This window comes from Leucopleurus acutus (genome assembly GCF_964270905.1).
Source record: "Leucopleurus acutus genome assembly, chromosome: 18".
Classification (NCBI taxonomy): domain Eukaryota; kingdom Metazoa; phylum Chordata; class Mammalia; order Artiodactyla; family Delphinidae; genus Leucopleurus; species Leucopleurus acutus.
The window spans coordinates 10,611,265-11,744,886 of NC_139160.1; the positions used below are offsets into that span (position 1 = coordinate 10,611,265).

At 37.6% G+C, this 1,133,622-nt stretch overlaps 3 protein-coding genes and 2 pseudogenes across 14 annotated transcripts in view; 2 read left to right on the plus strand and 3 right to left on the minus strand.

Moving 5' to 3' along the window:
• Positions 1–346,996: 346,996 nt before the first annotated feature.
• NBEA (neurobeachin) lies at positions 346,997–974,377 on the plus strand (the record flags this gene model as incomplete). 3 transcript variants are annotated; one of them, XM_082859302.1, is made up of 59 exons in its annotated part: positions 346,997–347,308; positions 401,234–401,465; positions 404,994–405,094; positions 405,336–405,431; positions 413,164–413,285; positions 415,292–415,418; positions 422,709–422,828; positions 424,714–424,860; positions 464,114–464,311; positions 464,927–465,060; positions 482,419–482,527; positions 491,207–491,359; positions 493,293–493,461; positions 507,139–507,218; positions 507,926–507,988; positions 508,085–508,182; positions 511,821–511,913; positions 532,382–532,490; positions 537,247–537,328; positions 537,583–537,706; positions 538,553–538,745; positions 540,759–541,775; positions 543,693–543,910; positions 546,281–546,434; positions 560,257–560,280; positions 562,587–562,767; positions 564,863–564,993; positions 568,189–568,296; positions 572,163–572,331; positions 573,852–573,947; positions 585,824–586,262; positions 596,619–596,773; positions 599,023–599,149; positions 612,743–612,870; positions 641,676–641,737; positions 660,292–660,356; positions 675,446–675,554; positions 679,406–679,572; positions 737,764–737,888; positions 754,817–754,960; positions 775,643–775,779; positions 855,655–855,772; positions 856,095–856,197; positions 862,617–862,732; positions 874,878–874,990; positions 896,046–896,186; positions 905,017–905,136; positions 919,067–919,219; positions 935,306–935,473; positions 952,261–952,323; positions 952,646–952,735; positions 955,375–955,567; positions 957,145–957,216; positions 959,114–959,269; positions 959,793–959,963; positions 968,653–968,754; positions 971,234–971,430; positions 972,218–972,369; positions 974,274–974,377. In XM_082859302.1, the coding sequence occupies 59 exons, from the start codon at positions 346,997–346,999 to the stop codon at positions 974,362–974,364; spliced, it is 8,937 nt and encodes a 2,978-aa protein (XP_082715428.1). In that variant the 3' UTR covers positions 974,365–974,377. The 3 variants fall into 3 exon arrangements, with proteins under 3 accessions (XP_082715428.1, XP_082715427.1, XP_082715429.1); XM_082859301.1 differs by lacking the exon at positions 560,257–560,280; XM_082859303.1 differs by lacking the exons at positions 560,257–560,280; positions 952,261–952,323.
• LOC309974919 (Y-box-binding protein 1-like) lies at positions 436,363–437,180 on the plus strand (annotated as a pseudogene). The gene has a single exon. The product of its transcript is annotated as a Y-box-binding protein 1-like (transcript).
• On the minus strand, positions 778,361–779,551 carry MAB21L1 (mab-21 like 1). Its single transcript, XM_082859384.1, has one exon. The coding sequence runs from the start codon at positions 779,473–779,475 to the stop codon at positions 778,396–778,398; it is 1,080 nt and encodes a 359-aa protein (XP_082715510.1). The 5' UTR covers positions 779,476–779,551; the 3' UTR covers positions 778,361–778,395.
• Positions 974,378–991,226: 16,849 nt separating the features above from the next.
• Positions 991,227–992,645, minus strand: LOC309974537 (TOM1-like protein 1; annotated as a pseudogene). The gene has a single exon. The product of its transcript is annotated as a TOM1-like protein 1 (transcript).
• Positions 992,646–1,056,201: 63,556 nt separating this feature from the next.
• The window catches only part of DCLK1 (doublecortin like kinase 1), a gene marked incomplete at both ends in the record, with an annotated part of 324,629 nt that continues 247,208 nt past the window's right edge, over positions 1,056,202–1,133,622 (minus strand). The window contains 14 exons of one of the 8 annotated variants that reach the window (XM_082859405.1): positions 1,056,202–1,056,368; positions 1,068,922–1,068,995; positions 1,074,036–1,074,149; positions 1,084,254–1,084,334; positions 1,086,548–1,086,644; positions 1,087,006–1,087,083; positions 1,088,996–1,089,129; positions 1,100,680–1,100,826; positions 1,104,256–1,104,375; positions 1,104,877–1,104,934; positions 1,112,056–1,112,161; positions 1,115,040–1,115,124; positions 1,130,246–1,130,340; positions 1,131,269–1,131,287. In XM_082859405.1, the coding sequence (XP_082715531.1) occupies positions 1,056,311–1,056,368; positions 1,068,922–1,068,995; positions 1,074,036–1,074,149; positions 1,084,254–1,084,334; positions 1,086,548–1,086,644; positions 1,087,006–1,087,083; positions 1,088,996–1,089,129; positions 1,100,680–1,100,826; positions 1,104,256–1,104,375; positions 1,104,877–1,104,934; positions 1,112,056–1,112,161; positions 1,115,040–1,115,124; positions 1,130,246–1,130,340; positions 1,131,269–1,131,287 (1,266 nt within the window). Of the gene's footprint in view, positions 1,056,369–1,068,921; positions 1,068,996–1,074,035; positions 1,074,150–1,084,253; positions 1,084,335–1,086,547; positions 1,086,645–1,087,005; positions 1,087,084–1,088,995; positions 1,089,130–1,100,679; positions 1,100,827–1,104,255; positions 1,104,376–1,104,876; positions 1,104,935–1,112,055; positions 1,112,165–1,114,973; positions 1,115,125–1,126,086; positions 1,126,144–1,130,245; positions 1,130,341–1,131,268; positions 1,131,288–1,133,622 lie in introns of those variants that run through there. The other 7 variants (XM_082859404.1, XM_082859402.1, XM_082859401.1 and 4 more) reach the window with 7 other exon arrangements.

Here is a 1,133,622-nt window from a genome sequence, read left to right on the forward strand (position 1 = left end):
CGCGTACCGCAAAAAAAAAAAAAAAATATATATATATATATATACATGAAGCACCATCAAGAGAAGGGTAAAGCTCACGAGCTCAGATAAAGCTTACGAGGAAAGATGAATGGAAAAAGTAATGAAAAGAATTGTTGGTAAATTGAGCACTGTCTCATTCTTAATTCACACCATAAAAGTGACTGCATTTGGAAAGCTAATACTAGGGAAAATTCTAATCCATGGGCTTAGGAGAGAAATTGGGATAAAAAAATAACCAGCGTAAGGGAATGGGCTAATCAGAAATCTAGAATAGACAAAGAAATATAGGGCAGATTCTCCTTCTTCTCTGAATTTCTTTGTAGTTAATCCTTGATGGAAGCTATACTGGGGAGAATCCCATGTGTGTTTATGTGCCAGGAAGATTCTTGTGTTCTATTTAGTTCATTTGTATCTGTTCCAGAAACAATGGAAGGTAATGATTAAAGGGAGGGCCTCACAGGTAATTAGGGAAGGACCTAATAAAAACATGTAGAGATCACAATGATATGTGTGTGTGATTTAAATTCCTAGTATATTGATTAAAAGGAAAGTTGACCAGTAACAATTTACGGGTACATAAGGCCCTTACAACGTACATTTCTCAATGAATATCCTCCACAAGTCTCAGAGATCAGAAGAACAGATGTTCCCCTTCCTACTTATTGATGAGGCTTAGTGTAGTTAAGTGATTTATACAAGGTCATCCACTAGGAAGTTCTGACACCAAATCCAAAGCTTATATATTTTAGAGAACGATCATGTTTTTCCTCTCCATTACTTTTGTGGGGCCCCTTCTAGACTATGTCAGTGCCTGAAGATTGCTTCATGAAGACTGGGCAGATGTGAAAAACGGAGATAAAATAGCTGTTTCATAATCAGTCAACAGGTGTGGGAAAGAGATCATACCTGACTAGTTAGAACTTGTACAAAGAAGACTGGAATAAAGGAGAAATGACTGTTACATCTAAGCCAAACAGCTTTAGTAGCCATTTTAATACTAATTTTACAAGAGCAGTGGCCTCATCTACAAAGCGTGGGAGATTTTAGGTAGTGGGCAGAAAGCTTAGGATTCAGTGGGGTTTCCTGGGTGGGGTTGGCAGGCTCAGAGTTTGAATCTGGAGAAAGGAGTTTTAATTAGGTCTAATCAGTGTAATCAGAAGACAAATCCTCTTCATGTATTCGTCCCTTCTCCAGGGCTGACCTTGAAGTTGACAGTGCAGAGAACACTGGGTGCCTGTCCCTTTTGCAGGTTCACCTTTCTCTACTTATGTGAAGTGTCAGATGCTCCAAACTTTGGACTGTCCTTCTTATCACTCTATGTTCTCCCTCCCGGAAATCTGACCCATACCCTGTCAGCAGTTATACATATATAAACAGGTAACTCCCAAATTTATACTTATAGGCTACATCCCTCCTCACAAAGTCAAGACCCATGAAACAAACTGCCTGCTTGAACTTTCCACATACATGCCTCAAAGGAATCTCACTCACATTATGTCCAAAATCAGTTGTGTGGTCTTCACCATAAGGCCTGATCCTCTTCCAGCGTTCCCTGTCTCAATGAATGGCACCCTCCTCCTTCCACATGTACAAACCAGAGACCCAGAAGTCACCCTTGATGCCTCGTTTTTCCTCACTCCTACATCTGATTCATCACTGAGACCATTCCTCCTCAATCTGCACCACAACCCTTCCGGTCCAAGTCCATCTCTCACCTGGACTCCCAGCTTTTCACAGTTCTACCTACATCAATTCTCAAAGCCAAATCAGGTCATATGATACCACAGCTCAAAGTCCTCCTTTCACTGCCCAATGCTCTCTGGAAAAGTGTTTATTTACACTGTTAAACGTGGCTGAAAGAGCCTGCATATTCCCCAACCTTCACATACACGATACCTTCAGCCTCATCTGCTCCATGGTCCACCCTTGCTCTCTCTTCTCAAATGTCCTCCACCTCAGGGACTTTGCACACACTGTTTCCTATACCTGGAAAGTATTCTCTCCCTTCCTTGTCTACTCAACACCTAGTCATCCTTCAGATCTCGATGAAGCCCTCCCTGACCGCCCAAGCTAGATCAAACCCATTTATTACAGGCTCTCTTAACATTATGTAGCTATTTTTCAACTGCAATTACATATTTATTTGCATTTTCATTACGTCAATACCTGTCTCCCCATCTAGCTGATAAGCTACATGACAGCAGAGCTTATGTCTTTTTTGCTCACCATTCTCTGTTTAGCACCAGTGTCCAGTAGTGCTCAATAAATATTCTTTTTAATACCTAACTGACTGCCTGATCAACCAACCAACTGAATGAATGTATGAATGAATAAATGAATGTCATGGATGTATTCGGTTTCTGTAACTTGCTAGATTCCTAAAATATTAGAATCTTTATACGGAAGCAAGTCTTGACTCAGGGTTTGCCTTAAATCTTACCTTCTCCATGAGACCTACCCAATCATAGTACTTAACGCTGTGATCTGTTAGCATGCCACCCGCCAGCACGTCCTAAGTCCTGTGCCTAGCTCTATTTTTTCTCTTCTCGGTAGCATTTATCACCTTATAACACACTACTCAGTTCTGCTTATTTATAATTGTTCTGTGTTTTCTTAGATTCTGTATTTGTCTATTTGGCATCCATTCACCATAGGGCCAATTATATTAATTATATTTTCTTATTTTCCGTATTCTTGTTGACCTGGCATTTGTGGCCTCACTGACTGGAGAGAGATTGCCAGGTTTAGCTAATTCTCAGAGATAATCAAGTCCTCGCCCAGGAGCGTGTCTTCCATAGGCAAACTAATCAACCCAGGGTTGGGTACCAGACAATGAGGGAAAGGCCCAAACCCCAAAGCCTGCTGGAATTATTGGAACTAGCCAATTCTAAACTGCTTACCTTGCCCTGCATTGCCTTTCCCACAGTAAAGGCTCTGTCTGGGCTCTCCCCTCACTCCGTTTCTGTCTTGTCTCCTGAATGACACTAGTGCTCCCCATGCGGCCCTGTGTGGCATGGTGTGGCCCCTCCGCTCAGGAAATGTGAGTTACCAAAATCTTCTTTCAATGGCATTAGTTTCTCCATGTCATCACTCAGTCACCTCCATAAATTACAATTGCACAGTTACAATGTGACAATTATGTTATTATATATCATCTGGTACCCACCCTCCCCGATGGAAAGCAGACTTAATAACGTCACGGACCTATGTATGTTTTGTTCCTGTTTTTGGTGCCTAGAGCAGTGTCTGGCACATGGTAGGACTTCAATAAATATATGTTGAGTGAATGAATGAGCGACTGAATGGATGCTTCTGGTCCCACTTATAACACAAGATTATTCCAGGCTTTGAGCTTCCCTGGCACAAAAATTGCATCTTACTCCCTTTTATATCACTAGGCTCTCTCTCAGTATTTGGTTAAAAGCTCAATGACTGGTGTGATTCATGTAAGCTAGCCCACTGCATTGTGCCTAAGTTTTGCTGATCCCCAGAGCTCTCAAGTTCTGAGGCCACCAATGGTTCCTCTGCTCAGTGGCAAGGCATCCTCTTTCTTATATCTTTTAAGGGGCTTCCTTCCCAACCACAAAGTGTATGATCTGTGACTGAGAGAGGTGAGGATGTGGGTCCAGCACCCTGCCCTGCCCCTAACCCTGGGTGCCCTTAAACAAGGGAATTAATCATCATGGAAGGCATCCGATACTATCTTGCTGAGTACGCAAGTGTAGGAAAGGCAAATACAGAATTTAATGCCTTCAATACAGACTACTTTAGTACCCAACTAGTTGACTGCTCAAGATCTCTATGAGTTTTATGAGTTCACAGTCCCTCTTATGATTGCCAAACATGACTGCAATTTTTTCAGTCTCACTGCACTTCCCAGCTCTCCTTCTAAACAATAAGGCACAATTCAGCGCTTAACCTTTACCTTTGAGGTTTGTTGACATATATCGAGCTGTGCAACACTTAACTGTTTAGATTTCATTGATTCGAATTCTTTTACAGTTGCTATATTCTTAAAACATGTTTGAAGCCCAGCTCTTGTAAGCTCACTGCACAAATGTAGTGGAATTCTGGCATTCTCTCCGCGTCTAGGAAGATTTTGCTCTGATGAAAATAGCTGATATTATTGAGCACTACGTGCCTTATCTTATTTAATCCTTATAATAGGCAAGTCTAATTTTACAAATGAGGAAAAAAGGTCCAGAGCAGTTAAGTCATTTATCCTAGGCCACACAGCCAGTAACCCCTTACCCACATTACCCCTGTGGGTTGACTGAACTCAACTTAATTCTTACTCAAATCCATTCTCTTTCCTAATTGTATATTTCACAAACACATTAGGTTTATGACACACACTAAACTCTCTTGAGCCACATATTGTTGGTTAGTGAGTATAATCATCCTTATTAAAGATCAGAAGACAGATGCAGATAGAGGCTACAATGACATTGGGGAAGCTGATGGCAAGAGGAGGGTTAAAACTCATGGCCTTAGTATCCTGTCATTTTTATAAGTCCGTCGAGACTTCTTATGTTCTATTTAATTTTTTAATTTCATGGAGGTGTTCAGGGCTGAAGGCAGACTCAGATTTCGCTCCTGGATAAAGGCAGTAGCTTAGATAGCAAATTACTTTATAGACATTTTAGAGCAGGTAGCAGCAGGCATGCTTGAGGATTCTAAATTTTGCCCATTAGTATGCCGAAATACCGTCAGCTGCCTAAGTCATTTTCTAATAAACCAGGTCTTCATTACAGCCCAATTGCCCAAAGTGTGTTTGCCTTGTCAGACACCGATTTTTAAAAGCAGTGCAGTCTTGAGCCACTTTAGCTAACATGGATTTCTCCCTCCCTATTCATTTGCAGTCCTACTCTCTGGTGCTCTACCTCTTTTTTCAATATATTTGAAAAAGCTTTTATTCCCTTTAATCCCTTCAGCTTTTTTTGGCACAGTCAGCAATTCTGCCGACCTTATTTCTTTCCTCTTGGCTCCAACAGTTTTTTGTTTGCACTTCCACAGTTTACTGGCAGCATGTTTTTTGACAAGCCATCTTGAAATCTAACTGAATGTTTCTTCTTGTTTTAAAATTTCTTTTTCAGAGGAACACTAGCTGGCTGGATCTCCACCACGGTCCTTTTCATTAACCTTCTACCTGCACTCATACTATAATATAAAATAAACATTCAAAATGTGCAAATTAATATATGTTGAATTAAATTAATTACAAGAAAATATTTTGAGAATATAGTAACACGTGGGGGAAAATGTTCTGCCACCAGAAGGTAATTCCTTAGACGTCAGTTCAAAGAAAGTATCATCACAATTTTCTAATAACTTTCCCGGGGCACACATATATTACTTTAAGTTCTAGTAAATTTCCTAAGTGTACAGGAATAAAAACATTATCAAAAAGTCAAAAATAAAAGAGAGAAAATATTTTTATATTCTGATATATCATCCTGATTCAAGCAAAGCAGAAAAGAAATAATTTTCTATTTGAATATCAAATTGAGTATAAATGTAAACAATCAGTGTTTCCAAAAGTGATGGTCATTAATAAAGATAATATTATCTTTAAGAAATGCATTAGAGTTCTATTTTTTCATTCTTTGACTTAATTGTGATGCACCCCAGATTTTAAGAGCCTTTTTAAAAAATAACTGAACGCAAGCCCCTATGTTTGCTACCATAACCATTTATTTAGCTTAAATACGTTTTGTTATCTCCCAGGATAGTCTGACTACATTATAGATAAGATGTGAAGGACTAAAAAAATGGGAGAATCAAACTTCATCATTCTTGTTTTGGTGTTTACTACTTACTCTATTAATAAATATTTGGAACCATTTTAAATATCAGTGCACTTGTTGCTGGTTAATCCAGAATAAAGGTACATAAAAATGAACCTGGAAAATCAGAATTTCCCTTTATTTTAATATGTTTATTTAATAAACCTACTATATGGAAAATACGCTTCATCCAGTGGAGATATAAACATTGCTTAGCTATTGCCAGAGGAACCTTTTAGAGCTAAATCGGGTTTTATTCCTCTGCTCAAATATCCCTATGGTTTTACATCTCATGAGAGGGGGAAATCAAAGATGAAGAATCTAAGGCTCGTAGAAATTGACCTTAGAGTTAACGTTAAAGCTAGAAATGAAAACCTGCAATGGTTCCCTTCCACCCAGATGTTCTTCCCATGCTCTACAAGGCCTGCATGATTCGGCTCCGTCCTGGACTTCCACTTCGACTCTCCCAGCCCTGATGCTCTTTCAGCCACAGTGGGCCACTCTGTCCTTCCTTGAAAACACCAGGCAGGCTCCTGCCTCAGGACTTCTATAATTCTTTCTGTCTTTGTTGGATGCTCTTTCCCCAGATTCCACATGTTCCACACCACATGGCTCAATCTTCTCTCTCTCTCTCTCTCTCAAATATCAGGAAGATCCTCCCTGAAAATCCAACATAAAATTATGTTCCCCACCCCACTGCTCCCTAGCCACCCTATCCACGTTAGCTTACTTTATTTTCCCACGTAGCATTTATCATCACCTCATATAGTATATCTATCTATCTATCTATCTATCTATCTATCTATCTATCTATCTATCTATCTATCTATATGCGTGTGTTGACTTGTTCCCTGTCTATAACTTAAAGGTAAGCTCAGTGAGAACTTGACTACCATGTTTGCCATTGTATCCTCAGAACCTAGAAGGGCCCCAGGCATATAACAGGCATCCAAGAAACACTTACTGAACTAGTGAATGACGTTGTCCTCCCTGATCTCTGGAGCCAAATAAATTGTGAAGACATAGACATACAAGTAAAACAAGCATTTGACCAAATGAAGGGGAATGACAGAGACAAGTGTTGAACTTGTTGTACTCAGCGTGAAATTAGATAACTTTAAAGGTTGAAATTGAAATGCTGCAAGTGTCAGGAGTGTGGCTTATAGTACATTCCTACCTGAAAAATGGGGTCAGGAAAGGAGGCCAGATGCACGAGCCATCTAAAAATCTCTTGCCATCGAATGGTAAAGATGCTTTCAGCGGCACTCACTGCCGTCTGAGACAACCATAATTTCAAGCATGTTAGACATCTGCACTGGGAAATCCAGAAGGGCCTGAATGGATTTATGCCAATCAGAAGACATCCATCTTTAAGATATTATAACTGAAGCAGAATTTTCTAGGCATCCTGCTAAGACAAATTTTCACAGCAGCCTTTATAGACCCCTAAAAAGTCTATGTGTGGGAAGGACTAGGACTTGGCTATGCCTCTGGTGCTTGGGTTCCCAGGGCTAAAAGAAGAGCCAGAAATGCCACTGGCCCATTCAGCCTCTTTGTGCGGAATTAGGCATCCCTTCCTCCTGGGGTTGATGAAGGCCTGTGCCCAGGTACTGTGTCCCTTGCCCAGTCCTCCTTACACAGGGGGCCATTGTTTGTGGTGACTGTGAGGATAGCAGGATGCTTTGAGACAAACTGAGTTGCCTGCTGGCACTCAAGATTTTTACCCCAGGAGCCTTCCATGGCCTCCAGGGCTCCAGCTTTCTGAGTTCCCCAGCTGAAGTAAAGGACTCTAAAAGCAGCAAGGTCCTTCTCTCTCAGGTCCTTCAACTTCCAGGTGAACATTCTGTCACGGCACCTGGTGTGTGGGAGCTTCACGTCCACTCTGGGCTGCCCCCACATGTCTCCTGGCTGTTCACACATCTATCAGGAGGTCTCTGTGCAAACCAAGGCCACAGAGCATCGTGGCTAAACACACTATCATGCAGTCAGACAGGCACAGATTCGAGTGCCAGGTTGGCTCATATCATTGGGAAAACCTCTTAATTTCCATAAAGCTCCATTTCTTCATCTCTAAAATGGGAGTTAGTAAGAATAACTATCTCAGGGGACTGTTTCATCTTTCAGTTGTGAAATGTACTTATATAGTGGCTGGTAGATAATGCTTGTTATTACCATTGTCTGTTGGCTATTGTTCTTAGCACTATGTATGTTCGACCATAATTCATACTCAGAGTTGAAATCAAGAAAAAGTCTAAGATTTCTGCTCTAAAAAATGTAATTCCTCACCAGTGCAATATATCCTTAAATGCCAAATATAACATACAACTCTTACAATTATAATTGACTTCATAGCATATTATATTCATTTAAGTCTTTGCATTTAAAAAATATGTTAATATAGATATAGCAATTTCCTTTTGATTTAGTATTTTCCTGGTACATCTATTTTCCTCCTTTTTTCTAACTTTTCTGAGCCCTTTTGTTATAAGTGTGTGTCTTTAAAGAGCATATCCTAGATTTTTCAAATCCAACTGTAAAATCTCTATTTTTTTAAGCCTCTATTTTTAATTGCAGATTTAAGCATTAGCACTTACTTTATTTAAAACTTGTGATTGGGCTTAATTTCTACTATTTTATTTAGTGCTTCCAATTTACCATATTTTTTTCCTTCTTTTCTGCCTTCTATCAATTACTGTTTGCTTTACTTTTTTTTTTTACTCTCTACTAGCTTGAAATTTACATAAGCTATTTGTTAAAGGTTACCTTTAAATTTTTAGTTTACGTGCTTGACCTAAAAAAATCTAAATTTGATCATTATCTCTCTTCCTCTAGAAAAGGAGATATCTTTTCCTCCACCTCACATGCTATTTGTGTCAATATTTTAAGTCACCTTTGCCTATCTGTCCCCCAGGTTAATCATCACAGACCAATATTTTAAACAGTCAGTGCTTATTTACATTTGCCCGTCTTTACCAAGTTCTTGGCTCACGGTTGTTTCTTATCTAGCAATCATTCCTCTGGATTCAATTTTCTCCTTTATGAAGTCCATTCTTTAGTAGTCCTCTCCTGTGCCTCTTGGCATTAAAGCCTAAATCCCTTGTTGCCGAGACCAGCACCATCACTCAGAGTAGCTGCAGCATCAACTCGAGTTTTCAGCTCTGGTTTCCCAATCCATCTTTAGTCTTGGCAACTGAGGAATTTCACTTCTCTCTTTAAAAGAATGTCTGTTATATCACATTCTGTATTTCAAAGTATTTATAGCTGGAGTCCATTTTTATGTGATCAGATGTCACCATTCCTATACTGGGTGTACATTAGGTAGCAGGCTGTATTGTAGTGTCGGAAATGAAACAGTTTTGCCCTCTAGGAGCTTACAGTCTAACGGGGACAGTTATGAAACAAATATGTGTAATAAAGTATTTTAGGTCTTATAGATGACATAATTATCAGATCCCACACCATACTGAGCCACTTAAGAATAAATACATTGTCTTAGTTGTCTTTCCAACCCTAGTATCTAGGGAAGTACTAGCAGATAGAAGTTGCTTAATAAATGCTTGTTGCCTGAATATATGAATGAACTATAGAGATCAACAAATATTTTCACTGTTGCTTATTCATGAAAAGTAAGATGTTTATTCTTTTTTAATTACAAGTAGAATTTTTACAAAGATTTAATCTTAAAGATGTTTAATTTTTATTGTACTACTAAAAATAGTTCGTAATTAGGTCCTAATTCTGTGTCAGGCGTTGTTCTCAGAACTCTCCAAGCATTCCCTTATTTGAACCTCAAGATAACCCTAAAAGGTGGGAGTTCTGTGGCAAAGCCTGGGTTGCACATTTGAAGCTCTATTAAGGCCTAATTTAAATTAGTCTGACTCTAGCTTCTGTGCTTTGGTACCATGTATGCGTGCATTTGTCAGACTATGGGTTCAGTAGTAATTTCCAATTAGAGATTATCCTTTGTTTTTACAGCTACAGTCTCTGTTTGCAGAGCTTAGACCATTTACAACGTGATTACTGTCTTACTGATTGGTTAATTATCACTGGATTAGAAGACCCCCTTCATTTCCAACGACTCCACACCATGCTGGTTTTACTGTTGCTATGTTGCTCAGAAAGTGTACTGGTAGGACACACTTTTAATCTGTGACCCGTCTCTCATCCATAGTTCCTTTCTCCTACCACCTTCTAGCTAGGAGTCGCACAGTTACTACTACCATCAGCAACCCCAAATACTTACAAATAAACCACTTAATAATAATCTAGAATTTAGCCAGGAACCAAAATTTAGTATATTGCTTGGTAGCATTTGCCCTTAAGAATTGGGCCAGTATTAGCCCCAATTTTTTTCCTGTCACCTTTGCTATTCTCCGTGAGTTCTCAAAAAATTATTGATAGTAGTTGTGGGATTATATCCAAAATTATTTCAGCACCCTAATATATCATTTTACAGTAGTCCCAAATATTGAAATTATTGTAAGCTTCTAGATGCTTTTTCTGTCTTGGCCTCATATGCCCTTTACTGATAATGTTCTACCTTTTCCAGTTTGAATTTTGTCTCACTGGCAGAGGAAATGTGAACAAATGAGAGTTGAACAGTTTCACAAAGGCATGACTTACATTTCCACCCTTGGACTAACAGTATTTCAGAGTCCCTCGACACACATTTACCCAGCACACACTATTTTCCAGGCACTCTTCTAGGGGCCGTGGATAGAGCTGTAGACAAAATGGACAAAAGTTCCAGATTTCATAGTACTTGCAGTGGGGTGTTACGTGACACGAGTGATCTTTTTCTACCGTGAACTCTCTGGTGGCTGTCTTTAGGGCCCCCAGAAAACCTTTCCAGCCTGTTCCCACCTGCTTCATCACTACCACCAGCAGATGGACATGTACAGACATATATGACCCTAAAGACACACCAGACTGCTCAGTATTTCAGGGCCCAATCCTGCATTTTCCTGCCTCTGTGCCTTTGCTTTGGGCATCACCTCTACCAAGAAAGGTCTTCAACCTCCAAATCCTACCAATAATTCAAAACTGCTCATAATCTTACTGCCGGGCCATCTTTATTCGTCGTGATACAAATACAGGTCTTTGTTTCATGCTATCTCAGTATACTTTGGATTACAGTGATAGTACCTTTTATAATCTGTTTTGGATTGGGGTTACTTGCGTATATAGATAGACCCTTCTCACGTTGTGAGAAATAGTCAGAACCTGGAGTTAACAGATTCTTTTCCCTTTTACGTCTTCGAAATTCACACGGTGCCTAAACAGCACTATGCACAGAGTAAGTTTTCAGTAATACTTGTCAACTAGAACAATTATGTCACCTTCTCTGCTGTATAACTTAGTTTTTATATATTTATTCAGCTTTTTAATTCATTTACTCTGAAGGGATTTAGTTAGTGCCTACTAGATGCCAGTCACTTTCTTAAGAAATTGGGGCTGCACAGGTGGGTGGAGCAGACAATAACCTTCTTCCCTAGTTTTGGAATGATTTATGTCAGGGCTCCTGAAAAAGCACCTGTCTGTAAGGACTGATAAGACACTGGGGCGTATTATTAAAGGAAGTGGCAGAGTTTCTTATGGACATTGTTAACTGCAGTCGACTTGATGTCTTGAGGTATCTGAATGAATTCTTCCCCGGAGGCCGGGGATGGAGGCTTTTATCTCAGAATGTTCCCTTCAGATCTTCAGTTTTATGAATTAATATGCATGAGAGCAAACAACCAAGTGAGGCCATTCTCTCTTAGTTATTCATTCAAACAATGAAGCCAATGAAAGGTTTCTATAAAAATCATCAGCTGTGGGAATTATAGTAGATTTAACACGTTCATCAGCCCTTTAGACCTCATCTAATCTATTTTTCCAGGAGCTGAAAGAGTTTAACAACCTAGAAAGGTCAGTTCTCTGAAAAGGATCTCAACAATATCTGGATTGTTTGCATTTTGTGAGAAGGGAAGATACAAGGTAATTTTGTAAGGAAAAAAAAAATTCCTTGAATAGCAGGAAGAAATTAGCCTTTTATCTCCCACAGAATAGTACTTTGAGAATGTCAGAAGGCTTGACCAAAATGTAAGTGTATGAAACAGACCATAGGAAAGCCTGGGATTACAAAGGGGCCACCCCTAAAACGGATAGGAAAATATGAAGATAGCCTTCATCCATCAACAGTCAAGTTCATAACCCTCTGCTGTCTCTCCTCCCCTCCCCACCACCTCCACTCACTTGCCACCTCCAAACCCCATGCAGGGTACCCAGGACACAGCCCCCAGAGAGACCCTTTCTTAAACTGACCTGACCACTTGCAGAAATTTCACCATTCATACTTCTGTACTCTCTCGAGAACCCTAACACTATTTTTCCAACTGGATGACTTCTAATGGCCTTTATTTCAGCTGTGCTGAAGTCAGAGGAATTAGCTGCTTCTGACCACTGCTTTATGCTAGGGAGATGCCTACGTGAAAGGCTGAAGAAAATTATCTTTCTGTCACTGTTACTCAGAGGCTCCTGGAAGTCAGTCCTGTCCGGGAAAAGAGATTCAAGCGTGAGTAATAAAACTGTGTTTATCACTGAGCAGCTGAAGGGTGAACAGCATAACTGGGGATGCTTTGACGTTCCCAGAATTGCAGGAAGACTGGCTTCTCCCCAGAATGCTTCAGGATCTGTCCCTGGTCCATCTCAGACATGCTGTAAGATGTAGAAATACCTCTCCACCTCCGCATCGAGCACAGACTGCCCTCCTCCCGGAAGATGAAGCAGCTGGAAGGTGAATACTACCCTAGAACAAAATATTCCACTTGAGTCTCTGCCTTTATCTGGGCCGTTGGCAGTCAGCCCAGCCATGAAAGAAATGTCACTGGCCTGGGCTGAAGCAAGGAATTCCGTCAAAAAGGATTACAGGTGGAAGGAGCTATGGGGGAGAGATTGCACTGAGGGCTTTTGGCTGGAGGAGGGACTAGGCCTCTTCTGAAATGAGAGCAGCTGCCACCCACAGAGGCCCTCAGGCATTCGTCTATTTTAATAGGACTTCAGTGGAGGCTTGTCCTGGTGTGGGGCTGGTTTATCGTTTATGATAACTCATTCTTCACCATAAATTCAAACATTTCCTTTCAGATCCACTGACATGTGGGGAGCGTGATTTTACACTCCCTTCACTAAACAAACACATACTGAAGGCTTACAGTGTAACAAGCACTAACTACTGCATGCTTTGAGCTTCAGCCCTGGAACCAGAAAGACAGGGCCTGTCACACGTGGGCTTTGCATTCTGTTGTGTGGGCTTCTGGGGAAGGGGACATATAGCAATAGAATAAACAAAGATATTAATAAGTCATTTCTTATACCTTTATTGGATAAGAAACTAAGACAGTGCTTTGTGATCGGGTAACTGGAATAAAGACAGATTTTGTTTTTTAGGATGAAGGGTCAGGACTGGTCCTGCTGAAGACATGACCTTTGAACTTGGATGTCAACTATAAGAGCAGCCACCAGAGATGTGTGGGCAGGAGACTGTAATGGAGGGTGCAAGGAGCAGAATATTTTAAATGGAACTAAAACTTGGAGTTTAAATATCATAAAAAATACAGACTTATGAAGATGGATAGAAAAGAAAAGCTTGACATTTTATAAAAGTAGCCAGTCAAAGGAGGTAAGATATACGAGAAATAGGATATTACAAATCTAAAAGTTTACAGATATTTTCTATATAATATATATAATCACATATATAGCTCATATTATATATATCTCAAAGTACAATACATTTTACCAAACAGTATTTGTATAATTTTTAGAACTAAAATAGACTTTGGTTCACAGTTCACTTCCTTTAACATTTTCAAATTAAAGATGTCATAACAATGAAGAGAGACTAGTCACCAAATTAAAAGACCTGAGATGATCCTGCCTATGCCAGGATACTGCGTGTAAGAGCTAACTCCCAGAAGTCAGCAGATATTTACCAAGCCACAAGAACAAATACCATTGTCCTTAAGGAGTTCAAATTCTGTTGAAATGTCTGTTATATCATAAAAAGGTATCATTAAAGTCAAGACATAACGGCTACAAGTGAGATATAAACAAAGTATCTGGAAAGCATCAGGATATAGTGATTTATTCCAAAGGAACTGACAAAGGCAAACAGAAAAATATTTAATTTTTAATTCAAAGTCCATGGCAAATGATCTCTGAGAACTGCCAAACTTTTGTTACGGTAAGACATTAGGAGAGCTGAAAATAGTATCAGTAGGAATGAGCTGAAGTCCAATTCCTCCAGGTTTTACTTGTGGAGAAAAGAATATCTGAACTGAAAGAGATGCTGTTAAATCATGAAGGACACAAGAAAGGTAGGCTGGGTGTTTTGAAGACAGTTTCTTGAACTCGACTCTGAGGTGTGGTGCCAATCTGCTTTACACCCAGCTGTGGACAGCAGGCACCCTGGATTTGGGCATCGGGCAGTGCTTATTTAACCTAAGGCACGCCTAGACCAAGACAGATATCTTTGGGGAAAAACATCGTTTCTTTTGCCCACCTTAAGATACCACAGTCAAAACACTGTGCAGGAACACCTGATCCTCACACAGAGTGAGCAAAGGAAGAGAGCGAGAGAGCGAGAAAGAGAGAAGACACAGCACCTCCCAAGAGTGCTCTGCAGAGCTGTGGTCCCTGCATGAGAAAGATTTATACGAGTAAAGGAGAGACAGATGGCCTGCAATATCTTTATTCTGGTCATTCACAACATCAGCAGAGAAAAGGTACCGAGGAGATCTGCAGAATATTTTGGTCAACCTGGTGTTTTCCAAACTTATCTGGACTCAGTCCTGTTTTTGCAATGGCTGTGGTGGACATTGCTCTTGATCACCAGTACCCAGTTCTCCTCTTCTTCCCAGGCACACAGGAAGATCACACTTCCTGTCTGGCCTTGCAGTCAGGCAGAGTCACAGTCCTGGCCAATGGGGCTGCGAGCAGAAGTGGCACAGGAGTAGGTCTGAGTTCTCTGTGAGCTAAACTTCCCCCTCCATGCAGAGAGCGGAGTCCATAAAACGGAGCCAGGAGATCAAAGTACCCTGTATTACTGAGTCACCAGGACAAGCACCTGGAGAGAGCCCCCGTCTGCAGTGAACTTTACATGAGCCAGAAGTAAACTTCATGGTTAAGCCACAGAAACGAGAAGTGAACTTTGTTATGAGCCCCGCAAAACGGGGAGCTGTTTGTTGTTACAAGTATAGCTTAGCTTCTCCTGATTAATACAGGCACTAGAAGACTCAGTGATAATACATTTTTGAGAATAATTTATTAAGGAAAATAATACAATTTTGAAGACTATTATATGTCCTCAGTGCAAAAATCTCTGATTCCATGAGAAATGAACAGAAAATCATAAAGAGAAATACTACATATAACAGGATAAGGAAAATATGTATATATAATATATATACCAAGATAAGAAATAAGAAAGGATTCTAATATAATTTAAGTTTGGATGCTAGAAAAACAATCCAAGATATTCTCCCATAAAGTAAGAGAAAAGGCAAATAAATGAATGGAATGGGAGAGAATATGGTAAATGTAGAAATCAAAGAAGATAGAAAAAATAAACAGTAATCAGAGACATAACTGAAGAAAATATTTCTCAGTTGAAATTTTTAAAATTAGATGGGCAGATTGAAAGAATTTGCCAATTGATGATGCATTTAGATTTATCTTGTGACGTTTTAAATGAAAGGATAAAAGAAAAATACCACAAGATGTTGACCTGTCTCCAAATCGTGCTTCGGCTAGTGATGAGGCATCATGAAGTTTACTACTGAAAGGGCTGAAAATTTACCGGAAAGAGCACTTTTCAGTTAACTCATATGTGGTGCTCCCTCTAGCCTGACAACTAGCAGAACAGCTTCCACCCAAAATCTCTTGCCTCTCAACTGATTTGCCAGAGACTCAATGATGAGGCAGAAAATCTGACATATGTACCAACAGAAATACAGTTCCTTCTTCCCCTACCCCATTTCCACCGCCAACTCCCTCCCTGGAACTTCCCCCTTCTACCTAAATGTCCCTCTCTTCTTTGTTATAAGATACCTGTCCTTAGTTTTATAATTACTTTATTGTGTATCATTATTTCTCATCATGTAACATCTCTTTCTCATTATAATCAATAGGATCATCTGGCAGATTTATTGCAAGAGCTGTTCTAGGTGCTCAGCTTCCTTCTTGGGACACTTGGCTAGTCTATCATTGTACAGCTTAGTACAGGGGCTTCTTCTACCTGGTTATTATGTGTGACCCTCAGTCTCCATCAGTTCTTCCTTTTCCTAGTATGTTTCTACACTTTTCTGTAACCCTGGTTTATTCCCAATGCCTTATAGCCATCCTCCGTTATTTGTGCTAGAAGAGAAAATAGTTATCTACACCGTATAGTAACGTTTATACTTAAGAGAGAAAACAGAACCACCATACGCATTGACAAAAGTATGCAAACAGTAAACAGTTAGATGGGCCTCAGAGGTCTCATCTGCTACATGAAAGGATGGATGAAGACACAGCAATACGTATAAAACCATCGTGAGGATAACGTCCGGAGCCCAGAATCTCGTGCTCAGCCAAATCGCTGTTCGTGTATAAAAACAGTCTCTGTCACACAACTTCCTAAGGAAAACTTCTTAATGTAATTCATTTGACCAAAAAGCAAACAAAAATTTAAGAATCTCCAAATGGGGAATGTCATGTAACCTATGAACTAGTTAAACAGAGTTAAATCTCAATAACTTTGGAAATGTGGTTACATGTTGTAAAGCAAAATGTAAACATAAAAAATTCTTCCCAAGGAAGAAACACGGTACAAAATGTAATCTTTGGTCCCACACCCGAGATGAGGTTAGCAGAGATTGGGAGTTCCTGGGGTGCAGATGCAATGACAGGCCATAAATTCCTCACTTTATCCATGGGGAGCCAAGAGACACCATTTCACTCTTGAACTTTCATAACCAGAAAAACTTAGGGGTGCATTCTTGGATCTTGTCTATTTCTTTTGCTCATTAGTAATAAGATCTGACACACTGACTTGTGTATCTCGAGTTATTTTACAAGGAATAAAAATGGTACGTAAAGGAATTTCGATTTAAAGCCAAATTCTTCTGACTTCTGGGTATTTTCAGTCTCATCCAAATCTTCTTGGTGACCCCATCCCTGTCTTAGAACTAATTCTCCATCCAGAGTCGTCCAGCTTCAAGTATGTGCCCACAGAATCAGCCTCCCTCTGCACTTTTTTTCTTCATTAACCTGAGAAAATAACTTTTCTGCCTACACAGCCCTACCGTTGCCCCAAGCTTCTCAGTTGACCATCTTCCCCATATAGTTTGCATTAACAGGTTGTCTACCAGTCCGTCTAGAATACAAGGCACACAGCACCCAGCAGAACTGCCCATTTCTCCCAGGCTCTTAGTCCAGAGCAGTAATAAGCAATATTCCACTCACCTGTTTTCCATTTCTCCCCAGTTGCTCTGATAGCTAGTTCCCGATGTAAGGCATCCATCAAAGAGATCCTTCCAACAGTTAATGCTCCCCACTCCGTCTCCTCACACTAATAAAAGCAAAAACCAGCATAAAGTTAACAGTGAGCAACAGCTGCCAAAAGAAACCCAAAGCAGCGCGCTGGCCACATCTTCCGATGGACTATAGTGTCTATCTGCCTAGACCATTGCTTCTATCAGGCCTGACACCTGAGTCATGTTCTGATCTGCCAAGCTGCCTTAGTATTCAGTGAGGAGCCACAGCCGACCAATAATTTTTAATAGCTTGTCTTCTACCGATTTCAACCCACACACTAAAGCGCCTAATAAAAATTTTAAAAGGACAGGTGAAGGGACATAAGGACAACAGCAAGTTAATCGTCTTGTCCACCTCCACTTGAAGAGACAGAGAGGATTATTGCAACTTATAGGCAGAGTTTGTATAATAAGACAATTGCTGACTGCACCGTCTTTCAGCAATGGTTTTTTCTTTTGATGAGCTTAAAAATATATAAAATATAATCACGGGAAAAAAAAATCAGCCAGCTCATATAAGTAATTTCTGATGAGGTGTAGATGGGTGGGTTGGTTTACAAATCTGAAACCCCTGTGGACATAGTAATGAAACTGAAAAAGAAGAAAAAGTTCCCAACAAGTTAATGGCACTTCTAATGCTGACCAACACACATCCCTCCCACACTTCGCTGCACTGCTGCAACAGGCAGAGCAACGATGGGGCCTAAAGAAGGAGGCATAAACTGCAGTTCCAAGGTTGGGGGTGAGGAATAAATGAGGAGGTTGGGATTAACATGTACACACTACTATGTATAAAACAGATGATCAACAAGGGCCTACTGCATAGCACAGGGACCTCTACTGAATATTCTGTAATAACTTATACGGGAAAAAATCTGAAAAAGTATAGATACATGCGTATGTATAACTGAATCACTTTGCTGTACACCTGAAATTAACATAACATTGTAAATCAACTATGCTCCAATCTAAAATAAAAATTAAAAACAAAAAAAGAAAGGTCAGAAAGAACTGCAGTTCCAGAACCAGACCAGAGAAACTCCCCTCAGCTTGAGGCTTTATGAAAGACAGCAACTATGCTTGTCCCTGGATTTGACTTAAGGGAGAAAGGAGGTAGCTGAGATGTATCATTTTAGAAGGAAGGGATTCATTCTAAAGCAGCCCTCAACATAGAAAACAAATACCATCGAAGGAGGCTTACCAAAAAAAAAAAGGAAATAAATTAAGTCCTCCTTTGGGTTAGAAATTCTTCATAAATTCTCCAATTTAAGCCTGTGCAGTAATTCACTATCTCTTTCCATTCTCACGAGTGTTGAGGTTAGGAGGATACCTAAAGGGTGATTTCTCATGGGCTGAACACCAGGAAGCTAAGGGGAACAGAATTGTTACAGGCATTTAAACAAGAGGACAGGAAAGGGGCGATACTCAAAGGTACTTCTGTGTCCTTGGTAGCTATGTCAAGTGGCAGTGCCCTATTTGTGCTGAAAGATGTTTCTGGAGAGATTAAAAGTGTTCCAGGGAAAGGACTGTTCATAACACTGAAGCAGGATTTAACAGGTTGCCGTTTAAACCTATATGTTCAGAAAAAGAGGCCATCAAGCTTTCCTACTCAGCAAGCAAGCATGCGTTGATCCCTTGCAGGCCAAGCACAGAGCTGGCAGCACAGGGACACGAAGCAAAAAAGACAAAATTTCTTTCTCAAAGATAATTATAATGTCATTGTAAAAGCCAAATACACTCATCAACCAATGCAGGGGAGAAAGCAACGTGACATTTCAGTAGAGAACTGTGCTCGGCTTGGAAGAAGACACGGAGGAAGGGCCTCGAACTCTGAAATCAAGGGCTTATTTCTAAGACAGCTGGGGAGTCACGATAGGAATGTCTCTTGTATATTCAAGGCGGCTGAGGTCTTGAAAATGTAGTGGTAGGAAGAACAACTACCCCATTTGCCAGGGATCAAGGGGTTTCCCGGAATGTGGGATTTTTTCAGTCCTAAAACTGGGACAGTCCAGGGAAAGCCAGGATGAGCCGGCAACTCTGTATAGTCGATCAAGCACAAGTGTAAATCAAAGATCGTCTAGTACTGTCTCTGAGACCACAGGCAAGTCATGGAAAACTGCTCTATGTTTTTTTCTTATCTGAAAAATAGATTTAATCGATTACAGATTAAAGATAGTATATTAAAGCCTCTAGCATACCGCAGCCGCATTATTATTATGGTGTGTTCTATGTGCTAAAGCAGGGCTTTAGTCAGAAAAGTCCCAATGGATTTCAGAGGAGGAAAATAATCACTGTAGTTGGGATAGGAAAGGAAAGATTCATAAGGAGAGTGACCATCTCATTTCTCTTCCAAGCTGGTACACTTCTGAATGACAAAGAGGGTATTCTTACTAAGTATGCTGAGGCAATGGGCATAAACTATGTACGTTCCAGACCAACCGGAAAGAGTGGTCAGCAAACATTTAAGGTTTGAAGGAAGAATGGAAATTAACTGGCAGAAATGTCATGAGATGCAAAGGCCAGGCGCCATGTAGTGTTTTTATGAACTGTGGTGAGAGAAGACTGATCAGTCCTTGTTAAAGGGTTCTTCTGAATGCACAGTGTGTGATAAGAATAGGGATAGAAAGAAAGGGGTCAGGCTGGGGAATATTTTAAATAAAAATTAACAAGTTTGGTTTTATCTCTTACACCGTAAGGAGCCGTTGAAAGTATCTGAGTAGAAGAGCAAAATGCCAAAGTAGTATATTAAGATCAATTTGGCAAACTGGAATGGAGAGAGATAAAAAAATCAAATGGGTAAACACTAAAAGCAATATTCAGATATAAGGCTAGGTGGCAATGGTCAGGGACAGAAAAGAAATGTCTAAAGAAATATTTGGAAGAAAATTTGAGAGGGCTTGGTCAGAACTAATTAGAGAGAAATAAGAGAGAACTGAACATGATTTAATGCATTGAAAGCTATTTGTCTAGAAAGAAAAAACTGATACTGGTGACAAAAAGTGATAACATATTACATGTCACATAATTTTCAGAAGTATCTCAACATGAAAAATAAAATACTAGATAGATTTCTTTTTTGTTAGTTTCCTTTCACTGAGAAGCTCTCATCAGGTGATAATATCATCATAGATGAACATGCTTTGACAAGATGCATCCCCGGGACCTCAACTTTGTAATCTACACTGAATGACAGTTGGAGAAGCGGGCGGGTGCAGTGTCAGGCCTAGGAGTCCGGTTGATCAGGCGTGGTCTGAGACTACACATTAAGCCCAGCAAAGCCAGTTAAGGAAGAGAAAGTCAAGTTTATCTGTGGATACAAGTAGAGTAAGAAGGGTAGGATTCAATGTCAGGAAAATCAGATCACAGAAATGAGGAACCAAGACAAGGACATTGGGGAAAAGCTATCTGAGCCAAGAATGAAAAGATGTGGGGAGGAGAAGTGAATGGAGCAGTGAAGATGAAGATTGAATGAGAAGGAATTTGACATCTATTGAAGAGTCACCTACAATTATTCTCATGATAGGGATCGAATATGTCCCCCCCAAAATATGCCACTTTGGCATAAGGATTATTTTGAGCTGAAGGCAACTGAGAATCAACAGATGCAGGAAGTGTTCTCTGCCCTCCTCTCACCTGCCTAAAAGCAGGGCATAATTTCCCTTTAGGAAGGTACCTCCCACTTCAGGCCCCCTCCCCTCACACCCACCCTCCCCAATAAGAGTAGAGCAAAACCATTATCGTTGAAGAAGGGGCAGTTGTCATCAAAATGAGTTTGCATCAACACACCTCACTAAAATAAGCCCTGTTTTCCCTTAACTCCCCCATATATTTCCCAGTCACTTCCCCACAATTCATCCACCCTTTAAGCCCAAACCCCCTTTCTTTTGTTAAAAGGATATATAAGCCCCTGAGTCTAACCATTTCTTTGAGTTTCACTTTTTTTTTCTGTGAGCTTCTGTGACTGTAAAAATAAAGTTTTGTGCTTTTTCTCCTGTTTATCTGTCTTTTGTTTGTTTAATTTGCAGTCCCCAAGTACCAAACTAAGAGGGTAGTGGAAACATTTTTCCTCCTGGACACTCATTTTAACCACAAGAAAATCAAGGAAATTCCAACTTATCTAACTGCAAATCTCTTGCCCTTTCCAACATAATATACTGGAACTCCCTCCATATCATATTTCCTGGCAGAGGCAGAAAATGATTTCAGAGAATGGATGCCCTTGAGGTCACAGGAGACCAGGGCTCATCAGACTGGCTGAGAGGGAAGGGAGTGGAGACAAGGCAGTTTCTGACTCTGGCAGGACGATTCTAAAGCAATTTGCCGCATAATTCCTCCACAGGTAAAATGCCTGAGGGCCAATGAACTGGCTGAAAAACAGCTAAATGACACTAATTTTTTTTTTTTTTAATTATCTTAATGAGCCATTTCCTTGAGCTAGTACATTGGAGTGATACACACCCAAAAAGACAGAAATATCACGTCTTCAACTCTTGTTATCAGCGGGATATAAAGTAATATTGAAGTAAGGATTCATTGTAACATATTTTAAAATGTTATCCTGTCCTGTTCATCTCCCCTTGAAAATTGCAAAAATATTTTTTTTTTTAAATTAAACTCTAGAGAAATTGATGACCAGTGACAGTCTCTACAGAATAATGTGGAAATCAATTAAACAGAAGCTGAAAAATGCCTCCTGGTATAATTGATAACATGAGGAGACAGGAAAAAAATTACAAGTATGAAGTTAAATCCAAAACTTCTTACTTAGAGAAAGTGCAGAGGCTTCTCATATCCCACAGGACCAATCTGCAGAACTATTAGTGTTTGAGGAGACGAGAACCAGAGAATAACTGTTGTTTGTTTATTCTTGACAGTTTTAAAGGACAATTTCTCTTGGGGGGAACTTTCCGTTTTCCTCCTTAGAAGTTCCTTCTAAACCCAAGACTGTTCTAGGAAAGTTTTCTGGCTCTTTCTTAAACTTTGGAAATGGATTTTGCATAAACTTGCATAATCTGTTTACTTAATTGCTTCAGTAGATTATCATTTCTCAAATTCAGAGGTTTAAAAACATCACTGAACATGAAACACCTTCAGGAAAAGAAACAAACAAACAAAAAATCAATGTTACAAAGATTAGATGCCAGACCAGTGAATGAAAGGCCAGGATTTTGTCCATGGTGGTCTCTGAATTGGACAAGTGCCGTTTTCAGCATTAAAGTCTATTCACTGTTGATGTGATTTTTCATAAAATGTTAAAATGGTCCAAATGCTTTCTTGAATCATAGCCCAGGCACTTTAGGCACTTAGATCTGGTTAAGCCCTGGTTGCCAGACTTTCTTAGTGCATTATCCACTAAGCCACATGCACTGCAAAGAAAACCTTAATTCCTATTAAAATTTTAAAAGTTGATAAAAAGAATTTGGTTTTGCATAAGAACAAAATTATCTGTTGTTTCACTTGCAGTACTAAAGCTTTAATAATCTCTAACATGAGAATTAAAATATAAAAGCATTTGGTACCAACGCTATAAGAACTTTTCTGAATCATGAGGATATTTCAGGGAAAATAACTCAGGAAGAACAGATACCTGGAATGCATTGCTATAATTAAGGTAAAATTATTGTACCCCATTAAAATTTGTTATCTCCTGTTAACGAAGTTTTAAAAGACAGCACATTTATCGCAGGGGATCTTAGGGAAAGGAAGTAGTAATTATCAAAATATATGCCCCAAATCATTATTCTACCTCATTCCTTATGCATTTAAACTGTCTCTCTCTGCTACACAAGTCTTTTGTAATAAAAGCGGAAGATTTTGATAGCCTACTTAATGTAAATCTAGATGCAATCCACAGCAAGTATTAAAAGAAGAAGAAAATCTTAAATTTTATTAGCAGAGCTTCCAGATTAACTCATGGCAGAAGGGTTAAAACTCCAAATACGTGTTAGTCTTGTTAACACATAATTGATTCTGATTCCTCAAAGACAGTTCTTCCTTTTTATGCCAGGCATCTAGGTTGTAAGATTAGGTAATGTTCTTGAGGAATACAGTGTAGCAAGAAGTGTCTATGCAGGTTTCATTTATTTATCCCTTTCTAAAGTTATTTTTAATCATAACAACAAACTTTTGTGTGCCTACTATGAACTAAGCACTTTATAAGCACTATCTTGTTTAAGCCTGACCACAATCCTATGTGGTGTAAATTAATATTTTCCTTATTATACAAATGAAAAATTTGGGACTCAAAGAAGTTAAGTAACTTGTTCAAGGTAATTCGGCTGGTAAATTCTGTAGCTTGGATTTGAATCCGGGTTCAGTTGACACTTGAGTCTGTGGTTTATTACTGAGCAAAACTGCAGACATCAAATCATCTGATAAATTTCTTCTGCAGTCAGAAGACTTTTCAAATTGAACAAGCTATCTCACTAACATTTTTCTTTCTTCACTGCCTATAAATTAGGAACCTGCCAGCAAAAACAGGCATAAGCTTATCAGCTGTTCCACTTTTAGCAGAATGATACTCTCACAACATGTGTATATATTTAGAGTCCTGTATCACTTCTTCAGCATGCCTGTAACAGTTTTATGATCTATACGAGAAAAAATGTCCCACTCGCCCCTCTGGCTGATTTGTCAACCCACAGTGCCCTCCCCCAGTAACATCCCTATCTGAAAAAGTAAAAAGACCCAAAGACATTTCAAATACCACTTCCGTGAAGCTTTCCTTAGCTCTCCCAGACAAAATGAGGCATTTTGGCCTCTATGCCGCCAGAGAACAAACCACAGAGCGTTCTCAATTATTTGCTGGTGAATCGTCTTCTACCCTAGACCATACTGCAGAACTGTCTTAGTTTTCAATGAATCTGTTGGTGGACACAGTAAATCCATTTCTCAATTAATCTTTCATTTCTCTAAAGCATGTAAACAGCTGACTACTACTACAATTTTCTCCTCATGAACTTGCCCAAATTATTATTTTAAAAAATAAATAAAAACAATGCTCTTCACTTTATAAATGGGAAAACCAAAGAATAGTTCCAAGTTCTTTAGCACAAAGTCACAAAGTATCTGAAGCTTCTACTTGAGGAAAGACCCTTGAATAATAGAGAATGCATCATACTGTGTTTCATTTCTTGCTACTTTATACCATGAACATTCAGAGAACTCTAAAAATTGAGAAAGGGAAAAATTAATATTTAGTCTTTTGGAAACTAGTTTTGGAATTAATTTTATGCTAATACCCTAATATAATGGTTTTGAATGAGGAACCCCTTTATAAATTAATAGTTTTGTTGCTGAAACAAAAATGTGATTAACTCTATATCATCAATTAAAATATATGGTACCACTATATCACTTCCATGCATGCAGAAAAAATAATAAATATCTTGAAATCTGTAAACTATATAAATCTGGTATAATCTAAAATAAAAAGAAAATTAAATACTACTTAGCAAAAGCAAACTCAGTGTTCCCTTAAGGGAAAACATAAAAATCTTTTAGAAGATTAAAGATTCGTATTTGTGCTTTTTTCTGATAATTCCTATGACTCATTCAGTCTTACTGAAATGCACAATTACATAGACAGAACACTCTCATATATATGTATGTGTATGTGCTGATTTTTATATTTTTGTGTCATCAGTATAACTAGAACTGTAAAATTTGTTTATATTAAAAAAAATATTTGAGATTTTAGCCAGCTTCTATTCTGCCTAGAGCTGTGAAACAAAACGAGTGGAGATATAGACAAGATTTATATATTCCAGGAATGGAAGACTCACTATAATACAATATAGTCAGGAAATTCCAGAAACTCTAACCTAACCAGATAGTGTTCTCAGGATGACCCTAAGGATGAAAGGCAACTATGTCCAACCTAAAAAAGTTCCAAGACTGGAGAACTCCCAAGCTGGATGAGCACTCGGCTACTACACATGCTACCAGCAAAGTGCTTCAGAAGGGAGTTCACTTTTCTTTCAAATGGTGAAGGCAAGTACAGCATTTATTGCAAGCAAGGAAAACAGGCAGGTAATGCTCAAAAGACCCGAAGTCCAAAAGGGCTTTTAGGGAAGTGTTTTGAAAAGCAATATTTGGGGTCAGGGTTGCAGCTCATGGACTTTCTTCTGATTTGTTGGTGGTGATGTCTTGGAAATCTTAATCATCAACCTCTGGTTCTAACCAGTCTGCGGTCTACGTACTTGTGGTCAGCATGTACTCACTATCCTCCATCTGGTGGGGGTGTCTTTATTTCTGCAGAACAGCTCAAAGACATGCATCAAACCGTTATGTATATAGAAGAGAGTTCACTTTTGCCCCTGTAATGATGTCTTGTTAGGGCTTGTGCATTCACAGTGGACATGTGCACAGTATAGTGCTTGATTATTGTTCATAGCTAAGGAAAGAGAGAAAGATAAGCAAGTGCACAAATAAAATGTCAATATATCATCAGCAGCTGAAGATGTTGGACAAGAGGTGACAAGATGAAGAGCGGGAAGCAGGGTGAAATGACTGAGCGATTTACTAATGATCTTCATTCTGTCTTTTGGGAATGCACAAGGTCATATTTCTTATCTACCCAAATAAAATTTTTATTCAACACCAGAAGTAATAGTATCCATGGTGGATAGAAAAAATGACCCCCTAAAGACATCCATGTCCTAATCCCCAGAACCTATATAAATATGTCACCATATAGTGGCAAAAGGGATTTTGCAGATGTAGTTAAATTAAAGATCTTCAGATAGAGAGATTATTTTAACTTATCTGGGTGATCCAAATGGAATCACAAGGAAAGCAGGAGGGGTAGAGATAGAGAAGGAGATGTGATGATGATGATGATAGAAGTACAGGTCAAAGGGATATAGCCATGAGCCGAGGAATGTGGTCTGCCTCTTGAAGCTAGGAAAGGCAAGGAATGGATTGTCTCATAGAGCCTTCAGAAGGAATGTAGCTCTAGCAGTAACTTGAAATAGGACCCATAAGTTCTATTTAAGAATTCTAATCTTCAGAACTGTAAAACAATAAATTTCTGTTGTTTTAAGTCACTAAATTTGTGATAATTTGTTATAGCAGCCATTGGAAACTGATACAATATCTTTGTTGAATTTTTTTGTTTCCATTGATGTCTTTGATCTAAATATGTATTTTCTTTCTCCAGGGAGTGATCTTTGCTAGGGCCCTATTTTGTACCATAATGTACAAAATATTTATAAGTTAGTGTCAGGATATGCTTTTATACATCAGGGAGTTACCTTCAACTTAAAAGTCTAGAAATATTAAAAAGTCTTGGAAATTCTCATTCAGGAAATACTATTTGCTAATTTCTGGGTTTTGTAATGCATTCTTCATCCCAGTTCAGCCCTCATTCTCTTCCACGCACAGAGTAGGCAAAGAATTTAGACACTGTGACAGACACGATATGGGGCAGTGCAAACAGAGTGGCATGATACCTCTGTAGAGGACTGGGGTTGTGCATGGTTATGTGGCAGCCTGTGCCAGAGAAACCAACTGATAGGCAAAGATTTCCATCAGCCTTACAAAGCCAGTCAGGACACTGTCATGAAGTTCTGCTGCCTAAGCAACATAAAATGCAATGATAATGAAATAAAAAACTAAACTACGAATTTCAGCATGTCCTGTAGCAAAGTGGCTGAAAAACCATTGCACCAATGTGATCTGCAGCCCAATGGATCTAATTCCAATGAGAAATCAATTGGGTGCTATCTCTTTATCTTGGAATACTTTCACACCATAGTAGACCAGTTGACTGCTCTACCCAGGTGGGTCCACCCAAGCCTTGAAGTATTCCGTGCAAGTGTCCTCAGTAACTCTGGTAAGAGCAGGTAGATTTGGGAATCCTTTAGGGTACGAACAGTTTGTATAACAACTTGTTCCTCAGGATTCTGGTGCTTTTATTCATCTTGGACTCAGCCCCACCAGCCTCTCCACTCATTATCAGATCAGGAGCCCTGACAGCAAAGTCTATACCAGAGAACATTCCCTATTCATGTGCTCTCCCAGCAATGTGTCAGGGATTATTCTTGGCATGATGGTGATTGGTTATCATCCCAATGGGGAAAGGAGATTTAAAAAAAAGGTAAATGAATGATTTGAAAGGCCAAGTGGAACTCAGGTGCCAGATAAATAGTTGCATTTTCCCCGGCCCCCTTCTCCCAAAGGAGGTCTCTCCACTGAAATTTCCAACTCTAGGGAAAAAGAAGAGAGGGATCCCATTACAGCTTGGAAGGGTACTTCCTGACAGTCAATAGTAGTCCTTATGTATCAGGAGTTAGAACAAGGGACAGAGGATATTGCTGGATTGTCTGTGTGGGATATAGCTTTACTCAGACAGGAAACCCTGTTTAGTTTACAGTCAATTACATTCCTTGATGTGGATGAGTCTATTATAGTGGCCACTCAATTACTGGAGAGCTGAAAACTATCTGTTATCAGTTCATTATGGGTTAGGTGCTCTCTCATCAATGGAGATACAGACATGGTTAGGGCAGAGCCCTTCACAGACAGGGATAAGGAGAGTTACGCTGTCCTGAGTTTAAATCCTGGCTCCATCTCTGAGGAGCTATGAGACTCTGGGCAAGTTGGAGTGTTTCCTTCTCATCTACAAAGTGAGGATATTAAAATTCCTATTACCTAATTACGGAAGTTGGATGCTGCTTCCATTGAGTACTTTATAATCCAGTAGGGAGATAAACAGGCACACAGATGCCTAAATGTTGCAAGAGAGGTGTATGCAGGTATGTGGAAGCACAGGATACCTAGCTGGAAAGGGACGTGAAAAAGAATTTGTAGGTGGTGAAAGGGCCTGCAATCCAGACAGAACACTGATTTACCAGATTTAGGGACTAAGGCTCCTCTATGCTCTTTCAGCCAGTCAGGTTCTAACAGTACATCCTACCTGTACAGCCTAAAAATGCAGGCTGACCTTTCATGGTGCTCTTTCTTATTTGAGAATTAAATTGGTACTAGTAAAACAATGTACACTCATTCATTTATTCATCTATTCATTCAGCTACTGTCTGGACAGAGAAGTAGCAGGCATCAGTCAAGGCTAAGAATTTTACTGAAATGCTAACTCCAAGGCAGGAATTCAGCTGCCCCTGACTCTTCAGGCATTAATTGAGTCTGATTGAATTGATCAGCATGGATTCCTTTCTCCTTTCTCCACATAAACCTGCTAGTGTAGATTCAATGTTAATCAAAATATACTTCAAACAATGAAACTGGGCCAATTTGAATTAAGTAGGGAAACTAGGAAATAATTTCTGTAATTATAATACAATTACAGTCTATTTAAGAAATGTAAATTACACTGGGAGTCCCTAACTGGATGCCCTTTTTTGGCCATTTTATTAAATGGCATAATTCAATCTGTGGTAGTAGGCCTACAGATATCCAATGAGAAGCTACTGGGAGATTATCTGTTTATATTGTATTAATGGAGCAGCATTCCTTACTAAATTGTCTTGGTCTTTTGTACAATTAGAGTGATATTCAGAACATATGACTTATTGGAATAGAATAATTGTTGTGGTTTTTCAGAATCCTAAATTCTTATTTCCATGTAACAATTACTTTGAGGGTCAGTTTCTCCTCTCTACCCAACCCTACTTTTCTCATTTTCTAAGACTGTATTTCCCAAAAGTATTCCCCAGTATACATTCTGAAAGCAACTTTTCATCTCAGAAGTCTGTTTCCAGGTAACCCATCCTAACATGGGGTTGTCAATCAAAATGGTCCCTTTGGGAAGATTTACACAAATTTTAATCATTCTGCCCTTGCTCAGGACCTACTGAAAATTCCATTTGAGGGTCTGTTTTTAGAACCAGAAGCACATTTGAGGGGAGATCTACCCTAAAGTGCCAAATCTTTACCATCTGGGAGGTGTGTATGCATATGTTTTGGAAACAGGCAAAAGTTACTCTAGGCTGAGTCTTAAGAATAATGTTTACGATTGAACTAGGGTCTACTATTTAGGGTACAAAATTAGGTGCAGCTAAAATGTGTTGGGCGTAATTTGCCTACATGGTGATCATATTGGTTTGGAAACAATAAAAAGATGCTAAAAGTGTTTTTAACAACAGCAACATCAATGAAATAAATGTGTAGCATCCCAAGAGAATTACTTAGAATGATAAATCTCATGTCCATGTACAGCTTCTACTATTCTTATTAAAGTACCAGTCTCATCATTTTCTAGTTATGTTGAAGTTGCAACTGTAGGATTCTAGTTAGAGCCTATTGTTCCCCCTCTAATTATACTTTCAGGACTAAAGAGCTTCATGGAAAAATAGGACTTTAAGACCTAGGTTGGAGATTCTGAAGAAATGAGGGGGTTTAAGGAGCATCTGGGTATTTTTCCAATACAAGGACTTGAGCATATTTATAGGTTAATGGCAGGAACTGTTTCTTATTCATGTTGTTTTCTTATTCATCCCTAGCTCCTAGTCCAGTGCCTGATACATAGTAAACCATTGTGGAAGTAACTAAATTATTCAATTATAAAAGAAATGCTAGAGATGAGCTGGAATTCTGGGCCCCAGCTAGCAAAAAATACCAGAAATGATAAATAAGATGTTATAAGTATAGTAATTATATCTTGTATTTTGTAGCTTATTTCCTGGATCCATGTGCATACCTTTGTATTTTCCCCCAACTTCATATTTCCTTTAGTTATTAGCTGGATCCTAAAAGTTTAAAGGATCTGTATGCTTGTTTGCACTGATACCAGGGGCTGACTCCTCAGCAAGTAGTAGGAGAACCCAAGACATAAAGTGGGTGGGGGTGATTGCAAAGAGAAGAGAAAGGCTGAGGGATCCCCAGGACCTGAGAGTGGAAGGGGGAACCTAAGGAACCACTCCAGCCTGAGAACAGGACACAGGATTCTCAAAGCAGGAAATGCTCATGGCTCACCAAACAAGAAGCACTGATGTAGCAATAATCAACAGGATACGGTTACATCGGAAAAACAGTTGACAATTTGTGCCATGCGACATAAGGGCAGAGATCATTATACACTGGAAACATCTTCATGAGAAAGAAAAAGAGAAAGAGAGCTGTGGTTTGAAAGAAAGATCATCAGATCCTCAAGGACTGTACAGGAAGTACTAGAGGAAGAAAGCATTTTCAGCAGCAAGAGTGTAAGTGAAGGCTCAGAGGCAGAGGGCCCTGACTTCGGTGGCCGCCCCGTGGCAGCCACATCCTATTCACAAGCCATTGATAGAAGTTACCATGGGCCTGCTGAGCCAGATCTGGGCCAGACACTGGGACAGCGATAGCTGTGCATAGATGAGCATTCCCTCCAGAGTCTTCACAGCAGGGCTGCAGAGGGAAAACCAACACACACAAAACCATTAACCCTAATCATTGTACCAATTATCTGGGAACAGAAGTTCAGAGGTGTGAGCGAGAAATCTGAGAAAGACTCATGGAGGAGAGATCTCAAGCTAAGGCTTGAAAAGTGGTCAGGATTTTGACAGGTTGCTGGGAGTGGAAGAAAGGGTACCACGGGGGTCAAACACAAGCATGATACGTGTTCTGCAGGACATAAAGGGCATGTTGGACAGTATGAGGAACTACCACCAAACATGTGCATACTGGGGCTGAATTACAGAGGGCTTTGAAAGAACAAGAGGACTTGGATTTGATGTGGTAGTTGAGGAAGAATCACTTCACGGATGGGCTGCAGTGGAGCGAGACTAAAGCCAGAACCACCCCCGATAGGCAGCTACATTCACCCAGACCAAAACTGAGGAGGGCCTAGACTAGCAGAGAGGGCAACAGAAAAGGGGAGATGCTAACAGACATTTCAAAAAGCCCAAAAGAATGATAAATTAGCTCAGAGGACAGAAATAGAGAAGGATCCAAAGTGATGTTGCCCGCAGAGATTAGATTACTGGGAAGAAGGCTCCAGCCAGAGAATATACAGTAAGCCTGGTTTAACATACGCGCGATGTGGCAAGGGCACAGGCTCTGGAGTAGAAAGGTTTGTGTGTTTTGTCCAGCCTCAGAGCTCAGTCACCTCACAGCCTCTGGAGGTCAGAGTCTTCAGCATTTTTCCACTGCGACTTGACTAGTCTCTTATGCTATCAGCTGCTCCTCACAAAGCTTATGCGCAATTGTTTTTGGTCCAGACGATATATATAGTAAACACTCAGGAAACCCTATCAACTGTTGGATTCATTACAGGACATCCACTCTAGTATGTTCTAAGTACTGACCTGGGCTCCTCTCTCTTATCTTACTTCATTTTTAAACACTAACCCAATGTCAAAGATATTGTTCAGCCACTTTTACGGAAAAGGAAACAAACAAGCTCAAAGAGGTTGAATTTCAAATTCACAAAATCATAGAAATGGAGCGAGAATTCTAACCCAGCTCTTTTTTGAATCCAAAGCCTATGGTCTTCCACTAAGATGCACACACAGAGAGTGTAGGTGAAAACACAATAGGAATAACTGCACGTGTGATTTAAAATATATTCTGAGAACACAGACAAGGGAGAAGTGATAATTTGATCAAAATTATCAACAGTTCATGAATTGTTCTACAATTCCATTCCTCAGAATTACAAAGACCTAAATGGCTCCTATCCGTTTATTATTAATAAGTTATTGACATCTAATTTTGTAGATTCAGAACATCTGTAATATTTATCATTAACTATTTTAATAGCACTGATCTGTGTTTCAGAAGATAGTTTAAAAGTTAAACCTCTTTACATCTTCATCAGTAAAATCAAAATATATATCCCAATACAAACGGGCAAAGGACAATTTATAAATAAATAAATAAAATGGTCAAATTGAGTAAGTTTACAACATCATTAATAACAAAAACCATTGAAATTAAATGAGATACCATTTTTCATCCTGCAAATAGCACAGAATTTTTTTTAGAATCCAACTGATGAGAGTAAGTAAAAATTATCATTCCTATATCTTGTTGATTAAAGACAAACTGACATCATCTTTCTAGAGGACAAGTTGGTGGTACAAATCAAAATTATCAGAATAAACAAACTCTGACACAGGAATTCTTATGTAAAAGAATATTCATCACAATGTTATTTAAAGTAGTAAAAAATTTTAAACAGCCTAATGTTCAATAGTAATGACTAAACAAAGTGAAAGGTAGCATACAATAGAATGCATGCAGTTATTAAAAACTCGAATTGTGTAAGAATATAAAATGACTTGGACAAATGATTATAGTACGTCATTAAATAAAGAAAAGCATATCTCAAAATATCATCATACTATAATTCAATTTCGTTGAGTCTGACCGAGAGCTTCACCTTAAACCTTAACAAAGATTCTTTTTGAGAAATGGGATTATATTTCCTTCCCTGTGCTTTTCCATGACCTCCAAATTTTCTACAATGAACATGTACAGTTTTTATCATCAGGAAAAATGTCATGTAAAAATCTAATTCTGTTTAATTATCTGTTATATATTAGCAGGGAAGCCAGGAATCAATCTAGCTCCTGCAGAAGGACATTTGTTCCCTCTCTTCTTTCTCCAGAACATCCCAAACCCTCCCTAATTCCTCTCCTTACATTCCAGAAGGGGGCAGCTTTCTGAGACGTGCACAGCTGGTTTCAGTACTGTCCTGATCACAAACCTTTCTACATGAATGCCGTCACGCCTTGTTCCCTCGGGTCAGATTTTCATCTTCTCCAATCTGATCCATTAACTCATTTGTGAATTCAGCAGTTACTGAACATCTAATTTGTGCTAGGCAATATCAAGATGCCCAGAACACAAAGTCAAGTAGGACATAGTTTTGACTATTACAGAGTCAGATGTAAATAAATGGTGTATGTACTATGACTGGGTTTAACGGACACACAGAGGAGGAAATTCAAAATCAGATACAGAAGGGGAAGGAAAGCAAGGAAGAATGCTCAGAGGCAGTGACACTCAACCTGGAAAAATAGGAGCTATTTAGATCAGTAACTCAGGGAAAGACACTCCAGGCAAAGGGAAGGCCTGGATAAGGCACATAAGTGAGGAAGAGCATCCTATGTTCTGAGACCCTCAAGGATCTCCATTTGGCTAGAGTACAGTGTGCAAGGGCAAGTGTCAGGAAATAAGGTTGGAAGAAGATGTTCCAAAATGTTACATGGACTATCAGAACTCTGATGTTATCCTTGGGAAAAAGAAGATTCCTTAATCAAACAACTTTGAGAAACACTGTATGGTATATCCACCTTTGGTAGACTGACAGGTAAGAGAGCTCTTCTCTCCCTTTCCCCCAGTATTCCTAGAATCACATTTCAGGAAACATTAAACAGAAAAATGAGAAGAGTCCAGAACATAAAGGCTTGTGAATTAAACTAAGGAACTGGCTCTTTACCCTGAAAGCTCTGGGGAACAGTGACTGCTTTCAAACAAAGGAGTCTCAGGAGCAGCTTTGTGATTTAGAAGGTACCACTACAGCATCAGTAAAGAGCACTGCAGTAAAGGGATTAAGAGGAAAGACAGACACCAGTTCTCAGGAGGCTGGTACAGTGGTCAAGAGGGGAAGGAATACGGTCTGAAACTAAAGCTAAATGATAAAGAAGAAATTGCGGATTAGAGAGAATGTGACCTAAGGCAGAATATAAAACTTAGTAAAACACAGAAACATGGTGGAATCAAGATAAAGTCTGTGACAGAAAAATGACTAAGATATTTTAAGCTGTTTCTCAGTTTCTTTCTAGAGTCACTGGGGGAGTCAAAAGCAGGTCTGGAGCAAAATGCAATAAAGCTTGGACTTGTCTCACTGTGACAGGGAAATAGGAGTCTGGAGGTCAGCAGAAAGGTCTAAATAGACAATATGTATTAGGGGGTCATTAGAATATCAGTCAGAGATGAAACCACGGGCTTTGGTGGGCAATACTTACAATGAGGAGAGTGCAGGTTCAAAGACATAACCCTCAGTAACACCAAAGTTTGGCCACCAATAGTAAATCTATAAAAATGGTAAAGAGAGGCGAGAGAGGAAGGACGAAAACCTCAAGAGAGAAATGCCAAAGGAGCCAACGCAGGAGAGTTTGAAATGGAGGTCACGGCCACTTGGATCAAATGCCAGAGAGATCTAGTGAGATATGAACTGGGACGTGTCTATCGGCTCTGATGAAATGTAGGGTAATCAAGACCCCATCAGAGTCTTTTCAGAGTAGGTAGGATTGGAAGTCAGATCATAGAGTGAGAATGAAATAAAAGAGACAGAGAGCAAGGTGGACCTGTCCTTTACAGAGCTGACAGGGAGGGTGTTTCAGGCTCAATAGCGGGAGGGAGACGCAAGAGGGAGGGGATATGGGGATATATGTATACGTATAGCTGGTTCACTTTGTTATACACCAGAAACTAACACACCAATGTAAAGCAATTATACTCCAATAAAGATGTTAAAAATAAATAAATAAATAAAATAAAAATAAAAAATACAAAGACAGGATCGCTTGGGAAAAAAATGTTGATGTTTTGAGTTTGGATGTTTTTGCTCTCACCTGGGAGATAAGTGACTGGACGTTTCTATGTTAAGAGTGAGTGTGAGGCACAGGAGGGGGGATGTCAGTAGAAGAGGGAGGTTAAAGAAAAAAAAGAGGAGTGGTTGCTAGAGGGGTCTCTGGGGGAGTGGAGGGCATGGCACTCGCAGTACAGATGCTGGAGAACAAGAGAGAGCCCCTAGCTCCTCAGAATTTGGAGGACGGGGGAGCTGATAGGTAGCAGGGAAGGAATTCTTAAAGAATGTGCTCACCTAATGACTTCAATTTACCCAAAGCAAAGTTTTGTGAAAGGTGCTTGGAAGGCATGAAAGGGTTTAATGGAAGAAGGCTGGGTTGCAGAGAAGAATCAGTTCATCACCCAGAATCACAAGAAAAGAAAGACACCAGGAATGTCAAATCTGCCTTTAAGAAGCTTCTCAAATCAGAATCAACTCCATAGTTTTTAAAATGTTGATATTAGTATTAAGATATATGAGCACAATTATCAAGGTAAACTTCTCCAAACATAAAAATGTGCCTATTTATGTCAGGTGCATGCATTTTTCACACATTTTTTTAACAAGGACTTTTTCTTAGGCATGTAGACTTGGAGAAATGTAATCTGAGCTTAGTGACCTTCCCCTTTACTCCCCCCACCCCCAAACCGGGATCATTTAAAGTTTAAGAAAACCACAAATCATATCGAGACTATACTTTTCATCTACTACTCTTGTACATTCTACTTTCAAATTCCCATGTAATAAAGTGAAGTGTTAACAGTTATTAGGGTAATAATGTTCCTTCATTTTCACCATCGATTTCCTTTTAAAAGTCTCTCTCTGAGATAATTTAAAAATTAAGCTATCGGCTATGTGGGTGCAGGTACAGGATGCATACCATCTGACATTATAGCAAAATCTAATCAACCAGGTGGATTCTTACACAATGGCCTGAAGACAGAAGAAAACATAAACAACAAAAAATCCACACCTGGAGTAAAAATGCTAAGCCTATTTACAAGTTATTTTTGGTTCTTTGATTACAGTGAAATATCATAAGTACATATGTTTCAAAGAGAAACAAAATGCACATGGTATGAAGGCAAGTCACGTAACGTGGTGCTTCTAGAATTGGCCGTAAACACCACTACCACCACTTCCAACCTATCCTTAGATAACTCAATGCTTCCTTCTAAGGGCAAAATGGTCTTATCAGCTGAACTGGAGAGGTTCAGACCTAGAACACAAGCATAAGAGGAAAGACCTAAGGAGCAGTCAGTCTGGGGAGACCAGGGGCTCCAGAAAAGCTTCAAGGCTCCACAATTCAGATCTTCTCATCCTCCCTACAAACTCAGATTCTGATATAACCCAAAACAGCCATTGCAATCCACATATTTTTTTAACTGAATGTGTCCTCTTGTGGTCTATTTTCATAGCCATATTTACTTAATTTATTATCTATCGCTTACTTTATTCAGAATCCACAGGGGAAGTTAACAATTTATAGAAAACCTTTAAGATAAAAGAAATAATCACCACTTAATTTATTAGGTATGTAAACTTATATTTTCATATACTTTATTAGAGTTGTTTCAAGAGAAGCTTATCTGTAATTGTAAGTGTGTAGGAGCTGGGTACCACATTGTCATATTTGATTTGCACTAACACTTTCTGGAAGACTATCTTCCTCTAGTATCAATGAGAAGGCTATAGAACCAGGTTTGAAAAAGTCATGAAAAACCATGAAAGTCCAGGCAGCCAGAAATATAGCCCAATCATGCCTGATTAGAAGTCTGGCCAGGAAGCTGCTGTCATTGCTGCTGGTCACAGCCCATCATTATCACAGTCATGGACACCATGACCAATACTGAATTCAGAATGCTGCTACCATGGAACCCTGTAACATAATCCAGGGTACCATGGCCACCGGCACAGCAAGACATCCCAGTTATTCCCACCTATTTACCTTACAGGCTCTGGATTCAATACCCTGGTGAGGACATGGGATGGACCAGGCTTATTCATTTGTTCACTTTATAGCAGCCAAGGAGCTGGGAAAGGGAACATCTGCCTCCCTCCAGCTTGCAGGGGATTCTCTCCAAGTAGGAAAGCTATGTGGATGCCAGGTGGCTAATCACAGCAATATCCACTATGGGCTACTTACTTTGCATCCTGTGTGTCTAAAAACCATTCCTGGGGATGATGTAGAAGTGTCTTTTTACATTTAAAACAATAGGTAGGGATTCTGTTGCAGAAAAGGAATGAGAAAGAATACTAGGTCTCTTTGCTTTTTAATGCCTCAAATGTAGTTCCAAACAACATTGCAAAGAGGTGTTGAGTGTATGGAAACTTTTTGGAAGAGAAATAAAGGCCAATTTTCACATTCTAAGCAGTCTTCGTAATTTGCACATTAAGGAGAAAATAAAGGTATAGTAACTGCATTAGAATAAAGGCTTAATGAGCTAATGTATAATAAATTAGCCCCTGTGGAGCCTGAAGAGAGAAGATGGAGCAGCTATGACACTCCCAGCTCTACCCCTACTCTTAGGAAGCTTTAAGTCCTGATGCAGACTTCTACACAGAGGATACTCAGGAGATGTGCTCCATCTGGCCTGCCTCAGTGAAGGATAGAAAGGGAAGAATCACGTTCTCACATTCAATGAGAGAGTCAGATCTTCTCTATGTTCCCTGGATTCATCTGTTCATTCACTCATTCATTTATTCAATGACACACATTAAATGTGTTCTCCATTTGCGCATCACGCCGTGCACTGGTGAGTAAGGGGGACAGAATCCTTCTTTTCCTTTCGGCTGGCTTCTTTTCCAGTGTGCCTGGCCCCCTCCTACGGACACTGATGTATATTTCTTTGGAAGAGCACACAATGCATCCTTCCAGAGTGAGTACAGATGAAGCAGAAGGACTGTACATTGATAGATTTGGATCAAGAGGATGCTCAGTTCACCCCTGAAGAACTATCTCACCTGGCATAGTCTTAAACAGGTCTTCTTTTACCTGGTAAGATGATAATCTCACACATCAGATTAGGAAGATGGAAGCTACTTTTGAAATTCAAGTTGCTTACATGAACTATCCTTTTACCTCTAAGAGTTTGCACAGGTTAAGAGGACAAGTAGTCCAATCAAGTCAGAACACTTTCAGTCCCATCTACCAGTAGATACCTTCCTAATAAACTGTCCCTTCTCCAGTCGCCATATGTTGATGACCCTGATTTAAGATGACAATTAAAGCATGTGATGAAGGTGGCATGAGCCATCAACAGTTTCTTTCTTCTTTGGAATCTTTCTTATTAAAGAATTATCATATTTGAATAATATTTTATAAATCTCCCTAAGGGCTTTGTCCTGTGCCAGCCACTAATCAAAACACTGGTGACTGAATTGCAGGAATCACATTCAAAAGTAGTCTACCCTGACATGGACTTGCTACAGAAAAGGACAATTAGACAAAGTTGAAAAAACTGACCTGCAAATACAACTGATCTGTAATGCAAGAAGGAACTAATCTATAATGCAAAACTAAGCCAATAACAATAACAATGGCTGCTAATGTTTACTGAGTGCTTCCTACATTCTCGCATTATTGTAAACTATTATGTCATGTCATTCCATCTTCATTGTCACGCTATGAGGTGTAGAGTGAAAGTATTCACTGCCTTATATTTCATTTAGGGAGAAAGTGGTATTTTAGCCAGTGTTCATGGGCTTAGAGTATGGTATGCCAAATCCGGAGACGTGGAAGGCAGGAGAGCCAGAAAATGTGACCCATGAATTGCTGTGGCTGAAAAGAAAGAGAAATACTGTGAGATAAGAAAACCTAGGCAATACAGGGAACTCAACTATGCATTGAAATAGAGGTAAGAAAGAAGGGCCCATGGAGAAAGTGATACGGATTCATCATTTCAACTGAACCAGAAAAGAGACCAGCAAGGCCATAAGCAAAGAGAGAAATGTGGCTGGTGTGGTTCCTGGGGAGGGGTGAGCACTGGAGATGGGAAGTTTAGGTTTCCATGGGCCAGGTGAGGGGAGTCAGAGCTAAGCATAGATATAACCAAGATCAGAAAAAAAAAAAGAAAGAATAGACACAGGGATATATAGAAACAGAACCAGCAGGCTAACAGGCCAGATTGGATGTGGGTACAGAGAAACAACAAAAGAAGATGGCTCCAAGGCAAAACTGGCAAGAGGCACTTTGGCATCTGCAGAAATATGTCCACAGAGCTGCCCTTTCTCTGTCCACTACTCTTGTTATCTGGTCCTGTACCAACGGCAACCAACTGAATTTTCAAACTGTCCTACCAAGCACCTTCTTCTATATATGCTGATTTTTTATTGCTAGCATTTCTCAGCTGTCAGAGCTGCATCAGCAGCCATTTCCTGCCCAATGTTATTTACTTTGAACCCTAACATCCAAAAGTCGTTCAGCCAGATTCTCCCCTCCACAGAAGGGATGCAGACCTCAAGGCAAAGAGTGCCTCAGATAGCTTCAGAGTTCACCGTAAGAGAAATCTGCAGCCCAAGAGTCCAAACATATCTCAGAAGTGTCTGGGAAATCAAACAATCCATCTGGGAAGGACCAGAGAACCTGGAGGCCACGATGTTTATGGTAGAGGCTAAATAACTGTGCCGAAGATATCCATGTCCTGATCCTTGGAATCTGTGATTATTAGCTTATATGGCAAAATGGACTTTGCAAATGTGAATAGATTAAGGATCTAGAGTTGGGGAGATTATCCCGGATTATCTTGATCAACTAAATGTAATCACAAGTGTATTTACAGAGAACAAGAGGGAGATTTGAGTACAAAAGAGGAGGCAATGTGATGGCAGAGCAGAAACTGAAGTGATGCCACCACAAGCCAAGGAATGTTGGCACCATCAGAAGCTGAAAGAAGCAAGGACTGGATTCTTCCCTGGAGCCTCCAGAAGGAATCAGCCCTGCCACTACCTTGATTTTAGACCCGCTAAGACTCATTTTAGACTTCTGGCCTCCATACTGCAAGAGAATAAAGTTCTGCTGTTTCAGGAATTTGTTAGTGAGCCATAAGAAACTGATAGTAGGCTCTTTCCTCAATTGGCTAAGGGAGAGAGTTAAGCCCAATTATTAAAGAAAACAAGTACTCCTCCAGCCATGCCAGCTTTCCAATATTGATTCAAAGCAAAGACCACTTTTATGTTTTTCTCGAGAACCTAAAGTAATACATGTATGGATCTATCTCCTCCATGCTTTCCTTCCCTTCATTCCTATCCTCCAACCCCAAGTACTTAACTATCTAACTACACCCCAGTTTGCTCTTCCCAATGCACTGCCTGCTCTTCTGCAACTCTCTGCCTCTGCTCATGCAAGATTTCCTACCAGACCCAGAACTGTCCTGTTCTTTGCTCTCCATTCTTAAAATGCCCATCCATCCTTTCAGACAGCAGAAAACTGACTTCCTTTCCAATCCGTTCCTTTATCTACAAAATGAGTTGTTCTCTCCGTTACATTCGCATGGCTTGAAATCAGCACAAATCGCATCCTATTTTTTCTTTTTTTTATATCTTTCTTGGAGTATAATTGCTTTACAATGTTGTGTTAGTTTCTGCTATACAACAAAGTGAATCAGCTGTACGTATACCTATATCCCCACATCCGCTCCCTCCCACCCTCCCTAACCCATCCCTCTAGGTTGTCACAAAGCACCCAGCTGATCTCCTTGTGCTATGCAGCAGCTTCCCACTAGCTATCTATTTTACATTTGGTAGTGTATATATGTCAGTGCTACTTTCTAACTTCGTCCCAGCTTCCCCTTCCCCCCCTGTGTCCTCAAGTCCGTTCTCTACATCTGCATCTTTATTCCTGCCTTGCCACTAGGTTCATCAGTACTGTTTTATTAGATTCCATATATGTGTGTTAGCACCCAGTATTTGTTTCTCTCTTTCTGACTTACTTCACTGTGTATGACAGACTCTAGGTCCATCCACCTCATTACAAGTAACTCAATTTCATTCCTTTTTATGGCTACTATTCCATTGTATATATGTGCCACATTTTCTTTATCCATTCATCTGTCGATGGACATTTAGGTTGCTTCCATGTCCTGGCTATTGTAAATAGTGCTGCAATGAACATCGTGGTACATGACTCTTTTTGAATTATGGTTTTCTCAGGGTATATGCCCACTAGTGGGATTGCTGGGTCATATGGTAGTTCTATTTGTAGTTTTTTAAGGAACCTCCATACTGTTCTCCATAGTGGCTGTATCAATTTACATTTCCACCAACAGTGCAGGAGGGTTCTCTCTTCTCCACACCCTCTCCAGCATTTATTGTTTGTAGATGTTTTGATGATGGCCATTCTGACCAGTGAGAGGTGATATCTCATTATGGTTTTGGTCTGCATTTCTCTAATGATCAGTGCCTATTCATTGTTGACTCGCCAGAGGCTGAGCTCCCTGAGGATGGAGACTTTGTATCCTCCTTCCCAACTGATACGCGAGTGAATGAAGGCATGAGCCTTTCTTCTCTCCCACTGTGCTCACATTCCACACTCTGCTTTGATTTCTTACTCTTCCCCACTCTAAAAATCAAGTTCATCTCCCCCATTTTTTTTACCATTTAACATCTTTTAAGTTAAGTGGGAAACTCTTTCCTTAAATTTAGTTATAGAATTCACACTACATGAGAACATGAGTAACTGCAGTGACAGCATGTTAGGTTAAATGAAAAGGTTGACAATTCTTTTTGAAAACTTCTTCTAAGTCCAAGTTTTGTTCCAGATGAAATTTCATCCTTCTGGTCACAACAATCCCAACCCACCACCTCTTTCTATTCCCTAGTAGTTCCATTTCAGTCTGACATAGAGATCCAGATATAAATCAGTAAATATATAAATGTGCAGCTATAGATTCTGCATATTAGATGTGTCCTATGTCTAGTACACGTAGTCACATGAGACATATATGCTGGGTATGGGTAGATGTATTTGTGCATCAATATTAAATGGTGAAGGAAGCATAGCTTTAATTTAATGTTCTTTTATTCTTTGCACAACCTTAGATAAATTCTTCAAAATGAGGTTTAGTTTCTACAACTGTAAAATAGGGATAATTGGGGATAAATAGCTACATTTTAAAGTTATTATGAGAACTATCAAGCATAGGTAATAGAGCCTAGCATATACTGAGTGTTCACTATATGGTATCTATCATTAATATCCCCCCGTTAAATGTTCCCTATTCTTCAGAAGGATGTGTCTATACAATACTACCTTACACATGTCCTCAATACAAATGTGACATTGTGAAAAGATCACTAAGAAGTTGAGTGATTTTCCAGTATCTTCAATCCCTCTAGTACCCCTGACTCTCCTGGACATCTATCCAATGAGATAGTCATTTCTCTAAGTCATTTTAGATCTATTCTTCTTCACCATCATTCTGATTATTAATAGCTTATTTGCATCACACTATAAGTAATTCAAAAGTGCCTAATATTTTAGACCTTATCCTCCAGAAATTTAAATTTGGAAAGGTCACAGTGATGGGACAGACTATCAGACTATTTTACAGGGGTCAGAAAAGCAGGGCTCATTAAAAACTAGAAAATCGATGTGGGTGGACATAAAAGAGAAAAACCTGAGACAGAACCAAGACTTACTAATGAGCCATTGTCTGCGGCCTTCTGTCCCAGCCTCCGGCCCGCTAACAAGGCTGGGCTGGTCCAGGTCCTAGATCTTTCTGATGTAGAATCTGGAGAATGGGTGGAGAGGGGCTGAACAGGAGATTGAGAAGAAACCTGTAAGAACAAGTGCAAGGCTGCACACACAATATATAATAAAGGGCTCAGGCAGGGTAGGGCAGAGGGAAGAAAACCCTCTTAGGCTGAGCAGTGAGAGAAGGTTTGCAGTTTGTTATGGGAAAGGTTGGGGGTGGGAGAAAGGAAAAGAAGGGGCCAAGGTGGAATTGGATCCCCTTGAAAATTCTTTCAAAAATGCTGGTAAAAATCGATTTCTTTTTATTTCTATTTAGACACTAATTAAGCCTCTCCAACTTGACCTCCTTAAAAAACAGAAGGCCTTGGTTTCATCCGGGTTATATAAGAAAACAGAGAATGCATTAATTAGTACTGCGTGTGAGCTGAGCCATTCAAGGACCCTACAAGGCTCCAACTCTCTGATTCCACAAGTTGAGGCCAGCAACCAGCAAGCGTGGACCCTGTGGAGTTCACCTCTTTCAAGTTCAGTGTTCTGACCTGGTCCTCTTAAACAGCATTAAACTTAAGTTCCTGATTTAACCACGCCATTTCAAGTTCTCGGTCCCAGCCTTGAAATTGCAGTGAAGTCTGACTGCTGATTTTCAAAACGACCTCTGGCTTCCTCGCCTCTTTGACTGGCTCTCATCCTTCTGGTCTCAGCTGCTCGGGATTGGCCTAGATGTGGCCCCAGAATTCTTCCTCAGATACCCTTTACCCTGGCCCTGAGGATCTCAGATAATGTGGATGTTTTAATTAATCCAGGAAGGCCTCATGGAAGAAAGAGAATCTCATAAACTATTTGAATGAAGGCTTGAAAATTTTAAGGAGCGATTAGGACACAACTCAAAATAATGTCTTTAATCTGAGTTTGAACATCGGTGCTTAGAGGTTAGAATGGATTGAGAATGGGGCTCTGTGCAAAGCTGCCTTAAAATGAAAGTGAAAGCCAGTGAGGAGGAACACTAAGAATTCACATTCTGGTGCCTTGGGAACTGGTTCTTTTCCTCGATCGATATGCATTCCACTCCTTTTTGGGAACTTTGCTCCTTGGCTAAGAGAGCAGCAGGTGAGTGAGCCCCATTTTCCTCCACCATCAAAAACAGCAAGTGATTAAGTAAGCCAAGAGCTGGATCGTCTTTGGATCTGGTGGAAAGAGATAGCAGGCTGGAGAAAAATGCAACAGCCGTCTTCCGTTTCTCTACAGAACTCTTGCTGGAACGATTTTTTTGCCTTGTTTTTCATTTAAAATTTTTTCCCAAAACGCTGCTGCTCTGCTACCCATCCTTTAGCCAGGCGTTTTGTGCGGGAGTGACTGAAGTGGGCAATTCGATCCTCCTCTTAGTCCCTCTTCATTTCCCTTTGGTAGACATTTATTTCTTCACTGTGCAATAAAAAGGATTTTTGAACAGGAGGGGAAAATAATCTCATTTTATTTTATCCTGTTTGGATTCAGGATAGATCTTGGAAACGTGTGTTTCCTGATACACTGATGATTTTGGAGAGGAAAACAGAAGCAGCATTTTGATTACGGGGCATGAGAGACAAAATAAGAATATTCCCTTAGTCTTCTGTCCACCTTGTGGGGTTGCCGGCATCCTTAATCGTTCTTCCCCACGCACTTTACAAGTGAAAGAGAAAAACGTTCAAAACCGCATGTTTCCAAATATCCTAATTACAGGCGTTCTACACTGAACTCTCAGCTGAATGTAAACAGCACATCAAAGTGTATTCATCCCTAACTTTGTCAATAATTATGCCAAAGTGTAACTACATCTCTCCCCAACCACAGGTGCACAAGTGCTCAATGTTTTCCCCTCAAACTCCACATTTTATCACTTCCCCTCTTGCTCTGTCCACCAAGAACACACTCCTCTTAATTGCTAGGACATTTAATGAGAAAGGAATGCTCCTGAGTAGATACTTTCAAATGCTGCTCAGGTTTACTAAGGAGAGAATTGGGACTTGGTCATTCCAGCCCCTAAAGCGCTCTGACATCTGAAGCCACACTTCACAGAGTTCAAATGCTTTCCTGTTGAGACCAAAACGTATGTTACAAATTTGCTATGGTTTTGTTGCCCTTCATTTCCCAAATCTGCTTGGGGCACCAGCAAATGAGACCTAAATTTAAATCCAACAGAGAGATATTTCCATCTTAAATTACCAGGGCCAATTTAAAGAAATCGTAGAGGAGATGCATTGCTGCTTATTGGTTGGTGTTCTCTTTGCAGAGTTGGCTGGTCATGCCAGGCTCCATTTCAGAAGAGAATCATGTGAAGCAGGGGGTGATCTGGCCAAGTCTGCATATGTCGTTTTAGCACCTGATGCTCCCTGTACACTCACACTGTGTACCTGTCTGTTTCCTTGTGCTCAGTACTCTCTCCATGGCCCACTGGAGGCACCTGACTAAAGGTCATCACTGCAGCCTACAAAAAAGGGCAGTGCTCAGTCACATGGACACGTCCTTCAGGTTCTCTGAGGCTGAAAGGACTGCTCTTGAAGAGCTAAAATATATATATTAATACGAAACTTACCTTCCTTCCTGGGAAGTCATCATTCTACAGGTGAAATTACATACAGAGTATTGATGGAGTGAATTTTTTAAAAAATTTTATTTACTTATTTTTATACAGTGGGTTATTATTATCTATTTTATACGTATTAGTGTATATATGTCAATCCCAATCTCCCAATTCATCCCACTACCACCACCACCTCCTCCCCACTTTCCCCATTTGGTGTCCATACGTTTGTTCTCTACACCTCTGTCTCTATTTCTGCCTTGCAAACCGGTTCATCTGTACCGTTTTTTTAGATTCCACACATATGTGTTAATAAACGATATTTGTTTTTCTCTTTCTGACTTACTTCACTCTGTATGACAGACTCTAGGTCTATCCACATCTCTACAAATGACCCAATTTCGTTCCTTTTTATGGCTGAGTAATATTCCATTGTATATATGTACCACAACTTCTTTATCCATCTGTCTGTCGATGGGCATTTAGGCTGCTTCCATGACCTGGCTGTTGTAAACAGTGCTGCAATGAACACCGGGGTGCGTGTGTCTTTTTGAATTATGGTTTTCTCTGGTTATACGCCCAGTAGGGAGATTGCTGGGCCATATGATGGAGTGAATTTCTAACCTCAGCCTGACTCCCTCCTGTTACCACTCTACCCTAGGCTACCTCATCTTCTAACATCAGTCACTCTGTGTTTAGGGAATGTAAATCAATTCAAATTTAAGCCCAAACTAAACAATTGCTAGGGTAAACCTGCTGCCAAAATTATTCTGGAACAAATAGCACCCAACACAATTCTTTGCCTGAAGATTTTTGATAAACATGGTTTGAATCAGGAAACATTTTTAAATAAATGAATATTAATAATTTTTGCATCCATCTGTGGTTTGGGTTATCTGTCATATGATACATTACTTTCACCGTTTATCCCTTCTATTGGTTAGGTAACTGAAAATGCACTATAATCTGAGTTGCCCTAAGAGCACACAGAATGGGAATGAGAGTGTGGGCAAGGAAAATGGATTATCTGCGTCACACAGTCTGTGCGTTAGCTTATACGGCTCTCTGCCCTACGTTCATATGCAAGGTTAGATAACTCTAGAGGGCAGTCACAATGTCCCGGACTATTGAGTCATTCTAATTTTTTAAAGAAGGGATGAAGGAAACAGCATTATTAAACGCCTACAATGTGCCTTTGCTTTTACGCATATTATCTCACTTAACACTCAACACATCCTTGGGAAGTATACTATTATTTGCATTTTAAAAAGAAAGGACCTGAGACACAGAAAAGTTAAGTAAGTGGAGGAACCAATTTCAAAATAGCCCCCAAACTGGAAAAGCTGGCTACACTCAGCGTTTGTGGAGACTGTTTGTACAGACCACACATGCCTGTAGAGTTCCTAGTCATACTGTTTATTGGGGGTTTTGTATGGCGAGACACCATTCTCAGTGGTTTATATGGATTTACTCATGAGGTAGGGACTGTATCGTCCCCACTTTACATGGGAGGAAGTGCAGGGGCAGAGAGGTTATAAGCTTGTCCCAAATCTCACAGCTAGTGAGTATTAGGTCCAGGATTTAAACCCTGGAAACCTAGCTCCAGAGCTTGTGTTCTCTTAAACACTGTGTTATTGAGCTACTCAGAAGGGACACAACAGATAGATGACTCTCTGTACAGGTGGTACTTGCAGCAAACCCACCAGAAATAAGGGTAAGCATTATAATCATCCCCACTGTACAGATTCAGCAAACTTATTTTACATAGTGTTATTGGCTTGCCCCATCCCATGCAGCATGTAAACTGGCAGGAATAGAAATTAAGGGTCGGAAAAATTGATCTAAGAAAAAAAAGCAAAGACTCTTTGTCTATGAAAGTAATTTTAAAGGGCTGAGGCACATCTGGTTTTGCTAAACATTTTTTCCCAGGGTCTGGCTCTTAGTAGTAGATGCTCAATAAAAACTTGTTGAATGAAAGAGTGAATAAATACAGAGTTATAATCTTGATCTATTATGCAAAGAATTGTAGCCAATTGTCATTTATCTTTGCTAAGAACAGCCTGGAAGGTTTAGATAAGATGAAAAAACTTCCTGACACTAAAATGTGTTTCTGGAGGATCTTAAAATTTATATTCTGAAAGTATGTAAATATAAGATTTCTTCTGTTCAAAATGCAATGAATTTGATACGCTCCCACCTACAGAATAAAGGATTGATTAAGTTCATCCTTCATCCCTCTGAGATAGCCATTCATTGTTAAATGTAAGAGACCCTATCCTAGCATATAAAGAAATGACAAGCATTTCCTGAAGAAAAGCAATTTCTGAAGAGAAATTCTTGCCAAACATATTTCACTTGGGGAGTGAGTCACAAAGATGGCACATTTAGTCACTAATTACATGTCTGTTGATTAAGAAGGTTACAGCAAATCACTTTTGAGTTATTCAAAACTGTATAAATTTTACACCTCTTTTACTTTCATTTATAAAGCTCTTTGGACTAAAAACATCCGTGGTCTCCATCTAGTTTTAATGAGCGCTTTCCGCATGCTTTGTGATCCTTAAACGATTACATGGTCATTTACTGATTTGGAAAATGTAATGGATGCTTTGAAGGAAATATAACTATTTAGGCACTGCTGTAGAAACCAGCATCTTCTAAGTGACTGTGTTGCAGATACCTTTCATCCCCCTGGTCTGTGATGCTCTGGGGCAGGGCTCACAGCTGTCCTGATCGTGATGATTGTCCTCATGGCTGGTATGGCACCTCCACGGAGCAGAGTGTCAACAAAATTTGTTAGATGAGCGAGTGAATGAATTCCAACATGGCCAAATACATCACATTTTTCTGTTTTTTTTAGGTGAGAAATCTGAGTCTGTGAAGAAAATTAAAATTAAATTAAAATTTTAAAATTAATTAATTTTAAAATTGAATTAAAATTTTAAAATTAATTAATTTTAAAATTAAATTAAAAATTTTCTTCACAGCCACCAAAAAAGACAATAATAGAATACTAAGTATGAAAGGGAATGAAATCTCTAGAAACAGCCCCATTCCACTAGCTTTTAAATATGCCCTTCCTTGAGAAGCTTCTGAATCAGCCAAGGTTGAGTTGGGAAACAGCACCTGAGGTGTTTCAATGACTTTATTGTTGGGCATGGATTTCACAGGTAATGGAAAAGCCAAGGAGCGTACGGGGAATTGTGGGGCGGGGAGGGGTGGCAGCCAAGAGACTAGAAAAGGCAAGAACCTTACAGGAAGAAGTCAGTGTTTCCAGGGCCAAGGAGTAGGCCACCTGGAGGAAGCTGGAACAGTGGGCTTACCCAGCAGGACTGACAGCCATGCAGGAGACCCAGCAGTGACTGCTGCAAACGCTACTCCAAGCAGACAGATGATGGAGAAAGACCATGATTTATCTCCTCATCTGGCCCTTCAGTTCTCCATCTTGTCTCCCCACTGGCCTCTTTGGAAGCCAGGAGACAAAGGAACCTGGGAAATATTGCTCCCTGAGTTACAGTGCAGGGAAGAGAAGGGCAGAAAATGCATGTAGAGAAAACAGGCAGACAACCCATACATCTGCACTTACGCCTTCTGACAGAGTTAGCTTCTCCCTCTCGTGTACCCGTACAGCACACTAGGCAGAGAATTATTGTAACACTCATCATATTACATAGTTATGCTTTGCTTACATATCTGCCCTGACTTATATCTTTTGATTTCTCCAGCACTAGTACTGGAACACTGCAATTCTTGAATAAAAGATTTTTGAATGAATGGATAAATAAATGATTGATTTCATTCAATTTCAACAAAGGTTTATTGAACATTTACACTGGGCCACAATGTTCTGGTGGATTCCACCTAGGTGATTTCATTCACAGAATGTTCCGAAAGGCCTAAATGCCTATCACATGTTCCTTGTCCCAAACTGTCCACTGTCACCAACAAACTAACCGTTGGCAGTGAGTGTGATGACCCATCAGCACAGATAGTGAGCTTATTTCCATGGTTATGGATATTAAAATCCAAAATCTATTAAGCTGACATTATACATGATGCTCAGTATCGTGTGGTTACAAGGGTGAAAACTCATGCCCCTGTCTTCAAGGAGTTTGAATTCTGCCAGGGACACAGAAGGACCATCCAGAGATCATTTGGATGCCGTTGCTGAGTTAGAGTTATACACAGGATGCTGTGGAGTCAGAGTCGGCACTTCACCCAGCCTGGGAATTCAGGGAGGTTTCTGGAATCTTGCAAGTGGAGTAAGAGTGAATCAGTAAAGACAGAAAGGGACCAGCATGAGCACAGGCAGAGTTGTAAAATCGACTTCTGCAGGTTGTTCGCTCTGACTAGAGATGCGGCTAGAGGGTAGAATGAGTCATGAAAAGTATTGTAAACACTTAGTTTGCAGGCAGTGGGGAGACACTGGTGTCTTGTGGCCCACTCTGGCTGCAGCATGGAAGAGAGATTTAAAGTGAGTAAGACTGGATGCAGTGAAAAGGTAATACAGGTCCTACAGAAACAGGCTGACAAATATCAAAGCCCATATGTAAAAATGTATCCACATCAGCACTGCTTCTAATAATGCAAACCTGAAAACTAACTAAATCGCCACTTTTTAAAGTTTTTGTATGTCAAAAACTGATTTTAACTCCCAAAATCTTATGTCAGAATGGAATTTTGTACTTATGTCTGTGTGTGTGTGTTTGTGTTCTATACTATTTTTGTAAGAGATCCACAATTATAATTATTCAGGAGGATGGATTCAGGCTCTACAATGTTCCAGGTGCTGGATGTGAAAGCCAATCCCAGGGTTGTGAGGGAGACAGACAACCTGTTGGGCACCTCACCAAGCCCAGAGCATAATGGGATGATTCTGTCAGCACAGAGACGTCTAACATCCTATGGTTCTCTCTGCTCATAGAACTATAATTATTTTCTCCTTGAACTTTATAACATCTGCTTCCTTAAAGTGTGAGGCTGTGTCTGATTACACCTAACATTCCTTCTCTCATTAAAAAATCTCTCAATGATGTGGTCACCTTCTTCTAAGTATTCACTAATTTCCCATCTGATCAGAAGTAAGTTCTTTCCTTATTTCCAGGTAATAGGAATAAATTCCAGTCACAGTTGCACTATTCTTATGTACTGAGCACCCCCTCTCCCCAAAATAAGAATGTATTAGATATTCTGGAGATGGTGACTTCTTATCAATTTTGTATCTCTGGCATCTGGCCCATAATCATGGCCAGTAAATGCTTAGTCCAATTTAATAAATTAAGTTGTATTTTAAAAATTCAATTCTTTCACTGAATAGGCAGACCTCCTTCTGTCCAATCATTTTATTTCTCACCTTTGTGCCAATTTTGTATTTTAAAACAGTTTTCAAAATCTATTTTTACTATCCTCCACCAAGCTGGACATCTGTTCCACATGCCACAATGACTCCAATGTTCTCATGGCCTATTATAGGTTGAATTTTATCACCCGAAAAGAATATTGAAGTCTTAACCCATGAATGGGACCTTATTTGGAAATAGGTTCTTTGTAGATCATTAAGTAAGGCTGAGGACATTAGAACGGGCCCTAATCCAATACAAGTGGTAACCTTATAAAATGGTGACATTTGGACACAGACACATTCAACAGGAAGAATGTATGTGAAAATGAAGGCAGAGATCACAGTGACACTTCTATAAGCCAAGGAATGACAGAGATTGCCAACAAACCACCAGAATCTAGGAGAGAGGCTGGAACACATTCTCCCTCACAGACCCCAGAAAGAACCAACCTGTCCACACGCCTCGATCTCAGACTTCCACCCTCCAGGACTGTGAGCCAATACATTTCTGTTGTTTAAGCCACCCAGTGTGCGGTACTATGTTACAGCAGCTCCAGGAAATGAATGCAGAGCCCTTCAGGCATATCATTACAGTTCTTATCACTTCTTACTTTAGTGAAATATTTACATATCCATCCCCACTTGTGATTGTGGACTCTTTGATATCAGATATTAAGTCTTAGACATCTCCATATCTTGATATCCCCTGTACAGACATACTATTGATTTAATTGTGTTCTTGATTTGCCCTGCTATACCCCCAGTCTGTATCAAATGTATTTTCTTGGAACAGTGTGTAGTCTTCTACTATTTCAGTTCACTGAGACATAGTGATAGCTATGAGATAATCTCTGCTGCCCTGTATTAACATTTCAAGCTCATTTTGCTTGAATTGCTCATTGTTCTGCTCTTACATGTAAACAAGTTCAGCCGTAAGTTATTACTCTTGACCAGTTTCCCTGCCATTTTTCTCATGAGAGTAACTGGACACTTCTTGCACTTTAGCTTGTCTTGTTATTTTTTGTTTTTGTTCTAACCTATTATCATTTATAGAATTGTGATTTGTGGTTTCTTTTGCCTAACACTTTCTTCTTTCTACCTCTTAAATTAAAGCCTCAAAATCAAGCTCCTGCTATTTCTAGAGCACTGTACTAGATGCTAAAGATGCGACATGAATAAAATATGGCCCTTGTTCTCAAGAGATTCATTCAGCTCCTTTCCTGAACAATATTTTCTTCTCAGTCTTCATGGAATGCTACCTGCTCTTTAGCATTTTGCTATCATAAACCACACACCAGAGGACCAAATTCGTTTATTTTCCCACTTATATCCTACCATCCAATTACTTCCTATAACTTCCTATCTTCTTTTCAAAGTAATGACTTTAGAAGAAGAAATAATATGCTCTATGGCTCTAAGTTCACCCGCTTCCTATTCAGATCCTCCAAATCACTAGAAATATACCCTAAGTTCATTTTTTAAAAATTAATTAATTTTTGTCTGCGTTGGGTCTTCGTTGCTGTGCGCGGGCTTTCTCTACTCTTCATCATGGTGAGAGGGGGCTACTCTTTGTCGCGGTGCATGGGCTTCTCACTGTGGTGGCTTCTCTTGCTGCGGAGCACAGGCTCTAGGTGGGTAGGCTTCAGGAGCTGTGGCACACGGGCTCAGTAGTTGTGGCTCGTGGGCTCTAGAGCGCAGGTTCGGTAGTTGTGGCACATGGGCTTAGTTGCTCCGAGGCATGTGGGATCTTCCCGGGCCAGGGCTCAAACCCGTGCCCCCTGCATTGGCAGGGATTCTTAACCACTGCGCCACCAGGGAAGTCCACCCTAAGTTCATTTTTGCAGAAACATGCATTCGCAAGTGGGTACAGAGAAAGCAAACGCGTCGGGTAGATGAAAATAGGAGGGCCACTGGGTTTTGTCAGGGTCCCTTTCATTCTTATATTATGGCTTACATATTTCTCGGTATGGATTTATCCACCATCATCCATCACTGTGCATATATGTTTTAGAAGGGCAGGGGAGGGTCACTTCCTCCTGAGGTTATAGCAGGATGCTGCTCATTCACTAAGAGCACTTAGAAATCCTTCTTATTCCCAGAAAAAAAAAAGCACACTGTTTCCTCTTCAAGCAGACTTTTATGTCACGTTGTACCGGTGATAATGTTTCTCCTTGTCTTTTACCCCAGTGTCACATTCATTCACTCCTGTGCTGCTTAACACTGGTATTGATTTTTCCAGTACTCACTCTTACATCTTTAGAATATATTTTCATTTTTAGCATGCTTCCTGAATTACTTTCTTTTCGTCATCTCTAGGGACTTTTCATTCTCCTTAATAAGCTGGAGCACAGAGGTATGCTCTTGACACCCTTTAACCTTTTCTAAAGGAAAGATTAGTATGCTTTTAGAGCACACATGATTGATGACTATCTCAGCAGAGAAGACAAACATAGCATATATTCTACAGGTCACTGGAACAGGACTCTTAGTTCCCATACACCCTGGATTCATAATAATAATCGGAGGAGGCCAACTTTCAAGGCTCTCACACAAAGAGATCTCAGGATGCCCATGTTGAAACAAAACATAAATACATCTGCTTAGCACAATACACCGGGAGGGGAATTTTCAGATAGATACTGGCATGCTCTATCAAGCTGAATGACCCTACCTGAGAAAGATATTTTAAAATAATGACATCTCAAAGTCAGGATTTGATTAGATAAATGGATTTATAACCCTGAAAGTTTACCTGCAGAACTATAGCATTTTTACCATTGCAACAGTCTTTTCTTGGAAAAAAAAGAGATATTTACTGAATATTTATAATTCCCTTTGCACTAAAGATAATGTACAGATTCCTTTCCTTGTCTCCAAATACTTCTCCCTCATTGCCCTAGATTACTTCTTTTGGCCACAGTTGCATTCTAGCCCTCCTTCAATACTGGCAACCCAGTTCTCACCTCCTCACTCAGACACTGCCCACTTGTATCTCCCCAAAGCATCCTCTTGCTCAGAGAGCTCCTGAGGCTCCGCTAGTCCACAGTGCTTTCTGTATTGGTCAGCATGCACAAAGCAATTTTACTTTTTGTACTGAGTAATTAGTCAAGGTTGGACTCAAAGTATCTGAGCTTCCTCTACTCTTCACTCTTTATTGACTTTAACATTGTGAAGCCATTGGTAGACTTATTTCCAATGCTTTTTCTTTGTTTATTTTGTGTCCTTTTATGTTTAGTATGGAAAAGTGCATATTATACTGTAAGTTCTTTACGAATAGGGATAATACTTTTCAAATCCTCGCTACTAATATTTGACATTACCCATATAAAATAAATTGTTGGAAGTAATGGTGCCTCCTGTGTGTGGGAATGAGATGGTCACCCATGGCCATAGTCTTTCTTAAATGGACAACTATATTTTGAAGAACTTTTTTAAAAGATTGCATTACACTGTCTCAACTGAACAGTTTTAAATCATTCTACATGACTGTGCATCAGGTGTTCTTTAAGCTAAATCTAATCAGTGTACAAATTGTGTATTATTTATTTAGTGTTCATAGGGTCCCCAACAGTATAGTTGGAAAATTTTACATATATATATATATACACATATATATATATATACACACACACACGTATATATATATATATATACACGTGTGTATATATGCGTGTGTGTGCATATATATATTATAGATATAATATATATAATATAATATATATTATAATATATAATATATATATATATATGAATTGAAGATTAGGCAACGAGCTAACATTAAAAGACTTTATCTTGAGCACCAAACCCACTGGGAAGCTCCCCTTCCTGTCTCCTGAATACCTCAAATTGAACACGGTCATGAAGTAATATTCAGACAGCATCTCCTCTGTGAATCTTTTCCTGACATCCCCTCCTTCCTGAACACATAGAAACTGATCCATCACTGGTGCACTGTAACTTTTTATGAATTCCTCTGTTGGTTCAGTTCTCTGTCCTCCTTTGTCTGTGTTATTTTCGAATGCAGGGGTCTCCTCTACTTGGCCCACCCACACATTCAATAGGTTACTATTTCTTTAGTGTTTAACCATATTCAGACACTACCCCCTACAGGAGGAATTCAACAGTGAGCAGGAAAGTGGGTCCTCCTAAAGGAGTGGGGAGGGCAAATAATAAACAAGAAGCAATGTCAAAGTGTATGACGTCCTCTAGACCTGGCAAATATGGGCTCTCAAAAATGTTATTTTTTCTAAAATAAATAAACACTCAAACTTAGAACAAAAGGTAACTACATAAAGTCGATAGACACATAAAGAAAATATTTATTACAGGGCCTGACTGGTATGAAGTTATGAGAAGGTGATTGTGGTTTCTTGGCACATCTCCTATTTGGTATCAGGCAGAAAGTTAAATAATCAATTGTCAAAAACTTCATTCATATTTTTTTGCTGTTGCCCAACCGATGGTATTTTCCACATCAAAATTTGGAAATGGAAATAGGTAGCACTGGCTCCACCTGAAGAAGACAGAACTCCAGCCAGAGAAAAAGAAAGACTCCTAGCCAAAAATAAAATCACTCTAGTTAGTTGTTTCATTTCAAGATGTTGAAACAACTCCAACCCAAGGAAATCAAGGCCTTCAGAGTCAGAACAGCTCATAGAAGAGAAAAAAGATGCTTCATTTATTTAGGAGTTTGATCTGAATCCAATTTGGAATGAAAAACCTAAAACCTATTAGAATAATAAACCTGGATAGAATGTTGTTTTCCTTAATATGAAAAGACCTAGGCTTTGCACGAAATCTGTTTTAAGATCTTCAATTTTTTATAATCGGGCAGGTGTTTAAATGGTTGTATTAAATGGTTTAGTTAGTACTCAGCTTTGTTTTCTGTGAAATATTCTGTTTAAGCTGTTTGCATGCCCTTTATTAAAAGCTCAATTTTAGAAATCTTGCGGACAAATGACCTTCTACTGGCAGATAGTTATGAAGTAGAGAATATATCTGAGATAATTTGGAATCAGGTATAATTTTTAAAAATAGTTAAGAAATATGATGAGGGGGAAACTTTTAATTCTTAGGTTATAAGAATGAATTGACATTAATCTAACTAGATGGAAACTTACAAAGAATGGTTTTGTTTTGTTTTGTTTTTAAACATGATCTCTTCCCAGCTGTGAAACCCAAGAGTCTTAACTTTAAAACAAAAAGGCTGGTAAATATTGATCTTTATTATGTTTGAACTTGAAGAAGAAAGGGAAAAAAAGAGGAGAAAGAATAAAATAGACCGGCTTACAGAGAACGTTTCAGGCTACTCAAAAATGTGAAAGCAGTTTATCAAGAGATTCAGATCCTTGTAACTATTTCATCTGCAACCCAGCAGGTATTTTCTAAATTAACTATAAAAAGTCCAAATACATTGTACTATTGTCTATACTATTCATTACCTATTTAATTTAAATTAAAGGAAATTATATCAAATACTTTATTCACAGCATCTCTCCTTACACAGCCAACACAATTTTCCATGCCAAAATGCACTCTGGGGAATGAAAAAGTCTTCTGATATGAGATTTTCATCTTTCTCAACTCACTCATGACCATCACCCAAATTCTTGCAATTCTCCAAATATGCTGTATTTTTTAATGCCTGCCTACTTTGGGCACACAGCATTTTAACTGTCTGGTCAACCCCAGCTCTTCCTTCGAACCTTCATTGGCCCTTCCTCTGGAAAACGTTCCTGATATTTCTTCTTCCTCTTCTGTGCTGTCATAACAGCTTATGGAAACTTTCCTCAGTAAATAATCTGGTTGGGTTAGTTTCCACGTCCATCTCTTCTAGTAAACTCTAAAGATCAAAGACTGTGTTCCTTTCACATTTATATTTCCAGAACCTTGTGGGGTCCTATAACTGAATTAAGCATTTAATAATATGACAAGAGAAATAAAAGTGAAGTTGGAAATCTCAGATCTTGAGCAATGTTTTCACCTTGTAAGCTTGTCTATCAAACTTGTCAACCACAAACACTTTCTATACAGATGACCTCTGGGTCTTTTTCAACACAAAAGAGAAAGGCATATTTAGGCAGTATCTAATTAATTTCTTACATATCAATTCAAGGTACAGAATAGATGGGAAAACAAAATTGCATCAAAATAATGCCAATTTATACTCCTCTGAGGTAGAAATTACCTCAAGTACAGATCCATTAATTCTCAGATTTTAAAGACTGAATTATTTTTATCCTTTCATCAAACAATTAGGAAAGCACTTTTTAGAGCATCAAATGCCTTTAAAAATTTTTATTGATATGAAGAAAAATATCCAAAAACTAGAACGTAATTTATACCTTCTGAACATATCACCACATAAAACGGTGCCATGACATTAAGTAAAATATAAAATCAGTATTTTCAGTTTCAGTCACATAATAATTCATAATGGCCAGTAAATTTTATAAAGATACGTTTGGTTATCTGTATTTGTTTTGTAAAATACAGGGGGGGGAAAAAGCCATGTTAGCACAGCCCTGTATATTTTTTCTAAGCACATTCCCAAAAGCAGAAAAACCACTTTACTCAAAGAAAGCAATTCTAGAGGGGAATTGCATGCAAATGTGGCAACTGAGCTTTGAAGCTCCACATCTCACATTTATGCACACGTCTCACAAATCTCCACACGTTCAGGGCAGGGGCGCATCACATACTGTCATCCTTTTATGCACACTCGCATGGCGGGTATCTGATGGGTCATGGTTAGTCTCTTGCACCTGCTGTCATTCAATATCAGTCAGTCGGCTGGAAGTAGCAGCGACGCTGCCTCCTCCACAGTTAATAACACGCCCACTCCTCTGTCCTCCCCACACCAGTGCACCTCACATCACCGCCGTCTCAGGCACGACTTCTACGAGAGCTGGCTTCCCGGGCTCCTCATCTTCCCCAATCTGTTCTCCCCTCTGCAGCAAGAGTGATAATTTTAAAACACAGTTCTGGGGCTTTCCTGGTGGCACAGTGGTTATGAATCCGCCTGCCAATGCAGGGGACACGGGTTCGAGGCCTGGTCCGGGAAGATCCCACATGCTGCAGAGCAACTAAACCCGTGCGCCACAACTACTGAGCCTGCGTGACACAACTACTGAAGTCTGTGCACCTACAGCCTGTGCTCTGCAACAAGAGAAGCCACCGCAATAAGAAGCCCGTGCACCTCAACGAAGAGTAGCCCCCGCTGGCCGCAACTAGAGAAAGCCCGTGCACAGCAACGAAGATACAACGCAGCCAAAAATAAAATAAATAAAATAAATTTATTTAAAAAAACAAAAACACAGCTCTGACCATGTCTTTGCTTAAAACCTTTTAATGACTTACACAGGACGTTAAGCTAAAAACCAGCGTCTCTGACGATCTTGCAAGCTTCCATATGTCTGTTCCCTGCCCACCTCCGAGCCCTAGCCTGCTCCAAGCCCTCCTCATTTTCCACGCTCCAGCCACTCAGGTGCTTTCAGCCCCCTGGAGGTGCCACGGGCCTTCCCTCCACGGAGTCTGTGCTACCTCTTCTGCCTGGGAATCTCGTCCACTCCCATCCACCACCCTAACTGCTTTGTCTCCCTCAGGCCTCAGCTTGAACTTCACACCCTAAACCTGCCAGGTGATGACAGGTCTCTCTGATACTCTGTTCCCTTCAGGTCTTCCGCTTTGCCTTTAGATCATTATCACATTTTGTAATTCTACACTGACCTGTCCATTTATATCCTGTCTTCCCCTCTAGCCTGTGAGACAGGGACTGTGGCTGTTCTCACTCCCCAGTTTTATCATCAATACCCACAGGGCCTGGCATATAGGATGCACCTAGCACAAAATGTGTTGAGTAAGTAAGTACACCAAACCCAGCAGGAAGAGGGCATGACATACCTAAGTGAACACATCAATCAAGAATCGATACAGTTGATTCTTATTATTTGTATTAATTTTGTTCTATAAAGTCGCTGTAAACAGTGAATTAGTGATACTGAACCACTGCTCCTAAGAGAAATACAGTTAGGTTTCTAGGAGCCTGTAGTCACACGTTTTCATCAACCAATCAACACATGACCTTGTTTTATGTGTGTTTAAAACACCTTGTTTAATATCTATTGTTTATTCATTAACGTTGATCTCACAACACTATAACTCATGCCTGAACGAAGCTTATCTAACACACATCCTTTCTCCACAAGGCACATTCCATCCTTCTTGGGCTTAGGACACTTAGCTCCTTGGTACTACATTTGGGGACCTTTTAGACACTGAAATCACCAATAAAAATTACATAAGTGCAAAAACAGGACACTGATTAGACAGTGAAAAGGACACTTGTCCACAGTGAACAGAAACGAGCAGAGGGTTGTAGTGTCTGGCCTCAGCTGGGAATATGTTCCTCCAGCAACTCAAATTTTTCACTGCTCTGCACATGTCCACAAATGACTGCAAAATGATGCAAATATTGATTGGGGGGTTACAAATAAATCTTAGTGAGTAGGGGAATTTGCAAATACAGGATCCACAAATGGTGAGAATCAACTATAAGGTTTATTAAAAGCTTTATTGCCTCTGTGGAGCGTATATGTACAGGTGCGTATGTACATACATATGTACTGGACATGGACAGTAGACTCTGCCGGTTTATTCTATGCAGTTCACAACCCTCTATAGGAGTGTAACAAATATTTAATTACCATATCCAATTGGAGAGGATTAAGCCTTCTAAGACTCTCATTCAACTGACTTAACCACTTAATAAGATCCTAGCACCTCCAGTTAGGAGAAAACACTACAATATTCGATTCTTAAAAAGAATAAGTAAGATGTAAAAGTATGCCAACAGATCATTAATTATATACTTATTCTTTGTAAGAACCTCAATGCTTTCTGATCATAAACTGTCTTAGAAATAAATGAATGTGTGATTCTTGGACAGTTTCAAAACAACAAAACCAACTCTGAATTTATTTGGTACGTAAATAACCATGCCAACGGATCATATGCAAATACATCTCAAGCCCAAAGGACATTTTAATACCCTAGTTACTCTTTAAGTAAATCCACGTGAGAATTTTAGTACCTAAAGTGAAAATGGCGAGTTCTGGGCTTCCCGCCAATTTCATTTTGGGTGTGACATTTCTGACTTGCAAGATGTAATTCTTGGAATCTTATAAGCAAATTTTTATTTTTGCAGTTGAGAATGGTTTTTCCACTCACAAAATTACCTACTTCCCTTTACTTAACAGTTATGGAGGAGCAAAATTTACAGGCATGAGGAGGACCTTCTGAGAGTCAGGACCTCAGCCCATCTCCAGCCTCACACCCCCCTCCTCAATGCTGGAGGCTCCTTCGGAGCACGAGCACCCCACAGCCTAAGGAAGGTCACAGTACATAGTAAGGCAGGAAGCCAGTGCCACCAAATCCCCATGCCAGGTTACCTGAGGCAAAGGAAGGAATGAGTATTGGGAGGAGGTGACAGAACCCACTCCCTGCTCCCTCCTCCAGCTTCTCCAAGAGTCCTCCCTCTGGGGTCATCCCAGCCCCTTCTTCCAGAAGCTCCCTGACCTCCCTCAAACTTGCTGCCTAAGCAAACTCCTTATGCTGCTTTTATTTCTTACTTAGGATATGTTTACCCATGTTTGTGAGGAACAGAGAAGAAACAGGTAGTAGAAGATCGTTCTTTTATCAAAGACTCACCTTCCTCCTCAATGCGGGGAGAGGAAGAGTACTTCCTCAGGGGCACACAGCTCTCTCTCGCCCCGGAGAGCTTGGCCGGCATCCCCTGAAATTTCACAGTGCAGGAACTGACTTCCCATTCTCATTTGAAGAAGCTGAAGACGACTATTGATGGGGCCCGACTCCTGCACAGGAAATCCAGCAAGGGGGATGGGGGAGGGCCAACACACTGCCCTGTGACTGGGCCCCCCGGCCCGTACTCCTAGGCCAGGCCGGACACAGGATGCTGGTGTGAGTACTCGGGCCCTGCTCTGGCCAGTAGAGCTGTCTGGAGGGGCAGAGATGCCTCTGCAGAAAGAGGCTTTGGGGGATGGGGTAGGGATCCTACCAATGCCTCAACCTGAGGAAGGAAGCACAAATGACCATACAGAATAGAGACTCATTCTTTCTTCAGGCAACTTCAGGTGAGAGGGCCCAGCGTGAAACCTACAGAGGGTAAGCTCCCTAAAGAGGCTCAAACACAGCCATCTACAAGGCTCAGCGTACGAACCCACCCAGCACAGTAAGAACTTCCCTACCCCTTACCTCTCCCCTCCCCCTCTTCCCAATGTGCAGGGAACAGAAGCTAGTGGAGAGTGGGGGCCTGCTCCTGACTGACCCAGGTCTGTGCCAGGAAAAGCCTGATGCTTTGATGTTAAACCAAGGGAGACATCTTGAATAATACTCTGCACTGGACATTAAATGTTGAAATTGAGACTATGTCTGCAACCCAAAATCAATATAAGGTTGTGCTCTTTCTAAAAATAAACAGAAAATTCTGGGATCTGCCAACATCTCCATCCAGCATCTGAGGAAAAAAACCTCCATCAAATAAAGTTTAAAGGAAGAGTGAAAGGCAAAGTAAAGTTATGATTGTTCTAAACGCAATTCTTGTTTTGTTACATTCACTCACCGAGTTAGAAACAACAAGAAGGAAAAGGTAAGGTAGGAAACCAACTCACGGATTACCAGTCAGAGGTTTAGGAAACAAATTTTAGAGTAGAAGAGCATGTTCAGAAACTCTCAAATCTGTCTCCAGCCAGACTTCTCTGACCTAAAGCCTTGTATCTTTCACGCAAAATGCCCCCCAGTCATCTCTGAAGGAACGTGCTCAAAGGGGGAACCTCCCCCAACTCAAATCACTCTCCCCCACAAGGATCCATACTCAGGTTCTCGCAGAAGCTTTTTTGTTCATACTTTCAGTAACAAATAAATGTGAAGAGGCATAGAGAGCAGTTAGTAGTTTGCTGAAGACAAAACATAGCTATCATTATTACGAGCTGGTCAAGGAAAAGCAGGAAGGAAGGAAGGGAGGGAGGGAAGGAGGAAGCAAGGAAGCAAGGAAGGAGGGAAAGAAGAAGGAACAAAGAGAAAGAAAGGGGACTTCCCTGGTGGTCCAGTGGGTAAGACTCTGGTGCTCCCAATGCTCGGGGCCCGGATTTGATCTCTGGTCGGGGAACTAGATCCCGCATGCATGCCACAACTAAGAGTTTGCATGCTGCAACTAAGAAGTCCACATGCCGCAACTAAGAAGTCTGCATGCTGCAACTAAGAGTCCGTGTGCCGCAACTAAGTTCGCATGCTGCAACTAAAAGATCCCGAGTGCTGCAAGAAAGACCTGGCACAGCCAAAATCAATCAATCAATCAATCAATCAAATGAAAGAAAGAAGGAAAGAAAGGGAGAAAAGAAGGGAGGAAGGGAGAGAGGAGGGAGAGAGGAGGAACCGAAGAGGAGGCAAGGTGCCCAGCCCATCACACATACAGGTGTGTGCCAGGCCACGCCCATGCTCATGGCCAAAGATCTTCCAGGTTGACCACACATAAGGACATGGAGTTTAATCACAGCAGCTCACTCTAAGAGCAGGCAATTCAGCACTGCAGGTGGAAACTGGCCTTCAACTTAGTAAGGAGGTCGTAGGTGGTAGGTGGATTATGTGATAGATGAAGGAGTGTTGGCAGGACGTGGCATCGGAAGACCTGTTTAAGACTTAGAGGCATCATTTGCAATCTTGAGAATTTGAGTAAGCTTTTCAATCTTTTTAAGCTTCAGTTTTCTTATCTGTGAGATGGGAAAAACAACCATAACGCTGGTTACCTCACTGGAAGGTGTACAAATAGACATAGTGGGTGTCCAGATGCCTGCTAGAGGACCAAGCCACTCATTCCCCCAGCTCCCAGAGAGTTGACTGCTGGCGTTCCTCTCTGAGACTTGCCATTAGCCTTTCCCAAGGTCTGGCTCTGGGGCCTGCCTACTCCAACAATTCCTTGATCCAGGTTCAAAATATCTTCAGAATCCAAGTCCATCTCTCCACCTTCACTGCTTCCACCATGAGTCATGCCTCCATCATCTCTCATCCAGATTCTTGCAATAATTTTATAATTTGTCTCTCTCATTCTGCCCTTGACCCCCTACAGCCTGAATGATTCCTTTAAAACATGACTTAAGTCATGTCCTCCATTACCTCTCACCCCCTTACATAAAAGCCAAAGTCCTTGTGGATGGCTACCAAGCCCTACACGATATCCCACCACTGGCTCACTCGTCCTGGGGAACCTTCTGATCTCATCTTGAAGTTTACTGCTCTCCCTCTTATTCATGTCACCCCAACCATGCTGGGCTCCTTGCTCTTGTTCAAACGTGCCAGGTGGGCTCCAGGCTCAGTCCACACCTTTGCACCTGTGACTCCTTCTGTCTGGAATGCTCTTCCTCTACGTGACTTACTCCCTCACTTCCCTCAAATCTTTGTACAAATGACTCCTGATCTGTGAGGTCTTCTCTTGCCACCCTAATTAAAAGTGCAACACCCCGTCCTTTTTTTCTGCTTTATTTTCCTCCTTAATACTTATTATTTATCAACATACTATATATTTTACTTATAATATTTGTTTATATTTGCCTCCTTGCACTAGAATATAAGTTCTGTGATGGTAGGAATTTTGGTCCTATTTTGTTCACTGCTATATCCTCAGCACCTAATACAGAGCTGGGCACATAGTAAGTGCCCAATAAATATTTACTGATAGAACAAATAAATTAATAAAGGGTGAGGAATTTCCCTAACAAATGGTAATTAACAATTTTGTAAGTATCCAACAAAATTCAGATACGCCTGATCTAAATATATGTGAATACATATCCACACATGTAACATTTTGAACACAGTGACATTATACATCAAAAGGCACATGAAAAATCTGTAGAGTTGGTTAGGTGGCGACAGCAATGCATTCTGAGAATTGACATTATCAACATGTAACTCCTACTACTCCATCTCATTTCTGTGAGACAGAGCCAAGGAATGACACGTTTTCATTATTGTGACGTTGTTTCTTCTTTGTCAAAGGAACTGGTGAGAAGTCTGTGAAATTCTAAGGGCAGATGTTAGCATACAGTCTCTGTGTTTTTCTTTCCCTACCATTCCTCAAAGCACTAGTGCTCTAAGCATCCAATCACATCATTGTCTTCCATAAAGGGTACTAAACCTGGGTGTCCTTTCCAAATGACAAACGGTTCTTGATGGTAGAAACAAATCCTCTGTCTTCTGAAATTTGCCTGGACTCCGTTCCCACTCCAGGTCCAGCTTCTCAGAATTTAGAGTAGACTTCTCACCAAGCTGACAAAAGGCTTTGCTGGATCCATTAACAGAGCCATCTCCAGTTTTTGCTATTAGCCAACAATTTGTTGTATTGTACTTGCCAACGATTTCTTTGCTCTACCAAATTGCTGGAGTTATCATAGTTGGCAGTGGTTTAAAGGGAATGGGTCTCCCAGCAACATCTGACAGGAAAACAAATTTGAACCAGAAACTCTTTGGTTTCGGTGGCACTCAGCCTTTCCCGCTTTGCCAAATCTTTCTGTTTGCTAGCCAGTCACTCTTTGGAAAGGGATAGAGAGCATGAGACACAGAACGAGTCACACTCACTACCTCCCAGGCATTGTGAGAAATGTGACTGGTCCATCACAAGCCCTACTGAAGCTTTTGCATAAACTCCCAGGATCAATCTCCCTCTCGGCTCCCAAGACAGCTCTGATTCAGACACTGTGAATAGAAGACACCCACTGACTGTCCTCACGGATCCTCTCTCAGACCCCATGAGGTCTTTGTTGCTGTAGGTCACTAGAAAAAGGAACTCAAGGATTTGAATAATGAGAAACTTCAGGTCTGAACATTTTGGTGGTGAAGGGGGCTAGGAAAAAAGGAAAAATTCTAATGCTGATACAGAAGAAGGCAAAGCAATGGAAAAGCATATTCAGTTGCCTCCAAAGCAGGTACAACACCGCAGAGTAGTACTTTTGAAGTTGTGGGAAGCCCTTTAGAGACTTCTTTCTAGAATAGTAAAGGGTGTGTATGAAAGACTGAGAGCAGAAGCAGAAATTCTCATGCTGGGAGTCCCTCTGCAATTTCAGAGAGCTCGCTAAGGAGATGGTCATTCTAAACTTGGCAGATCTTCAATGGGAAAGCAGCCCTGCGTTTCCCCCAGCCTCTGGACATGCAGGTTACTTGGGTGCTATTTATGTTTTGATTGACAAGTGTACACTCTGTCTAGATAAGTAGCGAAGCATCTCTTGCAATGATGCTTCAAAGGAGCAGCTGTCTGGAAAGATGAATCAATGCCAGGATAATTCAAGAGCCGATCCAAACACCAGTAACCACGGTAAACATTAACAGATGAGGCAAACACTTGAAAGAGGCGACTTACTCTGAATCCACAGTGCACTAAAGGTAAGACAGAGTGATACATATCTCTTCTCATTTATTTTTCATTAAGAGGTTCTCCAACCAAGAATTATCATCTTTAAGGGATTATCTTGGTTTCTATTATTTGTGACTGTCATATTACTTTCAAAACTAGGAAGAGACACAGTACCTTATTTCCCATTCTCGTAAATTCTTTAGCATGGCATTCAATGTCCCTAATGATTCTCTGCCATATGCTTTCACATTCCATCTACTGCCACCATCCATACATTCTATCTAGTAAAATCTGAGGGCCCATCAGTCCTTAAATGTGCATAAACCTTTGCTTATTCTCTTCCTTCTGTCTGGAATTGCTTCCCCACAACCCCATTGAATCAAACCCTAATCATTGTCCAAAGCCCAACCCAACTGACATCTTCTTTGGGGAAACCCTCCCAAATGTCTTCCTAATTTAATTTGTTCCTGAATGTGTGATCCTCTAGTATAGTAATGACCCTACTACAGCATTTGTCATACTATGTGCGTGTCCATTGGTCATGGGCCTCTTTCTTCTACTCTACAATGAAGTTTTTTGATGGATTGGTCTGTATCTTACTGATACACCTCCTGCTCCTTCATTAAATGTTTTATGAAAGAATGTATGAAGGAGAAAAAGTCAGAATCTCTTTTGCTCTCTCACTTTTCACTCTTTTGTTTACTGAACAGAAAACTACAGTAGTCTAGAGAGATTGAGTCTTGCCCTAGATAACATTATCAAAGCTGAAAACACAGAATAAAATCTAAAGTTCCTTGTTGGAGCCATGAACATGTTTTAATGTTAGGGCAACTATAGTGTGTTTTTCCCAATAACAAGAAGCAAGTATGTAATGGGGAAAGATCATAGGTGATATAAAGAAGAAAGCAATATTTCTTAATAAAGTTCTGAAACTTTAGATTAAAACTCCAGTGTAATCACCTGCATGGTCTGCAACAGGTATCAGTCTCTAGCAAAAAGGAGTGTTCCTTCTGGATCTGACCTCTTCTTTCCCCAAACTCTCAACACACACTGAAACCCACAGACACTACCAAACTCAAATGTTGACCATGCTTGAGTGGTACTGATACTGATGTCAGCAGAGAGAAGTCAAGGAGTCAGTTTTCAAGAGCTGGGAGCATCATCTCAGTGGAGGTTCCAGGGCATGGGAGATAGAGGCAGGGATTTTGACTCTACTTTCCTTTATTCCTACATTATAATTCTTTAAGTCCATGTGACTGATCAACACGCAATCTGTAGCAAGTGGGAATCTTCATCCAAGAGAAAAGGAATTTTCTGATGTCAATAATTTATGTAAATTCACTGAGTGTAAATATCTTGGAGGGTTCTAGTAATACTATTCTTATGTTTTTCATTGAATTAGCAGAGTCAAAGATCAAGGCAAAGGTTACCATCTCTTGGGCTTCAATCCCTCCAGCTCCCAGGGTTCCAGACATTGCAGGGACTGGTGGGCAAGGAGCTTTACCCGGAGGCATCCCCATATAAGTGGCTCTCTGGAAGCTACTGAAAGGGAGAAAGTGTAATTTCATCATTATCACATCAACATGCCCATTGATGTGTTTATAATGTACAGGGGCATTCCTAAAGCATTTGGCCATAACTGCTGGGTCAGTTCGCCGGCAGTCAAGATTCTCCAAGAGTGCTATGGAACAGGATGCTAATGGCATGCAGCAGTAACAGAATGTCAAAGTGATGACAGTTTAAGATACATGAGATATCAGTAAGGGTGACAGCAAAAAGAGATGCAGAACCTTATCTCTGTAGGAAAAGAGAATGGCTTAGTTAAGCTAAAACGGCATTTTATTCCATAATCATCACCATTATTCTATCACTAATCATTATCAGTCACTGGGTCAGAGTTAATTCACACACATACACACACACAAGCCAATGGATATAATCTCAGACTCTGATCTGCTCAGCTCCCACTTGGTTTTCAGTAGGTGAATTTAGAAGCAGCTGGAAATATATATCTATTTAGTATATATATATAATACATATAATATATATTTAGTATATATATATTAATATATATATTTAGTCATGGAATTAGGGATTACAGCAAGAGTGATAAGGGTACTCAAAGGTAAAATGATTTGTGTACACGAGAGTTAAGGGAATCTTGGAAGAACAAGGGTTCTTCACCAAATATAAAGTCTTAGGACCGTCATCTCACTTTCATTTGTGTTTTATATACTCTGGCTTCCACTGTCTTTTCATTCTACTTGCTTTACCTGAGTGTCGCAGCCATTTCTATGACTTCTATATATTGATGATATCCTAATATCTGAGGTCTAGACTCATAATTTTAAAAGCTTATTGGTATTGAATATTGGTGTTTTCCAGACACCTCAAATTCAACACATCAAAAAATATATGACTACAGTGGGTCAAAGATGGGTAGTTTTGATTCTTAGCAGGTGGATTATATGACTGTGTTCAATGACAAAAAATTTAGGGCAGTGTTTCTCAAATTTTTAGAACCCATGGGTTAACTACTTCTTTGGTACACATGGACCAATAATGTTTACATTTTTTAGGGATTCATCACAATTTTAAACAATTAAAAATTAAACATTTCATAACTGATTCACTTTGCTGTACACCTGAAACTAACACAATATTGTACATCAACTATACTCTGATAAAATTTTTTTTAAAAAAATTAAACATTTCAAATAAATACTAACAATACTTTTATATCTGCAAGAAGGATAATATTTTAAAAATTCTAACAGGTTATTGAAAAGGAATTTTCTGTTTGTTTCAACTGAGGCCACAAAACAATAGATGTTAGTACTCTCCCACTTCAAAACGAGGTATAAACTATTCATAAAGGAGTTTATCAAGGCCAAGAAGGAAATCTGAGATGGAAAAGAAAATATCATTGGAAAACATTGTTGGGGTGTTGTGACATTTTCCTTCTCTATCCACAAGGGGAAATGGAGAGATGGTCCACCTACCTCATCTCAAAGATAAAGAGACAAGTTCAAGAAGGTAACTCCCGGAGCTTGATATGCGACTTTGCTTGTGGGACAAAGTAAACTTGTGTCTGACTCACAACAGAAAATATAAAGGGAAGAAAGCTAAGTGAAGCAGAGTGAAGATTGTCATAACACACTTAAAGTCCATTTATGATGGATCAAATGTATATGTTCCCAGTAGATGAGAATTTTATTTAAAAAAAAATCCCCAGGCATGCAAGAAAATCAAGCAAAAACCATGAAAAAAAATGAAACCAATGAAACTTAAGTTTTTGCACAGCAAAGGAAACTACAAACAAGATGAAAAGGCAACCCTCAGACTGGGAGAAAATATTTCCAAATGAATCAACGGACAAAGGATTAATCTCCAAAATACATAAACAGCTCATGCAGCTCAACATTAAAAAAACAAACAACCCAATCCAAAAATGGGCAGAAGACCTAAATAGATATTTCTCCAAAGACGACGTACAGATGGCCAAGAAGCACATGGAAAGCTGCTCAACATCACTAATTATTAGAGAAATGCAGATCAAAACTACAATGAGGGCTTCCCTGGTGGTGCAGTGGTTGAGAGTCCACCTGCCGATGCAGGGGACACGGGTTTGTGCCTCGGTCCGGGAAGATCCCACATGCTGCGGAGCGGCTGGGCCCATGAGCCATGGCCGCTGAGCCTGCACGTCCAGAGCCTGTGCTCCTCAGCAGGAGAGGCCACAACAGTGAGAGGCCTGCATACCGCAAAAACACACACACAAAAAAAAACCCCAAACAACAACAACAAAAAACTACAATGAGGTATCACCTCACACCAGTTAGAATGGGCATCATCAAAAAATGTATAAACAGTAAATGCTGGAGAGGGTGTGGAGAAAAGGGAACCCTCTTGCACTGTTGGTAGGAATGTAAATTGATACAGCCACTATGGAGAACAGTATGGATGTTCCTTAAAAAACTAAAAATAGAACTACCATACGGCCCAGCAATCCCACTACTGGGCATATACCCTGAGAAAACCATAATTCAAAAAGATACATGCACCCCAATGTTCACTGCAGCACTATTTACAATAGCCAGGTCATGGAAGCAACCTAAATGCCCATCGACAGATGAATGGATAAAGAAGATGTGGTACATATATACAATGGAATATTACTCAGCCATAAAAAGGAACAAAATTGGGTCATTTGTAGAGACGTGGATGGACATAGAGACTGTCATACGGAGTGAAGTCAGAAAGAGAAAAACAAATATCGTATACTAACGCATATATGTGGAACCTAGAAAAATGGTACAGATGAACCGGTTTGCAGGGCAGAAATTGAGACACAGAAGTAGAGAACAAACATATGGACACAAAGTGGGGAAAGTGGCAGTGATGGGGGGGTGCTGGTGTGATGAACTGGGAGATTGGGATTGACATATATACACTAATATGTATTAAATGGATAACTAATAAGAACCTGCTGTTTTAAAAAATAAATAAAATTCAAAAAAAAACGAGAAAAATGTCCAAATATGCAACATCAAATGACCGAATATCAAGAGAAGTTTAAAAAAAAAAACAAACTGTTAAGTGATCAGAAATTTAGAATATCAATGATTATTATTCAAGTAAATAGGTGGCAAAATGGTGAGTTTCACCAGATAACATAATCTATAAAAAGAATCAAATGGGAATTATGGAAATAAAAAATATAATAACCTAAATTAAAAATGTGATGAATGGGTTAAATGATAAATTTAAAATGCTACAAGGAAGAATTAGCAAACTGGAGATGAACCAATTGAAAGTACATAGACTGAAATCATGAAGAGAAATAAGGAACAGCAAGTACAGAAAAGATCCCAAGAAAAAAGACCACAAGAAATATACAAGACACTGTAAAAAACAAAAACAAAAAATCTGATGATTATTAGCTTCAGAAGAAGAGGGGAGAGACAATGGGTCAGAAGTAATATGTGAAGACAGACTGGCTGTGAATTTTGCAAAACTGACAAATGACGTAAAATGATAGAGACATAAAGATTCTAGAGCCTCTACCACTGTCAAGCAGTACAAATACAAGGAAAACCATGTCTAGATACCTCATAGTAAAACTGCTGAAAACTAAATTCTGTAAGACAAGGTTCATTACCTTCAAAGAGCAATAATGAGACTAATAGCTGACTTTTCAACTGAAACTGTGCATTGTCCATAAGACAATGAAATGGCATTTTTAAAGTGCTGAAGGAAAAAAACTGCCAACCTAGACTCTTATAACTAGAGAAAACAGACTTCAAAAACGAAAGTGAAAACATAAATTTATTGTTCCTATTTCATGCTATACATAAAAATCAATCCTAAATGGATTGCAAACCTAAATGGAAATAAAAAAGAAATGAAAGAAGGAAGAATGGAAGGGAAGAAGGAAGGAAACTTCTAGAAGTGAATTTAAGAGAATATCGTCATGACATTAAGGGTGGGCATATTTTCTTACACAGGACACAAAAGTTACTAACCATAAAGAAAAAGACTAAAAAGTAAGATTTCATAGAACTGGGAACTTCTGTTCATCAAAGAACACCGTTAAGAAAGGGAAAAGAGAAGCCCCAGACAAGAAAATATTTGCTATCCACATGTGTGACAAAAGGCTCATATTTATAACCTACAAAGAACTTCTACAAAACAGTGAGAAAAAGACCAAGAGTCCCAATTTTTAAATAATGGTCAGAAGATTTATTCAAGCATTTCACAAAAGATGATATCCAAATGGTCAGTAAGCATTTGAAAAAGTACTCAACAATCACTAGTTATCAAGGAAATTATAATTAAGACAGTAATAAGGTATAAACACTAGAATAGTAAAAATGAAGAAGATAGAAAATATCAAGTGTCGCTAGGATAGGGAACCATTGGAATTGTCATCAGTGCATTTAAATGGGTACCATGTTGGAAAACTGGCTGGATCTTCTAGAGCTCAATGCACACATACTCTGTTGCCCAGATGTTTTACTTCTAGGTGTAAACTCAACAGAAATACGTACGAAAAGACATGTAAGGAATGAATATAGCAACATTACTTGTAACAGGGAAAAACAGAAAAGTTCAAATGCAGTTGTTTATGTATCTGTCCCCACCCTGCTCCATCCATACCCCTATTGATCTCCAGTTAGTCAGAGACTCCACACTGAACAAGGTCAAAATTAAAATGTCCTTTAAACACACATATTCTAAGTGACCAGCTATCTGGCTCTGTGGTAATCTAGATGTGGGGATATTCTGGTGAAACTGGAAGAGAGAGAGGGGTTCTACATCTCTAACAAATTGATGTATAGCTTCGAAAATTTTGTCCAGAAAACTTGGCTTTCTAATGATAACTACACAGTAAATAGCAGATATATTTACCAAGCATTTCTGCAATAAGCATACAAATTATAGGAGATGCATTGTCCGTTACTCAGTTTAAAAAGAGTAATAAAAGTTAATAAAAATAATTTAAAAATAAAAATATTATAATATGTAAAGAAGTAGAGTTTTTTCTTTTAACTCCATTTAGACTATAGCACACCCTATAGTCTTTTGGAAATAAGGTTTAAGGCACAGATACATTATTAAGCATTGACATGATTTTCCAAATGTCTTATTTCTTATTTTATTTATTTATTTATTTTTTTTGTGGTACGCGGGCCTCTCACTGTTGTGGCCTCTCCTGTTGCGGAGCACAGGCTCCGGACGCGCAGGCTCAGCGGCCATGGCTCACGGGTCCAGCCGCTCTGCGGCATGTGGGATCTTCCCGGACCGGGGCACGAACCCGTGTTCCCTGCATCGGCAGGCGGACTCTCAACCACTGCGCCACCAGGGAAGCCCTAAATGTACTATTTTTTAAATACAACTGAATAACATTCCTCAAATGCAACCTTCTCCCACCTTACCTTTGCTAAACACCTATTGGGTGCAGAGCCTACAAAGAGGGTGGACTCCACACCTCTTCTACCTATACAAGGGAGCTACCTATACAAGTCCGCTCAGAAGCACAGAAAGGATCACAAATCACAAGGACTTCTAAAGCCCACAGTGGCTGAACTTAGAATTCAGACAAATTCCTCATACGCCCCCTGGAATTCTCAAAAACATTTTTCAAAGTGCACATGGATGACCACCCATAAGGTGATTCCTGATTCTCTTCAAGGAAAAGATGTCGTAAGTTGAGGGTGTCTTTCATCAGTCTCCAAGGGGAAGGACCTTTGCACATAAAGACTGAGGATAAAGCTCCAACAGAGGCTTAGATCAGAGGTCAGCCAAGGATTTGGTGTAATTACAGTGAATTTCACCTCCTTCAAACCCTCCTTCCACTGTTTCCAGTTGTGGAAGCTTAGGCAAGACAACTGACCTTCCTAAATTTCAGAAGTTCTCATCTGTCCAAAGGGACAAAAATGCTTGCCTTGAGAGGCTTCTGTGGAAATGAAATGAGATAACACATAAGAAATACAGTACTTAGCCTGTTATGGCCTGGTACAGAGTAAGCAGCGAATGACTATTAGATTTATTATTTTTATTGTTGTTGTTATTACCACAATAAGAATTATTATCATTCTATTATCTCAGACACCTAAAGGTAATTTCCATATTAAAGTACAGCAGCACTATCATTTGGGAAAGAAGCATCCCTCCTCTTATGCTACAGCTGTAAATTTGTTTTGTCCCTCTTATTACAATATCCATTGGATCAGAAATCTTCTTAAATGAATCACAATAACAACAGCAATAATAATTAATACATACCAAGTGTTTATAGTGAGCCAGACATGCATCTAGGGTTTCACGTGCGTTATCTCACAACCACCTGATGATGCAGGTACTTCTGTTATCCTCACATGATAAATTCACTAAAAGAATACATGTTATTTTTTCCTTCTATTGCCCAGACCAAGGTTTGTTGTTTGGCCTCCAGGAAAACAAAATCCCGTTTATATTGCTCTGATGGTGATGTGCACAAGGTACACAGCTGATATGAAGGAGAGGGTGCCCAGCAACGACTCTGGAGGCCAGCAAAGGAGTCACACAGAAGAAAAGCGCAAGCTTGGCCTTAAAGGATGATAAAGACTCACCAGGCAGAGCAAAATTAGAGAAGTCCAGAGCATAGAGTCCCTCTGGGGACTGGAAATACTGCAGGGGCTAAAGCTGAGGGAATGACACAGGGCAGAAAGGCAGGCTCGGAGCTAAAGTGACGGCCAGGGCCAGAGTGTAAAAGACCAGCACATCAAATTACAGTGTCTGCATTTAATGCTGTAGGGATTGTGGCAATGGGGAGCTCTGAAAGGATTTAAGCTGGGGTTTTACATGATTCTTTCCCATACAATTCCTCTTACAAAGACCTCTCACTGGCAGCATGGAGGTTTTTAATTCTAGACACCAGGAATTACTGAATACAGAATGTATGAAAATGAGAAGGACCTGCAGGAAGTCAGTGGTAGTAGAGCTGGGAAAGAGGGACAGATTCCAGAGAGAGGAAGTAGAATGGGAAGGGTTTGGTGGTGACGGGACACGCCTGGTGAACTGGAAGAGAGAGGCCAACAAGACTCCCAGTCTCAACGACTGAATGGATGGTGGTGACGATAAACAAAACAAGAACATGGGACAGAAAAGAGGTTTTTGTTTTTTGTTCTTGTTTTGGGGGTTATTTTTGTTTGTTTATTAAGGAAAATAATGACTTCAGTATTGAGCATGTTGGAGAGGAGTGATAAGGATTTGCAAAATTTCTAATTACCAGATTGGCAAATACTTAAAGATTAAAAAAAAAAAAAAGATTTTGGAGGGGCTCCCAACAGACTACAGGAGGCTTTTAGTGGTTGGAATCTTGCCTTGGGTCAGCTGGCCTTGGATTTGAGTCCTGCTGCTACAAGCCACACAGGGCTATGTAGAATTGTGGGTAAAATGTTAAATGCCTACACATTTTGACTACAAAGTCCTACTTCTGGGAATTTATCAAAGGGAAATAATCAGGAGGGCTCAGGATGTGTGACCAAGGCAGCTTCCTGTGGCATCCTTTATAGTAGCAGGTAGTGGGATGAAGTGTTCAAAAATAAGAGAAGGAAGTCATGGCACAGCTATAAAGTTGAATTCTATGCAGCCAGTGAAATGATGCATAACCATGTTTCTTACATGAAGAGATGCCCACCCCTCTAAGGAAAAGTCAGAGCACAGGTCCGCATGTCCAGAGCAACCCCATCTCATCCATCCTTCCCCTCCATCACTCTCTCCAAATGCTGCCTCTTTTACAAGACTTCTCTGACTCGACCTCCCAAGTCACTATCATTTCACCCAGTTTATATCCTTATGATTCATCAAGCTTCTTAATCATCATGGGTATCTGTTTCTGTATCAAATGGAAACCATGTGAGAATTATGGTGACATTTAACTAATTTGTGTTAAATGAGTAATAGATAAATACATAAATATGCCTGGTACAATATAAGTGCTGAATACTTTTCAACTGTAATTATTATTATCCTCTCCCCCTAATAACTCTGTGCTAAGTATTTGCTTTTATCTTACCAACATCACTTTGAGATCTCTCAAAAGTCCCTTGTATATAGTAGGTAAATATGTGGGGTTGAAAATGATGAAATACACACCAATATTTAGGGAACACCAGATTATTTCTTAATGTAACAAGGAAATGGGCTATTAATTCTCTTTCTATGTGAAGGTATTACTTATCATATATACAAACATATATAATAGATTAGAAGTTATTAAAAATAGGATAAGGGGGCTTCCCTGGTGGTGCAGTGGTTGAGAGTCCGCCTGCCGATGCAGGGGACATGGGCTCGTGCCCCGGTCCGGGAGGATCCCACATGCCGCGGAGCGGCTGGGCCTGTGAGCCATAGCCGCTGAGCCTGCGCGTCCGGAGCTTGTGCTCCGCAGCGGGAGAGGCCACAACAGTGAGAGGCCCAAGTACAGCAAAAAAAAGAAAAAAAAAAAAAATAGGATAAGTGATAGAGTTTTTCCCTATTTAAATATTTATAAGTTTGCAAATTCTTAAAGGAGGATTTGGATAACGCTAATGTGTGCTTTAAAATTAATCTGTAAAATACTGCCTGTCAACTACCATATGATCTAGCTAGTGGAATCACTTCTGGGTATATATATAAAAAATATGAAAACACTAGTTCAAAAAGATATATGCACCCCTATGTTCATTGCAGCATTATTTACAATAGCTAAGATATCAAAACAACCTAAGTATCCATCGATGGATGAATGGATAAAGAAGATGTGGCACATATATACAATGGAATATTACTCAGCCATAAAAAGAAACGAAATTGAGTTACTTGTAGTGAGGTGGATGGACCTAGAGTCTGTCGTACAGAGTGAAGTAAGTCAGAAAGAGAAAAATAAATACCATACGCTAACACATATATATGGAATCTAAAAAAAAAAAAATGGTCTGAAGAACCTAGGGGCAGGACAGGAATAAAGACACAGATGTAGAGAATGGACTTGAGGACACAGGGAGGGGAAAGGGTAAGCTGGGACGAAGTGAGAGAGTGGCATGGACATATATACACTACCAAATGTAAAACCGATAGCTAGTGGGAAGCAGCTGCATGGCACAGGAAGATCAGCTTGGTGTTTTGTGACCAACTAGAGAGGTGGGATGGGGAGGGTGGGAGGGAGAGGCAAGAGGGAGGAAATACGGGGATATATGTATATGTATAGATGATTCACTTTGTTATAAAGCAGAAGCTAACACACCATTGTATGTTAAAAAAAAAGCCAAAAAATTAAAAAATAAATGAAAAGGTAAAATTAAGTAGGCTCCTGAACAATGTTGGTCCAGAAAAGAAAAAGTGCTAAGAAATGAAATAATGAGAAGTAAAACTACCTTAAAGCAGTATCAATCGATGCCATGAAAGAAACACACATACACTGATGTTAATAAAGTGACAAATGCCGCTACCTTACATTCTACCTGCCACTCTCCAAATAAAGAGGATTTGCCCTTCGATACTTATTACTCCTTTGCAAATTTCTTTCGCAAATTCATTTTGCATTGCCTTCTCTTCTTTTTTTGAAGTGTTAGTTATATAAAGACTAATATTATTTGAATGCAGTGATTTTGAATAATACAGAAACATTCTTTTTCCTGCATTTTCCTCTCTCATCTCCTTTGTGACTCTCATATTTTTGTGTATCTCTTCTGTTGTATAAGATGAATGCCTAATGTTCTCCCATAAAAGAAATGACATGTTAATGAGAGTATGCTAAATATAAAAGTATATGCATGAAAAAATGGTATTTCTAGGGAATCTGGGGAGTCAGGAGGGCAGTCCCTGTTAGGTACAGGGGAGAAATTCTGGTTCTGGTTTCAGAAGAGAGAAACTTGCAATTTCAATTCCTTGAAATCTATCAGAAGCCATTTTTTCATGGCCATAGGAAGGCCACCTGATAAGGCTGCAATTGCAAATGTATTCCTTGCGCAGAATTTCTGACACACTATGACAATGGAGTAGTCTGCACACTTAATAGCGTGAAATTTGGGGAAGAATTGGCAGCCAAGTGTGTACCTAAGAAAGTCCATCCTAATTTGAGGACAGGTTTTGTTAATAAACCGGGATATAAAGGTTTATCTTCCCCTTCCAAAAAAATAACTAAATAAATAACTGCAATGGCAATAAAATGCCTTAGGTTAAGCTCTGCTTGCATTAAAGTATTGCCCACAGCACCATATCTTTTATGCTGGTGGGCAGCTCTGCTTCAGTTCCTCAAGATCTTCAGCAACATACATTTAACAGTGTGACACATTACAGGGAGAGCAAATTTCTTTTCTTCACGCCAGATGGGAATAAGAAACGTGAGTATTGTGCAAAATGAAATAATATCTATAAATCTAGCATTTTATCATCCCATTTCAGACTATAAAATTAGAAGATTCATCAGTTACACCTCTACTCATGAAATATAACTGCTGAGGTATGAGATCCCTGTGGGAAGACTGATACAGATAACACATTCCAAGAGTGAAGCCATACGTCAGTGAGCATCACGGGATTAGCAAGAGCTGTGACCCTCATATCTAGCTGCATTTGCGTTATGCTATAGGATGCCAGGAGTGTACCAGGAAACAAAGAATTATTAGGAATCCACTTATTACCAACTCTGCAACTCTGGGCCTTCTGGAGATCTGACTTCATAGTTTCTCTGCATACAAAGATATTCCCAAATGATATTAAGGTAATATTCAAAATTGCCTAAAAGATAGTTTCCTATTATTAGGACGCTACTTCCTTAAGGGGAAAAATAGGCAAGTTTTCACCTATTTCTTCTCTCTCTCCTTTTTCCCAGTTTCTAATTCTAACCCACATCCACGCTCTTTGTCCTCATGATTGTGACAATGACACGTGATATCTGCAAGGTGATGAAAACGTTTAGAGCTCTTCCACCTTCATTATCTCATGTGATCCTCCAGCCACCCAGGGAGGTTGGAGCAGAAATGGCTCAATGACTTGACCAAGAGCTGGGATGAAAACGCAGAGATTCTGAATACTTTTCCAGTGGTTCCTTTCTCTTCCTCTCTCTCTCAATATGCTGTGCGACATTTCCTTTCCCAATGTTCCAGTGATGTTAGCAAACTAGGAAAAATACATGTCAGAAATTCTTTGTTTCCTGCATTTTTTTTTTTTTTTTCTTTTTGAAAGACTAGCTGTAGAACCCAAGGAAAATAACATAGGATTCTGTGGCCATTTCCTCCCTATTTGAGTCATGTTAGATGGGCATTATGCCTACTTCAGGCCTGGAAGGTTCACCCTGACTTACCTTGTTTGGAAACGTACACAAATTAGTTAATCATACATAATAAACTACTCCAAAACCCAGTGGCTTAAAAACAGTAAGTATTTATCACCTTTGCCATTTTTTCATGGTCAAGAATTTGAGAACAACTTAGCTGGGCAGTTGACCTGGAGGAGTCCTTCATGAAATTGCAGTCAGGGCTGCAATTATCTGAAGACGCGAGGATCAACTTACAAGCTGACCACTCATGTGACTGGCAAGTTGGTGCTGCCTAATGGTAGGAGGCCTCAGCTCCTCTCCACATAGTCCTCTCCCAGGACTGCGTTAGTGTCCTCACAACCAGACCAAGCAACCCGTGAGAGCAAGTGCAAGTCACAGCGCTATTTATGACCCAGCCTGGAAAGCCATATGCCATCCACTCACTGTGTTCTGTTTATCACACATGCCAACCTGGATTCAACATGGGGTAAAACCACATGTGTGAAGAATCACTGGGTCTATTTTGGAGGTTGGTATGATTACTGTGGACTTCCCTGAGGGAGTCACCAAATATACCATTGCCCCCAAGAACAAGAATGTCCTGGGGTGTATACATCATGGCAGAGGCTTGATGTCATGTTGGTGGATAGTTGGCGCTTTTTTTCACCATCACCCTCAATCTTCCTTCTCCTGGGAACTATCCCTCCAGTGCATGGCCACCATGGGAACCACTCTGGACTTATGTGTCCCTGACTCCTTAACCACAGTTTGTTGGTTCAACATCAGGCAACTCACCCAAGAGGGAGGAGGGGCATTGAAAATAGCATCCCCCAGACTATACAATTGACTGGTCCACGTGGGACACCCAACTCATAAGCTAATACAGTCATTCCCTGGGATTTTGAACTTGAGATCCAAACAACCTTGAGGGAAATTTCCCTTCCTCTAATGGTATAGAATATCAAAGTATAGAATATCAAACTTCTCCATGTGGAGGACCTGGTCAGTAGTGAGAAAGTAGGTCAGTAGTGAACAAAGCAGAGATTAGAAGAAGAGAAAATCTGGGGCTTCCCTGGCGGCACAGTGGTTAAGAATCCGCCTGCCAAAGCAGGGGACACGGGTTTGAGCCCTTATCCGGGAAGATCCCACATGCCACAGAGCAACTAAGCCCGTGTACCACAACTACTGAGCCTGTGCTCTGAGAAGGCCACACACCACAATGAAGGGTAGCCCCCACTCTCCACAACTAGAGAGAGCCTGTGCACAGCAGTGAAGACCCAACGCAACCAACAGATAAATCAATAAATAATTAAAAAAATAAAAACACTTGGAGTTTTTCAAAAAAGAAAATCTGAGCTCCTGCCCCCACCCCGGTTAGACTGTACCCTTCTCACAGCTTAGTCTGTGTCCTTTACAACCATTCGGATTCTGTGAACCAATAAATTTCCCCTCACGGATAAACTAATCTAAAGAGTTGCAAAATTGTTCACAGTTCCACTCAGATGCAGAGAAAATATAAATTTTGTCTGGTCTTCGTGGAGAGAAAATGTACTTGACTTTCTCTAATCTGGGATAATTACTCTCTCCTGTATCTGCGAGCTCCCTCCTGATGGTATTGGGTTGAATAAAGGGAACAGAGCTCACACGGCCCTGGGGCTCTGGAGCACAGAGGTTCTTAGAGCTCCGTGGTTCCTCTGGCCTCAGGTCAGGTGTCTCTTGTCCACCTGACCACTGCTTACACCTTGACAAAATTCACAGCTGCAACCCCTGGAGTGTGTAACTCACGATCTAGCCTCTCTCCGCTTGCACTCCAGTAGCACCTCCTCCAGTGCCCCTCAACCCTCACTGGCTACAGGGCACACTGAGCCTCAGCTGCATTCTCCTCTGAGACTTTCTGCACCAGGGTGCCTCTCTGGCCCAGCCCCTGAAGCTTCCTGGGGTATCAGACAGAAAACCATTGTCCTCTGTGCTTCCCTCAATTTACCTAACACACCTGCCCCTCTTGGGCACATGTCCAGCTTGGGCTTTTCTCTCCTTTCCATTATCAACCTGCAACAGGGAGTGGTTTCTCCATCTGTCATCCACTTAAGGCTTCCCTCATAAAGAACTCTACGATCTCTTCCCCAAGCCTGACTTTCCAGTCCGCTGTGCCACTAAAATGGTGACAAGTTGTCTTCCTCTAGCCTGGGACAATAAAGGAAGACTTTAGGGGATCAAGGACTTGAGAGGAAAGTTTAAACTGAGAAGCTTAATATTTGTTTTTGTTAATATGTTAATATTTTTATTTTATTTTAAATAGCCTCCTTAAGCAAGTCTGAGTTCTATAACTTAAACCCAGAGTCCTACCAAATGAGTAGTAAACCAGTCAAGTGGAAATAATTCAGTCACTCAATCAGTCAACCATCTTTTCAGCATCATTGAGTTCCTGAATCCAGGAACTGTGAGTATAACTCATCAAATTACTCACGATCTAGAAAAAAAAGACATACACTTGTATAAAAAGAAAAAAAAAAATGCAATGAATTCATCGTATGCCCTAAAAGGCGGCTGATCAAAAGGTCCCCACAGATGGGTGGGTGACTCATTCTGTCAGGGAGGAGCGCAGCTGAGAGCAGACGGCTCGGCTCAGCAACCTGAGAAACTATTCCCTCCCCAGGCTGCCGATTCTGTTTATTAAACTTAAATCTTTGAACAAGGTGCTTCGTAAGACTGAATCCTAAGTGAGACAGGGATCATGAAAGATTACACCACTCCTTACGTCTGGACTGTACAGATGTACAAATGCACAGCAGTGTTCTGCGCATGATCCTTGTTTCTGTGTACTTCAATGTACAACACAAGTGAAATGATATTAGAATATACTGGCCAGGCCTCAGGGGCACAGGAGCACCCGCACACTACTGGGAGCTCTTTGTGGTTCTGCTTGAAGCCCCAGTAGCCCCAGGGTCTCCCCCATGTGACATCCAACACTGCTGTTTACATCTTTAGTGGTTGTCTCTGTGAGGACAGGGTTTATGTTGCTTTGTTCACTGCTTACGTCCCCATCTCAGAGCACAATCCTGACCATAGACTGAGTGCTCAGTTAGTAAACATGTGTTCAATGCATGATGAACGCACACACATTTTTAGGATGGCAATTTGGTTATATGTATCAGAAGTTCTTGATTCTCCTTAGAGACTCATCCCAAGGAAATAGTAATGGATGCATGCACGTAATTATCTACGGAAATGTTCAGGACAATGTGGTTTATGCTAAGAGAAATTCAGAAACAATTGAAATGTCAAACAATAGAGTCTTGTCTAAATAAATTATGGTATCATCTTTGAATGGCTATTATGTAACCATTAAAAACAATGGTTATAATAAAATTATCACATTTTGGTAACTCTACATTTGCAGTGTGTATATGTATAAATGTATATGCAAAGAAAAGAGATCAGAAAAATGGGCACTTGTATGTTAATTGTGGTTCTCTTCAGGTGGAAAGTTTCAGTCCATCCTTATTATCTTATTTCTGTTTCTTTTATTTTCTCAGTGTTCCAAAATGATGTATTTTTCTTTCCTTGTAAGAGTACAGCAATAATAACAAAAAACGTATTAACAGTTTCTGAGCATGTGCCCTAGAAAGTTGGCTAACAGAATTCAGACTCATCAGTATATACCCACTTCCAGCCAGGGTCCCCCCAGTCTCCAAGGGAAAGTTATATCCAAGTGCTTACCCAGGGTACTTATGCAAGGATTTATAGCATCTACTGTCCTTCCAACCTGCTCACCAAAAGATGTGTTGGGTGGCAGTATATTAGGCCAGGTACAAGCAAGTCTTTGCTAAAGCATTCCTCTACTGATGCTCATACTGACCTGGGCTAAGCCAACCCTACTGTCCCTTGTGCACACAACTACCAAAACTCAGACAGCCCTCACTGCTAACAGGAATTCAAAGGAAATAAAAACACCAACACTGGCCCATCCCACCTCTTAACAGCTATACCCGCTGGCGTGCCACTGTTCGGCAGGTCTGTTGCTCTAGACCTGCATCTCACTCGTCCTAAGTCATTTCAAGGTGGGTTGGCACGCATAGCCTCTACAAACTCCCCGAAGATTTGTAATGGGTCCAGGCATTTGGTACATGGGCTGAGACTACAGTATGTCTTCTAAAGCCACGAAAATCAACTACCAGACCATTCTTCCTGACTCTGTAGGGAGATATTTAAGAGGAAGGAGAAGGGGAAGATGATCATGATATTTCCTCAGCAGAAGGAATAACTGCCTCAGGTACTGTCACAGGTAAGAGAAGTGCCACGTCCAGCTTGAATCTCTCCTAAGACTCTACCATTGCTGCCTCCTCCCCAGCCCAATTTATCTATGTATTCACCTTGCCCCGACCTCAAGGAGTTCTAACTTGGTAACTCATTTTTTAAATTTTTTTAAGTCTGTGTCTTCTGTGAAAGTGCTTTTAACTCATCCTTTTTTTCTAAAGGATTCATTTTTAGAAAATGAAATTAGTGATAAAATTCCTAATGAAATGATTGCTTCTGTAAGTGATAGAAATGAAATGCCCTGACAAATCCTACAGGGTAATTGTTCCTTTGCTAATGTTTACCATCATTACCTATCCTGAATTTCACCCCCAAAACAGAGCAACACAGTCTGATTAAGAAGGAACCATTTATTGGGCTTCCCTGGTGGCGCAGTGGTTGAGAGTCCGCCTGCCGATGCAGGGGACACGGGTTCGTGCCCCGGTCCGGGAAGATCCCACATGCCGCGGAGTGGCTGGGCCCGTGAGCCATGGCCGCTGAGCCTGTGCGTCCGGAGCCTGTGCTCCGCAATGGGAAAGGCCACAACAGTGAGAGGCCCGCGTACCGCCAAAAAAAGAAGGAACCATTTATAGTGACAAATTTCCTTCATCTTAGGTTGATCAAAGCACTCCACTGATGATAACTTGTTCTGATTCACTATAATTTTTGTGTAGCTCATTGTTATCAAACTGAGTGCTTTAATCCTCATAGTTTTGTTCTTTAAAAACTGAATTACAGGGCTTCCCTGGTGGCACAGTGGTTGAGAGCCCGCCTGCCAATGCAGGGGACATGGGTTCGTGCCCCGGTCCGGGAAGATCCCACATGCCGCGGAGCGGCTGGGCCCGTGAGCCATGGCCGCTGAGCCTGCACGTCTGGGGCCTGTGCTCCGCAAGGGGGGAGGCCACAATAGTGAGAGGCCCGCGTACCGCAAAATAAACAAACAAACAAAACTGAATTACAAGGGACTTCCCTGGTGGTCCAGTGGTTAAGATGCCACACTTCCAATGAGAGGGGTGCAGGTTCAAACCCTGGTCAGGGAACTAAAATCCCACATGCCACAAGGCCAAAAAAAGAAGAAGAAAAAAAAGAAGTAATCATTTAAGGGAGGGAGACGCAAGAGGGAAGAGATATGGGAACATATGTATATGTATAACTGATTCACTTTGTTATAAAGCAGAAAGTAGTTGTAAAGCAATTATACTCCAATAAAGATGTTTAAAAAAACCCTGAATTACAAATTGGGGTATCATGCAGAAGTTGCTGAAGAATCTATTCCTTTCATACTCAGCTTCCAAGTTGATAATCCTTTTTGCCGGGATTCTCATTACAATTCTCTTGACGGGGTCAGAGCTCCTGAAGACTTGCCCAAGGAAAGTATAACATAACATGGTTTAAGAAGGTAGAGGAGAGGAGAAGGAAGAGGAGGATACTAAATTAAAATCTGCTCTGAATGCCCTAAATATGGATTCCAAGTATTTTTAATAGAAAACGACTGACTCCTCTATGCAGACTCTAAAAAGATGTCTTCTCAGAATAAAAGACGAAAGTACAGAAATTTTCCCCCAACTTAACGTTACATACGTGTTTTCCTTGCAAACGCGATACGTGACTGCCTGGCTGCTGTCAGCCTGCTGCACACAAATTATGTTGTATCAGCTTCAAAGAAAGGGCTCATGATTTCTGTGTATTCAATCTACCCCACAATGCTCTCAGGGCAGTGTCCAGTACTCCAGGAGCTTGACTAAATAAACATTGAGTTGAAAAGTATAGACTAGAAAAATTACTTCTACCAACACAAATAAAAATAAGCATCTGGACTTCAGTGCATGTATTCTGCCCCTTACAAATCACCTGAGGTGATTCCATTTTCCTAAATAATAAGCACACTTTCATCCCATGGCTCCAACTCTTTCTTAGAAATTGGCTGCCAGTGCAGCTACACTTGGGAATTCTGAGTGATAAGCAGGGAACTAGATTCTCCTTCTGGGCTGAAAGACAGTCATTAACTAATGTAGGACCACAGAACAACAAAGAGCTTCCTTATTGTCTTTCTGGGTTTCCTGACATAGCCTGGCCAGAGCTAGGAAATGCCTCAGTTTCCATCACATTTTGCTATTAAATGAGCCCAGACCAAGAACCACCCTTTGACACACTGCTTACTAGTGTTCTAGAGAAATCTCCACAGCTGGGCACTTTGTGAAACTGCCCAATTCCCCAATTCTCAAACTCCTTCAGTCTCAGAAGATTTGGGGCAGCAGCTACTAATATTGTTTTACTAATAATTTTATATTTATACAGTGATTTAAATATTTAAAAACCTTTCCAAAAGCACTGCCTAAGTTTGCTGGGTCTGCCATAACAAAGTAACACAGACTAGGCAACTTGAACAACAGAAATTTATTTTCTCACAATTCTGGCTGGTAGAGGTCCAAGATCAAAGTGTTGGCATGACTGGTTTCTTCTAAGACCCCTTGGCTTATAGATGGCCATTCTCATTGGGTGTCCTCACAAGGTCTTCCCACTGTGTGCATCTGTGTTCTAATCTCCTTTTCTTATAAGGACAGCAGTCATATTGCATTAGGCCGCACCCATATGACCTCATTTTAAGTTAATTACCTTTTTAAAGACATATTTCCAAATACAGTCACATTCTGAGGGATTGAAGGTTAGAACTTCAAAATATGAATTTGGGGAGAAGGGGACACAATTCAGCCCATGATAGGCATGATTTAATTTACAGACTGTGAACCTAAAATTAAAAAAAAAACAAAAAAAAACTGTATTACCAAGCTCACCAGCCGTTAGGTAGTGTAGCTAAAATTGGATCCCTGGGTCTCTGATTCCAAATGCCATACTTTCTCCCTTACAATCTGCTGCCACTGTGATGACTAACTTGTGTCTAACTGTTTAACATTTATAGACAACACATTATCTCATTGAATCACCTAAGGAAAGAAAATCAGATATTGCCCAAGGAACCATCTGGCCAAATCTGATACATCTCTACTTTGAAAAGCCTGGGGCAGGACAGGAAGTTCTTTCAGAATTCTCAGCAGCTTACTCTCTACCGACAGCCCTTCCCCACTAGCTAGACCTTAACATTGAGGATGCAGGAAGGGGTCACTGGACAAAAGCTTGAGTCTCAATTTTTTTTTCTAATTTTGGCTGCAGCTCAGAACCATTTTGTCCAAGGGATAAGGATGAAGATACATCACCAATGTTGCTCCCAATTCACCTGAGTCAGACCTCAGGTACTAGCTAAATCTGAGAGTAGATGGACAGATTAAAAGATGTGCAGGTGTTCCTGAGCCCCCTGTAGAGTCAGCCCAAGAGAAGAGAACCTGTTCCCATCATTCAAAGCACCTAAATAGCTCTTGTGTTTTAAATTCTGAGAGTACTATTTTTTGGAAGGTTAAAAAGTAAACAAGAGTATTTAAATGACTATTGACAGTTCCTTCTAAAAACAAACAAAGCAAGATTAAAGGTATGTTAGAAGACATACAGATGGCTAACAGGCACATGAGAAGATGCTCAACATTGCTAATTATTAGAGAAATGCAAATGAAAACCACAATGTGATGTTACCTCATACCTGTCAGAATGGACATCATTAAAAAGTCTACACTGATGTCGGGAACGTAAATTGCAGCCACTATAGAAAACAGTATGAAGGTTCCTCAAAAACCTAAAAGTAGAACTACCATATGATCCAGCAATTCCACTCCTGGGTATATATCTGGAAAAAAACTAAACTCTCATTGGAAAAGATACATGCACCCCAATGTTCATAGCAACATTATTTGTAAGAGCCAAGACATGGAAGCAACCCAAATGCCCATCAACAGACAAGTGGATAAAGAAGATGTGGCATGTATATCCAATGGACTATTATTCAGCCATAAAAAGAATGAAATTCTGCCATTTGCAGCAACATGGATGGACCTGGAGAATATTATGCTTAGTGAAATAAGTCAGACAGAGAAAGGCAAATCCTGTATGATATCATTTATATGTGGACCATAAAAGATAATACAAACAAATATATATAGAAAAATAAAAACAGAGTCATGGACATAGAAAACAAACCAGTGGTTACCAAAGGGGAGAGGGAAGGGGGGAGGGGCAAGTTAGGGGTATGGGATTAAGAGATACAAACTACTATGTATAAAATAAATAAGCAACGAGAATATATTGTATAGAACAGGGAATTATAGCCATTGTCTTGTAATAACTTTTAATGGAGTATAATCTGCAAAAATGCTGAATCACTATGCTGTACACCTAAAACTATTATAGTATTATAAATCAACTCTATTTCAATTTTTAAAAAAAGATTAACAAGTGGGTTGCTAGTGACTCTGTTTGGTACACAGAAAACTTTTGTTCTATGTGTGTCTACATGAAGTCAGGAAACCTGAATTCAAGTACCTTGTACTAACATTAGTGAGGAAATCAGGAGATCTCTCCGGGCCTCAATTCTCTCACCTGTAAAATGCAGGCTGGACTTTTTGTAGCCCTAACTTTTTATGTACAAACTCAGCTTTTGTCTTGTTTTTCAGCTTTGTCTTCACCAACTCCTCAAAGACGAGGTTGGTGCAAAATGCAAAAGCTAAAATGTCTTTCCCTAGTCCTGACTGAGCCAATATTATCCTGCTACTTCACCTGAATCTCCCATGTCACTCACTGGGGCAACGGGGACTGAGCTAGCAATGTGGGAGAAGGGATGAAGTCCTTTGGGGACAAGGACTAAGGTAGAAAGTGCTCATGCAAAATGCTCAGAGAAAGCAGAACACTTACAGGGAGGGGATACCCAATTTCTGAAGGACACAAACCCAGGAGGAGCCAGGAGCAACAACTTCCAGGTGTGGATCCACAAATTCATAACAAGGAAAATACAAACAAGCTAAAGCACGTTGGGATTAAAAGGAGAAGGCCAGAAGAGGTGTAGCATGGAGGGCGTGCCCAACTGAGTGGAGAGGGTGTGGCACGCAGAGGGCACACCACTGTTTTCTTTGCTAGAGCATCTCCCGTTCCTAAGCTTTTCTAGAAATGTGACACTCCCTCATCAAGAGGTCGATTTTCCTTCCTCTCCCCTTGAATCGGGGCAGGTTTGTGACTTCCTGGTGACCAGCACAACACAGTAGAAATGACACTGAATGATGTCTGAGACTATGTCATAAACACTGATGCACCTTGCTCGCCGGAGCTCTGACAGTAGCCTGAGCCTCCAGGTAAGCTGTCCAACTGCCTTGAAACTGCTATGCGGTGAAGAAGCCCAAACTGGCCCATGTGGAAAGACTGCATGAAGAAGCACTGGAGCCGCATCATGAAGAGAGATTGCCCAGCCACTGCTCAGCTGCTCCTGGCCTCCTGTTACAGCTCCAACCACGGTCTGGATGCAGTAGCATGAGAGCTTCCAAACCAGCCGCACCCACTTGAGTGACTCCTGAATTCGCAACTCATCGAAGTTATGAGAGATGATAAAAGGATTGTTGTTTAAGTCACTCAGTTTTGGAGTGATTTATTATGTAGCAATGGAAAACCTGTAACATCATTCTTTATTCCCCACCTCCACTCCCCAATTCTGCTTCCAATCTGAGTTCTTAAAGTTAGGTCTACAAATTCAGTTCTTTTCCTTCAATGTAAACATTTATATAAACGCAGGCATCCAGAGAAGCTGATCACAAGGTCTTAATGTTGTTTCTGCTCTCTTCATCAAGAAATAAATAACCCTAGTATGACCATTTTTTCCTCCTATTTATATGCAAATTGTTTAAGAGCTGAACTGCCCCAGTTGTTTACAATTGCTTCCATATTATCCCAAAACAATTCAAAATTCAAAACATGCAATAAAATCTGTGATTTACTGGTCTCACACTTGTTTCCTATCAGAATCCATCTAACCAACCACGTTTCTTTGAATTTCTCATTTGGAGGAGGGGATGGCTTGCCCTTTTTTTTTAAGTCTCTTCTTTTGTTCTTATCTTGGCTATTAAACAGGTTTATTTGCCAATTTGATAACTGACATCTAAAGGCATTCTTCATTCATTAATAAAATAAAATAATAATGGCTCATCGGTCTAGGAAAAATGCTGAGGAGAAGGGATCACATTTTATAACATTAGGGTCGATGTAGGTAGTTGAGCTAAGACTGTTTATCAAATCTCTGAAGACAGAAAGATGCTCTTAGTAGCTAATTTTAAGATGAAGAAGTTGTTGCTTATTCTAATTGCTCTCTAGAAAGTGACTGCATGTGATTAATAAGGGAAGCGGAGGTGGGTTTTCAGTGTGACTCCTCCCTATGACACACCCAATCTCATTTTCAGTAAAGTCAACTGAAATTATAAGAAGAAAAAAAATCACACCATTTAAACCGGTCCACATTAGCTCTTTATAACTCAGAGAAGCATGATCATTTAATGCAGTATTTTCAGCGTCAAAAAAATCCCCACCTTCCAAAAATGTTCATTTACCCTTGAAATTGTTTTTGCTGTCACCACATGACGAATTCTGAAGCAAGGCTTGAATATATTGTTGAGTCAGTGTTGATTTAAACATAGATTGACCTCCCACATAGCCACCGTCTCTGAGTTGTTGCCAGAACTGTAAGAAACTTGAGGGAAGTGATCACAATTCCCCTCAAAGAACTAATCTTCCCTCTGCCCAAATTGCCCTAATGTGGAAAAACTCAGTCCCTCCTCCACAGAATGTGAAATAATGTGGCTTACAATGACACATCAAAGGTATTGCTAAGGGAACATTTTCTAATTTTTAGAACTCGTTTTACTTCTATCAAATGCATCGTTCTACTATAAGGAAAGGCCTAAGTTATGTCTTACTCTGCTTGGGATCTTCTCCCTTGGCCTCAGCATTTGGGGCTGGAGATACTATTTGTGGAATGAGGCTGAGGAAATGAGCCAAAATGAATTTCAGGCTTGCCAGAGCTTACAATCTTAATGCAAATTCAACAATTAGCAATGCCTCAGCTGTGAGAGCTGGAAAAAAGTCCGCATATCAGATGGTGAGAGAGGCTGGTGGGGAGAAGCACTTCCATTTTACTCTTGTCATCCTGTCATCTCCTAATTCAACGCATAGCCCTGAAAGCAGACCTGGGCCCTATGGGTTATAAACTCACTCAGATAGTTCCAGAAAGGTAACAACCTTACTAATCCAAACTAGAACTGTAAATCTGTAAAAAGGCTAAGTAGGGAAAGAATTTAAAAAAATAAGAAACACTGTATCATCAGCTTCAAAAAAAACCCCTAGGTTAACGGGTATCACTGAAGGCTAAGAGGATCCAACTACATGATGATTCTTAAAAGAATAAACAGTTCTAATGTATCCTTGTCAACCTGAACCATTTAGCAAGTGTCCTGTAATAAGGCATTTTTTGTTCGTTTGTTTGTTTCTTGAGATGTTTGAGGCAGGCAGAAAAAAACACACACACATTACACACTCTGGGGTCATTTAGAAACCCAAGAACATTGGGTTTCCTTTCCGTCATTTCCTCGCATCAGTCTTTTTCTAAAGAGAAGAAAAAATTGGAGCTGTGGATGTGCATGCGAATGTTTCCACCAGTCCCACTGGAAAGGATACAATAATACAGCCAGGTGAAGGAAAAGACCTGAAATTCTAAGGACTTCACATGCTAAACACACAATTATTCATTCCTTGTGGGGTTTCCCTCCAACTCTTTTCTTCCTATTTCCATTGCCAATCATTACTGATGATGCAAACTTTGTGACCATGCCCAAAGCTAAGAACCGCATTCCACTGCAACCTGTCAATCAATTACAATGCAACCACCCTGGGAAGAAATCTTGCTATTTCCCTCAAATATTTCCCTTCATGAATTCTCCTAACTCCTATCCATCAACATAGGCCCAGCTCCTATTAAACTCTGTTCTTCTGAATGTCAGTCAAGCAAGGTCAGTATTTTTTAATAAAAATGCCCCCCAATTTTTCTCTATCAAACATGTATTCAGCATGTATCTTACTTTGGATTCCTTCCAAAGCAAAGCCTGGGAAAAAATCTGAGTACAAGTAGTTTATTTGGGAAGTGATCCCAGGAAGCAGGGTGTAGCTCAGGGGATGCAAGCCAAGGAAGGGAGGAAAACAAATGAAGGGTGTACCAGTAAATGAGTTACCACCGTGGGCAGCTATGCCTCAGTCCTGCTGGAAGCTTCTGAAATACTGCATCTCACATCCCAGAACTGTCCCCCCAAGGACCATTTAGCCATGAACTCATATCCCTCATTGTTTGAAGGTGACTCTGAGACTTTCCTCAACTCTCCAGAGCTTCTGGCCTGCACGGTGCATAGGCAGGACACACTTCGGTGGTCAGAGAACATCCTCTGGCAGCAAGAGCCAGATGCTTGAGGGAGAAAGTCCTCAGTGAGGTCAGGAGCCACCCACCAAAGATGCAGGTGACCTTCGAGAGGGTGAGAGATGTTGATGCGGCTCCAGCTATGGTGCCCGCTGCAGCAGGTGCCTGAATTCCACCAAATGCTCAGCTATGCACACAGTAGGGAGTTGTGTTTCCCAAATGAGTATTCAAATATCCTCTCCTTTTATGCTCTAACTTCATTATGATCCTTACTTGTATCCTTTCCCAGATACAGCCTTTAACCCAGTCATTCATTTACACATATTTTCATGTGTACATAAAGCTTCCTATCTCCACTCTGCAAACACTTGTTTTGAACCCAATTATCTCAGTGCTCGGCTCTCTCCTATGCACTGTCAAGGCAATTTACTTCAAATGAGCAAAGAGCTCCAGCTCATGGCCCTTGCTTTTGAATCTTGAAAAAGAAACTAGGATATCTTTTTCAACCAGAGGGATACATCTAGGGGTCTTTTCAGGAGTTTAAAAAATGTTTATTTCAGATTCACATTATTTTCTGTATCTTCTATTTACATAAGTAAAAATGAAACGTGTCCCTTTGTATATTACCTCTTATTCATCAGCAAATCTGAGGGCAAGAAATTTTATCACAGCAAATTCTGTTGGTTTTATATTTAAAACACAATTGGCACTTTGTGAAAGAGCTTATAGTAAGGGCCACACAGAATTAGAGAAAAAATTAAGCATTCCCCCAAAATGTGAACTATTATCTTAAAACTCATTTTATCTTCCACATTAGATATTATCTATTGAATTTTCTTTTTTCTACCACATCATCCTCTTCTTATAACCCAGGATGGTTTACTAACCCCAGTTTTTGGCAACATACCACTGCATTGATCCCCAAAAGAGTTTTCCACCCAATGGTGACTTTTTCAATGTTACTATCATTACCAAGAATTTTGAGGTGTAGACGTGTGTCAGGGATTTGGACACATCATTTCTCACTTTCTGTCATGCCCAAAGTACCACATATTCTTAAAGGTAGGAGAAATATCCTTAAGGCTTTTGATGGGAGCATACTGTGGTGTCTCCTGTCTGATTCATGTTTGTAATGAACCTGCTTTGGGGATTGCTGGCAATAAAAGGCACATAATCCTTAAGGAGGTCTCTCAGAGAAGCTCTACTAATTTACGTGGCAGGACTCAATCTCATGTAAAGGTTTAATGAGAACCTCATGAAAGTATAAGTGTGGCTGGCATGTGTTACAGAAGGTAGCTCAGGAAAAGCAGAGGAAAACCTTATGTGCAGAACCTATATCCAGACTTTTTTAACTGACAAGGATGTCCCTAATAGAGAATGAGGGAAAAGAGCAACAACAACAAAAAAGACGAGTGCAGCAAATATTGATCCATTATGTACTTCCTGGTTATTGTAATAGCCTCTGAATGTTCCCCAAAAGGAAAGCACGACATGGATAATTTATGTGCCTATTGAAGGTAATCTTCCAAGCATGAATGGCTGAAGGATTATAATTTCTTTCCCCCAATCATCATAGGTCTCCCAGAGGTCATACAAATAACCAGCATCCTTTCATCCTAAACAGTACCAAGCCAAGGTTGAGATACGAGCCTATTAAAATCCTGTTTAAAAAAGAATTTTATTTTGCCCATGATCTCATTCATTAATTGCTGACTGCCTTTTAAAACCTTCTGTGGAAGACAAAGAGACCTTCAAATCCTTTCTCTGAGAATTAAAGCTTTCATTTAAGGATTCCAGATGGGCTGTATTTTAAGTATTAAAGTTCAAATACTTTAACCACCAACAGATGTAAGGAATTTTACCCAGTTATGTTGCACAATTGCCACCCAGTAGTTCTTCAATCCTGGCCAAATTGAGCATCAATTTAAACTAGATTTAATCATGGGACCCTTGACAATCACAACACAAGATATTAGGGAGTTTAGGAAATGGGTCTATTAAATGACAATTAAAGCTGTCAGCCTTCCAGAGCTTATTTTCAGTTCATTTGATCCCTAGTAGACGGTGGCATTTGACTGCTGTAAACAAAGAGGTCTGCTTGAAAGTGCACGCTGAGATGGGGGGGCTGGTGGTTAGAGCCCTGGTGATGGTGTGTGTTCAACTTTCAGGCTAACTCCAGCTGTTCCTCAGACCAAGTGACTTCAAAATCACTTCCTATGCAGCCATTTAAGTCCTCCTGAAAGTCCGAAGAGAGCCTGAGGAGTGACTGGCTTTTCCTTTTTGTGTAAAGTCTCATGGAAATTCTTCAGGGTCAGGTGCTCTCAATCTGGCTCATATTAAATAGTGCTTTTCACCTAGAATGTGCGTGAAATTGACTATTGAAAGTCTTAGATTATCCACACCCTTTGATACAGTATTTTTACTTTCAGGGATTTATCCTAAAGAAACAGATATCTGCACAAAGATTTATGAACAAGTGTGCTTGCTGCAGAATGATACGCGGCTAAAACATAAAGCAAGTTTGGTTTTTGCTGTTCTTCCCATCCCATTCTCCTTAACCTTCCTCATATGCCAGACCACCTTTTTCTACCTTGAAAACCTCTTCAGTGCCACTTCCTCCCAGGCACTTGCTTAAAGAGCTGTGACCTCCACCAGCCAAAAGTTTCCAAGACCTGGGTCTTTCTCCATCAAGACAGGAATAAAGACACAGACCTACTAGAGAATGGACTTGAGGATATGGGGAGGGGGAAGGGTAAGCTGGGACAAAGCGAGAGAGAGGCATGGACATATATACACTACCAAACGTAAGGTAGATAGCTAGTGGGAAGCAGCCTCATAGCACAGGGAGATCAACTTGGTGCTTTGTGACCACCTAGAGGGGTGGGATAGGGAGGGTGGGAGGGAGGGAGATGCAAGAGGGAAGAGATATGGGAACATATGAATATGTGTAACTGATTCACTTTGTTATAAAGCAGAAACTAACACACCACTGTAAAGCAATTATACTCTAATAAAGATGTAAAAACAAAAACAAAAAAAACCACCTATACATCTCCCATGCCCTGCAGTCGGCCAGGCTAGAAAATCAGATATGTTTTTCCTTCTGAGGTGTTAATGGATTAACATTACCCTCTATTATGCAGTACTTTATATTTTAAAATGAGATCCCGAAGACAATGCTATCAACTCAAAATGGGATTATAATGGGAATTTCAGAATCCAAGTAAACCCAGTAGTTCGTATGATTTAAAATTCTGTTTCCAATATATTTTCAGCACATGTACATGTGTGTGTATGTGTCTTAGTTTATCCATTTTGTTTTATTATGAAAAGATACTCATGCTTATTATAGAAAGTGTAGGAAACAAGAAAAAGTAAAAGGAAGACGAAATTCATCCATATTCCCTATCATGCTGAAATGACATTTTTAACATTCTATTGTGTTTCTTCCCAATCATAGTAATATGCACTAATTTATTTTCTGGAGTCATGATAACTGTGTGTGTACAATTTTTGCATTCTTTTTTCACTTTGCTATTTATTTGAAAAATGTCAAAATAGCTTTCCCAAGAAGGCCGTCAATGGGGCCATACTTTACAGTAGTTCACCCTTTTCTTCACTCATTATTTTTCCTGCTAAGAGTACTTTAAAAACTTGGTTATTCTTCCTGGGTTTCTTATTTACTACAACCTCTACATTAAATTGGAAGCCTTTACCATATCTAGCTGGTAAGTAAATTTCCCAAGATGAAAGCACTCAAACTCAGTTCTGGAACAGGGAAAAGGACTGGTATGTATTAAAACCAAGTGAGTGCAGCCTTGGCAGGAAGTCAGGGTCACAGTCTGCAGTCAGTTGGGGTGCGAGGCTCCACGGCCCCAGCTCCCCTCCTGTGGCTGTTCAGGGGAGTGGGCAGCTGCCCTCACAAGACCCGGCCTCTGCTCCCCAGCTGCTATAAGGCATTTCTGGAGGTACCTATGGTAACATCCAAGAGGGACAAACACTGTTCTCACGTGCCCTGAGGAAAGCTCATTCCTACGACCAAAAAATACCTTCCTCTGCTCCCTCCGCCCCCCTCTCCTCACTCAACTCAGCCGCACATACTTCCTTGGCTCACAGACAGAATGTGTAGGGAGACTTGGGGACTCATAGTCGTTTATGATCTGGGTAGCACATTCACATCACTACTTGGGCTATTTTTGTCTAGTGTTGCCACTCACCAAGTGGCAAATGCTATATAATCCTACTTGGTAAACGACAATCACTCTTATTACAGCTTCAGATTAAATAGGAAAACTACAGCCAAATTTCTTTAAGGAAATAAGGTGGGGAGATCTAACATTGTTAGAGTCAGACCAATTAGTCATACTTTTTGAATAAGGTTCAAAGAGAACATTAAAAGGAGGAAGTGATGAGAAGGGGTGGGGAGAATTATGTAGACCACAGTTGGTTTGAGTATTTCATTTGTAAATAGCATGTCATTTTACTAATGCAGTTGAATTACTTAACCACTCTATAAATGTTGGTTTATATTCAATTTAAACATGTTATAAAGAGCTTTTAGCTCTTTTCCAGCAAGTAAGACAGCCCTGTCTATTAATAAACACTTAGGTGGAGTATCAGATTTCCAGGAACTAAAAATATGATTATCTACCCAGAGACTTGGAAGGAACTAAATTCACAATGTCTGATGATTGGCATGTTTGCTGTCTTTGACATGGGATACTGAGCACATGGCATGGTGGAACGCTAGGGGAAAAGGGATCCTTTTCTCCACCAGCAACTGCTAACCTGCTTAGCAGCAAGCAGGGTGCCCTGAGCTGGCTTGTGAAAGAGAACCTGCTTCTCAAAGGGGATGCAGGGAGATGGGGGCATGAGATTCACAGGAAGTCAGAGCTTTTCTCTGAAGCCTTGGCAGTGACAGTTATGTGAGTCATTGAACTGGCCACCATTATTCTTATTAATTGCCAAACCAGGTCTATTCAGCCTTCTAATAAAAACCAGATAAAGCGGGAGACCAAATCAGAATAAAAAGGAAGAGGGAGCTGAAATGGCTGAGAATATGCATTATTATCCTCATAAATGAGCTGACAGATACATGTTAGCAGAGTAGAGCGAATGGTATATTTCTTTTTCCCGTTGTCTTACATCAGAAAAAGTTCAAAATGGTATATCACAGACTACAGCATTGATATTGGTGGAACAAAGGCCAATAGTAAAAAAATGACAGTGGGCTTTAGATCCTAAATCTCTTTATTCTCACTTCTATATTCTTAATTTTTCTTGGCATATCTTTAAAATAAGATTACACGGTCCCACTAACACTTTTCTTTTTAATTAAGACTTTATTTTTTAGAGCTGTTTTATGTTCACAGCAAAATTGAGGGGAAGGTCTGGAGATTTCCCATATACCCCCTGGCCCTACACATGCACAGCCTCCCCTATTTATCAACATTCCCCACCAGAGTGGTACATTTGTTATAAATGATGAACCTACACTGACATATCATAATTATCCAAAGTCCACAGTTTACATCATGACTCACTCTTGCTGTTATATATTCTGTGGCTTTAGACAAATGTATAATGACATGTAACCATCATTATAGTATCATACAGAGTATTTTCACTGCCCTAAAAATTCTCTGTGCTCTGCCTATTCAGCCCTCTCCATCCCCCATCCCCTGGCAAACAAAGAACTTTTTATTATCTCCATAGTTTTGCCTTTTCCAGAATATTATATAGTTGGAATCATACAGTATGTAACCTTTTGATTGTCTTCTTTCACTTAATAATATGCAATTAAGGTTCCTCCATGTCTTTTCATGGCTTGATAGCTCATTTCTTTTTAGTGCTGAATAATATTCCATTGTCTGGATATACCACAGTTTATCCATTCACCTATTGAAGGACATCTTGGTTGCTTTTAAGTTTTAATAATTATGAATAAAGCTTCTATAAACAGGTTTTTGTTAGACGCTAAGTTTTCAACTCCTTCGGTAAAAGGAGAACCAATATCGGATCACACGGTAAAGTATGTTTCATTTTCTAAGAAACCGCCAGACTGCCTTCTCATGTGGCTGTACCATTTTGCATTCCCACCAGCAATAAGTAAGAGTTCCTGTTGCCCCACATCCTTGTCAGCTTTTCGTCTTATCAGTGTTCTGGATTTTGGCCATTCTAATAGGTGTATAGTGTTATCTCATTTTTGTTAAATTCAAATTTCCCTGATGACACATGGTGTGGAGCATCTTTTTATATCCTTATTTATCAACTACAGATAACAGGTGTCTGCTAAGGTCCTTGGCTCATTTTTTAATTGTTTGTTGCTGTTGTTGTTTTTGTTATTGTTGTTGAGCTTTAAGAGTTCTTTGTATATTTTGGATAAGATCCTTTATCAGATGTGTCTTTTGCAAGTATTTTCTCTCAGTTTGGCCTTGTCTTCCCATTCTCTTGACACTGTCGTTTGCAAAGCAGAAATTTTTAATTTTAATGAAATCTAGTTTATCAATTATTTCTTCATGGATTGTGCCTTAGTGTTGTATCTAAAAAGTCACTGCCATATTCAGGGTTATTTAGGTTTTCTCCTATGCTATCTTCTAGGAGTTTATAGTTATGGGTTTTACATTTAGGGCTCTCATATATTTGGAGTTAATTTTGGGAATGGGTGTAATGTCTATGTCTAGATTCACTGTTTTGCAAGTGGATGTCCAGTTTTTCCAGCACCATTTATTGAAAAGACTATCTCTGCTCCATTGTATTACTTCTGCTCCTTTGTCAAAGGTCTCCTGACTATATTTCTGTGGGTCTATTTCTGGGTTTTCTCTTCTGTTCCATTGATCGATTTGTCAGTTCTTTCTCCAAAACCACACTGTCTTGATTACTTAAGCATTATAGTAGATTTGAAGTCAGATAGCGTAAGTCCTCCAACTTTGATCTTCTTCAATATCATGTTGGTTATTCTGAGTCTTTTGCCTCTCTACATATCTTTAGAACCAGTTTGTCAACATTCACCAAATAACTTGCTGGGATTTTGGCTGGGGTTACATTGAATCTATAGATCAAATTGAGAAGAAATGACGTTATAACAGTATTGAATCTTCCTATCCATGGTCATGGAGTATCACTGCACTTATTTAGTTCTTCTTTGATTCTATTCATCCACTAACACTTTTTGGTTGCAAAAACCCAAAGGTGTAAGTAAATATGATGAGAAACAATATGTTTATATAATCTTGAAGTATCTCTCCACAGCATACTTTTTAATTTCAAAGGGCAAAATAGTCCCTTTAAAGTGGCAGACACTATCTTAAGTGATCAAAGTTAGCATCGCCGGTAGTGAGACATATCAACATTGTGATGCACTGAGAAGGACACAGTATCACTATTGTGATAGTCTTACTAAAATGCATAATCTGAATTTGATATGAGGAAAACACAGACAACCACAAATTGAGGGACTTTTTACAAAATAACTGACTAGTATTCTTCAAAAGTCAGGAAAGATAAAGACTGAGAAATTGTCCCAGATTGGAGGAGACTAAGAAATCAGGACATCTAAACGTAATGTGTGATCCTGGACTGGCTCCTAGGTCAGAAAAAGGATACTAGTGGCGCAATTGGAAAAATTTTAGTAAGGTCTGTAGATTAGTTAAGAGTATCCTATGTTACTTTCCTGGTTCCAATCATTACACTAAGATTACATAAGATGTTAACATTTGAGGAAGCCAGGTAAAGGGTATATTGAAATTCTTTGTACTGTTTTACTTTTAAGTCTAGAACTCTTTCAAAGGAACAGTTAAATTTTTTAATTTAAAAAAAAAATCTGAAAATCTAGATATTGGATATCAGTGAAATCTGTGAGCATTGATGCATTTCTGAGAAAAAGAAAATGGAGATTTCAAAGTTGCCTGCATTTACATAAGATCAGTGGATAACCTGAGCATCTTGGCATTTTAATTAAAGACAGAATGAGATCCACAGAGGCAGAAAGACAGACAGTGAAAGACATCCTACGTTGGTATGTCTGCATTGACAAAGCATTTCAAAGAGAACCAGGGCTTCCACTTGGAGTCACACCAAGGAGGTGATGACTGTCCTTGTCACAGCCATGTCTGTGCTAGAGAATCAAAGGCAGGCTTTTCTCCGATTGGTTGGGTCAGGCTGCTAATGAGGCAAAGGTCATGGATTGGATCCGCTCTCAGGGCCTGTGAGTGTCACTCTGTCTCTTGACACTTCTCTGATCACAGGGAGTCAGGTGTGACAGCTCGACTGCACCAGCACGAGGCTGGCTCTACTGTGGGGAAATGATGAAAACACACACCCTCCCTAAGGTCACCTTTAAACATAATGGACATACTTGAATAGAACCCCTGTTATCTAAATATGCTTCTAAAAATATCTGCACCAGGAAAGGGGTCCCTTATTAGATTCTCTTTCCCATATTAAACCTATAATTGGGAGACCTGCAAGGGTGAAGCTGATTGGCCTCTGATGCAATCTGCAGACACACAAGTTCTTGTTACCTCTTTAGCAGAAGTATGTGCTGGCTTTAAAGGCATGTACTCTGATTTGATATCACTTAGGCAGCCACCAAAGCACATAAAGAACGAGGCTGCTCACCTCGCTCCTCAAAGTTAGACATCTTTCGGTTTTCATGTTCCAAAAATTATTGAGAAGGGGCTTCTAACAGCATGACTTTTCCTGAGTCTCCTGTGTTTATTAGGAGAGCTTTCCTGATGTACTTAGGATTCCAAACTGGAAGGTAAGCATGAAGGTGGAAAATTCTCAGTTCCAAGTATAAGTATGTCTTATAAAAGCAGCTAAGGAATTAGAATAGATTTAAACATACGATTAAAATTTGAAATCATAAACCCAGCAATTTGAAAGTAAATTTACTTGTGTGGTAAAAGTTTAAAAAAAGTTTAAAAAAATCAAAGTTAGTGGGCTTCAGTCTCTTCCACCTACAGTTAGAAGAATTAAAACTATACTATGTGAAAAGTTATCCCCTTGAGATTCTTTAAATGTGAGAGTTTGTACACATACAATGGCCTGGTAACAAGGAAGTGCATTTGAATGGCAGCGCTTCCCCACTCCAGCCCTTTCTCCACTGAGCTATGGATCTTCAGGTCCTCCCAGCACTTACTGGACAAGGTGAGGTTTGGAAATAAGCAAACAAACAAACAAACAAACAAAAACCAAAAACAATTCTTTTAAATCCCTTTTGCTTCTCCTAATACCAGTGTACTCAGTAGATGGCAGGAAAATGAGCTGTTTCACTAGGTTGAGACTTGTCCAAAGTGCCTTGTGATAACAGAAATAAAATAAAAACTAGAAACACATTCTCCATCTAAAATTTGTGAAACCACAGTCCACCTGTACTGGGTAGAGCTGAGGACAGCTACAGAAATCCATGTTAGAAAAAACAACAACTGTGGAACGGAAGGAGTAAAATCCCTCAAGACTCTAGAACCACTGGGTTGTAAATATTCTTAAAGCCAGGCTTATAAGACAAAGATGCCAGCCCATACTATGCTAAAATGGTCGTGTCATCTTTAGATGAAGCAATTCCCATTTGGCCACTCCATCGTGATCTATGTTTTCCCACAGGCAGACCTGAATAGACATCCCTGTGTTCCTTTTTATAGACTTTTGCTGTTCAAAGAATAATTTTACATTTCTATTGCCTGGTTCCTTTACCAGTATACCAAACATAAGGAACAAATAGTTCGAATTATAGTTCTCTCTGTAAATATTTATAGAAGTTTATCTCACCATACATATACATTTTGCAAGGAAAGGTGGGAGAAAAAAAAAATTACCTACAACAAACTGGTCCATGAAATAAGATACAACACTACTGCCTCTGAGAAAAGCACAGAATATGTTAAAGAAAAAAATTTTCATGACACTGTTAAAAAAAACGGTGGGGTAGATTTTACTTACGACCTTTTCAGTAGGTGTAAGGATCACTGCAGTGAGATTCGGCAGTAGGAGAGAGTGTCTGGCTCAAGTCAGAACAGAACAAGGAAAAGTAGGGATTTTACAGCCAAGGAGTGGAGTGTGGGTGAGGGTCAGTAAATGGAAAATTACTAAGAGGGTAGTAAGCTTATTGCTAAACTGACCTAACAGGATTCTTGCTAAAGGAAGGCCAGGGTGATCAGATATTACCTGGGGGAAGGGGGTGGGGAGTGAGGAACCCAATCAGATATAAAGGATGATCGGATAGTGAGGATGGGGGATTCTGGCTAAACCAACTTAGCAGGATTCTTGCTAAAACTGGGCGATGCAAAGGCAAACACAGCATCCCCAAAGTTGAGGCCTGGCTGGGAAGAAGATTCAGAGGAGCCTGACTAAAGTCTGGTCAAGGAGAGACACTTTGTCGATAATGGGAAGTTACCTCCTAGTGAGGACCTGGGCTCCCGGCACTGCAGGCTGAGCCATGAGGACACATGTGGAGGCCCAACTACTGCTTGAAAGACAGAAAAGCAGTGAGGAGCCTCATTCAGGGACTGCACGAACCCCTCCGAATAACTCACTTGACCTCTTTTTTGTACACGCTTGTACTGGGAAATCGTGAAGAATTTCTTTTCACAGTTTATTCAGCACATTTGCACACATTGTGTCATTTAAAGTAAAGAGTATGGTTACCGTTTTACAAGTGAGAAAGCTGACACTCAGAAGCTGAGGTGGAGACACGGCCCGACCTGCAGAACCGTCCCTCCACTCCCCCTCTCCCGGAGGAGAGTCTGTTTCCAGTCAGCGTCCTCCTAACCACAGGCACACACACCATCTGCTCAGTATTTTCGCCTTCTGTGTGTGCAGGCACCTTCGATCACCTCTCTTTTTCTCTCAAAATCCACAAAACGGACATTTGCCCAAAGGGGCCCTATCAATCTTGCCAAAATATCACCTCAAACTGAATGCAAAGCATCCACTGCTTCCTAAGTGATCATCTTAATAATTATAATGGCCCTGCTGGAGATAGAAGTGATTTTACAACTTTACTTTTAACCACGGGGACCAACCAGCTAAGAGCTCACATACAGACACAAGTACATATATTATGTTCAAGCTCTGAGAAAACTCGAGAAGCATCAGGACTCCCTGATCAATTTGCAGTCTGAGTGTAACAACTCCATAATGTTCAAAACTCAGGGAACCACTACAGTCCATCCGAGGTTGGTTAAATCTGTGGATGCAAAACCTGTGGATACAGAGGGACGGCTATACTCCAAAATGAAAACACCTGAACAAACAGCAGCTGAGAAAGAAAATTTCTCTAAACTCCCCTTGTTTTAACGGAGCTTTCTGAGAATTCAGCCTCCAGTGGGAGGGAGACAGAAGACTTACCCTCAGCACATGGAGAATGTGAGAATTCCGCTGCCACAAACCCCCCTCCAGGGAGCTTCCAGCCAGGAAGGAGAATGACCATTAGCACCAGCACCTGGATGAGAGACGTGAAAATGTGTAACAAACCTTGTCAGAGCCTCCCACACTTTAACCACCAACACCCCCTTACTATGCTGATAGTATATCAACCTTTACCCCTGGCTGTTCAGAGAGCTTCTCCTTAGAGAATGCTGCTGCATGCATGTGTAATAACATTTTCTCCTGTTAATCTGAAGAAAATTCCCGACTGTCAATTAATTTGCAGGCCCTGACCACTACCACTGAGACTTCAGTTAGTTGAGGAAAAGTTCTCCTGTCAGACCTCCAGCATCACCAAGCCACAGACCTGACCCTGCTTCCCCTCACCTCCAAGATTCCTGTTATGAGAGAAAAATAAACCCCAGTTCGTTTACGCCACTATTGGTTGGGTTTTCTGCACCTTAAAGCAGAAAGGAGAGCTAGTAATTCACCCTGTTCATTCTTTTGAGTTAAGACACAAGGTAACTGCCTACCCCCTGCTCCCCAGTATGATGGGAGAAGTCATAGTTCTGACTTGGGCCCCCAAAGAAGCGCAAAAGAAAGTATAGCAACATCTGATCAGATCTATGTTCCAACTCCTACACATCCCTAATGCAGATCAGCTTATCATCTTCTTTCCTTGAACAACCCATAGCAGCTCTGGATTAATCTGGTAAAATGAACAAGAGATTTTTAAAACACTGCCATGGCTTTCAAAAACTCCTTCACCTATTGTTCAGAAAATGTTCAGATTCAGGGAAAACAAAAACGGTGTGTTTTCATAATTAAATGACACTCTCTTTCCGAGTCCTCAGTTTGCTGGGGGATGTTTGAAGCGGTGATGGTAAAGGGTGGATGGAGAAATTAGAGGGAGTCCTTGGGCTGAATGTGTCCATGGGAGAGGAGGCGGCAGAGGTGGGAGAAAGCTGAGTCCTAGGAAAGTGGGCTGAAAGAAGCAGGATGAAAGGATGGCAGCAGTGAGCACCACGCCCAGACCTGTATCCCAGTGGGAAGGGTTCGTGAACTTTGAGAAATTAAATAGGAACTTGAACTACAAAGCCAAAAACTTTAAATTAACCTGGCAGTTGGCAAGACTCTAATAGAATATTTCCACATTTTAAAAGCTCTGTGAAAACGATTTAAATCTCAGTATCTTCATCCACAAAATAAAAGGATGGGAATAAGTGGGTCCTAAGATTCTCTCGGCTCTGAGATCTTCTAATTCTATAATGTGTCTTCACAAGAGGATTCTGGCCATAGCTTTTTAAGTTAAACCCACACCTCTTTCTTCAGCCTGAAAAAGAAAGCCCATGAGTTTGAACAAGAAATTCTCATATTATCCCCCCATGGAATAGCTAGTGCCTTCACTTCTAGCCCCAAAATTGAGCCTCGTACATCAGCAGGTTCAGTAATTCATTCTGTAAAATTTTTAAACACCCACCATGTGTCAGAGACAGGGGTTGCATTCAGGATTCAAAGAGAGAGAAGATACAGCATCTGCTTTCAAGTTACTCAGTTTAGCTTAAGCCAACAATTTTTCCAAAGTCTATTCCAAATATTATTGAATAAATGAATGAATAATTATTATGACTCTGCAATAATTATTCTAAGGAGAAGACGCTTCCTTCTTCTTAGTACCCTCTGAGGCTGGTAACATAAAAGAGAATATTCTTATTTCTCTGGCTGGGTGTTTGTGTCCTGGCACCGAATAGCCCATAACAAGGGTGTGGACCGATGTTTAATGAACATCAGAGCAGGGCACCCCTACCCATTCCAAATGCTTTCTTGCACAAACATGACTTGACGATTATGAAGCGTTAAGTATTTCTTTGTTGAAGGGTTCATATAATTTTTCCAAAAGCTGACAGAGTAGGGGAGTGAGGATGATGGATGGAACCAATTACTATGCCAATGGGCACCTCACTCTCTGGAACCTCAAAAGGAAGAGGCTCTTCTTTCAAAGGCGCCCCACATGGATGATTCGTTTTCTCCTCTCACTCCACTTTTCTTGCTGTCTTTCCCCTTTAAGTTTCATCCCCAGCTATGACCTAACGTCACAGTCCACCCTTATGCCAGGATATCTCATACCCTCTAACAAATAATTAAGTCCCAGTACTCTGGTCAACTTCTGTTTCTTGAAAATTTCACAACCTCAGGCGCCCAGTGGAGAGCAAAACTTTCTCCCAGACACAGTTTCTGCTGGTGTATAAAGTGAAGAGAGGGTTTTCTAGCTCCACTTAGGAAATGATGAGCTCATGACCTTTGGATTTAGGTTGATGGTGAAGGGAGAGAAATAGCTTTCTCTCTGGGTTGTAATGACTTTTATCCTAAAGTATCCAAATACAACGGCAACAGCTACCCCCAACAAGAAATATAAGTGGGTTAACTTCCTTCCACTGGCTGTGTGTCCTTGTCCTGGTAATATGACTTTTAGAGTTAGTGTTTACATTCATCTGCCACACTGAGAACAAGGAGATATGCAAGCAGATACTGATCAACAGCCAGGAAAAGGAGTGACTCCATTTGATGAGAGCAAGAAAGCCTTCACAGACAATGTGGCCTATTCCACTTGACATCTGAAGAAGTCCACCAGGAACAGAGGTGGTGTAAGAGCGCAAAACTGGAGGTCATATTTCAGGCAAGGGGAAAATATGAGCGAGGCACAGAGGCATGAATCTGCCTGGTGTGTTAAAGACATTAATAAAAGTTAATCATTCTGAAAGTATTTTGGGAATCTCAGACCTCTAGCTTCCTCTCCAGTTGCTGTTCTATGGAAAGACTTCTGAAGGCCCACAGAACTTTTGAGAAATAACAATGGGAGACTCTGAGATGGTCCCCAGCTAACTTTATAAACATCCTCCCAGTGTTAAATGAAGCTGTCTAGAGGATAACAGAGGCAGAGTCAGAAAGGGAAGAACAAAGCCATTTGCAACAGTATTTGTACATTCTATGTCCCAAACAAAAAACAAACCCCAATTCTGTCATTCCATGGCTTCTTAAAGTGAGTAATTCAATCTGATCTTTATTTTCCCCAAACCACATTTAAGCCAAAAAAATAAGTTATCATGGGGCTACTCCACAGGAGGCATGAGATACATACTGCGAGGATAAAGTAATTACTAAGGTCACGGAGTCTACAGTATAGCAGGATAGCAGGATGAGAGAGATCACTGAACTAGAGGACTGGTAAGTGCCACAAGAAAGGTATAATCTCAGAAATGAGAGGTGATGTCTAAACCGAGGCGTCAGGGAAGGCTTCCTGACGGAAACAGTAAGCAAGGTCATGAAGGCTGGGTAGGAGCCTGGCAGGTAAAAATGTAGAAAGAAGGCAGTTCAAGCAGAAGAAGTAGCATCTAGGTGGGAAAACCACAGACATGTACAGTGTCCAATAAAACTTTTGGAGATGATGGAAATGTTCCATGTCTACACTGTCCAGTATAGTAGCTGCAAGCTACATGAAGCTACTGAGCACTTTAAATTAGCTAGTGCAACTGAAGAACTGAACTTTTTATTTTATATAATTTTAATTAATTTAAATTTAACTAGCCACTGTGGAAATAAACAAAGACCAACCAAATGAAAACAGGCTAAGGCTCTTTACTCAGAGTTTGCTCTAACAAGGGAGTCAGCCACTGTCAATTTGCACTCAGCATTTTGCAGGAACTCAAAGACAGGTAGAGGAGCAGAAAAGCTTTATAGTGGAAAAAAAGGGAAGGCTTCAGGTGTGCCCTGATTGGAGGCTGTTGGCATGAGGAAGGCATAACTATTTAGCAGTGGGGCAACCTATGAGGTTGGTTAGGGGTACATCGTTGGCTTTCTCTGATTGGTCCTAAGTAGGAAATAAAGACAAAAATTAGAGAATCTGTCAGTTATGAGTCAAATCCTGGCTTGGGGGGACTGTTGTTGCAGGGGTTATTGTTTTGCTGCCTGCAGGGTTGCTAGGGATAGCATTCTGACTTCCTATAAGTGTGACATATACATAGCAGGCTGGCTACTGTAGATCATGGGTTGGTGTTCTGGGCTGTCTGCGGCAGACTGTGCATCAGAGTTCTATTTTCATATGAGGTCTCTCATCTGTATATTGATTTGTTCTCTCACCACTAATGGCTAGTGGCTACAGCATTGGACAGTGCAGTCCTGTAGCAACAAGAAATCCACTTTGGTGGAATACAGGATGTGTTTCCAGAAACAGTAGGAAATAAGGCTGAGAAGAGAGATAAGACCAGAATGTGGAAACCAGGGTGCCAGTCTAAAGAATTTGTATTTGTCCGGATATAGAGATAAAGTATCATGGAAAAATTGAGGGCAGGAAGATACATGATCACAGCTTTGCTTTATAAGGATTAATCTAATTTTAATATGTAAAAAGGAACTGAGAAAGAAGTTACTGGAAACAGGTCAACATACTATAATAGTCCAAACAATAGGAGGTGAACCTGCAGGATGCTGGGAACATGGATGGAAGGAGTGAGCAGGGGCAAAGATAATTTGGATGTACTACATGGAGTTCTTTTAAGGACTAAGAAAGTTAGGAAATAGCAAGGTTGGAGACTAGGGCAAAGAGGGGGAAAATGATGAGTTTGGGTTTCAACATATTGAAAACAAAAAGTAGGGAAAACAAATTGGAAGAAACCAAAAGAAAATATGCCTTCAAACAAGAGAAAGAACCCCCCCCAATTAATAAATAGATATGCCAATCAGAAATTACATTATTTTATTCAATAAACAATTATGTATTCTATGTCAATCCACAGGTTATGCTTGAGACACAGTTTTCAGGTGGTCTCAGTTAAAAGAGCTCTGTTCAACATTAACAGTAATATCAGGAGTCTTTTTTGTTTTTAGAAAAAAGACCTGATTTGGTTCTGTTCTGCCTGAGCTTTATTAGTTAATTAAAATAAACAAATACAAACAAGCATTCTTAGTAACATGCTCTGTTATTAATTAAAACAATCTTTATAAGAAGAAGACCCCCCACTCTTTTCAAGAGATTGTAATCAAGGGAATATTGGCTTCACAGGAGAGACTGAGTGCTCATCAAGGCTTTGGGGTCAACTAGCATCTCCTCTTCCTGGTTAATCAGTCTGACTTGGTTCACAGAAAATTTCTTTTCTCATCTCATTGTATTAGTATTATTTTTCCTTGGTGCTTTTGTGTGAAAGGATATTCAAATTCAAATGCACCAGCTCCCTGAATAGGTGACACCTAAGCAAGCAGGACCCTTCCTACTACCCACTCCCCCATAGCTGTCATCCTTCCAACATCTCACGTGGAAACTGATCGGTGTGGGGTCAGCTAGTTCAAAGACAAGTGACAAGATTGACAAAGAGCCTCCTCCCAAGTGGCCACCACTGTGTGAGACCTCAGAAGCCAGAGACTCTTGTTTGGTTCAATGCCAGCTATGAGGTCCCTCATACAAAGGGGACCCTCAAACCACTTTTGCTGAATGAATCACTAAAACAAAAAAGGGAAAAAAAGGCTGGAAAACAAGGTGAAAAACCTGACATATGCTACATCCTTGAGGATCATTACATCACTCATTCATCATTCATTACTCATCATTTAAGCATTTGCCGAGTGCAAACTACTGGTCAGATAGTATACTAGCTGGGTGCCTGAAAAACAGAGATAAATACTATACAGGCCCTGTCGTCCAAAAATACATTAAATTAAAATCTTTCTTATCTATGTTTTCATGTAAAGTTGACAACATATCATACTTAATTCCTATGCTGTTTAATGCACAGCACTGCACTTATACTCAAAAATCTTTATTGGAAAAAAACAGTGTTGAAGGATATCACTGTCATTTCCCAGGAATGTCAGGCCCATTCTGTTTGTCAGCCCTCTCACTTCAGTGGTTTTTAACAAGAAGATTGGATTGAAAAGGTAAAAATACAACTCAGCTCTTTTATACCCAGAAAGTAAAGGTGCCGGTTTAAAGAACATGTCTTCCAGTCTCATATCAAAATCCAAACAAGCTAAAAATCAAATATAAGTCCTTTATCTCAATAGTTCTCCCCAAAAGTAAATCTTTAGAGACCAGATTATATAAGTTCACTAACATGAAACTTTCCAGTGTAATTTCTTCTAATTTCATTTTACCTTAAACCAAGATCTTCAAAATCAAAACAAAACGAAAAACTCGATGTTTAATCAGCTGGTATCAAAAATACATACTTTAAGGAAAGTAATAAAGATAGGATGAAAACAAATGCAAAATAATAAAACTGGGGTCATTTATCTTCAGTTGCCTTTTCTTTCCACATTCTGAGTATTTCACAGATAGCAAAGCATTCATAAACAGCATTTGGTTTGAATCTGTCACTACACATTTTTAGAGCAATTTCAGCTATCACTCTTGTAATATATGCTAATCTGGCGTTGAATATGGCATCACGTGTTATAAATTCTTGCTCCCAGCCTGAAGGAAGGTATTAATGAACTGCAATTCTGATTCCCAAAGCCAAAGTAAACTATCTCACTGCTGTAGCGATCTAGAAACCAGTAGTTCTATTTGAGCATTTTCAAAATTCCAGAGGAGTCTCTAAAAGTGGGTATCATTATGAAGGCAGTGAACCAGTGCCATCCTCAGTGGCAAACTTCTGTCCCTGGGATTTTCGCCAACCTGGCAAAAAGATCACTACAACATTCAGATAGATTTATTTCCAAAAGACAAATAACTCATGTTACGGGAAAGTCACTTAATGCTCCACTGAGCTCTCAGACTCCTCCTCACCGCTCTGCTCCCTCAGACTGCATTTCTTGGAAGCAGAACAGGCCTTAAGGGAAGTCTCCGAAGCCCTTGGATACTCCTTCTGCGCCCTGCTCTACCCTTCACGGTGCTCTGCTTCCACTCCCTTGCAATCCCATCGTATGAATAAATGCTTATCTAGCCTCCTAAGGAATGAGGTCAGCACTTTCAGGAAGTGGCATGCCTGATGAGGCCAAGAGAAGTGGACGTTGGGTTCCTTCTCATTTCAAAGAGACTATCTTTCTGAAGGTTTTTGGCAAGTGAAACAACCCAAATTAGGCTAATGTAGTCAGAAAGGAGATTTAATCCAAACATAGCTCACAGAATCAGGAAGACCATAAAACCAGCCTGGAGGATATACACATGGAAAAGATGCCCTCTTGCATAGGAATGAACCATCATGAAAACAGCAACAAAGGGATTGGAGAAACAGCCCACCACTCCCACCCCCTTAGACTAAGACTGGCCAGCTAATGTGGACCCTGATTCCTTTTGGCTGCATTCACTGTGACCCCAAGTCAGGGTGGCTCTGATATCCATACCAATCCCAGAAGAGAAGTACAGCAACAGTATATATGTCCAAGATAAGGCCCATGAGGGTTGTTCTACGGATCTAAAATGGAAACTGACATACTGACGAGGCTCAGAATTGAAGCTGTTCAAGGCACAAGGACGTCCGAAGCAAAATTAACAAAGGCTGATAATTCATAAACTCGAAGCAAGGGAACCCAGCTCTGCCCTTATTCTTGATCCAGCAGGGGTTCGGGGTATAAGTTTTATGCAGTAAAAAGAACAAATACTGAGAGTATGTCTGATTGGCAAGCGTTCTGTTGAGGTGGGATTTTGGGAATTGGGGAGATTTTCTAACTGGTCTTTAGGTACATGTAACAGTCCCTGGTTGGCTGCAAGGGGGCAAAGTTTCAATTTAGAGGACATTTCCATAGAGAAAGGATTGTTCAATGTCAGAGGCTGAGGGTTTTCTGTTCTGGTCATTTTGTGGAACAAGACGGGGCAGAGGAAGTCGAGGGGTGCTTTTTACAGCAATGGCCCTTGTGGCAAGCTGAATCCCAGGACAGACATTTTCTCAAAGTCTAAGAGAAAAACTGGGTCAGGAACCAAGGGAGGCCCCGTGTGGCACAGATACAAACTAGAGAAAGCAGGTGCAGGGTGGAAGTGACAACTGTTTTCCAGCAGCTTTCCACCATCTCAGCTGAGTTTTACTAGTCCTGCCGCAGAAAGAGCAGCCATCCATAGGGGAGTCTGGGTTTTCAGATATCCTGAATGCAATATTTCCATCACTTCTGGTCATCAGAACTGCAGATTGCCTTTGCATTGTGTTTTCCTCTATAGAATCAGACTTTAAGAACTCCTTGACACGAAAATAAGGATGCTACACAAAACATGTACTATGGACTAAACCTGTGTGTCCCTGCCCAAATTCATGTTGGAACCCTAACGCCCAATGGGATGGTATTAAAAGGTGGGGCTTCAGGAGGTAATTAGGATTAAATGAGGTCATGTGGGTGAAACCCTCATGAATGGGATTAATGCTCTTAAAAGAGTCATGAGAGAGACTGCTTCCTCTCTCTGCTTTCTGTGACATGAGGACACAGCTAGAAGTCTGCAACCTAGAAGAGGGCTCTGACCAGACCTCGACCATGCTGGCACCCTTATCTTGGACTTCCAGGCTCCAGAACTGTGAGAAATAGCTTTCTATTGTTTAAAAACTACCCAGTCTGTGGTACTTCTGTTACAGCAGCCATAACAATGTCACAAATATAACAACATGTTTAGACTAACACATCAGTAAGGCTACCATTAAAAGGATTAAAGATATTGGGCAGCCCCTGAACCTGATCCAACAATGCAAAATTATAGGATTCTTGTCCAAATTGGCCCTACAGCACTGTCTTTCAAGTTAATAGCTTACCCTCTATCATTTCCTCCTATACCTATACTGCTGCATGTGTGTATATGTGTATCGTGTGTATGGGTGCACACGAATTGAGGATCGAGGTTGGAATGAATAGAAAGAAAAGAAAAAGAAGAACTAAGAGCTTTAGAAAGTAGCTGGAAAAAAGTCTGTGTTTTCTACATAGTCTGATGTAAATTTTATGTAAATACACATACTTGGCTCCTATTTAGTTTTCAGTAAAAACCAAGTGATGACCGTCACCTTTAACACCCCATTAGCTTTCTACCATAGTCCTTACGAAATTACCCAGTCAACGTTCTCATGCAAAACTTATCTTAAATGCTTAGTACCAATCTCTTTAATTGCCTCCTACAAATGCAAAGAAGGGAAAAATAAAAGTTGTTCAATCTGTCCACCTGTTTAAATTAAAATTCGAACTCTGGAGGAAAGAAGTAACTAAATAAAATACTTATCACACTGAGAGCTTTAACTATTAAATATCACTGTATATGAAACGCCCACATCTTTGAGAGAAAGGACCAAAAAAACCCCATATGACTTCATCAGGATTTAATACATAGTTTGAATGGCATTTGTATATTTTCTCTGATATTTTCTGAAAATGTAGAAGGGAATGTTAATTTTTCCAAATACATTTTCTTTTGCTGGTAAGCAAAAGTTAGTTTAAACAAAGCAGCGCTTCATCTTTATTAAATTCACATCTGTACACAAATTGTCCTTCTCATTTGGGGTTCTGGTGTTCCAGTTATTGCCGCTTTTTCCTTGTTGTTTTGCAGTTCCATAATGTGATGGTTGCCCTGGTAATAGAAAACTCGGTTCAAAGCTTTCCATATGATAACCATCTCTATTCTACATTATGTATTGGATTTCATTCAGGTGTATTCTCCTTTCTATTTTTTCCCTTTGTGAAAGTGAAAGTTACTCCTTCCTTTGTCATCCGGATTTTCATTTTCTAAATACTTCTCTAACTGCCAGTAAGTCTTACGTATTCTATTCAAATGGAAAATTGAGTCCATGATTTTGTATGCAATTGAAAACTACACACTTGCATTTGCTTTTTAACCGTGACTGGGCACCATATTCCACCTGCACAGACAGCCACTCACACCTACTGTGCCTGGGAGCTGCCCTGGTGCAGAGATTCCAGAAGGACTATGGTCTGGGGTGCAGGGCACTCAGGAACCATGGGGTTGGGGAGCACCTGGTGAGGAGACTCCATGGAGCCCTTAGGCAGCTCTATTCATTAGGCAGGCAAAGAGTTTCTGGAAGCAGGTAGCCTCTGCTTTTAGCTTCTGTGTGGCTGGAAGTAAGGCTGCTGCAGCAGCTGGTCCAATCTCTCCCTTTTCCATAGGTGATTGTGGAAGGAGGCTGTACCTTAAGTGTAAAGTCTCATAAACGTAAAGAGACACCAGGTGCTGATCTGTAGCCCAGGACTGAGTATTTAGAGTAGATACTGTCCAGAATCAGCTGTATAAATGACTCAGATTATCAGCATACTAGAATGTTGGAGTTATAGAATTTTAATGAAGGAATCTGGGGTAATTTTGCCTAGGAGTTCTTTCTTAATCTAGGAGATCCCTACATTTCCACAGATAAACTGAAGTGGGTTCATGGACCGCCCAAATTATATGTAAAATTTAGGGTGCAAGTGTGCGTGTGTTTCTCTAAAAAGAAAATCTAGGGCTTTTTTTTCACATTCTTATTAAGGCCTATGACAAGCAGAGACCGTCACAGTTTGCATGGGACAGTCACATGTAGGCCCACGTGCTGGCACAATTACTAACAGTGCCCCATTTCACTCTTAAAAGCTTAGTTTAGGTGATAAAATTATACGGTCTCCCTACTTTCGACCAACCAAAGGGTAAGAACCACTGATTTGGTCCAACGCTCTACTTCCATACAAAAACTATTATACTATTATTTTAAGGAAGAGGAGGTCAAGGCATAAACATTTATGAGACAAATTTATTTGAAAAAGTAAGGTGTGGTTAATAACACAAAGATTTGAAAACCAAGCAAAATTCTTTAGGCTCCCCTAAGATAAATATTTTAACTATCGGCATCAGCATTGTTGCAAAGTTAGAAGGTATTTTTAATCATAAGCAACAACTTGCTTGTGGCAGTATTCTGGGATTAATTCAAAAATGAGGGAAGTCCACTTTGCTAGTGCAGTTCAGAAATTTTATTCTTTCAAATGTCTTTTTATTCCTATTCATACAGTTTGAAGAAGTAGTAAATTCTATGATCAGCAATAAACAGATTTAGTTCAAGTTAACAGATACCTGTTGAGCTTTGACTATATGCCAGACACTGTGCTAGGTCCTTATGGGAAGATAAGGACGAATAAGACCATAGGTAAGCCTGCAAAGACCTAAGGGTCTAGGAGGGAAGAAAAAAGATGTAAATTATGATCAGAATGCAATCATTTAAAATATAATTATTTACAAAGGATTAGGTTCAAGTGAAATGGGAAGAAAATCCACAATAACGGTGGCTTAACAAGATTAAATGTTTTTTAATTTCTTAAATTTTTGTCTCTTTATAAAAATTAGGCAGTCCAGGGCTGGAGTGGTTTTCTGCAGAGTCAAGGGTCCAGGCTCCTTTTACATTGTTGCTCTCTCATTTACGGCCTCTAATGCCAATGTTATCATAGACCTGGATGGCTGCTCCAGCTCCAGTCATCCCATCTATATTCATGCCAACAGACAGAAAGGAAAAGAAGGAGAAACATACACATCCCCCCTTAAGGATTATTCTCAGAAGTTACACATCTCACCTTCTCTTATATCCTATTGGCTAGACCTAGCTCACATGGCCATACCTAGCTACCAGAAGGGTGGAAATGCAGCCTTTATTCCTGACATGCATGTGCCCTGCTAAGACTCATGGATTCTATGACTATAGAAGGAAAAATAAAGCTACTGGAGGACAATGTCATCTCTGCAACATCTACAATGAAGCAGTTGGAAAGAAGATGGCAAATCTCTCTATGCTGACAAGAAAGGTGTCCAATAAATATTTCCAAGTGAAAAGGCAAGTTATGGAATCATATGTTTGTTATCACCCATTTAACGTTTTGTTTAAAAGATATACATTTATCTATGTCTGGAAAAAGTTCTGGAAGTAACACTTGCCATTGGTTTTCCCTAGGGAATAAATGGGATTGAGGAAGGAAGAGAAGAGGAAATATGTTTACTTATTCAATATAATTCTGAATTCTTTAATTGTTAGAATGCCTTGAGAACTTGTATTCTGCCATTTTAAAAACTGATTCACTTTCCTGTACACCTGAAACTAACACAACATTGTAAATCAACTATACTCCAATAAAAATTAAAAAGAAACAAAAAAACCAGGGGTTAAAAATACAGGATACAAGGAAGAATGCAATAAGAGTTTTCATATCAAAATAGCAAATAACAGATGAAAACCAACTGGGAATGGTTTTGGGGGGGGAGTGGTTTTGAGTTATCCCTTTAAAATAATAAGCTTTTAACTGGTACACATTTGAGGAGGAGATAATCCTGTCATAGAGTAAAGCAAGAGTTAATTCAAACAGTAAGGGATCTTAAGGTGTGTCCACTGCAGCTGAATGCAGTTGCAATGGATTATCATGGACTAGAAGACTGGAAAATGTACTGAGACCAGATTACACAGAACCTTGAAGGATTTGCCAAGGACTTTAGTTTATACCCTGAAGCTGAGGGAACTTCAAAGATTCCAAGCAAGGGAGTATCAACAACTATATTTGAAAAGATGATCTAGGTACTAATTGGAAGAATACTATGATCAGGGGAAATATTGGATTTGGAAAGGTCTGTTAGAAGGCCTGACACCTGAGGTCATGGATAGTGAGGTTTCATATTAGGGTAGAAGCCCTGGGAATTGGAAGGACTGGACAAATTCAAAGTACATTTGGAAGACAGAGCAATAGTCTTGTTAACCAGTTTGTTTTAGGAGGTGAAAGAGGACGGTTGAGAATGACACTCTGAGTATCTCAGAAAAATGTTGACATTATTAATACAAAAGAAGAAACAGATTTATTTGAAGGAAAAAAACAATTCCACTTTGCATCTGTTGGGAACACAGGTTTGTGTTCAGCATGGAAGTGAGAACTAGAAACGTAGCATATGGAGACATTGATAATAGGTACAGTCACAGGTGAGAACAGTGGGAGGGAAGGCGACCCAGAATCATGAGAAGGAGGAGGAGAAGAGAAGGAAAATGAGAACCTAAGAGCACAAATTTAGTCAGAAAAAGAAAATATCTCATCGTGCTCATGAATACATTGATTCTACTAATTCTCACCTTTCTATGAACTGGGAAAAGCTATGCTACTTATTTTACAGGGAAGAAAAAAAACGTCCAAGCATTCATTCATTTAATAAACATCTATTAAGCTCTTACTAGATATGAGTACTAAGCTAGGCTCTGAGGATTCAGTGTGAGCAAGTGGGTCCAAGACTCTGCTCTCAGAGTACTTACATTCTTGGGGGGTAAACAGTCAACAAATAAGAAATAATGAGTTAGATAATCACAGTTTGAGTACAATAAAAGAAATAAGCAGAGTGATGCAATAGAGTACCTGGGGGAAGCTACTTTAGAGAGAGGACTAAGAGAAGTCCTCCCTGCAAAGGTGACCTTTGCCTTGAGATTTGAAAAATAAGAATGAAGAGAAGTGGCAAAAATCATTCCAGCACCAAGTTGAAAATGAGAGCTCAAAGCACAAAAGGACCTGGTGTGTTTAAGGAACATGAAGAACACAGTGTGCAGTTGCTTAGTGAATACATAGGAGAGTAGAATGAGATGAGGTTGGAAAGATGAGAAGATGAGCAGAACCTTGTAAACCACAGTAAATAGCAAGGGCTTCATTATCTGAAGGAAGAAGGAGCCAAGTGAAGGGTCTTAAGCAGGGAAGGGACATAATCCAATTCACAGATTAGAAAAGGTTAAGACTGGAAGATCAAGATGTAAGATATAATGGCAGCCTGATCCAAGGTAGTGTACTAGATATGTAGAGAAAAAAAGAACTTTAGATACACTGAAGATGAAACCCATAGGACTTGCTGTTGGAGACGAGAAGAGAGGGAAGAGAAAGAATCAAGAGTAATTCCTACTTCTGAGGCTTTACCAACTAAGTGGGTGATGGTACCATATATGGAGAAGGGAAAGACTGAGAGGGGGCTATTTTGGCACAGGGATAGTGGGGGTGTAGGAATGAGTTGAGGAGATAGCTATCAAAATCTCCATTTTGCAAATCTTCAATATTAACATTGAAAGGAACATTAAGACATCCAAACAAAATTGTCAAGTTGGCAATTGACTATATCTACAACTACAGATTTGAAATCTGTTGTAATTGTTGGATTTAAAGTCTTGGGACTGGATAAGTTTATAGATCAGGAAGAGAGAACTGACAGAAAAGAAAATCTGACCAAGAACTGAGTTCCAAGGCCAGAGGACTCACTTATTCTGGCCCCTTCCAAGAACCAGGGTCGACCTTAGCAAATTTTTTACCTAGTCAAGTAGTAATGGTATGGCCAGGGTCATTTCTGGAACTTGGCTAATGGGACGTAGAGTTATGAATATATTTAGTAGGTTCAATAAGCCATATTTCTGTGGTTCACATCCTCTTCCTTGTACGAAGTTACTGCTTGCCACCTCTGTATACGAACAACTTGCAGGAACACGCTAACCACCATCTTACTGATGGATTCTACACCAGTTGTGACAAGCACAGGTCAGTTGGCAATTATTGTGCCCTACTTTTATAAGGGAAAAACTCTAGGGCAATTTTTAACTTTTTCACCATCAGAAGATACCTGAAACATAAACTGCTTCTAAGAGTCCACAAAGTGAAACAAGTTCTGGGTAGTTGTGACCTGCCATTGAAGTACAGTTCATGGATAGTCATATGGCAATACAACTATACAAAAAGTAAGGACAAAGGGCTGCAAACACACTTTAAGAACTTTAGTAAGTATTTATAATATGTGCTTTGCATAGCTTATTCCCTTAATTGCTCTAGAGAAGAAGCTGCTGCCACAGCACCTAAAACCGTTGACTACTCAGTAGGTTGAAACAGTTATGAATATGTCATTTTGATTGCTTTTTAAGAATTTAAGTGTAATAAGATGGTGTCTCCATTACAAAGCTGTTCAAGCCCTACAACCTAGATAAAACGACCTTTTTAGGACCCTAAAATATATTGTCGAAGAGTTGAAAGAGGATCTTGAACATCAACAAGAAGCAAAAATGTTTATTCAGAAAGTTACTAATTGGGCTTCCCTGGTGGCACAGTGGTTGAGAGTCGTTCGTGCCCCGTTCCAGGAAGATCCCACATGCCGCGGAGCGGCTGGGCCCGTGAGCCATGGCCACTGAGCCTGAGCGTCCGGAGCCTGTGCTCCCCAACGGGAGAGGCCACAACAGCGAGAGGCCCGCGTACCGCAAAAAAAAAAAAAAAAAAAAAAAAAAGTTACTAATTTTCCAACACAATTTTAACTACAATTTTGAATGAAAGACATTTGTAACATCTTACTAAAATAAGTGAGAAACTACACATTGAATTGAGCTTAATATGAAGAGTCTCTTCTTTTGTTATCTTTAAATTTATTATAGAATTGAAAGGTAAATCCAGGTAAAATTATTAATGGACTCTGAAGCAAAAACAATAATGATGAGTGATGAAATCAGTAGAAATTATTCTAATCTCAAAAAGCAAATGGTAACAAAAATAATTTCATACCATCCTAAGAGCAGTTATTCATTAAGAGGAAAACATAAATTTAGAATAGAAGAATAATAAGCTTTAGATTGTTTGATAATCCTATTAATGACAAGAAGTGAATCTTAGAAGCACACTGGAAAGGAATTAAAGCTCTTGCTGATTTGAGGCAAAATACTGAGAATGTACAAGATAATATAAATCTCATGCTACGCCAGTGCAAGGACATTGATGACAAATGGTTAATGAGTGCTGTCGTTCCAGAGTAATTATAATTAATCACTGTACAAGAAGACTTGAAGTGTCATAAAATCTTACAGCTTAAATATGAAAGAAACTTGATAGAAGTTGCCCAAGTTAACCATCCTAAAACTTTATATGGCATTACCAATAATGTTATAAAGATGGGAAAAAAGTCACTAAGCGAAACATAATATAAAACAATTTCTGTTCAACCAAAAGAAATACTGAATTATTTCTCTAGTCTCTCTATAGAAAATATTACAAAATCACTGTCATATAAAGAGGTGACCAAAAAATATCCCGACCAAATTGTAGGGGAAAAAAGTACTATGAAGGCATGTCCTATAGTTAATTAATAAAAAATGTTTAAAAAAATTCATAATGTTTTTGGTATTTATAAACATTTAAAAAATGATTATACTTTCTCTTTCTGAATATTTACCTTCATACTTAATTTTGTATTTATAATTTTATATCCATTTTACTTAAAGAATGCCCCACCCCTACATTGGATAAGCGTCAGACCCGAAAACACGGACCCACTTCTGTCTGAAGCCTTTGAGCATTCAGATATTGGATAGAGAGAGAGGAACCATGCAAGAAGGCTGGCAACTGTGGTAAATTCTCCTGAGAGTCAAGATGAAGGTAGAGACATGTTCTTTGGAATCAGCAACTTGACCATGTTGGTGACCTTGACAAGAGCTGATTCCCAAGCATGGGGTAGATGAAGCCATACTGGAGCCGGTCGAAGAGCAGATTGGCCGTGTATAATATTCAATTATACTGTGCTGGTTATTTTCTGGTTTCCTCTTTAGATCAATTTTCCACCCTTCCCTGCCCTGTCTGGCCTTGGGAGGCTGACTTCTACCAACCACTTCACTAGCCCTGCCTGCTGGCTTCCCCTTGGGTTGATCAACTGAAGGCCATGGCAAAAAACTGGGCCATGGTTTGAGGCTGGACTCCTCGGCCTTTGATCACACAATCTGTGGGCGGCCCTTCCCGGGGCTACAACTCTCAGCTGGGCCAACAACACCTTCGCTCTTCAGGCCTAGGGGAAGGAACTGCTTTCTGCTCTGGCTAGAACCTAGGTGCTTCACCAGGCCATACTGCTTCCTGTAACTTTACCCACTCTTCTATAAATAATTCCTTGTTAAATGGTCTTAAATTACACCTTTTAATCAGCATTAATTTGGTCAACACACCCTGCCAGGGCCTGAGTGATTCACCCAGTGACATTTCTACTAATAAACCTAACTTGTGTAGCACCAGTTGGGGGCAGGCATTGAAGATCTTTACACACTCAGCTCTTGGAACAAGAATAACCAGGTGTGACAGCATAAGAGCTCCATCAGGGACAAGGGTTGGGATGTAGTCCTAAAAGCCTAAGGCAGTACAAATTTGATATTTCTAGGTGCTGCCACGATTCCTGAGACTTTCTTCTCACCCCAATCCAAAATGTTGGCTGGACCTCATGGCCAGGGTCTCTGCTGGTTTTGTGAAGAAACTCTAGTTCTCGTGCTTGAACCCCTATCCAAGCCAAGCACCTATGCTCCTTGGACTCCTCCTCAAGAGGGTGCACAGTGCACTGCAAACCCCTGGCCAATGGCAGGGGTCCTTCATGTCTGCAGCCAGACCTTCATTTGGAATCACAAAATTTCCACCAGTGCAGCTATAACTCAGATCAAACACAGCTCCCACACAGAGATGAGGCTCTCTTATAGACTGAACTAAACTGGATCAAGTCAGGGTGATTACAATAAAATTTTGATTTTGGCTACTATGAAAAGCCAGACCCACAGTCAGGTTAATCCCCCAGGCCTGGCTTTCTACATTCCCAGGTGACTCCCTTCTCCCCATCAGACTTGCTGGCCCTCACAGGTACCTGATAAAAGTGATCAATTCTTATCTACATGCAAAAGAATGAAACTGAACTCCTATTTTAAACCATACACAAAAATTAACTTGAAATGGACTAAAGACTTAAATGTAAGACCTGAAACTATAAAATTCATGGAAGAAAATATAGAAAGTTCCTTGACAGTGGTCTTGGCAATGACGTTTTGGATATTAACACCAAAAGCACAAACAATAAAAGCAAAATTAATAGGTGGGATTACACCAAACTAAAAAGTTTCTGCACAGCAAAAGAGATGGTGAACAAAATGAAAGATAACCTACTGAATGGGAGAAAATATTTGCAAATCATGTATCTGATAAGGGTTTAATATCCCAAATATATAAAGAACTCATAAAACTCGAGAGCAAAAAAACAAATACTGGGCAAAGGATCTGAACAGACATTTTTCCAGAAAAGATATATATGAATGGCCAACAGGTACACGAAAAAGGTGCTCAACATCACTAATCATCAAGGAAATACAAATCAAAACCACAACAAGATATTATATCACACCTGTCAAAAAGGCTGTTATCAAAAAGAGAGGACATAACAAGTGTTAAAGAGGATGTGAAAAAAAGAAAAGCCTTGTACACTGTTGGTGGGAATGTAAAGTGGTGCAGCCATTATGGAAAACAGTAACAGAGGTTCCTCAAAAAATTAAAAATAGAACTACAATATAATCCAGCATACTTCTGGGTATATATACTTCTATGTATATATACTTCTGTGTATATATCTAAAGGAAATGAAATCACTATGTCAAAGAGATATCTGTACCCGATGTTCATTAAAGCATTATTCACAATAGCCAAGACATGGAAACATGTGTCCATCAACAAATGAATGGGCAGAGAAAATGTGGCATATATATATATATGTATATACCCCACAATGGAATATTATTTAGCCATAAAAAGAAGGAAATCCTGCCATTTGTGACCAAATGGACAAACCTGAGGGCATTATGCTAAGTGAGATAAGTCAGACAAAGACAAACACTGTAAGATCTCACTTGTATATGGACTCTAAAAGGAAAAAAAAAACTCATAGAAACAGAGTATTTGTGGTTGACAGGGGTAGAGGGAGTAGGGGAAATAGGTGAAGGTAGTCAAAGGATACTAAATTCCAGTTATAAAAATGAATAAGTTCTGGTGATCTAATGAACAGCATGGTGATTATATTTAATGATACTGTATTGTATACCTGAAAGTTGTCAAAAGAACGGATCTTAAAGTTCTTCCCCCACACACAGGATAATAATGTGAGGTGAAGTATGGGTTAACTAACATTATTATGGCAATCATTTTGCAATCATTTTGCATACATCAAATTATTATATTGTATACCTTAAATCTACACAATGTTGTATGTCAATTATATCTCACTAAAGCTCGGAAAAATTGATTAATTCTGAGAAATAATGATTTCCACACAGAGCGTATACTCTGAATGAAATTTCCCTGCTGAGGTCAGGAACTGGCTTTGGCATGGTTATTAAAACAGAAAAGGAAAATCTCATTTATACAGCATCTTTGATGTTTCCTAGCACTTTCTCTCTCAAGAAGATTATTAGAAAATGGCTATCTGATCATGTCACTCCCATGCTTTAAATCTTTCACTGTTCTCCAGAGTGTTGGAAGTCAGGTTTAAATTTGCTAGTTGAATACACAGGCCTTTTGTTACCTGAACTCAGCCTACCTCTTCAGCTTCACTTCTTGCCATGCCTGACCCAAGCTCTTGGGGGCAGCCATGGCCAACTACGTGTGTATTTCCCGAGCACTGTGTTCTGAATGCCTCTTTTGCTTACATGTGCACGCGTGATATCCCTGCTATTCAGAATCCCCTTCCTCTTCTTCTCCCTTCAAGATTCATCTCAAGCATCCCCTCCTTTGGGGAAACTTTTTTTACTCTCCAATCAATGAAGTAGTACTTCCTTTTGATATTTGTATAGTACCTCTCACATGAAATCATCATGCTTAATATTATAACAATCAGTTACTTGTTTGTCTTAATTATTAGCTTATAAATTTCTGGAGGAATTGTTCACTTTGATAGTCCCAGCATCTAAGACAGTGCCTGACATGTAGTAGCACTTAAATGTGTTCACATTTTGACTAAACAGATTAGAGGAATGAGGGGAAATTGTGGTGAGGAGAAGGGGAAGCCACAAAGCTAGGAGAAAAGACATGGATTTGTGAAAACATGAATATTTGTGCTGAGAAAGACAGGATACAAGATAGCCTATTTCCACATATGTAACACATTATCACAATTGTAAGTAGGCATATTTAAGGAAATGTGCTAGAATTGTGTCAAGAGTATATTTAAACAAGAAGAAACACTTCTGCCATAACTGGGGCTATATAAATAGACTTCCTTTATGAACTTTTTAAAATGCTATCCCTAGATTGGGATTGACATGTACACACCACTATATTTAAAATAGATAACCAACGAGGACCTACTGTATAGCATAGTGAACTCTGCTCAATATTCTGTAATAACCTAAATGGGAAAAGAATTTGAAAAAGAATAGATAATGCATATGTATAACTGAATCACTTTGCTGTACATCTGAAACTAACAACATTGTTAACCAACTATGCCCCAATATAAAATAATTTTTTAAAAAAGATGCTATCCCTAGAAATATTAAAAAATAAGATGAAAAACAATCTTGCTTAGTGGTTTGGGTAGGCATTTGTCTGGAGGAAAAATGGAAATATGGGTCATATATCATTTTGGAGCTGCAAATATCAGTTAGTCTACCCGAGGCAGGATAGCACAGTGGTGGAATACAGACTTGCGATCTAACAGCTGTTCTCATCCTCGTTTCATGGCTTACTATTAACTTCTTACTTACAACCTTACTACTTTGCTAGCTATGTCACTTTTGTTATCACCAACATTATTGTTTCACATATAAGGAAGCTAAGGTCCAGGGGAGGTGCAGTGATATATCCAAGGTCCGATAACCAATCTAGGCCTGGAACCAGGTATTCAGATATGCCTCCCACTATGCTTTCCATGACAGGAGGGCTAGGAACTGAATGAACTGAATGCTGCTTGGCTCTTATACAGTACTGTAGACACAGTGAAAAACTGCATTAGGAATTCAAAACTGGAGTCATGTAACCTATAACCTTTATTTACAAAAAGGATTAAAGCTCCATTTTTATTAGGCTTCATTTTTTAATTACAAAAAGCAAAATACTTTTCTGTTGGTGGGTTATTTGAAGCCTTCCTTTCAAAGCCAAAAGCTTTAACATTATTTCCTTCTTTAAAGCTAGAATTGTTTTAAGGTAAATTGAAAGTTAAGTTGACATTATGACCTCCACAAGAGAACTAAAAAATTTTGGCCTTCTAAAGTCTGTTACCTACAAGAAGCTTCATATCTATTATTTAGAAAAAGCTGAGTGGTGGAGTGTTTCAGTTTCCACCTGGATGTCTGAGGTCAAGTAGATTGCAGAAAAACCACGTGACTACAGTTCATACCCTCTGCTTAGATATGCGTGCTTTGTTAGGCAGCCGGAGCCCCAGAGCTAGGAGGTTTAAGGTTTAACATTTTTCTTTTGCTGAATACATTTGGAAATTGGTCCTTAGCCATCTTTTTAAATATCACTTTTACTTTTAAATGTTTTCTTCCAGGACAAAATGTAGCTAGAAGTTAGCTAGAAGATGAAAGCTTAAAAGATTATAAATAAAAATTACAAAGATTCATGAAATCATCAGTCCATTCATATTTATAGAGTTTGTTTGCCTCTCGTAGTTTTAAGATGATTTTTTCACATTAAGGGTGCTGGTTTCCTCTCAGTAATCTCTGCCCTCTAAAATTCAATTCACAGTAATATTTTTTCTTCCTACATTGCATAAATTAAGTCTTCTCCTCCAGTGTGATAGATTTTTTTAAAAACCTAATGACTAGGTGATTGCAAATCTTTTTGCTGCTGTTATAAACAACAATGCCTCATTTCTGGCTGAATATTCAGAATTTGCACTGTGCTTGCTGTTTAAAATATCTTTTAAATGTCCACAATTGAATTAAAGCCTTATGTTCAATCATGAACCATGAAATTAGTTGGTATAACCAATGTTCTGCAACTCAGCCCTTGAAAAAATAAAAAGATTGCAATTCAAAATTACTAAGAGTCTCAACTAAAACTGGGTCTCTGTACTTTCTAAATGTCTTGATTGCATCACTATCAAAGGATAAGACAAAAAAACAAAAGAACCTCACCCGCATACATAATTCTTTATTTTTAAAAAAATTAATCCAGGTAAAGTAGATTTTAGTGACAGAGAATATCACAAGCTTGTTTCTTTGTTTCAGTTTTGTAATGAGAGTTAAGATTGTGTTTACACGTAAGTGTCTGTTTATACTTTGGGTGAATTTCTGGCCCATTCAATCAAGAACTCATCATTTCACCCAAACCACAGGATATTATATAGAGATCAATATAACAGTCAAATAGTCAAACAGAGTACTCTAAGATCTGATCTGACCTGAAAGCCAGCCCATTCCTGCAGCATCAAGTCCTTACCCAATGTTGACTTAAAACAATAAAACAGCCACTTATTTTACCAGCAAAATGGATTAGGGAACAGCAAAGTCTAGCAATTTAGGAAATGCAATCTATGGCAAATCACAGACAAGTCTGGAGAAAGGAGGGGAGCCTTCTTTTATAGAGGATAAGTGGAGTTGGGAGGGTCTATTATAAACAAGAAGTCCATTGGAGGAAACTGGGAGTTCAAAGTGTAGTGGCTTTTCATTGGCTGAGTTGTGACAGTCTCTCATTGGCTGGGCTCTTGCTAGGCAAGGAGGAATTTTTCATTCCTCCTGCTGAGTAGTAAAGTGCTGCTGAGTAAACCTCCTTCCTGTTGGAGATGCAAAGGTAGCTCTCTTCCTGTTGGGTCTTCTGTTGACCCCTAGTGGTAGTTCATGAGAGCTTCCCCTTATGGCTTCCCGACTCCGACTCCATTTTAAATAGGGCTTCTGTTTATTAATTTTTACACCAAGGACACTATCACTGTGTCACAAAAGCAGTTACTATGATTTGGCTCTTTGCTATTCAACAGAGGTCTGCAGAATGCAGTGTTGACATTGCCTGGGATTGTGTTAGAAATGCAGTATCTCAGGCCCTTCCTCAGACCTCCTGAAGCACAATCTACATTTTAACAAGATCCCAGGTAAATAAAATGCATGCTAAGGTTTGAGAAACACTGGTTAATCTGATTAGCCTAAAAGTGTAAATTTTCCCCCTAATTGCCTGAAATAATACCTAGGACGAAAATTGATCAATAGTTTGGGGAGAGAAAATTTTATGGCACCTACCATCTCCAGCTTTAGACTTTACCTCATTTAATCTTCTTTAAAAACCTTCCAAGGCAGGTTTATTTCCATTTCTACAGTGAAGGATCTAAGTACCTTGTCAAAGATTACACAGCTAGTAAGTGTCGGAGGCAAGATCCAAATCAAGGTTAGTCTGCCTCCAACACACGCCATGTCTTTTCCATTAGAAAGCACACTTGCTCATTTTTTAATACTACTTAGAACCATTAAATATTTTCAATATAGGCCTCAGATTGAACTTTATCATCAAAATCCATTTATTCAACTTACTTGGTTTGTCACTTATGTTTTTGCATTCTGTGTCCAAGCCAGCCCTGTATGGGTCACATCCTCAATATAGTAAGCTGAGCTGTTCATCATATTGCCTAAGGTCCATTAATGGCACATAACTTTCCCCTTGACCTCAGAATTTATCTTCTTTGTAATTTATGGATGCAAATATTTTCAAGGTTTACTGCAGATAAAATGGTCTCCAAATCTTATTGTCAAACACAGTGGTTAAAAATTACACAGGAATCCTGCAAATGGTGTCTCACTAGCTACATCAGTAAGAATTACCATTTTCGTTTCCTTTGGAAGGGACGTGTATGCCATATAAAATTGTTTATGCTGGTCACCAGTCATGACATTGCCCCTCACCACCTACAGGTAAATTGTAATTTTGTCACCCACTGAATTAGTCTCTGGATCTGTTTTTCAGAAATCAGTGACATATAAGATAAGGATTTCTTTTAGGGAAATCAGAATATTTCTGGTGACTAGTCTTCATCTTCAATTTAAATCTCTGGGCTCATAATTTTCGTTCTGAAAAAGTGTCAAATTCACTAGTGAGTGAACATAGAATCAACCAGTCAAACCTAGTAAACTCTTTATTCATAATAAAATACTCTGTGACGACAAATACATTGTCACTCAAAATTTTACTTTCTTTCTGTAAGCATTTGCTTACAAGAGGGAGTAATTTAAGTAACTGTTTTGCCCTACATGCCATACCTGTGTCCCCTCCCCTTACCAATGGAAATAAGGTCATTATTGCTTTTAAATCTAATCAATTTTAGATAACCCAGAACCGTTATAGAGACCTCCCCACACTTTCTAAGGTTCTGTTCCTCTAGAACCACTTCTAGTACTAATTTCTATATAATTTCAGCTTTAACTAGAGAAGGAGAACGGCTCTGAACGATATTAAACTAAAAGATTTATTGTAGGTGAGTGGATTTTCAACAAAGGTGCCAAGGGGGATGAATAATCTTTTCAATAAGTAATGGGATAACTAGATATTTACGTTAAAAAAAGAACACCAATGCTTACTCACAACATAAAAATTATTTCCAAAAGGTTCTAAACTTAAACCCCCAAACTATAAAACTTCTACAAGAAAATACAGGAGAAAATTCATGCAACTTTTGCATCACAAAACTTCTTAGGACACAAAAATATAAAGCACAAAAAATTTTGGTAAATTGGATCTTATCAAAATTAAAAACTTCTGATCTTCAAAAGACATTGTTAATAAAATGACAAGGAGGCCCAAGACCAGGAGAAGATATTCTCAATACATATTTCCAACAGAGGACTTACATCCAGACTATTTAACAAACTTCATGATACAAAGGCCAAAAATCCAGTAAGATAATAGGCAAAAGATCTGAACAATTACTTCACAAAAAAGATATATGAATGGCCGATAAGAACATGAAAAGATATTCAACATCATCGTCATCAGAGTTGCAAATTAAACCACGAAATATCACTAGGCTGACTAATACTGAAAATGTCTGACAACTGTAAGTGTTGATGAGGATATGGAGCAGCTGGAACTCTCATGCATTGAGGATGAGAATATGAAATAGTTTAACAACTTTAGAAAAGATTTTATAGTTCTTTATAAGCCTAAAATTACACTTAACCATACAACTCAAAATTCCACATCAGAAAAATGAAAACATATTGTCAAAATGAAAAATTTTACATGAATGATTACAGTAGTTTTACTCATAACAGCCAAATTGGAAGTAGTTCAAATGTCCATCAAAAGGTGACTGGATAAACAAACTGGAGTGTAGCTTTCAATAGGGGACTAGGGTGAGGCATAGATGAAACAGGAATAGTAGAAAGTTGATAGTTGTTGATGTTGAATGATAGATACATAGGGGCTCATTATCCAGTTCCATTTACTTTGCATATATTTTCCATAATAAGTATTTTTTAAAGTAACATGGCAACCATTTTCAAAAATTATAAAAATTATCTATTCATTGATCTAGTTACTCCCTTTCTGAAAAAGTTATTCTAGAAAACAACCAGAAGGAGGAAATAAGCTATATGCTTGAAAATAATCATCTAGTCTGCTTTACAATGTTGGAAAAATTGGGAAGACCCCAAATATACAAAAACAAAGAAATGTTCAAGAAATCATACTTTATAGAATATTGTGCAGAATTATAATTCATTATGATGAATAATTTATTATGTTCTAGGCCCTATTCTGAGCAATTTAATTGCCTTAACTCATTTATTATGAATAATATGTAGGAACACCAGTTCATTTAACAAATATTATCCACTATAAGAGCCAGGATTGTGCTAGGCCCTGCGAAAATAAGTGAGCAAGAAAATGTTGTTTTTTAGTCTCATGGAGCTTTGAAAGTCTGTTGGAGGAAATGGATATGTAAAGCAATAACTACAGTAGAATGCAATTAGTTTACTGATAAGGAAAATAAAATGCTTTTCTTTTGATGTAAGCAGCAAAGTGAACACATAACTGTAGTTCCTATATGATATCTACATAAGGGCAGCAGGAGTAAAGAAGAAGGCTTGACTTCTTCAGGTGATATAATTATAAAACAATTTAAATTTTTATGTTGAATTCCTTTAATTTTGCTACAATCTTTTAAGTATAAAAAAATCAAATACTTATACAGCAGATAATCAATTTAGTAGCGAAAAGGGCTTATTACATAACAATTTTATTGGAATTTTAAAAATTCTAATTAGTTTAGCAAATCTTCCTCAGGCTTCTCCTACTAATCAGTGTAACGGAAAATGTATTTATTGGCCCTAATCCTCTGTATACTGGAAGTCCGATCTGCTTACTCTGCTAAAGTAGCTCTCAACCTGGCTCTGCATCAGAATCCCCATGGGAGTTTTAAAAACCTAATGATGGCTGACCCTCACCCCAAGCCAATTAAATTCAAATCTCTGAGGGAAGGATCCACTGATCTACTGGAAGAGCTGTGGATCATTTCAGAAATGTTTACTTAGGTCATTACATAGCTCTTTCCATTCAGGATGTTTGCTACCCATAATTACTATATTTGGGGCTGGGAAGATAATTAAATTTACCGATGTAAACACTTCAAAAAGTAATTAAACAAAATATAGGCCTGTCATTCTTTTTCCGTATTCTAAACGTGTTTGCTCTGAGGAGTGTGAATTTCAGATGACTAACCACATACAAGGCAACAACAGGCACCACGCACAATGTAAACAGCCAAGTTAGTTATTCTCTCTGACCAGTATTTTCATCATTCCTCAATACACAGAAAAGACACCACAAAGAAAGAGAAGAGAGGATGCATGCTACCTGAAATAAACATCAGAGCTCAGACAGGAGCCCAGAGATGACAGGCTGAAATGTGGATGATCTTGCTGCAGATGAAATGACAGCAGTGACAATTCTCTCGGTCCACCTCCTTCCAAACAGCTAGTGTACCAACTTATGCTTCCACACAAAGATGAGATGACTCAAAGGGGAGATGACTCAAAGAGATGAATAGTGTCAATATTTCCTCAAGCTTGTGAGCTACGTTCTCTTCACACCTTGACTCTTCCTCCACAGGCTACATGGAAATGGGTTGTACGGCTACTTACACTCTCCTACGCTTTGGCAGGCTGTCCTGGTAAATTTTCAGAAGGGACTGGGTGGAAGGCAGGGATAATAGCTGTTTAACTTGCCTGATACAGTACTTAGCACAGTAACACATGCATGTGGATGACTAATAAGCATGGAGTAAAATTAGCCTAATTCTGCTCAGATTTCTTGTTTCATCAGCCTTTGGGGAGACAATGATAATTAGCTGAAATAGCTGGAGAATAACACTTAATCATAGAAAACCAATGCAGAAAAATTACCAAAAACAAGTTGTCGTTGCCTAAGGTACATTTCTATCTGAGAAAAAGAGCAAAATTAAGCAACCTTGAAGTCCTCCAAGCCTTACATCCTAAAATGTTGGGATTTTTTTTTTTTCTTCTCTTTTTAGTATAATCACTCTGGGCAGACATTTGACTCAAATTCTCAGATGGGTCAAGCTTTCCTCGACCTTATCAAATAATTAATGTGAGATTTGTATAGAAACCTTCACAGTTTATTTTACTCATTAATGTAAAATATAATTAAATGCACAGCAATGACTCTCAATTAATTGCTCAATTCCTTCAAGTTTAGAGATAATCACTTTTTCTTATACACATACAGACCAATACTGTTTTAGATACACTAACTTGCATAATGTTCAACGAGGTAATTAAAAACAAAAGGAAAGAGAGCAAGCTTTATCTAAAATAAACTGTTTCAGCTGCTTGAGTTCAAATTAAGCACCTTTCTGAAAATGAAAAGTGTGATTAAATAAGGGTATGGTTATAAAGTGTGGGTAGTTAGATAATCCGAATTGCAGAATAGTTACAAGCTGTGCTTTCCACATCCTGGACAGCCCTTTAAGGCTTGTTAAATACTATTAAGGTGTCAATTAAAAGATAATTAACTTCATAGCAAAACTGACACTCAAGATAGGGAAACTCTTCCATGCACTTCAGCAGTATAACAATACTAAAACAAAAACCCAAAGAACATTAGCTGCAATACATTTTTAAATGGTTTTTCTTTTTCATTTCCATGCTATCATTCTGTAACAATGATAACTTCCAAGGGCTGCAGCTCACAATCCCACACAGCCTAGGTGTGACAAGGTGTGAGACATCAGGGCTGTTTCCGACTGCAGGCTCCCTCCATCACCAGGCCTGCCGCTCCCTCCTAAAGAGAATGAGGTCTGGTGGGTTTGAATTGTTCTCATATTTCCTTTTACTTTTGGAAAATATTTAACCAAGATTCATGACTGCTTTAATATAATGGCTATGCCAAATTATGACTTTCATTCTGCCTCCCTACTGCCTTTTTATATGATATTTAATAAAGTCACATATTGCAAAGACTAAGCTAAGAAAGAAAAACAGTTTGGGAGCACCTGCTACTGCACACCTCTAGGCTGAGAAAAGCAGAAGTAGGAGGCACACCCACAGACTGCTAATGCTAGTGCGCAGAGATGGTGAAGGCGAAATACATTCCAGCGAGCCATCTGCCTTCTGACAGAGAATCTGCAACAGCGTCAGCAGTGAAAATCATCTCAGAGACACAGGCTGAAAATCAGCTGTGACCTCTTCAAGAGCAAAGATCAGCACCGCTTCTTCTACTACAGCTGGTTTAACATACCCCCCTCCTCCCGCCCAGGTAATGTTTTCACAGCTCTCTCCTCTTTTTATTTGGCTTCACACATCCTTTTGCCTTTGACTTATGAAATAGGCTGGACTATCTGAAGCCTGACTTTCAAAGGAATGGATCTGAAGCTCTCTCTTGCTCTCTCTCTCTACTGTGACTTGAAATTCTAAAGCACACACACTAGGCTGCTGGGGGATGGCTATGGGATGTTATATTTGGTATATAAGGTATTGATTGTATGAATGAGCAATGCCTTGAACTAGGCTTGACAGATGTTAGCCAGCGTGGAGCTAAAACCTAAAACCTGAAACAGTGGGACTGGTTCTGCAGAGCTTGCACAGTATCTGACCAACTAGCCAAATAAGGCAATCACCACCACTTACCATTCCTGCCTGCCTTCGGATTCAGCTTCTATATACCTGTTTCTGCCCAGCTTTTCTTTTCCCTCTATATCTTCATAATACACCCCCAGACCCTCCTGTTTTTTAGGCTCATGGTTTCTCCCAGACTTTTCCTAAAAATCTCCTATTCACCCACTCCCCCTCGTACTTCTCCAGGGCCTTGTGCCCCAGTCCACCCCACATACTGCCTCCAAAGAGACTGTATAAATTGTTGATAAACCCCTGGTTTATCTGACTCAAATCACCTAAAATTATGAGGCCAAATCATAAATCACAGTCCCTGTCAGTGTCAATTTTCATCCTAACAATTAATTTCCTCTCATATTACCCCATTTTAAACTATTCTAGGTTGCTTTATGAAATAATTCATTATTTTAGTATTTAATATACCGTGGCCTTTATCTTCGTAATCTATTTCTATGTGGTCACTATTACTATTTTTAAAATGCTATTGTCCATCTGTTTCCTGTGGGATGATTTTAGTTCAGAGGGTCCTATCGTGCCTACATGTGGGGCTCCACAAAGTGTTCAGAAAACAGAATCGCTGGAGTATTCAGTGGTGGGGACAGACACATGGCAAGACAATTCCAAAAAGATGCACCTCAACTGTCTTGTAAGTAATGCATTGAGCAGCACACTTTACCTTGATTGAACAACTGCTTTGAGAAAGAGATTTTTTTTTTAATGTCAAGCATCAAACTCTTCAAACAATTCCATACTTCCCTGGTTCTCATTCTAATTTTCATCAGAAATCAAACAGAAGAGTCTACTTCAAGGCAATACCTTTTGCCTCAAACAAATGTGATCAAAAAATGATATCCAACAATGGTATTATTTATGTTTTGGGGTTAGTTATGATTACTCAGAAGTGAGCTAAAGATGAGAAAAAAAGGAACCAGCCTCCTAGCTTGAGAACGTACATTGCTTGTTCAGTCAACTAAGAATGTTCTATCCTAAGCTTAGCTTTTACCTTGACCTCTGGTTTTCTAGTTGCTTCTGGTGTTGATAGCAGGAAATGTCCCAGCCCAAGCACAAATGTGATTCAGCCATGTACCAGCAAGCCTGGAGTTAGAGGGAAGCCTCCAGGAGACTCGGGCTGGAAATGAGAGTTAACGACAATTAATTTTTAGGGGAAATGGAAAGGAAGTGGGAGGGGCCAAAATTTGACTCAAAGATAAGAGGCCAGTCATTGGACTGAAGGGAAGTACAGTGTCCATCATTCTTATAGTCCACAGGCCCCACTCCCCAAGGACTCAGTCAAAGGACTATGACGGGGTAAAGTAGAAGCAAAAATTCTGGTTTTTTGTGTTTTGATTTTTTGGTTTTTTTTTTTAACTACAATTGGCATGGAGAGGGTGAGATTGTCCTCCATATTTGTACCAGAAGGTACCATTTGCATTTCTGGGCCAGAAATTGATCCAGAATCTTCTATAAAATAGGAATGACAAGAAAAATATTATTTTTTGTGTGCTTATTTGGCTCTAGGCAGTGTGCTGAGTGCTTTATATCCGTTGTGTTGTCTAAGAGATATCAGCAGTCTCAACTTCAGGAATTCTCAGCTTTAGCCCAGGTACCAAGAGCAGCACCTACGTACAGTTCTGGTCAATACAGGAAGTCTCAGTGGCAAGACATCTTCAGGGAACATCTGTGGCATAGGTGCTGAATTTGGTATCTGTAATAGTCATCCTCCAAGATACCTCCCACTAAGCTCTCTGCCTCCTGGTATCCGTGCCCATGTACAATCCCCTCCCATGTTGACTGAAATTAATCTGTGAAACCAGTAAAACATTGTGGAAATGTCAGTGTTTGACTTCTCAGGATAGGTCATAAAAGACACTGCAGCTCTAATTTTTTTTTCTTCTCTCTTGGATCATTTGCTCTGTAAGAACAAATGAACACTTAAACCACGAACACTCAAACAGCCCTATGGATAGGATATGTGATGAGGAACTAAGAGCTCCTGCCAAAAAGCCAGTGACAGATTGAGGCTTCCTGCCAACAATCTTGTAAGTGAGCCATCTTGGAAGCAGATCTTCCAGCCCCAGTCAAGCCCTCAGTTGACTTCATCCCAAGCCAAAAATTTAACTTCAGCCTCATTAGTGACCTCAAGCCAGAAGTACCCAGCCTAGCTGCTCTGAATTCCTGACCCACAAAAATGGTGACATGATGTTTATTAATTTAAGCTACTAAGTTTTGGAGTAATTTATTACATAGCAATAGACAGTATTATTGATTTTGTTACTTTGGTACTTGGAAGTGGAGCATCAGAGTAACAAATAACTAAAAGTATGGAAATGGCTTTGGAAAAGGCAGTGTGCAGAAGCGCCAAAGACTCTGGGGAGAGTATTGGAGGGAGCCTCATGTGCAGTGAACAGACAGCAGAAGCCAGAATGCCTTTGAGGAAGGTATGAGTCGGGGCTGAAAGGAGATGTGCGAAAGAGTCACTGGAAATTGGAGGAAAACAGATGCTGCTATCCTGCAGTTATGTGGAAAGCAGAAAAATGTACCATGTAAAATGGGATGACCTAGTTAAGAAGATTTCAATGCAGGTGTTTAAGGTGCTGCTTAGATGCTCCCTGCTGCTTATAGTAAAATGCAAGCAGAGAGAGATAAGCTAAAGGAAAGACTTAAAAAGGAACAAGGACCTTCTGGTTTTAAAAATCCCCAGCCCCTCCAGATGACTAACAAACATGTTATAATTAAGAAATGGCTTTCAGGCGACGATGAAGTCCAAGACGTTTCCAGGAAAATATGGTCTCATACAGATTTGATATGGTGCCTCAGAGAACCGTTCAGTCACACAATAGGGCTTCTAAGAAACTTTAGGGAGAATTTCCTCAGCAATCTCAGCAGAAGCCCAAGTTAGAGAAGGACTTATCTCAAAAAGATTTGCAGATATGGTTTCTGTCTAATGAGGAGCACACAAAGTTTTTAAGACAATTATTTGGACAGAAATACCACCAGCTTGGACTGAATGAGACAGAAACAGCACAAAATGAAAAAGAAGGTTTTGGTCTCTCAAAATTCAACTTGCTGGGAATAGGCTTGAAAGCTACACAGCTGCAACCCTGGGTTACCTTTCATGGAAAAGGATGAGTGAGTCAGAGAGTAGAAACTAGAGCCTAAAGGGCAGATCCATGAACCACAGAGAAGTACAACTACATCCTAATCTAGCAGCTTCCAAAATATGCCCAGTTAGATTTCAGACCGCTGGTACTTGTGTGCCTCCTGTTTTCCACATTTTTACATAGAAGTGTTTATAGCAGTTATCATATGCTTATCCCACCATTGTCTGTTAGGTGTGTTAGAGGGAAATAATGTGTCTCTCTAGGTTCACAATTGTTCAGATTAAGTGCAAGTGTACTCAAGGAGTTATACTTAAAAAACTATACCTGAGGAGGTGCATCTGTATCTGGGCCTGATTTAGATGATGGGATTTTGGACTTCAATCTGAAGTTGTACTGGGTTGAGATTTGGGGGGATCTTGTGAGGGGTGTGAGTGCATTTTGCATAAGGAAGAGATATGAATCATCAGTAGCTAAAAGGCAGACTAGTTGTCAGCCTCCAAAGTGGTCCCCAATGTTCCCTGACTCCTGTATTTTATATATATATATGTATGCATATTATATATATATATAATTTTACCATTATAAAGGATGTGTAGGACACCATTTATACTTTCTAAACAATCAATAATACAATAAATCAAGTTCTGATTTGTAGTGTTTGCTAATATCCATAATATAAATGTTCCCATCATGGCTGATTTCAAGCTATCAACATAATGTCACTGAATTCAGAGACAGAATGAGATTGAGATGTGCAATAGGACACACCTATATAGTATTCTCTCCATACAGATGCAAAAGACATAAAGAACCACGAGAGTATCAATAAAAGAAAAATGGAGGAAGTGAGGAGTTTTGAGGATTTATTACCTTAACTTTTAATATAATTTTTAAAATAAGGTTTATATAGTTTAATTTTTAATAATGGCTGTGTTTTACAATTGGCTTGCAAAATTCTTAAATGCTAACAATTAGCTCTCAAAAGTAGGTATGAGCCAGCTTCAGCCTACCTTGAACTGAGCCTCCTGTCAACAGCGCTGCACATGAACCATCCTGGAAGCAGACCATTCCATCCCCACTCAAGCCTTCAGATGACTGCAGCCCCACCTAGCATCTTTTTTTTTTAAATTTATTTATTTTACTTATTTACTTTTGGCTGTGTTGGGTCTTTGTTGCTGCACGTGGGCTTTCTCTAGTTGCGGCGAGCAGGAGCTACTCTTTCTTACGGTGTGTGGGTTTCTCATTGTGGTGGCTTCTCTTCTAGTGGAGCACAGGCTCTAGGCACGTGGGCTTCGGTAGTTGTGGCTCACGGGCTCTAGAGCACAGGCTTAGTAGCTGTGGCTCTCGGACTCAGTAGTTGTGGCGCATGGGTTTAGTTGCTCTGTGGCATGTGGGATCTTCCTGGACCAGGGCTTGAACCTGTGTCCCCTGCACTGGCAGGCAGATTCTTAACCACTGCGCCACCAGGGAAGCACCCCCACCTAACATCTTGACTGCAACCTCATGAAAGACAGAAGCATCCAGCTGAGCCATCTCTGAATGCCTGACCCATAGACTCTGTGAGATACTAAATGTTTGTTGTTTAATCCACAAAATGTCAAGGTAGTTTTCACTCAGTAACAGATAATAATATATCAGCAACAGCTGCAGCCATGGGAGAAGTTGCCTCCTTAGGCAGAGAAGTGCAGGAGGAAAATGGGGAGTCCTAGATAAGTAAGAGCAACGTTTCACGGCGGTACACTTGGCATCTCTGTAAGCACCCCAAAACTATTCGAGAGAAATTTAAGAGGGAATTGGAGTTTTACCAGGGTTGTTTTTTATTCTCATATTACCAGTGAAGTAGCTGAGGCTCAGAAGGATTAAGTAGCACATCTAAAATCACACAGCCAATAAGCCAGTCAAAGGTAAAACCAGGGTTTAAACCCAAATCTAAGCCTATGCTCTCCCAGGGAGACCTTAAGAAGGTTATTGGTTTTTAGAACATGTTATTGTTTATGAATAATTTGATGCCCACCCAATCTGATGAGGGAAAGGGATTATTTATACTTTAATTTTTTTTAATTGATATTTGTATAGCTAGTAACCAGAGCTGAAACTAGAAAATCTTCAAACTTCTAGTCTAATGTTCAAAAAAGACTACAAAATAAGTTTATTTGAGTATAAAATATGATCATGTGTATAATTAAATATTAAATGTTGTATACAGAAAAACTTGAATTCAGAATTCAAGTAAAATTCAGAATTCAGTAGCCTTGTTATATTTTACTAGTCTTTCTAATTTACAGTTAGAGGCAAGAAAACATGTAACAAAAGTAAGCTTCTATGGTCAATAAATGTAGATATTTTTAAGATTTATTAAAATTTTTACTTGTTCAAAATCAGATTTCTTTTGGGCCTTATCCAGTTTGACCCAGGACCTATGGGCCCCTACTAATTTGCATGATTCCCACATACAGTATTAAAATATTTCCAAGCTCTTCAAATTATTCACCTTAACAGCTTTTCATAGGCACTTCAAATAAATAGTAACACGGCTTTGTTTTCCAGATGACATTTCATGTGTCTAAATAATTCTACCAGACTTTAATGATTACATCAACTCAGGATAGCAGAGAACAAATACCAGATTTAACTTGGAACAATTTTAACGAATTCCACATTTGCTTTTCCTCTTAAGCATTTACTATTTATGACTTGGTACAGTAGGTACAGTCGTGGAAGCTCCATTAAAAAGGCCTAGAACTCTAAAGACTGGGATGCTCTCTGGGACTATGTTTGAGCAACATAAACCAAATGCCCACCCCCCACCCCCGAGAGGTGGATTGTAAGTGTGATGATTAGAGAAACAGGATGTATCCAAAATCCAATCAGGAATACCAGAATATGGCTGCAGTCCAATCAAACCGACTAGGGTAGAATCTCAGGAAGGCATAAAATGATTGTGGTCAAAGGAAATGACATCTAATTAATTGTACTGTAATTTGTTGAAGAATGTGTCAACAGAACTGGGATGGTCTTCATAAGAATCTGGGGAAAGGGAAGCAAAGATTCAGGGAAGCAGGTAAGTATTCTAGGCAGTTTCTAGCATCAAATACCTCCAGACATAAGCTAGAGAATGGTCCCATTCCAGAAATAAAATGGTCCCATTCTCCTGGATTAAACATTCTCAAACAGTTTGGTCTCAGGACCCTCTTACATCTTTAAAAATTATTGAGGACCCCAAAGAGCTTTTTTATATGAGTTGTATCTATTGATATCTACCATAATAGAAATTAAAGCTGAGAAAATGTTTAAATGCAAAATACTTAATTGTACATTCCTATTAGCTGTCAGAATGATGACATCATCACAGATTCCACTGTAGACTCATGATGGAGAGTGAAAAAGGCAAATAACCTCTTAATATTATTATAAAAATGTTTTGACTTCAGAGATGCCTAAAAGGGTCTCAAGGACTTGGAGCACACCCTGTGGAGCCCTGTCCTCGATGATTCCAGTTGAACAACTGTCTAAGGGTGCGTTGACTTTCCATGTGAAACTTCCTATGGGAGAGAAAGGAATTTACCTTCTCTGCAGTCTACTCGCCTGCCTCGTTCTCAACAGCATTCTGATTTATATGCCAGACTGGGGAGACTGGCTTGTGGGAAGGGGTTTTTCTCTGAGTCTCCTCAACTGCAGTAAAACCATATCTTGGTTTCTCAAAGTTGATGCAGAACATTTCCCTCTGTAAAGCTGAAATTCAATCTCACTCTCAAACCTCACTGATCAGCACTCTCAGAAGTACTGTAAGCCACATGTTCATAGTTAGGGAGCCACAGAAAAAGGTAGAGGTATGAGTATATACACTCACTGAGCACTTACATATTCCGAGTTCTACATTCTCTGCTCAGTACTTTCCATAATAAGCCATTAATTCCCACCCTGTGAGTTGGGTCTTTATAATTCTCATTTTAGAGAGGGACGAACTGAAGGGTTAAGACATTACACAAGATCATACTGGGATGTGATAAAGCTGGAATGTGAAACTTTCAATAATAACAATTGCAAAAATAAACAGCAATTGATTACATTCTAAGTGTGTAGAAACATTGCTCTAAATACTTTATGTGGGTTTTTCATTTCTCACAGCAATTCCATAAGATAAATACTATGATTAATTTCCCATTTATATTTGAGGAAACTAAGACACAAACCGATTAAGTGAAACATGCAAGATCACACGGCACGTAACTGGTGGAGCTTGAATTTGGCTGAGCCCAGGCAGTCTGACTCCAGGCTCCAGGCTCTTAAACCCTTAGCAATCTTGTTTAATCCCAAACCTATGCTCTTAGCCTCTTATGCACTGCCTCTCAGCAAGTCTTCCAAAGAGACGCTTCGCAAAGAGGCACCATCTCCTGGCTGCAGAGTATGTACTGAGGCTAATCAGTTACAATAAGATCATCTTCATAACACACATTTGTATACAAATGTATATAAACAATGCAGCTGTAAATAGGAGTAAATACACTAAATATCTGTATGTTCTAAGGAACAAACTTGATAGAAAAACCTTTAACTTTATGGAAGTATTAAAGAATAAAAACTAAGTACAGAATGAGAGAGTCCTAGAATCTCAGAATTGTAAAGGGTCATAGTTACTATACAAGCAGAAAGGGCAGGTTGACTATGAATGGAGAGAATATTTGAATCTACGTAGAGCTTCAGACTCCACATTACTAAGCATGAATAATCTAAGGACTTTGGCAAATAAGGATAATTTCAGGCACTCTTACCCTACCTGTCTCAGGAGTACAAGTGAGGCCACTGGCCAGTTTTAAACATCCATTTATTTCTTGTGTACTCTAATTCTGAATTAGAGTAATAAGCTGCTTAACATCTTTTTTTTTTTAAAGTATATCACTGTTAAGACAGAATTAAAAACTGGTTCTTCAGTAATGAATTTTATGAATGCAGAATTTTTTTAAGAGTATGACTGAAATTATGTTTTAAAGATATACCTATCACACCTTGGTTTCATCTATATGGTTATTTATTATCCCTGTTGGCAACTCTGATGATGATTTAGCACTCTGAAATCTTGCTGACTAAAATTCCGTTTCCATTGGTAACAGTTCCATTTAAGTTCTTTTACAGAATTTGGATATAAAGATGAACTTAGGAGTAATTCCTTTGATATTCTTTGATAACTTGAAAAAGGAAGAAATTTGGAATCTGCTTTTCAACTGAAAAATAAGTGCCAGTCATAACTGGTTCAACCCTTCCTGACCTTCTGTGGCATTTAAATACTCTTCTTCCAGCCTAATTCACTTTGTCCTAACCAGACAGACACTGGACTTCAGAGCTGATAAGGAGAGTTCATGCTCCACTGTACTGACTGTAGTACTATTCACATGTAGTCACAAAACAATCTCTCTCTCACTACCCTTCCTTCCTTCACTCCTTCCCTCCCTCCCTTGAAATTCTGGACAGCTCAGGTCTTCTGTTCCAATGCTCAACTTGCTTACTGGTTATAAAAATGTTCTACTCCTATTTAGAGAGAGAAGCTAGGAGTAGAATACTATCTTGGATTTAACCAAGCCTAACTGATTCAAGACTTTTCTCACTATAAGCCACATTATCAAAAACTGTTTAATAATGATTTTAAGCTACTTATACTAAAACACTTAAAAACGTGTATGACATTCTAGGCCCACATTTTTTTAAATTGGTTCTGTTTTAGGTTGAAACAGGTATGGCCAGGGGTATGGGAAGATTAAAAAAAAAAAAGATTTTAAAAAAGAGAAGAACTACAGTGAAAGGAAAACTTACATGAAGTTTTCAAAACTAATCGACACGTTACGTGTTTTTGTGTGTGTGGGTGTGTGTGTCTTAGACAATGAGTGGCATATAAAACACTGGACAGCATGAACAAGAGAATTCAATATGCAGATCATATAGAGAACATACATTTCAAAATTTTGAACTGAATTTGGTTGTGTAATTAATTATCCAGACAGCAGCAGCTGATAGACTCAAGATAGAAGAGTTCAAAAGAACTAGGATAAACATCTAAGAGTTAATAACTAACATCCATCTGTTATTAGTTATATCTCGTAGATGCAGGACATCAATGTGTTCCTCATATCAGTTACTGTTTGTCCCCAAGTATCTCTTGCCAAAGCCCCTTGGTGCACAATGATGGAAGATAAACAGCGAGAGGGAGTACTCTTCAATTTTTAGTTTTCAACATTTCTACGGGATGGTGTGTTTTCTTTTCTTCCTCCTTTTGTAACAGGCTTGATGTATTATCTTTATCTGAGACCACAGTGCCAACACCAAAGAATGAACTGATAGAAGTAATGGGTCAGAGTCAGGCACTGTTCAATCTGTGATGTGATACTGTTGACAGCAACAGGGCTGCAGAACCCAGAGCACTCAGAGGCAGGTTAATGACAGCAGTGCCTACAAAAGAACCAGCAGCAGAAGAGGCCATCATGGGACCTCCAGAGACATCAGGGTCTGAAAAGATTTGAAAAACACTGATTTCATAGATTCTTTTCTAAATCAGGGTTTCGCCATCAGCTTCTGCTAAGTTCTGGGCCCACGTCAAACGATTATATTCAATTTGTCCCATCAGTATTGAGACAGGATTAGTGGTGCCAGTCTTCTGCTCCCTACCTCACAGAACACTGTTCAGAATAGTTGGTACCTGTAAAAAAGATTAAGCAGGTAGATAAAAACGCTTTTCTATCTACCTTTCTATCTTGAATTAAGCAGATAAGTGTGAGCACCATGAAGAATCAGAAAGCTAGGAATCTTTCTTCAAGGAGCTTGCAGTCCAGCTGGGGAGACAAAATACTATTATCTGTCATCTAATGCTATCTGAGAAGGTTACAGGGACGACATCCATTGGGGCTGCTGCAGATTTATCCACTAAGGCAGGAAGCACTTGCAACCTCAATCACATAGTTGTTGTCAGGCCTCAGTTTTTTCCAGGGTGGTTTACCAGAGACTTCAGTTCTTCACCACACAGTCGTCTCCATAGGTTGTCTGAGTGCTCTCAGGACCAGGACGTGGTAGTTGGCTTCCCTCGGGGAGAATGATCTTAGAGAGAGAATGCACCCAAGGTGGAAGCTACAGTCTTTGTACAACCTAATATCAGAAGTGACATACCATCACTCCTGCCATAGACTGTGGTCACACAGGCCAACCCTGATAAAATGTGGAAGGGGACCACACAAGTGTGTGAAAACCAGGAGGTGGGGATCACTGGGGGCCATCTTGGAAGCTGGCTAACACAGAGACATCCTTACAGAAGCACATGTGCAAGTTCATGAATGATAATTCTGAGTGAGTGATTCAGAAACTGCATGCCGTACAAGAACATCACAGGAGGGTTAGGCTAATCAGGAAGCGGTCATGGTGCTGACAGGGCTTCCAATAAGCCTTAAAGGATCATTTAGCATTTAAACAAGCAAACAAGAAGCTGGGAAAACATTCCTGTCATGGGAAGTAGCAGGACGAAAGTAAGGAGACAATTATCTACAAGACATGCTAGAGAAGCTAGGAAGGCCAGCTAAGTGTTGCTCTGACAGCCTTCCACTCTGGGGGCCAAACTAGTTTTTCAAGAGACGGTAACACTGAGTTTTCCTGCCAAAACTTCTGATTTGTTTCTCTTTGACTCTAGAAACTGTGATACACTGAATCTTTTGAAAAATAACATTAGAGCCAGAAGTGCAGGAGGAACCTCCAAGATCATGGCATCAACACCTGGAGTACCTGGAACACCAAACAGGGAAAACTCTACACAGTCTAATGCTCCCCGTGCATTTTGTGCAGCACAGCGTGTGTTACCAGACGCTGAAAGAGACCATGATTTTTCAAATCAAAAATATCGTGCCGAAAAATGGGATGAATAAAACATTAATGAATTCTGATGAGCTGTTTTCATGGTGTGTATTATCTAATGATTAATACTCTTATCAATGAAATATTTCTAATCTCATTTAGCCTAATTTATGTAGATGTGAAATCAACAAAGGAAAATGATATATCTATGTTGGAATGTTTTTCTTCTTTGAGGCTGATGTTTCATGGTGAGACGAGCGCTCAGAAGCCGCTGCATTGATCCCTCTCTTTTAGGGTGTGTGGGGCACGTCTGTAATTGGCATCTGAATGCAACAGAGGATGGAAAATATAAGTCTCCCCTGCAATCTCACAGCCTGCACGCTGGTGACTGAGGGGAAGTGACTTGTTCCAACTCCTCGGTATTCAGTACATTCCGAATTTCATTAGTTTTGCCCTTTGCTGTCTTTTTGTGTGTGGGTAAAAGTTACATAACATAAAATTTACCACTTGAACCATTTTTAAGTATATAGTTCAGTGTTGTATAATAATTAACACACCAATTCCAGAACTTTTTTCGTCAATTGAAAGTGAAAGTCTATTAAACAATAACTCTCCAGTTCCCCACTTTCAAGCCCCTGGCAAACACTTTTCTACTTTCTGTCTGTACGAATTTGACTATTACAGGTGCTTCATGTAAGCAGAATCATGCAGCTGTTGTCTTTTTGTATCTGGCTTAATCACATAGCCAAATGTCTTCAAGGTTTGTCACATGTCTTAAATATACTTTGGCCATGAAGAAAGCCAGGTTCCTTCTTAAGCATGTGGAATTTGATTATATCTTTATGTGAGACTATATGTAGTTTCACCTCCTATTAATATGCAGCATACAAGGATGTCATAGGAGGGGTAAGGGCTATACACTTTTGCCCCTGAAATAGGAACAGAGAGAGAAAAATAGTTCAGTTGACATTGCCTCTTGAGGATGTAGGCAAGAACCTATTACTGGGATCAGAAGTAGTGAGAAGCAGGAGTTGGAGGTGAGGGGTTAGGGGTGTTTCCCCTGACCCATCTGGCTCGTACCTTTTTCACATGCTCCTGAATGATCCATTTTCTGCTTAAGTGTCTCTGTTATTACAACCATATGGCATGAACCTCTTCTAGTCTTATGCATTTCCCTTCACTGATACAAAGTAAGAGAAAAGATTTAAACCTTCACTACACTTCACTGCTTGTGAAGATCTATGGATTTTGTTGCTATTAAATGGAACCAGAAATTGTTTTAAATCTAAGTGTGTCCCAGGCAGCAGTGTTACTGAATCATTTCATGACCTGAATATCACAATATTACAATATCAAACACATATAGATAGATAGATAGATCACATCACACCAAGATCATTAATTAATTCATGTATGTCTGTGTGGGTATGGGTGTATGTACGTGTATACAGTGACATAAATAAGAACAATGGGGTTTCTAGATGAATATGAAGGACAGCGAGGATAGTAAATGTCTAAGTGAATATCTGATGAGCTACAATTGGCAAATTGACCAGTCTGATACTGTTCCTGTCTTAGACATCAGAGGAGCAAGGAGGTGTGATCTTTGCAGTGGATGCCACCTCATAGTCCACAGCTGTGAAATACATAAGAATTTAAGCAGAGAGGAAAGAGGCTTTTTAGACCTGTTTGAAGAGATAACCTGAATTCCTTCAATGATCTTTAAGAGATTCAAGTAACGTATAAAACCTCCTTTTAAAATTATTTTGGCTGTTAGACTATATTTTACATGCAGTTCTATGCAGAGATGAGACCATGTGCAGCCCTATCTTTTACTACGGTTACGAGTTACACTTTCACTTTTTTCTCTCCATCAACATTAGAAGCATCACTATATGGTCTTAATTGAGCACATTCTCAGTGCACCTTTGTTTTTGTTATTCTGAGTAACTGATACCAACTGCTATAATATACAATCTCAAAACCTTAGCGACAACGTGAGTATTTCTCATGTTCAGGAATTCCTATGTGGATTTGCTGAGCTCTCTATTCAGGGATCCAGGAAAGAGGAAGATGGAGGAGGCACACACTCCTTGACTGCCTTGGCCAGGAAGTGACGACCGTCATTTCTGCTCACGGTCCATTGCCTCAAACTACGTGTGAAGGAGGATGAAAAATTCAGGGAAGCACATGGACGTTCACTGGGCACCAAGTATCTCTGTCATAACCATGATATAATCCTTGCGCTATACAGAAAGAAGAGAGACTGTACTTATGATCTATACATGTAAGGCTCTTGTGTTTGAATACACACAGGATAACAGCAAAACCATGGAAAATACAAAATACTGTACATGCCTCTAGTCCTTACCTGCAATTCCAAATTCCAAAATGCTCTGGAAACCAAAAGATTTTCCAGTAACTAGTTTGATGGAAAAAAACTGACCTGAACTGAAGTGAGGCTATTTATAAGGATATCTGGACCTATGGTTCTCATTTAAGGAGCTGAGAACCTGAATAAAATATATATAAATAAGGAGTAAAAATAGGGACGAAATTGGAGTTGCAGGTTAGATATATTTGATTTGTCCCTAAGCTTTTAGTCATCTGTCATGTAAACCTATTAGCCAACATTTATTGAGTATTTCCTGTGTAACAGGTATTGTTCTAAGTGCTTTGCTTATTTAATGCTCTCAACAAAACGTTGGTGTAAGTATTATTATCATCCCCATTTAACAGACACAGAAACAAAGCCCCAGTAGGTTTAGATAAGGTCTCCCATCTAAAAAGAAGGGAAGTTAGGGAGAAAATTCAGGCAAATTTATTCCAGATGCCCTTCTCTCAACTACTATATGACACTGCTCCCACAAAGTATTTAAAATCACATTAAGGAAATCCTTTCCTAGAGTCGCATCACCCAGGTGGCAGTATAGGAGCACTCTACTGTCTATCCACCCAAAGAACACCAGACTTGACAATCGTCAACAGACAAGAGTGCCTTTGTGGAAGTCCAGTGGAAAAGTTCCAGCACATCACTGGAGGAAAAAAAAAAAAATTCCAATATTGGACACACCGAAGAGGGTAAGAGGAACAGTTTCACTTTATTTATGAAAAGGTGCCCCAAGGCGGCAGAACTTCAGTGACAAGAAAGAGCTTCTCTGCCCCAGGAGTTTTCTTCTATAGGGGAAAGTGAGAGTATATGAGTGCCAGGCTTCCTCAGCTGTGCAGGATGCTGCCAAAGAGGCTCATTTCTCTGTGGCCCAATCCAGAACACTGAGCTGTAAACTGCATGACTGGAATGGGGGGTGGGGCCAATGAGCCCCTGTGAGAGGAGCAGCCAGGGCTTGGAATGGAATTTATCAAAGGGACAAAGATCCTACTAACTGCTTCATGGGCTCCATCAGGAAGCTCGCCTATGAGCAACTGGGGACATCTCACCTGTGGATCCCTCCAGCGGGCTCCTGGGTACCCCCAACACTCTTAGAACCACACCCACATACACACCACACCCCATGGTTGACTCCTTGTGAATGTTTCTGAGGGCAAAGGAGGGAAGAGAGAATCTTTGCAGACAGCTAGTGAGCACATGCAGAAAGTTGGCCCAACTCTGCCCTACTGGTAGAAAACACACAAACTTAAGCATTCAGCACTACCCTAGGGAGAAAGAGAAACTTTACAGCACCCAGCCTGGATTTGCAGGATCAGGAGAAGGCATACAATTTTAAGAATTCCCCTTCAAGAAGGAAGAAATATGGAGCAAGTATCTTATAGAAAAAGTCTGATAAAGCCTCAGAAATCCTAACAGGGCTGATGGAAGGTATTTCTCTTCCAAAGCCAGTCAGTAAAGACTGGAAGAAGTGACTGCTTTTACAAATGCAAAAATAGCAACATAAGGCCCCAAGAAGCATGAAAAATCAAGGAACCATGACACCACCAAAAGAGCATAATAATTTTCTAATAAGCAACCCCAAAGAAATGAAGATCTGCAATTTGCTTGACAAATAATTCTAAATAGTTCTTTTAAGGAAGCTCAGGATAAATTCCTAGAAACAGACAACCTACCAAGACTGAATCATGAAGCAACAGAAAATCTGAACAGACTAATTACTAGTAAGAAGATTGAATCACTAATCAAAAACCTTCCAAAAAATAAAGTCCAGTACCAGATGGCTTCACTAGTGAATTCTACCAAACATTTAAAGAAGAACTAATACCAATCCTTCTCACACTAAAAAAAAAAAAAAAAAAAAAGAAGAGTAGGGAATACTTCCAAACTCACTTTATGAAGCCAGCCATACTCAGATACCAAAGCCAGACAAGGACACTAAAAGAAAAAAATTGCAGGCCAATATCACAGATGAACATAGATGCAAAATTCTCAATAAAATATCAGCAAACTGAGTTCAACAAAGCATTAAGAGGATTGTACCATGATTAAGTGAGATTTATTCCAGGGATGCAAGGATGGTTCAACAACCACAAATCAATTAATGTGATACACCACATTAACAAAACAAAGGATAAAAATTATATGACCATCTCAATAGATGTAGAAAAGCTCATGGCAAAACTCTATATTCTTCCATGATAAAAACTCTCAAGAGACTGGGTATAAAGGGACCATACCTCAATATAATAAAGGCCATATATGACAAGCCCACAGCTAACATCACACTCAACAGTGAAACACTGAAAGCTAAAGGAATCATACTCCTTGATTTTAAAATATATTACAAGCTACAGTAATTGAAAGTATAGTATGGTGTTGGTATGAAAACAGAAATACAGACCAATGGAACAGAATAAAGAGTCCAGAAATAAAGCCATGCATTATGGTCAACTAATTTTTGACAAAGCAGCAAGAATGCACAATGAGGACAGAACAGTCTCATCAAAAAATGGTGCTAGTAAAACTGGGTATCTACATGTAAAAGAATAAAACTGGACTCAATTTACACAATACACAAAAACAACCCAAAATGTGTTAAATACTTAAATATAAAATCTGAAACTGTAAAACTCTTGAGAGAAAACAGAGGGAATAAGCTCCTTGACATTGATCTCAACAGTGATTTTTTGGATTTGACACTAAAGTAAAGGTAATAAAAGCAAAATTCAACAAATGGGACACATCAAACTAAAAGGCTTCTGCACAGCAAAGAAAACAATTAAAATAAAAACGCTATCTATGGAATGGGAGAAAATATTTGTAAATCATATATCTGATAAGGGGTTAATATCCAAAATGTATAAGGAACTCTAACAACTCAACAGCAAAAAATAAAAACCCAACTTAAAAAATGGGAAAAGGACCTGAATAGACATTTTTCCAAACAAGATACACAAATGGTCAAGAGGTATATGAAAAGATGCTCAACATCACCAATCTTCAACAAAATGCAAAGCAAAACCACAATGAGATACTACCTCAAACCTGGTAGGATGGGTATCATCAAAAAGACAAAAGATAAGAGATGTTGGTGAGGATGGAGAGAAAAGGAAAGACTTGTGCACTGTTGGTGGGAATGTAAATTGGTACAGCTAGTATGAAAAACAGTATAAAGGTTTCCTAAAAAAGTTAAAAATATAACTGTCATATGATCCAGCAGCACACTTCTGGGTATATATCCAAAGGAAATGAAATCAATATCTCAAAAAGATATATGTACTTCCATGTTCATTGCAGCGTTATTTAAAATAGCCAAGATGTGGAACAACCAAGTGTCTATCAATGGATGAATGGATAAAGAAAATGTGGTATAAATATATTCAATGAAATATTATTCACCCTTAAAAAAGAAGGAAATCTTGCCATTTGTGACAACATGGATGAACCTTGAGGGCATTATGCTAATCGAAATAAGCCAAACAGAGAAAGACAAATACCATATGGATACTAATACCTACATCTGAAAAAGAAAATGTGTATATATATATATATATATATATATTCAAATGGATAGAAACAGAGAGTAGAATGATGATTGCCAGGGGTTTGGGGGTGGGGGAAATGGGGAGATGTTAGTCAAAGGGCACAAGCTTTAAGTTATAAGATGCATAAGTTCTGAGGCTTTAATGTACAACATGGTTATTCTAGTTAATAACACTATATTTTTTACTTGAAATTTGCTAAGAAAGTAGATATTTAAGGTTCTCACCAAAAACAAAGGTAACTATTCGAGGTGACAGATGTGTTAACTTGATTGTGGGAATCATGTCACTATATATATATATATATATATATATATATATATATATATATAAACCCATCACAGTGTATACTTTAAATATATTACAATGTATTTGTCAGTTATACCTCAATAAAGCTGGGGTTGGGAGAGACTTCTCTGACCCCATGGCACACTTCCCTTCCCCATCATAACATTTACCTCACAGATACCCTTCATTCAATAAATATCTCCTGAGCACCAATTATACATCAGTCAGTATTGAAAGTATGGAGGTAGAGCATTAAACAAAACAGACTAAATTGTTAACACTGCCTAAAACTTGTCTGCGATTTTCCATAGGACCTGAAGTTCCAGGTTTCCAGAAATACATTCTTTCCTGCCAGCATCTCAATCTCCAATGCTTAGCACTGGATTTGGCACATAATAAGCTCTTAAAATTAGCTTCTGTTTAATGAATATTACTGAATGACAAAAGCATGACACTTTAGCATATAACAAAAACCTCCCGTACTCAACTGAAAATGCTGTCTTTAGTTAAATTCTGCTATTGTTATAAATAAGCCAGTGACCACCAAAAACACCTAAGTGTTCCTTTAAAAGAAAAATTCAAACACCCTTGGTGTTCAATGGACTTGGGTGCTACATAAAAGGGGAAAAAAGAATGAGGAATATTGTTAGAGAAAATGTACTTTGTATTGATATCTTCCATTCTTCCTCACTTCTGAGGAATAAGTCTTGCAGCAGCCAGCACACAGATACAAAAGGACACCAAAACAAAACAAAAATAAAGCCCAAAAAACTTTCTTTCCACACAAATTGCATGGTACCACATGGCAATACGTTTCCATACCCAAGTCCACATAACACCAAAGGCAAGTGTTAACATAGAAAATATGTTTTGGGGCTTGGGTGATTCATCCATCAGGTAGATTTTAGGTCCCAATTTTCCTGAAGTTGCTCCTCCCAGGGATGAAGATGGAAACTCCCCAAAGTGACCCAGCCAGAGCCCTGCAATGGAGAGAGCCAAACAGCACCCTTTCCTGGTAACAAGCATTCTACTTAACACTCACCACTTAAGGTCTTTCCTTCTGGGAGCCTAGTTTCAAATGCCACATGACAAAGATGGCACAGAAATCATGCTACATCCATGTCAGGTGGGCACACACAATGGCTTCCCTGCACCCTTCTCATTTTTCACTTTAGCTTTCCCTTTCTTATTTTTACCTACTTCTCTTCTACCATCCTTGTTTAATGGACCCCCTGTGAGCTATTCATGAAAATTCTTTAAACTAGGAAGAAAACTGATTACTAAGATTTATGAGGTTATAATGATTTATTTACCTCTTAAGGAAAGAGGCAATCCATCACATTTTGAAAGACTAGACAATCAAGTTCTGCCTGTATTTATATGATATTGTAAAGCTGTTTTCTTGAAGAACAGCTAAGCCACCAACTTAAAGATGATGCTGACTCGCTGTGGGCAGATATTTTGGACAAGAATATTTTAGAGGCCAGTGTATTTGCCACTGAGGACATTTTCAATGGAAAATAAACTCAATAGTGTAATTATTTTGACTGAATATTGCATGGCATTTAAATAAATTCATTTGAACAAATGTATGCTAAACATCTATCAATACTATGGACTAAGTGCTATGCTAGATGTGATGGGTTTCCTACCAACCAGGGGCTCATGGGAACTCACAGTATAATAGGGAGACAGATAACTAAATAAAAAATTATAACACAATGCTAATTGCTAAAAACAAAGTCGAAACTTGTTCACATTGGAAAGGTCAAAATCTGTCTGCATGAAACCAAAACCATGAATCATGTCCATTTTTGACTGTTGGCATTAAAGGATTTTCAATCTTTTACAGAAGAAAAAAGGATGTTATAGGACAAACCAAATATGAATAAAAGATCTTTTTTCAGTACATAAAAAGAAAAAAGAGGGTAAAGATAAGTACAAAATGTGAGTCTACTGGTCAACCTTTTCCCTTATTTTATTTTATTTTTTTACAGTAGGTCCTTGTTGGTTATCTATTTTAAATATAGCAGTGTGTACATGTCAATCCCAAACTCCCTAACTATCCCTTCCCACGACCCTTCCCCCGCTGGTAACCATAAGGTCATTCTCTAAATCTGTTTCTATTTTGTAAATAAGTTCATCTGTACTCTTTTCAAAACTTTCCAGTTGTATGTACTATTCCATCTCAGACAACTCTTATGTTGGAAAACAATCTGATAAGTGAATTTTAACTGAGATGCTAATGGCTTGTAGTCTAAGACATGATCATACTGGAAAATTTTACACTAACAGGCCACGCTTAGAAATAAAAGCCTTAACTCACTATTATGAATCACTAGAGTATCTAGCATTACATGAGTTTTATCTCCAAATCTGAATGCCCTGCCCTGATCTGTTCAAATCAAAATACTTGGGCATTCATCAACTCCATCCAGATGAAACACTGGTCTAAGCCACATGTATTCAGAAACAAATTACTTAGTAGACTACAGTTTTAAATCAAAACATCTGTGATATAAAATTCACAGTAACAAAAACAAAATGATAAGTCTATATAAAACTATTACTGTCAGAAAATATGGTAATCATGGGAAAATGACTCGAGCTATATTTTTTTAATGGCCTGGGCCATATATTTGCTTTCTGTTTTTCCTTTTTTTTTTTTTTGCCATACGCAGGCCTCTCACTGTTGTGGCCTCTCGCATTGCGGAGCACAGGCTCTGACGCGCAGGCTCAGCGGCCATGGCTCACGGGCCCAGCCGCTCCGCGGCATGTGGGATCTTCCCGGACCGGGGCACGAACCCATGTCCCCTGCATCGGCAGGCGGATTCTCAACCACTGCGCCACCAGGAAAGCCCTGTTTTTCCCTTTTATAAGAAAACTCAGGACTATGATAAAGCAACTTTTAAAGGAATAATTTAATATATTCACATCCTTAACTAGGCATATATTCAAACACCTCAACTGGGTATAACCATTGCATGTGGTAAGATTTCAACCTTGAAGCAGCAACATCCCAGATCAGCAGCAAGCAGGTAGTCTGTAATTCATGCAACTGCTGCTAAGAAAAAAAATTAATAAATAAACTCAAGAAGAAACTAATGGAGGAAAAAGCATCTTTTGATTTACAGAGCAGTCTTCCAAGTACCACTCAGATTAGAATTTGTACTAGCAGGGATTTTATAAATCACCCAAGATCAAGGGTTATCTGGAAATCCCATTCTAGAATAAGGCAAAGAGAAGCTCTCTAATTCTACCGCTGGAATATACAATGCCTGGCCATCATACCTGGGCCAGGATTCTGGGAGGTGAGCCCAAGGGTGATGTAGGTAGGTCATAGTCGTAAGCCATAGTCCTCAAAACAGCAACTTGTAGATCAAGATAACTTCCTAGCAAAGTCAGAATTTTAAAAGTCTATATCAAGCATCAGATCAAAGGCGTGGTCACAGAGGTGAAAACCTTGTACAAGGTGGCCCTCCAAGCATCAAGAAGGGAACGGGGAAGCTACGCTGGAGAAAAACTGAGATTCCCTGACTTGCCTCTTCATAGTGTCCATTACTTCACTGTATGGGGTGAAGAAAGCAAAGACAGAGCAGATTTAAACAGAGAAGCCCTTCCAAACAGAAGTTGTACAGCATGCACTTGAAGAAAAAAATGCTTCCAAATTAAGATATGGGGTATGCACTAGTGGGTGAAGATTAGGAAGCCCCAAGAGATAGAGTGAATGCTGAATTCCTAAATTCCTCTCAACTTTATTCAACAGATTTCCTTTCCCGAAGTGCCAAATTATTTTGGTTTCACTAAACTTAATCCCAAACACAAAGCTTCAGTTCATTAAAATAGCAACACCGAATGCTCTCTGTGGCTAATTCAGTTGGTTTCAAAACTTCAACAAAGGGCTTTCCTGGTGGCGCAGTGGTTAAGAATCCACCTGCCAATGCAGGGGACACGGGTTTGAGCCCTGCTCGCGGAAGATCCCACATGCCGCGGAGCAACTAAGTCCATGCACCACAACTACAGAGCCTGCGCTCTAGAACCCGTGTGCCACAACTACTGAGCCCACGTGCCACAACTACTGAAGTCCACAAACCTAGAGCCCGTGCTCCGCAACAAGAGAAGCCACCGCAATGAGAAGCCCGCGCACCCCAAGAGTAGCCTGCACTCGAGGCAACTAAAGAAAGCCTGCGTGCAGCAACAAAGACCCAACGCAGCCAAAAATAAACAAATGAGTTAATTAAATTTAAAAAAAAACCCACTTTAGCAAAGCCCTTTTAATAGTTTCAAGCAAATTACACATCAAAACTGCTATTGGGGGCTTCCCTGGTGGCGCAGTGGTTGAGAGTCCGCCTGCTGATGCAGGGGACGCGGGTTCGTGCCCTGGTCCGGGAAGATCCCACATGCCGCGGGGTGGCTGGGCCCGTGAGCCATGGCTGCTAAGCCTGCGTGTCCAGAGCTTGTGCTCCGCAATGGGAGAGGCCACAACAGTGAGAGGCCCGCGTACGGCCAAAAAAAAACCCCAAAAAACCAAAAAACTGCTATTGGGGCTGCCTAGCAACAAAGCTAACTACATAACATAAACTTACTGCAAACTGTTAGTAAAACAGATCTTTACTCAAATATAAAAGTTTTTCCCCACAAAAATATTTTCTAAATGTATGATGTGGAAATACCATAGAGAATATTCTACTAGACTATCATATATATGAAAAGTATGAAAAACTCAATATATATGCAAAATCAGTTTACCTCTGGAAATTAATGCTTTAATAAATCTCTTGGTTTACTTTCTCCCCCATGTCCTGTATGTCATAATATGTTCCCTGACTTATGAACTAGAGGTGATTTCTTCTGAAACCATGAATATCTTTATGGCATCATCCACTGAAGTAACTGTCCTGCTGGTTAGCACTACCATCCTATTCATGGTGCTGAGTTTGATGGAAAGCCTTTAAATTAGCCATGTGAGAATTTACTGTCTGACTTGTTCTTATACGGATGAAGAACATAGTCTTTATTTATTCCAGAAAAAATATTTGTTTACATGCTAACAAATCTACAATAAAAATCAAGAAGAGTATGCATAGCCTATGTCACTGGACTATTTTCACACAAGAACTAGATAAATCCTACAATCTCATCAACCTTACGATCACTAATATTAATAGATTATCCTGTGGTAGTAGTGATTGTGCCTTCATAAATATCAAATACTTTTTTTTTTTTTTTTTTTTTTTTTTTTTTGCGGTACGCGGGCCTCTTACTGTTGTGGCCTCTCCTGTTGCGGAGCACAGGCTCCGGACGCGCAGGCTCAGCAGCCATGGCTCACGGGCCCAGCCACTCCGCGGCACGTGGGATCTTCCCGGACCGGGGCACGAACCCGTGTCCCCTGCATCGGCAGGCGGACTCTCAACCACTGCGCCACCAGGGAAGCCCTCAAATACATTTTAATGGCATGTTCTCCATCATGAAAACACTAAAGTAAAAAACAAAATTTTATTATAGCTTTATATAGGAATAGTTCAACTGTAACTAGTTCTTGTATGGAAATTCTGAGGATTAGGCATTTTTTCCTCTAACCTACAAATTTTCCTTCCAATCTATAAGCTTTTGAAATTTGATGATCAATGACTAATGCCCTATCAAGTTACTGTGCTGAGCATTCACTAGCGTTCAATAAATACTAATTGATTATAGTTCTTTTCCTCCTCAGTATATATCAACATCTAATATTTTTCATTTATTCCTTATCATTTACCTGAAAAAGAATGATTATAAATCAATTTATGTTATTCCTCGGAGCTTCAAATACATAAAAATCACTTTAGTAGAAAACCTGATTTCTTTAAAAAAAAAGTAAGGTTTAGAATTTAATGTATTGGTTTTTCTGTATCCTTCATGTTGACCTGTGGAATTGTTCATTCTGCTTATAATCATTTAATTATTTGTTTAAGCCAGTGTGGAAGCTGCTCACTTCCAGAAAATCACCGGTGATGTTTTAATTTATTGCCTCAATCTGTACTAAAGATTTACATGATAATCTCACCCTCTAAATCTGTCATGACTGATAAAAACTTTAAATAATCTATTAGGGAAAGGCAACACCAGACACCTGAGTAGTGCTTCACATTTTAGAGCCAATTTTGATATGCAGAACTCGGAAGACAAGATGTTCATCATCCCTATGACATTTCAGAAATCCCCAATAACTTGCAATATTTTCTGCCTGGTAAATTGAACGAGGACCTTCTGAGACAATCGCCAAAAAACTGGCTCGACTGTGAAGGGCCAATCTGACCAAGAATAGACAGACCACTTCTGGTGAAAACTCTAAGCAACTGTTTTCAACCGTAATAGTGGGGGAAATAACGAGGCTTAGTGAGCAAATTGGACTTGGCTTAATATTTCAGAGTCATACCATTCAGTAGTGCTTAGATGAACACAGCCAGAGCATTAAAAAGTTACAGAATTAGAAACTGAAAAGCCAAAAAGTTATCTCTACCATTCTCTAAAGTTGTAACTATTGATAAAATCTGAAACAGAAAGTCAAAATAAATATAAGCCTGCACAAGAACAGTGAGAAAGGAGATTTTTGTAATCAAGAGAGAATTATTTTGCTTTTCTTTTGGTCACTGCTGTGTTTCTTCCTGTTGTGTTTCTTCCTGGATGCATGTGATTTAAGGACAGTAAAGTCAGAGGAAGTAGGGTATTATAATAGTTAACAGAGAGGGCTCTAGAGCAAGATGGTTTGGCTTGAAATCTTGGTTTCATCATTTCTTTCTAAAAGATTTTGGGCAAGTGTACACTCAAGATCCTCTTCTGTAGAATAAGAATAAATAACAGCCAATACCATAAGTCTGTTGTAAAAATTGAGAGAAAGCACATAAAATTTTTGGTATAGTGGCTACTACATGGTTGATGCTCAAAAAAATTGTAGCTATTATTACTGCTAATAGCACTTTGAATATGTAGGTGCTCAACAGATGCTGATTGGATGGGTAGGTGGATGCATTGTTGAAATAAAAGAGTTGGTGACAGTAGGCAAACAGCTCAGTAGGCATAGACAAAAACAACCTGTTCACCATCATTTAACTGTCTGGAAAGGCTAGGAATACCAGAAATGTTGAACCAGAAAATCACAGGTCTCGCAGACCAATGCAGGAGAATTGTGTTAACCAAGCAGGTCAATCGTTTCAGTTCTGGGTCTAATTTTCAATTCACACAATGTTTTGAAATGTCATTCCATAGAAATCCCTCCACACCTAGTAGTTTCCTCTTAGCCTCTTAATGTTGGAGACTTTAAATCATCTAAAAATCTATCAGACTGATAAAAATAATACATGTCTCATGTTCATCACAAAACATTGACAGGTAGGTATTATTATCTCTATTTCTTAAGAAACTGAGAGTCAGAAACTTGTGATAACTTGTCCCAATCCCACATCTAGCAAATGGTAGAGCCAGGACTCAAACGCAGGTCTTAGAGTGCACTTTTGGTGTGATTTAAACATTACTTCAACCAAAAATTACATTCAGCACCTACTGTGTTGAGGCACTGTTTAGGTACTATGGATACAAATGTAAATAATATGCCACAACTCCCCTTAAACAGTTTATGATTTAACATAAGAGACAGAGAACACTCAAAACCATTCTACCATGTTCTAAGCAGCTTATGAAAAATGCGGATTTTTGGTCCCACCCAGAGCTCTGATTCAGTAAGTCTGGGATACAGGCCAGGAATCTGTACTTTTAGGTCTTCCTGGGCTAATTCTCTCAGACCACACCTGGAGAAAGGTTATACTAGAGGCAAGTCTAGGAACAGAAAGGGAGACTTCCTGGGAAGATGATTTCTGAATTGAGGGTTGAAGGACCAGTGGAAGTTACCTAAGCAGAGAGAGTAGGAAAGAAGAGAGAAGCATTTAGACAGAAAAACAGAACTGATCAAGGTTCTGAGAGATGAAACTCATTTGGGAAAACATGGCAGTTAAGTATTAACTGTGTAACTAAACTAAAAGGAGGTAGAGGGAAAAGGATTTAGAGGAAATAAACATAAAGGTACATGGGACCTTGATCCCTAGAGGCCATGGGAGCAAGGCCCAGAGTGAGAGAACATGCAGAAGGCCAGGCAGACCCAGGTGGACTTTAAGCAAAAGAGCAAGTGACGTGACCGTGGGCTGCTTCCTCCTGAACTCCTCAGAATCTCAGTTTGTACTATAGAGAGAATTGTGCACGTTATTCCTGAATAATTAGATTTCCCTTGGAATGGCCTGTTTCAGCTAGAATGTGTCTCTAAGGAGGATCTGAGCCAAGCCAGTAGCAGGCTTCTACATACAAAACACATATTTTAAGATGAAATGGTGAATCTTCAAATGACATTTAACTCAATACAAGTTACAAAGTTAGTGAAAGTGCAGCAAAGGCAAGATCCAACTAGTAGCTCTTAATCTTCTGTGCTTTGCTTTACCAAATCTGAATTTCCTTCCCCTCAGGTATGCTGAGCAGATGTAAAATCATTATGCCAGACCTTGTCCTGCTTATAGGCCTCCTTTACCTAAACTACTATCGATATTCCCTGGGATCTGCGTACTAAGAGCTGGCCTCTTAGACTGTCTTCTCCATTTCAGCCATGGGGAATGACAGCTGTGCTCCACAGTCTTTGGTTTGAAGAAAGTGGATATAAAGGGGTGAATATAACCAGATGGATAGGAAAAATGACACAAAAACATGCAAACTTGTAATGGAGCACAGTTATTGATCATTGGAGAGACAGCAGGCTGACCCTTCAAGTCAAGGAGATGGAGTGGCTCAATTCCAGCAATCTGTGAGGCAAAGAAGCAGCACGTTTCACATGTAACCAAGGTTAGCCTGCTCTGTCAGCCACAGAGGGGGCTGCCATCATGTCCCATCCCCACAGGAAAGGGCTAGGATAGGAGATGCCAGGAAGCAGAAGAAATCACCCCCTGGCTGGCTCTTCCCGTGTCTCATGGTGTTTCCCAGAGGGACACCACTGGCTTTTACTTGGCTCTGGACAACCCTTTCATTTGCAAGCCTTTCCCATTTTCTCTAATGTATTTGTCTTCCCTAGCCCCTGCATAGTAAATTCCAAAAGTGACCCCAAAACTCTCCCTAATGGGGATGGTATCCCCCTGTGGAGAACCACTAAGTAGAACTTTAAACCCTTGAAGGGACCTTCAAGGTCATCAAGGTTCCTTCCACATTTCTATTTTGTAGATAAAGAAAGTGAACTCCATTCCAGACTTTATTAAGTAGGGACAGTCCCAGAACCTGGCTTTCATGACTCTCAGGCAAACACTTATTCCCTGTATCTTGGTGCTGCCAGATTCTAAAAAAGTTCCCTACCTTCCCGCTGACATTTCTGATTTATGCCACGTAAAACCACTCTCTTGACCACAAGGCAAATGCAAATCTCTCTTCGGCAATATGTGCTGGCCTACTTTTTTCCTGAACTTTAAGTACTGGCTGGCACTAAAGCCAATAGGCAAAAACTAGGCTTAGAGCTAAGCGAAAATGCCAGGCATCTTCAGATGGAAAGTGTGGGCAAGATTAATGGAGCTTATCCTCATGGAATTTCAGAGCAAGGATACAACAAGAACTTAAAAGCTTCCAGAAAGGTGAAAAAACAAATTTCTTCAAAGAAATAATAATCAGGTTGACACTTTAATTCTCATCAGAAACACTGGATTCTAGTACCAACCAATAGTACCAGTAAGCATTGCTATCTAGTAGGTAAAGAAACAAAATCTTCAAGTTGGGGGGAGGGGGACGGGGGGGCAGGGTTTAATTTTTGAAACTAGAATTCTATATCACTCAAATGAGGAGATAAAATGCATACAGTATATGAATATATAGAGGTATTCATGCATAAATGCAATAAAAAAGTTTATCTGTCATACAAAAAAAAAATTACTTCATTTTTTCCACCAAAAAAGTGAAAAGTCCAAGAAAGGCACTGTTTTCCTAATGTAATAGAACTAACCCCATTTAAAATATGCTAAATACTGGCTTGCCAGCTGCAGTGCACAAGGAATCCACTGGCCATAGTGCATCAAGAATGTTAGAGGGCTGAGTGTGGGGGAGGCCACACCTGGGTAGAGGAGGAAGGGTGACCTCTGGGTTTGGCCTCTCATTCACGAAGGGCCTCCCATGCCACCTCTAAAACAGGTTATGTGCACAGTCACAGAGATGTAAGGGTGAGGCTGAATTCTTGAAATTTTTGATGGTTTGAACTTCCTTCACAGAAATCTTAAATAACAGTGAACTAAATAATCCAGGGATTCATTTTTTCCTCATAAAATAAAAAACTCAACATGAATGAACCTTAAGGGCATTGTATTAAGTGAAATAAATCAGAGAAAGATGAATACTGGATGACCTCACTTACATGTGGAATCTAAAAAAGCCAAACTCATAGACACAGATACTAGAATGGTGGTTGCCAGGGCCTGAGAGTTGGGGGAAATGGGGAGATGTTGGTCAAAAGGTACAAATTTCCAGTTATAAGATGAATAATTTCTGGGGATCTAGTGTGCAGCATCGTGAGTGTAGTTAACAATACTGTTTTAGGGACTTCCCTGGTGGCGCAGTGGCTAAGAATCCACCTACCAATGCAGGGGCCATGGGTTCGAGCCCTGGTCCGGGAAGATCCCACATGCCGCGGAGTAACTAAGCTTGTGCGCCACAACTACTGAGCCTGCGCTCTAGAGACCCTGAGCCATAACTACTGAGCCTGCACGCCGCAACTACTGAAGCCCGCGTGCCTAGAGCCCGTGCTCTGCAACAAGAGAAGCCACCGCAATGAGAAGCCCACACACCGCAAATAGTAGGTCCCACTTACCGCAACTAGAGAAAGCCCGCGCGCAGGAACGAAGACCCAACGCAGCCAAAAATAAATAAATAAATTTATTTTAAAACATACTCTTGTATATGCTTGAAAGTTGCTACGAGAGTAGATCTTAAATGTTCTCACTACCAAAAAAAAAAAGTCATTATGTGATTTGATTGAAGTGTTAACTAATGGTACTGTGGCAACCATTTCACAAGGTATAAATGTATCAAAGCAACACATTGTACACCTTAAGCTTACACAATTTTATATGTCCATCATATCTCAGTAAAGCTGGGGCTGGGGGGAAAGAACATTCAAGCCCAAGGAATGACATAAACAGCAGGAGGCAGGTAAGCAGTCTCAACAGAGGAAGAGTAGAAAATCAGAACAGCAGTTCTCAGTCTGTGTGCCTGGGACCTGGGGCTAAACAACCTCTGCAAGAGGTCTGTAAATCTAGGTGAGTATCACGCTCCTGGCAGACATACAAAATAGTACCCCTACACATAAATAATACTACTGTCTTCCAAATGTGTTAGGTTCCACTGTAATTAGGTAAATTCTTAGGTATTTAAAAGAATTATTAAATTAATTTCCAGTATCTTATACTTTCTCAATAAGTATTAAAATACAAATTCTCCGTATCAAGAAGTGCACAGCTTTTTTTGTTTTGTTTTTTAATTGTTAAAGTGAGATTCTCATACTTGAAAAGTTTGGAATTCTTGTGTTAATAAATACCAGAGGCTCCATTCTCTAACCACAGAATTTTAAACAAAAGGATGAGAGAGGCAGGGTATATGGAGCAGCCCAGCCACACCACAGAAAGTTGAAAACAGTCTTCTAACTAGTATTTGAATTAAAGAGGAAGTCAAATACAACATTTTTTTAAAATGTATAAAAAAGTTACACATTAAAACCTCTAAACTTACAGGACACTTCGTAGCCTCTTCCAGGAAATACAAATTATCAAAGTTGATTTTAAAAGAAGAAGAAAAACTAAATGGTCTTTAAATGTAGACAATACTGAAAAAGTTGATAAGTAGCTATATTCCAGAGGGACTCTCTCTTCAAAGAATAGATAATCCTTGTCATATTTAAACTGTTGCAGAGAACTGAAAAAGGTTTTTTCAAGACTAGCATAACCCAGATGCCCAAACTGTACAAGAAAATAAAAAAGAAAAGCACAGGCTAATATGAAAAGAATACAGAACAAATATATAGTATTTTAAGCATTAACATATTACATTCAGCCTTCTATTAAATAATAATACACAATGACTAAGTAGGGTTTATTTCAGGATGTTTTGGTATTAGAAAAATTTAAATGAACAGATTAAAGGAGGAAAACCCATAGATCATTTTGAAGGATGACAAAAAACATTTAGTAAATTTCACCTCACTTTCATGATGGAGGGATTATAGCTTAATTCTAATTGACTGGAAAAATACAGGATAAGACACCATAAATGAATTCAATAACTTTCAGGTGAATTTGACTTTCCTTAATTATAGCAGCTAATTTGATAATGGATGACTGGCAGAAGCCTTCGGCAAACTACATAGTGAAACATTAGAAAGGTTGCTATTACTTTCTAGAGTAAAATAAGATGTTGTGTGTACCCAAGGTTGTGCTGGAGTAAAAAAGAAAATACCCCCAAATCTCTACTTACAACAATGTAGGTTTATTTTTCACACTTCATGACAATCCCTTTTCAATTCTGGCTTTGTCCCACATCATATATTTGACCTCAAAACTCCACTTCTTTGTTATTCATCATAGAGATAGCTCACAAAGATATCTGTATGAATATGTTCATTGAAAACTTAAAATCTATCACTAGGAGAAGAGTTTTCAAAATTATAGTAAATCCCTACTAAGCATCAAGGAAGCTTATCTTCACAAATTGATGAGATCTATGAATGCATAAGGAAAAGTTCTAGAAGGATACATAAAAAAAAGTGGTGGTCATCTCTGGGCAGGTTGTAGAATTGAGGGATTGTGATGTCCTCTTTTCTTACTTCACACTTCAATACTGTTTGAATATTGTGTACAATAATCATATATTACATTTTACTTGAAGTTTTTAAAACATTGAAATATTCTACATCCTTGTATTTTCTTTTCTTTGTAATTTGAGGTTTACTTCTGTATACTCACTATGATTGCTTTATCAAGTTGTTCTGTTTCCAGGACATTTCATTTTGTGGTTTTTTGTTTGTTTGTTTGGGTTTTTCTTTTTTTTTTTTTTTGCTTTATTATTTGGCACACACAAGTTTAAAATGATAACATCTTTGTAGGTTATATTCTTTACCGTTACATTATAACCCTCTATATCCCACTTAATTCTTTGCGATTTGAGTTCCACATTCTAGAAAATTGTAGTATCACTCCTGTTTTCATTTTGTTTGCATTTGCTGAGTGCGCTTTCCCTCTCATTTCCTTTGTACTCTTTTTTAGTTACTTTGGTGTGTTTTTCTTAGATCTTACAGAACCTTGGTTTTAAAAGTATAACTGAAGCCAAAAATTTCATGGATTTAATGAAACCTTGAAACAATGAAATATGGTTCAAACAAGCTCAGAAGGTACATGCTTAGCTAGCCATTATGTCTTATTAGACAGATAAGGAAAACTTTAGAATTTTACATACTTGTCCTAAAATTAAAAATAAATGTATACGCATTCTTTAACTTGCTATTTTAAAGTTGAATTTCTGTGTCAGCCTGTTTGCTAACAAGGGAAAAGATCTTTCCTAATATGTAAGGGTTTGTTTTAAGAGTTCCAAGAACGGTTGATTTATAACCTTGGCACAAGACTGTTTTCTATAGGAAACTATTTATTTAAACTGTTTATGGTAGAAAATTGTGTGTATTCTATCATGTGGTAAACCACAGTTCTCATAGGAGATTACTCTTAACTACCAATTTATATCTCACTGTGATCTCACCAACTAGGGCTAATTAACTCTATTTCTTTAAGGGACTGTGCAGGTTTTCTGAACACAAAACATAGTTAAAGATATTTCCTTTGAATATAAATTACTTTAAAATAAAATACAAGTGGGCTTCCCTGGTGGCGCAGTGGTTGAGAGTCTGCCTGCCGCTGCAGGAGACACGGGTTCGTGCCCCGGTCCAGGAAGATCCCACATGCCGCGGAGCGGCTGGGCCCGTGAGCCATGGCCACTGAGTCTGCGCGTCCGGAGCCTGTGCTCCACAACGGGAGAGGCCACGACAGTGAGAGGCCCGTGTACCACAAAAAATAAAATAAAATAAATAAAATAAAATACAAGTGACTCTAACAGATTGAAAAACAAGGAAAAATCTCAATTTGCCATGTCAGTAGACTAGTATGATTAAACAAAAATTTAATAAGTTTATCTTGTGGGTTATTTTCAAAGAAACTGCAAAAAATAAAGGATGAAAGTCAGAAAAAAAAAATCCACAGATAGAGCTAAACCTCTTTCACCTTGAGACTCACATCTGCTGCCAGTATAACTGACTGGAAGAAGTTCAATGACTATCTACCATACTTACCAAAAATCTTTGCTCCCCACCATATTGAGGACTTGTTACCATGTCTGGGTGTGTCTCTAAGAGCATGATAAAATGGTGAACTAATTCTCCCTCATGGTCCAGGCACCATGAAAGACACTGGAATATAGCAGTGACACATGTGTAAACCCTGCCCTCCTGAACTTACAGTTTAATATATTTGCCTGCTATCCAGCTCTGTGCTGCCCAATGTGTTACCATTAGCCACATGTAGCTATTTAAAGTTAAACATAACAAATTTAGAATTGAGTCTATCAGACATGCTAGCCATATTTCAAGTGCTAAATAGCCAAATGTGGCTGGTGGCTACCTTACTAAACAATGCAGACAGAGAACATCTCCATCATTTTAAAAGTTCTCCTGGGCAACACTGCTCTAGACATCTGGTACTTACAACTTGGACTGGTTTTGAAAAGGACAGGTTGTTATATATGGTAGCAAAAGAAGTTACATGATGAAAGAAACCTCGTTCCTGAATGATGTCTTTATGAAATGGAGTAGCCCATAAACCTGGACATCCACCTTGGACTCTTTATGTGAAAGAAACCTCTCTATTCCTTGAGCCACTGTATTTTGTGGTCTCTTTGTTGCAACAAGTTTAAAATTAAGTTTTATCTCAGTTCTCATCAGCCCTCTTCTTCATATGCCTTTTAGTCCTCTTACCTCACTTCAGGCTGTCTTTGCCATCATATCTGTTCATCTACCATCCTGGAGGACAGTCATCCGTGAAAGTAATTCACACTGTGGTGTTAATGACTGAATTCCAATGGGTAGCATGTACTGTATTAACACAATATCTCTCTTAGAATAATTTGATTATAAAAGAGATCCCAGAAACCGGGGTGGGAAGGAATCTCTGACGGAGAAATTTCAAGCATTTAGCAACACACCAGTGGGAGCGACATGTTGAGATCTGAAACTTTCTTCTCATTTCTCCACACTCACGGATGATTCCTCTATATATAAGGGCAGCCTCCAAATTCAGGATTTAGAATAAACATTTTTCCAAAGAAGATATACAAATAGCCAACAGGTACAAGGAAGCGTGCTCAAAATCACTAAGCATAAGGAAAATGAAAATCAAATCCACAATGAGATATCACCTCACACATGTCAGAATGGCTACCATCAAGAAGGCAAGGGGTAACAAATGTTGATGAGGGTGTGGAGAAAATGGAACCTAGGTGCACTGTTGGTGGGAATGTAAACTGGTGCAGCCACTATAGAAAACAGCACGGAGATTCCTCAAAAAATTAAAAACAAAACATACACACGATCTAGCAATTCCACTTCTGGGAATACATCTGAAGGAAACACAAACACTATGTTAAAGAGTCATCTGCAGTCTCCTGTTCATAGCAGCATTATTTACAATAGGCAAGACATAGAAACAACCCAAGTGTCCATCGATAGATGAACAGATAAAGAAGTTGACAGATAGAGAGGTAATAGAATATTATTCAGGCATAAAAAGAAGGAAATTATGCCAATTGCAACAACATGGATGGACCATGAGGGCATTATGCTAAGTGAAATATGTCAGACAGAGAAAGAAAAATACTCTATGATCTTACTTATATATGGACTCTTAAAAAAAAAAAGAAAAACTCATAGAAAAAAGAGACCAGATTTGTGGTTACCAGAGGCAGGGGGTCGGGGGAGAGGGAACTGGATGAAGGTGGTACTAACTTCCAGTTATAAGATAAATAAGTACTAAGGATATAATGTACAACATGATGACCATAGTTAACACTGATGTATGGTATATTTGAAAGATGTTAAGAGAGTAGATCCTAAAAGTTCTTATCACAAGGGCAAGAAATATTTTTTTTCTTTTCTATTCTTTTTCTGTATCTATACAAGATGACGGATGTTAACTAAACTTATGGGGGTAAACATGTCACAATATATGTAAGTCAATCATTATGATGCATACCTTAAACTTAAACAGTACTGTATGCCAATTACATCTCAATTAAACCGGAAGAAAACAAATTCATGATTTAATTGCAAAATCTATCTATTAGGTAAAAGAAAGGAAAGGAAAAATCCATTTCTTTGCTGTTTCTTTGTAAATTCTGAGAGATGTAATACTGAAAGGGGTAATCCAACTCCTGTTAAGCATCATCATTCCATGGCTATAGAGGAGGCCACATTACATTTCTACCTTTGTTAGAGCCATGCAGAAATTTGGCTCATGCAGGAATTTCAATACTTTAAAAAGCACAATACCTTCTATACAAGAATTGCTTAATAAATATTGGGACAGTCCCCAAGAAGTGCATGCATCATGCATCTTTGAATTAGTCCAGGCTGCCAGTAATCTCTTTCTTCCTGAGTCAAGGTGTTCTCAGTAACCAGCACTTTTCTCTACAAGCATCTGCCAATCTAAGACCATAGCTGCACTTCATCTTCTATTACCACACCAGCCCATGTAAAATGAGGACAAGCCTTCTCTCCTCTGTGTTATACTTAGGTAAGGTGGAGGGATCAACACAGCAGGGTTACTGGGTCCTCTTTCCTTACCCATATGCCTGTCACTGAGTCTGAGTCTGATTATACAGCTAGAACCCATAGGACAGCTCCCCCAACAGGGACTTTGCCATTGCTTCCTGCAATGTGACTTCTACAGCTCAACTCCCATCCTCACGCCCCAGGTCCCATTTTTAGACCCACCCAATCTGACTGTCTTGGATGTGGGTCAGGTTTTATTCCCCATGAGGCTCCTCAGCCCCAATGTAAGTCTGACATTGACTGTATCCTGTAATAACTGTTGGCCAGTCGTGATGGAGCTGCGCTTATACAAACTAGGTCAGAACTGTTCAGACTGTGATCTCTCTGGTTAGTGATATGCATCACGCTATAAACACATGAGTTGCATTGTCTTTTAAAATGTCTTCAGGAAGATTATACTACAATTTAGCATTCATACGAAAAGCTACTATATATAAAAAAGGAATGGAAACAGCAATGGAACATAAACTTGATCTTAGTAAAGCAAAAATTAGTCATTGGAAGAATAACCGCAATTCCAGATTTTCTTTTTTTTTGAATTTTATTTTATTTATTTTCTTATACAGCAGGTCCTTATTAGTCATCAATTTTATACACATCAGTGTATACATGTCAATCCCAATCGCCCAATTCATCACACACACCTCCATCCCCCCACCGATTTCCCCCCTTGGTGTCCATACGTTTGTTCTCTACATCTGTGTCTCAATTTTTGCCCTGCAAACCGGTTCATCTGTACCATTTTTTTAGGTCCCACATATATGCGTTAATATACGATATTTGTTTTTCTCTTTCTGACTTACTTCATTCTGTATGACAGTCTCTAGATCCATCCATGTCTCAACAAATGACCCAATTTTGTTCCTTTTTATGGCTGAGTAATAGTCCATTGTATATATGTACCACAACTTCTTTATCCATTCGTCTGTTGATGGGCATTTAGACTGCTTCCATGACCTGGCTATTGTAAACAGTGCTGCAATGAACATTGGGGTGCATGTGTCTCTTTGAATTATGGTTGTCTCTGGGTATATGCCCAGTAGTGGGATTCCTGGATAATACGGTAATTCTATTTTTAGTTTTTTAAGGAACCTCCATACTGTTCTCCATAGTGGCTATATCAATTTACATTCCCACCAACAGTGCAAGAGGGTCCCCTTTTCTCCATACCCTCTCCAGCAGTTGTTGTTTGTAGATTTTCTGATGATGCCCATTCTAGCTGGTGTGAGGTGATACCTCATTGTAGTTTTGATTTGAATTTCTCTGATAATTAGTGATGTTGAGCAGCTTTTCATGTGCTTCTTGGCCATCTGTACGTCTTCTTTGGAGAAATGTCTATTTAGGTCTTCTGCTCATTTTTGGATTGGGTTGTTTTTTTAATATTGAGCTGCGTGAGCTGTTTATATATTTTGGAGATTAATTCTTTGTCCGTTGATTCATTTGCAATTTGTCTTTTCGTCTTGTTTATGGTTTCCTTTGCAGTGCAAAAGCTTTGAAGTTTCATTAGGTCCCATTTGTTTATTTTTGTTTTTATTTCCATTACTCTAGGAGGTGGATCAAAAACGATTTTGCTGTGATTTATGTCAAAGAGTGTTCTTCCTATGTTTTCCTCTAAGAGTTTTACAGTGTCTGATCTTATATTTAGGTCTTTAATCGATTTTGAGTTTATTTTTGTGTATGGTATTAGGGAGTGTTCTAATTGCATTCTTTTACATGTAGCTGTCCAGTCTTCCCAGCACCACTTATTGAAGAGACTGTCTTTTATCCATTGTATATCCTTGCCTCCTTTGTCATAGATTAGTTGACCATATGTGCGTGGGTTTATCTCTGGGCTTTCTATCTTGTTCCATTGATCTATGTTTCTGTTTTTGTGCCAGTACCATATTGTCTTGATTACTTTAGCTTTGTAGTATTGTCTGAAGTCAGGGAGTCTGACTCCTCCAGCTCTGTTTTCTTCCCGCAAGACTACTTTGGCTATTTGGGGTCTTTTGTGTCTCCATACAAATTTTAAGAATTTTTGTTCTAGTTCCATAAAAAATGCCATTGGTAATTTGATAGGGATTGCATTGAATCTGCAGATTGCTTTGGGTAGTATAGTCATTTTCACAATATTGATTCTTCCAATCCAAGAACATGGTATATCTCTCCATCTGTTGGTATCATCTTTCATTTCTTTCATCAGTGCCTTATAGTTTTCTGTGTACAGGTCTTTTGTCTCCATAGGTAGGTTTATTCCTAGGTATTTTATTCTTTTTGTTGCAATGTTAAATGGGAGTGTTTCCTTAATTCCTCTTTCAGATTTTTCATCATTAGTGTATAGGAATGAAAGAAATTCCTGTGCATTAATTTTGTACCCTGCAACTTTACCAGATTCAGGGATTAGCTCTAGGAGTTTTCTGGTGGCATGTTTAGGATTTTCTATGTATAGTATCATGTCATCTGCAAACAGGGACAGTTTTACTTCTTCTTTTCCAATTTGCATTCCTTTTATTTATTTTTCTTCTCTGACTGCCGTGGCTAGGACTTCCAAAACTATGTTGAATAATAGCGGTGAGAGAGGACATCCTTGTCTTGTTCCTGATCGGACAGGAAATGCTTTCAGTTTTTCACCATTGAGAATGATGTTTCCTGTGGGTTTGTCGTATATAGTCTTTCTTATGTTGAGGTAGGTTCCCTCTATGCCCACTTTCTGGAGAGTTTTTACCATAAATGGGTGTTGAATTTTGTCAAAAGCTTTTTCTGCATCTATTGAGATGATCATATAGTTTTCATTCTTCAATTTGTTAATATGGTGTATCACATTGATTGATTTATGTATATTGAAGAATCCTTGCATCCCTGGGATAAATCCCACTTGATCACAGTGTATGATCCCTTTAATGTGTTGTTGGATTCTGTTTGATAGTATTTTGTTGAGGATTTTTCCATCTATATTCATCAGTGATATTGGTCTGTAATTTTCTTTTTTTGTAGTATCTTTGTCTGGTTTTGGTATCAGAGTGATGGTGGCCTCATAGAGTGAGTTTGGGAGTGTTCCTTCCTCTGCAATTTTTTGGAAGAGTTTGAGAAGGATGGGTGTTAGCTCTTCTCTAAATGTTTGATAGAATTCACCTGTGAAGCCATGTAGTCCTGGACTTTTGTTTGTTGGAAGATTTTTAATCACAGTTTCAATTTCCTTACTTGTGATTGGTCTGTTCATATTTTCTGTTTCTTCCTGGTTCAGTCTTAAAGGTTATACCTTTCTAAGAATTCATCCATTTCTTCCAGGTTGTCCATTTTATTGGCATGGAGTTGCTTGTAGTAGTCTCTTAGGATGCTTTGTATTTCTGCGGTGTCTATTGTAACTTCTCCTTTTTCATTTCTAATTTTATTGATTTGAGTCCTCTCCCTCTTTTTCTTGATGAGTCTGGCTAACGGTTTATCAATTTTGTTTATCTTCTCAAAGAATCAGCTTTTAGTTTTATTGATCTTTGCTACTGTTTTCTTTGTTTATATTTCATTTATTTCTGCTCTAATCTTTATGATTTCTTTCCTTCTGCTAACTTTGGGTTTTGTTTGTTCTTCTTTCTCTAGTTCCTTTAGGTGTAAGGTTAGATTGTTTATTTGAGATTTTTCTTGTTTCTTGAGGTAAGCTTGTATAGCTATAAACTTCCCTCTTAAAACTGCTTTTGCTGCATCCCATAGGTTTTGGATCATTGTGTTTTCATTGTCATTTGTCTGTAGGTATTTTTTGATTTCCTCTTTCGTTTCTTCAGTGATCTCTTGGTTATTTAGTAACATATCGTTTAGCCTCCATGTGTTTGTGTTTTTTACGTTTTTTTCCCTGTAATTCATTTCTAATCTCACAGCATTGTGGTCAGAAAAGATGCTTGATATGATTTCAATTTTCTTAAATTTACTGAGGCTTGATTTGTGACCCACGATATGATCTATCCTGGACAATGTTCCATGAGCACTTGAGAAGAAAGTGTAATCTGCTGTTTCTGGGTGGAATGTCCTATAAATATCAATTAAATCTATCTGGTCTATTGTGTCATTTAAAGCTTCTGTTTCCTTATTTATTTTCATTTTTGATGGTCTGTCCATTGGTGTAAGTGAGGTGTTAAAGTCCCCCACTATTATTGTGTTCCTGTTGATTTCCTCTTTTATAGCTGTTAGCAGTTGCCTTATGTATTGAGGTGCTCCTATGTTGGGTGCATACATATTTATAATTGTTATATCTTCTTCTTGGACTGATCCCTTGATTATTATGTAGTGTCGTTCCTTGTCTCTTGTAATAGTCTTTATTTTAAAGTCTATTTTAACTGATATGAGTATTGCTACTTCAGCTTTGATTTCCATTTGTATGGAATATCTTTTTCCATTCCCTCACTTTCAGTCTGTATGTGTCCCTAGGTCTGAAGTGGGTCTCTTGTAGACAGCATATAGATGGGTCTTGTTTTTGTATCCATTCAGCAAGCCTGTGTCTTTTGGTTGGAGCATTTAATCCATTCACGTTTAAGGTAATTATCAACATGTATGTTCCTATGACCATTTCCTTAATTGTTCTGTCTTTGTTTTTCTAGGTCCTTTTCTTCTCCTGTGTTTCCCACTTAGAGAAGTTCCTTTAGCATTTGTTGTAGAGCTGGTTTGGTGGTGCTGAATTCTCTTAGCTTTTGCTTGTCTGTAAAGTTTTTGATTTCTCCATCGAATCTGAATGAGATCCTTGCCTGGTAGAGTAATCTTGGTTGTATGTTCTTCCCTTTCACCACTTTAAGTATATCATGCCACTCCCTTATGGCTTGTAGAGTTTCTGCTGAGAAATCAGCTGTTAACCTTATGGGAGTTCCCCTGTATGTTATTTGTCATTTTTCCCTTGTTGCTTTCAATAATTTTTCTTTGTCTTTAATTTTTGCAAATTTGATTACTATGTGTCTTGGTGTGTTTCTCCTTGGGTTTATCCTGTATGGGACTCTCTGCGCTTCCTGGACTTGGGTGGCTATTTCCTTTCCCATGTTAGGGAAGTTTTCGACTATAATCTCTTCAAATATTTTCTCGGGTCCTTTCTCTCTCTCTTCTCCTTCTGGGACCCGTATTATGCGAATATTGTTGAGTTTAATGTTGTCCCAGAGGTCTCTTAGGCTGTCTTCATTTCTTTTCATTCTTTTTTCTTTATTCTGTTCTGCAGCAGTGAATTCCACCATTCTGTCTTCCAGGTCACTTATCTGTTCTTCTGCCTCAGTTATTCTGCTATTGATTCCTTCTAGTGTAGTATTCATTTCAGTTACTGTACTGTTCATCTCTGTTTGTTTGTTCTTTAATTCTTCTAGGTCTTTGTTAAACATTTCTTGCATCTTCTCAAGCTTTGCTTCCATTCCTTTTCTGAGGTCCTGGATCATCTTCACTATCATTATTCTGAATTCTTTTTCTGGAAGGTTGCCTATCTCCACTTCATTTAGTTGTTTTTCTTGGGTTTATCTTGTTCCTTCATCTGGTACATAGCCCTCTGCCTTTTCATCTTGTCTCTCTTTCTGTGAATGTGGTTTTTGTTCCACAGGCTGCAGGATTGTAGTTCTTCTTGCTTCTGCTGTCTGCCCTCTGGTGGATGAGGTTATCTAAGAGGCTTGTGCAAGTTTCCTGATGGGAGGGACTGATGGTGGGTAGAGCTGACTGTTGCTCTGGTGGGTAGAGCTCAGTAAAAGTTTAATCTGCTTGACTGCTGATGGGTGGAACTGGGTTCCCTCCCTGTTGGTTGTGTGGCCTAAGGCAGCCCAACACTGGAGCCTACCTGGGCTCTTTGGTGGGGCTAATGGCAGACTCTGGGAGGGCTCACGCCAAGGAGGACTTCCCAGAACTTCTGCTGCCAGTGTCCTCGTCCGAACGGTGAGCCACAGCCACCCCTGCCTCTGCAGGAGACCCTCCAACACTAGCAGGTTCACTGCTCCTTCCCCTGGGTCCCGATGCACACACTGCTTTGTGTGTGCCCTCCAAGAGTGGAGTCTCTGTTTCCTGCAGTCCTGTCGAAGTCTTGCAATCAAATGCCACTAGCCTTCAAAGTCTGATTCTCTAGGAATTCCTCCTCCCATTGCCAGACCCCCAGGTTGGGCAGCCTGACATGGGGCTCAGAACCTTCAGTCCAGTGGGTGGACTTCTGTGGTATAAGTGTTCTCCAGTCTGTGAGTCACCCACCCACCAGTTATGGGATTTAATTTTACTGTGATTGTTCCCCTCCTCCGGTCTCATTGTGGCTTCTCCTTTGTCTTTGGATGTGGGGTATCTTTTCTGATGAGTTCCAGTGTCTTCCTGTCGATGACTGTCAAGCAGCTAGTCATGATTCTGGTGTTCTCACGAGAGGGAGTGAGAGCATATCCTTCTACTCTGCCATCTTGATTCCTAATCTCATATTTTCTTATAAGAACAATAACCAAGTGCTTTGTAGGAACAAAGAAAGAAAGACACCCACAACTAAATGAATCTGTGTTACATTTAGTTACTAAGGTAATGGAAAAGAATTGACAATCACACCTAAGCAACACATGCGAAAGGAGGATAAACTGCTTAGACCATCAGAATAGATGAATGAAAATTCTGGTGGTCTGAGCAATTTCTCCTCCCTTCACATGTGTTCATGTATTCAGTGGGACTAGCATTAAGGCATCAAACACTATTTTGTCAGACACTACCTTCTGACTTTGAACAAGAACCACTTAATTTCCAATACAAGTGATTAAATTGATAAGAACGTGAACCTGGATTTAGACAAATAGAAAACCCTAATGAAACTCCAGCATTCTCTGACATGCTTTGAAATTATATTATCAATGCTATGAAATCAAAAAATCAAAATCATGAGTCTGGGTAACAAAAAGTGGTTTATCACTGTGATACTATGCAAAATTGCCACTGGCTAAGTTTGGTTCCATACTTAAGTGTAAGGCAAAAAAGTCTAAGAATAAGAAATCCTCCCCCCCCAACAAATAAACATTGCTTCCCCTGAAAAAACATGACAGCTGAGTGGCTAAATTCCATCAAAGAGGCCCAGAAGCACCCAAGTAACCCATCAAGTATGTTAGTTCTTGATGCTTTTGAGATGTGTTTAAACAGTTGTAGCAAGAACACCAAAACGATAGCACTAAACTTATTGGTGGATTGGAGAAAAATTCCAGAGAAAACAGTAGAGCATTCTTTCAAGAAATGTTGCATCATCAAGACTCTTGACAGCATGGAGAATGATACTGTAAAGAAAAACACAGGCATTGATGGATGTGAGTCAGAAGTCATTTAGAGGGCTTCCCTGGTGGCACAGTGGTTAAGAATCCGCCTGCCAATGCAGGGGACACGGGTTCGAGCCCTGGTCCGGGAAGATCCCACATGCTGCATAGCAACTAAGCCCGTGTGCCACAACTACTGAGCCTGCGCTCTAGAACCCACGAGCCACAACTACTGAGCCTGCATGCCACAGCTACTGAAGCCCACACAGCTAGAGCCCGTGCTCTGCTACAAGAGAAGCCACCACAATGAGAAGCCCGTGCACCGCAATGAAGAGTAGCCCCTGCCTGCCGCAACTAGAGAAAGCCCGCGTGCAGCAACAAGACAAAACACAGGCAAAACTTAATTAATTAAGAAAAAAAATGTCACTTAGAAGAGTCAGACCATGAATGGAAAGCATTTTAGGTGCTTTAGATGGTATATGAAATGCTTTAATTAATCCATTTCATTTACGTTTTCCTTCTAAAAAGAAAGAGTGATACATGATTTTTTAAACTAAGTTAAACAAGTCTAAAGAGGTCTTTACTATCTTTAGGTACAAAATATGTTTTTTTTTACTCAGAAACAAGCATTGTGCCGTGGTTTAATTTGGCATGTTTTATCTTTCTAAGTAGTGTGTAAGAAAATCGTGCGTTTTACAACTGGTGGCACCTTCAATTCAATGAAATTCTATATACTTGTTGGCTCATTGCTTTTCTGGTTAGCTGTAACAGTTTAGACATAGGTATGTACAACAAAGATAGCCATTTTCAGCGGTGAAAATTCAACTCCAAACTCTTAATCCCGACTTTGTTGAGACCATCCAGCTTCTCCAGCAATCTCCAGTGCACACTCTAAAGGAGGGTCATTCTCCTTCACATCAAACCATGATGTTTCTATCGAGCTCTCCTTAGGAATCAAGAAGAATTGGAATCTTTGGTGACAAAGTAATGTAACAGCCCTTTACATTTGCCACAAACACACCCAAATGGGTGACATTTTTCCTACATTCAGCAAGTATTTTGGAGGATATTTACTATGTTCTAGATATTACAGTAGCCAGATCTCATTTGAAGGAAACTTACTTTGGGTATGGTCTTGCTGTTTTTGCCCTAACTGACCACTAGTCAAAACATTAAACCCCAAGATGTTTAATTACAGAAGCATGTTTTCATAGTTTTGTAATCTGTGTAAGAAATATAATCATGTGAAGGCGTAACAAAATGTAGTCGTTCTTTCATTGAACGTCACAGTAGTCACAGAAGCAGCCTGCTGACAAGCTTGATAAGGCTATTTTTAGCACATCACCTTTTTAGAACATTTGTGATTGTTAATTATGACCATTTGGAGCTCACAGATGGTATATGAAATTGTAGTGTTCTGTTTTAGATAATGAGGGTGGTGGTATAACAAATAAATCACTGTGAAACCAAAGGACAAAGTTGGTGCACAGCATGGTGTATTGGTTATTTATTACACACAGTACCTTGGCTGTTAACAGTGCTTTCTATCTGATTTCTAGTTACTGTTCCATCTGCCATTCCGGTCTCCTGTTTACACAGCTTCTATCATGTTAACTCTCTACTTACAACCTCTGGTGTCTCCTTTTTGCTATCGCATCCACACTGAGTTCCTCAGCTTGGATTTCAATGCTCCATAATCAGACAGAATCTTGCCAATTGAAATTATTTTCCACAGCATCCAATAGGCAATTTCCTCCAGTCAGTGCATTCTTCATCCCGGTTCTCTATGCTTTCTGCTCATTGCTAGTTATGCTCCCACCAATGATCTCCCACATATAGTGACTATTTTCCTTCCTTCTGCCTATCAAAACTCTGCCAGTCCTTCAAGATACAGCTTAGATCCAAGACTCTCCACAGTGTGTTGACTTCACCAATTGTCATCATTTTCTGCCTTGAATTCCAAGTGCAAACACCTAACTTTATATTAATTGTTCCCTGATTATGTCACCATGTAGGTCTTAGCTCAACAAGATGACAAGGTTACAAACAACAGAAAGCCTGAATGCTCCGCTGTGGCTTCCCCCACCACACCAAATGAAGATTCAGTTGAGTGTCTGACTAATACAGAAATAATTTCCAGCTAAATATCCGGAAGATAACACTTGCAGGTCCATATTCTTAAAGCAGAAGAAGCTGAATCTAGCATCTGGTGTAGAATGTTGACTCTGATCTTGTGATAATCTCAGAAATTTATGATTCTATAAACTGTCAAGGACCTCTCCAAGGTGTGTGTCGCAGGATCCTGCAGTTCCAGGGCTCAAATCATTAATTTAATAGTTGGAGCTTTACAAGACTGAGGAGACTGTGCAACAGAAGGAAGGAATCTATCCGGGGGGAATCATTAGCTTTTTGTTACAATACTCAGTGCCCTGTTTTGTATTGATTCAGGCATTTGGCATACTGTTTCAGTTATATATTATTCACTTAGCATTTTGATACTTCTACTACTGAGATAAATAAAAAAACTCAGGAAAATGGTATACCAATTTGTATAATGAGATATAAAAAGTTACTTGATAGAAAATTATTAGAAGGTTTGATCAGTACAAAATGATTTGCATTTGGAACACTTAAATTTAGAAAACAAAAGTTTGCTATGAACTAATATAAATTTTAAAGGGAGGGAGAGAGAGAAGATAAAGGATCCAACCTAAAGGAGACAGGAAATCCTATCAGTGAGAAGGAAAGTAACTTACAAATTAAGTATTGCATCCATTTGTCACACTCAGTCTTGACAGGTTATCTGTCTCAATGGCCCTGATTTTGTTGCTATAGGAGAGACCTGGAGCCTCATACTCTTCTTTGGGTGTGTGTACCCCTTTTAGGACAGTCTCTTATTTTGAACCTGAAATTTGACTGTGTACAAAATACTATGATGATGAAGGAGATGAAACTTCACTGGACAGTTTAAATTTGATAGCCGAAGTGGCAAGTAAAGTCAGCATGGCTTCTGATCTAACAACTCTACTGTCTTAAAGATTTCTAATACTTCAAATTAGATCAGTACTGCCAGGGACCTGACTTTCTAGAAAAGCCATTAGTAAGAGACAGTAGGGCTATCCAAAAGTGCCCTTCTCCATTGTATACTTTCTTTTCCTTCTCGTTATCTACTTTTACCCGTTTTGCTCCTGTTTTTCCAAGTAGGGTGGGTATCTCAAAATAGAAACTGTGTTTTCTATGTCTGTGGACACGTCCTACCATGTCCATACCGTGCAAACTGAAAGTGTAAAATGCATACTTGGTGGTTGATTACTTGCGTGAGAGAAGTTAATAAATTATGTGTGTAAGGAAAAGAAGAGAAAATAATCTATTGAAAATCTAATTACTTATAAACAATCCCCACCCAGAAGTCACCCTAAGACACCCATTTGAGAACTTTGAGATTTTTCCACCTCAGGGGCTTCAGATAATGATGGAGATACATTAGATTTTAAGGTTGGAAGAATTTAGTTTATTTTATTTTTATTTTATCTTATTTTATTTTGTTAATCCCCTGCCTTTTCTTTTTTTCTTCATGTTAATTCTCTAACTATTCGTATGAATTTTGGTTGACTCCTTTTCAACATTCATGCTTTTATTCAGTTTTCAAGAGATATAAGATGAGCACCTAAGTTCTGGACACTCTGCATGGCACTGAGGATGCAAACTAACGTAAGATTGCTTAGTATATGAAGCAGCACATAAGAGAGTTTTTGTGCAGTTGAATAAGGTTAGAACTGCTGTTATAGGAAACTGACTTTGTGCAGAAGCATTTGATAAGTCAGGCAAACTTGAATGCTATTATTTTCCACTATATTCTGTCTGAATACATATATATATATATATATGTTGTTGTTTTGTTTGTTTGTTTTGTTTTGTTTTATTCCAATCAATCTTTAGAGGACAAAGGATTCTATAAATGGAGCAGGTGTGTGAGTGTCATGTGTAATTATGTCCTATTAATAGAGGTTTACTTTTCTATAAGGTTTCTGATGATTGAGTGCTTGGCATGTGGTTTGTTTTCTAATTACAATCAATCATTTCTTACTTGAAGTCATTCTGGTAATATGTCTCTGCCACTATTTTTAGACCTATGACAAATCATATATTCTGTACTAACTCAGAAATGTTTTTCATTGACTAGCTCTCACAAAATACTGCTTGAGAGAAGACAGAAATGGTCTCGTGTGATCCCAAGGGTTGGCTTCACTTCAAACAGAAGGAAAATTAAGCTCATTTTACCAATTAACCCATCGATGAGTACTGTGGGGAGGGCAATCTTATGCCTATGTAAATAAGTCATTTACTGTTGTCTGGAATGGACCCTCATGCCCAAAATGCCTCCCGCATACAGTCATTTATTCTTGAATTTCCTTCAATAAAAGATGATCTTTTATTTCTGAACTCCTGTTAAAATGTAAACAGTTCTGAGAGATCTAAATTCATACCAAAGTAAAAATAACTAATATCAACTGATATTAACTCTTTCCTGAGAAAAATTGTTCTGTTATTCAGCTGACTGTAAGAACCTGGAAGAATTCATCCTGAAAGGAGGAAAGGACAAACATTTGGGAGGTGCTGAGGACACATTTCTCTTCATTTGCAATTTGCCAAGGATTGACTTTGCCTAGAAAATTGGCAGAATTTTTCCCCAACGCTTTCAGTCTTAAACCCAATCCTTCTACCTGCCAATTTCTTGACTTCCAATGAGAAAGGATTGCAGTTGACATCCAAGCCACATGTATAATCAAATCTTTATAGAAATCGTAGTTCGCTCTATGTCTACTTATGTTTAAATTAAGTGTTCAGTGAAGTTTCTAAAGTTCAATCTATGATGTAAACTCAATTGTTCTCAACCCAGTTATCTTTCTGATAAGCTGGGAAAGAGAAACCAAGCCTCCTCAGATGGTCTTGAATTCCACTAACACAGTCTGGGCCCTTCAACCTATGGAAGCACTAGAATATTTATTAATTGAATGAATAAGTGAAAGAACAAAGAAACAAAAGAACATAAAACACAGTGGAAGCAACCTGGTAAGCAAACAATCTGTTAAGCAGACAATCTGATTACAGTATAATCATTCTCCGTGACTGATCAACAGCTATAAGCTTTAAATATAACTAAAGATTCTTCCTCTGTCAGATCCCTTCACTTGGTAGGACATACCAAGACACTGGGAATGCCTAGGAGTGATGATGACAGTTGCATTAAAAAGTGGCACTTCTGGGCTTCCCTGGTGGCACAGTGGTTGAGAGTCTGCCTGCCAATGCAGGGGACACAGGTTAGTGCCCCGGTCCGGGAAGATCCCACATGTCGCGGAGTGGCTGGGCCCATAAGCCATGGCTGCTGAGCCTGCGCTCCGCAACGGGAGAGGCCACAACAGTGGGAAAAAAAAAAAAAAAAAGGGGGCACTTCTCACTCTATCTTTGCTAATGGTGTGGGTACAACTGTAGCATACTGCCTGGTGGTTCTTAGCCTTCCTGTTCATCACATTGAGAAGATCTGAGAATGATGGGGAAGGATTCTGTAGTGGTGTAAGACATTATCTGTAAAGCACCTGTGCTTCACTGTGTTTGCTTTTACCAGCTTGTGAAAAGTGAAAGCATTGCCATCATGCAGTACTCTGTGGAAAAACCTCTCATTTCACAGAATACAGGTGTGTGGGTTTTGAACAAAGTAGTTTCTGTTGCACAAGTGATAACTACTCTATATGTCTTACCCTTGGATTTATCACACAAGGAATCAAGGTCACACTCTCTATAAAATACAAAGCAGGGGCTTCCCTGGTGGCGCAGTGGTTGAGAGTCCGCCTGCCGACGCAGGGGACGCGGGTTCGTGCCCCGGTCCGGGAAGATCCCACATGCCGCGGAGCGGCTGGGCCCGTGAGCCGTGGCCGCTGAGCCTGCGCGTCCGGAGCCTGTGCTCCGCAACGGGACAGGCCACAACAGTGAGAGGCCCGCGTACCGCAAAAAAAAAAAAAAAAAAAAAAAATACAAGGTTTTGCCAGCTAAAGCTTATTCTACACAGGAAGAATAAGAGGTAATTTGATAGAATCATAGCCAGAACATTCAAGCAAAACAATTACTCTTGTCTGAATTATTCAGGATAAGGGATTTCTCCCCTTAAATAATGGCTTTTCCAGGGTTATTTAAATAGCCCTATCAGTATCTCTAAGTGAGACCTTATTTTAAGAATAGAGATAAAAGATTTAAGAAAAGAAGTTTAATTTTTAAATTACTAAGGAAACATGTAGTCGACTGAAAATAATTAAATAAGCTGTTGAAGTTGACTTGTACAGCAGAAAAAATTACTAACTGAATATATGGCTCTTTCAGTACCAAGCAATATAGAATTCTTTTTGGTCCTAATTTACCTGAAGAATCTTTTTGCCATCACTTAAAAGACTTTGATGTAGTCAGAATCAATCCCTCACACTCCCTTGGACTATTTTGTACATTTCTGACATCCCATATATGCAAAATCATTTACTCAAAGTGACTGGAGAAGTGGAAAAATTAGAGTTTCATGGTTTATGAATTAGAATTTATACAGATTTTACAGCTTTGCTTTTAAACAGAGGAAAATGTTTTTTGCAGTTAAGAAATCACTCCAACAGATGGGCCTATCTCCTCTATTTTTATTTCTAGTTGGCTTACGGGTGAATTACCCTGGACATAGTTATAAATTTGAAATTATAGGAACTGCTGAGGGGTGATTTTTTTTTTCTGGCTATAAAATACAAAGAGGACACAGCTGCAGCATCTAGAAAGTGAGGGAAGCTAAAGCCATAAAAATAATACTGCTTCCTCTTCCTTATTTTGGATGCAACAGTAAGCTTATCTGGTTTCCCATTATTTATAATGATTAATCTAAGGCCACATTCCCAGAAGAGTAATTAGCCTGTCAATTACTTCAGTGCGAATCCAGCATTTCTAATTAGGTGTAACTTTACAATTAGAAGTGGCCAAACATTCAATAAAGCATAGTACAGTGTATCTTACTATATTGAGGGCAGGCAGAAATACTACAGGAATAACTGGTTGATGTAACTCTACTGAAAAGAGAACTTGGGACAACTGTGAATCACCTATTGACTATGTGAGCACTGAAATTCTATCTACTACAATTCTTTTTATATATGTGTTTATAGGGTTTTTACATGTGTTTGGCCTACTACATGCTCCATCTGTAACTATCTACTTCATTCTTTATCATTAGCAAGTTTTTCACTAAGAGCTGACTCTTCTGACATTTGATATATTTCAGGCTACCCACCCTTCCTCACTGTCTCCCAATCACCTCCCATATATTGGTGTCAGTAGTAATGTTCTGAATATTAATCCTCTGATAAAATCCTTTAAGAACACATTCCCCAGAAACCACAAGATCAAGCTGAAGCTCTTTCATATGAGGCTCTTCTTGGCCTGGATTTTGCCTACCCTTCCATGTTAATCTTGCTCCCTTCTTATGCTGTGTGTTCCGGCAATACTAAGAGAAATGGTAGTAGTAGAATATTTGTAGCAATAATATTTGACCATTTATTGAGCATCAATCACATGAGAGATAAAATATTAAATATTCTATCTCATTTAATGTTCATTATAATACCACAGGGCAGGTATTATTCTTCCCATTTTACAGTTAGAAGAAATGGGGCTCTGAGATATTAAGTAACTTGTTCAAGTCTCCACAGTTAATAAGTAGCAGACCTAAATTTCTTCTCTTAATCTCTGTTATACCTTGAATAGGCCATGTTCTTTCATTCCCTTAGGCTTTTTCACATTTTCTTTCATCTTACTTTAGTACCATTCACTGCCTTGCTCACCTTGTTCACTTTACAAACTCCTGTCCATTCTTTAAGACTTTCTCTATGAAGTCTTTTCTGACCTGCCTCCCAGGAAAAGGTAATTAGTCTTTCTCCCTGTCTTCGACACTTCTGTCCCAGATGCATGCATGCACACCCGCTATTATACTCTTCATTATGCTTTATAATAATTTCTCTATATATGAAAATATCTGTCTCCTTATTAAGCTGTGACAACCCTCCATTAATCTTGAAACAACAAAAATTGTACCCAATAAATGTTCACTAAATTAATAGAGAAATGAATGTATTTCAGAGCAATAGAGGCACAGCCTTTGTAGTGGGGCTGTGGTCCCTCAAAAGAGTTTGAAAAGCAGAATACCACTCAAGCAGCTTTGCAGGCACTCTCATATGTGATTTCTGGTATCTCTTGCTCTCTCTCTTCACCAGTTCCTACCAAGTTTGATTGCAAATTTTTTCTTAGCCCTCGGTTCTTGCATTTTCTCACGCTTTTATTTAAAACTCCTTTCTATCACCAGATACCTGAAAAGCGTGCAACTGTTCACTTTCCTCTCATTTCACCGTACCTGGTTCAGGTGATCTCAATTCCAAGAATCTTCTGTAATCTCTATCAGTGAACAAATATTTATTTTTCAACTAATATTAGCTAGGGATTTCTGGGATAAAAAGAAAACAAAACCTGTGGTTTTATGACGCATATGTTCTAGTAATGAAAACAAGGAAAATATAGAAAGAAACAAAAAAATAAAAACAAATTCCAGGTACACTTTCCTACTTCTATACAATACATCCCTTTCTAGGAAGAGATATGACTGTGCTTGGAAAACACAAAGCAATTTAACTATTGGCGAACTCTACACAAATGTATCTACACCCATGCTTTATTTTATACCACTATCAGCTTCCTGGAAAAAAAAGGAAAGAACAAATAGATGGGGAAATAAAAAGCAAATAGTAAGGTAACAGATCTAAACCTAACTGTATCAATAATCAAACTAAATGTAAAATGCCCAAACTCCCCCAGTTAAAAGGCAGAGATAATGTATGTTGTCAAAAAGAAATGTACTTTAAACATTAAGATACAAATAGGTGGGAAAAGAAAAAACAGAAAAAGACATAGCGTGCTATTTCTAATCAAAAAGAAAGCTGGAGTGACTATGATAATATCAGTTACTACTCTCTTTTCCAGAGAAGAGTTGTATCAGGGATAAATAAGGTCATTTTACAATGTTAAAGCAATAAATCTACAGGAGGACAGAATAATGCAAACAAAACTTCAAGATACATGTAGAAAAACTGATAAAAATGAAAGGAGAAATTCACAAATTCACAATTATTATCAGAGATTTCAATACCCTTCTGTCAACAACTGGGAATAGGGAGATGGAAAATTATCAACCAACTGGCCTAACTGATATATTTAGAATACATCACTCAAAAACAATAGAATACACATTCTTTTCAAGTGCATATGGAAATTTTACCAAGATAGACCATATTCTGGCTGTCAAAACAAGTCTCAGTAAATGCAAATTACCCAAGTCACACAAAGTATGTTCTCTAAAATGGAATAAAATTAGAAATCAATAATAGAAATATCTCTAGAATATCCCAAATATTTGTGAACTAAATAACACATTTCTAAATAACCAAATGGTCAAAGAAGAAATCAAAAGGGAAAACTGAAAAGTATTTTTCTGAGCTGAATGGAAAGGAAAACACATGATATGAAAATCTGTGGGTTGCCAATAAAAGAAAAATGCACAGTATTAGAACTGTATATTAGAAATGTAGAAAGATCTTAAATCAATGACCTCAAGTTCTACCTTAAGAAACTAAAGGAATAAAGGAGAAACTGAAGCCAAAGTAAGCAGAAGAATGGAAATAATAAAAATCAGAGTGGAAATCAATGAAATAGAAAACAAAGAAAAATCTGTTTTTGAGATCAATGAAATTAATAAACCTCTAGACAGACTAATTAGGAAAAAAACAGTGAGAAGACAAAAATTACCATCGTCGAGAATAAGAGAGGTGATATCACTATTGATTTCACAATGTTAAAAGGAAAATAAGGAAATATTATAAATTCAACAACTTAGATAAAATGGACAAAGTATTTGAAAGACAAAGAATACCAAAGCACACTCCAGAAGAAATAGACAATCTGAATATTCCTAGGGTTTTTTTCAAATTTTTATTGTGGTAAAATACACATTAATATAAAATTTACTACCTTAATCATTTTTAAATGTACAGCTGAGTGGATTAAACTCTTTCATAACACTGTGCAATCACCACCATTCTTCTCCAGAACACTTTCATCTTGCAAAACTGAACTCTGTACCCATTAAATAATAACTGCCCATTTCTCCCTTCCCTATTCCCTGGCAACCACCATTCTACTTTCCATCTCTATGATTTTGACTAAATGGAATCACACAGTATTTGCCTTTTTGTGACTGGCTTATTTCACCTAGCATAATGTCTCTAAGTTTCATCCATGTTGTAGTAATGTATGTCAGAGTTTTGTTCCTTTTTAAGGCTACATTTGTTGTATATACCACATTTTCTTTATCCATTTATCCATGGATGAACATTTAGGTTGCTTCCATATTTTACCTATTGTGAACAATGTTTCTTATGAACATGGGTGTGCAAATATCTCTTCAAGATCCTGCTTTCAATTTTGGGGAGTATATACTCAGAAGTGGAATTACTAGGTCATACGGTAATTCTATTTTTAATTTTTTGAGGAACCACCATACTGTTTTCAACAACAGCTGCACCATTTTCGATTCCCATCCATAGTGAGCAAACGTTTCAATTTCTCCACAGCCTCAACAATACTTGTTATTTTCTGTTTTGTTCTGTTTTTTAACAGTAGCCATACTAATGGGTGTTGAGTTTTATCTATTGTATATATTAATCCTGTATCAGAAATACAACTTGCAAATATTTTCTCCCTTTATGTAAGGCTTTTTGCTCTGCTGATAAGGCCTTTTGATGTGTGATTGTTTTTAATTTTCACAAAGTCCAATTTGTCTTTTGTTGTTTGTGGCTTTGGTGTTATGTCTCAAAAATCATTGCCAAATCCAATGTCATGAAGCTTCTGCCCTGTTTTCTTCCAAGAGTTTTATATTTTTAGGTCTTACATTTAGGTCTTTGATCCATTTGGCACTAATTCTTACATCTTGTATATGGTATTAGGTAACTATCCAATTTCATTCCTTTGCATGTGGATGTCCAGTTTTCCCAGCACCATTTATTGAAAAGACTCTCCTTTTCTTATCGAACAGTCTTGGCATCCCTGTCAAAAATTATTTGACCATATATGTGAGGGCTTATATCTGGGGTCTCTCCTCTATTCCACTGGCCTATATGTCTCTCTTTATTCCAGTACCACACTGTTTTGATTATTGTAGCTTTGTAGTACATTTTGAAATCAGGAATTGTGACTCGTCCAGTTTTGTTCTTCCTTTTTCAAGACTGTTTTGGCTATTTCACAGGTGCCCCAGACACTTGACAGTTTGCCTTCCTTTCTCCTTCAGAGACTTGCACAAATGTCACCAAGCTCCACTGCCTACCCTATTCTCTGGCTTGTTTTTCAACATAACATTTGACATTATCTGACATGCTATGCATTTTACCTATTTAGAGTACTACATTGATTATACTGATGACCCAAATTATTGGCCTTTAAGTATCTACAAATTTTACAAAGTGACTTAGCAAGACCTCCCATCAAGAGGAGGGATCTATCTCCTTACCTCTTCAACCTAGGCTTCTCTTGTCTTTTGCTTTGGCCAAAAAAGGAAATGACAGTGAGTCGGTTTCAAGTCTTCAAGAAGCACTGTGCACTTCTGCTCCCTTTTGCTTCTCTCCTCTGCCTTCACAATAAGTACAAGCTTGGCCCAGATCAGATCCAGACACAGAAGCAAGCCCAGATGAAATCAGCCAAGCTCAACACTCCCAACCCTTAGGCACATGAGAAATAATGATAAATAGTGGTAGTTTTAAGCTGTTAGGCTTTGGGGTAATTTGTTATGCAGCATTATTATAGCAACAGACAGCATGTGTTTTTCTATCATCTTTCTCCCCCAGTTAGAATATAAACTACATGGGGTGCTTCCCTGGTGGTGCAGTGGTTGAGAGTCCGCCTGCCGATGCAGGGGACACGGGTTCGTGCCCCAGCCTCGGAAGATCCCACATGCTGCGGAGCGGCTGGGCCCATGAGCCATGGCCGCTGAGCCTGCGCGTCCAGAGCCACAACAGTGAGAGGCTCGTGTACCGCCAAAAAAAAAAAAAAAAAAAAAAAAAAGAATAAACTACACGGAGGCAGTAATATCTCTGTTTTATCCCTCCTGTATCCTTGGGGTCTAGAAGAGTGCCTGGCTCAGAACACTACTTAATAAATATTCATTGAATGAATTAATGAATTCACTACAACTCAATAGTCAAAGCTACTACAGCTGCTCAGATGAGGATAAACCAACTGAAGGATGAATTAATGAGCTCTGCTTATCTGTTTTCCCCCAAATGCTGGGCATGCTCTATACTAGTTACATGTTGCTGCATAATCCAAAAGTTAGCAGCTAAAAACAATAAATATCTCTTATCTCATGGTTTCTGTGGGTCAAGGATCTGGGAATGGCCTAAGTGTGTCGTTCAGACTCAGGTTCTCTTATGAGGCTGCAGCCACGCTGTTGACCAAATATTTTGCCATCTCAAGGCTCAAAAGCGGGAGGACCCACTCGCAAACTCAATCATGTGGGCCCGTTTACAGGGCTACTTCAAGACATGGTAGCCAGCTGGCCTCCTCCAGAGTGAGCGATGCAAGAAAGAGCTATAGAGAATCCAAGACATAAGCCACAGTCTTTCTGTAAACTAATCTCAGAAGTGTATTTTATTCACAATATATTCTATTTATTAGAAGTGAATCAAAAAGTCCAATCCATATTCAAGGGGAAATGATTACCCAAGTTCATGAATATTAGAAGCTGAGAATCACTGGAGTCTATCTTAGAGGCTGCCTGCCATACACACATAGAGGCCCTCAAATTCCACTCTTTCAAAAGGTCAAGATTTAAATAATAACTTCTATGCTTGATTTTTTAAAGTAAAATTGCATCAGATGCCATTATTGCATTTAATACTCTGAATCCCCAAAATAGTTTTTCAAATTTCTGGGCATCGGAAAAATCTGGACACCAGATTTCCTAGCATGCCCAAGATTTTAGAGCAAGTATTTAATTTAGGGGTGATCAGAGCAAACAATGGGATTTAAAGGCATTGAGTAGATCCTCTTGACAAAAAGTTTGTGTCTCTTAACGATAACTAAACTTTAAATATTAGACCTTCATTTTATTTGATCTGGAAGCACTGTTTTCAAGTCAATTTGTAATCCTGTTTCATCAATTTGTAATCCTTAAGTATCTAATAGTAGCTAAGTTTAAAGCATTATGAGAGTTTAAAGTGTTATCACATTTGCCTTTAAAAACTTAGAATTTAGCTGTACTAGAACATAAGTAACACCAAGAGGGGAGGAGGGCCTCCTAAATGATCTTAGGCAGAGCAGTCCTTTTCTGCTTAAGAAAGTAAATGACTAGAAGTTATTAAACACATCTTAAATAATTGAAAAGTAACTCTACCATATCTTTACTCTTCCTAGAGTCACACTTAATTGGATCATGAAAACAGAAAAAAAAAAAAAAAATTCTCCTAAAATAGCATTCCCATCTCCACTGACCCTTTTGGCAGGAGCAGGAGGCTCCCCATCACCACCAGGTTCATGAGCTCACGTGAGTTAACTCATGACTGTTCTTCCACTGAGATGATCAGTTACACAGAATGCCAGGAGAGTCAGCAACATCACTAGGATCAACAAGCAAAACAAAGTCTAAATTAATGCTTGTCAGTGTAAAAACCAAAAGGGATGCACATTGCATTTCTTACGGATAAATGTGAGTCTGCGCATACATTGGTATGAAAACTTTTTCTTCTGATCAAATAAGCTAGTCATGATGGAAACATCGTGTGGATATGTGTCAACATCCTCTAAAAAACAGAGCCAGTACATAGTTGCTACTAGAAAAGATCCTGCAGCAACTGAGAGTTATGATCCCTAATGCAAGTTCCACATCAACGGAATGTAGAGTCCTGGGCTGAAAGGACAGGGGCACAGCAGACAGGAAGAGAGTAAGGCAAGAGAGATGGAAGTTACCATCACTAAAAGTGACTTGTTTTACACACACACACACACACACACACACACACACTTCTGAAAATCAAAGAAAGGAAAGAAGAATAATCAAATATATTGCCCTGAATATAAAGGACTTCATTTCTCATAACATGATAAATTTAAGGGGACCCAGCGATGCCCTCAGAAGGACTACTCTACTTATCCCTATTTATTAAAGAGGTGGAGAATCATTAAAATCCTGATCGACAAAGCAGTTATTGAGAGCTATTCTCACTTTCATACAACTTTCTAATACAAGATTGACCAACCCAACTAAGCACCTATTTCATAATACAGTTACACAAGTATGTCCTCTTTAACTGAACACAGCATTCTCACTTCAATAGAGTATAGTATCTATGAGATTTTCTCCTTACATTTTTAAAAAATTTATCTTACATTTCCAGACAGAATGAACCCTTTTCTTGAGAGACAGTAAAATAGAGAAGAAACTTGTTATCTTTGTAATGAAAGCAAAATTAAAACAACTTTACATCAATTAACTGACCAGGATAATAACCTTCATTCTCTACTTCTCCTCACATGTGTAGTGTGTCTATTTTCAAAGTTGTAAAATTAAAAAAATAATAACATATTTAAAATGCCTATCTCATAGGAGTTTATGAAAATTAATGGAATTTAAGATAGAAAGAATGTAATTAGCTTGCCTGGAATTTGGCTAGTGCAGCTAAATTAAACACCATAGCTTTTTCAAAATGTGTCACGAGACCCATAAGCTTAGGGAACACAATAGCTACCCATGACCTCAAGTACAAATCGCCTCAAGAAAAGGTCCTCTCAAGTCAGACGCAATCCCTTGTCTAATGCACATGATCAGTTACCAGTTATAGGCCAGTGGAAAGAACAGTCTTTACCTCATTTGCCAAAAATTCCTTCTATAATAAATCAGCAAAAATGTACCAATTGCTTCATGTGAAGAAACCCTGATCAACTGAGCCCAAGGGTCTGTTCACATGGGATTGTTAAACTCGGTGTTACTACAAATCCTGCTTTAACAGCCTAACCTTAAACAACATGTGCAGAAACTCTGTAACCCTTAATATTTAGATCAATCAGAATTCCTAAAAACCTCTGCTCCCTCCAACAGTTTGTCCTACAAACTAGCGCTTTTTATAAACCTACATACAACTGCATAAAAACTAGTAATATTTTTGGCATTATCCTTAGTGGATTAGTAAAAGCATTTCTAAGACTCTCTGAATGCTGTCTTTGGACCTCAAGCTTGGAAATCATTTCATGCACCTGTAAGTTTAAGGCTGAATTGGGTACTGGCCTCAATTCTGCATTTGAAAAGTCTGTCTTTGACTCCATAACCAGGGATTTTTTACCCTGGGGTTTTCCAGGTATCCATTAACCCTTTACATTTTAAGCAAAACTTGGGATGTTTTCTGTGAAGAGGGTTGTTTTACAATAAAGAATTCGTCTGGTCTTTGTCCTGGGTTCCAGGCATGGAGCTTCTAAAACTCAGAATTTCCTGAGTGGTGGCAGTGTCTTTGTTCTTTATGAGCCCCTAGATCACCCCTGAGTTTATACTAATGAGATGGCTCAGGATGGGAGCTGTTCACCAGGAAGACGAGCCATGTGATTGGAGGGCTGGGGCTTTGACCCAGCCTGACCTCTGAAGATGGGAGGAGGGCTAGAGAGCAAATTCAGCCTGGTGACCAGTGGTTCAATCAATCAAGCCCACATCATGAAGCACCAGTAAAAACTCTGTACACCGAGACCTAGGTGAGTTTCCTGGTTGTTGAACACATTGATACACCAACATCCAGGAAGTGATGCATACTGACTTCATGGGGAAAGGACAATGGAAACTGTGTTTAAAACCCTCTCAGACCTAGTCCTATGAGTCTTTTCATTTGGCTGGTCCTCATTTGTATCCTTTATAATAAACTGGTGGTTGTAAGTGTAACACTTCCCTGAATTCTGTGAGTTGTTCTAGTAAGTTGTGAAAATCCCTGAATTTGTGGCCAGTTGGTTAGAAAGTACAGGTTGCCTGGGGCCCCCAAATTTGCAATGGACATCTGAAGTGAGGACAGCCTTGTGTGTGGGGGCGGGGGGGTGTCCTTAAACCTGTGGGGTCTGACACTAACTCTGGACAGTTAACATCCGAATTGCCTGGCAGCACACTAAGGGTCCATATCTGTTGCCAAATTCTCAAAGGGCTCTTTGATCCAAATACTAACATTATAAACCACTTCTCTACAGAGTCCTAAGCAAGGAGTTCCCCAAATGAAAGTAAAGTTCTTAAAGAGAGAACTAAGAAAGCTACTTTAGCTATGAAGAACAGTCAGATGACTTCCACAAACTTGCAAAAGATCAAAAATGCTTCAGATACTTAAAAGTCAGAATACATCTTAAATCCTTTCCACTCTAAACTTTCAAAACCAAAAATTAAATATTAAAAAAATAAAAGTGGAGCTCAAGTCTTCCCAAGACAGAAAGTTCAATACCTAACTCCTAATCTCTACCCAGCCCAAACTTTCCACCCCTATTCCCTCATCACCACCCCATCACCTGCTCCCTTCCCAGTCTTCCCCATCTCAGCAAATAAGAACACCAGCTACTCAGGCAATCAATCTTGGAGTCATCCTTGCCTCCTCTATTTTTCTCATACTGCACATCTAAAACACCATCAAATCCTCCAAAATGTATTCAAATAACACATTGTGAAGCAATTATACTCCAATAAAGATGTTTTTAAAAAAAAGTATTCAAGTAGCAGATAATATCTCACTTGCCACTACATTCCCCAAGACCCTTACACGGTGTCCACAAGATGATCACTAAAGGGACCGTCCAACAAAGTGAGCCTGTCACTTCAGGGGAAAAATTACCTAATACTCAAATATTAATTGACTTCTTCACTGCATTGATGTTTGCAGAGATGGTACAAGAACAATGGCCAATAAAACTGTGTCTTAACACAAATCCAAGCAATGGCACCAAATTGCACAACTGATCTGTATTTCTCACTGCCACACACTCATGGTGGGAGAGAGTAAGGGAGAGGGAGCTCATTTTCACTTAAGAATGTCCTTAATGAAACAGTACCAATTTTTAATTTTAATGTTATAAAATATCAACCTTTGAGTTCATGCTTTTATAATACTCGATAAAATAGAAAACATACATAAAGTACTTTGTTACATGTTGAAATACACTTGTGCAATTGTTTGTGTTGTAAGCTCAACTAACCACTTTTTTCATGGAACACCCATTTTTACTTAAAAGAATAACTGATAGGCAAACTATCATCATTGACATTGGTTATTTGCAGATATTTTCTTGGAAAATGAACAATGAGCCTGTCACTTTTCAAGGAAAAGGAACCACAGAAAATTGGTGCCAATGATAAAATTGAAAATTTTATAAGGAAATTAGAATTTTTGAAAACTTGTATCTGTCACTGTGGGCTTGAGAGCTGCTCAATAGTTGAAAACTTTTTTGATTAGATTGGTGGTAATATGAGTGAATGTGATTTTTTTATATTACACAATAAAATGCATCACCATTTGGGAAATCTGCGTAACTCAATATTCAGTATTTTCCAAATGACCACTTCATGATGTCATCAAATTAGGCATGAGTAAAGATGTATTCACAGTATGAGACAGACCAATGGGTATTAATGAAACACAGTACAAAAAGTTTATTGATGTATTTTTAATGAAACTATATTACACCTTGCAAATAACCTTGAAGAACTATAACTTATAAATATTGGTAGAATATCAAAGAAGAATATCCACTATTATCTGAAAATTCTTCCATTTTCCAAGTACATATCCCTGTAAAAATAGATTTCCTTCATATACTCGACCAAAATAACATATCACAACAGACTGAATGCAGTTGTAAATATGAGAATCCAATTGTCTTCTATGAAGCCAGGTATTAAGGAGATTTGTAAAACTTTAGCTAAAGCAATGCCAATATTCTCACTAATATTTTTCTTTTGGAGAATGTGTTTATTTTTCATAATAATATGTTAATATATTATAGATTTATTATTGTCATTTTTAGGTGAATCAATAAATGCATTTTTAAAGGTCTCAGTTATAATTTCACATGTAGTAAATGTTGATAGATATAATTAACATAAACAAAAACTTTTTGAGGTCTTTAATAATTTGTAGAAGTATGAACAGGTTCTAAGACCAAAATGTTTGAGAAATACTGCTTTATTGTTATTACTCTGTTCCAAGCCATTATCATTACTCTCTGAATTTTTGCATTAACCTCTAATAGATCTCCCTGCTCTCATCTTGTTTCTTTGCATAATATTCCCAAACCACAACTAGAGTGATTTTTTTTTAAATGTAAATCAAGTCACGTTATTTCTCTGATCGAAATCCTCCAAAGACTTTCTTCCAAAATCATTTGGGGAAAAAGGTGAAGTTCTTATTGGCCTACTAACATTAGGCATGATCTTTACTGATATCCTGCCATCATGCCCTCACCTCACTCTGTTCCAGCCAGCCTCTTGCTGTTCCCTGAACAAGCTGAGTATGCTTTGAGCCAGCTCTTCCCTCAGCTTAGAGTTCATTTCCCTCATGTATCTACGTGACTGTCTCGTTCTTGTTTTAGGTCTTTGTCCACATCTCTCCTCATTGAAGTCTTCCAGGACCACTGTGCTCAATATTTAAATCCTAAGTATTCCCAGCTCCCTGCCCTGCTCTATTTTTCCCCCTCAACATTTATTACCATCTGTATACTATATACTCTACCGATGTTTTTTCAGTTTATTGTCTGTTTCCCTTTACTAAAGGAGAAGCTCTCTGAAGACAGGAATTTTGCTCACTTTCTGCTGTATCCCCTGGCACATAGCAGGCCCTCAATGTATACTTGTTGAATGAATGAATGAATGAGATAGCATGACATAGAGAAAGAAAAATGCCTCCAAAAATTCTGAAGAATTGTAGTCTAATAAAACATTATTTGATGACTAAATTTTAAATTTAATTTTAATTCATTTAAATTTCAATAGCCACATTTGGCTAGTGGCTACTGTACTGGACAGTGTAGCACTAAGAATTATAGACTAGCCTCACTCTTAGGGTCCTTCAGAATTTCTAGTCCAGGATCACTGAGGTCTTCCTCTATCTGCCTAAGTGTGTTCTAAGTGTGCCTAAGGTGTTCATTTAGGCTTAAAATGCAAAAGCCATCTGCATTTTGATAGTGGCCTCTTAAACACATTAACTGATTTGGAAGAGTGGTAATAATTCATTCATTAAACATCAATATTAGAGAGAAAGGATCAGTTGTTTAAAAAAAAAAAGGCAACAGTGATTTAGAAGGAGTAATGAGCCAAATACTTTTTCTGGTTCATTTCTCTTTGTCCACCAGTCACTATTTTTTCATTGAGCACTCTTATGGAAAAAAGAGCTTTACCTCCTAATGTCTTTTGATCCTCACAAACCCAAGGAGGTAGTAATGGTTATTCCATTTTACAGAAAGATATGGAGTCTAAAACCATGGCTGAAGCCCTCAAGCTAGTAAATGGTAAAGTTAGTTCACAGAGCAAGTCAGTGACCTAGAAACTTATTTCCTCATCTATGCAGATTATCTCACCACGTAGATAATGTGCATAAAAGGTCATTAGAGGTCATCTAAATATTGTGCTTCATTTCCTCCTGCCTCATAGTCTGCCTAAGTGAAGAGAAGGAACAGCTGGGTTAATTCTTGGACTGCAACACCCAGGAGAGCTTTCAACAGAAGTCTAATTTTATATGAAAATGCTACAGGATCACTTACAGCAGAGATATCTCCCAAATGAATCCATCTTAAAGTGAACAGATCAGCAAATTATATTCATACTTAAGGAAAGAGGTCTTGTAAAGACACGCCCTAAAATATGCCATTGCTTTTCTTTGGAATGTGTTCAGGAGGTGAAAATAACTAAAGAAATCAACCAGCTTTCCTTATCACACAATATTCCCAACCATCTGCTGCATGTGCTTATGAAGACAGAGCTCGGTGCTTAAAATTGTCATCAGAGAAAATGTGAATAACCAGTTTACAACCTGTGAGAAAAAGGGAAAAGAATGCCTTCTTCCCATTGCCACAAGTTCAGATTCACAGTTAACACGTGTAGTTGTGGGCAGCTGTGCTTGTTTCTTAAAAGAGGATAACTGCACACACCACCAAAAAACAAAACAAAAGGGGAAAATGTGTGTGGGAGGTGGGAGTGAGATGTTGGAATAATTTAATTACTGTCAGGTGGTTTTTCAAGCTGCACTAGGGGAAAAAAGCCTAAACAAGATCTATTACCCAGAAAACAAGTTTAGCTACCATCTCTGCTCATTTTTATCAAATGATCTCAGAAGTTTTTAAGAATTTGACAAACTTCAGGTTGATATATGAGCCAGTTGGTATTTGCTCTGAGTGCAAAGATAGGTTCAATTAAGGCCTTAAAAGCCAATAACTTTCACTCTATCTACGACTAATAATTGTGTATTACTCACTGGTGAACACTGGAAACATTTTTGATAAAAACAACTCTCTGGTCTCATCTGAACAGTATGTGCGGCCCAGGGTTCAGACAGAGACTTTGGAAATTCATCACCTATTTGTGTGAGGCCCCAAGCTTTGGAGAGCAGAGCAACTCACTTTATAGGGGTAATAAGGAAAGCGGAAGTGGCCATGACAGAAGGAAAGAGAGGCTTTAAAAAAAAGAGAGAAAAGACATGTCTCCTTGCAGTCTAGCTAGGACCCATGGCCTCTGCCCTACTTTAGTGGCCTTGAGCTTTGAGGATGGCACTGAATTGTACCACGGGTAAAACATGAGGCAGGTGGTCTGTTTCCTGCACTGAAGAGGTACAACAGGGAACATGGTACCTGGGGTACCTCAGGAGGCCCATCACGCTTCCAAAGCTCAGAGGCCAGAAGAGGAGGAACACCGGAAAGAGAGGTCCCCACGCACTGGAGGCACCCGCAGCTATGAGCCCCTGTAACAACAGTATTCCACGCGCTGGCAGTGGCCTGGAGCAGGTATCAGCGTGGACATAAGAGTTCCACGACAGTGACGAAAACTGCAACAATGCTCTGGAGAATTCAGAAATTGAAAGTCCTGGAATAGAAAGGACCTGACATGGAGAGTGGTGACTGGATCATTCAGGACAGGCTTCATGTAAGAAAACATGGTAGGTTGGTTCAAATCATCTTGGTCATGACAGCTATACAGGCGAGATCAAAGTCCTGAATCTGGGGGTACTGGCTTGATGGACTGACTACCCATCTCTCCCCTTGCCTCCTCCACTGTCATCTCCAACCCCACACTTCAGCTTTGCCTCTGAACTTGAAACTTGTTGAGGATTAAATAAACAAAAAATACTCTGTGAAACATAATAAGTACACTTATCACTGTTAGCTGCCAACATGATCACAAATGTTGACATTAACCATCAGAGTACTGAAAAGATATAATATAACTGGTTAGAATATTGAGGTCTGTGAGCATCTCTGAATGAACAAAAAATTGCTACTGTCATCTTGACACACTACAGGGTTAATCACACACTAATAAAAGTCAACAATTGTTGTACCATTACAGTTACTGAAATCTAAACGGCATCATTTTGTTTGTGAATCACTGGATTAAAGATATTAGGGCCAGTGAATTCATCTTTGCATTCTTTCCCTTAGACATAGCACAGCCAAGTGCTTCTTTACTGGGCATGCTTCTTGTTACTCAGAGGGAAGCACCTGGGCTGAACCGAGTCCCTTGGTTACAAGTACGTCACCAGCCGCACTTAAAGCAGGAAATACAGGACTCTCAGGAAGTGCACTTGATAATGAAACACCATGAACCAAAATTAGCCAATAGTCGGCATTACTCTTCATCCTGAAATGATGCAATTATATTTCACAAGGTGGTCAAGCAGTGGAGATCAGTCTGGTGGACATATAAGATCCCTTTCCTAGGCTTGTCACCAGTTCATGTGATTTTAAACAACCAGGTTTTAATGACTTCACAGTGTTTCAGCTTCTCTTTTTCAAAATTTCAGAAACAGCCATCAGTGACCCGATTTATAGTTCACATGGGTAGCGAATTTACTAGACTGTAAGCTCTTTAATGCTAGGGACAATGTTTTTATCCTTTCTTGTATCTACTGAGTACAGTGCTTGGTGCAGAAGATATTTAATTTTTGCTAAATTACTAGCAGTGAGAAAACTAAATGAGCTCATTTAGAAAACTAAATGAGCCCTATTAGTTAGTCACGAGCTGATTGGACAGGTTTTCTTATTATCTACTGGCACTATTAAGCACAGGGATGGGAAAGACTAGCCAAGATCGCTTATGGAATCACTGGAAAAGCCTGTATGGCTTCCTAGCTCATGGAGCTACGAGCCTGCCTAAACAGGACTAACTCAGTAACACACATACTCCTTGTACCCACACAGAGAAAAACAGCTTTGTTAGATTCTAGGATTCTAAGGCCCACTTATTCCAGGTTACTTGCTTTCAGCAGGCACTGCGTAAATACCAAAGAAACAGTGCAGAAAGTAAAGAGATTTTTAAAACTTTCATTCCTGGAAAATTCATAATAATTCATAGGAATTATTATGTCCTATGGTGGATGAACACTGCTGGAATTCTCTTTATCCTGAAAAGCACACAGCAGACAAAAGCACGGAGGCATCATTCCCAGAGAATGACAGAATCCTGTTTTATTCCCCAGTGATTTACAGTGTAACACCTGAGTGACTTTTTAAAGAAAAAGCACCCATGCTTAGCATTAACAAACTGTTAATTAGCGTGCAGGGTTGCACAGACTCTGGAGTGAAAAGAACTGGGTTTGAGATCTGGCACTTATTAGCTGTGTGACCTAGGGCAAATCACTTGACCTCTCTGAGCCTCGGTTACTGCGACTATTCCCATCTCTCAGCCTTCTTTCAAGACCCAGATGAGGCCAGGTATGTTCCAAGAGGCTCTATAAACCATAAATCAAATTATATATGTTATTCATTATTGTTTTATAGATGCTTCTTTCTGTATATCTAGAAGCTAAAGATCTAAATTGCAGGAAAATGCCCAATTTAAAAGCAGTAATTCAGAGAGATATAACTGCAAATTGGGAGTGAATTTCACTGTGACAGAATGACTAAAAATCAAATCGTGGATTTAGCCAGATGTCCAGGGACATCAGTGCACACCAGGAAGGTAATAATGTCTTTCTGCACAAGTCTGTTTAGAAGACAAAAGAATTTGGCTTTCAGTTATGGTGCCTCCAATATCACAGTGATCTTGGTACCCTAAAATTATAAGTAGCGTTTGCTCAATGTCTACCACATTTATTTAATTTTTTTAATTTAAACTTTAATACTATTATCTATCACATAGGCAATTAAAGCTTTTTATTCATGTCTAAAAATCTAATTTTAGAACTTTCCAGACATACTTGTGTGAGAAATATTACTGTTGGTAGAAACAAATAAAACAGCTGGAATGTCCAAAGTGTAAGACACTGCCCAACAACAGAACTTCAATGATTTTATGCTCTCCTAGAAAACTATGTGCGTCCTCTGTAAAATAAGCAATTTTTCTGACATTTTTAATGGCCCAGTTCCTCTAGTCATCAAGGGACACATTTTTATGGATTTTAGTACTTTTCTATTCGCAACAACTGTGTATTATGGAGGAATATATACACAGTTACCATATTTTTCTCGAGTTTCTAGTTAACCTTTCCCCGGCACAGTTGAATTGCTGATGTAAATTTGTTAGAGAACTCTTAATTTTCTTATCTCTTTTATCTTCTGTCCCTCTCTCTTTCTCCCCTTTGGGTCTTCCCAAAACAATTGTCATGGCTCTCCTGACACTGAAGCAGGGGAAACAGATGGCGCCCCCGCTCTCCTCTCAGGGTTTCATCGAGCTGCATCTGCAGAACCCACACAGAGGGAGGAATTTAGAGTCCCAAACACATTTATGCTCCTCTAAAGATGAGGTAACTTCTCTCCTCTCTGCGCCGCGATCAAACCGAGGCTGATTCACCGTGGGTCCAGTGAGGTGAGCGGCTGCATGCTGTGCTGGGCTTCTCCCTGTGGGCAGTCGGTCTCCATGGAGACAGACGCTCAACAGAAGAATCACGACTGGGGCCAGGTGGGAACCAGAGCAGCAGGGGAGACGCCAAGAGTCAACAGATGGGGAAAAACAAGAAACTAAAATGGGATACTCAGTCGTTTGGGTGGGAGAATTTACCTTCTAGCTGATTTTTAAAATATTTCATCTCAAAAAAAATAAAATAAATAGTAGATTATTTAGGTGAGTAAAACTAAAATTTTAGTTGTTAACTACACATAATTTTCTCAGGGTCAGAATGTTCTATAATCATTTCAGTGTTTATCACTGTAGATCTGCTCGACTTTCATTAAGCAGAATTAGTAAGAAAGTAGTTGACCATGAAAACTGTTGCTTTCACTTGGCAAATAATCACATCCCCCTTTAAGCCCTGATCAAGTTGCACACACGATATGATCTATTAAGCTCTTGGCTTTCTCTAGCACCTCATAAATTTCAGAGAATGATTTCTAATGATCATATTTCAAAAATTGTCAGAAACGTTTTTCTACTTTTGTTGCTTGTCGCCAAGCGAAAACAATCTTGTAATGACACCACATGTTTCAACATGCCTTTTCATAATAAGTCTTTGGGGGAAATTCAACTTATGAAAATTAAGAAAACAGTCTGCTATTTCCCATAACATCAAAACCATAGGCACACAGTTTTGTATGCATAATACCACACGACTATAAAGCCAGCAATGGGGATGGTTGTATTCTACACAGATTATGAGACATCACTGCTAATCAATTTTAAGTGTAGTATTACTTGCACTTGCCAATATACACACTTTCAAGTCACTGATACCATATAATTTGTTTCTATTTCTGAGAACTAGGGAATAAAAGAGAAATGTGAGAGGTCAAAACAAAGTCTCAGCTTTGCCTATCAACAGTTATGCCACACATCACAAAAAGCTAATGTCCTCAATATTACAACTTCTAAAAAGCAGGAATATGTTCATTTTGTTACTTTCCACCACCACTCAGGATTAAACTTAGTCATTAGTATTGTTTTCAAAATAAAACAGTGAATAATAATCATCGCAGGAAAAAAAGACTAGTAAATGAGGTGCATTTATCTAAAATCCTAGAGACCAAGAGTGACTCGAGACTTGGGACTTGAAGAGCAGGTGTGACAGCCAATGTCACAGTAGCCAAAAGTGAAGTGAGAGCAATGGTCTCAACCACGTTCCCTAGGGGATGCTTTTTAAAGAAATGTTCTTTGAGTTTATGCCAGTAACACAATACATTTTTATGATATTGCAATGTTGTTCTGCTACATTGTCAAGAATCCTTAAATATAGAACAAAGCTGTGATATTTCAAAGATATTTCAAAAGGCCTAATAATTCATTTTACTTATGAAGTACTTGAACAACCAGGGCAAGAAAATAATTTTTGTGCTCAATGTTATAGTTTAGCTTAATTCATGATTATCAAAGTCAGTTCTTCTGTATGATTTGAGTCAAGTGAAAAAAATCTGCATGCCCCAAATAAAATTCTTTTGCCCAGCTGAAGTCTTATTTGAGTCAACTGTAGATTCTGACATTATTTCCAGAAGAACCCTATTAAACTTAAACTTCTATCATGAAGAATTAAATTAGTAAAAGTGCTTCGCTGAATGAAAATCCTTGAGGAAATATGATGAGAAGAGATAAAATAGGTTAAGAGATATTGAGATTGAGGTTAAGGGAGAGAGAAATATCAATTTGGCATTTTTTGGAAACATATTATGTGCATGGAACCGAGCACTTTCCATGCATTCTATCTTTTAATCCTCACAATAAATTATTATTGTTCCCATATTATACAGTCAATCACACAGCCAATGAGGAACAGAGCCTGAATTCTAATGACACTGATGAGCGAATAGAGATGGTGGGTGGGTGTAGAGGAAAGTCTGGAGAAGATCCACTGCACGAGGAGGTCCTGGGACAGTCAGGACAGTAGTAGGCTAGGTGTCAGAGGACAAAGCTCCAAAGGGAAAGTTCACTGAAGAGATGGCTCAAATGGCCATAACAGAATCCTAGCATTGGCTCTACTTTATTTCATGATCATGCTTAAAACACTTGAATAACAGTGGGGAGAATGATTCACATAGAGGAAACCATAAGTACCCTTTAATCTTCACATTTCAAAAACAGTAAAATGCTGTTGGGGGTTTGTTGTAAAAATTAAGCGGGCTAGTGCTTGAGTGTGGTGAGGGTGTGTATATAAGTGTGATACATGTGAGTGTGTGTATGCATGCACGTGGCATGTAGTATGCATGTGAATAAGTGTGGTGTGTGTGAGTGTGTGTCTGTGTCTGTGTCTGTGTCTATATATGTGTGGTAAAGCACATTTACCCCATTATTACTTTATGATCCTTTAGTCACTCATGTGGGAAAACAGCAACTCTACTTGAACTATCCACCTCCTGGGAGCCTGCCCTTCAGAAAATGAGCATAGCGTTGCTGACTGGGCTCTTCTTAAAATCAAAACAGGTACCAAAACGTGCCCAGTAAGTCTAATGTGTCCTAGAAGCAAATTTTCCCCATTCTCCAAGAGGCCCATTTAACACTTTCTCATCTGTTTTCTGACCTCCAATATTCCCTCTAACCCACTCTAATTTTTAACTGTTGAGCTCATCTCATATTTCACTGAGAAGCTAGATACAATCATATAGGAATTCTCCCATCTTCCCAGCATCACCTCTACCTGTGTCTGTACCCAAATGGTGTGCCTTTCTTCCTGTTACAATGGAAGAAGTGTTTCTCCTGCCATCAAAGACTAACATATTTGTGCTCTGGATCCCACCCTCTCTATGCTTCTCAAGGATTCCCGCAACTCTCTTCTGAATTATTAGTGTCTTTCCCCCTCATTTCCATCAACATACAAACATGCTCTGGGATCCCCCATCTTATAAGTGTTCCTGTATCCTGCATCCCTCCCCAAGAACTGCTCACATTTATCTGCTCCACAACACAGCAAAACTTATTAAAGTAGTCGTCTAATATTCACTGTCTCTATGTTTTCACTTTCAATCATCTCTTTGACCCCTTCGGTAGAGCTTCTGTCTCCCCCTCCAACCCACACAACTGTTCATAACCATCAGTGACTTCCCTAATACCAAGAAAATCTTCACTTCTACGACCGCATAGAGAAAATCCTAACAAATTCTGTAAAGTACTATTAGAACCAATAAATTATTATAGCAAGGTTGCAGGATACTTGATCAGTATACAAAAAAGCAGTTATTTCTATATAAGAACAGTGAACAGTATGAAAATGAACTTCAACCATTCCATTTACAATACCACAAAAAAGAATAAAATCCTTAGGAATAAATTTAAGAAATTCAAGACTTCTTCACTGAAAACTATAAAACATTATTGAAAGAAATTAGAGAAGATTTAAAAAAATGGAAAGACATCCCATATTCATGGACTGTAAGACTTAATATTGTTAAAATATCAGTAATCCCAAAATTGGTCATCAGATTCATTGCAATCCTGAACAAAATTCCAACTGTCCTCAGAGACTATCAAGCTGACCTTAACATTCATATGGAAATCCAAGGGACTCAGAACAAACAATCTTAAAAAAGAGCAACAAAGATGGAAGATTGATACTTCCAAGTTTCAAAACTTACCACTAAGCTACAGTAATCAAAGCAATATGGTATGGCATATGACTAGATATCTACATTAACAGCACAGAATTGAGAGTCCATAAACGAACTCATGCTTTCATGGGCAACAGTATTTCAGAAAGGGTGCCAAGATATTTCAAAGGGGAAGGGACAGTCTTTCAATGGTGCTAGGACAACTGGATATCCACACACAAATAATGAAGTTGAACTATCTCACCTCATATACAAAATCACTCAAAATAGATCAAAATTCTAAATATAAGAGCTAAAACCATAAAACTCTTAAAAGAAACACAGGAGTAAATCTTCATGTCCTTAAATTAAGCAATGGTTTCTAAAATACAACACCAGAAACACAGATGAGAAAAGAGTAAAACAGATAAATTAAACTATATCAATATTAAACTCTTTGTACTGCAAGTGACACTGGAAAAAGTAAGTGAAAATACAACCCACAGACTGGGAAGAAATATTGGCAAATCGTATATCTATTAAGATGCTTATATCCAGACTATATAAAGAACTCTTACAACTCAACAATAGAAATATAAATAACAGTATTTAAATAGGCAAAGGATTTGAATAGACATTTTCCAATGAAAATATAAAAATAGCCAGTAAGCATATAAAAAGATGTTCAAGATTATTAGGAAAATGCAAATCAAAACCACAACGAGATGCCACTTCACACTCACTGGGATGGTGATAATAATTTTTTTAAAAAACAGACAATATTGAGCATTGGTGAGGATATGGAGAAACTGAAACCCTTATTCTTTGCCGGTAGAGCTGTAAAATAGTAGGGTCACTTTGGAAAACAGTTTGGCATTCCTCAAATTGTTACAAAGGAATATTTGACAGTTAAAAGGAATGATGTACTGATACATACTATACAGCATAGATGAACCTTAAAAACATTATACTAAGTGAAAGAAGTCAGTCACATAACATATGTTACGGTTTCCTTTATATTAAATGCCTAGAATCAGCAAATCTATAGACAGAAAGTATATTACTGTTTGCCTAGGGCTAGGGAAGGGGCAACGGGTAGTGACTGCTAACCTGTATGAGATTTGGCGGGGAGTGGTAAAGTATTCTGACGTATTATGGTGATGGTTGCACAACTCCGTGAATATACTAAAAACCACTGAATTGTGTATTTTAAATAAGTAGATTTTCTGGTATGTGAATTATATCTTAATAAAGATATTAAAAAATAATCTGAGGGGCCTCCCTGGTGGCGCAGTGGTTGAGAGTCCGCCTGCCGATGCAGGGGGCGCAGGTTCGTGCCCCAGTCCGGGAGGATCCCACATGCTGCGGAGTGGCTGGGCCCGTGAGCCATGGACGCTGGGCCTGCACGTCTGGAGCCTGTGCTCCACAATGGGAGTGACCACAACAGTGAGAGGCCTGCGTACCTCAAAAAAATTAATTAATTAAATAAAAAATCTGAGAGCCAAATGCCTCATACTTAAAGAGGGGGAGAGATACAAGATTCCAGGATAAGATGCAAAAGGAGAAACATATGTCACTTAAAAATATTTCCTCTGTTGGCAGCAAGGACTTTAAGAGAATATTAGTCTTAATTTGAATCATACTGGTAATTTTTATATAGAAAATAATTCATAAATTATGTGAGAGAACTATGTATTCAGGGACGCCCTTCTTAAAGGATTTGTAGTTAGAATGAAAATGAATTCGAGTTACGGCAGCACTCAAACTTTTCTCCTAGGGCTATTCATTGCTTCCTCAAGAGGCATAAAGGTAACATCATAATGAAGATGATTGTAACAGTTGAGGGAATGTCTGGTTGAGAATTACATCTGACTAGGTTTCCTCAAAACAGTGCTTCCAGCTTCCTGCCAAAAATATCTATGAAGATACAGTACTCCAGGCAAAGTATAGATTTCCTAGTAGGACGTTTTTACTTAAGAGAATTTTGTTTATTTTTTAAATAGACTTTATTTTTAGAGCAGGTTTAGGTTCACAGCAAAATTGAGCAAAAGACATAGAGATTTTCCATATACCGCCTACCCTACATAGGCACAGCCATCCAGCACCACATGGTACACTTGTTACAATCCATGAATCTACATTAACACATCATTATTATCCTAAGTTCATAGTTAAAATTTGGGTTCACTCTTGGCGTTGTATACTCTATGCGTTTGGACAAATGTATAATGGCACGTACAGTATCATACAGAACAGTTTCACTGCCCTAAAAACCCTTTGTGCTCTGCCTATTCATTCCCCCCCTTCCCCTTAACCCCTGGCAACCACTGATCCTTTTATTATCTTCACAGTTTTGCCTTTCCCAGAATGTCATATAATTGGAATCCTACAGTATGTAGCCTTTTCAGACTAGGTTCTTTCACTTAGTAATATACCTTTAAGGTCCCTCCATGTCTTTTCATGACTTGACAGTTCATTTCTTTTTAGTACTGAATAATATTCCATCGTCTGGATGTATCACAGTTCATTTACCATTCACCTAGTGAAGGACATTTGGGTTGCTTCCAAGTTTTGGCAATTATGAATAAAGTTGCTATAAACATTGGTGTGCAGGCTTTGTGTGGACACAAGTTTTCAGTTCATTTGGATAAATATCAAAGACTGTGATTGCCAGATCATATGCTAAGAGTATGTTTAGTTTTTTAAGAAACTGCTATAATTGTTTCAGTACTAAAAAGAACAACTGTAAGATTCAGACAAAAATAAGGCTGCTTTAGGACACATCAGGAAGGCCTAATATATCAATTCTAAATCACATTGTCAAATGACAAAGACCCAAACTCTAGAGGGTTTTAAGAGAAGGGGGAGCTGTAACTTTAGACTTTCTACAATGTTGTTGGTCATTTATGAAAGCAGAAGACAAATATCCTTAGAGATGCAAGGGCTCTGAAAATCTGTTACTCAGGTAACCTTCTTTCAAAACTTACTTGAAATGACCTCCAGGCTGGATAAAGCAAATTAAGAGTTCAAGCACGGAGACATGATTGTGTAAGAGGACTCGTGGTAAATACAATTTTCCCTGCACTCCCTAGTCAGAACATAATCCTGCATTGTAGGTTCTCTATGACTCTGTACCTTCTAGATGACACTTGTCACAGTTGCTGGTGTACCTGTGATGCTGTAACTTCTCCATCAGCATCTGTCCCCCCATTAGACCATGTGGTCCTCTCGAGCAGGCAGTGTATGCTGCTGCTCACCTTTGCAGGTATCCCTTTCAACAGCATTATACCTGTGAGGAAAAAACACCTAGACACACTTACCACACCCCCACCCAAATATAATTTATTTGTACCACGCATCTCTTTTGTTAATTCTTCAAGGTCCAGGAATAAGCCGCATTTATCTCTGCACCCTAAGAGTCCCTTCACAGTGTCCAGGTGAAAGAGTTGCTCAATATTTGCTAAATTATTGAAATTCCCTGCCACGCCCTCTCCCTCACCTTACACCCCTGGCACACCAAACAACCAAAAGGCTATAGTGCACCCCCATGACACTTTTGCCTCGTATTCTTTCCCCACCTTCTCTACTTCCTGAACCCCCAAAGCCTCACAGCCAACTCCAACTATCTCCTCTGTCAACACTCAGGCAGAGCTCACTGCTTCCACAGCAATTGGCCATGCAGTCCGGAAATTATTTGTTCATTTGTTTATCTTGCACATTAGATGGTGGGTTTCTGAGGGCCATGACTTTGACTTTTCCAACTGTAGGTTCCATGTTACCTAACTCATAGCAAATGTTCATTAAATATTTGCTAGGGCTTCCCTGGTGGCACAGTGGTTGAGAGTCCACCTGCCGATGCAGGGGACGCGGGTTCGTGCCCCGGTCCGGGAAGATCCCACATGCCACGGAGCGGCTGGGCCCGTGAGCTATGGCTGCTGAGCCTGTGCGTCCGGAGCCTGTGCTCCGCAACGGGAGAGGCCACAGCAGTGAGAGGCCCACATACCACAAAAAAAAAAAAAAAAAATTTGCTAAATAAATGAACCCACTAAAAGAGCCACCTGGGCTTGTAAGTCGTTGCTTATCAGAAGTGTTTTTTGTTGGGCCAGCTTGGAAGCAGCAAAATAAAAGTGGATACCATGCATCCAGGGAAGGTGTCCAAATGATGAACAGACATTCCCTAATTCATGTGAGCTTGGTTTCAGTATGCAGGAGAATTTTGTCCTCTCTGTGTCTGAGTATATTGTGCTCCCAGGGTTTGGGAAATGAGCTCAGCTCAAGGGTTAGCTCCATCATACTGAAATTATGTCCTGTCTTTTGGTTATAGTCATGAAGTTTTGCTGCCTTTAAGTGCTTCTTCAAAATTCTTTTTGGTATATTTTGATCCATGAGTCTATCAAAATTTCCTTCGGTCTACTGTATTAGACTAATTTTCTCTGTAATGGGAAAGGGCCATAATTTTTGGTACTTAGAGGACTCCAAGTTTTAATGGGAAGATTTAATCTTTTAAAATTTGCTTTTTAAAGTATACTTTCTTAGATGCAGACACTATAGTTAGATTTGCTTGCTCTCTATTGTGAACTTATTTTTGCTGAGGGGTTTTTTTTTTTTCTGTTCTTGAAAGAATAAGATAATCTAACTCCACTTGCCTATTAATGAGGGTTTTCAGGTACAGCAGTTATAAGCAGCACACCTGCTGAGAAACTGTTTGCACCTAAGGCAAAGTGAAGTGGACAGCCTTGCCTGAGAGAGTACAAGCAATTCTGGATGGACAAAAAGATATGAATAAAACAAGAAGCAATATAACCTGACAGACCCATGGGTCAAAATATACTAAGACAAATTTTAAATCACTATTATAAATTACTCTGGAAAATATTCTACAAAAATCAATACTTTCAATCTCACATAAAGACATCTCACTGACACAGGAAATGCCCAGGTATTACAAGAACAACTGAATCATTCTTTATAGGCTAACATGAATGAGGATGTCCTAGAAAGCAGTCTTCAAATCCTATTTTTCACAATGTCAAATCCATTTTGCAAAATTTAAAAAGTTCTAGAAGCAGTCAAGCATTAGAGCAAGGATTGCTCAGGATACCATTACTTTTACATAAAAGATGTTGGTGCCTACAGATGCAAGAAATACAAACTTGAGAAATTAAAGTTCTGATATTAATCAGTCTTACCCAATTAATCATAATTATTCCTGATTTTTAAATTCTCTTGTATTTAAGGCATAGGGGGGCATTGATTTGATCTCAGCAAAAAGAGAGTACTAGAGTAGGAATCAGGGATTCAGAAGTCTAGTTTCACTATCTAGCTGTGTTCCCATGGGTAACTCCTTTCATCTTTTTGAGTTTCAGTTTCTCTATTTATAAACTTAAGAGGTTGGATAAAATTATTCCAGTTTTGGTTTTGTGACTAAAATTAGTTATAGAAAAATGAAATATAAAACATGGTCTTGGGCTTCCCTGGTGGCGCAGTGGTTGAGAATCTGCCTGCTAATGCAGGGGACACGGGTTCGAGCCCTGGTCTGGGAGGATCCCACATGCCGCGGAGCAACTAGGCCCGTGAGCCACAACTACTGAGCCTGTGCGTCTGGAGCTTGTGCTCCGCAACAAGAGAGGCCACGACAGTGAGAGGCACGCGCACCGCGATGAAGAGTGACCCCCACTCGCCGCAACTAGAGAAAGCCCTTGCACAGAAACGAAGACCCAACACAGCAAAAATAAATTAATTAATTAATAAACTCCTACCCCCAACATCTTCTTTAAAAAAAAAAAAAACATGGTCTGGAAATAAAAACAAGATAAAAATTTGACAAAATTTAAGGGACGGAGGAGATTTGACTTAAAAGACATAAAACAACATTCCATTTATATACTGCCACGTCATCGTTTATAGATAAGATTGGTGTCAAAGATACGAAAAGAAGAATGGTAAAACTTTAAGCAAGAAGAACAAATAAATTGCTGATGGAATGCCATCTCTACCTGATTGGTAGAGGCTGTCTATAGCAGGATATAGAAGGTCTAAGGCCAAGTCTGAGTTCAGTGGGTAAGAATGCTGTGATTTATTAGTAATGTCCATCGTGGACTCAGGAAGAGTACTAGCACATGCAAGATAGTTGCTACATAAATTGTAAAATGATATTTTAACCAAGTGTGTGAAGAAATGCCTGAAGACTTTAGGACAGTCTCTATTCTCAAATAACACAACAGCATATAATCCATCACATGAATTACAGTAAACTATAACTTTAAAAAGTAAGTAACTCCTTTCACACCCTTAACTGTCCTACAAATACAAGGGTAAAGCAAAAAGCTGGCTGCAGCTACATGTTCCCCACTGCTATTCATCTTTTCAGTAGTAGTAAGAGCTCTGGAAATTTATCTGGGCACATGGCTGCAAGAATAAGTGGTCTATTTCTCAGCCTCTCTTGCAGATAGATGGGGCTATTTGGCTAAGTGCTGACCAACGAGATAGAGCAGAGGTGATGTGACCAACTTCCGGGTTGTGCCCTTATCCCCTTCCTGCCGGTTCTGAGGCAGACTGGGTGATGGTGAGCCATGAAGGGGATGAAGATGAGGTGACACCTCAAATCACTATATCAACTATACACTTCTTAGGGCAAGTTAGGTATGACAGAAATAATCCTCTACCTTGCTTGAGCCACTGTAATTTCAGGTCTCTCTTAGAGCAACGAAACCCATAACCTAATAAAGTAGTTACTTTGGGATATAAGAATGCGCACAAGAAATGTGTTTCATTGTGGCAAATGTGATTCAGGAGAAAGTCATTTCCATTATGTGGATATTTCCAAGAACTATCTAAGAAGGTGAAGGTAGCAGTGCAGCTACCCAACAGACTCTTACACTGGGGTTACATGGGTCAAATCCAGCCAAGCACCTGTTTGTAAATAAAGTTTTATTGGAACACAACCATGTTCATTTGCATATTGCCTATGGCTGCACTCTGAGCTACAGTAGCAGTTGAGTCATTCTGAGAGACACCATATGGTCCACGAAACGTAAAGTACTTACTATCTGGACCTTTACAGAAAAAGTTTGCCGGCCCCTATCTTGAAAGATGGCAGCCTTTGCACCCACTAGAACGCTAAGTGAACTGATTTCAGATATCACTTTTTCTTATTTCCATATGGCAGCTTGTCACATCTATGTATTAATATTCAACATCCTACTTTCAGTTTATCCAAATACAGTATTTTCTGTATTAAAGAACTATTTAAAACTTTCTATTGATAATTTGTCCTCATTTCTCTCCCTAGTAACTGTATTTGAGTGCCACTTAACCCCAGGGCCATTTTTCACAGAAAGATGTTATCTCTTCGCAAGAATTCGTGCATCACAAAGGTGAGTAGAGAAAACCAGTGGAATAAGGCACAATCTCCTAGTTGTTAGCTGCACTCACTACCAAATTCGTGACTGATTCCCACATTCTGGTCTCACAACCAGTGACATTCAAGTTCACTCCCTGACCTCAAAGTCACTTAGAAGCAGTGTCTTTCTTTCACTTTTGTTAAAGCAAATGTATATAAAATACTTAAAGAAAGCAAGACTGCTTACATTAAATCAAAAATGGTGCAGGTCCATTTTAGCAGAAGTTTTAGGAGATTAGCCAGTGTGAGTCCTCAAAGGTGAATTTGACTTAAAGAGAATTTCAGATGGAAAGAAAAAGTGATGGAAAGAAGAAGTGAAGAATATTCTGCATTTATCTCAATAGCAGTTGAATAATCAAAAAGAAAAGCTAATGATTGCATTTCTAAATGCAAATTAAAAACCACTCCTGTCAAAGCAGGCATCCAACCAACAGTGAGAAGTTTGTAATGTTGGCTCTAAAAATGCTGGGCTCTTGAATTCATTCTTTCAATATATTTTTAACAAGAAAAATTAAGAGAAGAATCTTAGGCCATTAAGAAATAATGAAGACCTTGTAAAAAAAAAAAATAGCTATAGACAAAAATTAAGAAAAGACAGGGCTTCCCTGGTGGCGCAGTGGTTGAGAGTCCGCCTGCCGATGCAGGGGACACGGGTTTGTGCCCCGGTCTGGGAAGATCCCACATGCCGCAGAGCGGCTGTGCCCGTGAGCCATGGCCACTGAGCCTGCGCGTCAGGAGCCTGTGCTCTGCAACGGGAGAGGCCACAACAGTGAGAGGTCCACGTAACGCAAAAAAAAAGAAGACAAGACAGACAACTCAATTGGTGTATGTGCATAAATCCACTTATGAAAAATAAGTTGTGGCCGTATTTTTTAAATGTATTTTTAAATTAAATTCGTTTTATATATCCATCATCTATAACATACCTGTCTTAGTACCTGTGAGATTTCAGAATCTAATTTTTAAAAATTTATGTTAAGAAAACCCAACCTTGTGGAAAATATAAAATGTTTTAAAATTATAGTTATGCATATATTTAGAACATGTACTAATTTTATTACTCTTATTATGTCCTAGAGCTGTGCTGTCTAATATGGTAGCCACTAACCACATGTGGTTTCAAGTGTTACTGAGCACTTGAAATGTGGCTAGCTCAGATTCAGATGGTATAAAATACACACTGAATATTGAAGACTTGGTACAATAAAAAATAATGGAAAATATCTACATTTTTAACATTTTATTTACATATTGAAATAATATTTTAGATACACTGTATTAAATTAAATATACTATTAAAATTAATATATTCTTCTTTAGCTTTTTTAATGTAACTACTAGAAGATGTTAAACTATGTATGATGTTTGCATTGTATCTCTATGGGTCTTGAGTATCTCAGAGTACTTTCTTCCTCAGAGACAATTATCAGCTTTGGGTTTCTGAGAAACCTACCAACTTAACACTGGCAATCAGTAAATGTAAACTGTGTACTGGATATTTCAATGAGATTAAAGCATCATTTTGCGTAAACCCAAAATATGGATTTTACAGTAAATAATTTAATATGAAATACATAAATAAAATGTCCAAATTCTATTGTTCTCCTTGTTTTTTTTCATTTTAATCTCATTGATTCCAAAAAGAAGACTATATATGTATACATAGCAAGATATGGTGTTATAGTTACAAGTTGGGAGGGAAATAGATGACTAAAAAATAGAATCAACAAGAGAATGATGCCAAGGTGAGATACAATAAATAAACTTGAGATGAAATTTGACCAAAATAACCTTTTGTTAAAGAACAAAAATTTAGCACCTTACATTCTTCATTTTTCTAGTGTTGCACTTTCACATTCAGTCTAGGATACTAGCTTGGCATAGATGGAAAAAAGGCTTCTATAGGAAAACACATCACTTCCTAAGATTCTTCACTGATATGCCCTCCACAGATAATCAAGATAATATTATTTAGGATGTGAATTTTAAAACACCATATTACAAAGTACTTTTTTACTGTAACAGTTCTAAAAGGCTGACTTAATTTCCTGACCATCTAATTTTATCTTAATGAACTATTTTATTCGATGAATCACTGTTCTTGTAAGGTCTTCTGCATAACAGAACAGAATGTGACAGCTAACATGTGCGACTGACAGTACCCACTGCCCCCAGCCCTGTTGTTTTGAATGATTTACTCAGGATAGAGATGCTTGACCCTGCAGAAACGCAGTCCTTTGGATTTTCTTCTAAGGCCCACTTGAAAGCTATCTCCCACTGCTCTTTTGATGTCAAGCCGTGCCAAGAATAAAAGTGCTGTGTCACTCACTTCATCAGTTCTTTGCCCCTAAACAGATGAAAAGTCCTTGTTTTCCCTTCTAAGATGTCAGGGAATGAAAAGAGAGAAAAGTAATTTCAGTGCCCACAAGTAGAAATACCTGTGTGATCATTTCCGAACAACACCACTTGCTACTGAGGTCAACAGGAGAACATGACATCTGATTGCTCTGTTTTTAATTCACAGGTAAATTAAAATACTTCACATGTCCCCCCTCCCCCCAAAAACTCCATACTTTATTTTTTAAATTTAGTGAGAGAACAAAGGCAAAAAGAAGCTATGTTAAGTGTTCAGAACATGCATGTTCATTAATAGGGATCACGATCATGGGAATAACAACCTTGCCTCCTGCCTCTGACTTAACCAACCTGCAGCAGAATCTCCCTGCTATGTTTAACGTACAATTGCATGGGGGCTTTTCATATTTGCACGTTCGGAGGTGAGAAGGGCTTGTGCAGGAGCCCTGGGGAAAAATAAAGTTAGAAAAGATACCCAAAAATAATAGAGAGGACAAGATGGCCTATATCCCAATCAGCCTCTGGGACTAGGTCTAACCTTCTTCAGAAAGGGATGGAAATGCCATTTTGATAAGGAAACTTAGTGAGACTCTGCATGTTATAAACTTGAGAGTCTAAGGGACAGAATATGGCTCCTCCAAAATACAGAGGTATGACTATGCGCTAAGACGTGGTGAAGCCAGCCAGGGGCGGCTGGTGTGGTGCTGGGTCCTATATCAGTGGTAGCTGAGGAAGTGAGCAAACATATGAAAAGTACCACATTTACCTATTTCCTCTATCCGTATCATGGTCTTGTCTTCAATTTCTTCCTCATTTTCCTGCCATCACAGTCTTAAGAACTGCAATGTCAACATAATGCCTTTTTTAAAGCTGTTCATAAAAACACTTTTGGTGAGTGTGATGGGTGGGCATCACTGTTTTTGTCACAAACTCTGTGCAGCAGTGCAAGCTATAGCATAAGGATAGACACCAGCCACCCCAGCATACCGAAGTCTTCACAGTGGGTGCCAGGTGCAGCCACTATAGTCGGCTGCCTCCCTCAGCTGAATTGCTGGGGTAGCTAGAAAAGGGAGAAGATTAGAAGTCTCGATCAAGGGCAAAAGTGAGACAAAGCGTAGGAGACTTTGAGGAGGGGCTGAGGTCGCCAGCATATTCTTGTGGCCTCCTCATTCATACACAGAGCCTGGAGAGGTCTACATTCATTCAGATCACATGCTACTTTTCTCCCAGAGAATGAGACAGGAGTCAACAGAGCATGAAGTCAGAATCCCCAATCCCAGGAGTGATGTTATTACTGCATATTTGGAACAAGAAGGACAGAGAATAAAACTGGTCCCAAATCTTAGATTGGAATTTTTTATTTGCATATTTGTTTCAATATTTACCTCCTATTACTCAGTAGATGTGCTCACGAACATAATAGTAATATTTTGAAAATTGAATTATATTTTAAATTCTCCAGGAAATATCATATTGAAAGAAATCTGCGAATAACACCCCTTGTTAAAACATCACCCACTAAATGCATCTATTTTTTACTTATTTATTTATTTATTTGGTTACACTGGGTCTTGGTTGCAGCAGGCAGGCTCCTTAGTTGCAGCTCACCAGCTCCTTACTTGTGGCATGTGAACTCTTGGTTGTGGCATGCATGTGGGATCTAGTTCCCCGACCAGTGATCTAACCAGTGCCCCCTGCATTGAGGGTACAGAGTCTTAACCACTGCACCACCAGGGAAGTCACAATGCCTCTATTTTGTACAATTGGATTTCTACATCCTGTTTTCTTAAAAAGAAATATAATTTCTATTAAATTCATTTTCTTTTTATTGGACACTTAATATGTGCCATGCTTTGAGCTAGGTCCTAGGAATTCCAAGATGAATAAAACACAGTCCTTGTCCTCAAAGAGGTTATGGATTGTCAGAGAAGATAGTTATGATGCCATGTGGGAAAAAATCAGCACTAAGAAAGAAGTGATTGATTCAGCAATGGTGGGGAAAAGTCTGGAAAACTTTACGACTTTGAAGCTGAATATTAAAGGATGATTAAAATTATGTCAAGTAATTAAGGGAGGGAGTGATATTCGAAACATAAAAAGAACATGCACCTGGGGGGAAATGGATGAAGTATACACAAGACCTCTCCATGTCATTTACACAACTTCCTGTGAATTTATAATTATTTCAAAATTTTTAAATGTTTAATATGCTAATACTCATATGAATGGATATGCATGGTATTTAGGAAAAATTGCAAGTAATACTGGGGAGGAATTGAGATGGGAAGATGCTGGACAGGAAGTCAGAACTCAGCTTGTACTGTAGAAAAACAAAGCTGGCAGCAAGTGGAAGAGTCTTTTGCAACAGTGGAAATGGAGAGAAGATAAAAGACTGAAGAGGTATTTTTGAGGCAAAAGCAAAATTCTCTGGTGATTCTGGTAAAGAGAATTTTAAGACTGAGGTGGAAATTCATGCCAACAATCATTATAGAATAACCAAGGAAGTGTTTATAGAGAAAGATGATGAGTTCAATTTGGAACTATTGAAATTGAGTCTCAACACCCATGTACAACATGGAATTGAAATTCAAGAACAAACTCTTACAATGTGCATTTCCTCTATTATTTGAGAATATTCAATTCTGCTATAGAAGACAAGAAAAAAATAGGATGGACTGAATTCATAAGAAGTGTTAAACATAGTTCTTATAACATAAGATATAGGCAAAACTCATAAGACATGTTAGATATAAGATATGTGTACATATAAGATATGTGTATATAAGATATGTGTACATAATGAGTAAGCACGTAACTTGTGAGAGAGAGGTAGAAGTCATGTGATATGTTAATATAGATGGTAAGTTAGCAACCTGTAAGACATGCTAACAACTGATTAATAGAATAAAAAGCATGACAGAATAAACAAGACTTTTTTTGGAGGTAGAAAGGAATGAAAAGACCATATCATGCCATCTCTAGGATGAATACTATGTCACCCTCAAATTCAATCACCTATTGGTGACATCCAATATGGTCTCATCTGGCCCCATCTGTACCCAAGAGGACCCAGGTACTCTACACCCATTTGTACTCTACACATAAGACCCATGGCTATTTAGCAGGCTAACTGACAATTCACAGTGATGTCCAAATGTCCTTGGCCCTGAGTATCTCCAATAGAACAAGTATATATCATTGGCCCAGGACTCCTACCTGTGAACTCTGCCTTAAACTCTGGTCCTCATAACCGCACCATTAGCAGGGAGAACAACAGTGGCAAAGAGAGACAAGAGAGGAAAAGAGAGGATACGTGAGCCTTGCGAACCCCAGGTCTTAGGTACTGTGGTCCTTCTATCTGCTCGTACCCTAATCCAGGAATGTTTATTCACCCCGACTCTTTACCCTTGATTATTGTTGTATGTTTTAAGTTGATTTAATAAACTGCGTGGTCTGTGAGCTTTTCCGCTCTGTGACTTCTAAGATAGCATGCTTCATAGTGTACTTGGAACAGTCAAGATAATTCCCCATACCACAGGTCTGAACTAGAGGATTGCAATCATTGAGGTGGTTGAAATAATCCAACTAGACCCCCATTGCCTTGGTGTGACAGAGGTTTTTGATGTATGCAAGCTTTCAATACATGTAAAAACCCCATAAGACAAAATCAAGGCTCCACCTTTGAAAAAACAGACATTACTTCTTTTTGTCCACTTCCAAAACCTTAATGTAAGCCCTTTGAGGGCAAAAACCATGCTCTATTTTTCTTTCTATCTCCACACCTAGCCTATTACCAGTAACAGTGCAGATATTTAATGTGTTTTTGCTGAAGTGAAGAATAAGTTACAGTGCATTTTCGTAACCTGAACATTTACTTACTGATATTTATATGTTGACTCTGACAAAGCTCATCAGTACAACCAATAAGCAATTTTATTAAAAATTGTGTGGATTAGATCATTTATCCAGACAGAGACTGTCATGGGAAAATACTGAATTCTTCCTGGGCAGGACTGACGGAATGAAAATGACTCAATCACACAGTGGTTCAAGACTCCTGGACCAATAATCTCAACGTGGTTTTCAACAGATTATGACAAAGATCCCCAATCCTCTATTCATTGTCAAAGCAAGTTAGCAAACAGAATTTGAGATTGTGGGAATGTGGAAAAGTAAACACGTGTCATATAGATTTATTTGCTGAGGCACAGTAGAGCAGAGGAGTGATGCAAATGTCAGGACAAGCCAAACCTCAACACATGAAAAAATGAGGAAGAGAGAGAAAAAAATGTAAGTCTTTTTGTTTATTTATCTGGGGTGATGGTTAAATTGAAGACACGTTACAGAAATTATGGTTCATTCATATAAGAGAATATTTTGTAGCTGTTTAAAAAGAGGTAAGCAATTTATAAGCCAATATGGAACAATCTATCAGATATATGGTTAAGCAAAAGGATCAAGGTGAGGGGCAGTCTGTATAACATGTTAATATTTTGTGTTAAAAAAAAAAAGATGTGGCCAGACACTGGTATGTACATAAAATTTTGTGGAAGGATACACAGCACATTGATTAGAGTGGTTGATTCGAGGATGGGGAACTGGGAATTGTGAGATGTAGCACAAAGCAGACTTGTTTTTTGTTTTTGTGTATTTTTACATTTTTATAATTTTACATGCACTACATTTTCAAAAAAATAAAAATGGAGTTAAATGATTAAAAATAATGTTCTTAATTTAATGTCAGATATTTTTAAAAAATGCTTTTCCATCAAAAATACCTGGAGGGTACTGTGCTTAGTGAAATAAGTAAAACAGAGAAAGACAAATACTCTATGTTATCACTTACATGAGGAATCTAAAAAACTAAAACGAATGAATATAACCAAACAGAAACAGACTCATACAGAGAACAAGCTAGCGGTAGGGAATTAAGAGGTATAAACTACTGTGTAAATATAAATAAGCTACAAGGATAAACTGCACAGCACAGGGACTATACCTTATAATAGCTATAAGTGGAGTATAATCTTTAAAAATGTTGAATCACTACGTTGTACACCTGAAACTAATATAATATTGTAAATCAACTATACTGAAATTAAATAAAGCCTTAAAAATATGTGAAACTCAATACAGTAAGCAAATACATTTCTACCCATATTTATATCTACAGTGTACAGTGTTCCACTGTGCGGTGGAAGGTTTTTCATTTAGGATTTGCTAAACCTCCCAAAACAGGATAAAAGACTATAATTTCTAATTATGCTGTACATAAGGTTATACATTTAGAGTACTTTTCTTTCAAGTTAATATGTCACAAGACGCTATTAACTCACTAAGCCCTATTCAACTCTTGAGGTTCCAGTTTAACTGATTTCACAAATTTCACAGATTTTAATTTATGAATTTAATTCTTTAAAATTAATTTAATTCTTTAGAAAACGTTTCTTCACAGTAGGAGTTATCACAGTTCTTCACAGTTTGGACTTATCCCCATTAAGTCCAAACTGTGAATCTGACTCTTCAGAAGCAAGATAGAGAAAAAAATGAAAGATACGCACCTTGGTTTCTCCTCTATAAAATGGGAATAATAAGAGTAACTAGCCTGAAAATACCTATAAAGCCCACAATAAATGGTAGTTGTGACTAACACATTTTAAGGTCAAATGAAGATACGCTGGTTCTGTCTAAATATTTATTTATGTCCAGAAAATGTAAGTTTACTGTCTTATTTAAGTAAAACAGTAAATGCCTAATGATGGTTGGTGATGGGTACTATCCTTGTATCACAGCTTGGCAAATGTCCCTCCGAAATATCTGTGATTACCTGTTTGAATCAGGAATGGCTCATCTCCTAGTGTATTCACAATTAACTGTTTCCAATGGCTTTGGTAAACAAAATAACCAAATATTGTTCAAATTACTTACATTGTTGTAAAATGTACTTCATTTAAAATGGCTTTTTAAAATGTAGGTTAAAAAAAGAAAAAGATATATTTACCTTTGAGTGATGAAGAACTGGAATTGGGATTATAAAGATAATAAGAATCAACATTTGGGAGAGGAAAAATTAAATCCATCTTCCCAAGGACTGATATAAAACTAATTTTAAAACAGTTCATCCTGATGTGGTTAAATGGACCAGGTAATCACCTGCAGTTCATTTTTACTGCCTTTGTAAACACAGGCGGGACATCATTTATTTGGAGCTTTAGTGAAGAATCATGTTGGTGTCTTAAACATTCTAAAAAGGTCTATATTCAAATGACTAGTCCTTGAAAATAAAGACAAACCAACAGATGGCCAAGAGGCACATGAAAAGATGCTCAACATCACTAATTATTAGAGAAATTCAAATCAAAACTACAATGAGGTATCACCTCACACCAGTCAGAATGGCCATTACCAAAAAATCTACAAACAACAAATGCTGGAGAGGGTGTGGAGAAAAGGGAATCCTCTTGCACTGCTGGTGGGAATGTAAATTGATACAACCACTATGGAGAACAGTATGGAGGTTCCTTAAAAAACTACAAATAGAATTACCATATGACCCAGCAATCCCACCACTGGGCATATACCTAGAGAAAAACATAATTCAAAAAGACACATGCACCCCAATGTTCATTGCAGCACTATTTACAATAGCCAGGTCATGGAAGTAACCTAAAGGCCCATCGACAGATGAATGGATAAAGAAGATGTGGTACATATATACAATGGAATATTACTCAGCCATAAGAAGAACAAAACTGGTCATTTGTAGAGATGTGGATGGACCTAGAGACTGTCATACAGAGTGAAGTAAGTCAGAAAGAGAAAAACAAATATCGTATATTAATGCATATATGTGGAATCTAGAAAAATGGTATAGATGAACCAGTTTGCAAGGCAGAAACAGAGACACAGATGTAGAGAACAAATGTATGGACACCAAGGGGGGAAGTTGGCGGGGGGATGATTCAACAGACTGGGATTGACACATATACACTAATATGTATAAAACAGATAACTAGTAAGTACCTGCTGTATAAAAATTAAATAATTTTTTTTTTTTTAAAAAAAAGGCACCTTGAGGAGCCTGGGTGAAGGACCACACCTGGCAGGAGACCTTTATTCCATGACTCAGGGGAAGAATCAGGATAATTTTCAAATGCAATTATTTCTGATGCCTAGCTTATTTTTAGTTGCCTGAAATCCACAGGTGGAGCCAGCCAACAGTGACATCCATTCAGGTTAACAATGAAATCGTATCAAAAACACATGCTTTAAAAAAAAAGAAACACACAAAAACAACAACAACAACAAAACCCAGAAATCTCATCAAGTCTTCTGGAGTCTAAAAGGAATAAGAGAACAGGTATGTTTGGAATGAGGAAAATTATATACAACCATTCTTGTTTCAAATATACTCCCCCAAATGGTTATGTTTTATTCCATTTATTTACTCGATCTTTCACTTAATTAATGTTTATCATAGAAGGTGTATATTTAACATGATACAAGCACTGTTCCAAGCTGGGGATAGAATAATAAACAGTTAAGGCTGCAATAAAAGGAGAGAAGGCAGGCCACCATTTTCAGTGAGAGAATGAGATTCAAGACACCAGCTCACAGAGCATGGGGAACTTCACCCCATCTCACTAAGCAGCTTAGTCACGCCTTGCTGTAAGGAGAGTGACAGTTCAAGTTTAAGCTACTTAAACTTGAGAAGGTGGATGTGCTGGTGAAAGTCCCTATTTTACAAACTGAACATAAGGGGAGGAAGAAAAGTGTTTCCCCTCATGAGCCCTAATTCTAATTACTATGGGTTCCTCATGGCTCACATCAATCTCCCACAAACCTGCAGCCCATTCCCTAAAACATGCCAGGCACTTTCACACCTTAGAGTCTACATTCTGTTCCCTGTCCCTGAATTCATTCCCCCCATTCCCATCCATCTTATCTTCCCCAATTGTTGAAATCCTATGCATCTTTGAGGTCATCTAGAATATTCTCTCCTTTTAGAATCCTTCCCCAACTCTCCATCCCCAAAGGAAAGTAAATTCCTGGCACTATTACTTGTTTTGTGAACTATAAAGCAGGAATAATACTACCTAATTCCTCAGGGCTAGAGTGAGGATTAAACCATATTACCCGGTTGATGTTTAATAAATGTTATTTTCCTTCTCCACTCTAAGACTGAAATTGAATTAATTTCCTGTCTCTGTCAAATAATCCTGGGACCAAGCATATTTTCCCTTGCCTGTGTTTCCTTTCCCTGTGTTTTTGTTTGCCTTTGAGATAAGCAAAAATAACTTAGCTGTTTGTTCCAGGAAATATTTGTTCCTGTAAGATACCACTGCAAGCCAACTAAAGTAGTTTACATAACAAGACAGAGTTTGCTCATCAAGACTCATTCAATACTCTCACTCCACTGTGTGCTTACTAACCTGAAACTACCATGTCAAAAACTCTGCACGCTGGGAGTTTAATAAACTTAACTTTGCTTAGTCAACAGATCTTTTCAGAGAATTGACCACTGACACGTCTTTGCCTTAACTGTGATTCAACTGCACTTTGCTTAAACTTCTACTATATCACTATGCTATAACTTTGTTAATTGCCTGATTATCTGCCTTCCTTTATAAAATAGTAAGCTTCAAGAAAGTAAGGTCGTGTCTTTTCATCTTTGTAATTCTAGTGCTCATTATAGCAGTTTGCCAAAAGCTGAGCTGAAAAACAAAAGAAAAGAAAACACACTTTTCCTTGAATGAATGGATGAATGAATGAACAGCTATCCTTGAGGTCACAAATCCACTTTGAATCCACTAACCTAGTGGTTTCACTCCAGGCTTCAATCTGGCTTCTAGTCAGGCTCAGCCAATGGGAAGCACCAGCAAGGGATCAGAGCGTGGCAGGAGAACAGGGACCAGGTACTTACTTCCCCAGCTCCCTGCCTGCCAGGCCATAGTTGGCAGGGGCTGCTCTATCGTGGGTTCCTCTACTAAAGCCACAGCTCCCCAGGGACTTTTCCTACAGCTCTATCTCTCTCCAGGTTCTAACAGTCACTCCCTTCCCTTTGCCCCACAGGCCTTGAAGCAGTAAATGCCCCTCCTATTGCTTGCCTTCACCATCTTTCATTAGTTTCCTAACCCTGCTTATACCCTGGTCCCTCATTAAACCTGGTCCCTCATTAAACCTCTCTCAATTATCCTATTTGGGTGTGCTGTCAGTATCACAAGGAGCCCTGACTGATGCATCTTCTAGGGATAGGCCCCACGTAGAAAGAGGTACCACCATCGAGCTGGTACCTCTCATAACATAAGGGGTAGCAAGTCTGAGTCTAACTAGGTAGCAATGCCAGGACCCCTTAGAAGGGAGATTCGTGCCTCTGAAAAAGCTGTTTTCATTTATATCTTCTGGGAACCAAACTGGCCCCTAACCACTGAAACCAAAGGGTGCATTTTAAAGTTGTTTCTGAGGGGGAAAAAAAAAGCTTCCCTTCTGAGCCTTAGTGAAGTGGTTTTAGGGCAGTAAAGGCCATTATACTTTAGCAAAAACAACTGCATCAAGTTATAACATTTGTGCTGAGTGGTGAAAAACATTCCAGTAGCCTCTATAGCATATCTGAATTACAGAGAGAAAAAGCTAAGAAATAAGATGTTTAGTATCCTCCCCTCAATTCAGAAATTACTGAAATTTGTAACCATATGAGGAGAAAATCAACAGAATAAGCAAATTTCTCTCACAAGCAGAAAGGGCCTAAGATTTACTCTGATTTTTAATTCAATTTGATATGTATTATAGTACTTGTTAAGGCCCTTCTGTAAACTAATATTCAGGAAAAGAGAAGGTATTTGGAATTGGAAAGAACATCGTATGTGGTATATGGAACTACAAGTCCAGGTATAAATCTTTTCAGTATTGTCAGGCCTAGAAAGGGGAAAATTATATAATGGAATATGCAAGAGAGGGCTGGAGGTCCTTACACAGATGCAAGTTGATTAAAATTAGCACTTCATGAAATTGCTTTCTTTTTTTTTCTATTAGATGAAAAGTGATTCTAAGTGGGACACAGCTATAAAAGTAAAAAGTCCTCATTTTTCAATCTACACTAAAGGTTCTTTCCATGTGTGACCTTATTTGGTGCTTTAACCTAAGATTATAATATGCGAAGAACTTTAAACATGTTTTTCCTTTTGCTAGTTTTGGTTCTTATGAAAAACTGCCAAGATTATCTGAGGGCAGAATAACTAGCATAGTAGAGAATTCAAACCCCAAGCTTAGGACTTACCAAATCCACATAGCTTTGGACAAACTACTTAATTTTCTGAGTCACAGATTTATCTTTAAGGTTTTGTCCTAAGTTTCTGAGAGGATTAGGTAAGCACACACCTATGTAGCACCTTTTACAGTGTCTGCCACTGTGCACATGGCAACTCAGTAGCAGTTACTGTCACGATCAGTGTCCATGAGTGACATTAGATTCAGTGGCAGTGCTGTTATTCAACTCTGCAAACTTTGGCTGTACACCGATGAGACGCTAGGTGCCCGCAGGAGTTTCTAATTGTGTAAGTACACAAATAACTTGAGTCAATTTGATTTGAAAACAGTAGAGGTTACAGCCAAGCAGGAATTTTAATTGAAGTTGAAATTCCCCTTGGATTGCTGATTCAGATCTATTACTACCATAATACTGCAGAGCCTGTGACCTGGTACTGCTGAAAAAATCATCCTGAAAGATGTAAAGGGCCTGTTTTAAGACTACTTTGTTCCATTAGTATTTCCACGATAATATACTCTTCTGAGTACCTTCTTCATATTAAGCTAATTGGTGCACCATCCTACCAACTTTGCCAATTACACCCAAGTACCTTCTATCATGTGCTTAGGTTGTTTCTATTTAAGCCACATCTGTTCTGCTGACTCACCATCATCAGAAGTACATGCTGCCTATCACTGACATTTCTTAGAGACACACAAATTGGACTGAAGCACTGGCAATTAATATTTCTACTCTTCTCTGCATGACATATATACAATATTAAAGTGGTACTTTTCTTGTGTAGAAATGAAATTAAACTATGGGAAAAAAGCAGGATTTTTGAGACCAAAATCAATGACAGGTGCACTTTCCAGATAGGCTTGTAAAGGAGAAGAAAAGACTAAGGCATAATGTAGTACTTTTTAAAAATCACCCTTTTTTCTCTCCCAAAAGAGCTTAAGGCAGGAGGTAGAATAGGATCTATGACATTATATCATTGTAAAAATCCTTAAAAGAATATAATGATTATTTTATCACTTAAATGTTTTTATCATTTAAAATTAACCAAATATAATTTATGATTGAAAAATCATGGTACTAGGAGCCCCAAATTCATCAGCCTCAGTAAAGCCCAAACCTTAGCAAACCTCTTTAGAACCATACAATAGTTATTATGCATGGTTACGGCATGGTATGTAACCACACAATGGTTATCATGGCAATATAATACCGAAGTTCCTAAATGGCATCTAAGCCCATACCTGACTGTTAGAAGTTTCCCTCTTCACACCCTTCTCTCCTAAGAAGCACAATATGGACTCCATCCTCTCCCTGTGCCCCACCTTGGCACCCTTCCTCCTCACCTCCTTCAGATCTTTACTCAGGCATCACTTTTTTTTCCATGAGTGTTTCCTTGGTCACCTTTCCTAAAAATGCTAACACTCCCCATCCCCCCTTCCTGCTTGATTCTTCTTAGCACTTTCCATCATTGAACACACTATCACACATCTCAACAGCCCTTGTCTCCATCTAATATGTAAACACCTCTTGCTTATAATCTACCTCCTCCTACCAGAATGTAAGGGTAATCAGAGATTTTTATGTTTTGTTCATTGCTATACTTCCAGGCCTAGTGCAGTGCCTGGTACATAATAAATGTCAAATATTTTTGTTGAATGAGTGAAAGAGAACTTCTCTTCCTGAATGTGGAAATCTACATTTCCTTGTAAGTTCCCTGGGGCCAATTACAGGAGAATATTGTACTCAGAAAATTAACAAAAAATTAAGGAAAAAGGAGGGCTGCTCGTCCTGATTCAATGTCATATTGAATCACTGTCTGATAGACCCGTGCAGGGATTATTTAATTCTCCATGGGACTGTATCTTTGTCATATCATTTACTGTTGATTAGGGTTCAGATGCTGTGAAGTTACAGTGTAACTGTCAGATTTTTGTCTGATAGAGATTAAATGATTTCTGTGAAGAAGAAAAAGTAACCCCAAAGGTTATACTTTAATTGCACTTTTGGACATAAAACAACTTTGTATCTACCTGGCAATCTTTTCTTTTTCACTGTCTTTAAATGCACTGTACCTCAAATGAATTTTGAACCAGCTTTACCACTTCGCTGGTTCCCTCATCAATGAGTTAAGTAAATCTTTAACATGTGTTTATGTTTATTCCATATTTGTATGAGTCATATTTTAACATTTTAAAGATAATATTTTGGCAGTTTGGGGGGCCATACCACAAAGAGCCTCAAATGGACGATGGATATCAGGTGAAAAGCAGAAAATCTGGTTTGTTTGTATTTTTGTTTCTTTTTCGGGTTGTCTGCAAGCTCAAGTCAGTTTTTTAAAGTGCCCACTGTAAAGCGGAATAACTCTTTACAATCTGGGCCACTTGCTTTTTGTGATTTTGAGTTTACTTCTGACCTATGGCTGATGTTATAGAACTGAATAGTCAAGCTGTTTGTCCAGCTGTTTGTCATTGAAAATACCTTTCCCTCTTGTTGCCAGAGACTGAAATACATAACTACACTGGGCAAGTATTAATAAAATAGATATAAAGCCTCATAAAGGAGCTCTGTTTTCATTGTGTTGTAAATAATGATAAGCCCTTACATAAATCTAATATTACCAGAATTCCTGAAAAGTAAACTAAACTTCTGATACTTTAAATATGCTATCACCCATACCCCAAATCCACAAACCAACCACTAGCTAGCATAAAAACTGCTAGCTCAGAAGCATTTTTATAAAATAACCCAACTTTATGTAATCAAAGTAAATCTTTGGACATATTAGACTTGTTTGATCACTTTGGTTTAAAAGCAGCTATATGTCTTCTCCCTGAATTAATCTATGTAGAGTATAATGCAAGAAAACATTTCACAGTAGATCTTTTTTCTCATGAGTAAACAATTTCATCTGAATTCCTCAAAACTCATATATGGGTTTACTGATCAGACAAGCCAACACATTTCATAAAAATTTGGGGTTATGAAAAACATAATTATTATTGAATAGTGATTGTGTTCTATAGTACATCAGCTTATACATAATTTTCAAGATCTTAAGATAATATTGAGTTAATAAAAAATCTTTGGATATCTGGATAATTTTTTTAAATTTTATTGAATTATTGTAGATTTACAATGTTGTATTAATTTCTGCTGTACAGCAAAGTGATTCAGTTATACAAAGATAATTTCTAATAAGATAAATACTGTAACATTGGTCTGAAAGCATAGTTTTTATATATATATATAAAATATGAAAAACCCTGCTTAATATAAACTCAAGATAAAGCCACATTGCAACATAAGAGGCAAAGATTATAAATATATATATATCTATCTCGTCTCAAGTTTGAGACATATATATGTATATTTTCATATCTATATCTCATATAATAGGTTGCAATGTGGCTATACCTTGAGGTTATGTTAAGCAGGGGTTCTCAACAGAGGTACTGTTGGCATTTTGGACAAGATAATTCTTTGCTGTGAAGGACTATCCTGTGCATTGTAGAATATCCACATCCCTGGCCTCTATCCACTAGATGCCATTAGCACTACCCCTCCCCTCCAAGTCATAACAATCAAAAATGTCACCAAACATTAACAAACATCTCCTGGAGAAAAAAATTAGAACCACCGTGTTAATGAAGGTGTTTGTTTTTGCCATTTTAACAATGTGATAAAATGATCCACATGACTATTGGAAGGCATATTAGGTTTACTCTTCTGACTTTCTAAAATGCTTAAATTTGAAAGATCGGCTCCTCATTCCCCCACCTCGTTCTGTCTGTAAGCAGAAGTTAGCTCCTTCAGCTAAAAGTTGAAACTAATATGGGTGATTAAGAGTCTGGTAGGAAAAGGGTGGCAGAGAAATATCACTGTGTATAAAAGGTAATGGAGTGTTTATTAAGAAAAAAGGAGAGGAATTTGTCCTAAAACTAAGCATATTATTCCAAAATGGGAATGCAGATAGTGAAGGTTCAAACTTGAATGGATATATAAAATTGAAGAAGAAATGCAGAAAATGATTTTGCCGCCTTGGTTTGTAATAAACACAAATAAGAAACCTAAAAATAAGCAAGGATACATGTTCAAAATTTGGCAAAGTTGGCTTCGTTTTGATGAAGTAATTCATGTTTTAAATAAAGAAATAATTATTTTAATCCTTTATGGCCCAATATTATGTTAATACAAAATTAGAATCTGGTCTTCTTTCCATTAAAATTGATCTTGGAGTATTTGGTCTGCTCTTAACAAGGAGCAGGAAAGGTTATTATTTATCATCTATGTAATCTTCTCTTGATATCAGAGATTCCATATCTCACTAAAATAATTTTCTGTACTTTGGCTGATTTAGTAATGTTCTTTATTATTAAAAGAAATTCTCACTGAAAGAGCCAAAGTCATGATATTTAATATATTCCACTGTCACTATGATTAAAAAGTAGTTCAGCTAAAACTATTCATGTACTCGAGCATCTACGATACTCTCTTAGTAAACGACCAAATTTCCCCAAACTTTCGATTTTTTTCTTTCAAGAGCAGATTCTAAAATTGGGGGAAAAAAATTCAAGGTGTCTTTTATACCTAAACTATATTTGGGGTTTTCCAGAGGGCTCCTGAAAATCACAAAGATTTGTTTTTTTTTTTTTAACTTACATGTCAATTTCCTATTGCTCCTATAAAAAATCATCACAGACTTGGCTTAAAACAACACAAATATATCCCCTTTCAGTTCTGAGGTCAGAAGTCCAAAACAAGCTTGAATAGACTAAAATCAGGATGTTGGCAGGAATGGTTCCTGCTGGAGGTTCTGGGGGGAGAATACACTTCCTTACCTTTTTCAGCTTCTAGTGCCCACCCATATCCCTTGGCTTATGGCCCCTTGGTCCGTCAGCAAAGCAAACCACTCCAACCTCTGGCTCCATCATCACACCACGTTCTCTTCTCTTTTATGTAACCCTTATGGTTATACTGGGCTCACTCAGATAACTCAGAGCAATCTTCCATCTCAAAACCCTTAATTTGTCTTTTAAGGTAATGTATTTTATGTCCTGGGGATTAGGACATGAAGATCTTTGGGAGCCCATTATCCAGCCTACCACACCTTACAAAAAGGAGTACCAGAAATAATTAGGTCATCTATTTGTTGACCATGAGCATGTAGCCCCCAGATCTAGTGGAGCCTGAGGATTGACAATGTTAACTCATTTTTTTTTTTTTTTTTTTTTTGCAGTACGCGGGCCTCTCACTGCTGGGGCCTCTCCCGATGCGGAGCACAGGCTCCGGACGCGCAGGCTCAGCGGCCATGGCTCACGGGCCCAGCCGCTCCGCGGCATGTGGGATCTTCCCGGACTGGGGTCAGGAACCCATGTCGCCTGCATCTGCAGGCGGACTCTCAACCACTGCGCCACCAGGGAAGCCCAGATAATGTTAACACTTGGGACACTGCCCTGTTACCTCACCATCAATCAATCAGAGAACTGTTCACGAGCTGATCACACACCCTGTGACTCGACTCCCTCATCTTTAAAAAGGGGAGCTCACGTCTTTTGAGCATGCGCCACCCGCTTCTCCATGTGTGGCCCTTGCAATAAACCTTTCTCCGCTCCAAACTCTGACTTTTGGTTTGTTTGGCCTCACTGCGAATCGGGCACATGGACTTGGGTTCACAACACCCGGAAGGACAACCCTTAACTGTCTGCCATATCTCTGCCCTAAGACACTTCCTTTTGTTCTCTGTGAGCTATTTTATTTTTTAGGCTCTGAAAGCAAGGCTTTTAGTCAGCTGAAGTCATCTTAATTAGATCCCTTAAAGCCATCACAGAGACATATGCAAATATATGCAAATACGGTACACAACGGAGTAATTAAAATAAAATCTAGTAGCCTTAAATAGACACCAAATAACAGTCCTAGGAGAGGCAATTAATTCTATTGTTTACAACCACTCCCTTTGTTAGCTGATTTTTTTTCCCGAGACAAATCATTTTTTTTGCTTCTCTGATAGAAAGACAAAAAACATTGCATTTATTATCTGCTTCATTTTGTCTGGAAAAGCACAGCCAAACAACGCCTATTAACAAGAGGAAAAATAAGTCAGAAGTGGGCCACAGCTTGGAAGGCTTTCAGAGTCTGGCCGCTGCTCACACTTCAGCCTCTTCTCATCCCCCGACCCCCTGTCTCAACTCTCAGCTCCTTCTACATGGAATTCCTGGCGGTTCCACAATCCTACCAGCAACCAGTCCCCCACCAGGGGTAATTCCTACGCCAGAAGACAGTCCTCGCCTTCTGACGGAGCACAGAACCCAGTCAGGGAAAGAGACAAATATGCAGGTAATTATATCACCCAGGATGCTGAGCGCAATGCTGGAGATGTGAACAGAGCATGGTGGGGGCGTGAACAGGAGCACCTGTGGGAGTAGGTGGGCGGGTGGGCGGTCAGAGAAGAGCCTGAAAAATGTTACAGGTGAGCTGAGGACTGAAGGAGGTATAGGAAGCAAGCCCTGGTAGAGCGAAGACCTAAAATACATGATTTTATCATCTCTATTTGGAAGAACTACTGGGGGGTTATGGGTGTGAAACACCAAGTGTAAGGCCAGGAGGTACAAGAGAATGAGGCTCCGGAGGCAGAGTGGCCAGAGCCTGGGGCGCTGGGTTCGCCACTGTTAAAAGTTGAACTCAGGTATGCCAAAAGTTTAAGAGTTTATCTGAGCAAAAATCACTTCCAATCCGGCAGCACCAAACCAGAAGTGGTTAGGAATGCTCCGCCAACAGGGGCTGGGCAGAGATTTTTATAGAGAAAAGGCAGAGTAAGGAAATTGACTGTCTATAGCTTGGGATAAACTTTTCTTCTAGGGTGGAGACCACCCGTCTGCACTTTCACAGATGGAAAGAGGGTCCAAGACTAAAGGAGCAGATCCTCAATTCAGAGGCTGTTTCGGTAATACCTGGGCGGCACTGTGGTGGCTTTAGTGGAGGCAGCAGCAGTGCATGAGAGAGGGGGGACACATTTAAAAGATACTAAGGATGGAGGGAATTAACTGGACTGATGATTTAGAGAAAGTGCTGGGATGAGAAAGGAGTCAATTCCCAATTGTCACCGGTAAAGCCCATTAACAATTCCCAGGAAATAAAAATAGAATCTGGGTAATAAAATAAAGTCTAACCTTTTTTTTTTCTTCTTGTCCTTTGTGCTCAGTCTAGTTTCACTGGCTCGTAGGGTGCTGCATGCAGGGGCCGCGTTCCCAGATGGCCTCTTCAGACCCGAGCTCCCAGGCGTGAAACGACTGCGCCAGCACCCCAACTTAAGCTGTGCGCAGAAGAGCCTAGAACGACCCTCAACCCAAGATGGCGGCGGACGCCGGGCTCTGCGATCTGGAGCTTAAGAGGCACACCCGGGCCCGCCCAGCGAGGGGCCCGCCCAGCGAGAACCCCGCCCCCTGCCCGCTGACGGGATCCCTGGAGAGCAGCCCCGCCCACAGCCTATCCGGGACAGCGTTTAAGCTCACACCTCTCCGTTCTTTGATAGAAGAATAAAACTTTCCTTTCCTTCTGAAGCGAACTCGGTCTCACTCTGTTGGCTCGAGTGACACCAGGCAGGAGGACCCTTGTTGGGGCCTGACTTGAAAGGGTTGATAACAGAATTTTCATGCTTGGCAACTCTATAGGTACTGGTGTCTGCACTTAGAGAGGAGCACAGGGGCTTCCCTGGTGGCGCAGTGGTTGGGAGTCCGCCTGCCAATACAGGGGACACAGGTTCGTGCCCCGGTCCGGGAAGATCCCACATGCCGCGGAGCAGCTGGGCCCGTGAGCCAGGGCCGCTGAGCCTGCGCGTCCGGAGCCTGTGCTCCGCAACGGGAGAGGCCACTGCAGTGAGAGGCCCGCGTACCGCCAAAAAAAAAAAAAAAAAAAAAAGAGGAGCACAGGAACAGGATTTGGGTTTGGAGAGCTGTTGAGTAGCATATTAAATGTATTTAGAAATATGTGCTTAAGGAGCAGAAGGCAGATGGATAGCTAGGTTCTGGCACTTGGATGGTCACGTGGAATATGTGTAAGGGGACATAGCAGTAGGGGCAAAGAGACCCCATAAGGGGCTAGTCAGCAGTTCAGGGGGAAAAAAAAAATAGTGATGGCTGAAGTAGGGCAGTGACAGCAGGGATTTAGAAGTGACAGATTCAAGACATATTTAGGAAGTAAGTTGTTTTTGTCCCTCTTCATTCTTTAACAGTTCAAACATTATTCATAAGCCCAAGACAATGTTAATTGCTTTTATGGAATGAGTAATCACAAACTAGAAAAAATTTGGATGGTGAAGTCTTTGGCTTGTGTTGTTAATGTCTTTTTTCCATTATGATGTCTAGAACCTTCTTAAAGTTCATGAAAGAAATATGCTAAAGGAGTATTCCGGCTACCTTATTTTCTGGGAGTAATAGGCGTGATTTACCCAAGTCACTTAGCTAATTGGTAGCAGAGCTAGAGCTAAAATCCTTCTGGTTTCTAATATGGTACTGATTTCTCAACTTGGTGTATACTTGTAAATATTTAAAACGGCCTTCTAAAGATTTGCAGAACGTCAGAGAAGCTACACTTTAAACAATCCATCCTTATCCCCAAAGGTACATTAGAGCTAAAATCACGAAATTAATGGTTACTTACTTACCCAGAATCAATACATTCCTTGGCTAAGATGAGTAACTGTTTTTGGACGTAACATAAAAGAGATCTGGAGAAGCCAATGCACCTGAGTGCTGTTGATAGATGGAAAGAGGAGGCTGGGGAGGCTGCAGCAGGACACAAGGGCTGAGGCCAGCTTCAGCCAAGCCAGGTCTTAAAACTGGTGGCCTGGCCAGCCCCAGGCAGGGGTGGAGATATGAAATTAGTAACTGAGCCATGAGCTTAAGAACCTAGAGTTTGGAAACCTTCAGGACACCCAGTTTCCTAGTCTGGGTCCCCATATTCTAGGTTTCCTCTAAATTCGGACCAACCTCTTCATCAAACATTTTAAAATTGATTAGCCATATGTGAATGTCACAAGCTAGGAGTAGAAATCCACCCAAGAACCTGATATTCTAAAGAAAAACCTATAATCAAAAGGATGTTATGGCCCTAGTTTGGAAGGAAAAATATGTAATGTATATAGGTTATAAAAATCCCCAAAATAGGTCAGGTTTATTCAAATTATTTTATCATGAAATGAGAAAATCATACAGACGTACTGATACAATGAATCTAAATTGAAATGCCACATTCTTTATGAGCCACTGCCACTTACAAACGATGTCAAGAACAAGTGTTCACTAAATGCTTTCCTTTTAGAAGCTGTCTTAATGTGAAAGTGAAATACCATATACACTCACTGTTCCCATGGTAACTATTTTCTTACTAAATGGAACTGGCATAATCAGCATTTAAGACCTTTTATTTCCTGAAATGTTCATCTTATGTGAATGTCTTTTATATACAAGTTACATGTAGTGTCTTCCCCTTTTATTTTCTTCTTTTAATTAAAACTAATTTTGTTAAATTTGGTGGCTCTCTATAGGAAAAGTAATGTGGTGTATTTGTTGCTCTATTGTTTATAAGATAGATTCCTTTAATATTTTACTGTTTTCTAATAAAAACTGGCATACTTCTTTTCCCATACTGTTGAGAATTCAGAGCTTCTTTAAACATAATTCAGTTAATATATGTCCTAGATGTGCTTGGTAAATACTACAAGAAATGCTTTGTCTGTGTTAAAAGATAAGTTTCAGAAAAAGTAGAACGATGTCTCTCATAAATAAATGAAAATGCATACGTGTTTAAAATTTTTATTTTACTCATTATGTGAGAGTCTCTCTCCATGACATCTGAGCCCTTTTCTCAACTAGATCTCAACCTCTGGCCCTAGTCCTTGATAGGATGGCACAGACCAATTTTAGCAAGAATCTTGTTATGTCCATTTAGAGAGAATCTCCATCCTTGATATCTGATAACCCTGGCCTGTCTTCAAGAAGAATCCTGTTAAGTCAGTTTAGCAAGAATCCCTCTACCCTTGATGTCCCTGCTTATTAACTTTTCATCTGCTCATCCGCTCACTCGGCTAGTTGGCTATAAATCCCCAGCTGTCTTTGCTGTATTTGGAGTTGAGCTCAGTATCTCTCCCCTATTGCAATAGTCTTGACACCTATCATAATAGTCCTGAATAGACTCTTCCTTACCATGTTAACGTGTCAGAATATTTTTTTTTCTTTAACATAGGCAAATGTTAAAACCAGTTCAAAGGAAAAATCAAAAAGCACAAACTTAAGGGAGTAAAGGAATCAAATTGTAAATGGGGGCAAAACTGGTTTTTCTCAAGGGGCAGGGAAGTCTACTGGACAAGACAGAGTTTGCATACCTGTCAATTACCTACAGTTTGCAAACCCTGCAAAATAGCTCAAAGATGATGATCTAGAATTTGTTGTAGGGCTAGAGGAAGAAAACTGGGAAGATGGATAATACTTCATTTTCCACTGAAGTATAATTTTTGTTTCTGGAGTTGAGCATAGTGACGATAGAACAAGTCACACTGTAAATTCCTATTAGCAACAGCTCTGCAATCATACTCTCCCAGAACCCAAAGCAGGACTTCTCATAATTCAGGCTCAGAAACAATTAACTGTGAAAAAGTTGGGAAAAAGTAGATATTTAACTCCAACAGGTCCTCTATGCAGTACAATCTATACACTTTTGAGGAGAGTCCAGTCCCGTGACAATCCTTACTTACAAGGCTGATGTAGTAAAGACCATATAGGATCACTCAATATGACCAATAAAGATACAAAATAGGTTAATATTCTCATTAGTAAACATATTTTTGAATTTTAAGAAAAACACATTAGAAGGAAAATGGAATCTAGCTAGATAGAAAAGAAAGTGCTGGGGAGATTAACTTGAGTTCTTAATATTAATTCACTTAAGTAATTATATCATTGCACTTATTCATACTGTCTTATATAAACTTTTTAAAAAATATATTTTGACCCTACTTCATACAGCACAGAGACTGTCTATATCACCATGGTCTCCTCCACAGAACCCAGTGCTTTGCACGTACTATATGTTGGCTGAGTGCCTGAGTTGAATGAAACTCAACGAAGGCTTCTCTGTATGTAAAGTGCCATTTCCCAGACATGTTGCTTTCTATGGCCCTAATTTAATTTAAAATGTCATTTTTAGATAATATTACTGGCTATCATTTTTTGAGCACTGATTATGTGCCAGGCTCTGTGCTAAGCGTTTTACATTTATTATTTCATTTAATCTCTGTAACAACCCTATGAGGTTATTATTCTCCTTTTACCAGAGATATAATGGGATTAAGTTTTACTATTGTGCAGACCTACTGAATATACACACGCATTTTGTCTTCTGCACTATCATCATTTTTCTGGGATTAAACCCAGTCCCCCCACCCCCATTTCTAACCTCTACGTTTTGGGCCATTAAAGGAGGGCAGGTGTCCACTTAAGGCAGTTTGAATGGGGCTCCACAAAGTCTTGGGGTGTACCTTCTGCTAAGTGATCCACAGGCAATTATAGCCATCTGTGGAAGGAGACCCTCACACCCAAGTGAGAGACAGCTCACCTGACCCCTCAGCTCAGACACTGTCAAGTGATTATTCCAAATGCAGGTGGCCTGCAGGTGCTAGCCCATCTTCCTGAGAGTAAAGGTCACTAGGTCCTCCTCCTTTTAGGCCCACTGACCTCCTCTAAGGACAGGCCACACACCCCACCCAAGCACAAGCCAACATTTTATTGATCTCCCTGGGCCAGGGTAGAATGAGTCTCATCTCTTCTTTTTCTAATAAATTGTTATGATACCAACATCTCTCAATTTTTAAGAAGCATTTTTTTTTTCACTCTCAAACAAACTAAGCTCTTGAGAAGGAAAAGCCTTGATTTTAGAAACTACTGTTTCTGATATGGGCTTCAGGTATTGCTTTAGAATTCAAAAATTGAATATCCTTCTTGTGCCTTCTTAAGAGAAGAATCCAAATTCTCCTGAGACTGTTTGGAGGCCTCTGACTGAATTGCAGGGGTGTGTAAACATTTTCTGTTAAAGGCCAGATAGTAATATTTTAAAATTTGTGGGCCACAGAAACTCTGTGTCACATAATCATCAATTTTTTTTTACAACATTTTAAAAGTATAAAAACAATTCTTAGCTACAGTGCTTTCGTAATTTCAAGGGCTTCACTTTGCTAATCTGAATTGTAAGAAGAGACGTGTTCAAGACATTCGTTTGGTTATTTGTCTATTTTGAGCTCAAATCAGTTAAGAATGTCATGGCCATTGAGAAGTGCGTATCCGGACTTGTGAATTTTGTATTTCTGCATGTTTGACCCATGGCTGAAATTTTAAAATTCAAATAATAATAATTCAATAATAAGCTCTTTTTCAAACATATAAATATGTTTATATATCTTTTCTGAATCTTTGTATGTCTATAATTTAGAAGAACCTTTACTTCTTGAGTGAGTGTGTAATATTAATAAATTAGATTATAAAGTCTCTTCAATTAAAGGAGCTCTATTCTGATTGGCTTATAGAGATAAATAGTACTTACATGAGTTGAATATTCCTAAAATTCCCAGAAATTAAGGAAACTTCACTAATAATTTCAGTGTGCTAAAAATAGATATTCTTAATGAAACTAACTCAAATATTTTAAGAATTAAAGTTCACATAATTTAGATAAATTTTTTCAAATGAGACTAATTTAATATTGTTGGTTTAGTAAAAACAGTTAAATCTTCTCTGTGATACCAGCATTAAGTATCATACAAGATTACATTTTGATTTTACTTTGGTATGTTCTTCCTAAATTTATATAGGTTTACTTACGGAAAAAGCTAACATTACCTCTACTAAATGTTTAAGATTATGAATAATGCAAACTTGTGTTTAACTAAATTAAATCATTATTCTAAAAACTTTATTTCAATATTAATTATATCTTATAATATGTCAGCTTAATGATAGTTTTGGACTGATACTAAATTGAGTAAATTAATGGATATTCATTAAATACCAGATCATTTCTAAATAAGATGGGATACTGAAGCATTAATTACTAAGCATAATTATGAGTTTATATTCTTTTTATCTCATTTTTTGAGGGTATGGAGAATCTATATATTTGGGGTGCTTTAATGAAAGTGTTCATTTTTCTCCATTTCAAAACCTGTACTATAAAGAATATGTAGGTAATAGGAAGTTATAGAGGTTCAATAAAAAGGAAATTTATTCACTCTGGTCAGAGCTAGCTATGGTTTGATGGTTTTATTTGTAAGATTTTCACAAAGAGCTTTAGTATCAAATATTATACTGATGTAAAACTAGAATTTAGTTTTCCCTCTGTTAAAATGACAAAATTTTTCTTGGATTATTGGCTACATCTTGGTTAACAGTTAGTTATCAAAGTTTATTCTTGACAGAGGACCTTCAAGATGGCAGCGGAGTAAGACGTGGAGATCACCTTCCTCCCCACAAATACATCAGAAATACATCTACATATGGAACAGCTCCTACAGAACACCTACTGAATGCTGGCAGAAGACCTCAGACCTCCCAAAAGACAAGAAAATCCCCACATACTTGGGTAGGGAAAAAGACAAAAGAAAAAACAGAGACAAAAGAATAGAGATGGGACCTGCACCTCTGGGAGGGAGGTGTGAAGGAGGACAGGTTTCCACACACTAGGAAGCCCCTTCACGGGCGGAGACTGCGGGTGGCGGAGGCGGGGGAGCTTCAGAGCCGCAGAGGAGAGCACAGCCACAAGGGTGCGGAGGGCAAAGCGGAGAGATTCCCGCACAGACGATCAGTGCCAACCAGCACTCACCAGCCTGAGAGGCTTGTCTGTTCACCCACCGGGGCAGGTGGGGGCTGGGAGCTGAGGCTCGGGCTTCGGAGGTCAGATCCTAGGGAGAGGACTGGGGTTGGCTGTGTGAATACAGCCTGAAGGGGGCTAGTGCGCCACAGCTAGCCGGGAGGGAGTCCAGGAAAAAGCCTGGACCTGCCTAAGACGCAAGAGACCATTGTTTCACGGTGCGCGAGGAGAGGGGATGCAGACAGAGCACCGCCTAAACGAGCTCCAGAGACGGGCGCGAGCTGTGGCTATCTGTGGGGACACCAGAGACGGGCATGAGACGCTAAGGCTGCTGCTGCCGCCACCAAGAATCCTGTGTGCAAGCACAGGTCACTGTCCACACCTCCCCTCCTGGAAGCCTGTGCAGCGGGCCCCTGTCAGAGTCCCGTGATCCAGGGATAACTTCCCTGGGAGAACACAGAGTGTGCCTCAGGCTGTTGCAACGTACACTTTGCCCTCTGCCACCGCAGGCTCACCCCACATTCCGTACCCCTCCCTCCCCCTGGCCTGAGTGAGCCAGAGCCCCCTAATCAGCTGCTCCTTTAACCCCCTCCTGCCTGGGCAAACAACAGATGCCAGAGGGTGATCTACATGCAGAGGCAGGGCAAATGCAAAGCTGAACCCCAGGAGCTGTGAGAACAGAGAAGAGAAAGGGAAATCTCTCCCAGCAGCCTCAGGAGCAGTGGATTAAATCTCCACAATCAACTTGATGTACCCTGCATCTGTGGAATACCTGAAGAGACAACGAATCATCCCAAAATATAGGCCGTGGACTTTGGTAGCAACTGTAGACTTGGGGTTTGCTGTCTGCGACAGACTAGTTTCTAATTTTTATGTTTATCTTAGTATAGTTTTTAGTGCTTGGTATCATTGGTGGATGTGTTTATTGGTTTGGGTGCTCTCTTTTTTTTTATAACTTTTTTTTCATTTTAATAATTTTTTTTTTATTTTAATAACTTTATTTTATTTTATTTTTCTTTCTTTTTTTCCTCCCTTTTCTTCTGAGCAGTGTGGCTGACAGGGTATTGGTGCTCCGGCCGGGCATCAGGCCTGAGCCTCTGAGGTGGGAGAGCCGAGTTAAGGACATTGGACCACCAGAGACCTCCCAGCCCCACATAATATCAATCAGCGAGAGCTCTCCCAGAGATCTCCATCTCAACGCTAAGACCCGGCTCCACTCAGTGACCAGCAAGCTACAGTGCTGGACACGCTATGCCAAACAACTAGCAAGACAGGAACACAAACCCACCCATTAGCAGAGAGGCTGTCTAAAATCATAATAAATTCACAGACCCCAAAACACACCACTGGACATGGTCCTACACACCAGAAAGACAAGATCCAGTCTCATCCACCAGCAAACAGGCACCAGTCCACTCCACCAGGAAGCCTACGCAACCCACTGAACGACCTTACCCACTGGGGGCAGACACCAAAAACAACAGGAACTATGAACCTGCAGCCTGTGAAAAGGAGACCCCAAGCACAGTAAGCTAAGCAAAATGAGAAGACAGAGAAATACACAGCAGATGAAGGAGCAAGGTAAAATCCCACCAGACCAAACAAATGAAGAGGAAATAGGCAGTCTACCTGAAAAAGAATTCAGAGTAATGATAGTAAAGATAATCCAAAATCTTGGAAATAGAATGGAGAAACTACAAGAAATGTTTAACAAGGACCTAGAAGAACTAAAGAGCAAACAAAAAATGATGATCAACACAATAAATGAAATTAAAAATTCTCTAGAAGGGATCAATAGCAGAATAACTGAGGCAGAAGAATGGATAAGTGACCTGGAAGATAAAATAGTGGAAATAACTACCACAGAGCAGAATAAAGAAAAAAGAATGAAAAGCATTAAGGACAGTCTCAGAGACCGCTGAGACAACATTAAATGCACCTACATTCGCATTATAGGGGTCCCAGAAGAAGAAGAGAAAAAGAAAGGATCTGAGAAAATATTTGAAGAGATTATATTTGAAAACTTCCCTAATAGGGGAAAGGAAATAGTTAATCAAGTCCAGTAAGCACACAGAGTCTCATACAGGATAAATCCAAGGAGAAACACGCCAAGACACATATTAATCAAACTATCAAGAATTAAATACAAAGAAAAAATGTTAAAAGCAGCAAGGGAAAAGCAACAAATAACATACAATGGAATCCCCATAAGGTTAACAGCCGATCTTTCAGCAGAAACTCTGCAAGCCAGAAGGGACTGGCAGGACATATTTAAAGTGATGAAAGGGAAAAACCTACAACCAAGGTTACTCTACCCAGCAAGGATCTCGTTCAGATTCAACGAAAAATTAAAACCTTTACAGACAAGCAAAAGCTAAGAGAATTCAATACCACCAAACCAGCTTTACAACAAATGCTAAAGGAACTTCTCTAGGCAGGAAACACAAGAGAAGGAAAAGACCTACAATAACAAACCCAAAACAATTAAGAAAATGCTAACAGGAACGTACATATCGATAATTACCTTAAATGAAAATGGATTAAATGCTCTAAACAAAAGACACAGACCAGCTGAATGGATACAAAAACAAGACCCATATATATGCTGTCTACAAGAGACCCACTTCAGACCTAGGGACACATACAGACTGAAAGTGAGGGGATGGAGAAAGATATTCCATGCAAATGGAAATCCAAAGAAAGCTGGAGTAACAATTCTCATATCAGATAAAATAGACTTTAAAACAAAGATTATTACAAGAGACAAAGAAGGACACTACATAATTATCAAGGGATCAATCCAAGAATAAGATATAACAATTGTAAATATTTATGCACCCAACATAGGAGCATATCAATACATAAGGCAAATGCTAACAGCCATAAAAGGGGAAATCAACAGTAACAGAATCATAGTAGGGGAGTTTAACACAGTACTTTCACCAATGGACAGATCATCCAAAATGAAAATAAATAAGGAAACACAAGCTTTAAATGACACATTAAACAAGGTGGACTTAATTGATATTTATAGGACATTCCATCCAAAAACAACAGAATACACTTTCTTCTCAAGTGCTCATGGAACATTCTCCAGGATAGATCATATCTGGGGTCACAAATCAAGCCTTGGTAATTTAAGAAAACTGAAATCATATCAAGTATCTTTTCTGAGCAGAATGCTATGAGACTAGATATCAGTTACAGGAAAAAAATCTGTAAAAAATAAAAACACATGGAGCCTAAACGATACACTACTTAATAACCAAGAGATCACTGAAGAAATCAAAGAGGAAATCAAAAAAATACCTAGAAACAAATGACAGTGAAAACACGACGACCCAAAACCCATGTGATGCAGCAAAAGCAGTTCTAAGAGGGAAGTGTATAGCAATACAATCCTACCTCAGGAAACAAGACACGTCTCAAATAAACAACCTAACCTCACACCTAAAGCAATTACAAAAAGAAGAACAAAACAAACCCCCAAAGTTAGCAGAAGGAAAGAAATCATAAACATTAGATCAGAAAGAAATGAAAAAGAAGGAAACAATAGCAAAGATCAATAAAACTAAAAGCTGGTTCTTTCAGAAGATAAGCAAAATTGAGAAACCTTTAGCTAGAATCATCAAAAAAAAAAGGGAGAAGACTCAAATCAATAGAATTAGAAATGAAAAAGGAGAAGTAACAACTGACACTGCAGAAATACAAAGGATCATGAGAGATTACTACAAGCAACTGTATGCCAATAAAATGGACAACCTCGAAGAAATGGACAAATTCTTGAAAAGCACAACCTTCCGAGACTGAACCAGGAAAAATTAGAAGATATGAACAGACCAATCACAAGCACTGAAATTGAAACTGTGATAAAAAACCTTCCAACAAACAAAAGCCCAGGACCAAATGGCTTCACAGGCAAATTCTATCAAACATTTAGAGAAGAGATAATACCTATCCTTCTCAAACTCTTCCAAAATATAGCAGAGGGAGGGACACTCCCAAACTCATTCTACAAGGCCACCATCACCCTGATACCAAAACCAGACAAAGATACTACAAATAAAGAAAACTACAGATCAATATCACTGATGAACATAGATGCAAAAATCCTCAACAAAATACTAGCAAACAGAATCCAACAGCACATTAAAAGGATCATACACCATGATCAACTGGGGTTTATCCCAGGAATGCAAGGATTCTTCAATATATGCAAATTAATCAATGATACACCATATTAACAAATTGAAGGATAAAAACCATATGATCATCTCAATAGATGCAGAAAAAGCTTTCAACAAAATTCAACACCCACTTATGATAAAAACTCTCCAAAAGTAGTCGTCGAGGGAACTTACCTCAACATAATAAAGGCCTTAGATGACAAACCCACAGCCAAAATCATTGTTCTCAATGGTGAAAAACTGAAACCATAGAAGGTTAAATTTGCATGGGTAAAAGGTAATGAATATAACTGTTTCACTAATTGTGTGCTGTATGGGGAGTTCCTAAAGAACTGCCAATGCCCCTGCTATCTGTGACATGTCTTTATTTATTAGAATCCTGGTGCTGCTTTGCCTGTTATTAGACAATAACAGTACAGTGTGATTAGTCATACTTTTAGTTATTTTTAAAATGTTAACTTAGGCACAATTTCTTTCATTTGAATCTGGCATCTTCTAAGCCAGTGGTTTTCAATTGGAGATTTGCATTATTCACCTATGGTGTTATATTCACATACAGATGTTTAGGACCTACTTCAGCTCACTAAATCTCTTTACCTGATATTCTTGATATATTCTAGGTACACTCTTACTTTATTCTTGGTATATTGCGTCAGGATTATTATATATCACAAGATTTTTCTCTGAAATGATTATGTTTATTCATTTTATAAATTAGATTGTCATGTTCACTGTGTTCTTTGAAAATAGGTCTATTGGGTTTATAGATATTTTGTCTAAAGTAGTTTTTGACTGAATTTATGATCTTGTTCTGCAGGCCACAGAAACAACCAAATATTTTTGTCAGTTTCATTATTTTTAAAGTGGACTCTCATCAGATCTTTCACCTTGAAACTTACCAGTAATAGGTTAACCACAGCAATTTTAAGTCTCTTGTCTTCTACAGAGAGTTTTCTGTTTTACACTTATGCTTTCCTGAAAGCACCTGCAATAAGCTACAGGCCAGAGTGCTTCATCTTCAACGAAGTAGGAACATCTCAGAGCCTGTGAAAAGGATTATACCAGGTACTTCAGGGAACAGGCTTCTGATAGCACCATTTGAACAACTTTGATCACGAATCATCAGGGAAATACTAGTCAAAACCACAATGAGATATCACCTCACACCTGTCAGAATGGCTATCATTAAAAAGATAAGAAATAACAAGTATTAGCAAAGATATAGAGACAATGGAACCCTTGTGCACTCTTGAGGGGAATGTAAATTGGTACAGCCACTATGGAAAACAGTATGGAGGTTCCTAAAAAAATTAAAAACAGAACTACAATATAACACAGAAATTCCACTCTTGGGTATTTATCTGAAGAAAACAAAAACACTAATTTGAAAAGATATATGCACCCCTATGTTCACTGCAGCATTATTTACAATAGTCAAGATATGGAAGCAACCTAAGTGACCATCAACAGATAAGTGGATAAAGAAGATGCAGTGTACACACACACACACACACACACATACACACACACACACACACACACAAAATGGAATATTACTCAGCTATAAAAAAGAATGAAATCTTGCCACTTGCTACAACATGGATGGACTTAGAGCATATTATGCTAAGTGAAATAATTCAGACAGAGGAAGACAAACACTGTTTGACACTACTTATATATGGGATCTAAAAAATAAAACAAATGAATAAATATATCAAAACAGAAACAGACTCATAGATACAGAGAACAAACTAGTGGTTGCCAGAGGGGAGGGGGTTGGGCAAAATAGGTGAAAGGGATTTAAATGTATGAACTACTAGCTATAAAATGGAATAAGTCATAGGGATGTAATGTACGGCATAGGGAATATAGTCAATAATATAATAACTTTGTATGGTGCATAATCTATAAAAATATCAAATCACTATGTTGTATACTTGAAACAAATGTAATACTGTAAGTCAACTATAGTTAAAAAAAAAAAGAAACAACTTTGAGAACCTACCAGTGTGATGAATCAGGATTCCCAGAACTGCAGTCCAGAAGCAGTTGGAGTCAGAAGTCTGCTAAGTGAAGATAAAACAGAACAAGAACTAATGACCCAGACTGAATGAACTGATGAGAGATAACTGTGATTTTTTGCTGGAATATTGTTGCTGTTTTAATTTCCTATTTTTGTATATACAAGGAAGCACTTTTGCTTTCTTCTTAAGTGATGACTCATAACAGTTGAGTAGACTCTGTCTTTATAAAATGAAATAAAACACTTGTAAATGATATCTTACTCTCCCTAAGCCCTCAAGAATTTGGAATCACATATTGAGAACATTTTTAATGTAGCCAGTCCTATCAATTTTCTTCATAGTCATAGTTTGAAAAGCCTTCTCCATGCTAGAGTCAGATAAACATTTACCTAGAGTGATTTCTTGTTCACTTAAAAGTTGATTGGTTTGTTTTTAACTTAACAAGTGTTATGTTTGGGTGAGTTATTTCAGGATGATTATTTAGTTTGTTCAACTTGCAATGTACTAAATTTTTAAGTAGCTAGATACTACATTTTTATATTTATAAATCACTTTCAACTCAAAAAACAGCACTCCCCACAACATGGAACAATTTCCAGGAACTGTAGGCTGAAGAAATTGTGATGCTCTCACCCTTGTTCTGCCCCTACACTCATATGTCAAAGCCAAACTATAGCTAAGTATATAAAGTTACAATAAGGTTCTAATTTTTTTTGTGATGAATACATTATTTTGTCTTTTTTTAACATGTGAAGTTGCCAAGTAAAGAGTCTCGATGGCCTCAAAGGTCACTTTCAGTTCAAAGAGAAAAACTAAGACCCAGATGTATTATCCTTTATAAGCCTTTATCAGTGGATGGGCAGTTCACAGTTGCCAGAAACAATTCTGACCCTATTTTTTTTTTAGAAAGAAGTACCAAAAGAATATATAGAGTACGTAATTAAATATTTGTTAGATAATGATGTCCCCCCAATAGCCGATAGGGTGTAAAGGAAAATTTTGGTTTTCTCTACTCACAACACCTTTTACATCAAATATGTGAGTTTTTCTCTCACTTTAAGCGATTTCCCAACTCTCTGGATACCATGGGGTTACCCTACAACTCAGTTCTGACACTATCTAGAGTTAATGCAGGCCCCACAGGTTAAGGGCTCAGCTCCAAAAGATTACCCTCCACTTCAGACGTCAATCCCAAATCCAGATTGTCACCTGTACTACTAACCAACTGGCTGTAAATCATAGATTCCTACAGCCTCCTCCTCAAGTTTGCTAATTATCCACAACTGCTCACAGAATTCAGGAAAACACTTGCTTATGTTTCCCTGTTTATTATTAAGGATATTGTAAACGATACAGATGAAGAGCTGTATAGAGATACCTAATTAGGCATCCAAGAGGAGCTTCTGTCCCACAGAGATTGGGTGCATCACCTTCCTGACACATGGCTGCTTTCACCAACCTGAAGTCTCTATAAACCCTGTTGTTTAGAGTTTTTTTGGAAGCTTCCTTTCCTACATAGGCACGATTGATCAAACCATTGACCTCTGGTGATTAAGTCAATTTCCAAAAGTCCTTATCTTCTTCTGGGAGGTTAGAAGGTGGGGCTAAAAGATCCAACCATCTAATTACAGGCCCTCCTCCTCTAAGAGTCACCTTATTAGCATAAACTCAGGGGCTTATTGTGAATAACAAAACATGTTCCTCTCAGCCTTATCACTCAGGAAATTACAAGGGTTTTAGAAGCTCTGTGCCAGGAACCAAGGACAAAATCAAATATATATCTCTTTTATATAACAATATCACAGGGTGTGAAACAAACATTTAGTTGAAACAATTATAAAAGGTATAATGAGAACATATGCCAGAGATCACTTCAAGCAAGGACAGCTGATATACTTAATTACTCATACATGAATCAACAGCTTTTCAAATCTTTTCTAGAAGAATAATAAGTAAAAATAACAAATACTACTAGGACCAGGAGCAATCTTCAATTAGTCCCTCATTTTTAATGATATAACTGAGGACTATTCAATCATTGGCGATATAGCAAGAAGTATGTTTCACATCCATTTGAAGTAATCCAGAGCTATGCATTGTTTGGGGAACAAAACTTACCATGACAAAATATGTCTCTGTGGCTTGATGATTATGTGGGGCTGGTTGTTTTTAAGAAACAAAAGGGTCTCCTCCCCTTAACTGCCTAAAAGAATTTATATAAAAGGCCTGTTCCAAGAAGACCTATCACCATAGATTACTAAAGTGTAATATGAACCAGGTGTGGTAGACTAGGGGAAACTTAGTAGTCTGATCAAAGTGTTATATGCGCTCCATTGTCTCTGTGTGGCCCGGAAAACATTTGTTTGCCAAACCTTTGCTTTTTTTCATTGCCAGCTAAAAAGTGTCACTCGTCATCGGGCTCTACAAGAATGGAGTCACTAGCCACTGCAGCCGCTGACCTTCAACACACCCTGAAAGGTGTTCAGGGAGGAGATCAGAACGAGGGACTCTGTCCGCTGGGAAAAGCTGGCATTCTGCCAGCCTTCAGCTAGATCTTTTCAGGAGAAGATTTATGAGTCCGATATCTTGGATCGTCTCATATCTAGAAAAGCACTAAAATCATTAATGGAGACCTCTGCTCCTCGTGACTAGCAGCACCCTTCTGCCAACATGTGTGCTTGATTACATGTATACTCCCTTCTCTAAAATCACATATATACAGACCTCCTCCTATACCTCCTCCTATACCTCCTCCTATACCTCCTCCTATACCTCCTCCTATACCTCCTCCTATACCTCCTCCTATACTTCCTCCTATACCTCCTCCTATACCTCCTCCTATACCTCCTCCTATACCTCTTTGGAGCGGTTCCTCAGAGCCATCTGAGAGGCTGTCTCCCTGGCTATTGTCCTCATTTTACCCCAAACAAAACTTAACTCACAACTCTTACATTGTGCATGCTTTTTCGCAATCGACATCATCTGCCTGTAAATTGCCTCCCTTCCCTTTGAAGTCCCAAACCCATAGCTGCTTCTCCTTCTCTCCGACGGTATATAAGCTTCAATTGCCTGACTTGTCTTTGGGCTCATATTCTTATGGAGCCTCTGTACATACCTAATTAAATTTGATTTTCTCCTGTTATCTCTCTCATTTCAATTTAATTCTTAGACCAGCCAGAAGAACCTAGAAGGGTAGAGGAAAGTATTTTTCCTCCCCCAAAGCATGCACTTTGAAAATCTGATGGACAGGAAAATAAAGGGGAGGAAACACTAGTACAGCAGAATAGTTTTCCCAAGACTCCTGAAAGGCTTTGGTGCTTATAAGGAAGTACACCTACCATAGAGTAAAAAGGTAATGGGGCGAATTACTGAAAGGTAATGAAGAGACACCAATGCTATGACAATGCCCTTCAAAGTCACCAATTCACTCCTTGAACTAAAACCTAGCAAGTGAAATAACAGCGAACAGGAGGACCCCAGGAATTGACAGGCAAATAAGCACTTGCAGGCAACACACAATGAATTCTGCACCGGGAGGAATGTTTGGGGTACTCATTTGCATGTTGGTTACCAGGAAGTTCTTTCAGTTCACGGTCATTTTAAAGCACTCCTTGTCAGAGCCTGGGAATGCGCTGAAGGGTCTGACCAAAGGTGAACTGGCAATGAGTTAGTTCTCTTCTGTAACCCATAGGAGACAACGTGCCTTCTATTGGGAACTTATATATTCTTTTTACATGTTTATCATGCAAACAGAGCAGAGCCTCTGACTACTGGACTACTGTCTCTCTTGTTAAAGACAAGTCCTCTGACCACGTTGACCCCATTTCTGCCTTAATCTCTGGATTCTGATGTTGTAGAGCCTCCAACCGAGCTCCCCACCTCGGAGAGAGTGATATCTCACTCTTCTGTTACTGCATCTGCTTCCTATTTATAAAGGGTGAGCCTTCAGAAAAGCAACGTTTCTTCCTTTAATCCACAGCAATATTTATTGCTTCAGGGTAATTCCAGTCTTGTCCTCTGGCAAGCTCCATTTAAACAGGCAAAGCAAATGCATTTTCTCTCCTTCATGTGAAAAAGGTTGTGGCTAACAGGATTCTGTTGCTGACAAGTGTAGCCATTTTAATTATTTTGAGACAAAAATAAACAAAAAAGATAATCTTAAAGTCAAGAGTCCCCTCTAGAAATTTCTTTCTCATGGCATCTTTGCAATCAGCACAATTTAGCTTCCATCCTCACTGTTTTTTTAAGTGCCTACTAAGTGCTAGTTGTGGTTAGAGTGCCCACCTCTGCCCTTTAGTCACCAACTCTTACCAGAATAAAGACACAAAGCAGGTCTGTACAATAATTACATTCAGCACTTGCTAAATCTCATAAGTGGATACAGTATTCTCCTTAAGTACAGAGTACCAGGAAGGCTATAGGTTGTATGATGGAGAATAGAGATGCAAACCAGGATGATGTGCTTATAAATAGGATGGAACAGAGGCAGTGATAACATCTCTTTTCTTTGGACTAAGGGAATGCTTTATAATGATGGCCAGATTTTTGCAATGAATACCAATGAAATAGGAGAGCCCCCAACAATTTGTCTCTTTGGTATATACAAGGCTAGTTCTTCCAAAATGTGGTCTTAACAGTGGAATAACTATTTTAGGTATGCTCGTATAATGGACTTCATCAGTCTCATTTCAACATGGATCTATTACCAACTATACTCAGAGGATCCTCTGCAGTTAAATTCTGGCTACTTTTACTAGTGACACTCAAAAGGCAACAATGATGTGGTCTCTCAACCTCACAATCAAGGACTGTGCAGAGAAAATACATAAAAGTAGCTCAGTAGATCACATGATGATTTTTTATGCACAATAAACTGCAAATAGCCACCTCCTTAGGGAATGCCTAGCTGTGTATCTATTGCTTTTAATCCCACCCAGCTCCTTTGAGTATATTAGTTCTGCTTCACACAGGAGAAATGCAAACATTTTTTTTAGCATGCAAACAACAGTAAATCACAGCTTCTTTCACTTTTATAGCTCAATGCAAATATTTAACATTTATCTCATGTTTCTTATTATCAAAGCACCTGCTATCATGTGAGAAACACAGATTTTAGTTTTACTCACGATATAGAGGAATAAATCAAAATACAAAGAGAACATTTTGGTACATGACTCTTTTTGAATTATGGTTTTCTCAGGGTATATGCCCAGTAGTGGGATTGCTGGGTCATATGGTAGTTCTATTTGTAGCTTTTTAAGGAACCTCCATACTGTTCTCCACAGTGGCTGTCATACAGAGTGAAGTAAGTCAGAAAGAGAGAGACAAATACCGTATGCTAACACATATATATGGAATTTAAGAAAAAAAAATGTCATGAAAAACCTAGGGGTGAAACAGGAATAAAGACACAGACTTACTAGAGAATGGACTTGAGGCTATGGGGAGGGGGAAGTGTAAACGGTGACAAAGCGATAAAGAGGCATGGACATATATACACTACCAAACGTAAGGTAGATAGCTAGTGGGAAGCAGCCGCATAGCACAGGGAGATCAGCTCGGTGCTTTGTGACCGCCTGGAGGAGTGGGATAGGGAGGGTGGGAGGGAGGGAGACGCAAGTGGGAAGAGATATGGGAACATATGTATATATATAACTGATTCATTTTGTTGTGAAGCTGAAACTAACATACCATTGTAAAGCAATTATACTCCAATAAAGATGTTAAAAAAAATACAAAGAGAAAAATAACTTTGTACATACAGTACAGTGTACGACACAGTTGAAATTTGAATTCAGAATTTGTAAGGTACATTCTTCTCATAAATGCAGGTATAGCACATAGAACTCTTAGCCAATGAAAACCATAGAATGAGTACTCACTACTTAGTGAAAAGTGTGAACCTTGTAAATGTCTTATCAGTATCTTTTCCTAGAAAACATTTGCTTCTATATTCTTCACAAAATGGCCTGAACAGAAAACTGATGACATAATTATTTAAGATCTTTGAAACAGTTGAAGAGAATCTGATGAATGGATTAAAAATTCTGTCATCTTTACGAGTATCACTACTGTAATTTGGTTATATGTGGAGTTTTTATTGAGCATTATTAATCATTCTTAAATGCAAAGACAGAAGATTCAGATATTTTTAAAAGTTATCTCTTAATGTTTGCCAGGCCACAAAAACTACTAAAATATCAGGGTTTTTAAAATATTGATGGTAATTAGAACGAGTATACATGTAGATCAAAAGAAACAAAATTTCCATAAAGCTAATATCTTTAAATACTTCACTAAATATCAAAATACTGAGTTATTTGAAATCATATTTCTTGGAAGCTAGTTGTTTACTGAGGAGAAAATCTAATCTAAGACACTGACCATTTAATTTTGGTATCAAATCAACTCCTTTTTTAAGGCAAAGTCCAGTCCAAAGTCACTGTGATTTCAAACTCTAGAGAGAAATCAATCCCAATTGAAAACTGCAGTGTTTTACACTACCTTATTTTGTAGAAAATACATCTTAAATTTTATGGGTTGATAGGAAAGCAATGTGTTTGCGAAAGACCTGGAATAAATACTAGAGCAGATAGAAACAAAGAAATGGGGTTTACTATCATACATTGAATAAGTGATGGGCTTTGACTGCCTTTTTTTTTTTTCTGATTCAAAATTTTAAACACATTTCAGTTCAACTTTGACTAAAATAACATAATCAGTTTCTCTGCTTTTATTTTGGTTCCCTATCATTGCCAGTATTTCTAGGTGTGATGAGAAATAGAACTTTACAGACAAATTACAACATGACAGTGTACAGAAGAAATAAGATGGTTGTGGATCCCAGAGGAAGGGTCCGAGTTGAATAACATGAAGGGATTGGGTTGGGAGAGAAACAAAGAAAACTGAACAAAGGGACATGTCTTAATCAGAGCACATTTAGAAATGTGAATTTACTCAAGGTAGCATAAATAAAGAGGAATCTCACAGGTTCCAAGAAAATGAAATCCAAGTTCACGCAGGGCTGGGAGTTGGAATGGAAGAAGAGGATCAAGATTGCTCTGCATCCCTCAAAGCCGCATGGCTTCCCTCCATTCTTCTTCTCTATTCTGGCCTCTAGTTTTCTAGCTTTGTCTTCAAAACTATTATTTACTCTTTCCTGAATCATTTTTTTTTAACTGTTGAATGCTTCATTTACTTCATGTATTTTTTTATATCTTTATTGGAGTATAATTGCTTTACAATGGTGTGTTAGTTTCTGCTGTACAACAAAGTGAATCAGCTATACATACACATATATCCCCATATCCCCTCTCTCTTGAGCCTCCCTCCCACCTCCCTATCCCACCCCTCTAGGTGGACACACAGCACCGAGCTGATCTCCCTGTGCTATGCAGCTGCTTCCCACTAGCTATCTATTTTACATTTGGTAGTGTGTATATGTTCATGCTACTCTCTCACTTCATCCCAGCTTCCCCTTCCCCACCTGTGTCCTCAAGTCTGTTCTCTACGTCTGCGTCTTTATTCCTGCCCTGCTACTAGGTTCATCAGTACCATTTTTTTAGATTCCATATATGTGCCTTAGCATATGGTATTTGTTTTTCTCCTTCTGATTTCCTGAATCATTGACAGGCAGGTGGTTCTGGTTCTCCATGGTACAGATTCCTACCCTGGCTCTGTAACACTAATTATTTCAATACCCAACGTTACCTCCATTCTGAGGGACCTGATTTCCAAGCCTCCACCCTTTTCAGTTAGCTTGAGTCAGGGGGCAGAATCAAATGGTAATAAGGTTGCCCCTTCTGGACAGTGTGTGAATCAAGATTTATAAATGGGAGTGTAGGAAGGCATGAAATGGACAGCATCTGTATACTATGGAATAGAAAAAAATCCTGGGCTTTCATATAGAAATAGCCACTTCTTTATGAGGCTTAATTGTTGTCTTGGAAGGCTGAATTTGAGACCCAGCAGTGAAGAGTGAAAATGATGAGACTGATGTTACAAAGTAATGAAATAAATTTCTGTACGAAATCAAAAGCAGGAGTCTTTGGAGAATGGCCGTAGTGGTATAGAATAGAACGTTATCCATAGCTTTATTATTTCTACATAGTGTAGAAATGGAAAAGAATGCCAACAATTATGCCTTGAAAACTGTAATCCCAATATGCTATATTAAAAAAAATTACTATTTACAAAATACTATAACTAAATAATAGTATTTCTATTTATAAATGATTAAATGTGGGTCAGAAAGAAGGCATTCATGATGAATATTCATAGATCACAAACCAATCTGTGTCAGGTATAAAAAAATAACTTAAAGTCTGAATCTCTAATATCTCCAGGTTACTATATTTAACGTACTTAGGAAAATGAGTCACTCTCTCACATATTTGATACAGAATTCCTTAAATTCTAAATAACAAAATTAGTAAACCTTGAAAGTTTAGAACACCTAAATGAAATATGTATCTATTTACCAAAGCAAGAGTACCTTTACTTCCCTGTTTTACCCAGCATTCATTCAGAGCTAACATGTATTAATAATTCTGCATCCCAGTAGTTTCAATGGTTTTCAATGTGCTTTAAGCAATAAGAAAGTAATTTGGGATAGGTATATTAATGGAAGATCTGACTGAAGAGAACTCTAGAACTCTTTTTCCAGATCTATGGCTTTGAAACTTCTTTGATGTTTTATGTATTCACCTAGTATATACACACATAAATAAGTTTACATATATACATATTGCATGTTACATACATATATACAATATAACGTACAATCAGCCCTCCATATCCACGGATTCTGCATCCACAAATACAGAAACCAACAGTGAGAGACTTAAGCATCTGCGTATTTTGGTATCCAAAGGGGTCCTGTAGCCAATCCCCTGCAAATACCAAAGGACAACTGTATATAACATATGTAGATACATATGAAATGGAAGTTTTACAAACCATTACTTACTCTGTCTATATGCAGTATTCTCTGCTATTTTCACTACTTTTCCAATTCTATTTCCTCTTTTTTAAAAATGCTGGTCACAACACACTAAGCTGATTTCACAAGCCACTAATGAGTTCCAATCTGTAGTTTGGAAAACACTGCTTTAGACCAATTAAACATTGTACTTTATTTCAACTTTCTTCAATTAATTTGATATACCTAGAGACAGACTGTGTCATTTGTGAAGTGATAGCCAAGACCAATATATGACTTCTATTGGTCTACCAACCCATATATGTTCTTCCTAGTATCCATGCAGCCTTCCTCTATAAATTAACGTGGCTGGTTTCACTGTAAATTGCACAGGCATTTCCTTTATTTGCAGAAAATATCTGTTTTCAAATGGAGAAAAGAATCCCCCCCAAAAGACAAACTAAATCGCACAGTGAATCTAACAGAAAGTGATTAATGGGATCGATTGTTGGCATAGTCCAGCTTACTTCCCTCAAGAAGGGTGAATACGACCGCAAATTCATCTTCATTAATACGTTACCACTTAGTGCGGTGCTCTAGAGATACATTTGCTAGTTAATAATTAATCAGAAAATTTCTCTAGTGATAGTAGCAGAGGAGAGAATGAATGGGTAGATTTGCTCTGCATAGAGAAAGCTTTCCAACAATGACACCATAGCCTTAAAGACGTAAGAACAACAGCATTTCTGAAATCTGGATGGAATGATAAATTTTTAAAGATGCAATCCTTTTTGGAAAAACAGGTTTAGTCTCACTACACGGGTAATGCTCACTATTCCACAGCACCTCCCCTGTGGCTCATATATCCCTAAACCTTCCCTATCACATAATACCCTAGTTTATCCTTCAGAACGTTCCTCCTGACTGTAATTAATTATTCTATCATTATTTGCTCTATGTCTGCCATCCCCCTTAGACTGGCTAACTCAATATGGAATCCACAATGCCTAGCTCGGTGTGTACCACATCAACAGAACTCAACAAATATTTATTGAATGAATGAGTGAGTGGATGGATGGAAAAAAGTGAGTGAATATTTTATAATATTGATTATCACACTTTTTCTCCTTTCAAATAAGGTAGAGACTAACAGTACCAACGGCAAACTCTCTGGGCATTTACTGAAAAGCCTGTTCCCTTCCTCTTATTCACCCAAGCCAAGAACTTTTTAGTTCTGTTCAATTTTTCCACCTTGTATCCCACTCAACTAATGTTTATTGGGTTCCTGCTGCAGGTCAGCAACTACACTATCTCTCTAATCCATCTGTTCCTCTCCTTTCCGTGTGCCACAGTCTCACCATTTCTTCCCTACGTTATTGCAGTAGCATCTTAAATCTTCCCTGTATACTGTCTCTAATAGTGACCGCCCCCCACCCAATATATTCTACACACGGATGCCCAAGTAACCTTCCTGAAATATATGCTATCCCCTTGCTCAAAATCCTCAAAGCCAAACTCCTAAGTCCGGCATACAAGGCCCCACCTTTTTTCCTAGGTTCATCTCCCTGACATCAATTATATACTCTCCTTACATAACAAAATTTCTATAATACTTTGCTGAATGCCCCATGCTGTTTCATCACTCCATAACTTTGAACATCCTGTTCCTTCTTCTTGAAATATCCTTCCCATTTTCTTCACCTGATGTGAAGAAAAATTCATTCTTAAAGATCTAATGATAACTTTTCTATGAAACCTTCCTTGGTCCAATGACCCTTCTCAGCCAATTACTCTTCTAAGCCACTGTCCTTTTCTTGTGCTCCTCATTCTGTATTTCAAGCCTACAGCAACATTTATTAAATTTTACTGTTATTTCATCACTAATCATCAGAAGAATGCAAATCAAAACCACATGAGATATCATCTCACACCTGTCAGAATGGCTATCATCAAAAGAACACAAATAACGAATGTTGGCGAGGCTGCGGAGAAAAGGGGACGCTGGCGCATTACTGGTGGGGGTGTAAACTGGTGCAGCCTCTGTGGAGAACAGGATGGAGGTTCCTCAAAAAACTAAAGATACAACTACCATATGACCCAGCAATTCCACTCCTGGGTATATATCCGAAAAACACAAAACAAAACATTAATTCAAAAAGATACACACACCCCAACGTTCACGGCAGCATTATTTACAATGGCCGAGATACGGAAGCAACCTAAGTGTCCATTAACAGATGAATGGATAAAGAAGTTTTGGCATATATACATATGTATATATGTATGTATATATATATATATATATATATATATATATATGTATACACACACACACACACACACACACACACACACAATGGACCACTACTCAGCCATTAAAAAGAACAAAATTTTGCCATTTGCAGCAACATGGATGGACTTGAAGGGCATTATGCTAAGTGAAGTAAGTCAGACAAAGAAAGAAAATACTGTATGATATCACTTATATGTGGAATCTAAAAAATACAACAAACTAGTGAGTACAACAAAAAAGAAGCAGACTCATAGATGTAGAGAACAAACTAGCGGTTACAGTGGAGAAGGGCAATATAGGGATGGGGAGTGGGAGGTACAAGCTATTGGGTGTAAGATAGGCTCAAGGATGTATAGTACTATACTGAAAATGTAGCCAATATTTTGTAATAACTGTAAATAGAAAGTAACTTTTAACATTGCATTTTTTAAAGTTTTTTTAAAATAATAAATTAATACATAAATACATTTTACTGTTATTTACATGCCTATTTTCACCCCCTCCATAAGACTTCAAAGCCCTTCAGGATGAATATCAGTGAGCATGAATGAAGATTTGGGCATAAATCCATTTTTCTATCTACAGTACCTATCACAGACGTTGTCTATCAGATTCCATAGTTTCTGGACACATAATCCAATTTAGCTGGTTTATGCAAAAAGGGAGTTATTAAGAGGTGTAAGACAGCTAACAAAATTTCTAGGAGAGGCAGGTTGTGCAGCTTGGCCGTTATTCAACCAACAACTCTCAGGCACTAGAACACTCAGTCCCTGTAAGGGACTCTCCTAGCTGAAATCTCACTCTCACCAATGATAAGACCACTAGTCCCTTTATCAAAGCTTCTGCAGTAGAATCAAACATTGCACCACCCTACCTGCCAGAAGATTCTATCTCCCTGCATATTTACACCAACCACTCATTACTCTTCCTTCCAAGTCTCACTTACAAAAGCATGATACTCTGCACAACTCCAGAAGTCGCCAACACATCAGGCAGAGCCTGTAAGCCATATGCTGAGACACTCTTCACACAGGTTATATATGCTTGAGGAGACACAGCTCACAGGTGGAATCCTAGCTGCAGAGGGGTCTGGGAAATGCAATTTCAACGTCCCTGCTTCAATAGTTCAGGCAGTCATGCTAAAAAGGAGATGGAGTGGGCGGTGAGCGAACCACTTTGCAGTTCCTCTTCCATTAATGCCTAATAAATGATGGGGGGAATGAACAGATAGAAGGAAGAAATGTAAGGATCATAATTATCATCTTAATTCCTCCATATTCTGCTGTTTAAGTAATTCAAATTTCACTTTTTTTTTTTCTTTGCGGTACGCGGGCCTCCCACTGCTGTGGCCTCTCCCGCTGTGAAGCACAGGCTCTGGACGCGCAGGCCCAGCGGCCATGGCTCACGGACCCAGCCGCTCCACGGCATGTGGGATCCTCCCAGACCGGGGCACGAACCCGTGTCCCCTGCATCGGCAGGCGGACTCTCAACCACTGCGCCACCAGGGAAGCCCCAGGGTACATGTTTATCAAACACAGCAACCCGTACCCTACCAACCAGACATCTGATCTTTTCCATCTGCTTTCACGATTCTCTCCAGAATCAATGCCATGAATGGTCAGAGGACATTTTAATGCTTTACTTACCCACATTCATTCTGTACCCAGCTTTGCTGCTGGTATTCCTCTTTGCTGTTTAAAAGAGATTTTCTACGAGTAGAAGATAAAATAGTATTGATTCTACAAAGAAATGTCATATTCCCCTATAGCTTAGTTTTAAAATAAACAACCTTTGTTCAGTTCAAAAAAATTTGCATATGACCTGAGTAAGTAACATTTGACAAAATAGAGAAGCGTTCTGTTGAACAATAAGAACACTTCCTTCTAACCCTTCCTTTCATTCAAGGTCATGTGCAGCTTACATAAATATTACATGAAACCTGTTTTTCAAGGAATCACTGTCTATGATGATTTATAGAGACATAAGTCCATTGGCAAAGTCTACCTTTTCAAATATCACAAGCTTTTATTTTCCAGCAAGAAGAAGAAAGTGACTCTCTTAGGTAAATGGAGCTATTCTTTCATGCAGGATTAAGATTTTAATGCAGTTTATGTGTGCAATTAAGATTTATCAAAGGTTTTTTTTTGTGTGTGTCAGGTGACAAGATGTGTTGCAACTCAGTTTAAAGTCCAAACCTCACTGGTTGGAAGAGCAAAAATAAGTTATGACACAAAGTTTGCATCAGGAAAAGATAGAGAATATTTTCTTTTTTATTCTCATTTAATCTTTTGCTGCAATGTGAGCTATTATAGAATTAAATAGTGAATAGATATTCTTAGCCTTAAAACTGTTTTATAAAAAGAGGTCAATTTTGCGGAATATATTTGCTCTGTCAACAAACAGGTGCTGAACAATTATTATGTGTAAAGCACTTTAATAGGTGCTATTGAAATTGTCATATGTCATTGTGAAGCAAAACATTTTCCTACATATATTAGCTGATTGGTCTGGTAAAATAAAAAAAAATACGCTGCATGAAAAGATTTAACATGCTTTAGAGAAGTTTTACTTTATTATTAAAAATCCCATAATTACTGTCAGGGGACCTCTTATTTTTATCATTTAGAATTGACCTCAGATAAAGTACTCTGTAAATACGTTACTTAATATAATACTACAAGAAGTAAAAACGACTTTTCATTGCCTTGCTTTTCACAGAATCTCCTTCTACCTCTCTGATAAACTCTTTAGCTTCCTTTTTGCTTATTCATTATTCAACACATTTTTATTAAGTGTCAGGCACTATGCTTGACATTGAGGATACAAAGGTGAAGAAGAAAGGAAACAGTTGTTCTTTTGTGAAGCTGATGGTCTGGTTGGGGAGACAAAAAAAATAACAGGACAGGTCAAATAGAGGTTACCATTGGGACACACGGTAGGGGCATCAAGACCAACATACGCAGGAGAGACAGAAAAGGGGAAATGATGGGGAAAATATCCCAGAGGAAGAGACATTTATCTCACCCATAAAGCAATTCTCTACAGTGTCATCACTACCAGAGGAAGAACACAATTTTTCAATGTAGGTTTCGAACCCAGTTTTAGGTGACTCCTTTAAATCATTCAGCTAGGTACCCATTATCCCCAACTGGTTCATTCTTGAATTGAGCCTGAGGAGGCCCTAGCAATTATGCCTCCCAAGCTGTAATGTTACCTCCACCACTATTCTTTTTTTTTTTGTTGCCTTGGTTTTAGGAGTTTCATTTTCTAGCGAGACTGAAGCACTCTCCTAGATTCCAAACAGTCTGTCCAGGACCTTGATCCCCTGCTTAGCTCTTGCCAAATTCTCCCGCACTCATTCCCACTCTTCCCAAAGATCAAAGTGCCTGTTTCTAGGTTACTTCCCTTACCGGATGGGTCCATCTTCCAACTCAGACAGAATTCATAAAAATTGCGTCCAGTTTCACCTCTCAAATTGGACTCCAGAAAACAAACACCATCTGAGGAGGAAGGTAGCCAGCCACACCCCCACAAACATTGTGATACAGGAGGCACTGCTAGTTGTCTCCTCACTTGGGGTGAGGACACGTATCAGTAAGTGTTCTTTTGTTGCAAGCAACAGAAATCATTTTGAGCGTCTTTAATGGAAGAAAAAAGAAAACGCATTGGAAAGAAGTTGAGGTCACAGAGTTAAAGGAAAATCTAAAGAGTCAAAGTTCAGAAAGACCAGAAACCAGAGCCGTTCTGGGCACTGAGGCAACAGGAATGAATGGACACGCTCTCCAGGAGGCCACCACTGGAATGAATCTACTTTGAACACATTCTGCAAGACTTCAGTTCCAGAGAAAAGGCATCAGGTCGGCCAAGCTTGGGGCATGTGCCCACCCATTGGCCAGAGGAAGACAGGTACCACTATTGACTACATCTCATGGAAGAGGAGTGATTCTCCAAAGCATAGTTGGGATGCTGTTACCACCAGAAGGGAGAAGAGACCCTGAGCTGCAAAAATAAAAATGTCCACTATAGGAGTCAGTCGGGCTACTAGGTGAGTTCTCAGTGTTCCAGTCTTGTGGGTTCCTAGTCTATATCCTTCTCTGCATTGTATAAAGTTTCAGCATACCTTCTAACTTGTTCCACGTGGGTTCCAATCTTTCAACATATGAGCACCAGGAGTCTTTTAAGATAAAATTCTCAAATAAAAATGAAATATAAATCATGGAAAAGAAACTATGTTTCTCCAGAACAGTCAATTTTTTTAGGATCAACCATGCAAATAACAATAAGAACCCACAAATAAATCTCCTTGCTATATAAAAAATAATTCTGTGTGTTCTTGTCATTTAGAGTAACTCCTTGAAAAGTCATGCCCTATATTTATCCCCTCACTCAATAGTTAATGGCCATATTAACTAATCACCCCTCTTTCTATTGAACTAAGAATTTTTTGAGCTATTTTCCTACTTGCACTTTTGAGATTCCTCCAAATAAGCTGTCATGTGGCAACACTTTAAATTACACCTTTTCTGTTTGACTATCCCCATTAACCACCATGTGAGCATAGTCATCTCGTGGTGTCAGCTCATTCTGTCTTCCTATCTTTTGTTACAAAAAGGAAGAAAATATTAAGACCCCATTTCTTATCCTCATAATCCTTGAGTGCCTAAATGTTGCTCCTGGTGACAATCTTTGGAATGGAGTTTTTCAAGACTTGAATATGGAAGGCCTGATACTTATCACTATGACAAAGCTCAGTGTGGATGATCCTGAAGAAGAAGAAGATGACAGTAATAATAATAATAATAGATGATATGTACTGAGCCTTTGTTGTACAAGGCTCTGCCCTGAGTACTTTACATGCAGTATGCTTCCGTACTGATGGGAATGATCTGGGAGGGAGAGAGAATCACAGGAGAGAGAAGGGATTATTACTGGAGCCAAGTCCCTGAGCAGATGGAGAGAGATGGGAAGATAGGATCCAGAGCTCACGTGGAGAAGCTGTCCTTAGAAACAGGGGAGTCCATCCATTATAACATGGCTAAGAGACTGGTAGATTTGGATTTGGAAAGATGAAGGAGTTGTCTTATGATGGCTTCTACTTTCTCAGAAAAATAAGAAGAAAATGGTAGAAGAGAGAAAGGTGGGTAGTTATTGGAGGTATGAGGAAAATGACAGGCAACAGAGCTGCTACTATTAACTTTAGCAGAAATAAAAGACTGTCACAATAATCTGGAGAAGAGGGGGAAACTGTAAATTTCACATGGAACAGATGGAAGATACCCCTGAGGTTGTGCAGAACTTTTAGGAGATGACTGTGAGTTCTCACAAAGCAGGCTGGGGCAGGGCAAAGAGACACAATCTTTTGTGAATAGTATAGCCCTACTTCTATATCCACCCCAGTAGATGGACCTTGAGAGAAAGGGATTCCATGTATTTTTCTTCTTCAATCTTACTTAATTCAATAGTTAAGGAAGCTATACCATATACTTCTTAAGAGAGGGTGTGTCCATCTTGTTCACTGCTGTATCTCCAGTGGTAGGCAAAATGCCTGAAATGGAAGAGGTGCTTGATAAATATTTTATCAATGAATTGATGACTAGATAGATGGATGGATGAATAAGAAATTTATGACATTTTATTGATAGTCCACATTCATGGTTTTCCCAAATAAAATTCTGTTGCGTGTGTATAGCAATGTCATACTTGGCTTTTGCCCAGGCTGCTACTCAGAAACCAAAGGAAGTCACAGATGGATGTTTTTACTAGGACTAAAAATGAAATAAATATTATATATTTTCTGTAGATACTTATAACCACCTCATGTTCCCCAATGTACTGGAATAAGTGTCCTTCTTTATCACTTGCTGGCTTAGTATGAGAAATGTTTTATTTCTTTCTTTTAAGATTTATTTATTATTTATTTATATTTATTTTTTGGCTGTGTCAGGTCTTAGCTGCAGCACTCGAAATCATCGCTGAGGCATGCAGGATCTCTTTGTTGCAGTGAGTGGTCTCTTCATCACAAGGCGCGGGCTTCTCTCTAGTTGTGGCGTGCGGGTTTACTCTTCTCTAGTTGTGGCATGCAGGCTCCAGGGCATGTGGGCTCTGCAGTTTGCTGCACACAGGCTCTCTAGTTGAGGCGCTCAAGCTCAGTAGTTGCAGAGCATGGGCTTAGTTGCCCCGAGGCATGTGGGATCTTAGTTCCCAGATCAGGGATCAAACCCGCTTCCCCTGAATTGTAAGGTGGATTCTTTACCACTGGACCACCAGGGAAGTCCCAGTACGAGAAATATTTTAAAACTAAGTTCTCCCATGAGCCAGAAGTCTGCTGGAATTGTCACTCCAGGGTATGTTCTGCTCTCTTTGCTCCAAGAAGTTACTCCAGTTGAAGTGTGAATTCAGGTCACATGACTACTCATGTTGTTCTCTGTTTACCTGATTCACCTTCACCTTGGAGGTGTTCTCTTTTGGACCATGAGGGTACCTACCATACCCCTTGGATTGGTCAAAAGGGTCTAGATTTCCCTCCTAATTTACCAAAAATCCTATTTATACAGAGGCCACAGGTGTTGCTACAAGATTTCAAATCAGTGATGTCCTCTTTTAATGCACTAACTTACCCCTTGCCAGATAATCTTTGCACACACAGAAACTCATCCTCAGAGGAAGAGCTTGTGTCTTATTTGATATCCTCAGCACTTAGCATGGTGTCTGTTGAAGGAATGAACACATGATTGACTAATGAATACATATTGAATTATTCTAACTGAGTAACCCACCCTCGTCACTGGAATTCACTCTCTGCTCCATGCTGCACGAGAGGCACCAACACAATCTTTATCTCAATATCTGCCCTACCTTCAAAATATAGAGTTAAGCATTCTTTCCCTAAAGAATTAGAGAGGCACTGCAATTGTCCTCCTAACCCTATTTATTCCCACTAAGCAGAAAAATCAAATCACTTAGGGACTCTCAGAGTTTAGCATTGACTGTTTTCAATTAAGAGAGAGCAAATACATTCACTGCTTCTCCCAAACTCTACACCCTCTAAAAGCCTACTTTCAATTTTCCTGGAGCTATTCCTTACCAATAATTTTATGGCATCTCCTGTACACAATTCTTCTTTCCAGCGTTTTCTTCTATAGCTTACATTAAGTCTGAAATGCTTTTAACTGAATGCCTGGGGATTGGGTAAGTACAAGCCTTGGAAATTGTGTCTAGCACTACTTCTTCGTAATAGTTTCAGATATTCTTCACTTTCGTTGAATCAAAATCAAAATAAGCATTACCCAGCCCTAAATTATAAAATAATTAAAATTATCTTCTTTGCTATTTAGTTCAAACACGGGCCAAATTCAAGACTTTTCCTATAGAAGTAAAGTCCCAGAGGACCAGATTATAAGTCAGCGAAGACTGGCTCTGTTCTAATATTCAATTTGCTTTGATTTTAAGAAAAGTAAATAACTTCTCTCTCATCTTTTTCCATATTGAAAAATAAGACATTTTCTTCCTAACATAAAGAATTGTGGCGATTGGTGAGATGGTGGGTCTTAATCACATTGAGTATCAGTTTACTTAACCAGTAATAGCTTCTTGGCATCTCTGGCACATGGTTCTCCTTTCAAACATTTCCTTCTGGAGAGACTACATTAAGGATGAAAAGCTTTTAACTAAGTGCACAGAGAAGACAGGCAGCCTTTTAAATCATTTATAGAAAGGGATTAATAACAAACATTTTTAAAACATCCATAATTAAAACAATTCATGCTCTAGGAAAAAATAATAACACTCTATTACTCTCCTAGGGAGAGAGAGAGAGGCAGTGAGGCAGTTCTGAGCCAATTTCTAGGAGTCAAGCCTTCTCCTAGGCTCTGTCCACTGCTTTTTTCATTCAAAGTCTCACAACAGTCTTTTAATGCAATGTTAGTAGCCTCACCTTGTATAGGGTAGAGGCTAAATCTTCAAGACACCTGGCGTGCTATTTTAATAAAAACAATAGGTTCAATTAAAATTTAGGTAAGATAGGTAACATAGGTAAGATTTTTGGATCCTAAAAAAAATTAGGTAAGGTTTTTGGATCTTAAAAAAATTAGGTAAGATTAGGTAACATAGGTAAGATTTTTGGATCTCCTATAATCAGAAATCTCTTCATGAATTCTACCTAGTATTGTGGCCCAAAGGCAGGTAGCAGGGTAAGTTCACCACAAGAAAGAAAAAGTTATGATATAGAGAAAGCCACTGTCAGAAAGAAAAAGGAGAGGAATCCAAGGGGTGTGTGGAAAGGGGAAGAAAGAGATGGAGAGGGAGGAAAGCAGTCACATGACTGTCAGGAGTTTCCCCTCAACTTTCCGCTCCTGTCTCCCCACACCCCAGCCTGAGTCAACAAGCCAGTGAGATCCCCAGGGGAAAGCCAAAAGCACAGAGATTATTTTCCCCATACTACGTTTGTAGCCCTAGAAAAGGGACTGCTTCTCTAGTGCCCTCAGCACCCATCTCCTGGAGGCTGCCCCAGGAGCTGGCAGTGGTCGTGAAGCGGAGTTAAGGTGAAAAATCTGAGTTAATGCCCCTGGGCTGTGTTTGGCTTCCGCATAGCGTGGGAAAGACTAAGTCCCCGCAAAGCGGTGGGAATCAGACCAGGAAGCTTCCTAGAGGGAGTTGCTACAAGAACAAAGTGATATCATCAACAGAAAGGCCAAGGAGGCCGTGAAACTCAGCTGGGGCCCTTCAGCAGAGAGGGACCACTGAGCCCAGGGAAAAGGTTAACAGCAGATGCCACTAGTGGAAGTGGCAGCTGGTGAAACAAGGGACAGCATCACGGCACAGGTGAGCAGGGATCCAGAGGGTAACACGAAGACATGCACAGAGCCACCATGAAGATGGTCACACAGGGGGAAGAAGTCTGAGCATTTATCTACAAGCTACAGGCTTTTCAATCACTTACAGAAAGGAATTAATAACAAATATTTTTTTTTAAAATCCAAAATTAAAATAACTCATGCTCCACACACAGAGCTCCACACACTAACCACAATATTGTGTTAAACCAAAAGACATAGAGAAATCACTCCTGGCAGTTTAAGACTTTCTCTGCAGCACAGAAGGACTCATGGCAGTGATTCGATCTGTTTCAGGGAGTAAAGTGTTGAGGAACCAAATTACATTTTCTTTGCATCGTTCAGTCATTGTGTGAGTAAATATACAGGCCAACTACAATCTGATTACAAAGACACAGTGCTGAGGGTGTGACTATCCATAAAACAAAGAGACCCCCTGGAGATTTTCCTTCTATCAGCCAAGATCACTGGCTTCAGACAACTAAGTCAAAGCCACAAAATAAATACATCCTCACTATTTTCCTACAGTGTGGTTTTAAGTTATAAAATTCATTCTCAGTTCTGTGGTCTTAACACTCTCAGAAATTAGACTTTACCATAGAGAATATTTTCTCCAAGATCACATTCTAGACAGCCAGCCCTTCACTTGTGTGCCACCAGATTTGACCATTATGCAAACTTCATTTTTCTTTCTAGTCAAAGTGCTTTATATAAAATAAAATGTTGAGTTAAAGGGATTATGATGCAACAGACTGGACTTCAAGGGTAAAACTCGCTGTGAATAAAGAGATAATAGTTATCATCTAAACACGACTAGAGGAAGATGGTATGTTTACTAAAATAGGTGAGAATTTTGTTATGAATATATTTGGGACAGGAAATTGTTCTGTTCAAATTGTGACATTGAGCTGAAAGGCAAACCAGTACAAAGAAAGAAAACTGTAGAGATTTTTATAAGTCCTAAGGGACATCCTTATCCTTTGATTCAATAAACATTTATTGAACCCCTACTAGGTTCCAGGTAATTCCCTAGGCACTAACAATGCCGCAGTATAGATATAGAAAGCATCTTCCTTCAAGGAATTTATATTCTGGTTGAGGAAACAAGCAATACATAACTGTACCAAAAAAAGAAAAAAAAAGTCAAAGAGTGGTAAGTACTATGAAAAAAATCAAAATAAAGCAAGTTAAGAGGAAACAGGGAGTGAGCGGGAATTTTATAGAGAGTGGTCGGGGAAGTGCTCCTCATAAGTTAATTTTTGAGTAGAGGTCTAAGTTAAGTGGGGAAGAGATTCACGCAAAGATCTGGAATAAAAAGAGCATCCATACATAGGAAATAGTAAGTACAAAGGCTCTGAGGTTGGCATGACTTTGTTATGTTTGAAGAACAGCTAATAGGACAGTATGGCTTGAATGGAACAAATGCAAGGATGATAGAAAATGAGGTCAGAAAGTCACCAAGGGTCAGTTCATGTGAGACTTTTTATGCCAAAGTAAGACATTGGATTATATTCTAAGTGTGATAGGGAGTCATCAGGAAGTTTTGAGCAAGGAAGTATCCCTGTTTGATACCAGATTGTATCCTTGTTTAAAAAAAAATCACTTCAGCTGCTGTATGGAAAATAGACTGTAAGTGGGACAAAGTGGAAACAAGGAGATCAGCTAGGTGGTTACTGCATTAGTTCAGAAAAAAAAGATAGCTGCTCAGACCAAGGAGGGGCAAAGGAAGTGATGAGAAGTGGTCAGACTTATGATATATTTTTAAGACTGAGCCCACAGGACTTGCAAATAAATCAATGTTGGATGTGAGAGAAAAAGAAATCCAAGTTGACTTTTAGGTTTTGGCCCCAGCAACAGATAAATGGTGCTGATATTTACCAAAACGAAGAATCCTTAGGAAGGGTCTTAGTGTGGAGAGAGAGGGAAAAGTGTATGTTTTGAATTTGTTGAGTTAGAGATATCTATTAGACTTCCAAGTAAAAATGTTGGGTTGACTACTGGATAAAAACATGTAGCATTCAAGAGAGACTGGTGCTGAAGATAGAAGTTTGAGTTATTGGCATGTGGGCTGAATGAGATCGCCTGACCAGCAAGTGTAAAGAAAAATGGAAAGAGGTTGAAGGATCCAATACTGGATCATTCCAAATTGACAGATTAGGACATGAGAAGGAATTAGCAAATAAGGCCGAGAATACGCAGCGAGGGCTGTAGGAGGAAATCAGGGGATGTTGTCCCCGAAGATAAGTGAAGAAAGTATTTCAGAAAAGGGGGCATAGTCCTAGTTACTGGCACTGAGAGTTTGAGTAAGCTAGGGACTGAGATTCAACCACTGGATTTGGTAACATGAAGGCTATTCATGACTCAGATAAAAAGGTTTCAGTGGCTTGAGGAGAATAAAATCCTGATTAAACTGAGATTGATACTAGAGGTGTTAACTTGAGTGTAAGGATTAGAAAGAGAGAAATAAAAGTCTTTACTCACAGATGATATAATTGTCCACCTAGAAAACGGAAAGAATATATAGTCAAAGTATTATAATCAATAAGAGAGATCATCAATACTGCTAGATATAGGATCAATGTGAAAGAATCAATAGGGTTACTATACAGAAAAACAAATATGAAGTGAAAAAATAAGGCCGTTTACAATAGCAACAAAAATATAAGAGTTTTAAGGAGTAAAATTGTAAAACTTTATTGAAAGAAATTAAAGACCTGAATAAATCAAGAGATAAACCATGTTCATGTGTAGAAAGAGTCAGTTTTGTCAAGATGCCCATTTTTTCCATATTAATTGGATACTTCAATGCTATTCCAAATTCTCAACAGGGTTTCACATGGAACACCACAAGCTGATTTTAAACTTATATGGATATGTAAAAATTAAGAAGAGCCAAGGGAGTTTTGAAGAAGAAAAACAGATGACAAGACTCATAAAACTGTAATAATTTTTAAAAGGTGTGACAATGGTGCTAGAATGGACAAATAGATCAATAAAACAGAATAAAGAGCTCATAAACAGACCCAAATATATAGATACTTGATATATGGCATCACTGATCAGCAAGGAAAGAATAGACTACTCAACATACAATGCTGGGTTAACTGTTATTCAAATTAGAAAAAAATGAATTGGATTGTTACCTAACTATATACAAAAATCAATTCCAGATACACTGAAATCCTAAATGTGAAAGGCAGATTTTAAATCCTCTGGAACAAATTGTGAGAATCTATTTATAATCTCAAGATAGATCAGAATTCCTGAAACTAGACCCATCAAAAGAAAGGAGGGAGAGAGAGAGAGAGAGAGAGAGAGAGAGAGAGAGAGAGAGAACCATAAAGGAAAAGATTGAAATATTTGACTACATTAAAACTTTATATTTCTGTGATTCAAAAGTTGCCATAAACAAAGTGAAAAGACATGTCACAGCCTGAAATAATATACTTGCAAGGAATATAACTGAGAAAATATTGATATCCAGAATATATAAAGAATTCCAATGTCGATAAGAAAAACAACCTAGTAGAAAAATGGGCGAAAGTGTTAAATAGATATTCAAAGAAAAGGACATCCATAGTGCCAATAAATATGTAATAAGATGCTCTATCTCACTAGTAATCAGGGAAATGTACATTAAAACCATACTAAGATACTTTTCATCCATCATATTAGCCAAAACCAAAAAAGCTGAGATGACAAGAGAAGACAAGAACGTAGAGAAGCAAGAACATCTCATTTGCTGCTAGTAGGAGTGAAAATTGAAACAATCACTTTGAGATCAATTTGACAATATCTTGTCAAGTCAAAGATGCACAAACACTATGACTCAGCATTTAACTCCTGTATATCACAAAGAAAATACAGGAGTATACAATGGAGACAGATAAAAGAGTGTTCACTGCAACATTACAAGGGCAAAAATTTGGAACAACATAGATGTGCATTAATAGGAGAATGAATGAATAAATTATAGTATATTTAGATAATGTATTAATACAGCAGTAAAAATGAATTATCAGTTACATAATTCAACATAGATAAATATTAAACAAATATCATTGTAAAGAAAAAGTTACGAAAGGCTATGTACAAAGCTTAATAACCTAAAACAATAATAGATGAGTATATAAAAGACAGAAAGACAGACAGACATGAAAATAATAAACACCAAAATCAGGCTAGTGTCTGTGTTACTTTGGTACTCCATGATAGGATTAGATGGCAAGAAACTTTTAGAGAAAATAGTTGTGAAGGATAAAGGGGAAGAAGCAGAAGTTATCAGGAAAACCCTTCACACCCCACGGCAGGATTGGCACCTGTGAAAGGAGAGAGGGAAAGAAGGATTGGGTGAGAGACATTCACATTGCAGCAGGGATGTAAAAATGTCAAGGTTGAGGCCGTTGAGGAGTCCTTAAGCCAGTCACCTTTTATGCAAGTCTTTGTATCAAAGAGAAGTGGGCCTGAACCTGTATCCGCGCCCCCCTCCATGTACAGTCATTACTGGGAGAAACCTGGGGAACTTATACAGTGGTAAATTCAGAAGAGAATCATCTGGGACCATTATCAACTATATTTCCCACAGTAGGAGAACTGAGTATCCCAGTTTTCCCCGTGCTGCATGAGCTACCTCTGAGGTAGGGCATAAGGGAGGGGACTGTGATCCAGGAGAGACAGAAATAAGCTTTAAGTGTGTTTGTAATATTTTACTTCTGAAGCTGGGTGGTGGGGACAGAGATGTTCACTATACTATTTTCCTTAATTTGGTGGAGGGGGGGCGGTGAGGAGGAAATGGGAGGTTAAGAAGCTGATACACTGAAGGTAGCTTCCCTGAAAATTTGCTATGATATGAAGTACAGCAACAGGATTAAGGGATAAAAATATTACAGCTTTCTTCATGCTGATCCAATTTACAGGGAAATTTGACAGATAAAGAAGAGGGAAAGTTGCAGGAACAAAGTCACCGAGTGCTGACTGGGGATGAAAGGAAGGAGTTAGCCCTAGATAGGAGCATAGTAAGTTTATCCACCCTTGAAAAGGGAAGGCTGAATCTACGGTAAAGCTGAAGATAGAATAATAGATTTTGTGGTGGGAAGATGAGGAAGTTCTCTAATGACTGCTTTTATTTTCTCAGTGAAATGAGAAGCGAGTGGATCAGCTCAGAGTAAGGAAGAGGAAAGTGGTTTTGGAGGTTTGAGGAGAGTGAAATCGCCAAGGAGTCCCAAGGGCTCACTTGAGGTTTGTGGTCAGAGATTCAAAATGATACCAGTCAGCAAAGTTGTGTGCTTTCTACCAGCCATAAACAGCTGCTCAGAGGCTGTGGTTGGTCCAGAGAATGGAACATTGGGTTTAACCAAAGCGGGGTTTTGCCAGGCAAGTACAATGAAGAAAGATAAGGCCTAGGAATTTGAGGCTGCAGGGAAAGTCACTATTATAGGATGGACTACTGGGAAGTGAGGATACAGTATCATTTAACTTGTTTTCCTTTCCTTTGTATTTTCTGTAAGCTGGAAGTTAGAGCTAAAAGCTTGATTAGTTTCAGTTAAGCATTTTTGGCAAGAATACTTTGTAGGTGATGCTGTGAATTCCGTATTGCATCACGGCACATAGTGTCTGGTTTGTCCCACTATTTTTGATGCTAAGATTGATCTCCATGAGAACAATAAATAACTAAGGTAACACCTTGCAAATATCCCATTTTGAATATGTAAATTTCTTAACTGTGTCCAAGAAAAAAGTCTAGTTATCAAAAGTAGGATGCAAACACAAAAGGTTGGAGACCTGCTGTTTGAGAAGGTTACAGAATTTTTGACATTGAAGGACTCACAAGCCAGAGGGAGTTTTAGAGTCATTGTTAGAAGCGCAAGACCTAAGTGTGGGGAAGATTGTCGAGAATAGGAGGAAGTTATGCATTATTTTATCCCTTCCATTACTCTAAGTCTGAAACGAAATGAGAGCTAAACTATAGATGTTTCCCCCAAAAAAATATCCCTGGACAGGCTAAGTATAATTTCATAATACTACAGCATGCTGGCAAACCAACTAGTTCTTGAATTGCATCTTAAAAATAACATCAAATGTTTGTAGAGACTCCTGCTGCTTTTTGTAAAAAGCCTGAGAGGGCAAAGGGCAAAGAAAGAAACATAATTAAAATGCATTTTATATAGCATGTCAAGGAGCTCATTGAGAAGTAGCAGTGGTTCCTTAAATAGAGAAACTGATGTCAGCATTCATTTGGCTAGCATAGATAGCAAAAATTACCTTATAACACATATTTCCTATTTCTAGATTTTTGCCATTGAGCAAGCAAAATTAATTTAATCAACATGGTATAGAGGTGTTCTACCTGCTAACAGTGATTATCTGAAACTGAAGTAGTCTTTCTAACCTTAAGGGCCGCCTGATCCTGTTGGCATAGGTACAATTGTCAACTATCAGGCCAAAGACACCCAGAGTCCCTCACCAGGCCAATGAATGAATGTCTACTGTGTATGCCTAAACCAAAGGGAATATTCTGGGGTTGTCAAGATTACTCATGTATAATTCAGGCTGGTGTGTTTCGGTTCTATATTCACTGTATTGTACAACACTAACATAGGCTGCATCTGGGCCAAGAGCAATCATTTCTAAACCCAACGGCATTTCTGAATCACCAGGGAGCTTATGAAAATTACAAATCCCCAAACCTCATCTGATTGTGATTATATTGAAAAATCTATGAAGGTGGTAGCCCAGGGCAGAGTGTTCTCTATTAGTGGAATCCACTGACAGAGAAGGTCCCCACAAAAATGAGATAGTTTAACTCTGCTTTTCTCACCTGTAGGAACTCTGGCTAATTATCAGTTCAGGTCTGTACCCTCGAATCAGATTAAATGTTTAGAATTCCCAAGAAAGATTTAGTACCCAGGACTCCTCTCCAAATGGAACTGTTGCTGGGGTATCCTGAACTGCTCATGGGAATTCTGTTAAGCACAAACCTTTGGTGCACTGCAAGGGCAAGAAATACTGCATCTTTTTTTAAAAATGAGAGTTTATGTTTGACCTTTCTTTGTCACTTTGGTTTAGGTAGTCCTTTAAAAACAACATATAGCTGTATTTACTGTTTTATCTCAACTTATTGCTATCCATCTTCTGGTAGGTTAATTTAGTTTGCTTGCAATGCTCTTGAAAAGTAATATAGTTCATTTTACCTTCCATCCTCTTTATGTTTTTACTTGTTGCTTTTGTGGTTTCCTTTCATCCACTTTGTTACTTTTGGTGTATGGGTCAATTACTTTTATCCCTCCCCCTCTCCCTACCAACATTAATTTGGAAATTCTCCTATGCTTTTCAAATTCGCTGATGACATACAAAGGTAATAATATTACCTTCATCAAGATATTATATTTGCCAACATCTCCCCAAATCCAGAAATGAAACAAGATTGCCTTTACTTCCCACCTCCTGTCCCCTTTCCTTAGTCCTGCCGTCAACTTCTTCCTGGATTTTGCGAAGATAGTTCAGAATTTCACCTGGGGGCTGTCATTTAGTCTTCCATTACATGTCTCTTCTGTTTTAAAGTTTACTTAGCACTTGCATTGTTATTTTTCAGTAATATGATCATTATCCTTTGAGAAGGTAGATAGATAGGTAGGTAGATAGATAGATGGATAGGTAGTCAATTGACCTTATTTTACTCTTGTTGAGAGCAGAAATATTTGCATTCTCCACCATAATGACTAATATCTTCCAGTTTTTCTTAATTATACAATCTATTGAGTGGAATCCATTCTATTTTCTTTTTCAGTAATTTTCTTTCCCAAGAAGTTTTTTCAGATAGTGTCTATGAGTGGTACACTCTCTGTTTGCTCTGTTAGATGAGCAATAACTTTTCAATGTATTTAGAGCTTAGATCACAGTCTGTTTCTCCCAGAAGACTGCCTTTCAGCTCTCCTTGTAGCAAATGGAAATCTGATGCTGGTTGTCCTTTCTTTGTTAGTAGCTTTCATTGAATCTAGAATTCTAAAAGATTTTCTCATGATTCTTGAAATTCAGAAATTTAATCAGGATATGTCTAGGTGTGCTTACTATGCATGGACCTTGTAAATCCTTTTGATATATGATATCAAGTCTTCTTTTCATTTTTTTTAAGCCTAGGGAAATTTTCTTCTAGAAATTGTTTGCTCCCCTTCCCAATCTATATATTTTCTACCATTTGAACTCCTTTATATTCACAAATTAGGCTTCTTGAAACTATCTTCCAAGACCCTCCTAATTTATATTTCTTTGTGTTTTTTTCTCTACATAGTAAAATATTTCTATTATCTTCTGTAACTCTCAGTGATAGATTGTATTTTTTTCAGTTTGTTTTTAATTTTGGAAATTACAGAGGTTATTTTTTAATATCTAGAAATGTTCTTCCTATAATCTTATTGCATCTCTGTGACGGTTCTCATTATTTTTTTGATAAAGTTTTTGTACTTGTTCTATAAACTCATGTCACCTGGTTACTGAGCTTGGACTTCCTCCATCAGGTCACCGTAGCCTCTTAAGAAGGGTATGATTTTTTCTTTGCCTCTCTACCTCCAAAACATACTCTAAATACAGTCTCTTCCCACTATCCCCACTGCTAACACCCTAGTCCCATTCATCATGATGTCTCCCCTGGATTTCAGTGACAGCCTCTTAACTGTCTCCAGCCCCGCCCTCCCCACAGCAGCCAGCATGATCCTTTTAAATTTGAAGTCAGATCATGTCACTCCTCTGCTCCTTTTCCTGCAAGGGCTTCCCATTTCACTCAGAGTAAAAGCCTACAAAGCCTTACAAGATCTGGGCTGGGTTGTTTCCCTCCTCTCCTATTACTCTGCCTCAGTCCTCCGCTGCAAACAGAAGCAATGCGCCTTTGCTTACCTGAAAGATACTAGATGATCTCCTGAGTTGCAGTTTTTGCACTGGCTGTTCCCTCCTCCTGGAAAGCTCTTACATCTTGGCTGATTCCCTCACTACCTTCAAGTCTTTGCTCAAATGGCATCTTCTCAATAAGGCCGGCTCTGACTGTTCTATTTAAAACCATAACTCATTCTGCCCCACACCAATACTTTTATCCCTTTTACACTGTTTTTTTGTGTTCTATTTTCATCTTTACCATCTTACATAAATTGCATATTCTTTTTGTTTATTATTTATCTATTGTCTGTCTCTCCTGCTAGAAGGTAAGCTCCATGAAGCAGAGATCTTTGTTTCATTCACTGATGTGTCCCAAGTGCCTATAACAGTTTCTGGAGCACATTGGATATTTAGGAATCATTTGTTAAATGATTATCAAGTAAATGATTTTTAAAATTATTCGTTGTCCAAGATTTGTCAGTTTCTTTTTAGGCCACTTGTTTTTGCTGCTTCTCCTCTATGCTATTTATTTCCTCAAATATCTGACAGTCCTGAGATATCTATTCATATTTATGAATGAAGGCAGCTGGAATGGCATATCTCTGCAAGTACAAGGGTCTGTTTCCTTCAGTGGGAGGGCTGGCTGCAGGAAAGTCTTTCATAGGGGTGCTTGGAGATAGAGCAGATGCTTATACTTGGACCACACCCAACCCCCAGTCTCTCTGATCAGGCTAAAATGATAAGGGCTACATCCTTTGTGCCTACACCAATCCTACACCTCAACAGAGCAATTAATTTCTTTAACATACAGTTCTCTGAGTTTAGTCTGAGGAAAACACAGAGACCAGGAACTCTGTTTGTATATTGATGATGAAGGAAAGTAGGAAGGATGCCCTCCTGGCACCCACTGTATGATGTCTCCAAGTCTCTCGATGAGGAACCATTCTGCCCTGCAAGGGATAACTCTCCACTGCAGACTTATGCGCATATGTGTGATGAAATGCCCTCCAGTCTAGGTTGTTCCTCAGTATAATCACACCATTTTCAATCTTCCAGAAATTCTTTGCTGAATTGCCTGGTATTTTGATGCCCCAGCCTACATGACGTTCTTCACTGCCTATAATGACTCTATTCCGTTTTGTGTATTTTAACTAGCATCTCTGTACAATTTAATTAGAAATGTGAATAAAGGGATGTTTAGTCCTCTATCTTGAACCAAAGGCCAGATGAATCTCTGAAGAAATAGTACTACTTCTTAGGAAGAAGAGAAAATATTTACCTGAAGCAGAGAAAATTCTTAAGTTTCACTTCAGTTTCTTCTTCCTTTTTTAAACTTAGGTAAAATTACATTTAATATACTGAACTTTAAGTTAATGCTTTTAAGTATCCAAAGAGAAACTGCCTGTGTACACACTGGAGAATGCAGTCACTATGATTCCTAAGCCATTCTTGCACAATAAATGATGATGATATTCCACACCACTTTCAAAATGATGGATAGAAAGGTGTGAGAGGTGATTAAAGACATTAGAATGATCCTACCATCCATCTTCAAACTCCATCATCACATACCTGATGTTTGTGTCATATAAATTCACGAATCTGGTTTATCCCAGAATTCTTCATAAAGATTATATAAATCCTTCACTTTAATATGGTCTTTGTATTTGCAATACCCAAGAGACAATGGCAAAATTGATTTCTATAACAAACTCTGCCATTTAAAATTACAGTATATTTTATCCTTGGTGATAACTAGAAAATAATAAGCTGACAGTTTTTAAATGTGTGTCAAATTTCTTTTGTGATCAACAAATTGAAAAATATTTCTAAATGTATTGCCTAGTGATAACTGACAGTTACTTTAGTATTCTTAAATCTTTGATTCAAATATGTCAGAAATCTAAAGAAATGCACTTCAGAATAAATTTCTTGAAGATGAAAAATTTCTTATAGACTTAATTCATTCTAGTGGTTCAACTGCTCCTTGTTTCCCCAAGTTAAATGTAAAATAGAATAAACATCAACTGGATTACATTACAACAAAAGTGATACAGGAGACTGTGATGTTATATATGAATAGTTACTGCAGGCAAGTCTCTCTAGAAAAAGCACAGTTGTTACAATGAAGATAGGGGCCGCTCTTGAAAGAGAATAAGAAGCTCTCCAAGTGATAATTTACAGTGTTTCTTCAAGGCATTGATCTAAATTATACTTACCTTGAAACCAATGAAACAGCAATGTTCATTAACAAAGTAGGCGGCTGCCTACGTGGCTTAATTTGAAGGTTGCTCGAGCTCTCTCTTTTAATGGAAGGTCACGGTGCTTGGAATCCACAAAATCTGACCCACTCTTTGAGCCTTTCAGGAGGATCCTAGGAAATGTTGAAAAAGTCTCTTGGGAGAAAAGATGGAGCTTTGAGCTAGGAGGGATCTGAAAGGTCATGTATGCCTGATTTTTGCACCAATTATTAACTAGATAATCTCCAGCAATAAACTTTCTCTTCCATTTAATGCTGTTGTAAATCAAAAATCACTCAATCTCTCTTAAGAAAGAAAGATAATTTATTTTAAATTCAGTGAAATATCATAGGAAATCAAGAAAAAACACCCAGGCCAGAGGATGGGTTGAACCCAAGGTAACTTTGGGGGGCAGTCATTTTCTAATCTCCATTTCTCTCACCATTTCTCTACATCTTAGAATGCCTCTGTCATTCTCCTTTGTATTGTTCAGCTTCTCTATTTACCCATCTTAGACATGACCATAAATGGCAGCTCCCTATTTAGGCCTGTAGATCCTTAAGTTAGGGACTCTCTGCTGGATTTTTTTGGTTCCCTGTCCAAAGAGAAAATATCAGATGGTCTTAGCTCATCCTTTTAGGCCAGACCATCCACTCCCATCTCCGGTTACTGGCAAGCAATGAGTGGACCAGCCCTGAGCCAGGGGTTCACCTTGGCCCAAAACCTGCAGCCAGGGGGAGCATGGTCACACAGACAGTAGGTCCATTGCAGGGGCCGGGGGGCAGGAGATGAAAGTCTCTAGCACACATTCTTCATCTCATTTTTTTCTTCTGTAAAATATGGGCAAGCAAACAGTTCCTTAAATTTCCCTTAGGATTGAGGTTTTTTACTGACTTTTTACTTATATAAACTTAGAATGGCATATTGTCCTTTAGTGCTTTTGGGCAAATGTCACCAACTTAATTCATTAAATATAGTTGACATCTCTGATAGTGACTGTCTTCAAATTTGATCTTCATTGCAATGTTGGCATACGTAAGCGATGGCTCCAGAAGACATAGATATTGCCTGAACTCCAGGAACACCTTCTTGAGACCAATTTATTTGTAGAAGATTTTATAGTTTACAAAGTGCTCTGTCATAGATGCACATCATTTCATGGGGCTTCCCTTCTGAGGCCTGTGTAACTATTGCTGCTGTACCTCCTTTGCCCTGAGGCCAGAGCTCTGCTCACCAGCTCTGCTGATGCTACTTCTTTAAGACAGAAGGCTGCCAGAAATGTGATTCATGATTCAATTTTGATTTTTTAAGTGATAAAAGTAACTCCATAGGCAATACTAGTGTTGCTGGAGGAAAATGCTCAGGATGGGGGCACTCTGGGAAGTCAGGAGGCTGGAGGAGCAGTGGCCCAATCCTCGAGTAAAGGAGAAAACTGCAGAATTAATATAGTTCAGAAACTATCTTGCAGTTTTCTGATGATCCAAAGCTCGAGGGGTTACCTTTTACCCTTCCTTATTTCAAACTTCTCGATTATCTTTCATTATGGATAAAAATCTTGGATAACTATTACCATATTTGCATCACTTCAGAGGTTAAAAAAAAATAGCCTGATACAATGGGGAAAAGATAGTTTCTTCAGCAAGTGGTGTTGGAAAAGTTGGACAGCCACATGTAAATCAATGAAGTTAGAACCCACCCTCACAGCATACACAAAAATAAACTCAAAATGTCTTAAAGACTTAAGTATAAGACATGACACCCTAAAACTCCTAGAAGAGAACACAGGCAAAACATTCTCCAACATAAATTGTAGCAATGTTCTCTTAGGTCCGTCTCTCAAAGCAATAGAAATAAAAGCAAAAATAAACAAATGGGACCTAATCAAACTTACAAGCTTCTGTACAGCAAAAGAAACCATAAACAAAATGAAAAGGCAACCTATGGACCGCGAAAAAATATTTGCAAATGATGCGACCACCAGGGGCTTAATTTCCAAGATATACAAACAGCTCATACAACTCAATAACAAAAACAAACAACCAACCAACCCAATTGAAAATTGGGCAGAAGACCTAAATAGACATTTCTCCAAAGAAGACACACAGATGGCCATTACGCATATGAAAAGATGCTCATCATTGCTAATTATTAGAGAAATGCAAATCAAAAGTACAATGAGGTACCACCTCACACCAGTCAGAGTGGCCATCATTAAGAAGTCTACAAATAATAAATGTTGGAAAGGGTGTGGAGAAAAGGGAACCCTCTTACACTGTTGGTGGAAATGTAACTTGGTGCATCCATTATGGAAAACAGTATGGAGGTTCCTCAAAAAAGTAAAAATAGAGTTGCCATATGATCCAGCAATCCTACTCCTGGGCATATACCAGACAAAACTATAATTCAAAAAGATACATGCACCCTTATGTTCATAGCAGTGCTATTTACAATAGCCAAGACATTGAAACAACCCAAATATCCACTGACAGATGAATTGATAAAGAAGATGTGATACACACACACACACACACACACACACACACACACACACAGTGGGATATTACTCACCCATAAAAAATGAAATAATGCCATTTGCAGCAACATGCATGGACCTAGAGATTATCATACTAAGTGAAGTCAGAAAAAGAAAGACAAATACCATATGATATCACTTCTATGTGGAATCTAAAATATGACACAAATGAACATAGCTACAAAACACAAATAGACTCATGGACATAGAGAATAGATTTGTGGTTGCCAAGAGGGAGGGAGGGAAGATGGTGGGGAGGGATTGGGAGTTTGGGATTAGCAAGTGCAAACTAGTATATATAGGATGGATAAACAACAAGGTCCTACTGTAAAGCACAGGGAACTCTGTTCAATATCCTGTGATAAACCAGAGTGGAAAAGAATATGAAAAAGAATATATATATATATATATATATATATATATATATAGAGAGAGAGAGAGAGAGAGAGAGAGAGAGAGAGAGAGAGAGAGAGAGAGAGTCACTTTGCTGTACAGCAGAAATTAACAGAACACTGTAAATCAACTATACTTCAATAAAATCTTTTTTAAAAGAATAAAATAGCCCGTAATCAGTCTTCTCACAGCTCTCTTAAAGAAGTGGGTGCCCTGCAAAAGGTACCTGCTTTAGAGACTCATCCACAAACTATAGCTCTCCTTTTCTGTGGGTCCTTTGTATTCAGAAAAGAACCATCGCATATAATTGGACCAGTGAATTGTATCTAGGATTCACCTTTAAGTATGAATTTTAGGGAAGCAGTATAAAAGCAACTAATAGCAACTTGTGTTATATGTGTTTCTTATTAGATTCTCAGTTTCCAGACTCATCAAATATTAAAGTTCTTGGAGCAAAAATCAACCCTCCAGAACCTGAAACATTTACTTGGAACTATACTCAGAATATAAAGAGCTACAACAGGAAAGAAAAACAAGTCAATATAACCACAATATTCTGTTTCTCCCAAAATATGTGTTCTGAAAGAGAAATACCAAGAGGCAGTCAGATAGAGTCTGCTTCACCTGTCTTTTGTTATAGCCCCTCGGACTACCCCTGCCTTTGTGCAAATGGTAGCAAGTGTTAAATTACCACCCACTAGGGGAAACCATCCTCCGTGGGATCAGGACTAAAGACAGCCCGATCTAGTACTGCCTCTGCCCTTAGATAACTGTGTGGCTTGTGTTTCTTATTTAACCTCTTGATCTGCTTGTCTTAAAATGGGATCATGCAGCAGTAGCTGATCTACTTACTTCAATAGGCTGCTTAAGGTATAAAATAGGATCATATAAGCAAAACTATTTTGAAAATCTAAGAACTGCTATGCAAAATCAGAAATGCAGTGAAGGTAGGATATTTTTGCTCAGAACCCAAAGAGTAACATTATTTTTTTGCTCTTATCCACTGAAAAGAAGACTCAATCTAACTAATTTTCTTTTCTTGGATATAAGCAGTTTGGGAAAGACCACCATCCCACCCAGCCCCTTAGACTTCTGCTGACACTTTCCTCAACAGACTTGAGGATTTTACTGACACTTTCCTCAAAGCCCTTTTGGCTTCTGACCACAGCCCAGTCCCAAAGCCAATGCCACATGTTTTAGGGTTTTGTTATAGATAGCCATCTCCTATGGGATCTATTTATAGGGAGTCAAATTGTAATATCTGTAATCCATTCTCTGTGCGCGTGCGCGCGCGCGCACACACACACACACACACACACACACACACACACATCTGAACTGGCAGATTATAATAGCACCCCTTTTAAAATAGCTAATGGGACCACTTACGGTGACAGTCAGTAGCTTCTAATTATTACTGCTGAAAAAAATGTCTTTTAATGTTTTCAATTCTGCTGTCTACCTTTCCTAATACTAAAGGTTCTGAATCCCTGACTGTTCTTCATACCTCAGTAGCCTAGCAGCAAGGCACCAAATTCAAATTTTAAATACATCTGCCAGATTTTTAGTGTGCTTCTGCGGGTGCACGTATGCTGACAGGCAAAAAAAAGTTAGTCTTAATCACAAGCAATCACCTTAACCATTTGGAAGAGACACTATCAGTGTTTATATTTTGAAAAATCAATACTTCTTTCGGTATAAATAGGCAAGAAAAAGCTAGACAACAAAATTCAAACCCTGATTGCAGATCTTTATTCATAGACTGACACACAAGCATCCAATACCACTGTAACTTCATTGCAAGCTGATTATGTTTAAATGATTAATAAAATTCCAAACACAGAAATTAAGAATTAGAATTAAGGAATTGCAAATACAAGTTTATAGAAAAAAGTCTGTCTATAAATCTTAATGGAATTCTCCAAAGAGGATTATTTAAATTATAAAACTTAGAGCTGCTGTCCTAAATTTTAAGCAGAATAAACATTAAAGCCTGACTAACTTCATCATCTGCAGAAGTTAGAGCCTCTACAAACATGTGTCTTCTATCAGGCAGACACTCAATAATTAAACAATCCTAGAGTTGGAACGAAATTGGAAGATCCCTTAAGAGTACTAAATGAGATAGACAGTATAGGTGAAATGTATATACAAGAGCCTAATACACAACCTGGCAACTTGTAGGCACTCAATAACTAATTGAATGGAATCTATTTCATTTGTCACTGACTGAAAGTAAATATTTCAGATAAAATACCTGCAACAAGAAACACTTTCCCCATAATTCAGAGGATACAGATTAGTGAACACATACATTAAACACACAGTAATAGTATCACAGAAGTAGACAGCAGCACTGGCTTTAGAGTCAGAAAAACTAAGTTCAAGTCCCAGCTCTACCACTTACCAGCCATCTGACACTGGAAACTTCACTTAACTTGTCCAAATATCCAATTGTTTACTTGGAAGAATGGGAATAATAGAATCTCTTCACATATTACATAGTGTTATTATAAGCACAAAATCAAGTGAGATAAATTTTTGGAAAGAATAACATAAATCTAAGATACCGCTGTCATTTTTGTTACTGTACCAGTGTAGTTTTACCCTCAACATTCTGAAAAGCAGGTTTGAAATATGACAGATTCAGCTGCAATATTATAGGAAATTTGAACAGAGATGTGGAAATTTGTACATGCTTGTAAAATACTTTCTCAAAGGTATACTGTATTGTAAGAATAATAAATCAATATAAATCAGATAGAACAGATCAATTTTACACTTAACACAGTAAATCGTTCACGGTCCACACAGTTTTCATCAAAAGAGTTAGCTTAGGATTATAGGCAAACAGCTCCATAGTAGCCTGAATAGAGAGAAATATAACAATGACCTTAAAACCATCCAGTGACTCAGTAGAGAAGTTTATCAATTCTGGAAGAGTTTTGCAAATATTTTTTGAATAACAGATAAATTGGCTAAGCTGTAAAATGTAAATCAGCTTAAAAGAGGCTGATATAAATAATTTTGAAAAGAAAGTAAATGTCACCCAATTCACCATAGAATAACTTTCTGAAAAACGTGTAGCTGTTTTAAGGTATCTTCATGTGTGATTTAGCCTTTTATTTAAAAATAAAAGGCTAAATCACACATGAAGATACCTTTGCAATAACTGGACATTTTATTTTTCACAATAAAATGCTAAACTATGAAGCATGGTTTCCTAGTAAAAACAGTAGTACTAGGTAAATAAAATCGAATTCAGCTTCTAGCAATCAGCAACAATTCAGCTTCCAATGAAAGGTTGAAATCACATAGATGCTTGCTTTTTCATTTCCATTATAGTATTGACTTTCCAATGGTAGAATTAGTTTTTCAAAATTTGGAGAAGACCTTGAAGTGGTGCCCCAATGTTCCCTGGTCAAGCTTGCTCCTTCCTGGTCAGTGTGTAATTACACTCAACAAGGTCATCTTTACCCAGTGAATGAAGGAGGAGGCTTCCTACATGGCATAAATTTTGAAGGACCAAGACCAACCTCATCTCTACTCACTGATGTCTTAAATTCCACACTTAGAGGGAGTCTTTATTTTTGTTTGACTGGGGTTCTTTGTTTTATGGGGTTTTTTTGGTTTGTTTTTTTGCCTTTTATGTAAGGCTTCTGGTCCTAAATTTTAAAAATTGCAAATGTTCCAATATGCACCCTGGTGTCCCAAGTATAAAATTTGACCAAATTAAATGCTGGACATGTGTAAGAACTGTACTAAGAGAACAGGAAGAAACTGATAGATAAGAGAGATGTGTAAATAACGTGGTAGCTGCTACTACTAACATGCTATGAGCCTGTACTGCTCAATAATAAGGAGTTTAACACTCAACTCATGAGAAAATAAGTCTACAGACATAATTTTTCTACTATACTTAAAAAAAAAATCTTTGATACTCATAGCCAGTCATCTATCACCAATCACCAGCAGAGAAAAAAATGGTACGTAAAGAAATAACACTGGAAAAACCCAGAAATATGATCTCTTGAAAGTTCTACACTTATTCCTTTTGACATGTAGAAACAGGAAGAAATACCATATTTTCTACTAGGAAAATTATCGTTCCTGGGAAGTAATGATATAACCTATGCTATTGTACAAGCCTCATCATGTTATATAGGAGACCCACCATTTATTTGTTCATGTTTGAGAAGCCCTATTAGTTATCTACTCAAAATTCATTTCTTTCCAAACATCTTCCTTCCTGAAAGATCCCTGATTTGGTTTGTTTCATTTGTCCACCCTACTTCCTACGGTCAAGTGCTTAGGAAGGATATTCTAACTCCCATCTGAGGAGTAAATGCTGAGTACTCTATGCTAATCATGGAAACCCCTTGCCAGACCTTAGAAATGGGCATTTGGTACAATTTTGATCAAAGAAACATAAGATTGAAGTCTACTCTGGAAACCTCTTCACTGATTTAAGAAACAAAAAGACACAGAGAAAGATACCCTTTTATAGTAGAGAGTGTTTTGTCTAGGTGTAACTCCTGGAACTTCTGTGGCTGTCTCGTGACCAAGAGGAACACTATACTAAAGACAAGCCGGTATAATAAAGATGGCAGGACATAGAGATGAAAAGAACTCAGATCCTTTATGTCAATGAGCTGCTGAATTAACCAACCCTGAAGCCGATTTATGTCTGGGCTTCTTACTATGTAAGGTAATACGTATTTTTACTATTCAAGCCAATTGAGTGGCATTCAGTTGCAAATTTTCTATTATTTGCAGTCCAAGAGCAAATGCAACTACTACAGAACATATGTTTATCACAGCAAAACTCTTGAGAAGTCTCTTGTAATATCCTTATGGATTTGATGCAGAAATGTGGATTAAAGGATAATTTATTTTAATTTAATTTAATTGATCGATTTAAAGAAACAGCTTTACTTAATTTGAAGCTGAAGGACAAGAATAAAAGAAACAAAATTGAAAAGTTAATGGAAACTATTGAAGACCAGGAGAAAACGTGAGTCCAGACCCAATACGACAAATTATTAAGAAACATTTTAGGAGGATGTTTGCTCTCCTAATTCAGCCTCGCTCTCCTTCATTTATAACTTGTTCATATATGATTGTGCACATGCAAAACGCACAACCTAACATTATACACAGCCACAGCATTTCACGCTCTTCAGGACTTTCTTTGCAAGAGCACTAACTAGCTTGAATTATGCTTTAAACAATAATCACTGTGCATTTGCAATTACTGTAGAAATCACTGACAGCCTGGACAGAGTACTTCGTACTTCAGCCTCTCTGAAAAGTCCTGTGCCATGATGATGGCAACGTAGAATACTTGGAATTAAAATCTAGTCTCTATATAATTTTCTCATCCTTCAACGGACTGTTTAAGATATTTTACTTCCCAATGCCTTCTCCAATGCCACTCCATGTTCCCTTTTACTAGTCATGCATGTAAACATGTTAAAGCATGAGATGCAAGATTTATGCTTATTCTTAACCATACACAACTACGTATCTATTACATGTTTTCTAGAAAACTTAGCAATTCAAAAGAAATCATATGTGTTAAGAATTAAAGCGATATGTCCAGTTCGATTGAGGGGGGAAATAGAGATGCATTGTTTTCAGAGTACAGAGAGGAAGCCAGAGTTATGACCTACCAAGGCTTCGTTCAGACTCAAAGGCCCATTCACTACAAGGCAAAACTGGCTAACAAAACACTGATTAAATAATAAAAACAAAAATACTAGAGCTTTATTTTGTTATCACAACAAGCCTCCAGGTTAACTCCTCCACGTGGACTGAGCTCTTCATAAACAACCTTAAACCTCCTCATTTAGATTGGGTTGTAAAATCAAACTGAGACCTGATGTGAAAACTGAAAGCCTGAAAATTCATGCATGAGCCCTAGAGAAGACAAATTTAAATTATTACTTAGAATTTTAGAAAATGTGACTACAAGCACTTGAGTAGTTATTTTCATCTAAGCTTAAATGATCCAGTCAAGAGGTCACCAACCTCTATCCTCCCAGACTCTAGTAATCACTGCCTCATTCGGCTTTAAGAGAAAATTATTTATAAGAAATATAGTGTTAGAGATATCCAGGATAACAGCTTCTCTATGTCATGTCTTCTATGATTTATGGGAGATTTGTGCATTGTTACAGTGTGTTAAATACAGAAAAAGGAAGAATGAACATTATATCAAACTACATGTGCATATGTAACGGAGTATAGGAAAGTTTCAAATTCTAAATTTTAAAACTCTATTCAATAATAACTCACTGAGCACACACTCTATGTACTGTTATGTATTTTATGCTGTGTACTGAGTTTTGAAATCACATTTATTAGAGTCCTACGCTCAAAAAAATCTTATAAATTCCTCATATGGGAAATATAATTGAATGGCTAAGAGAAGTGGTTGTCAACCTATTTTCAGCCATAAATATTCAACATGAACTAGTCACATCACATATTTATGGACCATGGGCCTGAGCCTAATACCAAAAACGATACGAATTTTGGGGAGCCTGGAAGTGAATGACTGTATTTTGCATACGGCAGTCAGTCCAGAGGGCAGATGGCAGACTCTGGAGGTTTAAAAATATTGGCTCCAAAGTTTTTGACACATCTCATATCTAGAGATGGGGTGCCCACCCCATGAATCTGGGCAGGCTTGTGACTGCTTCAATTAATAGATAGAACGTGACACTCTTTTGGAGGCAAGGTCAGAAAAGATCACACTGTTTCCACCTGGTTCTCTTTTGAATTCTTGCTCTTTGGATGTGTCCTTTCAGGACGCTCTCTGGGACCCTAGGTGCTACATTGTGAGAAACCCAAGCTCACGGAGAGCTGGCCTGGCTGACAGCCCCCTGCTGACTCCTGCTTTTTGAGTCATCCAGCTGAGATGCATATATGTGAGAGAAGAAACCTCTAGATCAGTGGTTCTCAAATTTTAGCATGCATCAGAGTTACCTAAGGCCTTGTTAAAACATGGAGCCCAACTGCTAAAGCTTCTAATTCTGTAGATCTAGGGTAGGACCAGATAATTTGCATTTCTATGTTTTGTGATGATTCGGAGACCATACTTGGAGATGCTGTAGAAGATTGGAGCCATCAACCAATGAGACCCCAACATCATGGGACAGAGACAAGCCATCTTTGCTCTGCCCTGTCCTGGCTCCTGGCCCACAGAATTTATGAACAGAATTATTCCACCTTTTTCCACTGGAGAAGGGATGAATGAAAATGAGTAAAATGACATTCATTATAAGAAATTTTAACTCACTTGAATTGATTTGATTTTTTTTAAAACACCTTTATTGGAGTAGAATTGCTTTACAATGTTGTGTTAGTTTCTGCTGTATAACAAAGTGAATCAACTATATGTATACATATATCCCCATATCCCCTCCCTTTTGTGTCTCCCTCGCACCCTCCCTATCCCACCCCTCTAGGTGGTCACAAAGCACCGAGCTGATCTCCCTGTTCTATGTGGCTGCTTCCCACTAGCTATCTATTTTACATTTGGTAGTGTGTATATGTCAATGCTACTCTCTCACTTCATCCCAGCTTCCCCTTCCCCCTTACAAACTTCAATGCCTTAATGACTGGCTTTAATTATTAATGGAATGCAGCACAGTTCACAAGTGATTACAAAACATCACTGCTTACTAACCACATCTGGGAGCCTCTCCTCTTTAAGGGAATGGGCTTTGGAATCAGTAGAGCTGGCGTTGAATCTCACCTCTGTCACTTACATGTTAACAGGACAGCTGGTGAGGGAGGGGGAGGGACCTATGGAGTTTGTGTGCCTGCTTTAAATCCCAGATCTGCCACCTTCCAGCTCTGCGTGACCTGACACAAGATATATAACCTTGGTTTCTCCATTCCTAGAATGGCATGAGAATGTATCTATGATCATTAAATGTGATACTGCCCTTAAAACAGGCAGACGTCTCAGACACTGAGAAGTCACTCTGTAAATACCTTTTGAAATGTTACATGTTCTTAGATAGGCTTTTTACCACTCTGAGAATAGAGCTTCAGGATATTAGAACCAGAATAACAATATCTAACTCACTAAGGTGATTGTTAGGATTAAATAACAGATGAACAATGTACTCAATAAATGGCAGTTAACTATTATTATTATTATTATTATTGCTATGAAACAGGATACCACCAGGTACAGAAAGCACAAGTAAGCAAGTTCTACTCCAATAAAATACAGTTTGCATGTGGGGGTGAGATGATTGATAGAAATACACAAAGCACCTTAGCCTGGCACTGATCAAACAGTAAGGGAGTATGTGTTATTTAATGTTCGATGTAGAATCAAAGGGATCCCTGAAAGTCCATCCACATATGCTCTGAAACTGGATGGAATAAGAACTGCACTAAATCATCACAGATTCTGGCCACTGTCCTCTTAGTGTCAGATCCTGGCAAATGTGAATCAAGCAGCACATAGCTTTGTTGTTTCCAAGCGACAGCATCTACTCCTCTTTCTCTCCTTTGTACCCAAAGTACAGGTTCTGGGTACCATTCCCACTAGACCTTGTGTAATGAGTTATTAGATGGGCAGCAAATCCTTTGGAATATTAACGAATAATGAAGATTTTAGCTAATAACTCTGAGATAATACTTTTCATTAGTGAAGAAGGACTTTAAAAAGAAAAGAACCTTCAGAGACTCACAGAATAAATCTATGGTAATGTAATGATGGTTGAGGAGACTGCCATTTTGAAGCAAGGTTTTCTCAGTACAGTTAAATCATAGCACAAAGGAGGCTACTCTCTCCCAAGGCTGGCCTACCGATTACAAATTTTACAAGGCATAAACATAGCTTTCTTTAAAAAAATATTTCTTAATCAAGATGTGTTTTATTCTTTATATAACTAAAAAAATGCTAGAAGAAAGTTTAGGTAAATATTTTCCTTCTCTCTGGATGGGGAAGAATTTTCTAAGCATAAAGAAATAAAGGAATCACAAAGTAAAAGATACACGGATAGGACTACATAAAAATTGAAAAGTTCCATTTATTAGGAAACACCGTAAGCTAAATTAAAATGAGAAGTATCATCCACAAAGCATTTATATCCATAATATACAAATAATTCATATAAATCACTAACTAAAACTTTATCATCCCAATAGAAATATGGTCTAAAAATATACACAGATAATTTTCCTTATTAGTAGAAAAATAATTACAAATTTAAACTATACACCATTTTCCCCTTAGCATAGTGGGGAAGATTTTGAAATATGTTAATAAATATTTTATGTTGGTGAAGGTTCATTAAGACTGAATTCTTATACCCTCTCATAAAAGTGGTCCAATTTTTCTGGAAAATAGTTTGGCTAAATAAATGAGAATTCATAAAAATGTTTTCAGCCCTTGATCCAGAGAGCCCACTTTTAAGGAAACTTGGGAAAATTTCCCTAGGAAATAATCAGAAATTCAGTGAAAAGATTAGGTATAAAGATAGTTACCACGGCTTTATTGGTAACAGCAAATGTATAGAAAAACCTATACTCAACATTAAGGATTAAATAGAGTATTGTATGTTTAGAAATAATATGCAGTCATATAAAAATTTCAAGTAGTCCTTAATGATTTGAGAAAATTCATACCAAAAAATTAGTGGAGAAAAAATGAAGATACAAAACAGGATTCATCAGGGATAGATTTTGAAATTTTTTGGTACTGGTGTCTGGAGTGCTGCATTGAAGGGTATTCTGAAATAGCATCTGGGCTGAGCAGGAAAGAAGGCTGTGATCACTAGTACCTGCCATGGGCATGAAAGCTGGGGAGTAGCCACACCCATGCACTATATCTGCCATCCCTAGTAGTATGTGCACTGTGGTCCCATCATTTATCAGCATATACAGGTGCTGTGTTAGGTGTGTGCATGTGTGTGCAAAATCACTTCATTTTAACCCCATGATGATCTTTAGATTGTGATCCTAGGGTGATTTGGTTTTGTCAAAAAATATTTTGGTATTTATCAAATTTTCTACATTAAGTACATATTGGTTTTGCATTAATTTCAAATTGTTTTTTAGATTTTTCAAATTGTTCAAGTGATTTTTTTTAACAGGATGTTACATTTGCTCTGGGGAAAGGGACAGGGGTTGGGGAATAAAAACACAGGCCAATAAATTTTAGAGAGGTTTTGTAGGTGCTTTCATTTCTTTTTCCAGGAGTTACATGTATTATTAGAGTTTGGAATATCTCTCCCAGTACAGGTGAGCTCTAAATCTCTTGCAACTTGGTTATGAATAAGAATGTGACTTTTTGTCTCCTATGGAAATCCAAGCACTTGAAAGAAGACTTCTGTGAATGAGTTAAAAAAAAAAAAAAAAAAAGAATCAATTTTTGCCAGTATAAATAGCCAAGGGCCTGGAAATAATAAGACCACATTTGAAAGTGCCAGTCTTATGGTGAGCTTTTAAAATTTTTAAACGGTTAATGACATTTTTCTTTTTTTACTTTGTATACTGCTGAGTCATGCCCACTCTTGAAGCTGGTTTTGATGTTTTCAAAGCTCCTGTTTCCTTGCAGGAAGTAATTACCAGGTGAAGAAGCAAGTGAGTGTGGTTTCATGGCTGAATTTCTTCTTCCTCCTGCGGCTGGGTCTCAGAATTGGAAACCATAAGCTTCAGAGAGTCACGGACAAAGGGCCCAGATACAGCTCTCTCTTTAATTAGTTCTGTGACATGAGACAAGTCATTTTCTCTGTTCCTTTTAGAATTTCCACATTTGTAATATGAAAATATACTGTTACCATCCTCCAGGGCATGATATGTGAGAATAAATTGAGTAAAAGATGCAAGATGTATAACCCGACAGGAGGCCATCCTTCCTACTGGGTCTCTCTCCCAGATGACAGTGTACAAATCCCTCCGAAGGTGTTAACTGATAATTAGGATGTTAACCAGCAGCCAGGAAGTCAGTGATGTTTTAGTTTCTAAAAGTGAATTAAGTGGGATTTTCCCAAATTCCAGAGGTGGACAGTGTCAGCAAGATGTCCAATGCTGACCCCAGGGAGCTGGTGGGGAGGGTATCTGGCTATTCCCACAGGCTCACCCAATTCTCTCCAAACTAAAATCCATTAAGACAATCACATGTTGCCTTTTATTAATTCGTATTCAACCACAGCTGAGTGAATTTGTCACCTTGCTCACAGCTGATGTTTGCATTTCTCTGCTCCTTTAATATGCATTTCTGTTCCTAGGAGCACAGATACGTGTTCAGATAAAATTAAGCGCCAATGTCAAGAGTGGGAACAGTCTGTTTAAGAACCAGTTATTGGATAGAGTCTATATAACTAGTGTCTTCTTGGGGAAAACCTAAGTATGCCAGGCATATACCCAGATCTAAATCAGGACCACCATATGTCATTGCACAGCTCCCTTTACCTTTTCTTCCTTACTTATATCTGTATCCCTAGTAGCATTTAATAAATGCTTACCCTGTGCATGCTCTGAGCTACACCTACTATTCGTGGATGGACAAACAAGCAAGATGACAGGAGTTTTCATGGGCTGCATTACATCACTTTTAGAAGCATCCCTCTTTCCAAATTGTGGACTTTTAAAAAATTATCTAAGCTCAAATACCCTAAAGCACGAAAAGCCTCACTTTGCACTTGTTTAAATTTCTGATGAAGTATATAAGCTAGATAATTTTACTTTACATACAAAATATTGTAATAGCATTAAAACTACTCCTTGTTAGATGGAAAGTTCCTTCTTTGGAGAGATTTAAAATTTTTAATATAAGAACCCACCAAGATATATTCATGTAAGAAACATGTGGTATGGCATGTTATGTAAAATTAAAGATATTGCTGAAACTTGATTCTCTGTCCCATGGGTAACTATTTCTTTGTGACTAAAGTTTAATAATGTCATCATGGAGCATTAAAAAGAAAAAAAGAAGCTTAGAAGAAAGGTAAAGAACATTTTAAAAATGTTTAAATGTTATCTTTGTAGGTGTATCTTTAAAAAGAAAAGACATTTCACTAAAATTGTTTTATTAGATTTTTATGTTTTGTTTGGAATAAGTGACGTCTATCCAGTTGTGCAGTTTTCTAACCAGCGGACATCATTCTTCATAAATGGAATAATAAAACCTAAATCTTTCCTCTTCTTTTATTTTTTTTCTCTTAGCTCCTAGATATTACTATGATTTCTTAGGGGAAAAACAAGCCAAATCTTAAATCATCTTAACACCAAGTCACAGGTGATTCAGAAATTGTTTGATTTACATCGATCACATTGAATTATCTCTGTGATATGATCCTATACTTGGAAGGAGATAGGTGATCCTGTGTAAAGCCAACCAAGCAAGGAGATAGGTGATCCTGTGTAAAGCCAACCAAGCAAGGGATTAAACCCCTAGCCCAGGGTGCCAACAAGGCACCAATTAAGCTCAAGGAACAGGAGGAAGATGAGCATAATTGGCAGCAGGCTGCTGAGTCCCCAGAAGACACAGGCACAAGGGCACAAACTAGCATCAGGAACCATAAATGGGATAAACAGAAGGGGTATGGAAGGTGTAAACAGGTTTGAGGCTGAATCTGGGTTTCATTACATGGATTCTTTATGTGAATGGCTTGATCTGGTAGAAAGTGTCCTCCACCTCGGACTGGCAGCTTCTCAGCTGAAGTGGAACAGTGTGCAACACCCTGATATCTGCATAAAGCCTCGGAGGTAGGCTTTCTTTTTACCATGTGGGCAAATGGCCACTCTTTATAAGGGGCTTCCTTTGTGGCAGACTTGGGACACCAGAAAGGCAGACTGAGGGAATTCTCCCACCTCTCCCCTCCTCTCTCTGTTCTATTCCCTATTCTGATCAGACCTAACCTTTTGGAGTGAATATAAAGGCATTATTATAAATATCAGGCTAATGTTAGTCTGACAAATTTGGAGAACATAGTCAATGATTTAGGAAATAGGCTTAAAGGGAGTATGGGACAAATCACACATTATTTCTTCACTTACTATATATGTATGTATGTATATACATACATACATATATATGTATAATATTTCAAAACAAGCATTTATTTATTTATTTATTTATTGTGGTACGCGGGCCTCTCACTGTTGCGGCCTCTCCTGTTGCGGTGCACAGGCTTCGGATGCGCAGGCTCAGCGGCCATGGCTCACGGGCCCAGCCGCTCCGCGGCATGTGAGATCCTCCCAGACCGGGGCACAAACCCGTGTCCCCTGCATTGGCAGGTGGACTCTCAACCACTGTGCCACCAGGGAAGCCCCAAAACAAGCATTTATTGAGCATCTACTATGTACCAGGCTCAAAGGGCATTTGATGTGGGAAAAGAGATAGACATGTTAACAAAAATGTATTTCCATAGTGTGTCATGAGTGAAACATTAGAGATAATAACAAGATATAAAGAAACACACAAGAATGAAGTGATCAGATCCTACCAGGAGGTTTGGGACAGCTCCTCAGGGTGATCTTTGAGCTGAGTCATCACAGTAAACAGAGCTTGCTTTGAAGATGAGGGTGGAATGGAACTCTAGACAGAGAAAAAGGCAGATCCAAAGGTGCAGATGAATGGGGCAGTGATGATGTACTCTGGGACTCCAAGTAGTTCAACATGGAGGAGAGACTGCAGTGTGGGTAGAAGAGGTGGTGGAGGATTCTGTCGGCCAATCTAAGCCTTGGACTTTTTTCTGTAAACAAAGGATAGCTGTTGAATTATTAAATAAGGATCCAATCTGCAGATTAAAATGAGTATTCTGGAGGCAGAGAGGGGGATAGATTGAATGGGATGCAGACTGGGAGGCTAGTTAAGCTGGCCATTGTTAAAGTTCCTATGGGGGGTGTGGGTGGCCTGAGATGACTTTAGACTAGAAGGTGATTTCAAGAGGAAAATCATTAGATCTTTAAGCTCCAAAATGTGTGGTTCTAAAGCTGAGTGCTGTATGGGATTCAGAGAAAGAGAGTGATGAACTAGAGAGGCTGGGAGGCAACCTTCATAAGGAGAGAAGAGAGGAGAGGCAGTGAGGGTGGGATACCTATGCAAAGGCACTTACTGCATTATGTCTAATAGGAAATGATGCCCTTTACCTAGAACTAAAACCTATTACCTTAGCTTGAAACAATTAAGCCTATTACAATGGTTTGAACTGGAAATAATTGTAGCACTATATTATGGTGTTGAAGAAAGAGAAATGGAAAGAAAAGAAAGCAAAACTCATTTTATATAGTTCATCTTCTGTCACTAGGGTTCATGTCCTACTGTTGGGGTACCAGGACTAAATCTCTCTGTTTCCAGATTGCCTTAGCTGCAAAGGCTCACACATGGCCAGTCACAGAGGCCAGTCTCAAACCACCTGTTCAGCTTCCTCGTCATTCCTCCAGGGACCAGAATGAGCATGAGATCTTTTTAAGAAACATTCTCACAATCTATCACGCCTTTGTCCTCAGGAATCCTTTGACAACCTTAGGCAACAATTTCTTGAGCAGTCACTGTGTTCTGATCTCCAGCCCTTGGCTCCAGCTTTATATGCCCAAATGGAACGAAGCCTTGTGTTAACTTTTTCCACCTGAATCTGAAAGAACAAACTAGGCCCCCACCTGCTTGCTGGTTCCCTCTAGAGCTGAAGTTTAGGAAGCTCATTCTGGATGCTGAATGAAGAATGAATTGGAGACAAACAAGAGCAGTAAGCAAGCAATGGTTGCCTGGACTGGCTGGTGGCTGTAATGATGAAGAGACAAAAATATATCTGACAACTGTTGATCAGGATCTCAGGGGATGATTGAAAGTGGGTGATGAGGAAGAGTCAAGGAAAACTTCCAAGCTTCTGAGCTAAGCAACTGGGTAGGTAGTGGTTCTGTTTACAGGGGGACATAGGAAGTTTAATTGTAGACCTTGTGAAGTTGAGGCACCCAGGAGACCATTAAGTAGAGATGTCCAGTAGTTTGGACATTCGTGTTTGGCAGTCAAAAGAAAAGTCTGGACTGGATAAAATGATTCCAGTATCATCAGCATATAGATAGCAATGCTAGGATCTCCCTGGGAGAGTAAGTTGAGCACAAATAACCAGAACCCAGAGGAAGAGCTATATTTAAAAATATTGGAGAAGAAAAGGAGCCTTTGGAGAAGGCAGGGAAATACTACTGGAGAGGGAGGGAGGAGACAAACCAGGAGAGTAGAATTCCTAGAAATGTCCGAGAAGGTTAATGCTATAAAATAGTGCTGAAAAGTGAAGTAAGATAATTACTGAAAAGTGTTCATTAGTTTTAAGGACATGGAGGCTACTGGTGACCTTGTAGAGAGCAGTTTCAATGAAGCAGTAGAAAAGAAATGATGTACAGTGCCCTGTGGAGAAAGAGTGAAAGGAGAAAAGGAGAGACCAACTATAGAAATGTATTCACTAAGTTTGCCTGTGAAGGAGAGGTGGGAGAGGGACATGTAATGAAGATAGGGTGTGACTGAGAAGATGAGACATAATAACATTAATCAGAGAGCAGTTCTAAGGCAGCCTTGTATACAAATGTGAACACATGTGCATCAGCCCAGTGACAGTGGGGTACGGAGGAAATCAGAGTAAGGGAGCAACTGTCCTGGGCTCGGGTGACTGCAAAACAAGTACCAACGTGTCATAGGAGTCAGGAGAGAAGAGCTCAAATTCTCACCCTGGCACTGACTAAAGTTTCCTCATCTGTGAAACGGGAATAATCCTTACTTTGGGGGGACAATCTATACAAAAGTGTACTTGCCATCCAGTAAAAAGCTATCATGCATTAGCTTTTTTCTTCCTTTGCAGGTTAAAACAAAGATGCAAGAAGACTTTAACAGTAGAATGTAGATCTGTAAAATATAGAAACCTCACATAGAAAAAGAATTTTTGCATTTTCCTATTTAAAATGCACTAAGCCAATGTTCTATGATAACGTCAACACTGTATATTTCACACTACTTTAAATTTGTTCTGTTGTTTAATTTTAGTCTCACAATACCTCTGTGAGGGAAGGAGGACAAGTATTATTATCCCTTGTTAAAGATAAAGAAACTGGGGCATGCGGAGGTCAGGGAACTGCCCATCCTCGATGGTTAGCAGTGAAGGTTGGACTAGTACCGGTCCCTGGAGTCAGTGCTTTGTTTAGGAGCCCGTAATATACAGATAAAAGCTAATTGCAGTTTCAGTAGCACATCCAGAATAATATTTAAGTGGGAAATTTATTTGGTACTTACTCCTGAATTTTCAGAAATGAATACATTAAGTTTTATTCCTGTCATCCCTACGACAACTAATTCCCTGGGAATGAATCCTCTTTGCCTCTGAGACTGAACAAGTGTTTGCCTTTAAAGCTAAGATGACCTAGGAGCAGAGAAGTTTAGTCCTAGTAACACAGCAGTAGGGCAAAGAAAACAATAAACCCATCCAAGGGTGACACAGCAACCCGGAAGAGGAAGCTTGGTTAAAACATCAAGAGAGAATTTTTAGCAAAATGGAACTCAAAAGAAGACAGATATCAACCCAAACCAAAACACTACTACTATTACTACTGCTACCATCACCAGCAACAGCAGCAGCAACAATAATAGTAATAACAGTATAGGGGAGAATTCAATTTCACCACATATCAAAAAAAAAATAAAGACATTTGGGAATAAAAACCTATGCTTTTCAAACTTAAAAAAAAAAGAAAAGAAAAGAAAAATGAGATCCAAATGAGTAACCTAGAAAATCAAGTGGAACAAAAGACGCAAAAATTACAAAGGGCTAGAAATTATGAGAGAAAACATGAGACTAGATAGATGCAGGAGACATAATTCAAGGAATTCCAGGGGGAAACGTTGCATATTGAGAAGAGGAGTAATTATGCACATAAAAGAAAAATAATGTCCCTGAGTTGATGGAAGAGAATAGATTTGAAGGCCTCACTAAGTTCCAAGCAGGACACACATTTGGCATATGCAGGTAAAATTCCTGAACTTATGAAAAAAGGGAAAAACTCTTACAAGAGTTTTGTGAAAGAAAGTAAGTTCAAAACAAATAATCAGAAAGGTCTGGCTTCTCATCTACACACAACAGAGGGATCCAGAAAATGACAGACCACTATCAGCTGATGGAGAGAGAAAAGGACAGAACTCAAGAATCCTAAAGCCATCCAAGATGCCATTTACCAACCAGGTTGAAGGAAAAATATTTGCCAAAAAGCAGGAATTCCCAGAATTCCCAATGAGAGGCATCCTGGAGATAAACCTACAACCAGACAGCAAATTAATAAGAAGGACTGCAGGAAAAGGAAAGATGAAGATGAAAGGAACAGCAGTGAAGGTTTAACCTCGCAACATGCATATTTAAATTTAAGTAGATAATAACTGCGCACAGGCAAAATATATCCTAAATAAAGATTCTTGAAATAAAAGAGCTATGCCAAAAGGGAAAAGCTAGTAATAGTTTGGAAAGTAAAATGTAGTATGCATATGAAAGGACTTTAACCTCTAAAGAATTCAGAGAACTACAAATAACGTAACAATCACTTAATTAACAATAACTTAAAATGTTGATGATATCTATTGCTGTTAGGGATGCTATAAAAAAAGGATTTTCAACCAAATTGGTGAAAATACAAATGCGATAGCATTGGGAGGGGACAATTTGTATGTATGTTAATTTTTTATTGTGGTATAATTGACATATAACATTATAGTAACTTCAGGTGTACAACATAATGATTCAGTATTTGTATATATTGTGAAATGATCACTACAGTAAATCCACCACACACAGTTACAATATTTTTTTCTTTTTATGAGAACTTTGAAGATTTACTCTCATAGCAACTTTCAAATATGCGATACAGTATTACTAACTCCAGTCACTACTATAGTAGTATGGACATTTTAACAATATTAATTTTTCCAATTGATGAGCACAGAATATCTTTCTATTTGTTTGTGTCGTCTTCAGTTTCTTTCATTAATGTCTTATTGTTTTCAGTGTGCAAATGTTTCACCTCCCTGGTTAGATTTATGCCTATATATTTTATTCCTTTTTATGCAATTGTAAATGGCATTGTTTTCTTATTATCCTTTCTGATAGTTCATTATGAGTGTGTAGAAATGCAACAGATTTTTGTATACTGATTTTGTATCCTGCAACCTTACTGAATTCATTTATTAGTTCTAACAGTTTTTTTGGTGGAATCTTTAGGGTTTTCTACATCTAATATCATGTCATCTGCAAATAGTGATAGTTTTACTTCTTCCTTTCCAATTTAGATGTATTATTTCTGTTTCTTGCCTAACCACTCTAGCTAGGGCTTCTAGTACTATACTGAATAAAAGTGGTGAGAGTGGAAATCCTTGTCTTAGTCCTGATCTTATAGGAAAAGCTTTCAGCTTTTCACTATTGAGTATGATTTTTAATTACACATGTCTTAAGCCCAGCTACAATGCTCCTAGGAAACAAAAAATTTCCAGTACATATAAGAATATGGTTTTTACACAACATTCTTTTAGTGGCAAAAGATGGAATCAAAGAAAACCCATCCATTTGTGAATAGTTGAATAAATTACAGTATATCTACAACATGGAATAGTACACAGTCATTAAAATGATGAATTTGAATTAGATCTTTACCAATTGATTTGGACTGATTTACATGATGTATAGTAAATGAGAAAAGCATAACAAACTATATATAATAGGATATGTTTTTCTTAAGATGAAAGTGACTCTTCTAAAACCTTGATTACTATATGTTGTGTGTGTGTGTATGTGTGTGTGTGTGTGTATGTTTTCTTTCAGTTCCTCTAGATCTCTTCACATGATGTTCCCTGCCTAGAATATTCATCCCTCCAATTCTCTCCTTTTATCAAGTCCTGATCCCACTTCCCATGTCCAACTTCAGTCCACTTTTTCAGGAAGACTTCCCTAGTCCTCTAGCTGAAGTTAGGCCCCTTTCTTATTTGCTTCCTTATAGTTTCTCTCCCTTTCACAGTTCTCATGTGTATTATAATAATTATTTTTAATTACTTATCTTTCCCACTAAGGTAACCAGGGACTGTGCAACCAGGGATTGTCTATTTCATTCACCCTCACCTTCTTGCATAGCTCCAAACATATACTAGGGGTTCAAAGATCAATTAACATTGATCAAATAAATGAACCTTGTAAGGTTCTCAAGGACCCAGTCAATATCATTACTTGATATGTAACTTCTTCCACAAATGGAGAGTGGAGTCTAGACTCTATTGCCTCAGCAAGAACTATTATTGAGTAAATATATGCATAGATGGGAGTAAGTATCATAGTTATGATACATGAAAGATCTAACTGCCTCCTATACTAGACTTAAATGAGATTCAAGATACTAGACCACTTATGGATTTTAAGGGAATGAGAGCTAGTAAATAAGACTTTTATGGCTATGTTTTATTTACTAAAGTCTGATTTGAGACAAATTGATTATATCACTCTTCCTCTATAGTTCACTTGAGTGTTGGGGGATGAATATACTTATAACTAGAGCTCTTACTGAAGAGATGGGTTACGCAGCCCTCCACATTTTGTGACAACACATCCCCACCCCCACATGCAGTTGCTTAGATAAGGCATGGACACCAACCCAAATGTGTCTTATTCTCCTTCTTAAATTTGCAATTGAGAAACTGAGAGTCTCTAGAGCCAGAAGAACATACACAACCAGGCCAAATCGTTGCTATAGCAGGACAAAGCCAATGACAGGCATACATGAGAGAACAGAGAGACCAATGTATAGCAGAGAGTAGCAGATAAACGGAGCAGACATGCAAGGATGATGGATTATCTAGCACCACGAGAGATGAAGAGAGCAATCTCATTTATCTATCCACCCATTCAAATATTTGCTGAACCTACTAGGATCCCGACATTACCATAGGTGCTAGGGATTCAACAGCAAATGGGACAATAGAAGTTCATGCCTTCATAGGCTTGAGTCTTATAAAAAGGACTGAGAGGAACTGATTATGATAAGTGTCACAAATGTTATGATAGGTTAAGTTCAGGATGCTATGGGAACATGAAATTGGGGAATCCAATGTCACCTAGCCTTAGGGCAGACTTTCCGGTTCCTATCCCTTTGTGGCCCTATTGTATCTCATTTCCTGTCTTTTGATACCTATGAGATTCCTCTTTATCCCTTCCAGAATAAGGTCTTTTATTCACCTGAAACAGTGCATTAGATATCAGACACATTTTGTTTGCCCATCACCCTTTTTGGTGCTGTCGTTTTAGGAACTGTCCCTTCTCTTCCTGGTGGGGAGGGGGTGTTGCACAAAACCCACCCTGGATGATTCAGAACCCTTTTGTGGAGACTGACAGAAGAATTGAGAGTCTCTCTCCTTCTGAGATCTCAAGCACAAAGGGCCTTACAAGGTTGGAGATTGTTGGGACCATTCTCACCACCATTTGGAGGAGGCTTGCCTGAGCATGAAGACACCACAGAGGACAGCAGAGCCAAGAGATGCTGAAAAAGATGAAGATGCCTGATGACATCTTTTTCAACATCTCTAAGGCTTTCTAGTTACATGAATCAATAAATTCCTTTTTTTTTCTTAAGCTTAATTAATTGCTTTCAGTCATAACTAAAAGTATCCTCATTATTCAATATCAGCTAATCTGGATAAACGTCTGTTCCAGGAACAAATAATCCTTGACCAAGATGGTTTAGTGGGGTGGGTGGTGGGGAGGACAAAATAGACTTGCCTTGTTTTTCCCTTACTCTTTCCCAGGTTGTAATAACTCATTTGCATAATATAGTTCCTCACATAGTTTCCTATGGCCCTCCTGCCATTTCTGTGAAGTGGCTATTATTACTCCCATTTTGCAGTGGTGTCCTAAGATTGATCAGCTACAAAGTGATTGATTTGGTAGTTGGAATGTCATTCTGGCACCAACGCACACCTCTGATTCCTGCTCCCCCTGAATGCGGTCCCCCCATGCCAATGCCACTATAATCAGCACTAGTCCCTTGGGATGGCAACTGAAAAATGCCCACTGGGAAATTACGAATCTGTGTAATTATCTTTTTGAGGAATTAAAATCATAGCATAAATTTTATTATCCAGCTAGAGTTTAATTTTCATATGCAAATTTTTGATAAGTTAATAGTATAATCAGACTTTTTAAGAACCTTAAATCATGCCAAGTTATTTTTTTAATGCAGCAGATAAATGCCTATTTTTTGGAAACTTGGCAAAAATATCTGGAAACGGTTACAGCAATAACCACACATAGGTATCCATCACACGAGAGACAGAAAGATCGCTTTTGTCCAGATTCCTTCATCTCATAAATATACAGGAGTTCTGAGCTAAAAACAAAATACATAAGACTGCCACCATTTTTTTTTTTTTTTTTTTTTTGTGGTACGCGGGCCTCTCACTGCCGCGGCCTCTCCCGTTGCGGAGCACAGGCTCCGGACGCGCAGGCTCAGCGGCCATGGCTCACGGGCCCAGCCGCTCCGCGGCACGTGGGATCCTCCCGGACCGGGGCACGAACCCGTGTCCCCTGCATCGGCAGGCGGACTCTCAACCACTGCGCCACCAGGGAAGCCCTGCCACCATTTATTTTTTAATGAAAAATTTTCTGTACTGCTATGAGAGTGGTCCTTAAAGCTGTGGGATTTGGGGGACAGAATACATTTTTGCTCTATTACCCTAAAACAGTCCAAAGAAATACTAAGTTTGGATTGAAACATTTAAAATACTATTTATTTTAAAATTTCACTGATGATTAAGTTTATGTTAAAATAAATTGCTGCACTTTATTTTCTCGACAACTTAATAAAACTAAACTTTCTATTTCAAACTGTATTATATATTTAGTCCCTTAGAATTTCACTTGGATACTACCTTGTTATTTTTGTGTCAATTTTTGAAGAATGACATCAACAATTATATGCTTGCAAGCCCTCCACTAAGTCACCTGCTAAAATAAGTCAGAGGCCATCACCACTCAATACTTTTACTTTGGTGAACTATTAGGTAGAGCTTTATTTTAAAATCTAAATCTTGCCATTTGCTATACATAACATAGTGTGGGATCACATATTAAAGACATCGAAACACAATGTTTTCATTAAAAGATTACCCTAGTTACTATATGAAGCAAAATTTTAAAAAAATCTAAAAATTCTTTTCCAAGCCCATTCTGAAACTCTTTTTTGGTTATTACAAGAGAAATCTAGTTAAGAATTTTCTGAACTTTTTTTTCATCTCACCTATACAAAGATTAAGCGTGAAGTAACACACAGACACAGCAGACTCAATTCTGTCTAAGTCACTGTCTACACAATATGATTTTGAAGATTCCTCCTCTCTCAGAATTGAAGTCACTTAATGCTATCTGAAAGCAGGCACCTTTGTACCTCCTTGCAGTGTCATTGTCAACTGCTCACACCTGCCATAGATTAACAAATCAGATTTCCTATTGGAGTGAAACACTAAAGGAATGGAACAGAGAATCAATGAATTTTGGTAGAAGAGAGGGAAGAAGAAATGTAGAGAATGACTGCACGGAGCTTTGAGCCGGCCGGGAGCATCAGAAAAGCCCTGGGCCACTAGACTCCTGGGACTAGTGAAGGGACTCAATAAAAGGTAGGAAGTGTTAAAGGACCTAAAGAGAAACCCACAAGAAATTTCCCTAATTTCACATTTTTGAGGGCACTGATTCTATTTAGTAACATTTTCAAAATGTAACATCAGGATCATGACATTGAAAACAGACTCTGGAAGTAAGGGGAAAAAATTATTCCCTTAATTATGCTCACGGAGATAGTTGGCTGACTTCAGCAATGAAACTTAATTTATTCTTTTTTCCATTCTCTCATATGCACACTCTGCTACACCTTACTGAACAAGCTGAAAATTCAATAAATAAATGCATCCATTAATGATTTAGTATAACCCAAAAGGAAAGGAAAGCTGCCGGAGCCATTCCACAGGCCTCCTACCTTGCCAAAAACAATTACAATAGTGCAGGGCTGATGGTGTGAACCCGACGGTGGGGGACCAGGGATGCTGGGATAGTGCTGTTCTTGCAGCTGCTGTTGTTAGAGCAACACTGAAATAGCCACCTCTCTGGCCTTAGAATTTGCACACCCACCGTGACTGAGAAGAGAGGAATTTAAATATATTCATGTTAAGGGTTCTTCCTTCTTTCCCTTCATTATGCACCAAGAGATGTTCTAGTAAAATTCAAGACATCAGCTTGGAATATGTTAATGCTTATAAATTAAATTGTTCACAGAAGGTGATCAATTTTTAATGTTTACACTCAAGATGTTCTTTTTAATTAACATTAGCTACATCTGTACTCTCTGTTTGCTGCAGAGAATGTCTGAACTTGCAGAGAACTGCAATAAGTTGTAAAACAGACTGCAGTAATTTTCAAAGTTGTACCCTTCAACTAAAGAAAAAGGGCTTAGCTTCAGAGGGCTGACATCATAAAGCGAACTCACTCACTCTTAGGAAGAAGTGGGCAGCTACTCTGTGTATGTATTGATAGATAGTTTTAGGAAGTTCCCTACATTCCTCATATGGAGATGGAAATTACCCATTCATTAATGCCTATGATGTATTCTGAGGCATAAATGTAAAAATGAAAAGTAATTTCCAAATTTAATGAGCAAAAGTTCATTAAATAAGAATCCACTGATTATAATTAATGTTAATTGATCACTTGTTAGCTATATAGGACTATTAAAAAACAGATTGTTTACCAGCTTGTGGCTTTGAGAAATCCACCTACTCATAAATATAGGAATAACACCTGTATGATGATTTCTTAGGATGATTAAATAACATATGTGAAGTGCTTATCAAGGCTTTTTATATATTAGATACTAAATAAATACCAGTTTCTCTCTGGTGTTATCACCATACGTTTTTACATTGTGCTTCTTAGTACTCTTTCTCTAAAAATGGGAATAAGCGTGTCAGAAAAAAATTTACATATATATATATATATAAAAAACTGTGGAGAATGTTACTTCTGATACAGTCTGGGGTCCTGCTCCAAGACAGAGAGAATTTAGAGAAGCAGACCTGGGATTCTGAAGTCTTCTGCAAAGAAAAATGTATGTGTCATTTAAAGAAAAACTAGTCTCAGTAGAAAACAGATATTCTCAACAATAATGAACAGAATGGTTTTCATGGTGGCATTGCCAATTCTATAGAAAGTAAGAGCAGAAGAGTATGAAGAGAGTATAAAAGAATAATTTTTAAAAATGTAATGGATTCTTCTCATCCTTATATTCTATCTGAATTGCATTTTTTTAAGGATCTGTAAGAATATCTCTAGCAAAGAGATTTCCAAGTTTTCCTAGTTTGATGGGAGAGGAAATTTCAGGCTTTGAGAAGATAGTAATGAAGAAGAATTGGCACAAAAAAGGGTGGGTGGGACAAAAACAGATTTTGCAGACTGATGAAAGTGTGATTTTGGCAAAATGGATAGAAATTTTCATCACTGCATATGCTCGAACTAGCTGTTGGGCTGGTAAAATATTAAATTATAAATGTATAATTTTTACTATTGGTGCACTAACCTGCTAGGAAGTTCTCAAGGTACATCTTTTGGATAAGCATCCTAAAGTGTGAGTTTCTCCATCTATAAATAACTTCCTCCTTTGTGTAATTCCAATAATTCACGTAAGTCTTACTTTCAGATGTCTATGGAAAACTTTGGTAAATGACTTATTAAAATTATTATTTAAACCCAGAAAAAGTCAATGGTGCACTAAGCAGGACAATGAGTGTATATATCCTTAGAACCGGAACTGTGAGGGAGCTTCCTGATCCACTATTTCTGGGATACCCATCATAATTTGCCACATGTTAAACTAGAAAAAATTGTCTTTACCTAACCAAAATTTAATCTTCTTGTATTCTACCCAATTTTTCAAGTACTTTCTAAGTAGTATTTCAATGTGAATAAAATTTCTAACAGCAGGGCAGAAGATAGCTATCTCAGGATTTATTTTCCGAAGTAGATGATACAAGAGTGTTAAGAAGAAGGCACACACATAAAATAATTAATTACAAATTAATTTTTTGTTAGCCTGACAATTACTTTTAACTCTGCAGATTTGTGGAAGAAATGATAATACTTTACAAATAAGAAACTTGGATCAGCAAAAATTCCATTGGCTTGGGGACTTTAAAATGGTTCACCCAGGTCTTAATTAGCACCGAACATTCCTTAAAATTTTTATTTTCCATTTTGTTAAGCTATTTCATATTTACTTTCTATCATATTTGAATCACTATAAATCAAACTAGCTAGTTACACCATCTAACCTCTAGAAGAGCAAACAGCTGAAGTCTAAAATAATAACCCTGATCAATGCTTCGTAACCTTGCTGCACTGTCAGATTCAGCTGAGTAGCTTTCAAAAATATGTAATACCCACATCTCAAACAGGCCATAGCCCAGTATTAGTAGTTTTAACAACTCTACCCAGTTGATTTTAATATGCAGACGGGATTAAACACCACTGCTTGTGCTACCTTTTTTTAGGTAGGAAAGAGCCCTTCAAAGGGCTATCTCTGTCCATCCCAGTTCCCTGAATATGGAGAGTACTCAATAAGTGTTAGATCCTTAACCGTTTCAATTCATCAGGGGTTGGCAAATTTTTTCTGTAGTAGGTCAGATAGTAAACATCTCAGGTTTTGCAGGCCATAAGGTCTCCATCACAATTACTCGACTCTGCTGGTCCCTATCGCAACTCTAGATGCTGTCATCCTGGTGCAAAAGCAGCCATAGACCGACAGCTGTGTTCCAATAAAACTTTATTTATAAAAACAAGTGGCAGATTGAATTTGGCCCATTGGCCACTGGCCATAGTTGGCTAACCCTGCAATATATCACCTCTCAATTCAACTCTTACAGCCTTTTGCAATTTTATCATTGTAGCTTTATTTTATAGTTTAAAAATATTATTAATGGCAAAAAATATTGCCATGGATTAAATAACTAAGTAACCATTATACATGATTATTAAAGAAATTGTATAAATAAGAATGACCAAAATAATAGCCTCTGCACTTTGGATGAGATTACCATCTCTAATGATGTTGGTTATTAGTGAATTTTATTAAGCTTTATCTAGGCTAGCTAATATAACTTTATAAACTATGCCTACTGGGTACAAAGTGATTAAACAGAAATTCCCTAGTGCTAGTACTATCAGAGGAAAGGAGCTATTTAATTGTTTTCAGAAAAGTACCATGGTCAATGGTAGGAAATACAATGGTAGATATACCTAGGGCCTCTTTCCTCTCCAGGAAAGACACTGCCAATCAGTTATAACTGAGGCTGGATGTGGCCTTGCAATACTTCTTAATATTATTCCAGGCAGTCACCACAAATCAGAATTAGCAGACAAGATGAAATCTATGTGATGTTTTTCCAGCTCAGACAACAAACAGGAAATTATTCTTCTCTCCAAGAGTATAAATGTCCTTCCCATCACTGCACTGAAGAGTGTGCTGATCTTGCAGAGGGAACACAGAACTATGTGTTCATGTTAGTGAGGCAGAAAACTTCAGCAAGCCACAACTCATCCAAAGCAGGTAGTGAGAAAATTCCCACAGAAATCAATCAATTAAAAGTTCTGTAATTAATGTTTTGTAATTTGAGCTCATGCAAAAGGAAATAGTAAAAACTTCTCTATAATGTATATAAAATAAAGCTTGAAGCAGAGACTTGCGGGCAGCTGGTATGAGACTAGAGAATGTGGGGCACACAAAAGGTGATCCAGATGGGACCAGAACTTTTCACTTAGCCACAGTGTCATCACTGGTGGTTGGCACTGGCTATCACCTGGGCAACCGTGGTTCTCCTCCATGTGGCCTCTCATCCTCCAGCATATAGATCAGTTTCCTTATGTGGTGGTCTTAGGGAACATTCCAAGACATCAAAGACCAAAGCTGCAAGGCCTTGGAGTCCTAAGATCCAGAACTTGCACAACACTGTTTTCCACAAATCGAAGCAAGATTCAAGGGGTGGGAAAAAGACTACCTCTTGACGGGCAGCTCTACAAAATATCGCGGCTATCTTTCCCAATCTGCCACTCAAGGTGGAGCCGTAGTCTTATTAACACATTCTTCTGTTTCTTCATAAAATCCTGAGTTAAGCTCTTCCAATTTCTAAGCATGAAGAGCAGGACCAGATGGCCTCTCTGACACTGTCTTAAGATTCTGATGCCCAGAGTGGTCAAAGTGGATGAGGTTGGTCTAATAAAATTCTGTCATGATGAAGCGTATTTCTATCTATGAATGCCACATCTTACACATTTACCCTCATTTCATATTTCATTTTGTAAAATCCTATATTAAAAAGAGAAAATGACCTTAAATATTTAATTCCATGGTAAGCAGGATTTCTAATTCAGAAAAAAATGTAACTTTTACTTCATTAAAATAATAGATTGAAGCCCATGAAGAAAAATTATAATTTTCTACAACTCTGCTACTTTTTTTTTTGCAATGCAGTCCTTTTTAGTCACTAAAAATTTACTACCTGGCTATAATAAGGGAGAAGCAAAGTTAGGCAGGCAACATGACCAATTCCCTGATATCTTAGATGAGAAACAGAAACAGGGAGGCTAAGGGTCTTGCTCAAGGTCCCAGAGGTAGCTAATGGCAAAACTGAAGCCATGAGACAAAACTTTCCATTCCCAAACAGTGTTTTTCCCATTGCTCGATTAGAACAGTTACTTGGATCCAGAAAAAGTCTTTATATCTATAGGCCTTGCTGCTCTGGCAACATCGGGGATCAGCAAACTTCTGTAAAGGGACAGATAATAATTACTTTAGGTTTTTCAGATCATAAAGTCTCTTGTCAGAACTACTCAACTCTGCTGTTGTAGCACAAAAGCAAACCGTACATTAAATGAACATTACTGTGTTCCAATAAAACTTTATTTATAAAAACAGGCAGCAGGCTAGGTTCGGCCCATGAGCCATACTTTGCCAACTCCTGTGCTTGATTTAAAGTTAAAACTATTAAGACCCCCATTCTTCACCCTTCTAGTATCCTTACCCTTACCATGTCTTCATTATGGGTACATTTTATAACACATTTACTTTGAGCTTGACTGTGTATTATGGATTGAATTGGGTCCCCTCCCCTCACAAAAAAATTCATATGCTGAAGTCTTAACACCCTGTACCTCAGACTTTATCTGAAGGTAGGGTCTTTAAAGAGTTAATAGAGTTAAAATGAGGTCATTATGATAGGCCTAATCCAATATAATTTAATATATATATGTGTGTTGTATGTATATATATATACACACACATACATATATGTGTATATATACACATACATACACATACATATATATATATATATATATATATATGTTTATACACAGAGAGGGGAAATTTGAAGACAGACATGCATACAGGGAGAACACTGTGTGAGTATGAAGATGGCCACTTATAAGCCAAGGAGAGAGGCCTGGAACAGATCCTTCCCTCACAGCCTTTAAAAGGAATCAACCCTGACAACACCTTGATTTTGGACTTCCAGCCTCCAGAACAGTGAGACAATAAACCTCCATAGTCTATGGTACTTTGCCACAGCAGTCCTAGCAAACTAACACACCATGTGACTTGCTTTGCCCAGTGACGTGTGGCTAGAAGTAGCAGTGTGCCAGTCCCCAGCCCAGGCCTTAAGAAACTTCACACTTTTTCACCTGCCCTCTTACACCTCTTCCACTGTTACGAGAAGAATATTCTCTAAAGCTATCCTGCTGATCTAAGGAGCCTGGAAGCAGAGCCACTCCAGTCAAGCCTAACCTCCAGCTGACCTGCCAATACAACAATAAAATGTTATTTCTGTTAAGCCACGGAGTTTGGGGATGGATTGTCATATAGCAACAGGTAATTGATTCAAAGGTTAAGTTTAACATTAGACAAATTCCCAAATAGGGCTATAAACAACGAATTCAAGACTCTGACTTTCTTTTTTCTTGCATGTGCTTTGCCTGTCCACTGAAAATTTGTCAACTACTGAAAACACTGTTCACCAGTTCCACCCCCACACCCGTTTCTTTTTTCCTGTAATGAAGGTAGTTATGGATGAGCACCTGAATGCATTAAAAATCTACTTGCCTGTTTTAACTCAGGCCAGCAAAACTGCTACGTAGTTCCATTCCTTAACTGCAGTTGCAAAAATCTGCACTGCTTTCAGCAGCCTAACTTTATCAGCTAGGCCATGTCTTTTTTTGCCAGGTTTATTGATATATAATTGACGAACAAAAATTTTACATATTTAAGGTGTACAATATTATGATTTGATAAAGACTATTTCTTTTTTTAAAATAAATTTACTTATTTTATTTATGGCTGCGTTGGGTCTTTGTTGCCGCACGTGGGCTTTCTCTAGTTGCAGTGAGCGGGGGCTACTCTTTGTTGCGGTGTGCGGGCTGCTCATGGCGGTGGCTTCTCTTGTTGCGGAGCACGGGCTCTAGGCTCACGGGCTCAGTAGCTGTGGCTCGCGGGCTCTAGAGCGCAGGCTCAGCAGTTGTGGCGCATGGGCTTAGTTGCTCCGCGGCATGTGGGATCTTCCCGGACCAGGGCTCGAACCCGTGTCCCCTGCATTGGCAGGCGGATTCTTAACCACTGTGCCACCAGCGAAGCCCCAAGACCATTTCTTAAGAAATTTTGAGATGTATCTATAAAAATATATACTGTTGTTGTTGTTGTTAACTAAATAATGCGATCCATTTAAAACACACAGAATTATAACGTATTTTTTGAACAGATACACAGTAGATTCTTAACCTCTTTAGTATTCTCAGTCTTCAGTAAGCTGCCTAACTCTTCAGTCTTAGGTTTTGATCAGCTGAATGAAATCAGACTAGTCAGTGTATTAGTTTTCTAAGGCTGCCATAACGTAGCCCCACAAATTGGGTGGCTTAAAATAACAAAAATGTATTGTCTCACAGTACAGAGGGCGAGAAGTGCAAAATCAAGGTGTCAGCAGGGCCACGCTCCCTCTGAAACTGAGAGAGTCGAATCCTTCCTGGCCTCTTCTGGCTTCTGATGTTTGCCGGCATTCCTCGGTGTTCCTTGCTTTGCAGCTGCTTCTGTCTCTGCCTCCGTCTTCACGTGGCTGTCTTCTCCTTGTGCTTCTCTCTCCTCTTCTTACAAGGACACCAGTCAGATTGGATTAAGGGCCCACTACATACTGCCCACTGAAGTATGACCTCATCTTGACTTCACTAATTATAACGGCAACAGCCCTATTTCCATAAAAGGTCACTTTCTGAGGCAATGGAGGTTCAAACTTCCATATAATGTTTTTGAGAGGCCCAATTAAACCCATAACAGTTGATTTTCAGTGTTGTTTTGCATTGTAAACCCAGCACCTTTTCAGATGTGTTTTTACCCAGAAGTATAAATCAGGAAAATCATTTGAAACACCGCTGTTCTGGTTAAAGGAACAGTAGGCACTCCAGAGCCTGCCCATTCACCCGCCAAACCCCCTTTTCAAACTCACATCTCCAGCAGTGCCTCAGAAACCTTGAATCATGATCTTTAAGACCACTGGTCTATGTCAACTCTGGCTTTGAATGATTTTTCTTACAAATAGAAAATATTCTGAAAGATTACATTTTCTCTCAATTATTGTGCTGAATAACTCTTTCGATTGGAAAATCAAATTTTATACCCCTCGAAATAGTTACTATATAAGTGATTAAAATTTCTCTAAGAAACTACATTATTAGGTGGCCAATTCTGTTTCATCTCATTTCTGCATATACCTGATAGATTTATTTTAACTGTGCAGTAAAGAGTTAACTTAGCAGGTTTGGGATATTCAAACCCTGCACCTTCCAAAGAAATGAATGGCCCTTGACCAGCTACTGGGGGATAACCTCTAAACCCTTGAAATATCCTGCCTGATAAGAGTGTCTGTATACCTGGGGCTTTGGGACTTGCCAGGTAGTTGAACAATGTGATTTATAGTGGGGTCTTGGGCCGTGCTGAATCAGTATGACCTCTGCGGGGAGTTAAAGACGGAATAACTAAGGTCGGTCACACGGGCGCTCCATGCCTACGTGACCAACCCCCAATAGAAACCCTAGACACCAAGGCTTGAGTGAGCTTCTCTGGTTGGCAATACTCTGTGTGTATCGTCACATGTCACTGCCGGGAGAATTAAGCTCTGTTCATATGACTCCACTGGGAAAAGACAACTGGAAGCTGATTCTCGTCGCTCCTCTCCAAGCTATGAGCTTTTTGCCTTTGCTGATTTTAATCTGTATCCTTTGGCTATAATAAACCATAATTGTGAGTATAACAGCTTTTCTGAGTTCTGTGAGCCCTTCTAGCAAATCACTGAAACTGAGAGTGGTCTTGAGACCCCCAAACACATAACTACCTGTGCTAATATACCTGAATGGAAAATGCAAGATTGTGATTAACTTCTCCATCAAGTATATATGTAATCACTGTATACTGCTCTGTTGTACATTACAATCATTACAATTTAGGTGTTATATGTATGTGGAAGGTTCCCAAGCCTATGTGTAAGTAGTCAAGTCATTGAAACCAGTGAGATCCTGAGTCAGGGCCCCCCACTTTGATAAAAGGATATCAACATTACCATGGGCTCATCCAGTCTTTACAGGGCATGGATCTGACCTTAACCAGTCCCACAGAAAACTGCACTCCAGGCTCTTGCAAGACCCAGGGTTCACAATGCCAGCTGAACCATTTAACAGTTATGAGACTCCAAGCAAATTCTATAAAATCTCTGAAACTTTGTTTTCTGCATGTAAACAGAAAAACTATAAATGTCACACTGCATTATTGTGAAGTTTAACAAAGATGGTATATGTGTGATTGAATAAAGTTTAATAACAGAGGATGGCTCTTAACCACTCATCTTGCTAAAGAGGATCCTGTCTTTCTCTCTCATCTACTTCCCCTTCCTTGCCTTCCAAGGAGGATTCTGCCTTTGCCAGTTCACTATTTGGAATTTGATGGTGCAGAATCAGAACAGAGGAAAGGACGGAAAGAGGAGAGGTACACGGGCTAAGGCCAGGGAACAGGTTTTTGCAGGAAGACTTTGAGAGAAATAGGTCTGACAGACCTGCAGTAAGGGAGAAAGTAGATGGGAGATAAAGAGCAGAATTTTAAGAAGTGTTGAATCCTCTTTATAATATTTGGGGATCACAAGTATAGACCTGAGTAACCTCAGTTTGTTGCCCAATTTATATCAAACCCTAGGTGAGAGAACTGAAACAGAATAATGTTTGAAGAATAGTCTATTTTTCTGTAGATCAGAGGCCAGATCAGATCATAGAAAACTTCATATGCTTGTATTTATCTTGCTCCCCCAAAATTCTTTCACTGAGTTCCACTTGAGTTCTCTGTCCTTAACTTATATTGAGGGAATTATAGACTCGAAAATATATTGTAACTTGGGGACATCTTTTCCATGTGATGTCACACTCCAGAAATGTCACTCAAAACCTAATGTCACACAAAGTTATTTCCCTAAAGATCTAATATGTTTCTTCCTCTGTATACTGATAAACACATATGTTTTGCTATGATTAAGATCAGTCAAATTTCTAGTCCAACATTTGTAATGATCTAAACCCTAAGTTTTATCTATTTGCATTTGAACTGCCTTCTTCATCCTTTTATGATGAACAAATCAGGCTATTGCGAGTGGAGGAAGATAATACCACCAGAGCATGAAGATTCTGAGGTTGTTGGAAAAGGACAAGGAGGTTAACAGACTTCCTTTATGTGTGTGTGTGTAGGGGGGAGAGGATATCAGTGGAAGTAGCCTTAAGACAAGCAAAAATAAATCAACACAAATTTAGGAGCTCCAGGAAGCCAACAAGAATAGGGCATTTTGATGGAGCTTTAAGAGTCAAGGCTAAATGAAAAAAGCTTCTTGTAAAACTTGACCCGGCTTAAAACATGAGTGATGAAAACAAGTATAGCGTTTTGGTTTTAGGATCTATGCAAAGAATTCAATTCAGGATCAGTAGCTGTGAAGTGTACAGTTTTGATTTTTAAATACCAGGAGATTGAACCCTGGAGCCCCACCAGAAAAGACTCAACATGCTTAAGGATTTAGAGAGGTTTAACCATCTGGGGGTGAAAAAGTTTGCAACTGAACAATCTAGATGGTTATGTTAAGTACTGTGCCACACATTGAAACCATAATTTATTTCTATGATTATTTTAAAAGAAGAATATTCTTGAACCATTACTGACTCTAGGATGCAATACAACGAGCCTTCTTTTGAGGGTCTTTTTATTGGTCTCGTGAACAAAATCCAGCAAGTCCATGTCAGTTTTCCTTAACATGGTCATGCTTATTTAAGTTTAGTCAAATGAACTAAAGATAAGACACACAGAATCACACCCAAGAAGAACCTTAGACATCATCTAGCCCTACTCCTTCATTTTACAGATTTAAGACTAAGATTCACAGAGGCCAGAATCAAATGTCTCAGCTAATGGCACAGAGCTGCGGCCTCTGGATTCCAGGGCAAGCTCTCTGTTCTGTGAGCAGAGCATCAGTCTGTTCTGCCCCAAACACGACCAACGCAAGTAATACAATTGCGATTGAAGCCATTTCTGGTGCAAAAACAAAGACTCCTGTCTCTACCATTCCTCATCTCATACCACAGTTCACATTTGCCTTTTTTTCATAGAAATTATTTCAACTTTAACTTTTTTAGTTTTTAAATTCCACTATAATTTGCATATTCTATAAAATTCCCAGGCGACTTTATTGAGCATATGTGTTGACAGTATAGACAAATTTCATCTTATGACTTGTTACTACATGTCTTTCTTTATGAATCTCCTCAGTGTTTTTTCATGACTCAATATTTCCTTTTAAATCTCTTTGGACCAATATTTCTATAATTTCGCTAAGGTTTGCTTAGCACTTTCAAACTCAAAAATATAACCTGTAACTATGAATCTTTTCCTCAGCAGGATAAGCATGCTTTGTAGTTCTTTGGCAACTAACTCTTTCCCTTCAGCTCCTTTCATTCCAGGATATTTGCAGAAAGTTTTATTTGTTCTTATTTTCATTCCATAAGTAACTCTTCTACCCATGGAGCATCCTCATTCCAAGTTGAAGGACAGATACAAAACAGAATCAAAGTTGTATTAAAATATAGCAGATACATTTTTAGGATCATTATAAATGCTTGTTTTGTTTAGAAATTTTGTGCATCGTTTAATTTTTTAATAACACAATATCATCATTTTAAGAACACACTGCCTATGTTTCCTATTGTAATAGAGCCTATTATTTCTTACTTAAAAAAATTGTACTTTTGCTGTATCCTTAAATTCACAAAGAATGCTAAATCTTTTTTTTAAACATCTTTACTGGAGTATAATTGCTTTACAATGTTGTGTTAGTTTCTGCTGTATAATAAAGTGAATCAGCTATATGTATACATATATCCCCATATCCCCTCCCTCTTGGGTCTCCCTCCCACCCCTCTAGGTGGTCATAAAGCACCGAGCTGATCTCCCTGTGCTATGCGGCTGCTTCCCACTAGCTATCTATTTTACATTTGGTAGTGTATATATGTCCATGCCACTCTCTCACTTCGTCCCAGCTTACCCTTCCCCCCCCACCCCCCTGTGTCCTCAAATCCATTCTCTGCGTCTGCGTCTTTACTCCTGTCCTGCCCCTAGGTTCATCAGAACCTTTTTTTTTTTTTTTTTAGGTTCCATATCTATGTGTATATGGTATTTGTTTTTCTCTTTCTGACTTACTTCACTCTGTATGACAGACTCTAGGTCCATCCACCTCGATAAATCTTTTCTGCAACGAGGAGTTGGTCAAAACAGGTAACTAATTTTCTCAAACTCTAAAACTATGGGAAACCTTTTGTAAGAATTAAATTCACAAAGTCTTAGATGAGTTCAAATCTGGAAACTGATAGCAGATATAGGAATTCCTCAGAATGGCTCTTATCTCTTCCATATTTTATGTCCCTTCCATGAGATTTATTAACATAAATAAAGCTATTAGATTCTATTTTGTTTTTTCAATACTCCTCTCTCCAAATTTGTCACCATTTAGAATTCATCAAAAGCTAAAATTTGGATTACTGCTTTATCACTAAAAAGTTTCTAAATCTGCTACCACCTGTAAGATCCCTTCATGAGCATGTTCTCTTCGAAAAGATCAAATTCGTGATTAGGATGAATTTCAAGGATATGATTTTTAACCATCTCCAGAGTTTTTCCTGGAGCATTTCAGGGACACTTGTCTCAAGGAAATGTGTTCTGGAGTCAAGCCAGGGTGGCCACAGCCCAAACAGTACAGGAGTTATTTTAGTGCCCTGTGATATTTTCATCCCAATTCTTTGTCCTCCTTTTCTGTAGTATCACTTTCCGGATTGTACCTCATACATAAAGAAAGGAATAGGAAAGTGCCAAGGAAAAATAAATATTACTAGAGTAGAATTTAAAATATGGTTAAATGGTTGGTCACTTATTTTTCTAATCAGAAAATATCTCTTTCTCTATGTATGTGTATAGGTATATACATATACACATATACATGTATATACATATGTTTACCTATACACATATATGTATAAAGATATACACACATATGAATTTAAAACCTATGTAATTAAGCTACAGTTTCATGTTGCTTCTGAATACCATTGATCTACATACACAGAAGCTTTTAAAATCATGAATCTTATTTAACTTATTTTGCTAATTTATCTTAAAACTTAATTTACATATTAATAGTTACCAAAGTGTGTGCTTTTAATGATCATTTACTGCTTATTTTTTCTTGTGTGAAAACTAGATATTCTTCACCTTTTTTTTTTTCGGCCCCACGCCCTTCACAAACACAACTCATTTCCTTCAACATTTTCTCTCACTGCACACTATGATTTTCAAACTGCAGGAAAGAATGCTTCATGAATATTTTGAAAAATCTTCTGCTGTAAACTTTCCCTCTCCTCCCATTTTGGGTTTCTGTGCCTTCCTACACACAAAAAGGGAACGTGCCATTACTTTTGGGAAAATTAAGATCCTGAAAACTTTTTGCCCTCTTGACAATTTCTCTCATGGACTCTGAGTATTCGTATCCTCACATCTAAAATTGGCAGAAAAGTATTTTTAAGTAACAAGCTTGTATCAGTTATCTGAACCACATTTTAAGTTTCTGTTAGTCTTCTCTTAATGTTTATTGTTTTATATTTTAGTTAATATAGCCAAAAACAGTTTTTTTGCCTTTGATGATATTTTCAAGAGGTCCAGATACTCTTTTGATGCAATGCTCTTCCAGTTCAAGAAAAAATATTCAATTATTCCTCAAATGAGTCTTCCTACATCATTGAATCAGCTACCTATAATATTTGTATACTAAATTCCCTTAACCTATTTTCTAGGCCTGTCATTTTCTCTTATGTTGTTGTAATTAGTTTATTTGTTTTAACCACAGCGGGAGACGTTGTTTTGGTTCATTCTTAGTTGCTTTATCGCTGCTCTTCACAGCTTCCAGGAATATGTTTAGTTCATCTGTAGTATGAATTGGTTTAGAACTTGTCTTTCATTGCCATAGCTAATCTTTTTCTGCAACCTTGTTTTCTCCTTTATTACTTCTCAAGAACAGTGCATGTCAGCTCATTTACATGTTCAGGTCAGTCTTCTGTAATTATTTCAGGCATCACAGGTTTCTTCTCCAGGTTCTTGAGTCCGTTTTCCCCTTTGGTGTTGCAATACCTGTTCACTGGGCATGGCGTTTTGGATAGGCCTCATTGTTTTTGGAACTTAAATTCTATTAAATTCTGTGGATTCTGTTGTTTTCCCTTTTTACCAGACACTTTTCTATTATATATGGAAATAAGGGATAATCTGATGCTATGGTGTTATTTCCTCCACTGTAGCATCTTTTTACAATGTCATAGACTGGTACCGCCGAATACAGTAATTTTTTTCTATAGTCATGCTTGATTTTTTCATGTTAACCTCTTATGATGATCACTACACAGTGTATTAAAATAGATGCATGCATCATTTCCAAAGTATTTTTCAGTCCTCCAACAGACTTCGCCTGGTGCTTAAGGTTTGGACACTAAATGATAATGATCTATAATATAAAATAATTCATGTTCACAGATTTCTCCAAGTAGGTTAACGAGTAAATTTAGAGGCAATCTTTTTCAGCCTAGCAACGTTTCTTCGTTAGAGCACAGTACAGCTGCCACCCCTTCCTTGCTGTGATGCCAGGAGCTGCAGTTACTGAGGTTAAGCACATTCTTGAACAAGTTAGTGTTCAGCCGTTAACCTTACCAAGGTGCAGCTTCAAGCCCCAGCTACCTGGCCTTGTACACAGAAGGGTTAAAATGTCTTTCGTTTTGTCGCTGACTGGCTTTCCTCGCCGTTAAAACTATAGAGAACAGTTGGAGTAACTAAAATATAGACCCTATTCCAGAGGTTAAAATGGGCCACTCCCATGTTTTGATTTGTGTTTTATGTTGTCTCCACAAAAAGACCTCCTGCCTCTGTCTCCTTCAAGCAAAGTGGCAACTCTGCCTTGAACCACTGTCCTTTCATTCTCTTCCCCAAAGCACTGTAAGCTCTAAGCTCCTCTGACCCATATCTGTATTCCAAGAAGATTTTCTTTACATTTGCATAACTTAAAGATGTCTATTTCCATCATAAAGTGACAGTTTGCCTGGAAGCTGTATTGGAATTTCCACCTCCCACCTAATAAAAACTTCTTGCAGTTTTTAAATAATGAAATTTGAGAGACTGGGGAGATTACACTCTCATCTCTGCTCCAGTTTTCTTTGAAGTTTGTGGCATCTGGGAAACCTGATACAACTTCTCATAATCTGTGAGACCTGCATTACTGCATCCAAGCAGTTTTCACACCATTCAACAAATGTTTGTTGAGTGCTTACTATGCAACTCGCTCTGTCTGGGATGCATCAGTGAACAAGGAGGACAAAAGTTTCTCTGCTCATCCAGCTGGTGGAAGGAACACTCACCCTAAATGAAATGAGGAAGCTGTGTGTGTGTGTGTGTGTGTGTGTGTGTGTGTGTGTGTGTGTGTGTATATACATATTAGATTACACATTAGATGTGTATATATATATGTATTAGATAACTATAATCACTAGGAAGAAAAAGTAAGGAGGAGGAGGAGGTGAGAGGTCAGAATGGCATGGTGATAGCTCTGAGACTCCATGTGAAGCCCTAAAGGAAGAAAGAGTTGCAGGCAAAGGGAGAAGCCAGACAGGCCTTGAAGAACCCAGAAACTACAGCTCTCAGATCTCTCATGACTAATATTTTCCTCAAATCAAGAAAAATGTGATATAAAATTAAAGTATAAGATTTTTCATCTTCTCAAGCTTTCTTGACCCTTATTGCATCTGAGATCCCTGAGCTGTTTTAAGAACTCCTTAGGACACAGAGGGTTTCAGAAGCAGCCTTCAACTTTTCCTGGAACTTAGGCCAGTTTATTCTAAGAGCCACCATTTCATATCTCTTTCTTCTAAATAGACCATAATCAAACACTTTTTGGATCTATTTTGGTTTTTCTTACCCCCCCACCCCCGCCCCTCACTGTGTCCCTAATTGCTTAGAAGTGACATCTCATTGACAGCTGCAAGGCTGCAGACCTCATGCCAATCTCACCCAAATGAAATCATTCAGCACCTGAAGGAATCTTGGCCTTCTGGACTCCGGTTCTGGCTGAGAAATCCGTGCCCTACTTTGATGGCCTGAACCACAGGGGAAGAAGGTCACTTACAGAAGTTCCTACTGCTCTCATTCCTCACCTCCAAAGCTGCCTTAATACCAAAGAAGGCCTACAGATCCTGCCCCTGTGCTTCCAAGCCTGAAAATTCTGGGAGATCAAACAGAGTGAAGAGCCAAGGGCACTTAAGAGTCACAGTAGAACAAGGAAGGGAACTCAAAGGTTATCATGTAAATGAGCCAAGTTGGATGAATGGGGCCTGCAGCAAAGCTAGGAGCTTGCAATCTTTAGCGGGGGGTGGGGAGCCAATTCTCAAATCCAGCCAGTGATTGCAACGTAGCAATAAAAGTCCAGTGTGGCCAAATCTGTTTTTTAAAGGAAAGACAGAAATCTGAGGGTTTGTATGAGATTTCCTGATGGTTGTAACATTGGCAACTAGTGATTCAAAAAAACAAACGGAACCACTGTTGAATGAGGCCAGATCAAATTTGTCTGCAGCCTGGGTTCTGCCTGAGGGGCCCCATTCTGTGATTTCTGGATCCCTCAGTCATTGCCTATTTCATGGTGTTCATGGGAGACTGAAATTCAAAATCAAGAGATGGACAAGGGTGGTAGGTAATTTCTAAGTTGCATGCCAACTCTGATTTAGTATAGCGGCTGCTCTGAGCATTATGTTTAGGGTTCTGAGGCTATTTCTGGGTCAGCAGAAGAAATATCGTGTTGAATTATCAATGTCGAATGATGGTACGTAAGACATGTATTTGCCACTCCTCAGCCAGACTATCTACTTGATGGCTGGGGTGAGGGTGGCAGAATAAATATTTTCAGCTGCCCCCACTTCCTCAGCTTGTCATTTTAGGTGTGTTTCTCTCACATTCCCCAGAGCCTGGGAAAATAGGTGCTGACTTTCAAAGAACTCGGGGGTGCTGCCAACCATCAGGTGCCTTTGCTAGTAACTCATGACACACAAACCACGTTAACATATTCATCCCTAAAGGAGGAGGGCAACCTCCTCTGATCTAACAGTCACATACCTAAGGCATAATTTATTCAGTTTTTGTGACGTAAAAATATCACAGCAAAGTACTACTCTAGACCAGTCGGGTTTCAGATCATCAAATATTTTCAACTTTTCGAGCTGATTTTAACATACCAAAATGAATTGCATTTCAGCATTAGTATGCTCTTTAAGATGAAGTCCAGGTATTTTATTTTATAGAGGACAATAAAAACCAACACTGGAAAGCAGCCTAAAAGACAGTTATTTTTAGCATTTTAATTCTTGATCAGGAGACCAAAACCAAGAAAGTAACTGAAAAATGTTATCCTCCACAAGAATATCTTAGAGGTAAGGGTATTTCGGAGCTTAGAACTATATCTTTAAACATACATCCATTTATATTGAACTCTAGAAGGAATTTCTTTAGAGGAAAACAGTAGCAAACCTATCAGATAAGTTCTTATCTGTTAATTCACTCTGTTTTCTATCTAATAAATCCTCTACCAAAACTGTATGCAAAATAAGGGAAGGTCTGTGAACTCCCAGTTTCCAATAACTGCTAACTCAGTACTACAAGAAACTCTTGAGTAAATGGAGAAGATGGTAGAGGGCCTATGCGGGATTTTATACCCTCCAAGAAGAAGGCGTTTGGTACGGGAAAGCTTCTTCCCACAACTGCAAAGTCTCTTTCCCATCAACATGATGTTGATGTCTAAAATTTTGATAGAAAACTATGCATTATCTATAGCATGGTCTTCCACTTATTTGATTCTGATTCTATGGGAGAATTTTTTTTCCAAATCTGTAAGTTGTAGAGTGCTGACAGCACTGCAAAATCTTGTCTGTAGACATACAAGTGAACTGTCTGATGGAGGGAACCACCCTCCCACCTGTGGAAAAAACAGTTTTGTCTCCATAGAGACATTCCACATTCATTTCCATAGTCCTGATCTAGAAATGTATCTGTTCTTTTTGATTCTTCTTTGAATTATTCTTATAGCATCTGCCTGGTTCTCTGACTGATCAATGAGTTAACTAAGATCTTTAACACGTTTGTTTTATATCTGTCTGAGAATCATGATTTTCCCTCTTTGAAAATTTTCTCTTAACAGTACTTACCGCTTAGATTAATGTAAATGCAATTCTTGATAAGTAATATCAAAATTTATCCACATTTACAAAAAAATTAAAACTTCCAACAACATTGTAAATCAACTATACTCTGAAACAGTTTTTTAAAAAAACTTCCACCCTGATTAATTTTTTGTGTGACTTTACTTTATCCTACCAAAACTTTCACTGAGAAATTTGTTTACAAAGAGTACATTTCACAACTAAGCAGATTCCCACTCCGTGTTTTACTTGAAATCGTATTTCACCCTATGGTTTAGAAAAAGTAACAAAGAATAGGAATAACTTGTGAAAATTTTTTTCAATAAATAATTAATGAGCATTTGCTCTGTTCTAGTCTTGTTCATTGTTATAGGATGGATTATGTCTCCTCCCTGCTCCAATTTCATATGTTGAAGTCCCAACCCTCAGTACCTTGGAATGCAACCATATTTGGAGTTAAAGTCTTTAAAGAGGTGATTCATTTAAATAAGGCAATTAGGGTGGGGTCCTAATCCACTATGAAAAAGAAGAACCACCAGGGGCTCACATGCACAGAGCGACAACCTTGTGAAGAGGCAGAAAGACAATGGACACATGCAAGCCAAAGAGAGAGGCCTGGAACAGATTCTCTTACAGAGGAAACTAACCCTAATGGCACCTTTCTCTTGGACCTCCAGCCTCCAGGACTATGAAAAATAAATTTCTATGGTTTTAAGCCATGCAGTCTGTGGTAACCTGTTATGGCATCTCTAGCAAACTAACACATTCCTATGTCAGACCAAGGGATCCAGGATGTGTCTCACTTTTGGAGAGACCTTTTAAAGGCTGACCAAGAACACATTCACTTCTCCAGCATTCACTACCCCAGGCAAAAGCCAATCAAAGCATGTGCCCCAAGTCCTCAAAGAGTTTCTCCAATGTAACATCCACTGTTCACAGGGTGACTGAGCCAATGCCCCAGGCTGCCATACCCAATGCTCCCTTCAGTAAACCTGTCTTCCAATTCAGCTTAACTGAGGTTGATTTGGTCCAATCAACCTCAACCCTGCTATGAGGACAGGCTCTCACTCAGCCCAGTCCTGTCTTCCAGGGAAAAGGGCAATTCCAGATGATGGCGAGTCCATCGCATGGTGAAGGATGTGTGTCGAAGTAATACAGCAGTAAATTTGGAGGTGAGGACTTTCCATTGACTAGTCACAGGAGAGTTGAAGTCCCCTGGGATAAAGCAGGACTAGAAATGAAGAGGAAGATCTGCAGAACATTCCCATAAATATGGAAGAGTAACCTGAAGGTTGATGCAGGAAATGGAAGAGAGTGGAACAGTCTGGAATAAGCAAGAAGACTGAATTACTCTCCTGCCCTAAAGGTATTATAGTCAGGAGAGGGAGACATATCAGCAAACAGGTAATTAAAATACGCTCTGATGTGTACATGATCAGGGTATGCTAGGGGAGCCCATGAGAGGTATTTGGACCCCAGGCTGGGTCAGTCAGAGTGTGAAGAAGGGAAGGATTAAGGGAGAACTGGGCAGTGTTTGTCCAGCACGATCCAGGGAGAAACACTAAATGTGGCTAAGATGAACTTTCCAGTTACAGAAAAGCATCTCTGCGAGTGGAGTAGAGATGATTGACTAGGCCCTGCCATAGACTGATGAAACCTTTCCCCGTGCCCACTAATCAACACTCTCATTATTAGTTTATCTTACTAAGTACTCTAATTCCAGCAAAGGAACACCACCTGGGATGGAAAATACATGCATTGCAGCTTCTAGAATTGAATATCTCACACTGTAAATTGCTTCGGCCTCTTGTGAGTAGATTGCCATGAATCAACTTTCCTGAGGCTTTTCAGCTCTGAGAAACTGACAAGGGCTGAGGGCCAGACTGGAGGTCTTGCAAAATTCACCACAGGTAATGTCACCTGTAAGGCCTCCCGAGAGACAGAATTTTAGTGTTCTTCTGGCAGCACCCTAACCTGCTCTAGAGGCCCTATGCAACTTTTGACAGTGGGTGTGGTGGGTATGGACTGGATGTCACCAATGAGCTTGATGGAAACATAAAGCCCTTTTATGATAACACCTACTTTCCTCTGATGAACCCTGTTATTGCTCAGTAGCAGAAAAACTAAATTTGGTCCAATCAGAAAACTTAGTCCAGACCAATAAATTTTCCAATTGCTTCTGACTTAAAATTGAGCATCTCTTGGAAAATATTCAATCCAATGCAGGTATGATTCTTACTGTTTCCTGTCACTGTCCAGCCTCTCTGCCTACAATTCTCCTCCTCTGCAACGGACTTAACGTTTGTGTCCCGCCAAATTCTTATGTTGAAATCCTAACCCCAATGTGATAACCCCAATGTGATGGTATTAGAAGGTGAGGCCTTTGGTAGGTAATTAGGTCATGACGCAGAACCCTTGAATGGAATTAGTGACCTTATAAAAGAGACCCCAGAGAGCCCCCTAACCCCCTTCTACCACATAAGGACACAGTGAGAAGGTGGCCATCTATGAACTAGGAAGCAGCTTCTCACCAGACACCAAATCCTCCAGTATCTTTATCTTGGGCTTCCCAGCCTCCAAAACTGTGAGAAATACATTTCTGTTGTTTATAAGCCACCCAGTCTATTGTAGTTTGTTATAGCAGCCTGGTTGAGCAGTCCTATAAGGAGAATGCTTAGCGGGTAGCCTACCCCATAGACTTAGTATAGAAGGCCTTGTCTCCACTGGAAGCCTCTTGTTGCAGGGTGCCTGGCAACCCAACCAAGACCTCAGCTACCTTCCCTAGTTGACCCCAAGCCCACAGCAGCCTATGAATTTCCCCAGGCTGAGCTTAGCAACAGAGGCAGCTGAAGGTGATCTTTGCCTTCTTCTGCTTCACGTTGCCAGCTCATCAGGGCCGTTCATACTCCAAAGGCAACAGAGGACTCTGCAGTCTGTTCCTTAACAAACTCTAGAAATGGCGTACCTGTTTCTTACTTATTTGCCTATAACTGCAGAACTAAAAATGGTGGTTTAGAATATGGCTTCCATGTGTAGACGTGGTCAGAAAAAATCTGTGCACTCAGATGCCCTTTTTCTTCTTTTTATTCCCCCTCCTGACCTTCCTTCCCTTCATAGCCATGCTCCACAACAAGTGTTTCTGTGCTCACTGTCTTTACTTCCTCTCCTCACATTCACTCTTTGTGCAATCTGACTCCATTCCCTGAAACTTCTCTCCGTAAAGTCGTCATTTATCTTCATATTGTCAAATTCAATGACAGTTTATGTGCTGGTCTCCTTTGACCTCACTGTGGCATTTGACACTTCTGTCCCCTCCCTCCTTAAAACTCGCCTTTAGCATCAGCGGCACCACACTTGCCTAGCTGTCCGCCTCCTTCTCTGATCACTTTTCAGTCTCTTGCAAAGCAGGCTCTTCCAGTGATGCTCCACTGATGCTGCCACCACTGCTTCAGGGCCTGATTCTTTGTCCTGTGCTCCTCCATCCACATATGATCTCATTGGTCACCATGTTTAAGTCTCTGCTCTCTTTCAACGACCACTTATGACCCAGTGCCTCTAGCCTCTTATGCCCAGCTCAGACACCACTGCTGGGCTCTGGACCCATAGAGTCTGCTCTGAATTTGACATTTCTAACTAAAAGTCGTCGAATCACTTCCTACGCAACATGAATTAACACCCTTTACTCCTTCTGTATTCCCCTCACTGAAGGCCCCCTCATTCCCACAATGACCTATTACTCCAGTCATTCTGGACTCTGCCCCTTCTAGCCTAAGAGTTGGGTTTTAATTCCTAAATGTATGTTAGGACTCTTTTCCTGCTTGCCTGCCTGGAGTGTTGCCCTCTCAGCCTCCAGGCTGTACAAACCCTTTCCTCTACCCAATCTCCAGAGTGATTTTTCTAAAGCTGTAAATCTGTTCATGTGAGGTCACTTTCCTCCTTCAAACTCTTTAGGCTCCCGTCACGTTCAGGACAGAGGTCAAACTCCTCAGCCTGGCAAACAAGGCCCATCACAATCCAATGGTGAGAGGTTCATACTCTGGCATCACACTTACGAGCAGTGGGAATGTAGAGAAGTTACTTAACCTGTCTATGCCTTGGTTTCCTCCATCTGAAAACAGAGACATGAATAGCACTTATGTGATAAGATTGTTGGGAGGATTGAATAAGGAGGCATGTGAAGCAGCTATGGCAGTGCCTAGCACACAGCAAGTAACTCACTTCTGACAGTAGCTATCTTTATGACCATCCTTCTAATCCTTCTCTTTCCTTCCCTTTGGTCATACTGGTCTACTTCACATTTCTAAAAATAGCTTGTGATTTCATTCTTTTAGGCTTTCTTACCCTGTTGCTTCTTTTGCTTGTAATGCCTTCCTCCCATTCTTCATCTAGCTAACACATACTTTAAAAACCTCTTCTCATGTCACTTCTTCCAGGAAGCCTTCCTTGACCTATCAACTTCAATCCGATAATAGCTTCTCCTATGCTTTCATAGCTCTTTTTAGAAACATTTATCCCAGCACTCAAAACCCTGCATGAAACCTCATTATATGTCTGTCTCCTATACAAAACTGTGGGTTCCTTAAAGACAGGATACAACTTTGCATCCTCAGTTCTAAGAGCAAGGCTTGACACTGTTGAAACGGGGGTTCAATAAATGATTATTGGGTGATATAAAAAACTAACCATTTCTTTTCATCAGATGCTCAGAGACTCCAGACCACCTTTGCTTCAGAAAAGCAAAATTATTACTTACTCCTTACTCCAAAATTATTTTTATCGCTTTCCTTCCTCTATTAAAAATCCCAATTTCTAAGCAGCACTACTAGCTTACTGTCAGTGATCAAACTGAGCTAATCAACTGATAATTAATTACAGTTCAATATACTACTAAAGGGTATTTGTATTTTCAAACAAAGCACTTATTAAGACAACAGAAAGACTTTTCAGTGATGAGATTTAAAGAAGTATAGCAGGAGGAAGGGGGGTAGTATGATATAGTGGGGAAGATAAATTTTACCAGGGAATTTCTTAGTACTCTTTTTTTTTTTTTTGGTGGTATGCGGGCCTCTCACTGCCGTGGCCTCTCCCGTTGCGGAGCACAGGCTCCGGACACGCAGGCTCAGCGGCCATGGCTCACGGGCCCAGCCGCTCTGCAGCATGTGGGATCTTCCCGGACCGGGGCACGAACCCGCGTCCCCTAGCATCGGCAGGTGGACCCCCAACCACTTGCGCCACCAGGGAAGCCCTCTTAGTACTCTTTAAATAACATCAGGTGGGTGTCCAGCCTCCATAGGTAAGTAAGGCTGATGGTTACTCTATGAGGGGTTTGGCTAGGAAAGCATCAAGAAAGTTTTCATAATTATGCTAAGACACTGAGTGAGACACTTGAGTGATACCAGTAACAAAACAGTAGTACGCCCATATAAAGGAATAAAATCTTGATAGATGCTACAACATACTAAGTGAAAGAAGCCAGATACAAAGCGCCATACATACATTATTTAATTCTGTTTATATAAATGTCCTGAATAGGCAAATCCAGAGACAGAAAATAGATTAGCAGTTGCCAGGGGGTGGAGCAATGGGGAGTGACTTCTAATGCCTACAGTTTTCTTTTTGGGCTGATATAAATGTTCTGGAATTAGATAGTGGTGATGGGTGTACAACCTTGTGAATATACTAAAAGTTGTATACTTTAGGTGGGTCTATTTTACGGTATGTGAACTATATTTTAATAAAAATATACAAGAAAAAAAGTAACACACCAAAAAAAAAATTACCAACAGAAAAAACATCATTAGTTATTTATCATTGCTATTAGAAGGTCCAGATATACAATCACAGTTTCTAAGTATAAAGGATCATGTAGCCAGCCATTTTAATAGCTTACATAAAGCATTTTTACATTTCTTTTCACCAGTTTCCTGTAAGTCTTCTGCTGTATTGTAACCACTCGTTCACAGACTCTAAAAGCTTATTTCTATTAGTTTATAATGCTCTCAATTTAGCTCATTTAATAAAAATAAGCCCTTTCGGATTAGGGACTCACTCTTATGACCTCACTCAACCTTTATCACCTTCTCACAGGCTCTAAGTCTAAAAAAGTCACATTGCGGGTGAAGAGTTCAACATACGAATTTTTGGAGAACACATTTCGGTCCAGGGATGGAAGAACAAGAGAGAAAAGAGCGTTACATGGACCCAAGGCCCCTGTGGTGCCGAGGCTGCTGGAGTGCTCTTGTGTTGCAGCTGTGCTGCTTCCACCCTACAGGAAGCTATGCACCTGCATCCCATGCCTCCACAGGAGCACAGAGGCTCGAGATGCCACCACTGCTGCCGCTGCTGCTGAAGCCGGAGCCTACAAGTGCTGTGCTGCAAACTCTGTTGCTGAAACCACTGCCTGGGCAGGAACCCAGGAGCCTACACGTGTCTGCTCGCTGCTGCTTCTATCCAGAAGTGCTGCCACAAGCAGGAGAAAATGGTTTCTTTCCCCCTCCACTTCCCCTAATATCCCATTTAATGCTTCCCATGAAGCACGGGCAGGACCTAAGTGTAAACTCTCAGGCAAGAGAACCTGGGAAATATCATTTGCCAACTTTCAACCCCCTGTGGTTCAAAGGAGACAGGAGTGGGGAGGAGAGCCAACAGCCATATAACCAGAAGCGCTCCTATGATTACTGTCCTTTTTTCATGTGATTTGTCCCACATGGGGCATCAGCTCTGCTTTTTTGTTCTCCAAGCCTTCCTAAAAGAAAGCTGTTGTATGTAGAAAACTTTTTTGAAGGTTTCATATAATTGAAGATATAATAACATAGGGAGAAAAATCTCAAGATTAGATACTAATTATGATTGTTTCCACAAACCAAGGGGAAAAATAAATACTTTCCTAGGGGTTTTCTGCTGGTCACACTCTAGGTTCTAGCTTTGCTTGTTTCCCCTGCTCAAGGTCTACCTCTCTCCATCCCCTGCAGCCCCATATCTCTTTTTCTCCAAGTCACACCCAACTCTCCCCACCCCAGCCCCATACTTCCCTTACTCTGCCTCCTGGGAGATGGTAAATCAGTCTTTATTGGACAGAGCAGTCTAGTTTTCTCACTCTTACCCATCAAGGTACTTTTAAAAATAAAATATCCATCCACCTCAGGAATGAATTTTGCTACAACACTCTAGATGGAAAAAGCAGTAGCAGTCCATTTTTGTCCTAAATGATCACTCCTTCTTTCAGTTATTCTTATGCTCTTTCTTTGATGCAATTTTGATAATATCAAGCCTCTTCTTATTTGAAGCAAATTATACTTTGCCCTATACTGTATGGTACCATCCACTCAACTCTGTGTTTCATCTGCAGTCGTGGCTGTAACAACATGCATCCTTAGTTTTACAGTAAAATAAAATGTATACATTGTTGAAAAGTTGGTGTACCTGGGAAGGTTTTCAACACACCAACTGAGAAGCTCTGAAGTAGGAGATAATTGCACGTGTGGCAGCAAATACAATGAACAAGACATTAGTCCTTACTTTCAAGAAGTTTCCAATTCATATAGAGAAAATAAGACCTACATGTAAAAGCTATAAAATAAAGCAAAATCCGTCAAGGTGAATAAGGAAAAAAAGCAAAGAACGCTTTTGGAAAGGGCTTTGGGAGAAAGTGGCCCCTGAGCTGAATCTTGGGGGATGGGTTTGGACAGACACGAGAAGGAGGGAGAGGAAGGTGTGGGTGGAAGGTTGCTATAGGAGGGAACATGGGTGCAGAAGAACGTGGACAGGTTCAAGAAATGGTGAGTAGTCAATATAAGAAAGTCTCGAAATTCTAAATGACCTGCATGAATTTTTCATTCCTACTTTTATGTAATTTCTCCATAGGGTTAATCATCACTGCTTTACTGATGAGCCAAAAATCTAGATGCATTGCTTTCTTCTCATCTACCTCCTTCAGATGCATGAGGTGGAGGATAAAACCACAAGTTCATAAGAGATAGAGACTCTTCACAAAATACCTGGCAATCCTCTAGGGGGCAAATGGGTGCTAAAGCAAACAGGGTTTACCAGAGAGTCTGGGTCAGGGTGAAGAGGAAAGTCCTGAGACATTTAAGAAACTCCACTTCTCTTTTGTGTTAGAAATCAGTTCCTCTTACCTTACTCTGTTTGGACCTATGAGTCTTCTCTACCTCTCTCTATTGACTTCTGATCCTCTCCAGATTGGTTAACTTGACTCTGCTTTCCTCCGTTCCTGGCCTTGTTTTTCTATTTGATAATCTGTTTGATTTCAGATCCTGATATCCACTACTCATCTACAATGCTATTTCCAAATGTAACCTAGAAATCTAGAGTAGATTCATGATTGCTTCTCTCCTTTAGAAGTTCTCAGTCCTGGTTAGTACTAACCCTATAGAAGACAATGGAAATGGGAAGGAATAGTGGTGTTGGTTGGCACAGTCATTACAGGATGCCACCAGCATTTAGTGGGGAATAGGGGGGGCAGAAAAGCTAAAAGTTTTATAATTCTTGGGATAGTCTGACAGAAGAATTTTCTCATCTAAAATGCTAATAGTCCTCCTCGTTGAAAAATATTGCTTTTTTTGATGTCTTTTTTTTTTTTTTGTAAGCTTATTAAACAGGCCCAGGCACTTCAGCAGAATGGACCAAAATTATTTCCCCTGACAGTCTAGCGTCATGCCTAGTATATATAAGTGTGTGTGTGTGTGTGTGTGTGTGTGTGTGTGTGTGTGTGTGTATGATGAGGGGCTGAAGGGAGCTTGTGGATGTACTAATGGATTTGTTGCCGTGGTGCAGGAAGGCAGAAATGCAGGCCTAGATCCCCAGATTAATCACTGCCTGCTCAGCACGTTGTTTTCCCTCATAAAGTCCTCATGGGCGTTTTGCAAACTGTCTTTATCCATCATCAACCTGCTTCCTCCCTGCCCCCCACCCCATCAGGACACAGAAAGAACCATAGCGTAATGGGGACCAAAATACCGCTTCATTAATGGCAGAAATGCCTAACACATCAGGGAGAGTCTTTATAAAAAGTTTAGATTAGAGGCTAAGGTTTATGTGAGGTGGCCCATGCTGAACTTTCTACTCCTATTCAGACTACACTTCCACCCCCAAACACACAGATACAACTTTGCAAGTGGCTGAATTGGGGAAGAAAGTTAGAGAAGGAAAGATACTGGCTATGGAGCTAGGATAAGCCTTAGTTTAATCCATCAACTCGGTCTCACTTATCAGCCAGAGAAAAGGGTAGAAGGAATCAGAAATGGAAAAAGAAAGAAATCTGACTATTCCTTCTCAAAGATGTGATGCTATTGAGTCTACATCCTAGAGAGATGGAAGAGACAGAAGGTACAAGAGGATGAACAAGGCTGTGCTTCCTAACTCTAAGTTTAGAGCTTCCTAATGCTAGCGTATTCCTACTTGGTAGAAAACCATGATAAGCATCACTTTGTCCCTGACACTTCATTTCCTTACTTCCTTTGGGGATGTGGAGAACCAAAAGGAGGCCTCGGGAGATGAGTGGAAGAACTCTTCTGCCCTACCTCTTAAGCCTTTTTGTGCCTTTTGATTAACGGTGACCATAAACAGTGTAGGAGGGTGTCTTGAACTGAAATTTGGCTTGGAGGTATGACAGGCATTCTAGAAAGAAAAATAAATTCTTATGAAAAATTATAAGGGATGGGCATAGTAAAGAAAAGAAAGGTCGACTAGCTATCTCGGGATAGAATTGGCAGTATTTGGTTAAGAATCAGACGTGGAAATTGGGGAGAGGAAGCAATCGAGTTGATTACCAGTCTTCAGAGTGGGACTGTTCACTAAAATGCAGAATGTCGGACGATGAACATGTTTGGGGAAAGAAAATTTCTTTCTGGTACCATGTTAAATCTAGAGGAAGTGAGATATGCATGTGAAGATGTCCAGGAGGCCACTGCCATGTGGGTCAGGCACTCAGGGAAGAAGTCTAGACCATTTATTTTCCTGTTTGACAGTAAACTCCTACTTACTCTCCAGGGCCCAACTCAAAAATGTTTTTCTTTTCACTGACCCATTTGGGCAGAATTCCAAGTAACTGTTGTTGCCAGCACACTTTATTCCACTTCTGACAAAGAGTTCATCACAGTTTGTTGCTCCTAATTATTTTCATAACACATGAAGTCCTGGAACATGACGGATTCATCTTTACAGCCCCAGTACCTGGCACAACCTCAATAATGCTTTATTGAAACAAAATTAATCGATATTTTGTTAAACAGTTGGTAGACTGTTCTGGGAAATTTGGTAACATGGCTGATACTTAAGGCAATTAGTAGGTTAGTAACTAGTCAATACTCTCCAGTCATTGGTCTTCTTTTTTGTTCCTTGAACAAGCCACACTGACTCCCGGTTTTGATCTCGGCACTAACTGTTCCCTCTGCCTGGAATGTCATTATAACAGTTCTTCCTATTGTCACTCCTTATTTTCATTTGGTCTCCTCAGAGAGACACTCCAAGCTAAAGGAATGCCATCTCATCCAGAACCCTCTATCTTCTCACCCCGTTTTGTTTTCTTCATCACACATATCACTACCTGACACATTTATTTGCTTGTTATCTGTAGCCCTAAGATACATCAGTTAGGTCCATGAGAGCAGAGAACTCCTAGGGCTTATGCACTAGGCTAGACCCCTAGTGCCTAGAACAAGTAGGCCTTCGATATTTATTGACTGAATAAATGAAGCAGGTCATTGCCAAGGCACAGAGAAGATGTTGCAATGAACATTTGCAAAAACTTTTGGATTTACTCTAATTTGAATTTGCACACTGTGAAATACAGGCTAATGTGGTGACTTACCATGTCTTCATTATTTTTTTTCCTTTCTACCTGCAGTTTTCTCACTTAAGCAAATCCTGAGGCAAAAACTCAAGAACGCTGCTGTCCTTTATTTCCACAGCTGAGTTGCTGTGATTACAACTTCAGTGATGATAGACTGGATTTTATCTAGTATCTCTTTGTTAAAGATTTTATCTTATTTAATGCTGCCCGTGAATATTAACAAAACATAGGCACGCCACTACTGCAAGTTCAAGAATCACCTATACAGTAACAGGAAAACAGAACATATGAAAGAACCATATGCACGACAATTGTTGCTGCCTCCAGAAAGATGTGACCAAGACTCTGTAACACCCAACTGCACAGTTTGTAAATTGCCTAGTTAAGTCTGGACTCAAACTGTGTTACCCACTTTTAAACTGTGTTAAATTTCTTAATACTTTAGAGTTGCTAGGGTGAGCCCATTTACTGTGACAAAAGGATTACCTTTAATCTGGTCTTTTACTTTAAGTAAGTAATATTTCTCCTTTAATGATTCTAACAAAAGAGGGCTATAGTTTACTACCTATGAATGAGAAAAAGATGATCTGAGGCATATTGGATTCTCAGAGGAGACCATGAGCACATGTACACTGTAGCCCATAGCAAGTATTGGGAGGCTGTATGAACAAATCATTAGGATGATGGGGCCTTAGACACCAACCTCAGATTATGAATACATATTCATAAGTAGATCCAAGCATTTAATAAAATTAAATTTGATAATTTGAAAATGTGTTCTCCTAATTTACATATTAAATGTTTACCTCTTAAAAATAATAATAATAATTTCAAAATCAGTATTCATCAAAGGCTTGGCAATCAGGGAGTAGCTATTAAAGGATGATTTTTTTTTAAATACCAAAAGGATATATATTTTTTCAAATTGCATTCATTTATTTGTTTACCTATTTTTAAAGGTTCTTCTTCAACCTTTTTTCTTATTCTTTTTGGCAATAGAGTGCTAATGTTCTCTTCTGTCTTTTTTGTTTCTTTGTTCCCATCTTCTTCAGGAAGTTCAGGTCGATGCCAGCAGCCATTCTCTAAATTTGTCTCCATCTTTCACATTTCATTCTTCAAAGATCTCTTGAGATTTCTGGCATCGGTGCTCCACTTAATTGTGCTTTAGAATCTTTAACTGGTGGTCCAGTCCCAAAAGACCCATCAAACTTCACATATCTTTACTGACAAACAGCCATTGGATTTCTCATTGATTTCATTGATCTCTTGGGAGGTGTGCTCCCTGAAGGCAGCACTTTACTTTCACTGAAAAAGACACAGTTAGGTGATATCGGAAAGGCATTTCTGAATTATAAGGCAAGTCCTAAAATTGACATTGGGTCAGTACTCTTTGTAGAAAAGATCATCATTTACAAAGTGAAATTATGTTATTCCTTACAACGACATCAGAGACAGGTTTGCTGTTATTTACATTCAGTCTCCTGCCCTGAGTCAAATAATTAATTCCTTCAGGAAGGCATCTTGGAAATGAACTTATTCTGTACCCTGTGGACAGAGACTAGGATTTCTTTGGAGGTCCTACAATTACTTCTTTGGAGGCCCTACAATTACTTCTTTGGAGGCCCTTTAGCTATATCTCCCTAAAAACTACCAGGGAACATAATAGGCAACTATAAAATAATCTTGCTTTTTTGGAAAGCTCTCCATTCGCTTATCTCCATTCTTCTCTGTACCTTACTTCTGAATCAAACTTCCTTCCCTCCCAAATTTTTCCACTGTGACTTCTGGAAACATCATAGGATATTCACTTCATTTCTTTGCTTTCATTAAAATTCAATTTTCTCTATGGAGACATTGCTTCCCTTGAAATGTATTCAAGTGGAACCTGGCCGTTTTCCTAAAAACTAAGTTATCACAGGATTTAAAAGTGGGTTTGCTTTTAGCTCTACATTGCTTATTCTGAATCATTGCTCCTTACCCTAACATAAAAACTCCTTTTAAGGATCTTTCCATACAGCTATATCACCTTCTAACAACAACCACCACATTAATTTCCAGAATTTCCTCTCCACCCAAGTCCCATCAGTGTCTTATTTGGCTTCCCTTCCATACCCACACATTAACCCATCCAACATCTTAATTTCATAGGTCGTTGATTTCCTCAGCTTTGACAGCCTGTACTTCTTCATCAACTCAACCTCCCACCACCTATATCCTAGACATTTTTATGGACCCAACTGTCCCATATCAAACACCATAAGCTTCAGGATCTTTATTCCCTGATTCTTATTTTGATCCTCAAAAATATCTTATTCCTTACTTCTATTTCACTTGCCTGTGACCTCAGAATGATCTAGACCTTTTATCTATTTTCCAAATTTATCAACTGTTCCTGTCTTAATTTTCTTATTTGACTATATCATGTGATACATGATAAAACACATGACACATCCACACTCAAGCTTGTATCTTTAACTTCCTTTATCATCTGACATGAATGCCCAAAAAAGTCCTCATCCTGCATCAATACTACTGTGGACCTTCTTGTTCCTGTACCCAAGCTGCTGAATACTGCTGGAGAAAAGCCAGCAGGCAAGAAGCTGGTGCTACCACAAATGTGCAAACTCTCACCTCAGCAGTATCCTCAAGATGACAATAATCCTTTCATGTGATGCTATTCTGCTCCCTCTCCCACCCTCTATTCACACTTTGAACACTACTCGGGGTTCCCCCTCCACCAGACGTTCCTCTATTTTCAGCAGACCATCTATCTATCTCATCTTCTTTCACCTTAAAAGTCCTTATGTAAATATGCACTCAGACATATGAAACAAAATTTTAGCCTCTTCCTACCCACCCCTTCAAAACACTTATCTTCCTGGGCTGTTTTTTACTTCTCACCTATCTCAGTGGAATTTTATCCCACCTCCTGCCTGGGGCTGGTTCTTTTCCTGTGCTTTGGATACCATTTCTGCATGCCACATTTTTTGTTTGTTTCTCCTTTTCTGATATTTAAACTTACTCTTTTTTTCCGTATCTTATTTTTTTTATATAAACAGGCCCAAGTCTCTCCCATCTTAAGAACAAATTATTCAACCACATGTCCGTCTTTAACTTTTACCCACCCATCCATTCTTTCTTTCAAAGTCAAGCTATCTTTAAGATGCTTGCTCTTTCCATTGATGATAACCCCTTCGCTCCTGAATCCATTTCTGGTTTTCACACCTTTCATTCTATGGAAGAGATTCCTGCTCCTTTGCTCAGTTCCATAGGAACAATCCAATGCCTTTTTCTATGTGACTTTTCTCCAGCAATTACAATGTTGACCACTTCCTCTTAAAACTGTTTTCTTTCTTGACTGGCAACACCAGTCTCTGCTGCATTGTCCTTCCTCTGAGTCTCCTTCCAGGCTGTCTTTATTCTCTCCATCCAGTGAATGTTGCTTTTTCCCCAGGATTCCACCCTTAACCAATTTCTCTCGGTACACAACCCCAAGGGATCTCAACTATTTTCTTGGCTTCAGCCACTTGATGGTATTGATATACTCTGACAACTTCCAGTCTAGTTAGTTCTTTGAGCTCCAGATTTGATGTAGATAACTGCCTACCGGCAGCTCCACTTGAATATTCCGCAGTCACTTTCAACTTAGCAATATGTGGAAATTATCTAACCTATAAATAAGAATCACATAACCTTCCCAGATTCTATTTCTGGATATGTTATGGCTATGAAAGACACCATTAGTCCAATCAAGTACCCTGTGAGTGACCTTAAATCCTTCCCCTCCCTTATTTCCTCACCACCTCACCCATCCTCATTTAATAAGTCATCAAGTCTTGTTAATTCTATCTCAGTCTATGTAAATTTGCATTTAAGTCTCCATATCACAAGCTCACACAGTCTTTCTACTCTTCCTAATCTCTCATTAGACCTGTTCATAGTCTCCTAACTGATCTGCCTACTTCCAGGCTTGCACCTCCCAATCCAGCTACTTGCTGTTGTCAAACTGATTTTTCTAAAATGCATATCTGAGAATGCTAATTCCCTGGGGGAAAAAGTCAGTGGTTCTCAATCAAAATCATGAATAAAATTCATACTCTTCAACAAGATATAGAGGCTCTTCATAGCCTCAGCTTCATCTCTTAAGTACCTCCTCAGGCACCCTGTTCTCAAGTTGTTCTAGCTACTCGTAGGCCATCAAACATGCCTTATTCTCTCAAGACAATGCCTTCACCCAAGTGCTTTCATCACATGGAAAATACTTACTCTTTCTTTAAGACTCAGTTCAGTTATCTTTTTCTTTAAGAAGACTTGCTACCCTTCTCCACCTTGCTCTGACTAGGTCTATATGTTCCCTTCAGACTATGGTTGTTTTCATCATATTACTTCTTATCATACATTGCTTTGTAATTATTTATATTCTGTCTCCCCCACTAGACTGTGAGCTCCTAGATGCAAGTTATTCACCTTTGAATCTCTAACCCCTAGCACAGCATCCTGTATATTTTCGGTGCTCAATAAATATAAAAGAATCAGTTTGGAACAATACTCTTCACCACTGCTTACAACTCAGTATTACTATAAAGAAGTTTAGATAGAATCATGATAAGAAATTAAGAAATGCCAGAAATTGTTTGAAACATTACAATCTTTATCAATTTTACCTCAGAGAGGACAACCCCTCATATTATAAATCTTGGGGGTCATTCCCAGAAAAATACAAAAATAGATGACACAAAAAGGTCATTCATACATTTTGAGTTCCTCATTCCTTAATTTACATGAGATTAAGACTGGGATGTTGTCTTTATTTTATCGAGCTCAGTAATATAAAAAATAGATATCCTTTTGAAAGATGTAATTTTTTATCAAGTGAGCTTATAAACTGGGAAGTAAATGATTTTGTGTCCTCAATTTCCTAGTCTTACCTTAAGTCCAGAATAATACTTCCTCCAAAAAAATCATGGGAAACTTAGTATGAGTGTTCTCTGCTTTGTGATAGGCTTTCCAGTGACTTTTGTTACTTTTAATAGAATGCTTAATTAAACCAGTCATATTAGTTAAGAGATAGCTTCGACTGATGTGTTAAATGTCTAAATTAACAGTAAGTTCATAAAATGGAAGCTTGTTTCTTTTTCACTTAACAGTCCAAGCTGGTATTGTGGTTCTGTTTCATGGAGTCATCAGAGGACCAGGCTTCTTGTTATTTCTCTCTGACTAGGGTGTCGCCCTCATCTGCATGTCTTAATATGGCTTGTGACCAGACCCACTAACCACTGGAAAAGGGAGAGGGGGCGTGCTATTAAGGCATGTCTTAGAAGTTGAACACCTCATTTCTGTTCACTTTTAATTAGCTAATAGTCTCTTAGAGTAGTAATTGCAAAGAAGCTAAGAAGTGCAATCTTTATTACAGGAACCCACCTAAAAATTGGAGTTCTATTAGTAAAAAGAGAGACTGGCATAATACTAGAATACAAACCCTTTGAGAACTGAGATTATGCATTTTTGTGTTAGTAGATGCTTTGCAATTCTTCTGTTAACTTAATGACCTTTTATATACGTAAAGAGTTAACTTGGGTGCATACTCTCTCATCTTCCATTTTCATCAGGGCATGTATCTGAGAAGGGATAACGGGACTCTGTCAGTAGAAGGGAGCTCAGATTATCAAGTTCAATACTTCACAGCCTGTCTTGGTCCTGAACCCAAATGTTCTAGAACTAAAGATGAGATATTCTCACTATTTTTAACCTCCTAGGACTGGTGAGCAGGGACTACAAGGAAAAAAAAAAAAAAAAAAGTAGAGGCTTTCTTTTAATTTCTTACAAGGTTTTTAACTTCTTACAAGGTTTATAATAGGAATGTAATGGATATTTTCAAAAAGCACAATAGAAGAATCTTACTGAAGAAACCATGACAGGCAGCTTCATAGGAATTTTGCTCCTAAATCCATGCTTTTACCATATATACTTACAGGTCAGGCTATTCTGAGGAACTGCTATTCATTTCTCAAATAATTCAAATAGTTATGTTTTTCCACAGGTAATTTACATAAAATTACTTTTAGAAATCATGATGAACTTCAATCTGTCACCTGATTATCTATGGTTTAATTCCTCTGGAAGCAATTAAGTCTGTCTGGACTCTAGCGATGATGATCTCTAATTTTGTAGAGCTCTCACTTGTTCACACATTTAGAATTACTATGTCTTTTCATCTATGACATCTTCTAAGGTTAGATGGTTTGGATTCAAAAGCCCCCAGCTACATAGTACTTGAATATCTATTAAACAGGTGGGGAAAAGGAAGAGTATAAGTTGATGCAAGAAGCATAAGCAGTGTTCTCAAACACTCCACCCAGGTTGCCTTGTTTCACTTCTACTTTCATATCTCATGATTCAAAATCCCGGGAACCTGTCCCCGGAACACCACTTCTCCTAATCGTAAATACCTAGACCCAATACATCAGACAATACTAGATGTTTGAAAAAATAAAACAACAAATAGCCTCATAAAAGCAGCAGATTCAACATATTTGAAGATATATATACATATATATATATTTTATTCCAAGAGTATAAGACTATTAACTATTTTAAAATTACATAATCTTTTGATGTTATACTGGTCTGTGATCAGTATGTGTTTTTTTACATGAAATTTGAGACATACTCAAAGAGATCATGTGGCTATAACTTTTTAGTCAGATGGACAAAGTTCTAGATACTATGTGAGGAAAGGGAAAAGTATCGCTGGCATTTCTCTTCTTTGCCAGTCATTTCTCAATTATACTAATTTGCAGGCCACAAAATGAACAAAAGGATTCATGCAAACATGCCACTAGGCATTAAACGTTCAGTCGTTCATTCATTCATTTCACACATTTCACTAGTGCCTAGCAGAGCCACAGATGAAAGGGGAAGCAGCTTGCAGGCAAGTGAGGAGACAGACAATTACCACCCAGGTTCTGAGGGCTGCAGTGGAAGAGGGTGATGAGTAAACTAATGAACTCTTGTTACGTTCTAGTCATTGTGGGAAATGAATCTCATAAAATTAACTCAGTTAATCCTTACAGAAACTCCCTGAAAAAAATATTATTAATCCCCAAAGAAACTAACATTCAGAGAGCTGAAGTGACTTTCCTAAAGTCACAAAACCAATATGCAACACAGCCATGAATGCAAACCGGTCCTGTCTCGCATCACAATTGTACTCTGTCCACTAAACGCAGTGGTCTCCTTGAGCTTTGCAAGGCGCCATGGGTGCCAAGACTTTAACCCTGCCTCAGGAGACAGAGGGACGGTCATGAAAAAAGGACAGCTGGAGTCAAGTCTTGTGGAATAAGCATGAGTCCTACGGGCAGACACAGTTGGGAAAGGCTTTCCAGACAATGGAAAAAACTTATGAAAGACAGAGAGGCTTGTAAGAAATGTCAAGTTTAGGGAACTACAAGTACTTTAGCAAAAGAAAGCCATTGTAGACTCTAGAGGCAGGCTGCCTAGATTCAAATTCCAGCTGCTACACCTCTTAGATGTATTGATATATATTTGGTGAGTCTTTAACTTCTCTTTCCTTACCTATAAAGTATGGATAATAATAGGACCTACCTTATAAAGTTCTTGGGGATTAAATGACATAATGTATGTAAAGTACTTTACATAATGGCTGGAACCCAGGAGGGGCTCTGCGAATATTACACATTATTATTCTGAAATAGCTGGAATATAATGTACAAGGGAAACAGCGATAGGAGTCAAGTTTGGGTTGAAAGGTCAAGGCTCGATCATAAAATGTCTCCTATTTTATATCATTGGGAACATCACTGAAGGATTTAAAGTGTGTGTTTATGTGTGTATGCATTTTTTATAAAATTAGTTTTAGCTCATTTAAAAATATCTTTGTGATGTCAGTGTGAAGAACAGATTACAAGAGAGACTTGGATCAAGGAGACTGACTCTGATTGCTGCAATAATCCAGGGAAGGTACCATAAAGGTCTGAACTTAAACTTGAGTCAGTGGTGATGGACAGGAAGGACAGGCCTAAAAAAAATTACTTAGGAATTAGTATCGTAGGACCTGAGATCAGAGAGCAGAGGTAGGTTAGAGGGGTTTGTGGTGTCACTCACAGAGATGAGGAATATAGGAGAAACATGCTTTGAAAAAGCTGCTTATAAAGTAAAGTCATGTCTTCTTAAAACAGTAAAGAGAAATTAACCCATTCAGTCAGAAATGACCGGTACTATTCTGTTTGAAAGAGCAACCCAGAGAATCTTGTTTGAAGTTTAAAGTTAAAAGTAAAGAAATTTGTTGTCATTAAGAAAGTTAGTCATGGGAAGATAAAAAACACTTAACATTTTAGTGGATAAAACTAGTAACTGGTTTATTCACACTCAACTTTTATATATTATTCCCCAACATACACAAACACAATACTTTTAGGTTAGGTATAAATTCACAGAAAGAGAGCACACACAAAGAGGTTAGATTATATTTATGGTTTTATTAGTAAAGAAGGCAAAACTGGGGGGCCACATTAAGCAGAAGCAGATGCTGCACACCCCACCACAGAGTCCCTTGGCTCCCAAAGTCCCCAAGTGGGAACATAAATGCAGATGACACTGTCAGAACAAGACAGGGTCTCACTAGATCTATAAGGTTGTTTTCCTGCTGTGCCAATGTATTTACTCTGTGCTTACCTACCTAAGGAGAACTTACACCAACACTTTGCATACTTCTATTTACAGGAACATATAAAAGAATGTTTGTCCCCTGGTTTGTGACCCCTACTCAGGATCAACAAAGCAATTCTCTTGGAGAAAGCCCACTTTACCATAATTCTAAGTCATTTTCAGCATTGAATAAGCACTAACTACCTATAATCAAGTGGGCTGTAATACAGTTAGGGAATTTGATTGCAAGTATTTATTTCTAAAATAAATCCTTTAATTTTGACACATTAAATCAAATGCTAGTTAACATGAACAGAGTCAGATTTTTGGTGGGTAGTAATATGTTTTGATATCTGGAACATTAACTGACTTCTCAATGTCCTGTGTGCTAACTTTTTCTTGAACTGCTAATTATCCTCTAGAAAAAAAATTTCCAATAATAAAATGTAGTAAGAATAAGCAGGATATGAAATATTGATCTGATAATTATTAATCAAGATGTTAATATATTTGAAATTTAATACTTCCTTCTCGATATGAACATTTATCTAGTTCATAATTTCAATGAAAGGGTATGTCTAAAGAAAACTGTTTCATTCTTCAACTATAAGAACTACACAAAGCAGTTTCAGCACCAGGGATAGTCATCTTCCCTGATAATAGTGAATGCCATAAGACAGATGAGTAAACGCTAGATGTCTAACTTCAAATTAATTGCTAGATTTATATGAGTGAGTATAACATGATAGTAAAGAGCACAGTCACAAGGGAAGCATTCAATGAATGTTCTGTTGTTATTGTTCTTGCGTTATTCTTGTTACATGTGAAGTTGATGCAATAAAAAGTTATATTTCTCCTTAGTCACAGACACCCATAATATGTGGAAAATTAATGACCCCAATTAAATATTTCTTGTTTTATACATATTAATTTTAAATATAGCACAACAATGAATACCATTTCTTGATAGTATCAAAATACAGAAGGAAAAACAATGAAGTCATGAATTAAAGTTCTTTACTCAAATTAAACTTCACTGCAAAAGTTAAAAAGAAAAAAAGCACAAAATTTTAAAGAAAAATTATCTTCGCAAACATAACCATAAGATTCTTATGTATTATAATTTTCCATAGAAATTTTAACCGGTATATTTTTCCTGCATGCTTTGAAGAATAAAACAATTAGTGGACTGCTGATAACCAACTGTAATATATTATTTGATATTATGTGTATTTCCAAATCAGGGTAAAAAAAATATACTAAAATCTCTAGGAAGTTAAACTATATTTAGTAATTTACAGAAATAACCAAAAAGTGTTAATGTCTACTCCAAAAATGACTGCAAGTCTATGTATTAGAATTTCCTTACATTTCAATTTTTAAAATATAATTGTTCTGAAAATGTTGGTCAATTTGGAAAAAAGACATTCATATGTGAATAGACATATATGAACTAATATATAATCTTCATTAGAAACCAGGTAATCTGGGTTCTGCACAATTTTGGATATGGACGTTTATTTGTTTATATACAAGCAACAAATATAAAAATTTTGATGTCACCAATACTCAACCTCTTTTTAACAGGTGGGACCATCTCTATGTTACATATATGATTATTAGACCAATTTACATTTTAACAGGCATCTAAGTGTGATGCTGGACTTGGGATACTAGAACTCAAAAAACCCGATGACCAGGAATGCATGGTGGAATGGCTAGAATTCAGGAAACATACAGATGTATAAACAAATAGTTAGTTAACCCAACAGCCTTAACAGTTCCCATTAACTGAGGACACAAAGTTTTGGGAAGAAGAAATGCATAACACTTGCAGAAAAAACAACTTGAGGCTAAGACCTGAGCCCTTCCATGTCATGCCTCCATCCTGGAGAGAACCAATGCTCAGTGAGCCTGGCCTGAGGTTCACTGATGATCACTACAGCAGTTAAAAAGTTAAAACAGGTTAAGAAGTCTGTTCTTACTTCTTTAATGGTTGAGTCAACTAAATGTTGAATTTGTATCACATTGTTGAATTTATTGAATTGTTAAAATCTCCACTTTTAATTGCTTTCCTCCTTCTTTCCTTTATCCAAACATTTATTGACTGTTACCATGTATCAGTCAACAATCACGTTATATTGCTGAAGGTTTTATTTGTAAGAAAGACATAGTTCCTGCCTTCAAGTAGCTGCCAATCTAGTGAGGGAAAAAACATATGAGGAATGACTATACCACCATAATTTTTTGCATATAAGTAATTACCATCTAAAAGTATCACCTTCTGAAATCATATTATTTACCTAAATTTTATTAATTTATTGTCTGTGTCCTTTATTAGAATGTGAGCTACATGAAGACAGGAACTTTGTCTTATTCATTGCTCTATTTCCTGTGCCTTGGAACCATCCACACCTCGCAGAACATACTCAATAGTTACATGTAGTAAGGAAGATGTTCATTTTCTTCTAGGCTTTAAAAAAATTATATAGTGTGTGTGTGAATGAAGACTACTTATTATATACATGAATTCAATGTATTTCTCTCAAAGTTTTGGCTAAGTTGAACTTTTTAAAAAAGTTTTCTACCCTTATCAAATAGGACATCTGTGTCAAATAGGACATCTCTGTTATATTATTCAACAGACATACCATCTATTAAATACAGAATTCCTTTCATTTATTTAATAACAAATATGCACTGTTAGAAATAGGTAATGTCTCTTTAAAGTTGTCCTGTTTCATAGTTTCATTATTTGAGACTCTTTAGTATGCCTTCTGATGAATCTCTAATGAATATTACAGAGTTGCTACTTGTTTATATAATAATTTTGGAGGAATAAGCTCATTAATTTATTAGTCTATATGAAATTTCACTTCTGGTTAATGCTTACTGAATAGTAGATGGTCATAAAGCTTAAAGGATTGATGCTTCAATTATATTGACTATTTCATGTTTATAGTTCCTATGTTCTAAGTTCGACTGCATCACTTCTCTCACTCTAATCTGTGTTATACATGATTATATTTCCTTTGGCATTTTCCTCATTTAAACATCAAATAGATTACATTTTACAGTTCTCGAGTGCTGAGACCGTGTCTCTCTAGTTCACTTTCAAAACAATTAACAGTACTGTTTACATGTGAAAAGTTAATATATGTTTTACAGTGATTCAATGTAAGACATTTTCAGTACAGGCATTAGTAGAGGTATTGAGACAATGAAAGACATTATGAATTTTATAAATATTCCAGGTTAGGACAATTCCAAATAACTAGTAGATAGGAAAAGAAAGTAGGGATACAAAAATATCAGTTGTCAACTCACATTTTAATAACTGGAAGCTATGTGGGTAACCTTAGCAATTGCTAAGAAGTTTATGGCATATGAATGATGCCATTAGAGTTGTGAGTTACTGCCAGTCAATGTCAAAATTAAACACACATAACTAAGAAATAATTTGAAGAAGTTAATCACATGAACTCCCACTGTCTCTTCAAAAAAGAAAATCAGGGAAAAAAATCTGTCTTGGTATCAACTTAAAATACTAAACTTTATTTACAAAGAAAGCAATAACAAAAAGTTTAGTGAAAATGAAAAGTAGAGAAACAGATATTGAAACAACAGGACAAAATTTGGGTTTAAACCCTCAGATACATTTTGGTAGACTATTTACTTGTGTGGGTTAGTAAATTATAAAGGATTATCTTATTATTTGCTTATTCTTTTGGCTTTTTTATCTTTATAAAGTCTCAGAGAAAAATTCCTAGTTCAGAATATGCCTTCTCTCCCTATGCCTAGTGAAAAACAAAGAAAAGATATATTGATAATTAGGTTTTATGTACTTAACAGAGATAAAACATTTAAGTTTGAGATAGAAAGAGAAATTGTTAAAACTCTTGTAAATACAGAATATGTATAGCTATTTAACAAAACTAAAGAAGAAAATACTGTTCTATTTGCTCTCTGAAGAAGGGACAGTCAGGTCAGTGTACAAAGATAAAATAAGCAGATATTAGTGTACTCCATTATATAATTTAAAAACTCACAAAATTCTGCTGTCTTTTTGTGTCAATGTACAGTCACAATTTCTACCATCTATTGAGTACCTATTACAGGCATTGTTCTAAATGCTTTATGTGTTTAATCTCATTAAATACTCCAAGTAATACATGTGAGGTAGCTATATTTTACAGGTATACGATGAGGTTCAAGGACTGTTTGTCCACATTTGAACCCAATCCATCTGATTTCAAAACCCTTCTTTTAGCCACTATATTCTACTTCAAAGGTTTATTTGGGATTAGGATGGGAATGTTAAGACAAAGAAAACAATGAAATGTTTGGTAGAAATGTCTTATTTTGGTAGAAATGTCTTATTTTATAATGTAACCATGTGAGCTTTCTGTTGTGTGTACTAAGGAAAACACCATGGTATGAATTATGAGGGCAAATCATGTGGCCATCATCTTTCTATGCTTCACTGAATGCAAACAGCCCTGAAACACGCTCTGTTATGTCTTCTTGCCACTGCAAAAGAAATCAGGCTGAGCTTGTTTTAATAGAAACAAAGAAACCAGTGATAAAGCTGTAGCCAACATAGGACATTCCATCTACTTCTCACAAACTTAGATTAGCCAAACAGAAATAAAGTTTTATATACACATTCATGTATATGTAACAGATACCCAAACACACTGAATGTGATGAAGTGTCTTGACCCTTAAGACATCCTTTAACCTTATGATTATCTGTGCTATTTAAGATTCGTTTTCACATTAACAACAAAGAGGCTGTATATAACGAGTTTCTCTAAATGTATAAGATTAAACTCTCAGATAGAAGCTACAGTCCAGGTAGTCTGTTCCACTTTTCCTTTCCTTTTCTTTTCTGATCCTGACTCTTGTGTATAAGTGAAGACAGATATACTATAGCCACAGAAAACCAAAACATAAACCTCAGATTGCCTCCATGTATTACCTGTTAACTGACCAATGAGGTGGTTCCATGTATATAAATAAATAAATCAAGACATTCCTCCACTGGCTAATCTATGGGCTATGGCTGCTGGCACCGTTAGAGAAAGGCTCTAATCCAAAGCTTTCTTCACCAGGACTATGCTCAGACTGAATCTATGCACTGCTTCTTAGTTGGGCTAAAGTTGGTAAAGGAACTCTTTGTTTCTTTGCAGAGACTCTATTGAAGAGAAAATTATTCTAAAGAACTCTTGGACACTTCCTCACAGCATTCTTTTCCTCCTTCTACTCAGAGTATGTGCTTTTTTATTATAACGATATAGACATACAATGACAATACTTTCAACAGGGACTAGGAGATTAATGGTTAATTAGACACATAACGAAATCTTTGCCAGAAAAGCGTAATAAGGAGTGATATATTAACGGGACTATGCGATTACATTTTGGTTAATCTTAATGAACAAAATTAAAAACTATTTATTTATTCCAAGTAATTTTTGTCTAGAATTAAAATGAATCCCAGGAAACAAAAAGGCTAATGGAGGTTTTTGAACCTTTATAGGCACAGAGATATAAAACCAGGTTGACTCTAGAGATCATCTCTTGGTGGGCTTTCACCAAAACATGCAAAAGCATGATGACTTTGTTCTTTTTTCCATGAACTTGCCCAGTCTCATTATCTCTCATCTGGCAAATTTGGTAAAAATAAAATAATGGCCTTAGTCTAAGTCCCAATGTGGCCATGTGGGATAGTGAATAAACCTGAGGACTTGACCCGCCATAACCAGGATCAAATCCTAATTTTGTCACTTCCTAAAATGTGAGCTGCACAACTGACAACCTCTCTTCATACTAGTTTCCTCATTTGAAAAATGGGGACAATAATATCTTACTTCAAGAACTGAAGTCAGGGTTAGGAATAATACATGTAAAAATGCACGGCAGATAGGAGATGAACAGGCTATGACAGCTTTAATGGTTAAAAATAATCAACTGTAAACCTCATTCTTTAACATACTTGTCTTTCTCTAACACACGTATACCAAACACAACAACAACGACAGTGTATTATTGGCTGTCGTTGTGTAAAAGAAAGAGAAATTTACTGGTTATTGTTCGCTTGTATGAAAATAATTATACCTGTACATTTAAAAATTTTTCAGTGAAGGGGGTTTAGGTGACTACATATATTGTCATGTGAATTTATTACTCTTGGCAAATGAGGCAAAGAGGATGGAAACTATTAATTTATTTAAGTGAAATTATGCCAACTTATATGCTACCTGGGGGGAAAAAAACAGAATCATTTTTTTTTTAATGCTGGAAATGGGTAGAAAGTTTCAGATCACCTTTCTCTAGGTGCTACCATGAATTTATTCATGAAGGTGGCATTTCAGCTGGTAGGAATTTCAGTAGGGGAGACGAGGAGGACAGTGCTATGGATAGAAGGAAAAACATGAGTAAGCCAACGAAGTATAAAAGCACAATGTATTAACTGGGGACAAAGTAATTCGGGTTGGCTAAAGCATTGTTTCCCAACCTGGGGACCTCAGAATTATTGAAAGTGATCCATGAATACTTATATACTAGGAATTGTTTGTGGACAGAATAAATATCAAACACATTTATGTTGCATGCATGTATGTTAGTTTCCTAGGGTTGCTGTGACAAAGTATCATAAACTAAGTGGCTTAAAACAACAGAAATTTATTCCCTCACAGTTCCGGTGTTTAGAAGTATCAAGGTATCAGAAGAGCCATGCTTTTTCTGAACACTTTAAGGATGAATCATTCCTTCTTATAATGAGGTTATAATTCCAGTATAACCTCATCTGAACTTGAATACATTTACAATGGTCTTATTTCCAAACAATGTCACATTCCAAGGTACTGGGGGTAGGACTGGAACATATCTTTTTGGGGGACACAATTCAACCCACAACTGTGTGTGTGTGTGTGTGTGTGTGTGTGTGTGTGTGTGTGTGTGTGTGTTTCAAATACATGTAGATGTTACAGTTTTAAAAAGGTAAAAATATTCAAATAGCAGTATTAAATTGTTAATACTTTTTCATTACTGTACTTTTCTCAATCAATGGATATTAAAAGAATAAATCTCTCAGGTAAGAGTCTAGGAGTCTGAAAATTTTTTAATGATGAAAAGAGCTGTGCACACACAAAGAAGTTGCAAACCACTGTTACAGGGTTCCTGTCAGGAATAGAATGAGGTAAAACAAGAAAGCACGGTAAAGTAAAGTATGAAGGGCCTCTGGTACCAAGATAAGGACTCTGGGTTTAATTTGTTAGGCAAAGAGAATTACTAGTGATCTTCTGAGTGGGTGGCATGTATGCATGTAGAAGCTAATGTGATAAATAAATTTAAAATTCTGAACCACATCCAACTGTCCATCAAGGTGGAGCTTTAGGAAAATTACTTGTGTATATGATGGACTAAAGAAGAGTGAGAGTGGAGACAAGGAGACCAGGTATGAAGTGAGCAGGCTCTCACCCGAATGAAGGATGAAATGCATGCTAGACAAATTGCCAAGGAAGAATGGACAGAGGCATGGCTAATCTGATGGGGAGTATGCATGTGCGTGGTGCATTTGTATGTAGATTTATGTGGATGTTTGAGGGTATATGTGTACATTGGGATGTTTGTATGATGTCTAGTTCTTTTGAAATTCAAGAGTACTTATAATTTCTGTACCATTCATTTGATATTTTTAATGTGTTGACTTGCTGATTAACTTTGTATGTGTAAACACAATATTTCTCTAAATGGAAAATTTGAAAACATACATTTCAACTAGTTTACTTTCTTGCACACAGGAGGCACTTAGATATTTGTTGGTTGGCAAGCATCAACCAAATTTGTTAACAAATATTTAATTTCTATTGTGTGTCTGTGTTTCCTGTTTAGGAGTAAAAGTAGTGGAGTGAGAAGGTAGTACTAATAGTACTTGGAAGAAACTGAAGTTTAAGTTTGGTGAAGAAATTGTAAATAGGCACTTAGCTACTCTAAATGGTTTCAAGTTCCTGAGGCAGGACAAATTATATCCATTGATCCTGAAAGAATCTGAAAACTAGATCACTGAGCAACTCTCAATGGTCTTTGAGAACTCATAGAGAAGTAGATGTGCCAGAGGATTAAAGTGCCAAAGGGAGAAAGAGGAGATATTCTTGAAAACCCACAGCAAGTAGCTTAATACTACCTCCAGGTGAGATTATAGAATGGCTCATTCATTAGAAAGGGAGCAGTAAGTCCTGTTATCAAATCAAACACATTTTCTTATTTGTGAAATAGTTGTCAGAAAACTTGATAACAATTCACATCTATGTACTTTTACTTTAATTTTGCTCAGATACAGAGACAGAGTGTATCCAGACTTCAACTAGCCAGTTGTCAATGTCCCTTATGATATCCTTTGGGACAAATTATACCAAACAGGTACTTAAATCAGTGGTTTTCAAACTTTTGGACAATGACTGGCAGTGAGAAATAGATTTCATATTATCTGGTAAGCGTACATGTACATATGTATGTGTGTCTGTGTATGTGCATGTGCGTTCACATAACTAAAATAATGGATGTGCTGTGATGTTTTCCATTCTATATTTTTCTATTATATTTCATTAAAAAAACAAACTGCTGGTTGTAACCTACTAAATCTATTTCATGACTCACTAATGGGTTGGGACCCACAGTCTGAAAAATGTGAGTTGATTTCAATCATAATGTTTCTAGGAACTACAGAGCTGTTTTTATCCTATTCAATAAAATATTTGGATGAAGATATAGAAGGATTGTTCTCAAATTTGCAGATAATAAGGTAATAATAAGAAGACAAAGTTTTTGCATGATATAATCAGGATTAAGAAACTCTTAGCAGATTAAATTTAAATAGAAAATTAAATAGAAAATTTAAATAAAATAAAAATTAAATTAAATCTACAATAGATATGTACAATTCTGCACTTTATAACTCCAAATCTACTGGTAAAGCTACAGATTGGATATGTGCTGTTGCCTAGGAGCAGCATGTCTAGAAACAAAACAAAACAACAAAACAGAACCTTGGTGTTTCAGTTCAAAATAATTTTTTTTTTTTTTTTCCCCCGGTGCGCAGGCCTCTCACTGCTGTGGCCTCTCCCGTTGCGGAGCACAGGCCCCAGACGCACAGGCTCATGGGCCCAGCCGCTCTGCGGCATGTGGGATCCTCCTGGACCGGGGCACGAACCCGTGTCCCCTGCATCAGCAGGCAGACTCCCAACCACTGCGCCACCAGGGAAGCCCCACAATAATTTTAAGATGAGAGGGGAACGGAACCAAAATTGTTTGAGAACCTACTACATGCGAAACATGAATCATTGGTGTCATGTTGCTGGAAAACCCAGAACCAAAGCAAAGCAAACTAATTTGACTTGGGGATACATTAACAGGAAATCTATTTCTAAAGATGGAGGTTCAGGTAAGAGCTTCCCTCTATTTTATATTGTCTAAACCTACCTAGGACTTGGAGTACCCTGCTCAGATAAAGGTTAGAGGAAAGCAAGAAACTTGCTCTTTAAAGGACAGGTGAAGGGAATGGGAACATTTAGCCTGGACAACTGCTGTCTTTATTCCTTTTTTTTTTCGGTCGCAGGGCTTGCAGGATATTAGTTCCCTGACCAGGGACTGAACCCGGGCCCACGGCAGTGAATGCACCGAGTCCTAACCACTGGGCAGCCAGGGAATTCCCATTCATTCATTCATTTTTAAAACACCTTTATTAAATGTAAGTTGTAAGCCAGACATGTTACGTGCTGAAAACACAAAAATACTTACAGCTTTGTCTTTTCCCACAGCCAATGAAGGGAAACGTTAATTATCGACACTTGCTACTATGTTAAGTACCTTAAATGTATTATGTCCTTTCATCCTTTAATCCTATGAATCTCTACTTTGGGATGGCTAAAATAAGGCTTTGAAGAGAATTCATTTGCCCCAGATCACACAGATAAGTGGGTTGTGGAACTGGAATCCAAACCCAGCTTCCACTGAGTCTGGAGCCTGTGTTCTCAACCATTACACAATGTTGCCTCTTGAAACTCAGATTCAGGGCCTTCTTATCTTTGAAGGACTGTCCTTTGGAAGTATGGGTATGCATCTATTAAAGCAAGAATCTATACAAAACTGACATTCACCACATAAGATATATTTTTTTAATCTGGAGATTTAAAAATGAACATTATAGGTAGCCTCTCATTATATAGCTATCTTTCATTTCAAAATATTGTTAATGCAAATGCTAAGTTACTGGTACATCTGTAAGAAAAGAAGGTTTGTAGACTAAAATGAAACAGACCTGCTTGAATTTTTAAAAGTTTATGCTTTGGGGGGGCAGTATCGAAAACATGTAACTGTGCAATTATAAAGCCTTGTAGGTGGTTATAATTGTTCCTACATGTGTTTACAGGTCCTTCAACACAGACTGTTCCTGTATCCTAAGGGTACAAGGACATATTTAGTACATACTGGCTGCTGAGTTGAAATTATTTCATTGAATTCTCACTTCCTTATGGGATAGATATTCTAATCCCTGTTAGTGAATCAGAAGACTGAGTTCAATAACTTGAGGAGATTGCACAGGGAGTAAGTTGTGAGTGTGATTCAAAAGACTGTGTACTTTGCACAGTACCAGCAACTTCGAGGAGCTGACAGGGAACTGGAAACACTTTTTAAAGACTAAAAGTAGCAAAAGGTAGAACCTGCTGCCATATACATGAACAGTGGGGTGAAAAGAAGCTAGTGTGATGACCTTTCAACCTGGATTTACATATGTAAGACAGATGTATCACTTTAAACTTGCAAATGAAAATAGTGCTCGCAAAAGTAGATGCTATTCACCTGGGACAGATAAAATGCTATAGGTGGATATATGTCACAGGATTTTTCAGTGACAGCACATCTAAGTCACATTATTAAGGCTTAAAGGTGTCATAAATTTCCCATACACTTTTAATCTTTCTAACATTTTATAATTCCCTTGCTATTTAATTTAAATGGACACACCAATCACCACTCCTTTCAGAAATTTTTGCTTAACTATTTTAATAATTCCATTACTTCAGCACAAGTTTAAACAAACACACACAACCAGGAACTAATCCTAAGCACTGGTCTTGAGGAATTTTGTTATACATGACCTGTGGTACTTTAGAATTTTAATGTGTTCCAGTATCCTGGGAGTTAACTTGACTAGCCAATCCAATTAAATATGAGTAATAACAAACCAGATTATGACAGATTTGTATATTGACTGTTTTCACTTGAGATGACAAAATGACTTGAATATACCTCAAGATACCTAACAGTTCTGGTGTCTTCCAACATTATCTTTATTGAAAAGGGTATACCTCATGAAATATTAAAGAAAATTACATCCTTCATTTCGAGGAAAACAGCAGTCATGCCTATATAGTTTTAATTGAACACGAGCAGCAAGACTGCTGTATACATTTTAATTTTTTAAACTAAAAGTAATTTTTTCATTCTATATATGTGAAGACACAGAAATCTACTTTTACCACAGATCTAGGCTGGCTGAGAATCACCCATATTTTAAGATAATTCCCAAATCCTCTGAACTATACATGCCTAAGAAAAAGGGAGGCATCATTAACTGGCATCATACCTGAGGATGGTTACTGATTTTTAAAATGTGGCATTTGTGTATCCCACCAAACTACTACCCCACAGTGTCACACAGTGCAGGCTTTTTAGTCTGGGAGGTGAGTTCGAGAACTGTTTGTTGTTCAGAGCTCCATCCAGAGTGGATCACTGTTTGACAAGTTCTATTTTAAGTCGTGCCTATGTGTGCAGGTGTCAGCCTCTTTCACGGCTGTAGAAAAAGAGCCCCTATACTCCATCTGTATCCTTCCCCCGACAATGCAGGATCATTCCGCAGAGCGCGTTTGCTTCTGCTTTGCCAGCCACTTTTTCACTGGGAAATTCCAGGGGGGCCCGGCAGGCTGGAGTGAGGGAAGGGCGAAGAGGGGCAGAAAGAGGCCGTTTGCCACTCCCCTACCTTACAAGGCACCTGGCACTGGCAGTAGCAGCTGCTGGATGCGACGACGAAGATGATGAACCTCCTCCTAGCAAGAGGATATTGAGGAAATTAAGGAGGTGGCAGCGAAGGCGAGACACACACTCTGTGTCCTTCCCCGCAGGGAGAATCCACCCTCCAGGGAAAAACTGTGAGGAGGCCACCACCCGCCCCGCCTCTGCCCGCTCGCCCCAGTGTCTGGCAGCGGTCCCCATGCACCTGCTCACCTGTCTATCCGTTCAGGGTGGTTGGGGGAGGGACGAGGGGTGTCGGGCTGGGTGGGTGGAAGGAGAAGGAGGGCAGGGCAAAAGAGGGGGTGCACGAGGGTTCCGCCCCCCGGAGGCTCTGCGCAGGCGCAGTGGCCGGTACCGCAGGCAGGGGGCGGCAACATGGCGGAGTGAGCGGCGGCGTCGGGGCTTCACAACAACAGTGGCGCCCGTAGCGGTGGCGGCAGCGGCGTTAGGAGCATCGGCCACAGCCTGAGCTTCAGCACCGGCCAGCGCCGCAGCCAGCTGCTCACGCCTCAGGGCTTTTCGGAGCGGCGGCAGCATCTCCGCGGGGGGCGGGCCGGGCCGGACAGACCGGGAGGGGGAGCGAGAGGAGACAGCGGCGGCCCCAGCGGCACAGCTGCTGGGCGGGCACTGCCGCTCGCCGGGCAGCGGTTAGCGGCGCCGCCGCCGCCGGGAATAAGCTTGAGAATAACCCTCCGCCTCCGCCGGGGAGGGCGCCGGAAAGGGCCGGGCTGAGGCGCACGCGGGGAGCGGGCCCGGCGCCGCGGCGCTGGTGGATGCTGGGGCTCCGAGGCGACGGCCGGGGGGCGGGGGCCGAGGCAGGTATAACGGTACCGGCGGAGGCAGCGCCACGGCTCTTTCATTCTCCTCAGGAGGGGGGCAAATGGCGAGCGAGAAGCCGGGCCCGGGCCCGGGGCTCGAGCCTCAACCCGTGGGGCTCATCGCCGTCGGGGCCGGAGGCGGAGGCGGCGGCGGCGGCGGCGGCGGCGGCGGCGGCGGGGGTAGCGGTGGTGGCGGCAGCGGGATGGGGGAGCTGAGAGGGGCGTCCGGCTCCGGCTCGGTGGTGCTGCCCGCGGGGATGATTAACCCTTCGGTGCCGATCCGCAACATCCGGATGAAATTCGCAGTGTTGATTGGACTCATACAGGTCGGAGAGGTCAGCAACAGGGACATCGTAGAGACGGTGCTCAACCTGGTAAGGGAAAAGGCGTGCTCGCCATCTGCCTCCCAGCCCCCATGGCCTCCCTCCCCAAACGCTGGCTCCAACCCCTCCACCACCCCCCTGGTCACACACGCAGCGCGTCCCTGCGAGCCCAGATCGTCCGGCGGGTATTGCTTAGCGGGTGACCTGCCTGCGCGCTGCCCAAGCCACGCCACCTCCCTGCTCTCCTCCGGTCCTCTCCTGCCACCTGAGCGCAGAGCCCAACTTAACACCGCTTATTATCACTTCTCATGACTATGAGTCGTCAATTGTTCCTTGCCGTGCAGGTTTTGGGTTGACTTGAGAGTTTAGTTAGGGGGAGCGGAAGGCCTCCTTTTCTCTGGGGTTCTTTCTCCGACACTCTTAATTGTCCGTGGTGTGGCTCTCTGAGGATGGAAGCCTTGCCCCTGGAGCCTAAATTCCCCGGTGCTGCTGAAATGCGAGAAGCGCATTAAGTCCAACTTGAGCAGCTGGGAGGTGATGTTTTCCATTGAGAAGGAAAAATGATGCAGTTTTGCATCTGCCTTTAAATATATTACGAGGCTATGTTGGAGAGTGTTGTGGCTGTATGCCCCCCCCCACCCCAATCTCTTTTTAGGTAGCCTTCCTTTCTTTGTAATATTGCCCTGAATATGCTGACCTCTTAAGTAATTTTTGTGCACATGAGATGTTAAAATGTGAGGACAGCAAATCATACAGGTTGATTTCTGTGGTTGCCTTCAGAGAGCATGGCATGTGGATAAAGATTAGAGGAAAGGTGTTAAATTCAACCCTAGGTTTTGGTATCCTTCGTGATAAGAAAGAGTTACTGCAGAACTGTGTATGACTTAATGTTTTGCGATATCTATCTATGGAGAGGCTAAGAAGCGTTCAAGATGTCAGGGGAAGATATGGGGAGGAAATAAAGAGAGGAGAATCATAGATTTCGGATAATAAGACTAGTTCATTTAAGATTAATTCATGTTTTAATGCCTTGTAAGTGCAGTTTTTGCTGCAGCAAAGCTTTTTAAACAGTTTCCTCTGCAATACCTAGTCTTTGACAAACTGTAAGGTTGGGTTTTGGAAGGCAAGCTTAAATCAAGAGCAATCAGTTGGCTATTGTATTTGGTGTGGAGTCACAGGAATATAAAAATTTGCTTGCAAGGAGATTTTATCACACCCATGCAGTCAGAATTTTCAGCTAAGCAATTATTTTTATTTGATCTATTGGAAAACTGAAAGAAAGCTGCAGCTACAGCAGTGGTGCCCTGAGACAGGGACAGGGATTAGATAATGTCTTTGGTTTCTGTACCTCTTAAATTCACAGAAGAGTTAAAGCTGTTTTTTTTGTTGTTTGTTTTGCTGGGGTGTCACGTCAAAGATAGAATATTTGACTTTTCTTTGTTAGATTTATGCCTGTTTAAATACCAAACACCTCTTTGTACTTCTGTGTACCTATCAAACAAATCACAAAAAGTCAGTGTAAGTTTGGGGGGCTGTCACTGCGTTGGTATAACCAAATTCTTTTTGAGACACTAATAGAAATATTGTTTTCTTGGGTGTTTTAATTATAACCAGCTGCAAATAGGAGGTCAGTACTTGCCCTTTTTTTTTTTTTAATGAGATGAAATCTCAAAATATGTTAGTAGGTTATCAGGTACTGTATTTATGTAAATTTAAAAGGAAACATCTAAAGGTTTTTTTTTTTTTTACAGTTTTCCAGATTTCCAATACCATTTTAACCTTAGATGGTGTGATATTAGGTTATTTTTAATAAGTATTTGTATGCTTACTTAATACATTTTAACGTGATAAGAGGCAATAGGGGCTCCCACAAGCTGGAAACTGATTTGAATGTGTAACCAGTTTGGACTCTGCAGCAGTAGCAACGTATGCTGGATCAGTTCTTAACAGATGGGGTTCTATAGATATACAGTAGGTTAAGAAAGGAAGTGAAATATTTCTTTTGAGGTAAAAAAGAAATTTAATTCTCTTCAGTGCAGTGAAAATCTGGCATGAAGTCTCAACATGCAAACATTATTTTAAAGATTAACTTTACGTTAAGCTTTATTAGAGTAATCAGAAATAAGGTAATACTGACATGGTATATCCCCAAATCCATTTAAGACATTGTAACTGCGTTACAAAGACATTTTTATTTTTGGCATAAGAAAGTTATGTTTAAAATTTCTTTGTACGTACTTAAAGAGTACAATTGATCTTTAAATGGAAACTTTTGGGGAAAAGAATGACAAAAGGAGCTATTTACTATTAAGTTGTTAATTATATTGATTGTGGAATACACATTAGTCATTTGCAGTGTAGTATTTCTTGAATGGTAGGTTTAGTGCTTTATCTTTCCAATATACTCATGATGAAAATGTCATGTGAAAATTTAAGTTGATTGAGAAAATATTTGGAGATCATAGGCATTTAAAAAATAATTATCAAAACTTAATTCTATTTATTTAATGAGTAAATCAGTAAAATCCATTTAGGGCACTCAGTGGCTTGCTAAAGGTTGGAAGCCTCTAATATTAATCTCTAAAATGAGTTTTTTCAGTCTTAATTTAAAACATTAAATTAAAAAGTAGGTGGAATAGTGAAATATTTATCACAGTGATTTCTATGACAGAAAAGAAAGGAAGGAGAACTAATGAAACTTCAAAACAAAATGGTTTCTACCTTAAACAAAACCCTGTCTCAGTCACCTTTGTCAGAATATTTTTTTTTCCTTTTTTTTCTGTATGTTATTTTTCTTTATATGATGAGAATACTGATACTTGGTTGTTAGGTTTCTCACATGTCTTGCCCAAAGAATTAAAAGTTTTGCAGAGTAAAGTTGAAGTATGCATTAAAATATAGGACTCCTTTAACACAGCCATGGTTGTAATTTTGGGGCTTTTTTCTTTTGCCAAAGGTAGAGGTCCATTTCCACTATTAGGTGGATTGTGGGAGTTTGTTGAAGAATCACCATGGAATGAGAAATAAAATGAGTAATTTCCATTGTAGATGAACGTATTTGTACAATGATATTATAGTTGACTTGAAACATTCAAATACAAGGTGGACAAGATCAGGAAGATGAGTAAGTTAGTTTGTAAATAGGTTACAGTGAGAGTGTATTGTCAAGGATTTTGCATTGTAGCTTTACCGATGAAAAAAACTGATCAACAAATTTTGGCTTTGGGAGGTATTATTTAATGTGGCAGAATAAGAGCATTTAACTGTAGAAAAGGAACTTTGTTGGTTGTTTCAGTTATAAAGCAGGCATACTACTTAATCCATTGCTTCCTTTGTAAACACACTTAACATATGTTTATATAAAGTTTTTCCTTCCTTGAAGTAAATTCTATGTATACATAATGTGTTCTTTGTTTATAACATGAACATGTCTTATCACAGATTTTAATATAAACATATTTTTAGAAAAGATAAAATAAAGGATTAATATTTACTTAAAGAATTGACAGTAGGACTTTTTTGAATAGCTCTCTTAGGTAGTATAAATCTATAACATTTAATTTGCAGTTATTTTTTCACAAATTGTGCAATATATTAGTGTATCTTTAGAAAATATTTCCTCTGATAATTTTATTTTTTTTATGTTCTAAGTGGCATACTGTATATTGCATTAAAAGCATAACAAGATACTTTGAGGGGACTTTGTGGGCTAAGGGCCTCTCTTCTCTTGACATATGGATCATGGTATTATTGTTCAAAGGAAATTTGAAAGTTATTCTTCTATACTTGAATGTGACAGTAACTTTTCTTCCTTAGAGTTTTTTTCACTTGCAGCTGGATATAAATATCTTTAAAATTATATTTTCAAGATATTTTAAATTTCACAAACAAAAGATATGTTTTTGAACTAAATTTACTCTAAAAATATGCATTTTGAATCATGAAGTCCTTAATATTAAGTGCTTAATATTAAAACCACATTTATTTATATTAAAAGAGAATTTCCTACATTTTAATTTAGGTTGACATGTAAGTCTTTTCATATTAATTTGAATTATATTTTATTCTTGTTATCAGATATTGAAAATTAAATTTAGTACATATGTAAATATTGGAAGTTTCAATACCTTAAGGAGTTCTGAGGTTTTCCTCAAAAGTATTAATTTAGTCATAAATGACATTAAGCAGCATATATTCTATAACAAGTCTGTTATCAAGTTATATTAATTTTAAATAAGTATTTTTTATATTGCTAGCCAGTTTTTGGCAAATACTATGTGGCTAATTAAATGTATCTCAAGGTTCCCTCATCTTTTGCTCTATATTTTTCAAACACAGTGTCAAGAAATTCATTGGTTCCAGCAAAATCAGCTCCCATTTTGGATCACCGATGTAGCAGTATTATACAATTCAATCATCCACATTTTTGACTATTTACTTTAATATTATTTTGCATCAGTTAGTTTCATAGATTTTTCATTTATTGCCTGTACTTCTGATATTTTGTGCAATATCAGCATATCTCCTTATACAAAGATATACCTATCATTCTCTAGTATTGTGTATAGTATTTAGTTATTTATACATGTTTCCACTCCTATGCTGTGAACTCTGTGAGAGCAAAAGCCTATATTATGTATATTTATTTTTTGTATTTCTGGCTCTTGGATAAATTAAGTGCATTTTGAGTATGCAGGACACCATTATTAGGCAGTAGAGGACAAGTTTCTGAAATTCTGTTCAGCAGTAGGGTCCAGACCCAAGATCTTGAAATAAATTAGACTCCTGTAAAGTTAATGTATTGCCTATTCTTATAATTAGAAATATTTGTTGAATATGTATGATGTTCTCTATGTAGGCATTACTATATATGTAAATATTATTTTGAACTGACATCTTGGAATAAGAATCTGTTAATTATTTTTCAATATATGTATGTCAAGTATATATACATGTAACTAAGATCACATTATTTTAAACAAAGAATAATATATATGGCATTGAATAGAAATTAAAAAAAAATGTAGCCAGTTGTCATGTTACTAGGAATAGTGGGCATTTCTTGTTTCTGTCTGTCTTGCATACATTTCCCCTTTTTGGTAATAGTACCTCAATTTTCCTTTAATGAACCACTCATCCTCCATTCTTAGTTCAGCTGGTTCAGGTGGGTTCAGGTGGGCTGGTGTATAACCCAGACATGTCCAGAATCACCATGATTGCTTCAGGGATGAGCATTTAACCTGAGAGGAGCCACAGGGTGAGTCACAGGACTTGGGAACTCTTCCTGTTGGGGATGTTGAGCTGGTAGACTCATCCTATAGCTGTAGGTACCTGTATTAGAATTTGACCAAGTGTGAAACCAAGAGAGATAAATATATTCTTGATTCTTCTTGAGCACTTGGAGTTCTCTGTGTCTGTGGTTATTATCTTCTAACCATTATATTCTCTCTTTCAGAGTTTATTATTGTTATTAGCTTTAAGTCAGTTTAAATTGGATTTTTGTCACTTGTAAATAGAAGGAATTCTTACTAGCGTAGACATTAGTAACTGGAAGTGGGGTATTGTAGGAACAGACCTTGAATGTTGAAATGGAGTGCAAGGCAGTAAGGACTGCTTTCCCCTAGAAATTCCTTAAAAGGAATTATGGAACAGCTGTTTCGATTGTCACCTGGGTTGTCTTTGCCCATGGAGCTACTAAAATTGGAACTTTAGGGATCCTCAAGTGTGTTGTCCACTTCTTGCCTTATAAGAAAGGAGTTTGCTTTGGTCCAAGCTGGAATGCTTGAGAGCACAGAGGGGAGAAAATATTGTCCTTCCAAGTAAGAGAGGCCTTTTCTGCCTGTAGCTACCATACAAGAGAATCAGAAAATCAAGAACCATGAGGATTTGGAAAGCCCAATTTTTTGTGTGTGTGTGTTTTTGTTTTTTTTTTTTTTTTTTTTTTTTTTTTTTACCCCATGCTAAAATTGGTAAAAGGAAAGACAGGAGTTTAAAGCCAGGTAAAGTTCTGTTTTACAAGCTTCTCTCAAGCACCTCATGCATTATACTCCCAACCTCCTGACCAAAATAACAATCCAGTTACTAAAGAGTTTTAAAAGAGGATGCAACCAGGGAACAAGTGATAGAATAGCTGTGCCTCCTCATCCAGCTTATTATTTCACATTGCTTCAAGGGAAGTCATTAAGCAGAGTGTTTTAAGGGATGAGTAATGTGAAGGCCTATTGCTATGAGACTGAATATTGCTATGAAATTTAAAAGGTAGGTTGGTATCTTGACAAGATCTCTGGCTTTGGTTACTAGTTCAACCAGTTGACTGAAATAAATTGACCAAAAGCTTTCTGAGCTTTTAGGGAAACTATTTCCAGGGCAACCTCAAGCCTGGTAAACAAAGACCTGTGTTCTTTTTACTTCTAAGGCAGTTCTAAGCCTCAGTAAGAGGAAGTGGGTTGCTAAAGCAGTACAGCTGCTAGAAGGAAAATCTGAGGCCATAGAGGATAATGGACAAGTGAGGTCTTCTGAGATAGTGGTAATAAGTGCATCCAGATTGGTTGACCAAGAGACTCCATTCCCATAACAGGCAATTCTTGCTACTCTGACCAGTAGTATATGGACTGTGATTTGAATTAGTGACCATGGTTTGTTTACTGTTGATTTGCAAACTGGTCCCCGTGCACAGAGGGCAAGGAGAGACTGAAGAAAAGAGGCAGACCACTCCAGATTGGTAGCTTGCAGGTTTATTAAGCAGGGGAGCTTATGAGGCTTGCCTTGGGCAGCCGCAAGATGAGTGGTCTCTACACCTGCCTGCCAGAATCTTAAAAGTTAAACTACAGAGGCCTTAACTAAGTTCAGTCACATATACCATCCAGATGGTTTCAACAACACCTTGCTCTCGAGGCTGTTTCCTTGGAAGCGTTTCCACTGGGGGAACAGTAGGCAGAGTATATATTCTAAGGACAGGGGAGGGGGTGAGGAGCCTCTGATTGCCCAGATCCAGCTCATGGGTCAGCTGACAGTCATGTCCTCTTGATTATTTCCTCCATTTTTATCTTCTCCACTCTTCTAAGTGGGCATTATTATTAATATTTTTTTCTTTTGCCATTGTATATTGATTAACGGAGGATAGTTAAATTTATTACATAGATATATATTGTCAGATTATGAGGTACCACGAAAAAATGCATGTTTGGAACTGACCAAGAATAATACTAATAGCATAAAAATTTCAGACTTGTAGCTGGATCCAGTAACTTGACATTGTCTTTGTTTTCCTCCCTGCCTCCCAGACCCATGGTGAAGTGATGAGTGCATTTTCTGTTGTGGTTAAGATAGTAACATTGTTAAACATGGATATTTAAGAAGTTATATATATGGAAAGAAGTGAATGTATAAGGTGGCTGGGTAGCGCTAGAATGTTGTAGATTTCTTTTGGTTTTGGCTGCATAGCATCCATTCCTTCTGTTGTTAACAGTTCTGAATTTTTTGATTGAGGAGTCATCTCTTCTTGATTCTTGGTTTATATGGTTTGGGGTTTCCCTGGACTCCTTTCTGCTTTCCTGGACCAGGAATAGAAACTGTACTTGGCCCATCAGTAACAGATATTGGTTAAATATCTACCTGTACATCTGCGAAAGCTTGATAACTCCTTTCATTCTGCTGGAGAAAGAAAAAGATACTCATCACTGGAGTTGCTAAGATGTTAGAATGTAAGTCTAGATTTGACTGTCACTCTGCTACCATGAAGGCAGAGTATGCTCGAGGATAGAGCTATCACAGAGGCACCAACAACCAAGAGATTACCCATGACATCTTTGGAGCCTTTCAAGTCACTTATACTGCCAGGCTTTTCAGTGCATTAAGCTAATACATTTCTTGTTTTGCTTAAGCCAGTTTGAATCAGGTTTCTATTTGTTGCACTCCAGTGATTCCTAACTAATATTTAGAATTAAAATTATAAAAAAACTTTAGGTATTAAGTATCATAGGACAAATCATAAGAAAAATAATTTGGCAAAGGGCTTGATGCATTTCAAGAAAGAAGAAAGAGACATTGCTAATTATTACGAAAATTCATCTTCGCTAAATAAGAACATAAGGTAATAGTGAGATACCCTGAAAAACAAATGATTAAAAGGAAAATTACCAGTGTTTTATCAGCATGCTAAAATAATCTTAAATGACGTTGTTGGGCATGTAAAATGGTACAGCTGTTCTGAGTAACATTTTCCCAATATGCGTCAAGAAGTTTAAAGAGGTTCTTGTCATTAATCCTTAGTTCTTTAGGCTAAGGAAAAATTACCTGTGGACAAGTATGAGGGTTAAATGTAGTTTAATGATATAAAAAAATAGCAATAACCTATATTTTCACATTAGGAAAAGGTTATGTAATTTTATATCTATGTTATGAAATATTATACAGCCATTCACACTTTATGTGCCTCAGTTTCCTTATGTGTAAAGGAGTTACCTCATAAGGTTGTATAGATTAAATGAATTAATATATATAAAGTGCTTGGTACAAAGCTAACTTTGTATAGTATTTACTATTGTTATTTTTTTATTTTTATTTTTTTACTATTGTTATTTTTGTTCTTATCTTGAGCCTGATGACCATATGATCATAGAAAGAAAATAATGATCTAACTAAAACTGAGTTCTGTTTTAGCTTGGATTACCTGAGCTGGTGAACCTGTCAGAGAAGGAATCTCAGGTGTCCACCTTCTAATGAAACATAGGGGGTCTGTTTTGAATCCCGCATAGTCTTTAACAGCGTCTGGGGTAATTTTTCCTAATGGGAAATTGGGGAACGAATAGGCGTGAGGTGGCACAGCTTCCTTTGCCTAGAATTCCTTCTATCTCTTCCTTCCTTGACATGGCTGAATTTCACATCTGGATGTATATTAGGCCATGAAGGGTGATCCTGGGTAAATAATACCTCCCTCTTGGAGTATTAGCTTAAATATTTAGAAAACTACTTGAGTTACAAACATAAGAGGCAAGTTAGGGGACTGAAAACTATTTTGTGATCAGTTGCTTTAGAAAATTATATTAGTGTATACTTTAATAGCTCTTAACTGTTTCCAGTGTACTTGCAAAATTGTGCTGTGTTAACTAATCCTCAGAATAACTCCCTTTTCAGATGCCATTCCTTCTCTACAGATGTGGAAACTAAGACTGCAGGAAATGTGAAGTATTAGACAAGGTTAACCAGGTATTAAGTACCAGGGCTAGGACTCAGGCCTTCAGATTCAAAGGCTATAATCTTCTCCATTATTGAACAAAATGTAGCTGCTTAGAAATTATCCCAAAGGCTTGCATTATATGAAGAGATGATGCTGGAAAGGGAGGGTCGGGTCCAGCCAGCATCAGTGAGCTGATTCTGTGGTAGAGAATGCTGCCCATAGAGGACTCAGGACTTGCTGATCCTAGGAAATAAAAATGAATGCAGGACAGTTTGATGGATTTGTACACAAAGTGATCTAACGGCCTATATTGTGAAGTATTAATTTTAGAGTTTTGGGGAATGGTGATACAGTATTATAAATGGTAACTAGCTTTTATTTGTATACCTTTTCACTAGGCAAAGTGTGAGTATTTTAGATATTACTCTGAACAAGAAAAAAATAGTATACATTGATATATTTATTTTATATAGAAAAAGTAGGTTTGTTATGTTTTAGTGTTAATCAGATGCACCACCACACATACCATGTTTGCTTGGATAGAACAAATGAGTTAACTAGAGTCTAGGTGATATATTTCCAATAATTGTGATTCTTCTTTCAGTTTACTGAAGTAGAGCAAACATTGTTTAATAGAAAATTTTATGGAGGTGTTAAATGTCTAGATATATTTCTCTTTAGCAACTACTTCCATTTTCTGAAAGAAATAACTTATAGCTGATTTAAAGATGGTATATGAGTATTTCCAGTGTTTTTTAAAAACTTTTCATGTGTGGGGAAGGAATTGGCATTTATAGAATTGGGGTTGATAACATACCTTATGTTTTTAAAATCCTCTACCAGCCCCTTTGAAATAAATGTGGGTCTACTTTAATATAATAAGTAAACCACGTCTGAAATGAAGGGGCTTGTCCAAGGTTGCAAAGCAGAAATTAGACTCAAAGCTAGATGTTCTGTTCCTAGGTTTGTTGTTCTTTAATCTTTACATGTCAAGTGCTATGTTAAGCATACAATATGCATTATCTTATTTTATCATCTTGACCTGCAATATAAAATCTTCAATGAAATAAAAATAGTCATTGTCTTTCTAGGTTAAACTAAGTCTGGTATTTTAAAAGAGAAGTATTTTCAGCTCTAATTATATCAGCAATATTTTATTGTAAAATGTCATAAAATTATTGTACTTGATTTGTATTTATTTTCTATAACTTGATTCCCCTTTAAAAGTCCTCGAATTTAAATTAAGTATTTAAATTATTTTTAAAGCTTATGAGATATGAGTCATCAGTGGAAGAATTTTCTTTTATTATGCTGTCTTGACTGTTACTTGCTGAATAATCATTGCATTTTTCAAGTTATCATGTCTTCCTTTTTTTGTCTAAAGAACTCCTGTTCATGTTTCAAGAATCAGCTGTTGTCCCCCACTTAAGTGATGCCTTCTCTGATCTCCCCCTAACAGCTCTTCCTCCCATTCTGTGCTCTCCCATAACACTTTGTACATAGTTCAGATTTAGCATAGTTCAGATTGCCTGTCCTATTTTAATTATTTGTTTACTTGTCAGACCACCCTAGAGACTCTGAATCCCTTGAGATCAGAATGTTGTCTTATTCACCTTGATATCCTGAGTACTTAACATAGAATCTAGAATTTTGTGCTGCTTAGTGAACTTGTTTTGAAAGAGGTTTTTTTTTTTCACATCTTATATATTTTGCTTGTTTTTGTCAGTTCTGGCTTAGTTACAAATCTTGTCTTCTCAGGCTATTCTGGTTCTTTTAATTTCTGTGTTTGCCTCTTCCTTAACATTTCAGTTTTTATTTTTTTGAGGAAGGGGGTGGATAGAGATATTTTGATGTGTTTGTATATATGTATATAAGGAGTCATAGGGTCTTCAGATGTGGTGAATAGCCTGACTCTTATCACTTGCATAGGTGAGGAAAGAATCAGTTGGGTTAAGATCCTGCAGGTTTTCACAGAATTCGAATTATCACCTAGATTCCCTCTTAGTCCAGTGTTTTTTTTGTTGTTGTTGTTGTTTTGTTTTTTCCACTTTATCTTGGTGCCTGGAGTTCCACTTTGCCTCAGCCCATTTGGGGTCATAACTCTCACGGAGAAGCATACCTTTTTTTTTTTTTTTTCTTTCTTTTAACTCAGGCACACTCAGAACACTTAAAGTGATGATTAAATAAATTATTGAGTAATCCTAACCTAGTGTTCTATTGCCAGAGTCAAGATTCTCACTGGGAATATAAAAAGGAATTACATGGTCCCTACCTTCAGTAACTTGAGGTTCAGTACAGGAAAAAGAAGAAAAATCAGACAAATTCCATTGGCAAAAAGTGATATTACAAAGGTTTAAACAAAATGCTATGGAGACATTAATGGTTCCACTACCTTTGCTTGGAGGAATCTGGGAAGGTATCATTGGTTAAATGACTTTGGATTGGATCTTGAAGGACAAGTAACTGTTTCCCTGCATATAAAGGGCAGGAGTGGAAAACCTTTCCACACAGAGGGACACGGGTCATGAGGGAGTCTTTCCATGGCTGTGTCCACTAACATTAACTACAAACCACATCAGATTAGCTTTATTTCTTCTTGTAGAAATCCCACCCCATTTTTTTTTTTTTTTTTTTTTTTTTTTTCATTCCATGAGTGTTCATTTGGCTTACTTTTTTTTAAGGTCTTTCAAGCACAGGGGAGGTGATAAAATGTATTAGGTGATAAAATGTGTTCATTGAGTTATTTGAGGAGTTCTGTTTGCGTAGGTATTTGTGGTTCATGATTAAGAGTAAAGGTGGAGGAAGAGATGAAAGGAAAACTAAGGGTGTTGAAAGTTATTTTTAATTTTTTCAACCTTATAAAATCAGAATTCTTAACAGTAACATTTTATCAAAGTAGATTTAATGGTTTTCTAAAGTCTAGAAGGAAATTCAAGTGGGCCTGATGCAGTTCAGTATCAGGATCACCATTAAGAAGCCTTTTTTCTCTTAACTGGTCTAGTATTAGTACTGTTTTGTTCAGCTTCTTCCTCTGTAAGGAAATCCTGTTCCCTTCCACCCCCTAAAGGACAGTGGTTTTTCCTTTCTGCAAATCAAATTATAGTTTTTCCATTAGCAGCATTACAAAATTTCAAAGAATGTTCCAGAAAAAAATGTTAGACGCTAGGTCAAATAATATTATATGTAATAGTGCAGCAACTATTTATAAAATAGTATATTTACTTTCATGATTTTTAAAAGTTGAGATTTAATGATTCATCTTTAAAGTGTGACTTTTCACGCTGTAGTTTCTTTGGAGTATCTGTTCCTATGAATAAAATATGCTAAGGCGTCAATTTTGTGTTTTTTCTTTCTTCTGGGTGTTAATCTGTTCACATGCTTGTTTCATTGCTATTATTGTTGAAGTCATCCCCCTGGCAGACAGCAGGCCCTAATTGGGTGGGATTGTAGTTGCAGTCTTTTAGCCATTGACTATACTAAGTTTAGATTCAAATGGAAATGTAACCCATTTTTTTGGTCTCATTAGTACCACACAGGGACTGACTACACTAATTGGTCACAGTTCAACCAGCTTGCCTGAGTGGTCTTGGAGTTGTTTTGAACCATTAACATTTTTTCATCCTGGGCTTTAGGATAAAAAGCATTCGTTTTTAGGATGACTGACTGACTTATTTTAGGGGTGGGTGGAGTAGCTGTGAAGAAGCATTTTTCTTTGTGAAAATACTCATTTAGGTACTTTTATCGAAAGTATGTTGAGCAAATAGATTTTAGTCAGATTTGCTGGGTTTTTTTCATTAATTATGTTGGGCTTTTTAAATTCTAGAAATAACGTTTAACCTGATTAGTGATCTACACTCTGAAAGGTAAACTAATGTATTTTAGTTACTGCATGACAAACTGTCATTCACAATGACAGCTGCACCCAATTACATTGAAAAATTATGCTTCCAAACTCTGAAATAAATTAAAGATGACCTGCTTAGAAAATATGGGATATAGACATTTACAACAGAGATTTCACTTCTGGTGAAAGAGTGCTTGGGGTTTTGGATCAATATGATAATGCATTCTGTATCTTAGAGCCCAAACTTGATATCTTTGTATGTAAAAGGAATAAAGGTATATATTAATGGAGAGGTAGTTTATGAGAATAACATTTAATAATTAGATGTATCACATTTGTGGCACATGTTATTAGTTGTTAAAGAGGGACTCTATTAAAGTAGTTTATTCTTGAAGAAAAACTAGAAAGTTTTGCTTTATATAATGATAGTCAGCTATGAGTGTTTAATATGCACTGTTACTGAATTATGTAATTTTACAGTTGACTTAATTGTCACTTTCTAATTGTCTAATTGTCACTATATTTAATTTGCAGGTTTTCTAGTTCTTTTGTTCATGGTTACTACTTCTTCCTCCTTCCCCTTGCCCCCTCCACTATTTAAATACTGATCTGTTGGGTCTGAATATATATACTTATTTTCATCCTAATGCCACATATGACCACATAACCATTTTATTCCACAGATATTTTTAGAATCCTCACACCATGTGTGATGCTAAACACTGAGGATACAATGATCAAGACACAATCCCTGCCCTGGAATTTTTAGCACTGCAGGGAGTCAAAAATACAGGCAATGAAATGTGTGAATTCTATGATAGAAATAAATTAGGGAATAGTGGGCAACACTGAGGGGAGAAATGTACCAAGGGAGTCAAGGGAGGGCTTCATAAAAGTGGTGATGTTTGAATTGAGTTTTGGAAGATGGCTAGATCTGTCTAGAGCTGTGCAGTCACAGAGTAGCTACTAGCCACATGTGGCTAGTGAGCACTTGAAATGTTCCATAAGCATAAAATGTGCACTTGATTTTGAAGAGCTGGTATAGAAAAATATCACATTAGTAATTTAAAAATATTTATTACATGCTGAAATCATATTTTAGATATGTTGGGTTAAATGAAATATAAATTAATTTCACCTATTTTCTTTTATATTTTTCTTTTAATGTGGCTAATAGAAAATTTTAAATTACATAACATGGCTTGCATTATATTTTTATTGGACAGCACTGATTTATAGGGGACGTCTCAAAAGTAGATGAACCATGTAAGTATAGAAAGAAACTAATAGATATTCTAGCATGCTCTCTTTTCTTTTAATATGTCTGCTTATGCATGTGTATATATACTGCATATTCATATACTGTATATACTTACACTTACAGACACATATATACATAATCTTTATATTGTTTGAGCCACTTATATTGTGGATTTTCCTGTTAAGTGTCAGTAAACATCCTAACTAGTGCATTGACTTAATGGCAACGATTTAAAAACCACGTATCATTGGGGAAAACCGTGTTCTCCCTGCCCTGGTAAAAGTTGCCTAAATAATTCATGGAAATCAATATTGCAACAAATTAAAATGCACTTTATTGTCAGCAGATACTTTGGAAGGCAAATTGTAAGCATTGCTACAGAGTTGAAGAAATAGAATAAAATGTAGTTGTTTTGTAGGAGTTGGATGAAGTGCTGTTATTTCTAACATGTTTTGCTTATAAAATTTGCTAGATGGTTTCTTAATGGAATAAACAACTGCTTTTTGTGAGTTAACTGTTAAAAATTTTATGTGAAAATACACTTTCTGGAAATGCATGTATGTCCTGTTTACCAAAACCAAAAATTGAGAACTAACCTTACCTTTATATAGAGAGCAGAATATATATACTTTGTGAGAATTTACTTGTTTTATCGGAATAAGAGTCCCCTATTGTATTTAGGTTGCTAATTTCAGTATTAATTATCAGGAGTGCCATATTTTAAATAAGACTGTGAATTGAATACTAGAATACTAGAATTCTGCAATGCTAATGCTTATCTTGGTAAGATTTCGAAGATTATCTTGTTTTCAGATATGGAAACCTAGGCAGCAGAGAAGTTACTGACTTAATATTTTCCATTATGCAAAGGATGTAAGGATACTTTCTTACTTTGAAATATTTTATCTTTTTCCTTCTACTTTTTCCTTCTTGTCTCCCTCGTATTTGTATTCTCATATGCCTTCGTATATGTATTGAAAGGTATTACATGTTTACTGGTGTCACTTTAAGTCCAAGCAGTTTTTACTTTTTTCCTCAGCTAATTACAGTTTTATATCTGCTGCAGTGTTTGTAGAAAATTGAAATCTTCATTCTCCTTTAATAATAGCAATAATAATCATACTTGATGGAGATGAGAGGGAGGTTAATTTAAACATACTTTTATTTATAGGTAATTGTTAGGAGCTGAAGTGCCCATACCTAGGGATAGTATGATCAAACCTGGGGAAAGAGTGAGATTGGAAAGATGATTCTTTTCTTTAAGGATTTCGAATTCTAGAAACAGAAACCACTGTGTAAATTAGAAAAAAAAAATACTAAATTATGTGATCAGGCTTTTGTGGAATGACTAATCTGAATTCAGATTCTGGCTCTGCCTTTTTTTTCCTCTTGTGACCGTGAGTAAAAGTATGTATTAGAGTACAGTATCACAGAGGAGGAAGTAATGAACTATTTGCAGGAGTCAGGAAAGACTTCAAGGTGGAGGATTCTATTGAAATTGGCTTCCAAGGGGAGCAGGGGTTTGCTGAGTAGACAGGGTGGAGTAAGGGCATTCCAGCTCTGGAACTTTAAGTCAGCACATTATAAAGTAGTAATGTCTTTCTAGGAGTGAGCTTTCCTGGCAAATTCCTGCCTGTACTTTTAGACTTAGCTTAAGCTTCTATCTCTACTATTGATCCTTCTCTAACACAAAGAGAGTTTTGAGGCAGTTAAGCATTTCCATTTTTGTGCTCTATTAGCACCTTGTAAATACATCGGTTTCCCAGCACCCTCAGGAGTCACATTCTTGAAATGTAATGTGGTTGGCAAAACTGCAGTTGGCAAAGTCAAGGTCTCTAGACAACAAAGTGTAGGTAGATGAGAAATAAAAATAATGCATTAAACATGTATATATTTGTATATAAGTGTATAGAGAAAAGTTCTATAATGCAGCCATTTCCAAAACAAACCAGGATCATCTGGTGCTTGTTTGCACCAAATATAATAAAAAAAAATAGTAATTATAAGTTTTTGTTAGATGTGCTGGTAGGCTGTTGACTGTTACTGATATAATAACAGCTCTTGGTGGGGGAAGAAGAAACACAACTACATTAAATGTACACATCAGTTACGAGTTATATGTTGATTTCAGAAATGTTAAAATGTGAAAAATATTCCTTAGAATAAAGGAAATATAGTATTCTCAATTAATACAATAACTCCATGACAGAGGCATTTCTATCCCCATTTAACACTTGAGAAAAGTGAGAGTTTGTGAATTTGTAGCTAAGGACTTTGGGCAATGTGGAGCAAGACATTTTGGCAAAAAAGAGACATGAGCAAAGCAAAATGTTCATTCCATGTAAGTTGATCTGATTAGATAGACTAGTGTTGTCATACTGTTTCAGTAGTTGTGGTTGTTCTATCCTGAAACAATAGGATTGGTCACAGAGGACAGCCTGTTCAGTGGTGAAGTGTATTATTAGTGGGTGCTAATTCTTGCTCCATCTTGTACCTGATTCTTTTAGGACTTTTATAACAATGAACTAATGTCTTCGACTCTGTTTTTAGATTTATAAATTAATGCGTAAATGCTATTTCAGTCAAGTCAGTTTTTGTATCCTGGTTTTCTGTAAAGAGCTTGGCTGTTGTGGGACAACTAATTTGAATTCGTATCCTGGCTCTGCCTTTTCTTTGGTTTGTGACCTTGAGTATCAAGTATCAATATTTCATCTCTCCAAGCCTCTGCTTCTCTCTCTCTTTCTTTGTATCTATGTGTCTATTTATCTATATCTTTTGTCCATATATCCCTCTATATATACTTCATATGTGTCTGTTCATATGTATCTGAGAAAAAGATGTTATTTTCCTTTTTATTCCTTTTAAGTGGGAACTGTATATATGAATTACATATATGACAGTTCATTATAGTAGTAAGTTTCTGCTACTATACAGAATGTTCATTTAGCACATTGCTGTTCAAAATGTGGTCCACAGATCAGGTTTGCATATTTGTGAAGTGTTTGTTGGTCTAAGAGGAGATAAGGAGCTTGTGCCAGAATATAAATAATTTTGTCAATAAACACACTGTTTATTTCAAATAACTTTTTTCCCCCATAGCAAGACTTTCTTGATGAAGGAAGCAGTGTGTTAATTCATGTTCTGATTCAGTTGCCTTCTCATTGGCTGCTACTCTGAGTAGCTTGAATGGAAGGTACTTTTGGGGTACCCTCAAAGCTTAGTTTTAGTTGTGTTATTTTTCATTTGTGGTGTTAGAAAGGTTTGCTACTGTTAGTGAAAAGAATATTGATTTTGGACTTGGAGTCTAATCTTGTCTTTGTTACTAATTAGTTGGGCAAGTCGTTTACGTGTTACAGACCTTACTTTGCCTGACTGAAAATAAGGATTGGGTTAGATGACACATGTGGTCCTTTCAGGCTTTAACATGCTATTACTTTATGATTTTAAATAGTATTTTTTCCTTTTTTTTTTTAAGAACTAGAACATAGACCTGATACTAAAGTTGACGATAAGCTACACTGGGATAGAAACATGCTTTAAGAAGCTTGTTTTTGGAATAGATGTTTTTATTAAACTTCAGTCAACCATATGCCAAGAAGTTGGTTCTAAAGATAGAATGATTAATGAAACTGTTTTTTGTTTATAAGTAGTAATCTTCTAGGGGAGATAGACAAATAAATACAATTGACCCTTGAACAATATGGGGGTTAGGGTTGCCCAGACCCCAAGCACTCAAAAATTGCATATAACTTTACAGTCAGCCCTCCATATCCACAGTTCCACATCTCAGGATTCAACCAACTGCAGATCATGTAATACTATATAGTATTTATTGAAAAATTCCCATGTATTAGTGGACCTGCACAGTTGTTCAAGGGTCGACTTGAACAACTATATACAAGTAAATATATAAATGGAATAGCTAATGTGTTAGTGATATGGACCAAAAATGTTGAACGAGGAGACTTTGAGAAACTAATTATGTAGAACAGGAGTAGGCAAACTTTTTCTATAAAGATCCAAGTATTTTAGGCTTTTGGGCCATATGGTGTCTATCACAACTACTCAGTTCTGCAGTTGTAGTAGGAAGGCAGCCATAACCAGTACTTAAAAGAAAATACATGATTTTCCAACACTAATTCTCTGGCACCAGTTAGGTGTCCTAGAATTCAGTGCAGTTCTAACACTAACTACCTGGAGTTAGCCCAAACACCACAAGTTAAGGGCTCAGTCCCACAAGACTGCCTCCATTTCAGATGCCAGCTGCAAGTGGGGCTATCTGAATTTCTGCCTGGGTGGCAGCAACCCCTCAGGTTCGGTAGTTTGCTAGAATGACTCACAGAACTCAGGAAAGCACCATACTGACAATTAGTTTTATTGTAAAGGATACAACTGAGGAACAGCCAAGGTATTGGAGTGGGCACACATAGCTTCCGTGCCCTTTCTGTGCTCAGAAACACATCAATGCATTCACTAACCCGGAAGCTTCCTGAACCTCATTGTTCAAGAGTTTTTATGGAGTCTTCATTATGTAGGATGATTGATTTAATCACTGGCCACATAAGTGAATTCAATCTCCAGGCCTCTACTCACATGCTTGGTCTTTCATTGGCCATCCCCTCTCTTGAAACTATCTAAGGGCCCACCTTGAGTCACTTGTTGGCATAACCTTAGGTATGATCAAAAGAATCTAATCACGAATAACAAAATAAATTCTTATCACTCATGAAATTTCAAGGATTTTTGAAGCTTTGTGCCAGGAACTGAGGGCAAAGACCAAATATATATATATATATATATATATATATATATATATATATATATATATATTTAATTATACTATAGGCAACCTTAACCAATATGGAAATGAACAGGCATAGCTGTTTTCCAATAAAACCTTATTTACAATAAGGCAGGAAGCTAGAATTGACCTGTAGGCAGTAGTTTGAAGACCCTTGCTCTAGAAAAATAGGAAAGGCTTCTCCAAGAAAATGACATTTAAACTGTATCTTTTATTTCTTTAAAATTTTTTATTGATGTTCTACTATTTTATTATTATTTTTTAAAGTCTTTATTGAATTTGTTACAATATTGTTTCTGTTTTTTTTTTTTTTTGCGGTACGCGGGCCTCTCACCGCTGCGGCCTCTCCCGTTGCAGAGCACAGGCTCCGGACGCGTAGGCTCAGTGGCCATGGCCCACGGGCCCAGCCACTCCGCAGCATGCGGGATCCTTTCGGACCGGGGCACGAACCCGTGTCCCCTGCATCGGCAGGCGAACTCCCAACCACTGTGCCACCAGGGAAGCCCTGTTTCTGTTTTATGCTTTGGTTTTTTGGCTGCAAGGCATGTGGGATCTTAGCTCCCAGACCAGGCAGGGATCGAACCCACACCCCCTGCATTGGAAGGCAAAGTCTTAACCACTGGACTGCCAGGGAAGTCCCATTGATATTATACTATTTTATAGAATTATAAAATGATATGTTACAACCTTAGTGATGTAATTTTAGGAAAATTTTTATAGATCAATGGCACTACCTGTAGAGAGTTTTTTTTTAAGATGCTTGGTGAGTGAGCAGGGAAATTTTTTGACCTGTGTGCCCTGATTACTAATATGTTTTAATATCAATTGAGAAAGGCTTCAGTTCTTCTAAGACATTAATTCCTTTTAGCTCCTGTGAGTAAGAAGGCTTGAATATTACCCACTGGGTAACAACTGATAGGTGTTATTCTCCTGAGTGATCATGATTTTTATTATATTCCTTGATTAGTGATATTTTGTGTAACCTGTTGCTGTTAGAATGCTGTTTTCCTTCTGTCGTTTTTATTTTGAGTTCCACTCTTTTGTTTTTTGGTGAAAGGAACTAGAGCCTTGGGTTTGAGTTTTATCCCTTTGGCTAAGGGAGCCTGTGTAACTTCCACATTATGAGAGCTGTCCAATGAGACAGTAGGAATCTGGCACTTATAACTGTGTAATGCAGTTCAAGGCATGAACATTTGAAGACTTTCGGTTTCTGCCCTTTTTTTTTTTCCTTTTTGCCAGAGTATAAACTGTTCCTTCTTCTTGCCTGAAGGTTTCACAGTGGAATGAATAATCATGCTGATAACAATTTATCAACTTATCTTGTTAATTTTACATCTCAGTATATATGAAGTTTCAAATTTTCATGAAGATGAACATTTGGGTGGCCTCGAAATAAGGAAAATTGGGAGCAGGCCAGAACTGACTGTTTTAATAGGGATGGAAAGGTTCGGGTTGGATTTTATTCATGTGCTTAGGTGATGTGACTATAAGCTTAGGGTAGAGAGTGAAAAGGATTGCCCTAATGAATCCATGCAGTAATGATGATGAAAATGAAGGTAATGGAAAATTATCTAATACTTTAGGGCTAAAATAAAAGCAAAATTCAGCAGAATCAAAGGGAAGCTCATTTGTTTGTTGTCAGTAACCACAGATGAGTTAGTAGTATCATCTTTAATCATAAAAGGGCAGGGACGTCCCTGGTGGTGCAGTGGTTAAGAATCCGCCTGTCAGTGCTGGGGACGTGGGTTCGAGCCCTGGTCCGGGAAGATCCCACATGCCATGGAGCAACTAAGCCCGTGTGCCACAACTACTGAGCCTGTGCTGTAGAGCCTGTGAGGCACAACTGCTGAGCCCATGTGCTGCAACTACTGAAGCTCGTGCACCTAGAGCCCCTCCTCTGCAACAAGAGAAGCCACCGCAATGAGAAGCCCGCGCACCATAACGAAGAGTAGCCCCCGCTCACCGCAACTAGAGAAAGCCTGCATGCAGGAACGAAGACCCAACACAGCCAAAAATAAATTAAATAAATACATTTTAAAAACATAAATAAATAAATACATTTTGAAAACATAAAAGGACAATTGCTTAAATGTATATGTGTGGGTCACAGCAATATTCTGTTAATCAATTACACATGAATAGTTTATTTACTTGCTCTTTCAACTGCATTATTTTTTAAATTGAATACTTATGAAATATTGTTGGTACTGAGTTAGGCTTATATGGAGATAATAATAATAATGGTAATTTTTATCTAGTGGTCCATGCAGGAGGCTAAGCATCATAATCTTCACGATAACACTGTGAGACAAAGTCCTGTTATCCACAGTCCACATGTGAGGAAATAAGATTCTGAAGGTAAAGTTGGCTGCCTGATGCTCAAGCCTTTTAACAGCCTGTTTCTTCCTAATAGACAAAAATTTCCTAAGTTTTATAAGTGAAATTTTAAAAAATTATATACTTTCTGAGAAGGGATAGAGAACATCTTATTTGGGGAGTGGAGCCTCAGGGAAAGTGGTGTAAAGAAGAGACATGCAAGATGATGTGAAAATATAAGGTGAGGCTTGAGCATGGAAGCGTTGAATATTAGGTCACAACTTGAAGAGTTATCTGAGTCATAAAGCTAATCTTTTTATTCATTGTGGCCTGTTGCAAACTATTCCACACTGCTTTCTTCTCTGGAAAATAAAATCCAGATTTTTGAGACTTTGTGGTTGTGGTGTTTTCTTCTAGAGGACTTATCTAGTACTCCTCTGCTTCTCTACTCCATCTCTACTTGTTTGCATGCCTATGCTTATGGATTTAAGTGTAAACATAAGTGAGTGTAGATTGTACAAAATTATCTTAAACAGAATAGATGCTAAGATTAATCTGCTTTAAAGACATCTAATCTACCTTGAAAATTGGAGTCATTTTCCTTTCCAGATGACGGTTCACAAGGTTCAGGATTTTTTGTTTCGTATTTCCTGTGCCTGTCATTTAATCACTGTGGAAGGAGAGAGGGAAGTATAGAACGATACACAGTTAATTTAAAGTTGGGTGTCGTAGCATTTTGTATAAATGGAATCTGACAATATGAATGAACTCTTTTGAGTAAAGCCTCTTTCACTTAACATAGTGCTTTTGCGATTTGTTCATGTTGTGTCTTTCATCAGTTTGTTGCTGAGTAGCAGACCGTCATATGCATATACCATAGTTTATCCATTCTTCTGTTGATGGAACTCTGAGCTGTTTCCAGTTTTTGGCCATTATGAATAAAGCTTCCTTGAACATTCTTATACAAGTCATTTTGTGATATATTTTTCATTTATTTTAGGTAAATACCTAAGAATGTAATTGCTGGTCAGAGAGATGGTGTATGCTTGGTTTAACAAGGACCTGCTAGACATTTTTCCAAATGGTTGAAATACCTTGTATTTCCAACGATGTATGAGAAATCCCCCCCTCACCAGCATTTTATGTGGTCAGTCCTTTTAGCCATTCTGATGGATGTATAATATTTCCTTATGGATTTAATTTGAACTTCTCTGATGGCTCATGATATCTAACACTTTTTCATGTCCTTATTGGCTATGTGTAAATCTTTTGCAAAGTACCTGTTCAAATCTTTTGCCAATTGTTAAATTTTAAAAAAATTACTTAGGAGTTCTGTATATATCCTAGATAGTGTTCCTTTGTCAGATATATGTTTTTTGAAAACTTTTTCAGTCTTTTAATTTTCTGTTTACCCAAAGTTGTCTTTTCATGAACAAATCCTTTTTAATTTTGATTAATTCACCAATTTTCTCTTTTCTGGTATTGTTTTCTATGTCCTTAAAAAAACATTTTATTCACTACAGATCATGAACATATTATTCTGTGTTTTCCTGTAGAAGCTTTATAGTTTTAGTTCTTATGTTTAATCTATGATCTATATAAAATTAATTCTTGTGTGTGTTATGAGACAGGGGTTCAAGTTTTGCTTTTCCCCCACATTGATATTCATTTGTTTCATCATCATTTGTGGAAAAGACTTTCTTTTCTCTGTTGGATTATTGTGGCACCTTTGTAGAAAATTGAATGATGTGCAAGTGTGAGTCTGTCTTGTTCCATTGATCTATTTGTCTGTCTTTATGTCAGTACTATGATATCTTGATTACAGAAACTTGATAAATTTTGAAATTGGGTAGTTTGTAAGAATTTCTCTGTCTGTGTTTTTAAGAGATTTTGGTCTGTAATTTTATTTTCTTGTAATGTCTTTGTCAAGTTTTGCTATCAGGGTTATAAAATGGGATGGAAGTATTCCTTCCTCCTCTGTTTTATAAATGAGTTTTGTAGAATTCACCAATAAAATGGGTCGGCATTTTTCTTTGTTGGAGGGTTTTTTGATAATAGATTTAACTTTTTAATAAATAAAAGCTATTTGAATTTTTATTTATCTTCTGTCAGTTTGGAAAGTTTTGCAAAGGATTTGTTTTATCTAAGTAATAAAATTTGGTGTAATGTTCATAAACATTTCTGTAATATCCTTTTAATATCTGTAGGATTTGTAGTGATAATCCATTCCAGATACTGATAATTTATATTCTTTCTTTTTTTCTCTCTCATTCAGTTGAGCTAGTGGTTTATCAATTTTAGCAATCATTTCAGAGAAACAGATTTGGCTTTGTTAATTTTTTCTGTTGTTTGCTTTTTATTACATTGATTTCTGTTCTTTGTTTCCTTTCTTCTACTTGCTTTGTTCTTCTGTTGTTAGCTTCATAAAATGAAACCTTAAGGTCAGTGAGAGCTTTTTCATTTCTAGCACTGTATAATTCTCTCCAAGCACTGCTTTAAGCTCATCTCACAGAATTTGGTAGGGTTTTAATCAGATTAGTTAGATGAGTTGTTTTGGGAGGCATTTCTAAAGATTTTATTGTTACTGATTTTTATTTTAATTCCATTGTAAGAAAACTGAGTCTGTGTGATTTCCATACTTTTTTATTCACTGAGACTAGCTGTACGCCCCCTCATATGGTCTGTTTTGGTGAAAGTACCATGGACTCTTGAAAAGAAGGGTATTCTGCAGTTGTTGGTCATAATGTTTTAAGCTATCAGTTAGGTCAAGTTAGTGATAATATTGTTCAAATACTTTATGGTTTTACTAATTTTTTTGTCTAGTTTTATCAGTTATTGAGAGGGGTGTTAAAATCTCAATTATAATTATGGAATTTTCTGCTTCTCCCTTTAATTCTTTCAGTTTTGCTTTATGTATTTTGAATTTTTTATCAGTTATGTGTACATGTAACCCTTTTATTGTTATGAAATGTTCTTTGTTTATGGTAATACTCCTTGTCTTGAAGTCTACTTTATCTAATACTTATATTGTTGCACAATCTTTTTATTATTAGGATGTGCATGGTAAATATTTTTCTATTTTACTGAAACAGCATATAGCTGAGTCTTTTTAAAAATTTAAAATTCATTTGATATTCTGCCTTTTAATTGGAACATTTAGTTCCAAAACTATTTAATGTAATTATTGATATCGTTGGACTTAAGTTTTCCATTTACAACTGTTTTTTGGCTGTTTGTCCCCTCTGGTTTTTGTTTCTGGGTACCTCCTTTTCTGTCTTCTTTTGGATTAATTGAATATAATTTTGAGTTTCATTATTTTGACTTATTTTTTTTAGGCATACCTCTTTGTATTCTTATTTAAATGGTTGTTCTGAGGTTTGTAATGTGTATCTTCAGCTTTGACAGTCTACTTAATGTAGTACTCTGTTGTTTACAAAATTGTAGTCTTGCAATCATGGAGATCCATTTATCCTCTTCCCCCATTTTTCTACTGTAGTTACCATATGTATTATATCTACATAATGTATCTATCCCCACCATACAGTGTTATAATTTTGACTTGGAGCATTCATCTATATTTTAAATATATGGAAAATAAATGTATTCTTTGATATTTACCCACATGTGTACCATTTCTGGTGTTCTTCATTCCTTCCAGGAATTCTAGTTTCCACCTTATATCATTTCTGTACAGCTTGAAGAACCTTTTAAAAGCATTGCTTTTAAATACTATCAACAAATCCTCTTACTTTTTTTAAAAAATATGAAAATGTTTTTATTTGGTCTTCCTTTTTTTTTTTATGTTGAGCCTTCTTTTAATTAATTAATTATTTTTTAAAAATTTTTGGCTGTGTTGGGTCTTTGTTTCTGTGCAAGGGCTTTCTCTAGTTGTGGCAAGCGGGGGCCACTCTTCATCGCGGTGTGCGCGGGCCTCTCAGTGTCGCGGCCTCTCTTGTTGCAGAGCACCGGCTCCAGACGCGCAGGCTCAGTAGTTGTGGCTCACGGGCCTAGTTGCTCCACGGCATGTGGGATCTTCACAGACCAGGGCTCGAACCCGTGTCCCCTGCATTAGCAGGCAGATTCTCAACCACTGCGCCACCAGGGAAGCCCTGGTCTTCCTTCTTGAAGAGTACTTTTGCTGGGTATGGAAATCAGGGTTGACAGTTTTTCTTTCATCATTTTAAAGATGTTGTCCCGGTGTCTTACGGCCTCTGTTTTTCTCAGATGAGAACAAAGTAGTCATTCAATCATTGTTTTTCTGTATGTTATGTGACTTTTATTCTCTGGCTGGTTTTAAGGTTCTCTTTATTTTGATTTTTATATGTTTGACTGCTGAAACTTGTTTTTTTGTTGACCTTTTTGAATTTGTTAATTTATGTTTTTCACCAAAGTTTGGAAATTTTTAGTCATTGTTTCTATAAATATTTTTACTTCTCTGTTCATTTCCTCTTCTTTTATTGGGGCTGCACTAACAGTTATGTTAGATCTTTGAACTTTGTCTTATAGCTCCCTGTTCATTTTTTCCCAGTCTTTTTTTTCCTCTTTTTTCTTCAGATTAAGTATTTAAATTGATCTGTCTTTAATTTCACTGACTCTTCTTTTCCAATCTGCCATTTAGTCTGTCCTGTGAAAATTTCACTTTAAGTACCAAAGCTTTCAGTTCTATATTTGGTTCTTTTTTATAGTTTGTAGTTCTCTGCTGAGATTTCCAATCTTTTCACTCGTTATGACATTTTTAAATAGCTTCCTTGAACATAGTTATAATAGTTGATTTAAAATCTTTTTCAGCATCAGGGTCATCTCATTGTTGGTTTCTATTGATTGTGGTTTTTGTTTCTTTTTTAAGATTTTATTGATGTGGACCATTTTTTAAAGTCTTTTATTGAATTTGTTACAATATTGCTTCTGTTTTATGTTTTGGTTTTTTGTCCACGAGGCATGTGAGCTTTTAGCTCCCCGACCAGGCAGGGATCGACCCAGCACCCCCTGCACTGGAAAGCAAAGTCCTAACCACTGAACCGCTGGGGGGGAAGTCCCGATTGTGTTTTATCTTGAGTATGGACCTCATTTTCTCTGTTAATTGTATGTTAAGTAATTTTGGATTGTATCCTTCACACTGTTAATAATGCCATGTGGAGAGTCTGCATTTTGTTATGCTTTTCTGAATTTTACTGAAGAAAAATTAAGATGTCAGTTTACTTGGCTGAACTCAAACTGCAGAACTCTGTCTCTCATACAGTTGGCAGCAGTTGAAATCTCATGAACTTGAGTGGTTCATGATTCAGCCAGACATTTGCCCAGAGTGTATTTGGGACTTCCTCTCTCTAGTGCTCTTCGCTTTTAGAATTGCTTCTCTCATGTTCAAACTGCTGTGATTGTTCCTAACATCTGGTTCGTGAGGTAGATTGGGGCCTGTTCCTAAACTAAAAGTCATCAGAAACAGAATTTTACATAATGCCATTACTTTTTTACACCTGTCAACGCTCTTCCTTTATATGTCTGGCTTTGGTTGTTCTTCAGTGCCTTCAAATAGCTGTTTTTTTAAAAAAATACGTTGTCTAGCGTTTATAGTTCTGATATTTGCTGTGTTAAGAATCATTCCACCATTATCAGACCCTGCCTCTATCCTAAATTATAAAACGAACAAAATAGTTTACTATGCCATTAGTTCACTCAACAAATATCACAGAGTCCCTTATGTGTGCTTGACAAGTGTTGGAAATACAAATATTAAAGACATAGACCCCTCCTTTCAGGGACCTCACTTGTTTATAGAAGAAACAGAAATATAAACAAGTGTGATGAATATAGATTCTAGTTGGAAAGAAAGTAGCAAAGAAAGTGTGATTGATTCTCACTGGGCTAGGGAATATGGGCATGCTGGTGGGGGTGTGTGGGAATTTAAGGAAGGAATGCATTCTGAAGGAATATTACAACTTTCTTGGAGTCTGAAGGATTAATAGGTGTTTTCAGGTAAATGGGGTGGGAGGATAGATGGACTGTGCTTTCAAGTGTCATTTTTAATATAAAGACAAAAGAGATGATGTGAAGCATAGAGCCAAGTCTGGTTGGAAATTTAAAAATCATCCTTAACTTCTCTTGCCCTTCCTTCTTCTATTATGTCTGACTTTATGATTTCCCCAACTTAAATAATTGGGTGACTGCCCCACTCATTTGCTGATTTATAAAATTCCAATATGAATTGGCCGGTTTCCTCTGTGTTCTACAAATACTTCAGATTAGCACTTTAATGGCCCAGAAACAGGGAGGAGTGAGAGCTAGAACATAAGATGTGCTGGTCCTGGAATTTTTCAGGTTTTCAGACAGCTGAGACAGCAGATGTACAATAGATTGAAACCCATAGATCATAGTGGTAAGCTTCTGGTAAGAATTAATTTTTGTTTGTGAATTGATCAATCAACAGTGTTAAGGTCTGTGATCAGCTAGTTTATTTTAATTCAGCTGTTTGTACCAGAGATCCCTCCTTGTTCTATTTGTACATAAATTTCAACAGATACTCATTAGAGGCTTGTTAGTACCTTTTAACTTTTGCTAACAGTTACTGGTTCATCTTAATGGCTAGATTAACTGTTTACATTAGTAGTTGCTGGGCTCCTCAGAAAATTGTCCCTGAGAGCCAAAGAAATCTTAACCTTCCATTTGGGGAAGGTTAGACTCAATTTTGAAATCCAGGGTCCCTTAATGGGGAGAAAAGGAGATAGAATGAAATAAACAAATCATCAAGTGTTAACTTTTTGACTTGGTTAAGAGGTATTTGAGAGAGGAATAGCATCCTTCAGTGGCTACCCATTGCGCTTAAGGTAAAGCTAGAAATTCTTAGTATGACTTTAAGCCCCCCACATGATCTGATACCTGCATAACCACTCAGTCTCATCTCCTGCTACTCTTCCATTTATTATTCCTTCCTCTTCGCCCTTGCTCTGTGAATGCCAGCCACACTGGTCATCTTTTATCATCTTTTATTAGAGGCTCTTCCTGTCCTAGGACTTTGATAAGTCCTATTACCTCTGCCTGAAATTCTTTTTCTCATTTCTTTCATCTTCCCTTCGCTACTTTCTCTTCTCCCAATGATCTCAGCTAAATTTTTAAGTTTTTCAGTTATTTCATAGCCTCTCCAAATAAAGTTTTAGGCACTAATAATCTGCTTCAGTGCTAGAATTTAAGCTCTATGGCACCAAGAGTTTTTATGTTCACTGCTGTATTTTGAGCACCTAATATAGGCCCTTGCATATAGCAGATGCTCAGTAAGCATATGAATGAATAACAGTGAATAAATCCAGATATGAATTGATTATTCGGAATTCCGTTTAGCTAATTTTCAGTGAGAAGTAAATTTTTGAAAATTAGTGTGAAGAATTTATTCCTGCCTGTTCTTAATCAGAGTGAGGAGGTAAATCTCTAGAACTAAATAACCAAGATATATGGCAAGTGCTGTTAGAGATTTATTGTCATATTACTTGAGTATGGTCCCTAGTTACAACATAATGAGTAGTGCTTAACAAGCTTTGTGCTTATTATGTAGATGGTGCCTGGTACATACCCTGAACTGAAGTACAGTGAATAACATTATATCTTAACTTTCACTCAGTTTATTAAAAAGATGTTCGTAAATAAGAAGTATGGTAATTTTTTCTATACTCTTCATTGGTTAGATTTTTAATTTTTTTAGCTGTTTTTATTTATTTATTTAATTTATTTAACTTATTTATTTTTGGCTGCATTGGGTCTTCATTGCTGCGTGTGGGCTTTCTCTAGTAGTGGCGAGCGGGGGCTGCTCTTCATTGCGGTATGTGTGCTTCTCATTGCGGTGGCTTCTCTTGTTGCCGAGCACGGGCTCTAGGTGAGCGGGCTCAGTAGTTGCGGCCTGCGGGCTCAGTAGTTGTGGCTCACAGGCTCTAGAGTGCAGGCTCACTAGTTGTGGTGCACGGGCTTAATTGCTCCGCGGCATGTGGGATCTTCCTGGACCAGGGCTCAAACCCGTGTCCCCTGCATTGGCAGGCAGATTCTTAACCACTGCACCACCAGGGAAGCCCTGTTAATTGTTTTTAGATGTTTGAACCCAAGTTGGATTATGGTTCTTTTAAAAAGATATGTAGAAACCAATATAAGGTCACATAGTTAAAGTTATGAAAAATAGGTTGAATGAAGTTGGATGGCTTATGTGAAATAATTCAGAGGGTACCTAAATTAAATTTCAGTGATGTGAAAGGGGTTTATACCAATCATTTATTATCTACTTTAATGAAGGGATGAGAAAAGAAAAATACAGCTTTCAACAGGAGAAATTTATTTCAGATGAAAAGAAACACATTTTGAGGGTTAAGGGTGAAACAGGCATAGGAATATTCTAGGAAGTGAGGATGTTGACAGTCCATCTTTGAAGACCTTTTATGTAGAAAATAGGAAAATATTAGTTTAAAATATTTATTTCATTTAATAAAGACAACTGGCTTGGGTAAGACCTCTCAGCTATTTCCAGTTGTGATTATGTAATTGCCTAGTTTTATTTAATGTACTTGCTAGTTTCAATGGGTCATATAGAATTAGTCACTTAATCTTTTAAAAAATTTTATATTTTTATATGTAAATAATAACATATTAAAAGTGTCTTATTTATTTATTTGTTTATTTTAAGATCCCAGAGAGCAAATGTGTGCATGTGTCTGTGTGTAGTGCATAAGTGTTGCACTTTGTCTTTCCCTCTCTTTTTTTAATAGTGCCTTATATAATGGGCTTACTTTTTAAAAATGAGATATACTTTTTAAAAGTGAGAGTTGATCTTACTTGGAATTTGAGATAAAACATTTCATTTTACCGGAACTATTTAAACTTTTCCCCATGATTTATATTCTCTAGAAAGTCATAGAAGCGGAGAGGAACCAGTGCCTTTGAGACTTCTGTCCCAAAGAAGAGGCTTTTGCCAGAAGATATTAGTAATTAGGAATGGTTTGGGGTCAGAGACCAATGAAGTCTCAGTATTTTTTAATTAAACATTTTTATAATTAAAAAAATACGTTCCCTTAGTGAAAAATTCAGGGTATTAGGAAGTAATAGTCATCCATAATGCTGTCCTTGAGAGTCAATATTTATAATTTGCAGTAGTTCCTTCTAGGTTTTTTGTTCATTTGTCTATTTTTTGTTTCTGTCTTGGATAGGCATTAGGCAGAATAAAAGGCAGCCTCTCCCATGTTGGTACACATTTGGGATGTTGCGACCATGGTGTAGTGTTCTGGGTTGAATTTTACCCACCTCCCCCACCCCGCAAAAAAAAGAAGGTTTGTGGGGAATCTTAACCTCCAGTAACGTAGCATATGACCTTATTTAGAGATAGGGTCTTTACAGAGGTAATCAAGTTAAAATGCAGTCATTAGGGTGGGCCCTGATCCTATATAACTGATGTCCCTATAAAAAGGGGAAATTTGGAAACAGACAGACATGCATAGAGGGAAGATGATGTGAAGAGACACAGGGAAAGTAATGTGAAGATGGTCATCACTATGCCAAGGAAAGAGGCCTGAAACATATCCTTCCTTCACAGACTGCAGAAGGATACAACTCTGCTGACTCCTTGATCTCATACTTCTAGCCTGCAAAACTGAGACAATAAATTTGTTGTTTAAGCCACCTAGTTTGTGTTACTTATACAATATGGTATCAACTTGCCTTATAGCAATTTTATAATTACTTTATGTCTTGATTTTTAAAGTTTTCTTTTGTTTTATGCCTATGTTAGATATACTAAATTGTAAATTTTCTGAGATCTGGTTTATATTTCCCTATCTTTTCCTTCTCTATAGTATATCAAATAGGATATAAAAGATGTTTGTATGATACAAGTAGGCATGCTTTTAATGAAAAGAATTCATGTTATGTAGAAACAATACTATGTACAGTATAGAATTGGAGAGAAAGCAATCAATTTTAGGTGTTTTTCTTTTAGCTGAATGGTTATTTTATATTCTTGGAGTCTAATAGTTATACATACATGAAATATGTCATTAGAATTTTTATTTTAAAATTAGTATAGCAGTTTACAAGGAAATTGGGATAAAAAGAAAACAAGAAGACGTTGTTCCATCCCTGAAGTACTACAACTGCTAACGTTTTTGTTGTTTTTCTTTTAGATTTTCACCTAATACAGAGAGCATGCTTCTTTGTATAATTATAATTGTGTGTGTTTGTGTATATAAATTTAGATTTTTTTTAGCTAACATATTACAAATATTTATTTCTTATTATACAGCCTTTGTCAAATTTAGAATGGATATGTAATATCCTATTTAACCGTGTATATAATGTAACTTTTCTATTTTTGGGTGTTTAGGTTGTTTCTGGTTGTTGACTATGACAGACATGCTGCAGAGAACATTTTAGTGCATAAATATGTTTCCATCATTAGGATTATTTTTTTGAAGCTAGACTTTTAAAAGTGAGACTTCTTAGTTAAAATAACTGAATATTTTTTAAGACTTTAGATACATATTGAAATTTGCTTTACAAAAGGACTATACAGTTTTCAAAGGAATTATTATTTCTTACATATTCTAATTTGGAGCCAAATTTGCAGTATTTATTGATATTTATAGTAAGTTGTAATGGTTATTTTTTAGCTACAGTTTCCCATATTTTTGTTCTTAATTCTTTCATCTCTTGATTTTGGAGAAAATCCTTCATTTACTGTTATAGATGAGAAAAAGAAGTTCATTATAATTACTTCTGTAAGTCTTGACCACCAGATACCATAGAGTTGAGTTGGCATATTGAGGGACCTTGTGCAATGGGGAATTCAGGTGAAGTGTGTGAGGTGATAATTTTGATTCTTGGCATATGCCTAGAAGTTCAGATCACCATATCTGAGATTCTGGTGCATTTAAGTTGGTTTCAGATTGGCTCTGCTACCCAGAGTGTCTGACATGGTGGGTAGTATGGGCAAATGATAATGCTTGTATTTGAGTAGTTGATAGTTTAAGGGTTACACAATAGAATTATTATACACTGAAACAGAAGTTCAGTCACTGAATGCACAGATCTGGAGATAGGGACTTTTGAGAGCTTGTTAGGTGTTTGGGACCTCAGCTCTAGGTTTTCTTTGCCCCTGACCTTCTGGCAAGGGGACTGTAGTTAACTCAGGAAACCAATGCCGAATCCCATTTCCTGAACTAGTTATAAACCCAGTGAGGATTAGGAGATAAAAGTTTACCTCCCTCCCCCACTCCAGAATATCTGAATTAGAGCACAAAGCAGAAAGACATTCTTAATCTTACCTGCTAGTGGGACCTGAGTCCTTACTACTCTGCTAGGTTTGACCAGATTTAGCTCCAAGCCTGAGCTTTTGTTACCTGTACTGCTGAAGTTTGGAAAAGCAGGGATTCAACCATAGATAAGTTAAGTGTCTTGCCCAAGATCACATTATTAATTTGAGATGATGTTAGAACTGGCATCTAGATCTTATGTTCACTTCTAATATAGTGTTTTCGGCTGTATAACACTGTCTTGAATGTTAAAATGAAGTGCAGCCTCATAGTTACTTCACGAAGTGTGATTATTGCTAGAAGACCTAAAAAATAACTTGCTACTTAGGGAGACATTCTTGAGTAGTTAGATGAATCTTGACATTATATAAATATAAAATTACATAAGAATTAAAAATAGGTATGGTTTTTATTATTTATTTTACTATGATTTTCATCCCAGGTAATTAACTTGCCACACTATATTGAACTTTTAGCAATATTAGAGTTCAATAAATGTTTGTGGAATGAATGCTGATACCTGAAATGGTAGTCAGAAGGGTTGGGCATTTAAAAAAATTATGTATTTATATAATCTTGATCATGATGGGATCTATACTAAAGTGAAAATTAACTTGGTTTTTGAAGTGATCTGTAGTAGACTTCTTTTGCTGTTGCTCTTTTGAGTTGTCATAGCAATAATTAGTGAAACATAAAAGTGAGAACCAACTGTTGTCTTTATTTTATAAATAAGGAAATATACTCAAGGTTATGTGAGTGGAATATAGGGGCATGTTGGAAAATCATGCTTTTGGACATGATTTGTGTATTTAACAGATTTGGTTTTAGGAAAGGTCACTGTTAACTCTGTGTGTGTGTGTGTGTGTGTGTGTGTGTATTTTCTGATTATAATGGTAAATATTCTCATTGGAGATCATTTTGAAAATATATGTGAAGAAGAAATTAAAAATTACCAGTAATCTCATTGCTCCATAGTAATCACTGTCAACACTTTGGTATTTATTAATGCCATTATTTATGTTCTGTATTCAAAGAGGCGTGGAAGCAAGACCACTGGACTGCAAATCAGGAAACCTGGATGTTCTACCTGTCTATTCCTATAGCTGTTGATTCCAATTGTAGGAGTTTCATGATATCAACTTTTTTTTTTTAATCATAAAGGATTCCTTTTCTTACCTTCCCTTCTGTCTCATTTCTAATAAATTATTTTTATTAAATAAATATTACTTTGCTTTCCAGTGAGGTAAATAGTGTAACAGCATTGCATTTATCTATACCCAGTGAAGAATAAAGAAAGATGGTGTTTAGGTTAGGTCATACAGTTTTAATTCTGGGGAATATGGTATGTTAGATTTTTTTGAAGTATCAAAAGTAGGTTGAGCATTGCTCATTTGACTCTATAAAGGCCTATGGTCTCCATGAAGGGAGCAGCTGGAGTAGATAGTCTGTAATCGAATACTTTTCAGGTTTAAAATGCTGATACTGATTCCATTGCACATTGGTGTATGAACTCATTCTTCTTCTTATTCTCCAAATGGTAATTATTTTGCTTTCTAGACCAATAAGCTAATATACCAAAAACTCTTGCCTGTGCGTATAGTTATTTTAATATATTTGTGCTGTATAATGTAAATAATTTATGAGTTACACACATGATATCCCTCAAACTTATCATTATTTTGCCTAATAATCTGTTTTATGAAAAACTAAAGTTATTCTTTGTAATATTTTTACCAACCTTCTCCCAACCAAATATTAATAAAACTGTTATTAAAAAATCTTTTTACCTTTTAAGGTTCTCACTTTTGAGGCTGAGTACTATAAAGCCATTATTCAAAGTTGCATTCATTGCTATAATTTCTGGCAGCATATCCATCTATTCTACTGTCAGATGCTTGTATGTTGTACTAACAGTGGCAAGTACTGACAGAAGGGTTTTCTAGTATCCTGCGAGTTTATATTTTCCTCCTTAGTGCCAATTCCAACTGACCTTATTATAATGAAACCAATGAGATACATCATGGTACCTTTTTCAGAGTGCCATTTGGCTTACTTTTACTCCTTTTTTATGTAGACACACTCCAGCTTCATGCTTATCAGATATTTTTCAATGTAGATTTGATGAAGTCATGTGACTTAAAAAAGCACATCTCTTACCTTACTGTAGAATTAGAGCAATATTGTAAATACTTACTCTAACAAAAAACAAAACTCTAATAAAATTTAGTCCTGTATTTATTCTTCAATAATTTCTTTATAAGAGTAACGTGTTAAAATGTTGTTTGATCATCGAGAGTTATTTAATCCATTTTTGAGTGTTTTCTCCATGGCTCAGAGATGACAAAGCTATATGTAAAGTGGGTATACAAACTAAGTTTGCTATTTTAGTAATTTTAATTAATATTTTGATAATAAAGTAATATTCTAATTAATTTAATAGGTTTATTACTTTCATTTTTGTTAAGTTTAACACTTTAAAATGTGAGTATAGATTTGTGAGTACATTCAGTAATTGAAATGATTTGTATTCACTTTGACTGAAATGCTATTTTGCTGGTAACACTACATACCTTGAGATTAATTCTAAGGCATGTTCTCACCTCTTCCAGTTCTGCGTGTCATTCTCCTATGGGCACTGCCCAAGACACAAACCTCTGTGAACAAGTTTCCTCTCCTGTAAACTTGGTGGAGTGCAGTGGTTCAGCATTTGGTCACCATTTATTGAGTGCTTACTTGCCAGGCACTATTATGAGTCAAAGCAATTAAACACATGGTTTTTACTCAGGTCACATTAATCTAGTTGTAGACAGATAATAAAACAATAATAATTACCGATTGATAAATGCTTTCATAAAGATAAGCACAAGGTATATGTGCTTAGGAAATGACACTAAATGGGGGATGTGGGTTAGAAAATACTCTCCCTTGAGAAACAACTCCTGAGCTGAATCCTGTCAGCCAGATCAAGTGGATTAAAAAGGACCTTTTTTAAGCATGTACAGAGACTTAGAGATGTGAGAAAACATGGCCTTTTCTTTCTTCACCCTGTTTCTCCATCATTGGCTCCTTTTCCATAAAAAAATTTCTTTGAATTCCCACCTTTTTCCTCCAGTATTCTTTTACTTCACCTGAAATCTAAGTGCTTTTTCATTCTTTCAAGTCCAGTGTACCTCCAGATGAGCAAAGAACTTGGCATTCTCTAGATATTTTGCTTCCAGATCACTTTCTTTTTCATCACCTTCTTTCAACAATTCCTTCTCACCTTGAAATCTGTGCTATACCTGCTTTATCACAGTTGCTCCTATGCTTATTGCCATTATCTGTTAACCTATAGAATATCCCTCGAGGACTTTTATCTCCTGGCTCACCATTTTCCTTTGTAACCTATCTTTTTCCTAAGCATCATGGATACATTCACCTCACAGGTAAACGTCTCCCACGTAGCAGGCCTCCATTCCTGTTCCAACAACTTGTATTTTCATGCTGCTTTAACAGCCAGCATATATGGCCAGACATCGGACTTTGGAATCACCAGAATGGTTGTTTTAAAAATCTTAATGTTATGATTACTTATTCTGATATCAACATACCTTTTCATGTTCCATTCCCAATAACCTGGATTTTGCCTTCATTGAGACATTTGGTGTCTTAAACTTCTTTTCTTCATTCTTCTTTCTACCACATTCAGAGCTGATTGAATACTGTTCCAGTTAGGCACATATGTGAGAATCTTTGGCTTATTTGACCTTGCCACTCTTATTTTTTTGATAATCCCATAACACATATATATGTATGGTGTCTATACTAGCTATGAGTGTGCCTGGTAGTGCTGGGCAGGGGGAGGGGTGGGGTGGAATCACATATCTTGATTGGGTTATTAGAAATGCATGTTCTTCAATCTTATCTGCCATCTTAATGTCTCAATAATTTTTAAACGTTTTTAATTTTGGTTGTGTGTGCCCTCAGACTTTTTCTAATGCATAAGAAGACTTGTGATCAGATGTGCTGCTATAAAATAAATTTGGATATTATGCATTTGGTAATTATATTCTGTTCCTCATCCAGTCCCCATTCTCAGTAATAAAATAATAACCATGAACCCACCCTCCAACTTGTGATCTAGAATAATACCAATATCATTGAAGCTCCCTGTGTGTTACTTCCCAATCCTGTTTTCCTCATCTTCCTTGGAGTAATTTTGTGACTATTATATTTATCATTCTGTGCCTTTTTACATGGTTTTAAAAAATGTGTACCTCAGCCATTTGTTACTCAGTTATGATTTTTTAAAAATATACTTTATAAAAATGGAAGCCAAATATAGTGAATTTTTCTTATTTTTTAAAAATTCTCTATCATGGGCTTGAATTCATTCATTTGACCATCTTCCTTAAACCTCACAATGAAACTGTGAGATAGATACTATTATTATCCACACTTTACAGATGTGGAAACTGAGCACAGATGTATGTTTAAGTAATTTGCCTGAGATTATACATCCAGTAAGTGTCAGTGTCTAGATTTTAACCCAGGCAGTCTATCTCAAATTCCAAACTCTTAAACATTATACAGTGCTCACATTCACTAGTAATCAGGGCAATGCAAATTGAACTGTGATACCCGCCATCCATGGATATGTCTGTATCTGTTTTCGTTTTGCCTCTCTCTCTATTTACATATATCTAAAATACCAACAGATTATCTACAGAGGACTGAGAATCAGATGGATAGGACAGCACATTTCTTGTCAGCAACATTGGGATTCCAGAAGACAGTACTCCAGAACTCACTGATAAAAGGGGTAGGGGAAATAACTTTGAATCTAGAAATGTTTTGTCCAGACAAATTAACATTTTATAATAGGATAGAAATAAAGAAAATTTGCAGCATACATGGACTTAGAAACTACCCTGTCCGTTGATCATTGCTGAAAGACTTAATTATGTACTGTAGCATGAGACGCAGTGAACCAAGATAAAATAGTGGGATGTAATGATGCACAAAGAAAGCAGTAAAACATGTTGTTAAGCCTAAATATAATTGAAAAAAAATTACATGGGGGTTGGAAGAAGAAGTGTAGAGGAGAACAAAATAGTCATCTGTGGTTCTGGTCCTGTTTGAGGAAAGGTTAGATATACTTGCTAACACTAGATTTGGCTAGGAAAAAATTACTACTACTACTACTACTAATACCACCTACAATTCACTAACCATTTAGTATGTATTAGATACTTTGTAATCATTTTACAGGTATTATAAGAGGATATATATGTATACACACATATATATATATATATATCTTGAATGTGAGCACACACTTGTGAAGGTGTGTAAGCAAGCCATTCATGCCTTTATTTCCTCTGTTTTAATACAACCAGTGTTTTAATTGCGCATTCAATTCTCCATCAAACTACCACTCTGAGGAGGATATCTCTCTGCCCATTGTTGGACATTAGGGCTGTAGAGTATATTCTTTAGTCTGAAGAAATGACTGTGAGATGTACAAATTGGGACCCTGTCCTTTTATTAGTCTTTATTTTGATTAATCTGAATAACCACTGTCCCAAGTTATTGCACATCAGGGTTCTCATTGTAATCTCTGCCTTCCGACTCTAAATTTTTTTCCAAACTGGAGTAAATGGGGTGGATTTGTTTGGGGCCCTTTAATGTTGGGGGACCAGCGGGGGTCTCTATCTCTTTATTACTCAAGAATTGAGTAATAAAATTCGTTGTCTGAGTAATAAAAATTGAGTAATAAAATTCGTTGTCTCTGAGCCAGTAGCCTCCTGTCTTTTGTCAACATTTATGAAATGGGCAGGCTAATTTGTCAGCTTGCAAGTAGGGCAAAATCTCAGACCTTTCATAGTTCTTAACCCAGTAGATTCTGGGTTTTTGGTCTTATAGGATTTGTTTTCTAGTGGAAGAGACAGACTGTGAAACAGTTAATTACACTGTGATAATTGTTGTGATGGAGAATTATAGTTAGTTTGGAAGCATCTAGCAGAAACACTTAACTCAGCTAACCTAGTTAAGGAGAGTCAAGGAAATCTTTCTGAGGGAAATGCCATGATGAGAACTAGCGAATAAGTTAGCCAGGCAAAAGATAGGGATGGGAAAGAGTTTATACTTCTTAAAGGGTTTGTGCATGATTGCCTTATGCTTTTCTTTGTTTTGTGTTTATGAATTATTTTGCTATTCACATTTTAAACTCCTGGAATACAGGTACAATTTCATATCTCCCACAGGTTTCATTCTGTTCTGTTCCCTCATGTTTAAGGTATATTTCTTCATTTCTTGTAAGCTGCATCTAGTTGAGTGTTTTGTTCTTAAAAATATATCCAGTTTGACAATCCTTGTCTTTAAATTGGAGGGTTTAATCTCTTTACATGTAATGTAAATACTGATGTATTTGGCTTTAAATATATCATATTACTGTTAGCTTTCTATTTGTCTTGCCTGTTTAGCATGTTTTCCTCGTTTCTTGACTTTTTCTGGATTTAAATATTTTTTATTATTTTTCATCCCCTCTGTTAACTTTCAGAAGTATGTTATTTTGCTGTTCTCTCAGTGGTTACTCTAGACATTATAACATACATCTTTGACTTATTAAAGGGTGAAATGAAATCCATTCTTTTCCTCTCTCTCCCAAATCCAGTGCTGTTGTTTTCATTTATCTTAATATTTTATGTCTTTCTTGACATTGTTGTTACTGATATACACGGTAAATATTTATTTAGATTTACCCATATTTTTACCCTTTTCCTAACTTTTATTTCTTCCGGCACCTGTGTGTGTGAAAATGTTTTATTTTCCCTTCATTTGTGAAGGATATATTTATGGATATAGATAAAAGTTGGTAGTTTTTTTCTTTCCTCACTTCAAAGATAAAATGACTTCTTTTGTTATCATTTGACTTCTGTAATTTCAGTTTTAAAACAATACGTTGCTGCCTTTTTGAAGGTAATGTGCTTTATTCTCCTGGTTACTTTTTAAGATATTTCTTTGTCTGTGTATTTTTAGCACCTTTTCTCTGATGTGCACAGGTATGATTTTCTTAGTATTTGTGAACTGAATGATAGAAGTTATTCTTAAACCTATGGCTTAATTTATTTAAATAGCATTGAAAATTTCTTTACTTTTGTGTGTTCAGATAGTGCCACCTGTCCTCTGGATATCTAATTATCCATATGATAGATCTAGTCATTGCATTTTATATCCTTTTTTCTTCCTCTATTTTAATCCTTTTTATTACCCTGTGCATATGTCTGCATTTTTGGGAATGCATGTTCCAGTTCACTAATTCTTTCTTCAGCTGTTTGTTATCTGCTATCAGACTCATTGAGTTATTAAATTCAGTTTTTTTTTTCAGTTCTAGAGTACATTTTATGCTCTTATAGTTTCCTATTAGCTGCTGAAATCCTAAATCTTGTTTAATTCCTTGAACACATTAGTTACAACTAGTTTAAATTCCGAGTCTCATAACTCCATTATCTAGTCATCTATGTATTTGCTTCATTATCTAGTTATGTATATGTCTGTTATAATATTTTCTTTGGCTTTCATTCCCATCTTATATTTTAATATGACTGACTACTTTTGTGTGAGGCCTGAATAAAGTACATAAAAAGTTGTGGAGCTTTTGCATGCTGATGGGAATAACCCAGTAGAAGGTATGCTATGGTGATGCAGGGACATAGATGGTTGGGAACAATTCACAGAAAAGAAGTGAAATTCAAAGAGCTTATATACCCTTTTCAACAAAGGAAAGAGGGCTTGGACTCCAAGGGACGATACTTTGTGGGGAAGTGACTAGGAAATATGTGGGAGAACAAATGGAAGATAAGGGTTATTTTAGTAAAGTTTGGTGTGTGCAGACTCATCTTGGGGCCAGCTCTCCATCTTCAGTGACAAGGGTTGCTCTTCTCACCCTAGCACCAGAGTGGTGGGATATTTATACCACTTTGACAATGGTAAATTTATACCGTGCTTTCAGGTAGATAATGGGAAAGCAGAAGACTCTTCCTATATCTGTTGATTCTTAATTGCCTTCAGTTTTAAATAACCCTTATGCCAAAGTGGCATATTTTGGGGTGGCATATACTGATCCCCTTCAGTATGAATAAATGATTGACTACCATACACTGAAACTACATGAATTATTGCTCTTTTTGCTGTGATTTAATTTTCAGACAGTAAAAACAACTGTTTGAATTCTGTGTAAACAAATATATTACATTAGTTGATGTAAATATGACATAAAAATGCAAACTTTATTTCAAGTAAAGATTGTTTTGATATTGACTTCTGTATATAGTTTAAGCTGTAGATCAAGGAAAACTGAAGTAATTACCTACCCATAGTTGGGAATTCCTACATGAACTAGATACTGCTCTTAATATTCCTTAGGATTTCTAAGAAACATTTATGGAAGCTGAGTTTAGGTATATATCTTCATTTTAAGGATTATACATTTTAGGCTACGTGATGTTTTACTTAGGCTTAATCATTCACAATTATGGTATTTATAAGGGAAATTACTAATTTTTATGCCTGTGTATGAACTGTGTATTTGTGTTTTCTAAAAAGCAAAACCAGTACTTTCTTTGTGATAATTTACTATCTCTAAAAGTTTTTGATAATTTTGTTTTTTAAATAATATTGCAATTATATTTTTAAATAATATTAATCACTTGTCATTTAGATCGGTTGATCAGCACATGGTACTAATGAAGTTAAAGTCATGAGTGTTGTTCCCATGTAAACAAGTAAGTTTTCCTCATTTTTTTCTGGGTGCCAGTCTCATCCTGGAAAAATAATGAAATTAACATTAATTGGGTACCTAGTCTAAGCTGGTCACTGTTGGGTACTTAAAAGGAATAGCTTCTTTAATCATCTAATGTCCCTGTGAGATAGGTGGTGTTACACTGAGAAGTTACTTGCAAAACCATGAATTTAGTAAGTGGCAGAGTCAGGATTTGTTCCCAAATTGGCCCAACTCCAAGGATTTGTATCATGCTCAATTGTGGGTCAGTAAAAACCACTTTTTACTTAGCATTTAAAAATAAAACAGCGTTATAAAGCAGAAACTAACACACCATTGTAAAGCAATTATACTCCAATAAAGATGTAAAAAATAAATAAATAAAATAAAACAGCGATTATTTAGCCTTGTGTTAGTGAATTGTTCCTTTTCTTCTTGGTTAAGTGTCATCCTTAATCAGTATCTCCTTGGACTCTATCACTTCCTTTAATTACCTTTTATTTTATATTCTGATTAGGAATTTGATAAATTTCCATGTTATGGGAAGAAGAGAAATTGTATAAGGAAGGGACTGCTTAGGATATTATGGAGTGGAACTAGAGGTACAAAGTTGAATGTCATTAGGTTTGCTCCTGATTCTGTGCCTAAGGGATAGGTTATTTTCATGGAAGAATTGGCAGGAATTCTTTGATCAAACAGGCCAAAGGACTATGAAGTTGAAAACTCTAAAAATGTAAATATTATTTTAAACCTCATTTTAAATATGCAAATCTCACAAAACTATATTCAATACTTGTTTAATGGATATATAATAGTTTCAAATATTACAGTGCGTCCTGTATAGGTGCTGCTCATGGATTGGTCATTAAGACAAATGTGGGTCCTATCTTCAGGGAGCTTATAGTCTAGTGTTTATATATAACTCCTGATACCAAAAGTTATTATAGTTCCCCCCCACTTATTTTTTCCTCTGATTATAAAAATAAATGATTCTCATTTTAGAAAATTTATAGAATCAGAAAATATGTAAAGATAAAAAGAAAAGATTTTATAAGCCCACAACTCAGAGATACACTTTCAGAAACATTTTAATTTAGTTCCTTTTTTCTCTATGTAAATTTATTAGCACAGATGGAACATATGTCTCATGAGAAAAAAAGTTTACTTATTTGCTATATCTCATTTTTAATTTTCAGAGTCTTTTTGTCTGAGGATTGTGTATATTATTCTTTTTTCTGTGAATCACATTATGGATTTATTTACCAAATCTATAATTTTTCTGTTTTCTAACCCATGAAATTCTGCTTTAACATAATATTTTTCCTCATAATTTACTCAGACTTGCTTTTTTTTTTTTTTTTAACATCTTTATTGGGGTATAATTGCTTTACAATGGTGTGTTAGTTTCTGCTTTACAACAAAGTGAATCAGTCATACATAAACATATGTTCCCATATGTCTTCCCTGTTGTGTCTCCCTCCCTCCCACCCTCCCTATCCCACCCCTCCAGGCTGTCACAAAGCACCAAGCCAATATCCCTGTGCCATTCGGCTGCTTCCCACTAGCTATCTACCTTACTACGTTTGTTAGTGTGTATATGCCCATGACTCTCTCTCGCCCTGTCACAGCTCACCCTTCCCCCTCCCCATAACCTCAAGTCCGTTCTCTAGGAGGTCTGCGTCTTTATTCCTGCTTTACCCCTAGGTTCTTCATGACATTTCTTTTTCTTAAATTCCATATATATGTGTTAGCATACGGTATTTGTCTTTTTCTTTCTGACTTACTTCACTGTGTATGACAGACTCTAGGTCTATCCACCTCATTACAAATAGCTCAATTTCGTTTCTTTTTATGGCTGAGTAATATTCCATTGTATATATGTGCCACATCTTCTTTATCCATTCATCCGATGACAGGCACTTAGGTTGTTTCCATCTCCGGGCTATTGTAAATAGAGCTGCAATGAACATTTTGGTACATGACTCTTTATGAATTTTGGTTTTCTCAGGGTATATGCCCAGTAGTGGGATTGCTGGGTCATATGGTAGTTCTATTTGTAGTTTTTTAAGGAACCTCCATACTGTTCTCCATAGTGGCTGAACCAATTCACATTCCCACCAGCAGTGCAAGAGTGTTCCCTTTTCTCCACACCCTCTCCAGCATTTATTGTTTCTAGATTTTTTGATGATGGCCATTCTGACTGGTGTGAGATGATATCTCATTGTAGTTTTGATTTGCATTTCTCTAATGATTAATGATGTTGAGCATTCTTTCATGTGTTTGTTGGCAGTCTGTATATCTTCTTTGGAGAAATGTCTATTTAGGTCTTCTGCCCATTTTTGGATTGGGTTGTTTGTTTTCTTGTTATTGAGCTGCATGAGCTGCTTGTAAATTTTGGAGATTAATCCTTTGCCGGTTGCTTCATTTGCAAATATTTTCTCCCATTCTGAGGGTTGTCTTTTGGTCCTGTTTATGGTTTCCTTTGCTGTGCAAAAGCTTTGAAGTTTCATTAGGTCCCATTTGTTTATTTTTGTTTTTATTTCCATTACTCTAGGAGGTGGGTCAGAAAGGATCTTGCTGTGATTTATGTCATAGAGTGTTCTGCCTATGTTTTCCTCTAAGAGTTTGATAGTTTCTGGCCTTACATTTAGGTCTTTAATCCATTTTGAGCTTATTTTTGTGTATGGTGTTAGGGAGTGATCTAATCTCATACTTTTACATGTACCTGTCCAGTTTTCCCAGCACCACTTATTGAAGAGGCTGTCCTTTCTCCATTGTACATTACTGCCACCTTTATCAAAGATAAGGTGTCCATATGTGCGTGGGTTTATCTCTGGGCTTTCTATCCTGTTCCATTGATCTATCTTTCTGTTTTTGTGCCAGTACCATACCGTCTTGATAACTGTAGCTTTGTAGTATAGTCTGAAGTCAGGGAGCCTGATTCCTCCAGTTCCTTCTTTCGTTCTCAAGATTGCTTTGGCTATTCGGGGTCTTTTGTGTTTCCATACAAATTGTGAAATTTTTTGTTCTAGTTCTGTGAAAAATGCCAGTGGTAGTTTGATAGGGATTGCATTGAATCTATAGATTGCTTTGGGTAGTAGAGTCATTTTCACAATGTTGATTCTTCCAATCCAAGAACATGGTATATCTCTCCATCTATTTGTATCATCTTTAATTTCTTTCATCAGTGTCTTATAATTTTCTGCCAGACTTGCTTTTTAAAAAATTTTCCCAACCTCTTGAGTTAAATGTTTGATTCATTTATTTTTTTGTTTTTGTTGCTTCCTAATGAAAGCCTTTTAAAGGAGGAATTTCTTCTCATTAGGATATAAACAGTCCTTTGGGAAGTCACATTGCTGTCCTGGTTTGTACTGCCAAAAACCTTTTTATCTCATGCAGCTTCTGTGAATTGTAGGAATCAAAGTTTGATGTTTTATTGTTCTCGTCACATATTTTTTTTATTTCTCTCAAACAGAAGTTTTGAATCAGTGAATCATCTCTTTAGCTTTTACCTCATCAGGCAGTCTTTGCAGTTTATTCAGTGCCTTACCTGCAGTCTTTTGAAAATGATTTTACCCGCTTTGAGTCTTTAGATTCTAAATTCTGTCCTTGCTATATGATAGACACCACAGCTGTTGCATACATCACAGTTGTCTTCTCAATAGAGGTTGTAATACACTGTATCCTAGAACCAGAAGATTTTAGAGATTGTATAATTTTGGCCTAGGTGGAAACTGAGGCTCAGAGGAGAAATACCCTGAGGTGCCTAGAATACTAAATGAATGTACTTCTGCCCATAGGTTTTAGCAGAGCTTTGATTTAAAAGCAGGGATCTAGGACTTCCCTGGTGGCCAGTGGTTAAGAATCCGCCTGCCAATGCAGGGGACACGGGTTTGATCCCTGGTCCAGGAATATCCCACATGCCTCGGAGCAACTAAGCCCGTGTGTCACAACTACTGAGCCCGCGCTCTAGAGCCCGAGAGCCACAGCTGCTGAACCCCACGTGCCTAGAGCCCGTGCTCCGCAACAAGAGAAGCCACTGCAACGAGAAGCCCATGCACCGCAAGGAAGAGTGGCCCCCGCTCGCCACAACTAGAGAAAGCCCACGCTCAGCAATGAAGACCCAGTGCAGCCAAAAAAAAAAAAAAAAAAGTAGGGATCTAGCTCTCTTCCATTTTACCAGTTTGGGCCTGATCATTATTTCTGTGTGAAGGATTTCAAATAATAAATTCAGATAACTCAGGTAATTCAGATATTCAAATATTAAATAAATAAGAATTCATTCAGTAAAATGGTTGTAGAGAAACTGTTTATTATGATATAAGTGCTGTTGTAGAAAGATGAATTTGGCGGTGGTATTTAGTGGTAACTTGAGGTAGGAAGATACTGTGAGGAGGCAACAAAGCAATGTTGAAACTGCTTGGTGTGGGAGCTAGGAAAAATGAAGAAGGTCTGAGTCTGAGATATGAGTAAGGAAGAAATACTAGGGCTTGACATGAAAAAAGCAGAAGAGTCACAGGTAATGTGAAGGCATCAAGTGTTTATGACTGAGCCAAGAGAGTAATTTTATTTTAAGCAGATAGTTTTTAGTTTTTTTTAGTTTTTTTTTTTTTTTGTTTATAAATTCATGATGTGTTGCAGAATGGATGATAGTCTTTTTCCAAGAAGTTGAAGTTTTGAGGGGTGTGTTTCATGTTATATATATATATGCATTCTGTTGTAGCTGAAAGTCAACTCTTAGGTTTAGTTAAAACTTTGTTTTTCTTGCATTGTTTTAATTTTCCGTACATTATGTAGATTCTGTGCCATTTCCATTGGAAGGAAATTGTAAAGGTGCTTTCCAGTTTTGGCAATTATGAATAAAGCTGCTGTAAACATCTGTGTGCAGATTTTTGTGGACAAAATCTGTGTGGACATACGTTTTTCGCTCCTTTGAGTATTATATACTAAGGAGCACAGTTGCTGGATTGTATGGTAAAAGTATGTTTAATTTTGTAAGAAACCACCAAACTGTCTTCCAAAGTGGCTGTACCATTTTCATTCCCACCAGCAAACAATGAGAGTTTCTGTTGCTCCATATCCTCAGCAGCACTTGATGTTATCAGTGTTCTAGATTTTGGCCATTCTAATAGGTGTGTAGTGGTATCTCATTCTTGCTTTAATTTGCATTTCTCCAGTGACGTGGGATGTGGAGCATCTTCTTATATCCTTCTTTGCCATGTGTATATCTTCTTCAGTAAGGTGTCTGTTAAGATCTTTAGTATTTGTTTCCTTTTCATGTTCAGTGTTTTCTCTAGAGTATACAATATGCATAACTTACTCTCTACCTTCAAATAATATACTACTTCAAGTATAGGTTAAGAATCTTTTAGAAGTATACTTATATTTCTCCTTTCTTGTCCTCTGTGATCTTGCTGTCATTGGTTTTACTTTCATATGTGTTATAAATCCCTTAATGCATTGTTATTTTTGCTTTAGATAGTTACCTTTTAAAGAATTTTCAAAATGAGATAAAACAGTCTTTTGCATTTAACAACAGTCTTGATTTTGGCACTCTTCAATTTTTTTGTGTCATTTCTAATTTCCAGCTGGTATCATTTTCCTTCTGCTGGAAGAACTTACTTTAACACTCCGTATGGTAAAAGTCTTCGGGCAGCAGATTCTCTCAGCTTTCATTTGTCTGCAGAAGTCTCTACTTTGTTTTTATTTATGAAATAGAGTTTTCATTGTTAGACTAGGAGTTAGAATTTAAAAGCATATAGTGGTTTGGCAATTAACACATTTAGTTTTCCTTCAAATGTCAGTTGGCTCCTAGTAGCCAGGTGGATTTGTCATATATGTTTGGTATAGTCATATAAAGCAATTATAAAGATGGTTATACTTGCTTTTGATAAAGTGCAAGTTGTTTAAAATATATTTTAAAGAAGGCACTTATTGTATGATAGTTATTCCCTTTGTTTCCTCCTCCCTTCCGTAGAGTTTTTATGGATGGTATTTACAGCAGCGTTTGTTATACTCTTGGGTATAGTTATTCCTCTACCACAGAAAGATTGTCAATATAAATTACTTGTAGAGAAGACTTGTGTAAAAGAAATAGGAAAACAACCCAGTAATTTTCTATTTTTCTTGCCTTGGTTTGTTGGCTCGGTTTAGGATCATTAGCTTATTATGTTCATGTCCAAATTATAAAGTTTTCCTGTTATTTACTGAACACTTATCTAAAAGTCATTTATTACATATGCTAATGTTTAACATCAGATTTTGAAGGTTAGATGACTGGTGGCAGTACATATTTATGTCTTGTGGGTGATCTCTCTGGTAATGATATACTTCTTAATTCTTTATGATATTGACAAGACAAATTCTGATGCTGACACTAGCTTAGGGAGCTTGGGCAGGTTACTTAACTTATGCTAACCTCAATTTCCTTGTTTGAGATACTCATCTCCCAGAGTTATGAGATATTAAATGAGGCTATATGCATAAATTATGCAACATATAATTAATGTTCACAAAATGGTGGTTCTTAATTATCATGTTTTCACTTTTTTATTTCGTTGTAAAATTACACAGTTATAGCTTTATATTGAAATCTATTCTTTAGAAATTAATAATTCAAGAGCTTTATAATTAGATTATATCTGCTTCTATAAGTAATTTGATTGGCTAACAGTAGAAGACATCTGTGAAGTAATAGAAAGCAAAACATAAGCTGGAAGACAGAATAGAGGAAGGAGATAAGACAAAAGCAGTTGTCAAATTTTGAACACAAAATTAATTTTTTCTTTTGATGGGCCATTCTTTCTTGTTTCTTTGTGTGTCTCATAATTTTTTGTTGAAATTTGGGCATTCTGAATATTGTAATGTAGAAACTCTGGAAATTCTGTTCTTTTCCCTACTCTTGAGTTTGTAGTTGCTATTGTGTGTTATTATTGCTGTTTGCTTAGTAGCTTTTCTAAATTATATTCTGTATAAGATCTGTAATCTCTGCCACTTTTGGCCATTGAAGGCTTTGTTCTGTTAGTTTGATGGGCAGCGGATGTTTTGACAGAGTTACCTTAAATGCCTGGAGCCAAGGAAGGGAAAAAAAGGAAAAGAAAATGCTCTTCCCCATCTTTTGCTCTGTGCTGGAGACTTCTTCAGTGTTTGGTGAGGCTGTTTACATCACTGCTTTAGCTTTTACTTCCTACTTGCATAGAGCCTATAGGTCAGCTACAAATGAAAGCTTAGGGACTTTGTAGACCTTTTCTGAATGTGCGACCTGCCCTGGGCATGCATGTGGATTTCTGGATTACCCAGTATACATGAAAGCTTTTGAAAGACCTTATACACACATTTATCTCCTTTCCTCACGTCTTCCTTCCCAGGCTTCCAGGTCTGTCTACCGCTTGCCCCAAGTGTTGGCTTGCCTCAGGTGCTGCAGCTAATACATGTGCCTTTAAAGGCTTTCAGCAAAAGTGTTCTAGCTCTAGGAACCTTCTGAGTTGAGTGAAGCAAAGAAAATTCTTTGTGTCTATCCTTGAGGGAGCTGCCAGTCAGGTTCAGACCTACAACTACAGTTCTTTGAGAATAAGGTCCCTAGTGCTTCCTTTGGAACTAGCAACCGTCACCACCATTGCAGGCTGGCGTTCTCATGACTGTTGCCAATCTGAGGGATTGAAGGTGGGACGTACCCCGCAAAACAGTAGCTTCTTCCTCACCAAGTCTTTCCTTGGTTGTTGTACATTTTTGACTTGATTGCAGAAATCTTCAGAAGTTTATTCTGCCAGTTTTTGCTAGATCATTAGTTTTATAGGGAGGACATAGCTGCCTACTCTGGTGTTTTTTGGTGACATCACTCCCATTCTTTTTCAAAGGAAGATATTGTAATTGATTTCACTTGAAAATAGTTAGAAACTGGAAGTATATTTAAGCCTGATTTTAACAACTAAAAATTGTGTGTAGTGTACTTAGTCCCTTACTTAGACAATAACATGTCTCCCGAATTTTACCTGAGAAACCTTACATATTTTTTAAGTGGTAATAGAAGAAAAAAATAACGCAACCAAGGGGTATAAACAAGAATGAGGAAACATTTTCTTTGGCTTTGTGGTCATCTCTGGAACTTTAGAAAAGTTATATGGCATTAAGAGCAATTCATTGCTAAAAGAGAAAAGTAGAGTATGGTAGAAAGTCTTTGGCTTACAACCTGATGATGGACCATGAATTTGTGAAGCTCTCCTGCCAGCCTACTTACCTCCCTTCTGTCCTCTCATCCTGCCATCTTCCCATTCCATGTTAAATATTGAATAATTTGCATGGGTTTGTCAGTGTGCTAGTGATGTAGATATGGTTGATAGTTAGAAATGGTCCTTACCCTTACAAAGCTTACTGTAAACTGGGGGTGGAAAGAAATCTGTAAACATCTGTAAACATATCCTGAAATGATTGCTGTGGTGTGGATGGGTTGTAATGTGAGTTCAGAGAAAGACAGTGTTTGTAGTTACTAGGAAGACTTTCTGGATTAAGTGGTATCTAAACTGATATTTGGAGGTTTAATGGAAGTTAAAATTAGGGGTTGGGAGAGAACCCTATTTCATGCATAGGGAGTAACATTATAAAGAGTTTTAGATGAAGTGAGAGATGGCATTGTGGAAATGTTTTTTATGACAGTAGCTAGGGAATGGAAAGTAGAGGAAGTGAATGTGGGGTGTTGAACTGGGCCTTTATAAGCAATGTTATCTAGTTTAGAGTTTATCCACAGATTTGCAAAGATTTGCAAAGAAATCCAACTGGTTAATAATTATCCAGTTTGATTTAGTCTAATGTACACTGAATTATTCCATATGATCCTAACTAATAATCTAAGATTTCAAAATAAAGATATTTAAAACTCTGTACTTAAAAAATAAAAGATACTTAAATTGCTAGTAATTATAATCCTTAGTACTTTCAGAAGATAATACATTTCCAGGCCAGCATTTGATATTCTAAATTTTTATGCTTTTATGTAAATAAAACTTAGTTCATTAAAAAGGCTCACCTATATTTATTTTATTCACTTATGACAGATTCTTGAGTAGGAAGGGCCATTGTGGACCGCTTTTCTTGAATGCCAATACCTTTTAGAATTTTAAGGAGAAGCCCTGGAGGAAAAGAAAACCCTTAACTGTGCAAATAGAGTGTCATATTGACACATTCAGATTTACAGGAAGTCTCAATTCATTTATAAATCTCATTTGTACTATAGTAACAGTGATTTTAGGTTTTTTTTTTTTTTTGGTTTAGCTTTCTAGCCTGTCCTGTCAATTTTTTTGCTTTTTAAAATGTTTTCCTGTGAGTTTCCTTTTTTAGTGTTTATTGCTAATTTTCCTGTAATTGAGCCTTCAAAGTCTTAGACATTCTTACTGAAATAATTTATTTAAATAACTTTAAATAAACTGGTTGTTTTCCTTTATTGTGATTTACTACCTCTTGATGTTTCATTTCTTACCCACAGAAATCATTTTGTCTTCCCTCATTTTACCCATACACTGTTCTCAAAGCACTGATTTCTTAATAGAGCTACTATGACACGTCCCATCTCTATTTTTTAAGTTTACACTCTTGACTTCATAGCAAGTTGTTTCGGTACATTTTCTAGTCTAGATTAGAATCCTGGATCTGCTACTTACTCATGTGTGACTTTGGTTATGTTGCCTAACCTCATTTATCTTCAGTTTCCCTCTCTGAAGACAACTATGGCTTTTCCTCATAGAGTTGTTAGGGAATTGTTTAAATAATAAAGACTGACTGTTTCTAGTTTTTCTTGTATGCTTTAGTTGATAAATATTGAACTGTTCATTACAAGTGAGGAATAAATATTTCCCTAATCTTGGAATGATATTTCTGCAAGCAGTTAGCCTCCTTAATACTAATGTATTAAAAATTATAATAGGAGTTAGAAAGACCATCCAAAAACATAGGTCCACTCTGTTCTAACGTTTATAATAAATGTTTTTACAGCTTCTGGCAGTGAAATCAGGGAGCCATAACTGTGCTCTTTTGTAATTAAATGATGTATAGAAAGGGGCATTGTTTTTTTAACTGTGAAAGATAGAGCCTTAGGCTTCACAAAATAGCTTGATTGTTAGAATTACACATTATAATTGTTAATTCCTTTAAAAGCAGACTATTTTTTGTTACCACTGAGCCCATTTCTGTTATTTACTCATTTGATAATGGTTCTTGGGTAGACCAGATTCTACTTAAGCATTTACAACTCATTAAGGAGATTAGTCTAAAAAATTCTTCAGTGTTCTTCCATTTTAGTGTATACTGATTCTTACAGAGATTTATTCTGAGTCTTATAGACTTAAACTTTGGTATCTAGTTCTTTTAGTTCAGGCAGTAAGTTGTCATTGTTTTTCAAATCTGTTTATTTCTCTGTGGTTCACTTCTGGAGAACCTCTTCTAAGTTACTAATCATGGGTTTACAAGTTTCATAGTAGTGACCCAAGTCAATTGGATATATGAATATGAAAAAGTAAGCAATTCTTGGTGAGACCATGGCACGGTGAAAATGATGCTTGAGTTGGTTTTGCTAGATCTACAAGTAATATCTAAGAGTACACGATCTACAATAATTTAGCTTTTCCTGGAAACATAAGGTTTACACTGGCTGTTTCATGGTACTTTATAAGTATGTGATCAGATGACTACAATTTTTAGCTCAAAGCTGGGGTAAGAGAACTGGTAATAGCTAACGTTAACTCCTTAACTGAATGCTAACTATATGCCTGACTTTGTTACTAAGTGCTTATAACCCATGCTTATAACCCAATTACTTTATTTATTTAATCTTTACAACAACCCTTTTAGGTAGGAACTTTTATTCCCATATTGTAGATGAAGTGACAGGCTTAGAGAAGTAGCGTCATTAAAGTGAGTGGTGCAGCTAAAATCAGAATCCAGGAAGTCTGAATTAGAGCCAATCTCTTAACCATTCCCATAGCTATTTTTGTTAATAAACCAGAAATAGTAGGAGGAGTTGAAGTCATTTCACACATAGAAGTAAACCCAACCTTTAACCAGAGAGAATATCTAGGTCAGTAAAAGGTTGGAAGTTAGCATAAGGGCTAGTTTCTTATAAAGTTGAATTTTGAAACTGTTACAGAGAAAATATATATACAGAGTATAATATTTTACAATTTGAGAATATTTTGTTTTTAACTTCTTGAATTCTAGAACTTTTAAAATATTCGCTTCTTTGTCATTAGTTGCTGTGAGAATTAAGTTATTTACTATATGTAAAGCACTTAGAATAATGCTAAATGGTATGTGAGGTTAGGTGGTGGTATTATTATTACCATTATTTTCAAATTTATACAGTGTGCTCATCCATCCATATTAATGAACACCTTTCATTGATGGAAAATTAATTTGACTTCTTGAATCTAATCTCTAGCCCCTGTCTGAACCTAATTTATGTCTTCTTTTATACTTTATGTAATTTATAAGCCAAATGCAACCTTTTTTGGAATAAAGTAGAACATACGTAAATACATATATAGATCTTTATTTCTAGAATTTAGCACTGTTAGTGCATGGACTTTTTCTTGTCCACAGATATACTTCTAGTTCTTAGAACAGTAAGTTCTAGTCTTTAATAAATAAAATATTTGTTGAATGAATGAATGACTTCACATTTGTCACGCATTTTATATATGGCTATTATTTTCTGCCTAAATTTTCCATTCTCTAGATCAAAAAGATATCCAGTTTGTTAATGTTCTTCCTTAAGAATGGTACTTATTACTGAATAAACTAATTAATGTGAGATTTGATCCATAGAGAATAGGAGTATCATTGTATCTTTTATTACATGTGTATTTGTCTATTGCTGTAGTAAAGTAGCATTTGGGAGGAGGAGTACTACTTTTGACTCACTTGGCATAATGCCACAAGTCAAATATGCTGCCATTAAATCAGCTTTCTTTCCCAGTTCACATGTTTTTTTAAAAAAAAATACTACTAGATATTAGGTATTTCTCGTGTAAACATTTTTAACATTAATTCTATTATTTCAACATTTACTGTAAGTTTGCTAATCTAGTTTCATGTTTCTTCATATTTTATACATGGAGATTAGACCCACCTATTCTTTTTCATTTACATCTATTTTATTTGTCAGTCTAGTAATATAAAAGAAAATGAATTTTCATGTCTTAAAATTTATCCTTAGTGATCTCTGCATCTTCTAGTAATTTTCACTTTTCAAAGCCAAAATCTTTTTAAGGGAGTTTGCCCAGAATCCCACCTCTTAGTCATTTGCTCTATTTTACTCTATTTTTCTAGATTTGAAATCACCTTTTCAAATTGAAAAAAAAAAATTAGACTTCTCTTTGCTAGTTTTAATTTTTACAGCACCTTTCACTTATCTGTAGTGAAATTTTCATCAAAATTAATTTCAGGCTAGAAGACTTGAAATTTTTTAAAGTAGCTAATACTTTCTTGCTAGCTTTGCTGTTATATGTGTAACCTCTCACATTATCATTGGTGATTTTTTTTCTGTTTATTTTTAGCTGGTTGGTGGAGAGTTTGACTTGGAGATGAACTTTATTATCCAGGATGCTGAGAGTATAACATGCATGACAGAGCTTTTGGAACACTGTGATGTCACATGTCAAGCAGAAATATGGAGCATGTTTACAGCCATCCTACGAAAAAGTGTTCGGAATTTACAGACTAGTACAGAAGTTGGGCTAATTGAGCAAGTATTGCTGAAAATGAGTGCTGTAGATGACATGATAGCAGGTATGGGATTATCTGACAGGAAAGTATAATTTAAATGTTTATAAAGATTCATATACTTCTTTTTATATTCTATAGGTTATATAGTTTTGTTGACTTGTTGAAGCTACCTTGTTTTAAAATAGATAAGTAGAAATGTATGGGAAATTTGCCTTTTATGTTAAGGGGAAACCTGAAGAATGAAAGATGACTTCTGTATTAGACAAAACTAATTGCTATTTTGGTTTTCCAGGTTTTAGAAAATCTCAGTAATGTGAAATAAGTGCTATGAAATCTATCAGAAAAATAAACAGTACATTTCTATGTAGAACTTAATTAATAAACCTTTATATAATTAAAATATCACAATACATATTACATTTCTATAAAATTAGCACTTTATTAAAAGTTCTGTGAACTCCATGTTCTCCAATCTGACATATATGGTACTATGACAGGAGGTGCTAAAAGCCTTCGGACAAGCAGGCTGTAGTTTTTGGAAGTGTCGATTTTACTTTGACATTTTTTTGGAGGAACTTTTGTGTTAAAATAAATGCAGATATATTGTTAATTAGAACATACTATTTGCATGAAATTTCAAGATAAAAATAATAATTTGGGGTTTGTTATGTGTTATTTCAAATAATAATTTTCGTATCTGTAATTCTTCACTGTCAATCCTTTACCCACCTGCAAGTCCATTCTCCTCTGTAGTTAGATGCACTTCAGTAGAAATGTTTTGAAAGATGGTCCCAGAGCAACAGTTATTCCCAGAAAATAAGGAGTTTGAAATGTTGATTCTCTTAAGCCATGAATCTTCCGTATAACTTTCTTCTGACATGAAAAGGTTTCATAATTCTAAAAGTGCTAGTATAATTCCTCACAGTATATGATCAATATCTGATCCTTAAAAATAGTTCAACACCAGAAAATCCTCTATAATATTTTGATCTATGCATAATTAATTTTAATATCAGTAGAACAAAACATTAAACAAGAAAAAGTAGAATGAAGAATAAAGATCAGTGCTTTTTAAATTTAAGCAATATTTTGAAATTTTTTTTTTCTTATAGAGTATATTAAAATCATTTCTAATTGCTTTTGAGGTGGCATCTATCTTTATTTAGAATGATGTAGTATTCTCTATATTGGTTACTAATGGTTAACTTCATGAAAAATGAGAATCAAAATTAAAACATCTTTTTGATGAAAATATGGTAGCATCTGCAAATTTTAGCATTAACAGGAATTTATATGTATAAACTTACATGTACACATGTTGTATAGAATATCATGTGATCTTTGAATCCTCATATCTGGATTTAAGCCCTTAAAATTCTTTTTCTTTTCTTTCTTTTTTTTTTTTTTTGTAAATAAAGTGCACTTTATAGAATGCACTTTAGAAAATGAGCCACAATTACGAACATACTAGCTTACTGTACATAATTCATGAGCACTGAGAAGTAAGCTGATAGTAAGCATGATAGTACCACAGAGCTTTTCACATTTTCTGTTATACAAAGCTTCTGAATTCCCTTATCCTTTATTCTCATTAATGATAATGTGGATAACACAAATTTTTCACTTTTTGTTATTTAAGTGATGAATAAGTGCTAGAAAAATACCTCTACCTTACTTTTCCGTAGAGAAATTAAAATTTAGATAACATACTAATGAAGCACCAGTAACCACCAAAACACTACTAAGTTTTCACTCTGAGTGTTTTGTAGCATGCTAAGTTCAAAGAAGTTCTTTTCATTTAATAATATGAAGATATCATATTAGAAGGTGGTTAAACATCTATAGTAAATTGATAAGAGAATTTCATAGTCTTGGTATTTTTTCTCCTTTAAAAATCTGGTACAGAAAAGACCTTTTTTATAGACCTTTTAAAATTTTATAATAAAATTAAAAACTGAGGTGCTTGGCTATCTTATCTGTATAATAAATAAGAAATCTTAATAATTATGTAATTAAATACAAATGTAATAGGTCACTTTTTGTGACATACATAGGAGATGAGATAAAGTTTTGGAAATAGAATTCTTTTAAAATAGTATTTGTAGGCATACCTTTAAGAAATCTTCTATGAAGGTTTTGTCATTGCAGCTAATTGCTTAAAAATGCTTTATATTAACTTAGGATTTTAAAGTGCTTGGTTTTTATCTAGAATTTTTTTCTTAGAAACAGATATTCTGACTAATATGTAGTAACTATGAACATTTTTATTACTTGAATGATGAATGGTCTTTCATTAAAAGATATCTCTTTAAAATGGCATATCCACAGTCACAGGTTTATCGTAGAGATTGCTTACCTATAATGGTCTTAAGTAAGAGTAAGTCAGTGTTTTTTTGATGAAAATAACCATATTAAATTTCTAATTTGAAATACATAATAAATATTTTTAAAGTCTCAAAGTTCAACTAACTAATCTATGATATTGGATAATGTATAGTACATGTCAATAATTATTTCAACTTATCCTAACCTCACCTATTTTATTAATTGATGATAAATTGTTTATAATGTATATGTGTATTTATTGTAATAACTTGCGTAGTATCTTTAATTCTTAGGACGTGCTTTAGAAATTGAGAAAATGAAGTATAAGTATTTAGATGTTTAATTTCTTGCAAAAAATGATTGATAGAGGTACTATTACAATGTCTAGAGATGAGAAAGTAATCAGAGACGAGTTTAAATGTATAATTTTTTCTTATTATCTGGTGAGCTGGTGTGTCTCTTACATGAACATAAACACATTATCATAATGGATATCACTAGTCAGATGTTCAAATGGTACTTCTATTTAGAGACTAGTAAGTAAGAGTGAGGGCTCTGGAGCCATACTGCCTAGGTTTGAATTTTGACTACCACTTAGTAGAGTGCGTTCTTGGGCAGTGTGATTAAGTTATCTATGCTTCACTTTCCTCATTTTTAGAAGGGGATAATAATAATACTTACCTCATAGGCTTGTTAGGAGGATTTGTGAAGTTAATGCATGTAAACCACTTGGAATAATGCCAGGCAAGGAGTGAATGCCCCAAATTGTTGTTAATGGGCCAAGGACTCTTTCAAGAATGTACTTTATTAAGAGTGGATAATTCTAAAAGAAAATGTGGTTAACCATCACTTTTTCATTTGAAAATAACAAATTTACAATGTTAAATCATTGTACCGTTGCATTTTTTTGCCAACTTTTCCCAGCATATAGCAGATTTGTGTGTGTGTGTGTGTGTGTGCGCGCGCGTATGTGTGTGCATTCTGAGAATTTATAAAATCCATTTTATATAATTTTTCAAAGAGAACTTAATTGAAATGGTAATTCTGATGGGAAGAAAACCCTAAAATTCAAATATAATTTTTTGCTTATCTGATGAGTTAAAAATTTTTAATTAGAACGGCTATTCATGAGGACATTTAGCTATAATACATATCCATATATATGTAGAAATGACAAGATAACTTTTGCTCTTTCAAAAAGTATATTTACCTTGACAGATGGCAGCTCATGACTAGAGTTCAGAATAACTTTATTTTCCTTTGAAGATCTTCTAGTTGATATGTTGGGGGTTCTTGCCAGCTACAGCATCACTGTCAAGGAGTTGAAGCTTTTGTTCAGCATGCTTCGAGGAGAAAGTGGAATCTGGGTAAGCCGTGGTCAGAGGGAAAAGTATTCAATATCAGTGCATTAATACTTAATGTTCAACAGTTCGTCTCTAGAGAGCTATAAACTTGAATTTGTAATGGAAATTGTTCCTCTTAAAGAGTTTATTAAATGATTTAAAATTAATTTTCTTTCAAGTTAGAAAACATTCTGGTGGTTAAGGTGATATATTAGGTATTTTTGTTAAATTTGTACAGTGACATTTCTTTTTCTTGTTTCCTTAGCCAAGACATGCAGTAAAATTATTATCAGTTCTTAATCAGATGCCACAAAGACATGGTCCTGATACTTTTTTCAATTTCCCCGGTTGTAGTGCTGCGGTAAGTTTTAAATACATATGTTTGTTTTTATTTCTTTTAAGTCAACTCTGTGAAGGTATAATTTACATACAGTAAAATTCCCCAATTTAAAAAGTACAGTTTGTTGAGTTTTGAATAGTCCTGTAACCACCACGACAGTCATGATTTAGAACAATTCTGTCACCCACCAAAATTCCCTTGTGTCTCTTTGAAGTCTGTTCCCTCTCCCTGGGCTGTCCCTTGCAACCTTTGATTTATTTTGTGTTTGTATAATTCTATCTTTTCTAGAGTTTCGTATAAATAAAATCATATAGTATGTAGTCTTTTCCGCCAGGCTTCTTTTACTTATCATAATGCTTTTGAGATTATCCATGTTGTAGTTTATCAGTAATTCTATTCCTTTTTATTCTGAGTAGTATTACATTTTATGGATATACCGCAGTTTATCCATTCACTAGTTGATGGACTTTTGGGTTTTCAGTTTTTAGTTATTGTAAATAAAACTGCTAGGTCTTGAATAAAGGTCTTCTGCAGGTATGTATTTTTATCTCTTGAGTAAATACGAAAGAGTGAGATTGCTAGTTTTTATGTTAAGTATGTATTTCATTTCATGATAAACATGCAAATTGCTTTTTCTGTAGTGGAAAATTTTGCATCCCCATCAGCAGTGTATGAAAATCCCAGTTGATCTGCATCCTGGACATTGTGTCTTTTTAATTTGAAGCATGTAAATGGTTATGTAATGGCACCTCATTGTAGTTTTAATTTTGTGTTGTGCTTATGACTGATGTTGAACATTTTTCATGTGTTTATTAGCCATTCTTAAACCTTTTGTGATGTTTGTGTTCAAATCTTCTGTTCACTTAAAAAAATGTGATTATTTGTCTTGTTATCTTAAGAGTTCATTATATATTTGGGGTGTAAGTTAATTTGGAAATGTGTTTGTCACACATTTCTCCCAGTCTGATGCTTGTCTTCTTATTTTCTTAACAATATTTCTTGAAGTACAAAAGATTTTAATTTTGATGGAGTTCAATTAAAATTTTCTTTCTTTTATGACACATGATTTTGTCATCTAAGAAATCAGTATAAACCAAGGTCACAGGATTTTTTTCTCTTATGCATTCTACTGAAAGTTGTGTTGTTTTACCTCTTATGTTTAGGTCTGTGATCCCTTTTGTATAAATTTTTAAAATATGATGTGAGGGAAGGTTGGAGGTTAAGTTTTGTTTGTTTAACATATGACTATCAAATTGTTTCAAAGCCATTTGTTGAAGAGACAGTTCTTTTCACATTGGATTGTGTTGGCACCTTTCTTGAAAACTATCTGGCCGTGTTTGTGTGGATCTAGTTCTGAGTACTCCAATTCATGGGACACAATATATCTCTCCCTTTATTTCATTTTCTTTGATGTTTCAGTGTTTTGCAGTTTTCAGCATGCCAGTCTTAAACATCTTTTGTTAAATTAATTCACAAATATTCCATGCTGCTTTATGCTAGTATATAAAAATGCAAATTTTTTGGTATATTGACCTTATATCCTGAGACCTTGCTAAACTCACTTACTTGTCCTAGCAGTTTTTTTAGTAGATGCCTTTTTATTTCATTTTGTACCTTATTGCACTGGCTAGGACCTTCAATTAGTAATCGTAGCAGTCTTGACTTATTCTCAGTCTTGGGGAGAGCATTAAGTATTTCACCATTAAGTATACTATTAGCGTTAGGTTTTAAGATATATCCTTTATCAGACTGAGGAAATTCTTTTCTATTCCTATTTACTGGTTTTTTTTTTCATCATCAGTAAGTTAATATCAGTGTTGAATTTTATCAAATGCTTTTTCTGATTTTATTGAAATGATCATATAGTTTTTCTTCTTAATCTTTATTAATGTGATGAATTACAGTGACTGATATTTCAGTATTAAATCACCTTTGCATTCCTGGGATAAAAACTACTTGATCGCAGTGTAATAACCTTTTCATACAACACTGGATTTGATTTGCTAACATATTGCTAAGAAACTTTGCAATTATTTCTATGAGTGATTTGACGATCTATTTTTCTTTTCCTGTGATAGCTTTCTCCAGTTTTGATGTTAGGGTAATTCCTCATAAAATGAGTTGGGAAGTATTTGTTTCTCTCTATGAAGAGTTTGTGTAGAATTGATAATACTTATTCTTGAATGTATGCTAGAATTCACTATTGAAGCCATCTGGGTCTGGAGTTTTGTTTGTGGGAAGGTTTTAAACTACAAACTTGGACTTCCCTGGTGGCTCAGTGGTTGGGAGTCTGCCTGCCGATGCAGGGGACACGGGTTTGTGCCCCGGTCCGGAAGGATCCCACATGCCGCGGAGCGGCTGGGCCCATGAGCCATGGCCGCTGAGCCTGCGTGTCCGGAGCCTGTGCTCCGCAACGGGAGAGGCCACAAAAAAAAAAAAATAAAATAAATAATAATAATAAACTACAAACTTAATTTCTGTAGTAGATATAGGGAAATTTTCTATTTGTTTTGAGTAAGCATTGGTAGTGTGTGTCTTTCAAGTAATTGTCCAGTTAATCTAAGTTGTTGAATATATTGCCATAAAGTTGTTAATCATATCCTCTATTATCCTTTTAATGTCTATGGGATATGTAGTGGTGCCTCCTCTTTCATTCTTGTTACTATATTTTTTCCAGTCAGTCTAGCTGGAAGTTTATCCATTTTGTTGTTCTTTTCAACTAGCTTTCTCTGTAAGCTTGATTTCATCATTCTAATATACATGGTAGCATTGTAGAGCGTATGTGTAATTTTTGGCTAGAAGAACCGGTTTTGATTTCTGAATCCTCTAGTTCATTACTGTAGAGGACTAGTCCTTAGTGTTTCTTAGCTTACTTTCATGTAAAATATTAGCATTTTATAATGGAATAGGGTTATTGTGAGCCTGTAATGAAATAATATACTATTTAAGCACTATATAAGTTGTAAAACATAATGTAAATATTTATTGCTCTTTGGTTATTACAGGTACTTAAATGTCCTTTCAATCTCCCATTTCATCAACATTATCCTAATTTTATATTTTTTCCTGACTATTTTGTTACTAATCTTTTAAGTTAGTTTCTACCAATTGTGAAACAAAAATAGGAAAGTTAAAAAAAAACAAAACACTTTCAAGGTGGAAGCAAATCATTTTACATATCAGTTTGTTAGTGTAGAGCGTATATAATATGTATGTATATTGTGGTACTTAGCAGAGAAAACGCTGTCACTGTCCCTAAGGGGATGAGGGTTCTTTTATATGTAACAGTTCTAGTTATACACATATGTATTTCTAATACATTTTACAGAGCTGTTGTTGACCTGACATCTGATAGATTTCAGTCTAAGGTATGGGGAAGAAGAGCAAAGTGTTTTGACTGAAACATAAGCAAGTTGCTGTTTTATATATAGAATTAACAAAGTTTAATTAAAATGGAATTAATAACTCTGTTTTAATAAATTGCCTGAATTGCCTCAGTAAGATGGCAGTTAATCCTGTTTTCAGCCATTCGGTCACCAATTACCTATTGGTATGCAATGCATTTTACACACACATACACACACACAGAGATAATTTTATTTATATGTTAGTAGTAGTGTATGTTTGAATTGTTTTTGCTCAGGGGATATTGGTGGACTTACACTATCTCTTCCGCCTTTCCTGGTTTTTCCTGCATCGCTCGTTTCCATAAAGGGTAGTTTGGATCAAGAGTATATTCTTTGTAGAGGAGGAAGCAGGGAAGGAACTAGAACTTTTATAACTATTATTTCATTTGAGTCATACAAGCTATATAAGATAAATGATATTATTGTTGTTACATCAGTTGAGAAAACTAAGTAAGCCTCTACAGTATAACATTGTTCAGAGTCTTAAAGTAGAGTCACAACCTGAACCAAAATTTGCCTGCGTTTCATTTAACAACGGATTGGCTAATTTTCAGACATGTTACTTCTGCTATTGAACTGCTGAAAAATTCAGATAGGAGCTGATTTTAAAACCCTTACCATTACAGGGTGTTTGATAATCTGCTTCTGGATGAGCATGAACCAGTGGCATCTCAGTAACAAGAGGGTACATACTGTTTGGACCACTGCTCATAGAGGTGACTTTGCGTGATTAAAATCATGATACAACTTACTTTCCCTCCAAAATAACCATATATGCTAGGTCTTCTGAATTGTATTTTATATTGTGGAGATGCCTTACTATGAGCCTGCTGCCTCCATATGAGCAATTTGGTAATACTTACAGAGAGTTAGTTGAATTCTACAGTGATTAGTGTAAAGGTGAATGACAAATGTAAGATGGCATTTTACGTGCTCTGTGACCTTTATGGATATACTATCTAGATTTGCTTTTCATGATTATGGTTATTTCTTGAATTTGCTTAATTTAAGAAATAGTACACTTATCTATTCACTGAAATAGTTAACTGAAAGCATCCTATATGAACACCAAAATCATTGTTTTTGCAAATTGCAACAGATAAGAATATAAATTTTGGAGTCAGCTAGTCCAGGAGACAGTAAGGGATATAGATTTCAGAGTTCTATGGACTCATTGGACACAATGAGGGATACCCAATTGTGGATACCAAAATATTGTAGAAGGAAATACAGAGGAAATGTGAAGGCAGCTTAAACCCAAAATCAAAGAGATAGTCCAAAGGTCATGCCTTATTACCATGGGATTAGAAGGAAATATAAAGAGTCTAGAAAATGGGTGATCAGGCACAAACGGTTGGGGAGTAAATGGGCCTGGATTCCACATAAGGCAGTACTCTACAAAGTTAGCTTTTGTGCCTTAAGGGAGAGTGTATGCATCAGTTAAAGAGTTGAAAAAGGCTAGAAATACAATGTGCACTGTAAGAAGGAGCTGGTTGGTAGGTAAGTAGGAGCAGGAAGTTGAGGCATACCCTCTAGAAATGGGAGAGTTCAGGTCCCTAAAACATTTTTTCTAGCTATTACATATTGAAGACTATACTTCAGTAAAAAAAAAAATAATAATAAATTTAAAATACATACGTAATAAAAAAAAATAATTTTAAGAGAATGTCCTTGAGTAGAGGTAACTATCTTGTTGAAGAGATTGGCCATAATAAAGATCCTTATCTATGAAATTTTTAGAAGTCCACAATGAAACTGAGAAAAATGCAGTCTTAGAGCCTCTCAGGTGTTTCATACCAGTTGTAGCAAGACCAAAGACTATTATTATTTCATTATCACTCAAGCTTATTAGCTTTTCCTTTTGTGAGATTTTTTTCTTTTTTCTGTTGTATTTTGGTTCACTAGTGTTTGCAACTGAATGTGATTTAGGACTCTCTCAGTCCTACTATGGTGGAAGTGTAGTTCTGGAAAACTTGAAGAACAGCTTGTCTCAAATTCTTTCCTGTATCTCTTAGTTTAATGTAGCGTATAAGTTCCAATATAGGGCTCAGTAGACCAGATGATAAGACTGATGATATAGAAAGTGCTAGGGCCACTGGTTGGAAGTAAGAGATCTCTTGGGCATGTGGAGTAATGGGGGAAAAGAGAAGGAATGGGCCGCACTCTGCGTGCTTATTAACGCCGCTATGATAGTGCTGTCATGGACTGCCGTGTCTGGTATGAAAGGGCACTTGGGTATGCTGGTTGTGGCCAGAGGTTGGAAACCATGAATCTGACCCTGTTCCAATTGTGTTCCACAGGCATTATGAGCAAATTAATATATTTGTTAAGCTATTATTATAATTCTATAGAATCACTTTACTTTTCAATGTCCTCAATAAATATTTCTCCTGTTTACCTTGGTACTCTGAAGCATCTATAGTAAGTGAAGTCTAGTTTAGTGAAACTTATGGATGTATTAACCAGCAGTAAACTTGGCAAGAATTGCATTTTGCTAGCAAACAAAAAAACAAAGTAAAATATATCCCTTTTTAAAAAGTCGAAAAAAGGCTGTATTGACAATTAAAATGCCTGGACTAATTGCTTAAATATTAAAATCTGAAAGGACATTGTATAGGAAAATTTTTATTCATTGTTAGGGTTTGAGTCTTCATTTGAAATGGTATGTGTGTTTATGTGTTTCTTTGTGTGTGTTTTCGTTTTGTTTTTATTTATGCAGCAGGCGCTTTGCCACTTTGAGATTTTTCATTGATCACATATTGATTATTTTCTATGTCTTAAGTCTCAATGCTGGAAGTATAAACTATATTTCTTACTCTTTGGGAACTCATTGGTAGACACAAAAGCAACTTGTTAGAATAAGCTATTGTAGATTTAGGTACTAAGTGCTATGGAAAAACAGTGAAAAGAGAAACTAGACTGGGGTGAAGTCCAGGAAAGCTTCACAGGAGAAGGAGATATTAGCCTGGTATTGAGGGTAATTGGGATCTTGTTGGAGGAAGTGTTTTGCACAGAAGTAGCATCATGTACAAAAAGGGGAGCTGTAACAGAACAGGTGGAACAGCTGCTGTGTTTAGATATACTTTGGAAAGTGGGGTAAGGTCCAAGAAGAGAATAAGATTGAAAGGGTTTGTTGGAGCCACAGTGTGTGTGAACAGCCTTGTATAACCTGAAGAAATTTAAACTTTATTTTATATGCAGAGGATTTTTATATGGAAGCTATATGTTATATTTGAGTAAGGTCATTATCAGCAATATGAAGGATCTGTTTGGAGGAACAGATCAGTTATAAAATCATAAACGGGGGCTTCCCTCATGGCGCGGTGGTTAAGAATCTGCCCGCCAATGCAGGGGACACGGGTTCGAGCCCTGGTCCGGGAAGATCCCACATGCCGCGGAACAGCTAAGCCCGTGCGCCACAACTACTGAGCCTGCGCTCTAGAGCCCTTGCACCACAACTACTGAAGCCCTCACACCTAGAGCCCGTGCTCTGCAACAAGAGAAACCACTGCAATGAGAAGCCCACGCACCACAACCAAGAGTAGCCCCCACTCGCCGCAACTAGAGAAAGCCTGCGCTCAGCAATGAAGACCCAACACAGCCAAAAATAAAATAAATAAATTTTAAAAAAATCATAAAGGGTACTTATCTTTTATGTGAAGGAATTTAGATATCTCATAGAAAGATAAGTAAATCCACTCAGATGTTTTTTGACTTCAAGTCAAGTAATATACCACTTTCTCATTTTTTCCTTAGAATGTCTAGATTTTTTTATTACTATTACCTACTGAATACTATATTATTCCTTTCCTACTTGTGAGTGGATTTGAATCGTTTTTGGTCATAAATTTCAATGGTTCAGTTTCTGAATGATAAATCTCTTGCTTTAGTATTAATATTATTTCTTAATACTTATATTTCTTCAGTATTTATTCCATTAACTTCTTTATTGCTTTTGGATTTGAAAATTCAGCTTTCTTTAATCAAGTGAAATATTACTGAAAACCTAACATAAACTATAGAAAACTGAAAATTCTGGAGCATATGTATAAGGGACTGTATATTGGTGAACTTGGAGGTGGACTTCTTGGAATACAGTCTGAACCATACTACGTAACTTAGATATGAAACTTGATTCATTGAATATTTGAAAATAATGCTTCTAGAGTCAACAAACAATATTAATAGATTATCTTAATATAATAGTTTCTATTTTTATATTTGTCCATGATTCTTTGATATTTATACCTTCATTGTTTTTTAATCTGTGGAAGCCATACTTGACCTTAGTTACTATTACATTTTCTTTAACTGATACTTTTGTATCTTTTTCCATTACCTTGTAGGCAATTGCATTGCCTCCTATTGCAAAGTGGCCTTATCAGAATGGCTTCACCCTAAACACTTGGTTTCGTATGGATCCATTAAATAACATTAATGTTGATAAGGATAAACCTTATCTTTATTGGTAAGTAATATATTTAATTTTAGTACTTTTGTCTTAAGCATTTCAATCTTGTAAATATGGAACAGTGTCAAGTGTCAAGGCAACATATTAAATAAAATAAGTAAATAAATAAATATATATTAAAACTACAAAGATACAGTTATGTCAGTTTATTTTATTCATTTTTTGCTGTTGATTCTAGGCAACCTGCCTCACTATTTTTTCCCTCAATTACATTTTAAGAGTCAAGGGTTACAGACCTCCTATCTCCAGTCTGCATAGTTCAATTGTGTGTTCTTAGTAAAAAAAAAAAAAAAAACCAAAACAACAACAACAAACTCCTACCAGATTTCATTCACTTTGTTTTTTGACTTAACATGGTTCTGTGAGCATAATTAAGGTATGCTTTAAAAATATTGATTTTGGTAACCATGTGAGAAGTTATAATTAGATAAGATTAGTTATTTGGTAGATAACTAACAGAATGGGTTCATCAACCCCACAATGGGTTGACCTGTAAGGACTCAGAACGTGATGATTTTAGTTTACCAATAATGCCAAGTAATAAGAACATCAAAGTTTCGTTTGTTATCTTACTATATGTACTAGGCATTATAAGTGCTTACATGTATTGCCTCATTTTATACTTGCAGTGCTCTGAAATAAGATTGCCTGAGTTTAAGTTCTGCCTTTACCATTTACAGTTTATCCTGTGCTTTGGTGTCTTCAACTGTAAAATGAGGATAATAATGGTACATATCACACAGGATTTAATGGTAGCATAATATTTAAAGTGCTTTTTGTACAATGACTGTTCAGAAATGTGAGTGTAGAAAAATGTGAGCTATTAATAACTTGTAAACTCTATTACAAAAGATTATATATGGATAGTAATGAGAGAGTTTTAACAAGCATCTGAACTTCCAAACATAAATGGGGATGAACTTCAGAAAGGTCATTTTGGGGGCTTCTCTGGTGGCGCAGTGGTTAAGAATCCTCCTGCCAATGCAGGGGACACGGGCTCCATCTCTGGTCCAGGAAGATCCCATATGCCACAGAGCAACTAAGCCTGTGTGCCGCAACTACTGAGCCTGTGCTCTAGAGCCCACGAGCCACAACTACTGAAGCCCAGGTGCCTAGAGCCCGTGCTCCGCCACAAGAGAAGCCACTGCAATGAGAAGCCTGCACACCACAACGAAGAGTAGCCCCTGCTCGCTGCAACTAGAGAAAGCCCGCATGCAGCAACGAAGACCCAACACAGCCCCAAAAAAAGTCATCTCTAAATGCTCACTGTGCCATACAAGATATGATACCATTTACACAAGATCATATGTTGTGTACATTTAAAAAAAAAAAGAAAGGTCATTTTGGGAGATCATATTTTTATTTCAATAATACTGTCATTTGTCAAAACATTTACAGGTTTTGTTCTTTTTTTTTTTTTTAATATATATTGTGATTGAATTCACAGCTGGAGGAGTGCTCCTCTAGAAGAAAATAACTATATTTCATACTCACATCTTGTTTCTTTTTTTGAGTGAAAATGTATTCCTTTGCTTGATTACCTATGTTATTTATCAAAATTGGCCATGACTTTTTTTTTTTGGCAAAGTTGTAAGCTGTTTTCAAAGATATAGTAGAACTAAAGAGCCAGTTGATTTTGAAAACGTTAACTGTGTACATGATTTCTGTATTTGTTAATTCCAGGTGGTCATTGAAGGTATATGAAATCTACTTGGTAGGCTTTTGTTGGCTATTAATTTGTTTTTATGTATTTGTGATATTTTAAATTGAAATGTTAAAAGGTTCTATAGTCTTCTATTTTCCCAATTTAAATGCCTTCTTTTAGTTGTTCTAAACTTTTCATGTTTTAGTCTTTATTTGGTACATGTAATACCCCATCTACTCTATAGGGATGTAAGTTTTATTTTTATAATTATGTTTTATATTATTTGTATAATACTAATCTTTAGATATATTGTTCTTTGTCACAGAGGATATTACACTATTCTCAGTTTTCTTTGCAGTTTTCGTACTAGCAAAGGAGTTGGTTACTCTGCTCATTTCGTTGGTAATTGCCTGATAGTCACATCACTGAAGTCCAAAGGAAAAGGTTTTCAGCACTGTGTGAAGTATGATTTTCAACCACGCAAGGTAGGTATAAGTAAATTATCTATTGAGAATGACACAATTCACCATTCCCACTCTCTTAAAACTCACCTATTATGACTTCTGTAATATTCTCTTTTATTGGTTTTATCGTGACTCCTACTGCTTTCCTCTTATCCTTATCTGCATTTTCTTTCTACTTTTATATCTGACTTTTGACATAAAAAGATCAGGCTCCTGACCTCTCTCGTTCTCTCTCTTGCTGTGATCTGTTGTATGGCATTCTTTCAGTGAACATTCAATATGTGTTTACTGAGTGCCAGACACTGTTGTAGGCACAGGAGATATGACAGTGAACAAAACAGACAGCATCCTTGCTTTTGTGAAGCTTATGTTTTTTCGGGAATTTTTATTCAGTTTTATGATAGCTTTCCTCCTCTATTCCTATTTCCAGAACTTTATTCTTATATTCTCATCTCCCTATGAGATATGGCCAAGTGAATGTCTTTCTGGCCCCGCAGCCTCAGAATGTGTAACATTGAATTTGCCATCCCAGTCCCATATCATTTATGTTCTTAAGTCCTCTGTTGTTTTTTTTGTGTTGTTTTTTTTTGCGGTACGCGGGCCTCTCACTGTTGTGGCCTCTCCAGTCGCGGAGCACAGGCTCCGGACGCGCAGGCTCAGCGGCCATGGCGCACGGGCCCAGCCGCTCTGTGGCATGTGGGATCTTCCCGGACCGGGGCATGAGCCCGTGTCCCCTGCATCGGCAGGCGGACTCTCAACCACTGCGCCACCAGAGAAGCCCAAGTCCTCTGTTTTGATTAAGAGGCTACTGTCTTCATAGTAGTGGGGACTTGAGTCAGCTTCAGCCCCTCTTTGATCTTTGTATCAGTCAGTTAAATTTCCAAGTCCTGTACTTAGTATTGCTGAAATATAGCTTTCACCTTTATAAAATTCTTTACATGTTGCTTAAATTCTTCATATTGCTCTCTTTTTATCTTGGATCCTCTGTCTCCTTCTCTTCCTCCTCCTGATTTATATTCCTGATCATATTATTTCACTGTTCAAACCAATCATTTACTTCTTACTTACTACAGAATAAATTAAAAATTTTAGCCTAGTCTTTCATGATTTGGATTTTATTTTCAACTTTTTACTTAAACCTTTTATTTTGGCAAAACTGAGCTGATATACATGCTTCACTTTTTTATCTTTTCCTTTTCAAATGTTCGGTCTCTGGCCTGAAATACATTTACTTGTCCCCTTACTCTCAGCTCTAGGTCTTAAATCCCACCCCATTGTTATGTTCCATTTCACATAAGATTTCCGTGGAATCTGTCCCTGATTTGCCTTGCTTTGCTCCCCAGATACAGTCTCTCGTTCAGCATATTATTTCAGTATTTCTTATGGCTGTTATTTCTTTTAAACCTTTATTATTCATTTATATGTGCATTATTTAGTAACTATTGAGACTAAGCTATGTGTTAGATTCAATTTTGTATTTCCTCATATGCCTAATACAGAGTATTGAACTTGGTAGACTGTCAATGATACATGTTAGATAAATAAGTAAAATATGACTTTAACAACCAAAAACCGTTTTCTTTCCTAAAGGAGTAAGTTACATTTATTTGGACAGCTAATTTATATTGAGCAGTTTATTTCCCCGTAGTATGAAATAAATGGGGTATTACTATTGATACAGTGAGAAAAAGGGCATGCCTTGTTGTGGTCAGTGCTTTTTTGTAGGTAAGTATCCCAAGAACCTTTTCCATGTGGAAGTAAGAAGAAAAGTAGTCATGGCAATAAAGACTGAGTAATTTAGGTTGTTGCTATGTTATACACATTTAAAATCTAAAGCTTACTAGCCTTTTTTGTTGTTCTTCCAGCATAATAATGCATATTGCAAAGCTAAATTAATTTTTGGAATTGTAGAGAATAGAGCAATATCCATGACCATTAAGAGAGATTTTATGCTTTTTGAAAAAGTGTTTTGCACTGGTTTAATGGAAAACACAGTTACTTCGAATGCCAACAACTGCCACATTCTTAGATCTTCATTCTGATCCTAAAATTTTGGTATATATTATATATAATTTATTTATAATATATTATTATATATAATTTGTGTATAATATGTAAATGTACTACATAATATATAGAAATCATGCAGTATCTTTTAAATTTTCTGCACATCTATGAAAACAATATTAAAGTATTTCAACAATCATTATTCATTCAAAGATTATTCCAAGGCAAACTTTTATATGAGCTTTGTGACTTTAATTGTAGATCTGAGGAATTATGTTACTCTAATTATAATTCTACCTTCTTCTCTCCCTTTCCTCCTTTACCTCCTCCTCCTTCTCTTTTGCTCATCCTTTTCATCTCCCTTTTCTGTCCCCTTCTTCTCCTCTCCCTCCTCTCTCTTTTCTTATTCTTCTTCCTCCTTCTTCCTCTAACCTTACTTGGTTTAGGTAACAGAACCAGTTTTTAGACTAGGGATTCAAACTTCAGAGTAACTGGTTAGTGTATGTGTGTGTATGCTGTCCTCCACTATGGATTTATAGATGATGAACTCCCTTTCTAAGTCTAATGTTAAACCTCCAGGTTTGGTAATACAGAGAGACTTTTCTTAAGGGAGATTCAGCTGATCCTAGCAGCCTGAATCTTGTTTCCTGAGATTGAAGGTTTCACTAAATTCAGCTTCTTAAGTAATGATGGCTTCAAGGAGAGGGATGTTGCTCTCCTGTTAATGTTTAGACCCATGAAATATACCTTTGCTTAATATCCGCTAGAATATGGATATTCAGAGACCAAGTTGAAATGTACTTTTAAAAGTCTGTTTAAAGGTAAAGAATAACAAGAGAAAATGCAGAGAAACATGCAACTGTATCATTAGATATATAGATATAATTCACTCATTATCAGCTGGGGTTTACTAGAGAGATCTTTCTTTTGTTTACTGGACTCCATCTTCGTGTCACAGTAACGAAACATTTGAAAGTCCAGAGTCTAAAAAAACAAGGGACAGAAGTATAGTTCTCCATATATATACTAATATGTATAAGATGGATAACTAATAAGAACCTGCTGTATAAAAAAAATAAGAAGTATAGTTCTCCTTCCCACATGTTTAAGGCCTGGTCCCCCTTCCAGATTCAAGGGTCTTTCTTGGATATAGAGCAGTGATTTTGTTCACCTTCTTCAGGGCATACTCTACTCCTTATCCACAGGAACAACCATAACAGATTTGATGAGCCCATATAAGGTGGTGAGAATGCTTCATTTCTTTTTCTTTCTTTTTTGTTTGTTTTCTTGTTTGCTTATGATCCCATGTGTATTGTGCCACATACTGAAGAAAATATTATTTTGGATGGGGTTTTCAAATATATATTTTTAATTTTACATGAGTCTAATAAAAATCTTTCTCTTATGTAAGGGATAGTTTAATAATTATTTCTATTAAAGAACGTCAATTTAACAATAATTCATTAATATATACTTAGAAAATAACTTAGAAGTAATGATTCTAAATAAATTTATACATTAGAATGGGAGTTATATTTTCTTGATACAAATCCCACTTTTTTTCATATAAATCTCATTGCCTCTCCTCTAGAAATTCTGATTTATTAGATTTGGGAGGCTACCCAGACAGAGTTTGCCAGATGTGCCAAATTATTTAGAATTTTAGTGGAAGCTTGTTAGAAATACAGATTCGTGGAATTATCATTTTCATGTCAGGAATATGAGTTTTTAACAAATGCTTTAGGTGATTTTTCTCATCGGACAAGTTTAAGAAACAGTGGTTTAAAGAGTATAAATAAGAAAACTTAGCGTCAAGTTAAGGATCAAATAAAATTGCCATTAACTAATAAAAAGCAATTTAACCTCTTTGTTCTCTCCCTCTCCCTCTCTTTCTCTCTCTGTCTTTACATTTTTCCCCTTTGAAAAATGCATTCCCAGTTGTAATAGGTCTCTCTCTCTGTATATATCTTGTTAGGAGCAGGATCAGGGAGTGATATGGGTTTTGAAAGGCCTTCTGTAAAGATTTTTATAAATCTTGAAAATCATTAGTATTTGATTTTACTGTTTCATTATTCGAGATAATTCCATTTTTTATTTTTTCCCTTTCTTTAGTTTTTAAAGGGTATACCCTAGCTAAGTTGTTATCCTGCCTAATAAGGGGTTTAGCTAGACTATCAAAAAGTGCTTTCCTAGTGGTACCACTTAACCAGATGTTTGACCTTGTGAAAGTGAATGTAAACAATTAGCAGATTACCTACTATGTAGTAAATTTACTCAATACATGTTAGCTACAATTGATATTTGTATAAATATCATATTACATTTTTCTGATGAATTCTTAATATGCATCCTTTTTTCTTGTTCCTGTTGTTGTATTTCTTTTATAGATCTATTTTTGAGTTTCAAACTAAATGTAGACCTCAGCATACATGTATAGTATCAGTATGCATATATAGTCTCCAAGTTTACTCCTGTTCCCTTTAGTCAAAAAATATCAAGTCAAAACTTGGGCTCTTTTGATTTAAAAAGACATTTGTCTGTTATCTGTAGAGTATATCTTGATTTACTAAGGAAAGAGAATAGAAAGGTTAATTTTCCTATAAATAAGTATTGTTCGTTCTGAGATCGATATATTCATTAAATTGTGTATTCATTTATTCACCCATTTAACCTTTAATGTTAGTGTTATGACCAAAAGCAAACTCTGTTTATAACTCCAAACTTAATTATCTGGCTAATAACTGGATAACTATATTATCTTAAGTTGATGGTACCACTACCCTTTTAAGTGAAAAATTGGAAACAATCTTAGACTCCCTTTTTCTATATTAGCAGTTCCAGTCAGTTCTGTTAATTAGTTCCTGTCCCCGCTTTTTAATATTACCAATGCCTTTGTCTTAGTGTAGGCTCCTATGGTTTTCTTACCTGGATTTTTGCTGTGATATTCATTTATCTTCATCCACACTTGCCTAACTGCCCCACTTCCTTACTGCTGCCAGTTATGTTCCTAAACTATGGAGATGATCATTTCACTTTCCTGCTCAAAATTCTTTAGTTATACCACATTATGCAAAAAGTAAAGGCCGATTACAAAAGGTGAACTATGGGTCTCTTTATGATCTGGTCTTTGTCTATTTTGCCTGCCACACCTGAACACTGAGAAAAGTTTTGTCAAACCACTGTGCTCCATGTACCATATTAAGTTTCTTCTGCCTGGAATGTTTCCCCCTTGTTTACTCAACTGTTCTATTCATCCTTCAAGTTTAGTCTTAAGCTTTATTTTACTCTTTTAGTGAACTCTTCTCTGTTAGCCTTCCTTCTCTGTCTTTCCTTTCTGCCTACCCTCAGTTAGTCATTACTTCTTTTGCTCCCATGTGTGTAATTTAGATATTATCCATTGTTTTATAGTTGTTTTCATGTTTGTTTCTCTAATGAAACCTCCTTTAGGCTGTATATGTTACATTTCTTTATGTGCCTACGATCTGGGGGACACTTGCCATGAAGTAGGCCCACAGTAAATTCTTTGAATGAACGACTTTGAGGAGTAAATAATATCAATTTTGTCAGAAAAAAATCTCGTAATGAAGAAATAGTAGATAAAAAATAAATAGAAATATAGTCCGTGGTATCTTATTTATGGGTGTCAGATATGTATTAGGAACAGTTTTTCATAATTTTCATATATTAAAATTGTCTTTGGGCAACAGAAAATCCCTTTCTATTAATAGATATTTATTTATGTCTGTTGTATTTAGACATTTAAAATTTCTAAAAAATTTATTCCAAAATATAAAGATTGTATCTCCTGTTTTACCCAGATAGCATTCTGGTTGAAACTTTTTAAACTCAATGAGTGTTAGAGAGGTAAATTTTAATTCTTATACATGTAAACTTCTATAAGATTTTTCTTAAATTTATTTTAAGCTCAGTTTCTTGATAATTTTATAATATTTAGAAACATGAGTCACTAAATGACCAACTTTGAAGATTGTCTTCTAATTTTAATCAGGGCCAACATATATGTTGCTTTCAGGTCAGGTGAAAGCCTCAGTTTGCAGTAAATTAAGGATGATCTAGAATAAAACAACTTTAAAACAGACATGTTTTAGGGGTTAAATGGTTTGACCTGACTTTTTTTTATGTAATTGAGGAAAAGTGTTGCTTGTATTACTGTCTTCTGTGAGTTGTTCAGTGCACTATTTTTATTTTCTAAATCAAAATGAATAAAATTGAATTTTGTTCAAAGTATTTCAGATACCTTGAAATGATTAATATTTTAGTGGTTAAGAATTACTCTTATGGCTTTATATTATGCATAATATGTATGAAATAAATTGAATAGTGCTTTTAACTAATCTGAAGAACAAACTTTGTACTTTATATTTTTATGTTTTTGGGGAAAACTAGTCTAAATCTCTCTTAACTGATGAAAGCATAATTGTTTAAATATCTATAAATCATTTGTATTTTTCTGTAGTTTAGAAATAATATTTCTATATTATCTGCATTAGGCTATTAACTCCAAAGAGGCCAAGGATTAGATCCACAAATTGTTATAGAACTTAAATCATCTCATATGAAAATAGACTTTAAAATGCTTTTTGTTGACACTGGTAACTATAAAATGAGAGCTGAGTATAAACTCATTCCTTGATTCTTAATTAATAGTCACACATTATTAAGTTAAATATAATTATTCCTGGATTTAATAATTCTAAATTGTGGAATTGAAATTATCTAAATCTTATTATAAATGTTAAATTTTTTTTTCCTTGACAGATTTCTCCTGACCGTTCAATCCAAAGTAGAATCCTAGGTTATTCTTTCTCAGTTTACACTGTTCTTATTTCCCCACAGTAATCATCATGATTTTTAATTCTGTATTTGTTTACTTGTCTATTGTATGGCTCTTCCACTGCTCCATAAATTCCAGAAGAGTTTGAACCTATGGTCTGTCTGTAAAAACTGGGTATTTGCAGTGCCTGGTGCAATGCAAATGTTATTAAATGAATGAGCATAAATATAATTGTACTTCCACAATTTTTGGATCTTGGTATAGTGGAAGGATGTCAGTCCAGAGCTGAAAGCGTTCTTGCTCCGTCTCCATCACATATTTATTCTTTATGAGTCATTTTTTTCACCTGTAAAGTGAGAAATGGGAAAGGGAATTTGAAAAAATGCTAGTGCATGATCATTAATATTCCTTCAAGCAATTTTTTGTAGTGTGGGATAAATGTTATGGTTGCCTTTAAACAGTAATAACTAAACATTACATATTGATATCCTAATTTTTTTTCATTTAAGTGGTACATGATCAGCATTGTGCACATTTACAATCGATGGAGGAACAGTGAAATTCGGTGTTATGTTAATGGACAGCTGGTGTCCTACGGTGATATGGCTTGGCATGTTAACACAAATGATGTAAGTTTTTATTTATCTGTATTTTAATGTATTTGAGTGTTTGATCTATCACTGTTTATAGCATGAATTGAATAATAAAATAGTTTGGTAGAAACAATACTTTTACTTAGAAATTTTTTTCTATTAAGTGAACTCTTGGTTTAATTTAGTATAATTAAATTGCTAAAAGATATGATTAATGATACAAAAAAAAAGGAAAATTGCTTGGCCAAATTATTATTAGATCAAAAATATAAATGCAGTATTCTATTCTTTTCAGAATCTCAAGCATTGAAAGTTGTGTCTTTATACCTTATTTTGATGGGAAAGCAAGACCTTAAACAGAACGAATAAGTATAACATGTGACTATTATTTACTAGATAAATGGTGATAAATACTGTGGAGAAAAACTAAGTGGGAACAAATATAAAAGTGTAGGTATAGGGAAGGGAGAAGCCAGATGGTCCAGAGATGGTCTTAGTGAGAAGAGTGGAGGGAGAAAGCCATGTGAATATTTGGAGGAAATATCCCATTCAGTGGAAGCAGTGAGTGCAAAAGCTTTGAGGCAGAAGTAGAAAGTTTATCTTGGTTTTTACATTTTTTTAAAGGTTTTTTTTTTTTTTAAAGACTCAAATAAAACAAAAATCAAAGAAGAATCTGTGATGAAACGAGTTAGAGATTGCAGAGTTTGAAATATTTACTGTCTGTTCCTTTACAGAAACAGTTTGCTTGTTCTGTCCTAGAAACTCATAGTTGGGTCACAGTCAATAAATATTTATGAGAATGATTTTTTTCAGAATTAGAATATTCACATGAAATTCTGCTTCATATTTGCCCTCCAAAGGGGACAGTCTTTTCTATTGCAGAGTGATTTTGTTGACTGTCATGACTCTGTAGTCATATTTAAAAAGAGAAAGGGAGAAAAGACTGATTTTTCACTTATTTGCAATATTCCAAGAAATGGAGAGGCCTGGACAATAACACATATACACACATACATTATGCAGTCAGTTCTTAATTTCCTATACTTTTAATTAAAGATTGGGTATTTTATGAGGAGTGTCTTTCTTTCTACCTCATTCACAATTTTTTGGTTATTTTACTGAGGCACCAAAGGGATTCCATACATATATAATGTCTTGCTTATCATATTCCAGTGTAGAATAACCTGTGAGGTTGGGAGGACTGAACTGAACAGTGACTGCTTTCACTGGTCTGGATAGGTGGGGCCACGTATTAGGTGAGATTTAAGAAGTAGAGGTGGGAAGGGTCTTGTTAATTGCGGTTTCTTAGGTGCTGAACTCCCCAGATGGAGAGCACTGTACCATCTGCTTTAGTCAGCAGATTTTGGTGATTATTGTTTATCTGATTCTGCATAGTTCCTACTCATGTAAGAGAAGGAAGTGATTTTTCTTTGTGTCCTTAACTTAGTGTAGAGAAATAGAGAAATGTATCCATAGTGGAGAAATTAGGTAGAACTTTTAAAATTCAGTCCAGTGTGTTTATGGTTAAATTTGGAATAGTCATTATGTTGATTCAGATGACTATCTATGGACAATTACAAATAATTACAGTTTTAAAATTTATTTTACTTTTGTAAATAAATAGTTATAAGCCCTTTTGCTTTTAACCATAGAACTTGGAGAGTTGGTCAGGCGATTATTGAGTAGGTGGTTATTGTTTGTTTGCTTGCCCATAAATATGAAACATTTAACTGATTAACTTTCCCTAAAAAATCTTTAGTTGGTTTTTATTATTTAAATATTCCATAGAGTCTTAATTGTTGCTTTCTTTTGTTATTATTGTTATGCTTTATGGTATTCCTGATAATGAAGGCAGGTGTCCTTAAATATTTTGTCATTACAAAATAAAACATTTGATTTTTTTATGACTTTTTAAAACTAGAGCTATGACAAGTGCTTTCTCGGATCTTCAGAAACTGCTGATGCAAATAGGGTATTCTGTGGTCAACTTGGTGCCGTGTATGTGTTCAGTGAAGCCCTCAACCCTGCACAGATATTTGCAATTCATCAGTTAGGACCTGGATATAAGGTAGTAAAACCATCTTATTATAAATTCTATGGAAAGTTTTAGGTGTGAAATGTGATACAATATAATATATAGTGATAGACTTTCTTCAATGTGGTTTAAAAGTCATCTCTTTATTTTGGAACTGAGTTATTATTATGTTTCATTTTGTTTCAAAGGTGCTTTTTCACTTTTTAAGTATTTTCCCTTCATGAACTTCTTTTATTCTTTAGAATGTTTTCTAATGTTGAAGCTGTGGCTTTTCTTGACATAATTCTGAAATAATAAATTTTATAAAACCATATTGCTTAATGTGGTATTTGAAATCTCAAATTTTGAAATATATAAATTATATTATGAACAATTGAAATGTTAGAAATAACTCGAAAAGAATAGTTAATTATTTAGAAGGAAAATGATGTAAAATATTACATGTAGCTGAAATTATTCAGTTTTAGCTTCTATTCTTGTTTGTCCTTTGCAGTAGGCAAGGAAGTGGGTACAGTAGTGCATATCCTAATTTTGCAAAACTAATTATTTAATGTGATTTATCATATTCTTCTGGTTTTTTGACTTTAAAAACAAAGATATATTTAAGCAAGATATTACGTTCACATATATGAATTAGTTCTTAATGGGCAGTACACCTGGCTGGGGAAATATGTGAGTTTTGTTTAAGTCACATTAGGAATTGTGATATCCCAAGCTGTTTGGAGCTGAGAGAGAATTCTAAAGTGTAAGTCAAAGTATTTGTATTTCTGAAGAAGCACGTGTCTTTCATGTAAGAGTTTTTTTTTTTTTTTTTTAAATTACTGTTTAAATAATCAATGTGAAGATTGTGTTATAGAAAAGGAGTACTAAACATTAAAAATATTTCTTCTTTGCCTTTGGATTTTTGGATTAACATTTCTTTTTAAATTTTTATGTTCTATATTGGACATATAAGTAACAGTTTGAATTTACCCTTATTAAAAGATATTTCTGTTCCCAATGATTTTAATAACCATAATAATATTGAATGACAATAGTGCTGTCATTTTTATGTCAAGGTGACAGTATTTACTACCATCTTTTGTCCATATCATTTTATTTGTTTTACTATCCCTAGAAATGAATTTACGCTTGTACAGCCACTTTTTCTTTCATGGGTCCTTTTATTGGGTTTGAGTCCTAGTTCGGCCATGTGTTGGCTTTGCATGGAAATGTTTCTGTAATTCAGATATTTGGGCTAATACGCAACTTGCCTTCCTTTCATACTTCTTTGCCTTGTTCCATATTAATATGTGAAGTTGCTTTCTTCAAGCACTAACAGAGTGATGTTAAGTAGAGTGACAAACCAATGAAATATAAATAAAGGTAGAAAATCAAGAAAATACAGATGTGCAAATCATAAATCCAGTATGATTGCTATAGTGAAATTTCAGAATTGGTGGCAGCTTCTTGGCAGCAAAAAGGAAAAAGGGTTAAACATAAGCAGTTATATAATTCTCCATTCAGAAAGGCGCAAACATTGTTCTGAACCACTTTGCAAACTTAGCAATTTGTCATATGGCTCTTTCTTATCACGTTCTTTTATACCAACAGTGAAAATAAGTAGTAACTCTGTGTCACCTTGTTTGTACACAAGTACCCAAGTGATGAAAAATCTATTCCTTGAATCCTAACATAGACAATAGAGTACCTACATCAGAGTCAGAACTTTTAAAAGAAAATGCCTCTAAATTTTGGGCATTTCATGAAAATGTATTTCATTAAGATTTGAAAGTTCCCTGTCTGTAGGCATAGCCTGCTGGGCCCCTTATTGTTAATGGAGGTTGACTGTAAGTCCATGGGTGCATGTGTATTTTCTCAACTTGTAAATTTTAAAAGTACAATTACTATCAGGACAGGCATCTGCAAAAATTTTGTCATTAAAAAGTTATTTCTGGAAATTCAGAAAATGAAGGAAAGGTGCAGAGGATGCAAATGAATATCAGACTGTGTTATGACAGGGAAAAAGGCTGAGGTGGTTCACACATTTTAGTCTCAATTTTCTTGGTAAAGTAGGAGGCAAGGTCACTTCCCGTCAGTGAAGCGATAGTGGGTTACAGTGGAATTTTTAAGGTATGTAGGACATATTAATTAGTTGAAATTTTACAAATGAAGCTTACATCATTAGTTGTTATATAATAACACAGTATTTATATTTTTTGCCTCAAAATCTCTGGAGAAAAGAGACAGCATAAAAAAGTTGTATTGGTCAGACAGTATTGTCTGTGGTTCTGAGCTTAATGTAGATCGCATGTCAACATCTGGGCTTTAAAATAAATAAAATAAATTAATTCTCCCCCAAATAATGTCGTCAGAATATCTATACTGTGAAGCCTGTCTCAAGTGATTTTGACCTGTGGATCATGAGAGTGCTAAATAATTTTCTTTATGTGGTTTTGAGCAGTGTAACTTGTCAGTGAATATTTTGTATTTGGTTATCTTTGGTAAGTGGCAAATGAGGAAAGATATCACTAATCAGTTAAATAACTCATTAGGTCTGGAAGAAATTTGTAAAATAACAGACTTTCTCAGTGTAACTTTCTGTAGTATAGTAAAATTTACTCCGAGTTAAGTTGATTTTGGAGCTCCATTTGGTTGGAGTTATTGAATGTTTACAAGATTATGAAGTCATATATAAGGTGGCCTTTTGACATAAACTTGCAGAACAGATTTTAACAAAGTTTAGATATTTCATAATCATTACTGGAGATTTCTTAATTATCAAATAACCTATGTGTCAAGCAATTAGTCTTCATTGCTAGATATTTCAGTATTTAGTTTTGTCTTCTGTCTTTCATTCAAGAAAATGATAGCATCATGATGTTTTAACAGTTTATTATATTAGGATAAAAGCCTAACTGATAAGAGAAAATGTATAAAACAACCTCCAGAACGAAAAATCCACTTTGGAGATTTTCCAAAACTCATATGGAAGGGAAAGCTCCTAAGAAACTGATATTCCCATAAATAACCATGTAAAAACTCTGGACATCATGCTGAAAAAAATCCACCTGAGGACCTTGGTGACTGAATAAAAAGCAGGGGTGTTTTAGAGGGGAGTCAAAACATGGAACAAGTGGTCAGCATGGGCTGAGTTTCTCATTTTTCTATTTTGATGTACCAACTTCCCAGCCAGAAAAATTAAGGTAACAAACACTAGGGCAATCAGCACTACAGGGTGATTAATGGGCCCCCAGAAAAGAGGCAGTCGGAAAAGGGTCTGAATTCTATATTTTAAAAAAACACAGTTAAAATCTATGGCCGACCCATGAAACCATGTATGATCATGACAAACGGATAGTAGATTGTAAATAAGACTTCAGGAACTGAATTGAGATCTGAGACACCACACATAGAAGGCATGACAATCTGTAATTGTATCTAAACAAGAAAACGACCCCCCAAAACAAAATCATCGGGATTTTTTCAGAATATAGTCTCCACAGGATAATATTCAAAATGTCCAGCATATCATCACAAATTACTCATCCTATGAAGAGCTAGGAAAATGTGACTTATTCTCAAGGGAAGAGAAAATCGGCACATGCCACCTCCAAGATAACGTAGAATTGTTTAATTATCACATGAAGACTTTAAGGGACTTTTTATAATCAGCAGTGTAAAAAAATTTGCTTGTAATGAATTAACAGGTGGGAATTATCAACCACAAAATAAAAAAAATCAAATGGAAAATTTGGAACTAAAAATATATATTTAAAGTAAAAAGAAATCCACTGTTTGCTTATTAGCAGAATGGACATGAACAAAAAATAAATGAACTTGGATATAGATTGAAATACTAGAAGAGAGATAGAAAAGATTGGGGGGAAAGAACTGAAGAGATTTATGGGACAGTCTTGAAATCTAATATGCAAAGTGATGAAATAAAAATTTACATTTGAAGGCAAGACAAGAAAAATTTAAACATAAGGTTTTTCTCTGCCCTTTGGACTCCTTTCTCCCTTCTGGTGTGCATTGTGCATCTGCATTATGCATTAACCAGACCTTCCCAATGCAGAAATACCTGCTCAGCCATAAAGATCAGTTTTTCTCCTTCTATTGCCAGCCATATAACTCCTTAGAAGATAACAATCCTTTATCAATTCTGTAAGGAGTCATGATGACCCACTACTTGCCTTGTACATGCAGACATGTTTGGTGAACTTTATATACAATGCCAGTATATCATTTCCCTTAAAGATAGCAATTGGTGCAGAACAGACTGGAGATACTGGGCCACACCTAATAGAAGTTTTTAGCTTAAATACTTAGGACCTTATTAATGCTACTAGTTATAATACTTGTATTCTGCCTATTTTACAAGATTATTGTTCCTTGTATTACCAAATGTGTTACTGAGCCTCAGATAAAATTAATGATTATTAGGCGACTTGAAATGATTGACCAAATATATAGTCATATGAGATCAATGATGGTAATAGTATAACTCTAGATATGGGAAAAAACAACAAGAGGGAACCATTTCCTGGACCATAACAGACTAGTGAAACAGGAGGTCCACAGGCTTTTGGCTACTGTTAACAGGGCCTAGTCCAGTAACAGCACATTGGGTGGCCTGTCAACAAAATCCTCGCCTGACATGGGACTGAGTATTCTTAGCGCCATGGGACAAATTCGTTAAGAAATGCCTCCCAAACTGAAAAGGAAGGGATTGGAAAATAATGTTTCCCACCATCCAGTTCTACAAGAATCAAGTCGTTAGCCACTGCAGTTGCTGACTTTTAATACACCCTGAAAGGAGTTCAGGGCAGAGACCAGGAATGAGACACTCTGTGCTCTGGGAAAACTGGCAGAACTGGCCTTCAGATAGTTTGATATTTTCAGGAGAAGGTTTTATGAACCCAAACTCATACGTTTTCCCATACTTAGAAAAGCACTAAAATCATTAACTAAAAGTCTGTTCCTCATGACTAGCATCAGCCTTCTACTGAGATATGCGTTTGGTTGCATGTACCCTCTTCACCAAAATGTCATATATACTTGACCTTTCCCCCCTTTACCTTTTGGGAGCTGTTCTCAGAACTCACTAAGAGGCTGTCTCCTGGGTTATAATCCTCAAATTTGGCTTGAATAAAAATTTCCACTTCTTTCTCATATGATTGTTGATTAATTTTTAATTGAAAAAAGTGTGAGAGAAGGGGGCAGAAAAAATATTTGAGGAAATAATAGTAGAAACTTTCCCAAATTTGTTGAAAAACTTATATTTATAGACTGAAGGAACTCAGCAAACTCCAAACAAAATAAATTTAAGGAGTACCACAGAAGGCATATTATAGTAAAACTGCAGAAAACCAAAGGAAAGAGAAAATCTTGAAAGCAAGCAGAGAAAAACTAGACATAAATAAGGTAAAGAATCATTTGAGTAACTGCACACTTCTCATTAGAAATCAGGGAAGCCATAGAGCTGGAGCAAAACCTGTCAACCCAGAATTTTTCATTCAGTGAATATATTCTTTAAGTTTTATAAATGAAAATTAAGATAATTTGTTGCTACCAGATGTACATTACAGACTGGAGAAGGAAAGTTGGATCATTAGGAATGAATGAAGACCATTAGGAATGCTAACTGTATGGGTAAAAATAAAATATCCTTTCTGTTATTTTCTTTAAAATAAACAAAACTGATTAAAGAAAACATTACTACACTGTCCTTTTGGTTTATAATGTATATAAATGTAATATATATATGACAACTCTAACAGTAGGTTCTGGGGAGGGGATATAAATGGAGCTATATGGTTGCAGACTTTCCATATTTTATAAAGTGTCTGTGATATAATGATATTGACTGAAATTCAATAGCCAAGACAAAAAAAATAACAAATTTTAAATCATTTTCTTTTTTTGAAATGTAAGTATTATTTAATTTCCCTACAGCCTATGCTGTAGACCTCTTTTTCAAATCAAAGGTAACATATATTCAATACATAATAAAAAGGAAAAACAAAATAAATTAATGCAAGCCAGTAGAGACTGAATATGAATAAGAATCGTTCACTCTTTCAGTCATTCTTTCTTTTAGTAAATATTACTATTAAATATTGTTTTTTGGCATTGTTATTCTAGGTGTTCAGGGGTTAGGGATATGATAGTGAATAAAACAGACAAGAATCGCTGCTTTGACGGAGAAAGACAAATACTGTATTTTTTTACTTTTTACTAAAAAACAAATCAACAAATACACCAAAATAGAAACATATTCACAGATACAGAGAACAAACTAGTGATTGCTGGAGGAAAGATGGGAGGATGGGTGAAATATATCAAGGGGATTAAGAGGTACACACTACCAGTTATAAAACAAGTCACATAGATGTAATGTACAGCCCAAGGAATATTATAAATAGTATTATAATAACTTTGTATAGTGTGTAATATATAAAACTATTGAAGCAGTCACTAAACATAGTGACTAATATAAGTCACGATATTATAAGTACATCTTATAATTATTATAAGTCACTGTATTATAAGTACACTATAAGTACATCTGAAAATAACATAAGTCAACTGTACTTCAAAAAAAAAAATTCCTGCCTTTATTGGGGGGAAAGAGGATGTACATTATCATGGGAGGAGACAGACAACAAAACAAAATAAAAAAATATATATAATGTGCTAGATGGTGATAAGTACAATGTGAAAAATAAAGTAGATAAAAAACGGGGAAAGTGGTAGACTGCAGTTTAAAATAGAGTGTGATTAGAAGAGGTTTTACTAAAGACCTCAAGGAGATGAAGTTGATGCCAGCCACGTGCATCTGGGGAAGAGCTTTCAGGGCAAATGGGAGGGCAAGTCTTAAGGGCATTGGTAGGATCTGACTTGGTAGATTAAAAAACACTGTGACTGTATTTCCTTGTGACTAGGATAGAGGGAGGCAGAGGGAGAGTAGTAGGAGATAAATTCAGGTATCAATTAAAGACTTGCAGATGATTGTTCTGACTTTGCTTTTTACTCTTGAGTGAGAGGGAAAGCCTTTGGAGAGTCTTGAGTGGATTGATCTGATATCAATATTAAAAGCATCAGTGGCAATAGAGAGACTAGTTAGAAGGCTATTGCAAATATTTAGGTGAAAGACGATGGTAGTTTACACAAGGCTGATAGCAGTGGAAAGTAATGGGACTTGACTGGATTTTGATAAAGCATACCTAAACTAAAACTCTAAGAGGACAGCTTTTGGATGTATTTTGGAAGTAAAGTGAGTAGGATATTCTGTCACTATAAATATGGAGTAAAGGAGCAAGAGAGGATTCAAAGGTGACCCAGTGCTTGAATAACTGAATTGATGGATTTGTTATTTACTGAGATGGGAAAGACTTGGAAGGACTAAGTTTTGGGGAGGAAGATCAAGAGTTTGGCTTTTGACATGTTAAATTTGAAATGCCTATTAGACATCTAAATGGAGAAATGAGATAAGTCTGGAGCTTAGGAGAGAAGTGTAGTTTGGAGATAGAAGTTTAAAGTTGACAGGATATAGACAGGATTTAAAGCCCCAAGACTGGATTTAGGTACCAATAAGGTGAGTTGAGAGACAAAAGATGACTGAGTAATGAGTCTAAAGGAAGAGGAAATGATTAACTTTCAAATGCTGCTGACAGGTTGAGTAAATTGAGGACTGAAAAATGTCTACTGAATTTAGCAGCATGGAGGTCATGAGTAATCTTGATTATCACACCTTAGGCAATTAGTTGAAGTGGGAGGAAAAAAACTTTAATGAAGACAGTAGTGTCCTTTCAGAATTCAAAGAGAAGCATTAAATGTTTTTTTTTGTTTTGTTTTGTTTGGTTTTTTTTTTGTTTTTTTTGCGGTATGCGGGCCTCTCAATGGTGTGGCCTCTCCCGTCGTGGAGCACAGGCTCTGGACACGCAGGCTCAGTGGCCATGGCTCACAGGCCTAGCCACTCCGTGGCATGTGGGATCTTCCCGGATTGGGGCACGAACCCATGTCCCCTGCATCGGCAGGCGGACTCTCAACCACTGCGCCACCTGGGAAGCCCGCATTAAATGTTTTGTAAATGAAGTATAGTTTAGTTTTGCTTGTTTCATTCTATAGTACAGGGGTCCCCAACCCCTGTACCACAGACCGGAAGTGGTCTGTGGCCTGTTAGGAACCAGGCCACACAGCAGGAGGTGAGTGGTGGATGAGCGAGCAAAGCTTCATCTGTATTTACAGCTGCTCCCCATTGCTTGCATTACTGCCTGAGCTCCGTCTCCTGTCAAATCAGTGGTGGCATTAGGTTCTCATAGGAGCACGAACTGCTGTGAACTGCACATGCGAGGGATCTAGGTTTGTGCTCCTTATGAGACTCTAATGCCTGATGATTTGAGGTGGAGCTGAGGCAGTGATGCTAGTGCTGGGGAGCGGCTGCAAATACAGATTATCATCAGCAGAGAGGTTTGACTGCACAGAGACCATAATAAATCAGTTGCTTGCAGACTTATATCAAAACCCTATTGGTGAGTGGCAAGTGACAATTAAGCTGGATCCGGTGGCAGGCTTTAGAGTGGCAAGTGAGTCGATGTACTTCAATTATACAGCTGCATCTGGTGGTGGGCTTTAAGTCAGAATCCGACACTTAATTTAGTCCATGCGTGGCCCGCCCATTACTTTACTTACCACTTCCATCCACGCCTCTTTCCTGCACTGTGCACTTGTCTCAGTCACAGTTTTGGTAAGCCCACAAGCTAACCCTAGCCAAAATGAGTAAAAAACAAACGTCGCTGGAGAGCTTCTTTGAAAAGGGAGAAAGACCCAATGATGAGAGAGCAGAAGACTCTAAGAATGCCAACAAAAAGAAAGCTGCATTTAAAAGAAAAAACCAAGAGTCCTACTTAAATTACGGGTTCACTGCAACAGGTGATTCACATTCTCCAAGCCCGCTTTGTATAATACGTGGCGACTCTCTATCCAGCAAATCCATGAAACCTTCAAAACTGCTTCGCCACATGGAGACCAAGCACCCTGCATTAAAAGACAAGACTTTGGAGTTTTTCAAAAGAAAAAAACGTGAACATGAAGAGCAGAAGCAATTATTGAAGGCCGCCACTTCATCAAATGTGTCTGCACTGAGAGCATCGTTCTTAGTGGCTAACCGCATTTCTAAAGCTAAGAAGCCCTTTACTGTTGGTGAAGAGTTGATCCTGCCTGCTGCTAAGGACATTTGTTGTGAACTTTTAGGAGAGGCTGCAGTTCAAAAGGTGGCACATGTTCCTCTTTCGGCTAGCACCGTAACTAGATGAATTGATGAAATAGCAGACGATATTGAGGCACAATTTTTAGAGATGATTAATGAGTCACCGTGGTACACAATCCAGGTTGACGAGTCTACCGATGTTGACAAGGCAACAGTGCTTGTTTTTGTGCGATATATTTTTCAGGAGGATGTGCATGAGGATATGTTATGTGCACTTTTGTTGCCAACCAACACCACAGCTGCAGAACTATTCAGTCTTTGAATGATTACATATCAGGAAAACTGAATTGGGCATTTTGTGTCCGTATATGCACGGACAGAGTGGCTGCCATGACTGGATGGCTTTCTGGTTTCACTACTTGGGTCAAAAGAGGTCGCTTCTGAATGTGTGTCTACGCACTGTGTCATCCATAGAGAAGTTCTGGCTAGATGAAAAATGTCGACTGAACTTAACAACATTTTGCAGGATGGGATTAAAATTATCAACCACATTAAGGCACATGGCCTTAACTCACGTCTGTTCGTGCAGCTCTGTGAGGAGATGGACGCAGAGCACACACATCTTCTCTTATACACAGAAGTGAGATGGCTTTCTAAAGGGAGATACCTGGCCAGAGTTTTTGAGTTCCGAAAGCTGCTCCAGAGATTTGTTTTAGAAAAACAGTCACCACTGGCAGCACATTTCAGTGACACAGAATGGGTCGCAAAACTTGGTTACTTGTGTGACATATTCAACCTGCTCAACGAACTCAAATCTGTCACTGCAGGGGAGAATGACAACTGTGTTCAAGTCGGCAGATAAAGTGGCTGCATTCAAAGCCAAACTGGAATTATGGGGGCAACAAGTGAACATTGGGATTTTTGACATGTTTCAAACATCAGCAGAGATTTTGAAATAGACTGAACCAGGGCCTTTTCGCTCCCAGCTGGTGCATGATCACCTATCTCAGCTTTAAAGAGTTTGAGCATTACTTCCCAACCACAAAAGACCCCTGAACTGGGAAGGAGTAGATTCACTTATTCGTGAATAAGCCAGGTGAATCGACTTTGTCCATGCTAGAAGCGGATCAACTGCCTGAGATGGCAAATGACAGTGGCCTTAAAAGTATGTTTGAGATGACTTCAAATCTCCATATGTCTGGATTAAAGTCAGGCAGAATATCCTGAGACTGCCACAAAAGCACTGAAAAGCCTGCTTGCATTTCCAACATCCTATCTGTGTGAAGCAGGGTTTTCTGCAGTGACAGCAAGCAGAATGAGATCACGGAGTAGACTGGACGTAAGCAACACACCTCGGGTGTCACTATCTCTAATCACCCCCAGATGGGACCATCTAGTTGCAAGAAAACGAGCTCCCACTGATTCTGCATTATGGTGAGTTGTATAATTATTTCATTATATATACATGTTATAATAACAGAAATGAAGTGCACAATAAATGTAATGCTCTTGAATCATCCAGAAACCTCCTTCCTGCCGGTCTGTGGAAAAATTGTCTTCCACAAAACCAGTCCCTGGTGCCAAAAAGGCTGGGGACCGCTGCTATAGTACATTTCATACCAAGACGTTATCTCTTCTTTTGTGATACTCCACTCCATTTCCATCATTTTTTTCTTTTTGAGGAACTGTTTATATGTAGTTGGTTTTTTCTGGTCTCCTGATTATTTCCTTTTATTGTATCACACATATTTTTATGTCTAGTACATTTGTAAATAAAAATTTTATAGAAATAAAAGCCTCTGAGTAATATGTACTTAATGTGCCTTTGAAATATGGTTATATAAACAACTTGCTCTGTAAAAAGGGAAGCTTTATTTTTAAGCTATAATATTTTAAATGATTTTCCTTTTTAGCTAGTTTCTTTTGGAAGATATATACATATTCAAAATATGCTACCATTTTTCAAGTTAATTGCATTTCTTTTTTGGAATTGCCTGCATGGTCAGTTTTTAAGTGACACAGGGAAACAGTTTCATTACTTTAGAGCTAAACTGTATTTTTGATGAAAGATGGTTTTATGACACCTATTAATTCAGCAAGCATGGCTTCAAATCTTTTCTCTTTTTCCAAAATTAAATCAATCCCTTGGGGATGACAGTTCTCCTTCAAAAATATAATTTAAAATGCTGTAGAGTTCAGCTGGTAGTGGGAATGGAGAGCCGACCCCGGGGAGCCCTGAGTAGCACCCCCATCTCCCCAAGGAGCCACAGCTGCCTCAGCTGGCCCCAGTCACCATCACTACAACCGTAAGCATCCAGGCCGAGGCCCAGCCCAGCAGCACCATGGGGAGCAGTGGCCCCTGTGGCTTCACATCTGCAGCACCTGCCTGCAGGGACAAGAAACTCATCACAGTGAAGGTTTTTGGAACAGTAAAATGGTTCAGCGTAAGAAACGGATGTGATTTTTTTCAATAGGAATAACACCAAAGAAGATGTATTTGTATACCAGTCTGCCCTAAAGAAGAATAACTCCAGGAGGCACCTTTGCAGTGTAAGAGATGGAGAAACTTGGAGTTTGATGTTGCTGAAAGGAGAAAAGGGTGTAGAAGCAGTGAATGTTCCAGGCCCTGGTGTTCTAGTGCCAGGCAGTAAATATGCAGCAGATGTAACCATGATAGATACCGTCCACATAATAGGGGTGCTCCACACAATTAACAGCAGAATGACCAGAATAATAAGAATGGAGAAAGAATGAGGGATCGGAGAGTGGTCCCAAAGGCCAGGCTCTACAGCAGGCCACTGTGCCCATCTTACTACGTGGAGACCCTACGGGTGTCGACCACAGTATTCCAACCCTACTGTGCAGGGAGAAGTGATGGAAGGTGCTGACAACCAGGGTGCAAGAGAGCAAGGTAGACCAGTGAGACAGAGTATGTAATGTGGTTTATAGACCACCATTCCACAAGGGCTTACTTCACCCAAGACAGCCTAGAGAGGACCACAATGAAGGAGCTAGGGAAAATCAAGGAGATGAGACTAAGGTCAGCAGTCACCTCAACGTTGTTAAGGACGTAGCTTCAATTACCAATGCAGACCCCCAGAAAACCCTAAAGTACAAGATGGCAAAGAGGAAAGCAGCAGATGCACCAGCTGAGAATTAGTCTTGCTGGAGGCTGAGTAAATGCACTTTTCCCATCTCTACCATCATCTGATTTAGCTATCGAACAAGAAGAAATGAATGTAAAGTTTCAGCAATAAGAAAAGAAGGAGAGTGGAGCTGAAGACCTCAAGTGCTTGCTCTTTGCCCCGTGACCAGATAGCTAGAAGTATTACCTGCACTACCTATGCAGGCTGGAGTTTTTACTATCTCTTTACTTAAAGACTCTTTGATGATGACAAACATTTTTTTTTTTTTAAGGCTGGTTTTTCTCAATACACCTTTAAACGTTTTTAAATTGTTTCATATTTGTTCAAGTTGAGATTTTAAGAAGCTTATTTTTAATTTATAATATAATAAAAGTTCACATGATTTTTTTTTCAAAAAAGTCAGTAAACTGCAAGCACCTGTTAATAAAGGTCTTTAAAAAACCCTGTAGATTCTGAAAATAGTTTTTTTAAAAAAAATCCTAGATATAAGGAATATTTTGAGTAATAGAATATATGTGAGTAGTTCTAAGAGGATTCTTTTGCAAAATACACCACTCATTTGATCATACTTGTTTAGGTATATTTGCTTTAAAATATCAGGCATATTACTTTATAGCTATACTATATTTAGAATGCTAGAATTTCAGTGAATGGCAAGAAAAGTGTTCTGTTTTTCCAAAGTTCTAGTTTTATTCCCCCAATGCAATGCCTTCAGCAGAACCTTATTTTATTTTATTTTTTTCCGGTACGCGGGCCTCTCACTGTTGTGGCCTCTCCCGTTGCGGAGCACAGGCTCTGGATGTGCAGGCTCAACGGCCATGGCTCATGGGACCAGCCGCTCCGCGGCATATGGGATCTTCCCGGACCGGGGCATGAACCCGCGTCCCCTGCATCGGCAGGCGGACTCTCAACCTCTGCGCCACTAGGGAAGCCCAGCAGAGCCTTATTTTATTACCCATATTCAAATAATTTTTACCCATTGGTCTTAAAATGGGTAATTCCTACTGGGTTTATCCAGTTAATATACATTTTCTATATACTAACAACTTTCTCCTCTAGCAGCTCTGACTAATAATGTACCTAATGACCACTGAGGGGGAATAATATAATCTTAATGCCACTTTCTCATTATTCAGAGATCTCCAGTTTTTAAAGTGTCATTATAAACTTTTAGATTTAAATGTATTTGAGGTGTTTCAACCTATAGCAGTTACTATGTTTTTCTTTTAAAACTTCAAATTGCTCCAACTCTGGGTATCTCTTCTAGTTGGTCTCTTAGTCCATTTGACCTGACCCTGTAGTCTTTGATAGCTTCCTTGCTATTTCCTATGACGATGTTTCTGGCTCATCCTGAACATTTTGTTGTTTCAGTCCTGGAATCAGCCGGTACTCCAAGAATCTCTAGTCTCTATTAATGGGAAATTTAGGACTTGCTGTGTTTTATCTCGACCTCCTCTTAGTTAAATCTGTATCTCTTTTCTTCCCCATTGAGACATCTTGTTGGCAAGTACATGGAGGATGTTAGAATTAGAAAAGCCTATAATTACACATATAACAGTCTAAGAACTACAGTACCAATACTACCCTACAGACATAATTACTGAAAACAGTTTGTTTTCCATATGCTCTCTCTGTTCTCCTTGCCATTTTTTAATTTCTGAGGTATAAACGTTATGGGCTGAATTGTGTTCCCCCAAAATTCATATGTTGAAGTTCCAACTCACAATGTGGCTATATTTGGAGATAAGGTCTTTAAGGAGGTAAAGTGAAGTGAAGTCATTAGGGTGGGTCCTAATACAATATGAATGTTATAAGGAGAGGAAATTAGAACACAGACACACACAGAAGACACACATGAAGATACAGGGAGGGGAAGTGGGTCATTTACAAGCCAAGGAGAGAGGCTTCAGAGTCCAACCCTGCTGACAGTTTGATCTTGGATTTCTAGCCTCCAGAATTGTGAGAAAATAAATGTCTATTGTTTAAGCTACTTGGACTCTGGTACTTTGTTATGGCAGTCCTAGCAAACTAATACAAGGGATTAACTACATTGTGAATGCACGTAGTTATTACATATTATTCTCTCTTATTTTAACTCTTAGTAGTTTTAAAGTACTTATATATTTAAGGTTCATCACATCCCTTACATTGATGTGTTTTGCCTATCTAAAGCTTATTCTATAGTTTATTCTTCAGGAAGGACTCATGGGAAGAATGTTTTTTGAGAACTGCATTTCGGTATTAGTTTATCAGGGACCATTATGTTTGACAGCCATTTGCTTTGCTATAAGATCCTTGACTAACCTTTCTTTGTACATCTCAAATTTGTTACTAATTTTCTTCTGGCTTAAAGTATTTTTGTTGAAAGTCTGATGACAGTTTAATATGCTTTCTATTGTAAGTCACTTGCTCTTTTTGCCCACATGTTCAAAGGATTTTGTTTAAATTCAGCAATTTTGCTAGATAGGTCTTAAATATTCTGAGTTGATTTCTCGTTTAAGTGGTATGCACTTTCAGTATGCAGTCTTGTATCTTTTTATATTTCAAGGAATTTTTTATACTGTTCACTGTTTGTTCTATTTCCTTGCTTTGGTTTTCTTCAGAGACTTGACTATACATGTTTGATTTACTTTGCTTATCTTTAATATTTGTCACTTTATCTTGAATCTTCATCTTTTTTTTTTCTTTCTCATTTTTTAAATTTAAAAATAAAGTGAAACTTACAGAAAAGTTACAAGCACAGTAGTAAGCAATTTTTTCCCTGAGCCATTTGAGAGTATTGCTGACATAATGTCCCATCATCCCTGAATATTGTGTTTGTATTCCTTTATATAATTCCTTTATATAATTATTAACATCAGTGTGTTACTACATTTATATAATTATATATAACAAAAACATTCCTTTATATAATTATTAATATCAATGTTTTACTACCATGTAATTCTCAAACCCCATTAAAATTTTGCTAATTGTCCCATAATGTCCTTTTTAGGAAAATGATCTAGTTCACAAAGTTTATGTTATAATGTAACTTTAGTCTGCTCAACAGAACAGTTTTTGTTCATTCTTTGTTCAGTCTTTGTTCATTCTCTGTCTCCCATGCCTGGCTAATAACCCTGTTAGGTGGACACACTCCTCACCTCTCTAGGACTTTGACACCATGTTGCCTGGTTATGCTCCTGACTCAGCTGAGGGCTCTGCCACCCTGCTGGCCACTGCAGCTCCTCACCTCTACCCCTAGTGCCTTGTTTAGCCCTACCTGTTAGCTTTATAAATTTTCAGGAAGGCCTGAAAACCCTGCCTTGTTTAGCCCTACCTGTTTAGCCTGAAACCCCTGCCTTGTTTAGCCCTACCTGTTAGCTTTATAAATTTTCAGGAAGGCAGGAGGAATAGTAAGAGGAAAAGAGCTTCATTTCTTTGTGTTTTATTTTTTTGTTTTTATTTATTTATTTATTTATTTTTGTTTAATGCCAGCTTTATTGAGATATAATTCACATATATTCAATTCACCCATTTAAAATTTATAATCCAAGGGTTTTAGTATATTCACAGATATATGCAACTATCAACACAGTGAATTTTAGAACATTTTTACCATCTCAGGAAAGAAACCTTGCACCCTTTAGCTCTCAACTTTTTATTCTCTCACTCCTTACCCCATTTCTAAGCAATCACTAACCTTTCTGATTCTATAGATTTGCCTATTCTGGACATTTCATACAAATTTTGAAATTGGGAAATGATGGGTCCCTTTAATTTCCACATAAATTTTAGGATCAACTTGTCAGTTTCTGAAAAAAAGACAACACACCCACACAAAACAACAACAATAACAACAAAACCCAACTGTGATCTTGATAGAGATTGTGTTGAATCTTTTATTTGGAGAATCTTACCAACTACACAATATTAAGTCCTCCAATCCATGAACATGGGATGTCTTTACATTTATTCGAGTCTTAATTTCTTTCAAAGAGGATTTGTACTTTTTGCCATAAGTCAAATGCCAGAAATCTTGACTTCTTTTGTTAAATTTATTCTCTAGTATTTTATTATTTTTGATGCTGTCATAGAGTTGTTTATAAATGTTATATTCGGATTTTCTTTGCTAGTATATACAATGGATTTTTATGTTATGATTCTGTATCCTGCAATCTTGCTGAAAATACTAGCACTAATAGTTTTATCTAGAATCTCCAGTATAATGTTGAACAGAACATTAGCACAGGTATCCTTGTCTTGTTACTGATCTTAGGGGGAACGCTTTCAGTCTTTTAGCATTAAATGTGTTGTTACCTGTGAGTTTTTCATTGATGCTTTTTATCAGATTGGGGAAACTCCATTTTATCCCTACTTTGCTGAACACTTTTTAAAATAAAGGGGTGTTGGATTTTGTCAAATGCCTTTTCTGTGTTTATTAAGATAAGCATTTATTGAGATAATAATATTAACATATTAATTAGTCTAGGTATAGGTTTGCCAATTTTGATCTTTACAAAGAATCAGCTTTTGTTTTTGTTGTGTTTTCTCTATTGTTTTTCTTATTCTCTATTTCAATACTTTTTCCTGTAATTCTTAGTGTTTTCTTCCTTCTGCTTGTTTTATGTTTAGTTTGTTCTTTTGTTATCCAATGTCATAAGGTGGAAGACTTGGTTGTTGATTTGATGTCTTTTTTAATATAAACACTTACAGTGTTGCCTCTGAGTACTGCTTTACCTGCTTATGTTTTGGCATTTGTGCCTTTATTTTCATTCATCTCAAAACATTTTATAATTTCCCTTTTGACTTCTTTTTGACACATTTTTATTTAGCAATTTGTTATTTCCATAATATTTTTGAATTTCTGAAATTTCTATTATTGATTTCTAATTTGATTCCATTTTGGTCAAAGAAGGTACTTTGTATTATATTTACCCTTGTAAATTTAATCAGGTTTGATTTATGGCTTAACAGTACTCTATCCAATGTTTGATGTACACTTAAGAGTTATGTATATTCTGCTGTTGTGGGGTGTAGTGTTATAGAGATATCTTTTAGGTCTGATCACTTTATAGTGTTGTTCAACTTTTATGTTTCTTTGTTGACTTCTGCCTAGTTGTTCTATCCACTGTTCGACTTGGGAATTGAAGTTATCAACTATTAATCTTAATTTGTCTTAATGTTTCTTCCTTCATTTCTGTCAAGTTCTTCTTCATGTATTTTGGTGCTTGGTTGTTAGATGCACATATGTTATTATCTTCTTGGTGGATTGATTCTTCTATTATTATTAAATGTCACTCTGCCTCTAGTAACATATTTTGTTTAAAGTCTGTTTTCGCTTAGTACAGCAACTCCAGCTTTCTTGTGAATTGTTGATAAATTTTCCCTTTTACTTTGAATCGATTTTTGACTTTGAATCTAGAGTATGCCTCCTATAGACAATACATTGTTAGATCTTGTTTTATTATCCAGTCTAATAACATCTGCCTTTTGAGCAGATTGTTTTTCCATTCACCTTTAATGTTACTGATATAGTTGGATTTACATCTGTCGTTCTGTCTGTTACCTATGTCTCATGTTCTTTTTAATTCCTTTATTCTTTACTCCTTTCTTTTGCATTAAATGAATATTTTCTATTGTAGCATTTTCATATCTTTAATGAATTTTTTCACTCTATTTCTTTTACTTATTTACTTAGTGGTTGCTATAGGACTTACCATTTAAATTTTAACTTATCAGAATCAACTTCAGATTTATACTAACTTAATTCCAGTGAGATATAGAAATGTTACTTCTTATAGATGTATTTTGTTTTTCTTCTTTTTTGTGATATAGTTATACGTAGTACATATTACAATGTTGGTTACAAACCCAACATTACATTATTATAATTATTACTTTATATAGTTGAATGTCTTTTAAGGAAGCTGAGAGAAGAAAATCAACTGTATGTTTATAGCTTTTGTTATATTAACCTAATTTTCATTTATGGATTTCCTCATTTGTTCATTTATCACCTGGACTTATTTCCTTAGCTCAATATAGCTTTCCCACTCACCTCCTTTGTGTTGTTATTAGCAAATACATTACATTTTTATGTTATAGGCAAAACCATACTTTATATACACATTATCTTATAAAATTGCTTTGAAATCTGTTAAGAGGGAAAAAGGAGAATAAATATGCATTTATACCATCTTTTATAACCACATGACTACTGGTGCTCTTTGTTTTTCATGTGGATTCAAATTACTGTCACTTTTAGCTTGAAAGACTTCCCTTTGTTATTTCTTATAAGGTAGGTCAGCTAGCAGTAAATTATCTTAGTTCTTATTTATTTGGGAATGTATCTTATTTTCCTTTTAGATTTGAAAGCTAGATTTGCTGGATATAAATTCTTGGTTGATATTTTTTTCTTTGAGTACTTTGAATGCTTTATTCCTCTGTGTTCTGGCCTCCATTTTTTCAGATGAGAAGTCTGCTGTTGATCTTATTATTGTTCTCTTTTAAGTAAGGAGTCATTTTTCTTGTGCTGCTTTTAAGATTTTCTCCTTGTCTTGGGCTTTCACCATTACTATGACTTTTCTGTTTGTAGATTTCTTTGCTTTTATCTTTCTTCAAGTCCATGGGCTTCCTGAATAGGTAAATTAATGCTTTTCAATAAATTGGGAACTTATCATCCATTAAATTTTTGAATATTTTGCTTTTCTTTTCTCTTTCTTCTCTGCTTTTGGTATTCTCATTCTTCATACCTTAGTACAGTTAATTGTTTCCCACATTTCTCTGAGGCTCTGATCATTCTTCACTCTCTTTTCTCTCTGGTTTTTGGATTGCATAACCTTTATCTGTTTATCTTATATTTGCTAATTCTTTCTTCTGCTTGTTCAAATATACTGTTGAGACCCTATAGAGAACTTTTCAATTCATTGTACTTTTCAACTCCAGAATTTCCATTTGGATTGTTTTTATAATATCTTTCTCTCTTTTAAAAAAAAATACTAAATTTTAATTTTATTGATAGTTTAAAATACTAATTCTATTAATATTTTCCCAGGTTTATTGAGAAGTAATTGACTATGTCACTGTATAAGTTTAAGGAGTACAGCATGATGATTTGGTTTACATATATTGTGAAATGATTATTGTAATAGATTCAACTAACATCCATCAGCTCATATAGATACAATAAAGAAAAGAAAAAAGGTTTTTCTTGTGATTAGAACTCTTAGAATTTATTAAAAAGTTTTTTCTTGTGATTAGAACTCTTAGAATTTATTCTCTTCACTTTCCTATATGTCAATATCTATCTCTTAATTGATATTCTCTATTTAATGTGACATTGTCATCATAACTATATTTACTTCTCTAATTATGGTTTCCTTTAGTTCTTTGAACATGTTTTTAATGGCTGCTTTGAAGTCTTTTTCTGTTAAATCTGACATCTGATTGCTGTCACTAGCAATTTCTGTTGCCTGCTTCTTCTCCCATGTATGGGTCATATTTTCCTGTTTCTATGTCTCTCAATGTTTGGTTGGGAAATGGACATTTTAGGTAATATATTGCTGCATGTCTGGGTACTACTATCCCCATCTCCTTTTAGGGCTTATTATTTGTTTATTGACTCGATAGATTACTTCAGTGGGTTTTTTCTTAATTTTATTTTTTTCTTAAATATTTGCAAGAACTCAGCATTGAAGCTGCAGCCTAGAGTGTTTTCTGGATAAAAATTATAAATATAAATTTTTAAATAGATGTCAGAGAGTTCATATTTTATATTTCTTCTTTGAATACTTTTAAATTTACTTTTCAAGTAATACATACATTTCATTTATATGATTTTAGTCTTTGGAAGTTTGCTGAAGTTTGTCTTATGAACCCAAATATGTGTCCTCTTTGCTAGTTGTTCCATGTGTTCTTGAAAAGAATGTGTATTGTCCTCTTGTTACACATAGTGTTCCATATTGAAATATTATACTGAAATGTTCTATTTTTAAGAAAGCTGAGTCATGTTACTCCTTTGAGTATAATTAGTACAAAATATGGTCATACACGGGTTTTTCTTTAAAAAATTATAATAGCTTTATTAAAGTATAGTTTACATATCATACAATTCACTCATTTTAAGTATACAAGTAAATTATTTTATATAAGCTTACAGAGTTGTGCAAACATCACCACAATCCACTTTTAGAACATTTCTACCACCCTGGAAAGATCTCACTTGCCAATTCTCAGTCATCATTCCTCATTCTCATCCCCATCCTATTCAAACCATTTTATATAATAGTTCTCTTTTGGAAAATACTTCTTAAAATAATAATCCAATAAATATTGATATTTATGCACAAATCTGCTTATTATACCTTAAAAAATATAAGTTTGAAGATTTGGAAGTGATCTGAATACCACAAATGGGATTCAGATAAGACAATTATTTTATATACATAATGGATTATATGTTTAGTCATTTAAATTGAATCATATTTTTAAAATATGGTATAATTAATTGGGATGTGAAGTTGTATTGCTACAATTAGCCAAAGTATGAAATAATGATCTTTGTATAACAGACTGAAAAAATTAAGACCATTCTTTTTCCCCAAATAAGACTAGTTTTATTAGACATCTTACATTATATTTCCCCTAAAAGATTTTATAACTTCCAAGAGAATATATTAAACATTTTTGATTCCTTTGTAAGCAGTATGAACCAAATGAAAGTAAAGTTTTTTTTTTTTACCTGATAATGGAATGTACATACAGTTCAGCAGTGTTAAAACGTAGATGTGGAGAAGCTATTTACAGTGTTTCACAACACACTTCTCAGTATTTTATTCCAGTCCTTATTTTTGGAAACCATGTACTTGGAGTTCTTAAGCATCATAGGTATAATACCCCCCAAAAAAACAAACAAAAAGGGTAAGAAGTATCACTAAACTGCTTCAGACAAATTACTTTTAAAATATAGTAATCATGAGCAAAGGAGAGTGATATCTTTAGTGTTTTGCATGACTTTTTACTTAAATTTACTTAAATTCATTGAATATTATTTAAAAAGTTATATCAGTAATTATTAGTACAGGACTTTCAGCTCAAAAGACTTGCCTGCAAGTTCAATGTGGGGCAAAGGACATGGGTGATTTCATATTCATACTTAATGGTTGCTTTGTTTCTCAAAACAAACAATTCTTTTATACATGCAGTAAATCAAGGAAAAGTGTGCAGCCTCTCTGAAAAGAGCCAAAGAAAAACATTTAAACAGACAAAAACTGAAAAGTGGTAGACTTTAGCAACAGTAGAAAACCAGAGTTTTATGATTGGAGTCCAGAAGGAAGACCAAAATCAAGGAAGATGAAATAGGGTAGTATGTTTTTAATCTTAAACATTAGGGGGTAGATGATTTTACTCTAAATCGTAGATTTTCCCTGAAGAAGGAAAAGTCATTTAAAAGTAGCTTTAAAATGACTTGGGAAAATGAAAATGATTACATTATGATGAATTTTCTCATACAGCTTTACAATTCAGAAGACATTTATTAAAGCGTTTCTGTGTACAGAGCACTATTATAGGCATTATGGAAGATGCAAAACTATAAATTATCTTTAAGAATCTTACAGCCAAATAAGGGAGAAAGACATACAAAAGCTGAAAAGTAAAGTTGCATGAAAATATAGTCATGGTATAATCTGTGAACACTAAGTCCTATGTGATCATGGAGAAGGGTTCAGATTGTAAGAACTGGGAAATGCTTGGAAGAGAAGACAGCTTTAAAACCAGTTCGGGGGACTTCCCTTGTGGTGCAGTGGTTAAGAATCCACCTGCCAATGCAGGGGACACAGGTTCAATCCCTGGTCCAGGAAGATCCCACATGCCACAGAGCAACTAAGCCTGTGCACCACAACTACTGAGCCTGTGCTCTAGAGCCTATGTGCCGCAACTACTGAGCCTGCATGCTGCAATTACTAAAACCTGCGTGCCTAGAGCCCGTGCTCGCACCAAGAGAAGTCACCACAGTGAGAAGCCCGCACAATGCAACAGAGTAGTCCCTGCTCACCGCAACTAGAGAAAGCCCAGGCTTAGCAACGAAGACCCGACACTGACATAAATAATTAAATAAATTAATTAATTTAAAAAAAAAACAAACCAACAAAAAACGGTTCAGGGAGGCCCGAGAAGCTTTAGATTCATAAAAATTAAGTGATTTTTGTTTCTTTTGCTGGGGGAAAAATCTGTTTCCCTCTGTTACCTTTCATGAATTCATCCAACAGAAAAACACTCTTGTTTTTTTTTAATCAATTGGTATCCTTTAGCCGGTTTCTTTTACTTATGAGGATGACAATTAGCATTCACAAATAATCTTTTAAAACCTACTATCCAGTTTACAACATTTCTTGCTTAATTAATTCATTTTTAAAACATTCAACCTGACTTCAGATTTTGTCCATAATGGAATAACTGGTACTAGATGTGCCCTACCACTGTAAATCACTATGAAAATGGGCAAAATACACAAAGCATCCGTTTTTAGACATTTGTCGGTACACATAGCACAGGCCCAAGATCCTTGAGAGGAGGAAAGCTTTTTTCTTTTCTTTTTCATTTTAACATCTTTATTGGAGTATAATTGCTTTACAATGGTATGTTAGTTTCAGCTTCACAACAAAATGAATCAGTTATATATATACATATGTTCCCATATCTCTTCCCGGTTGCGTCTCCCTCCCTCCCACCCTCCCTATCCCACCCCTCCAGGCCGCAAAGCACCGAGCTGATCTCCCTGTGCTATGCGGCTGCTTCCCATTAGCTATCTACCTTACGTTTGGTAGTGTATATATGTCCATGCCTCTCTCTCGCTTTGTCACAGCTTACCCTTCCCCCTCCCCATAGCCTCAAGTCCATTCTCTAGTAAGTCTGTGTCTTTATTCCTGTTTCACCCCTAGATTTATCATGACATTTTTTTCCTTAAATTCCATATATATGTGTTAGCATACGGTATTTGTCTCTCTCTTTCTGACTTACTTCACTCTGTATGACAGACTCTAGGTCTATCCACCTCATTACAAATAGCTCAATTTCGTTTCTTTTTATGGCTGAGTAATATTCCATTGTATATATGTGCCACATCTTCTTTATCCATTCATCCGATGATGGACACTTAGGTTGTTTCCATCTCTGGGCTACTGTAAATAGAGCTGCAATGAACATTTTGGTACATGACTCTTTTTGAATTATGGTTTTCTCAGGGTATATGCCCAGTAGTGGGATTGCTGGGTCATATGGTAGTTCTATTTGCAGTTTTTTAAGGAACCTCCATACTGTTCTCCACAGTGGCTGTATCAATTTACATTCCCACCAACAGTGCAATAGGGTTCCCTTTTCTCCACACTCTCTCCAGCATTTATTGTTTCTAGATTTTTTGATGATGGCCATTCTGACTGGTGTGAGATGATATCTCATTGTAGTTTTGATTTGCATTTCTCTAATGATTAGTGATGTTGAGCATTCTTTCATGTGTTTGTGGGCAGTCTGTATGTCTTCTTTGGAGAAATGTCTGTTTAGGTCTTCTGCCCATTTTTGGATTGGGTTGTTTGTTTTTTTGTTATTGAGCTGCATGAGCGACTTATAAATTTTGGAGATTAATCCTTTGTCAGTTGCTTCATTTGCAAATATTTTCTCCCATTCTGAGGGTTGTCTTTTGGTCTTCTTTATGGTTTCCTTCGCTGCGCAAAAGCTTTTAAGTTTCATTAGGTCCCATTTGTTTATTAGTTTTTATTTCCATTTCTCTAGGAGGTGGGTCAAAAAGGACCTTGCTGTGATTTATGTCATAGAGTGTCCTGCCTATGTTTTCCTCTAAGAGTTTGATAGTTTCTGGCCTTACATTCAGGTCTTTAATCCATTTTGAGCTTATTTTTGTGTATGGTGTTAGGGAGTGATGTAATCTCATACTTTTACATGTAGCTGTCCAATTTTCCCAGCACCACTTATTGAAGAGCCTGTCCTTTCTCCACTGTACATTCCTGCCTCCTTTATCAAAGATAAGGTGACCATATGTGCATGGGTTTATCTCTGGGCTTTCTATCCTGTTCCATTGATCTATATTTCTGTTTTTGTGCCAGTACCATACTGTCTTGATTACTGTAGCTTTGTAGTATAGTCTGAAGTCAGGAAGCCTGATTCCTCCAGCTCCGTTTTTCGTTCTCAAGATTGCTTTGGCTATTCGGGGTCTTTTGTGTTTCCATACAAATTGTGAAATTTTTTGTTCTAGTTCTGTGAAAAATGCCAGTGGTAGTTTGATAGGGATTGCATTGAATCTGTAGATTGCTTTGGGTAGTAGAGTCATTTTCACAATGTTGATTCTTCCAATCCAAGAACATGGTATATCTCTCCATCTATCTGTTTCATCTTTAATTTCTTTCATCAGTGTCTTATAATTTTCTGCATACAGGTCTTTTGTCTCCTTAGGTAGGTTTATTCCTAGGTATTTTATTCTTTTCGTTGCAATGGTAAATGGGAGTGTTTTCTTGATTTCACTTTCAGATTTTTCATCACTAGTGTATAGGAATGCCAGAGATTTCTGTGCATTAATTTTGTATCCTGCTACTTTACCAAATTCATTGATTAGCTCTAGTAGTTTTCTGGTAGCATCCTTAGAATTTTCTATGTATAGTATCATGTCATCTGCAAACAGTGACAGCTTTACTTCTTCTTTTCCGATTTGGATTCCTTTTATTTCCTTTTCTTCTCTGATTGCTGTGGCTACAACTTCCAAAACTATGTTGAATAAGAGTGGTGAGAGTAGGCAACCTTGTGTTGTTCCTGATCTTAGTGGAAATGCTTTCAGTTTTTCACCATTGAGGATGATGTTGGCTGTGGGTTTGTCATATATGGCCTTTATTATTCTGAGGAAAGTTCCCTCTATGCCTACTTTCTGCAGGGTTTTTATCATAAATGGGTGTTGAATTTTGTCAAAAGCTTTCTCTGCATCTATTGAGATGATCAAATGGTTTTTCTCCTTCAATTTGTTAATATGGTGTATCATGTTGATTGATTTGCATATATTGAAGAATCCTTGCATTCCTGGAATAAACCCCACTTGATCATGGTGTATGATCCGTTTAATGTGCTGTTGGATTCTGTTTGATAGTATTTTGTTGAGGATTTTTGCATCTATGTTCATCAGTGATATTGGCCTGTAGTTTTCTTTCTTTGTGACATCCTTGTCTGGTTTTGGTATCAGGGTGATGGTGGCCTCATAGAATGAGTTGGGGAGTGTTCCTCCCTCTGCTATATTTTGGAAGAGGTTGAGAAGGATAGGTGTTAGCTCTTCTCCAAATGTTTGATAGAATCCACCTGTGAAGCCATCTGGCCCTGGGCTTTTGTTTGTTGGAAGATTTTTAATCACAGTTTGAATTTCAGTGCTTGTGATTGGTTTGTTCATATTTTCTATTTCTTCCTGATTCAGTCTTGGTAGGTTGTGCCTTTCTAAGAATTTGTCCATTTCTTCCAGGTTGTCCATTTTATTGGTCTAGAGTTGCTTGTAGTAATCTCTCATGATCTTTTGTATTTCTGCAGTGTCAGTTGTTACTTCTCCTTTTTCATTTCTAATTCTATTGAGTCTTCTCCCTTTTTTTCTTGATGAGTCTGGCTAATGGTTTATCAATTTTGTTTCTCCTTTCAAAGAACCAGCTTTTAGTTTTATTGATCTTTGCTATCGTTTCCTTCATTTCCTTTTCATTTATTTCTGATCTGATTTTTATGAATTCTTTCCTTCTGCTAACTTTGGGGTTTTTTTGTTCTTCTTTCTCTAATTGCTTGAGGTGCAAGGTTAGGGTGTTTATTCAAGATGTTTCCTGTTTCTTAAGGTAGGATTGTATTGCTATAAACTTCCCTCTTAGAACTGCTTTTGCTGCATCCCATAGATTTTGAGTCATCGTGTCTCCATTGTCATTTGTTTCTAGGTATTTTTTGATTTCCTCTTTGATTTCTTCAGTGATCACTTCGTTAATTAAGTAGTGTATTGTTTAGCCTCCATGTGTTTGTATTTTTTACAGATCTTTTCCTATAATTGATATCTAGTCTCATAGCGTTGTGGTCGGAAAGGATACTTGATACGATTTCAGTTTTCTTAAATTTACCAAGGCTTGATTTGTGACCCAAGATATGCTCTATCCTGGAGAATGTTCCATGAGCACTTGAGAAAAATGTGTATTCTGTTGTTTTTGGATGGAATGTCCTATAAATATCAATTAAGTCCATCTTGTTTAATGTATCATTTAAAGCTTGTGTTTCCTTATTTATTTTCATTTTGGATGATCTGTCCATTGGTGAAAGTGGGGTGTTAAAGTCCCTTACTATGAATGTGTTACTGTTGATTTCCCCTTTTATGGCTGTTAGTATTTGCCTTATGTATTGAGGTGCTCCTATGTTGGGTGCATAAATATTTACAATTGTTATATCTTCTTCTTGGATTGATCCCTTGATCATTATGTAGTGTCCTTCTTTGTCTCTTGTAATAGTCTTTGTTTTAAAGTCTATTTTGTCTGATACGAGAATTGCTACTCCAGCTTTCTTTTGGTTTTCCATTTGCATGAAATACCTTTTTCCATCCCCTTACTTTCAGTCTGTATGTGTCTCTAGGTCTGAAGTGGGTCTCTTGTAGACAGCAAATATATGCGTCTTGTTTTTGTATCCATTCAGCCAATCTGTGTCTTTTGGTGGGAACATTTAGTCCATTTACATATAAGGTAATTATCGACATGTGTGTTCCCATTCCCATTTTCTTAATTGTTTTGAGTTCGTTATTGTAGGTCTTTTCCTTCTTTTGTGTTTCTTGCCTAGAGAAGTTCCTGTAGCAGTTGTTGTAGAGCTGGTTTGGTGGTGCTGAACTCTCTCAGCTTTTGCTTGTCTGTAAAGGTTTTAATTTCTCCATCAAATCTGAATGAGATCCTTGCTGGGTAGAGTAATCTTGGTTGCAGGTTTTTCTCCTTCAGCACTTTCAATATGTCCTGCCAGTCCCTTCTGGCTTGCAGAGTTTCTGCTGAAAGATCAGCTGTTAACCTTATGGGGATTCCCTTGTGTGTTATTTGTTGTTTTTCCCTTGCTTCTTTTAATATGCTTTCTTTGTTTTTAATTTTTGATAGTTTGAAAAATATGTGTCTTGGCATATTTCTCCTTGCATTTATCCTGTATGGGACTCTCTGTGCTTCCTGGACTGGATTAACTATTTCCTTTCCCATATTAGTGAAATTTTCAACTATAATGTCTTCAAATATTTTCTCAGTCCCTTTCTTTTTCTCTTCTTCTTCTGGAACCCCTATAATTCGAATGTTGGTGCGTTTAATGTTGTCCCAGAGGTCTCTGAGACTGTCCTCAATGCTTTTCATTCTTTTTTCTTTATTCTCCTCTGCAGTAGTTATTTCCACTATTTTATCTTCCAGGTCACTTATCCGTTCTTCTGCCTCAGTTATTCTGCTATTGATCCCATCTAGAGTATTTTTCATTTCATTTATTGTGTTGTTCATCATTGTTTGTTTCATCTGTAGTCCTTCTAGGTCCTTGTTAACTGTTTCTTGCATTTTGTCTATTCTATTTCTAAGATTTTGGATCATCTTTACTATCATTATTCTGATTTATTTTTCAGGTAGACTGCCTATTTCCTCTTCATTTGTTAGGTCTGGTGGGTTTTTATCTTGCTCCTTCATCTCCTGTGTGTTTTTCTGTCTTTTCATTTTGTTTATCTTACTGTGTTTGGGGTCTCCCTTTTGCAGGCTGCAGGTTCGTAGTTCCCGTTGTTTTTTGAGTCTGTCCCCAGTGGCTAAGGTTGGTTCAGTGGGTTGCGTAGGTTTCCTGGTGGAGGGTACTAGTGCCTGTGTTCTGGTGGATGAGGCTGGATCTTGTCTTTCTGGTGGGCAGGTCCACGTCTGGTGGTATGTTTTGGGGTGTCTGTAGACTTATTATGATTTTGGGCAGCCTCTCTGCTAATGGGTGGGGTTGTGTTCCTGTCTTGCTAGTTGTTTGGCATAGGGTGTCCAGCACTGTAGCTTGCTGGTCGTTGAGTGAAGCTGGGTGCTGGCGTTGAGATGGAGATCTCTGGGAGATTTTCGCCGTTTGATATTATGTGCAGCTGGGAGGCCTCTTGTGGACCAGTGTCCTGAAGTTGGCTCTCCCACCTCAGAGGCACAGCACTAACTCCTGGCTGCAGCACCAAGAGCCTTTCATCCACACGGCTCCTTAATTTGGGATGATTCGTTGTCTATTCATGTATTCCACAGATGCAGGTTCATCAAGTTGACTGTGGAGCTTTAATCCACTGCTTCTGAGGCTGCTGGGAGAGATTTCCCTTTCTCTTCTTTTTCTCACAGCTCCCAGGGGCTCAGCTTTGGATTTGGCCCTGCCTGTGTGTGTAGGTCGCCGGAGGGCGTCTGTTCTTTGCTCAGACAAGACGGGGTTAAAGGAGCCGCTGATTCGGAGGCTCTGGCTCACTGAGGCCGGGGGTAGGGAGGGTCACGGAGTGCGGGGCGGGCCTGCGGCGGCAGAGGCCGGCGTGATGTTGCCAGCCTGAGGCGTGCCGTGCGTTTTCTCGGGGGAGTTGTCCCTGAATCCCGGGACCCTGGCAGTGGCGGGCTGCACAGGCTCGCCGGAAGCGGGTTGTGGATAGTGACCTATGTTCGCACACAGGCTTCTTGGTGGCGGCAGCAGCGGCCTTAGCGTCTCATGTCTGTCTCTGGGGTCTGCACTTTTAGCTGCGGCTCGCGCCTGTCTCTGGAGCTCCCTAAAGCAGCGTTCTTAATCCCCTCTCCTCGCGCACCAGGAAACAAAGAGGGAAGTAAAAGTCTCTTGCCTCTTCGGCAGGTCCAGACTTTTCCCCAGACTCCCTCCCGGGTAGCCGCGGTGCACTAACGCCCTGCAGGCTGTGTTCACGCCGCCAACCCCGGTCCTCTCCCTGCGCTCCAACCGAAGCCGGAGCCTCAGCTCCCAGCCCCACCCGCCCCGGCGGGCGAGCAGACAAGCCTCTCGGTTGGTGAGTGCCGGTCGGCCCTGATCCTCTGTGCGGGAATCTCCCCGCTTTGCCCTCCGCACCCCTGTTGCTGCGCTCTCCTCCGCAGCGCCGAAGTTCCCCCACTCCGCCACCCGCAGTCTCCGCCCGCGAAGGGGCTCCTAGTGTGTGGACACTTATCCTCCTTCACAGACCCCTCCCACTGGTGCAGGCCCCGTCCCTATCCTTTTGTCTCTGTTTATTTTCTTCTTTTGCCCTAACCAGGTACGTGGGGGGTTCCTTGCCTTTTGGGAGGTCTGAGTTCTTCTGCCAGCATTCGGTAGGTGCTCCGTAGGAGTTGTTCCACGCGTAGATGTATTTCTGGTGTATCTGTGGGGAGGAAGGTGATCTCCGCGTCTTACTCTTCCGCCATCTTCCCGGAAGTCGAGGAAAGCATTTTGAGATGTGCTTCTTAATGACCCCAGCTCTCTGGCTGGGGCTAGTATTTTTATTGATGCATAAAGGAGGTAGAAGCCAGGCATAGCCGGTTGGGCCTGCTGCTCTGAGGTACTGAAACAGCTGGAACTTGTGGGGCAGGGTATCGAAAAGGAGCAAGCTCTTGGGGTAAGGATAGAAGTCTTTGTCAGGGTTCCCGTGTTGAGATGCTGTGAGCCGTGGGTGGAAAATGTTACCAAGAGCAGAAGAGAGATACCAGGGGTCACACACTTGTTTGAGACTTTGGAGTATCGACCCAATTAGAGAAGGTTTATGCCCACATCCTCGAGTGCTCAGTAATTATTAAACAAACAAATGAGGGACTTTCTTGGCGGTCCAGTGGTTAGGATTCTGCCCTTCCACTGCAGGGGGCATGGGTTTGATCCCTGGTCGGGGAACTAGGATCCCTCATGCCGCATGGCATGACCAAAACCAAAACCAAAACAAACGAATGACACTAGTGGTGTAGACAATTCAGGGGTTTCCTCTATTAGATTATAATTATTCACACATTTTCCCCATCAAATCATTTCTAAAAAGTGTATCTTTTATCATTCTATGATATTGATTGCTTTTGCAATTTAATTTTTAAAACTTTCAGCCTACCAAAATATCCATTCTTCTGTGCAACTATATGCATGTTAAAAAAAATCTTTGGGGAGTTCCCTAGTTGCCTAGTGGTTAGGATTCCAGGCTTTCACTGCCATGGCTTGGGTTCAATCCCTGGTCAGGGAACTGAGATCCTGCAAGCTTCGTGGCGCAGCCGAAAAAAACAACTTTTCTTATATTAGAAGAATGAGTTACATAAAATTACTTGATATTTGTAAATGATTGCTTAATTTGGTATAAGTAGTTTATTAACATTATGTTTAATATTTCTCTTAGATATTGGTTTATATTAGTGATGTGTTTCTCTTGTTCAGTATTTGAAATATTGCAGTAATTATAGTGCTGGTACTTGGCACTTCTGCTAATTTGATATATGTCATTGTTATAACTTTTTAAGATTTGATTGGTTGAGTCATTTTCAACTATGTTGAAGCACTGACTTCACTTCTTGCATTGAAATACTCTATGCTAATCTGTTTGCCCTTTGTTGGCATGCTTGTGACTGTAACCTTTTATTTTCCTCTACATTCTTTCTTATTAGGATCTGGTAGTAATGATTGTAGGGCATGTGATTGAATAAAATTCAATAATATATTGAATAATTGTTATATTCAAGGAACTGTTCTAAAGCTTTGGGGATTAAGCTTATATTTTATTTAAGAGAATAATTGTATCTGTAAATGTTTATAATTAAAAGTTGATATGTATACCACAAAAGAAACATAATGCAAATACTATTAACGTTTTGGGGAAGGATGATTAATTCCAGCTGCAGAAGATTTAGGAACTCTTCATAGAGAAGGAAATTTTTCAGGATTCTTGAAAAAAATAAGTAATGGAGAGGGTGAGCAGGACGTGATGATAGAATGTGAGACAGTGGGCATGATTGAAGGGATAGAAGCAAGGGAGTACGGAGTACAGGATGTGTTTATGGATTGATCCATAATCAGGCATGGCTTCATGGGAGAATACAGAGTAGATGGTGTGATTTATGGTAGAATGAGAGGGTGATTATCATAGGTTGAAACCAAGTTATTGAAGGTTTTGAATATCAAAGCAATGAATTTGGATTTTCCAGTCATGTGAATTATCAAAAAATTTGTAGCAAGAGAATGGTTTGATCCTATATATGTATTTTCCTTGAGTAGTTTGGAGATATTAGAGTTTGAATGATTATTTTTTAATGAATTCAAATGGATTATTTATTCGTTTTGAGGAGAAAATCATTGTACAGTATACAAGTGGCAACATTCTCTTAATTATACATCAGAAAATATGATTCCTTGAATATTGGAATGTCATTACTATGTTAATATCAGCATCATTTGTCACATAATGATTCTGGGGAAAGCAGTAGCTTTTGTCAAATATATTTTATTCTAACATAAATTCAATGAAAAAATGGCTATATCCTTGACATTGGTGAAGTTTTCAGAGATTAGTGTTAGAAAAATAACATGCCTCTGCTCATATAACAATTAGATAAACTTAATTTTTTTGAGTTTAGCAGTGTTGTGGCACATTTTCTCATATTTGTGTTAAGTAATTCTAGTTTGGGTAATTAAAGTTCTGCTCAATGAGACTTTGCCTCAACAGCAACTATGTCAGTTATCTGAATTACACTGTCATCAGTGCAATATGCCATTACCATAACATTTATGGTAAATGTTTTATGAGTAACATTTAAGAAAAAAATTAATAAAGAAAATGTATAATATTAAGTAGAAAAGGAAATAGTAATAATAGCAGCTACCATTTTGCTTTAAAAGTACCAGGTATTGTTCATAGTGCTTTATTTATATTATTTTATGTGTTGGTTGTGTAGCAGATGAGAGGCAGATAACTTGTGGGTGATTATCTATAGGTGACAGAGTTGGGATACAAACTCAGGTCTAATTGGTTTTGAAGTTACAGCTTTTAACTATATTGTACTGTACTGTTTTTTTAAATTTTTTAAAGCTTTTTGTCCAGTTTTATTGAAATACAATAGATACATAACATTTCTTAGTTTAAAGTCTACAACATAATGATTTGATATGTGTATATATTGCAAAATGATTTATCACAATAAGGCTAATTAACAAATCCATCACCTCACAAAGTTATAATTTTTTGTGTGTGTTAAGAACTTTTAAAATATACTTTCCTAGGAACTTTCAAATATAGTATTTTAACTATAACCAACATGCTGTGCATTATATACCCAGCATTTATTCATCTTATAACTAGAAGTGTGTACTTTTGACCACCTTCACCCGTCTTTCCCACCCCTCCCCCCTTGTCTCTGGCAATCACCAGTTTGTTCTCTGTTATATAAAACTCGATTTTTAGATTCCACAGATAAGTGATGTTTGTCCTTCTCTGACTTATTTCACTTGGCATAATGCCCTCAAGGTCCATCCATGTTGTTTCAAATTTGAAGATGTCCTTCTTTTTTTTATAGCTGAATACTTAATACCATCTTTTCGTTATTCATTCATCCATCAATGGATACTTAGTTTGCTTCCATGTCTTGGCTATTGTAAATAACTTTTCAGTGAACATGGGGGTACATATATCTTTTTGAGTTAGTGTTCTTGTTTTCTTCAGATAAATATCTAGAAGTGGAATTGCTGGATCATATGGAAGTTTTGTTTTTAATTTTTTGAGGAACCTCCATATTTGTTTCCATAGTGGATGCAATAACTCACTCATCAACTCTGTTTTTGTTTGTTTGTTTGTTTGTTTTTTGCGGTACGCGGGCCTCTCACTGTTGTGGCCTCTCCTGTCACGGAGCACAGGCTCCGGCCGCGCAGGCTCAGCGGCCATGGCTCACGGGTCCAGCCGCTCCACGGCATGTGGGATCTTCCCGGACCGGGGCACGAACCTGTGTCCCCTGCATCGGCAGGCGGACTCTCAGCCACTGCGCCCAGGGAAGCCCTCACTCATCAACTTTTAATTGAGCTTTCGGGCTTCCCTGGTGGCGCAGGGAAGGGCATACCGCAAAAAAAAAAAAAAGATCCTTAACTTAATTGAGCTTTCAAAGAAAACAAAGATGGCTATGCCAGTCTTTACCCATGATGGGCTCTTTAACAGGGAGAATAAGTAAAATGTCAGAATCTTAGCAATGTATAACAATAGGTTAGAGTCAATTTGAAATTTGTAAGCTGCTCTTGAAGCTCCTCTGGAAATTCTAGGTGGTATAGCATGGTGAACTGTGAAACTTGTCTAATTGTAGGCATCAATTAAATATGGTTACCTCCAGCATGAATTCTGGTTACAAGCAGAGACTTTGGTGTATCTAAATCTTTGAAAAGAATTTCAGATTTAAATTCTTCAAAATTGTAGATATAACAGTGTGTGTGGTCTAAAAACAATTTTCATGTACTTTTTTGTAAAGTCTGTTTTACTATCTATGTTATTTACCTGCACTCTTCTCCAAAGGGTTGGATGCTTATATCTCTCTGTTAAAAACAGTACATATGACAGCTCATCAGAATTAGGAAGTCGTGTTACTTGATGCCCTCTCACTTCGACATGTTAACAGACAATTTGAGGATTATATAACATATTTAACGTTTTTACATGCTTCCTTTTTAGAGAAATTCTGAAATACATTTATTTATACTTTTAATTTCTATTTCCTAGACTTTTTTTTTTTTTTGTGGTACGTGGGCCTCTCACTGCTGCGGCCTCTCCCGTCGCGGAGCACAGCCTCCGGCCGCGCAGGCTCAGCGGCCATGGCTCACGGGCCCAGCCGCTCCACGGCATGTGGGATCTTCCCGGACCGGGGCACAAACCGTGTCCCCTGCATCGGCAGGCGGACTCTCAACCACTGTGCCACCAGGGAAGCCCTCCTAGACATTTTGATACTAATACTAATAATTATTTTTTGTTCCATAAGCCGGGGGTCCCCAACCCCTGGGCCACAGACCGGTAGCCGTCCATGGCCTGTTAGGAACATGGCTGCACAGCAGGAGGTGAGCGGCGGGCTAGTGAGTGAAGCTTTATCTGTATTTACAGCCGCTGCCCATCGCTCCCATTACTGCCTGAGCTCCGCCACCTGTCAGATGAGTGTCGGCATTAGATTCTCATAGGAGCAAGAACCCTACTGTGAACTGTGCATGTGAGGGATCTAGGCTGTGCGCTCCTTATGGGAATCTAATGCCTGATGATGAGGTGGAGCTGAGGCGGTGATGCTAGCGCTGGGGAGCTGCTGCAGATACAGATTCTCACTAGCAGAGAGGTTTGACTGCACAGAGATCATAATAAACAGTTGCTTGCAGACTCATATCAAAACCCTATCAGTGAGTGGCAGGTGAAAACAAGCTCAGGGCTCCCACTGATTCTGCATTATGGTGAGTTGTATAATTATTTCATTATATATTACAGTGTAGTAATAATAGAAATAAAGTGCACAATAAATGTAATGCAGTTGAATCATCCTGAAACCATTCCCTGACCCCTGTTCCATGGAAAAATTGTCTTCCATGAAACCGGTCCCTAGTGCCAAAAAGGTTGGGGACCGCTGCCATAAGCATAGAATTTTATTTAGCAAAATAAATTCTTAAAATATAGATTTATTTTGAAAGCTCATAAAAGGAGAGTTAACATTACATTTTATGTTTTAAATTAATATGGAAGACTGTAATCTAAGCATATTTTAAGCAAGCAAGTAATCTAATTTGCAATGTTTTTGCTGGTGTCGCTCATATTTTAGGATACATTTTTAAATTTAAAATGCTTCATTATTAGTGAACACTGTAGCATGTTGTTTAGATTCACTATTTCATGCATTTCACTGTTGGGGCAAAAATTTGTGAGTAAACATTATTAATATGAATTCATGTTCGAAGAATGAATATCTGTTGCAGCTGAAAAGAATCAACCTATTAGCAATACCGTATTTAAAGGATTCTTATTACAGCAGCATAAAATCATCTAATGGGGCTATTTATATTTGATTTACTAGTTGAAGAATAATTTTTGTATAAATTTGTCAGAAATGCCCATATTTTATTTTAAAAAATTACCAATAAGCAAAGTCTGTAATTAGGAAGCAAAAATCTCCTCTGGGAAGCGGTGCTAAAATAAACAAAACAAAACAAAACAAAAAAATCAAAAACTGTATCATCAGAATAATCTGATCGTTGGATACATGCTTCATGAGTAAAATGTTTTATAAGATACTTGGGGATAGTGTTAGGCTAGACCTACCTTATATTGACTTATGCTTCATAATGAACAATATTTCTGGTGAAACCGTTAGATATTTCCCACTGGCCCTAGCTACAACAAAACAATTGGAAAAGCAACAGTTATGGATGATAATAAAGATATCTGAAGTATGCACACCCAGTTCAAACCTTTTTGTGTAATCTTAATTCTTCTACTCATGATCTCATCTATAGTTTGCTATATAAATTTCTCTACAGAACTTCCTTTTTTCTTTTTACTTTTTTGACTTTTAAAAATTAAGATATTGATATGTAACATTATATTAGTTTCAGGTGTACAACATGATGATTGGATATTTGAATATATTGCAACATGATCACATAAGTCTAGTTAACATTCATCACCGTACATAGTTACAAATTTTTTTCTTGTAATGAGACCTTTTAAAATCTGTTCTTTTAGCAACTTTCAAATATATCACACAGTGTTGTTAACTATAATCGCCATGCTGTGTATCACATTCCCATGATTTACTCATTTTATAACTGGAAGTTTGTACCTTTTGACGCCCTTCATCCATTTTGCCACCCCTCTCCTCCTTGTCTCTGGCAACCACCTATCTGTTCTCTGTATCTATGAGTTCGTTGTTTTATTATTATTATTTTTAGGTTCCACACACAAGTGGGATCATATGATATTTGTCTTTTTCTGTCTGACTTATTTCACTTTGCATAATGCCCTTAAGGTCCATGCATGTTGTTGTAAATGGCAAGATATCATTCTTTTTTTTATGGCTGAATAACATTTCAGTGTACATATATACCACTTTTTCTTTGTTCATTCATTTATCCGTGGACATCCTTGCCATTCTCTGCATTTCTATACATCCTCACCAACATTTGACATCTCTTGTTTTTCTGATAATACCCATTCTAACAGGAGTGGGGTGATACTTCATTGTGGTTTTGATTCGCATTTCTCTGATGGTTAGTGATGTTGAGCACCTTTTCATGTACTTTTGGACCATCTGTGTCTTATGTCTTTTTCAGAAAAATGTTCACATCTTCTGCACGTTTCTTAAATGAATTGTTTCTTTGCTGTTGAGTTGTATGAGTTCTTTTTATATTTTATATATTAACCCCTTATCAGATACATGATTTGCAAATATTCTCTCCTAGTTGGTAGGTTTCCTTTTCATTTTGTTGATGGTTTCCTTTGTTTCTGTGCAGAAGCTTTGTAGTTTGATATAGTCCCACTTGTTAATTTTTGCTTTTGTTGCCTTTGCTTTTGATGTCAAATTTAAAAATAAATTCCTTAGTTTAAAGTAGCTCTACTAAGCTAGAACATATGTTGTTCTTTTTCCAGTTGCCATTCCCATCATTTACACATTGTTTTTCTTAGTAAAATATCATCAACATAAGGAGGCATCACTTCTCTACTTGATTGTACTACAATTTGCTTTTGGGTTATCCAGCTCCTGTAGTCTTTCATTATTTGGTCAGCTTCCCCTGTGTCTCAATGTTCTGTATACTCTTCCCCCAAATTCCCTCAGCTAAATAATTTTATTTCTATAAATTAACTCATTTGTTTTACTCCTCTAAAATAATTAATTGTGCTTTTGATCATTGGCTCACAAAATAAGTCAAAATTCTAATGTATTTGTGAAATTTTACTTTTAAAAGATTGAGTTAGAAACAAATGTTGGGATTGACATATACACACTACTATATATAAAATAGAGAACTAATAAGGACCTACAGTAGTATAGCTCAGGGAACTACTCTCATTATTCTGTAGTAAGTCCCACATACGAATGAGTTCTGTTCTGAGAGCTCTTTTGTAAATGTGATTTGTTCATAAGTCCAACAAAGTTAGCCTAGTTACCCAGCTTACACAGTCGGTTATATATAGTACTGTACCGGAATAGGTTTATAATACTTTTCACACAAATAATACATAAAAAAACAAACACAAAAAATAAAGAAAACATTTTTAATCTTACAGTACAGTACCTTGAAAAGTATAGTAGTACAGTACAACAGCAGACATACAGGGGCTGGCATCGAGTGAACAGGCAGGAAGAGTTACTGACTGGGGGAGGGAGATGGTAGAGCTGAAGGATCGTCAACAATAGGAGATGTTTGCTTCCGGATATCCTGGGCTTGAAATAAAGATACTGTACTACTGCACTCCATATGGTACTGCACAGTAAAGTACACAAAAGCACAACCACTTGTAGAGGATGCACCCACGTGACAGTGTACGCCAGACACGTGAATTAACTTACGTGATTGGATATGCAAACACAGTTCACATCTTTGAAAGCTCACAACTTGAAGGTTCATATGTAGGGGACTTACTGCAATGACCTATATGGGAAAAGAATCTACAAAAGAGTGGATGTAGGTATATGTATAACGGATTCACTTTGCTATACAGCATAAACTAACACAATTTTTTTTTTTTTTTTGCCGTACGCGGGCCTCTCACTATTGTGGCCTCTCCCGTTGTGGAGCACAGGCTCCGGACGCGCAGGCTCAGCGGCCATGGCTCACGGGCCCAGCCGCTCTGCGGCATGTGGGATCTTCCCGGGCATGAACCCGTGTCCCCTGCATTGGCAGGCGGACTCTCAACCACTGCGCCACCAGGGAAGCCCTAACACAACATTTTAAATTAAGTATACTCCAGTGAAAATTTTAAAAAATTAGCATCCAAAAAACCCAAATTTTAGACATTTTGAGCATTTATGATTTTACTGAAATACATATTAAAATAGTTGTTTTACAGTACTAAGGCAACCAGTGAAGAAGGCAGTCAGCTGGATTTTATATTGCAGTATTATTACCTAATATAGTTAACTCATAATTTCATTAAAATATTTTTAAAAAGAATTTTTTGTTTCAATTTCCTATTGTAATTGTCATCTATTCTTTAGGGGTTTAACATGGCCATCATGATTTTTTTGTGGAGTAGCATTGATATTCACTATCTTGATAAACTTTTTATAGTAAAGACATATTTTTGTGAACAAACATTTTTTTTAGTCTCAAATGATAACCATTATAGCCATTTCTATATTAGTAATTCATGTGCCAGCCACTACTTACTTCTATAAATACTTTTGAAACTGTTAACAAGCAAAATTAAATTTATGTTTTGAATTATTAAAGTAAAATCCTATTTACATTTAGTATCATCTGGCTTTATAATATTCTAATAAAATTATTTTATAAATAATCAAAAACTTAATAAAGATCAGCTCGTGCTTTGTGACCACCTAGAGGGGTGGAATAGGGAGGAAGGGTGGGAGGATGACGCAAGAGGGAGGAGATATGGGGATATATGTATATGTATAGCTGATTCACTTTGTTATATAGCAGAAACTAACACACCATTGTAAAGCAATTATACTCCAATAAAGATGTTATAAAAAATAAATAAATAAAATAAGATAAAAACGTTCCACACACACACAAAAACACTTAATAAAATGAGAATATGAAGATCTGAGCATGTTTATTAGCATAATAAAATTTAACTCATAGAACTGAAGTGAGAATAACAAAATAATGTAATACCACTGACTAGCGCCTGACACTTGGAAGGGTCACAACAAATTGTTTATTATGTTTCTCTTCTTTAAATGTTTAAAATGTTTCTCTTCTTTAAAACTTGAGAGTTTTATTATGTTGCATTTAAAGAGTGTTTAATTTAGTTTTGTTTTTTCAGAGCACCTTCAAGTTTAAATCTGAGAGTGATATTCATTTGGCAGAACATCATAAACAGGTTCTGTATGATGGGAAACTTGCAAGTAGTATCGCATTTACATATAACGCTAAGGCCACGGATGCTCAGTTGTGCCTGGAATCATCACCAAAGGAAAATGCATCGATTTTTGTGCATTCCCCACATGCTCTAATGCTCCAGGTGGGTGAATAGTAGCTTAGTCTTCATGTTCTCATCAGCACTGTGTCTTTATTTTACATATTAAACATTGCTCATCTAGAAATCTCCAGTTGCTCTTTGTTTTTCTTTTTTGGTTTTCTAGTTCTTTGAATGATGTTTTTACCTTCTGCTTTTTTGGCAATATATTTTACCTTGGACTTGTCTCCTTAGTAGAAAATCTTTTTTTTCTGTTATATGTTCTATATCCTTTGAAATAAAATCAGTGAATTAGCTAAATAGATAATTGCAGATATTAAAAAATACTTTGCTTTAATAATGTATAACTCCCTAACATAAAAATTGCCTGAGTGTCTTTACATCCATGAGTCTCTTATTCTAAAATATTTTTGATTTAGAACTTCATATTTTCTTTGTAAAAATCTCTCAACTGAAGATTTCAAATTTAAGTGATTAGCAAAGATATTTCAAACTTTTATTTTACATGTGTATCAAAATTATATAATTTTGATTTTTAAATTTTAAAAATAGATTTTAAAATATCTATTTTATTTAATTTTCTTATGAAGCTGGAACAAGCAAATAGTGATAACATTATGCTTCAGAAAATGTAATAAACATTTTTGTTTTTGAACATAGGATGTAAAAGCTATAGTTACACATTCAATTCATAGTGCAATTCATTCTATTGGAGGGATTCAAGTGCTTTTCCCACTTTTTGCACAACTGGACAACCGGCAGCTCAACGACAGTCAAGTGGAAACAACTGTCTGGTAAGTTTTCTTTGAATATATAAGTTATGCCATTTTTTCCTCATTTAGATTATGCATGGTGCACTTGGTGTTGTGTAAATATATTATAATACTGGTTTTTATCCTTGAGGTGCTAATAAAAGTTTCTTTAGGATTAAGGCAGATATATATTTACACAATGTAAAAAAGCCTGACACTTAGATTTTTATAACCACAAAGGAGTGACTTCCTTGATAATAAATGAAGAATTCTTACTAGGTGTAGCATAGTGATTATAATATGAAGTTGAGGAAAAGTGTTAGTCCTGACCTTACCCTTTGCAAATGCCCATTGTTTGGATTGTCTGTGAAATCTTGTCAGATTAAATAAAATTACTAGGGTAAAGTTTATTCTCAAGAATAGTATTTAATAACACATAATTTATATCTTAAATATTGGTATTATTCTATAATGTTAGTGTCATAAGACTAGCACAATATTAAGTGATATTAGCTTTTTTTATATATAGATCATGTTTGAGAACCTAAATCTAACCAGTAGCATACCCATGTTTTATGTATTCAGAATCTTCTAATTAGATTGATTTCATGTGCAAATTTTATAGCTTCTCTTGTTTTAAATTAAAAAATACCTCATGGGGAGGGAGGGAGATGCAAGAGGGAAGAGATATGGGAACATATGTATATGTATAACTGATTCACTTTGTTATAAAGCAGAAACTAACACACCATTGTAAAGCAATTATACTCCAATAAAGATGTTAAAAAAAACCTCATGTATCAAACTCTGATTTAATCTTATATCTTAGAATCATATATGTCATAAGTTAAATCTGAATTTTAATAACTATTTGTGTACGTTGCTATGTTTGGAGAATTTAAAGGGAAAGTTATATAGGTAAACATTAGTTTACTAAATAGTAATATAGGAATGCTTCATTAGTATGTACACATATACATGAGATTCTTTATCGATCATCCAATTTTGAATTTGTAGAAAAACTAGTGAATGAAACTAAGACGGGAAAAATTTAAAGTCCATTGAAGTGTAACCTATGATTTTCTCCTATTAATTATTTAAATTAATTATTAACAAAATTCTGTCTTAGTGTTGCTAATAATATTATCCCTGCGTTGGGACCATCTTTATGTAAAGTATAAATCTAAGTATAAATGGGACCTGTACCTTTACAATAGCCAGCTGCCATCTGTGGGTCATGCTTCTTTTATATCAAGGTAATGTAGAGGTTGGAGTTTTGAAGTGAAAAGGAACCTTGAGGCCATGTCCTGCTGAGATATTATAAGGTCTTAAATACTTTTATTGGAAGGCAGATCAGCTTAGTGGAAAAGTGAAACATTTAAATTCCAGTCCTAATTTAAATTCAAAATGTTTTGCTCTTTGTCATCTAAGTGAACTAGTACACATTATGATCAGTAATTTTAAACCTAGTAAGTGCTGTGAAAAGAAGTTAGAGATGAAGTAGCAATTAGAAAACTCCATGTGTAATTTAAATATTTCATATGAATTAAGTCCATAATTATTTTAACCTGAAGTATAATGTTTTGCTTTGTGTAGAAAAATTAGAAAGATTATGCAGTTTGAGATGCTATAACTAAAATGATTAGAATAATTTATATCATCATGAGTAGTTATTATAAAATCTTAGTGATAAAACCATGTTTAACACGTTATCTGGTCCATTCATCCAAGGCACATGGTTATTTTTCATTGCCTGTCTTTAAAACTCATTTTAGTGTTTATATTATATTTTGATATTTAAATTGTATTTATTTCATCATGGAGATAAAAGGCAGTGGAAGGGATCAGCTTTCTGATTTTGATTTGTTTTTAGTTCTCTTATATCATTCATGTTAATTTTTCCATGTAATAACTAACTTTTTCAGTGATATATGTGTTCTTAGTTTATGGCCAATAGAAAACATATAAGAAGAAATGTACCACTTTCCTTTTCAGTAATAGTACATACCCAATTTCAGCCCTACCCTGTGATTCACTTATGTACTTCTTTGAATTCTTATCTAATACTTTTTCATTAATTGCTTCAAAGCCCTTGATGTCTGAGGTTGGCTCTTTAGTGGACAATTGTGTGTATCAGTAATTCAGTCTCTTGTTATATTTAGTTTTGAGGGGCACCATTTTGGTGGTGATACTGTCTCGGTTTTTAAAATGTTAAAGGCAGATTTTTAAATGGGGCGTCCCCCTCTACTTGAAGAACATAAATTCTTAGCTTTAGGGCAATGGTTGATAGAATTTCTTATTTTCTGGCTATATCTTAAATTCATATATATGAATGAGAACTTAAAATGGGATATGTTATCTTATTTTTAGTTAGTTTTAAACTCTTCTAGATGAATGAGAATATATGAACTTTAAAAATCTTGGACAAAATTTTATGTACCTTTTCTGGAAAATCTTTTTGTATAATAAATACATGCCCCAAATTGCAATGTTATCTAATTCTTGATTATTTTTTGGAGAAATTGAGCTAAACTCTAAAATAAGTTAATTCTTTGCCTTTGTGTTTCAAGCTAAAGTGTCTTAGTTTCCATGCACTTTCCTCCACTCAGTAGTCCCTGTTTATGAAACTTTTTATTGTTTATATAAGCCTCACCTTTGTTGGCACTACTTTATTATTGTTCTAATCATTGATGAGTTTTACTGTATAGAAGGGGTGTAATATTAAAATAATTTATTGAAGGAATAATCTTATTTTCTGGAGCCTTTAAAAATAGGCTTTATTTGTGCAGGAGAAATTTTGTGGCTTTTTTGTTTTATCATGAAAGCTACATGTTATAGTTGTTATATGTGTGGACTTTCAAGTCAGACACACTTGGCTTCAAATCCCTCGTTTACTATTTATTATTTACACAACTTTGAGTGTTATTAACTATTTTGTGTTTCAGTTTCTACCATTATAATAGAATAATATAGAATATTATATATATATAGACTAATAATAGCTCACTGGATTTTTTAAATTAAATGCAATAAAATATGTAGATTGACATACATGCTGGTTTTGTTATTATGATGACAATGGGTTAGGTAATCTAGATTATCTCTAATACTACAGTTTTATATTTTAAAATATATATCATCAATCATAGAGACTGATTGTTATAATAGGAGCCGTGTTACTTTATATTTGAAATTTTCTACCAATAATGTTATTTATAATGGAGAATTACTTATTTAAGTGATGAAGTAGGACTTATAATTTGAATTTCAGTTGTAATGATGAAAACTAATTGTGAACCATCTATCTATTTTCTAGATATAGTGGTTTAAAATTGAGAAATGTGTTAACTCAAGTTTTGAAGTCAGTACCAAGTTAAAAAAAAAGCTTTCAAGGGTTTAAGATGATTTTTCTTTAGCTGGTTTTTGGATTTTATAGCTACCCCGTTAGTATTTAAATCTCCAGGAATAACACTTTTTATTGCTTTTTCTTTTAACATGTAGTTTAGCCTTTGTGAAACAAACGAACAAAAAATGAACCACAAAAGGAATAAATGTTATTGAACTGAGTTAAATAGCTTGTAGCAACACATACAGTATTTTTAATGTAATTTTGTTTTGAATAAGTAAACCATGCCAATATGTAGTTGTTATAGTGATTTCAGACTATTCATAATGATTCTCAAGCACCATGATCATCTTGAGTAATTCTGCCAAGTGATGAAAGCTGTTTGGAAGTTTTGTCATTCCTCAGGGATTAATACTATTTTATATTGGACTGGTCGATTGATCCCATTCTGTCCAGCGATCATTGAGAGCAATAATTAAACAAATTACCTTTCACTAGACATTTAGTAAATATTTATTTAATGTATAAATAACAAATGCTTAATAAATGATTTCAAGAAGTATACCTCCAATCTTGAAATAATCATAGCTTTTGCATTTTGTGTTTAGGAATGACTCATTGAATTAGAAATTTCATTTTCCTTTGATTTGGATGATAATATACATTGACTGTAAATGTCCTGTCTTTCTCTGACTTGTCCCCAAAACCCCTTTTGTTTGAGTGTGTGTTTCTAAATTCTATAGATCATAGAAAGCAAAACAAATCTTCCTCGTTTGTTTGACTTAGGAAGAATGTACTATGAAAAAATATGTTTTCTGGCACAAGGTATAAATAGGTTTTTATATATCAAAAGATTAAAAATACACTAAGAGAGTAGTTCTCAAGCCTTCTTTTGGTGTCAGACTAAGGCTCAACCTAGTGTCCTATTATGTACTCTCTGTTCTTAGGTGATGGGGCTATCTGAGCGTATGTAATAGTAGCACAAGGCATTTACTGAGTACTTACTGTGTGCCAGTAGCTGTTTGTAATTGTATTACCTCATTTTATCCTGTTCTGCTGATGAGAGAGATAAAAATTGAGTACCTTGTTGAAGGTCACAGCGATTTAAGTGGTAGATTAGGACCAGAGTTCCAATTCTGAGAGCCTGATTCCAGAGCTCTCACTCTGAACTACCATGATTAACTCTGAGAATCACCTTTGCAAGCTATGGAATGATTTTAATACTGTAATGCTAACTTTATCTGATAGTAGTATGAATTAAAATAAGATAGCATATATAAACTGTGTATCACAGCGAGTGTCTGGTACGTAGTAGGCACTTAATGAGTTTTCTTTATTTCCTCAGTAAATGTTAGATTGTCCATTGATGTGATGCAATTTTATATTATTAAAATGTGTTTTAACTCTGTTAAACTCTGTTAATTTAACTCTGTTAATGCTGTTTTAACTCTGATAAATTAAAAATCAACCACAAGTGATCATTTAAATTAATTCTTGTAATTGCATAAATATTTTTCTCAGGAAAGTGTTCTTTTTGTTTCTAGTTATAATACAGGTTGTTTGATAGACTGCTTGATGGAATGTAAGCTATAAAAAATTTAGAAAATCCCATAAAGCATTTATGTCAATGATCCTATAATTAAGAATCCTCTTGTAATGTGAATATTATGACTCATTAATTAGTTTGTTTTGTGGGCTTAAATCCAGATTTTTTCCTAAAAGCTAGCTTGCTAGCCAAAGTTATTCCAGTAATTATCTTGAATTTTATAGCCGCTTTAATAATTAAATTTTCATTATAAAGTCCTGATTAGCACCACTGTCATTTGTAAACCAACACAATTACCTGGAAATTCCAGCATTTCATTGTCTAACAACCCAAATTTCCCCTTATACTTCAAAGTTACATAAAAATCCTTTGTCTGTGTTTTCTGATTTTTAGTTCAGGGGAAAGTGACTATTATACAGCTAATGTCAAAAATTTCTACATATTTTCACCGAACTGACATAAAAAATGAAATGTGACTGCTTTTTGTAGGCTAAAGAAGTGAAATTAGTACTTGTTTGTAATGATTGTCTCCCTTGTGGAGGTTGTTGTTTGTATATGTAGAATATAATTATTATTAGTTTGGTTTCTAGAAGTATTTAAACATTTAAAAATATATATCTATAGAATTATGTTCTCTTTATTTTCTTTATGTTTTTCAGGAAAATGTACATCTTTCACTTCTTTATATGCATATTTGCTATTTTGCCTTTTTTTTTAAGTTTACAAAATTAGTAATGAAAGTATTCTTTGAAGTGAAACAGACACAGAAAGTATATTTGACATATGTATACCAGTACTTCTATTAAAGGAGGAAAACCAAATAATTTTTTTAGTGAGATTTAACTAGAGTAGAATGGAATGTATATTGAATTCACTGTGCAAATAAATCCATAAATAAAAATTAAAATACAGTATTCTGCCTGAAACATAGGGAAATTATAGTGTAGTGTTCAAATAGCTTTCTCTTTGTCAGCCAAGTTCTTTTTACTCCATGGATCCTTTACAGAAGCTATCTGATAATAAAGTTTATGGTACATCTAACAATTTAATGAGTTTGTCAACTGTCAACAAGAAAGGACATTTTGTTTCTTGTAGACTTATGACTTCTGATTCACTGACTTTCCAAATAAGCTATTTTTTATAGTCCATTTTAAAGTGTTTTTCATAATAAGTGATTGCTTTTCTACAATAATTCCTCCATAAAAAGTTTCCTTTAAATTTAGTGAAATCTGTTTTTAATGCTGTATTAGTTTGTGCTGTTTCAATTTTCAACACATAATTTTGCTCTGTGCATTTTCCCTGCCATAAAGGAAGGCTTCTGCTTTATCTTTGACCAGAACAAACAAACAAGGCATTGTTTTGGCAGAAGGGTAACTACAAATTATTAGTTGCAGGAATTTGGACAACCATGGACACATCTTTACTGAATTTGTTGCCTTAATTTTCCTCTAGTTTGCATATCAGCATTCTCTGTCCTTAAATATTTTAATGATATTTTGTAACTGAAGGTGTTGTTATTTTATGCATGGAATAGCATTTATTTCTTTAACTCTCCTATATCTTTACATTGCTTTTGAAAATAATAAGGTAAATTGCTTCATTTATTTTGTTTTTATGATATTCATGCAGTCTAAATCTAAAATAAGTATTATTTGCATTTATGAGGAACATTGCCATATGTGCGAATATTCAGAGTTCATCCTCAAAAGCTCAGAATATTTCTGATGGGAATTGGGTATAAATCCCCCAAGTGTTTATGCTCTCTTCCCTTTCTCTCCCCTGAATGTGATGACCGTTATGTGCAGTGAGTGGAATCTTCAATAAAAGAATTAATAAGGCATCATCAGGAAATTCTAGTTAATTTAGTATGGTAATTTTTTGAAAGTTTTTTTTTTTTTTTTGATGTGGACCATTTAAAAAGTCTTTATTGAATTTGCTACAATATTGCTTCTGTTTTATGTTTTGGTTTTTCGGCCACGAGGCACATGGGATCTTAGCTCCTCAACCAGGGATCGAACCCACACCCCTGCATTGGAAGGCGAAGTCTTAACTACTGGACTGGGAGGGAAGTCCCTAGTATTATAATTTTATTGGCCTTTATTTTATTTTGTTTCTGGGTTTATGGTCTTACTACCTAGATGGACAACACCCAGAGCTTTTTCTGTTGTAGCCTTCTATTTAGGCTCATATACCCAAACTCAAACTCAACCTTCTCCAAATAAAAACTCGTAACTTTCTCTTCTGCACATTTTATATCACATTTGACATTATTTTTAAAGTTTTAAATTAATTTTTATTTTTGTTGAAGACTTTATTTTTTAGAGCAGTTTTAGGTTTGCAATAAAATGGAAAGGAGTAAATAGATATTTCATATACTCCCCCTCTTCACACATACATATCCTCCCCTATTATCAACATCACTCACCAGAATCGTATATTTTTTTAACAAGGATGAACATAAATCAATAGATCATAATCACTTAAAGTCCATAGTTAAGAGTTCACTCTTGGTATCATACTTTTTATAAGTTTGGACAAAAGTATAATGCCATGTATCCATCTATTTATAATATCATAAAAATATGTTCACATTCCTAAATATATTTTGTGTTCTACCCTTTCACACTGCCCCCAGGCAACCACTGATCTTTTTATTGTCTCCATAATTTTGCCTTTTCAAGAATGTCATATAGCTGAAATCATACAGAATGCAGCTGTTTCAGATTGTCTCCTTTCACTCAGTAATATGCAATTAAAGTACCTCCATGTCTTTTCATGGCTTGATAGCTCATTTCTTTTTAGCGTTGAATAATATATATTCTAATATCTAAATGTACCACAGTTTATTTTTCCATTCACCTACTGAAGGACATCTTGGTTGCTTCCAAGTTTTGGCAATTAAGAATAAAGCGTCTATAAATATCTGTGTGCATGTTTTTGTGTGGATATAAGTTTTCAACTCTTTGGGTAGATACAAAGTAGCATGATTGCTGGATTATATGGTAAAAGTATGTTGAGTTCTGTAAGAAACCCCCAAACTGTCTTCCAAAGTGGCTGTACCATTTTCATTCCCAGCAGCAGTGAATGAAGTAATAGATTATTAGTTTCTTGTCAGTTATTTCAGATTTTCTACATAGACAGTCACGCTGTTTGTAACCAAAGACAGTATTATGTCTTCTTTCCCAACCTGTATATATTTTATCACATTAGCAAGGACTTTCAGTGTCATGTTGAAAAGGAGTGGTGAGAGGGGACATCCTTGCTTTGTATCTGATCTTAGTGGGAAAACTTTGAGTTTTTCATCATTAAGTATGACGTTAGCTGTAGGTTTTTTATAGATAGTCTTTATCAAGTTGAGAAAGTTCCCGTTTATTCCTAGTTTCCCGAGAGTTTTTATCATGGGTGGCTGTCGGATTGTGTCAAATGCTTTTTCTTCATCTGTAGATGTGAAAGTGATGTTTCTTTTTTAGCCTATTGCTGTCTTGAGCCAGCCTTGCATACTTTGGATAAATCCCATTTGGTTGTGGAGTATAATTCTTTTTATCTTGTTTGGATTCAATTTGCCCATGTTTTGTTGAGGATTTTCACATGTCTGTTCATGGGAGATATTGGTCTGTAGTCTTCTTTACTTATTATGTCTTTGTCTAGTTTTGGTATGAGTGATGCTGTCTTCATAGAATGAGTTAGGAAAGTAGTTCCTCTGATTCTATCCTCTGAAAGAGATGTAGAGAATTGGTATAATTTATTCCGTAAGTGTTTGGTAGAATTCACCAGTGAATCCGTCTGGACCTGGTGATTTCTGCCTATTAATTATTGATTCAATTCCTTTAATAGATGTAGGTATATTCAAAATGTCTATTTCTTCTTGTGTGACTCTTGTCAGGTGATGTCTTTCAAGGAATGTTTCTTTTCATCTAGGTTCCCAAACCTGTGGCCATAGAATTGCTCACAGTGTCCTTTATTATTCTTTTAATTTCCATGGGATATGTAGTTATGTCTCTTCTTTCAATTCTAATATTAGTATTTCCGTCTTCTCCCTTTTTTTCTTTGTTAGTCTGGCCTAGAGGCTTATCAATTTTATTAATCTTTTTAAAGAGCCAGCTTTTGTTTTCATTGACTTTTTCTATTGATTTCCTGTTTTCTGTTTCTTTGATTTATACTCTGGTTCTCATTATTTCTTCTTGCTGCTCACTTTAGATGGCATTTACTCTTTTTTTTTCTAGTTTCCTAAGGTGAAAATTTAGATTAATGACTGTTAGATTTTATATATATATATATATATATAAATATATATATATATATAAATATATATATATATATATATAATTTTTTTTTTTTTTTGCATTATAGAGGTCTGAGCATCCAATTCCAATATGTGGAGGCATGGTTTTCCCCCCATACCACCAAAGATTCTCTGTGACACCAACTGGGTATCCTATCATTTAACTCAATTCTGACACTCAAATCTGACATAGCATCAGATTCCACAGGTTAAGGGCTCAGTCTCACAAGACTGGCCCTCTTCACTTTAGATGCCAGTTGTAAGTCTAGGTTATCACCTGTGCTTCTGAACAACTGACTGTAGATGGTAGGTTCCAGTAACCTCCTCCTTGGACTTCAGGTGATAGTTGCAAGTCCAGGTCGTTACTCGTACTTCTGACTGACTGGATATAAACCAGAGGTTCCCGCCACCCCCTTGGGTTCAGTTACTTTGCTAGAGTGGCTCACAGGGCTTAGGGAAACATTTTACTTACTGGATTACTAGTTTATTATAAAAGGATGATGAAGGATACAGATGAATATCCAAATAGAAGAGATGCATAGGGCAAGGTATGGGGAGAGGGCATGGAGCTTCCATTCCCTCTGCAGGTATGCCACCCTTCTAGTACCTCCATATATTCACAGACTGGGAAGCTCTCCCAGCCCTGTGTTTTTTCTTTTTAATGGTGGCGTCATTACAAACACATGACTGATTAAATCAATGACCGTTGGTGATTGAACTCAATCTCCAGCCCTTCTCCCCTCTCTCCCTGGAGCTAGGTGGGTGGTAGGTGGGCTGGACTGAAAGTTCGAACCCTCTAATTATATGGTTGGCTGTGTTGGCAACTGGCTCTCATCCTTAAGTGAGCTCCAAAAGTCACTTCATTAACATGACAGAAGACACTTTTTATTACTGCCATCCCTTAGGAAATTTCAAGGGACCTAGCTCTGCCAGACCTCTGTGCCAAAAATGGGGACCAAGGACAAATGCACATTTCTTATTATAAATCACAATATCACAACATTGAATGCTCTAAATTTCCCAGTAATCACTGATTTCATTTTATTCCACAGATTTTTTTTTTTTTTTTTTTTTTTGCAGTATGCGGGCCTCTCACTGTTGTGGCCTCTCCCACTGCGGAGCACAGGCTCCGGACGCACAGGCTTAGCGGCCATGGCTCACAGGCCCAGCCGCTCTGCTGTACGTGGGATCTTCCCAGACCGGGGCACGAACTCGCGTCCCCTGCATCGGCAGGCGGACTCTCAACCACTGCCCCACCAGGGAAGCCCCTATTCCACAGATTTTGATCAGTTGTATTTTCATTTTCATTTCATTCAAAAATATTTTTAATATCTCTTGAGATTTCTTCTTTGACCCATGCGTTATTTAGAAGTGCACCGTTTAATGTTCACATTGTGGGATTTTTCCAGTTGTCTTTCTGTTACTGATTTCTAGCTAATTCGATTGTGATCTGAGAGTAGATATTGTGTGATTTCCACTATTTTAAATTTGTTAGATATGGTTTATGGCCCAGAATGTTGTCTAGCTTAGTGAATGGTCTATGCAAGCTTGAGAAGAACGTTTATTCTAATGTGGTTGAGTGAAGTAGTGTATAGATGCCAATTACCTCCAGCTGTTTGTTGGTGTTGTTGAGTTCAACTATGTCCTAACAGATTTTCTAACCCCTGTAGCTGTCCATTTCTGAGAGAGGGATGTTGAAATCTCCAACTATGATAGTGATTTCATCTATATCTCCTTACTGTTGTAGCAGTTTTTGCTTTACATAATTTTATGTTCTGTTGTTAGGTATATGCGCTTTAGATATTGGTATCTTCTTGGAAAATTGACTCCTTTATCATTGTGTAATGCTGTTCTTAATCTCTGATACTTTCTTTGTTTTGAAGTCTTGTCCAAAATTAAAGTAGGTACTTCTACTTTTGTTTGTTTCATTTTTGTCAAAGGTGCAAAAGCAGTGTAAGGGAAGAAGGATAGTTGTATGCTAAAATGAACCTCAACCTCATTAAAAATTAACTCAAATATCAGCTGTAAAGGTAAGATATAAAACTACAGAACTTTTAGAAGAAAACATAGGAGAAAATCTCTGCAACCTAGGCTATGCAAAGGTATTTTAGACATGACCTTAAAAGTGTGATGCATACAAGGAAAAAATTGATAAATTTGACATTGGCTTCATCAAAGTTAAATTTAACCTTTTACTCTGCAGAAGAAACGATGAAAAGATATTTTACAGATTGGAGGAAGATGATAGAAAATCAGTTTGACGAAGGACTTATATCAAGACTACATTTAAAACTCTCAGACACTAGTAGTAAGAAAGCATGAAATCCAATTTTAAAAAATGGGAAAAAGACTTGAGCAGATACTTCACCAGAGAAGGCATAAGGATGTCAAAATTGCACATGAAAAGATGTTCAACATCATTAACCAATTTATTTAAAACACTATGAGATGTAACTACACAGTTAGTAGAAAGGCCAAAATTAAAAAAAAAAAATACTCATGATGCCAAGTGCTGGTAAGGATGAGGAGCAACTGGAGCCTATTACTGGTGGGACTGGCAAATGGCACAGCCATTCTGTCAGTTTGGCAGTTTGTTATGAAGTTAAACATATACTTACCACATAATTCAGCCTTTCTACTCCTGGATTTGTATTTGTGAGAAATGAATGAAAACTGTTCACACAAAAACCTTTATGTGAATGTTTACAGTAGTCCTATTCATAATTGCTATAAACTAGATACAGCTCACATGTACCCATTAGGTAGTCTATTTATTCAAGGGAATACTATTCATCAATTAAAAGAAAAAAAAAACTTGATGTATGCAACTACTTAGATGAATCTCAAGAGACGATATGTTGCAGTCAAGAAGAACATATTAAGAAGATTACATACTGTATGACTATATGACATTCTTGAAAAGTCAAAACTATATCCATATAAGAGATAAGTAGTTACCCAAGGTTGTTTTGGCTGTTGAGAGAGTGTGACTGCAAGGGTATAAAGGGATAGGATAAATGAGTTTTTTGTGTGTGATGGAACGCATCTTACCTTGATTGTGGTGGGGTTATACAAATCTATACGTCTAACATTCTCAGAATTACATACACACACAAAGAAAAGAAGTAAAGTAGTTGGTTTTACTACATGATCATTTAAAAAATGAAATTAATTATGAAAAGGATAGAGAATTCCTGGATGTATATGAAGCCTAAGTATCAAATAATTATTTCATCTTTTTGTGTAGCTAGCTGTTTTAATATTTATTTCATTTTTTTTTTTTTTGGTAATTTCAGCACTTCTAGGGTGTATTTTTAATCCTGCTTTTATCTGAGGCTTGGCTGAAAGTAGACCCAACACCAGGAGAAGGGACTATTTGGCTTCCCTGCTGTGCATGTTTGGATCATGAAGGACATTAGAGTATGCATATATAGTTAAGATCACCTATTTGTCATTATAACCTATCTCTGTTTTTCCTTTGAAGCTTTGAACTTATTAGGTATTAGAGAGTTACATCATTAAATTTCTAAATCATTCATGTATCCATGGATTATACACGATAGTGGTGCTGCCACTAGAAACATGTTCAGAAAGCTCTCATAAAGGTGCTAGGACACTTAGAGCATTGTGATTGTTTGTTGGCTGGAATTAAATTAAAAATGAGTAGGCTTTAAGAGTTATCTCTTTTACAGTGGAGCGTTATAATAAATATCTATAGGGTATTGATAGAGAATTATGAATAGAGATGATCAAAAGGCTATTTGGTTGTCAAACTATGTAAATACTGGTAAATGCTATAGGCTAACACATAATGATGTCATAAGAGGTTTGGAGTTCCTCTGCCTGTACACATTTTGAAATTTTGTTTCCTTCATAAGACAACTTTTGACACATTACAGTTACAATTTTACAAATGTCTATTTTTTTTGCTATAATATATTTTGTCAGAAATAAAATAGGCTGATGAAACATAAAATTAAAATCTGTTACCAGACAAAGGAAGGTAAAAAACTGTGATAGCCTGACTAACTTTTAATAGAGCCTTTAAAGAATGTTCTTAGATAGCTATGACAGTCATGAGGCTGTCTGCCTCCTTATGAGGCTGAAAGAAAAGGGAGAAGTTGCTGAGGAGAGATTTCATGGCTAAGGGAGGCTTAGTGATTTCATGTACTACCCAGTGTATTTCATCTGTCCTCACATTTTACTGTACTGCATTTCACTGTTTTCCTTATTTGACTCTGCAGATAAATGTATTTTACTTATTTTGGCATGTATCTCCACTTGATGTTTGAATTGATGAATGTGACAGTTTGTGTGTCAGGGTTTATTGCCTAGGTAGGCAGTTAGGCAGTGGTCTTTTGAGATAGCATCTTCAGGAATACATGGTCTAAAAGTGACTGCTAAAGGTACATGGAGTTAGAAGCTTTTGGTTTAGAACTTTCTAATTTTGAACTGTGAAGGAATTTAACTCTTCTAACTTATTGTGGGAATTTTTTGTGTCACTGGAAATTAATTGTGTTGAGTGTGAAATTTTCTTGGGTGTGGACTTGAGTTGATTTCTTTTACAGTTTTATTCCTGCTATGATCACTCTCATCTTGGAAGAGTTTTGTAGTGAAAGAAATAGCATAGAAACTATATTAGATACTTTATATATGTATTCATCTTTTGCAAGATTTCAGTGTTTCTCAGTACTAAATTAGGCTACATAAGAGATGAAACCTTATGAAAAAGTCAAAAGAATTTCCCCCATTACTGGTACCTTAAATCTTATTGGAACTTAATCTACTTCTGAATTTATTCTGACAATTATTTTGCCTGTAGTGTTTCTTAAGAGATTAAAAACACACTTATGTAAGTGGATGAGTTGTCAAATTTCAGGGGGAATCTTTAATTTTTACATTATTAATTCCATTCTTCTTAATATATTTAAACAGCCCATCTAGCTGAGGTGCTTTGTTTCCATACAAAGCAAATTGAAAAGCCAGTTTCCTGTACCCTAAGAACTGCCTTTGAACTGAACTTGGGTTATATATTAAATCTTAATAATTTCAGTTATAAATTAAGTCTATCTTTATGATATATTGCATCTTTAATAAAATTCCTCAAAGATAATACAAGTTTTGGGATAATATTACATGAGTTATCTACATCAGTTATTTTTAAAAAATAAAGGACAAGTTGAAATGGATAAAGTTATATTAAAATCAAGTGAAAATCTATATTTACATAAATTTTAATGGCTCCTAAAGGTAGTACGTATTTTTTTCATTAGGAACAAAAATGAGTCATGTTTATACGTAGTTGTTAAATATTATCCGTTATTTGTGGGCCAAGAATATTGTGGTAATTCTTTAATAATGTGGACCAGAAAGCTCTGGAGAGATTATTAATATGCTAAGTCGTTAGAGGTATTGTTGTATTATTTCCTTCATTTTTCTTAAGGTATAGCCCTTTACTAGTGTGATATTTGAAATAAATTTTTCCTAATTTAATTAAAGCTCATTAAAGAATTGGAAGATGGTAATTATTTTGAAGAAATAACCCTATAGTTTATTAGTGTCATTTTCCTTAAAAGGAGACAGAATTAAAAACCCTTAACCATTCCTGAAGTAGAATTGTTACTTACAGAACATACATTATAGTACTGTCTATTGAAAAGTTTAGCAATTTGACTTTATGAGGTAAAAACCAGTTTACTTTTTGTCTATCAAGTAAAATATTCCTGTGAAAATCTGTTTCTGGGTATTGCTATACTTTTCAAAAGAATGTTCTGTGTTGTGTATACTAGTTTTGGCTGACACAGATACTTGCTTTTTGGTTTATCCTGTATATTTAGATCCTCTACAGATGAACTGATGTGTCTAGACAGGAAGTGGTATGTAGGAGATATAGGAATGGGCTGAAGTATCCTTTATATTTGCCTTTGTATCTAGGGGAGTTGGAAATAGGCAAGAATGGAGAGAAATTTTGTATGGCAGTACACAGAATTTTGCAAGTTAATTGTGAGCCCTGAAGCAATCCGATGCATTTTAGTTACTGGTAAGTTTGTTAAATTATGTTTGAAAATGTACCTCTTCGAAGATGGCCATCTATTTACTATTAAGTCCACCATGTCAAATATACCTATTTTAAAGATTTTTTCAAAAGATGTAGTATTGCTATTGCATTGGGTTTTAGGTATAAATTAAAAATACTTTTGTTGGTGAATGCATTTGACTTTTCAATTGTTGTCATAGTTAAAATTGAAGTGAAATTAACATATGGGTAGTCTTGTGTTAATATTTTGGAATAATAAAATTAATATTTCTGATTTTGTAATGGAACTCCACTGTGTTTAGAAGTCTGAGTTATTAATTCATTAGATGTTTGAGAAAGAGTAGTCCTTCTGACATAAAAGAATAAGAAAATCCATGGCATCTTTGTAATTTTGTATGGTTCTATACAGAAGGGTGATCTATTGTAAGAAATACTTTTTTGCATTTTTTCATGGACCATAGGAACCATAGTGAGGCATTTCTAGTCTTTCTTTTTGGCAGTGCTAATGTTTAGGAGTCTTAGTCATCTTTCCCCCTAAATCACTAACTCAGGTGTAGGTAAGAATTCCATGAACAGATTAGGAAATTGTGTAATCTCTATGCAATAGTTTTCTTTATTCTTTTCAAACACTTAGGCAGATGTATTATGTATATCAGTGCTTAAGCAGTTATTTGTGAAGTGGCTTTGACTATTGATACAATTCATGTAAATTGGATTAGATTGCTTAATAGCTGTTCTTTACAGAAACATTAAAAAAAAATCTCAAGGGATTCTTTGGTAGTTGTGTTTTTCTTGTAAATATCCATCGTTGACTTTAGGACAAAGTAAAAGAATATCATTGATTTGCAATACTAGTTTACTGTTTTCTTTTTTGTGGCTTAAAGATACAGGGCTAGTTAATGTAATTGAATTTTAATTTCTTGTAACGAAGTAGTTTATTTACATATATACTATATTTTTCTAGCTGATATCATGTAATCCATTAAACTATCAATTTTATAGCGATAAGAATGATGTTAATTTTGCTGTTGGTTCTTTTTATGAGAATATTTCTGATTTGAACAAGAATAGCCTCATTATCAGGTAAATGTGTTGTCAATCCTATAGAAACCTGAAGAGCTAGAGTAACTTTAGGAAACAGAATAACTTTAGATTCCTTTTGAGCCTTAACAATTTTCAAGTTTTCCTCATTACCAAATTTTCTTAATTTCATGTAGAAATGAGTATTTGTGCATTTAAAATATATTTAGAAATTTGTGTGAATGTAAATAGACAATTTGGAGTACATTATAAGGCAGTGTAAATGGATATTATTTTAATGCTGATAAAGTCTGGCTTAGAGTCATTTATTGTTATAAACTACAGTAAGCATATATAATGAAGGGTATATAGTTTCATAGTTAGGAATGCTATCATGTATCGATGCTGCTGATTGAAAATTGTTCATATAATTTTGTGAAGTAATACATTATCAAAGCTTAATGTAATGCAATAATTTATTTTTCTTTTGTTTCTTCCTTCATTCCACAGACATAGCAAGTGCTTTATGTTTGTCTGGAATATATCTTTGTGTTTTTATGTATTTGTGTATACATTGTGTAATCGATTGCCACTTTTTATTTCAATTTGACATAAATCATCTTATTTTCTTTGCTCTCATAAACTTTCCTGAGGGCATATACGGACATAAGTAACATGTTGCATATTTAAATACATATATGTAAGTTTTTAAAAACAGGTCTAAATGAAAAGTTTATTTTAGAAAATAGGTGTATTCTTCCAAAGCAATATTGTGAACATATTTTAAATTCTCTAAGCATGTTCTTCAGAAGAATATTGTGATAAAGTCTTTATTATGGAGAAGTGCAATATTTGTGGGTGTGTTTCTTACGTTAGATTTACTTCAAGCAGGGAAGATATATATGTGTAACGATAGACTGATATTTTACCTCGGAATACAGAAAAACTCCACAGTTATGTTTCTATATAATGTTTAATTTTAAGGAGATAAAACCAGTTTTTTCATTCTTGTGAGAAATATTCTTGCATAATATAATAGTCAGCAAAGTAGAGATTAAATTTGAATATGATTGTTACCTTTCGGAATAATAAAGTACTGAAATGGAACACTGTGTTTATGATCAATATTTGATGATTACGTAATGGAATTATCTGTACTTTACATGCAGTGCTACTCTTTTGGCATTCCTGGTTGAACTACTTAAAAGTTCAGTAGCCATGCAAGAACAGATGCTGGGTGGAAAAGGCTTTTTAGTCATTGGCTACTTACTTGAAAAGGTAAGTGAAATGTATTGATGGTTTTATTGTGTAGCCTTCACAGATGGACCACTGACGATCACTAACTATATTTTTTTTCTATAGTTTCCCTTTCCATTGACTGCAGAGGCCATGTTTTTGGTTAATTCACAAACATTTTTATATTATGTACTTAGATGTATGTGTAACTAAATTGGGTGTTAGAAATCTATATAATTAAGAAATTTTGAATAAAAGTAGAAACTAAAGAAAAATTATTTTATCTACTTTTATTCAAATTAGAAGTATTTTCTCTTAATTATTTTTTCTAATTTCTTTGCTATATTTATATTCAAACTAAGTTTCTTACAATTTTATCAATTTTAGTTTCAATGGATTTAATTTTTTGTTTTGCTTTATTTTTCAGTTATAAGGTAAAAAAAATTCTATATTTGATAGCAACAGAAACATTAGTTTTTGCTTTGTCCCTGCTTTTAATATATTTGAATGTTTAAAGTAGTGTTTTTTTCTGATCAGTACACAGTGTAAACAGTACAAATTGGATGGCTTTGATTTTCCTATCTGTGTCATTTATGCCCTTTTTTTTAATGACCTTCTTTGCTTTAGTCACAACTGTACTATTATGGTAATGGGTGCTGAGTTTCTGATTATGGTCTCACAAGAGTTTGGTTATATCATGTGATTTCCTTCAAAAAGTAAGGTGGTATTTCATAAATAAAAGTATTATTTTTCTCCTTAAGAAATAGCTATCACCATCACTAGTGCTCCCAAATCTCTCCTTCTCAGTTAAACATTAACATTCATATGACATTCAGCTGCTCTGTAAATGGAACTATTTGAGAAATAATAGAGGTGAGACCTCTACTAAGAGGAATAAACTTATTTTTCTCTTGGGAAATAAAATTTAGAGGACTTTTGGAAATAATTTTTTAACCTCAGATTAATCTGCATTTGAAATCCTTCTGTCTTTTCTTTGAAAAAGTACTTTTCTTTCTTGAAGTATTGTTGATCGTGGAATGATAGATTAAGTAGATCGATCATAGGCAGCATTCTTTTTTCAGTTACATTATTAAGATTTTCATTAAGGCTATTTGGTTTATATTTTTAATCATGGAAAACTATTTTCCTATATCTAGAGTATTACAAATTTTTTAGAAGATTTATGTTATAGTATATTTTACGTGAATTACATATTATGAAATACCTTTGTGACACTGCTGTCAGCCATCTTTGTGACAAGATTGCTGTCAGGAACTACCTCTTGAATATACTTTTCATCGATTTACTGAGGGTTTATTAGCATAATTTTAAAGTGAGAATTCTTTAACACTTAAAACTTAGCTTAAAGTTAGAAATATTGTGAAAAGTCTTCAAATCAAATAAAAAGAACATTAAAATAATAATAAGGTTTCCATCATTTTACATTCCCATCAGCAGTGTATGAAATTTCCAATCTTTTCACAGCCTTGGAAACACTGTTATTATCTGTTTTGTTTTTAAATTCTAGCCATCCCTAGTGAGTGTGAAATGGTTTATCATTTTTGCATTTGCATTTCTGTGATGTCTAATGACGTTGAGCATCTTTTCATGTACTTATTGGCTATTTGTATACTTTTTTGAGAAATGTTTATTACAAAGACCATTTTTAAAAACTGTGGTATTTCTTTTTATTTTTGAGTTGTAGGAGATTTTTAGTCTATATGCTAAACCTTTATTAGATATAAGATTTGTAAAGATAGTCTTCCATTCTGTGGATCACTTTATGTCTTAATTTGCATTTCACTGTTGACAAATTAAGTTGAGCATTTTCATATATTTTTCTTCCTTTTGGTTGTGCTCTTTTGCTAAATACCTGTTCAGAGTATTTACCCTTTTTCATTTGGGTTGTCCATCATTTTCTTATTGATTCATGGGAATTCTGTATATATCCTGGATATGAGTCCTTATTGGATATGTATCACAAATGTCTCTTCCTCTGTGACTTGCCTTTTCACACTCTTAATCATCAAATGCTTTTTATGCATTATTTGAGATAATTATTATGTTTCTACATCTTTTTCTTAGTTTAGTGAGTTACATTAGCTGATTTTCAAAATAAAATATTCTTTATTTCTGGAATCCTGTGTAGTCTTAGATCCATTCCCATTCTAGTCCTTATGCTTCTCTTAAAATGGCTTATATAAGGCGTCCCTGGTGGCACAGTGGTTGAGAGTCCGCCTGCCGATGCAGGGGACACGGGTTTGTGCCCCGGTCCGGGAAGATCCCACATGCCGCGGAGCGGTTGGGCCCGTGAGCCATGGCCGCTGAGCCTGCGCATCCGGAGCCTGTGCTCCGCAACGACGGGAGAGGCCACAACAGTGAGAGGCCCGCGTACTGCGAAAAAAAGAAAAAAAAAGGCTTATATCAATGTCACTAATAGCCTTCATATTCTTAAATCTTATGATTCTCAAGTCTTCATCTTATTTGACTTAGCAACATTTTAGTTTAACATTCTTTCCTTCTTGAAATGCTTTCTTTAATTGTATTTTGTGACAGCATTCTTTCTTTGCTTTCTTCCTACCTCCTTGGCCTCCTTTAATTCTCTCCTAGTAGTTCCTCCTCTTCTTCCTAAAATTCTAAAGACTGTGGTGTCCTGGTGCTTAATCCTGGAAACCCTTTCACTTTTCTGTTTGCACTTTTATTTAAGCTTACTATTCCCTTAGTTTTCCTTATTCTGCAAATACTCATTATTCTCAAATGTGTATATCCAACTACAACCTCTCCTTTGAATTCAGTTCCATTTGGATGTTTAATAAGCTTCACAGATCTAAATTATCCAAACTGTTACTTTTGACTTTCCTTTCAAATCCTTCGTCCTTTACTCTTCTCTGTCTTAGTTACTAGCATTACCATTCAACAAGTAGTTCAGACCAAAAATGTTCATTCTTTTTGACTCTTCTTTTTCATGCACCAAATTCATACTGGCAGCAAATTATGTTGTCTTAGTATCAAAACATATCCAGAATCAAGGACTAGTTCCTACTTAGTACTCTACTCCTTTCTATGCCCATTGATACCATCTTTATTCAAACCATCACCATCTTTCACCACTAGTTAGTTACTCACAGTCCATTTTTTGCTTGCAGTCAGACTAGTCCTTTGAAAATGTGCCAGATCTTACTAGTCCATCCTTCTCAAAGTACATTTATGTCTCTTACCTCTGACATCATCCCTTACCATTCTCATTCTTTCTTTCTCTGTTGCAGCCACACTGACCATCCTAAGGCCTCTTTGCAGACCTTTCCCTTAAAAACTAAAATTGTAAGCATGTGCTCTTCTCAGTTCTTGTGCATTTTCTTTTCACATTGCTTTGGTAATTCTTTTTGTAGGTATCCACATGGGTTGATTCTACACTTCATTGAGGATTTTGCTTATGACACCTTATCAGAGAAGTCTTCCTTGATCACTCTAAGTAGAATAGTACTCCTTTGATAACCATCAATGACTGTTTCCCTACTCTGCTCATTTTTTATGGCATCAGTCTGACATTTTTTTAAACTTATTTTCTGCCTCCTTCCACTAGAATGTAGGCCTCAGCTTCATGAAAGCAGGGACATTTTTTTCTTACCTTATTGCTGTATCTTCTCCCTAAAAGTGTGCCTGCTTCAATAAATATTTGTTGAATTGAATTAAATAAATAAAAAGACTTATGTAGTTATTACATAAAAGAATACCTTTTTCATTTTTCTTAGATTAATGTTCACCCGTTTAATTTTTAAATAATCATCTGTCAGGTGAGTAGTATAGATAAAAAGGTTCCATTTTTATTTTATCATCAACTAATAACAAGTTAATGGTTAACTGTCACTTAGCTTTATCTCCTTGTCTTGGAAGATATAAATTAGTTATCAAAGAAGGTAGTCTAATGAGAGGCCATCTTATTCATCATGTTTAGACTGTTTCACGAAAAAACTTTTAAGGTATTTTTGTTTTGTTTTATGTTGCCAAAATATAAATTTGAAGAAAACTTAGAGGTAATTTGATGCATTCAGTAGTTTTTGTTGCGGTTAATAAAAAATTGATTCAAATAGCTTAAACATTAAGGAAATAGGCTTGCTAATATAACTGGAAATCTAGTGATAGATGGCTTATCAGTCATAGTCCTGGTAGGAAACAGATGTCATGCTCAAACTTGGTTACTGAGAGGAGTTTAATGCAAGGCTCTTCACAAGTTGTGAGCATTGTTAAGGGAAGTCAGCAAAGTTTGAAGAGATGAGAGGAATGAGTGTTTAGCATAACTCAAATAGAAAGTTACTGTAACTATAGGAGAAGTGTACCTGATTAGAGTGTGGTCTTTGATAAAGGAATATAGAAAGGAATATAGTATACTCACCTGAAGGGGTGAAGCCAAGGAGATGAATGCCCCAAACTTCATTTTCTTTCTATCCTTTAATTTCCTGCTGGAGTCTCTAACTAGTCAAACCCAACTGGAAGCCAACAGACAAGGGAGCATCCCAAGCACAGAAATAGGATAGGGAAGGTTGGAAAGTGGATCAGTGCGGCCAGCCAAACATATCCAATAAGTTGGACTTCAGGGTTTGGTTGTCTCAGTCTCAATTATGTCATCAGAGACCCGGGTTTTTTCTATATGTCTGTTCTGCTACCTATAGTCATGATTTTATGCTATAGCTGTTATTGTTTGTGGTCATACAAGGTTGCCAGGCCGACTTGGTGCTATAAGCCTTCACATCCGGGTGGAGAGAGAGAGAGCTCCTTTCTCCCAGTTACTGAACAAGATCCTTCCCTCCAATTTGACTGGTCAGCGTAGGTCTTGGTCTACTTTGAACCTAATATTATCATGAAAATTTTTATGCTCCATATCTGAACTAATCATTGTCTACCCCTGCCAAACAACAACAACACACACACACAAGTGATTCACATTGGATTAGGCTATTTGGAGCTCAATCTTGGTGTCCTGGGAGGAGCAAAACGGATACTACTTTATGATATACCTCTAACTAATTGACATAATTTCCCACAATTTGCTTAATATATAATGCATACTATATATATATATATACATATATATGTATATATATATATATAATGTTTTCTGTAATAAAAATGAACATTTATGGCAATCCATTCTGTTGTGGTCTGCTCTAAGTGTGGGAAAGACCTCTTTTTACTGAGTAGCAATTTCTCTCTGTAACATCCATTGCTCCTATTCGGTTTAATTACTTCAGGAGTAGATGTTATAATATAATTGTTTTTTCTAGCTTCTCAGATTATGCTTCCAAATATGTTTAGTCACCCCTCATATAGTACTTCTCGCAAATTATGTATTCAGTTACCATACAAAAGTAATGTCATATAGTTTAAATTCCAGAGCTTGCATTCTACAGATTTATAACTATAAATTATCCAAGTATATCTCTTTTTAAAATGGCTTTGCTTGAGAAAATGAAAGCAAATCTCAAAATAAACAAATATTTTCAAAAAATCAATCAAAGTAAACACATTAAAACAAAATTGAATGTCCTTCCTCCACCCTCTTCTAATCTGTGTTATATCTTATCTGTTCTGTTCTTAATTTAGTCTTGAATTTGACATGAATTCAGTTAAACATTTACTGAGGAATTATGGCAGATACCAGATGGATAAAAGATGAATAAGATAGTATCCTTTTTTATATAAGGAAAGAAAGATATGTGAATAACAGTTACACAAAGCAGAAGGAATAAGTACTACGTACTTATAGGTAAAGGTAACATGCTATTGAAGAGAACATTCATTTTATGCCTGGTAGAATTTTGAGTGGGCTAATAAAAAAATACAATTTTAGAAAAATGTTCCCTGAAGATCAATTTTATAATGAAAAACTGCTACACAACAGCATTAATTGCTATGAAAAATAAATTGACATTTTATTTTAGTAATATGGAAGGCCTCATGTGATGCTTCTAGCATATCTTTTAATAACATGGAGAAAGTTAAAACTGGTTTCCAGATTATGAATTAGTTCCTCAAATGATTATGTTCATAGTGGTCAATCTGATTTTATATCACTTTAGTGTTTTTATAAACACATGACAGTTTTATAGGCCAAAATCTGATCGCTAAGACTATTTAGGAACAGGTTCTAACTGTTCTATTTCAGGATTTTAGGCATAAAAGTAGACTGTATCAGATAATATTCTTGAAATCATTATTACTGAATAAAAATAAAATGTATAAGATAAGCTATGTGAAATTATAACCAGTGAAGGAGATGGCTGAAGCTTTAAATAACCATTGCTCTTCATTTTATTCCCCTAAACATGAATAAAATAAAATATTTTAGAATTTAAAAGCAGTATTATTTTTTATTAAAGTTCTTTTAAAATGAGTGACCAGTCTGCTTTATTTTAACTCAAATATTTATTTGTCTTTGTCCTCCTCCCACCTTGTAATAACAGTTATTTGTTAGGATCATTTCCTCCATCTTATGAAATTTTCATGTAAAGTTATTCTGTAAGGCTTGGTTTGAATTTTGTTGGACTATTGCTGATCTACTCACTGCTGATGTTTTGTCAAACACATAGCCTACTAATACAAAATCATTGCGAGCCTTATTCAAACTAGTTTAAATGCCACCTTCTCAGTAAAACCTCTTTTAACCTCCCTTCTACAAATTTTCTATTCACTTCATGTTCTTTTCATACACTTATTATATTTAACATGTTACATATTTTACCTTTTTAGTTTATTTATTATATGTCCTTGTCTTCTCTTAGAACATAAGTCTATGTGGGCAGGTTTTTTTTTTTTCAGTTTTCTTAACTACTCTTCCCACAGTGCCAAGGAGAGTACCTGGCAAACAATAAGTGCTCAACATGCATATTTTCTGAATGGCTAAGTGAAAAGCATTGAGCTGTACCTTTAAGGGAAATGCAATGGATGCAAGGGTTTTACAAGTTAAAGTAGTAGCATGATAGAGAAAGCAGGTGAAGCAGTCTGGCGTGCGTGAGAAATTGGCCCAAAGAAATACTTTGTTTGACTCAGTGAAAAGTTTTTTAATTTTATTTTGTTTAGGTACCTTAAGCAGTCCTCACTACTCTTTATTGTCTCCTATCCTAATTCATACATTATTGTTAAATTCCTGCATATTGTCGTCATTTGAGTTTGTTACTCCTTATGTAGAAGTATGAAAAAATGCATGGCATGTTTAGGTCAAATTTATTGAGTTGCCCTTTTTAAGAGCGTGATGAATGTAAGCAAATCATATGGGAAGTAAAATTGGTAAGAGAATTTAGTCACTTTTAGACCTTAATCATCCTATACTGATATTTGGATTCAATCAGTGGGTCATAGAGATAAAGATGTGATGTGACCTGTGCTTTAGGGTTGAGTGTAGGGGATTCTTTACTTTAGGGAGGATGGTGATACTATAAAAAGTATCATAGTGATGAAAAAAACCAATTTGCATAGGAAGATATATTTTTTGATATTTGAGTTTGAATTACTAGTTTTTATGAAGAGCATTTTCTCTGTAATATTTTCATCTGAGATTATACTCTAGTGTAACATGTCCAATTAAAATATAATGCAAGCCTCATATGCTATTTAAAATTTTCTGGTAAGAAGCAACAGGTGAAATTAATTTTAATAATATATATTTTTTAAACTAGTATATCCAAAATATTATCACTGCAACATAGACTCAACAACAACAACAAAAATAATAGTTATTTTGCATTGTTTTTTCATTCTAAATCTTCAAAATCCAGTGCATACATACTTACAGCACCTGTCACTTAGGTCTAGCCACATGTCAGAGGCTCAGTAGACACCTATGGCTAGTGGCTACTGTATTGGACAGTGCAGCTTGAAGGTTTGGTTTGAATTTTGGAAGGTTTGTTGTTTATCTAAATACCATTGGTGATAGGTTACATACTGTGATGACACTTGAAAATTCTAGATGAGAGCACTCAGCCTAGAGATAATGTTATATTAAGCCGTGGAAGCATAAAATATCATCTAGGAAGAGTGTATTTATGAAGAGAAGACCAAAGAAATAATCTTCATCAGTTTCCATCTTTTAAGCAAAAGACACTGAAGAGTCTGAGGGTCATGAAAGGCAAAGGAGGACAGTATTTCCAGGGAAGTGAGATCCTCTTTTTCAGGTACTGTGGATTTGAAAGGTTGGGAATGTTTTATGTTAAGCAGGATGCATTGCATTTGTCAATGTGCAACTCATTTTTATCTTTTGGAAGAAATGATTCATTGGAATGGTAGGCTCAATTTATTTTCACTTTCGTTTGGAGCTAGTGAAAGCACTTCTCTTTCCCAATGTCTTTGTGTGTGTGTGTGTGTGTGTGTGTGTGTGTGTGTGTGTGTGTGTGTGTGTGTGTGTGTGTATTATCATGATAGTAATTCTACTCCATTTTAATTTTCTAAGATCTTTTCTTGTTAGTCAGTTTCTAAACAAATGGAATGAAACCATTCTTATCCATAACTTATTTTATTTCTTTAGCTTGAGTTGAGAGTGGCATTGTTCAACCTGAGCTATTATTTATCTATAGTTGTCCTAGAATGGGCCACAAATAACAAACTATCACTTAGAGAATTATCTTAAAATCTTAGGTTTCTAAATATAATTAAATTTTGAATAGCAAAGAAAGTATAAAAAGTTACATCTGTATATTTTCAGCTTGAATTTCTGCTTTCTTTCTTTAGTCATCAAGAGTTCATATCACTAGAGCTGTCCTGGAGCAATTTTTATCCTTTGCAAAATACCTTGATGGTTTATCTCATGGAGCACCTTTGCTGAAGCAGCTCTGTGATCACATTTTATTCAACCCAGCCATCTGGATACATATACCTGCAAAGGTATACATTTTAATGTCATTCATTTTATTTTAGTGTAATGTTACAAATTATAAATATAAATTACAGTTATTGGATCTAAACTATCCAGTAGAAAGCATTTGGATTTTTCAGTTTATTTTACCGTCAGTTTGAAGCAGTTATATTAGGTAGTATTAGAAATCAAAACAGTAAATATGTAAATATTAAAATAAATAAAACTGTAGTTAAAATTTTTTTTCTTATGGGGTGATGAGAAAGTTCTGGAACTAAATAATAGTAATTGTTGCTTAAAAAATGTTGAAGCTGTACTTCTTACCCTATACAAAGGTGAAACCCACTTAGATTTAAGACCTAAATTTGAGAGGTAAACTATAAAGCTAATAGGAGAAATCATTGAAAGATACCTTTGCAGTTTGGGGATAGCCCAAAAGTTCTTAAGTAAGACCTTCAAAACCTCTCTTTTTAGGGGGAAAATTACTGCATTTGATGATATCAAAATTAAAGGTTTTGTTAAATGATCTTCAGAGACAATGTCAATAAATAGATGATAGATTAGGAGGTTTTTTTACAATGTCAGAAATTATCGAGGCAAGAGGAAAACATTGAATATGAACTGAAAATTAGATATTAGTATTGCACAAATGTTAAATTTACTGAGTGGAGGAATTGTATTATGCTCTATTTAGGAGAAGGTTCTTATTCTTAGGAGATTTACATTGAAGTAGTTAGTGGTGAAGTGTCTGAATGTCAGCAGCTTCCTTTCAAACGTTAGTCAAAATATATTTATACATCTATATCTATAATATAATAGAGAGAAATAAAGCAGATGTGGAAAAATATTAACAGTTGATAAATCTACTATGATAGTTACATAACTTTTTTGTTTGAAAATTTTCAAAATAAAAAGTTGGAGAAAATAGCAATTAATAACGTTCAGAATGTACAAGGAACTCTTGAAAATCAGCACTAAAAAGATAAAAAAAATTAGGCTTGATGTAATGGTTGCATTCTGAAGTCATTAGATGTGATTCATACCTTTCCAAGAAAGAGAATCTGGTACACTGATTATTAAGACTAGGAAAAGAAAAAATAGCAGGTAACTAACTATATCATGATAATTGTCATCATTGTGACTGGAAAATTCCTTGTATTGTGGGCATAGAGTTTTTATCATGATATGTAAAAATATTTTTTAAAAGAAATTTATACATACATTTTTTTTTAGATATAAACATAAATTTTTTATTATTTTGCATACCTAAATTTAGCCTCCTTATATTCTAGTAGAAATCAGTAATGAGGGACATTTTCATGAATTTGAGCTGCATTTTATAATTTTCAAATCTCCCACATAACTTTGAAGTTCTAATTTTTATTATGGTTTGTCATTTTAATTATTGTGCTAAAACGCAAACCTGAAGTTTGTTCACTCTTTAAACATGGTGTTTAAACTTGTCATCTGTATATTTACATGCTAGATTCTGATAATGTGGCAATAGGTAAGAAAATTTCAAATTACATGAACTTTTAGGATCTATGACAACAATATATATTTTTTTCCAAATATGATACAACTGGCTGATGTCAGGTTCGGTTCCTTTGAACTGCTGCAGTGTACTTTGATTCAGGGCTTTAGTCTAGTTGGCCTTTTAAATAATTTAATCTTCCTATTGGATAATTTCAATGGAATTATTGAATCATTTAAAATTATTTTATTATTAATAACTATTAGATTACCTTTAGTAAAATTTTATTATAATGTGTTGATTCCAGATTATTTTCTTTTTATAATATAAATAACACTTAATAACTAGTTATATTTCACCTCGTAATAAATGGTTCTTTCTTGGCCTTTAATGATTTACGTTTAAATTAGAATAGAATGTATATTTATAATATAAACATTTGAGGCATTTTAAATTTATTTTAATGCTTTGCTAATATTCTGTACTAGGTTCAGCTTTCCCTATACACTTATTTGTCTGCTGAATTTATTGGAACTGCTACCATTTACACCACCATACGCAGAGTAGGAACAGTATTACAGCTAATGCATACACTAAAATATTACTACTGGGTCATTAATCCTGCCGACAGTAGTGGCATTGCACCCAAAGGTTTAGGTAAGTACAATGCTTCTACGTTGTCTGTACTATGATTGTTGTATATCCTAAGTACTATTATAGTGAACAGATGTGCATGGTTATGCAATTAACACTGAGCTATTGTCTTTCTTGTGTAGTAGACTGGTATATTGAGAATTTTTTGTGATAAAGAAGAAGCTTATAGCTTTCGTATTAAGTTTTTGGAATAAAGACAGGTGAAAATAAATAATATTGTACCTTTTAGCCTATATGGTTGTTGTGATATAATCATAATATTAAAAACAGATGAATGATATTGCTCATGGCCAGTATGTTCTAATACAGTCGTTTAAACATTTTGAGATTGTTGCCTTCCTTTGTATTTTTTCCCCAAACTTCACTCTTTGTTCTAAGTAAAGTAGAAACTAATTTAATTCTTCAGTGCATTGTGTTGTTTTAAAAATATTGCCGATTTTCCTAATTATATAAAAAAATACATGCTCATTATAGAAAATAAAATAATATAGAAGAAAAAAATTGTTCATAACCCAAACCCCAGGAGTAATCACTGTTACAAGTTGGGTGTGTGATCTTCCACTATTTCTCATTGCATAAATATGTGAAATATATTAACTCTTTTACAGAATTCAGATTCTCTTTTCTTTTTCTTGGATCTACATAGTAACCTAAGAGGATACACCACTTACGTGTTTCCAAAGTTTTGATCCTATGAATAATGCAGTGATCTATTTCTTTGTGTATACTTATTCCCCTCCATCTTTGATTTGTTTACAGTTACTGAGAAAGGGTATCCTGATAAATATTGTGATTTTTTTCAGAAGTATTGTACTAGCTTACAATTTCACCAGTGGTATGTTAGTGTGCTTTTTTCTCGGCATACTCATAATAGCAATTACCATTTTATAAAAATCTTTTTGATAGGGTAAAATAACATTTTACTATTCTAATATTCATTTATTAGCTTACATTGTCTTTCATTTTACTGATGGGCTTTTAAAATGGTGTTATTCACACTCGGGTTTATATTCTGTCATTTATGTTTTTTTCCCATTGCTTTTAGACTTAAGAATGCCTAAAATTAACTGAATACTTAACATGAGTTAGAATCTATGCTAAGCACCCTACATGTTAATTTTGTTTAATCATTTACGTGTAGTGTATTTATATATATGTAAATATGTAAATATATATACATATTTACACATACACATAGGGCTATATCTATATATAACTACATTGCTAATATCACTCACAGTTTGCATTTTAGGAAACTGAAAGTTGGTACAAAGTAACAGAACTAAAATTTGAATCATGAATCTGCCTGACTCAGAGCCCTAGTTTTTACGATTACACTCTGATAGAGTTTTCTCTACTCTAGACAAATCATACGTTCACAAATATTTATTTCTGCTTCAAAAAATTAATTTCTAATTTACAGAAAAGTTGCAAGAATTGTACAAAGAATTCTTATATACCCCCACCGTATTTCCCAATATTTTATATCTTACCATTTAGATTTTACCATTTTATTTCTGTGTAAATATAAACATGTATATAAACATATGCATTTTTTCTGAATAAATTAAGAATAAATTATAGGTATGATGCCCTATTTCTCCTAAATACTTTAATATTTATTTCCTAAAAGGTAAGGGCACTCTCTTGAGTTAATGAAGAGCAACCATTAAAATCAGGTAATTAACATTAATACAATACTATCATCTCATACAAAGCTCCCATTAAAATTTAACCCATTTTACCAATAATATCCATTCTAGAAAAAAAAGTCTTTCTTCTTTCTCTGAATCACAGTCGAGGATCATGCGTGACATTTGGTTGCCTTGTCACCGTAATATTCTTCGATTAGAATACTTATTTTAGTATTTCCTTGTCTTCCATGGCCTTGACATTTTTGAAGAATTACAGACAATTTTTTAGAATGTCCTTTAATCTGCATTTATTTGATATTTGCTCATGATGATTTAGGTTTTTTATTTTTAGAAGGAATCACACAGAAGTCATAACAATTCTGTCTCAATGTTATCATTACAAGAGGCACATGATGTTGAGTTGTCTTATTATTTTACTAGTGATGTTAACTTTTGGTGTCTGCCAGGATTCTTTACTGTAAAATTCCACTTTCTCCTCTGTAATCTTAAGTATCTGGTGGAGAAATACATTGAGACTATATAAACATCCTGTTCTTCAACAAACTTTTGCCCACTGGCTTTAGTTCATTGACTCTTGTCAGAATTGATCTTTACTGTGATGGCTGCCAAATGGCGACATTTTCTGAGATATTTATTAGTTTGAATTCTGCGGTAACAAAGAAGTTGTTTTTCTCTTCCATTTACTAATTTATTTGTTCATTTCTTAGTGTCAGTGTAAATTTCATGGATTCCTGTTTAATTTGGTATTATATCAACAGTTGGCACACTTTCTCTGTGAAGGGCCAGGCAGTAAAAATTTAGGCTTAGGGAGCCATAGATCTCCACTATAAGTGATCAGCTCTGCACTGTATTGCAAAAACAGCCACAGACAGTACGTAAGTGAATGGCTGTGGTTTGTTCCGGTGAAACTTAAAGAAAAAACAGTGGCTGCATGGATTTAGTGTAGAGGCTATCCCCTGAGTTGTATCCTTATTTATTTTGATGTTCAAGTTGTACCGGATTTGGCCAATAGGAGCCCCTTCACATGAGTCTTGGGTCTTTATGACAAACGTCCATAAATTTTTTGTACTTCCTTGCTTTCTCGTGTAGGATATTTTTGGTTCATCTTTTATTTTTCATATCTCAGAAGCCCTGGTTTGTTTTGTAGATATGGTTTTAAGAAACCAAGATCTGGGTGATAGGTGTGCTTATTGTGTTTATTGCTCTTTGGGTATCATTGCTTCTAGGCATTCTTGTTGGACAGATCTAGGAAATACAAGCTTAAATGCAAATACATATATATGTATACGCATACCTCTAAACTGATCTATCTGTATTAATAACCATGAGTTCACACAAGTATATTCAATCCCAATCCAAAACCACATGGGTCAGTCTAGCCTCAAATTGATTATTTTTACAACTTTCTTCCTTCAATATTTAGAAATCTGGCTGCCATTATCTTTAATATTTTTTTAATATATTATTCTACTTTATGAAACCCACATTCTTACCCATGCACCATCACCTTCTAAGCTTTGACATTGCCAGTTGGCTCTGACCATCTTCGGCTCTGACATAAAATAGTCCTTTTCACCTCCTTGTCCCTTATTGTTTCTTTACCACTGACCATACTACTGGCCTCTGTTGTCTCCTCACCCTGACCCTGAAAATCCTGCCAGACTTAGTTGCCTCCTTGGCCCTTTCCAGCCCCTTGTGTCTCCTTGGGCTCTGCTGCTTCCGCAGGTCCCTGTGCCCTTCGGTCCCACTGGCTCTGGCTATCTCAAGGAGAGGGGAGGGAAGAAAACAAATAAATATAATTTTTTAAAAAGTGACAAAGTGGAAGAGCATTTCTTTTTCTTTTCATTGAATTTTATACTTTTTTAAAAAGTTAAAAAAATTTTTTTAATTGAGGTATACTTAATAATTAACATATTAGTTTTGGGTGTATAATGTAATGATTTGATATTTGTATACATTGAGAAATGATCACCACAATAATTCAATGTCACTGTACATCGTTAAATTTGTTTTTTTTTTCTTGTGATAAGAACTTTTAAAATTTACTCTCTTAGCAACTTTCAAATATGCAATACAGAATTATCTGCAGTAACCATGTTGTACATTACATGCCCCTCATGTATCATTTCTTTTTCTTTATGGTTTAATTTATTCTTTTTAATCTATCTTTTAATTAATTTGTTCTCTTTAATCTTTTTTTTTTTTGCGGTACGCGGCCTCTCACTGTTGTGGCCTCTCCCGTTGCGGAGCACAGGCTCCGGACGCGCAGGCTCAGCGGCCATGGCTCACGGGCCCAGCTGCTCCGCGGCACGTGGGATCTTCGCGGGCCGGGCGGGGCACGAACCCGTGTCCCCTGCATCGGCGGGCGGACTCCCAACCACTGCGCCACCAGGGAAGCCCCTGTTCTCTTTAATCTTTTCGATTTAACTTTTCAATCTATCTGAAATTAATTTTGTTATTTAGTGGAATGTGAGGTTTTGAAACACATAGTTTTCTATATTACAATTTTTTCAATACTAATTTGACCTAAATAATGCTTTCTTTTAAGAACATTTTAAAGATAATATGTACTACACTACCTTTTCATAGAAGTATTATGCATGTGTGCACTAACCTTGAGAGGTAGAATCTTTTTCCTTTGACTGTGATTTCACACTTTTGTCTCTGAAATTTTCTTTTTTTTTTTTTACATCTTTATTGGAGTATAATTGCTTTACAATGGTGTGTTAGTTTCTGCTTTATAACAAAGTGAATCAGTTATACATATACATATGTTCCCATATCTCTTCCCTCTTGCATCTCCCTCCCTCCCACCCTAACTATCCCACCCAACTAGGTGGTCACAAAGCACCGAGCTGATCTCCCTGTGCTATGCGGCTGCTTCCCACTAGCTATCTATTTTACGTTTGGTAGTGTATATATGTCCATGCCACTCTCTCGCTTTGTCACAGCTTACCCTTCTCCTTCACCATATCCTTAACTCCATTCTCTAGTAGGTCTGTGTCTTTATTCCTGTCTTACCGCTAGGTTCTTCATGACGTTTTTTTTTTTCTTAAATTCCATATATATGTGTTAGCATACGGTATTTGTCTTTCTCTTTCTGACTTACTTCACTGTGTATGACAGACTCTAGGTCCATCCACCTCATTACAAATAGCTCAATTTCGTTTCTTTCTATGGCTGAGTAATATTCCATTGTATATATGTGCCACATCTTCTTTATCCATTCATCCGATGATGGACACTTAGGTTGTTTCCATCTCTGGGCTATTGTAAATAGAGCTGCAATGAACATTTTGGTGTATGACTCTTTTTGAATTATGGTTTTCTCAGGGTATATGCCCAGTAGTGGGATTGCTGGGTCATACGGTAGTTCTATTTGTAGTTTTTTAAGGAACCTCCATACTGTTCTCCATAGTGGCTGTACCAATTCACATTCCCACCAGCAGTGCAAGAGTGTTCCCTTTTCTCCACACCCTCTCCAGCATTTATTGTTTCCAGATTTTTTGATGATGGCCATTCTGATTGGTGTGAGATGATATCTCATGGTAGTTTTGATTGCATTTCTCTAATGATTAATGATGTTGAGCATTCTTTCATGTGTTTGTTGTCAGTCTGTATATCTTCTTTGGAGAAATGTCTATTTAGATCTTCTGCCCATTTTTGGATTGGGTTGTTTGTTTTTTGTTATTGAGCTTATAAATTTTGGAGATTAATCCTTTGTCAGTTGCTTAATTTGTAAATATTTTCTCCCATTCTGAGGGTTGTCTTTTGGTCTTGTTTATGGCTTCCTTTGCTGTGCAAAAGCTTTAAAGTTTCATTAGGTCCCATTTGTTTATTTTTGGTTTTATTTCCATTTCTCTAGGAGGTGGGTCAAAAAGGATCTTGCTGTGATTTATGGCATAGAGTGTTCTGCCTATGTTTTCCTCTAAGAGTTTGATAGTTTCTGGTCTTACATTTAGGTCTTTAATCCATTTTGAGCTTATTTTTGTGTATGGTGTTAGGGAGTGATCTAATCTCATACTTTTATATGTAGCTGTCCAGTTGTCCCAGCACCACTTATTGAAGAGGCTGTCCTTTCTCCACTGTACATTCCTGCCTCCTTTATGAAAGATAAGGTGACCATATGTGCATAGGTTTATCTCTGGGCTTTCTATCCTGTTCCATTGATCTATATTTCTGTTTTTGTGCCACTACCATACTGTCTTGATTACTGTAGCTTTGTAGTATAGTCTGAAGTCAGGGAGCCTGATTCCTCCATCTCCATTTTTCGTTCTCAAGATTGCTTTGGCTATTCGGGGTCTTTTGTGTTTCCATACAAATTGTGAAACTTTTTTTCTAGTTCTGTGAAAAATGCCAGTGGTAGTTTGATAGGGATTGCATTGAATGTGTAGATTGCTTTGGGTAGTAGAGTCATTTTCACAATGTTGATTCTTCCAATCCAAGAACATGGTATATCTCTCCATCTATTTGTATCATCTTTAATTTCTTTCATCAGTGTCTTATAATTTTCTGCATACAGGTCTTTTGTCTCCTTAGGTAAGTTTATTCCTACGTATTTTATTCTTTTTGTTGCAATGGTAAATGGGAGTGTTTTCTTGATTTCACTTTCAGATTTTTCATCACTAGTGTATAGGAATGCCAGAGATTTCTGTGCATTAATTTTGTATCCTTCTACTTTACCAAATTCATTGATTAGCTCTAGTAGTTTTCTGGTAGCATCTTTAGGATTCTCTATGTATAGTATCATGTCATCTGCAAACAGTGACAGCTTTACTTCTTCTTTTCCGACATGGATTCCTTTTATTTCCTTTTCTTCTCTGATTGCTGTGGCTACAACTTCCAAAACTATGTTGAATAAGAGTGGTGAGAGTGGGCAACCTTGTCTTGTTCCTGATCTTAGTGGAAATGCTTTCAGTTTTTCACCATTGAGGACAATGTTGGCTGTGGGTTTTTCATATATGGCCTTTATTATGTTGAGGAAAGTTCCCTCTATGCCTACTTTCTGCAGGGTTTTTATCATAAATGGGTGTTTAATTTTGTCGAAAGCTTTCTCTGCATCTACTGAGATGATCATATGGTTTTTCTCCTTCAATTTGTTAATATGGTGTATCACGTTGATTGATTTGCGTATATTGAAGAATCCTTGCATTCCTGGAATAAACCCCAGTTGATCATGGTGTATGATCCTTTTAATGTGTTGTTGGATTCTGTTTGCTAGTATTTTGTTGAGGATTTCTGTGTCTATGTTCATCAGTGATATTGGCCTGTAGTTTTCTTTGTGACATCTTTGTCTGGTTTTGGTATCAGGGTGATGGTGGCCTCGTAGAATGAGTTTGGGAGTGTTCCTCCCTCTGCTATATTTTGGAAGAGTTTGAGAAGGATAGGTGTTAGCTCTTCTCTAAATGTTTGATAGAATTCACCTGTGAAGGCATCTGGTCCTGGGCTTTGATTTGTTGGAAAATTTTTAATCACAGTTTCAATTTCAGTGCTTGTGATTGCTCTGTTCATATTTTCTGTTTCTTCCTGATTCAGTCTTGGCAGGTTGTGCATTTCTAAGAATTTGTCCGTTTCTTCCAGGTTGTGCATTTTGTTGGCTTAGACTTGCTTGTAGTAATCTCTCATGATCCTTTGTATTTCTGCTGTGTCAGTTGTTACTTCTTTTTCATTTCTAATTCTATTGATTTGAGTCTTCTCCCTTTTTTTCTTGATGAGTCTGGCTAATGGTTTATCAATTTTGTTTATCTTCTCAAAGAACCAGCTTTTAGTTTTATTGATCTATGGTATCGTTTCCTTCATTTCTTTTTCATTTATTTCTGATCTGATTTTTATGATTTCTTTCCCTCTGCTAACTTTGGGTTTTTTTGTTGTTGTTGTTGTTCTTCTTTCTCTAATTGCTTTAGGTGCAAGTTTAGGTTGTTTATTCGAGATGTTTCCTTCTTCTTAAGGTAGGATCGTATTGCTATAAACTTCCCTCTTAGAACTGCTTTTGCGGCATCCCATAGGTTTTGGGTCGTCGTGTCTCCATTGTTATTTGTTTCTAGGTATTTTTTAATTTCCTCTTTGATTTCTTCAGTGATCACTTCGTTATTAAGTAGTGTATTGTTTAGCCGTCCATGTGTTTGTATTTTTTACAGATCTTTTCCTGTAATTGATATCTAGTCTCATGGCGTTGTGGTCGGAAAAGATACTTGATACAATTTCAATTTTCTTAAATTTACCAAGGCTTGATTTGTGACCCAAGATATGATTTATCCTGGAGATTGTTCCATGAGCACTTGAGAAAAATGTGTATTCTGTTGTTTTTGGATGGAATGTCCTATAAATATCAATTAAGTCCATCTTGTTTAATGTATCATTTAAAGCTTGTGTTTCCTTATTTATTTTCATTTTGGATGATCTGTCCATTAGTGAAAGTGGGTGTTAAAGTCCTCTACTATGAATGTGTTACTGTTGATTTCCCCTGTTATGGGTGTTAGTATTTGCCTTATGTATTGACGTGCTCCTATGTTGGGTGCATAAATATTTACAATTGTTATATCTTCTTCTTGGATCGATCCCTTGATCATTATGTAGTGTCCTTCTTTGTCTCTTGTAATAGTCTTTATTTTAAATTCTATTTTGTCTGATATGAGAATTGCGACTCCAGCTTTCTTTTGGTTTCCATTTGCATGGAATATCTTTTTCCATCCCCTTACTTTCAGTCTGTATATGTCTCTAGGTCTGAAGTGGGTCTCTTGTAGACAGCATATATAAGGGTCTTTTTTTTGTATCCATTCAGCCAGTCTGTGTCTTTTGGTGGGAGCATTTAGTCCATTGACATTTAAGGTGATTATCGATATGTATGTTCCCATTCCCATTTTCTTAATTGTTTTGGGTTCGTTATTGTAGGTCTTTTCCTTCTCTTGTGTTTCTTGCCTAGAGAAGTTCCTTTAGTATTTGTTGTAAAGCTGGTTTGGTGGTGCTGAGCTCTCTCAGCTTTTGCTTGTCTGTAAAGGTTTTAATTTCTCTGTCAAATCTGAATGAGTTCCTTGCTGGGTAGAGTAATCTTGGTTGCAGGTTTTTCTCCTTCAGCACTTTAAATATGTCCTGCCACTCCCTTCTGGCTTGCAGAGTTTCTGCTGAAAGATCAGCTGTTAACCTTATGGGGATTTCCTTGTGTGTTATTTGTTGTTTTTCCCTTGCTGCTTTTAATATGCTTTCTTTGTATTTAATTTTTGATAGTTTGATTAATATGTGTCTTGGCGTGTTTCTCCTTGGATTTATCCTGTATGGGACTCTCTGTGCTTCCTGGACTGGATTAACTATTTCCTTTCCCCTATTAGGGAAGTTTTCAACTATAATCTCTTCAAATATTTTCTCAGTCCCTTTCTTTTTCTCTTCTTCTTCTGGAACCCCTATAATTCGAATGTTGGTGCGTTTAATGTTGTCCCAGAGGTCTCTGAGACTGTCCTCAGTTCTTTTCATTCTTGTTTCTTTATTCTGCTCTGCAGTAGTTATTTCCACTATTTTATCTTCCAGGTCACTTATCCTTTCTTCTGCCTCAGTTATTCTGCTATTGATCCCATCTAGAGTATTTTTAATTTCATTTATTATGTTGTTCATCGTTGCTTGTTTCATCTTTAATTCTTCTGGTACTTGTTAACTGTTTCTTGCATTTTGTCTATTCTATTTCCAAGATTTTGGATCATCTTTACTATCATTATTCTGAATTCTTTTTCAGGTAGACTGCCTATTTCCTCTTCATTTGTTAGGTCTGGTGGGTTTTTATCTTGCTCCTTCATCTGATGTGTGTTTTTCTGTCTTTTCATTTTGCTTATCTTACTGTGTGTGGGGTCTCCTTTTTGCAGGCTGAAGGTTTGTAGTTCCTGTTGTTTTTGGTGTCTGTCCCCAGTGGCTAAAGTTGGTTCAGTGGGTTGTGTAGGCTTCCTGGTGGAGTGGACTGGTGCCTGTTTGCTGGTGGATGAGACTGGATCTTGTCTTTCTGGTGTGTAGGACCATGTCCAGTGGTGTGTTTTGGGGTGTCTGTGGACTTATTATGATTTTAGGCAGCCTTTCTGCTAATGGGTGGGGTTACGTTCTTGTCTTGCTAGTTGTTTGGCATAGGGTGTCCAGCACTGTAGCTTGCTGGTTGGTGAGTGAAGCTGGGTCCTGGTGTAGAGATGGAGATCTCTGGGAGATTTTCGCCATTTGATATTATTATGTGGAGCTAGGAGGTCTCATGTGGACCAGTGTCCTGAAGTTGTCTCTCCCACCTCATAGGCACAGCACTGACTCCTGGCTGCAGCACCAAGAGCCTTTCATGCACACGGCTCAGAATAAAAGGGAGAAAAAGTAGAAGGGAAGAAAGGAAGAAAGGAAGGAAGGAAGAAAGAAAGAAGAGGGAGGGAGGAAGGAAGGAAAGAAGGAATGAAGGAAGGAAAGAAGATAAAATAAAAGTTATTAAAATAAAAAATTATTAAAAAAAATTGTTTTTAAAGAAAATACAAACAAACAAAAAAGAAGAACAACAAAAAAACGGACGGATAGAACCTTAGGACAAATGGTGGAAGCAAGCTATACGGACAAAATCTCACACAGAAGCATACACATACACACTCACAAAAAGAGGAAAAGGGGAAAAAATAAATCTTGCTCTCAAAGTCCACCTCCTCAGTTTGGAATGATTCATTGTCTATTCAGGTATTCCACAGATGCAGGGTACATCAAGTTGATTGTGGAGCTTTAATCCGCTGCTTCTGAGGCTGCTGGGAGAGATTTCCTTTTCTCTTTGTTCTCACAGCTCCTGGTGCTCAGCTTTGGATTCGGCCCCCGCCTCTGCGTGTAGGTCGCTGGAAGGCGTTTGTTCTTCGCTCAGACAGGACAGGGTTAAAGGAACAGCTGCTTCGGGGGCTGTGGCTCAATGAGGCCGGGAGGAGGGAGGAGCATAGAGTGTGGGGCGACGTTGCACCAGCCTGAGGCGTGCTGTGCGTTCTCCCGGGGAAGTTGTCCCTGGATCCGGGGACCCTGGCAGTGGCGGGCTGCACAGGCTCCCCGGAAGGGGTGTGTGGATAGTGACCTGTGGTCACACACAGGCTTCTTGGTGGCGGCAGCAGCAGCCTTAGCGTCTCATGCCCGTCTCTGGTGTCCGCGCTTTCAGCCACAGCTCGCGTCCGTCTCTGAAGCTCCTTTAAGCAGCGCTCTTAATCTCCTCTCCTCACGCACCAGGAAACAGAGAGGGAAGAAAAAGTCTCTTGCTTCTTCGGCAGGTCCAGACTTTTCCCCGGACTCCCTCCCGGCCAGCCATGGTGCACTAACCCCTTGCAGGCTGTGTCCTCGCCGCCAACCCCAGTCCTCTCCCTGCGCTCCTTCCGAAGACTGAGCCTCAGCTCCTAGCCCGCCCGCCCCGGCGCGTGAGGAGACAAGCCTCTCGGGCTGGTCAGTGCCCGGTCGGCACCAATCCTCTGTGCGGGAATCTCTCCACTTTGCCCCCCGCACCCTGTTGCTGTGCTCTCCTCCTCGGTTCCGCAGCTTTCCCCCTCCGCCACCCGCAGTCTCCGCCCGTGAAGGGGCTTCCTAGTGTGTGGAAACCTTTCGTCCTTCACAGCTCCCTCCCACTGGTGCAGGTCCCATCCCTATTCTTTTGTCTCTGTTTATTATTTTTTTTCTTTTGCCCTACCCAGGTACGTGCGGACTTTCTTACCTTTTGGGAGGTCTGAGGTCTTCTGCCAGCATTCCGTAGGTGTTCTGTAGGAGCTTTTCAACGTGTAGATGTATTTCTGGTGTATCTGTGGGGAGGAAGGTGATCTGCGCATCTTACTCTTCTGCCATCTTCCCCTCGTCCCCCTGTCTCTGAAATTTTTATATATGATTCACTGTAAAAACATTTATTTATATTAAAAATCTCATAGTAGTACATGATCTTGGTAGCCCGTGAAATAATGTAAAGATTTGTGATTAAAAAGTTAATACTTTCCCAGGAGCCAGTATTACCAGTCTTATATATTTTTTCACCTCTATTTGTCTGCTCAAACATGAACTTACAGATTTATATGCATAGGTAATTCATATTATAGGTGTTTCAAAGACTTATTCTGAATATATCACAAACACAAAGTGGTATTATATATGTAAATATAATGAACCTTGTATGAGTATCACCAAGCTTAAGAAATAGAATATTACCATAAGCCTGTATATATCTATCCTTAGTCAGACATTTATCCCATTTCCAGGCGTAGAGATAACCCCATCTTCAATTTTATGTTTATTATACCTTTTCTTGAGTCTTTATTATTTTTTACTGTGCTTTATTCCTTTGTTATTTACATTGTGTAATATCAATATATGACAGTAGTAAGTATACTGAGTGCTTACAATTAAAATGGACCAGTTACTATTCTAATTCCTTTACATATGTTGATCCATTTAATCCTCACAAAATATCCTATGACAAAGAGCTTTTGTCCTCATCCTAACAATAAGAAACACTTATGCACAAAGATAGTATAACACTTGTGCAGTTTCATTAAGTGGTGGCCAAATTATAAATAAAAGTAAGGAAATTATTACTGAAATAATGGTGTTGTCTCTAAGGAGATGGTGCGGGGCATGTGATCAGGAAGGGGGTGTGGCTTAGAGCTGAGAGCTGGGTAGGGTGAGGCTTTATTGTATGCTGGAACAGACTGGTGCCACCACCAATTATTAATTTTTGATGAGATGGTTGTCAAACCATTGGTGGCGTGAACTTGAAACCAGTCATGGAGGGAGTATTTATTTACACAACAGAAATCAGAAATCTGCATATGATATAAATCAGGACCTCACCCTCAACTCTGCGCAGCTCCTTTACCTACACACCAAGGGTTGATAGGTTTCTCTGCCAAGCTGCTGTCAGTGTTCAGTTTCGTGACCTAAGAAGTTGTTATACAGGTGTTCATCTTCTAATAATTCATTAAGTTGTAAATGTATATCTTCTGTATGTGTAGTGTATTTCACAATGAAAATATTAAAAAAAAACAAAAATAATAGCAAGTTTTGGTAAGGAGGGAAAGAATACTTTGTACACTACTGGCAGGAGTAGGGCAACAAATGTAGAAATGGGCAAGAGATTTCTTTCCCAAGAGTAGATAAAATGGATTGTTTAAGGGCTAATTTGTTTTGATGTGTAATAATCTACACATAAATATTTGTGGAGTGAATAAGCAGATGCTATAAATTATACATAAAAGAATTATAGATTAAAACTTATACAGAAGCTATATAAATCTGGGTTGCTTCAAGTAAGGCTTGATGTTTAAGGACTTTATGGTTCTAGCTATGTTTCTTAAAGGTATAATTTCATTACTGCATATTATATATTACATATATATCATGGCATATTCTCATTTTTATTGGTAATTAAATATTTGCACTTATTTACTTTGAAATTTAGGTGTTTTATTGGAAATGATATGTACACTGTAACTATTCATGCTTATTTCATTTATTGACTCAAGCATTTATTGAGTGTCATAATAATGCGTATTTTGTGTATATAAGTGTCATAGAAGAAAAAAGCTTCAAAACAAATAATTACGTAGAGTGTCATTTTTCTATGGTTTGTTCTATAATGTGAAGATGAAAATGGAGAATGATTTTAAACATAGACAGGTAAGAAGAAGGTGGAAGAAATATTGGGAAAACTTGAATTTGAGGGGGAAAAGGGAACCTATTAAGTTAATAAAAGTAGGGAAATATATCCACATAAAGACTTGATATTATTTATTTATCAATGAACAGTAATATAATTTTTAAAAAGTAATTCTTTCCCGCAAATCTGACATTTAGTAAAAAATTTGAAATTGCCAAAAATCTGAAAATAATATTTGTATTCTCTATTATTGAAATTGTACAGAATTAATACTAAGAAATATGATAATTATAATGACTATAACTTAAAGTATTCCATAATATTACAACATAATTGCATTAAGCTTATTATTAAGTAATAATAATGAGGGGTTTTATTGTTTGTTGTTTCTTTTTATTTTCTGTTTTATTCTAGATGGTCCCCGGCCATCACAAAAAGAAATTGTATCACTACGGGCATTTATGTTACTTTTCCTGAAACAGCTTATATTAAAGGTAAAACAGTTTTATGTAATTCAAAATTGCAGTATATTACATGAAAAGAATGTTTTGGCAGAGTTTAAATCATTATTGTAAAATTAGTTTTACAACCTTTAATTCATGAATTGCTTTCAATATTCTGTAAATCTTAGTATTAACTTTTGTTGAACTTCACTTTGTGCTAATACTGTTTGAGGTCCTCTATCCTAAGAGGTGTAGCAGAAATAGACAAGGAACATATATACATAAAAATTGAGCATGAAGATTTCATTTTAGTAAATGATCTGTGTTCCTGTTTGAGAAGACTTATATATTTTTATCACATTAGGATTTTTAAAAGATTAAGATAAATAGAAAATAAAGGTAAAATGCACAGCAATTAATATTGTAAAGTTTTATGGTAATTTGCATTATTTTAAGAACAGAATACATGTTTAGAAAATAGTAATATTAATATATTTAGACGATCAAAATATAATAATTTTTATAGTAAAGTCAGTCAAACATTAGCAACTTTAGAAGAATAGGTACAATTTTCTAAATATGTACGTATTTACCTTGAAATAATATAGTCTATGAATTATGAAGTATTTAGATATTTTAATTAAAGCATCACTGCTTTTAAGTTGTCCATATTTTATTTTAAAGTGATCATTTTGATGACTGTCTTTAATTAAAGTTTTAATTTTAGATTTAAATTAATTAATTTTTTAAAAAATTAGGATCGAGGGGTCAAGGAAGATGAACTTCAGAGTATATTAAATTACCTGCTTACAATGCATGAGGTAGGACATGGTCTGGGTCTTCTATTTTAATAATTTTATTCAATGCATTAGAAAACATTTATAACTAAATAAATATTGCTGATCCTTATTATGCAGGATGAAAATATTCATGATGTGTTACAGTTACTAGTGGCTTTAATGTCAGAACACCCAGCCTCAATGATACCAGCGTTTGATCAAAGAAATGGAATAAGGTATGTTTATAATATTAGTACTATTAGTAGGCTTTAATTGAGTACAGTTGTGCTTCCCAGAATAATCCCTATTGAGTTAACTTTTGAGTGTATATAGCAAAATCTTACACATAGGAAGGGAATGGATGGAGAAATCTGTTATTAATCTTCTAATACTCAAGGGAACTGATGAAGTGTATAGAAAATGGGTCTCGGGTCTCAAGAAGAGTAATTATATTGCTGTTGCTGTAGTAAAGACATTTTAAGTAGTGGGAAGAGCAAATATTTTGGCAAGAAGATGAGAGAGCATGGTATATTTCGACAAAAGAGAGTTCAAGAAAAGTCTATGAGTTTAGGCTCAAGAGCTAGATAGTGGCCAGGTTTGAAAGATCCGTATAATGGTAAGAAGTTCAGATTTTATTTTATTGGTGATGAAAACTAAAGAATTTTGAATACACAACTGATTTGCTCAGATTTCTGTTTTACTAGATTTACAGTCAGCAGTGTGGAAAATGAGTTGGAGATAGATAAAACTGATGTAGCAAGATCAGTAGAGAGATTATTTTATTCATCAGTGTTAGAGATGACGAGCTAGGACAGTGGCAGTATGATGGGAATGATGGAGATGAAATATTTTGGAACAAGAAGCCAAATTTGAAAACTAACTTTACTTATGGTGATTGTAAAGTAATTATGTAGATAAGTAAAACATAGTTTCTTGGTTAGTATTCTTATTAACTTAAACCTAAAACCTAGCCCCTTAAGGAGTCTCCCTTATTATTTTTCTGGAGTCTGAGTTATTTGAATAAATAAGAAATCTAGGTTATGCCATGTGTACCTCAGTGAACTTCCACAGGTTATAAAAAGAGTTTGGAAATAATATATTAGTAAATGTCAAGGGACTTTATTAGTGCTTCTTTTACTTGGCCATTTATATCAGCAAATAACAACTTTCTAGTCTTGAAGGACTTCCTTTTCAAATCAGAGAAGCAATCACTTTATTTCTATGTGGGTATCTAACTTGTGACACCACTCTTACCTTTGAGTTTACAACCCATTGGGTTGCTAATCTATTTAAATAAGAAGATTGTACATTTAATTATTAACAACTACAAATATATTTTATTGTGAGGTTGAACTGTATGAAATTGCTGAAACTTAAGTGACTTTACCAAATAAAGGCAATTTCATATGGCTCAACCTAATAATATAATACAAACAATTACACTCATTCTTCTTAAATTATATTTAGATTGAACACTTAGTATCCTTGAACTTAGATCCTAGTACCTGCTTCTTTTATTATATTAACTGATTAATTAAGAAATCACTTAAAAATATACTCATTACCCTTATGAATGATACCAACCTTCGATTGGTTAATATGGTGAAATGCAAAAATAGAATCCTGCTTTCCTTTGACACACTGGAAATAATTATCTTACGAGAGAGTGCTATTTGGTAAGCTCTTTAGAGGACTGAAATAGTATCTTAACTGTATAACATGAAAAGATTGATTGAGCACAATAAGTACAAAGGCCTTGTTGCTCATGGTTGACACCAGCTGAACATGTCACATTGTTACCAGTGTGTTCAAAACAATCACAAACATGGAAAATGTGCTACTTTAGTTTTTCCACTTAAAAAGAATGTAGAGGATGTAGGCTCTGGTTTAGAATATGGAAAAAATAGGCTTATTAGATACAAAATTTTAAATTCTGTATCCTAGAAAATAGGTACTAAAGGGTGACAGTTATGTATGGGGAAATTTTTGATTAATTATAATTCAAGCATGCTAAGAAATGAACACAAAGAATGAACTTAATTTAATTCTGATAATATTTTAACTGGACTTAAGGAAGACCTTGTGGTGATACTGACCTGCACATAAAAAAATGTAATATTTTTATATCTGAAAATCTTTAGAGAAAAGAATAATTTCTTTTTTCACATAGTTTAGATCATTTTCTGGCTGAATATAGTAAGCTGGGGCAAATGAATTAGGATTCACCTGTATTATTATATTGTAAGTAAACAGTCATTAATTGATTTGTCAGTAAATTTCCTGTTCATACTTTATCTTGGTTTTTGTAAGAAATACGTGTCTGGTTGTGAAAAAAATCCTATGTAGCACAGATGTCTGATGGCCTTAGATGATTTCATATTTCAAATATTAAATCATAATTTCTGTTGATCTAAGGTGGATATTATACCTTTTTACTCCTTTAACTCAGTTATTCCTAGAGAATAGGAATTCTGTGGGAGTTTCTGATTACATATCTGAGTATAGGCATATTTTTATGCTGTGCGGTTTTGCTTTGGTTTTCAAGATTATTTTTGCTGTTGAATGTTCTTTGTTATGATTTCCTGAATATTTCTTTGACATGTATAATTTTTCTATTGTCATATTTGTCTTTTTTTCATTACTGTTTTTGGTCCTTAAAAGTTCTGAAAATATATTTCAATGTAAATTTATATTCATTTAAGAACTTGAGGGTTTTGCAAAAAACTATCTTCTGAAGGAAATAATCACTGTAGAGTTTACTTCTTCTCATAATGTATTCTTCAGTAGTATAATTTTTTAAAAGTATTATCAACAATGTATTATTTTATTTTTTAAAGTCTAAGTTACTTTAAATAAAATAGATGTCATTAACTTTCAGTTATTTGTTCCCCTCTGTTAATGTCACTGAAATGAAAGGAAAATCATACTGCATCTTCTCTTACCTGTTTTTGTGTTCAGACTATATTACTTCACTTCAAAATATAAAATGGCATTTTAAGTTTTACAAAGATATTTAATAGAATAAAGCACACCCTAATTTTATAGAGTCACCACAGCCACCCTCAGAGAACTTTCTTAAATTGTAGAATTAGTTGCAAAAGAATGCAGTTATTATTGCCCTCTTCTACCTTATAGAAAAAATATTTGTTTTTATTTTTTGAAAAAAATGAGATAAAAATTTTGAAGTACATATAAGTATTATAATGAATATATCCGTGCTGTTATATAGGATTTGAAGTGACTGTGTAAGTTAGGTCATGTGTTAGTTTATTGTAGAAACACATTAGGGTAGGAACCAAGAATTGGAAATCTATGAAGAAACAAGTTTGCTTCTTCTGTGACTGCCTGTATAGCTGCTTTATTCCTTCTGTATATAGACTCACCTTTGTGAACAAAACAAGACTGTCCTATAGTTTCTCTTTTAAATCATTTCCTAATTCAAGAGCCCAACAAAGACTAGATATTGTTTCTCAGAACTCATTCCAAATTCTCAGAAAAGAAAAATAATTCAGCAGGTAGGTACCCATGGACCGTTTAGCCATAACCAAGAAAAAAGGTCATTAAGTACGAATGTCAGGGGAAACTCAAATAGAAGAGGAAATGTGGCTTAACTAAGCATGGATCTTAAACTTGAAAATGTTGTTTAGTGTGCTGGGAGGAAATACTTAATGAACGACCAATCACACTGTCCTTTTGAGGATGTATTTGATGTCCAAATTTAAAGAAAATTAATGTGCTTATTTCCAACTTTTTCAAAGAATTTAAAAACCTGGGAGGTCTTTTATATATTTATAGTTTATTTGTAAAGTATACAGTGCTTATATTTTTAATATTCGTAAGTGCTCAAAATATCATTTATTTCTATATGTTTTAGGGTAATCTACAAATTATTGGCCTCTAAAAGTGAAAGTATTTGGGTTCAAGCTCTGAAGGTTCTGGGATACTTTCTGAAGCATTTAGGTCACAAGTAAGTTGATGTTTTTCACAATTGTAGAAATATCTACTGAAACTGTATTTCTACTAGGTTTGTAACACATGAATTTGACTGGAATGATCTTATAATGGAAAATAATAACTTCTTGTGGTAAAAGTTGTAAAAATATTTTATGAAAGAATTTTTTTTTTTTTTTTGCTGTACGCGGGCCTCTCATTGTTGTGGCCTTTCCCATTGCGGAGCACAAGCTCCGGACGCGCAGGCTCAGTGGCCATGGCTCACGGGCCCAGCCGCTCCGCGGCATGTGGGATCTTCCTGGACCGGGGCACGAACCCGTGTGCCCTGCATTGGCAGGCGGACTCTCAACCACTGCGCCACCAGGGAAGCCCCAGAAAGAATGATTTTTAATAGTAGTTTATAGAACAAAATCACATTTAAGTAATATGGTTTATTCCTGTTGGCTTACTGGAAAGAAAATATTGTTCTTTTAAGGATATAATAAAATATTTCATCAAATAAAATAAAACACATAGGGATATGATTTCAAAGAAAACTTGCTTGACACAGGGAAATTGAGGTCTTCCTGAGACCTACTCTTTTGCTCACATGCTAAGTCAGTATTTAATGTCTGTCTGTATTCTTTTCTAACGTTGAGGCTTATTGTGATTTGAAGATCCTATAATATCTCTTTTTTCACCCAAAGTCCAGAATTTAGATGCTTTTAAAAATCACCTGCTGATATAATGAATGTTTTCCATACTGTGTTGTCCTGTGCATGAATAGTCTTGTATAAATCCATTTTCTATACAAATGAGCCCAGGAAAGTAGTACTGCCGTAATGATAGGTGGGATTCCTCTCAGAACTTTAGAATTGCTAATTTTTTTTGTATTTTGATTTACTAAGAGTTTATCGGTAACACTGATGAAAACTGCACAACATTCAGGTAAAACACCTCTAACATGCTAAATAGTCTAGAAGAGTAGATATTATTTTCATTTTGGTACCAAATCAGTGGTTAAGTAAGAGAGAACAGAAATATTTTATATATATATATATATATATATATATATATATATATATATATATAGAGAGAGAGAGAGAGAGAGAGAGAGAGAGAGAGAGAGAGAGAGAGAGAGAGAGAGGGAGTAGTTCAACAAAACCAGGATTGTAGAAAAGAGTAATGTGCATCTGAGGAACTATAAGTGTACTAGGTGATAGAATACTGCGAGTGAGAGCATATGCACCATTAACAAGAAGAGATAATGATCACTCATTTAACTTTGGTTAAGTAAAGGAAATTGACTGGGAATAATTAATAAAGGATTCTAACCCTATATGCAACTTCTTAAAAATTGTCAAGAAAACACATTTTAAAATATAGAAATGTGGAAAAGATAAACAAAACTAACCAGTACATGAAGAACAGTCACTGGAAAATACTGCTATGGAGTACACAACAAGTTTGATTAAAAACTTTACCATAAGTTAAAAAAGTAAGAAATAAATGAATTGCTTCTGAGAAAGGGCAGCTACTAAACAGAATTTCAAGAAGTTGAAAGAACTGGTAGAATGTCACTGAAATGTTGAATCATGAGCTAAGAAAATTTTGAAAAAAATTGGTGGAAAAAACTATCACACAAAAATGGAATTGGAAGACACTCAAGGAAGAGAAACTCTGTGGATAACATAGTAAGATACACAGAAGATAAAAATGAAAACAAAGCAAATAATGTGTGTGGATGAATATATGAGTGTTCAGAAGGATTAAAGAGAAAATGATTGATACAGAAGGCACAGAAATTCCAAAAATGGCATAAATGGAGTTTCCAAATAAGAAAGGCAGACAATGTAACTAAACAAATATTTAAAGCTATAATTCATTGAGGTCCTAATATAGATTTGCCATCAGTATTAAAAGGGCATACTTGTGTACCAGGAAAAATTTTCCTGAAATGGTCAGTATGAAAGTGTACTATTGGATTTAAATATAAGTAAAAAAAAAGTTCTTTTTTCAGCAGTGCACAAATTAAAGGAAAAAAATTGTCTGGCCTTAGACTTCTCTATGACAACTTTCAATATAGAAAATGTAGATACTCAAGTGAAGAAAATAGAAGCCAAAGTATCCTTTAAATAAAAAGGGTGGTGCCAAACAATTTTTAACCATATAAGGAACTGTTTTTCAGAATAATTCTTGAGAAAATTGCTGGGAGATTAAGTTCAACCAATTAGGATTGACTGGATAGACTACAGCCAAGTACTACTGGTGAACACTGAATTAATTTAACAGTAAAACTAAGACTAAGACAAGTGTTTGAATTAGAGTAACAGACTGGAATTCCCTTTTTGTATGCCCTAATAAGGTAGAAATGCTACCATTATAATGAATTGAGAAAGGACTAGGGAAAGGAGGCAAGTAGACAAAGTTCAGAGAGTCAAAGGATATCCATGCAAGCTGACAAATTAGAAATGCAGGCCTACTGAATAAAATTGGATGGCTTAAGAGAGAGGAAAATTTGAGTAAATATGCTGATTTTATCCTTGCTCAGAGTAGGGAAATACACTTCCTAAACACATAGAGTTACAAAGATAAGCAGTTAAAACTGTAATGCTGACAAAATATTAAAAAACTGTATGATTAAAACTGAGAACAATACATGTAATGGAAGTTTTAAAAAAATCCATAAAATTTAGGAAGCATAACAAAATGTGACATATCTAACACCAAACATATCTGCTATAAAATAAATGTAAAAGTACTGAGAATAAAAAGATGAGTAAAACTATACTACATATATACAAATGAAAAAAAAGCAGGAATCATGATCTTAATATTGGACAAATTAGAATTCAAAAAAGCAGTAAACAATATAAACAAAGATACTTTATAACATTAAAAGTTGAAACTTTCATGAAACAAATTACAGGAGAAATAATCACTAATAATTTAAAATATTAAAACAAATTTTAATTCACCCCAGTCCATAAAAAGGCAAACGAGAGAGTAATCTAAATAATAAGGTAAATCTGATTAATATAGCTTGAAGTTGGTACCATATTGATAAAGAATATAACTTCAGGTGCTCATGGAACATGCATGAAAATTTGACACGGTGTAGTAGGCATCAAAGAAAAATTCCAAAACATAGAGACAAAACAGGCAAGATTCTCTTGTTAACATGCAGTAAAATTAGAAAATAGGAACAAAATCAGAAACCAAAGTTTCTTCTACCTAGACATTTAAAATTTATTAAACTATTTTTGTATCAAAGAGAAATGGACACTAAAATTGCAGAATTTTTAGAAAACAACTTCAGAAAACCTGTGGGAGACAGCTAAAGAAGTGCTTAGAGGATTATCATAGCTGTAGACCAATAGAAAAGAAATAGAGAAAAAAAGAATTAAAATGTAAAAGTTAAAGAATAACAGAATAAATGGAAATAATAAATAGGAAAGTAGGAATTAATGATTTAGAAGACAATCATTTAAAAATCTGATTTTTAAAAATCATGATAGAAATGGATACATCACCATTAAGCAACTCAAGAAAGGGCAAAAATATGAATGTACAAAATAAATGATAATTTCCATAATTAATATAGAAACAGTAAATCAAAAGGATTTTACATGATAACTTTCATAGCTTTCCCTAGAAATTGATAAGACAACCCAGTAGAAAAATAGGCAAGGCTTTAAATGAACAGCTTGTAGAGGGAAATTACACGTGGCACATAAACATACGAAAAGAGCTGATTTCTACTTGTAATAAGGGAAATATAATCTAAAACTAAACTAAGACATCATTTTTCACACGTTAGATGGATAGAAATATCAAAATTCAGCATCCATCTCTGTTAGCAAGGTTGTGGGAACAGCAAGCATCTCACACATTGCTAACTGGAGCGTAAATTAGTATAACCCCACGTGTAGTGCAATTTATTAATTTTGATCAATGTCTGTCAAAATTACGAATACATATACTTTTTAACCCAGTAGTTCATCACTTGCACATATGTGAAATGATGGCTATTCAGAGTTATTCATTGTTGTTTTGTTTATAATAGTAAATGTTACAAGAAATCTTAAATTTCTATTAATAGAGGATTTGTTAATAAATAAGTTATAGTTCATTTATTAAATAGAGTACTATGCAGTTATAAACAAAACCAATGAGATAACTATATATACAGATATCACAAGTATATTGTTAAAAGATTATAAAAATAGTATAGATGGGTATGTATTAGATGCTATTTTTGTATAAAGAAGAGAATATGAGAATATAATACTTATATTTGCAGTGAGAAAGTCTAGTAGAATTCATAAGAAATAAGAAATCAAGAACAGTGGCTTCTAATGGGGAGTTGGTAGAAACGAAGGTGGGTGTAGATCATGTAAATATTTTAATCATGTGAATGTTACATATTGAAACAGTTTTTCAACAGAAAGTTGTTTGAAAAACTATAAATATAAAAAGCACCTTTAAAATCTTGGAAGAGGGGCTTCCCTGGTGGTGCAGTGGTTGAGAATCCGCCTGCTAATGCAGGGGGCACGGGTTCGAGCCCTGGTCTGGGAAGATCCCATATGCCACAGAGCAACTAAGCCCGTGCGCCACAACTACTGAGCCTGCACGTCTGCAGCCCGTGCTCCGCAACAAGAGAGGCCACGATAGTGAGAGGCCCGCGCACCGTGATGAAGAGAGAAAAAAAAAAAAAAATCTTGGAAGAATTTTCAGTATTTATATTATTAATGGAGTTGGATTAAGTAAAATCAATGACCAATTAGGTAAAATGAGGAGTTATTTATGGGAGCAATGATGGAGCAAAAGGACTAAGGCTAACACTGAAATTTAGTGTTAGTTTAACTACTTACCTACACAATTCAAATGATTCCTATCAATGTGACTATGAAGTTAAATTTAGTAGTCAAAAAATAACACTTAAAAGAAAGCATGTACAGCTTGATGGTTAATAGAGATAACTGGTTGATAAAATACAAGTAGTTCATCGGCTTAAGTTGGGCTGCCTAGGTTTGGATCCTAGCTTAGCCACATGTTTTCTGAGTGGTTTAGAAACATCTCTGAGTCTCAGTTTTTAACCCTATAAATGAGTGAAATCATACTGCTTCCCTCATTGAGTTTTAAGGATAAACGATGTAATAGATGTAAAGAGGTCACAGTATATTGCTATATGTTAATTTAAATAGTTAACAAAAATGTAAGAGGTACAATTTAATGTGCAGTTTTGATAAAGGTAGAATATTTCTTCATTATAAGGTATCATAAATAGCTGACACCAAATATAAAAATGAAGCACTAGCAGCATTCAAATAGCAGTCAGATGTTTCTACTATAACCTAATCATTACTAGTAGTTATTATTCAAGATTTGAAACAAATAAAACACACAATCAGTAGCAGGAAATAGGTGTCATTGTTTATAGGTAGTTTGATTCTATATCTAAAAACCTAAGAGAAGGCCACCGCCACGATGTCGCGCCAGGATGGCTGCGAGGAGCCCACTGCTCATGGCTCACTGGCCCCGGGAGGGGATTTGGGGGGACATTCCTAGCAGCTGCTCAAACGGTTCGTTTTGGGGATCCTCCCTGTTTCTCCCTGCTTGGCACTGGCTGCCAACATACGCTTTTCCTTGGTGGAACGGAAACATTCATCTGGACGAGCTGATGAGCTCCAAGACTGACTAAAGGCAACATCTGGATGCAGTCGCCAGGAGTTCTGGTTACTTTGACCACATCTAGCAGAGATGCAGAAAGCCTTACCAAAAGCCCAGTGCATTCACTGTGAAGCTGCCCAACACTTTTAGCATACCTGGGGTCAGTTAGGAGGGCAAAATGTCCATGTGAGCAGGATGAGCTCACCCCGTGCCTTTCAATGATCTCAAACATTTGCCATCTACCCCAGGACATGCAAAGTACCACCTACATGCGAACTGGATTTCTTGGATGTGGCGGGAGAAGGGGAGGAGAAGAACATGTTTCTACCATCTTTATATAGTAAATAAGTAATAAGGAAAGACTACAGTCCATCTACTAGGGTGAAGTACAACTCCACTTACTCTGTGACTAAGCAAGTTATATAATATTGGCCTCACTCTCCTCGTGGGTAAAACAAAAGTAATAATAGTACCTGCCTCATGAAGCTGTTGAACACTGATAAGATGACAAATGTAAAATGGCCACACCAAGTAACTTCTCAAAGAATGTAGGCTAAAAGAATTAAGTTATTTTACCATATTCTCTGTGTCTTCAACTTCTATGCAGAAAAGCCTCCTCCATTAAAAAACTTCAAACTTGATCTACGGTTCACCCTCACAACCACATCTCCACTTCTTTATTTTATTTTGATGTGGACCATTTTTAAAGTCTTTATTGAATTTGTTACAATATTGCTTCTGTTTCATGTTTTGTTTTTTTTGGCTGCAAGGCATGTGGGATCTTATCTCCCTGACCAGGGGTTGAACCCGCACCCTGCTGCATTGGAAGGCAAAGTCTTAACCACTGGACCACTGGGGAAGTCCCACCATCTCCACTTTTTTAAATGTCCAGTTCCTTGAAAGAGGAGTCTGCACGTGTGGTCCTGCCCTAGCTCCCATTCACGCTTACCACCTGCTCCCTCCCACACAATAAGTGATGAAGATCATTCATCAACAGCCCTTGCCACCTGACTTGGAGTGTTTCCCAGGCTCCCCCACTGACATGCTGGACACAGGACTGGAGTGGGTCACTAGAATGTGGACAAACACTATATTTGCCACTTGTGAGCAGAAACTTTGAATGTGCTCACTTCCTTTACTTTGGCCTCTTTCATTCTTGTCTTCTTCCATGAGAACAGCATGGAAAAGAAAGGCTGCTGCTTTAGCCTGAGTCCTGTAATGAGAGGATGCCTTGAGCCCAGGAAAGCCCTCCAGAATTGCAGCCAAATCACAGGCTTCATTTCATTTCAGAAGACAATAAATGTTTTATTCTGTTGGGAAAAAAAACAAAATCTAAGAGAATCATCTTTAAAACTGTTGAAACATGAGATATCACCCAAAGTCAGCATCTCATTTGTGTATGGAGGAGTCGTTTGATAGTGAATCTGAATTGGGTTCATGGATGAAGCTAATCTGAAGTCTGGGTGGGGTAGTCTCTTCTAACACTGAGTTTATAATTTCTGTAAGTACCTAGGATACAGGTTGGGAGATAATCCATACACTTTAATTGTCAGCTGAACTGGAGATAGGCTTGACGTCTATCACAAATATTGAGAAGTCTGTTCTAAATAATATATGCAGCTATTCCCACCTCCTGAAGATGGAACTTAAATCCCCTCTCCTTGAGTGAGGGATGGACTTACTGGCTAACTTCCAAAGAATAGCAAAACCTGACTCTTTTTCACTATTGAATAAGGTTAACATCACCAGTCATATGTCATGTTGATATCATGTATTCCCTGATGTAATATGACGAGAAGGGCACTTCGTCTCTGTGATACTCTTCTAAAACATAAATAACCTCAGTCTAATCGTGAGAAAGCATCATACACCCCCAGATTGAGAGACAGTCTACAAAATACTTAACCAATACTCTTCAAAACTGTTAAAAGGCATGAAAAACAAGGGATGGGAAACTGCTACAAACCAGAGAAGTCTAAATGTAAAGTGGTATTCTGGATTGGATCCTGAACAGAAAAAAAGGTCATGGTGAAATCTAAATAAAGTCTGTAGCTTAATTAATAATATTGTACTTATGTTGATTCTTAGTTTTGACATATGTACCATGATTAGGGAAGATGTTAACATATGGGGAAGCTGGGTGAATTATATATGGGAACTCTCTGTACTATCTTTTCAACTTTTCTGTAAATCTTAAAATTTTCCAAAATAAAAAGACATATAAAGTGGAGAAACCCTACCTTTGATAAATGCTTGAATAGAAAGCCAAACTGTTCCTTCATGGAGGTGGCTTAATTACAGTTATTCGCAGGACAGAATTCTAACAAATGGTTCAAACAGATGATCAGAATGCCCAATGCTATACCATACTAAAGCTATAATAATTTTAGCTTCTAAAAATTTTAAAGCACATACTATTTAATGTTTACTGTGGAAATAAAAATTTCTCAACCAAGTATGTTTGTTTAATGTCTTAACTTCGAACAACGTAACTTCTGGATGAATTCTCCAAGATAATCACACTCTAAAAGGCACTGTTGGGCTTCCCTGGTGGCACAGTGCTTAAGTGCCTGCCAGTGCAGGGGACACAGGTTCGAGCCCTGGTCTAGGAAGATCCCATATGCGGTGGAGCAACTAAGCCGGTGTGCCACAACTAATGAGCCTGCACTCTAGAATCCATGAGCCACAACTACTGAGCCCATGTGCCACAACTACTGAAGCCTGCACACCTAGAGCCCGTGCTCCGCAACAAGAGAAGCAACCACAATGAGAAGCCCACGCACAGCGATGAAGAGTAGCCCCTGCTCGCTGCAACTAGAGAAAGCCTGCATGCACCAACGAAGACTCAATGCAGCCAAAAATAAATAAATAAATAAATAAATTTAAAAAGCACTGTTGGTAGTTACATGAATAAACATGCTATTAGTTGTTTGTTACAGGCCTGTTACATGTTGACAGTTGTTTAACCTAATAGTGTCTTTCGTTTTTGGACTAGCTGAAATTAGTCCAGTTTATCTGGCAGAGCCAGTTGTCTGTTAGTTAAAAGTAGTGGTGCAGATTCTGGGGATACAGCAGTTCAAAAAGAAAGCTTCCTCCTCATCTACTCTCAACTCCAAGCTATTTGGCTCTCTTCTGCCAAAATGTTGGCTCTTGTGTGTACAAATGAGTCTTGATGTTCTGTTGGGTTACCAGTAGAGAAAAATGGCAACTCGTGAGGGATTTTTTTCTCTCCCGTGGGAATGACAAACAGGTGAAGAATTATGTTAGCAGCCTAAGGTAAAGACTAAAAAGCAGCAAATTTTAAAAGATGTTTTGATCTCAGATATCTCTGCCTCCCATTCTCTCTCCTCTCCTCTGTCTCTGTCTTCCAAGGAATATTAACATTGGCTTCTATTTAAGTTACCACCAGAATGCCAAGAGGTACCTGAATTGATGGGATGAATTTTCCCTGTCCTGAAGTTGTGGGAGTGTAAGGATATTGGAGTGCTAGGATGTTGGCTTCAGGACTTACAGCATGCTAAGTTTTGTACTACAGATCAGTGTGCTTAGAGGGATCTTTGCCTTACAACACCTGCAGGGATCTCATCATTTAAAATTCATAGTAGGGAGATCTAAGTGCAACAGTGTGAAAATGGAAGATAACAACTCAGTTGAAGGGGCATAGCAACCAGAGACAGGAGATAAAAATAATCAAATTATGTACTCAATGAAATAGAACTAGTGTGGAAGCTATCATGGAACCTTTGAATTTTACCTTTAAAAAGTGCATCTGAGATTCAAGTAGAGCACCAAAGGTGACATTCTGCCTCTTTATATCATTATTTTTCCCTATTCACCCAAATTAGTGAACTGGAAGATCTCAAAGCATGGACCAAAAACATAAAATGAGAAACTATATAAAGGCATAGGAGACTTAACATGTGACTAATAAGAATAATTGGAGAAGAAAAACAATGGGTAAAACAAGATATCCTGAAACACTTTATACTACTAAGAACTTAGAAATGTTGGGTAAAATATAGCAAAATTCCGTTCAGATGTATAGCTGGGTACACAAAAGTAAGGGAGACTCTCATATGTCGAAAATGAAGATCAAACATAATAGAAGTTATAATTCTTAAGAAACGAGATCATATTGAAACTAACCATTCAGCTTTTAAACAGATAATCAGAAGTAACTTCTGGAAATGAAAAGGCACTAACTAAAATTAACAGCTCCATGGGCATGTTAAACAGTTTATACAGAAATTAAGAAAGAATTGGTGAACTAGAAGAAATGAAGAAACTATGTAAAAGCATCAGCAAGAGACAAAGATGATAAATAGGAAAGAAGGTTAAGGATATAGAGAAAGAATGAAAGATTTCATAGAATAAAATATCAATACCTAGGAATAAATTTAACCAAGGAGGTTGAAAGATCTTTATACTGAAAACTGTAAGACATTGGTGAAAAAAAATGAAGAAGACACAAACAAATGAAAAGATATACCATGCTCATGGATAGGAAGAAACAATATTGTTAAAATGTCCATACTATCCAAAGTGATCTACATATTTAATGCAATTGCTATCAAAATGCCAATGGCATTTTTCACAGAAATAGAACAAATAATTCTAAAATTTGTATGGAACCACAAAAGACCCTGAATAGCCAAAGCAATCTTGAGAAAGAACAAAGCTGGAGACGTCACACTTCCTGATTTTAGATTATGATCCAAATTTACAGTATTCAAAACAGTGTGGTCTTAGCATAAAAACAGACATATAAATCAATGGAATAAAATAGCCCAGAAGTACACCCACACATATATGGCCAGTACTTTATGACAAAGGAGCCAAGATATACAGTGAGGAAGAATAATCTCTTCAATAAATGATGTTGGGAAAACTGGACAGCCACATGCAAAAGAAGGAAACTGGAACTCTAGCTTACATATTAGATAAAAATTAACTCAAAATGGATTAAAGACTTGAACATAGCACCTGAAAACAGGGGGTAAGCTCCTTGACATCATTCTTGGCAACGATATTTTGGATTTGACAACAAAAGCAAAAATAAACAAGTGATTATATCAATCTAAAAAGTTTCTGCAGAGCAAAGGAAAGTCAACAGTATGAAAAAGCAACCTACTGAATGGGAGAAAATATTTGCAAATCATTTCTCTGATAAGCTATTAATATATAAAATATATAAAGACTTCATACAACTTAGTAGCAAACAAGCAATCCAATTAAAAAATGGGCAGAGGATCTGAATAGACATTTTTCCAAGGAAGACATACAACAGGTACATGAAAACATGCTCAGTATAACTAATGCAAGTCTAAGCTACAATGAGATATCACCTCATACCTGTTAGATTGGCTGTTATCAAAAAGAAAAGAGATAACAGTGAGGATATAAAGAAAAGGGAATCCATGTTCACTGTTGGTATGAATATAAATTGGTGCACCCACCATGGAAAACACTATGGAGAGTCCTCAAAAAATTAAAAATAGAACTACCATATAATCCAACATTGTCACTTCTGGGACTATATCCAAAGGAATTGAAATCACTATCTCAAAGAGATTTCTGTACCCCCATGTTCATTACAGCATTATTTACAAATAGCCAGGACATGGAAACAACCTAATTGTTCATTGACAGATGAATGGATAAAGAAAATGTAGATACTTAGATTGTAGTTTTCTATGTTTCTATATATAAAATGGAATAATATCCAGCCATAACAAAGAAGGCAATCCTGTCATATGCCACAACTTAGATGGACCTTGAGGGCTCTATACTAAATGAACTAAATCAGACAAAGACAAATACTATATCATCTCACTTATGTGCGGAATCTGTAGAAACCAAACTCATAGAAACAGAGAAAAGATGGGGGTTTCCCATAATCTGCAGGGTAGAGACTGGGAGAAATGAGTGGATGTGGTCAAATGGTACAAGCTTCCAGTTGTAAGATAAATGAGGTCTGGAGCTGAAGTGTACAGCATGGTGACTATAGTTAACAATACTATATTGTATAGTATTTAACAGTTGCTAAGAGAATAGATCTTAAACGTTTTCATCACAAGAAAAAAAATTTTGCAACTGTGTAAGGTGATGGCGTTAACTAAACTTGTGGTAATTATTTTGCAGTATATACATGTATCAAAGCATTATGTTGTACATCTTAAACTAATGCTATGTTGTTATATATCAATTACATCTCAATAAAACTGGGGAGGAGTGCAGCTGATAGGCAGTTGTAACAAATGTACCTCTCTGTTGGAGGGTGTTGATAGTGGGGAGAGGCCATACATACGTGGCATACATGGGGCCACCCAGGGGAATATGGGTAATCTTTGTACTTTCTGCTCGATTTTGCTGTGCACCTAAAACTACTCTAAAAAATAAAATCTGTTTAAAAGCATGTGTTGGGGGAGAAGCTGATAGGGAAATAAGAAACTAAAACAAAGTTTACTTGTTACTGGGGCAGGGGGCAGTGTGAATGAGGAGGAAAGGGTATGAGTTGGGCTTGAAACCTCTCTGTATCTTTTTATGTCATCATTATTTTTTTACCCAGGTAAAAGTATTACATATTTTAAAAACTGAATAATAAAAGTTGGCAGGGCTTCCCTGGTGGCGCAGTGGTTGAGAGTCCGCCTGCCGATGCAGGGGACACGGGTTCGTGACCCGGTCTGGGAGGATCCCACATGCCGCGGAGCGGCTGGGCCCGTGAGCCATGGCCGCTGAGCCTGCGCGTCCAGAGCCTGTGCTCCGCTACGGGAGAGGCCACAACAGTGAGAGACCTGCGTACCGCAAAAAAAAAAAAAAAAAAAAAAAAAAAAAAAAAAAAAACCAATATTTAAATAGACCAAACTAAACTTTAAGGGAAAAAAATTAATGAAGCTAAAGAGGGGCATCATGTAATGAAAAAGGTATAATTCAACCAGGAAGGTAAAACAATGTCATATTTATATATGCTCAACAGCATAGATGAGGTATCGAAAGCAAAACTGAGATTTGAAAGATAAAACAGTTTAGAGGTTTTAACGTACTGTTTTTAAAAGAGCCATCACAAACAAAGTGTATATATATATATATATATACATATATATATATATATATTTTTTTTTTTTTTTTTTTTTTTTTTTTGTGGTATGTGGGCCTCCCACTGCTGTGGCCTCTCCTGTTGCGGAGCACAGGCTCCGGACGCGCAGGCTCAGCGGCCATGGCTTACGGGCCCAGCCGCTCTGCGGCATGTGGGATCTTCCCCGACCAGGGCACGAACCCGTGTCCCCTGCATCGGCAGGCGGACTCTCAACCACTGTGCCACCAGGGAAGCCCCGAAGTATAAATCTGAACCAAAAAAATCCATTGGCTTGATTAGCATATACGTTCTCCTCAAGAACAGACAAAACTATTCAAATGAGGCCATAAAAATTGACTCCATAAATTTAAATAAATTATCATCATATAGATGACTTCTCACCCACAGTGTGATTAAACAAGAAATCAGTGATAAAAATCAAACTAAGAAAATGGGGATATACATATTTTAAATAACCATAACATGACATCATTGTGCAGATAATAAAATACTTAGAATCAAAAGATATTAAAATGTTTGCATATTTATACTTTTGAGAGTTGGCCTAAGTGGTATTGGAGGCAACTTACAGCTCTAAATATTACAGTAAATGAAGTAATATGTTTTGTCTTTTTTCCCCTAGATTCTAAATGTTATGCTGAATGTAAGAGTACTTTAACATTAGGATATCTTTTAATATGGTCTACTTATTAACAAATTACAGAATAGCTATATAATCATAATAATGGGTACAAAAAACTTTTTGTAAAATTAATTACTCATTCATCATAAAAATTCTTAGGAAGCCATGAATATAAAATGATTTATTTTACCTAATAACATATATCTACCCAAAACTTAACACAGACCTATTTAGTGGTCAAATGTTAGAAATAATCCTTTGCATAACTAACAATTAATCAAAACCTGTTTTCACCACTCCTGTTCAACATCATGTTGAATAATATAATGACATTTATAGGACACTGTACCTAAAGACAGCAGAATTGTTTTCAAGCTTCATTTGCAACATTCTCCAGAATATAATATAGGTTGGGCTGTAGTACATAAAACAAGTTTCAGTAAATCTAAAAGAATTGAGGTCAAACAAACTGTGTTCTTTGACTACAACAAAAAAGAGATTTGAGAAATTTCTAGATAGAGTAAATAGCACACTTCTAAATAACTCCTGGCTCTAAAAAGAAATCACAAAGAAAGATAGAAAATAATTTGATTTGAATAAAAGCAAAACCACAACACATAACAATTTATTGAATCCTAATGCATTGCTGATGGGAATGTAAGATTCTCCAGCTGCGTTCCAAGAGGGTTTTCTAATTTCTTAAAAAATGTAGCACTTATTATACAACCAGATATTTCTATATTTAGGTGTCTGCTCAGGAAAGATGACATCATATGTTCACATCTAGACTTGTGCATGAATGTTCTTGGTACCGTTATTCATAATAGGCAAAAACTGGAGACTATCGCAAATTCCACCAATTGGTGAATAAATAAATGACATATCATATGCCCATACGACGGAATACTATTGCACAATTGAAAGGAAATGAACTACTGATGCATACTATGACATGAATGAGTTCCTAAAAACATTATGCTAAATGAAAGAAGCCAGATGCAAAAGACTATATATTGTATGATTCCATTTATATGAAATATCCAGAATGCAGGTTGGTGATCACATGGGGCTAGTGATGGAAGTGGGGATTGCCTGCAGGTGGGCACAAGGGAACTTTTTAGGGTGATGAAGATGTTCTAAAACTGGATAGTAGTGATGATTGCATGACTCTATAAGGTCTTTAAGAAAGCACTGGCTTGTACACTTATAAAATTTGTAGATTTTATGGTGTGTATATTATACCTCAATAAAGCTAATAAAAACTTGCAAAGCAAAATTTAAAGCTCTTAGCAAATGTAGAATAATAGTGTTATTGCCTTGGATTAAGGAGGGGTTTGTAAACTACTAAGTAAACATACATAAATCATCTAGGAAAAAGTTGATAATTGTGATCATTAAAATATAACATGTTTTAAAACCATAAAAAGTGAAAAGACGAGCCACAAAGTGAATGATGATATTTGCAGTTTATTTGTAATACAGTGGGTTTGTATCCTGACCCTATGAAAAATCATGCAAATGAATAAGAAAAAGAAAAACCATTAGGAGAATGAAGAATATAAACAGTTCACTGAAGAGCAAACTTGATTTGGCTAATAAGCATATGGAAAGATACTCGACTTTGGTAGCAATCAAAAGTACAAAATTTAAAAGTTACCTTTAATACCCACTAGGGTGATAAGCTTTAAAATTTTTGACAGTATCAGGTGTTGGCAAGGATATGCATAAGAGACTTTCAGATCACTGGTGGAGTTGTATAATTGTTACAATCACATTGGGGAACAATTTGACAATTTTCAAAAAGATGAAGCTACTCTATGACTAATTATTAATTGTCTCTGTGACATGGAGACATTCATGTATATGCACAAATGTTCAGTGTAACATCATTGGTGATAATGAAAAGTTGGAAACAACATAAAAGAATATCAGTAGGATAACAGAAATGAATTTAGGTATATTCATAAAATTGGATATATTCAGCTTTGAAAATGAATTAACAAAAGTTAACTTTCATAAACCTAACATGAAGCAATAAAGCAAGTTGTAGAAGGGTGTATAGTAGTGATATCATTTATCTAAACTTCAAAAATATGAAAAAATAAAATAATAAATAGTTTAGGAATAGGTACATATCTAATAAAAGTATAAAGACATGCATGGCTATATAAAAGCAAATTCATGATATCATTTACCCCAAAACATAGTGATGAAAAGGATGGGCTCATGGACAGGTACCTAGAAGTGCTTATTTTTAATACTTTATTTCTTAAGTTGTAGTAATGGTGGCTACGTGAGTATTTACTATATGATTTCCTTTCTTTTTAAAAAATCAGATGTTAAAAAAATAAATGGGTAAGGAAAGGGATAACAAAAAGAATTCAGAACTTCGTTGGCATTATAGAAATCAGATGTGATCTGAAAGCACAAAATAGAATCAGTTGAACTTGAAGTTCAAAACAAAAGTTCAAAACAAAACGTTAGAAGACATTATACATTGATGAAAGGCACAGTTTAAGTAGATGATGTTATGGTCATAAGCCTCAAAGCATCAAATGTTGCATTCAGATATGTAAGGAAAACCATTAGAGATGCTATAAGTAACTGATAAGAAACAATAGTCTAGACAGTATTTCTCCTTCAGAATGGGGCCAATTGAATAGATAACATAGAAAGATACAGAGAAATTGAGTATATATTCATAAAACTTGACTCTAGGTATATGTTCAGTCTTATATGCTTTGAAAATATACTTTATGCCTATAGGATATTTACTAAAATAAAAAATCATGTCCTTGACCATAAAGTAAACAATGTGGACACAGTAGAGATTTTACTGCCACCATTTTCTGACCGTAAGGTAATAAAATTAGAAATTAAAAAAAAATTGAGCAAAAAAAAAAAATTCAACTATTTAGAAATTAAGAAACGTTCCCAAAAACCTGCTAGTGAAGAGAAGATAATAAAATGAAAATAAGTTCTTTAAAATTATCTATTCATCATAGCAAAAACATACTCAGAAGTAAATACGTCCAATATTGAAGAATAAAGATAATGATAGGAATGTATACTCATATTGCAGCATTGATTGAAGGACAGCAGAGTAAGCTAGGAAGTACAAATTAATAAAGATGAAGACTAGCATCAAGAAAGAAAATAAAACAAAAACTGTTGAAGGGATCACTGACTACAAGAGTGATTTTATTGAAGGAATCAATAAAATGGATAAAACTTTTTCATATCTTGTAATATAAAATGGAAAAATTTGGGAATGAAGAGGGGCCTTCAGAAGTATAGGCCAGATTATAGTAATTATAAGAAAATATGTTATGACAACATACAAGATGTTCACTTCTAGTCCTTGGTAATAACATCATTTTGCTACAAATATTTTTAAATACTTATTTTTTGGGTTCTCTATACATATACATACTACTTCTTGCATCAAATAAAAGATGGGAAGAGTAAGATCACTAATAAACAAGGTAAAAGTACAGGTGCACAGAACATAATCCTGTTTTGCTTCACTAGTAATCACTATCTGATATTTCAACAGAACCATGCTATGGTCCTTTAGTTCATAGTTGTGTTTTGATACAATTTCTCATAAACACCGACAGATGCACGTATTATTGAGTTTCTATAGCTTATCCATTCTTAACCTCAAAGTAAAAGGCTGAAGAAATTTAGGTTAAAACCTCAAAAAATTTTACAGTTCTCCTGATAGATTAAAGGAGTTTGAAAAGTATAATAGTGTCCATTGTTCGAATAACTAATGATTCTTAACTATAGAATAATATATAGAATAGTAGCCTAAAATGATCTTACTTTCAGTTTATTAGAAAGGAAATTGAAAATGTAAATAATATTTTAATGTATTTCCTGAAAATCATGAAAAAATTTAATAGCTGCAGTAAGGAAGAGCTATACCACGTAGCTTAATTGAAAGACTCAATTAGATTTGTAATGAACTGAATTTATAAACCTAATGCAGTTTTGATAAAAATTCCAAGTTTTCTTTAAAAAATTTCAAAAATTGTTGTAAAGCTAACTCAGGTGAACAAACAAGTAAAAAGTCAGTGAAAGATTAAAAAATAAGTATAATGAGTGTGTATTGTGATAAGTCTAGTAGACCTTATACTAAGGAATGAGCTAAAAAAAGAGGTGAATAGAAACCCCAGGTACACATGCTAATGTATGTATGTTTAGATATGAGGAACATTATTAAAATGTGAATTATTCAATAATTAGCAGCAAAAAACTGTTTAATTTATGAATTGGAGTCTTACCCCAAACCATGCTTCCTCTCTCATCTTTTCTCCCCAAGCCCTAATTTTTGCATTTGACTGTTTTATTATTATTATAATACATAGGATTGGTGAAACTGCTGGTAATTTGTACCTTGATGTTGGAGTATGAATGTACATATTTTTGGAGGTCACAAACTTCAAAGTCTCATAAAATAAAATTAAACTTAAAAGTTTTAACCTTATAATTTTCATTACAAGAATTTATCCTAAGGAAATGATCATGCCGAAGGATTTATGTAAAAGGACAAAGTTTTGTTTATGGTAGAAAAAAATTTGAACATAACATAAACGGCCAACAGTAGTGAATGGATAAATTATGCTACATTCTAGTTATAAACTATATTTAATAGCTGAAATTTTAAGACACAATATGTTGTTTTACAGGTGACAAGCTACAAATCATCTTATGTAGAATTATTTCCATTGTATTGATATCATCTATATCTGTTTATCATATACTTATGTGCAACGTAATTAGTCTGAAAGAACATCAACTGATATTTATAATGATTATCTCTGGGTTATAGAATTATGGGTTTTCTTTTTTTTACTGTGTCCTGTTCCAACATATTCTCTGAATTTGTTACAAGAAGTATTTTTTGGTCATCCCCCCCAAAATACTTGTTTTGTGAAGAAGGAAATTGGGGTGTGTTTTTAATGTAATGGTTAGTAAGCTAATAAATGTATAATTTATATGAGATTAAAAGGTTACTCTTTTAAAAAAATAGATTGCACTCAATCCAAGTGGGCAGAAATCCTATAAAATTGAAAAGGTAAAGCAGCTAGGCACTAAAGTCTGAAGTCTATTTAGGTCTTAAAGTTAAACAGGTTCAAGTTGTTAGTTTCTCAAATACATACCCTCGTGAAGCCTTTCTGAACTGAATACATAGAGCTGGGTCTTTCATTTGAGGTCCTCTGGGAAACAAAATCATGTGATGTACAGGGCCAGCATGCCCATTTTATGCCTGAAATGATGGATGCCACTTTTGGCTATCTCTTGATTGCTGTGAGACAGCATTTATTGGTGAGCATTGTTTCAAAGAAAACTGCAAGAGGAAGCTGACTCATCGTTTTCCTGGTATGTGCAGTATTCTTCAAGTCCCCCTAAGAGGTAGAATTAAGCTGCTCTGTAAACATTTACTTTGGAGGAGGTAGTCAAGAGAGCATGAATTTCTTTAGTAGTTGAAGTTATGGTGTCCCAGTTAAGAAATTACTCTAAATTCCAGATAGCCTAATTTAAATGACTTCTACCAGCTCTGTGTATCAAAGAGATATATCAAGAGATATACATTGGCATTTGTTTTTCTTGATTGGGAGCAAATGAAAGTGTCAGGCTTCCTTTCCTTAGGTGTGGCTTGAGTTGGAAGAGACTAAAGCCTTCCCCTTCATAATCCCAAAATATCCATCTGTCCTGTTATTTTTTGTTTTTTAATGACCATTTGACTTTTCCCAGTCTTAAGTGTTTTACAAACACAGCCATTAGACACTTGCCCTAGCTTCCTTTTGGATTTAGGTAATTGCTGTTTCCTTCTCTGGGCTGAGGAGGATTGGGTGAGGGGAAATAGCTGTCCTGCCTCTTTTGTTGTGCAGTGTGCAGCTTGAAGGCTGATGTTAGAAGAGAGGATTTCCAGGTGACTGGTGCCCAGATGAATGGTTCATTATTTGATTTGTGCATTAATTAAGGTAGCAATAGCTCCTGTAACAAACAGTGAAGTTTTAGTAACTTACCAAACTAGTAGTTTCTTTCTTACTCACTTAAAATCCAAATGGGTATCCTCAGCAGTTGATTTTCTTCAAGCTGTGCTTTAGAGACCCAGGCTGCTTCTTTCATCTGGTACCTCTGTGTCTTCATCGTAAGGCTCCTGTGTTGCTGCCTTGAGGAAGAGCATGGAAGAGCACATGAGTGTTTTTTTCTGTAGCCCAGGCCTAAAAATGATCCACAACTTTTCTTCTCGGGTTCCATTGGCTAGAACTCAGTGGCCGCACATAGCTGTAAGAGAGGCTGGAATTATAGTATAGCTGTGGGCTCAGGAAGAAAGGAACAAAAGTTTGGTGATTACCTAGTCAGTTTGTGTTATAGTTGCCAAATCCACACAGGGAACAATAGAAAATCAAGGTAAGAAATGAAATACTGAGCGTTGGGGGCCAAGAAGTTCCAGATCTTGACTTCTAAGAAAGTGACATGAATGAAAGGCATGTAGTAATTCCCTGGGCTAGAGCTAAGTGTTCCAGGAGGACTTTAATAGAGCTTTCTATTCTAAGTATGGATTTGGTAGGGGAGCAGTTAAATGGGTCAACAGTTAAATGAGCCACAGATACAAGCAGTAATGAGTTCCCTTTACTTCTGTCAAATTATTTTGCTTTCTATTCAGTTTTAACCATACTTATAAATTTTTGTTATTAAAGTTTTACATAGATTATTTCATAGACTTTGGACAGAAAGGATTTGAAAATTCTGTTGTCTCTGTGTTAAGGGAAACTAATAATTTAACCTAAGAAAATAACTCCTAAATAGCTATTAGAAATTTGAAAATTATAGCTATCAACATTTATACACTGTTTTATAATTTGTCCACTTAACGTTTTAGTTTGTGCGGACATTTTGAGAAGTGTTTAAATAGTAGTCTTGGTATTTTAGAAGACAGCTATGCTATAAACTGTGATTTAGTAGATGGAAGTTAGTAAACATTACTTACATAATTCTGTATCTGCTTATAGATTTTACTGCTTATCCTAACATCATGTGATTAGAAAATCCAGTGTGTTTCCTAGTATGATTTTTTTTTTTGCCCCTGTTTCTCCAGGAGAAAAGTTGAAATTATGCATACCCACAGTCTTTTTACTCTTCTTGGAGAGAGGCTGATGTTGCATACAAACACTGTGACTGTCACCACGTACAACACACTTTATGAGGTAAAAACTTAAAATGTGTGATGCTAATTTTAAATGTATGCAGTGGAAACCCTCTGTGATTGGAATAGCAGTTGGTCAGTTAATCTAAAAGGCAGGAATCCTTAAAAAAAAAAAAAGATGAACACATACTTATGTTTTAAAATTTTTGTTTAAAACATATCCATGTACCTTTATTTGCCAATCCTCTTATGTTGGGCCTAGGCATTTTCTTTGAGTATGGGTTGGCTGATGGGCTTTGCACAGTTTTTCTCACATAAATCACACCCATTATGCATTATTTATTCATTCTTTCCCTCCCCTTACCCTCCCCGCTTTTCCCTCTCTTTGTCTCTGATATGTAGCAACTACTAACATTAACCTAGAGTTGAGACTGGGATAAAATGTAGGTAAGAATTATTTGTAAAAATGGTATCTGGAGAAACTTCAGATCCCATCATCTCAATTCAGAAATCCTTTTCTTTATTTCTAACAGATGGCCATACAAATTGGGTTCATTATTTTCTGTGAAATGTGTGTACTACCTCATTTTAAATACCAGTAAAATATTAGGAATATTCTCTTATATTAACCTTCATTTTACTTTCCTGCAGCTAATTTTTAGAGGTCCTACTTCTTTTCTCTAGTGCAAAGATTAGCAAACTATAAGCACCTGTCTTTGTAGGGCCTTGAGCTAAGGATTGTTTTTATGTTTTTAAATGGTTGAAAGTAATCGAAAGAAAAATAATGTAAAACATGTAAGCCTTATATGAAATTTAGATTTCAGTGTCCATAAATAGTTCTGTAGGAACATAGCCATGCTCATTCCCTTACATATTGCCAATGGCTGCTTTTGCATTATAGTAGCTGAGTTGAGTACTTGCAACAGAGAACGTTTGTCATCTTTACATTGAGCTCGGTACAATGCAGTAACTGGACAGTGTTTCACGTACCACCTGTATTGCCCAACCTAATATATATATTTTTTAATAACAGTGTATATCCATCATGTCAAAACAAGAGAAAAGTGGACTTCACATCTCGCACTTTAACATATAGTGGAGCGTGGGTTGTTTTGTTATAGATGTAGATAGCAAAACATTATGACTCTTAATACAAGGAGACTCTAGTTGTGCTAAAAGCCATAGCAAATGTAAGTTTCAACATTTGAATTTTGGGGGGCACAACAAACATTCAGTTTATAGTAGCAGGCTATATACGCTCTCTGTTGCAACTACTCAGCTCTGCAGTTGTGGCTCAGAAGTAGCCATAGAAAATATGAATCAGATGAGCGTGGCTGTCTAATAAAACTGTACTTACAAAACGGTAGGCTGGATTTGACCTACAGGGCATAATTTTTTTACCTCTGGTTTTATATTCTCATCAGTAAATTTAAGAGTTGTTGCCCTTTAAATAAGGCTACTTTGTCTTTTTCATCTAAGCTTAATTTTCCTACTTTGTGTCAGTCATTCTTCAAATTACATGATTTGTAAACTTTACGCTCCAGAGTGCTGCTTTTTTAAAATTATAGTAATATTTTAGTATTGCTCCAATATTTTGCCTACAGAACTGAATAAGCACTAATAGAAAGGCCTATCCTATGCAGAGCATCTTTATTCTGTTATTATTATATTTCCCTAATAATAGTAACTGCCTTTTTTGAGTACTTCCTATCATAATCCCCTTGATAAGTACTTTACGTACATTATCTCAAATCCTTACAATATTTCTATGAAGCTGGTATTTTTATTGCCTTTTTAAACAGACAAACTGAGGCTCACAGGTTAAATAATTTGCTCTATGTCATACCACTAATAAATGGTCATAAAATAGGCATTTCTCATAGTATATGTACATAAGGCAAAAAATATCAGAATCTACCTTCAGTTGACAGTACTAAAGTCCTCCTCTGAATCAAAACTTTGCTGCAATATCAGATTAGGGTTCTGAATCTTAGTGTCAAATACTGATTAACTTGTATCTTTTTTTTTTAAACGTTTTTATTGGAGTATAATTGCTTTACAATGGTGTGTTAGTTTCTGCTTTATAGCAAAGTGAATCAGTTATACATATACATATATCCCCATATCTCTTCCCTCTTGGTTTAACTTGTATCTTTACCTTGGTTTTCTTACCTACGAATTGCTCTGGTCAATAATGCCTGTGTATGTTTTTTAATCATTCTCTTTCCTCCACAAATTTCTGACCCTTGCTTGTTTTGACCTATTAGTGTTAATAGAGTAGAAAGTCTTTGTAGTCAATGAAACCTTACATTAAAATAAAAGTTCCACATAACATTATATGTTGAATTGGAAAGATCATCATGTGCTTGTAACCTTAAAATAAAATGTCCCATGTATATATACATGCATATGTAATTCTACTCGTCTTCCTGAAAAGTGGCTCAACAGCAAGTGCAGCAGCATCTGTACTACCATCTGTATTCATCAGCACTCTCTTAGTGTCCGGATTTTATCTCTGATTCCATAACTTAGGTGGAGAAAGTCAGGGGAAGTTTGGATCTTCTGATACTGGATGTTGGATATTGGATGTTGCAGAGATTTGGAAATAATAAAGGAACTAACTTTCAGGGCCTCCATCTGACCAATTTGGCAATAATGTAGGCTTTCAAAGTAGAAAAATAATCATGGTTCATTGGAATGAAGGGCCCTGAGTTAAGTATGATACTCTAAAAAGAAAAGTTAAGTGTACAAAAGGTCAAAAAAGAAACATGGTTGCGGTATGATTGTTTAGCACTGTTGATTCCACAAAAAAGTAGAAAAGGACTTCAACAGATAGTTTACTACTACTAACAAATCAAATTGTAATATCAGTGACAGGATGGTGGATGACTAATTCTAGATCAACAAAGTTTAAAGATTGCATCATTTTGGAGAGTGGCATCTGGTTGTAAAAAATTTAAAACTCATCCCTAATGACCCCCCACCCCCCCAAAAAAAATGAAAACTCAAGTGATAGGTTCGAACTTAAATTCTCATCAAATAGTAAGTGAAATTTAACTAAAGAAAGAAAACTCAACTAACTTGAGTTTGATTTACTATGTGAACATCAACCAAGGCCTGTACTCCTAGCAAGACTTAGTTGGTGGATAATCTGCAGTTTGAAAGCTCATTTTATCTTCATTTTCTTTTTTGGTTTGAGGAAATTACCTTAACTCCAAGCATTGTATCAGAACACATATTACTACACCTGTAGAAAGGTATAAAATCAAGTACAGAAATAATAAAGAACTCTGTCAAACCTACCGTATTGATAAATGATAGTTTAGAATGTGTGGTTTTCACAAAGTGTTTGGAAGTTCAGTTATCGTAAAGATTATGTCACTGTGATCTTTAAAATTCTAAATCTGATAAGATGCCTATGATAAAATAAACAGTAAATATTAAAGGACAAAGTAATTTAGAGTTTTTAGCAGGATGTGTCAGACAACATTGCATAAGCTTTGAAGATCTAAAAATCTATTTAAATTATTCTAAAAACAAAAATTTAATTGAAAAAACATCCCTATCTCCTAGTTTCCTGAGGTGAATTTATTCTTATAGATCATATAATGAAATGAGTTGGCTTTAATGAATCCTCTTTGAAATTACTCAAGGCTATTCTTTATACAAATATTTTTTTGAGAATTATAATATTTGTAAAATTTGTATCTTACATTTTATTTGCTTTATTTTTACTTTGTTACTCCATCTCTAAATTATGGATTATGTTTTCTTAATGATTTGTAGCACTTCCTAATACACTGAAAATTTTTTGTTAGATTGTAGAATATGTCCCCTAAAGACAAAACTAGATTTTTCTATTTAATATACTTGTAGATCTGTCTGAACAACAATATATGATTATTGATCCAATGCTTTTTTAAAATATTGTGATATTAATTTTACTTTGTATGTTTGGATTTACTATTTCTCTTTACATACTATTCCTATAATTCAGTTCGACACTTACCGTAGACAGAGGCAGTCAGGTATGGGATCTTGTCATCTGAGGAGCTGTAAAGAGTCATATATCCAGTAAAGTAAATATATACAGTAAAGAGTCATATATCCATATTTTATATATAATTAAGCTATTCATTCTTAAATGTAACATATGTTTATTGACTGCTGGCAGTGTGTTAGGCACTTTGCTAATTGCTAGGAATGTAGCAGTGAAAAAGAGGTATAAGAATCCTGTACTCATAGAGCCTGGATGTCGGTGGAAAAATTAGTAAATGGTTTAGAGTCTGTCTTTCCTTTGTTTGGTCAACTTTTGTCATTTTTTGTTATTTGAAAGAAGTTTAAAAAAAAACTCATTGGTAAATGACAATGAGCCACATTTTTTATAAAGATTTTTCCCATATCACACTTCACTTGAAGTTATTAGGACCCAGGCTCAGACATTATTTTCTTACTTACTGATTTTCTAAGGTTTTTTTTTTATTAATGATGAAATAACAGTCAAATGTTTACAGTTCACAACTTAAAAGTATTAAAGATGTACACTGAAAAGTGATTTCAAACAGAGTTAATTCTTGGAGCTCCTAATTAATCTTTCTTTCTATAGATATTGGTCCTGGTTTTGTCTTTATCTGTAAAAATCTGAAGACTATAGAATTAAAGAGTTTAGAAGTATGTGGAATTCACTAGGAGACCCTTAGAAGAGATGCTTCTTTTGATTTGAGCAAATTGACATTTTTTTTTGCAGAGTCTTTGTATATCTATAATTTGCAATTATAATTTATTTCTAAATGAAATTCAAATTCTTCATCTTTCAGATTTTGACAGAGCAAGTATGTACTCAAGTTGTACACAAACCACATCCAGAGCCAGATTCTACAGTGAAAATTCAGAATCCAAGTGAGCAAACCAGCAATTCTTTATTGTAATGCAGTAGTAACATGTAACATGGTAACATGTGAAAATAAATCAAAACTAAATCAAAACTTTTGCTAACCACCTCAGTCGGTATGGCGTTCACATAGTTTCATTTATGACACTTACAACTCACCTACCATAGTTCTAAGCATTTAGTAGAAAATCAGTAAATATTTTTTGAGCAGAAGATATGATGTAGTTATAAATCTTTACTATAATTTTTTGTTCATTTGCAGTGATTCTTAAGGTAGTGGCAACTTTGTTAAAAAACTCTACACCAAGTGCAGAACTGATGGAAGTTCGTCGTTTGTTTTTATCTGATATGATAAAACTTTTCAGTAACAGCCGGGAGAATAGAAGGTGAGCAGTTTGAATACTATAACAAAACTTTATTTCCTAACTAATCTTATTTTCTCTCCTTTATTTTCAATCTCTTTCAGAGAAAAATTTTTCAAATCTTTCCTATTTTGCTAAATACTTTCAATCATTAGAAAAGGCATTTGTTTCTTTTATATAATCTGCATACTTTCATTTTTATATGATTTTATTTAACTTTATGGTTATTATATTTTAACTGTATATATAAACATAAATATCCAAAAATCCTTATTTAAAATATACCATCCCTTTTCCTGATAACTGTCTACCACCAACAGTAGTTTAAATGTAATGATGTTAGATTTGCTGAGATCATCTATGCTTTTCTCAGCTTGGTCTGATAACTGATTATTGTCATGCATTCTAAAGCTGGTTAGCTAGGACATGGGGTACAGTATGAAGCCATGGTTGCTGCATGAGTCTTATATTTAACAACTACTGATTGAATGTCTGCCATGTATAAAGCACTGTGCTGCACAGATTGTCTTGGTGTACAGTCTTAGTGCAATTCAGTTGGAAAGATAACAGTGAAGCGATGATTAATTTCTAATATGTTAAGTGCCTTGTGAGTGCTACATGTGATGAGGGAGTAGCGAAACAATAGCTAAATCTCACTAGGAGAGTTGGGAGAGCAATTTTAAATGATAATATGGATTTTTCCAAGTAGAAGAATGGGAAAAGTCATTCCAGGTTAAATATTAAATATGCAGAATGACTGTATACGTTGCTTTATCTAAGTCAGATCATATTTTCACTATTCATCTCAATTTCAAAATAATAAATTCTAATATAATTTAGGAATTTTTAATGATTTTTCCTCCCCACTAGATGCTTATTGCAGTGTTCAGTGTGGCAGGATTGGATGTTTTCTCTTGGCTATATCAATCCTAAAAATTCTGAGGAACAGAAGATTACGGAGATGGTCTACAATATCTTCCGGATTCTTTTGTATCATGCAATCAAATATGAATGGGGAGGCTGGAGAGTTTGGGTGGATACTCTCTCAATAGCCCATTCCAAGGTAACAAGGGATTTAACATTTTACATCATCAGGATTTCAGCTGTGGATTAAATGCCTGTAGACACTCATCTGGTGCCATCTTGTGGGCATCTTGCATTATGGCTGATTCCTTTATGCCAATTTTCTTTCTTTTCCGTTCTTGTTTTTGTTTTTCTCTCTCGGTTCATACACTTTTAAAGCTTGAAGTATTTTAGGGACCCTATAATTGAAACTTCAGGTTTATAAATTAGGAAGTTTACACTCTCGAGGCACCCCCCCCACATACGTTTTCTAGCAGATCTGAGAGCTGGCGTCTGAGCCTTTTAACCCAGACATCCCTACTGGTTCTTACTCATGAAACGGAGTCTTATATATACTTTTTAAGCCTTTTTAAAGTAATCAGAACTTTTTTTATTTCCAAATGAATAATAAATACATTTAAAGTATTTAAGTTTAGTGGTGTTTTTAATTGCATTATCTTTATTTTTAATGATAAGAATCTATATGTTTGTTTATATTTTAAATATGGTCTGTTTTTTGGTAAAAGGAAATAGTCAATTAAAATTTAGAGTATGTACACCTTAGATTCTGGAAATTCAGAGTTAATATATCTCATCTTGTGGTGTCATAGGAAAAGGATGTGTGCCTGAAGTTGTTGGCTTTTGATTCAGTCTATGCCACAATTCAGTTTCATGGCATTAGGAAACTCATTTAATCCTTTTGTGCAGAAAAATTTTTTAAAGATGCAGATAGTAAATATTTTAGACTTTGTGGGCTGTACAGCCTGTGATACAACTACTCAACTCTGTCATGCAGTATGAAAATAGCCATAGACAATATGTAAAGAATGAACATGGCTGTGTTCTAATAAAATTTTATTTACCAAAACAGGTGATAAGCAGATTTGACCCATGAACCATAGTTTACCAACCCTGCTTTTGGGACTTGATTTCCTTTTCTGTAAAATAAGGGGGTTTTATATTAAGATAATCTTCAGAGAAAGGTCCCTCAACCTAAAATTCTGTCATAGTATCATTTAAATATCAATATCATATGTGTCTATAGGAAGGATTTTGAACTTTTTTTATTTTAAAGACCTTTTATTTCTGTTACAAATTTACATTTTATAATATATTGGCACCTCACTTTTTTTGTTGTTGTTGTTGCGGTACGCAGACCTCTCACTGTTGTGGGCTCTCCCGTGGCGGGGCACAGGCTCCGGACGCGCAGGCTCCCCGGCCATGGCTCACGGGCCTAGCTGTTCTGCGGCATTTGGGATCTTCCCAGTCCAGGGCACGAACCCGTGTCCCCTGCATCGGCAGGCGGACTCTCAACCACTGCGCCACCAGTGAAGCCCTGGCACCTCACTTTTATCATTGCACTAATAAGTTTGAAAATAGTATTTTATAGGGAAACTCATTGCAAATCTTTGTGCAATAAATATATATTGATTATTCCTAACTATATACTGATTATTCCTAAACAAGCCTATATAAAAGTAACAAACTAAAGTAACCTATATAAAGATAAAATTGTAAAGTTTTAACATTTTATAACTATATATTTATAGGTATGTGTTGTCTTTTTTTACCTCACTTGTTGCAATAGTCACACATCTGAGTCATAGAAAAATGATGTAGTGGTAGTACTTTGGATATTATGTATTATTAGCCAGTTCTCTGTTTTAGCTCAAATAACCCGAATATATCGGAGTTCAGCTGGCATATTAACTAGGGTAACATTGAAATACTTCACCTAAAAGAAAATATCATTTTATTTAAAAAACTTTAATAATGCTAGTTTACCTAACTGTGTTTTTGGACAAGTCATATAATAAGTCATATATGACTATTTTGATGCTATTCCAATTACTTGATGAAACTAAGCACTTGTTTTAGGATTAATATGCACTGTGTTTGAAATCTTAAAATTATTTGCACCATTTTTGCTATTATTATCATAATTTTATTTATGTCATTTTTTTCTTCTTAATATATACAAAATGCCTTAATGTTTTCTTTATCCATTCCTAAGGTCACTTATGAAGCACATAAGGAATACCTAGCTAAAATGTATGAAGAATATCAGAGACAAGAGGAGGAAAACATTAAAAAGGGAAAGAAAGGGAATGTGAGCACCATCTCTGGTCTCTCATCGCAGACAACAGGAGCAAAAGGTGGAATGGAAATTCGAGAGATAGAAGACCTTTCACAAAGCCAGAGCCCAGAAAGTGAGACAGATTATCCTGTCAGCACAGACAATAGAGACTTGCTCATGTCAACAAAAGTGTCAGATGATATTCTTGGAAATTCAGATAGACCGGGAAGTGCTGTACACGTGGAAGTGCACGATCTTTTAGTTGATATAAAAGCAGAGAAAGTGGAAGCAACAGAAGTGAAGCTTGATGATATGGATTTATCACCAGAAACTTTAGTAGGTGCAGAGAATGGTGCTCTTGTGGAGGTTGAATCTTTGTTGGATAATGTATACAGTGCTGCTGTTGAGAAACTCCAGAACAATGTACATGGAAGTGTTGGTATCATTAAAAAAAATGAGGAAAAGGATAACGGTCCATTGATAACATTAGCAGATGAGAAGGATGAACTTCCCAACAGTAGCACATCATTTCTCTTTGATAAAATACCCAAACAGGAGGAGAAACTCCTTCCTGAACTTTCTAGCAATCACATTATTCCAAATATTCAGGACACACAAGTACATCTTGGTGTTGGTGATGATCTTGGATTGCTTGCTCACATGACCGGTAGTGTAGACTTAACTTGTACATCAAGCATAATAGAAGAAAAAGAGTTCAAAATCCATACAACTTCAGATGGAATGAGCAGTGTTTCTGAAAGAGACTTAGCATCATCATCTAAAGGGTTAGAGTATGCTGAAATGACTGCTACGACTCTGGAAACTGAATCTTCTGGTAGCAGAATTGTACCAAATATTGATGCAGGAAGTGTAATTTCAGACACTGAGAGATCTGATGATGGCAAAGAATCAGGAAAGGAAATCCGTAAAATCCAGACCACTGCTACAACGCAAGTAAGTCATCCTACGTGTGTTCTGAAGATGCATTGAATAGATATAGAGTTGTTAGCACCAAAGCAGAGTAATTTCTTATGAGTCACACCATGTTTATATTTAATTATGATAGCATAATAATTTATGGAATTGAGTAGTATGGTTCTATAGATAAAAGAAATTTAAAATACCTGAATCATATATCCAACTCTGCCACATTCTGTCTGTGTAACTTTGCTCAACCTCTCTGGGCCTGAATTTTCTCATACAGTGCAAGAGGTTGTACCAGATTGAAATATGACCTTTAAGGTCTCTACCAGTTTGAACATTTTATGGCTCTGTGACCACATTTACACATTTGTATTCGAGATCTTCATTCTGAATACGTGATTAATTTTAACCTTTTGAGCTTCAGGCCCAACCCTGTTCTGTGGATTATAGAAAAGAGGACTTGGAGCCCAGATTGAACTGATAAATGAAATGAAGGGGAAGGGAAAAGGGAACTGTTATTTATCAAGTGCCTACTATGTTCCAGGCACTGTGCTATATGTTATCAGATTTAATTCTCACAACAACCCTGTGAGGTAGGTAATATGGCTGAGAAAATTTGGAATTATTAACAGTGAGAATTTTCTTTATAGCCACATGGATAGGGATTCATATGAGAAAATTAGAGATTCTCAGGCTTGGTGGTGAGGAAATGTTAGTGCTGCAGTTTGGGCCTCACCATACTAAAGCTAAAAACAGATGATGTTTTCTGATATGAATTTTAATTGTTGAGCACTGAGTTTATACTTATTTTCTAGACTAGATAATACCTTATGGTTAAGAACTGAAGAAAACTTTTACCCTTTATGACTTGTTTTTTGTTGTTGTTGCCTCGGTTTTCCATTCACCTTTTTTTTTTTTTTTTTTGTGGTACGCGGGCCTCTCACTGTTGTGGCTTCTCCCGTTGCGGAGCGCAGGCTCCAGACACGCAGCCCCAGCGGCCATGGCTCACGGGCCCAGCCGCTCCAAGGCATGTGGGATCTTCCCGGACCGGGGCACGAACCCGTGTCCCCTGCATCGGCAGGCGGACTCTCAACCACTGCGCCACCAGGGAAGCCCTCCATTCACCTTTTAATGTCATCAAAGAATCATTTAACATGTGTCCATTAGAGTTAGGTTACAGAGAGTAAACCATACCTCACTAGTGTCTTTGTACTCAGAATCGTTGAAAATATATTCTGTGTGTGGAAAAGATATATATTTTTTTCTCTACTAAATACTGCCATTTCCATTTTTGTGGCAGTTGTGTTACAGTGGTAATTGGCGGGGGATGGAAATACTGAATTAAGTCCAGGTTTAAAATAAAGGAAAGTATGGTGCATTGTTTACTGAGCATAATAATCTCTAGGCTTGCCTGGTTTTCACTCAAAGTTCACAGGCATTTATCTGGTTTTCTAACGTAGAAAAGGCATTTATTTTTCTAAATCGAAGTATTTTGAGTGAAATAGACTTTGAAGTTAACTTGCATCTGTACAAGTAATATTTCTTTTAATCTTGTGTTTCTAATTACAATTAGTTGATGATATATACCCAGTATTCTTCACTTTGAGTATAGACTCACTTTTATAAGGAAGAAATGTGGTCTAATGTAAAGACTCATAAAGAGGGCTAGAGAGGATCTGGTTTTCAATGTGAACTTTGGTGTTAAACTTAAGTATTAGGTTCCCTTGCCTAGTTTCTGAGGCAGCAAAATAAAAATAATAATAATAGCCTTTTCTTCTCAGAAAGGTTCCTGTGCAGGGAATCACCAGGTGAATAATAAATGTAAAATATACTAACCTACTAAAGTCATATGCAAAAGCTTTACTCACTTAACTGTACTTACTATTTTCATTTTGAAATCAGGTGTTTCTTTTTCACTCTACAAATGTTCCCCTTTTCTGTCTCCAGGCTGTTCAGGGTCGGTCTATCACACAACAAGACAGAGATCTCCGAGTTGATTTAGGATTTCGAGGAATGCCAATGACTGAGGAACAGCGGCGCCAGTTCAGCCCAGGTCCACGAACTACAATGTTTCGTATTCCTGAGTTTAAATGGTCTCCAATGCACCAGCGACTTCTCACCGATTTGCTATTTGCATTAGAAACAGATGTACATGTTTGGAGGAGGTAGAAATACTTCTTTTCTATAACTAAGACTAATTCCAGTTGAAAAATGAATATCTTAAAATTGGTGGCATCGACTGATGAATAGCGAATTCTATCATTAAAAATCTCACAAATTTATTAAAAATAATCAAACTTGAACATTTTTATATAAACATAAATATTTTCATAATGATTATGAGTCCTGGGGTGGGTCAAATTAAAGGCTAACCAAGAATTTAGGCTTAAGACAGTTAATTAGCCAATTTTTGAAATCTAGCATTGCCAGGTTATTATAAAAAAGAGTTTTAACCAAGAAAAGGTTCAGAACTGGTTCAAATAAATTTCTACATTTCTATCTTTCCCTGTTAAAATTAATACCATGTACTACATTTATTCTTGGTGATAAGATTTGACACATAGTGCTGAAATAAAATTAAAAATCAGCTTAGACATCTATTTTTAGAGCTTATACCATTTACGTGGTAAGTGGATATCATTTCACATATAATCATTTAAGGAAAACAGTGAAGAAAACTGTTCAATTGTTTTATTTTTTCAGTTCAAATAAATTGAATAAGTTACAAGAAAGAAAACAAAGTCTTCATAAATTTTAAAATTACCTTGCCTCAATTTCAATTTAATTTTCTAATAGCAAATATGCAACAAATTAATCAGTTATGAGAGTGTCATGTGTTCATGCAGATAAATTAGGTAGTTGATGTCTGTCAGTAACAGTACCCCACCATCAGTGACTTGAACAATCAGTGGCACAATGGACTATGAGTGAGTTTCTTAACAGTGGACTTAAGTGAGTTTCTCTGCTTCTCCTAGTTATCCTTCTGAGATTCAAGGTGGCTGCTTCAGCTCCCAGAATCAAGTCAACATAGGAAACTTACCCCAACTAGAGGGCAGGACTCTTCTTCCTCCTTCACCCCCTTCTTCCTTCCTCCTTTTCCTTGTCTCTCTCTCTCTCCCTCCTCCTCTCTCCTCTTTCTTCTTCTCCTCTTCCTCTTATTCTCTTCTTCTTCTTCTCTTTTTTCTAACAGAAGCCCCTCAAGAAATTTCCTTCTTATGTCTCATGTGTCAGTAGGATCATATGCTATTCTCTGAGTCACCAGCAAAAGGGAATGGGATTATAATGATTGGCCTCCATGGAGCAATACTGGTTACCAACCTAGTAGCTGTGGTGAAGCCAGTCTTTCCTGTACCAGATGTAGCTCAATAATAGAACAAAATCTAGATTGTGTTAGCAGGGAATAAGGAATAACTATCATGCAAGCAATCAGTGTCTGCCGTAGAAAGTTTTTAGTTCTGATTTTATTTGGTCAGTTTGTCCTTAGTCTACTTATGTGGTAGAAACAGTGGTCTTTCCATTGCTAATGTTATATGCTAAGTTACCTAGGGATGGTAAATGAGACTGGAATACCATGAAATACGTTACTACTAACATGAGTATCAGTGTATGGAGAGATACAGTGTAATTTACTAATTGCCATGTTAGTATCCCCCAAATGAATGATACTCAACTATCCGTCCCTTTATACTGTGTGTGTCTTTCTGTGTTTTCTTTCATGGACTCTCATAAAATTTCCCAGACAGAATTTTACATAATTTAAAAAAATGTAAAAGATAGATAGTACTTTAATTTTTAGGACAAGAGAAAACATCCTGAGATCTAAGATATATTAGATGATATTTTGCAGTTCTTAAAAGGTGAGAATCATTGACTTAAATTTGATTGTGGAGTAATCTCTTTTTTTCTGTTAGAGAATAGTTCGTATTCTTGACGGATACCAAACTAAAGCAGTGTATTTCTCTGAGAATCTATAGCGAATGTTTTGTATGGCAGAGCTGCACTGCTGACCTTTGAGGTCTTTTTTCCTTTTTTTATTCAGTAAGTACTTGAATTTTACTGACTCATTTATACTCCCCTATCGTTATCACTTCTGTGGCTAGCAGTATACATTTTCAGTACAGCTGGTCAAAGCCGGAGCTGCAGTATGGTGATACAACAAATTGTCAGCTAACTATTCACTTGTTCTGCCTTTCAATACCAAACAACAAGCTTTGGCAAGAATAAATTTTTTTAGCCAAATTCATTGACCTAGTCATATGTCTTTGAATCAAGTTAATGCACTGTATTTTAAAAGCAGAAACAAAATAATAAATTATTATACTTGGACACACACAAAAAATCCATGCTGAAATGAATGCTAAGTTTTTGGTAATATGACATCTCAATTGTAAGTTATTTTCTTTTCTAATAACTCCATTTTAAATTTGTCTAGCTCTTATTTTTCACTTTAAAAATGGCATTATAAATAAAATCTAAACTTCTAATTCTTAAACCAAAGAAATGTTCATTTCTGCTTTGTTTTTCTGCCATTTTAGCCATTCCACAAAGTCTGTAATGGATTTTGTCAATAGCAATGAAAATATTATTTTTGTACATAACACAATTCACCTCATTTCCCAAATGGTAGACAACATCATCATTGCTTGTGGAGGAATTTTACCTTTGCTCTCTGCTGCAACATCACCAACTGTAAGTACTTTGCCTCCATCTAGTGGTTATGTTTTATAATTACATTACTAGAGTGTGTCAGTGGTGTTCTATACTATAAACAAGGAAACTTTTTAACCATATAATTTAAAATTATATATATTTGTATTCTCACCTCTTTTAATTGTCAGTCTTGGGTTCCAGCTGTGTGCATTTATGAACATATTTCTCTGGTAATTCTGATGAACATGCCTTAGGAAGAGCAATAACTATGAATGATTTAGCTTTATTTTCTATATATTGTTTCTCTCTCCAAATCTACATTATAATAAACTGTTAAAATCTTTGTTCTGTAAATCTTGAAGTTCTAAATACAAGTACATGTTTATTGTATGATAATTAGAGTCGAATCTAAATTTAGAAAAAGTCATCTTTAGACATTCAGTCTCATGACTTGCTTGAACTATTACTTTTTTTTTTTTTTTTAAATTTCATTTATTTATTTATTTTTGGCTGTGCTGGGTCTTCTTTTCTGTGCGTGGGCTTTCTCTAGTTGCGGCGAGCGGGGGCCACTCTTCATCGCGGTGCGCGGGCCTCTCACTGCCGCGGCCTCACTTGTTGCGGAGCACAAGCTCCAGACGCGCAGGCTCAGTAGTTGTGGCTCACGGGCCCAGCCGCTCCACAGCATGTGGGATCTTCCCGGACCGGGGCACGAACCCGTGTCCCCTGCATTGGCAGGCAGACGCTCAACCACTGCGCCACCAGGGAAGCCCCTGAACTATTACTTTTAAACTTAATATTATTTTAAATGATATATAGGAGTGTTACACTTCTGATCTCTGAGATTTAATCTTGAAGCCAGTAATTTGCTTCAAAAAGAGAATCGAATGATTGAATTCTTAGAGTGTTTCTTATTTAAAACTTAGGTACCTCAGATAGAAAAAGTATAAATGACAATTTTTTCTGTACCTGAAAAATTTCATAATCCTTAAAAACCTCAAAAAACTTTATGTTAGCCATATGGCATCTTTTAGAATTTTCATGTGACATGATTTACTGGTTCAACATTTATTTTTTAAAAATACAGACTTTCTCTAATAAAACATTGAAATGTATTAATATAAGTTTGAAATAATGTTACCTATGTCATTTAAAATATAATAGATAAATAACTATATTTTAGCTGTCTTTTAAAAAATCTCTCTGATTCATATTTTTGAAAAAACAGACTCTAGCTAATTGCTCAGATGGGAAAGAATATAGAATTCTGCTTCTCATATTAACTGTGTTCTTGCTACCACATTGGAAGCTCATCCATTAGCCCCAAATATATCCTTTTTCCAGAGAGAAACTTGCTGTTTTATTAAGATGTGTTTTACTTGATGAGGCAGTGTTTCCAAATTGATCTCTGGCTTTATTTCATCATTAACAAGTTTTCTCTACATGACTCTTTTTCTCGCTGTCCCTTTGCCACCACCCCTAGAGCAGCACTGAAACTTAAGTATTGGCAGCAAAAAGAATGTATCCTCAGCACACCTCCCCCTCACAGGCACATATACTTCTATTTCATCCATGAATTTATTCGGGTCTCCAAAGGCAAGAAGGCTAGTTCAGCAGGGAGTGCAGCAGAACAGGTCCTAATTAGGGCATTCTTGAAATTAGCAGCTGACCAAGGAAATTGAATCAGGAAGAAAAGTAGTTGATGGTGTGTGAAGAGTGCAGGTATCCTGTGAGATTAACATACCATCCCTTCTCTTTAATCTCTGATTTCCTCTATGATTTATACCAAATTCTGATAAATTGAGAGTTATATGTGATGTTAAAAATACATTCTAATATTGAGGCAGGAAGAGGCTTTGTTTTGTTTTTTCCCTCTTCTATGCATTGAAGAGTGACTTAATGATTCATCCTGGCATTTTTCTTCATCCTATAAATTTTTTTATGTCTTATAAATTAACATTTGTTGTCAGGAAATTTTAAAATGTTATACTGAAATATACTTTAAAATATAATATTGTTTTAAAATTTTCTGTAGAACAAAAATGACCTTTATAAAAAAATTAGCAGTAGACATAAAAATTTGTATAGATTTGAAATATTCACATTACTAGTCTTCCACATTTTAAAACTAGATCTCTATCAAAATAGAGAAAATAATTAATGAAGTTTCAATAAACAATATGATTTAAATAATATGTCACTACCCCAATTTGCTTTTATTTTTACATCTTTATTGGAGTATAATTGCTTTACAATGGTGTGTTAGTTTCTGCTTTATAACAAAGTGAATCAGTTATACATATACATATGTTCCCATATCTCTTCCCTCTTGCGTCTCCCTCCCTCCCACCCTCCCTATCCCACCCCTCTAGGTGGTCACAAAGCACCGAGCTAATCTCCCTGTGCTATGCGGCTGCTTCCCACTAGCTAGCTATTTTACGTTTGGTAGTGTGTATATGTCCATGCCACTCTCTCACTTTGTCACAGCTTACCCTTCCCCCTCCCCATATCCTCAAGTCCATTCTTTAGTAGGTCTGTGTCTTTATTCCTGTCTTACCCCTAGGTTCTTCATGACATTTTTTTTTTCTTAAATTCCATACATATGTGTTAGCATACGGTATTTGTCTTTCTCTTTCTGACTTACTTCACTCTGTATGACAGACTCTAGGTCCATCCACCTCATTACAAATAGCTCACTTTTGTTTCTTTTTATGGCTGAGTAATATTCCATTCTATATATGTACCACATCTTCTTTATCCATTCATGCGATGATGGACACTTAGGTTGTTTCCATCTCCGGGCTATTGTAAATAGAGCTGCAATGAACATTTTAGTACATGACTCTTTTTGAATTATGGTTTTCTCAGGGTATATGCCCAGTAGTGGGATTGCTGGGTCATACGGTAGTTCTATTTGTAGTTTTTTAAGGAACCTCCATACTGTTCTCCATAGTGGCTGTACCAATTCACATTTCCACCAGCGGTGCAAGAGTGTTCCCTTTTCTCCACACCCTCTCCAGCATTTATTGTTTCTAGATTTTTTGAAGATGGCCATTCTGACTGGTGTGAGATGATATCTCATTGTAGTTTTGATTTGCATTTCTCTAATGATTAATGATGTTGAGCATTCTTTCATGTGTTTGTTGGCAGTCTATATGTCTTCTTTGGAGAAATGTCTATTTAGGTCTTCTGCCCATTTTTGGATTGGGTTGTTTGTTTTTTTGTTATTGAGCTGCTTGTAAATATCGGAGATTAATGCTTTGTCAGTTGCTTCATTTGCAAATATTTTCTCCCATTCTGAGGGTTGTCTTTTGGTTTTATTTATGGTTTCCTTTGCTGTGCAAAAGCTTTGAAGTTTCATTAGGTCCCATTTGTTTATTTTTGTTTTTATTTCCATTTCTCTAAGAGGTGGGTCAAAAAGCATCTTGCTGTGATTTATGTCATAGAGTCTTCTGCCTATGTTTTCCTCTAAGTATTTGATAGTTTCTGGCCTTACATTTAGGTCTTTAATCCATTTTGAGCTTATTTTTGTGTATGGTGTTAGGGAGTGATCTAATCTCATACTTTTACATGTACCTGTCCAGTTTTCCTAGCACCACTTATTGAAGAGGCTGTCCTTTCTCCACTGTACATTCCTGCCTCCTTTATCAAAGATAAGGTGACCATATGTGTGTGGGTTTATCTCTGGGCTTTCTATCCTGTTCCATTGATCTATATTTCTGTTTTTGTGCCAGTACCATACTGTCTTGATTACTGTAGCTTTGTAGTATAGTCTGAAGTCAGGGAGCCTGATTCCTCCAGCTCCGTTTTTCGTTCTCAAGATTGCTTTGGCTATTCGGGGTCTTTTGTGTTTCCATGGAAATTGTGAAATTTTTTGTTCTAGTTCTGTGAAAAATGCCAGTGGTAGTTTGATAGGGATTGCATTGAATGTGTAGATTGCTTTGGGTAGTAGAGTCATGTTCACAATGTTGATTCTTCCAATCCAAGAACATGGTATATCTCTCCATCTATTTGTATCATCTTTAATTTCTTTCATCAGTGTCTTATAATTTTCTGCATACAGGTCTTTTGTCTCCTTAGGTAGGTTTATTCCTAGATATATATATATATATATTTTTTGGTATGTGGGCCTCTCACTGTTGTGGCCTCTCCCATTGCGGAGCACAGGCTCTGGACGCGCCCGCACAGTGGCCATGGCTCACGGGCCCAGCCGCTCCACGGCATGTGGGATCTTCCCAGACCGGGGCACGAACCCATGTCACCTGCATTGGCAGGTGGACTGTTAACCACTGTGCCACCAGGGAAGCCCTATTTCTAGATATTTTATTCTTTTTGTTGCAATGGTAAATGGGAGTGTTTTCTGATTTCACTTTCAGATTTTTCATCCTTAGTGTATAGGAATGCCAGAGATTTCTGTGCATTCATTTTGTATCCTGCTACTTTACCAAATTCATTGATTACCTCTAGTAGTTTTCTGGTAGCATCATTAGGATTCTCTATGTATAGTATCATGTCATATGCAGTGACAGCTTTACTTCTTCTTTTCTGATATGGATTCCTTTTATTTCCTTTTCTTCTCTGCTGTGACTAAAACTTCCAAAACTATGTTGAATAAGAGTGGTGAGAGTGGGCAGCCTTGTCTTGTTCCTGATCTTAGTGGAAATGCTTTCAGTTTTTCACCATTGAGTACGATATTGGCTGTGGGTTTGTCATATATGGCCGTTATTATGTTGAGGAAAGTTCCCTCTATGCCTACTTTCTGCAGGGTTTTTATCATAAATGGGTGTTGAATTTTGTTGAAAGCTTTCTCTGCATCTATTGAGATGATCATATGGTTTTTCTCCTTCAATTTGTTAATATGGTGTATCACGTTGATTGATTTGTGTATATTGAAGAATCCTTGCATTCCTGGAATAAACCCCACTTGATGATGGTGTATGATACTTTTTTTTTTTGGTGGTACGCGGGCCTCTCACTGTTGTGGCCTCTCCCATTGCGGAGCACAAGCTCTGGACGTGCAGGCTCAGGGGCCATGGCTCACGGGCCCAGCCGCTCCGCGGCATGTCGGATCTTCCCGGACTGGGGCACGAACCCATGTCACCTGCATCAACAGGCGGACTCTCAACCACTGCGCCACCAGGGAAGCCTGGTGTATGATCCTTTTAATGTGCTGTTGGATTCTGTTTGCTAGTATTTTGTTGAGGATTTTTGCATCTATGTTCATCAGTGATATTGGCCTGTAGTTTTCTCTCTTTGTGACGCCCTTGTCTGGTTTTGGTATCAGGGTAATAGTGGCCTTGTAGAATGAGCTTGGGAGTGTTCCTCCCTCTGCTATATTTTGGAAGAGTTTGTGAAGGATAGGTGTTACGTCTTCTCTAAATGTTTGATAGAATTCGCCTGTGAAGCCATCTGGTCCTGGGCTTTTGTTTGTTGGAAGATTCTGAATCACAGTTTCAATTTCAGTGCTTGTGATTGCTCTGTTCATATTTTCTATTTGTTCCTGATTCAGTCTTGGCAGGTTGTGCATTTCTAAGAATTTGTCCATTTCTTCCAGGTTGTCCATTTTATTGGCATAGAGTTGCTTGTGGTAATCTCCCATGTTCTTATGTATTCCTGCAATGTCAGTTGTTACTTCTCCTTTTTCATTTCTAATTCTATTGATTTGAGTCTTCTCCCTTTTTTTCTTGATGAGTCTGGCTAATGGTTTATCAATTTGGTTTATCTTCTCAGAGAACCAGCTTTTTGTTTTATTGATCTTGCTATCATTTCCTTCATTCCTTTTTCGTTTATTTTTGATCTGATTTTTATTATTTATTTCCTTCTGCTAACTTTGGGGTTTTTTTGTTCTTCTTTCTCTAATTGCTTTAGGTGCAAGGTTAGGTTGTTTATTCGAGATGCTTCCTGTTTCTTAAAGTAGGATTGTATTGCTATAAACTTCCCTCTTAGAAGTGCTTTTGCGGCATCCCATAGGTTTTGGGTCGTCGTGTCTCCATTGTCATTTGTTTTTAGGTATTTTTTTATTTCCTCTTTGATTTCTTCAGTGATCACTTCGTTATTAAGTAGTGTATTGTTTAGCCTCCATGTGTTTGTATTTTTTACAGATCTTTTCCTGTAATTGATATCTAGTCTCATAGCATTGTGGTCGGAAAAGATACTTGATACAATTTCAATTTTCTTAAATTTACCAAGGCTTGATTTGTGACCCAAGATATGATCTATCCTGGAGAATGTTCCATGAGCACTTGAGAAAAATGTGTATTCTGTTGTTTTTGGATGGAATGTCCTATAAATATGAATTAAGTCCATCTTGTTTAATGTATCATTTAAAGCTTGTGTTTCCTTATTTATTTTCATTTTGGATGATCTGTCCATTGGTGAAAGTGGGGTGTTAAAGTCCCCTACTGTGAATGTGTTAGTGTCGATTAATGGCTGTTAGTATTTGCCTTATGTATTGAGGTGCTCCTATGTTGGGTGCATAAATATTTACAATTGTTAGATCTTCTTCTTGGATTGATCCCTTGATCATTTTGTAGTGTCCTTCTTTGTCTCTTGTCTCTTGTAATAGTCTTTATTTGAAAGTCTATTTTGTCTGATATGAGAATTGCGAGTCCAGCTTTCTTTTGGTTTCCATTTGCATGGAATATCTTTTTCCATCCCCTTACTTTCAGTCTGTATATCTCTAGGTTTGAAGTGGGTCTCTTGTAGACAGCATATATATGGGTCTTGTTTTTGTATCCATTCAGCCGGTCTGTGTCTTTTGGTGGGAGCATTTAGTCGATTTACGTTTAAGGTAATTATTGATATGTATGTTCCTATTCCCATTTTCTTAATTGTTTTGGGTTCGTTATTGTAGGTCTTTAGCTTCTCTTGTGTTTCTTGCCTAGAGAAGTTCCTTTAGCATTTTTTGTAAAGCTGGTTTGGTGGTGCTGAACTCTCTCAGCTTTTGCTTGTCTGTAAAGGTTTTAATTTCTCCGTCAAATCTGGATGAGATCCTTGCTGGGTAGAGTAATCTTGGGTAGAGTAATCTTGGTTGCAGGTTTTTCTCCTTCATCACTTTAGATATGTCCTGCCAGTCCCTTCTGGCTTGCAGAGTTTCTGCTGAAAGATCAGCTGTTAACCTTATGGGGATTCCCTTGTCTGTTATTTGTTGTTTTTCCCTTGCTGTTTTTAATATGTTTTCTTTGTATTTAATTTTTTTTTTTTTTTTTTTTTTTTTTGTGGTACGTGGGCCTCTCACTGCTGTGGCCTCTCCCGTTGCGGAGCACAGACTCCAGACGCGCAGGCTCAGCGGCCATGGCCCACGGGCCCAGCCGCTCCACGGCACGTGAGATCTTCCCGGACCAGGGCACGAACCCGCGTCCCCTGCATCGGCAGGCGGACTCCCAACCGCTGCGCCACCAGGGAAGCCCTGTATTTAATTTTTGACTGTTTGATTAATATGTGTCTTGGCGTGTTTCTCCCTGGATTTATCCTGTATGAGACTCTCAGTGCTTCAGGGACTGGATTAACTATTTTCTTTCCCATATTAGGGAAGTTTTCAGCTATAATCTCTTCAAATATTTCCTCAGTCCCTTTCTTTTTCTCTTCTTCTTCTGGAACCCCTATAATTCAAATGTTGGTGCATTTAATGTTGTCCGAGATGTCTCTGAGACTGTCCTTAGTTCTTTTCATTCTTTTTTCTTTATTCTGCTCTGCAGTAGTTATTTCCACTATTTTATCTTCCACGTCACTTATCCGTTCTTCTGCCTCAGTTATTCTGCTATTGATCCTATCTAGAGTATTTTTAATTTCATTTATTGTGTTGTTCATCGTTGCTTGTTTCACCTTTAGTTCTTCTAGGTCCTTGTTAAATGTTTCTTGCATTTTGTCTATTCTATTTCCAAGATTTTGGATCATCTTTACTATCATTATTCTGAATTCTTTTTCAGGTAGACTGCCTATTTCCTCTTCATTTGTTAGGTCTGGTGGGTTTTTATCTTGCTCCTTCATCTGCTGTGTGTTTCTCTGTCTGCTCATTTTGCTTATCTTACTTTGTGTGGGGTCTCCTTTTTGCAGGCTGCAGGTTCGTAGTTCCCGTTGTTTTGGGTGTCTGTCCCCAGTGGCTAAAGTTGGTTCAGTGGGTTGTGTAGGCTTCCTGGTGGAGGGGACTAGTGCCTGTGTTCTGGTGGATGAGGCTGGATCTTGTCTTTCTGGTGGGCAGGTCCACTTCTGGTGCTGTGTTTTGGGGTATCTGTCACCTCATTATGATTTTAGGCAGCCTCTCTGCTAATGGGTGGGGTTGTGTTCCTGTCTTGCTAGTTGTTTGGCATAGGGTGTGCAGCACTGAAGCTTGCTGGTCGTTGAGTGAAGCTGGGTGCTGGTGTTGAAATGGAGATCTCTGGGAGATTTTTGCCATTTGATATTATGTGGAGCTGGGAGGTCTCATGTGGACCAGTATCCTGAAGTTGGCTCTCCCACCTCAGAGGCACAGCAGTGATTCCTGGCTGCAGCACCAAGAGCCTTTCATCAACACGGCTCAGAATAAAAGGGAGAAAAAGTAGGAAAAGAAAAAAGAAAGAAAGAAATGAAGGAAGGAAGAAAGAAGAAAGAAAGGTGGGAGGGAGGGAGGGAGGGAGGAGGGAAGGAAGGAAAGAAAGAAAGAAGATAAAATAAAATAAGATAAAATAAAATTTAAAAAAATTATTAAGAAAAAAATTTGTTTTTAAAAAGATGAAAAAAAAAAAAAACAGACGGATAGAACCCTAGGACAAATGGTGGAAGCAAAGCTATACAGACAGAATCTCACACAGAAGCATACACATACACACTCACAAAAAGAGGAAAAGGGGAAAAAAATCATAAATCTTGCTCTCAAAGTCCACCTCCTTAATTTGGGATGATTCGTTGTCTATTCATGTATTCCACAGATGCAGGTTCATCAAGTTGATTGTGGAGCTTTAATCTGCTGCTACTGAGGCTGCTGGGAGAGATTTCCCTTTCTCTTCTTTGTTCTCACAGCTCCCAGGGGCTCAGCTTTGGATTTGGCCCTGCCTCTGTGTGTAGGTCGCCTGAGGGCATCTGTTCTTCACTCAGACAGGACGGGGTTAAAGGAGCAGCTGCTTCCGGGACTCTGGCTCATTCAGGCTGGAGGGGAGGGAGGGGCATGGAGTGCGGAGCGGGCCTGCGGCGGCAGAGGCCCCCGTGATGTTGCATCAACCTGAGGCGCGCTGTGCGTTCTTCCGGGCAAGTTGTCCCTGGATCCCGGGACCCTGGCAGTGGCGGGCTGCACAGGCTCCCCGGAAGGGGGGTGTGGATAGTGACCTGTGCTCGCACATAGGCTTCTTGGTGGCGGCAGCAGCAGCCTTAGCGTCTCATGTCTGTCTCTTGGGTCCGCGCTTTCAGCCGCGGCTCGTGCCCGTCTCTGGAGCTCCTTTAAGCAGCGCTCTTAATTCCGTCTCCTCACGCACCGGGAAACAGAGAGGGAAGAAAAAGTCTCTTGCCTCTTCGGCAGGTCCAGACTTTTTCCCGGACTACCCCCCGGCTAGCCGTGGTGCACTAACCTCCTGCAGGCTGTGTTCACGCCGCCAACCCCAGTCCTCTCCCAGCGCTCTGACACCGAAGCCTGAGCCTCATCTCCCAGCTCCGCCCGCCCTGGCAGGTGAGCAGACAAGTCTCTCGGGTGAGTGCCGGTTGGCACCGATCCTCTGTGCGGGAATGTCTCCGCTTTGCCCTCTGCACCGCTGTTGCTGTGCTCTCCTCCGCAGCTCCGCAGCTTTCCCCCTCCGCCACCCACAGTCTCCGCCCGCGAAGGGGCTTCCTGGTGTGTGGAAACCTTTCCTCGTTCACAGCTCCCTCCTACTGGTGCACGTCCCGTCCGTATTCTTTTCTCTCTGTTTATTCTTTTTTTCTTTTGCCCTACCCAGGTACGTGGGGACTTTTTGCCTTTTGGGAGGTCTGAGGTCTTCTGCCAGCATTCTGTAGGTGTTCTGTAGGAGTTGTTCCACGTGTAAATGTATTTCTGGTGTATCTGTGGGGAGGAAGGTGATCTCCGCGTCTTACTCTTCTGCCATCTTCCCGATCCCCCCTGCTTATTTTTTATTTTATAATGAATATACAGTAAAGATACTGACATTTTGAGGTTTTACTGCCAAAATTATTACCTGTGCAGTTTTGATCTCTGCAGTTTGGAATTTGAAACTATGGTACTTATTTCTTAGACTGTTCTCAACAGACTTTGGAATTCATTCAATTGTAGAAACTTTTCTTCATTGTCTTGTCTCTATATTTCTGTTATTTTGGTTCATTAGCTGATTGTACCTATACCTGGTTGTACAACATAGCTAATTTTACGTTCTTTGAATAAATTGCTTCCTAATAGCGAGAACCTTTTCTCCCGCTTCCTACTGGGAGAAAACATGGTTGATGTCAACTGTTGAGTAATGTCTTCTATTACTTTATTGTATAATATTCTTGCTAACAATTGTAATGTAGTAGAGGGGAAGAGTTAGGAAGGAAGAGGTTGAATAAATAAAGAAATGAGGGCTTCCCTGGTGGCGCAGTGGTTGAGAGTCCGCCTGCCTTTGCAGGGGATACGGGTTCGTACCCCGGTCCGGGAAGGTCCCACATGCCGCGGAGCGGCTGGGTCCGTGAGCCATGGCCGCTGAGCCTGCGCGTCCGGAGCCTGTGCTCCGCAACAGGAGAGGCCACAACAGTGAGAGGCCCATATTCACAAAAAAAAAAAAAAGAAAAAGAAAAAGAAAGAAATGAGAACTGAAGATATGGAGCTTTTTAACTTAGAGTTTTAAAAAAAAAAGTTTATTGGAGTATAGTTGATGAACAATGTCGTGTTACTTTCTTTAAGTTAGATTTAAAATATAAAAAGCCAAAAGAGAATTTTGGGTGGAATAAGTGAAAAAGGAAACACTGGCAATATACAGATTACCAAAGGGAAACATTGTCATGTAGATGCCTTTAGAATTTCAATCCTATATGAAGAGGGATAGAAACATTTGAAACTAATGTTTGAGTGATCTGTAATTTTGTTTAGGTTTGTGGAGTTCTTCAGAATATTTACGGAATAAATATGAGTAATGATGGTATACAGTGGTTGACAGATTTATTCTGTGTATGGATCATATAGTAAATATTTTCGGGTTTGTGGGCTATATGGTATCTAACTATTGAAATTTGCTGTTGTTTGCAAAAGCAGCCATATATCATAACACAGAGGAGTAGGTGTGGGTTTGTTTCAATAAACCTTTATTTATATTTGACTTGTAGGTCCTAGTTTGCTGACCACTGACTTACAGCACCATTTTCACATAAAATACAAATGTCATAGCGTAAAACTTCATTACTTACTCCTGATCATTAAAAATTCAATAGTTAGAGCTTAAGATAAATTCATTTTTCCTGTTAAATAAGAGCTTGCATTTGACTTAATGAACATTTATTAAAGTTTAATTTTTAACATAATTTCACTGGTGGTTGTGATCATTATGTTTTATTAGAAGATATGTAACTTTTCCCATACAGCCATACTAAATATTTTTAGCATTTGACACGTCTAATGTTGAAATTGTATTTAATTTTGAGTAGGTAAGTAGAATGCTAAGTATTTGTTGTAATTTCTATTAAAAGCTCAACCCAGGAAAATGTCTTTTCTGTTTTTCAGTATAAGTGTGGATCTCAGATAATTTGCTCATTTTCATCGAAAGCAAACTTTTGTTTCCCAGTAATCAGTGAGACTCAAACACGATTTTTCTCGAAGTTATGATTTAATTGAAGGCACATGGGTTTTAGCATAGGATAAATGTGTATTTTAACCTGGGTTCTACCACTTACTAGAAATGATGTCAACCTTAATTTCTTCATTTTAATGGTGTTAATTTTACTTATCCCACAGGGAGTTTGTGAAAATTAAGTTAGGCAATGTCACTAGATGGAGATGACTCTTACTGAATGTTTCCCTCCTTTACTTCCTTTTGGAACTTTTTATTCAGAATTGTATTATGATGGAATGATCTTCCCATTTATAGAGTAAGCCTGTCACACTCAGAATTCTGAAGTTTAACATAGGATATTTGAACCAAGTTAGTTACTATGGGTGATCCATTTTGATGGCAAAAAACTAAAATGGTGTAGTCTTGTCTGTTCTCTCCATGACATTGGCATAGTGGTGGTTTATTTTCTGCCCTGGGACCTTATAGGAATACAGTAATCCATACTAAGGATGACATTTGTGTATTGCTGTTGCAGTAGCATCACGTGAGAAAATTTGAGCTGTTTTATCTTACTTGTACGGAAATATTTCAGTGGAAACTTTAAGGAAAAAGAGTATAGATATACAAATATTTGTGTTATAATGCCACCTCAAACTTAATATTCATTGAAAAAGCAGGACTTTATTGGAGTTTCAGTTTTACCTAGATTATTTAAAATCTTATGTAGCGTAGAAAATAAATTACATAGTTTCAAGTCTCTAAATTAGACTAATAGTTTTAACTTAAGTAGTCAGGGGAAAGAAATAGAACTCTTCGTATGTAGGTTGACCAGTCTTTGATTTGGGGAAGGAGCATTATTTTTGTTACTGTTGTTGAGGTTTTGAAGTTAATGTTTCTGTGACTAGTCAGTTGCATCCTCTCATTTATTTTCTATACATTGTTCAAGTTGGTCATGAATGAAAGCAAGGAATTGGAGAAAAAAATGAAGATAAACAAAACATGGATCAACTACAAATTGCATAATCATTTAACGATTTTAAGTTGACCATTTTGGTCAACAATCCAGAACACTGAATGTTTAGAATTTCATTCAGTTTCACGTATGGCTTCATTTTCTCTGTTGATAGAAAAATAATAGAGACTGAGATTTCTGGCTTTCCTAATAGTTTCATAATCCTGAGAAAGAAGAGGAACTTTTTATTTCAAAAAATGATGACAAGGACTTAATTTTAATTTATATTTTCTTACCATTATTAGAAAATGTAGCTAATAGATTTGGGAAAACTACTAATTTTCTTTGTGTTTTGTTTCTCTCATAACACTGATTATATTTTAGTATTCTCAGGGTGCTTTTATATGTTCTCCTGTACTACTTGAAAATAGTTTATTTTGAAATTTATGCTCACGTATAATGTCAGAAATCAAAGAATAAGAATAGTTGTTGACTTTTATTATGAAACTTAATTCTATCCAAAAATTTTTAATATACTAAATATAATTCTTAATAATAATCTGAAACTTAGTACAAAATCTATGCAATTGTCTTAGTTCACATGCGACCTCATTTAGTGTATCAGTAAGTTCTTTTCTAGCAAGGGAAAGTGGTTTTTAAGTTAGAATCACTCAAATATTTTATTATCTTTATTAATTACTGGGGATTTTGTTCTGTAGGAAGGGCTCCAAATATTTTAGGAAACAAAATAGCATGATTCCTTAATGAAAATTCTAGAAGGTTGGTTCAGTTTATTTTCCTAAGTCATTTCTGCTTAAACTGGTAGTGAGCTAGGGCTTTTACAGAGACATTATGTTAGTTTAGTTATTAAAATGTTTCCTTGGTCATCTTCTAGGAAAAGATAACTTATTTTGTAAAATACAGTATGCATCATTTCTAATATATGAACTATATTTACATATATATTATTTGGGCAGTTACTCTAATGAAAAAAATAAACAGAAGTCTATTTGATATTTAATCTTAATCATATGTAATTTATAAAATGAATATCTCTTCTGAGAATTTTTGCTTTTAATAAAATAATCAAATATAATTTTAATATATTATTTTGTGTTTCAATTTTACATTGTATTTTCATTTAATTTTAATAATTTGCTTTTCTTGTACTTTTTTGGTCTGTTGTCTGTTTTGTCTAATGCATGTCCAGGGTTCTAAGGTTAGTATTACTTCAGTAATTTTCAGGTTTTCAGTTTTAAATTTTATTTTTGCTTATTTATGAAATTTTTGACTTGGTTATATTTTGAGTTTCCATACCATCTAACATTAGGCATATCTTTGGTATATTTAAAAGATTCATTAGAAGGATTATTTTCTCAGTGTACTGATGAACTACTATTTTATTATTCACACTAATCTTTAGACTAAACTATCAGAATATAATGAATACAATAATATTTCAGTCATATGTACAATCAGATTTTAACTGGTTCCAAAGAAAGGAAATTGGTTGGAATATGTGTTAAGATTTAATAATAATCATATGTGGGTGATCTTTATTTTTAAACCTATGCCATGATGTTTATATAACATTTCATCATATTTATAAATTACTATTATATAGAATTAATAAGAACTCCCTTTTAGGTTATTGGTTAAGAATGCTTTTTAGTTTAAAATTTTATTTTGTTTAGTCAAAAATAACAGTGGCAAATTTCATGGATGATTAATAATTCTGTTTATAATTTCTGTTTATAATTTACTCATTTAAAAATGAAAACATTTTGAAGCTTAAGCCTTGTACACTGCAAAATACTTCAAAATAAGATCATTAACTAATAAAATGAGTTAGAGTTCCCGTAATTTTAGTAATTCAAAATGATGAATTTCTTTGAGAATACATCTATAGATATCCTAAGATTCTAATATTTTGAAAAGTTTTCAGAATGCTTAATGGACCTAAGCAATGGTCAGATCTTCTATTCCATTATAAAACACTTATATTGATAACTGATCTTTTAAAAGGAGGTTTTATATAAAATTAATTTTTAAACTTTTATTATAAACAATTGTGTTGTGGTCACCGATTTTTAATTCATGCTATGAAATGATGCTGTATATCAGTGAAGTGCTAGCAAATGAGGAATCTTTATTTAAAAAATCCAAGTAATGAATTAATTATTTCTTTAGGTCATGGATACCGAATTGGCATAATGTTGTAAATCAACAATTGAAAAATTTTTTTTTGTCTATTTACAAGCTCCTCTTAGATAGAATGATTTTAACTCTATTTTGATGTTAAATAGAAGGGAGAAAGGTTGTTACATTTTATACTCCATTTATAATCGTTTAGTTATAAAAGTGCTTGCAGTAGCCAGCTGTCTCTTTTCTTACCCATGTTGTACACAAGAAGTGTTTAAGAGGTCGTTTTTTAATCAGTGTTTCCTGCTGACATTTCCATGTTAACGTGAGTAAGGATATGTCTAGGTAGAATGATGGGTATAAATAATGTCAAATGGAGCATTAAATAGGAGCAGATACCTATGATATATGCTTACCTTGTAGTTGAATTTATCATTTGGTGCAGAAGTAAGGTTAATCCATATGGCTAGTGTGCCCATTTTCAGAAAATTTAAACAGTAGTATTTTTTATTTATAAAGCATTCCTTACTTTTCTCTGATTTTGAGGCACTGAGAAAATGAGGTCTAGTCATAATGAACCAAAATAATTAAAATGTTATATAATGCACAATGAAAAAAGAGATGTTGCTATTGCTTACAAAATACAGAGTTATACATCTTACGAAACACAATGCTTTGTACCATTCCCTTTCAAAGCAGGAAATTATATTTTACCATAGACAATAGTGTAGTGAAAGTACAGCTTCACCAGTCTAGAATGCTACTGATTCTTCTTATTGCTAGTGTCACAAATTAATATCAGTAGAGGAATTAATGATCTTGAGTATTTTTACCCTAAATTTTTATCGTTCATACAAGATACCTAGTGGTTTCACTTTATTCTGAAATGGATAAGAAAGTGTCATAATTTGACAGTTGTCTCCCTTTGATGTCAAATGAAAGTGCCACATATCTTTCCTATTGCTCATCATACATTTATAGGAAAGAAAAATTAGTACATATATTTTTATAAACGAGAATGAGGATTTTAGGAAAGAAATATGAGTTTTATATCTTTGTTAACTAATAAAGTAGAACAAAACTAGTATAAATATATACATGTGATTACTTCTAAATATCTTTATGAAATGATCTTAAGTTTGGAATGTAGTTTTTACAAGTAATGATATTGAAATCTAACATTGATTTTAAAAATAGATTTTTTCCTTTATTTAAAGATAATTCATAGGTAAGCTAATTAAATTTGATAACTAGCTCTTATGATATATGGAATTAGTTTATGATTTATAACTTGTTTTGTTTACAAAATAACTAAACTACTGTTAACCTGCAGTATGTATGTACATGTATTATATTTCCAAATTTTAAGCAAGATTTAAATCTTCTACTTTTTTAAAGACGGAATTGGAAAATATTGAAGTGACACAAGGCATGTCAGCTGAGACAGCAGTAACTTTCCTCAGTCGATTGATGGCTATGGTTGATGTACTTGTATTTGCCAGCTCTCTAAATTTTAGTGAGATTGAAGCTGAAAAAAACATGTCTTCTGGTGGTTTAATGCGACAGTGCCTAAGGCTAGGTAAGTCTGTTAAGAATAACGGTGCATGTTAAATAATTACAGATTACTTTTTGATACTCTGTGATACATAAAATATTAATGATACAATTTGATGATTATGTAATGTAAAGATTATTTTGTAATTCTTCAGAATTACTAAATTAAAAAATTATAATATCTTCACTTTGGAGATTTCATGGAATTGATCTTTAATGGATTCTAATTTGAAATAAAGTCAAATATATTTTGAGTTTTTTCAGAATCAGTTGGACAATAACCTTTTTCACTGAAGTGATTTTAATGTAAATATATTTGTGAATCCTTATTTTTGGTAAACTAATACAGGGTAGTTGTCCTGGGCCCACAAATGTATCAGAAAACCAACAACTAGTTTTATACATATAATGCTAAAGGATAAAATTGACCATGCCAATCTCACTGTTTCTCAGAATGCACAGTTAACATTAATAAACATTAGTGTACCTAATAACACTAATAAACATTAACACTAATAAACATTACTATACCTATGATTTTTTTTGCCGCTATCTTGTGTTACAAATAAAATTTAGTCCTGAAAACTCTTAGTAAATTTAGACCAGCTCCTTAGGCAGGAATCATTCTTACATCTCTTACCTTTTTTAAAGGGAAAAATTATTTATGTTATTTAGTCTTTACAGGGGACCAGACAACTACTGTTTTCAGACCAAAATGGCTACTATTTTCATACTTGCCTTCAAGTGTGAACAGGGAGGACATGAGAAAGTAAGGTATTTGATAGGGAGGACGTTCTTGATATGTATTCTTTTTATCCATAATTTTTAAAATTATGTAAAAAAAACATATATATGTAGTTGCAGGGGAGAAGTTGTTTCTAATCCAAGGACGAAATAAAAACTTGATTTAAGAATGGTGGAATAAATGTACTTTTTAATGTTGTTTTGTATTCTTGTATTTTCCTGAGAGGAGTCATTTCATCTCCATTATAAGGGAAAGATTGACCACATGGAGATCTCTCTGTCTGCCAAGAGGTGTGGAATAATTACTGTGGGCCATCATGGACATTTTCATTGATATTTAACAATAGCTTACAGATTGAACTTTGTTAGAAAGAGAAATATTTTTTTAAATGCCCGGATATCTTGAAAATTGCATTTATTTGGTTATTCTGAACTTTTATTTCTGAATATATTCCAAAGCTTTACTGCTGATTTCATTTTTATCCTAATAATTCTTAGCAGATTTGTTTTTTTATCATCCACAGGAAAGTTTTATAAGTGAATAATAATGAAGCAAACAATTATATGTATGTGCTGTTTACTGTTCTATGCACTTTTCATATATTGATTCAGTTAGTCCTCATAACAGTCCTCTAAGGAAGTTACTGTGTTTATACTTATTTTACCATGAGGAGACTGAGGCACAGATAGTTTAAGCGGCTGGCCCAAGATCACACAGCCCATAAGTGGCAGAGCCAGGATTCAAACTTAGGTGCCCTGATTCCAAAATCTGTACTGTTTATTACTATGCTTTACTGCTTCTTAAAATAAGTAAGTGAATAGACAGAATGTACTTATTGAATGCTTGTTGACAAAGGTGATGTTCCCACCATGAAAATAGGTAGATATTGGGACTGTGAGGCTTGACTATATGGATGTACCCTGTTATTGCCTGAAATGGGGAGCTGTGCTCTATATAGTCACCAAGATAGTCAACTTAAGGGCAGGAGACTTATTATTTAAAAAATCATCAAATATGAATAAGTTTTTTAAAAATTTTAATTGATCCATAAATTTCAGAATTTTGAAGGTTGGAAGGGGATAGAATAAGGAAGGATATATTGGGAGCTTCAAAGACCCTGTAGTATTCTGTTTCTTCAGCTGGTTGGTAGTTTATGGGTAATTTGTTTTTATTTTTTACCTACATGAATGTTTTATGTATACTTTTCATTACTGTGTTTCCTAATTTAAAACAATATTTATTGATCTGGTTGATTTTAAGAATGATAATGGGATGGAGAAAGTGGAAAGAAAGAAAAAATAGAACCAAGCAATTCTTTAAAACACGTCAAAGTCAGCAATTTACATCAATAATATGCTTTCATTTTTTAAAATAGTTTGCTGTGTTGCTGTGAGAAACTGTTTAGAATGTCGGCAGAGACAGAGAGACAGGGGGAACAGACCTTCACATGCAAGCAGTAAACCTCAAGAAGCTGCCCAAGGTGTGACTGCCACAGCAGCTTCCAAGGTAACTAAGCATCTTCTATGTTAAATACTATGTACCTTAAAATTTTTTTTTTTAAGTTCATGAAAACAAAGTGACATGGTATTGCTTGATAATCAGGCAGATGGAGGCTCTGGTCCTGGCTTCTCTTCTTCAGCGTTGTATTATCAAGATTACTTAACCTCTCTGAGACTGGTAATTTTTGGTTACTCGGTGAAGATACTAATAATTTCTACCTCGTAGGGTTCTTATAAGGAAGGATTATATCAGTTCATAGCACTGAAAAGTTCTTAATTATTACTATTTTTAATAGTTACATATATTTTCACAGAGTTCAGTATATGAATAATGCACTTTTTAAATGGATATGCTTTTGGGGATAGAATTCCCATGATAGTCAACAAAAATATATTGAATGCCCATGAAATGAATGAATGGTGTACAGTAGTTCGGAATGCAGCAGTGATTCTCATGCTAAATTAGCTCTATTTATTGTATGTTCAACTGACCATTTGCATCACTTCAGACTTTCAGTAATGTGACTTAAGGTCCTGCATGCTTGACTGTTGCTTACTTCAGCTACAACTTGGAATCCCTTACCCTTGCTTTTACTATTTTGTCTTATTTATTACTGTTTTATTTTAGTCACACTGTAGACTTCATGCAGTTCATCAGAATTTGTTTTAACCTTTAGACTTACACATAGCTTCCCCTTTCTTGAAATGTCCATCCTTATTTTTCACCCCAGTGACTCTGTTCCACTCTTGGCTTTAGCTTAAGTTCAACTTTCTGAGGAAAATGTTTTCTAATACCTTCACTGCCAACCCAGTCTAGGGGAAGTTCCTCTGTTTGATATTTTCATAAAACCTGGAATGTCTCTTGTCACTCACGGTACTTGTAATTAGATGTTTGATACTGAAACAATGAAGGCTCAATAAATGAAGGCATGAAGTAAAAGTTTAATTCATTTAAAAAGTTCTGTGGCTTCAAACTTTTGCAGTTTTCAGGCAGAACAGCCACACATTTAGTTTATCTGTAGTGTAGTGTCTTTCTTTTTCACTACTGTTAGAGACACATTCCTAAAATAATTAGACCATATATTATTTTATTGCTGACAAGTCTCCACAAAGCCCTTCATTGCTTAGAAAATTAACTAGAAACATATCAGCAGTCATGCTTCATGTTATTTGTGTAGGCACAGGAGACTGTATGTTACTTGAGGGCATGTTCGTATCTTATACATCTTTGTAGTTACAGAGCGTATATCGCACAGCACAAACTCTAGAATCAAACAGTTCTGAGTTTGTATCCTGGCTCTACCACTTACTGGTTTTATGAACCAAGACATATTCCTTAGTCTCTTGTGCCTCAGTTTTTCATTTTAAAGACTGGAAGACAGTTTTCCAGTCTTTAAAATGAATATATATATATCTATATCTATATCTATATATGTATATCTTAATGTATAAGGTGTTTGTATAAATTAAATAAAAAGCAATAATGCGTTAAAGTACTTAGTAATTCCAGAAATGCAGTGAACATTCAATTAATACTAATTTCCTTCCTCTCTCTAGCAGTTAGCCATTCAATATATATATCATGAAATGAATAAATAAGTTAGTATTTTTGAGAGCTTAGATCTTAAAGGTGTCTACTTAATTCAGAAGATAATAGGGAACATTTCAAGCTTGTCAAGCCAAGTAGTACACTGATTGTAGAACATGGACAAAAAAGCGCAGTGAGAGGGAAATCCATAGTAATTTAGTTGAGCTAGTCAGTGTCTCTCTAGCAAGAACCTTGGCAATGAAAGATGGATTATAAGTGATGGATATAGAAATATTAGGGAAAAGTTGACTTGGTAAGAAAACACGTTTCAGAATAGAGAATCAATGGAGAGTTGTTTTTTTTTTTTTCTCCCCTATTTTTATTCATTTTTAATGTGACACTTGAGTAAGTAAACCTTAGTTAATTTTGGTGTGTTACTAACCTGAGTGAACTTGTATTAGCCACATGGTTTCTTTGCACCTCATTTTTTATACTTTCTAAAAAGGAGCAGTAATACAAGCTTTTCCTATAAAAACGTCTCGAATTAGATTATGGACATAGAAGTACTTTGTAAACTGTAAAATAGTATATAAATTAAAATATATACAAAGTTTCCATCTATGCTATGAATAGTATATTATTTCTTTAATCTTTCTCTGATAAAGATTATTAGCCTATTTTTACATATTAAAGCTGAGGTTCTGAGAGGTTAAGTATCTCACCTAAGGTTATATGGCTGGTTAGTCTTGGAATTGTAACGGAAGCCAAATAATTATCAACCTTCAAATACCATACTCTTTTCACTATTCTGTGCTGCAAAGGAGTCAATCATCTTAAGAGTGAAATAGAATAATTCAGGTTTACAGAGAAACAGAAGGAGACTTATTTATTATTAATTAGTTAGAGTAACAGGTTACTTTATATGCAGGAATTGTATTTGGTACTTTACATATATAATCTAATCCACACAATTCTTAACATATTATGTAAGTGAAAAAGTACTAGATTGAGTTTCAGGGATCTTTGTTGTCTTGCAAGTTTGTTATGTGACATGTTACCTAAAATGTGTGGATTTTTGTGTCTTCAGCTATAAAAAGGATTTTGGTGGTAATGATCTTTAATGTCTTTCAGCTTTAATATTAACGCCACGACTAAAGTTTTTTTTTTTTTTGCTCACCTTTCTAACATTTTGTAGATCATGAAATGCTTTCACATATGAAATCTCATGTAATAATGTAACGTAATAATTTCATACATTATAAAAGCATGATGGATAAATGAACGCGATGACTTAAAGAGACTTATTAACTGGAGGTAGGGAATGTGAGGCTCAGAAAAATTTACTAACAAGCTTGAGGTCACACAGCAGAGATTTGAGCCCAGAGTATAAGATTAATATTTTTTATGCCATAATCTTCTAGCCTTTCTTTGTCTATAGTGGTAGCCTTGCTGATAAAGAATAAGAACACTAGTAAGCGAAACCATGACAAGAGTAGAAGAGAACAGAAAAAGTGCCTTGTAATAGCATATTGTTGTCAATAAATGTTGTTCAATGAAGGGAGGAGGTAAAGAATGTGGCCAGTTTAATGATTAAATTAAAGGTTTTAGAAATTATACTGCTATATAAGTTTCTGTATTATACTATTTTTTCACAATTCTCTCTTTTTTTTTAAGACTCCACTAGAGAATGTTCCAGGTAACCTTTCTCCGATTAAGGATCCTGATAGACTTCTTCAGGATGTTGATATCAATCGCCTTCGTGCAGTTGTCTTTCGGGATGTGGTAAGTTATGCCTGCTTGATTTCCCAGGAAAAAACTTTCCACTGTCATTTGTGTAAAATAATTTAAATTTTATAAGAAAGCTGCATATTAAAACTAAATGTCCTAGTGTCAGGGATTGTAGGTATATAACATGCTTCTGTTTGTAAAATGGATGAGCGTAGCTTTCTCTGAAAGCTTATTGATATGTTATTTTTTTTAATGATGTTAAATTTTTATTTAATTTTTGTATGGATACTAAGAATAGGGATAACTTTGAAAATTATACTTGACTTTATCTTGAATCACCTATTCCTGTCTTTTAGTATTCCTTGCTCCATCTCTAGGTACTGAATATTTTGCTAATATCAATGTTCCTTGTATTATGGATAAAAGGGATTAATTCATTAAGGTGTTATTGACAGTTACATTTGGGGGGCAATTACTTTTGAGATAAGAATCTGCATTTTAAAATATAGATATCAATGGGAATTTGAGTTAGAAAGGTTGCTTAATAAAGCTTATTGAAAAGATAGCTTAAGGAAACGGTTTCATGGAACCCTCCAATTATATGATCACTTATCCAAAGTAAGGATAGATAAGATTGGCCTTTCCACAAATTGTGTAGAAACATACACAGCATTTCACAGCAGACGCAATATTGGCAGTACTCCTTAGTATAGTTGCTGTTTATCAGCCATTTTGGATTCTGTTTTTCTTATTTTAATTGATGATTTATGAAACATAGAAGGAAGTTTATGTTTTAAGTTTACATTTAATAATAAATTGGATAGAGTACTTTGTACTTGAGAAAGTGGTTAAAATATATTTAAGTCATACAGCATAATACTGCATGGTAGGAATATATGATAGAAAAATTCTCACTCTTTAATATATGTTAGTGCTTATAAATCACTAAGAAAATTACAACCATACCAACAGAAAAATAAGCAATGGATGTAAAATATGAAAATAAGGTAACAAACATATGATTTAAAAGTCAGTATAATCAGCAGTCAAAGAAATGCAAATTTAAAACAAGAGTGAGATAAATATTTTACCATTAAATAAACTAAAAAATTTAAATAATAGTACCTGTCATTACAAGGATGCATTGAAACATGCTCTATGACTTATCACTGGTAGGAATAGAAGTTGAATAAACTTTTTGGAAAGCTCTTTACCAACATGTGTTAAAACTCTTATAAATATTGATGCTATTACCCAGTGGTTCTCCTTAAGCTATTTAAGCCCATGTGCTCATCAGAGTTGCCTTCAGGAAAATTGATAACATTGTAAATATCCAATATAGAGCTTAATAAATCATAGTATATTCATTTAACAAGAAACTGTGCAGCTATTAACATCATATTTTTGAGGGAAACTTAGTGACATGTAAAATGCTCATGATATATTTTAAGGGAAAGCAGCAGTATGCAAAAATACTTATACTACGCAAATATTGCATTTGTATGCCAAGTGTACATACATGCACATGTTCACCTTTTTTTAAAAAGTCTGGAAAAATGTACCCAAGTGCTACCAGTGATTATCTCTAGGTAAACAGTTTTTATTTTGTACTTTTTTTGTATTTTCATATTTTCTGTAGTAAACCTGTATTGCTTTTATAGTTAATAAAAAATAAAGGAATTTTTAAAAATAGGAGATAAAACATATAATAGTATAAAAATCATGCTGTGAGAAACTCTATAATCTGGACTTGAATTTGGACTTGGGAAAAAAATTACTCACTAACAGTTTAACCATTTAGAAATGCGAATTCATCCTGAAAAATTCATCCTGAAAAAAAACATGTTGTGGAAAGAATTTTTTTTAATGACAGATGATTTAAACATGGAGTGTGTCTTCATCTCCAAGAGACCCATTCGAACCTAACATGGAAGGGGTTTATGTTAAGTGTGACATTGCATTTAAATTGTTAGTAAATTCTGAATCAGGTTATTGTGGTGGATTATGATAATTTTTCTAGTATCTATAGATGTTTTGTAACTATACTGGATAACCCAACAGTGGTGCTTATTAGCTTTCTTCCTGAAGGAAGGGAATTAGTGTTCCCAGGTGTACCTTCCAAACATCAGGGAGGTAACATAATTTGTGTTCATTGAGTTTATACTGTGTATCAGACACTTAGTATATATTACCTCAGCTTTCAGTAAAGGTTAAGAGAAAGCTAAGACTCAGAAACATTAAGATCACACAGCTAGTGTGAGGTCGAGTCAGAATCCCAAGGTAGATCTTTGCAAAGCACTCTCTTTTTTACCACCATATTTCGTAAATTCTAAGGTACACTTTTATTTTCATTTTAAATAATCTCCAAAATTTGGAAGTGTTTTACAATTGCTATATTTTATAGTCAATTGTAGAAATTATAGTAAGATTTCTCCTTAACTTCTGAAATTTTTACGAATCAATAGTCATTTTTAGTTGCCTTAATTTCAAAACCACATGAGATAAAAAGTTAGGTCTTTAAGGAAAAATTATATATATAAAAGCTGTCTGTTACCCACAGAGTATGAAATACTAAATTCATAATATTTCAGAACAAATTTAATCGAGTTTGGTCATTTTCTGCGTTACCTGTACTAATTCTGTTTCATAGTATTAAATCATCAGTAAATATTTCTCATTGTCTTTTTTTTCTAACAAATGCACATAAATTTTGAATCGTGCTCACATTGCACCTAAATGAAGTAGTAATGTAAAGTGTCTGTTTATGGAGTTACTAGACTTCAATGCATGTTTGTTTTCCTTATTTCTATGTTATCTATGGGCCAAGGTAATTACTTGCAGTTTTGGCTTGAGTATCACTTTTAACCTAGCTTAGAAAAAAGGCTTAATAACCATCTATATATGATGACTTGGATATAGTCTAATCTGGAAATAGTATTAGAGGTCATTTAAATTTGTCCATTAACAATTTTTCCCTATATGATGATTATTTAGGCTTTTTGGATAGAGCTCTCAAGGTTATATGGCTCTTTATATTTTTGCAAAGCATACTTATTTTAAAGTTATCTTCTCTACTAGACAGCAGTCTGCTTTTTTAAAACTATTACCGCTTTGTCCTAACTTGGTCAGTCTTTTTCAGACCTTTTACCACGTTGCTGCTCTCCTCTGGAAAAATTTCATTTTGTCATTGAGCTTTGGAAATTGGGAGCCTCAAATATTGGCTCCCAATTCTGCACTGGAAAAATTACCTCATTTTTCCAGAGGAGAATAGTGGTGCTGTTACTTCTTTTTATCTGTTATGTGTCAGACATTGTGTTAGCTTTTTCTTAAGCTGCCGTATCACACTTTTAGCTCATATTGAACTTGTAAACAATTCAGGCTTCATGCTCCCCCATTTTTACACCTCCCCTAGTTTACTTATATTGTTTCCTGCTCAGGTAGTGGTATGTTAGAATTGTATATGTATTCCAATTGTAATTTTATTCTGTTAATTTTTTTTCAGTTACTTGAAAGTATATTTGAAACTCTTGTCTTTTTTTTATTCAGATGTTAAATTATTCTTTTCAAGCTTGTGCTATCTGCATATCTTATAAATATGCATTCTCTGTTATGGAAGTAGTAGATACTAGTAGTGGAGAGGACAAAGAATAAAATTTTGTGGCACATTCAGCAAAATCTTAACATTCTCATTTTTTGAAATTACATTCCAACCTGTAAATCAGATGATATATTTATGGAGTTTTTTATCTATACTTAGATGATGCTTATTAAATAGCAGTGTATACTTAGCAAGTTTTAGTAAAAGTTAAATGTCATATTTTGCCTCCATAAAGAAGATGAAACAACAATAGTTTCTTGTACTCTAAGAACTTATACTTTATAAGTTTTGAGTGTCAACACTGCCTTTTCATTTTATGCAGGATGATAGCAAGCAGGCACAGTTCTTAGCTCTAGCTGTTGTTTACTTCATTTCGGTTCTGATGGTTTCCAAGTATCGTGACATTTTAGAACCCCAGCGAGAGACTGCAAGAACTGGAAGCCAGCCGGGTAGAAACATCAGACAAGAAATAAATTCACCAACAAGTACAGGTACTTAATATTTGTCTAATTATTTGAATTTTCATCATCATTTATCTCCTTTTTATTTCATTTTACATCTAGATTTAAACTGATTCTATTCATAATCACCTCAAGTATTTATAAGTAGGTGGTATATAAATGCCGATTTAATATTCTTTAATTACACAAAAATGTAGAATGATATTTCCTATATTCTCATTTTATCAGAGAGTTTTGGTTTTAATGTTTCTATTTATTAATACAAATCATTTATACTACTGTTTAATATGCAAATAACTCATATATTTTAAATGTATAATTTTAAACTTTATAAACATATGAAAGTAGGAGGTCCTTATAGAGTAGTTCAATATCAACAATAAGCCAAAGTGTAAATCTTTATACCCAAGATCAAAGATAGCATCCCTCTTTCTTTCCTTCTTTCTTTTTCTTTCCTTTCTTTCTTTCTTTCTTTCTTTCTTTCTTTCTTTCTTTCTTTCTTTCTTTCTTTCTTTCTTTCTTTCATTCATTGTGTATAGTTATTTCAGTATCTAAATATTCTGTCAGAGATTTATAATAAACAAACATACATTCTAAACTTTATACCAAAGTTGCTTCAACTAAAATCAAAGACTTCTAGACATCAGTGAACCATTTTGGATCATGTTGTCTTTCTCATCTATAGAAGATGCTCATGTTGTAGGAGTTCATGCATTATCAGCTTTATCTACTCTGCTTGGAAATGATAAACACATTTTCTGGCAACTAATATTTTAATATCATGGGGAGCCTTTTATCAATTGTATTTCTTGCCGGGTGTTTACATCAAGGTTGTTTCTCTGTTGTTTGCAGTGTGACCTTAGTAACCCAGTGGTTATTTCATGTACCACTGGATTAATTTGTAATAGAAATTATCTTTCCTAAATAAATGAATATGATACACAAATTAAATGAATATTTTTAAAAGTGAGTAGAAATTAGTGGTCAAATCTCTGCATTTTGTTTTCCATATTCATATCATATCTCATTTACTTTTTATCACTGTTGTGGAAATACAGATTATACTTAACTATAATTCTTTGCTGTTGCATGCTGTATTTATTTTTAGTATGTAAACATGATATTTCTTTGTAGTATACTTTTACTTTTAACTTTATTCTTCAAATTAAATGTTATCCTACCATTGCAGTTTATGTCTTTTGACCATTTAAAACCCTGAGACTCTATATGTTAATCAACTCTTTCTTCATTTTTAATACATGCATAACAGTCATATATGTATAAAGCAAGCAATATTTTAGTGAACCTTCCAGTTCTGATTTTCTTCTGTTTGTTGTGTGTTGTGTATGTTGCTAAAATTACTCTACTTAACGAGTATATTATTTCCTTTCTCTTAAATACATAACTTCTTTCCTTCCTCCAGAGATGTGGTCTTTACTACTAGTATGTTTGCATGTTGTAGTGATATAGAACTGTCTTGGATCTTCAGTGGACCATGTTGCAGGTTGTTACATGCTGGCTCAAATTTGATTCCATAATTTTCTCCACAGTTGTGGTCATACCATCTATCCCTCATCCAAGTTTGAACCATGGATTCCTTGCCAAGTTAATTCCTGAGCAGAGCTTTGCCCACTCATTTTACAAAGGTAATATTAACCTCATCTCCTGACCTGTTTGGGTATTCTTAAATTTCATAAATTGTTATACAATAACCGTCCATAATCTAATTGTTTATAAACAATCATACACCTCAGGTTTCAAGAAGATATAATATGTTGTATTTATACCTGGCTATTGAGAGCAAAATATAGTTTTTATATTTATATTCCATTATATTTCTTTAAGTATCATCTGCAAATTAAGGCTGCCTAATTATATGTATAATAATATGCACAGTGGTGGCATTCACTGGAGATTGCAGAAGAGTCACGTCTTATTAGTGGGACTAAATTAGCCCTAAAATGAAGGCTACTATGTAATGACAACAAAAAAGTTGAGAAGAACAAGTCTTGAAAGCATCAAACTGATAAGTTATTTAATTTTCTGTTGGAACAAAATTCCAACTCTTTTTAAAGGAATACAAAAAAATTCTTCACCAAACAATGTAAAATTCAACATTAAGCATCTAATAAAAAATCATTAAATGTGCAAAGAAGCAAGAAAATGTGATGCATAAGCAGAAGAAAAAAATCAGTCAATAGAAACAGATTCAGAAAGGATAGATATAGCAGAATCATCAGATAAGGGCATTCCAACATCTATTATAAATATGTTCAAGATGTTTTTCAATTTAAAGGAAAAAGTGAACATAATGTGAAGAAAAATGGAAGATTTTTGTAAAAGAACCAATTTGCAGTCTTAGAGATGAAAAATAAAATAGCCAAAATGATGTCTCTGGGTAAGATTAACATGAGATTAGTCTGTGCAGAACAAAGGTGAGCCAAACTATGCCCCCCCCCCAGGATTTTCCCGTGTATACACCCTGCATAATTCCTGGGACAGTGAATATGATAGATTTTACTATTGTGACAGGGTTATGTTATATATGTTAGCACAGTTGCTTTTTTTTTTTTGGCTTAAAACAGAAATGTATTCTTTCATAGTTTTGGAGGCTAGAAGTCCAAATCAAAGTGTCAGCAGGGCCATGCTCTCCCTGAGGGCTCTACGGGAGGATCCTTCCTTGTTTCTTCCTAGCTTATGGTGGGTGCTGGCAATCCTCAGCTTTCCTTGGCTTGTGTGAGCATCAACTCCAATCTCTGTCTCCATCTTCACATGACCATCTTCTCTCTGTGCCTGTGTCCAGATTTCCTTCTTTTTGTAAGAATACCAGTCATATTGGACATGGGCCCCTCTCTAATCCAGTTTGACCTCATTTTCACTTGATTATATCTTCAAAGACCCTATTTCCAAATAAGGTCATATTCACAGGTTTTGGGGGGACATGAATTTGGAGGGAACGTTATTCAATCCATTGTAACTATTCAAGGGTTGGTTCATTGCTTTGTGGGTCTTTTAGTCTTGTCTTTTTTCTTCTTCTCCTTTGATACTTGATTTGCATCTTTTTAGCACAGTTGCTTTTAAGAAAAGGTGATTATACAAGTAGCTCTGACCTAATCACATGAACCCTGTAAAGGCAGAGAGTTTTCTCTGGCTGGTTTGGAAGAGGAAATGAGAGAGCCTCAAAGTGTGAGAGGGATCTGAAATAAAGGAAGTTTTTCATTGCTGAGTTGGAGGTGACCATGCAACAAAGACCTGAGACCACCTTGTAGGAGCTGAGAGCACTTCCCGGCAAGGGACTGAATTCTGCCAATAACCGGAGTAATTTTAGAGAGGGCCTTGAGCTCCAGATGATACCACCGTTCAGTGTACTTCATACATTGGCTAATGATATGGAAGAACAACTTATAGAACAAATAAAGCAGCAAAGTATTTCTTCTTACAACTTGATGAATGGACAGATATTTTTCATAAACGTGCAAACTTTGGACATAATGATGAAATAAAGGAAAAATTCTTTTCAGCTTTATTGCTTTCAAAGGCATCTAACTCTGAGTTGGATAAACTAAGAAGGATTAGACTAAATTAGATTAGATTAGATTGGAGTGTCATCTGGAATTTGTTTTGTGTAGAAGTGTGTTCCAAAAGGTTAACTGCAGTGACTAGAATATACTCTGCAGTAGTTAACCTGATTAAGGCGCCTGCATCAAAATATCTATGCACTGCTTTCTTTATCAAGAAAAATTTACTATGAAACAATTTTAGCTGAACTGCATAATGGTCTTAGTGGTATAATAAAATTTTGAATTACTTTAAGGTCGATGTGGTAAATTTTCTATTCTTTTTTTTTTTTTTTTTTTTTTTTTTTGCGATACGTGGGCCTCTCACTGTTGTGGCCTCTCCCGTTGCGGAGCACAGCCTCCGGACGCGCAGGCTCAGCAGCCATGGCTCACGGGCCCAGCCGCTCCGCGGCATGTGGGATCTTCCCGGAGCGGGGCACGAACCCGTGTCCCTTGCATCAGCAGGCGAACTCTTAACCACGGCGCCACCAGGGAAGCCCCTCTATTCTTTTAATTATATGATAATATGGAAGGTGATAGTAAGTAACTGTTACTGCGTGCTGTCATGCAGTGGTTATTGAGAGGAAAAGTTCTGTTGATGATGTTGGAAATACAGAGTCAATTCTTAGTGTTTTTACAGGATAAGAAACCAGTTTCATTCCACGCTTTAAAAATCAGTAGAACTGGCCTCTGTCAGACATATAAACTGTGTTAAATGAACTTAGTACTTCCAAGCAGGAAAGGATTGCATCATGTATTTTTAGTGTGAGAAAAGATGAAAGAACAAAAATAAAAGTTAGAATGTTGGAAGTACACAGTTTCTATGATATCTTGCATAATTTAATAAAAATTATTTTAATAATATTATTTATTATATAATAGTTATTAATGAAGTTTCTCTATCTTAAGAATGATCCTGATTTTGCTCATCTTGAAAAGTTACCTCCTATCATTTTATGTATTTGATAGAATGTCTTGTATTTTATTTTACATTAAAAGGAGATACGTATAAACAGAATTTATGGATCTGGAATCTGTTTCTTTCATTGAAATATAATTTATGTTTGATTATAACTATATGGGATAAATTATTAGAAATGAGTATTGATGAACATTGAGGGTATATTTTGAAGATACAGCATTTCTAGTTTCATTTTGGGTAAAAGTATAAAATGAATACATGTTCTGAGCTCTCTGAGTTCTCATTCTATCAACATAACTCTGTGACACGGCTTTCTCCACTCTGCGTGTTATTAAAATAAAACAAAAATAGGCTAGCTATATGTTATTCCCATGAGTAGTAGTATTACCAGTTCTACTTGGATTAGATAAGTTAACAAGCAAAAGTTCATCATATTATAAACTTTAAATATTTATATTCCCAGTATTTGTTCAAAATGTTTATATAGGCATTTCTTTTGGGGAATCACTCTTTGCTTAAAACTTTTTGTTTATTTATGTGTACTGAAAAAAGTTACAAGTACAGTAACATTTGTCTAGATTGATCACCTATACCCACACTTTCAGTCAACAACATGGATAGTTTTTGTATTTTTTTTCCCAATTTACCTTTGTTCTGATTATATTCATTGAAATTTAATTTTATGTCTATGGAGTCAAATAATACAAGCTTTTATGCTTTTATTTTCTGTTTTGAGAAGACTGATCTGGACTACTCTTCAACTCCTTCACACTTTACTGCCTTTTTTCGCCTCGTTATTGAGCCTTTTAAAAAATTCTGAACTAGCTCTTTGGCCTCTCTCTTCTTAATCTTTGATAGTCCTTCAGTCCTTGGAGTATTGCGTAGTTTCTTCCTTGGACTTCTTGTCTCTAGTCATTTAGTCCAGGGGCCCCCAACTCCCGGGCCATAGACCGGTACTGGTCCGTGGCCTGTTAGGAACTGGGCCACACAGCAGGAGGTGAGGTGGGCGGCAGGCGAGCGAGTGAAGCTTCATCTGCAGCTCCACTCCCCATCGCTCCCCATCGCTCTCCATCGCTCCCCATCGCTCATATTACCACCTGAACCATCCCCCCCACCAACCTTCCATGGAAAAACTGTCTTCCACGAAACCAGTCCCTGGTGCCAAAAATGGTTGGGGACTGCTGATTTAGTCTGTTACTGATGACAAGTTTTAAAATAACATTATTATATAAAATAATAAAGTAATTTATATTTAATATAATACATTCATTTAATAAATATTTTATAATATAACAAATATAATAATTTTTCTTTCTAAAAATTTCTAAGGGATTCCTATGGTTTTCAAAACAGTTAAAATGTCTTAACTTATAGTGGCAAGACTACTCTAGTTCTAACTTATCTGGATTACTACAGTCGTCTCCAAAGTGGTTTCCTCGCCTCTTGTCTTGCTGATCTTTATTTGATTTTTTATAGTTTTGCCGCAGTTTATTTTAAAATATAAATGAGATTATGTCTCTTTTTGACATAAAAATTTCTCATAACATTTAGAGTAAAATATCACTACCTTCCTAACTTCATCTCATGTGGTTCCTGCATCTGCTCACTACAATGAAACTACCTTTTAGTTCTTTAATCATGCCAAGCACTTTCCTGCCTCGTGATCTTTGTATTTTGTTCCTAGTTTTTGGCTCTCTCTTCTCCCTATTTTTTGTATGATTGGAGAGTACTTATCCTTCAGGTGTCTGGTTAAAGGTCACCTCCTCACAGAGGCTTTCCCTGACTACTATAGCTAAGGAGCTTCCACCCCACAACCACCTTCTTTTCTTATCATGGCATCCTCTTTATTTCCCTTCTTGCACTTATACAATTTATTTATTTGTTTGTCTATTAGAATGTGTGCTTGAAGAAGGTAATTCCTAATATCTAGCATGGCACTTGGAAGTACATACAGTAAATATTTGTTAAGTAAATGGGTAAGTTATTGAGAAAGCTAAACAATTTTTAAAAAGCTGACTATTGATGGTAGCCATAAAATGTATTTCATTAATAAACATACGTAAAACAGAGAAAAGAAATTTTTATTCATAGCTTGTCCTAGAAGCTGTAGAAGCTTTGTGTTAATTTTCCACATTAGGTTTCAAAAGAAGAATGTTAATATGTAGGTGAACTTACAAATAAATATGTTGTATTAGTTTTCCTCTAGCAGTTTATTGTCAGGGAAAAGAATTATGTTCACAGGAATTAAAATAATTAAGATATTGTGCCACTTATACGAGAACAGACATATGGCATAAACAGTCTACAAATAGGTAGGAATTTGTATGAGTATTTCATATATAATAAATATAACTTTTCTAATCAAATGGAAGAGGAAGTATTATTTGGCAAATGGTATTGGTATTACCAAGTGGGATAGCCAATTGAAAAAAATAAATTTATATCCTTATTCCATATAACAGGCTAAATAAATTCCACATGTATTAAAATTTAAAGCGTAAAAGGAAACTGAACATAATTCAAGGAAATTAAAATTAATATTTATATAATATAAGAAAAGATGTTTTAAATCATAACATCAAGTTGTAAAGATATGACTAAATAAGTTTTATTTATCTGCATGTCTGAAAATGTTAACAAAATTAAAAGAAAAAATGCAAACAGGAAAAAATTTACATTTAGTGATAAAAGTTAATCCTTAATAAATAAAGAATTCTTACAGATCAATTAAAAGAATATATCACAGTAATGGAAAAATGTAAAAAAATAGCTGAACAGTTAATAAGAGAAAGGCAATGTAAGTACAAATAAGGGAAATTTATTTAAATCTACTCATAATCAAATACATTTATACTGAAACAAAACTGTACCAAAATTTTCAAATTGGGCAAAATTTTGAAGGGTGAGAATATAAGTAATGTGCATTTTACATAGAATAAAAATATCCGTGATCCTTGTTCTACTAATTTTACTCTTAGAAGTATATATTAAGGGAACAATGAAAGATATGCCAATATTTTTTTACCACTCAGTTTTTATTTATTGCATACTTAGAAATAAAGCTAACATTTATTAAATAAGTTGCTACATTCATATAATCAAACACTATGATTTCAGCTTGCACATTTGTTATTTTATCTTTTGGAGTCATTTTTAATGGACTCGTAATTCATTATATGGGTACATTATAATTTATTTTACGAGTACTCTACACTGTCATTTGTATAATATTTATAGAATTCTTATTGAATACTGATGTCAAATATCCTATATATTTTATCTTATTTATAGCTGAAAATCATGCTCAGTTTTCCCTAACAAATATTTTTTTTAAACTTCGACTCTTTAAAATAAATGTCTGTTTTCAGTATTAGTAAGGGTACCAACAAAAGCCTCCCTCCTCTCTTTTTTCTTTCATCTTCTAATTTGATCTTTTTTCCAACTTACCTTATGATTCATTCATTATTCATTCATTGCTGAATAAATGAATGGTTTCCTATTACATACTAGGTACTGGAGATACATAATAGTGATCACAAAGTCCCTATGTTTATGAAGCTAACATTCTAGTGAGGAAGATAGACTTTTAGAAACCACACACTTAAGTATATAATTGCAAGCTATGTTGTATTCTAAGAAATAAAATTACAGATTATTGTGAGAAGGTACAAAAGAAGAAACAATTTAATTTGGGGGTTGGGAAAGTCCTTATAGAAATGATATTTAAGCTTTGAACCAAACAATGAAGTCAGTTAGTTTGGGAAAAAGACTGGGGATAGTGGAAGCATATTTCTGAAAAGGTAGCCACGTATTCAGAGAAATTCCTTGGCATATTTTGGGAACGTATGTGGGTGGAACATAAGAATCAAGTGAAAGGGAAGCATTCCATAAATTTAGACAGGTAAGCAGGAACCAAATCATGTAGGGCTTGTAAACTATACTAAGGATCTGGTTTTTAAACTAAGCAGAGGAGTGTTATATTAGTGTTCCATTGCTGCCATAACAAAATACCACAGACTTACTGGCCTAAAACAACACAAATTTATTATTTTATAGTTCTATAGATCAGAAGTCTTACATGGATTTCACCAGGCTAAAATCAAGACATCCTCAAGGCTGCATGCCTTTTTGGAGGCTCTTGAGGAGAATCCATTTTTCTTGCCTTTTCTAGCTTCCAGAGGCCACTCATATTCTTGGCTTATGGCTTTGTTTCTTATTCCTCCATTTTTAAAACCAAGAACTGTGCATCTTTCGGGCTATTCTTCTGTAGTCATATCTTCCTCTGAGCACAGCTAGGAAAGGTTTTCTGCTTTGAAGTTTGATTGAGCTGACCTGGATAATCCAGGCTAGTCTCTTCTCCAAGCCCTTCCATTTAATGTCCTTTTTGCCATGTAAGGTAATATTCACAGATTATGGAGATTAGGACGTGGACGTCGTTGGGAGAGAGGGGCATAATTCTGCCTGCTACAAGTATCATACAATTTTACAAGAGTATTCTGAGTACAATGAGGGAATAGATTTAGAGGGGCATTGAGGGTAACTGAATAAACCATCAGAGACTATTGCTTTCTAGGTAAGAACTGCTATTGCTTAGGACTAAGGTGTAGCGGCAGTAGAGATTAAACAGGAAGATAAATTAGACGTACTTTGGAAGTAAAATTGACAGGATATGGTAAAAGATTGGATCTGGGGCATGAGGGTATGAGAAGTTTTCAAAGATAATACCTAGCTGTCTGGTCTGAAGTACCAAGATGATAAGTAATCATTTGTCAAAGCAAGCAAGAACGGAGGTAGATTATTTGAAGAGAATGACCAAGACTTCCATTTTTAGATGTATTAATTTTGAGATGTCTGTGGAAATCTTCTAAGCCTTTGGGAAGCTAAATCAAGCAAGTGCATTACAGGTGATAGCCTGATACATTTCTTAATCCTCATAGCACACATAAGATCTATATTTTTCAAGTGCGGTCCTTGCAGCTTTCAAAGCGTAACTAACTTGTTCAAGATAACATGGAAAACTAGTAAGTTGTGGAGCCAGAATTGAAACCTTTATCAATTTGACTACATTCCCATTATCTTTCTTATGACATATCCTTTTCAGAAAGGAAGGAGAAATACCCAAAGTACCTGAAGGGAGGTGGGAGTAAGAGGTTGTTCTTTTAGGGTGGGAGATACTGATCTGCAGATAAAGGGACCAGAGCTAGGAATGAGAGGTAGAAATTGAAGATAAGTAGAGAGAATAGCCGATAGAGTGGTTGGGATCTGTAATTTTCTTTTCTCTTTGGAGTTTCGGTTAATTTTTTTGCAATTTAACTAATTTGCATTTAATATAAACAAGATATACAAGTTATATACAGATCTTTATGTTTATTTTAAATTACTCTAATGTGAATAGTTTGCTTAGTATTACTATTTGAAAAGCAAATAAGTAATCTTGATGTAATTTTTAGTGCTATACTAACAAGAAGCTATATGTTCCTTTCATGTTATTCCTTATTAAGGTAGTTTGGAAAATAGCAATTTGAGTAATTTAATAGGTAAGAAATATTGAAACACTTCATAAATTATCATAAAACAAGATTTTTGGCAGAAGGAATGTGTTAAATGAGGTCACCATGTAGAAATCATGTCATTTGTTGAACTTAACCCCATATTTTTCCAAACATGCATTAGATGAACTCATTAGGTTCAATGAAAAACAGTAAGAAAAAGAGGCATCTGGCACCCAACTGCCTGTTCTGACAAGGTTAAGATCACTCAGGCTAGTAATATTTTTCCTTTGTGTACTGACATGGCCTATTGCTACAGAAACTGTGGAGAACTACTGAAAAGTTGGAAGTCTCCTGTCAGTAATATAACCTGCACAGGTGCAATCATTTATACTTTCTATGCTGCTCATGCTTAGCTCCTGTTGAAGTCACTTGGGTTAAATCCTCAAAGTACTTTAGTGTTACAAAGAAGCGTTCTGGAAACATGTAATTCATCTAAGCTGAAGTTTGTGCTGTCATCTGAGAGTGTGTTCTATAAATGCATAATGGGAAATTAAGGTAGGTTTTTTGAGTATTGACCTGTTTTCTATTTGCAATTACTGTTATAAAATTTTTCATTGGTGTTTATTTTTATTTCTAGGTGAATAAGATCATAAACTTTACAAAACTTATGTATTTGAATAGAATTCTTATTGAAATATCAAAATTACTGCTCTCTTGAAATAATTCTTTTATCATTCACAGTAAAAAAATTAAGATTTTTATTACTGTATAAATATTTTGATGAGACATTTGAAAATATTTTAATCTTCAAATTTAATAAACTTTTAATTGTGTTTTATAATCAAGAGATCAAAATTTATGTTGAAGTTCCATGTATCTAGCTAATGAGTTATAGATTTTAGTTGTCTACTGAGAGAGTTGAATAGAAAAGCAAAAAATTGTATAGTTGGTAGAAAAAATCTTTTTATATGACACCTTGTGGACACAAACCAAAAATTTTATTTTCTTAGATATTTTGTTTGCTAGCAAAATGCTTATATTTCAGACCAATACAACTTGAAAAGTTTACATTTTTGTGTAGCTCTTAATGTAAAACACATCATAAATAAAGATTCTGAGACATCATGTTAGGGTAAAGCCAAGCCTGTAGACAAGATCTATAAATTAGCTAAATTTAGACTAAGTGCTAGACTTGACTTTATGCCTTTTGACAATTAAACTCTTTAAGAAAAGTTAGCCCATGCTAGTAACTATTCCACTGTGATATTTTGTTGATGTTAGAGCTCTTACTTTGTTTCTGTGTTTACATTCTCTGTCCTGTTGCCATAGAAATGTCACTACCGCTGTTTAATTCTCTCCTGATTTTTCTGCTGTAATTGTTTTCTCTCCAAGATTATGTAATCTGTAGATTAAACATGCATTAAGTAAACTCAGTAGTATCTCTAAGAGTGGAAATAACTGGCTTAGCCATCTTCCCATCCTATATTCCTAGGTAATTTAATCAATTTCCAAAATTTGATTATCACCTCTGTTTGAATGTTCCCTAAATATATGGCCATAGTTTCCTTGACTTACAGATATAAATGTCCCAGAGATTCTGCATACTCAATTAATTCATTATTTTCCTGAACAAACTTGCTTCTTTTTTGCTTTCTTCTTCAGTTAGTGACATATCACCGTTCTTTTTTTTTCTTTAAGCTAGATATTTCAGAAGCATCTTGATTCTTTCTCTTCTATCTTATTCCTAATGCTATTATTCTGATTTGTCTTAATCTGCTCTCACAAGGTTTTATTTAAAAAATGCCAAATTGTTATCTTTACCTCTTAACCTTTTTCCTTCTCTAGTGTTTTGCCAGTAATATTACCGAAATTTTCTGTCTTCTCAAAAAAACTTTATATAGTTATTTTAAGTTTTAGCCTTAAGAACAACTAAGAAAAACCTATTTTTCATGTTGTTCATCTAGTGTTTGAATATTATTATCATGTTCTACGGAGTAATCTTTTGTTCTTTCAATTCTAACATCCTTGCCCAAACAAGCAAAATTAAAACCTATTTAATAAATATGAGGAAAACTGCCACATGACATGGACTTGTGAGAGATGTATATCTTTAGTTTCTTGTTCTAATAACCTTTCAAATCAAAGAAACAAAGAAATAAACAACAACAAAAACACCTAAGGGCAGTTTCTGTACTTCCCTGGTGGTGCAGTGGTTAAGAATCTGTCTGCCAGTGCAGGGAAGATGGGTTTGATCCCTGGTCTGGGAGGATCCCACATACCGTGGAGCAACTAAGCCTGCGAGCCACAACTACTGAGCCCACGTGCCACAACTACTGAAGCCTGCACTCCTAGAGCCCGTGCTTCGCAACAAGAGAAGCCACTGCAATGAGAAGCCCACGCACCACAACGAAGACCCAACAAGCCAAGAATGAATGAATGAATAAATAAATAAACAAACAAAGCTAAGGGCAGTCTTATAGAACTTACAGATGTTAATTTCAAAGAGATCATAGACATAATTTAGTTTGCCCTTCTTGTATTACAAAGAATAACTATTAGTTATTAAAGTAATACAAATAGCTGCCATTTACTAAGTATCTACTTCATGCAGGAACTGCAAGTAAATAAGTGGTATCTTATTTTCTTCTTCAACATGACTTTATTAAGTTAAAATCTATTATTCCCATTGTACTTAGATTAGATAAATTTTTCAAGGTCATCATTTAGAATTTGGTAACATATGAAAAACTTTATTATAATGACCTTTGTATAATGAGATTTGATAGGAATTTAACATTTTAAAGATGGTTTTCCTTTTATCTATTTTAGTTAGTAATATTACATACGTTTTCATACAGATTTGTGATTCAATTTTCACAAATTGAAATTTATATTTATTCACAAAGAATCATCATGAGTATTCCAAAATAATTGTTCTTAAAGACACATATAGGTTAAATTTGTGAGGCTCACTATTCTATTATCAAAGCATTTATCCTTTTGAACTAATCATTTGACATGCTTTTTGCAATTAACTCTTTAGAATTTTATGTATTATGTGTAATTTCAAATATATCTTTAACTAGTTTAAATATTTCAATCAGGCATTTCATTATTGGTTACTGAAATACCAAAAAAGATATAAAAGTAACTTAATATTTTTCAGGAGATATTAGAGAAGTATAATAATTTATCTTGCATGATTGGTAGCTAACAATAAAAGTATAAAAGGGGAGCTTTATATAATAATTATTTACAAGCTGCTATAAGCAATTGTGGTAGGAACTATTTCTCCATGCTTATATATCAATTTTGAAATGCCAGATGATTTATAAAAGAAACAGGGTTCTGTTGATGCTTGCCAAACAAAATGACAGGTGTATGTGGTTGATATATTTTAATCAAGTTGTGTTGTTACGCACATCCATTTAGCAGATTTTTTGTTTGTTACAGGTTTTCTTTTGCTTATTCTAATATGTGAGTATATTTTATTAATAATACTGGGTTTTCCTCGTGAAGCTTTTTGTTTAAATCAGTTTCTTTCATTTCAGAAACACCTGCTGCATTTCCAGACACGGTAAAGGAAAAAGAAACACCAGCCCCTGGTGAAGATATGCATCTAGAAAGTTCCATTCCTCATACTGATTCAGGAATCGGAGAGGAGCAAGTGGCTAGCATCCTGAATGGCGCAGAATTAGAGACTAGCACAGGCCCTGATGCCATGAGTGAACTGTTATCTACTTTGTCATCCGAAGTGAAAAAGTCACAGGAAAGCCTAACTGAGAACCCCAGTGAAATGTTGAAGCCTGCGCCATCTATATCTAGCATTAGTCAAACCAAAGGCATCAATGTCAAGGAAATATTGAAAAGTCTTGTGGCCGCCCCAGTTGAAATTGCAGAATGTGGCCCTGAACCTATCCCATACCCAGATCCAGCACTGAAGAGAGAAGCGCAAGCTATTCTTCCTATGCAGTTTCATTCCTTTGACAGGTAGGTACTGAACTTATTATTTACAGTGCTCTATGCATAGAAGGAAAATTAGAGTCTGTTAATTTAAAAATATTAGGAGGGTCTTGAAAACATTGTATTTTTTACTGTAGATTCTTACCACAAAGACTATCAAAGTGACAGGCCAACTGGATTGATCTCATAGGCATTTTAATAATATGTTTCAAAAAAGGGGGTTTAATATGAAATGGCGATAGCACATTGAATTGGAAATAGGGAAACACAGATTCGGATTATAATCTATCATCAAGTGACTACAGTAGATTGGAGAAGTAATTTTATATATATATATATATATATGTTTTATATATTATATACATTTATATATACATATATGTGAGGAAACTGGAAAGTAATTGTTTTTTGTTTTAGGGAGAAAAGATCAAGTTAGGAAGTCAAATGTTTCTTAAATGTCAAAATAAATATATAGTCAAAATGTAATATATATTCCATAATGTTTTCTCTAAAATAGCCAAACTGCTTTGTCCCAATTAGAGACAGTAATTTTTTTAGAGTTTAGGGGTTGAGGTGTGGCAGTAAAGCCATTTTCAGCTAGGATGAATTATCTTTTTCATACATAAATATGATTTAAAATTTGCCTATAAGCATTTCAACCAGCATCCTACAGATATTTCTTGAAAATTTATTGTGAAAATATGAATGGCATTAGTCATCATGTCAAATATAAAGAGATAGAATCAGGTTTGTTTTCTATGAACTTAAAGTAGTAAAAGGAGATAAAATGTTTGCAGATAGTTGTCTATAAGATAAAATGTGTTAAGAGTCAGAAGTTTTTTAAAAACTAAAAAAAGGAGGGGTATAAAAGGTAGGAAATTGTTTCTTTTTTTTAATAGTTTGGAGGTTCATTCATATAGTTCCTTGGATGTTCCTTATGCCAATTCATATTTGGTTTGTGTTCCCAGGATATATGTGTATGTGTGTTTATGAGTTTATATAAGCATAAGCATGTAAGTATTTGTATATATCTATAAATCTTTATCTATAAATAAATGGTATAATAATTTAACTTGGGGCCATAAATTTTATGTTCCATTTAATTTTTAAGTTCTCTACCTAAATTTTGTTAAAATATAAAACAGTAGATACAGAGAATCATTGTAATTTGCATAAGAGAATCCAGTGAAATAAACATTAAGTAAAATATTTCTGTTCTAATTTGGATTATCGTTAGAACAGTTTTTTTCATTAAAACTTAATGAAGCAGTCATCTGAGTGCCGATATTCTTAGCTACTCAAAATTTATTACACTTTTGAGGATATTGCTTTACAAAAAATAGAACTTTCCACTTGTTCCTGGTAGCATTTGTGCAAAATGCAATGAGAGTGGAATCATTCTTCTAAATTGCATAAGCAGAAATGAAATCGAGGAGCACAAAGCATATTTCAATTCTTTTTAGGAGAAGGGTCTCCAGTGTAGTTAATATATGCAGTAGCTCAAGTACTATCAAATGTAAATGATGAGGTGATATTGATGAAAGGAGGGGATTGAGGTCTCAGGGGGCGCTGATGACGGATTGAACAGAAGCGGCCTTGCACTGCACGTAACTCAAGTCTGTCGTCTTCAGTGCTCAAAGCCATAATGGGAGGTGGCAGTCTGAAATGAGTTGCCACGGCAAAGAGTATTATTTTTGAAATGCTTTCACACAAATCACTAGGCCCTGCATACAACTTAGTTTCATGCTTTAATGTCATCAGGAGGCACAAATTGGTGTGTCTAATTGTTTGCCACCTGCCAGGAAAATGAGCTGCCAGCCAGCCAGACGGGTTTGATTGTCTGTCAGCTATTCAATAGATTGAGAGTGACAACATCAAAAATTTAACTTCAAACTCTGGAGCTTTGAGCAGCTTTTCTGAGACATCATCCCCACAAGTGCTTCTGGACAACTGCATTTTTCAATTATATTTCCAATATATTGCTACCATTTGCCTTATCTGTCTTAAGGTAGCTATAATTACATTATGAAGTATATAAACATATTTCTGAAGCACTAAAGTCTGAAATTCAAGTTATGACATGTCTTTTAACATCAGATTGAATTCCTTGAAAATAGGATCCAAGAAGACAGGCTTTAGAGGCAAATCTTGAATACTTACAGTTTCAAACACAGAATTAGCATGGCTCTTACTCTACCAATAATGTATTTTTCATTTATATCTTTAGTTGAAAAATAGCTGTAAACTCAGCTGCTCATTTCTTTGTAACTAAATCATACATAATAATATTGTACAATCGCAGTGGAAATCACCTAGGATTTTCCTTTTGTTAGCCAATAGTTTATTTGTTCTATTGAAAACGTGCTAACAATGTATTCTTTATACTTATTCTAGATTGTAAGTTTGGGAATAACTTCCTAAAACAACTGATGTCAATTGAGTTATGTTAACTTATGTTTTACATGTGGAGTTTCTCCTCACTTAGGATGGCACATTGATGAATTTCAGTGTTTTGAAGTTTGTAATATCGTTTTCATTTGGTAAATTGCAACATCAAATTTTAGAAACATTTAGACTTAACTAAAATAAACCTTTTTCTTTTAGTATTAAATCTTTCATCAGGTTGTATTATGAAATATTATATAAATTTTATCTATATATATGGGAAATGCTGATTCTTTTTCTTTCATTTCCTCCAGTCATCATCTATGCAGATATAAGTATATGTCTTTGATTACAGTGTGTGGCCCTAACAAATGTATATTTATGCATTGTAAAGCACTGAAAATCCTAGACATCCGCTAGTGTCATTCTATAGATGGAACACACTGTATGTGTAGAGGAAATATGATTACGAAACTACAAGAGTTTTTCTACTGTTTTGTTACTATGAAGCGAAGAGGGATATTTATCATGGTTTTATTTCAAAGAGAAGAGTTTAATAATCTCATAATAGAACTTATAAATCTAGTTGCAGAGTTCCCCAACAGTACTGTCTCTTGTGGTAGATTTCTGTGTAGATCTATGGTTTACAAAATAGCCTAGCTGAGCTGTATTTTTTTCAGGCATCAGTAACTCTGTAACTTTTAGATTGAGGGAATGCTTTTCTCTAAAACCACCAATTAAGCTTTACCATATCCTTTAAACTAAAATTTAACCCTGTATATCCAAATGCTTTTAATCTTTTGAGAATTTTGTATATATCTGTGATTTAGCTCAGTCTTAATTCTCCAGGGATTCCTGAGACGCCCCCTTAGTTTGGACAAAAGACAATAAAAAAAGGCAGAGGACAATATGCTTCTCCATACATTTTAACTGTCGTTATATTTCAGAAAATTATCTTAAGTCTGGGATATCACAAAAAGCTAGTAATTGTGTTGCTTCTCTGGCTAGTATACAATGATCTTATGATTTGTATTTCATCCTTTTTGATTTTACATACCTGCTTGTGTTTCAGTGTCTGGGTTTGATATGTTCGGGCAAATTAGTTTGTATATTTTCCCCTCAAACTTTTAATATCCTTGCTTCCAAGTGTTTCATTCTCTGAAAAAGAAAATCTCTGAAATAAAAAATATTTTGTAAATATTATGGGACTAAAAAACAATATATATAGCCTTCATATTACTGAACCTAAACTATAAGCTTAGTCTAGGTATTCTCTCTCTAGTTTTTTAACATTAATGTTTTAAATATTAGTGCTACGGATGACAATTTAGGATAAATAAAAAAGAAATGTTTAGTAGAGATGATGGAATCCTCCTACATTGATTTCTTTAAGCTTAGAATTAAGTCAGAATATGAAAACTTACAATTACTGCTGAGTACTTCAATTTCTGTTCTTACAGTTTTCTAATTTTTTTTTTAAAAAGTGTGTTTTGATTATATCACTTAAAGGATGAGCAAGTAAATGTAAGCTACATTGATTAAAACTCTGCCAGCCTTTACAATTGAAAGTTTCTGTGATACCTAGCCACTGAAATCCCAGCTTGTATTATGCTCCAAGTACCCTGGGTATAGTATTTTAAGGCCAGTTGCCAGAAGATGCAGTTTTGACCCAGCATGGTTGTATCCTAATTTTCCCAATGTTGTTGCCTTTTTCTCTCCTGGCATTTCCACAGACAGTTCAGTGAGCTGAAAAAAGCATCTCTCTTTAAAGGGTGGACTAATGAAACACTCAGTTATTTTTCATACATCCTCTTTCTCTACGGGTATTCTAAATACTTTACAAGATAGCAATGAATAAATCATGAAAACATCATAAATAAACTTGTGATTTCTAATGAGCTGCAGTAAATTGTAATGTCAGCTTAAAAGCAGAAGTAAAATTTTTTTCTTCATAGTTTCAATGTTTTCTTTCAAGATAAATGTTTAACAACAGTAAGCGTTGTTAGATAAAGAGTAATAATCTAGAAATTAGAAGAAATGGCTATCAGTAATGGGTCTCTGTAATTAGTTGTGTGACCCTTATCTATTCTCTTTGGTTCTCTGGGACTCGGTTTCCCAACATATAGAATAATGCATTATTTCCAAAAAGTCCCATAAAGTTCCAAATTCCTAGAATAAATGAGATGGCCTTACAGTTTGTCTCAAAAAGTGGCCGATAGTTATGAACTTGGTTAAAAGACCTGAAATCCAGGAAAGATTTGACATGCCCAGTTTCAAAGCTATCACCTGTTTCCAGGTGTTCCCCCACCAAATGCATCTTCCACATTTATGTCAGAGATGTTTTTCTTAAATGCAATACTGATGAAGATTTTGAAACAATTTCTTATTACACAGTAAAGGATGAACTTCTTAGTTTGGAATATAAAGTCCTCATCTTTCACCAGCCGTAAGGATCTATTTGCAGTCCTTCAATCTTTTATAATTTTTCATATCTCTTTGCCTCATGAAGTTTCTAATATTGAACTTTCCTCTTCTTGGCTGATTCCCATTGGTCCTTTTCAGTTCAGCTTACTCTTCCCTGATAAAGCTCATCCTTTATGTTTCTGAAAGTTCTTGTGCATAACTCTAATCAGAGTTGTTATCGAAATACATTGCAGTTGATTTATTTGTCTCTTGTATTTTCTTCAAGTATCTCTGACACGGGTTATGTCTTACTTGTCTTGGTATCCCCTAACTTGTCAGTGTAGTTGTATTCCCTTAACCTGTCAGTGCTCAGTAAGTGTTACAGAAAAGAGGGAGCAAGTGGAAAGAAGAAAGGAATTATTATAGGATCCATGAGTGAGATATAAAACTCACTTGTCTTAATAAGTCACTATTTACAAGCCATTTCTTATCTTCAGTATCTCGCTTTACACTTAGGACAGTTCTTGAGGTGTACAGATCAAATAGTATCCTTTTTACAAAACTCACATAACTAGTTAATGGAGATCCCCAAGACTCTGTCTTTGGACCACTTCTTCCATCTATTTGCATTGACTTCTTTGGTGATTTCATCCATGTTCCTGGCATTAAATAACATATACTCTGATTACTACCCATTTTATGTCTCAGCCCAAACCTGTCTCCTAAACTGAAGACTCATCTATCTGATTGCTTATTCAACATTACTACTTGGATGATTAATAACAGTTATAAAACAACAACAACAACAAAAAAAACTGTTCCAAACATAGCAGTCCCTATCTTAGTTAATGGCAGTTCTGCCCTTCCAGTTGCTTAAGGCAAAAATCTTTACGTTATCTTTGACTTTTCTCTCATACCCACATCCAGTCTTCTGCAAGTCGTGTTTGTTCTGCCTTCTTAATATAGTCAAAATTTGACCCATTGTTCACCAGTTTCACTTTGCAATTCTCATCCAAACTACTCGCATTTCTTACTTAGATTATTGTAGTATTCTCCTAACCAGTCTCCCCGCCATTTGCCTTTTCCCCCTTGTCTATCCTTAACATAGCAGCCAGCGTGATCCTGTTATAACCTAATGTTATATTGCTCCCCTATTCCTAAGCTTTTAATGGCTGCTGATCCCACTCTGAGGAAAAGACAGCATCTTTACAGTGGACTATAAGGACCTATGATCTGAGGCCCTGTTACTTCTTTAATCTCATCTCTTATATCTCTGCATATCACTCAATCTTCTCAAGTCACACTAGCCTTCTTCCTGTTTGCTATCCCATGACACTCTTCCCTAGATACCCTCCTGGCTTGTTCATTCACCCTGTCAGTGTTTCCTCAAATACCACCTTTTGAATATGTCTTCTCTTAGCCACCCTTCCAATAATACTCGTTATTCCTGTCCATGCTTATTTTTCTCACAACACTTACCACTTGGTATACTATATTTAATCATTTATGTTATTGTATTTTCTGTCTCTCCCTATTGAAATGTAAATTCCATGAGGGCAGAGATTTTGTCTGTTCTATACATTGCTATATCTCAGAACTCAGAACAGTCCCTCACACGTCAGAGTTAAATGAATGAGCAAATCTTAAGATGACACCCCAAATCTATGGCTTTGAGATAGGATGAATTCAATGATGGAGAATTTTACACTTACATGTGTTTTTTAATACACTCAATGTATTACAAAACATATAATTAATCACTCAGTGAAACATTTTGTTGAAGTGGATTAGACAGAATAGTCTTCTGGCTTGTGCTACTTTGATGATAACCTTTACAGCCTTGGCACATGTATAGATTATATGTAGTATAAAGGAATTTTCCACTTCTTTATAGTTTTCAGTCTTAAAGTTGTGGGACAGAAGTGTGAAATTGTATGGGAAAATATGGAAAGAATATTCATAAGATAGAATAATGCATTTTTAAAAATGTGTGGAGTGTAGAGTATTCTAGATATCCATCAGTATGACTGGCAGATCTAGTAGAAGAACGGAATATGTTAATAGTTTAGATTGTTGGCTCAACTTTTGTGGCTATATTTTTGAAATCCAGATAAAAATTGTATGCTCACCCTAGAAAAATGTATATACTCTAAAAATTTGTGTGTTTTTATGCACCCTAATGGGGTACCCACAATGGGTGCATAGACTCCTAGGTAAGCCTTTTGATGTAGGGGGGGATAAGTAACCAAGTGGAAAATGTTGACTAAGATTTTGTAAAAGCTGAAATTTTTTACTTTCATATATAAGTAGTTGCAAATACATAATAACATTCCAGAAAATAACTAATACGTTATCAACACATACTGGCAAGTATAAACATTCAAATAATTTGTAAAATATATTGCTTAGGAGAGAGAATGGTCTGAGGTGTTAGGGAATGGGTAGTGTTGGTGAAGAAATGATATTAAGGACCAAAATGGACAGTCCTCTGATTCTAGATAAACAATTTCGGCATAACAATCAAAGGGGAAATAGTAGTTCTAACAAATACATAAAATTATGGATTGAAAAAGAATTGGAGAAATCAGTAAAACCGGCTTCCCACCTCTCTCACCACCACTCTTGTGACATGGTCATCCTATCCCTTTGAACACATCAGTGTTTGGAAACTGGTGCTCATAAAAATTACTAGAGAGTTCTTTCCCCTGTTGGCCCTAATCTGGTATTTGGAGATACATGGAAATTTCATCTTGTTTCCTTGTCAGATACCTTCAGATTTTTAAAAATTGGTGTAATTTTTTCTCACGTCTTTACTATAATTTTCTGGACTCTCAGTCTTTCCTGACATGACTTGTGTTCTAGATCTACTGTCATCCTAACTGTTCTTTTATGGACATGATGCTTTTTGTCATTATTCTTGAAATATGGTGCCTAAAACTATACATAGGACTTTATGAGGTCTGACAGTCACAAAGTATATCAGGATTATTGCTTCTTTGACTCTGGATACTGTTGCTGAGGTAGACCCAGATCGCATCAGCACTTTTGGGAGCCATAGCAATACTAATGATAGCTAAAATGTTTGGATCACTTATAATATTCCAGGTAAAGTGCTAAGCATTTTATATGCAGTATATCCTTTTATCTTTGTAACAATCTTATGAAGTACAAACTATTATGTCTTATTTTAAAGGTAAGGAGAATGGAGCTTAGAGAGATTTATTTGCTTACTACATTAGACATATATACACTACCAAAGTAAAATAGATAGAGGTAGAATTCTAACTCAGGTCTGTTTGACATTAAAAACTGGGCTTCTAGACACTGTACTCTATTTATATCCCACGTTGTACTAACTACCAGACTGCTGAGTTTGCTGTCAGTGAAGTGTCTGGAGGCTTTCATGTCAATTGCTATTAAATCAGATGTTTTTAGAAGTTTTTTAGTAGAAAGGCATTTAATGTTGTTTGCATTTATTTACAAGCCATCATTTCAGGTTGTTGAGATGAAAATTTTTTCCCTCATTCATATAACTAATTTTTCATAATACATATCTCATACCCTCAGTACTTGACAAGATGCCTGTAGTAGCCTGTTACAGAGAGCTTTTGTACAAAGTTGGTAATGATCGGTTAATCAGGAAGCTTTGGTGATATTTTTTCCTACCATCTACAAATTTGTCTCACAGCACTGTCAATCAGCCTGTGTTTCTGTATTTTATCCATAAGGATTTTAATGAGAGATTTAGGGAAAAATATTGTAGTTTTACTAATGACTTCTTTTCAAATCAAGAATTGATCATTTTCTCTTCTTTCTAGATAGGCAATGAAATAGTTTAGAAGTTTAGGGAAGACTTTTGATGATAAATCCAAAATATTAGTTTGGTTTCTTTTCTATTGATCTTTATGTAGATCATTGTAACTAAATACCTTATCTTGGAAGCAGAGAATTATTTCACTTTAGAAAATGGTAACAGTTATTAACATTTATAAGGCGTCTCATAATTGACAAAGTTCTTTTAAATACAGTCTCATTTAATTTCTCCAGTCATATGTGAAGTGGCATTTGTCTTGCCATTTTTACTGAAAAACTGAAATTTAATATCACATAGCTTGAGAGTGATTTAGTTCTCAAGCCTTAATCTTCTAACTCCACATCCTGTATTCTCCATAATGTCACACCACCTCTCAGTGAAATAAATGAAGGTGTTCGATGAGGAATGATCAATGAAGGGATTGAAAGCATAGTGTGTGCTTTTGGAAATTTAATAAGATAGTTGAAAGTTCAAGGTTGAGTCTGATGAATTTGACACTATCCATTAAGGAAAAAAAAAAAGTATCCAGAAAGAGATAATGAAGATTTTTGTCACGAGTAAAATTATTTAAGATTATAATTACTTTGGTCACAAAAAAGTTTTATATACCCCTAAAATTGAAAATAATAATTCTTATAAATTTAGATTTTTTGTATTGACAAAGTCATTTTTCTTTGAAAATCATTGGTATTAAGGAAGTTTAAGCCATAGACTTATTTGGCAATGAGCCATTGATATAGTTACCTTTAAGTAGAACTTTTTAATGAGAAAATTATAAAATATAAATACATTTAAAAGACCTAGTTTAGATTGGATATTTTTTACTCTCAGTCATTAGTTTTCAAGCATTATATTTGAACTTAAAATATCTCATACATCTACTTTCTAGATAAATAAGTTCAATGAGTAATGCTTGAAAGTATTTATTAAATGGAGTTGGAGTGCTGTAAACTTTGAGAAAAATGAAGCTTCACTGAAAGGAAGTAAAGATATTTATTATGTTAAAGAAATAGTTTCTTTATCTTTTAAATTGACTACTATTCACATCCATTTATTATTTAGGGTTAACACAGATGTTAAGTTCAGAAATTTTTTTTTATGAAATTCATTTAAATATGCTAACGAAACATGAGGAAATTTTCAACTTCTAAGTTCACAAAGTTAGAAGCTAAATAGATCTCTTACCAAATGTCTATTGTATCCTCTCAGTTCTCTTTCGTTATAATAGCATTCCTACTATGAAAAACAACTCAATTTTGTTCAGGAAAATAAAGTTTAATTTTATTATGCCATTAGTTGTTATTCCATATTTCTTGGCTTAATATTTAGCTTTACTATGAGGAAGCTTCAGAATTTGGCTTTCAAACGTTTTTATGACTATTTTCCACATTTAGAATATGATAGAGATAGGATGAACATTATATGTATGTATGTTTTCACACACAAAAAAATCCCTATATGCATATGAAAAATCTAACTTGAGCACGCATTTTTCCAGTTTTCCCAGATTCATGATTATAGACCACATGTCATCTTAAAAAAGATGTGCAAATTCTAGATTCTACATAAATGTTTGCCAAATGAATTATAATAGTTAACACACTTTACAATATATCCTTAATGTCTATATCCTTTTCACCAATTAAGTTGGGATCAGGAATTTAAAAAAAAAAAAAGGGAAAAAGAAAGAAAAGAAAAGTTGATGTTGATTACATGTATCTGCCATAGCAGGATTAGAATTCATCTTAGACCTTGTGTTATTTTTCATCATTTCTTGGCAGGAGTGTCGTGGTCCCTGTTAAGAAGCCCCCTCCAGGTAGTTTAGCAGTAACCACTGTAGGAGCCGCTGCTGCTGGAAGTGGGCTGCCAACAGGCAGTACCTCTAATATATTTGCTGCTACTGGAGCTACACCAAAAAGTATGATTAATACAACAGGTATTGTCTTTATCTATTTTTGTGATACCTCATCTTTTTCTTTCTGTTTTCTGTATCTTCATTTCTTCTGCTTATTTGATCTTAAAAATTAAAATACCCTGATCATTTAAGATTACCTTAACCTTTAAGAAGGTTATTCTTCATGTTATCTTTCAGAATTTATGGTTCTAGGGTGTACTTTTTAGTTTGAGAACACTGTGGGTTTTGTTTTGAGTCTTCTCAAAACATGATGCTATTTACTTTCAGAGTGAACTCAGTTTGCTGAAAGATATTTGGGGAGCAAAACCAAAAGATAATTTGAACACTGACATTTGATACATAAAAGTTAGTAAATTGTACCAAGAATATCAAGGTATATTAAATACATTAGTGACAGAAAATAGATTTAGTGACATTTACTGGTTGAAACCTAATATGTATTTTTTACCAAGCTCCCCTGAGAACCTTGACGATATGCAAGAGCCTCAACTTGACAAAAAGTGCATGTGAATAAGAACCATTGTTTGACATTGAATTAATTTATATACTTAGATTGCAATAATATCCAATTCATTGTCCAACATTTTCCTAATAATTCTAGAAACAGAAAATTCCAAATCACTACAGATTTTAAAAGCCTGCCTAAAATAACCTTTTTTTTTTTTTTTGTAAATTTCCAGAAATGTTCCTGTTGATTATTAGCTAAATAAATCCTTACCCAAATCTTTGTGATTCCATTTTAGGTATTTATACAACGCAAGATGATCCCTGACTTTTCTTCCCTGACTATAGTAGCCTTCTCTTCTCCAAACTGTATAGCCTTGAACTTTTACATCTATTATCATTACTTAGATTATTCCCATTTTTATTAATTTCATAGCTCTTCTTTGTGCTTTCTGTATTTATCTTGTTTATCATACCACCTCAGTCTGACATATCATGAACAGCACATTTATGGGGTTGTAGTAAGTAGAATGTACTCTATCAAGCATATTTATGTTAGTAAATAAAAATCATTAATGGAATTGTGTTAAAAAACAAAACATCTTTGATTTATGTATAGATATATATATAAATATTTGTATCTGACTTATCTGAAAACTTTATATAAAGTTTTTTCTATCCAGTTTACAGTCTTACTCCTTATACTCATTCTGCTTTCTAGAAAAAGGAATAAAAATGTTTTCCTTTTACCGAAATGTATACTCAGAAAAGTGTTAAGATTTTTAAAATATACCAATGTAGTAGAAAGAAAAAATCTACATTTGGTGTTTATTGACTAAATCCTTACTCTTTAAGAGATAAGTAAATGAAAAAGCAAGTCATCTCTCTTTTATCTTTATTTGAAACAAGGTATGATATTTTCCTTTAATTCCTATTCTATGAATTAATAATAGATATGGGAAATGATGGTAGCTAGAAGTCCAGTGATAGTATAAAGCATATACTACAATAAAAAAATGTAAGTAATGAACATCCTCCTTAGAAATACATATATACAGATACACAAACACACACACAAAGAAATTGAGGGCCAACATCTAAACTGGACCCAAGACTCGTTTAGATTTTGACATATACATGCTGTGTAAATGTTGTGAAAATCCCAGTTTTATGGGAATTAGTGTTAGATAAGATAAAGATAAGATAATATTTAGGAACACTAGATGTCCCTCAACTCCACTGCTATTTAATATACTTACATGGTGTTAATATAGGAAAATCTGTTCTAAAATGGCGTCTTCATATCGTTGAGGAGAACTCATTATTTTAAAATCGGGTACAAATCTTATACTCATTATAGCCCTTCTTAAGCAATCATTTTATCAAAATAAGCACTGATGCTGCAGTGCCACAAATTTATGTTGAGATAGTTTATTGCAAATTATATCTTATATGATGAAAACTAAAAATATAACAATATAGCAATAAAAACAAATTTTTCACATCTAAATTTGCATTGTTTTATCAGCCTCATTTTATCTAAAATTATTTTCATTTGTTGATGTCTTTTATTTATATCCCATTTGTAATATGTAGTTTTGTTTAGAGTAACATAAGTAAATAAACTGGATTTTAATGCAATAGCTATTTTTAATAATTATAAAGAGTTATTAGTGTACCAATGGCCAAATGATTTTTTAATGGCCAAATTCTATTTTGAAATTCAGATGAATATTTTTTTCAAGCTCAGATAGTAATGATGTAATGAAAATTATTTTGTTAAATAAATTTATACTTAAGGCTAAAAATTATTATTTTGGGAACAGGTGCCGTGGATTCGGGGTCCTCTTCTTCTTCCTCCTCTTCTAGTTTTGTGAATGGTGCTACCAGCAAAAACCTTCCAGCTGTACAAACTGTTGCTCCAATGCCAGAAGATTCGGCTGAAAATATGAGGTATACATAACTATTTGTTTTTTTACTCCTTTTACTCCCTTCCTCTCACCTCAAAAATAGTGAAACAGAATACATTAAATACAAAGGTATAGTTAAGAATTCTTAAGAATGTTTAATTATGTATTTTGTGATTATATCTCATAATTGCAATGTTTTGATATTTTTAGATAGTTATTCATTATATAAAAATCATTTATTATATTTCAGTCTAAACTGAGAGATCTTGAATGGTTTTCATGATCTGACTTTCCTGAGTTTATAATCCATTGTCATATAGCACATTACTGTTTCCTGTAAGGTAGAAACATGCAAACGTGGCACCATGATAAAATTGGACATCTTTGGGGTGGTGAGTTTAAAATATAGACTTTCAAAATAAATCTGCAGAGTTATATATAACATATATAATTGGAAGTTGAATCACCAAACATTATCTTTTCTATCGCGATTAATAGATAAAAATGATTTGCAGTAGCATGTCAGAGAGAATTCCTAGAAGAGTTTGACCAAAATGCTTGGAGTTAAATTGCACATATACATACACACAGTATGTGTGTGTATTCACATTTTTAATTGAAGTGTAAAAGCTCAATGAAAGAACGATGTTATGTTACTATCACTCAAGGCGAGAAATAGAACGTTACAGGTACCACAAAGCCCCCACCTTTTGCTCCTTTTTTTGCCACTATTCTTGCTCCTCTTCAAATTCATCACTCTGACTTAATACTAGATTAGTTTTGTCTTTTTTGAATTTTATATGAGTGGAGTTGCACGGTATGTATTCTTTTTGTCTCTGGCTACTTTTACTCAACATTATGTTTATGAGATTTATCTGTATTGCCTGTAGCAATAGTTTTGTTCATGTTCATTCCTTAGTGGTTGTATACTACAATTTATTAATCTATTTTATTGATGATGGGCATTTGGAATTTTCCAGTTTGGGACTATTGCAAATAATGCTGCTTTTTTACATAACAGTGCTGCTTGTATATTACTCTTGGGTATACTACACATTTGTATGCATATCTGTTGGGTAAATAACTGAATGGAATTGCTGATTCATAGTGTTTGTGTATGTTCAGTTTTACTAGATAATGCCAAATGTTTTCCAAAGTGGTTAATGCAAGTTTACTAACTCATTAGCAGCGTATGAGAGTGCCTAATTTTTTATATCTTTAACAATACTTAGTATTGTCACTTTTACATTTTAGCCATTTTGGTAGAAGTATAGTGGTATTTCATTGTATTTTTAGTTTGTATTTTCCTGATCGTTAACAAGGTTGAGCACCTTCTTATATATTTATTGGTCTTTTGGTTTTCCTCTTTTGTGATTTCCCTGTTGGAATCTCTTACTCATTTTAAAACGTTGAGTTGTCTTCTTAATTTGTAAAGTCTCTTCTCCTTATGCATTTTGAAAATGAGCCCTTTGATGATTATATGTTGTATATATATCTTCTCCCATTCTGTGGCTTTTCTTATTATCTATGTGATATGTTTTGATCAACACAAGTTGTAAATTTTAATGAAACTCAATTTATCGAGTTTTTGTTTTTCAGTGCTTTTTATGTTATAGATGAAATCTTTGCCTACATTTTCCCCATCTCATCCTCTGGCTGCTTTATTTGTGCTTTTTATATTTAGATACATAGTTCATCTGGAATTGAGTTTTGTGAATTTTATGACGTAGGAGTACTATGGATGTCAAGATGACCCAGTGACATTTATTTGAGAAACTCTCCTGTCTCCCATGCTCTGCTACTTTTGTCACAAATCAAGTGTTCCTGTATACTGGATTCTGCTTTGGCACTCGATTCTACCCAATTTGTCTGTTTGTCTGTCCTTGTGACATACTGTCATAATTAGCTTTAGGTTTAATAAGGATCAGTATCTGGATAAGTAATGTCTTCCCATCCTGTCCTTTTTTTTTTTTTCCAAGGAAGCCTAAGCTATTCTTGATGCTTTGCACTTCCATTTAAATTTTAGAATCAGTTTATCAGTATCCATATTGAAAACAACTTGCTGGGATTTTAGCAAGGAATGGAATTTATAGATCTGTTGCAACTGGAGTTATATTTCATCTATAGATCTCTTTCAATATTGTGACTTCCAAACTATGAACAGCTTCTATTCCTCCCATTTCTTTAGTTTTTAAAAAAATTTTTTTCCAGTAATGATTTTTAGATTTTTATGTGGAAGTCTTATATGTTTTTTATATGATATATTCCTATAATTTAAGTATTTTGTGTTTGTATCTTCGTTTCTCTAGTTTCCAAAATAAATTTATTGAGATCATTTGTTTATATTGTTTAAGCTCAATTTAAAAATACTCAGTTTGAGTGTACATTTTAACGAGTTTTGAACAGTTTATATGCCCATACAACCGCTACCACAATGAAGATGTGGAATATATTTATCACTCCATATCGTTCCCTGTGCCCCATTTATAATTTACCCCATCCTTCCCCAGGCAAGCATTTATATGCTTTTTAATATCATAATATAAATTTGTCTTTTCTAGGATTTCACATAGATGGAATCATATAGAATACACTTTCTTGTGCCTACCTTCTTTCACTCAGATTTTGAGATTCATTCATGTCTTTTTGTTTATGAGTAGTCCATTCCTTTTTTTTCTGTGGAACGCGGGCCTCTCACTGTTGTGGCCTCTCCCGTTGCGGAGCACAGGCTCCGGACGCGCAGGCTCAGCGGCCATGGCTCACGGACCCAGCCGCTCCGCGGCATGTGGGATCTTCCTGGACTGGGGCGCAAACCCGTGTCCCCTGCATTGGCAGGCAGACTCTCAACCACTGCGCCACCAGGGAAGCCCAGTCCATTCCTTTTTATTCTTGAGTATTATTCTGTTATATGGCTATCCCACTATTTATTTATCTCTTCACTTGTTGATAGACATCTGGGTTTTTTCCAGATTGGGGCTATTATAAATAAAGATTCTATGGACATTTGAATACAACTGTATTGTAGACATATGATCTTGGGTAAATAGGAGTAAAACAACTGGTTGAATAGGAAGTATAGGCTTATCTTGATAAGAAACTACTGAGCTGTTTTGCAAAGCAGTTGTATCATTTTATATTCCTTTCAACAATGTGTAAAAGTTCCATATTTTTGTCAACACTTGGCATTCTCAGTCTTTTTAAGACTTTATAATTTAAGACTTTTCTGGGTAATCATATCTCATTTGGATTTATTTTCTATTTTCCTAATGATTAAAGATGATGAGTTTTTTTTTTCTGATATGTTAATGGCCCGTTGAAATATTTTGCTATTTTTTTAAAAAGTAGGGTTGTTTTCTTGTGAAATGTCACCATTCTGTATGTATTCTGATTGTATGTCCTGTGTCAGATATTCCATTCTGTGGCTTATATTTTCATTTTGTTAAAATTATTTAGAACAGGAAGTTTCTAATTTTCACCAAGTCCATCGTTTCAAAAACTCTTTTCCTTTATGGTTTGTGCCTTTGTATCTTAAGAAATCTTTACCTAGCCGAAAGTCATGAAGATATTCTCATATATTTTCTTCTAAAAGTTTTGTAGTTTTAGCTTTTATGATTAGGTCTATGATCCATTTTCACTTCATTTTTGTGTGTGTGTGTGGTGAGGTAAAGTTTCAGTTTTGTTTTTATCCATATGTATATCAGTGTTTCAGCACCACTGAATTACCTTGGCACATTGGTATAAAATCAATTGGCTGTCTATGCGTGAACCTATTGCTGGACTCCATACTACTTCATGATCTATATGGCTGTCCTTACGCCAGTACCCCACTTTATTACTATAGCTTATAGAATATCCTGAAATCAGGTAGTATAAGTCCTCTAACTCTGTTCTTTTGACCGTTGCTTTGACTTTTCTAGATTGTTTGCATTTTCTTATATGTTTTAGAATGGGCTTGCCAATTTCTAAAAAAAAAATCCTGTTGAAATGTTAATTAGGATTGTGTTGGATATTTATTTAAATTTAGGGAGAATTGATATCTTAATAATATTGAGCCTTCTAATCTACAAACATTGTCTATAACTCCATTCATTGAGGTTTTTAATTTCTCTAGCAACTTATTATAGCTTTCATTTTAAAGGTCTTGTACTTAGTTTTGTCTTTTTTTTATTAGTTTTTCATGTCTTTGATGATATTCTAAATTAAAATTTTTACTTTAAATTTCCAATTTTGAGTTAGAAGACAAACAAAAAAGGATAAATACTATATGTTTCCATTTATATAAAATGATAGAAAATGCAAGTAAATTTTCTTAACAGAGAGCAAATTGATGATTGTCTTGTTAATTATATCTCAATAGGACTGAAAACAAAAAAGAAAGATTTTGTGTGTTGGTAGTATATAGAAAGACAACTGACTTTTGTACACTGATTTTATGTCTTGCAGTTTTGCTTAATCCACTTAAATTTAGTAGTCTTTGTTAGATTGTTTAGACTTTTCTCAACTCAGTATTATCTGTAATTTCCTTATTATTTTCTGTGTGAAAGATAATGTCACTTGTAGCTTTAGTGTTATTTATTCTTGTAGCTTTGAGATTTCACCAGTGGAGCCATCTCTGCCTGGGATATTTTTTTTACTGGGGAGGTTTTACAAATTAAATTCTTTCATTGGATAAGTGACTATTTCAGATTTTCTGTTTTCTTTTTGCATCTGTGTTGGTCATTTGTGACTTCTAGGAATTTAGTCATTTTATCTAAGTTATTGGATTATTGCCATAAAAGTTTTTCATAATTTTATTATTATATTATTATTTTAAAATACCTGTAGGATCTCTAATGATGTTTCCTCTTTCATTCCTGATTTTGTAATTTATGCCTTTTCTCATTTTAGCATTATTAGAGTACCCATTGACTTTTCAATATTATAATTTTCCCCCCAGAAATTAGACATTAAATTCATTAATTTTTTTTCTGTCTCTATTACATCAAATTCCACTCTTTTTATTTCCTTTTAGTTATTTCAGGTTTACTTACTTTTCTCTTTCTAGATTTTTAGGGTGGAAACTTAGATCAGGAGTCTATAAACTACAGCCCAGGGACCAAATCTTCCTGCCATCATAAACTTTATATATAAACTTTGTGTAAATAAACTTTTATTGGAATACAGTCACATCATTTGTTTATATATTGCCTGTGACTGCTTTCACATTACAATGGCAGAGTTAAGTATTTGCAACAGGGATAGTATGCCCTAAAATCTTAAAATATTTAGTATCTTACCCTTTACAGAAAACATTTGCCAATCCCTTGCTTAGCTCTTTGATTTTAGATTTCTTCTTTTCCATTACGAGCATTTAAAGCCATAACTTTTCCACTAAGCACTGTTTTAGCTGTATTTCAGAAATTTAGTGTTGTTTTAATTTTCATACAGTATTTTTTCTAAGTTTCTCTATGATTTCTTCTTTGACTTCTAAGTGTTTCAGAGGTGACTTTGGAGATTGACCTTTCTCAGTATAATGCCATGAGGTCCATCTAAGTGTTGTGTGTATTAATGGGTCCTTTTGTATTTCTGAGTATTATTTCATGGTATGGATGTACGACCGTTTGTTTAACCATTCACCCACTAAAAGACATTCGGGTTTTTTCCATTTTTGGCTACTACCAAAAAAGCTACAATAAACATTTGTTTTTATGTGAACATACATTTTCATTTCTCTGGGATAAGTGCCCAGAGTGAGATTACTGGGCTAATATGGTAAGTACCTATTTAGTGTTATAAAAGACTCCCACCAGCAATGTATGAATAGTCCAGTTTCTCTTCATTTTCACCAGCATTCGGGATTGTCTTTTTTTTTTTAAGGCCATTCTGGTAGGTATGTAGTGATATCTCATTGTGGTCTTCATTTGTATTTTCCTAATGGATGATTCTGAACATCTTTTTGTGTGCTTATTTTCCATTAGTGTGTTCTCTTCAGCAAAATGTCTGTTTATATCTTCTGCCCATTTTATAATTAGATTACTTTTTCACTTTTGAGCCTTAAGAATTCAGTATTCTAAGTACAAGTCCTTTTTCAAAATTGTTGTTTCCAAGTATTTGCTCCCAGACTGTAGCTCACGTGTTTCGTCCTCTTAATAAAGTCTTTGGCAGAGGAAACTTTGCATTTTTATTGTAGTCTAGCTTATGATGTCATGTCTAAGAACTCTTCACCTCACCTTAAGTACTGAAGATTTTCTCCTGTGTCTTCTATAAAGTTCTGTGGTTTTAAGTAGTAGTTTTAGTTTTAAGTCGGGGTCCCATTTTGAGCTAATTTATGTGTAAGGTGTGAGGTTTATGTCCAGGTTTATATTTTTTCCTGTGAATGTCCATTTGTTGCAGCACCATTTGTTCGAAAGACCATTCTTCCTCATGAAGCATTTTTAAGATCTTTTAAGGCAGATCTAGGGTGGCCTTTATTCTTGGGCTAATGTTGCCACTTAGAAAGTGTGCTGGATTTCTCCTGAACGCTCAGTATATCTAAGGAGGTCCCTCCTTTTTGGCCAGAGGGAACGCAGACAATTCTAGACCTGTGTGAGATGTAGAAGATGCCTGTTATGACTCCTCCATAATTGTTCTTTCTTCAGAAGTTGTTCTACTCTAACCTTGGGAGCTTTCAGGCATCCCATACCTAGATTGTTACTCAGCCAAAGATTACTGTGCTCTCCATACACCTTCCTCTTGCATACTATGCCCTCCAAATTCTATTCACCTTTGCCTCCTTGAACTACAGTTTTAATCTTGTCAACTGAGAAAGGTTGCTGGATTCTGTATCTGCCCTAATATGGGAAATACCTCCATGTAGGAAATCTGGGTGATGGTGGGACTCACCTCATTTGTTTCTCTTTCCTCAGGATTTTGTACCCCACATTTTGTATGAAAATAGTTGTTCTCCACATTTTGTAAAATTTTCTAGTTGTTAGCATGGGAGGTAATTGTAGACCATCTTAACCCCTTCAAGGTGAAAAGTAGAATTTGATACTTACGTTTCCTAATTTATCTATAATTCTTTCTAACTAAGCATGTATGGACAGTCATTTGATCCATGAATGTTGGCAGTTTTATCCCCCATTATACAAATACTTACACCTTTTTATTTCTTTTTCCTGACTTATAGTATCACCTAGTATCTCCAGTACAGTTTTCTATAGAAGCGGTTAGAAAAGGCATTCTTGTCTTCATCTCAAATGAAAAGCTTTGAACATTTCATCATTAATTATGATGTCTCCTATTTAATAAAGATACTTTTTATCAAATTTAAGAATTCTCTTGTGTTTATAATTAACCAAGTTACCATCATTATGGGTATAGAATTTTATCTCTAAAGAGAGGGTAAGTCATGGAGTTGACCATGTGGTTTTCCTCCTTTTTCTGCTAACATGGTCTATGATATTGACTTTTAATTTTAAAAATGCTAAACAAACCTTTAATTCCTGAAAGAAATCCAATTTCTTTGTGATGTAAAATCTGTTTTACCTTTTGAAGAGCTTATGTAAGATTGATATTTTTTATTTGTTTTTCTTTGTTTTCTAAAATATTTGGTAGAGTTCACAAGCAAAGACATCTGATCCTAGATTTCCTTTTTGGGGAAAGTTTTTAAGTTAAAATGTTACAAGTATCCCCAGATTTTCAGTTTTTGTCCTGTGTAAGTTTTGGTAGATTCTGTTGGCATAATGTAGTTCATAATATTCTCTTATTATTATTTTAACATTCATATAATCTGTAAGAAAGTCCCTCCTTTTTATTCTTTTTTTAAAAATAAATTTATTTTTTTTATTTATTTTTGGCTGCATTGGGTCTTCATTGCTACAGTGGGCTTTCCCTAGTTGCAGCAAGCGGGGGCTACTCTTCGTTGCAATGCATGTGCTTCTCATTGCAGTGACTTCTCTTGTTGAGGAGCATGGGCTCTAGGCACACGGGCTTCAGTAGTTGCGGCTCACGGGCTCAGTAGTTGTGGCTCACGGGCTTCAAAGTGCAGGCTTAGTAGTTGTGGCGCACGGGCTTAGTTGCTCCACAGCATGTGGGATCTTCCCAGACCAGGGCTCGAGCCCGTGTCCCCTGCATTGGCAGGCAGATTCTTAACCACTGTGCCACCAGGGAAGCCCCCTCCTTTTTATTCTTGATGCTTATTATGAGCTTGTTTCTGCTTTCCTTCCTTGCTTCCAAGTCTTGGCAGTGATTAATCAATTTTATTCATATTGCCATTAAGAAACATTCACTAGAGAGAAGTAACAAGAAACTGTTAGGTTGAAGTTTATACCTTATTATCTTTTCCTTAGTGCAGTGGATCTTAAACATCAGTATGCAACAGATTTACATGGGAGGCCTGTTAAAACACATTGCTGAGCCAATATGTAGTTCTAGTTCAAGACTGAAGACCTGAGAATCAGGAAAGTTGATGGTATAAGTTCCAGTATGGAAGCTGGGAGGCTCAAGACCCCAGAAGAGCTGATGTTTCAGTTGAGTCTGAAGGCCAGCAAAGACCAACTATCAAGTAGAAGGGGTTTTCTCTTATCTAGCCTTTTGTTCTATTCACGTCTTCAGTTGAATGGATGAACACACACACATTAGGGAGGACGGTCTGCTTTATTCAGTCTACCCATTCAAATTGTAATCTCATCCAGAAACACCCTAACAGATGTTAGGGGCACCCTGTGGTCCAGTCAAGTTGACACATAAAATTAACCATTACATGAAGTGATCTTGGTGTGCTGGCTCTAAGAATACACTTTGAGAAATAGTGTTTTAAGTGATCATCTTCTAGATTGCAGCATTAATTCCTGATTTATATAAGTCCTCTTCCCAGACAATGTATGGATCTCAGTGTAGCTTAACTTCATCTACTCCAAATTTAGCAAACACACTTATACATATGTGTATGCACGTGTGTGTGTGTGTGTGTGTGTGTGTGTGTGTGTGTGTTTGTGCACATAAAATTGTAAATGCAAGGGCTTCCCTGGTGGTGCAGTGGTTGAGAGTCCGCCTGCCGATGCAGGGGACACGGATCCGTGTCCTGATCCAGGAAGATCCCACATGCTGCGGAGGGGCTGGGCCCGTGAGCCGTGGCCGCTGAGCCTGCATGTCCACAGCCTGTGCTCCGCAATGGGAGAGGCCACAACAGTGAGAGGCCCGTGTACTGAAAAAAAACAATTGTAAATGCAACAAGAGAATATAATTACTATTTTATTGGTCAACATATTTAGATTTATCCAAATTTTTAACATTTACTTTTGCTCATCATTCCTTTTTGAATATCTGACTTACATGTGCTATCATTTTCTTTCGTCTTAAAGAACACCCCCTTTAGTATTTCATTTAGTGAGGCCTGACACTCCTGAATTCCCTCACTTCTTATTTAACTAAATATCTTTGAAATTCACCTCTATTTTTGAGGGATATTTTGAACCAAAGTAGAGTCTAGGTTGGAAGCTATTTCCTTTTAATGCTTTAAAGATATTAATGGGAAATTCTTAGCCATTACCTCTTCTAATATTGCTTCAGAATCATTCTATTCTTTCTCTGGGATTTGAATTACACATATATTAGATATTTTCTGTATTTCTCATCTATCTATCTATTTCTCTCTCTCCATTATTCTAGTATTTCTTTTTAACCTTAGTCCACTTTACTAATTCTCTTTTTAACTGTTTCTAATCTTCTGCATTCTTAATTTTAATTTTTGTGTAAGTACTGGAATTTCCATTTGATTTTTTATAGGTTAATATTCTCTTCCAGTTTCCTATAGTGTCTTTAATTTTCATGTATGTGTATATATATGATAATGGTTGCAGCCATGGATTTTTATGTGTTTTTTCTCTAATGGATTATTTATAGTTTTATTCCTACAAATTACTTAGAATCTGTAAACCCCTCTAAATGAGATTTCCTTAATATAGGTAAAAAACAATATATGATTGTGTTTTTTAAACTAAACTCTTGTGTTTTAAGTCATATTGTTTTAATCCAGGCACTAGAGCTGTAGAAATTCATCTAAAGCATTATTATATCCTTTGAATGTTTAGTTTTCCTATCATTGGTCATTTTGTTAGAGTGGTTGATAAATTTCCCAAGTCGCAACCATAATTGTGTTCATGGAAATCAGTAATTCTCTTTCTTAAAAAAATTTGTACTTACTATCAAGAAAAATAGCCAAAGTCAAAATAGCATCATAAGCATAGTTAGTGTGACTGAAGAGAATGAAAAAGAATAAAGTGGGGAGAGAGGAATGAGTAGCTTAAGAGAATGCATATCAGCCTAGAGTTGACAAACTCTATATTTAGGTCCCAAGAATGTTCTAAAATATTAACAAGTTATAAACAGATTATTAAGATTATAACCCTCACACTAGACTATGTAGGGCAAATTCCCCATCAAGTCTACATTTGTATTATTTCTCTGCACAAAATGTCTTAGACTAAGTGAATGTTTTTTGAATAAATGAAAACTTCCAAATGAAAAATTAGTACTTGGTGTTTTCCCTAAAGTAAGTGAAATACGCTAGTTGTTTTAGAAAATAATTTGCCAAAGGACCTTGTTTTATTTCTGGTAGCTATAGGTTCCTTCTGCTTTTAAAATGAAAATTACATTCAAAAGAAAGAATAATTTATTTATTTTTATAAGCTATAAAGTCAAAGAGTTCTCCCTTATTAAGATTTTAAAGAATTTTTAACATGTTAACAGATACATTTTTCATGTGCCTTGGGATTGGGAAAAAATAGTTTTATACTGTGTATTTATTTGAGATGATAATTGAAATAACAATATAGGCACAATATATCTTTAAAAAATTTTTTTTTTAGTAATTGGTGGTTATCTTCCAGGTGATAGAGGAGGGAGGGTATAAAGCTAAAATTTATGTTTATATCATTTCCTTTGAGAATTTAAATTGTGTAAGAATGAAGAGAACATACTTTACACTATGTTTACTTTAAAACACATTATGATGAATCTATATGTCCATTTTCTTCACTATGAAAAAGTGATGATGCAACTTTTCCACTTAGAATATTTTGTTTTTGCTTGATAGAGAAATCTGGCAGTATTATTTGATAATAATCTCCTGTATTTAAAACCTTTAATCTCTTGCTGGGTAAAATGTTAGCATTTTTTTGCCCTTTATTAGAATATTTAAATTATGGTTGCAGAATGATTTATAAAAGCATCATTTAATGTTCTGTTAACATTTTGTAAGAAAATAGCTGCAAAAAGTCTTATTATAGGGATTCACTCACTGAGAAATATCTTTTTGTCCATTACCCTTAAGTAAAGGTAATTAATACACATTTACATACACACATGTAATTAGTTGTATAGATTAATCAGTTTCTATTTGATATTTAATTTAATCACCAAGAACAGTACTTTTGCAATTCTGAAGCCTCTAAATTATTATACAGAAACCTGTAAAATATGCAAAACAAATCTTAAACTAGGGAAAATGTTTCTGACTTCAATTAGATAGTAGTATATTATGATCCAATAGTATAACTCTGATGTGAACCTCTATAAATCTAGAATTTTTCTAACGTAATTTTACTCAGTTAATCTTAAGTAAAAATAAATATTCATGCTTCACTCAGAATTCAGGTGCAAAAACAATAGTAATTATATCTAGATTTTTCTCCTCTTCATAGGTTCTCTTTTACCATTCTTACTTACCTTTCCTTGGTAGAGAGGATTACTTTAGCTGAGAAGCTTCATCAAACATGATCCTGAAGATTAGAAAGAATGAATGAAATAATGGATCTAAAAAAGAAGTTCTGTCTATATTCTCTAAAATTCAGAGCTAACTCATTATTATGATGATTATTCTGTGACTTCAGGTAGTCCTTCCTTTCCTAGCTGTTTTATTACAACTTAATAATAGTAAGTACTTTCATTAAAACAGTTTTTCTCAAAACGTGTTTCCTAGATAAGCAGTATCAGGCCACCTGAGAATCTTTTAGAAGTGCAAACTGTGTCGGTACACACAAACCTGCTGAACCTCTAAGGCTGGGGCCCTAGCAGTTTGGGTTTAAACAGGCCTTGCAGGTGATTCCAACCTACACCAAAGATTGAGAACCACTGCCTTAATGTCAGTGTTTGCTCCAGGAGTAACAGAGTAGAGGAGAATATTGAAAACTCTTTGTCTTCAGCAAGTCTGCAAAGCCCCACCCAGGTCCTTTTTTCTTGCTTAAAGTTGTTCCTCCAGAATATTCTCTTTAAGTGTTTGTGGAAGTTACTAAACCTGAGTTTCCTCTGAGTTCTTCTTTCTCTAAAGCTGTTGACCCAAATAAGAGGAAGTAAACTTAAATTGAAGTGTTAATGATGAGGCTTTGTGTCCACAGAGGATTCAGATCATGCTCTTTCCAAGTTAGGAAAGAGCATCCTAGATTATTCCCTAATCCCTCGCTATTCACTTAAAAAAAGATGGAATAGTTCAGTTTTAAGTATTAATAATACATTGCAAATTATTCTGTGATTAATTACCTTTTTGTCATTTATGTTTTCCTCATACATAACAAAAATGTTGCTTAGCATTGTGGCAGAACTTTTATTACTGTAAAGTATTGTTTAATTCCTTACTGTACATGTCTTCTGTGTAGAAGAATGTGTGCTCATCTAAGATTATTATATTGATTTTGTTTTGGTTCAAATATATCAGAGTCACATTTTGTAAGATTAAATACAGATGTGTTCTATTCAAAGTAGCAGTTACAAGAGCTATCATTGTTGACCTCCCACTATGTGCCAAGCACTTTTCTATGCACTTTACATGCCTTAGCTCATTAACCTTCACCTGGTAGGTACTGTTACCATCTTCATTTTGCAGACATAGGAAGTCTAATGTCCCAAGTTCACCTAGGTAGCATACGATGGAGCCAGCATTCCAGTTCAAGCAGTCTTACTCTAAAGCACTTACTTGTAAGAGAGACAGTTGGATGTTACCAAATTATTTGAGCAGAATTATTTTCTTTATCTGTGTTTTTACTTTTACATATCTTGCTCAAGGTACTTTCAAGAATGTCAGGTAGTGCTTATATAAAGTCATATAACTTGAAATTTAATAGTCAGCAATATAAATAATGAATGATACAATGATTGGTAAATAAAAAGTAAGTGGGCTTATGAAATAGAAAATGCCTACTTTGGCAAAGCAATTCACCTGTATCATACTGAATTCAGTTATCCCCTTATTTGTCCTGCTTTTCAGGAAATTTTCAGGGAACTCTTGAGAACAAGAGCTCATTCTTTGTAACTTTCACAGTGACCCATGTAGTAGGTATTCGAAACAGCCTTCTTTGGTGGAAAGAAGGATAGACAAAGAAGCCATACAGGAACTTCTTTTCTTGAAGCTCCTAGAGTTATGGACAGAATCTGTGGCCCTTGTGGGTGACAGGATCCTGATTCCTTTTCAGAGTATAATCAATCTGATTTAGCAACAGTCTTTTGAGTAGCCTTATGACTGATGTGAAACTCTACAGTGTCCCTTCTACATGAAGCTGTTATTATTCAGTGGGTTAGAATTGGACTTTTATAATTTTAAAGGTTTTAATTTAGAAGTAAAGTTTATTTGACTTTTTATATTGAACCATATTTACTAGTCTTTATGTCTTAATTTCAACAGCATCACTGCAAAACTTGAAAGAGCTTTAGAAAAAGTTGCTCCTCTTCTTCGTGAAATTTTTGTAGACTTTGCCCCATTCCTATCTCGTACACTTCTTGGCAGTCATGGACAAGAGCTATTGATAGAAGGTATGATTTCTCTCTCTATTCTAATTATTTTAGTTTCCTATAATGTATCTATTAATCATGGCATAACTTGTGCTACTAGAGGAATATTTATTCACAAAAGAATATAAAGACATTGCTTCCACAAATTCTAGTAAGATACTCATGTATGCTTTCTCCTTATTCATTTAAAAAAAAAAAGTAGCATGTTTGCACAGTCAATGCTAGTAACAGAATGAAGAACTTTGAAAAAGTGTTGGAATGGGAGGCTCTGGCCCTTATAATCCCAATCTATTAGGGCTGCTGTATATCCTTCATTAGGGTGGCATGTTTACTAAGCAATGATCTCTAAAATCCCCTTCTGACTCTTAAAGTGATGCTTCAAGTGACTTTTCTTATTCACGCATACCATGTGTAATATGAGAATCCTTAACTGAGAAAATGTAAAGAAATACTTAACTGGGAATTGATGAAGCTGTTATCTACTCGTCAGCAGCTTAAATGGAGTGAGAAGGCAAAGAAGATAAATTAACTGTTGGGAAGATTTAATATAAGCATCTGTATTAGGAGCTTTGAAAAATATGGTTGTCCGAAGCCTTACTTCTTTAAACAGAAGTTTTGTTCTATAAATATTCATGAGCTTCAGAAAGGGGTAATCAATATCTAGATGATCCTGTACGTGAATAATGGCTTTAGGTGCTATTCCTTGAATTTAGCAGGTATATATATATTTATATATATGTTTATATATTTGCAAACATACATACACTCTCACACACACACACACACACACACACACACGCACACACACATATTTGCTTTTTACTTCCTATTTACTGTGGAAGTTTTCCTTACCTGTTCTGTCATTGTCTCAACTGCTTTTACACAATCTGTTTCTATTAGGGGAAACAATAATAGTTAATAACCTGAATTTAAACCCTTGTTTCACTGCTTTCTTAGCTGTATGACCTTTGTGAGTTACGTAGCCATTTTGTAGCTTAGTTGCTTTCTATAAGATGTAGTCAATGATAACACCTCCCTCCCAGGGTTCTTGTAAGGATTAAATTGTATAATGCCTGTAAAGCTCTTAGAATAGTGACACATGGAGGGCTATTCATTTTTTTCTTAATACAGTGTTCTTGCTCTAGGCCAAGTGCTATTAGATACTTGGAATATATTAGTAAATAACAAAGATCCCTGTCTTGGTCACCTTATATTCTATCAAAGAGAGAACATAAATAAATACTGAGCAAAATAAGTAATTAAATTATATAGCATATGAGGTGGTAAGTGTTATGTAAAAGGATAAGTACAACACAGGGGATTGGTATTATAGAAGTGTCAGGGTTAGGTTGCAGTTTTTTTTTTTTTTTTTTTTTATGCGGTACGCGGGCCTCTCACTGTTGTGGCCTCTCCTGTTGCGGAGCACAGGCTCAGTGGCCATGGCTTACGGGCCCAGCCGCTCCGCAGCATGTGGGATATTCCCAGACCAGGGCACGAACCCGCGTCCCCTGCTTCGGCAGGCGGACTCTCAACCACTGCGCCACCAGGGAAGCCCGGGTTGCAGTTTTAAAGAGGTGATTAATTTTAAATAAGCCAGTAGTAAAAGTTACGTCTCAGCAAAGACTTAAAGGAGGTGAGCCATACAGCTTACTAGAAGAGTGTCCTAGGTCAAGAGAATAGTGTAATGACCCTATAACATGTGTTACCTTTATAATAAGAAAAAAAATTCAATAAACATCATTAAAAAATTAAATCTCAAATGTTTCCTCATTCCCTAAAAGTCTTTTAATTTTTTCAGTATTTATGTATATCTTTTCCAGAAATTAACTGACAAATTTACCAAAGAAATTCATAAATAGTGAACAAATACATGCAAAAATAAACATGGAATAAAGTTAGTAATATAGTAGTGTTAGTAATGGATCCTGTACTGTTATTAGAATTGGGATGCAAATTCAGCACTGTTTTCCAGCAGCCAAAGCAAAGAAGGAATTATTTGAAGTTATAAAACTTGTATTATTGGTTCCTAAATGAGTTTGTGACAATTTTGAGTTCTAAGGAATTACTGTCAGATGACTTTTTAACTGCTCTATGTTGGTCAGTCAGAACCCCATACCTGTAGCCCCCTTTCCAGAATTTTCCATGGCCAGACATCTGGACTGTTTCTTATTTCTTCCCAGCCCTGCAGAGAGAAGGTAGGAGAAATAGCCTGTAATTGAGAGCTATTTTTCTTGGGCTTCCCTAAGTTTACCTCAAATACTCTGAATTGAGTTGAAGCAGCATTAAGAATAATCCTCTTGGATTTTTATAAAGGTGACTGTGCTAAAAAGGAAACGTTAGACCAAGTTATATATTAAGAATTCACTTTGTGTTCCCTTGATAGAATACAATTTTACTTTTTCACTTTTCTGAATCCAAAGAATTTAATTAAATATCCTATTTTTAAAACTACGTTGGTGTAATGTTCATACTCTTCTTTTGTGTTAAAATGATTTTTCTTAATGAAATGATGATAGCAAATGGTAGATTTTTAAGTTTTGAGTTTCGTTTTGTAAATGCCATTACTTGGCACAATAGAAAGTTGACAACCTTAAGATATGGTCCTCCAAATTTCTGCTAGGCCATACAATCAAAAAATCTAGAATCCTCTGCTGTATTCCAGAACAGCATTAGGTATCCTCACCATTTAGTCATAACCTTCCTTTTCAGACTCAACTAGTCTCTGTCCTCTTACTATAGAGGACATTCCTTTAACATTCAATAAGTTACACATTGTCACATTGCTTTGTTTTTGTACAACCCTTCCTTCTGCATTGGATCTTTTTCCTTTTTTCTTTCCCCCAAATTATTCTCATCCTTTGAGTTCTGCTTCAGGTTCCTTATGCCAAATTAATGCCTTCTCTTCTGTGCTTCTGTGCCATTTTATTTATACAATATTAATAAAATTGTTTTTCACTTGTAAATAGGAAGTATTTTATTGGTTTTATTAACATTGCCTAACTTAGATTCTGGTACATAATATTGAATATTTTTTTCCTTGTACTTGAATACAATATTATTTGTGTTACTGATAATGTTTGGTAGAGGTAAGTTTTGAAAATAAGGGAAGGTAGATAAAACTTTTGTGTTCTGTGGTGAGAATTCCTAATATTGATCAATCATCCACACCCATGCCTTGGATCCTATAGTCACCCAAGGTCCATTCTTGCTCTCTGCCCCAGACTATGGAAATATATATCCTGTCATGTTCTCATTCTTGAACATGTACTCTTGATCATTCTTTCTTTTTCCCTCTCCTCCATTTCCCTTCTTTCCATAATTTGACACACTCTTCCTCTCCTCTGAGAAGAAAAACTGTCAAACTATTGTGAAGAGCTCAGGAGAGTAATATGATAAAAATATCTTTAGTTATTGAATATTTCTGTTCAGAAATAGTGCTTCTGATGAATAAATCTCAATGCTTTTGATTTCATCATATGTATAGGTATGGTAGGAACAAAACTGGATTTAGGTAACTGAAGATATTTTAATGTCTTATGAAAAGAAAAGACAATTACTCCTGATTTCAAGTAATCATAAAATATGTTTGAATTGAATCTTTGTTGTTTTATATTCAGTTTTTCTTGATTCACATGTGTATCTATTTAACTCTTTTCTTATAGAATAATTAATTATTGGTAGTTTATACTGTCTGTGTCCTTTAAAACACATGCTAAAATAATGTCCTTTCCTTTTCTTAATTTGTCTATCATTTTATTAGTCAACCTGTGTTAAATTTATTATTGTATGATTCTATAGTAATCAGTGTTGTTCATACCTTTTAAGTTCACTCATTAACAGTAGCTATTTTTGCATAGCTTTTGGGTGTGTGTGTGTGTGTGTGTGTGTGTGTGTGTGTGTCTTCCCCTTGGCTATAATTAGTAATTTTTAAGATGATAGTTTTGGGGAGCTTAGTGAACTTTCTCTAAGAAAATTCTAGCTTTTCAATGGGCAAACTAATGTGTACAAATTAGAGTATATAATGCAAGTATCAAAATCTACCAGCTTAAGATGGCAAAACAGGGGCTTCCCTGGTAGCGCAGTGGTTGAGAGTCCGCCTGCCAATGCAGGGAACGCGGGTTCGTGCCCCGGTCCGGGAAGATCCCACATGCCGCGGAGCGGCTGGGCCCATGAGCCATGGCCGCTGGGCCTGCGCGTCCGGAGCCTGTGCTCCGCAATGGGAGAGGCCACAACAGTGAGAGGCCCGCATACCGAAAAAAAAAAAAAAAAAAAGATGGCAAAACAACGTTTGGTCCAAAATTGTTATAGTTATACTAATGGGTTGGTTACCGAACTTTTAAATCTGTTTCACTGCTCTATTATTGCATGAGTACACCATTGTTTTAATCTTTGTCAATTTATAGAAGTTGTATGTAATCATCACCCACCAGTCCCTCTCATCTTTTTGAATAAATGATCATTATCATTAATTTAAAACAAAACAAAATTGCTTTATTTATTTGGCTTAGGCAGCAATGGAGGATGCACTTCAGAGGAGCCATTGGACTTCTCTTAAAGAGTTGAGAGGATCCTATTTTAGAGTTTAGATTTAAGGAAGAAGGTCCCGTTGTAGATGGAGCGCTGGCGTTAGATCTTGATAATTGTTATTCAGGAGGTCTTGGAAATACCATGAGCCTAGAGTTGCCATAGTAATAAAGAAGCAGACCCAAGTTAATTAGAAGAGAAGATGTTTGTGTGTGTGTGTTGGGGGTGAGGGCCGTGTGTGTATGTGTCTTAGCCTTAGTGCCCTTTACCTTGTTCCACCACCGCACAGAATGGCCCTGAATATCACTGCTGTGTTCCATGAGCATTACTTGTGTTTGGTTGAGAACTCACAAGAACATTAGAGATAACTTAATTATCATGGGGATACAGCAGATAGTCTCAAAGTCAGGAAATGAAATACAGATAGACTTGAGGCAGCCTGGAAATGGGAAAGGAGTGTCAGTAACAAGGGCTACTCCTCAAGCAGTTTAACATACATGGAATTGGAGTCCAAGATGAAGGAGGTTGAGACGATATGTGTGTATGTGTATAGCCAAATAATTTGAAAACTATTAATCCTAAGATCCAAGAAATTCAACTAACCTCAAGTAGGATGGACACAAAGAAAATAATTCCATGGAACATCATAATTAAACTGTTCAAAACCAGGTTTCAAGAGAAAATTTCAAAAAGTAGTCATCAACATTAAGCAAACCAACAACTCATTTAAAAATGTCTTGAACAGATACTTCACAAAAGATCACATTAGGATGCCAAATAAGTTCATAAAAAGATAGTCGACATTATCAGAAGGTAAATGCAAATTAAAACCAGGATGACACAACACTACAAACATATGAGAACGACTAAAGTAAAAAATACTGATAATATTGTGTGGGCCAAAAGGTTTGTTCATTTTCTTCCGTAAGATGGCTCTAGTAGCACTTAGTTGTCTTTAATTCATTCGAAACAATTTTGTTAGATTGTATGTGGCAGCTGTCATACCAGTGTGCATTTAAAAAGAGACCTATCAAAATTGGTGAAGTTTTGGGTAGCCATTTTACTATTGAAGATGGAAGAAAAAAAGCAGTGTATTTGGCATATTATGCTTTATTATTTCAAGAAAGGTAAAAACACAACTGAAATGCACAAAAAGATTTGTGCAGTGTATAGAGAAGGTACTGTGACTGATCAAATGTGTCAAAAGTGGTTTGCAAAGTTTCCTGCTAGAGATTTCTCGCTGGGTGATGCTCCACGGTCGGGTAGACCAGTTGAAGTTGATAGCTATCCAATCGAAACAGTAATTGAGAACAATCAACGTTATACCACTCAGGAGATAGCCGACATATTCAAAATATCCAAATCAAGCGTTGAAAATCATTTGCACCAGCTTGGTTATGTGAATTGCTTTGATGTTTGGGTTCCACGTAAGTTAAGCGAAAAAAACCTTCTTGACCACATTTCCGCATGCGATTCTCTACTGAAAACGTTACGTTTTTAAAACAAATTGTGAATGGCGATGAAAAGTGGACACTGTACAATAATGTGGAACAGAAGAGATCATGCAGCAAGTAAAATGAACCACCACCAACCACACCAAAGGCTGGTCCTCATCCAAAGAAGGTGATGTTGTGTATATGGTGGGATTGGAAGGGAGCCCTCTATTACGAGCTCTTTCCGAAAACCCAAACGATTAATTCCAAGTCCTGCTCCCGATTCGACTAACTGAAAGCGGCACTGCACTCAATGAAAAGCGTCCAGAAATAGTCAACAGAAAACGTATAATCTTCCATCAGGATAATGCAAGACCATGTGTTTCTCTGATGACCGGGCAAAAACTGTTATAGCTTGGCTGGGAAGTTCTGATTCATCCACTGCATTCACCAGACATTGCACCTTCGGATTTCTATTTATCTCGGTCTTTACAAAATTCTCTTAATGGAAAAAAAATTCATTTCCCTGAAGACTGTAAAAGGAACATGGAACAGTTCTTTGCTCAAAAAAATAAAAAAGTTTTGGGAAGATGGAATTATGAAGTTGCCTGAAAAATGGCAGAAGGTAGTGGAACAAAAGGGTGAATACGTTATTCAATAAAGTTCTTGGTGAAAGTGAAAAATGTGTCGTTTTACTTAAACTGAAGGCTGTTTTTGGCCCACCCAATACCAAGTGCTGGGGAGAATTTGGAGCAACTGGCACTCTCACCCACGGCTTTGAGAATGCAAAGGGGCAGTCACTGAGGAAAATGGTTTGGAAGTTTCTTATTAAGTTAAACAGTCACTTATCATATGACCCAGTAATCCCATTCCTTGAAATTTTCCCTAGAGAAAATGAAAACTTACCTTCACATAGAAACCTATACATGAATGTTCATAGCAGCTTTATTTGTGATAGCCAGAAGCTGGAGAAATTCAAATGTTTTTCAGTGAGTAAAAGAATAAAGGGACTGTGGTGCATTCAAACAGAAGAAAAAAGGAACAAACTACTGATAAACCTTACTGCTTGGATGAATCTCATCAAAATTATTGTGTGGAAGAAAAACTCATCCCAAGGGTTGTGTACGTTATGTTTCCTTTTTATTTTTATTTTTTGAACATTCTCCATACAGATCAGTGGTGGTCAGGGTTTATGTGTGGGAAAGGGTATCACTGTAAAGGAATTTTTCAAAGGATTTCTTGGGCTGATGGTGATACATGGATCAATACATGTATTAAATCTCATAGAAATTTACACGCAAAGTAAAAATGTCAGTTTTAATCTATAATAATTTAAAATTAAAATGTTGAAATCACTGTCAGGAAAAAAAAACATGAGTTACAAAAATAAAATTATCATCAACATTTAGTCAGAAATTATTGCAAACCAGAAAATAATGGAACATCTTTCAAGTGTTGATAGAAAAGACTTCCAACCTGAAATTCTTTGTCCAGTGAAAATATTCCTCAAAAATGAAGGAGAAATAAAGACTTTTTCACACAACAGAAGATGTTAAAATTCATTGCCAACACAGCAATGAGTAAATTTTTTCAAGCAGAGGGTTAATGATACCAGTTGGAAACTTAGATACACACAAAGGAGAATGTAAGAAATAGTTAATATAGGGGTATATATGAAATATTTTTTTCATTTTCAGTTGATGCAGGAAAATCATTTATTAAAATTCAATACCCATTCATGATAAAATCTCTGAGAAAAATAGGTCCCAAAGGGAACAAACCTAACCTAAAATTGGTATTTATGAAAAACTGAAACTAATGTTATACTTAGTGAAAAACCAAGTGAAATTGGGAATAAGGGAAGGATTTTGCCTCTCACCACTTTAACTCAACATTTTACTGTATGATCTTAAGTAGTACAGTAAGTCAAGGAGTAAAAATAATAGACATACAGATTTGGAGAGGTGGAAGTAAAACTGTTTTTGATTGCAGTTGAAATTATCACGTATGTAGAAAATCCTAAGGATCTCGTGCATTGCTGATTCAGAATATAAAAGGGTACAACTTTGAAAAACAGTTTGGCAATGTTTTATCAACAGTCACGTAAAATTTGATCCAGGAATTCCACTACAGTTATCATTCAAGTAAAACACACATATGTCCACATAAAGATACAAATTTTCATACAAAAATTCTTAATAAATAGAAATAGAAAAATTATATTCATTAAAAAAATGGGTAAGCAAATGCTTGTATGTCCATATGATAGATTACTGCTCGGAAATTAAAAAAAAAAAAAAGTAAAACTACTGATACTCATAGCAAAATGCATGAATTTCAGAAACATCATGCAAGAGAAGCCTGGCTTAAACGAGTTCGTATCGTATGATTTCATTTTTACAAAACACTGGCGCAGAAGAAATCTTTTGTGTAGAACGCAGTGGTTGTCTGGGGTTAGGGATGCAGAGAAGACTGAGTAGGAATAGGCACAAAGGAAATTTGCGGGGAGCAGGTTGTACTGGTGGCTAAATAGATGTGTAAATTTGTCTTTACTCAAAGAAGTGTACATTCAAAATTGTCAAATTGTATTTTATGTAAACTGTCTTTCTATAAAGTTGAATTAAAATAGAAAAATAACTTAGGTGTTAAAAATGAGGGCTGAAAATTTATTCTTACTACATGAAAGTGGAAAATATTATGCAGAAGTCAAGAGGAGGAAGACTAAAACCAGACCACTTGATTTCATGAAACGTATCCTTTGGTTACCTTGGAGACATTTCAGAAGAATAGTGGAAACAGATACTGGATTGCCAAAGGCAAACATTTTGGGGAAAAAAATGACTAAACATAGACCACTTGTTGGAAAAATTTGACAGTGAAACAAGAGAGTAAAATTGATAGACATTCAAGTGAGTATGGACAATTTTATTCATGGAGGAGAAATCTATGTCTGTTAGGAGACAGAGGGAAAAAAAAACCCGAAACATTGGAGATGTAAAAATAAAGATGCTTGATAGGTATAAGAGAAATAGTGCAGAAAGGACATCATGAATCAAGAAGGGCTCACACCAAATATAGAAATTCACTTTGGAAGGGAACAGGGACACTTCTGAGCTTAGAAGAATAATTTATAGAATAGGAATGGATGTGAGTTGAGGGAAATGTAAATGGAATTTTCTGCATCTGTTAAATTCACAATTTATCTGCAAGGATGTTCTCATTCAGTTTTAGTTGATTCTGTGTTCAAAAGCATAGCTCTTTTTGTATTGCCCTAATCGCTGAGCATCTTTTCCAGATTACTTTTTGCTTACAAATTAGTAGAATTTAAGTTGTCCAAAAAATAACACAAATGTTTACTAAATGTAGATGTTAACAAAGATTTTTCCATCATAGGTAACTTCTAACATGAAAACAATACCCTCTAAAAAGAGAAATCATACTCTTTCATCACAAATAAAATATTTCAAACTGCCCAGTTTAGTATTTCAATATGGAAGTCTCCTTTTAGCCAATAAAGATGATTAAAGCAAAGAAGACATGATTCATCAAAGAGAATGGTTTTACTAAAGTCCTCAAACCAATATTAGTTTTTCATTCACTAAAATTATTATGACTCTTATCATATATTCTTGACTAGCTGAGCTGGAACTACATTCCAACAACCTAATATAAAATCAAGGAATGATGAAACGTCAGAGAAACCTTATTTACCAGAAGAATTTCCTGAATATAGTATATCAAGTATATTGGTATATGTAATATACTATATTAAGTGTTCTGTAGTATACTATAGAAATATAGTCAGAGGTAACACATCATCTCCTAGGCTCCCAGGGGAGAAATTAGAAGTAAAGCATACAGGCATGAATCTTCTTCACAGAGATAGGAGATATGAATAACAGCATATAAATCAAGAATAGACCATGAAATTGAATATTATTGGCCTAAATGTGTAGCCTGAATTTAAACGTGGGGAAACTTTTTTTAAATTTGGGGAGAGAAAAGCAATCTGGATACCAAAATTAGGAAGTTTTGAGGTGCAAGAAAGCTGTGAACTGTTGTAGATGAAAGGATACTAATAAGCTATGACAACTGAATGTAGTGCATGATCTTTGTATCTTGGATTAAAAAAGAAGCTTTAAAAAAAGTAGACCATGTGTGGCCATCTAAAAGTGGTATATCGGAACTACTTACTACAGGAATAACTGAATATGAAGAATCTGTCATCAGTAGCAGATAAATGTATCCCTAAGAAATGGATTGTCTACCTTGATATGGTGTTTGGGAAATATTTTTGTTTCACGAAATAATAGATTGTAGTTACCTGTGTCATATATTTCATAACATAATTTTAGAAGGGAACAGTTTTCTCTTTTGTTCTAATAAAGTTAAAGTATTCATATAAATTTTCATGCAAACCAGAACGTTTTCAGAAGAGAAAATGCCCATATTTAGAATTACACGCAGGCTGGTATCAGCTTGCATTATCTGGGCAAATCACTACATATGGATGCTCTAGATCAATTAATAACATGAAGCAAAGGTCTGTATATTCCATGGAATATAGAATATTGAATAACAAGTCTGTTTTTGGAGGCTACACATGTAGTTTATATTGAGGCAGAAAATAACTTATTTTTATACTGTGAAAATTGCCTGCATACTGATTTAGATATAATGTCTATACATATGCTAAACTACATGGGACCTTCCAGAAACTAAGCTTGAAATCACTATAGGCGTTTATTTTTTCACCCTCTCAGATGTTTATGCACATTCAAGAAATAAACAATTGGGAAAGAAAAACTAAATTGGAAAATTTTAAAGAGAAAATACACTGCTGAGTACTTACAGTGGTTATATTTTCCAGCCATTTTATATTCTTATGGACATTATATAGTTATAATATGTAATTAGTTCACAGTGTTTATACTGAGTTCATTTAGTAACTGATGGCCCTCTGTATCCTTAAGTTGCTCTAAGGCAAATCCACCTTTTTTTTAAACTTCTGATTGTTTTAGATTATGAAATATGTTATAAATATTCTTTTAATTTTATAATATTAACTTACATACTTTAAAAACTTGAGAATATTATTTTTTTTCCTTCTGTTTTTTTTTTTTTCTTTTTTTTTTTTTTTTTTTGCGGTATGCGGGCCTCTCACTGTTGTGGCCTCTCCCGCTGCGGAGCACAGGCTCTGGACACGCAGGCTCAGTGGCCATGGCTCACGGGCCCAGCCGCTCCGCGGCATGTGGGATCTTCCCAGACCGGGGCACGAACCCATGTCCCCTGCATCGGCAGGTGGACTCTCAACCACTGTGCCACCAGGGAAGCCCTTCCTTCTGTTTTAATAGATTCATGGAAAGCATGCACTCCACAAGGGCTCTAGGACCTGCCAGAGGACCTAGCATTAGCTATGTACCCAAAACACACTTGTGGATGGATAAGTGGATGGTAGAACAAATGAAATTGTTTTCTATAGTCAAGTAGATTCTAGTAATTGGTCTGAATGATAAAAGAGAGGGGCTTAATTTATTTAATTTGAAACAAGCAAAAAGCAAAAATCCCTTGGTTGCCTTATTCCAACGTTGTCTGAGGACTTCACGAGTGATGGTTATAGTAACTAATTTTTAATATTGACCATGAAATAATATATTTCAGTACAGTACTCCCAAGTTTTGTTTATATCCCAGAAAGCTGATATTTATCCTGATATTGCTTTGTTCCCAACTATATTCCTAAAACAAAATTTTGTAAAATAACAGTACAGCATACACAGAAACAGAATTTGGGTGCATGTTAGTCAGGTTTAAACCTGGAAGGGAAACCAGGTATGTAAGGGAAGTGAAGATACCAGGGCCAGAAGAATGTATATCTGTTCATGACCACTGTTGAAGATTGTGGAAAGGCAGAGACACTGACTTTGCCAAATACATATATTCTAGAGAAAAAGAAACTAGATCCTAGTCATCTACAGAAGAATTTTGAAAAGGGGGAGAGAAAATCAAAATATGATTAAGATACTGTCTGTCAGTTGTAGACAGCAAGGTTTAAATAGGAGAGTCTGGAGGCAGAAAGAGCAAATAAGATTTTATTGAATAAATCTAGTGTTTCAATAAAGGTCTAATGCGAACAAAAAAAAAGATTTTAAAAAGACAGTTGAAAGACAATTTCAACTCAGATAAAGTATATAAAAGTGAGGCTTTTTTTTTCTCCCCTTAATGCCTGTTTTATCATTGCGAATTTGACGTGTTCATAGCAAAGCGGTGCAACATAATCGTCCATTTTATGTTCAAAACTAATCCCTGCGAAACAACTACCATCCTTTATTGGGACCACTGTAAAAAGGAAATACTTAAAGGCTACGAGTGAAAGCCCTATGAACTCACAGGGCAGATGCTGTAAATGATTTTAATCTGTATACTACCACCACGTACTGCCTGTTGGATTACTACTTCTCATTCTTGTTTTCAAGTACAGAATGAAATAGAAATCTGATGCCTATATAACTTACCAAGAACCCATACTTTTCTATATCATTTTTCTCACATCATGCAACTACTCTGCTAGTCCCAGTTTAGCCCAGTAAGACATAAAGGAAGTACTTAGAATCATGGATATTCAGGCCAGAAAGAAATATAGGTGTCCTTTAGTGTAGGAATCAGCAAACTTTTTCCATATGGAGCCCAAAAGCAAATACTTTAGCCTTTGCATACAGTTTCTGTCATAACTTCTCAACTTTGCCATTTTAGTGAGGAAGTAGCTGCAGACAATATGTAAAGCAATGAGCTTGGCTATGAAATTTGAATATTCAACATTTGAATATTTTATGTTTCAAGTGTCATGAAATATACTTCTTTCTTTTTTTTTTCCCAACCATTTCAAAATGTAAAAACTATCCTTAGCTTTGAGGCCATGTAAATACAGGAGGCAGGCCAGCTTTAGTGACATTCAGACTGCAGCTTGTGATCCATTGATGATATGGCATAATCAGTAAAGCATGCCCTGACAGGATTTTTAATGGCATGCCATGACATAGCATAGCAGAGATCAGAGTATCTGCACACAGTGAGAGGAAGTGATATTCTGTGAAACATTTGTTTCAATTATATATAGTAGATCTGGATGTAAAATGTATCGCTTTAGATTGTAGTTAAAAAAAAAAAAGTTTCAATATCATTAATCTGTTGTTTACCAGAGAAGATTTTTAGTGTCAAGAGAGGCAAATGTCTTAGCTTAAGTTTACACAGCTATTTAGTTTGTATTCTGAAACCATGCCTTCAGATTTTCAGTTTAGATCTTCTCTGAGTTAATTAAAAACTTGATTCAGATTAAGGAATTCTGTAATGCTAATAAAATTGCCTAGTTCTGAGATCTCAGGATAAGCCCTAATATTTTAGAATGAAGTGGGAGAACCAACTGATTTGTTACTAAATTCAGATATTTAAAAATACCTGCATTGTATTTTAAACACCACCACAACTAAAGAGAATATACACAGGCAGACTTTTTCCTGGTCCATGATCTCTGCTGTCCAGATATGTTGTTCCTTGTCTCTGGTTTCAAGGATTGAGGTCAGGCCCAGGGCATGTCACCCTTGACCATCAGTCTCCAGTCTGTCCTTCTCAGGTATCAAAACACAGTTTTCCACATTACAGATGCCCTTTAATTAGGTAGAGTTGCTACAGTTTAGGTGGACCCCAGATCACAAGAGAAATAAGCCCTTTCTGCAGTAACTCTTTCCCCAGAAATCTTCTCATTTGCCAAGTGAGCATCTTTGGTTTCATGTAACTATTTCCTAGAACCCACCTTGTACCATCCTGATATTTTTCCTACAAATAGAGTCTATTTCATTATGTCCCTCAGAAATTGTAGTACTAATATAAGCTTATTATTTCTTGTCCTATTATTGCAAAGGGCAGTGGGATAATATTCCATCTTTAATTTTTCTACTGTATAATAATGCAAATCAAGATTGTATAATTTTTTATACATGGTGAGATTCTGATCAAGTAATAATATTTTTCTATTTTAGCTATTCTTAAGCCAGTTCATAAAATGGTTACCTTTGTGGGCTTTCACCAGAGGTCTAAGCTTTTCCCCCTATGTCTCCTTTAACGTTTATTTTCCTGGGTAACTTCTTTGTCCGTACTACTTTCTTTTGTATATACGTTGCCCCTCCATGTAGAATCTGTGCTTTCAATCTATTTTTGCTTCATATCCAGTAACAGAATTTACTGGATTGCATGTAAAATCAATATAAACTCTACTGTACATAATAGAATCCATGAAAGATACCATTTGGACTTGTGATACCAGTTTTAACTGCTAAAGGATTATCTTCTCCTCCTTCTCCCTCCAGAAGTACAACCTGTGACTCATGATATACATGTTACTATCTCAAAAATGTTGTTCTCTCTACTCAGTAGGGTTGTTCTAGTTATACTAAACCCAACCAAAGGTAATCTTTCTTATTAAGGATATTATTTTGACTTTGAAACTAGTTACTTAAAAAGATTAAACAGATTATTTCAATAGCTGTACTTTGCAACATTTAAACTCGAAAATATTCTCACATTAGTTGTGCTTTCTATTAATGTATTTGTTTTGATATATGGAGAAATCTTGCAGTTTTATATTCTGTCAACAGAGGTAGTTTTTTACTGTCAAATTAAACAGATTCTGTTTTACAAGTTGAAATATTCGTGATTGCTGATCTTGGAGTGATCTCTAAGTCAATTTTTCCCAAGAAATTAATAACTGTTCATTATTTTAGGTTACATGTTTCATTTTGTTATTAATTTCACCATTTTCCATATTTCCAATTTCACCATATTATAATCACAATAAGAATTATTTTAATTACATCATTTATCTTGTTTACCAAGTCAATATCCTGTAATGGTTCTGAGATAACACTTCTTTTCTTCACACTAAACTGATCAGTTTATCTGTTGTGTCCTCCATTAGAATGCAGGATTCTCTAGCACATGGAACACATCTGTTTCATATCTGTGCCTTGTGTACAGTTAAGTATGCAGTGCTGTTTTTAGAACTGAATCATTAAATGTCTTTACTTCTTGGGAATGACTAGCTCCTTACTTTTTGTCAGACATTTTTTATTACCATTTATTTGACTCCACTTTGTAGATATCCCAGTTCATACTGATTAAAAAAATGACTGTTTGCTGGAAAAACTGGACAGCTACATGTAAAAGAATGAAATTAGAACACTCCCTAACACCATACACAAAAATAAACTCAAAATGGATTAAAGACCTAAATGTAAGGCCAGACGCTCTAAAACTCTTAGAGGAAAACATAGGCAGAACACTCTATGACATAAATCACAGCAAGATCCTTTTTGACCCACCTCCTAGAGAAATGGAAATAAAAACAAAAATAAACAAATGGGACCTAATGAAACTTCAAAGCTTTTGCACAGCAAAGGAAACCATAAACAAGACCAAAAGACAACCCTCAGAATGGGAGAAAATATTTGCAAATGAAGCAACTGAAAAAGGATTAATCTCCAAAATTTACAAGCAGCTCATGCAGCTCAATGTCAAAAAAACAAACAACCCAATCCAAAAATGGGCAGAAGACCTAAATAGACATTTCTCCAAAGAAGATATACAGGTTGCCAACAAACACATGAAAGGATGTTCAACATCACTAATCATTAGAGAAATGCAAATCAAAACTACAATGAGGTATCACCTCACACCAGTCAGAATGGCCATCATCAAAAAATCTACAAACAATAAATGCTGCAGAGGGTGTGGAGAAAAGGGAACCCTCTTGCACTGTTGGTGGAAATGTAAATTGATACAGCCACTAGGGAGAACAGTATGGAGATTCCTTAAAAAACTAAAAATACAACTACCGTATGACCCAGCAACCCCACTACTGGGCATATACCCTGAGAAAACCATAATTCAAAAAGAGTCATGTACCACAATGTTCATTGCAGCTCTATTTACAATAGCCAGGACATGGAAGCAATCTAAGTGTCCATCGACAGATGAATGGATAAAGAAGATGTGGCACATATACACAATGGAATACTACTCAGCCATAAAAAGAAACGAAATTGAGTTATTTGTAGTGAGGTGGATGGACCTAGAGTCTGTCATACAGAGTGAAGTAAGTCAGAAAGAGAAAAACAAATACCGTATGCTAACACATACATATGGAATCTAAAAAAAAATGTTTCTGAAGAACCTAGGGGCAGGACAGGAATAAAGACGCAGATGTAGAGAATGGACTTGAGGACACTGGGAGTGGAAAGGGTAAGCTGGAACAAAGTCAGAGAGTGGCATGGACATATATACACTACCAAATGTAAAATGGATAGCTAGTGGGAAGCTGCTGCATAGCACAGGGAGATGAGCTTTGTGACCACCTAGAGGGGTGGGAGGAGGGTGGGAGGGAGATGCAAGAGGGAGGAGATATGGGGATATATGTATACGTATAGCTGATTCAGTTTGTTAATAAAGCAGAAACTAACACACCATTGGAAAGCAGTTATACTCCAATAAAGATGTTAAAACAAAAAATAAGTGTTATTTGTAGTAGATCTGTTATTGCAAGAAGAATTAGAAGAAATAAAAGCACCATTTACTTTAATAAGTGGGTCTAATATTTTATGCTGAAGTGTTATTTTTTTAAATGCAAAGCAATTCACATACTGACTTCTCTACGGTATCGTTATCAGACTGTATTCTGGTACATATATAACCATATAATTTGACTCTGAATTGTGGATGGGTGTGAGTTGGATATAGAGTTTTCTGGTATAGGCAAAATAATCTTGTTAATTTAGTGATCTATACTTTTTTGCTTATATAATCCTTGTCAAATAATCGCAATAAACTACTGCTTAGATGGAGTATATACTTAAAATAATTTCTGTGACTTTTGGCAGTATCTTAAATGTTGTTAAAATGAAGGAATTTCTGAGTTGTTTCAAGTTCCAAAAACTTTTTAGTTCATTCTTAAGAATGAATAAAACTGGACTGCTTATTCATCCCTATTTAATTTTTTTTTTTTTTTTTGTGGTACGCGGGCCTCTCCATGTTGTGGCCTCTCCCGTTGTGGAGCACAGGCTCCGGACGCGCAGGCTCAGCGGCCATGGCTCACGGGCCCAGCCGCTCTGCGGCATATGGGATCTTCCCGGACCGGGGCACGAACCCGTGTCCCCTGCATCGGCAGGCGGACTCTCAACCACTGCGCCAACAGGAAAGCCCAATATTTTGTTTTAAATGGAGGATTCAGTAAAGAAAATTCAGCTTGAGTCAAATTGGAGAATTTATTGCTTTGAGCACAGATAAGGAGTTCTCTGAAAGTCTAGCTTGTTTTCTCTGAGTGCTTCAACAATTTAAGCCTTAATAAAGCTTAAACTTTATTTAAGTTTATAGGCTTAAATAACAATAAGCTGTTAGCAACTTTATTGGATAAAGTTAATGTACTCTTGAAAATAAGTGAGGTTCAGCTGACTGACCTCTACTTGAGCTTACTTTATCCTGTAGCCTTTTTTTCCCCTTTTTAGGCTTAATCACAATATTTATCAAATAATTTCCTTTTACTAATTATTTTCTTAGTTTTTATCTTTGACTTTATGAATGTATTAAGAAAAGTGATGCATAGTATTTCCATTGTGCATTATATAAGTATTTAAAAGAAAAATAACCAGTGTTTTTCTGAATATAAAAATAAAGAACTTAAAGGTGTGTATTACTAAAAAGCAATTTTAAATTTAGTTACATTTGAGAACCTAAAATTATTAAATGTACTTATTTGAGAATATAAATAAATGAAAGTCAGAATTTCAGTAGTTTGGAACTATTATTACACAAATCATTCATTTATACACACTATGTCTAAAAGGAGGATCCCATATCTTATGGAATACGAATTATTGTTTTATTTTTAATAAGTAGGCATTAGTATAGCCATTTAATTCAACTCTATGTGATTTAACTGTAAAACTATTTATCTTGCTTTTTTTGATTATTAATATTTCTTGAAATGAAATACATGTTTAAGAGATATATAGTATTCTTAATAATAATTCAGGATCAGAGTCTTTCTTGGGTAATGTCAAAATTTGAACCAGACATAGTTTAGTAGTTTTAGAATTTAATAGAGACTTTTGGAATTTGAAGCAGCACAGGGAGAATAGAAGAAAGTTGATGCAGAGGAGTGATATAGGAATAGCAATTCGTTCTATAATTAAATTTAACCCAAAGAGAATTGAGGGATCCAGATGATTTACGATAGTGAAAATGTCTCTTATTTCCCTTATTTCATCCTTATTCATTGCTGTTGCGATTAAATCAGGAAGTTAAGGAAAGGGCAAGACACTCAGGTTAATCACTTCTGTAGTGGAAACTTGAGTCTAATACTATGGATAAAAGTTTTTAATAAAAACCTCAACAATAGTTGTTTTAAGTTATTTGGAGGCATAGTGCCTTATTATAATTTCTTCAGTATAATACTCTCCCTGGACACCTTCATATGTTTATTTATGTGCCTTATTTTTATAACCGGGCTTTCACTCCTTGAGATCAAAGACAGTGTCATCTCTGTGACACAGCGGTGGCTTACTTATAGTCCCTAAAATAAATTATTTAAATGAAAATACCTCAAGAGACAGCCAACCCAAAACTTAATCAGTCCCAAGTGATTGTGAAATTATAATCTATTGTTTAGTATGTGTAAATGTAAAATGGTATTTCCATGGAATGTGCAAAGAGAAGTGCAAGTCACATGGAGACAAAAAAAAAAGTGACATTGAATAACAAGAATTTGCCGGAACATCTTCCTTGATATGACATTTTTGATGGGCTAGCACAAACATGGATTCTAAAGAATTCTAAAAAAGAGTAAATTTACAACAGTGTTTCACATTTTACAGGTGTTGATAATAATGCCAGGAGAATATTCTCTTCAGCTCAGCTCACTCACAGTCAGAGCATGAGCAAATGTCTATGCAGGACCTATCACTGTAACTTCAGTTTTTTATTGTAATCTATCATTCTGTGGAGGAATAATCTATAAAAGAGTGTTAGGAACTTAAGTTCTACCACTATGCAAAAATTCTTAGCAGAAGCAAAACTATAAAAAAGAAAAAATCTCCACAGCCAATAAGATTCCTAGGCTATATCAACACAATGGCCAAAAACAAACAAGCAAACAAAAATTGAGTTTATTTCAATAAATGAGTCAAAATGACGGTATTATGTAACTACAGTTACAGTTAATCTTGTTTCTGAGCAATCTGAGCATTCTAGATTTACAATTTAAAAGCACTTAGCCAACCATTCTCATATGGAAATAGATTTTTAGTTTGAACATGTGGAATTTCCATGGGAAAAGTCACAATATCAAATTACTTTGAGGTTGCAGTTAATATATTAGTATTAATATCTTTGTTAATCTTTCAAAATATTTCATGTAAGAGAGTACCACTAATTTCTGACTCTTAAAAAGCAAAGTCACATTTCTTTTATTTTAATAAATGCCTAAAATCCATATTCAAAACCTTAGAGCTTGGGACTTCCCTGGTGGTGCAGTGGTTAAGAATCTGCCTGCCAATGCAGGGGACACGAGGTCGAGCCCTGGTCCGGGAAGATCCCACATGCCGCGGAGCAACTAAGCCCGAGCACCACAACTATTAAGCCTGTTCTTTAGAGCCCGCGAGCCACAACTACTGAGCCCACGTGCCTCAACTACTGAAGCCCGCGCGCCTAGAGCCCTTGCTCCACAAGAGAAGACACCGCAATGAGAAGCCCGCGCACTGCAACGAAGAGCCTGCTTGCCGCAACTAGAGAAAAGACCACGCGCAACAATGAAGACCCAATGCAGCCAAAAAATAAAATAAGTAAATAAATTTATATAAAAAAATAATAACCAGCCCATATTTAAAAAAAAAACAAAACTTAGAGCTCGATGTGTTTCGTAATTCAGATATTTCAGGATTTAGGAAAAATAATAGGTGCTTATATATGTATTTCATAACATCTTCATGGACTTAAATACATTAATATATTTTCAGTAATACATAGGGATAGTCATGCTAAGTAGAATAAAGTTTGTAAATAGCGTCATATTATTTAGGTGAAATTTTGCTGATGATTGACGTTATGACAATCTTACGAGAAAGCTTTTTTCAGAGCTTTTTGTATTTTGGAATTATAAAGTATCATAGGCATACATCTAAAATAATTTCCCCTGCAGTTTTAAAAATCTGTAGGATGTATGTACAAGTATGTGTGCCCATGTATGTGTTCTCTCCCTCTCTCACATTCACACACACACACACACACACACACACACACACACACCCCCCTATGGGTGAGGAAATAGTTTTATTGGAAGACGGCCAAGCTCATTTGATTATGCGTTGTCTCTGGCTGCTTTTGCCCTACAATGGTGAGAGTTGAGTAGTTGTGACAGAAATTTATTATTGTCCCCTGGCCCCCATCCCCAAAGCCTACGTATTTTATCTGAGTCTTTACAAAAATGTATGCTGACCCCTAATGTATATGATACATCCAGAGACTTCAGTTTTATTTCTATTCTGAAGACAGTAAGACTGCCATAAATTTGTGATAACCTAGTTTTTAAGTGAACTAAAGTAAATCAATGAATGAATGAACTCTCACTGTTTCTGCAGTATTTTGAAGGTGTTTTTTTAAAATTTTCAATTAAAATTTGTAATCTAAATACAAAAATAAGCTGTAATGGTTTAATTACATTTAAAAAAGCTTTTTTTAGTAAATGAGCTTAATGTTATTTTAGTTTCTTGAAGATAACATTACAGTTGTTTTCATTTGTAGTGCAGTTTTAAATCAAACTCTCTGAAACATAAAGGCAAATCTTAAAATGTCCAATCAAAATAGTATGTAATACTACTGTCATACAGAGTGAAATAAGTCAGAAAGGGAAAAACAAATACTGTATGCTAACACATACATATGGAATCAAAAAAAAAAAAAAAAGTCAGAAGAACCTAGGGGCAAGACGGGAATAAAGATGCAGACCTACTAGAGAATGGACTTGAGGATACGGGGAGGGGAAGGGTAAGCTGGGACAAAGTGAGAGAGTGGTATGGACATATATGCACTACCAAACTTAAAATAGACAGCTAGGGCTTCCCTGGTGGCGCAGTGGTTGAGAGTCCGCCTGCCGATGCAGTGGACATGGGTTCGTGCCCCGGTCTGGGAAGATCCCACATGCCGCGGAGCGGCTGGGCCCGTGAGCCATGGCCACTGAGTCTGCGCGTCCGGAGCCTGTGCTCCGCAACGGGAGAGGCCACAACAGTGAGAGGCCTGGGTACCACAAGAAAAAAAAAAAAAAAAAAAAAAAAAAAAAATAGATAGCTAGTGGGAAGCAGCCGCATAGCACAGGGAGATCAGCTCGGTGCTTTGTGACCACCTAGAGGGGTGGGATAGGGAGGGTGGGAGGGAGGGAGATGCAAGAGGGAAGAGATACAGGGACATATGTATATGTATAACTGATTCACTTTGTTATAAAGCAGAAACGAACACACCATTGTAAAGCAATTATACTCCAATAAAGATGTTAAAAATAAAAAAAAATAGTAATACTACCTAGACACATATTAATATTATAGCAGTAACAGTAAAAATTCAAACCATTATTGTTATTTCAGAGGATGTTTATTTAATATTGGTTTTTTTGTTTGGTTTTAGTTTTTCAGTTTTAAGTTAGAAAGCCACAGTTTGCTAATTGTTACGTTTTTGACCTTAATAAGTTTAGATGACTTAAATGGTAACACTGAAAGTAATTTTTTACCGTCAGGAGAATATCACAGTGATGAAATAGAAAAATAAATTTCATGTTTCAGGTAAAAAAGTAAAAGAAATGTAAAAAACATAGGAAATTGATATTATGTGGATAAAGATGTGTAAGCATTGCAGAAGTCACAAGAGATACATACTTTATAGTTATACACTGTATCTCAGAATGCCGCATAACACAATGTGAAAGCTATACAGAGCAGAGAATTTCAAAGACACTGCCAGCTGCACACCACTGAAACTAAAGCAAGTGAAGGGTAGTGAGCATGCAAACTTTCTTTCAAGGTCTGTAGTTCTTATTCAACATTTATTATTAAAATGAAGCTATTTCAACTATTTCAGTGCCATTAATGTGTACTAATTTTGGAACTAAGAAAAGTTAAAATCATTAGAAAGTTATTTAAAAACTAAATTGTCCTGGGCAGACTTGATATTTAAAATTCAAATTATCAGAATAGTCATGTCTATTCGATGGAAATTAAATTAGCATATTTTATTATGAGGAGAAAGAGAAAAACTAGATCTTAAAACTGTACTGGTGCTTGCTTCGGCAGCACATATAGTAAAATTGGAACCATACAGAGAAGATTAGCATGGCCCCTGTGCAAGGATGATATGCAAATTCGTGAAGCGTTCCATATTTTTTTGTTATAAAGCAGAAACTAACACACCATTGTAAAGCAATTATACTCCAATAAAGATGTTAAAAAAAAAAACTGTACTGGTAAGATTACTACTGGTAGTTTGCTAGTGGGACTCATAATAACTCCACAGTTTTGTCCAATGCCATGTTATCTGTGCAATTTATTTATATCAGGTTTGTCAGGGTTATAGCATCCATACCTAAAAAACAAATAATCTTAAATATCAAAATTAATTTTTTTGCCTATATTCTAAATTTTGTCTGGGATGAAACTCACTTTCTTTCTGCAAACCTGCTCCTTCATTTATTTTCCTTTCTCACTTAAAGGTTTTATTCACACTTTGCTCCTTTACCCTGTCCTTTAATGTCATATTCAGTTATCCAGAGTATTTTATTGTCTTCTCCAAAATGTCTTTCAAACTGTCTCTGCTTGCATTGCTGCCGCCTTCAGCTCAGGTTTTCATCATCTTGACTAGACAGTTCCTATTCCACTGACAGAAGCGATCTTCCCAAAATAGATCAAATTCTGTCTGCCCCTGCTTAAAATCCTTCAGTGGCTTCCTGTTGCCGGTAGGAATAGGATGCCATAGATGGCTCTCTTTCCTCTCTTCCTCCATCTTCATTTCACCACCTTCCATCCTCTGCACTCCGCAGTATAGCATTCCAATTCCATTTTACTAGCAATGTCATGCTTCTTTATACCTCTGATGTTTCTCTGTCACCTCGGATGACTTTCCTTTTTTCCTTTTTTTGCCTAGATAGAGTTAGCATCATCCAACTCAGATGTCACACTCCCTATAAATTCTCCTCAGCAGAGCTGCTCACTACCCTTTCTGTGTGTCTAACACTCTGTACTCTCTGTGTCCTTCCTACGATTCTGTGTCATGATTATTTGTTTATATAAACTCCCACTTTCCTCACTTCTTTTTAAACTTAGCACCTGGTGGGGTATCTGGCACATAAGACACAAGTTCAATAAATGCTTTTTATTACTCAGCCATAAAAAGAAATGAAATTGAGTTATTTGTAGTGAGGTGGATGGACCTGGAGTCTGTCATACAGTGTGAAGTTAAGTCAGAAGGAGAAAAACAAATACTGTATGCTAACACATATATACAGAATCTAAGAAAAAAAAAAATGTCATGAAGAGCCTAGGGGTAGGACGGGAATAAAGACACAGACCTACTAGATCATGGACTTGAGGATATGGGGAGGGGGAAGGGTAAGCTGTGACGAAGTGAGAGAGTGGCATGGATATATATACACTACCAAACATAGGGTGGATAGCTAGTGGGAAGCAGCAGCATAGCACAGGGATATCAGCTCGGTGCTTTGTGACCTCCTGGAGGGGTGGGATAGGGAGGGTGGGAGGGAGGGAGACGCAAGAGGGAAGAGATATGGGAACATATGTATATGTATAACTGATTCACTTTGTTATAAAGCAGAAGCTAACACACCATTGTAAAGCAATTATACTCCAATAAAGATGTTAAAAAAATAAATAAGTAAAAATAAATGCTTTTTGAATGAATTGCGCTCTTGTTCTTAAAAAAATACTCTTATTTTTCCTTAAAATCTTTTTTCTTCATTAACTTATATTTATTTGTATAAATATATATCAACTATATATTTCCTCAGTTAGTGATGGTTTTTAATTCATTTAACTAAAGTTTATTGAGAATATACTCAGCACTGCCCTAGTCATAGATGTGAATGCTCTCCTCTTTTGGAAGAGGGCCCTTGCTGAAAGAAAACTTGATGTTCCTTAGAAGATGCATCCCACCTGTAAGTATGATTCCTCTCTTGTAACCGTAACGCTTCATACGCTTCACCTCCCATCATAAGGGGCATCCTGCTAGAGATGGAATTTTTCTACACTATTTTTAAGGGTCTTAATTTGATCTTCTAATTCTACAGATGCATGAAGTCAGACCCACACATTGAATCAAATGTTTCTGACGGCTGTGTATTAAAACAGCATCACAATACCTTTCAGTATTTCTTTTATTAAAGAAAGATAGTTTTATCCCAAAGGTCAAGCTTTTAACTTAACGTTCATTTTACAATTTAGTGGGATTTGGTGAGGTTTTGTTGGTGGTGGTGGTTTGTTTGTTTTATTGGCAGAGGAGTATAGTTCTGAAAGTAGAAACTGACTTTTTACCCCTAGTAAGTGTAAACCCAAAAACACTGCCAGCGATTTATTTGGGTGGCAGTTCACTCATCTGTACCCAGTATGTGTTTGCTGCCTGGATCTGGACCACCTCAGATTTGTCTACCTAATTCAACTTCTCATGTACTTGTATCTTGCCCAGTCAGACAACGTTGAACAGTGTTTCAGTGTAGTTCACAGTATATTCAAAAGCTTGTACTAGACAGTTTCCTCACCGCTGGAGCACCTCCTATATTTTCAGGCTTCTTTCACATGTTGACTATCTACACTCCATGGGTTCACTTTATACTGGTAAGATAGTATGGTCCACAGTATTGGACTGGTATTTCTAGTCAGAATAGTTATTCTCGTGAATATACATTTCCTGGTGCAAGTGTTCTGTTAATAGGCCAACACTTCTAACTAGATTTTTGCTGGAGGGGCACATTTGTATCGCTTCCGTAGGGGATACTTCTTAATTGACAAGGTGAGAAAAGTCATCATGGAATAGGGATGCCATAACTGATCCTAGTGTCATTCCTCCCATTGTATAACTTACTCTATATTCTTCCTCTTAACTTTCAAAAACGTGTAATTTTCTTTCTTTCCATCTTTATCTATCTTTGAATTTTACTGTAGTGCTCCAGTCCCACTTTCACACCCCCCTGTATTCTAGTCAGCCAGTCGCCCAAGCTACAAAGGTCTTTTCAGAGTTTTTTCGTCCCCTGCTCCCTCTGTACTTTCTGCTTAAGCTTTTGGTCCCCATGTCTGACCAACATATGCTACCTTCTCCAAGAAAACTATCAAAATCACCCAAGTTGGAATTAACCATTATGACCTTTCTCATCGTCACATGTTGCCATCCTGTTAGTGTCAAATTATTTAAGTAGTGCTGCAGCAAACACGAAATGGCCTTTCAAGTTAAATGACTTGAATTCAGGTCCCAGTTCCACCACTTACTGTATGAAACATCTTGGGCTAGTCACTGAATCCCTTCATTTTTTTATCTCTCACATGAGGTGATAATAACTAGTTCAAAGAGTTGTTAAGAGAATCCAATGAGACAGCATATATAAGTGATTTGTAAATGATAAAGCTCTATGTAGGTCTTCCTTGGTGGTGCAGTGGTTAAGAATCTGCCTGCCAGTGCAGGGGATACAGGTCCGAGCCTAGGTCCGGGAAGATCCCATGTGCCGCAGAGCAACAAAGCCCGTGTGCCACAACTACTGAGCCTGCACTCTAGAGCCCATGAGCCACAACTACCGAGCCCCCATGCCACAACTACTGAAGCCCGCGAGCCGCAACTACTAAAGCCCACGTGCCTAGAGCCCGTGCTCCGCAACAAGAGAAGCCACTGCAATGAGAAGCCCGCACACTGCAATGAAGAGTAGCCCCTGCTCACCGCAACTAGAGAAAGCCCGCACGCAGCAACGAAGACCCAGCGCAGCCAAAGCTCTATGTAAACGTTAGATAATCTTAGATTGGAATTAAAAGATGGAGCCCTTGGGAAGGTGTAGATAGTGTTTTATTAATCTCCTGAGTGCTAACACTATCCTTTACTCATGAGGAGATATCAAATGAGTTGGTTTGATTATGAATTTGTTGCCAGATGCAAAAAGGAAAAAAAACTCAACCTGTTTCAGACATAACAATTTTAAATATTTGCCTTGTGCATATATAGCCTGAGTATAGTATCGCTAGATAAATTTGGCTTTCTTGAGCTTATGGTTAAAGTTATACCAAACCACGTTTATTACTTGCACCTTAAATTTTCAAATATAGGTGCTTTTTTATTTAGAGAATGTGCAAGGATTAGTGTCATCAGACAATGCTTGTATTTTCAATAGCTCTATTAAATGTCTCAATATCTCTAGATATCTTCAGTATCTCATATCTCTAATAAAAAATCTATTTGTTTTAGTAATATTTTTGTTAACACTTAGAAATAGTGTCAACCAAAATGATTATATAATTTTTGAAAGGTGATAAGTCTTCCAAAATTGCCTCTGCTTGTGTTCTCATTGTCAAATTTAGGTTTTGCTTGTTTGTTTTGTTTCGTATTGTTATTTTGAGTAGGATCCATTATCATTCTGTTCATTCTAATTACATCACATTAGTAAAGGTGCAAGGGTCTATTGAGTTGAAATCACAATGGCCTTTTTCAAAGTACCTAGAGTGCTGTTTGCAAACTGCAGTTTTGCTATCCTATCATTTTGTTCTCATTTCCTTTGAACAAAGCATTGATGGAGCATTTGTTTATGTTTTTCTTATGATGGAATGATAGTGTGTGTTTGGAAGAAGCATGAATATTCTTGTTACACAGCAGTTTTTTAGAAGTTCATTTAAAATTAGTCTGTGAGAAATGAATATAATTGCATGTTTTTCCTAATTTGTACAAGTTATGTATTTCAAAACTCTAGTACACAGAATATGTAGTGAAAAATTCTTTATATAATCATTCATCATATAGCCTTGTAGTCTAATCATTCTTTATACAGCTTGACAGTCTAAAATCTAAATTGATATGGAGTACAGATTTTATTTACGATCCTTTTGCTGTACATAGTCCTTTGGCCTTTTATTTAGTTTTTCTTTGTCAGAATTTCAGGTGGTTGAGTAGCCAACAGGTGATAAATGTCCCATTAATCTTTCTGACTCTAGCTCCTGAGCATGAGAATTGCTGATCAGTTGCAACAATTGTCTCTTAAATGAGCTTTTCACATCTGCCTCTTATTTCATTAGTTAACTGTCTGCCCAAAGATCTGATAAAATGGAATCCTGGTGCCTTTTTACAACTTGTTTTGTAGGTCTGTACATTAAGGATAGAGTTGTTAGCAGAATGGGCACAAAAGGGTATTTATCGACTACCTACAATAAATATACATGCTAGTGTCTGGAAGACATTTGAGACTCTTTATTGAAATCACCTTAAGAAGAAAAAATAACTGGTTTCACTTTAGTTTGCCATTTAGCAACAACTAATGTAAGATCATGGCATTTCTTACTATACAGGGCTTTTACTGATTATATTTGTCTTCATATAAAAAGAAAAAAAAAGTTAGTCTATTAATTTAATTTAGAAAACAGTTAGGGCTTCCCTGGTGGCACAGTGGTTGAGAGTCCGCCTGCCGATGCAGGGGACACGGGTTGGTGCCCCAGTCCGGGAAGATCCCACATGCCCCAGAGCGGCTGGGCCCGTGAGCCATGGCCGCTGAGCCTGCGCGTCCGGAGCCTGTGCTCCGCAATGGGAGAGGCCACAACAGTGAGAGGCCCGCGTACCACAAAAAAAAAATAAATAAATAAAAACTTAGTTAAAAATTTTAAAAAATATATTTTAAATTAGCAGACATCATGATGAATATACTCTCCTCCTACCAGAGATTGTTATGAATCCTTGGTTACATCTTTCTCTATATGTTGGCACTTTAAAAATACTAACAATTATGATCTGCCTTCTTATTATTTTATACAGCAGTCATCTTTTTAATTGAAGTCTTGATGAATAATCAACAGTTAAACTTTTTAAGAATATTTTCTTACCTGTAGAATTGTAATAATAATAGCACATCACAGAATATAAATGAGAATTAAATGAGTTCTTGTACATTAACACAATACCCAGCACATAATATGTGATCAATGAGTAGTAGCCATTACTACATATGTATTAATACATTTAATTATTTTTTCTTCTGATGTCTATTCAGAGACTTTGGAAGCAGAACAATGGAATATTTTACAAGTATTGCATAATATGTTAATTGTATGTGAAATTCATTTTTCAATATTATAAAATTCATTTAACAATTGACAACCAGTGGGTAATTACCTGTTTGTAAATTATTTTAATTTTGTTTTTTGGAAGAAAATTTAGGCAGGTCTTCAATGATTACTGTTCTGTGCTCCAGGAAACAATAACATAGCAAATGTCACTGGAATAAAAAGAGTTCTAACTAGCTTATCAATTTTGATAGCTACCCCACCTTGTTTAAATATAAGAAATGCCTTGACCAAATAAATAACCCAAGCCTGAGGTCAATTTCTTTAGTATTTTTCACATCTTCTTGAATATCTGAATATTTTGAAATTAATGCTATAAAAATATGTTAATGAATGTTTCCATTCATTTCATTTTAGGCATTTTACTTTAAAGAAAGATTTTATAAGTTAAAACCTATATAATGAATTAACTTAGAATGATGATTTCTACCATTGTAATTTCATTTTGTTTTAACCTTTCTTCCTTGTAGGCCTTGTTTGTATGAAGTCCAGCACATCTGTGGTTGAGCTTGTTATGCTGCTTTGTTCTCAGGTACGAAATCTCAATCACTTGATTACATTAAACTACATGAGGATTGTTTTGTCACTAACAAAAGAATGTATGTGAATATATATGTATATGTTTATATATTTTAAAAATTTCTATCATTTCATAGATGAAGGAAATAAATTACATAGAGATGTATATTTATGTAGATGATCTTACCATGCAAATATTGATTTAGTCTCCCTTTCCCTTCCCTCCCTTTAGCTGTCTTATTATTTCCCACCTACCTAGCCTTCTGTTGTTCCCTATTTTTTAATCTCTGCAAATATATGTATATATAATTTGTTATAGATTTTTTGATATCCATCTTTACACCCCATCCTTTAAAAATGATACAGTATTATTTATAATTTTGATGTTCATTGTTAATTACATGGTTTCTTTTTCACTCTTATAGATAATGAAAACTAGAGGTATTTTGTTGCAGTAGCCAAAGTATAAAATATAGCTTATTAGTGAGGGGTTTTTGATACGATACCTTGCTGCTTTCCCTTTTTTAATGTAATTTGTACATTTAAATGTAAATTCTAAAAATCTACTTATGCTATTTATCTTTAATAATCAGAATTAAAAATAGAATTATAATTATTGGGTGTTGTTTTTTTAAGCAATTATGAGAAAATTATATGTAACATTTTTCTGATAACTAAAATAGGGACCTAATGGTCTTTCTTCTTGCCAGCTCTCCCAAGTCTCCTAGTGATCCCGATTTTCACATAAGTATTAAATATTTTGTAATATGAGAATAAAAAGACCTTATGTGTGTTTGTAATAAGTAGTTATTACATTATCTCTAATTTCCTCAGTAGCAAGGAAAATACATCTATACTGTTTCTAGTTACTGACCTGAGGTCTGGCTAAAACCACAACTAACTTCCAAATAAACAACAATATGGCTTCAATTGATCCTTTAAAGCATCAGCAGAAACAAAAGAACCAAAAACTTACCCAGTAATTTTCAGTCTCCAGGTTTACTTTCTTCAAGAATATATTCATAGGGACATCATTAGGTCCATTTTCCCCTTTTCATCCAGAAAGAATATTAATAAGGAAGAAGTTAAAGAAAACAGCATTCCTGGCCAGAGTTCATCTGCAGGGCATTTGAAAATTGTTACCTAATGCCAGAGTCCTGAGTTCGAGAGACATTCTGTGAGATCTGTCTGGACCTTGTAGGTTCTTGACAATGCACATTTAAAAAAACATGGTTTTATGGGGAAAATATAGTGTAAAATTTCTTCTTCCTTAGCTCTTGGTTTCACTGCAGTTCAGAGAAATAAAGAAGAATGTAGCATTAGTGTCTAGTGTCTTTGATGGCCTCATCATCTAATCATAGGTTTAACATTACTCATTTGCTGGCTCCAGGAATTCCTGCCATTAAGGGCCCTAGAGATGAAACTTTGCCTCAGATATTGATTGAAAGGAAGAGTGAGAAATTTAAGCCCTCTATGCAGTGCACTTTCAGTGTTTCAGCAAAGCAATATTATAAACATGTCTCTCAATTGGATCTTTACGTTGAATGTTTAAAATAATTCAGTGTGCTTTAAATATTTAAGTGGTTAATTGATTAAATATACCTCATTTAAGTGACTTAAAAATGTATTTGTTTACTGAAAAAAGCTCCAGTTGTTTTATTTTCTATTAAACTGGAACTTTGCTTCCCACAAAAATGTTTTTAAAAAAATAAAGAAACAAATGAGTAATCTTCCTTCGATGCAATTCAGGTGGGAGGAGTTTACTCTTCTAGTTTACAATTAGCTTATAAAAGCATCTTTTGAAGATCATCCATTGTTCAACGGATGTATAAAACCTTGGTTTTTGAGAACACACACAAAATGGACATGTTGTCAAAGTTTCTTAAAATAGTCTGCTCTTTTCTCTACTACTCAACTTCATGATGATTTATACTGTAACCCATTAGCCAGGCCACACAGCAGCAGCAGGCTCCTGACAGTAATAATACAGTTGCTGATGCTGCGGAGGTTGCTTGGTGCAGCAGCACTGCCAGTCCCGAGTTCTCGTCTACAGACCTAACACATCCTTTTGACAGTGGAGCTGGATCCCTGTAGACTTAGCATAGTTCTGTAAGCTGTCTTTGTGCCAAGGCACAGGCAATCCTGAGGAATCTTTAAAGCTGCAGAGGTTTGAGTTTTCTTCTGTTTTACAGTCAGCCCTTTGCAGGTATTGATAGCTCAATGTTCTTATGATGAGCAGTTACTAGGACTCCTAAAAGAGCTGAAAATCTGAATGAGTTACTATCTTGATGAACTGCATGTATATGTTTTTCCCACAGTGGGAAATACAGCTAAGATATTATCCACACTGTGATTTAATTATTGGTTAAAATAAGTTTTCAATGCAAATGAAATTTTCTGGTTTATTTACTTGCTTAGAATATGCTTTTTTCCCCCTAAATTTGGATAGAACATGAAAGGATAGCATTTTATTTGGATAAAACAGGTAGCTAAGGGCTGAAAATGGACAGGAAAATGCAACATTTCTCACAGCATTAGTTTTTCTTTCATTAGATGCTTTTATTTTTAAGCTTTTGATTTCGGAAATTTCATGTTAACTACTACATATTATTAAGGATATCAGCTTCTCTTTCCTTTTTATCTGAGCTCCTGAATAAACTTTCTATTGCCAGTGGTTTGTGTGTAAAATATGGTCTAAATTTACATGAGATCATATTACAAGTGTCTGAAGGTACTTGTCAAGGATAATTCAGTTCATATGGACAGTCTTTTAAACTCTAAGGGACATGCCATCCAGTCTACCCCCCAGTGGAATTTTAGGTCTCTGTGGAAAACACATTTTAAGTTTTAAGATGCTATTAGCATTATCATTATATTGCATTAATTGTTCCACAGATACACAAAACATTTTTTACCATATAGGATATTTTTCTTTTTCCTGTAGATCTTATGACATAAAGAATTAACTATTCTTCTTTCCTTTCAGTTTGTATTTAAAGTGCACTTAGTAGTATCTTTTTAAAAAAATTGGGAGTAAAATGAACTGGAGTAAAATAGTTAATATGTAGTGCTTTGAAAAATCAGTGCTTAATCAGTGAATAGTTTTCTCTGGAGTTCTTCAGTATCTCACCGTCTGCTATTGTCCTCTATCAACTTTTTTTTTTTTTTAAGTTTTACAATCAGATGTGGTTGAGGTGCTTTTCATTAGTCTATATGTGCACCTAATTTTTCCATTACATTATTCTGAGTGTATTGTGTTCTTTGATGAAGAGCAGATTTAGTTTTCAAGTAAACTTTTTAAGGTACTATAATAGTTTCTAATTATTTCCAGATTTTTTTGAGGAAGTCTCCATCAGAGGTACTCCAGGAAAAATTGAGTGATGTTATCCCGTAGGATTTCTTTACGTTTTCATAAGTAAAGCTTAGCAGATGTCACTTGCATTTTTCTGTGCCTTATCTGTCAATAAAAAATGTTTTATAAATTGAGAAACTTTTATGTAAAAAAAATAATGTCTCTCAGTATTTAAGTACTTTCTGACTTGAAGCACTGATTAAGCAAATGTATGCTTAATGTATCATTTTTATTCTCAATAAAAACCCAAAAATGTATAAGTAACATAAAATAGAAGTCAGCCTTGCAAGTCTCTTTAGGATCTGTGTATGAAGTTACTAACATGAATTATTTTGTGGTTTTGTTTGCCTTTATTCTTTTTTAAATACTTCATATACTTAAATAAAAAGGGTTCTAGTGACTTCACTGATGTGATCAAGGCCATATATCCCAGGACCTCTAAACACAGCACTTACAAAAGTACCACAACTGAAGAACAGTCTTCCTTTTTTAAAATGATTTAGCCTTTGAACTTCTAAATTTTTCATTTTTTCTCCAATTTGATACAGTTTAGTCAGATGTTGCAAAGATAAAGACATACTTTTCTTTTAATTATATTAAACCTAAGATTGAGGTACAAAGACGTAGATAAGATGAATATAGAGGCCTACTAAAGAATATTTATTCATAAGTACTCAATATTTAAATAATTTTTGGTGCTTAAAATAGGAAGATTATAAATTTAAGAAAACTACAGATGAACTACATTTTTCAAGCATCTTTGGAAATATGAAATCCTAATTATCATGGTGAAATTATGTCACATTTAATTATTTAGTGACTACCTTTTTATTTTAGCATTGTAATCTTTACTAAAAATTTATTGATACATTTTATTTCTTAGAGTCTAGTGTTATCCATGAAACTTTCCTGTTTATGTAGCTGAATTTGAAATCAAGGAAGAATAAAAAAGTTGTGGTTGTGGCATGATATTTTAAATTGAATATAATCAAGTGCTAACTATATGTGGTTCCGAAAATTGATCCTGTGAACTAAAAATAAGATTTTCATGGGAGGCTTTAATAAGATGGACTAAAGATGGACCACTTGAAGTTAATAGACCTTCTACACGGCCTAAGCAGAGAAGGAGATTCAGTCTAAGCAAAGATCTGGCGAGAAATGAACCTGTTACGTGCTCAGACCAGTGACTAGCCTCATTTGGAGTGCATCAGAAATTAAGTAGCTAGACAGTATATGTATCTGGGTTTATTTGTGATATAGGGAATTACCCATTTCCAGGCAGTATACCTCGAGAGTATTTTCTCATATAAAATATTATAGTATGTTGATAGCCTAGAATTGAGATTGATAAGAAATTTCTAACTTGTAATTAGTGTTCAGTAGTTCATGATACCCATACAAGATACAACACTTTCATCCTTGTATAATGATTAGTTCATATCCAACCTGAATTATAAACAGAGAAGGAAAATGATGGATGAACATAAGTTCTGAGTTCATCTGTGTGAAAATAGTAAAATATAAGAGAAACGACAGTCCTTTTCTCATGTTTGAATTCTCATAATTCTACCAAAATTGGGACAAAAAGAAATTGGTAAGATAATTACCAATTTCTGCAGGATAATCTTTAAGAGTGTTATAGTTTCTGTGGCACAGGAGAAGGAATGTAGTATATTCTGAGGTAAACAGATTTCCCTGAATACTGACAGACCACCTCCCTAGACTAAAGCCCCTTTCCACATTTGGCTGCAATGTCCAGCCCTTTCCTGTCTTCCCAGTTATTTTGATTGATTGTTTTCCCCCTATTTTTATTTTTCTATATTCACATTATATAAATTCTTCAGGCACATTACGACAACTTTGAAAAATAGTGAAAACAACGGTATATATTTCTTTGTCCTACCACTTGTATATTCCCTCACTTTTTGGTGGATTTTTTCTCTTTAATCCTACATATTTCAACATACTTTATTATATAGTAAGTTATATATAATATCTTATAATAGGTAATTTTCTTTGTCCTCTTTTTCTTCCCTTGCACATTTCCTCATGATCATTTTTTTTTCTGTGGTTTTGTTGTTGTTGTTTAAATAATTATAGACTCACAGGAAGTTGCAGAAATAGTACACGGAGTCCCATGTACCCTTTCCCCAGCCTTCGCCAATAGCACCATCTTATGTAAATGTAATACAGTATCAAGAGTAAGAAATTGATATTGGTACAGTACTTTTAACTAGGGTACAGACATCATTCAGCTTTCCCTATTCTTTGTCTGCATTCATTTGTGTGTATATAGAGCAATGCTATTTCAATCCTTATATTGATGTAACCACTACCACTATCAAAATACAAAATACGGAATTATTACTATTACTTCATATCTTCCCAATTATTTCAAACTCTCTTCTTTCATGAAGCTTTTCTGGTTTATTATTATATGATTTTAATCACTCCATCCTTCCCTTCAGCATTTGAAGTGCATGTATCTAGATAGTAAATATAGGTACCTGTTTACATGTTTTAATTGGATGCTCTCATAGGTGATAAAGTATGATTTTTTTTACCCATTACATTGGAGTTTCTTTCAGAGTAAGCATCATGCCAAGTATTTCCTCCTTATCTGAAGCATTTCATTCAACCAATGGAGAAAATAAGTATTGTATAGTCTCATCAGTATATTTATTTAACATTAATTGAGATATTTTTGAATTGTAGAATTTTTTAAAACTATCCAAAAAGAAAGGCTGCTTAAGGATGACAAAGCTTTAGAATAATTCAGGGTCACATTATGAATGTTGTTCATTTCAATTATGCTACAGATTTACACCATAACAAAATTCATTTTATGTTTCTGTTGCCAGTGAAGTCTTCCGTTTTGCTCCTCACTGTGTCCTCCACATCTTGCAGTGTCCGGCACTTAGTATAGATATTTATTAATTACTTACTGAGTTAATTCATGAGTAAAAGAAGAACACAGTCCCCAAGATGATTTGATTTATTTATTTTTGTTGTGGCAAACCAAATATAACATAAAATGTGCCATTTTAGTCCTTTTAAGTGTACAATTCAGTGGCATTAATTACACTCACAGTGTTGTATAACCATCATCATTATTTATTTCCCAGAATTTTCAACATTCCAAACCAAAACTCTGCACCCCCTAGGCAGTAATTCTCCCGATCTCCGTTCCCAGACTCTGGTACCTCTAATCCACTTTTTCGTCTCTGTGTTTTGCCTATTCTCTATATAGCATATAAAGGGAGTCAAACAATATTTGTCCTTTTTTGTCTGGTTTGTTTTACTTAACATGTTTTCAAAGCTCTTCCATGTTGTAACATGTATCGGAACTGAATTCTTTTTTATGGTTCACCAGTATTTCATTTTATGTACAGTAGCACATTTGGTTTATTCATTAATCTTTTGATGGACAGTGGGTTGTTTCCACCTTCTGAATATTGCGAATAATGCTTCTCTTAACATTGGACAACAAGTATCTATTTGAGTCTCTATTTTCAATTCTTTTAGGCTTATACCATCAGGTATAATGTATATAATTGACTAGAATTGCTGAGTCATTTGGTAATTCTGTGTTTAATTTTTTGAGGAACTGCCAGTTTTCCATAATGTCTGTATCATTTTACATTTCTATGAGGAATGAACAAGGGTTCCAATTTCTCCATATCCTTTCCAACATTTGTTATTTTCTCTCTCCCTCTATTTTTCTTTATTTGTTGGTTTTAAAATTATAGCCATTCCTAGTGAGCATGCATTGTGGTTTTGATTTGCATTTTCTTAACGACTAATGACGTTGAGCATCTTTTCATATACCTATTTAAGTCCTTTCTCATTTTTAATTGGTTTTTTGTTGTTGTGCTTGAGTTGAAGGTGTTTTCTATTTATTCTGGATATTAAACCCTTATCAAAAATATGATTTGCAAAGGTTTTCTTTGATTCTGTGGGTTATTTTCATTTGTTGATAGTGTCTTTTGATGCACAAAAGTTTTTAATGTTAACAATGTCCAGTTTATCTATTTTTGTTATTGTTACCTATGCTTTTGGTATCATGTCTTTGAACCCGTGGCCAAATCCAAGCTCATGGACATTTCCCCTATGTCTTCTTCTAATAGTTTCATGATTTTAGGCCCTAAATGTAGGCCTTTGATCCATTTTGAGTTAATTTTTATGTATGGTATGAGATAGGGATCCAACTTCATCCTTTTACAAATGGTTATCCGGTTTTCCCAGCACCATTTGTTGAAGAGACTATTCTTTTCCCATCAAATGGTCTTGGCACTCTTATTGAAAATCAGTTGAGCATAGATGCCTATGATGATTTTTAATGTAAAAGTAGTCCCCACAAATTAAAAGAAAAGCAATTTTAGAATAAGTATTACAAGTTTAAATAAAATTTCCTGTTACCTCATAATTTTACTACTCAGGAGTAATAACAATTAGTCATTTAATGTGTATCCTTTCGAATTATATTTCTACACGTAAGTGCAAAATTATTTTTCTTGTTATTAGTATAAGCAAAAATTGCTGTTATAACAGCAATAGTTTACAAATTATGTTTTCCAGTTGATAGTGTAGAGCAGTGCTGTCCAATCAAAATATAATGTGAGCCACATACAACTTTAAATTTTCTAATAACCACATTTAAAAAGGTAAAAAAGAAATAGGTAAGATTAATTTTAATAATGTATTTTATTTAACCTAAATATAATTTCAACATGTATGTAATCAGTATAAAAATATTTAATGGAATATTTTACATTCCTTTTTTGGTTCTAAGCCTTTCAAATCAGGCATATATTTTATACTTAGAACACAGGTCACACTAGCCACATTTCAAGTGCTTGTACTAGCTGCACATGACTAGTAGTTGCTGTACTGGTCAGCACAGCTCTTTCTTCCATATATGAACTTCTGTGCTTTTATTTTTTTAATGTTAATATGGTCTAAAAGTAGAACAGGGTATTCCAGAAGCCCTGAATATTGTAGGTTTTCAAGCAAAGTTCAGCTAATCGTGTGTCAGAGATTCTTGCACTGGGTTAAAAAGAACAATTCCTAAGTTTCTCTCCAACACTAAAATTCTCATGCTGGCTTACATGCCTATAGCTGCATGATTATTCATGAATAAATGTAAAGTATTTTAATATAACTTCACATATCTCTGCTTCATGATAATGTTGTACACAGGGTCTTAACATTCAAGATTTAAACTGGAAGTTCCTGCTGTTCTTAAATGGTAGCATAGATAAGTGGCATAGAATAATTTATTATTTTGCCAAGGCGTGAATTAAGATCATGTGTGCTACGAGTTTGGTACATGAGAGTGTATAAGCCAAGCAGACAACAAAGCATCAACAGCTCAATGCAACATGGTTGCTCCCTATTTATTCTTGAAAATAAGGCAGTTTTCATAATGATTTCTTGCTTCTGTGTAAGCATGGATGGTAGCCACAAAATATTGGTACTTAATAGGTCTCACAAAATACATCTTGAGAAATATTAAATGTCTGTTTTATCTTTAGATTATCTACGAACGTTTTTTGACAAGCTAAACTTGCATAGTAGTTTAGTAATACCCAGCACTTTTATGATAGTTGTATACAGTTTAGAGCTCTCGATGCTAATGGTATAATTTCCCGTATATTCATATTTTACTGTATCTTATTCTTAAGTTATAAAGTTTTGAGGATCACTCTCTGATACACCTATTCTTAGCTCTAGAAAAATGACATTCAAAGACCATCATCAAGAGTGATACCAACAGTACTATAAATTTAAGATAAAATAGTTGTACATCAGTCATGACTCAAAGACATAGTAAGCTCTTAAGAAATGTGTTCTGTTATATAAATGTAAATTATATTTTTCATGATAAATCATATAAATTAGAGAAAGACAGCCATTGTTATTTCATTGATTATAGACAAGTACAGGATTTTGTTTTATTGGTTTTATTTTTGTTGTTGTTGTTTTGTTTTTTCTGGCTGCACTGCGAGGCTTGCGGGACCTTAGTTCCCCAACCAGGGGTTGAACCCGGACCCCGGAAGTGAAAGCGTGGAGTCCTAACCACTGGACTGCCTGGGAATTCCCGTTTTTAAGTTTTAAAATTTCTTTTTCTTCAAAACTACATTCTAAAAACCCTATTTTAGCTTTTACTGTTTTTCTACCTATGCAGCTCTTAAAATATGAAACATTTCCTCTATTTTCTTATTTAATAAATTTATCATTTCCTTGATTTCTTCTGATGATTTCTAGTAGCAGGTAATAAGGAAGGAGTATCCTCTAGAACTCAATATAAATGTGTTTGTATGTTGTATATATTCATAGTTATAGAAAATACTCTGTTTAAAAAATATATTGTAAAACAATCTAAATTATTTTTAATCATAAGTACAAACATAAATATATGTGTATGTGTATATATGTTCATAAGAATATTTGTAATAAAAAGTTGTGTTAAATTTATTTATACAATTTAGCCACATACTGAGATCCTGGGAAACCTCATTGTATTTATCTTTATATGATACACCAACTCTTCTTTTAGTAATCAACTTGGTATATTTTCATGTTGTGTAATGATTTTTCTGTGGCTGACCTTCATATCGATAATCTCTTTGTACTGATCATTGATTATTCATTTCTTACATTCAGTTTTTCCTACAATGCTTTTAGTAAGATGTTCATAAAAATAAGCAATGGAAATGAAAAAATTCATACTTTGAATACGTGTATATTTTTTCATTAGTTTTATTTTTTGCATACATTGAAAACACTCATCTCTGTTTTTCTCTCTGCATAGTATTTTTTACTTCAGTCCTTGTACTTATTAATTTCTCTAACATTGCAAGAATTTATAAGCATGCCAGTTATAATGAGCATTTGTTATAAATTTTTTGAGGAATATACCTACTTCTTTTAGTGTCAATTAATGATAAGTAGACATGAAGGATATTATAGAAAGTAAAAAATAATTCTGGAGTTCCAGAAGACTTAATATCTCAATTTAACCTCCCATTTTTACCTTGAAATATTTTCCATATTTTCAAAGAATCTGAGATGGATTAAGTCTCTGAGGACATTAAGTTGGTTTACTTAATTATACACAAAACAAAAGGGAATGAGAAGTGTGCACCGAACTGACAGAGAGGAGGAAAAACCAGTGGGGGAAAATATTATGTGCTGGGTCTGATATTTCTACTGGGTTATCTAACTGCCATAAAGTGATTGTGAAGAGAACATAGGGATTTCATTGTCATCCTTCTGGAACCTATTTGTCTTCAAAGTGTTTCGTTTCAAAGGATCCTTAACTTGATATCCAATTCTTTGAAAAAGTCCTTCATCTTGAGGCAATGTTATACATCCATGTAGAAGAGTTAAAAAATTGTGACAAAACTGTCTAAAGACTTGGCAGCTGTCTGCAGGCATTCAAACCCAGTTTAGTATGTTTCCCCATGAAGATAAAAATTTGATGCCCACATTTAATTTACACCTTTTCTTATGGCTGTTCATTTTCTTCAGTAGCGGAGCCAGTGTTTGTGTGTGTGTGCGTGTGTGTCTGTGTGTGTGTCTGTGTCTGTGTGTTTTCTCAAATGGCAGAAGACTTTGGAATGATTTGTAGATAAGATTTTTAAAGACACATTTTTTCCTGTCATTGCCAAGAAATTGACTTTGTTGAAATGACCATGTTATTATTATTATCCTTTTGTATACATTCTCATGTATCCATTTGCCTTGTTTTAAGTAATTTCTCTAATTCTACATGTCAGAATTGTTAGGGAGCTAGGACAGTGATTAAAGTTTCCTTTCCCTTTCCATCTATATCCCATTTCTTAACTCTCAATGTAGTTTATGCCTCAGCAACTACAGCAGACACTCAGTTCCTCCTGTGTGCTGTGTACTTTTCTTGTCACAAAGCTTTGCGTATCTCCCCTTTCAATATTATACCTAATTATTCTTTTGAAACTTCTAGAATCAGTTACATAGTAATATGCATTTAAGAAATACTTTTTGAAAGTGCATCAGTGTAAAGGAATATAATAACTGTATAACCTAATTCATTGCTCACATTTTTTACATGTTCGTTATAAGGTAACACTTTCAGTCTTACAAAAATATCATTTATGGTTATAAAATACCATGTCAGAGCTGGAAAGGACTATAGTAATGGCCTTAGTTTAGAGATGTAGACGCTTCAATAATTATGATGTAATTATGATGCAATAGTATACTATTTTACAAATGAGTAGAAGGAATTTAAATTATTGAACAATTTGAAGGGAAAAGTACACATCACTTCATAATAACTAAATTGCTCCATGCTGGCAAGTTAGGCACGTTGAGGTTTGTGTGTGTGTGCAGTCTTGTTGAGAGGGAGAAATGACCACAGTCAGTGGTTCTCAGCACTGACTTCACATCACAATCACTTGGGAAGCTTTATAATAATACTGATGCCTGGGCCCTACCTATCCTTAGAGACTACTCCAATATGACTGGTGCTTTCTAACAACATTCCTATTGATTTTTTTGTTCAGTCAGAATTGAGAACTCACAGATTTAAGTGATACCATAGATTTTGGAGAAATAAATTCAATTCAACAGCAAAGATACATTGAGTATGTACAGTATGCCAGACACTTGCTACTTACTAGATGTGCATAATTAGATAAAACAAGATCCTTTCTTTTATTAACAAGTTTATGATCTAGTGGGGAGAAATCACTACAAGTTATAAATAATTATATTTCAGAGGGAATGTTCCATGAGTAATAAAAGTTACATTAAGTGCTGAGAAAATAATGATGTAGGCTTGATCCCATTTTCCATTTCCAAAGTTTTAAAATTATTTTCTCTTTACACACAAGATTTATTGCTTTGCCAGCATAAATTCTTGTTATAATATTGCCCATTTTCATAGGAGTAAGATCTAAAAATTCATCTACAGAATAGCATACCCGAAGGAGAATATGCCGTTTGTTATACTTTGGTTACTTTTTCCTTCACATTTCATTTTCTTCTTTACACTTACGCATTCTTGTTTACTACCCAATACTGTCTGCCGTATTTTGCCAAGAATGTAAAGAGATTAGACTCTTCGACTAAAGATGCCCTCAAAATTGATTATTTGTGCTGCTTGTACAACTGTCATTCAGAAATCATTAAACACGCTTTAAAACCCTCATTCAATTGTAAGATTTTCTGAGAGGGAAAATATACTTTATCTTGTGAGGAACGTTTTGTTGTTTCCCCTTTTTCTCTTTCTCATTTAGCATTTTTTAAAGTAGCTGAAAGAAATACACTATGTTTTCCTCATTGCCTTATGAGATATATTTAAAATTCACCATAACAATGAGAGATTAAAATATATAAGTTTCATGCAAAATTCCAGAAAACAGCTGATGAAAATGTATGTTTAAAATTTCTAGCTTTACTGCTACTTTTATGTCTTAAGTCATTCCTTCTCTAACTCTTCTATTGAAGCAGCCCCCTGGGATGCAGTGGATGAAAGGGTGATACAGGCTGTAACCCATGCAATCCACCGTAACAGGAACATTCTATGCTCTTATGTTTTAAAATTTGTATTTTACTATATTATTTTATATTACTTATAATTTTAAATTAAATTACATGGCTTTTTTTTTTTTCCTCCCAGACTCCAGGGAGATGAATATGTATGTCCTGGGACTTAGTATGTCTCCTGCCTGGGACTTTGATCTCATACCACAGTTTGAAAAATAAAAATTTTAAACTAGCTTTCTTAAAGACAGACAACTGGTAACATTTTTTCGACCTTACAAATTGTTAGTATTAGTTAATGTAGTTAACAGAAATTGACTTGATAAATTGAAATTGTCCAAATTGATTATTGTAGTTGATGAAGAATTTTGAAAATCTTCAAAAACTGAATTATATTCTTTTAACATTAGGTGAAATCTACTTGGTCCTTACTTAGGTCAAGGCCTGCAAAATTACGCTTGTACTCCCAGCCATATCATCTTAAAACATAACCAGTAGGCTTCTGTGATAGAGAAAATATTCATGTTTGGCAAGCAAATAACTAGTAGAACCTAGAAAAAAGATACCAGGAAATATACTACTTTATACACATAATAAGATAAATTTTATACATAAGGATTTTTTCTGTGTTTTCCATCTAATGTTGCTAAACTTCTAGAATTGAACTCTTTTTGCCTTAATGCTCTAGTATAGTCACTGTGCAATTTACATCATCTATTTCTTCTGGTTCTGTGGTTACCACAGACAAATAAAATATGGCTCTTCCTTCAAAGGTACAATATCTAAAATCTAATCATATAATGTGCATATAAAACATACAAAAGTGAAGTTGCAGAGACATGGAAAATACTATTAAGTTATCAAGTTTTAAACTCTTATATTAGAAAGTTGGCATTTCGGCTTTTGTTGTCTTAAAATCCTGTATCACATAAGTGTTTGATATCTACTTATGTCTGAGGAAATAACAGGACAGTTAGAGGTGACAGAAGAGCAAGATAGACAGAGTCTGTAAAATTTTTTGCTTGGGCTCAGAGGAGGACAGAAAATATCTTCCCTCCCTATGGATGGAGGATGGAAAAAAGAGAGAGAGAGATCCTTTCTTCTTTTTGTGATTAATAATGCTCTTTCATGTCTCCAAAGAAAAAGAGCCCAGTTAGATTATGCTTCTGTGGGAGTAGAGAAACACTTATGTTCAATTAGTTATGAGCATTCTTAACAGGAACATTTTAAGAGGTTTTATTACCTCTCATATGGCCTTGCATTTCTGATAATACCAAGAGGTGAATTGTACATGAATTGCAGCTTACCCAATAAATCACCAATAATAGTATTTATTGAGTATTACTTATGTGTCTCATGCCGTAGCTGGTGCTAAAAATTAAATATTAAGATTTAAAATCACATTTCATTTCACAAGACCAAGGCAAATAAGACCAGGGAATTTACACTCTTCTGGAAAAGAATTACACTACAGTTTACAATTGTGTTACTTAAGTCAGGGTCCCTTCCTGAATACCGTGGACTATTTTATATGTGAACAAGAAAAGAAAAACAACTTCTACCCCTAGTTTTACTCTTTTTCTGAAGAAAGAAGTATCCTTATTCCTTTCCAGGACAGCCCATTCTTTAATGCCTTCTTCAAGATTTCCCTGTCACCATTTCTCTCTTGTAATCAGTGTTTCTCTGACTCTTTCATTCTCTATGGTCTACAACTGTATTTAAGTCTCTTCGCCCTAAAAACTATGAACCGATTTTTCTCTCGGCCTCCTATCCTATTTTTTCTTAGCTTTCACCACAGAATTCTTTGAAAGCATATACTCCGGTTACCACCTTCTCTTCCTCAATTCCCTTTCATTCATCAGCCCAGCGCAATGGGCTGCATTCTAATCTCCAGATCCAGGGAACTGTCTTGTGTGTTCGTCATACCTGACTTTTCTGACATGTGGCGACATTGACAATGTGATAATATACAAACGGTGTGATAGGTTTCTAATGCTTAAATTCAAAAAAGAAAAATCTGAAAAACTTGGGAGAATAAAGTGAGAAAGTCTCACCATCACAAAAAGTTTCAAGAAAATTCTCTTGGATGAGACTCCAATCCTCCTCCCCAATGTGAGCTCTTCTTTGGTAAGAAACTTTGAGAAAGAGCAATTCTGTAACTTGAGGAAAGAGTTGAACTCAAATACAAAGCCTTTCGATTGCATTATATTGTCATTAAAGAAATTTAGGAATTATATTGCCTGCTTCTTCACAAAAACAATTCTGGAGGAAAAAATATATACATTGCATTGCTAAATTTTCATTCAAAATATGTCTTCCTTATTCAAAACCTCTCTATAATCTGATGAAATTATTTCCTTCTTGACAGTCTGTTAGTGTGCATACAAGTCTCTCCTGATTCTTCACAGAAACTGTGTTAGCTTTACAGTAGTTCTGTAAACTGTTTCTTAGATCTGTATCCACCTTTTATATGATTTCTTCCCTTAGAGTCATGTTTTGGGCTGTTCACGTTTGGTTCTTTCCCACATTTTGAGCACTTGGTGGGTTTGCACTCCTTTGCTGCATTGAACTGAAGCTTGGTCATGTGACTTTGACCAGAAATGTGAGAAGTGACATGTGTTACTTCTGGGCAGAAACTATAAGAGCCAGTGATACTTAAACTTCTTTTCTTTTCCCTCCACCTTGGTTGCCTACAGTGTTCCAGACAATGGTTACATTGTCAGTCTAGCTCCCAAAGTGAGGGTGGTGATGAAGCAGAGCAGAACACGGGCAGTGGACTTGGAAATTGAACAAGAAATAAACCTTTGTTTTTTAAGCCCCTGAGATTTTGGGGCTGTCACAACATTATCTTGTTTCTCCTGTTTGATCTACTCCTCATTTTGGCAGAGCACACCATCAGTGGGTTCTTTTTCTTTCTTCTTGAAAAAGTGGTTGAAAAATAAATGTTTATGCATGTCTGAAAATGTAACTCTTTTGTCCTCATATTTTATGGATAGCTTAGCTGGGTATAATGTTCTGAGTATTATGTTCCTTGTGCTGTTGAAGGTGTTGTTTTCTTTTCTCCTATCTTCAAGTTTTGCTCTAGAGAAGTCTAGTGTCAGTCTGATTCTTGATTTCTTGTATAAAGAAATTTTTTTCTTGTAAGCCTTTTCTTTAACCCTGTTCTAAAATTTTATGATGATGTGCTTTGCTGGGGATGTTATGTCATGTACTTAATTCCTAGGAAATAATTTAAATTACTTTGATAACTTCCTCTCTTCCATGTTCCCTATTCACTCTTTCTACAATTCCTACGCAATGGATATTGGTCTTTCATCAGAAGATTCTCCACTTTCCTTATTTCTTTATCTCTCTTCTTACTGTTGCAACTCTTTTATCTTTTTGTTCTATTTTCTGGGAGATGTTTTCAACTTTGTTTTTTAAGCTGTCTCTTTTTATGTTCTCTTTTTAAATTTTCAGGTTTCTTTTGTTGTTGTTGTTGTCCCTAGTATCCCTTCTGTACTATTGTCTTGACCTTTGTCTTTCATGTCAGGATGTCAACTCTATGTAATGATTTCAGAAGTATATGAGTAGCTCAGGCACCAGCTCATGTGTCAGCTCTAGCACCTGCTCTAGCACCTGTAGAGCTAGAGCCAGTTCTAGCATAAGTTCTAGAGCTACATACAGCTCTGGGACCTGCTCCAGCTCCAGAGCTGAGGCCAGTAGCAATACTAGAACTAGAATCAGCTTTAGAACCAGCTATATAACTAGAGCCAGCTCCAGAGATAGAGATAGTTCCATTATTAACTGTAGCACCAGCTCTAGCAGCAGCTCCAGAGCTAGAGCAAATTCCAGAACGAGTCCTAGCAGCACCTCTGAGCTAGAGCCAGCGCCTGCACTAACTCTTGGATAAAGGTAGATCCAGCTGTAGAGCTAGAGCCAACTCCAGCACTAGCTCTTGTACCAGCTGCTTCTTAGTGCCAGCTCTGGCTTCAGCTCTGGAGCTGGTATCAGCTCCAGATCTAGAGTCATCCTTATCTCCAGTTCTCACACCAGGCCTGGCACCAGTGCCGGAATTAAAGTCAGTCCCAGAACTGGAGCCAATTCACAACCAGTTCTAGCACTACTGTCTGAGCTAGGGCCAGCAATACACCTAGTGCCAACTTCAGCAACATATCCAGCAGTAGCCCCAGAGACAGAGTCTCTCCACAGCTAGAGCCAGCTCAGGCATCGCTCCTGGGCCAGTTCTGCAGCTCGGGCCAGCACCAGCTCTAGTGCCAGCCCCTGGTTCTGGTGCTGACTCTACCACCAGAGCTTTCCTTACCCTCCTCTGGAATGACATCTTTTTTGACTTTTGTACTTTTGTTTTTGTGTTTCATATATTTTGTGGTTTACTGTATTTTAATTTTGCAGTTCACATACAGTAGAATTTTAACTTTCTAATCATTAAAAAAATGGTATTAGTGATTAAAGGGTCTTGTATTTTTTTTTATTTTCTTGAGCCAATGTATTATACATGGATTATTTTCTTTTGAATAGTGCTATAATATTTTGCATCTGTTCTTAAATTTTTCTAGATCCTTTCTTGTCCCTTTCAACCGCTGCTTTTTCTAATCTTAAAATTGTGAATGGTTCCGAAGCATCAGCCTAGGTCTTTCTATCCTCTTTTTGTTTATTCTTCTGTGGAGACTTTTGCCTAATGCTGTGCCTCAATTAATGCAAAATATATGAGGAGAGTAGTAAGTCATTTCGTTAAAATGTGGGAAAAAGTGTTGCCAACAATTGTTTTTGACAAAAATGATTTGCAAGTTTTAATAAGTTCAGTAAAATGCAACAAAGATCTTGTCATTTGGATAAAAGTTATGGCAGCTAAAACACAATGGCTTTGCTAGAAACAGAGTCATTTAGCCTTTTATTAGATCATTACTGTCCCCAGACTATCATGTCCCTTTTTCCAAGTTGTTGATTCTCTCTCCTGGGGAAATATAGATTCATGATTTGTTCTTCTAATTCTTCACAAATTTACTTAGGAGAGAGAATGTTTACATCCTAAGTACCTACTTTTGGGGACCACATTTATTCCCAGCATGTGTGCAAAGCTTTAAAAGGGAAAGTGATCAGGAACAGAGTGAAGGGTTGACATGGAGACTGTGTTTCCTCAAGCTGAATTTGTGGCCAGCACTTAATTAGTGGAAAATCATGGAGGGAAAGTCTATAGATGAGTGGCATGACTGATCAATAAGGATTTTTAATAAAAATATGTTAGGCAAGTATTATTTATAGTACCATTGAAAGGGATATAATTTTTAATCCAAAAAATTCAATTTGCCAGCTATCTTAAAAAGACCAAAAACATTGAAATCACTAGAATAATAACCAAAAAGTTATCTAAAGCATATTCTAAATATGCCGTAGGAAGAGTGTAAAACAAGCAATATTTTACAGTCACAGTGAGTTTTGTCCCTGTGATCTCACTTTCTATCTTAGTCGGCATCACTGGGAATTCAAAAGCACCTTTTTAACTAAGTAATACAGGACTGCTTTTAAAGTTTTGATTTCTTGCAAAATAACATTTGTTAAAAATCTTTTAGAAAGATTTAGAAGTAATATCACGTGGAAGTTATTAGGATCAACATGATCCTTAAACCAGATGTTACTTTTGTTTACATGCTCATTTTTCTTACAGTTGGTTTGCTTTCTCCTTTTAGGAATGGCAAAATTCTATTCAGAAGAATGCAGGACTTGCATTTATTGAACTCATCAATGAAGGAAGGTAATTAATTTTACAAATTTTAGACAACTAGTCGGTGTACATTTTATTCCACTGGGTGACTGCTCTTGCCTACCATCTGTTCCAAAAATGTGTAAGAAAATATATTTTAGTTAAATGATTCATCACACAGGTACTTATACTTTAAAGGAGCAAAGTTTAAAATGTTAAACGTTTTTATTTGGCAGAGGGGAAGCAGGTATGAAATAAAGGGACAAACTTTATAAGGTTTTTGTGAGATCTGAGCCACGTCTTACCAAGTAGTAAAGTTGTTTTACATAGATCAAGTGAACCCAATCTGCAGTCCCATCTGCCACTCCATCTGTTTTCAGAGCCGTGTTCAGTGTTTACTCCCTCACTCAGCCCATCTCAGTTCATGTGAAATAGTTTTATTCGACCATGTCATGCTATCTAGTATCCAGCTAAAAATGTGAGAGAAGTTTAATATAGGAACTATAAAGGTCTGGTTAGGAATCTATTTATACCATTGTTAAAATGATGCTGTGGTAAGATTTTTCACTATGATTTTTCCAATACTTTATTGGCAATGGATACACTAAGACAGATATAACTGTCACCATTTTGACATGTTCAGCTTCTATCAGCTGAAGACCTGCGTCCTTTACAACTTGAGTTTCTTCTATGATATAGTGCGTTCTTTGGAAAATAATGACTGAAGATTTGGGGTAATCTATTTCTTATTTGAAACCAGATTTAATTAAATTGATAAGGTAATAATGTTACTGTATGTAAAATTTATCTTTATCAAGGGAGGTGTCATGAAAGAATATTTTATGAGCTACTCTTTGAAACTTAGTTTGTATATGATAAAAACCCATTTTGAAAAAAATTAAATGCAATTTAGTATTTTTGTTCATCAGTGTATTATATTCTGAGAAATAGCCTTTGTTTTTTATAACAGTTCATCTTATTGTGTATTTCTCACTTAGATATTTTATGATTGAATTATTTTTAGTCATAATACTACAACTCTAAGTATTAAAATAAATTTTTCATTCACTGCCAAGCAAAAGATGCAGGAAAATATTAGTTTTCTTTTATAGCATAAATAATAATTTTAAACATAATAATACACTCTACTTCTTATAAAACTTTATGGTGAAAAGAATTGATAACAATTATTATCCATCTTCAGGCAATGAAAAAATAGAAAAGAAAAAACTTTTGCCCAGGCGGCTCATTGTCATATCAGTTATAGAAATCTCTCACTTCACATACACCCTAGTTTTGCTAATTTGTTTCCACTGTGAAGTAAAAACAAAAATTATGCTGTTATCAGTAACTCTGAAGACTTAACAAATTGAAGCTCCAACATTTAAGATTAAGATTATGGTTATTGTCTCAGAGAAGGAGGAGAGTGAAAATTTTGCTAATAGAGGTTTTTAGCTTTTGAAACTGTTTTGTTGTTCATTGGTAGTGTTTGGAGTTTATTTTGTTTGGTTTTAGGAAAGGAGTTGGAATTGTAGAAAGTAGTTACAATATTTAAAAATTTTTAATCCATGAAAACCTCAAAATACTCATAATGTTCTTTGTGCCATTCTAGATTTGTGTTTCCATTTTTTATACTAATAGTTCCTCCAATAAAGATGATTTTGGAACAAATATTGAAACATTATGGCTAGCTCTAAATATACAAGAACATCTCATGTATACATTAATACAGCACATGTCTGTTCAGCACCTACTATATACCAAACACATTATAGGCACTGGGAATAGAGAAGTGAATGAGACAAACATGGTGCTAAATTTTGGAGGAAAGGCAAGCATTAGACGAGCACATACAATAACACAAGGGTGCTGTGATAGGGGTGTTACAGGTACTAATGCACGCGTAAGGCAGAGCACTTAACCTAGTCTGGAGGGGTGCATTCTCCAGTTGGTGGGATTATCAGGGTTTTCAAAAAGTGTATCCAAGCAAAACCAATACCGTGAAACAAAAATAATCTTTCCAACAAATGGTGCTGGAACAACTGGACATCCACGTGCACAAAAATAAATCCAGACACAGACCTTACACTCTTCACAAAACTTAACTCAGTGTGGATCACAAACCTAAATGTAAACTGAAAAACTATGAAACTCATAGAAGATAACAAAGGAGAAAATCTAGATGACTTTTTAGTTATAATACCAAAGGCATGATCCATGAAAGAAAGAACTGATGAGCTGGACTTCATTAAAGTGAAAAACTTCTGCTCTACAAAAGACAATATCAAGAGAATGAGAAGACAGCCACAGACTGGGAGAAAATATTTGCAAAAGGCACATCTAATAAAGGACTGTTGTCTAAAATATACAAAGAAGTCTTAAAACTTAGCGATAAAAAAACAAACAACCTGGTTAGAAAATGAGCCAAAGACCTTAACAAACTCCTATCCAAAAAAAGTATACAGATGGAAAATAAGCATAGGAAAAGATGTTCCAAAGCATATGTCATCAGGAAAATGTGAATTAAAACAAGGAGATACCACTACATACGTATTAGAATGGCCAAAATCCAGAAGGCAGACTCCAGCAAATGCTGGTGAAGAGGTGGAGCCACGGGAGCTCTCACTCGCTGCTGGTGGGAACGCCGGGTGGTGCAGCCACTTTGGAGGACAGGTTGGCGATTTTATAAAGCTAAACATATTCTTACCATGGAATACAGTAGGCGTGCTCCTCGGTATCTGCCCAAAGGAGTTAGAAACTTATGTCCACACAGAAACCTGTACATGGATGTTTATAATCATTTTATTCATAATTTTCAAAACTTGCAAACAGCCAGGATGCACTTTAGTAGGTGAATGGATAAATAAATACCCACTTATTTATATGATGCACCCAGACAATGGAATATTTACTAATTATTACTAAAAAGAAATGAGCTATGAAGCCATGAAAAGACATGGAGGAACTTTAATTGTGTATTATGAGATGAAAGAATCCAATATGAAAAGGCTACTGTATGATTCTAACTATATGACATTATGGAAAAGGCAAAACTATGACATTATGGAAAAGGCAAAACAGGAAAAAGATCCGTGGTTGCCAGGGATTAGGGGGAGGGAGGGATGAATAAGCAGAGCAGAGAGGATTTTTATGGCAATGAATCTACCCTGTATGATACTGTAATAGTGGATACTTGTCACTTTACATTTGTCCAAATCCTTATAATGTTCAACACAAAGAGTGAATCCTAGTGTAAACTATGGACTTTGGGCGATAATGCTATGTATTAATGTAGGTTCATCATTTGTATCAAATGTAACCACTCTGATGGTGGATGGTGATATGGGAAAGAGGATGGGTTGGGGGAGGGGGGTATCTGGGTCATCTCTGTATCTTCTGTTCATGTTTGCTGTGAACCTAAAACTGCTCTTAAAAATCGCCTATAAAAAGAATGAAAGGAGGAGGTCCCCTCACCACAAAAAAGTATATCTAAACAGAATGTCATCTTAGTTGAGAACTGAGAGATGATTAGGACATAGCTAGGTGAAAGAAAATGAAAAATAGAAGAATAAAATTCTGGGCTGAGGGAATAGTGTAGTGCAAAAGCCTGGAGGGAAGAGATAGCAAGACATGTTGCTGGAGAGCTCTTTTCACTCAGCCAACAGCTATTTCAGTGCATGTTGTGTGCCAGCCACATAGAGGCAGGCAAAGGCCATCCCTTCATGGCAGGGGTCATGCCATGGAGGGGTTTGTAAGCAGTGCTAAGGGTACAGGGCTGTAGTTGAAGAGGTTTGGCATAATCTGCCGAGTGACAAATGGCTATCTGGGGCTGCAGACTGGAAGCGAGATACCGATCTGAAGTTTCAGAATCCTTTTGAAGAGAATGGTGTCGTAGAGCAACCAATAGTGGCTATGAGGATGGAAGAAGTGTACAAATTTGAAGTATCTCTTGGAAATTAAATCTATAGAATTGCTGATAGATTGGATGGTAAGAGGAGAAAGAAGGTACTTTGATTTCTGGCTTTAATAGCTGGATGATTTATAGTGTAAGCATAGTTTACTTAGAACAATACAGAAGGAAGGGCATGAATTTGGTGAGAGATATTTTTACTTTCGGTTACACTGAATTTGTAGCACCTATGAAAGTTCCAAGTGGAAATGTTAAATTGACATCTTAGAATTTGGATGTCCAGCTCCAAAGAGACAGCTAATATGGAGATTTAAATTCAAGAGTTCTCAGTTTTTGCATGAGGTAAATGGGGGATAAGGATACAGGTGTGATGCTCAGGGAGAGTGTGTGGAGTGAGTGGAAACAAGCGGCCAGACTCTCGCTGCTGTTTCTGCTGGGAACCGTCTTTCCCCACATCTTCACGTGATTGGCTCTTCCCATCATTGAGGAATCAGCTTAAATGTCACACTCTCAGAGAGGCTCCCCGACCATCTTATTGTGTTATCAGACTTCCATTACATGACTCTACTTTAACATTCAGTAACATTGTCTCAAAATCTTTTCTTGGTTTACATGTCTTCTCGCTAAAATGTACTTCCCTTCAGAACTCATGTCTTATTCTCTGTCTTATTTGCTGATATATCCCTGGTTTCTGGAATAATAATGCCTAGTACCTATTTTGCAATCACAAATATTTGTTGAAGGAATGAAGAGAAGAATGTTGAGTAGAATGTTTGAGAAGGAATGAATAGTCAACAAGAAGATTTGTAAGTCAGGATTAAAGGCACCACTGGAGTCAGTGACAAGAGGGACATGTTGATTTCATTCAAATTTATACTGGTGAATGAATACCTACGTGCTAAAGATGCTGGGTATAGACCCAGGCACTGCTCTAATAGAGCTTTCAGTCCAGTGGGAACAACAGTGTTAGGTTAAGTAATTACTGATGTAATAAATGTGCCAAAAGGCAGATAGAGGATGGGAGCAGATAACTGAGGGAAGTAGGGAGAGTAGCTCGGATGTTTTCAGGTGAGAAGTGAGTGGGAGGTGAGTATAGACAGTAAGTACTTACAACTATAAGAAGCTTGGCCAAGAAGGGGAAAGGGTGGTTGCTGGTGGTGGATAGGGTTTTAATTTGAGGGGGAGGAGGGGAGTAGAAGGAAGGATTTGAGTACTTTAAAATGCTGATGGAAAGAAGCCAATACGGTGGGAAAGAAAGAAGAAAAGTTTCTACTCAATTAAAAGAGTACAGTCTCTGGGAGGGGTGAGGCAGAGGGACAGGGGTTAGCCACTTTTGTGGATGAGTATTGAGAAAGGATGCAGGCAATTAAATTGGTGGCAGGATTCAGAGAGTTTTTGTAATGATGCCTTCTATTTTCTCTATAAAGTGGCAGTTAGGGCCATTTTCTGAGAATGAAGGAAATTTGGGGAGATAAGTGTTACACTTGAGAAGAGTAGAAAATATTGAAAATAGCCAGTGTAGAGAAACTGGGGAGTGAAATGACTAAGGAAACACAGGAGACTTACCAGTGTTTGGGGGACCGGATGGAGGATGCTGTCTTTGCTATTGTAGTGTTTTCCCCAGTAGTCCACAGGACAAAGACGATGGGCATTGCTTTAAGACATTCACTTCTCTAACTTTAGTGAAAATAATCTCTTCTCTGAGCACCAACCCCTCCACATCCCTAATCCGGATTAGGTGCCTTCCCATGTTCTCAAACCACCTTCCATTTTCCCCTGTTTTATACTTACCATACCATAGTGTTAGTGCCTGTTTATTTGTGGTGTATTTTTTATGGCTATTTCCACAGTGCCTATTATAATGTGGAGCATGTGTGTATTATTTGTAACAAGTTTAAATACCAGTTCTCCTAATGATAAGCTATTAGATTCTAGGCATGTAACATAATCTCCCTCTGACATTGTTTCACATCTTACCTAGTTTCTCTGAAGGTTGGATGTAATATATGACATTTATTACAACTACAGTAATATGGACACTTTAAAAATGGAAGGTTATTTTGGGCTTCCCTGGCGGCGCAGTGGTTGAGCGTCCGCCTGCCGATGCAGGGGACACGGGTTCGTGCCCCAGAAAGATCCCACATGCCGCGGAGCGGCTGGGCCCCTGAGCCATGGCCGCTGAGCCTGCGCGTCCGGAGCCTGTGCTCCGCCACGGGAGAGGCCACAAGAGTGACGGGCCCGCGTACCGCAAAAAAAAAAAAAAAGGAAGGTTATTTTGTTAGTTTTTGTTACTATATACAGTATATATTCAGAATTTTGCCGACTCCTATCTTTAGTTTGGTCCATTTCCTTTCAATTTAGACCTTTCTCTTTCATAAATTTGAACTGGGAGTTCCAGATTTAAAAAAAAATCATATTGAGATAGTTCTGATGTAGTTACAGTAAAGACACATTCCTCAGTTTATCTGGCTTCTATTTGTTGATGCCGACTCTATACTAGGCACAAATTAGATTCTTTACATACACTTTTATCCCATTTGCATGGACATACAACACGTTTCTTAACTTTTTCTAATAGTGTAAAATGAAACATACAAAATATTTTCTCTTGGTTGTTAGAGTATGTCTTTAATTTTCCTTGTGGGAATGAAGATAAAAATCTTTAAGTGGAAATTGTTATAAATGTTTATCCTACTTAACAGCTACATTCGTGAATATAATTCATCAATCATAGCTGGAGAAAGCAATTGTGCAGTTGTCTACAATTAACGACAAAAACAGTTGATGAATGTGCAGCTGAATTAAAGTACTCCCTAGGACAGGCTGAAATTATAAACTGGATCATTTAAAGGAATCTAACAAAGGATCTTTATAATTAAAACAAAGCAAGGTTAATGGGATGTAAAATTGCCTATAATATCTTGGCAATAATAATTGGATTTTAAATTATTAAAATATGAATTGAACTATAAAGCAAATAAGAAAGACTTTCAAATTATAGAACTTGAGTGATCTTTTGAAATAAATTAATCATTTGCCTAAAATAAACCTCTATCACTCTTTTGGAAGCCTATAGGATATAATTAATGAATATTCATAACAAGCTGGAATGTATTCTTGTTTAGCACTGAATTTGACCTATGATTCACAAGATTCCAATTTTTTGTTTTGTTCTTTAAAATAAGGAAAAATGTATAACCTTGCATTTCTTAACATTTTGAAGAAGAGAAGCACATCGTATTCAAGTTTAATTATTTAGTGATTATATGGCCCAAATTTGAATATCCTCGTTAATTTAACAAATGCTATTCAATAATTAAACCAATAAGCTTTGGTTTGCTTGAGTTTGTTTCATGTCCTTGATTTGGCAAAAACTGTGTTTAAAAAAAAAAAAACAGCACCTTCTAACACTATAAGAAACTTTTTTCTTAGAGTTGAGAATCTGATTTAAAGTTGAACCAAGAAACCCTGGAAACTCCTGGAAAACAGAAGTTCCTCTATATTTTTTCATGTAGTACCTAATTTATTCTTTTTTCGTACTACTATGTTATTCATTTTACACATATAGTAAGTTATTAAACATATTGAGGTTTGCAAACGAGGTAAAAAAAATCTGTGCATTTACAAAATTAATTTTATAGATCTTAAACAGTATTGCTAATTTATAGACTTAACTTTAGACATTGGTGATAAATAATATATTTACCTGAAACTAAGATAAACAAATCCCATTTAATAATGGCTAGATTTCAGGTAAAAGTATTTCAAAATTAGTAATCATATATTTTATTTGAATTGCATTTTTAACCATGTTTAAGATATATCTGCATATGTATATATATTGAGATTTTTTTTCCTTCTGAGAACAACTTTAAATATACTTTCCTTCCAGGCACTATTATTTTAGCTTTGGTGAGAGTTAAATAATATTTCATAAAACACTAATAGTTCTTTGTATTAAAAAAAAGAAAAAAAGGGAAAGGTACCCTGTTTTGGGCATAATCATTTCTATGCCATATTTCTTCCTGTTTCTTATTTCTTAGAGACATAAAGTTTTGTTTTTGTTGTTGTCCTTAGCTTACATATTGCAAGCAAATGCCAGCCTAGATTCAAATGATACGTCTTTATTAGAAAACTTCTATTTAGTTTCTGTGCCCATTCTGACACAAGCAGGATCACTTGGTAACAGAGGAGACTAGAGTTGGCCTTTGCATTTGTGGCTGGTATGTTGTTGAAAGAACAGACACAGGGACAAGTGAACTACCTGGTTACAGGAGAGTCAATGCTGCCATGAAGATATAGTGTGTGTGGTCAGTCCAAGGAGACACTAAAGGTGAGAGGTAAAAGAATAGAATGAGCAAGCCAGAGTACGGTCACGGCCTGAGCCATTAGTTTTAGTCTAGGAACTCTTCCCAAGGTGCCCAGGGAATTGAAGCATTGATTATAGGCGGATTAGTTTCCATGTTCGTAAAATGAGAGCACACAGACAATTTATCTCTCTCAGTTGCTGTGTACAGACCAACATGTGAAAAAGCAGAATACTTATTTTATAACATGGCTGTTACGAAGAGTCACAGTCCGAGCTGGACAAGGATTAAGAAAAAGTTGTTATTTTCTAATTACCAAAAGTAGTGTAATACCTGTACAGGTATTCCTGAAGTTCTTAACACCTATGTAAATAATTATAATACATACAGAAAAACAAAACAAAACTGAATACTTATAGAATACTCATTATATAGTTTTAGCAGGGATACAAATACATTTTACATCTGGTCTTCATCTCAAAGTAATTTGTAATTGAGAAGTTAGGTTTTACATGCACAAAAAATTAAACAGTTCAAAGTGTCATAGACAGTATATAACTAAGTGCAAAAAATTGATATAAAAATTGCATTGACTTTAAGAAGAAGGACCTATTTCAGTGGACAGTGATGATTGGGGAAGGCTTCTTTTAGGAGACAGAACCAAAACAAGTATAGGCACACTGCGTGGGATCAATAAAAGAAAAAAAAAAATCAACCCTAGCTTTTTTTGTGAAAATTAAGATTTAAAACAACAGAAAATACCTTTATGTTCTTTATTATCTAATAAAGCAAATACGAGCATAATTCTATGTTAAAAGTTATAATCTGTCTTTGAGCTCTATATATTGCTCTTTTTCTGAGCTCTATATTATTTTATATTAAAAAAAATTATAAATGTTTCCAGATTTTTTAATAGTCTATTAAACAACTCTAGCACAGGAAGAAATTGAAAATTGCTGATACAGCCCGACTCTTCCTTGCAGTGTCACTAGAAACTCTATGCCTAATTCTTTTAAGGTTTTGGGGCCAGAGGAAGTGACACTGAGGTATTACATCTGCTCCTACACTGTGTGGCCACTTTACTTCCAATCAGGGTCTGTTTTCTTGACTAAATAAATCAGGATCTAAAATTTAAGCTGTAATCTTACAGCTTGGGCATGCACTGTTTCTTCCAGTTTATAGGATATCTGAGACAGTGCACACCCATTTTCTAATCAGAAAACTAAAACTCAGACACAAGGAAAATTTATTTGTCCAAGTTTATAACACTAATAAAGGCAGAACTTAAATATAAACTAGTTCTGCCTTCTGTCCCCTCGCTCATCTAGAGATGATGAAAGACTAATTTGTCTGACCTCTCATATTGCCTTTCCTATTGACATTTTTTTTCTTTCAGTCAAATTACAGGAATTATTTATATTTAAAATTCAGGATCTCAGGGTTTCAGGTCAATGACAAGCAATTTAAATTATAACAAACTGCATAAAATTAGAAACTTCCTAGAAAATCAGAACTTGCTGCAATGATATCTGTCCCATTTGGAAGAGAATACTTTGTTTTGTCTCCTGACTTCTTTCCTGTATCCATGACAACTCTGTTTTAGGACAGGAATGAATATAATTGAACAAATTGTTTTCTTTTTCTATTTCCTTTGAAAAATAAACTTACAGTAGAAGATAAAGACCACTTCATTTACTTCCTATCTTGTACAGATACTCTGAGGAAGAAAATGTTCCATAATTCCCAAGTTATCTGATATTTTTATTTACCTCTTTTTTATGTGCTAAATGTATCATAGAATTTTATAGTGTTAAACTGCCTTAATCATTAAAGTTCTGTTTCTTCTTTGCCCCCCCTTCCTAGATAACCTGCTCATGTATTCATTCAGTCATCTTTCCATTTAGTCATATGTTATTGGTGAGTCCATATTTCATGACATGTACATGCAGATCATGTTGGAAACAGAGATGAATAGTGATTGTACCTCATTTAACGAACTTCACATTCTAAGAGAGAGAGACTTATTAAAAGGAAAAGAGAGGGGAAAAAATCCATAAGACAATGGGATAAATATTGTAACGCCCAGAACATTTGAGAAATTGGGAGATCTCTTACTTGTATTGAGAGGAGGGAATGACAAGAATTACAGGAAGAAGAAATGGCACATATAGAAATTCTGAAATAGCATGAGTCATTAAAAGAACTAGGAAGGTTTTTCTAGAACATAGAAAAAGTATGCTAAAAAGGCAGTAGATAAGGTTACAGAAGTAGACTGATATCTATATATAATGTTTGGCTATTATCCTGTCTATTAAAAGTAGCCATTGAGGGCTTCCCTGATGGCGCAGTGGTTGAGAGTCCGCCTGCTGGTGCAGGGGACACGGGTTCATGCCCCGGTCCGGGAAGATCCCACATGCCGCGGAGCGGCTAGGCCTGTGAGCCATGGCCGCTGAGCCTGCGCGTCCAGAGCCTGTGCAAAAAAGTAGCCATTGAAGAAATTTAAGTGTAAATAACAGTAATGGCAAAGCAAAAAATGTATCAGAAGGATGGAAGATTTGAGGGAGGCAGAGAAATTAGGAGGCTATTGTAATTGGATGAGAGATGATTAAGGCTTGAATTAAAACAATGTTAAAGTAATGAACAAACAGATTAAAGTATATTATGGAGGTAAAATTGACAAGACTGGTGATTAATTTAGTGTAGGATGATCTTAAAGTCACATTTCAGCAGATTGAAAAGTGAATAAAGCTGTATGGGTAACTCAGTGATCTGAGGTTACCTTCTGCTACAGAACATTCACATCCTACTTAGGATATACTCTTTGAGGCAACATGCATCTTATAAATGGTTTAGGCATGGTTTAGGCTTCTCCAGGGCCACATCTCCCCCCTATAAATTGGTGTCTCAAGGAGTAGGAATGCCCTGGGGACATATGCCTAAAACAGCAATGCTGTTAGGATTTTAAATCTTTAGCCAGGAATTAAGTATAGAACCTTGCCTGAAACTTTCATGCTAAGCCAAGATCCTTAAGAGAGGCTGACATGGTTCTAGTGGGCTCTCCTTGGTATCAAAAGAAATAAAAGCAAATGCTTATCCAAGTTAGGTCTGTTGGACTCCTGATTAAGACCAGAAATGAGGTAACAGTCAAAGAGTACTAAATATATGAGAATGAAAGCCACTATGTATGAGAATCAACAAGGAAGAAAACAAAAAAATTTAGATCCCCAGGGACTACCAAGATTAGAATTGTGAAATACAGGAAATAAAATAGCACAAAATTGAATGAATAAGAAGAGACCATCAAAATGAAGAGGAAGATTTGAAAAATCAAAAATTATAGAATTTAAAAATACAATTTGGAAAAAACTCCATGTATTAATGATTCTTCAGATTAGACAAAGATAAAGGGAACCAGTGACTTGGAACATACATTTTGAAATTTTTCCCAGAATGCAGAAAGAGAAAGAAATGAAAAATGAAGTGATGTTAAGAGATATGGAGGTAAACTAAGAAAGTTTAGTTTACAAATCATCAGAATTGAAAAAGGAAAAAAAATACAGAGTAGGGGAGAGGAAATATTTTAAAAGATGATTGTTGTGAGTTTTTAAGAACTGATTGAAAATAAGAATACAGTGACACAGAAGTCACAATGGACATCAAGTAGGCTAAATAAAAAGAAACCCATACTAGATACATGGTACTGAAACTGGACAATGCCCAAAATAAAGAGACAAAAGCACCCAGAAAGAAAGAATTGATCATCTACCAAAAGGGAAAATTAGAATAACAGCAACAGGTACTCCCCTGGTGGCACAGTGGTTAAGAATCTGCCTGCCAATGCAGGGGACATGGGTTCTAGCCCTGGTCTGGGAGGGTCCCACATACCGCGGAGCAACTAAGCCCATGTGCCAGAACTACTGAACCTGCGCTCTAGAGCCCGTGAGCCACAACTACTGAGCCCGTGTGCTGCAACTACTGAAGCTTGCATGCCTTGAGCCTGTGCTCTGCAGCAAGAGAAGCCACAGCAATGAGAAGCCTGCCCACTGCAGTGAAGAGTAGCCCCTGCTTGCCACAACTAGAGAAGCCTGCACACAGCAACAAAGACCCAACGCAGCCAAAAACAAAGAAAGAAAGAAAGAAAGAAAGAATAACAGCAACAAAGAAAGCTAGAAGAAAGTAACATAATACTTTCAACGTGTGAAAAAAAAATTCTCAATAATTGTATATGCAACAAAAATATTTTCAAAAATTATTGGTGGGTGTGACGATAGAGTAATTTTGTGACATTTTAACTCACTCCGGTCCCAACCTTTGCTCCCCATTTCAAAGGAAGCCATAAAAATTCAGCACACATTATAAGCACTTTACCAGAGGGAGCATAATAGACCTCATTAGCAAAGAATTTTAAATCACTTACTTGTTCTGATCTGTCTGGTGACTCCCTGGAAGAATGGCTTAAAAGATTTGTTTTATTTTACCTAACCTGGAAGTGGCCCAGAGTGGGAAAAAAAAAAAAAAAAAAAGCTGATTTCCTGAGGGCATTTGTTGAAGACATTTATAGGCTAATATCTTGGACCTCACTGCCTGAGGTGATAGGCACCTCAGCTGCCTGAGGTGATAGATTAACAGTTGAGGCAAATGATAGACACACCAAAAAGCTTGGGAGGAGCAGCTGGGGAGTGAAATGTACACAAGGGCTTTGAAAAGCTCTGACATATTCCTGGAAATGTAAAGGGCCCTGCACACGCTTAACGTTGTGTTCATGCTCTGGAAAGACCTGAGAAGGCCCCAAACTCTCATCTTTTGCTGATGCTGGGACTCTATGGAAGCAGGAAGTAAATGCAAAGGTAGAGTTGAAACCTGCCTGGCTGAGTGTTCAAGGGCTGTCCAAACACACACACGGCTGCTTGAGAAATTCTGGGAGATTTTTTTGGATTCTGTCTAATCATTAGCTGACACTAACATAATGAAACTGAGACTTCAGTGACCACACATGACAAGGAATACACACTTAATAAAATTATTTTAGAAAAGTCAACTTAAGTTTCCTCAGAGGTCCAGATGTAGGAATGAGGAGGGAGACCCACGTCTTCACCTAGGATTATGTATTTCCTGAGCAATTACAGCAGGCAGATCAGGAATTGAGTGAAGGTGCTGGAAAGAGAATGGTTAAAGTGTGGACTGGGGGGGGATCCTTGCTTGGGGCGGAAGGAGATAAATCTGAGCAGTGGTTGAAGGACTAAGAGAAGAGAGGGATCAAAGAAGTGGAAGTTGGAAGTGAGCTTATTTTTGCCTGGGGCCAGAGAGGGACGAGTGAAGGGGAGAGAAAGCACTTAGGCTAGGAGATTGTGACCAGAGAGTAGATTGTTGGCATAAAGATTTACGATGTGAAGCTGATTATGGCCAGTGAGGTGATTTCCTGAAGTGAGGTAGAATTGAAGATTCTAAAGGAATCTTAGATTTAGGGATTTTTGGTTCCCCATTAAAAGGTCAGAGAATTGTGAGGTACTGTGGTGAATGGTTTCCCATGTGGCTAATGAGGTCACCCAGAATGACAATAAGTCAGATAAGAAGATGCATGGAAATAAAACATCATATATTAGTTGCTATATGACTTATAAGGGTCAGAGGTAGGAGGACAGACTTTCGGACAATTGATGCAATTTCTCTGGTGTGTCTGAGGCATGAGTCTCCCCCACCCCACCCCCTCCTCTGCCACCATGCCTCTTGGCTTTGCCCATCCACTTGTTCTGTTCCTGAGAATAGTACCTATTAACCAGCCAGACACTGAGTCTCTCCTTTCCAGCTGTCTTCTGTTAATCTATTTAAATGTAATCTGCACTAATTTTCACATATTAGATTTTTTCCTGGCTTTCTTCAGCCTTCATGCACTAGACAAAGCCATTGAATGAAATACTCTAATCTCCCACATCTCTTTTCTCTTTTGAAGACTATCTATAAAATATAGACCAATGATGTCATCAAAAGTTAATATTTGGAGTTTAGTCTTTCTTTAACTTCTTTTATTTTTCCAGCTTCCTCAGTGATTAAATTTAAGACTATCCATATGATTGTTTGCCCTCCAGCATTATTTACATAGGAGTTTGAGCCTTTTTTCCCCAACTATTGTGGTTTCTAGCAGATTCCCCTAACCGTTGTGTCTTTGAATAATTTATGTTGTCGTTAACTTTCATGCTGAAGACTAGACCATATTCCCATTGGAATGTGCCTGTGTCCCTCTTATGTGATTGAAGAGAATACTGCTACATGTTTCCAAGTGATCTCTCTACCTGTCCTGCTGCTATGCAAGATTTTAGTGGTGCTTCCGTGGTACTGCCAGGAAGTTCCCGCTGGTCCTAGAGTGACAGTCATAATTTAACCGAAATCTCATCGTGGAGTAACAAAATCTGTGTCAGAACACACATGGATTTTGGAAAGATTTCTACTGAGAACTATCTTGAATTGAGTGCTGCTTGGAACTCATTTCAAGGTAGTTCCATCTTAGAATTAAGAATCTGAGCATTTAAGTGAATTTTAGGTGTCAGTCCTATTGTCTGTATTAATTAAAGAAAGAATCCAGTCTATAGATTTCCTAACATATGGTCATCCAGTTTTGTGTGGAAATTTACTTCCATGGCAGTGAATTTTGTTGTTCTAGCCATTTAAAAAAGTGTCAAAAATCCTTGGTTTTTAGTGCATTAAATAACTTAATTGAATTAACTGAATCATTTGTTCACAAGGCACACTATATTTAAGAGGCATTGCTGTAAAAATATAATAGCGTATTTCTTAATTATATGATTTAGCTTTATCTAAAATTTATGCATAGTTAATACTTGCAATACTGAAATTTGGTTATTGAAAAAAATTGGATTAAACAAAGCTATTAAGAATAATAATTCCAAAGGTATTTTTCTTTTCAGATTGCTGTGCCATGCTATGAAGGACCATATAGTTCGTGTTGCAAATGAAGCTGAGTTTATTTTGAATAGACAGAGAGCTGAGGATGTACATAAACATGCAGAGTTCGAGGTAAGGTTTGGGGATTGAGTTAAATTCTGCTTTTCTGTTATAAGTCGGTTGTCACCAATGGTAACCTTACATAAGGTTTTTTTTTTTTTTAAGAGAAAAATTTCACTGAAGTCATTTCAGTAGTTTTTAAAAGCTTTAGTAAATGTCAAATACAGGGCACTTATTTCTTTTTACCTCATTTACAACATGAAGAGACCCGTCCTGCCCTGTTCCTAACCAGTTGGTGGACTGAAGTTGTTCTGACTTATTCTTAAAGGCAAATACAGTTTTATAATGCAATTCCTTTAGTAATTTTTCAGCATAGTTTACACACCATTAGATATGGGTGTAACAGTGGTTATATGGAGAAACAGTTTTACCATTCAGTAATTTATTATTTAATAATGTATCTATCTTTATTTAGAGTGGCCAAAGATGATTTTAGTTCATATTTTATATTTATAATTATATTTTAGTGACAAATGAAGCAATGACATTATATATGATATAAATGTAGATCTGTATGTATCGATCTATATATGGAAATGTAATAGTTGAAAAATCCTCATAAGTACAATTAACTATCATTTGAGTAAAGAACAAATAGCTGTCATTGCTATTTTATATGCAAAAACTAAAGGATGTTCAAGCACTATATATTACATACTAATAGTTTTTTAAGAACATTATTCTTATATTCCTAGCATGTCAGTAATTATTTGACATTATTTGTATCGTCCTAATTCAATAACATTGGTTTCAGAAATATTGAGGTGACCTGGTGTTTGGCTTAGGTTGGACTTCAGCAGTCTTGAAAATAATATATAACTCCACCAATTTATTCTCCTAATACGACATGCGAACAAGTGTGGTGTGGCTGGAAGCCAGAGCCCACGGTTTCAGTTTTGACGAGGTTTTTATCTCAGTAAAGCAGCTCTCTTAGCCATGCAAGTTGATGTCCTAGGTCTAGTGATCTCTGACCTACCTAGGTAAAAAGCATGAGGCAGGGGGCTTCCCTGGTGGTGCATTGGTTGAGAGTCTGCCGGTCGATGCAGGGGACGTGGGTTCGTGCCCCGGTCCGGGAAGATCCCACATGCCGTGGAGCGGCTGGGCCCGTGAGCCATGGCCGCTGAGCCTGCGCGTCCGCAGCCTGTGCTCCGCAACGGAAGAGGCCACAACAGTGAGAGGCCCACGTACTGCAAAAAAAAAAAAAAAAAAGTGAGGCAGAAAAATAGCTGTTGTCACTTTAAAAACCAAAACCTCTGCTTTATTTGTCAGATGAGACAGCACACACTTGTCACATGGGATTACACCTTATTTTGCAAAAAACAAACAAACATTTTAAACTCTGGTAAAAGTCCATTGACAATTAAGTGTTTGTCAAAATGAAGTTTTGTATTGCTTCAACCGTAAATAGCATCTGATATTTATAACATTGGGTATCATTCTGTAATTTGGATGACAAGAAAAGATTGAGTTCTTTGAATATAATATGTTTAGGTATAAGATATGTCAGAACTCTAGACAAAATAAGAATATTCAATTAACTTTTGACTTCTGTTAGTAAATAAGGCTTAGATTATTAACTGAATTCCCTGCAGAATCAGTTTTGAGTTGATCATATATCTACTAAGAAAATCAGGATATTTTGTGGGAATATAAGCAGATCAATATTTGTCATGTGAAAGCATTTAAAATAGATTTTCAAGCAGCTAGATATTAGTTACAAGCTCTAACATATATTTAACCAAGGTGTTGTTAAGCTAAGGGAGGTGTTTCTCGACCTTTTTCTTTGTTGCTCCCCACAAGGAAAATTTTTAAATATTTGTCATCCTAATCAGCCCCCACCTTGATTTATTGTATTATCATCAATATGCTGCATATCTGTTTGTGTACCGTATATGCATCTGTGCTTTATACATTAAAAGAGTAAGGTTTTTTTCACGCAACCCTAATACCAGTTTTTACCCCCTCGGGGATGAATGAGATCACTCCTGTTGATGATGCATGGCTAAGGGAGGTGTAGAGGCTATGAAGGGGATATGAAGACTCAGGGTTTTTAGATTGTGTACACATAAAATAAACTACTAATGTAAACCTAATTTTGAGAGTATTGTCATTGTTACTTAACGAATGTGCATTGTTTTTTAACCCAGATGTTTCGATTTGTTCTTTTTAGGTTAAAGCTGTATTAGTAAATGCATTGATTATGTGTACGTTTGTGCGTGTGTGGTTTACCAAACTTGTATCACTTTTAAATTGTAAAAGATTTTGTAAAAGTCATAACATTTTATACTAGGACTTTTTGAGGAATTTCTGTATCTCTCATATAGGCCTGTAATTAAGAGAAAAAATGTATTTAATTTGAGATGAGTACGTCACAGTTAATTTTTTTTGGCTAACCACTGTAATTGTTAAGGAAGAAAAATGAAAATTTAATTTTACTCTCCAAAGAGCTAATGAAATATTAACCTCATTATGGAGGCAGATCATTGTACTAATTGGTGATTCCCTGTACAAAAAGATAAATTGGAAAATGAATTAATCCTTCTTAGGTTACTGTAGGGTTATTTCTCTGGAAGAGACGACTTGTGGTAGTAGTCTGTATCAATAGATAATTGAAAGGAATATGTTCAGATACCTTACATGAAAGATTTTTACTTTGTAATGATGAATGTGAACTCATTATATGTATTTTTTTAGATGTACAAAACTTTTTTTGTAGTTATATGACTTGTATTACATACATGATAATGTTAAAATCTGCAGTCACTCTACCCTATACAAAAATTATTATACAAAACAAATCAAACTTATGGTTAAAGAGATATTCATCTTTTCATGTTTGTATTGAGCCTTTTTTTTTTTTTTTTTTTTTTTTGCGGTACGTGGGCCTCTCACTGTTGTGGCCTCTTCCGTTGCGGAGCACAGGCTCTGGACGCACAGGCTCAGCGGCCATGGCTCACGGGCCCAGCTGCTCCGCGACATGTGGGATCTTCCCGGACCGGGGCACAAACCCGTGTCCCCTGCATCGGCAGGCGGACTCTCAACCACTGCGCCATCAGGGAAGCCCTGTATTGAGCCTTTTTGATACACAATGAGATTGATTACCTGTGTTGCTAATACCAATGAACTTGAATACAGATAGCTGACAGGACAACTGATTATTAGGGAAGATAAGATTAAGGTAGTAGTTATCATGAGAAACTTTGAATACATTAGATTCTAGAGCTAGGAGACACTGTAGAGAAAACCTTGTTTTAGCCCTTCATTTTACAAATGTAAAACTGAATACAGTGAAAAAAACAGAATTCGCATAAAGTGTGAAATTAAATCCAGGTCTAAATTCCTAAACTACTGCTTTCTCTTCTACACCACATTGCCATTTACAAAATGGAACACTATATATTAAGTGGCAAGTTTTTGATCTATATATAATTATCAGGAACATAACTCTTATTTTAAGTGAGATATATACTGTATAGGTTAAAGTAATAAGTAGGTTTACATTTTTAATAAATCATTTTGTTTTTAAAATGCTTATTTTTGGAATATGTTAAAATCAGAATTTCAGAATTGGAAGGAACCTTAAAAGTCATTAATTACTTGATTATATTACTTAATAATATTCAAATTACTTTACATATACTTTATGTATAAACATGAAGAAAGAACATATTTTTACCAGTTTGAAAGGTGATTATATATGTGTGTGTGTGTGTGTATATTTTAGAAAACTTTCAAAAGATTACATTATCTGAGTTTTTTAAATTGAATCGATAATTATTACCCTATAACTCAAGGTTAAATATCATTTCTTTCTTACACACGGTAGTGGTTTATTATCATGCACTGTTTGTATTTCTTTGTAGTCACAGTGTGCCCAATACGCTGCTGATAGAAGAGAGGAAGAAAAGATGTGTGACCATCTCATTAGTGCTGCGAAACATAGGGACCACGTGACTGCAAATCAGCTGAAACAGAAGATCCTTAACATTCTCACAAATAAGCATGGTGCTTGGGGAGCAGTTTCTCATAGGTGAGTTATAAAAAACTAGAAGTAAACAGTAACTCACAGGTTAATTATAGTAGTTATAAGTTAAAAAAAAAAACTATAAACTTAAAACTTCCTTACAAAATATGATTTTAAAGTGTAAAAAAATGGCTTAATTTTTCTCCTGAAATCTTTTTTTTTTTTTTTTTTGTTTTTTTGTTTTTTTGTTTTTGTTTTTTAACCGGTATGTGGGCCTCTCACTGCTGCGGCCTCTCCCGCTGCGGAGCACAGGCTCCGGACGCGCAGGCCCAGCGGCCACGGCTCACGGGCCCAGCCGCTCCGCGGCACGTGGGATCCTCCCGAACCGGGGCACGAACCCGCGTCCCCTGCATCGGCAGGCGGACTCTCAACCACTGCGCCACCAGGGAAGCCCTGAAATCTTTAATAATGACTCTTGAGAATGGTTTAAAAGAAAATCTAAACTTTTAAAAGTAATCTAATGGAAATTTTTTTCTAATTCATAATAATATGTAACATAATACAAAATTTGTTTAGGCAAGTATTTTAGACTACCATCTCTCGTATATAACATGGGTGTTAGTTATAAGAAGTGACTTGTTTTTAATCTTTCAGAGCCAACTCTTCAAATTATTAAATTTATATCATTCTTAATTTTTTTATGCACAAGTAATAATAATATAAGCATTCACTATGGAGAAGTAATACATTCTTTTAAAATTTTTTCTTCTATATTTCTCTATGGAGTCTTTCTTAGGAAAGGTTTCATCTCAAATTAGGGTATTTATGATATTATAATAGAAACAAAACCAAAATTGGTTGTTTTTGCATTACAAGTGTTTTTCTTCCTGAAGTTTTGTGAGCATAAAATCGTTTCGTTTTGTTTTGTTGTCCTCTGCACAGTGCCTTCTAGAAACATAGTAGTGAAGCAGGTCACTATATTTAGATTGCTAATGTTCTTCATTTGTATGTCTTCATTTTATCTTATCTCATTGACTGATTTTATTAAGTCTCTGTCTGGCAGAATTTAGGGATTGGGTAAATGTGGACGAGACACTAAGAAAAATTCTGGTAGAAGTGATTCTGTTAGTTAGAGAAGAACATCTAGAATATGGCCAGGATATTATTTGACAGACTGTCCTGGGGTCTCAAGTATAAGAAAGATTTAAGAAAACTTTATTATTTGAATTTAAAGTAAAATTATAACATAATGTCTTTAAAAATAGTTAACACTCTCCTTAAAAAACTAAAAATAGAACTACCCCATGACCCAGCAATCCCATTACTGGGCATATACCCGGAGAAAAGCATAATTCAAAAAGAGTCATGTACCACAATGTTCGTTGCAGCACTATTTACAATAGCCAGGACATGGAAGCAACCTATGTGTCCAATGACAGATGAAGAAACGAAATTGAGTTATTTGTAGTGAGGTGGATGGACCTAGAGTCTGTCATACAGAGTGAAGTAAATCAGAAAGAGAAAAACAAACACCGTATGCTAACACATATATATGGAATCTTAAATAAAAAAGGTTCTCCAGAACCTAGGGGCAGGACAGGAATAAAGATGCAGACGTAGAGAATGGACTTCAGGACATGGAGAGAGGGAAGGGTAAGCTGGGACGAAGTGAGAGAATGACATGGACATATATACACTACCAAATGTAAAATAGATAGCTGTTGGGAAGCTGCTGCATAGCACAGGGAGATCAGCTCAGTGTTTGTGATCACCTAGAGGGGTGGGATAGGGAGAGTTGGAGGGAGACGCAAGAGGAAGGGGATATGGGGATTATATGTATATGTATAGCTGATTCACTTTGTGATACAGCAGAAACTAACACACCATTGTAAAGCAATTATACTCCAATAAAGATGTTTAAAAAAAGTAGTGGGGGCTTCCCTGGTGGCGCAGTGGTTGAGAGTCCGCTTGCCAATGCAAGGGACACGGGTTCGTGCCCCGGTCCGGGAGGATCCCACATGCCGCGGAGCAGCTGAGCCCGTGAGCCATGGCTGCTGAGCCTGCGCAGCCAGAGCCTGTGCTCCGCAACGGGAGAGGCCACAGCAGTGAGAGGCCCGCATACTGCAAAAAAAAAAAAAAAAAAAAAAAAAAAAAAAAAAAATAGTGAACACTCAATATTTGTTTCTTATAATAATAGCAATACCACCACATCTAACATTTATTAAATATTTATTGTGTGCTAGGCACCATACTAAGAACATTACATGGGTTATTTTGTTTAACATTCAGAACATCTCTATTAAGGTTGATACTGAATTTTTTTTTTCATATTACAATGAAGAAATTGAAGATTTCAGAGGTTAAGTGAAACTTAGATAGTATCACACAACTTGTACAAATAGAAGCAGAGTGTGTCAATCAGGGTTCTCCAGAGAAACAGAAAAGAACCAATAAGATATATGTCAGACATAGATATAGATAAGATATAGCTGTGGATATGAATATGGATATGGGTGTAGATATATATAGATTTATTTTAAAGAATTGGCTCACATGCTTATGGAACCTGGCAAGTCTGAAATCTGTAGGGTGGGCTGGCAGGCTGGAAGCGTAGGCAGGATTTCTGTCTTGGGGCAGAAATCCTTCTTCTCCAAGAAGCCTCAGTCTTTTCTCTGAAGACCTTCAACTGATTAGATGAGCCCCACCCAAGTTATTGAGAATAATATCCTTTACTTAAAGTCAACTGATTATAGATGTTAATCACATCTACAAAATACCTTCACAGCAACATCTAGACTAGTATTTGATGAAACAGCTGAGCACATAGCCTAGCGAAGTTGATGCAGAATTTAACCTTAAGACAGCACAATAGCACGAGCATTTTGCCCCAGCTGTAGACCTTGTCTCTCTTTTTGTGTCATCCAAATTGGATTTATCTACTCAGTTATATGTAGTGAGGACTATAACATTATATTGCTAACAATTCAACTGGTATAATATAGGATATTACCTTAAATGTATAAAGCTGTACATGGTTTGGTTTTAATATTTCACCAGATAATTAAAATACAGCTAAAGGACAGAGACTTCCGTAGTGAGAGTCATGTGGTAACGTGTCGAATGCATCCTCTGCTCAGCTTTCCCTTTATGGTAGCTCATTAGATAGACGGGAAGGCTGGCAACAGGACCCCTCAGAAGAACAGGTATCCTTTGTCTTTTTCTGCACATTAATTCCCAGTGCTGATTAACTGAAAAACACACAATCTGTCTATTATCATCCTTTACTAAGTGGGACACTGAACTCTAATCTTTCTTAGTATTTAATTAATAAGGCTCAGTTGTTGGACTGCTTCTCCTTTTTGTCTTATTCACTCTCTAGGCAATTTTATCTAGTCTCATGGCTTTAAAAAATACCAGTATGTTAGTAACTCCCAAATTCTCCAGGTCTCTCTCCCTTATCTCCAGACATGTATATCTTCCTACTTGGTATCTTCCATTTGGATATCTAGTTGTCATCTCACACTAACATGACAGAACTGAGCTCCTGAGATTTTCTCCCAAACCAGTTCCTCTTGCAGTCATCTCCTTCTTAGACATGGAGAACCCCAGTTTTGCAGTTGCCCAGGCCATAATTGTTGCTCTTTTCCTTAACTACTCTTCACACATCCCATATTGAGCCCTTCAGCAAATCTTATTGATTCTGCCATTAAAAAATCCAGCATTTGACTGCTTTTCACCATTATCTCTGGTATCGCCTTGATCCACGACTCCATCATTTCTCACTTGACTTATTGCAACATTACTTTCAACAGTCTTCCTGCTTCTGCCCTTGTCCTCCTAAAGTCCATTCTCAGCATAGCAGTGTGGGTGATTCTTACTGAAATGTAGAACCCTTTGCTCCTCTGCTCAGGAACCTCCAGAATTATACTGTGCAAGAAGGTAACCACTAGTCAGATGTGGCTATACAAATTTAATTAATAAAAAAAAATAATTTAATTAAAAATTTAGTGCCATAGCTGCACTAACCACATCCAAGTACTCAATAGCTGCATGTGTCTCGTGGTTCCCATATTAGACACCACAGAACATTTCTATCATTGCCCAAAATTCTACTGGACAGTGCTACTCCAGAGACTTCCCATGTCACTGAAAGAAAAAACCTACAAGGACAAAGAAATGTAGAATGGTCAGAGAAGTCCATTCTGATGAGGAACCATTTGAACAAAGAGCTGTCTGAGCATTTCAAGCAGAGAGAACAGCATACAAAAGAAGGAAGTGCTTGGCCTGTGCAGAAAGTAGTCAGAGGCCAGTATGGCCGCAGTGGAGCGAGCCATGGGGAGGGAAGGTACTGTCATCTGGCCTCCGTTAGCTCTCTGACCTGCTTCTCCTACTACTCTGCCCTTGTACTTTTTGTCAGTCACTGTAGCTTCCTGCTGTTCTTCAAGTTTGCAGGGTGTGCTTGCTCCGTTTGGAATGCTTTCTTACAAAAAGCCCATGTGGCTAGCTCTCCCGCTTTGTTCCAGCTTTAATTCAAATGTACTTTCTCAAAAAAGTCTTCTGTAGCCACCCTGTCTAAAATTCTACTCCTTCCTCCAAATATTTAGTACTACATTCCTCTGCTTTGTTTTTCCTTTTTCAAAATTTTATTACTAACATACCGTATATTTTACTTATTTAGCAGTTGCATTGTTTTGTTTACCACTAGAATGCAAGCTCTGTAATGGAAGGGATTTTTATCTCTTCTGTCCACAGTGTTATCCCTAGCACCTAGAATAATGCCTGATGCACAGCAGGTGCTAAATAAATGTTTGTTGAGTAAATTAATAAATGAATGCTTGGTATATATCCTTTGGTACAGTGACGCTACTGGTAATGGAATGGAAAAACAACTTAGTCTATTGTCTGTGACACTTTTATATTTTAAATGGAATAATTTTATTAAATGACAAAAAGTACTTACCCCTGCATGAAATGACAGCTCAAGCTCATCTAGAAAACAGGATGAACAGTTCCTACTTCACTGGGTTATTTTAATGGTAAAATGAAATGTTATGTGCAAAATGCTTAGCACAACGTATGGCACGTAGTAGATGTCTCGTACTTGTTAGGCACTTTTTATGTTCGGCAGCTCTTTACAAAGAGTCTTTTCTTAAAAGACAATTTTTTTAGAGTAGTTTTAGGATTAAAACAAAATTGAGTGAAAGGTACAGAGATTTCCCATATACCCCCTCCCACACACATGCGGAGTTTCCCCCCCATCAATGTCTCCCACCGGAACGGTTCATTAGGGATGAATCATAATCACCCAGAAGTGTAATCACCCAAAGTTCATAGTCCATCTTAAGGTTCACTCTTGGTTTTGTATATTCTATGGATTTAGACACATGTCTGATGACATATATCCATCATTATAATATCATACAGGGTAGTTTCACTGCCCTAAAAATCCTCTTTGCTCTGCGTATTCATCTTTCCTCTCACCCCATCCCTGGCAATCACTGATCTTTTTATTGTCTCCATAGTTTTGCCTTTGCCAGAATGTCATATAGTTGGAATCATATAGTATGTATCCCCTTCAGATTAGTTTCTTTCATGTAGTCATGTGCAAGCTTCTTCATGGCTTGTTAGCTCATTTCTTTTAGTGCTGCATAATATGCTAGTGTCTGGATGTGTCAGTTTATTTATCCATTCACCTACTGAGAGGCTTCTTGGTTGCTTCCACATTTTGGCAGTAACGAACAAAGCTGCTGTAAACATCCATATGCAGGTTTCTGTGTGGACATAAGTTTTCAACTCTTTTGGGTAGATACCAAGGAGCGCAACTGCTGGCTTATATGGTAAGAGTATGTTTATTTTATGAGAAACCACCGAACTGTCTTCAAGGTGGCTGCAAGGTTTTGCATTCCCACCAGCAGTGAATGAGAGTTCCTGTTGTTCCACATCCTCACCAGCATTTGCTGTTATTGGGGTTCCAGATTTGGGGCATTCTCATAGGTGTGTTGTGGTATCTAGTTGTTTTAATTTACATTTCCCATAATGTGGAATATATTTGCTATGCTTATATCATCTGTATATCTTCTTTGGTAAGGTGTCTGTTAAGGTCTTTGGTCCATTTTTTAACCAGATTGGTTGTTTTCTTATTGTTGAGTTTTAAGTTTTCTTTAATAGTCCTTTATGTCAGCAGTCCCCAACCTTTGTGGCACCAGGGACCAGTGTCGTGAAAGACAATTTTTCCATGGAACCGGGGGTGGGGGCGGGGGGGGATGGTTCAGGCGGTAATGCGAGTGACGGGGAGCTGCAGATGAAGCTTTCTCACTTGCCCACCGCTCATCTCCTGCTGTGCGGCCCCGTTCCTAACAGGCCGCGGACCAATACTGGTCCACAGCCTGGGGGTTGGGGACCCCTGCTTTATGTCATGTGTCTTTTGCACGTATTTTCTCCCAAACTGTGACTTGTCTCTTCATTCTCTTTACAGTGTCTTTCGTAGAGCAGAAGCTTTCGATTTTAATGCAGTCCAGCTTATTTCTTTCATGGATTATATCTTCAGTGTTCTAGATTTTCTCCTATGTTATCTCTAGGAGTTGCATTTTACATTTAGCTCAGTGATTCATTTTGAGTTAAGTTTTGTGAAGGGTGTAACATCTGTGTCTCGATTTATTTTTTTGCATGTGGATGTCCAGTCGTTCCAAAACCATTTGTTAAAAAGACTGTCTTTGCTCTGTTATATTGCCTTTGCTCCTTTGTCAAAGATCAGTTAACTATATTTATAGGAGTCTATTTCTGGGCTCTCTGTTCTGTTCCATTGACCTCTTTATCTGTTCTTTCACCCATACCACATTGTCCTGGTTACTGTAGCTTTATAGTAGTTCTTGAAGTCAAGTAGCATTAGTCCTCCAGCTTTGTTCTTCTCCTTACAAAGAGTCTTTTAAAGTAGTTTCCCATGCCACTTAGTCACCCTCTAACTTGAAATATACAGTTATAATTTATTTATTTTATTCATTTAATGAACAGATAGCTCTTCAGCTCCTATATGTGCTAGCATAGTGGTGAGCAAAACTGATGTGTTCCCTGCCCTAACATAACTAAATTATAGTCTAGTAGAAGAGGCTGATGCTAAACAAATAATTATAGAAATAAAAGATGCCAATAACAAACTTTGGCAAACGCTAGGAAAGAAAATATAGGGTACTGTGAAAGAGAGAGTATAGCAGAGGATCTTTATTTTAGATTAGGGATTCAGGGAAGACTTTTGAAGAAGGTCGGTTTAAGCTGAGTGCTGAAGGGATGAGAAGGGGATCGTCAGCAAAGGGTAGGGTGTAGAACATTAAGGAGAGAAATATTACAAAGACTCAGAGTGTAGAAATAATAAAATGAACAGAAAGGGGGCTAGTATGCCTAGAGCTTAGTGAGCAATGGAGATAGTGGCTTGAGATGAGTCTGGAGAACATATGAGCCAGATGATTTAAAGCCTTGTAGATCATGTTAAGGATTTGTGACTTTATCCTAAGTGGCATGGAACACAGTGAAGGGTTTTGAGTGGAAGAGTAACATGATCTGATTTATGTTTAGAAAGATTAGTCTGGCTGCTTTATGAAGACATATGCTGGAAGAAATAGGCAAGTACGGTCACCCAGTTTATAGCCGAGTTCACATGTCGCCCTTGCTATAGCGTTTCCTGGGTTCTCTATCTTTCCTAAGCCTGCCTCCTCATATTTTGTTGTTATTATCTGTATTGCAATTATCTATAATATATCACTTAATATTTTATAGCAATGTGATGTGCCTGTCTCTTCCAATAGACTTGTAGCTTCCTAAGTGGAGGGATTGAATAGTACTTATATTTACATCCTTGTTCTTAAATATATGTTAAATCTGAAGGAATTTCATCTCTATCATGTTCTACTTCCTGTTTTACAAAAAAATGCTTAATTTTAACATACAATTCTTTTTAATTTTATCTTTTGACTCAATGATGCTGCTGGCTCTAACATATTTTAGCTTTTGAATTAATATAATGTTATTGATCTATATTTCTTCTCTGAGGAAAAACTAGAGTGTGATAGCTTTTTCTTTTTCTTTTTTTTTTTTTTTTTTGCGGTACGCAGGCCTCTCACTGTTGGTGGCCTCTCCCGTTGTGGAGCACAGGCTCCGGACGTGCAGGCTCAGCGGCCATGGCTCACGGGCCCAGCCGCTCTGCGGCATGTGGGATCTTCCCGGACCGGGGCACGAACCCATGTCCCCTGCATTGGCAGGCAGACTCAACCACTGCGCCACCAGGGAAGCCCTGATAGCTTTTAAAAAATGCATATTCAAGAATTAATTCTGTTACATAATACTTAGTATTTACAAACAGTTTTCCCTTATTTATTTTATGTTTTTGAATCATACTTCCTATGTCTTAAACTACATAATGCAAATTTTAAAATGGGCAAAGGACCTGAATAGACATTTTTCCAAAGAAGATATACAAATGGTTAACAGGTATATGAAAATGTTCTCAGCATCACTAATCATTAGGGAAATGCAAATCAAAGCCACAATGATGTATCACCTCACATCTGTCTGAATGGCTATCATCAAAATGATAAGAGATAACAAATGCTGGAGAGGACAGGTAGAAAACAGAAACCTTGTTCAATGCTGGTGGTAATGTAAATTGGTGCAGTCACTATGGAAAATGCTATGGAGGTTGCTAAAAAAATTAAAAATAGAACTATCATATGATCCAGCAATTCCACTTCTGGGACTATATCTGGAGGAAACAAAAATACTATGTTGAAGAGATATTTGCACCACCATGTTCATAGCAGTACTGTTTACAATTGTCAAGACGTGGAAACAACCTAAGTGTCCATCAATGGATGAATGGACAAAGAAGTTGTGGTATACACATATACAATGGACTATTATTCAGACATTACAAAACAAGGAAATCCTGCCATTTGCAATAATGTGGATGGACCTAATATTATGCTGAGTGAAATAAGTCAGACAGTGAAACACAAATACTGTTTGATCTCATTTGTATGTGGACCCAGAAAAAAAAGAAAAAAAAAAACAAATTCATAGAGAAAGAGATCAGACTTGTGGTTACCAGAAACAGGGTTTGAGGGCAGAGGGAATTGGATGAAGGCAGTCAAAAAGTACAAACTTCCAGTTATAAGATAAATAAGTACTAGGAATGTAATGTACAATATGATGACTATGTTAAGACTGCTGTGTGGTATATGGGACGGTTAAGAGAGTAGATCCTAGGAGCCCTTGTCACAAGGAAAAGAAAAACTTTTTTTTCCATTTTCTTTTTTTTGCTTTTTGTATCTAAGATGATGGATGTTAACTCATTGTGGTACCATTTCATAATATATGTAAGTCAGGCTTCCCTGGTGGCGCAGTGGTTGAGAGTCCACTTGCCGATTCAGGGGATACGGGTTTGTGCCCCGGTCCGGGAAGATCCCACATGCCACGGAGCGGCTGGGCCCATGAGCCATGGCCGCTGAGCCTGCGCGTCCGGAGCCTGTGCTCCGCAACGGGAGGGGCCACAACAGTGAGAGGCCCGCGTACCGCAAAACAAAACAAAACAAAAACAAAAACATAATATATGCAAGTCAAATAATTATGCCATACACCTTGAACTTACACAGTGCTGTTTGTCAGTTATTGATATATCTCAATAAAACGGGGGGGGGAAGCCTTCATAAGCCATAACAACTTAAAATCAGGAGATTGTCAGGACTTCCCTGTTGGTCCAGTGGTTAAGACTGCGCTTCCATCGCAGGGGGCATGGGTTCGATCCCTGGTTGGGAACTAAGATCCCACACACTGCGTGACTCAGCCAAAAAGATTTAAAAAAAAAAGGGGGATGTACTAGGCCCTTGAGTAAAAAAATACCCACACAACACACGTGCACATACACACGGTCACAATTTTTAGTGTGCATTTTCATAGAAGCATTACTATTGAGATTTTGTTTTCGTTAGGATGTTGGTAGAAACTCACATTTATTTAGTGCAGCTGTGTATCGGCAGTAACTTTGCTGTTACTTTGCATCTAATGCATTATTTTCATTCTAACAACACTGTAAGGTAGATATTATTTTTCCCATTTTGCAGCTAAGAAATGTGAGTCTCAAAGAGAAGTGGAATAGCTTTCCCAGTGTTACATAGCTAAATAGTAGGGACAGGATTTGAATCTAGATCTGCCTAACCCTAAAGCCCATGGTCATTCAAATGATGAAATTAATTACTAGTTATTAGTTATAAATATTATCAGTTGGAATAATGAAATAAAGAGAACTTAAACAGGAATAAGACTCAAACCTCTGAGGTTTTAGAAAATATTTTTAATGTTTTACAAGTTCAAGACCCGAACTGAATTAACACTGGAACTTCTACCCACAGAGGTCAAGATATAACCTGCAGTCTAAACCTAAGAGGGTTGATTGGCCAGAAAAACAAAAAAGACAGACAGACGTTCTCCATAGGAGATTAGCAGGATGCAATTCAAAGTTATTTAATATACAAAGAACCAGGAAAATCTTGACGTTTCTTAAGGAAAGACAGTTAACAGATACCAATTCCAATTCCCAGAGGTTGGAACTATCAGATAAAGATTTAAAAATAGCTGTTATGACCATCTTTCATGAAGTAAAGGTAAATATTCTTTAAATGAATGGAATGATAGAAGATCTCAGCAGAGTAATAGAAAGTATAAAAAAGAACCAGATGAAAATGAAAAATATAATATCTGAATAAAAAGTAAGTAAATAAAAATAAAAAATTTTAATGTAATATCTGAAATTTAAAAAATACACAGACTGGAAAAAGTATTTGCAAGTCACACATCTTACAAAGGACTTATAAAAGTATACAGGTATAAGTATCTATATTTATACAAGTATAAAATTATACAAAGGACTTACAAATATATATATATACACACACACATATATAGGTATATATGTGTGTGTGTATGTATAAAGGACTTTCAAAACTTATTAAGAAGACTAACGTTGCAATAAAAAAGCGAGCAAACATTTGAACAGACACTTCACCACAGGCAGTATACAGATGACATAAGCATATGGAAAGATACTCAATATCCCCAGCTCTTAAGGAAATTAAAATTAAAACAACAATCATATACCACTACCATTAGAATGAATAAAATTAAAACAAAACAAAAACCTGGTACTGCAAGAGCTGGCAAAGACGTGAAGCAACTGGAGCTCTCATACATTGCTGGTGGAGATACAAAAGGTCCAGAATCTTTGGAAAGTGGTTTGGTGGTTTCTTATACAGTTTAACGTACACTTACCATATGACACAGCAATCCGCCTACTCCTAAGTATTTACCCCAAGAGGAATGAAGATTTACATTCACACAGAAACATGTACATGAATGTTTATAGCAGCTCTATTAATAATTGCCAACAATTGAAAACAGCCCAGGTGTTCTTCAGCTGATGAATGGATAAGAACCTGTGGCACATCCATATTCTGGAATGCTACTCAGCATTGGTAAGGAATGGACTGTTGATAATGCAGCAATCTGAAGGCATCTCAGATGCTTTCTGCTGAATAAAAGAAGGCAGAACACATTGTTTAATTCCATTGATAACATTCTGGAAAAAGCAAAACCTTAGGCAAATAAAACACATTGGTGGTTTCCAGGGGTTAACAGTGGGGGGAGGATTTGACTAGAAAGGGCTAACGTGAGGGAGCTTTGGGGGGGGATAATTAAACTATTCTGTATCTTGATTGTGGTAGTGGTTTCACGATTCTATGCTTTTGTCAAAATTGATAGAACTGTACACCCAAAAGACTGAATTTTACTGTACCTAAGTTAATAAACTTTTAAAAACTTAAAGGCCCCATATTTATAGATGATTCTTGAGCTGTGAATACTAATATTTAACAAACTATATTATATTTTTAATATAGAGAATTGCAATCATATTATTTATTTATTGTTTAAAAGTTAAATAACAAGTCAGATTATCTCAGTTATATCCATGCCAACACAGGTGTATCGGAACAAAATTGGATTTCCCTACAACTAATACATATAAGTGAATTATTTTTACTAGATGTATTTTTTTTATTTATACAGTTTTTAAAATCCTTATGTATATGTACTAAATATACTGTTCTCTAATAAAGATTATGAAGTACTCAGAAGGGAAAAAAAGAAAATTTTTCCAACAATTTTCAAGTAGTTTAAAATGTCAAGATTTAAATGAGGAATGTGCTCTATAGTCAATGAAAGTTGTTGTTACAAGTTGTGTTGCCAAGATATTAGTAGGTACTGGGTTAGACTAAACAATCTACTAATTGTGAGCTCATTAACACTGTGAGATCTTAGACATGGCCAAAATATATATTTCCAATCCCCAACAAATTTCATCTCTCCTATGTCAGCAGTACATCTATATGCTTTCTTCTTCCAAGCACTGAAAATGGTTAGAATATGGATTCTTCCAGGGTTGTATATTGCTGGGTAGTTTCATCAAGGCAAAGGAGCAGGAATATTAAGATACAAGTAAGAAAATGGTTGAAGTGTTAGAGTGGTAAGTGATAGACAATCTAGGATAGTTAAGGAAGAGAAGTAAAGAAAGAAGGGGATTGAAACACAGAAAATAATGGAGTCAAGAAAACAAGAGTTGATGAACTGAACTTGGGAAGCTCTAGGATGTTTGAATTTAAGACTTATGAAATACATCAATAAAAGGTTAACAAATCTAGAATGTGGTCATGAAAATAGTCAAGTGGAGTCAAGTTGAAAATCATAGTAATGAGGAGGTCAATAAACTGAAAGGATGGAATCTTGCATGTGACACTTACGTTGAATTACCCAAGATAATTCCAGTATTTGGAATGGAAAGGAAGATTGTGAGCATCTTCTAAGTCTTCAGTAAATAAAAGGAAAAGACTGAGAGGTTGATAGAGTACTCCAAATGGGGAAGGGACCAAGGTGGTATTACCAGATTCCGCAAAGTTCTTAAAGGAGTCTCAAAGTTCATCTTACCTTAAATTAAAAAAAAAAAAAAAAAAATATATATATATATATATATATATACACAGAGAGAGAGAAAGAGAGAGAGAGAGAGAGAGAAAGAGAGGGAGAGAGAGAGAGATGATGGCAAAACTTTAACAGCCTGTCAGATCATTTTCCCTGATAGAATTCTAATGCAGACCATAAAGGTAAGTACAATGAATTGAAAAGACTAGATGATTTTAGATCAATAGGGATTGTATGGGTCAGGACCAGAAATGCCTGTTATTTGGATGCGAAGGTGATCAAGCTGAAACCTATATGACCCAATTGATTACCAATATCATTCTGCTGCTTTTTTTCCTAAAATATATAGATTTTTTTAAAAATTAGTATGATTGTTTTAGTTAAGTCTCTTCAAAGTAAGACACTGTAAAATGCTTAATATAGCAGTAGAATGACATAAAATACACAAATGATAATAATGAAGAAAATCAATAAGCAAATATAAAGTAACAAATCTCACAAAAATTAGACTACTTTCTCAGGCATGGAAGTCATTACTTTTAAAATAAAAATTAGTGTTTTGGATCTCCACAGTAATGAAACTTCTCCTTGGCTAATAAATGGCATAAAGTTTAAAATTTTTGACCATTTGCAGCAAGTGCCTAGCGTTAAAGTGAGATTATCACAGTCTCTCAGTCCTTTATTTGGCTGCTAATTAAAATATCCATATACCAAACTGTAGAAAATATTTTTCAAGCAGTAACGTCTGGTATCTTGGCAGATGGCAATTTTGTTGGAATCATTGGAGATAGTACATTATTAGGCCATTGAGAAAACTTTCTGGACTCCTATGATGCGATTGTTTTTATAAGCTTGCTTTTTGGGTTGGACATTTTCACTTAAATATCATTACATTCCCTAAAATAATGTGTTCAACTCATTGACTTTTTAAAATGAATAAAAAGGCACAAAAACATCTTTACAAACATTAGGAATTTGAATTCCAGTAGTATTTTTCTCAACAAATATCTCCTTTTTATAACCGCATCTTTTTTTGTTGTTACAAATGAAATGAATAGTTTACAGTGATATTGCTCTGTATTGTATGCACACTAAAATTTTATGCGTTAGAATGTGAAGTATGTTTTATATTTGTGTTTATAAGTAGTTTAGTGTCTTTTGTCAATTATAAGGGTTGCCTGTTTAGTTGGAAAGTGCCATTGCCCTAGAGTGCTGTATTTTGAAGTCATCTGTCATGGATACAATGTAGAGAGAGAAGACTATTTATGTTTATGGCATTTTAAGTAACTGAGTTAAACCCTTTGGAATATAGAGAAGTGGCTTATTTACTGTCATCACTGTTCACTTAATCTTGTGACCCTGACATGATAGCATTCCCATAAATCTCCCTGTGGGTAGTTCAATAAAACAGATGAACATCAAAATGTAATGATTGTCTCAGCTTTAGGAATTAACTGTGTGATGGAATAAATATGGCCCAGATAGTGATACTACAGAAGCATTTACCACCCCCTTTCTCTAACAAGTAATACTAGAAAATAATTATTTATTATAATTTATGTTCTATTTTCAGATAGCATTTGTAGTATCTAATAGTCACTGAGAGAAAAAGAAAATAGATAAAAATAATATGTATATTGTGACTTTTTTAAAAGCAGTTAAAATTTTTTAGCATATTTAAGATTAGTAATATAATAAAATTGGGTTTTACAATGATGTTTTAATATAGCTTGATTTTATATTGTGTTTTCATTGCATTACATCCCTGTGTTAATTTTTTTCTGTATGCACTTTTTAAATATTTGAGATTATATAACTCCTCAAACATAAAGTCTCAACGTCAGTAGTTTTTTTATCCCACCCTTTTTATAAGCAACTAGTGTCACATTCCAGGAAAAAGAAAACTGAGGACATTGAGGCATTCAAGAAAAAAATTAACATGCCACACTACAATAAATTCATGGAACAAACTAAAAGAACCTAACACTTCTCACTGTACTGTATGTCAGAGACCATCTTCACAAACCAGAAGAAAATCCACCTTTTCTTCAGCATTTTGAAAAAGTAAATGCTATTAATGCTCTCATTGCTAAGATAATAGATCTATAGAATAAAATGATCTTAAAGAAGTTATATTTGTCTCCCAACAACTTCCATATATAAAAAACTTTTTGTCAGTTTTGTTTGGTGTGGTAAAACCTTTAATCCTCTTTTCAAATAGGATTTCATACTTTGGCTACTATTAATCCAATTTGCATGGTAGTGATAAATTCTAAACACCAAAAGTGTGCTATATAATGTAAAATCTATGGGAAAAATAATATTTATGTTTTTATACAAAGATTATTTTAGAAATATAACAAATCTCTGAAACAAACCCTCATAAGCATTTTAGTAGCAATACAAGAAGGAAACAAAGAAAATGAAACTCTGAAGCCTGTCAGAAAAGAAGACCAATTACTAATACAATACAAGTCCCCAGAAAAATAAGATGAATCATGTATCTTTACTAATGGAATCTTAGACCACTAGGATCAGGTTGAAAACAATCTTCCATGAAGAGAAGGCGGATGTGTATCATTCAAGAAATGGTCAGCTCCTTTACTTTGGGTGCAGACAACTGAGCCCTAAGAAGACTTTCTTCTGTTTTAATAGCTTTTCAAGCTAATATAAGCCCTAAAAACTTGGTTCGTATGATTTTTTTTTTTTTTTTTAAATTTGGCTGCATTGGGTCTTTGTTGCTGCGCGCAGGCTTTCTTTAGTCACGGTGAGCAGGGGCTACCCCTTGTTGTGGTGCGTGGGCTTCTCATTGCAGTGGCTTCTCTCATTGCGGAGCATGGGCTCTAGGCACGTGGGCTTCAGTAGTTGTGGCTCGTGAGCTTCAGTAGTTGTGGCTCGTGGGCTCTAGAGCGCAGCCTCAGTAGTTGTGGTGCACGGGCTTAGTTGCTCCGTGGCATGTGGGATCTTCCTGGACTCGGGATCGAACCCATGGCCCCTTCATTGGCAGGTGGATTCTTAACCACTGCGCCACCAGGGAAGTCCCCAGTTCGTATGATTTTTCTAGAAGCTACAAATGGTAATGTCTCTTTGTAGACAGTCTTAAGACAGAAACTGTTTTCTTTCAGGTGAGGTTCTTTTCTGTTATCATTATTCAGTATATAGTTACCAAATTGCAGTCAAACACTATATATGAAGATACTGTTCAGAGCCAGGGAATGGGGTGTTCCATAAAGAGGATTTTTATGCCTTTTGAGTTTTAACATAAATCTTAAAATTGCGTATGGCTGGCTTTTGTATGAAGAAAGACATTTGAGGGCTAGGCAATAAAATATGCCAGATATAAGCCATCAAATAGGCATTTTTAAAGCTTATAAACTAGATTTATCCAACTGAAAAGCTGAGCATGTTTTAGTGCACTTTAAGATACATTATTAAGCAGTAAGTTAACAAACATACGAAAAAGATAAGCAGCAAAATACCTTGTTAACGTCTTTAGGAGCAGTCATTACGAATATGATAATTAAATAGATAATTACAATTTTTACCTTTCAGTAAATTTGATGGTGTCATGGTCAGAGTTATGTGAGCCTTAGTTTCAAGTATTACTAGTTTAAGGGCACTTAACTGATGAGGACCTTGTAATTGTTCCCTTGAGGAAGAGATGATATTTAGTTTAAAATAAACTTGATAAAATCAGTTGGTTTTTATGTAAATCTGTGTCACATATAGGTCTTTTTAATCTATATCAGAAGTCCGATTTTTCTTCTCTGGTTTAACCTAGTAACTTCTTATTTACCATCTCCCAGATGACTTTCATGCAACTTCAACTTTGGTCAACTCGGATTTGATCTGTAAAATAGTAGTCATCTCATAACCTTACACACTCTCCTGACCCAAACTTTGTGACTACTCTGCTCTTCTAATTTTGGTATATAATCCAGGACCTAGAGAAATAAATTTGTCAGATTTGTCACTTTGTGTTTCTTGAATTTCTTCACTATCTATTCTATCCAACTTGAAACCATGCCATTAGAATGGTTTTCACTTTGGAATTACAGTTTCATCCATCTTCCTGCAACCCAAGATTACTTGTTTTTATGCTGGATACGTATCATTGGGTTGGCCAAAACATACATTCAGTTTTTTCCATAAGATGGCTCTAATAGTGCTTAGTTGTCTTTAACTTCATTGGAAACAATTTTCTTAGATTGTATTGTGACAGCTGTCATATCAGTGTACATTTTAAAAAGAAAACATCAAAATTGGTGAATTTTTATGTAGTCATTTTAATATTGAAGACGGAGGAAAAAAGTGACATTTTCAGCATATTATGCTTTATTATTTCAAGAAAGGTAAAAATGCAACTGAAACACAAAAAAATGATTTGTGCAGTGTACAGAGAAGATGGTGTGACTGATCAAACATGTCAGAAGTGGTTTACAAAGTTTCGTACTGGAGATTTCTCGCTGAACGACGCTCAGCGGTCGCGTGGACCAGTTGAAGTTGACGGTGATCAGATTGAGACATTAACTGAGGACAGTCAATGTTATACCACGTGGGAGATAGCCGACATACTCAAAATACCCAAATCAAACGTTGAAAATCATTTGCACCATCTTGGTTATGTGAGTTGCTTTGATGTTTGGGTTCCACATAAGTTAAGTGAAAAAAAATTTCTTGACTGTATTTCCACATGCTATTCTCTACTTAAATGTAACGGAAACGTTCCATTTTTAAAACAAATTGTGAAGGGCGATGAAAAGTAGATACTGTACAATAATGTGGAATGGAAGAGATCATGCAGTGAGCGAAATGAACCACCATCAACCACACCAAAGGCTGATCTCCATCCAAAGAAGGTGATGTTGTGTATATGGGTGGATTGGAAGGGAGTCCTCTATTATGAGCTTCTTCTGGGAAACCAGGTGATTTATTCCAACAAGTACTGCTCCTAGTTAGACCAACTGAAAGCAGCACTCGACGAAGAGTGTCCAGAAGTAGTCAACAGAAAACACTTAATCTTCCATGAAGATAACGCAAGACCGCATGTTTCTGTGATAACCAGGCAAAAACTGTTACAGCTTGGCTGGGAAGTTCTGATTCATCTGCCGTATTCACCAGATATTGCACCTTAAGATTTACATTTATTTTGGTCTTTACAAAATTCTCTTAATAGAAAAAATTTCATTTCATTTCCCTGGAAGACTGTAAAAGGCACCTGGAACAGTTCTTTGCTCAAAAAGATAAAACATTTTGGGAAGATGGAATTATGAAGCTGCCTGAAAAATAGCAGAAGGTAGTAGAACAAAAGGGTGAATATGTTGTTCAATAAAGTTCTTGGTGAAAATGAAAAATATGTCTTTTATTTTTACTTAAAAACTGAAGGAACTTCTTGGCCAACCCAATATAAATCCCTTTACACCAGTATTCTTTACTTCATTTTTTGAAACATTCTGTACTCCAGATATTTTAAAGTACCTCTCTGATCTATGTTTAACATTTTAAATTTACATTATTATTAATACACAGTACATTCCTCTTAAGTAGGTTGTGAAGATTAAAAACATAGTAAGTGAAAATTTTACTTATTATAATTCTTATGATTATTTCACTCCTTCCTCCATATTTCTCAAAAGAGGTAACTTCTTAACTTTATAAAAATCCAAAAATATTTAAATTACACCTAAAACATAGTATATCAACTCATTTCAGTGTGTTTTGGGTTTCATTTGCTGGCTCTAGAAAGTATTGTTAAGGAGAGCCTACTATTCCAGCCTTTGCCAAGAAACAAACACTTACACTATCCAAGGCACGTATTTGTTGTCCACTGAATGACCTTTGTTGAAACCTCACATGGTCAGATGAGAATTTCCAACTGTTCACTTGACGTCTTTAACTAGGTATCCTATGACATCTTAAAGTGAAGAAAACGGAACTTAGGTGTTAACACTTTCGGTTTAGTTCCTTCCCTGTGTCTGCTTCTTTAACACATTCTTACTTGCTTTATATCCTTGCCATATTGTGTGTGTGTGTGTGTGTGTGTGTGTATTTTTTTTTCTTTTTACTTTATTGCCAAAACCCTGTGTTCCTCAGGAGTTGAAGTTCTTGGTGTGTATCGGAGTCCCTGACGCGTAAGAGGTGGTCTGTAAATAAATATTGCTGAGTAAGTAAGGAGGTGAATGAATGAAAGAATGAATGAATGCAGGAGTTCAAAGTACCTATAACTGGTCCCAAAGAATTCTGAAATATTACCAAATGTACCCAAAAAGAAACTTCTACTGTTTTATTTTTCTAATTTTTATATATACAATATTATAATTGATTATTGGAATGTTCATCAGCATATTTTAAGCCCACAACATTTACAGAAGCTTAAAAGTATCTTTACTGTTCTGATTTCTAATAATTTACCTTATGGCTTTCTTTTATACATCTCACTGTCATCTAGGCTAAAGCATTTATTAATTGGTGTTGCATTTTTACAAATATATAGAAATACATGGCTAGAATATTTAGTAGAAATAACCTTCCTAAATAAAACTGTGGCAGAGTACTGTTCACTAGTAAAATTTTTCCAAGAGAAACAACATCAACTACAACGCTGTAAAGTCAGAAATTCAGCCTTTGGTTTTAAAACTTTAAGGCAACATTTGAAAAATTACTGAAGTTAGAATGTGTTTAGTTTTTTTTTTTTTTCTGGGTAATTAGCTATTATTAATCACCTTGGCATTACTTTCCTGGCCTTTCAAAAAAGTACATAGACAACTTTTGGGTACTTCTACTAGGTTGTGTTTGTTTACCTAGTTTAAATCTGATTTAAAACTCATGGTGTACATTCATTTCTTTTGATTTTTTTAATTAGCATCTAAAATATCTCTTTTGATTCAAAAGTTTTCAGTCATGCCATTTTCAACTTTAGGTCATTTCATATCTCATATTCATGTGCTCTTTTACTTTTCAGCAGGTTTTTATTCAATGAAATTTAAGATTGTTATGCTGTTTTTGTGTAATTGTTTAAAAAATGGAAATCTTAGGAAATCCTCTCCTGTTCAAAGAATAAGATTATATCAAGCTTCATCCTCTTGACTTTGACTTTTGACCCTCACCTTAAATGAATCATAGTTAAACATACACGTTTTCATGTTTCATTCTTTACTTCCACTACATAAAAGACATGAGCAACAAAGTTTTTATATAATATAAACAAGGGATACACACCTTACTATGTCTCTGTTTTGCAAATACCTACAAAGGTGGCAAGTTAACTTATGTGTCCAGAAACTACATGAAATTATAGCATTTAGGAGGTTGAAATTTATAATAAATGAGAGAACTTTGGCTTTGTAATAATAAATTATCTAGAATATATAAATTCATAAAATTTAAGGAATTTTAGGAGAAACATTAGGCATGTTTCCTAAATTTTTTTAATTTACAGTTTAATATGAGTGATATGTTTGTTGTTTCCAGTTATGTTACTTAATAAATTATTGATTCTTGAATATTTGAAAGGCAGTGCTTCTTTGTTAAATATTTTTACCTTAGAAGTCTTTTGAGGGGAAACTGTCTAACTGGGATAGGATTTGGCAGGGCCTTATTGGATAGTATAAACCATAAATCTTTGTTGTTACTTTTTAAAAAATTCCTTTTGTTTTTTAAGTTTTGTTTTTGGTCAACAACAGGGAAAGAAAAATGACCCATTATTTCCATGATCTAGAGGTTTTACTGCAGCAGCTGAGCAGCTCACTTTTATTCAATGCTACATTAACTTTTCCATTAAGGGTACTGCTGTAAAGCACAGAGCCCTTAAGCATTATGAAGTTGCTGTCTGGCATTTGTTCATTGATATGGCTGCTGTATTTGAATGTTGCAATCCTTCCAGAGTGAAAGCCTTCATCACTTTTTAAGAATGTGGCTTCTCTTATTTTAAATTTAGTTAAATTTCATTTCACTGCTGTGGTTTAAGAGTCTGTAAACATTCTTATAAGCCTGAATTTTTTCCTTGTTTAGAACTTCTGTCACTTTAATGACAGTATAATTATAGTGTTACTATTATTCATAAAATTCAGATTTGCAAGAGACAAATGTTATTTTAGAAGAAAGGCAAATACTTTGCTGTCACGCATGTCCTTTAGTTCATTTTTCTTTTTTTTTCCTTCTTTTCATTCATTCTATAAATTATCCCACTTGTCTAGCGTTACACAGGACCTGAGGAATGGTCTCCAGGAGGCTGAAGTCTTAGGGGGGAGGCTGATGATGGAAGGAATAGGATGTCCTCTCTTCTGGATGGTTAGACTGCTGAAGGAGAGGGAGATTTAGAGTAGTGGAGAGGTTAGGAAAAAGGGTTGTGAAGTTGTGGGCACGTGCTCCAATAAAGGGAGAGAAGTTGTGATAGGCCTTCCTAGGGTTAACGGTGTGGTTCTCCACTGAGCAACGTGTCTCCTGTATTGAGGGACCCTGTCCAGCATTTCTTCCTCGCAATTGCTTAGACCTCCTTGCTTCCTGGTGAGAGGATAAATTCTATAGTAATGAAAAGGTTGTGACAATCAGTTACCCTTTGTTTCATATTTAGTGCAAGAGTTAAGCGATAGGGAAAGAGCTGATAAGAACCAGGTTTATGCTGTGTGATGTTTTGTTTGTTGACAGGTTGGGGGTCGAGTTGTTTTATTTTGGTATTGGGTTTGGGGTTTTTTTTGGAGGGGGTGGGGAAGGGTTGAATTTTAACTAAACAGAGATTAAGAGAAGAGATGGACTTCCCTACCACCTGTGGGAGTGAGCTACAGTGGTGGCAGGATTGTTGATGTTGATCAAAAGGAGTGTCAGGCTAATGAGCCACAAGGACCAGCAGCAGAGATGGTGAAATGCTAGGTAGAGGAAGAAGCTAATTTAAATACTGATCTGTGATTACGGAGGAAGCCATAGGGCAAAGCCCAATCCCCTGCCAATGAAGGACTAAAAGGTCCATTTAGGTTGAACTGATGAGGCTGGCAGTGTGAAGGAACTATCCTGTGGGGATTAGGGTTTGACAGGATATCCCTTTCTTGTACAGTAGTAATGTCTATTCTCTATAATTCTGATGGTTAATTTCCCCCAATACAGATACTTCCAGGCTTTTACATCTGAAGTGTGTAACTGTCATGAAGCAGCAGAGTGTCGTTTCTCATTCCATAGCTTTGTTAAAATTTACCTCTTCCAGTGAATAAGCCTCTAGCTCAGATCCCAGTGATTGTTACTTATCCCTCCCAGATATTTAGTCTTCCAGTTGTCGTGAACTGATTTTAAATTGTTTTTTTGGCCCAGTGCTTGGAAGCCATTTGACTTCTGTCTTCACAGTAACTTCACTTAAATTCTTATACTTTCCACCAGTACAATTCTGCCTTTATGACCTCTGTTATACCTGTCTTTCATTTACCCAGTTAAAACAACAACAAGAAAAAAAAAAACAAAACACAAACATACACACAAGTACACAATTTCACTCCCTGCCATAAACAAAAACACTGATTTGGATCTTTTCATTGAAATCTTTTATTCTTACTCTGGTTGTTTCAAGCTCTTTACTAATCACTTTAAGATAGCAGCTTAGAGGAGATAGTGCCCTGTCATAGTATCTTTCCAAAGAACCATCATAGTTATTCTGATTACAGTGTAGCTTTAGGATTAGAAGAGCAAATTTGAATTGGCATGATATATTGATATCATGTCAATAATAATGATAATTTTGATAATGTTATATCACAGTTGAATTGATATATCATTGAATCTTACTATCTTGGGAAAAAAGGGATTTAGATGTACAGAATGAGGAATGTGCCTGTGTATATGTATGTATGTGTATCTAGGAATAGGCCTATGCAAACTAAAGTAAATCTATTTTTATTTCATCCCACCTTGTATTTCAGAGGTCCCTGCTTCCAGAAGTCTCTTTGGCCCAGGTGACTGGCATGGCCTCTGAAAAACAAACCTTAATAAAACCTCTTTCATTCATAGGCATAAGTCTGTTTTGCTAGTGGAAACTAAAAGAGGTTCATAACTAATAAGAAGGAATGTCTGTGGTCAAATTCCAGGAAATACAATTGGTCATTCTAAATATGTATTTCCTGCTATGTTTAAACTATATCGTGACATTGGCTGGCCATTTAACATCCTCTGCTTTGTATTTAGCTTTGTAATGTTCGCTTGTGTATTGGTAAAGAATGCAAGTGAGGTCAGGATTTTGGGTCAAGGGTAGATTTTATTTTATAGGTAAATCAAATTGTTAGATTTGAATTTCAATAAACAGTGAAATGGACCACAGATTACCACAGTGTGAAAGAAGAAGGCAAACAAAAGGCATTAGAGGAATTAGCACTTTAAAGTATGACACATATGAAAAGTGCATATATCATGATGAAAAAGATCAATGAATTTTCAAAAGCTAAAAACGTCTGTACATTTAAAATGGATAACCAACAAGGACCTACTGTATAACATAGGGAACTGTGTTCAATATTATGTAACAAGCTAAATGGGAAAAGAATTTGAAAAAAGAATAGATACACTTTCACTTAGCTGTACACCTGAAACTATCTCAACATTGAGATAGTTTACTAAATCAACTATACTCCAATATAAAATAAAAAGTTAAAAAAAAAAAAAACAGTTGTCTGATAGCCAAGTCAGTTAGATATAAGAAGTTTCTTACTACAAACCAGTCATTTGGTTTTTTTGAAAACTAGAAGCTTGGTGGAATAAATACAGAATTGACATTCAAAAAAATAAATAATGTTTTTAATAAAAAGGTCTATGCAGTTACCATTCTTGATAAAGAAACAGAGCATTACCAACACCTTAGAAGCCCCACTTGTACTCTCCCCATCCCTCCAAGGTAACCACTGTCCTAAATTTAAGAGCATATATTACTTTTGACTACTTTTTATTTACATAACTAAAAGCATATAATATGAACTGTCTTGTCTGATTTCTTTTACTTAATATAACATTAATGAGATTCATCCATATTGTTGCATATAATTTTAGATTGTTTATTCTCATAGCTATATAGTAGTCAATTTGTGAATATACCCGAACTTAGTTATGAATTACACAGAATTTGACTATTATGAATAGTGTTGCTATGAACATTTTAGTACGTTTGTTTCTGATTCCATTATTTTTTGATAAACAAATAAGTATATTTCTGTTAGGCATATACCTGGAATTGCAATTGCTACGTCATGGTATAGGCTTATGTTTAGCTATACTGCTTAACAGTTTGCCAAATTTTCAGTTGTTCTGCATTCTCTCCAACACTTGGCATTTTCTGTCTTTTTCATTTTGGCCATTCAGGTAGAAGTAAAATATACTGCATTATAGCCTTAATCTGCATTTTCCTGAATGCATACCTTTTTGTTTGTTTGTTTTACTTTAATGAATAGGAGTTCTAGTACAATGTTGAATTGAAATGTGATAGCGGGCATACTTGCCTTGTTCCTAATGGCAAGGAGAAAGCTTTAAATATTTTGCCGTAATTGTGATATTTGCCATAGGGTTGTTTGTTTGGTTTTTGGTAGATAGTCTTTATCAAGTAGAAGGAAGTTCCATTCCTTTCCCTTCCCTTCCCATACTAGTTTGCTAAAAAGTTTTTATCCTCAATAGGTGTATAATTTTGTCCATGCTTCTTCATTTATCATAGTGGCCATGTGATTTTTCTCCTTTTTTCTACTAATGTAGTGATTCAGTTGATTGGTGTCATGATATGAAGCTGTTATATCAAAGGGTGATTGTTAAACTGGATAATGTCTTTTCAAACTAAAAATTTCTCAAGAGTTTAAGTGCCTGACCTCTAACAGAGTGTTAGTACATAAATTGTTGTTTTTGTTAGCTAACTAGTAGTTCAATTAGTATGTCATTTGGGAGAATATATACCTTCTTCCATCCAAATTAATACAACGTTAAACAACTATTGTATGATATGAAACACAGCAGGCCACTGTGCTATGGTAGAATACAAAGATATATAAGAATCAGTCTCAGCTCCAAGGAGCTACAGTCTAGTTTGTGAGATCATACCGATTCTTAGGTAATTATAATATTAACATAAAGCAATATTTAATAACAGTTAAGTGAAATATTAACTAGATTGTATACTTTATAAAGAAATAGGTGAGTGTTCAGACTTTCCAGTCCCAAGGAACAGCACAGGATTGAAACAGCCAGGCTTCTTTCATTACATTAAATGAACCAGAATAAAGTATGAGAATGTTAGTAGTTAAAGATAAGACTACAAAAGAGAGTTCAAATTCAATCAAGGAAGATCTCAAATGCCCAGTAAAGATTAGACCTGGTTGTGTAGGCAACTCAATTTTACAGATAAGAAAATAAGTCTCCCAAGGTCATGACCTGCCTGTGGTGATACAACATCAGAACTGGAGTTCTTAAGGAAAAAAATGTAATCTTCTTGATCCTTAATGAAATTTTCCACCCCTTCCAAACTAGTTTATCTGACTAATTATTACAATGGTGTTACTTTGTATTCATAAAAATAGTTTATTTCTTGTCTTCTTTAATTGTATTCTTCTATGTCTAATTATATTTAATATTCCATTGTAAAACCAAATTGATGAGAAGTGGGGGAAAAAAAATTATTCTTTAGCCATGACAGATATAATAGGCATTCATGTCATATGATACTGAATGTTAAAATGAGGTCACAGGGCACTAGAGAAAAAGGAAACAAGCAATATAGTACCTCTGGGTGATGAATGTGAGGGGAAACATCTTATATAGGGTACTAGCCAGGATATTTATCATTTAGTGCCGAAACTCTGGTGACATGGTAACTAGGTTTTTCTATAGTAGTCATGATACCAGAAACCCATAGAATCTCTTCATGATGACTTCTTTATCCCATTAGCTCAATACTTTCTTAAACAAGAGGCAAAGGGCCACAAGTTTCACTGGGAATGATGAAAATGCTGTTACCTATTCCCTTTTTTGTACTGTCCTTTTTATTTTAGTATTCAAAGCAAATTATGTAATTCTATTTTCTTTAACATGTATTTAAGCACCACAAGGGTTAGCCCTTATTTATAGTCAGAAGTACAGGAAACATAAAAGGAGAAAATACTAAGTGGATTTTGGAGTTAATAATTTTGTTGTTATTTTTATGTAGCATAATGTCTTTTGGGTAGTAAAATATATATTTCAGAAAACATTAATACATATAAAAATGGTCAATAGCTAGCTGTAAATGAACAAATTAATGAAGAAAATAACTGAATTGTTATTATCATTCCTTCATAAGCCTGGAAGTAAGGCATTATTCCTTTCTCATTCACTCTCTTTCTATCTCAACTTTGTAATAGGCTTACATTTTCAGAAAGTGTTGTAGTTATTTATAATATTATCCACTTTAATAATAAATCTTAATTTTGTAACATGAACTAAAAATTCATAAGTTAAATTAAACTGAAAATGAAAATGCTTAACTTTGGCAACAAAGGAAACTTTAGTTCAGTTTAGCCCCTAGTTTAGACTTTTATGAGCTTTATTTCAAGTTTGAACTTGTACTAGAAACAAATGAGTAATCAGTTTGGTATGAACAATGCCGCCTTAGCACATGATTCTCTCGTGCCATCTGCCTTTATGTAATCTGGGGACCAGCAGTTACTGATGCGTAATGTAACTGCTTTGCCCTCTGTTCTTAAACACATTAATACCGGCAGGATGTACACCTCATTATAAGTGACCATACATGCCAGTACCTTACAAGTTTGGAAAGATTTGAATTCTAAGAGAATTCAGTAGAAGAGAAATTTAGACATAGCCTGTAGAAGTGATAAGTAAAGCATTCATCAAAATTGCCCACCTAGGAAGACTCCCTGAATTAGGTGAATCAGGTGATGTTAAAACGAGGGAGGTTAGATGACTGGTAGAATTTTTAAGAGCAGTCACGGTTGAGAATCAAAGAAACTATATTGTCTAAAGTCAGAAATTAAAATGTCAGTCGGAAACAAGTTATGTCTAATCAGAGTATAAACTATAAATAGTATTACTTAGGGGGGATGAGGAAATAGAACAAAGGTCATTCCTTAAAGCGGAAGTAAGAAGGTGAATCTATTTCAGAGAATTACAGGGCTCCACATGTTCAAGGGAACCATCAAAGTGTGTAGTACGAAAGAACGCCTTTAAGTGAACTTCTGGGCTGACTGGAAAAGACAGAGAAGAAGAGCACTGAGAGACCATTGCCGGTGAGCAGGTCAGGGTTGGCCAGGATATGTGATTTGTCCTCGTGCAGTCATTCTCCTAGCTCATGGACAGTTGGCAGTAAGCAGGACATATTTTACATGGCTCTGTTGCTGGGAAAGACATGGAAGGAAATAGTAAATATATAAAAGTTGGTGACTGGAAAATTACTAAAATTATTCATAAAATTTGACCTTAATGACAAAAATAATGTTGATAAAATTTCTATTAGTGTTTCAAAAGATAAATAGGGAAAATAATTTCAGGAAAAGGTACAAATTTGTGCATGTGCATGTTTAAACATAATCTTTTATGTTGGAGATAAATGGATATTTTCTTCTGTGTTTGGGACAGTGGTGAAACAGCGAGGCAGATAGGTACTGGACTCTGATATGATGGGCTAGCCATGTGAGAGTCCCATCTGGAAGGGTAAATCTAGCACAGAGGCCTAGCACAGTGGTTTCTAGAGGTAACTAAGATAAAGACTGAAAAGAAAGGAAATTCTAATACCCAGGCCCAGTCACGAACATACTGATTGGGAGAGCATGCAGTGGCTTACTGACTAACGCAGCAAGCAAAGGGCAGAAAACAGAAAAAACATGAATGTGATGAGTATCGATTTTAAATGTTAATGTTATATTAGCACCTTATTATTGAGTCATTTGTCATGTTCTAAAGAGTATTTACATATCCCAAACTTCCATACCTAAATAGATTCTTCCTAACTTTAGTAAAAATTACTAAGTGGTACATTACATCTCTAAGGCATTAAGTAGTACCCTTGAGATATGTAAGAGTAATATGTCTCCAGAAGTGCTTGATATATAATCAAAGGAGTAATAATTTAATCACTCAGCATGTTACAGCCTATTTTTGTCAATGCTCTCTTATTTATGCTGTTTTTTGTCAAATGAGAGTATTTTAGCACCTACAATCTAGAATTGTAAATTATTTTTAAATTATTTATTCATTTTCAACCATGTCCATTTTGCAAATGGACTACCTTTCCTAGAGAGATAAGAATATAATATTGTACCATTCCCAAAGTTAATTATGAGGCTCACTTAAGGATCGCCAAACAGAATTCAGTTTGAAGATTTTATCCACTTTTCTTACCTTTCCCTTTCAAAAGTATATTCCTGACACTGTTGGCTCAGATACCCTAGGTTTGAAACCCTGCATTGATTGAATTACATTTTTTTTCTTCTTCAAGCATTATTTTTTGTTCTTCAGGTAAACCTTTTTGAGTCTTTGCTGTATTAAAATTTTTAGTAAAGTCTATGGGAGCTCAGTTTTATTAATTTAAACTTTGGTAAATTAAGGTTGACATGAGTGTATTTATGTATGATTTACAGAGTACTTTTTGATTATCTATGGTATAAATTTTAAATATTGTTGTTTTAACTTTACAGTTCTTTTATAGTAACTGATTTTTTGTCTTGCTTTTCTTTTGTTTAACCATTTTACTTCTACCTGGTTAAAAAATACGAATCATATGTTTCTGTGTTTACAACTTTAAGAAATTAATATTTTCTTTGACTTACGTTAGTTGGAAATGTTTTATCTACGGTATGTGTCTACTACAGTAAAATCTCTTTTGATGTTATCAGTTTCATACCGAATAGTCAGGGACTGAATTCATTTATCTGACTTTGTATAAGACTCACCACAATGATATGCACATGTGGAAAGGGAATCTTAATAAATAACAGTTAACATGTATGATTTACATCATTTCCCGCTCCTTTCCATTTTCTCATTATGTTTTATATAGTTTTCTATAGAGATCCACAGTAAATGCTGTGGTATTTCATGTACGCATAAATAATTATATAAATGTGATAAGTTTTTCATATATTCTCTAAATATAAACTAGAACGTATATATTTCTGAGTATAAAATCTAAATATGTTTATAAAATATATGATATAACTTAAACTTGAATGTTTCTATTTTGGAAAAAAATTTAAAGGCAGGATTATTCCATAATAATGTATCCTTCTGCTCATTTCCTCTAGATACTTAATAGCATTTATAATAAAATGCTAATAATGTGACAATAAATACTGACCCTTTGTTTGAAAAACATATTGATTTTTACTTTATCTACTTTGAATCTTCTAGAACACAATGGATGACTCTGAGCAAAATTTCCATTTTACTATCAGAATTTTCATTCATACACTTGTGAATTAAGAAATATTTAAGTCTTCTGTGCCCCCATAATATTTCTACTACACAGTCTGAAATTCTTTCAAAATGTTTTTGTCACTCTGCTGTCACTTTCAGCTATTGATTAACAAGTAAAAGTATGTTTTACATTAAATAATTCACAGAGATAATTTTTATCTCTGTTTAATTGTAAATATTTAGAATAACTTAGGATAGAATAACTCTGGGATAAATTGAACCAGGACTAAATAACTGAGAAACCTAGGAGATAGTACTGCACTAGTTAAAATTGAGAACAAAGTGAAAGTAACAGTCATTTCCTAAAATATAAAAAAAATTAACTCAATATCTTGATTAAACAATTTTTGGTAACAGTGATTAACCAACAAGGCAAGTAAACCTGAATTTCATTTGATCGTTTTATTTTCTGAACCTTTGTTTAAAACTATATTGAGTTTTTTTATGATTGTTGATAAATGTGGCTGCCCTAAGCTTATAGCAGAAGATCAATGTTTTAAAAATTGAAACAGTATAGGTTTGTATTGATTAATGTGGCTAAATCAAAATGAGAGGTTTTGTAACAGCTTTCTTAGACAGGCTACTCCCCAGTAATGGCAGCCTATCAATTTTAGCTTTCCACTGATAAATCAGCTTGAAAATTGGATGTCAAATTTTTTTTCACTGAAGGAGTGATTTTTCCATGCCCTTTAAGCTTTTCTGATATATTAGATTGGTTTATAAGACTAAGCTCTATATTAGAGAAAGCAGTTGTCAAATTGACATTCGGATGGATTTTCAAATGATTGTAACTCCTATTTTCATCCATGTATATAAAATAAGCATATGTATAATCATCTGTGATCTGCCTCCCTAATTGTAAGGATTGTTTATCTTGAGAAAAATTCAGTCACACATTATGAAATTATAGATTGTTCTCCTTATGGCTCTCAGAAGTTCAAAGAAGGTCAACCTCAACTGCAAGATTAGGAAACATGCTTCCAGGGAGGTACTTTAGTTTTCACTGAGTAAGGACATTGATTGTTTTTTCCTCGTGGATTGATTTTTTTCTTCTTCTTTAATTTCCTTGAAAAATACTAATGGGTTAATTAATGGCAACTCTCCTATGTTGTTATGTGGTTAATAGTAACTTGGTATGCTTTAGTAACAAAAAACAAAAACAAAACCTGACAATACTTTATTTCTAAGGAACCAGTATTGAGGACTTGAAATAACACTAGGAAAGATTTGATTAACAGCACAGAAAAACAGGCTTAATTTGGATTTAATGGGGTAGACTTCAGTGACAGCTGACACTGCCATACCTTCATGCCTATATAGCCGACTTTAAGTTAGCCTGAGAAGGTATTGATTGTGAAGTTTCTGTTGTATAATTACTTTTTGCTTGGGAAAAAAAAAAAAAAAGCATGGCATATTGATCTTGATGGGAGCTTTTGAGTAACAGTTTCCCTTGGCTAACAGTGAGTGTCATCTTTCAACAGTGATAAATGGTAACGTTCCAGCTCAGCATAATTGCTTTGTGGTGAAATGAACCTCCTATACCCTTCTCTTTTTCCCATCAAGGAGGTATAGCAATCATCTTTATCTCAAAGCCATGATTTACTGAACTAATCATCCTCTTAATAGAGGAAATTCTCCCCCCACCCCCGAGTATGTCCAGTTTTTGCTAACTGAAACAGAAATGCATTATGAAACAATGGATTTTTTTCATATTTTAGGATCCCAAAATATACACGTTTCTAACCAACTGTCAATTATTCCTTACCTATTCTTTTACTCATCCCTCCATTCCTAGTCTACTAGGTAGCCTTTGATCTTCCTCTGAATGTAAATTAAAAAAGAAAAGATAGAGATGGTCAAATCTTATACACTTATTTTGACAATAAGAGGAATCGTTAAATAAATAAATCTGTTACTTTTCTGAAATTTACTACATTTGGCAAGTATAACAATTTAGTTAATTTAGTTAAAACATGTTTTGGAAAGCCTTCTCGGGGTATATCATTTATTTTTTTACAATTTTAAGTATTATTAATCTATTTTTAGATTCTTTTTCTATGATTGTTATCTTCATTAAGATGCAAATAAATAAAGCAGAAACTAACACACCATTAAAAAAAAGACGCAAATAAGATACTTTGAATGTGAAAAACGTATATTCCCTAACAATTCTGAAAAACTGAGATATTTGTATTATTTTGTTAGCTTTTTGACAAAGATGTTTAATGTGTTATCAATTTTTCATTAAGCCTATGTTATATTTTGCTGAAAATAGATCTGTATTTACTTGCCAGTACTTTAATATTGCCCCTGGGTAATGACTTTTAGTTAAGTAATGTTATTTAAAGAATATCTGGCAGTCATTTTAGATCATTTTAAGACCGCTGTGAAGGGTTTGGATAAAGGTCATTTTCAGTGATTGTGCTTAGTTAAATAAATGTGAAAGGTTTCACAAAGGGAATCTTGCTTTTCAGTGTGCTGTCATAAATTTCCTCCTAGCACATCTGGGAATACCAAGTAAAATGTAGTTGTTTCTGCCTTGAAGGCAGTCTATTTTATATTTTCCTTCTCTTTGTTTATTTTCTCCTCATAATTCTGTTTATTCCCACAACTGAGCACAAAGGTTTCATTTTGTCATAAATTAGATTTACCACTTTTGACAGTTTGTGGAAACCCCTATATGTATTCCTCCAAATGTTTAAAATGAGTAGATTTTTTTGCCTAAGACTTATTAAAAGTATTACTTTTTATTTTTTTAAACAGTCTCCCCTCTAGTGTAACCCTGGTTCACAGTTTGCTCCCACTCTGGGCACAGCTGGCCTCTTGCTGTTCACAGCTGAAAAGTGAAATCAATGCTTGGTCTAACAAAATGCAGATGAAAGCCATTCTGATCATATATAGTCATTTCCCGTAACTTTATCAGCCATCAGTTACTTCTGTGCTCTCTGGAAATCATTGTTTATTCAAGTAAATACAGCCCCAACTTCTGTGTTGAGATGTGCTGTCTTCTAGGAAAATAATACTTCCTTAAAGCCATAAGCATTGTGAATAGCTCATCATTCTAGTTTTCTAAAGTAACTATTGCTTTTGTTCCCCCGAAGGAAACAAATCTAATCAAATCATTTATCATTTAAATGCTAGAAATTTATACTCTAAGCAGAGATGCCCCTTTATTCTTAATGTTAACACAATTTAAAATTTGGAAACAAAAAATGCGGAAATACCGCAATCCAAATTATCATTGATCTAGTATTTTCTTAAATATTTATTTGAACAGGATTGGATAGAAAGCTGTATTGTAGCTGAATGCTTCAAAGGTCACAGAACTACAACAAGTTTGATGGAAAACAGCCTTTCTCCTTCCTATTTTAAATGGTTCCTTCTTTGATTACAAGCATTTATTATAATTATCAAGAGATTAGTCTGTTGTTATAGAATCCTTGTAATGGAACCATTTAGAAGGAATATAATGGCAGTTTATTGGATTCTGCAAAAGAAAAGAGCACAGATAAAGTGGTCCTTTTTGATAAATGGTTCAACTGCTAGCTAAGTATACTAATTTTATTATTCTATCTCAGTTCATTTGCCTTAGTACTTTTTGTGACTCAGGGTACAATTTTTTCTAATAAATAACCTGTCCTCTAGTCTTTTCTATGGTTTATGTCTTTTGTAGGGTTTCTGTATGTATGTGTGTGTGTGTGTGTGTGTGAGAGAGTATGTTCTGAAAGAGGGAAGTTTCAGAAATAAGTAGCATTCAATACTGTTGATATGTAGTCTTTGTTTTAGAACTTATATTTGTACAATATCTTTACTTAGATGGCTTTTTATTATTAATTTATATTTTATTTTTTAAATTATTGGTGTATAAGATGAGTCTATTAACTTATCACTTCTAGTTCATGTGTGCTTATTCTTCCAATTGCAGTAAAAACAGTCCCAATGAAATAAATACCTGAGGGGTTGTCAGATTTAAGACCAATTTAGTGCTAATGTCTTTTCTATAAAATTCAATACAGTTAGCGCTCAGGGTAGATGTATTTTTGGATTTTTCCTAATTCCTCAGAGGCAAAGATACAGGCCTTAAAAACACTCTTTCTGGGCTTCCCTGGTGGCGCAGTGGTTGAGAGTCCACCTGCCGATGCAGGAGACACGGGTTCGTGCCCCGGTCCGGGAAGATCCCACATGCCGGAGCGGCTGGGCCCGTGAGCCATGGCCGATGAGCCTGTGCGTCCGGAGCCTGTGCTCCACAACGGGAGAGGCCACAACAGTGAGAGGCCCGCGTACAGCAAAAAAAAAAAAAAAAAAAAAAAACCCACTCTTTCTTTTAAGACTTTTTTCCATTTGAAGCCAGATACAAGAAAATCCAAGATACAATATTTTGAAAAATGCTGAAATACAGTAAAGTGGATTTTCCTGTCCTTTTCCAGGCTAGCAACTAGTAGAACTGCAATGTTTGCTAAAATACTACAGTAAACAAACAATTAGGAAATCCATGCCTACAAAGGAGCTAAGGTACTAAATGAAGTGCCAGGGTAGTTAGAAGGCTGAATTTCAGAAAAACTGGTTCTTGTGAAGTCAGAGACGAGGGTGAGGGATGGTAATGTTATTTTAGAGATTTTAAACTTCCAGAAAGCAAAGATCACCACACAGCAAGTACCTTGCACTGATAGGTATCTTGAGCATAATAAGTCTTCAAGAATATTTTTTAGAAAAAAAAATTTTTTATCAGAGTACCAAAGGAAGCACCACTTTTTATATATATATATATATATATATATATATATAAATTTATTTATTTATCTATTTATTTTTGGCTGTGTTGGGTCTTCGTTGCTGCACACGGGCTTTCTTTACTTGCAGTGAGTGGAGGCTACTCTTTGTTGCAGTGCACGGGCTTCTCATTGTGGTAGCTTCTCTTGTTGTGGAGCACAGGCTCTAGGTGCACAGGCTTTCAGTATTTGTGGCGTGTGGGCTTCAGTAGTTGTGGCACGCGGGCTCTAGAGTGCAGGCTCAGTAGTTGTGGTGCACGGCCTTAGTTGCTCCGCGGCATGTGGGATCTTCCCAGGCCAGGGCTCAAACCTGTGTCCCCTGCATTGGCAGGCAGATTCTTAACCACTGCGCCACCAGGGAAGTCCTGGAAGCTCCACTTCTTAAATTTTAGATTTTTTATTTAGTTGGAGAATTTCAAACATATTATCTCTACTTTTTTATATGCCATGTTATCAATGTTCATATTGTTATTTTGTTAATATTGTTGCTATACAAAGTGCCTCATTAAGTTGGAGCAAATGTTTTATTCCTGAAGCTTACCTGAAAAGCCTTAAATCACTTATTATATACCACGAAAAGCTTTATGTGTCATTTAAAGTTTTCTAGGGATAATAACTTAGTATAAGGGTGTGCCTAGCCTTCTTTTCTTCATTACTGAGTTTCGTGTATGTTGTACAAATGGGGGAATTTGAAATTGCAGCTATATGCTATGGAAGTAATATAAATAGGATATATAAATTTATTTATTTATTAAATATTTATTTTGGTTGCACCAAGTCTTAGCTGTGGCACACGGGATCTCCATCTTTAGCTGTGGCACGCGGGATCTCGGTTGCTGCGTACGGGATCTTTAGCTGCGGCATGCGGGATCTCTGTTGCTGCGTGCGGGATCTTTAGCTGCGGCACGCAGGATCTCCGTTGCTGCGTGCGGGATCTTTAGCTGTGGCACGCGGGATCTCCATTGCGGCGTGCGGGATCTTTAGTTGTGGCACGTGGGATCTCTGTTGTGGCGTGCGGGATCTTTAGTTGTGGCACGTGGGATCTCTGTTGTGGTGTGCGGGATCTTTACTTGTGGCATGCGGGATCTTCATTGTGGCGTGCGGGATCTTTAGCTGTGGCGCGCGGGATCTTTGTTGCTGTGTGTGGGATCTTTAGCTGCGGCACGCGGGCTCTTAGTTCCCCCACCAGGGATCGAACCTGGGCCCCCTGCATTGGGAGTGCAGAGTCTTACCCACTGGACCACCAGGGAAGTCCCAGGAGAGACATAATTTAGAAAGGATTTGTGAAGAATAAGGATAATTAAATGTATAAAATCATTATACATTCTACAAGTTTACCCTGTTTTTTTTAATTTAGGTCCATATTAATTTAATATTAAGCATTGCTTAAAAGAATAGTATATGTGTGTGTATGTGTGTGCACTAATATTTTACATAGATGTATATTGATAAATAAGAATTGTAGTTGCATGGGGTATATATAGATAAATAAGAAGTGTGGAAATGTGGAACATGAAGGAATTTCAAAAGGGAAATTTCTGTTCTCCCCATAATTCTTGTAAGAAGTATACTTAAAATATCCAGAAAAGTGAATTCGAGGAATTTGCACATATTAGTTGAAAACTTTATCTCTGTCATTAATTGTCAAACTAGGCCATCAGGAAGTTATTTATTAGTTCTTACTAAATCTTCTTCAAGTATAATTATGTATGTCAGTTTTGTAAATTAATATTCTATATGACTGAATTTAGTTTTTCCACAGGTCTCAAATGCATCCATATCGTGACTTTCATTAATCTTACTCTAGTCATTGCTGGTGCTAGAATCTATATGTAGGAAAGACAGTAGAACAATAGCAGTCGGTTTGGTAGGAGGCATCACAAGTACATGTTGCTCTTGGATGTTATGTACCGATCAGTAAAAATAAACTTACCTGTAAATACCATTATTCATATTTTATATCCAGTATTTTTATTAATTTTATTTTGAGGAACTCTAGTGGGCTAATAAGATTATGATATCGTTTATGAAATAATGCACACAAAATATAAGGTTTGCATTTACTTGCTAGGACTATAACATGGCAACTGAGTAATATTATTGAAAAGTAAAATACACTGAAGATACTCTGCATTTGCTTAGTATTTGGAACAAATGGGAATAGGAGTTTCACTTCTAGGATTTATTACAGGTCTAATCCTTTTAAAAGCCATTGAAAACCATAATTTTTTTCATATGCTTGTGGAAAACATATTGGCTGACAAAACTTAATTTAAACTAATATGTGGCTATTTGTTGTCTTTATCCAATTTAGTGTAAATATTTATACATTTCTTTGCAGAAATACTAATTTATTTGATTATGGAGTACTAACCCAAATGCTACCAGGAGTGATACATAATACAAAGTAGCTGTGCCGTACCACTTTTCTGATATCCAGAAAATTATGGTTTGCAAAACATATTCATTCAATCCCGAGGGGGTCGATAAGAACCATACGAACAATAGAAATAGTAAATTAAAGTTGCCATGAGACCTGGAGAGATGAGAAGGGAAATAATAAAGCCAGGTGTTTGGATAAATGGAACTTTCTTTTCCCTAGATAATTTCAAATTAAGAATGGTAACCTGGCCCAGAACTAAAGGTGTTGAGGCACAGAAGTTAAAGACTCGGGAGAGTCAGCATTATTCAAAAGGAAGGTCCAGATAGGGTGCAGTGGGACTGTTAATGACCTTCCAGGTCACTGTTGAACGTTCCATTGGGAATTATTTCCTGTTACAGTTGTATTGGTTGATTCTCCAGAGCCAGGACTTCTAGCTGAATCCAATTCATAATTATAATCCACATTCTTTCTGAGAAGCTACTTCTTTACAGCCTCACTGGACTAGCCCTACCACTACGACTAATTGGATTCAAATTGTGTTTAATCAGAACAGTTTGTCTAGTTAACCTAAAGTTGAAGGCTAGCAGTTGCAGTCAGTAACTGAGCCCCGCACAGCACCTTAGAGCATTAACCTGGATCAGTGGTGGATACTTCCTCTCAAAACACATGTTTAGCACATAAGAAAGATTTTGAACATTCTCCGGGTAGCCTACTAAACTTAAAATTGAAGAGTTCGGGGCTTCCCTGCAGGCGCAGTGGAATCTGCCTGCCAATGCATGGGGCACGGGTTCAAACCCTGGTCTGGGAAGACCCCACATGCCGCGGAGCAACTAAGCCTGTGTGCCACAACTACTGAGCCTGCACTGTAGAGCCCACGAGCCACAACTACTGAAGCCCGCGTGCCTAGAGCCAGTGCTCCGCGACAAGAGAAGCCACCACAATGAAAAGCCCACGCACTGCAACAAAGAGTAAACCCCGCTCACTGCAACTAGAGAAAGCCCGCACACAGCAATGAAGACCCAACACAGCCAAAAATAAATAAGTAAAATAAATAAATAAATAAATAAATTTTTTTAATTGAAGAGTTCCCACTAGAGTTTACTTTCATCCTAACTGAAGCGAACTGTAAATGCAATGCTACAAAAATTAGGATAATTATGTCAGAGTTTAAGTAGTAAACGATAACAGGCTTCATTACCAAACTTAATATCCTTTGGTATGCTTTTTTCTTTGACATTTTTGTTTGGTAAAAAGTTGGAATCGAAGGCATCATCAAAATAATCATTTATTTCAGAAAATTTTCTAATTATCATAGTTAGATAATTGAAATGTAGAGGCCCTTTTGTTTATTCAGGTTCAAACATTTATGGAAAATTCTAAAAATCTTTTTCCTTATTGGAAATTTTTGTATATAAATTCTACCAGCGTATACTGATTTGCAGCTTTGAAGTACCTAAAACACTGAGACAAGTGGAAATACAAGTTTAATTTCATATTTTCCAAGTTGAAGGAAACAGGTATGAAAATACCTTATCTATCCTCAAATTCAGCTTCCCTTCCATTTAGATTTGTTTTTGATTACACAGAGCAAACCTAGACTCCAGTTATGCACCTTTAGGAAAAGTCTGTCTAATTGGCTCATGGTCCCTGTGGATATTTGTTGAACAGTAGTACACTTATCAGGGGTTTTATCTTCAACACCAGGAGCCCATTGTAGATATTCTATTGTAAGATACAGCCTATCACAGTAACTAAGCCTTACCTTTCTATTTGAACTATTTTGTATCATCATACCTAGACAGATGTACTAACTGTAGGGAAATAGCTTATCTTGCCCTTCTGAAAAGGAAGAGATTGTTTATTTAACTTATTTATATGTCTTTGTATAGCCAAGGACCAAAGAGTTAATTCCAGAAAATGTCCTACCTAATTATTTTCTATCTCGCTCCTCATCAATAATGGATTGATCTGTCTCCACCGTACAATGGAACACTTAAGCGGAACTCTATACAGATCAGAAAACACTGCCTCTAGGAACAGAAAGTTACGTATTTCTTTCTTTTTTTTGGCTGCGTTGGGTCTTCATTCCTGCGTGCAGGCTTTCTCTAGTTGCGGCAAGCAAGGGCTACTCTTCGTTGCGGTGTGCAGGCTTCTCATTGCAGTGGCTTCTCTTTTTGCAGAGCACAGACTCTAGGTGTGCAGGCTTCAGTAGTTGTGGCGCATGGGCTTAGTTTCTCTGTGGCATGTGAGATCTTCCTGGACCAGAGCTCGAACCCATGTCCCCTGCATTGGCAGGCAAATTCTTATCCACTGCACCAGCAGGGAAGTCCCAGAAACTTAGATATTTCTTTACCAATGAAGAAAAGAATTGTCACCTCGGGACACAAGGGAGGATGTAATTCTGTTGTGTCCTTTCTTCCTTCCCCTCCTTCCTTCCTCTTTCTTTCCTTATTTATGGTCTTACAGTAGAGCTTAAATTATGTATATAATTGATGAAAATTTATGCATCACAGTAAAGCTGTAATGTTTTAAAACTTTAGTTTTTTGAAGTTGTTATTGTAAAGATTTTCCAAATTAAATGAAGATGGTCTGATTCTAATTTACCAGTAAATTCAAAGAATTGATACAAATTTATTCTTCTTGCTATATGAGCAAGAGCTCCTATTAACCAAACTCGTAAAACTGGGCATTAGTGGCTCTAGATCCTGCTGTCTACTCTGCATAACATGTGCATACACATAAACACAGGACACAGACTCAGTCTTGGGAGATTTCCAAACCTATGCTAGCTAGATTAACAAATTCTCTGCCAGATAATAATTGTGATTTCTGCTCTGACCTTTATTATTTTTTTCTACTTATATTAGGTTTACTTTCCTCTTCCTTTACTAGTTTTTTGAGATGCAAGCTTAGGTTATTGGTTTTAGACTTTCTTCTTTTCTAATATAAGTATTTAAAGCTATAAATTTATTCCTATTCACTGCATTAGCTGCATCTCGCATTTGTTATACTTTGGTTATCATCAAGTTTGAAACATTTCCTACTTTTTATTTCTTTAATAACCTATGTATTATTTATGTGTGTTGTTTAATTTGCACATATTTGGGGTGTTTATAGATACCTTGTTATTTATTCCATTGTAGTCAAAGAATATACTCCTTATAATTTCAATTATTTTAAATGTAAAGGTTGCTTTATGACCTAGTATATATGGCATATCTTGGGGAACATACTGTGCACTTGAAAGTGGTGTGCATTCTTTAGTCATTGAGCATACCCATCTATAAATTTAAATTAGGTCAAAGTGGTTGATAATATGTCTCATATGGTCTATGTCTTTACTGATTTCTTGTTTACTCGTTTTGTCTATTGAAGAGGGGTGTTAGAATCCCCTGGTATCATTGTGAGATTATCTATTTCTTCCTTTAATTCTGTCAGTTTTGTTTCACGTAATTTGAGGCTCTGATATTAGCTAAATACCAGGAATATTATATCTTCTTGAAGAATTGACCCCTTTATCAAGATTAAATATCCCTGTTTATTTCAGGTAATACTCCCTGTTTTAAAATATACTTTGCCTGTTAATGACATAGCCACTCTAGCTTCTTTTTTTTTTTTTTTAACATCTTTGTTGGAGTATAATTGCTTTACAGTGGTGCATTAGTTTCTACTGTATAACAAAGTGAATCGGCTATATGTATAAATATATCCCCACATCCCCTCCCTCTTGAGGCTCCCTCCCACCCTCCCTATCCCACCTCTCTAGGTGATCACAAAGCACTGAGCTGATCTCCCTGTACTATGCAGCAGCTTCCCACTAGCTATCTATTTTACATTTGGTAGTATATATATGTCCATGCCACTCTCTCACTTCGTCCCAGTTTACTCTTCCCCCTCCCCATGTCCTCAAGTCCATTCTCTACGTCTGCACCTTTATTCCTGTCCAGCCCCTAGGTTCATGAGAACCATTTTTTTTTTTAGATCCATGTATATACATATGCTTTAGCATACGGTATTTGTTTTTCTCTTTCTGACTTACCTCCCTCTGTATGACAGACTCTAGATCCATCCACCTCACTACAAATAACTCAATTTTGTTTCTTTTTATGGCTGAGTAATATTCCATTGTATATATGTGCCACATCTTCTTTATCCAGTCATTTGTTGATCAACACTTAGGTTGCTTCCATGTCCTGGCTATTGTAAACAGTGCTGCAGTGAACATTGTGGTACATGTTTCTTTTTGAATTATGGTTTTCTCAGGGTATATGCCCAGTAATGGGATTGCTGAGTCATATGGTAGTTCTATTTTTAGCTTTTTAAGGAACTTCCATACTGTTCTCCATAGTGGCTGTATCAATTTACATTCCCACCAACAATACAGGAGGGTTCCCTTTTCTCCACACCTTCTCCAGTATATATTGTTTGTAGATTTTTTGATGAGCCACTGTAGCTTCATATGCTTATTTTTTATATATCCTTTTCCATCCATTTGCTTTCAACCCATCTGTGTCTTTGTATTTTCAGTGCATCTCTTGTACACGGCATCTAGTTGGGTATTGCTTTTTAATCAATTTTGATATCTCTTTTTCAATTGGAATATTTAGTCTATTAGCATTTAATAATTAGTAATTGTTATATGGTTAGATTTAGCTCTATAATTTTAATATTTGTTTTCTGTGTGTCTCCTCTGTTTTTTTTTGTTTGTTTGTTTCTTTATTTCTTTGTTCCCCTCCATTTGCTTTTCTTTTGGATTATTTGACTATATTTTACAATTTCATTTTAATTTATGTATTGGCTTTTTAGCTCTATTTTTCAAGTGGTTTATCTAGGGATTATTTTATACACCTTAGTTTTCAATCTACATAGATTTAATAGTGTACCAGTTCATGTAAAATTTAAAAACCCTGTAACCATATGAATCCATTTACCTGCCACATACCCCACCGAGAATCCTTTGTGCTCTGTTTCTTGTATAATATATTATTACACCTGCCTACCTTAGGAATCCCACAAGAGCGTATCATAATTTTTGCTTTGGCATCATATATATGTTTAAAAAATTAGGAGGGAAAATATTTATATTACCCATACATTTACCATTTCTAGTGCTCTTTGGTCATTTCAGAAGATTCAAGTTTCCATCTGGTATTTTCCTTCAGACTGAGAATTTCCTTTATCATATCTGATAGTGCAGATCTATTGTCAATGAACTCTCATACTTTTTCTTTTGCTGCAAAGGTGCTTATTTTGTCTTCTTGAAGGATATTTTCACTAGATGTGGAATTCTGGGTTGATAGTATATTATTTTTCTTTCAGAACTTTAAAGATGTTTTCCTACTGTTTTCTGTGCTCCATTTTTTTCCCCCTATATGTAATGTGTCTTTTTCTCTGGCTGCTTTCAAAGTTTTGTCTTTATATTTGGTTTTCAATGGTTTGACTATGATGTTCCCTAGGTGTGGTTTTCTTTACCTTTATCCTCTAGGGAATCATTCAAATTCTTAAATCTGTCAATTTATATCATTCCAAATGTGGGAAATTTGGTGCCCTTTTTTATTTAAATAGTTTCCTGCTGCACTCTTCTGTTTTGGGAACTCCAGTTGCATGTACAGTAGACCTTCTGATATTTTACTACAAATACCTAAGTCTCTGTTAGTGTTTTCAATCATTTTTCTCTTTCTCCTTCAAGCTGGATAATTTCTACTGATAAATCTTGAGTTTAACTGAATTTCCCTGTATTTCCCTTCAGCTATTAAAGCTATCCAATGAATTATTATTTCCAACATTTTACTTTTGCATTATAAAATTTTGATTTGCTTCTCTTTCAAAATTTTCTATTTGCTGAGATTTCCTATTTTTCATTCATTATGATTGTGTTTTCCTTTACTTCATTATAATAGTTACTTTGAAGCCTGTGTCTAATAATTTCAACACTTGAATCATTTTTTGGTTGACATCCATTGATTATCTGTTTTCTTGAAAATGGGTCGTAGTTTCCAGCTTTTTGTAGCTTTCTATTGTATCCCAGAAATTGTAAATGTTATGTGGTAGAAACTGGATTCTGTTATATTCCTCTAAGGGGTATTGATATTATTCTTTTAGCAGGCAGTTAACTGGGTTAGACTCAAACTGTGTAAAGTCTGTCACATCTACAGTGGGTTGTGGCTCAGATCTTAGTTCAGACTACTTTTGTCTGTCTTACTCATGCATAGTTCACAATCCAGCAAGAGACTTGAAAAGGATTTAAACATAGAATTTGGCATTCCCCTTCTCAGGCACTCTGTTTTTCATGGTTCCCACCTCACTCTCCAGCATTTCTATCTACCTCAAGCTGCTTCCCTTTGTTCCTATGTCCAGAAGCAGGCTTTCTATCAGAGTTTCAGTCACCTGCATCATTGCCATGATTGTAGCTGCCTTGGAGACAAACCCTCAAAAATGAAGAACTTGGGCTTCCCTGGTGGTGCAGTGGTTGAGAGTCAGCCTGCCAATGCAGGGGACACGGGTTCATGCCCCGATCCGGGAAGATCCCACATGCCGCGGAGCGGCTGGGCCCGTGAGCCATGGCCACTGAGCCTGCGCGTCCGGAGCCTGTGCTCCACAACAGGAGAGGCCACAACAATGAGAGGCCACAAAACAAAATAATAATAAAAAAAATAAAAGAAGAACTCACCCTGTATTGATCACTTCCTTCAATTTTAACACCCCTGCAGAATCACACTGATTTTGTTTACTCTGCACAGCTCTCAGGTTGTTGTTGTTTCTAGTTTGCTCACATTTTATGGTTGTTATCTGTGGAAGATTCAGTTTATTAGGAGCTTATGCCTCCAACTAGGAGTGATTTTTTCATTCCTCTCTTTTCCTCACCACTCTTCCAATACCCCTTTCCTCTGCCTCTGTTTTATATCAGCTGTTCCTATTGGCTCTGTCTATAAAATATATCCAAGATCTGATGTCTTCTCTCCAGCTCCAGTGCTATCTACCACAACTGTTTCCATCTCAGCTTCTCCAGCATCCTCCTACCTAACCTACCTTTCAACTTCCACACTAACCCTGTACTGTTTTTTTCCTCACACAGCAGCCAAAGCGAGATAAAGGATAAATCAGATCTTATTACTACTCCTTTCTTAAACTCTTCCAAAGACTCCTTCAAAATCCTAAATGATCCTGCACCTGCCTAATTTCAGAGCACATTTGATCCTCTTATTTTCTAAGCTTAAGCCACACTAACACCCTTTCTGTACTCAGACATACCAAGCTCATATCCAGTGTAATGCCTTCTCAGCTAGCTCTCTCTACTGTCTAGAATGCCTTTACCTTTTGTCTTTGGGTGACAGGATTCTTCTCATCACTGAAATATCCGCTCATATGTTACTGTCTCATAGAGGCTTTCCCTAAATACAGTGTATGTAATACAGTCACTCTATATCCCTTAACTAAGCTTTATTTTCTTCATAACTCTTATTAGTATCCATTTTTAAACTTTTTTTTTACGTACTTATTGTCTGTTTCCTACATGAAACTGTAAATTCCATGAGGGCAGAGATCTTTTCAGTCTTGATCATTACTGTATCCCTAGCTCCTAGAAATAGTACCTGTTCTAGTATAGCCATTAAATAAGTATATGTTTATTGAATACTGAACCTGCTGGTTGGGTTTGATGTATGAGTTCTTGACCATCCTCTCCTTATCTGTGAAATTTGGGGTTAATATACATCTCATACAACTGTTATAAGGATTAAATGATATGTTTATAGGATATAATATGGTGCCCAATTCATATTTGTTACTCAGAAAACATTAGCTCAAAGAGTGTCACAAAAAAGAAAACAGAGACATCTAGCATGCCCTGATTTTTTCAGAGCACGAGAAATGGTAAAGTTTTTGAAACATCGTAACAAAACCTTGGGAAAGGCAAAGAGGGAAAATAACTTTAGAGTTCAGAATATCAAAGATGATCAAAAAACCTCACACAGGCCTGGATGCTGTCTGTAGTCTGACTCAACCCTTCCTCCTCCTACTGCCTCAGTCCACAATAGCCTTTCTTTATCTGTATTTTACCATTTCTAGTCTGGAATTTGTAGACTGGAAAGTTCTCTGGGAATGTTTGGATGGGACTCAAACTATGGAATGCTTGATATAACCACAAATCTCACTGAAACAAAATTCATTTATCCATTCATTTATTTATGGAGCACTCCAATGTTAGAAGAAAAGAGAAAATCACTATAAAATCAATGTTAGTAGAGTTAGAAACTTTAGGGGTATAGTTTTTCAGTGTGGCTGTAGCACAGGGTCCATACCTCTTCTTTCCTCCTTCACCTGGTACATCCTTCTTTATTCTTTAAAGGCTTATTTCTAGCATCATCTCTTCCTGACCTCTCCAGGCGAATTCATAAGTCTTTCTCGTTTGCCCTCAAAGCACTTTATTCAAACATCACTCACCACATTTTATTGTAATTGTTTATATCTTGTCCTCATCTTCTCAAGTAGAAGATACTCCTTAATCTTTATTGGCCTAACTCCTAACACAGGTACTAGAGGATAGTAGTCACTGAAAACAGGTCCTGAAATAGAGGTTATTTCTAAGGACTGGGGTACAGCAGTCATCAAGACAGAAGAGGTCTCTGCCCTCATGAGCATGTGGGAGGTTGCATGAGTGAGTGAGCTAACATACTGATCAGCCCCTGGCTTATAGTACCTAATGTTTTTTTTTTTTTTTAATTTCTTTATCTTGTTTTTCTTTTTCTTTTCTTTTTCTTTTTTTTTTGGTGAGGGGGCTGCGTTGGGTCTTCATTGCTGCACGCAGGCTTTCTCTATTTGCGGCGAGCGGGAGCTACTCTTCATTGTGGTGTGCGGGCTTCTCATTGCGGTGGCTTCTCTTGTTGCGGAGCATGGGCTCTAGGCACGCGGGCTCAGTAGTTGTGGCTCATAGGGTCTAGAGTGCAGGCTCAGTAGTTGTGGCACACGGGCTTAGTTGCTCCGCGGCATGTGGGATCTTCCTGGACCAGGGATTGAACCCGTGTCCCCTGTGTTGGCAGGCAGATTCTTAACCACTGTGCCACCAGGGAAGTCCTACCTAATAGTTTTAAATGAAAAAATCAGCACATCACTGACAACATATTCCAAAGTATGATCCAAGGGCTGTCAATAAGTGTTACTTGGGTAAAGTTTTACATGGTCAGATGAGTTTGGGATGTTGAGTCGGGATGTTGAATTAAAGAAAATTAAACAGTTGTGTTTAATGCAGATTTCCACTTGCATACGAGACTCTTCACTAGAGCTCTGTTTAGGGGCTTTGTTAATTGAGTTTTTCTAGAGGACACAACAGTGAGAGGCCCGTGTACCGCAAAAACAAAACAAAACAAAACAGAGAAAACTTCCATTAAATGTCAAATCAATATATATGGATTGGTGAATTTTGAGCTGTGTGCTGAGTTTTCTAGTCATGTCTTTATGTCATTGTTTTAAGCATATAAGCTGTCTTTATGTAAAAGAGGAAATATGAAATTGATTAAATACTGAGTAACAACTGTCCATCTGTAATAAAAGGATGTGTATACGTGCAGAACAAATCTTCTTTCATTGGTATGTCCTAATTAGTATCAAATTTACATGAACTATTTAAATTTTGAAAGTTGAGTCAAAATAAAAGTTTATGCAAGAAACTTATCTAAATTGGGAAAATAGTTTAAAGCCTCTCAAAAAGTGAATAAGAAAAAAATTTAAATATTACATTTTAATAGAAAATTTAAATGTAACTTTAATAAATGAGGCATAAATATAATTAAGTTATATAAGCACATGTTATGCTACCCTTTGGAAAAACACTTTATACCTGAACACTAAAAATGAATTCAAAATTAAATGTTATTTTTAAATACCAGTTTTTAAATAATGACAGAATTATTCCTCTATTGTGAATACAGATTTTTAAAATATTTATGTACATTAATGAGAATTAGGGGTAAATATATATTGAAAGGTTTGCTGTATTCATGCTCAAGTAGTGGGTGTTTTCCTTTCTTGTCTGTTAGTGTAACAAATATAAATCAGGGAAGGAAATATATATATATATATATATTTTTTTTTTCTTTTTTGCGGTACGCGGGCCTCTCACTGCCGTGGCCTCTCCCGTTGCGGAGCACAGCCTCCAGACGTGCAGGCCCAGTGGCCACGGCCCACAGGCCCAGCCGCTCTGCGGCATGCGGGATCCTCCCGGACTGGGGCACGAACCCGCGTCCCCTGCATCGGCAGGCGGACTCTCAACCACCGCGCCACCAGGGAAGCCCCCTGGTTTTATATTTTTGACATATTTATCGGAAAAAAAAAAAATTAGAGGGGGTATAGGATTTGGTTGTTTTCTGAATGGACAAAATTGAGTGTCAACAGAGTTAAGAGCTTTTGTAAATAGAAAGTTAATTGTGAAACAAGTAAGTATACTTTTTCAATTAATTTAAAATAAATGTGTTAGATAACTTGTTTTGGACAGAAACATTTTTCTTTGGCATGCCTCACAAATAACAGAAAGAAACAAATACAAACGGACCAGCTTGCATTTGATCACTGAAATGATCGTGTAGCCTAAAGCACACTTCACAAAGGCTGACAAAATTGTCACCATGTTCCTAATTTGCTGTTGTACTTTTCTATTTGGGTTAAATATGACACTGGCAAATCACTCCTCTACAAAGGCATGATAAGCTACTAAGAAAGTGATACTTTTAGTTCCATTGTCAGGAGTTCGATAACTACTTCCACCCCACTTAGTGTGTATTAGTGTAAAAGCTGAAAAGGCCATATATGGTTTTGTTAAAATTCATTAGCATGTCTAGTAATTAGTAGCATTGCTCTGCCTTTCAAGACTTGTCTCTGACATAATTTTGTTTTAAAAGTTAAATCTAATTTTATTACATGAAAATACCGTGAGAGAGCAATTAAATTAACAAGTATTATTGCATACCTGTTTGCAAACTGTTCTAAGTACTGTGGGGTTGCAAAGCTGCGTAAGACAAATACCCTGATCACTAGTTTATAATCTAGGAAGAGAGTCAAAGTGTAAATGCATGATTAAATGAACAGTTGAGATCTACCAGAATATAAACAAATGTTTAGTTGCCAAATTTATAATCAAGGATGTTTTAGAGGGAAGACTGGCATGTGATACAGAACAAACATAGAAACATCGCAAAGAGTAATACACGATTAATTGCTAATTGGATAAGCATGAACATTTTAGTGAGAGGAATAGCACATAACTAGGAATGAACAGCACAAGTTTGGGGGACAGTCTGAGGGGAATAGAGGTTCTAAATAATGCAATAAGGGTGATAATATTGGAAAGAGGGGCACTCCATGGACCCTGCAGAGCAGACTAAAAGATTTACTTCTGCGTATCTGTCACTGCAGCTAAATGTTGCATTAAAAAATGTTAGACCTTTCAAAAATATATCTGAATTTCTGGAAAACTTCTTGTTTTAGTTTGATAGAAATGCAAAACTGTATACACTTAAATTTGCATAACAGCTGATATAACTACTATTTATTGGTGGACTTGTAGCAAGCACTGAATGGAGAGCATTAATGAGAACTATTACTCCCATGTAAATAAAAAAACTAATACTCAGACAGGTTGTCATTTACATAGTGAGTGTCAGGGCTGGAATTTGAACCTTTTTCTAACTATGCTGCCTCCTGCTCCTGCTGCTGACTTCTGTGTACCATGCATTGGGCTGAACACTCTAAATACATTCCTTACAACAATTCTGTAAGGTAGGCTTTATTCATCCCCATTTTGTAAATGAAGTAACTGAGGTGTAGAGAATGCAACAGTGAAAATCATAAACTTAATTTTAAATAATACCAGGCAGGCATGTATCAATAAATGTTATAAACTAATAAGATACATTTTATATGAATTATTTTACGCTATTGAAAAAACATTTACTTTGCAGTAATAGATATAATTTTAAAGATAATTGAGAATTGTACTATGTAGCATAAGGATATTCCTCAAAGTTAAGCAAATCCTTTCCTGTGATTTCTTATAGTGATCAATTTCTGTCTTATGGGGAAGAATTTTTAATTATAATTTCTAAAAATAATTAAGCCTATTCACCACAGCAGTAATTATTAGGATGAAAGAATATCTACTTTCGTCAAGTGGGATAGAATCGCTGTATAGAATTAAGTGTTTCACAAGGACTTTTACAATTTTCCTAATTAAGATAAAAGTAATTATTGCTGCCCTAAGACTGCTTAAATTGAGACTAGCTCTACTGGAAAAGGAAATGTTTAAAAAGGAGTGTAGCTATTCACTAAAAAGCTTTGTATGTTGCTGCCCAAAAGTAAATAAATAAATAAAGCCTGAGCCAGAAGAGTAGTTGGTTAAAGACAAAGAGTGAAAATGCAATTCAACATTTGCTAATCAGGTGGGTCATAGAGAGCTCATTGAATAAAGTTATTTATTTTTTTTTTCTTTTTGGAAACTATTTCTCTTTTCTACTTTCCAGCCCTGCCTCCTTATTTAATTCATGATTTGGAGCCACTACTTCTTTTCAAATGTTAATAAAGTGAAAGAGTTTAAGAAGTGAAAGTTATAAAAAGGAAGATGTCCTGTAAAGTGTTTATCATTAAAATCTTTCCATTTGCTGGAACCAAACCTTTTCTGATCCTGCCAGGCAACCTTGTTAGTAAATGTAACTGTTACAAGAAAGGAGTTAGTGGAATTCTTGTTGGGAGGCTCTTCCTCTTCAGCTCTAGATTAAGGAAAGTTCGAGAACCAACTCTACTGATCTGTCTGGATACTCAACTCCTAAATTTGTTCCTCCTCCTTTAGTGGAGATTCAGAATTTACAAACATGGTAAATAAGTATTTTGTAAGAATTGAGCCCAGTTTCCTGCACAACACACAATAGCTGCTCTGGTGTCTTGCAGTAGCGTATGGAACCTGACCAGATGCTTAGGGGATTATTTTTCTCATCTATCATTTTCACATGGAAAACTATCCCTTAAATACTATAAAACCACTGTATTCCTTACAATACCAGAAAACCAGGCTCATAGGGAGTGGTGGTGCCCCCAAAAAGCAAAAGGAGTCACCTAAATATTTTTTGTCCCCAGAAAACTGCTTTCTATAAGAAAAGAGAAGAAAAGAAAAAGCAAATTAAAGAATCAAACAAAACATCCAGTACTCTATTAGGAGAATCTTCATTCTGCAACAATAAATAAAAAAGAAGTATAAGCCCTCAGATATGATTATTTTAAGGACGCAATGATTTTTTTCTTGAATGATTTGCTCTGCCCTTTATCAAATAGACATTTGTCTGCCTTCAAACTTACAGTATAAATATATCTCTCTTTAAAATTAATGGACAACATCAACATGGCTTTTCAAAGGTCACCTTAAATAAACTAAGAATTTTCTTTTGTAGTATATTTTATTCTGAAAGGCTTTATTTTTCATGCACTGTGACTAAGATTATACTATCATATTTTAACCAAATGATATTGCCTTTTCCTTTTTTTGATAAAAAAGGAAATTAGGAGCAAATGTGATGCAAAGAAGTACAATGGATCGCTGCTGCAGTAAACAATACAAGGGGAAAGGAAGGGAAAAGGTAGCATAAGCTACACATGGGACCATCCAGAGAGAACAGAAACATTAGCAGAAAGTTAGATCACAACTTGGGTCAAAATAAGAAACCTGTAATGGAAACAAAATTTTAGACAAAAAGTTTACTTTGCTACCCACTTTCTTTTTCATGCCTTTAAGATGTCTGATTTGGCTGCTAACAAAACTTTTCTCACTATTAAATATGGCTTATGCAATCTAACACACACTTTAATAATATTCACTATTTTTTCATCTAAAGCTTCATTATAGTTAATTGGAAACCTAGTTTAATTCACATATGTTCATCAATCACTATCTCCCTCTCTGTGAATCCAAAATGTTTCATAGAGTTTCTCAAGAATCATCATTCACAGTAACTACTCCCCACTGATATGCATGGGAACAAATGATATAGACAGACAGCTGTAACGCGTCCCCAGTGGTGTGTTTGGAATCCTGTCTTTCCTTCCAGGTTCAGTAATACAGGGAGAGAGAACAAACTAGCCCGACTTGGAAAGACTGGCCTGAAGACTAGGATTTGGCTTTGTGAACTATGACTTTACAGTGTCAGGATGTGAGAGTACACTTTTCAAAGACAGGAAGAATGCATCTTTCAGGAGCTTCACAATCAATTTGTAATTAAATTATCAGATATAATACATGACCTCAGGTCAGAGAGGATGTAAGTGTGTCAGAGAAAGGAGACTGGAAGAAGTGCTTAGTAATACATAAGAGAGTCAGAACAGTATTAATGGCTTAAGGCATATATCAAATGTGTATGTGTAGATACATCCTTTAGATGAGAGTGTGTGTACACACACACACACACACACACACACACACACACTTACAGCATTGAGGTAATATATATTACTAGGAATTGACTAAATAGCCCACAAGACCTGTTAATAAAAGGCTGATGATTTTTCTTATGTAGGAGAACTAAGAGTGCCAATAAATACAGAGTTTGTTTTGCCAACATACTTTGTAACCATGTTTCATTAGCATACTCACACTTGTTTACTTGTACATTCACTTATGCAGTAAGTTGGTTTCCCATTTTTATTAAAGAGAGTATCTCATCTGTTTCCTTCTTAACACTTACAAAAAAATAGCTATAAGTTTATTTATTTAAATTATGAAATAGACTGAAAGCTGCACAAAGGCACAAATCATGTCAGTTTATTCATCTATGGAAGTCTAGTACTTAGCCTATCCCTGGCTCTTAGGTGTTCAATAAATATTTGTTGACTAAAGGAATGAACATATGCAATATACACAGAGCATTCTATCTACTTCACAATTATCATTTTTCATTCAGAATAATTAGTTCTGATTATAAAGAAGCAGGAATCAGCTGTGCTGGTGCTTTAAGTGTAATATCCTCAAGATATTTTGTTTCCTTGGTTGCTCTCTTTACAGTTAGAGGCAGTGTGGCATGAGCTAGAAAGTCAGCCAGCCTGAGGACAGATACTTCTTCTGCCACCTACTGGTTGCTTAATCTTGGGCACATCACTTAGCCTTCCTGTGTCTCCATTTCTTAATTTGTAAAATGAGTTCACTTATCTTAAAGGGAATTTATGAAGAGTAAATGACTTAATACATGTGCAATGCTTAGAAAAGTACCTGGAATACAATAATCTCTCAGTAAATACTAGTCCTTCTGTAAGTATTATTATTCTAGGAACTTACTCAATTCTGGGGTTATTTACTACAGTGACATGGGACCTTCAAATCTCAGAAGTTCAACACAAGAAAAGTTTATTTCTCACTCATACTACATGTTCCGCGTGGAACCACGGGGAAGCTCTGCCCCTCGAAGTCACTCAGGGATACAAAATGATGGGGACTCCACATCCATGCTTATTTTCTTCATTCCTACAGCGGAGGGAAGGGAACATGGCAAATTTTCATTGGCTCTTAAAACTTTTGTCTGGAAGTGACTCACCTTTCACATTTTATTAGCTGAGGAAAGTCACATGGGCATGCCTTATTTCAAAACAGATAGAGGAGTGTAATCTACAGTGTGTCCAGAGGAGGAGAGGATAACAATTTTTAACTATTAGTCTCTCAGTTAGCATTTGTGTTTTTGGTCGTTCTTGGTAGGATTAGAAGTCATGCACAGAAGTCTTGACCTCAGTGATCACCACCAGTTCTTTAGCCAAGCAGAGATTCGAGTTCTTACTGAATTTTGTGTGTATGTTTAGCAAGATATTCCTTTGTTCCTTTCACTCTTTTCTCTATTCCACTGGGTAGTTTTTGTTATTAAATATCAAGTAACCAATTAACAGTTCAGTTATGCTTTACCAGGTAAATTCAGTTTTCCCTCCAGCTTATGAAGGTGATTGATTCCTGGAAGGGGAGGAGGGACCCCTTTTAAGAAAATTAAGTGCATTCTCATAAGTCTAAAATATAACTATCAAAAATTTCATGGAGGAAAATTATGACTTCCTGAACCCTATTTATGCTAAAATAACACCAAATTCTAATTAATGAACACCATTACATCAATAGTAACATTAATTATCATAATACAACCTAACTGGGAATCTTCCCTTCATTAGTTACTGGCTCTTTACCTCCTCTTTTCTAGCAATTGTGTGCTATACTTGTAAAATCACACTCCTGAACAAAACATATATATGATACTCAATGTTTCTGTAATTCAGTCATGAAAGGCAGAAACATAGATGTTAGGATCAAAATAAATAAATAGTGGGAAATAATACGTATGATATCACATTCATCCTCCCAGGTGACATCATTAGAGGTATCACATATGAGATTATCACTGCTAAAAACTTGCAAATCCAAGCAGAATTTCAGTGCAGCATGACTACCTGCACAACCATGGAGAGGATGGCACAGTGGCTTCTGTATGTGTCCACCTGGATGCTCTCCAAGTGCAGGAAATCTAAATTATCCCTCCTTCAAGAAGAGAAGTGCTTGTCAACCTAACTTAGGGTATTAAAAGAACCTCTCAGAGTACTCAAAATATACTGACCAAAATAGGCATATCACAGAGTAAAAATTTTTGATTGTGCTTACAAATTATTAATAACAATCACATCTAGAGTTAAAACTTATTAGAGTAGTCTCTATTATTATCTTTTTTCCTGGAATTCCTCACATATTACAGAAGAATATGGCAAAGTGTATCTTATTATGTTGAAATATTAAATAGGTGGAATGGTAGAGGAGCGATTTAGTTAAAGGGTCAATAATATATATTAAATTTCAGTGGGAAAGCAGAGTGAAGAATGTGTGAGTGAGAATAAAAGGAAAGGAGTATATCTTATTATACATATTATGCTGTTATATCTTCAGCACCAAGAGCATTGCCTAACACAGGATAAATACTCAGTAAATATATTTTTGAATAGAAACATTGAAGGAAGGAGAGAAGGAAATAAGTGAGTATCCATTTTAATGAATGATACTGTTTAATGTTATTGAGAGTTGAAAGCACAACTCTCAGTACCTATTGTTATTTTATCTATACTCAGTTCCACTATCTTTAAGCTATAAATAGAAAAACAATTGTGGTTTGAAAGAAACAAAGTTGTTTTCTTTTAAGAGTTTATGTCTGTTCAAATATTGAAAACCCCAAATATTATCAAAGACTGGACTCTCAGTAATATTAGGTTAATTTCCACATAGAAAATGGGGAAAATACTAGAAGAACAAATCAGAGAACAAATATCTAAATTTTCCCAATCCTTGCTTCCCTCAAAAAAAAAAAAGAGAGGATAATGGATTTTAGATTTTAGAAACTACAGATGAAAATTTTTCATTGTTGTGGTCTATTCAGATCCTCTGCCCACTTTTTAATCAGGTTGTTTGGTGTTTTTATTGTTGTTTTTGAGTTTTATGAGTTCTTTATACATTTTGGATATTATATTGTTTATCAGATATATTATTTGCTAATATATTTTTTCTCATTTGGTAGGTTGTGTTTTCATTTTACTGATTTTTTTTTCTCTGCAGAAGCTTTTTAGTTTGATATAATCCCACTTGTTTATTTTATTTTTGTTGCCTTTCCTTTTTGTGTCAAATCCAAAAAAATCATTGCCAAGACAAATGTCAAGGAGCTTACTGCCTGTGTTTCCTTCTAAGAGTTTTGTGGTTTCAGGTCTTATGTTTTAAAGTCTTTGATCCATTTTTAGTTGAGTTTCATGTATGGTGTAAGACTGATCTAGTTTTATTCTTTTGCATGTGACTGTTCAGTTTCCCCAACACCATTTTTTGAAGAGACTCTCCTTTCCCCATTGCATATTCTTGGCTCCTTTGCCGTAAATATCATAAATACGTGGGTTTATTTCTGGGCTCTCTATTCTGTTTCATTAAGTTGTGTGTCTGTTTTTATGTCAATATCATACTGTCTTGATTACTATAGCCTTGTAATATAGTTTGAAATTGGGGAGCGTGATGCCACAGCTTTGCTCTTCTCTCCCAAAATTGCTTTGTCTATTTGGGCCTTTTGTGGTTCCATACAAAGTTTAGGATTTCTGTGAAAAATGCCATTGGAATTTTGATGGAGATTGTATTGAATCTGTAGATTGCTTTGGGTAGCCATGTACATTTTAACAATATCAATTCTTTCAATCCACGAGCAAGGACTATATTTCCACTTTTTAATGTCTTCTTCAATTTCTTTATTCAGTGTCTCAGTTTTCATTGTACAGGCCTTTTCGCCTCTTTACTCCTAGGTATTCTTTTTGATACAGTTGTAAATGTATCAGATTTCTCTTTCTGATAGTTAATTAGCTATAGTGACGTTTTGCACATGTCTTTGTATAGCTTTTTTAGTGGTTGCTCTAATTATTACATCATATCTACATAGCTCATCACAGTCTACTGGTGGTGTCATTTTACCACTCCAAGTGAAGTATCGAAACTTCACCTCCCTTTACATTCCTTTACCCTCCCTCATTTATATTTGTCTTGACTATTACCTCTACCCACAATTAGAACCACATCAGACAGTGTTATAATTTTTGCTTCAACAGCCAAACATAATTAACAAAACTCAAGAGGAAAAGGAAATCCTATTATATTTACTTATACTTTGCTTATGTCCTTTCTTCCTTCCTGATGTTCCAATGTTCCTTCTTTTATTGCTTCCTTTATGTTTACATGATTGCTATTAGCCATTTTTTTAGACTAGCTCTGAGGCTGACACATCTTTTTCATCATCTGAAAATATTTTCATTTCTCCTTTATTCCTAAAGGATATTTTCACTCGTTATAGGATTCTGGGTTGACAGTTCTTTTAGCACATAACAAAACTTTTACACTTCCTCTGGCCACCATAGCTTTGAATGTGAAATATGCTGTCATGGTTCATGGTATGACAATTAATTTGAGATCAAAACCTGGATTTTTTTTTTTTATTTTCTGAGATATTTTTATCTCATTCAAATCTTCTATTTTAGCTGACTTTTCTCTGACATTACTCCACCAGGACAAGTGGGGCACACTGCCTCTTCAATGCCAGGTGGAGATAGAAATCTAGGTTCCCCGCTTCCCTTCCGCTGACATCCAGGGAGCGGGTAGCTCCTCATGATGGCTTGGCAGGGGTGGGAGTTCCAGCTCCCCACGTGGTATCCACTGATGGGGGTGGCCTCATTGCTGCTGGTTAGTAGTAAAAGTCCTGACTCTCTACTATGTCTCCTCCCAACCCACCCCAGTGGGAAGAGAGAAGGATGCCTCATTACTGACCACAGTGCGTGGGAATCCAGTCTCTCCATATGGTCTCGAGTGACTCCTTGAGGGTGGGGTACCTTGTCATCAGCCAGCAGAGATGAAAGTCCTGGCTCCCTATATGACCTTCTCTGATGCCACCCCAGTTTGGATGTTAGGGCGCCTCATTACACCATCAGGAGGCTTCAGATCTAGGCTCCCCTCTCATCCTTTGCTATTGTGTGTGTGGGGGAATGAGAGGCATAGTTTTTCTGTGGTGTTTGGCTGGAGGAAATAATTGTCTAAAAGTTTCCTGTCTTCCTAGGATGCCCTTTTCCTGGTCTTTCGGCTAGAGAAACATGCTTTTGTTGGGGCTTTTTTTTTTTTTGTCTGTACCTGTTGGTCTATCTGGGTTGCTAGCTTCTTTGCCTCCAAATCTAGGGTATATGAGACAAAAAGATAACCCAGGGAACTCACCACTTTGTTGTTCCTTGGGCCCTGTGGTCCTTAGCCAGTCTGCCTTCTGCTCCCCACATTTCAGGGTTTTGTTACGTTTGTTTTATATGTAGCGTATAAATTTTTTTTTTTAGTTGTTCTTAATGGGAGGAATAGAGGAAAGTATGTCTGTGGTCAGGAATTTGAGAAAACATTAGATCTCAGGTCTCTCCTAGTGAATTCAGTTACTTAATTTTAACATACTTTTAAGGAAAATCATTATAGCAAGATGTTAGCATTTTCTTCTTTAAACTACTAGGATTAATCTGTATTTGTAGGGATAGAAATTTTCCTATTTTAAATTAATGACAGAGGTACACTACTCATAATAATTAATCACCAGATAATCATTATTTTGACAGAAAAATAAAATTATAATTATTATATTTAGAAAAACAAGTATATTAAATTATACTTTAAATGATTATAATTTTAATGTTCTTTTTATATATCCCTTATATTGATATATTCTTTTACAATTAAGCTATAGAAAACAAAATTAAATAGCCATAAAATCTAAATTTTTTTCAGAAGTAAATTATTGTTCTCACTGACTATACTTCTCTGTAGATTTTCAAAGTAAAAAAAATTGTTTTAATTAATTCATTGAATATTTATTAAAAACATAGTATGTGCCAGACGTTGTGCTAGAGAGATAATGATGAGCAAAATATATAGTTTCCGTCTTAATCAAACACAGTGTTCTCCTACAGTAAAATATCAAAATAAAAACCGAAATCAAATCTTCTATGAAAGCATTTTATATGTTTTTATGAATAGTGCTGCTCAAGAAAATTAGAATTTTATCTTTTGAGTATATTATTCTAGATACTATACAGAAAAAAACAGACTTCTCAAGCAGTAGCATTTATCACTGTTTATTAAAATTAAATTGAAAACAAAAATGATACCATGAAATGTTCCATTGATATACAACGAACATATTTCAGTAGTTTCTGAAATATCTTGTAGATTTTTAATATTGTTTAAAGTGTAACATAGTTTAGACAGTGTTACCAACGATGGCCATGGCTGTTAATGGTTTATATTAACTGAAAGCTGTAAAATCATCCAAGGACTCTGTTAGCGTTAGAATAATAATTTACCAAGACAATTACCACATACTGGCATTTTTTTGCAGCTCTAATTCAGTATTATTAATAATGGATAAAATTGCACTTTTCTCATGTTGCTGTGGGCAGTAGGGAATTATTTCAATGAATATTTCAGCACATTATTTTAATCATTCTTCCACCAAATCCAAGTGGGCAATATTTTATAGTTCTTAATTCAGTGTACTAAGAAACCACGGTCATTAAATTGTGTACTATTTGTAGTGAGGTCTATCCTGTGATTTACAAGCCTTGTTAAAAACAGTGTAAAAGAATGCAAACTGTGCCATTAATACTTGTAATTTGATGCTGCATTTGTTACGAAACGCCCAGTGATGAATGTTTTCAGTAGAAGGAAGAACATTGTAAAGAAAGCAGAGCTGAATGTTATAATGCCTAAAATATGAGAATGTTACTATTTTAAGTTTTGTTCATTTGTAGAGGAAACATATGTATATAAACACAGTTGTAAAACATAGATATCTCAAAAGTTATCTTAATTTTCCAAAGAGACCAAAGAAATAAAGATTTAACTGTATTAGTTATTAATTTAGAAGAGTTAAATTTACCATAGTTTATAATATGTAATGCCATTCATGTTCCTGATGAATTGAATAGAGAAAATATTTAATCCTTATAAAAAGAAAATGTGCAAAGCTTTTAAAATTTATTGTGTAAGCAGTCTGTGAATGTATATAACTTGAAAAAATGTACTTCCAGTTATACATCACTATTAATAGTTATTATTGTTTTTTATCTTCCCATTCTTAGCCAACTGCACGATTTCTGGCGTTTGGATTACTGGGAAGATGATCTTCGTCGAAGGAGACGGTTTGTCCGTAATGCATTTGGCTCCACTCATGCTGAAGCATTGCTCAAAGCTGCAATAGAATATGGTGAGTACCGGTGCCTCTCACACAAAAATACTCCTGGATGTGAGGTGACGCTTTGTGGTTGATAATTCTTTTTTTTCACTAGCATTTAAAATTCTCCATGTCATAAGCCAAAAATGTTATGTTCTGCTTTATCCTTCAGCATTATTTAAGTTATACTCAATCAACCCAATATTTCTCCCACTTGATGTGTGTTAGACTCTTCAGCTTCTTTGTGATAGATTAGAAGCCTCTACATAGCTGGTTATTACCCAGCATCCTTCTCATAGAGCCTAAAACAAGAGTAAAATCATTTTCCTTTTCAGCATCTTTCAGACTTTGATCTTTCAAACTTTTTCACCCAACGTGGAAAAAACAATGTACTACTGTAAGTGTGTATTCAGATTTATATATTTTTATGTATAATTTGTGTGTGTATATATACATATGTATACTGTGTGAATATAAATATATGCATGAAATATATAGACAAATATGTGTACTGTTATGTATATACATATACACATGCACATACTTGTGTATTTAATGGAAACAAATGTCTTACTGATAATCTCATTACATGGCATTCTGTAGTTTAACCCTATTCTATTCTGTTATTTTCAGTTTAATAAATAAATCGTGCCTCAGTATGCCCATTAGGTTCCCAGCCCTCCAATGGATTGCAAATAAAGTTTGAAAAAGACCATCCAACATTAAAGATATCATCCATTATCACACTACAGTAGAACTGCACCCTAAGTTGTCCTTTATAAAATGTACAATAAATAGTAAATATCAAAATACTTTTTGTAATTAAATAAAAACGCTGCTACTTTAGATTGCTATCCACCAAGAAGTATGCATAGGGCTATTCTCTCTGTTCACCTATTTTTTTAAAATTAATTTATTTATTTTTGGCTGCATTGTGTCTTTGTTGCTGCGCGCGGGCTTCCTCTACTGGCGGTGAGCGGGGGCTACTCTTCTCATTGCAGTGGCTTCTCTTGCTACAGAGCACGGGCTTTAGGCGTCCAGGCTTCAGGAGTTGTGTCTCGCAGGCTCTAGAGCACAGGCTCAGTAGTTGTGGCGCACGGGCTTAGTTGCTCCGCGGCCTGTGGAATCTTCCCAGACCAGGGCTCGAACTCATGTGCCCTGAATTGGCAGGCAGATTCTTAACCACTGCACCACCAGGGAAGCCCAGTTCACCTATTTTTAAATGCTCTAAAAAGTTTAAGTTTGATTGATAATATAATTTTATAAACCATATACACTCAGAAAATAACGTTATTGAACACTGTCCATATGTTTTTGTTATTGACTACTTTTGTTCTCACAATCACTTGGGTTTTTATTATTTTAATTTTTATTTATTTGAGAGTAATAAATGAGCCATATGTTTTAAAATTTACCCTAATATATAACACAGATTGCCATTCATGTTCTTGATGGATTGAACAGGGAAAATATTGATAAAGTTAAAAAGTAACTTTATACAGTAAAAGTAACTGCAGGAGAGAATATGCTTTAAAAAAAATTATAGTTGACTTGTACTGTAGGGGATTTCTTTAATCAACTCAAAAAAAATCACCTAAGGATTCTAGCACCTAAGGATTTAGCACCAACTTAAAATGAGTTATTATCTTTATGTTCTACAGAAGAGATTCTTAGAAATATCTACTTAAAGTGACATGCTTTATAATATGAACTTAAAAATTTTTAACTTCATTTCATATTCCCAACCATTTAGGCATTTTCATCAATTCATCTTGAATTCATCTCATTAGAAATTAGAAACATCTAAAGACAACTTGTAACAGGGGTTAGGTTAGAGTGATATTATTAGTGACACTGTGTTGCCAATACCTTCATTATATAGGATTCACATTATACTACATTCAATGTTCTACAGGTTGCTTTTAGAAAGGGTCTGTTAGAAAAATATTTCTTTTGGTTCTCTATAAAAACGGATGCCTTATTTTGTATGTTCAATTTGTAAAATGTCTTTATTATTAAACCAGTGTCAAAGCTTATAAGAAACATATTTAAAATTTTTTATATTGACTTTTTTTTTTTTGCGATATGCGGGCTTCTCACCGCTGTGGCCTCTCCTGCTGCGGGGCACAGGCTCCGGACGCGCAGGCTCAGCGGCCATGGCTCACGGGCGCAGCCGCTCCGCGGCATGTGGGATCTTCCCAGACCGGGGAACGAACCCGCGGCATATGGGATCTTCCCGGACCGGGGCACGAACCCGTATCCCCCGCACTGGCAGGCGGACTCTCAACCACTGCGCCACCAAGGAAGCCCCTATACTGACCTTTTTTTAAGACTGTCATGTCATGTTTTAGTAACATAGTAACCACTGTTAATGAACCTAAATTAAAAAATAATATTCTGATTTTGAAACAGATGAAAGATGTAGGTGATAGTAAACATCCTCTGTGTGTAGTATGAACATATTTTAAAATATGTAGTGGTTTATGAATTTGAAATAGTGGATCATCAGCAGTATTCCAAACCTGTTATCCCTCCTGAGTTGGGTTCTTTGATAAAAGGAAAGTAGGGTATGTTTTTATTTTATACGTATCTAGAACAAAGACCACATGTATGCCATAAAATATTCAGGACATCTACATGGTACCCATGCCAGATTTACTTCGTGGTCATTCTTGGGGTTAAGGTCGGGTAGTGGAAGACAAAAGAGAACAGAAACAATTCTACCTCCAAAAACAACTCCAGAGCACACCTCTTTGACTTCACATTTGTGAACTTCTAGAAGTGGGTAGAGAGTAGGGAGTAAAATATGGAGGATATGAAGAGGTGAGTGGAAAGTACTCCCTGGAGTGATCTGTACATAGAAATAGAAGGAGGAATTACAAACTGCCAAGAGAAAAACATAACATTGTATCTTCTTCCAAACTCTTAATGTGCCTTCTAACCTATGTTTAAAGTATTTCCTCAGAAGAATAGGAAGTAAATGTCAGTAATTATTACAAAGCACTTTATCCAATGAAAATAGATGTTGAAAGACTTAATTGAAAACATATTTTGTATATTTTAGAGAAAGGCTTTTATATGCACATATTGCCAGAACATTCATATAAAACTAACAGAACTCAGCCCATCATCTGGTCACTCTGCCTGCCATTAAACATTTAAATGTGTTTTAAGTACCTTAAAGTCTGGCAGTGTATAGACTAACATCTGAAAGATTTAATGTTTTGGTTTGTGTAGGCATAGATAAAGGGTATATTTATAGCACAAACCTACTGATTTTGAGAGAGCTTCTAGAACAAATTGAAATTCAATTTATTTCTTCCTCTTAATTTAATAATTAAAGTATCTCAAATTCTACCTTGAAAGTTAAATATTAAATGCACAGAAACTCTGCAGTAATCTATGGTCAAAAATTTTTTTCTATTCATCTACATTGTGGCAACAAAATTGTTTTAGGAACAAAAGATTTAATGAATGGAACTTTCAGTATGGCTAGAAGTATTTGAATCAGTGATCAAAGTTTTCAGAATTTTAACCAAGTTGTACAAGCTGAGGGAATAACCTAAAATTACTTAAATAGGGAATATTTACATGGCCATCAAAGCAATCCCTGAGATTTGATCACTGGTCATGTCTCTCTGTTCCTGTAGTACACTATGTTTCAAGAATCTGAGCCTCTATTAATATATTGTGATAGAAGTGAAACTGAATTTGCAAGCTTAATGTTTTAACAAAAATGTTTTGAATCACTTGACTTTTCCTTTAATTCAAACAGTTTAGCTTAAATTATAGTTAAACTTTAATGTGATGGGCAGAAACATTTAGCTGTAATTTAAATTTCATGACATTCTATTTAGGCAATTTATTTGGAGCCACAAACAAATATATTAACAATACTTTCTTTTAAATGAGCAAATAATCAGAATTAGATATATTTCCAAGGAGACAAAAAGGACAGTTATTGTACTTCATATTTGCTTTGCAAAGCTTTCTCTTCCATTTCATTATTAAAACTTTTGCTTGACCTTTTTCAGTTGGAAAACATCCTTAACACTGATGGAGTTTTTCATGCTTCTTAGTAATACTAATGAGTTGAATAATTTATGAGGTTGTCATGTGCAAAAGATTTGGTGTGATTTGATATACTTTTCAGCCTCTAGTGTTGGAATGTGATTAATAAAAACCTAGAGGCATGTAATTTTTTTTGCTGGTGTTTAATGCTCTAATTTCATATGTATTGAATGTGTTTTTTGGGTGTTTTCTGATAGTAAAATCTCATACAAGTGCAAATTTAATTGATTACCGGGAATTTTACAGACCATAGCAGTGGAAGAATATAAGGAAAATATTTTAAACTATAAATTCATTTTCTGATCTGCAGGGCTTTCTTCTTCAGGGCAAATTAGCTAATAAGGAAATGATTGAAAAAGGAGGATTTTGTATATTGTTTGTATGTTTAAATAAAACCTAAACCAGACAAATTTTGGTCCATTTCTGATGCTGAAAGATTATGGTGTCAAAGAATAGTTAAAATCTTAATGTTTGGTTGTCTTTGTTGATTGTCTATTACCATGTAGGACTCTGTTCCCTTTCCATGAAATTATAGTGGAGCAATGTTTCATCAGAGCCTAAGATCTCAAGCTCCATGTCTGCGATCAAAGCCATCATCCTAAATAGGTCTGATCAGGCTTCGCAGAGGAGGGCAGGCTGTTTTAGCCAGAGGAACAAAAAACATGGAGCAAAGATGACAAAATTAATCATTCATTTCTTTGGCAATAAATAGTAAGATATGCTGAGAACTGCAAATGAGAACATCCTTAGGTTCCTCAGAGATGTATCTGCTTAACACCCAATTTATCTAAGCTTGTGAAGCCATCGAGATATGACCTTGATGAATAAAAAGCAGCTCTGTAATGAATCTGGAATTAAATTAGTTTTGATGGTGTATGCATGGCTACTGTAAGGTGCTACTTGCAGTCATCAAGAAATAAGAAAACACCGAGAATAAAAAAGTACTAGTGCAGCTATATACAGTTGTTGAGACAGGAGCTTCAAATTATCTGACTTCATTTTTTTCTGACTTCAGTTTTTTGAAGAGTTTACATTTGTAATAGTTGGAAACGATGATTTGATTGTTTTGCCGAGTGGTTTATTGTTTGTACCATGTAGTCTCTAGCAAATGTCTTCTTATTGTTCATTGATATGTCCATTTTAGTTGGTGTATTATTAATTAAATCTTCACATCTGGAATGAAATAGATGTTATGATTATTGTTAAAATAATTTATTGAAAAGTTAATGATGTAAATTTTTTACAAGCGAGAGAAAGGCATACATGGAGTCATCTTTCAGCTCTTTTTTGATGCCAGTGTCATATTTTAATACAGTCTTATCTTCACCCTATGGTTTTATAGTCTCTTAAAATAATTTAAATGGATTATATAAATGCTGACTTATAAAATATGCTTATAAAACACATTTTAAAGTTTTTGTGTAACAGCATTTTCATATCAACAAAGGTTTTAACAACTCCCCTGTTTTTATGTGAAGCTTCAGATGGAAGGCTTTAAACTGATTCAGAGGAATCAAGTGGCTTCATTAATTTAAAAGCATTTATTGAACATCTTGTACATGCCGTACATGCACTAAATGTTGAATACAGAGGCTGAGGCACAATTTCTGCCTTCTCACAGCACATAGTTTAATGCAGTGTGTCTCAGCAGGGGTGGAAGTCAGCATGTGCTACTGGCATCTAAAGGGTAGACACCAAGAATTCTGCTAAAATACCTGACTATTCACTGGGCAGCTCCCCAGAATGACAACCAAAATCCAGCCCAAAACATCAGTAGTGCCTAGGTTGAAAAATCCTGGTCTAGTGGAAAGAAATAAGCAGTTCTCGTAGAGGGAGGTGGTACTTCATAAAGGAACACAGGGAAGGTGACTAACGCTGGACCTATCGGGTTGGAGTCAGCTTCACAGAAATAATTACTTATGAACTGACTTGAAAGAAGATTAGGAATTTACCAGGTGAGCAGGGAAGAGCAGAGTTAATAACAGAAATTTCCAAGACATGGAGGCATAAAAGACCCTAACTTACTTCTTTGAATGACCTCAATATTTTGCACTTGGTAATAGGTCACCTTGTAAAGTTATCAGAAAGTATTTTGATTTTAAGTATTTTATATTCTGAGATAAAAGAAAAACCACCTGAGGACAGGAATCATATCTTTCACCTATTCCATTTAAAGCATCCACATTAATACAATTTTTTGTACTTAGTGGCTGTCTTTTATTTAATTGATAATTCATTCATTTCAACATACACAGTATTTTAACCACATTCATTCTTCCTTTTCAATAACAGCATTGAAGTATGATAGTCTACAGAATAGGTCTATAAGTACGGCATTTTCAAATTCTGAAATATGTTTTTTATGTCTGTACTTTATTTCCAGTTAGAGCATCAAAAGCCACTAAAGATAAGGAGCTGACAAAATTATATTAATAGATCTATTGCTAAGTGGCGTGGAACTGCTCATAATCTTGCTTATATTTTTAGACTAATTTTTATAAAGTATACATAAAATTACATTTATAAATAATTAAAATACAGTATGATAGATATTTTCATCAAGGTGTATTAAAAATGGTATGCAAACTCAGTGAAGAGGGCTGGCTAACTGAAGAAATAAATTTTAGCTAAACTTGAAAGGATAAATGGATATCTACCCAAGACAGTAAGTGAGGTGGTGGTAACATGGAGGAAGGGACCACACAACATGATGTGTCCAGGGAATGAAAGTGGTGCTGCTTGATGGAACACAAGATAGTGTGGGGAGATCGTACAAAGATGAGCTGAAAAGGCTGCTTGGAACTATACTGTGAAGGGATCTGTCAATAGACAGAACTATTAAAGGATTTTTATTTGGGAAAATGACAGACTATAGAAATTAAGTGGCATGCTAACTAGTAAATGGTAGATAGAGCAAAATCTCAATCTAAATACCGTGATTTTCCTATACAGTGTGTTGCTGTAGATAAATTTGGAATTTTCCCAAGTGTATGAGCATTATTGAACTTCCCCTCTCTAAAAGTTTACCTGCTAAATTTTGGCCCACTCCTACAGCCTGTCATCCACAGAGATTTATCAGTACAGGTGAACTTAGAGTCGTTCACAGACTGTGCATTCAATGTCATTTATAAAAACATAATTTAAAATGTCTTTAGGGCTTCCCTGGTGGCGCAGTGGTTGAGAGTCCACCTGCCGATGCAGGGGACGCGGGTTCGTGCCCCGGTCCGGGAGGATCCCACATGCCGCGGAGCGGCTGGGCCCGTGAGCCATGGCCGCTGAGCCTGCGCGTCCGGAAAGTCTTTAGTGTTTTTAAAAGTGCTTTTGATAACCTATACCAGCACCATCTCTTAGCTATCCCAGTTTTTAATAGTTAAAGAGAAATTCCTGTTAATTACATCTTCCTTCCATGTCTCTGAACCAGTTGCTTATCTATCCAAAACATCTCCTACCCCCCATTTCTCAGAGTTTTAAAGTAAATTTTCCACACTGCATTTTGTGTCAGGCTTAGAAAAGAAATACCAAGCATCATTCCCCAGGTTAATGCCATCCACTGCCAGGGGAAGTCTTCCCACCTTTAAGCCCTCATTCAAGCTGTCCAGTTCATCTTTTTTTTCATTCCAAGAATGCCAAAACTTTCTTCCTTCCATTCCGCTACTCATTGGCTATCTACCCCTCTTGACTCAGGATGAAAGGTTTCTTTCCTTTGTTCATTTTCCCCTCCCTCCCTCCCTCCCTCCCTTCCTTCCCTCCTTCCTTCCTTCCATCCTTCCTTCCTTCCTTCCACCTTCCCTCCCTTCCTTCCTTCCTGAAAAGAAACATAGTCATTGTGGAAAATCCAGAAAACGCAACACAATTTTAAAGAAGGGGGAAAAAGTCACTCATAGACAGCCGTCAAGATAGCTGACTTTACCATTTTAATGTATTTATTCCTGCTGGTCTTTTTCTAAGCATACTTTAATATAAGGACCAAACACTATGCTATGTACTCAAACAGTCACGAAGATGAATAATGCATTATCTCTGCTCTTCATGATATTTAGAGGGTTCCAAACTAGCCCAAGTTTTCTATATGTTTTAGCACTTTTTTGCACAAGTAAAGTGTGCCATGTGATTTTCAATGTAATGAAATCCTATTTAAAATATTTTAAAAACACCCTAACTTAATGGCTAATCAAAATCCTACCACATAATATTCTCCTACCACAGAGATTCTATGTTTATCATCATGTATATTTTTAAAATATGGCTTATCAAATTTCCCTTAAAAAGTATAGAATGCAGTTTTCTACATTTACTCCATTAAGATTATTAAGTTAGCATTTCATAGTTATATAATGCTGTACTTAAATTCAATAATATTTTCTTGTACCCTTTTTAATTGCATTTTTACTGTTTAAAAATGCTATTTATGAATATCCCCTTTGTTGGTCTGCTTTAAGAAATATTGCTTATATATGAATATTTTGAATTAGGAATAAATGAAATTCCGTTTTTGCTGTCAGAACCAAATTGTAAAAATGCATTGCATGTCTTTGAAAATGAGTATACTGTATTAGCAGGCCTGTCAATATAAAAAGTGCATTCCCTTTCCACCTCTTGCTCTAATAACCTCTTCTGTGTTACTCTGAGGCAGTTCACATAATCAGAGTATATTGTCAGCTTACTGGAGTTGGGGAAGCATGAAATGAAAATCACGTTAATATTGATCCAATTCTTTTACTTGCAAGTGTCCTTGATGTCCTTCTCCACAGAGCAATAACTGTTGATGTTAGGTAGCCATTTTCTTTTATTTCTTATAGTCCAGTAAATCATTTACAAGCATAACTAATGTGAATAAGAACTTACCACTTAGAATAATAATCTGTGAACATTCCATCTTAATTAATGTCCATATTGCTAATTCTGGATATTTACTCTGCCATTGAAATAAGTTCTTCAAGCTTTTCAGAGAACAGCCTACCTGCAGATGTAATGTTTATGTCTAGTTTAAAACAGTCAAAAGTCTGTACAAGTTACTCATGCTGTACTCTAATTTTATGTGATATAACGATGTATTAAAATGGACCATAAATAGTAATATCAGTTATTGATTCAGGTAAGCATTACCATTTCTGAATCAAATTCATTATAAATTTGAAGCTGGTATCTTGGTAGTTTTATGGTGATAATAGATAATATCTATTTTGAATTACAAAATATATTCTCTGTCAACAGAAATGAATTGAAGTGAGAACCATGGTTAAATCCAATGCATTCAGACTAAAATACTCACAACTAAGAAATGAAGAATTTGATGTGTAAACTGTCCAGATTTTTTATCTGTATTAATTAAATTTAGTCAATAACTATTCAGATTTTTACGTAAAGTGTGTTTGAAACAACAAATAGAAATTGTTTATTTGAATAGAAACAGTCTATTTCATTTATAGAAATACTTGCTTTCATAAAAAGATTTTGTATTGATAAAGTGAGGCTCCTGACTCAACATCAAATATAAAAGAGCTGAGTTTTCCAGTCATTCTTTCCAATAGTGTTTTGTTGTTTTTTTGTTTTGTTTTGTTTTGTTTTTTGCGGTACGCGGGCCTCTCACTGTTGTGGCCTCTCCCGTTGCGGAGCACAGGCTTCGGACACGCAGGCTCAGCGGCCATGGCTCACGGGCCCAGCCGCTCCGCGGCACGTGGGATCCTCCCGGACCGGGGCACGAACCCGTGTCCCATGCAGCGGCAGGCGGACCCCCAACCACTGCGCCACCAGGGAAGCCCTCCCATAGTGTTTTTATTCTGTATCACTAACAGTCCTTACCATTAGGATTTTTCTATTGCAAAGACTGTTTTTTCTTTAATCCTGTTCTATACAGAAGATGATTTTTTTTTTCAGTCCTTGGCCTTCAGCAGGTCTTTCCTTCTATGTCATCATCATTTACGTTACTTAGGAAAGGAAATACTATGTCTGTGCTATAAAGTCAAAGGCAAAATTTAATTTTGAATTTAAATTATTTACAAAGAAAAATACTTTTCAGTAAATGATTGTTACAGTGAAGTTTGTTCTATGTATGTACTACTGCTTTTATCTCACATTAAGATTGACATAAAACATTTTTGAGTGTTAGGTTTCTCAATACAACAAAAGCCATTCTTTCATCTTGTTTAAAATGTTCAAAATTGTAAAATTCTCAGTAATAGATTGATTCATACGTATTATTGCACAAGATCATATCACCATATTTAATGTAATTAGTTGGGAGTATTTATCTTAAAATCTTTTCCTTTTAGTGGAAATTAAATAATATCATTGGAGTTACTAAAAGTGCTGTTCTGTAAAGATATTTGTTGCTCTGATTTCAGCTTTAATGAGAAAAAGTAATGTCTATTTAAAATTTCCCAAAGTATTTATGTGTCATTAATACTCCTAAAAGAAGTATTTAGATTTGAAAATGAATTGCAGAATTTTCTCTTACGTAAGGGGAGATTTTTGTCAAAACACATTTCCCAAGCTAAAAATGTTGTGAAATGGTGTATATTGAAAAGAATTTCTCCTCCAAAAAAGACTGCCATCTTAAACTGATTTCAAGATGTTTAGAAACATCAGAATTTCCTGATATCACATTTAGATAAAATTAAAATGAGACTAAATTTCCATTCTTCCCATTTCCTTCCAATGATGGAAGAAAAGTATGTATTAAATGGCTCATCTTTATAATTCTCTAAAACAAATTGAGATATCACCTTTGTTGAGAAAGCAGTTTTTTCCTTATCCAAGATATTAAGAACACTTATATTCTTAAGATGCCTATATACAAGATCAAAAATGCATGTCAAATATATTGATGCTTATGTAATTTTATTTAATCATATCTTTAAATGAATAATATGGTTATTGAGGGAAAATCAGTTTTTAATGTAAGCTATTTACACTCCATTCAGCTTTACAAACACTTCATGGTACCTGCCTACACACTATCCTTGCTGTCTTCAGGAATTATCTGATCTAGGGGAGGTGTTGAAGGCTCGTATTGCCTTGTAATGAATATAAACAGTGTTACAACAGCATAATGGAGGGGAGAAGATTAATCCCAGTTGAAGGAAAGGAAACCATTATTTGTTGAATACTCATTATTGACTAGGTATTGTGCTAATAAGACCTTAGATGTATCCGTTATCTTATTTGAGTTTTTAAATCCTCATATCAGCCTGCTTTTTTCCCCCTTTATATAAATCTTAGGCAGCATTATTGTAAGCAATAAAGCATTGGTTGTATTCTTGTTCATTTTTAAATTATGTACTTAGTAAACTTTTAATACTCTTGTTAGTTTATTTTATCAACATTTTAACAAACATTTTGAGAGCTTATTATATAAATAATATTCACACATTTCACAGTATTTCAGCATTCATTGTCTATTTCAACATTGCAATAATCCTGTGAGAGTTCAGTTAAAATATACTTGGTTCTCTTTCAACGGGGTAGGAAACTGAGGTTAGGAGATTGGTCTGGATATATTTGTAAAATACATTTTTAATGGATGTTTGCAGGAAAAATAAAGTAAGAATTGCGAATCACACAGTCCACCTTACTCATTTATGAGGAAACTGTAAAGGACATAAAGAGAAAAGTAACTTTTCTTAAGTACTGTACATATAAAATGATTAATATGCAAATTATGTTTGTATTTTCATGTGCTCACTCAACAAATATTTATTGATTGCCACTTTTTTTTGACACTCGATACACTGGAAATTAAAATCTAATATGAGAATACCTACATAAAAGACTTAAGAAAAATATCAAAAAATAATATATTTTGACTTATACAAAATTTATACAGTGAAGAGAAAAATCAACTAAACTGCATTCTGAACGACAGAGCAGGTAAGAGAATTCCATGTAAAAGAAATTACACATGTCAGACTTAAAGGTCTGAAACAGTGTGGCATGTTTGAGAACAGAAGCATTCAGCTCTTGGGGAATATAAAGTGTGAAGAGGTCAAATCGGTAAATTAGTGAGATATTAAATAAGCAGGGGCCAGCTCATGAGTCTTACACCATGTACTTAAATTGTACAGATCAAATAACATGGAAAATGTGTTCTTACAGAGTAGATATACATAATATAGGTAGATAAGTAGATAGGTAGGTAGATACACATGTATGTTCATGTATCATTTTAATAAATGAAAATTAAAGCCATATTTCCATACTCGATGGAAAATAAATGATAACTATAATATAAAACTGGTAAGAAGCCCCTGCTACACTAAAATTGGCTTGTTATGGGTTTATATCTTTTCTCTTCGTGCGTTAACCACACAGACATGATTTATTGTTTCCCTATTATTATAAATTACTTTTTTCCTTATTGGTATAGATGTTTTGGAGTTGTCTATAGAATAATTCCTTAAACAGAAATAAACTACTTTATAGTATTTTTCTTTACATTAACTGTTTATGTGTATCGATAGAAAAAGACATGATGGGCAAATGAAATTTCTTTGCCTTAATTGCCCAGACTTTCCAGTTAGACATATTCTCTGAATATTATCAAGATAAGTTAATGTTTCCAATTTATCACTTCTATATTTTAACTTACCCTTGTTTAAAATAACAATATAATTTTTAAATGATAATTAATAATTATTATTATAGTAGTAATAATGCTAGAGTATAATAACAGTACTAAAAACAGAAACGTCATTTTCTCGTTACTTCACTTTTAAAATATACTTTGTTTCATGTGGATCCTTATTATTAAGAGAAATATTACAAAAGAGGAGCTTCATTTAGGTTCATGTAATGCAGTATTCTATATTAGATGGCATTTTCACATACAGAGCTTTAAGCATATTTACTTACTAAGAAATCTAATGTGTATAGGATGTTTTCCTGTATTTGTTATTTGTAACATGATGTGGAAAATAAGTGTAATTTTTGGATTTGGCTTCATTAATCTATAATTTGGTGGAATTTTTTATTCTGAAACCTTTCAAATTTTATGGCATTTTAATGTTTTCTTAGAAAATAAGGGTGTATGTCCAGCCTATCCAGCTTAACACATAATTCACATTTTCAAAGCTAAGGCATTCTGGTGGTTTGTGGTACTCGCTTGTTAATTTCCTGATGAATGGCTAAAGAGGCCAAGAAGTGCACTCAGTCCAACACGTCTTCTGAAGATAGATGATCTCAAATAAATTCTCTTCCCAATCAGATTTTGATTTGCTGGGTGTTAAACCAATTCTTTCTAAGGACAGTGTTTATAAACCTTGTAATGAGACAGCCCTTTGAGACCTTACCTCTTTTTGCCTGTAATTTTGATAAATGAAAGTCTAATTCATAAAGGATATTGTGATTGAAAAGCACCTTTGGATCTCATACACTTTCATTTAGATAAATGTTTGGTGCAGTATCATAAAAATCAGGAAGTTTACTGAGCTGCAAACTGATAGCACTTCAACAGGGACGATAAGTTCGGTGTGTTGGTAGGGATTAGTTTGCTACATATCTTTTGAAGACATAATTGTTTTACTGTTTTAAAACTAGAGGGGGTAAAATTGAATATACATTTCTCAAATATAATATACATTTGAGAGCTCACATTCCTTTGACTAAGATTGGAAGATTTTATTTTATATTTTTAATAACACAAGAGTAATGTAAAGCCTTTCTTTAAAAAGACAAAGCAGAATGCACACAGTTGTTATACAAGGAAAAACTTGCTTTATTAAGCTGACTCATGCATAAAGGGCTTTACTGACTATTTCATGTAAAGAACCAAGTTCCCTTTCATGTGAATTCATTGATTCTTCAATAAGCACTCAAACTGAAAGCAATTCACCAAGAATCTCTGAGATATCCTGGAATCTTCAGATTAAGAGATTCCAGAGGTAACTTCTATGTTTCAGGTTATTCATTTATTCAGTATTTATGAGGACTTGCTGTGTCCCAGGCAGCGTGCTAATAACTGGGATTACAAAGACAGAAGGATGTTTCTAGTCATCCAGGAAGGAGCTTCCAGGCTGTGGGGAGATAACAAGCACACAAACGATTATAATACATATAACTATTAGGGTAGCAGGATTTACGAAGCATAAGGGATGGGACTTCCCTGGCGGTCCAGTGGTTAAGACTCTGCACTTCCAACGCAGGGAACACAGGTTCGATCCCTGGTTGGGGTCTAAGATCCCACATGCCACGCTGCACAGCCAGAAAAAACAGCATGTGGGAGATTGCGCACAAACCTGCCTTAAGAAATCAGAGTGGGGAACTCTGGGTGGGTAGACTTGAACTTCCGTTCAGCAAGTGTTCATGGCACACCTGCTGAGTACCAGGCGCTGAGGCTGCAGAATGAGGCTATAGCCCAGTGGAGAAGACATACACATAACAGATAACACCCACTCAGTGTGGTTGAGTTCTGTGTAGACCGTGAAAGTATGGATTGGTTAGGAAAGGCACCCGAAGGAGGCGAGTTTTGAAGGTTAAGTAAGAATTAGCCGAACAAAGGAGGAAGGGAGGGACATACCATACTGAGGGAATACTTTTAGCACAGGTAAAGAGGTCTGAGAAAACATGACATATTTCGGAAGCTGTAAATGGTCCAGTATTGCTCATGGGGGAGTAAGAAAAACTAAGACAAAACTGGTAATGAGAGGGTAAAAAGCCTTAATCAGTCATGCTAAGGCGTTTAGATGTGTATCCCAGAGTAGAAGCCGTGCACTGAGTGTTGTTGATTGGGAGGGGTTAGCACACAATATTAAGCAGGAAAATATTCTCAACTTACTAGTGTTTAATAATAATACTCTGACAAAAGTATGGAGGGTGGCGTGAATAAGGGAGCTATTAAGGCCTTCTAAACCAGAATGATAATGGCTTGAGATGGGTCGAGTCCGTCACCTTACAGAATGAATCCTGTGTCTGTGGCTTAATTAAGTGGGTAGATCAAAACAGGAGAAGGCGTAGAAGCAAAAGATAATTCGTTCAGTTAGGGAAACGTGGAACTAGGAATATCCAGCTGAAGATGCCTAGTAGAAATATGGCTGTAGAGACCTCAGGAGAGATTTCTTGGTTAGTAATCACTAGATTTGCCTCTTTGTTCTCAGGTGATGCAAGCTCCAAGTTTCTCAAATTAAGTTACTACCCAAGAAGCAAACAACGTATAAAGATAGCTGTCCCCAGAAGATTACTGTTGTGCGGGCTCTATATCACCAAGAATCCAAATGAAATTAAGATAAGGTTCTGGAGCATTCAGTAATCAATCCTCAAGCTTTTATTCCAGAAATAAGAATCATCTGTGGGCCAGTGAAAGAGGACTACACATATAAGCCATGTAATTCCCCTCACCTTCCATGTAGCATTGATCTGTATGTCTCTGAAGTATTTATTGAAAGATATATTTAACAATCTGTTACTTTATATTGTTAAGCTGTATTTAAACCATGCTCTCTAGAGGCTATTGTCCAGTAAGAGCTAGGATGACAGACGGTACCTCTCAACCAGTGACACTCTACAGTGCTGTCATGACATGCTGTGTTCCTCGACATGTGTTTTCTACTCCTCTCTGGGCTACCTTTGCGTCAATTTGTTAATGTTTTAGCAAACAGAATTGGCTCTGAGTCACTAACAAAAAGAAATGTGAAAGCTGCAAAGAAAGAAGCTAACAGTCTGGTTTACAATGCAAGTTTTACCACAGCTAGATGCACGTCCAAGAAAATGGTAGAGCAAATATCCACAGGCAGTAAAGGACTGTTGGAAGTCCTGTACTGGGCCTAGGAGAATTGACCGGAAGTATTCATTGTTCACTGGAGAGGATTTTGGCCAAAGGCATGACAAGATTTGCAGAGTAATTGCATGTGTACACAATACCATAACATCCCCTAAAACTATGATACAAAAATACTGTGTAGCAGTGATTTATTAGGCTCCCATATTCAGGAATATATCCACTATACCAAGTGAAATGTGAAGGTGTTTTTCTAGTTAATGCTGCTCCTTGAAGCCTATATCCTAATACTAAAGCTAGAACACAGTAAATTACACCATTTTCTTCCAGGTTGAATTCCAACTTCAAGTGACATGAAATAAAGGTATTTCTTAGCTGTATACATATAATTTACTTGTAGCTCAGATAATTTCAGATTCAATGGCACCCGCCAAAGCAGATGTTTGAATGCAAATATTGAAATATGTGTTAAGCAGTCAAATCCATGAGAGATTTAAATGTGTTGTAATTTCTAACCTGTGCCTTGATTAACAAGTTAATGCTAGGTCAACTCTTGCTGTATTTCAACTTTTCTGTTTTTTGTGTGTTTGAATTTTGGCATTTTGTACTATTTTTTATATCAAAATAAGGATATCACTTTAGAAAGCCATTATTTATTTCATCCTTTGCTAAGGAAATAGCTGTTTTGATGTACATTATACATCTACATCATTCCTTACTCTGCCTTTCTGTAGCTTCCTAGTAACAATCATTTCTCCCTTCAGATGTGAATGCTTTCTTCATACTTACCTACTTTCAAAAATGATCTGATCAGTTGATTATCTAATTCACACTGAAGTATAATTGTGTAAAAGTGTTTAATTTTATGGATCAGAAAACCAGGTTTGTGGTGAAGTACAGATTTTTGGTAGAAAGTGCAGTGATCTTAGAGTTCCAAGTCCTAGGTTCCCCAACAAGGCATGTAGCTTTCTCAGCCTGTTCCTCATCTGCAACATAAGAGCAGGTGATTACACCCCTTGCCTTTCTCGTGGAGTTACTTAGGCCAAACAAGATAAAGAAGGTAAAAATCTTCTATAATTGAAAGTAGTATGTAAATGCAGCACATATTTATAAGGAAGTAATGGATTTATAAGAAAGTAAATCACAATGACCTAAATTATTATGTTTTGGTTGTGATTAGGCACTGAAGAAGATGTAGTAAAGTCTAAGAAAACATTCCGGAGTCAAGCAATAGTGAATCAGAATGCAGAGACAGAGCTTATGCTGGAAGGAGATGACGATGCAGTCAGTCTGCTCCAAGAGAAGGAAATCGACAACCTTGCAGGTAAATTTTTAAATATTTTTTTATTTGTTGTAAGTAATAAATGCACACAAAGTTATTGAATTTAAAATCTATCTCCTGATGAATAAACTAGAGCCAGTGGTTGGAGCAATACTCAATCATGTGAATGTTAATAATTTATCTCATTTCTAGTATTGAAAAGAGGAAAATACATATCAAACTAACGATAAATGAATAACATCTACTTTCTGTGTAGTGAAGAGCAACTTTTAATATAGGAGAAATAATGGATAGCATAAACTGTTCCCATCTAACTGCCTAAATAATTGGGGAGCTGGCGGGGGGAACGGGATGCTAGACTTCACATATGACTAACATGCTAACAGCTGTGAAAAATAGCCACTTCGGGCAGGTGACCATTGAAATAGCCATTTCCTTCCTGCTGTCACTCTTGGGAATGTCCCTCCCCATCTCTCTTTGTTTTCCTCTCTCCCCGCACTGCTAATCCCCACTACTAGGCGACATACTTTCACCTGCCCACCCTCAGTTTTCACTTTGTCCTGGTGCTCGTCTAAGGTCAGTTCAGAGCAGCATCTACAATGGCCCGATGGACTGTATATACCTTAGTGTTGGCATATAACCATTTTTGGTTTTTAAACCACTTTTGAGAATCTGGTGAAAGCAGATTGTTTCATGAAGGTACACAGACAATCTTGTACACAGTATCAGAGGGTTCACTGACCCCTGGAATCCAGTCTGTGGAATCATATCCTAGATCTCAGGCTAAAAACTCCTGCTTTAGAGTCTCAAAAGTGGTTGAATCTTACCTCTATTCTATATTTTCACCCCATACAACATTGGAGTGGCAGATGACAATAGAGAAGTGGACTTACATTCATCATTATGCTTACAAAATAGCGCTCCTGTTTCCAGAACTGAGCTGAAAATTACCTGGCATGCATTAGGAAAGTCTCCAACAATATTTCTGCCAGTTAGAAATCTCTCACTTTTACCAAAGAGAAGATGTTAATTGTAAACTGGAGAGGAACGTTATTCTTCCTCTTTTAGAAAATGTTTAATAAGGTTATTCTAACACCAGCTCCTGGATATGCCTATGTTATTAGCAATTCTGTATCATGAAAACGATTTTTCCTATTTAAAAGTAATCTTAAGTCCATGAACAAATGTTTACCTTGAATTTCTGAGGAAATGTTCAAGTTTTAGTATTGTTGTTTTTGTGGGATTTTTTAGTAGTTCAGAGATTTTTATCTGAGGCCACTTGGCAATTTAAGCAAATGAAGTCCATTATTTCTTTTTGCCACAGATTGTTTTCTCATTTTCTGGTCTTATTCTTGATCCTAAAGAACTAGAGAAAATTCACAAACACGATTTCTGACCTTTTGAAGTAATGTGTTGCCTTTCCTCATTCACATATCCTCACAGATATGTTCAATAATTATACAGTTTAGTTTAGCATCTCTGGTCTTTAGTTCCCACTAAAGGTAATTAGTTGATACAAATTTGGCTAGTACCTTGAAGTTTATTATGATGAGATATGCTCACTAATACCAGAAGCAAAATCTGGTAATGATTAATGACTCCTTTATATTTCTGTCTTTTAATGGTAGCTTGAGTAATTATTAATATTAATTTATGCTTATAAACAAAATTCTCAAAATAACATTAAGTTAAAATATGTAAAGAGCAATGAAAGCAGGCTTGAAATAAACTGTTTAAAAATCGAATCTTAGCCAACGGTCTCTATCAATACTCCTACAACTTCTGTCTTTTAAACAGATTTTTCTTTGAGCAGATTTGCTCTTTTCCCTATCCACCAAATCCTAACTCATACTCTTTCTGTGGAATCCTCGTGTCTGAAAAATCTTATAAACTGTCCTAAAATATTGATCTTCTACTTAGTCTACAGTGTTCATGTTTAAATCAGCAGTGCACAAATGTGACCCTGAACTTTGAATGCAGTAGAAAAGAAGTAGGGGATAGATATTTTGTGAAGGGAGAAGTAACAGTCACAGAAATAGTCTGTATAATATATAGGTGTCTAACGTTATGCTGAAGCCTACTTACTAATCTGGACTGCCATGATAGTGACAATGTCACATAAAAATAATTTTGGGGCTTCCCTGGTGGCGCAGTGGTTGAGAGTCCGCCTGCCGATGCGGGGGACGCGGGTTCATGCCCCGGTCTGGGAGGATCCCACATGCCGCGGAGCGGCTGGGCCCGTGAGCCATGGCCGCTGGGCCTGCGCGTCCGGAGCCTGTGCTCCGCAGCAGGAGAGGCCACGGCAGTGGGAGGCCCGCATACTGCAAAATAATAATAATAATAATAATTTTGGAAGTTAATTATGAACCAGTATTCTTAGGTTTTAAAAAAAATCAGCTATAAGTTTTAAACCACATAAATACATAACTTTTTTTGTTGCTCTAACAAATTCTTATCCAAATAATTGTTATCTCTGTCTCAGAAGTCAAAATTTGCTAAATAATAATGTCTTTCTTAGGATCAGTTTCTGTTTATAAAAAGAAAAAAAAGAGGAAGTATAGCCAGCATGTCTTGCTAGGAACCAGGTGGTGTTTGAAGGGCTTCATGTGCAATAACCTATTTAATAGTCACAACAATCCTGAGAGGTAGATACAATTATTATTACCTTAATTTTACAAATGAGGTTATAGAGGTCAAGACAAATTTAAGTAGCTTGCATAAGGTTAACAAGTGTATAAAATAATGTATTTCCTTAAAAATATGTAGTATATGGCACAAACTAAAATACACAAAATAATATCTTTAAATAAATATGTATATATACTTAGAAGTTTATGAATAAGCATAATAATTCATTTTAGTTTTATATATGTGTTCCCCAAAATCATCTAGTAAGTTAAAAAAATCTGACAGGGTATTTTCAGCACAACTGTATTTAAACATTGACCCTTTCTCATGTTTTCCCCATTTTCCTTGGAATTTTCCAGTTTTAATAAAGATACGATGTCCGCAAAGTTCTACAGTTTTAAGTGTCATACAATTTTCTGTTTCACTTTTAGTTCCCTTTCTTCCCAAGCTGTTCATCTCAAGAGGCAAGTTAAATATGTGTGACTAGTAATTACTCAATTTATTATGTATTGTTGCAAATGGCTAATATGATTATAATATAGAACTATGCCAATCAATTATTACATTAATAACATCTAACTTAATTTATTTTAATTGCTTTTTTAGTTTGTAGAGATTGACCAAAGTGAATTAGCACCTAAGATTTCATATGTAATTAAAAATTTCAACTTACTAATTATATTGTTACTTAAAACATTGAAATTAATTTGTGTAATTCAACTGATTTTAATCTAAAATCTCAATTATTTATTTTAATTTGAAATTCAGCTTGGCAGGTTATTTCTTCAAGTAATTATTGAGTAACTAAAATTTAAAATTAACTCAAATTTGTGTGAATTGACAAGTGAATGATTTAATTCAATTGATAGAAAGGCTTGTCTCCCACTAATAGAATATATTTAATTTCTTTTAGAGTAGTAGTTCTGTCACATATGCGGGTAACAATAGAAATATTTTACATAATAGAATTAGAATTCATACGGATTCCTTTATTGTTACTTCCAAATGTTAGTAATTTTGCTAATTTAGAGAATTCTGAGTTAATGATGATGGCCCTTCATGCTTTATCAGTTCTGTAAGTTGTTAAAAATGTTTTGTTTATGTATATGTAAGCTGTTATTACCAACAATCCACCCATGTATTTAATGTCAAATAACTTAAATGATTTTCTACAAGCCCACACCGCCAATGTCCAAACTTCTCTTTTTACCTGAAATATCCTTCACACATCTCTAATCTACACCCTCCCTTATCTTCTCCTATCAAAATCTACCCTTTTTTATACCTATTTAAATAAAATACTTTGTGAAATATTCACTAGCCAGCCTTATCACCCCATAACTTTTTTTTTTTTTTTTTTTATTGTGATACACGGGCCTCTCACTGTTGTGGCCTCTCCCATTGCGGAGCACAGGCTCTGGACGCGCAGGCTCAGCGGCCATGGCTCACGGGCCTAGCCGCTCCACGGCATATGGGATCTTCCCGGACCAGGGCACGAACCCGTGTCCCCTGCATCGGCAGGCGGACTCTCAACCACTGCGCCACCAGGGAAGCCCCCCATAACATTTTTTGACAACAACTTTATTGAGATACAATTCACATACCATACAATTGACCCATCTAAAGTGCGCAATGATTTTAATGATTTTTGTATATTCACAGTTATGCAACCATTGCCACAATTTTAGCACATTTCATCACCTCAAAAAGGAATCTCATATTCTTTGGCTATTTCCTCCAACTTTCCCATTCTTCCTCCACAGCCCTAGAGGACCACTAATCTACTTTCTGTCTCCATATATTTGCCTATTCTGGACATTTCACATCAGTGGAATCATATAATATGCAGTCTTTTGTGACTGGCTTCTTTTAGTTAGCATGATGTTTTCAAGGTTCATCCATGTCATAACATGTATATCTTTTTTATGGCGAATAATATTCCATTGTGTGAATGTACCACATTATCCATTCTTTGTCATTTATCCATTCAAATGTTGATGGACATTTGGTTCGTTTCCACTTTTTGGCTGTTATAACTAACAATACTGCTATGAACTTTTATTTACAACATTTTATTTGAACATAAGTTTTTTCTCTTGAGTATATGCCTAGGCATGGAATTGCTGGGTCAAATAATTACTCTATTTTTAACTTTTTGAGGAACTACTAGGCTGTTTTCTAAAGTGGCTTCATTATTTTAATTGCCATCAGCAGTGTGGGAGGGTCCAGCTTCTCCACATTCTTCCCAATGCTGGTTATTATCTATCTTTTTTATTATAACTGCCCCCCCAAATTTTGATTATATTAATCTTAAGACACTTATTACATAAAGCCTTGTTTTGTAGATGCTGTTCTGTATGTTTTATCCCTCCTTTTAGACTGTAAATTCCTTAAGGCTATCAACCATATCCCATGTACCTTTGAACCATGAAGAAATCTAACAACATTACTTGCCCTTAAAATGTTCCCATTGAAAAAGTTTCATTATAGGTAAACTGGAGAGCTGAGATAATTATCTAGTTAATTTATACCAAAACAAAGAGACAAAATAAAACTTTTGAGCTCTTGAAATTAAGTATTTGGGAGCTTGAATTATCAGATCATATGTTCATACTAATTAAATCATTCAAATAATGACTCAGTTCATTACTTGTTTTTTCCAGTGTATGAACAGCTAAAGTTAAGCTAATCTTGGTTCCATCCCAGTTTCTACTAATTATGTCATTTTAACTAAATGTCTCTTAAGGTCCCCATTTTTAACATCAAGATACCACTGTGACTCTTAATCAAAAAAATAATAACTCTCTCTATCACATGGAAAAGATGTCCTATAACCAATGGACTATAATGTTATTTTGAATATTTTAAAAAGAATAATTAGTATAGGGAACTAGCAACATGGGGAAGAAGTGTTAGAGTGTAAGGGTTGGATTTTTTGTGGGGGTGAGTTTCAAAATGGTAGATTTACAATCCTTTACACACACACACATACACACATGCACACACACATACACACACACACACACACACACACACGCATACATACTCTAACCAAAGTCAAGAATCTGAAACTTAGAAGAAATGCATTATGTGAATTTAAGAATGAGAAAAATATAGAAATAAGGGAGGTCTACTAAGAGAAATCAAATGTGGTCAATGGGAGGTTCTCCTAAATGACAATCACTTTCCCCACGTGACTCACCTTTGAAGCTCATCACAGTTCCCATGCACTTTCACTGATGTTAGAGGGCAGTACCTGTTCAGACTGTTTTTCTTATTGTTAACCAGTCAAATTCTTTGCATTTCGTACAATCTCTGTTCTACCAATTCAAACTAAAAGCAGGTATCAAATGATAGGGACGGAGGAGGAAACTGTTGCTTAGAATTTTTTTAAATTATGAAAGTTTCAGGCATACAACGTTATAATTCAACATCTGTATAAATACAAAGTGATCACCTTCACAATTCTAATTACCATCCATCACTGTACAGTTGGCCCCCTGCACTTATTTACTTAGAATTTTTTTCAGGTTGACCATTCCTACCTCCCTAAATCTCTATTTGACTGCATTTCACATACTCATTTACTTACTCAGTAACAGTTTTTGAATACTTAGTGACTATGAAGAACTCTGGGGTTCGGAGACTGATAGGAAAAAAAAAGTCAGCAGGAGAATCAGTTCTGCTACCCCTACTCAGCAACTCAAATAACCAGGAATTATGTTATAAAATATGCGTACCCTAATAAGTGAAAGTAAACAATTAAGATGATCAGATAGATAATTTAGGCCTTTAAATGTTCTAACTTGAAATATTCATCTACCAGAGGCAAACTTGTTTATTTAAGGAGTGAATGTTACCTAAAAACTGAGCTAATAAGAAAGGAAGATAAAAGCAAAGTATAGGGCATACAAGAAGGAAGAACTCAAGAGTCTAGAAAATTATAATAATAAAATGAAAGGAACAACAGAATTCTAAAAACTAAGAGTTTTTCAGGGAAATGTGTTATTTAAAGAAGAAAAAGGAATATAAGCCAAAAGCACAGAAAAAAATTACTATAATTGTTTAATGGAATAAGAATATAAATACTATAGATGAGAACAAGGTCAGTTGTTTCATAGATGCAGATAAATTCTGACTCAGATCATGTCAGCTTGAGTCAGGCCTAACTGTTCCACACAGTCCAATTCTAATATGATTAATGAAGATTCTTTTCCTGAAAAACTAGTATTTTAAAAAAATTCCTTAACAGTTACACTTAAGATGTTTTAATTACAAAGTCTAACTAGACTGGAATCAACCTGATATTTGTATTTAGGGGAAAATATCTTTTAAACATTCTGGATTCTCTGAAATGCATTTTGCTCAGGATTTTCCCCTTAATTTTTAAACCCAAATGTGTTTTAAGGGAAATTTAATCCATATGTCCCTGACTCACTCACACTTAACTCATCAAAATGTTGTTTAGTAAAAGCTATTTGATGTTGAAAAAGCCTTATGAGTCTTTATAAGTCTTTTTTCTCTCTCTTTGAATTAGGAAGTTGCTTTGCAGTCATAAATAGTATACCCAAAGGGTTCGTGTTCAGCTTCAAACAGAATTTGCAAAGCTCTTAGAGACAACATTAACACATGCCCATTTCTTACAAAAGCTAAAATACTTAAACTTCTAAGTTAATTTTTTAATTCAGCTGAAAAGTTGTGAAAATCAGTAAAGGCTTCACCTTGAATATCTAGGCTTCTTAGCCTTTCTTCATTATTTTTACAATGTCTACAAGGCCATTTTAGAGTCTGCAAATACTTTACTGTATCCATCTTTCTGTATCTCCAAAAATGCATGTCCTCTCCAACCATGGATTCTGTAGTCTATAAAAACACTTTTAAGGTACTTTTAAGTGTAACAACCTCCCACTAACCAAACTTCGTAAATTTAAAATATAATAAAAGGACATAATTCAACTACATTCGTTAGACATCAACCATGATTCAGCTTATATATAATGTTCTTACATCTTTTTTTTATTTTAAGAATAAGCCATTCTTTGTTATGCTGCAAATCTTTCACAAACCACAGTGATGAGGTCTATTCTTTCTAATACAGTGTTCTAGTTGAAACCGGTTTTTATTTTTTACTGTTTTCTCTGTATGGAGAGTTTCCCACAAAGTAATCCCTCTACAGATTTATAGTTATATTTACTACCAACCTGAAAAGTAGTGGCAATGAACAACTCAACTCACTTATCAATAGACCATCTCTCTCCTATATGTAGGCAGCTAATATTTCAAATGTCATGTTTTTTAAAGAGGATATGATGAGGATATTATTCACCTGTTGAAAACATGTGGGTCACCACATTTGTCACACTTGGAGGGGAAAAAAAGTGTGAGATAACAAAACTGTTCCTAATGCCGAACTCTGGGCGTTAGCAACGTGGAGAAGAGGAAGAGGTGAGGTTTCATCACTGCCTCACCTCTGAGTGCTCTGCCCTCCCTCTGAAAGACTTTGGCACTAATTCACAAACAGGTAAAAAACTGATTTTGCCACTACATTTAGAGCAGTGCCATACAAAAAGACAAATTAGTCTCTCTGCATACTGAAAATATTTTATTTATTTAATTATTTTGTTTCGATGACTTAGTGCTATGGAGCCAGAGCAACAGCCTGCAAGGGTACCTCAACATAAATAGTCAGCACTAAGGACAAGTTTTACATGGAAATCCATTTATAAGTAGTTGTTCCAGTAGCATCTGCTCCATCAGATCAATCATCAGTCCAATAAATATAAATCTAGAACAACTTTTTATCAGCAAAAAAGAAGAGAAAGTCAGCCTCAGTGTGCTGGCTAAATATTGTTAAATATCTTCTTTCCAGATAAAATGTTTAGGCAGTTTTATTGATCAGAAGATGACAGATAGTAATGTTTTATGTGTTTTTTCCTCAAAGTTCTGTTGAATTTTTCCTTCATTTTAAGTCACTAACAGATGAAACAGCTAAATACAGTTGTAGTGCTATTTCAGTTCAATTTGTATCTAAAACAGGAATGTTAAGAACCAAATATCACAGAAAACTTTCTTTAAAAATAAATCTTGCATCTAAGATTCGGTTGTATGGATGAGTCTTCATTCACCAGCAAGTTTTCGGGGAGCGGGGGTGGGTGGAATGAGCTAGTTAAAGTAGTAAAGAGTAAATGTGGATGGGCAAATGATGCTGGCAGATAACTTTACAACTCTATGAATTAGGTATTATACTTCATTCTAAGATGTGGAAACTTAGGGTCAGACGTTGGGGTATTTATTTATGATCATATAACAAATATCAATACATGAGCCAAGAAGTGAGCCCACTTTTCTTTCTCCGAAAGCCCTTGTTCATTCTACTACATCAGTGCTTTATTTTGGGTTTTATTTTTAAATCCTGAATTATAACCCATTGATGTGTTAGCAAATCAATTACTTGGACTATTACCAGCATTATCTGTAAAGGAAATAAAATGCAAAGAAAAGATTCAAATAGAAAATGTCAAAATTCATCGCACACAATAAAGATAAGAGCTGGAAGGACCTGTTGGGTCCTTATTCTCTGTTTCCAGATCCCAACTTGACTCAGGTTGGATGTGGTTATCCAAACAAAACACATATGAAATATTGAATATCTACTGTGTACAAGACATTACGCTGGGTGCTTGGAGCAAAAAGACACATATGATTAAAGTTACTGCTTTCAAGGAGTTTACAGTGAAGAGGGAGGACAGATAATGAAAAGAAAAGAAAAAAAATCCTACATCCACAAAGGAAGCCATGATAACACAAAACAGGGCCCTTGACCGCCATGTGGATTCTGGATGGGTATTCCTTTTAGTTAATCATAAGTAAAAGATTTGGAGTTGTTACAGATGACATGTAAACATAGTATGCTAAACTACCACCTTCTCTGTGAAACTACAGTAGGTCTAAATTATTCGGGTAGAAGTATGAGGTAGAAATCTCTGAAGGTTACTGGGGTGGGAGGCATTTTGTGCCATGAGGTACCTGTAGTTTATCCTAAAGGCTACAGTGAGACAATGAACGACTTCTAAGCATGAAAAGATCTAATTTATGTTTTTTTAAAAATTACTCAGGCCACTGTACAGATTATGGTTTTAGGATGTCCAGAGTTGAGGCAGGAGGCTGTTGTCCAGATCAGAGGTGATGAGAGCCTAAACTAAATTGGTGGTGGAGGAAAGAGGAGAGGAGGGCAACTTGTAACAACACTTAGGAGGTAAGATGTGAAGGACCATGATAATTGACCAGTTGTGAGGAGTAAGAACGAGGGGAATCTGTCCCGGGAGAAGAAATGATGTGGAAGCTGTTAAATGTGTTTGGGAATGTAAAGATGCAGGGTTTTAGGGGAGAGAAGAATGAAGATGACTGGTCAGATTGGTCTGTTGGGTATCCATATTTTTCAAATGTATAGAATGGTTTGAAATTTGAGAACCAGGTTGGGCATGGAGCTCATAATTTAAACCTCTGAGATCACCCAAGGAAAGTGAGAATATAAAAATAGAAGAGTAGTAGCCCAAAGTCAGATCCCCTGTGGAGCAACAAGGTTTAATTGGCCAACAAAGGACAGCTCCTCAGGGATACCAAGAAGGAAGTCAGGCAGAAAGAGAACAGGAGAGAAGACAGGCTTACCTTGGAGATATTGCAGGTTCGGTTCCAGACCCCACCACAAAGCAAGTATTACAATGAATCGAGGCATATGAATTTTTTGTTTTCCCAGTGCATAGAAAAGTTATGTTTAATGTTTATATCATATTGTAGTCTATTAAGCGTGCAATAGCATTGTGTTTAAAAAACTGTACATGCCTTAATGTAAAAATACTTTATTGTTAAAAAAAATGCTAACCGTCATCTGAGCCTCCAGGAGGTCAGAATCTTTTTGCTGGTGGAGGGTCTTGCCCGGATGTTGATGGCTGCTAACTGATCAGGGTGGTGGGTGCTGAAGGTGGGGTGCCCGTGACAGTTTCTTGAAATAAGACCACAGTGAAGTTTGCCACAGGGATTGATGCTGCCTTTTACGAATGATTTCTCTGTAGCATGCAGTGCTGTTTGATAACATTTGCCCACAATAGAGCAGCTTTCAAAATTAGGCTCAGTCCTCTCAAACCCCACCACTGCTTTATCAACTAAGTTTATGTACTATTCTTAATCCTTTGTTGTCATTTCAGCAGTCTTCACAGCATCTTCACCAGAAGTAGATTCCATCTCAAGAAACCAGTTTCTTTGCTCATCTGTGTGAAGCAACTCCTCAACTCTTCAAGTTTTATCATGAGATTGCAGCAATTCAGTCACCTCTTCCAGCTCCACTTCTAATTCTAGTTCTCTTTCTATTTCCACCACATCTGCAGTTACTTCCTCCAATGAAGTCTTGAACCCCTCAAAGTCATCCATAAGGGTTGAAATCAACTTCTGCCAAACACCTGTTAATGTTGACATTTTTACCTCTTCCCGTGAATCACGAATCTTCTTAATGGCATCTAGAATGGTGAATCCTTTCCATTTACTTTGCCCAAATCCATGAAAGGAATCACTATTTATGGCAGCTATAGCCTTTTGAAATGTATTTCTTAAATAATGAGACTTGAAAGTCAAAATGACTCCTTGATCCATGGGCTGCAGAATGGAAATTATGTTAGCAGGCATGAAAACAACATTAATCTCCTTGTACATCTCCATCAGAGCTCTTGGGTGACCAGGTGCGTTGTCAATGAGCAGTAATAATTTGAAAGGAACCTTTTTTTCTGAGCAGTAGGTCTTAACAGTGGGCTTAAAATATTCAGTAAACCATGTTGTCAACAGATGTGCTGTCATCCAGGCTTTGTTAGTGCATTTTATAGAGCACAGGCAGAATAGATTCAGCATAATTCTTAAGGGCCCTAGGATTTTCAGAATGGTAAATGAGCTTTGGCTTCAACCTAAAGTCACCAACTGCATTAGCCTCTAACGAAGGAGTCAGCCTGTCCTTTAAAGCTTTGAAGCCAGGCATTGACTTCTTCTCTCTGGCTGTGAAAGTCCTGGATGGCATCTTCTTCCAATAGAAGACCATTTCATCTACGTTGAAAATCTGTTGTCTAGTGTAGCCTCCTTCATGAATTATCTTGGCTAGATCTTCTGGATAAGTTGCTTCTACAGTGCAGCTTCTACATCAGCACTTGCTGCTTCACCCTTCACCTTTATATTATGGAGATGGCTTCTTTCCTTAAATCTCATGGACCAACCTCTACTAGCTTCACACTTATCTTCTGCAGGTTCCTCACCTCTCTGAGTCTTCATAGAATTGAAGACTTACTTACTCTGGATTAGGTTTTGGATTAAGGGAATGCTGTGGCTGGTTTGATCTTCTATCCAGACCACTAAAACTTTCTCCAGTCAGCAATAAGGCTGTTTCCCTTTCTTATCATTCATGCGCTCACTGGAGTAGCACTTTAAATTTCCTTCAAGAACTTTTCCTTTGCATTCACAACTTGGCGAACTCCTTGGCACAAGAGGCCTAGCTTTTGGGCTGTCTCTGCTTTCAACATGCCTTCCTCACTAAGCTTACTCATTTCTAGCTTTTGATTTTAAGTGAGAGACCTGTGACTCTTCCTTTCACTTGAATACTTACAGGCCAATGCAGGGTTATTAACTGGCCTAATTTCAGTATTGTTGTGTCTCAGGGAATAGGGAGAGAGAGAGACAAGAGAATGGAAGGGTCCATGGAGCAGTCAGAACAAACACAACATTTACCAACTAAGTTTAGTCTTATATGGGTAGGGTTCATGGTGCCCCAAAACAATTACAGTATTAATGTCAGTGATCACTGATCATACATCACCATAGCAAATATAATAATAATGAAAAAGTTTGAAATATTATGAGAATTGCCAAAATGTGACACAGAGACTTGGAGTGTGCAAGTGCTATTGGGAAAAAAAAAAAAAAAAAAAAGCTCTATCAAGCTTCTGGATGCAGGGTTGCCACAAACCTTCAATTTGTAAAAAACACAGTCTCTGCCAAGTGCAGTAAAATGAGTTATGTCTATAGTGTGCTTTAGAAGTCAAGGAACTCTGGCTCAGTCACTTTCAAACTGGTATTCCTTGGAACACAGTTATTTTGAAATATGCTAATGAGAAAAGAGTATAGTTAAAGGTATTTGGAAAACTCTGAGTTTAAAAATAAAATGTTACGCAGATTGTGTGTTTTTTTTTTAATTGATGGAAGGACTTTTCCAAACTTTTAGCATATTAATTAATATGTATGTCCCTAACACCTTGGCCTAAGTAAAGGATGAGGGTGAAGCCAAAAGGAGTGAATAGGAATGAGGAACTAAGAGGTGAAAACTGAAGTCCAGAAGCTTAACAAAGGAGAGGAGACCAAGATAAAAGAGCAGCTAAAGTGGAGGAGGGTAGGACCGAATGCCAGATGGAGAGAGTAACTGACTTGAACAGGAGGAAAGTTACATTTTCTGGAGAAAAAGGGATAACGATAAATGCAGAGGCAGAAAAATCTTTAGATAGAGGAAGACATTAAGATAAATAACCAAATTTCATTTTCTCCAAAATATGAATACTTCATTTATTATGCGGTCAGGATGGATGAATGTTCACATGTGAATTTTTCTAGGAAGGGGCCATATATTTAGTCATCTTCTCTAAGAGATGTGTGAGCTTCCGAAAAAGGACAGACACCACTGCTCCACACTGTAATACCTGAGCTTTAATCTTTGGTTCATTGACCTAAAAAAATCTGACATTGGAGGCTACGTGTGTTTTCAGTCCCGTCTCACACGGCTCCCCTTTACACCTCCTAATCGCTGGCCCATCTTATTTCCTACTGTCCACATCCTGCATCTGTTTGTTCAAACTCTTCTCCTACTTCACAACACTCTTCCCCGCATGTGCACCAGTCTGACTCCTACCCATCCATCACAGCTCACTTCAGTTCACTGCCTCACCCTGACCCCCCACACAGGCTGGAAAGCATCACAGTTCTGTGAATGCCTATAGAACTTTTTTTTCTGTCCTTCTCTTGGTGGGAGGCAGTATACATAACAGTAAATACCTTTGAGTCAGATCACCGAGTTTGAATCCTGTCTCTACCATTTCCTGGTTGTGTGACCTTCCCTAAGTTACTTCAACTCCCAGTCTCATTTTCTCTCTGTAAAATGGAGATCATAGCAGTACCTATCTCCTAGGTACATTATGAGGAACAAATGAGAATCATATACGTCAAGTGCTTTAACAACGCTTAGCTAAACCCTTCTCCCTTATGCCCTTTCTCCCTTATGCTATGCTTATTCCTGTGTATTTCTTATCTTTACTATGTATTTTAAGCTCTTTGTGGGTAAAATCCATGTCTTATATTATTGCATTCTCTCTCAGTGCACAAAACAGTGTATAATTTTTGTCGACTACATGAATGAATGAATGAATGAATGCTGAGTTAAATGTCTCTCTAAGCATTTAATTTACAAAGAGGAAACAACTTACACACTGGGAAAAATATGGCAGTTATAAAATTATGTCATTTAAAAAAAGAATAGTATGCATGTAATATAGCTGGACTGACCAATTACATTATAACTCACTGGTTTTCAGCATATTTTAAATTGATCTCTTCTATAAAATGTAATGTTTTTCATATTTTTAAAGAACGATTTGAAATCAATTCCAGAAAAATATAAAAGATGTAATCTATTATTTTAATTGACCTTTTTACTATGACATAAAAATGCAACAATGGTGTATATCGTTTTCTATATTCTGTATTCAATTCCGTAAACACAGATGCTTACTTACTGTGTGACAGAGCCTGTGTTAGATGCAGAAGATAACGCCCCAGTCTTCAAGTAGCTTATGCCAAGTGGGAGAAACAGCCTTCTAAACACATAATATTTGACATAAGTGCTGCAATAAAGATGTGCCCAGGAAACCATGGGAACTTAAAGACAAGGCACTAGTCCAACCAAGAGGTGCAAAGACCTAGTCCTCCTGGTACAGTAGATTTAAGTCATCTCCCCTGGTTTATTCACTCATCCAGTCTAGTAGGAACTTACTCTTCTTGATCATTAAATGATATCCTAGTGCTATAAAAGAGTCAATACTCTTCCAGAGAGTGAAAAATGGATTCCATATGTTGAACTGAATGTGATATAACTAGAAACACAAATCTCAGCTGGCTCACTTAGTGCATCAAAAGGCAGCGCAAATTATCACAATGAACATAAAAACTATCACTGTTTTTAGTATATTTTTGTGCTGGTAAATAAGTCAGTAATATTTTACTTAGAGTGTATATGCTTCGTAAGCTTTTTCTTCTATAAAGTTTGTCTTTGTAGAAAATGCACTAGTTTCTGTTTGTTTCTTTTTAACATAAAGTATTATCTGTCCTACAAGGGAATCAAAAAACATAAATGGTATGTTAAAGTTAAAGCCTATCAGATTCTCTCTCAGGACTTTTAAAAATTATTTATTGTCAACACATTAAATGAGATTTTAGATAGATGTTCTACCATGGTGAACAGATATTTTGTTAAAATGCAGCCTTCAATTGTTCTTATATAGAGGGCTCCATTCTTTCTGTTTCTGTTTCAGACTCTGGTAAGCTGAGTTTTACCAGAGGTAGGTTTGCTCAGATCTGAAAAGATTCATGGGCATTCTCAAGCACCTGTCTCATTTTGTACAGTAGTAATCTAAGGAAACCACTGCACTGTGGGGATGATTGATTATTGTTCATCTCAATCTAAGGATAGATTGTGTTCAGAAAGTCACCAGAGAGCACAAAGAGGCCACTTCTTGGGCACAGTGAGCTTGGTATAAAATTTGGATTTATGCAGTGTTTATATAATCAGTAGTGTGGTGTGTGTATGCTAGGGAAGGAGATAATAATGCTGGAAGTTAACTTTATAACACTTGGGTTATGTATTTTATCAGTTGTTCAAGTTATATTTTCCTGATTTAAGCAAAAATATTCTGTAACTCTTTTCATCACAAGAAAAGGTTTTGGAAATTTCAGAGCATCATTGTTCTGATAATATATTTGGACCACTAACAATATTCTCTGTACATAAAGGAAAGCGTCACTGGTAGAGATTTTGTTACTATACTTTCTTTTTTTCTGAGGCATTTCAAATGCTTGAAACCCAGGGAAGTAAGTACTCTGGGTAAAAGGAATCTCAGATCTTCTGCAGCATTTTCCTCCTAACTTCCCTCTCCCTCAGGCTCATACACAGACATCTCCATTTTCTTAATGCCTAAAGTTTTCCTAGGATTCCAAAACAAAGTTCCAACTTTCTCATATTCTTCAGTTGCTTTGAGATTCAAACATTTTATTCTTTTAATTCTGTGGGGAAAACATTTTCTTTAAATTGATAGTACCCTACTTAAAAATAAGTCCAAAGCAGTGATAAATATTTTAGATGTGTTCAGTCACTCATGCTGTTAGTTATTTTCCTACAAATTTTATCACATTGTAGAGCTGTAAGTTTTTACCTATTATATTTTCATCTTAAAAATTTTTTGGAATGATATCATTTTTCAGTAAACGTAAAGGATCTCAGATTAGTTTTATTTCTTCTAAATAATGCAGGATTTTAAGTTTAGTAATTTTACAAAGATTAGTCAATGCTTATTATCCCAAAATAATGGTCTTTTACATGTTCCAAAAGCAAATTGAACATGTGGTTTCAAAGTGAGTTTGGAGTAAATCCATACAGCTGATAAAATTGTATTAATGTTAAACTAAGGTCAGAGAATATTCAAGTGACTCTAAAATACATCATAATTTCATGTACACTAAGTATAGTTTTTGCCAACTGAAAGTCATCAAATAATTGTAACGATGCCAGTTTTAATTAAACTTCAGCTCCTTGTCCCTATGTATATATATTCTTTGTCGTGCTTTATATTGAAACTTGTAAAGAATTTTAGCATCGTTTGAGAATTTAATCGCCATAATTGACTTTTAATAGCCAGAATGCTGTTGACCCCCCTTAAGAAATGATTAATTCCTGGATCTGAGGAAGAGAAAAGCAGCCCCTGACCTCAGGAAACAAATGGACCTGACCCTTACAAGGAGGCCTCGGTATCACTGGGAGCTGGCCTGGGGCTCACAGCTCCGCCATGGTGCTCTCCTGTTGGACATAAACAACCTCACAGAATACCAGCATCAGACAAGGCCACGTGATGATGTGAGGCAAAGAACAACTTTGTAATTTTGTCTAAGCACAGACAAAAACAGGGTCACTCTGCACAACGCCTAAACATTAACATCCCCCTTCCGTCATTATAGGAGTGACTGCTACTTCTTTGTCAATTACAGTTTTTAGCCTAGGTCTAGTCCTAGGTAAGAGTTATTAAGATCTCCAATCACAGAATTATTGCCACTCCCTGACAGAGCCCAACCCAGGGCAAAGCCCTGCCTTCCTGAACCCTTCCCCAAATCACTTAACAAAAGCCCTGATCCTACAATACAGTAAGTCCTTTCTGATACCCTCTTACTTAGTCATCTCATGGTTCCTTCCCATGTTTCCCTCACTGCAAGTGAGCAATCAGCCCAACTTTCTACACTACAGTTATGTTCCTGGTGGTCTTTGGCAGGAAGGTATTGACACATCCATAGCCCCAAAATTGTGAACACTGAACTGGTAGTTAAATAAAAATGTAAAAGAACTGTGTAAACTGTAAAGTTCTGTTTAAAAGTTGATGTATTAAGACTTATAGGCTTAGAATTATGTTTTCAGTAGAATCCTCCAAACCCACAAGTGGTTTTTAACATTCTAACTTTAAATTATATTTGATGAATAGTTCCCTTCCTAAATATAAAACATATGTATTTTCTACTCTAGGTTTACCCTCTCAACTGATTAAAGATCCCATGGCTCTAAAGAGAAGTTTATTCTTCTAAAGAATCTTTCCATTATGCTTGGGTGATCTTTGTTCTAGTTCAGGTTTTAAATTAGCATTTAAATTAATGGCAAGTAATATCCCTATCCTTTCAAAAATAGTAATGGATCAATATTTCTTAAACATTACAGTGCCAGTTCTAAAAGGTAAATAAAATTATTTTTCCTTTAGTTACCACTTCAGATGGTAGAATTTTAAACTATTGTATGCAGCAATACAAGGGGAGGAGGTTTTGTCCCATCCATTTGTTTCACTGTCTTTTAATATCTGTCACCTTCTGTGTGTGCTTGAGGACATTGATATAATTTATCCTTTTATTGCCATAGTATTGATTAGAATGAATATATCTATACTCAGTCCCCAACTCACTACACCAAACAGTTATGAGATTAAATTTGTACCTAGTTATCGTCTAGAACAGAATCTCCCAGCTCACCATCTCTCTGACATCTAGACATGCTGCCCTTTCTAAACTACTTTTATTTGGAAAGGGATCCAAGGTTTTCAAATAACAAAATCTTCCATATGGAAGATCTGCTGGTTTGTGATTGTGCCTTATGTAAACATTTTAATATCGGATCCAGAGACTCCCCCAAAGGGGATTAAAACATAATCCCTCTCTGTATTGCTGTAGTGGATTAACTCTGTTCTCTCTGCGGCTGGTTTGCTCCCTGAAGGCTACAACAAAAAGACCCAGCGCTCCTTAAACATGCTATGGAATTGGAAGTTGTAATTGGAGATTTCCAAAGGACAAGGGTAAAAATGACACACTATTAAGGCTGAATATTTCATGAGTGTCTTTCTTAAAGAGGGACCAGTTCGAAGCCCTTTAATAAACCCCCAGAAAATCTCAATTCAATAGAATGAGATTGGAGTAAAATCAAAAGGAAAACGGGGTCGCCTTTCAGAAACGCAAACAGGCAGCGAAAATGTGCCCCCCGTTAAAAGTTCATGGAATTGTGAACGTAAAATTCGTAATACTGTATATCTCGATAGATTAGTTTGTATGGTTTTGATAATGTGTATCATGATTTTTTAATTTTTTTCCAATTTGATTGGATATATTAAATTATATTTTAAGAGAACGCAGCAGTTCGCCATTTTTAATGTTTTTGACCACTCATCGTCTCCAAATGCCAGAAATCTCTGTTAAACCAGAAATCACTAGCTTTCTGTGTTTAGAATGACGACTTTTCTGAGGTTTTATCAAGGCCCAACGATGTGTAAGAAGACACTTTGTTTCCGATGTGAATCAGGTCACCTTCTTTCTCACCTCACTCCGATCAAGAGTACACCTCCTGGATTTCTCCTGAAGGGAAATATGAAAAGTGGCATCCAGAGGAGCGTCCCGGTGGCTTAAGGGTTAAGGGAGCGGTTCGAACCGGCCCGAGCGTTGGGGGCTTCGGAGGGGGCGCGGAGGCAGGAGGGGGCGCGGAGGCAGGAGGCGCCGCAGAGCGCGCGCACAGACCCTCCAATAAACACAAAGGAGGGCCTGGGGAATAGAAACCCAAATCCACTTGTAATCGTACAAGAGATTCGGGCATAATTACTTGAGCAACCTAGATTAAGATTGATGAGCCTTTAAAGTGGCGCTTTAGATCGACCGCTTCGCCCTTTGGAAAGAAAAACCTTATGGAGCCGAGGTGGACCCCGACTCCGCTCGGCTCAGGCGGAAGCTACCCGCCCGAGACCCAGGCCGGGAGTCCGCGCGCCCGGGGGCCGGGCCCCCCGGAGCGGGCTCGTCGGGGATAGAAAGCCGTAAAGTCAAAGCAGGGGCTTGGCGTTAGCCTGACCCGGGCAGGCGGTCACGGTCGGCGGTGCGGGCTGACACTGACACAGTTTGCTCCATAGCCACCCGTTTAAGCGCGACAGCAGCCGACCGATTCCTCTCTGGTCCTCCCGCGGCAGAAACGCCCGGCTTTGTGCAGGACGGTCGTGGATTCGGTGTGTGCTGCTCCCTGGAAGCGCGAACTCCGCTGCAGTCCCCGCGCCGCCGGGCTGGGCCTGCTCGCTGCGGCCGGGGCGGTGGCGGTGCGAGCCGGTCTCCCTGCGAGGAGCCACCGCCGGCGGGGGGGGGGGCGGGGGGGCCGGGCCTGGGCAACCGCAGGGGGCCTGCCTTTTCATTGCTTTCCTCCTGCTGTTACTGTGACTCATTTGTCTGCATTTGGGGGGGCGGGGGTGGAAGGGAATATGATGCACCCTTGTTACAGAAAAACAAATAACATTTTTTTGATTTCTAAGTCTTTATTTTAAGTCGAGGGTAGAGAAGAATGTCCCCCCTTCGGGGAACCTTAAAGGAGCAGTTAAGTAATGCCACTTTGAATTAATATTCTAATATGTGAAATTTGTAATTTTCGACTTTAACTCAGATGGAGGGAATTCGAAGTCAGCGCCTTAGTGGGCACACTTTCTAAAACATTTCTTTTACTGAAGCTTAGTCTCTCTCGTCCCACAAGTTGAGAAACAACACTTTTCAAATGCTTTTCTGAGAATCGTTTTGTTCAAGTGTCTTACAATTTCATCATTTTTGACCTATGCTCGGTGAGAAAAGTCACTGCTACAGTTTTCTTTCTTTTCTGCATAAAAATGTATTTCATGTCCGTGTTTGCGCGTATATCGGTGTGCGGTGCGCCTTAGGATGTCGATATTAATCTGCCTGCAAGATACAAACCCGTTAGCGGAGTGGAATTTACATATTAGACCCTATACCCCTTCACGTCCTCCCGCCCATCCTGGGGGGACGCTGCTGCCCAGGGGGACGGGGTTTTCACGGTGGCTGGTCTTTGGGGACGGCGCTGACTGCCCAGCGCGTATCTCGGAACGCCGTTGATGCTCAGTGGAGAATCGGGGCCTTAAGAGAGTCCGTTCTGCACTTTTAAGCTGGTTAAGGTCAGCGCCTCACTAACCATGTAGGATTTCTAAGCAGAGGTTGCAGACTTGCTTACTGAAAGTCACTTATTCAATATTCTGATCTCTTGAGATTTTATAGAATTATTTGTCTCTAGTCTCGTTATAAGGTAGTGTGTAAAAGCTAAGCAGACTTATCTCACGTGAAAGACATAATATAGACACTATTTTTTCAGTGCATATCTAAAACTAAAAACCTGTGGTACCCTTCTGGGAGGGAGCGGGAGAGGGGCGCAGAGGCGCAGCCTGACTCCCGAACCCTCTCTTTCAGGCCCAGTTGTTCTCAGCACTCCTGCCCAGCTCATTGCTCCTGTGGTGGTGGCCAAGGGGACTCTTTCCATCACCACGACAGAGATCTACTTCGAGGTGGATGAGGATGATCCTGCCTTCAAGAAGATCGACACGAAAGTGAGTTTGAGTGATTCCGTGTACAGCACTGGTGGCTTTGTGGCAGGAAGTGGTTTTCAATTTTGCTTGGTTTTGAATGACAGTGGGGGAGGGGAGCACATTCTCATCCTTATAGAAAATAAAATGAATGAAATAACACATGCTCTATTTTATGGGATTGAAGAATATATTAACTTTAAATCCTGTATACCAGAGCATGCACATTTTAACGGTCTCTCTATGAGTGCCTTTGTGTACACTTCGGCAGATTTGGTAGTGAAGCCAATTGCCCCCAGGTTCCTGGGGTACAGCATCTCAGGCTCTCTGGGAAGACTGGGAAAGGTCTCATGACATTTCTTACTAAGATCACTTTTAATTTCCAAAAGTGTACATTGCAGTATGAATAATAATTCATTAAAAGGTTGTAAGAAAACAACGGAGCACATTTAGCTCTAAATTCATCTCCGTTATTACATCCAGTTTTCATCTCCTGAAATAAGAATGGGTTTTATATGTGATTTTAAGGGGAAGAGAAATCAATTATCTGAGAAGCTTTCATTTAAAATCTATATACATAGTACACACTGGCGCTCAGATGTTTAAAATTTGTATTCTTCTGTGGGTGTAGTGCCAGACAATATATATTCAGATGATTTGAAATGCATAAATATTTGTTTATTATATCTTATTTTGTAAATTTTAAAACCTGAGTATTCAACAGCTCTATACCTCTACAGTTCTTCTGAAATCAATTTTATTGTTGTTTTAACTTTTATATTATCGTGCAATTTGTAAACTTTTTTCCTGAGGCTAAGAATTCAAGAACATAAGTGTCATGCTAGATAATCAAGCATCATTTTACAAAGATCTTCCTTTGAAGTATTTTTCAGGGGCAGTTGTTCTCAAATAGCGAAAGGCAAATGCTCCCGTAGATCCAGAACCTTATTATTTATATTTAATTTATATATAGAAGTAAAGCATTCTAAAACACTATTTGTAGAGTAGCAATTGAAAGTCTAAAATGTACCCCCACCTGAGTTAACTAACTACCCTAAGGCCCACAGGTGATTAGCCCCTCCCGCACTTGTTGACTCTTAAAATACTCTGAGGGATAATCACAGGACTTCTTTAACTTCTAGCTGCAGAAGAATGGCATTTTGAAAATGAGTTTGAATGTAGTGCATATGATTTTAAATAATTTAAAATTTGTCTTTATGCTTTTATCATTGGCTTGCCCTATGAAGTAATAAGTAATTTTGGATTTCTGATTCATTTATTCTGCCAGTGGAACCCTTACTGCATAAAATAAGGCTTGGCATAAAATGGGTCAGAAATTATCTTCATTTCATTAGCGTAGTTAGTTTTCATATACAAATATTAAAAGCTTTATTAGGATTTTGTTAAGTTCATTTCCTCTGAGTTGGTCTGATTTTTAACTCAGCAACCTTGACTGTCATGACATATTTCATCATTATATTATCAAAATTCTACAAAAATGTTAACCCAGAAGAGCAAGCTTTCAAAGGTAGATTTAAATTGCGTCTGTTGTAGAATGGACTAGTCTTACAAGTAAGTCAGAAACTGACAGTAGATCACTGTATTCTGTAGCTATACAAAAAGAGCTTTTCGCCAATATTTTAAGGTTTTATTTTTAATTATCTCATTAGCATATTTCTCAAAAGGTTTAAAATATTCAAGTGGGTTCAGTTTTCAAAGTGAAGCATTACATCTTTTGACAGGAAAACAATTTAAAGTGAGACACAACAACTTTTATTTTACTTCATTTATTAGCTTCTAATTAAATAAAAACCAGCAACAGAAATTAAAATCTAAATCACAAAAGTAATTATCCAGTGTATTTCAAGTGCATTTTTCAAATATATAATTCAGATATTCAAGCGTTATTATATAAGCTGAATTCAAATTTCTTTGAATATATTTAAATAACATTTCAAGTATATTTATGGAATGTTAGAAATAGAACAAGCAATATATTTGAAACAAAATGTAAACTTTTTAAAGTTCAGACACTTTCAAAGACAGATAAAAGTACCAGGAGGAAATCTACCTTTAAATTATATCTTTGTTAGTGGAAAATGTCTGGAAGTATCCAAAATGGCCATTTAACTTCTGTTCACCAAATCACAAAACACCAACATCCACACTTTCAAAGACAACGTGAGATCACAATATTTGTTACAAATTAAAATATACATTACACTTTCCTTCAGATGGCATATCCAAATCGTGTTTACTCACAGCCAGATGCACCTAAATCGCCAGGATTGCTATAATCCTTTGATGGTTAAGCAGTGTTCACTGTGGTCTTGCATTACAGCCAGGCTGTTTTCCGGGTGTTACTGTGTCCTTTTCAAGGGAGATACGAAATCCTTTGTAAAGAATTCTTCTAATACTTGTGAGTTTGGGGTGTTCTCCATCCGCTTTCCCTACTTCTTTTTCTCCCCTTGGAGGGGTGGGTGAGATGATGCCTAAACGTTGTGTTAGTACTCCTTTTTAAGGAAGAGATTGTTTGCACTGTCCAGTGGAATATTAGATAGGAATCGAACAGGAAGTTTACACTTAATGAGAACTTTAAGAATAGTATAATCACATTTCGGCTCTCGATTCAATTGTCCTCTAAAGTTTTTCCAAACTTTTCGGGTTGGTCAGGATCTCTCTTGCCAGTCGCCACGTTTGTTTGGCAGCGTTCTCGAGAGCCGAGTGAGGTTTGCCTTGAAACAGATCTAAGTTCGGTAGGAAGTAGTGAGGACACCGCCGGCACTGCAGGCAGGAGATAAGTTGCAGCAAAATCCCGTTAAGCCGGTCACCCAGGCAAGACTCGTCCCAGTCCGACTCCCGGGGATGCTTTTCACACTCATAGGAAACCAGAGTCTTCATGTGGTAATTGTTCAGGGGCTGGCCTGGCAGTTCAAGGTGACGGTCCCGTAAGGTTTTGAGGATGGAGAGGCATTTCTTCCTGCAGCCCCCCATCTGCAGTCTGTTCTCTGCCTCCGCGAACTGCAGCACCCAGGCGTCGCTCTCGGCCGAGCTCTGCTTGCCGGCCAGGGAGTGGCACTCCTTGGACAGGAGATTGAACCCTTCCGCCTTGACCTCCGCCACCCGGTTGGGTCCCGGCCAGGGGATGTGGGGAAGTGGCCAGTGGGCAGCACTCCGGGGCCAGATCCCGGTGCATTTAAAAGCCGGGGTGATCTGCACCACGTACCTATCTCGGATTCTCAGTTTCACTTCGCTGGTGTCTGCCACCATCTTTACCACATCCCTGTAGCTACATTTGTCTACCGCTTGAGCCACCAGCGTCTGAAACCTGGACCGGATTTTGCGCGCCGAGAGGTAGCCGGAGGCGGTAATGAATTCCACCCAGAGGGACATGCTTCTCTTGCGCCCGTCGCTCAACTTCAACACCGCGCAGCCGGGCAGCGAGCCGTCGTCCACAAAGTTGAACACCCCCATTTGGTTAAGGTAAAGCACCACTTCAAATTCGGTGGGGGAGATGACCTCGAGGCCCTCGTAGCGATTGTCCATCTCGTTGAGAGAGCTGATGAACCGGGGCTCCTGCACTTCCACCTCCTTCAGGACGTCGGAAACTACTTTGCAGACTTCCCGGATAGTTTTGGCAATGGCAGCTTTCCTGGCTTGGCATTTTTCGTTGTAGTATTTATTCAGATGGTAGACCAGCTTGGCCTGGGCCGCGATCATGTTGGGGCAGAGATCCGGATTGTACACCGGAGTCTCGCAATAAGCTGTGGGATCCAATGCGGCTGCTAGAGCTGGAGCCAACTTCGGTGGAGAAACGGGCCGCCGCGCTCAGAAATGTATCAGAAACGTCTTTCCGAAGTGCTGCAGCGGTGGATTCCTAGCGCCGCTTTCCCCTTCCTTTTATCTTTGAGCCCAGCCGGTCTTAAAGTGAAAGGTTGTTCTCCCCCCTCTCTGTCTCTCTTCCTCTTTTAAAGAATCCTTGTGTGAGAGAAACACATGGAGAGATCACCTTCTCAGTCATAAAAACAAAAGTTGCGCTGAGACCCAGCAAGGCTCTTCCAGTAGTCAAAATAATCAACCCTTTCTGTATTTATTTACGCTTTCCCGTAATCATGGTGTGTGCAGGACTGTTAGTCAGATGGAGGAAAAGTGTGCTGAGTGTGTGTCGGGGGTGAGTGTGCGTGTGTATATGTCAGAAGAAGCTGCGGTTGGTTTGTCTAAGAGCCCAGATGCACTCGTGTGGAAATTATAAAGGCAGGGCCAGGCAGGCTGGCGGCCAATCGCCACTGGGCTCGTCACCACAGCCTCTGTCAGCTCCAGCCTGGCTAATTAATCCCCCCTCGTGGATAGAGGCACACAAACTAAAGGTGGGAGGCTGCTGCCGGGCAGAAAACCACCCAAGCCACCTAGACAGTTTTGGAGATCAAGAGGAATCTCTCAGCTTTGGTATTAATTGAAGCATATTGACGTTTTGAAAAGACTTGGCAAAGTGGTTCTCTTCTGTGCTTGAAAACCCTGCTTGTCTTTTTACTGAGGAAATGCAAATACAGGTGTACTAATGGTCATCCATCAATTGGTGAACTAGATGGGGTTTTCTAAAACAAAAGTCACTAACTTTCATTTAGAGGACGATCATTAATGCCTGTTAATCCTCGAGGTCTTTTTGAATGCAGGGTGGAAGTTTGCTCTTTCATGTATATGCAAGTTGGCTTTAGATGGACTAATACCTGTATAATTTTCTGGATGTTCTATGTTAGAATGATTTTTTTTTTAGATGTTATGCGGTGTTTTACCTATGTTTTCTCTCATTTGCAGTTGTTGAAAGGAATCTGAAAATTATTGCTGTTAGATATTGTCTACCTCAGTTTAAGTTAGGATGTTTCAAAAACGTTTAGTACACCCCTCCCCCCATCTGCAGTGCTCTTTGTACTTTGCCCAACATTATAACCAGGACACTAAGTTTTGTACGCATTGGCAGAAATATTTGTGCAGTAAACTATCTCTGTGATTCAGAGGTTATTTTAATGTGAGTTCCTAATGAGCTGTATTTTAATACGTGAAAATTCAGGAGAGATCATCTAACCTACTGGCAGATACCTAACCTGAAAATTTGTAGGTTTGGGGTTTCTGTCTTGTTTACAGATGCATAATTAAGGGTATATCTCCTCTCCTAAGGGTCCTTAGTGGTCACCTGACAGTAGACTTCTGATTTTATACTATTTCATGTGACTTGATTAAGGGAAATGGTTAAGATTTTTAAAGAAAATTAATTTGCAGTCATCGGGGTTTTAAATTTAAGTATCATTTTTGAAAACTTTGAGAGAAATCAACATTTCTAAATTTGGGAACCTTGAAAAAGGAGGGGGAAATGGATTTATGTAGAACATTTTTTTTTTTCCTGGTGGTACCAACTGTGTCCTTAATGTACAGGAAATGGAAGAAATAGTACTTAGGGGTTCTGTAGTTGTTTTTAAACCTAGGCAGATTTTTAATTCCCTACCTTTAATTTAGATGCCATCTCTTTCAAATTAAGAATATTTCCAGCAAAATCCTATAATTCCTGGAACAGGTTTGTAGGCACTTCCTTTCAGAGCCACTTGTAACAAGGTTTTGTTCAGGGCTCCCTCTTTTTACTCAAGCTTTTGATTTTTTTTTTTTTTCTTCTTTGCACAGGTACAGCATCATACTTTCTTGTTATCCAAGAGTGGGAGATTTCGATTTAGCTTAAAATAGTACATTAGATTCAGGGCTCACGGCATCCACCTACTCTGTTCCCCAAGAGCCTTTCATTCCCTTAGGAGCAGGGATTGGGCGCACCCGCCAGCCCCTCCCCACTTTGCCAGCGATGCGGGTGAACGCGTTGCTACCTTTTGGCAGTTGGAAGAGGAGGAAGAGGAGGCAAATCAGAGCCGGAGAACCTGCGGCCAAGAAGGCGAAGATGTGCCCTGGTCTCTGGGGAAAAGCCACCTCTGTCCTCACACAGTGCAGGTCCTGCGTGCTTCCCGCTGGTCCCCTCTCTCCCGCTGCTCTACACTCCCGGCCCATCCTTCCTTCTTCTCTCTGCTCCATGTCCCATAGGCAGGCTTTGGTGTGTGTGCGTGCGTATGGGTTATTTTAAAACCCTACTTAATGTCCCAGGTTTCTCCATGTCCGCTCCAGGCCAGGTTCTCTGCCCTCGCGCCCCCCTGCCCGGCCGCCGCCCGGGCCCACGTGTGGTCGCGGCCGAGCCCGCGCTTTCTGGTCGCCGGCCGCGGGCCCCTGCGCCCCGCGCGCTCTTCCTTGGGTTCAGGTCAGAGTGGCTCGGTAGAGACCTGGGCCCCTCGATTTCTTGGGCCACCTGCAGGTGCCCCCGATTGTCGAGGAAGGGAGGCAGCCTGGGACGCAGAGGCCCCAGGGCCGTTCAGGGGACCGTGGCGCGGCCGTCCGGGTGGGTCTAACTGGAAGGACGCGAGGGGCGCCGGGCAGCCGCGCTGGAGCCAGGCGCGCAGGTGGCGCATCTTCGAGGCTCACTGTGCGGCTTAATTGGGTTAAAGCAAAGCTAAACGCCAGAGCACTTCGTGCAAACTAATTGGTGTAACCAGGGCCTTTTCACTAACGATTTGCACTTTGAAGAAGAAAATGGATGGTGAGAAAAGGACTAAGAAACTCGTTAGTCCTAGAGTGTTCCCGGGAAGTGAAGTCATTCGGTTTCAAGGACGCTGGGACTGTGTTTTGTGAGCTGATTCCTTCAGCACCCTTTACGCAGGGAGCTGACAGTGATTTACATAACATAGGATTCAGGCACCCGTCCTTATCACTGTGGGTGAACTGGGCGCCCTAGAATAATATTTCAGCGCAAGTAGCGCTTGTTGCTGCAACACAGTGATTTTCTATTACACTGAACACGTGAAACGAATTGCCTTCTGTAGCTGATCCTTTCAGCGATGTCAGGCACCTCTCATTGTTGAAGGGAAAATTAAACTATTCTGAGTGTGCTTTCTATCCCGTAATTTTTTGTTGTTGTTGTTGAAATGACCTACGGAGAATATACAGTACATTTTTGTGTAGTTCTGCTGATTTTCATCTAGGCTTTGGAGATAGACTTGTTTTGTGGGAGCAACTTATTTAACTATTTTATAGTAATTTTTAAAAAATATCATTTGGCTTATTGAACTAGTTATTTTATATGATTGTGTAATACATGGAGATAGCTTAAAATCGCTTTATTTACTTCTGTGAAGAGTTCATAAAACAACTCTAATGACACCAGTCTTAATTATATTATTTTTTTTTTACTATAAATATAATCATAGTGGTTAGTACTAGAATGAAAGCTTGCGTGTGTCCCATGCTTTAGGATATAAATGCTTAATTGTTTTCATTGGTATGCTGTTCAGACATCTCTGACATGAGCTAATAATAGAATGATAATTGAAGAAAACTGACCTAATTGAAGGAAAAAACCCCAAGAATCTCAGGATTTAATGACAGTATGAGATGCTTACATTTGAATGGTATTTGGGATTGTAAGGTCTAACCGACCTGACTTTTCCATTCCATTTACTTAGTTTATTAGGAAGCCTCAATATATTTTTTAATACATCTTTACTGGAGTATAACTGCTTCACAATACTGCCCTAGCCTCTATCACACAACAAAGTGAATCAGTCATATGCATACATACATCCCCATATCATACATCCCCACATCCCCTCCCTCGTGAGGTTCCCTCCCACACTCCCTATCCCCCCCCTCTAGGTGGTCACAAAGCACCGAGCTGATCTCCCTGTGCTATGCGGCTGCTTCCCACTAGCTATCTATTTTACATTTGGTAGCTTATGTATGTCAAGGCTACTCTCTCACTTCGTCCCAGCTTCCCCTTCCCCCCAACCCTTGTCCTCAAGTCCATTCTCTATATCTGCGTCTTTATTCCTGCCCTGCCACTAGGTTCATCAGTACCATTATTATTTATTTTTAGATTCCATATATATGCGTTAGCATACGGTATTTATTTTTCTCTTTCTGACTTCACTCTGTATGGCAGACTCTAGGTCCATGCACCTCACTACAAATAACTCAATTTTGTTTCTTTTTATGGCTGAGTAATATTCCATTGTATGTATGTGCCACATCTTCTTTATCCATTCATCCGTCAATGGGCATTTAGGTTGCTTCCATGTCCTGGCAATTGTAAATAGTGCTGCAATGAAAATTGTGGTACATGTCTCTTTTTGAATTATGGTTTCCTCAGGGTATATGCCCATTAGTGGGATTGGGCAGCCTTGATTTAAAATGTGCAATTATGAAAAAAATTGGAGAAAGTCACAGGCATACCATTATCATAAATTTTAGGAGTATTAATGCATATAAAATGATTAACTATTGTGATCCTTAACACTTTCAAGCATTCAAAATAACAATGGCAAAATAATTTTTCCTGAAGTGCTAATTGCTAGGTAACTTATCCCTCCCTTCTGTAAACCTACATAATTTATATGAGACACAGAAAGTAATGTGCAAATAGGCACCTCATTAGGTTAAAGAAAAACTCTATTATGTTGAGAAATGTAGGAATGCAAGGTTTCTGTGTTTTAAAAAAACTAATTTAAATGTGAATTGCCTGTTCATGAATTTAAGCAATTGTGACCTTTCATCTGGAAAAATGTATCTGTTAGTTAGAGGATATGTATGCACACACATGTTAAATGCTCACATAGATATTGTTTTATGTTTTTTCATTATCTGCTGGCTGCTATTCTATTCACAGGTATTCATGAATTTAAAGTTTTATTTTTTTAATATGTGCTTATTACACTGGGGAGATAAAAAGAATATGAAGTTGAGTTTATTAAATTATTTATCCCTACTGCTGGAGTGGCTTTGAAGGCTCATTGTACGCATCTGATTTCTGCCCCCGTCTTCTTTTTTTTAAATGCACCCGGGCTATTTCATCTGTTTCATTCTGCCAGACACAATATATTTCTTCTTTTACACTAGAGAAATTAAAGACAGATATTTGTGCAGGGTTTTCTTTATGTGTCACATTAAATAAAGTAAAATAGAGGGAGTTTTTCTGGTAATCTAACTTGATGGCATCTATACCTTTCTTCCTGTTGTGACTCCTTGTATAAGACCGCCTAAAACAAAATAGCTTGAAAGCTTCCAAAGTTTCAATGAGTTCTTAAAATAATTATTTCATATTTTAATATCAGGTTTATGACAAAGTAGAGCAGAGAATTGAGGTCACTGTTTACACAATTTAAACCCTATTTTATTTCTTTAACCAGAGCATCCTGATAATTGTGGTTAAGTTTTTAAAATTATTTTCTTAATTCTTCACTTGAATGTTCAAGACTGTTGCCTCAGTTTTCCTCATCCCCCTAGTACATGATAATATAGTCACGTTGGTAGTAAGGAGTTTTTTTTTTTTTTTTTCCTACAGTGTTGCTTAGTAAATTTGTTATTGGTATTAATAAATGTTGAAAAGAAAGTAACTTTGAGATTAAAAATGGAAATTGGAAGGGTACTTTGCAAGAATTATCACCACTGCTAGATTTGCAGATTTGAGGTGATTCTGGATAACTCTGGCCAAAACCTTTCTTTTGGTAGAAAAAGAAATTTAAAGCCTGGGTTATTTAGATAATTGTCTCTCTTTCCTCACTTCATTTGAATGTATACACAGCGGTGCAGGATATTTTAAGTTGCATCTGTAAACTAACAAATTTGAGGGGCAAGGTTGTCAACCGAAAGATTTTCTTATTCTTCACAATCATTCGTGATCTCTAACCCTTTCCAAACATTTAAGGATATTGGGATCAATCAATCATTTGTTGAGTATTATGGCAGAAGTATTGATTCCAGTATTCCAATTCCCCGCTGACCCTTTAGAAAGTCACTGTTATCTTTATAATCTGTAAAATTTAAATTCATTTTACTAGATTTCAGCTTATGTTTTTAATTTGGATATTATAGACATATTGTGACAGGATAAATGGGCTCATGTGATTCTTTTCTATATGAATATATGAAAACTAGGTATTCCTTAACCCATTACTAACATGGATTTATAGACTTTTGCGTATATGACTACATCTTTAGTACTCTTAGTACGGTACAGTTTTATTGCACTTAGAGAAAACAATGGAATCAGATGTGATTAGTGTCTGTTAATCTGTACGTCTGTAGTGGGTCATCCAGGACTGCATAGCTCTCATTACTATCCCAGACTGTGTGTGATTAAGCCACTGAAAATGTTCCACGTAACCTTGAGACTAGAGTACAGAATGTAGATAATCAGCTTCCAGTGACTACATGTCTAAAGTAACATTTCCTATTCCTAATTTACAGTTTCAGAGCTTATTTTTTAATGAGCAAAGCAATTCCTCTAAGCTAGGATTTATTTTTTTAATGATCAGTAACTGGAGTAAGTAATAATTTAAAAGGATAATTACGCTAATAATAACCTATTACCTTTATCACATATATTATATGCAATAAAATAAATACTTTATAGAAAAAGATGGAAATCTGTTTATAAATAGGAATTTCCTTTATAACTTCACATATAGTTACAGATTATAAACATTTTCTGAGAATAGATCACCTAAATAATATTTAATTTCCACTTATGTATGATTATTTTCACGATTCTAATAATACATTTCAGTGTACCTATGTGTACTATTTCTTGAAAGCGCAATTTTCCCATATGATTTGTCAAAAATGTCAAGTCAAAAGTACTAATAAGTTAATACTTTTTAATCTAGATATGTTTGTTTATTTTATCTTAACATCTAGATCAAATTAAAAGCATGAAGAGCGTAAAGAGTTTGTAAGACATAGTGTCTCTGAAAAAAACTTGTGAACTCAGTGGAAAAAAAAGGTATAGATTTATTATTTTATTTTTATGTGAAATCTATTTATTATTAAAGTCAGGTTCATTATGTATGTTTTGCATACACTACTGATCTAGTCTATGATTTTTCAATGTGAATGTTCCAGTCTATGAATTCTGACAAATGTGTACAGTCATGTAACATCTGGGACATAGAACACTTCCATGGGCACAAAAACAGTTTCCTCATGCCCCTATTTTATTTTTTAATTTGTAGATGTTATGATTCATTTATAAGTGGGTGTTTTAGTTTTATATCCAAAAAACTTCAGACTATAAGCACCTTTAGTTATTCCCCTAGAACTTACTATTTTATCATCCTTCTAATTTAAGACCAGTTTTAATCAGAGAGCACCAAAGTAGAGGCAAAATGTAAAATGCTACTTCAGATGTACAAGCAATAGGTTCACAGTTTTTATTTTACATGAAAGTTGTTTCATTTCAATATGTGACATTAAATGCTTGGTAAAGGATTCATTTTCAAAGGAACTGGTAATATTTGTTATGCTTTCATGAATAAATGTATTAGATTTAGGAATATAGTTTACAGTTTGCACATCAAAATACGTATTAAGAAACGGGGGTTCCTCATGTAAGTTAGCAATATTTGTAATGTTACTAGCTTTATGTCATTAGAGAAATAAATCTCCTCTCAGTATTTAAGTTACATTTTACTTTACATTTTCAGTAAATTAATCCTCCCTTTGAATGGTGGGGGTGGGGGGGACAAGGCCAAGGAGTTTATTAGAGCTAATATTAATTAATATATACACATTCTTGGAACATATGCTTCGAATCCTAATTTTGTATAAATATACATTGTCATTTAAATTTAGATGGTTATAAATACTACAAACGAAGAATTCTTAAATTGTAGTAGTGCAAACATATTCATTGATAATGAAGCCCTTTCAAGTATTTTGCCTTTTTACAACTTGGAATAGTACAACTAGTCTTCTCTTTTCTTCCTCCAAGATATAAAAATACAAAATTATTTAAATGCTTTCTGTTATATATTTTTATTTGGCAATTATAATAGGAATTTTAATGTTATGCATGCTTACAGGCCTATTAAGAGAAGTTATTGTTTTCTTAATAATCTTAAACCATTTTTAGGAAGTACACTCTTTTTATGGTTTGCAAAATAGCCTGTGCATGCAGGCTGTATGTACACACACACACACACACACACAGACACACAGTGTTTCAGATAGTAAAAGATTGAATTGGCCTCTCTACATTTTTTACGTTAACCTGTTAAAAGGAAACATCCACTAAATACAGGATTCTTGTCGCCACCAGGATTTAATATCACATCTGCCAGATTGTTCTGTAATAACCCTTACAGTTTTCAATAATACCTTAAGAGATTGCAGCTAAATGGATTTTTAAAGTAGTAATAACTGGAAGTTCCAACAGTATTTATCCAGTCATATATACTATGGCAGTTTTGAATGTCATGAGCTTTTAATTGCAAAATTGAGAAGTTTAAACATTACTTGTCATTCTGTCCATATAAGTAAAAATATATTGCTCAGTCACTCACATACATCATATGCATGTGTATACATAAAAACGCCTTCACTTACTTAAAACTGTTTTCACTTTTTTTGCAACAGGCCAAGGTTAAATTTTTTTGCAATGTGAACCTGCATTTGATAAGCAAATTGCATAACTCACTGGGGGGGGGGGGAGTGTGGGGTTTTTTGGTTTGGGTTTTTTGTTGTTGTTGTTGTTGTTTTTTCCCCTTTTACTAGCAAATTCAGTTCTTCATTTGTTTTGCCCTCCACGCTGCATTAGCACACATTTCCCCTGTGTGCATCTGCCAGTGTACAATTTAGCCACGGGCATCTGTAGACCTTGTGGTGATCAGTATTGCAGGCAAAAGCCATATGTGTTTAAATAAAAAAAAAAAAATCTCTTTATTTCATTTGCTGTTTTAACTGGATGGATAACTTTTGTGCCTCAAGACAGAAGAAGAAAAAATACAGAAATAATTAATTGCCTCTATTCTTGAGGCAGTTTCCTTTCCCCCTCCAATATGGAATGCTTGTCAGCTTTCCTGATAAATGACTGCATGTATTTGCATAGATTTTACATTAACACAAAAATTAGTTTTATTTGTGGAAAACTAGTTTACATAATAATATAAAACCTAGTGTTATTGATTATGTTTCCAAGCATTGATGATTTTCTAAAGGGATTGTAGTCTTATTTTTCAAAGATCTGATCAACCTATTTCTTAATTTAAACTTTCTTTTGCTTTATATAGTTTTGCACTATACGTAAAAATGTTAAAATTTGAAAAATTATTTTCTAGATATATTAACCACCGCTGTTTCAGATCCATGGTGGGTAGCACTCATTTGGTAAAAAGATTCTGATTTTAAACTTTTGCCGAGGAGTATTTTTAAATACACATTATCAACTACATACACCTCCAACAGTTGGCAGATTGCATCTGTGCCAATGATTTTAATTTTCATATTCATGTTATCAAAAGGATGTGTGTCCTTGAGTTCACTCCTGAGACATTATGCATTGTTTACAACCAAATTTAAAATATATCTGAGAACTATCCTTTCTATCTTCAATCTGTTTCCTTAAATGTACTTAATCAATTGATCACCCTAATGCAGCCTTGAAAAAAAAAAAAACAAAACACTCTGCTGGAGCTATTTGGGTGCTGAAAACAATTCTCCTTCTCTGAGTGGTAGGCAGTAGATATTTATTCATACTGTAATCTGGCATCTTGTTGTCTAGAGGCAACCTGCTAATTATGTGCTATCATTGTATTATCCATGTTATGGAAAATCCAAATATGTTCACTGTTGTTAGTTAGATCACAAAGCTTTTCATAAAATATGCTTGATCCTCAAGAAACCTACTACACTTAATGGCAACCTAAACCAAGAGTGTCTCTGCTACTCCTTGATTCTGGGACACCCTGGGTGCCAGCTGTCACAGCTCAGCTAATGATGACAAATGCCCCTCTCTATGCAGATTGCGGAGCTTGCAGGCTGCCGTGAAAGGCAACCAGATTACCTTTCTTCAGATAGTAACTTAACCTTTTAAACTCATGTCAGAATAAAATCATCAGCTGTGATCGTTTCAATATCTGTGTCTTTAAAAACAAAAAACCAGAACAATATCAAATTACACTGACTTTTTAAAAAAATGGTTCCAATTTTTGTAATTTATATTGCTTTACCATTGAATGCTATAATCTTCTTAAATCAGAAAGTCTAGGAAAGATATACTTCACAACCACACTAGAGTGTGTATTTGAACGCTGAATATAACTCAAGAAGTGTGAATTATTGAGAAAATTATCCAGATTGTTTGGGCGAGAAAATAGGCTGGTGAAATTTTGAGGGAATTTTTTTTTTTTTTCCCTTCTCTTCAGCTGCGCCGTAAAGCCTCTGTTCTCCTGCTATGTGTATAGGCCCAGCCTGTTCCAAATAAATGGTAAATTATTTCTTTAAAATTCTATGGATTATTCCAAAATGATTTAGGGGGTGGTTGTTTACTGATGATAGTTTTCTCTATTTTCAAACTTGAGCTTTTGTTTTAAGTTGTTAATTTGTGCTGTAGAAATTTATTATATTATGATCCATATACTATACATTATCATATACTACACAGATTATTTAAAACATTAATGAACGCTGTTAGCCATAATGTAATACAGGGAGATAAGTTGCCTTAATTATTAAATGAGGTAATACTTTACAATTACAACATTCTTTTTGATTTACAAAAGACTTTTATATGCATTTATTCATTTGATACTTAAAATTCTGTGAGTTGAGAGATGGGTGATAAGGAATGGGGACCAGTACTTAATGAGCATTTAATTTCCTTCAGTCCTCACAAGCAGTATTAGTTCACATTTACAAATAAAGAGACTGACGTTTAGAAAGGTTAAATGTCTTACCAAGGGTCACAAAAGTAATTGCAAAACTAGGTCTGTCTGACTGTGACTCCTGTTGGCACTATCGTATCTAGACTGTATATTGCAGAGCTGTATGTTTATGTGTAAGTATGTATGCATGAGTGCACACATGCGTGTCTTGTCTACACCCAGAAATAATTTTAGCAACTGCTACTAGGACGTAAGTGTTATTCTGAAAAGAAACTACGGGCTTACATTTACATTAAGAGTATGATTGATGAGTTCTAAAGATTGCGTTCTTTACAGGAGGTTTTTAATTAAGTAAATATTGAGACACTTTATGTTATCAATTTTTATTTTATAATAATAAATCGATCTATCTCATAGGGAGAAACTACTTAGGAAATATACATATACTATTTAATAAATATCAAATTGGACTAATAGAACCACTTCATTGTAAAACTTAAGTTTAATGGGATATACCTCTTTAAAAATGATGAGAAATAATTCTTCCACAATTACTTGAAGTATCTGTATACTTTTTTTATACATACAGTTTTACTCTGTGACATTAATGAGTTGTATAAGCCATAATGCTATACATCTTAGCTCAAGACACATCAAAAACTCCCTTTTATCCTGAATTTAAATACAGTCATTTCCAAGAAAGCTATCTGAACACCAACTGTTTTTATGCCTCGCTAAACTTTTCTTTGGTACAGATACTACAGTATAAGGATTTTTATCAGTGATACCTCTATTATGTTATAAATGCTTTACCTTTATGTATTTTAGTTATAGAATTATTTATAATTACTAGTCAGTACTAATGCTTAATATGTTGTGAGTATTCCCCTGTATATAGAAACTATAAAGAATTTATAGTGAACATTTTATTTAAATGTACCAAGCAGTTAGTGCTAGGAATTACAAACTAATTCTACCTCATATGAAGACATTTTATGTCACAGCAGGAGAAGACTTTAGAGGAGAATGTAATGCAAGCCTCCTCATTAACTGTCTGGATCTTCTCTTTGACATTCCTAAGGAATGCTCATCCAGCCTCTGTTTTTATCCCCATTGATGAGAAATTCATTATCTACTCAGATGGATACTTGCACGTACAGACAGTTCTAATTGTTTAGAAAAGCTCTTCCTAATACTGAAATAAAAGTCTCTTTTTGACACTTTCACCTTTTGGTGCCGTCTGTATAGACTTGCCCCTTTAACAGAAATAAGTCCATTAAATTCAGAATTTAAGATACCAAATTGAGGGAATTCCCTGGCGGACCAGTGGTTAGGACTCCGCGCTTCCAATGCAGGGGGCATGGGTTCGATCCCTGATCGGGGAACTAAGATCCTACATGCTGAACGGCGTGGCCAGAATAAATAAATAATTGAATAAATAAATCTTTCTATTAAAAAAATAAAAGACCTTAAAGTGATCTTTCCAGTCTTTAAAAAAAATGATACCAAATTGAATACGCTCTGGCCTTTTAGACGTCACACCTACAGCACGTCATCATTCAGGATCCATTCTTGTACATCATTTCCTTCAAGTGTGGTGCCTAGAATTCATAACTCCCAAAGTGGACTGGAGAATACAGAGTAGAGAAAGGCCTCTGTGAAACAAGGCTGTTATTCCCTTTTTGGGGGAACCTCCGTAACCCTGTTGACAGTTGCTAAGCTGCGTGTCAACAAATATCTCATCTGTTTAAACATATGTTACTGGGGTCCTAAGTACATGACTTCTTTTAATTTATCCAGCTCATTTTATCTTACTATTTTTAGCTATTTTTTCCATGGTTTGACTTACAATAAGTTGTGTGTTATTGTTTTGAATATGAATTAACAAGCATAACAATTCTTTCTTAAAATTTGCCCTAGGCCACACATATAACATCCATAGCCGAACAGAATTTAGTTACAATGAACTCACTGTTTTTGCTCAGCCTAGGTATACTAAGAGGTTGATCTACTTAATAAGATCTGTGGATAGATTTTTTTTTTTTTTTTTTTTTTTTGCGGTACGCAGCCCTCTCACGGTTGTGGCTTCTCCCGCTGCGGAGCACAGGCTCCGGACGCGCAGGCTCAGCGGCCATGGCTCACGGGCCCAGCCGCTCCGCGGCATGTGGGATCTTCCCGGACCGGGGCACGAACCCGTGTCCCCTGCATCGGCAGGCGGACTCTCAACCACTGCGCCACCAGGGAAGCCCCGTGAATAGATTAAATCAATAGATTACATAGTCCACAGCCTTTGGATAGTTGTTTTTGTTTGTTTGTTTGTTTGTTTTGCCAAACACTTGAAATTCTAATACTAGTTTTTCATGCCTTATCAAAATATATATCTAATAACCCCCATTTTATATTAAGTTCATACTTTACATATTTTGACATATTTATCAATTTTGCTTTGTCAACAAAATTTTTGTCTACAGATGGAATCTATAAGTTTCCTAAATGTATTTTACTATGAGTTATAAAAAATGTATATCTATTAATTTTTTGGTGTGTTATTTTAAAGCCTTAAATTTCTCTAAGTATAGGCACAGGTTTTTGTTTACCAACTTTTTTTTCCCCACATGAGGATATTTTATTAATACTTTACTTACTATTGCTGTGACATCTAGGCAATAAAACAGAAAGACAGCCTGCCTCCGATTTAGCTTTCTTGCAGTTTGTGTCTTGAATGGAGAATAAGAAAGTCCGGTGCTTTTACAAAAGAAACGTTCTCAAGTGCAGAGCTGCCCCATCTGTTTCATCTGGTGGCTTATGCAATAAGGTGTTATCACATGAATCTAAATGCACAAGCAGTTGTTTTATGAACTCTTTCTGTGCTTTGAGGAGTTTATAAGTTGCCTGCTCTATTGTGTGTCGGTCCCAGCTGACCCAAGTGCATTCTGCTGAGCATATTTGGGGGATAATTAGAACTAATGAAGCCCAGAACACAGCTAATTCTCTAAATGATTTATTCTCATGCTCTTGTCTGATTCCAAAAAATTCTCCAAATCATAATCTCTGCATTGTGTTAATACAGCTACTCTATTTTTGTCTATTTGATGGACATTAAAAATAAATCGGGTATTTGAAATGCTAAGAAACATGTTTCAGAGTATTAGTTTATATTATTTGTTAGTCCCCAGCATTGAGTGGAATGCCATTTCTTGGCCGTCTTTTGTTTTGTTTATATCTCAGTATATTTATGGTGCCTGTGAGTAGATAATAGGATTGAAAACATCAAGTGATAACAGCCTCTTAAAAAAATGCACCACTGGGAAATAAAACCCACAAGTAAAATAATGGAAGATCATTAATGGAAGTTTCCTATGTTTGAATTAGATTTCCCAAGGAAATCAGAAGATTTTTAAAAATCCTTATGAATAGCCTTCGTGTTTCAAAACTGTTTCATTAATATGGCTTCACTGTACCAGCGTTGTTGAGAATGACATTTCTCTACATGCCCTCACCAGGCAGTTAGTGATTCAGTGGCCTGCAACACTTTAAATCCCACCAACTTGCTTGCCTTTCCTGTTATAACTGTTTCAATGAGTGGCACTTTTTTTGTGCAGGTTAAGATCTGGTAGCTTACTGAGGGCATACTAGAATGAGGACAGACACAGTTGCCAACACAAGAAGGCTACAACTTTATCAAAGCCTTATACTCAGTATATACAATACTGAAGTCTCTTCAGGGAGGTAGTTTTTGTAGCCTATGTCCTATCCATTCTTCTGTTTTCTAGAAACGATAGAAGAATTTGTTGTTAAGAATTATTACTTTTATCTATTGATCTCAGTATTTAATATTCACCATACTCTAGAGCCCAGGTAATAAATACCTTAAGGGCAAGTACCACTTGATTAGATGCACCGAGATACCTAAAATACCAACTTTATTGCCTAAGTATTGACCTAGGAACCAGTTGGAGATTCCCTGAATCTCATTACAAGATATTTAGTGCTGCCTCTTATAAATACTAGTTTTAACTGTATGCCTTGACCTTGGGCATTACTGTTTCTCATCTCTAACCCTCTGCCTGAAAGCCAGTTAAACATGCAAGCAACATGTTTTAGAACCTTGAAGGGAAAAGTTGCAGGTCATTGTTATTGCTTAGGATTCAAGAATATCTTTTTTATTTTTAATTTTTCAAGTATTTAAAAGAGAGGGAATTCCCAGGCGGTCCAGTGGTTAGGACTCGGGGCTTTCACTGCTGTGGGCCTGGGTTCAATCCCTGGTCAGGGAACTAAGATCCCACAAGCCATGTGGTGCAGCCAAAAAAAAAAAAAAAAAAAGACAATGACTTGATAAAATCAGTTAATATTGAGTTTTTATTATATATTATGACCGTGCTAGGTTCTCAATCTGTGTTACTGCACCTTCGTCCTCTCTACAGCACTATGCAGTGGCTATTGCTACTATCATTTCATTGCTCGGGAACTGAGCCACAGAGAAGTCAAGTAACTCCTCCAGGTTTACAGCACTAGGAGTCTTCAGCGGTGATATTTTTCAGCCAGCCCTCCTGAATTCAGACCCTAGACCCCACTTTCTTAGTCGTCCTTTTAAACTTATCCTAAGTTTGTTCTCTCATTGGTAAAATAGGGATAATAATATGTACATCATAGATTTGGTGTACAGATTAAAAAAATTAATACACATAACAAGCTTAGAATATTTTTAACCTTATTACCCAAGTCCAAGTAGTAACTGCAGAGCTAGGGTTCAAACCCAGCTCTTTTTGTCTCTAGATCCCTGAGCTTATCTATCACAATGCTTAGGTGAATATTTGTTGAATGAATAATTAAATGAGTATCATCTGTCCTGTACTTCCCAGTGGAAGGATTTGTTAAGTTAACTGGTTCTTTTGATAGCATACAGCAGATACTCAATGGTGGGTGAATGAGTGGGTGATTACTCATGCTGTATTCCCCTGTAAAATACACTGATCACTCCCAAAAGTATAGCTTCAGCCAAGACCTCTCCCCTCAACTCCAAAGCCATGCATCCAGCTGCCTCCCCACATCTTCTCACACACGCAGGCTGCATATCAAACATAACATAGCCAAACTGAGCCCCTGTTCATCACCCCCATGCACCCTTCCTGCTGTCATCTGTGCCCCAGTAAATGGCAACTCCTTTGACCCAGTTGCTTAGGCCAACAACTTAACTGCCATCCTTGACTCCTCCCTTTGCTTTTGTCTGCACACCCAGCAGGATCAGCAAATCCTTCAGAATCAGACTACCTCTCTCCAGCTTCCTACCTTCAGTCCTGCTCAAGTCACCATCATCTCTTAGGTGTGCTATTAGTTATCCGAAAGGTGCCCTGGCTTTCTTCCTTTTCCCATTCCTGCCGTCCCCTTACATTCTTCTCTCGAAAGATCCATGAAAAATAAAAGGAAGTCAGATCATGACATCCTTAAGTTCAGAATTCCCTAATGGCTTCCCACATCAGAGTAAAAGGCGAAATCCTTAAAATGACCTACTAGCCCTCCAGTCAGCACCTTTCCATCCTGTTTCTCCCACTTACCTTTCTGACATCATTGCCGACTAATGCCACCATTACAGTGTCTTCACCGAGCACACTGACAGCCACTCACATTGGGGCCACGGCATGTGCTGGCTCATCTGTGGAGCTCGGCTCCCAGGACTGGCATGACTTTCTCCCTCAGGCCCTTCAGGTATTTAACCTAAAATGGCAACACACCTCCACGCGGACTCTCTGTTCCTCTTCTCTGCCTTCTCTTTTCCTACCACTTCCCACTATCTAACATACGTTTTCACTTATTTATCATGATTAATGTCTGTCTCCCCCAATTTAAATCTAAACTCTAATGAGGGCAAGGATTTCATCTCTTCGTTGCTACCATACCCATAATCTAAAACAGTGCCTGGCTTATAATAAGTGCTCAGTAAATATCTGTTTAAATGAAGGAAGGGAGGAAGGAAAGAAGGGATGGATCGAGGGGGAAAAAAAGCAGGAAAGAGGGAAGGAATCATCAGAGATAATCATTTAATTCTGCTGAATAGTATGTTTATAATAATTCCATGGGGGAAAATGTTATCACAACCTCTTAATTCACAAATCTTATTGGCCTCTTGACATCTTTTTGGAAGTTTTCTTCTCTTGGCAAAAGAAATAATATCAGCTATTGAACGCTTATTCTGTGCTAGTCCCTATGCTAAAAGCTGGATGTGTGCAGCACGTGGTTGAGTAGGATTTCTCCTGTGGCCCCAGAATTGGCATCTGGGGCCCAGAGTGGAGAGCAAAGAAGCATCCAGTGTCTCATCTTCTAAAGAGCTGAAAACAATTGAGACTAGACAATGGAGCTTGCATTCTAGTGGGGAGGCACCAAGTTGACAAACATATAAGCAAGGAAACAAATCTGTAGCATGTCAGGTGGTGATAAGTGCTCTCTGAGAGGTAGGTATTACTGTCTTATTTTTGGAGATGAGAAAAGTGAAGCTGAGAAAAGTTATTTAAGGTCCTCTGGCTGGGCCTTAGATAACATGAACATGAAACCATTCCTTGTGACGTCAGCATCCATGCACGTGACTATTATGTTCTGCTCGCTACTTCCATTCATTATACTGTTTTGGCTCTTATCCCACTAACTGACTTTTTCACCGTTAACTTGACTCCCTTCTCTCCTTCTTCTCTAACTTCCTAAATATGAGTATACTGTTTGGCCTCTTCTCCTCTCAAGGTTATACCGCCAAATATGAGTACAGTTGACCCTCGGAGAGGACAGGTTTAAAGTGTATGTGTCCAATTATACGTGTATCTTTTTGGAAAATACATTTATGTACGGTAAATGTATTTTCTCTTCCTTATGATTTTCTTAACAACAGTTTCTTTTCTCTTTCTTTATTGTGAGAATACAACATATAATACATATAACATACAAAATGTGTGTTAATTGGCCGTTTACATTATTGGTAAGGCTTCTGCACAACAGTAGACTATTAGTTGTTAAGTTTGGGGGGAGTCCAGAGTTACACATGGATTTTTGACTGTGCCAGGTGTCGGTGCCCCTAACCTCCACGTTGTTCAAGGATCAGCTGTATACTGTTTAACTTCATCTCGCCTGGTGGTTATACAGCATGACACATCTGTGTACATGTATCACAAATCTATACCTCCAATCCTGACCTCTCTATTAATTCATCATCATCATTTTCTATGTCCTGGTGGACATTTTCCAAATTGATGCCCCTGTCCTCGCCATTTTATTGTACCTTCTTCCTCTCAAGTTGAAGTCAAAAGCTTTTCTTGAGGATTACTAGCTCTCATTTCTTCCTTCGTTTCTGTCATTGACTTGAGTCATTGTTATAATTTCAAAGACTTGACATCCTAGTCATTATTGACTCCTCTCTTGCCCTTTGCTCCTTCTCTGCCACCTCTGTGCTCTATCAATCACCAAGTCTTATGGATTCTACTTCTTACCTAGTATCTTTCACATATATTCTTGTCATGCCCACCACCATCATCCTAGTTCAAGGTCTTTATCACTTTGTTATTGGACTGTGGATCCCTGCTTCTGTCTTTCCCTTCTCTAGTCCATCATGAAGAATGCTGCTGGGTTGACTTTCTCACAGACCAATTTCTGTCATGTTACACCCCTTTTCAAAAACCTTAGATTGGGGCTTCCCTGGTGGCGCAGTGGTTGAGAGTCCGCCTGCCGATGCAGGGGACGCAGGTTCGTGCCCTGGTCCGGGAGGATCCCACATGCCGCGGAGCAGCTGGGCCCGTGAGCCATGGCTGCTGAGCCTGCGCATTCGGAGCCTTTGCTCTGCAATGAGAGAGGCCACAACAGTGAGAGGCCTGCGTATCGGAAACAAAACAAAACAAAACAAAACAAAACAAACCCCTTAGATTGACTCCCAGTTCTCATGAGAGGAAGAGAGGGAGGAAGTGAGGGAGGGAAGGAAAAAAGCCTCTCTGGTATTCAAAATACTTCACTATCTGGCCACAGCAGCATTCTGGTATTAATTTCTTGACAAGCATCCTTGCATTCTCTAGTATAGATTTATTGTTTTCTAAACACAGTTCTTCCATTTCTTTCTCTGCCTTTTACCTCTTACTCTTCATCTATCAGACTTTCATTCCTTCTTTAAAATCAAATGTATCCTTTCTATGATTATCCTAATTAAAAATGGTCTTTTCCTTCTCAGTAATCTTATATCAATTGACTTTTCTACCTTTGGTGTAGTGTAGATGAGAGCTGTAAAGAAAAAAAGTAATTAGAATTTGTAGATGTCTTTTGGCCCCAAAAGGGATTCAGAATTCCTGGATGACAAGCAAAAATTTACCCTTCTTTTTACCCTTACCCCAGAATGCCTAGCATAGGACTATATGCATAGATGATCAATACATATTGTCGAATGATAAAACTTAAGGCATGAAAAGTATAGAAGGAAGACGATTAGGGCAGATTTAGTGATTACAAGAAAAACTGATGACAGAAAAACTGATCATAGTAGCCGTTTCATCTATAAACTGATTACAAATAAACTGGACAAACTTTCATACATTATATTTCACCCATGATTATTATATGCATATAATAATATAACATATTTGGTGAATTGGACATACAGGCTGGCTTCTATTTTCTTTCCTGATAATTATTAAAAACCAGCATTTGGTAAGTAGGTTGATATTGTGCACAGCCATCTCAAGCTGCCACTGTTATCTTTGCGTCAAAAGACTATACAAAGAAATAATTCCTGGTTTTCTTTCCTGCCTCATATTGCCACACGTGGCAGTTCTGAACCTCCTTTTATCATCACATAGTCTTTCCTGAAGACACTCATTCCACAGCACAATTCAACTAAGTGTCTTCTTTCAGGAGAATTTAGAAAGACTTGAAATGAATATCTTCAATACTCATGAATTATGATATCTCTAGTATTAAATATATATGTAAGCAGTTTTTGAAAATTATAAAATTATGATCATCAGGCTGCTGAATGCAAGGGAGAAAAATGAGTTGTATTGCTTTCTAAACATTAGGTCAGGAATGTGGAAAACATTCCTTTAAAATTTCTTGCAGAGGGCTCGAGCAAAGAACTTAAGTCATTCAGCTATCAGGTATTTATTGAGTATCTCCTGAGCTCTGGTGATACCAAAGCTAGCTCTGTGAAGGCTAGCTTTCAAGCTAGTAGGAAATTATAAACAACTGAGCACACAATTACAATTCAGAGGGCAAAGTACTAAGTGATCAGAAAAGAGGAAATTATTAGGGATCATAAAGAAGGGGCATGCAAACACAGTCCAAGAAAGCTTTCTGAATGAAAAAAGCGAAGGACGAAATTGGTCCTATCGGCAAACATTTATTGAGCATAATTTTTTTCTCTTTCTATCCTGTTCTCAAGCATTGTGCTAACTAATGCAATGGATATCTAGCTCATACCTCCACTGTGAAAACCATTTGCATGAGAAGGGTAGAAAAATCATAAAAGAGTATTTGGGTACTCTCAAGTTTCTGCCTTGAGTGACTGGAGTACAGAAGCCCTACCAACTGAGATACAGAAATATTGGGGCAAGAAGAGGTTTTTCGGGGAGCTTATGAGTTAATTTTTAACCATGGAACTGCAGGTTATCCAGGTGGAAAAGTCAAAAAGGCAGATTTATATACACATGCACACAGACACACACACACACACAGAGACATACACACACATATATAAGCTTTCTCTAAAGCTTAAGAGAAAGATCTGGGATTCACCATAATTTTCTCTGTAGTTAGAGCATAATATTTTTGTAGTTAGAAGCGTGAGTGCTTGAAAGTGGCCAGGAGACAGTATAGAGTGAGTACAGGCACAAGGACATTATCCTAGGGATCACCAACAGAGGAAGATGACCCAGGAGAGATAAATGAGAAGTAATGTTCAGAGAAGTAAGGAGGAAAACAAAGAGATAGGACTGTCCTAAAAGCCCAAAACAAGAGAGTTTTAATAAAAAGATAGTGGACAACAGTTCAGCTACCACAAAGAGGTCAAGTAAAATGAAAAGTTTATTTTCTTTCCACATCAGTTTCAGCAGAACCACAGAGACAGAAGGCAGATTACAGTGGGTTGAAGAGTAAGCAGGAGTAAGTGAGGTGTAAAATACGCTTTCAAGAAAACTGGGTATATTGATAAATGAAATGTAAGAGATACAGTGGCAATTATGGAGTGATGCAGGATAAATTTTAAGAGAGATTTGCACATAGTTAGGGCTTTGAGAGAGGAGCAATAGAAGAGAGGTTAAAACTGAAAAAGAGAGAACTAATCCATGGAGGCCTATCTCCAAGACTAACAGAAGGAAATGGTATCCTTCTCTTGAGGTCGCAGTTGCGGGATGGCTCAGTTTGCCTTGAAGGTAAACTCTGCACAGTTGTTAGCATTGCTTTTCATTTCCCGTATTCCGTATGTAATAGTAACAATAGAGAATGAGGGTCTTGCTTTGAGACAGACTGGTAAGGTCTAGAATATATGAGGAGGAGTCTGCTGCATTGTGGAAGGTAGCTGTGGGTAGAGATAAGTTTATAGATGGTGGTTTAAACAGTAGGTGGAGTATGTAAATGAGGCCTCAATTTTCTCTTGGCAGTAGAAAGCACTGGGCCTTAGGTAAGGGTTAAGGAGGAACTTGTATGTTTAAATCATCACTAAAAGGAATGGAGCTAATACACTGATCAAGAACAAGTAAAAGATTGAGGAGGAAGAGCAAAGATCCACCATGATAGAAACCATAAATTTGTAATGGTGTCGATTTACGTAAAGTCAAAATGATCCCTGTCACTCAGCCATCTAGATGTGGAAGAGGAGAGAAACTAAATTGCAGAATATATCTGAGATAAGGATTTGGGGAGAGCTTATGGCTGAAGGATATGGATGTGAAAGAATTTAAGGTACTTATGTGATTAGACTTATGGACTACTCATTCTAGACTGGAGGGAAAAAAATGTAGTTAGGTTGATAAATTGGAAGAAAATGGGATGATGAAGAAACTGGAAGTCTTGTGGGGTTTAACATATGGAAATACAGGACTCCCAGTTAGCTCAGGAAAAGGTTCTTCTTTCCATGTCCACCCAAAATCTAAGCATATGAAAATACAGCATTTCCACTAGAGAAAGAAGAAAAAACAATACCCAAAGTTAGTAGAAGGAAAGAAATCATAAAGATCTGAGCAGAAATAAATGAAAAAAAAATGAAGGAAACAATAGCAAAGACCAGTAAAACTAAAAGCTGGTTCTTTGAGAAGATAAACAAAATTGATAAACCTTTAGCCAGACTCATCAAGAAAAAGAGGGAGAGGACTCAAAACAATAAAATTAGAAATGAAAAAGGAGAAGTTACAATGGGCACCACAGAAATACAAAGCATCATAAGAGACTACTGCAAGCAACTCTATGCCAATAAAATGGACAACCTGGAAGAAATGGACAAATTCTTAGAAAGGTAGAATCTTCCAAGACTGAACCAGGAAGAAATAGAAAATATGAACAGACCAATCACAAGTAATGAAATTGAAACTGTGATTAAAAATCTTCCAACAAACAAAAGTCCAGGACCCCGATGGCTTCACAGGCGAATTCTATCAAACATTTAGAGAAGAGCTAACACCCATCCTTCTCAAGCTCTTCCAAAAAATTGCAGATGAAGGAACACTCCCAAACTCATTCTATGAGGCCACCATCACCCTGATACCAAAAGCAGGCAAAGATACTGCAAAAAAAGAAAATTACAGATCAATATCACTGATGAATATACATGCAGAAATCCTCAACAAAATACCAGCAAATAGAATCCAACAACACATTAAAAGTATCATACACCATGATCAAGTGGGATTTATCCCAGGGGTGCAAGGATTCTTCAGTATACGCAAATCAATCAGTGTGATACACCACATTAACAAACTAAGGAATAAAAACCATGTGATCATCTCAATAGATGCAGAAAGAGCCTTTGACAAAATTCAACACCCATTTATAATAAAAACTCTCCAGAAAGTGGGCATAGAGGGAACCTACCTCAACATAATAAAGGCCATATATGACAAACCCACAGCAAACATCATTCTCAATGGTGAGAAACTGGAAGAATTTCCTCTAAGATCAGGAACAAGACAAGGATGTCCATTCTTGCCGCTGTTATTCAGCATAGTTTTGGAAGTCCTAGCCACGACAATCAGAGAAGAAAAATAAATAAAAGGAATACAAATTGGAAAAGAAGAAGTAAAACTGTCACTATTTGCAGATGACATGATACTATACATAGAGAATCCTAAAGGTGCCACCAGAAAACTACTAGAGCTAATCAATGAATTTGGTAAAGTTGCAGGATACAAAATTAATGCACAGAAATCTCTTGCATTCCTATACACTAACAACGAAAGACCAGAAAGAGAAATTAAGGAAACAATCCCATTCACCACTGCAACAAAAAGAATAAAATACCAAGGAATAAACCCCCCTAAGGAGGTAAAAGACCTGTACTCAGAAAACTATAAGACACTGATGAAAGAAATCAAAGATGACACAAACAAATGGAGAGATATATCGTGTTCTTGGATTGGAAAAATCAATATTGTGAAAATGACTCTTATTACGAAAGCAATCTACAGTTTCAGTGCAATCCCTATCAAATTACCAGTGGCATTTTTTTACAGAACTAGAACAAAAAATCTTAAAATTTGTATGGAGGCACGAAAGACCCTGAATAGCCAAAGCAACCTTGAGGGGAAAAAACGGAGCTGGAGGAATCAGACTCCCTGACTTCATACTATGCTACAAAGCTACAGTAATCAAGACAATATGGTACTGGCACAAAAACAGAAATATGGATCAAAGAACAGGATAGAAAGCCCAGAGATCAACCCACACACCTGTAGTCAACTGATCTATGACAAAGGAGGCAAGGGTATACAATGGAGAAAAGACAGTCTCTTCAATAAGTGGTGCTGGGAAAACTGCACAGCTAAGTGTAAAAGAATGAAATTAGAACACTCCCTAACACCATACACAAAAATAAACTCAAAACGGATTAAAGACCTAAAGGTAAGACCAGACACTATAAAACTCTCAGATGAAAATGTAGGAAGAACACTCTTTGACCTAAATCACAGCAAGATCTTTTTTGACCCACCTCCTAGAGTAATGGAAATAAAAACAAAAATAAACAAATGGGACCTAATGAAATTTAAAAGCTTTTGCACAGCAAAGGAAACTATAAACAAGACAAGAAGAGAACCCTCAGAATGGCAGGAAATATTTGCAAACGAATCAACAGACAAAGGATTAATCTCCAAAATATATAAACAGCTCATGCAGCTCAATATCAAAAAAACAAACAACCTAATCAAAAAATGGGCAGAAAACCTAAACAGACATTTCTCGAAAGAAGACATACAGATGGCCAAGAAGCACATGAAAAGCTGCTCAACATCACTAATTATTAGAGAAATGCAGATCAAAACTGCAATAAGGTATCACCTCACACCAGTTAGAATCGGCATCATCAGAAATTCTACAAACAACAAATGCTGGAAAGGGTGTGGAGAAAAGGGAACCCTCTTGCAGTGTTGGTGGGAATGTAAATTGATACAGCCACTATGGAGAACAGTATGGAGGTTCCTTAAAAGTCTAAAAATAGAATTACCATAGGACCCAGCAATCCCACTACTGGGCATATACCCAGAGAAAACCATAGTTCAAAAAGGCACATGCACCCCAGTGTTCATTGCAGCACTATTTACAATAGCCAGGTCAGGGAAACAACCTAAAGGCCCGTCGAGACGAATGGATAAAGAAGATGTGGTCCATATATACAATGGAATATTACTCAGCCATAAAACTGAACGAAATTGGGTCATTTGTAGAGATGTGGATAGACCTAGAGACTGTCATACAGAGTGAAGTAAGTCAGAAAGAGAAAAACAGCTATCATATATTAACGCATATATGTAGAATCTAGAAAAATGGTACAGATGAACTGGTTTGCAAGGCAGAAATAGAGACATAGATGTAGAGAACAATTGTGTGGACACCAATGGGGGAAAGCCGGGTGGTTGGGGGGGGGGAGGATGAATTGGGAGATTGGGATTGACATGTATACACTAGTATGTAAAAAATAAATAACTTAATAAGACCCTGCTGTATAAAAAAAATAAAATTCAAAAAAAAAGAGAAAATACAGCATTTCCAGCTAAATGTATATTTCAGATAAACATTTCATTGTTTGTCTGAACAAACATCCTGTACTTTTTCTGGCAACCGTAGATCTGAGTGAGGAGTAGATGAAGTAAGATTCCTAAGTAGATGAGTTAATAAGATAGTTTAAAGTAGGAGGCAGAGTCAATCAAACAGAATATGGCCATAGACAGGAATAGACTGTTGGAATTCAAAGAAATCAGATAATTTTAAGATTAAACTTGGAATAGATTGAATATTGAATATAATGAATCTTGAATTCTCTAAAAGTGATGACAAGATTTTGGATGGAGAGGGAAAGAAGAACCTTTGGGAAAGAAAGCCCACAAGGAATAAAATGAGTGAATGGAGAGGAAAACAGGCTGAGTCACCATAACCTGCACAGATGGAAACAAATTCCAGGGGTTGCTGGAATATTGGAAGCCAAAGACCACCTCACAAAATCATTTCTAGTTTGATGCCTTGAATTTTTTTTTGCTGTACGTGGGCCTCTCACTGTTATGGCCTCTCCCATTGCGGAGCACAGGCTCCGGATGCGCAGGCTCAGCGGCCATGGCTCACGGACCAAGCCGCTGCGCGGCATGTGGGATCTTCCCGGGCCGGGGCACAAACCCGTGTCCCCTGCATCGGCAGGCGGACTCTCAACCACTGCGCCACCAGGGAAGCCCGCTTTGAATATTTTTAAGATACTTAATTTAAAAAAAATTGTCATCAGCAGCTGATGGTATTTAAATGTATTCCTGTAGCCAGGGCAATCATAAGCTTTTAAAAGACCTTGATATTTATGAAGGTCTATTTAGGGGCCAACCCAAGTCTTAGTCCACAAGCATATCTGTTTCCAATACTACCAAAGTGTGTCTCAGGATATTTTTATAGGAGTCACTCATACCTGGTTCATTTTAGGTTTGTAAAACTGCCCAAAATACTTTAAGTCTTTGTTTGTCACATAGCTTCCTTAGTTTCACATAGTTTCACAGTAGAGTGAGTAAAGCCCTTGACTACGAATAACAACACTCGGGTTCTAGGGGTTGATCTTTTTCAAATGAACTATCTGACCTTTATTAATGGGTTTAGTTAATCTCTCTGTCCAGTTTCTTGCCCTGTACGGTGAGAGCATTGGAATAGATGATCTCTAAAGCTTCTTATACCCATCCACTTCTAAAATCATTCAGTTCTCTATATTTTGTTTAATTTTGAGGTCAGCACAAAACATCAGCAGATTTATCTTTGAAGGTATTACTTTATCACATGCAACATATATATACTCCTGAAGAGTTAGCAGTAAATCATAGTTTTATGATTTAATTTTAGTCAAATCTACTTGAGTTTATTCTTCCAAGGACCCTTACAACAATTCTTTTATAAACAAGTTGTTTTATATGTTTAATGATTTCTTTATGACATATCATTTGAAAATTAAACCTTTAGCTATGAAGTATTTTTAAAACACAACTCTATGTAGTTTTCTTTATATCTTTAGGAAGAATATAATGAATACAATTAAGAGTAAAAACAAAATTGATGAAAAGTAAGAAAATGATTAAGAAAGTAATTAATCACTTGAAATGAATTCATGACTTCAGGGTACTGAAAAAACTTGTAAGTTTGAAGAATCAATCACTGTTGAGAAATTACAGAGAATGTGACATGTGTCAGAAGAGCAGAGAAGAGCAAAATATTAGGAAATTTTGAACTTGGCACCTTGTTATTCAACATTGTTAACAAAGTTGTGTTGAAGACTTAGGGAGAAAACTTAAAAGTGCCTCAAATCTTTTTGGTAAGCAAGTAGGATCTAAATTTTAAAAAAGTAAATTTGTATTCTGATAAGTTAAAATGTGTATTGTAAGGCCTGAAGCAACCTCTAAAATATATATAGTTTTAAAAATCATTAAAGGAATTACCGTGTTGTACTAAAAACTATTTACTTAATACAAGTGAAGGCAGTAAAGGAGAAATAGATGAAGAAAAAAAAGACACGAGACATACAGAAGGCAGATGTAAATCCAGTTTTATCAGTCATAGCATTAAATGTGAATGGGTTAAACCATCCAATCAGAAAGTAGACCATCAGACTGAGTTTTTCTTTTTTCTAAAGCAACAGGATCCAACTATGTGCTGTCTACATAAACTCTATGCTGTCAACTGTATGCTTCGTCCCAGTTTAGACTCAAAGATACAGATAGGTTGAAAATAAAAAGATGAAAAAATTATATACCATGCAAACAGCAGTCATAAAAGAGTTGGAGTGGCTATGCTAATATCAGAATGAGGGGCAATGAGATTTCTCTTTAGAGAAATCTAAAGTCTTAGGTATACCTAGGAGACTTCAGATTATTTATAATCTTCTCTAGTATTATATAATTAAATATATTTATGCTTTTCCATTAGTTTTCTTTTTTTTTGGTTTCTATTGATACTTTTTTTTAATACATCTTTATTGGACTATAATTGCTTCACAATACCGTGTTAGTTTCTGTTGCACAACAAAGCAAATCAGCCATGTGCAAACACATGTCCCCATATCCCCTCCCTCTTGAGCCTCCCTCCCATCCTCCCTATCCCACCCCTCTAGGTCATCACAAAGCACTGAGCTGATCTCCCTATGCTGCATTAATTTTCTACCAAATATTTAAAGAGAAGTCTCTTTAAAATGAAATCCACTTGAAATGAATATTTATGTTTATAGCTTACTAAACCTTCTTTGTAAGATTGGCTCTTATTTTTACCTTGAATATGTTGTTTTATTTATTCGTACTCTTTTTTCCTGCACACAATTGTTATTTTAGAAGCAAAATTATTTAACAATAGATTTGTAACATTGTAGATCTCAGCATATTTTGATTTGTACAAAAACTCTGTTCTTTAAGGGTCATATAAATAAAATTTCATGAAGGAAACGCATTGGAGATGCTAAGCAGACTTTTCCCTGGGTGTTAAGAATTACTTGCTTATGTGAATATTTACTATTATGTATGAGTTAGATACATGTAACACGCAGCCCTCCCTGGGTTGAAAACTTTTCATTGCTAATCTTGTCTTTTATGTGTCCAAGAAGAATTACCAAAATATCTTCCATGAGGTGTGGCAAATACTTGCTAATTACTATTCAGTTTTTTCTTCCCTCAGGCAAGTTGGTTCCTATCTGGTACCCAGAGCAATGGGCCCAAAGCAGGAGTCTCTGGTGTTGATGCCTGGTGAAATAAGCCACAGTCACACATCACTGCTCTACCACGTGAAGACATCATGGTTCATTTATTTTAGAGATGGCGTAGCAATGTTAGATGATGAAATACTTTTCTTAAAGCACTAGGAGAGCAGGGATTACACTTAGCAGTTTTTAAAAATGTCCTTCCAGATAACTTGAAGAAAAGAAGTTGAAAAACAAAGTGCTCCCATCTCTTTAATAAATAATACTTTCTCCTTGACTATTTAACTTATCCAAATGAACACTGAAAATATTTTTGCTTCAAATCTGAATCTTCATAAGAATATTTATATTTAAAAATAGTAAAAATATATTTGTCAACTAGCTATACTAAATGTTTAATTCCTGTTATAGTTTAATTAAATGATATCTGTCTTCACTAATAGAAACACAGCATGCCAAACGCTCCATTAATTTTTTCCTCTAATATCTTATCGTCAGCCATGCCTGGTGCAAGAGACATACAGACATATACTTTTCTGATATTATTAATGAGTTGTTTGTGACTTTTTGGTTGAGATTTGTGTGTTGTTCTGTTGTTTAAACAGATATGCTTGGTGGAATTTATGTGACCACACCAGGCAGTTTCGGAGTAGGTATTATTCCTTGTTTGGATCTGTAGCCCAAGTTAATCATAATCACTTGTAGGAAAAAAAAAAAAAATAGTCTTGCCATAAGCAAGCAGTTTTATTTTGGTTTTGTTTTTCCCAAATAAGAGAAAATTGATGTAATGCTATTTACATTGCTCTTTAGCGAAAAGCATAACATCTGTTTACCTGGTTGAAATTCAAATTATTTTATTATGGTGTCAATTCTTGGGTTTTGGCAGCACTTCTAAAGTGTCTATTCACAAAAAGACTACCGTAGTGAATGAATGCTAGTGTTGACACCACCTAACAAGCAGGGATTATGTGTTTACAGAAGAAGTAATATGATAGGTCAAGTCTAAGAGGCACTTCTCAAGAGCACTTCAGCACATAATGAGTGACTGACTAGAAAGCGCAGAGCTGCCACTCTTTGGCTTGAGGTCCGTGGTGATGCCTGCCTCTCTCCTCCAAAGCTCTCTTGATCATGTTCAGCTGCTCTGTTCTCATGTGGGGAATAATAGTAGAGTAAAGCTGCTTTTCTGTCTCAGTTTTCTTGCTAATTTACACATTCAAGTCATTTTTTGTTTGCTGCCCTTATTTGCTATTCTCTTTTGTCAAGGCACTGTTGTCTTTTTTGCCTCCGGCCTAAGAACTAATTTGAGCTTCTATAATTACTTCATGTTTTACACCTGTCTGCATATCCTCCCCCCCCACCCCCCGTCTCTTTACTTAAGCTGTATATTTCCCTACAGAAAAGCGAGTTTTCACATACAAGGACTCCTAAGTCTCTCCACTCAGACTTATTACAGAAGAAACACAATTAAACTGTTGAGATGTCCTCAGCAATGCGGCTGACCTCGGGGGTTCATGGAGGACAAATGAACGCTGTCTGCTCAGACAGTTTGTGTTAAGACATTGTGAGCAGAGAGCCCGATTTGTTCCTCTTGAATGAAGCAATGGTTGTAGTCATTTTAAAATCATTAAGACTGAATGCACAGTATCATTCGACAGTGTTTGCGCTACAGCTGCTCTTCTGCTTTAATAGCAGCTTATTAAATTTGGGTCAAGCGTCCTCTGAAGAGTATCACAATGAAGAAACTGTTCTAAAAGTTACCTGTTTAAAAAAGGCAATTGATTAGATTTTTAACTCAAGTGACAGCTGCAATTCATTGCCTGTTCTTTGTGATGTCCTGCAGCCAGAGCAGCCTTTTGTAATTTGGGCTTCATTTTGTAAGAGCTTTCCCGAATAATCCAGGGTTGCTTTCCACTCAGAGCCTGCTTCAATCCAATTAGGAGTTTAATAAGGGTCAAATTAAGGAGACTTTACACTTCACGTTTGCATCATTAGCCATAAGACTGTTATGTGAGGGCATGACTGTGTGTCAGGGTGGAGGGGACTGTGTGTCAGGATGGGACGGACACAGAGCCGTCACCCACCCTGGGCTGCGCCCCTTCACTGACGGAGGCTCAGCAGGCAAGCAGCGACATTTCCAGTTGTCTTTTGGGGTTGTTGCCTTGTCAGATCTGCTGGTATATAGTTGTTTGGAGGTTACAGGTGCTAGCTGAGGCTGATGGAGGAGAGTGTTTCCTCACCTCCTCTTTTCTCTTCAGTAGCCTGTTGTGATTGGACCAATGGCTGAGAGACAGGAAGTTGAAGCCTCCTGGGCATTCATTATTTTTGATGAGATGACAACTATCTAGGTTTGTGTTCTCACTCCTCGAAGCTGTTTCCTGCTTCTTTTTTTTTGAAAACATAGTTGTTCATTCTGTAAAATATTATCAGAGAGAGTGGAAACTCATTTTTTAGGGGAGTAGTTTGCTAGAGGCCTTGCAAAGATCAGTTCCCTCCTATTCAAGGAAACAAAGAGCCTATGATAGTCTTCTCAGGATGGCAATACTTAGGATAACGTTTTGTTTTGGTTTGTCTATACCATCCAGTTACGTTTATATTAGTTAAAGTGCTCTACCTATAATACGTCGCTGTAAAGAAAACGACCTATTTCTAAAAAGAGAAGACAACAGAATTCTGCTCATCAGCGCCTCCACGCGTGGGATATTGCTAGAGAACTGTTGCTGTGCCCTTCAGCAACGCTTTGTGCTCCTGCACAAAAAGTAAAGACTTATCTAAAAATAACACTTTCATTGTTCCTTTCTTACCTCCTCAACCCACTAATAGGTACTTCAGTATCATGAGAGTTTTCATAGTTTAATCCCCTTTCAAAAGCTTTTCAGAATAAAAGCTCTAAATGGTCCTCAGTATTAATTTGATGTGACTTCTGTACAATATGGTTTAAAACTCTCAGAAGCACATTTTTACTGCTTACCCTTTTTCATTGGAGCAATGTGTGGAAAATACCAGCTAAATGTTTAGTGGAAGGTCTAATGTGAACCATTTTGCTGCTTTCTAATAATATAGTTTTCCAACTTAAAAAATATTTTGTTAGGATGATGTAATTCTTAATCCTCAAGAATTTTATTTTGGGTTCTCCATTAATTTTTTACTTGTAAATGTCTTCTTAATGTTAATAGTTTTCAAAGCTGTATTTTCGTCTCTGGCTTGCTAAGAATTAAAAGCCAGCATGGTAAATAGCAATCAGGCTAGATTATATGCAGTCGGTTACATCTTTGTTTATGTTTGGACCACAGTGGACTCAAACACAGAGCTTCCAGCACTAATACCCCACTTTACCCTTTGTGTGTGTTTTGTGGCTTTTGAATACACATCTCTCTTTCTTAAAAAGTGGTAGATGGTGAATGCAATTCTTGCTGTCCACAACTCATTTAATACTGGACCCATGTACTCCACGTCAAGTTCCATTTCCTCAACTTCTCGTTCATCACCAGAGCCTCCAATATGAGAAAGAAAACCTATTAATTCCTTTGAATTCCAAATTCCTTCGCTGAGTTTTAATGTTGACACTTTCCAAAGGGCTGAGTGTATTCATGTGTGTATGCTCACGCATATGAATGTATACCTGTAATCATCTTCCCACAGTAAAAAAGTTATTTATGTATTTAATTAAAAATGTTTTGAATCCCCTGCTAGTGCAGAGACTGTGCTGGTGAACAGTGGAGAGAGCTAAAACAATACCACCCTGCCCTTTGGAGTTTTAGTGTCTCTTTAGTGGGGGGACAGGAAGAAATCAAATAAGCACCCAAATATATGTAAATTTATGACCATTGAATGAACTCTTGTTGGGGAATTTGATCCGGTCAGCAAGTTCAGGGAAGATTTTCCTGAGAAAGTGACTTTGAGTTGATTTGTTGAAGACACCTTGCTATAAAAAGTATTTGTATTTATTCATTTTCATTCCAAAGACCTGAAAACATTTGCACATACACTTCTGATTCAACATTTACAACCATAATGAAACTTTCTACTGATAATACATTAAGTGAGAGAACATGTAGAAAAAAGCAGCTGAAAAGAGTTATAAATAATTATAATATCAAAAGGAAGTGTTAGGCTAGTTTTAGGCTATGTTCACAGACAGGAAAAAGCAAGTGAAGGGACTTCTCTAGAAGTGTGTCTTTCTTGGTTACGTTCTCTCTGGTATTTTGTTTGTGTGTTCTTTCCACGAGGTTTATTACATGGGTTTATCTGCTAACCATGTAGAAACAGAGTGGAAATCTCCAGTGTGGAAGCAGTGGTGCGCTGGAGCTGGCTCCTAGAGGGTTCTGAGAGTGGCATGTGCTCATTTATTCCCAGCTGCATAGCCGGTGACCGCACCTCGGGGGCTTGAAACCCACAGTGGCACATACAACAGGAACGGGCAAGCCCTGAAGATGAGCCTGGCCACCCCGCTGACTTATCAGCGCACTCTTGGTTATATCTGATACCCTACGTGGGGTCTCGGCCTACAGATAGACTTGGGAAGAGTCCATAAATTCTCACAGCTTCCCTCCCTTCCTCTATAGGAGCTGGAAACGTAAATTAGAAAACATGAAGTCAAGTTGTGTGTTGCTTTTCTAGTTACTTTAAGTTTTATGAGCATATAAAACTTAGTTAACAAAATTCAGTTTCTTAGTGTATAAAAATTTAACTAATGATATCATTTAACTTTTGAGGTAACAGTCAATAACAACTTTTCCCCATGGATTCAATGATGACTCCCTTTTTAAAATAATCCTCTTTTGTGTGTAAATATTTACTAGCTTCCAGTGTCATCGCAGAAAATATAAATTTAAAAGTATATTGTTAGCCTACAGACTAATGACCTTTATGAGTCTTTATCTTTAACCTATTATAAATCAAATTTCTGTTTTGCTTTCAAAACTAATGCATTTATTGCTTTTAATGCATACAATGTTAATACTTGCTGAATGTTAAAATGTAGGTAATTTAGAATAGTATAAAAAATAAAATTAAGATTACCTATCATCTAACAGCCCTGAGATAAAAATTGGCATTTATAATCCCTTACGTTTTCAGTGTGTGTATCCAAATAGAGGAAGATGTTTTGTTTTGTTTTGTTTTGTTTTGTTTTGCGGTACGCGGGCCTCTCACTGTTGTGGCCTATCCCGTTGCGGAGCACAGGCTCCGGACGCGCAGGCTCAGCGGCCATGGCTCACGGGCCCAGCCGCTCCGCGGCATGTGGGATCTTCCTGGACCGGGGCACGTACCCACGTCCCCTGCGTCGACCGGCAGACTCTCAACCACTACACCACCAGGGAAGCTCAGGAAGATGTATTTTTACAGGTGATGGTATACAAATAATTTTGTGACTTGTTCATGCAATAATGTAATATGGGCACATTTCAGTAAGTATAAATCTTCATCATTCTTTTTAGCAGCTACATAATTAATATTCATTGTATAAATGCAGTAGAATAACCAATCCTCTATAAATAAAACTTTTAATGTTTCTGTATTTTAAGCCATGAATAACTTTGCAAATACCCCTTTGTACATTTGTTCACTTATTTCTTTGGGATAAGTTCCTAGAAGTAGACGTGCTGGTATTGAAAATTTGTCTTGTCTTTGCTTTTGAAGCTTTCGTACGTATTGCTTTCAAAACTTGGCTCCAGAAAGTTTATACAAATATATAGAGTAGCATATACAACTATACATGTCATTGCTCCCCTGTCAACATCATATATTATCATTCTTACCAATTTTTGTTAACCTGATTGATTGTCAAAATGGTTTTAATAATATACTTTAAAATCTTTAAAATTTCTCCTTAACTTATAGATTTAACCTTGAAATTGTCCAGTAAGATATTAATGCATTGTCCAATTATAGTTACTCCCTCAGAGAAGGGAACAAGAACCAATTTGGAACGTGCAAATTTGAAATAAAAAAAATGAGACTGCTTTCAGTTAAAGAGCAGGAAAGATGTATATTATAACTACACTATGTAGGAAGAAGGCAACGAATATGAATATTCAATTGGATATTGGGATATGTCACATTCTTTATATGTAATACAATCCTGAGTGAGTATTCATTTTAGAGGAAATATTTTGGATGACAAAATCAGAATGTGGAACATCTCAGCTATAGAATGTTACCAGCTAATTGAAGTTAAAAACAACAAGACAACCAAAAGTACTGTGCAAGCCAAGAAAAGCATATCTGTAGCAAAATATGGCCAAAAGGCTGCCAATTTATAAACTCTGCCAAAGGTTTTGTGGCCCTCTTCCCTGTAAAATGGTATACATGCCAATTCTTAACGGAAACTGTTTTCTCATTCCTTTACCAGAGATTTTATAAAGTTTCAGATACACACGCACACACGCACACATACACATACAATTTTCTCCCAAAATACAACCATTACTCTCTCATGATGCTGGAGCTGAATAGCACCTACCTCCTGTATACTGAGCTTGCCCGACGTGGAGGCTGCCACAGTTCAGACCCCTCCCTAGGGTGTCACACCCATCATACCTCACTCGTTGACTTGCAGTTTCTATTTTTAAGTATGTAAAAATAAAATAAAATTTTTTTTATTGATATATGTTTTTTATTTCTAAATGGAATCTTGCTTATTTTTCAGTAGTAAGTACAAGTATTACTATTCAGAACATCATTTTTATCTCAGTAAATTACTGGCTTGTATTAATTGACTTTTAAAAGTAAATGTATATAAGTATATACATATTATTGTAAAGAAAGTAAATGGGGGCTTCCCTGGTGGTGCAGTGGTCGAGAGTCCGCCTGCCGATGCAGGGGACAACGGTTCGTGCCCCGGTCTGGGAGATCTCACATGCCGCGGAGCAGCTGGGCCCGTGAGCCATGGCCGCTGAGCCTGCGCATCCAGAGCCTGTGCTCCGCAACTGGAGAGGCCACAACAGTGAGAGGCCCACGTACCGCAAAAAAAAAAAAAAAAAAGAAAGAAAGTAAATGGGAAAAATCAGAATTCAAAATAACATTTCTAGAAGTTACTTTTGTAATGAGACTGTATTCCACTACCATACATACCAAAATATACATCTAAATAAAATATACATAGTCTTATTTGGAACCATGATAAATTCATATTGAATTCAAACATTTAGGTGAAAACTAAATTTTTATAAGATTTAGTTTATAAAAGATAAATAGGATTTGAGTTTAGATTTAGAAATAGCAAACTATTATTTCATGAGTAGATATTTGGCCTTTGGCCTTTGACCTTTGTTGCTTTAAGACTAACTCACTGTGCTCTGTGGTTACTCTGAAATTTTAGTTACACCAAAACAGTTTCTTCTGGAATTTGAGGATTGGGAGTGAAAAAAATGGAAGTAAGAATTCTGAACCGGAAGTATAATCACTTAATTTTCATTGCTTAAATACTCCATTTTTACCTATTAACTCTTCATCTCCTCATCTTTTTCATATAGTGTGCATAAAAACAAACTTCTTGTTTTCTTATGTCAGGGATACATCTAAGCCTAAACTGGAGTTGAAGCTATATTCTGAATTTGTGTTTGCATCTTAGAAGGGATACCCAAAGTACAATGTTGAAGAAACAGATTAAAAATATATGGCTGTCAACTTCCTTTGTCTCTTGGAAAAATTTCCTTAATAAATATATTTTCTTCATCCAAAAGGTTAATGTAATAAAATAAATAATCTCAGAGATACTGGTGAGTTTTAGCATCTGGGAAATCTTTTATGATCGGAGAAATTTTAAAAATTATTTGTGTTTTAATTAATATTCAATTAATTAATTGTTTTAAATTAATTAGCTTTAAAGGTAGAAAACTTTCTACTTTAGTCTTTAAGTTCACCTTACAGGTTTTTTTTTATTTATAAATGTTTTAAAATAACATTTACTTTCAGTTGATCTTTAATTCAAATTTAAATAACTGGTAAGTTGAGAAATCAAATTCCTATAATCATTTAACACCAGATTCATATTAATTCTTCAGATTATTTTAGATATTTCCAATTTTATTAAACTTATGTCTGATTTATTATTATTTACAGCAGTTATTAAATGAGTAGAAAGGTGTGTAAGTCTGCCTTATTAGGTTTTGCAAGTGTTTGAGAAATCATATATATTAATTTAGCTATGGTAATTTGAAATTCTTACACAGAATTGTGACATCAGGATGATATGGTTACACAGCTCACGCTGTGTAGTTAACCAAACTTGGATATAAAGCCACTTAACTTTTCAGATCTCTAGTTTCCTCATCCAGAAATTAGAACCATTGAGACCTACCTCATAGGATCTTTGGAAAATTTAAATAGTAAGGACTAGCAATGCCTAGCACCCAAAAATTATTAGTGTTCTACTACTCCATCACTCATTCCCTGCAGCATAGTCAAAAGATAAATCCTTAGTAAATCACCTCTTAAGTGTTTAGAGTTAGAATTTGCAATAAATTATTTCTTCCCAATTTTTCAGTACAAATAAAGCCCCCAAGTAGCTTGTTGATGATCATACATCTAGTTAGAAGAACTAGAACAGGCCACTCTTTTGATTCCTAGCTCAAAGTTCTTAACTCCAAACCATTTCTTAAATTATAAAACTATTGCCATAGAGTTAGAAAGAACTTTGTAAGTCATCTGGTCTAATTTCACATCGCAGAACACCTTCTTACTAACCACCCAGCCATTTTGGGTGCGTATAGCAATAAGGATCTCCTGTTAATTTTTCTTCTTCTAGCTGCTGTACGCTTTTCTGTCCTTAAAACTGTCTCCAGTGATTGTTCCTTTCTCTCTTAAATCCACCCAAAATAGGCTTTTGCTTTCTCCACTTTACTGAAAATGCTTTTGTCATGGTCACCAATGGCCTCCATTTTACCAAATCTGGAGACCAACCTCAGTTCTATTCAACATAATTTATCACATCCTCATCCTTGACTCACTTTCTTACTTCGACTTCCAGAACACCCTACTCTGGTTCTCCTCCTTCCTCACTCATTTCTCCTTTGTTGAATCTTCTTTTCTCCTCAACCACCTGCCCTTGGAAAGCCCCAATGCTTAGTTCTTGGACTTCTCTTTCTTTTTACAATTACCTCCTTGGTAATCTCATTCAGTCATATGGCCTTAAATATCATCAATATGCTGAAAAATCCACAAGGTGTATTTGTGTCCTGGATCTCTGTGTGGAACTCCAGGCTCTTACATTCAACTGCCTAGTAAGCATTTCTACCTGAGTGTCTGGTAGAGAAATCAAACTTACCTTATCCAATTTTGAGCCCCTGTTTTCCTTTCCTTTCTGCCCCGATCCAAAAAAAATTGTTCTACCCACAGTCTTTCTTATCTAACTTTCTTGTAACCTCAGCAGTCCAGCTGTTCGGGCCAAAGCCTTGGAGTTATCCTTGACTCTTCTCTCGCTCTCATATCTCACATAGATAGTCTCTTAGCAAATCGTTGTCTCTACCTCCAAATATTTTACCACTTCTCACCGCCTGCACAGCTACCACATGGGCCAGCCTCTTCTGGGCAGTTTTTAATTTTAAGTGTACTTCTTATAGTATAATGCTCAGAAATGGCCTGATTGAACATGTTACAGTTATGTCCCTTTTCATCATAATAATTTTTCCCAGGTTTACAAGGACCATTCTAGTAGTTATATTGAAGTGTTGACTTTAATATAACCAAAACTCCCTGATGTTTGACCAAAACTCCCTGATGTTTGTTAATATTAATTGCTGATAGATTGGTGCCCCATCTAAAGTAATTATAGTGACTATCATTTGTTGAGCACCTACTTACACAACTTTATCACCACAACCTCTTAAAGATAGATATTATGATCCAGATTGGTAGACGAGGAAATAGAGGTTCAGAAAAGTTAAGCAAGTTGCTCAAAATCACAGACCTAAAAATTAGTAGAACTAGAACAGGCAGTAGTATTGAAGTCTGTGTGACTTCATTGCTCATCCTTGGACTGCTACATATGAAGGCCTGGAGATGAGAGAGATCATGATACATTCAGGGATTTGAAAGTATATTGGGAGAGTATGAGGGATAAGATGCTGGCAAGAATCAGACTAGAAAGGATAGTGCCAAATTTTTAGGGAGATTATAGACCATATTGAGAAATTTACACTTTACTGTCAAGTGTTAGGAGGAGGAAGCTGTTAAAATACTTTAACCAGATTTACTTTTCTCAATAATAATTACTCTGACTTATATCTTATGAGAATGAATTAAAGACAACAGTGCCGAAAGAGTTTTCAATGGCCTAACCTGGAATAGTGGCAGTGAAAAGGAGTTACCTAAAGGGTAGTGTTTGCAAATAACTACTCTAGTAGGGTGACTAAAAAGCAATCATGTTTGAAATTGCACCAACTGTGGAGACCTTTGCTGCAAGTGATCTTAATGCCCAACATAGACATTTTGATATTTTTATCTGCCTCTAGTTTGTTATTGGTTTGTTTTAAACAAAGAATTTTATGACTATTAACTATGGACTAAAAATCTGAAGGTGAGATTTTTGTCGGTCTGTGCATTAGAGGCAACTCAGAGTTATTTCCCCAAATCTATCTTAGCCCTCTCCTGGTTCCCCATAGCAGAAATGGGCGGTCTTCCATTCAGGCAGGCATTAAACACCCTAGATTTCCAGAAGAGCTTGCCATACTCACCCCAGTCTTGAACTGTCAGTTGAAAGCATATGGTCTTGCTTTCAGTTTCTAACACAACTCTAGGTACATGACAGGAAGCAAAATCTTCACACACTGCCCAACATCAATTAAAATTTTGGCTGAGTGAAACAGTATTTATAGAAGATTGCCTGAATGTTAAGGAATCTATTCATTCCTAAATATTCTATTCTCCTCGTTGAAACCTGATTAGCAGAAACTGTGAACCTGGCCTGTCATGTTGACCTGGTCAGATTCTTGGGTTGCATGGAATAGACTTTCTTCAAGTTACCTCAAGAAATAGGGATGTTATTGTAAAGATATATGTATTTATGGTCTGGAATATTAAAAGTCAGGAAGTAAGTCAGCTCTAGGGACTGGTCTGTCTATCCTTCTTTCATAAACCACTTGGTCTGCTAATCTCTGGACATTCTTTTCTTCTCCCTCAACACATAAGCTTCCTGTATTTGGTCATAGCTTTGGTCCACTGGAATTTTAGGCTTGCCCGTGTCCCATCTTGTTTCCCCTGGCCTCTCACTACATCATGAGACATTTCAGCTTCAGTTCCTACTACCAGTTATACAGTTCATTCTGCGTTTCCTCTTTCCAGTTCTCTACAGGAATCTGATTCGCTGAGCTCAGATTTATGAGCCAGGCCAAACCACAGAGTATTGGCAAACCTGTGGATTAGCTGCCATTGATTCTGCCTGGGGGAGGCACCTCCTGGTCCTCGTAAGTCGGCCCCTTGCACGGAAACTCTGGATGAGTCCATTTCTCTCAGAAGACAAGAGTAGGACGTCTCGTACTAGCTCTCTTGCAGGATTCATTTTTCTAAGTTGTGCTTTGGGAGATACTAGAAGCGTTGAAATTCAGTGTGAGGCTATTGTTGAAACATTATTTATTACTCTATACGGTGCCCTTTTTGTGAAAACCCTTGGTGTAAATTTATTTCTAGCTTTAGGATTAGAAATAATTGTGCAGTTATTCCTAAACTGGAATGATTTTGTGTTATTAACTTTATGGTGAATTTACTACTTCTTTTGTTTTACATTGGTTGTTGGGAGTTCATGAATTTGTGGCCTAAACAATGGAAGTTTAAATTACTCTGGTGTGCTTTTTCACTTTTATTATTAATCTTATATCTAGATTCATGTTCTATTTTTGACCTTGTCTTTCATATATTTCCAATTCAAATAATACTTTATATATTCCTGTAAGTCACTTTATATCTTTTCAGAACCAAAATTTATATACATAAATTATATAAATTTTAACACACTAAGGGACATGTTAAAATTCCTAGGTAGTTTTGAGTTAAATGTGACCTAATTTTAAAGAAATGGACAAATAATTTGAAAATATCAATATCTTATATTTTTCTATATTTATGTAATTTTAAAATCATCCAGCCACTTTTTTAAAACATAAAAATCCCTTTGGAATGGAAATATCTTTCAAATAAAGCTAGGGATAGAAAAGATTTTATTACAAATTCATCTTTTTTTTTGGCATTCATCATTATTTGTAACATATTCTTGTTATGGAGAAGGTAGATGTGTAATAAAATTAATATGCATTTTAAACTGTTTTCTTTCACATAAACCCTGTTTCAAAACAGCAGCCTCTACGCCTCCAACAATAACATACTCTTAATATTATTTCTTTTTTCTCCCAGATTTTACTTCTCGGCTACTCCTTTTTCAAAAAAAGAAACCTGACATCAAATTTATATAAAAGAAGCCCTTGAGGTGGAAAGTTAGGGAAGGCTGCCGGAGTTTAGAGCAGACAAATGTCGCTTACATTTTGCTGCTCCGTCGTTTGATATACTCATTTGCTGATGTGAAATGACGAGGGCTTACAAAACAGGGTTTTGTTTTTTAGCTGCCTGTAGACCTAGTGGGGCCTAACAGAACCCAGTCAGCAGGTCATTAACTCTGGAGAAAACAGCTTGCATTAATATGCTCTAATCCGGTATAATTAGTCAAATTACTGCACGCCGACCAGCTTGTCATGTGTTGTCAGACTTGGCACGCACACTGGATTGCCTGGGTCCCTCTGGAATGCCACCCTCAATCACGGAAAACTGCTCATTTGTAGTGGTCTTGAACTCTTGATAGAAAAGCTAACTAAAACAGCAGTCGTGGAGGAACTTCTGCTAATTCTTTAGGTTAAAATATATTTTTCATCAAAAATAACTTAGTACTAGAGATTGAAATGGAATCTTCATTTCTGCTGTTTTCCATAGCATGTCTATATAATATTCCAAGTGAAATTAACATGAGTATGAAAAAAAGATTGAAAATAAATAATTACCCGTTGATCAGCTATCTTTCTGGTATATGGGAGTGTGAGTTCATATGTGTTTGTGTATGTGTGGGTCTTTTTCTAGTAGGGCAAGAGGTTATTAAACTCTAAAAGGGCCATATTAGCATAAATTTACAAGAGCCCTTGTTCTGGCTGCAGGATAAAAACCTGTGTTACCTTTGCATTAACACTGAATTGCTTGTTGTGCTTTTGGCAATGACAGATAAGTCAGTGTAATTCCCCATTGCAACGGAAATGATGCTCCAGATTCCAAACGCATCCTGAAGATGTCACTGACAATAATCTTCAAAGAACGGCCAGTGAAAGTGGGCTGTATGTTTGTAGGATGATATACTGCAAATGACAGGAAGAATTATGTGAGTGAAGACGAATCTGTAACATATTATTAAGCAATTTCACGAGAATAACAGGGATAAAAGGATAATGGATGAGGGTGTCATTATTACCTTCATGTAGAGGGAAAGCAAAAGCAAAGGTAGAGAGACAAGATTAATTGAGGAAGGGTGAAGCATTCATTGCTCATCAGCTCTTTTGTACTCTTTGCTCCTGAAATTCCAGACTGAGGGAAAAAATGGTGCTCGGAGCTGCATTTTAATGCAGCTGGCAAGGAGTGGAAAACTGACAAGGCACTTTTTAGTCACCTCCCTTCTTATCAAAAACCACATAATCACTATTACCTTTTGAATGTTCTGAAGCCGCAACAAAATCCAGCAGAATATTTATTTTTGCATTTTGTACAGCTTTCATTATTAGTTATACCTTTAAAAAGCAAACATTTTTAAATTTCAAAATGCTTTTTTCCATGCATTGCCCCCAAAATTGCTCTTTTAAATTTAGAGATTCACATTCAGTGATGAAACATTTCAAAATCCATTGAGTATTGTTTTAATCATCCTGAGATCATTAGGTTGAGGAAACAATATATTTTATAATCAGTTTTAACTGTTAACTTCCATTTTCTAAGCACATTTCCCATTCATGTAATACCTGTCTTTCTTAAATAATAGTAAATATATTTCCTTCTATCAAATGAAGGTGTGAGTAATTGAAACTTTAAAACACTAAAGTCTTTATGTTTTCCTCTATTACTTATTTCTTATAACTTCTCATTTGGCCAGTTATTCCAAAGTACACATTACATCACGCACAGTAAGATGCAATTATGATATAGCAACCAACATCCTGTTTGCAAAATAGTAACAGAGGTGTTTTGCTAGAATCTAAGAAACCTTTAGGGACATGAAATTCCCTTCTGATTGTAATTTATTCCTTCTATGGAGTTAATCTTAAATGTTGCAGGAACATTAAAAATATATTTCCATGTACGTAAAGCTACATAGGAAGTAGGAGAGTCAGATGATCAAATTACAAGCTTAAATATATACTCAGTGGAGATACTCACAGTTGAGGATTAATTTGGGAACCTGAACCTAAAACCTAAGCTTCATCCTTGTCTACATAGTAGGTTCATATATTCAGGAAAGGTAACAAATGGTTAGGATTCAGGTGTCAGTGAGAACTGAGAATCATTCAAGGTTAATGTCCAGCTAACAACCAACAGTTTAATGTGTACATAAGTAGGCAGACAAGGATAACAGTAATGTTATCAAATGCTAGATGTATATACCATCCAGTAATACTATCTTTTTACTGTGTAATGGTTTGTAAACTGTCTTCTTATACATCTTATCATATTTGATCCTTAAAATAGTCATTTTTTGATGAGCAGAACTAGAGTTCCTATTTCAGTTCTATAAATAGGAAAGCTGAGGAGTAGAAAATTAAATGAGTTTATCCAAGTAATTCCATAGTGAATGATGTTTCTAGGAATAAAACCAACATCTTCAGACACATGGTCCAAGGTTCTTTCTATTCGTTATTTGAATTTTAAATGTATTATTCATGCCACACTCTGATTTTTGATATCTTACTACTTTTCATGTGTGTTTTTCTGATTGTCTTAAATGCTTGTTCACTGAAGGAGCATCTGCTGCCTTATGTTTTCCATGGAGTAAGGGAAAAGAAACTAACATTCGTCGAGCATGTAATGTATACCAGACACTGTACTAGGCACTTTGCATACATTATCTAATTTAATATTCACATCAGCTAAGTGAGTTAGACATCATTATCACCACTTTGCAAAAGAGGAAAGTAAAATTCAAAGATGTCATTTGCCCGAGCTCACACTGAGGAATGTCAGGGATTCAAATCCTGGCTCCAAAGCTCATGTTCGTTCAAACACTATAACCTGTTCCTTTTGTCTATACTGTACCTTACATATTCAGTCAAAATTCTACTGTCTTTTTACATCTATTCCATATTTTAGATCTCTGAAGGTCTAAATTCAATGGCTTTTCCGTCTTAGTATTCTCCAATTTCTACATAGCATTTTACACTGAGCTTCCAGAATCCTCAAAGCACTGGCCCTGAAGTCTTTTTCACTGGCCCCTATTCTTTGTGCCATGCCCTCAATATAGATTCTCCCATCCCCAAAGGTGTGTCCTTCCAGCCCCCTTGATTCTTTAGCAGAGAGATCTAATCCCTTTCCATGCTTTAAACTCTCTTTGTATAAAAAAATGGCAAATATCTCCTAGTCTTTTCTCTCTGCTGCTCCATATTCTTAGCTGCCTGCTCTGCTCAAGAGCCCTCTCAGGATGCTTTGCTTACCCCAAACCAAACTCATTGGTTTCCTTTTCTTCCTAAATTTTTTCTTAACTTCCTGATCTTAAAAGAAACCATTCTTCTTCTAATCACCAAGGCCTTGTTGCCAATTTGAATTAGTTTGACTTTTTTTTGACCTGACATTAAAAGCCTCTCCTGCCTTTTTAGGCTGCTGAATTCCATCCCCCATCCCTTTTCCACCTTTTACAGACCAGACATCCTTCAAAGCCCATATCAAATATCATCTTTAATAGGAAGTTTTCCTCAAACCCGTCAAATGTATCTGTTTCTCTCTTCGTTGAATCTCCAGACATTTAATTTGTACCCCAGTTTTCCTGGCTCCAAAACTGACGAAACCTAACAAGAAGCTAAATTAATATTTGTTGAATTAAGTCAAATTCTCTAACAGTCTCAAACAAGTACATTTATTTATTTACTTATTTAGTTAGTTAGTTAGTTAGTTAGTTTTGGCCATGCTGCATGGCTTGCAGGATCTTAGTTCCCCAACCAGGGATTGAATCCAACCCACAGCAGTGAAAACGCAGAGTCCTAACCACTGGATTGCCAGGGAATTCCCCAAGTACTTTTAATTTATACCATTCTTCTTTATACGTGGCTGAGCTTTGACTTTCCCATGTCAAAATTTAATATTAACCTCTTGATTATTTATTTAACATTTCAGTGTATTTTTTTTTTTCTTGCTGATTTGTACATCCCAATTTATCATCAGAGAGTTACCATTTGTGGACATGCACTTACTATGTGCGTTTCATGGACCAGGCCCTTTGTTCAGTCCTGGGGATAAAGAACCTGCCTTTATGAAGTTGCCTGCGTGGTTGGGAAGATAGTGCTCTTTTCATATGACGTTTGAATCAAATTTGTTAAGTACACCAACATTCTCTTACAGTTATATTTATGGTAATAGGGAGATAAGGAAAGAGAGAAACATAGAGCACTTTATTTTATTTATGTATTCCTCATAACAGCCCTAAAATATCGGTATTTTTTATCCCCATTTTACAAACGTGGAAACAGACGCTGAGAGTCCAAATTACTTTCTCCAAAGCACAAAAGCAGTGAAGTGACAGAGCCAGAAGTGCAACTGAAGTTTATTTAATGCCCAAGTCCGTGCTTTTCCACTGCGCCACGAGGCTGTGCATGTCCTTTAGTGAGAGAGATGTTATACGACAGGCATTCTTAACTCTGATTCCTGTGTTTATCCAGTTGCCTCAATTTAGGGAAGGCAGGAAGCATTAGTCATAATTATGCCAGGTGATGGCTAGAATGGTATTACTTATTAAACGTACAGAAAGCACACCCCTGCAGTTTTATGAGAGGAATGAAAACAACATACTATTTTTGCGCACAAATGCCCAGTCAGGGTGAGTCCACATGGTTTCCCTGCTCATTTGCACTAGTCACATGATTGCAATTATTGATATAATTTGGGTCAGGGAGAATGCCTGCTGTATCCTACATTTGGGGGAGGAATGCTGTGGGCTAGCTCATAGAGCCTGACCCTTTCCACTGCACATGTTGCCCCTCGCATGCCTGTAAGGGAGCAATTCTTCAGCAACCATTGGCCCAAATCAAGCATAGAAGATGACAAACGAAGCAGAATTAGCTCCTCTCTCACCTTTACGTTTAGCAGATTTCGATACTCGATTGTGGAGATGAGAAGTAAACGTCAACAGATTGACCAGGACAACTTAGCCTTTCAAACTGCCTGTTAACCTGTTGTACCTAGATTTCTTTTTCTTTCTTTCTTTTAAAATTCAAACTTCCCTTAATCTATTAAGGCTTCTTTTTGTCTTCTCTTCTTATAAACTGTTTTTGAATCCAATCTTTTCTGGGGGGAAATGTAGACATTTTCTCATAGTTTCACATTACACAAATTTCAAAATTTTAGCCTACTTCCTAGTGCACAAAATGACACTCCTTAGTATCAGATAAGCTAGGATTTTAGTCAACTGTGTGCACCTGTGAGTTTATTCTAATGTCATATTTCAATTTATAGTTTTTTAAAGGTAGGATCATTCAAGTGTCTTTAATTGGCTTTATATAGTGCTTATCACATTGACACCCCCAAATATTTATATAGTAATGCTTTTGATAAGGATATTATCTCATTTAACTTTTTATTTCCTAGGCATTCGTGAATGAAATATTAGGTTCATTCATTTTTTTGTAATTTATTTATTTAATTTATTTATTTTTGGCTGTGTTGGGTCCTCGTGGCTGCGCGGGCCCCCTCCAGCCGTGGTGCACGGGGTTGGGTGGGGGGCTACTCTTCATTGCGGTGCCCGGGCCTCTCACCGCCACGGCCTCTCCCGCTGCACAGCACTGGCTCCAGACACGCGGGCCCCAGCAGTTACGGCTCGCAGGCTCCAGAGCGCAGGCCCAGTAGCCGTGGCGCACGGGCTTAGCCGCCCCGCGGCACGTGGGATCCCCCCAGACCCGGGATGGAACCCGTGTCCCCCGCATTGGCAGGCGGACTCCCAGCCACTGCTCCACCAAGGAAGACCAGGTTCACTCATTTTTAAAAATAACTTCAGCAAAAGGCTGAAAATAGCATTGAGTATAACGTAGACAAGAGTCAGTATGCTTTAGGGGGCCTAACATAATCTAATGATTTGTTTAGATGGAAGGCAAGCCTAAGGTGCCTCGTAGTGATACAGTTGCCATGCAGAACAGTGTGCTTCAGTGATAAAATCACTGCGGACAACACTCCAGTGGTGAAAATGCATCAGGCACCATGTCTATCCTGTGCCGGACAGATTGGAGTAGTTCTTCCTCCTGGCTCTGGTGGCACTGAAGACAGCGACATGTAATAGAATAAGGGCCTGAGAGAGGTCGGGAGGGAAGATGTGCCAGTGGTGACAGTAATGAGGAGTAGGTAAGAGTATCCGGGCTTATAAGAGCACAGATGCCAGTAAACCTGGCGCATCCTGACAACAAGACTCTCAGGGACACCAGCCAATTGACCAGCTGCCTCTTTTTTCCTGAGAGCTCCAGGTTATCCAGGAATTGGCTCCCCCTTTTCCAGTACTATTATGCGTTGCTTTTGCCCTGATTTTCTTTCCTTCCTGACCCCACAGGGGAGAAGAACACGGTCTTTTCGCTTCTTACGACTTTCCTTTAAACCAGAGTCAAGCCCATTGGAGGTTTCTAAGTGTTTTTATTGCTTCAGTTGGAGAGGTTGCTCCTGAAACTCATGATTTATTTATGACATACCGTAAACCCAACTTTTTCTTTCTGGATAATTTTTACTGATGAGACTTCTGTTGAGGAGAGATCCTTTTGTTTATTTCCTCACAACCCTGCTTTGTCCATAGAGAAGAAACTACTGCTGCTTGCTTTTCTCATGGGAAAGGAATTTCTACTCTGATTTTCCAGAATCTGCAGTGTATTCGTTGGCCCATAAAAATTCACTCTTGGTAGGGTCAGTATACTGTTAAATTGTCACTGTTCCCATGAGGTAAACATATCTGGACAGAACTGATCCCTCAAGGTAGACTAGGCAGCCTGTTTTCTTCTATCTTGTTTGGTAGAATCATCGAGTTGAGTTAGGTCCCTTGTGAAGCCCAGCCATTTCCCCCTCCCCTCCCGCCGCCCCAGAGTTATCCAGGTATTTATACCCCAGCTGGGTGGTGGAAGCCTTGCTTTGGCTTCAGATCCACTTAAATTCTTCAGTCCAACTCTTGCCAGAATAGCCTTGCAGTAAGAGAGGATAGTATCGGCCATTAATTATTTTAAAGTTCTTAATTTTGCATCTGATGATTATTATTTGTTGTGTATTTTTTAGTCAAGAATCCTATAGAATATGATAGGATTTAAGCGGCCAAGTGCCACCCGCAAGTTCTAATCTTGATTCCACTATGATCACAAGTATGAAGTTTCAGGAATCACTTGGCTGCAAGAAATAGAACTCAAACTAGCTTAATCTAAAAGATCATTTATTTTACGTAGTTGGGGTGGTTCATACAATCCAATGGCAAGTACAACCGGAACTGAGAATTGGAAAACCTAAATTTCTAGAATTGGAGAGTCTAGAATTCTCCCTTTCTTGGCTATATGGTCTCTTGACTCTGCTTCTGCTTCACTGTTGTTTCTCTCCACAGATTAGATTTCCCTGAATCTCCCTGCTCAAAACCCAGGAGTAGCCATTCTGGCTCCCTACGATTTATCGCTGCTCCAATACCAACTAAAATTCCAGTTTCAAATTTCAAGAAGAGGGAATCTGATTGGCTAGCACCTGCAACAGGTGTTCACCCTGGTCTTACTCAGCTGTGATTCGGGAAAAGTGGGTGCAAACATACACATAATGTGCAGGGTACACCCCTGAGAATATGGGGAAGTTTCTCAGAGATAAGGGGGATGTTTGGGACATAACACTCCAGAAAGTCTCCCCTTTTTAGCCATTTTGTTGCTTCCTTCCCTCAATAATCCTATACAGGAGGAAAGAAGGAACACCCAACTAAATTCTGAGGATAACAGGAGGATTCTCAGATGGGAGCCAGTGGACAGGAGGTCAGACAGAGGGAACAGAACATTCCATACAGATCAAAGGAGCAGAGTGCAGAAGCATGGGGAGTGGGGCACAAAATACACAGGGGGTTCTGAGAACACAAAGCTTCGGCGAAGTGTGGGGGACAGTGGCCTGGGGGGAACCTGGAGATGGAAGCTGACATCCAGCAGCAGTGGAGCTCTCAGGGGCTGGGGGCTGGGGGCCAGGAGAGTCTGGAGGCCAGGGCATTGCTAAGGCTGGATAAGAGCCCATTAGAGGCCCAGTTAAGAGACTTGCGGTAGGCCAAGTGAGGACTTTAGCGCTGGCAATGGAGAGGAAAGGGCAGATTTGAGAAATATTTTGGAGCTAGAATCAACAAGATTTAGTCATCAGTTGGAGATAGGAACTGAAGTAACAAAAATGTTTATAGATAAGTCCCAGATTTTCAGCTTTACTTCATGAATAATGGTGCCATTCATTAAGATGATAATAGGAACTTTACCACTGTAATAGTTACCACATTTTCTGAATAATTATGTTACACAAAAGCACTGTGCTAGAGGCCTTCCTAGTCATTATTTATTTAATCATCATAATGTCTCTATGAATTTTATCTTGTTTTCACTGTTTTATAGACAAGAAGCACGCACCTTCAAGAATTTAGGTACTTTGCATGTAATCACATAACGCATAAAGTGCAAAGTTAATTTTCACACTCATTTCTGTCTGACCTCAGAATGACTGAGCACTTAAGTTTACTTTCCTTAAGAAAGAAGAGCAAGTTTTAAGGAAAACATAAGTTTCATTTTGGACATATTGCATTGAGTTTCCTGTGAGACATTCAGCTGAAGAGGTCTAGGGGACAGTGGGCAATGCGTCTGTGACTTGTGGGAGGTCTGGGCTGGACCCTCAGATTTGAGAGACAGTAGCTTGAAGTGGGAACTCTGTGGTGGAAGAGATCTCTCCAGGACACCCAATTAGTTACTATCTAAGCAATACTTGTCTCTCCTGGGAGCTGCTTAACATTGTATAATAGAAATTATTTTAAAATACATACAGTTTTTCAGAGTATTCATTTCTAATTTTAAGCGTCTTTCTATATCCATTGTTACAGCCCTACTCTTTAGACTTGTATACTCTTTTTTCCCTCTATTTTAAAGATACTTACCAAGTGATTTTTTTTTTACTTGTCTTTTCAAAGAACCATTTTTTAGACTTTCAAAATTTTTACTTTTTAACTTTCCAAAGATTTTATTTTTATTCTATGTTTCCTTCTTTCTGCTTTTTTCCTTTGATATGTTCTTTTTTAAGATTAAAATGAATGCTTGATTCATGCATTTTCTTTTTTGATAGATGAAAACATTTAAAACTAAGAACTTAATAAAGCAACTATACCCCAATAAAAAAAAACAAAAAAAACCCCTAAGAACTTAAATTGCCAGTCTGTTTTCATCACATTCCATGGTAATGTTTTAATATTCATTGTTGCATTTTTTCCTGAACGCTCTGTTGCTGTGCTCATTCCTAAAAAAGTGATAATAACCCAAATGAACCTTGGTAGGATGTCTCTGGTGAAACACTGTTTCCTTGGGGCATTGCAGAGAAGGGACTGCAGAGCCTCACTTGCTCCCTCCAAGCCTACACCACAGTTGCAGCCAACTCGGAATCCATAAGGAAGAACTGTGCTAGAGGTTAAAAAAGAAAGAAAGAGCCTTCTCTTTTTGACTATGCTCCAAAGGAACAAGTCAAATCCTTTGGCTATGGTCCAAACAACTAGTCAGCAATGAGCAATGTAATGTGAGTGAGGAAAAGGGTACAGGGAGTGCCCCCAAAGCCCTTCCCTTATCCCATCTCCTATGACTCTCCTTCTTCCACTCCCCCAAGTGCCTAGCAGTGTTTCCTGTAAACTCCATTTATGGGACCATCCTCAACATATTAAATTCATAGATTATTTATTCCAGTTAGAGTAAATTCTGTATCAACTTCTGTATCATTGAACAATATTGTCATTTTAAAATTCCTTTCTTTCTTTCTTTTTTTTAATATTTTGTTTATTTATATATATGTGTGGCTGTGCCGGGTCTTAGTGGCAGTACGTGGGATCTTCGTTGCGGTGTGTGGGATCTTTTAGTTGCGGCATGTGGGCTCTTAGTTGCAGCAGGTGGGATCCAGTTCCCCGACCAGGGATCGAACCCGGGCCCCCTGCATTGGGAGCGTGGAGTCTTAGCCACTGGGCCACCAGGGAAGTCCCTAAATTCCTTTATTTCAACATTGAGTTTGTCATTCTTAGCCAGCAAACCCAATAAAGTAACTATTTTCCAAGGAAAACACAAATGCCATAATACATCACTTGGATTTTATTTTTATATTATTAAAAATAACATTAATTAGGGCTTCCCTGGTGGTGCAGTGGTTGAGAGTCCGCCTGCCGATGCAGGGGACACGGGTTCGTGCCCCGGTCCGGGAAGATCCCACATGCCGCGGAGCAGCTGGACCCGTGAGCCATGGCCGCTGAGCCTGCGCATCCGGAGCCTGTGCTCCGCAACGGGAGAGGCCACAACAGTGAGAGGCCCACGTACCGCAAAAACAAAAACAAAAACAAAAAAAAACACATTAATTAGTGCATGTAAATGTGAATTTTATAATTAAACATATTGATTTCTATATCACGGAAAAGTATAAAACAACTCTCTTCCCAATAAAGGTTTGTTTACACAATGTTGAAGAGTTGAAACTGCAGGCACTTATCTGGATGTTCCTAATCAGCAGGCAAGGTACTATTTGGAGAATAGACTGCCTGGATGAATGGTTAGGAGGCTTTTATCTAGACAGCATTATAAAGGTAGGGCACAGTGTATTCTGATCCTTGATGTGGACCTTTTTTTTTTTTTACATAGAGAACTAAAATTGATGTCATTTATTTAGAATTATGCTGGATCATGAAATTTCCTTATTTATGTTTTTACATATTTATTTAGTTATTTATTGGCTGTGTTGGGTCTTCAGTGCTGCGCGCGGGCTTTCTCTAGCTGTAGCAAGCGGGGGCTACTCTTCGTTGCGGTACACAGGCTTCTCATTGCGGTGGCTTCTCTTGTTGCAGAGCACGGGCTCTAGGCATGAGGGCTTCAGTAGTTGCAGCACGCGGGCTCAGTAGTTGTGGCTCTCAGGCTCTAGAGCACAGGCTCAGTAGTTGTGGTGCACGGGCTTAGAATCTCTGCGGCATGTGGGATCTTCCCTTCCCAGGGCTTGAACCCATGTCCCCTGTATCGGCAGGCGGATTCTTAACCACTGTGCCACCAGGAAAGTCCCTGAATCACAAAATTTATTAATTACTCTTTACTTTTTGGTGTCCTACTGTGTTTCAGAAAATATTTAAGGCAAATTAATGGTTATCAGAAATGAGTTACTATCCAAGCCTACTAAATGTTATTGCTTAATATAGTTGCTTTGCTTTAGTGCCTTATATATCAAATCATTGAATGTTTACCAAGATATACATTAAATGATTATAGAGATCATTGCAAATATTACTGTATTAATGAAATAAATTTGAGAAAACTGGACCATATTTATGGGAAAGTGTATACTATATGGAAACTCTGAGACTCTTGTCTCAGCTCCACCAGCGCTCAGGTTTTTTTTACCTTGATGGAAATACGTTAACATCATTAATGTCTTTTCCATCTCACTGGTAAAATGGGAATAAAAATTCTGCCCGTACCCATCACACAGCGATTTTGTGATGATCAAATAAAGTTGAACATGTGAAAATGTTCGGTAAACCTATAGAGAGATAGATATGAAAGCAGGTATTCAGTACTTTTAATGTTGTTTTGTTAATATTTTAAATTATCTTATTATGAAATACATCAGCAGAGAAAATCAGAGTAATATAACCAATGCCATGTATCCAATGCCTAACTTTAACATACTGTAAAATTCTGCCATACTTGCTTCTGATCATTTTTTATGAAAGAAAACATTACAGATACAAGTTGTACTCTACCATGGTTCTGTTTTCTTCCCTCTTTCCCTAGGAATTCCACGTTATTTTTATGGATGCATTATAGTAATTCGATCATGTTCAATTTAGACTTCCTACCGAACTTTTAGTCTTTCATATATCCAACAATTTTACTCCAAGAATAAGTACATCCATTATGATGGCTTTTAACAGAAGGGCAGGCCATAGATTTCCAGAAATAGTGTGTCTAGTTATCATCTAGAAAACCTATAATCAGACTCTGTTTGCCTTGTTTTGTTCTCTTTCCAGATGTTAGTTGATGCCAAACAGAAATAAAAAAGATGTTTTTAAGTGCATTTACAAAGTAGCAAAGATAATTCATTGAAAATATTTATTTTTCATCTTTTCTTTGAGATAGGTAAACTAAGGACAAGCACTTTCATAACTTGATTAAAGTTGCAATTGTAAGCAAATCTGGATGACAAATATGAATATTTACTGTAATGGGAATAAGGTTAATATTTTAAAACAAGGTTGACAGGAGAAAAATTGTCTTAGTTTGCAAAAAAGAAATTTGTTTCTTTAAGTGAAAATTGAGGTCAGTAGGCCATAGCTCTCCTTACTCTCCTACATGACTGAAAGGAATTAAATAATGCAGCAGGAAAGCAGTACTGAGCAAACTAATGATAAAATTATACATGAAAGCTTGAGTAAAATCATTATATGTTAGAAACTTGTATTTTGTGTAAGAAAATATGAAATTTTAAATGCATGTCCACTTCACCTCAATTATCAGGATGGAGAAGCTATCAGTAAGTCCTATTCTCCTGTATTCATTGAGGTTGTTATGGTCCTTTTTGGGAGAGTAAGGGTGATAACCATAGTTTGGACATATTCCCATCTTGGGGACTGCATTCTGTTTACTTACTGTGGTTTCAGTGTGATTGGGTTATTATGAAAAACGTGTCCTTTATACAGTAGAAGCAATATCCAGCCCCATATGCTCTCCAGAGGGAGTATTATTTTTAGGGGGTAAAACCCAATTTTGAATGGTTTGCGCTTTGGATTCTCTTAAGTGAAGTATGGTAATAACTTTGTTAATCACGTATTTTAGGCATTGTGCTAGATACCCTATGCCCACTATCTAATCCACAAAAATCCTGTGGAGCAGACATCATTTTCACCATTTTATAGATGAGGAAACTGGCTCAGAGAGGTTGCTTAAGTTAACCGAGTTGGCCAGACTAGTGAATGGCCGTTCATAGATGGCAACTCCATATTTTCAGTAGTGACATTTTCAGTAATATATTTCAAATATATTAATATTTAGTGTAATTTTACTACCATTAAATTGAATCTTGTGACTCATGACTTTAAAAATAAGTGGCAGGGGCTTCCCTGGTAGCGAAGTGGTTGAGAGTCCGCCTGCCGATGAAGGGGACACGAGTTCGTGCCCCGGTCTGGGAAGATCCCACATGCCGCAGAGCGGCTGGGCCCGTGAGCCATGGCCGCTGAGCCTGCGCGTCCGGAGCCTGTGCTCCGCAACGGGAGAGGCCAAAACAGTGAGAGGCCCGCGTACCGCAAAAAAAAAATTAAATAATAATAATAAGTGGCAGTGGGAGTCTACTTTTAGCAATCAGAATAAATAACACTTTCAACCTGTTCTGTTCATTTACATACACACAAACACACACAGAACCTTGTATTTGACTTTTTTGTTTTCGTGCCAATGCTTGCAGTTACCCTTTTGAAAATGTGACTGAAAAGCACTACTGAGTGTAGGTATATTTTGTATATGATCATTTATTTATATGTGGTCATGTCATGAACAAAGTGTTGACCTACACATATTACCTGTAACTTCAGTTACGTGTAAACTGAGCATACTTATATGATGAGCTACCTGCTGCTGAAACAATGATCTGATTCACGGAAATTAATCAGATTGTGATTTTTATCACAATGCTTCACTTTTGAGTCCCTTGTGTCAAGTTGTATAATATAAACACAATCCAAGTCGTAATGTCTTCACTGGATTGTGTTTGTTCATAATGACACCTTTTCCCGACATCATAGATGCAGTAAATATGCCGTGTGAAAATACTAGTTTTATCCTATTACTCTCTTCGTACATACTGGTTTTCAAAACACAAGAAATAAAATCAGTACCACTGTTACCTGGTGATTTTACAAGAAAATTCTTTGAAGATAACCAATTATCATAGCAACAAACTGAACTGATAACAATGTTAAATTTCCAATATGATACAGCATATGTATGGAAAGAGACAGAGGTGGTCTTACTTCCCATTTCTGTGTCCATATTATCAAAGTAACCTTTATATCTGTTTCTAATAATGACATTTACATTTTGTTGCATTAATATGAAGTAACAGGGATTGTGTGTGTCAGTAGATTCCTTTTAATTACTGTGTAAAAATGATATGTAATTGAAACAAAAAGCATTGTTTCCAACCCTAATTTTTTTTCCTCGAGTCCATCCTGTCAAGCTGAAAGCGTGAAAGTTATTTTCTGGTGGTGTGATTAGATTGGGGCTGAACTCTCCAGCTGGCAGGCCTGTCTATGACTGGCGGCAGCCTGTCCCCAGTGCTTGTCATTTCCTGACATGCCTGACAGGATGGGGACAGCCGCCCCAGACAGGTTCATTAGATGGTGTTTTCTACAGCTGGGCTAAAAATAAATAAATAAATAAATAAATAAATAAATAAATAAATAAATAAATAAAAAGTCTGTGCTTTGTCAAGTCCCAAGCTTTAGGGGCCTTTTCTTGTTGGTTTAAACCTGGGCCTTGTTTTGACAAATTTTGATCTGTGCGGTTTTTAGATTTTCTGACACATTTTTGTTTCCTTCCCTCTTGGCCTGCACTTTGTGCACTCTGCCTTGTTGCCACTTCAAAATCCTAACAGAGTCTTCCCAAGAGAAAAAGAACCCCAGGTATTGAGATCTTAAAAGCAAAAAACAGCACAGTACTCTATAAAAGAGCAATAGTTCGTTTATTTCCACAGTGATCTGCACAATGGTTAGAAAAACAACCTTAGGACTTGCAATAAGCCAATTACAAGAAAGGTTAAGAGTTTTCCCAGTGCCAGAGACATGCCATCTACATGAGAACATAGTATCATTAGTAGCAGCTCACACTCTCAAATACATTGCTCTTTAGAACTGCCAGAAATTTAAGCTGTCTTCATTCTTGGGCTTTTAGGGAGCTGACAGAGTTTTCCACCCATGTTGTTAGCCTTTGATGTCAGGAAAAGAAATTATAGAAGATTATAGAATACCTGCTAATTAAAACCAGAAATAAATTCCAAAATCAAATTTAGAAATACTTTTTTTTTTTTAATGTCAATGATAGGGCCCTTTTTAAAGTTAACCGGATTTACCAAAAATTGGTGTGCATTGGAAACATACATGCACACAGGTCATAATTTATCATTTCAACCCCAAATTTAAACTTTTAAAACTGTGTTGTTGGAAAGGAAAAAAAAAATCTTTAGCCAAGAAATTATTCTTTCTGGGTTTACCTGCAATTAAAAAGTAGATATTGACATCTTTACTTTATAGACTTGCTGGCCACAGGCAGTCTCTTTACTCTCATAGTGTCTGATAGCTGCTTTCCATTGGGAGAAACAATTGATTTTAATTTTTAGTAAGCAGAACACGCCCAAATAGGAAACATTTGGCTGTATATCTTGACATAATTGTAATGCTACCGTTAGCTATCGTTCCATTCACATGCAAGACACAAAATGTAATACTGTTTGTGTCTCTTGTACTTTGTCATTGGTGTAATAAACCGTGTTGCTGAAAAAAAGCAAGCTCCTCATTCACAGAAATCTTAGCCCTTACCTTTCCTTTGTATTGTTAGTTTCTGCTGCTTTAGTTCCCCGTCTCTATGACAACTGTTTAAATCGGGATGGGCAACTGTCATCTGGAATATTACTGAGAGAAAAGTGTTAGTGAGCACACAGTTCCCATAGATAGAGCATTTCAATATAATCCAATTTTAATTGAGCTCCTGAGACTTTGATGTGCTGCAGAAGGTTGGGAGAGAGCTATTCCAGGGAGAAATTAAAGCAGCCCAGCAAGGCTTCACCACTCCAGACTGTCACCATTTTAAGTAAGCATTAGCATCAGACTTAACCTGCCCCTATGGAACATCTCACTTCTTTTTTCAGCTTTTCGCTGATTTATTTTGCCATATGTAAAAGCAAAGTGCTTTCATCTTTTTATGTATGTTTTTACACCCATTTGATTAGGCTTGAAAAGCTTGTACTGGACCTGAGATTCATCTTCTGCTGTCTATTGGACTTTGCTTCGGTGGTTCAGAAAAGAAAGAGAAAGTAGAGTAGGGATTAGTTTGAAATTGTCAGCCATCATATATTAAACTTTCTTTTTAATATTACTTTGTAAAACCCTATCTTGGAGCTAAAAAGTTGAAGGAAATGTAATTTTTATTTAGCTTTGATTTACTGTTGAATTTCATTTTAATGCTTAGATGCTTAGGTATTTATTAGAGGTTAGAACTTTTATGTCAAAATGCATTAAAATATCTTTTTCCTCATCACGTGAAAAATACCTTTCAGGCAAAGCTAGTTTAAAGCAGCTGAACACAGGCACATCAGTCCTTAAGCAAGAAAGCATTCATCCTTTCTTTTTTTTTTTTTTTAAATGGGGAAGAAAATAGGTATTTTTCCATGTATATCCAAAGATCTTTTAAATACTTTGAAATATAACGTTGAACATACATTAGGTATTTTACTACTAATAAAAATGATGTTAATATATTATTATAATGTTAATTAAAATAAATTAAAATTAATATTATGCTTAATATTAAATATATGCTTAATATTAATACTAAATATAATGCTTGTGATGTCAAAGAGCTTTGTTTATAGGTATGGTAAACTTAAGGAAGTTATTACCTCTTTAAGACATACCTGACATTTCTGATCTATATTGGCACATTTATAAAAAGAAATTTAAAATGTATATTGAAAAATTAAATTTAAAATGGCAATAATTAGAAATTAGTTTGAGCATATGCATCATCACTGATGCACCTAGATTTACTTGTAGTTTTACTGTAATCTACAAGCTAACGAAGCTTCAGCATCAGGGCCCCTTACTCTACAGGGCCTTGTGAGAGATAAGAGTTGCCAAGGATTGTGTTGTCATCTCACTTTACGTGATTGCCTTAAGAGACTTCAGGAAAAAAACAGCCTACATTTCTAAGCCTCCAGTATTTGTTGTAATTATTTTCTTTCTCATTCTAAATATTCACTTACATAGCTAATTTTTATTTGTAACTTTGTATTCTCTCTTTAAAGGCACCTCGAGTAATGTAAGCTTAGTCCATACTTAAATTATTTTTTAAATATTTTATTTAATAATTTTTTGATTTAGCGCCTGCCCCCTCCCTCCCATTGATGGGCATTTCCTTGCATTCCTTTTTTTTAATATATAAACAATTCTTCAGTGAAGAATCTGGTACATATTTCATCTTGCTTTCTTGGGCGTATATCCACAGGATAAATTCCTAGAAATGAAAGTGCTATGTCAAGGGGAATATGTATTTGAAGTTTTCGATAGGTAATGACAAAATTTTCTCGATATAAGTTATATTAACCTGCACTTCCACCAGCAGTATTGTGATTGCCTGTTTTCCTTACAAGCTCAGTATTATGAAACTTTTACATTTTTGCCAATCTTGTGGCTAAAAATAACATCCCCATATAGTTTCACTTCTACTCTGGGTGAGGTTAATCATGTTTTTAATCAAGAAAGAGCCATTTTGGGCTTCCCTGGTGGCGCAGTGGTTGAGAGTCTGCCTGCCGATGCAGGGGACACGGGTTCGTGCCCCGGTCCGGGAGGATCCCACATGACGCGGAGCGGCTGGGCCCGTGAGCCATGGCCGCTGAGCCTGAGCGTCCGGAGCCTGTGCTCCGCAGCGGGAGAGGCCGCAGCAGTGAGAGGCCCACGTACTGCAAAAAAAAAAAAAAAAAAAAAAAGAAAGAGCCATTTGTACAGTTTGTGACCTTTCTGTTTTACTTTTTAAAAACATAAATTTACTTATTTATTTGTTTATTTTTGGCTGCATTGGGTCTTTTTGCTGTGCGTGGGCTTTCTCTAGTTGCGGCGAGTGGGGGCTACTCTTCGTTGCGGTGCGTGGACTCTAGGCTCACGGGCTCAGTAGTTGTGGCTCGCGGCCTCTAGAGCGCAGGCCCAGCAGCTGTGGCACACGGGCTTAGTTGCTCCACGGCATGTGAGATCTTCCCAGACCAGGGCTCGAACCCATGTCCCCTGCATTGGCAGGCGGATTCTTAACCACTGAGCCACCAGGGAAGTCCAGTTTGACTATTTTTTAAGCAAAATTTTAATGTCCATAGGAGGAGATTATTGATAAATAGTACAGTTAATCTCAGGTATCTATTTTTGTGTATTAGACATCATATAGACATATATTATGGAAATTATATACATATAGGTATATCTCGTTTTCTCCCTACTTCCCATCTAGATTATTCCTCTATGGAATGCCCCCTGCCCAAGTCATAGGGGCATTAGTTATAAGGATAAGAATCACTTTAATTTACCTACCTACCCAACAAGAATCTTTCTGCTCTGGCATGAAAAAAGAATTGTTAACTATATGACATAACTTATAATTAGCTAAATATACTTACACTTCATAGTACATCTCCCATGTAGAATTCTATAACACAAGAGCTACCTTCTTTATAAATTAGTTTGTTATGTGGATGTCTCTAGTATACATTTTTATTTATTTACTAAAACATGAATATTGGAGAAACATGCAGTGGAGCTCCATGGAGCTGCCCTCACTGCTGTGTGCCAGACACTATGGCGAGCACCAGGGGAAAAACACTCAGCATTAAGACAGGGTTAAGGCTGGGACCTAGAAATAACCTCCATATCTGGAGAAAATAATATTATTAGGTTTATTTTTAAAATATATTTATTTTTGGCTGCTTTGGGTCTTCGTTGCTGTGCGTGGGCTTTCTCTAGTTGCGGCGAGTGGGGGCTACTCTTCATTGAGGTGCACGGGCTTCTCATTGCAATGGCTTCTCTTGTTGTGGAGCACGGGCTCTAGGCACGTAGGCTTCAGTAGTTGTGGTGCGTGGGCTCAGTAGTTGTGGCTCATGGGCTGTAGAGCGCAGGCTCAGTAGTTGTGGCACATGGGCTTAGTTGCTCAGCGGCATGTGGGATCTTCCCAGACCAGGGCTCGAACCCGTGTCCCTTGCATTGGCAGGCGGATTCTTAACCACTGCCCCACCAGGGAAGTCCCATTAGGTTTATTTATGTTATTAGTGGAGAGCAAAACTTTAATAACAAATTAGATACTTAATTTATTAATATTTTATTTACTTGTTATCATCTCTTTAAAGTAGTCAAGTGTCAGTAGGTTAACTGTTTTTGTGGACAACACATTTTCTTTGCACAAGTTCATGCTTGTGCAAAGCATGACCATCAGTCACAAGTGGAGTGATGGTCATATCTGACGTCTGGACTGAACCTCTTATCTTTTTCACAACACTCGTCATCTGCCAGTAACCCTAATCCTAGAATGTGGCGGAGAGTACCACTCACGTAGTCACTGGAACCAAAAAATCTTACAACAGTTTTAATTCCTTTCATTTCTTTACCTCAACATAAAACAAAACAAAAACATTCAGGTCCTATTCATTCTGTCTCATAAATATCTTTATACCCTTTCCCTTTCTCTTCCTACCTACGGCAGCTGTCTTAGTTTAGACTTCCTTCATTTCCTACTGGCACAATGCAGATTTCCAGTTTAGCATCCTTCCAAGTCCTCCCCCTCACTGCTTCCAAAGTGGCCTTTCTAAAATGCAGATTTAATCTTATAACTGCGCTCCTTTCAATGGTCTCAGTGGCATCACAGTAATCAGCAGAGCTACCATTCATTGAGAGCTAAGTTTGAAATCAATGTTTCAGTTAATCCTTTCTTCAGGGAACGCTCTGGACAGCCTCTTGCCTATAGAAAGGGGATCTCTGGTACTTATAGTGGAGACACTTGTTAAATACAGTAACCAATTTAATTTTTGTCAACATCCCAGTAAAATAGAATTATTATATCAATCAATTATAAAGACATTAATAGACAGTACAAGCTTCGTAAAAGGAGGGACCATCCTTGTCTTATTCACCAGTGTTTTCCCATCACCTAGCACAATATCTGGAACCTAGTAGGTGCTAAATTTTTGTTTGGTGAACAAATGATATGCGCTGCTGACAGCCTTTGCCTGGGGAGAGGTATTTGACCATCATAATCAGGTAAAACAGATAAATGGCAAGTTCTCAGCAAAGCAGTATTTTGCTGCAAATCAGCAGGTTTACGACCAAGGAATATAAAGTAAACAGAAGAAAGAAAATTAGTCTTAGGACATTTCAGTGGTGTAGAAGAGTCCTTTGGGGATGCCTAACCCTGGAAATACTATTTTCATTGCCAACAAAAGTTGGGAGATCTCTAAATCTCCTTTTGCCTCCAATTACAGATATTTGTGGAAGACGTTCATGTAAAAGCAAGGGGTGTTTACCGAGCTGTTTACATTTAAACTGAGTTGCATTTTTTGAAGAGCTGTTAATTAACCTCTAATATAGAAATTTGAGAGTGGAAATAAAAATAACACAGGGAATTCAGTAGCTGAATTGTCTCTAGCTGAAGCAGTAAGATTTTTTTTTAAAAGATTAAACTTCAAACACAGCAGACAGAACACTCAAAGTCATCTAGGAAGTAGAATACAAGAACAAATTCTTGCAAATAACCAGACAGTTGAACCAATGTGAACTGCAGAAGCAGAGTGTGGATCAGAGAACAATGCACACAGGAAAAGGATCTGGGCTGAGACCACAGCAGGGGGTGCTCTTGTCACTCCTGACTGCGGGTTTCACTTAAGGTCCTGGTGGGGAGGTTGTGAGTTCATTTGTTCAACACACTTATGTAGCACTACCTTTGTGCCAACCTCTCCACTGGACACTTTATATGTTTTTTCATTTAATACCACAGTGAATGTGATCATTCGCATTTCATGTAAGTGGAAACTGTGTCCCAGTTATGTTAGGGAACGGTCCCAAGTTACACAGCTCGGAAGTGGTTGAGTCAGACTTCAGTCCGTATATCATCCTCTAATGTCCAATATGTAAAAAATGAGCCTAGTCCACCAAACTAAGTGCTAATAAAGTGCATGCTTATTGCTACATACTGGTGGTATGAAGAAATGTGTCAAGGGTGACCCTCATCCTGTGGTGAGCAGATACACATTACAATAAGACCCAATCTAAGGGACCTTCCAAATGCAAATCCCCTGCATGAAGATTGGGTTTCATTCTATGGCTGCTCTTTGGGAGATAGTAACTCGAGAAGAGATCTCGCTTTGAGAGAAAGAAAAACAGATTCTTATGAACCCCAAGGATGCACCGGTGAGTGCCCAGGAATACTCAGGTTTTCAAGTAAAAACACACTTTGAAAACTTTGAACTGGTATTGTAGGAAAGTAGTCTTCAATTACTAATTTTCACTGAGAAAGAAAAGTCTTTAAAACTTGAAAAACTGTTCACATTCATACTGTCTTCCTGGTTCCTGATGAGCCTGGCACCCACCTGGCAGATCCTTGATAAATGGTAAATATTTTTTGAGGAAATGTTTTTTGAACAGTAAGTTTTTATTACATGGTAGGGCTTTATCAGGCAGACAAGGAGGGGAAGCTATTCAAGAGTATATACAAAGTATGGAAATGTTTAATGCATGTATATATTTTTAAAATTTATTTATTTTATTTTTGACTATGTTGGGTCTTTGTTGCGGTGTGCGGGCTTCTCATTGTGGTGGCTTCTCTTGTTGCGGAGCACGGGCTCTAGGCGCGCGGGCTTCAGTAGTTGTGGCTCGCGGGCTCTAGGGCACAGGCTCAGTAGTTGTGGCGCACGGGCTTAGTTGCTCCGCGGCATGTGAGATCTTCCCGGACCAGGGCTTGAACCCGTGTCCCCTGCATTGGCAGGCAGATTCTCAGCCACTCCGCCACCAGGGAAGCCCCAATGTCTGCATATTTTTCAAAATTTTAATAGACTTTATTTTTTAGTTTAGTTTTAGTTTAGGTTCACAGGAACATGAGCAGATGGCACAGAAATCTCCTATTTTGTGGGGTGTGTGGGTGTTTGTGTATTAGTCAGGCTTTTTCCTTCTTCAAATAACAGAGGCATGAAAGTTACATCAGGTAATAAGAGTTTGCGTCAGAAGACTTTCAGCGGCCAGTAACAGATACCCTAACTCTAATGGCTTTATACGTATATATGTATGTATGTGTGTATATGTGTATTTATCATAAAATAGTAAGTCCTGAATTATATTAGTGTCTTGGGTTGATGGATTCAGCTGCTTCTGGATGTTTTCAGGAACCCAGGTTCCTTCCCCATCTCCACTCTGTCATCCTTGGTTTGTCCTCATTCTCACACCAATAGCAACGTGGCTTCAACACTCCTCCAAATCAACCTAAGCACAGGAATGTCTAGAGGAAAGAGGGAGCATCTCTTTCATTGGTGCCCTCTTAAGAATGGGGACACTTTTCAAAGCCTGATCACCTCTGGAACTGTCCATGAGGTTGGTGCGCCCTGGCTCAGAAGTGCATGGCAGAGGTCACTAACTGAACACCATCAGGGTTCTGTTAGTCGGGAAGGTGGAGGGGAGGGGAAGCCAGAGTAGATCCTGAGTGGGTGAGCAGTAGTGTCTACTACAGAGTTTATGGTAGGAAAGCATAGTAAAGTACGAATGAGAATGTCTCATCAGGCCTTCTTCAAAACTGGAATTCCATCTGAGTTCCAATCATTGAGTCTTTTAAATGTCCCTTCAACCTCAGCCACCCATTAACATTATAGTGCTGGTTACTCTCTGTCTTTGTTTATATTTTTGCTACTACAGACCAACTGACTTTAAATATACCTTAAATTTATTCATTCAACAGAATGTTTATTGAGTTTCTGTGATGTGCCAGGCACTGTGCCAAGCAATACAGTAGTGAGCAGAAACAAATGGCCACAGAGTGAGGGAGATTACATTAATAAATTACATAATAAATGTGCAAAATTGCGTTTGCGGTAAGTGCTGTGAAGAGACCTTCTCTCACGTGGTGCTATGAGAGTGTGTGTTAGGCCGATTTTACCTAGCGGGAGAGGTCGGTTGAGAAAATAGGAAGTCAGGAGAGCTCAAGGATGAGTAGAAGTGAAGTAGGCAGATAGGGGAGGGGAACTGTTTCCAGAGAGGGAAGAATATGTGCATTGGCCCTGTGACAGAAAACAACATGGTATGGACAGAAGACTGGAAGAAGACCAGTGGGACTGGAGCCAAGAGAGCAAAGTGGTCCCAGATGTGTTTGGAGCAGGAGATAGTTGCATCTACCATTAGGCTCATCTCTTTATGTCTTGGCTTCTGCTTCCTCAGAATTCCTGCTGCCTTATGATTTCTGGTGACTGCCTTCTCCATCTTTTGGCTTCTTCCCACCCTCCTGCTTAAAATTTTCCCTGAATATCTCACATTGAAATCATTAAGAAAGATTATCTGATGCGGTCAGCCTGCCAGCATTCATAATAGCATTGCTCTGATGGACAGGATTCTCACGGCCACGAGTTGTGGCTACTCTATTGATACTTAGATAACGACTTTATATGAGCTGTCCATCCCGGTTCTGTCCACCAAGGCCAGCGTGGTGGGGTCAGGTAATCAACATGGTAAAAAGGAATTTACCAGGAGGGGACACTTTCCATGTCCTGTCCAGTACATAATAAATTGGGAATCAACTCTGGACTACCTTAATAGGATGGCTTTTAATTAATATAGACCTTGTAAATTGATAGCTTTTCTGTACATGAGTATTACTAAATATAGATCAATAAAAGCATTCATAATTAATCACTACTATTAAATGACTGCTCTGTGCTGGGCTTTGTGCTACGTATGAAAACTGCAGAGATGCATTGAAAATTCTGGCTATCAGTGGGTTCACAGGTTTGCAAGTAAACCAACCGTGGTAATAATGGTTTGGTGAGTGTCAGAGTTGGGTAGAGGGTTCTCAGAGGGAGCAGCAGGCTCTTCTTGCTTAGTCGTTAATAGGAGTTAATCAGAAGAACAGAATAGGGAGGGATCTGCCAGGCGGAAGAAACACTGTGTTCAAGGGCACAGAAGCGTGACAGAGTAGAACATGGCACATTTGGGAGCTGAAAGTGATCAGCATGGTTACAACGTAAGAGCTGGGTGTAATGCACCTTGTGGTTTAATATGGAGTTTTCTACCACTATTAATACTAGTAGTGGCCACTTCTTAAATACTTATATACCATACATATATATGCTTTTTAAACTGTATTAGGATTTTCATTGATGTGCTGGGATCCAAAATTTTTTTAAGTGTTTGAAGCTGTAATGGGTATGAATTAAAAAGTGCACTAGTATTTGTATTGCATGCCATTTTTTTTCAGGAAGATATAAATAAATGTTAACTAGAGAAAAATGTTTCACCCTTAAATTTAAAAAAATTCTCTCTTCATTATGCATTTCTCACTACTTTTAAATTTTTTGTTTTACATTTTCTAAAATAAAAATTGGAAAGTAAAAAAAAAATTTAATATTCTAAAAGATTTCTCTCCTTACCATAACTAGATCGCTAGTGAAAAGCAATTCTCCATTATGTGTGCTCTGTTAAGACTGATTTCACTATTGCAGCAATAATTACTGCAACTCCCCCATCTAGTCTTGTATCATTTCTTACTATATCTAAAACTTTAGTAAGAAATATTTCTGAAAACAGAAAACAATTTGTGCTGGTAATTTATAGTATCTACACAATCAGACCCTACTACCAAATTGATTCAAAGAAAAACCTCTAACCCAGAAACCCAAATAACCTGATAGGATTATTTGGAGTTATATAACAATTTGTCATTTTTTGTTTTAAATATATTTGTCATATTAAATATATATGTCATATTTGTTTTAAATATATATTAAAATTTGTCACTATGCAGAATAATACAAGAGAAAGTGTGGAAGCGGAAGTGAGTGTTAGAAACTAGAAAATAGTTTCCTTCCAATAGTGTAGCGTTCTGCCTCCCCCATCCCTTCTCTTTGTAAAATTACAGCAGAGGGACAAATACAAGATTTCAGAGTTTGCCAAATTTGAGAAAATGAGGAAACACAGCCAAATACATAATATTTACACATGGGAACATTCACGAGCAGGACAAAAATGAAGCAACCTTGCCAATATCATTTTTTAATTTTGAGAGTTTTACTGTAATTTTGAGAGTTACATGCCTTTGAAGATGAAGTAGGCACAGAGGACTCCAGCTGCAAATCAAAGTTTGTAAGTTAAATTTTAAAATATTTTATTCCACAAAATTGATTGAGTTCCTTTCATGTGCTGATTCTATAAGGACTACAAAATGGCATCAACCTAGTCTCTACCCTCATGAACTCTACAGTTGGGAGGAAGTATGTAATAAAATAGATCATTTTTAAAGTACTTCCCACAGTGTGAGAGATACTATTGGAGTGGTACAAATGATACTTTGTTTTTGAAAGAGTTCATGGTTTTCTACTAATGACTATAAAATAGCATTTGCATAGATTATTGAAACAGTATTGCCCTTCTCCAGTCAAAACAGGCTCTACACTGTAGTCACAGCAGTGATTTCTAAAGTGTGAATTTAATCATCTCACATCTTTGTTTAGCACAGGGGCTCATCATTGCTCTCAGACCAAAAGTCCAAACTCTTTTAACTTGAATTACATGATCTAGCCCCACATCCTGTCTCCCTATCCACTTTTTATTATTTTAATGTTATTTTTCACCTCTCTCCTCTTTATAATCTATGTTCCAGACTTCCTGGACGCATTCCCCAAAGCACCATATTTACATACATGTTCCTTCTGCTTGAGACCCTCTTCCTTCCCTGCTTTCCCCCACCTTCCCCACTGCTGGTGAGTCTCCAAGAGACTGAACTCTTTGAAGTCAGGGACTCTGCCTCTCATTCGCCAGCAGCTCATGGTGGTAATTCAATAAATACTTGTTAAGTGAGTGTCGCTAAAAAATTAATTGATAAATCATGAGGGCAAGTTTGGTAGCAAGAGCTGGCCCGATTATAGGCTGTTTCTTAGATAGGAAGAAACCTTCCTAGAGTTATCACTACTAACAATGGGAGTGGTAGCTGACGTCCCAGATAGTTAGGCTTTCTAGTTAGAGGTTAGTACTGTGATTTCGGAAAACTTCTAGAATGCAAGCTGCCACCAAGGAAGCAAGAGCTGTGGCTGTTGGTTTTAAAGGTCATATGTACTAAGCATTTTTTTAAAGAATTATTTCATTCAATTCTCACAACTACCCTGTGAGGTTAGGTACTATCATTTCCCCCATCTTATGATATGGAAACTTAAGAATTAAAAATGAACTAACTTGCCTGAGGTCTCACAGCTAGTAAGAGAGGCAGACCCTAGGGAGGCTTTAAATCTAGGAGAGGCAGGTACATAAGAATTAGAGCAAAATGCAAGGTTGTGAAATAAAAAGCTCTCTGTAGGTGGGCTGCCTAAATTTTTCCCAATTATACGATATTTTGACCCTGTAATTTTAAGCCATATAGTGATAGTGGCTGTGTTTATGAATATTTAACCTCAGAAGTATAGCAATATAGTATATATTGTTCAGTTTTCATTGAAAATGTATTTCCTGAAAACCATCATTTTGCCAGTTTAATTTCTTTTCTTTTTTTTTTTAATTTTTAAATTTATTTTTGGCTGCGTTGGGTCTTTGTTGCTGTGCGTGAGCATTCTCTAGTTGCGGCGAGCGGAAGCTACTTTTTGTTGCGGTGCACGGGCTGCTCATTACAGTGGCTTCTCTTATTGTAGACCACGGGCGCGCAAGCTTCAGTAGTTGTGGCTCGCCAGCTCCCTACTTGTGGCGCCCGGGCTTAGTTGCTCCGCGGCATGTGGGATCTTCTCGGACCAGGGCTCGAACCTGTGTCCCCTGCATTGGCAGGCGGATTCTTAACCACTGCGCCATGAGGGAAGTCCCTAGCTTAATTTCTTGATCGTTTTCATTTACTTCACAGTTAAGCCATTTTCAGTTTTTTCCATTTCAATTTTATATTACATGAATTATTTATTTTCATCAGGATTGATTCTTTTCCATCTAAGTTTTAGTGAAAAGCTTTGATTCAATGATCATTTTTTTGGTCCATTTTAGATTTTACTGATTATAGTGCCTACCCCGACAGTTTTATTTTGATGACTGTATTCATTATTGATTGGATAAGAGGCTAAAGTAAGACTCTTCCATCAGATATTTGAGGTTTTCTTTATTGTACAGGGTGGGTCCATTGTAATTGTCCCCTTTTTTTCACCTATCCTGTAAAGTATTTTATACCATATTACACATGTTTAACATTTAAAATTTTTCGTAAGTTTAAAACTTTTTTAAAGATGTGGTATCCAACACGTTCCTACACATTGATATTTTAAAATAAAATTCTTATTCACTTTTCAGATATGCCCAATAGAATCAAATATATCCGAAAGAATAATGGTTTGGTTACCATCATCATGCACTTTAAAATGTACAAATAATCTCTTTTTTCAAATGGACATTTTATATAATTCCTCTTTCTCACTCAACAAATATTTCCATTTGATTCCCTCCCCAAAATGTATCTATTCTAAAAATATTTTATGCTTGAAAGTCTTATATTGATCATTATATTCTACTAATATGCAGAAAGCATATACTAGTGAATTAAAATTTTAGTATTTTTAATTCCTAAAGCCATAAAATTTGACGTGCTTAACTTAACATTTTTATTCTGGAACAAATTATTATTACAAATATTATCAGCTTACAGTCATACAACATAAATATATTGTGAGCTTTGAAAAATAATTATTAAACATGAAAAGTAAATGCTACTGGAAATTCATCTCTTAATGAGATGAATGGTTAGTATATCCACGTATGAATATTATTTATTGCTAGAACAATACAGGAATCAATATTAAAGCTACTCCTAATTTTCTTTTTTTTAAATCAAAGTATAGTTGATTTACAATGTTATGGTAGTTTCAGGTATACAACAAAGTGATTCAGTTTCATATATATATATATATATACTCTTTTGCAGATTCTTTTCCCTTATAGGTTATTACAAGATATTGAGTATTGTTCCCTATGCTATACAGAAGGTCCTTGTTGGTTATCTATTTTATATATAGTAGTGTGTAACTGTTAATCCCAAACTCCTAATTTATCCCTTCCCCCTTTGGTAACCATAAATTTGTTTTCCATGTCTGAGTCTATTTCTGTTTTGAAAGTAAGTTCATTTGTATATATATTTTTAGGTTCCACATATAAGCCATATCATCTGATACTTGTTTTTCTCTGTCTGGCTTACTTCACTTAGTATGATAATCTCTAGGTCCATCTGTGTTGCTGTAAATGGCATTATTTCATTCTTTTTTATGGCTGAGTAATATTCCATTGTGTATATATACCACATCCTCTTTCTCCATTCATCTGTTGATGGACATTTAGGTTGCTTTCATGTCTTGGCTATTATAAATAGTGCTGCAATGAACATTGGGATGCATGTATCTTTTCAAGTTATAGTTCTCCGGATATATGCCCAGGAGTGGGATTGCTGGATCATATGGTAACTCTATTTTCAGTTTTTTAAGGAACCACCGTACTGCTTTCCATAGTGGCTGCACCAATTTATATTCCCGCCAACAGTGTAGGAGGGTTCATTTTTCTCTACACCCTCTCCAGCATTTATTATTTGTAAGCTTTTTGATGATGGCCATTATGACCAGTGTGTGGTGATACCTCTTTGTAGTTTCCAACTTTATTTTTTGTAGATATGTTGAAAAATCTTGTTCACAGTTTTAAATTGTAAATAAATAGAAGGATGTTGAAGTTTTATTACACCGTATTCATATAGCTTTTTGTACCACTTCTAAGTTGTATGCTAGAAATCACCTAGTGATCTATCGTGAAAAATTATTTTTAATTATGTCCCAACTGGCAGCCTGATTAGATCCAACTTCAACTCTTTGAAAGTAAAGAATTAGGAAACCATTTAACTTGCAAAAAGATTTTTTTCAATCCAGTCATTAAGGACATAGAATTTTCCAGCACTTCCATCAGAATTTTGAATTGTCCGTTATTTGAGGTTCCTAGCCCCTCAACAGATTTTATACCCCAGATAATACACCATAGAGAGCCCCCCACCCGTTTTTTTTTAATTGGAGAAGGGCAGTGGGAAAAGAGAGATGGGAAAGAGAACCTGTATTTCCCTCACATGTTCATTTTCAGGCAGATAGATTTTAAGAAGTTAAGGATCTGGAAACTCACTCTTAAGTTATGCGTACCTAACTTACTTCCTGGAGAGTTATTCATTGCCCAGTTAGAAGAGGCTAGTCCATTGTGTTGCTATTTCCTTTTTTCCATACACTTCTAAATAATTATTTCTTGTATCTTATGCTCTCCGTGCCTTTGGTGAGGAAATAGTATCACGAAGGCAGGTGGAGAGAACTAGAAGCAAGGAGTTCCAAACACCTTGCTGTTTTTGCTGCTTCCCACTTCCTCACCCCGTGTACCATGGCAGCAACTGCCAGCCAGAGATGATCTTCCACGTGGTCATTTTAGAACCCAAACTTCTTCCAGTTTGTGGTTCTGCTTTCCTTCTGGGCATCAGACTCCTCTTCATTCATCTGGCAAAAGGGCAAAGAGCAGGGATGATCATGTATGAACGCAAACCTCAAATTACTCTTGAGCTATTCCATCCTGAATATATTTGTTCCATCCAGAATCACTGATAACTCGTACAGAATTATAAAAGTAATGGGGGTTACAGCTTTCCATTGCACTAACAGCCCTTTAATTAAACTGTTCAAGCTGCAAGTGTCTGTTGGATATGATGGCCTCATGAACACTGAACAGGGCATGTCTCTCCACCCGTTCACATCATTTTCATCAATTCTTAACAGAAAATATAACTTGAAGCAAAATTTAGTTTTTTCATATCCAAATACTTGTTCTAATATATGCATCAGATGATTTGAGATCAGCAAAGCTCTCACTAAACAAGTACTTTTTGGGTCACACAATATTAGCTGCCTTTAAAAGAAAAAAAGATGAAACTGACTTGACAGCCGTACCCATGTTTCTGACAAATGTGCATGTCTGATACACATGAGTGCACAACAACCCTATTTTTCTTCAACACAATCATCAAATAATATGTGTTAAGCACACATTTGGGCGAAGTGGTTTACAAGGGGTCTCTATTACATTTGTTTTATATTATGTCCTGTGTGTTTCAGTTCATAAGTGAGTGGGACAGACCTCAGGGTATAAAGCCAGCATGATCTCTCTCTCCCTTCACTTCTTTTGGATATTAAGCCCTTAGCTCAAAACAGTTCAGTGGTCGCTTAAGAAAAGCACAAAAGTTGCATAAAATTCGTGATCAAGATGCTTTAATTTTCTTATTTATGACCTATATGATGTAATAAAAGTTATCTTTATTCAATTTTCATGAAATGAAACTGAGTAGGCTAGTTAGCCTTTGTTGATTGATTTCATAGTATATTAAATAATTTGGAGAGACCAGCAAGCACAAACCAGATGATATGGGAAGGTCGACTTAAGAAAGAAAACAAAACCACAAACCTCAAGTATAAATGAAAGTACTTATATGGTTTAGAAAAATATCTTGGACTATAATGAAAAAGTAACCTGAAGAGTTATTATAGAAGGTCCTGAAACTTACAGAACACTATGTAACTAGTAGAGGTATAAATAAAATACAGGCAATTTTATAGTATCAGGTCATATTTCAGATGTAGGCTTGATGCCCAGATTTTTATATAAACATGCCATAAACTCAGTATTTAATCAACTATAAATGATATTCCTTTGCACTTTTGAAGCGTATACAAACTGATTAAACTCCTCATCACTTGCCCGAAGCAGCGTCCTAACCGATCACTCTGCCTCCAGTCTAACAGCTTTCTACTTTAAGCCTCCACGAGCTGCCAAGTGTGTGTAGGTGAGCTCTCTCTTGGTTACCCTCTCGTTGCATATGAGGAGAGGAGAGGAAAGGGGACTCGGGGTATAGTCCCAGGCGGTCATGGCAATCACAAAATTTGTTTGAATGCGAGTAGTTTGTCTCAACCATTCATGATTTTTTTTTACTTTTTATATTCCATCCTATCTATATTAATTTCACTACAAAAAAAGTCTAATTACTTATCAGAAATAAAATTGTTGCTCAAGAGAGGTGTCAGATGATATTCTGTGACACACCTCAGTATACATTTTTCTTAAGTGCGAGGCGTAAGTCTATGAACTAAAACACCTTAGCCCAACCCTCTAGAGTGAAGGAATCCTTTTTATGGGGACAGAGTCTTCCAAGGTGGGGTATAACCCAATCTAGAGTTCCTTGTGAGTGCAGATTAAACTACTAGAAAAGAGAAACCAGTTATTCTATTTAGATCACTTCGTTTAGATCTTGATTAAATCTAAAGACAGAAGAGACCTCTGATGGGCTCCACCAGTAGGATAATAAACACGAGAAGTCTGAGGCGAAACTGGAAAGCTTTTTCCAGTTCAGCAAAGGAGTCAGAGATGCACGTACTTTGTAAGATCTCTTTGTAACCTTCCCCATATGTATTATCTCCGTCGGTTTCTCTTGCTGATTTATTCAACAAACAAATGTATATGGAGCACATCTGTGCCAGGCACTGCTCTAAGCTCTGTGTATTGAGCAGTAAAAGATAGATGAGGGCCTTGTTCTCATGGAACTTTCACGTCACAGGGAGGGGACTGACAAAAACAAGCAAAAAAATAAATAAGTGCCAGGCACAGAATTCAAACACAGTGATGTCATAGAAGAGATATTGGAGGTTAGTACATGATAACTCTAAGCTGGATGCCAGCCAAAACTTTTTTAATAAAAAAATTTAGGAGAGTTTCATTCCATAATCAATCTTGAAGGAAACAAGAAGAAAAAGTAAGAGGTGGCTTGCTGTAAAAAAAAAAACAAAAGGACTCTAGGCTCTGTTGGGTTTCCCGGCAGGGAATTATGAACATCTCAGAGCATTGTCTTTTATCAGCCTCTTTAAAGGATTTCAAAAGCTGAACTGTCACATGGGTGACTGTAAAGTCAAATTTTCTTTCCCTTGGCCCCTCTGGTAAGGACTGTACCACTCGTTCGGATGATGCTGCCCTTGTTCAAAATAGCTTGGACCTTTGGGTCTATCTTTTGGAATTTGCCTCCTGAGCTGTTTATTAGCTGTTAGCAAAATAATTTTATTTTAATTTTATTCTTTCTCCTTTTTACTCTTTGCCTCCAGGCTTTACTGAGTTCCTCTGATTATCTCAGTTTCCTTTTTTTCTTGCTCCTGAGGGTCCCTGAGGACCGTTGTGGTCCCAACCTGGAGCTGTGAAAGCAGTGGTAGGAGAACTGATTGAGTTCCTGTATCAGTTTGGATCCAGTCAAGAGAAAGAGGCCACATAGCAATTTAAACAGGGAAAGTGTTATAATTTATAAAAACAGAAATAATTATAAATTATAACGGGATATTGGAGAAACAGGGAATGGTTAGTAAGAAATAAAAAGAACTCTAAAAAATATAGGAAACAGCACATATGAGGAGCAGCCACTGTCTTTTGAGCTGACATTGAACCCAAGAAGAGGCCTCCTGGCCTTGTTAGGGAGGACATGGCTATAGTTCCCTTCGTGTTATAGAAGTCACTCTGGTGCCCTGCTGAGGGAGCTTGCTGGAGCTCTGCCTTTTGGAACTTCCCCGAAAACCACCCTCTAGGGAGTTGGTGAATCTGTTTATGGGAGGGTTCTCACCAGAGCACTCTGTTACAAAACTGTCTGGGGCAGGGGGCTACTGGAGAAAACTGCTGGTCACTGGGTGCTGTCAGCCATCACACACTGCAGGAGCCGGGCACTGGAGAAGCCCACGCTCTGCAGGGACCTGCTAGGTGAGCACACAGAACCAGGAAGAAAAACCCCTTTCTTCTGCATCATCTCTTCAGAGTCCTTTCCTGATAGACCTCGACATGGTGTCGGCTAGCAAAGGAAAATAAAGGGCACAGATTCACTTTCACAAGATAAACAATTAAGGGTGAATTTGGAGCTGGGAAGCAATAATTTGATAACTGGCGCAGTTGGTAAGACGGTTTTGCATGGGGCACTTAAGGAGTCAAACCAACTTCTATGTGTTTGAGAGCCACCTGCCTGCTAGAAGTAAAATAAACTGATAACATGCTTAATGGAAAGGAATACTTGGTCAAATGTTCACTGCATCATGGTTCCCAAAGAGAAAGATAATATAGTGTGTGTATATATATGTGTTTATATATATACCCACACACTAATATATCTCTCTATATATATTGTATACAGCCTAATATGCATATTATATATAAATATTATACATATTTTATATATAATATAATATATAAAATATTATATATAATATACATTATATATATATAATCTCCATCCATCCTCCTGGCATACCAGATTTAGTATAAGGGTGCCAACACAGCTTTCATGGGAAGATCTCTCCTTTTTTCTGAGAGTATACTCATTTTACTCTTTGGGTTTTCAAATGGCCTTTATATATATATATATATATATATAATATACATATATTAGTGAAATAATGGTCATAGTGAAAGATAGTTTTTGTTGTTGTGGCTGTTCTGTCTTCAAATTATTCCTACCTGACAAAATAAGAGTTATCAACCCTGTATTAGTACTCTTTCCATTTAAAGAAAATTATGCTAGTCTATGAAATTCAAATCTGGAAACTGTTGCACCCAGGTAAGAATGTATTAATGTAAATTGTGGCAAGTCACTGTAATCCTTTTGTGAAATGTATAAAAAGAAGTTTTACATGTAGGAACTGAAAAACAGTTGTCACTTTATGCTCAACAGAAAGGACATATAAACAGAACTTAAACAATAGCTAGGCCATGCACTTCACATTCCTTATCTCCACTTAAATTAACCAGTAATGAGTATTATTGTCACTGTTTTTCAGGTGACAAAAATCAGATAGAGTTAAATAATTTTTCCAAGTTCCTATAGCTAGTAAATAGCAGAGCCAAGTTTTAAATAGGTCTGTGACTGCCTCCAAGATGTTTCATGATTTAAACAGATGTCTGACTGCCTCCAAAAACCTTCCAGTGTGTAGAGAAAGACGAAAACTGAATTAAGGAGCTAGAAAATGGATTTTTCAAAAAATAAAAAGAATAGATAATATAATATAATTATAATATAATTATATGGTATGTAATATACACACAGAGATGTATAATTCCTAGAGAAAGGAAATGTGAAAAAGGACTTCATAACTTGTTCTCAAACCTTAAGGAATATCATGTATGTAAAACTCAGTAACCAGTTTCTGCTTCCACCGAAGCAAATATAAGTGTAGTAGGTTATACAGGGTACACCAGTGCAAGTAGAGAATGTGTTTATGTATTGTTAAAATACATTGGTGTATCAGGAAGGAAACTGTCGCAGATTTGATTGCAGTGGGTTAATCAAATATGGATTTATCTGTATCATGGAAGAATAAGTCCAGATATGGATAGTTGCTGAGACTGTTTCAGTAACAATATTAGCGCCAACCTTGCTGGGATTCCCTTGGCCTTCCTCTAATGGCTACACAATTGCTGCTGTAGTTTCTACCATTATATCTCCATTCAAGCAAGGAAGAGAAAGGAGTGTGCCAGCTACATATGACTCATTTTATCAGCTTTTCTGAAACATCCCCAAATGACTGGTTTTGTTCTCATTAGCCAGTTCTGGGTCAAATGTCCTTGCCCCTACATGCAAGGGAATTTGGAAAAAGCAAAGAATAACTTTATCATGATTAGCTTAGACCATGGATCAGACAAACTCTGACCTCAGAAGCAAATTCAGGCCATTGTTATAAATAAGGTCATGCCCATTTATTTGCACATTGGCTGTGATTGCTTTCACACCACAGTGGCAAAGCTGAATAGTTGTGAGAAGGACAGATGGCCTTCAAGGCCTAACATTTTTACTATTTGGCCTTTTACCAAAAATGTTCATTGACCCCTGGCTTAGATCAGTCATGGCCCCTTGCCTGGGGTTGACCACATGGACACTTTGGGGCTAAGTGGGCTTTCGTTAAGCAAGGAAGAGGGAGGAAAAGTGACATTAGAAAAGAACCAAAAGTGTATGTCAGGCCACGTGGTCCAGCCAATCATATACAAGACCACAAAAGCATAACACGTTTTCTATTTTAAGTCACAGGGTCACCTTGAACATAAAACTTTTCTGTTCCTTCATTTCTTCATGAGCCAACTAAAACTTTAGAAAGGTAGAAAATTTGCAAATATACAGAATCAAATGATTGGCAATATTGTGATATATCATGAATTCATGAGTTATATCATGTGATATATCATGAATTCATTCATAATTTACTGAGTTTTATACAGCACTGTCTAAGATATTGTCACACTGAGTCTTAGACACGTATTTAACTGACTGACACTTCCTTTTAAACTATTTATTTTAGGTTCTTGCATACACTGAGGGACTTCATGGAAAATGGATGTTCAGCGAGATACGAGCTGTATTTTCAAGGCGTTATCTTCTACAAAACACTGCTTTGGAAGTATTTATGGCGAACCGAAGTAAGTCCCCTTAAATATTTTGAAAGAAAATGTGCTCGTATTTGGATGTTATTCATTTACATGGTGTGATACTGACTTGATTTTTTTTGTTTTATTTCTTTCTTTGATATGCCCTCGCTAAAATAAAAATACAAAAAGAATTAATTTGCTTGAAGACATTAATCCTAGATTTCTCATGGATAAATTTACACAGAAATCTGATTTTCCATGAAGATTCATTACCTTTACCAATAAATCATGAAGGGCACTTGAAAATGATTTCTGAAATTGATGGTTAGCTCTCCTGTGGTTTTCTAAATCATGTTTTTTCTTCTTACCACAGCCTCAGTTATGTTTAATTTCCCTGATCAAGCAACAGTAAAAAAAGTCGTCTATAGCTTGCCTCGGGTTGGAGTAGGGACCAGCTATGGTTTGCCGCAAGCCAGGTAATTATATCACATTACACATTATCTACGGTTTGTTAACATATTTCAATCTCAATATGACGGAAATCTAAATAAGTTTATACCACTATAATTATTTTGAAAATCAAGGAATTGTCTTCCTCTGCAGGTCATTTGTAGGGAAAGAGGTTATGAAAACAGCTATTTTAAGAATGACAGAATAGGGCATAATTTTATTTAACACATATATAAATGAGGAAGTAAAAAAGTTGATTGCATATTATAGCTGGCACATAATTAAGACATTTTTGCTGAAGATCTTACAAAAGATATAAATTGTTTTTATAAATGCTATGTATAAATGCTTCTTCATTAAAGTAATAAAACTCTCAGAGTTTATTGAGATTAATAGTCATTAATTATGATGTGATTTTAATCATTCTTAAATCTCTCATCTTGGTATTTTAAAATCTTATTTTATTGAAAAATACTATTCTAAGTAGAAAACATAGTAATTATGTTTATCACTAATATCAGTTAGCTGGTTTTCGGCTCCAAGTAACTGAATACCTAACTAAAAGTGGCTTAAGCAATAAGGGTTTTGCTTCGGGGGGGTTGTTTTATGAAAGATGTGGAGTTAAGAAGGAGTTGCTAGTATTGGCTCAGACGTTCAGTGATGTCAGGACTCTCAGTTGGCCTCATATTCACAAAATAACCACCACTGCTCCAGACACCACATCTTCACACAACTGCTTTCAAGTAGGAAAAAGACACAAAGGATTTCTTCTTGAACTTCTGTGTTTTAGGATGGAGTATATTTAGAAGCCTTTAGCAATTTTTATCTCAGGTCCCTTTGGCCAGAATGGGGTCACCTTCCTGCCCCTAAAACAATCACTGAATGCTGAACACGAAGCCAAACCATCCCCTAGAATTCAAGGAGAAATATATCTCAACTCCCTGCCACTTCCTACCTGAAAAAAATACATTTTCTGTGTCGGCTTTGGACAGACAAGCAACAGTGTCTTCCACATAGATCTTTAAGCCCCTGGGAATTGTTGCAGAGCATTGCATGCATGGAAAAGAAAACTAATCTTTGTCTATCTTCTCTTAAACAGGCTACAGACATGTAAAAGACAGGGACTGTGTCTTATTTATCTTTTAATCTACAATACTTAGCACACTGCCTAATTGCAAAGGTGCTTTTTAAGTGCTACTCAACTGGAGTTACCCTGCATTACAAAGTATCTATTCTCGTATTAAGTTTACAGTGTAAGACCAATTCACTGACATGTATGCACATGCCTAGGATATTTGCTAGTTGAATGACAATATTAAATTAAGACATTAGTAGATAATGAAGTACTTATATAAAATACAGGTCAAAAGAAAAATGCATTCAATCTATCAAAAAAAGAAAATGAAGTTAGTTTTGCAAGACTTGTTATTGAATCTAAGCTGACTCATAGTAATCACTACTTCCTTTCCCAAGTACTTACAAATTGTTTAATCAAGTCAAGAATTTTTTCCAGGAATTGACATTAGGAACTCACAAATAGGCCTAACTTTTTCCTTTTAAAAAATAATCATCTGGGCTTCCCTGGTGGCGCAGTGGTTGAGAGAACGCCTGCCGATGCAGGGGACACGGGTTCGTGCCCCGGTCCGGGAAGATCCCACATGCCGCGGAGCGGCTGGGCCCGTGAGCCATGGCCGCTGAGCCTGCACGTCCAGAGCCTGTGCTCCGCAATGGGAGAGGCCACAACAGTGAGAGGCCCGTGTATCGCAAAAAAAAAAAAAAAAAAATCATCTGCCTCCTGGCATATTTCTCAATGATCATGATTCTTCAAAGATTACCAATAGAGTTTTCTAATTTCCTTTAGTACTCTTAGACTTGTCCAGACCTGAATTCATTAAAAACAACCAGAAGCTCTTGTACTATATTCCTTACCTTCTATGAACATTATTTTCCTTTTAACCACATTTGGTCTCTCTTTAATTTTTGGAAGATCATTCTTCTTGATAGAAAAACTGGAAACAAAATAGATGTTTAGTAAGTTTGGAAAGTCTATCTTAAAACACTCTTTTGTTGTCCCCTTGGCTTTCCCCCCAAAGGCTCAACTCATTATTAGTTTCCTAATAAAATACTTAAAAATTCAGTTTTGTATACTTCATGTGATATATAGACTTAGAAGTAGCAGATGGGGGTAAGAGGAACACTGAATCTAGGCTTAGACCTGATACAACTGGCAGTGATAGAGCCTGATACTTAGTAGGAACTCAATACATATATGTTGAAAGAATGAATAACATAAGGCAAGGGGAATGACACTTTCATCTGCTATAAAATGGGAACAGTATCTTTGCAAAGAGATGTTTTACGAATGTCTTGAGATCATAAAATGAAGGCACTTTGTGAACAGTGAACACACATATACACTATACACATACATGCATGCATACACAGATATAGATAGGTAAGTAGGTGAGAAAGTAGGTAGGTAGGTGGGTAGGTAAATAGACGTAGACACATACTTGTATAAATATATGTGTGTGGGATATGTAAGATCCTGTTACACTTAGAGAATTGTCAAAGGAAAGCGATGATGTCTGGCTCCTACAAGTAGAAGCCTTCCAGCTGAGAGTATCTTGGCAAAATCACCAAGGGATCCATTCTTTGCTTTGTTTTTTTGACATTGGGTTTTGTCAGTTTAAAGCAGAATTTATCAAACTCTAGGGTACTTCCTCTAAGCTAAGCCCATAGGAGACTGCTTTAGAAGCAAACAAAAATGATCAAACTCCAAAGCAGGTATACTGCCAGAAAATTGACTTCACATATCATTTAGGCTGCTTTTTGGGCAAGCCCACCGAAGAGATCGCATTCCAAAAATTTAAACAGAAGGAATATTTCCACTAAGCTAGCATAGCATAATGAATGCCCCTTTAATTTATACCCATGGGTCTCATTTGCTGAGCACTCTCCATGTGCCAGGGACTATATTTTGTGTTTTAGTTTATAAGCATTATTTCCTTTAATTCTTTTTTGTTTGTTTTGGGCTTATAAACAACAGATGTTTATTTCTGGCAATTCTGGAGGCTAGAAAGTCCAAGATCAAGGCACCAGTAGATTTGGTGTCTGGTGAGATCCCAACTCCAGGTTCATAGATGGTTACCTTCTCGATGTGTCTTCACATGGCAGAGGGGCTCTCAGCCCTTAATTCTTAAAACAACCATGTTCTTAATGTGGATCCTTTTTTTTTTTTTTGCGGTGCGCGGGCCTCTCACCACTGCGGCCTCTCCCGTTGCAGAGCACAGGCTCCGGACGCACAGGCTCAGCGGCCATGGCTCACGGGCCCAGCCGCTCCGCGGCATGTGGGATCTTCCCAGACCGGGGCATGAACCCGTGTCCCCCGCATCGGCAGGCGGAGTCTCAACCACTGCGCCACCAGGGAAGCCCCTTAATGTGGATTCTTAATGGTATTCTTATCCCACTTTACAGATAGGAAATTTTTGGTTAGGGAAGTTACTTATCTTGCCCAAGATCATAGCCCACTCTCTTAATTTCTATTTTGTGTCTTCTATCAAAGTGATCCACATTGGTCAAAAGAACAATACCTTTACCCCTGCGTAACAAAAGAAAAATACTGACAAAAAACTTGACCATTTTCTAGACTCCATACTGATTGTCATTGTTTGGTTAATGTACTTTCTATTCAGACAGTCATTACAATCAATAAACTTTGGATTTAGTTAGATACTTTACTTACTAAGAATATACCTGGTTGCATACATAGTTAATGATTTTAAATGGTCACCATTTGTTATGGTACTTAATATTTTTTTCCACAGGGCAATTTTATCTTCTTCTTATCCCCCAATTCTAAAAGCATTTTACCGTAGCCCAAATATGTACCAACTATCCTCATTCTAATATATAAAATTTTATAGGATATTTTGAATAGCCCTATTGATTTACTGTTTCGCATTTTGCTTCCCCTTATGATTGAATTATTTAATTTTTTTTGCATTTCATCTCTCTTTAGCCATTTTTTAATTTTAGGATAGATGTCCAATAATTCAAGTCATTTAGTTTACACTTATTGAGACCCTAGGTCAAGCATTGCTAAATGCTAAGGACATAACAGTGTGTAAAACAGTTCCTGCTCTCAGTGAGTTTATAGTAGAAAAGAGAAAGCAGTAAACAGGAAAAGCTGATCCTTTCCCTGAACTTGCTCATAGTAATCTGATTTTCTCAATTCATTTCGTTTGCTCATATTTTTCTTCACCGCTGCATACTCTAAGAATGACATGATAACTTTCTCCCATGATTCCTCGTATTTCCCCTTATCGGGATTTGTTTGGTCTTGGTTTTTGAGTGTTTTTGGTGCTCAGAATTATTTCCAGATCAGCAATTTTCTTCTTAAATTGTCTAGGTTTAAAATGTCAACAAATAAATGTACAACTTTATTATATACATTGCTTTTAGCAGACTAAGCATGTTGCAGGTAAGAATTTTAGTCAGATTAGCAAGAATATGATTATGATAGCAATCCAACAAAAGTTGGACTAAGCACATAATTATAATAATAGCAAATAATAATTGGGTAAACATAGTTTATTAATTCTTTGATAATTCAGAAAATATTTTAGCATGTTGCCATGACAAAGTCAGAATCAAGGCAAAAGTTTATAACATAAATGGTTGTATGAATGAGAGTGTATCTGGAAAATTTTGAAAAGTGGTGCCGGTATGGATCAAAATCTGGAAGCCCTCTAAGTAGCCCTGTGAAAATCATATCACCAATTAATTGAAAAGTACGCTGAATTATAGAATTGAAGTATGAAATATATATACCCTTTACTATTGCAATGAAGTGAATCATTAGACTTACATAGTTCTTTTGGAGTCAGTAGGATCTATTATCTCAAATATATGTAACTAGGAAAGTTCTTCAAAAATGTTAATATGTGACCAGGCTGCTACAACATATTACGTTAATATTTTAAACATTGAGTTACACATAATTATTTTTTAAATTCTTAATTCAGATTTGAATTTGAGATAACAAGTTTCTTCCCATTCTTCTTTCCTCCCTCCTTTACCTCAACTAACATATATCTTAGCTCCTGCCATGCCTATTAAGATCCCATGTGAACAGAAACATATGGTAATAATACATGGGTGACAAAAATAGTCTTAGGTCCGCAGTTCCCAAAATAAGCACCACGGAGCCCTGAGATGTTACAGTGCACTCTCAGGGCTACTGCAGGGCATTTAATATTTTTTAGAGAAACACAACAACATCTGTTAGATGCTGCACAAACTCTTAGCTTGAGTTAGTTCTAAGTTTCAACATTTGATAGGACTGCATTCTTGCATTCTTTTTGATGCCATCTTAGCTTTGTGAAACTAGTTTATAGGGGTTGCTCTGGTAATAAAAAAATAAAAGTGCTGCATGAAAATTCACGTGGAACAGGCATTGAAGGTGGTGGTGTCAGATATGATTCCAAGGTTTAAGTTGCACAGTGACCAACAGGTGTGCAATACATTCCTTTAGTTAAGTAATTGTCGTTAGTTAAGAATGAAATAAAATATTATTTTTCTTTCAATTTTTGAGTATTATATTCTCAAACAGCTACTAAGTTGTTAAGGCTCAAGTATTCAGTTATTTAGACCTAACTACATAATAAACAGAACCGTTAGGTGTCTCTCTTGGGCTAGGGGCGCCATGAAAAAATTCCTGAGACCCTAAAGGTGGCATAAATACAAAAAGTTTGGGAACTTCTATTTTAAGTGATGAATGTTTTAGAAGCTCAGTTAGCCTTATCGTACGTCTACAAATACAGCCAGCTTTCATTATTTTTTATAGGAACACATTGTACCTTCAAAGGTTCATAATTTACACAAATTATCCTGATTTACTCCCTTATGATATTCCTATGTCCCTTATGAATTCATACATTTTCAAAGTTCCCAGTTGTTTGTTTCTGACCTAATAGGGGGATGGGTGTCTTGTGGTTAGAGGCTGTGCACGTGTGGCAGAGGCAGGCGTGGAAAGTTCAGTGGCAGCATTAAGTATATAAGGGTTAAGTCAAATGCCTTTAAGCTGTTGACTGTCTACCTAGCTTTGTAGTACGGAGTCGGTTTGCTGTAGTGTTCAAAAGCTACTTTGCCTTATTTTGAGCATAGTTTCACTTTTTTTGTTATTGACATAAAATACCCACTTGGAGCCATATTATACCAATAGGTGCTTTCATATTGGTTTATCCTCAGTAAATAAATATATCTTCTCTATAACAGATTTTTCAAATATTGCTAATATCTACAGCTAAAATATATTTTGTAATTTATCTCAGAAAGATAAACCATAAATTCAATAATATCAAATCAATACATTAGTTATTATTGGACTTTTAAAAGTCATGAGTTAAAAGAGACTTTTTGTTATGGTTTGCTTAATTGCTAGGAGGATATCACTAGCCACTCCTCGACAGCTTTATAAATCTTCCAACATGACTCAGCGTTGGCAAAGAAGGGAAATTTCAAACTTCGAATATTTGATGTTTCTTAATACTATAGCAGGTAAGACATCTTATTCTTTAATCTCATAATATGTTTATGTTCATCAAAAATCTTTGGTAATGTGACTTGATGGAATGCATTGTTCGCCTTAGAATTCAAATACAGCCTTAGCATAAATATTGAAGCACTCACATTAAATTGCTATCAGAAACTATACAAGCTAGTACCACGGTTTAGGTGCATTTACTGTTGAAGAGGCTTTTTCTTGCTCTCCTTCTGCCATTTCCTTTGCTGACAGCTTTGTCTGACGGTTTATTAGAGTCAACAAACCATTGCCAGAGAGTATCTGGAAATAATAATGGGAAAATGTAATTTCACTACTTTGTCATTCTCAGCAGTAGCAGCTAGACAGGAGAATAACAACAGGATTCTGCCTAGTACAGATGTCACCTGGATTATGGCATGATTGGGTTACAGCATTTTTTTTTTCTTAAAATCTTCAAATGGAAATATAAAATCAGATTACATTTCTAAATGATGAGTAACTGCCATCAGCCTCAGCAGTACCATGCTTGTAAATTAAGAGAAGGTAGTGGCTCTGTTTTTCTCCTAAATCAGTGGTTGTCAGTGGCTGAACCTCTCTATGAGATTTAAGTGCCTCTTTCTTTTTTACTAAATTAAGCTCCAAAGCCCTTATTCATGTTGAATTACAAAGAGTTTACTTCTGTAAATCAGGCTCTACAAAAACTTTTTACAATCGGATGAATTTAAAACTACCTAAATGCATATGCCTACCTATGATCATTGTTCTTTTTTGAATGAATGCTCAAAACTATGAATTGAGAGCCCTGTTCTCTGAATCATTGCGTAAAAGGATAACTGTAATATTCCTCTTTTTAATCTATCATATATGTGTGGATATGGATGCTGTGGCATATATTAAATATGGATGATATAGATGTGTATTACATAGACAAGAGAATTTGATTTGTCAACAAAAAGGGATAAAAAAGTTGCTTGAAATGGTTTTGCATTTTAATCATTTAATACATATTGTAATGTTAATTCCTTTGCTAATAGGATGCTAGAGCTACAACCAAAGAACTGTTTTATTACATATATTAATTTTATTCTATATTTTATACCCACATCTCCATTATATACATATATCTTCATGACATATTTCATATATAGTCACATATCAGTGTATACAATGTACATATCTTAAAGAAACCTATTTACTTCCTCAAAGATAAAGGAAATGTGTTATACTATTTAATTAACACATTTACATATAGAGATAGAATGAACTTAAACATCTGAAATATAAAGAACCTTTTCATTAGCATATTTAGGTGAACAGCATGATGTAGCATAAGCTTCATTACCAAAGTGGAGGGGATAGAATCTCAGATCTGCCAACTCTGTGTCCTAGAGCATAGGTGGAATTTCAAGTTTTAACTCTGTCTTGTACTTTAAATCTTTCAGTAGCCATGTTTGATATCTGTTTCCATCTGTCTTTTTTATTTATTTATTTATTTATTTATTTATTTATTTAATTTTGTCTGTGTTGGGTCTTTGTTGCTGAGCAGGCTTTCTCTAGTTGCGGCGAGCGGGGGCTACTATTCATTGCGGTGTGCGGGCTTCTCATTGCGGTGCCTTCTCTTTGTTGTGGAGCACGGGCTCTACGCACGCAGGCGTCAGTTTTTGTGGCAGGCGGGCTCAGTAGCTGTGGCGCAAAGGCTTAGTTGCTCTGCAGCATATGGGATCTTCCTGGACTAGGGCTCAAACCCATGTTCCCTGCATTGGCAGGCGGGTTCTTCACCACTGTGCCACCAGGGAAGTCTCTCCATCTGTTTTAGTAACTGACATGTTTGGTCTTATATCATCTTGTATTATACTATTGCTTTCAATATTTTCTTGCCTTTCACATTGTTTTGTTTGTCTTTGGCCATATAAATAAATTTTGCCTACTTTTTTAGTGATTTAGGACATAGGCTTTTTGCTACTAATTCTCCTAGAGAATTAATATTGATATGTTTAATTTTTTAAAAAATCCTCTAAAATATATTTCTCTTCCTTTTGAACTCAAAAATGAATCAACATTTTAAACCACTCCTACGCAAAATAAGAACTTTAACTCAATTTACTTCTCATTCATTGCTTATCTTTGTCAATACAATTTACTACCAGAATCCATATTACTATGAAACACTTATTTTTTGGAGTCCATATACTTTTGCATATTAGGAAGGATTTCAACTCTATTAAAATTTTCTTCTCTTTAATACAGTATATTGTTTTTAGCTACATGGATCTTTACCTGATTTTTCAGGATAATGTTCTTTTTTCATTCTTCTGCAGTATTCTTCCATATTCCCTCTGTTAGGTTTTTCTATTATCTATCTTGAAAGATCTATCAAGACTCAATGTCTACCATATGTCATAGATAAGCACATGATTTTTTTTTCCTTGACTGTGCTACCCCTTTGGAGCTCTTGGAATTAACACTGGAAGACAGGGTGATGTACCTCATTTGTAGTTCAGTTTCCAGTGGAGCTGGTATTCTTACTAAAAGGTTCTGCTACTCTAAGATGGGATTCTCTCTGTCTATCCTCTGGATGGAGTGTTATCTAGTTCACTGTGTTAAAGGATTCTTCTAGTCTCCATCCCTTCTCACTGCCTTTTACTCATGTCAGCCACATTTCCCACAATGTGGTATACTTCCACCTATAACCACCACCCACTTCATGCCTGCTGCTTTCTGGGAGTTTGTTTCTCTATCTCTAGAAAGATTGCAGTCTGATAGAGATAACATCATGATCCCTTCTAAAAGCTGCCCCTGAGCAGTATAGGCATGGCTTTTTTTCTGTTTGAGACAGGTGGGTTTCTGAGCCAGAACATGCAGGTTGTAAGGGGAATTTGACTGTCTTCCTATCTTCTTTTGAGTACTTGGGGTCTGTTTTATTTCGTGACATAAAACATGTATAGACCACTGGATTTTTTCTTTTAAGAATTTATTGGGTATTTTCTTTACAATGATTATAACTAAACATTTAAGTCTGTCTGTTGTAGACAGTGCGATAAAAAGAAGTATAAGGTAGGAACTAGGAACTCAGAGCGCTTATAACTAGATGGGTGAATGAAACGCATAAGAGAGCATTTTAAGACAGCTGATGGTAAGTGCTGAATAAGTGCTATAAATGGTGAATGCTGCAAGAGCTAAGCAGAGTACAGAAATTTTATGAATGTGTTTGAGGAGAAGAAAAAGAGCGGAGCTTTACAAATTTCTCCCAGTTGAATATGTGTTATGTGTTCAGTGGACATGAGTATCATATCTTGGCTGCAGCAGAGAATAATAGGAGATACTGTTGGAGCTGTAGGTAAGAGGCAGACTGTAAAGAGCCTGAATCCAGGAGTCTGTATAGTTCTGTAGTAGAAGGCAATGCAGTATGGAATTTCAGGACAATTAAACTGCTAGTTATATATGGCATGAATCAGAAATAAAATACGTTAAAGTTAGGGAGAGCTGTTAGGAGAGCCTTACAGGACTCTAGATATGAAATCAACTTGCTCATCATTTTAATAAATAGTTACTGAACACTTTACTATGTGCCACACACTCTATTTCGCACTGACACTTCAGAGGAAAGCAAAGTATGGTTTTTGCCTTCGAAGGAGTCATAGTATAGTCAGGAAAACAGACATGTACACCAGTAATTCCAGCAAAAAGCTGTAATTTTTATAATGAGAAAATATACAAAGCTATTTGAAGTCTTAGGTCCAGAAGGCATTACATTTACAGGAAAAGCTTCTCATAGTCTTTTCATAGGCTTCTCACAGGCAACATTTAAGTTGAAAATTGAAATATGAGTACAAATTCACTGGAAAGTAAGCAGAAGCCACTCCAAAGGGGGAAAAAAAATGTGGAGTCAAAAATTGGATTAGAGTAGTGACAACAGGTGTGGCAAAGAAAAAAAGTAAGTAAAGGATCTAATGCACGATGTCATTATATAAAAAGTAGAAGTCATTGTAATATGCTCTAGTTTAGTGGTTGACAAAGTGTGGTCCCCTGACTGGCAGTATTAGTATTGCCTGGGGACTTGGAGATGCAAATTCTCAGACCCCTCAAACCTGCTGAATCAGAAACTCTGAGTGGGGCCCAGCTCTGCATTTTAGCGAGCCTTCTAGGCGGTTCTCCTGCACAGTTTGAGTATCATTGCTCTAGCCATTTAAGATCTAATTATCAGAACAAGATTTGCATATGAAAACATCTAGAACATACAAGAAAGCATGTGATTAAGTGTCATTAACTGTAGTGAAAGTTTAGAGAAGTGAAAGGTTAGTATGAAATAGTCTAATCAAGGGAGGCCTCGTAGAAAAGATGGGCTTTAAATGTACTCTAAGAATTTTGTCATACGTAGATGATTATCCAGACAAAATGAACCTTCATACAGAAGTAGAATGACAAATTGGAAAAAGTTATGAATATAAATACCCTGAGGTACTCTCCCTGAATATATGTATCCCTGCTAATTCTTCCTTTGCCATCATCCTGAAGTTCTAAGTAGGGGTGCCAGTTTATACTGAGCACCAGCATTAAAGATGTGGGTGATGGTATTATAGAGAAGCTTCACCAAAGCCACGATTGAGTACTTATTTAGGAAGCAGTTAGAATTGTCTGTTTTCCTGATTTGTGGAGAATATTATATATCCGTTCATATCCATTCATCTCCTCTTAATGGAACACTTTTCAGAGTTCTCGAAAGAAAGGACTCTGAAGTTTCCTAGAATAAAGGGAACTATAAAGATGTTAAATTGTACCAATACCACTTTTACTAACCTGGGTTCCACTAAATGATCATGTTGCTTCATAGCACAGTTTTAGGGATACAGTTATTGTTCAATAAATACTTACAAGTCAATTGATTGAAACTTTAGATTTATCATTTCTTGAGAGAATGTTAGTGTTCTTATTGACAAATTATATTTAATTTCCTGGGTAATCCAAAGGCAAGAAATGGTTGGATTATATCTTATCATAGTCTTCTTTAAACATTTCTTTAATTATTATTATTTTTTTTATTAATTTTTTTTTTTTTTTCGGTACACGGGCCTCTCACTGCCGCGGCCTCTCCCGTTGCGGAGCACAGACTCCGGACGCGCAGGCTCAGCGGCCATGGCTCACGGACCCAGCCGCTCCGCGGCACGTGGGATCCTCCCGGACCGGGGCACGAACCCATGTCCCCTGCATTGGCAGGCGGACTTTCAATCACTGCGCCCCCAGAGAGGCCCTCTTTAATTATTCTTAATATCAAGATTCAGGAAAAACCTTTTTATTATTTGTTTAGTTTTATCATTTCTTTTTGATACAGTTCTTTAATATTAATATCAACATTCAGAAAAAAAATGGCAAATAACGGTTAATGTTTACTGAGCAGTTTACAGTGTTGCAAATATGGTTCTAAGTGTTTTATGTGTATTTACTCATTTAATCCTAACAATAACCCCAGAGTTCCTATCCCCATTTCACCAATGAGGAAATGAGGTGCAGAGAAGTAAATAACTCGCCCAGGTCACAGAGCTAATAAGTGAAGAAGTCAGGATTCTAATGTAGGTAGTTTGGTTGTAGAGCTTCACTCACTCACTGTACCATACTGCCTCGGGGTATCATGGCACCATTCAATTTCACCTCCAACCATTGGCCTTAATCTGTAACTACTTTTAAGACTGAAACAATGAACGATTTTTAGACATTTTTAATTTGTATTTCATCAGAAGAACTTTTGAAGTTTATTTACCATCATGACTTTTGTCCACAGGCCTATTCTAGTACTAGATCTGGGCCTGGAATTATCATCTCTAATGTAGACCCTAGTACTGTGTTCACCTAGGTCTCAGATCCAGAGAAAGAGTCTGAGGCAGAGATTTGCTTGCAGGAAGTTTACTGGAGAGTGTCCTTGGGATCAACATCTGTGAGGGGAGTGAAGAAAGTAGAAGCGGGCAGGAGGAGAAAAATGAACCCCAGAGTAATTGCAGCAAAGGCCTCAGCAGATCCCTTCAGAGGTGTCTTGCCCTGAGACAAGGCAGCCAGGCCTTCATTACCTCCACTTTGCAGTCATGGGATGCAGACTCCTGGAAAGGAGACACGACCTTGCATGAAAGAGCTTTCTTCTGATCATGGCAACTCCTGGATAATCCTGGAGAAGGCCACCAGCCACGACATGGGTGACACAACCACCATCCCCCCATCTAGGTTAGAGTGGTTCTCAGAATCACCTGGAGGGCTTGCTGAAACCAACAGGTTCTGATTCAGTAGGTTTAGGGTGGGCCTCAATAATTTGTATTTCTAACAAGTAGGTGATGCTGATGCCACTGGTCCAAGGTTTGCACTTTGAGAACCACCTCCTCACACATATATTCTTAAAAGATTTACCTTACGATAATTGTCTTAATCTCCTGTAGCATTCACATCTTCTATAGCGCTGTCTATGCCACCCATGTTGGCACTTAGGATAATGCATCCTTGGATTTTATGTCTGTATCTCTTCTTTCCAGTAAGATTATGAGGTCAAAGTTTTGCTTGATAAATGCTCATCAAACTGAACTGACTTAATATTTATGCTTTGTGTTTGCATGATTTTATGATCTATTATGTGAATTCACTAGAATTGCTGGATGAGGGATTCTTTAAATTTCCTGGATTAAAGAGAAGAGTTATAGAATAGAATCTGATTGAGAAGATGAAGCAACCCTTTCTGGCTTCTGGCTTCTGGTTTTTAAAAATATAGGTCAATGTGACTTAATAAATTCACATTTTCAATAAAAATATTCTAGTAACTCTCTTACCCTCTCAGATGTACCTTTTTTTTCTCCAAAATATTCTTTTAACATGAAATGTGAAATACATTTTATGACCCATTTCTTGTTCTCCATTTCTTGAGGTCTCTCATACTTGGCCAATTTGTCTTTTCTCCTTTTTAATTGCTTTTAAAAATAAGACTTTCTGGGCTTCCCTGGTGGCGCAGTGGTTGAGAGTCCGCCTGCCAATGCAGGGGACACGGGTTCGAGCCCTGGTCTGGGAAGATCCCACATGCCACGGAGCAACTAGGCCCGTGAGCCACAACTACTGAGCCTGCGCGTCTGGAGCCTGTGCTCTGCAACAAGAGAGGCCACGATAGTGAGAGGCCCGTGCACCACGATGAAGAGTGGCCTCCGCTTGCCACAACTAGAGAAAGCCCTTGCACAGAAACGAAGACCCAGCACAGCCAAAAATAAATAAATAAATAAATAAATTAATTAAAAAATAATAATAAGACTTTCTATAAAGCATACAACAGCAGTGTCCTAGTATTAATACAATACAGTATGTAGATTTTTAGACCCTCCTGTGACATATATAATTGCATATAAATAAACACATTATCCTATATGTATGTAAGTTTTGTAAAGATACTTTATAAAGTAAAAGAAGCTTGTCAAATATTCAGAAGACATACTGTTTTGAAAGGACACCTAAAGGCCCATAAATTTTTTCATGGCCTTTCTTTTGTTATATTTATATATTTAATAAATACTCATTATAGAAAATTGGAAATATAGAAAAGTGTAATTTAAAAATTTAATTACTTGAAGACTAGCCATAAATATCATAATTAACGTTTTGGTGATTTTTCTGTTTTTTTTCTTTTTCTGTGTGTGGTAATCTTTGGGAATCTGCTACACATACACGTTCATCCTTCTTTTTCCATCTAATTAAATAGTATTTGAAATCATGATCTTAAAAACTGCATGAAAGTCTAGCTTAGTACTGTGGTATAATTTAACTATTTTGAAACAATTGGGTTTTGTTTTCTTAATTTTTGAAGAACATTAAGTTTTGGAAGATTTTTAGTGATGCATAGAGTTTAACTAAAAATGTGGGTTCAGCCTCTAATTCCCAGAGTTGACCTAATTTCTGTTTATTGTGTTCCAAAAGATACAGCCTATGCCTATTTTATGCCTTATTAGATAATACTATGAACATGACTTAAAATCTGGCATTCTTACATTAAAAAAAAAAAAATAGCACATTGACTGCTAACATAGCTTAGTGTAAATGATCCCGTTAGGTTTGGGAGGTTTTTTAAAAGGTTTTTGAGTTGTTTTTCATATGATCGGCTAATGAATTCAGCACAGCTTCCTCAACCCCAACCTTTTTCTCCTGTTTAGCATTTTCTACTTTTTTTACTCTGTGATGTACAAGCCCTCCCTGGTTAATTATGTATATATTTAGCTACTGCATGTGTTGGGCTTATTATTGTCATCTAATTAAATGTAACTTGAACTGCTTGCTTCTAGAAAAATCATTAAAAATTCTTTCCTAATGACCTAGAGATGACAAAATGTCTGTAAAGTGCGAAGAAGCAGACAAGCACAGGAACATCGCTCTTAAAGAGTGCTAATCCAGATGCTGCAATCATCTAATTAAACAATATTTTGCTGTCATTAACATTTTCACCAAGGAATTGCAGTTATAATTTCTTTGTCAGCTGTCTCTAGATCACTTTACCTTCAAAACTAAAGTGCCATATAAAAACATTAAATTGGATGCTTTAATTAAAAGTTTTTTTTTAAACGAAGAAACATATCTAGTGTTTCTGAAATCTCATTTACTGTGCTTCATTTTTATTGTTTGAGTAGATTAGTGTCATAGGCTTGTGATAATTAATATTCATCTTCCAAGTTAAGTCCTTAGAAGCATAGTTAGTAAAAAAAACTCTGCACCTATTACTGCTGGCAAAGGAAATAACAGCACAAGGTTATTTACTAAATTTCAATTATCCTAAAAAAATTAATAAGTACCTAGATGTGCCAGAACTTAACAGATATTATTTTGGAAATATTTCACTTTTTTGGTTAATTCGGTACACAGCAGGGTTTTTTGTTTTCATTTCACAAAGGTGTTCAGTAAAATAATTAAAGTAATAATGCTAATTCATGGCTAAAATTTATAAATGCAAAATCCCAGAGTACCAGCTTCATCCATGTGAGTTTTAAATACATTGTGAATTTTTAATTCAAATGAAAAATAATATATTAACTGTCCATGTTGCAAAGCTTTTATGTGGAAAGTTTTATATAAAAAGGTTTTAATGTAACTGTCAGAACATCTGTTTATATAGTTGATTGTATTTGTTAGATTTAAAATGTGCTATAAAGCTTTAGTAATTTAAAACTTACTAAATTTTTCTAAGCATTTATTTTTAAAGAATCTTCCAAAGATTATTAAAAGTGAATTAACAAAAAATGCAGGATAGATTAATTACCATGAGCTGTGACTGTAGACAGCAATCAATTTGTGTGTGTGTGTGTGTGTGTGTGTGTGTGTGTGTATGTTAAAGATACCTTCCTTTCTTTGTATTTTTTCCAAAAATAGCATTATATCTTTTCTTTAATTAGAAAATCATTTATAGTGAAAGACTAGTGTCTTCAAGTATAGTCTCTATTTTTATGCTGTTTCTACTTATATGATACATTTAAGTACTGAGTTAATGTAAATTGGCTTTTTATTTATTTTAGTTTGACAGTTTTTCCTTAAGTTATGAAACTTCATCAGAAAATTTAAAAACAGTTATTATGTCTAATTTTCAGCCATTGATTTACATAAGTAATAGAAAATACGTTACATAAATAACATCAAATTATTCTCTTAAAATACACATATATTGGAAGACCTCTTTTCCATTAAAATCTATAGATTTTTAAGTAGAATGGTAACCCAGAAAATGGCAGAGCACTAAATATGCCACGGTCCTACTTACAATCCCAGAAGTAGCTCTGCCCAGCCAGTCTAGACTCTCTGTATATATACATGCATAGAAAAAACACTGAGAGTAATCAGGTGTCCTAGGTTAACATAAACTCTCAGTAATAAATTTAAAATTTTAGAATTTTACACTGTGCATTTTACAGTGGTACTACTGCTTTAGCAGTCTATTTTCATATACAAAAGACTGTAGTCAAAAGGTTCCAAATTCTCATCACTATTTTTCATCACAGTAGACTTACAAACATAAAGCAGGTGCATTCGTCGGCCACAGATATTTCCGTCTGGTGGTTTAACACGCACATTCACAAGGCCGCTCTCTCTCATGTGTACTTCTGTGCCTTGGCATAGTCCTCTTCCTCCAACAAGACTATCCTGCAATTTTCCTTTCTTATTTGGCTTATGGTTTGTTCATCTTTTAAAAATTGGCTCTCATTTTATCGCATTTTTATCACATATGCATTCGTTCTTTCAACAAATATCTATCGGACAAAGAAAATATGCCAATATACAGAGGCATTTTTTTTTTTTTAAACTCAAACCCTACATTCTGGAGTTTATGGACTAGTGGAGAGGCAGACAAGTATTAGCTAGAACACATCTGCAACACTGCTGTGGCAGAGAACAAAGAGGAAGCCCTAACCTTACTCTCACCTTGCTCCAGGAAATGCAGAGTGGAAGCAACATCCTGCTTTCTATCAATTGCCTACATTTATAATATACACCCACATTCGTTTACATATTTAAAACAATAAGTGATTGTGTTGTAAAATGCAGAGATTCATATAAGAAACAGATAAAATAGTCACCGAATAAAATGTTTACTGAGTGAATTAATTAATTTGGTTTCATGCTTATAATAGTAGCAGATTTAGTTCTTCCTCAGATTATGGGGTTTTTTTTTTTTTTTTTTTTTTTTTTTTTTATTTCACAGTCACAGTTACCAGTTGCTACAAGAGGTAGGTATCATTTAATTTCAGTTCTTGATGACGAATAAGATAATGTATGCATATCTGTGCTACTGTTATGCTAACACGGTGTGCAACAAGGAGCACAAGATGAAATCATATCACTAATATCAGGGAAATTGCTATTTTGTATGGATTTGAATGGAAATTTAGAAAGTCCTGTGATCAGTTCATAATGCATTTTTACAAAAAACAGTCTTGTCCAATGGAAGTTTTCTTTGGACCCTGTTTCTTTAATACTGCTCCTCTTAATTTCACCTGATCATATGTTATTCAGTGTCAGTTTATCAGGGTAAGCCAGCCCTGTGCTCTCCCTAAGCTTTGCCACGGTCCCACGGGCTTCAGTGTCCTACCTAAAATGCTTAAGTCATTCTGTCAAAAACTAACGAAAACCAACAAACAAAATTCAGCCTAGGGCTTCCCTGGTGGCGCAGTGGTTGAGAGTCCGCCTGCCGATGCAGGGCACACGGGTTCATGCCCCGGTCTGGGAAGATCCCACATGCCGCGGAGCGGCTGGGCCCGTGAGCCATGGCCGCTGAGCCTGCGCGTCCGGAGCCTGTGCTCCGCAACAGGAGAGGCCACAACAGTGAGCGGCCCGCGTACAGCAAAAAAAAAAAAAAAAAAAAAAAAAAAATTCAGCCTAACATTCAGCAGCTCTCCACTAAAGTGAAACAACATAATACGAAAAGAAAATTCATGAATTTAAGGGAGTGAAAAAAATGTGCATAACATCTGCCTCGGTGCTTTTTCGTACTGGCTTCAGGGTACTTCTGTTAACGTGCAAATTCTCTACATTGATTCTTAATAGAAGCACAATGTAGTATGCTGTATACTGGCAATAGAATTCTGGATATATACTAGTTACAGTAGAACACCATCACATAATCTGCAAGTGTGCAGACCAGCAGGTGACCTCCTCCATGATCACTTTCAGGGACCCCCGCTTATCAGGCTCTGCTTCCAGGGTGGCAATAGCATCTTCATCATAGTCAGCAGAAGAGAGATGGAGCATGGAGCACCCATGCAACAAGTTGCAGAGGACCAAGGCTGAAAGTAGCAGATACCATCTCTGCTCACTTTCTGTAGATTAGAACTAAGTCTCACAGCCATAGCTACTAATAAGGGAGGCTGAGAAATGTGGTCTAGCCCAGGAAGGAGAGAAATTGATTATGACGAACAGCTAGCAATCACTACCACAAGTTACATTATAAAAAAGTAATTCTAGTTACTCACTTCTTAATTATTATTGAGTGAGTTCACTTGAAACACATTGTTATAAGTGCTTTTGATTGAATAAAGGCATAGTTCAGTAAACAAAAGAGTTACTTTTCTTCTGCAATGCAATAGTTGCCTCATCTATTAGAAGGACAGGAACACTTTGATAAGCAATTAGTGTATACAGATTTTCATTTATCTTTTTCTTTACTAGGACGGACATATAATGATCTGAACCAATACCCCGTGTTTCCGTGGGTATTAACAAACTATGAATCAGAAGAATTGGATTTGACTCTTCCAGGAAACTTCAGGGATCTATCAAAGGTAACTTTTAAATATATAGAAGTCAATTTTCTTCATAAGGCTATATTCTAAAAGCATTTCTACCAGAGTATATATGTTCAATTAATGTTTGTAAGAAAGTAAACCTGAATGTCTTCTGTTTTTGTAGTCAGCATCTAAATTTCATCAATGCTTAGCATAGGAATTAAGCTACAAGAAGATAAATCAGTACTAGTATGGCAAAATGAAATGGATATTTGAGAAAGAGCATATGTAAGAAGAGGTTGTTCAGATATCCTAGGTTTTAAAGGTCAAGGCGAGAAACTTGAAATTAGTACAAAATTTGGCCAGTAATTTCTGTGGTGTATTTCTTAGGTGATAAGACATGTTATCTTGACCATAATACATACACACATACTGTAGGGGAGCTTGATACTGGAAAGAAGGTAGGACACAGTAATTTATCAAGGGTCTGTTAAGATAAAAGAGGGAAGATTTGGCCCAAAAATGGCAAGAAAAAAATACACAATGGGTGATAAGGATAAGAAGCGAATTTCTGGTTAGTTTGCCTCATTTGTTGTGAAGAAACCTAAGTGGGATACTAAACTCTTTGGAATTCAGTGAAGAACTAGATACTAAGGCCCAAAAGCTTTTCTCTAGCCTCAGCTAATATCAGAGCCAAGCCCTAAAGTTTATATCAATACTTTAGCCATATTAAGCCTCAGGCCATTCACTCTGAATTTCCTTCCCTTTTCTATTCTCCTTAGTTGTCTGGTTTAGCATGCCACAGCAACACGAAAGGCATATAGGCACACGCGTATACATTTGCTTTTGGTTGGGGGCAGCAGAAGTTCTGCAAGGCAGGGAAGCATGAAATGCAAGCAATTTAAAATTAATCCCACAAATGGTTTTTAACTCAGCACACCTTCTCTTGCCTTTTTTCTTGCCTTTGAAAACTAGACCCACCCAAGTTGAAGTTCTCTATGCCACTGCTTACTAGCTGTGTGACCAGAAGCCACTCTCTTTTAGCCTCCATCTCCCCATTTGTAATACGAGAATAATACTGTCCTACCTCATACAGTTGTGAAGGTCAAATGACATGTGCATTTAAAGAATGTAACATAGTACTTGGAACATAGAAGCACTTCATGAATATGGGCTATTATTACACGTGGAATATTTCTTAGCCTGTTTTTGAAGCCTGTATACTAATTTTTGCATGTTCTTCTCTGTCATTCACTCTCTATTTCTTATATTTTATGTGACTACCTTATCAAACTTGCTAGGTCATTGCTAATTTTAGCTATGCTATTATAGATACTCAAGGGACCTAAGGAATCAACTAGCCATCATCTTACTGAGAGTCACACAGCTGGTTAAAAAAAAAAAAAAAAATGCTAGCAAGTGAATTTCAATATGGTTGCAAATATAGTAATTGTTCCAGTGAACAGTTATTTGAACTGAACAAAAATCTTTAACCATTTACTATGTGCAAATAAGGTTTCAGGCTTAGGTAGATATAAGCACTGTAATTCATAAGGCTTGCCCTCTGGAAGCAAAATTAAATAAGATTAAAATTATTCTTATTTTATATAATAATATAATTTTTAAAATTAAAAATTAAATAAGATAAAATCATTTTCTTCAAAAATTAAATAAGAATGTACTATATTTATAGAGAACTACATGAAAGGCAATAAATAGTAGTTAGGAACAAGAACTCTGGAGCTAGACTGCCTGGGTTTAGATCCTAATTCTGCCTGTTACTCACTTTGCGGCCTTAGACAACTATTTCACTTCTCTTTGCCTTAGTTTCCTCACCTGTATAATGGCGACAATAATAGTAGGGTTGTTGTGAGGATTTGATGAGTTAATAAGTATAAAAAACTTAGAAGAGTACCTAGCATATCAACATTAGCTATGAATATAAATATAATGCAGTGAATCATCTATATGCTATATACTTTGAATTGTGTTTCAAATTTTAAATAATGATCATAAATATATGCTGCTATATCTGTAATGGAATTAGAATGGTATGAATTTTTTACATGAATTGCTAAGGTTGAGGTGTAATCTTTGGGTGTAAAAAGAAACCAAACTAACTTATCAATATGAAGGTGAAAACTGTTAAACTAGTTCTTTAACAAAATCTTATCTACATGTGTTTTATTTAACATTAATTCAGTAGGCACTGTGTATTAGACACTACTATATATATATATATATATATATATACACACAGTAACACGTATAGTGTAGATTCTCAGGTAGCATGATACGTAGTCTTAAAACCTCATGAGCTAACTACCACTGTAGCTATTTTAGATTATTTGTAGAACAGGGAAGAAGGTCCTTTTTCTTTGAAATCAACTGGGATATCTTGGTGAAAGGAAGCCTACAGACCAAAGTTCCCTTCTTCCTCCATTTATGTGTTCATTCTTTCAGTCATTCATTCAGTCAACAAATATTTATCACAGATTTGCTGTTGTATGTCAAGCACTGTACTAGGGGGAAGAGTGTACAGGAGTTAATAAAACAAACATATCTGAGCCATCTTGGAAAAAGTCCAGTCCAGAGCTGAGACGAAAACTCAGATAGTTACCAGAAATCTGGGAGGCCTACATTATGACAGTAGGTATAGTGGGGACTGTAGCAGCTTGGAAAATGCAAGCTCAAGTACACTAAGACATTTGGACTCAAATGTTTTTGAAACACTAACCCAACCAAAGAAAATATGGCCTTCATTATGATTAATATAGATTATATAAGGCATATGGTAAAATATTTGCTAGTAATTATAGATTTTTAGTTTATTCATGTAGAAAAAATGAGATAAATTAAATGAGGAAGTCACTGTTTCTAAAGTAACTAGAATATGTAAACATTCTTCAGGTTTTTAAAGCTGATCTATTTAATCTGTATGCCTTTTGGCAGAACTTTTCCCTTTCTGACCCACATGTGCTCTCCTAATTTTGTTTAGTGTTAGATAAATAGAAGAGGTAAACAGACAGCCTAAATAAATTAGGCAACGTGAATACTAACTGTGCTTTTGCAAACATAGAGTCCTTCATGTTGTGAACATTTGAACCCATGGTTCTCTAAAGATAGATAGCTTTTCTTCCAATTCTGCTATGTTCCATGCTTTAGCAATTTGTTCTTTATTTTCTGTCAGAATAACATGGTAGGAAAATGGTAGCAAATTAAAGCCTCTTGATGTGTTAATAAATTACTCTTGCATTGTTCCCATGCTTCATTGAATTTCTTAATAGGAACTTCTTACAAATGGGCTAGAAACCCGAGACTGTCCTGATAAAAATCATTAATAAACAAGTTTTTAATGTATGAAAATATATCATATTATATGCCTAATGGGAAATTTGAAATATAATAACTGGAAGGAAAAACCGCTAATAATGCAGTATTATAGAGAAGAGATGATCATTGAGAAGCACATGAAATTCTTGTAGTTACAACCAGTACTACAAATGAAATTTTTAATGGAGAGTTTGGTAATCTTCAGAAACTCAAGGAAGATTTGGAATATTTTAATGATGTTATTAACCAGAAACATTCTAAAAGATCTCCAATAACAAAAGAAGTTTTTCCTAAACAGAGATTAGGACCCAAGTAATAATTCCTATCAGTGAGTAATTCTAGAATTTGTCTTAGTAAACAACATTTGGAGCCCCAAATAATTTTTATATTCTTTACTGCATAAAAGTTAAGAAGTTAAGAAATGTACAATCCTAAACAAGTTGAAAATTACTTCTCTTTCTTTATAGCTCTGCATTAAATTAGCTTTATGAATTCTAGTTATATCAGGACTTTTGAATGAATATTTCAGACAACCCAGCTTGAGCAATTGGCTTGAACAATAAATCAATATCATTGGTTCTCACAACTAAAAAATTCAGAGGAATGTTTAGTTTTCAGTCAGATTTATTTCCGGTGATGCAGATAATGCCACCAAGCAAAGTTCTTTCCATTGTTCTTCTCTGCCTTCCCATCTGTGGACTTCACACTCACCCTCTGCTGAATGGCCTCCAGTAGCTCCCAGCAATCCCCTTTTAGGAGCAGAATGGCTGCAACAGTTCCAGACCTCACATCATACTATCCAAAGAAAGAGAGAGCATCTCACCAGGTAGCTCACATGGAAGACAAAAGAAACTTTCCTCTCCCAGAAATCCCGGAAAATGTCTCCTCATGCACTAGGCTAAGAGTTGACCGGAGGAAATTTGGATTCCTGTTTCTGAAAGAAACGGGGGTTAGTTGGTGAGCAACAAACAACTCACTATTATAAAGTGTCAAATATATTGTATCTGAAAGTTTCTTCTTTATAGTTTCTATAATCTAGGTACTAGCAAATAAATTACAGGTTTGTATACACATAGCTACTATGTAAAAGGAACTTTGCAAGGTGCTAAGAGGACTTCAGAGTCCTGACCGTCAAGGAATGTTCATTGGTTATAAAGGGAAAAAACCAATAGGCAGTAGGTTGTTTATTACATACATATAATTATAATATATGACATTCAATGGAGTCAGAGATAAATTTACCATAATAAATTAAGCTAATCAGGCTTAAACTTCAAAGCCCCTCAAGTTTCAGGGGCTTCTTTTTATCCCTTGCCCCTAATTTTATGTTCATAGTTTTATGCTCATTTTCTTAAAGAACCCCTCTCCTACGAATTGCTTGTCTCATAAAACCCAGATCCACCCTCAGTGCAAAGGAAGGCGCTGTCTCTTGAGGAATCCTGGATGCTTCACTGAAGCAAATGAGAGGAGTACATAAGGGTTTTAAACATCTAGCTACTCCTGGATCTATTTCTTCCCATATCTGATCTAGATATGGGAAGAAATAGATCAACTGTTACATGCATTTCTTACATAATTCAACTGTTACATGCATTTCTTACATACTTCCCCAAAACGTTCTGACAATACTGACAAAGCAGTGGCTTTCTATTTCATTTTAAGCAGCATCTAATACTTAACAAAAGCATGTTGGAAAAATTAGTAGCAATATTTTTATAGTATTATGCAGATAAGAACCAAAAATGAGAAACAAAGTAAATAAAGATAATGTCTCTGCCCCAGACATACTTTCCCCAGGACTTTGATGCCATGGACAGGATGGCGATATGAGCTGGAGATGGCTTTCTTGCTCTTCACAAAGTCCCTGCTACAGTCAGGGCTACAGCAAGCATTCAGCTCTCAGTTACAGAGGAAGGTGAATCCTGGAGGTTTCTGTTCTCTGTATTGGATGCTGGGAAAGGTTAATCCTAGAATTATCAAACCTTTTCAGTTTTTCTTTATGTGTATCTATTAAAATTGAGAGAAAAAAAGGAGAGGTAGTAAACAGAACATGAAAAGAATGTCACCTCTGTTCAAATGTAGCTCTCTCACCTGCTGTACAGACTTAGGCATGTTTCCTAAGCTCTCTGAACTTCTGTTTCCTCTTCTTTAAATTGAACACAATAGTATTTACAAAATAGAGTTGTTGTGCCTAATGGAGGTAAGGCACCTAGTATAATGTCCAACACACAGTGGCATTCAGTGACTGGGGGCTACAAAACAAAGTTCCGTAATTGTCAGTTGACAGTTCACCTTTGGTGTGATTGAAAAAAATCTAGTGAAAAAGATCAATTTAATTTTGTTTTAATAAAATTAAAAGCAACAACTTTTAATAAAATATAAAATATTTTTCATGCAATAAATAATTGCTTTTTCATCTCTTTAAATTTCCAAGTTACCAAAACCTTAAACATCAAATTATTGAAGTTAAATTAAACATTTATTGAAACTGGAGATGAAATATTTATTCAGATGAAATTTATTTAGATGAAATATTTTATTATATTTATAACATTCTTACTCCTTCCTTCGCCCATTTAACTGAACAGTTGAAGAGCACAGGAGCAATGAAATTTCCTGATCAGTAACATTTATTAGACCCCTCATTTGATTAGACATCACAAGTTCAAGTTTTATTCATTACATGTACAGGTTAGAGGTCATATGTATTGTTTGACATGCTGGACAGCTAATGAAACAATCTGTCATTGACTTATCTTTTCAGTACTCAACCACCAGTGGGTGTAGAGATTTTTCCCCCAATTTATGCAGGTTTTCCTCATGGAGATGTGATTTTGTGGTGAAATCTATCTTAAAACATGATATATGCTACTGCTTCAGTTATTTACATACGCTCATATGAACTTTACTCTGAAATTACAGTGGTTACGTGACTTTGACATGAAGCACAGCCCCTTGCTCATTAAAGTGTAAATGGAATTTTCCTATTTCCCAGTCATGCCCTCTGATAAGTGAAATAGTTTCATCACAAAGCCAAGTCTTACTAATACTGACATGAGCGTAGGACATCACACATACACACCCATTCACTGAGTGGAAAAAATATGTTTTGTTAACACAGGAGTTGTTTGACTGACAGATGATGATAAGCATAACCATTTTCCCAAATTATTATGCCACTTGAAAAAAGGAAGTGATAATGCCTTGAGGCTTGGAAATGTGATAATGCAAGTGGACGCACTGAAGTGTGAATACTCTCAACTGTCCACCCTGGATACTGCCAAACGCCTACATACCGCGTAGAAAAGGGTTTACCTCAACTCGGCAATGTGATGCAAGTTTCTACAGTCATTTTACCTTTCTTTCTCATCATAAATTAACAATATCGAAAATGAAATTAGTTTTATTTGCTTTAGTATATAATTTACCTAATGCTTTAGTTTTAACAACAAAACGTGAAGAACGGGCAAAACTACTAAGTGTATTGGTAGCTGACTCTGATGATATAAAACTTATTAGAAGACAAAAATGTGAATGTGTAAATTTAATTATATACCATCTGCCAAAAATCCTACTGCCAAACATGAATTTTTTTCTAACTATACGTTGAAGGTCGCCTTAACATAGAACCCAACTTGAAAATCGTTTTGTTAGGCTGGCTTCTATTGCAATGCTGAAGGATAAGTGCTATTTTAAGACAAGGTATGAATTGGCAAAATCTGGATACTGTTTTAAACTCATGGAATAATCCAAGCTGAGGGCATAATTTGCAAGGGGGGATATGCAAAAGGGCACCAATTTCAAAATTGGATTTATTTAAATTAATAATTTTATTCACTCACTTATTCTTTCATTACACAAGCATTTTTTGCACAGCTACTCTGTGCCAGTCACTGGAGACAAAAAGACAGTAAGAACTGGCCCATACCCTGAGTTTACAGTCATTTTTAGTTTACTATAGAAAGGAAAAGGGAGCCTGCCCTGTACGCTTTTGTTTTACCCACCACATGTCACATCTAAAATATAGCATCATTGTGGCAAAATTAGACCAAAGTCAGTTTCCTTTAACCTTGCTTCCCAGCTGAAGCGGAATAGTCAGCAGTGATGATCTTGAAACTAATTTATAGGCTTATCATTATCCTACTACTTAACACTTAGAAAGCTTTTAGAACTGACAAATGAAGATTTAAGATACTTTATTTTATTTATACCTCCATTGTTTTTTTGTAAATATACTTTATTTTATTTATACCTCCATTGTTTCTATGTAAAAATGGTTACTTTTCACTAAGATATTTAAAACTAATTTTCTTAGGAATTTTCTGGGATAATGATAACAATAATAGCCAACATTTGACATGTATTATTACATGCGAGGCATCGTGTTAAGCATTGTACATAGATTTTCTCATTTTATCCCCACAACCCTATGATGAATTGCACTAGTTACATAGGTTCTATTTCCTTTCATTTCTTACCTATTATTTCTCTACAGTCATTAGGTAGAATATACTTTTTTTTTTAAAAAGCCTAGTGATTAAGTTATCTCCTAGGTGCCCTCCACCTTTCCTAAACGCCCTACACTAAGGACAGTCATGTCGGATATGAGCAGAGGCAACAGAAATGCATGGAGTGAGCCACTCTACCTCTCCAGAGATTTTGGTTCTCTGTGGAACTGACATACCTACTAACGTGCTCATAAATTTTGCTAATCAAAATGCAACTTTGGCTCAAAGTTTATCTTTCTTCATAGTATAATTAATCGTGTTTATTCATCCTATGAAAAAGTGTTAAAAGAAATACACTCAATTATAGCCAACAAAATATAATTCCTACACTTCCTTTTATTAATGCTTCATTACTTCAGGCTCCATTTCTTAAGAATGTATGTGGAAACTGTGTTGTGATTAGCTGAAGTTCACCTGATGATGAAAGGCCATGTTAAGCAAATTAATAGTGTGCATAAAATTGCCAAGGGGAGATTTAATCAATTTAAGAGAACAAAATTTTCACACATTTTACAAACATAAATTTCCAAATTAAAAGGATTCTTATCAATAAGAACAACCTAAAACATAAGCACCATATGTTTTAAAATTTGAATGATTTTTCTTTGTTTTTACATTCAATTTTTATGTTATTTTGACTTTTTATTATAAAATTTTTCAAAAGAAAAGTACCAACAATAATTAATACCCATTTACCCAGTGCCTAGATGTTACAATTACTAACATTTCAGCTTTTTTTTGTTGTTTTACTGAAGTGCTTTAAGGTGAATTAAAGATATCATACTTTATCCCTAAGTCCTTTAGTATGAAAAATACATTTTCCTACGTTACCAGAATACCATCATCACACCTAACAAAACTTATGGTAATTCCCTAATATTGTGTAACACTGTGCCCATAATCAGGTTTTCCCAGTTGCCTACCATATGTCTTTAAAAAATTAGTTTGTTCAAGCCAGGATTCAGTCAAGGACCACACAGTACATTTTTTTTGAAATAAGCAATTTATTTTTTCTTGTCCTTTTTTAAATTGAAGTATAGTTGATATACAATATTATATTAGTTGCAGATGTACAAATCGTGATTCAAAATTTTTACAGATTAATTCCATTTAAAGTTACTATAAAATACTGCTGTATTCTCTGTGCTGTACAATATATCCTGTAGTTTATTTTATACCTCTTAATCCCCTACTTCTATTTTGTTCGTCCCCCCTTCCCTCTCCTTACTGGTAACCACTAATTTGTTCTTTATGTCTATAAGTCTGCTTCTGTTGTGTTTTATTCGTTTGTTTTATTTTTTAGATTCCACAAATAAGTGATATTATACAGTATTTGTCTTTTTCTGTCTGGCTTATTTCACTAAGCATAATACCCTCCAGGTTCATCCATGTTGTTGCAAATGATGAAATTTTCATTCTTTTTATGGCTGAGTAGTATTTTATTGCATGTGTGTTTGTGTGTGTGTATGTGTATATATATATATATATATATATGTGATATATATGTATATATGTGTGTATATATATGTGATATATATGTGTATGTATATGTGTGTGTATATATATGCGATATATATGTATATATGTGTGTGAGTGTATATATATATATATATATATATATATATATATATATATATATCACATCCTGTTTATCCATTCATCTCTTGATGGACCACTTAGGTTGCTTTCATATCTTGGCTATTATAAATAGTGCTCCTATGAACATTGAGGTACATGTATCTTTTTGAATTAGTGTTTTTGTTTTCTTCAAATTCTACCCAGAAGTAGAATTGCTAGATCGTATGTTAGTTCTATTTTTAGTTTTTTGAGGAACCTCCATACTGTTCTCCATAGTGGCTGTATCAATTTACATTCCTACCAACAGTGCACGAGGGTTCCCTTTTCTCCACATCCTCACCGACAATTATTATGTGTGTGGTGTTTTTGATGATGGCCTTTCTGATAGCTGTGAGGTAATATCTCACTGTGTTTTTTTCTTTTTTAAAATTAATTGATTATTTATTTATATATTTTTGGCTACTTTGGGTCTTTGTTGCTGCCCACAGGCTTTCTCTAGCTGCGGTAAGCGGGGGCTTAGTTGCAGTGTGCGGGCTTCTCATTGCAGTGGCTTCTCTTGCTGCGGAGCACGGGCTCTACGTGCGCGGGCTTCAGTAGTTGTGGCACGTGGGCTTCAGTAGTTGTGGCATGTGGGCTTCAGTAGTTGCAGCTCACAGGCTCTGGAGCGCAGGCTCAGTAGTTGTGGTGCACGGGCTTATGTGCTCCGCGGCGTGTGGGATCTTCCCAGACCAGGGCTCGAACCCGTGTCCCCTACATCGGCAGGCAGATTCTTAACCACTGCACCACTGGGGAAGTCCCTCATTTTGGTTTTGATTCATATTTCTCTGATGATTAATGACGTTGAGCGTCTTTTCATGTGCCTGTTGGCCATCTGTATGTGTTTTTTGGAAAAAATCTCTATTCAGGTCTTTTGCCTGTTTTTTAATTGGGTTATTTGTTTTAATATTGAATTGTATGAGCTTTTTGTATGCATTGGGTATTAACCCCTCAGTCATATCAGTTGCAAATATTTTTTCCCATTCCGTAGGTTATCTTTTCATTCTGTCAATGGTTTCCTTTGCTGTATAAGTCCCATGACCACATAGTATGTTTGATTCTTATGTCTCTTAAATGTCTTTTAGGTTAGAATAGTTTCTAACTACTACCCTTTTTTTTTCATGATAGTGACTTATTAAAGAAACCATGCCGGCTCTCCTGTAGAATATCTCATCTTCTGCATTTGTCTTTTTTACCTCATGTTGTCATTTAACTTATTTTAAATGTTTGATATATGGCAATTCAAATATCAGTGAAGATTGATAACAGGAATTTATATTTGGAAATATATGATATTTATTGTTTGCTAGCTAATATATAAAGTTACCATAACTTATTAAAATTTATGAAAGTTAAAATGTTCACATTTGAAAGATATTCCTGGGTCATATAATTTAAAAAGCCATCTAAAATTCTATACACAGGATAAACCAAATAGTAAAAAAAGGTGATGGAAAACTAAAGATTTCCACTATTCTCACTCCCCAGAGGCAACTATTATTATAGTTTCATGTATATTCTGCAAAAATTTTTCTCTGAATATTTAAGCAAAAATATATTACATATACACTATACAGGATTTTTAGAGAAACATTGATAATGCTAAATGATGCTGGTTTTGCAACTGGCTTTTTTCAATCCTAGTACTAGTCATGATAATTTAATATTATCTCTAATCCATTCTCCACAGAACCATTGGAGGTACCTTTGTAAAGCCTAACTCAAATCTTGTTTCTCTCCTGCTTAAAACCGTTCAGTGACTTTCCACTGCACTTACCATAAAATACGTTTCATCGCTCTGGTCTACAAAGCCGTATGATATGCCTCTACCCACTTTCTCACCTCATCTCATAAACTCTTCCTCTCGTCTATTACGCTTTAGTCACACTGCTTTTCTTTCTGTTCCTTGAACACACCATCACGCCCCCCTTTGAGCCTTTGCACTAGCTTGTCCTCCATCTTGAATTCTCTCACCCCAAAATTTCTTATGACTGGCTTCTTCCGGTCATTCATGTCCCTGCTCAGGGGTTCTTGAGAGATGCCTTCCCTTTCCACACAGTCGCTGCTATCCTATTACTCTGTTGTAATTGTCAACAGAGCACTTATCGCTGATAGTTTCCAAATTGCTTATTTATATTTTGTCTGTCTCTGTCTCTACAGACAGACAGAAACATACACACACCCATACACACACATTCTCTTAAATGCACAGATACACACCTACATTTAAACGCAAACTTCATGAGAACAGCGACCTTGTTTATCTTATTTTAGGGTATAATTATAGGCATAATTTCTGACACATAGTAGGCACTCAATATTAATGTGTTGAATTAATGTGTCTTGGAATTTTTTCTAATCAGCCTTTTTGATTAGCTGCATAATATACAGCAGTGTGGGTGTATCATCATGTAACTACTCCTTTATTGGAAATTTAGACTACTTCCAGTTTTAGTTTGCTTGGTTTTTTGCCATTTCAAGCAATTATGTGAAAACTATCCTGCATCTTATTCTTTCCATATTATAAATTCCTCACAGTGGAATTACTAGATCCAAACAAAGCATGTGCATATTTTTAAAAGTATTACCAGTTTTCCCCACAAGAAATTTATATCAATTATATTCCTACCAACCGTATTATGAGATATCGTGTTTGTTATACCCTGGCCAACGAGTATTACGAAACAATAATTTTTGACAGCCTAATGAATAAAAATAATTTTTGTTTGACATTTTAAGAATTGCCAGTGTACTTCTGATCTTTAATTCCAAATAATAGAAAATCAACTTAAACTGACTTTAAAATATAAAGTTGTTTTGGCTTATATCACTGAGAAATACAGAGATGGGTCAGTTCAGGTAAACTGGATCCAAGGGCTCCCCAGTGTTGTGGGATGCAACATATCTGTTACTTTTCTGCATTGGCATCATTCTCAGTCTGGCTTCTCTATGTTATAGCAGTGATGCCTTTGTAACAGAAACAGAAAATCCTTCTTTACCAGGTAGTTTCAGCAAAGTTTCATTGGAATAACTTGAATCATGTGCTCATTTCTGTACCAATCTTACTGGCCATATAGATAGAATATGCCGATTGACAGGTGTGGATCACATGACTACCCAAAAGGTCTGAACCAGGTAGACCAAGAATAGGGAAGGAGTGGTTCACAGAGGAAGAAGGAATAATGGATGCTGAACAGAAAAAGAAGAGATACCATTACATTGTATGAGCTGGTGATATTTTTCCTACGTACATTTCATTCATTTTTCTGTGAATTGCCTGTTCATCTCGTTTGCTCATTTAATTGGATCATTCCTTGGTTTTTACTGATTTTTAAGAGTTCTTTTTTTTTTAAAGGAAACTAGCTTTTTATCATATGTGCTATAAATATTTCACTATTATGTTGTCTTTTGATAATGCCTAAAAATTTTGTCTAAAATTTCTATATGGAAATCTAAACTATTGTACAATCAGATCAATTTGTCTTCATTCATTCAGGATATATGATGCATCTAAAAAGAGCCAGGGTACTGTATTAGGTACTGAGGGTGCAGGGATGAATAAAACATAGGGCATTCCCTTGAAGAGCGTATCTTCTGGGTAAAAGAAGTTATAAACTTGCCAAACTGTTACCAGATGGTAACATGTAGGGCTTCACAGATGAAATTTGAGCTGCTTCCGGAAGAATGATTTGGAACTCCCCGGTCAGATAAGAGAGAGGCAGGGAATTCACTTGAGCACAGAAGGGTCTATAGGTATGATTTCTGTTTTATCATAACCTAGAATTTTAAGAATGATATTATGTAGCTCATGACTGACAAAACAAGAAAGGCAAGAAGTCTTGAAGCTTCTTCTAAGGATTTCCAAGCCCTCAGTTATTATAATGAAAGATAACAAGATAACCTAGATATGTTAGAAGCTCAGATGTGTTGAGTGTTGAGCTAATAATTAAAGCAATACTCAGAAGCCAAACAAATCCGTCAGCTGTACCCAGCTTCAAGCTGTCTAGCACAAAGCTTCAGCTGGTTCTGTAAAATGTACAGCAATCAGCCACCAATGTGATCTTGATTGGACTTTTCTTCATTATCTTCATCTATAATGTAAGGGAGTTGGATTACTAGGCCTGTAAGGTTCGTTCCATTTCTGAGGATCCATGATGGATGAGGAATCTCGTAGGCAGCTATAGAAGAAAAAAAAAATGACATCAGGATCAGAATTTCATATTTAGCAATGAAAAAGCAATACAGTGTTGTGGAAAGAGTAGAGACCCAGGCACCCATTTCCTTGTCATGAAATCATGTTCATGATGGAATGCTGTGTCCACCTCAGAGGCTTTTGAAAATCAATCCAGAAAATGGATGTGAAGACATTATCTTATACATAGTATTATTAGCAGTTGTAGCAACAATAGTGACCTCTTGAACATTTTTTAATGTATAAATAGAATCCTAATGCCATGAATATCATAAGCATTTTCAAGTTTTTATGATATACTAGAATTCAGGTTTATTAATATTGATTTATTTGGACCTCTGATTTTCCCTTGAAAACCCTTTTTATTCTTATAATTTCTCATCTATTTTAATGGCATTGACCATACCTCAGGTGAATCCACATTTATGTTTTATTTATCTGCTGAAATCAACTCTATGCTCAGATTTTATATTCTCTAGAGCCCTTTTAGTGTCTCATATAGTACCATTTACCCAATAAGTATTTTTTATTTAAATAATTTTTGTTGTTCATTTTTACCTATTTTATTTAATATATATATCTGTTCCATATGAAAGAACTGATAAAGCTTGTAAGGTTTCATGAAATAGAAAAACATTGATGGATAAAGGCTAAGAGAACAGAAAGGGAAAGAAAATAGGAAAATGAAACCAAAGAAAAAGTTGGCACTCAAAAATATATACTATAATGATTCTAACCAGAATTTTTCAAAGTACCATTTAATGGACACTAGTTCTATAGCATGTTAACAAGAAAACAAAAGGAAGAATGAGGTTCTAATAAAAATAGATAGATAGATAGATACATAGATAGACAGACAAACACTGGAGTGAGCAAAATTAAGCAATGCTGTTTACAATAATATTTCTCAGAGCCTCTAATAATGTAAATCTCCATAAGGATCTGTCAGGATTTTTGTTCCATATAATAAAATAACAGTTTATCAGGAAAACAAAGCTTTTTGTGGTACTTAAAGCTGAGACAAATGTCTCTCTTTGGTATTCAAAACAGGTAAATTGAATGACAGAGTAGAGAAAACCCTCAACATCGTTTCTTCAGTAAATTCAATAGTATTTCATATAGACATGGTAATGTTACACATGTAATTTTCCATCAATTGTATATTGAAAATAGTACTTCTTCCAAGCTATATAAGCTTTATAGCAGTTTTAGAAATTGAATTATAATAATGTGTATAGAGGTAGAATTACTTTTTAATTTTGCGTTGCTCTCTGCATCATTTTCTGCTTATCTGTTAGATTGTCAACTTGTAACACACAAACTCACAAGGACAAAAGAACAACAAATCTAATAGCAAACTCTAAACTTTCAGTTATAAATTTCGTATGGGAATCCCTAAAAAGCATAGAGGTGGCTATGTCTAAATGCCTACTGTTTAAGAGAAAATGAAACCAATTATTGCTGTGGTGGTTATAATAAAAATTGAAAAAGATTGCAAAATAAATGTATAAATTTCATTAAGTGCAATTTTAGTTTTTTACCAGAATTCTACCTTATTTATTTACTAAATCCAAGTGGTATTGACATTGCATTATTTGCTCAATCTTTAAAAGGATAACAAACTTACAACCTTATCAATTTATACATAGGTTAAGTAGGTAGGTATAGATAGGTGAATAATTGATTGATAGGTAGGTAGATAGATAGTTTGGTAGGTAGGATGGTTGGATGGATAGATAGATAGATAGATAGATAGATAGATAGATAGATAGATAGATAATTATATTTATTTGGATCCCATAAGAAAATATGTCATCTGTGGTGAAACTCTCTTTTCCCAAAAATATATTTTGAAGTATTTTTCCTTTGAATGATTTATTGCCTCTTGATTGAAGCAAAATAATAGAAAAATAATAAGTACAAACCAAACTATTTACATTTGTTTTATAAAATTTATGTCTAAATGCATCAGATGAAAATTCAAAATTAGACATGTATTTTAGGAAGTTACTCATGGAGGCTTCTATAGGCTTTAACTCAGAACAGCTGTTTCCTACAAAGTATTATTCTGTAAAACACTCCAATAAAATGACTTTGATGAAACTTGAGTGAAATAAAAAATATTTATTTTATCCCTTTTCCAGTAGTTGAGGAGAAGCATGGAAAAGATTAGGGGAAGGGCCATGAGGCCCTTTGTGGGGTTTTGTTTTTGTGGGGTGTTGCAGAACAAACAATATCAGGTAAGGTCAATCCTAAGGGATTGTGCAGACATTTTATGCATGTGAAAGATCTATGAGCATATTCAAGACAGAATAAAGTACTCAGCATTTTAAATGCTTTGAAAAGATATATACTTATAATACTGAATTAGAAAAACACATATTTTCACATCTAGAAAAGTATAAAATATATAGGCCATTTTAAATGAAAAACTTACTGTATCAATTCAGTAACAGAACTCACATTCATTTCATTGTAGTAATTATCCTTTTATCAAAAAAGTAATTATGTTTGTTTGAAATATTATTGATATTTTATGTGACATTTAATGAAATTACATTGCCTTTTTATATCCAAGTAAAACACATTTGAGAGATAGCCAGTGATATTTAACACAGAATAAAGTTTAAGCCTTGAAATATTTAAAAAATATGTTTAAACCAGAGTTTTAAAAAATTAAATAATTAAATTATTTAGTCTGTTAAGTTATAATTAAGTTTAAGGAAAAAGAACATGATTTATAAATAATTTTAATATTCAGGATAAGGATCCTTGCAAATAAGAGTTTATTATGGAAATTCTAAGAGACTTTTAACTGCTGACATCATTGTATTGTTTGAATTAGTCCCATGGGACCAAAAGAAAAAGCTTACAAGCAATTTATAGATGAATTTTTCTCTCTTGTGTAACATTATTTGTCTCCCATTGAAACACTAATTTTCTTTTTTTTTAATTAATAGATCTTTATTGGAATATAATTGCTTCACAATACTGTGTTAGTTTCGGTTGTACAGCAAAGTGAATCAGCCACATGCATGCACATGTCCCCATATCCCCTCCCTCTTGAGCCTCCCTCCCACCCTCCCTATCCCACCCCTCTACGTCATTGCAAAGCACCGATCTGATCTCCCTGTGCTATGCTGCTGCTTCCCACTAGTTATCTATTTTACATTCAGTAGTGTATATAAGTCGATGCTACTCTCACTTTGCCCCAGCTTCCCCCTCCCACCCCGTGTCCTCAAATCCATTCTCTGTGTCTACATCTTTATTCCTGGCTTGCCACTAGGTTCATCACTACCTTTTTTTTTTTTTTTTTTTTTTTAGATTCCATATATATACATTAGCATACGGTATTTGTTTTTCTCTTTCTGACTTACTTCACCTGTATGACAGACTCTAGGTCCATCCACCTCACTACAAATAACTCAATTTCGTTTCTTTTTATGGCTGAATAATATTCCATTGTGTATATGAGCCACATCTTCTTTATCCGTTCATCTGTTGATGGACATTTAGGTTGGTTCCATGTCCTGGCTATTGTAAATAGTGCTGCAGTGAACTGGGCAGAATAGTGCTGCAGTGAACTGGGCATTGTGGTACATGTCTCTTTTTGAATTATGGTTTTCTCAGGGTATTGTGGTCAGAAGAGATGCTTGATACAATTTCAGTTTTCTTAAATTTTCCGAGGCTTGATTTGTGACCCAAGATGTGATCTATCCTGAAGAGTGTTCTGTGCGCACTTGAGAAGAAAGTGTTTTCTTCCACTTTTGGGTGCAATGTTCTATAAATATCAATTAAATCTATCTGGTCTATTGTGTCATTTAAAGCTTGTGTTGCCTTATTTATTTTCTCTTTGGATGATCTGTCCATTGGTGTAAGTGGGGTGTTAAAGTCCCCTACTATTATTGTGTTACTGTGTTGATTTCTCCTTTCGTAGTTGTTAGCATTTGCCTTATGTATTGAGGTGCTCCTATGTTGGGTGCATAAACATTTATAATTGTTATATCTTCTTCTTAGATTGATTCTTTGATCATTATGTAGTGTCCCTCCTTATCTCTTGTAACAGTCTTTATTTTAAAGTCTATTTTTTCTGATACGAGTATTACTACTCCAGCTTTCTTTTGATTTCCATTTGCATGGAATATATTTTTCCATCCCTTCACTTTCAGTCCTTATGTGTCCCTAGGACTGAAGTGGGTCTCTTGTAGACAGCATATATATGGGTCTTGTTTTTGTATCCATTCAGCCAGTCTGTGTCTTTTGATTGGGGCATTTAATCCATTTACATTCAAGGTTATTATTGACATGTATGTTCCTATTACCATTTTCTTGTTTGTTTTTGTGCGTTTTTTCTTGTGTTTCCTGCCTAGAGAAGTTTCTTTAGCATTTTTTCTAAAGCTGGTTTGGTGGTGGTGAATTCTCTTAGCTTTTGCTTGTCTGAAAAGCTTTTGATTTCGCTGTCAAATCTGAATGAGATCCTTGCTGGGTAGAGTAATCTTGGTTGTAGGTTTTTCTGTTTTATCACCTCAAGTATATCCTGCCACTCCCTTCTGGCCTGCAGAGTTTCTGCTGAAAAATCAGCTGATAACCTTATGGGGATTTCTTTGTATATTATTTTTTGGTTTTTCCTTGCTGCTTTTAATATTTTTTCTCTGAATTCAATTTTTGTTAGTTTGATTAGTTTGATTAATATGTGTCTTGGTGTGTTTTTCCTAGGGTTTATCCTATATGGGACTTTCTATGCTTCCTGGACTTGGGTGACTGTTTCCTTTCCCATGTTAGGGAAGTTTTCAACTATAATCTCTTCATCTGTTTTCTCAGACCCTTTCTTCTTCTTCTTCTGAGATCCCCGTAATTCGAATGTTGGTGCGTTTAGTGTTGTCCCAGAGATCTCTGAGATTGTCTTCAATTCTTTTCATTCTTTTTTCTTTATTCTGCTCCTTGGCAGTTATTTCCACCATTTTGTCTTCCAGCTCGCTTATTTGTTCTTCTGCCTCAGTTATTCTGTTATTGATTCCTTTTAGTATATTTTTCATTTCAGTTATTGTGTTGTTCATCTCTGTTTGTTCTTTAGTTCTCCTAGATCTTTGTTAAACATTTCTTGTATTTTCTCAATCCGTGCCTCCATTCTGTTTCTGAGATTCTGGATCATCTTTACTATCATTACTCTGAATTCTTTTTCTGGAAGATTGCCTATTTCCTCTTCATTTATTTCATCTTGTAGGTTTTTACCTTGCTCCTTCATCTGTGACATATTTTTTTGCTGTCTCTCTCTCCCTTTTATTTTTTACTCTTTTTATGAGTGGGCTTGTGTTCCTGTCTTACTGGTTGTTTGGCCTGAGGCTTCCAACACTGGAGTTTGTAGGCTGTTGGGTAGAGCTGGCTCTTGGTGCTGAAATGAGGATCTCCGTGAGAGCTCACTCTGATGAATATTCCCTGGGTTCTGAGGTTCTCTGTTAGTCCAGTGGTTCGGACTCAGAGCTCCCACCGCAGGAGCTTCGGCCCGACTCCCAGCTCGTGAACCAAGATCCCGCAAGCTGCATGGGGTGACAAAAAAAAAAGAGAACAATAACAAAGTAAAAAATAAAATTAGACTAGGAAACTAACAGATATGTTAGAAAGAATATAAAAATAAAAATATAGATGAATCAACAACCGGAAGGTACATCAGTACCAGAGTGGTAAAAAAGAGGAGGACAGAAAAGGAATAAAAAGAAAAGAAAAAAAAGGGGGGGAAAGACCTTGGCTGTGGAGGGCAGGGCCGAAGCAAGGGTGATGTTTGGGTGGTGGGCAGGGCCTATGCTTAGGACCCATGGGGCTGGAAAAGGTCCTGGGGGCTGTGTTGGGTGGGGCTTAGGCTCAAGGAACAGAAGGGGCCCAGTCGTGCCCCCTACCCCTGGTCTCAGAGGGCAGGGGCACCTCACCTGGGAGCCCAGCAGGCTTCCTGGTCTCAAGTGGGTAAGGCTAATGCCCTCCTCTCCTCTCCTGTTCCTCCCGGAGGGCCCCTCCCGCCTGCCTCTCCTGATCTCTCACACCTCCGTCCTATGCCCCCAGGACCCACGCAGCCTCAAGGGGGCTTTGGTGCGGGGCGGGCGGGGGGGGGAGGTACCAGCCTGGGAACTCAGCAGGCTCCCTGGCCCAAGTGGGCCAGGCAATCACCCTCTGCTCCTCTCCCGCTCCTCCCAGAGGGTCCCTCCCGCTTGCCTCTCCTGATCTCCCCAGCCTCAGTGGCGCCAATCCTGTCTGGCCTCCACTTCTCCTCCCCTCTCAGTCCCCCCACGTCCTACTGGTTCACTTGGGGGTTCCTCCTGTCTCCTTGGGCATCAGGGTCCCCCACCAGTGGCCAGCGGGCGCCCTAGCTGTGGGGAGACGCTAACTCGGTGTCTTCCCACACCACCATCAAAACACTAATTTTCTACTACTTCCTTGTTAAAATTAAGCCTTGGGGGGAACTTCATAGTTAACTAGTAATATTAAATTTTGAAATAGAGGAATTATATATTTTACTTAGTATTCATCTTTTGTTTTCTAAGAAACACTTATTTTTTATAGTATGCAATCTAAAATGAAATAATGTAGCTACTAGGTATCATATTAATGGATTCCATATTCCATTAAACCAAAATCAGGCAAAAGCTTAAGCTAAGCCAGTTTGCTATTTGAAATTGTGAGGACTATATGCTGGAAAATCTTAATGATTAGGTGTGCTAGGAAGTTTGAGACAATGATCAAACTAACACATGCTTTGTTGAAAAAAATATGTATAGTATCTTGAGCATTTTACCATGTGCTCCACTGTAGGGATTAACATTATAATCGGTAGTGTGGTGGTGTAGATAAGACAAGTGTTCGTGGCCTTAACAAAATGCTTTCCAGGGAATCTGAATTGTCTGGATTATTTCCATCAGCCTTAGATTTGCAGTTGAACTCAGTAGAAAGGATACTTGTCCCATCTGTATAATAATAGAATGGGACTAACATTCCAACAGGGTTTCCATATAAGTGACTATTGTCCTTCACACTCTGGGTGACAGCCTATTAAGACAAGGTTTCTCTAATATGGTTTTCACATGGTCAACTGCTACACTTTCTCCTCACTGGATTTCCTATGATCAAGCTAAATGTTCACTATGGTTGTGGTTAAGTAGGCAAAATAACATCAAAATACTGGCTTTGCCTTAACAATTTAAACTGAATTATCTCTGGTAATCTAGTTCATGGAAACTTTTAATAAAACCTAGAAACCTTGCATACATAAATCATCTTCTTGAATGAATTTTAGCAAGTGTGGTGATTATCAAAATCAAATATCAAAATCAAATTTGGTAAAAATAGATACAAAATAATTTATTTATATTCTATGGTTAAAATGAATTCACAGTAAATACTTTCAGGTAAAGAGTTATAGTATTGAATATCTACTATGACTGTATTAAACACAATGCTTCTTTTTCTCTCTTTATAGCCGATTGGTGCTTTGAACCCAAAGAGAGCTGTGTTTTACGCAGAGCGTTACGAGACATGGGAAGATGATCAAAGTCCTCCCTACCATTATAACACACATTATTCAACGGCAACATCCACCTTATCCTGGCTTGTTCGAATTGTGAGTGCCTTCATTAAGTTACAGTTTGCCTTTAATATCTCGAAGTACTTAACATAAGGAAATTAAATAAAAATCAAATTTATTTATTTGTTTGAAACAAAGATTAGAGACCAGTGAAGTAGAGATTCCAAACTCTAGCAAAACTTGAATCCTTGGGCTTCCCTGGTGGCGCAGTGGTTGAGAGTCCGCCTGCCGATGCAGGGGACGCGGGTTCGTGCCCCGGTCCGGGAAGATCCCACATGCCGCAGAGCGGCTGGGCCCGTGAGCCATGGCCGCTGAGCCTGCGCGTCTGGAGCCTGTGCTCTGCAACGGGAGAGGCCACAACAGTGAGAGGCCCGCGTACCACAAAATAAACAAATAAATAAATAAAACATGTAATTTATTAAGTATATAAGCCAAACAAAACTCTGTATGAATAAAATATAAGGAAGAATAAGACACTATCTGAAAGCAATAGGATAAATAAATAAATTAAATAATTATAACCAAAATGTTTAGGTTGGTATCAAAAAAAAAAAAAAAACTTGAATCCTTTCTGTTAATGAGTTGCCTTATTTGCAAAATTGGGTTAGAAAGATAGATTATTGTGAGTTTCTTAAACGTAAACCATTTATAAAAGGTACCAAACTCCTGAGTGCATCCTTAACACCCACTGTTTCCTTTCTCACTGATGGTTACAGGCTGGCACTCTCCCCAGCCTTCCCAATCTTGCTTCTGGGGTAGCATATTTTAAAAACAGTTTTCTACATGTTTTGAAGACTACTTTCTCTTTCTCCTAAGACGTAAATATATTCAGGTCTCTGCAATTTTTAAAATACATACATGCATACATACCTACATATATACGTACATACTTCCTTCCAGCCCCTACCCACTCTGCAGTGACTTTCCATGTCTACCCCTGTGTAGTCAAATGCCATTCAGTCTGTAGCCTGCTTGATTTAGGTTCCACACCCATCACTTTACTGAATTGTCCCTGTGGAGGTCACGGGTTATGTGGCAGAGCTTCATGATATAGCTGAAGCATTTGGCACCATTGCTCACTTCCTCCTACCTGAAATTCCTTCCTCTCATGGCTCCTCTGACAATATGCTCTTCTGGTTTCCCTCCTGTCATCCTAACTGTCCTGCCCAGTCTCACGCTCAGATTTCTTTTTCTCCATATTTCTATTCCCCAGGATATTTCTACATACTTTATCTGGACTACATCATTCAGTTATAAGCTAGTGACTTCCAGCTCTGTCTTCATTGCAGACATTTCTCTTGGGCTCCTGACCTATATTTCTAATATATAAATATATTTACTTATTTCTGTATGCTACTGGATTTTTCTACCTGATCACCTCACAATACCATAAACACCATTTCCAAAAATGAACTCCTCATCTCCCTCATAAACCTGCCGGGGTGCCTACTGATTTCTTATCTAAACAATCGGCATGATCTTGCACCCAGTTACCCAATCTAGATATTTTCTCTATTTTATCAACCCTTACATCCAATCTGACATCACATCTGATAAGTTCTACCAACTGCAGTCTATCTCCTTTTCTCTATCGAGTCCAGCACTTCTTAGTTCAGGTTCCCGTTATTTCTCATCTAGATCATTGCAAAAGCTCTTAGCAAATCTCTCTGCCTTTAGTCTTGCCTTCTCTAATCTAGTCTAGTTAAGACCAATTACTGGAGTCAGATGGTCTGACTTTTTAAAAACTATAAGTGACTGAGGAGTATTACAGAATGCTAAGTCAAACCTCTAAGTCAATGCAATCAATAAAGTTTTCTCCTCTTACCAAAACATACTTCAGACCATTCTGTTGCATACACAGGAATGCATCTCCTATTTTCAAAGGTATTTTTTCCCACTGCCTGAATGACAATTTGGTTTGGAGGTCTTCCTCAAGCATCCTCTCCATGATGGGGAGAAACTGAACTTATTATAAATATATAGTATGCGTATGTTTTAAGTAACTTGTAAATCACTGATAGATGATATACTACAAATAATTACTGTTATCAAAAAAAAAGTTTGTCAGAATTAGGCTTCAGTTTAACTGAACACATATTTTATATTTTTCATAATCCTGAACCAGCATAAGAAATAAAGAAGTTTAGATTAACTATTCTGTAAGAAAACAAACTCAAATCTTATTTTAAAAATACACTGTGTAATTATAAACTAAAGGAAAAGACATAAAACTTTCTTTTTTAGACCAAAATTGTTAGTCTAATTTGTTGAAAAATTCACCTTAACTATGTGAACTTGTATCCTTTTATAAAAATGTTTCTGAGCTAGCAGTTGCTTAAGAAATATTTTTTAACTCTAACACTTTTTGAGTATAAGAAGTTCTATTTCTTTATTTTCTGTTAATTTGGGGGAGATATTAGATTTATATAACTGCATGTTTACCACTATAAACCAATCAGCACACCTTTAGTTTATGGGTTGTAATAATTTATTAATACTCCCCGGGTGTAAGAAAATACTTCACACTCATGCAAGAAGTAAAGGCTCTTCTGAATTACAGACACATGTATATAGAGAGAACTTTGTAGCTTCTATCCTGCAGTTTCAGCCACAAGTCAAAACTAAATACAGAAACACAAAAATTTACCAGTCAAGATCTCAAACGGTTGATGTCCTTTACAGTGGACGTAAAATATGTTCATATTCTATATGGGCTCACAAATAATCAAACAAGAAAACGAAAAGCAAGAAACAACCATTACTATAATGAACCTCCACCATGGGAGGAGTAAGACACTTTTCTTGGGTATTTTTGGGATTAAAAAAAACATTATCAAGTGGGTTGTTTTGAGAATTATATGAGTATATTATACATATATATATATATAAAATTGTATTTTGAAATATATAAAATGGTATTCAATGGCTGTTGTATAATCAAATTAGTCTGAAGTCAGATTTATAAGAATTTAAGTGTGAGTTCATAAAAATACTTATTATCACCAGCCTGATTTAACACTCTTCTATCCCTGATAAACTAAACATTTTATCAAATAATAATTCATCCCTAAATTGATTTCTTATTCCAGTGAAATGGAATACAAATTTGAATCTCTGCAAGGGTATGGCAGACATGCTATCCCTATTTATGCTACACATGCCCTTTTAGTACTGTCTATAGTTGTGCTGCATGGTAGAAACGTAATGCAAGCCACTTATATATGTAATTTAAATTTTCTAGTAGCCATATTTAAGAGTAAAAAGAAACAGGTGAGATTAATTCAATAAATACATTTGTTAGCCCAGTATATCCAAAATGTTATAGTTTCAACATGTAACCAATATAAAAATTATTAATGAGATATTTTACATTGTTTTGGTATTCTTTGAAATCCAGAATGTATTTTATATTTATAGCACATTCAACTTGAACTAGCCATATTTTAAGTACTCAGTAGTCACATGTGGCCTGTGGCTACTGCATTGGCAAAAGAGATCTATAAGATTGCTTTTATGGGGACTCATTTAGCCAACACATCTTAAGTTGTGCTGTTATAAATAGAAGTATCACAGTCTAAGAGTTTACTAAGTGTTTAATCTAATGGCCCAGGGAATTGTGATTCCCTCACTCCAATCCCAAGGAGTTTATGAAGTAGAAAATGCATTAAAATTTGTGTCACTAAGAATTTGTTCATAAAAACAAAATACAGATTAAAATAAGTATCTGCCCTTTACCTTTCAAGCCTTTTAGACCCAGTCATTAAACTCATTAGTTTCAGTCAATATGTTTAGTATGACAATGATAATAATTGCTTTTAAATGCTAATTAACTACATACCTCATTATTTTTTTATTATATATATATATATATATATATATTTATTTATTTATTTTTGGCTGCGTTGGGTCTTCGTTGCTGCACGTGGGCTTTGTCTAGTTGCGGCGAGCGGGGGCTACTCTTTGTTGCAGTGTGTGAGCTTCTCATGGCGGTGGCTTCTCTTGTTGTGGAGCACGGGCTCTAGGCGTGCAGGCTTCAGCAGTTGCGGTGCGTGGGCTCAGTAGTTGTGGCTTGAGGGTTCTAGAGTGCAGGCTCAGTAGTTATGGCGCACAGGCTTAGTTGCTCTGCGGCATGTGGGATCTTCCCTGCCCAGGTCTCAAACCCATGTCCCCTGCATTGGCAGGTGGATTCTTAACCACTGCACCACCAGGGAAGTCCCTACCTCATTACTTCAAATTAAAAATATTATTTTAGACACACTACCAGTGAAGTCACTTGTCTAAACTACAAGATTCTGAAAAAGCTGTTTCTTTGCTAGCTGCTGTTGGACAAATGATGAATAAACTATTATAGAATAAACTATTATAGAATTTTGGAGTTTGTTCAGTTGTTAACTAGTATAATAGGACACATTTTACTTGGAATGTTTTTACTTTAAATCTTACCTTGAATATATAGCATATACACAGAAGTAATTCTGAATTACTTTGGAATTCACCTTCCAAATTCAGTATATTCAACCTACCTATTCAAAACTCACTTGTCAAACATTTAATTATAATTCTTAGGAAGTTAAATAGGTTGTACAACAAAAGTTAATTTATAAATCAGTTGTTTAGAATTTGGGATTTACTTTATAAATTATGGGTTGCTTTGAAAGCCTACCCAAGAGCCTGTTTAAACCATAATATATCTTTAACAGTATATATTTGTAGTGATAAAATAGTAGAAACACTTATGCCAGTACCAAAAGGTAATGCTACTGAATAAAATATTGTCATTGTGTTTCCCTTGATACTTACAGACAATGCATATATACTTAGAGGAAGATGAGGGATTCTTAACGAAGAGACTGGTGTATGGTAGGCGCATAAGTTTCTGAAGATTCTAAAAGATATTTCTCATTTCTTTTGAAAGCGATGGGAGAAAATAAACTTGTGAAGTTAGCCAAAGTACAGTAGAAATAATGGTTCCTCCATTTCCTAGAATGCGATTACATCTACTTGAAGGACGATACTGAGAATTGCGTTAGTTAACTGAGATAATACAGTTCCAAACACAGAAAGGTGCTCAGTAACTTCAGTTCCCTTCCCTTTGGTCTTTATTATGCTTTATGTAACTTCAAAGTATACATCTTTTCTTTGACAGAGTTATGTCACAAGCACTGACTATTACCCAGGGATGGGGTTTGTTTCAAATGAAATGAAGAGAAGGAAAAGAAGAAAACTAAAAGGGGAGGGGGATGTAAGAAAAGATCCTTATGAGATGACTGAGCAAAGTCATAGAAGACAAAAGAATAAAGGAGTTGTCTAAAGGGAAGAGGGGCAGAGGCACAGAGTTCTATTGCCCAGGAAGGGTGAATTGTCTGTGATCATTGGAAGGCAGGACAGGTTGTTAGTGTCCTTGCAGGGATTAAAGGTTATGACAGAATTCAGTAGGACAGGTACTTCCCATGCAGGACAGGTTAGTTTGATGTTCTGGCCCTGAGAAAGTGTTGGAAGGTTGGGGTAGATGTAATCAGGAGAAGGAAGTCTGCCATCAGCCATTTATATTGTATTAGCGGACCAAACCTGAAGTTTTGTTTTCTTTTTTTTAAAGCTGAAGTTTTTAAAGCCCAAGTATTTTAATTTCTGTTTAACATTTATTTATTTGTCCGTCTTATCTCCCAAGCCAAAAGCTTTTCTAGTAGAATGATAACATATCTAATATGGTGATATACATATAGAACATGGTTTGATCAACATGTGTCAGGTGAATAAATACAGAAGTTTCTTAAATTTAATACAGCTCTTGATCCTCTGTGTTAGTCAGGCACGAGTCAAATGAAAAAGAAAGTCCTTGCACTATGCCTTGAAGGTAATAGAGAAACACACGGTAAAAGGTAATCTCCACAGTAATCAGAGCTTGAAGATCAATCCCCACTTACAAACAAATAGGTTATCCATGTCTGTTAGTGCTCTACCACTGTAGCAACGGGAGGCCTTCAGGAATAATGAGAATAAATGTCAGTAGACTAGTATGTGACCCTCAAACAGTTGTTAATCAGATCTTTATAAAGGCTACGTAGGACAGTGAAATGTGGAATTCTTCAATATTCTCCACTTTTAGGTGCCACCAGACTCATGAACTTCACAACCAGAGATAATAATTCTTCAATTTCAGATTTATTTTCACTGTGCCCATCTGCACTATTCTTGGCATGCCTTCGTTAAGGGTTGAAAAGTAAGGAAGGATTTTATAATTTAGGCTGGGGTAGAGATCAGCTTTTAGTGGTTGATGATAAGAAGTAAGACTTCACATGTATAAACAGGTCTTCACTCACATGTATTTAGTAGGTTAAAAATCACGAAGACAAGTCTGATCCCTCTAAATTATTCTCTGCCTACTGCCTACAAAGAAAAAAATAAATACCTTACATCAGCATCCTAGCATAATGAAGAAGTGGATTCTGAAGATGCAACTTTATGGTCAAACTAGTGGTTAAGAACTGACAAGAAAAACTACATCTTACTCTTATCCAGCCATACCCCACCCCCTTCTCCCAACAGTACCTTGTATGTTTAGATGAGTTTGAAAAACATTAATTAAACACTAACTATGAACCAAGCACTTGCTTGGTTCTAAGAATAGAGGGATGAATTAGGCCTAAGGAACTGAGAGTCTGGTCAGTGTCTAGGGAACTGGCAGTCAGGGTGGAGCCCAGCAGTGAGTACTTGACACAGTGCATGAAGCTGGTAGTCATCTTCATCACTCTGTGTCAGCTAAGATACTTCAAGCTTTCTCAATATTATTTAATCTTAATTACCCACAAGGTATTGTCATTCCCAACTAACACAGATGAAAGAACTGAGATACAGTTACTTCACACCGCTACTTACGTGGGTGGGGTTAAGTAGGTGCCTAAGAGAAGTAAATGGTTCCACCAAGACTCAAACTTAGATCTGTCATATTTCATTCGATTTACTGTTGCTACTTCTAGAATTTTTATATCCCTACTTTAATTTAGTGATAAGATATATGGCCTTGACTACCTTCAGTTTAATAGGGAGTTAATTTTTTTTTTCCTAACTTAATTTTGGTGACATCTATTTGTCTCTCAAGTCGCTTAAAATCTTAAACAGCAATATGGACTTACTGGATGCATATTTGATTTTCAGGTAAGTCAGTAATACCCCACTTACCTATATAGTGTTATATCATTCTTCATCTTATCTCTTTCACGATAGTTTTCTGTCATTCAATACTAAACTTGAGACTTGGTGATACATTATAAACATAAAATTGATGTCATCTAGCCACACTAAATTTCAGGAACATACTGAGGAATATGAATATTTATAGCTGTTGCCTGACAACTGGACCTTATGACTAGTGGCAAAAAGAGGAGTTTAAAGAAACAAAGTAATGTTTTATGGATATAAAAGAATGAACAGAAATTATATATTAAAGAAAAAAAAACAATATTTAGGGAATAGTTCTTAGCATTATTGAACCTAGGAGTGACATGTCATTTATCCTAGTCTTAAAAGAAAAGGATTGAACCATAGGAAAGTAACTATATACTCATCTTTGTTATATTTGAAATTTCCTAAGAAATCCTTAGTAAGAATGAATGTTATTTAATCCTTTTAAATTTGGAAGCAAGTTTAATGACATCAGAAATAATGCCTCTCTCCTATCATAAAAACTCTAGAAAAAGCATTAAAATTAAATACATTAGGACCTTGTGATAAAGTTATTCCTAGGTTTCCTGCTATGGGAACATGTCCTTGATGACAGACACCAAGCTTTGATAAGGTAATAGTTACAGAATACTATTGAATAGAAGGACTAGAGTTTATCTAGTCTTATTTGTGTTAACTTCATTTCATTCTTTCCTTCAACAGATTATACATTGAGCAACTTGGGTGTACCAGGAGTTCTTTTAAGTGTTGGAGATAAAACAGTGCATATGATAGATATGGAATCTATTTGTGTAGTAGGGAAGATAGGCAAGTTAAAAATCAGTTACAAAACAATGTGACAAATGCTTCAGGGATGTGTTTTGAGAAAATATCTGTTGCTATTTAAACACACTGGAGAACTTGGCAAATCAAGGAAAGCCTTTCGGGAGAAAATGACGTCTTGGCTTAGACTTAAAGGATAAGAAGAACTTAGCGAAGTCAGGATGGTGAGGTAGAGGGATAAGTTTATACCAGGCAGAGGAAACAGCACATACAAGGGACGAGAAGTGAGACCAGTGTGGCAAGACCTTAACATGTGAAGATGGGGATAGCGAGAGGTAAGAGTTAAGCAGGTTCCAGATCACTCAGGTTCTCTTAAGACAAATCAAGTAGTTTAGGCTTTTCCCAGAGAGCTCTGAAGAGCTATGGAAGGATTTTAATCAAGGATTTGCATTTTAAAAAGATCATCAGACCATAATGTGGTAACTTTAGGAGACTTTCACAGGTAGCCTAAGATGGATCTTCCCTACCTAATTTCACACTGTGGTGAACAGTGTCGGAGAGATTTTCTTAGGAATGTTACTATGTGTGGCCTTAGTAATGAGAAAGAAGATCTGAGTTATATATTGACAGTTATGCAAAATCATTCATCATAAAATCCCAGAGCACTAGAACTCTATCCTTTTATAAATCAGAAGACTGAAGGCCAAGAAGCAAAATGACCTGCCGAGGTTGAAGAGTGACAGGTGACTCAGTGGTCCAGACTGGCTCAGACCAGCACCTCCTGACTCCTGGGTGTGGGTGTCCTTCCAGGATCCTGCACCATTTCCCCCTCAGAAGGGTTTCAAAAAACGAAATATTTTACAAAGGAAAGAGGACAGTTGTGTTCAGAAGGGTCAAATTCTTCACTTTTTTTTTCCTTTAGGAACCTTTCACAACCTTCTTCCTCAATGCAAATGATGGAAAATTTGACCATCCTAATCGAACCTTCTCGTCCGTTGCAAGGTCTTGGAGAACGAGTCAGAGAGATACTTCTGATGTAAAGGTAGGCCCTTTTATTTGTTGATATTAATTTCAAAATATGTTGAAGTTTTGATTTGTTTATTTTTTTAAGTGGGTGTATAAGATATTTTACTCCACAGCTTTATTCCATCATATTTTAAAATTATGTGGCATATCTAACCTAAGAGGAAACTAAAGGAAATAATTTTGAGCACCACAGAAAACGATTAGGATTCTTTTATATTATTCAGTTAAGGTGTTTTTGTTATTTCAAAAAATTCCTATCTAATTTAGATCGAACAATCAGGAGCTGGAAAGAAATTGCCTTTCCTGCTGTTAACTCAATATTTGGCCCATTCCATAAAACACAGCAGGAATTGGATTTGACCTTAATGTGTCATATTGTTATAGCTTGCCCAGCTTTGGGTTTACATAGCCTGGGGCAATTAATAAAGCATTAATGACAAGAGCCATTTAAAATGGGGGCTTTTCTGTACAGCCTTAGCTTTCACTTGGCTGTGCCTGGGGAAGCTATGCAACAATACACATTAGCTTAAACCAGCACACGCACAATATCCAGGAACAGCCAGAGAGCGGAGTCATTTTACCGCTGGTACTACTCAACTATTGTTAAATAGAAAGATTTGGTTTTCATTTATATAGGCTTTTGTTTTTTTAAAAATGGTTGTATTCAAAACATTAAAATATAGTTGCTCTCTCATTTTTCTCATTTTTTCCTGATAATAAGACTATATGATCAGGTTATTACATAGGTATATGTGTTTCTTATTTTAATCCTCTTTTCTTCAAACTTTTCCCATCACTGCCACTCATGCTGTTGAATATACAAATAGTATAGTATCATTCCATTTAGTGTCTTAATCCAACAAAAGACAGTGAATTAAAGTCAAAATTGTCATTTACGTATTTATGCTTATCTATTGCAAATATTTTTAAAAGACAATTACAGTGTTACTGAACTGTAAGAAACTAGATGAATACAACTTTTATTTAGTTTTTTTTCAAAGCAGAAAACAAAGGGAATGAATCCAAGTAATGTGTAGCATATCTGTGTGTCTTATTCGTTGCCATCAAAGTTTGCATATATAATTTATACATACAATGTATTCACATTTGGAAGTAAGATAATGTAACATGCATTCTTGCTATATTAAACTCTTAAGGCCCATATATTTCTCCGAACAGACTTATAATTTCACTGAGAAATTCCACTTTAAAAGATCCATAAACCACCATTTAAACTGATTTACAACCAATGAAATCAAGAAGGGAGTCCATTTCTTACTTAATAACACTTTGGACATAAAATGGGGAGTCCATAGGCTTCTAGAATTAGCACAGTGTCTTTAAAAGGCATTCAGTAAATATTTTATATGTGAATTAAATATTCTTATCTATATTTTAAGATTTCCTGTCATATATAAGATTATTTATATCTCAATTCAGTATCCATATTATATCAAACTCTTTCAGGTGAAAATGCCTGTTCATTCTTGACATCATCACAAAGCAGGAACTCGGTTTTTCAACTTAATTCAAAGGTTCACCCTCACAAGTCCACACACATGAGCCAGTCATCCTAATTGATGTAGCGTTTTAGGCTTTACCTTCTATCCTGAGAGCTTTATTGATGCTTCCGATCACCAGATATCTCCCCTAGTTACATGTCAGTCTCTGAGGACCAGTGCCCATAAAGCCGAATTCAGGCTTTTCCCAGAATTCTCCCAGCAGTTTTCCTGTTCTGAAACTTTTCAGAAACATTTATATTTTGTTACCCTTTGTGTTCCTTTGGCTCCTGGGGGCACATCATCAAGGACAAGGACCAATGTGGCTATCACTAATTCAGGACATTTTAAGTTTTTTATCCCAGGTAGCTGTACTTAATACAAACAGATACCGTCCTCCAACCCCCGAACTTAATTAGTTCATAAGACACTCACTTCCTCAGCCTGACATTGCGTGGATTGCTCTCATTTTCAGTTCTCTCCCACCACCACCCTGAACCTTTTATATTCTATGATAATACACTTTGAGTACCTTTCCATGTAGACCCCTTCTTTTTGAAGCCTGCACATTGCCTACATATACAATAATTTATACACGCAATCTTCTGTTGATGGATGGTTTGTCTTTCTCTCTGATCGTTATTGTTAAACACAGGCTGCCGTAAATCGTTGCACAGATATCTTGATGAACTTTGTGTGTATATGTGAAGATAATTCCTGTTAATGGGACTGGTGGCTCAAAGGCTATATACATCTTTAATTTTGAAAGATACTGCCAAACCTTCATTCCCAAAGATGATCATTCACTCCCTTCACAGCATCATGTGAGGATGCCACCTTCCCCATGCCCCCTGCCCCGACCATCACTCTTATAATAAACAGTGTAACTTGTGCTAATCTGGTGAGTGAAAAATGGAGTCAGCTTTGTTTTGGCTTGCACTTCATTAATTATGAGTGAAGTTGAGCATTTTTCATATAATTATTGACCTGTAAACTCGCTCATATCTTTTGCCCATTCTTCAGTTGGATCATATGTCTTTTTCCTATTGATTTGAGAAAGATCTGAAATTGACTGCAGAAAGTTGCATTGCAAGTATGGTTTCTCAGTCTTTCACCTTTGCTATATCTCAATTATATTTTTGTGGTTTTGTGTATGTGTGTGTGTGTGTGTGTGTGTGTGTGTGTGTCCAAATGTATCACTCTTTCCCTTTATAACATCAGAATTCGGGGCTCCTCATTGAGGGAATGTTAGAGAGAAGTTTTTTGGTAATAATGATGGTTGTATGCTTGACATTTTCTAAATTCATGTTTAAATGTATTGATTAACATGTACGGTATTTTTCCCTCTACAATAATACCTGATTTAGCAGGGAAGAATGTGTTAACAAGAGTAATACAGTTTTAAAGCCTAAACTCTTGACTTCTTATCACTAAGCTGTTAAAACATTTTATATATCATTTTAAAGAAATGTTTTTATATTTCTGAAGAAAAGTACATCTGCAATATCTCCTAACTTAGGTAAGGTCTCATATAAGGGAGAACTAGGACAGAGTAGGTGGTTTTATTCTGTCGTTTCTTTGTTACCGTCGGTCTCTACCTGTGGTAATGAGTACAAGCTGGGCAGAGAAGACTTGGTGATCTCTCAGGAGAGAGGTCTCCCGAGTTAAGTCAGACCAGTTCGTTTTTACTTTATTTTTTTAATTTCTCTCCTCCAGCATAGTCTTGGTAACAATGACATTCAACTTACTGAAGTTCTTATACTAATTTTCCTTAATGCCTTCCAAAGTTGTTGTATTACTTTTGAATAGCTATGTAGATGTCAGAAAAGGGAGCTGTGACAAAATGTCATTAAGGTGACATAGTGTAAATTAATACAGTTAATGGAGGTGCTCACCACTGACTCATTGACCCATTATGAGCTCTTGTGGAATCAACGAATGCCAGGGCATCAATCTTTTGAAAAAAGGAAGAAGAGAGATGGCAGCTTTAAAACCTTGCAGTGAATTATATTAGAAAAGTGAAAACGTCTGGGTTGGATTTGATTTCACTAGGCAGCCATAAAATGGTATGCTCTCTCAGCAAACTGTATTAAACTGAAATGTCAAATTTGATGCAGTTGGTATACAATTATGATAGTGTTAATAGTGGTCTTCTATCATTCTAAGACATACTTTCAAGTCCAATTTCTCAGCAGCTTGAACTTGTCATAAGCTTGTAAATTAGAAATTGTGTTAGAGGATATTTTCTTATTATTGACGGGACGCATATAATACTATTAACTGTACCATGGGGTTTTAGTATAGCTGTTAAAATAAACTAGAAATCACATTTACAGACACAAAATGCCTGTTTTAATATTCATCTTGCCATTTCTTTAATAATATTTGGTGCCTTTCTGCACTATTTTTCATTTAGGAAATTTTAAACTACTTGGACTCTTTCCTTAAAGAGAAGCTGGTTAACAGAAATCTGTCAATGGGAAGAGAGTAAACAGAAGAGCTGTTATTTTAAGTGGGCAAGCTAGTGCCGGAGCTACCTCTATAGAAGCACACTTACAAGTTATAATAGAAGAGTTCATTCTTCTTGAATAATTCTCAATAGTTTTCAAGCATGCTTTTTTCTTGGTCATTTGATGCAGTCCTCAAAACAGTCCCCTGAGATAGAGATCATTATCCCTGTTCCTTAAAGGAAGTTCACAGATATTAAGTGGCTTGCCTAAATTCACACAGCAGGTCAAGAGGGAGCCAGAACTAGCACTGAGGGCTGTTCAGTTATTTCCAGTGCTTTATTCATTGGATGCTTTGCTGCTTTCATTCTTCTGCATGATCTCACAATTATATCCAGCCACGTTGACTAGTTTGGAGTAACTGACAGATCAAGTCATACTCTAATAATTTATTGCTATGTACAAAGCACCCTCCAAAATTAGTGGCTTAAAAAAACACAGCCATTTATTTTCTCAGAGTTCTGCGATCAGAATGGGGCTCATCAGGTACTTGTCTCTTATCCATGTCAGGTCCAAGCGGGTAGCCTCTCTGGGTCTGAAAGATTCAAGATGACTTCATTCACATGTCTGGTCCCTTAGCAAGGATGGCTGGAACATCTGGGGACTGGCTGGCCCTCTCTCTCTTTGTGTCTGGGAAGATCATCACAATGTTTTTCATGGTGTCTGCCCACCAAGAGGATAAAAAAATGGGAACTGCAAAGCTACTTAGCGTCTAAGCTTGGAAGTCACATAGTGTTACCTACCTCCACAGCATTCTTTTGGTCAAGCAAGTCACGGGGCCAGCCCAAGTTAAGGGGGAGGAGAAGTGGACTCCACTTCCCCATGAGATGAGCAGCAAAATCACATTTCAGATGGACATGGGGATCAGGGGGATTGTTCTGGCCATCTTTGAAAACAATCTACTGAAGTCTTCTCCCCAGTCACAATTCACATTCCTCCTACAAGCAAAATATATTCAACTTGTTCCCCACAGTCTCATCCCACTATTGTATCAGGCTCAAAATCTAGTAGCTCATGATCTATATCAAGTCCACATAGAGATGAGGTACAGAAATTCCTAATTTGGAGACCTGGAAGCCAAAAAGATAAGTTATCTGTCCCACGTATAATTCAGCTCCCAGTGGTAAGACAGGAACAGGTAAACATCAACAGGCGTTCTGTTCAAAAATGGGGGAGTGTGGAAGGTACATAGCAGTCATTGAGTAGCTTTCTCCATATGCTTCCTGATCACAGAAGGTTGGGGCCAAGGCCTCCTTTGCCCAAGTTGGTGCAGCAACTTAAAAAATTTGTGGATTTTCTATGTATCAAAATATAGTTCACTGTCAAAAAAAACTCTTTCTCACAAGTTCTTTCAAGACAGGATCCTCCCTACTTCAGGCTGTGATTAGGATGCCCTTTATAATGCTCCTAAGATTCTTGGAATCCCTTCGTGTGGCCGAGTGAGTCTGCAAACCTCTATCTTAAATTTTTCTGAGCACTTATAAAAGGTTTTACAGGCACCCTTTTCCCTATGGCCGTATTTTACTTACAGCACCTTAGAACTGATCTTTGTCTGAACCTTTTTTAATTTTGAGAATCTGACAAGATTGTCCTAGGCCCCTATGTCTCTCTAAATACTGCTTTAAATCTGAGCAGTTTCTTCCTTAGCTCATAATACCTTATCCATATACCTTTGAAAGAAACCAGTGGTCACTTTCAGCATTCTGCCTGGAGATATCTATAACCAGAAGCACAAGCTCATTCGGTACTTTTTCTGTCTTTGAAATGATTGCAGGAACTAGTCTTCTTAGTTTATCCCACACTACGTATCACGCATTGATTTCCTCCTGCTTCCAATAGCAACGTCCTTACTGATCTTCCACCAGCAGTGTCCTCACCATCCTTCCAGCCTCTGCTACTGCCCTGTCCCAAAGCCAAGGCCACGTGTTTTAAGTTTTTATTACTTCAGGACTCCACTCCCAGGCATTAATTTCTGTTTCAGTTATCTATCACTGGGTAACAAATCACCCAAACCTCATCTTAAAACAGCATCAAGTATCATTTGTTGACAATCATGCAGTGGGACTTAAGGCTCAGAGGGGACCACTCACCTCTGTGCTCCAGTGACAGCTGGAGGGGCTTGGCTGGGTCAGAGAAGCAAGATGGCTTCACTCCCATGTTTTGCGCCTCGTCTGATGGAGCTGATGGAGCGGTCGGGGACTGTCCAGGCCTGTCTGTCTGTCCACACGATCTTTCCAGCAAGGCAGCCACACAGTTTCATGTGATGGTGACTTCTAAGGGAACAACCATGGAGGCTGCCAAGCCTCTTAAGACTTAGGCATCTCTGCAAGCCCTGAAATGTCATTTTGTCACATTCTGTGTGTTGAAATAAGCCAGCTCATATTCAGAGAGAAGGGAAATAGACTCCACCTCTCTATGGGAGGAGCAGTGAAGTGGAAATGCCAGACAGCACGCAGGAGGAGAGGGACTATTAACGGGGATCGTCGAGAAAACTCTGTAAGTTACTAATCTTAAAAAAAATTGTTAAGTTTCAGTTTGGTTTATACATCCAGTCCAGTCTGACTGTGCATTTGGAAAAACCAAAATCTGAAGTGCAAAAAACTTATAAAAATATATCTGATTAGCCTAGGTAGCATGTAAGCTAGTCCATATGTTTGATAAAAAAACACTTAAATTGTCTGAAGTGTCTACATAGGTGTTCATTCAAACACAAATATCCAAAGTGACAGAGCTTTTTTTTTTTTTTTTACTGATTATGGGATATACTTTGATACTGAGTAAACTCTGTTGATAGAGTAAAGAATAACTTCAAAAAGTATTTTGCATAAAGCTATGAAATGCGTTGTTTCACACACATTACCCCCATTTAATCCTCACATCCACACTGTGACTTAGTTGCTGTCATCATCACAATTTTGCATATCAAGAAACTGTTTTTTTCTTAAAGTTTAAGAAACTTGCCCAAGCTGGGGAGAAGTCTGTATTTCAACTCAGAACCATTTGATTCCAATGCACAGAAAGCTGCCCTTCCCCGGTAGAAGGGATTGTCCCAGAACTGCCAGCCTGACAGCCTCCCCCTTCACTACGACTAACTGGTAGCCCTGCGGTAACTCTGCTTTAACTAATACTGTTTGAAAACCTTTTACCACTATTCCATGCCTGAAGTTCCGGATATGATAAATATATAGTAATGATCTGTTCATTTCTCATTCCACAAATATGTATTGAGTACCTTTTTTATATGTCAGGCACCATTCTTACCACTGAGTGGTGAGCAAGTGAGATCCCTTATTGATGGGATTTCTGGAAGAATGAGGATACATTCCTTAGGAAGCTTTTGTGAAGATTAAGAAAAAGGTGTAAAGTACTTAGAACAGTGTCATGACACAGTAAGATACAAATAAGTAATTCCTGCTGTTTTAAGATTGAATGGCCAGATGTGACATTTCAGCTGTTTCCTTGTCTTGGAGCCCAGATACTGTAATTGTCATCTTCTTGTACCTAACATTTGAATCTCAGAGGTGAAACTCTCTTAACTCATTAAATTTTTTAGAATAAGCAAATCTTTTAAGTAATATAAATGTGAATATTAATTATATATGAATGCCCTATATTTACATACTAACTTTAAATTTAAAATGCCATTTGAAACAAGATTTTAAAGCAATAAAATGAAGGCATAAAAACTTGCACCCACTCTGCTGTTTCAGCAACTTCTCCCTAGACTTTCTGTGATTTTACTCTCTTTTCCTTCCCCTTCAAGGAAAAAAAACAAAAACAAAAACAAAAAAACCCAAAAAACTTAAACTTCCCCAGCTCAAGACTTCAGGGTTCAGACTGCTTTAGTCACTTACAGCTCTGGTCTTTTGAAGCTTCGAGGGGCTTTGCAAATATGCTGTACTTCAGGAATTTCTTCATATTGCTTTAAAATGTGTCTTTTTTTTTTTATCTGCATCCTAAAAAAACAAAAAAATATTATTAGAGTAAATCTGGGGGAGTTTCTTCTTCCCGTCAAACGTCAGGCCTCCAGCGGCTTACACCAACATCTTAGCTAACACCCTAATTTATGACCACATTCTGGTTGGCCAGATGAGGACCAGAGTGGAGAAAATGTCTCACTTAGGATCATCCCGAAGGCCCTGGTAATCCTATGTTTTCATGATTGGCTGTGATTCAAGCCTTCAAGGTCCCCACCCCCGTCCCGCTGTTCTAAGTAACCCTCAGAGGAGAGGTTCCTCAGCCTCGCTTTGTTCTCCTTGGTGGTAGCAGGCTTTCAGCCCCTTCCTTCTGGAGAGCTTAAGTTAAAATGAAAAGGACTTGCTTCCTTCACTTCTTCAGTTTGGGTACAGTTTTGCTGGCAACGTTAAAACCAACTTTTTCGAAATTTAAATTGAACTCTTTTACACCTTTGAACCTTCTAACAAAACTAGAATAAGCAAGATAACATTTTTTAAGCTGCAAAAGTTTCCTCTCGAAAGGTACAAATTTTATTTCTGGGTGCATCCTTTTTCTTTTATTTAATAAAGTACTTTATTGGCTCTTCTCCTGTCTTGAAGCATTCTTGCAACCATCTCCATAGTCCCCAGAAGATTTCTAGTGATATTAAAATGATTTTATCTCATATCTTCAATAGTTTAATATTTAATGAGTACCTGCTGCATACAAAGTATAGCACCAAGAGCTGTGGGGAATTTAGCAAAATATAAACCTACAAAATTAGGCTCAAAGTCTGCTTTGCCCAAACTGTTATTAATATAAAATCCTAGGCTTCTTATGCCTTTGCGATTCTAATTTAATGACATTCAGTGAAATAGTATTACAGTGGCAAGTAGGTTAATAATAACCACGTATTTTATATGCCCCTATACCACAGGAAAGAATGGGAAACAATATATATGAAAAACATTAGAGCACCAAGACACTTGAAGATAAACCGAAACTCTTTGGGCTGTCTAAATGAAAAATAAATCCATGTTGCTATATCCATGTGGATGTATATCCCTCTCAGTCCTCAAGGAAGCTTACATAGGCTAGTTCTAGAGATAGAACATGGACACAAATAACTGACAAAAGACAGCTGGGAAATCCCTGACTTATGTGAGCTTATTACACATAAATCACCCTCTCCATGGAGCAACTGCATGAACTTGCATTCCTCTCCCCATTTTGGACCATTTGGGATGCTATTGATACTCATTGTCATATAGAAAATGGATAATGTGCAAATAGCAATGGGCTTTATCTTCTCTACATCTTATACTAATTTCCCACATTTTCCCAAGCAATGAGAACAAGATCAAAAGAAAATTGTGTGGTTATTGTCTTAGTCAGCTCAGGCTGCTGTGTTTTACCATAAACTAGGTAGCATATAAATGACAGAAATGGGTTCCTCACAGTTCTGGAGGCTGGAAGTCCAAGATCAAGGTGCCCACATAGGTTTTGTGTCTTGTGAGAGCCTGCCTCCTGGCTCACAGAAGGACGTGTTCTTGTATGTCCTCACATGGCAAAGAGAGGAAGCAAGCTCTCTCAGGACTCTCACCAGGACACTAATCCGTTCACTAGGGATCCACCCTCATGACCTCATCTAATCCTAATTACCTTCCAAACACCCTACCTCCTAATATCATCACATTAGAGGATAGGGTTTCAACATTTGAATTTTGGAGGAATAGAATATTCAGTCTGTAACAGTTACACATTTCTGATTGAGTACAAATAAATGAGAATAGCAATGATACTTTACTTCTACCTTCTAATCAGTGACCACACACCTTTACCAAATTGGCCCCTCAGTGCAACATGGTATATACACTGTCATGCTTGCCCAGCCCAGACGTCAAACTCATGATAGTCATTGCTGATAGATGTTGCTGAAGCACCCTTTAGCCCCTGGTTTATCCACCACCTAAGCTGTATCATTATCTGCAAATAAGAATGTTTGTTTACCTATTAGTTTTTCTTTTAGCCCCTTCTTAATTGCCCCCTCGCATTCAAGTCACTGAAAAATTACATTAACATATTAATTTCACTGTAGTTCTCCTTTCCCACAGTTCCTTGTGCCCTTGATGTCTTGTACGTAGTTTATTATTACTATATATTTGCCTCTCCGTATGAGCCATCTAATTCCCTCTCCTTTTTGCATCCCCGGGTCCACATCTTTGTTTACTCAATCCTCACGTGTGTTGCAGATGGCCCTCCCTGGTACAGTCCCACAATATGTCCCCTTACTCAACACAGCCGCAGCTTCCCGCCCCTCTTCCCTCCCGTTCTCCTTGCTGCTGCTGGTTCCCCCTCTCCCCCTCCCCACCCACATATATTGCTAGTCTCTCCCCTCTCCAGTTCATTCTTTACTTTGACACCCAATGTCTTGCTTTAAAATAAACGTAATCATGTCAATAGCTCTTTTTTTTAAAAAAATATTGCCAATAAGACAAAATCCAAAGAGCTTAGATTGGCATAAAACTTCCTTTGTCATCTGACTCCATACACCTCCCACCATCTCATTCCGCCCCATCTTGATCTGTCCCCCAATATATCCTACACTCCACCCATACCCGGTTTGTACCACTCCTTGATAATACTCTCTGCCAGTCCCCCTGCCCCTTTCCCCACCTTTATCTTGCGATGGTTGAACTCAATGTCTGATCTCCAGTGAAGTCTTTTCTGACTTGCCCAGAGTTCCCTGCTCTGTCCTCTCTGCTCCCTTGTGCTCTGTTTATACTTTCACAGCTATTATTGTTGTGCATTATAACCATCTGTTTATACATTTTCCCCATAGACCAGACTATGAATTACTTAAAGGTAAGGCCATGATTGTTCATTATTTGTTTTCTTAGTACCCATCACAATGCCTGGTACTCAAACTTTACTACATGAATAAATAAATATCAGGGAATTATATAATGGGTTTTAGAGAGATTTCTATTTAAATGGTTTAAGTAGAAGAAAAGTTATGATTCTTAAAAAACAAAGCTCTGCTTATCCAGAAAATTCATTTACACAAATCTGTTCAAACTCCCATAATGCTGGAGAAAATAAACATGATTATATTTTTCTATGGTTCACATTTGTTATCATAAGAACGGATAATGATCAAATTCTCACAGAGGATTGCTAAGATAAACACTTATGCTATAGCAGATAAATGTTGGTTTTAGCAGGAGAACCCATAAAGAGAACACTTTTTTAAAAGTAATTTTTATTGGAGTATAGTTGCTTTACAATGTTGTATTAGTTTCTACTGTACAGCAAAATGAATCAGCTGTACATATACATACATCCCCTCTCTTTTGGACTTCCTTCCCATTTAGGTCACCACAGTGCATTAAGTAGAGTTCCCCATTTGTTCTCTATTTTATGCATAATGTCAATAGTGTATTTATGTCAAACCCAATCTCCCAATTCCTCCCACCCCCTGCCCTTTCCCCCTGGGTATCCATACATTGGTTCTCTACATCTTTGTCTCTATTTCTGCTTTGCAAATAAGATCATCTATACCGTTTTGCTAGATTCCACATATATGTGTTATTTGTTTTTCTCTTTCTGACTTACTTCATTCTGTATGACACTCTCTAGGTCCATCCACGTCTCTACCAATTACCCAGTTTCACTCCTTTTTATGGCTGAGTAATATTCCATTGTATATATGTGCCACATCTTCTTTATCCATTCACCTGTTGATGGACATTTAGGTTGCTGCCATGTCCTGGCTGTTGTAAATAGTGCTGCAGTGAACATTGGGATGCATGTGTCTTTTTGAATTACAGTTTTCTCTGGGTATATGCCCAGTAGTGGGATTGCTGGGTCATATGGTATTTTTAGTTTTTTAAGCACCCTCCATACTGTTCTCCATAGTGGCTGTATCAATTTACATTCCCACCAACAGTTCAAGAGGGTTCCCTTTTCTCCACCCTCTCCAGCATTTATTCTTTGTAGATTTTTTGATGATAGCCATTCTGACCTGTGTGAGGTGATACCTCATTGGAGTTTTGATTTGCATTTCTCTAATGATTAGTGATGTTGAGCGTCTTTTCTTGCGTTTGTTGGCCATCTGTATGTCTTCTTTGGAAAAATGTCTGTTTAGGTCTTCTGCCCATTTTTGGATTGGGTTGTTTGTTTTATTGATATTGAGCTGCATGAGCTGTTTTTATTATTTTGGAGATTAATCCTTTGTCAGTTGCTTCATATGCAAATATCTTCTCCCATTCTAAGGGTTGTCTTTTCATCTTGTTTATGGTTCCCTTTGCTGTGCAAAAGCTTTTAAGTTTAATTAGGTCCCATTTGTTTTTTGGGTTTTTTTCATTACTCTAGGAGGTGGGTCAAAAAAGATCGTGCTGCAATTTATGTCAAAGAGTGTTCTACCTATGCTTTCCTCTAAGAGTTTTATAGAGTCTGGCCTTACATTTAGGTCTTTAATCCATTTTGAGTTTATTTTTGTATATGGTGTTATTCATTTCATTCTTTTTACATGTAGGTGCCCAGTTTTCCCATCACCACTTATTGAAGAGGCTGTCTTTTCTCCATTATATATTCTTACCTCCTTTTCATAGATTAGTTGACCATAGGTGCGTGGGTTTATCTCTGGGCTTTCTCTCCTGTTCCATTGATCTATATTTCTGTTTTTGTGCCAGTACCATACTGTCTTGATTACTGTAGCTTTGTAGTATATTCTGAAGTCAGGGAGCCTGATTCCTCCAGCTCTGTTTTTCTTCCTCCAGATTGCTTTGGCTATTCATGGTCTTTTGTGTTTCCATACAAATTGTAAAACGTTTTGTTCTAGTTCTATGAAAAAATGCCATTGGTAATTTGATAAAGGGAACACTTTTGTGTATGCTTTTCTTGGGCTGAAGAATCCAGTTTATTTGAAGACCTCAGTGTCTGGTGTTTTATTTTTTTGGTGGGCATGGTTGTTTATTTTTTAGCTTTTCTGTTTATCACTATGTATTCCAAAGTGAGATTCAAATTTCGGGTACTATGCCATCCATGTCAGACATGTTACACAAGTAAATGTTCTTATGCTTTTCACAAATAAAGTTAATTTAACCCTCATCTTGATATTTGAAAAGATCAGTATTTTTCATAGTATTGATGGTAAACATAAAACTACCGTGTTTTTTGTTTTCATTTCCTCAATTTGTTGTGTTTTTTTTTAAAAAAAGGACAGCAAATTAAAACTTTTAAGATCATAAAATCAATTCATTCCTGTATCATATTTATTCTAAAGTTACATAAACCACATATTAGATGTGCATCAAACACAAGTTTGCCTTGAACCCAGTTGTTAATGCCATATTTACATACAAGTAATACAAGTTATCTTTGCATTCAAGTTAAGAACTTAGTATTCAAGTGGCATGCATTAAATATTTAAACTTATTATGTTGCATATCATCTCTTATTGTATTTAGTGGTAGGTATAAAAACAATTTATTTTGCCAAATTATAAAACAAAACAATGAGTCTCTTCATAAAAATCATGTATTGTAATTGCCAGTGGAGTCAAAAAGAAAAGTAGAAGACATGATTTTACATGATTTTTAACCAATACTGGCAACACCTTTTTTGAATTTGGATATTTTATTAATAGCATTTGGAAAAGTTTGTTGAACAGCACAGACTTGTAGGTAAAGCCTTATATATTTGTTCACTGATACTATTGGGAATATTGTTGATTCTGTAACCCATTTCTCTTAACTAATTTGTGGCAAGATAAGATTGAAAATCTTATAAACATAAATTATCAAACATATTGTTCAAGAAAAATGTTTGCCTTCTTTTCCTAGACTCCTATCTAAAGAAAATTAAATAAAGAATGGAACTAAGTAATAAAATATTGAATTTAAGTAAAGAAATTAATTCTGTTTACAGTTGTTATAAATTAATACTTTCATTCAACTGATTTTTAAAATGGTTTAATATGCTACATTTTTATTCCTGGCAGGAACTAATTCCAGAGTTCTATTACCTGCCGGAGATGTTCGTCAACAGTAATGGATATAATCTTGGAGTCAGAGAAGATGAAGTGGTGGTAAATGATGTTGATCTCCCCCCTTGGGCAAAAAAACCTGAAGACTTTGTACGGATCAACAGGATGGTAAGAGCGATTTTGTTTTTGCTTGAGCAGCCACGAGGAAGTAAAATATATTCTGTAGTTTAGTTTTCAGCTACTAACAAATTGTCTTTTAACATCTATAAATACAAGGCTAAATTTTTGAGAAAGAAAGCATTTTACTGTTGTCTTTTGACAGCAGTTCTTTATTGTAGAGTGGATTTTCCTTTCATTAGGACTAGTAAAGGAATGGTAATTCAGTTATATTTGCTCCCTTAGGAGAAGACAATCAGATGAGCATCTGTTGACTAATGTATTCTAAAATGGTCAAAATTGATGCCCATTCCTTATTTTTGTCTATTGGCTAAATCTGCACTCTTTTTTTCACTCATAAAATACTCAAAACAAAATAATATACATTTAGAACATATTTGTATGTAGGAAATTATAAGCTGTGAAACATACCTTAAAATGTAATATACTTGACTAAGAGAACACCCATCTTGTACACATTCTTAGATGGAAAATGTCATTACTTTTTGAATCTGTATGACAGATGTCTGGGTGTTCAAATAGAAAATGTGTAAATAGAATGTTTGCATGTGGTTATTTTATAGATCTTAATATATTTTATCCATATTTAAGGAGATTTTAATCTCAATGGGCTTACGGTATATGGAAATGAACCACTTTACCAAACGTCTCTAGTGTACTATTGTTCTTGGCCAATTGAGGAATTATATCAATAAAGCCTATGACCCCAAATATGTTTTTAACCCTGTTTCACTCCCAGTTTTTCCAGCTGTCCCATAAATATGTTTTATTTCATTTTGACAGCTTATTTATTTGAATTAGAATCCAAATAAGGTCCACATATTGCAGTGGACCTCACATATCCCAGTCTCTTCTTTAGTAAGAGCTGTATAATTCACATATATCACACAGATACAATTCCCATACCATACAAGTCAACCATTTAAAGTAAAGGAAAAAAATCAGTGGGTTTTAGTCTATTCACAGAGTTGTGCAACCATCACCACAGTCACTTATGAACATTTTCATTACCCCATTAAGAAACCCAATACCCTTTAGCATCTCCCCCTACCCATTTTCCCCATTCCCCCAACCAGCCCTAGGCAACCACTAATCTACTTTCTGTCTCTAAAGATTTGCCTATCCTGTTTATTTCGCATAAACAGGATCATACAATATGTGGTTCCTTCTTCTACCCCTGATTTTATGTCTCTTTTTGTCACTGTCAGTCACATGGTCCCTTCAATTTTAGAGCTATTTTTCTGTCTCCAAGAAATATTTTACTTTTAATACACTTTATTTTAGAAAGCTGGTACTGAGACAGTAGACCTATGTTTAAAGTTACTGTATAGATAATCTGTAATCTAGTCTCCCCCTGAGGTAATATCATGTAGTACATAAATTTTATATAGGATTTCTCTCACTTCTCGATCTGGAAATTGGCACTTTCAGGTATATGGCGTAATCTCACACCATCTTCTTTAACAACAGATTATCTCTTCAATTTATCTTTTTAATGTGAAGGATTTATACTTTAGTGATGCCTACTTCTAAAGTCTATACTTATTTTTAGAACTGGTTGTTTATTATTACCACAATACCCTTACATACTTGAATACTGGCTATGATATCAGTGTAAGGATACCAGATCCACAAGCTCAACCCTGGAACCCACTACATACTGAATTGTGTCTGAGATGTGTCTCTCAGTCACATCATTTCACTGTATATTTCTAGAGCCAAGAACTGTGCCTGCAAGAGTAGTTAGTCACCAGATATTTGCTGTTATGAATGATTGAATGAATCACATGGGGTAATAATCTTAATGATTTTAGCATGTTGTCTAGTTAGGTCCAAACTAGTGTAACGAAATGAATCCTTCACTCAGGCAGGCAAAGTAGCAAAAATTGTTGGACCAAATTTTCTCTTGCTCTGATTAAACACAGGTTTTTATGTGGCTGCTAACAATTAATAAATGCCAGGTGGTTTTATTGGAAAGAATACTTGGGGTTTAAAAGTTTCCTGGCTCTTGAATCTGAGCTTTGCCATTTACTAGCTTCATTGCCCTGAGTAAATTATGGAGCATCTCTGGTTCTCATATTTCTCATCTGTAGAGTGGGACTACCTTATGAGTGTTTTTAAAAAAATCATTATTTGTGATAAAATTCACCTGTACAATTTTAATTATTTTTAGCACATGTACAGAGTTGTGTGACCATCACCAAAATCTAATTTTAGAACATTTCTTTTGCCCCAGAATTCTCCTGTGCCCACCTCCAGCCCCAGACAATCATTAGTCTGCCTTCTCTCTCCATAGGTTTGCCTCTTCAGGACATTTTTCTTAAATAGACCCATACAATAAGTGTTCTTTTGTGTTTGATGTCTTTCACTTAGCATAGTTTTTGAGATTCATCCATGTTGTAGCGTATATCAGTTTTTGTTCCTCTTTTTACATAATGATAGTCCACTGTATGGATATACCACATTTTGTTTATCCATTCATCAGTTGATGAACTTTTGAGTTGTTTCCACTTTTTGGCTGTTATGAATAATTCTACTATGAATGTTCACATAGAAGTCTCTATATGGACATGTGTTTTCCTTGCTTTGGGGTATATACCTAGTGATAGAATTTCTGAATCATGTAGTAAATTTATGTCTAGCTTTTTAAGAAATTAACTCTTTTGCAAAGTGACTGTGTATCTTACATTCCCAATAGCAATGTATGACTGTTCCAGTTCCTCCACATCTTCACCAACACTTGTTACTGTTTTTTTTTATTATAGCCATTATTGTGGATGTGAAGTAATATCTCATTACAATTTTAATTTGCATTTCCCTGGTGACTGATGATGTTGAGAATCTCTTCCTGTGTTTATTGGATGCTAAAACATTTTTAGATATATTTTAATAAACATCAGGTAATGATTCATTATAAATACAACTTCTGTGTTCCTCATTAGTGAAAAAGTTTAAACGCCTCAGAATTAGTAATTTTATTAACGATATGCCTAATTGAAAAAGAAAAAGCAGTTGTGTTTCTAAACACAAATCCCCAGGGCAGCATCATGCCCAGAACTTTTTTAATGTAGGGAAAGATGATTATTATGCATGAGAAATGATCAGATAGTTATTACTGATCTAAACTGGATGAGCAGGACCGTACAGTCTTGACTAAACCTGCAGAAAAATCACAGTGCTTCATTCATCTAGTATGTTGGGTACTAATGCAGTCCAGCTAAATAAACTTCCCAAATAAATGAAGTTTCTAGATTTTTATAGCTAAGTGAGAACTTTTTTGAACCCTGTTGTGGTTGTTGTTCTAAAACATATTACTATTTGGTTTTCTACCCTCTTATACAAAGGATGAAACTTCTCTTTATTATCGTAAGTACCCATTATTCTGTGAAGTGATATAATTCCGTATCTATTCTTTTTCTATTTTCTTCTTTAGATTGTTGCTATCATCACACTTTCCTTTAATGGCCATAGTGATTCGAATTTTTCTTATAATCTCTAGTCTACAAAATCAGACAGTCAGACTTATCAAGGCCTTATGGTAAACAAGAGTCAGTCGAGTGCTAACAGAGGCCCTAGGGGAAGTGTAAACTTTATAGCTTTGGAGGAGAGTGACTGTCTTCTACCTCAGGTTTCATTGGCCATTGTTAGATCAATTCCAGATCTGGGAGTTGGCACTCAAACGTGAAGTGACAAAACCCTCCCTTAGTAAGTGGAATGTTACTCTAGACAGCACCCAGTTTATACCTCTTTTTACGTATAAAGAGCTACATGATGGGGCTAGGACACTCTCCTTTCTTCCAGGGTGTAGTTGCTTACAAGTTTTTTCTCTGCTTTCCTTATTCCAAGACTTACAGCTGACAACTGCTGCACAGGAGGTTGGATACCCTAATCTTAGTCACCATACCCCGTATCCCAGTGGTGGTCCTGAGTCATCCCAATATGACGGCTGACCAAGATAAAATAATGGCAGTAGTGCTTATAACCTATGCCATCTATTGACTGTTTATTATTTGTCAAATACTGTGCTAGAGCTTCAGGTGCAATATTCTTTTATTCCTCAAAAAGTCTTCTGAAATGAGAATTATACTGAAACTCAGTGAGGTAAGTTACTTTGTCAAAGATCACCTACTTATCAGAGTGGAGTGTTCCAACCCACGGTCTCCAGGCTCGAGTGAGTAGTGACTTGAGGAGCTGTGGAGAGGGAGAGGGAAAGAAGGAGGGACGGAAACATGTCTTCTAACTAGCACCGAGTACCTTGGGGCCAGCAGAAGAAAAGACAGAGATAAGAGGGAATTGACCCCAAACCAGCAGCATGTTCCAGCCTCAGCAGCTCAGCAGACCTGACTTTCTGTGATTCTGTTTCTAACTCTTTATCCCCAAAGTCCTCACCCCATAAGACTTCCTTTCCCAGCCAGTAAAAGCTCGGTTTTAGAGCTGAGGAAGTCCCAAGTCCCACCACCCATCGGGTGTTGGAAGAAGGCTATCGTCCAACTCTACAAAATGGAGGAAATGGCATTATTTTACATGTTAAACTTTATAGTCACACACAGGATTTGAGACCCGGAGCAGACCTTTATTTGAATAAGCAGACTGAGACGCAGAAAGGCAAAGTGACTGACCCCAGGTCTGGACCCAAGTGCCTTTTCTTCCTCACCGTGCCTGGCATCACAAGTTGGCACTCTGAATGTCATGTCCCCTATACCCATTTACAGACTTTAAAAGTTCACCTATATTTTAAACAAAATATGGCTTTATAGATCGACTTGAGAATCAATCCAGATTAGACTAATACTGTTTCTACTGCAATATATGTTCCAAACACCAAATTAGAAAGCACTTTGAAATACAACCTGTGTGTTATTTGCAAACTATCTGTATCTAAGCAGGGATGACCTCCAAACACCTAATTTGACTCAGACTTATGATTCAGATTTAATCAGTGACACTCTGGCCTGTCTTATTATTCATGCAATCACCACATAAGAGTTTTTAGAAATCCCTTTTCCTTAGAAATACCTGATTCTCACAAAATGGTCTCATATCATTTGGGTTTTAAGAGAATTAGCAGATTATTCATTGAAAGATACAGCCTGAGAAAGGATAATAACACTGTAAAAACAATTTAAACTCTAAAATAGATTTTTCCCTCTTATTTTAAGAGAGAATAAAATACACAAAGGCAAATTTTGAGTAATAAATTATTTTTTATATATTTATAGTTGCTCAGAGTACTTCTATTGCACATAAATATAATATAATAAATAATTTACTCCTGGTCCTAACATTACCAGTTCAAGAACTGACTTCTGTTTATGCACCTCTTATCTCTTATATTTTGTCTTTCTAAGAGCTGAAGCACTGCTGAGCAAACTTTAAGTCAGAATACAGTGCTTCTTCAAAATAAATCTCACTATTTAGTATCACTGTAAACACATACTCATCGACCTTTGTGTTCAGTGTACTAGGAACTATAAGGATTGCATATGATATGGCGAAGTAACTGTTCCTCAAAGATTTGCTTTCATCTGTTCAAAAGAATAAGTTTTTATAACTAAAGTATGAGAGATAAACACTTGTGCATTTCTGAAAATGTCATAAAACATTTTCAGAAATGAGTGGTACATTTTTATTGTAAGTAATAAGTTCCAACTTGGCTTCATGAAGAAATAAAAGAAGCAAGGCACTTTTTTTCTCTATTCAAAACCAAATTCTTGGTATCTTATAGGCATTATGAATTTGGTAAGACTTGTGAACTAAACCTTTACTCCATGGAATGAAAGGTTTTACACAAAATTCTGCTTATTTGGGAAAATCAAACTGCCCCAGTCTTGGTTCCCTGGGACACCAGGAGGCAATGACAGGTTAAACTGATCCTATGTAGCAAGTGCCTAGCCAGCACGTAACAGGTGGCTTGAGAAGTGGTTATTCTTTGTCTTCTTTCCCTGGGTTTGCCTTGAAGGGACTCTACAGAATAGAAAGGGAAAGCTACCATGTGTATCAAAAGATTCTATGTCTATAGCTGCCATTCTTGGTGCATCAGAATTGAGCTAAAGGGCAGACCCAAGCTGTTACCTCTGGGAAGAGTGTTAAAGCATCAGAGCTATCAAAAGTCACGTTACAAAATGTAGCCGCGTGTGTCTACAGCTGCTCTCCTGTCTCAGTGTCTCCTGTACTTTTCTTTAACTTGAAGTTTTCCTTCACAGCACCCTATGTATGGTTTCCTTTGCTCCAACCTCTGGTCCATTTTCCCGTCATACTGATGGGAAATGAGCATACTGATGTTATGAAGAAATAAGGTCAGCCATCTGTGTTAAAACTGGAAAATGTAACCAATTATCTACCTATCTTCTTTTTTTGCTGAAGAAATATTTACTTGATGAATATTTCTATAATTAACTGGGTGATAATATAAAATATAGAAGTCTTTAAATTTTCATAAGCTTTCCATAAATTCCATGAATACAACATCCACCTTTTATTATTATTTTGTAGCATTGAAAGTTTCTAACTTTATATTGGCTGGGTAGCTCATACAGGATTTAGTGCTTATGAAATGGAATGGGTTTAGAGAAAATGCGCTCTAGTATATTTATAATTTGGACTGGGATTATCTTCAGTTATTTGATGGAGTTCTTTGTAATGAGCCTAAAGTATAAAATGAAAATGTCATATAGCCCAAAGAAATGACATTCACAGTGGTAAAAAAGCCTTCGGCTCTTGTGTGGATTAGTATTCTGTATCCGTACAAAGGAGCATTCCCTCCTTCTTCTCTCAAGCTGTCATTAAGAAATTCAAGGCAAAGAAGACAAAAATAATGTTATAAAAAGGGATGGTATCATTGATAATAAATGATCAGCTTCATTATCCCGTGCCAGCAATTAAAAAGGCATTTGATGTATTTGTAGACGCCTTTATGTGCTGACAACCTCATTAACTTTTCTTATTTTTTAAAATGAAACAATACTTTGAATTTTTAATGATGTACTTCTTTTAGTCCGTTGTTTTTTTATTTATAGACAACAATATATATAATTGGTTAGAGTTGTTTGTATTTTGTAAATATGGTGACAAGGTTTGTGTTTCACTGAAGAACTGTGAAATTCAAAATTTGGTTTCATTAGCAAACCTGGAAAGGTGATAGAGACACTTTTAGTAGACATTTCAATAAATTCTCAATGCATTGAGTTCATACATCAAGAACTGGTTTAATTTATCCACACGAAGCTAGGCTGATTGCGACCGACTCAGTCATGAAACATTAATAAAGCACTGTGTTCAGTTCTAACGTGATTATAATCTGACCTCCTCACGAAGGGCAGAAATAGAAAGTATGTCTGATAGCATTACCTTAATGCTGGGTTCATCAATCATAATCTGCCCTTTTTAAAAATTTGTTTCAGAAAAAGGCCTGTCTCGGATGTGCACTACTAATCTCTCCAGCCCTCCACCCGACATGTTCCTGGTGCCGTGGGACCAGGCGCAGACCGTTCTGTCTGCAGGGCGGGACACAGCACGCTGAGGCAGAGAGCACAGTGGGGTGTGGTTTTGCTTTGACTGTATTACATCCTTTATTAGAGTCTCACTTTTTAAGGAAAAAGTCTCTTTTGTGATAGGTAAAAATGTGCATTTAGGGTATATTGTACTGAAAAAATACCTTGCTCAAAAACGAAGTTTAAGCAAAGAGCATAACATAAGAATTTTTGGAAGTCTTTGGCAGCATCTTAAAATATTGAGATGGAAAAAGTGTATATACTGCAAGAGATATCTTGTATGTGGGTGCCTGCCCTGCCGCCTGTTGGCCGGGACACTGGATGGATGAGACGTCCTTATCTCTTGGAGCTTCAGTCTCCCTTATCTCTGAAACTGGGGATTTGCTCATTGCATAAACCTTTATTGAGAGCCAGTTCTGAGTCAGGTATTATGGAAAACACAAAGAGTTGGCCATGAATCCTACTCTAAATAAGGCTAGAGTAAAGCAGAGAAATCCCTTCATTTACCCCCATCATTGAGGGCCTGTTACTGTCTTCAGACCGCTCTAGGCTCTGGAGACACAGGCGTGAGCCACGCAGCCAGTGACCTTCAGGAGCTCACACTTCAGTTAGGAACCCGCATGAATAAACATACAGCCTCAGTCAACGCTCAGTCAACAGATCATTATCGAGCGTTGCAGGCGCTATTTTATGTGTTGGGAGTATACCGGTGAAGCAACAGACAAAGATCTCGGCCCTCACGGAGCTTACTTTTGATCAAAGAGAGACAGACAATCAACAGAAATTAATAAGTAAAATATCTAGAACGTTAGCAGGTGATCAGTACTGTGGAAAAAAGAAGTGCAAAGCAAGGGGATCAGAAATACAGGGGTGGATGGTCAGGATCCCCTCACTCTGATGGTGAGACTTGAACTAAGACCTGAAGGACGTGAGAAAGTGACCCAGAGACTCTTCCTGTCCTGGGAAAAGAGGAGCGAAGGCAGAGGGAACTACCGGGCCAAGGCCCTGTGGCAGGGGTGTGCTTGGCAAGGAAGCCAGTGGGCTGGGGTAGGATAAACACGGAGCGCACAGTAGGAGGAGAGGACTGAGTGGTAACAGATGCAAATCACATATGGCCTTGAAGGCCATTGAAACACTTTGCATTTTTACTCTGAGTGAAATCAAGAGTTGTTGCAGTGCTTTAAGCAGACGAGTTCTACGATTTTGCTGTGCTGTGAAAGGATCACTTGGGCTGCAGTGATGCGAATGAACTGTTGAGGCACAGGGTAGCATCAGGCACATCTGTCAGGAGGTATTGTGAGAGATGACGGTGGCTTGGACCAGCATGGTGGCAGTGAAGGTAGTAAGAAATTAATCAATTCTGGATGTATTTTCAAGTTACAGACAACAGTTTCCCTCTGCAACTTCTTGTAGTGACCTTTTTCCCTTAGATTTCTCTAGTCCTACAGAGCAAGGTAAAAGGAAGGGTGGGGGCCAAGTGTGCTGAGTGGTGATGGCTAGAGCAGCGGAGATGGATTACTTTCTAGAAGAAGTAATTCTTCTGGAAAAAGAATGGGGTGGGGAATAACTCTAATATCATCGTATTAGAGTTTCAGCAGAAATTCAAGCAGCAGGAAAAGCCCAAGTCAACATGTTTATCTTCCACCAAACTGTGATCTTTTTGAGGATGTGGCATACTTATTCATGGGTATATCCTCCAAGGCTAGCATCTGACATGTGGTAGGTGGTCAGTAATTTGGGCCTGGAGAGAGTTTAGGCTGTATTCACCTTGATTATTTGCATTTCAGTGGGATGTGTTCCTGGAGATCAGAGATTTTGTCTTGTTTCTCACAGTATCCCTGGGACCTAGAATAATTCCTGGCACATAGGAGGTGCTCCATATTGAATGAATGAATGATGAACGAATGAACAAACGAATGACTGATCCCTCTGTTTGAGATCATCTTCCCTCAGATGTCCTTACAGTTTACTTCCTCATTGTAGTCCTTAATTGTCACAAACTCAAGGAAGCCTTCTCTCACTTCCTCCTCTAAATTAGCAATCCCCTCCCCATCCATACATACCTCTAAACTTTCTTTCCTGTCTTTCTCCTTTCCTTAGCATTTATCACCTTCAGACATACTCTCTTACTAATTACTAATTACTAGTCTCTCCCCACTACAATGTAAACTTTCTGACAGGGATTTTGGTTTCACGTATTCACTGCTGTGATCCTAGGGTCTAGAATAGTGTTTGGCACATAGCAGATGGTCAGTCAATATTTGTTGAATGAATGAATGCATTTCCCACCCCCACCCTCACTTCCTGACATTTCTTTTCTTCCTTCTTGTGACCAACACATCTTTCCCATTGCTTAAATAATCAGCCAATAAATATTTATTAAATATTTATCATTTAATGCTGAGTTAGGAACTATAGGAAATGTAAAAGAAGCATTAGGTATAGTCCCTAAGTTCCAGATGCTTGGATGCTAATTGAGAATATGGTATGGCATGTTTGAAACAATTAAGTGTTAATTGGTAATAACCCCATTCCCTTTGTCTAGCAGTTTACAATTTATATGCAAATCGATTTTCACAAGTAAATTTGTATACATTATTTACTACATTAAACAGGAGGGTACTGATGGTAAGTGTCATAGAAATTCATAGAAGACTTCATAGACTCTGAGCTGGAGAACTCAGGAAACAGACATTGGGCTTGAGTGGGGATGGCTGGGACATGAAGAGGAAGTAGGAGGATGAAATGCTTTCATGTTATGGTGAAAGGAGCAACAAAGGTTCAGAGGTCATACCAGCTACTAATGTGCCGGGGCTGTAAACTGTGCTGCTGGAGCCAAGAATTTGTTTCTAGAAGCCCAAAGAAATCATGGAGGAGGGTCGGATCAAGGTTTGAAAGTCTTTAGGGGTCAAGTAAAGTTTACACTGAATGTGTTATGCTAGGAGGAACCTTGGAAGATTTGAAATCGAGGATGACAGTAAGAGCATGATGGTTTCAAAAGTCTGTTCCACCAGCAGGGTGCAAGCCCCCGAGTAGAGGAAGAGGTCAAAGTCTATTGCAATAGCCCACGTGGAGAGCAATGAGAGCTAAGACTAGGATGGTGCTAGTGGGAATGGAAAATAATCCACTGTATTATACACCCAGGAAGCAATCAATAAGAGAATAATGTAAGCCCCCAAAATAAACATTTAAAACAACTATGTTACCTTTATTTAAAATAATTAAATCTTTCACTGGGTAATAGCTATAATTTCAATTTAATCGTGAAGAGAAGCCAGTATAGACACTACAGAAGAAATAGCAATGTGATTTTCTAATTGTCCACTGGAATATATGCAACTCTATTTGGAGAATTTTTTCAATATCAGAAGCAGATTTTTGAGGCAACAAGAGAAAGGGCTTGGAAATGTTCTTGGTATGGTCTAGAAGGAGAGAGAGAAATGCAGTATTCTTAAATAGAAGAATTCTGGAGAAAACAAAATTCTCTCCTCACAGTTCATTCCACTAGCCTAGTTCCCTTTTTCATAAGTTTCTGAGCTGCTTTGTCCTAAACCCGTTAGAGAAAGAATTCTCTACGTTCTAATACCCATGGGACAATATTGAAATTAGATACTAGGTAACTATTATTCATCTAAGAGATATCCTCTCTGGTTTAAATCTCACTCTTTATTTCCTTCCTCCCAGATCCCCAGGGTAGAATTATGGATTGGGAATTGGTTTATCTAGGCTTAAAGCAATTGCTTCTGCTTTTAGGTATGCAAGGAGAGGGTAAAGCAAGCTATTAAGACCATTATAACCCTAATAGCTTAGTAATCAAGTATTTCTTTCTATTCTTCAGTTGTGAGTGTTTGCAATAAAATCTTGTTTCAAAGTCCAAAATAGGTTTGTGCATGAAAACATAGTTCTAAAAAGAACAAATAAGCAGATAGCATGCATTTACTAACAGATTAATACTGTTTAGAATACAGTTAAGTCTCAGTGTCAAGTTTCAGCTTTAGATAGGTCTTTATGCTTTAATTATGTGAAATCTAAAATTCAATTCTTAGATATGCATTTGATTTAGAACCAGATTTAGCTTTTATATGTTATAACTGGATTTTCTTTGTTTTCTGCAGTGACTAGCAAGACAGTCTCTGTAAGACTATCTGTTTAATCTACTACCATATTGTTCCTTTGTCATTTAATTTTATAACCCCCCAAAAAAAACCTGAGGCAAAATTATTTTTTGATTGTTTGTTTGTTTGTTGATTCACTCTGCTACCTAACATATAGAATAGAATAAGGTAACTGTAGACATAGAAATTTTTTAATTTAATTAAAGATTATTATAGATAGCCATGAGCTAATAAGTTTTAAAACTGAGATGAAGTGGATAAATATCTAGAAAAATATAAAACATCAAAATTGACACCAGAAGACTTATAAGCCTTAAAGAAATTTAAGTAGTAAATCTTCCCAGCCCCCAAAATATATAAGGCCATATTATTTTACAGGTGAATTCTACCAGATTTTCAAGAGGTAAGGAATTAATTTCTTATGCAAATTATTCCAGGAAACATAATAACCATCCAGCTCATTTTATGAGGCTACTGTGATCTTGATTCCAGAGTAGAGGGAAGTAAAGGAAAAAAGAAATAAAGCCATTTCAAGTATGGATATAAATACAAAAACTGTAAATAAAATGCTACCTAACAACCCAACCGTTTGTTAAATACATGGTGTGTGTGTGTGTGTGTGTGTGTGTGTGTGTGTGTCTTGACCCTTTTAAGATCAGGAAAAAGACAGTGATGTTCCATGTCATGTCACCACTGTTGTTTAATATAGTTCTCAAGGTTGAGAACAATTATATAAGAAAAATAAAGAAGTTAACTAGTAAGAGTTGCCAGGAACACAATCAACTTATAAAAATCAGTAGCATTTTTCTACATCATTAATAATGGGGTTTAAAATATATTTTTTAAAATATTATAGTTGCATCAAAACTTATGAACTGCCTGGGAATTAACCAAGAATACCCATGTCCTTTACAGTGAAAATATTAATTTTTGGATCTAATATGGTACATAGAAAATTCTGAGACCTTAGATGGGAAAACCTAATATCAATTTTCCCAAATTAATGTATAAATTTATTGGAATCCCAATCAAAATTATTTTGATGTATCTATACACTTATTATAAAAGTTATAGGGAAGAATAAAGGTCCACAAATAGCTGAGTTGACTCTCAAAGGAATAAATCTACCAGATATTAAGATATATAAGAAATAAAGATAACAATAGAAATAAAAGGTGCAAAGATCTGGAGACACACACACATATCTAGATAGATGATAGATAAGAAGGTAGGTAGGTAGGTAGATAGAGAAAGAAAGCAGAAGGGAGGAAAGGAAGAGGGGAGGAGGGAAGGAAGGAACGAATGAATGAATGAAAGAAGGGAGGAAGGATTGTATTGCTTTTTCTAGGTAGATTATTATATTATCTGTAAACAATAGCAGTTTTATATCTTTGTTTCAAACATATACTCACACACTAAAGATGACAGCACACATCACTCAGGAAAGGTGTGTTTGTTTAATAGATGGTATTAGAAAAACTGACTTACTATATTAACAAAAATTATACTGGATCTCTATCTAATACCACATATGAGTGAAAGTGGATTCTAGATAAGGACCAGTATATGAAAAGTAAAACCATAAATATAAAGCTGACACATCAAAATACAGAAAGTTAACTTTGTTATTTTAAACCAAAATCCAAAAATCATAAACGTAACAAAATTTTTTTTGATTATCTCAAAATTAAGAATTTCTCTTCAACCAAGAGTGACATGGATAAATTTAACAGACATGGGACATTTGGGAGAATGCATTTGCAATGTTTAAAACCAAGAAACAACTATCTAAAATATATAAAGAACTTCTGCAAAGTAACAACGTAAAAGACAGGAACCTCCAGAAAAGAATGGACAAAGAACCTGAACAGGAAGTATACTGAAGAGGAAACCCACATGGCCAACAAGCATATTAAAAAGCTGTCAAATTCCTCAGTAATCAGAGGAAAACATATTAGAACAACAATGGGATATTGTTTTGTATCTGTTACACAGGCTAATATTAAACGCTGGGATAATACCAGTTGTCAATGGAGATGTGGCCATGTAGAAACTTTCAGGCACTGCTGGAGGGAGGGGAGACAGGCGCAGCCAGTCTGCACTGATGACTCAGACTCAGTTTATGCACATCTAGTGCAGGGACGTATCAGTCCTACTCCAGATTATATGCCCCAAAGAAATTCTCACAAAGAGCCAAGCAGGGATGCAAAAGAGGACATTCATCTCAGCATGGTGTCATGGCGAGTTAGAGGCAGTCTAGTGCTCATCACTGCAGGAGTTCTGAGCAGCCACTGGAAGCAGTAGACTACCTATACACAGGTAGATCCTAAAAAGCAAGGCTAAGTGAAGAAAGTAAGAAAATGAAATCTGTAACCCTATTCCATTTTTATAAATCAAAAATACATACACACAGGAATACAGTACATGAGTAGTGTTTTATAAAAACACATGTAAACAAAAGGAGAAACATTAAACAAATTATACGCATTGCCCATGGCAGAGGAAAATGAAAGTTAGTGGTTGGAGATAATAAATAAATGTTTTAAAACTCCTGTTAGTGAAAGATGATCATTCCTTCCAACCCTCATCATTGCATTAGGCGTTTAGTTCAGTAACTGTTTTATTCGAATGGAATACATTTCATTGACCCTTTCTTTCCAAATATGTCTAGTGGTGTCTATAAGATTGATCTGAAATGGTTGCTGCTGAGCTGATTATGTGATTATGTTGGTAAGATCTTCCCTTAAATAATATTTCTGATTTCACTACTATTTTGAATTCCAGTGAACAGACTTGGGCAATAGCGACTCTGTAATGAACTTCCATTTATTCATTTTTTTCATCCTCTCGTTTATTGTACCATGCACTGAAAACATTACTGAATAATTACCAACTTCTCATTTATACAGATTGACCAAACCGATATGATAGACTTAATCAGTATAGAATTTTAACCAACACCTCTTTTGTATTTTAGTCCCTTTTCCTGTGTTCTAGTCCAAACTATTATGTCAAGACCAATGAGATACAGAGTATAGAAATTCTGTTTAGTTTTAGTATGAAAACTAGCCTTTTATAAAATCTAATTGTTTATATTTCTGAATGAGAAACGTCCACAGTAACTGGTGTAAATAAAATACCAAAATTTTTAAAAGGAATAGATAAAAAGGGAGTTTGAGGGGAATAAGTTACTAGTTAAATGTCATCACGGGAAAAGTTGAAAATTATCACTCAGATATTTTGTAGATTAAAAAAATGAAATATTGATATAATTACCAGAGGGTTAATTTAAGAAACCATTTATTGATTAAGTGAATCCAAGCTGGTTTCAGCACCTTAGAAATCAGGGTCACGCAGCCAAAGAATGACTTCATTCACATACTTAGTTACAGCTGTAATTTCAAAAATTGTTTTCTACAGCTTTGCATAGTTGAAATTTAAGAAGCTAGCTCTACAGCTTTTTCCTCATGCTGCTGAAATCAGTGTGTCCTTAAAATCAATAAGAAATTGATGATGAATGAGTGCAGGAGGTGAGAGGCACAGTGAGCTACACTGTGACTGTCACTGCTCATACCACAGGTGTGACCAGAACTCCTTGCCTACCTGCCAGGGCCCCTCTAGGAAGTTTATGATGGCTTCTTAGGAACTGAAAAGGTCTCTTTTTTTTTGACTCTTTATGGAGGTTTCGTATGGTCACTGACTCTCAGTAATTTCCATTCATTTCCCACCGGCTAGCAAACATCTAAAATTACCCACTGGTTCCTAAACAGTGTAATAGCAGAGTTCATTCATAACAGAAGGAAGGCATTCCGTTTTAGTAGTTTTAGAGGTAAATTTGAAGACTTCAGGCAGGAAAATAAGTACGTATCAAAGTTTCTAATAAAATTGTTTAGCTTCAAACTAATATTTAAAAATGAGAAATTAAATTGTTGTAAATGGCATTAAAACAGGCATTTCAAATTACTTTTAAACATGAATGTTTTTTTTTTTTTTTTTTTTTTTGCAGTACGCGGGCCTCTCACTGTTGTGGCCTCTCGCGTTGCGGAGCACAGGCTCCGAACGCGCAGGCTCAGCGGCCATGGCTCGCGGACCCAGCCGCTCCGCCGCATGTGGGATCTTCCCGGACCGGGGCACGAACCCGTGTCCCCTGCCTCGGCAGGCGGACTCTCAACCACTGCGCCACCAGGGAAGCCCCCATGAATGTGTCTTTTTAAGAAATCTATTTAATATTAAAATTCACATCACATATACAGTTAAGCCAAGAGAACATTAAGTATTTTAGAAAGAAAATTTTCTTTTAGGTCTCTGTTTTATTAGAGGTTGTATTTTGTCACTCCTAAGAATAGGTCTTAATACGTACAGATAAAATACAGGAATGCAAAGAATGTGTTCTACTTATTTATATAGAATATTTCAAAGTAAGAGAAAGGGAAATTTGCATGGTGTCTTATTTCTGTCTTGACTGATTTCAGGCCCTGGAAAGTGAATTTGTTTCTTGCCAACTCCATCAGTGGATTGACCTTATATTTGGCTACAAGCAGCGAGGACCAGAAGCAGTCCGGGCTCTAAATCTTTTTCACTACTTAACCTATGAAGGCTCTGTGAACCTGGACAGTATCACTGACCCTGTGCTGAGGGAGGTAGGTAATAAGTTGAATATTGTTATGAAAATTTCTGTCATCCCTTCAGCAGAAATGTGGCTTTGCATCTCTTTCTGTATAAATTTCCTTTCAATGTAAATTTTTAGAAAACATAGATTTCAGGTTCCTGACAGATGTGGAAAAGTGAGTGTTATATGTCAAAAACAAGTAATGAGACCACCATGTAGTTCCTTTTTGAAATGCAGATATGTACAATACACTTCAATATTCCTATTTTGTTTGTTTTACTTCAGCATCTTCACTAAAATGCTTAATGCCTTATGTGTGTTATTAATTAATGAAACCTAGTTGAGTATTTAAATATGAATAGTTCACATTAAAATAATCTGCCAGTATCTGTTTTTTAATAAAAGCAGAATTACAGTCTTCTAGACAGAATACTTAAAAAATGCATCAATAAAAAATAGGTAAGGTTACAATATTTTATTCCTATATGTTCTCAAAAGTGCATCAGTAAAATAGAGGAGGTTATAGTATCTTACTCCTGTGTGTTCTCACCCTGAAATTTTATAGCTAACATTTGGGAATTATGTACTATAGTATGTGTATAATTATTTTTTATGAAAATATTCATCAAATATATTATTTAAATCATTTCAACGTTGCACAGAATTATTTCAGATAGGTGAAAAGAGTGAAGATGCAACAGCTGCTAGATGAGTCTTGCTTCAAGGAAGCTGTATCCCAGTCTTCCATTCTACCAGATATCTGCCATCTGCTTTATGCAAAAAAAGTAATCACTTCTCCATTTCCAGTCAGTGGAATGCTTTTTTATTTTCTTAGTTTTAATTTTAGAGGTGGAAAACTCGTAGATTTGGGAAATAAAGCTCTAAAAGAAAAATTTACATCCATAAAGGTATTTCCTACAGACGTCTATAAAAACAAAATGACTCCATTTGTATGGCTTCAAGCAGAGAAGAGGAAAGGGAAGAGAAGAGCCTCATGATCATTGATCATTGGATCCTTAGGGCTAAATATTTGGAGAACACATTGCAAGCATATTATTAGGTGCAGTGTTATACCATGTTGTGTGCACAAGGAAATGGGATTATTGCCTGAAGCTGGAAGAAAGAGATAGGGACAGAGAATGAATGAATGAGAGAGGAGCCAGATATTATAAAATTAGTTGGTGAAATAAGGGATTTTCTCTACGAAATAATGTGATTAGTTTGTACACAACTGGGGATTCTAATTCTGAGCTTAATTATTCTCTTAACAATACACCTTTGTTTAACACATGGTCCAGTTTTATAAACATCTTACCAACTATATTCTCCTTTCAGAACCAATACCTTTAGAATCAGATAAAAAAGAAAATAATTGGAATAGCTTATCCTTTTATTCCAAGACCAACTCCAAATGGTTTTTTGACTTTTAAATATCATAGACATTTTTGCTCCTGAATATTTTAGCATACATTTTTGTCCATTATAACATGCTGTCCTTATAAAGAAAGTTACAAGTTAATCCTCTTGGGCAAAATAAAAATATTTTAAGCATATTGTACATAATGAAAGTGCAAGGCAGCATTAAAATTGACTGAAAATAGCAGATCTTTCATATTTAAATGACAGTAAATAAAGAGATAAATGAGAGAATAGAAAGAAAATGGAATTAGGATTGAGACTTTCTTTACACGGATATAGTGTTTATTACTCGAATCTTATAAAAATACCTGCTTCTACAAAATAGCACACCATTGCTTTGGACAGTAATAAAAACTATGTATAATTGTCAAACTCTAGAAATTCCTAATGAAACATTACATGAAAACGCATAATTAAAAAAATATTCTGTTGGAGAGGAGCGGTTCAGCCACAACGTTTGTCATTATATAGGCAATCTGAACAATAATACATTACAGCTCCTGATTACCTCACAGTGATGCAGACTGGGAGTGCCTTACTCCAGGACTCTCCTTCCAGCATTCCCAGTCTGAGGGCATAATTGCTGAATGCTGAGGTTCCATTAGAGAAACTCCCAGAGTCGTTCTGTGGCATATATGTCCTCCCTCCCCAAGCCCCTCACCCATGTCTCTCACCCAGAAACTCTTCTGTCAGTTCTCAGAATGCTAGGTGAGGGAGCGCATACCTGGAACGCTGTTACCTTCCTTCCGCCAGGCAGCATGGGCTCAAGCACATACCAGCAGAGGCATTCACACTGACCCAGTGGCCCTATGTCAACTCAAGATTGCTTAGGAAGATACTTAAGTGGTCCTTAAGACCACTAGGTAACCACTTAGTACATTGTAGACATAACAGATTAAATGACCTTCCAAGGAACATGAGTTAACCGTCCCTCTCCCCACTCCCCACCCTTACCTCCTCTACCCCACGACTAACATATTTCCATACAAAAAAGTTCTGCATTAACAGGTAAGAACCTGCAAAAGGTGAGAACCCACTTAAATCCTGTGAGCTTCCTAATGTGGCCAAGTCATTTAATGTCCCTCTTCCTCCATTGCTTTCTCTGCAAAGGAGGAATAGTACAGAACATACGTTTGCCAGCATAGAAGCATCTAGCATCTGTTGTCACAAGAAAGCGCCCTGTGGATAAGTGGAATGAAGTATAGCGTAGTCAGTATCTCCTGGTCATTTATTCCCCTTTGCATTTACACTCCCCCTGTGAGGAGGTGCTGTGCAAAGCACACCACCTTCCATCAGAGCATCAGCGTTGAGCTCCCAGAGGTCTGCTCTGCGGTGCTGTGACTTGAGAGAGTTGCTGCCCACCTAAATGGTCAGACAGAGGCTCTTGGAAAAAATAGTGTTCAAAATGTTAAGCCTTCTATTGAGCTCGGTGCATTCCTTTTATTTGATAATGTTTATCTTAGTATTTTTTAAATGTGAAGATCATTATATTTCACAAAGGTAAAAAGGAAAGCTACAGTTATACTAAACTCCAACTAGCCTAAGGAAGATGATTTTTTAATGCCTTAATCAAACACTGATTTAAAGAGGAAACATTTAATATACAAAAATCTACATATGTCCCTTTTGTAAAAAAAAAAAATATATATATATATACACACATATATATATATCCCATAATCTGCCTAGAACTTTGAGCTTTGAAGTTAGTGCTAAAATTTGAGAAATGGCTTGAGGTTATTGATTCATTCTTCCTTGACAGGTGAAATCATGAAGCAGCACTAACCACAGCAATTATGGCATTAAAATGTCAAGAAATTAGAGGTCAGAATAACAGATAATTTTCTTCTCTATGTCAGATTTAAAATTGACATTCTTTGACAGTTTAGGATCTCTGGCTGAGAAAAATATGACAGCTTAACTTATTTTATACTTGTACAGCAGTAATTGATAATAAACTTTATCATGACAGCCTCTGGGCAGAAACATGACAGAACCGTTCTGGTACAAAGCTCTTCGTAATATGTAAACACTAGATCTGTTGGATATTAGATATTATTTAAATTGTCTTAAGTCTTAGTTTTTATCATAATCTTCTAGACACTTTTTTTCATAGATGAGCTCATCTGACTATTTGAGCAGTATTTTTTAAGCATGATACTGAATATCTTTCTTATCCATTCTTACATATTAATAAAAATTATGTGATTTGCTTTATATTTCTACTTACCAAATGATGGCCAAGAACTTCATCCTATGGCCTGCTTGGGGAATAAGCTATTCTGGTTTGTTAAGTGTCTGGTCCCATGGTTTTCTAACTCCTTGCTACTCAAATATGGTCCATAGACCAACAGTATCAGCGTCACCTGGGAACCTGTTAGAACTTCAGACTCTACTCTCAGGCCTCCCTGACCTAGTAAATCAGCATATGCATTTAAGGAAATCCTTGGGTGACCTATTTGAGACATTACAGTGTAAGAAGCACTGCTCTACTAAAGGTGTGTTAGCATCATCTGGAAAGCTTTTTTCTTTTTTCTTTTTTTTTTTTCCTACAGAAGTAGAGAGAATGATGCAACAAATCCTCTGGGTGTTCTTATCACCCAGTTTCAAAAATTTTACCTCTTATTCCACCAATATCCTATCGCCACCCCCCTTTACTATTTTCAGATACACATACCATATCCATCTAGCCCCATCCACTCTCCATTCCCCCCTCCTCCATCTAGAGTGTATCTCAGAATATCCAGGGAGAATGTTCAAACAGGTTTATTTTGAAAAAAAATTCTCTAGGAATTTTAAAACAACAGAACACTTACTTAGCTTTAGAGATGATATTCTTCTTACTTCTAAAATAATTTCTTTAAATCTAGGGGACTTTTAATGTGCATTTCCATTTTACTAATTTAAGCTGTAAGGTTTTCTTTCTATTTCGTTTATGCTTTTGAATTTGTTAAAACTTTCAACTCAGTAAAACTTCCAGTAACTATAGGGAAAATTTTAAGGTAGCTTTAAGAAATCTTTATCAGTCATTTTTTTGGATCATTTGTTCTAATCACTTTCCAGAAAACATACATTTTATCAATTTCTGAGAGTTCCAAAGGCACTAGGAGATTATGCCATAGTTAATAGTTGGTTAGTAGAGATTACAAATTAAATGCCACAACAATTATTTACTGTACTCTTACGATGAGTGAAAAATATTTTATTCTAAAATTGTTTTTAAAAATTATCACTCTTACCGTCATGGATATAATTACTCAGCCTATCTGCCTCAGAGTATGATTCTGTAGTACCTAGCAGTCAATAAAAGATGGTGGAAAGATGGAAATCAGATAATAGGTTATATCACAGCTCCAACATTATTATTTGAGTGACATAAGTAAGTCACTTTAATGGACCTTTGTTTAACCACCTAAAATATGGTAACAGAAATGATATCTACCTCATAGGACTGTATTTGAGGATCATATGAGAAAAGATATGTAAAAATACTTTGTAAAGTATAAAGCACTACCATGACATTGATTATTACTACCCTAAAACATAATTAAATGAAGTATCTTGGAAGAACTTCTGTTTTAATAATTTATTTCTCTATACCGTCATATCTATAGTCGACACTGCCAAGTTGAAAAATGTTTTAAATGACTTCTCTTTGACCGTGAAAGGTATACACATAAGCCTACCATAAAAGACTGTTTTGCTGGAAAATTATTAGAACATATGGGCAATGCAACATTTATTTATTTATACATATCTACTCATTTATCTATTTATGCTGGGAATATCAAAACATTGAATACATTTTAATGTTAACAGTAGTCATAAAAATGTGGTATTTTTAGTCTGATTTTCTGTTACTAAGATTTCTTAATCTTAGGCTATATTTTCTTGATTTATCTCTTTCTTTGATCTGACAGGGATAACATAGTAGTCCTTTGGATCTGCTATGGTGAAAATATGCCCATAGGAAGTAGAATAGATCACTTCAGTTTTCACTATATTTTCTTGCTGAAACATTCCTTGCTACTACAGAGAACTGACATGATAGGGCTGTCAAGAACCAAGAAGACAGATGTGTCTTTAACCAAAACATCTGCAATGCTGGCTTTCCTAGAAGATGAACTCATAAAATTCATAAGGAAAAAAATTAACCCACTTTTCATCTTGATGATGTAAATGAAGGTATTTATAGCGACAACATTGATGGCCTCTACAATCACTGCTTATTCTTTCTGTGAATTTGTTATCCCTCTTTCCTTCCCCCATTTCTGACTTCTTTCTTTGATCTGACAAGGGATAACAACACCCCCTCCTGCATCGCTTGAGTGGGTTGTAGCACAATATTGTCTATTTACTGGTGCCGTGATGCCCAATTGTCTTCAGATGAAGGAGGTTCAGGGTTCTTCTCCTAGGCAATTATTCTGAGATGTGATGGCAACAAATGATCAACAAAAGGGCTGATAAAGATTTCTTAAACCATCTTAATTTTCTCCCCTATAATTACTAGAAATTTTGCTGAGCTAGAAATGTTAACAAATTCAAAAGCCAAATTAAAATAGAAAGAAAAACCCTACATTTTAAATTATCGGAGTGAAAATACACATTAGGTATTATTTAACATTTAAAGAGTCATTTTGGAAACAACAAGAATATTATGATCCCTAAAACTAGTAAGAGTATAAGTTCAAATATATCTGTTAATGTGCTTCTCATCCACAGCAACAAGGCATGCATTGAGATGATTCAATGAATAAAGTTTCTATATAGAAATTAGTATCAAGGAAATTAATGACACATTTAATTTTGATAAGTGAATGAATCTTTAATTTAGGTTTATCTTTTCTCCCAATTACTGCAATCCTTAGCTAGTCCATGGTCATCAATCATCCACAGAGAAGCATAAATAATTCAGTTAGTCAAAGAGGGATGTGTGTCATTTATGTGAGATGTGCTTTTTCCCCTCGTGTTATTTTTATTGTGTGGTGCTGAGAATGAATTATTGATTTTCAGAAATTAACAGAAAATGCTTTTACAAGCATCTAAAGTCATATTTTACACAAGGAAGAAGGGTGAAAATTGCAGCCTGCTGTTTGTAATAGAAATAGCTGGAAGGGCTTTCCTTATCTTCTATTAACATAGATTTCAGTTATATTACACAGTTGTTACCTTAGCATAAATTAACAATTATTCAAAACATATTGCATGCTTCAGTTTGTTGAAGTGGATATTACTCAAGCTAAGTACATAAACATTTCAGTTAGATGTTTAGGACTCATTTTTAAGTGTTTTAAACATATTGATAATGAGCCTATTTAAAGCCATTTGATCTCAATATAGTATATCTAAATTACTGTTTCCCATTTATGTCAAAATCAAAGAAGAGCATTTTGTTCTGCCAAATACATGCAATACTATTTTTAATTTGAATTTAGTTTAATAAAAGTGAATGATTTCATTTTGTAATGTTTATACCAGCACCTGGTGAACCTTTGTCTTGATATCTTCCCGCATACCAAATAAATCTATTTCAACTTTATTATTTTCTTTCCATAATCAGACACTCCAAGTGAACTTATTCCATGTAGTGAAGAAAGGTCACCACCTGTACTACTGCTTCTCTCCCTCCCTCCCTCCCCCTCCACCACCACCCTCTCCTCAACCTCCTTCCCTCCTCCATTTCCTGAATCAGCCAGCATAGAGTTTGCTTTATATAAATTTATTCATCGAGGGAGAATTTGGCAGGGATATTGTACTGTTTCCTCTCACATATCATTAAGCATTTCTGGGCTGAGTCTTCTACTAAGTACTATTGAATGATCAACCCAAAAGTGGGCAAAGAACCAAAAACCTGGAAACATCCTTAAGATATCATCTGCTAAAACCCTTGCTTCCAGGTAGGTCAGTCTCTAAATCATCCAGAACAGAGTGTTTTAGTTTCTTTTTTCTTTTTTTGAGGATTAACAAGTATAGACTGTAAAAAGACTCCATGGCCTCCCCCAAGAAGCTTATGACAGTGTTTATCCCCCAGATATTCTAAATCCTCTACGAAAATGTCTCTTGCTTAGATGTAATCACCTTTTTGTCAGTCCTACCTGGAAATGAAGGAAAAGCTAACCAGCATTTTTTTATATATTATACCTAATACCAATCCTAGTTGTATCAGTCAGGATCTCAGCACATTACCCTTTCAAAGGGATAATGAAGACCCCAAAAAAGATATCCAAATGGTCAGGAAGAACAGGGAAAGATTCTCAACATCACTAATCATTAGGGAAATGCAAATCAAAACCCCAGTGAGGTACCACCTCACACCCATTAGGTTGGATACTGTCAAACAAACAAACAGACAATAGCAAGTGTTGGCAAGGATGTGGAGAAACTGGAACCTTTGTACACTACTGTAAGAATGTAAAATGGTGCAGCCTCTCTGGAAAACAGTATGGAGGTTCCTCAAAAACTTAAAAAGAGACCTACCATACGATCTAGCAATTTCACTCCTGGTTATATATGCAGAAGAATTGAAAGCAAGATTTCAAAGAAGTATTTGTACACCCATGTTCACAGCAGCATTATTCACAATAGCCAAAGGGTAGAAGCAACCCAAGGGTCCATCAGCAGATGAATGGATAAAAAAATATGGCATAAACAGATAGTGGAATATTATTTCACCTTAAAAAGGAAGGAAATTCTGTCACATGCTGTAACAGGGATGAACCTTGAGGATGTTATGCTAAGTGAAATAAGCCTGTCACAACAAGACAAATTACTATATGATTCCAGGTCCCTAGAATAGTCAAAGTCATAGAGACAGAAAGCAGAAGGGTGGTTTCTGGGGTCTGGGGGAAGGTGAAATGAGCAGTTGTCTTATGGGTACAGAGCTTCAGTTTTTCAAGATAAAGAGAGTTCTAGAGATTGGTTGCACAATAATATGAATGTATTTAACACTACTGAACTGTACACTTAAAAATGGTTAAGATGGTAAATTTTATGTTGTAAAATTTTATGTGATAAATATTACCAAAATTCTAACAAATTTTAAAGGGATAATGAAGAGTTTAATAATAGTCCTATTTACAAAAATATGGGGCAGGATAAAGTGGATGACCAAGGGAAGGAGAAGCCTCCAGGGATTAACATCTGGGTACCGCACCTAGGCCTGAGGGTATAGGGGCAGGGGGCTATTGCCAGAGCCTGGCAGGGGAAGTAGCCCTAGGTGGGTGGTCACCCATCAGGATCTGTGGCGTTAGGTAGAGAAATGCAACCCAGCCACTGCCAAACTAGGACTTGGCAATGAGGGAACATAGAATAAATACTTCGCCTTCCTATCTTTTGTCCTGACTTCTCAGTGGCTAAACCAGTGGGAAGCCAGAGAGCAAGGGAGTACCAGTGATGCAGTCCCTGGAGACCATCTCCCAGGGGCAAGGATGCTGATCCAGCTCACTTCTCTGTTCCCCTGAGTTAGTCACCACTCTATGAGGAGTATATAAGGCATCCAGGGGAGGAAAACCACTACCTGCTACATTAAAATACGTCTACTTTTTCTACCTGACCTGACTTATTTTTAAGTAGAAAAATTGAGTGAGCTTGCCACCACTGGCACTGACCTAATTTTTTTTTTTTTTAATGTTCTAGACAGAGCTTTTTCTGTCTAGAGGATATGGTGCTTGTTTTTTCACATTCATTTGTTAAGTCAATTATGTAATATCCTTATAATTCATCATTCCAAGGAGGAAATAGGAATCAGCAGGAGGATGTCTCCTTTCTTTTTTTTAGTTTTATACCAAAAGAATAAAACCAAGCACTGAGGCAGATAAATGAGCAAACTAGAAACCCCCTTCCTCAAATATCATCTAACATAGTCTGATAATTAAAGCAAATGTGGTTCTTTTTTACTTGAGTCACCAAATATTTGTTTAAATATTCTCATAATTTTGCTAGTATAGGCTTAGCCTTAATGCAGTCAATTGTTAAAACAAAGGAAACACCTTGGTTCTTTTATTTTGTAGTTTCTATGAAAAACTAGAAGCAGTTGAATATAAAATAGCATTTTAATTTTTTATATAGTTAAATGTTTATAAGGCAAGAAATAATAAAGTTCAGGTAGCATTTGCTTGATTTATTTTGCTCCTGCTTTTCCAGCATTAAAAAGTAATGCTTTATATGATCTCGTTTTATTACAATAATAAACCAGAAGCAAAAGCTTATCACTTAAAATACATTCTGCCATTAAGCAATCTTTCTTTTTATTATTTCAGACTTCTCAAGATTCCATATTTTTTCCTATTTGATATAGAATTGGTAGAATTGGAGGTAGAACAGAAGGGATAAAAATCACATATATTTTTAACTGTATGTCAAAGTTGTATTTTCTGGTCAAACAAAAAAAAAAGAATATCCACTCTCGAGCGTTAAAGTAAAATCATTCTAAGTAAGAGCTGTACACAGAGATACACACAGTACTAAGGAAATTTTTTTTGAAAATCTTTCTGTGTGTTCCCAAGCTTTTACTATTTTTTTTCTTCAATTTTCTGAAACTTGTCGATAATTGACTGGTAATTTGGACATAGTCTGATATTTTGCATTGTGGATAGCATAGCCTGTAGTACTTTATAAAATGCCGATTTTTTGGAAAACCGTTTAAAAGATTGTACAGACCAAGAGAATTGGATGAAATAGGTCATTTGACAGCCTACCTTATTAGCTTCCTCACACTGTCTCTCTCATGGCACTTAGACCTGATGGCATTTCATCTGAAAAGCAATACTAAATTACATTTGCAAAAAAAGACTAGAAGTTGTAAAGATTCTATGGGAGAAAAATGTATCTGGGCTAAATTCACCTGCATTGAGGAAAAGAGGACGTTAATCAAGTTTTTAGCTTGTGCATACAAGGGAAGGTGTAAATAGATAACTAGTCTAACACAGAGGGAAGGAGAAAGCACACTTGTTCACCTCATTTCTGTCTTTTAGAATACTTTGAATTGATCATTAATTTGAACATCGTTCTAAACTATGACTTGGCTGTCACCACATTTACTTTACCTTGGCTGTGAAGTCTTTTGTATTAATAGGCATACATATAACACACATACACCACAGCATGTTCACTTCCTTTTCTGAGAATTTAATCCCAAACTTGTGTCTTTGTTCATAGAGGAGGTAGAACTTTCTTGGGAGGGAAGGTAAGAAGCGGGGGGGAAAAAAAGCAATTAAACAAGAGCTGCAGCAGGTCAAAGAAATAAGGCGTATGTCAGAGCCATTGCGAACACATATGGCCTGTTTGTGCAAATGTAAAAAGCCACCCTCTTTAGAAGGATAATTACAAAAGGTGCTCCTTCCTCTGGCAATTAGGGTTGATTCTATCACTCATTTGTCCCCCAACTGGGCACCTTTGTATGTGACATCAATGACACAGCCATACACAGTGCCCCTGACCTGTGGGGAAGATGAAAAACTAGAGAGAGCTCCTTGAGAATAAGTGAGAAAAAGGAGAGCTGAATGAAGGCGTGGGTAATTTTGTAACTTGGCAGGTGGGTCCTGGAGGATTTTTCAAAGCGAGCCTAACAAGGCTAAGGAAGGGGACAATCAGAAGGTAGGGAAGGGACAAAAGGGAAACTGTCCCTAATGGGAACTTTCCCTAGTAGGAGCTTTATATTACATATAAGCAGGTGAAACTGAGTTGTGTGTCATATATGTGTATGAAATCTGAAAATTGCATGTACTGTTCAAATATGCTTATATTGTTCTCCTAAGCATAATTCACTTCACATTTTCTTCACTTCTCTGCCTTCCCCTGCAAAATTCTGTGTTTTGGAACTTCCTCCAAGGTGTTAAAAAAAAAAGTCTTTTTTTCCCCCTCTAATTTTATAACCTACCTATTTCTTTTCCTTTTTTTTTAAATTGAAGTATAGTTGATTTATAATGTTGTATTAGTTTCAGGTATATAGCAAAGTGATCCAGTTATATATACATGTATATATTTTTTCAGATTCTTTTCCATTATAGGTTATTATAAGATACTGAACATAGTTCCCTGTGCTATACAGTAGGGCCTGTTGTTTATCTATTTTATACGTAGTAGTGTGTATCTGTTAATCCCAAACTCCTAATTTATCCCTCCCTCCCTTCACCTACCTGTTTCTTGACAGATTTTAGCTGGGAAGAAAAATAAATGCTAAATACATGATGACGGCTTTAATTAAATATTCACAGAATAATTTTTATAAGAATAAGCAAGAATCGACACAATTAAAATTTAAATCTCTTGACTAACTTTCTCTCTGAAAACTTCCTGGTGAAGAAGTAAAGTAGTATTCTTTATAATAATTATCAGACACAAATGAGTTTGACATGTAAGAGTTTCAGCATATCAGTGCCCTAAAAGTCCACATAGTCTAAATCATTGGTCTATTTACAACTTGACCTTTGCATTCTGCGTTCACAAACGCTTACAAATACTCAAAATCAACACAACCACTTTGGAGAACAATTTAGCAGTAAAACTAAACATTCCTACCCTATGACTCAGCAACCCCATACCTAGGTATACACCCAGCAGAAATAACTACTCACCTCCCTCGAAAGATATGTACAAGTATTTTCTAAGCAATTTTATTCATAATAACCTGGAACTGTTAACAACCCAAATGTCCATCAACAGGAGAATTGATATATTGTGGAAGATTAATACAATGGAATACTAAATAGCAAAAAAAAAAAAAAACCGTTGACACACAACAACAAGGAAGTATGTCACAGACTTTATGTTAACCCAAAAAAAAAAAGGGTAGACACAAAAATATATATTTTACGATTCCATTCATCAAAGTTCAAGAACAGAAAAAATAGTCAGTGATGATAAACATCAAAATAGTGATCAGCTTGGCAGACGTTGAGGAGTGGGAAGAATCGGCTGGGAGGGGAAAGAGGGAATCTATGTACTCCCATGGAGCTGCTGCTCAGATCAAGATATGGACCTGCCCATTTCATTCCAAAGCCCTGTCTTGATCTGGGTGGTGGTTATAAGGGGAGAAAATACACACACACACATACACACACACATGCACACATTTATCAACCTATACACCTAGGATTAGTATACTTTATGAATTTGTCTTCCTTGAACCTCAAAAAAAAATAGATAGCAAGTTCAGCAATCGCAAAGGCCTAATGTTATTATGTAAGTATAAGCAGCTCCATATTTTCATGTTATCCCACCAAAGAGCTGTCCACCAATGAATACATAGTCTTTCCTTTTATAAATCAGCAAAGGTTTTGTCAGTCACATGTTTTAAAATCTAGTGTTTAAAGCCTATTACTTATGTTAGATTTGTATGAAATATGTAAGACTTATAATATCGGTGACTATTATATGTAAAAAGTTACTGTAACTTATTGATTCTAAGATGTACATCATTGTTGTATCTCAAAATCCAAATCACAGTGTGTCTTACTTACCTTCAACGGTGCATCATCGTTTAATTGGCATCATTTTGTACTTCTTCATCATATATAAAATAATGATGCTTCAATAATGGATAACATCTTAGATTCAGTGAAGCGAGTTAGGTTTACAGACTTACTTCCCAAGGTTTACAACTCATGAGCTCCCACATACAATGTTAGTTCATCCTTTCTTCACTGGAAAGTGCAATAGATACATAAAGCAATAGATTTCTTGTAACTCAAACTAAAGTTTTGGTATTAGATTTTAAAAGGATTCACAAATGCTGATGTCTATAGAGGTCAGACAGGGAATAAACTAGTGAAGCTGGCCAGATGGCAGTGCATGCATGGGTCACATGAGTGGTGGGTGTTAAAAACGAGTCTGTGCTCCTGACGAGTGTTGCCATGAAGGAATGCTAATGAGGTAATGTCAGATCTTCTGATTTTTTCTGAGAGAAGCCAGAAAATCCAAATTACTGTATGAAATTTCCCAACCTATAAATGTTGGCTCAAATAGAAACCGTGTCTGTGAGCTGAATCTAGCCCATGGGATGCCGTTGTGTGACATCTGGCTGAATGTAAGCCCCTATGGCATCCTGGCTAGAATGCAACCTCTACAAGAGCAGGAATCTCTATCTGTTTTGTTTGATGAGTATCAGAGATCTGTAGAAGGGTACCAGGTACTAGTAGGTACTCAATAAATATATGTTTTATGAATAACATTAAGTCTCTCTGACCCATGCAGAACAATATATAGAGAAATAGAAATATGTAGAATTTTCTAAGATACCATTTCTGATAATATAGAAAGAATCCACCTTATAATTAACTGTAAGTAGTTGTTTAGGTTTTTTTACTTGATATATTTGGAAAAATTGTATTAATGGAAAAATTCCACTATATGACAAAAAATTCCATATAGCAAAAACTCGTTTTATGGTGTTATCCAGCTAATTTCTACTTAACCTTCAAACCTTAGCTCATGTTCTTTTTCTGGAAGTCCCTTTCCTAACAGCCCTGCTCTTCCTCCCCCATTCTCCACCTGAGTTTCAGTCCATTACTCCTCCGGGCTCCCTGGCCCTTTGGGCTGGCCTCCCCCATGGTCCTACCTACCGTGTGCCCTGATGTCCTCATCTCATGTCCTTATGGGCTGAAAACTTCTGGAGGGCAGTCTGCTGTCTGATTTTATATCCCTTGGTGTGAAGTAAATATTCAACAAATGTTCGTTAACTGAATTGTTTTTGTGGTATTGAATTGTAAGAGAAAAGAACTCTGAAGTTTTCTCTGCTACTGTGCTTTCCTCTTTTCAGACTACCTTTCAGTTTTACCCAAATACCCTACCATTTCCCCACTTCTGTATTCAAACATTTTTGACTCTGTAGGACGAAATCACAGCCCTGACCTGCAGAGATTCACAGTCTGAGCAAACAGACACACGTAAGGAATTATGTGTTGAATTCCATGATAAAGGGGAAAATATGCTGTGAGAATATGGAGGACATTGATTATGATTTAGGAAGGATTTCTGGGAAGGATTTAGAACCCTGCCCAAGGTTAGCATGAAGGGAGGCATTTTCTCCTCCATCATAACAACTACTCAGTTGCTGTGCGTCATAGGTTGCAGAATGGGTTGTGTATATCTCCGGGCATGCACCCATACAAAGTACCTCTTTTTTTTTTTAATTTCTAAAAGGATTTAATATGTTTAAAAAATTAAATAGGCAATCAAAAATATGAGCTGGTAACAGAGAGATGAAGCCATAAAAATTTATCAGTTTTTTTTTTTCCTTTTCTGCTCTACAGTAGTTTTATTTGTATCTCTGTTCAAAGCCCAACCTCACATGGAAAACAATATCTTTCTCCTTGTCAGCATCACTTTTTTAAAAAATCAAAGTCTTCAAACATATACAAAAGTAGAGAGAATAATATAACATATAATAATATAACAAATATCCATTTGCCCAATAACAATAGTCAGCAGTAGTACCTCCCTTCTTAATGAAAAGGAAGACATTGATGACTTCCTAAAAGTGGGGGAGCACAGAAAGCGTATGACAGGGGGAGCCAATCAGGAAAGTCAGTAGGTGCTTACTTCCCTTTCAAACATTTTAATAGACTTAGGGGAGACAGCATGCTTTTCCAGGATCGGAAAGACCTGTGCAATTTAAAATCAGAGGGCAAGGAATTATTAGAAAGCAGGACTACACAATAGCTAAAAGATAAATACTGGAATAAGAACCTTTAGGTAGATCACAGGAAGAGAGATTCAGTTTAGTCTTAAAATAAATAAATGTTGAATGTTGGTAATCGATTGTCTTAATGCAAGGGTGAGATTGAGCACAACTTGAAATTTACCCTGCCGCCATTTGAGAGCCATTTAAGATATGTATGTGTGTGTGTATTGTGCCTCAGTCCAAAAGGATCAGAGGCAGGACCTCCTGAAGAGAACCGTACAGAAGATTTCTGGAAATTAAATCTGTTTCAGAACACTTTTTAATGTAATTTTGATATTTCCCTTCCAGAAAAATAAGTCAAGCAAAACATGTTTGTTGATTGATTCTTTCTGTGAACATTTAAAGGCTACCTACTAAATGCGAGGCACTGATCTAGAGATTTAAATGTGTTTGATTTTACTTCTGTCTCCCTACCCCCAACCTGGTCCTCTATCTGGAGGAGGAAAAACACAAGCAATGGTATCTATTGCTAGAGAGATTTAGTTCATGATACATTAAGCCAGGTATTGGACATTTTCTAACTAGGGCAACTTTAACAATACAATGAGTACTTTTTTTGATTTTCAAATAATTCTCAAGAGTTTATTGTTCAGAATGTGAACCTAACCAGAAATGGTCTCTCCCCCCTTTCTAATCTTAAATCTTGCATTGGGGAGATAAAGTATAATGGTATCTATGTGAGTACAATTTAGTGAAATAGTCAGACTTCGCATATGAGTGGACACATGCAAATAAATGTATACATTAAAACTGGACAGCACGTAAAGAGATTTAATAACTCGTCCTGTTGCCTCTACAAGTAAAAGAACCAAAGCTCCATTTATGCAATTGTTAAAATATGGCAGATAATGATGCATTCATGTTTAATATTGCTAATCAATTTGAAAATTCACATTTTTATTGATAAACATTTTCTTGAAATGCAGTCTAGGAGGACAGATTATTAAATTTAAAGACTTTATAAATAAGAATTGTAGATAGTGACGGGATTAGTAGCAGTGCTGTGTCGAGAGCCACCTACCACCTTACCTGACTCCCAAGCACTCAGCAATGACTTTCGAATTTCACTTTTATGTGCAACCACAGTGTACACAATTTTAGGGGGAAAATTAGCATGGTAACAGAGTAATAATCATAGTAAATATTGTGCTTCTCCTTGTTGACTTAAGTTACCTACTTACAATATTTCAGAAAAATATTTCTGTTAGTCTAGCTTAATATATTGAAAATTTTTCCCTGTAGAATTTATGTATAGAAGAAATACTTAAATCTCTTATAAGAGTATCTCTTTAACATACACACAAAAAAGGCATATTTTACACTCCAGACAGTCTGAGATCTAGAATTATTTTTATCTATTGGAAATCACAAAATCTCGTTAATATTTCCATCTGCATAGGTTTTAATGACATATTGCATAGGTCAGGATGCCCCAAGAATTATTTCCTCTTTGGGTTAGTTCTTTCTAAATTTTCAGGAAATTTTTGAGAGAAATGAATTCATACCTTATAAATAATATTCCAGGATTCATCTTAGAATAGCATAGCACACTAAAATGTATTTTTTGTAGTGAAAGTCTTACCATATTTGATTATTATACGAAAGTCTTAATGTTCTTTCTACTGATCGCCCTCTGAATTGATTAGAACACATGATTATTTGACTTTATTTTGTATCCTTAGTGGACTTTATGTCTCATTCTTTTTTTTCCCATTAAGATTCCAGAAGCTTATTTCATTAGAGATCCCCATACGTTCCTTCTTACAAAGGACTTTATTAAGGTATATGTGTTGTATTTAGTGTTCAGAGTGTTCTTTGGTCTCTAGCTGCATGCATGCACTCACAGGATAACATTTCCACATTTAACCCCTGCTTCTAAATAAGAATAGTGACTTGGTTAATGGAAGCATGTTTGGAAGGAGAAGCAAAGCTTGTCTACAAAATACTAACACTTGGATGATTTTGCACCCTGAGAGAAGAGCACCCGGTGAATATTCTGGACTTTTTTCATGGCTGACTTGGGATACACTTGCGTTGTCAGAGTGTGTTGACCTCTCTCGTTGATGCATATTGATTATGACAATTACTCTCCTTCCCCTGCAGGCCATGGAGGCACAGATACAGAACTTTGGACAAACGCCATCTCAGTTGCTTATTGAGCCACATCCGCCTCGGAGCTCTGCCATGCACCTGGTAAGACATAGCAGCTTGCGGAACATTTTGGACCTGAGTATAGATCAAATAAAATAGTGATTTTTAGCAGCATTTTAAAAGGCTCTTCACTTTATTGGCTAACTCTTCAGCCTCAGTATATACTGATTACCCGAGGGAGAAACAGAGAAAGGAGTAGAGTTCTTACCTTTAAGTTTGGCTTCAACTAGCCCAATTTTGGATTCACAAAAATAGCCATCCTCTCTGACTATATATGCATCTACATAAACTCCTTCATACATATACAGGCTTACAGACACACACCAGCACCAAAATTAGATTACGTTTACAAATTAGAATGTAAATATAATATAAACACAATATGATGCTGCCTAATTTAATCTTTTTGGGCAAGGTGGGGTAGGGGAAGTAGTTCATGAGAAAAGGAAAGAAATATAATTTACAGCCACTTCAGGGAGGCTCTAGAGAAGAGGGGTTAAGAATAAAGGAAGCAGCCGCATAGCACGGGGAGATCAGCTCGGTGCTTTGTGACCGCCTGGAGGGGTGGGATAGGGAGGGTGGGAGGGAGGGAGACGCAAGAGGGAAGAGATATGGGAACATATATATATGGATAACTGATTCACTTTGTTATAAAGCAGAAACTAACACACCACTGTAAAGCAATTATACTCCAATAAAGATGTAAAAAAAAAAAAAAGAAAAGAATAAGGGCCTCAGAGCCAGACTTGTGTCAAACACCGTCTCTTGCCATGAACTAATGAATGAATTGGACGAGGTATTTAAGCTCTCTGTTTACATTTCAGCATCTGTAACTGGGGGTAAAAATAGTACCAACCCTGAAAATGTAATGACTCGATACTGAATATTGTACTTAGACCAGCCCCTGGCATACAAGTGCTCAGTAAATGGTAGCTAGTGTCAGCAGCCACAGCAGCTACTTACATTAAAAGGTTTATTCTCATTTTTCAAAGGAAAAGGTAATATTCTTTTCATTTTAATCTGAGTTTTAAAAATCAGTTTTCATAACAAAACAGTCCTTTTTTCAGTTTTTAGCAAATGGTGAACATTTCCCTCTTTATCTAATTTGAAGAAGGTAAATTTTTTTCCAAGAAACTACTTTAGAATTCACTTTTTAACTGTGACTTTCCACTAAGGTTTTACTGAAAAAAAAAAGTTTGAAGGTAAAAACCTGTTTGCAAAATGAATTACAGTTCATCAGTGTTTCTAGACAGTTATCAAGGCACCAGACACCCTAGTATTGGAATAAAATGCTCCTGAACATCGTCCATAATATATGTGTAAACAAATGTATCAGTTGTTATTTCCTGACGGAAGTATTGTTCACACCTTTCATTTGTTCTATCAGTTACTTAACAAGTTAGTATTGAGCCCCTTCTGTGTGCCAGGCACGACCTTAAGCACTGGCGACACAGAGGTAATACATCCTCTACACCTTCAAGGAATTGATAGTCGAACACCTACTGAAACACATAAATGAAAGTGTGTGTTTGAAAACATTTCTTTTCCTCTGCAATAACTCATTTCAGCCCCCTTGATTAGTCACTAATGAACTCTGCTGCTTGAAGTGGGTCCTCGCGTGCGGCCAAGCAAAGAGGCTTTCACCACATGCGCTGCTCCCATCCAAACACCCAGACACAGTGTAGACGCGGAGCCTCCACACCTGAGATGAAGCGTTTTTAATAAACTGTCCAAGAGAATCTCTCTCACACTTTATTTTATGAAATGCTTTGGCAGAAGAGTTGTATTCCCCTGTTAGTTTTCTCTGTTTAATAATGATAATAAAAATATTTATCCTGGAGAAATGCCCAGTCAGAACTCATTACTTTCCTAGGGGAAATTGTTAGAGACTAAATTGGCATGGAACTGTTTATAAAGAAAATAAGCTTTTTAAGTTTGTGTAGCAGAGGATTCATATATATGTGTATATATAATAGTGAACAATTACAAAACATGCAAGAAAGCTAAATAATGGTTATTCCCAGCATCCCTATTTTGTGTCTTTTATGTAATCATGTTTATAGTATTTTATAGTACTAAATAGTAGTTCTTATAGTGTCTACTTTCTATCAAGTCATATGCTAGATGATTGAGAAACAAAGATTAAAAAAGAAAAGAGAGTGTTATCCCTCAGGAAGCTCACCATCCAGCAGGGGAAGGAGACCATAGTCATCAGAGCCGCAGCAGAAATGCACACACAGCGCTGACAAGGGAGGCTGTGATATTTTAATTATTTAGACTGTAGCCATGACCCCAGATCAACCAGGTAAAAAATGAAAGAATCAGTTCACTGCATATTTCATGTAAACAGTGTCAGTAACTGACTTGACTGATTTTTCCACCAAACTGATGTTGTAACTGCACTGAATAATTACGCTCCATCATGTGGACGTATCTCCAACTCCTCATATCGTCTGGCGGTACCTAAATTGCGGCTGGTCTTTAATAAGCGGGTGTCCTCCCGGCGACTTCGAGGAGTCCCTGCTCGCTTCTCCGTGCCACCCTCTCAGACCAGAGTGCCGACTGCTCGGCTCTTGGTTTTTGCCCTTGCTAGCCTGTGTTAATTTCATCCTCCCCCCGAGCTTTCACTAACTGTGTCATTCCTTTTGTTTTCTTTGCTCTCTTCCCTTTCTATTCAACAGTGTTTCCTTCCACAGAGTCCACTCATGTTTAAAGATCAGATGCAGCAGGATGTGATCATGGTGCTGAAGTTTCCATCAAATTCTCCAGTAACGCATGTGGCAGCCAACACGCTCCCCCACCTGACCATCCCTGCGGTGGTGACCGTGACCTGCAGCAGACTGTTTGCAGTGAACCGATGGCACAACACAGTGGGTATGTGTACCTAAGGGAGCCCCTTACTAACGGGTTCTTAGAAGCTGCGCTTCAGGTAGGGTAGGGTAGGCGTGCTGCGGGCTAGCAAGGGTGCCAGATGAGCTGCAGAAAGCGGCAGAGTACGTAATTGCCGAACCTAACTGATTAACTCTTGTCTGTCTTATTCACTGCTGCTGTCTTTCAGTGCTGCACAGGATGCTTGGCTAATGGTTAGGTATCCAATAAGTACGTGACAAATTGAAGCAGTCCTGCAGATAATTCAGGTCCTCCCACCCTGCCCCACCAGGAGAAAAAAAAAAAACACACTTTTGTCCCATATTAAACAAAAGTGATTTTGAATCTAGATTTTCTAGATGATGGTTTCAAATCCTCTTTCTTCCACTTCATCAATTCATTTAGGAAATATCTGAATGACCACTTTGTGTCAGTGGTCCTGGGCACTGGGAGTACAACAGTGAACAAGATGAACAGCATGGCTCTCTCTGTGGAGCTTAGAGTCTTTGAGAAAAGACAAAATCTAAATTGTTCAGTGATTTCACGTGTGTTTTCTCCAAACTCATTCCTGAAGTTTCCAGCCAGTATATCTTGAAGTGATATAATTCTGTCATAAAAATTAGACATATTGATACTTATCTAGCCAGGACAGGAATGGATGTGACTAATTGATATAGCTGGCCCAGTTCATCACTTAAGATCTCCCTGGAAACCCAAGGATTCCTATGTCTCTAAGACTGAATGATGAGACACGCCGAATTCACCTGAATCTTTCTATTCTACTGACTTCTGCATCACTCTGAAAAACCAAACGACTTTTAGCTTAATCTCCTAAGAGTTTCTAAATGCCCCTATTTTATGGTTATTGGCGATATTTTCAACATGAGGTAGAACGACTTCCATTCAATCAGAAATATGCAGCAGACATCTTTTAAAAATAGGACTTTATGCACAGGAGTCTTAGCCTCTAGAAATGTTTTGCATTGAAAGAAACTATAAAGAATTGATCTTTCTTTAGAATTGTTTAAAAGTTTTATATGTTATATAACCACATGTAAAAAATTATGACTAATGAATTCAGTCAAGCTCCAAATATTAATCCTCTGAAAGTAGCTTTTAGGTTAAGATTTTAGGTGTGGCTCAATTTTGTACCTTCAGTTGACTTGTCATCTGTTGAAAGAAGGCCCACTTAGATGGGATCCCCATCTTCCTCTCTGCCTTGACCCAGGTGGGCCTGTGCCCATACCCATCCCTACTTGTAGGCAAGACCTTTTCTTAGATTTCAGCTCTCTGATGGGTTCAAGAAATTTTGTAATCTTCCACTTTATCTAGCTTTTTCTTCTTGTTAGGATAACACTCTTCCCAGCTTTCTCCATCTTAAGTGGAGACTAGCAGTCCCCATTGTGATGATTTTTTTAAGACTGTCTACAAAAACATGTAGTGTGACTGAATCATTCTTACAGTAATTTACCAAATATTTTTTAAGCAAATACATATATTGTATAATCATTATAAAACACTGCTTATTAGGAAATTCCTTTCTGAGAATTTTATGGTCATTTTCTCTTTTAATTAATCTTTAGGCCTCAGAGGAGCTCCAGGTTACTCCTTGGATCAAGCCCATCATCTTCCCATTGAAATGGATCCACTCATTGGTATGTTAGCAACAAAAATACATTTTCATGGATGCTGCCTCTCCACAGATACCTAGGTGGCTATTTATCACAAATGATAGTTGAATAATAGTTTTTTCTGCCACAAATTAATGTGCAGATAACATCAGATTACCATCAAGGAGCTGTGCAAATCATAACATGCCATCTAAGAATTTGTTGGTATTAAAATAATTATTTGTGGCATTTTCTTGGTATTTTAGGAGGTCACTTAGGTTGGTTCTAAACAACGCAAATGATTCCAAACTGTTCTTTCTTTAAGCCTCAACTCTTCCTTAACAACTTTATATTATTTGAAATATATAAGGACTCAAAGCTATTACTAAAGAAAACTAATACTAAAGAATTTCTTTTCTGGAAATCTCCACTCACTAGAGCTAAACATTTTTTTAATTAAAGGTTTCATATGAATTGCAAACTCGGGAGCTATAACTATTTGCAGCAGATATTCCAAGTATTTTAAAATAATCACATACACATTTATTAGCTGTGTGATCCAGAGCAAGTGCCTTAATCTCTCTGGGCCTCAGTTTCATGTCTGCAAGATGGTTCCTAATCATGTTTGTTCTGCCTGTCCTCATGGGATCTTATGAGAACTAAATTAGAAAAAAATTGAACATGATACGAAAAATTATAAAGCCATACACAAGTTACGGTATTTTTTTCTTAGATTAATCCACCCTACATCTTTGAACCCAGAAAGAGGATGAGGGACAGCCATTTGGGTTACTTCCTTATACTCCAACACAAAATAGCACTTAACATTTCTTTGGGAGAATATACACTTAGGACAAGATATATTTTTAGAGTTGAGGTCTAACTGTTTCTCTGCTGAAAAGACATCGACAGTGTCACGTACAGCTGGAGTGTAACTATGGAAAAATTAATAGCTGTATTCTAATTAATCAAGGACCAATTACATAATTTTCAAGTGACTCGGGATGTTTGCTTTTCTTTTCCTTTGCTGTTTTTAAAATTAGTTTTTATTTTTTACCTTCTCTAGTAATTACTATTTTAGTGTTAGTAGATATCCACAAATAGTAGCACTTAGATTTAATTGGTGTTAGAAAGTGATGTTGATCTTCTACATCTGCATTCTCTGTTTAAGAATTCAGCCCAGGGATTTAGCCTGAAAGGACGGCGTGGAGTAAGGGACAGGCTGGCATACAGACAGGCACCAGGGAAATCAGATGGTGTGTCTGAGTTCCTGACTTTATTCAGATTCAATCCCAGTGCTACCCACTGATTCTCTGCCTGTCTCTTTCCTCCCCAGTCCCTCTCCCATCTTTCTTATTCCTCTCCTCCCCTGCCAGACCATTCTGGAAAGGTTTCTGTTTGTTGACAATCCAGGTCTTTAAAGCTGCTGACCTAAAGTTCCCTGAGGGGCTGCCTACATAACAACACCCCTCCCACAAATCCCTACTTTCTTCTTTTCACGTGAATTGTAAATGCCATCAGAAAATGACAGATGGAGGCAAATATTAAGACTTTTTTTTTCCTTATGTAACACACTTCATACAATATTTATTCCTCATTATTATTGAACTTGTTGGACACCAATGAACTTGTGCAGGGTGAACATCTATTGAATTTAGTGCATTTAAATATTTTTATTATGTTGTAAATTCACATCTTGAATTCCTCATATCGGTGGAGAACTTAAATTTCCAACAAGTTTTTAATATATAATACAGTTCATAAATAATCACTGCTACTAAAGGGTTTACATTTCTCATGGGGAAATGTTAAAATCTTAATAATCTTATAGACTTAAGAACCCATTTCTAGGTAACTGAAGCATAAAAGTATTCCTTCTATAAGTGGTTGGTGAAACTCTTGTGGAATCTTTCATTAAAGTTCTTTTTCTATTTATGTTTAGCCAATAACTCTGGTGTGAACAAACGGCAGATCACAGACCTTGTTGACCAGAGCATACAAATCAACGCCCATTGTTTTGTGGTCACAGCCGACAATCGCTATATTCTCATCTGTGGATTCTGGGATAAGAGCTTCAGAGTTTATTCTACAGAAACAGGTAAACTGAGCTATGAAATACCTTATCCTCTTCAAAATGCCAATTGTGACACCTAAAGCTTCATATGAAATCATACTTAATAACGTAGGCATTTTCATCTTGGGTGCCGAGATTCAAATTAAATGCTCACGTTGTAAGTAAATGACTACTTATAATTTTATCCACTCTGAACTTTAGTGTGAGCTGAGCCCTGAGTTCATAGGACAGCTGGCACAACAGTCCCCTTCCCACAAATCAGGTCCAATAAAAGACCTTAAACCTCCCCTTAGCCTGGCCCAACCCTGAAAAAAAATCAAGATTGTGTTATTTTATGTTCTTTTCTTAAGAAGTCCCAAGTGACATTCTTGTATCACTTTTTCAGAAGCAATTCAAGAAACCAAATCTGTAGCCAGATTTCGTTACAAAATTACCTTGTAAGTTTGCGGGTCTATAGATTCACTTTTCACAAATCTAGTAAAGTTAAGCTTATTACCGTTTAAAGAAAAATAGCCAATGAATTTGACCTACCATTTCTCTGTTTCAGGGAAGCTAACTCAGATTGTATTTGGCCATTGGGATGTGGTGACGTGCTTGGCCAGGTCAGAGTCATACATAGGTGGGGACTGCTACATCGTGTCTGGGTCTCGAGATGCTACCCTGCTTCTCTGGTACTGGAGTGGGCGACACCATATCATAGGAGACAACCCGAACAGCAGTGAGTATTTGTCTAGAATTGTCCTACCAGACTAAGAACTCATTTTAACATGTTTTGCTCTTTTTAATTTTCCTAATAGTTTTTGCTGGTTCTGTAAGGGTTTTAAAATACGAGAGCTTAAGCAGCAAACCTCTACGTTGGAATGTGGCTATATTCAAGGTGTACCAAAGCGCGACCACTATAACCTTCAGCCTGAGGAAACTCCCAGATCCCCTCACATTGACCCTGTGCTCAGCAGCCCTTCCCCAGTCTCCAAATGTCCCCATCCTTCCAAAATTTCCTTCCGTGTCATCGGGTCCATTCAACTTCGTATGATTTCTCTCAGCTAAGTGTAGTCTCTCCTTCTCTGAATTTCCATATGTTTTATTTGTGCCTCAAGAGGACACTTACTGCTTTCTACCATGGGGTGTAGTAAAATCTGTTTATTTATTTGACAATGACTGAAATACCCGCTTCAGATTAGACCCTGGTGAGGCAAAGCTGAATAAGATGCTTTCTTTGCTTGGTATGATTCCTGAGTGTTTTTTATTCAAAAGTGCTCCCGAAAATATCCTGTAGGAGAAAAATGGGGGGACTCCACAGTAAAACAATTTTAGAAAACACCACATATACTCTTACTTTCTATGTGAGCTCTGAAAGCCTTACACAAATAAAGCTGTTGATAACCCACAGTTTCTCAAACATGTTTTCCATGGAACATTGTGTTCGTGGAAGAGCAGTTACTATTCCTTGGAGCTGCTATTCTGAGGAAACACTGAAGTGGACCATAAGTCCCTGTCTCTGCATCTTAAGTCTCTGGTTCCTGGCATAGTTGCACAAATAATAGGTTTTCAATAAATATCGTTGAATGACTGAAGAACTGGATAAGACATTTCCTAGAAATAATTACTGTCTTTAATTACCAAGCTTTCAATATTTTACATACACGTTTCCTGTAAAATAGAGAATGGTTTCTGTAAGGTGTTGATAATGGCAAGTACCTAAACCAGGATTATTCTAATTATGATTTGTACATTGGGCACAGCTTTAACAGTACTCTAAAATAAACTGAAACATGAGTTTGGGAATATTTGTGATGAAACAGAGATAGGAATTTTCCAGGAATGCTGTGCACCTGCCACTGAAATACTATAAAAGTAGAGAAGAAAAGACATGTACAGGACGCTGTGTTGTAACGACATGGCTGGCCCCCTTCCAGCCTGTGAGAGAGCTGGGCATGGAAAGCTTCATATATATATATATATATGTGTGTGTGTATATACATACATACACACACACACACATATATATGTATATGTGTATACATATATATATATAAAGGTGGTAGGAGAATGAACTAGATGACCAGGTGACTTATTCTTGTTTCCCATAGCTAGAGGTGAAGAACAGTAAATGAAGAAACTAAAAGTGTATTATGAAGTAGTGTCTCTTAGTGTAGATACTGAATAAGAGAAAGTGCCTCTGCTCTAAGTTGTGAACTAAGTTGTGATATTGGTTTGAGGAAAACACATATTCAGTTCAGTGTTGCTTGATTTCCAACCAGCTCAACTAATTAGCTACCAATTGTACATTAAACCGAATATCATACTCTAAATACTAGTAAGTTAACCTCCTTATTTACTCTCTTTTTTAAAACCATATCCTTAAACAAGGAAACTTCATTTTTAGCAGGATATGTGTGTGTGTGTGTGTGTGTGTGTGTGTGTGTGTGTAAAAAATGTTTGATCTACTTTATTATTATTATATTTTATTATTTTTAAGCATGGTACATTATCACATGTATTTTACCTAATTGTATTTTTACGTATTTCCCAGTTTCCTTTTTTCCTTTTAGATGAGTGTAGTGTTCATAAGAAGAAAAGTTGAACTGAGCAGCAGGGCTGTGTGGTATCTTCCATCCATTATTGACACAAATTAGAAGTTATTAGACAGAAAAAAAATTTAAAGAAGCAGAATAGGGTTTTAAATCCAATTAATTAACATCTTCAAAGTGAAGCTCAAAAATGATGAAAATGATATTTCCAAAAAGAGAATTCATTTCTTAAAAACTACCATTTGGTAGCAGAGAAGATAATACAATGTCCTGCTATGAGGTATGCATATAGCTGACTCACTTTGTTGTACAGCAGAAACTAACACACCACTGTAAAGCAATTATACTCCAATAAAGATGTTTTAAAAAAAAGGAATTTTAGGGCTTCCCTGGTGGCGCAGTGGTTGAGAGTCCGCCTGCCGATGCAGGGGACATGGGTTCATGCCCCGGTCCGGGAAGATCCCACATGCCGCGGAGCGGCTGAGCCCGTGAGCCATGGCGGCTGAGCCTGTGCGTCCGGAGCCTGTGCTCCGCAACGGGAGAGGCCACAACAGTGAGAGGCCCACGTACCGAAAAAAAAAAAAAAAAAAAGAAATTTTAAAGAAAAATGTTAAATTATAGTAATTATCTGTTAACTACTTTATTTTCTAATGATCTTTTCAACCAAATGATGGTTAACAGTTGATTGTGTCTTTGTTCCATCACTTAGCAAGGAAAGTTAAATGTAATAATATTTAGAGTGTTTAAAGTTCCTTTCAACAGGAGCTATGTAAATAGAAATGTTTATGTTAATCCTTAAGAACAAAACTGTGAATACTGGATTTGTTAAAATGTAGAATTTTAAGTTTTAAATAAAGACAAGATTATCCCTAAGACATTATTGCATAATATTATCCATACAGTATTGCCTCCATTTAGGGGGATTTATTTTTTGATTAAAAACTATTGTCATCATTATGAACCTTAAGGACTTCCATAAAACCCACCCTGCCAAGACTTTCCTAGGCATTTAATGTGGGCATATGTAATGTGGTTCCATTTGATCCATTATCCTTAACATAAAGGGAGAAATATGCTCTTTTAGATTAAACAGGACGAGTAGCTCAAGTATTAGTCAAGCAGCAAGCATGTATTAAATGCCTGCTGTGTGCTGGTACTACCTTAGCAGCTGGGAGTGCTGGCTGGTCAAATTCTGACTTTCTGGGGTTTACAAAAGCCTATATTATGGGCTTCCCTGGTGGCGCAGTGGTTGAGAGTCTGCTTGCCGATGCAGGGGACACGGGTTCGTGCCCCGTTCCGGGAAGATCCCACATGCCGCGGAGCGGCTAGGACCGTGAGCCATGGCCGCAGGGCCTGCACGTCCAGAGCCTGTGCTCCGCAACGGGAGAGGCCCGCGTACCGCAAAAAAAATAAATAAATAAAAACCTATATTATGACCACGAAACTGCCTGTCCTGCTTGGAAGTACTGAATATACTGAGTATTACATGAGTCTTGAATTGCTATCAGATAATATTTAGTGTCATAAGTATTTGTATCTACAAAATGCTTAACGTTACATCTTGGGCACAAATTAATGATTATGTAAAAACTGGTTTCAGCTTTTTGCCATACGGATAGTAAAAATCATAATAGTAAAACACAGTAAAAAATAATAATTAGTCATATTTAGTATTTGATTAACTTGACTGATTTGTGACTCAGTCTGTGAAACCAGCCAACCTAGCAGCTCATGTAGGCATGCCTAGAGAGACCATATATTTTGGTCAGTTCAGTTTTTGCAAAGGCAGTCAGAGCACACACTGAATTGACTGCCACATCAGGGATCGGCCGTGGGTGTTGACACAGATGTAGTCCTTGCGGTCAGAAAACTCACAAAATGAAGGGAAAGGGTTTTGGGTTTTTTTTTCCTGTTTTATTTTATTCTAGCTACCAATTCACAGGTCAGAGAATCGGGCTATATGTTCTTTCTGTCTCATAATGCATTGCTACACAAGACCGAAAAGCTAGTTATGTCTAAATTCATATTAAAATGTGTGACACAATGCCCTTAGGTTTCGAGGGCTGTATATATTAACCTCGACTTGAAGGGGGAAGTCCTAGCATGAAACGTAATATCCCAGTAGCTGTTAGAATTCAGGACTTGGTCTTGGTGTGGACATTGAATTTGCTTTGTGTGTCAGAGGCTGAATCATATTTATCCAGCACAACACCATAACGTAATAGGATTCATTTACTCACCCTGTGTGCACATCACTAAAACTTCCTCAGGGTAAACTCAGGTGCTTTAATATATGTATGTTTCTTTTGTATTGTCATCCTTATTTTTTAATGGCTAGCTCTGTTAGTGCCACAGAGAAAAAATAAGTAACGTTTGTGAATTTTTTTAGGTAGGTTTGAAAGAGTTAATGGTTTCATTGTGTGTCACATATATTGCTGTGACTAACTTGGACATCTCATAAATAAATCTTTTTCTAATTATCTTTATAGTTTTAATGAATTTGCCACAAAGACAATGAAAATGTGTAAGCAGATTATTATAGAGTTTTAGACCGTAAGAGAAACAAGCAGAGGCTACCTGGCAGAGGTTCCAGTTGAATTATAGTAGTTTTATTAATATATTTAATGCTAATATTCATTGTTACTCTTTCAAACTTGTGACTGTGAACGTAGACAGTTTTCTTGTAGATGTAAACTAGGTCCCTGACTAGATAACAGAATTGCAGAGATGTGAGGGACAGATGCTTTCATCTGAAACAGACTTTTACACAAATTCTGAAACTAATTTGGAAGTGATAAAAATTAATTTGCGCACTTTAATTGGAAGCAGGCTATCGCATGAAAAGAAGGAGAGCAGAGCAGGCAATCTGTGCTAAAAGCTGATTGAATTTGTTGTCAGGTAGGTATCTTGGACTTGGCTCTTTATCCTCCTGAGCCCTTCTGTGCAATATATTACAGCCCGTCTCTGACTGGTGTTCTTTAAAAGGATCAATGCTATTCCTGTTGAATCCCCAGAGCCCCAAATTTCATTGATCTTGGGACTTGACATTTCTCATTACGTGCTGTAGCTTCCAACGAGATAGTCACAAGAGGGGCAAGTCAACATTGTCTCTTCAGCAGACACGTATAATACATTGGGACCTCGGCTCCAAATCCAGTCGGCTTGTAAAGTGTGTGGTTTTAATGTTTATACCAGATATAACATGCCTGATAGAGAGTTTGTTGACATTTTTAAAATCATATCATAACCACAGGAAACTTTGCAAGAGAATTTACTGTTCCTCTTTTCAAATCAAATCTACAAATATGCATTGAGTAATATGTATGACATTGTTTTCATGCTTTTTCTATTTCACTTTTGAAAAACAAGTCTTCAGCTCACGTTTGAGAATTATACAAACTATGAAACAAGAAGCCCATTGAAAAGGAGACTCCAGCTGTGCACACATCCCTTCCCTGGGCTCCCATTGTGTTCGCTTCAACTCTGGACACTGACCCTCCCGCCAGCCCCAACCTGTCACTAAACATCTGCCAAATCACGTCCCTCGCTTTGTCTGCATCCAGCCTTCTTTTAAAACAACCATCCTGGTGCCCAGCTCCACAGCCACCACTGACCGGTGGTGTTATAGGGGATGAAGAAAGCGTGAACAAAGAATAGCCTGAAGATATTTTATGTATATAATATTATATATATATATGATGAGTTTGTCTCACTTCTCAGAGCAAGGAATCTTAACTAGGGTTTAGTAAATGTTAAACCTCTTCTCATTAACTTTGAGAGGAAGCATAGTTACATGTGTAATAATTCTTACCTCGTAGAGCTTTCTGAGGGCCAAAAGATAATGTCTATAATGTAGCATCCCTAACACGGGGCCCATTCTGCAGGAGACCTCTCAGCCCTCCCATTCCCTCAGCCCAACGTTAGGAGACACTATACGGTTCCTGACTAAGAAGGGGGCTGCTTGCCACTCAGTTTCTGCTTTTCCTTCCCCTTTACGGAACCAAGGCTGCAAGGGTCTTTGTCCTGGGTCAGAAGCAATGTAAAAAACAGGAGTGACTAATATGTTCTCGTGATCAGGGAGCCTCGGATCTATACCAGCGGGCTCTCTGGGCATCATGCAGAAACCTGTACCTCCTTGGGAAAGGCAGGTGGATTACACTATTGATTGGGGAAGGAGATGGTAGGACAGTAAGGTACTGTGGCCTAGATCCAGGTTCAGGACCTCAAGGGAAGAGATCTGCCCTGAAACAGCAGGGCTCAGGGGAAAATGTGGTCAGCGTCCTCTCTGAAGAAGAAAAAGAGCAACTTAGAGTCAGTGAATAAATAGATTTGTATCGATCTTCTATTTTTCATCAAGTACTCTGTGATTGTGTAATAAAATGAAACCACATCATGGGATGTTTTCCAACCCATGGCATGTTTTTATGTGGATTACCTTGTGACCTGTGGAAAATGCAGGCCCAGGTGTTTCTGGTGCTTGGGCCAGAAACCTCTGCAGCAGCCCTCAGGTGGCTGAAGACACAGTACCTCAATAGGAATTCCTCACAAACTAAGTTTTTCTGAGCTACCCCAGCAAATGTCTAACATAATTTTTTCAAAATAAATCTTGAAATCAGAGTAGTGATGAAACTGCTGCACCCTTTGAAATCTTTTGTTCTGGGATTTCAAGTCAAAAATCCATCATTTTTATATAGTATAAATGTGAATGAAAATACCTTCTACAGTGATTCTTCAGTGACTCAGCAAAGGTCGCAGATAAAACCTGAATGTCATACATCATCAAGAGGTTCATTTTCCGACTCCCCCAGAACTGCACTGAGGTTCACAGAAAAACTCTGCTGTTTTTGTTTAGCTCCAGTTCAGAAGGACCAAAGCTTCCCCTGCATATTAGTAGTCCCATAAATGAGGTTGAAAATAATAAGAACCATAAGCAATCTTTACTTTGATCTTTTCTCTGAAAGCCACAGACTATCACAGTGACAATGCTCTCCTTGTCAGTTCTCTGTGGATAGCAGCATCTAACACCTTTGCACTTTTTTTCATCATCCATTTTGAGAATATTGAAATATCTTGTGATAAAAATGAGGTGGAATCTGTTTACTATAAGACTTTTATATTTGGAGTTTCCAAATGCTTGACTATAAGGAATCTCAAAATTGGACGTGTTTGTTCATCATTCATAGTAATTCCATCACCCAGAAAACTCTTCTCCTGAGGAAATGACTAGGGAAGGAGGGCAGTGGTGCTATGGTCCTTAGAGGAGAGGTCTCACCTGCACCTCCCTCTGCGCAGGGCCCTTTAACCCGTAGCTACATCCATCAATTGTGATGTGACAGTGACAGAATATTCCTAGGATTTTGAATGATTGTTGGGGTGTGTGACATCTGTCCCTGACAATGAAATGAAATATAGGAAATACGCTTTCCCTCTGCTGCAGGTTCTCCAACTCAAAACGCCTGAATAACATTTTATTTACTTTTCTATAGTTGAAAGAGGGAAACGGTGCTTTCAGGGGCCCTACAAAATCCCCTAATAGTTAAGTTTCACAGTTTATTCAAATGATCTGGGGAAATTGTCATGAAAAATAGAACATTTTAAGCTTTCTAAATCAGAGGCAAACCTTTGAAAAACTTTATTTTCTAATATAAAATATATTACATACATAAGGAAAATTTTTATACATTTTTTAAATTCCCTGCAGTAGAACTAGATTGCTTTTTACTTTTTCTGTAGCATATAAGGGAAAGGTTTAGAAAACTCTATATAAATTGTATTAAACATATAATTGCAGGATTTTTAATTCATCAGTCTCTCCAAGATAAAATAATCACTGAGAAAAATTAAAGATGATATTACACATAAAATCTTATCAATAATTAATCTTAATTTTGTCAGGGAACTCAGGGCATCTGTGAAGCATAAGTTTATAAATCATATAAATATGTTTCGGACAAATCTAGGACTGCTGACAAATCTAAGAGGATACTAGGCCAATACTCAAACACATTATAGCAAGATACATAAATTCAGAATAAAATCACAAACTAACGTGGGCTTTCAGCTCTCCCTCCCATACTCCATCTAAGTAAGAAATGCCTCAGAAGCAAAGTGGAGGCTCACATGATGGATCTGAGAAAACTCACAGAAAACTGTGAGCAGTTCCTGGAGAGACAGAAGACCGGTGGGTCTGAAGGAGGAGATATTGGCAGAGGGGAAGAGTGTTGGGTGCCTTGCTGGGTAGGGCGTTTTAGTTATGCGCCGTCTTCCCAGAATTTTCCACGATCTATTGATGCCTTCCCTCCTGCCGCTGTGGGGCAGGGAATCGGAGCACCAGTCCAGCTACTCAGGGCCGTGGCATCACATCAGAGTCAAGGGAGGGGCTGCCCAGGAGGTGGGCACAAGTGCCATCCCTTTGACATTCACTTCCCCCACTGCCCCCTCTACAGTGGGGGCTGGGGGATTGCAACCGGGGGGGCAGCTCTCAGAAAGAGCAGCATCGCCGAGACCAAAGCATAGGATGTTTTTCTGAGAGACAAGATGGGGAAGCGGTGGTTCAACCCCGTCCAGAACATGAGCGCACAGAGGAAAACAGGCCAGCATGCAGGATCTCAGGCACCATAAGGGCAAGATCACAGACTCAACGACCAGGTGAAGCAGAATGAACAGAAGAGAAAAACACGGAGCCTTTAAAAAGGCACAATATTCTCTAAGATATAAGAAAGGGGGTCAGAGAGGTTAAGTAACTGGCTCATGGTCACACAGCTAATAACTGCCCTTACTAAACAATGATTGCTATTTTTAACGTTCAATTTAATGGAATAGCTCTTCATTCCCGCCATTGGTCTGTAGTGACTCACCGCTGCTGTTCCTTTACAGGTGACTATCCTGCACCAAGAGCTGTCCTCACGGGCCATGACCATGAAGTTGTCTGTGTTTCTGTCTGTGCCGAACTTGGACTTGTTATCAGTGGTGCTAAAGGTCAGAAGACATTTCTTTCATTTTCGGTCTTTAAACACTATACGATTTTCACAAGTTAACCATGATTTATGATTTATTTCCTTTAGGAGGCTCTCCCTAGACAAATGTAATCCCTAGGTTTTTTGTAGCTGCTTAGTTTTATTATTAATACTTACTAGTACTAATATAAAATAGATATAAAATATTATGTAGTACTTTGTGTTCACCAGCATTCTAGCCAGAACACTGATAAATTAAACTGCAGCACACCCATATATGCAGTCATTACAGATAACATTTAAAAGACAAGGGGGAGGGGACTTCCCTGGTGGCACTGCAGTTAAGAATCCACCTGCCGAAGCAGGGGACACGGGTTCGTGCCCCGGTCCGGGAAGATCCCACATGCCGCGGAGCGGCTGGGCCCGTGAGCCATGGCCGCTGAGCCTGCGCGTCCAGAGCCTGTGCTCCGCAACGGGAGAGGCCACAACAGTGAGAGGCCCACATACCGCAAAAAAAAAAAAAAAAGACAAGGGGAGGGGACTTCCCTGGTGGTGCCGTGGTTAAGAATCCACCTGCCAATGCAGGGGACATGGGTTCGATCCCTAGTCCAGGAAGATCCCACATGCCACGGAGCAACTAAGCCCGTGTGTCACAACTACTGAGCCTGCACTCTAGAGCCCACAAACCACAACTACTGAGCCCATGTGCCACAACTACTGAAGCACGCACGCCTAGAGCCCATGCTCCACAACAAGAGAAGCCACCGCAATGAGAAGCCCTCACGTGACAACAAAGAGTAGCCCCTGCTTGCCGCAACTAGGGAAAGCCCGCGTGCAGCAACGAAGACCCAACGCAGCCAAAAATAAAAATATAGTAAAAAAAATAAGAAATAAAAGAAATGAAAGACAAGGAGAAGATATCCGTGATGGTGGGGTCCATGGGGGGCTCAGGCTGCTCATCAGACACAGCCTTGGATCCAACCCCCCCACAAGTCATTTTCTTCTCAAGGCTGGGGACTGTGTAGTGGTAGATGGGAAAGGAAATACGATGACTTAGTTCTTTTGACTTTTTGTGGAAAAAGTACTGTTTCGGGAAAAGTCAGGAAACTTGGATTCTAATTCTGGCTGAGATACCAGTTCTCCACGGGAGGCTCCGGGGCAGTAAGGAGCCTAATGCTTAGGAGAAACTGAAAGAAAACCAAAGGGGCCGAGTGTGGTGAGGACACCGCGGACGTAAGGAGACAAAGGCTGAAGAGGTGAGGGGCCCCTGCGGCACAAGTATTTTGTTTTGAGTGTAGTGGGGAGCCATTGGCATCAGGAGGGGGTTAAGGTGATCAGGTTTGGCTTATAGGGGCTTATTCTGGCCGCTTTAGAGATAATGGGTATAATGTCTGAAGGCAGGGACACTGCGTTTTCGTATTTAAGAATAAATAACCCCGGGAGAGACACATAGGATATTTTCACTAAATGTCTTTTAATGTCTGTCTTAGAAATAACATGTAATATCATTCTGTTCTGTAAAGCAAAAAAAAAGACAAAAAGGAAAGGGAAGGAAAGCAAGAGACACAATATGCATAGGGAGAAACATTAATTTTCTGTAGATGATGGTTGGTACTAGAAGTGATTGCTATTTTTTTTCTCTAACTCTTTGTATTTTCTGGAATGCACGTCTATTACTTTAGTAATCAGGAAAACATTTAGGTATAGCCTTATAATGTCACTTGTAAAATATGTATTTACTGAAATCAATTGTTTGAAACATAAGAACGTAATTCATACATGGTTTTATGCAGTTTTTCTGGGGGTTCTGGGGGACAGGTAATACCAAACTACATTAACCAATTATTTGTCTGAACTTGACTACTGAATGTTTTATCTTAAAATTTCTACCTGAGAAAAAATAAGTCACTCCCCATACTACTTTTACATTCTCGCCTCACTCTTCATTTATTTAAAAAAGAAAAAAGTGTTCCTACAGTCTGAATTACTGGATTCCTTTTCTTAATTTTGCCTTTTACATTTTATGTATACACTATAGAATGGTAAAACTTATTATTTGATAGTATTGTATTTATGTGGTACAATTAAAATTTTGATGATACTAAAGAAAATTAGTGATTGTTTTGATAATTCTCCTGAACTTTCTAAAGAAAAAGTTCTAAACACATATTAAGAGCAAACTTTGACATACAGTCTTTTATTCTCATGTAATGTATGAACTGTATCCTTTTTTAATGAATATTATCTCATGAAGGAAAAGAGCAACTACTGACCTAGATAAAAAGTTTGGAAGACACGTGTGTGTTATGTAACAGTTCTCTGTACTTGTTCTGTTGAAATCTAACATCAGTGCTTTGCTCTTGCCACCATAGTTCTTTTCTTTTCTACCTTCTTTCAACAAATCTGAGTGTATTATTCAGGTACGGTTTGCAGGTGTGTGGGAGCTAATACGTGACTGGTCGTCACCAATGACTCTGGCCTTTCTGTTCCCCGCTCTGCAGAGGGCCCTTGCCTTGTCCACACAATCACTGGAGATTTGCTAAGAGCCCTCGAAGGACCGGAAAACTGCTTGTTCCCACGCTTGATCTCTGTCTCCAGTGAAGGCCACTGTATCATCTACTATGAACGAGGGCGATTCAGCAATTTCAGCATCAATGGGAAACTTTTGGCTCAAATGGAGATCAACGATTCAACACGGGTAAATCTGCATGTTCCGTGCTAACTGGGGACCTAGCCAAGAGGTTAAAGATTGACTATTTCACATTAAATGACTCATAATAGAATTTCTCTGGTATCCAGGTAAATGTGTGTTGGTTTGTAAAAGCATATGAATTCATGTTGATTGATGCTTTGAACAAACCCAAAGCTCATTTAATCCCAAGTAGCTAACTCAGTGAATTAGACTTTGGAGGTGATGGCTGTAGTTTGATTAGAGGTTAGACCCTTAAGGAGATTTTTTCCTAATCTCCTCTTACAAACAATTGTTCCTGCGTTGCACTCCCCTGACGTTAAAAATGAGTTTATTGTCAAAGAATCTTATCTTCTGAACCCTAGACCAAAATTACATACCAAATTGCCCATCACTCACAAATGAATTATAATTGCTGGTTTATCATTATTAAAAACAGCTTTTAAATATGCTTCTGCCATTTGTTCTAAAAGTCTTGATACAGCTAGTATTCAGAACTTAACAAAACATCATGTTACTTAATTCTCAAGTTCTTTCTGGATTAGACTGATAATATTCTCTTTGGGACTTCTGTTATTTTGTAACCTAAATTGGTTTTAATAAGATGCTTTGTTTATGTAAGAACTTTGATGAATTCCACATTGGAAAGTCTATGGATTGGACTTTAGAAAACTTGGACAAGTGGCTAAAAGTAGAAAATAATGACAAGGGACTTGTATTAAGTGCCTTCCAGTAGTGCCCACTGATCTTTTGGGAAACACTGAGAGAAATGGTTGCTTTTCTCCCTTGTCCAAAGGCCATTCTCCTGAGTAGCGATGGCCAGAACCTGGTGACCGGAGGGGACAATGGCGTGGTGGAGGTTTGGCAGGCCTGTGACTTCAAGCAGCTGTACATTTACCCCGGATGTGATGCTGGCATTAGAGCAATGGACTTATCCCATGACCAGAGGTGAGCCATGTTGGGGAGAAATGTAATCGCTCAAGAACTGTCATTGAAAGTTCTTAATATTTTACCATTATCATTACCATGATAATATTTTATCATTGAAAGTTCTTAATATTTTGAAGAAGATTCCAGCATGCAGATGGAAGAAAGACTAGTGCAGAGAAGGGTAAATTGAGGAGAGGAGTAAGTACTGTAAGAAAGGATTCTGGTAAGAAGGAAACAGAGGAAGAGAATAAGGGGGGAAAAAGAAAGAAATGGGTCTGAAGAAAAACAGGCGCATCTAGACACTGCCCAAAATGTAGAATTATCCCCACCAGCTTCTCTGTTCTCACATCCGTACCTGGTCTCAGACAGGCCTGCCTGGCTTACATTATGTGAAAGAAACACATATTTTTTAGCAGAGTCTCGGCTTGAGGCATACATCTAGCTAAATGCAGCCAAATGCAACGTACAGACTACAGCTGGCCTCTGTTTTAAAAATACGAGGCACTCGTTACTTGAAACAATCTCCAGCACCGCCCCCCCCTCATTTTCTTATTCACATATCTGCCATTTGCGTTATTTTGTGGTATTTTATGTATTTCCCTAAGACACTATAATCTTTTCTTGGAAAGAATTGACAGGAATGTTAACAAAGTAATATGATTTTCTCCTGTTCCTCAATTTGCAACAAGATTTTGTTATTTCCTAAAGTTTGCCTTTGGGTTTATTATAAAGTGAAAAGAATAATTGGAATATAAAGTCTAAATTTCTAAATTTAAAAAATAAATTAAAACTATAATCTTAATATGGTAATTTCTCATTTTTTGCTATATATTTAACAGAAATAAGAAAAACTTATTAACCAACTTATTTCAACTATGTGTATATTCTTTATAAGAGTATTGGTTTTAAAACAGTATGAATGTTAAGGCTTATATGGTAAATTTAACAAAGCATCTTCACACTATAGTAAAACGGTACTGAAGTCATCAAGAAAAGCAATGGAATTTAAGTTAGTTTGGGGAAGGGGTATTTGATCTGCAGCCCAACCTGTTTTAAAGAAAATTTAAGCAGATTATTATTAGAGTGTTCCAAAAGTGTTCCAAAATGCTGTAGTCTGTATTCATAAATGGGAATGGCTTACCATGTAATTATTTTATATACGTGGGTGTTTCTAAAGTATTTGAAATGATTTGTGTTCTTAAGTAGTTTAAATATTCTCCCGGATATTCTTATTCATTCATGTATTCATGTTGCAAACACTTGCTGCCACCATCATGGATTAAACACTGTGCACAGTCCTGAGGATACAAAACAAGATCACTGACCCCAAAGAGCTCAAATAATCATAATAAATGTTTATGAGGGAAGCAGGAGCAGAGGAACAGAAGAAGGAAGTGATTAGCTCTTCTCAAGGGGTGCAGAGGGCAGGAAAGGTTTTGTAAGATCTTTATCCTTCACTCGGTATGGGGGAGAGAGTAGATGAGAGAGCATAGGCAAGGCTGTAGTCGTCTTAGTGGTCTCCCAGGAGGAGCAAGGAAAGATACTGTTTCTGTTTCTTTTTCAATCTCATCCTCAATTTCAATTATTATTGTTGTTTTATGATGTCCTTGATATGTTGGAGCAGTAGCATATGCACATAAGTTACAAATTGAGAGATAAACATACAGTGAGGATGCCTACTCAGAAAGTGTTTATCTGATGAGTTGTCTGATCTAAAGTTAATCAACATGTGGTCTGGCAGTCCAGGTGTTTTCAGAATTGATTCAGCTTCTCCTAGGAGAACCAAGAATAAATTTTAATCCTACCTGAGGGCACACAAGAGTAAAACCTGGTGAACTTTGAGATCGTGCTATTGTTTAGTGTAAAGTAGCACCACATCAGTGATTTTGTGTCTCTCTTAACTACTGCCTCTGCTTTTCCAGGACTCTGATCACTGGCATGGCTTCTGGTAGCATTGTAGCTTTTAATATAGATTTTAATCGGTGGCATTATGAGCATCAGAACAGATACTGAAGACAAATGGAGAGCCAAAAGCCAAGTTAAAGCTGAGAGCACAAGTGCTGCATGGAAAGGCAATATCTCTGGTGGAAAAAAACTCGTCTACATCGACCTCCGTTTGTACATTCCATCACACCCAGCAATAGCTGTACATTGTAGTCAGCAGCCATTTTACTTTGTGTGTTTTTTCACTACTGAACACCAGCTGCTACCAAGCAAGCTTATATCATGTAAATTATATGAATTAGGAGATGTTTTGGTAATTATTTCATATCTTGTCGTTTATTGAGAAAAGGTAGTAGGACGTGTCACAAGAGACTTTTGACAATTCTGAGGAACCTTGTGTCCAGTTGTTACAAAGTTTAAGCTTTGAACCTAACCTGCATCCCATTTCCAGCCTCTTTTCAAGCTGAGAAAAAAAAAAAAAAAACACGTTTGATACTTTGTACATCAGATGCATCTTATTTAAAGGGATACTTTTGTAAAAGTAAAACCTTGTATAAAGAACAAAACATTTCTTAATTTTATTGTGGAGTTACAACTTGCATGTTCTTTAATCCTGAAGTCTTGATGGGACAGGTGCATTGACACTAGGAAATAGTACGATCTGTGCAAGGACACAGCTTGTATGAAAGGACTGAATTTGGGCTCAATCAGTAATTTTTGACATTTTCACCAAAATACATAGTTTTGCACTTTTAAATCTAAATTCATCCCTTCTAAGTGAAATTTGCTCATAAAGCATTTGAATACTAAGCCATTATTTGCCATTTTGGTACTTGATACAAAGAAAATTCAGCCGTAACCTTCATAATTTGAAGACACAGCAGAAAGGGGGCTTAGGGATGAGGTCCTGGTTTTATTGTATAAATAGGAGTCCCGACCATTTAGTTCCATAGTAATGACTTCCCAACTGCTGGACAACTCTTCCAGAATCATCCTGCTGGCTTAGCGTGTGTACATTAGGGGAGGAGAATCTGATGCTAACTTTTTTGCTGTTTTTTTCCCCCCCCCGCCCTCTCTCTCTCTTTGGTTCTTGAATAGCTTAGTTTCTTTAATAATAAGTCAGACTTTATTATAACAATAACTGGCATTATTCTTTTAGGTTCTTGTGAAATTTTCACCTAAAGCCACATTCTTAGCCTAAGGCACTTCATCTTTTATGATATACAATGATGGCTATCAAATGATTTTCCATACATTGTACTGATCAAGTTATACACCCAGGGGTATATACACTTTATTCATGTTTCTTCTTTGTATATTTGGTGACTGTATCGTCATAGATATGTACATATTGTGTCGGTAGGGCTATGAGGCATGTTACAGGAATGTAATTTTCTCAGAATTTACACTCACTTGCAGTCATTTATTTAAAAAGATAAAAACAAGATAATGGGTTCTTTGTATTGGCACTTTGCACCAGAAACATATCATTATTTATTGATGTGATTACTTATTTGTTATCCACCTTGTACTAGTAAGTTTTAGCTGAATTCCTTTAACTGAATTCCTTCTTCATTGTTGTTTGTATTTATGAGATTCTGAAATTCTGGGGAATCGGCGTAATGATTAATTTATTCATCACCAGGCTGTAAGCAATATCTTGAGTTTGTAGCTTAGAATTGGGAGGATAATGAACATCTGGAAGACAAGTTCATTTCATCTTGAGATCATGGTGAAATATTTTGGATATATAAATTCCTTAAGCTATTGTAACCATGTTTTATTGCAAAGATGTAAAATATGCCAGATGTGTGTGAGTTGGAAATCAAAAAAAGACAAATAAAATATGCAAAGAATTCACCGATTTTTTCACATTTCATTGGACACTTCACTTATGTGCATTCATTATGTTGTCATACAAGTTTAAGAAATCAACGTCACCTCATATAAAGGCCTAGAGCATCTAAGAACATGAAATAGAGTCCTAATGAGGTTCTGTAATTTGCTGAAACATGAGCTTCTCTGCTTGACCATCTGGCAGGGATTTGGGGCACCAGTGACCAGAGGGAAACAGCTCTTGTTATTTCTTCTGCACAGTCCACTTTTGGGGTTATTTTTGTTTCATTTAAAAGAAACTAAATGCAGGTGAAGGGTGTAACAGCCCATTACATGAAAGTTAGCAAATCGTGCTATTTTCATTTGAACTACGCTTTCTAGAATTTATCGTTGACCAGGCACGACGCAGGTGGGAATGGAGGAGCTGCTGACCAGAGCAGGCAGGTAACAGGAGCCGGGCTGAGGGGGCTCTGGACAGGCCCAGGGAGCAACAGAACCACAGGTAAGCTTCCATCTGCATTCTCGGGGCAAAAAGGACACAACCATATAGTAGCCTGAGAAAGCCTTGCTACTGTCACTCTCCATCCTGGCCCCAAACCAGACGTCTGTCAGTCATCCTCAGCCCGGCTGGCTCCCTCAACCCAGCCCTTCTCACAGCCCGTCCATCACTCCTCAGGCTGGTCATTACCTCAAGGCCTCTTTAAACCGACTGCCCCACTTCCAGAACCATTGCCTGGACTGTCACCAAGACCTCTTGACCAGAATCTGGGCCTCACATCAGAACCCTCCCACCGTACTCCATGAGACTGCTGCCTGAGGGTCTGAATACACCACCAGCCCAGTCATCCCACTACCCAGCACCCTGCCATGGCTTCCTTGTCTTCCTAAACTCTGGTGGGTGAAAAATCACCTGGGGAGCTTATTTCTATGAGCAGAATCTAGGGCCCCACCCACCCAGGTGATTCTGATGTGGGTCACCCCTGGGCACATTGTTGACAACATTAATGTAAGGGATGAAGCCCAGACTCAGGAGAGCACAGAAATCCTCCAGGAGGGAAACAGTCTCATCTACCCCGCCCTTTGACACCCTGCACCTCAGGCAAACCCACGTACTACCAGTGGCTGAGATCTACCCTGTGCCTTGGTTCTTAGTGTGTTCCCTGCCCAGAGGACTCCTCTATCTGCACCACCTGGTGGCACTCCTTGCTGCAAATTGACCTAAACCAATTTGCTCATTCACAGGCTTTTTGGCAGGTGAAGGTAGTCCCCAAACCCCACATCTTCACTATGTTATAATGAAAACAATTTTCAGGATCAATTTCTGCCACATTGTAGAAACACATCTTCAGCAAACACGTTTTAGCAAGCAAGCAAGCAAGCGTGAGACCATTCACAGAAGTCTTCTGTGAGCTTGGGAAGTCCAGCGCCTTTTTCGGTGATCTGACAATCATTGTACATGGAAGATACACTGGAAGCAGATGCACTGGTCATCTGGAAGCAGGATCCCATTAGTCTTGTAATGCCATTGGCAACCAGACTCCTCCAACCCAATCATTTAGGAATCAAGCCTTGGGTACCACCCCAAGAGTACAGGCTAAAGACCTCGGTGGTTTCTTATACCCTGGCTATGGAGCAGTAGGAAAAGTCTCCAAAATACTGTAGCCAGTGTAGATTGAATTCACATCTATGAAATACCATTAATTTCATCAGTGATGCTAGTTAAGGAGTCAGTAATTTCCCCACTGAAAAGTCAGTCTTAACATTCACTATCCTAACTAATAAAGCTTCTGGTCTCCTTTGGGATAAGGAAGCTGGAGCTCTGGCCCTTGACTTTATGTTGAGACTCTACTATTTAAATGATCTGGAGTGTAAATTTCTGATCAGGGAAACTGGCCCCTAGCGTGCAGAGAACATTAATACATACTATCACATTGCCTATACTGGGTATTTTAAAGTAAATTACAACATCATCACACTTCTACTTATTGTCATAGTCGCAGCTCAAGTGTTCCCTCCTCTATGAGGCCTTCCCTGACCCCTGGGTTAACTTCCTCATACCTGGCATGTCCCTGTCACTGCAGAGCAGTGTATTGTCATAGCTTACTAGCCTCTCCTGCCTTGTGACTGTGAACTTCTTGACTGTGAACTCTTTTATCTTGGATCCTTAGGGCAGTGTTGGATTCAGAGTAGATTGTCAGTAAATGTAGCTTTAACAAATGTATAGATGAAGGCCAGACCCCTGGGCAAATTTGGCAGGAATATTCAGGGGTCCTCCCTCTTCCCACTGCCCTGACACCCAAAGCCGCAGGTTGCCTCTCCCGCCCTGCACTGTGGTCCTTCCAGAGAGCTCCATTCTCCAGTTACTGTCACAGCCAGTTCTAGGTATTTTTGCCATAAGTTTCTTTGCTGTAAGCATCTTTGCCCCAAACATTTTTGCCGCATAACTAATTGGCCATAAGGCAATTTTGCTGTAAAAGATAAAATAACTAAAAATATAAGAGGGACATTAAAAAGGACATCATGAAACATGAACAATGAGTAACAAAATTAAGAGGACTTTATTGCAAAATACAGATAGTTGAATACATTTAAAATGTGCATAGATTCATGGCAATACTGCTCAAATAACTGATTTTACTTAGGAGGTTTTACCTAAACACTTGTCTCCCAAGTCTTACATTCATAGTATTTTACACTTTTTTTTTTTTTTGCTTTTTGATTTATCTCCTTCAGCATTGCACTTTTTCCATAAAGTGTCTTTTTTTATATAAAAATTTATTTTATTTATTCATTTTTGGCTGTGTTGGGTCTTCGTTGCTGCACGCGGGCCTTCTCTAGTTGCCACGAGTGGAGGCCACTCTTAGCCGCAGTGTGCGGGCCTCTCACTGCAGTGGGCCCCCCCCTGCCGCTCCGCTGTGGAGCACGGACTCTAGGCGCACAGGCTTCAGTAGTTGTGGTGCGTGGGCTCAGCAGCTGTGGCTCACGGGCTCTAGAGCACAGGATCAGTAGATGTGGTGCACGGGCTTAGTTGCTCCGCGGCATGTGGGATCTTCCCGGACCAGTGCTTGAACCCGTGTCTCTGCATCGGCAGGCGGCTTCTCAACCACTGCACCACCAGGGAAGTCCCCATAAAGTGTCTTCCTTCATTAAAAGATGTATCAGCCATCAGTTTCTAAATACTAGGATGCTATTTGTCACTGAGCTTTGTACTGGGTGGTGAAAGCCTTCTACGCTGCTGTGTGCGCTGCCGTATTGTCACGTGTCCCACGTCCGCTGATAGAAGTTCCAGAGTTCTATGGGAGATGTGGGTCCAACTCTGCACTTTCCAGGCCCTCGGCCTCTTTCTCCTCCAATGTAATGTGTTTCAAAATAAGAAGTGCAACTCTTGGGGCAAATCATCATCATCTGTCGTGATCTTTGTATTATACGTGTCAAACCAAAGGGTCAGTTAGTTTATCTTTTACGACAAAATTGCCTTACGGCAATTAATTATACAGCGAAAAATATTTGCGGCAAAGAGGTTTACGGCCAAACTACGGGACCCGGTCATAGCCGTGGGCCTTTCCCGTCAAGGTTCAGGGATTCACCGATGACAACGCCCAAGGCTACAAAAGAAGGGGTATTTAAGTGTTTAAATTTCTGCTCCCTACCCACCTTCATCCCGTCGGGAGAAGCGGAGCTGACAGATGATTTGAGGTAAGAGCTTCTCCTCATATTCTGGGCCTTTCAGGCCGCTGAAGGGCAGGGTCCCGTTGCTGGGCTCCTCTGGAAGTGACTTTTTAGTCCTCTCGTCAGTTAAAACGGGGATAAAAGTATCTGCATTGTGTTGTTTACAGCATAAGTCAAGCTTCAGTAGAGCTCGCTCGGCAGGTGGCCGTCACCTTCCACGGTCTAGGGCGTGTTTCGTTTCCGTCTGTTTGACATCCCTTTCCCTGTTTATCTGCTGTGGATCTTCTGGGGGTAACTTTTCCTCCTCTACCTGTCATGTGACTTTTTTTTTTTTTTACTGGGACTCGACCCCTGGGGACCTCCTGGACCCATCCCGGTCCCACCATGTCACCTCCTTTCTGATAACCCTAGTGATTGGGTCACCCTAGTGACCCAAGTTGATCAAAGCTGTATTTTTTGGTGCTTGAGATCAAATCAAAGCATCCTTACTTAATACAGTTCCCTGCCTCTAGCTCCCTATCTCTGCTTAGAAAAATGTGACAAATTCAAATTTGGTAGTAAAGCTAAGAATATTCCTTGCCTGTGTGTGACCCCACGGTCTCATGTTTAGATAAAGATCCAAGGGAAACCCCTGCTTCCATGCATCAGCAAGACATGGAAAAGAATGCTCTTGGCAGCTTTGTGCCCAGTAATCAAACATAGATGTTGATTTAAAAATACCAGCGCAAGAGAGTACGTGTTCCGTGTTATGTAAAGTACAAAGACTGGTGAAACTGATATGTGCTGTCAGAAATCAGAATCGTGGTTCCTCGATGGGAGGTCATGACTGGTGAGGGCCACGCCGGGGCTCCTGAGCGCTGGAGGTCTGTTCTGCCATGTTGGGCTCCTTCTCAGGAGCTGCGTGTGTTATGCAGGTCCGTTCACCTTGTGAACATTCACTGAGCGGCCCAGTGAAGTTTTGTGTCCTTTTCTGTGTGTATGTTACACTTCAGTTAAAAAATGTTCTTTTAAAACTTAAAAATATGCCTGGCCTCACACTGGCTCCTGCAACCACTCTGAATTTGTCAGCCCTGAGCCAGTCCTGTGCTCAAGCCGGTGACCGCCATCTCTGCTTGCCCCTTTCTCCTGTGGTTTTTAGGTCTTCCATCTTGGCTGCCCTGTCTCGATGAGCACTCTTTTTTTTTTTTCTTGACTCCATATCACCTCCTCCGCGAAGCCCCCCTCCCTGTGTAGTTGGTGCCCATCTCTCGGTGCACGGGGTTGCTTGCACACACCCCTCCTTTTGCACCATCTCCCTGTATTCTCACGGCTCACTGACATACATCTTCCTTCCACTACATGACAACAAAACTGCCAGGGTTTTTCCCTTTGGCGTTGCAGGCATTTAGCACAAAACTGCGTTGTCACTGTCATTTATGTGTCTGTCTTTTCCACTGGACTGTAAACCGACATGCTAAGCCCTTGAAACTGTTGATTGAATGAATGAATAAACCAATGAGTAAGTAAATGCATGGGTCATGTGGGAAAAAAAACAGTAAGCTTGAGACTTGAAGACTTGGGTCAGAGCCCTAGCTCCCCTGCTCGGTGACCTTGGGCAGGTTATGGAAACTTGGTAAGGTTTGGCTCTTCAGGTGTACAATAGAGAAAGCCCTGTGCAGGCTGCATTTTTTCCAAATCGCAAAGCGCTGCTTCTCTGTGAGGTATTCCCCCGAACAGAGAAGTCCTCAGGTGCCAGGTTGAGTGTTTTGATGACGTGGCCAAAACTCACAGGAACAGCTGCGCGTGTTTTTGAATGGAATCTATGCTCTCTGTGGGAGAGGCAGAGCCAGCAGCTTCCCGCCACCACCTGCAGACATAAATCTGGATTTCAGTTCTGGTTAGCACCTAGTAAGACAGAAAGATTTTGTTTGTTTGAGTTCTGTTCTTCTGTGGTGCCCCTTCCCGATCACACAGAAACAAAACGGGAAGCCGCTCAACATGGCTGGGAGAGCCTGCTTCTCAGCAGGGCCTCCTCTGAGTGTTCATTCTTTTGGATGATGAGCTGTTTTCCCTGTTGGTGATTAGAGCCAAAACCCTGGTAGGAAAACCTGTGGTTAGAAGCTCAGAGGCCTCTGTACAGACTTTCCTCCCCTCTGTATGGCAAGAGGTTCCCACGGGGATTATTCTGAAGGCAGAATGGCCCTGGGCTTCACGGTCTGAGCCAGCGCCCCTCAGGCTGGTGACCTCAGGAAGAGTCAAGCTCTCCATGCCCAGAGCAGGGGGTAGGGCTGGGGGTGCCAGGCCACGGGCCCAAGGGGAGGATCCCTTAAGGGTGTTGTTGAGGGGCTGCAGAGGTCATCTGGTCCTCTCAACTCCTCTGTCCTACTAGGTTGCTGATGGCCAGATAGGTCATGACCTCTGCCTCGGTTGGCCACACAGGCAGTAAGTAAGGAAGTGAGAACAGGACTTGCCGATGGGGCCTGGGTTTGGGGCACTTGTACCCCCTCTGCCCGGGCTCAGCAAGCCCTTTCCCTGACTCTCAGGACTGGATGGAGGGAATGTGAGCAGAGGACCTTCCCAGGAGCAGCAGGGGGTTTTGAGGGAACCTGTGTTCTCTGTGGGCAGGGCTGAGCCCGTGGCTTCCCCTGCCTCCAGTAGAGACATATGTTTGGATCTAGTGCTGTTTAACCACTGGGTCCTCCTCCCCTGCCCTCCACCCAGCACCCAAGGGTGGAGAGTCTGGGATGAGGGAGGCCCTGGGCACGCACTGCCAGTATCATCAGCAGCAGTCAACCAGGGTCTGTCCCCGCCATAGGGCAGGGGAGGGGTGGGCCCTGTGCCCTCCCACGTAATGAGGCCGGCACTTCGAAAGCCTGATCTGAAGGCCCAGGATGAAGATGTCATTGGTCTAAAGTGAAATCAAAGGCCAGAGATCGAGCTTGTCCTAAAGCTAACATTGCTCAATTATTCTTATCCTGAGATGATGTCTTTTATGTAGGCTAAACATTTCCTTTCAAATGAAATTATGGAAACTGTAGATAATCGTTTTTCACGTCTTTCTTGATCAAGTAAAGTTACCGCCTGAAATGTTTTTGAAATATTGTTTTCTGAAATCCTAGCAGAGGCTGGGTAGAGGGGGTATAAGTACCCCAAATCCTGGCCCTATGGTCACATCCTGCCCTCACCTCCTTCCCAGGGTCACCAGAAGGAGAGGGAAGCCCCAAGGGTCTTGGAGAAGGGCCTCCCCTCCATCAGCCAGGTTTCTTACTTACAAGCAGAGAAAACCAATTCTGGGTAATTGAAACAGAGGAGTGATTTGTGGGAGAGGTACCGGAAAGCCATCTCCATTTCAGGCTGGATGGTAGACCAGGCTCCCTGAAGGCCCTTCCCAAATAGAACAACTATGATGTTGGATCAAATACTAAAACCCTGTTTTAAATGCATTGCTGAGCTGGCACAAAAGAAAAGACCCCCCCCACCCCCCCACCCCCCCAGAGGCTAAGCACCAAGGGAAAGTGGAAGCCCAGGTCACCTGCAAAGGGTTGTTTCGGGAAGAAAGGAGATGAGGCAGCACTGCCCCTGGCCCAGGGGTGGCCCAGAGACCCCCGAGCACTCAGCAAGTGCAGGTTCTCACCGAGAGCATCGTGGGTGTTTCAGGGTTTTGTTTGTGTGCTGGTTTGTCATTCTTGCCTTTTGTTTTATGTGAGAAAAGGGGAGACCTTTGCCGTCCTCACGGAGATGGAGTAGTTGAAATGACTGGCCAAGGGTGAGAATGATAACATTCACAAAGCACATGTCCATACTCAGGGATTTAAAAATAGAGAACAGTAGGAAGTAGGAAGAGAAGCAACTGTGCTAACCAAAATGATGATCACAGCTGCTGTGACTGAACTTCAAATTCCTCTGGAGTTTCAGGCAGCGCCAGCCAAAAACAAAAGAGGGAAGCAGAGCACCTACAGTGACTGATGGCTACCAGCCCCGTTGAGTGCCCACTGGGTGCCCATGTTGTTTTGTGACTGAAATGCACTGTTTCTTATCCTCAGAACAGCCACATAAGGTGGACATCATCATTCCTATTGTTCACAGAAGGGGCCTGAGAGGCCAGTGATCTTGTTGAAGGCCACACACAAAGCTTTCCTCACAATAAACTTGGAATTAATTCCTCTTTGTATGTGGGACACCGAGGAATCAAAGGAGCAATGGTTTTATAGCACACGCAAGTGCAGTTTCTATTTGACTTTTTCTGTAGTAGCCAAGTTCTGTGCAAGGCCCTGGGTTCGGAGCAGGGGTGACAGTGCGGTGGGGAGACTCAGGGGCCACTCCCCACTGTGGTCCCAAACATGACAGTTGTGAGGAATGCAGGAAGATGGCAATCCAGGTCTCTAATTCCATGGTGCTGCAGCGTGGGGTCCTGAAAAGGCTGTGTTGATGCTCATATTTTATTTTTAAATAAGCTATATCCAAGCAGTTGCACCTATAGTTAAATAACTATATTCCAAACTAGTCCCCAGTCTCTTTTCTTGCTAAGAGCGGTGTAGGGCCCAGCTGAGGCTCCTCAGTCCTTTCAGCTGCTTTCTTCACGTAGGAGGATCAGGAAAGAAGGTCCAGGCTGATATAATTGTCCCGGGCAAGAGAGATCAGGCCTGAAGGAACTGGTTTCAGTTCAGAAGGAAAACAGACAGGGGTGGAGTAGAGAGGGGAGGGGAGAGAAGGGACCCCCTCTGGGAGAAGGGCAGTGTCTGGCTCCAGCTGAAGGGCTGGGAACTGGGTCTGGGAACTTCCCCCTCTTTGCTCCCCTTCCTCTCCTTCCCCCTCCCCCTTTCCCCCTTCTCTTTCCCTTCCCCCCACCATCCTCTCTCTCCTGATCCCCTCACCACATCCTTCTCCTGTTTGCTTAACTGTGTCTTTCCACCCCACCCTTATTCTACATGATTCTGTAGCCTATTGAAGTAGATTGGAGCCCAAAACTGCTTTGAGGAGACATGAAAAACTAAAATGACGGGAATTAAAGGGAGATCTTCTGGGAAGGGTTTGAAACCAAGAGGGGAGGTGATCAGAGCACTTTCTAAACATAAACACCTGCACTTTTGTTCAACTTGAGACCTAAAGACAGTATGTCTCTATTTTATGTAAGTGCATATCAAGATATAAATGAATATGACTTCAGGTTGAATTCTGAAAAATCAGTATTATACCAACAGAAATACCGCAACCCTGTTTTTCAGTAGCATACGGGAAGCCAGAATCCCAAAGCCAGCCGGTCTTGTGATCACCACTTCAGTACAGTTGTGGGCACAGTGCAAGGAGCAGAGGGGGACCCCTGTCCAGGGCTGGCACTGGGCTAGGCTGCCTGCAAGAGGTGGTGACAGGAAGCTGAGACCTGAAAGATGGGGGTTTTAGCTGAGAAGAGGATGTGAGGAAGGAGAGGCAGTGACCTCCCACTCTTGGGGAATTGCTACCCCTTGGGTGTCATGGTCTCACAGAGGGCGTGTGCAGGCAAAGCCAGGGGCTCCTCAGGAAGCACGTGGCTCTTAGCAGGTGCACAGACAGTCAGAAGAGGTGGCTCAGTTGAGCAGTTCTGAAAGCGGATACTACATGGTGCCCAACTCGGCCCTCATAACTTCAGGAGCATCCCAGGGCACGTGGGATTCAGGCAGCAGAGTCTCTGCTGTGTCCCCCAAATCTGAACATATGGGTTTCCTTTAGGGACTCAGAAATGAATATTGGAGCCTGCAGGTGCCTGTGTTGGGTGGTGAGTTGTTGGTTTCCTCTTAAATTTCACTAATAGGTTGTAATGAAGGTGGAAACAAGCCTTGTCTTTCTGGTTATGAAAGTGCATTTTCCTCCTCGTCACTAGCATGGACTTCATGGGCCTCCCGACAGGAGCCTCCTACCTGGTCCTGTGGGGGGATGGCAAGCACAGAGCTTTCCTAGGGAGCTTGCCCCGTAGTTGGACAGATCTGAAATGTTTCGCTCTTCTTCTTACAAAAAAAAAAAATCTACTTCATTGAAACCTACAACCATACCCCTGGCTCTGACCCTGGAAGCAGAACAAACTAGTACTGGATAAAATGAACAATTCCACTGGTACCAGGAGCCCCAGTTTTCCTTACAGAGTATCTGTTTCTTACGGGAGGGACCTCAATATCAAAACTGTCACAATTAATTAATTAATAGGAGAATACCATCTTCCTACTTAATTTGACAAAGGGGCTCCAACCAGTTCATCTAAATGTGAGACCAGATCATCTATTTATGAACTGAAAATGAGGGACATAGAAAGAAAAAGAAAATCCCTATTTCACAGAACCTCAAATATCTATCTACAAAGTAAGAGGATCATGAGTGTTTACATTGATTTTTTTTTTTTTACATTGATTTTTGTAAGTAGAATGCAGATTTTATAAGAGCATTAATGTTTGATCCATAGACAGGCCAAGGAGAAATGCAAAGTTGTTGCATTATCCTCTTCAGATTTTCTACATAAGGTAAAAGGCAGTGTGGAACTTCTCCATGTCTGGGAATGAGATCCAGTTGTTCCTTATATACTGTGATGAGAAATCCAGACCTGAAGTTCTAAGGAGAAAACTGGCACAGGTTTAGAGTGGGAGCTATTGAAGTAAATGAAAAGGCATGTGAGATATTGGCATATGGATATTGGGGTAACCCTTTGAGAAAATTGAGTAAAAGATTATATTTTGAGCTTATAAGGAAAGGCACATAATTGAAGGAGTAAACAGAAGTAAAAATTTGGGCAAAAATCAGAGCAAACCATTTCGGCTCTTTTTTGGCAATATGGAGGTTTAACTATTCAAAAACCATGCCGCTACAAAACATCTAAAAATGTTGGAGTCGACAAAAACCTAAGGGAGGTCACTACAGGCCCAAAAAAACCAAAACTGAGTCATGAATCCAGAGAGCTATATTTTATGAAAAATGCTACTACTCTAAGGTCATTTGCCAATCCCCAGTTTCCAAAAAAAGAAAAAGAAAGCGAGCCAGTAAACAGTTTAAATACAAAATTTCTTTTCTTGGGACTTTGTTCAGTTTTAGGCAGTTGATCAGATGGGGAAAGTGACCAGGTCCCAGACTGGACAGTTGTCCTGGATCAGTCAGCCTTCAGGATTGTCAGCAGGGAATCTCTCCTTCCACAACATCCATTACTAAAACGTACCACAGCCCACTATACTCCTAATGCCATCTTGTTTATTAGCTGAAGAAACTCAAACTCTAGGTTTCCCTTTACCATCTGTTGTACATTGTAAGTTATGCTTAGGCAAAAAAAAAAAAAAGAAAAAAATTAGATGTAGTAAACTCAGGAGAAGCTTCTTGGATGTTGTATTTGTTGTTACCTCCAACCTGCTCAGACTTGTTTTTGTTTCTGGTCGTTACCAAACCAAGAACTGGAGGACTGAGTCTCATGTACACAGAGGGAAGTCCTTTTAGGACCAGGGAAAGGAAAGTGCTTGTAAAAGCACCCCTGAATGCCTGCAGTTGGAGGGATGTGAAATGACATCACACAGGGAGGGTTTTGGCTCAAATAGGGGATCTGTTTTCTGATGGACCCCAGTCAGGAACTGCTCTCATGCTGAAGAGCTAGTGAGGTAGAGCAGACTATCAACAGGCCAGAACAGAGAATCGTCCGGCTGACTGAGAAGGAAACAATGACTAGCCAATTTTAAATGTTCAGCAGAAAATACAGCAAGGAGGATATCTCCTTAGAAATAATGTTTATAAGATGGCATTCTGAAAATGAACCCTAACAATTACACAACTATGGACTGAATTCTCATGCATGAAAAAACATCCTGACGTACAAACCTGCCATTGCGATATGGGCTGGACTGGGACAAAAGCAGGGGGACTTACATGAGGGTGAAGGTGGCAGAACTTATGTCTCATCAGAGTAACACCCTAAGTCACACCTGGTGAAGGGTTTCGACCCATTTTTTAAATCAAGCAAGAAATAGAGGCTAATTTTATAATTCCATTGCCTTATTAGTAGTAGTTTTTACGTTATGTGACTATGGTTTTCATTTCCAAGTGTGGGTCCAGCCATCTAATCTTTCATTTCTTACCTAAAGTCTTAAGTTCAAGAAATTCTCCACATTTTGTCATAGAGGCCTCTGTACAGACAGGAATTTATGGCACCATGAAGGACAAGCATCCGGTTCCCTAGATGGGGTGAAACTAGGGAAGTATCCCCCAGGCAGGAGTCTCCAACAGAACTGTATTAATCAGCTCAGGCTGCCATAACAGAATACCCCAGACTGAGGGGCGTAAACAACAGAAATTAATTTTTTCACAGTTCTGGAAGCTAGAAGTCTAACATCAAGGTTAGGGTTGTTTTCTTTCTTCCTGGCTTGTAGACAACCGCCCTCTTGCTGTGTCCTCACATGGCCTTTTCTCTCTGCGTGCGGGGGGGAGGGGGTGGGGGATGGATTTCTGGCATCTCTTCTTATTCCTATAAGGACACCAGTCCTACTGGATTAGGGCCCACCCTTATGACCTCATTTATCCTTAAATGCCTCCTTAAAGTCCCCATCTCCAAATACAGTCACATTGGGATTAGGGCTTCAACATATGAATTTGGGGAAGATACAATTCAGTCCAAAACAAGACTATTGCTGTATGGAAGGTCATTTGTGACATTCAAGCATATGACAAAACCCCAGACTTGTATATACCTCCCAGTTGAGAGGAAGAAGCATTGCTTTCGCCTTCACAAGGCATGGCTTTGAATCCTCTACAGCTTATCTGCTGTAGTGATCTTGGGCAAGTTCCTTAACAGGGTTTTTGTGAGGGTCACATAAGATATGTGAAAATCTATAGTCCTAAGCCCTACAAATGGAAGAAAACTAATACATTATAGTTCAATAGGACTTTTTGGTCATTCTGTGTGCTCACAATCAAAATAATGTGACTGGGTAGGGTCAAATAAGGAACTTATATGGCTACAGTATGGGTCATTTTAGGAAAAAGCAACTTGAGTCGATTTCCAGAGTTTTTCAGGGTTAATTTTCTCATTTTGGTTCCCTTGTACCAAAATATGAACAGCTCTACTGCCAAAAATTATGTCCTTTGCCCTATTTTCCAAAGCTGTCTTCCTTTCCTTCCAAAAGTGAAAAAGGATTAGGATTAACAGTTAGACAAACTAGTATGTATGTGTCTTTCATGGAGAAAAAGCAGAATTCACTTACTCAGTTAGTCATTTTTCTAACAATCAAACACTCTGTCCTGAAGCCCTTTAAACTGGATATTGTGTTGAATGATGTCACTAATGTTAATTGACAGTTTGCTGGAAACTGTCTCTTAAAAACTTTCAATTTCTGTTCAAGACCTGTTTATTTTGTTACAGAATTAGAAATCAAGGAGAAACTTCCAGAAAGAAAAAGTGTGTATGTGTGTGTGCATGCATGTGTTTTGGCTTTTATACTAGGAAGGTCATTTGCAAGAGAGAGACAAAAAAAAGAAGAAACAAGTAGAAATGAAATTAGACCTGTGTTTATACAGTTCTCCACGTTGGCCCAGGACTTATTTTTGAAAGTTTGTAAACTAGCCTTCCAGTTTAAATTGAATAAGTAGGTGCAGCTGAGTAAATGGGGAGACGCCGGTTTGCGACCATGTGTTTTCACTTTAAAATTACATTGAAGAGGAACAGAGGGGGTTAGAAATGAAAATAAGAAAGGGAGATATAAGACAGGCTGTGTTTAAAGGGAAAATGTGAGAAAATGAAGAGTCAAAACAGAAGTACTCTTTGCTTGGCCCAAGGGGCCCGAGGCTGCTCCACCCTGATAGCAGAGAAAGAACAGCCTTCTCAGAGCCCTCCCTCCAGACCTGGCAACGGATTCAGGAACCTGCCAGGCAGGGAACCCCACACACCGAAAGGCGGGGTGCTGGCACGGGACTATAAAAGGTCAGGAGACATTCTGGATGGTCTGGACTAAAGACACGTCCATCCAGGAGGGAGTCTCCCCCTAGTGTCCCCGGGGCAGAACCAACCCCCAGTATCTGAGGATGTAACCATATTTGGAGATAAGGTCTTTAACAGGGCAAGGTCTGGAGATAAGGTCTTTAACAGGGCAAGGTCTTTAACAGTGATTGAGTTCAAACGAGGCTGTTAGGGTAGGTCCTAACCTGATTGGACGGCGTCCTTATAAGAATAGAGCCGGGGTGTGTGCTCACAGCCGAAAAGACCATGTGAGGACACAGAGGGAAGAGAGCCATCTGCAAGCTGAGAGAGGTGTCAGGAGAAACCAGCCCTGCTGGCACCTTGATCTTGGACTTCCAGCCTCCAGAACTGTGAGAAATAAGTTTCTGTTGTTTAAGTCGCGCAGTCTGTGATACTTTGTTAGGACATCCCCAGCAAACTAACTGGGTGCTGAAGAAAACCACACCCACAGCATCCATTAAAGGGGGGGTTGTTTTCTTGCCAGTACCAACATGGAAAGAATCATGTGGCTTCTCACTTTAACACCAGGGGAATTGCTTAGTTTCTGCCTCCTTAACTGCCCAGGGCACATTGTAAGAGCCATCTGGACACTGTAATCACTTCTGGGAGATTCTAAAAGACCTCCTTCAACTTATCCCAGTAATCTGCAACATCCCTGTTAAGGATTAAATTATGCCCCCCCCAAATATGTTGGAGTCCTAACCCCCGTACCTCAGCAAGTGACTTTATTTGGAAATAGGGTATTTTTTTTTGTTTTAATGGTAATTTATTTGTCATTGTAATTTATGACAAACCAAAGTACAATTTATTCTGAATGTTTTCCAGAAGTCTTTCTTCCAAAAAGAAAAACAAAGAGCATTTAGTATTATAAAGAATTATACTTAAAGGCAACCAATGTAAAATCCATTGACCTCTTGAGGGTACCTGAAATATAATTAAACTACAATCATCAAGGCTTTTACAGTTCATAATTCTAAACAAGAGTATTATTTATAAAGAAGTGCAAATTGACTTCTACTTTCAACTTTAGTTAAATGAAGACACTCAGTATTCTTCCTGAATAATAGTTTTTCACATTCATGCTTTCATCTATTAACAATCATTTTGTAATGAAACAGTCTTCATCTACTCTTATCCCAGCTCTTGTGATGATTTCTAAATGTAGGAAGGCCTGTGAAACATAAGGTGCTACACTTAACCTGGTTGGCCTCAGTACCATGAATTTTTCTTCTGCTGAAGTTTTAAGTGAATATATGTTACAACCAAGTTCTTTTGAGATAAAGCTTCAGCTCCTGTCAGGAACCATAAACGTTACTCTGGAACAGTTACTCTTCTGTTTGAACTTCATTACTACAGAGAAAAAATGTTCCACCGTGGTTTTGATGTTTTGGAATGTCTTAACTTCTGGGTCTCAAAGCTCGACAGGGTCTACCTTTTAGAGAATTGGCACCCATAATGCCACTAGTGAGCTGGTCATCTACTTCCACCTCAATCGTCACTGTGACTGAGCTCCTTTGTAGTGATATACATCAGTGTCTTCATAAATAGCTTCTGTGGTGACAGCAGGAGCTAATGGATCAAACTCCATTACCTCGTAGTAACTGGATGGCTGGAAATCATTCTTTGTCATCGCTGGTTGATTGCTGGGCAAGGATGGTGGTCTCTGCTTTGTTGGTGTCGCTGGAATGGTCTGTAGACTAGCTGGCTGTGGTAATACTGAATTTGAATATTCCAGAGAACTCTCATATGTATGACCTGAGGCAAGGTTTTGGCTGGTCCTTTGGGCAAACAGGTGTTTCTGTATTTTCCGAGGCTAGCAAATCCACCTGTGGATGAAGACTGGGTTTCAAGTTGTTTGTTACAACAGGACTTGGAGAGCTGAAATTTAAGTCTGAAAGCTGAGCATTCAGGGTGTTGTATTCTCCCAGAGTTTCCCTATGCGTTGGAGGGCTGGGACTTAGGTCAAGGAGATCAGAGGATGGGGCAGAAGGTTCACTGCTAGTATTGGCATCTTCCCCCTGGTTCTTATTTTGCTCCAAAATCCTTTGTTGGTTTCGAGTAAACCTCTCATATCCAAGGGTGGTGTTACTAAAATCCTTATTCACTTGAATTAGCTCAACAGTGACATCTTCATTCTCCACCACCACGAGCAGGTCCATGATCCTCTCTTGCATCTCCTGACCCGTCTTATAAAGTTTCTGCAGAAGCTCTTTGTCTTCACGGTTTTTAGACCCAGCAATATTCTCCATCAGTATGGCAGACATCACTCTCACATTCATTTACACCATATCCAATTCACTGTGCAGTTTTCCAGTCTGTTCTGGAACCAGTGTAATACTGGAGTTCTTGGGAACTACAGAAGAAAGAGCTGGTGCAGTAGGAACAGATGGTGGTGGATTCGGTGAGATCTGAGCAGTCTCTTGTCTGGCTGTTTCAGCATCTGATGGAGGAAACTGAACATCTTTCTTAAGGAGATACATCTTCCTTACACTTCTTTCACTTCACTTACATCCATACCTCCTGGGAAACCCTGCAACCACATCTTAATGAAATTCAGAATTCTATTCTGAATGTCTCTTGGCAAGGTATATCTGGGATTCAGCAGCTTAACTAGACTATCTTTAACAAATTCCTTCTTCACAATCAGAGACTGGAAACTTGGACCACAGTTCTGTATGCATATGTCAATAAATGACAAGGTAAGTTGGATTTCTTTATGATTGTAGTTTTTGGAAATCCTTTTCTTCAAAGCTTTTATTGCATCTTTTGGCCCATCGTGAACAGTGTTAATTATGTCACAGATGTGCATAAACTGGCCCCAGTGTTCAGTCTGAAGTCCAGCAACTGTAGCATTTTCTATGTGCTGGCCCACGGAGGTTGCAAACGGGTCCTGGTGACTCTTCCCGAGCGCCATGGTAGCGCAGGGAGCCAGCCCGGGCCTCCGCCACTGTTCCCAACCGGAAATAGGGTCTTTACAGAGGTAATCAAGTTAAGATGAGGTCATTGGGGTTGGTCCTAGTCCAACATGACTGGTGTTCTTATAAAAAGGGGAAGTTCGGACATAGACACACACAGGTAGAACGCCATGTGAAGATGCAGGCAGAGATCTGGGCGATGTTTCTTTAAGCCGAGGAATGGCAACAATTGCAGGCCGAGCACCAGAAGCTGGGAGAGAGGCAGGCACAGATTCTCCCTCACAGCTCTCAGAAGGAACCAACCCTGCTATTGTTGCTTTGATCTCAGACTCCTGGCCTCCAGAACTGTGAGACAATACATTTTCATTGTTTACGCCATGCAGTGCGGGGTACTTTGTTATGGCAGCCCCAGGAAACAAATACAGTCCCAGTTCAAAGTGTTTCTGTTCTCAGCTCCTGGAATCGTGTGTGGGGATTGAAAATTTGGCATATTTGGTCTACAAGGGTCTGGCTGCCCAAGACAGAGCCTAAGATGGCAGCCACAGTGTTTTGGGTTTTTAGCTTTTGGGTGGTATAATTGACGAATTAAAATTGTACATATCTAAGGTATACAACCTGATGTTTTGATACACGTATACACTGTGAAATGATCACCACAATCAAGTTAATGGACACCACCTGACATAGTCACCTTTTGTACGTGTGTGGCGAGAACACTTAAGATCTACCCTCGTAGCAAATTTCTAGTGTACAATATAGTATTGTCAACTGTAGTCGCCGTGCTGTACATAGCTCTCCAGAATTCGTTCATCTCGCCAGACTGAAACTTTGTACCCTTTGATAAACACCTCCCTTTTCCCCCACCCCCAGCCCCTGGCAACCCTCATTCTGTTCTGAGACACAGAGGCTTGTAACCTCATCTTGGAAGTGATATAAAGTCACTTCTTTGTATCTATGGATAACAGTGTGTGAGGGGATTACTCAGGGTGTGAATCCCAGACAGGGGGATCATAGGGGCCGTCTTGGGAGCTGCCTACCTCTGACCTTGGCAGGCCTTCCACTGACTGACTCTGGGCAAGGCTGTGACCTTTATGGGTCTTCCTAGTTGGCTTTTATCTGCATAATGACAAATAAGGATTGCAAGGTGATGGACTATTCAAGTGGCTACATATGTTGTCCCATTTAATTGGTACATCAGTTTCCCAAGGCAGGGATTCTGTTTCCATCTTCATGAATGGGGAACTGCTGGCTAATATTCAGGAGGTCTTGAGCTCAGGGTGGCCTCTTCCTCTGAGCTGCCATGTTTTTAATGAATGAACAGAGAGAGTTGGACTCCGGAGCCCCTTCCAGCTCTAGTCTCCAGGAAGCCTTGGGCTCTCAGGAAAGGCTTTCACCCTGATGCTGGGGTCCTGGATTCTGGAGCCCCTGCTCTTCCTGCAGCTGGGAGCAGCTCCACCTCCCTGGGCCCAGGGTGCCTCAGGCACGCACTGCTATCCTTTGGACTCTGTTTCTGAACAGAGGTGGGCTGTTGTGTCTGTTTCTCTGGCTAGACCGCAGGGATCACCCCTGACCCGACCGCGGGGGCCCCTGGTGCTGCTGGGCCAGCTGGCTGTGACACATGCGAAGCTAGGTCACGAGCTGTCATTCATTTCACCTTTCTTTCCAAACATTTATTTCTGCTATTTTGGAGAAGGTTCTAGACCAAACAAGGCCATAGCTTGTGGCCATTTGTTGCAGGTCTGGGACACCTCCTGACCACAGCGGGCTGGTTGGCAGAGGTCTCCTTCCTCCAGAGGCCCTGGGCGCCCGCACCGAGGGTCTCATTTCCTCTGTCCCTCGGTGGTTACATTTTGGGACTCTCTTGATTTCTTTTCAAGATCCACCCCATCCACTCCTTGGTGACCGGAGCGGGCAGGGGCTGGAGCTGGCCCGCAGGGCACGTCTGCTCCCATGACCAGGCCTCCAGGCCCCCGTTACTCCCACCGGCAACCACGGAGCCACGTCAGCATCCCTTCCGAGCAGCATTTGGATGGTTTTCTGTTTTGACACGACTGCTGAGTGCCCTCCCTCCTCTCCCTCTTCTGTCTTTCTCCCTCCTGGCCCTGCTTATTATTATCAGGAGAAAACAGGTCCACATTTAAACTTCAAAGGCAAGTGGGAAACCCATGTTTCGAGACACTAACGAGGCCTAGGCTTCAAGAGAGCTCTGTCATCCCCTCTTCCCACAGCCATGGGGAGCCTGTGCTCAAGGTCAAGGTGAAGCCCAGTCTGTGACCCACCTGAGGAATTCTGGAAGTCATGGGGCTGACAGGACTCTCAAGAGCACCCCTGGCTCGGCGGGAGGCTTGAGGAAGGGGTTTTGGAGGGCATGGGGCTGAGTTCCTTGTATGAGGGTACTGCACCCATGAAAAGGGGACGGGGCCAGACAGGCAGGTTGAAAAGCTTCAGGGCCTGGGGCTTTTCACTCCACAGGTGTGTTCAAATGTTGGCAAAGCAGCTGATCATCAGCCAGTGTTAAGTGTTAGAGTGCAGCCAAGCCAACCAGTGGGGCCTCCCTGAGCTAATCACCAGCAGGCGCTGAATCACTGTCCTCCTGTCTTTTATCCAGTGAATTAGGGAGCCCCTAGGACTGGTCCTGTTCTGCCTTACCCCACAGTAACTGGAAGGCAAACTTCCTATTCCTCAAATGAGTCCTAATGTATTGTTTTTACTCCTGCCCTTTGAGTACATTCACTCAGTCTATTGCTTTCCCTTATTTAATAGGGTGTGAGCTGTGGAGGGAAATCATTGTGGCCTTTATCCTGTGATGCTAAATGGTCCTTTCAGCCTCCACCTCACGTATGAGGGCCACCTGGCAGGAAGGCAGTGCAGCAAAACCAAAAAGAGCTTGAGTCTGGTAGCAGACAGGCCCGCTCCACCACCAGCTGTGGCACTTTGAGCAAGGCCCACAAAAATATTTGAAACTTTTTGCTTACCTCTAAAATTGGGACAATAATCTCTGTTTTGCAGACTTATGGTGAGGGAGACCATGCGCGTAAAACGCCTAGCATGTAGTAAATGTTCAATTGAACAGTTTTCTCTTTCTGGCTTCCCCTCGAACCCATCCACCCAGGTGGGGCGAGGAAGGCTCGTAGCCCAGAGATCACATGAGAGATGACAAGTGTAGACAGATATCCGTGCAACTCCTGTTCTCGTGCTCCTGCTGTGATCGAATTCCACAGTCCCAGCCCACACCCTGGGAGGCTCGGGACACCCGAGAGGGAGCTTCTCTGAAAAATAAAGTTGCCACTTGCCTGCTACCCCAGGTTACACTGGATCACCACATAATGAAATGATTTTCCCTCCCCCTTTTATTTCCTCTCTTTCTTTCTTTCTGAGACAAATGGAAAAATAATTTGATCCCCTTGAATCTTTTCACCCTGGGTATTTCCCCCTTCACACCCGAGTGCCGCCCCTGGATAAACGGGAACACATGTGCTGAAAGGCCAGCCTTCACCCTCCTGACTCAGGGCCGTCCTTCTCTTGGGACACGGGTTTCCTTTCAAACCTCAGAATAAATTCATCACAGCAGGAAGAACATTGTTTTTCTTCAAAACTTGAAGGAAAAAAAAAAAGCAAATCCCATATCACAATTATTCCATTTCAGAGGGAAAATGTTGCCCTTTAATCTCAAAGTTTCTTCTCTCCTGAAGGCTGTGGCCGAGGTGACTCGCAGACTCAATACAGCTGCTTTTTTTGCAGAGTCTGCACTGATTCATTGCTTCGGGGATCCAAAGGGTGATACATACATATTTTGAATATTACCCTGGGTGTAGATCTGCATCGTGGCTTGACTTAAAACCCTTCTGCTTCTTGAGGTGTTCACACGTGGACGCTTTCAGTGGAGTTTTTACTTAAAAAATAATCCTCAGTACAGTTCTTCCATTTGAAAGTTGAACTTTCTGAAAAATATGCTGTGAACCTTAGTATGTTTTTTTGTTTGTTTGTCCTTTTGTTTGTTTTTTTACTGTGGCTCCTCTGACATCCTAGCCCATCAGAGAAAAATCCCGTTTTCTTTAATGAAAACACACAATGACAAATGCCCAATGCCGTGGACATTAAGCTCTTCGGTTTGACCATCTTCTGTAGCACACATCAGAGAAGCAGGATGTCTTCTTGAACTGAAACGTTGGCTCAAGAATTCCTGTAAACTTCCTTACACTTCATTTTAAGAAAAACTCCCTGACGCTGAGCATACTTCTCCTTTGCTGCCAGGCGTCTTTCTGTTTATGTAGACTTTGTTTACATGTGCCCCCTGTTAATAAAAATCTGTATTTAACAGATGCACTCAAGCACCTTGGAAACTAATTTTCTTTCAAACTCAAGCACTTTCTGGGAAGGAATAAAAGGAGCGGAGAGTTGGGTTGGCAGCTCTCCATCGCGTGACCATTTATCGTCAAGGAATGTAGCAGAAGACGGCTCCTGCTATTTCCTTTTGATTTTGGTGTGTAAATCTGCTCTCACCTAAAGCTTGACCATATGATGGTGCAGACACACATTAAACTGATTATTTCTGTCTGAGCTGTGCGTAGAATGTGCACTCTAAATTGCACATAAAAATGTTCCCCAAAATAGTACCACCTGCCTGCAGAAGTATCATTTTCTTTCCCAAAGACAGACCCAAATGTGTTTCTGGCATTCTGCTGCCTCTGGCTGATGAGGTTGTCGCCCTGTCCGTGCTGGGTGCAAGCCTGGCCTGGGGCTTCCTTCCCAATGAAGGCAGGGACTCCAGGGGTCTCCCCAGAAGTGCCTTGGACTCTTGCTCAGAAGACTGTCTCAGGTATTTAGGGAGCAGCTCCTCGCTATCAAAGCGGTAAGAGAGGAAAGTGAGTGGGGGTGGGGTGGGAGGGGCTGGAATAAAGAGAGCAGAGAACAAAGGAGCAGAAGGAGGTGAAAGTACAACGCAAACCATCACAACCCAAGAAAAAGCTCTCCCAGAGCAGGAGAGATAAACAAACCCAGGGAAGAAGAAAGAGAAAGGAATGTAAAACTAAAAAAACGAGAATTGTTTCAGTTTTTAAAAGGCACAATGAAAACTAAGCCCAGAAAGGCAAGATCAGATTATTGTGATTTCTCCTGATTAACGAGAGAAGTTGAATATCCTATTATCTTTCAAACATCTGCCATGCCCTCCCCAATTCAAAGAAGGGAAGGGCCTTTGGAAGGAGAAAGAAAGGTGTTTTGCCCATATAGGGGCACACTGAGAGCTTTTATTCTCGAAAGAGCTCTTCCCTGACTTACTAACTTCTTTGCCCGGAGAAAAGGGAGTTTTCATCCTTTTGAGGTGAAACCGCATCCCGTCTTTGGGAGCCACGCTTGCAAGTGCTCCATTTCCTAATTATCCGGGGCTGTGCAGAGGGTACCACACAAAGACCTGAAAATCCTCGGAATTTTCATGGTCATTTTATGCTCTGGTTACAGACCTTTTGAATCTAAACATGGAAGATAGTAGAATGTCTTAGCAGTAAGGGTAGAAGTTTTCAGGACCATAACTTGTCCATCAGTGTCTTTGGCTGCTTGGAAGGCTGAAGGCTGGGCTGCCTGCTCACAGGCCTTGGGGTTGTCTCCATCCCTAACAGCCTGGGGCCCTTCATCCTTCTCCTGACTGTGCTTTGTGCTCCTATGTTCATGTTAGCCAAGTTCCTCAGAAATAATCTCTGTCCCTGTCTCCACGTCCTCACCTCGTGTTCCCACGCGGGCCTCTGTAAGTGAACTTCCCTGAGCTACACCCTGCTGTTCCCCTGCCCTGGCAGTTTATGCATGACCACTGACCACCAAAGGCAGTAGGTTCTTTTCAGTCCATCGCTTGTCCTCTCTGTGGTGCCTGATGACGTTGACTCTTCCTTCTGGAATCTCCTTGCACGCTGAGCTTCACCACACACTCTTTCCTACTCCCTTCTGCCTGTTGTGACCGCTGATTCTCCCCCTCCCATGCAGACTCCTGATCCTTAGTCCATCCTCAGGGTGTGGCATCTCCCTCAAGGTCTCAGATGAGCCATCCAGACTGGGCCCCAGCCACATGTCAGCCCTCTGCATTCTGCTGCCACACCCCCAGCTCCTGTGGGGAAATATTCTTGCCAAGGTCTCTGCAGTAGGCTGAGTGTTAGCCCCCAAAGATACCCACATCCTAATCCCTGGAACCCGTGGGTGTGACCTCACGTGGCAAAAGGGACTTTGCAGATGTGACTAAGTTAAGGATCTTGGGATGGGGAGCTTATCCTGGATTATCTAGGTAGACCCTGGATGTCATCGCATGTGTCCTGGTAAGAGCAAGGCAGAGGAAAATTTGACACAGAAGAAGGAAAAGCAATGTGAAGGTGGAAGCCGAGATGAGAGTGATCAATTTCACCACCAGCCAAGGAACATCAGCAGCCTCTAGAAACTGGAGGAAGCAGCTCCCCACCCCCAGCCCCAGAGATTTTCCCCTTAGAGCCTCCAGAGGACGCAGCCCGCTGATACCCTGACTTGACCCCAGTGAGACTCATTTCAGACCTCTGGCCTCCAGAACTTTAAGAAAATAAATGTGTATTGTTTTAAGGCACCAAGTTCGCGGCAATTTGTTACAGCAGCTACAGGAAACTAATAAAACAGTCTCCAAGAGCTCCACTGACAGATCTGTTGGACATCTTTCAGTCTCCATGTCTCCTGGCAGAAGTATTTGGTAACACTGGTCTTTCGCTCTGGAACCTCCTCTTCCTTTGACGCCCATTTACTCAGCTTTCAACAGCCAGTCAAGAGCCAGGTTCTGGCGATTCCACCCACCAAGCAGATTCAGCCTCAGTTCAGGCTCTCACTGTCTCTTGCCTGCATCCCTCTGTGTCCTACCTGGACCATTTCTAGTCTTATATTAACATCCAATCGCCCCGACAACTCGCTGCAGCTGACTTGTCAATTTCATATGGTTCAACCCAATAGATATGGTTGAAATGTTACCAGTGGAAAAAAAATTATTGGACGTAAATATTTTAAAATACTGCTAAATGCATGTAAGCTTGTTTCAACCTTTTCTCCAGGGTCTCTGAAACTCCAGGGACCTGGCTGTGTGGGAGACACTCCCTTGCTCCTTCTCTTTCTCCCTGCCCAGTCCTTCCCGTTACAGGCTCTGATTCCCTTTGGCTTCTTAGTTCTCTAGTCAAATTGTTTTCCTTGAAGTTGCCGCAGCCCAGACTTAGTTTACCTCAGTTCTTCTTTGACAGAAATTTTCTCAAGTCTCTCCTGGAGGCCAGCGTGAGGCTCCTCCATCCTCAATAAAAGGACTTTCAGCTCCTAAAAACTGGATCTTCAGACCCTTTAGTTCAATCTCATTAGCATGGTGAAGAAACTCCCCATCTTAGCCCTCCCTGTGGTAATGCATTTAAAGCCCACATTTTATTTTTTTTGGTCTTTTTGTCTTATTTTATATTTTCACTTTTAAATTTTATATTAAGTTTTATTGGAGTTTAGCTTCTTTGCAATGTTATGTTAGTTTCTGCTGTACAACAAAGTGAATCAGTTATACGTATACATATATCCACTCTTTTTAAATCTCCTTCCCATTTAGGTCACCACAGATCATTGAGTAGAGTTCCCTGTGCTAAACAGTAGGTTCTCATTAGTTATCTATTTATTGACATATATATACACATTTCATTTTAACTCTTTCCCCTAGAGTAAACGCCTCAATTCTCTGAGGTTGAATTGGGGGCTGAGCATTGCTATTGTTCTAGATACAAAACTTGGCCTTTTAATTTTCCTTTCCAATATTAGATTTTTAAAAAATCTACAAAAAAACTAAGGAGACTATAACATCCCTGGGCAAAATTTCTCTTTGCAAGTTCACAGCAAATCTTTGTAACTCTTTCCATTTGTATCACTTTCTCTCCCCAGTCTCCCCCCGTCTCCCAGTGCCCAGTCCTCCCACAACTCCCCACAGCCTTCAGGGTGTCCGCACTGCTATTGCTCCCATCCCCTTCCCCACACGTTGTATTCCAGAAACACTCAGCCACATGTAGTTGCCAGAAATAGTAAACTCCAGACCTTGATTTTCATGCTTCCCTGCTTCTCAAATACATTCTTTCTCTCATTGAACCAAGGACACCACAGACACATATGCTTAAAAACTTTTTTTGATAATTTTTGACTCTTCGTTTTGTAATAATTTCACACATAAAAAAGTTGGGAAAATGATACAAAGAAGTCCCCAAATGTTAACATCTTCCATAAACTCTGCAATTATCAAAATCAGAAAAATAACACTGATTCCATGTTATTATCTAATCTACATACCTACTTCAGATTTCAGTGATTATCCCACTGATGTCATTTTTGGGTTAGTTTCCAATCTACTATTGTACGTTGCATTTAGTTGTTATGTCAATTTACTGTCAATTCCATGTTATTATCTAATCTACAGGCCTACTTCAGATTTCAATAATTGTCCCACTGATGTCATTTCTGGGTTACAGTTTCCAATCTACTATTATACGTTGCATTTAGTTGTTATGTCAGTTTACTGTGGACCACATTTTTCTGGCTTCCTTGATCTTTCATGGCCTTCGCACTTTTGAAGAGCACTGGCAAATTGTTTTATGTAGTCATTCTCAATTTAGGTATGTCTGATGTTACTTCATCATTAAGTTAGTTATGCATTTTTGGCAAGACTGCCACAGAATTACTCCAGTACCAAAACCAGCCAAAGATATCACAAGTTGAAAAAAAAAAAAACACAGACTAATATTACTTATGAATAAAGGTGCAAAAATCCTAACAAAGTATTAGTAAACCAAATCCAGAAACATATTTAATTATACATCGTGACTAAGTGGGATTTATTCTAAGAATGCAAGGTTGGCTCAACATATAAAAATCAATTTATGTAATAAACCATAGAATAAAGAACAGAAAACACATAATCATTTTGACAGACATAAACAAAACATTTGACAAAATCCAACACTCTTTCATCATAAAAATAATATACAAAAACCAGCTGCATTTCTATACACCAGCGGTGGACAATCTGAAAATGGAAATTAAGAAAACAATTTCACTTACGATAGTGTACTTAGGTATACATTTAATGAGATGGTACAATACATATACACTGAAAACTGCAAAACATTGTTGAAAAAATTAAAGAATATTTAAATAAATGGAAGGACATGTTTATGGATTAGAAGGCTTGACATCATTAAGATGGTAACATTCTCTAAATTGATGTACAGTTTCAATGCAATATCTACTGAATCCCTCATGGTTTATTTTTTTTTTAAGACTTTATTTTTTAGAGAAGCTTTAGATTCACAGCAAAATCGAGGTGAAGGTACAGAAATTTTCTATATATTCTCTGCCCTTCCCACCCGCCATATATAGCCTCTTACATTGTCAACATTCCTCACCAGAGCAGTACCTTTGTTATAACTGATGACCCTACATTGACGCATCATAATCACTCAGTCCGCAGTTTACATTATAATGCAGGCTTGGTGTTGTACATTCTGTGGGTTTGGACAAATGTATAATGACATGTATCCACCATTATAATATCATACAGAGTATTTCCACTGCCCTAAAAATCCTCTGTGCTCTACCTATTCATGCCTTCCCACCCCTACTCCTCCAGCCCCTGGCAATCACTGATCTTTTTACTGTCTGCCTAGTTTTGCCTTTTCCATAATGTCATATAGTATGAAGCCTTTTCAGATTGGCTTCTTTCACTTAGTAATACACATTTAAGGTCCCTCTGACTCTTTTTATTGCTTGACAGCTCATTTCTTTTTAACACTAAATAATATTGCATTGTCTGAATATATGACAGCTTATTTATTCATTCATCTGCTGAAGGATACTTTGGTTCTTCCAGGTTTTGGCCGTGCTTAATAACGTTGCTATAAACATCCTTATGCAGGTTTTTGTGTAGATACAGGTTTTCAACTCCTGTGGGTACATATCAAGGAGTACAGTTGCTGGATCATATGGTAAGAGTATGTATAGTTTTGTAAGAAACTGACTGTCCTCCAAAGTGGCTGTACCATTTTGCATTCACACCAGCAATGAATGAGAGTTCCTGTTGCTCCACCTCCTTGCCAGCATTTGGTGTTGTCAGTGTTCTGGATTATGGTCATTCTAACAGATGCATAGTAGTATCTCATTGTTTTAATTTGCATTTTCCTGATGACAATAGGAAGTGAAGCATCTTTTCCTATGCTTTTTTGCCATCTGTATACCTTCTTTGGTGAGGTGTCTGTTTAGGTCTGTGGCTCATTTTTCAATTGGGTTATTTGCTCTTTTATTGTTGAGTTTTAAGAGTTCTTCAGATATTTTGGATAAAAGTCCTTTATTAGATGTGTCTTTTGCAAATATTTTCTCCCAGTCTGTGCTTGTCTTCTCATTCTCTTGACATTTGTTTTTAGCAAATGAGAAGTGTTTTAATTTTTTTTAAATTTTTTTTTAGATGTTGCGGGTAGGAATTTATTTATTTATTTATTTATTTATTTTGGCTGTGTTGGGTCTTCGTTTCTGTGCGAGGGCTTTCTCTAGTTGTGGCGAGCGGGGTCCACTCTTCATCGCGGTGTGCGGGCCTCTCACTATCGGGGCCTCTCTTGTTGCGGAGCACAGGCTCCAGACGCACAGGCTCAGTAGTGGTGGCTCACGGGCCTAGTTGCTCCGCGGCATGTGGGATCCTCCCAGACCAGGGCTCGAACCCGTGTCCCCTGCATTAGCAGGCAGATTCTCAACCACTGTGCCACCAGGGAAGCCCAGAAATGTTTAATTTTAATGAAGTCTAGCTTTATCAGTTATTTATTTCATGGATCATGCTTTTGGTGTTGTATCTAGAAAGTCATTAAAATATTCAGGGTTATGTAGTTTTTTTCCAATATTATCTTCTAGGACCTGCTAGCTACTTTGCTGAAAGTGACAAGCTAATCCTAAAATTCATATGAAAATTCAAGCTACCCAGAACAGTCAAAAAAACCTTGAAAAATAAGAAAAACATTTTAGGACTCATGCTTCCCAACTTTAAAACTCACTACAAAGATAAAGTAATCAAGACTGAGTAATCAAGATCAATGGAATATAATCGTTCAGATATAAACCCATATACTTATAGTCAATTAATTTTCAACAAAGGTGCTGAGACAGTTCAAATGGGGAAAAGAATGAAGTTGGACCCCTACCTTGTACAGTTAAGAAAATCATGGACCTAAATGTAAAAGCAACTGAAACTATAAAACATTTAAAAGAAAATACAGAAGTAAATCTTCATGACGTTGAATTAGGCAATGGTTTCTTAGATAGGACATCAAAAGCACAAGTGACAATAATAAATAAATAACTTAGCAATACTCAAAATTTTTGTGCTGCAAATGATACAATCAAGAGAATAAAAAGCCCACAGAATGGGAGACTATCTGACAAGGAACTTGTGTTCAGAAAATAAAAATAACCCTTACAACTCAAAAATAAAAAAACAAGTAAGCCAATTAAATAATTGACAGAAGATTTTTTTAAATAAATTTATTCATTTATTTATTTATTTTGGGGCTTCTTTGCTGTGTGCGGGCTTTCTCTAGTTGTGATGAGCGGGGGCTACTCTTTGTTGCGGTGTGCAGGCTTCTCATTGCAGTGGCTTCTCTTGTTGTGTAGCACGGGCTCTAGGCACGTGGGTTTCAGTAGTTGTGGCACATGGTCTCAGTAGTTGTGGCTTGAGGACTTAGTTGCGCCATGGCATGTGGGATCTTCCCAGAACAGGGCTCGAACCCGTGTCCCCTGCATTGGCAAGTGGATTCGTAACCACCACGCCAGCAGGGAAGTCCCGAGAGAGGATTTTAATAGACCTTTCTCTAAAGAAAATATACAAATGGCTAATAAACTCATAAAAAGGTGCTTAACATCATTAGTCAGTGTCACTTCACACCCATTAGGATGGCTAAAATAAAATATAAAAGACAGTAACAAGTGTTGACAAGGGTATGGAGAAATCACAACCCTCATTCATTGCTGATGGAATGTGAAATGGTGCATCTGCTTTAGAAAAATATTAAACATAAAGTTATAAATAACCATATGACCCAGCGATTCCACTCCTAGGGGTATGTGTGTATGTGTGTGTTATCTATATCTATATCCATAATCTCTTCAATATTAATTAGAACATGTCCACATAAAAATAAGTATGTGAATATGCAGAGATGCATTATTCGTAATAGCCAATAATTCACTTGCATGTGTGAATTATACCTCAATAAAGCTGTTAAAAATTTTAAAATTAAAAGTAATGCCACAGAAGAGATGTACCTTTTGAGGGCATCATATCCTCAGGAGATACATAGTGGTAATATGTCCCATCATTGGTAGTACTAACTTCAATCACTTGGATAAAATGATGTCTGCTGGGTTTCTTAACTGTAAAGTTATTATTTTGTCATTTGTAATTAAAGTGCCTTGTGGGGAGATACACGGAGAATACGTAAATATCCTGTATCTCATCAAATTTCATCCATAAATTTTAGCATTCATTGCTGATTCCTGCCTGGAACAGTTGTTACTTTGGGGTTCCGTTGAATGATGATTTCCTATTTCCATCATTCCATCTACCTTTAGTAGTTGCAATTCTACCATAAGGAAGAGCTGTCCTTTCCCCCTATTTATTTTTTTATCCAATTATTTCTTTATGTCAGTATGAACTCCTGGTTTCTTAATTCTATGGATTATAATGCGCATACACACACACGCTTCTTTTTTACTCACTGGCTCATCAGATATTTAAGGAGCATCTACCACATACATGCCAGACACTTTCTAGACTCTTGGACCTCAGTGTTGAACAAGACATCTTAGCTGGGAGAGTTTCCACTCTGCTTTGAGAAGCACCCTTACTCCCCGAGTCTGTAAGCGCATTATCCGTGGTGCGTCTCCCTTGTCTGCATCCGTTGAGCACCCTTGAGCTTGTCCACACAGGCAGTTATCTCGTTTCCAGGTCTCTCTGCCCCTGGCAGGGAGGACCGTGAAAGCACCAGCCCGTGCTGAGCACAGTACCAGCCGTGGAAGACATTCAGCTCTGGTTTGTGGCTGGATGAACAAGTGAGGGAAGGAATGAGTGAACACTACAATGAATGTTCAGATGCAAGTCATAGGATAAAAATATTGCTTAAGAAGCTCAAAGTGTCATCTTGTTTGCCCTCACGTGGTGGCCAGCTATCTGGTGTATTAGTTTTCTGTCCAGATGGGATACAGAAGGAGAAAGAGGGAGGAATCAAATATACTCCTGAGGTTTCTGGTTATGAGCCATTGGTAGAGGGTGTTGCACATACTGAACCAGGGGACCTGCCTGGAGAAGATCTGTGGGTTAAAGCTGTGCTGGTTTGAGGAACCGCCTCCCATCTGGGATGCTCAGGCGGCGAGTCTAGGAAGCAGCTGGGTGTCTGGGCTGGAGCTCCCAGGAGAGGGCTGGCTGGATGACACTTTGGGAGTCATGGGCCTGCTTGGAAAGGATTAAGCCCTGGGAGAATGAGCATGAGCAGGAAGAGGAGGGAAGAAGATGGAGCTGACCCTTGACAACGCTGAGGGTCAGTCACTCGTGGAGGAACCTGAGAGAGAGCAGCCTGAGAAAGAGTCTCAAGGGAGAACAGTCAGCGGAACCAAGAACTGAAGCGACACCAGTAACGTGGAGATGAAAATGGGCCAGGATTTAGACATCGCTGGGAAGTGGTGGCAGCAGGAGTTGTGTTTCTGAGACCTGAATTGTAGTTGGAGGACGTGAAAGTGGACGCTCGAAGTGTCACTTATTCTCTTTGGGAAAGTGAATGCCAACAAGACAGAGACCTGGCGGTGCTTCTTGGAAGTTTAGGGTCCATTGATCATTTATTTTAAAGCCATAGAGGGTCTTGTTGAATATGTTTGTACATCAGAAAAGACAGGGCCAGCAGAAAGGAAGTGATTTGGTGAGACAGGAAATCATTAGCAGGAGACTAAAGGCGTGGAGGAGAGAGGATTGGAGTCCAGATGGAAGGTGGAATCTCACACAGGGAGGGCCCTATCTTCCTCTAAGACCAGAGGGAAGAGGCGAGGATGGCCGAGGTGTGGGTGAGCTTGAGGGAGCCTGGCAGGAGGCTGAGGTGTCTCCTTTGAGGGCCTCCACATTTTCTCTGAAGCAGCAGGCGAGGTCGCCTGGGAGGTGGAGGTGTGGCGGGCAGCAGGGATTGGATAGGTTCTTGCAGGAGTGAGGGGGAGCGTCTCAGGAGGAAGAGGTCTGTTGAGGGGCTTTGAGAGAGCAGCCAACCATGGGGTCTCTGACTCTGCCGTGAGATCTGGCGGGCTTTCCTCCCGCAGCCCCCAGCAGGCCCGGGAGAGGGGAGGAGGCAGGTGGGTGGGTGGAAGAAAGAGGGGTGTGGAGGCTGAGGTGAGACCATGGCTGAAGTGATGAGCTGTGGTCTAGGGAGGGACCCGGGCCACAGGCTGAGGGAACAGGCCCCGAGGAGGAAGGGAGGGAGAGAATGGAAAATCAGGGCTTGCGGCCAGCGAGTGGGAGGAGGGAGTGTGGGGTGTCTTTGAGGAGCCCCTTGGTGATGACAAGACCTGGGTGTGGCCGGGGGCGTGAGTGGCGGACCCAGCAGGGGTGTAGGAAGCGAAGCAGGGTATTCCAGGACGCCAGAGGAGGAGGCGCTGCCTCGGAGACCTTAGCCAAAGCCAAGCCAAAATCATGTCCAGTGTGTCAGAGGACAGGTCCTGCCCAGAGCGTGGGAGCCAGTGAGCAGCAAGGAAGTGAGTGGGTGGTGGGGCTGACACAGGAGGAGCGAGGAGAACGGAGCAGAAGGGGGACAGGGTGAAGGCACCGGGATGGGGACAGGCTGGTGCTGGCAGAGGGGTGGGGGCCACACTTCCAGAGAGAAGCAGTACCTGGCATAGCCCACTGTGGTTTTCAGCCTTGCTTCCAGATTGGACCGTGAGCTCGGCACACACCTCTGTTAGAGGGAGAGGACTCTGCTGGAGCCCAAACTCCGTACAAAGCTTTAGCCTTACAGTTTTTAACTAGCGTAAAGCAAAGTCCTCACGCACAATTTATTCCCGTGATACGACTGATTAGGGTGTTGTGCTGAAACAAAATCATTGTTTCTGTCACCAATATAGTCCAGTCTGCTGCAGTGCGGTTTCTTTTCACTCTGGCTCTTGCCCTTTGTCCTCATGAGGATTCGAATTCTCCTGCCACTAGTTGCTGTTTGATCTAGGGTAACCCTTTGTGCAGTTCCAAAGGCACCTGATTTCCACTTGATGGAGGTGAAATTTACATATCTCAGCTCCCAGCTGAGCCTCCCAGGCATGGATTTTCTCCTGCAGAAGAGCCCAGCCTTGCCCAAAGTCATGCCTCCTTCCAAGGTCAGCCCACAGCCAGTGACTTGTCAGTTTGGGAGAATAAAGCCCCAGCCACCTCTCCTACATGTGGGGCAATTCTGAAGGATTATCCCAGCTCCAGAGCTCCCTGGAGGGTTGGCTGAAGTCTTTGTTGTGACTGCCTCGCAGCTGAACTTTTTTCTCTGTTCTCTGCCCAGTTCTGCTGGCTTCACTCCCCCACAGTGTTGATCCTGAGAACCCCACTCCCACTCCCACCCCCCGCAAACTTCCTTCTCCATCTCAGTTTGCTTCTTAGTACAGTAGCCAAATTTAGCAAATAAAACTGTAGGATGCCCAGGTAAATTTGAATTTCAGGTAAACAATGCATAATTTTTTAGTATGTCTCCAGTATTGCATGGGGCATACTTATGCTAAAAAACGGTTCATTGTTTTTATGAAATTTTCAAATTTACCCAGGCATCCTATATTTTATCTGGCAACGCTGCTTCTCTGGAAGCCCAACCTGGATTACAAAATGAAGTTCATGGCCGTCATAGGTTGTGGAAGAGGAGCCCAGTGGTTTCCATGCTATGGAGGAGCACAGAGGTTATTGGAGGCACAAGAGCCAGGGGCATTTCAAGGTCAATGGGACACCCCATCTGGAGAATGGGTGGGGAGCAGGTATTGCTGATGAGGCTGAATGATTCTCAGAGATGGAGGTGAAACTGAACAGTTCTCCAGGAAGAACCCCTGCACTGCCTACCTGGAGGTAACCACCTTAGGTGAGGCCGCCTGCAGCTCAAACAGGACCAGACTGAGCTACGTGAGGCCAGGGGCACATCCCTATGACAAACACCAGGAGAGACTCTGCCTCCCTCCTGCTCTGATGGGGGAGGGGAGCCAGCTCTCACTGGAGAGGAGGAGTTTCAGAGACAGATCATATCCCCTCCTCCACTTAAAGCAGTGATAGCCCCAGTTCAAAAATGAAGACATTTTTTGGCTTCCCTGGTGGCGCAGTGGTTGAGAGTCCGCCTGCCGATGCAGGGGACACGGGTTCGTGCCCCGGTCCGGGAAGATCCCACATGCCGCGGAGCGGCTGGGCCCGTGAGCCATGGCCGCTGGGCCTGCACATCCAGAGCGTGTGCTCTGCAGCGGGAGAGGCCGCAACAGTGAGAGGCCCACATACCACAAAAAAAAAAAAAAAAAAAAAAAAAGAAGACATTTTAAATGATAAAGACTGAATCTTAAATGCCAATGTTAAACTATTTTAGTAACTGAGAATGATGGAAACTTATGCAATCTGGTCCAAATGGTGTGAGGAAGGGACCTGGCCCTTAGTGAGAAAGGAGGATTCAACATGGACCTTATCAAGGGGGAGTTACTAGGAAGAATAAGACCATTACATGCTTATATCCAATGAGTTATACCTCTAATAAATCAGATAATTATTATTATCACACCAAAGGGCTTTTAAGCCTGAGAAACAAAACCTCCTAATATTGTGAGCAAAGATGTCTGTTATTAACTCTTACCAGAGAAAGAGGAGGAAGGGTTGTAGTTTGGAAGAGACCCCCAGCCCTACTCCTTATCCAGCCCACCCCATTCTCTTGGCCTCTTCCCATTGCACTCACTCTGGGGAGGCTGTTTGTTCCCAGAAATACATTCAGGTCTTCCTAAAGAGCTGCACTCAATCCCACTACTTCTTCGAGCTCTTCTTCCTTCTCCTGTGACTCCGCAACTCTGCAAGTCATGGTAGTGTGGTGCAGCCAGTGGGGCTCTCTTGGGGGACACTGATGACTTGGTTGGTTCATGCCCTTGTTTACTGGTCTGGATCCTCATTGACCTCTTGACAGCACCTGAAGCAGCTGTCTGAGGACTTTTCCTTCAGAGTCCCTCCTCTTCTGGAGTATAAAGTATTCCTACCTCTGAGTATTCCCTATTTCTGTTGGTAACCCCACTTCTTTCTGCCTTGGGGAAGGTACTCAGTTCCCAGAAGTTCCATTCTCAGTGTCTCAACATCCTTGTCAACACTTGTTATTGTCTGTCTTTTTTCTTTTAGCCACCCTAGTGTATATGAAATAGTATCTCGTGGTTTTCATTTGCATTTCCTAATGACTAATGTTGGTCATCTTTTTACATGTTTATTGGTATTTGCATATCTTCTTTAGAGAAATGTCTATTAGAGTTATTTGTCCACTTTTTCACTAGGTTACATGTCTATTTTTGAGTTGTAAGAATTATATAAATATTCTGGATACAAATTTCTTATCAGATATATGATTTGTAAATATGTGGCCTTTTGTGACTGGCTTCTTTCACTTAGCTTTTGAATGATTTTGAGATTCATCCATGTTGTTTTGTGAATAGTAGTTCTTCCTTTTTATTGCTGAGTAATACTGCATATACAGAGGTACCTGGTCCATATATCTGTCTCTACCTGATGGACAATTGGGTTGTTTCTAGTTCTTAGCTACTGTGAAAAAAGCTGCTACAAATATTAGCATAGAAATCCTTCTATGGCTATATGTTCTTATTTCTCTTGGGTCAATACTTACCTTTTGAATTTTGAACCTCTGGCTGGCTATGAGCCTAGCTAAAAACCAGGAATTCTAGTATAAAGAGAGAAAAGAATAGACACATGGGACAGCTAGCAGACTCTGCAATAATAACCCAAACACAAAACCCTGTCTTTTGTTGTACCAGTCAGGGTTCAACCAGGCAAGCAGAAACAGTAGGATGGGGACACACACACACACACACACACACACACACACACACACACACACTAGAGATTTATCATGAGGAATTGGCTGCCTAAGCTGATACAGAGGCCTTTAGGAAGGGAAATCAGAAGCAGGACAGGCACAGGTGGAAGCTGTTGTCCAGGTCCAGGGGAGTTTTGAGTCTTCTTTTAGGGCTAACCCAGGACAATCCTGAAAACCACAGGATTCATATCTACATCTTGGATATCCCATAGGACTGAGCATCGTGCCTGCCGCTTAGAAGGCATTCATAGGCACAGCTGAAATCCTAAGGACCAGAGTTGGACACACGGGGGATATGAACTCTACTGTTTGTCCAATCACTGCCTTTGGCTGGACCTGGCTGAGACCCAAGAGAAGGGCAGGTCTGTCAGGCCCTGTGACTCCCACAGAGATCCTGGCTCCTGCACATTGGGATTGGCTTCTCAGCACGTTAGTACCTTTCCAATTTTCTGAAACAGTTGTTATTTTCCAAGACATATTACATATCTGCACAGCAGCACTGCTGCTTGTTCACAGTTTCTTCTGAAAGTCTCTGGCAAACACCATCTGGCTTCAGGGAGGGGACTGATCATGGGTCTTGTGTTGCTCCACGGCCTCCTCCTCCAGGGGCTTTAGCCTCTCCATAGGGATCCCAAGGAGAATGCCCTCCATGTATGTGGGTCCCATTCAGCCAAAACAGCATGTTGGTGCTGTTAGTCTGTGTGTGGCATCATCCCATTGATAAATCTAGGCCAGCAGAAATGGTGCTTAGCTGCCTCTCTCGTGGATTCATCAAAGTTTCATGATCCTTTTCGTCAGAACAATTCCAGCAGGAAGTGGAGCTGTCGCTGTATATTCATCCCCGTCTCATCCCCTACGAGATTGTAAACTCCCTGGCAGGAGAAGTAATGTCTGATTCCTGTCTGTATATGTCCTGGGTACCTGATTCTAAAGGGCGTTAGGCAAATGTTTGCTGATGATTAATGAATGAAGGAGGGAAGGCATGAAGGAGATCAGGAGGGGCTGGTCTCCGTTTCCTCTTATGCAAGGTCAGTAACTGAGCGGAATTAGAAGCTATAAAGGGCTATCCCAATGCAAGGCAGGGCTGGCACTTGCACACTCAGCCCCTGTCCTTTTCTTTCGTTGAGCTCATTAGAGTTTGTACTCACATGTAACACACACCTTTCATTCTGCCTGCCTCTCCTTCTAGACTGTAAGCTCCATAAGAACAGGGACTGGGCCTGTTTCTCTCAGCTGGCACTCAACAGGTACTCCATGAATATGAGTTAAATGAATAAATGTATTTGTCCTGTCATCTGGTGAGCATATTTGATTCAAAATAGAGCTTTCTAGGAAGACAAATGATCTCTGCTATAATCTCTTTCAGTTTAACTTCTAGTTCTGATTTCCCCCAGACTTTAAATAGTCATTGTTTATTGAGTACCTGCTATGCACCAGGTATTTTCCTACACTCTTACATGTATACTTTTTAAAATGCTCCCAGCTTCTCTATGTAGGCTGATGCTCATTTTATAGCAGAGGAAAGAAAAGCATAGTGAGTTTAAGTACTTGCCCATTGATAAGTGGTGGAACCACCAGATAATGGAAGTTATCTGTCCCATCCTTTGTGTCTAGACCGATAAGGCAGTAAATCAACTGATCTCAAGAATTTGGAAGGTGGGATGGAGCCCAGAGCTGAACTGACTCGCCTTAAAATTCATCACCTTGATATTTTACTCCATGAAATGCCCAACAACATTCTTAAACTCCCCTCTCATTCAAAAATGTTTCTACATGTGCTTGACAATCAATGCCTGGCAATCCCACTCTTAGGTATTTACCCTAACTAAGTGAAAACATATGATTTCACAAAGACCTGTAAACAAATATTCATAGCAGCTTGATTCTCAATAGCTAAGAACTGGAAACAGCCTAAATATTCATCTACTGGGGAATGGATATACAAACTGCAGTGCATCCATATAAGGGAATACTACTCAGCAGTAAAAAGGAATGAACAGCTGGTACCTGCAGGAGCATGGATGAATCTGAAAGGCATTGTGCTAGATGGAATAAAACAGGCACAAAAGACTATATACAGTATATGAGTCCATTTGTATGACATTCTAGAAAAGGTAAAACTATAAGGACAAAAAACAGATCAGTGATTGGGGTGGTGGTGCTGGAGGTGAAGGGGGGAAGAGTTCACTGCAAGGGGACACAGGAAGCTTTTTGGGGGAGAAGGAGTGGAAACTTGATTGTGGTGATTACACTGTATATATTTGTTATCCAACTGTACACTAAAGAGGATAAATTTTATTGTATGTAAATTATACCTCCATAAACCTGATTTTTTTAAAAGCAACATTTTCCTTTTATTGCAGTGTAATAAAACTGTTTTTTTTCCTATTCATTTTTTAAAAATCCAAACGATAGCATCATTCTTAAAATACACGTAATTAAAAAATAACAATAGGAAAACCCAACTTGAAATGTGGGTACTAAACACATCCCACTGGGCGAGCTAAGCAAAGCTGCTTCTTCTACACCAGCTAGAATAGCTCCTCTGTCCAAGGGGCAGGGGTGGCTTGGGAAAGCATCTAATCCAGGGGTGTGTTTCTGCGGCTTGATGTTAATCAGATTCTGAATGACTGCACTGACCTTTGTTCTCCTTCTGGTGGAGCTGCCAACGCTCAGGGAAAACGTGTTTACGTTTAGCCAGTGCTGCAGGGTGCACGGTAGACGGTAGACGGTACTCACCCCAGGATTCAGATGCGCCTGAGAAAACCAGAGGGAAGGATATAGGATTGACGCAAGAATGGCAGGTCAGTGTCAGGAGCTGAGCAACTGGACAGAAAGCGTGATGTCCCGGTTGTGCCCCGGACTCCCCTCTCAGGGACTGGTGTCATGGCCCCAGGCCTTAGAGGCAGCAACACAAATAAATAGAAGAGCTGTTTCATTAAAATCTCCATAAGACATGGTGAGCTCTGGGCGCAGTCTTCTGTGACCCCTGGAACAGACGAGGCCACGTGTTAAAGACAAGATTGCCCCTGAGGCCAGTTTCTGGAACAGGGCAGCTGAGGGTCAACCAGGGCAGCCACCAGCTGCAGGGTGATGTCAGGCCTCAGCAGCATCAGCAGCTTTGCAGGTTCAGAGACTCGATTTGGGGTGGGAGAACTGGGGCAGCAGGAAGCTGGTGCGAACTGAGGTAGGAAGTCTGCTGGAGCCCCGGGGGCCTGATGATTAGCGAGGTGGGGAGGGGGGAGGACAGGCAGGCTGGGGTTCCTGCAAAGAGGGTAGATCCTGAGTTAAAGAAAAATTTCTCTCTCACTATTATAATTACTCCCTGTATCCCTCCCCGAGTCCTCCAGCTGGCATGTGGCTGGGGATAGCACAGCCCATGGACACGACTTTTAAGTAGCTGGATTCTGTGCTAACATGGTTGTGCAATCACATTCCTTCTCTTCAAAAATTCCCACCTGCATTATCTATAAATCTCCTTAAAGGTTCTGCCTCTGCGTGCATTTCCCAGGAGCTCTGGTGCATAGCAACTGAATTAGCATCCAGGCCTGCTTAATTAATAAAACGAGCCTGTGTACATCTGCAATCCTTCCATGCAATTATGGCATTGCTCCCATTCCTACATGGAATTCAGCCTGTTAGCATGAAAAAACCACGGTGCATCAGACGATTATTTTGTCCTTAAAAACATGTTTAAAAATTCATCTTGTTTTGTCTGAGACCTTTTGGTCATTTTTGTTGTTGTTGCTGTTCTGAATTGTGCTTGCTCTGGTTGGTAGCTGAGAAGTCCCTGGCTTGGCACAAAACAAAACCTAATATTTGTTGAAATAGTTGTGACCTCAGGTCTGTTGTGTGATCTCTCTCCCTGAGCCTTAATTTTGCCATATTTAAATGAAGATAATAATACCACTTCTGCAGGATCGAGGTGAGGATTAGATACACTACATGTAAAACATGCAATATATTATAACTATAAAGGAGATTTAGCATTTTATACCTCATACAAATGCTGGGAAGGAATGAAGACCTGTCTTTTAATCCTAGATATGCCACTAAATTGTTGACTGTCAAGAAAATCCTTTAACCTCTCTCTCTTTTCGTAGAGAAACTAAATCTGGTGCCCACAGGATTTTTGCAAACATTAAATAAGATGATATAGACAAAGGCATGTTAAAAAGTAGGAATGGTTATTCCATTTCTGTAGCTTTGGAATCATTGTGCTTCCTTCAGAGTTAACCAAACTTTCCTTGCCCTGAGAACTAACCCCTCCTTGGCTATAGAATCAATGCGTATTTCTATAAGAGCTCACCTGTACAGTCCGTAGATGAGTATAGCCTATCTGTGTACATTTCAAGTATGGCTCATCTATGTACATTTCAAGTATAGCTCATATGTACACTCATCTCAACTCAGCCTGAGTTCAGTGGGAGCGTTCCCAAGCCCAGTTGGGGGTCTCATGTCACTTCTGAGAAAAAGAAACATGCCCGTGTCCATAAATAAACATTGTTGTCCTTTCTTTTTTTTTCTTTCTTTTTTTTTTTTTTTCTTTCCCTAGGAATTGCTGCACAAGTTCCCTCTTCTGCACCTCAATCTATTGGGAACTGAGCATATTTATTTATTTATTTTGCTCGTCCATGCTCATTGGAGGCGGTCTTCCCTCTCCCTAACTTTTGGAGCTGTCACTCTTTGTAGATCATTCTTATTAAGCATTAACTTGGTGAATGGATGAGCGTCACTTGGGAACAGCTCTGGAATATTGCAAAACATAAAGCAGTCAGTGCAAACATCTGCAAAATTTGGCAATTACTGTTGGTTTCAATGAGCTCAGGGCCAAGTTCTTGACAGGCCTTGAGGTCTTCAGAGAATGCTGCCTGGGGAAGATTTATTTGGGGGAAAGGGCGAGAAATGTCACTTTGCCCTTCAGGTAGGAGGTAGACTCCGTCAGCATTTGCAAGCATGAGTCATCATCTGATCTTAACCCTCATGGTATTGTCTAAACTGCCCTCACCCTCATTCCAAGTCCTTGTTGTGGCTTTGAAAGAAGCTTAAAACCCAGGGCCAGGGGCTTCCCTGGTGGCGCAATGGTTAAGAATCCGCCTGCCAATGCAGGGGACAGGGGTTCGAGCTCTGGTCTGGGAAGATCCCACATGCCGCAGAGCAACTGAGCCCGTGCGCCACAACTACTGAGCCTGCGCTCTAGAGCCCACAAACCACAGCAACTGAAGCCCGTGCGCCTAGAGCCCAGGCTCTGCAACAAGAGAAGCCACCACAATGAGAAGAACACGCACTGCAGTGAAGAGTAGCCCCCGCTCACCGCAACTAGAGAAAGCCTGCACGTAGCAATGAAGACTCAGTGCAGCCAAAAATAAGTAAATAAATAAATTTATCAAAAAACCCCCCAAAACCCAGGGCCATTCCTTGAGGGTTGGGGGAGCAGGCAGCTCTCCGGGCTGGGCCCTAGGTCTCTGGGTTCCCCTGACTGCACTGTCCTCCTACCACCTCTGGGACCAGCGGCCTGGTGAGGCTTACATCCCACTCTCCATCCCTCTGGAGAGCTCTAGGCTCCAGCTTTTGCACCTCCTCTGAGACCCCCAAGCCTTCTCATGGAGGCCCTGGCTGGTAACAAGAGTCTGTCTCCCCAGCTGACAGCTCTGGTGGGCTGGGGGCGTGCCTACGGCCCCCACCGACACACAGTGAGATTTCAGCAGGTGAGATGGCGTGGTCCCTTCCTGAGTCTCCAGCAGCGTGCTCGGATTACTTATTTATTTTCAGAGCGTGGCTTTTGCTCTTCATGTTTTGCATACTCATTAGGCAGGAAGAGAGATCAGGCCCCTTTCTTAGCAACTGATTCTTACTAATTCCAGGAATCGGGACCCAAAGTGATGCTATTTGGGGTCTATGAAAGGGATGCTGTATTTAGGTCTTCTTTCCCTGGTTTTATAAAGGCCAAGTTTCACGGTTCTAAAATCATTTTCCTCAACATTGAGATGTTGAATCCCTGTTTGAGATCTTTGATAAAACATTGTCACAAGTTTCAGAGTATTCACTTAAAAGCCGAGCACAATTCTCTGTAGCTTATAAAATCCAGTGTGCATAGAATGGCTAGGATTTGGCCATCGTAGCAGAACCATGTTAGGACTTTCGTGGGTCCCAGGCACTTTTGCTTTCCTGGACTCCTACCTCTATAAAAATAAGTAAATACATAATATTATTTATGCCTTTGTTGGTATAAGACAACTATAATCCAAGCTGGGTTCATTATTATTACCTTTTTTTTTCTTTTTCTGATTTTAAAAGAAAAGTAAGAATAGTTTCAGGGCCCTGGAATGTATCATGGGTCCCAGGCACTCTTTCTGCCGTGCTCAGTGCAGAAGTCAGCCCTGTACCAAGCCTAACAGAGGCTCCCCATGGGTCTTGGTGGCTTTGCAACCTTGCCTGGAACCCAGAAGATTCTCACTCCCTGCACTGTGGCTCGGAGCTGGGTTTGCTTGTTTCTCTATTCCTCTCTCCCTCCTCCCCACAGACGGATCAGAACTATCCCAAGGCAAGAGATCACGTCTTGTTTATCTTTGAATCCCACTCTCACGCCTACCTTCTTTAGATATTCAAAAACATTTTGTGGAATTAAATTGAAGTTCTAAGGTAAAATTTCACGGCTGCATGGTGAAGCTGGGGGGTTAGGCAGTCAGCCAGTTAATGACACTGACAAGAGGCCACGTGTGCACCGTGCTCTGAGATGTTCCAAGAGAAAAGGGATGGCACCTGTTCCCCCAACTGTTCACAACAGAATAGAGGGGACACATAAGGAACAAAACGGTCACGTGGTCAAGCCGTGTGGCACCCTCGTTAGGAGCACGGACTCAGAGCCCTTCAGCCTGACCTTGACCCCAGCCTTCCTGCCTATCAGCTCTGAGGCCCTGGAGAAGTTCTTGAAACTTCGTAAGGTTTTCTCACTTTTGATTAGGAGTAATAATAATAACTGCAGCCTCATTCAAAGAGATAATGCATGTGAAGATATTAGGGCATCACGGGCTGGGACATAAAGAGCGTTAGATATGTTAGTTCTTCTTACTAGTGGTGGTCTTGACCCATATTGGTGTTGAATTATCACCTGTCTCTTACTGGCTGCAGCCACAGCCCCAGACATTTCTGCCAATCAACTCAAACAGTGCATGTTCAAAACTGAGCTCCTTTTCTTACATTGAAACACATGTTCTGTGTCCTTTTCTCCTGTACTGGAAGCTCCTTGAGGGCAGGCCCGTCTATGCCTTTCATCTTTGGTGTCCTGGAGCCTAGTAAATCCCCTTCACGGGAGGTGTGAAATGGTTACCCAGTGATGTTCCCAAGTGGCGGCAGCCTAGAAGATATGTGGAGATTGAACCAGAGATGTGTGGCTGAGTTGGGGCTCATGGGGGATCAGCTGAGCACAGATGTCTATGGTTTTTCCAACAAGCTACATCATATCCACCTCTTTGCTGCCTCAGAGAAGGGCTGAGATTTCGCATTAGAGAGAGAGGCATGGGGTTGGGGGAGCAGAAGTCAATCTGGAAGCAAACTTTTTGCAGAGCATATAATGGAGCCACACTGAGGCAGCAGATGAAAACGGAAGGTGAAAGACTGTGCTTAAAGTGAACTTGGAACTTCATTTAGGGATAAAAACTTCAATGTGGTTGAATAACATTTTTGAGATATTAACTGATTTTAAAAATCTCTCTCCTGGTAATCCTACTCCTTCCCTTGTCTCCCCACATTCCGCATGGCCTGGGGTGGGGGGGGTGGATGACGCAACTGCAAAAATGTAGACAGCACCTTGCCTTGCTACCCAGAGAGGAAGCCATACAGCATTGTGCTGGGTTCCCATGGTAACTTAAGGGAAACTTTCACCATGTCAGGAGCCCTTGATGTCCTGCAAATGAAAGAGAAAGATGTCCTCAAATTTCTCACAGCAGGAATGCACTAAAATGGCACCCACCTTGACTTCTTAGTATGTATGTTTGTATTTATTTATTTTTGGCTGCGTTGGGTCTTCGTTGTTGCGCACGAGCTTTCTCTAGTTGTGGCAAGCGAGGGCTACTCTTCGTTGCGGTGCGCGGGCTTCCCATTGCGATGGCTTCTCTTGTTGCGGAGCACAGGCTCTAGGCGCACGGGCTTCAATAGTTGTGGCACGCAGGCTCAGTAGTTGTGGTGCACGGGCTTAGCAGCTCCAAGGCATGTGGGATCTTCCTGGGACACCAGGGATTGAACCCATGTCCCCTGCATTGGCAGGCGGATCCTTAACCACTGTGCCACCAGGGAAGTCCCCCACCTTAACTTCTAAATGGAACGGTACATCTACAAAAGAAGTGATGGCTTCTACATCATAAATCTGAAGAGAACCTGGGAGTAGCTTCTGCTGGCAGCTTGTGCCATTGTTGCCATTGCAAACCTGGCTGATGTCAGTGTCACATCTTCCAGGAAGACCGACTAGCGAGTGAGCTGTGCTGGTATCTGATCTGATCTGGGCAGCTTTCCGGGAGCCAAGACTTCTGCTGGTTCCTGATCCTAGGCTGCCCGCCAGCCTCTCCCAGAGGCTCTTACGTTAACCAGCACCATCGCCCCACATAACACAGCCCCACCTTTGTGCCATGTGGACATTGCCATCCATGCAACAAGGGAGCGCCTCGGCACGTCTGATGTGGCGGATACTGGCTGGGGAAGTTAAGCACCATCCCATGTCAACACCCATGGAGATGATGCCTGATCTCTACTTCTGCAGAGCTCCTAAAGAGACCAGGCAGGCAGGGCAGGTCACTGCTGGAAGGGCTGTGGCCGAGGAGGAACGTCAGGGTGAATGGACTACTCCAGCTCCCCACCTTACTGCTACTCGATCCGAGGTCACAGGCAGATGCGCAGGCGAGGTGCCCTCTGTGCCTGCTCAGTGGTTCGCTAGCGAGGCCTAGAGCGCTCAGCCGGCCGCTGAAGATGGGTCTGCACTCCCGCTGCTCAGGCCACCGAATGGGGAGGAACCACCATGGTTCCTCTGTTCTTCCCCAGACTCTTAAACAAAAAATGGAAATAAGGTTGATGAAAATAAAGTTTCTTTTAAAAAAAAATTGTAGAAGGCAGAAGGAAGAGCTACCTCCTTCATGGTTTCCCAAAGCCTAAACCCATTAAGGATATCTTTTGCGCCTCCAAAGCTAACTTGAAGGTACAAGGAATTCCTTTAAGGAAAAAACCTCAAGGGTGGAAAGTGTATTCCCCCGCTAGTGTCTTTAAAAAATGCTCCACAGGACTTGGAGTGGAGTCCCGGGGTGGCTGCCCTGACCATTTTCCTGGACAGAGTCAGTCCTAGAAGCTGAGACCCTGGAGAGGGTTTGCAGGCCAGGCTGGGGCCCATGGGAGCAGCAAAGGGAACTCACTGCTATGTCTCTGCTTGGCAAAGGCAGCCTTAAACCTGAGATGCTATGTGGACAGGCTCAGTAGACACCACAGATGGGACCTTCATTGACAGATGACTCAAGGACCAAATCCCCTCCAATCTCCCTCAAAATTAGTCAAATTCATGGAGCTTTAATACCACCCTGGGGAAAATGGGGAGAGGAAACCCAGAATAAATGGAAAATATGTTTTTGACCATCAGGTCGAAATTAAAATAGAAATAAAGTTATAGAAAAAATTTAAAATTGTATATTTCTTAGACCACCATGTTCACAGATGAGACTCAGTCTGGTGACAGTAGCTGGGACCCATGTCAAAGATGCCAGCCCAACAGAGACAGTCCCCCAGGACGGCAAATGGCCTGGACCCAGAGAGGATGAATAGGAGAGTCGAGCAAGGGCAGGAGGAAAAACATCTCTGCTGGAGACAGAGTCATTTTGATCACACTGGCTGAGGCTCCTTTGTGAGGAGGGGTGAAGACATGGAAAAACGGTAGTGAGTAGTGTACTGTCTTCTCTTTCCAAAGTGTGGGTCAGTTGTTTCAAGCAAATCTTCTTGGCAGCTTAATAAGAATCTGAGTTAAAGAAGTCTTCCAAGGATGCTTGTCTCTCACAGTGAGGACCAGGTGGATCCTGCTCAGCTGTCGGTGTCAAGATCTTGGTGTCCAATGTGGGTACCACAGGGGAGAAGCCTCCCTGTGTGGTTAGGAATGCCTCCCCAGCCTGGTTTATTGTGACTCATTTTGTTGCCTGGCATGTAGTAGGTGCTCGGTCAGTGTTGAATGACTGAATGAAGGTCTGACCTTCTCTGGAGCCTGCCTGCTCCTGGTCGCTCCAGGGGAATAGAATTGCCCCTCTGCAGCCAGGCCCTCAGGCACCAGAGTTGCTAGTGATGTTTCTGGCCCATAGCTACCTAGATAGCTGGGGACTGTCCAGGTGGCTCATCCTCCAGGACTGAGTCAGACAGTGCCTTATTTTGAAAGCCTTTCACCCCCAGCTCTTGCCCAAACACCCTGTTTTATAGGCACATTGACTTTCTTCCCTTACTAGTCTGTAATCACTAAACCATGACAAATATATCCCCAGCACAATGCCTGGCAAATGTTTGCAGAATTAAATGATAATGTGCTAAGATCACACCAGATGAGCCCAGCCAATGAAAGCCAGGCAGTGCTTCCCAGACCTAGCTCAGCATCAAGTGGCAGTAAATTCATCATCTCTGATCTGTGCTACTTTTCACAAGGTGCTTTACACGGCTAATAACCCCCATTTCTGAAGTCTTTGAATTTCTAGTAGGAAACATCTATGTCAAGCGAGCCAACCTGGCTGGTGTTCCCATATGCTCAGGCCAGAGCAGCAGGCTCTACCATGCACTATGGTGCCCTAAGTGGAAAGGAAAAGAGAGGGGAGGGGAGGAGTTTCTGATTATCTTCAAGGGATGCCTGAAGCTAAGAGAAAAAACATGGGGCTCAGCAAACAAACTGCAGCAGAGCAGATGCTGCAGGCCTAGTTAGCTGCCTCTTCAACTCGCTGGGGGCCTGTGACAGGGATCTTTCTGGTCCCTGGGCCAGTCCCTGGGGAATGAGATGATGAGCAGGTGCCCCCTGGTGGTCGTCCTACAAACTGCAAGGCTCCAAAAGCAGGATGGTCTCCAGCAGAGAATGGCGTGTCTACCCAGAGGAGCGGCATCACCTGTTAGAGAAAGAAAAGAATCAATCGGGACAGGGGAGCCAGAGTGCCTTAATTAAGTGCCTGACATAGTGGGATGTCTTCTCAGTAAGTCTATGCCCAGTTAGTCTATGTGGATTGATTTTGTGATTACATCTTGAAGTCCGGCCACTAGGAGCCTTGATAAAATCTTTACATCTACATTAATCAGGGAATCCAGGTAAGCAGCACGGAACGCTTGCCAGATGCGTCCAGCAGATGAAGGCCTCCACTGAGGAGCTCAGTGTTCCCAGGGTCAGCATTCATTGTCAGGTTCAGTAGCTAAAAAGGACTGAACAGTGAGATTAGGGGTGGGGAGTCGGATGGGGCTAGCGTGGACATGCCTAGAGAACTTGCGGAGAAACCATCAAAGCCAGGGGCTGGAGAAGAGCCACGGCCTCCATTCCTGAGCTCTCGGCAACAGGAAGAACCCCCAAATGCAGGAGTGCAGAGATGGGGTCCAGAACAGGCCACTGCCAGTTGGCTCTAAAAGAGCATCAGGACTTTCCCAAAGAAGCAGGAATTATTTCACAGATTAGGACCTATCCTAGTGGGGAAACCCAAGGCTCTTTTCATTTGCATACACAGATGAATCATTCTGTTAAGTAATAAATCTTTTTACAGTTCATGCACCAGGAAGTTAAGTGTTAATGTGATGCATTTAACCAAAGGGATTTTAGAAAGCAAGGCATTGCATAGTTCATAGGTAGACAAGACATGTGGGCAGATTTTTCTTACCATGAAACAAGTGGGTTGAAAATAATAATGATTTCATACCTCGAGCCCTGTTCAAGAATTTGGAGGACCAAACTCTAAACCTAGAGTCCAAATGATCATGTAGTTTGAACTGTTTCATCATAAAATTAGAGCTTGTATGTCCACAGTTTTTTTGCTTATGCCTGTAAAAGTTACCAAAGGAGTTGTTTACATAGTGTAGCCAAGAGTTTGCTACACAAGGGTGGAAAAGCACACCCTTGTTAACCAAATCAAAATTTTTAAAACATGAGCTAAATGTGCTTTATGTATTATAATGGTCACACACCCATTTAATGGATGATTACAATGAGGCTTTTAGGCTCTTGCTAGATGGTTCATGAAATGGGGAAAGAACACAGGGAACCTGGCTTTCCTCCATCCGTTCACATGGAGGATGCACGTTTCACCATGTGTGTGCCTTACACAGTGCCCTTGAAGTCAGGGCTGCAGCAAATGTACTTTCTTCTGGCTTCTTGGAAAAGACAGGCCTCGAGAAGTGATTTCTGAGAAAAGCAATACCCCTCAATGAAAAACTGGTCATAAAACATAAAAGAGAACCTCTCCTCCTCTCACCAACAGTAATGCGTCTTCTACTGTATCCTGCCTTCTAAAGGCTTCAAACGGTGAAAGAGCCGAATCTGAAACATTTGCCGCATTAAGGCACAATTGAGCTTAGCCAGGATCTTTATGGGTCTTATAAATATTTATATTTAATAACATCTGGAGTGAGCCTTAGTTTGGAAGCTCATGTTTGCTGAACGAGTCTCTTTATTTTGTTGTTGTTTTTTTAATGAGAAATGAGGTTCGGGAAGACACCTTTACTTTGGTATTTTACAGTTTTCATATTTGTTTCTCTTAGCATAGCTCACGAGAGCCAAGCTAGGTCTGTTTGATTTATTCACTTTATTACTAATCAAGAGGCAGAAAGTGAAGCCGGGTGGGAGAAAAGGGGCGAATGGAAGGTGGGCGCTCTCTTAGGGCTGGCTCACACAGCTGAGGGTTGCACAATTATCTGCAAATGTCAGGGCCCTACATCCACTTTTGCCCAAATTATATGACTGGCTGTCCCAAAGGTCCAGAATTTCCTCTTAAATAATTGCACAATATTCTTACTTCGTTTTAGCTGAGGAGGCTTAGTCATGGGAGTCGAAAAAATTTGTTGATCTCTTCAGGTTCTCCAAAAGCTTTTCAAGAAGTGATTTATCATTTTTGGACAGGTCAGCATCAGCCACGTTTGCATAGAGCAAGTAGAGCTTTTGAATTCAAAGGACAAAAATGTGTGGATGCAAATGAAGTCCACCCTCAATTTTTTGCACCCAGAGAAGGCGATTCAAAACTCACTGGTATTTGGATTGGAAATGGGTTTGTGCTTTTCATCAAATCCAATGCTTGAAAATTTTGTGGATGTTCACTTCTAGCAAAGCAAGGAATCTTGCTTTGAAGACTGACTTAGAAGGAGCTAGAAAGATATTTCCTTTCCTATCTCTTCTCTTGTTTATACCTCAGTAAAACCTGGTTGAGGGGTGGGGAGACGCGGGCAGGGCTTTCTTGCCAGCCCTGAAGTGTTTTAGGAGAAGCCATACTGCCCTTTCAAACGTCCCTGGAGCAAAAATGGCAGTGTGATTTATGTTGCAGGGGGCTCCCCAGCAGGGATGGATGCTGCAGAAAAAAACAAGTGAAAACTAGAAAGGATCAACATGTCAGTAAAATAAGGAATTAAAATGTTAGTGTTTCTTGCAGAACAGGGGAGCTGTCAACTTGGAAAGTAATTAAATGCTAAGTGCTGTCAATGAATTCGAAAGATTTGCCTCAGGTAAACCAAAGTGCAGGTAATTGATACATACACACATACAGCGGGTACACAAGGAAGGATATTTTGATAGAGAAGTGAAGTGACTTACTCAAGGTCACTAAGGAATTCCATTCTCTAGATTGTGTTCCATAAAGCGTCTCTGTGACTACGGTCCTCTTATCATCAGTACGGACACTGTGTTGCCTTGAATTAGTTCCACAGGAATTTTTTCTTGTTTTCTGCTCAGATATGAGTACAAGTGCAAAACTTTAACAATTCCATTCTGGGTGCTGGCCTTTTCTAATGTTTAACTCCCTCTGGGTGTCACATCATCTCCTTTGAAAGAAGAGATAAGCCTCTACTCTATTATTAGAAGCAAATGTTTGAGCAAGTGATTTGTTTCCCACCTTCAGCTTGTCATCCAGAATGTGATGGAAAGTGAGAGTGAAACAAGATAAATGTCCCACTCCTTGACTTGGAAGTTGGTTTTTGTCCAAAGGTAGAAGACGCCTTCAGCACGAGATAGCAGGTAGAATTACACCTCATTTTCCTAATGATACAGGCACTATAATAACCTTGGAAAAGTAATCCTCAACGTGATACCCATAGGAATATTTCTAATAAGTAACTTGAAATCATATAATATTCCTGCTGTGGTGCAGTGCAAGGGAACCGTGAGGAGATTAGATTTATTTTCTCGTGTTTTTCTAAATGAGGCCGAGAGGCAGGAAGAGGGGCATCGCCTACTTAATACTAATACTCTGACATTGTGTGACTATGTTCTTAGGCCCACATCCAAATGGTCCTCGGGCTGAGAGAAACCAAAGCTGAAAGCTGAGAACCATCAATCTCTGACGCTGAGCTTTTTCAGATGCTTTCTGAAAACTGAATATGCACATGCTGACCAGTGCATCCTGTGATTTCTAAAGTCTGGGGACTCCGGAACCCAGGGGGAACCCACAGAATCTAACCTTTGAAACAGAGACTCAAGTTTCAGAGATAAGACAAACGATTTTGCTTAGAACAGTTAGAAGAAAGCAAATGCTACTTTAATTTTGGGGTTCCACAAAATTCATTATGCAACAGAGAAAAAAGGATATTAAAGACTTCAGCCAAGAATTTTCAATATAACAAAAATATTAGTAAAATATTAACACACAGCATCTGGTTGAGAAAAGAGTTACATTAATATTTTTCACTAAATGGAATAGGAACCTTTTAAGTCTTGACTGTTCTGTTGGACACACTTTTTTAGGACAGCCACCATATGTTGGGTACTTACTAGATAGCGGGCACCAAAGTAGGTACTTATAAGCATTACCTTGGTTAATCCACATGAAGTAAGAATTATTATTCCCATTTTCCAAATAGGAAAGTTGAGGTACAGAGAGGCCCCAAATCATACAGTTGATGTGTGGAGTGGCCAAGATCCAAACCCAGGCTTGTGATCTTATCAAAATGCCCCAATTTAATAATTCAAGTCACCTCCCACACCAAAAACAATCAGCGCCTAACCCAGGTCCAGGGGAAAGCTCAAGTTCTCTGGGGAAACCTCAGGTGACCAGCCACCTGGGAGCGCTGTTCTAATCTAGACTAATGAAGAGCTGGCCTCAGTAAGTTTACCAAAACAAGTATTTCCAGGGTATTGTCAGAATTTGCTAAGAAGAAATGACAACGCATGCGATCATTATGAATATCGCCCAGAACATGAACCCAAAAGGCCAAGGAAAAGATGTTCACACCAGATTGAACTCAGGCTGAAAAAGCAACAGAAGAGAGGTCTGTAATTAGGAGCAACGAGTTCATTCAGGGAAAGCAGAGGGGAGCGTTTCTGACAAGCCCGGGTGCCAAGACCAATATTATATTAAAAAATAATTGAAGCTGATGCAAGGCTTTTGCAGATCCAAATTCACCGTGACCAGGAGAAGAATGGAGGTGGGGCGAGCAGTTGACGATAGCAACGCATTTTCAGTAGCCTGGGGAAGGAGGAGACAGAAGCCAGTGAAATTCAATATCCCAGAAGTTAAAGCCCGGTGCTTGTCAAAAACAAAAGAAAACACGCCTAATGGAGTAGAATAACAAAGAGAGCGCTCAGCATTCAGAGGGTATTGGGTCCTTCAAAGGTCTTTGCAAATAGTACTGGGAATCCATGGCTGTACACCTGTGAGGCATTGTTTGTGCCGGTGCTTTCTGGAGTAGACCTAGTCCTGACAATGGTAAGAAAGCACCAACACAATGATTGCATCCCCGGCCTCAAAGGGATTAGGCTCCAAAGCCACCTGGGAAGAGAACAACGCACTGTGATGGGGGTCCCACAGCCTGCGTGCTCTTTTTTGCCTGTAGGTGGGGATTTTCCGTGTGGTCTCCCAGCTTCCCTGTCTCTACACTCACTGGTTGCAGAGTAGCTACGGGTAAGGTGGGTATGGTTATAACAGACGGTCAGATATTTTTTTTTTAACAGAGGATCGGTTTTCAGAGAATGAGAATATACTAACGCAGTGATCCATGAATTTTTTGGCTTACATACCTTCTAAAATAATTTGGAAAAACTTTGTAACCCCACCCATATTGTGCAGTTGACCTCTGAGTTTTTCATCATAAGTTTTCCATCATAAGTAATTGCTAAGTAATTGCAAAGAATGTAACTTCTGGCATATTGTACAATTTGACAACTCAAAATATAACTCTTATTAACTCTCTTAAATGTGTCCAGTTGAATGATTTAATACCCCCCAACATCCATTTTTAAATACAAATGCTTCTATTTAACATTGTATTTCCATTCTACTTCTCATTAAGAACCATCCAGTTTAATTATATTTTTGCGTTTGTATTTTATGATAACTCTTTCACATATTTCTGTGATAAATATATATGTGTGTATGTATATTTTAAATTTTATAAGTTTAAACTTTTTCTTCTGAATTGAGGTATTATTATAATTATTAATAAACAATTGACCACAAGATAAAGATTTTACAAATTTTGAAAAATAATTATAAATTATAAAAAAATTATAAAAATTTTACTGGACATATATATTAATGGGATAGAAGGGGATTTATATGTCTTGAATTGTTTCTCTGTTTGGTGCCCTGGAGGTTTTTACACCTGGGAAAATACAGCATAGTAAGGTTTGGTGGTGGTTGTTTGTTTATTTTATTTATTTATTTTTTATAAAATAGAAGAGGGAATGTTGTGGCAGTGGAGATGGCAAAGGGCAAAAGCAAAGACTTGTTCTCAGGCCAGTTAATTTTTAGGAGAGAACTCATGGAAGTTGAGGAGTTAGAAATTGATTTCCTTGGAATGATCCACGTGCAGGTACAAGAAGGAAAGACTGGGTGTAGAGGGTCAGGTTGGGACCTATAGTGCAGTTTGAAGATGGCTGTCTTAAATGGCGCTGTGTGGACTGTCATTTCCTTTTCCTGGGGGGAATCAGGGAGGCCGTCCCAAAGCTTAGGATCCCAGGTGGAGTGGAGACGTTGGGCAAGCTCCAGCTTTGCCGCTTGTTAGCTGTGTGACTCTGGTAAGGAAGAAACCTCTCTGACCCTCAGCTCCCTCTTCTTTACAATTGGTGCACGGAAGCTGCGTCTCCCACAGGGCTACTGCAAGGATCACGTGGCTAATACAGGCATGAGTAGATGTTGAAAGTGGCTGCTCAGGGCTTATCGGTTTCCTTTCCTATGAGAGAAATAGTGATTCTTTGGATTTAGCTGTGTGGACATGTATTATATTCTCTGTAATTCTTAGGGACAAAGCACTTCCAAACAGTCCTCGGCCATAATGGACTCAGAGTCAGTACTACCAAGAAAGAGAAGCTTCACTTTGTGTGTCTTCATCCCTCTGTCTTACTATCTTGGACGTGTCAGGGAGGCAGCCTGGACCTCAGCCCCTTCTCTCTGGGGTTTGCCTTCCTCTCCTCCCCGTTCCTTCTTTTTTCTTGGGGAGAACCTACCCTGGGCCGCAGAGTGCCCGTGTTGGGCATATACAGCACAGTATTGTCAAACTTGCAGTACCGTCTTCATGGCAACCCAAATATGTGGATCTCAGGTTCAGCTGGAAAGGCGCTTGGAGCCCTGCATCCCTGTCTCCAGTTGAAGGGTTGGAGGAGCCCCTTGGTGGCTTAGAGGAAGCTTAGGTTTGGCAGTCTGGTGAGTATAACTTAAGACCATGTCTGTGGAATCAGACAGATACAGGTTCAAATCCCAGTTCCCTCACTTACTACCTGGGTGACCTCAGTAGACCATTTAACCCTTCTCAGGCCAAGTTAACTTGTCCATAAACTGTGGTTGATAGTGACACTTACTAATAGGGTTGTTTGGAGAATTTAATGAGATGATGCACGTAAAACACAAGCACAGTGCCTGCATAAGTAAGTGTTCAGTAGGTACTAGAGGTTCTAGCTGGGAAAATTAGACAGGAAAATGAACTAAAAGGCACCCACAATGGAAAGGAATAAGTAAAACTATATTTGCATATGTCATGATCACCTTAGAACATTCCCATGATTTATATTGGTTAACTTTACCTTTGAATTAATAATTCTTTCAGATAAATTCTAGAGTGGAATTGGTACAATGCTTAAACCGTAAGGACTCTCTATCCTTCCTTTTTTTTTTTTTTTTTCTTTTTCATGTAACTAGTAAGCAAATCAAATGGGCAAACCATTTTGTCCTCAGTTTTTACTGACTGAGATGGAGGTGGGCCCCGCAGAGTTTATGAGGTGACTCCAAGTGAGTCTGCTCTGCTCCCCGGCACCCAGCCAGTCAGTAGGAAACAGGAAGGAAGTCTGGACCAGTTACTGACATCTTGCCTAGGATTAGTTCTAGGGCTGTTAATGGGGAATGGACGTTTAATGAGGTGAGGGTCCCTACTGAGGGGTGTTCTCTGGGCTTCCTGAGTTTGAGGATTTGGGACCTCAAGGCATCAGGTACTGAGAAACTGTCCCACACTCGAGGCCCTGCCAGGTGCATAATGTTCCCCATAAGGAAGTCTTCCCCACCACTCCCCATTGCCCTGCCCAAGGGGAAAGTGCTAGGATGTGAGGCCTCTGAGAGCAAGGACTTCGTTTGTTCATCACTGTATTACCAGTGCCTAGAACAGCACTGTCCAAGAGAAATATAATTTGAGTCACGTGTGTAATTTTAAATATTCTAGTAGCTACATTTAAAAAGTGAAGAGAAACAAGTGGAATTAACTTTAATTTATATGAGCAAATATATCCAAATTATTGTCATTAACCAATATTTCCAAAATATTATTTCAACATGTGATCAATATGAAAATTATTAATATTTTACTTTTTCCTTTTTGTACTGAGTCTTTGAAATCCATGACATTTTGTACTCATAGCTCATCTCAGTTCATACCAGCCACGTGTCAAGTACTCAGTGGCCTAATGTGGCTGCATTGTAGCCCTCACAGACCTAGAACAATTGCTGGCACGTGGCAAGCACCCTCACAGAGTTAATGAATACAGTTAAATCAGAGTCTCTGGGCTTCCTAGGGCTGTGGTAACAAATCACCAGAAATTTGGTGGCTTAAAACAATAGAAATATATCCTCTCCCAGTTCTGGCGGCTGGAAGTTTAAGATCAAGGTGTCCACAGGATTGGTCCCTTTTGGAGGCTCACAGGGATAATTCCTCCCATGCCTTTCTCCCAGCTTTCCCCAGGCTCCTTGGGATTTCTTGGCTTGTAGACACATCCCTCCAATCTCTGCTTCTGTCTTCCTGTGTCTCTCTGGGTCTTTTTCTGTTTCTTATAAGGCCACTCTCATTGGATTTGGGGTCTACTCTACTCTGGGATGATCTCATTTTGATCCTTACCATATTTATATCTGCAGAGACCCTTCTCCAAGTAAGTTCACATTCTGAGTTTCCAAGTGGACATAAGTTGTAGAGGGGCATTATTCAATCCACTATAGGAACCTAGGCATTTATATTTTTAACAGCTCCCAGCTGATTGCTCTATGCAGCGTGAGCTAAGGAAACCCACACACATCACTTCATTAAATTCTCAACAGCCTTGCAGGGTGGAATTATTATTTCACTTTTACTGAAGAGAACTCTAAAGTTGGGAATCTAAGTAATTTGCCCAAGTTCTCAATGCTGGTAAATAGCAGAGCTCAGGCTCAATCCCAGGTCTATATGACTCCAAAGTCCATAGTCTTATAACCTGTATTCAATCCAATCTCATGTGTTCAACGTCTGTGGATTCTTATTAGCTGCCCTACATGAAAGTCCCTTGTGAAAATATTTCCTGTTTCATATTTCTAGTCTTTGAGTCAGTGGCTTGACGTCATTGTGCATTTTTCACATTTGGTCAGAATAATGTATTCTGTATAAGAACCATCTTTACGATTGTGCAAAGATGTTACGATTGTGCAGAGATGTTACCATTGTTGGAAAAGGCTAAGAAAAGGATTAGTTTTCATTTTAAAGCTGAGGAGACTATGAAGGAAGGAGAGACTAAATTCAGTAATGCATGTGGCATCCCACTGTTTGAAAACCGTCATCAGATCTGGGAACAAAATCCAGAGTGTGTGTCCAGAGGTGGAAACAGCTCCTGAAAAGGAGTTTATGAAAAAATGTTTGGTAAACGCATCTAGCACTCTGAGGAAGGAACTCAGGATTACTGCATCCAAGGAAACATTTGTTAATACAAGGGAGTGATCCTTCCCTCCAAAGTGTGTGTTCGCTGTTTAACAGCAGAGACTCAGAGGACAACTAGGAAAGTGATCCAGATACTTCTGGTTGTGGGAGGGTGACCTGGCAAAAAGCAATCAGTGGGGAGATGGGAATACTCTGTTTCGTTTTTCACATATATGTGAGAGTAGACACAGCTCTCTTCGTCTTTTCCTGGTATTTCTTCCAGGTTTTTATTTACCAGAATAAGTGGAACCATCCAAGCTTCGTGTAATGGCACCAGGATTCACCACCGCAGTGGGAAGGATTAGAAGGACAGGGCCAAGGTCACGTCAGGGTTGTCTCTTGGTGAACTGGAAGCCCACTGCCAGCCCTCTGCCAAGTGGCTTTAGCTGAGTGCAGTGGCACCTCAGTGTCCATTGTCTCTGGCCCCTCATGGGCCTGACCAGTGGGGCCCAGGTGTCATTAACCTGGGAGAACAGTTACCAGCTGTGCAGAAGTCCCTTTGCTCAAATCAGCAGCTGTTAGCAGACTAGAGAGATCTGTCTCACTGAGACATTTCCAGGTCTGGGCTTGGCGTCTAAAGGCTTGGCATTTGGATTCAAATTTGGTGGAAGGGGCCTTAAGAAGATGTTGATGTGGCCTCTGCCACATCAGTACAGAAGGCATTGGGCTCACCTATTGTGTGTATGCTGTGGTAAAGAAACAAAAGCAAAAGCAAAAAAAAAAAAAAAAAAAACCCAAATCCAAACAAAACCCAGTTTCTTGAGCTAGTGCCTGGATAAACCAAAACTACAGGACTGTGGCTATACTGGTAACTGTTCATTTTGTGGTCTAAAATGCGGATTTTTATTTGCTTTCTAAAAGAACATATGCTCTGAGCCACAGAAGCTCTACATGCTTGTGTCATAGACTGCATGTGTGTTTCCTCCAAAATTTCTCTGTTGAAAGCTTAACCCCAGTGTGGCTGAATTTGAAGATGGGATAGCTTCTAAGGAAGTAAGTGGATGGAATGAGGTCATAGGGTGGGGCCCTGATCCAATATGATTAGTGTCCGTATAACAAGAGACACCAGACAGCTTGTGTGCTCTCTCACTCTCTCTTTCTCTCATTCTCTCTCTCCATGCACATAAAATGAGGAAAGGTCATGGTCACGCGAGCACACAGTGAGGAGGTGGCCATTTGCAATCCAAGGGGAAAGCCCTCACCAGACATAGACCCTGCTGGCAACTTAATCTTGGACTTTCCAGAAAGTCCAAGAAAATAAATTTCTGAAAAATAAATATATTTATATATTTTTATCTTAAGAAGATAAATTTCTGTTGTTAAGCTACTCAGTCCATGGAATTGCTATAACAGCCCAAGCAGAGGAATCCCCTCTGAGAAACGTGGCAGGCAGGAGGGTGGGGCACAAGCAGCCTCAGGCTCTCGCTTGGTCCTCCATCCCTGACCCGCCTCAGCCTCAGTTTCCTCATGAGTGAAACAACGTTTGCAAGGTTGCTGATATAACGCCCCCAAACAAGTGAGACCTTTTGGATGAAGCTTTCTTCCTGAGGGGTTGCCCTTGGCAACCTGATGACTAACTCTCTGCTCAGTGGCGAGGGAGACGTGGATTTTGATTTTCCAGGAGAGTTCTGCAAACCTGAGCAGATGGCCTCTCTTCTCCAGGTGGCATTATTTTACTTCTCTATAGACTCACGTGTAAGTTAAGGGTATAAAATGTTCTCTCAGGTCGTTTTCAGATCTAAAACCAGTTTTTCCCTGACAGTGTTTCTTCTTATTACTCATCATTATGAGAGACATCATTTTTTAAGGTGAAAAACCCAAAACCAAACCCAAAACCAACCATAGGAGAATAGAGCTTTCCTGAAATATGGAGGAAATACAGTGCATACTGGTGTGTAGGTGTGACTTTACCTCACAGGGTGAACACGCTATTGCTGGATATGGGGGTACAAAGACAGTGAGAGGGTCCCTACTTTCAAGGGTGGTCTTCCTTTTGATTTTTTTTTTAGTTCTTTTTTTTTTTTTTTAAATGTTGGGGGTAGGAGTTTATTTATTTTTGCTGTGTTGGGTCTTCGTTTCTGTGCGAGGGCTTTCTCTAGTTGTGGCAAGCGGGGGCCACTCTTCATCGCGGTGCACGGGTCTCTCACTATCGCGGCCTCTCTTGTTGTGGAGCACAGGCTCCAGACGCGCAGGCTCAGTACTTGTGGCTCATGGGCCTAGTTGCTCCGCGGCATGTGGGATCCTCCCAGACCAGGGCTCGAACCTGTGTCCCCTGCATTAGCAGGCAGATTCTCAACCACTGCGCCACCAGGGAAGCCCTTCCTTTTTATTTTAAGCTTAAAAAGCAAAAAGAACGAAATATAGCGATGGTTTGTTCTCCTACTGTTCCCTACCTCATTTATAGAGCATGGTTCATGTTTTAAACCTCTGAGAAATAATAGCAACAAATGCCAAGGGTGTTTTAACAGAGCTGAGCTGGGCTCACATTCTAAGCATAGGTATGGGGCACTTGTATTAAGTTAACATGCGTTAATATGTAAATTCATCTGATGCATGTGGTGAGGGTTCAAGATAGCAAACAGCTCTTAAACAGCTACTAAACTCAGCAAAAGCTAATTGCCCTTTGGAACTGGACAGGAGTGGTGGTTGCAGAACATTGTGAATGTACTAAATGCCACCGAACTGTACGCTTGAAAGTGGTTAGTTTTGTATTATGTGAATGCCACTTCAGTTAAAAAAACAAAAACAAAAACAGCTGATTGCCACTTGGGCCAGGTGCTGGGCTAAGATGCACTTCAAGAGACTCAAGGCCCGAGGATAACCATGAATCAGTGCAGTAGGGCCTCATGTCCAGTGAGAACACAGAGTAGACATGAAGGTCATAGGCCTGAGCAGATGGTTAGACTGAGAGCCCCTGTTCTTACCCAGTAGGACCCTGACCTGTGCGGCTCACCAACGGGTCTGACGCAGTGAAGTGGATTCCAGAACTTTCTTTTCTATGGCTGCCTCTCTCAGAGTTACTCTTTTTTTCACTTTTACCATATAATAGCGTATTTCACTCTTGCTTCATCACCCCTCCACCTAACTTCTAACGTTTTCTATGTCTGAAAGGCCTGGCAATATGCAGCATAACACTGCTCCTGTCATGTTGCGGTTGTCATTGGCCCTTTGAAGGCCTCCTGAAAATGTCTGTAAGTGCAATGCTTTATTTTCACACATAGGGACATACCTCCTTCCTCCTCTTGGATTCCTCCCAGTTGCGGGATTCAACCCTCGTAATTTAATCACCCCGCTTTCTTGGCCTGGTTTCCAAGGCCTTGGTTACATCATAATTTCCTTTCACCACATAGTATGTATTTTCTGGCCAACTGTCTTGTTTCTCCTCTTCTGTACAATTGTGGGTCGACAATGGAACCGATGTGCATTTAAGCTCTTGTTTCTTTTCTTTGAGGGAATGTTCAGGCTCTCTTCTCAGCTCCCCAAACTTCTAATTTCTTTCTGGTTCAACAGCACTTGCTTGTCAGTGCTCACAGAATGAGCCCTTCTCCTCTGTCTTCATTCTTACCTTATTATTCACACTCTGATGTTTTACATGTCAGTTTGTCTCCACCTTCAGGAGTAATGGGGCTGTTGTTGGATTTTTTTCATGTTTGTTTCTTTAATCTTTGTTCTTGCCGGCCCCTGCCCCCCAAGGGTGCCCCGTGACACTCAGTGGGTCCAAATGCATTGAGGTTGTGGCTGCCCTTCAGGACACAAGCCATTGGACTTAGGGATCATATCCTGACATTGTCACTTGCTGGCTTTTGGATTCTGGGCTCATTTCTTAGTAATTATTTAGCACAGTTTCAAGCAAAAATTCAATAAAGTTATGCCTGGGGCAAGGCATACAGAACATACATCTGGGGGATAGTAGGTGTTCCATAAAGGTTTGTTGGATTTAGAGTAAAATTATTTTCATCTCATGAAATATTTTTTATAATCTGAATCTCTGACTGTAAAGATGCACTTAAACACGACTGCAAGAAAGGGCTTCCCTGGTGGCGCAGTGGTTGGGAGTCCGCCTGCCGATGCAGGGGACACGGGTTCGTGCCCCAGTCCGGGAGGATCCCACATGCCGCGGAGCGGCTGGGCCCGTGAGCCATGGCCGCTGAGCCTGCGCGTCCAGAGCCTGTGCTCCGCGACGGGAGAGGCCACAACAGTGAGAGGCCCGCGTACCGCAAAAAAAAAAAAAGAAAAAAACAGTATCACTACAATTTAATATTGTCTGTTATCTATTAGATAACTATTATATAATTATTTTAAAGCTTTTGTAAATACTGAATAAATAGTATCACTACTGGGCTTCCCTGGTGGCACAGTGGTTGAGAGTCCGCCTGCCGATGCAGGGGACACGGGCTCGTGCCCCGGTCTGGGAAGATCCCACATGCCGCGGAGCGGCTGGGCCCATGAGCCATGGCCGCTGAGCCTGCACGTCCGGAGCCTGTGCTTCGCAACGGGAGAGTCCACGGCAGTGAGAGGCCCACGTACCGCAAAAAACAAAAAATAAAAACAAGAAAAAAAGGGTGCAAGAAAATATTCATCATGGTGGGAACATAAATTGATACAACTTTTCTGGAGAGTGATTTGACCACATATGTCAAACATATTAAAAATAGATAAACTCTCTGTCCCAGCAATTCCAATTTGAGGAATTTATACTAAGGAAATAGTTGATCTATACAAAGATTTTACTATGAGGGTATTCACTGAAGCCATGTTTGTAGTCATAAAATATTGAAAATATCTAAATGTTCATCAGTAGGGGATGATTAAAAAGATCATGGTATATCCATAAAAGGAATAGTATACAGCTGTTTTTAAAAGGTGTTGTAGAAGAATACTGAATAACAAGCATGATATGCATGACATTTTAATTGAGATAAAGCAACTATACTCCAATTAAAAAATAATCTGTTAAAAAAAGGTCAGAACACGCTTGGATATGTAATAGATAAAAATCAACCTTATTTAAAAAGTATGAAGTCCTGATCTCCCCACTTGTCAGATATGCTCTACCCATAGCCACTACCACAGTGAATAGCAACTCCATCCTTCCAGTTGCTCAGGACAAAACTTTGGAGTCATTTTTTATCGTCACAGCCACATCCAGCTTATCATGAAATCCTTTGACCCGTTACCTTCAAGGTCTGCCCAGAATCTCAGCCTCACTGGAGTCATTGCTATCATCCTAGTGCAAGCCACTCTCATCTCTCAGATGAATTAGTGCATCTGCTCATCTTGCTGTTATGCCTCACAGGTTATTTCAACACAGCAGCAGAGGGACCCAGTTAAGGCATTAAAACTCATCACAGAGAGCCTCTGCTCACAGCTTCCCACCTCACACAGAGTCAAAGACATGGGAAATGGCCTACAAAGTCCTCCACACCCTCCCCCTTAGCTCTCAGACTGCATCTTGTACTCCTTTCTCCCTTACTCTCCCCACCCCGACCATACTTCCCATTTCTTGATCACACCAGCCAAACTCTTACTTCAGGGCTTTCCTACTGGCTGTTCACAGGTACCTGCATACCTCCTCCCCCACCTGCTTCCAGTTTTTGCTCAAACCTTGTCAGCGAAGTCTCCCTTGACTGCCTTATTTAAGAGTCCATCACGACTCCCTACTGTCAGCACTCTTGATCACCTTTCCTAGTTTTATATTCTTCCCATAGTCTTATGACTTTCTAACTAGCATCTTTCATTGATTTGTGGTGCGTGTTTTTTCTACAGTTAAACATCTCTGAAACTGAGATGAGACTGACAATCACATATGTCTTCCAACGACTTGGCGGCTGTTTTCTTTCATAGCAGTGCAGGGAATGATGGTGCATCTTACATCGATGGTGTGACGGATTGTTTGCAAAAATGATTGCGATTAGTCTCTTCCTTGTACCCACGCTTCTTTTCAGTGTGACTTTGTAGCTCCTCTATTTTCCTATCCCCTAAAAGTTGCCTAGTACTGTGGATTGCTTCGATCAATACATTGTGGCAGGAATGAGAGGCCAGTTCTGAGCCTCGTCCTCAAGAGGTCTGTGTCTATCCAGTCTCTCCTTTGGAAATCTGGCTCTGGCCGTACAAACAACCCCAAGCTGGCCTGCTGGATGACGAGAAACAATTGGCCCGGTCACCTCCCCTGCCCCAACTGACAGTAGAAAACTCCAAGAAGCAGAGCTGTCTAGTGATAGGCAACTAATAATGAATAAATGAGTCATCTCAAAAGAGACCAGAAGAACCACCAGTTGAACCCAGACAAAATTACTGACCTACGGAACAGTGACCTAAAGAATGGCTTTCCTTTTGGTGTGTTTTATTATGCAAGAAGAGATAATTGATATTGATGGTGTCTGAGATTCAATGAAAAACAATGAATAATTTTCTTATTATTGTTTATATTTATGTGTATATTTCCCTCTAAGTAAAATACAGGCATTACGAGAGAGGGATTTTTGCCTCTTTTGTTTTATGTGATGTGAGCATCTTCCCCACCTCAATGGCTCAATCAATATTAGTTGAATGTCTTGTATGTACGTAAGTGCGGGATAATCCTGTTTTTGTGAAAGACTCAAAGGACATATGCTGAGGTCTTCATCGTGGTGGAATTTTTTTCCACCTTCTTTGCTTTACCCATGATGTCCAACTTTCAACAATAAACATACATTCCTTGCATTTAAAAAATCATTTTTGATGTACTTAATCTTTGCAGCAATACTAGCTTTGTAGTAGCTTTGCAGCTAGTAACTCAACTAGCCCAGACCCTAAGGGGGTGATACTTCCTCACTGGCTTGGCATGGTCTTATTTTTATGTTTGTGGCAACTGGGATTTCTAGTGTTAAGGATATGGCTGTTTTAACTGCTAAGAGAAAAATGTCAGCTCTGAACACCTTCCTAGTTTAGGGCTTGGGTCTATTTCAGTTGTTATCCAAAAGTTCCTAATCTACTGTTCCTAATCTACTGTTTCAGTTACACCTATGGTAACATTTAGTTAACACCTCACTGCAGTTATTATTTGCAGCTATTAGCACATCAAAATGGTGTCTGTTAGTTGAGAATTAAGACACTGCCTGTGTTGTTTTTTCTTTACTCAGGGTTAACATTTGTTTGCTGAACCTTTTTTCTACAAAACTATTAAAAGCCAGATTTATACTAACTAAATAAAAAAACCCTTAAGTTGAAGAGGGTGGTGGGGCTAACACACCCACTATCTATTCATTACTGATAAATGCTCATCATTGGTGAACTTTATCCAGTGTATAGATACAATAATTATTTCTTTAAGTATTTTAATTTAGGGACTAGAGCACTTTATAACATTTGAAAGCTTTCTCTTCTTCACTGACAACCCAGTTGCTTACTAGGGCAATCTTCCTTTCTCTATTCGTCCACCCTTTTGCCCTAAAATATTTGTTAGCATCTCTTCTCTTTAGGCACAGTGCTAAGTGCTACAGAGAAAAACATGGTGAGAGGTCAGTTCTCCCAAGAAGCTCCAGTGTGGTGAGACAGGCCTGCAAACACATAATTGCCCTCTAGCGAGATGAGTTTTAATGGTAAATAGTACTAAATAGTACAGTGGTGCACAAAGCAGAGGTGACTCAGTTTACTCACTGGGGTGGAGGTGGGCAAGGTTAGTCCCGTCTTCACCAAGACAGAGATGTGCTCGTGAGGTCTTACAGGATGAGTAGAACTTGACTGAATGGAGGAGACGCTGTCGAGGAAAGGGAGGGGCACAGGCTGCAGGTGTGGCAGGAGAGAGAGAAGAGTCATAAAAAGTCTTGATTTGAAAAAATATCAGCTTTACTAGGATACAGTTGTTTTAGCTTGAGTGCAGTGGTGTTTTGGTGTCCATTGTCTCTGGCGCCTCCTAGGGCTGACCAGGGGGACCCAGGTGTCATGCATCTGGAGGAACAGTTAGCAGCTGTGCAAAAGCCCCCTTGTTCAAATCAGCGGCCGCTCTTAGCAGGACTAGGGAGATCCATCTCACTTCACATATCATAGAATTCACCCTTGTAAAGTGCGCAAGTTGGGAGTTTTTAGTATATTCACAGAGTGGTGCAACTATCACCTCTATAATTTTAGAACATGGTCATCATTTCCAGAAGAAACCCCGTATCCATTAGCACTCACTCCCCACCACCAGTTGGCAACCACCAACCTACTTTCTGGCTCTGTGATTTGCCTGTCTGGACATTTCATATAAATGGGATCATACAATATGTGGCCTTTGGTAACTAACCTCTTTCACTCGGTGTAATGTTTCCAAGGTTCATCCGTGCTGCAGCATGAATCGGTACTTCAGGTCCTATTATGGCAGAATACTCTCTGATTGTATGGATAAACTACATTGTATTTATTCATTCAGAAGTTGATCACATTTGGATTGTTTCCACTTTTTGTCTATTATGAATAGTGAACATTTGTGTACAGGTTTTTGTGTGCACATGTTTTCACTTCTCTTGGGTATATACCTAGTAGAATTGCTGGGTCCTATAGTAACTCTTTGTTTAACAATTTGAGGAACTGCCAAACTATTTTTCAGAGTGGATGCACCATTTTAAAATCCCACCGGCAATGTAGGAGGGTTCTAATTTCTCTCCATCCTTGTCAACTCTTGTCTGCCTTTTTCATTTTAGCCATCCTAGTGCATGTGAAATATCATCTCACTTAGGTTTCCATTTGCCGTTACTCTAAGTAATGATGTTGAGTCTTCATGGACTTTAATATTCATTCTTTTCTCTCAGTATATCTGTCTTTTTAATACATAAGTAATTAGCTTTTTAATACACAAATGCTTCTCTGGATTTTAAAAGAGATAACAATTAACTCATTTCCTTCCATCCACAGTCTTATCTCTAGCTTTCCAGTCTCAACCAAATCTCTCTGAAGAGTTAACAATATTGGTCTGGCTTGCCACCATGTTGCACTGCTCCAGGTGGCACCATTCACTCAAAATACAATGGGATTGGCTCCTTAGAGTAGGGCAGTAGTAGCTGCCCTGGTCCTCTCTCCCCATTCCCCTGTAATCTAGCTTCCAGGATCCATCACTTTTTGGAAACTGTACTTTCCCTACAAGGCAGAGCTTCCCAACTGCTCACTGGTATGCTGAGAATAAGCTAGAGGTGGGCCCGGCTAATAATCCCTTACACTTCAGGGCAGTCAGTTGGGTGCTGGGGAGCTAGAGCTTCTGGGCTGGTTGCATCTGACCCAGGGCAGCCTTGCCTGGTTCCCTTGGTATCATGCAGATATCTTTTCCATTCTTCCATGACACAGGCTTGAGAAGTGCTGCTAAGGTAGCTAATAACCTCCATATTGCTAAATTCTACCGACTTTTTTTTTTTTTAAGTTTTCTATGCACTCTCTACCCTTGGCTTTCACAGTACAGCCTTCTCCTGGGTTCTGCCTGCTTCTCCAGCTGCTTCTCTGTCTCTTCTCGTGTGCATTTTCTCCTCTATCCAATCACTATTGGTTGAAGTTCTTCAGGGCTCAGCCCAAGACCACTCCACTTGGCCCACACTCGTCTCAGGCATTCTCATCCATCAGTGAGTTCCTATATATAGACGACTAAAGATACATGTCTCCTCTGGGTTCCAGACTAGTATATCCTAATGCACGTTCTAGGTCTTTTGGATGTGTCAGAGTCACCTCAAAAAGAACACGTCTAAAATTAAGTTCAGCATCTTCCTCTACTCCTTCAGCTGGCTCTCTTCCAGAGTTCCCTAACTCAGGGACTGGGAGGGACCATTATCCCTCTGTAAGCGAGAAAGCTAAAATCATCCCTGACAACTCCTGCTCAGACCCCTCATGTTCAAGTCCTGTTAAGAATAGCTCCTAAATATCCATAATCCCCATCTCCACTATCACCACCAGAGTGTATCTACTGTCAGCTTTTATCTGTACTGCTTTCTACCTCTGTCTTCTCAGCCACACCCCCTTAAAGCTCCTACTAGTGCCAGAGTAACCTGTTTGAAATGAAAATCTGATCCCATCACCACCACCCCCACCTCTTACTTAAAACCCATCAATTCCTCTGAGGGATAAAGATGAACCTCCCTGTAAGACCTGCCTGTCTATCTCTCAGGTGTCTCACACCTTTCTTCCTCCACACTGGCCAGATTTCAGTCCCTTGGGCTAGCATGCTTCCTTCCACCACTGAGGCTTTGCACAAACTGTTCCCCACAATGCACTTTACCCTCTTCTTTGCTAGTTAACTCTTACTCAGGCTTCTGATCTCAGCTCAGGAAGCCTTCCTGACCTCCCTATTTCCATCAAATTCCTCTATCCGATACTCTCATTGTACCCTGCATCTCCCTTTTATAATACTCATCACAGTTGAAATGCTCTTTGTGCAATTATTTGATTAATGTTTACCCACCACTAGACCACAAACTTCAGGAACCAGGGGATAGATTTATTGATTTTCTATTGTATACTCAGTACCCAACAGAATGCCTGGTACATTGTAGATGCTTAAGAACTGTTTGTGGAATGAATGAATGAGTGCCATAATAAGAAGTTGGCAGTTTATCCTGTGGGCTCCATTGAAAGAATGCAAACAGAAAAGTAAGATGATTTGCATTTTAAAAAGAAAGCTCAGTCAGCAGTTTTCAGACAGGACAGACAGGGGTTGAAAGGACCAGTTTGAAACCTGTCAAAATAGTCCAACTGAAAAATAATGAGAACGTAAACCAAGGAAGTACCAGTGGTATTGAAGAGCAGGGGATGGGCATGACGATGGTAGAATCGATAGAACTTAGTGACTCAGTGATGCCTGGTTGGAGGGGAGTGACCAACTAACCCAGGGTGTACAGGGCATGGAACTTATTTGCAGCAAGGGAGAGTGGGCTCAGTTTTGGACCTGGTGAAATTCGAGGTCCGTATGAGTCATGCTTGGGGAGATATCTACTAGGCAGTCTGATATTTTCAGCCCTTTTCATGGGATGTTAATAGTTTTTCTCAGTGAACAAAGTTCAAGTTCATTTTTTTAAAAACAGAACACTTCTTGGAGGCTTATCACCCTTTAATTACTCCTTCTCTTAACAAAATCTTCTTGAAAGAGCAAGGGACACATGCTCTGTCTACGTGTGCTTACCTCTTGTTCACCTTTCTACTCTCTGCTCTCTTGGCTTCTCTGAAACTGCTTTCAGGAAGGCTCCCAGAAGCCAAATCTGTACCCTGAGAGACTGAATATGCAAATGGATAATGCCAGACTATATATAAAAAGAGAACTTTGACCCACAGCCTGCAGCAATAAGCCTAGGAAACCAATCCTTTCATATACAATGGGCAACCCAGGAAGCCAGCCTGTTATAAGTCAGGAAGCTTGTAGGAAGCTCTAGATGGCTATCGCTGGTGACAGTTCAGGAAGCTAAACAGTAACTTCTATAACAATCAGCCCCAAATGGCCAGGACTTGATTAATAACTGGAAATTTCCCTATTTTCATCCCCGCTTCCGACTTAGGACCAACCAGAGAAAACCAAATATGCACCCCTAACCAATCCCATAGTATGCCCCATTTCTAGTTGGTCCACCTGCAGTCGCCCCAGGCCAGTGGCCAGCAGTCAGGGCGCACCTGAAGCCTTCCCGTTTCTGCCCTAAAGCGTTCCCACTCCTCTGCCTGCCTTCGGGTCTCTGCCCAACACAAGTGATGGCGGCTGACTCCCTTGCTACAGCAAGTCCAGAATAACTAGCCTTTGCTTTTCTTATTTGGTTGATCTTTATTTCCATAAACCTTCCCTTTTTATCCTAGGAACTCACTCAGCTGCATTTAACACACCTCATCACTCCCTCCTGGAAATCACCTCTTTCCTTGGCTCCAAGCGCCTCTTCTGATGCCCAGTCCCTCATGTCTATGAGTCTTTGCTTCCTTCAGGGTCTCCTGTGCTAGAGGGGCCCAGGGTGCCTTCCTTACCCCTCTTCTCTACTTAGGTTCGTAACTCTCCTTGGTGGTGGTATTCACTCTTAAAAGTTTCAAATATCGCTTTTTGCTCCACTCCCACACCCGTGTGCAGCCCAGCCTTGTTCCTGTGGGTTCTCCCCTCCCAGACGCTCCACAGTCCACTAAACTCAATATGTTCAAAACCAAGCTGGTCCACCACCCCAGCACCCTTGCCCTGTCCTCTTCCCTCCTCTGCTACTCACACGGCGCTCACCAAATCACCCATGAGAAATAGGTTCTGTTGATTGATTTGGCCTCCTAAACATGTCCTTAGTGCCTTTCCTCTCCATTCCTATCACCACTGCCCACTTTAGGACTTCACTATCTCGTCCTAAAATATTACCAGTCCCCTAATGGGTTTTCCAGTTGCCAGGCTTGTCCCCTTTCAAACAAGCCTCTACTCATGACAGAGTCATCTTCTACAAGCATACATCTCAGCATGCCACACCCTACCTAAAACCCTTCAATGCCTCTTCATTGTTTCATAAGGCACATAGGTCCCCATGATGTCCTTACCAGCCACATTTCCTGCCATGCAAGGTTTGGAACTTGATGTCCTAAGCAGACATGTTGCGCCATTGAGATCCCTGAGCCTGTGCAGTGATGTATGTCCCCAGGTGGTGGCAAAGCTCTGATGATGCTCTCACTTGCCTCCTCGTAGGTGACCTATGGTCTTAGCTTGGAGCCCTTAGAGAACGTTTATAGCAAGTGGTTTGACGCCTGTGAACAGATCTCTGCTCAGGGAGCTGCTGGCCGGAGGGCCATATTGGACTGAATTAGCTGTTCATGAACTTGAGAATTCTCTTTTTTGGAAACCCTAGCTTATACTTGGCTTTTAGGTATGGCTGAAACCAAATAGAGGAAAATAGATGCTTTCCCAGGAAAAGGGGAATTTCAAACTCTCACCCTCAGAAGTTTTCATCCACTGCACAAAATGAGTCCCCGCTTATACTTACAAATGTGGCCCTTTCCCTCCTGTCACCCCATCACCAGATAAGGGTCCCTTCTGTGACCCTCACTCTCCAGAGACATGGCCAGTGTCCCAGTAGGCATCCTACTGTCAGCCAAACCAACAGGAAGAAAGAAAGTCAATATCGGAGGGCAACCGGCTGATTGTTAGAGCTGGGCCCGGGTGGAGGAAAGATAATGGTCTGGTGATTTTACACGTAAACTTTTTTTGTGTGTGTGTGTGTGTGGTATGCGGGCCTCTCACTGTTGTGGCCTCTCCCGTTGCGGAGCACAGGCTCCGGATGCGCAGGCTCGGAGGCCATGGCTCATGGGCCCAGCTGCTCCGCGGCACGTGGGATCTTCCTGGACTGGGGCACAAACCCGTGTCCCCTGCATCGGCAGGCGGACTCTCAACCACTGAGCCACCAGGGAAGCCCAAAGATTTATTATTTATTTATTTTATTTTATTTTATTTATTTTTGGCTGCTTTGGGTCTTAGTTGTGGCATGCGGGATCTTTTGTTGCGGCGTGGGCTTCTCTCTAGTTGTGACGTGCGGATTTTCTCTTCTCTAGTTGTGGCGCGCAGGCTCTCTAGTTGAGGCGTGCAACCTCAGTAGTTGTGGCATGCAGGCTTAGTTGCCCCACGGCATGTGGGATCTTAGTTCCCTGACCAGGGATCGAACCCACGTCCCCTGCATTGTAAGGCGGATTCTTTACCACTGGACCACCAGGGAAGTCCCTTCACACGTAAACATTTTTAAGACGCCAGTAGCCAGCAGGCTTCACGTCAGATATCTGTGAAGAGCAGCAGCGTTGGGGGAAAGCGGGGAGACGGGACACTCCTGCCTGGAACTGAAAGTATAGGAGCTTGGATTGGAGAAAAGGGCACCTCATTTTTCAAGTGCCAGGTTGTGCCTCCCTGATTTACAGCAAGCCTGACCTTGCCGTAAGGTCAAGGTTGACCTTGAGGCTGACCGCTCAAATCTAAAGTCATGGCAGCTGTCTCCCACACTGGTGGCAAATGGTGAAGTGGATGACAGTGTAGGAGAGTAAACAGAGCCCTAGGAGGCCGGCTGTGGCCAGGAGCTGGTCCCATGTTACAGAAGACTACTAAGCCTGACACTGGGGGGGATCATCTTTCTGGGGGATACTAAGATGGCTGCCTGCAGCAGGAAGCTTGCTGCATTGTGTGATGTGGACTCACATTTTTTAATCACCACGCCCCCCCATATACATACATACATACACACAGAACATACACACACATACATGCACACACACATACACATACACAAATACACACATACACAGACATCACATATTCACACCATACACATAGGCACACACACGCATACACACACACCACGTAGCACATACATACATGCAAACACACATACGCAACACATCACATACCACTCACACATACACACTTTTTGGATAACTAGGTAGTGATACCGCTAGGAACTCCAGTACTGGCACCCACATCTGCCAGATGCTGTGGAGTGGGGGAAGGAGCCTGCTAACTACAGCAGCACAGAAGCAGCGGTGGTTCTGGGTCTGAGCTTTTAGAGGTAAATGTTGATGCAACAGACATAGAATGGAGAAGCTCTGTCTCTACGTCACATGTTCCCTGGCTAGCGAGGCTTTCAGGATGAGTTGCGGTGTCGGGGATATCTCTCAGGACGTGTTCATGACCCGCAGGGCAGGAAACAGCAAACAGCCTACCCAGCCACTGTACTTTGACTTCCCCAAAATGGTGTCTGTTCCTCGAATAGGGGCACATGGTCTCTCTTGTGAAAGCTAACTTTCTTGGAAATGATTCCCAAATCTCCAGGCTTGAAGAGGCATGATGGAGGCCGGGGCCAGAGTTTGCCCAGAGGCCAGTCTGGATTTAGGGCCACATTAAGGAGAAGCGAAACCTTGGGCATTTATGGTGGAGAGGCCGCATGGTTTTCAGGCAGCAGACGTGTCTCTTGGGAGGGGACTGAGCATGGCCGTGGTGGGGTTTATGGGGCTGTTGTTGCTAAAACACTGATGAGTGGAGCTGGGCGCTGGGAGGAGGCCTGACTTGGCCCCAAGAGCCCCTGGCCTCTCTCTCACCTAGAAGGTTCCTCTCCTTTAGAGCGAGCCCTGCTGACAAGTTGGGGACAGAGCTGAGTTGGATAATCTTGATCATGACAGATAGGAGTGACCCTTTAGGTCCAAGGGCATCCTCTGCTACTGTAACTCCTGGGCTCTGGTTAACAGGGGCTCACGGAAGCTCTGGTCGGCTGACACTAAAGAGATCCGAGGCTCAGCAGTGATCAGACCTCCTCCCGGCACCTGGTCACCCAGGCTGGCGGGTCTCCACGCTCTTTTATTCCAGAGACCCGATTGTCCAGGTGATAGTCGCCTCCCTCCTTTCTGCACCAGGGCTGCTCTTGGTGTGTTTTCATCAGACCTTTTTGGTACAAACATGTTCAGAGAGGAAGGCCCTGTTGTGAGAGGCCCCGAGAGGCAGCGGAATCGAGGCACACATACGCGCCGACAACATTTTTACAGAAAAGCACACCAAGGTGCGGGCAATTCAGGAGAACCCACAAAACCACTGGGCAGAAGTCCCGTGAGAGAATCAGCAGATGCAAGTGTTGGAATGAGGCCTCCCTCCCATCCCGAGCAGGAAATGTTCAGTTTTCCAATTTAAGAAGCCACTGTGAACCTTCCTCTACAGAGGAATTAAAAAAAAATAGAAGCTATTGATGAAGCCCAAACAGTTTGCTCAGCACGAGAGCAGAGAACTTAGAAAATGTTGAAAAATGAAACATCCACAACAGTGAGAACAGAGGGGACCATGTCGAGAGCAGAAATTAAACATGTCTAGGTTGGTTTGGGCTTTGATTTACCTGTTGAAAATGAAAGGATATTTCACATTCTGAACAATGTTCCCATCATGACAAGTTCACCGCTTCATCGGAAGAATCCAGCAAATTAATAGGTAATTCTGATGGAATAATGAAACCTCTCTCGGGTGGAACGTTAATTATCACCCTGCTGGAGGGAAAGGTGGTAATGTGGATTTGCCCCAGAAGGAGGAGAGAGAGAGCTATTTTCAGGGTCAGTGCATTTCTCTTTTCCTTTTTTTATCAGCAGTGAAGCAACACAGGTGAGAAGGAAGTGATTTTTTCTCCCTGTGAGCTGAGAAGCTTTGTGAGTTGGAAACTCTACTCCTTGTAGGAAAGGATTAACACATGACTAGCCCTTCCGTTTGCACAGGGAGGCTGCCCTCTGCAATTGCTGTGAGGGATCCATTAGGATCCGTGTTATTTCGGGAAGTGTCTCTAATGTCCCCCCAAGAGTCATGCACCCAGCTCCCCTTCCTCCTTAACCAGCTCTGGTGACCCAGAGTCTGGGGCTGTTTCACTTTTAAGTTTACCCACCACATGCTGAGCACACACAGCGAGGAGATGGACTGATCTCCATGCCTGTTCTCCTGCATGACAGCTGAGGGTCTGAGGGTCCCAGCTCCCTGGGCTGTACCCTGGCCTCCTTAGGACCACCCTTAAACCTCCCTCTTACCCATTCTGAGCTCCACCATGTTCTCTAAGTATGTCCCCATGGCTTAAAGTACGTTCCTCGTTCTCTTGACTGATTCCTGCTTATCCTTCAGACACTCACTCAGGGGCACCTGCTCCAGGAAGCCTCCTCTGAATCCCCTCGCCCCTCCATCTCAGTTAGATGAACTTCCAAAGTGCCTGCGAAGTACCCCGTGCTCTCCTCTCGCGACCCTGCTCATGCTGGTTGATGTCTCTCTGTTTACTTGCTTCCTGCACGGGACCTTGGTCGTCGGGGAGGCAGTGGTTAGGTCTTTTATCTCATGCTGCCAGGATGGATCCCAGGATCCAGCAGTGGGACTGGCACCTGATAGGAGCTTGCTGGAGATGGGATTAGACGAAGTGCCCCGATGGCAGATGGCGGAGGGGGCCCCCCAGGTTGAAATTCCTGTTACTAGAAATTCCCAGGTTCAAGGGAATTAGGTCCTCCAAGAGGATCTCGGAAGTCAGGGAGAGAATGGACAGTAGAGTGTGAGAATTAGAACATTTTTGGGAAACACCCCACCCCCTGCTTCCTAAAGAAATGCATTGATGGTTCTATCAGTGGGGTCTTATTATTCATCCTGTCACAGGGGGTGGAGGGCACTCCCCTGAATGAAGAGTGTGGAAGAGACCATGTTAAACCTACACTGAGGTATGTTCTATAATTCCCGCAGAGCACGTCCTCGGACTGGGCCTGAAGAGCACTCTGTGAGACATTAATACTCTTCCTTTCCTCTAAGCTCCCCAGTAACACACTAGGTCTTAGGACTGGGGCAGCTTTGGTGTCAGCAGCCTTCATTTCTTCCTTCCCTCCCTCTCTCCGTCTCCTATTTCCTTCCCATCTTTGCCTCCTTCCAGGGCCTTTCTAAGGGTGACACATGAATATATGAATTGTTGTAACAGAGCAGGCCACAGATGTATTCGCATGTGACTGACGGTTGGCCTGCTCACAGGAGCACAGTCTACACATGCTGAGGGGGCCAGTCTCGGGCTGGTAGGGATGCCTCTCCCCCGACAAACTGTTGGTCGGCCATCTGTGAGTGATAAATCAGGTGCCCCAGCCCATGGCCATCCAGAGGAGAAGATTTCTCACTAGGTCTGAGATTCTTAAGAACAGGAGTGGTGTCTTGTTCATCTTGGCTTCCATGTGGTGCGTCACTCACAGTAGGTCCTGGAGAATGCTTGTTGAATAGATGTGCTAGTCTACGACAGTTGTAAATCGCGTGCTAATTACAAACGGCAGAGAAGACTCTGGGAGCCTTCTACCCCAGAGGCCAGGAGCGGAGCCAAGAGTAGCACAGGGTGTGTGCACCACTGAACAGGCAGATGGTAAACACATCCTCAAGTGAGAGAATCCAAGTTGCCATAACCACAAAGCCTGATTGGATGTGATGTCCAGGTTATCTGAACCCTGGACCAGGAGTCTGAGATAAATAGCAAACCTTGCAGCTAGAAACACATTTTCTCATCTTTAAAGTCTTCTAATCCATAGCAAAAAAAAAAAAAAAAAAAGGACAATGGGGTGTCTCTTTTCTAAGCCCAAATGGGGTACCCTCTGTGGTGCTGGCACTTACTCAGGAAACATCTGAATGAATGATTTGGATGTGCAGGCAAGCTGGCAAGGACATCTGTCACAGAGCTGGCGGCCAGCATGGATTTGGCTGGTCCAGCTGGCTGGGCGGGGCTCCCCCTCTTCCCTTGGTGCCCCTTCTGGAGCTGGGGAGGCTGGCTGCCTTCCGAGATAGAGCAAAGCCTTTCTTCTGTGTAAGGAGGTAGTAGTGTATGGAATTTCCTAGGACGCTTCTTCACCTGTTTTATTTGACCCATTTACCACCATTTGCAGAACTTCCTTATCTGAACATTAAGTCCTACCTTTCAAAAGTCCTGGAAGGCCTTTCTCCCAGTTTCCTGATGTGGTAGTTTTATCATCCTCAATCCCAGAGTTGCCGGTGTTTGATGTTTCTGTGTCAGGGCACGTTTTTTTCTGATGGCAGGTTTTTGGCAAAGCCGCCAGCCTCATAAAACAAGGTAATGGTCCTTAGGAAGCAATCACTTTAGCTATTGTTTCACAGCAGTTGCCCCGAAATCCTAGAAAGGACCCAGCAATTTCACTGCAGAGGAGCAAAAGGCACAAAAACAGCAACAGCGGTAGCAGCAGCAGCAGCATGTAGATGATGGCCAGGAAGGTGACTGCTAATTTTACAAGTGCTCAGAGATATTCTGGCACCTTCCTAGGACACCAGGGTCCTGCAGTCACTTTTGCTGGCCGACTTTTCAATCTCCTAGCATTGAACAACTCACGTAAGAAAGAACGTTATTCCCTTGTACAGCATGGCGATTTTCTCTAAGGTCAGTATTGCACATGGGATGCCTGATGGGACATCGCTATAAAAATGGCAGCTAATTACAGGTTAGCAGATAAAACAACACTCTTCTCTGGAGATCTTGTTAGGTGGAAGGGTAAAATAGGCCTGAATGGTATTTGATTTCTTTGTGTTTATCCAAGTCACTGGCCCAGGCAGGAAGGTAATATATGAAAAGGGACATTTTTAGAATAGCTGTTTTTGAATTATGCTCATGAAATATACACTCTGCTAGGAAGGACATGTGGGAAAGCTACACTCTGACTGCATGACTAATTTTTAAAGCCTTGCATAGAGAGAATTCCCCTCAAGAACACAGCTGGGTTATTCCTTCATGGACTGAATGTGTCAATAATGAATTGAACTAAAATGAAATTTTACTCCATTATGGCAAAGTGAACTGAGGAGTGGACACTGGAGCTCGGGTATTACGTAGCAGTTCATACACCAAGTACTATTATTTTATTAACTTTTAAGAACATGTTTTACATAAAAACAGGCAACATCAAAAAAGCTCAGTTGATAAATGAACATAATATATCACAGATGATTTCATCCACATTAACCTACATTTATTAGCTTAAACTGAGAGATTAGGGAAAAAAATTGGATCTCATTCCAGCCTTAATCATGGATACAAATTGTTTGAAAGTTATTTCATTAAGATTCTGAAAATCAAAGATTAACCTGTGCCATCTGATCCATGCAGCAATTGATAAATTCAGTATTTTTGAAGGAAACAGTTTTTTTTTTTCTTGCACCAAATTGAAACCTTTCAGAAACTTGTTTAAATGCATCAGGTTCCTAGCCCACCTTTTCAGTATGCATGAGCAAAATACTATTTAATTTCACACTCAGCTAATCCTTTAATAATTTTCTTTCAGCCAGATTGAAAAAGACCATTATTAATTTCCTAATAAAATTTAACAAAATAGTTATCGAGGATGTGACTCTAACCTTGGACCAGTTTCAATTTCTTTTTATTTTTTCTGAGAATATATCAAAAATTAATGTCAATGGTCAGTGAGAAATTGTCCCTAGAGAATTATTCAAGGTCTTTTTCTTACCACATTCGATTGGACTGGAATGAATTGACATTATAGCATCTTTATCATCACTTTTAAGATCCTACTTTCTCTTAATACCGACAGTGAAGACTTTTAGAACTATTATTTACTTTAAGTTAATAAAGTATATCACAGACAAAAATATACAATTTTACATTGAAGCAACATTAAGGGTCTCACATCAGTTAACCAAAAAAGAATGTTGAGGACATTTACAGGTAGGGTTTAATTGTAGAGATTGCTCTTCCTTTATGAAAAGGTATGAAACTAGAGCTCTCACTTGTCTCCAAGGGCAAGAGATTGCAAACCTCATGATCAAAACACCTGCCGGTTAGAGGCTCACTCACTGAAAAATGATCGCATAGCTTCAGCGTTGAAGCCCGAGAATGACAACAACAAAAAAATCCAAAGGAAAAATAAAAACCACACCACGCAGAGGCATTCTCAGCTTCTACATTGAATTTCCTGTTTCCCACCAGTTTACGACCCTTAATGTTACTGGATGAATGGTTGCATATTTGAGATGATTAAAAAATAAGACTGCCTTAAAAGCACCACCTCCTCAAGTATGTAACTACATACAAATGGAAGATTCCTTCTGACAGACAGTCCTAGGGACCCCATTTGTTACTGTTTCATGTATAAGCACCACTGAGCCAATTTTTAAAGCACATTTGCAGTGATCAAATGTGTCCTCAAGTTTTGCTGATTTTTTTGTCTTTAAACCAAGAAAGTGTGAAGTGCATATCATATTACGTGCTTATCATACCCGAATTGACAAAAATGTTAATTTGGAAATGCTTTTAATCACTATTTTCCTCAACAGACCAGAATGGCTTCATGAAACTTGATTAAATAAAGAAATCCGTATCTCCCAAAGAAGCATATATCTGACCCTCTATCACTGCATGCAAAATAAGGGTCTGTCTGAGAGCATTTTTCCCAAACTCTTAATGGAAATGGCAGACAACACGCAGGAAAGGCTAACCCTTGAACTGACCAACTTCAAGTTTTAAAAAATCTTTGATTGGATTCCCCCCCCGCCCCACCCCGAAATCATATAACAGTTTAAAAAATTAACGATTTACAAATTATAGAAAAGATACATTATCTACAATATATGCCAGGTGACTCATTATTTGTTTTTAAATCCACATCCAAATGAATAATTACATTAAACTACCATCTTGGATCTTGGTGCTTTCTAAAATTCTGAATTCACAATGAGGGAACATACCTGATTTTTTGGTTGTTCTTTTCTCGGGAGAATTGGGCAGAGAAAAGAAGGCGGCGAACCTTCACTCTTTGGAACAGGCCCTCTATAGCAAACTTCAGCCTGGGGCACCTTTTTATGGTCAAATTAAAAACCTTTGAAATTAAAAGTTTATCATGGAAATGCTGACAGATCCTGACCCAGAGACAGGCTAGCAGGCAACACAATAATATTAAGAAAGCTCTCCCTCAAGCACAATTGCCTTTCAGCACAGGGGATAGAGTCGTCTAATGGGCACTGCTGGCCAGCAAACAACCATGATTTAATGTACATGAGCCTTGGTCATACGATAGCTCCGTGACCCTCTAAGCTAAGCCAAGTTTTCTTTTCTTCTATTTTTTTTTCCAACTGAAACATACCTCAAAGGGTAAAGGATTGCAATTTTAGCCTTCATTCATGGATATATTGCTTTTTTCCAACAATATCTGATGGGCCTGTTAACCACCACCCGTGCAGGTCCTGAGCAGGTTCTAGGAAGGTCTCACTGAACACAAAACACCAAGCGTTTTCAGTAGTTTATTTGCAATTTTTTCTCTGCTTATTTTAGTATGCACCACGTGTAAGTTAGATAAGGGCTACAGTAAAAACATTTTCAATGACTGAAATCTTACTTTTCCTTCTAATGATCTGGAGCAAATCACATATTCATTGATTATGACAAATAAAATGATTTCTGCTACAATGTCGAGAAAAAAATGTGTTCATCAATATGAACAGTTCTCATCTACAGAGATGGTTTACACGATGCAAGTAATGAAAGTTTTTTCCTTAACAAGTCTACTACCAAACTGAAACAAAATGAATCTTAAAATTCCCTTGAAAATACCATATGGTTGGTCATGTATCAATAAAGGAAAGACAGTCCCCATTACCAGGCCACCACCATAAGAGCTATATTAAATACTTAGGAAAAAAAATATGGAGACACTTGTGGCAATGATTAAATTGATAATTATAGAGATAGATACACTGCCATAATGGTACATGTTTATTCTATAATAAAGTGAAATAAAAAATAAGATCATTTGGTTATAGAAATTCCTTAAAGAACACCACCACTTAATTATTTCAAACTTGAACTATCCCAAGAATGTTGTGAAAAAAAATAGAAAGTACTGGCTAAAAGCAAAAGCAGTCTGGGTACACCCACGTAATCAGCATGCCTTGTGCTTGTCTGTTAACCCTCTGAGTACATCTCTGACATTCAGGATCTCAATAGCTTAGTGCTGAAAAGATTGCATTCCATCTGATTACTCAATATTTCTACTTGACAGGTCACATTCCGCTGTTTATTCAGCATAGATCGCTCAAATTCTACAGCGATGCACTGGGATCCCCATGCTGAATGGCCCTGCATTCTTCCGAGCTACCCCTCTGCAGTGTTCTGGGAAACACGCCACAGCTTCACACGGTCCACAGTCCTTCAAGACTTGGATGGAAAAAGGCCTGAGCCATGCACTGTAAGGTCTGTACACTAGATATTGGAGCAATACATGTAATGCCCACGGGAAAAGCAGTAATTCAGAGAAATTCACAATCTATTGTAGGTAGGTCTCTGCCCATAGGATTTTTTCATATTCCCACATTTAGAGTTAAGGCCAAGCTATTTACCTACTCCTTAGTCTTACTTAGAATAGTGCTTTGCTTTAGAGTTCTAGAGAAAGCAGTCGTTTCTGACCAGTTCAGGGAACTTTACTAATATGGAATCTACCTACGCGCCGCACCCTTCCTCGTGTTCTGCCCTCCTCCTCCCCAAGAAACCCAGCTGATTTGTGCTACTTTGTGATGTTGTGTATTAAGCTTTCAGGACCCTCTAAAAGGGAGTGGGGGGCAGGGGGGAATCTCAATAAATGATCTAATATATACATGGCAAGACAACACAGACCGAAGAGATAAACCTAAATGTGAAAGAGCAAAAAACTGGGGGAACAATTTTGCAAAAGTCATGACATGCTGTGATTTTAAAATCTAGAGTAATATAGACCATACCTTCATCAGTTGGAGAGTAAAAAGCAGCCATCGAAGATCCATCTGTATTTGAAAGTAAGGACTGACTGTGGAAGTGCTGCACACAGATTTCAAGACTTTCAGGTACTGAAGTATATTTCAAAGCCGAGACAGTGAGTGCTGTTCAGCCATCTAGATGCAAATTTCATGAGCCATCACTCACTGGTTGTCTCCCGGGCCACACAGTTGAGCAAACCTTAGGAGGACATTTGAGTCGGGCCCCTGCCTCCCAACACCATGGCCAGCCTCCCCACTAAGCATCGCAGTGACTACAGGCTGCCTCAGGCCCCCATTCTGAACGTGACACACTGCAGTAGAAGCTCACCGGGGGAGACACAGGGCTAGGGAGAAAGATTTGGTAACAGGAGTAAAATACATGTGTCGGATAGGACTTGGCCCAAAGAGAGAAAACAGCATCTCCCTCTGGATGGCTAAAGACAGTGCTATAAAAAGGTCATCTTGGGCTTCCCTGGTGGCGCAGTGGTTGAGAGTCCGCCTGCCGATGCAGGGGACATGGGTTCGTGCCCTCGTCTGGGAAGATCCCACATGCCGCGGAGCGGCTGGGCCCATGAGCCATGGCCGCTGAGTCTGCGCGTCCGGAGCCTGTGCTCCGCAACGGGAGAGGCCACAACCGTGAGAGGCCTGCGTACCGCAAAAAAAAAAAAAAAAGTCATCTTAGGGAGTGGAAGTTTTATCCTCAGGAATACCCTCTAGGTCTCCCATTCCTGTTCTCCCTGAGAGACTATTATGTAGGTAACCCAAAGATGCACATGGAATTATCTTCCCAATGGTTTATTTCTTTAAAAACCATTTTGAGACTATTCTAGATTGTTTGCCCACTCTGCTTTCTCCTCGGCCATCTTGCAGAGCACCTGCCTCTGGGCCCCTATGACCCGGTGCTCCTCCTTTTTACGGATTCCATACTCTATGTGGATTGCACACTGAAGACTGAAATGCATGAAAAAGCAGGTGAGAAAAAGAACAGGATCTTGTTGCCTCTTTCTGTTTGACATTCCAGCCCTATAGAGCACCTGGCAATTTATTGCTCTTTTCCACCAGTTGTGTGTTTTGTTTGTTTTTTCCTGTAGAGGTCTCATACTGAGCAGGCAGACTCTCACTCACCAAACACAGGACAAGATATGGTGCCTTCCTGAGGGTCTGCGCTGGCAGTAGCAGCAGCTGAAGTGGAAGCAGCATTTCTGGGGCGTCATCAGCACATCTTCATATGGAGGCAATTTGGGGGTGAGGGCACCATCTATATCCTGGGTCAGGCTGTTGGTCACAGGCCCAAGTCCCTCCACTCAGGATGCAGGACTCAGGGCAGCTGACAGTTAGACCTCCAATGCAAAAAAAGCCCCTTTCTTAATAGGATTGTGAAGAGGAAAGAGGGGGTGCTGATGCTTAAGTTATAAACCTGCCATGTTCTAAACCCACAAAAAAGGACACGCAAGATATCATTCTAGACACTCTTCTTGTCTGGACATCTCAGCATCTAATAACAACCCCTTGATCTGCAGCAAAGTCAAGAAACATGTGTGTATAAATCCAAAGGCCTGAAAAATCCCCCAAGGGTTCCCCATAAAATCCTATGCACTCAGAGGGTTAACAAGTGCTATGTTACATACTGCAGATCCTAGATTGACTGATGAAAACATTCATTGCTTCTATGTTTAAAAAAGTTGCAAAGTAGCCTTAACCCTTTGAGGACCCGATTAGCAGCAAGTTGCCATCTCCACCAACGACAAGTCACAGTCCCATTCAGCAAAGGGAAATCGCTACAAGGATACCAGAAAACACACTGTTCTGCTCGGCCATTCAAGCATTGAGTGCTAGGTAGATCAGATGAAACTGTTTTACATAAATTTGGAAAAACAAATCTCAGAGTCTCAAAGGGTTAAGCTAGGACTTTGAGTAAAAGGGTCTTGTTAAAAGGGCGAGTTTGGGGAGCGAACAGTCTCGGAGGAGCTCGGGGAGTAGTCTTCCGATTCCGAGTTGAGTTCGGGCGGAGCTGGCTGGGCCTTGTACCGGCTCCTCACATCCGGGTGGCGTCTTCGTCGGAAAACCTGCCTCTCCTTATCAAGAGCGGTGGTCTAGCAGGGGCATAAAATGAGAAAGAGGACAATTAGGCTGAAGGAAATGGCAAAAGGAATGATTTCTGGAACTTTCTGAGGTCAGAAAAATATGCTGGCTAAGTTAACCTGTCCACGATGACTCACTTTTGGTGACCACAGTCACCACTGCTGGGGTGCCCTCTGCTCCCCCACAAGCAGCTCCTAAGGGCACCTGGTCATGACATCGCAGGCACAGGCAGGATGGATGATGTTGTGGGTTCAACAGCTCCCTGGCCCTCCCCAGACCTCCGCTAGCACCACATCTGATACCCTCGGTCGCTCCCAGCCTAGCCAGAGACCCCCTGGTAAATGGGAGCCTCAGGCCTGTGTGTCTGACACGTGAGGACGCCAGGCATGTCTCGTTCATCAACATTCAGCTCCAGGCAGCTGTCTAATAAAGATGAGAGGTGATGAAGTTGTCACACATGGAAACAGAGCCACAAGCTCGTCCTGTTATTTTAGCACCTCCTCATTCTAAATGATCTTATTATCTGTTGATGAGGGAGTATGGCTCAGTCTCTGGCAAGGATGGGTTTAATCTGAATGAACCCAATGCCTGAAATTGAAAACTGCTTTGAATGCAGTTAAACCTGATGGAAACCTTCCCATGGATTTTCCTTTACAAAGTTCATTTTCATTGTAGTGTGTGGTAATTTACGAAACTGAAGTTCGATGTTGTAGGTATTCCAACTCTTGGGCCCTATGCCTCCTTTTCCTGAGGAAACCTCATATGATCTCCAGGATATGCTCTCTAGCCATAGCTCTGGAAGTTATTATGACATCAGGATTGGGAAGGGCATGACTTCATTACAGATTTAATGGGTGTGAGGAGGAACGGATCATTACAGAGAAACCTTACACAGAGGGCAGAAGAGCAGGTACCAAGCCTGAAGAAAAATGCAGAACACATATAAAAGTTGAAGGCATCCTTGCTTGAAAGTCCCTCTTTAAAAGGATGTAGCCTGGAGGTTATTCTGCTTTTAAGAGATTACTTTTCCTCTACAGGGATATATACCACCATTTTTCCTCTTAGAAATTTACTGTTAGCTTCTTCAAAGAACAGAGATAAATTTATAGCCAGCCGGGTTCTGAGAACAAAGTGAAAACTAAGCCCCTCATACAATTGCAGTGTAGCATTAGAGCAATCTCAGATCTAAAATGGGGCAATCAAAGTTCCAGAATGAAGTAATAAAGAAAGAGAGGCAGTGTGTAGAAACCAGTACAGTAAATGGCTTCATGAGGCTGAATTGTTCTGCTTTAAAAACTATCTGAATAACAGTGTTACAAATCAATGAGCAAGATAAACTTTAATAATTCACTTCTCGTTTCACTAGATTGTTAATACAATGATTCAATAACTGGTGTGTTGAAATGTCTACCTTTGATTCTTCGAAGTGTCGAATTTTTAAGGACCCTCAACTCACATACATAGCTCTTGGTCTTATACCCACCGATTTTATGATATTTTTCAGCATCATAAATCCAAATTCCTAACTTTATTTAAAACATTGTAAAGTTACAACAACACATGGTATTTTGCTTTCAAAGCAAACTGAAAATGCTCTGTTTGTGTAGAGTTGAATGTAAAAAACAGGCGTCTATTTAGTCTGACACATAAAAACCACTCTGTAGTTAATCCAAGAGTAATATAAACGCTTCTCTTGGTCATAAAAAATATTTTTATTTCTACCTTCTTGAGAAAGAAAACAGTCACTGGCATGGGACTAATACTGACTAGTGGACTGAGGTTCTCTAGTGTCGGGGAGAAAAATTGCACAGCGGGTTTGTAGTCAGAAATTTTGAGTCCTGTTCCGTCCACTGCTGACCATGGGAACCGTTCACTCAGTTCTCAGTTAAATAAGGAGCAGGGATAACGCCCTCCCACCCTCCAGAGTTGCTATATATAAAAATGGATGTGCAAATGCTTTCAAAATGGTGAAGACTCCCAGAAATGGAAGGTGGTGTTTTGTTTTGTTTTTTCTTTACAATGTAAGATATTGTTTTGAAATGAAGGAACTGCAGGTCAGAGGAAAACAATGCAAAACAAAGCTCTCATTAGAACTTACCTCAGAGCACCTTCCCTCCCTGCCTACTCTCACTGGCACCTTCTCCATATTTACCTCGTCTCCCCATAACTGACTCAATTATTCCAAGTCACTCTCTTGGCTGTCAGCACCGAAATAAGCCATTTCTCCACCAATACTGTAACGCAGTTTATGCAGACGCTGGTGGCACTCATGGGCTTGGATGGTCCCATCCCCCTCATTTTCATGTTCATTTGTCCAGATGCTCATAAGGTCAGTCACATATCCTCTTCCTTACTTGTCCCTCTGCCTGGACAGCCCTTGCTCTGTCCCATTTAAGCAGTCAGTCCTGGCCACTCCTGCCAGTTTCTCTAGTTAGCAGCTTTTAAATGCTGGCCTTTGTTGACGGGCCTTCATGCTCAAATGCTCCTGAGCTTTCAGTTGTGCTGATTCACCAGTAACTTCACAGCAGCTATTTTTGGAGACATAGCATGTCATGACCACAGGTCATGGAAAAGGGTGTGATGGTTCTTTCTGTTGGATGTATAGACTCTTAGAATTGAAAGAGCATTTATAAAGCATTCTTCGCCCAGGGCTTTGCCTTTACAGGCAGGGAAACTGAGGCCCAGGTATGTGGAGAGACTTGCCCGTATCGCATCACTGACTAGGAATAGAACTCAGTTCTCCTCCCACGTGAGGCCCAGGCAATTTCTTCCCATTTAAAGTCTATTGAAACAGAACTCAAAGGAGCCACCGCACTCCAGTGGTTCCCTCCTCCGGTCCTAGCCAGGGTGAGCCAGGGAGGAGATAGCACGAGCAGCGTCAGAGGCCAAAAGACTAGAGCTTCACGTGCTGATGGCCCGAGAGCTCTCTCAGAGACAGCAAGCCAGCCTCCACCACGTGGACAATCCCATTCTGGGCCTGTAAACTCCTAGGGAGACCTGGGTCTGCTGATTGATAAGACAGGCAGTTCCTGACTCACCCAGGTCCTTGAAACATTCTCAAATGCTACACAAGCAATGCTTAGTGCCCCCAACAGACTTGCTCCCAAAGATGACTGAGAGGGCATCACTGTCCACAGACCTCTCCTCCCAGGGCTCTTGCTTATTCTGCTTCTGGCTCTATGGACTGTGGTTCATTTTAAGAACCTCTCTGTGTTCCCACGAAGCCCAGTACAGCGATCACTGTGCATCCTGCCTGCAACGCAATCGACTCTGATGCACTGTCTTCCCTGCCACATTGTAGACTCTGTGGAGGGCAAGATCAAGTCTGGGCATCCTGTCTGTGTTCCCCACAGCTCTTAGCACACAGGAGATACTCTCTAAGTGCTGTGGCTTTAGAAATATGAGAAAGCACAACAGAGGTCGCATTATTTCCCTCTAGAGCAGCCAACCCCCAGCCCATCCTGCACACAGCAGGTCCAATTTGTTTACAATTCCTCATAAAGTTGGACTCCTTGTCCTAACAGCCACAATGTGCTTACAATAAAAACTTCCAGGGTCTAGTTCCTGTTATTACTCAAAGCGATCACTGTGATATCAGCAGACCTCATGTCCCCGTTAGTGGGCACAGCATCCATTTAGCTTACGGTTAACCACGCCTCGGTTTCCCTTTGGAAATCCCCTGCTCACGTAATCTGTGGTTCCAGTGAAGGGGACCCTACCTCCATCTCTGAGGGTGGGGTGCAGATGGGTTTGTGACCCAGAAGCAAGCCTGTGCTGTGTTCGCCAATACCCGTGATTGGTTCAGGATGGGCACCCGACCCAGTTCACGGGACATGAGGAGACTTTCACTGAGACTGCACATTCACAGTGAATCCCAACTGAGAGGATAGCAAGCCTGGAGCTGCTTCCCACATCCTGGTACCACGTGAAGTTCCAGACTAAAGCCATCATGGGGAGGCAGAGTGGAGGGATAGAAAGAAACCAAGCCCTACCGAGTGCTGAATCCACACATCACTGAAGCCAGACCCAACCTTTGGACCTTTCAGATTATATAAAATCATACTTCTTCTTTTTGCTGAAAGCCAGTTTGGTTTGGGTTTTCTTCCCTTGCAATCCAAACAGTCCAAACTGATATCTCTCTGAAGGTACTTTAATCACGCTCACCTCTGCATCCTGGCTTACCGTGTTCACCAACCTGACATCACCTCTCCCACTTCCTGCCCACTCGCATTTCTCTATTTTCCAAGATTTGATCAAATTTTACCTTCTGCATCACACTTTTTCTTTCTAAATTCCTCAGGCAAGTATTGTCTTGACCAAACCTTTGACACTTACTGCACACAGGCCTATTACCTTTCCTGTGCATATTTCCCAAATCCCATGCAAGCTGCTCTAGGGTAGGATCTGAAACTTCTTTGCATTTTTCCAGAATGCCTAGCCAACTGTGACACACATATAAGGGACATATTAAATGTTTCTCAGTTAATACAGAATTAGATTATTTTAGGTGATTACGTACTTTCCGAATAGCAATGACAAAAGAAAACAGAACCCCGAACAACTCTATAATACAAAAGAGTAAGAAGTCAAAGGTATTATGAGTCCAATATTTAAGAGTGCAATTTGTTTTAGATATGATCAAATGCTTACATTAGATAACATTAATCACTTCATATATTTATCTACTCAACAACTACATATTGTGGTCCAATTCCTTATCACAGTAAGCACTGTTATATATGATATCTTTAGAATTTTAAGTGTAGCTGTAAAATTAATTGCCTCTAAAATCTGTACAGTTAAAATTTTACAGTTGAATTCTGTGGCCCAACATGTAGTTCAAGACAGATGAATTCAGCAAAGAAATAGAAATAATAGGCCAACACATAATTTTTTAAAGTATTGCTATAAAAATATATATTATCCAACTGATAATTTTATCCCCAGAAAACATTCAAAACATAACTTTCCCTCTGAAGTGCTGTATCATAGATTTAAATTCAGGGCCCTTTCAACCATTTCTGAAAGACTGCTTTCCTCTTTCTCAATCACAAAAATTTCCCAGATATCAAGGAAATTGGGTCTCTCCTCCCTAATGCCTATCTTTGTAAGGTAAGGTGGTCCTAAGTCTTGATGTTCCATTAAAACTTAAGACTTCCTAACGGATTTATTATTTTATTGGTTATTTTGCTCACGGTTTGCAGCTTTGTGGAACAGACATGAATGGACTTGCAGTAGAATTCCCAAGTGTTTCCTCAGTAAGTTATCACTTCATTAAAAGCTCGTAAGACAATCTGAAGCCTGCATTATCACATTTTGGTGCTAAGTATCACAGGTTAGAGGTGAGCAAGAAATCTCTTGAGATTCTGGAGCTGACCAGTAGTAACCAAATAGGAAGCTCTAATCTAGTTATTTAAAATATGTACCCAATAACAACGGCTATGTCGTGTGCGGGGCTATAGCCAGCTAACAGTGGACTGGGGGATCCTGACAGACCAAATAACTGACCAAATAAAATGATATGGAGAAACTAATATAAACCTGCTCTACATGAAAGAAACACTGCATATCCCTACCTCAGACCGCAAGCTCTTGGTGATCAGAGTGTCCTTAGGAGATGCTAGATGAAGTGTGAAAACCGAGGAACGGTAAGATCATGCCAGTTACCTCAGCAAATCTGGGGGCGACACACATAGCAGTTGGAGCTCTTAGAGAAATTCATATCCATCACGTTTTGGTGCCTGCCCTAACACCAAGCATGCGCAAATCAGAGACGGTGCTTGCCTAATACCCAGAAAACGTATTCCAACAATAGATAGATCTTTGGCCTTTTCTGTTACAATAAAACAACACCATCCTCCACACAGTACTCAGATATTTTAAATCTTCTTTCTGACATTAAATTTGGAAATCAGCATAAATACCTAGGAGGTACCCATCTGGCCTATCTTTGCAATGTTATAGGAAAAATACAGCATGGAGGTGGAAGGTCAGGAATGAAGTGAGAATATGAATTGGAGCATTACTTTGTTTTTGCAAGTCTGAGTCACCCACATCTGTGTAATGCTTGCCTTGTCTGGTAGCTTTAGCTTAATCCCCTTGGTAGCAGCAGCAGGGGGAAGTCAGGAGAACCAGCTTTTTGTCCTAGCTCAGCTGATTATGTGACCTTGGACACGTTTTCTAACCACATCAAGCCATTTCCCAGTCCACAGCCTGAGCTGAAGTACAGTGCCTCACTCCTAGGGAAACTTCCACCTATGAAATACCTGAATATGCTTAATATCACCATCAATCTACTAAAATGGGTTATGTTTTTCTCTTCGTAAACAACAGGCCTTCCAGTCTATGGATCAAAAATATTTCTGTTCTGCACTATGTGCAGGACCCACAAGAGATGTACCTCGTTTAAGTTCGGAGGCAATGTTTCCTGTCGTGGCAGTAATTATTGGATTTAAGTAACTGCATTTTTCAGAGGCGAACGGTGACTGTTTTTCCTTCTTCGCTTTTCTTAATTTATTGCCAGCCATCCCAAACAGTCTTCATTTCATTAATAAAAGAACATTATCGTGCATGTTGCCTTTGAGCCCATCCATTATTCATACTACCTAGGAGACTGAGCCAGGGATGCAGCTGTTGGGGCATTAATCTCAGGAACGCTCTCTCCTTTGCTTGCCCTTACTCTGTAGGGACTGAGTTACGATTTGCTTGCCACTTTGGAAATGTTTTGCTTGCTAGTAAAATTAAACTGACACCTAGATTGATATATCCACCCTTCTCATTTTTTTTTTTTTTTTTGGCTTGCTGTCATGCTTATTATGGTTCTGTTTCGTTTTGCTTTAATATCCCTTTGGGGTCTCGCCAGGCAGGAACTGCACAGTATCTGGGTCTAAGACACGGTATTTCCCTAAAGTGCAGGTGACCATTTAAATGGCAAAAGCAGGCTTCATGAAACCAGCGGCCTTCAAAGCTCCTTTCTAGGTACCCGTCTCTTAGATGTGATTCCGCATTTCCCCACCACGTCATAAATATAGGCTCCTCCCGCTGATCTGGTTCTTAATAGAATCCCACATTGGTCCAACTCTGCAGAGGGTTGCTGATGGCCTCCCATCAGGGGGTCAAAATGACAGTCAGTTGCTGAGGTCAGGTTTCTAGAGGGCAAAATTCACGTGTTTCTTCTGCCCTACGGCCCCTGATTTTCTCACAGAGGAAGCTAAGCTGAGCTGCCATGTTGTTTTTCCTTCATCATGCCAGTAAACTAAAGGACAGCTGTAGGCACAGTTTATCTTAAGAAAATCTATGAAAATTTAGAACTTACGAAGCAGGTAGATTAAGGGGTAACTCCTCTTATTACAAAAACAATTTTTTTAGCTTTGCCGAAGAATTACTCTTGGGTTGCTATAGTGGGATGCTACTGTAGAGCATCTCATATGTGATTTGATTGTCCAAACTCTTAAAAAAACAAATTTATCTTCACAATCAAGGTTTCTCTATAGTAATGGTCCCTTCATGGGAAAATTCAATCATTCATTAATTTAACAAATATTTATTGAAGTGCCTTCTATGTGCCGTGCATTCCACTAGCTGGTGGTGATACAGCTTTTAACAAGCCTGCCAGGTGGTGCTTTTTTTCTTTTTCTTTTTTTTTTTTTTTTTTAATTTGGCCACGCCACACAGCTTGTGGGATCTTAGTTCCCTGACCAGGGATCGAACCAGGGCCGCAGCAGCGAAAGTGCCGAGTTCTAACCACTGGACTGCCAGGGAACTCCCTGTCTTTTAATTTAGAAACATTTTTCTCCTACAATAGGAATTGAGAAACTTTTTCTGGGAAGACCAAGAGTTAATACTTTAGACTTTGTAGGCTATATGATTCTCTGACACAACTACTCAATTCTGCCCTTGTAGAGTAGAAGCAACCACAGGTAATTTATAAATGAATGGGTGTGGCTGTGTGCCAATAAAACTTTATTTAAAAACCAGGCAGTGAGCTAGATTTGGCCCATTGGCTGGCTGTAATTTGCCAACCCCTGCCCTAGAGGATAACTTTTTAAACTTACACTTCATCAGGATTTGGGGCTATAGAGTAAGTAAAATTTAATGCCCCCAATTCATGAATAATCTAACATATAAGTTATTCAATAGTTTATCCCAATCAGAACATCAAAAAAGGTCACGGTTCTACTTTAATTACAAATGCTTAGATCTGGAGAGAGATCAGTTTTCCCAGGAAAATCTGTCTCTCATGTGGTGTGGAGTGGATGATTCTATCTTTTCTGGGCTCCTCATTTGGGCTGGGTCCATGGAGGTGCTTTTGCACAGGCCACTCATGTCATCTTCATGACAGATGTGGAAGGTTGGTTGATAATACTCGTCTCATTTTTATAGATGGGAAAATTAAGAATCAGAGGAGGAACGTGTACCTTGCCCAAGGTCACAACACAGTAAGTAGGACAGGCTGGATCCAAAACCAGGGCTTCCTGACACCAAAGCCACAAACTCTCTGTGCAACTCTCCATGCACAGAGCTGCCAATCTTTAATCAAGTTGGTTTCATTTCAATTTTCAAGACTTTTTAGTTTCTAGAAGTGTCATGTGTTTCACATGTATTTGAGAATTGTTTGACTTCAGCATATGGATATTTACACTCTTTCTTAATAGAATAACAGTGTGTCAATACTTATGATTAAGTTCTTTATGATTATTCTTTCCTACACATTTATACCTGATAAAACCTACATCCTATCCGTAAACATCACTGAGGAACATACGGAGGCAAAGTATGGCAGGAAAGAATACATAGAATAGAGTGTAGGCATCTTTTTAAATCATAAAGGGGGAAAGAGGTTCTGAAGCAAGATGAAAATAAATACGATACCACAAAATTGTCCATCAATACCGAATCACCAGGAATCTCAGGAAAACATATACAGTTTACACCCAATCAGTAAGTCTTGGAATGCCATGGAAATTTCTCATTTCTAATAGCAAGTACGTTAAGTTTTAAAAAGACAAATATATATATATATATATAAATAATATATATTGTTGGGACCTGCTCTTAAGGGGGCTCTGAAGGTAAAACGAAACAAAATAAAATCTCAAACAGCGAGCAACCTGTTGTTTGACTTGGTAAAATAACACAGATGTCTCCCTAGCCCTGTGTCTCTCTCTATGACCATTTGTGGAACTATAATACAAAGTACTGCGGCCCAGCTTTTGAGCCTCCTGGCCAATAACTCACTTTTTAGCATCACGGTACAGCTGCCCTACCAAACCTCATACCTCCCCTATACTTTTCTCTGCAATCACAGTTTGGATGGTTTTGAAGTTTAAATCTATGCCTCTTCTATGTGTTAAGTGCTGGGGTACGGAGGGTGGTTAATCCCTTCCTAGAACAGAGGCCCCTCTCCTTCCTTCCTGCAGCGCTTTTTACACTCATGGAGCATGGGGAGACCTTTCTCGACGGCAGAGCAAGGCCAAGGCCACCATCCCTAAAGCAACCTGTGCCCTGCAACTTGCTGTGTGCCTTTGGAACCCTCTTCACACCACGTGGGGGGGTTCCTCTCTGGCTTTTGTGCGAACCGGTCTTCCAAACCTGCGCCGAGCTAGATGCATTTAACTGACCCCACTCCTTTTCACGCCCGAGCACGACAGCATTTAATAGCCTTGCAAGGGCTGCGTACGGCTGCTGCCGCTCTGCCTCGTTACTTGCTGTTTCAGGACAGTGCTTGAATCTAGTACGCACACGAGTCACGTCAGGCCTGACCTCAACCCCCCTTCTGTCCTAGCTCACCTCTGTGTTATCTCTCATTTGGCATTCTTAGCGTATGTCTTGTTTTGATATTTGTTTCATTTAATCAGGTTCTGGCTGTTGCCTTGTTCCGCATGCAGAAGATGCAGGAATTCTTCTCCATGTGCTGCTGGCACAGTACCTGCCACAGGGACAGCTTCACTTGAGAGAGGCAGGGATGTGTGTGAGAGGGTGGAATGGCTCATTCCTGGAAGACGCTTACCTCCAGACTCTGGGGCACAGGAGCAAAAGGTCTCCCAGAAAAGGAAGCTATGCAGGATGCTGCTGCCCTGGCTACCGCTTGGAAGCATCCCTCTGTTCGAGGCAGGAGAATGAATGCAAGGAGGAGGCATGGCCCCCACCATGTCTCCAATCCCCAAAAAGCCTACTAAGAGGGGCATGCCAATTCTGGGCACCCCGAAGAGCCGTTTCCCAAGCCTCTGCCCTGATGTGAGCTGCTTTACAAAACACAAGCTCCTCTCCCAGGCGTTCCGCTCAGAGCAGTGAAAACAGCCAGGAGCACTTGTAAACACAACAATGGGGAGTGGGGATGTTTCACCTGCAATGATTGCTTATGTTAAAAAGTTGGCTGCCACCATGGTTAGACAAATGCTCCCACTTCCAAGGAGATAAAAGGCGAGCATCTGTAATCAGTGAGGAGAGTGTGTTCGTTCCGGGCTAAATGGCATTATAAAACTTCCTAATTAAGCATATACACCGATGAGTTTTTAGCATCATTTCTCCAATTTAGCTTTACATACTGGGTGTGCTGTTTAGTACAGCATTATCTATAAACGTTGTTGTTACTGCCCCCAGCTGGAAAGCAGAGCAGTTTATGTGGGAAAGAAAAAAGAGATTATCTTCCATCTGCTCCTGCCCATTATTCAGGGATGTGTCATTTTGTCTGCTGATGGGAACCATCGCTAGGATTTTAGTCAAATGACCTTTTTATACTTGGCTACGTTTATTAATTACTGTTTATTTGGTGTTTTGCACTCACCCCTAAGCCCACAAATTTAGTAATATAATTTTCTAGAGGTTTTTTTTTCGAAATTTATGTGTAATTTGTGTTATACAAATATGCACAATTGTAATTAGACATGTTTGATGCCTATTTTTAATTGTATATCGACTATACTCATAAATGTTTGGTTAATATGCCTGAGGTTAGGAGACATACAATTAAAAAAGGATGGAGCATGATTCGATTTATAGAAAGAACAAAACCAGGCAAAGCTAATTAATGCGGACAGACTGCAGGTCAGCATTTACCCTTAGGGCTACGTTGAGATGTGCACTCTTCAAAATGTGTATTATCTTTCAGGAAAAAGTAAAAGATGGATGGATCATCTTCCATGTAAAGAGTCTGCACAAAGGCAAATCATAATTGATTCGCACCCCCCCACACACACAAAAAAAGGTGAAAAATAAAAAAGTTCTTTCTGTATCTAGAAAGCTATTTATTTAGGTAAATAAAAAGGTGAGTGTGCAACTCCTGTATGCAGATATGCCTAGAAGATACAAACAGCCTTCTATGTAAAACTGACTTTGATATTTATTGAAGTTTGGGTATTTTCTTGCTTTCAGCAGGCTTAGAAATTATCATGATCTTAGATATTTGGAGAGTTTGTCAAAGGGTGGCCTTTTCTGCATCTCTAATGCCTTTGATTCTAGTGTCTAATTAGACTAAAAAATTAAGAGTAATAATTGGGGGTTAAATTGTATATTATATATGTTATTCTTTCTTTTCTTTCCTTTTTTTTTTTTTTTTTTTAAAACAACTTGGTCTATTCCATGAACAGCATAAGGCACCATCGTTTGGGGGAAATGCCAAACCCAGTGGAATTTTTTCTTAGCAAACGCTAAGATGTGGAGCTTTACCTGGAGATCATTTCAGAAACATTAAGATGGAGGAGAAAAGTTGCCTAGCACTTCTCAGAGTTCATTCCTCATATCATCAAAACTCATCCTGCCTGTGGATAACTTAAAGAGACACAAACAATGCCCCTTGAAGGAAATGCCAGTGCCGTTGACTGGAATAGAAAACGATTGGATAGAATTCTTAACCCAGTTAAAAAAAAATCGATACCTCCCATAGTCCCTTTTGCTTGAGCACATAAGCCAGCTAAGTAATCTGACCGTTACAAAATATCGAAAAATAAATTCATGCAATAGCTAGTACATAAAGGGATTTCCAGGGGGAGAGAGGTAACAATAAAACAAAAACAAAATGAAACAAAAAGGTGGAGGATTTGAAAACACAAGCTTACCAACACACACAATGCATTCTATAGCTCACTGTGCTCAGAGGAGCTTCTATGACTAAGGTGTAAATGCATTGTTTCATCCATCTACTAAGGTTAAGGTCGGGCTTGATGATTTTAAAATGACAGTATATACTTCTATAGAACATATACTAAGGTACTATTGTTCTTCCATTTGTTAAGGGACAAAACACTAGAAATCATTGTTTTAATTAGCAACATCAGGCAAATGCTTTGACATTAACACTAAATATACTGTCCTTTTAACTGTAAGGAAAATTGATACTGAGCATGTGCAATGGAAAGAAAGCTGGCAAATGTCAGTGTGAATAATGGGGTGAAAAAAAAGAATGAGGGGGTGTGGCATCTCAATCAAGATTAAAATGAAACTGATAAAGCAGCATATGGACTGGATAACAAATCAAAAGCATGTTTATCCACTGAAGGAACTGGTTAATGGAGACTGCCAGCACGTTGCCATGGAAACACTGACTTGAGCTGCACCATCTCATACCTTATCCAATACATTCCTGGTTGTTGGTAGTAGTCCAAAGACCCTGATCTCTTGATGGTAAACCCGTGGTCCAGCTGAGCAGAGAGAAATGGGGGCAACTCAGTGGATCGACATTGTGCTAAAGTATTAAGACTCCAGACCAAGCTGTTCTTCATCGACTATATATGTATATAGAGTTACGATGCCTCTTCTGCAGGGTGACTAGCTAATATCCTAAATCTGCACATTGAAAATAAAAAAGGCGAGAAAAGACACTAATCCCCCATGAATATCTCGGAGGCCAATTTGTTAGAAAAGATCTAATTTGTCAAACAAGGTTTTGAATGCACACTTAATAATATCCTCTCAATTTCAAAAGATATAAACACGTCTTCATATTCTAGAGCAATGGAAAATGCTTTACAATAAAGTGCTGAAATCAGCTTTAGCCACCTAAGAGAAAGCAGATTGGACGCCCACCCCCCAAATCTTACCCCATGAAGCTTAAGTTTGAGGCCTTCATAAATATGAAATAAAAGAATCAAGTTTTGAATCCCCATAAATCACAGCAATTTGGATTTCTTTCCTTAAGAGTTAATCTTCAGAAGCAGAGCTGTTCTTAAAGGTGAATCAATTACATTTCTGAACTAAAAAGGTATGGTATAAAACAGTAAATTTTCTCCAAGAAAATAAAATGAAAAATAATTTTCGCTGTATATTAAAAATGCATATGTACAGTTAAGTGCTTATGATTAACAAAAGGTACAATAAATAGAAGACAGGATAAGTTCTCAAAGTTGTTCCTCCTGGAATAAGTTGTTAGCCTTTGGCTACCTAGGAATAGAAGATTCAGTCCCCAGATTTGAGAAACAATAATCATGCTGTATGCCCACTCCCCCATTCTGCCCGTGAGAGGATGCAAGTTGACCACCTTTCTTTCTGGAGAGGCTCATGAATGCTTTCAAGTGTGGTACTGGCATGATGCTGATGACAGTTTCTACTACAAAATTCACAAACGCATTTCAAAAACATGCCGGGGCACTTGTTCAAACTAAAAACTGCTCAGAAGATTCGGTATTCTGATTATAAACTAGGCTATCCCAGTGTTCACGGAACAGCAATGTGAGATTTTAATCTTTTTAAAAATGTACAGTTCGTTTTATTTAGAAAAAAAAATTGAAGTACACTTGCTGTTAGGAAGATGAAGGCCTGCATTTCTGTTTCAGCCCAGGGATGGCTACTCAGTAACTGGCTCTTTATTGCCATCTACAGGCAAAGTGCCCCATAACTCCGCATTTGGGAATGCCCCAGTGCAGAGGCCTCTCGCTTTAGAAGGAAGCTTCCCACTATCACAATTATTTGCCCATTGATTAGTATGGATTTGTTCAATTAGACTGAAATGCTCTATTTGCACGACCAAAATGCAAAAGAAGAACTCAAAAGCATTAGGAAAATTGTTGGTTAAAATAATAAACAGCATTAAATGAGGAAAAATAAATTGGAAGTGACATCTGAGTCATCGGTTCTTCATCAAGCTGAGCAAATCTAATAATGCCTCCCTCCCATCCCTCGGCTCTCAAGAAGTCCGCCGTTAAAATGTCATCTCTAATTCCATTTTATGTCTATAAATTGCATTTTAATAACCTTTTGTTTCCCTTTCTCTGCTCTGTTCTGGGTTTCTTTGCTTTGGTTTGGTTTGGTTTTAATCCCCCGACCACTGGGAAAGGCAGTGGAGGAACAATGGACGCAGACTGTTGTAGTTATAAGGACAGCAATGGGTTTCCACCTAATCATGTCACCTGACCTAAATGTCAGATACCTTTTCTCCTTCGAGAAGGGCTCTATGATGCCCGTGAGCCTCCAGCTGGTAATTACTCTCCCAGCCAACTCGAGGACCTTAATATAAAGTTATCATTTGTCCTCTCTTTGATCTTAATAATGTAGGGGGTGGGAGGAAGAGAAGAAAAAAATGACAACACGAACAGAAAACATTAAGGTTCAGAACCATGAATGCATGTTAAACTACACTCATGTCATAAATTACACCTGTGATTAGAGTCTGTTTGTTCTGACAGTATGCTCTTTTCTCCTTTGTCATTCCGAGAAAGAAAAAGTGTCATGAATTCTTTTATGAGCAGATAGTGAGGTTTCTAAGTAAGGAAAGAGAACTACCGGTTAAAGACCAATGATTTAATTGCTGATTTTCTGAAAAAAACAAGCTGATACTCTGTTCTAAACAGTATATATATATTTTAATTTTAAAGGGTGTATATAATTTACGAAAAAGCACTCCTATAATAGAGGCAGTTTAAAATAAAATACATCATTTGATAGCCTCTGGGGAAAGCATTCATGCCCATGGGAAAAAATTCTGTCTGCATGAAATCTATGCTGAAATCAGGTTTTTTTCCTATGTCTATCAAATAGAAGTCATAATAGTATTATATTAATTACAGAAATTTCTATCATGTGGGTGAATCAATTATATTCCATTATTAAATTGTCAAATGATCTTTAGAGAATGCACCATTGATGAAAGCTATTCCTTCAACCTCTCACATTCTGTCTCACAGCAGAAGATTGTTCCTTTGCAATTATACTTTAGCTTGAGTTGGGGATATTATTTAATGCCAGGGCTCCTTTATCTTGTGATGGTCCCCTGAGTCTAATTCTGTGCACTTTAAGAATGGGAACATGGTTATGAGGTATACATTGACTTATCCAGTGCTATTTTGAAAGTTAATAACAAAGGCAGCCAACCTGGCTCGTTTCTGTCTCCCAGCCCTGCCCTGCACCTAGTGACCTACCCCAGGTTCTTATGGAGGGTGTGGACATTTATGAGGGAAAAGCATTCTGGAGAAGATGCATAAATGCATATATTATGGCCGGCCAGCTTCTGAAATACCCCCTGAAATTTACAGCCATATTCTCTTTCATGTTTGAACTATTGATAGCGTTCAACATGTGAGTTGCGCAACATTAGAATCGACAAGGCACTTTTTCAGATATTTCTCCAAAATGTCAATTATTTTGAGCCTGAGTTGATTTTTTTCACAACTTTGTAGTGGATAAAAATAAGCTTGCAACTAATGCACAACTCAGCATCACACGGCCCATTTTATGATTTATATTAACCAGTTGGTACAGTCTCCACGGAAACATATTAGTGATGAACTGAGAAACTGATATTAAATTGCATTCAAAATGGTCCAGTCATAGAAAAAAAAAATCAGTTGGACCTTTAATCTTCAAATACTAACTGAAGTTTTTTTTGGAGATCTACTTAGCTGATGTTTTAATAAACTCACATGGATTAGGTTTCAAAATTTATCCAGGTTTGAATAAAGTAGCATTTCCCCTCCCATCTGTGTTGTCTGTTCATTGGAGAATTACCCTGAAGTTCCTGCTCTCAGTCATTACAAGTCTCCCAGAATACCGTGAACAAAGCATTCTTGAGCAACCAAGGCAAACTAACCAAAGACTAGTTAAACTAAAAGACCACGAAAAACGAAAAAAACCCAAAATGACAGAGGTGGGAAAAGCACCCTCTCTAGCAGTTGTAAGCCCTCAGCAGGAGCAGAAAAGCAGTTCTTTTCATGGACAAGTGTGCTGGCAGTCCATTCCAAAAGAAAATTGTGGAAACAAACATTTTGGAATATACTTGTGTCTTACATGAATGATGAAAACAGAGGATAGAATGTCTGGTTTCCCTGAGAAGCACCATGAGATTGTTACTTTCAAAAATTACTGATTGAATATTAGCTGATAACAAAGAATGCTGACGATCGATGAAGACAGGAAGGACACTGCGCTTCTACACTGAATTTCCTTAGAAAGAACTAAAGAGAGAGAGGGCCAGAAGAATAACTTGCAATGTTAAATCCCCAGGAGCGCTGAGGAGCATGGGGAAAGAGTATGCATTCTATTTAGCGCTGTCAGCGTACTCCTGAACCAGTAACTCATACTTGTGTAACTCCCTGCTGAAAGGGTTCAATCAAAAAACATGAAATGCAACTAGTCCAGAAAAGTATATGCATGCGTTCGTGCCACCTGCCAATTCTGGAAACTCCTATTAAATATTTAGTAACCCAGATCTGGGATTGGTTGTATCAAATAGGTCACTTAGTTATCTTTTGCTTTACCTGGAGTTCTAGCACCACCAAAAAAGAAAAAGAGAAAGAAAAGAAAAACACCCATGGAAGTAGTTAAATATTCAGTATTGCTGACGAGCATGATGTATGTTTAGGAGCATAAATATTTTTAAAAATTCTAGATCATAGTGTCTAAGTTCTTTGTTTTAAAAAAGAAAAACAGCTCAAGTGATTTCACATTGAATATGCTGTAAAAATGTATGTACTCTGAAAAAAAGAGGAAATTATTTAAAACTCAAGTAATCTGGGACTTGAATATATTTACTCTAGAATATGACACTGGGAAGTATGAGGTTTCATTATTTCTCTGCCCAATTTAATCTTTGCCTAGAGCTGCTATCAAATTGCATGTAGTGTATGTCTGCATGTATGGAACAGGAAAAAAAAAATTCTCCTGCAGCCACATCAACAAAATGGTAAATGTTAAAAGACTCTCCGCTTTGAAAACAGAAATTTCTAAGGAGCAAGAAATCCTGATTTCTTTGGGTGTTCACAGCAATTCAGTTTCACTGAAAATCTCACTGGGTAAGCGTCCTGCCACGTTTTTGGCTTTCGTTTACGGCTTGTACAAAGATCTATAGTGTTCCAGTCTCTCTCTGCCATGTCCTCTCTTTCAGCTCCCCTCCCCTCCCCTGCCAGGTCCTGGCAAAAGGACACTAGGAACTCTTTTTCTCAGAGCCCAGAAGTTTGCATTGGCACAGAGTCCAATGTGGGGGAGGTTTTCTGCTTTAACAAATAAATCATGAAATTAATATATACTGCAAGGCACCCTGGAGGTGTTGGATAATGATGTGACTCCCAGGGAAATGATCAGCAAAAACACATCATATATATAAGCCCCAGACCTCCCCCAGTGCTTTAAATGGTCGAGCTGTCTAAAGAAATGACCCATTCTGCTGTCTCTGGGTGGAATCTCCTGAGTAATGCCCATCTCTTAGAGGGAGTGCTTTGAAAAAGTTATAGGTAGATATTTCAGATGCTTACTGCTATGACAGAAACTCCAGCTGCTGTGCTATTCGGTTTCGGTCCTGTGTTGAAATGCTTCTTTATCTTTCCTGCTACTGACAGCTGATGTTCATTTTCTGGGAGGCCGTCATCCTGGAAAAAAAAAATAAAAAATTTAAAAAAAGGAGTAGAAGAAAAAAATGAGATAAATAGAAAATGAGGCCAAGATATTCTAGTAACAGGCAGTAATCTTAAAATTCATAACATTTCAGGAAGAAACCAACCAGTGTCCTCTCATTAAACACTGTTGTAGCAAGTACTACTTCAAGGGCTCCTTCATTTCCACATTTGCTCTAAAATTAATTTGCTGTGTCTTCTTACCCTCTGACTTTGTCCCTAAATAAAAAATTTTATTTCTGTTTTTGGTTTCTAATAAAATTGATTTCAGCCATCGCTCTAGAGACATATGTCAAAGAGCAAGTTAATCTGGACAACCAAAAAAAAAAAAATCAATCTAAACATTTTTTTTCCTAACCCAAAAGTTTTATCCTCTTAGCCCATCATACCGACCCAAAGCCAAGGGAAACTGACGGACCTGGGCTCAGGCAGGAGCCCGTAAATAAACTCAAGCTGGTGCCACAGCTACTCGATCATCCATTCTATAATCCCACACAACCTTCCAGGTGGAAAGTTCTTCCTTAAGTTTTAAATCCTCCTTGCTGCCTTCATATCATCTGTTATTATGACATATTCTGCATTGGAGCTCATTTTAACTAAGGCTTCTGCTCTCTGCCTGAGCCATCTATGATGGAGACTGGACAGATTTCTCTCCTTTGCTTAAATACTGTTAGAATAACAAGAATCGGAGTCATAAGTATGTAACACCACTTACTAGTGTGTGATGAAGAGACTGCATGATCCTTGAAGACAGAGAGTGTGTTTTGTTCACTACAGAATCCCCGGGTCTTAGCATGTACTTTGGCACATAGTAGATGCTTAATAAAATTTGTGGACTAAGTGAATGAATGAATAATTAAGTGTTTGTTACTATCTATTTAAACCAAAATTCCTGGCAAGACTTCAGTGCCATTCATCATTTTCTTTCTCTCCTTCCTCTCCATGACTTTGCATGGAATTTCTTGGCTCCACCCAAGAAAATAAATTTGCTGCTTTCCAAGCACAGCATGCTTTGCTCTTTTACATAACCTGGTCTCTCCGTATGGGATTTACTCTTTTTTTCAGCATTTGGCTGGACCAGGTACTACAGTAACTGATGGGGAAATAATAGTGGCCAAAAATACTCATGGGCTTTGCTCTTATGGACCCTGTGGTCCCTCTTTTTCTTCCAAACTTGGGTCCAAATCACCTGTTCCAAAACATTTTCTGCCTATTAAGCACAATCCATTAAAATTGTTCTTCTATAAACTCCTAATGCTTTTTTCATTATATATATTTGCACTATTTACATTCTTTTTGGTGTTAGGTGATTGTGTGTGTGTGTATATATATATATATATAAAACTTATACACATGTTTATATATATATATATAAAAATGAACTCTTGCCTTTTTGTACCACATCTTCCATGTTTTCTGTAATCTTTAATATAAGCACTTGGCTCAGTGCCCTGCACACAGTGGATGCTCAATTTATGATATTCTTGGGCTGATTTATTAATGGCTAGAAGAAGGAACAATTATTATGCTTATTGAGTCACATCTGAAACCAAATCTAGAAGAAGGAGGCTTTCCAATGATGCAGAGTGTATTCAAAATTTAAAAAAAAAAATTGTGGAAACAGAAAATGAAGGTCAATTAGGGTACCAGTGGGATGATACTCGGAATGGAAACAGGGTCAACTGAAGTACCTACTATATGCAGGGCTGCATTGGGGATGGCAGGGTGGGGAGGAGAAATGATTGCTGTCTGCCAGACCCTCGCGGGCTAACTGGGAGACAAAGTTTGCACACCCCACGTCAAACAGTAAAACAGACCAATAAGATAAGAAAGACCTGTTACCAGGCAGTGTGCCACATGGCTCAGCTAGAAACACAGAACTTCAGAGGAGAGAGGACGTGTTTTCAGTTAGCACAAACTTCGCGAGGAATACGGGATTCCAGCAGGTCCTTGATGGTGGGAGTGCACTGACAGGTAGAGAGGGGGGAGGTGATGTTGGTGCACAGATGTGCCTGAGTGGGAAGCCACAAGGCACGTTTGCCAAACAATGAGTCAACCATTCCACCTCTAGTTAAGAGTTTCCATGGGAGAGTGATGGCGAGAAAGCTGAAAGAGCAGGAGAGAACTGGCCACAGATGAGTCCCCAGAACATCTGGAGCTGGAAGCCTTGGTCTCAATTAGGAATAAAACAGTACTCTTTAATAAGAGGGGTGTAAGGCTTCCCTGGTGGTGCGGTGGTTAAGAACCCGCCTGCCAATGCAGGGGACACAGGTTCATTCCCTGGTCTGGGAAGATCCCACATGCTGTGGAGCAACTAAGCCATGTGCCACAACTACTGAGCCTGCACTCTAGGGCCTGCGAGCCACAACTACTGAAGCCCATGCACCTAGAGCCCGTGCTCCGCAACGAGAAGCCACCGCCATGAGAAGCCTGCGCACCGCAACGAAGAGTAGCCCCCGCTCACCGCAACTAGAGAAAGCCCGTGCGCAGCAACAAAGACCCAACACAGCCAAAAATAAATAAATAAATAAATTTAAAAAAATTTAAAACATTTAAAAAAGTAAGAGGGGTGTAAGTGCAGGAAGTGTGAAGGACCACCCTCCCTTTATTCACTTCCCGACTCTACAAGTGAAAGAGAAGTTGCAGGACAACCACAGAGAATTAGGATTATACAGTCTAGAGTTTTAAACACAAGGGTGAATTCAATGGTGTATGTAAAACACTTTTTTTTTTTTTTTTAAATGGTGTATGAAACAACAGCCCTTGGAATCTAAATTAGACTTTGGGGAGGAGTTAAACATTTGACAAGGGACGAACTGATGTGCCTTTAAGTGTCACATCTCGGGCATAATTTGGGGTCCTGCCTGCAGAAAAGGGGGCAGCCGGATACAGCGGTGCCCAATTGGGCCTCACTCCCCAAATTATACAGGTACTTCTAGTCATCTCTTAATAGAGCTCCAGGCTATGCAAGGCAAAGCAATTTGTATGAGCTTTAGATTATAAAATAGTAAGGAGAGAAAAGGGTAAGGAGAGAAGCAGAGTTAAAAGACAAATGCACGGAGAGGAAGGTGACATGAGATAATCATTATGTGGCTAACAAGTTACATACACGATCTCCTTAGTCCTCAGATTACCTTCTACAACATGCACTGTTAGTCCCATTTTGAAGATGAGCAAACTGAGGCTCTGCAAGGTTAAAAAATTTGCTTAAGGTCACAGGGCTAGAAACTGGCTGAGTCAGGCCTGAAACAGGTTGGAACTCTGTGGTCTTCCCACCACACTGCATTGCATTGTCAAGGGCATCAGGGGCATTGGTTACTAAAAGAGGTCCAGAATTGTGAAATGGAAGGACGCAATGAGTCATCTTTTCCACGATGAAAGTCACACGATGGTAAGGAGGGCTGAATTAGGGGCTGAAAGAAACAGAATATTTGGACAGGGCATTAAGGGAGCCTGGGAAGCATCTGGACAGAGGTCAGTAAAAGGGATGCTGAGCACTTCTGGGGCCACAGGAATGTAGTTAGAAATTAGGGACTTCTCTGCCCAGGAGACGCTGGGCATCCACTCATCTGGGATACGGGAACGTGGCCCATGAGGGCCAGGGCTCTGGAATCCTCTGTGGAGCAGGCAGTGCCAGAAGGCCTGGCTGACACAGGGTGACAGGAAGGTGCCCTGGGTCACAGTGTGGGCCTGTGACTGAATGAGGGCAGATATGGAGGAAACAAACAGTAGGGACCCCATCGGAGCAGCCTCTACTTAACTTGCTGAGGGAGAATCAGCCCTTACTGCAGTCCCATCTCCTCACACCCCCACCACTGCCATCTCTGCCAGAAATTCCCCTTTACCTGGCTTTTTTTTCCTGCCAGTCTTCCAGCTAAAAGCTGGCTCTCTCACCAACCTCACGATGGACTTTGTTACCATTTCCCAGCTCTGTCCTGGCCCTAATCTCCTGTCAGACTCCTAGCAACTCTTTCAGATGCTGGGGCCTGGGGGTTCAGGCCTCCAGCTTTAAATTCTAGTGAAGGTTTTAGCTTCCCATGGGTTATTAGTTCATGTTGAAGCAATGAAAGTAGTGAAACAATCCTTACAAGTTGCCAGGGATGCTTTTGACTGCATAAATCTTAAAACATTTCAGGATTTTTTTCCCCAATGAATTAAGGTGCCTCCGCCAGAGAAGGTAAAACACATATACACAAGTGTGCACACACACAGACAGACACACACACACACCAGCAACTAAAAAATCTGCAGTCTCTAACAATTTTGAAGGCTTTGAGCATAACTGGATTAAAAGACAAGCAACTGGCTTAGCAGGGCCCTAAGCTGTACCTGAGGCATCCAGATTGATGACAGAGATTTAGCTAACTTACTATCTTGCATCAATAAAATAAATAGGGCCATTAAAAGCGTACATTTTTATATATACATCTTCATCACCACTATTGTGAATAGATTATGTGCCAAAAATGTGCTATGAATTTTCCAAACGTGACAAACCTGGCAGTAGGCTACAGATAGTTCTCGTATTATTACCATACATTCTGGTGTGGAGTCTCCGGGAGGAGTTTCTGACGTTCGACGCGGGCTGGTTGTGGTTTGTTAGCGGTTTTTGGTTTAGAAAATCCCCATCCACTCCTTGGCAGAGCGTTGCAACCGACAAGAACAAAACTAGTTTGCAAAATGGAAAATGAACCCTCCCAGCTGTCTGGGGGAGACCTAGCCTCCTGGTCCCCGCTCCTCTAGCGGATGTTGGGGAGGAGCCGTCAGGAGGGCTGGGGGGCTCGGTTGTGAAGTCATTCAGCAGAGTGAATTCCTCTCTTTCCTCCAGGAAGCCATTCCAGGGGTCATGCTTTAGGAAACCCTCCTCCCTTCATGGAGTTTTGTTTTTGAATCATGGATCTGGTTTTCAGTCTACTCATTGCCAGACTCTAGTATTAATAATAGCTGTAAATTTATGGGAAGCATGGCAGTCTTGAGCAGTCTGATATTCACTACCAGGATATCCCGACTTCGTTTTAAACAATCCCAGGTACGTTAGCACACTCTCCAGTAGCGGGTCCATTTCACAGGCCAGAGTGTGCCCCCTCGACTCTTGTTAGCCCTCCCCAGTTGTGCAACATCCCAGGATTTCTGAATCTCTCAGCTTGGCCCTATGTATCCTTTATGTCTACAATTCACTCTGCTCTCGGGGAGAAAATGTGAAGTAAATTAAGATCCACCTTAGAGAAAGGAGAGGGTAAGATGCCCCAATGGCAAGTGGAATTCCATGTCATCATTTACAACTTTATTTATAAGTTGTACATACAGATAGGTGGTTTTATTTATTATTACAGTATCATTGGGGGTTCTCTTAATTTCTAACAACAGTTAGAGGAATGCTTATATATTTTTGTATGGGTAGCACTGATTTTTATGAGCATAGAATAAAAAGCGTATTATCTAGGCTCTTGTTTTTTGTTCTTCCTCGGGTTCTTTATTTCTCGTTGAATATCTTGGCTTAGCAGTATCTTTTCAAAAGAGGTACGTGAGAAAAAGGAGGGAAAATAAAATTTAAAGGCCAGGAAGATGACAGTAAGTCTTGCAGCAGCTAAGTAACTACACTTGACTTATTTAAACCAGTCCTTTCCCGTAGGACAGAGGTTCTCTATATTGGTCTCACATTATAGTCACCTGGGAGCTTTTAAAATTCCCAATGCCTAGATGCCAGTGCAGATCAGGATCAGAATCTCTAGAGGCAAAACCCAGGCATCGGACCTCATGCTAGAGACCCCACTGAGCTTCGTGCTAGAGACTTCTTTAAGCCTCATCTTCCTCATCAGGGAAAAAATTGAAGGTAAAACACAGATGGTATGAGGAGAATAACAATGGGATAAGGTAGGTCAAAACTTTGAAAATAAAAATCCAATAATAGTCATCTATTTGAAATAGACTGCTGATAATTTAATCCTAATTACACAGCAAAAAAAAAAAAAAAAAAAAAAAACTTTGGAACTGTCATTTAAGCTTATGAACTTAATCACTAACCTGCATTTTCTACCAACAAAATATCATTTGGGGAGAAAGTGACTCAACCTTCTCCCTAATCCCTGGAATGATCCAGATATATTATTACTGCCTATTCCACTCTCATATGATATGAGCCTAAATCATATGGTTCTCCACTATATGAGTAATAAGGTAAATAAATTCAGCTAGGGAAATTCCTGTTGGTGCTTTGCAGCTACCTTAAGAGATGGCTGTCACACTGGAGAACGCAACAAGGTGTTCATCACATTATCTACGTGGAGTTCGGAGCACACAAACAGGATCATTTTTTTGGATGAGGGGCTTCCACCTTAATCAAGTTTCTCACACGCCAGCGTTGATCACAGTTTCCATTTCATCAGCTCGTAGCTACAGATGATGGAGTTTCGGCCTTCCTCAGACTCAAATTCACCAAATATTTACCAAGTACCTACGGCGTATGAGCACTTAAGACTGTCTGCTCAGGACTTTCAGATATAAAATCCTCTCTCTATCCTCATAACCTGAGAAGTTGATTCTCTTATCTCCCATTTCACAGACAGAAAAACAGGTTCAAAGGCGTGAAATGACTGTCCCAAGGTTACCCAAGGTGAGCTGGCGCTCCTTCCGGGGGTCTACATCCCTCTCCCAGACACCTGGCTGCACACACTGATGCTGCCTTTGTCCTCTGGCTGGTTAGAACCATCCACTGAGAGGCCTCACTCATCGCTCTTCCGATAACAGAGCAGAGGTCCAGGACACCAAAGGGCACTCAGAGTGTATAAAAAATAAATGGGGGCCTAGAGGAAGCACCTGGAGTAAGGTTAAAGCAAGTGACTTTTGCTGACTAGATTTTTCTATTCTGTTGCCCTCGCGCTCTGCTCTCTGTTTCATGAGACTGCCTTTTCAATTCCAAGTGCGCCAGGTGAAAAGGGCATCGTTTATGCGATAAGAGAAAATTAGGACAAATGGGAACGTGGGAAGAGCTTTCTGACGACTTCCTTAGGGCTCATACACTTATTATTACTTCCCCCCCTTAGGTAGCACCCTCTGCAGTGATCAGATATAATTTGATTGCCGAATGCAACATGTCTTGTTAAATGGGCTTCCTTTACATCCCTAATTTATTTATTCTGATTGCTGGGTTCATTTATTGCACTCGGAGACCTCAACAAACACTAAATGCTGGTTGTGAATGCTTATATACATATTTTTTTCATTTATTTTGAGATAAAGAAAATAATCAATTTTCTAACTTAGTTATTTACTATGTAATTTCAAAAGTTAAGCAATCACTTTATATGTTAAGTTTTTGGTCAAAATTGCTATCTTTTTTTTTCTTAGAATCTAAGGTCTGTTTTAATTATATTAAAGGGTATTTAAAATTTTTAAATCTCCTAGACAATGCCTTAAATGTTATCCTTGCTCTTAGAAAATGTTTTTTAGGGAATCTGAGAGGGAAAACTAAAATGACAGCAGAAGTCCAAGGTCCAGAGGGAGCTGTGGAACCTAATTGTCAGCAAAGTGGGACCATGTGCACAAAGCAGGTTGAGAAGGAAGAAAGTTACCGCTGAGACATGTATACACCGCCCTAGGAAAATGAACAACCTAATTTTTCAAAGGCAACAGCCAGAAGTCGTCTTAATTTTGTGTCTCTACCCAACTGAGTTGGAATATATTGATATAGGGTCATTTGGTCTGGAATCAGGGTAAGGGATTATTTTGTTTCCAGTAACACCCCAGGCCTCTCACATGTATAGACAAATGTGCTCACATTCACAGAGTTATCTTACAGCAAATATCCATATCCTGCCTGAGCTGGCCCTGCAGGACATCTCTTCCCAGCCTCCTCCAGGAAGAAGCTCTGGCATCTCCTCCTCTGGGAAGCCTCTCAGGGCACCCTCCCCACACAGGCCAGCTGGGGTGGCTCTTCTCTCACTGCCATGTGACTGTTGTATCAGACAGAGCTCCTGGAGAGCGGGCCCAACAGGGGGTGTCCTCTGATGAAAATGTATTTCAAACTCTAAAAGGGCTATTTGTAATCTCTCTCCTCCACGGCTCTTTGTGAGCCTTCAAAGGCCGTGTTTCAAATTCGGATTTTCCACTGTATTCTGTGTGGTCACACTCTCAGTGTTTCCAGCGCTAACATGCAATTTGACAGTTTGTGGACCGTGGACTTTTAATCAGCATGTAGATCAGTCCAAACCAGCTGCTGCCACTAGGAGAGTCTGCAGCTGGCCTGTGCCTCTTCCACCCTGCACATCTAAGGGAGAGGCACCACGACCCAGGTAAGTTACTTTGGAAAGACTGCGACCTTGTACGAACAACCATTATAACGATGCTGGTGTACATATAGTGCACTCTTCTGCACTATTCACAGTGCTTTCATGTATAACAGAGAGAGGGTGATGCAGTGTGGTGCACGGGACTTTAAAGGAAATGGGCTTGAAGTGCCTGCCTGCAAATTCTGGCTCAACCATAAGCACAGCTACTTTGGAAGAGTCATCCATCACAGCCTCAGTCTTTCCATTTGTAAAATGGGTACAATAATACCCACCCTGCTTCTCTTGTAGGCTTATTATTAGGCTTACATGAGATGCTTCCTAACCTTTCCAACTCCATAGAAAAGGATAACAGCACCGTAGGGTAAATGCAAAGGTTGTAAGGCTGGAGGTGACAGCTCCTGGACTCTGGCAGCCCTGCCTGACTATCCCAAGGGCTGCGGGGATTAATATCTTCACACATCTGTACACCAGTTGGGAAGCTCTGCTGTGTAAAAATATTTAACAAACCTTAGCTGTATACCTATACACGCTCGCATTCCTGTATATTCTCCTGTCATATGTGTGTGTGTGTGTGTGTGTGTGTATATATATATATATATATATATATATATATATATATATATATATATATATATATATAAAACCTCCAAGTGGGGTGGGAGGAACCAGGTTCAGGCATGTAAAGTGCTGGAACCTAGGACCATGGGCATCAAGTGGCAGAACATGAACAAGATCCCAAGCTCTTGTCACCTCAGATGCAGTCTGTCTCAACACTGCTTTTAATCACACTTCATCCTCAGTCATTAGTTATCTTGGGAAAATACACTTGACTTATCACCGAAGTGATAATTCAGAGAAGTGGAACATTTTGTTGCCTTCATCTTACAGCCAGATCCCTCGAAGCAGCTGGCAAAATACATACCAATGAGCTAACGATTTTATACCTGTCCCATGTCTGTACCTATATCCAAATCTATGCCTGTCTTCTATTCTGGTAGCAAGAACCATTAGACCCAGGTATGGAACTTCCACACATGCCAGCAGGGGTTCCAACAGCCCCTGGGTTATCAGTTAATGTATGTGAGGTACTTAAATGGTCCTGGGCAGACACTATAAGCTAAGCACTCTAAATATTTATTATTATTGTTATTCAAGACAAATCTTTTCTATCAGTTATAGAGAGAGAGAGTCAAAAAATAATGACTCTGCTCTGGAGAATCCTTTCATAGCTAAAGAAGTTTCGTCAGACCTTGTACTCAGAGAGCAGCAGCAGCATCTGGGAGCTTTTAGAAACTCAGAGCCTCACATCTACTACATTACAATCTGCACTTTAATAAGCCTCCCCCCACCCCCCCACCACATGACTTGTGAGCACAGGCAAGTTTGAGAAGTGCTGCACTGGAGAACTCCAACACTGATGCGGGGACCCTTGGGTCACTGGTATATTTGGTAGAAATGATGCAAAAGCAGCACTGACTCAGAAAATCTGCTCTGTATTATTGATGGATGCAGCCCTAATCTGGACCATAGGATGCAGTTCCCCGGTAGAAGGCAGTCCCGTCTGAATCAAATGAAATGCTCTGTGCAAGGGACCGTGAGAACACATGTCAGCACAGATACATCAGAGGCCCTTGTGGAACAAGGCTGAGATCCTGTAACTGTTCTGGCATGTTTGAGAGAGAGGAACAGACACAAACACAACACTTTAAAAAGGAGGCAACATCATTAGGAAAGCTGCAATTTGAGAAAGGAATGTTCGGAGTAAATACAGGGAAGGGAGGAAGTTACTTACATTAACCCAGGGATGTTCGAGGACCTGCACGGCTGAAAATCGCTGATCTACATCCACCAACAGCATCATGGTAATGAGCTCCTGTGAAAGGAAACATTCAATGCCATTTGTGTCTAACACTGAAGGTAAAAATCCGGGCGTTTTCAAGAGCAGAGGTTCTCTTTTTGTTTGGAAAACATCTGTAAAAGCTCTAAACCTTGAATATATCGACTCAACTTACCTATAGCTACCTAACACCTTTTAAAGGAAAGGTGAATTCTTGGAATTATAAAGATATAGCTTGTAGTTGAGAGAGAAAAAAATAAATATTAAAATCAATTTCATAAAAATATTTTTAGTATAAAGGAAATAAAGTATTTTGCACTTTAAAGACAGATTCCAAATTATTTAATAGAGAAATCACATTTTAAAAACACTTTAAAATTTCACTTTGGCAGCTGAAGGGAAAAATGGATTTTTTTTCCTCCTAACTGCAAGAGGGCATATTTTGGTTTGAAAGAAAGGAATGAGGAAAGACATACGGAATTGCCAACAGCTAGTTGGTAAAATAGAAACTATTCTTTAGTAGCCGAAGAATTCAGAGGAAATCTGTTGAAAATGATTCAAAAATTTCCAGATCAATCAATAAAAGTAAAATAGAACCATCATGAAGCAAATGATTAAATGGCTCTGAAATTTATTTGCACCAGAAAAGCACGGCTTTGGCTTTAATGATGAGTCTGTCAGACATCTGTCTACTTTGGATTAGAAGCTCCCGTGTAACAAAATGGTTAGGTGCGTGTTACCTGGTCCCTCATAAGCATAGGCTCTGAGTACCGCTCCGTGACAGGGACGATTTATTTCCAATGATGTAGAGAGTCTACCTTCACTTTCTAACTTGGGCCAGGATTCAATTAAAGCAACTACTATCTATGTGTGATGCTGCTGGCAGGCGCCATGGGGGTGCAGGAGATAGTCCTATCGGTCAGTGACTTTGAGCCCTTGAGTTATGAAGTGACAGCCCTGAGACTTGGGACAGGTTCCTGAACTGTCTGCTCACAGGTGAAAACACCTCGAGCCCCACCTCTGTGGCTATATCATCCCATCTCCTTTTACTTCTGTGGCTTTTCTTTGACACTTCTCCCAATTCCCCACATTTTCCTATGGCTAGAGGTAGATTCCTGGACAGTTGAAGAAAATGAGAGATTTGGGCCCAATATGCATCATTTTCCATGGCAAGTGGCCAGGCCTAAGGAGTCAGATTTTAAATTGAACTCATACTCAGGACACAGCAAAAGGAAAGGCATGTATATTGAATAATCAAAAGATAATTAGTTCTCAACATCAGTTTTCCAAAAATATAAGTCAATGCTTGGAGACATAATTTTAAGGGATCAATTTAAAAGTTTTCATTTTTGATTTCAGGGTCTACTAATGTCTCTGTGCGAGATTTTTACAGTTTTCTTAGAGACTGATCTTTTAGTTTAATGGGACAAAAACCATACGCTTTGTTCCCCTCCGCCTCTAAATCCTGGCTGTCTTTCAAGGTCCAAGTTACATCATAGCTTCCCCATGATGTCTTTCTTGATCATCTTAACCCATGTTGTGCTTTCTCCACTTTAATTGATTAACTGTTTAATTCACTCATTCATTTATTCATTCATTCGTGCAATATACGTTGAGCATCAGTTAGTTGCTGGTCACTATCTAGGCACTGATGATACAGAAATGAATACAATAGACAAAAATCCTTGTCTTGATAGAAATTATACCCTAGTGAGGAGAGTTAGAAAATAAACTACATAAATACAATATATCCACCTATCTATATCCATCTAGATAAGCAGACAGATACAGAGAGGTAGGTAGATGGTATACCAGATGGACACAAAGTGTAAGTGTTACAGAGAAAAATAAAGGACGATAAGGTCAGCCAGGTAGGGGTTAAGAGCTGCAACTGGAAAAGCTTCACTGAGAAGATGACATTAAGTCAAGATCCGAGAGAGTTGAAGCAATAAGCTATACAGAAGTCTGAGGTGGGCTCAAGCCAGGTGTGGGCGGGGCATAACTAGAGGCTACAGCAATACAGCTGGAATGGCCACAGGGAGGGATGAGCCAGGGAAGCAGAAGCAGTCGATGAGTTGGGATGGCTACGGACAGATGACTCTTTGAATGTGAGCTCTTGGGAAAGTTAGTAATTATGACTAAAATGCATACAGAAATCATATTTACGATATCATTTGTTTCTTTGATTCAGAATCAATAATTCCATTGAGACGCACGCTATAAGGAAGAGGAAAGCACTGGAAACCTACCTTTGCAGAATCAGAAACGTTATCCCAGTATGGAGAAGGGAAGTCCACTTGCCCCATCAAAATCTGATCAAAAAGCACCTCCTGGTCATCACCGCTTCTGTTTAGATGAAGGACAACAACGAGGAATAAACAGCAGGAAAACGCCAACTCAGGGTGTATCTTTTCATTCTTATGCATCGAAGCCCTTCCTTTCCCCACAAATGTGTAAAATGTGTGTTTTTAAGCAACTCAAAATGTCAGTATGGAACTGTTTTGGCAAATTAAGAAAGAATGAGTTTTTAAATTATATGAGGAAGATTTATGGAAGGCATGTAAATTAGCGTGCACAACATGGAAAAAATAACAAGTTCTTATGCTCTTTTCCAGCTGTAGGCTCCTTTGTGCGGGGAGGCCGAATGGATCATTCAGAGAAGGGAGAAATGCTTTGTTGGTGCTGAATAAAAGATCGCTGCCCATACCCACGGAATGGAGGGAAACCACAGAGCAGGATGTAAGTGATTACGCCAGCTGCCCAGATGTCCACCTTGAGGCCATATCTGAAAAAGTAAGTGATGTCAGAGTTAGCAAAGTCAGGCCAGGGCAAATTACGGGGCACGGTGAGGTGAATGACTCTCTATCATAAACCAAAACCCAAACCAAACAGAAGTTTAAAAGCCCACAACACACACTAAACCACCACCCACTGGCTTAAGAGAATTCAAGAAAAGAATAATAATAAAAAGAAAAGACTATCTAAGGCACATGACTAAAAATAAAAATGCCTACCTCATATCTAAATATCAGTAAGTGAAGGGTTTCAGCAAAAATGTTTATTATAGTCACATCAATTTTCAGATAGAGATGGACCCCTGAGACTATTTCACTCCTGAATTTTAGAAATAATAATTACACAGAAGACATTTTCCAATTTATAAAGCACTGGCATACATTATCTGATTTTGTTCTCCCAACAACTCTGTAATTTGTACAGGATGAATATTACTGCCTGTTTTAAAGAATAGAAACCCGAGGTTCAGAGGGTAAATAATTTTGCTCAAGATCTCACAATTAGTGGCACAGCTGAGTTCCAGCCAAGGTTTTTCAAGAGCTGAACCAAATCCTCCTTCGACCCCACACCACCCCTTCGCAGCAGGCCATCAGAGCACCCAACAGAGATAACGGCATTGCCTCGAGGGAGGTCAGGCATGGCTATAGATTGTGGGCTCGCAATTGACTCAAATTTGATGAATAAAAAAGTGCTCATTACCTCACACCTCACTCTGGGGATTTCTCCTCTCATCTGTTCTGTATTTCTGCCTTTCTGGTCTATGGTACAAGCAGAAAAACTATCTCCACCTGTCACAGTGGAAGATACTACCTAGATTGTTAGGTTTGGGTTGGTGCCACTAATGGGAATAAATAGTCAGGCTGTCTGTCCTTGCTGTGGCCCAACCTTCTGTTTAAGGACAGTGCTTCAGAACCCTGCTGCTGATCCTTGGCAAGAAATGGGGCTCTTCACTGAAAGAGCCTTTTACTCACCTAGACCTGAGTTCAAATGCTGACTCAGCTACTATCTAGTCATGAGCTTCTAAGTTAATCATCAGAGACTGAGTTTATTCAGATGCAAAATGGGAATCATATCATCTACTGGAAGAGTAAGAATTAAGTAAAGGAGCCTGGCATATAGTAGTAGGTCCTTAAAGCATTAGGCCACCCCACAATCTCCCCCCATTCTAGAGATTTTCATTCATCTGTGTCCGCTGCACTCAGAAACCAGCCAGTTCCCAGGGGCCCTCAGATGTCTGAGGGTATCTGCACTCCACAGATAATCAACGGGCTGCCAAGAGGACCAAAATGGGACCGGAACTGGAGAATAAGGACAGCTGAGAGAAGTAACCACCGTAGACTGGACTCACTCACTGCACACAGCTATGTCTGTTTCTTTTTGCTCCAATAGCTAGTTAATTACCATCATAGTTAATTACTATGTTTCTCTGTTAGTCCAAACATTTTTTACTAAGGGGTTAATAACTGCCATTCTACCTTTAACAAAGGCCAAAAGGAAGCCTTAAACAAGATGGTAGTAACTGGCAACTTGATGGGGAAAACAGAGAAAATGGCTCCCACTTTCAAGTCAAAAAAAAAAAAAAAAAAGTGAAAAATATATGATAACTAGTTCTGTCTGGATGGGACAGAACACTCCTATTTCTTCTATCCTTGAAGCCAACTAGCTATTTTGCAACAGAGAAAATGGCTCCCACTTTCAAGTCAAAAAAAAAGTGAAAAATGTATGATAACTAGTTCTGTCTGGACGGGACAGAACACTCCTATTTCTTCTATCCTTGAAGCCAACTAGCTATTTTTCTTCTATCCTTGAAGCCAACTAGCTATTTTGAAGCCAACTAGCTTCTATCCTTGAAGCCAACTAGCCAAGCACAGTACTGCAGTAAATGCACAAGAAGTGTTTACCCGGTCTCTGCAATGATTTCAGGGGCCACATATGTCGGGGTGCCACACACGGTGTACAGGGGGCCGTCTACAATGGTGGCCAGTCCAAAGTCGCCCAGCTTCAGCGATTTGCTGCCGTCTTGGTGTTCGTACACCTAAAGTAAAAGTGAAATTGTCTTAAAACCAAGAGCTCAAAAGTTCTTTCCTGAAGAAAGGAAGGGCACTGTGGTTTAAATTTAATATATGTTGATCTAAAACAAACAGACTGCCAGATGTTTCTCTAGCAGAGATGGGTTTATCTGGGATCAGCACAGGATTGCAATTCGGGGTCTGCACCCATGGCAAGTCATGTCCAAGTCCCCACATGGCAAGGGAGGGAGATGCATTTACAAAGAGGTAAAGGAAGTTGGGAGGGTTGTAGAAAACAAGGAGTCCATGGCTTTTCATGGGTTGAGTCCTTGCCAGGAAAAAAGAGGAGTCTTTCTTCTTCCTGTTGGGCTCTGCTATGATCACAGGGAGTGAGAACGCCACTTCTGGTCTCCTGACTCTATTTAATTGAGGTTTTGGTATATTAATATTTTACCTGTATTTATTATAAAATAAAAAATCAGGCAATTATGGAAGGATATACATACATCTTTATATTACTGCAGAATTGAAAACATGGTGAAGAACCCGCAAATGGAAATTTGTTAAATACATTACGGTATGTTCATACAATGGGAGGCTACATGACCATTACAATGGTGATGTGGGTTTACATTTATTGAAATGAATCAAGTTTGGGAAGTGAGGACAGACTTCAGACTGGTTTTTATAAAACGTCTATTAAAGAAAAAAATATGTACAAAGAAAAATGTCTGGAAGAGCATCATATTGGTGTGTCTGTCTCTGGGTAGTAAGATTATAGGAGATTTTTCTTCCTTTTGCTTATCTGTGTTCGATGTTTGCTACAATTCAAATTGATTTGCAGAATACAACGAAATACAGCAAGTTTCTAGTGTAAAATCTCCAATTTATGAAAATAATTACCTCCTCATTTTAATATATCAGAAGCTTTAAAAATGCAATTCTTTAGTAAATTGAACAAAAAATCCACACATCTATTAAAATACCTTATTTTCAGTGCCCCACTTTTCCAACAAGATCTATTTACATTTTTTTATTAATAATTGAAAGGGATATTAACATTTCATTTCACCTGTGGCAATTTGGGAAGATTTATCCGGTGCAGAGTCAGCATTCTGTCCAGGTTTCCTTATTAAGGCAGTAAAAATGTCTAGTCTCTCACCCAACAAATCAAGAAAAGGATGCATGTGACCATAGGCAAGTACTTAAACTGCTTTAATTCTAGCCCACGATCAAACCAAATAGATCTGTTCTAAAAAGTATGCCAAACAACGTCTATTATTTCAAAGAAAAGATCAAAGGGCATTCAGAATTCTAATTCAGAGCCCTCCACTGGAATCAAGAGATACAGAAAAGAGAGCCACAGTAAAAGGCAGTTGCCAGGAGACGCCTCAAGGAAATGGTGAAGTTCTTCACGTACATCAAACTAATTCATCCAGCCAGTCGAGGCCTGCATTTTCTCCTGTTATCGCTCTATGATCATCTGTACTTGCTACAGCAGTTGGAACCTCACGCACAGCAAGGCACATCTCCACACATTAGGAACACCGCTACCGTTCACACACCATGTCTGCCTTCCTTTGGAAAAAGCAGATTTCACTTTTCAGTTCACTGCAGCCTCAAGTGCAGATGTTTGGCCAGCTAAGCTGCAGTATCAGCAATGATCATTTGGATCTCACTGTTTTGGCAGAAAAAAGGCAGTCAGATCCTCCTCTCTGGAGAGACTGTGTCATTTCTGGGCAGCAAATATTTGTTTACATTTTCTCCACGTTCAGAACATGCAGTCCTCTCCCTGAGGGCTCAACCACGATCAAGTCTGGGCTGCCCTCAGGCAGGTATCCAGAGGCTTTCAGGGCCACCTGCACCTGGGTTGTCAGGGCAAGGACAGCTGTATGTCCCCCACAGATGTGGCTTTGCCCAGTTGTCCTCTGAGATGGACACTGTCCTCCCTAGTTTAATGAAGCAGCCAACCAGCCCTGGTCAGCATAAACAAGTTTGAATCATGGACTTTGAGGCCTCAGAGCTACAAAACACAATATCCTCCCCAGTCTAAATGCTCTCAGGCAAAAGAAATCCCTAAACTGTAGTCTTAGCATGTCAGCCATTCAGGTCATTCAAAAGACACGCGAATGTTTTTCATGAAAAGAAATCTGAGCTGGAAATACCTAGTAGATCATCTAGTTTATTTCCCAGACAGAGCAGAATTGTTTACTTCCCTAATTCCATTTTGTTACCAATAACCTTTCTAAAATGCAGAATAACCTCTTGCTTTGATGTTCTGTTAGTTCCAAACGTTCATGGTGCGTGTTTTGTGAGGTGGTGCAGATTTCAAATTACACAGCTCCATTTATACAGAGATTCTGTGGCTTTTTTTCTAAACATACTATCCATAATCACCCAACTCTATTCCAAAGTTGGACAAAAGCAGATATTGGCAGATGCAGTCATAAGTCACATTTTAGTTCAGAATATGACCACGTAATTCTCCTCCATGTACCAAAGGCTTTCTTTTTAAGCATCTACATGTTAATAGGAATTCCATCGTACATATAGCCATATGCCAGTTATATTTAATATAGCTGAGCAATCAAGTTCAAAGTTTCAATAACTAAGAAAAAAAGCACTAAAAACTTACCTAAAGTAAAGAAAATGAAGATTATTTAACAGTAATAATTCTCTTAAAATAAACCAGCATCATTTAAATGAAATATGTAGAATCTATCATTTTAATGTTCTTTTCATCTCTCTTTACTCACTTCTACATATCCCCTTTTTTTTTTGCTTTGAAAACCATATAGTAGAATTTTCATGAACATATAAAGAGGTTAAAGTGATGCTTATGAGAGACAGTAAGAGCTAAGAGACAAAGGTCTAATCCACATAATTGAAAACATTTCTAGACCCAAGTACATTTGAAATGCTTCAGCAAAATGTTTTTGCAGGTGAATAAATGCCCAGGCCTCTCATTTGGAATTCTGTTTAACTTACTTACCGTCAGGCAGGGCAGGAAAGAAGGTTGCTTTGGGTTTTTCTCTGTCAACACTTGGGGAGAAGGATACAGAAGAATATATTGTAGTGTTTCCTCTCCTCCCCTGGGAGAGCGCCTTTCCTAAGTGCTGCAATGGGCCCACCTCACAACTGGACTCCCCAGAGCGCCTGCTGCCGCCTGAAGTGTACTCACTCTTATTTCTTACCAAGCCATTTACAGAGGGGCAGGATTGAGGCCATTTAAAAATGTAATTAAAACTTCGTTAAAAATCACAGATTGCTGAATACATGTGTTTCGAACGTGCACGTGCACGCACACACACATCCTCACAAAACCATCTCCAGAACGTATTTTCCCAAATGGCAGCTATAAATTCACTTTGAACTAAGTTTTTAATTAAACGTTAGGAGTCGGAAAAGCTTCTAACACATTCGCATCCAAAACACAGAGTCCTTGGCTTCTCCCACTCTCTGAATCGACTTCCTTAGCTTGTCTCCTCACCCTGACCTTCTTTCAGAAAGAACCTTAACGGGCTGCAAGTCTAAGCTTGGACAGGCTGACCCAGCAAGTGGGCTTCTGGTGTAAGAAGAAATTTTTTGCTGTGACTGTATTTTAAAGCCGCCATAACATATGCGCCACACGTGAGGTGGGGTACGTTAATTGCCAGTCAAAGAGTATTCACAACATGAGATATAATTTTATGTTCATCCCACGCCCTTTAAATACTGTAGATGCTCCCCCCACGTTTTAAACAACGAGGGCTATTAAAGAGACGGGGATTAGTGCAAATTACCCAGTATGTACTGCTTTCACTGTTTTAACTAAGCAATAAAACTGTGTAATTGTACAACACTAATTGAATGCAGCTACACATAATTGTGGGCTGCCATATGTATCCTATTACCGTAAAGACTGTCAGTATTTTGTAAGCTACTCTTGTGATCACTGCAGATGGCTACAGTCAGAAAAGTTGTTCTCTAGGGTTTATTATATGGCTATAAAGACATCCCATGATTTGACAGACTAAATGTGTTAAATGGCAACAATTATGAAAAAGGTTCCAATTAAAAGCTGAAGGCATGTCCTACCAAGAATAGATCTAGTGAAAGGTCAGGTACGTAGGTTTTTGGCATACTGGTATTTTACACAGGAATTTTCTTTTTTAACGAGGAGTTTTATTTTTGTTTCTTTTTCGTTTATTTGGGGTTTCGCAGTGGCTGTAACTTGCTGAACAGTAGATGTTTGGGCGTATGCCTGATTTCCCTTGGATCAGAAACTGAGACCATCTGAAAAAGTTATTTGAAAAAATAAAAGATTTAATATAGTCATAAAATGCAGCCGGTGGCCATAAAATAATGTGAAAATTCACAGATAACGTGAACCCAGTCAAATGGTTTCTGAGATTCCCATAATAGAGAACTAAGAGCTGACTAATATAACAGATGTGTTGGAACAAACACAATTCTCAATGATAGTATGAATTCAAGGAAAACCTCGTTGAAATGCTGGCTAATGAATCGTTAGTAACCACTGAAATAGTTTTCACAGAGGAGCTCAGGAGGTACTAAAAATTATTTCACCAAATAGAATTTAACAAAACTGGCATGAAATTGACAAAGCCATGAAAAAAAAGTGAATTTAGTTTTTAACAAATATGGTATCTTTTTAAAAAACACATTGATTTTCTTCTAGCCAAGGTATTTGGCCTTTATGATGTTTCCTAAAACCAGTGGATTAAATTTAACCTTTAATCTTTAAGAAGTGAAGTGTAACAACATTTATGCAGGGAATTATTTTGCAAAATGCACTTTATAGTCTCCATACTTTGAATTAAACTTCCTGGAAAAAAAATTAACTCTTAAAAGAACCAAATTCAAAAAAAAAAAAAACACAAATTCATTTTATACCCACATGTAAAACCTTTATGAAACAAAAAATTAAATGAAATAATAAAAATAATAAAAGTTGTACAGAAGTCAGAAGCGGGGCAACATTAGAAGAAAAAATAAAATAGCTTTTCAAAGTGTTACCCTAGAGATATCTGGGAAGATGGAGAAGTGAATAGAAACTCCAGGAAACCTGATTCTCATCCCTCCTTTAAAACAGTCTTGAAACTATCTAGAAAGGAGTTCTATGCAGCTGCAGTGAGATGCACAAAACATGCACATTCTGGATTCTGTAGTAATTGCACATCCCAGGATTTTGTTAAAATTGTGGGAACTCAATGTCACTGCAATTCTTAAAAACTGTTACATTTTTGTCACACAAGGAATATCCAATATGTCATTGTAGGAAAATTAGAAAAGACAGATAATTACAGAAAGAAAGGAATTAAACTCACCCATAATCTTGACACCTAAAAATAGCCACTGTTAACCTTTGGGCTATAAACTTCCAAGAGCTTTCTTTTTCTCCCTTTCCTGTTTTTCTTTTTTCACTGGACAATATATCCTGAATGTTTGCCCAAGTGAATAAGCGTATATTTACATCATGATTTTCAGTGGCTGCTGGATACTCCACTGTATAGATGCACCATAATAATAATAATCCCCCAAACTACTACCACTGCTGTTTATTGAGCCCTTGCCAGGCCTCCTGTTCAGGACTTCATGCTCAATATCCCATTTGATCTTCACAAAAATACCATTAAGTAATATTACTGCTATTTTGCAGATTAAAAAACTGAGGATCAGAGATGTTACGTAACTTGACAAATGTTACACAGCTAATAAGTGGCAGAGCCAGAACTTAAGCTCGGGCATGTCCAAGTCCATTATTCTAACCAGGATGTCCGCCTGCCTCCATATCATGTCATTATTTAAAAAATCAGTGCCCTGACGTAAGTTGTTTCTATATATATATATATATATATATATATATATATATTATTTTTTTTTTTTTTTTTCTTTCCATACCAAAACACACTGAGATGACCATCCCTATGTATGTATACGTATCTGACACTTTTTCTTTAGGTTACATTTTTAGAAGTAGAATTACTTGGTCACGGGGTGCACATTATTTAAGGCTTTAGTTACATATTATCAAACTACCTTTCAGAAAGGTTCCATCAAGTTAATCTTGCACTGATTCATATGAGATGATTGGTATCCTCATAAATTTGCCAACCCAGTATATCATCATTATTAATCTTTGCTAGTCCAGTAAGGCCACGTCATTTTAAAATGAAGTGAATGAACACACCATGGTAAAGCAATTATACTCCAATAAAGATGTTTAAAAAAAAAATGAAGTGAATGATACTACTCAAGTCCTAAATGACAGAAGAAATGGCTGCAGAGCAGACAGGTGCTGATCAATCCTGGGGACACACTACACTTTTACTTCCTGCCTTCTTCCCCGATGGAATCACAGATCTTTGGAGAAGAGCCCTCAGTGAATGCTTAGTACAGTAACCGGCATATTATTCTATTAAATCATGTTTGGGGAAAGCGTTCTTTTTCTTCTATTTTCCCTCAACTCTTAACCAAATTCAGAGAGAAGGAATTCTTTTTCCAAACACCTATGAAAAACGATCATTCTGTTTCTGTTTGGACAGTTTCAATGACTACAAGTGACCTGTAATAAAAGCCACTGACTTTTCAAACAGGTGGAATTGTTAGAAAGTTTTTCCTTATGTCAACCTCAAATCTGTCATTAATGTCTTCTCTTGAGTTTACTGCTCACATACACAGCACAAAAACGTTCTCCCATCTCGCATCTGGCAACCTTTGACGAGAGCCACTCCGCTCCACTTTCACCATCCCTTCTCTGGGCTGAACCCAGGCCCCTGACGGTGATGTGTTCGGGTCCCTCCCACCTGGTGTCACGTGGTATAAGCAGGGCAGGGACTCTCTTGACGGCGACACTCTTTCAGGGAAAGGAGTCTAAGGGCACGTTGGTATTTGTGGCAGTCATGTTACACTAAGACTCACAGTGAACTTATGGTCAGTGAATAGCCTTTAAACTGGGCCAAATTTTCCCATCACTGTTTTTCTGCAATGGTCCTTAAAACAGCTATACCAAAACCAACTTAGTCTACAGAGATTTATGTTGATCTCTTGTTAAATTTCATCTTACTGATCTGGGGCCTTTATGGAGCCAAAGATAGTTTTGGATCTCAAGTCTGTCATTTGATATATAGAATACATCTTCATCTCGGCCCACTGGCATGCTGACGAGGGCGGGGCTGGTGACAGACTCCTGTGAGACCTGCAGCTCCCTCCTCAGGGTGGTCCCCAATCCGTTCATCAACACTCTGGTGGCTCAAGTTCCTCATGCAGTGGACTGACTACAAATCTACTCAAATGTGTTTCTGTTTACAACCTCCAGCGCTCCATCTGTGGCACTGGCCTTATCTCCCAGTGTAGTTAGTGATCCTATCAGAAAATGGGTTTATTTGGGGATTAAGGGTCCTGGGATTAAGGCAGAAAGAAATCCATTATCTGGTGAGCTCCGTGTTGGCTTGAAGTGGAAACTAAGAAGAGCTGGAGCACAACCTATGGTCATCACTTGGGGGAAAACAAGATAATTTATTACTAGATTCAACCCATTTCATGAAAATGAGGGTCATTAGCTGCACATGCCATTTTGATGGGCAGCGAGGAACAGGCACAAACACCTCGACAGAGAGTCGCTAAAAGGAAATTTCTGACCAAGAGAAGCAGTAACCCTGAGAAACTGCTTTCTCCCAGACAGTATTAAGGAGTTTAGAAGCAAAACGTTTCTTGAACAGAAATTTTCATTATCTCAAGAAAATTACTGTGTTTATTTCTGGAATCTAATAAAAACTAGTGATGTCAGTTATTTGTTGCCATAAAGACTTTAATTTTCCTAAGAAGGAGGTATCTGCATATACATTTTAAAAAGACCCTCCCAGCTCCCTGCAAAAAAACAGGCTGCTACTGATGATTTTTGCTGCCAAGGGTACAAGCTTGCCATCTAGTGGTGACTCATGTAAACTGAAAGCAGTTGATCTCAGACAATTTTTGGGTTGTTGGTTTTTTTTTAAAGCAAAAGGTTCCTTTTTGTCATAAACTATCATGGCACTCGCACCCACCCACCCACACACAAAATGGTTCCATGCATAAGTGCAGCTGGGGAGGCACTGTAATCTCTCCCCCTACTCAGAGAGTTTTAGTCTGTGGCCAACGTAAGTCCTCAACGTAATAGACGAATTGAGAAATGACTAGGGCTTGTCACGGTGTGTCTGTCCTCTATTATGTGAAGTATCACCATTCACTCACTCTCTTATCTAATCCACCCTCTCATTCACCTGTCACTCATCCATACGATCACTGAGCACCAGGCCTGACGATTAAAGCAGAAAGAATCACGTAAAATCACTGGCATGATTAACTCATTTAAGAAAAAAACCCTTAGTCACAATGCAATAATAAAATTAGAAGAGCTATTCGTATTGGGTCAGTTCCCAGTTTTTGCCTAAAATGTAGCTGGAAACATCACTGTAAGTCAAATTTTCTCATTAAAATGCTTTGACTTGATCAAATACTCAGACTTGAATAAATCATCCATATGATTAATATAGATCCTTAAGGCCAAGCTACGATATTTGCATATTGTTCTATAAGAATTAAAAATAAAAAATGCTAGAAGTTCTGCATATGCAATGATGCTATATAAAATGAAATCTATAGCTGAAATGTCTACATTTATAAATAATTCTTTGCTACTTATAATAAACATTAAACACTTAATTAGCAAAAATTTATCAGCAGTCTAACAATTTAGGGGTTTTTCGAGGTCTCTTAATAAAACAGTAATGCAAAGTGTGCAGTAAGGCCTTTTTTATTTCTTTCAGTTTCCCGGTGGTTAGAAAATGGATTGAAACTCTCTGCATTAAATTCATTATAGCATTTTTCCAAAAATAGTCTCTAGCTCTACATTCTGCCACAAGATGGCAAATCCATGCCTGGGAAGATAGTAACATTTTAAAAGCAATGTCAAAAAAGATGAAAAATGATTGTTACAAGGTAACATTGTACTGTTAAACAGTTTTATTTTTAGGGATAATTTAATTTGCATTACAAATAAAAGGGGAATAAAAAAGAAGGGAACTAATAGTCCCATGGTATCTCTTTATCTTCATACAGTCCCCTTAAAGGAGGCTCAAAGAAGTTAAGTATCTTGTTCAAGGTCAGAAGACTAGACAATGGAAGAGTGAAGCCCTTGGTTTTGAACTTTTGTCCATCTGACTATAAATCCTGAGTATGTGATTTTGTGCTTCCCATGACAATTCTCTCTTATTTCCACATAAAGGTCAACAGAATATGATGTTAATAGAAGTCTCAAGTGCAATTAGTGATGTCATTCTAATTTTGTTAAAATTATTCTATTCTTCTACCTATTTTATCCTATAGTAGATTTATCCCTGCAAACATCACCAATCCTTACCACTCTCCTATAGAAAGAAATTACTATACTGGAGAAGCAGAATTACTTTAGTTTTTCATATATATATTTTAAACCTGCATTATGAATGACGGTAACAGTGCGTGCGTTTGTTTTTGTCTATATATATGTGCATATATACATTTTTCACATTCTTAAATTAGAAAAGAAAGGAAAAAGGGAGAGAACTTTTTTTCTTTTTGGGTAATTTAAACTAAAATATGTTCAAATGAGCACAGTACTTAAAAAGTATCCTGAAAATTGTCATTTTAATAAAAGCACACTGCTATGTAACCATTTATGGCATTTATAGAAACAGTGCTCTGGTGAAAAGCAGGTTGAACAATGGGTACACAAAACTGAACTGCAAAAGCGGGAAGGAAAATGAAACTTTAATTTTCAATCACTGAATTTTTGGAGCTTAGAGAAATTTTTAAACAAAGGCTCAGTTGTAAGTCCGTTCCCATGAGACAATCCTACATATGTCAGGACACAGGAAGAATGAGTGCAGACAAGGCACTATGCAGAAGAGAATGTTTAGGCTACTGTGGAGATGTGGAATTTGAGGGGCAATTAAGTCAGAACTCCATCATTTGACCTCAACCACCTTCATTAGCCAGTAGCTACAAGATTACTAACTTAATTGCAATTAACTAATTGCTTGTGTATTTATTTCTTGAATGCCTACTTTTCCTACCTGAATGCCCCTCTGTGAAGGCATATGCCTCTCTGTTCCCTGGCACAGTCCACGGCACAGAACAAGCACATAGAAAACCTCTCTCCCTAATTCACGGCTTTATGTAGTCTAGTGGTTAAAAGCTTGGGCTTTGGAGTAGGACATAGGCTGTGACCTTGGCCCTTCCATTTTAAGAGCTGTGATTACCTCGAGGGGGTCTTGACTTCTAGGCACCCCGTTTCCTCACCTGTGAAATGGGACAGTAATAGACCTTAGCCCGTATGGCTGTTGTGAGGATGGAATGAAATACCAAGAGTGAAGCCCTTAGCATGGGGTGAGCACAGGTGATCTCCACAGAAGCAGGTCTTAACAGCCTTTATTGGTGGTGGGAGTTGGGCTGTTCATCTGCCGTTAAACTTGAGCGTTCATTCAGCTCACGTGGGGAGCTGGCTGCAATGCAGATCTGCACCCTGTCACCAGTCACCAGATTCTGATTTGGTGGGGCTGCAGGGAAGCTCAGAAATTTACATTTTTAACAGGCATCTGGGAGTAATTCTGGTGCAGGGCGTCTTTGGACCACCGTTGGAGAAACACTGCTTTAGAAAGAGAATCCTCATTTCCCAGATTTCTGAAGAGATGGACAAACTAAGAGTCACAAAATACATGACTCTTGGGGTTGGATAATGAAAGTAAAAGAAGAACTAGCATCTCGGGTGGGGGTGAGAAACTGAATATATTTCATTAAAATTCCACCCTGAATAGCCAACAAAATTTATGATACTCCCACATTCACTAGTTATAGCTCCCCGATGCCCAGCCTCTGTCTCCTGAATTCTTTCAATACTGTCCCCTTAACAATGGGATTAGGAGAGCATCCTCCTTTCCTTGCATGGAGAACTCTCAGTGTTTCCCCAGAGATACAAAGTTCATGAAAAGCAAACCAAACGGGCCTAAAGGGAGGACAAGATGTCTCTGATCTTTAAATCTGTCTTCATCATGGTTATTTTTATGCTGAGGGGCTGGTGTCTTGAAAACTCACAATGATTTATTCTCTTAGCTCTGAGATCAGATTATTAGGATGTAAATTGGGAGATTAAGACAAAGTCTAAAAAGGCTTCCATCTTTTTTTTTTTTTTTTCCAAGTAGAAGCTTTCTAACACAAAGTGCTGTTGATAAATAATGTAAGTGTAAATACTCCTCATGACTGGCCTGGCCTGGCCCATGGTCTTAACCATAGCCCTAGACTTCTTGAGCTCTATTCCTGTCCCCCTGCCTTGGGTTTTTATTTGCTAATAAATTAAGTGCTCCTAACGGTACAATAACCCTGACAGATCAACTTAAAAGACTAGCTTCCAGCTAGTTACTGAAGGCCAGTTGGAAAACAACCTTTACAGTCATTTTTGATTTTAAGAAAATGGAAAAGAAAAAAAGAGAGAAATGCTCATATTCACTCATGAATGCTTGGAACTCAAGACATCCTGCAGTTGGAATCCCTCTTACCAGCAGATTCTCTGGTTTGATGTCACGGTGGACGATGTTGACGCTGTGCAGGTATTTGATGGCGCTGGCCAGGTTGTACAGCATCCCACTGGCGTCTCGCTCAGTGTATTTGTTAGTGGAAGTGATGGCATCGAAGAGGTCTCCTCCCTGAGACAGAACAGCAGGAGGAGAAGCACATTAACAGATGGTCCAATGGCGCTGCCTGGAGAGGCGCGTGACACGCTACAAAGGGAGTGAAGGATGCGTTCAGGGTCTCTGGGTTCCGAGGGCTTTTCCTGCCACCTCTCTCTCAAAGGCCCGGAGACCTTATAGTGATTTCTCTCCCCACTGTGAGAGCCAGTGACATTTCCTCCAGAGCTCAAAGGAAAGAGAGAGGATTCTCTGCCTTTAAACTCCCAGCCAGGGAGGGGAAGCGGAGCCAGGTCTCCAGGGCAGAGGCCTTGTGACACCTGGGAATCCTGGTGGCATGTGCTACCTGCCTCATGCCAACCGCCAGCAGAAGGTCAAACTCTTAATCCCAAATCTCCCAAAATAAGAAATAGGTAACACTGCAAACTGCACCCTTAACAAAATGCTCTGCTGCCTTGTGAAATTACCACCACACACACACACACACACACACACACACACACACACGCACACGCACGCACATACACATACATACACACACACACACACACACACACACACACACTTCTCTTCTTCTCTAGATTTAGGTCTCGTGGAGTGGGCGTAGTGTTTTCTTTTTCAATAATGTGCTTCTTTGTAAGAACAGAGAAAAGGACCAGAAACTGTCACTCCAAAGATGAAAGAGAAAGAGAGGGAGGAGGGTGGAGAAATTTCAAAGAAAGTTTTCTAGTACCATTATTCATCTGAACTTTTGTTTCCATTGTTCCTGGCTAATTTATCGTTATTTGGTGAAACAAAGATTTTAGGCTCCAATTTTAGATTCATTTATTTGAAATGCTTTCAGCGAAGTTGGGTCTGATTTACTGACAATGTGTGCATCCTTCTTGCACACGAGGTCCCAGGGAGCCGAGCCCAGTGGCTGACTGTGTTCATCTGTTACCTAATGGGCTAAGAGGTTTAATTTTTCTTTTTAAATAGCAAACGCAAAATAGAGCACTTGTAGGCTGACAATTTTCAAATCCTGACCTGGCCCTCTGTGACTCTGTATAATCTCTGCTCGGGGGAGGGAGGGGAGTGTCTCCCACTGACCCTTCAGCCGCAGCAGTTCCCAAGCTAAGCACATACATTTTGTTCCAAATGAACACTTTCCCTCTCAACATTCTGTCTCGCGCAAAGGCAAGGCTGCTATGTGCGGGTTTGCAGTTGTTTCCATACCACCTCGGGAGGTGGGGTTTTCATTGCGGTTCGCGTGAACAGCACGCCGGACTCTGTGTAGGGCCGTATGGGGTCACCCTGCCAAGCCTCCCCCATCGTCCTGGTTATCTAGGCTCCAGGCAGCCTGTAAACTCATTTCTTCTTCACCTTCTGCAAATCAGTCCACAGATCTTACCAGTCCTCCCTTTAAGGCGTGCCTCTGACACAGCCTTCTAGGCCGTCCCCCGGCTCCTTACGCAAAGCACTGTGTGCACGGACTGTCACCTTCCCACTCGACGTTTCTTTCTCTTGTCATGAAATCAGGGTTCCTTTCCCACGGCTCTCCCCGCTCTGCCCCCAACCTTCGTTCCAACTTGCTTAACCTCATCTCCTGCCTCTACCTAGACCAGTTACATTAATGCTCCAGGTAGGGTATGTCTTCCCTGGTCACCCAAACAGGTCACACTCCCTCCTCACTCCATACCCGTCCTCAGTAGAGCCGCTTCCTGCAGTGTCCCCTCTACTCCCTTTGTCTTTCTCACTCGTGATGATCCCTTAGCAACGGGCCCCAGGGCCACCCCGTCCACAGGCCTCCCTTCCTCTGAACACACAAGCACTGTGCATGTGTTTACGTCTGCAGCCAGAAGCCTGAAGTCCCGTTCTTGGTAATTATGGAATTTCACTCTTAAGAACTGTCACTTCACTGTTTTCTGGAACACAGGCCTCATTTATCCTACAGCTTCAGGCCCTCCTGGGCATCCTACTGGCCTCTCAGGGTTTGACAAGCACAGGCCAAGCGAAATTCCTCAGGGGGGATGTCGTGGGAGACTTTCAGGTCAAGCCTGGGGTTGGCCTTCACTTCTCGGGATGCTTTCAGACCTGGCCTCACGGTGGTTCTCGGTCAGACTAAACGTAAGGGTACGATACAGTGGCTCAACTGAGGAGTCCCAGCACCCAGAGAGAATTCACAAAGGCTGTTAATGGACAATGTTGGTAATTACCAAACTATATTTGGTCATTAAGTGCCAACATGAAAATCTTCTGAATAAATGAAATTGACCTTTGTTGGAATAAACGGTTAGCATTTTTATCTCCCTGACTCTCAAACGTGACAGTAACCTGTGTTACTACAAACAAAAAAGCCCTTACCCTCAGAGAAACAAATCTTAACTTGAAGTAGAAAAAGAAAAGGCTTCATCTATAAACATAAATAACCACTAAGTTAAAAAAGGCCAACAGAAGTAAAGCAAAGAAATTCTGAATAATGAAAGTTTACAGGCCCTAGAACGAACGTTCTTCTATATTGTAACAGATTAGTTGATTAAATGCTTGCCTGGTCTTAAATCTTTACAAAAGGAAACCCCATATTCCAGGGTGCTGATTCCCACCACCAGCTCAGCTGAGCGATTCTAAACAGGGTTCCTGGAGCCCTAGATGCTCACTGGCACACCGCTGATGGAGAAGATGACGTGACCAACTTATAGCACTTTACAACTAAAGTAGAAATTACTTATGCCTTCAGTTAGAGTAACATAATAGAAAAGGCTTGAGAAAACTACGACTTCATGAAAATGAAACATTCAATTTTTAAAAACCTCTAATTAAGAAATTTTCAAGTATGGAAGTAGAGGGAACAAGGGGGTTACCTCTCACCTAGACTCAACCATCGTCAACATTTGGCCATTCCCATATTCTATGATTGAGTAGAATAACAACTTAATTTTATGTGACAGGATGAGATTGTAACCTTCAGCGAAAGGTGGCAGACTCTTCACATTATTATTAAGATGGTGCTATTTTTCTATTATGGTCGTGTCTAAAAGTTCAAAGCCTGATCTTATAATAATGATACTTCTGGATGTAGTTCCTGGAAAAGTGAACGACTTCTACTACAACAACAACCACAACTGTATTGGCATCCAATACTTTCTGTGTCACAGAAGCTGGTGAAAGACATCCCTCTTACCCTCACAATAGCATTCCTAGCCATTTTTATTCCTAGCAATTATTATCCTCATTTTACACAGGACAGAACCGAGGTACAGAGAGGTATGCCTAAGATCAGGGAGCTATTTAGGTCAAGGCTGGGACTTGAACTTTTGAGTATATTCTAGTGCTAATACTCTTAACCATTATGCCAATGCACAGAAATAAGAGACTGGATGTTGGTGGGAGGAAATAAAGGAGAGCGCTCTATTGTATAGAAGAGTGGGGCGCCTTGTACAGGTTTATCTCTTTCTCCAAAATACACACCTTTACTAATTCCATGACAAGATACAGCTCAGTTGGTACATCCATCTCTTCGATCAGAAGAACGATATTGGGGTGCTTCACTCTTCTTAAAATAGACACCTCGTTCTGGATCATGTGCTCCTGTTCAAGGCAAAAGTTACCTTAATCAAGATACACATCAAAATACATGAGGAGCTGACTCGAAGGAACAAAACTATACTATTTGAAGATCAAGGGAGATGTATTTTGGGTAAAATATATGGAGTCTGTCTTAAATTCTGATGTTCACATAGCCTAGAATTGCCAAGAGATGCTGAAGGTCCTGAGAAGATGTTTGTAATTTCAGAACCTACCATGTTAAGTATAACTGCATATAGAAGGATGAAATGAAACTTAGATCACAAAAGTAATAGAAGAAGTAAGCAAAGCGGCAAACACAGAGAAAGAACAGAAATAACATCCAATCATTCCAACTAACTTTTATTCCAGGACTATTTATAGAATAAAGTTATATCCTAATACATATACAACATTCTGTTCCACAGCTCCTAGCGTAAATTTATGTTTATTCGGGAGCCCATCTTTGTGTTTCGTTCTGCCTCCAAAACACTGTATTTTCATAAGAATAAACCTTATACATACTTTGCCTCGACACTTGCTTTTCTTGATAATTTTCAGAGCATACTCCCTAGCAGTCGACCTGCAAAGAGAAAGTTTAAAAAAAATAAAATAAAAACAACTTCATTTCAGATCTGTTGCATCATCTTAAGGATTCATTTCTTACCGCATTGATCTTGCATTGTGGTGTAACTATTTTGTAAAAAACTCTCTTTTCCTTTTTTAAAAGAAATAAGTGAACTTTAAGGGGCTGACCAAGTATAAGGACAACGGACACGCTAGCATAGAAACATTCACAAGCTGCTAACACTGTCATACTTGTAATAAAATTGCTGCCATTGCTAGTCCCACGCATAAGTCCCCCTGCAAGGTGGCTGTGCTCTGCCCCTCCCTCTGAAGTGGTGTGGTCAGGATGTGAGTTTCTGCCCATCTTCTTCCCAGTCTCTCTTGAAGTTCTCTCTCCACGAAGTGAAGTGTAGCTGTGACAGTTTTCTGAATGGCTCTCACGGCCACACTGACAACTCTCAAGACGCAGTTCACACTCTTCAGACTTGAGTTGTCTGCACCCCTGTGTGTTCCACTGGAGAACTAGCGGATGAGGTGCTCAAGGAATATAGAAAGGGATGCAGCCATTAACTGAGCATCCCGTGACCTCCTGGGCCTTTCATCGCTGTCTCATTTGATAGAAGTGAAATGGAGGTGACGACGAAAATGAACTCGCTTTGCCAAAGCCTCACGGCAGCACTAAGGTCAGAACTTGGAGCTCTTGGGGTCTCTGCTTCGCATGCAGCCCCGCCAACATTGCCCCTCCTCCGCGGTGGGTGTGGGAAGGAGGGCTTAGTCACACTGCAGCTGTAAACAGCTTCCTCATTTGTGTCACCATTTCCCAGACACTGCAGTGCCAACCACGACAGGTCCACCGTCAAAGGACACGACGCATACTTCATAATCGTCAGAAACCACTACTCCACAAGCACTGCCATTTCATATCTGCTGGGGAAACCAAGAGAGTCTAGCTTTTCACCTACAGATAAAGGCCAATTTTAGGGGTCCAAATGAATACAATGGGAGTGAAGGTGATCAAAAACAAAATTTTTAAATAGGGTTTTAGAATTTTCAGTATGGAGAATTTCCTAGGTGTACATTATGGCAAGAGCAAGAAAGTGATGAGCCTCCAAACACATCATGAGGCCAGATATTAACAGTGTGTTTCAAGGGCATCTTAGAAACCACTCCTGTCATTTACTTCTAAAAATACTTCTTCCACTATACCTCCAGGACCTTCAGGGTCCTAGCCTGCGGAAAACCATAAACATTGACCAAGTTGTTATAATTGTACCTGAGGAATGAAACTAGATGGAAACAATCATTTTGAAGCTGATTTTCTCCACTAGAGAGCGCTGTGGTTCGGATGCGAGGAGGTTAAACCCCTCTGCCTCAGGGCGGCTCCACTGCCTGGGTGCAGGGTACCCAGCGCAACCCGAATTGCCTCAGCCTCGTGAAGAAATGGACTGAGAGCCCCAAGTATGCCTCTGTTGATTCTTCAGGCCCCCGTGTGGGCAGAGAACATGATGGAGGAAGGCTGAGTCAGCCTTGGCTAAATGCAGGGCTTGGGGTGCTAGACGACCCCACATAAACGCCAGACCTTCAGCAAGGCTGTGGGTGTACTATGGGATGGGGGTGGAGGAAAAGCACTTCAGTCAGAGGGCCAACAAAATACTTCCCATTAGAAGTTTAAAATGTACGCGCAAACAGATAAATGAGAACGTGAAATTACTCATCTACGAGGGGAATCCTCGCATCACAGAAGGAGCACAGGGTCCCTTCCAGTAACTCTTCTTAAGAGGCTTCTGAAGGGTCTGTTTGCAAATTTGAAAATATTTAATCAAGAGGAAAACTAAAAGCTGAAGTGTTTCTGGATTCCGCTTTTCATGAATCACTAAAAATGATGACAAAGCAAATCTAAGACTGGAATACATGAGGAATTTCCTATCTAGTTTAAGATGTTTCATTTGATGGCAAGGAATCTGGACTCTTGGTCTGACAGCTTTGATAAAAGCCAGCAGTCCCAGGCAGGTACAGAGAGCTAGAATGAAGCCGACACTTGGACTCAGTGCCTCCACAAAGGGGATGGATGTGGGATGGTGCTGGTCAGAAGATCCAGGAATTTCTTGGCTTTGTCCTCTCCATGGCTACCAATTGATCCTCTGTTTCCCTAGAATGAGTAACACTTCAGCCTTGCTACACTCAAAGCGAAGAGCTGGTGTGGGACCCGGGAAGGCTGAAAATCCTCCTCTACAGCCGGATAGACAAGGAACAGAATCCCCAGGGAACAAGAGGGTGTATTGGCTTCCAGGACACCAAACAATCAGGTTAGATGCTAAGCCTACAGCTGAGGGGAAAATGCAAGCAAACCTGCGTTGCAGTGGCCCTAGAGCTTACTAGGAAAAAGGACCTTGTGGGTTGACTACCCAGAACCTTACAAAATAGGATTAAACACTCAATTAGATTTACCCATATTTTATACCAGACAGTGAGCCCTGAGGAGGACCACCAAAATCAATACTGAAAGGTTTCTTTCTGGATTCCTTGAGGACAGAACTATAAAGTCACAATAAAATCTTTAATTACTAGAAGTGCATGTTTATAGGAAAGTAGCTGAATCTGGAAAATGAGACTAAAAACAGGTGCTAGGACTAAATGTACACCATAAGAATAAAAACTTCACTGCTTGCTTTAAGTTGGTAATTGAAAACATTTGGCAAGAAATAAAACCTCAAATAAAATACCTGCCTTCCTCCGTACCCTAAACTCTGAGGACCACTGCCCGCAGGTAATCATTCAGCAAGCAGTCATGAGCATGGTTCTTTGGTGGCTACAGAGGTGATGGAGACCTGGTCTTTGACCTCAAGGAGTCTACAGTTCCGTGTGTCGAGAAGGAGAGAAGACACCTGGATTGCTGTGGAGCGTCCAGGCCATTTGCTTGTATGCTCCTGAAATTACATTCTTGACCTTTCATGAAATTACAGAAACCTCGAATGCCGCAGCCAAAGCGGCAACAGCAGAACAAGCTTTGTTTTCCCCCTTGTCTACAGGAACTCAATTTGTAAAGTCACTTTCCTATTAAGTTTGACCCAAGGCTAGAGCTCGAACTACTAGGGAGAAATGTCTGAATTTTACAAACTTGGACTAAATCTACTTTTTCAGGTTTGTACTAAAAATGGTTTGGAGAAAGCTGAATGTTTAACTGAATGATTCTCAGCCCTGGGGCAGTCTTCCTCTCATCCTTGCCCTCAGCCCTGGAGGGCAGCAGAATGTTTGTGAAAAGGGTGCTCTGGACCAACGGGCTTTTGGTTGTTTGCTCTGTTTTGAAGATTTTTATCAAGATCATGTGGAAGAGGAAATGTGGCTTCCCAGGCATTCCTCTGACGTGGCACTTACTGAATTTCAAGGCAGTCCTTTGCTTACGCGTCAGGTTCTCAAGCAAAGGGGTCCCGTCTTGACTCTCTTTGTAGCCCTGGAGATGGCCCAGCATAGGCCTGAACTAGCAGGGGCTCCAAACATGTTGGTGGATTTGTGAAAACTCCAGAGGCTGGTGGCAGTTAGGACAGTGACAGAAAGACCCTCTCCCCCAGGAAAGAGGGGTTGGTAAACAGCACCCTTTGTTTACCAATTAATCATAATAAGGCTAAATCTCAGGGCTTCCCTGGTGGCGCAGTGGTTGAGAGTCCGCCTGCCGACACAGGGGACACGGGTTCGTGCCCCGGTCCGGGAAGATCCCACATGCCGCGAAGCGGCTGGGCCCGTGAGCCATGGCCGCTGAGCCTGCGCGTTCGGAGCCTGTGCTCCGCAACGGAAGAGGCCGCAACAGTGAGAGGCCCGCGTACCGAAAAAAAAAAAAAAAAGGCTAAATCTCAGCCTCCTCTGTAAAGCAGAAAACTGAGGCATCCCAGTGTCTTGTCAAACATCTTCAGAGTAGAGTTTTATTTTGAATTTGAACTTGGGCCCTATGGCTATCAGGTGCCAGAGCATCTTTAGGAAGGAAAGAGGAAAGAACGCTGTCAGGTAGCTGAGAGATACTTAAAGTTCTTCATGCTGATTCATCCTCCAAATCCCACTTCAGAAGGAAATGCTTTCCAACTATAGGTAACCGGTTCTTGAAAATTCCGAAGATTGTCTAGGTGGATGCAACCCATGTTGCTGACGCTGAAGTCTTAGCTCGTTCGGGTGGGTTTGGGCCTGCCTACCTTCATTGCCAGCGCTTTCGTTGTGTAGTTCTTTGGGTTTACAGGTGGAGGAGAGCAAGAGGGAATCACGAGCAGCTAGAATTTTAATCCAGTTCTGATGCCTCCGGTGCCAAAACGTGCAAGCAGTGCAGGGGGGGAGGAGGGCCAGGAGCCACCTGCGACACTGTCCCCACTCACGACCGCATTGCCGGTACCCGTGGCTTGAATGGTAATTAGTCCACACAGAGCCAGGAAGCCAGGGATGAAGGGCATGTCATTGTGAGCCCCCTACCCGTGCTCGGATCTCTCCTTAGTGCTTTTCAGCTTCTTGAGTTTTCTTTGGGGCTTCGAAAGGCTCCGCAAGACAGCTTCAAATGTCCACCGACATCCTTTAGCATGTCCTCGGGGCTCCTGAGGCCACTCGAGACTGTTACGGGGAGATAGGCAGAAATCGAAGCAGACCTGGCATCCCCTACGATGGGATGTGCTGGCACGGGACCAGGGGAGGGACGGCCTCTGCAGCAACGTTACTGCATCCATTATTGCAGGAAAACCTTCCCTGTGACAGCATATTATTAACGGAGGAGAGGCGTCCTTGCTCTTTTTAATACATATTCCTCCTTTAAAATATGACAGAATGTACCCCCTCAAGCAATGTGTGCCATTCAAAACATTCTTAGTTCCCTTTTATTTTCCTGGACCTCTGGAAAATATTAAAAGATTGTTTCGTGATACCTCTGGGGAGAGAGGGCAGATGCCATATGTCCTTGTTCCGCGGGAGCGGAATACTAACACTTTTGGGGGGCAATCTGGCGTTTAGACTCTGACGATTCGTATGAGACCCAAGATGTGAACTCATGCAAAACGCACACAATGCAAACCAGAAAGAAAGAAATGAATTCAGGATGGAGAAATGATAAATTTCTATCATGGGAAGACCAGGACTGTGGGACTGAGATGCTATCGTGATCCGAGGACGAGCACATGGCCACCACTCCAGACTCAACAGATGACGCACCCTGGCAAGGCACCAGGCGCCACGGGGGAAGGGCACGGGGATCTGCCAGACACGGGGTTTTCTGCTGCAGAGGAAATTAAGTTTAAAAGGGCTGGGCTTGCTATCAGTAAAAGTATCAATGAAATATAAAATTATATAACCGCACACACGCTTCCACCCATTACTCTGGGGATGGCTTTCCCGACTTAACTTCCGTCTTCTTTGTACAGGGACAAACGTGTTGTGTGTGACTTTGGCTCAGCGAAGCCACTTTCTTACGGAAGACCCCTGGTCCGAGGCAGGAGGCACTGGTGCAGAGTGGTCCAAAGGCGTGGGTTTTGGAGCTGAACTTGAATCCTTGCCTTGCTAAGTACTTACTAGCTGAGTACTTAACTTACTTGGGCATCTAGCTTCTCCAGGCGTTCTTTATATGAGATGGAAACAGTTTGGGATTATATATAATAATCCCATAACTATGGGATTATTATGATAATTAAATGAAGTATCGTAAGTTAAGGGCCTTGTATGTAGTTTATGCTCAGTCAACAGTGGCTGCTCCTGTTTGAGGAGGTGTGAGGCCCAGGAAAGTCACGGGAAAATTTCTGTATTTCGCAGTCATGCAACAGATGGTCAAACTTCATGGTGGGAGTGGGGGAATGAGGGGGAGGGGAAAGCGGGGCAGCAGGATTAGCAAAGGGCATTTTCAAGCTGCCTGTCACTCATGCCCGTCCCCGACACACAGCGGCTGCTCTAGGGGTCGCTGTCACCATCCTCAGGAATGACTTGGCTCAGCTGCTATGCTGAGTGGGGCAAAGTCTGAGACCCACTGCTCCAGAGGAGCCTAAGGAGGGCGCCACTACCTTAGTCGGGCAAAGGGTGAAGGGAAGCAAATCAGTGGCCACTGGCCAAACTCAGGACCCTCACAGTGTCTGAGGCCCTGGGCAGACGTCCAGCTCTAATGTGGCATGGATCTTCATTTCTAAGTCAACGGACTTGGAGAAAAATAAGTTCTGGGTCTTGCAGACAGAGCCTCTAGTCTGAGACATCCTCTCTGAGTGGAGGTGGAGATTAAAGCATTCTTTCCACACAGTGTTGAGAACTCAGGCAGCGCACAGGGCCCTCTCCCAGGGAGTAGGCGGAAGGGGAGCAGAGAAGAGCAGTGGGGAAGGTGCTCACCCCAGGCCAGCCCCCAGGGAGCCAGCGGACACACTCCCTGAAGGAACCAGGTGGGAGCCCCCGCCTTTCCAGTACTCTGCTCAGCAGCCCTGAGAGGAAGTTGCTGGCTGACCAGGTCCCCCGTAAGAAACGAACTCCAAATCTCACGCTGGGCTTAGGGTTTGAGGCGGTCTTGATCTGGGCTATGACTATTACTTGTCACTTCTCCAACCAGTAGCCCCAGCTACTGTCCTTGATTAGGTATCAAGGTCCCAGGGGTAAACCTTTCACTCCAAGTCCTTCCCTTTGGCCCATAAGAGTGCCTAGTTCATTCATTTTAAAACATTTCAATGTATTAAATGCTGTTTTTGTCAGGATCAGAACAGATACATTTTGAAGTTTTTTGAAGTTACTGTATTTAATTTTATGAAAGTTATATGTTAGAGATATACACCCCATATAAGAATGTTCTGACCTTTACAAAATGTCTCAAAACAGTGCCGAAAAAACTATTCAAAATTCTTTTTGTTTGTTTGTTTGTTTGAACAAAATAAAAGGACTTACCTGAAAGCTCTGGCAAAGTTTTGCTGAGTACATTAAAAAGAAAAATCAAAGTCCTTAATTTATAGATTGTCCCCAGGAATCACTACATTTTTCAAATCTGTTGTTAGATGGGCTTTTCTTTCTTTTAAATATTTTTTACATCTGGAGTTGAGACACTAACCTATTCCATATGTGCCACAGACCGCAAATAAAGACGCTGTCTTGGAAAACATAACGCCAAGTGCTTCCTTTAAAGCTCAATGCAAATGATATCCTTCTCACCTTTCTACACATTCCTTGACAACAGCAAAATTTCCATCTCCTATTGTCCTTCCGACTTTATATCGTTCTGTTATTGTGGCTGGAATCTGGAAGCCTTCCTCCAGCACTTCTGAAAGAATCATTAGTACGTTTTTATTGGTAGAAAAGGGAACACAGATGTTGCACAAAAGAGACGTTTAGAAGTATCATCTAATAGACTGGAACTGATTCAGCGTCAATATGTCATTTTCTGTATAGGGAGGCCAGTCCCCGACTCCCACCTCCTTGCCGACATTGCATCATCAACCGTTATTACTAAGATGAATGATAAACTAAAAGGAAACGTAAAATGTATGGGGTCCACTGCCACCTAAGTAAATGCAACTTATGCTTTCTGCCGCAGTGGGGATTCTGAGGAGGAAGTTTCACTTTTCATTTCATGCCAATTTGATCAATAGCGTTTACTGCGTACCCATGGTGTCCAGGAAAAGTGACATTCCTAGGTAGGGAGGAAGATGCGGTTCGTAAGGGACTCTGGGCCGCTTGACATTGTACAAGCATGAGAAATGCCTGCTGTTTGGACACTTAGCTTTACTACATCCTGAAATAGAGATCTCCGTAAAATTCCTTATGAACTAAGCACTGATTGCTACCCCTCCCCAGTATCAATGAGCAGATTTTAGACAAATTTCTCACTGGATGTTGAGTTAAAACTGCAATATCTATTATGTCTGTGAACAGAACAGTTTTGTAGTTTCAACTATGTTAGTGCCACTAACACAACGCATTTTCCCCCTTAAAATGCATTTTGAAATATTTTACAAATGCCTAATAATGCTTTAAATATCTAAGGCCATAAAACTAAATAAGCCACACTTAGGTCACATAAATATAGTGGATAACCTTTAACATCTTAGGGGTATAAAAAGGCTTTTATAGCTGGGCTCTAAAATTTACATGCTTTAAAGTTATAAATCCTGGCTTCCCCTCAGGCAACCAGAATACAAAATGTGATGGAAGTCTAGTGTGCTTTCTAAATGTGCTCCTTTCCTGACCTTTAATCATAAACTGAGACTAAACAATTCTTCTCAAAATAAAATTAAAACCGTAGGTGGCAAATGGGCTTTCTTGGTGATTTCCGTGTTCTCATTGAGTTTAGTCTGCAGGGTTGGGGAACGGGAAATGGAAACTCACAATCAGCAGATATCTGCTTTAGGACCCTTACTTATTCTGGTTTTGTGATCATGTCCAGTCTGCACCACTCTGGATTCTAGAGTGGAGGAAATTTCTGGAAAGCGTGTACAAATGTAGGACATTTTCTGCCACTGCTTTTGTCCTCGGCATTTCTGCAACCTCTTCACCTCTTTACAGGTGACATTTTACGTTTAACCCACTAGAAGCTATCTCAGTGGTCTCCGGAATAAAGCGAGACCTGGGGACTTACCTCCACTCCCCCCCACCCCCTCCATCTCACCCCAAAGAAGCCACAGTTTTGCCTCCGTTTGAAGGATTCAGACTGGGGATTTTTGTCTAGCCCATGGTTATTACAGAAAATGGTCGGAGAAGTTTCAAATCCACTGCAGAGCACCCGGATTTACAAAATATCTCTCGGATGACGCGGTCTTAAGGCTCTTTACTACACGGATAGTAAAAGTAACCATCCTTAGCTGTCAGCGGCAACCCTGGCTTCAGATGGGAAATGCAGGGAGGGACTTCCATCCTTCCTTCCACTGGGCACCCATCCGGAGCACATGGCTTGGGATTTTTTTCCTGACTATTGAAAAAAATGTATCTTTTAGGCTTTTGGCTAAGAAGAGTTAGCCAAAAAGGCTCCGTCAAGGACCATTTCATTTCATTAGGTAAATAAAACACATTGGAACAAAAGAGGCTTCTGAATTTCATACTTCTGGAAATACCAAAAAAGTCTGATATTGCATGGTAGTCAAGAAATAATCCTTGGGTAAGTCAGGTATCTCACGTAACATAATAAAAATGTTTCCCCCTAATGGTACTTTATTGGAAAATTAAATCATATTACTTAAAACAAATAAGGGGTGCTGATTCTGTAACAGTGGCTTGATCATATCAGTTTTATACTTTAGTTTCGAAATACTTTCTCATAATTGATTTGAGCCTGATAATAACCCCCAGGGAGGAAACAGGCATATATTACAATCTCCATTTCGTAGAAGAAAAACTGAGATGTGGAGAGCCGAAGAGGCTTATCTAAAACAATCCAGGAGTTAGCAACAAAGTCTATTCTGGAATCCACATCACCTCACCACTTTCTGAAGGGAATTCACTTAAGGTCCAAAGAATATTTTTGCAATTGCCATCAATTCATTCTTTCTGTGAAGCCAGATTTTCACATGTTGACTTCACTTAAGTTAGAGTGCCTCTGCAGGGCTATCACAGTCAAGCAAGAGTCAAGATGTAGGGGCTTCCCTGGTGGCGCAGTGGTTGAGAGTCCGCCTGCCGATGCAGGGGACACGGGTTCGTGCCCCAGTCCGGGAGGATCCCACGTGCCGCGGAGCGGCTGGGCCCGTGAGCCATGGCCGCTGAGCCTGCGCGTCCGGAGCCTGTGCTCCTCAACGGGAGAGGCCACAGCAGTGAGAGGCCCGTGTACCGCAAAAAAAAAAAAAAAAAAACAAAAAGTAAAGATGTCTTTCTTGTTCCAGAAGTGAACAGAATTTGGAACAACAAAGGCAACAATTACATTTGCAAAGTGGGCAATAGCTGGCTTTGTTAGGGTGCTTATACCTTCAGAGGATGGGAAACGTCTCCACATTAGGCTAACTCCCTCTTCCTGGCCCCCGAGAGTAGATACCGTCCCTGGTGGGAGCCACGTTCAATCCTGCCCCCTTGCTACGAGCCTCTGAAGCTGCTTCAGGCCCATTCTGCTGGAGGAGTGACCGTTTCCTGGTGGGTGTAAAGTTAGCCAGCCCATCCTCTGCCCAAGCACGAGCTGAGCCTTCTCCTCAGACACCAAGTCCAAAACTCACCACCTTCTCCAGGTCCGTCGTTCTCGTCCATCGAGCTGCAGACTTTGGTGGATGCCAGTGAAGTAGAGGAGCCGCCATGCTGAGAGCTCTGCGGGGGGGAAACAGAAACAGAGAATAAACATCCTCGGTCCCACTACCTGAGTCTCCAGGTGCTGTGCCCAGCCCAGAATCTCGGGAGGTAACCGTACCCACCACCAGGGAGAAATTGGTCTTAACACTCGGAAAGGGAGGCTCTTAGACTATTCATTTGGGACTACCTCTCCCCCCACCCTATTACCCAACAACAGATCCCGTTAACTGAGTCAGGCTCATCACCGTCCTTTGGATGTTCCGTGACTTTTTATTTCTTTTTCTCAACGTTAGCATCCTTTTGCGCACTGTTTAGGTTTGGCAGCTTTGAGGTATCTCACCTCACTCTTCCACACTCTCATCTGCAAACAGGCTTCAGATAAGGGGTCATTCTGATCTCTTTTTTTTTTTCTATTCTTACCATAGAAAAAAATTTTCTTCAGTTTGTTTTTTATGGAATATCCTTTAAAAAATATTCAGCTTTGCCACATCCTTGGAGAAAGGTTGAACAGTGGGTTTCTTAATTCCATTTTGAGATAAAGGCATAGCACTAAGCAAGTTATTGATACATTAAATGTTACATAGCAAGAAACATTGACTTATTATTACTTGTATTCCTGAGGCAAAGAGAGAACTGAAAGCCTAAGCCTGTGATTCCTTTGTAAATTTGGGGTGTATCTGGACCCAAGACCCATGAGAGCAAACAGGGTAACAACTATATCACAAAGCTCAGAGGATGAAACAATACCAAGTATTTAATACTGTGATCAGCCACGAGGCAGTACTTTAACAATGAATCTTTCCATCCCTCTATCTATTCCTTGAGAAAGCAATTTGCACATTTCAATGCTATTTCTAAACAGTGAACACAGCTTGTCCTAAAAGATCCTCCTTCTGTTTCCTTGGGTTTATCCACTTGGTTGGCCTGATGGGAGCCTGGAGGCGGTGAGGGGCGGCATGGGCTCATGGTGCCGGCTGTCTGTGGAGCAGAGAGAAGGGAGAGAGCGTCTGTAGTTGAATTAATAATGAAGAGGTGGCGAGAAGCAAAGTTGACCTACTTCTGCTCTGCTTACCTGTCTCCCTTCAACCTCCTCCCCATTCCATCCAGCCTTAACTGTGCACAAAGTAAGTAGGAAGAGAAGTTTTACGTACTGTCATTGTGCCCAACAATATCAGGAAATTCAAAGATTTTAGTCTTCACCCAAAGGATGAACATAATCGGGTAAACGCTACTTCAGTCACTGCAGCGCCATTTGAGTCAACTGCCATAGCACATTCTCCTGGGTGCGCTAAGATGACCACGTTCCATGGGACGAGTTCATCAAAGCTGACAGGTGACACGATGGGAATAAAAGTTAAATTCATGGCATTGATGCATCTGCTTCCTCACAGGACTTTCTAGAAGTTTTGTGGTTACTCTAGTACACCACATGCCTGAAGGTCACCTAGTCTGTGTGATGTGCCTTTTACTTTCCAGTATTGTAATAATCCCCCAATCCATCAGCCTGGTGACTTGAGCTGTTTCCATCCTTATATCTCATTCAATCTCCCTTTGTGACCAGAAGCACGCATTTGTCCTGTGGCAGGCCAGAAAGGATTCAGATTGCGACCCTGAAACAGAGTTTTTCTTGCTGGGACACTAACTGTGCTGTCATAACCAACTCTGTCGAAGGCACTATAAATGTACGAGCCTCTAAGTGTGCTCTTCTGACTTTTACGGATGTTTGTTTGTGAAAACCTGATATCTATAATATTGGAATACATGGCTGAGACAAGGCAGATTTACGATGTCGAGGTCTGGAGAAAAGAAACATTAACGCTACCGCATTTGAGGGGAAGGTTTGTGTTTTCCAGAACAGGGAGATCTTTTATCCCTTGTGTCATTGCTTGTGCTGTAGACAAACGGTGTTCCAAGCAGAAAAGCAGTAAGGAAATGTCTAAAATGTAGACTTTCTCTTCTGGGCCTTCTGATCCTTGAATTTCTTCCAGCAGCATCACAAATGGTGTTTAATAATGCAGACACACTGTGGTTTGGGATGGCAGGTGCTGTCCTGTCATACGGCGTTTTAGATTTTAGAATACAAAGACACATTCTTTCAGAATCAAGCATTCAAATTAATAGACTAGTAGCGTATTTCCTAGCAAAGATGTCCACGACTTATGGACTCAATTCCAAAATCTTGTTCTTTTAATAAGAACGTCAGATACTCAATACAGAATTCTGACCCAAATAATACGAAAACATCTTTTAAACTATAATGTTTAATAAACTTGCTGGATATTATTCACTAAACTGCCTTATCAACTAATGAATTGCATTTTCAACAGTACCACCAAATGTCTGATGCCCTTCAAGCTGGCCATAGTGCCAGCTGTGTTTTTCTCTGCCTTATGAACAAAAAACCCCTCAGGTTTTTTAGGCTCTGGTTAAAAAAAAAAAAAAAAAAAAAAAAAAAAAAAAAAAAAGTAGGGTTAACACAAGTCTGCTTATGTTTAAAATTGCTTATTTTCAACTTTAGGTTTGAAAATATACTCCAAGTCATTTCAAATTTCATACTGTCTGAAGGTAACAGACAATTGTAAGAGAAAAACATTTAATTACAAACACGGTACTCTGAAAATGGAAAGTTCTCATTTTATTTACTATGCTCAAATGACGTAAAATAAATGTATTAAATTTCTAACGGTGTTCTCTCTTCTTTTCCCCCAAAGAAGTAAGATAGTTAACATTATACACTTTTCCAAGACAATGACTATTCATGGATTCAACGAATTTCAGGGACTGAAATGGACCTTAAATATTACCTGTTCTACCCTACTTCCACTGAGAGACCAAATGCCCACTACAAAAATCCCAGGCATGTGGTCAAATGGCCTCTGTCCAAACACCTCCAATACTGAACACATTACTTCCTAAGGCAGCCCCCTAACTGTTAATGAGGCAAAGAAAGTTCTTCCTTAAGTTATGTTCAAATGATGCCCCTCTACATCTCCTATTTGTTGTTCTTAGCTCTCACCCAGTACAGTGCATTTCCCAATAGGACAATGTTTCCGATATTTGGAAAGAGATACTTCGCCCCTTCTGTGTCTTCTCTTTTTCAATTTCAATAATCCCAGTTTTCTGGGTTGTTAGTCATCAGACAGGGCCCCGTGACCCCTTGACCCTCCAGTTGTCGATTTCTCTGGTTAATGCTAGTGCTCAAAACAAATGCAATATTCTAGGTGTACCCTGACCAGCACAGAGAGAGAAGGGTAGAGCTTTCTTCCTTGTGAATAGAACATTAATGCACTTTAAGATCATACTGGCTTAACAGTAACAACATGACTTTTAAGCCTACACTGAACTCACAGCGTGTTAAGATATCCTTATTCTGTATTTGAGAGGTTGGCGTTTTGGATCAAGTCTAAGACTTCGCATTTACTCATGTTAATGTCATATTTATTACATTCATATCCTTCCAGCCCGTTATTTTTGGATTCTGATTTTGTCACTTAACATTTTTGCTGTCTCTCCCAGTTGAAGTCATTCAGTAATCACCACAGCCCTTTGAGTACCCTGGTAACTACTCCTAAATATACTACCTTAGACGGCGTAGGAACATTTTGATTATTGCCCATAAGTCTGATTGAAGGATTTTGAAAATACTAAAGGGAAAATGTGTAGGTTCTTGTTCTTTAGAATTAACCCAATGAGATGAATCAGCCTCTATCTATGACCTACAGAAGCTAAAAGGCCCACTTATATTTTTGCATGCTTATAAATGAAATCAATTTACTTATTTGGTTTTTCTGAGAAGATAAACCATTTTATAGGATACATGATGATAAGATTTTGTGTTTGCTTCAGTCAGTATGCGAATTCCAAGGCATAGGGGTGTACAGTGCAAAACATAGTAATTTTAGAACTTAACGCAATTAGCTGCTCTAAGAGAGATTCTGACATTTGAAATGTCATGGCTTCCAGGCAGATTTAATGGGAACCAGGTGGACAGGTTGCTGGCACCTGGATGCTTTCATGGCACACCTTCATAAAAGCACTGGCCTCAGTAAGAACACACCCTAAGTGTAGCTTTGGATCATGTAACAGATGGAGAACATATCACACTTTTTTGAAGTAAGTGAGAAAGCTGACGTAACAGTTCTAACCACATTTTACCAAGATGTATCTGATGACTATGTAGTAAAAAACCAGTTCATTTCAAACATAAAATGGTACGAGTTCCTCCTGCCACTTGTATTAATGGCACTCAGCTGGGGTCCACACCGAATAATGACTACAAAAATATCCAATTGATCCAACTGATGTAATCAAGGTAGAAAAACCTCACCAGATAACTTTAGCTTTGTCTGGATAATTACATTGTTTCCACTTCACATTCTGTCTCGGCATGCAGTTATTACTTTGTTAACATTTTTTTTTTTTTTTTTTTTTGGAAAATGGCAGTAAAAGAATTTAGAAATCAACTGGATCAATTTTATAAAGGAAACACAGCCAACAGATATGTAACCAACGCAAAGAACTGTTTTGGTGATCCTGACTTGAGGCCTACAGAATGTCTAGAGATGATCTCATATAACAAAATTAAATCATAACCTTTGTGTAGAGAGCTTGAAATCCAAGGGACTCTGTGTATATAGAAAAAAACATATATTCATTTACTTGCCAAGTGGGTAGAGAACAATAAGTTGATGACAATCTACAATCACTACAATACAATAACAATCTACAATCTACAATAACTAATAAGGCTCCATTACTTGAAGCAAGGCACAAAAGTCATTCCTTTTTCCAAATTCCCTTGTCTGCATTCTCCACAGTACGCATAACCTAAAGTTTACGGCATAGCAAACACGTGCATAACTCAGAACGAATACTGAAATGCGTAAAAAGTTATAAACATTTGGTCAAAGTTTTAAAAGGACTGTAGAACTGTCATTCATAAAATAGGTTTACTCAGAGGAAGAGAAAATGAAAATGGGAATACTGAAATCTATGTTAGTGAAACCACGGAGCCAAGATATCAAAAATAAACACGTTTAGTTACGACTCTGTTGTATGGGGCAGTCTGCTTTGCTGCTACCGTCTAATCACTACGCTCACTTAAAGCCAGGATCTGTACATTTAGAATCTCAACCATTTGTCTTGGTGGGCACCAGGTCTCCTCTTAGGAGTTCCTCGCTGTGAAATCATAGTTTGGAAGGGGAATCTCCTCTCAAGAAAATAATTCCCTCCATGATTTACTCCTCAGTTTGGATTCCCAGCACTACTCTTTCAGGCACCTGCTCCATTTCACTTTGAAGTCTATTATATTCAGAAAGCAGAAGCACAATTTGGAATTTTATAAACTTGTAAACATTCCTTCCAGCTGTACCATTATTGCTTTGAGTACTGACTATATTTAGGTTATCATGGAAATAATAAAGAGAACCAATTACAGCAAACTACAATTTTAAGGTTAAAATGAACCTAGTAAAAATGTTAGATTTAAAACCAGAGTTTTAGACTTCTATAATAATGTTAATGTAAAAAATTTTTTTCTAACTAGGCCAGTAGAATTTTCTATTCTCTCTTATATACCATATTAAGAATGAAACAGATTATGGGTCTTTGTTCTATATTAAAGTTGGGTAATCAAGTTTGTTATTATAGTTATTTTATGATATATTTATTTATTTAGCACTTTTAAAATACCTTTCATACACACACATGCACCTATATACACATGCACATTTTTTCCCCCTGCAAGTTAGATGACTTTGGGAAAAATGCCCTCATGCCCAGGAGGAAGTTACTATGGTTAAAATTTCTTTTTTTCAACCAGTTGCCAATTTGTTTGACATATTCACCATTAATGCAACCCTGAGAGGCAAGTGTATTAGTGATTTTAATATAACCAACTAAAACAGAATTCTTCAACAAAATAGTCTTATTTCATTGTTATTGTCAGTATTTTATACTTTGGATGTCATGCGATGTCATTCTGCAGTATCTCAGGTATCATCTGCTGATGCTAATTACATCATAAAACACCATAAATATGATTATGAATGTAACCCTTACCCCACACAGTCATTTCAGTTTCAATGTCTACTTATCAAGTTTTCTGAAAGAAACTCACTGAACAACGTAGGTGGTTTTTCCTGTTTATTATAGTTATTTTTAAGGTGGTAAGTGTCACAACATTAACTTTGAGGGGAATAACATGGTCCAGTGTGAAACACAAGGTACAACATTTTACAGTGAAGCCACAGTACAAAGTGATGGAACTTTCAAAATTGGGTAGGTCAATGAAACAGTTCATCATTTCGCTCTGAAAAACTCTGCTGATGGCCTCAACTGATGGATTTTTAAAACATGTTGCTGTTTAAAACATTTTAACACCAAATGCTTTTTTTAAGAGAATGCACATCCGAGCAACTCAAACTGTAAGCAGGAAATATGTCAACCTCTCTGCAAAAATTTTATCCAAATTTACAACATTCATAGTGTATTTCAAAGTAAAATGTCCTTAGAACAAATAAACTCAATTCCTTGCTTGTTGATGAATATAAACTCAAAGAAACACATCACAAGAAAATTAACTTTCATAGTTCTTTGACTATGACCTTTCAGATACCTACTTCCCTGGCTTCAAAACCATTTTGTGGCCATATATAATACAAACACCCATGTATAACATGCATCATTTATACTATCTTGGAATTTATCCATCGTCTTTACTAAATGAACCACATTTTAAAGACACTATATATCATGCACCCTGAAAAATTACAGCTAGGGCCTCAGATTTCCTATCTTTTCCACATGCATTACAGGCACAAAGTTACAAATATTTTTCAGCTGACAGTATAACAAACTGCATCAGGCAATTGGTATTTCGAATTCAATATATCTCTAATTTTCACACTATAATGCTGTGGGATATCGTTGTCACTGACATGCACAGTTAGAGATGCTAGCCAGGCTAATGCAAATACGCATAAATAGGAAATGTACGTATATACAGTATTGGGTTGGCCAGAAAGTTCATTCCCAATATATTCGTTCAATTAACATTTTCAGGAGTGTGTATATTTGTTATACACACATACAGGAAGTATAGTAGGGTTACTACTGAAAATACATCAATATTTTAGAATCGTGTTTTGAAAGAACATACAAAACTGCCTTACAGGTTATCTGGCTTTGCAATTCAACTTACTTCAAATCAAACATAGTTTGGATTCTCTTCGATTTATGTTTCAATATAATTACTCACCTACTCACAACCCTATAAATCAATACTTCCTTTTCTTAGTGAATACTGACTGACAATCACCACATGTCATACACATTAGAGAAACAACAGTGATAGTATATAATCATTTTAATAATAGAATATCAGGACATAACAATATAAGCATTAATGTATGCTTATATTTAATAGTTAACACCATGTTGGATTTATCTGAATTTCAAATTTTTGTTTAACTGGATTCCAAATTGTTTAAAATAAATCAGTACATCTGCCTATTATTTGGAACCGTTTTGCCATACTAGTTTAGAAAACTACTTTTGAAGTTAAATATGCCTCAATTAATATGTCATGGGTAATGATTTATGACATGAAAGGTTTTACATACAATTCCACAAGAGCCAGTAACTTATAAGGCTGTGTCACAAATACCATACTCTACCATTTATGGTCTATAAACATACACAAATACTTACATAAGCACACCCATATACACACTGGGCCCTGCAAATTTACGTAAACACCTACACACCTGGGTAGATATATGGCCACATATGAAAAATTTAGTAGTCCAATAGCTAAAATATATGGAATTATTTTTAAGGATATTATTCTATATATTCATTCATTTGTATTAAGAAATGTGGCTTTTAGATTTCATTACTTTTCAATGAAAAAAAAAAAAAAATCATGTACAGATTTGCAGTGGATGCAACCAAAATACCCCTGCTGGTTAACATAGGGAACACATGTGGCACGTGAATTCTGGTTCAAAATGTTTTTAGAAGATAGTATTTGATACTTTTAATATTTAGATGAGCCAATATAAGAACACAGGGATGTGTATAGATGGGTGTGGACCTGCCACGTCTCACAAGTCTATGACAGTATGAAAACATTGGGAACTCCTGCCCCACCCCACGTAATTAAGCAGGACGAAGAAGAAACAAACCACGTGGCTTTCAGAACCAGTCTTTTGAGTTCACACTGAAGTTTATACTTGATATATAATTAGGTTTTGCACTTCTAAAATGCTAAAAGCAGGGATACGTTTATTGTATCGTTCTCTACGATGTCTAAAGGTGAAAATGTAAGTGCCAAAGACCAAATTTTTCCTAGAGTGCAATGTCTTCACAGAACATTTAAGGTCTACCATAAGGACAAAAATGCATTGCTTTTGCTGGAGGTCTCTTCTGCCCAGTAGAACAATTTAAAAATTCAGTGTCTAATTTTTTTTTTTTAAAGAATTCTATTAGTAAGTAAATCTTAAGTGCCTATAAATCATCAATTCGGTTCCACCAATAAACTGAAAACTTCTGGTTTGTTGCTAAGCTTTTTTTTTTTTTTTAATTTCTGCTTTAGTATAATGGAATTATGCTCTGCACAGGAAGAGATCTCAAAGTCTATAAATGGTGTGCTGTTTCAATCTCTGAGGGATTTTAGTTTCAAAAGTAAATGATATATATTGCCCCTGAACAGTCGTTTAATAAAAGTCATATGTTCAAAAGATTAAATGCTGTGGAATAGCATTTCCCTCGGAACTGCTTGGATGGAAAGCTGGCCATGATATCTATCGGCAATTAGTACAAGTCCAGTTTCTTTTTGCCATGTCTAAACAAAGCCCTGGGCTTCATATCAATTGGCAATATCTACCACTTATCCAGAACAAATAGCGTTTATTGGACCTTTCTAAGCAGTAGTTGTCCATAAGATTGACAGTTCAGGGAAGCTAAAATTATTGGAATTTATTTTTTGTTCTGGACCATCTGACCCCACCAGATTTAGGTTAACTGTTCCACTGCTTTCTCTGCATTTTTGACAGTTCAGTCAAATACATACTAATCTTTTATGGACTCAACTGTATTAAGTAATGCATCTTACAAAGACATAACTAGAACAGACACCAGCATAGGCAACCTCACAGATGTTTACTGTTTCAGCTAAAACAAAGCAGCCTTTTGATCTCAGCAGGAGTCTCTGTTCATTTCTATTGGAAACAGTTTTAAAATCTGAAGTCTGGAACAGGTATTATGAACTGTTCTTTCAAGATGGAATGGTTCAGTTTGCAGTTCTCAAATAACCTGCCAGAGAAGTGTCTTTCTCTGCAACAGACAGGATAATGAGGCACTAATTTTTATAAGGCTAAGTTTTCAAATGCTGTTAGGCTGCCTGTACTGTTTTTTTTTTCTTCTTCTCCTTCTTATGGTTGGAATATTTTATTCACTTGGAAAGTGAGATAGTAACATATGTAACTATAAACCAGATGGTAAAATTTGATAGTTGAGCAATTTATCAAGGAGATAAATGGATAACATTTAAAACAGTATATGACAACTGAAATTCTCTCCATTTTGAATCAAACATTTTGTTTTTAAATTCAATCTTCAAGTAAAATTTGAAAAAGAAAACCCCAAGTAAAAGCCTCCAAGTGGCATCATACATTTTTAATTTATCACCTACTGAGATATGTCAAGCCTGTAAAATATCAAAACCATGCTACACAAGTCTTAAATTGTTAGTGTTTGAACTAGTAAAACTAAATGATCACTAGGGTATGGCCTAAATACAACAGACCATACACATTAAATTAGTTCTTAACACTCAGATTAAAAATAATTGTTTTATGTTTAAGCAAAGCTGACTATAATTTTTAAACAGAGGACTAGGAAAGCAGAATTAGTAGGTTAATGATTAACAATAGGTTATGATCATAGACTTACTTAGTTTAACACAAAGGAGTTTTGCATATGAAAATTTCCAAAATACCAGTAAGATCCAGGATTTATCCGAGTAGAGATTTGGATATTTGGGACCTGATTTATGTAGCAACATTTAAAAGAATTTTGCTTTTCAAATTGGTTTTTTGGAATAAGTCCAGACACAATGTTTTAGGTCTGTATGTTTTAAAAAAAGCTTCCTAGCTTCAGCATTTACATATTTGGAAAATTATATATATGGTTATAGGGAGGAATTATATAATTTATAGCAACGCCATTGAAAAAATTCTTCATGTTTAAGCTACACTTACGTTGTTTTCAATGAAAGATAAGTTTAAAAAGTAAAATTTACTTTTTACAACAAAAATAAGGAAAGTTCCTATGCTTAACAAGAGAGTCTTCATGAGCTATGTCTTTGACATGGGTGTTTTTCTTCACCTAGACTAACCCACAAAATGACAGGTAGCTCTGAATATTGTCTAGGAAGAAGAAGAACCCTACTTGAATATTTTGATTGTTTTGCAATAAAAGTACTTTAAAATCAGCAATGTAAAGTTTAAGAAGAATATAACTTTAAGAAAAAATGTCTGCTAGTGGCATTTTAATCTGCTTAGACAGGAAAATCTGTACAGAATTGTACAGAAAATTTGTATCTACATGTTTACCTATGATCAAAATGAAAACCCCATCTACAGAAATTATGACTGTCTTGCTACACCGTTAGCCTGTTCTGAAACTAAGATCGGGCCCATACATGAAATTCATCTAGAGCCAGGCCTGGCACAAAAACCTCACCAATTGAGCCAGTCTGTGTTCAAGCTCCCTCAGTCAAATCAACGTAGGCGATATAAAAAAATATCTCTTTCAAGGATTAATATAAAATACCTGGATATTTCCTTCTATATGATTTAGTCTTCATAATTTCAAGGTATGCAAAACTCTTTTGTGTATTTTGCTGTTAGACTTTTGCTTAGGAAACGTGAAACCTTCACCCAACCACAAACCATATACACTGCTCCATTGTCTCTTTTACACTGAGTCTCCTACTGAATCCAAATCATCTGAAGAGAGGGGGCGATACAGGTCCTGTAAGATGAAGGGCAGGTACAGATTTGTTTACGCGGCTTTCTTAGGTGCCCTGCGCTCTCTCAGGAGTGGGACAACACTGAATGGGCATCCTCGGTTTCTGAGGTCACTGAACCCTTTAGATCGTCAAATTTGGATAAGAGGGAAGATCATGAAAGCGTCTAAATAGATGAAAAGGGTGCTTACTCTGCCTTATTGGCTTGATCTGCTCATGAGCTTTTGCCTTCCTCTGTGTCCAGTTGGGTTCTTGGGCCCTTGGGGTCTGTCAACACCAACTCTGCTACTATGTATCTAGGCAATTCTTCCTTCAACGTTTCCTTCCCATTCTGGGTAGAAGAGGAAGGTGCTTACCTCAGGCAATAATTTATTAGGAGCCCCAGCTGGCATTCAGGAAATTCTGGCCCCAGAGCAGCAACTCAAGGGTTGCATTTGCACCCCGCATACACCCAATAAACATTGCCTTTTCAAAATGGTATGTTTGGAAGACGGAAAGAATGCGAACTTGACCTCCCTGCTCCCTTCCCAGTGTTTATCCCGGTTCCCCAACCGCTCACCCATCACCTTCCCTCTTCTCCCCTCCGCCCTTTTCTGCTAAGAGATCCCTCTGCTGGTCACCAGGCAACGAGCTCAGATCTGCAGAGAGTGTCTAGAATCCTGGCTTCTCTTCTATTTTGAACCACCCACTCTTCACATCAACTGACTGATCAGATAATCTACAAAAGTCAGCCATGTGGGAGTATCATGGGGAGCTTCACTCCACCTACACAATAAAACACTTTTCTTCCTGATATATTAAGAAACAGGACCCCAGAAAGTTCATGGATGGAAAAGAGCCTCCCGGATCTGCATCTGTGACCAAACGCTTCTAGACAGCAATTTAAATAACAGTGTTTTGGAAAAATAGGGCAGTTGCTTGGTACACTGCCATCAGCGCTTTCAAGAAGAAAAATATCTGGCATGCAGACTCCTATTGTATAGGACTATTCTAAAATACCAAAAGAGGTAACAAAAATATTAAGGGAAGGAAAAAAGCTGATTAAACCATCATAATTAACATAAATAAAAGTATAGATTTTCTTGTTTGCGAAGAAGCGGTCAAATGTCTCACTATTCCTTAAAAAAGAAAAGCAGCTTACATTCCTGAGTTTCAAAATGAGGTAGGAAGTGTGAGTGTGTGTTGCAGGGAGAGGCAGCCCACTCATTTCCCTGGCCATGTTGCTAGGCAACACAGAAAGAAAAAGAGAAGTAGCTACTGTTTTCCAATTTGCAATAAAAAGAGTTAATTTATTCCTTGATGTGTCTTCTTTTAGCACTTGCCATCTTTCACTTATTTCAGTATTTCCTGCATAGGAGTAGAGCCATTTGAGAAGAATATTAACCAAATTTGAAACAGGATCAGTTTTTAGGGATATTCTAGGCTCATTTTAACTGGGAGGGATTATTTGATGCAGTTGCCTCCACACCAAGATGAAAGCTCCTCTCACTAAAGCAGCTGGGAATGTTTCTGCTCACTGACATGGCACACGGATGGAGGATGTTCATTTACGGCCTCAATTCAAAAGCCTGGAAACTGAACCATCTCTAAACTATCTGGTGCTCTGCTCACAACATGTGTTTAATAAATGTTTTCAGATGATGATAAACCTTTTGTCTCCTTAAAACAAACGAGATTGTTTTTCCCTGTCAAGTACGGAGCTTGCACTGGTAGTTTAAATGACAAAATGAAGAATCTACAAGAGAACCATCCCTTATCATCATTTCCCAAGCGCTGGCAGTGTTACTTACATAAGCCACTGGCCACACAGCTGCTAGGAGCTGGATGGAAATTTTCTGCCTCAGTTGGACAAAATCATAGTGAAGTAGGAAATACACAGGGCAGAAGAAGCAAATTCTAGCCTCATTCTGCCAACAAAGGGAGAGCTGAGCCCAGCGCTTTACATCCCCAAGATGGAGTCTCCGCCATAAGCCAGCAGGAGGGAAGCTCAGATCTGTAGCAGGGAGTCTCACTCATTCTAATCTAATCTCAACAACGAAGCATGAGCTAAATCCTGAACCTAATTTAATTAGCCCAAAGGATGAAGAGGGATTTCTATGCCAGGTGGAGTCTCCAAAGTATACACCTCAAAAGAGAGACTATTCTATGTAAGAGGGCCCTATCTGTCCTATTTCTTTTTCTTCTTTTGTTGTTTTTAAAGTCTTTATTGAATTTGTTACAATATTGCCTCTTTTATGTTTTGGTTTTTTGGCCACATGGCATGTGGGACCTTAATTCCCCAACTAGGGATCGAACCCATACCCCCTGCATTGGAAAGCAAAGAAAGTCTTAACCACTGGACCACCAGGGAAGTCCCCAATCTGCCCTATTTCTAATGGCTGCCTCTATAGATGGGGGCCTCACTGGGTAACATGTATAAGAAAAGCATCACTCACTCCACTAGCCCTTCCTCCACTCAGCCATAGACATTTAGGAGATTAAATGAACTTGGCCCATTCTTCTAGTAGTTCACTAATGATTCCTGCACTTTAAAATGCCAGATTAGACCGTGGCCATGAAGAAACCATAGTGAAAACACTCAGCTGGAATTGGAGTCGCATTATTGGGTTTTCTATCTGGAAAGAGCCTCTTATTTTGTTTTGTTTTGACTGAAGCCAGGAGAGGATAACAGACTTATCAAAGATAACACAGCCATTTAGTGGAGGAGCTGGTGTCCAGCTCCAGGCCTCATGCAATAATCAAAACCAGCTGGACCTGATGCCAGGCGGTTCAGTGGAGCGATCAGGACAGTACAACCTGCTAAGTGGCAGGCCAGGCTGCAAAGGGGACTGGGGACTGACTTATTCACCCTCCCCCCAGAGGGTGTGTGGACACAACCTCGGCAGGAGGCTTGCAAAGAGGAGCTTCCCTCTTGGAGGCAGTTTAAATGTATGGAACATAAAGTCTCTTTTTTTTTTTTTCGGTACGCGGGCCTCTCGCTGTTGTGGCCTCTCCCGTTGCGGAGCACAGGCTCCGGACGCGCAGGCTCAGCGCCCATGGCTCACGGGCCCAGCCGCTCCGCGGCATGTGGGATCTTCCCGGACCGGGGCACGAACCCGTGTCCCCTGCAGCGGCAGGCGGACTCTCAACCACTGCGCCACCAGGGAAGCCCTAAAGTCTCATTTTAAAGCACACAGTACAAGAAATGAAATTCGTGAATCCAATCTTTGAGTTGAAAAGCTGCCAAAGAGCCCTAGCTTCTTAAAATGTCCTGAAACCTCCCTCCGCACCTTGCCTTTGAAATCAGGCCAATGAAAGGCCTCCTGTTGCCTCCACTGCGCCATGCCCCTCCTCCCCGTCCCACTCCTGTGATTCTTGCCTTGGTCTTACTGGGAAAGACAAACCGCAGAGGTTGTGAGGCGTCCTGAACAGTCGTTCTTCCATCCTGAAAGAAAAGCTAATCCCACCCCCTTCCTTAGCATAGAGAAGCGAACACTGTTTCCGGTAACTTTTTTGACTTTGGTCTCCAAGCTCAATCAACTTCTCCATTATTACACAAGAAGCTCAAAGATAAATGCAGGTCATGATGAAAGAGAAGGTGCTCGGTGTGGGTTTCATTCACAAAAACACAGGTCACATATGACCATCTCTGCAGCAGAAACCCTCAGGGGCTCTGGACCACCATCCTTTGCCCTAAAGCAACTCCCACCAGGGCCCGCCCACCTCCAATCCAGGCACTTTTCCTTTTCTTTCTTAAGGAAGGCTGGTGACCAGTGATGATGTCTCTAATGAAACTCATTTCAGCTAAGGAAGCTTACAATCCAGTGCCATTAACGTCTTTGTGCACTCGAGACAGAAAGAGTGAGGTATTTCAAAGTGGAGCAGCAACTGTCTATTCTCCCTGGAATTAAGATCAGGACAAGTTTACAGGGAAATTTAAAGCCCCGAGTCGTAGCTAAGAGAAACCGCAGCCGTAATAAGTGACCCAAGGTCGGTCACCTCCTGTCCTCGCCTGGTTCTTCCTTAGAGACAAGCAGCGCTATCGTGAGAGGCCTATTTGCCGGCACCTGTGCCATCTGCACCGAGACACGGACAGGTCTTAAACAAGGAGCGTGCTCATTTCCTTACCCTCTGCTTCCGCAGGCTTCCAGGGCTGGTGGGTGATGGGCTTGGAGACTTGCCCGAGCGCGGAGTAGAGAGCTGACTCCCAGGGGTTCCATTAACTAGAAACACAGAGGATCACAGAGTGAAAAAGTGGCTTACTAAAGAATTCTCACGACAAATCATCTTCTCAGAGCAACAAACAATTAAAGAGGGACATTTGCTAACATTCCAGATGCCTTTTTATCTACAGTGCTGAAAAATAGCTTCTGGGAGAAACCTTCTTCAGAAACTCACTGCTTTGCTAATCCAGTGTTGAATATAGCAGCAGGTTACAGTAAAAAGAATAATAATGTACTTTGCACAACTTTCCTGATGAATTTATGAATGATGCTCTTAGCTGTGCCCACGGAGATTTTAGGCATGCGGTTCTGAGACATTTTCAATGGACTCCATGCTTCCTTCTTTAGTTTAGCTTCCCAGTACAACCCAGTGAGAGCAAACATTAGCACAGCTCACGAGTGATAGTCCCCGTGTCTTGCGAAAACAGATCACTGTCTTTTTAGAGTTAAGAACTCACTTCTAGAAGTTCCCACATCCACTTGCGCCCGATGCAACCCCCAGCCTAACTCAGAAGGACCTGCCTCCCGCAACACAAAGTAACTGGCACAGACACTCAGGAACTCCTCACCGTTAATCTGTACTGCTGTCGAAAATAAAAGCTGCCTTTTCAATAGGTTTACATCACGAGAATCAACCTGACTCTCAAGACTTTTAAACATTATCCCTAAAAGGAATCAAAGCCACAGAACTCACGTAAGCCATTCTTTTCTCTGAGTAACAACACCTCTAAGAACTGATAAAACACTTAAAGACATGACTCTGTAAAGATGTATCAGATCGCCACTATTTTGCCTGTAAAAATGTCAACATTTTTACATGTTTTACATCCACAGCAATGAAGTAGGATTAGCAATGAGACACAAATGTCCTCCAGGGCGCAAAATAAACATCCTTCCGTGAGGGAGAGGGATCATGCATTTAACTTACCTTCTATGAGTTCTAACATGGACACAGTCTCAGTGCCTAACCTGACAAGAGCAAGAGGCAAAATCCCTTCTTAGCACTAAGCCCAGCACCGCAGGGGAGGAGGGAAGGGTTGGATTAGTTAACGATGGCTAAGGCTGCTCCCAGAGCAGGCTGAATGAGAAGCAGGATTCCTTAGCAGATGCCTTTTCTGCGTAAGGCTGACGTCTTCCGAGCAGCAGTGGGAGGTGCGGGTTCTGTCTTAGGCTACATCAAAGGTGTCAATTCAGCCTCATGCCAACGCAGAACCACTGCAGCCCTCATCCCACCCCCTAACTCCCGGAAGCTGAGTCCTTTCAGGGCTTTACACTGAATCATAATGAAGTGCCTCTGGGGGCAACAAACCCAGTGACTCATCTAAAAATCAAAATGACAAGAACTCTTCTAAAGCCTGGAGACTACCAGGTAACAGGGGTAATGAGTCGACCCTCACAAAATTCAGTGGTGAGGTACATGTTTGGTGATTTTTCACACACAGTGTTTGCACCAAACCTTAGGGGCCATGGAACTGGGAAGCACCTTGTTTTGTCGTCTTCTCCAAAGACCTTTACCAAATGTCACAGAACTCATGCTGCACTAATTTGTGTGTTGCCTTTGACATGTATTTGGTGACTCCCTCTAACACACACACATGCACACACCTATGTTTTGCTTCTTTGTTTTTTGGGGGGCAGATTGAAGTAGGAAGCCCTGAGAATGCTTTAATTTGCTTGCATTCTGGCCCGGTCTTTGCTGAATGAGCCTGATGCCTGGGCCTCCTGGCACTGCACTGCCTTGCCAGTGCCTCTAATAGGAAGGGCTCTGAAGCAGACAAGGACTAAAGAACTGTGGGCAGAGGCAGAATCCACAACTAATAAGGCATGGGATCCCCTAGGAGTTGACTGGAAAACAGGCTTTGTGAACACAATATTTTCTTCGCCCACTTTCTACATCACTTTACGTCTTTACATCACTCCTACAGGCTACGCAGATTGGGAAGAAAGGAGCAAATGGGAAAGCAAACACAGTACTCACAGTTTTACTTTTGGGACTCTAATCTTACCAAGCCAATGGCACATAAAGAAAAGGGGAAAGCGCACTCCCAGGAACACAGCCGTAGCAATACTCAGCTTAAAAACAACAAAACAAAGCGACAACAAAAAGCTTGCGTTTACTAAGTATTCATTACGCGTGCATCTCAGTTTATTGAAGACTTATTTTCTATGGACTAGTTAACGCACTTAAACCTTTTATACTGATATACTGGGTTGGCCAAAAAGTTCATTTGAGTTTTCCGTAACATCTTACAGGAAAACCCGAATGAACTTTTTGGCCAACCCAATATACACACATATATGCATATATATACACACACACATATTATCTCATTTAACTCTCAGGATAACTCTGTGAGGCAAGCAGTATTAGTTTATAGATGAGGAGGCATAAAGATGATAAGCAACTTGACCAGCGAATACAGGGTGGAGGCCGAAATCCCTGCACTCCTTACCACCACTTTCCCTACTGCACCGGCCTTCTAGCCTGCAGGGAAATCACACAACTCAACTAGTGATCACAACAGAGTATTCTGAGAGAGGAAGTACTGCATGTTGCTGTTGGAATCCTAACCACCTATGGGGTCAAGACTGGCCTACACCCTACAGAGAGGGTAAGAGGCAGTGAAGCCAGATCTTAAGGATTAGGAGGAGTTTGCCAGGGGAAGGAGGGTAGGGCACAGTGAGGGCAAGCGTTCCAAGGCAAGAGGACCACCTGCTTCATGGCTGGGCACGGAGGAGGGAGCAAGTGTGGTGCTTTGAAGGGGCCTAAACAAGTTAGCATAGCAGCCAAGTGGTGTTGGAGGGAAGGACCTTACGAATGAGGATGGAAGAGGTGGCAGGGGTCACATAACGCAGGGTTTTGAAATTCAAGTTAAGGAGTTTGGGTTTTATCCAAAGCACAATGAGAAGCCATTGGATGATTTTAAGCTGGAACCCAGGGGATCAGATCTGCATTTTAAAAAGCTCTGAAGAGCTCTACCCTGTCAAGAATGCTTGAGAGGGGAACAATAATGGCAGCAGGGACATCCCTTAGCCGAATGTCCAGGTAGGAGAGACAGGGGCACATTTAAAAGGTCCTGTGGTCAGAGAGATGGTGCGGCTCCACCTAGGGTAGTGCAGTGGAGGTGGAGGGAAATGGAAACATTCCAGAGAGATTGAAGAGGCAAAAGCTATCAGATGTGGTTAACTGGCTGACTGAAGAGGATTAAGGCTAGAGGTGCATTGTATGAAGAAAGAAAGAAAGAAAGAAAGAAAGAAAGAGAGAGAGAGAGGGAGGGAGGG

Coding starts and splice junctions, on each gene's coding strand:
- MAB21L1 (XM_082859384.1), bottom strand. CDS start 779,475: ATGATCGCGGCCCAGGCCAAGCTGGTCTACCATCTGAATAAATACTAC.